The following is a 1153433-nucleotide window of genomic DNA, read 5'->3' as shown; positions in this document are numbered from 1 at the left end:
TTTTTTGGCCAGAAGCGCTGGGACATTTACATTCTTATTTAAAAATAGATTATGGGTGTAATAGTGGGCTTTGCCTTTATTACTATGGTGGCTAACGCTGGGGCTGTAGGAATTGGGCAAACTTTGATGTGAGAGTGGTTTAGAGTTACTGGAGGTTTATTTTTGTTTTCATATTAAAAGGGGCCCAGGTGAAGCTTACTGGAGTTAGTGTAAGTGTAAATTCACCTAACTGCTCTATTTGTTTATCTTGGCTAAATAAAAGATTTTTATTCAAGAACAGTACACGATTATTGGTATTTAAAGGAACAGTATCCTATTATATACTACACTTATAGTGCTGTTTTATTAGAAAGGGGCTTGATTTTTTTTGTACCTTGCATCTTTTACTATGGCAGACATGGAGCAAAGTACATGTCTCATGTGTTTGGATGCCATTGTGGAACCACCTGTCACACTATGTGAAAATTGTGTTGAGAGAGCTTTGCAATGTAAAGAGAAATTATTTTGTAAAAAAGATATGTCTATAGATGATTCTCTAGCCAATGAGATTCAGGGTTTGCCGCAATCTTCTCCCCAAGCGTCACAGCCTTTAATGCCCACTCAAGGTGCGCCATCTTCTACGGCATCTGCTTCTTTCACCTTGCAGGATATGGATGCAGTTATGTCATCTACCCTCACTGAAGTTTTGTCTAAGTTGCCAGTGTTACAAGGCAAACGTAGCAGGGCAGAAACACAGGGGGTCCCTGTAGCTTCTGATGCTTTGATGGCTATTTCTGATATACCCTCTCAGTCCTCTGAATTGGAGGGTAAGGAGTTTCTGTCTGAGGGGGAAATGTCTGATTCAGGTAGTGCATTGCCTCAAACAGATTCAGACGTTATGTCCTTTAGATTTAAGCTTGAACACCTCCGTCTGTTACTTCGGGAGGTCCTAGCGACTCTGGACGATTGTGACTCTATTGTGGTCCCGCCAGAAAAATTGTGTAAGATGGACAGATACCTGGAAGTCCCTGCTTACTCAGATACCTTTCTGGTTCCTAAGAGAATTTTGGAGATTGTCACCAGGGAATGGGAACGGCCGGGTATCCCGTTCTCCCCTTTCTCTATGTTCAAGAAAATGTACCCTATACCTGACACCGTGATGGACTCTTGGCAAACAGTCCCTAAGGTGGAGGGAGCTATTTCTACACTAGCTAAGCATACAGCTATTCTTATTGAAGACAGTTGTGCTTTCAAAGACCCTATAGATAAAAAGTTAGAGGGTCTGCTAAAAAAGCTATTCATTCATCAAAGTTTTCTCTTACAACCGATGGCCTGTATTGTACCAGTTACAACTGCGGCTGCCTTTTGTTTGATGCCTTGGAAGAATCTCTGAAGACGGAGACTTCTTTAGAAGAAATTATGGATAGGATTAAGACCCTAAAATTGGCTAATTCCTTTGTCACTGACGCCGCTTTTCCGATCGCTAAGTTAGCGGCTAAGAATGCAGAACATTGTGGTTAAAATCTTGTTCTGCGGACGTGTCCTCTAAATCCAAGCTTTTGTCTATTCCTTCCAAGGGGAAGACTCTAATTGGACCTTGAAAGATATTATTTCTGACATAACGGGAGGTAAAGGCCATCTCTTACCTCAAGATAAAACATCTAAGCAGAGGGGTAGACAGAGTAATTTTCATTCCTTTCGAAATTTCAAGGGGGTCCCCTCCTCCTCTTCCGCTAAACAGGAAGGAAACTTTAGAAGAAATTGGATAGAGGGCGCCACATGGTGCAGATCATATGGGATAAATACAACACAACAGTATGATCATAGGAATCCTACTCACAAGTTGTTGCGCACATAAAAGTGCAGAAATCGCAGTCCGGAACCACACGTCGTCCGGTCGACCACAATGGATAGATTGCACTGATGGAGGTCCTCGTCTCACCAGGGAGAGTCCAGGGATATCCAAGAAGATGGAGTGGATATGGAACAATGCACCAAAGTTCCAACCAGGTGCTTGGGAAGGAGCCGGAATGAATTCGCCAGTCCCAAGCCCAAGGGGAAAGAAGTATACACAGCAGCAAATGGAGAATTTAAAATATATAAAAAATGTTTAATAACAATAAAAACAACAGCAACGCGTTTCTCAGTGTAGCACACTGTTTCATCAGGCTATACAAACATTCTCTAAGCTGCCATATTTAAACTAATTGAGAACCAATCAATGATCAGAAAAATTTCACACCCCTAATGGGGCATACCAATATGCAGATAGGGGTCAATGGTGCAGAATTTAATTAAATGTTCAAAAAATCTACATTAATATTAGTTATACGGACAATCCCTTATCAAAAAACAACATACTATTAACATACATATATTTAAAAAATATTACATAATTTTATTATGCTGTGTAAAGAAAATGTGTTAATACACTGCGCCCTAAAACAGAGAAAAATTGGTATAGGTCTCAACTGGACGATAAACTGGTTCTGTTATGCACTGTTTAAAAATGCATATATTGAGTAAAATACATTAGTAAACTTAGATGCGTGAAAGCAATGATGTCAGAGAGGGGGGCGTGTCAGACTAAACTACATCTGGAAGTCCCCAGCGAGTGAAATCAATGAAAGATCTAACTTGTAAACGGACATAATAAGAGCAACTACAATTTGACCGGTAATGATAATATTAATATAAAACTAAGCCGTTGCATATACCGGCAATAATTGCGATCAGAAATATACAGGGAGGCTTGGATATTAGGTGTAGAACATGATCGGCCAATAGCGTGTGGCAAATATAATAACAATAAGGCATGAAGCAGTGATGTCAGAGAGGGCGTGACAGATCGTACCAATGGTGATCAACAGCAAGATGATAAAGGGAAGGTTCAGTAACAATGTGGACGGGGTGTGATACAGGATCAGCCAATAGTATATGGCTGAATGTAAACAGAGGGGCGTTAGTATCAGTCTAGTGCATAAAGTGATAACGATGTGAAAGTGCCTAGCTGAATTAATTATAGGGGAAAAATACGTGAATACATGAATATACAGGGGGGAAAAATATTAGCGTAATGTCACAATATAATAAAATGAACTAAAGAGGGAAGATTTACCCTAGTGGTCAGTGATATAATTAGGTGTCAGAGGTGTCATGGCAAGTGTGCCTGACTACATTACATATAGACGAAAAATCGTAAGTGCATTTAACCCCTGCGGTGGCTGGAAGGAAAGTAATAACAGGATGTAACAAATTATACAAATAAAAGGGGATAATTCATCCTAATGGTTGGTGATGTTGATATTCAAATGTCTTAAATATAAGGGGCAATACTTCTATGGTAATATTTTTCTAAGTGTACTATTATCTAACTATTTCTTTTTTATTTTCTGTAATTTAGTGTTTTTTTATCCGTAATTTAGTTTATTTAATTTAATTTTAATTAATTGTAGTTAGTTTAGGTAATTAATTTTAATTATAATGTAGTGTTAGGTGTAATTGTAACTTAGGTTAGGGTTTATTTTACAGGTAAATTTGTACTTATTTTAGCTAGGTAGTTATTAAATAGTTAATAACTATTTAATAACTATTGTACCTAGTTAAAATAAATAAAAAGTTGCCTGTAAAATAAAAAATGAATCCTAAGATAGCTACAATGTAATTAATAGTTATATTGTAGCTAGCTTATGGTTTATTTTTCAGGTAATATTTAGTTTTAAATAGGAATAATTTAATTAATTGTAGTAATTTTATTTATATTTTTTAAATTATATTTAAGTTAGGGGGTGTTAGGGTTAGATTTAAGGGTTAATACATTTAATATAGTAGCGGTGACGTTGGGGTGGCAGATTAGGGGTTAATAAATGTAGGTAGGTGTCGGCAATGTTAGGGCCGGCAGATTAGGGGTTAATAAAATTTAACTAGTGTTTGCGAGGCTGGAGTGCGGCGGTTTAGGGGTTAATATATTTATTAAAATGGCGGCGATGTCCGGTCGGCAGATTAGGGGTTAAACATTTTAGTTAAGTGTTTGCGATGTGGGGGGAGGCCTCGGTTTAGGGGTTAATAGGTAGTTTATGGGTGTTTTTGTGTATTTTTAGCACTTTAGTTAAGAGTTTTATGTTACAGTGTTAGCCCATAAAACTCTTAACTACTGACTTTTAAATGTGGTAGGAGTCTGGACAAGAGAGGGTCTACCGCTCACTTTTTCCAGCAATCGTAATACCAGCGTTAGGCAAATCCCATTAAAAAGATAGGATACGCAATTGACGTAAGGGGATTTGCGGTATGCTAAAATCTCGGAAAAAAAGTGAGCGGTACACCTGTACCTGCCTGACTCATAATAGCAGCGGGCGTTAAAAAGCAGCGTTGGGACCCCTCAATGCTGCTTTATAAGGCTAACGCAAGACTCTCGTAATCTAGGCGATAGTGTTTAAAATAGATTATGAGTATTATAATACACATTGTGGGACAAAAAACACTTAAGACTAGGTATTGATAGTTGATGTCTCCAACCTCTTAACAAATTCAAAATAAAAAATGAGAATACAATACAATATATGATTTTTTATCTTTTGTATCGAGTGGATTGAACTTTTAGCTACTTCAGCAAGCTGGAGCGCTGTGAGACTCCAGTCTGCCCCTAAATAGCACATCTGAGTGCTGCAGTGTTTTTTGGAGATAAGGAAGGAAGGAGGAACCTGAACATCAACATGCTTTGTTCAAAACTCTGTCGGATTTGACGAGGTTAACATCAGTGAGCTGGAGAACTGTTAAAACTTCAGCCTGTGCCCAATAGCACGACGAGTGCTGCCGTGTTTGTGAGTATTATAGGAGCAAGTTTTGTTTCTATTTTTGTACATCAATTGATCTGCACAAGGAAGCGCCCCTTCTGTTTTTTGTCTTTCCAGACTTAAGAGGATTTGTTTAGGTATTTGTCCAAGACTGCAAAGAAGTAGACATGTTAACAAAGTATATTGCTCAAGTCACTCATAATCTAGGCTTGCTGCTTGTCTGCTGGAAGGTTACAGAATTTGATACAAATGACTAATAGAGCAGGCACCAGCACAGAGATCAATACGATGCAATAATTAGAAAAATGGCAATTATTCTAGCCTTTCACTAGAAATGCTTGTGCAATGCCGCCCCCTTCACATTTGCAGCCAATCGGCTGCTAGCAGGGGGTGTCAATCAACCCGATCGTATGCGATCGGGCAGATTGCTGTCTGCCGCCTCAGACCGCTGCTTCTTAACTCCTGTTTCCAGCGAGCCTGATGGTTCGTGCAGAAACAGAAGCATTGGGGCCAATATGGGGCTTGTTAAATCAGCCCCTATGTATCATACTCAAGTAAGACTGTCTCTACTTCCTCTTTTCTTTTACAAGGTTCTTTAGATCGTATAAAGTAAGGTGCTTATTATTGAAATCTATGTACATATCAATGGCTAGATTACGAGATTTGCGTTATGAGTAAAAAAGCAGCATTAAGCCTCATAACGCTGCTTTTTTACTACCGCTGCTATTGCGAGTCTTGTAGGTACAACTATCTCGCACACTTTTTTGGCCGTACCGCAAATTAACTTATGCAATTTTCGTAAAGTCTTTTTTCAATGGGACTTCCATTGCGCCGGTATTACAAGCTTTTTTTTTTAGGCCAAAAAATGAGCGGTACAGCCTATCCCGCAAGATTCGTAACGCATTCTAAAGTCAGTAGTTATGAGTTTTACACTAAAAAGCTGTAGCATAAAACTCATAACTAAAGTACTACAAAGTACACTAACACCCATAAACTACCTATTAACCCCTAAACCAAGGCTCTACCGCAACACAAGCACTAAAATAAAATTATTAACTAATCTGCCGCCACTATAATAAACTTATTAACCCCTAAACCGCTGCACTACCGCCTCGCAAACGCTCTTTAAATATTATTAACCCCTAATCTGCTGTCCCTAACATCGCCACACCTACCTACAATTATTAACCCCTAATCTGCCTCCCCCAACTTTACTAAATTTATTAACCCCTAAACCTAAAGTCTAACCCTAACACCCCCTAACTTAAATATAATTAAAATAAATCTAAATAAAACCTACTATTAATAACTAAATAATTCCTATTTAAAACTAAATACCTATAAAATAAACCCTAAGCTAGCTACAATATAACTAATAGTTACATTGTAGCTAGTTTAGTGTTTATTTTACAGGCAAGTTTGTATTTATTTTAACTAGGTAGAATAGTTACTAAATAGTTATTAACTATTAATTAACTATGTACCTAGCTAAAATAAATACACTACAATTAAATAAATTACCTAAATTAAATACAATTAACTAAATTAAATACAATTACCTAAATTACAACCCCCCCCACTAAATTACACAAAATAAAAAACAAATTACAAGATATTTAAATTAATTACACCTAATCTAATAGCCCTATCAAAATAAAAAAGACCCCCCAAAATTAAAAAAAAACCCTAGCCTAAACTAAACTACCAATAGCCCTTAAAAGGGCCTTTTGCGGGGCATTGCCCCAAAGTAATCAGCTCTTTTACCTGTAAAAAAATACGAACAACCCCCCAACAGTAAAACCCACCACCCACACAACCAACCCCCCAAATAAAATCCTAACTAAAAAAAAACTAAGCTCCCCATTGCCCTGAAAAGGGCATTTGTATGGGCATTGCCCTTAAAATGGCATTTAGCTCTATTGCAGCCCAAAGTCCTAACCTAAAAATAAAACCCACCCAATAAACCCTTAAAAAAACCTAACACTAACCCCTGAAGATCCACTTACAGTTTTGAAGAGCCGACATTCATCCTCAACGAAGCCGGGAGAAGTGCTCAGCGAAGCGGTAAGAAGTCTTCATTCAAGCCGGGAGAAGTGGTCCTCTAGACAGGCAGAAGTCTTCATCCAGACGGCATCTTCTATCTTCATCCATCCGGTGCGGAGCTGGTCCATCTTCAAGACATCCGACGCGGAGCATCCTCTTCTTCCGATTAGCCAATAGGATTGAGCTCACATTCTATTGGCTGATTGGAACAGCCAATAGAATGTAAGCTCAATCCTATTGGCTGATTGGATCAGCCAATAGGATTGAAGTTCAATCCTATTAGCTGATTGCATCAGCCAATAGGATTTTTTTAACCTTAATTCTGATTGGCTGATAGAATTCTATCAGCCAATCGGAATCTAAGGGACGCCATCTTGGATGACGTCACTTAAAGGAACCTTTATTCAATGGTAGTCATCGGAAGAAGAGGATGCTCCACGTCGGATGTCTTGAAGATGGACCCTCTCCGCGCCGGATGGATGAAGATAGAAGATGCCATCTGGATGAAGACTTCTTCCCATCTGGAGGACCACTTCTCCCGGCTTGAATGAAAACTTTTCCCGACTTCGTTGAGGACTTCTTGTCGCTTCGCTGAGGACTTCTCCTGGCTTCGTTGAGGATGAATGTTGGCTCTTCAAAACTGTGGATCTTCAGGGGTTAGTGTTAGGTTTTTTTAAGGGTTTATTGGGTGGGTTTTATTTTTAGGTTAGGGCTTTGGGCTGCAGTAGAGCTAAATGCCCATACAAATGCCCTTTTCAGGGCAATGGGGAGCTTAGGTGTTTTTAGTTAGGATTTTATTTGGGGGGTTGGTTGTGTGGGTGGTGGGTTTTACTGTTGGGGGGTTGTTTGTAATTTTTTTTACAGGTAAAAGCTGATTTCTTTGGGGCAATGTCCCGTAGAAGGCCCTTTTAAGGGCTATTGGTAGTTTAGTTTAGGCTAGGGTTTTTTTTTTATTTTGGGGGGCTTTTTTATTTTGATAGGGCTATTAGATTAGGTGTAATTAGTTTAAATATCTTGTAATATATTTTTTATTTTGTGTAATTTAGTATTTGTTTGTTTGTTTTTGTTGTAATTTAGGTAATAGAGGGGGAGGGTTAGAGAGCTGTTTGTGGGGGATCAAGGAGGTTGGGGGTTAAGGGGGGATCCTACACAGCAGCATATGTAAATGTGCTTTAAAAAAAAGAAAGCTTTTATTTTAGTACTGGCAGACTTTCTGCCAGTACTTAAGATGGTGGGACAATTGTGGGGTGGGGGAGGGAAGAGAGCTGTTTGGGTGGGATCAGGGGGTGTGATGTGTCAGGTGGGAGGCTGATCTCTTCACTAAAGCTAAAATTAACCCTGTAAGCTCCCTACAAGCTACCTAATAAACCCCTTCACTGCTAGCCATAATACATGTGTGATGCACAGCAGCATTTAGCTGCCTTCTAATTAACAAAAAGCAAAGCCATGTATGTCTGCTATTTCTGAACAAAGGGAATCCCAGAGAAGCATTTACAACCATGTATGCCATAATTGCACAAGCTGTTAGTAAATAATTTCAGTGAGAAACCTAAAGTTTGTGAAAGGTTTGTGAAAAAGTGAACATTTTTTGTTATTTGATCGCATTTGGCGGTAAAATGGTGGCATGAAATATACCAAAATGGGCCTAGATCAATACTTTGGGTTGTCTACTACACTACAGTAAAGCTACAATTAACCCTACAAGCTTCCTACATGCTCACTAATTAACCCCTTCACTGCTGGGCATAATACACGTACGGTGCACAGTGGCATTTAGCGGCATTCTAATTACCAAAAAGCAATGCCAAAGCCATATATGTCTGCTATTTCTAAACAAAGGGGATCCCAGGGAAGCATTTACAACCATTTGTGCCATAATTGCACATGCTGTTTGTAAATAATTTCAGTGAGAAACCTAAAGTTTGTGAAAAAATTTGTGAAAAAGTGAACATTTTTTTTTATTTGAGCGCATTTGGGGGTGAAATGGTGGCATGAAATATTCCAAAATGGGCCTAGATCAATACTTTGGGTTGTCTTCTAAAAAAAATATATACTTGTCAAGGGATAATTCAGGGATTCCTGAAAGATATCAGTGTCCCAATGTAACTAGCGCTAATTTTGAAAAAAAGTGGTTTGGAAATAGCAAAGTGCTACTTGTATTTATTTCCCTATAACTTGCAAAAAAAGCAAAGAACTTATAAACATTGGGTATTTCTAAACTCAGGACAAAATTTAGAAACTATTTAGCACGGGTGTTTTTTGGTGGTTGTAGATGTGTAACAGATTTTGGGGTTCAAAGTTAGAAAAAGTGTGTTTTTTTTCCATTTTTTCCTCATATTTTATAAAATTTTTATAGTAAATTATAAGATATGATGAAAATAATGGTATCTTTAGAAAGTCCATTTAATGGCGAGAAAAACGGTATATAATATTTGTGGGTACAGTAAATGAGTAAGAGGAAAATTACAGCTAAACACAAACTGCAAAAATGTAAAAATAGCCTTTGTCCCAAACGGACAGACAATGGAAAAGTGCTGTGGTCATTAAGGGGTTAAAGAAGTCTAAACACATGTTCTAGTGCTAAAATACAATGAAAACTAGAAAACCTTAACTCATCCGCCACCTCTGAGGTGGTGGACAACAATCATCCTGATCAGATACGATCGGGATAATTGACCCCCCCTGCTAGCGTCCGCAAATATGCTTGTGCAATGATAAATGCTGACAGCGTATGCTTTCGGCATTTATAGATGTTGGGTGGACATGATTTGCTACAGCAAATCTCTTCTGCTCGCCATGTAATAAATCGGCCCCTATACCTTTTCTTCTGATAATATAGAGTGTGCAGGCTTTGCCATATTTAAATGAGGTACTTTAACAACTCTTTCCTGTTTAGTTTGTGATTAAAAATAATTGGGGGCCAATTTATTTAGTGCCGGGCATACATGATTTGCTGTAGCGAATCATGTCCGCCCAGCATCGCTAAATGCCGACAGCATACCCTGTCGGCATTCAACATTGCACAAGCATTTCTGGTGAAATGCTTGTGCAATGCTGCCCCCTACATATTTGCATATACATATATTAGGGGGTGCCACTCATCCCAATCATATGCTTCTTTACTTCTGTTTCTGGCTTGGCAGAAACTATAGGCGTAGAAAGCAGCATCCACTGCTTATTAAATCTAGTCCTCTGTCTCAATCCACAAGACTCTCCCCTAGTTTCCAATCTTTCGAGCGCTCCTTAAAGACTCTACTGTTCAGGGATGCATATAACTAACATTTTCTTATTGTAGTTCCTTTCCTCCTTTAGTTATCCACTTGAACCCCTTAAGCATGTGAGCCTAGCTGCTTTGTAGATCACCTGAGAGCTGAGTTACAACAGTGAAACTCTTGGCAGGGCCCTTTATCTTCCACAATTATTACCTTGCATATTAGACCCTTGTTTTTAGCGCTGCAGAATCTGTTGGCGCCCTACAAATAATGAAGATAATAATTATAAAGATGGGACAAAAATATGTCAGTGTGTTTTGCCTTCTGTTAGGGAGTATTTATACAAAAGATTAACTCCTTCCATACCAGTTTTGGATATGATTTGATATTAATATCCTCAAGTTGAAACAAACATATCTAACAGGCATTTTAAATAAAACATAATTCTTAAAAATTATACATGATTGCACTTATTTTATTAGTAAACATATATATATATATATATATATATATATATATACTCACTTCTGTTAGAAAATAGATCTTTTAAAATTATCTTTAGAAATACAAGGGGTGCTTAGAATAATATGTATATACATTTCTCCATCACCCAATCCACAAATGCATAATTGTCTTATACTGTACTTTGTGACATGGTTAGCTTTTAAAAAATATAATTAATTAGAATTCTATAGTTAGTCTATGGTGACTAATATTAACAATTAGATGCAAAGATGAACAAAGAGAAGTATTGTTCTGAAGATCTAGTCTGTGTGTACTAGTTTATGTTTTTAATTTATCTGTAGGCTAAAGATTTATAACACATGCTTTATATTTTGTCAGGGGACATAAGATCCTGTTATGTGAAAGCTGGAAGTCATAGTGATGGGCGCTGTCAACATGCAAATCCTGATGGTGCTTCTCTAGCACAGTAAGTACATACTTTTCAAAATTATATCTTAGAAACATAGATTTTAATGGAACATAAGAATCCAAAGTCCTATGTAGGCTGTCCATAATCTTAAAGGTATATTCTAATAACATTAGCTGTTTACCCATGTTCAGTGTGACAGTGCACACAGACATGTACAAAACATGTGCATAAGTAAAAGCTATCAAGACAATAATAGCTTTTACTTAAAGGGACACTGTACCCAAAAAATTTCTTTCGTGATTCAGATTGAGCATGGAATTTTAAGCAACTTTCTCATTTACTCCTATTATCAAATGTTCTTCATTCTCTTGGTATCTTTATTTGAAATGCAAGAATGTAAGTTTAGATGCCGGCCCATTTTTGTGAACCACCTGGGTTGTCCTTGCTGATTGGTGGATAAATTCATCCACCAATAAAAAAGTGCTGTCCAGAGTACTGAAACCAAAAAAAAGCTTAGATGCCTTCTTTTTCAAATAATGATAGCAAGAGAACGAAGAATAATTGATAATAGGAGTAAATTAGACAGTTGCTCAAAATTGCATGCTCTTTATGAATTACAAAATAAATTTTTTGGGTACAGTGTCCCTTTAAAAGCATTTTTTGCTTGGTAAAGTGTTTTGCAATTTTTTTTTAATTCATATTAAAATGCAATAGAATGTCCATTTAGGTGAAGGTGTTATTATTCTTAAGATATCAGAATTTCTAATAAGTTTGTTTGATTCCTCAACCACCCATTCTGTAAAGAAGTGATTACACAAATTATTACTACACTTACAAGATAACAACTTTTTATTCTGGTATTGTTAGGCCTGACCACTATTTCTGTTATGTTATTTGCTTAATTCTCTTTTTATCCTGTATTTAAAAGCATACCTTGGTAGGCTCGAGATGCAGAAATGCAATACTGGGAGCTAGCTGCGGATTTGGGGATGCACAAATATGTCTCTTATCATTGGCTTACCAGATGTCTTCAGCTAGACCTCAGTAGTGCATTGCTGTTTTTAAGGATTCTAAGCGAATGAAGCAAATTTGATAATAGAAGTAAATTGTAAAGGAAAGTTGCTTAAAATTGTATGATCTATCTGAATAATAGAGTAAAAAAAATGGGTTTCATGTCCCTTTAACCCTAAACTCTGCTGATGTAGGTTTGGTATCCCTGGGTATTAGAGGGAACCTTGGGTTCTAGGACGGAAAATAAAAAACTTTGTGACCTTGGAGGTTAGAAAGATTGCACTGGAGTTGGTGATAATTGTTCAGGAATGTTACATATAGAGGCTTAGGGGCCGATTTATCCAGGCTTCAATCTCGACGCATTTGCGATGGGCTATACGCTCGCCATAAATCTCTGGCGCGAATCTATATTCAATGGCCTTATTTATCAACAAATCTGTCAAAAACATGTGCGTCAAGTACTGAGCAATTGGCATCGAACTGTTGATAAATAAGAGTCATCGTTGTCGCGGATATCCTTATTTTTCAAATGATCTACCATGAATGTCCATCAAATGAAGACTTCTGTTTTTTCCAACTTTATTTACACCATTTCATTACTGTCCATGAACAAGCACATTTTTCTAAAGCTAGTCTTTTATTTTTCATCTGTTAATGTTCAAAAAATAGCTAGATTTATACCTGAACAAACAATATCTCATAGAAAGTTATTTTTCTATTTATTTTTTATACAAAAATTCTGATATATGATATTTTCACATAAATGTATGTGTATTTGTATTTCTAGAAATCATGATATGCTTATCTCATGTTTTTTTATTTTTAAAAATGATTATTAATGCTAGAATTTGTACATATATCTTTGCACATACTTGTATATACATATGTGTTATGTCAGAAATCTTTTGCAAACATGTCCCTAAATTCTTTTTTTTTTTGTTCTAAACCATGTAGTCTTTCATATCTCTGTGTTCATTTATACCACTGCATGTATATATATTAAAATATATAATTATTCTGAGCAAGAATAATTGTGAATATAACATGTAATAACAATCAATATTTTAAGAGCTGGGACAGTTTTCTTTCTGCACCTGTGTATCACTTCCTTTTTTCTTTCGTGATTCAGATAGAGCATGACATTTTTTTATTTATTTTTTATATATTAATATTTTTATTGAGGTTTGAAAGTTAAAGTACATACAAGAAATAAAATACAATACAAAAAGCTTTGATCAAATACACTTAGGCGCCAAGATATAAATAATTAAACTTACAACACATACACCTCAAAATGCTAGGATACAAAAAATTTCAGAAAAAAACACTGTATATTCCAGTACCATAATGCGTAATGAATCTCTTTTTCCTTTTCTCTTCATTTTGTTTGAAAGGGGATTCACAGCAAGGGTAAAAACATGTAAACCTAAAGTACCCCTATTCACAAATAACACTTGATATAAGTAAAATTTTATAACATGAAACTCATAGATATGATATAAAGATTATATTTCAAATAGATGAATATAATTTTAAATTTGCTTATTGGTTAAAGTATAAAGGGAATAAAGACCTACTACAATGCCTTAATTTATTAGAATACATAAAATTAGAGCAAAGGGACCAGGAAAGAAAACAAACACCTGTTAACTAGGGAATAAATAAATTAGTAAGAGGTATGCTTATAAAAAGCTAGTGGCCATATTCTATAAGATAATGTTCAGGATCCGGCACCACTCAGGGCCCTTGGGTTAGCGCCAGACACCCATGAAAACAAAATTGGGTCCCATATTTAAATAACTAAAATCTCTTTGTGAGAGCTGAAATAAACTGAAATAGTATATGTCTCATAACCCGGGTGTCTTCCAAGCCCTACTTTAGCATTAGTATGGCCTCTATCGGCACTGCAATAGTTCCCTAAAAATAAAAAGTCTTATTGAAAGTGGCACTTATCTAGGGAAAACGCGCAGTAAACTTTGGGATTTAAGTACACACCCAAAGTACTTACCTAAAGTTGGGGTGGGGGGGGTGATAATAGTAAAATGAAAATAGATATATATGGAGCCAGCCGCTCAGTTATTAAATAATAGTAGTATAAAATATCGAGAGTTCAGTGGTCTCTTAAAAACTAACTGTATAAACATAACAAAACACCACCACACTTAACAGGAATTGTTGCTTAAGAGAACCTGTATATACATATGGAGCCTGGTTTAAGTGGGAATATATATACATCTCATCTCATAATATGAAGGTAATGAAAAGTATATTCAAGATGCACAAAGATTCCTCTAAAACCACTATTAGCTAAAAAGATCTTTATATAAGAAAACAAGATATTGCCCCGACTGCACCATGAGAGATGAGAAAGGTAAACAGAATACGCAAAATACTAAATAGGGACTAAAATATTGAGACAGGCTACTCCCCCATGCAGCAGAGTGTGCTTAAGTTAATAGTCTGTCAATGACAAATAGTATTATAAACACAACATTGAGCTCAAATATTATTTGTGTAAATGTAACTTGCCCACAACACATAAAGGTATACATAACTTAAGAAATAGTAGTGTAGTGAGCAGATGAGCAGGAAAAGCAGGAATAGCATGTCCCAATTAGATCTAGGGTTACAAGAGACGTAAATATACATATAGTAATAGCGTAGTAATGAGTAGAGAATATATTATTTTATCTCCACAATAGTATAACTGTATAAGCTTACATTATGAATAGGCAGCTAGACAAATGTGATCTAATGAGGGAATAAAAAGCTTAAGTAGGGGGGGGCGGAGCCTACAGCTGTAGCGGCAAGACGTGTCTTGAGGGAGCTCCTGGCTCTTCTTTGGAGTTTTACACGATAATTATATGGCTTTTCTCTAAAACTGAGCTAACTTCATAGCTAAAACCCAGCTAACTACTTTTAGATCGAAGATTTTGTCAACACTGGGAGGATCTTTCAGGATTAATCTCTGCCTATGCTCTACAGTTAGGCCTCACGGCTGCTGCACTCACACAGTGTTTGTCGGTCTGTGGATCCCGGGCTGCCGCATATTCCCCCCTAGGAGACTGGGGTTACGAGTAGTACTACTTACTACTACATCAGAATACTTCCACTGACTGAGGAGTTCAAAAATAAAGAAAACAAAAGAAAAGATTCTATTATGGATGCCTTGGAAGCAGTGGGCGCATGGGAGCGCGCAGTAGAGACCGCGATCAAACAATCTTATGAGCAGCTACTAAAGGATCTCAGCAGGCTGCTTTTCGCTGATGAAACTCACCATCCTACTGTACTCAGGGAGCCTGCAGATTGCTGTCAGCCCGAGGGACATAGATGTTCCTCCTTTGCAACCACACGCTCAAATGTACAGGGCCCATACTGCTGACGTGCCACAGGGTCTCACTGCAAGCCCGTGTGATCCGGAGTGGGAGACAGCAGACTCAGCACATTTACTGATTGAGATGAGCTCTGATGTGAAGTCATCAGAGTCCCACATCCTACAGAATAGCCGACAGGCCGCGACTCCATCGCTGACCGGGATGCAGAGTGCCGGGTCCCCAAAGTTGACTGCGCTGCCTCTTTTTCCAAGCTGCGAGGTGGCCGGATCTACTGAGGACCTCACTGTTCTCTTGCTGGGATCCTGGAGGTATGTGCCGGCAGGGTGCGGCCATTTCTAGGGGGATCATAGACCATACATAAATTAGACCCGGATTGCCAGCAAAACTAACCTTTGGGTCAACCGGTGTGGAGGGGGTGAGTGAAGTCTATGACGCCATATTTGTTGCGCTGCCGGGCGGCAGTTTGTCTTGTTGTAAGGCTGGCGGGAGCTGGCTGGACTTCAAATAGAACTGATATATGAGGGACATGCAGAGACTCTCTGCCACTGAGCTGACTAAAACTGATCAACCATGCCGCTCCTACAGAACTGTGGTCAAGCTCACCTTGTTACATGGAGACTGTGGGGATTGCTTGTACCTCTAAGCAGGGTGTATCTTATAATAGTTGTGAGTCGCAGCCCTTGAACTGATGTGCCCTGATTTCATGCATTAGGGATTTCTACATAGTAACTGGAATTATATATGTCCTGTTATACTTCAAATACATGGCTGCCATACCTAGCTTAATCACTGTGTATGGTTGTGTATTGTACAGTCACCCCCACGATGAGCGTCCCAGCACTGGCCCTGATATTTAATGCTGTAGACATGAGCGCTTAGCCTGTACAGGGTATTATCAATTTTACATCTTAGTTTGTTAAGGTAGGCTTTGAGGCAGATATCTCAGACTGAGTCAGATAGTTGTATAACCATATTAGGTCTTATTCTAGCCTTCTATATAGACATACCTACATACTGTGATTTCTACATGCTTAAGTTACAGACCTAGGGGTAATTTGGGTAGAAAATAAATTTTCACACCTATGTATGTTATTACCAAATTACCTGCATAGTATATTTCTACTAGGAGGATGCAATTTAAAGGTATAAATCAGACCACGGATACCAAGCTTCTCCACTAGAGGGGAGTAAAGCTCTACCCATCTACTTACAAAAGTGTCAATGCTTTCCCAGTTTTATTCACTAAGGGCAATACTGGGTGTGGTTGACAATAACACTATTAGTACTCCCCTGCATGTTGCTCCCAATAGCAGTGAGACTTATATACACCTCAGTTCTAGAAGCTTAGTTAAAATACCTGCATAACCCACTTATTTAACTCCTGCACTGTGGTCCACCTTGCTGCCCAATATATAGTACACCTAGACAATATGGAGCTAAATATCCCAGTCTATAGGTACTAGAGTTCTTGGAATTGTTTTCATAGTTATATGTGCCAGGAGGTAAAACTCAGCACAGTTGAGTGTTAGCTGGTGCCCCTAGGATATTATGCTCATCACCCTAGTACAATAATCTCTGTGGTCTGGAACTTATAACAACCCTTTATACATATATACCTAGTCATGTAATAATGTAAGCGGTCTCCCAACTAGATGTAGGGATGTGTCCCCCCCTCTACCTCACATCACAAACTTACTCTGGGCCTGTTTGTCTCCCACTGTCAGTGTTATTATTTGAGCTAAAAGTTTCTTATGTTTATAGAGTTTCTGTAAGAGTTTAAAGTATTGACTCCTTTTTCCTATTAAGCATCCACATCTCTTTATGATCCGCATGCGCATCAAATGCATTTAGAATATACTCTTTTATAAACCGGCTGCTTACATTTGGGGTCCAAAAGTGGCCCACTTTGTTATTTTCTTTGTGAATTCCCCTTAAAATTCCCTATAATGTCTAACACTTCTCTTTTCAGGGGGCCCAAGAGAGGCCTCAATTCTTCATAGAGGGAAATCACTGTTTGTGACTTATGCTGTATTATAGGGGGACTTTCTTTATGAAAATCTGAGGTTATTATATATCTATATAAGTGAGTGATTACCTGTCTCCATGTTGCGACGATTAATATGTATATCACATGATGTCTGCTATTTACCATCTGCGCATGGTACTTTGTAATTTTTCAATATACCTCAATAAAAAAAAAAAAAAAAAAAAAAAAAAAGATTAAGTAGATTGAAAACTATATATATATATAAAAAAAATGACTAGAAGTACACTCTAAATTGAACAGGCATATGCGGTAAACAATAATTAGGATTGTGTAACAACACATGTTATACATAAACCAGGAGTATTAAAGAAGCCCCATGAAGTGTGCCCCACAATTACCCCACGCCGGTCTTTAGTAAAGGGCAGCAGAACCCTGCAATGGCTATTGGATCATCAGAGTCCTGGCGGAGTGTAAGTAATGTCCTGTAAAAATAAGAGTTAGGTGGTAGAGAAGTTGCTAACGATCATTCACTTTGCAGCTGTGCCTCTCCTTGTTTTTCTAAATTGGTAAGATTTATATCACACAAGTCACCAATTGTCCCAACTAAGCAGCAGTGGCTCCATGTAGCGGACCGTACTTAGAAGTGAAAACAGCACATGAGTGTCTTCACGTGACAGCCATCTTTCTTCTTGTTGCAGGGCTAGATTTTTGTCCAGAAGTCCGTTGTGTAGATAACATGCAGCCGTAAAAGCAATTGTAGTGTGTGGTTGGATCTCATCTATGTCTCGATCAAGTTCCGACTGAATATGTAGCTGAGATTCATTAAGGACGTGTGAATGAAGCGCCACGTGTAGGATCTTATTGGAGGCAGCATGGTGTTCAGCCAGCATGTGGCACATCTCCGTTAGAATGTTGCCGACACTTTCCATTTCACTTCGCAATGTAATATGGTATAGTGGAACAATGAAGCCGATCTCTATAAGCTTATGTTAGTTGCTCCAACATCTCACCAAGCTCCGGTCTGAAATCCGTTCTGGAGATGCCAAGGATTACACGCTTGTGTTCCACTCTGTCAGATTTTCTATAAAGTTTTCATCTGTTTTGCAGTCGGTGTATAGACTCAGGGATCTTCAATAGTAGAGAATTTAGGTTTTCATAGTTAGATATTATGCCTTAAAATATGTATTTTGATAAACGATGACAGGAGCTCCTCAATGAAGCGACCGCTCCTGATCATGGCTGGCTCCACCCCCCGAACATGGCATTTTCTTCATTCTCTTGGTATCTTTATTTGAAATGCAAGAATGTAAGTTTAGATGCCGGCCCATTTTTGGTGAACAACCTGGGTGGTTGTTGTTGATTGGTGGATAAATTCACCAATAAAAAGTGCTGTCCAGAGTCATGAACCAAAAAAGCTTAGATGCCTTCTTTTTCAAATAAAGATAGCAAGAGAACAAATAAACATTGATAATAGGAGTAAATTAGAAAGTTGCTTAAAATTCCATGCTCTATCTGAATCACAAAAGAAAAAAAATTGGGTTCAGGGTCCCTTTAACTTCCTGGGACTGGATAGCTCTCCTCTTTATCGAATCACTGATGCAGCTTCAACACTTTCAGAGCACTAAGGAGTGCTCAGGGAAGAACCAACTCTAGGGATATAAGTACAAAGAAGCGCAACCAAGATTCAAGGTTAAACCTTAAAACATTTATTGTGAGCACCCAATTTATTGCACTTACTAGAATAAATTGTTAAAATCCCCTTGTTACAAAACACTCAGTTCAAATTAATGTACGGGTCCCAGCGGCACTTCAGGCTCTTAGCACTGCTCTTATCCGCTTAGGGTAATCCATTGAAAACAACTGGTCAGTCTTTGAGATAATGCTATGAAGTAAGTCACTGTAATACCTGTAGACCGATCCGTCTACGCGTTTTGCCTGATCTCTCTTTGTCAAGACCTTTGGATCAGCTGAGTCTTCCAGTGAGGATTCTCTTCCTTTTCTACCCCTCGTGACCCCACCTCTTCTCATTGCATATGCGGTACGTCTTAGGACAAAAAACACGCCCACTAGCCATGTTCTGCTGTGTATTACAAACAATCTTAACCGTAACTGTAATTTTAAAAGTATACTGGCTCCCTCTAAATTAAAGATTAAAGATCCGTCACCCAAAAATAAGTCTGGCACTTATCAATGGGTCATGGGAAGACCGGGAACATACAAATGTGGTCGCAGCAATTGATGCATGTGTATTCACCTGTGGAATAGAGATTCCATATTGAGTTGGAACAATACAAAACAGGTACCCATTAAATGTAGAGGGACCTGTCACACCACATTTGTAGTTTATGGCTTTAACTGTGGCTGTGGATTGATCTACATAGGAAGGACCAAGAGAAAAATCAAGAGCATATCAACAATATTGAAATAAGGCTTTAAACCCATAGTGTTAGTGAACATTTTAGGATACTTTACAATCAGGACCCTAGCAGTCTGCACCTCAGTATTCTTGAGGTGGTTCCCCTTGGCTCAAACCCTCATCAAAGACTTATTACTCTCAGACAGAAAGAAACAAGGTGGATTCAGGAGTTGGAAAGTCTTTCTCCTAAAGGTCTAAACATTGATTTGGACCTACAAGCTTTCATGCTTTAAATTTATTTCTGTCTGAGATAATAATAATAATGTTCTTGGTCCATACTAATTTTTTTTTTTTTTTATGACATAGCTGGTTTTATATTTATATACATATGTATGCTATTGGTGAATTTTATGCATTAATAATTTAGCATAATTTTTTTAACAATATTTTGTATGGACTAGTGACAGAGTATTATAGCGATTGAATGAAATGTAGTAATATATTTTTTTTGTATCATGCAATTATGCATATTATTTTTTTACGTGTGATTAACATAGATTATCGTATAAGGCGTTTAATGACTATGTATGTTATATATTAAGGTGTTTTATATGTACGAATAAGCTGGTATCTAATCACTTGCTTGTAGTGTAGCAAGTAGCCTGCATACCTCTCTGTGTATCTATAACCCAGTCGCAAACAGAAGCCAGACTTCTTTAATTTAAAATCAGATTTTAAGATCGTGAGTAATACACAGCAGCACATGGCTAGTGGGCGTGTTTGTTGTCCTAAGACGTACCGCATACACAATGAGAAGAGGCGGGGTCACAAGGGGTAGAAAAGGAAGAGGATCCTCACTGGAAGACTCAGCTGATTCAAAAGTCTTGACAAAGTCTGCAGAGGTCAGATGAAACGTGTAGACGGATCAGTCTACAGGTATTAGTGACTTCATACATAGCATTATTACAAAGAATGACCAGTTGTTTTCAACGGATTTACCCTAAGTGGATAAGAGCAGTGATGAGAGCCTGAAGTGCCGCTGGGACCCGTACATTGATTTAAACTGAGTGTTTTGTAACAAGGCGATTTTAACATTTTATTCTAGTAAGTGCAATAAATTGTGTGCTCACAATAAATGTTTTAAGGTTTTACCTTGAATCTTGGTTGCACTTCTTTGAACTTATATCCCTAGACATTAAAGAGGTGATTTTAATTTCTGCTGTATCTGATTCATGACAGTTTATTGTTAGGTAGACTATCCCTTTGAGCTATCAGCTAAAGATTATATTGAATCAAACATAATTTGATTATTAACCCCTTAGTGACCAGAGCACTTTTCTGACCTTTTGGGGCCTGGGCTATTTTTTTTTCATTTCTGCTGTGTTTGTGTTTAGCTGTAATTTTGTTCTTACTCATTTACTGTACCCACACATATTACATACCATTTTTCTCGCCATTAAATGGAATTTCTAAAGATACCATTATTTTCATCATATCTTATAATTTACTATAAAAATATATATAAAATATGATGAAAAAACCCACTTTTTCTAACTTTGACCCCCAAAATCTGTTACACATCTACAACCACCAAAAAAACACCCATGCTAAATAGTTTCTAAATTTTGTCCTGAGTTTAGAAATACCCAATGTTTACATGTTGTTTGTTTTTTTTGCAAGTAATAGGGCAATAAATACAAGTAGCACTTCGCTATTTCCAAACCATTATTTTTCAAAATTAGTGATAGTTACATTGGAACACTGATATCTGTCAGGAATCCCTGAATAACCCTTCACATGTATATATATATATATATTTTAGTAGAAAATCCAAAGTATTGATCTAGGCCCATTTTGGTATATTTCATGCCCCCATTTCACCGCCAAATGCGATCAAATAAAAAAAAATGTTCATTTTTTTCACAAACGTTTTCACAAACTTTAGGTTTCTCACTGAAATTATTTACAAGCAGCTTGTGCAATTATGGCACAAATGGTTGTAAATGCTTCTCTGCGATCCCTTTTGTTCAGAAATAGCAGAGATATATGGCTCTGGCATTGCTTTTTGGTAAATAGAAGGCCACTAAATGCCACTGCGCACCACACATGTATTATGCCCAGCAGTGAAGGGGTTAATTAAGGAGCTTGTAGTAGACAACCCAAAGTATTGATCTAGGCCCATTTTGGTATATTTCATGCCACCATTTTACCGTCAAATGCGATAAAATAAAAAAAAAATGCTAACTTTTTCACAATTTTAGGTTTCTCACTGAAATTATTTACAAATAATTAGTGCAATCATAGCACAAATGGTTGTAAATACTTCTCTGGGATCCCCTTTGTTCAGAAATAGCAGATATATATGGCTTTGGCATTGTTTTTTGGTAATTAGAAGGCCGCTAAATGCTGTTGCGCACCACACTTGTATTATGCCCGGCAGTGAAGGGGTTAATTAGGTAGCTTGTAGGATTAATTTTAGCTTTAATGTAGAGATAAACCTCCCACCTGACACATCCCACCCCCTGATACCTCCCAAACAGCTCTCTTCCCTCCCCAACCCCACAACTTTTATTATTATTATTATTTTTATATTAATTCTGCAGTGTTGGATTCCCCCTTAGCCCCCAACCTCCCTGATCCCCCCCCATACAGCTTTCTAATCCTCCCCCTCTACCTACTTGCTGCCATCTTGGGTACTGGCAGCTGTTTGCCAGTATCCAGTTTGCCCAAAATAATTTGTTTTTTTTATTTATATTCAAAATAAAGTATTTTCTGTAGTGTAGCTGCCCCCCCCTCGATACCCTACCCACCCTCCCCCCCAGATCCCTTGGCCAATATTTATTATTCCCCCTCCCTTCCTCTCCCTCTCCCTCCTTCATACCCATTCATTATTTTTTCTATGTAAATGTGGCGCACACATGCAAGCCACGTCCACCCCGCAGCAGTCACGAGTCAACATTCACACATCGGTGTGCACAGGAACCAGATCCAACCATTGATGGGCCGCCCACCCGCCTCCCTGCTGCTGCTCCCAGCCACCAACGATCGCCACCATCAATGGCCGATGCAGAGAGGGCTACTACAATACTTTGGGAGCGGCTGGAAGCAATCAAGATCGCTTCCAGTGCTTCAAACCCCAGAGGACGTGCAGGCACGTCCTTGGTTGTTAGGGGTAGTTTTTTGTAGGCCGTACCTCCGTTGTTAAGGGGTTAAAATCATTGTCAAAAATGGCCTAATGTCTTCATCAATGCTTATCTTTAATACTAATTTCACATATACATACTTTTAAAGTATAATACACAATGTATCAAATGGCACTTACAAGTTCTGATGAGGGATCAATGACACAAGTATGGAGCAATTTGATTAGTATAAAATGCATATTTAAATCAGATTGGCTGATTTAATTAATCATGTGATTAAGCATTTCCCAATAAAAAGTGGTTGAAAATTTTACTAGTTTGTGGGTTGTTTAGGAGTTTGAGTATTGCGTCAAATTTGATGGGAAGTATTGCATCAAATTTGGTGCGAAGTATTGCTTTAAATTTGGTGAGAAGTATTGTTTCAAATTTGGTGTGAAGTGGAGAGTGAGACTTGTATTACATGTGTTAAACATGGTGCAGATAGATTAATCAAAAAAAGAAAGGCCTAGATTACGAGTTGTGCGTTAGGGTTAAAAAGCAGCGTTAAGAGGTTCTAACGCTGCTTTTTTCCTAACGCTGGTATTACAAGTCTTGAAATGACAGCTGTACCGCTCACTTTTTTGTCCAGACTCGTTGATACCGCAAATCCACTTACGTAAATTGCGTATCCTATATTTTCAATGGGACTTGCATAACGCCGGTATTACGAGGCTGCAAAAAAAAGTGAGCGGTACAGCATCTCCTGTCAAGACTGGTACTGCATTTAAAAGTCAGTAGTTAAGAGTTTTATGGGCTAACGCCGTAACATAAAACTCAACTAAAGTGCTAAAAAGTACACTAACACCCATAAACTACCTATTAACCCCTAAATCGAGGCCCCCACACATCGTAAACACTAAAAAAATATTTTTAACCCCTAATCTGCCGAACCGGACATCGCCGCAACTATAAAATATACATTAACCCCTAAACCGCCGCACTCCCGCATCGCAAACACTAGTTTAATTTTTTTAACCCCTAATCTGCCATCCCTAACATCGCCGCAACTATATTAAAGTTATTAACCCCTAAACCTAAGTCTAACCCTAACACCCCCTAACTTTGGATCAGCTGAGTCTTCCAGTGAGGATTCTTTTCCTTTTCTACCCCTCGTGACCCCACCTCTTCTCATTGCATATGCGGTACGTCTTAGGACAAAAAACACACCCACTAGACATGTTCTGCTGTGTATTACAAACAATCTTAACCGTAACTGTAATTTTAAAAGTATACTGACTCCCTCTAAATTAAAGATTAAAGATCCGTCACCCAAAAATAAGTCTGGCACTTATCAATGGGTCATGGGAAGACCAGGAACATACAAATGTGGTCGCAGCAATTGATGCATGTGTATTCACCTGTGGAATAGAGATTCCATATTGAGTTGGAACAATACAAAACAGGTACCCATTAAATGTAGAGGGACCTGTCACACCACATTTGTAGTTTATGGCTTTAACTGTGGCTGTGGATTGATCTACATAGGAAGGACCAAGAGAAAAATCAAGAGCATATCAACAATATTGAAATAAGGCTTTAAACCCATAGTGTTAGTGAACATTTTAGGATACTTTACAATCAGGACCCTAGCAGTCTGCACCTCAGTATTCTTGAGGTGGTTCCCCTTGGCTCAAACCCTCATCAAAGACTTATTACTCTCAGACAGAAAGAAACAAGGTGGATTCAGGAGTTGGAAAGTCTTTCACCTAAAGGTCTAAACATTGATTTGGACCTATAAGCTTTCATGCTTTAAATTTCTTTCTGTCTGAGATAATAATAATAATGTTCTTGGTCCATACTAATTTTTTTTTTTTTTTTATGACATAGCTGGTTTTATATTTATATACATATGTATGCTATTGGTGAATTTTATGCATTAATAATTTAGCATCATTTTTTTAACAATATTTTGTATGGACTAGTGACTTAGAGTATTAATGCGATTGAATGAAATGTAGTAATATATTTTTTTTGTATCATGCAATTATGCATATTATTTTTTTACGTGTGATTAACATAGATTATCGTATAAGGCGTTTAATGACTATGTATGTTATATATTAAGGTGTTTTATATGTACGAATAAGCTGGTATCTAATCACTTGCTTGTAGTGTAGCAAGTAGCCTGCATACCTCTCTGTGTATCTATAACCCAGTCGCAAACAGAAGCCAGACTTCTTTAATTTAAAATCAGATTTTAAGATCGTGAGTAATACACAGCAGCACATGGTGGGTTTTAATGTTGGGGGGGTTTACAGGTAATAGAGCTGATTACTTTGGGGAAATGCCTTGCAAAAGGCCCTTTTAAGGGCTATTTGTAATTTAGTATAGGGTAGGGATTTTTTTATTATTTTTTTTGGGGGGGGGGGCTTTATTAGTTTATTAGGGGGATTAGATTAGGTGTAATTAGTTTAAAAAACTTGTAATTATTTTATTTTCTGTAATTTAGTGGGGGGGTTTTCTTCGTACTTTAGATAAATTTTTTTTCAATTGTATTTAATTGTAGTTAGTTTAGGTAATTAATTTAATTATAGTGTAGTGTTAGGTGTAATTGTAACTTAGGTTAGGATTTTTTTTACAGGTAAATTTGTATTTATTTTATCTAGGTGGTTATTAAATAGTTATTAACTATTTAATAACTATTCTACCTAGTTAAAATAAATAAAAACTTGCCTGTAAAATAAAAATAAACCCTAAGCTAGCGACAATGTAACTATTAGTTATATTGTAGCTAGCTTAGGGTTTATTTTATAGGTAAGTATTTAGTTTTAAATAGGAATAATTTAGTGAATGATAGTATTTTTTTTAGATTTAATTAAATTATATGTAAGTTAGGGGGGTGTTAGGGTTAGGGTTAGACTTAGGTTTAGGGGTTAATAACTTTAATATAGTGGTGGCGACGTTGGGGGCGGCAGATTAGGGGTTAATAAATATAATGTAGGTGTCGGCGATGTTGGGGGCAGCAGATTAGGGGTTCATAAGTATAATGTAGGTGGCGGCGGTGTCCAGAGCAGCAGATTAGGGGTTAATAATATTATGCAGGTGTCAGCGATGTCGGAGGCGGCAGATTAGGGGTTAATAAGTGTAATATTAGGGGTGTTTAGACTCGGGGTTCATGTTAGGGTGTTTTCCCCATAGGAATCAATGGGGCTGCGTTAAGAGCTTTACGCTGCTTTTTTGCAGGTGTTAGGTTTTTTTTCAGCCGGCTCTGCCCCATTGATTCCTATGGGGAAATCGTGCACGAGCACATTTTACCTGCTTACCGCTAACGTAAGCAGCGCTGGTATTGAGGTGAGATGTGGAGCTAAATTTTTTTTTTTTTTAATAATTTTTTATTGAGGTTTTATAACACATACAAAAGAAAAAAAAACATACATCGCCTCATATTGCCAACAGTAAACATGTCGATATATATAGAACAAAAACAGTTGCAAGACAGTTCACATATATAGGAGAGCGAGGCTAACCAAACCTCTATTTTACAATTTTTTGATCTTCATTTGACAGACTAATTAGTAGGCCACTCATGGACCCTTTTAGTTATGATAAATGAATCAGTATATTAGTCTGAAGGATAGCCGCTTTTGGGCTTTATGATAGATGGGGGGAAGTAGGAAAGAAGTCAGCGGGTGAGCACCGCTCGGAGCATGGAAGAATGGGGAAAAAAAGGGGGGGGGAGCGGAGGTATCAGAAATAAAGTTCCTATAACACTAGTGCAGAAATAAAGTGTCTATGACCTTATAAGAAGTCACAACATCATATGTTACAGTAGGTGATATGAAAACATATAAATATATTTTGTAATAAGGAACCGCTCTGGGTACTCTGTGGTACCAGTTGAACTGTTGTTTATAGATTGAATGAGGGTAGTTATTGACCAAACTATGCGAGAGGGGGGATATTAAGATGTAAGGGATATAGAGGACTTCTGAATGAGCTCCTCTCCTGGGGAAGTGCCAGCTATAGGCGATGTGGGAGAAAGGGATAGGGATATGACCCGCAGGCATCAAGTACCGGCGGGAAAGGGAGGAGAGGAGCTCAGCTGAAACAAAAAATCTGTACCACTAATAATAATTCTGCATAGGAGGTATGACATTATTAGCAAGGAGCATTTGTCGATTATGTAGAAAGAGTTCCCCTATTTAAGGTGAAATGTTAATATTTCTAATAGTACCCAAAACATAGATAACAAGCATAAGGTGAACATAAATAACAGATCTCAGTGTCAGAAACATAAAAAATCTATATGAACCTAAAGTATACCTGTTCAGCAATCTCATTACACAGTATGAATTAGGATGTATAGTATATTGTGCTAGTATGAAATAAACTTTAGAACCCTAAAACATATCTCCTGACACGTCATAGATATAAATATTCAGCTAGGCAGAAATACATGGTGTATAGAAGATATAGAGGCTCTGTCTATGATGGTATAGACAGAAGATTACGTTTATGATGTATAGCTTAGAGATTTTTACAGAGGATAAAAAATAATAAATTATTACATTGCAGTTGCTTATGTGACACACATCAAAGGAAAAATATGTGGGTGGAGTTATATGTCTCATATCATAGAACTGTCTTAGCAATATAACCATGCAAAGTAAGTGTTGTGAACTGATAGCCCTGATTATACTAGGCGGTGACCTGGTTGCTTATATTATTGCATGGCCCTAGTACATTCCCTTATTTCAAGGCAGGATCTATTGGATATATTTGGCCTAGGGTGCAGAGTAGAGAAAAGGTGAAAACTAGAACATATAAATACATATATATGTAACCTCAAAACTAACATGTAAATGCAATCATTACATCAGGTAGGTAGTTTTTTAGGTATAATGCTAGAGTTTGTCAAAGGCCCCAGAGTATAACTATTAAGCAGCAGGTTGCTGTGACTATGGAGCATGGACTGATGCCATATTTACATAGAGCAATGTGTACCCTGCTATTCTGAAAGTAGCTCCACGGCTATACACAACATATCTAGACAGGCAACGTTTGAGTTGATTAGAGGCTTGAACTGTTTGGGCTGTTGTAATCATATAAGTGCTTCAAATCTAATAGGCACATTGTGTGAGACATATTTTTGAATCAACGTAGCTTTTCTCAGAACAGCATAGCACATTAGAAATATTTAATCTTGCATGGGTTATACTTATAGTTCCTTAACAACCATTAACAATTTGCCTTAAGCTTAAACAAGTTTTCTATTGAGATATATCCAATGTCGTAAATATTTCTATTAGTATTGATACTTGTGGTAGTGTTCTAATTTAAAGGGATGTAATTATACCACACATAATTCAACTGAAATTATATTTACTTCTATACCTCTCAATATTACATCAAGTAGACAATTACAACAAACTTTGTTTACATATCCTTTAAGAATCATTGATGCTTTCTGTTATAGTTTCTTAAAAACAATCAGTATTTTGTGTGAGGTTGATATAATTCTTTAAGAGAGGAAGATTTAGGTTTCAAATCTTCCTATTTGATACCTGTGTCAGTGTTCTTACCTAAAGGGATTTAACTACACTATATATAACTTAGCAGAAATTACATTTCTGGGTTCTTGCTTGTATACCTTTTAAAAATATATCAAATAATCAAATCAAAACAAAACTTGGTTTATATATTTTTTTCAAGAACCTTTAATGTTTCCTGCTACATCTATATAGATTTTTGAGAACTTCATAAAAGTACATTCAGTAGTGTTTTTATAAACAATATACAGATATTGATTGAGGTGTAGATAGGAATAAAAACTTATATTTCAGGCAAAATGGAAGAAGCATATGTATTAAGTGAATTTAAGGATGATGTTAATGAGAACTTTAATGAAATCATACACACATTAGACAGCTTGTTCTTTGATATGGATGCACTTAGACGTAAGGACATTAAATTAGATCTTGATATTAAATCATTTTTATTATACAAACAAGATAACCGCATTCCCAGAGGCTTGCGCATTAGGAAATTTCCCTCATTTATAGTAACAGATTTGGATTTCATAGAAAAGTGGAACTCAATTCTGGACACTTGTTCCTTTGCACTAATAGATTTACTGTTAGTGCATAAAAGGAAACAAAGAACTACACTTATGACAGAGATTAGGGATACCCAGACCCTACTAAAAAAACATCAGCATGATCCTGATTTTAAGAAATATGACAGACAATTTGAAATCAAAATGAACACATTTAAAAGGGAATTATGGCAATTCAAGTCAAGAAAGATGACTAGGGATAAAAGAGACTATGATTCTAACCAGGTCTATAGATGGACTCAGGAGGACAATTCTAAAAAAGGGTATAAAAGAAATTTAAAGAATAAAAACAAACAAAGTAACTGGAAAGGGAATAAGAAGGGCAAAAGTGTAACATTTTCAGACACTGAGTATGAGTGTGACTCATCAGATGGTGATTACCCTGATGTAGGTGAAACTGCAGTAGTCTTTCAAGAGAATGATGCAGTATATTACAGTGAAAATCCTACTTCACAGTCAAAAAACGGGCAGGCTCTGGCCACGCAAGAAGTGAGAAAAAAACACACAGAGGTAGTCGGGGTGGTTGCAGAAGAAATAAAGGAGGTACAGAAGAACAAAAAAACAATCAAAACAAGATCACAAAGGGGAGCGAAGAAATATGCCTAAGGGATAAGAATGTGGTCAATTTATCTTCTGTACCCTTGACTTCTGCACAGGTTGATCTGCTCTCGAAAGGTTTAAATTTTGTGCCTTCTCATCACTTTAACATCTTTGAGACAATCCTAGATATTAATAGGTTTGCAAGAAAAATAACTTTGAAAAAACATTTTTTTAAAAAGGATGAGGAGGCACAAAATGAACCTGATAATAGTATAGAAAGAGCAGAAGAAACCAATGATGTTGCATTAATGTCTAATCTAAACTTTTCAGAATTGAACACACTGAGGGATCTAGACCAATTGCTAAATGAGGGTGAAGTAGATAAGAGTGAGTGCCTTCAAGAAAGCAATGTCTCAACAAAACACATCAAGAATAAAAGTACCTTTTATCCATTCAAGACACGTTCTAAGGTAATTGATGTTTTTCAAAAGACAGTGGAATTTAAGTTACGTAACTTAGAGAAATCAGTGACAGACAAAAATAAAAATAAAAAGCAAACTAATTTGACATACAAAGAAAAAATGGCTCTGAAAGAACTGTCTGAAAATGATAATATCATAATCAGACAGTCAGACAAGGGAGGTAATGTAGTCGTTCTTAACAGAACTGACTACATTACAGAGGCTAAAAGACAGCTTAACCAGAGGGATGTATACACAAAACTCAAGGAAAATCCGACTAGTAAATTTCAAAAAGAGATTGTGGATATCATTAGTTATGCACGTAAAAACAACATTATCACACAATCTACTGAGGAAAAATTGACAGTGTCACATCCAGTGACACCAATTTTTCATCAGTTGCCCAAGCTTCATAAGGATCCCCTGTCCCCGCCTGGAAGACCTATTATAGCGGGGATAGGGTCTCTAAATGAGGCTCTCTCAGAACTTGTTGATACATTTTTGCAGCCGTTGGTATGCCAACTGCCTAGTTATATTCAAGATACGACATCTTTTATAAATAAAATCTCTAAAGTTAAATGGGAAACCAACTATAGACTTATGGTTGTGGATGTTACTTCATTGTATACATCTATTGAGCATAACAAAGGCCTTCAAGCTATAGAATTTTTTATCAACACTATGTGTGACTTTGAAGAGGCAACCAAGATATTTCTGATAAGAGCAATAGAATATCTGTTGTCGCATAACTATTTCATGTTTCAGACAGAGTACTACCTCCAAAGACGTGGGACAGCGATGGGGGCAAAATTTGCCCCATCCTATGCCAACCTCTTTATGGGGTGGTGGGAACTGTCCCACGTCTTTGGAGATAGCAACCCATTCAAAGGAGAAATAATTCAATATTATCGTTATATTGATGATCTGTTCTTCATCCTGGACTGTGATGCCACAAGGGCAGATTATTTCTGTCAATATCTCAATTGTAACCAGCAAGGTATTGAATTCACGGGAACACACAGTCAATACAGTGTGAACTTTCTCGACCTCACAGTCCAGGGGGGGGAAATCGGAACCCCTATACAGACTAAAATGTACAGGAAGGAAACGGCGGGAAACACCCTGCTACAGTTTGAATCTTGTCACCCACGACATGTTTTGAGGGGTATACCGAAAGGGGAATATATCCGCATCAAAAGGAATTGTTCCAATGAAAGTGAATATCAGCGTCAGGCTAGTGAGGCCACAGCTAGATTTAAACAGAGAGGGTATCGTGATAGTATCCTTATAACAGCAAAAGAAGATGTGGATCAAATTCCCAGAGAACAGTTACTTCAATATAAATCAAAAAAACACAGAGACAATAAGGATGATTTGAGTAAGATCAAGTTCATTACCACATATAGTGCAGAATACACTAAAATATGTAATATAATTGAAGAATCTCTTCCAATTTTGTATTCTGATCCAATTATCAAAGAAATTCTGGACTCAGGGTGTGAATTCATCCCTAGGAGAGCAAAAACTTTGGGCAACCATTTGTCACCCTCAGATGTGAAACCTAAAAAGAGCAAATGTTGGTTAAAACAGAAAAAGGGATGCTTCAAATGTAGACGTCCCGTTTGCAAAACATGTGGTTTCATATGTGAGGGGGATAAATTTGTTTCTAACGTAACCCATACTGAATATGACATTAGATTTTTTATTAATTGTGCAACAACACATGTCGTCTATCTTCTGACTTGTGATCTCTGCAAAATTCAATATACAGGGAAAACTAAACGTTCCTTAAAAGATAGGTTCTTGCAACATCTTAGATCTATTGAGGACGAAGATAGTGATACACCAGTATCAAGACATTTCAAAACAAAACACAATTCAGATGTCTCTTCTCTAAAGATACAGGCAATTGACCACATCACAACATGGAAGAGAGGTGGCAATAGGGAAGCATTGCTAAATAAAAAGGAGATTTTTTGGATGTTTAAATTACAGACTAGTGAACCAGATGGATTAAACGTCAGACGTGATCTGGATGTTTTTACTTGAGTTTAAAATATCAATTTAGGCCTTTTTTCTGCTAATGGTATTGCCACTGAATGTTAATATATATATCAGAAAGTGGTCTGTCTTTTGAAGGAGGTACTCATATATTGTTTGTATATGCATTATATGGAAGCTGTGTGTCACTACAATGTTTCTTTACGCTATATATATGTCCTGTTTAAAAATAGTACTTTAAATGTGGAATTTTTTAGACATTTCATAGAATTTATTTTGTTTCTTATAGGTTTTTTTTTGGAAAATATTCACATGTTAATGTATGAGGGCATTTTCTCAGCTAATATATATGTCTTACAAAATGTTTTAAATGTTGTGACATTTGTTTGCTCTACTTGTGGAAATAGGTAACCAATCAGGTATAACAGTATTGTGATGTCATGATCTAGCTCAGCCTTTTAAGAGGCGTTTGAGCTGATCCCCAGGTAAGCAGTGATCAAGTGCACCTGGTGCACGAAACATGTCTGCATGGGGATCAGCTCACTTGCCTGATTGTTAGAGTCACTGCTGGCTCTGTACAGGACATCCTGGTTTTGTCCTTTTTAACATATGGAATAAAGTTCTTCTTTTATACTCTGCTGCCTGGAACTCGACATTATTTGCTCTTTTTGAGTATAGTGCTTTCTATAGCACTTTCAGCATCATATCCTTTTCTACCTGAGCGCCTTCTCTACTTCTGCATTCTATAAATACATATATATGTAACCTCAAAACTAACATGTAAATGCAATCATTACATCAGGTAGGTAGTTTTTTAGGTATAATGCTAGAGTTTGTCAAAGGCCCCAGAGTATAACTATTAAGCAGCAGGTTGCTGTGACTATGGAGCATGGACTGATGCCATATTTACATAGAGCAATGTGTACCCTGCTATTCTGAAAGTAGCTCCACGGCTATACACAACATATCTAGACAGGCAACGTTTGAGTTGATTAGAGGCTTGAACTGTTTGGGCTGTCAAAATTAGATAAAGCTTAGGGATTTTATGTGCTGAAAAACCATGTAAACAATATGTTGTGGACAAAAAGAAACTACCATATAGCAGAAACATACATGAACTGATTGACCTCTGTGAGCAGAAATCCATTTAAACTATTAAATATAAGAGCAACATATTAAGCATCATTTACAATAGGGTAAGCATTAGATAAATAGGTGATGCAACCAGTTATTAACAATACTTATCTTTCTAGTACCCAATGTTAAGCTTGACTATATAAGGGAGTTTAAGTCAAACGTTGCATTAAGTAAATATATAAGAGACATAGACTGAACAAGATGAGCTATGTAGCTAGACATTGTAGGTATAATGTGGTTACCCAACATATTGTAACATGTGAAATAAGACTAACACTAAACAGGTCTCAGTTATGGTATAAATTGTCCCAACCCAGGTCTCAGGCTGTCAGCCTTCCTATAGTGTAAATGAAATATAGTCTCTGTAAGGCCAGATAGTCCCACTGGCCGCTTAAAGAAGGCACAATAATACATTCAAGCAAAGTCTTAGGGAGCATTACCCAGTGTCCGTGAGAGATCTAGTCAGAGTCCTGAGAGATGGGGTAATAATAGATTCCGGGAAAAACAAGTGTCTCTGCTTCTCTGAAAGCATAAGTTACCGTCACAGTGAACTCCATAAGATTCAGGGGAAGACATGTTACATGTCGATAAACCATGAAAGTAAATCACAATATTTACAAGCAAATGCAGTATTCAAACAACTTACATTGTATACTCATTAAAACAGACCCCTCAATAACAAATGGAAAAAAGGTTGCACTGTGATATATGCAGACAGATAATGAACAGCCAGCATAGCTAAACTTTAACTAAAGTCCCGAACATAAACTTAGCTTTTGTATCGTGTAAATAGCGACCATAGTTCACTAAGGTAGGCAAGGAGTTTCTTTACCCAACACCGGCTCTAAAGCTGCCTACTTCATTGGCATCAAGCAAGGCCGCGGGATACATGTGGTATAGAGACTGGGACTGTAGGCCAACTGAGATCATATAACAGGGGTAAACATGGAGCTTAATGGTAAATGTCATGTAAAACAATCCATATAAAGGACTCTAGATCAATAGATCTGAACTGCTACCTTAAATGTTGGTAAGGTGTGTGTGGAGTCCAAGAAAAAAAAAAGTCCCACTTTAGCCGATGCCAAGTCTGTAATATCTGATGTTTAACGATTTCAGGCATGAGGTCTTGAATGTTCGTACTCTGCTCTCCTCATAGCCACATCTATCCTCTCTTGTCTTCTGCAGTACAGCAAAAACAAATTTTGTGTCTGCAGACCCTGTGATGTCTCCTGCAGAGAGTTGAACGGACCGTGAGCTGTGATCGTCGTATGAGGTCTCCTTGTCAGCTTTACTTGAATTGTAATCCATATTGATAGAACACAGGGGCCCATTTATCAAAGGGCTTGCGGACCTGATCCGACACTGCGGATCAGGTCCGCAAGACCTCGCTAAATGCGGAGAGCAATACCCTCTCCACATTTAACATTGCACCAGCAGCTCACAAGAGCTGCTGGTGCAACGCCGCCCCCTACTGACTCTCCATCTTGTCGGCTAGTAGTAGCAGTAAAGCTTTCACGGTAGTCTCCATCGTGGGCTAAAATCAAGTACACTATTTACTAAATAGATGCTGCACTCACTTGTAATCGAGCTCCACGCAGTCCTTAAAATGGCCGCTTCTCAAACTGGCAGCGTGTGAACTGCGGTTAGAAAAAGAATGCTCCAAGCAATAACTTTAAGTCCTCTCTTCTTCACTGGACCCTGTAGTACTGGTCCCCAGAACCTTAGTTGCAATTTGGTGATAATTTGGGCAATACTGAGCGGTCTAGTTATGAATTATAGATATTATATGAGCAGAGCTCTCTTAGTATGCGACCGCTCAGATGCCCGGCTTGCTCCGCCCCCCCGTGGAGCTAAATTTTGCTCTACACTCACTTTTTGGCGGCTTACGCCGGGTTTGTAAAAACCTGTAATACCAGCGTTGTCTTAAGTGAGCGGTGAGAATAAAATGCTCGTTAGCACCGCACAGCCTTACCGACAAAACTCGTAATCTAGACAAAAGTTAGCTATATTATGTATTGTATTTATTTCATTTTTATCCTGTGACAGAAAGCAAGGCCTGGTTATAAATGGAAGATATTTAAGACCAAGCATTGTACATGCTATTTCTCATTTCAGTTAAAACCCCAGGGAGAAAGAGTGTGTATTTGATTATCCCAGACAGCTGTGAAGCTGTCCAGCAGCTAATCACAGGTGTGGCTAATTAGAAGTTGTGAGGGTTTAAATAGCAGCCTCACTTAGGCCTTGAGAGAGAGATATACAGCTACAGAAGCTGGTGTGTGTGTGTTTGTTACACTGTGTAAATGACTTTTGTTCCTGTGAACTGTAAAAGGACATTATTTCTCCAACATAGGTGTGTCCGGTCCACGGCGTCATCCTTACTTGTGGGATATTCTCTTCCCCAACAGGAAATGGCAAAGAGCCCAGCAAAGCTGGTCACATGATCCCTCCTAGGCTCCGCCTACCCCAGTCATTCTCTTTGCCGTTGTACAGGCAACATCTCCACGGAGATGGCTTAGAGTTTTTTAGTGTTTAACTGTAGTTTTTATTATTCAATCAAGAGTTTGTTATTTTAAAATAGTGCTGGTATGTACTATTTACTCAGAAACAGAAAAGAGATGAAGATTTCTGTTTGTATGAGGAAAATGATTTTAGCACCGTAACTAAAATCCATGGCTGTTCCACACAGGACTGTTGAGAGCAATTAACTTCAGTTGGGGGAACAGTGTGCAGTCTCTTACTGCTTGAGGTATGACACATTCTAACAAGACGATGTAATGCTGGAAGCTGTCATTTTCCCTATGGGATCCGGTAAGCCATGTTTATTAAGATAGTAAATAAGGGCTTCACAAGGGCTTATTAAGACTGTAGACTTTTTCTGGGCTAAATCGATTCATTATTAACACATATTTAGCCTTGAGGAATCATTTATTCTGGGTATTTTGATATGATTATATCGGCAGGCACTGTTTTAGACACCTTATTCTTTAGGGGCTTTCCCTAATCATAGTCAGAGCCTCATTTTCGCGCCGGTATGGCGCACTTGTTTTTGAGGACAGCATGGCATGCAGCTGCATGTGTGTGGAGCTCTGATACATAGAAAAGTCTTTCTGAAGGCATCATTTGGTATCGTATTCCCCTTTGGGCTTGGTTGGGTCTCAGCAAAGCAGATTCCAGGGACTGTAAAGGGGTTAAATATAAAAACGGCTCCGGTTCCGTTATTTTAAGGGTTAAAGCTTCCAAATTTGGTGTGCAATACTTTTAAGGCTTTAAGACACTGTGGTGAAATTTTGGTGAATTTTGAACAATTCCTTCATACTTTTTCGCAATTGCAGTAATAAAGTGTGTTTAGTTTAAAATTTAAAGTGACAGTAACGGTTTTATTTTAAAACGTTTTTTGTGCTTTGTTATCAAGTTTATGCCTGTTTAACATGTCTGAACTACCAGATAGATTGTGTTCTGACTGTGGGGAAACCAAGGTTCCTTCTCATTTAACTATATGTATTTTATGTCATAAAAAAAAAAAAAAAAAAAAAAAAAATTAGTAAAAATGATGCCCAAGATGATTCCTCAAGTGAGGGGAGTAAGCATGGTACTGCATCATCCCCTCCTTCGTCTACACCAGTCTTGCCCATACAGGAGGCCCCTAGTACATCTAGTGCGCCAATACTCCTTACTATGCAACATTTAACGGCTGTAATGGATAATTCTATCAAAAACATTTTAGCCAATATGCCACTTATCAGCGAAAGCGCGACTGCTCTGTTTTAGAAAATTCTGTAGAGCATGAGAACGCTGATGATATGGTTTCTGAAGGGCCCCTACACCAGTCTGAGGGGGCCAGGGAGGTTTTGTCTGAGGGAGAAATTTCAGATTCAGGAAACATTTCTCAACAAGCTGAACCTGATGTGATTACTTTTAAATTTAAGTTGGAACATCTCCGCGCTCTGCTTAAGGAGGTGTTATCCAATTTGGATGATTGTGATTATCTGGTCATTCCAGAACCACTATGTAAAATGGAAAAGTTCTTAGAGGCCCCGGGGCCCCCCGAAGCTTTTCCTATATCCAAGCGGGTGGCGTACATTGTTAGTAAAGAATGGGACAGGCCCGGTATACCTTTAGTACCTCCCCCCATATTTATAAAATTGTTTTCCTATAGTCGACCCCAGAAAGGACTGATGGCAGACAGTCCCCAAGGTCGAGGGGGCGGTTTCTACTCTACACAAGCGCGCCACTATACCCATAGAAGATAGTTGTGCTTTCCAAGATCCTATGGATAAAAAATTAGAAGGTCTGCTAAAGATGTTTGTTCAGCAAGGTTCCCTTCTACAACCAATTGCATGCATTGTCCCTGTCACTGCAGCCGCGTGTTTCTAGTTTGATGAGCTAGGAAAGGCGATTATTAGTAATTCTTCTTCTTATGAGGAGATTATGGACAGAATTCGTGCTCTTAAATTGGCTAATTCTTTCACCCTAGACGCCACCTTGCAATTGGCTAGGTTAGCGGCGAAAAAATTCTGGGTTTGCTATTGTGGCGCAGAGCGCTTTGGTTAAAATCTTGGGCAGCGGATGCGTCTTCCAAGAACAATTTGCTTGACATTCCTTTCAAGGGGAAAACACTCTTTGGCCCTGACTTGAAAGAGATTATCTCTGATATCACTGGGGGCAAGGGCCACGCCCTTCCTCAGGATAGGTCTTTTCAAGACCAAAAATAAACCTAAGTTTCCTCCCTTTCGCAGAAACGGATCAGCCCCAAGGGCTACGTCCTCTAAGCAGGAAGGTAATACTTCTCAAGCCAATCCAGCCTGGAGACCTATGCAAGGCTGGAACAAAGGAAAGCAGGCCAGGAAACCTGCCACTGCTACCAAGACAGCATGAAATGCGGGCCCCCGATCCGGGACCGGATCTGGTGGGGGGCAGACTCTCTCTCTTCGCTCAGGCTTGGGCAAGAGATGTTCTGGATCCTTGGGCGCTAGAAATAGTCTCCCAAGGTTATTCTCTGGAGTTCAAGGGGCTTCCTCCAAGGGGGAGGTTCCACAGGTCTCAGTTGTCTTCAGACCACATAAGAAGACAGGCATTCTTACATTGGGTAGAAGACCTGCTAAAAATGGGAGTGATTCATCCTGTTCCATTAGGAGAACAAGGGATGGGGTTCTACTCCAATCTGTTCATAGTTCCCAAAAAAGAGGGAACGTTCAGACCAATCTTAGATCTCAAGATCTTGAACAAGTTTCTCAAGGTTCCATCGTTCTAGATGGAAACCATTCGAACACTTCTTCCTTCCATCCAGGAAGGTCAATTCATGACCAAGGTGGATTTCAAGGATGCGTATCTACATATTCCTATCCACAAGGAACATCATCGGTTCCTAAGGTTTGCATTCCTGGACAAGCATTTCCAGTTCGTGGCATTTTCTTTCGGATTAGCCACTGCTCCTAGGATTTTCTCATAGGTACTAGGGTCCCTTCTGGCGGTGCTAAGACCAAGGGGCATTACTGTAGTACCTTACTTGGACGACATTCTGATTCGAGCGTCGTCCCTTCCTCAAGTAAAGGCTCACACGGACATTGTCCTGGCCTTTCTCAGATCTCACGGATGGAAAGTGAACGTGGAAAAGAGTTCTCTATCTCCGTCAACGAGGGTTCCCTTCTTGGGAACTATAATAGACTCCTTAGAAATGAGGATTTTTCTGACAGAAGCCAGAAAAACAAAACTTCTAGACTCTTGTCGGATACTTCATTCCGTTCCTCTTCCTTCCATAGCGCAGTGCATGGAAGTGATAGGTTTGATGGTAGCGGCAATGGACATAGTTCCTTTTGTGCGCATTCATCTAAGACCATTACAACTGTTCATGCTCAGTCAGTGGAATGGGGACTATTCAGACTTGTCTCCGAAGATACAAGTAAATCAGAGGACCAGAGACTCATTCCGTTGGTGGCTGTCCCTGGACAACCTGTCACAAGGGATGACCTTCCGCAGACCAGAGTGGGTCATTGTCACGACCGACGCCAGTCTGATGGGCTGGGGCGCGGTCTGGGGATCCCTGAAAGCTCAGAGTCTTTGGTCTCGGGTAGAATCTCTTCTACCGATAAATATTCTGGAACTGAGAGCGATATTCAATGCTCTCAAAGCTTGGCCTCAGCTAGCGAGGGCCAAGTTCATACATCAACCATCAGGGGGGAACAAGGAGTTCCCTAGCGATGGAAGAAGTGACCAAAATCATTCTATGGGCGGAGTCTCACTCCTGCCACCTGTCTGCTATCCACATCCCAGGAGTGGAAAATTGGGAAGCGGATTTTCTGAGTCGTCAGACATTGCATCCGGGGGAGTGGGAACTCCATCCGGAAATCTTTGCCCAAGTCACTCAACCGTGGGGCATTCCAGACATGGATCTGATGGCCTCTCGTCAGAACTTCAGAGTTCCTTACTACGGGTACAGATCCAGGGATCCCAAGGCGGCTCTAGTGGATGCACTAGTAGCACCTTGGACCTTCAAACTAGCTTATGTGTTCCCGCCGTTTCCTCTCATCCCCAGGCTGGTAGCCAGGATCAATCAGGAGAGGGCGTCGGTGATTTTGATAGCTCCTGCGTGGCCACGCAGGACTTGGTATGCAGATCTGGTGAATATGTCATCGGCTCCACCATGGAAGCTACCTTTGAGAGACCTTCTTGTTCTAGGTCCGTTCGACCCACTCCAGCTGACTGCTTGGAGATTGAACGCTTGATCTTATCAAAGCGAGGGTTCTCAGATTCTGTTATTAATACTCTTGTTCAGGCCTGAAAGCCTGTAACCAGAAAAATTACCACATAATTTGGTATATCTGTTGGTGTGAATCTGCAGGATTCCCTTGGGACAAGGTTAAGATTCCTAAGAGTCTATCCTTCCTTCGAGAAGGATTGGAAAAAGGATTATCTGCAAGTTCCTTGATGGGTCAGATTTCTGCCTTGTCTGTGTTACTTCACAAAAAGCTGGCAGCTGTGCCAGATGTTCTAGCCTTTGTTCAGGCTCTGGTTAGAATCAAGCCTGTTTACAAAATTTTGACTCCTCCTTGGAGTCTCAACCTAGTTCTTTCAGTTCTTCAGGGGGTTCCGTTTGAACCCTTACATTCCGTTGATATTAAGTTATTATCTTGGAAAGTTTTGTTTTTGGTTGCAATTTCTTCTGCTAGAAGAGTTTCAGAATTATCTGCTCTGCAGTGTTCTTCTCCTTATCTGGTGTTCCATGCAGATAAGGTGGTTTTGCGTACTAAACCTGGTTTTCTTCCAAAAGTTGTTTCTAACAAAAACATTAACCAGGAGATAGTTGTGCCTTCTTTGTGTCCTAATCCAGTTTCAAAGAAGGAACGTTTGTTGCACAACTTGGATGTAGTTCGTGCTCTCAAATTTTACTTAGCAGCTACTAAGGATTTCAGACAAACTTTGTCTTTGTTTGTTGTTTATTCTGGTAAACGGAGAGGTCAAAAAGCAACTTCTACCTCTCTCTCCTTCTGGATTAAAAGCATTATCCGATTGGCTTATGAGACTGCCGGACGGCAGCCTCCTGAAAGAATCACAGCTCACTCCACTAGGGCTGTGGCTTCCACATGGGCCTTCAAGAACGAGGCTTCTGTTGATCAGATATGTAAGGCAGCGACTTGGTCTTCACTGCACACTTTTTCTAAATTTTACAAATTTGATACTTTTGCTTCTTCTGAGGCTATTTTTGGGAGAAAGGTTTTGCAAGCCGTGGTGCCTTCCATTTAGGTGACCTGATTTGCTCCCTCCCTTCATCCGTGTCCTAAAGCTTTGGTATTGGTTCCCACAAGTAAGGATGACGCCGTGGACCGGACACACCTATGTTGGAGAAAACAGAATTTATATTTACCTGATAAATTACTTTCTCCAACGGTGTGTCCGGTCCACGGCCCGCCCTGGTTTTTTTAATCAGGTCTGATAATTTATTTTCTTTAACTACAGTCACCACGGTAACATATGGTTTCTCCTATGCAAATATTCCTCCTTAACGTCGGTCGAATGACTGGGGTAGGCGGAGCCTAGGAGGGATCATGTGACCAGCTTTGCTGGGCTCTTTGCCATTTCCTGTTGGGGAAGAGAATATCCCACAAGTAAGGATGACGCCGTGGACCGGACACACCGTTGGAGAAAGTAATTTATCAGGTAAATATAAATTCTGTTTTTTACAAAGCACTTGTGGAATGCTGTGAAGTGCTGGGACACATTTAAAAGCACTTAACTTTGCTGCAGAGGAAGGATTTCCCTCTTTTGAAAATGAACTGCCTGTTTGTTATTGCTGTGAAAAATAAAGCCTTTTAAACTACAGTGGATTGTCCTGTGCTGCATTTGTGCCCTAGAAGACTGTGGTTAAAAGTGTTCATGGAGATAAACGGGAATATCCTACAGCTGAGGTGGAGATTGAGACTCAGTGTGGTAAATTAAAATATTGTGTTGGTGTAGTACCAAATTTAGCCCATGAGGTGGTGATAGGGAGAGATTTTCCAAAATTTCTGGAGTTATGGGAATCTCCAGAAATATGTCAAACTTCTGATATTTATGTATTTCCTTTCTCTGAAACTGATTTTGAAGGGGGTTCCATTGAAAATGAGAAAAATAAGATTTATTTCCCTATGCCTGTATTAGTAGGTGATCAACCTTCTCAGAGTAATGAAGTACCAAGTACTAGCTCGGAAAATATTGATGATTTGATAGATCTGGTTGGTGGCCCTGGTAATTTTAAAAAAGCCCAATGGGAGGATCCAACATTGGTAGAGGCAAGAAATAATATCAGGGTTATAAATGATGTTGTGACACAGCCAGGAAATGTATTACCCTATCCTTATTTTGAAGCAGTTAATGATTTGGTATATCGTGTAGAGAAGAAAGGAACAGACATTGTTAAACAACTTTTGGTGCCCCAGACTTTTAGGAACACTGTTTTAAATCTTGCACATAACCATATTCTAGGGGGGCATTTGGGAGTTGAGAAAACCAAAGAGAGAGTTCTTAGAAGGTTTTATTGGCCAGGGATATTTGTAGCCATCAAGGATTATTGTGCTTCATGCCCTAAGTGTCAACTTACAGCTCCTGCTAAAGATTTTCGTAACCCTTTAGTGCCCTTGCCTATAATTGATGTGCCTTTTGAAAGAATTGCTATGGACTTGGTGGGTCCGCTGGTTAAATCTGCTAGAGGACATCAGTATATACTGGTAATCCTTGATTATGCTACACGCTATCCTGAGGCAGTTCCCCTTCGTAACAGCTCTGCAAAGTCCATAGCAAAAGAACTTATGCTAATGTTTAGCAGGGTCGGGATACCTAAGGAAATTTTGACAGACCAAGGAACTCCATTTATGTCCAGGGTTACAAAAGAATTGTGTTTCCAAATTTGACACCTACCCAATGCCTAGAGTAGATGAGTTAATAGAAAGGCTAGGAAAAGCATGTTATCTCACTACAATTGATTTAACGAAAGGGTATTGGCAGGTGCCTCTCACTAGTCAAGCAAATGAAAAGACAGCTTTTTCAACCCCAGAGGGCTTATTTCAGTATACGGTGTTGCCATTTGGTTTACATGGGGCCCCGGCAACATTCCAGAGGATGATGGATAGAATTCTGAAACCCCATGTTCGTTATGCGGCAGCATATTTGGATGATGTTATAATTTATAGTACAGATTGGGAATCCCATCTTCCAAAAGTTCAAGCAGTACTTGATGCAATACGGTCCGCTGGGTTAACTGCCAATCCTGCAAAATGTACTGTTGGTTTACAGGAAGCTAAGTACTTGGGTTATACTATTGGTAGAGGATTAGTTAAACCTCAGACAACAAAAATAGAGGCCATACAGAACTGGCCACAGCCTCTAACTAAAAAACAAGTAAGAGCATTTATTGGGATAACTAGTTATTATAGAAAGTTTATCCCGAATTTCGCTACAATTGCGGCACCCTTGACGGATCTCACAAAAGCAAGGGTCCCAATTATGATAAAATGGTCCCCAGAAGCAGAACAAGCTTTTAAGCAGTTGAAAGATGCCCTTTGTGCCCATCCAGTTTTGGTAACCCCCAATTTCGCTAAAGATTTTATTGTACAGACAGATGCCTCTGATGTTGGTTTAGGAGCAGTTCTCTCGCAGGAGTGTCAGGGAGAAGAGCATCCTGTCCTTTTCCTAAGCAGAAAACTTATTTCACAGGAAAAGAACTATTCTATAGTGGAGAAAGAATGCCTTGCCATTAAGTGGGCTTTAGAGACCCTTAGGTACTATCTGTTGGGAAGAAAATTTAAATTAATAACAGATCATGCTCCTCTCACATGGATGAGTCAGAATAAGGAAACAAATTCAAGGGTGGTTTCTTAGCTTGCAACCCTTCAATTTTACTGTTGAGCACAGGGCCGGTCTTTTGCAGGGCAATGCTGATGGTTTGTCTCGGGTACATTCATTGATGTCCATGGTCGCTCAACCCACTGGGTGTGAGCTGGGGGGAGGATATGTGACAGAAAGCAAGGCCTGGTTATAAATGGAAGATATTTAAGACCAAGCATTGTACATGCTATTTCTCCTTTCAGTTAAAACCCCAGGGAGAAAGAGTGTGTATTTGATTATCCCAGACAGCTGTGAAGCTGTCCAGCAGCTAATCACAGGTGTGGCTAATTAGAAGTTGTGAGGGTTTAAATAGCAGCCTCACTTAGGCCTTGAGAGAGAGATATACGGCTACAGAAGCTGGTGTGTGTGTTTGTTACATTGTGTAAAAGACTTTTGTTCCTGTGAACTGTAAAAGGACATTATTTTTACAAAGCACTTGTGGAATGCTGTGAAGTGCTGGGACACATTTAAAAGCACTTAACTTTGCTGCAGAGGAAGGATTTCCCTCTTTTGAAAATGAACTGCCTGTTTGTTATTGCTGTGAAAAATAAAGCCTTTTAAACTACAGTGGATTGTCCTGTGCTGCATTTGTGCCCTAGAAGACCGTGGTTAAAAGTGTTCCTGTCACAATCCCTATATCTACTAGTGCTGCTGCCAAACAGGCATTACCTGTCATTATCAATGCATTTGTTGATGCACATCTACTTGTGCAGCCTGTTGCTGGTTTATTAATCTCCTCCTCCTGCATCTGAAAGTGTCAGGGTTTCACCCTGCTTTGTTTGCTATTTGGTGCTGGCTGCCATTTTACTTCTCTCACTGAATCTGACGCAGAGTGTGTAATGCTGCTCTCTCATCTGGGCACTCTTATGGCCAAACTGGTGAACATCATCAGTGTGAGACAGGTTGCTGTCCCAGGATTATGATGTGACACTTATTATTTAAAGGGCCTCTGTTCAGTATGCTTTTGCCCTTACGTTGTCTCAGACTTGTTTGTTAGTTCTTGTGTTCCATTTCCTGTGTATTACCTGGATTGTCTGACGTCCCTTCTGGTTCCTGATCCCTGGCTTGTTCCTGACTCTGCTGTTTTCCTAGTTTCTGATCCTGGCTCGTCTGACTACTCGTTATGGCTCCTGACTCGGCTCGTCTGACTACCAGCTCTGGCTTTGACTCCTGGCTTGTCATTTGGCTTGTGGACTTTTAATTATTTTTTGTTATTAATAAAGGTGTGATTATTTTTGCACTTCAAGTCTCAGTCTGATTCCTGGTACCCTGACGTTTGCTCGGTTATGCACATGTCAGGTTTTTGCCGCACATATTGCTATTTAAACAGTCATTTGTTTGGCTAGCGGTCAACAGTAATGTTTTCTCCTCAGCTCAACTTAGAGTGCATTGTCTATTTTTTTATAGTGTTTATTGCATTTCTTTGCTATATGCTATAATGGAGGAGCAGAATTCTGTCCCTAAATTTACCCAAGAAACTGAGTCTCCTGAACACCTTTCTACAGTTATTAGGTGTGCTTATTGTTAAAAAGCAGAAGTGCCTTCAGCTAATTTTAGATTTGTTAATGCATGCAGTCCAATCTAATGCTCTCTTTGGGTACTAATGCACCTACTCTTTGTTCATTACAGGTTAATTCTGAAGTGGTGCCTGCTGCCATGAAACCTTTCATCAAGGCTGCTGTCTCTGAAGCAGTGGCTGCTCTTCCGTCTTCAAATAAGAGTAAAAGGCCAGTTCAGATTTTATTTTCTACAAGTGCTATGTGCCCTGATCCCAGGGATACTGTGGTATCTTCAGATGGTGAAGTTCCCTCTGGGGATGAGGACTCGTCATCTGATGTTGAACCTAATATTTCCTTTTTTTGTTTAAAGTTGAACATATTTGTTCTCTTTTTACAGTGGTCTTAGTCACTTTAGGGGTTAAAGATCCTAAAACTTCTGATGATGATAAAACTTGTAATAATTTAAATTTAGTTGTTAGGATTATTGTTAATCTCCCTAATGTTTTCCCTGTGCCTAATGCTGTCTCTGATATGATCGCTAGCTATCATGTCAGAGACATAGTAAATAGGCCCCCATGTGTCTTTCTCTAACAGAGCAGAGATGGATGAAATTGGTGTCAGCTTGTCTGAAGTACTAGGTCTCATGATTGCAGCTTCAGATGCAATTCCATTTGCTCGATTTCACATGAGGCATCGTCAGCTTGTATGCTGCATCAATGGTGCAGTGATTATACTCAATCTGTCTCAAAAGATTTTCTTAGATCCCAGTACAGATATTATGTTGATGCTACTAAGGAGTTTAGACAAACCTGTAGTTTGTTTGTTCGTTTCTTTGGGCCTAGGAAAGGTCAGAAGGCCTCTGCTATTTCTTTAGCCTCTTGGTTAAAACTGATGATTCACTTGGAGAAGAAAAACCTGGTTCTCAGGAACCTGGAGGGTATGTAGAATGCTCATGTAAAACACTTTCATTAATTATTTTGCCCACTTTTCATGTCATGTCCCTGGGGAGTATAATTTACAAAGAAGAAAGAAAAAACTCTTCAAAACAGCTGAAAGATACAGGGATACCCTGTTATGTGCACAGCATTTCTCTAACAGAACTTCAGCCATAACTAACCTCATTCATCACAGAGACTTGTCCCTAGCCTCCCCCTAAGGGACTCCCGTATTTCCTTATGCAATCACCTGCGGTACTCTATACCTGCTCTGGATGTGCTCTCTACTGGATACTGCTGCAGCTTCATTAACATTGACAAAGGGGTGTGCTTTAGGCATGTTGAGATGCTGGACTCAGATAAGTATTTCATTCTTTGTGGGAAATTATAAAACCTAAAACTTGGTATATATAGCACCGGACATTGTTAACCGGCCTCATGGGATAGGGACAGTTTCCCGCCGTGAGTGGCGCTTTTGCACCATTTCGGCTTCAGATCCACTGCACAACAATCGTGTGGAAAAACGGTTGCAATGCAGCTTGGTCTATGCAGAAGTGGCAAGACACCCTAAACGGAGTTTATCAAGGGGACAGTGGTTTGTGCTTTGGGACCTAATACTCCACTGTAAAGTTCTCGGACCATATAATGGACGACTGTATCTTACTAGAGAGCCTGGAGGAATCTTCCTCATTTAACTTCATCGACAATAGTAAATGTATGCTTTGCAAGTCTGTCACTGTTAATCCTCCTGCACAGTTAAGCAATTGTTGCCTTACTTACCTCCTGACATCATCTGACCTGGCATCTGGTGTCAGCGTGTGGTGGAGTGGGCATGGCTGGGTGGGTGCGACGTGGACATGGCCTGGTGGATGTGACATGGGCGGGGCTGGACGTGACGCGGGTGAGGCCAGGCGTGGCACGGGCAGGGCTAGATACCGGGCCAACTGCCGAGACAGAGAGCTCTAAAGAGGGTGAATAGAGAGAGCAGAAGAGGGGGGATAAAGAGAGGGAGAGTGACAGCAAAAGAGAGGGGGAGAGTGCAGAAAAGGGAGGGGGTGAGAGTGCAAAAGAGAGGGGGTGAGAGCACAAAAGAGAGGGGGGAGAGAGCACAAAAGAGAGGGGGGAGAGAGCACACAAGAGAGGGGGGAGAGAGCACAAAAGAGAGGGGGGAGAGAGCACACAAGAGAGGGGGAGAGAGCACAAAAGAGAGGGGGGAGAGAGCACAAAAGAGAGGGGGAAGAGAGCACAAAAGAGAGGCGTGAGAGAGTACAAAAGAGAGGTGTGAGAGAGCACAAAAGAGAGAGGGGAGGGAGCACAAAAGAGAGGGGGGAGAGAGCACAAAAGAGACGGGGGAGAGAGCACAAAAGAGATGGGGGGAGAGAGAACAAAAGAGAGGGGGGAAAGAGCACAAAAGAGAGGCGTGAGAGTGCACAAAAGAGAGAGGGGAGAGAGCACAAAAGAGAGGGGGTAGAGAGCACAGAAGAGAGGGGGAGAGAGCACAAAGAAAGCACAAAAAGAGGGGGAGAGAGCACAAAAGAGAGCACAATAGAGAGGGGGGGAGAGATTAAAAGAGAGGGGGGAGAGAGCACAAAAGAGAGGGGAGAGAGAGCACAAAAGAGAGGGGGAGAGAGCACAAAAGAGAGGGGGAGAGAGAGCACAAAAGAGAGGGGGAGAGAGCACAAAAGAGAGGGAGAGAGAGCTCTAAAGAGGGGGGATAGAGAGAGCAGAAAAGGGGGTTATAAAGAGAGGAAGAGGGACAGCAAAAGAGAGGGGGGAGATAGCACAAAGAGGGGGGAGAGCACAAAAGAGAGGGGGAGAGAGCATAAAAGAGAGGGGAGAGAGCACAAAAGAGAGGGGGGAGAGAGAACAAAAGAGAGGGGGAGAGAGCACAAAAGAGAGGGGGGAGAGAGAACAAAAGAGAGGGGGGAGAGAGCACAAAAGAGAGGCATGAGAGAGCACAAAAGAGAGAGGGGAGGGAGCACAAAAGTGAGGGGGAGAGAGCGCAGAAGAGAGGGGGGAGAGAGCACAAAAGAGAGGGGGGAGATAGCACAAAAGAGGGGGGGAGAGCACAAAAGAGAGGGGGGAGAGAGCACAAAAGAAAGGGGGAGAGCACAAAAGAGAGGGGGAGAGAGCATAAAAGAGAGGGGGAGAGAGCATGAAAGAGAGGGGGAAGAGAGCACAAAAGAGAGGGGGGAGAGAGCACAAAAGAGAGGGGGGAGAGAGCACAAAAGAGAGGGGGGAGAGAGCACAAAAGAGAGGGGGGAGAGAGCACAAAAGAGGGGGGAGAGCACAAAAGAGAGGGGGAGAGAGCACAAAAGAGAGGGGGGAGATAGCACAAAAGAGGGGGGGGAGAGCACAAAAGAGAGGGGGAGAGAGCACAAAAGAGAGGGGGGAGAGAGCACAAAAGAGAGGGGGAGAGCACAAAAGAGAGGGGGAGAGAGCATAAAAGAGAGGGGGAGAGAGCAAGAAAGAGAGAGGGAATAGAGCACAAAAGAGAGGGGGGAGAGAGCACAAAAGAGAGGGGGGAGAGAGCACAAAAGAGGGGGGAGAGCACAAAAGAGAGGGGGGGAGAGCACAAAAGAGAGGGGGGAGAGAGCAGAAAAGAGAGGGGGAGAGAGAACAAAAGAGAGGGGGAGAGAGCACAAAAGAGAGGCGTAAGAGAACACAAAAGAGAGAGGGGAGGGAGCACAAAAGAGAGGGGGAGAGAGCACAAAAGAGAGGGGGGAGAGAGCACAAAAGAGAGGGGGGGGATAGCACAAAAGAGGGGGGAGAGCACAAAAGAGAGGGGGAGAGAGCATAAAAGAGAGGGGAGAGAGCACAAAAGAGAGGGGGAGAGAGCATAAAAGAGAGGGGGAGAGAGCACAAAAGAGAGGGGGGGAGAGAGCACAAAAGAGAGGGGGAGAGAGCACAAAAGAGAGGGGGAGAGAGCACAAAAGAGAGGGGGGAGAGAGCACAAAAGAGAGGGGGAGAGAGCATAAAAGAGAGGGGGAGAGAGCACAAAAGAGAGGGGGGAGAGAGCACAAAAGAGAGGGGGAGAGAGCACAAAAGAGAGGGGGAGAGAGCACAAAAGAGAGGGGGGGAGGGAGCACAAAAGAGAGGCGTGAGAGAGAACAAAAGAGAGAGGGGAGGGAGCACAAAAAAGAGGGGGGAGAGCACAAAAGAGAGGGGGGAGAGAGCACAAAAGAGGGAGGGAGAGCACAAAAGAGGGGGGGGAGAGCACAAAAGAGAGGGGGAGAGAGCATAAAAGAGAGGGGGAGAGAGCACAAAAGAGAGGGGGGAGAGAGCACAAAAGAGAGGGGGGAGAGAGCACAAAAGAGGGAGGGAGACCACAAAAGAGGGGGGGAGAGCACAAAAGAGAGGGGGAGAGAGCATAAAAGAGAGGGGGAGAGAGCACAAAAGAGAGGGGGAGAGAGCACAAAAGAGAGGGGGGAGAGAGCACAAAAGAGGGGGGGGAGAGCACAAAAGAGAGGGGGAGAGAGCATAAAAGAGAGGGGGAGAGAGCACAAAAGAGAGGGGAAGAGAGCACAAAATAGAGGGGGAGATAGCACAAAAGAGAGGGGGGAGAGAGCTCAAAAGAGAGGCGTGAGAGAGCACAAAAGAGAGAGGGGAGGGAGCACAAAATAGAGGGGGAGATAGCACAAAAGGGAGGGGGGAGATAGCACAAAAGGGAGGGGGGAGATAGCACAAAAGAGAGGGGGGAGATAGCACAAAAGAGAGGGGGGAGATAGCACAAAAGAGAGGGGGGAGAGAGCACAAAAGAGAGGGGGGAGAGAGCACAAAAGAGGGGGGGAGAGCACAAAAGAGAGGGGGAGAGAGCATAAAAGAGAGGGGGAGAGAGCACAAAAGAGAGGGGGGAGAGAGCACAAAAGAGAGGGGGGAGAGAGCACAAAAGAGGGGGGAGAGCACAAAAGAGAGGGGGAGAGAGCATAAAAGAGAGGGGGAGAGAGCACAAAAGAGAGGGGGAGAGAGCACAAAAGAGAGGGGGGAGATAGCACAAAAGAGAGGGGGGAGAGAGCTCAAAAGAGAGGCGTGAGAGAGCACAAAAGAGAGAGGGGAGGGAGCACAAAAGAGAGGGGGAGATAGCACAAAAGAGAGGGGGGAGAGAGCACAAAAGAGAGGGGGGAGATAGCACAAAAGAGAGGGGGAGAGAGCACAAAAGGGAGCACAAAAAAGAGGGGGAGAGAGCACAAAAGAGAGGGGGAGAGCACAAAAGAGAGGGGGGAGATAGCACAAAAGAGAGGGGGGAGATAGCACAAAAGAGAGGGGGGAGAGAGCACAAAAGAGAGGGGGGAGAGAGCACAAAAGAGGGGGGGAGAGCACAAAAGAGAGGGGGAGAGAGCATAAAAGAGAGGGGGAGAGAGCACAAAAGAGAGGGGGGAGAGAGCACAAAAGAGAGGGGGGGAGAGAGCACAAAAGAGGGGGGAGAGCACAAAAGAGAGGGGGAGAGAGCACAAAAGAGAGGGGGAGAGAGCACAAAAGAGAGGGGGAGAGAGCACAAAAGAGAGGGGGGAGATAGCACAAAAGAGAGGGGGGAGAGAGCTCAAAAGAGAGGCGTGAGAGAGCACAAAAGAGAGAGGGGAGGGAGCACAAAAGAGAGGGGGAGATAGCACAAAAGAGAGGGGGAGAGAGCACAAAAGAGAGGGGGGAGATAGCACAAAAGAGAGGGGGAGAGAGCACAAAAGGGAGCACAAAAAAGAGGGGGAGAGAGCACAAAAGAGAGGGGGGAGAGCACAAAAGAGAGGGGGGAGATAGCACAAAAGAGAGGGGGGAGAGAGCACAAAAGAGGGGGGGAGAGCACAAAAGAAAGGGGGAGAGAGCATAAAAGAGAGGGGGGAGATAGCACAAAAGAGAGGGGGGAGAGAGCACAAAAGAGAGGGGGGAGAGAGCACAAAAGAGAGGGGGGAGAGAGCACAAAAGAGAGGGGGGAGATAGCACAAAAGAGAGGGGGGAGATAGCACAAAAGAGAGGGAGGAGATAGCACAAAAGAGAGGGGGGAGATAGCACAAAAGAGAGGGGGAGAGAGCACAAAAGGGAGCACAAAAAAGAGGGGGAGAGAGCACAAAAGAGAGGGGGGAAATAGCACAAAAGAGAGGGGGGAGAGCACAAAAGAGAGGGGGGAGATAGCACAAAAGAGAGGGGGGAGAGAGCACAAAAGAGAGGGGGGAGAGAGCACAAAAGAGGGGGGGAGAGCACAAAAGAGAGGGGGAGAGAGCATAAAAGAGAGGGGGAGAGAGCACAAAAGAGAGGGGGAGAGAGCACAAAAGAGAGGGGGGAGAGAGCACAAAAGAGAGGGGTGAGAGAGCACAAAAGAGGGGGGAGAGCACAAAAGAGAGGGGGAGAGCACAAAAGAGAGGGGGGAGATAGCACAAAAGAGAGGGGGGAGATAGCACAAAAGAGAGGGGGGAGATAGCACAAAAGAGAGGGGGGAGATAGCACAAAAGAGAGGGGGAGAGAGCACAAAAGGGAGCACAAAAAAGAGGGGGAGAGAGCACAAAATAGAGGGGTAGAGAGCACAAAAGAGAGGGGGGAGATAGCACAAAAGAGAGGGGGGAGAGCACAAAAGAGAGGAGGGAGATAGCACAAAAGAGAGGGGGGAGAGAGCACAAAAGAGAGGGGGAGAGAGCACAAAAGAGGGGGGGAGAGCACAAAAGAGAGGGGGAGAGAGCATAAAAGAGAGGGGGAGAGAGCACAAAAGAGAGGGGGGAGAGAGCACAAAAGAGAGGGGGAGAGAGCACAAAAGAAGGGGGAGAGCACAAAAGAGAGGGGGAGAGAGCATAAAAGAGAGGGGGAGAGAGCACAAAAGAGAGGGGGAGAGAGCACAAAAGAGAGGGGGGAGATAGCACAAAAGAGAGGGGGGAGAGAGCTCAAAAGAGAGGCGTGAGAGAGCACAAAAGAGAGAGGGGAGGGAGCACAAAAGAGAGGGGGAGATAGCACAAAAGAGAGGGGGGAGATAGCACAAAAGAGAGGGGGGAGATAGCACAAAAGAGAGGGGGAGATAGCACAAAAGAGAGGGGGGAGATAGCACAAAAGAGAGGGGGGAGATAGCACAAAAGAGAGGGGGGAGATAGCACAAAAGAGAGGGGGGAGATAGCACAAAAGAGAGGGGGGAGATAGCACAAAAGAGAGGGGGGGATAGCACAAAAGAGAGGGGGGAGATAGCACAAAAGAGAGGGGGGAGATAGCACAAAAGAGAGGGGGGAGATAGCACAAAAGAGAGGGGGAGAGAGCACAAAAGGGAGCACAAAAAAGAGGGGGAGAGAGCACAAAAGAGAGGGGTAGAGAGCACAAAAAAGAGGGGGAGGGAGCACAAAAGAGAGCACAATAGAGAGGGGGAGAGTGCACAAAAGAGAGGGGGAGAGAGCACAAAAGAGAGGGGGAGAGAGAACAAATGAGAGGGGGGAGAGAGCACAAAAGAAAGGTGTGAGAGAGCACAAAAGAGAGAGGGGAGAGGGCACAAAAGAGAGTGGGTAGAGAGCACAAAAGAGAGGGGGAGAGAGCACAAAGAGAGCACAAAAAGAGGGGGAGAGAGCACAAAAGAGAGCACAATAGAGAGGGGGGAGAGAGCATAAAAGAGAAGGGCTTGAGAGCACAAAAGAAAGGGGGGAGAGAGCACAAAAGAGAGGGGGGAGAGAGCACAAAAGAGAGGGGGAGAGAGCTCTAAAGAGGGGGGATAGAGAGAGCAGAAAGGGGGGATAAAGAGAGGAAGAGGGACAGCAAAAGATAGTGGGAGAGTGCACAAAAGAGAGGGGGAGAGTGCACAAAAGAGAGTGGGGGAGAGAGCGCAAAATAGAGGGGGAGAGAGCGCAAAAGAGAGGGGGAGAGAGCACAAAAGAGAGGGGGGAGAGAGCACAAAAGAGAGGGGGGAGAGAGAACAAAAGAGATGGGGGAGAAAGCACAAAAGAGAGCCGTGAGAGAGCACAAAAGAGAGAGGCGTGAGAGAGCACAAAAGAGAGGGGGAGATAGCACAAAAGAGAGGGGGGAGAGCACAAAAGAGAGGGGGGAGATAGCACAAAAGAGAGGGGGAGAGAGCACAAAAGAGAGGGGGGAGAGAGCACAAAAGAGAGGGGTAGAGAGCACAAAAGAGAGCACAAAAAATAGGGGGAGAAAGAACAAAAGAGAGGGGGGAGAGAGTACAAAAGAGAGGTGTGAGAGAGCACAAAAGAGAGGCATGAGAGAGCACAAAAGAGAGGGGGGAGAGACTTCAAAAGAGAGGCGTGAGAGAGCACAAAAGAGAGAGGGGAGGGAGCACAAAAGAGAGGGGGAAATAGCACAAAAGAGAGGGGGGAGATAGCACAAAAGAGAGGGGGGAGATAGCACAAAAGAGAGGGGGGAGATAGCACAAAAGAGAGGGGGGAGATAGCACAAAAGAGAGGGGGGAGATAGCACAAAAGAGAGGGGGAGATAGCACAAAAGAGAGGGGGGAGATAGCACAAAAGAGAGGGGGGGGATAGCACAAAAGAGAGGGGGGAGATAGCACAAAAGAGAGGGGGAGAGAGCACAAAAGAGAGCACAATAGAGAGGGGGAGAGATAGCACAAAAGAGAGGGGGAGATAGCACAAAAGAGAGGGGGGAGATAGCACAAAAGAGAGGGGGGGGATAGCACAAAAGAGAGGGGGGAGATAGCACAAAAGAGAGGGGGAGAGAGCACAAAAGAGAGCACAATAGAGAGGGGGAGAGAGTGCACAAAAGAGAGGGGGAGAGAGCACAAAAGAGAGGGGGAGAGAGAACAAATGAGAGGGGGGAGAGAGCACAAAAGAAAGGTGTGAGAGAGCACAAAAGAGAGAGAGGAGAGGGCACAAAAGAGAGTGGGTAGAGAGCACAAAAGAGAGGGGGAGAGAGCACAAAGAGAGCACAAAAAGAGGGGGAGAGAGCACAAAAGAGAGCATAATAGAGAGGGGGGAGAGAGCATAAAAGAGAAGGGGGAAGAGCACAAAAGAAAGGGGGGAGAGAGCACAAAAGAGAGGGGGAGAGAGCACAAAAGAGAGGGGGCAGAGAGCACAAAAGAGAGGGGGAGAGAGCTCTAAAGAGGGGGGATAGAGAGAGCAGAAAGGGGGGGATAAAGAGAGGAAGAGGGACAGCAAAAGATAGTGGGAGAGTGCACAAAAGAGAGGGGGAGAGTGCACAAAAGAGAGTGGGGAGAGAGCGCAAAATAGAGGGGGGAGAGAGGGGGAGAGAGCGCAAAAGAGAGGGGGAGAGAGCACAAAAGAGAGGGGGAAGAGAGAACAAAAGAGATGGGGGAGAAAACACAAAAGAGAGGCGTGAGAGAGCACAAAAGAGAGAGGCGTGAGAGAGCACAAAAGAGAGGGGGAGATAGCACAAAAGAGAGGGGGGAGAGCACAAAAGAGAGGGGGGAGAGAGCACAAAAGAGAGGGGGAGAGAGCACAAAAGAGAGGGGGGAGAGAGCACAAAAGAGAGGGGTAGAGAGCACAAAAGAGAGCACAAAAAATAGGGGGAGAAAGAACAAAAGAGAGGGGGGAGAGAGTACAAAAGAGAGGTGTGAGAGAGCACAAAAGAGAGGCGTGAGAGAGCACAAAAGAGAGGGGGAGATAGCACAAAAGAGAGGGGGGAGAGCACAAAAGAGAGGGGGGAGAGAGCACAAAAGAGAGGGGGGAGAGAGCACAAAAGAGAGGGGGGAGAGAGCATAAAGAGAGGGGGAGAGAGCACAAAAGAGAGGGGGAGAGAGCACAAAAGAGAGGGGGGAGAGAGCACAAAAGAGAGGGGGGAGAGAGCACAAAAGAGGGGGGAGAGCACAAAAGAGAGGGGGAGAGCACAAAAGAGAGGGGGAGAGCACAAAAGAGAGGGGGGAGATAGCACAAAAGAGAGGGGGGAGATAGCACAAAAGAGAGGGGGGAGATAGCACAAAAGAGAGGGGGGAGATAGCACAAAAGAGAGGGGGAGAGAGCACAAAAGGGAGCACAAAAAAGAGGGGGAGAGAGCACAAAATAGAGGGGTAGAGAGCACAAAAGAGAGGGGGGAGATAGCACAAAAGAGAGGGGGGAGAGCACAAAAGAGAGGAGGGAGAGAGCTCAAAAGAGAGGTGTGAGAGAGCACAAAAGAGAGAGGGGAGGGAGCACAAAAGAGAGGGGGAGATAGCACAAAAGAGATGGGGAGATAGCACAAAAGAGAGGGGGGAGATAGCACAAAAGAGAGGGGGGAGATAGCACAAAAGAGAGGGGGGAGATAGCACAAAAGAGAGGGGGAGAGAGCTCAAAAGAGAGGTGTGAGAGAGCACAAAAGAGAGAGGGGAGGGAGCACAAAAGAGAGGGGGAGATAGCACAAAAGAGAGGGGGGAGATAGCACAAAAGAGAGGGGGAGATAGCACAAAAGAGAGGGGGGAGATAGCACAAAAGAGAGGGGGGAGATAGCACAAAAGAGAGGGGGGAGATAGCACAAAAGAGAGGGGGGAGATAGCACAAAAGAGAGGGGGGAGATAGCACAAAAGAGAGGGGGGGATAGCACAAAAGAGAGGGGGGAGATAGCACAAAAGAGAGGGGGGAGATAGCACAAAAGAGAGGGGGGAGATAGCACAAAAGAGAGGGGGAGAGAGCACAAAAGGGAGCACAAAAAGAGGGGGAGAGAGCACAAAAGAGAGGGGTAGAGAGCACAAAAAAGAGGGGGAGGGAGCACAAAAGAGAGCACAATAGAGAGGGGGAGAGTGCACAAAAGAGAGGGGGAGAGAGCACAAAAGAGAGGGGGAGAGAGAACAAATGAGAGGGGGGAGAGAGCACAAAAGAAAGGTGTGAGAGAGCACAAAAGAGAGAGGGGAGAGGGCACAAAAGAGAGTGGGTAGAGAGCACAAAAGAGAGGGGGAGAGAGCACAAAGAGAGCACAAAAAGAGGGGGAGAGAGCACAAAAGAGAGCACAATAGAGAGGGGGGAGAGAGCATAAAAGAGAAGGGCTTGAGAGCACAAAAGAAAGGGGGGAGAGAGCACAAAAGAGAGGGGGGAGAGAGCACAAAAGAGAGGGGGAGAGAGCTCTAAAGAGGGGGGATAGAGAGAGCAGAAAGGGGGGATAAAGAGAGGAAGAGGGACAGCAAAAGATAGTGGGAGAGTGCACAAAAGAGAGGGGGAGAGTGCACAAAAGAGAGTGGGGAGAGAGCGCAAAATAGAGGGGGAGAGAGCGCAAAAGAGAGGGGGAGAGAGCACAAAAGAGAGGGGGGAGAGAGCACAAAAGAGAGGGGGGAGAGAGAACAAAAGAGATGGGGGAGAAAGCACAAAAGAGAGGCGTGAGAGAGCACAAAAGAGAGAGGCGTGAGAGAGCACAAAAGAGAGGGGGAGATAGCACAAAAGAGAGGGGGGAGAGCACAAAAGAGAGGGGGGAGATAGCACAAAAGAGAGGGGGAGAGAGCACAAAAGAGAGGGGGGAGAGAGCACAAAAGAGAGGGGTAGAGAGCACAAAAGAGAGCACAAAAAATAGGGGGAGAAAGAACAAAAGAGAGGGGGGAGAGAGTACAAAAGAGAGGTGTGAGAGAGCACAAAAGAGAGGCGTGAGAGAGCACAAAAGAGAGGGGGGAGAGACTTCAAAAGAGAGGCGTGAGAGAGCACAAAAGAGAGAGGGGAGGGAGCACAAAAGAGAGGGGGAGATAGCACAAAAGAGAGGGGGGAGATAGCACAAAAGAGAGGGGGGAGATAGCACAAAAGAGAGGGGGGAGATAGCACAAAAGAGAGGGGGGAGATAGCACAAAAGAGAGGGGGGAGATAGCACAAAAGAGAGGGGGAGATAGCACAAAAGAGAGGGGGGAGATAGCACAAAAGAGAGGGGGGGATAGCACAAAAGAGAGGGGGGAGAAAGCACAAAAGAGAGGGGGAGAGAGCACAAAAGAGAGCACAATAGAGAGGGGGAGAGAGTGCACAAAAGAGAGGGGGAGAGAGCACAAAAGAGAGGGGGAGAGAGAACAAATGAGAGGGGGGAGAGAGCACAAAAGAAAGGTGTGAGAGAGCACAAAAGAGAGAGAGGAGAGGGCACAAAAGAGAGTGGGTAGAGAGCACAAAAGAGAGGGGGAGAGAGCACAAAGAGAGCACAAAAAGAGGGGGAGAGAGCACAAAAGAGAGCATAATAGAGAGGGGGGAGAGAGCATAAAAGAGAAGGGGGAAGAGCATAAAAGAAAGGGGGGAGAGAGCACAAAAGAGAGGGGAAGAGAGCACAAAAGAGAGGGGGCAGAGAGCACAAAAGAGAGGGGGAGAGAGCTCTAAAGAGGGGGGATAGAGAGAGCAGAAAGGGGGGGATAAAGAGAGGAAGAGGGACAGCAAAAGATAGTGGGAGAGTGCACAAAAGAGAGGGGGAGAGTGCACAAAAGAGAGTGGGGAGAGAGCGCAAAATAGAGGGGGAGAGAGGGGGAGAGAGCGCAAAAGAGAGGGGGAGAGAGCACAAAAGAGAGGGGGAAGAGAGAACAAAAGAGATGGGGGAGAAAACACAAAAGAGAGGCGTGAGAGAGCACAAAAGAGAGAGGCGTGAGAGAGCACAAAAGAGAGGGGGAGATAGCACAAAAGAGAGGGGGGAGAGCACAAAAGAGAGGGGGGAGAGCACAAAAGAGAGGGGGGAGAGAGCACAAAAGAGAGGGGGAGAGAGCACAAAAGAGAGGGGGGAGAGAGCACAAAAGAGAGGGGTAGAGAGCACAAAAGAGAGCACAAAAAATAGGGGGAGAAAGAACAAAAGAGAGGGGGGAGAGAGTACAAAAGAGAGGTGTGAGAGAGCACAAAAGAGAGGCGTGAGAGAGCACAAAAGAGAGGGGGAGATAGCACAAAAGAGAGGGGGGAGAGCACAAAAGAGAGGGGGGAGATAGCACAAAAGAGAGGGGGAGAGAGCACAAAAGAGAGGGGTGGAGAGCACAAAAGAGAGCATATAAAATAGGGGGAGGGAGAACAAAAGAGAGCACAATAGAGAGGGGAGAGAGTGCACAAAAGAGAGGGGGAGAAAGCACAAAAGAGAGGGGAGAGAGCACAAAAGAGAGGGGGAGAGAGAACAAAAGAGAAGGGGGAGAGAGCACAAAAGAAAGGCGTGAGAGAGCACAAAAGAGAGAGGGCACAAAAGAGAGGGGGTAGAGAGCACAAAAGAGAGGGGGAGAGAGCACAAAGAGAGCACAAAAAGAGGAAGAGAGAGCACAAAAGAGAGCACAATAGAGAGGGGGGAGAGAGCACAAAAGAGAAGGAGAGAACACAAAAGAAAGGGGGGAGAGAGCACAAAAGAGAGCACAAAAGAGAGGGGGAGAGAGCACAAAAGAGAGGGGGAGAGAGCACAAAAGAGAGGGGGGAGAGAGCACAAAAGCGAGGGGGAGAGAGCTCTAAAGAGGGGGGATAGAGAGAGCAGAAAGGGGGGGATAAAGAGAGGAAGAGGGACAGCAAAAGATAGGGGGAGAGTGCACAAAAGAGAGGGGGGAGAGTGCACAAAAGAGAGTGGGGAGAGAGCGCAAAATAGAGGGGGAGAGAGCGGGAGAGAGGGCAAAAGAGAGGGGGAGAGAGCACAAAAGAGAGGGGAGAGAGCACAAAAGAGAGGGGGAAGAGAGAACAAAAGAGAGGGGGGAGAAAGCACAACAGAGAGGCGTGAGAGAGCACAAAAGAGAGAGGTAGAGAGAGCACAAAAGAGAGGGGGGAGAGAGCACAAAAGAGAGGGGGGAGAGCCATTCTATTGGCTGATCGGATTTAATCAGCCAATCAGATTTTACTAACTTAATTCCGATTGGCTGATAGAATCCTATCAGCCAATCGGAATTCGAGGGACGCCATCTTGGATGACGTCATTTGAAGGAACCTTCATTTGGCGAGTAGGCGTCGGTTGAAGAGGATGGATCTGCGTCGGCTGGAAGAAGATGGCTCCGCTCCGCTCCGGATGGATGAAGATAGAAGATGCCGCTTGGATGAAGATGTCTGCCGGTCCGGATGTCCTCTTCTGCCCGGATAGGATGAAGATTTCTGCCGGTCTGGATGTCCTGTTCTGCCCCATCGGATGAAGACTTCGGCCTGGCTGGGTGAAGACGACAGAATGGCATAACCCGGCAGGACGATCCCAACAGCAAACCGGGACAGCAGTTAAGACGTGTAGTCACTCTACACCACTATAGGTACTTTAGCCTCCAAGACTTTACCAGCTGCAAAATGCTCCAAGCGGAAATAGGCTCATACTTGAAAAGATACATAAAGTCCCGAGCTGCAGTTAAAAGATTATTTTCTTTATTAATCCAATAAAAGCATACATGTATGAATACAAGACAAAAACATGCCCTTAGTGTCCAAAGCTTATGCGTTTCGGCTGGAGTGCCGTACTCATAGCTTTCTCTCTTTATGCTTTTATTGGATTAATTGTAACTTAGGTTAGGATTTATTTTACAGGTAATTTTGTAATAATTTTAACTAGGTAGCTATTAAATAGTAAATAACTATTTAATAGCTATTGGACCTAGTTAAAATAAATACAAAGTTGCCTGTAAAATAAATATAAATTCTAAAATCAGCTCAATCAGATTGGCTGATTGGATGGATGAAGATAGAAGATGCCGCTTGGATGAAGATGTCTGCCGGTCCGGATGTCCTCTTCTGCCCAGATAGGATGAAGACTTCTGCCGGTCTGGATGTCCTCTTCTGCCCCATTGGATGAAGACTTCGGCCCAGCTGGGTGAAGACGACTCAAGGTAGGGAGATCTTCAGGGGGGTATTGTTAGGTTTATTTAAGGGGGGTTTGGGTTAGAGTAGGGATATGTGGGTGGTGGGTTTTAATGTTGGTGGGGGGGTTGTATTTTTTTTTTACAGGCAAAAGAGCTGATTACTTTGGGGCATGCCCCGCAAAAAGCCCTTTTTAAGGGCTGGTAAAAGAGCTGGTTACTTTTTAATTTAGAATAGGGTAGGGACCTTTATTATTTTGGGGGGCTTTTTTATTTTATTAGGGGGCTTAGATAATTCTTAGGTAATTAGCCTAATATTCTTGTAATGTTTTTTTTATTTTTTGTAATTTAGTGGGGTTTTTTTTTGTAATTTAGTTTAGTTTATTTAATTGTATGTAATTGTAGGTAATTTATTTAATTAATTTATTGATAGTGTAGTGTTAGGTTTAATTGTAACTTAGGTTAGGATTAATTTTACAGGTAATTTTGTAATTATTTTAACTAGGTAGCTATTAAATAGTTAATAACTATTTAATAGCTATTGTACCTAGTTAAAATAAATAAAAATTTGCCTGTAAAATAAATATAAATCCTAAAATAGCTACAATATAATTATTCATTATATTGTTGCTATATTAGGGTTTATTTTACAGGTAAGTATTTAGTTTTAAATAGGAATACTTTAGTTAATTTATTTCGTTAGATTAAAATTATATTTAACTTAGGGGGGTGTTAGGGGTTAGGGTTAGACTTAGCTTTAGGGGTTGATACATTTATTATAGTCGCGGCGAGGTCCGGTCAGCATATTAGGGGTTAATAAGTGTAGGTAAGGTAGCGGTGACATGGGGGGGCAGATTAGGGGTTCATAGGTATAATGTAGGTTGCGGAGGTGTCCGGAGCGGCAGATTAGGGGTTAATAATAATATGCAGGTGTCAGCGATAGCGGGGCGGCAGATTAGGGGTTAATAAGTGTAAGGTTAGGGGTGTTTAGACTCGGGGTTCATGTTAGGGTGTTAGGTGCAGACTTAGAAACTGTTTCCCCATAGGAAACCATGGGGCTGCGTTTGGAGCTTAACGCTGCTTTTTTGCAGGATTTTTTTCAGCCCAAACTACCCCATTGTTTCCTATGGGGGAATCGTGCACGAGCACATTTTGCCAGCTTACCGCTACCGTAAGCCACGCTGGTATTGAGGGTTGAAGTAGCGGTAAATTCAGCTCAACGCACCCTTTTTGTAGCCTAACGCAGCCCCTCAGACAACTCTCAATACCAGCGTTGTTTGGAAGCAGCGGTAGGAAAAAAAGCTGCGTTAGCTACGCGGGTCTTTACCGACAAAACTCTAAATCTAGGCGAAAGTGTTTCCCCATAGGAAACAATGGGGTTGCGTTGGGAGCTTAACGCTGCTTTTTTGCAGGTTTTTTTTCATCCCAAACTGTCCCATTGTTTCCTATGGGGGAATCGTGCACAAGCACGTTTTGCCAGCTTACCACTACCGTAAGCAACGCTGGTATTGAGGGTTGAAATGGCGGTAAATTCGGCTCAACGCACCCTTTTTGGAGCCTAACGCAGCCATTCAGACAACTCTAAATACCAGCGTTGTCTTAAGGGTGCGTTGGGAAAAAAACTGCGTTAGCTACGCGGGTCTTTACCAACAAAACTCTAAATCTAGGCGTACGGGTCTCTAATCTATTTTCTAGATTATTTAAATGCTCTCTAAATCTATATTTTCTTTTTCTTTTTGTTCTCCTGATATAGATTAAATTGCACGAACAGGACAATTGATATACTATATGTGTTGTTATGCAAGTGCATCTAATTTTGCATTTAAATTCTTTACTTTTATTACATTTATGGAAACTGGTATGATTGTTACTGATGTGAGGACACATCACACAGTTTTTTACTTTACAACCATATAGGCCATGTACGCTTCCAAACCAATGAACATTATTTTCTTTGGCTTCATTTTTTAATTTTGTGTTTTTTTTATATCTCTATTTTTTCTAAAACGAACTTCAGGAGAAGGATATAAAATATTCTTTAAAATTGGATCCAATAATAACACTTGCCAGTGTTTGTTTAAAATCTCTCTTATCTGGTGGTGTGCCGTATTATATTTGGTTACAAATTTGGGTTTGTATATAAAATGTTGGTGTTTTTCTTTCTATATTTAATCATACTGTCCCTATCCATTTTATCTACTTTGTCTTTAGCTTTGGACAAAAGTTGATTAGTGTAGCCTTTTTCACTACATTTTGCTGTTAGAATAATTGCATCTCTTTCATAATCCGTCTCCTTTGTGCAATTTCGTATTGCTATAAACTAATGTTTTTTAATTTTTTACATTTCAAACTCTTAATTCCTTTATACAATGATAAGTTTAGTATAACTAACTACATATTTTATATGTTTAATAATGTTAGCAATATAGCTTCAATGTTTTTAAAACGAATCGTTTTTACATTTTCAACTGGATTATAAATGGTATAGTATTGTTTTTGCTATTAGCAGGTTCAGTATATTGTGAATCACTCTATCATCATGTTGTATCATGTTTCTAACATCGGATTGGGCAGTTGAAACCCAATCAGAACTTTCCTTTGAGCCATACCTCCACATCCTGTTTAGGGCTTTAAAAACACTGAATACAAACACATGTTCATACTCTTGAAAAAGTTCCTATGTAATGGAATGAAACGTACGTTGAGTTTTAACAGTTTTTAGACATAATCTCCTGTGAAGCTTTGTTAGCTAGCAGTGTGTTGCAGCAACAATATAGCTAAGGGGTTTATATGTTTTATGTATTTTATACTTGACTAGCTTACATTGTATTAAAATTGCATTTCCACACGGCTAGGCAAGGTGTGTTCTCAATTTATAGGTTCCACCTGCTGTAGGCGGCTTGCTAATATATACAAAGCTAGTGCTTCTTTTAAACATTAATAAAACGCTTATAACCACAGAAGCTGTTCTCTTCATTGGACGCTGCTCAAGGATACAACTTTACCTATGTGCTTATTTTCACCTTCTATCTTGTGAGTAGTTTGTAAAAAATACATGGGGCTTACCAGGTGTTTAATCTACACTTAGATCTCTGTTTGCACTTTCTCTCACCCCCTTCCATATATATATATATATATATATATATATATATATATATATATATATACAGGGAGTGCAGAATTATTAGGCAAGTTGTATTTTTGAGGATTAATTTTATTATTGAACAACAACCATGTTCTCAATGAACCCAAAAAACTCATTAATATCAAAGCTGAATAGTTTTGGAAGTAGTTTTTAGTTTGTTTTTAGTTATAGCTATTTTAGGGGGATATCTGTGTGTGCAGGTGACTATTACTGTGCATAATTATTAGGCAACTTAACAAAAAACAAATATATACCCATTTCAATTATTTATTTTTACCAGTGAAACCAATATAACATCTCAACATTCACAAATATACATTTCTGACATTCAAAAACAAAACAAAAACAAATCAGTGACCAATATAGCCACCTTTCTTTGCAAGGACACTCAAAAGCCTGCCATCCATGGATTCTGTCAGTGTTTTGATCTGTTCACCATCAACATTGCGTGCAGCAGCAACCACAGCCTCCCAGACACTGTTCAGAGAGGTGTACTGTTTTCCCTCCTTGTAAATCTCACATTTGATGATGGACCACAGGTTCTCAATGGGGTTCAGATCAGGTGAACAAGGAGGCCATGTCATTAGATTTTCTTCTTTTATACCCTTTCTTGCCAGCCACGCTGTGGAGTACTTGGACGCGTGTGATGGAGCATTGTCCTGCATGAAAATCATGTTTTTCTTGAAGGATGCAGACTTCTTCCTGTACCACTGCTTGAAGAAGGTGTCTTCCAGAAACTGGCAGTAGGACTGGGAGTTGAGCTTGACTCCATCCTCAACCCGAAAAGGCCCCACAAGCTCATCTTTGATGATACCAGCCCAAACCAGTACTCCACCTCCACCTTGCTGGCGTCTGAGTTGGACTGGAGCTCTCTGCCCTTTACCAATCCAGCCACGGGCCCATCCTTCTGGCCCATCAAGACTCACTCTCATTTCATCAGTCCATAAAACCTTAGAAAAATCAGTCTTGAGATATTTCTTGGCCCAGTCTTGACGTTTCAGCTTGTGTGTCTTGTTCAGTGGTGGTCGTCTTTCAGCCTTTCTTACCTTGGCCATGTCTCTGAGTATTGCACACCTTGTGCTTTTGGGCACTCCAGTGATGTTGCAGCTCTGAAATATGGCCAAACTGGTGGCAAGTGGCATCTTGGCAGCTGCACGCTTGACTTTTCTCAGTTCATGGGCAGTTATTTTGCGCCTTGGTTTTTCCACACGCTTCTTGCAACCCTGTTGACTATTTTGAATGAAACCCTTGATTGTTCGATGATCACGCTTCAGAAGCTTTGCAATTTTAAGAGTGCTGCATCCCTCTGCAAGATATCTCACTGTTTTTGACTTTTCTGAGCCTGTCAAGTCCTTCTTTTGACCCATTTTGCCAAAGGAAAGGAAGTTGCCTAATAATTATGCACACCTGATATAGGGTGTTGATGTCATTAGACCACACCCCTTCTCATTACAGAGATGCACATCACCTAATATGCTTAATTGGTAGTAGGCTTTCGAGCCTATACAGCTTGGAGTAAGACAACATGCATAAAGAGGATGATGTGGTCAAAATACTCATTTGCCTAATAATTCTGCACTCCCTGTATATATGTGTGTGTGTGTGTATTTGATTATATATAGGTCTAGATATATACAGATATAAATAGGAATATCTATTTACAAATACATATTCCCCTTTGTGCAGAACATACAGAAATATGTATAAATATCTATAAATATGCATATACACATATAAATACATATGTACACACATAAATACATATGTACACACATATAAATAAATATATATATATATATATATATATATATATATAGATATATTTAGACATTTGTATGTAAGTATGTATCTCTATGTTAAAACCCTTTGTAGTCTTTTTTATAACATCTGAGACATTTGAGCCCTTTTAACTTTTTAATGTAATATTTTATTCAATATTTTTTTATCAGATAGTGTTATTATGAGTGTAACTGTACACACTATTCCTTCTGTTATGTGATGTCACAATCTGTCCACCAATCGTGGTGCACAGAATCAGCACCCGCCCACACCACAGCCACACACAGCGTAGATAGGCTTTATGAGGGGCGGCCCTGGATCTTGCATCATGATTGGTGAATAGCAGGCAATATGCCTGTATTTAAAAGGGTGGCATTTGAGGCTTCTGCTTGTTACTATTCACATTGAAAAAGACCACTACTTGGGCCGAAACTAGTTTGTGCATTCTATTAGTGATATTGCATGTTTTTTCACCCCTGGCACCTGATGCCGACAACTGCAGCTATCGGCCAGGAAACGGGGTTGAATGCATGTGCTTTTTATCTCACTTGATTATTACTTTGGTTGGTGGGGTTTCATTTATTATATAGAGGTTGTTTCCTCATTTTTACATTTAGTTATTAAAAGTTATTTTTTAATTCCTTACTACTTAGACTAGGAAAGAGTGCTCATTAAACCCTAAACCTTTATTCTTTACTTATATTGTTAAATTCTTTTTTTAGGGGTAGCACTGGACTGTTACGTTTAGCTCAGTCTTTTTTCCAGTGTCACTGGGTCCTAGTGCCAGTACCATTTTCATATTATTAAAGTACAATAACACCCATAAACTACCTATTAACCCCTAAACCGCCGCCCTCCCGCATCACAAACACTATATTAAACCTATTAACTCCTAATCTGCTGCCCTCCCGCATCGCAAACACTAATATGTTGCCCCCGACATCGCTGCACCTAAATAAAGTTATTAACCCCTATTCCGCTGCTCCCAGACATCGCCGACACTTTAATAAAGTTATTAACCCCTAAACTTCCGGCCTCCCACATCTCCGCCACTAAATAAACCTATTAACACCTAAACCACCAGCCCCCCACATTGCAAAACACTAAATTAAACTATTAACCCCTAAACCTAACACCCCCTATCTTTAAATTAAAATTACAATAAAACTATCTAAAAATAAATGAAAACTTACCTGTGAAATAAAAATAACTCTAACATTAAACTATAAATTAACCTAACCTTACTGTTCTAATTAAATAAAAAATACTACCAATTAAAAAATCAAAATTACATATTTAAAAACCTAACACTATGAAAAAAATTAATAAAAATCTAAAATTGCAAAAAATAAAAAACAATAAATTACAAAAAATAAAAACACTAAATTTACAAAAAATAAAAAACGAAATTATCAAAAATAAAAACAATTACACCTAATCTAATAGCCCTATAAAAATAAAAAAGCCCCTCAAAATAAAAACAGCCCCTAGCCTACAATTATTATTGTTATTGGTTATTTGTAGAGCGCCAACAGATTCTGTAGCGCTAGAATAATCTACCAATAGCCCTTAAAAGGCCTTTTGTAGGGCATTGCCCTAAGTTAAACAACTCTTTTACCTGTAAAAAATACAAAGTCCCCCCAACAGTAAAACCCACCACCCAACCAACCCCCCCAAAAAACAAAAAAACCTAACTCTAAAAAAACTAAGCTACCCACCACCCAACCACCCCCCCCCAAAAAAAAAAAAACCTAAATCTAAAAAAACTAAGCTACCCATTGTCCCTAAAGGGACATTTGTATGGGCATTCAGCTCTTTTTCATTGCCCTTAAAAGAGCAATCAGCTCTTTTTCAAAAGCTTAAACCCTAATCTAAAAAAACACACCCCAAAAATGAAAAAAAAGACAACCAATAGGATTCCATTAGCTCTCATCCTATTGGCTGTTTTGAACAGCCAATAGGATTTTAGAAGCTCTCATCCTATTGGCTGATTTGAATTTGAAGAATCAAATCAGCGAATAGGAATGCAAGGTACGCCATTTTGAAATGGCTATCTTGCATTGAAGCTTCAGTGTACGGCAGGGACCGTATGAAGAGGATGATCCACGCTGGATGTCTTCACTGCTCCGCGCTGCCGGGATGAAGATAGTAGGTGCCCCCGCGATGGAGGAAGATGTCGCCGCCTGGATGAAGAATTATCGCCGCCTGGATGTCCGGACTTCATGAGTAGATATTCTGCGGTTAGGGTTTTTTTTTAATTTTTTTGGGGTATTTTTTTTTTTTTAGATGAAGGTTAAGGGCAATGAAAAAGAGTGGGCAATGCTCATACAAATGCCCCTTTAGGTGCAATGGGCAGCTTAAGCTTTTTTTTAGAGTTTTTTTGGGGATTTTATTTTAGGGGGGTTTTTTGGTGGTGGGTTTTACTGTTGGGGGACTTTATAATTTTTTTACAGGTAAAAGAGCTGTTTAACTTAGGGCAATGCCCTACAAAAGGCCCTTTTAAGGGCTATTGGTAGTTTATTGTAGGCTAGGGGGTGTTTTTATTTTGGGGGCTCCTAATCTAATAGACCTATAAAAATAAAAAAGCGCCCCCAAAATAAAAACACCCCCTAGCCTACAATAAACTATCAATAGCCCTTAAAAGGGCCTTTTGTAGGGCATTGCCCTACATTGATTTTATTTTTGATAATTTTGTTTATTATTTTTTGTTAGCTTAGTGTTTTTTATTTGTCATAATTTAATGTTTTTTATTTTTTGTAATTTTAGATTTATTTTTTTTCGTAGTTTTAGTTTTTTTAAATTTGTAATTTAGATTTTTTAATTAGTAGTATTTTTTATTTTATTAGAATAGTAAAGTTAGGTTAATTTATAGTTTAATGTTAGGTTTATTTTTATTTCACAGGTAAGTTTTTATTTAAATTTACAAGTGAAACTCGAAAAATTAGAATATCGTGCAAAAGTTCATTTACTTCACTAATGCAACTTAAAAGGTGAAACTAATATATGAGATAGACTCATTACATGCAAAGCAAGATAGTTCAAGCCATGATTTGTCATAATTGTGATGATTATGGCTTACAGCTCATGAAAACCATAAATCCACAAGCTCAGAAAATTAGAATATTGTGAAAAGGTGCAATATTCTAGGCTTAAAGTGTCCCACTCTAATCAGCTAATTAAGCCATAACACCTGCAAAGGGTTCCTTGCCTTTAAATGGTCTCTCAGTCTGGTTCAGTAGGAATTACAATCATGGGAAAGACTGCTGACCTGACAGTTGTGCAGAAAACCATCATTGACACCCTCCATAAGGAGGTAAAGCCTCAAAAGGTAATTGCAAAAGAAGTTGGATGTTCCCAAAGTGCTGTATCAAAGCACATTAATAGAAAGTTATGTTGAAGGGAAAAGTGTGGAAGAAAAAGGTGCACAAGCAGCAGGGATGACCGCAGCCTGGAGAGGATTGTCACGAAAAGGCCATTCAAAAGTGTTGGGGACTTTCACAAGGAGTGGACTGAGGCTGGAGTCAGTGCATCAAGAGCCACCACACACAGACGGATCCTGGACATGGGCTTCAAATGTCGTATTCCTCTTGTCAAGCCACTCCTGAACAACAAACCTGGGCTAAATAAAAACAGACCTGGTGTGTTGCTCAGTGGTCCAAAGTCCTCTTTTCTGATGAGAGCAAATTTTGCATCTCATTTGGAAACCAAGGACCCAGAGTATGGAGGCAGAATGGAGAGCCACACACTGCAAGATGCTTGAAGTCCAGTGTGAAGTTTCCACAGTCTGTGTTGATTTGGGGAGCCATGTCATCTGCTAGTGTTGGTCCACTGTGCTTCATTAAGTCCAGGGTCAACGCAGCCATCTCCCAGGAGATTTTGGAGCACTTCATGCTTCCTTCCGCAGACGAGCTCTATGGGGATGCTGACTTCATTTTCCAGCAGGACTTGGCACCTGCCCACACTGCCAAAAGCACCAAAACCTGGTTCAATGACTGTGGGATTACTGTGCTTGATTGGCCAGCAAACTTGCCTGACCTGAACCCCATAGAGAATCTATGGGGCATTGCCAAGAGAAAGATGAGAGACATGAGACCAAACAATACAAAAGAGCTGACGGCCGCTATTGAAGCATCCTGGTCTTCCATAACACCTCAGCAGTGCCACAGGCTGATAGCTTCCATGCCACGCCACATTGAGACAGTAATTGCTGCAAAAGGGACCCAAACCAAGTACTGAGTACATACAGTATGCATGCTTATACTTTTCAGTGGTCCGATATTGTTCTATGTACAGTCCTTGTTTTATTGATTGCATGTAATATTCTAATTTTCTGAGATTGTGGATTTGGGGTTTTCATGAGCTGTAAGCTCATCACAATTATGAAAAATCATGGCTTGAACTATCTTGCTTTGCATGTAATGAGTCTATCTCATATATTAGTTTCACCTTTTAAGTTGCATTAGTGAAATAAATTAACTTTTGCACGATATTCTAATTTTTCGAGTTTCACCTGTAGTTATATAGTAATTTTAATTTAAAGTTAGGGGGGTGTTAGGTTTAGGGGTTCATAGGTTTATTTAGTGGCAGCGATGTGGGAGGCCGGAGGTTTAGGGGTTAATAACTTTATTATAGCGGTGGTGATGTCGGGGAGCGGCAGAATAGGGGTTAATAGCTTTATTATAGTGGTGGGGATGTTGGGGAGTGGCAGAATAGGGGTTAATAATGTTTATTAGTGTCAGCGATGTCAGGAGCGGCAGATTAGGGGTTAATAACTTTATTTAGTTGTCGGCAATGTCGGGGCAGCAGATTAGGGGTTAATAACTTTATTTAGGTGGCGACAATGTCAGGGGCGGTAAATTAGGGGTGTTTAGACTTGGGGTTTATGTTAGGTGTTTAAACTTAACTTTCTTTACCCCATAGACATCAATGGGGTTGCGTTATAGTGATCGCCATTCCACACTTCAGGTGTTAGTTATTTTTCTAACACTCTCCCCCCATTGATGTCTATGGGGGAAAGCATGCACGAGCACGTCAAATCAGCCCTTGGCTTTTGTGCAGTATGGAGCTTAATGCCACCATATTGCACGCACAAGGAGGCTTTTCAGTAACTCGTAATGGCAGCACTATGGAGGGTGAAACAACTCAACTTTTTTGGCATTAGTTTTGTATCCTGTTTAGGGCAAAACTCGTAATCTAGGTGTTTGGAAACAAATAATGTAGTTCCTCTTTATTTCAATTCTTTTGATCTGACACCAGATATTTAATATCAAAAGTGCAATTTAAATTGTCTCCATATATATATATCTGATTTCAATGTATTAATAGGGCTGTTTTTCATGTTCTCAATATACTGTAATTAAGCCTTCTATACTAGGTGTGTTACAGTATAATGAGCTTGTTTTTTACATCATATATGAAAATGTGAGGATTTTGAAGTTTACATTTATACAATGTGGGTTACGTTACATTTTCTAAGGGAGGCTTGTCTGTTTATCCAAGTAGTGGTCCTATTATAGATAGCTAGACCATTATGGCACTGACAAATGATGCAAGTAGACAACTTGGGAAATGGAGGCCTGCACTGAAATAAGGGGTTTTCAGGTTATCCAGTTGCTGTTATCATTAACAGATATTCTTTGTGTCCTCACATATAAATACACAAACATATTTATTGCAGATATGTGCAGAACTTCTGACCATTTAATAGGTTTTTAATATGTCAAGGACATTTGGAAATCAGGCAAAATTTCAAATCTTATGATATATGGAAGCTTTATTATTCTATAGTAGTTCTGCTTACATATAAACCCAGTACAAAAAGAGTGGCATCTTGCAGGGGAATAATATATTGTAATACTACAAATGTAAAGTGTTTTTTCACTATAGACAGGTTGTTTCACCCTCGTTGGGGCTCTTCAGTATGATGTAGGTGCTATGTTATTGGACTCAAGCATTGATTTTAGGTTTATGGCTATATGTCAGTTTTGCTGATGATTACATTAATTTTCGCAACCACCCTTACAAAGCATGGAATTAAGGGTTGAGCAGAACAGCAGCACCAACCATAGACAGCCTGTTTGGCCCATTTTGGGCTCATCCCTCCATTGTATTAATCTTAGAAAAAAACAAATATACTTATCTGTGCAAAATTGCAACACTTATAATTCAAAATCCATTTCAATATAATGGGCAGCCCTATAGCAAAGGGTGGAATGCTCAAGGACATTAGCATCAACCATAATGACTTTAGTGACAGAGTCCCAAAGTAGCAAAACAGGCTGCCTATGGTTGATGCTGACAGGAGCATTTTGAATTAGTAATACACTGTGGGATAATTTGTATATTCTATCCATTTTTCTGAACTAATTAAATGGAGGGTTTTTCTCACTCTGGTAACAACTATACATTTATTTGGTACAATGGGAGTCCCTGCTCTAAAGGATTTCCATGAGTGTAAGTACAGACCCTGTTCCAAGGAGCTTACAATCAGTGCAGATAAATAAAATAAATCCCTGACGTAAGACTGCGCTCTGCATGTGACATAACACTAGTCCCTCTGAAATCTTCAATCTTTCTGCCACTGCCATAGAGTATTCCAGTCTTTGTTATACTGCTTGTCAGATATGAATCAGTCTATTCACACCTTGCAAGGATTTTTCATCCAATGCAAGAAGATAGGTGTTTGACACATTGTACCTTATAATGCAGTATTTTTTTCATTTTCTAATCTGAGGTATAAAATACAGGACCATCCCATGATGTATCAAATCTTATGCTTCATTAGGACTTTCTGCTTCAAAAATCCAACAGTAGTACTTGTCCCACGGTGACCTGTAGACATTAAAGTTTAGTGACACAGACATGGTAGTCCTTGTTCCAGGGTGCTGCAATTCTCAGATAAAATTGTAAATCAGCTGCAAGGTGCTTATAATCTAGTAGTGTTATTGGTATCCCTACATCAAGGCATTGCATTGAGGATATAAGTCCAAACAAATTAATCATATTGTATTCTCTTTGCCAAGATCCTTAACATTATTACATTATACAGATATGTGCAGTGAGAGTGGATTTAAGCTATTCAATTTGATTTAATATCAGTTTATTACAGTTATAGCAGTGTAAATGTAATTATGATTTATTGTTGGTGTTATGATTCAAGTTCTAGTGTCGCAGAGATGATTTGTATATCTTATATCAATAAGTCTTGAAAAGTACTAAAAGCTTTAAACATACGGAACCAAATTAAAGCTATAGATTTTTATGAAATGGGAAAGTAAAGAAAAAGCACAACAGAAATGTGAGAAATTATCTGACCTCACTGCACAAGTCTGTAGGCTCTTGGAGCAGGATCTGTATATACAATCTAGTGTGGTAATAAGATGTTTTGCTCAAAGAGCTTATACAAACTTGTTAAAATCAGAAAATCTTACCTTAGATATTTATAGTTAAGTAAAATTAAATCCTTGAAGGACATCTGCCATCAGCACGTATACTGCAGGCTAGATGCGTATAACTTTGATCTGAATTTATTTCACATCCCCAGTTGTCTTTTCTTCACCCAGGCAGAAAAAACAGCTGCACCAGATGCGGCACCGCAAAGTACAGTGTTTTATGAAGGTCCCAGCACCAGTGAGTCTGTAGCATATAAATTGCAAACCCATGCCATGGGGATTAGATTTCTTTCATGTAATTGGCAAGAGTCCATGAGCTAGTGACGTATGGGATATACATTCCTACCAGGAGGGGCAAAGTTTCCCAAACCTCAAAATGTCTATAAATACACCCCTCACCACACCCACAATTCAGTTTTACAAACTTTGCCTCCCATGGAAGTGGTGAAGTAAGTTTGTGCTAGATTTCTACGTTGATATGCGCTTCGCAGCAGGCTGAAGCCTGGTTTTCCTCTCAGAGTGCAGTGAATGTCAGAGGGATGTGAAGAGAGTATTACCTATTTGAATACCATGGTCTTCCTCTAGGGGATCTATTTTATAGGTTCTCTGTTATCGGTCATAGAGATTTCTTCTCCTACCTCCCTTTTCAGATCGACGATATACTCTTATATACCATTACCTCTACTGATTCTCGTTTCAGTACTGGTTTGGCTATCTACTTTATGTAGATGAGTGTCTTTGGGTAAGTAAGTCTTATTTTATTTATGACACTCTCAGCTATGGTTTGGCACTTTATATGTAAAGTTCTAAATATATGTTTTATACTTATATTTGCCATGATTCAGGTCAATCAGTTTATTTTCCTTCTTTCAGACTGTCAGTTTCATTTTTTGGGAAAATGCATACGAATGAAATATTTTTCTTACCTAAAATTTTCAATTGACTTTTTCTCCAACATAGGTGTGTCCGGTCCACGGCGTCATCCTTACTTGTGGGATATTCTCTTCCCCAACAGGAAATGGCAAAGAGCCCAGCAAAGCTGGTCACATGATCCCTCCTAGGCTCCGCCTTCCCCAGTCATTCTCTTTGCCGTTGTACAGGCAACATCTCCACGGAGATGGCTTAGAGTTTTTTGGTGTTTAAATGTAGTTTTTATTCTTCAATCAAGAGTTTGTTATTTTAAAATAGTGCTGGTATGTACTATTTACTCTGAAACAGAAAAGAGATGAAGATTTCTGTTTGTAAGAGGAAAATGATTTTAGCAACCGTTACTAAAATCGATGGCTGTTTCCACACAGGACTGTTGAGAGGAATTAACTTCAGTTGGGGGAAACAGTGAGCAGACTTTTGCTGCTTGAGGTATGACACATTTCTAACAAGACTTGGTAATGCTGGAAGCTGTCATTTTCCCTATGGGATCCGGTAAGCCATTTTTATTAAATAAGAATAAAAGGGCTTCACAAGGGCTTTAAAGACTGGTAGACATTTTTCTGGGCTAAAACGATTGATTTATAAGCATTTTTAATAGTTTATAGCTTTGAGGAGTTATTTTATTCTTGGGATTTATGTTAAATAACCGGCAGGCACTGTATTGGACACCTTTTTCACTGGGGGCCTTCTCTAATCATAGGCAGAGCCTCATTTTCGCGCCACTAATGCGCAGTTGTTTTTGGGAAGCAAGGCATGCAGATGCATGTGTGAGGAGCTCAGATACATAGAAAAAGCTTACTGAAGGCGTCATTTGGTATCGTATTCCCCTCTGGGCTTGGTTGGGTCTCAGCAAAGCAGATACCAGGGACTGTATAGGGGTTAAATATAAAAACGGCTCCGTTATTTTAAGAGTTAAAGCTTTCAAATTTGGTGTGCAATACTTTTAAGGCTTTAAGACACTGTGGTGAAATTTTGGTGAATTTTGAACAATTCCTTCATACTTTTTCACATATTCAGTAATAAAGTGTGTTCAGTTTAAAATTTAAAGTGACAGTAACGATTTTATTTTAAAACGTTTTTTTGTACTTTGTTATCAAGTTTATGCCTATTTAACATGTCTGAACTATCAGATAGACTATGTTCTGTATGTGAGGAAGCCAAGGTTCCTTCTCATTTAAATAGATGTGATGTATGTGACACAAAATTTAGAGAAAATGATGCCCAAGATGATTCCTCAAGTGAGGGGAGTAAGCATGGTACTGCATCATCCCCTCCTTCGTCTACGCCAGTCTTGCCCACACAGGAGGCCCCTAGTACATCTAGTGCGCCAATACTCCTTACTATGCAACAATTAACGGCTGTAATGGATAATTCTATAAAAAACATTTTAGCCAAAATGCCCACTTATCAGCGAAAGCGCGACTGCTCTGTTTTAGAAAATTCCGAAGAGCATGAGGACGCTGATGATAATGGTTCTGACATGCCCCTACACCAGTCTGAGGGGGCCAGGGAGGTTTTGTCTGAGGGAGAAATTTCAGATTCAGGGAAAATTTCTCAACAAGCTGAACCTGATGTGATTACATTCAAATTTAAATTGGAACATCTCCGCGCTCTGCTTAAGGAGGTGTTATCTACTCTGGATGATTGTGACAATTTGGTCATTCCAGAGAAATTATGTAAGATGGACAAGTTCCTAGAGGTCCCGGGGCCCCCCGAAGCTTTTCCTATACCCAAGCGGGTGACGGACATTGTAAACAAAGAATGGGAAAGGCCCGGCATACCTTTTGTCCCTCCCCCTATATTTAAGAAATTGTCTCCTATGGTCGACCCCAGTAAGGACTTATGGCAGACAGTCCCCAAGGTCGAGGGGGCGGTTTCTACTCTAAACAAACGCACTACTATCCCTATAGAAGATAGTTGTGCTTTCAAAGATCCTATGGAAAAAAATTAGAGGGTTTGCTTAAAAAGATGTTTGTTCAGCAAGGTTACCTTCTACAACCAATTTCATGCATTGTTCCTGTCACTACAGCAGCGTGTTTCTGGTTCGATGAACTAGAAAAGTCGCTCAATAAAGATTCTTCTTATGAGGAGATTATGGACAGAATTCATGCTCTTAAATTGGCTAACTCTTTTACTTTAGACGCCACTTTGCAATTGGCTAGATTAGCGGCGAAAAATTCGGGGTTTGCTATTGTGGCGCGCAGAGCGCTTTGGCTAAAATCTTGGTCAGCGGATGCGTCTTCCAAGAACAAATTGCTTAACATACCTTTCAAGGGGAAAACGCTGTTTGGCCCTGACTTGAAAGAGATTATTTCAGATATCACTGGGGGTAAGGGCCACGCCCTTCCTCAGGATAGGTCTTTTAAGGCTAAAAATAAACCAAATTTTCGTCCCTTTCGCAGAAACGGACCAGCCCCAAGTTCTACATCCTCTAAGCAAGAGGGTAATACTTCTCAAACCAAGCCAGCCTGGAGGCCAATGCAAGGCTGGAACAAAGGTAAGCAGGCCAAGAAACCTGCCACTGCTACCAAGACAGCATGAGATGTTGGCCCCCGATCCGGGACCGGATCTGGTGGGGGGCAGACTTTCTCTCTTCGCTCAGGCTTGGGCAAGAGATGTTCTGGATCCTTGGGCACTAGAAATAGTATCCCAAGGTTATCTTCTGGAATTCAAGGAGCTACCCCCGAGGGGGAGGTTCCACAGGTCTCAATTGTCTTCAGACCACATAAAAAGACAGGCATTCTTACATTGTGTAGAAGACCTGTTAAAAATGGGAGTGATTCATCCTGTTCCATTAGGAGAACAAGGGATGGGATTCTACTCCAATCTGTTCATAGTTCCCAAAAAAGAGGGAACATTCAGACCAATCTTAGATCTCAAGATCCTAAAAAAATTTCTCAAGGTTCCATCGTTCAAAATGGAAACCATTCGGACAATTCTTCCTACCATCCAGGAAGGTCAATTCATGACCACGGTGGATTTAAAGGATGCGTATCTACATATTCCTATCCACAAGGAACATCATCGGTTCCTAAGGTTCGCCTTTCTGGACAAGCATTACCAGTTTGTGGCACTTCCATTCGGATTAGCCACTGCTCCAAGAATTTTCACAAAGGTACTAGGGTCCCTTCTAGCGGTGCTAAGACCAAGGGGCATTGCAGTAGTACCTTACTTGGACGACATACTGATTCAAGCGTCGTCTCTACCACAAGCAAAGGCTCATACGGACATTGTCCTGGCCTTTCTCAGATCTCACGGGTGGAAAGTGAACGTAGAAAAAAGTTCTCTATCTCCGTCAACAAGAGTTCCCTTCTTGGGAACAATAATAGACTCCTTAGAAATGAGGATTTTTCTGCCAGAGGCCAGAAAATCAAAACTTCTAAGCTCTTGTCAAATACTTCATTCTGTTCTTCTTCCTTCCATAGCGCAGTGCATGGAAGTAATAGGTTTGATGGTCGCGGCAATGGACATAGTTCCTTTTGCGCGAATTCATCTAAGACCATTACAACTGTGCATGCTCAGTCAGTGGAATGGGGATTATACAGACTTGTCTCCGACGATACAAGTAGATCAGAGGACCAGAGATTCACTCCGTTGGTGGCTGACCCTGGACAACCTGTCACAAGGGATGAGCTTCCGCAGACCAGAGTGGGTCATTGTCACGACCGACGCCAGTCTGGTGGGCTGGGGCGCGGTCTGGGAACCCCTGAAAGCTCAGGGTCTTTGGTCTCGGGAAGAATCTCTTCTCCCGATAAATATTCTGGAACTGAGAGCGATATTCAATGCTCTCAAGGCTTGGCCTCAGCTAGCAAAGGCCAAATTCATACGGTTTCAATCAGACAACATGACGACTGTTGCGTATATCAACCATCAGGGGGGAACAAGGAGTTCCCCTGGCGATGGAAGATGTGACCAAAATAATTCAATGGGCGGAGACTCACTCCTGCCACTTGTCTGCAATCCACATCCCAGGAGTGGAAAATTGGGAAGCGGATTTTCTGAGTCGTCGGACATTTCATCCGGGGGAGTGGGAACTCCATCCGGAAATCTTTGCCCAAATAATTCAATTGTGGGGCATTCCAGACATGGATCTGATGGCGTCTCGTCAGAACTTCAAGGTTCCTTGCTACGGGTCCAGATCCAGGGATCCCAAGGCGACTCTAGTGGATGCACTAGTAGCACCTTGGAGCTTCAACCTAGCTTATGTGTTCCCACCGTTTCCTCTCATTCCCAGGCTGGTAGCCAGGATCAAACAGGAGAGGGTATCGGTGATCTTGATAGCTCCTGCGTGGCCACGCAGGACTTGGTATGCAGATCTGGTGAATATGTCATCGGCTCCACCATGGAGGCTACCTTTGAAACAGGACCTTCTTGTTCAAGGTCCATTCGAACATCCGAATCTGGCCTCACTCCAACTGACTGCTTGGAGATTGAACGCTTGATTTTATCAAAGCGAGGGTTCTCAGATTCTGTCATTGATACTCTTGTTCAGGCCAGAAAGCCTGTAACTAGAAAAATCTACCATAAAATATGGAAAAAATATATCTGTTGGTGTGAATCTAAAGGATTCCCATGGAACAAGATAAAAATTCCTAAGATTCTATCCTTTCTTCAAGAAGGTTTGGAGAAAGGATTATCTGCAAGTTCTTTGAAGGGACAGATTTCTGCTTTATCTGTTTTACTTCACAAAAAGCTGGCGGCTGTGCCAGATGTTCAAGCTTTTGTTCAGGCTCTGGTTAGAATCAAGCCTGTTTACAAACCTTTGACTCCTCCTTGGAGTCTTAATTTAGTTCTTTCAGTTCTTCAGGGGGTTCCGTTTGAACCCCTACATTCCGTTGATATCAAATTATTATCTTGGAAAGTTTTGTTTTTGGTTGCAATTTCTTCTGCTAGAAGAGTTTCAGAGTTATCTGCTCTGCAGTGTTCTCCTCCTTATCTGGTGTTCCATGCAGATAAGGTGGTTTTGCGTACTAAACCTGGTTTTCTTCCGAAAGTTGTTTCTAACAAAAATATTAACCAGGAGATAGTCGTGCCTTCTTTGTGTCCGAATCCAGTTTCAAAGAAGGAACGTTTGTTGCACAATTTGGATGTAGTTCGTGCTCTAAAATTCTATTTAGAGGCTACAAAGGATTTCAGACAAACATCTTCCTTGTTTGTTGTTTATTCTGGTAAAAGGAGAGGTCAAAAAGCAACTTCTACCTCTCTCTCTTTTTGGCTTAAAAGCATCATCAGATTGGCTTATGAGACTGCCGGACGGCAGCCTCCTGAAAGAATCACAGCTCATTCCACTAGGGCCGTGGCTTCCACATGGGCCTTCAAGAACGAGGCTTCTGTTGATCAGATATGTAAGGCAGCGACTTGGTCTTCACTGCACACTTTTACTAAATTTTACAAATTTGATACTTTTGCTTCTTCTGAGGCTATTTTTGGGAGAAAGGTTTTGCAAGCCGTGGTGCCTTCCATCTAGGTGACCTGATTTGCTCCCTCCCATCATCCGTGTCCTAAAGCTTTGGTATTGGTTCCCACAAGTAAGGATGACGCCGTGGACCGGACACACCTATGTTGGAGAAAACAGAATTTATGTTTACCTGATAAATTACTTTCTCCAACGGTTTGTCCGCCCTGGTTTTTTAATCAGGTCTGATGATTTATTTTCTCTAACTACAGTCACCACGGTATCATATGATTTCTCCTATGCAAATATTCCTCCTTTACGTCGGTCGAATGACTGGGGAAGGCGGAGCCTAGGAGGGATCATGTGACCAGCTTTGCTGGGCTCTTTGCCATTTCCTGTTGGGGAAGAGAATATCCCACAAGTAAGGATGACGCCGTGGACCGGACACACCGTTGGAGAAAGTAATTTATCAGGTAAACATAAATTCTGTTTTTCCTTTAAACTGCGGGCTGTTAGGCTTGCGGGTGCAAAACATGCTAGAATTTATTGCGTCATTTTTGGCGCAAGACTTTTTTGGCACGAGATTGACGTTTGTCTGACGTCCATGACATCATTTCCGGCGTCGTAGTTGACGCCAGAAGTTTTCACGTAGTTGTGTAATTTTTGACTCTCGTGTTTGTTACAGACGTTTTTGGCGCCAAAAAATATGTGGACGTCATACTTGGTGCCAGGTTTTTTTTACATTATTTAAGTCTCACTTTTTAGTTGCTTCTGGTTTCTAGAGGCTTGTTCTGTTTGCATTTTTTTCCCATTCCTGAAACTGTCATTTAAGGAATTTGTTACTTTTGCTTTATATGTTGTTTTTCTATTACATATTGCAAGATTTTCCAAAAACTGTTCCTGTATCAGAAAATACTGTTGGATTCCTGATGACTGATATCAGTCCTACCAAAGCTAAGTTCATTTATTTTAATGTTATGAATTTTATTTTTAGGTATGGTTTGTAATAAGTTATCATGATGAACTTTTACATGCAGAGTCCATTAGTATTTATGCATTATTTATTGCTATTCTTTTTACATCTAATGTACAAGATATACCTAGGAATCTATGAGAATGTTTTTCTGATTCTATCCTAAAGGCTTTGTCTGACATCCCGCCTTCTAATAAAATTTATAGGTCTTTTTTAAACTTCTCATTTAGTTGATGAATTTTCAAATGACCGACAACAAACTAAATTATCCTTCTCTGATGATGGTTTTTTTTTTTTCCATTTAGAATATACTTCATGAGACATTTGACACTATCAAATCTACTTTTTTATTTTTAAATAGAGTACATTCGTTGTTGAAAAGGTGTTGATTATATTAGATATTGAGGAGTCTAGTTATTTTTATTTAAGACTAGCTAACATTTCAAATTCTGCTGATTAACCTCCTGTGGTTTCTTCAGAGGTTTTTTCCCTGTTCATGATACTAGGGAATGGAATAGGCCTGGGACTTCTTTTATTCCTTCTTTAAGGTTTTTAAATTATATCCTTTGCCGGCAGTTAGTTTAAAGTTTTGAGGAAAGATCCCCAAAGTTAATGGGGCTATCTCTACTCTTGCTAAACATACTACTATTCCTATAGAAAATAGTCTTTACTTTTTTTCCTTCAGATGGGAAACTTGTATCTTATTTAAGGAAAAATATTTTATTTCAGGTCCTTTTCTTAGGCCTGCAATTTATTTGGCTGATGTTGCAAATGCTTCAACTTTCTGGTTGGATACTTTAGTGCAACAAGTATCGGATTATGATTTGTTTTAGCATTGTTAAGTTGATCAACATGCTAATAATTTCATTTGTGTCGTCATTTTTTTGATATTTTCACAACTGAGGTTAAATCTATGTCTTTAGCTATTTTTAGCTAGAAGAACTTTGTGACTTAATCTTGGAATGCTAATTTGATTTCTAAAATCCATATTTCTTTTTTTCCAAGGTAATCAATTATTTGGTTCACAATTGGATTCAATTTTTTCAAACTGTTACTCTGGGGAAGGGAGTTTTTTTGTTGCTTCAAGATTGAGTTCTAAGAGTAAATCTTAAGCTTATATTAGTTTGTTCTTAATAAGGAACGGAATCCTAATTCTTCCCCAAGTAACATGTTTATAATTGGAAGCTTTCTTCAACATGGAATGAATTTAAGCTATTTAAAAGATCAAAGTCAGCCCCCCAAATTTGCATGTAGGTGCGGTTTTTTATTCCAGCTTAGCTGGTAAGGGGCAGGTTAAGACTTTTTTAAATTTGTTTGGTTCAATTCGGTCCAAACTTCTTAGATTGGGGTACTGAATAGGATTCAGAGTAAAACCGCCTGTGAGAAGTTTTTTTTCTCTCTAGCATATTCCAGCTATTCCAGTAAAGGCTCACACTTTTCTGAAGTATGTTTCAGACCTGTATGTGTTGGGTACTTGTGAGGCACGGCTGGTTACCCGTTGGGGTCTCAAGGCGCTGCTCAGACCTGGAGTTATCTGGGGTATTCATTCCAGTTCCATTTCAGGAACAGGGTGTGGGGTTTTGTTCAAAACTATTCATTGTCCCAAAGATAGAAAATATTTTTGATTTGTCATATAAGAGTTCCTTCTTTCAGAATGGTATTTATATGGTCTATTCTGCATTTTTGGTCAGTAAGGGCATTATTTGTTTACAATAGATACAATAGATGCATATTTTCTTCTGTTTTCATTCAGATTATTTTCATTTTCTGAGATTCTCTTTTTTTGACAAGCATTACCAATTTGTTGCTTTTCCTTCTGGTCTAGCGACAGCTCTGAGAATCTTTTCAAGGTTCTCAATGTTTCCTTATTTGGACGATCTCGTGGTACTGGCTCAGTCTTTTCATTCTCCAGAATCTCATACGATTCAACTTTTGTTGTTTCTTCTAAGACATGGTTGGAGGATCTTTTTATCAAAAGATCCTTGGTTGCTCAGACAAGAGTCACCTTTTTTAGGTTTCCAGATAGATTGTGTCAATGTCTTTGTCTCTAACAGACAGGAGACAATAATATTGGGTTCAGTTGGTCGGAACCTTCAGTCTCTATTATTTCCTTCAGTAGCTATATGCATGGAAGTTTTAGGTCTCATGGCTGCAGCATTGGATTTGATTCCCTTTGCTCATTTGCATATGAAACCTTTCCAGTTTTTTATGCTGAATTAATGGTGCAGGGATTCTAGGATATCATTTTTAATATCTTTGAATTCCAATGTTCAACTATCTTTGACTTGGTGGTTAGATCACCATCATATAGTTCTACGGGTCTCTTCGATTCATCCAACCTGGACCTTGATCACTACAGATGTGAGTCTTTTAGGTTGGGAGGCTGTCTGGGGATCTCTGTCAGCACAAGGGGTTTGGAAATCTCAGGAGGCGAGATTATCATTCAATATTTTTTAACTCTGTGCATTCTCAGAGTTTGTCAGTTTTTGGCTTCTTTTTGAAGAGAGAGACGTTATTGTTTTTCAGACAGACAATGTCACAACTGTGGCGTATGTCAATCATCAGGGTGGGACTCTCAGTCCTTAGGCTGTGAAAGAAGTATCTCGGATACTTGCTTGGGCTAAATCCAGCTCCTGTCTAATTTCTGCGGACCATATCCCAGGTTTAGACAATTGGGAAGCGGATTATCTCTGTCAATCAAGCTTTACATCCGGGAGAATGGTCTCTTTACCCAGATGTGTTTTTTCAAATTGTTCAGATGTGAGGGTTTCCAGTAATAGTTCTGATGGCATCTCATCTAAAAAAGAAAACTTCCCAGGTACCTATTCAGGTCCGGGGATCCTCAGGCGGAAGCAGTGTATGCATTGACACTTCCTTGGAGTTATCAATCTGCCTATATTTTTGCTCCTTCTGGTTCTTCTTTTTAAGAGTGATTTTTCAAAATCATCATGGAGCAATCGTTTGTGCTGCTGGTGGCTCCAGCATGGCCGCTCAGGTTTTGGTATATGGTTCTTGTTCGGATGTCCAGTTGCCAACCTTGGTCACTTCCATTTAGGCCAGACCTTAAGATTCGTTTTTTTCTGTCAGGAAATCAAATTATTAAATTTGATGGTATGGAAATTAAAACGCTTAGTGCTTAGTCATAGAGGTTTCTCTGACTCAGTGATTAATACTATGTTGCAGGTTCGTAAATCTGTGTCTAGAAAGATTTATTATCGAGTTTGGAAGACTTACATCTTATGATGCTCTTCTCATAATTTCTCTTGGCATTCTTTTAGAATTCCTAGGATTTTATAGTTTCTTCATAAGGTTTTGTCTGCAAGTTCCTTGAAAGGACAAATCTCTGCTCTTTCTGTGCTGTTTCACAGAAAAAATTTCTAATCTTTCTGATATTCATTGTTTTGTTCAGGCTTTGGTTCGTATCAAGCCTGTCATTAAGCCAATTTCTCCTCCTTGGAGTCTTAATTTGGTTCTGAGGGCTTAACAGGCTCTTCCGTTTTAGCATATGCATTCTTTGGACATTAAATTACTTTCATGGAAAGTATTGTTACTTTTGGCCATCTCTTCTGCTAGAAGAGTTTTTGAATTATCTGCTCTTTCTTGTGATTCTCCTTTTCTGATTTTTCATCAGGATAAGGCAGTTTTTGCTGTCTTTATTTAAATTTTTACCTTAAGTTGTGAATTCTAACAACATTAATAGAGGAATTATTGTTCCTTCCTTGTGTCCTAAATACTAAGAATTCTTTGGAAATATCCTTACATTCTTTGGATATGGTCAGAGTTTTGAAATATTATGTTGAAGCTACTAAGATTTCAGTAAGACTTCTAGTCTATTTGTTATCTTTTCTGGTTTTAGGAAAGGTCAGAAGGCTTCTGCCATTTCTTTGGCGTCTTGGTTAAAGCTTTTGATTCATCATGCTTTTGTGGAGTCGAGTAAATCTCGCCTCAAAGGATTACGGCTCATTCTACTAGGTAAGTTTCTACTTCCTGGGCTTTTAAGAATGAAGCTTCTGTTGATCAGATTTGCAAAGCAGCAACTTGGTCTTCTTTGCATACTTTTACTAAATTCTACTATTTTGATGTTTTTTCTTCTTCAGACACAGTTTTTGGTAGAAAAGTACTTCAGGCAGCTGTTTCAGTCTGATTCTTCTGCTTATAATTTCAGTTTTTTTCATTATAAAGATTAAAACTTTTGATTTGGGTTGTGGATTGTTTTTTCAGCGGAATTGGCTGTCTTTATTTTATCCCTCCCTCTCTAGTGACTCTTGCGTGGAGTTCCACATCTTGGGTATTTGCTATCCCATACTTCACTAGCTCATGGACTTTTGCCAATTACATGAAAGAAAACATAATTTATGTAAGAACTTACCTGATAAATTTATTTCTTTCATATTGGCAAGAGTCCATGAGACCCACACTTTTTTGTGGTGGTTATGATTTTCTGGTATAAAGCACAATTATTCCAATTCCTTATTGATGCTTTCGCTCCTTTCTTATCACCCCACTTCTTGGCTATTCGTTAAACTGAATTGTGGGTGTGGTGAGGGGTGTATTTATAGGCATTTTGAGGTTTGGGAAACTTTGCCCCTCCTGGTAGGAATGTATATCCCATACGTCACTAGCTCATGGACTCTTGCTAATATGAAAGAAATTAATTTATCAGGTAAGTTCTTACATAAATTATGTTTTGCAACCTTAACTAGAAGTACTTACTTTAGAGCATTTGCAGACTAATGATGCAGTAAATCTTTCCATCCTTAAAGCTGGTTTAAAGTCTTTACTGCCAGTTGCCTTATAAAGATATGTAGATAAAGCACAGAAAGGCATTAAAGGACAGCTATGGCTATAATACTTATAATGCTATAATATGTTTAAAATAATTATTTTAAAAATTTAAATATTTATTAAATTATATGTATTTTTAAATAAAGGTGTGAAGATAAAATCTATTATTACTATGTACGGTTTGCATGCTATGTTTTGTCTCAGAGTACTGGTGCCCATAGGAAGCTACAAAGTTTAAGCTATTCTGTTATTTATCAGTATTATTTTACAATGCATATAAATGTGATTTAGTATTATTCAGTTACTGAGTTGGGGTGATCATGGTTACACTACCTGTAGTAATTTATGTTCATACCTGCAGCTCCCACCGGATGCCATTAGCATTAGTAACTGTTCTTCATACCAGCACATATACAGAGCTGTGGCTGTACTGTATTGTCCTTGCTGTAAAATAAAGATATTAGATAACTAATATTTACATGTCAGTGATTACTGGAGCTCAGCAGGATCAGTCTGGCAACTCTAGTAAAGTGAGCAGCAGTTATGAGGGTGGTGGCTTTGTGTTGTCAATTGGTTTTGTGACATAACTGCTGCATCACATAAGCCACTCCTCTAAGGCTGTCACCATGACAACCAAGCATCACATTATACCATGACTGTCAGTTTAGCCTTTAGTTATGTTATTAGTGTAGCTTTAACATAAGATCTTTAATCATGAATAATAAAACAACTTTTATTTATTTTGCCCCTTTTCATGTAATTTAGCTCTGAAAATTTTACATTGTTGGAACTGCATCCTGCTGACTTTTCAGAGTGAACTTTGCATTAATTGTCTTCCTAATTGGCTTTAATAGATAACAACTGCAAAACAGTTCAGTTTATACTAACTTAATGGCAATGATTAGCCTTTTCTGCTGACTCAAAACTTATTTGGCTCCTCCAAATAAGGCGAGTGTTGGGTGAAGTTTTTCTATTGATAACCAATTGCAGTAAACGGGATTTTATTTTGTTAAACAAATATTTACACTTGGCTGAAATGTTATTCTGTAGGACAGTAACAGAAATGTCTTGTAATTACAAGGTGTTTACTGTCCATTTAAGTTCTAACAGAACTTCCATTATAAATCCAGAGTTTCCAGTTGGGAAGACTATTACGATGACATGAACTGCTTTGGTCTGGTAATATCTACAGAGCTATGGCTGAGCCTCAGGATCATGTCATTTGATTACCTCTGGAGTTCCCAGACATACTAATTAGCATATATAATTGTGCAGTGTAGCTAAGAAACTACAGGTGCTAGGTCTGTCATTATTTAATGGTAGAGTCCCCAAATTTAGAAGCCTTTATGTCGGTAGCAATTTTATCTTAATTATAGTTGATCTGAACCATACAAATAGAGTGTCCAGTATTTTAGCAGGTTGTCTAGTACGATATGTACTAAAATACTGGACACTTAAAGACCACTGCCAGGTAAATTTAGAGGGCTCTCTATGCCTTTATACATTCAAAATATGGTTAAAATAAAGTTAAACTGTGCATTTTCTATTATATATGTTACAGGCAACATATGGGTGTTTAATCATTGCTGGGTGTTTACTTCTGGCAGCCAAGGAGGTGACATCGCTACTACGTACACGTGTTACTGGCAACCAAGGGGTGAAAAATATATGTGCTCAATGGTGGGGCCTAAGGTTGAGCTTTTGTGGAGACATTGGGCGGATTTATCAATGTCTGGTGGACATGATACGCTGTAGCGTATCATGTCTGCCAGACATCGCTGAATGCCGAGAGCATACGCTGTCAGCATTTAAAGGGACACTATACCCAAAAATTTTCTTTCATGATTCAGATTCAGCATGGAATTTTAAGCAACTTTCTAATTTACTCCTATTATCAAATTTTCTTCATTCTCTTGGTATCTTTATTTGAAATGCAAGAATGTAAGTTTAGATGCCGGACCATTTTTGGTGAACAACCTGGGTTGTCCTTGCTGATTGGTGGATAAATTCATCCACCAATAAAAAAGTGCTGTCCAGAGTACTGAAACCAAAAAAAAGCTTAGATGCCTTCTTTTTCAAATAATGATAGCAAGAGAACGAAGAAAAATTGATAATAGGAGTAAATTAGAAAGTTGCTTAAAATTGTATGCTCTTTCTGAATTACAAAAGAAAAAATTTGGGTTCAGTGTCCCTTTAACATTGCACAAGCAGTTCTGGTAAACTGCTTGTGCAATGCCGCCCCTGCAGATTCCGCTAGCAGGGGGTGTCAATCAACCCGATCGTATGCGATTGGTCGGATTGATGTCCGCAGCCTCAGAGGCGGGGGACGAGTTAAGGAGCAGCGGTCTTAAGACCGCTGCTTCTTAACTCTTGTTTCCGGCGAGCTAAAGTCTTGCGCGGAAACAGGGATATTTGGCCCCATTCAGGCCTTGATAAATCGGCCCAAAGTGTGAACCCAGCTACATCCCGTGTCCAGTCACCTATAGGTCATCCAGTATATTTATGGAGCACAGCTGGCAACCCTAACTCCAGTGCGGTGCAGAGTGAAAACACAAAGGGGAGAGAAGTTGAGCTACATACACTGTATGGTTCAGCATTTATGATGGCAGCTAGTAAACTTTTACTACCAACAACTACTACATAACATCTTTCAAGCATCTCTTTCCTGCGTGTACAACACTAAGTGCAGGATTTTTTTGAAACACAGAGGCTCTGAAAAATTAAAGAGCCAAACTGTTACTTAATAACGGATTCAGAAGATCAAAGACCAGACAGTGACGTCAGACGCCGACTACATGCGGCGGGTCTGAGTTTACAGTCGCATCGAGGAAAACAGCAGTGAATAAACCGGCTGTAAGGGAGAAGGTAACTCATACGCTAAGTATCACAATATTCATCTAACCTCACTTTGAACCGCTAAGTCTGGGACTGCATACTGCAAAACCTTACTGACTTTGTACAACTTTAAATTGCCATAATAAGAAACATTTCTGTTAAGAAAATACGGCAATGGGAAATCCTTAGAAACCTGATTGCAAAGACTCCCTTGTTTATATAGAGTTGCAGAAATTATTAGGAATTCAGAATCTACTGCTAACAGATACTGTTTTTATTTTAATTTTTTAATTTTGGGGAGACGTCCCTTTTATTTAATTCGATTTTTATATTGTTATAATAAATAACTTTTATTAACATTTAATCTCCTCTTTTGTTGTTCTTTTGGCATATATTTGTACAAAAGAGAAATACCTATATAGTATTTGAATGAAGATATATATTTGAACATCGGTATACTTAGAATTTGTAAGTTAAAACCAAGTTTAAAACGTATGAAATTTTCAAGAGAAATATTGATTCTATATAGCAGTGTATATTAAAAATCAAAGAATTTTTGGTTGCAGAAAATTTGTCACACAGTGCACTTTATTTAAATTATTATAAATTATGATATATGGTCATAATATATCCTAAAACGTTATAAAATACACAAACTATTACACAGCATTTATATAAACAAACACTGAATTTTAGTTTTATATATTTAAAGCAATTATTTGAGCAGACACTGAATACATAGACACATACTGTGTTAAATATTCACCATTTAGATTTCTTAAGCTTTCACTAGCGCCCTCACGCCCCACCCCTCTTTTTAGCTAGTAAACTTTTGTTTTCTCCCTTGCCCCCTCTCAAGCACTGGTTTTAAAGGGACATAAAACAAGTTGAGATAGAGACAAAAAAATTACTTTTCCTGTAAATTTATATGGCAGTGCCTCACCATTAACCCTTTCTTTTAAGTTTCTGAATTGCTCTAACTCCTCCCACACAATTCCTTTTTATGGCTGCATCTATATCCACCTTTGATTTGGTAAAATGCAAGACTTTAACACTCATTATCTGCTGGAGCATGCCTAGAAGCAAATAAGCTGCTGTGAACTCAGTTGAAATACTATGCCTGTGTTTCTGATGCTAAACACTGATAAGGGGGTGGTGGATCAGACTACTCCTGACAGCATGGCTATGTAAGTAATTTTGCTTATTTTTGAAAATTATGTTAAAATACTTACCAGCAATTTTTAAACAATTTTTTATGCAAACAATTTTTTACTTAATTAGCCCTTTTAGGATTTGCACAGATCTCAACATGTTTTATGGCACATTTCAATGCAGAGTAAATTCTGGGATCACTTTTCTTCTGTTATTTGATAATATAGAGACTCTTTTTTTTTTTTATTTGTATGGTGCTTGGATTACATCCTATTGCTGGCATTTTCAACTTCTAGGTCAGATTTTCTAGATTACCTTGGAGTGACCTGTGTACCTTTTACTCATACATTCCTCATTATCATTTCTCTTTTGTTTTTCATTTCTCTCTGTCCCTACTGTTTTTCACCTCTCTTTCAGTAGCCACTACATAAACACACTAAACCCAAAATTTTTCTTTCATGATTCAGATAGAGAATGCAATTTTAAGCAACTTTCTAAGTTACTCCTATTATTAATCTGTCTTCATTCTCTTGCTATCTTTATTTGAAAAAGCAGAAATGTAAGGTTAGGAACCAGCTTATTTTTGGTTCAGAAAGTGGGTAGTGCTTGCTGATTGGTGGCTACATTTAATTATTTAAACCTGAAAGCCAAAATTCAGGTAGAGCATGTAATTTTAAGATAATTTTAAATGTATTTCCATGATCAAATTTACTTTGCTATCTTGCTATATATGGTCAGCAACAGCAATGCACTACAGGGAGCTAGCTGGTGATTGGTGGTTACACATATTTATCGCTTGACATTGGCTCACTGGATATATTCAGCTAGCTCCTAGTAGTGCCTAGCTCATTGGAGCTGACTTTAACTCTGTGTTTAATCCCAATTCCAAGAGTTAAATACTCAGTAATATAGAAACAACAGTGCAATCAGAAAATAACATATTAGAGTTTTCCCTTCATGCTCTATTATGTCACTTTAATAATGTTCAGAGTGAAAGTATTTTTTTCCCAAAACAGCAACACTTGCAGAAGATCTCTTTTACCTCAAGATGGAGGGTAATATTTCAATAGCAATTTTTGGTTAATGGAATAGACTTCTAATTGAGGTGATAAGAAGAAGAAGAAAAAACAAACACTGTAAGTAAGGAAATTCAGGAATGCCTTAGATATGCATAAGGCTATGTTAAGAAATAATCTTCCACTTTATAAAGCAATAAGGGCAGAGTTGATGGTTTTTATTTGCTAGTCAAAATCTGTTTTTATACACAAACAGAAAAACAAAGATGTTGTATTTAGAATTTTCTAGAGAAGAGATATATTATAATATATATTATTTTATGGTTATACAGTGACACAGAGCTCCTCTCTGAAAGCACAACTTCAGAAAGTAACGGTCCCTCTGCTGATCTTGAAGAACGTGCCCTGCAACAGCAAGTTTTGTTAATGGTTGCAAGAAGAAAGCAATCAGACATGACAGAGGTGAGTGCTTTGGTGCAGTCCAATTTTAAATTGTATTTTCTTTTATGATTCCAATAGATATCATTTAAAAACATTTCCAATTTACTTTTATTATTAAATTGACTTTGTTCTTATAGTATACTTTGTTAAATAGAATCCCTTAGGTAGATAGTGTGCACATGCCCGGAGAACTGTTTTTGCAGTTTTTATAATGTATAACAAGTCTTGAAAAACTACTACCATACAGTAGGTAAATTTGAATGCATTTGAAATCGAAAGCAACATTCACATTTGAAAGCAACATTCAGTTAATGAATTTTAAAGAAATGTCATTCTTATCGATGTTCGATTGTCTAAAACAAATATACAGGAAAATTTGTTCTAACATTCGAATTTCAATTTAGCCATCCCTACCATATAGTTCTCCAGGCACTTTCACACTCCTAAGCTGCTTTTTAAAAAAGTATGAAGTAAAGTTGATAATGGAAGAAAATTTTATTAAAAAAGAAATAAATTGTGCTCTCTATGTGAATGACAAAATAAACATCCTGGGGCCTGTTTATCAAGCTCCGTATGAAGCTCGAAGCCCCGTGTTTCTGGCGAGCCTTCAGGCTCGCCAGAAACACCAGTTATGAAGCAGCTGTCTTTAGACCGCTGCTCCATTACCTGTTTGTCTGCTCTGAGGAGGCGGACAGATATCGCGGGAAATCAACCTGATCGAATACGACTGGGTTGATTGACACCCCCTGCTAGCGGCCGCGATTGGCCGCGAATCTGCAGGGGGCGACGTTGCACCAGCAGTTCACAAGAGCTGCTGGTGCAATGCTGAATGTGGAGAGTGCATTGCTGTCCGCATTCAGCGATGTCTGTCGGACATGATCCGCTGATCGGATCATGTCGGACAGAGGGTTGATAAATCGGCCCCTTTGGGTTAGATTACCAGTGGAGCGCAAATCAACACTCTCGCTTGATCGTTAATTGTGCTAGAATTAAGATTTTTGCACTTATGATTTGAAAGTAAACAGTTTTTGCTCTCGCGCTAATTCGAAAAGCGCAAAAATACGAAGTTAGAATATCGCGTGCATGTTCACGTATTCCCCCATAGCAGTCAATGGAGGAATAAAAGTGGGGAAAAAACATCCCAATCTCGCGCAAACACAATCTCATATTCTCATTTGTGCTAACCTGACATGAAAATATTAATATTTCACAATCAAATGTTCTTCACATAGCACAATATGTTCTATTTATTCAAAACTAGATATTTCTGATGGTTTTTGGTACAATATATATATAGGAATATATATTTATAAATACATAGAACATATTCCCCTATGTGCAGAACATTGGAATGTGAAATATTTACAGTAAATACAGAGTATAACACTTTATTAAATATGAATATTGCATAAATATGTTTTTACCTGTTTTCATCTACTTAATGACAAAGGGCACCAATGCACTTATATACATGTCTATATACTTATAAATATGTATTTATGTGTTTTATATGTGTATATATACAATGAGGCCTATTTAACAAATGTCTTGCGGCCCTGATCCGACAGTGCGGATCTGGTCCACAAGACATCGCTGAATGCGGAGAGCAATACGCTCTCCGTATTCAGCATTGCACCAGCAGCTCACAAGAGCTGCTGGTGCAACGCCGCCCCCTGCTGACTCGCGGCCAATGGGCTGCCAGCAGGGAGGTGTCAATCAACCCGATCGTAATCGATCGGGTTGAATTCCGGCGATTCCTATCTGCCTCATCAGAGCAGACGGACAGGGTTATGGAGCAGCGGTCTTTAGACCGCTGCTTCATATCTGCTGTTTCTTTCATGTAATTAACAAGAGTCCATGAGCTAGTGACGTATGGGATATACATTCCTACCAGGAGGGGCAAAGTTTCCCAAACCTTAAAATGCCTATAAATACACCCCTCACCACACCCACAAATCAGTTTTTACAAACTTTGCCTCCAAGGGAGGTGGTGAAGTAAGTTTGTGCTAGATTCTACGTTGATATGCGCTCCGCAGCAAGTTGGAGCCCGGTTTTTCCTCTCAGCGTGCAGTGAATGTCAGAGGGATGTGAGGAGAGTATTGCCTATTGAATGCAGTGATCTCCTTCTACGGGGTCTATTTCATAAGGTTCTCTGTTATCGGTCGTAGAGATTCATCTCTTACCTCCCTTTTCAGATCGACGATATACTCTTATATTTACCATTTCCTCTACTGATTCTCGTTTCAGTACTGGTTTGGCTTTCTACAAACATGTAGATGAGTGTCCTGGGGTAAGTAAGTCTTATTTTTCTGTGACACTCTAAGCTATGGTTGGGCACTTTGTTTATAAGTTCTAAATATATGTATTCAAACATTTATTTGCCTTGACTCAGAATGTTCAACTTTCCTTTATGTTCCAGACAGTCAGTTTCATATTTGGGATTATGCTTTTAATTATCATATTTTTCTTACCTCAAAAATTTGACTTTTTCCCTGTGGGCTGTTAGGCTCGCGGGGGCTGAAAATGCTTCATTTTATTGCGTCATTCTTGGCGCGGACTTTTTTTGGCGCAAAAATTCATTTCCGTTTCCGGCGTCATACGTGTCGCCGGAAGTTGCGTCATTTTTTTGACGTTATTTTGCGCCAAAAAGTCGGCGTTCCGGATGTGGCGTCATTTTTGGCGCCAAAAGCATTTAGGCGCCAAATAATGTGGGCGTCTTATTTGGCGCCAAAAATATATGGGCGTCGCTTTTGTCCTCCACATTATTTCAGAATCATTTTTCATTTGCTTCTGGTTGCTAGAAGCTTGATGTTTGGCATTTTTTTCCCATTCCTGAAACTGTCTTATAAGGAATTTGATCTATTTTGCTTTATATGTTGTTTTTTCTCTTACATATTGCAAGATGTCTCACGTTGCATCTGAGCCAGAAGATACTACAGGAAAACCTCTGCCTGCTGGATCTACCAAAGCTAAGTGTATCTGCTGTAAACCTTTTGGTAGCTATTCCTCCAGCTGTTGTTTGTATTAAATGTCATGACAAACTTGTTAATGCAGATAATATTTCCTTTAGTGATGTACCATTGCCTGTTGCAGTTCCCTCAACATCTAAGGTGCAGAATGTTCCTGATAACATAAGAGATTTTGTTTCTGAATCCATAAAGAAGGCTTTGTCTGTTATTTCTCCTTCTAGTAAACGTAAAAAGTCTTTTAAATCTTCTCTCTCTACAGATGAATTTTTAAATGAACACCATCATTCTGATTCTTTGGACTCTTCTGGTTCAGAGGATTCTGTCTCAGAGATTGATGCTGATAAATCATCATATTTATTTAAGATGGAATTTATTCGCTCTTTACTTAAAGAAGTACTAATTGCTTTAGAATAGAGGATTCTAGTCCTCTTGATACTAATTCTATACGTTTGGATAAGGTTTTTAAAGCTCCTGTGGTTATTCCAGAAGTCTTTCCTGTTCCTAATGCTATTTCTGCAGTAATTGCTAAGGAATGGGATAGATTGGGTATTCATTTACTCCTTCTAAACGTTTTAAGCAATTATATCCTGTTCCGCCTGACAGATTAGAATTTTGGGACAAAATCCCTAAAGTTGATGGGGCTATTTCTACCCTTGCTAAACGTACTACCATTCCTACATCAGATGGTACCTCGTTTAAGGATCCTTTAGATAGAAAAATTGAATCTTTTCTAAGAAAAGCTTATCTATGTTCAGGTAATCTTCTTAGACCTGCTATATCATTGGCTGATGTTGCTGCAGCTTCAACTTTTTGGTTGGAACCTCTAGCGCAACAAGTAACAAATCGTGATTCTCATGATATTATTATTCTTCTCCAGCATGCTAATAATTTCATCTGTGATGCCATTTTTGATATTATTAGAGTTGATGTTAGATTTATGTCTCTGGCTATCTTAGCCAGAAGAGCTTTATGGCTTAAGACTTGGAATGCTGATATGGCTTCTAAATCAACTCTACTTTCCATTTCTTTCCAGGGAAACAAATTATTTGGTTCTCAGTTGGATTCTATTATTTCAACTGTTACTGGTGGGAAAGGAACTTTTTTACCACAGGATAAAAGTCTAAAGGTAAAAACAGGGCTAACAATCGTTTTCGTTCCTTTCGTTTCAACAAAGAACAAAAGCCTGATCCTTCGTCCTCAGGAGCAGTTTCAGTTTGGAAACCATCTCCAGTCTGGAATAAATCCAAGCCTGCTAGAAAGGCAAAGCCTGCTTCTAAGTTCACATGAAGGTACGGCCCTCATTCCAGTTCAGCTGGTAGGGGGCAGGTTACGTTTTTTCAAAGAAATTTGGATCAGTTCTGTTCACAATCTTTGGATTCAGAACATTGTTTCAGAAGGGTACAGAATTGGTTTCAAGATGAGACCTCCTGCAAAGAGATTTTTTCTTTCCCATGTCCCAGTAAATCCAGTGAAAGCTCAAGCATTTCTGAATTGTGTTTCAGATCTAGAGTTGGCTGGAGTAATTATGCCAGTTCCAGTTCCGGAACAGGGGATGGGGTTTTATTCAAATCTCTTCATTGTACCAAAGAAGGAGAATTCCTTCAGACCAGTTCTGGATCTAAAATTATTGAATCGTTATGTAAGGATACCAACGTTCAAGATGGTAACTGTAAGGACTATATTGCCTTTTGTTCAGCAAGGGAATTATATGTCCACAATAGATTTACAGGATGCATATCTGCATATTCCGATTCATCCAGATCATTATCAGTTCCTGAGATTCTCTTTTCTAGACAAGCATTACCAATTTGTGGCTCTACCGTTTGGCCTTGCTACAGCTCCAAGAATTTTCACAAAGATTCTCGGTGCCCTTCTGTCTGTAATCAGAGAACAGGGTATTGTGGTATTTCCTTATTTGGACGATATCTTGGTACTTGCTCCGTCTTTACATTTAGCAGAGTCTCATACGAATCGACTTGTGTTGTTTCTTCAAGATCATGGTTGGAGGATCAATTTACCAAAAAGTTCTTTGATTCCTCAAACAAGGGTAACCTTTCTGGGTTTTCCAGATAGATTCAGTGTCCATGACTTTGTCTTTAACAGACAAGAGACGTCTAAAATTGATTACAGCCTGTCGAAACCTTCAGTCTCAATCATTCCCTTCGGTAGCCTTATGCATGGAAATTCTAGGTCTTATGACTGCTGCATCGGACGCGATCCCCTTTGCTCGTTTTCACATGCGACCTCTTCAGCTCTGTATGCTGAACCAATGGTGCAGGGATTACACGAAAGATATATCAATTAATATCTTTAAAACCGATTGTTCGGCACTCTCTAACGTGGTGACAGATCACCATCGTTTAATTCAGGGGGCTTCTTTTGTTCTTCCGACCTGGACTGTAATTTCAACAGATGCAAGTCTCACAGGTTGGGGAGCTGTGGGGGGGATCTCTGACGGCACAAGGAGTTTGGGAATCTCAGGAGGTGAGATTACCGATCAATATCTTGGAACTCCGTGCAGTTTTCAGAGCTCTTCAGTTTTGGCCTCTTCTGAAGAGAGAATCGTTCATTTGTTTTCAGACAGACAATGTCACAACTGTGGCATACATCAATCATCAAGGAGGGGACTCACAGTCCTCTGGCTATGAAAGAAGTATCTCGAATTTTGGTTTGGGCGGAATCCAGCTCCTGTCTAATCTCTGCGGTTCATATCCCAGGTGTAGACAATTGGGAAGCGGATTATCTCAGTCGCCAAACGTTGCATCCGGGCGAATGGTCTCTTCACCCAGAGGTATTTCTTCAGATTGTTCAAATGTGGGGGCTCCCAGAGATAGATCTGATGGCCTCTCATCTAAACAAGAAACTTCCCAGGTATCTGTCCAGATCCCGGGATCCTCAGGCGAGGCAGTGATGCATTATCACTTCCTTGGAAGTATCATCCTGCCTATATCTTTCCGCCTCTAGTTTCTTCTTCCAAGGGTAATCTCCAAGATTCTGAGGGAATGCTCGTTTGTTCTGCTAATAGCTCCGGCATGGCCTCACAGGTTTTGGTATGCGGATCTTGTCCGGATGGCATCTTGCCAACCATGGACTCTTCCGTTAAGACAGACCTTCTGTCTCAAGGTCCTTTTTTCCATCCGGATCTGAAATCCTTAAATTTAAAGGTATGGAGATTGAACGCTTGATTCTTGGTCATAGAGGTTTCTCTGACTCCGTGATTAATACTATGTTACAGGCTCGTAAATCTGTATCTCGAGAGATATATTATAGAGTCTGGAAGACTTATATTCTTGGTGTCTTTCTCATCATTTTCTTGGCATTCTTTAGAATACCGAGAATTTTACAGTTTCTTCAGGATGGTTTAGATAAGGGTTTGTCCGCGAGTTTCTTTGAAAGGACAAATCTCCGCTCTTTCTGTTCTTTTTTCACAGAAAGATTGCTATTCTTCCTGATATTCATTGTTTTTGTACAAGCTTTGGTTCGTATAAAACCTGTCATTAAGTCAATTTTCTCCTCCATGGAGTTTGAATTTGGTTTTGGAGCTCTTCAAGCTCCTCCGTTTGAACCTATGCATTCATTGGACATTAAATTACTTTCTTGGAAAGTTTTGTTCCTTTTGGCCATCTCTTCTGCTAGAAGAGTTTCTGAATTATCTGCTCTTTCGTGTGAGTCTCCTTTTCTGATTTTTCATCAGGATAAGGCGGTGTTGCGACTTCTTTTGAATTTTTACCTAAAGTTGTGAATTCCAACAACATTAGTAGAGAAATTGTGGTTCCTTCATTATGTCCTAATCCTAAGAATTCTAAGGAGAAATCATTGCATTCTTTGGATGTTGTTAGAGCTTTGAAATATTATGTTGAAGCTACGAAATCTTTCCGTAAGACTTCTAGTCTATTTGTTATCTTTTCCCGGTTCTAGAAAGGCCAGAAGCTTCTGCCATTTCTTTGGCATCTTGGTTGAAATCTTTAATTCATCTTGCCTATGTTGAGTCGGGTAAAATTCCGCCTCAAAGAATTACAGCTCATTCTACTAGGTCAGTTCTACTTCCTGGGCGTTTAGGAATGAAGCTTCGGTTGACCAGATCTGCAAAGCAGCAACTGGTCCTCTTTGCATACTTTTACTAAATTCTACCATTTTGATGTATTTTCTTCTTCTGAAGCAGTTTTTGGTAGAAAAGTTCTTCAGGCAGCGGTTTCAGTTGAATCTTCTGCTTATGTTTTTTGTTAAACTTTATTTTGGGTGTGGATTATTTTCAGCAGGAATTGGCTGTCTTTATTTTATCCCTCCCTCTCTAGTGACTCTTGTGTGGAAAGATCCACATCTTGGTAGTCATTATCCCATACGTCACTAGCTCATGGACTCTTGTTAATTACATGAAAGAAAACATAATTTATGTAAGAACTTACCTGATAAATTCATTTCTTTCATATTAACAAGAGTCCATGAGCCCACCCTTTTTTGTGGTGGTTATGATTTTTTTGTATAAAGCACAATTATTCCAATTCCTTATTTTATATGCTTCGCACTTTTTTTCTTATCACCCCACTTCTTGGCTATTCGTTAAACTGATTTGTGGGTGTGGTGAGGGTGTATTTATAGGCATTTTAAGGTTTGGGAAACTTTGCCCCTCCTGGTAGGAATGTATATCCCATACGTCACTAGCTCATGGACTCTTGTTAATATGAAAGAAATGAATTTATCAGGTAAGTTCTTACATAAATTATGTTTTCTGGCTAGTCTGAAGACTCGCCAGAAACACGGGCCGGTCAGCTCCATTCGGAGCTTGATAGATAGGCCCCTATATGTCTGTAAATACCATATATATATATATATATATATATATATATATATATATATATATATATATATATATATATACATAAACATATTTCGACATGTATATGTATGTATATCTATGTTAAAGCCTTTTTTTCTACCACCTGAGACCTATTTTTGAGTCCTTTTTTGTGCAATATTTTTTTTTATTTTTACACTTTTAGTTTTGCTATACAGTTAACCAGAGCTCTGAGGATGCTGTAATCGATCTAGTGTAAATATAGATTGCACTCAAGCAATCACATTTATTTTCAACTTGTAATACCGGCGCAATTTAATCTGCGCACAAATGATTGTAAAAACTCGATATCGCTTGCACTCCACTCATAATCTGGTACCATTTACATTTAACAGAACGAAGGATCTGTTGTTTTAGTAAGGTGTTTGATACCTTTCACTTAGCGCACTACAACTTCACACCTCCCCCCTCATAATCTGGCCTCATTTGTATATTGGAAAAAATAAGACGTTACTTAAAAATTTATATTTCTTTCATAAGATGGTGAGCCCAAGTCCAATCCTACAAGAGATGGCCAACACATCAGACAATAGAAGTTTATTAATTATAATTATTATTATCATCATTTATTTGTATTGCACCGCAAATTCCCAGCAAATTTGTTGCTTCCAGGAAGGAGTGATGGTGCAACTTGAAGTGCTGATCTACGCATAAACTGAAAAGGGTTCTCAGACCAATGTGAGACCCATTATCTCACTCAAAGAGCAGTAAATTTGACAGAGGGGTCTACAGGAGTACAGCTGGCAGTAAGAGTAAATCTCCTTTATCGGCTGCCTCAGTTGTTGCTGGGATTCATTCTTCAGCCACCTCCAATTGTCTATCTACTCCTGATCTAGATCCTGTGTCAGTGCATTCTACACATGATGGGCTCTTCTACTGGAAGCAGGTCTCCTGCAGCTTGGTAAGCACGGTAGAGTGAGTGCTGACAGGTAAGTAGGAACTTGCACTCACATAGCTCACAGACTATTAGCATGAAAATGCACACATGATTCACATAGCCTGGGGATGCAGTTACATACAACAGATAACACTACATACAATTTTAGGCCCTTTTACACATTTTCAGTAAAACTGAGGTACTGTTTCATTTAAATTTACCAGAGCAGGATTTAGTACATGCCAGGGCTTTGTCCTCATTCTAATAGGACTTGCAGATGATCAGGGTCATTTTGGAAGCTGTGGAGCTCATTTTCAGAAGTTTCTTAAGTTTCTTCTGTGCAGACCTCAGGAGGTTAACTTTTCCCACCAAATGATGAGGTTAGGGGTTAACCCTTTCTGTACCCATTATATTGTTTTTCTGTGCTGCTAATTTTAGATACTTGCTTGTCCTTACAATTCTAAATCATTATGGAGCAAACTGGTGCAGCTAAAGGCATAAATCCTATTTCTTAGAAGGGTTATATACTTACAAATTTACCCCTTCTCATATGTAAATGCTATGTATGAAAAATGTTGGTGTGTGTCCCTACTCAACTTTGTAACATATGTGCAGAGTCTGTTTCTATTGCAAGACAGGTTCATGCAGCATTGCATTTGCAGCAAAGTACTCAGGGTTATCCCCAGGACAGTTCTACAGACATGCCTCCTAATTAAAACAGTACATTCACTCTGTAATTTCACAACTGACAGCTTTTATGTCGCCACCAGTTAATTGCAAACACATGCAAATGTCAGAAGAGGACCCTTTGCAGTCCTTGGGCTCACCTGAAACATCCCTAAGAAGCAACTAGGAAATCCTCCTCCACCTCCACTGAGAACTATTCTTTAGAAACCCAGGACCCCTTTCTGATGAAGTAGCAGAAGTTATGTCTTTTAACTTCAAAATGGAGCTAATACATGTTGGAGGAAGTTTTTTTACTTGCCTTGGAGACTGAGGACCCTCCACCTGCCGACAATCTGTGAAAAAGATTGATAATTGAAGGCAGCCTCTAAGAAGCCAAGATAATAAGATAAAAAAGTAGCTGTAATAGATACACTAGTGATTCCCTTGTTATTCAAGCTGATTTACATCTTTCCGCCTTTTGTTTTACTATCCAAGATAATAGCCAGGATAATAAAAGGAAAGAACCTCAATGATTCTAATTGATCTGTCATGGCTTCGCAGGACTTGGCACGCAAATCTGGTACAAATGTCCTCAAGCCAGCCTTGCCGTTTCCCTCTCAAGATTCCTTCTTCAATGAAGAGCTGAAATCTCTCAAGTTTGATGACATAGCCTTTGTCTCAGAGAGGTTTTTCAAATCAATCGATAGACACTTTAATTCAGGCCAGAAATCCTGTTACAAGACACATAGGGGCCAATTTATCATATGTCTGTCCGACATGATCTGCTCAGCGGATCATGTCCGAAAGACATCGCTGAATGCCGACAGCATAAGCTGTCGGCATTTAGCATTGCACAAGCTGCCCCCTGCAGATTCGTGGCCAATCAACCAGATCGTATCTGATCGGATTGATTTTTGTCCTCCACTAAGAGGCGGTGGATCAGTTAAGGAGCAGCAGTCTTAAGACTGCTGCTTCTTAATTGCTGTTTCCAGGAAGCCTGAAGGCTCGCGCGGAAACGGATGTATTAGGCACCATACGGTGCTTAATATTTCCGCCCCAATGTCTGGAATTTTTTTCCTGCTGTATGTCTAAGAATTACCATTGGAGCTCTTCTTCACATTTTAAAGCTTTTGCAGGGTGGTCTGCATAAGAGTTTTTAAGCCGGTTCTTGACATTCAAGCCCTTTTTTAAGCTTTGGTCAGGATATGACCAGTTATCAGGTTTCAGTGGAAACTTAATTTGGTTTTGAGGGTTCTTCTTCAGGCTCACCCTATACATGGTTTGGACATTCAACTGTTGTCTTGAAAGGTTCTATTTCTCTTGGACATTGCCTTAGCCAGAAGAGTATCTGAGCTTTCTTGTCTATCTTGTGATTCTCCTTACCTGATTTTTTAAGGATAAAGCAGTTTTAAGAACAAACTTAAACTACTCTATCTTCCTAAGGTTGTTCCTTCTGAAAATCTCAATCAAGAAATTGCAGTCCCATTTCACCAAAAAACTTTATCTTCAGGCCATTAAAGAATACAGAAATTCTTCTTTCTTGTTTATTGATTTCTCAGGCCTATGCAAGAGACAGAAAACTATTGCAATCAGCTTGGCAGCTTTGATTCATGTACCATACCTAGTAGGGAGGATGTATCCCCTAAACAAAATATTACTCATTCTACAAGAGCTAACTAACTTTTGGGCTTTTAGAAATGAAGCTTCCATTGAACATATTTACAAGTCAGCTGCTTGGTAATCTTTGCATACCTTCATCAAATTCCTACCAAAAGCAGCCTCAGAATAGGAAAAGTGTCAAAAAGGTACAAAGTCCTGGCCTGTTAAGTACCTCTACCTGCCTTAACTGTTTTTTTCCCTGCCCTATTTCATGTTGGTCTTGTGGACTTCACAGATTGAGTGTAGCTGATGGCTTGTGGACTCTAACCATCTTATGAATGAAAACCACATTTTTCTTACCTTTATAAATTAATTTATTTTATGATGGTGCGAGTTGTTTCTCCTTAACAGCAGAACCATTTTGCACATGTTTTACCATGCTTTTCCTTTTATTATGTTTTTATTATCTATTGGCCATAAGGAATCATGGGAAAGTTGGAGGGATTAAAGCTGTTTTGCCTTCTCCTATATGACAAGTGATGGCTAGTGGACTCTCACTGCCATGAAAGAAATTAATTTATCAGGTAAGCTTACGTTTTATTTTATTTTTCAAAAACAAAGTCTGTACTTATTATGACAAAATGTGTTTTTATTTTTATTTATTGTAACCTCTTTGTGGTTTACAATTGAATTTCATTCTAGGGGATTAGTAGGTTTATGAGAATATAAACTAAATAAGTATATCAGTGTGAATGTCATATATAAAGTAAAACAGCATCACTTGAGATGATAAAAATACATAGCATAAATTAAAATCTCTGAAAGGGAAATAAGAGCCAAGAAAGAAATGTGCATGAGTGGCATTTAAATTTTTGAATGGAAGCATTTTTGCAATATATGTTTGTATTAGCAAAAATGCTTTTAATAAAAGTTCTTAGTGTTTTTTCGGCATATCCACATATGCTTTGAATACTACCTAAACTCTTATTTAAACACTCAGGGTTCAATGGTCTAAAGCTCTCCTCTTTTAAGAAATTATTTAAAGGGATATGAAACCCAATTTTTTTATTTCATAACTACGATAGAGCATGCAATTTTCTTTTTCTTTTTTCTTCATTCTCTTGGTTATCTTTATTTGAACAGTGGGTATGTAAAGCTTAAAAGATTGCCCATTTTTGATTCAGCACCTGGATAAATGTTTCCACCAATCAACAAGCGTTACCCAGGGCGATAAACCAAAAATGGCCCGGCTCCACCAATCAGCAAGCGCTGAATCATGAAAGAAAAAATTGGGGTTTCATATCCCTTTAAGAGCTCCTGTTAAAACTGCAACATCCCTAAAAGAATTTTGGAAAGGCAAATTTAACCTTGAGAGCTGTTTATCCAAATATACAGGGTTCTGGATGTGAAAGAGAGACACCTACATTAGCATATAATGCTAAACAAAGATGGCATATATTGTTTGAGAATTTGGGCATGTGCAGCATATGTGCCTATGCTGGTGAAACATTGATAGTTTTACTAGAATCATGTAAATAAATTGCAGACATGCTGCTATTTAAAATGTGCTCATGCTTTAAGAATAAATATTAGAACTTCCACTCTATTAGGTTATTTTCTTTCATAAGGTTTTGAGAGTCTATGAGCCATTGCATGTGGGATGGAAATGCAGCCCTCTAGGAGGATGCAAAAAATACCCAACATACTAAGAGCTTTTGATAACTACCACTTCCCTGTACACCTCAGACTTATGTTTGCTTCCACAAGAAAAGTTTAAAATTTGAAGTGCTTGAAATTCATTGTAGATGGGGGACCTTTACGAAAACCAATATGCCTCTCAGAGAGCTGAGAATAGGACAGAAGGATGTATAGAAGTATATCTGGAAGTAAGGGTCATTCTTATTTCAAAAGTTTGTCACTTGCCTGCCTCAGGTGTTACTGGGATTTACCCTTTGGCCTCATTCTGTTGGCTTTGTCTGCATAACCCTTATCCAGTTCCCATGTCAGTATATACTACACAGGATGGGCTATTCTACAGAAAGCAGCTGCAGTTGGGAAAGGATGATAGGTTGGGGGCTGACAGGTATGTAGGTACCTGCACTCACATAGACCATAGGCTATAAGCATGTATATTTTCAATGTATTATATAGCCAGGCGTTACATATCACATTGCTCAGACAGTTTATACACATTTTTTGTCTGTCACTGACTTGGGTACTGTCTTTAGATGTTGTGGTGTCAACATTTTTATTAGGTAGCTTTGGTCATTAATTCTAGCTTGTGCAAGTTTTTCAGCTTATGAAAGATTTAAATGTAAATTTGAAGCTGTTTTTTGTTGTTGCAGGAGACAGTACTGACGTTTTGATCTATAAACTAACAAGTCACTGCACTTAAACAGGTCCCAATATTCTTATGGGACTACTCATACTCTTTCATAGTACTTTGGATTAACACTTTGCTCTCAGGAGCTCTATAAAGTGCATATTTTTATTGTTTCTTTATAAGAACTGTGTAACTGTCTGATGTTTTTGTGTGAAGTTTTTTGTTACTTGCTTAAATTCTCTCTTACACTCTACACAAGCTTTCCTCCTTGTCTATATGAAGAAAAACTGGAACAGTCAATATTTACCCATTAAAAGGCAGATCTTCTGCTTTCTTGCCAGTTACAGTAAAATGTGTACTTTAAAAGGTTTCTTTGGTGTCCCCCAGCACAATTATGCAATGCTTGCATGCATACTTTTTCTTTTTTCAGATAGGTTCCATTTGTTATACCCACATGGACAGTGTGTTCTTCCTATAGATTCTTCTTGATTTTGATTTTGATTTTCTGGGATTAAAGATTACTTATGTTCTACTGTGTCTGAGGTTTTTGCTTACATGCCTCCTCTAAACAAGTGTAGGTGCTTATCTGCAGAAGGTGACATCTTTATGGGCCTTAGTACCTTCAGGTATCTCTCTCAGGTGGAGTACTCCTGTATGCCCTTCAAAGGACACTGACCTTGAAAATTCTGACATCTCATAAGAGGGTGGATCTTGTCTGATAGTCAGGATTTTTCTTTGTATATATATAATTTGAAAAATCTTCCTTTTATTTTCAGAATAGAACATTTGAACTCTTTATTACAGGCGGTTCTGCTTACTCTGAGTTCAGGAACCTGAATCTTTGGGAAAAAAGTCAACAGCTTGGCCTTATTCTAAGTTAGTGGGGGTATTTCCTTTTACAGAGGAGATTTCAGAAGTTATTTCTAAAGAATGGAATAAGTCTGGAATTTCTTTTTTACACTGTTTCCGGTCACCACCACCGACCTGGAACTTTGGAGAAACTATATCAAAGGTGGACTCAACACTTGCTAAGAGAAATACTATTTCCTTCTAATGGCAGTAAGGGTCGATGAAAATATTCATATATGGGAAATACGTGACCTGGCCACCAGGAGGAGGTAATGACACCTCAAACAGAACATTAAAATATCCCTTCCACTTCCCTACCCTCCCAGTAATTATTTGCCTTGCCTACAAGGAGGTGGGCAGAGAGTGGTGCTCTACTGATTTTATGTTCTAAGTGGATTTTATCTCTTTAAGAAAGAGCAGGAAAGTTTGTTAGTAGCCATGTAATTCTCTTATGCAGAGAGAAAATGTCGGCAATCACAGTTAAAACATATTGTACTTTATTAGCTCCATTTAAAAACATGTATCTTACATGTTTTGGCAAACAGCCTTACTCATAGAGCATCTTTTTTTTACTACAAGGCCAAAATCAAGAATAAGTTTGCTGGGCATTGTTATTTATTTTGCCTGTCCAGGATTCAAAAGTCCTCTTGGAAAGCTGGAAAAGCATGTAACAAAGCCAAAAAACAATCTATCAGCTAGATTATGAGTTGTGCGTTAGGGTAAAAAGCAGCGTTAACAGGTCCTAACGCTGCTTTTTACGCCTGTTGGTATTACGAGTCTTGCAGGTTTAGGGGCACCGAACACTTTTTTGGCCTTACCGCAAACTTACTTACGTAAACTTCGTAAAGTATTTTTTCTATGGGACTTCCATAGCACCGGTATTATGAGTCTGTCCTGGGAGGCTAAAAAGTGAGCGGTACACCCTCTACCTCCAAGATCCCTAACGCATTCTAAAGTCAGTAGTTATGAGTTTTACACTACAACGCCGTAGCATAAAACTCATAACTAAAGTCCTAAAAAGAAAACTAACACCCATAAACTACCTATTAACCCCTAAACCGAGGCCCTCCCGCATCGCAAACACTATAATACATTTTTTAACCCCTAATCTGCCACTCCGGACATCGCCGCCACTATATTAAACATATTAACCCCTAAACCGCCACACTCCCTCCTTCGCAAACACTAGTTAAATAATATTAACCCCCTTATCTGCCGCCCCTAACATCGTCGCCACCTACATTATATTTATTAACCCCTAATCTGCCGCCCCCAACGTTGCCGCCAGTATATTAAATTTATTAACCCCTAAACCTAAGTCTAACCCTACCCCCCTCTAACTTAAATATAATTTAAATAAATCTAAATAAAATTACTACCATTAACTAAATTATTCCTATTTAAAACTAAATACTTACCTATAAAATAAACCCTAAGCTAGCTATAATATAACTAATAGTTACATTGTATCTAGCTTAGGTTTTATTTTTATTTTACAGGCAAGTTTGTATTTATTTTAACTAGGTAGAATAGTTATTAAATAGTTATTAACTATTTAATAACTACCTAGCAAAAATAAATACAAGTTTACCTGTAAAATAAAACCTAACCTATGTTACAATAACACCTAACCTTACACTGTAATTAAATAAATTCCCTAAATTAAATACAATTAAATAAATTAAATTAGCTAAATCACAAAAGAAAACCCCCCACTAAATTACAGAAAATAAAAAAAACAAATTACAGATCTTTAAACTAATTACACCTAATCTAATATCTAATAGCCCTATCAAAATAAAAAAGCCCCCCCCCCCCCAAAAAAAAAAAAAAAACCCTAGCCTAAAATAAACTACCAATAGCCCTTAAAAGGTCCTTTTGCTGGGCATTGCCCCAAAGAAATCAGCTCTTTTTCCTGTAAAAAAATAATACAAACACCCCCCAGCAGTAAAACCCGCCACCCACACAACCAACCCTCGAAATAAAATACTAACTAATAAAAACTAAGCTCCCCATTGCCCTGAAAAGGGCATTTGGATGGGTATTTAGCTCTATTGCGGCCCAAAGCCTAATCTAAAAAATAAACCCACCCAATACACCCTTAAAAAATCCTAACACTAACCCCCAAAGATTCACTTACCGGGAGAAGTCTTCATCCAAGCGGCAAGATGTCCTTAACGAAGCTGGCAGAAGTGGTCCCCCAGATGGGCAGAAGTGGTCCTCCAGATGGGCAGAAGTCTTCATCCAGACGGCATCTTCTATCTTCATCCTTCCAGCGCGTAGCGGGTCCATCTTCAAGACATCCGACGCGGAGCATCCTTTTCAAACGGCGTCTTCTTGAATGCAAGCTCAATCCTATTGGCTGATTGGATCAGCCAATAGGATTGAAGTTCAATCATATTGGCTGATCCAATCAGCCAATAGGATTTTTTCTACCTTAATTCCGATTGGCTGATAGAATTCTATCAGCCAATCGGAATCTAAGGGACGATATCTTGGATGATGTCACTTAAAGAGATATTCATTCTTCAAGAAGACGTTGTTTGAAGAGGATGCTCCGTGTCGGATGTCTTGAAGATGGACCTGCTCCGCGCCGGAAGGATGAAGATAGAAGATGCCTTCTGGGTGAAGACTTCTGCTCGTCTGGAGGACCACTTCTGCCGGCTTCATTGAGGGCATCTTGCCGCTTGGATGAAGACTTTTCCCGGTAAGTGAATCTTCGGGGGTTAGTGTTACGATTTTTAAAGGGTGTATTGGGTGGCTTTGGGCCGCAATAGAGCTAAATGCCCTTTTAAGGGCAATGCCCATCCAAATGCCCTTTTCAGGGCAATGGGGAGCTTAGGTTTTTTTTAGTTAGTATTTTATTTGGGGGGTTGGTGGTGTGGGTGGTGGGTTTTACTGTTGGGGGGTGTCTGTATTTTTTTTTTTACAGGAAAAGGGCTGATTTCTGGCCCTTTAAAGGGCTATTGGTAGTTTAGTTTAGGCTAGGGTTTTTTTTATTTTGGGGGGGCTTTTTTATTTTGATAGGGCTATTAGATTAGGTGTAATTAGATTAAAGATCTGTAATTTGATTTTTATTTTCTGTAATTTAGTGGGGGGGGGGGTTGTGTGATTTAGCTAATTTAATTTATTTAATTGTATTTAATTTAGGGAATTTATTTAATTGTAGTGTAGTGCTAGGTGTTATTGTAACATAGGTTAGGTTTTATTTTACAGGTAAACTTGTATTTATTTTAGCTAGGTAGTTATTAAATAGTTAATAACTATTTAGTAACTATTCTACCTAGTTAAAATAAATACAAATATTTGCCTGTAAAATAAAAATAAACCCTAAGCTAGATACAATGTAACTATTAGTTATATTGTAGCTATCTTAGGGTTTATTTTATAGGTAAGTATTTAGTTTTAAATAGGAATAATGTAGTTAATGATAGGAATATTTATTTAGATTTATTTAAATTATATGTTAGGGTTAGGTTTAGGGGTTAATAAATTTAATATAGTGGCGGCGATGTTGGGGGCAGCAGATTAGGGGTTAATAAAAATAATGTAGGTGTCGGCGATGTTGGGGGCAGCAGATTAGGGGTTAAGTGTAAGATTAGGGGTGTTTAGATTCGGGTTCATGTTAGGGTGTTAGGTGTAAACATAACTTTAGTTTCCCCATAGGAATCAATGGGGCTGTGTTACTGAGTTTTACGCTGCTTTTTTGCAGGTGTTAGATTTTTTCTCAGCCGGCTCTCCCCATTGATATCTATGGGGAAATCGTGCACGAGCATGTACGACCAGCTCACCGCTGACTTAAGCAGCGCTGGTATTGGAGTGAGATATGGAGCTAAATTTTGCTCTACGCTCACTTCTTGTCTTTTAATGCCGGGTTTCTGAAAACCCGTAATACTAGCGTTGTAGGAAAGTGAGCAGTGAGAAAAAACTGCTTGTTAGCACCGCACAGCTCACAATGAAAAACTCGTAATCTGGCCATTAGAAATCTACCACTATGTCTAAATCAGCATGAAGTTGTGGCCCCCCAAAAAAGATTAAGAGGGAAGATTGAATCTTTTTCACAAGGCTTGTGTGAAGTCTGTTCAAGATTCTTGGGTACTAACTGCAGAGGAACTGCAGAGGAAATAATTCAAGTTCTCTCTTTGAGACTGAGTTTTCTAACTATGTGCAGCTTAGTGTAACCTATATATATATATATATATATATAATATTTATTGTGACGTTTCGGGAAACCAAACAGTCCCTTCTTCTGACTGTTTGGTGTCCAGAAACGTCACAATAAATATTATTTGTTTACACAGTTGGCTAAAGTCCAGTGAGTGCTTATTTTTCACTGCATCTATGGATATCTTTTACAGCACCCTGGCAGTTGAAGATGGATGGTGAGAGTTCATGCACCTAAGAACTGAATATATATATATATATATATATATATATATATATATATATATATATATATATAGTTACCCAGGGATACAGAATATGGTTCCAGTTCTCCTGTTGCATGTTCCCAAAGATCAGATAAAGGCAAGCACCTTTTTACAATGTGTTCAAGATCTGGAAGGTCCAGTTCCAGAACCAGAAAGAACAAAGGTTTTCTTTCAATGTATTAATAGTTCTAAAGCAGGAGTTCCTACCTTAAAGATGAAATCAGGTCAAACCATTCTACCCTTGGTACAAGAATACCTACCTGAATATCCCCATTCACAAAGATCATTTTCCCATTTCTCAGAGTTGTCTTTCTAGACAAACATTTCCAATATGTAGCACTACCCTTTGGTTTATCTACAGGACCCAGAATATTTATAAAGTTCCTGGGAGTTTGTCATAACAGGCACTTGTCTAAGAGAGTGATTTCTGTCCTTGCTGTGGTAAGGCATGCTGTACCTTTAAAGAGACCTAGAATATCAGTTAGACCTTAATTGTGGTAGTCTTCATATGCTCACTGTTTGCAGCATGATGTTGCTTGTGTATTGAGTGTTCTGACCGCTTACCTCTTAGTTTGTTATTTGGATATACTGGTTTGATTTTTTTGGCTTCCCCAAATTTGCTTCTGTTTTAACCCCTTGGTTTGGATTAACTTGGTATTTGACTTTAGCTTGTTTAATGGTTCTCTACAGTTTTTTTTCTCTGGGAGGCTTTGACCCAGACTGACTGACTTTGAATTTCCTTATTCTCCCCCTGAACATAGTGATTTACAGTTTGCTTTTAATTTGACTATTTCTCTCATAATATTGCTGCTTTTATCTGAATCACCATTACCCTGTTACCTTAGATTCCTCTGCTATCAGGAGATCTGCATTTAGTTCAACTATGTGAGTATATCTTTGTCTGGATATCGAGACTATTTACAAATTTATGCTTTCCTTTAGCATTAATATTTATAAATTTACAGTTGCTTTTTAGTACTTATTTGTTCTTTTGCTTTATTAGGTGCTGATTGAAGTACTCGATAGAGTTCAGCTACTAAGTTTAGTCTCATTGTTCTCTGGCTCTGCTTGGTTACTGTGTTCAGCTTGCAGTGTCCCAGTAATTGTTTGTGGTGAGTTGGGCCTCTCAGCCATTGATTCCAGGTTTCACTTGATGCTGGTAAAGAAGCGACCTGAACAGGAAAAAGGTTTACTGTTTGTTACAGAGTTTTACTATTGGTGTTGAGAGCTCAGGGGATAGCAGTAGCTCCTTACTTTTATGACATTTTGGTCCAGTTTCATCTACACTCTACAGCAGAGGATGTTAGCACAGTGGAACGGAGATTACACTCATCTCTCACAGAATTTTTTCCTGAATTTCAAGCTCAGACAAGCTCTCGCTTGATGTCACACTCATAACTCAGGGAGCAGCATTTATTTGGTTGTCTTGAGTGGTGATCATCACAGATGCCAATCAGTTTTCAGATCCAATCAGCCAATAAGATTGAGCTTGCATTCTATTGGCTGTTCCAATCAATGTGAGCTCAATCCTATTGGCTTATTGGATCAGCCAATAGGATTTTTTCAACCTTAATTCCGATTGGCTGATAGAATTCTATCAGCTAATCCGAATCTAAGGGAGGCCATCTTGGATGACGTCACTTAAAGGTACCTTCATTCAGCAATAAGACATTGATTGAAGAGGATGCTCCGCGCCGGATGTCTTGAAGATGGAGCCGCTCCGCGTCGGAAGTATGAAGATAGAAGATGCCGTCTGGATGAAGACTTGTGCCCGTCTGGAGGACCACTTCTGCCCGTCTGGAGGACCACTTCTGCCGGCTTCGTTGAGGACATCTTGCCACTTGGATGAAGACTTCTCCCGTGTATTGGGTGGGTTTTATTTTTAGGTTAGGGCTTTGGGCCGCAATAGAGCTAAATGCCCTTTTAAGGGCAATGCCCATCCAAATGCCCATTTCAGGGCAATGGGGAACTTAGGTTTTTTAGTTAGGGTTTTATTTGGAGGGTTGGTTGTGTGGGTGATGGGTTTTACTGTTGGGGGGTTGTTGTATTTTTTTTTTACAGGTAAAAGTACTGATTTCTTTGGGGCAATGCCCCGCAAAAGGCCCTTTTAAGGGCTATTGGTAGTTTAGATTAGGCTAGGTTTTTTTTTATTTTGGGTGGGCATTTTTTATTTTGATAGGGCTATTAGATTAGGTGTAATTAGTTTAAAGATCTTGTAATTTGTTTTTTATTTTCTGTAATTTAGTGTTTGTTTGTTTTTGTAATTTAGCTAATTTAATTTAATTTAGTTAATTGTATTTAATTTAGGTAATTTATTTAATTGTAGTGTAGTGTTAGATGTTAGTGTAACTTAGGTTAGGTTTTATTTTACAGGTCAATTTGTATTTATTTTAGCTAGGTAGTTATTAAATAGTTTATAACTATTTAGTAACTATTCTACCTAGTTAAAATAAATACAAATTTGCCTGTAAAATAAAAAATAAATCCTAAGATAGCTACAATGTAACTATTAGTTATATTGTAGCTAGCTTAGGGTTTATCTTACAAGTAAGTAAATACTACTAAGTCTAAGTCTAAGTCTAACCCTAACTTAAATATAATTAAAATAATATAAATAAAAATTACTATCATTACCTAAATAATTCCTATTTAAAACTAAATAGTTTTAAATAGGAATTATTTAGGTAATGATAGTAATTTTTATTTATATTATTTTAATTATATTTAAGTTAGGGTTAGACTTAGATTTAGGGGTTAATAAATTTAATATAGTGGCGGCGACGTTGGCGGCGGCAGATTAGGGGTTAATAAATGTAGGTAGGTGGTGGCGATGTTAGGGACAGCAGATTAGGGGTTAATAATATTTAACTAATGTTTGCGAGGCAGGAGTGCGGCGGTTTAGGGGTTAATATGTTTATTATAGTGGCGGCGATGTCTGGAGCGGCAGATTAGGGGTTAATAATTTTAGTTTAGTTTTTGCGATGCGGGAGGGCCTCAGTTTAGGGGTTAATAGGTAGTTTATGGGTTTTAGTGTACTTTTTAGCACTTTAGTTATGAGTTTTATGCTACAGCGTTGTAGCATAAAACTCATAACTACTGACTTTAAAATGTGGTACGAATCTTGACGGGGTAGGGTGTACCGCTCACTTTTTGGCCTCCCAGGACAAGCTTGTAATACCGGCGCTATGGAAGTCCCATAGAAAAAAGACTATACGCAATTTGCGTAAGTTGATTTGCGGTAAGGCCAAAAAAGTGTGCGGTGCCCCTAAATCTTTAAGACTCATAATACCAGCGGGAGTAAAAAAGCAGCATTATAACGCTGCTTTTTTACTCATAATGCAAGACTCGTAATCTAGCCAATTGTTTTTGAGATTTCAGTCAAAGTCATGGCTGTGGCATATATTAATTATTAGGGAGTAACTCAAATTTCCTTGGCATTGAAGGAAGTGTCCTACATTTTGAAGTGGGCAGAACAGCATCACTGTACAATATCAGCAATTCATATTCCATGGGTCAACAATTAGTAAGCAGATTTCCTCTTCTTGGCACGCAATATAACTGCTGACCATTACCAGCAGCATCTGAAATTTAGCATGGTGCAGCTGCATGCTTTCTAGGCTAACAGGTTGGGAAACTATGGGCCTCAAAGGGCCATGCTGTGTGGCATTATAGCAAACTTTTTAGCTGGGGTGGGTGCAGGATTGAAGAGCTTAGGAGAGGGAATCCTGGGTTTGTTGTAGTGACACAGTATGGCATTCCATGTAGCCCTTTTGTTAAAGGTATTTGTCACCATGGTTAGGGCAAGTACATTGGAGTTAATGATTCCTAATATCTAGCCAGGGCTTATGTAGACCTCCCCCCCCCCCCGCCCCCCATTGCAACCTGTCGGAGCTCAGGTCTAGAAGCTAGGATGAGTTTGAGAAGGAGCTAGAAGCTACTTTGCAGTGTGCTCTAAGTAGGTTGTGTGTGACACACAGCTCAAGAAATGTTCTGATGGATTTCCAAAGGGACCAACCAGGCATCACATTTCCAGCCAAATTTGCCATCCTAAAAGGTCACAGATGGGACTAAGCTGTATCAGTAGGTGATTCATTTAAAGCAAAACAAATGCTGTATTCCTTGTGCCCCTGTGCCTGCACTTACATTCTCAATTTATACACAAGATAGAACTGCAAAAAGAGCATAGCACTAGTGGGGCAGGGTACAGGTTTTACTGACAGGGGAGAGAGTATTCAGTGGTTGCTGGGGGGGAGGTTACCAGGCTATCTTTCAATTTCCACCAGTACCCTCTACTATAGAGTGGTACTGCTGAAGTTCTGCTTAATCGTTTATATACATGTGTTTATAATGCTGCATGTCTGATATTTTTAAACCTTAAAATACTAAAGACTGCAAATGATCTACATAATTCATTCTTTTAATCTAGTAGTATGTGTAATGGAAAAGAATGCAAGTATCCCAGTGATCTTCTACTCATCTTTGTAATTCTCCTTTGTGCACATATATACTGGTGAGAATGGGAAACCAGTAAACTTTCATGTTCATTTCCACATTAAACCACAGTGTGATAATACTGCAAGTATATTAACAATCAGGAAGTACAGACTAACCTGATAGGATTGTTTTTTTTTATTTTAAATGACTATATGGTATTTTTTTACAGGTGGGTTTTAAATAGTAAATACATTACAGCTAGTTTTGATGGTTATCTTCTGGCAGTAGCAATGAAAAAACAGGTGCATAGTGTAAGGTGTGGGATTAGTTATAAACAAGCATGACCTGAATGGAGGTCTCTGGGTTTTTAGTGGCCTCAAAGGGATTTTATATAGTGTATATTAGTTTTTATTGCAATACATCCGATTTAAGATTTAGCGTAACATTATGTATTTTGGAAACTATAAAAAGACAATACTGCCTACATATGTTCAGTAAAACTATGAAGAGAAATATGCAGATTTCACCCAGATGCAGTTAAAAAGTCCAATATTTATTGTATCAATAGTATACATATAATTTCCAAATCCATGTCATACCAGCAAATGATCTGATGCGTTTCCTGTGCACTTTCTCAAAGATCACAAATAGCATCAAAAGCTGGCTTATAAAGGAAAGAGATTAAATAATCAACCAATTATTTTTGGTTAAATACCATATAGGATTGACCTGTTTGTTTAACTCTTAAAGGGAAATCATCACAATATAGTTACTAGTTAATCTCTCTCAACATACATATTAAGAGCATTTTAATTAATATACAACTTTGTATACAATTATATTTAAAAGGGAAGTAAAGTCAAAGAAATACAACTTTCCATTTTATTTCTGTTGTCAAATCTGCTTTGTTCTCTTGGAATCTTTTTTTTTTTTTTTTAAAAAAAGCTTTATTGAAGTGAATAAGTACATAAATGACAAAGCTGTAGGAATATACAATACAGGGAGTGCAGAATTATTAGGCAAGTTGTATTTTTGAGGATTAATTTTATTATTGAACAACAACCATGTTCTCAATGAACCCAAAAAACTCATTAATATCAAAGCTGAATAGTTTTGGAAGTAGTTTTTAGTTTGTTTTTAGTTATAGCTATTTTAGGGGGATATCTGTGTGTGCAGGTGACTATTACTGTGCATAATTATTAGGCAACTTAACAAAAAACAAATATTATACCCATTTCAATTATTTATTTTTACCAGTGAAACCAATATAACATCTCAACATTCACAAATATACATTTCTGACATTCAAAAACAAAACAAAAACAAATCAGTGACCAATATAGCCACCTTTCTTTGCAAGGACACTCAAAAGCCTGCCACCCATGGATTCTGTCAGTGTTTTGATCTGTTCACCATCAACATTGCGTGCAGCAGCAACCACAGCCTCCCAGACACTGTTCAGAGAGGTGTACTGTTTTCCCTCCTTGTAAATCTCACATTTGATGATGGACCACAGGTTCTCAATGGGGTTCAGATCAGGTGAACAAGGAGGCCATGTCATTAGATTTTCTTCTTTTATACCCTTTCTTGCCAGCCACGCTGTGGAGTACTTGGACGCGTGTGATGGAGCATTGTCCTGCATGAAAATCATGTTTTTCTTGAAGGATGCAGACTTCTTCCTGTACCACTGCTTGAAGAAGGTGTCTTCCAGAAACTGGCAGTAGTAGAGTTGAGCTTGACTCCATCCTCAACCCGAAAAGGCCCCACAAGCTCATCTTTGATGATACCAGCCCAAACCAGTACTCCACCTCCACCTTGCTGGCGTCTGAGTCGGACTGGAGCTCTCTGCCCTTTACCAATCCAGCCACGGGCCCATCCATCTGGCCCATCAAGACTCACTCTCATTTCATCAGTCCATAAAACCTTAGAAAAATCAGTCTTGAGATATTTCTTGGCCCAGTCTTGAAGTTTCAGCTTGTGTGTCTTGTTCAGTGGTGGTCGTCTTTCAGCCTTTCTTACCTTGGCCATGTCTCTGAGTATTGCACACCTTGTGCTTTTGGGCACTCCAGTGATGTTGCAGCTCTGAAATATGGCCAAACTGGTGGCAAGTGGCATCTTGGCAGCTGCACGCTTGACTTTTCTCAGTTCATGGGCAGTTATTTTGCGCCTTGGTTTTTCCACACGCTTCTTGCGACCCTGTTGACTATTTTGAATGAAACGCTTGATTGTTCGATGATCACGCTTCAGAAGCTTTGCAATTTTAAGAGTGCTGCATCCCTCTGCAAGATATCTCACTATTTTTTACTTTTATGAGCCTGTCAAGTCCTTCTTTTGACCCATTTTGCCAAAGGAAAGGAAGTTGCCTAATAATTATGCACACCTGATATAGGGTGTTGATGTCATTAGACCACACCCCTTCTCATTACAGAGATGCACATCACCTAATATGCTTAATTGGTAGTAGGCTTTCGAGCCTATACAGCTTGGAGTAAGACAACATGCATAAATAGGATGATGTGGTCAAAATACTCATTTGCCTAATAATTCTGCACTCCCTGTAGATACATAAACAAAACGTCAATAACATCAAAAAAGATATAAAACATTTTCACTTCATAATATACTGTGCCCAAACCGCCGGACAAACGATTGGAGTGAGCAATTATAGATGTAGATACATTTTTCAAACTTAAAGGGACAGTCAAGTCCAAAAAAAACTTTCATGTTTCAAATAGGGCGTGTAATTTCAAACAACTTTCCAATTTACTTTTATCACCAATTTTGCTTTGTTCTTTTGGTATTCGTAGTTGAAAGCTAGACCTAGGAAGGCTCATATGATAATTTCTAAGCCCTTAAAGGTTGCCTCTAATCACATGCTTTTGTATTTGCTTTTCACAGCAGGGGAGAGCTAGTTCAGGTAAACCCTATAGATAACATTGTGAGCACGCCTGTGGATTGTGGCAGACACTGCACTAATTGGCTAAAATGAAAGTCAATAGATAATAAATAAAATGTCATGTGATCAGGGGGCTGTCAGAAGATTCTTAGATACAAGTTAATCACAGAAGTAAAAAGTGTATTATTATAACTGTGTTGGTTATGCAAAACTGGGGAATGGGTAATAAAGGGATTATCTATCTTTTAAAACAACAATAATTCTGGTGTTGACTGTCCCTTTAAGTCTTATCGTCATAGCACAGCTCTGAAAGTATTAGAGACAAGGAATGCAAGAGACATACAAAGAGGGAAAATGGGAAGGAGAGTGAGGGGGGGGGAGAAAAAAATAAAAAAAAACAGCAGCAGCGGAAGACCGATCCGAATGGAAATGAACGTGTGTGAATTAGATCGTACCATGCCATAATGCCAGCATTATTTCATATAGTACAAGGTTGTGGTTTTTCAGGTAATGGTACCTTTCCAGATGCAGAACTTCCTCCACCTGGGCGTGCCAGTCCTCTAAGGTGGGGGGGCTCTGAGACTTCCATTTCTTTGGGATTAGTTTTTTTGCACTGGTGATCATTATTAGCAAAAGGGAAAGATGTGCAGCACTCTGTGTTTTAGGTAGTGATAGAAATAACAAAATGTTGGGTGTGTTTGGGATATCGAGATTTAAAGTTTCCCCCATCTTTTTCATAGCACCCGTCCAAAAGGACAATAAACAGGGGCAGTGCCACCAAATGTGTAATATTGATCCATTATCCCCGCACCCCCTCCAGCATAGAGAGCTCAGGGAAGGAAAGATCTTGTGGAGCCTTACTGCTCATGTATTTAATGTGTAGTTCTTGAATTGTTGATGATACTGAGGACTTCTTAATTAGTCTGAAGGCCCTCAACCAAGGCTCCAATTCAGAGTCTAATCCCAACTCGTCTATCCAACGCTTTGTGTATGTCGGCAAGGATTCAGTGCCCTGGAGGATTAATGATTTGTATAATAGGGATATCAAGTGCTTGGGCATATCCTCCACTACACAAATTTTCTCAAAAGTCATAAGTGTTCTACCCATATCTTGTCTATGTTTATGGCTTGTGATAAAGTGGTGTAATTGACGGTAATGCAACCAGGAGGAGAAGATTGTGGGTTGTGAGTTTTCGAGATCTACCTGAGGTACGATTCTCCCATTTACTATCATTCCGAATACGGATCCCTCCTTAATTTTGTATGGAGCAAGTTTATATATTCCTCTATTATGATATGGAATCTCATGATTTTCTAGAGTGGGAATCAATGGGGAGTATCTAGTGGAGATATGTGTGGATGTGGCTACAGTCTTGTCCCATACATTGAGTGTCTCTTCTATCAAGTGATATTTAGCGACTGCAAGGGGGCGCTGCGAGGGCAGAATCCAGGCGAGAGTACCCATATTGTTTAATTTAAAGATCTGCCTATCCAGATCAATCCATGCTTTGGTTGTTAAGTTATGTGCCCATTCTGCTATTCTTTGTAAGCCTATCGCCTGCTTATAAGATGCGATATCTGGTAGGCCCAGTCCCCCCCCGTCTCTCGGTAAATACATGGTGCGTTTAAGTAATCTGGGTTTGGTGTTGGCCCATACGAATTGTTCAATCATATTCTGCATCTGAGTAATATAGCTTTTAGGGAGAGCAATGGGTAGGGTTTGAAGGAGGTACAATATACAGGGAAGAACATTCATCTTGATAACACCCACTCTTCCCAACCAAGAGACAGGCCTAGATCTCCAAGATGAGAGGTCAGCCATGATGTCGTTCTTCAAGGGGATATAATTAAACTTAAAAAGGTGCAAGGGATCAGGGGTCAAATAGATACCCAAGTATTTAAGCCTCTTATTTGCCACGGTTATATTATAGTTGTGCTGTAGGTGTTGCACCACCTTAGGACTGGTGTTGATATTTAAAAGTTCCGATTTGCTGAGATTAAGGGAAAAGTTTGATACCTCTCTATATGCCCTAATTTCCTTCAAAAGCTCTGGAATAGATTCCGATGTGTTAGTTAGCGTATAGAGGATATTGTCGGCGTATAAAGCCTGCTTATGCTCTCTATCTCTTGTCACTATACCTTTGATGTTATTATTTAGTCTCACTTTATGAGCTAGGACTTCAATGGTTAATGCAAAGAGTAATGGCGACATAGGGCAACCTTGCCGTGTCCCGTTGCTGATGTTAAATGTTTCTGATAATGTTCAGTTGATTCTGATTTTAGCATTCGGGTTCGAATAGAGTGCCAAAACCGAGTTTACAAAAGCCGTCCCAAACCCCATTTTCTCTAAAACTCGACGCAGAAAAGACCAACTAACCCTATCAAAGGCCTTCTCCGCGTCGGTAGAGAAGAGGACTAAAGGGCATCCGGAGATCCTGGCGTGATTTATTAGTTGGGTAACTTTGATGGTATTGTCCCTAGCCTCTCGGTCCGGGACAAAACCTACCTGGTCATTACAGATTAAAGATGGTAGGTATTTGTTGAGTCTGTTTGCTAGGATTTTTGCTAGTATTTTCATATCAGAATTAATTAAGAATATGGGCCTGAAGTGACTTGGGGAGTCCGCAGCTTTCTTTCATGTAATTAGCAAGAGTCCATGAGCTAGTGACGTATGGGATATACATTCCTACCAGGAGGGGCAAAGTTTCCCAAACCTTAAAATCCCTATAAATACACCCCTCACCACACCCACAATTCAGTTTTACAAACTTTGCCTCCCATGGAGGTGGTGAAGTAAGTTTGTGCTAGATTCTACGTTGATATGCGCTTCGCAGCAGGCTGAAGCCCGTTTTTCCTCTCAGAGTGCAGTGAATGTCAGAGGGATGTGAAGAGAGTATTGCCTATTTGAATACAATGGTCTTCCTCTAGGGGATCTATTTCATAGGTTCTCTGTTATCGGTCGTAGAGATTTCTTCTCCTACCTCCCTTTTCAGATCGACGATATACTCTTATATACCATTACCTCTACTGATTCTCGTTTCAGTACTGGTTTGGCTATCTACTATATGTAGATGAGTGTCTTTGGGTAAGTAAGTCTTATTTTTTTTGTGACACTCTAAGCTATGGTTGGGCACTTTATATGTAAAGTTCTAAATATATGTGTTTAAACTTATATTTGCCATGATTCAGGATAATCAGTATTCCTTCATTCAGACTGTCAGTTTCATTATTTGGGATAATGCATATGAATAAATATTTTTTTCTTACCTTGAACATTTTCAATTGACTTTTTTCCCTGCGGGCTGTTAGGCTCGCGGGGGCAGAAAATGCTTCAATTTATTGCGTCATTCTTGGCGCAAACTTTTTTGGCGCAAAATTTTGTCATTTCCGGCGCCGTAGTTGACGCCGGAAGTTTGTTCGTTGTTACATCATTTTTGACGCCTATGTGTTCAGACGTTTTTTTGCGCCAAAAAATGTGGGCGTCGTTTTTGGCGTCAGAGGATGTGGCGTCATACTTGGCGACAAAAAATATGGACGTTGTACTTGTTCCACTTTTTCTCACATTATTTAAGGCTCACTTTTTTGTTGCTTCTGGTTGCTAGAGGCTTGTTTGTTTCGCATTTTTTCCCATTCCTGAAACTGTCATTTAAGGAATTTGATAATTTTGCTTTATATGTTGTTTTTTTCTATTACATATTGCAAGATTTTCCATACACTGTTCCTGGATCAGAACATGCTGAGGGATTCCTGTTGACTGAGATCAGTCCTACCAAAGCTAAGTTAATTTATTTTAAATGTTATGAATGTTTATCTTTAGCTATGGTTTGTAATAAGTTATCATGATAAACTTTTACATGCAGAATCCATTAGTATTTATGCTTTATATATTGCTATTCTTTTTACATCTTATGTACAAGATATACTTAGAAATTTATATGAATTTTTTTCTGATTCTATTTTAAAGGCTTTGTCTGACATCCCGCCTTCTAATAAATTTTTAGGTCTTTTTCAAACTTCTTTTTTAGTTGATGAAGTTTCAAATGACCAACAACATAATGAATTATCCTTCTCTGATGGTGTTTTTTCTCATTCAGAATTTTTCTTCATCAGATATTGACACTAACAAATCAACTTTTTTATTTTTTAATAGAGTACATTTGTTCTTTGTTCAAAAGGTGTTGATTATTTTGGATATTGAAGTAACTAGTTCTTTGGATTTTAAGTCTAGCTAACATTTAAATTCTGCTTATTTATCTTCTTTGATTTCTTCAGAGGTTTTTTCCAGTTCCTGATACTAGGGAATGGAATAGGCTGAGAATTTTCTTTTAGTCCTTCTTTAAGGTTTTTAAATTGTATTCTTTGCCGGCAGTTAGTTTTCAGTTTTGAGGAAAGATTCCCCAAGTTAATGGGGCTATCTCTACTCCTGCTAAATATACTATTATTCTTATAGCAAATAGTATTTATTTCTCCTGTTAAGTGTAGTCAGTCCACGGGTCATCCATTACTTATGGGATTATATCTCCTCCCTAACAGGAAGTGCAAGAGGATCACCCAAGCAGAGCTGCTATATAGCTCCTCCCCTCTACGTCATATCCAGTCATTCTCTTGCACCTAACTAAAGATAGGACGTGCGAGAGGACTGTGGTGTGCTAAACTTAGTTTTTATTTCTTCAATCAAAAGTTTGTTATTTTAAACGGCACCGGAGTGTGTTGTTTGTTCTCAGGCAGCATTAGAAGAAGAATCTACCTGAGTTTGTCTATGATCTTAGCGGTTGTAACTAAGATCCACTTGCTGTTCTCGGCCATTCTGAGGAGTGAGGTAACTTCAGAACAGGGGATAGCATGCAGGGCCCACCTGCAAGGAGGTATGTGCAGTAAATTATTTTCTAAGGAATGGAATTGACTGAGAAAATACTGCTAATACCGATGTAATGTAAGTGCAGCCTTAAATGCAGTAGTAGCGACTGGTATCAGGCTGATATGTATGTATGTATACTCTGAGGTATTTCTGGGGAATGGAATTTCACTAAGAAAATACTGTCAATATTAAAATAATATTTGAGCCTGCACTGCAGTGAAAGCGACTAGCAGCAGGCTTATTAATAACACTTCATAATTTTCAATTTTTAAAACGTTTACTGGCATGTTAATCATTTTTTCTGAGGTACTTGGTGATAAAACTTTATGGGCATGATTTTTACCACATGGCTGTCATTTTTTTCTGAATAAAAACAGTTTACTGAGCTTCCCCACTGTTGTAATATGAGTGGGAGGGGCCTATTTTAGCGCTTTATTGCGCAGTAAAAATTTAGTCACAGTCTTCCTATTTCTTCCTCCATGATCCAGGACGTCTCTACAGAGCCCAGGGGTCTCCAAAACTAGTTTTGAGGGAGGTAATCAGTCACAGCAGACCTGTGACAGTGTGTTTGACTGTGATAAAAACGTTTATTATTTCAACTGTTATCCGTTTTGGGTATTAAGGGGTTAATCATCCTTTTGCTGGTGGGTGCAATCCTCTGCTAACTTTATACATTTTCTGTTAAAATTTGATTGTTTTAACATATTTGGTTCATTGTTAATTCAACTGTGTCACATTTTTATGTTTTTCTTAAAAGCGCAGTAGCGTTTTTTATATAGCTTGTAAATTTATTTAAAAGTTTGTTTTTTTTCCAAGCTTGCTAGTGTTATTGCTAGTCTGTTTAAACATGTCTGACACAAATGAATCTGTTTGTTCATTATGTTTAAAGGCCAATGTGGAGCCCAATAGAAATTTGTGCACTCAATGTATAGATGTTACTTTGAATAAAAGTCAAACTTTATATGTTAAAAAAATGTCACCAGACAACGAGGGGGAAGTTATGCCGACTAACTCTCCTCACGTGTCAGTACCTTCGCCTCCCGCTCAGGAGGTGTGTGATATTGTGGCGCCAAGTACATCAGGGCGGCCCATACAAATCACTTTGCAAGATATGGCTAATGTTATGACTGAAGTACTATCTAAATTGCCAATTAAGAGGTAAACGCGATCACTCTGGGGTAAGAACAGAGTGCGCTGATAATAATAGAGCCATGTCTGATACTGCGTCACAATTTGCAGAACATGAGGACGGAGAGCTTCATTCTGTGGGTGACGGATCTGATCCAAGTAAACTGGATTCAGACATTTCAAATTTTAAATTTAAGCTTGAGAACCTCCGTGTATTACTAGGGGAGGTATTAGCGGCTTTGAATGATTGTAACACAGTTGCAATTCCAGAGAAAGTATGTAGGCTGGATAAATATTTTGCGGTACCGGCGTGTACTGACGTTTTTCCTATACCTAAAAGGCTTACAGAAATTGTTAACAAGGAGTGGGATAGACCTGGTGTGCCCTTTTCACCCCGTCCTATATTTAGAAAAATGTTTCCAATAGACGCCACCACACGGGACCTATGGCAGACGGTCCCTAAGGTGGAAGGAGCAGTTTCTACTCTGGCTAAGCGCACCACTATCCCGGTGGAGGATAGCTGTGCTTTTTCAGATCCAATGGATAAAAAGTTAGAGGGTTACCTTAAGAAAATGTTTGTTCAGCAAGGTTTTATATTACAACCCCTTGCATGCATCGCGCCTGTCACTGCTGCGGCGGCATTCTGGTTTGAGTCTCTGGAAGAGACCCTTAGCACAGCTCCATTGGATGAGATTATGAACAAGCTTAAAGCCCTTAAGCTAGCTAATTCATTTATTTCTGATGCCGTAGTACACTTAACCAAACTTACGGCTAAGAACTCCGGATTCGCCATTCAAGCGCGTAGAGCGCTGTGGCTTAAATCCTAGTCAGCTGATGTGACTTCTAAATCTAAATTGCTTAATATTCCTTTCAAAGGGCAGACATTATTCGGGCCCGGCTTGAAAGAAATTATCGCTGACATTACTGGAGGTAAGGGCCATGCCCTGCCTCAAGACAGGGCCAAACCAAAGGCTAAACAGTCTAATTTTCGTGCCTTTCGTAGCTTCAAGGCAGGAGCAGCATCAACTTCCTCCGCTCCAAGACAGGAAGGAACTGTTGTTCGCTACAGACAGGGCTGGAAACCTAACCAGTCATGGAACAAGGGCAAGCAGGCCAGAAAACCTGCTGCTGCCCCTAAGACAGTATGAAGTGAGGGCCCCCGATCCGGAAACGGATCTAGTGGGGGGCAGACTTTCTCTCTTTGCCCAGGCTTGGGCAAGAGATGTCCAGGATCCCTGGGCGTTGGAGATCATATCTCAGGGATATCTTCTGGACTTCAAAGCTTCTCCTCCACAAGGGAGATTTCATCTTTCAAGGTTATCAGCAAACCAGATAAAGAAAGAGGCGTTTCTACGCTGTGTACAAGACCTCTTACTAATGGGAGTGATCCACCCAGTTCCGCGGTCGGAACACGGGCAAGGATTCTATTCAAATCTGTTTGTGGTTCCCAAAAAAGAGGGAACCTTCAGACCAATCTTGGACTTAAAGATCCTAAACAAATTCCTTAGAGTTCCATCGTTCAAAATGGAAACTATTCGAACCATCTTACCCATGATCCAAGAGGGTCAGTACATGACCACAGTGGATTTAAAGGATGCCTACCTTCACATACCGATTCACAAGGATCATTACCGGTATCTAAGATTTGCCTTCCTAAACAGGCATTACCAGTTTATAGCTCTTCCCTTCGGGTTAGCTACGGCTCCAAGAATCTTTACAAAGGTTCTGGGCTCTCTTCTGGCGGTACTAAGACCGCGAGGCATAGCGGTAGCTCCGTACCTAGACGACATTCTGATACAAGCGTCAAGTTTCCAAACTGCCAAGTCTCATACAGAGTTAGTTCTGGCTTTTCTAAGGTCGCATGGGTGGAAGGTGAACGTAGAAAAGAGTTCTCTATTGCCACTCACAAGAGTTCCCTTTCTAGGGACTCTTATAGATTCTGTAGAAATGAAAATTTACCTGACGGAGGACAGGTTATCAAAACTTCTAAATGCTTGCCGTGTCCTTCATTCCATTCAACACCCGTCAGTGGCTCAGTGCATGGAGGTAATCGGCTTAATGGTAGCGGCAATGGACATAGTACCATTTGCGCGCCTGCATCTCAGACCGCTGCAATTGTGCATGCTAAGTCAGTGGAATGGGGATTACTCAGATTTGTCCCCTCTGCTAAATCTGGATCAAGAGACCAGAGATTCTCTTCTATGGTGGCTTTCTCGACCACATCTGTCCAAGGGGATGCCCTTCCGCAGGCCAGATTGGACGATTGTAACAACGGACGCCAGCCTTCTAGGTTGGGGCGCAGTCTGGAATTCCCTGAAGGCTCAGGGATCATGGACTCAGGAGGAGAGACTCCTTCCAATAAACATTCTGGAATTAAGAGCAATTTTCAATGCTCTTCTGGCTTGGCCTCAGTTAGCAACTCTGAGGTTCATCAGGTTTCAGTCGGACAACATCACAACTGTGGCTTACATCAACCATCAAGGAGGAACAAGGAGTTCCCTAGCGATGATGGAAGTCTCAAAGATAATTCGCTGGGCAGTCTCACTCTTGCCACCTGTCAGCGATCCACATCCCAGGCGTGGAGAACTGGGAGGCGGATTTTCTAAGTCGCCAGACCTTTCATCCGGGGGAGTGGGAACTTCATCCGGAGGTGTTTGCCCAACTGCTTCATCTTTGGGGCAAACCAGATCTGGATCTCATGGCGTCTTGTCAGAACGCCAAGCTTCCTTGTTACGGATCCAGGTCCAGGGACCCAGGAGCGGTACTGATAGATGCTCTGACAGCATCTTGGGTCTTCAACATGGCTTATGTGTTTCCACCTTTCCCGATGCTTCCTCGATTGATTGCCAGGATCAAACAGGAGAGAGCATCGGTGATTCTAATAGCGCCTGCGTGGCCACGCAGGACCTGGTATGCAGACCTAGTGGACATGTCGTCCTGTCCACCATGGTCTCTGCCTCTGAGACAGGACCTTCTGATTCAGGGTCCTTTCAAACATCCAAATCTAATTTCTCTGAGGCTGGCTGCATGGAGATTGAACGCTTGATTCTATCAAAGCGTGGATTCTCGGAGTCAGTGATTGATACCTTAATACAGGCTAGGAAACCTGTTACCAGGAAAATTTACCATAAAATATGGCGTAAATACTTATATTGGTGCGAATCCAAGAGTTACTCATGGAGTAAGGTTAGGATTCCTAGGATATTGTCTTTTCTACAAGAAGGTTTAGAAAAGGGTTTATCTGCTAGTTCGTTAAAGGGACAGATTTCAGCTCTGTCTATCCTTTTACACAAACGTCTGGCAGAAGTTCCAGACGTTCAGGCTTTTTGTCAGGCTTTGACTAGGATTAAGCCTGTGTTTAAGACTGTTGCTCCGCCGTGGAGCTTAAACTTAGTTCTTAACGTTCTGCAAGGTGTTCCGTTTGAACCCCTTCATTCCATCGATATCAAGCTGTTATCTTGGAAAGTTCTGTTTTTAATGGCTATTTCCTCGGCTCGAAGAGTCTCTGAGTTATCGGCCTTACATTGTGATTCTCCTTATCTGATTTTTCATTCAGACAAGGTAGTTCTGCGTACTAAACCTGCGTTCTTACCTAAGGTAGTCACTAACAAGAATATCAATCAAGAGATTGTTGTTCCATCATTGTGCCCTAACCCTTCTTCAAAGAAGGAACGACTTTTGCACAATCTGGACGTCGTCCGTGCCCTGAAATTTTATTTGCAGGCAACTAAAGATTTTCGTCAAACTTCTTCCCTGTTTGTCGTTTATTCTGGACAGAGGAGAGGTCAAAAAGCTTCGGCTACCTCTCTCTCTTTTTGGCTTCGTAGCATAATACGTTTAGCCTATGAGACTGCTGGACAGCAGCCTCCTGAAAGGATTACAGCTCATTCTACTAGAGCTGTGGCTTCCACTTGGGCCTTTAAGAATGAGGCCTCTGTTGAACAGATTTGCAAGGCTGCAACTTGGTCTTCACTTCACACTTTTTCAAAATTTTACAAATTTGACACTTTTGCTTCTTCGGAGGCTGTTTTTGGGAGAAAGGTTCTACAGGCAGTGGTTCCTTCCGTGTAAAGATCCTGCCTGTCCCTCCCGTCATCCGTGTACTTTTAGCTTTGGTATTGGTATCCCATAAGTAATGGACTGACTACACTTAACAGGAGAAAATATAATTTATGCTTACCTGATAAATTCATTTCTCCTGTAGTGTAGTCAGTCCACGGCCCGCCCTGTTTTTTACGGCAGGTCTAAATTTTAATTAAACTCCAGTCACCACTGCACCCTATAGTTTCTCCTTTCTCGTATGGTTTCGGTCGAATGACTGGATATGACGTAGAGGGGAGGAGCTATATAGCAGCTCTGCTTGGGTGATCCTCTTGCACTTCCTGTTAGGGAGGAGATATAATCCCATAAGTAATGGATGACCCGTGGACTGACTACACTACAGGAGAAATGAATTTATCAGGTAAGCATAAATTATATTTTTTTTCCTTCAGATGGTTGTATCTTATTTAAGGAAAATTATTTTCAGGTACTTTTATTAGACCTGTAATTTATTTAGCTGATGTTGCAATTGCTTCATCTTTCTGGTTGGATACTTTAAGATCAAGTATCGGATTATGATTTGTTTAGCATTGTTAAAAGGACAAAATCTACTACTCATTTGAAGTTCAGACTAAGTGCTATTGCATTGTCTTGCTATCTTGCATTTGTTGATTGCGCAAGTCCAGTGTGTTGACTGGTCCTTTAACTTGTTTAACATGCTAATAATTTCATTTGTGTTGTCATTTTATTAAATATTTTCGCAAATGAGGTTTAATCTATGTCTTTAGCTATTTTAGCTACAATAACTTTGTGATTTTAATCTTGGAATGCTAATTTGATTTCTAAAATCCATATTTCTTTTTTTCCAAGATAATCAATTATTTGGTTCATAATTGGATTCAATTCTTTAACTGTTACTCTGGGCTTCAAGATTGAGTTCTAAGACTAAAACTTTAAGCTTATATTAGTTTTCTGTTCTTACTAAGGAACGGAATCCTGAATTCTTCCCCAAGTAACATGTTTATAATTGGAAGGTTTTTTTTCTTCATTTATTTAAGCCTTTTAAAAGTTCAAAGTCAGCTCCCCAAATTTGCATGTAGGTGCGGTTCTTATTCCAGCTTGGCTGGTAAGGGGCAGGTTAAGACTTTTTTGAAATTTGTTTGGTTCTATTTCGGTCCAAACTTCTTAGACTTTGGGTACAGAATAGGATTCAGAGTAAAACCGTCTGTGAGAAGTCTTTTTTCTCTATCATATTCCAGCTATTCCAGTAAGACTAACACTTTCCTGAAGTGTGTTTCAGACCTATATGTTTTGGGTACTGGTGAAGTGCGGCTGGTCACCCATTGGGGCTCAAGCGCTGCTCAGACCTGGAGTTTTCTGGGGTATTTATTCCAGTTTCATTTTAGGAACTGGATTTTGGGGTTTTATTCAAGGCTATTCATTGTTCCAAAGATAGAAAATCTTTTTGAATTGTCATATAAGTGTACCATCTTTTAGAATGGTGTTTATATGGTCTATTCTGCCTTTTTGGTCAGTGATGGCATTATTTGTTTACAATAGATACAATAGATGCATATCTTCATTTTCTGAGATTCTCTTTTTTTGACAAGCATTACCAATTTGTTGCTTTTCCTTCTGGTCTAGCGACAGCTCTAAGAATCTTTTCAAGGTTCTCAGTGTTCCTTATTTGGACGGTATCGTGGTACTGGCTCAGTCTTTTCGTTCTGTGGAAACTCATACGATTCATTTTTGTTGTTTCTTCAAGACCTGGTTAGAGGATCTTTTTATCAAAAGCTCCTTGATTCCTCACACAAGGGTCTCCTTTTTTAGGTTTCCAGATAGATTGTGTCAATGTTTTTGTCTCTAACAGACAAGTGACAAGTTTATTAGGTTCCATTTGTCGGAACCTTCAGTCTCTATTATTTCCTTCAAGTTGCTATATATGCATGGAAGTTTTAGGTTTCATGGCTGCAGCATTGGATTTGATTCCCTTTGCTCATTTCATAGGAAACCTTTCCAGTTTTTTATGCTGAATAATGGTGCAGGGATTCTAGGATATCACTTTTTATCTTTGAATCCTAATGTTTAACTATCTTTGATTCGGTGGTTAAGATCACCATCATTTAGGTCTACAGGTCTCTTCAGTTCTTTCAACCTGGACTATGATCTCTACAGATGCTAGTCTTTTAGGTTGGGAGGCTGTCTGAGGATCTCTGTCAGCACAAGGGGTTTGGAAATCTCAGGAGGCGAGATTACCATTTGATATTTTGGAACTCCGTGCATTCTCAGAGTTCTTCAGTTGGTTTCTTTTTGAAGAAGAGACGTTTATTGTTTTTTCAGACAGACAATGTCACAACTGTGGCGTATGTCAATCATCAGGGTGGGACTATCAGTCCTTAGGCTGTGACACAAGTATTTCGGATATTTGCTTGGGCTAAATCCAGCTCCTATCTAATTTCTGTGGTCTTTTTCCCAGGTATAGACAATTGGGAAGCGGATTGTCTCTGTTAATCAAGCTTTACATCCGGGAGAATGGTCTCTTTACCCAGATATGTTTTTCAATTTTTCAGATGTGAGGGCTTCCAGAAATAGATCTGATGGCATCTCATCTAGACAAGGAACTTCCCAGGGGCCTATTCAGGTCCGGGGATCCTCAGGCGGAAGTAGTGTATGCATTGACACTTCCTTGGAATTATCAATCTGCCTATATTTTTTCATCTCTGGTTCTTCTTTTAAGAGTGATTTTCAAAGTCATCAGAGAGCAATCTTTGGTGTGGCTGGTGGCTCCAGCATGGCCACACAGGTTTTGGTATATGGTTCTTGCTCGGATGTCCAGTTGCCAATCTTGGTTACTTCCATTAAGGCCAGACCTTATATCTTAACATTCGTTTTTTTCATCAGGAATTCAAATTATTAATTTGATTGTATGAAAATTTAACGCTTAGTACTTAGTCATAGAAGTTTCTCTGACTCAGTAATTAATACTATGTTGCAGGCTCGTAAATCTGTGTCTAGTAGGATTTATTATCGAGTTTGGAAGATTTACATCTCATGATGCTCTTCTTATGAATTCTCTTGGCATTCTTTTATAATTCCTAGGATTTTTTAGTTTCTTTATAAGGTTTTTGTCTGCAAGTTCCTTGAAAGGACAAATATCTGCTTTTCCTGTGCTGTTTCACAGCAAGAATTGCTAAATCTTTCTGATATTCATTGTTTTGTTCAGGCTTTGGTTCGTATCAAGCCTGTTATTAAGCCAATTTCTCCTCTTTGGAGACTTAATTTGATTCTGAAGGCTTTACAGGCTCTTCTGTTTGAGCATATGCTTTCTTTGGACATTAATTACTTTCATGGAAAGTATTGTTCTTTTTAGACATCTCTTCAGCTAGAACAGTTTTTGAATTATCTGTTCTTTCTTATGAATCTCCTTGTTCTGATTTTTCATCAGGATAAGGTGGTTTTTGCTGTCCTCATTTCAATTTTCACCTAAAGTTGTGAATTTTAACAACATTAGTGGAGGAATTATTGTCTTTTCATTGTGTCCTAATCCTAAGAATTCTTTGGTAACATTCTTTGGATGTGTTAAGAGTTTTGAAATATTATGTTGAAGCTATTCAGATTTCAGACAGACTTCTAGTCTATTTGTTATCTTTTCTGGTTTTAGGAAGGTCAGAAGGCTTCTGCCATTTCTTTGGCATCTTGGTTAAAGCTTTTGATTCATCATGCTTATTTGGAGTCGGGTTAATCCTCGTCTCAGAGGATTACGGCTCATTCTACTAGGTTAGTTTCTACTTCCTGGGCTTTTTAAGAATGAAGCTTCTGTTGATCAGATTTGCAAAGCAATTACTTTGTCTTCTTTGCATACTTTTACTAAATTCTACCATATTTATGTTTTCTCTTCTTTAGAAGCAGTTTTTGGTAGAATAGTACTTCAAGGCAGCTGTTTTCAGTTTGATTCTTCTGCTTATAATTTCAGTTTTTTTCATTATAAAAATTGAAACTTTTGATTTGGGTAGTGGATACATTTTTCAGCGGAATTGGCTGTCTTTATTTTTATCCCTCCCTCTCTAGTGACTCTTGCGTGGAAATGTATTATTTTCAAAATATTCCCGAATTGTCTTCTGCATGTCGGATTGAAATAGTGAGTTATCTAACAGGGTTTCATCTAGTCTCCAAATGTTTTGGGTGATAGGAATATCTGGCCATAGGATCGCGCAGGAGACCGGAGCATGATCTGACCAAGATATATGGCCTATGTCGCTGTGGTGTGTAATGGATAGGCCACAAGAGTCTGTGTATATGTGGTCAATCCTGGAGTAGCTATTGTGTGGGATAGAGTAGAATGAATAATCTTTAGAGGTGGGGTGTAGGGTGCGCCAGACGTCATGTAAAGCTAAATTTGTTAGAGTCTTGTTAACATGATTTATTGTGGAGGATGGTGTACAGGTGACCCCCTTAGAAGTGTCAGCCAGAGGGTCTGCAACAATATTAAAGTCACCAGCTAACTATTTACTATCAATATAACAAGTAACAATATAACTTATAGTACATTCAGAGGTAATAGTCCAGGATCATGAGCAGCTCAACTCTTGGTACAATAAGCATAAGCAAAACTGTAAACAAATGGCTAATCCAGACCAACCCATCCCAAGGTAAATTACACTTTTATAACTTATGGCGATTATTAACCTTGGAATGAGGTGAGAGTAAAGTTTACTAATACATTAACTTTCCAAGAATATAACAATACTTAAACTTAAACCTTAGGATAGTACAGTACAGAATGGTAGGATTAATATCATGTAACGATTTACTATCAATATAACAAGTAACAATATAATTTATAGTACATTCAGAGGTAATAGTCCAGGATCATGAGCAGTGAATATACAATTCTTTAAAGGTCTATTGGATACAAGTTCACTGGCATCAAGTACTAGCTCATACTTTACCCATTTATCTCCTCCTCAGGATGTTGTCTGGCAGGGTGAGTGGAGGGTGACACGTCCCCTGCGACAGATCTGCTAGAGGCAGGGAACTGAATTGACAAATTTTCAAAAAAGATCCTATGGTCCATGCCGGGCCTGAAAATGACAGTTTTATTGTTATTTGAAGCAATTATGGATACTGGGAATTCCCATCTGTAAATAACCTTGTTATTCCTCAGTACAGAAGTGATGTGATTTAAGTCTCTGTGCTTTTGTAAAGTTATGGGTGATAAGTCTGTGAAGACCTGGATTTCTTCTCCTACATGGGTGATTGGGTGCTTTCTCCTGGCTCCCTGAAGGATTTCCTCCTTGTCTTTAAAACTGAGAAATCTGACGATAATGTCCCGCGGGGGGGCTTTATTAGGTGGTTTGGGCCTGAGGGCTCTATGTGCCCTTTCAATTGGGATATCCGGGGATGAGGGAGAGTCTTTGATGATTCTAAACAATGCCTGAAGGTAGCCTTCTATATTTTGTGGGGCGACAGCCTCTGAAATGCCCCGAAAATGCAGGTTGTTTCTGCGACCTCTATTGTCAATATCTTCCAGCTTGTCGTTGAGATACTGCAAGTTATCAGCATGATTTTGGATATCAGTTGACTGTTGTTGTAAAGAGGATGTATTATCTTTAGAGGTTTTTTCAATTGCCAAGACTCTTGTCTCCAAGGCAGAAAAGTCTTTTCTCAAATCGCTAAATAGGCTCCTCATTTCTTTCATGACTCCCTGTATATCGGTCTTAGATGAGAGATGTGAAATGTCTTCCTTAGTGATAAACTGGGGTTGAGACATTTCGTCATTTGAAACAGAATTGGCTTGATCATCCTGGGAGCTCACCATATCAGCTGCAGCTGTCCCTCTAGCAGAATCTATAGGCTTAAGATAATGGCTCATTGATTTAGGAGTACTGGTTTTATCTATTCTACTTGCTCTTTTATTAGGCATGCCCTGGAATATTCATTCCCAGTGGGGTTGTATATGCAGTTTAGTGGGTGTATAGGATTCTTCGCCTCTCCTGGATGCAATGGCCCAAATGTATAACTAGTTCAGGCTTCACAATGTGATTTGAAGGGGTTAAATGTAAAAGAGCAGTATTCAAAGTAGCTATTATAATAGTGTTTCCCCAGGAGGATAATGCGTCTTTATAGCTATGACTTGTGTGTTGCGCACCTACTTCATCACTTATAGATATAATATGACTGCTCAGAAGCAATTACAATAGTCTAATGCCCTACGAAAGGGAAATAGCTGTGTAGGCTGCGGTGAACTTGCAAGCAGATACGCCAAAAGTAACCCTATATTGAGGCCAATATTACCCACATTAAGTCGATAGGACAATTGTTTATCCAGCTTACCCCCACAGGAATCGCCAGTAAAGCAAAGGGCTGGAGCGGATTTTACCGTGATCTTCTGATGTGGTGCCAAAGCCTCTCTATTTTCTCTGCCGCAGGGCTACTGGAAGCAGTTCTGGCAGAAGCCGCTTAGTCCGCTGTGTATAGGCCCTTCGTGAGATCCGGTGCACTCTCTAATTTCTCCGCCGCAGGGCTACTGGAAGCAGTTCTGGCAGAAGCCGCTTAGTCCGCTGTGTATAGGCCCTTCGTGAGATCCGGTGCACTCTGGACTCCGGCAAGAGGGCGATCAATTGGCAGGTCGGGTCCCCAAGTGCGGGCTACTATCAGTTGGTGGGCAAGTCACGGCCTCGCACTGATGACTGTATTAGAGGTCAGATGAGTCCTCCACGTGGGGTCCCGGCACTTGAAATTCTATGCAGGCGGCTCTCAGTATAAAGCCGATCTCCCAGCCGCAGAGATGTTATTGTCCCATATAAGCACCTAGATGTTCAGGGTTATGAATTAAAAGTATTAGCACTACATAAAGGCTTTTTGTCAGGTTAGGATGCAGGAGCCCTCCTAATGTGCGACCATCTTCCTGCATGGTCAGGCTCCGCCCCCTCTTGGAATCTTTTATTTAAAAAAAAAAAAACAAGTAGGCTCATAAGAGCTCAGGAGTGTGCATGTGTCTTTAGTAATCTATCACCTAAATTACAAGTTTTGCGCTAAACCAGGTGCGTAAAATAACGCAACAAAATTCCATAAACCGCCAAATACCGCGATTACGTAAATAAACCTATTAACCCCTAAACCGCCGGCGCCCCACATTGCGACAAACTAAATGAAACTATTAACCCCTAAACTTAACACCCGCTAACATTAAATTAAACTTACAATATAACTACCTTCAAATAAATAAAAACTTACCTGTGAAATAAAAAAAAAACTTGCATTCCTATTGGCTGAAATTTTCAAATCAATAGGATGAGAGCTACTGAAATCCTATTGGCTGTTCAAATCAGCCAATAGGATTTCAGTAGCTCTCATTTTATTGGCTGATTTGAAAATTTCAGCCAATAGGAATGCAAGGTACCCCAATATAAAAGGGATACTTTGCATTCAATCTTCAGTGTGCGGCGGATGATCGCATGATCGCATCGCCGGAGACTGCCGCCGCCGGAAGACCCCTCTGTGCCTCAGAAGACTGCTCCGCACCTCCAGGAAGAAGATAGAAGATGGCCCCGCAATGGATGAAGATGGATCCGCCTGGATGAAGACTTTGCTCCGCCTGGAAGAAGATAGATGTCCAGACTTCAGGAATAGTGAGTAATTTTGGGGGGGTTAGTTTTTTGTTTTTTTTTGGGTGGGTTTTTTTTTTAGATTAGGGCTTTTTTTAATTTTTTTAACGGGCAGCAAAAGAGCTGATTGCCCTTTAAAGGGCAATGCCCATACAAATACCCCTTTAGGGGCAATGGGTAGCTTAGGTTTATTTTAGTTAGGTCTTTTTTATTTTGAGGGTTTTGGTGGGTGGGGGGTTGTAATTGTTAGGAAGGATTTTGTAATTTTTTGGCAAAAAATAACTGATTGCTTCAGGGCAATGTCTACAAAAGGCCCCTTTAAGGGCTATTGGTAGTTTATTGCTAGATTAGGTTTTTTTTATTTTGAGGTGGCTTTTTTGTTTTTATAGGGGTATTAGATTAGGTTTAAATTTTTAATTTTGGATAATTTCATTTATTATTTTTTGTAATCTTCGATTTTTCATAATTTTAGACTTTGTTTTTCTTTTTTACGGAGCCCCAGAGGTGTCATGCAAGATTTATTTTTTCCTAAATAGTGAGCACATTTTACTAAATTGTGGGCACATTTTGCTAAATCGTGAGCTTGACATAATGCACTAGATTTTTCTTTGCATAAATGTTTTGTAGATGATCCATTTATACAGTACACCTGGGAGTTTTTTTGTAACAATGTACAGTTTTGCTTATTTTTTAATAACAATGTGCTGTTTCAGACTCCTACCCAAGCCAAGTGTCAGATGTATATACATAGTAACATAGTAGATAAGGTTGAAAAAAGACTGAAGTCCATCGAGTTCAACCTATACAAATCTAAAATACTTACAAAAAGCTCCAGTTAAGCTTAAATAACCCCATTAAAATGTGACCCATTTAATACTAGCAATCATATCCATGAATTTTGTTTATATACAGAAATTTATCCAGACTATTTTTAAATGTATCTATGGTATTGGCATTCACTACCTCCTTTGGTAATGAGTTCCACAATTTTATTGCTCTTACAGTGAAAAAACGTTTCCGTTGCAGGAAATTAAATCTCCTTTCCTCCAACCTTAAATTATGACCTCTTGTCAGAACCAATTTTCTTGGAATAAAAAGAGCTTCTGCCATCTCTGTATATGGGCCTTGAATATATTTATATAAAGTAATCATGTCACCTCTCAAGCGCCTTTTTTCTAAAGAGAACAGACCCAGTTTGGCTAGCCTCTCCTCATAGGTTAATTTCTCCAATCCCCTTATTAGCTTTGTGGCCCTTCTCTGAACTTTTTCTAGTTCTGCAATATCTTTTTTAGCAATCCGTCCCCAGAACTGCATTCCAAACTCAAGGTGAGGTCTTACCAGGGCTTTATATAATGACAAAATTATGCTTTCCTCCCTTGAATCAATGCCTCTTTTAATACATGCTAGTATCTTATTAGCCTTTGAAGCCGCTGCCCTGCATTGTGCACTCATCTTTAGCTTGTTATCTATTACTACTCCCAAATCCCTTTCCTCCTGTGTTTGGCTAAGTCTTGTCCCATTTAAAAAATACATAGCCTGCTTATTTTTACTTCCAAAATGTAGAACCTTACATTTTTCCGTATTAAATCTCATTTTCCATTCACTTGCCCATAGTTCTAATTTTAGCAAATCCCTTTGCAAAGAGAGTTCATCCTGCTCTGACCTAATGACCTTACTTAACTTAGTATCATCTGCAAAAATAGAGATGTCGCTATTTAATCCTTGCTCCAAGTCATTTATAAAAATATTAAAAAGAACAGGGCCCAGTACTGATCCCTGGGGGACGCCACTGATTACCTTTGTCCAATCTGAGTATGATCCATTTACTGCTACTCGTTGCTCCCTATCTTTTATCCAGTTATTTATCCATGAGCTAACATTTTCAGCTATTCCCAGTCCCTTAATTTTGTGCATTAATCTCTCATGTGGCACTGTATCAAATGCCTTTGCAAAATATAAGTATATCACATCAACTGATTCCCCTTTATCTATATTTTTACTTACTTCCTCGTAGAATCTAATTAGATTAGTTTGACATGATCTATTTCTCCTAAAGCCATGCTGATTAGAACTCATAATCTTGTTTACACGAATATGCTCATCAATATAATCCCTTATAATCCCTTCAAATATCTTCCCCACTATTGATGTCAGACTAACTGGTCTATAGCTTCCTGGATCATCCCTGCTTCCCTTTTTGAAGAGTGGCACCACATCAGCTTTACGCCAATCCTGGGGTACCATGCCTGAGGATAATGAGTCTTGAAAAATTAAGAGTACAGGTTTGTCTATAACAGTGCTAAGTTCACTTAACACCCTTGGGTGTATTCCATCTGGGCCTGGAGTTTTATTTACCTTAATATTTTTTAGTTTTTTCCTGATATCCTCTAAACAAAACCCAGTTAGTGGTATGGACTGGCATGTGTGCATATGTGCATTTACAGACCCCTGCTGGCTCCTGTTTGCCTAAACTGTCTTTTCATATGCAGGGAAAGAGTGGGGGGGGGGGGGTATCTGCACCAAGCCCCTTTCATTGGGTGTTACAGCTAATTTAATCAACAGTGCTAAATTTGGAGCTTCTAAAGTAAGTTTTTAAAAGGTCTTATACTGTTTTTTTAGATCAGTATCTGTGCATATTCTTCTTTATCGTAGTTTCTATTACATGCAGTTATATGAAAATTGGTGTATACTGTCCCTTTAAGCATGAATTCTTCCCCTTACAGATCAGCCTGCTCCTACCCTAGCTAGTCATGTTTTGATGACCTATCTAAAGGAGGAGGAGCTCCCGCCCACCAGCTTACTAGTTCTTCAAGTTCAGTTCACTGGGATGGGAAGTCTGATTCATCTTGATGAATCAGTTCATTTTGGATGGTTTGTTTAACTTAACCGGTTTATGAACCAATTCATCAGTTCACTTGTTGGGCACGTGATGCATGAGGGATGAGCTGCAGATTCTACTATTATGGTTGCTCCACCGATCCGATTCCTGACTCCCGAGTCACTGTCCGAATCGTCATGACACACAATGCAGCGTTACATCTATATTTCTTACCCATATCATATGGAAAACCACTGATCATAAATTTGTTGTATATGAAAAACCCAGGGCAAATACATACAACATGGTGTATAGAACAGAGTATGCTGCATATATTGTGTGGGTTCCAACACAGTGCATAGAACAGAGTATGCTGCATTTTGCATGGTTGTATTTGCATCTAACAAAAGACTGGTTATCCATGATCATACACAGGGAAGTGATACCCGCTTTATTTACCTAATAGGTATTATAATAAATTTACTTTAACACAATAACTATTATACCAGAGCTCCACAGCAATATTTGGGGTTAATTTAGGGGCAGTTAGGGTTAACAGGGTTCATTAGGGTTAAAGGGCCATTAAACCCAAATATTTTCTTTAACGATTCAGATAGAGAATGCAGTTTTAAACAACATTCCAATTTACTTCTATTATCTAATTTGCTGCAATCTTTAGATATCCTTTGTTAAAGAAATAGCAATGCACATTGGTGAGCCAATCACATGAGGCATCTATGTGCAGCCACCAATCAGAAGCTACTGAGCCTATCTAGATATGCTTTTCAGGAAAGAATATCAAGAGAATGAAGCAAATTAGATAAATAAAGTAAATTAGAAAGTTGTTTAAAATTATATACTCTAGATACTCTAGGCTCTGAGGTTCCGGTGGAGGTGGAGCTACACAGGTGCTGCTGAGCAGGTGTGCTGCACAGGTGCTGCTGAGCAGGTGTGTTGCACAGGTGCTGCACAGGTGTGGCTCAGGATTCAGCTCCAGTCCCATACACAGTGGCGGTGGTTTGTTCGCGCCCTACCCCAAGTCTTGGGGTAACAGTCTCGGATAGTCAAGGATTAACTGATCCGGAACCTTCTCCAGTGGTCTGTCATCCCACTGATGGTTGTCAGTTTTTAATTACCTGGACCCTCAACTTTTCCTGCTTTCTTGGTAGTAGCCATACGCTCTCTTACCTTATAGTGGAACATACTACCTTGCCTCTCCCTTGTTACCCCTGCTGATATTTTGGCTGTATGATTAAACAATCTCTCTCCCCCCTGCGTGCCAGCTGACCCCGCCGGACAAAATCTGCAATTCTCTTATTTCAACTTAAGCCTACCCGCTGCCCTGTGTGGGCTCAGCTGCTGAGTCGTACCCCGGCTCCTTTTTTGGTTCTCCTCCCTCCCTCCCTCCCCCACCGGTGCTGCGTGGGAGGGAGCTGGGTCCGGTGTAGGAGCTTTCTGTCTGGCTGGCTGCGGTGTTGGTCCGGTGCTGCTTTTCCCCTCCCACCGGTGCTGCGTGAGGGGAATTAGCTTTGATTACCTCCTGGAAGGACGAACAGGAAGCGGAGGAGCTGACTTCACTCTGGGACAAGCTTTTGTTGGAGACAGTGCCTAACAACGGAGATGCGGACGGCTGGCATGCACATAGGGGGTGAGTTTTCTATGGTGATAATATATACCTGACTTACTTGCTGGCTGAATCATCTGATATAATCTTCCAGAGGGGACAAGCTGTGTAACCTGGAGAGAGCTAGGGATATCCTGAAAGGAAAGGATACTAAATAAGACTCTTTAAAAGCTTACTGGGATCAAGTGCGGTCACTGACTGAGACTGTTAAAAGGATACATTTTTTTACTTTCCTAAGATATCAAGGCCATACAGAAAATATGGACTGATTTAAGACTATTCAAGAGAGGATAAGAAAATAGTTGTCTTTTGCGAAGTTACAAAAAGCAAACATTTTTCACATGGCTAAAATGTGTAGTAATTCAACATATAGATGCAGTTAATTATTGATTCTTGATTGTAGCCTTTTTGTTCTTTTTTACTTTTTCTTTTTTCTTTTTTTTCTTCCTTCTTTCTCTTTTTTTCTCTCCTCTATTTTTTTTTTCTGAGGTTCCTGCTCCTTTCTTTTTTTTCAACATATATCACTGTGTCTTAACACTCAGATTATGGCATGAACACACTTTCTGCAAGCATTAGTTTTATTTAAATCTCAAGGTTTATAAAAGCAGTAAGAACAGTTTTTATAATATTGGCCTAAGTTGGTAGCATAGCCCAGCAGAGATTTCTATAAAGAGTATAATAACCAACCCTTTTTTTTCAATTGAGTCTAGGACTTATATATAAACGGTTCCTGATTATAGGGTTTGAGATCCTTTTTTTGGAGGAGAGGGGAAAAGAGGAGAGGGAGAGGGATAAAGGGGCTCCTTACCCTTACAGCTATGCTATATATTTTAAAAACTAATTTACTGTGAATTTATATGTATAGCTGTCCTTTAGGTCTTTTTAGAGCCTCCTGGTCCTACCTAATTTAACAGCCTAACAGACATTCTGTATTAGTGCCTGTGTAGGAAAGACAGGCTAAGAAAACTCCCTACTCTGTTAATTATATGCTGTGGGCTGCTCCTATATGTTCTTATCCTTAACAACTAACAACTAATTTGACCTATTTAAACTCATGAATTATTAGCTTGTTCTATAAATAAGGTTGCTGATATTTTCTCAATTTATCCAATCTATCCATTTTTCTGGTATTGAATCCTAAGTTTTGTACTGTATCTATATATCTACATCTCAGAATTTAATTTTCCAAGTAGAAATTGCTGTTCTATATATGTCCTGGATGTTGAACTGAAACGATTTGTTCTGGGCTGTTGATTGATTTAAAGATATTGGCTGATTATCTGTTTATGCTTTATAAGAATTAATATCTGTGTTAAGTTTTGGCAAAACTGTTTTGATTTAGATAGTGGGTGTAGCAAGATAAAAAGGGGTTTAGGAGGAAGACATATAAAGGCAGAGAAACAGTTTATAAGACTATGACTTAAACAGTTAAAAAAGCTGAAACAATTTCTGGGACATGTTTGCATTAGCCTTTCTTTCTAGAGATTACCCCGTGAACAAGGGTATATCCCTCGCTATCTCTAGACAGCACTAGAGCTTTATTTAAAGTAGAGTAACTAGATTACTTTTACTGGCCCTATTGGCAATATCTTGCTGTGACCCTACTACTACTATTAGACCTGGTGGATCTGATGATATGTCTTTTACATATCTTTTCTCTGGTACTCGCATCCGTGGCCGGACCTCACTGCACAATTAACTAAGTATCACTAGCTTGTTCACTTTCCCCCTCCCCTCCCCCCTTTTCTCCCCTTTTTTTTTTTTTTTTTTTTTTTTCTCTTCCTCTCTCTCTCTCCCTCCCCACACTTGGTCGTCACTTTCACACACCTATCCTCACATGTCAGCTTGGTAGCGTCTCTCGCTCTCAACTTAAACCCACAAACACCTCTGGTTTTTCACTAACTTTCACGAATTTTTGGCTTAACTTCTTTTTTCTTTTTCCTTTTTTTTTCCCCTTCTTCACAATTCTCTATTATTGGCACATGGATAAATTTTTCCACGTTTCACCTAGAACCCCTTCTCCGGCCATGGCAGCGAGGCAGAGAGATAGGAAAATGAAAGGTAATCAAGAGACAAACATGGACACGCAGTCAGTTCCACTAGTGGCGCAAGAACCTATTAATATGCAAAACCTTGTTGCTAATATATCTGAAGCACTCTCTCCCAAGTTTGAAGCTCTAAGAGCTGAAATTAAACAAGACTTCCTTTCTTTAACACAGGAAGTTCGCCAATTTTCCAATAGACTGCAGGAAGCCGAGCAAAGAGTCTCGGACCTGGAAGATCTAACAATAACGCATAGTTCCAATTTAGAATCTGTGAATACCAACTTACAAAAAATACAGAATAGGCTAGAAGATCTAGAGAATCGCTCTAGGAGAAACAATATAAGAATCATAGGACTCCCAGAAGAACAGCAATATGACAATCTTGTTGACTTTGTATCAGAAACTTTGCCTAAAATTCTAAAATTGCCACCCACTTCATATCCTATTCCAGTGGAGAGAGCGCACAGATTAGGCTCATTCCATGTAGGGAACAAAGCCAGAACTAAACCTAGACCTATTATAGCTAAATTGCTAAATTTCCAAGACAAACTTACCTTACTTCAGCACTATCGTAAACAACAGTCAGTTAAAGTCGGAGGTATCACAATCCTCTTGTTTCAGGACTTTTCTGCTGACACCGCTGCAAAAAGAAGGGAGCTCGCTCCCATCTGCACTAGGTTTATACAGAAAGGATTCCAGGCAACTATAATATTTCCATATAAACTGAAGGTTAAAGTTAATGAAGTTTTTCATTTTTTTGAGGAGGCTCATTTAGCTGAAAGCTTCTACAAAACACTGAATTCCCCGGTCAGATGATATTAGGTTTAAAACATGAAGGTCTCAGATAAAATACAATATGTTGAATTTCTTCTTTTTTTTTGCTCTCCACGTTAGGGGAGAGCGATGGCTGCTCAGATATGAGCCGCAGTCCTTAGATCCCTCCGGTGCGGAGAGGGCATATACTCATTTTGTATCAAAGGAAATGAAGAGGAATCTCTTATTTTTGCCTCTTAAAACTAAGGACCCCCTTCCCCCCCTTTTTTTTTTTATTTATTTATTTTTTTTATTATTATTTATTGTTCTTCCCTCTGCCCCTTATTCTCGGAAACATAAATGAGTACAGGCAGTGATAAATGCAAAATTGTGTCATGGAATGTGGGTGGTATATCTACCCCAATTAAGAGGAAGGCAATTCTTACTCAGCTTCGGAAAATCCGGACTGACATAGGTTTCATTCAAGAAACTCATTTATCTGCGGAAGAATCTTTGAAGCTTAGGTCAGCCTGGGTGAAGGAAATATATTTTGCACCTAGTGTTAAGAGGAAGAGGGGAGTAGCAGTATTAATTGGGAAAAAAATTGATTCAGAAGTAATACATTTTGAGGCTGACCCAGGGGGGAGATATGTTATGCTGAAAATAAAGATCTCTCAGAGGATGTATACACTGTGCAATACATATGGCCCTAATATACTCGACCCAAATTATTGGACCACTCTTCAATCTAAGCTTTTAGCTTACACGGAAGGGTGCCTGATTATGGGTGGAGATTTCAACATGGCACCACAAAGCCCAATTGACAGATTAAGGCGAGATGTTAAACAACTGAAACAAAAAAAGGATAATTTAGAATCTAAGCTACTTAAAAAAATTATGCAAAATTTATCTTTGCGAGATGTTTGGAGACATCAAAATCCCTCTAGCCAGAGCTTTACTTGCCTTTCGAAGGCGCATAAGACTCTTTCTAGAATTGATTTGTTTTTAATTGATGAACGTATGTTAATGAATGGGGTAAGATCAGACATTCTGTCAATTCTCCTCTCAGATCATGCACCAATTGTTTTGGAGTTCCAGTTTTCTCGCCCACGCCCCGCTCTATCGCGCTTCTTTTTTCCTTATTATTTAATGGCAGAGATAAAATTTAAGAATTGGCTCGTAAATAAGTACAAGGAGTATGTACATTTTAACAAGGAATTTCTGAGTCAGCCTGAATTGTTTTGGGATACTGCGAAGGCAGTAATGAGAGGGGAAATATTGTCATATAGTATTGCCTTACAAAAGAAAATTAGACGCAGAGAAAGAGAATCATGCCAATGTCTGACTAATGCTTATAACCAATATCTTCTTGATAAAACTCCATTAAACTGGACGAGATATGTTAAAGCAAAAAATGAAAGGGATACTTTTATATTGTCACAAGAAACACAAAGAGAATTAAGAATGGAAGCCAAGCTATATAGATTTGGGAATAAGTCGGGTAAGATGTTAGCCAAATTAATTAAAAATGAGAAAAAACAACCTGTAATAGATAGTGTGCAAGATAAAGGGTTACAAATTTCAAACTCGGATGACATTCTAAACATATTTTTTGAGTACTATCAAGAGCTGTATTCATATAAAACAAGTGACTCACAGAAATCTTCAGATTTCTGGAGGGACCTCAAACACCCCACAATTACACTTGAAATGTCTAATAATTTAAATGCCCCCATCTCCATAGAGGAAATAGAAAAAACAATATCTGTGCTTTCACTAAATAAGGCAGCAGGCCCAGATGGTCTCCCTAGTGAGTTTTACAAGATCTTGTCTAGTGAAGCTACCCCACACCTCTGCAATCTTTTCAATAGTTTTTTTGCAAATGGTAACTTGATTCCTTCTTCATTTTCTAGCTCATATACAACCTTGATTTTAAAAGGTGGAAAGGACCCGTCCTGCAAAGAATCTTATAGACCAATTGCTCTCCTAAATTCCGACTATAAAATTCTCACTGCGATTTTAGCACATAGACTCCAAGGGATCCTTTCAGAAATCATACACACTGATCAAGCAGGCTTTTTAAATAACCGTAATTCAGCTGCGAAAATAAGAGAAGCATTGCTTGTGGTAGAATATTTCGAGGCTACTTCTCACCAATACAGCGGGGGGGAGGGCCTACCTGATCTTGCCATTATCTCCATCGATGCTGAAAAAGCCTTTGACTCCGTATATTATGAACATATTAAAACATCATTAAGACAATTTGGTATTAGGGGGAATTTTTTTGAATTCGTTGGAAATCTCTATAATCAGCCATCTACAAAATTAATAGTAAATAATACCATCTCCCCTTCTATCTCTTTGGGTAGAGGAACAAGGCAGGGCTGCCCTCTCTCCCCGCTTTTATTTAATATTTCCATAGAGCCTCTGGCAATCAAAATTCGCCATCTTTTAGAAGGTATAAAAATTCGTAGCACTGAAATAAAAATCGGTCTATATGCAGACGACCTGCTGCTTTATTTGGCAAACACTAAATTGAATTTACCGAAACTTTTCCAGATACTGGAGCAATTTGGCTCATTCTCTGGCTATAAAGTCAACATGGCTAAGTCAGAGATATACTGGCTCAGGAAAAATAATACCTCCATCCTGAATACTCCTTTTCATCAAGTAACAGATTCCTTTAAATATCTAGGGATCCATATCCCGATAAAAATATCGGATCTATATGCTTTGAATATTCCCCCGGTAATAAAAACAATTAAGGAAAAACTTTTGACTTGGCAAAAACTCCCATTATCACTTTCTGGCAGGATAGCCCTCTTTAAAATGGTTCTCCTTCCAAAACTACTGTACATCCTTCAAAATACACCAATAATTCTCTTAGGAAAGGATATCCGATCGATTAACACCTCTCTTATTCAGTTCCTTTGGCAAAACAAAAGGTCAAAGATCTCTCTTATGAAGCTTTCGCTACCAAGAGAAAGTGGAGGTCTTGCTTTACCTGACATAAGGTTCTATAACCTTTCCTTCTTAGCACGAAATGTAATGGATTGGATCTCGGTTAATAATTATGTACTGAACAATGATCTTGAGTCTAGTGTATGTCATCCATACTCTTTAGCAGCATTAATACATTTAGGGCTCCATGTACTAAGCAGTCAGCGAGCTACCCGCAACAAATCTCGCGCCCAAACTCGCAAACTGATATGTACAAAGCCGTCAATTATGTAAAAACTCGCATCTTTAAAATTGTGAGCGTACTTATCCGCCATACCTCGCTACCTCTCCATTTTTTACTGTAATTAGACACATTTGACCACCAACTCGCCAAAAACGAATGTACTAAAAAATCCATTTGTCCGCTCGCGTCAATTTCCGCTCCCACCTCGTTATTTTTGCCTCGCCACCTTTCAGGTGGCGGGCAAGGTACAAAACAATAGGAAAGTCACTCTAGACGCCAGTCTAGACATATATAAAAGGCAGTAATATCAGCATTGTACTTACATTGTTCATTTCAGCAGCTATGGAGAGAATTCTGTTTTTGTTTATTCTCCGTTTGATGCGAATCCGGGCTAGAAGACAGAATACTGGAAATGTAGCTAATCGATTGGTTAGAAGAAGGAGAGTTCGAGTCCCCCGTGTATTCCTTCCACGGGTTGGTTTGCACGGCCTTTCTGACCGAGAGATCATACAAAGATTCCGGCTTGATCGTGAATCGATATTACACCTGTATCGAGAGATTGAAGATCATTTGGAGCCGATGACTGCTCGTTCACAAGCTATTCCGGGACTTCTCAAACTATTAGCGGCATTGCATTTTTTTGCAACAGGCTCCTTTCAGGCAGTTTCTAGCGTCATTATTGGAATGAGTCAATCTGCTTTTTCACGCCACTTATCCAAAGTAATAGGGGCTATGATGGTTATTTTTCATCGATATGTTTGTTTGCCATCTACCCCTGAAGAATGGCAATCTATCAAGTCAAATTTCTATAGGATGGCTGGGATGCCCAATGTCCTAGGTGCCATAGACTGTACCCATGTTGCTGTAAGACCACTTCAAGCTCGTGAGGAGATCTATAGGAATCGAAAGCATTTCCATTCCTTGAATGTCCAGATGGTCTGTGACCCCCACATGAGGATTATCAGTGTCCGTTCTAACTTTCCTGGCTCCTGTCATGATTCTTACATTTTAAGGCAGACTGGGTTATACCGGAAGTTCGAGGAGGGAAATATGCCTGACGGATGGCTTCTAGGTAAGCATAACTGGCGTCTAATATGTCTCTCATTTCAATGTACCAAAATTGCGCCCAATTTGTCGACTGTAATCTGTATAGTTTAATTGTATTGTATAGTTCTGAATCTTTATAATTATTCTTATATTAATATTTATATTTATTATATCTTCTATTAGGAGATGGAGGGTACTCATGTACAGAATGGCTGTTGACTCCCTATAACAACCCACAGACCAGAAGTCAAGTACGTTTCAATGAAGCTCACCGATCTACCAGGGGGATTATTGAGAGGACTTTCGGTCTTTTGAAAATGCGGTTTCGATGTCTTGATCGTTCTGGTGGTGCTATGCAGTATGCACCAGAGAAAGTTGCCAAAATTATATTGGTTTGCTGCATACTGCACAATATTGCAATTAAAAGAGGCTGTCCATTAGAAGATGAAGATCCAATAGATACTGATGATTTACCAGAAGAAATATGTGTCGAACAAGCTAATAGGCGTGGAAATGCAACAAGGGACATGGTTTCAGAACAATATTTTGTGTTTGAGGATTAAAGTTTCAGTTGATCAATAAAAAACTTTCTTTATTAACTTGTCTCCATTTTTTTTTAAGAGTTAAGGTTATTAAAAATCACTCATGATAAACAGTTAAATACATAACAGTTGTTGCTCTTCAATTATCAAAGGTTTCAAATAAATAAAGTTTATGATCAAAGTTATTACAGACAATATATTATAGGTAATACATTGTCTTTGTGACATCACACTAGTGTCTACAGCTGCTCTCACTCTTTTACATATGTGATTATTGTAATGTAATCCCTCCATAGCTGATGCTAATTCATTGTATTGTGTCATTGAATTGTAGCTGTAACAAGCGACAGTATATTCAACAGTGCTTTATGTTATCAGATTGGATTTTTGAGTTAAAAAAGACTTGCTAATTTTATTTGTTTTATTCTAACCTCTATTTTTAACAGCTACTAGGTTTTCCCATATTCAAATAAATACCTTAAGGGATTACTCTTAGCACTTATTTTCTTAACCTTTATAATATATTTTTGCATTCAAGATTTGTTAAAAGAATAGTGGCATATAGAAAATAATGGCAAAATAAATTATTTTATTACAAAATTATAATCTTTAAACATTATATATTAACAATTGCAAACCAAAGTAACTTGTTAAACATATAAACACATATGAAAAAAAAGGAAATGTTTAGAAACCAAATAACAATTGTAAACCAAAATAAATTCTAATACATATAAACACATATGAAACAAAGAAAATGTTTATAAACAAAATAACAATTGTAAACCAAACAACATTTTAATACATATAAACACATCTTTAAATAATTAAATGTTTATAAACAAAATAAAAATTGTAAACCAAATTAAATTTTAATACATAAAAACACATCTGAAACAAATAAAATGTTTAGAAACAATAACTATTGTAAACCAAAGTATAAATGTTAATACATATCAACACATCTGAAACAAAGAAAATGTATATGAAACAAATATCATTTGTAATAACTATAAACATCGATATTTACAAACCTTCATAAAATACATTAATCTACATATACATTATATTTTTCTCTATTTTTCGGGGATACATATCTATATCAATGCGCTAATGATTGACATAACGATTAATCACGTCATCGTCTAACATGTCGCGTCCTGAACCTTTTGGTGCTGGAGAATTGGTGATATTAGTTTATGCCATGGATAAATATTTCCCTAAACGGATTGGTGGTGTGAGGGGAGTGAGACAGGAATGCCGAGACAAAATTATATACGAGATGCTGAGAAGAATGCATCGTATTTCAAAAATTAAAAGAACAAGACGACAGTGTCTTAGAAAATATAGTGATTTGAAGAGAAGAGAACCGAAGTACTATAAATCGATTCGAAGATTGATAAGGACATGTAAGTTTCAAAATTATATATGAAATAATTTTTAATAATATAAAAAAAGGGTTTATTTTTGAACTGCGTCATCATTGACGAATCCAGGAAAATAATATTTCCTGACTGTTACTTTGACTATATTAGTATATACAATTGCAAAAAGTTACAAAAGTTAGCATGCAGAACTGAGTTAGTAGATTAAAATTTAACTATATAACTATATACACTTAAAAGGTTAGAAAACTTAGCATACAAAAATGAGTTAGTAGAGTAAAATATAACTATATTAGTATATAACATTGAAACATGCAGAACTGAGTTAGTAGAATAAAATATAAATATATTACTATATAACATTGAAACATGTTAGAAAAGTAAGCATGCAGAACTGAATGTTTTGAAAACCACAAATTAATTTGAATAATTATTTCAATTTTTTTTATTAAATTTTTTTATTATATATATGTTTATAGATATGAGAAGTAGGAGAATGAAGTGTGCACACCCACCACGCTACTTAAGGTCAATGTTGGTGCAAACACCCAGAAGTGAAGCTCTTTCTCCACCTTTGCCAATAACACTATTGGATATTGAATTATCTCCAAATCCATATGAAATTTGTCATAAAGAGACACAGACAGGTAATGACTTATTATTTAAATTTTAAATCATATATTTTAGGTTTTGGCTTAAAAAGTTTTAGCATGCAATATTAATCAAGTTGCTAATTTACTTCTATTATCATTTTTTTCCTCATTAACTTTCTATCTTTATTTGAAAAAGAGGGCATCTAAGCTAAGGAGCCAGCCAATTTTTGGTTGAGCACCATGGACAGCACTCTTTGATTGGTTCTGTCCAATTATCAAGTACAACACAGTTGGTTCACCAAAAATGGGCTGGCATCTAAACTTAGATTCTTGCTTTTCAAATAAAGATACAAAAAGAATGAAGTAAAATATAAAGTTTATTTAAATTGCATGCACTATCTGAATCATGAAACTTAGAAATTGGTTTGTATGTCACTTGTAATGATTATTATTATTATTGTTTTAAATAATATATACAAGGTTTTTGATTTAATAGTTTTCTATCTTTGTAATTTCGTTCATAGATATTACCATGGAAGAAATGGAAACTAGTATGGAAATGGAAGAATTTCAAAATCCTGATAGTGTGACAATATTTGAAGCATTAACTTCAGATGATACTCAACCAAGGATAGAAGTTTTACCAACAATGATGGTAGATAAAGGTATGTTTCATACTCAGTAATCTTAAATCTAAGAAAATACAAGTTTTAACTAATACATATATTGTATATTTCAAATAGGAGTTGGCTCAGATGAAAGCTTTAAAGGAGTGGACATAAGTGTGGAAGCTAATATAGTAGATAACGTAGATAACAGCACATCAGGAGGTAATATTTGTGATGAAAAACCCTATCATACATTGAATATGTATATGACAATTGAATTAAATTTTGCTTTTCATTTATTTTTCTACAGATTTATCTTCAACATCAACTATTGAGACTGCAGACAAAAGTACTCAGAGTTGTCTAGAAGATCATGTTAAACAAAAAATTTCTAAAATTAGGGCAACTTTGGCAATGTTAATGGAGCAAGTAGATTTTTTATACCGTAAATATGTAATTTGATTTCATTTTTTGTTTTGTCATGATTAATAACTGAGAAAAAGTTTTGTGTTGAAGAATCAAAAGTGAGTTTGAATTTATGTAAATAAACTTTTTTTTTGGCCATAAAAAAATTTGTCTTTATTAAATAATAACATTTTAAACTTAAAGGGACACTGTATCCAAATGTTATCTTTTGTGATTCAGATAGAGCATGCAATTTTAAGCAACTTTCAAATGTACTCCTATTATCAAATTTGCATGCTCTATCTGAATCACAAAAGAAAAAATTTGAGTACAGTGTCCCTTAAAAATACACAAACAATAACTTTGTACACAATATACAGAGTAAAAAAATTAACAGTGAATAACATTTTAAACTTAAAGGGACACTGTATCCAAATTTTATCTTTTGTGATTCAGATAGAGCATGCAATTTTAAGCAACTTTCAAATGTACTCCTATTATCAAATTTGCATGCTCTATCTGAATCACAAAAGAAAAAATTTGAGTACAGTGTCCCTTAAAAATACACAAACAATAACTTTGTACACAATATACAGAGTAAAAAAATTAACAGTGAATAACATTTTAAACTTAAAGGGACACTGTATCCAAATTTTATCTTTTGTGATTCAGATAGAGCATGCAATTTTAAGCAACTTTCAAATGTACTCCTATTATCAAATTTGCATGCTCTATCTGAATCACAAAAGAAAAAATTTGAGTACAGTGTCCCTTAAAAATACACAAACAATAACTTTGTACACAATATACAGAGTAAAAAAATTAACAGTGAATAACATTTTAAACTTAAAGGGACACTGTATCCAAATTTTATCTTTTGTGATTCAGATAGAGCATGCAATTTTAAGCAACTTTCAAATGTACTCCTATTATCAAATTTGCATGCTCTATCTGAATCACAAAAGAAAAAATTTGAGTACAGTGTCCCTTAAAAATACACAAACAATAACTTTGTACACAATATACAGAGTAAAAAAGTTAACAGTGAATAACATTTTAAACTTAAAGGGACACTGTATCCAAATTTTATCTTTTGTGATTCAGATAGAGCATGCAATTTTAAGCAACTTTCAAATGTACTCCTATTATCAAATTTGCATGCTCTATCTGAATCACAAAAGAAAAAATTTGAGTACAGTGTCCCTTAAAAATACACAAACAATAACTTTGTACACAATATACAGAGTAAAAAAATTAACAGTGACTAGATAATAAAAAATGTTCACTCCAGACGTCGCCTCTTTGGGTCTGTTGTCGCCTCCCTTTCACTGACAATAGCCAACAGAGATTGTAATGTCCTTTCGCTGATGCTCAAAGCTCTGTTAATTTGATGGTTTTTCTCTTCATCCATCTGCCTCTGCCACTGGAACATCTCTCTTTGCAGCTGTAATTTCTGCATCTCTATCTCATTCCTTTGCCTTTCGATTTCCACATTTTTTTCTGACAGAGCAGCCCAGCGTTCAATATTAGTGTTAATAATATTCTGCATTTCTCTGTGGTCCTCTCTGTATTGCCTTGCCAGTGTCAACATTTCCCTCAATGCAACATCGCCAAATTGTCCTTCTGCCGGTGTATTGTCAATATTTACACCACCTGTTTGCAGTTCAATTGGTGGTGCCTGTGTTTCAACAGGTTCATCAATGTTTTCTGGTGTGTGAATTTCATCCGGTTGCGCATCTCCCAAATCTTCAAGAATATCTGGAGTCTCACTTCCATCATGCCCTCCTGGTGGTTCATCTTGAATGGGATTTTCCACTATCGGCATGAGATTGATAGTGATCTCCCTTGATGAGTTTTCTTCTTCTAGATCAAGACATAACAAATTGTTAGTAAATAAAAATAAAATGTTATAAAAACACTTGCAGAAATAGAATAGAAGGAGAGAGCAGATACAACCGTCATACAACAATTTAAGTTACATTATATATATATACATATATGATACATACCATCAAATAATGGAGATGAATGTCCAGTCAATCTCTGGAAAAGACGTCCCAAATCACCTATAAAAAAATAAATAACATAAAAATAAATAAATAAAATGCTTTTTTGTCAATGTAACGATATATTCAAAATTATTAATGGAAATGTATTTTGCAATTAACTGGACACTGAAGCAAAAATAATCTTTTTGAGAATAAGATATATTGCATGGAATTTCTATCAGCTTTCTTATGTAATACTATGATCAATTCTCAAAAAGAAAATAATGATAAATTTAAAAAAAAATAGAAAGTTGATTAAAATAGCATGCATGCTCTACAAGAATCCTCATTTAAAAAAATATGTACAAGATCTCGAAATAGAATATGTCAATAATGACATTTGACATTTAAAAAAAAAATAAAAAAAAAAAAATTGAGAGATAAAAGAGATAAAACACACAACATTGAAATTATTCATTTGTAAAGTACTTACCAGTTGCTCTACCAACACCAGTTTGTGGAGTGCTGGTCCTTAGATCCGGAAGTGTGTCCGCCGAGGAAGTTGTGTGTGTAACATTAGATGATGAGCGTATAAATTGTCCATGTGTAAAACTGGCCGAAGGTCTTGAAACAGCTGCACCGGGTGGTCTCGAAACCGCAGAAGAAGAAGTAGAACAAGTGGGCACCTCGTTACTCCTCACAGGCTCTGCTGTTGTTGGCATCGCTTAAAAAAAAAAAATAAAAAAAAAAATTAGGTTTATTTTTATTTATATTTGAAACTGAAAGTTAAAACTGTTAATAATAATAATTACAGCAGTGAATGCAGGCTCAATCATTAAAGGGACATGCCAACCACCTTTTTTATGATTTGGAAAGAGAATGCAGTTATAAACATCTTTATAATTTACTTATATTATCTAATTTGTTTTATTCTATAGATATTCTTTGTTGAAAAGCATTTGATTGATGCACAAAGAAGCCTCGTGTGATTGGCTCAACATGTGTATTTATTTTTCTTCAACTAAGAATATCTAGAAAATTGAAGTAATATGTTGTTTAAATTTCAATTCTCTATCCGAATCATTAATAAAAGATTTTGGGTTTAGTGGCCCTTTAAAGGGACATGAAAAAAAATAATTACCTTTACAAATTGCATAAGAAAATGCTTTTTTAAAAATATTTAAATGTATTATGTTTTTGCATTCATTGGATTTTTATACTTTGAGGAAAAGCAAATCTATACAGGCACAGTAAATGATCATTGGTTGATGCACATAGATGGTTCATGTGACTGCGTCAACTATGTGCATAGCTATATCTGAAAAATGTATGTTTATAAAGCGGAGAACAATTTTGAAAGATGCTAACAATAATATTCTATAGTGAAATAACGCAACATGGAAGTCAATAGATCAGAAATTTAAGAAGGCATGTGATCTGGGGTTAGTCTCATGATTAATGTCGGACATACAATATTATTTTAATAGTTTCAAATTACATTATTTCTATTGTCATTATCTCTTTAAGGTTTCTATGCAATACTGGTTTGAAAATAAACACATGGGTGTTATCTTTAGGGATCACTATATTAATAATCAACAAATCTTTAGTTCCGTTAGACCATTAAAAAAAAGGCAGTATAACAATACTATTATTGTACAATCCCTTATACATATATGAGACATAAATGATTACAGTATTTGGGGCCTAAATGGCTTGTACAATCCCTTATACATATATGCGAGATAAATTATTACAGTATTTCGGGCCTAAATGGCTTGTACAATCCCTTATACATATATGCGACATAAATGATTACAGTATTCAGGGCCTAGATGGCATATAGGATACTGAAGCGTAAGAAGTCAGATAATGTTATTTTAAAGAAATATATATTGGAGACAATAACCTATCATAACTTTAAAAAGAACATTTAAGTCAACTATGTTGTACATTTACCTCTTAAATCACTGTCACAATCATCCGTTATGCCAGTGATGATCTCCGGTCCCAGACGCTGAACAAGCTTCTGCTCATAGTCATTGAGGTCTGCCACATATGCTGGTCCACCTCCGGTAGCACGTGCCGAATTTTTCTCTCTGGCCAATTTAGCTTTGGCGAAGCGTTTAATGTCGTTGTAACGCTTCTTCAGCTGATCGACATCCTTTTTTGCTGGACCCTGGGCACTAACAGCGTCGCTGATCCTTTGCCAGATCTGCTTCCTTCTAGAAAAATTTGTCTGTTTGACACGACATCCAAACAAATAATCATAAGAGTCAATAATCATATCAATCAAAACGACGTTTTGCTGATGAGAAAAGTGAGGATTCTTGGATTTTGAAGCGGTTTCAGATCCAGATGAAGCCATATCGAAATAGTAAATAAAGATCTCAAAAACGAGCGCTCTGTAATTACTCTCCAAAAATTTTGGAACAATAATAAAGTTGTTTAGAAAACTTGTCCATTTATAGGAGCAAAATTCTATTCCCGCGTCTACTATGACGTTCATGACACCTTACATGTCACGTGTTAACAATTGGCCAGACAATTGAACTGAAAGTTAAGTACATCAGCTTATTCGCGGCGAGCGAGGCGTCAAATTTATCAATATTCCGGCACTGCTCGCGGCGGGCTAGAGGTGTCTATTTGTTGTGGGATTATTAGTACATAGCTACAGCGGACACCATTTCGCCCGCGGCGAGTAACGGCGAGTTTAGCCGCGTCTAAAATGACGGATGAATTGACGGCTTAGTACATGGAGCCCTTAGAACCTAAAGAAGTTCCAGCAGAAATTAAAAAACTTAAAACTATTTTCAATCCACTCAAAGCTTGGTATAAGATAACGTTTTCCTTATCAATTAATAATAGAGCTTCCTGTATCTTACCCATAATAGGCAACCCTACTTTTCAAGCAGGCTTAGACTCGGAAGTTTTTAGAAAATGGCACATGGCTGGACTAACAAAGGTACTTCAAATTATAGATAAAGAAAGGAAATGTATTAAATCATTCCAGAACTTAAAAATAGATTTTGATCTGTCTAATAAGGACTTTTTTGCATATTTGCAATTAAGGCATTTTGTCCAAGACTTGGTTAAAAAAGTGGGCTGGGAATGGGGACTGGGCACATTGGAGAACTGGCTAGCTTTGACAAGAAATGGTCATGTGTCAATTGCACCGTGTTATCATCTCCTGAGCATAAATAAAGGAGCCTCGATACGGGCAAACTTGGTCGCTTATTGGAATGAATTAATTCCACAAAACAATATTGAAATAAACACTATTAAATTATCAATTAAGAAAATCTCGCAAGTAACACTATCTGCAACCTGGAGAGAGGCGCACGTCAAACTCCTGCATGGGGCATACTTTACCCCAAAGAGAGGGTTCAAGTGTGCCAACATGGGATTTTGCAAATGTCCAAAATGTTCACTTCAGGCAGCTGACCTAATCCACATGTTTTGGCACTGTCCAAAGATTAAAAACCTATGGGCCAGGGTCGAATACTGGTTCAAGAATGTACTCAAAATAGCTAATCTTTCACTCACATTGTATCAGATAATATTTTGTCTTAAAGAATCTGGTAGGCAGAGCGATGAGAAAGTGGTAATCTCTGGCATTCTTGCTACTAGATATTTAATTTGCAAAAAGTGGAAAAGCTGCACAATCCCAAGTATCTCCGAGATAAAAAACTGCATGAAAAAGCAATGTATTTTAGATCAAAGAAATGCAGACATAAATAATGAGCAAGACATTAAAAGATTTTTTGATAAATGGGCGTTTTTTTTGAGAATTTTTCCCGAATCTGAAATGAACCATATAATCTTTCCTTTCAGGAACACAGAAATTGTTTTATTAGGAAACTGGTAAAAATTAAAAGAGAGCTAGTATCTAAGCTGATTTCTTTCTCTTCCCCCCCCCCCCCCCCTTTTCATTTAGGTTTTTTTTTTTTTTTCTTCTTTCCTTGATGAGCTGCCTCTCCGCACGGGAGGGGTATGGGTTGGGGGAGGGTTCAGGAGGAGGGGGGTGAAAAACTAAAAAACTCCAAGAAATGTTAATAAGTAAGCTGAATGTGATATATCAATATCTAGCTAAAATATATCTGTATGCATAGCTAAATACAGTATTATAAGAATGAACTTGTGTATAATTTACGGATGATCTTATATGTTCAAAGCTGTTTATATTGTTTTTATTTTTTGTTTTTTATGACCTTTTCTTGGATTACAAATAAAAGTTAAAAAAAAAAAAAAAATTATATACTCTATCTGAATCATGAAAGAAAAAATGTAGGTTTAATGTCCCTTTAAGTTATGGTGTGGAGTATTTATAGTAAGGGACAGTAAAGGTTAATTTAAGGTGCAGTTAGGGGTAAAGACAGGGGTCTATTGAGAACTGCTGTGACCTGATATTTCAATAAGTGTACTGTTAACTGAGTGTTTCATTGCAAATGAGTTAGTTAAATGGGACACTCAAGTCAAAATAACCCTTTATGATTCAGACAGAGCATGCAGTTTTAAGTCCCTTTCCAATTTACTTCCATTATTAAATTGTGCATTCTTTTTATATTCACACTTTCTGGGGAACTAAATCCTACTGAGCTTGTGCACAAACTCACATGGCATACATATACTAGGCTGTAATTGGCTGATGTCTGTCACATGATTCAGGGGGTCGGAATATGAGAGAGAAAAATAATTTGTCAGCAGAAAATCTACTGCTTATTTGAAATTCAGAGTAGGTGTTTTTGCATTGTCTTTTTATTATGCCCTTGTTAATTATGTAATTCTACTGCATCGTTCATGAACTGGACATCACTATGGGCTCGGTTTATGAAGCCCTTCTCCTCCCTATGACTGCAGGTTCTCACAAGAGAACCTACAGTCATGATTTATCAAGCAGCGGCCATAAGACCGCTGCTTCCCTACCCTCTTCTCCTCGTCTGACCAGGGAGATTGACCGGACGTGATTGGCTGTGTCTGGGTAGGTAGCGGGATTGTAGGCGAACACAAAATAGTGCTTGTGTGCAATGTTAAATTCCGGCAGCAGATTGCTGGGGTGGACAGGGGCAAATATATAGGTCCCTGTCTCCCCCTTGATTGATAAATCGAGCCCTATGAGTCAGTGAGTTTCAGCACAAACTGGTAGCAAGTAACTGTGCACCTCAGCTTCAGTCACATGGATTTCTAAAAGCCCCATGCATTATGTTATGTGACAAACAGTACATTTAGCATAAATAATATGTATCCTTTCACAATACAATACTAAATAATCTGTGAGTTACTTGTATCTAAGGCTTTGCACCAATCCCCCTTATCTCAGAGGTGTGTGCATACTTGAATTTAGCCAATCAGTGATCATTCACGATTCAATGAGAGCCAGCTCAGTGTTGTCTATATGGTACACATTAACTAGCTCTAGTCTTGCTGGGAAAAACTTATACAATGCTATGGATGTTAGTTCTTATAAATTATATTAATATAACAATGTTGGTTGTGCAATGCTGGGGAGTGGGTAGTAAAGGTGATATCTATCGTTTTACACAATAAAACATTTGAAGTAGACTGTCCCTTTAAACTTTACACTGTACTCAGACAGATAATCTCAATGTAAACAACACATTTTGCAGCTATACTGCTTTGGAATCCAATCCCTATCTTTTGGATAACCTTTGCATCAGCATTGTGTGTACAATAACACAGGCTTCCATGATTCTATTGTGCACAAATCATTATGAAAATGTGTACAGTTTTCACTGTCATTTTTTTCTTTAGGTAGTGGAATCAAATTTGATGTTTCCATAGTATTAATACAAATTGAATTGCCAGCATTACCCTGTTTAAAAAAGACAGAAGAATGTCACAATATTTTATAGAGAAATGACAGAAAATATGTATTTGAAATTGTACCATTCATAATTTTTTACAGGGAGCACAACTATTTTGTTTTGTGAATTTCTGTTCAATATATACTTAAAATATAATATAATTTATGTACACCTATTTCACCTCAAATCATTTTAATATAATTGCATTGTATTGTAAAGGCTAAATATGCTTTATGCTAATTATACTGTTTGTAACATGACATAATTCTAACATTGGGCTTTTAGAAATAAGGTGCAGTTACTTATAAGTCTGTCTGTATTGATTCTCACTAACTTAAACACAATGGGGCCCATTTATCAAGTTCCGTATGGAGCTTGAGGGTCCGTGTTTCTGGCGAGCCTGCAGACTCGCCAGAAACAGCAGTTATGAAGCAGTCTAAAGACCACTGCTCCATAACCCTGTCCGATCAGGTTGATTGACACCCCCTGCTGGCGGCCAATTGGCCGCGATTCTGCAGGGGGCGGCGTTGCACCAGCAGCTCTTATGAGCTGCTGGTGCAATGCTGAATACGGAGAGCGTATTGCTCTCCGCATTCAGCAATGTCTGTCGGACCTGATCTGCACTACTGGATCAGGTCCAACAGACATTTGTTAAATATGCCCCACTGACTGAACTGAAACTGAAAGTGTAGCTGGTGAGTAGGCTGATCTATAAGTGAGAGAATTCATGCTTAAAGGGACATGAAACCCACAATGTTTTTCATGATTCAGATAGAGAATACAATTGTTTTATTTATTTATTTATTTTTATTTTATTTATGAACCAAAACAAAATACAAAAATCAGATATCGTACATTTGTTATCTTGTACAGAAAACGAAAATAAGGACAAAACTACAAGGCCATTAAAGCACAATATGGCACAATGGCCTTGCTAAATTTTGACAATATTATGTTAATTTTACTTAGCATACATATTTAAAGCTATATTAATTACCCTTCATAGTATTGTTACATCTTATACATTTATCCTTAAAAATATCTTGAACCAAAACATAGTTAATACAAATCAGAAATAATGCAATTGTTATTCATACAGAACAATAAAAATAGAAACAGAAATACAAAACTATGAAGACGTAACATGACGCAATGACCTTGCTTAGTTTAAATAGTTCTATGTCCATTCTAGTTAACATGGATATTTAAGATTATATTAATTACCATTCATAATGTTGTTACATCTTATATAATTATCTATAAAGGTGTCTTGGGGTTTTATTTACTTTTTCAGTCCCACCCCATTTCTCCCCCCACGTGTGCAGAAAAAGCCATAATAACAACAAGGGGGAAAAAAAAAAAAAAGAGAAAGGGAACACTTCCTTTCTATCTCATTCACTCTTGCGCTGAGACCTTCCTACTATCTACCAGTTCCCTAGTAAAACTATTTCTGTGTTTTGAAAGGGAAAGATTATATGGTTTATTTCTGTGGAGGAAAATGTTTTTAAAAAAAATTGCCCAGTTATCGAAAAATCTTTTAACATCCTGTTCATTGTCTATATTTGTGTCCCTTTGTTCTAATATACACTCGGCTAGATTTAGAGTTTGGCGTTAGCCGTCAAAACCAGCGTTAGGGGCTCCTAACGCTGGTTTTGGGCTACCGCTGGTATTTAGAGTCAGTCAGGAAAGGGTCTAATGCTCACTTTCCAGCCGCGACTTTTCCATACCGCAGATCCCCCTACGCCAATTGCGTATCCTATCTTTTCAATGGGATCTTTCTAACGCCGGTATTTAGAGTCTTGGCTCAAGTGAGCGTTAGAACTCTAACAACAAAACTCCAGCCGCAGCAAAAAGCCAGTAGTTAAGAGCTTTCTGGGCTAATGCCGGTTCATAAAGCTCTGAACTACTGTGCTCTAAAGTACACTAACACCCATAAACTACCTATGTACCCCTAAACCGAGGTCCCCCCACATCGCCGCCACTCTATTAAAATTTTTTAACCCCTAATCTGCCGACCTCACACCGCCGCCACCTACGTTATCCCTTTGTACCCCTAATCTGCTGCCCCTAACACCGCCGACCCCTATATTATATTTATTAACCCCTAATCTGCCCCCCCCCCCCAACGTCGCCGCTACCTACCTACAATTATTAACCCCTAATCTGCCGACTGGACCTCACCGCTACTATAATAAAGTTATTAACCCCTAATCCACCTCACTCCCGCCTCAAAAACCCTTTAATAAATAGTATTAACCCCTAATCTGCCCTCCCTAACATCACCGACACCTAACTTCAAGTATTAACCCCTAATCTGCCGACCGGACCTCGCCAACACTATAATAAATGTATTAACCCCTAAAGCTAAGTCTAACCCTAACACTAACACCCCCCTAAGTTAAATATAATTTAAATCTAACAAAATAAATTAACTCTTATTAAATAAATTATTCCTATTTAAAGCTAAATACTTACCTGTAAAATAAATCCTAATATAGCTACAATATAAATTATAATTATATTGTAGCTATTTTAGGATTAATATTTATTTTACAGGCTACTTTGTATTTATTTTAACCAGGTACAATAGCTATTAAATAGTTAATAACTATTTAATAGTTACCTAGTTAAAATAATTAAAAATTACCTGTAAAATAAATCCTAACCTAAGTTACAATTAAACCTAACACTACACTATCAATAAATTAATTAAATAAAATACCTACAATTATCTACAATTAAATCTAACACTACACTATCAATAAATTAATTAAATACAATACCTACAAATAAATACAATTAAATAAACTAACTAAAGTACAAAAAATAAAAAAAGAACTAAGTTACAAAAAATAAAAAAATATTTACAAACATTATAAAAATATTACAATTTTAAGCTAATTACACCTACTCTAAGCCCCCTAATAAAATAACAAAGCCCCCAAAATAAAAAAATGCCCTACCCTATTCTAAAATACAAATAGAAAAGCTCTTTTACCTTACCAGCCCTTTAAAGGGCCTTTTGCGGGGCATGCCCCAAAGAATTCAGCTCTTTTGCCTGTAAAAAAAAAGATACAATACCCCCCAACATTACGACCCACCACCCACATACCCCTAATCTAACCCAAACCCCCCTTAAATAAACCTAACACTAAGCCCCTGAAGATCTTCCTACCTTATCTTCACCACGCCGGGTATCACCGATCGGTCCAGTGTTCATCCAAGCCCAAGCGGGGGCTGAAGATGTCCATCCTCCGGCTGAAGTCTTGATCCAAGCGGCTGCTGAAGAGGTCCATCATCGGGCAGAAGTCTTCATTCTATCCGGGCAGAAGAGGAGATCCGGACCGGAAGACATCTTCATCAAAGCGGCATCTTCTATCTTCTTCCATCCAACGACGAGCAGCTCCATCTTCAAGACCTCCGGCGCGGATCCATCCTCTTCTTCCGACGTCCTAACACAGAATGAAGGTTCCTTTAAGGGACATCATCCAAGATGGCGTCCCTCGAATTCCGATTGGCTGATAGGATTCAGCCAATCGGAATTAAGGTAGGAAAATTCTGATTGGCTGATGGAATCAGCCAATCAGATTCAAGTTCAATCTGATTGGCTGATCCAATCAGCCAATCAGATTGAGCTCGCATTATATTGGCTGATCGGAACAGCCAATAGAATGTGAGCTCAATCTGATTGGCTGATTGGATCAGCCAATCGGATTGAACTTGAATCAGAATTTTCCTACCTTAATTCCGATTGGCTGATAGAATCCTATCAGCCAATCGGAATTCGAGGGATGCCATCTTGGATGACGTCCCTTAAAGGAACCTTCATTCTGTGTTAGGATGTCGGAAGAAGAGGATGGATCCGCGCCGGAGGTCTTGAAGATGGAGCCGCTCGTCGTTGGATGGAAGAAGATAGAAGATGCCGCTTTGATGAAGATGTCTACCGGTCTGGATCTCCTCTTCTGCCCGGATAGGATGAAGACTTCTGCCCGATGCTGGACCTCTTCAGCCGCCGCTTGGATCAAGACTTCCGCCGGAGGATGGACGTCTTCAGCCCCCGCTTGGGCTTGGATGAACACTTCGGAGCCTGGACCGATGGTGAAGATAAGGTAGGAAGATCTTCAGAGGCTTAGTGTTAGGTTTATTCAAGGGGGGTTTGGGTTAGATTAGGGGTGGTGGGTTGTAATGTTGGGGGGGGGTATTGTATGTTTTTTTTACAGGCAAAAGAGCTGAATTCTTTGGGGCATGCCCCGCAAAAGGCCCTTTTAAGGGCTGGTAAGGTAAAAGAGCTTTTCTATTTGTATTTTAGAATAGGGTAGGGCATTTTTTTTATTTTGGGGGGCTTTGTTATTTTATTAGGGGGCTTAGAGTAGGTGTAATTAGCTTAAAATTGTTGTAATATTTTTATAATGTTTGTAAATATTTTTTATTTTTTGTAACTTAGTTCTTTTTTTATTTTTTGTACTTTAGTTAGTTTATTTAATTGTATTTATTTGTAGGTATTGTATTTAATTCATTTATTGATAGTGTAGTGTTAGATTTAATTGTAGATAATTGTAGGTATTTAATTAATTAATTGATAGTGTAGTGTTAGGTTTAATTGTAACTTAGGTTAGGATTTATTTTACAGGTAATTTTGTAATTATTTTGACTAGGTAACTATTAAATAGTTATTAACTATTTAATAGCTATTGTACCTGGTTAAAATAAATACAAAGTTGCCTGTAAAATAAATATTAATCCTAAAATAGCTACAATATAATTATAAGTTATATTGTAGCTATATTAGGATTTATTTTACAGGTAAGTATTTAGCTTTAAATAGGAATAATTTATTTAATAAGAGTTAATTTATTTCGTTAGATTTAAATTATATTTAACTTAGGGGGGTGTTAGGGTTAGACTTAGCTTTAGGGGTTAATACATTTATTATAGTGTTGGCGAGGTCCGGTCGGCAGATTAGGGGTTAATAATTGTAGGTAGGTGGAGGCGACGTTTGGGGCGGCAGATTAGGAGTTGATAAATATAATATAGGTGTTGGCGGTGTTAGGGGCAGCAGATTAGGGGTACATAGGGATAATGTAGGTTGCGGCGGTGTACGGAGCGGCAGATTAGGGGTTAAAAAAAATATGCAGGTGTCAGCGATAGCGGGGGCGGCAGATTAGAGGTTAATACGTGTAAGATTAGGGGTGTTTAGACTCGGGGTACATGTTAGGGTGTTAGGTGCAGACATAGGAAGTGTTTCCCCATAGGAAACAATGGGGCTGCGTAAGGAGCTGAACGCTGCTTTTTTGCAGGTGTTAGGTTTTTTTTCAGCTCAAACTGCCCCATTGTTTCCTATGGGGATATCGTGCACGAGCACGTTTTTGAAGCTGGCCGCGTCCGTAAGCACCGCTGGTATTGAGAGTTGCAGTGGCGGTAAATATGCTCTACGCTCCCTTTTTGGAGCCGAACGCAGCCCTTCTGTGAACTCTAAATACCAGCGGTATTTAAAAGGTGCGGGGGAAAGAAAGCCAGCTTTAGCTACGCGGGTCGTTACCGACAAAACTCTAAATCTAGCCGACTGTTTTTTCAAGCAGTTTTTCACTTCAGAGAGAGATGGAATTGACCGGGTCTTCCATTTTTTACAAATTAGATATCTAGTGGCTAGAATAGTAGAAATTACAACCTTTTCACTGTTTTGTTTACCAGGTTCTTCCCTTAAGCAGAATGCTATCTGAAATAATGTTAGAGAAAGAGGGGTTATTTTTAGTACATTTTTCAACCAGTATTCTACTTTGAGCCAGAGGATCCTGACTTTCGGACAATACCATATCATATGTAAAAAGTTGGCTGCAAAGATAGGATACGCAATTGACGTAAGGGGATCTGCGGTATGGAAAAGTCGCGGCTGAAAAGTAGGCCTTAGGGTTTTATAAATGTCCCAAATACTCATGCATTTGGGACATTTATAAAACCCTAAGGCCTAGATTTGGAGTTTGGCGGTAGCCGTGAAAACCAGCGTTAGAGGCTCCTAACGCTGGTTTTAGGCTACCTCCGGTATTTGGAGTCACTCAAAAAAGGGTCTAACGCTCACTTTTCAGCCGCGACTTTTCCATACCGCAGATCCCCTTACGTCAATTGCGTATCCTATCTTTTCAATGGGATTTTTCTAACTCCGGTATTTAGAGTCGTGTCTGAAGTGAGCGTTAGAATTCTAATGACAAAACTCCAGCCGCAGAAAAAAGTCAGTAGTTAAGAGCTTTCTGGGCTAACGCCGGTTCATAAAGCTCTTAACTACTGTACTCTAAAGTACACTAACACCCATAAACTACCTATGTACCCCTAAACCAAGGCCCCCCCACATCGCTGCCACTCGATTTAATTTTTTTAACCCATAATCTGCCGACCGCCACCTACGTTATCCTTATGTACCCCTAATCTGCTGCCCCTAACACCGCCGACCCCTATATTATATTTATTAACCCCTAATCTGCCCCCCTCAACGTCGCCTCCACCTGCCTACACTTATTAACCCCTAATCTGCCGAGCGGACCGCACCGCTACTATAATAAAGTTATTAACCCCTAATCCGCCTCACTAACCCTATAATAAATAGTATTAACCCCTAATCTGCCCTCCCTAATATCGGCAACACCTAACTTCAATTATTAACCCCTAATCTGCCGACCGGAGCTCACCGCTATTCTAATAAATGTATTAACCCCTAAAGCTAAGTCTAACCCTAACACTAACACCCCCCTAACTTAAATATAATTTAAATCTAACGAAATTAATTAACTCTTATTAAATAAATTATTCCTATTTAAAGCTAAATACTTACCTGTAAAATAAATCCTAATATAGCTACAATATAAATTATAATTATATTATAGCTATTTTAGGATTAATATTTATTTTACAGGTAACTTTGTATTTATTTTAACCAGGTACAATAGCTATTAAATAGTTAAGAACTATTTAATAGCTAAAATAGTTAAAATAATTACAAAATTACCTGTAAAATAAATCATAACCTAAGTTACAATTAAACCTAACACTATACTATCATTAAATTAATTAAATAAAATTACCTACAATTACCTACAATTAAACCTAACACTACACTATCAATACATTAATTAAATACAATACCTACAAATAACTACAATGAAATAAACTAACTAAAGTACAAAAAATAAAAAAGAACTAAGTTACAAAAAATAAAAAAATATTTACAAACATACGAAAAATATTACAACAATTTTAAACTAATTACACCTACTCTAAGCCCCCTAATAAAATAACAAAGACCCCCAAAATAAAAAATGCCCTACCCTATTCTAAATTACTAAAGTTCAAAGCTCTTTTACCTTACCAGCCCTGAACAGGGCCCTTTGCGGGGCATGCCCCAAGAAGTTCAGTTCTTTTGCCTGTAAAAAAAAACATACAATACCCCCCCCCAACATTACAACCCACCACCCACATACCCCTAATCTAACCCAAACCCCCCTTAAATAAACCTAACACTAAGCCCCTGAAGATCATCCTACCTTGTCTTCACATCACCGGGTATCACCTATCGGTCCTGGCTCCAAAATCTTCATCCAACCCAAGCAGGGGCTGGCGATCCATCATCCTATCCGGGAAGAAGATTAGATCCGGACCGGCAACCATCATCTTCCAAGCGGCATCTTCTATCTTCATCCGATGAGGACCGGCTCCATCCTGAAGACCTCCACCGTGGACCCATCTTCATCCGGCGACGTCCAACTGAAGAATGACGGTTCCTTTAAGGGACGTCATCCAAGATGGCGTCCCTCGAATTCCGATTGGCTGATAGGATTCTATCAGCCAATCGGAATTAAGGTAGGAATATTCTGATTGGCTGATGGAATCAGCCAATCAGAATCAAGTTCAATCCGATTGGCTGATCCAATCAGCCAATCAGATTGAGCTTGCATTCTATTGGCTGATCGGAACAGCCAATAGAATGCAAGCTCAATCTGATTGCCGGTCCGGATCTACTCTTCTTCCCGGATAGGATGAAGACTTTGGAGCCTCTTCTGGACCTCTTCAGCCACCGGATGATGGATCACCAGCCCCTGCTTGGGTTGGATGAAGATTTTGGAGCCAGGACCGATCGGTGATACCCGGTGAAGTGAAGACAAGGTAGAATGATCTTCAGGGGTTTAGTGTTAGGTTTATTTAAGGGGGGTTTGGGTTAGATTAGGGGTATGTGGGTGGTAGGTTGTAATGTTGGGGGGGTATTGTATGTTTTTTTTTACAGGCAAAAGAGCTGAACTTCTTGGGGCATGCCCCGCAAAGGGCCCTGTTCAGGGCTGGTAAGGTAAAAGAGCTTTTAACTTTAGTAATTTAGAATAGGGTAGGGCATTTTTTATTTTGGGGGTCTTTGTTATTTTATTAGGGGGCTTAGAGTAGGTGTAATTAGTTTAAAATTGTTGTAATATTTTTCGTATGTTTGTAAATATTTTTTTATTTTTTGTAACTTAGTTCTTTTTTATTTTTTGTACTTTAGTTAGTTTATTTCATTGTAGTTATTTGTAGGTATTGTATTTAATTAATGTATTGATAGTGTAGTGTTAGGTTTAATTGTAGGTAATTGTAGGTAATTTTATTTAATTAATTTAATGATAGTATAGTGTTAGGTTTAATTGTAACTTAGGTTAGGATTTATTTTACAGGTAATTTTGTAATTATTTTAACTATTTTAGCTATTAAATAGTTCTTAACTATTTAATAGCTATTGTACCTGGTTAAAATAAATACAAAGTTACCTGTAAAATAAATATTAATCCTAAAATAGCTATAATATAAATATAATTTATATTGTAGCTATATTAGAATTTATTTTACAGGTAAGTATTTAGCTTTAAATAGGAATAATTTATTTAATAAGAGTTAATTAATTTCGTTAGATTTAAATTATATTTAAGTTAGGGGGGGTGTTAGTGTTAGGGTTAGACTTAGCTTTAGGGGTTAATACATTTATTAGAATAGCGGTGAGCTCCGGTCGGCAGATTAGGGGTTAATAATTGAAGTTAGGTGTCGGCGATGTTAGGGAGGGCAGATTAGGGGTTAATACTATTTATTATAGGGTTAGTGAGGCGGATTAGGGGTTAATAACTTTATTATGATAGCGGTGCGGTCCGCTCGGCAGATTAGGGGTTAATAAGTGGAGGCAGGTGGAGGCAACGTTGTGGGGGGCAGATTATCGGTTAATAAATATAATATAGGGGTCAGCGGTGTTAGGGGCAGCAGATTAGGGGTACATAAGGATAATGTAAGTAGCGGCGGTTTACGGAGCGGCAGATTAGGGGTTAAAAATAATATGCAGGGGTCAGCGATAGCGGGGGCGGCAGATTAGGGGTTAATAAGTGTAAGGCTAGGGGTGTTTAGACTCAGGGTACATGTTAGGGTGTTAGGTGCAGACGTAGGAAGTGTTTCCCCATAGCAAACAATGGGGCTGCGTTAGGAGCTGAACGCGGCTTTTTTGCAGGTGTTAGGTTTTTTTTCAGCTCAAACAGCCCCATTGTTTCCTATGGGGGAATCGTGCACGAGCACGTTTTTGAGGCTGGCCGCGTCCGTAAGCAACTCTGGTATCAAGAGTTGAAGCTGCGTTAAATATGCTCTACGCTCCTTTTTTGGAGCCTAACGCAGCCTTTATGTGGACTCTCAATACCAGAGTTATTTTTATGGTGCGGCCAGAAAAAAGCCAGCGTTAGCTACGCGGGTCCTTACCGACAAAACTCTAAATCTAGCCGTATGTTGGCACACATGTAGCCTTTCTCAGGGGTGAAATATGCCCTATGAAGAAATTTAACATGGGCTTCTCTCCATGTAGCCGAAAGTGTATTCTGAGTAACCTTTTTAATTGAGAATTGAAGGGTTTTTATTTCTATATTGCTCTGAGCAGCTAATGTATTCCAATTTGCAGTCAATTGTGTTAAAACAGAGTCACCTTTGTTTAGACCTAGAAAATGATAGCATGTTGTAATCGACATACGGCCACTTCTAGTTAATATCAGCCAGTCTTCAAATTTACCTATGTTCCAATTCCAGCCTTTTTCTTTAACTAATTCCAGCGCAAAATGAGAATACAATTTTAAACAACTTTCCAATTTACTTCTATTATCTAATTTGCTTCCTTCTCATGTTATCCTTTGCTGAAATGTTTATCTAGGCAAGCTCAGGAGCAGAAATAACCTAGGTTCTAGCTGCTGATTGGTGGCTGCAGATATATAATAATTATCATTGGCTCACCCATGTGTTCAGTTAGAAACCAGTAATGCATTGATGCTCCTTCAACAAATGATGCCAAGAGAATGAAACAAATTAGATAATAGAAGTAAATTAGAAAGTTGTTTAAAATTGTATTCTTTATCTGAATCATGAAAGAAAATTTTGGGGTTTCATGTCCCTTTAAGGTGGAATAGCATGATTATAAATTGTGCTCACGATTTAGTAAAATGGGCTCACTATTTATAAAAAAAAAATCTTGTGTGACACTTCTGGGGCTCCATACTTTGTAATGTTAGTTTTTTGTTTTTTTTCGTAGTGTTAGGATTTTTTAATTTAGTAATTTGGGTTTTATATTTTTGGTATATATTTTTTTTTAAAATAGTTATGTTAGGTTTATTTTTATTTTAAAGGGACAGTAAACACCAGAATTTTTGTTGTTTAAAAAGGTAGATAAAACAAACACAGTTATAATAATACACTTTTTACCTCTGTAATTACCTTGTATCTAAGATTCTGCAAACTGACCCCTTATTTAAGTTCTTTTGACAGACTTGCATTTTTAGCCAATCAGTTCTGACTCCTAGGAGCTTCACGTGTCTGATCTCAATGTTATCTATATGAAACACATGAACTAATGCCTTCTAGTGGTGAAAAACTGTCAAAATGCTTTCAGATTAGAGGCAGTCTTCAAGGTCTAAGAAATTAGCACATGAACCTCCTAGATTTAGCTTTCAACTAAGAATACCAAGAGAACAAAGCAAAATTGGTAATAAAAGTAAATTGGAAAGTTGTTTAAAATTGCATGCCCTATTTAAATCATGAAAAAAAATTTTTTTATTTTACTGTCCCTAAAAGCTTAGGTTTTTTTTTATTTCACAGGTAAGTTTTTATTTATTTGAAGGTAGTTATATTGTAAGTTTAATTTAAAGTTAGCGGGTGTTAGGTGTAGGGGTTAATAGTTTATTTTAGTTTCTCGCAATGTGGGGGGTGGCGGTTTAGGGGTTAATAGGTTTATTTAGGTAGTCGCGATGTGGATGTCTGGCAGTTTAGGTTAGTATTTGAGATGCGGCCGGCGGATTAGGGGTTAATAGTTTTATTTAGGTGCTAGCGATGTGGGAGGTCGGCGGCTTAGCGGTTAATAGGTTTATTTAGTGTTGGCGATTCGGGGGGTGGCAGATTAGGGGTTAATACTTTAACTTAGTATTGGTGATGTGGGCGGCGGATTAGGGGTTAATAGGTTTATTAAAGTATTTGTGATGCGGGGGTGGTGGTTTAGGGGTTAATAGGTAGTTTATGGGTGTTAGTGTACTTTGTAACATTTGTGTTATGAGTTTTGTAAAACATTTTTGTTTCACAAAATCCATAACTACTGGTCTTTGATAGCGGAATGGATCGTGGCGGTATAAGCTATAACAATAGTGAAATAGTCGGACCCCATTACCTGTAATACGGGTGAGCTCACAATTCCACACCCAAAAGCCATTTTTTGAGTGCGGAATTGAGAGTTGCAGTATAGGCTAAAACTTTAGCGGTATAGCCGTACTGCCGCGACTTGTAATACAGGTAAGCTGAATATTCTGCTCGCAAAGGCCAATTTTTCAGCGGTATAGCCGTACCGCACAACTTGTAATCTAGGCCTATGGCGGCAGTGTTTTGAAACATTATTTGTAGCTTTGTTATACAATCTTGCAAAACACTGCTGGAATATAGTTCTAAAGACATGTGCACACTCCTGAGCTCTTATGAGCCTACCTAGTTTTACTCTTCAATAAAAAATACCAAGAGGATAAAGCGGATTTGATAACAGAAATAAAATGGAAAGTTGTTTAAAATGGCATGCTCTATATCACAATCATGAAAGTTTAATTTTGACTTTACAGTCCTTTTAAATAGTAGTATATATTTTCAGATGTTTTGGGACATATGTGCATATAACATATATTTCTTCATATTACTTAATTAATATAAGATAGTAAAAGTACTTAGATCTAGTGGGGCATAATGGTGAGAGCAACCTCAAAGGTAAGGTTCCCCAGGTGCTGCTCAGATTTGAGACATGTTGCTGACGTCCTCTTGTTGCTAAGTATCTGTGAATAAAAAACAAGCGCAACCCAGATTCAAGGTAGTATATCAATTTATTATAAAACCCCACTGTGCAACTTTATATGCACTTACAAAAGGGAAATAAAAGTAAGCCTTAAGATGAGATCCTCGGCTTTATGTAGTTACTGATAGTCTCCGTGACAAGCTCCAGGTCCTCAGTTCATGAAAAATGTCCACAAGCCAGTAAACCCGCCTGAATAGGCGTAATGAATACAGACTCTCCAACTCGTAATACCGGCTCCTCAAGTTTGCATTGCATGGAAGCAGGGCTGCCACTAGAAATTTTGGGGCCCCTAACTGAGCCAGTGTGGTTATCACCCCCCCGCTTATATTTTGGTCAAAAAATATTAAACCGGCCACCACATCAAGTGTGTCATATACCAAGATTAACTGAAAGAAGCAATGTCAAATACATTTCATACTCAGCAGTATGCATAACAGGTCATTGGTAAATGGTAAAAAAAATGGGAAACCAACACACAAAATCAATTAAAGGGACATATAACCCCATAAACAACTTTCTAATTAGTTCTGTTATCAAGTGTGCTTCATTCTCTTGGTATCCACGGTTGAAGGAGCAGCAAGGCACAACTAGGATCTAGCTACACACATCAGATGAGCCAATAACAGACATATATGTGTGCAGCCTCCAATTAGCAGCTCGCTTCCAGTAGTGCATTACTGCTCCTGAGCCCACCGAAGTATTCTCTTCAACAAAGGATACCAATACAACCAAACAAATTAGAAAGTTATTTAAAATAGCATGCTCTAACTCACTGGTTTTCAAGCATGCCTAAGGTGGAACCCCGATGTTGGCAACTGCAGTTAGTGAGCTCTAAAATGTGTATAGGATGGTGCATAGTAATAGACAGAACGAAGCTAACCTATGAGAAAAAGGGCCACATTTTGAGGATATCTGAACTTGAGCACAGGTGAAATAATCATCTAAATTGTAAACATGGTTATTTTACCAGCTCTCATCTAAGGTAATCCTGAAAACCTGGCCTATTGGGGATACCTGAGAACAGGTTTGAAACCAGTGCTCTATCTGAATTATTGAAGTTTCATTTTGACTTTACTGTCCCTTTAAAAAATAAAAAAATGCAAATGTTTTAATGAGAAAAATATTTGATTTTTTATTTTTTAAATCAAAGTTTTTTATTAAGGTAGTAAGCATAACAATAGAAGTACTGCAATGACATAAATAACATATCCGGTGTGTAACAACCTGTTCATAAAGAATACAAACAGTACCATAATACATAACAACCTAGAGGTTTACATATCTTGTTCACACTGATAAGAGTTCAAGTGAGTTGTTGTGACCCTACTAGTCAAGCTTAATGTAAAAATACTTAATATGTCTGAAGGGTTATGGTACCTAATTTTTAGGTTTATTAAATTTAGCAATCCTCCCTGATTAATTAGTTCGCCTAATAGAGTGATATCTAACAACATTTTATAAGGATTGACAAGGAGGTGTAATGCTGATTGAGGGGAATGAAAATACAATCTGACTATTAGAAGATCGATTCTTAGTGGGTGGTCATAGGAGAGCTAGAACATCTTAGAGTGGAATGTTATAGAACAAGAACATCTTAGAGTGGAATGTTATAGCTCTTGGTAAATAAGAAAATTAACCAATACCCTGTAACAAGTTAGCCTATGCATTCATTACAACCTATCCCCACATTAACATATATTCTTGCATGGGATAATTACACCACTGAAAATGATGGTACACATAAAATATGCCTATGGGCCTAGGGTATAAAATATTATAAATTCACATGTGTAATAAAGCCTCCACCACTCATTAAGCCTAATAACACCAATGAAAAATTATTATTAGGGAGGCTTATTTGCAAATAGCCATAGAGCTGAGTTAAGAACTAGATAAAAACAGATTAAAGTCTAGTGTCTATTATGTGTAATAAAATGACTGTTTGTAGTAGGTACTGTATATAACTGGGTAGACACACACCCTAATAAATAAGCCAGTAGTTTCAGATTAAATAATATATTGTATATATTGTATATAGCTTAAACCTAGAATGAGAGCTAGAATAGTAAGCCAGTTTTAGAGTTGGCTGTGCACACGCTAACTAGATAAATTTACAGCTTTACTATTCAATAAAATGCTATAAGAAGTACAGGCATCTAGATATTTAAAATATGCTTACAGTACAATTCAAAACATAACAAATGATAGAATAGAGTATGTAAGCTAAATATCTTCCTGGTGACAGGACTTTACCTCCTACACCTTATGTAGGACTAAGAATACTTGACACATACATAAATATATCAGACTAGAGTCATGAATGGGATATGTGAGCACAGTGTATACATTTATATAGTCCTTTTCGTGTGGATCGTAATGTAGAAGCAGTGACGGTGTTATCCAATCCCAATACGAATGGCCACAGATGCAGAGCTGCAATAGCTAAGAGGGTGGTGGGGATGACAAAGGAGATAATACCAGCTGGTGGGTAAGCTCGCCCGTAGCACATCCACTTGGAGCGAGGAGCAGAGGAGAGTGTGAGGACTTGATGTCATATTCCAAAGATCTCCAGAGCTCACCAGGGAGATTTCAAAAACCCCGGCCCGCTCTGGAGCACTATGTTGGTCCATCTTGTATTGTGGGCGGTCGACCACATCCGCAGAATATTGGAGTGTTTTCTCCTCCTCTGAGTTCTCAAACCCCAGCTCAATCGCTGTGGAATTTGGTGTTTCAATACACCCGTTGTCATGCTCAGCTCCTTGCACCTCCATATGTACTGATTCCATGAGTAGCGTATAATTTTGGACAGGCTCATTCTCACAGGAGAAGGAATGTGAAGTACTGCGTGGTTTGTCTCGCACCCCCAAAATGTAATCTTCATCTGCTCTTAAGCACCCAATAAGGGTGATCAAGTGACCCTCCATTTTGTGGGATATCAATTCTAGAAGCGTTATGACGCCAGGTACCATTATTAAAGCGTTCAATTTCTTATGCTCCAGTTCTCTGTAAGCTGCGTTTCTCACTGGTATGTTGCAAAGAAGTACAGCTAGTATGATAAGTCTCATTAATCACAGCAGATGAGTACTGCTTTAAACGGCATGAATCCAGCCGGGGGAGGGGGGGAGTGAAGAAAGTGACATAGGCCAGAGCCAGTGAATACACTAGTTTCGAAGCTTCTAATGTCCAGATCTCACCCATAAGCACATCAGCTGATTCAAAATCTTCTTATTGTGTGATAGCAAAAGTTGCAGTGATAAATGCAGTATTAGGATGAAGATAAAAGCCAGCTAAATCAAGCTATAGTCAGAGCTACTGCAATCCATGTCTGAACATGGCTGCGGCTTAGACACGCCCCCAATATTTGACTTTTTAATATAGTTTAATTTTAATAGAGTTTAAATATTTCACTTGCAACATAGGGTGGTTGCAAACCCTGAGAAACTCTAGTACAATGGTCCAGGGGATATTAAGCAGTAGATACATGTGATGCTATATATATATATATATATATATATATATATATATATATATATATATATATATATATATATATACACAAACAAAGAGGTATCAGCGCACATCCATTTTTCAAAGCACAACATATTTTTTACTCCTGCAAAAAATTGCCTGCAAATACATCAAGAGACAACTATTCTTTTTTAAATAATATTGGGAACTTAGTCACACAATATGGCCATATTCTGCTTAGCCAGTCACCACTTTCAAGGTGCCCCAATTCGACTGGTCCTACTCTACAGTCCTTTTGCCACAGAGGGCTAAAACATTCCTACTTTTACTTTTCATAATAGAATGAGACTCCCTGGCTTTTTATTCACAACTCTATAACACTGTTATGAGCACACCTGAACTTGGGTGGGGTGCTTAAACCAATGGGAGATGGTCAGTCTCCCTGGTAATTTTAAATACAAATACAAAATTTGTTTTTTAGCACACCTTACAAAAAGTTTAAATCCACATCTGGGAGTGCTGCCAATATGACCCAGTAATTACACAAACAAAGAGGTATCAGCGCACATCCATTTTCCAAAGAACAACATATTTTTTACTCCTGCAAAGAATTGCCTGCAAATACATCAAGAGACAACTATTCTTTTTTAAATAATATTGGGAACTTAGTCACACAATATGGCCATATTCTTCTTAGCCAGTCACCACTTTCAAGGTGCCCCAATTCGACTGGTCCTACGCTACAGTCCTTTTGCCACAGAGGGCTGAAACATTCCTGCTTTTACTCTTCATAATAGAATGAGACTCCCTGGCTTTTTATTCACAACTCTATAACACTGTTATGAGCACACCTGAACTTGGGTGGGGTGCTTAAACCAATGGGAGATGGTCAGTCTCCCTGGTAATTTTAAATACAAATACAAAATTAGTTTTTTTAGCACACCTTACAAAAAGTTTAAATCCACATCTGGTAGTGCTGCCAATATGACCCAGTAATTACACAAACAAAGAGGTATCAGCGCACATCCATTTTCCAAAGCACAACATATTTTTTACTCCTGCAAAAAATTGCCTGCAAATACATCAAGAGACAACTATTCTTTTTTAAATAATATTGGGAACTTAGTCACACAATATGGCCATATTCTGCTTAGCCAGTCACCACTTTCAAGGTGCCCCAATTCGACTGGTCCTACTCTACAGTCCTTTTGCCACAGAGGGCTGAAACATCCCTGCTTTTACTCTTCATAATAGAATTAGACTCCCTGGCTTTTTATTCACAACTCTATAACACTGTTATGAGCACACCTGAACATGGGTGGGGTGCTTAAACCAATGGGAGATGGTCAGTCTCCCTGGTAATTTTAAATACAAATACAAATACAAAATTAGTTTTTTTAGCACACCTTACAAAAAGTTTAAATCCACATCTGGTAGTGCTGCCAATATGACCCAGTAATTACACAAACAAAGAGGTATCAGGGCACATCCATTTTCCAAAGCACAACATATTTTTTACTCCTGCAAAAAATTGCCTGCAAATACATCAAGAGACAACTATTCTTTTTTAAATAATATTGGGAACTTAGTCACACAATATGGCCATATTCTGCTTAGCCAGTCACCACTTTCAAGGTGCCCCAATTCGACTGGTCCTACTCTACAGTCCTTTTGCCACAGAGGGCTGAAACATTCCTGCTTTTACTCTTCATAATAGAATGAGACTCCCTGGCTTTTTATTCACAACTCTATAACACTGTTATGAGCACACCTGAACATGGGTTGGGTGCTTAAACCAATGGGAGATGGTCAGTCTCCCTGGTAATTTTAAATACAAATACAAAATTTGTTTTTTTAGCACACCTTACAAAAAGTTTAAATCCACATCTGGGAGTGCTGCCAATATGACCCAGTAATTACACAAACAAAGAGGTATCGGCGCACATCCATTTTCCAAAGCACAACATATTTTTTACTCATGCAAAAAATTGCCTGCAAATACATCAAGAGACAACTATTCTTTTTTAAATAATATTGGGAACTTAGTCACACAATATGGCCATATTCTGCTTAGCCAGTCACCACTTTCAAGGTGCCCCAACTCGACTGGTCCTACTCTACAGTCCTTTTGCCACAGAGGGCTGAAACATTCCTGCTTTTACTCTTCATAATAGAATGAGACTCCCTGGCTTTTTATTCACAACTCTATAACACTGTTATGAGCACACCTGAACTTGGGTGGGGTGCTTAAACCAGTGGGAGATGGTCAGTCTCCCTGGTAATTTTAAATACAAATACAAATACAAAATTAGTTTTTTTAGCACACCTTACAAAAAGTTTAAATCCACATCTGGTAGTGCTGCCAATATGACCCAGTAATTATACAAACAAAGAGGTATCAGCGCACATCCATTTTCCAAAGCACAACATATTTTTTACTCCTGCAAAAAATTGCCTGCAAATACATCAAGAGACAACTATTCTTTTTTAAATAATATTGGGAACTTAGTCACACAATATGGCCATATTCTGCTTAGCCAGTCACCACTTTCAAGGTGCCCTAATTCGACTGGTCCTACTCTACAGTCCTTTTGCCACAGAGGGCTGAAACATTCCTGCTTTTACTCTTCATAATAGAATGAGACTCCCTGGCTTTTTATTCACAACTCTATAACACTGTTATGAGCACACCTGAACTTGGGTGGGGTGCTTAAACCAATGGGAGATGTTCAGTCTCCCTGGTAATTTTAAATACAAATACAAAATTTGTTTTTTTAGCACACCTTACAAAAAGTTTAAATCCACATCTGGTAGTGCTGCCAATATGACCCAGTAATTACACAAACAAAGAGGTATCAGCGCACATCCATTTTCCAAAGCACAACATATTTTTTACTCCTGTAAAAAATTGCCTGGAAATACATCAAGAGACAACTATTCTTTTTTAAATAATATTGGGAACTTAGTCACACAATATGGCCATATTCTGCTTAGCCAGTCACCACTTTCAAGGTGCCCCAATTCGACTGGTCCTACTCTACAGTCCTTTTGCCACAGAGGGCTGAAACATTCCTGCTTTTACTCTTCATAATAGAATGAGACTCCCTGGCTTTTTATTCACAACTCTATAACACTGTTATGAGCACACCTGAACTTGGGTGGGGTGCTTAAACCAATGGGAGATGGTCAGTCTCCCTGGTAATTTTAAATACAAATACAAATACAAAATTTGTTTTTTTAGCACACCTTACAAAAAGTTTAAATCCACATCTGGGAGTGCTGCCAATATGACCCAGTAATTACACAAACAAAGAGGTATCGGCGCACATCCATTTTCCAAAGCACAACATATTTTTTACTCCTGCAAAAAATTGCCTGCAAATACATCAAGAGACAACTATTCTTTTTTAAATAATATATATATTCTGTGGCAATACTTTCCAGAGAAATGTTTAAAATCACATTTTACAATTAATAAAAGGGACCTTCTATGTTACTAGTATAAAACAGTACACACATTATGCATTAAAAAAGTATAGTATATAGGTATGCATGAAAAACATGCAGCAGTGCAGCCCAGCAACTCTTATGTTCCCTACTTCCCTCCTAAAGGTTAATAAACTTTTTTTTTTTTTTTTAAATCATTCACAATTCACAAATGCACATAGAAAACTGCTTAAATATAAATATAATACATAAATGTATAACAATAATAACCAAAGTCCTTCTTTATTGTAAGAGCACTAGTGTAGTACTGTGTGCCAGGTTGAGGTTAGTGTAGTACTATTGTATTTCCCCTCCAAGTACCTTGTTTGTGTGATGCCTTATCATTGTCAGACCTAATGAACAGAGGGCACTGGTGCAAGAATTTTTTTAGGGCCACCCAAGGCATTTCCAAAAAAGCATATCACCAGTTTTTGGATATACACTTAATAAATATATACAGCAAAATTATTTATCTCTCTCTCTCTCTCTCTCTCTCTCTCTCTCTCTCTCTCTCTCTCTCTCTCTCTCTCTCTCTCTCTCTCTCTCTCTCTCTCTATCTATCTATCTATCTATCTATCTATCTATCTATCTATCTATAGATATAGATATATATATACACACCAGCGCTACAGAGTTTGGCGGCGCTATACAAATAAATGATAATATATATATATATATATATATTGCAAGCAAGTAAAAAATAGAGATAAATGGCTGATATAAGCACTAGCAGAACTCTAAGTATACAAAGAGCATCAAGTATGACAAATTACTATAAGAAAGAAAAAGGACACATCATAATAAATGCTTCTAAATAAAGATAGGGAATACATCACTCTTTTTCAAAGAAGTGGATAAGCCATATTTTTAATAGGTGCCTAACAAGACAGGCACTATACAGACAAACTAGTGATCCACAAATAATACAGTGAAAATAAAAATAAAAGCAAACAATACATAATAAGATAGAGAGGAGAGAAGCGCAGGACAGGATTCAAGTGTAGATTACTGTTTAATACATATAACACGCACAATATTGTACTCACAAAATAAAACAGTGAGCTCAGCATTAGAGGTATTCCTATTGGTATAGAGCTGAGGGTGTGTGCAGGTGTGTCCCTTACGTAGCGGTTGAGACTGGAGGCGTATATGCAGGCGGCAATCTTTGAACCCTTGCTTCCTTGTTTGAATTGAACAGCGTGGGGGAATTGACAGACTTGCGGCCAAAAAATCTCCTAAATAACAAAACAAGATCCAAGCTACACGACTACGGGGGATTTATACACACCTGATGTGCCTATTTTATCGTTTTATTTTGTGAGTACAATATTGTGCGTGTTATATGTATTAAACAGTAATCTACACTTGAATCGTGTCCTGCGCTTCTCTCCTCTCTATCTTTTTAGACTGTGCATTTCTTTTGGGTTTGCGTAAATACCCTATCAAGAGGAGCTGCAGAAATTTCAAGAACTCTGATTTGTTTTTACTTTGCTGTGGAGGACTTTCATACATGAACTTTACAAGTACTGGTGATTACAGAGTTTATATGTGTTGAATATGTTTATTTGATTAATTATTATATTTGTTGAGCACATTTTTTGATAGGGATAACGTTCTGAATTTTTAACCAATTTTTATCTTTTATATTCATACATCTATCAAATTTTAGATTATCGTGTAAACTGATCAATTTTATATATTTATATCTTGATATTTACGGATATACAGGGTGTTTTTTGCGCTGCTTCATTAATCTGTTGAGTTATTTGGGTGTGTTTTGAAACAATACATAATAAACACACATAAATGTAAAAAGAACATGCATAGGCTAAGTCACGTCACTAGCAAGGGCCCATATAAATAATGTGCATCAGCAAAAAAAGGCTCAATAGGATAGAGCGTTACCACTACACGCCCAGCTGCACACAGAACCCCGTTGGAAAAATACCAGGGAGGAATAACCTGGGGAGGTTCACAAAGGTTCACAAATAGGGATCTAAGTGGGTCGCAAGATACTAGAGATAAATAAAATGCGGTAACTAACTTATGACTGTACGCTTATCCTGCCTTATACTTTTATAATAACTAACCCTTCCATTTTTTAATCTTAGCTGTGAGCTTGTAAGTGAGTGCTGGACTTTCTCTGTGTGTTGGGTTCTTGCACCCAGACCTGTCTGGGGTTAACTGCCTGTGACTCTGGTGACAGCACAGCTTCCTGTGAGTGCCAGTGAGCACCCAGGGCTGAGCATGTTGTAGGGTCATGCGATGTGTACCCATTCCAGTCTGAGAGTGCAGTCCCCTTCCGTGTTTGGTATATGTCTAGGGTGATTACATAAGCCTGTGCACCCTTCACTTGTTCCCATTTAGTTGGATTGAGAGCTTGCATTGTGTGGCTGTTTTAGGCTCCCAGGTTTTGGAAGGGACCTTGACGTGGTACCTGGGCTTGTCAAATTTGGCCAAATGTGGTAACTAACCCTTCCATTTTTGCTTTTAATCTTAGCTGAGAGTTGGACCCAAAAAATCACGATTGTGATTTTAATTGCGGTTTTCTTATAAATTACTATAACACCTTAATTATTTAACACTACAGAATCTTAATGTACATGTTTCTCAATGTCCAATACATTCTTAGAGCATAAAATTACAAACCACAAAATAGTTCAAATAAAATTAGCTGCCTGTGCTGTGGTTACATATTAGCCACCACTAGCCAGTTCTTAGGTCTTCTGACACAACATTGTCATGTCTTCTTGGGCAGTCATTCTAACTGTGGTATAATTAACATATGAACTTCCCATACATCAGAAAAAAAATATCTTTCAAAAACGAAGCCTTTTCTTTAAAAGAAACTCATGTTGAAGGGTTTTAAAACATTTCAGAATGTGCACCATGGAAAATAAATCAGACAGTAGAGTAAAAGTGCACTTTCTGAACTGTTTGAGTCAATTAATACTTTCTTTAAAAAAAGAGGCTTCATTTTTTCTATGTAAACATGCTTTATTTTACCTGTGTAGGCAGCTGTGATTGCTGCCATCAGAGCTGAGGCAAATCCTCCATAGCGCAGTTCCTGCATAGCCTCTCTACTCCCCCCTCCTTTCCCTACAGAAGTCTGCACGCAATGAACAGTTACTGTCAGCCCTCCTGTACGTCATAGGTGATGTAATAAGGGGTGAGGCTAAAAATTGAATACTCTTGCGGTTTCTAAATTGCGGCGATTAATCATGGTTTTAAATTGCATATGCAATTAATTGTGCAGCACTAATATGTATATATATATATATATATATATATATATAAAACATTTTCATAAGGCCCATCTACATACATCTTAACGTTCCACAATATGCTCGTGTTAGGCATATTGTGGAGCGTATTGATAGATTGTTAGAGGGATGTGGGTCTGATCCTGCAGTCATGGTACATATTGGTACTAATGATGGAATCAGCGGAAGATGGAGAGTCCTAAAAAATGACTTTAGGGAGTTAGGTAGTAAGCTTAAAGCAAGGACCTCCAAAGTAATATTTTCTGAGATATTACCAGTGCAGTGTGCTAATTCAGTAAGGCAGAAGGAGCTAAGGTCTGTTAATTCATGGTTAAAAGCATGGTGTAAAAATGAGGGGGTTTGACTTTTTAGAGCACTGGGCTGACTTTGCACTTGGGTACAATTTGTACAGTAAGGATGGATTGCATCTGAATGACATGGGTGCAGGTGTGTTGGGGAAAAGGATGGTAGCAAGTTTAGAGACTCTTTTAAACTAGGCAAAGGGGGGAGGGTCAGTTAGAACACAATAGAATAGAGAGATCAGTCTGTGAATCTGTCAGTCCTTTGATATCTCAAGGAAGAGATGACTTAAGAAATGTTACATTAGAAAGTATGGATTAAAGAACACCAAGTATCAGCAGAAAGCACATGAAAATTAAATGTATGACAACAAATGCAAGAAGCATGACAGGTAAAATGGGGGAGCTGACGCTCTTAGTTGCAGAAGAGGACTATGATTTTAACTACCCTGATATAAACTGGGCCAATGAAACTAGTAATTCAGCTAAGGGGGATATATTTATAAATGTTCTCAGGGATAACTTCATCTCACAATTAATAGAGGAGCCAACTAGGAGTAACTCTATATTGGATTTAGTGCTATCAAATAATACAGATATAATATCAAACATAGAAGTCAAAGAACATTTGGGTAACAGTGATCATAACATGGTCACATTTGAAATTTATTTTCATAAGCAGTGTCTTAAAGGTTTAACCAAGACTTTTAATTTTAAGAAAGCAAAATTCAACAATTTAAGGAAATCATTAAATAACTTAAATTGGGACAAAGTATTCTCTAATAAAAATACAGAGGATAAATGGATAACATTTAAAACTTTGTTAAATAAATATACATATCAACAAATACCATATGGTTATAAAAATAAAAATAAAAAATCCAAGCCAATGTGGCTGAATATAAATGTGTTAAGAGAAATTAGGAAAAAACATAGGGCATTTAAATTATTCAAAGAAAATAGTACAGACTCAAAATTCCATATTTATAAGGAATGTAACAAAGAATGCAAAAAGCTATCAAATTAGCCAAAATTGAAAATGAAAAATTAATTGCAAAGGATTCTAAATCTAACCCTAAAAGGTTCTTTAAGTACATAAATAGCAAAAAATCTAAGAAAGACAATATAGGTACATTAAAATGCGGGGAGGGTAGCATGATTAACAGTGACAGGGAGAAGGCTGAGATACTAAACCAGTGTTTTTCTTCAGTATACACAAGAGAGGAACCATCGGATGATACTTTGGAACAAAATAGAACATGCCAGCATATACCATTAATTGGGTTATGTATAGAGGATATCAGGAACAAATTGGATAATAGTAAGGTAAATAAAAATCCAGGCCCAGATGGAATACATCCAAGGGTGTTAAGGGAACTTAGCACTGTTATAGACAAACCTCTACTCTTAATTTTTCAAGACTCATTATCCTCAGGCATGGTACCTAAGGATTGGCGTAAAGCTGATGTGGTGCCACTCTTCAAAAAGGGAAGTAGGGTTGATCCAGGAAGCTATAGACCAGTTAGTCTGACATCAATAGTGGGGAAGATATTTGAAGGGATTATAAAGGATTATATTGATGAGCATATTCGTGTAAACAAGATTATGAGTTCTAATCAGCATGGTTTTATGAGAAATAGATCATGTCAAACTAATCTAATTAGATTCTATGAGGAAGAAAGTAAAAATATAGATAAAGGGGAATCAGTTGATGTGATATACTTGGATTTTGCAAAGGCGTTTGATACAGTGCCACATGAGAGATTAATGCACAAAATTAAGGGACTGGGAATTGCTGAAAATGTTAGTTTGTGGATAAATTACTGGATAAAAGATAGGGAGCAACGAGTAGTAGTAAATGGATCATACTCAGATTGGACAATGGTAATCAGTGGAGTACCCCAGGCATCAGTGCTGGGCCCTATTCTTTTTAATATTTTTATAAATGACTTGGAGCTAGGATTAAATAGCGACATCTCTATTTTTGCAGATGATACTAAGTTAAGTAAGGTCATTAGGTCAGAGCAGAATGAACTTTCGTTACAAAGGGACCTGCAAAAATTAGAAGTATGGGCAGGTAAATGGAAAATGAGATTTAATACGGGAAAATGCAAGGTTCTACATTTTGGAAGTAAAAATAAGCAGGCTACGTATTATTTAAATGGGACAAGACTTAGCCAAACACAGGAGGAAAAGGATTTGGGGGTAGTAATAGATAACAAGCTAAAGATGGGTGCACAATGCAGGGCAGCAGCTTCAAAGGCTAATAAGATACTAGCATGTATTAAAAGAGGCATTGACTCAATCGAGGAAAGCATAATTCTGTCACTATATAAAGCCCTGGTAAGACCTCACCTTGAGTATGGAGTGCAGTTTTGGGGACCAATCGCAAAAAAAGATATTGCAGAACTAGAAAAAGTTCAGAGAAGGGCCACAAAGCTAATAAGGGGATTGGAGAATTTAACCTATGAGGAGAGGCTAGCCAAACTGGGTCTGTTTTCTTTAGAAAAAAGGCGCTTAAGAGGTGACATCATTACTTTATATAAATATATTCAAGGCCCATATACAGAGATGGCAGAAGCTCTTTTTATTCCAAGAAAATTGTTTGTGACCAGAGGTCACAATTTAAGGTTGGAGGAAAGGAGATTTAATCTCTTGCAACGGAAACGTTTTTTCACTGTAAGAGCAATAACATTGTGGAACTCATTACCAAAGGAGGTAGTGAATGCCAATACCCTAGATACATTTAAAAATTATTTGGATACATTTCTGTCTATAAACAAAATTCATGGATATGATTGCTAGTATTAAATGGGTCACCTTTTAGTGGCATTATTTCATGTTAACTGGAGCTTTTTGTATATATTTTAGATTTGTATATGTTGAACTCGATGGACTTCGGTCTTTTTTCAACCTCATCTACTATGTTACTATGTTACTATGTATATTGATCTTTCTCAGCAGCCAATTACCCAAAATCCAAAAAACCATTTGAATTGTAATAATCCCTCCATACTTGTACTGCTCATCACCTCCTTTTAAAAATACCTTTAGGTGCTATGTCAGTCACAGACTCGGTTGGGCCCCTGTCTGTAGTCACCCCTGTCACCCCCTGCATGGAAGCATTGCGCTCAAGAGATCGCACTTCCATATTCTCCAATGGGAGCCTCATTCTCATGCTGTCAGACATGTACACTTAGATACACATATTAACACATAAATATATATATATATATATATATATATATATATATATATATATATGTATATATTCATATACAAATGCATTTATAGGAAACACACAGTTCCCATAGAACGCTATTTTTCACTGCCCTTTTCTTCTAGCACCCACACCCACTACTTTTAGCAGTTATTTTATTAAAAAATAAAGATGCTACCATTTTTTTTTTAAAATACAAATACCATATTGAAATTTGGGGCCAATTAGCGGTATTTTAGAAAATGATCCAGAGATCTGATCTCTGGCTAATTTTCTGAATGCTTATTGCTACTGCAAGCTCGCAGTCTGGTTAGAGAAATAATGAGATCCTCTAGTAATGGGCAGTAACACTTCCTTCAATACACTAAATTCAAGCTTGTCAGCAGTCCTGCTGTGTGATCACAAGTAAGAGGATTACACTCCTAGAGAATTGGAGTATATGAGTAGAGTATAGAGACCATTCTTTTAGACAAGAAGCAGAATGTATTTTTAACTTCCAAACTTTATATCCCTTTGGGCTTAATATGGAATTTGATCTTAATTTTCTAATTTAATATAAGTGATTTAAGGAATCACACTTAAATCATTATATATATATATATATATATATATATATATATATATATATATATATATATATATATATATATATATATATATATTTATTTATATATATATATATATATATATATATATATATATATATATATATATATATATATATTTACCTTCTATTATAATTTTTCATAATGTATATATTTTGTCTAAACCTTTTTTATATTCCCTAACGGACTTTTAATGCATTCCTATATATATATATATATATATATATATATATATATATATATATATATATATATATATATATATATATAAGTCCAAAGCAATTAGGCACTCTACGGTTTTAAAGAAAATCAGTTTCTTTAATGTGACATTTCGGGGGTCTTCAGACCATAAAAGACATAATATATATATATATTATATATATTTTCTATGCATTGTTTTTATATGTATCTTTATATGTATTTTTACATATATTTTTCTTATATTTTTGGGTGTATTTGTTTTATATATACGTCTACAAAAGATACAAATATCTATAGCGCAATTTTGAAATATACTTTTGATATACGATTCTTTAATACAAAAAGTTTTTTAATATATATCTCACCCCCTTTTTTAAGATTTTTTTAAGAATTATTAAATCCCTATAGAGAAAGAATAATAATATATTTTTATAAAGTGTACATTTACTTTCTATGTGACAATTCTCTCCAAATGATTCTAACAATACATTTTTTGCGTATACATATATTTTTTATTTATATTTATTTCGCTAACAACTTCACCATTCATTTAATAGGTTTTATATATGCATAAACCTTTATAATAAGAATATTAATTAATATACTGATATTATCATTTTGTCACATACACACATTATTTTATATTACCCACAAAGAACTTCAGTCTACATACAGTAGATCAGTTTTGTTTTACAAATATCCCATATTATATAACTTCCTAATATTAGAGAACTCATATCACCAGGAATATTTGTATAGAACAGTCACTAATTTCATTCTGGTTATAACGATCGTTTAAACATAATCAATTGTGATGCTGCTGTATATGTTATATATTTTGTGCTACTTTATACATTTTTTGTTATAAACTGAATACAGCAATTATTATATTGAAGATTGTATAAATCTTTTTGGCTTTAAAGATACATATGTTTTTAATACTTACACGAACATAACATATACAACAAACATAACATATACAGCAACATCACAATCGATCATGTTTAAACGATTGTTATAACCAGAATGAAATTAGTGAATGTTTTATACAAATATTTGTGGTGATATATTTTCTGTAATATTAACCACTTTACAAGTGTTGTTTTTTTGGACAAAAGACTCTTAAAATCAGCCAATGAGACTTTAACTCTATTTAAGGATCATACAGCCATATAGTGAACATCTATCAAGCTTACATAAGTGAATCAAAACAATGTTGGGATATGCCGTCCAGGCGGTGTAAGTGATGTTAGATATGGCAAATTGTTGCAAAATATCTGTATAGCAACGGATAAGCTCTGTTTCTAAAAAGGGTGTGAGAAACTGAAGCTAAGCTAGCTATGCACCATGTGAGTTAAAAACAAAGTATGGAGACCCTGGATCTTGATATTAAACAACATGTGTTCATGTGTGTTTAGTTTAGTTTAGTTATTTTAAACTTGTTTTAAATCAAAGTTCAGTGTTTCACCAAAAAAAGAAATGTGCTCATCAATCTGGGAAGAGTCATGTCGTTTCAGCTTCCTGCTTTCTCTATGATTAGAATTCCTTTTAGTTCTTCCAGAGATAGCTGGGATGAGGTTTGCAAGGGAAATACAATTGTACACACAAAGAAATATAGTCCTTGCAACTAAAGTTGTTTGTGAAACATCTTGTAGTAGGATAAGCCCAATTACTTTATTTCCAATGGCATGAAGAGTCCACAAATTCATTCATTACTGTTGGGAATTCAACACCTAGCCACCAGGAGGAGGCAAAGACACCCCACTCAAAGCTGTAAGTATCCCCCCCCCCACTTCCCTTACTCCCCCAGTCATTCTTTGCCTCTGTCACTAAAGGAAGTTGGTGAAGAAAGTGCTCTGAAAAAAATGGATTAGGTCCTTTAATGGGTAGTTTCCCAGCAAGACAGGACTGGGGTTTACAGAGTTGTCATGTAATCCTCTTAGTAAGAGTTGTGGTGAAAGTTAGCTGCTGGATGTTGCAAGCTTATCTGTCCTCCTTCCAGCATATGTCTGCTAACACCCTCTCTGGCAACCAGTGAAAGCTTACACTGCCTTCCTTTATTCCTCAGGTCCCTGTAAGATATGGATATAAAGCTGTCAGATCTGGAAGTGCTGTGACTGCTCCACAGCAGAGAACCTGGAGGGTAAAGTCCTTTATTTTACTTTACTTAATCCTTAATCCTTAGGACTTTTTCTAAGAAGAGTGTGACACCTGTATTTCCCTCAGCATGGGTCAGCGTATTTCATATATCCTAATAGTGGGATAGATATTGTATGTGAGGAGATGTATGATATTGGGGCTGCCATAGCTACAGGACCCTCTGATGTGATACATTTCAGCATCAGAGCTCCTGTTTGCAATGGTGGGGGACTCTTGTTTTTTTTTTTTTTACATAATGTGGCCATATATGGAAGAGCTTGTGTATTATTGTAATTTTTAGTGTACTTTTATTTTTTCTGCGCTGCGTGGCTTACTGCCATTTTCGCACGCATTGCCTGATAGTCAGGGGCAGCTATGAGTAACAGTGCGTCATGTGACGGTTACGCTATGTGTTTTCTACTCCGTTCATGATCTGAGTTGTTTTGCTGGGGATCAGTTCTGTTTTATGTACCAAGTTAGGTTTTCTTCTTAAGGTTGTTTCTGATCGCAACATCAATCAAGAGATTGTAGTTCCTTCCTTTTCTCCTAATCCTTCCTCTCAGAAGGAGTGTTTGTTACACAATCTGGATGTAATGCTTGCTTTCAAATTCTATCTTCATGCAACCAAGGATTTTAGACAATCTTCTTCCTTGTTTGTTTTGAAAGCTGGTAAGCGCAAGGGTCAGAAGGCCACTGCAACTACTCTATCCTTTTGGCTGAGGAGTGTTTTTCGATTGACTTATGAGGAAGCTGGTCAACAGCCTCCTGAGAGGATAAAGGCTCACTCTACTTGTGCAGTGTCTTCTTCCTGGACTTTTAAGAACGAAGCTCCTATGGAGCAGATCTGTAAGGCGGAGACATGGTCTTCCTTGCATACATTTTCAAAATTTTATAAGTTTGATGTTTTTGCCTCAGCTGAGGCTGCTTTTGGGAGAAAGGTGTTTCAAGCAATGGTGTTTTCAGATTAGGTCCGCCTGCGTCCAATCTAGTTTGGGTATTGAATTCCCAACAGTAATAAATTAATTTGTGGACTCTCCATGCCATTGGAAAAAAAACAAAAGGTATGCTTACCTGATAAATTATTTTCTTTCCTGGCATGGAGAGTCCATGCACCCGCCCTGTTATTTTAAGGCAGCATTTTTTCCTTATCTTCTGGCACCTCTATACCCCTAGTGTTTCTCCTGCTTTTCCTAGTTCCTCAGCTGAATGACTGGGGGAGTAGGGGAAGTGGGAGGGATACTTATAGTTTTGGCTGGGGTGTCTTTGCCTCCTCCTGGTGGCCAGGTGTTGAATTCTCAAAAGTAATGAATGAATTAATGGACTCCATGACAGTAAAGAAAAGAATGTATCAGGCAAGCATACATTTTGTTTTCATACTGTTTATCTATGATGGAGTCTGTAAGTCACTCAAAGTTATGGTCAGCAGACCAGGTTCTCTTCAGAATGCTGACCTGTGCAAGATAACGTGTTTGCTGCAGAATTAACCTTAGAGTTAAAGTGCAAGGTGACCTGTTTTGCTTTCAATGTTGTTGTGCCCTCTTGCCTCCTGCTTCCTCATGCCAGTGTTACTTGCTTCACATTTACTTGGTATATGTGTTAATGGTAAAAGAAAATGACACTCAGACGCCTTAAGACTGTAATTTTACTTTAAATCACATTATCATTGTTTTTTACTGCAAAGTGACACACAAACCTTATCAAGATCATTATATCAGATGTTTACATTACAGAGCATTATTCTTCCTGGGAGCCACAGAGTAACATCTCCTAAAATTTTACTAAGGCTCTTAGGCCTAGATTTAGAGTTCGGCGGTAGCCGTGAAAACCAGCGTTAGAGGCTCCTAACGCTGGTTTTAGGCTACCGCCGGTATTTGGAGTCACTCAAAATAGGGTCTAACGCTCACTTTTCAGCCGCGACTTTTCCATACCGCAGATCCCCTTACGTCAATTGCGTATCCTATCTTTTCAATGGGATCTTTCTAACGCCGGTATTTAGAGTCGTTTCTGAAGTGAGCGTTAGAGCTCTAACGACAAAACTCCAGCCGCCGGAAAATAGCAGGAGTTAAGAGCTTTCTGGGCTAACGCCGGTTCATAAAGCTCTTAACTACTGTACCCTAAAGTACACTAACACCCATAAACTACCTATGTACCCCTAAACCGAGGTCCCCCCACATCGCCGCCACTCGATTAAAAAATTTTAACCCCTAATCTGCCGACCGCCACCTACGTTATACTTATGTACCCCAAATCTGCTGCCCCTAACCCCGCCGACCCCTGTATTATATTTATTAACCCCTAACCTGCCCCCCACAACGTCGCCGACACCTGCCTACACTTATTAACCCCTAATCGGCCGAGCGGACCTGAGCGCTACTATAATAAATGTATTAACCCCTAATCCGCCTCACTAACCCTATCATAAATAGTATTAACCCCTAATCTGCCCTCCCTAACATCGTCGACACCTAACTTCAATTATTAACCCCTAATCTGACGACCGGAGCTCATCGCTACTATAATAAATGGAATAACCCCTAAAGCTAAGTCTAACCCTAACACTAACACCCCCCTAAGTTAAATATAATTTACATCTAACGAAATTAATTAACTCTTATTAAATAAATTATTCCTATTTAAAGCTAAATACTTACCTGTAAAATAAACCCTAATATAGCTACAATATAAATTATAATTATATTATAGCTATTTTAGGATTAATATTTATTTTACAGGCAACTTTGTATTTATTTTAACCAGGTACAATAGCTATTAAATAGTTAAGAACTATTTAATAGTTACCTAGTTAAAATAATAACAAAATTACCTGTAAAATAAGTCCTAACCTAAGTTATAATTAAACCTAACACTACCCTATCAATAAATTAATTAAATAAAATACCTACAATTACCTACAATAAAACCTAACACTACACTATCAATAAATAAATTAAATACAATTGCTACAAATAACTACAATTACATAAACTAACTAAAGTACAAAAAATAAAAAAGAACTAAGTTAAAAAAAATAAAAAAATATTTACAAACATAAGAAAAATATTACAACAATTTTAAACTAATTACACCTACTCTAAGCCCCCTAATAAAATAACAAAGACCCCCAAAATAAAAAAATGCCCTACCCTATTCTAAATTAATAGAGTTAAAAGCTCTTTTACCTTACCAGCCCTGAACAGGGCCCTTTGCGGGGCATGCCCCAAGAAGTTCAGCTCTTTTGCCTGTAAAAAAAAACATACAATACCCCCCCCCCCAACATTACAACCCACCACCCACATACCCCTAATCTAACCCAAACCCCCCTTAAATAAACCTAACACTAAGCCCCTGAAGATCTTCCTACCTTGTCTTCACCATCCAGGTATCACCGATCCGTCCTGGCATCCGGTGCTGAAGAGGTCCAGAAGAGGCTCCAAAGTCTTCCTCCTATCCGTCAAGAAGAGGACATCCGGACCGGCAAACATCTTCTCCAAGCGGCATCTTCGATCTTCTTCCATCCGGTGCGTAGCGGGTCCATCTTGAATCAGCCGACGCGGATCCATCCTCTTCTTTCTGTGTCTCCCGACGAATGACGGTTCCTTTAAGGGACGTCATCCAAGATAGAATCCTATCAGCCAATCGGAATTCGAGGGACGCCATCTTGGATGACGTCCCTTAAAGGAACCGTCATTCGTCGGGAGACACAGAAAGAAGAGGATGGATCCGCGTCGGCTGATTCAAGATGGACCCGCTCCGCACCGGATGGAAGAAGATCGAAGATGCCGCTTGGAGAAGATGTTTGCCGGTCCAGATGTCCTCTTCTTGCCGGATAGGAGGAAGACTTTGGAGCCTCTTCTGGACCTCTTCAGCACCGGATGCCAGGACGGATCGGTGATACCTGGATGGTGAAGACAAGGTAGGAAGATCTTCAGGGGCTTAGTGTTAGGTTTATTTAAGGGGGGTTTGGGTTAGATTAGGGGTATGTGGGTGGTGGGTTGTAATGTTGGGGGGGGTATTGTATGTTTTTTTTTACAGGCAAAAGAGCTGAACTTCTTGGGGCATGCCCCGCAAAGGGCCCTGTTCAGGGCTGGTAAGGTAAAAGAGCTTTTAACTCTATTAATTTAGAATAGGGTAGGGCATTTTTTTATTTTGGGGGTCTTTGTTATTTTATTAGGGGGCTTAGAGTAGGTGTAATTAGTTTAAAATTGCGATATTGATTCTAGGCTAAAGCAATTTCGCTAAACTTGTAATATAAGCGCAATTTAAACTGCTCACAAATGAATAAAGCAAAAAACTAAGGCCTAGATTTGAAGTTTGGCGGCCAAGGGGGTGCGTTAGCTACGCGGGCTTTTTTCTGGCCGCACCATAAAAATAACTCTGGTATCGAGAGTTCAAAAAAATGCTGCGTTAGGCTCCAAAAAAGGAGCGTAGAGCATTTTTACTGCAAATGCAACTCTCGATACCAGAGTTGCTTACGGACGCGGCCAGCCTCAAAAACGTGCTCGTGCACGATTCTCCCATAGGAAACAATGGGGCTGTTTGAGCTGTAAAAAAACCTAACACCTGCAAAAAAGCAGCGTTCAGCTCCTAACGCAGCCCCATTGTTTCCTATGGGGAAACACTTCCTACGTCTGCACCTAACACTCTAACATGTACCCCGAGTCTAAACACCCCTAACCTTACACTTATTAACCCCTAATCTGCCGCCCCCGCTATCGCTGACCCCTGCATATTATTTTTAACCCCTAATCTTCCGCTCCGTATTCCGGATCAGCCAATCGGATTGAACTTGATTCTGATTGGCTGATTCCATCAGCCAATCAGAATATTCCTACCTTAATTCCGATTGGCTGATAGAATCCCATCAGCCAATCGGAATTCGAGGGACGCCATCTTGGATGACGTCCCTTAAAGGAACCGTCATTCGTCGGGAGACACAGAAAGAAGAGGATGGATCCGCGTCGGCTGATTCAAGATGGACCCGCTCCGCACCGGATGGAAGAAGATCGAAGATGCCGCTTGGAGAAGATGTTTGCCGGTCCAGATGTCCTCTTCTTGCCGGATAGGAGGAAGACTTTGGAGCCTCTTCTGGACCTCTTCAGCACCGGATGCCAGGACGGATCGGTGATACCTGGATGGTGAAGACAAGGTAGGAAGATCTTCAGGGGCTTAGTGTTAGGTTTATTTAAGGGGGGTTTGGGTTAGATTAGGGGTATGTGGGTGGTGGGTTGTAATGTTGGGGGGGGGGGTATTGTATGTTTTTTTTTACAGGCAAAAGAGCTGAACTTCTTGGGGCATGCCCCGCAAAGGGCCCTGTTCAGGGCTGGTAAGGTAAAAGAGCTTTTAACTCTATTAATTTAGAATAGGGTAGGGCATTTTTTTATTTTGGGGGTCTTTGTTATTTTATTAGGGGGCTTAGAGTAGGTGTAATTAGTTTAAAATTGTTGTAATATTTTTCTTATGTTTGTAAATATTTTTTTATTTTTTGTAACTTAGTTCTTTTTTATTTTTTGTACTTTAGTTAGTTTATGTAATTGTAGTTATTTGTAGCAATTGTATTTAATTTATTTATTGATAGTGTAGTGTTAGGTTTTATTGTAGGTAATTGTAGGTATTTTATTTAATTAATTTATTGATAGGGTAGTGTTAGGTTTAATTATAACTTAGGTTAGGACTTATTTTACCACCTTAAACTATTAACCAGATGGTATTATACCCCTGCAAAACTTCATCAGCTCTTCCCCGCGGTTAGTGCCACATGTTGGAGGGGGTGTGGAGAACAGGGCTCCATTGTTCACATATGGTGGTCCTGTCCCAATCTTTCCAGATTTTGGGAGGCAGTTATGAAGGAAATATCAGAAAAACTGAATATAACCATTCCCAACAACCCCGAGACCCTGCTATTCTTACATCTCCCCAATATCAAAACTACACATAGCCGAGCTCTCCTTTTACTTATGCTTACCGGTGCGAAAAGGATTATTCCTAGATGTGGAAGTCAAAAGATATACCTATTCTGACTGACTGGCGGGCCGCCGTCAATGACCTTTTAATTATGGAAAAACTGCACTACTTCAGGTGCAACCAAATGGTGACATATGAACTAATGCTGGCTGCCTGGTCTCCTGCCCCAGCGTGAAATCTAAAGGGGTCTACCTCCTTGTCCGAGAACAAAGCTCAGACCCTTACCATTCCCTGAAATTTTTTATTTTTTTTTATCTCTCTCTCTCCCTTCTCCCTCTTCCCCTTCCTCTTCCCAATTATTCATAACTTTTCTCTCTTCTACCTTTCCTAAGTGTGTCTCGATAGATCGAGACGGTATAACAAGTATTACCTTATAGCACATACAGAATTGTTCAACTAACAGTTATAAAAATGTCAAGCTTTTCATCTTTGTACTCAGGTTTTTGTAATGTGGCTCTGCGCTTTGCGCTCCCACAAATTGCTCCCTTTGTATTTTTACTCTATGTACAATGTCTTTATTCATTTTCAAATAAAGCTTGTTTTTTAAAAAAAAAAAAAAAAAAAGTATACATAAGGACTTATTTTACAGGTAATTTTGTTATTATTTTAACTAGGTAACTATTAAATAGTTCTTAACTATTTAATAGCTATTGTACCTGGTTAAAATAAATACAAAGTTGCCTGAAAAATAAATATTAATCCTAAAATAGCTATAATATAATTATAATTTATATTGTAGCTATATTAGGGTTTATTTTACAGGTAAGTATTTAGCTTTAAATAGGAATAATTTATTTAATAAGAGTTAATTAATTTCGTTAGATGTAAATTATATTTAACTTAGGGGGGTGTTAGTGTTAGGGTTAGACTTAGCTTTAGGGGTTAATCCATTTATTATAGTAGCGATGAGCTCCGGTCGTCAGATTAGGGGTTAATAATTGAAGTTAGGTGTCGGCGATATTAGGGAGGGCAGATTAGGGGTTAATAAGTGTAGGCAGGTGTCGGCGACGCTGAGGGGGGCAGATTAGGGGTTAATAAATATAATATAGGGGTCGGCGGTGTTAGGGGCAGCAGATTAGGGGTACATAGGGATAACGTAGGTTGCGGCGGTGTACGGAGCGGAAGATTAGGGGTTAAAAATAATATGCAGGGGTCAGCGATAGCGGGGGCGGCAGATTAGGGGTTAATAAGTGTAAGGTTAGGGGTGTTTAGACTCGGGGTACATGTTAGAGTGTTAGGTGCAGACGTAGGAAGTGTTTCCCCATAGGAAACAATGGGGCTGCGTTAGGAGCTGAACGCTGCTTTTTTGCAGGTGTTAGGTTTTTTTACAGCTCAAACAGCCCCATTGTTTCCTATGGGAGAATCGTGCACGAGCACGTTTTTGAGGCTGGCCGCGTCCGTAAGCAACTCTGGTATCGAGAGTTGCATTTGCGGTAAAAATGCTCTACGCTCCTTTTTTGGAGCCTAACGCAGCATTTTTTTGAACTCTCGATACCAGAGTTATTTTTATGGTGCGGCCAGAAAAAAGCCCGCGTAGCTAACGCACCCCCTTGGCCGCCAAACTTCAAATCTAGGCCTTAGTTTTTTGCTTTATTCATTTGTGAGCAGTTTAAATTGTGCTTATATTACAAGTTTAGCGAAATTGCTTTAGCCTAGAATCAATATCGCAATTTTAGAGCTGTGGTTAACTGTTTGCTGAAAATAAAAACTTGCACAAAACATTTCGAAATACATTACAGAGTACGGCGGTCGGGGGTTCCAAGACGGAAATCTTGCATACCTCCTCAATATCCTCAGGGTCCCTGATGGTAACAGTCTTAGAGTCTTTGTTGATGTAGAGAGCAAATGGGAAAAACACAGAAAAACAGTTAGTAAAGCTCACCTCAAATTTTATCTATAGTGCAACCTAGAATGCTATTTAGTCATTAGTGGAAAAAAGGAAGAAGATTGCACCAATACGTGCAGTCTCAAAGTCTAGGATAAAAAGCACATATTGGAACAAGACCAGTAATTTCAATGCAAATTTTTTTTTTATATAGTATCACAATTAAATATACATTAAATATACACACAATAAATAAAAACATCCATACACACATTCATTCATCCTAATGGGGTTCCCCAATATGTAGCAAAAACAGAGGTATAGGTGTGGTGCACCACATAATAATTCCAGAGGCTGTAGATCACAAAAAGCACACAAAGCTGATGTCAGGCAGTAAGTTAGTGCAATAAGTTGCGTAAGCAAGATGCAGAAGGACAGAGCTTTAGCTTATTATGCAAAAGGTTGCAAGAAGAACTTGATAATGCAATGAAGTCGTGAACTACAGTCCCAGCCAAACATACTTGCTCTGTCAATAGATTGTATCAAAGTGGTGCATATCTATCCCCAGTATTCACTTTTCCACAATGAGAATGAAGCATGGCAAACACAAAGTCACTAGCAGATCCCAAATAGATGGTTAATAAGCAGGGTAGAAAAACACAGACAAGTAATCACATACCAGCCGCAACGAGCGGCATATTTTGTTCCCAAAGCAGGGTAATCCTCATCCGTCCGTGTGGTGAATTAACACAATGGCAAGTGTTGTTTTCATATATTTCCATGGAGCTTTGCATACATCTGGGGGTCTTCCCAGCAGCGAGCAGAGGTGTAAGGCAGCGACCTACCAACGCGTCCCTGGGCGCGTTTCACTCCTCTCTCGTGGTCACTCGGAGCTTCTTCTGGGTCTGACATCACTGCAGCAAGAGAGCTCATTTATTGGTTGTTAGTGATGTTGCGAACATAAAATTTTGCGTTCACGAACGGCGAACGCGAACTTCCACAACTGTTCGCGAACGGGCGAACCGGGCGGACCGCCATAGACTTCAATAGGCAGGCGAATTTTAAAACCCACAGGGACTCTTTCTGGCCACAATAGTGATGGAAAATTTGTTTCAAGGGGACTAACACCTGGACTGTGGCATGCCGGAGGGGGATCCATGGCAAAACTCCCATGGAAATTACATAGTTGATGCAGAGTCTGGTTTTAATCCATAAAGGGCATAAATCACCTAACATTCCTAAATTGTTTGGAATAGCGTGCTTTAAAACATCAGGTATGATGTTGTATCGATCAGGTAGTGTAAGGGTTACGCCCGCTTCACAGTGACAGACCAAACTCCCCGTTTAACGCACCGCAAACAACCGCAAACAGTCCATTTGCACAACCGCAAACTCCCCATTTGCACAAGGTTGGATACCAAGCTAGCCATGTCCCGTTCCTTGTCCTCACTGATGTCATTGAAGGTCTCTTCCTCCACCCAGCCACGTACAACACCAATGGTCCCCGAAAGGTGACAACAAGCCCCCTGGGATGCCTGCTGTGTTTGGTCTTCCACCTCCTCAAAGCTACCTTCCTCCTCTGACTCCTCTTCTTCAGACTTCTCTCTCTGCATTATTATAAGGTGTGTTAAGTAGTACTATTCCTATCAGTTTAATCCCTGTTACGTCCCCTATCAGGGGACGTGTATATGGCATGGATTTTAGGAACCGGGAGATGGAAAAAGATGCTTGGTCGGTCCTCCTACTTCAAATTTGGGGCACTGCGCGTGCAATCTAATGTGCCACCAGATAGGAGTGGTGTGTTAAGTAGTACTATTGTTATCAGTTTAATCCCTGTTACGTCCCCTATCAGGGGACGTGTGTATGGCATCGATTTTAGGAACCGGGAGATGGAAAGAGATGCTTGCTCGGTCCTCCTACTTCAAATTTGGGGCACTGCGCATGCAATCTAATGTGCCACCAGATAGGAGTGGTGTGTTAAGTAGTTCTATTCTTATCAGTTTAATCCCTGTTACGTCCCCTATCAGGGGACGTGTATATGGCATCGATTTTAGGAACCGGGAGATGGAAAAAGATGCTTGGTTGGACCTCCTACTTCAAATTTGGGGCACTGCGCATGCAATCTAATGTGCCACCAGATAGGAGTGGTGTGTTAAGTAATACTATTCCTATCATTTTAATCCCTGTTATGTGCCTTTTTTTTGTTTGGTTTTTGAAGCCACAGTGCAGCACCAGAGGCCAGAAAAATTAGGCATGTACACATGCCTGAAAAATTAGGTATTGTTGCAGCCGCTGCTGTAGCAGCGGCCAGAAAAATTGATGTTTGTTTCCCAAGCAGAAAGTGCCCTAAAACATTGCGGCTTGAACCCTACTTGGTGGCGGATAAGTCACGCAAGTCATCCGGCATTCAGAGATAAAATACAGCAGCGTGTGGACCATTTTTAGCCCAAGGCAGCTCATCTCATCAGGCCTTTTTTAGTTGAATGTATCGCCCACTGTCAGTCCCTTCGGGATCCATCCCTCATTCATCTTAATAAAGGTGAGGTAATCTAGACTTTTTTGACCTAGGCGACTTCTCTTCTCAATGACAATACCTCCTGCTGCACTGAAGGTCCTTTCTGACAGGACACTTGAAGCGAGGCAGGCCAGAAGTTCTATCGCAAATTGGGATAGCTCAGGCCACAGGTCAAGCCTGCACACCCAGTAGTCAAGGGGTTCATCGCTCTTCAGAGTGTCGATATCTGCAGTTAAGGCGAGGTAGTCTGCTACCTGTCGGTCGAGTCATTCTCTGAGGGTGGACCCCAAAGGGCTGTGGCAATGCGTAGGACTTAAAAAGCTTTGCATGTCCTCCATCAACAACACGTCTGTAAAGCATCCTGTCCTTGCCGGCTTGGTCGTGGGAGGAGGAGGATTACTTTCACCTCTTCCCCTGTTAGATTCTCGTTGTGCTGTGACATCACCCTTATACGCTGTGTAAAGCATACTTTTTAATTTATTTTGGAACTGCTGCATCCTTTCCGACTTGCGGTAATTCGGTAGCATTTCAGGCACTTTATGCTTATACCGGGGGTCTAGTAGCGTGGACACCCAGTACAGGTCGTTCTCCTTCAGCCTTTTTATACGAGGGTCCCTCAACAGGCACGACAGCATGAAAGACCCCATTTGTACAAGCTACTCATGTCCCGTTCCTCGTCCTCAGTGATCTCACTAAAGGTATCTTCTTTCCCCCAGCCATGTATAACACCATGGGTACCAGATAGGTGACAACGAGCACCCTGGGATGCCTGTTGTGGTTGGTCTTCCTCCTCCTCCTCAAAGCCACATTCATCCTCTGACTCCTCTTCCTCACAATCCTCTTCCAGCATTGCCACAGGACCAGCAAGCAATGCTGATAAGGCTGTTTCTGGTGGTGATGGTGACCACAACTCTTCCTCTTACTCTTCACACTCATCTATGGCCTGATCCAGCACTCTTCGCAGGGCACGCTACAGGAAGAAAACAAATGGTATTATGTCGCTGATGGTGCCTTCGGTGCGACTGACTAGGTTTGTCACCTCCTCAAAAGGACGCATGAACCTACAGGCATTGCGCATGAGCGTCCAGTAACGTGGCAAAAAAATTCCTAGCTCCGCAGAGGCTATCCTAGCACCCCGGTCATACAAATAGTTGTTAATGGCTTTTTCTTGTTGGAGCAGGAGGTCGAACATTAGGAGTGTTGAATTACAACGTGTTGGGCTGTCGCAAATCAAGCGCCTCACTGGCATGTTGTTTCGCCGCTGGATATCTGAAAAGTGCGCCATGGCCGTGTAGGAACGCCTGAAATGGCCACACACCTTCCTGGCCTGCTTCAGGACGTCCTGTTAGCCTGGGTACTTATGCACAAAGCATTGTACGATCAAATTACACACATGTGCCATGCACAGCACATGTGTCAACTTGCCCAAATTCAATGCCACCACCAAATTTCTTCCGTTGTCACAAACCACTTTGCCGATCCCCAGTTGGTGCGGAGTCAGCCACTGATCCACCTGTGCGTTCAGGGCGGACAGGAGTGCTGTTCCGGTGTGACTCTCTACTTTCATGCAAGTCAACCCCAAGACGGCATGACACTGCCGTATCCGGGATGTGGAATAGTACCTGGGGAGGTGGGGGGTGCCGTTGATGTAGAGCAAGATGTAGCAGCAGAAGAGGACTCAACCGAGGAGGTTATGGAAGAGGATGGAGTAGGAGGAGTAGAGGAGGTGGCAGCAGGCCTGCCTGCAAGTCGTGGCGGTGTCACCAACTCCTCTGCAGAGCCACGCATTCCATGCTTGGCAGCCGTCAGCAGGTTTACCCAATGCGCAGAGTAGGTGATATACCTGCCCTGACCATGCTTTGCAGACCAGGTATCAGTGGTCAGATGGACCCTTGCCCCAACACTGTGTGCCAGACATGCCATTACTTCCTTTTGCACAATCGAATACAGGTTGGGGATTGCCTTTTGTGCAAAGAAATTTCGGCCAGGTACCTTCCACTGCGGTGTCCCAATAGCTACAAATTTTTTGAACGCCTCAGACTCCACCAGCTTGTATGGTAAAAGCTGGCGGGCTAAGAGTTCAGACAAGCCAGCTGTCAGATGCCGGGCAAGGGGGTGACTTTGTGACATTGGCTTCTTACGCTCAAACATGTCCTTGACAGACACCTGACTTGTGGGGAGATGAGCAGGAACTGCTCAAGGCGAGACACGTAGTGGCAAATGGTTGAGAGGGGGCAAGGAGGACAGCAGTGGTTGACGTGGCTGAAGATGCTGGACCAGGAGGAGGATGGCGGCTTTGAGTTTGTGTGCTGCTTGTACTCATGTGTTGATCCCATAGGCGTTTGTGATGTGCGATCATGTGCCTTCGCAAAGCAGTTTTACCTAGATGGGTTTTGGACTTCCCACGACTCAGTTTCTTTTGGCACAGGTTGCAAATGGCATCGCTGTTGTCAGAGGCAGACACACAAAAAAAATGCCACACTGCTGAGCTCTGCAATGACGGCATTCTGGTGGTGGCAACAGCATGCGTTGATTGGCGTCTGGCTGACCCCGGGTGCCGATGCATGCTGTCTGACTGTGCCACTAGCTCCTTGCGACGACCTCCCCCTGCTTCCAACTCTTCTCCTCCTCCTCCTCTCTGTCTCCCCATCTGAACTTTCCCCCTCTTCTTCTCTTCTAGCGGGCACCCACGTGACATCCACGGACGCATCGTCATCATCAACCGCTTCACTTGTATCTGACAACTCAGCAAAGGAAGCAGCAGCGGGTACAACATCATCATCATCACACCGTACGTCCATGTGTGTAATGCTGCCTGACTGAGACATATCCCTGTTATCTACATCCTCTGGCAATAATGGTTGCACATCACTATCACTCATTTCTTCCAACTGATGTGTAAATAACTCCTCTGACAGATCAGGTGAAGCGGCTGTGGTGCTAATGTTGGTGGTGGTGGCGGCAGGCGGGCCAGTGGTAACTTGAGAGGTGCCCGAAGCTAAGCTGGAGGAGGATGGTGCGTCAAGGTTCCGAGCAGAAGGTGTAGAAGATTGGGTGTTCTGTGTTAGCCAGTCAACTATGTCCTCAGAACTGTTCGAGTTCAGGGTACGTGGCCTCTGAACACTGGGCATTATTCTAGTGCCAAAGGGAATCACAGCACCACGAACACGACGGCCCCTGCGGGGTGGCCTGCCTCTGCCTGTCATTTTTTTTTTCGATTAGTGGTACTATGCGTGCAAGCTACTGTGACAACAGATATGAGTGGCACTGTGCCCTGTCAAAAGTTGGCAGAGTAGACGCTGTAGGCCTGACACACGCGCTTGCAGACAAATAACTGCTATTCAATCTATTACAGTCAAAATTGTATTATTTTTTTAAATGTACACTACTGTTACACCAGATATGAGTTGCACTGGTGTGACACTGTGCCCTGGCAGGGACTGAAATGCACACGTGTGAAGGAAACTGACTGCTATTATTTCACAGTCAAAAAAGTGTTGTTTTTTTTAAATGTACACTACTGTTACACCAGATATGAGTTGCACTGGGGTGACACTGTGCCCTGGCAGGCACTGAAACGCACACATGTGAAGGAAACTGACTGCTATTATTTCACAGTCAAAAAAGTGTTGTTTTTTTTAAATGTACACTACTGTTACACCAGATATGAGTTGCACTGGGGTGACACTGTGCACTGGCAGGCACTGAAACGCACATGTGTGAAGGAAACTGACACTGCTATCATTTCACAGTCAAAAAAGTGTTTTTTTTTTTAAATGTACACTACTGTTACACCAGATATGAGTTGCACTGGAGTGACACTGTGCCCTGGCAGGCACTGAAACGCACACGTGTGAAGGAAACTGACACTGCTATTATTTCACAGTCAAAAAAGTGTTGTTTTTTTTAAATGTACACTACTGTTACACCAGATATGAGTTGCACTGGGGTGACACTGTGCCCTGGCAGGCACTGAAACGCACACGTGTGAAAGAAACTGACACTGCTATTATTTCACAGTCAAAAAAGTGTTGTTTTTTTTAAATGTACACTACTGTTACACCAGATATGAGTTGCACTGGGCTGACACTGTGCCCTGGCAGGCACTGAAACGCACATGTGTGAAGGAAACTGACACTGCTATTATTTCACAGTCAAAAAAGTGTTGTTTTTTTAAATGTACACTACTGGTACACCAGATATGAGTTGCACTGGGGTGACACTGTGCCCTGGCAGGCACTGAAACGCACACGTGTGAAGGAAACTGACACTGCTATTATTTCACAGTAAAAAAAGTGTTGTTTTTTTTTAAATGTACACTACTGTTACACCAGATATGAGTTGCACTGGGGTGACTGAAACGCACACGTGTGAAGGAAACTGACACTGCTATTATTTCACAGTCAAAAAAGTGTTGTTGTTTTTTAAATGTACACTACTGTTACACCAGATATGAGTTGCACTGGGGTGACACTGTGCCCTGGCAGGCACTGAAACGCATACGTGTGAAGGAAACTGACTGCTATATTTCACAGTCAAAAAAGTTTTTTTTTTTTTTAAATGTACACTACTGTTACACCAGATATAAGTTGCACTGGGGTGACACTGTGCCCTGGCAGGCACTGAAACGCACACGTGTGAAGGAAACTGACTGCTATTATTTCACAGTCAAAAAAGTGTTGTTTTTTTTAAATGTACACTACTGTTACACCAGATATGAGTGGTGGCACTGGGCAAGTGGGCGCAGTATACGCTGTGAGCCTGACACACACGCTGGCAGGCAGGCAACTGCAATTAGATTACACAGGGAAAAAAAAAGCAGACATGTTCTAGCCCTAAAAAGGGCTTTTTGGGGTGCTGTCCTTACAGCAGAGATCAGATGAGTCCTTCAGGACTGTAGTGGACACTAAATACACTAGCCTAGCTATCGATTTCCCTATTAAATCAGCAGCAGCTACACTGTCCCTCCTCTCACTAAGAATGCAGCTTCCGAATGAATCTAAAATGGATGCTGTCCAGGAGGTAGGAGGGTCTGGGAGGGAGGGTCTGCTGCTGATTGGCTGGAATGTGTCTGCTGACTGTGAGGTACAGGGTCAAAGTTTTACTCAATGATGACGAATAGGGGGCGGATCGAACATCACATATGTTCGCCCACCGTGGCGAACGCGAACAAGCTATGTTCGCCGGGAACTATTTGCCGGCAAACTATTCGCGACATCACTATTGGTTGTTCAAACCACATGATTTGGAGGCTTGTTTTATTCACATTACGTAAACGTGTCTTATTGGTTGCAAGCAGCAAACAGCACAGTACGGCTGATAAGGTATTAAGCAGATTCAGCTTTATGCCATTATTTAATAGTTACATGTAAACGTATCCAGCCCCTGAATTCGATAATTTTAAAGCTGCAAAACATATTATTAATACACCATTCATTCAAAACAACATGCATTCATTCACCCTGCTAACAAATTGCAGAATATCATCAATTCTATTCACAGCAACAGATTAGTTACATAGTACAGTTAGTCAATACTAAATATAACCTAAGAAGTTTAATAGCTGATTATTGTTCATAGATCTCGGATGGTCAGTACCCCAAAACATCATGGCTGTGGGCATAGAGTATTATAGGTTTCAAAAGAAAAAGGAGAGTGTTAGTTCAAAAAGGAAGCAAATTCTAATTTTTCGTTTAACCCATTTGGGGATAGAGTATTAAGATGGTATATCCAGAGAGTTTCTTTCTGTAGTAAAATTGTGTCAATGTCACCACCCCTCTTACTGGCTTTCACTGTCTCAATCCCAATAAATTTTAGACAGTCTGTCCTAGAGTGATGATGCTGGGCAAAATGTCTAGCTATGGGACTGTCAATATTGAAATCTTTTACATCATCACAATGTTCAGTTATTCGAGAGCGGAACTCTCTATAGGTCTTTCCTACGTAAAACAAAGGACAGGAGCATGACAATAAATATATAACACCTGTTGTTGAACAATTTACAAAAGATTCAATTTGGTAAGTTTTGTTAGTATTACTTGCAAAGGTTTTTGTTCTCTTTACATATTGGCAGCAAATGCAATGATTGCACGGAGAACATCCCACAATTTTCTGAGAATGTACCTCTAGCCAATTGGTATTTCTAACCTGATTAAACTCACTCCTAACCAGAAAATCTTTTAGGTTCCTAGCCCTTCGTGCGGTCATGAGGGGATATTCTCCAATGTGTTCTTTTAGAACAGGGTCTAAAGAAAGTAGGTGCCAATTTTTCTGTAATATATTTTTATTTTTGCCCCAAATGGGAGTTGTATCTTGTAATGTATCTTATTTTAGTGTCTGTAGTGTCATTTTCAATCACTTTATTTTGAAATAGAAGATCTCTTCTATTAGTATTCCTTGCCCTAAAAAGCACTTTTTTATACATCTTCTGGAGTACCCTCTAGTATAGAACCTCTCAGCCATCTCACCAGCCTGCTTGTTGAAGATCCATTCATCAGTACAAATTCGACGTAATCTCAAAAACTGCCCATAAGGGATACTTTTCTTTAGATTTTCTGGATGATGACTGGATCCCAACAGCAGACTGTTGGATGCAGTAGGTTTTCTGTAAACCTGAGTTACAACCAGATTCTCCTTTCTGCCAACAAGTAGATCCAGAAAGCTTATTTCATTAGCATCATAACTGCAGGTTAGAAAGATATTGAGGTTATTTTGATTAAGGACAGAAACAAAGTTCAAAAGCTCTTGTTCAGTACCATCCCATAAAATGAGAATATCGTCCACATATCGGATCCAGAGGGCCACATGTGCATCAACCCACTCAGAGTGTTCACCAAACACAATGTTATCTTCCCACCACCCAAGATGAAGGCAGGCGTAGGTTGGTGCACATGTGGCCCCATGGCCGTACCGCGTTTCTGTTTATAATATCTTCCATTGAAAAGGAAAATATTATTTGATAAAACAAACTCAAGAAGATCGACAACAAATTGGGTATGTTTAAAATAACCTAGCCCTCTAGTTGTTAAATATGACTTACAGGCTTCAATTCCATCTGAGTGCGGAATAGAGGAGTACAAGGACTCAACATCCAGGGATACAAGCAACATGTTTTCAGATATGGTTATGCCATCCAGTTTCTTAATCATGTCAGTAGAATCCTGTACAAAGGTATGGAGTTCATTGACAAATGGTTTTAAAAATTAATCAATATATCTACTGATACCCTCAGTTGGACCGCCAATCCCAGAAATAATGGGACGACCTGGAGGTTTAACCAAAGACTTATGTAGTTTTGGTTTCCAGTAAAAGACCGGAGTTACTGGTTTGGCGTTATACATATATCATTGTTCTTGACTAGTTATTAAATTAGATCTTCTCGCGTCATTAAGTATAAATAGCAATTCATTGTGAGATTTCTGAAAATCATCAAAAGTTACCGGTGTGTATTGTTCATGATCCTGGAGTTGGCGCATTGCCTCACTAACATAATAGCCTTGGTCAAGGATGACCACGTTTCCGTCCTTGTCGGCTGGTTTTATCACCAGCTCTTTGTGGGCTATCAATTCCTCTAAAGCTTTCCGCTCGCCTTTTGATAGATTATCATTTAATACACCCGTGAACTGAATCTGTGCAAACTGTTCAGTCACAGGGGCCTAGTTATCAAGCCGTCAACCTCAAATACGCTGGAATTCCGCATCGTATTTGTGGCGATGCTGATACGCCTTAGTTATCAAAGGCTCGAGACCGGCAAAAGTAGAATTTTGTGACGTAAGCATCGATCCGCCGGACTCAGTCCGACACAGATCGATTCTTACGTCACTCCAGATGTTCCGCACACAAGTGCGGCACATACTCACTACTTTTGCTAGTTATCAAAAAACTAGCAGGTACGCTCGGCACTTTTACGGCCCAGCGTACCTGGTTTTCAATCCGCCACCCCTGGAGGTGGCGGATCCCATAGGAATCAATGGGAGTCTGACCATAGCAAAAGTACAAGTTCGCTGCTGACAGACATCCCATTGATTTCTATGGGAGCTGTCTACACCTAACACCCTAACATGTACCCCGAGTCTAAACACCACTAATCTGTCCCCCCTACACCGCCGCAACTAAATAAAGTTATTACCCCCTAAACCGCCGCTCCCGGAGCCCACCGCAAGCTACTCTATACATATTAACCACTAAACCGCCGCTCCCGGAGCCCACCGCAACTATAATAAATGTATTAACCCCTAAACCGCCGCTCCCTGAACCCGCCACAACCTATATTAAATGTATTAACCCCTATCCTGCCCCCCCTACACCGTCGCCACCTATATAAATTTATGAACCCCTATCCTGCCCCCCACTACGCCGCCGCCACTGTAATAAAATTATTAACCCCTAAACCTAAGTCTAACCCTAACCCTAACGCCCCCCTAACTTAAATATTAATTAAATAAATCTAAATAAATTAACTCTTATTAACTAAATGAATCCTATTTAAAACTAAATACTTACCTTTAAAATAAACCCTAATATAGCTACAATATAAATAATAATTATATTGTAGCTATCTTAGGATTTATTTTTATTTTACAGGTACCTTTCAATTTATTTTAACTAGGTACAATAGCTATTAAATAGTTATTAACTATTTAATAGCTTACCTGGCTAAAATAAAGAGAAATGAACCTGTAAACTAAAAACTAACCTAAGTTACAATTACACCTAACACTACACTATACTTTAATAATTTATTCCTATTTAAAACTAAATACTTACCTTTAAAATAAACCCTAATATAGCTACAATATAAATAATAACTATATTCTAGCTATCTTAGGATTTATATTTATTTTACAGGTACCTTTCAATTTATTTTAACTAGGTACAATAGCTATTAAATAGTTATTAACTATTTAATAGCTTACCTAGCTAAAATAAAGAGAAATGTACCTGTTAAATAAATCTTAACCTAAGTTACAATTACACCTAACACTACACTATACTTTAATAAATTATTCCTATTTAAAAATAAATACTTACCTGTAAAATAAACCCTAAGATAGCTACAATGTAATTAATAATTATATTGTAGCTATCTTAGGATTTATATTTATTTTACAGGTAACTTTGTATTTATTTTAGCTAGTTAGAATAGTTATTAAATAGTTATTAACTATTTAATAACTACCTAGCTAAAAGAAATACAAAATTACCTGTAAAATAAATCCTAACTTAAGTTACAATTAAACCTAATACTACACTATCATTAAATTAATTAAATAAACTACCTACAAATAACTACAATTAAATACAATTACATAAACTAACTAAAGTACAAAAAATAAAAAAAGCTAAGTTACAAAAAATAAAAAAATAAGTTACAAACATGTTAAAAATATTACAACAATTTTAAGCTACTTACACCTAATCTAAGCCCCCTAATAAAATAACAAACCCCCCCAAAATAAAAAATGCCCTACCCTATTCTAAATTAAATAAATTTCAAAGCTCTTTTACCTTACCAGCCCTTAAAAGGGCCATTTGTGGGGACATGCCCCAAAGAAAACAGCTCTTTTGCCTGTAAAAGAAAAATACAACCCCCCCCAACATTAAAACCCACCACCCACATACCCCTAATCTAAACCAAACCCCCCTTACAAAAACCTAACACTAATCCCCTGAAGATCATCCTACCTTTAGTTGTCTTCACTCAGCCGAGCCACCAATGGAACTGAAGAGGACATCCGGAGCGGAAGAAGTTAATCCTCCAAGCGGCGCTGAAGAAATCTTCCATCCGATGAAGTCATCATCCAGGCGGCGCTGAAGAAAAGTCTTCGATCCGGCCGATGTCATCTTCAAAGAGGCGCTGAAGAGGTCTTCTATCCGGGCGAAGTCATCTTCCAAGCCGGGTCTTGAATCTTCCTTCCGCCGACGCGGAACCACCTTCTTCACCGACGGACTACGACGAATGACGGCTCCTTTAAGGGATGTCATCCAAGATGGCGTCCCCTCAATTCCGATTGGCTGATAGGATTCTATCAGCCAATCGGAATTAAGGTAGGAAAAATCTGATTGGCTGATGGAATCAGCCAATCAGATTGAGCTCGCATTCTATTGGCTGTTCCGATCAGCCAATAGAATGCGAGCTCAATCTGATTGGCTGATTGGATCAGCCAATCGGATTGAACTTGAATCTGATTGGCTGATTCCATCAGCCAATCAGAATTTTCCTACCTTAATTCCGATTGGCTGATAGAATCCTATCAGCCAATCGGAATTGAGGGAACGCCATCTTGGATGACGTCCCTTAAAGGAGCCGTCATTCGTCGTAGTCCGTCGGTGAAGAAGGTGGTTCCGCGTCGGCGGAAGGAAGATTCAAGACCCGGCTTGGAAGATGACTTTGCCCGGATAGAAGACCTCTTCAGCGCCTCTTTGAAGATGACATCGGCCGGATCGAAGACTTTTCTTCAGCGCCGCCTGGATGATGACTTCATCGGATGGAAGATTTCTTCAGCGCCGCTTGGAGGATTAACTTCTTCCGCTCCGGATGTCCTCTTCAGTTCCATCGGTGGCTCGGCTGAGTGAAGACAACTAAAGGTAGGATGATCTTCAGGGGATTAGTGTTAGGTTTTTATAAGGGGGGTTTGGGTTAGATTAGGGGTATGTGGGTGGTGGGTTTTAATGTTGGGGGGGGTTGTATTTTTCTTTTACAGGCAAAAGAGCTGTTTTCTTTGGGGCATGCCCCCACAAATGGCCCTTTTAAGGGCTGGTAAGGTAAAAGAGCTTTGAAATTTATTTAATTTAGAATAGGGTAGGGCATTTTTTTATTTTGGGGGGTTTGTTATTTTATTAGGGGGCTTAGATTAGGTGTAAGTAGCTTAAAATTGTTGTAATATTTTTAACATGTTTGTAACTTATTTTTTTATTTTTTGTAACTTAACTTTTTTTATTTTTTGTACTTTAGTTAGTTTATGTAATTGTATTTAATTGTAGTTATTTGTAGGTAGTTTATTTAATTAATTTAATGATAGTGTAGTATTAGGTTTAATTGTAACTTAAGTTAGGATTTATTTTACAGGTAATTTTGTATTTCTTTTAGCTAGGTAGTTATTAAATAGTTAATAACTATTTAATAACTATTCTAACTAGCTAAAATAAATACAAAGTTACCTGTAAAATAAATATAAATCCTAAGATAGCTACAATATAATTATTAATTATATTGTAGCTATCTTCTGGTTTATTTTACAGGTAAGTATTTATTTTTAAATAGGAATAATTTATTAAAGTATAGTGTAGTGTTAGGTGTAATTGTAACTTAGGTTAGGAATTATTTAACAGGTACATTTCTCTTTATTTTAGCTAGGTAAGCTATTAAATAGTTAATAACTATTTAATAGCTATTGTACCTGGTTAAAATAAATTGAAAGGTACCTGTAAAATAAAAATAAATCCTAAAATAGCTAGAATATAATTATTATTTATATTGTAGCTATATTAGGGTTTATTTTAAAGGTAAGTATTTAGTTTTAAATAGGATTCATTTAGTTAATAAGAGTTAATTTATTTAGATTTATTTAATTAATATTTAAGTTAGGGGGGCGTTAGGGTTAGGGTTAGACTTAGGTTTAGGGGTTTAATAATTTTATTACAGTGGCGGCGGTGTAGTGGGGGGCAGATTAGGGGTTAATAAATTTATTATAGGTGGCGACGGTGTAGGGGGGGCAGATTAGGGGTTATTAAATTTATTATAGGTGGCGACGGTGTAGGGGGGGCAGGATAGGGGTTAATAGGTTTAATATAGGTTGCCGCGGGTTCAGGGAGCGGCGGTTTAGGGGTTAAACTATTTATTTAGTTGCGGAGAGGTGCGGGATCAGCAGGATAGGGGTTAATAATTTTATAATAGAGGGCGACGGTGTAGGGGGGGCAGGATAGGGGTTACTAGGTATAATGTAGGTGGCGGTGGGCTCCGGGAGCGGCGGTTTAGGGGTTAATACATTTGCAAGAGTTGCGGCAGGGTCTAGGAGCGGCGGTTTAGGGGTTAATACATTTATAAGAGTTGCGGCAGGGTCTAGGAGCGGCGGTTTAGGGGTTAGTAACTTTATTCAGTTGCGGGGGGCTCCGGGGGCGCCGGTATAGGGGGTAGAACAGTGTAGTTTAGTGTGAGTGCTTAGTGACAGGCTAGACATTTTGTGACTTCCTGTTGGAGGAGGGGCATGCAGGTAGCTGCAGGTGTCTTGGAAGCTCCGCGCCTCAATGTGAGGCCTAATCCACCACCAACATATGCTTTTCTTCCCTTGGCCGTTCATAGGCTTGGGTACTAGGATCTCGATCCTGCATGGGAAGTCTGGACTTCAGCCTAAGGGTGCACGTTGGCTGGTGCACACCATTTCTGCACGAGCTCACAGGTGTTGTAACAAGTAGCCCTTGGATAAGCGCTTAAAGTTTCCTGGGACTTAGTTATTTTCCAAGGTCCAGCGTATTGAGGGCCGCCAGATTGTCAAGGCTATTCACCTGATACCTAACCATGACTGACTAGAGGTACCTGGACTTACCTATATTAGAGGGGTGATCAGCGGAAGCGGTACCATCGCTGTTCCTCGGACGAGTCAGCTGTATTGCGGAGCTTATTGAACAGAGTTTCGACTCATCGCTTACCTGGCTGGGTGTATTACACAAATAAGCGGCAGTCCCTCTGTTCCCTGGAGGAGTTGAAGGCAACGCTGTGCACGCCGAAAGAGGCGCGGCTCCCTAGCCCACCTGGGTGGGCCAGCATCACAAGCAGTAGCGTCCCTCTCCCTGGATGAGAGGGAAACACCGTTGAGTACTCTGGAAGGAATCAGGGCCCTCTGGATGGGCGAATAATACAAGTGTATCCACCTTTTTCAGCGGGAGAAGCCGCAGGTATTACTGTGCACGCCGGACCTGGTCACCACATAGCTAAAGCTTCCCACTTCAAGCTTATACGTGATTGGATGAAAATGTTCCTGGGACGACTAATCTGATCGCAGTACACATCGGCTCTGGCGGCTGGCGGACTGCCACGCCGTGGAGTGGCTTCTTTCCTGTTCAACAAAACGGCAGATCTCCGCCTCAACAGTTAGTCCTTAGCTTGGGAAAGTTAAGTGAGCAGAGTCGCTGCCGAGGCTTACGACTCCTGTGGTGAGGTATTGTATCTATATATGACTGTTTGCTCTCCGCTGGGTGCAGAAGAATATTTAATACCACTATAACTGTGTGGCTTGCCTTGGTGGGTTATCTATTGCTGTGTGAGGAGCACAAGACTTTCTTGGAGTTAATTTACAAGCAGCTGTTTTTTTACTGACAGAGCAGGCTGCCGCGGTTGCGGTGAAGAAGTTTTACTGCCATCTGTTCTGATCAGTTTATTAAAGCGGCCGTTTGCGCTAGAATCTTAGCTTCCATTTATTGTTACATTCTGGCCTCCTAGCAGTCTGCCTGTACATAAGTTTTTCTCTATGCTGGTTTATGTTAGAAGGGTCCTGTACTCTTGCATGTTGAGACTGTTGGGAACAATATATATCTAAGGAATCCATCACTGATAATCCCCATGTGCTATACCCCAGCAGGTTGCTTTCATATAAGTTCCTACTTTGTATTATGCACTTGAAGAGCTCACTAATGATGATATTTATATGCTATATCTAATTTGTTATACACTGCCATCTTATTTTGCCTGTTTAAAACAACAATTTTTCTTGTGATTGTTTTTTCGAGTTGCTGGGTTGTATTTAACGCTGCTAAGTTTTATCTTAACTGAATTAACCTTTTTAGTCACATATTACTATATGTTTTATATGAAATTCTCTCTATGAACCCTTCTGAAGTTTTCCCTGGGTCAATGTGAATATAGGCCATGGAGTTCTGTTAGGGCATGTATGGCGTCTATTAGCGAATTTATAACAATCAAGAATTATGCTAACATATTTCCCGAAAAGCTCTTTGTTACAAAGTTCTTAACTACATGCAGGATTATACTTTAGATATGGTTTAGAACTAGGGAATATTGCTGAGAAAGGGTTACACTTTAGATAAAGTCAAGAATTAGGGAATACATTTAAATTAAAACAGTCACTTGGAATAGAAGTATAAGCACTTCATCACTTTGGAGCACATTCTGTTATATTCCCTTTTGAGTTAAAATAATATAACAGAAGCATAAGCACTTTAAGAGATATTTGTCCTAGGTTCGTTTCTTCTGTGGAGTTTGCTTTGATGCGGAACTATTATATATAATAGAGGTAAAAGTATCAAGGAAACACTACCACATAATCTTTTTCTTTTTTAGACCAGATAATAGTTAAAATAACACTAATTATAGATCCATTTGCACTTTGAGATAGTCTTGCTAGAGCAACACAAACATGAATTGCTGACACACAGATATCACAGGAAATATCTTCCTGTGCTGTTAGACGATTAATATTTATATAAATTTTTTATTCCCACATCTAATAGAAACACATGGTTAGAGACTATTAAAGTAACTAGCAAGGCCTTGCACTTATTGCGGGGCTGTGGTGGGGGTCTTTCCCTCTTTTTTTTTTTTCCCCTTGACATATTGTAGTCTATCAAGGAATACGCCTGGTCCATGGACAGGTATTTGCATCAAAGGGGCTCTCCTTCCAATATGCCTCCTAAGTCAAAAGAAAAAAAAGGGAGTAGCAGGAATCTGGATTCTAGCATAGTCTCCCCTCAAGATAAGGGGCTTTTTAACCCCCCTTCTAATAACATGGCAGAATTTGCAGCCGAAGTAGCTAAAATTTTGACGCCCCAATTTGACCTGATCAAAAAGGAGATCAGAAATGAGATATCTAATCTCACCATAGAAGTTAGGCAATTCTCATCTAGAATAGATGAATTTGAGAATAGAATCTCGGACCTGGAAGACAGGTTTAATGTATTAGATCCATCTATAGATACTTATGGTAAAACTATCACGTCTCTGCAAGCTAAGATCGAGGACCTTGAGGACCGCTCAAGGCGTAATAACTTAAAAGTGATTGGGCTTCCCGAAACTCCTGAGTTTCAAGATCTAATGACCTTTGTCTCTTCTACATTACCTCAGGCCTTGCAGATTCCAGCTTCTGCTACTCCCTTCCAGATTGAAAGAGTTCATAGGATAGGTCAGCGTCGTGAGCATAGTGAGACCCAGAGACCTAGACCTGTGATCTTTAAATTTGTGAACTTTCAGGATAAAATGCTGTATCTCCGACATTACAGGAAATGTAATCCTTTCTCTTTAGGCCAACATAAGCTGTTGATGTTTCAGGACTTTTCTTCTGAAACCATGGCGAAGAGAAGGGATATGTCTTTCTTTTATGGTAGACTCCAGAGGGAAAATTACAATATCAAGCTCCTGTATCCTGCAAAATTAGTGGTACTGAAGGAAGGCACTACACACACACTGAATAATGTTATGGAGGCTGAAGCTTTCTGTAGAGAATCAGGGGTACCCTAGTATGCATTATCTACTATTAGACAGGGGTTCCATGATTCTAAAGCCTGTGTATTGCTGTTTAGGTATTATAGAGGTGCTAGTTATGAGAAATAAGAGTCAATATGGTTTTTGTATACTTTCTGAAGAGTATTGGAATTTGAGACAGAAATGGTATAAATGGGGTGTGTGTTTGTTTGCCTTTTTTTTTTTTTTTTTTTCTTTCCTTCTCTCTCGCCGTCTCTCCGGTCCCCTTTCCTCTCTCCACACCTAAGGGTTTGTCGCCCTCTCTTTCGGGCTCGCCTCCCCGACTGCCGAGATTGTATATATAATGAGTTTATTTGGGTATATATTTATGGACTTAGAGACAAATAGATTCTCTGGTTAGTAAATTCAACCTACTGTCTTGGAATATTGGTGGTATTAACTCCCCAATTAAAAGGAAAGCTATAATAAAATACCTGGGTAAATTTAACCCTGATATAGTTTTCTTACAGGAATTACATCTCAACGCTCTTGAAATCCCTAAATTGAAATCTAAATGGGTGGGTGAAGTTCTGGCGGCCCCTTTTACATCTAGGAAGAGGGGGGTGGCCATTTTAGTGAATCGGAAGTTGGAATATCAGATAATTAACACCGTAGCCGATCCTGAGGGCAGATTCTTAATCGTGGAATTGGAAATTAAACATATGAAATACATATTGTGTAATATATACGGTCCCAATCAAATTGATCGCAAATTTTGGTCTGTACTCTCAGTTAAACTACATAACTATATTGGGTCAAATTTAATTATCGGGGGAGATCTAAATTTGATGGCAGATCCCCTGCTAGATAGTTCAAATAAAAAGGCCTTAAAAAATAGGGATCGGAAATCCCGGACCTTTCAGAAATTATGCGCCCATCTGGGACTGGTTGACATATGGCGGGTTCAGAACCCGGATGCTCGAGACTATACTTGTGTATCTCAAGTCCAGCAGTCCTTTTCCAGGATCGATTATTTTTTAATTTCTGAATCTCTGCTTAACTGGAACTGGGTGTCCAGAATTGAGGATATTGTCATTTCCGATCACGCTGTGATCGGGTTGAGGTGTGATATGAACTGTGGATATCGAGGTAAGAATCATATATATTTTCCTAAGCATCTGAGCAACAATATCAAGTTTCAGAACCAATTACGTTTAAAATGGGATGAATACTATAATAATAATTACAGTTATATAGATAAGATCGAAGTGTTCTGGGAGGCTTCTAAGGCCGTTTTACGAGGGGAAATTAAATCCTACTCCCTACACTTGAAAAAAAATTGGAGCCTAGCAACTAGACAACTTGCTAATCGGGTTAAGAATGCATATAGAGCTTATATTATAAATCACACTAAAGTTTGTTGGGATGCATATGTGACCGCAAAAACTCTCCGTGACACGCATATTAAACAAAGTAGTGTTCAGGAAGAAATGAGAATGAGAGCAATATACGGAGGCTTTACAGGTAGATCTGCGAAATTCCTGGCCAGAATAACTAAATCTTCTCCCAGACATCCAATATCTGCTATTAAACAGGGAGATACGAGATATACCAAACATACTGACATTGAAAAAGTATTCTTTGACTTTTTTCAAGATCTATACAAAAGAGATTCTATTAACCCCAATAAGAAATTGGTATTTTGGGAAAAGATTAAGATCCCAAGGTTATCCTCTGAGGCCAGAGATGTGATCAACGCTTCTATCACTGAGGAGGAAATCACATTGGCAATTAAGAATGCGAAAACTAATAAAGCGGCGGGACCTGATGCCCTCCCCATTGAGTACTATAGGATTTTACAGACACAGGTGACTCCAATATTGAATAAGCTATTTAATTTTTACTTTTCAGAGAACACCAATTGTTCCCCCTCTTTTACAACTGCGAATATCTCATTAATCCTAAAAAAGGGTAAAGACCCGGAATGGCCTAGCTCCTATAGACCGATCTCAGTCCTCATCACCGACTATAAGCTGCTCGCAGCTATAATAGCCTCTCGATTGAAACCATACATGGGTGATTTAATCCATGAGAATCAATCTGGTTTTATGTCGGGCCGGAATCCCGTAAGAAATACAAGGAAATTATTAATCCTGATCGAATCTTTTTGGATTAGATATAAGTCCTTTAGGGCACTTGAAACGGAAGATAAGGCTATTTTAACGATCGACGCGGAGAAAGCATTCGATCGCGTTGACTGGGACCACTTGTTCTCCGTGCTAGATCGGTTCGGATTCCCTGAATATTTTACTAATTATATTCGGCTAATCTATAGTACTCCTTCCTCGGGGGTCATCATAAACAATGCATCTACCCAACGCTTTGAGCTATTTAGAGGGACTAGACAAGGATGTCCTCTTTCCCCTTTCTTATTCAATCTGAGTGTAGAACCCCTTGCCATTCGATTAAGACAAGAACTGGACGGGATCCTCTTGGCAGATGAAAAGCTAGTGTTGCTTCTATATGCGGATGATCTTCTAATATTCCTTTCCAATCTTAAGGTCACTTTACCCATTTTTCAAGCGATTATCCAAGAATTTGGGGAGATTTCTGGATTTAAGATAAACATCTCAAAATCAGAATTAATGTGGCTATATAGAAATCCCCCTTATTATTGTAATCATCCCTTCCTTGAGGTCTCCCAGATTACTTATCTTGGTCTTTGTCTATCTAGAAATCCAGAAGAGTGGTACAAGATAAATTATAGGCCAAGCCTGGACTATTGTAGAAGGAAACTAGAGGAGTGGACCTCGTTGCCCATATCATTAACGGCTCGCGTGACTTTAATTAAATCAGTCCTCTTTCCAAAACTTCTTTATATTATGCAGAATATCCCGTGCTTTTTACATAAAAAAGATATTAACATATATAATAGGGCATGTTCCCAATTTTTATGGAATGGAAAGAGATCACGCATTGCGCCCCATAGACTTATGAATTCTAAGCTTTCAGCAGGCCTTGCTCTCCCTAATATTCAAACATATAATCTGGTCATTATAGCCAGATTTGCTTTAGACTGGTTAACTGGGAAAGACCAAATTTCCTCGGTTATCTGGGAAAATCAAATTGTGGCCCCGTTTAGCTTGAAGGCACTCTTACACTGCCCTCTCACTTCTCTGCCCTCTAATATATTTTATATGACCACCTTTAAAAACGTCATTGTGGCCTGGCAGAGGCTCTGTGCGGAAAACGATTGCTCCCCCTACATATCTCAATATTTAACTATATGTGGTAATCCCGAGTTTGGGCCCGGCCTTACCAATCAGATATTCAAAGTTTGGGCGTTAAAGGGTCTTCAAAATATGAGCCAACTACAGGATGCAGATGGACATCCGCTATTGTTTGAAGATATTGCAACACAATTTGACCTACATTCACGCGAATTCTACGCTTATCTCCAAGTTAGACACTATCTTCAAGAGCTGTGCTCAAAATACGGGAATAATTGGTCCTGGGGTGAGTTACAGGCCAAGATCTCCCTGTATGCGGCAGGAATCTATATAATTTCCCCACTATATCTTCTCATAAATTAGAAAGCGTCAAAGACGCAGGTGAATGATATGGTGGCAATGTGGGACACATACTTCCCAGATATAAACGAACAGACTATTACTGGGAGTTTCCAAATAATTCAACAAAGTTGGGTACCGACCTCTTGGAGAGAGTCACAGATAAAAATTGGCCTTAAAAGATATCTTACTCCTGCTGCTCTCTCCAAATGGTATAAATCAAGAGTTCTTTGTTCTAGATGTTCTTCATTAAGTGCAGATCTATTTCACTGTCTGTGGAGTTGCCCTAAAATTCACCAATATTGGAAGAAAATATCCTATTGGATGACGGTAACTCTGAAATTGGATCATAAATTATCTCCAATGGATGTTTTCTTTCTGGTGAAATTTCAGGGAATAACCAAGAATTACAATTTGATAAACACTATAATCCTAACGGCTCGTAATCTTATTTTTAAACTGTGGAAAGCTTCTTCTGCGCCTACAATGACACAATTTAAAAATGCTATGATCAATCATTTTACAACTGAGCAATTCAACATTCCCTATCCACAAGATAAATATCTGCCTACATTCTTCAAAAAATGGGAAACATTTGTGAGATCTCTTCCCCTTGTACTTCAGAAAAAACTGATTAAACCTTTCAGAGACACGGAGTATGTTATGGTAAACATTCTAGTTGGCCACTTCCCAGGAGAGTGGATGACAGATGCTGGGTGAGGTGATCGGGTGGGGCGGGGAGATGAGGGAGTTGGATATTTTAGTAATTTTTTTTTTGTGTTGTTTGTATGTCTGGGAGAGATATTAACTGTTAAAATAAGTAAAGGTGAAGAACGACCACAAATACGTCACAAGGGTAGTATGTTTTCTAGAATTGACATATATATGACAAATCTTGGCTGGTTTTCTAATTTCTGTATTATCTTTATTATGTCATTTACGAATGTAAGGGGGATTTTTGACCCTTACCTTGACACTGATTGTTATTGTTTAAATTTTATATGGAATAATTTATTCGTTGTGATGCACTATTTTATATTTGATTATTGTAATATATTTTCTTTACTATAAATAAAAGTTAAAAAAAAAAAAAAAAAGAATGCGAGCTCAATCTGATTGGCTGATTGGATCAGAATTTTCCTACCTTAATTCCGATTGGCTAATAGAATCCTATCAGCCAATCGGAATTGAGGGAACGCCATCTTGGATGACGTCCCTTAAAGGAAGGTGGTTCCGCGTCGGCGGAAGGAAGATTCAAGACCCGGCTTGGAAGATGACTTTGCCCGGATAGAAGACTGGTAAGGTAAAAGAGCTTTGAAATTTATTTAATTTAGAATAGGGTAGGGCATTTTTTTATTTTGGGGGGTTTGTTATTTTATTAGGGGGCTTAGATTAGGTGTAAGTAGCTTAAAATTGTTGTAATATTTTTAACATGTTTGTAACTTATTTTTTTATTTTTTGTAACTTAACTTTTTTTATTTTTTGTACTTTAGTTAGTTTATGTAATTGTATTTAATTGTAGTTATTTGTAGGTAGTTTATTTAATTAATTTAATGATAGTGTAGTATTAGGTTTAATTGTAACTTAAGTTAGGATTTATTTTACAGGTAATTTTGTATTTCTTTTAGCTAGGTAGTTATTAAATAGTTAATAACTATTTAATAACTATTCTAACTAGCTAAAATAAATACAAAGTTACCTGTAAAATAAATATAAATCCTAAGATAGCTACAATATAATTATTAATTATATTGTAGCTATCTTCTGGTTTATTTTACAGGTAAGTATTTATTTTTAAATAGGAATAATTTATTAAAGTATAGTGTAGTGTTAGGTGTAATTGTAACTTAGGTTAGGATTTATTTAACAGGTACATTTCTCTTTATTTTAGCTAGGTAAGCTATTAAATAGTTAATAACTATTTAATAGCTATTGTACCTGGTTAAAATAAATTGAAAGGTACCTGTAAAATAAAAATAAATCCTAAAATAGCTAGAATATAATTATTATTTATATTGTAGCTATATTAGGGTTTATTTTAAAGGTAAGTATTTAGTTTTAAATAGGATTCATTTAGTTAATAAGAGTTAATTTATTTAGATTTATTTAATTAATATTTAAGTTAGGGGGGCGTTAGGGTTAGGGTTAGACTTAGGTTTAGGGGTTTAATAATTTTATTACAGTGGCGGCGGTGTAGTGGGGGGCAGATTAGGGGTTAATAAATTTATTATAGGTGGCGACGGTGTAGGGGGGGTAGATTAGGGGTTATTAAATTTATTATAGGTGGCGACGGTGTAGGGGGGGCAGTATAGGGGTTAATAGGTTTAATATAGGTTGCCGCGGGTTCAGGGAGCGGCGGTTTAGGGGTTAAACTATTTATTTAGTTGCGGATAGGTGCGGGATCAGCAGGATAGGGGTTAATAATTTTATAATAGAGGGCGACGGTGTAGGGGGGGCAGGATAGGGGTTACTAGGTATAATGTAGGTGGCGGTGGGCTCCGGGAGCAGCAGTTTAGGGGTTAATACATTTATAAGAGTTGCGGCAGGGTCTAGGAGCGGCGGTTTAGGGGTTAATACATTTATAAGAGTTGCGGCAGGGTCTAGGAGCGGCGGTTTAGGGGTTAGTAACTTTATTGAGTTGCGGGGGGCTCCAGGGGCGCCGGTATAGGGGGTAGAACAGTGTAGTTTAGTGTGAGTGCTTAGTGACAGGCTAGCAATAAAGCTGGGAAAAAGCCGAAGGGCAGCGAGATCGGATGAGTGATAACTCTCACAGTCCGCTGCTCATCGCCCCGCGGCTTTTTGACAGCTTTATTTGATAACTTAGGCGTATTTTTCAGGTCCGCGGCGGCTATGTGAGGCGAGCTTAGGCGGGCGTATTGGGCCGGCGAAGCCAGAAAAGTAGACGGCTTGATAACTACCCCCCACAGTCTGCACGAATACCGCAATATTCGGAATAGATGAAAAAGATGGCATATAGGTAGATCTTTTTTTCATACCAGTACGTGGGTATATCATCATAGGTTCCATGGATTGTTCAAACGCCAAAGTCTCTAGGTCATGAATTGCTTCTCTATCCTCACTACTCCTAAGGTTAATGGTGGTTCGCGGAGTCATGATCTTTTTTAGAGCCAACTTACGTGCAAATAAATGCAGATCTTTGGTTATCTCAAACAAATCAAGCTTATTAGAGGGACAGAAACTAAGTCTTAGGACCTCTGGGAATAATTTCCATTTTTAGATAGTTAGAGAGACTCTGATATTCCCATTTAATTTTAACTCAATCCTCCTCCCCTTCGATCTGTACACTCTCCTTTAGTGAAAAAGCTTCAGAAATATCCATATTCCAACGCTCATCAGTTAATTTAAATGACATAGCTGAAATGGGGCACTAACCACCCGTGACCCACCACAAAGTTTAGTGGGATACTGGTACCAATATTTTTTAAAAATATCAATCAAATATATACAATTTCAATAAATGTAATATTTACTTTATAATATAAGAGAGCTGTTTACTAGAGACTCAATGGCATTATCAAGTTCTTCTTGCAACCTTTTGCATAATAAGCTAAAGCTCTGTCCTTCTGCATCTTGCTTACGCAACTTATTGCACTAACTTACTGCCTGACATCAGCTTTTTGTGCTTTTTGTGATCTACAGCCTCTGGAATTATTATGTGGTGCACCACACCTATACCTCTGTTTTTGCTACATATTGGGGAACCCCATTTGGATGAATGAATGTGTGTGCATGGATGTTTTTATTTATTGTGTGTATATTTAATGTATATTTAATTGTGATACTATATAAAATATTTTTTGCATTGAAATTACTGGTCTTGTTCCTATATGTGCTTTTTATCCTAGACTTTGAGACTGCACGTATTGGTGCAATCTTCTTCCTTTTTTCCACTAATGACTAAATAGCATTCTAGGTTGCACTATAGATAAAATTTGAGGTGATCTTTACTAACTGTTTTTCTGTGTGTGTTCTTTAACATATTAGCTCTTTATAAGAGTTGTTCTAACTATTGAGTCTCTAGTGAACAGTTCCCTTATATTATAAAGTAAATATTACATTTATTGAAATTTTATATATTTGATTGATATTTTTAAAAAATATTGGTACCAGTATCCATCTAAACTTTGTGGTGGGTCACGGGTGGTTAGTGCCCCATTTCAGCTATGGCATTTAAATTAACTGATGAGCGTTGGAATACGGATATTTCTGAAGCTTTTTCACTAAAGGAGAGTGTACAGATCGAAGGGGAGGAGGATTTGATAAATGATCTAGTTTCTGCATTTAAATGTTACAAGAAAAAATTAACCAAACAAGTTAAAATTAAATGGGAATATCAGAGTCTCTCTAACTATCTAAAAATGGAAATTATCCCCAGAGGTCTTAGGATCAGATTGGATCCTGGTGTTAATTTGAGAGGCATAGATGCCAATAACGAGTTTATTGGAAAATGGAATGAAATTTTGACGAAATGCTCGCTTGATTTAATTACTTTAATGATTGCTGAGGATGAGAAGAAATTGAAAAGCTGTAAGTTAGAGGTTGATACCATATATGAGAAGTTGAAATATTATGAAAGTGATTCTTCTTTTGAGAAGCTAAACAAGGAGACCCAGAAACTAATTGAAAAACTGCAGTGAAAGTGAAATTAAATTAAGAAAGAGACGTAAGCTAATTAGAGATCAAGATGATTATAGGAGGAACAGAGTTTATATTTACCATAACAGATTTAATAGTAGAAACCACTACAGTATGATTCTGGAACTGATGGTTCTGATATGGATTCTGATCAAGATAATGGAAGCCTAGAAACTAGAAAAGAACAGCGCCCTTTAGGAGTAGGACCAGGAGAGGGGGGAAGTGGAGACACGCGAAGGCCCCCCTAGAAAGGAGAGATGGGGGAGGGAGAAGAAACAGAGGTCATTATATGATCACACGGAACAGGCTGAGGTTCAACTAGCACCTGATGCCCCAGGCTGGTGAGATGGCTGAGAGGCTCTATACTAGAGGGTACTCCAGAAGATGTATAAAAAGAGCTCTTTTTAGGGCAAGGAATACTAATAGAAGAGATCTTCTATTTCAAAATAAAGTGATTGAAAATGACACTACAGACACTAAAATAAGATACATTACGAGATACAACTCCCATTGGGGCAAGATTGAAAATATATTACAGAAAAATTGGCACCTACTTTCTTTAGACCCTGTTCTAAAAGAACAAGTTGGAGAATATCCCCTCATGACCGCACGAAGGGCTAGGAACCTAAAAGATGTTCTGGATAGGAGTGAGTTTAATCAGGTTAGAAATACCAATTGGCTAGAGGTACATTCTCAGAAAATTGTGGGATGTTCTCCGTGCAATCATTGCGTTTGCTGCCAATATGTAAAGAGAACAAAAACCTTTGCAAGTAATACTAACAAAACTTACCAAATTGAATCTTTTGTAAATTGTTCAACAACAGGTGTTATATATTTATTGTCATGCTCCTGTCCTTTGTTTTACGTAGGAAAGACCTATAGAGAGTTCCGCTCTCGAATAACTGAACATTGTGATGATGTCCAAGATTTCAATATTGACAGTCCCATAGCTAGACATTTTGCCCAGCATCATCACTCTAGGACAGACTGTACAAAATGTATTGGAATTGAGACAGTGAAATCCAGTAAGAGGGGTGGTGACACAATTTTACTACAGAAAGAAACTCGCTGGATATACCATCTTAATACTCTATCCCCAAGTGGGTTAAACGAAAAATTAGAATTTGCTTCCTTTTTGAACTAACACTCTCCTTTTTCTTTTGAAACCTATAATACTCTATGCTCACAGCCATGATGTTTTGGGGTACTGACCATCCGAGATCTATGAACAATAATCAGCTATTAAACTTCTTAGGTTATATTTAGTATTGACTAACTGTACTATGTAACTAATCTGTTCTTGTGAATAGAATTGATGATATTCTGCAATTTGTTAGCAGGGTGAATGAATGCATGTTGTTTTGAATGAATGGTGTATTAATAATATGTTTTTCAGCTTTAAAATTATCGAATTCAGGGGCTGGATATGTTTACATGTAACTATTAAATAACGGCATAAAGCTGAATCTGCTTAATACCTTATCAGCCGTACCGTGCTGTTTGTTGCTTGCAACCAATAAGACACGTTTACGTAATGTGAATAAAACAAGCCTCCAAATCATGTAGTTTAAACAACCAATTAATTAACTCGCTTGCTGCAGTGACGTTAGACCCGGAAGAAGCAACCACGAGAGCGGAGCGAAACACGCGCAGGGACGCGTTGGTAGGTCGCTGCCTTACACCTCTGCTCGCTGCTGGGAAGACCCCCAGATGTATGCAAAGCTCCATAGAAATATATGAAAACAACACTTGCCATTGTGTTAATTCACTACACGGACGGATGAGGATTACCCTGCTTTGGGAACAAAGTATGCCGCTCGTTGCGGCTGGTATGTGATTACCTGTCTGTGTTTTTCTACCCTGCTTATTAACCATCTATTTGTGATCTGCAAGGGACTTTGTGTTTGCCATGGTTCATTCTCATTGTGGAAAAGTGAATACTGGGGATAGATATGCACCACTTTGATACAATCTATTGACAGAGCAAGTATGTTTGGCTGGGACTGTAGTTCATGACTTCATTGCATTATCAAGTTCTTCTTGCAACCTTTTGCATAATAAGCTAAAGCTCTGTCCTTCATCATCTTGCTTATGCAACTTATTGCACTAACTTACTGCCTGACATCAGCTTTTTGTGCTTTTTGTGATCTACAGCCTCTGGACTTATTATGTGGTGCACCACACCTATACCTCTGTTTTTGCTACATATTGGGGAACCCCATTAGGATGAATGAATGTGTGTGTATGGATGTTTTTATTTATTGTGTGTATATTTAATGCATATTTAATTGTGATACTATATAAAATATTTTTTGCATTGAAATTACTGGTCTTGTTCCTATATGTGCTTTTTATCCTAGACTTTGAGACTGCACGTATTGGTGCAATCTTCTTCCTTTTTCCACTAATGAGCAAATGGGAAACCCCACTTATATGGTATTTGATGTTTGCGTAAAAGAAGGGTCAGGGGTCTCAAGGAGCTTCTTCGTTGCAAAGTACGGAGGCTAAGATCCTGGAAGAACTGTACCACATTCCCCTGGAATTTGAATGTTGGGTTCTTCCTAGCAGCCTGCAGGATTTTTTCTTTGTCCTGGAATAAGACCATTTTAATTATAATGTCTCTAGGGGACAGTCCTTCTTTAGGTTTGGGCCTAATAGCCCTGCGTGCTCTTTCAATCCCCATACTGAAGTTGTCAGTTTCTCCTGTGATCAAATGAAAAAGCTGGGCTACATAAGAGAGGAGATCTTTATTAGTGATACTTTCTGGTACTCCTTTCAATCTAATGTTATTTCTCCTGCTCCTATTCTCCAGATCTTCAATTTTATCTTGCATCTCGTTAAGTAGTTGGTGTTGATAGACAACTGACTGAGACATTTCTTTAAGGTCTTCTACAATAGAGTCTGTGTGTTCCTCCAAAGAATCAATTCTACCTCCTAAATCGGCAATTTCAGTTTTGATTTCCAACAGACTGCTGGTCATGGACGTGTGCATATTGTCTATCTTATTCCACAACTTTTCAAAATTTACTGATATGTCTTGTTTGGAGACTAGATCCCTTAGGTCTGCCCTTGTTGTCGGGGTCATGTCATCATCCATTTGTACAGGTTCTATATCTAATTCTTCCTGTTCCTCCGACCCCCCTCCTGTTAATTTTAGTGTTTAAGGGTTTTGGGAGGTTTTAAAGAAAGTATTCATGCTGGCTGATTTGGTAGTTTTGTCTCCCTTCAATAATCTTCTGGAGGACATTGTTAATTTGCATCCTCTGGTATACAGCAGGATTACAGGCCCCCGGCTCTAAAGGATGGAGGTGTAAAAAACAGGAGAAACCAGGTGACCTCCCATAGCTCTCTTCACAATGTTCAAAGATCTCTTAATATAGTAGTAGAGTGCTGCTCTATTGATTCTTCCCTCTGCCTGTCTGTGTCAGAATATTCTCAGAACTCCTTATAAATTTAAAAAAAAATTTAAAATATATATATATATATACACACACAGTAATGAGCTCCTGAGATTTTGGTGTATTTGCAGAGAAAAGTTATCTGTTAAGCGAGTTGTCTGTCACTTAATTCATTATTTATAGCCTGACAGTTTTGTGCATATTCCTCAGCTTCAGGCCAACATTAATAATAACCTGGTGTTGTCTCCTTTAATTGGTGACTACTAACGTTATGTAGCATAATATATGGGCCCCTGATGTTTCACCAGCTGTAGATTTTACAATTGCATGTCCCCAGGGTATCCAGTTATCATATGTTAGGCACCAGGGCAGAAGCTACAGAACTAAATTAGTTACCCAACGGCATTTGCAGGTTTAAACAGCCATAGCTATTGTCATATTAAATCGCATTATCTGAATTATAGGGTCTGATGTGGGCTTCAACTCAGCCTAGTGTGCATATAGAGGTGTTCACTCTCACCCACTTTAAGTTTGCTAATTAAAGTTCAGATTCCCTGCCCTTATGTCTCTATCGGTGTGCCCGCTACTTTTGGCAGCTCCTAATGGAGTAATCCCCTGTCTAACAGTGCCTTACTGTCTCTGCTCCAATCTGTTGATGGTCCCGTAATGCAGTCTTTCTGGGGTCTCCCTCCTACTTACTTATGGCTTTTCAAAGATGGTGATTCGTGCCAATATTGTTTGGGGCTTTAAGTTTGCATTTCACCACCACTGGTCAGCATCTTCTCCGAGTCTGTTCAGCCCAGATCTTCCGTTGGAAGGAGTTGTACTGTTGCGGTGTTCACCGCTGACTGACAGGGCCGTCACAGTTACCGGGCACCACTTGAATGGCTGTGCTTCTCCTTCTCTACATGTCCGTTGGCCGCCTATTCTCCTTTGTTAGTTCTCCTTTGTTAATCAAGTTTCTTTTAATTGTGGTCGGTTCCTGCGGGTCCCGTGTTGGCATAGACCTCAATCCTCTGTGTTTACTGCTATTCGGCCGGTCTGGGTCCAACTACCCCTAAGTGCTGTGTGTCCCTGGGGTCTCCAAGTCCAAAATTCTTCAATCTTGTTATTATTTATTATGTGTGTTACTATATTATTAGCTTTATTAATTTTTAAACAACTTTGGCCCTGGAGCTCCACACATACACATCTGCATACTTTGCTGGCTCATCCCATCCACTTTTAAAATGAAATATCATATGAATTAAATCGAATTTCTAGACTTAAAGTGAAGGTTAATTTTAATGAATGAAAGCCCGTTTTTTAAAAATACTATTAAAATCAGGGGCACTTTCATTCATCAAAGTTTACAAAGCAGCCATTTTGATTAAAAACGTACCTTTGTTCTTTGAAGACAGAGCAGCTTCCCCCACCCGGAGATCGTCTCTTCACACATCATCAATGACTAATCCAGCTTCTTCCAATCACGGTTTCCCCAAGGGTAGTCATTGCCTGTGGACATGCCATGATTGGAGGAAGCTGGATTAGTCATTGATGACGTGTGAAGAGAGGATCTCCGGGTGGGGGAAGCTGCTCTGGCTGTGCAAAGAAGAGAGGTAAGGTTTTTAATCAAAACATGAATGAAAGTGCCCCTGTTTTTAATAGTATTTTTAAAAAAGCAGGCTTTCATTCATCAAAGTCTACCTTCTAAGGATATTCAAAAATGGGAATGTCAGGGTTTTTTTCCCTTTTGTTTGCCATGTGCTGCTGGCAGCCATTTTACTCACCTATCTTCCTGACTATGGTGCATTGTGGGGGATGCTACTCATTTCCTACACTTCCTTTTATGGCCAGACTGGTGTGCATCATCCATGTGAGACAGGATGCAGTCTCAGAATTGTGATGTCATCACTTATTATTTAAAGGGCCTCTGTTCAGTATGCTTTGCCTTTGCGTTGTCTCAGACCTGTTTGGGAGAGTTCCTGTGTATTACCTGGCTGCCTGACGTCCTTCCTGGTTCCTGAACCCTGGCTTGTTCCTGACTCTGCTGTTTTCCTTGTTCCTGATTCCGGCTCGTCTGACTATTTGCTTTGGCTCCTTACTTGGCTCATCTGACTACCAGCTCTGGTTTTGACTTCTGGCTTGTTATTTTACTTGTGGACTTTTCATTATTTTTTGCTATTAATAAAGGTGTGATTATTTTTGCACTTCTCATCTCCGTCTGATTCCTGGCACCCTGACATTACGCAAAGGCCATGAATCCTGATGGTGCTAATAATCCACCTTTACCAGCCATCATTTCCAGGATGGATGAACAGGATCACCGCTTGGATCAATTTGCACTAGCCCTGCAAACCCTGCTGACTCGCACTGCACATTTGGACCAAAGTGTCCCGCAAGTTATGGCTGCTCCTGTTTCCGCTGCTGCACCTATGCCTACCAGGAGCATGTCCGGTTCTGAACCTCTACCTCAGCGATATGTAGGTGATCCTATTCAGTGCAGAGGGTTTTTGAACCAGGTGGGCATTTACTTTGAGACAGAGCTAAGGTGGGATTTCTCATCTCGTTACTCTCTGACACAGTTCTTGCCTGGGCTAATCCCTTGTGGGAGACTAATAAACTTGTGATTTTAAATTACCCTGAATTTGTGGCCTCCTTTCGAAAGGTATTTGATGTTCCGGCTCGCTCTTCCTCTGCTGCTAAACGACTCATGTCCATTCAGCAAGGTACAAGATCTGTTGCTCAGTATGCTAATGAGTTCCGTATGCTTGCCGCAGAGGTAGGTTGGAACAATGAAGCCCTTGTTGCCGCCTTCTTTCATGGGCTCTCTGATGCGATTAAAGACGAAGTTGCTGCCAGAGATTTACCAGAGGATCTCGAGGCATTGGTGTCTTTTTTGATCCTAATTGACATCAGATTCAGAGAGAGTCCCTCTTTCAAGGAGCGCTTGCGGAAGCCTCCTGTTCCGTTGTCTCCTACGTGTTTGTTCCCACCCATGCCTCCCTTTCCTCCAATACCTCCTGGTCCGAGTCATCAGGTACTGCTGAGCCAATGCAGTTGGGATTCACGCGTCTCTCCGCGGTGGAGAGGGCCTTTAGGAGGAGGGAGGGGCTCTGCCTCTATTGTGGGTTAAAGGGCCACCTTTTGAAGTCTTGTCCAACACGGCTGGGAAACGCTCACACCTAAGGTCCTGTCGGGGGCAGACCTTGGGTGGTTTATCCTCATCCCCAGAACCGCTTAAGGAGAAACCTTTTGTCTTGGTTGTCCTTTCCTGGGTGGACTCCTCCATAGTCACTCAGGCTCTTGTTGACTCCGGTGCTGCGGGCTATTTCATTGACAGTGCTTTTGTATCAAAACACTCCATTCCTGTTTTGCCTTGGTTCATTCCGCTTGCTATTGAGGCCATTGATGGCAGGCCCCTTCAGCCCACACTCGTTACTCACGAAACTGCTCCGTTGTTCATGGCTGTTGGGGCTCTCCATTTTGAAACCCTCCAGTTCCAGATGATAAACTCTCTGCATTTTCCGGTTGTTCTGGGTTATCCCAGGCTCCAAAAGCACAATCCCAGTCTCGACTGGCGCAGGTCCGAAATTTTGTCGTGGTCCCCGCAATGTATTTCCACTTGTCTTCAGAAACCAGTTAAAGTCTTGTGCACTTCTTCAACCATCCTTGTTGCCCGATTCATTCATGTCTCAGGGTATTCCGGCTTTGGAGGAGCATCTCCGGCAACTCCATTCCACGTGGGTGCAGATTCAGGATTGCCTTCATCATTCTAAGCAGCGAAAAAAGTTCCAGACTGATCGTAGGCATCTGCCCGCACCTTCCTACCAGGTTGGTGAGAGAGTTTGGCTGTCCTCCCGCAACTTGAACCTTTGTGTGCCTTCCAATAAATTGGCTCCCCGTTATGTTGGTCCTTTTTGAATACTCCGATGGGTTAATCCTGTGGCCTACGCTCTTGACCTTCCTCCTGCTATGCGCATCTCCAATGTTTTTCATGTCTCCCTCTTGAAACCATTGGTTTGTAATTGGTTTACCACTGTGTTGCCTCGTCCCCGTCCTATCTTTGTTGACAACCATGAGGAGTATGAGGTCAGCAGCATTATTGACTCTCGTATGTCCAGGGGCCATGTACAGTATTTGGTTCACTGGAGGGGCTACGGTCCAGAGGAGCGTTCTTGGGATCCCTCCTCTGATGTTCATGCTCCCACCCTCCTCTGTGCCTTCCATGCCCATTTCCCCAATAAGCCTTTTGTCCTCCCGCGGGGGAGGGGTCATTGAGGGGAGGGTACTGTCAGGGTTTTTTCCCTGTTGTTTGCCATGTGCTGCTGGCAGCCATTTTACTCACCTCTCTTCCTGACTATGGTGCATTGTGGGGGATGCTGCTCACTTCCTACACTTCCTTTTATGGCCAGACTGGTGTGCATCATCCATGTGAGACAGGATGCAGTCTAAGAATTGTGATGTCATCACTTATTATTTAAAGGGCCTCTGTTCAGTATGCTTTGCCTTTGTGTTGTCTCAGACCTGTTTGTGAGAGTTCCTGTGTATTACCTGGCTGCCTGACGTCCTTCCTGGCTCCTGATCCCTGGCTTGTTCCTGACTCTGCTGTTTTCCTTGTTCCTGATTCTGGCTCGTCTGACTATTCGCTTTGGCTCCTGACTCGGCTCTTCTGACTACCAGCTCTGGTTTTGACTCCTGGCTTGTTATTTTACTTGTGGACTTTTTATTATTTTTTGCTATTAATAAAGGTGCGATTATTTTTGCACTTCTGGTCTCAGTCTGATTCCTGGCACCCTGACAGGGAACTGATTGGGCACTCAAATATAAAAATAGAGACGCACTCAACTGAGACAGAGGAAAATCTAGAAAAACTTCTGTGCTTGTTCACAAGGCCAGTGCCACTCAGGGTACAGTCTCTTTTAGCACACTATGCCTTTCACAGAGAAAAAATATCCTGTAGCATATCAGTCCCAATCACAGTCCATCGCCGTAATACCAGTCAATTCTCTGAACAAAAGAAAACAACAAACACCAGACGTACGATTCGGCCTCCCTTGGGCCTCATCAGTGAGGTGCGGTTACATCTTTCTAGGGCATGTGTGCAAGGAGTCCATGTCTGGTTTCCCCTTTTTACTCTTAGGAAGACCCAAGAGTAATTTGCATGCATAAAACATAGAGAGACACACTCAACTGAGACAGAACAAAAGCTAGAAAAATGTCTGTGCTTGTTCACAAGGCCAGTGTCACTCAGGGTGCAGTCTCTTTTTGCACACTAATATCCTGTAGCAACAGATTGGGCACTATATTGTACCAAAAACCCAAGAACTGAAACTCAGTACTACATGCGACCAGCTGTCATCCTGCATCATTATTAAAGACCATCCCTCAGACACAGCTTTCCTGAGTAACCCAAAATAACAGTGACACGACAAGAAGGGACGAACAACTTAGCAGGATGACAAACAAATTCCTAGCATTGGGGTATAATGACAGAATGTGTCCAGGATCAGACGGATGGTGAAGGAAGCACGATAAAATGTAAGGATAACCTGAAAAGACTTACTATGGTGACTAAATATAGTCCAGATGTGAAGACAATAGGTAGTCTCATCAAAGAGCATTGTCATGCTCTCAAAAGTGATCCTCAACTCCCATTTACAGACTGGGATACTCTGAGAGTGGGTTTAAACAAAACCAGAATTTAAGAGATTGTCTAGTCCTCACCGATCCCCTACATTGCTACAATAAAACCACTTGGCTGACCAATTCCAAACTCGGGTAGATGGGGGCTTTGTTATGTTTGTTTGTTGCCTTGAGACTTCACTGTCACACACAGATCTTCATTTTACAGTTTGAAATACAAGTTGCTTGGGGTACAGTATGACTGTTATTTGCATAGAGGATTATAACCTAAAGCATTACCGCTCAACTGACCCTCACCTGGAATGCCTATGCTCTCCATTATTGATTTGAGCTTATAAGGATTTTATTTGAGGCTGCTTAGTTTTTATCTGTATAACCTAGGCTGTTATTTGACTTTATTTTTTTACAGAGAGCTTTTTCACTTTGGTTGTTATTGATTTTGATATTGGCACTAACAGGCTGTTCCAGTGTTTAAGCTCTTTAACATGCAGGAGATTGCAAACAATAACAATTCTATTTTTTATTCACTTATACCTATAAACATAAACAATGAACCAGGCTTTGATTTGAGAGAGTTTTCTCTACAGATAAATGTAACTTCACACTGGGAGAACTGTTTAAAGATATGGAAAAATTACAGTGGGACATTTGGTCTCTAGGGAAATACATTGAATTAAAAATAATTCCTAGGGGTCTTTGTGTAAATAACTTCCCAACATTTGAGATTGATGACCTCAAATGACTAAGGTCATCCTAAAAAAAGTTTATAGACTCCTGGGGGCCGATTTATCAAGCTTGTTTCTAAAGACCACTGTTCCATAACTTGTCCACCTGCTCTGAGGCCACAGACAGAAATCAACCCAATTGAATACGATTGGGTTGATTCACACCCCCTGCTAGCAGCCAATTGATTTACAAGAACTGCTGTGCAATGATAAATGCTGACAGTGTATGCTGTCTGCATTTTTCGATGTGCAGCAGACATGATACGCTACATTGTATCATGTCGCACTATGATAAATATACCCCCTGGAATGAGATTCTAACTGATTGTTCAATCAAATTAATGCTTTTACTTATCAGCCATAAAAATAAAGCCTTGATGCTGATGGAAGAAATTGTCTGCCTTTAGTTGGAATTAAATACCAGGAATAATGATATAAACTACGAGGTTTGATGAAGTCCTAAAAAAACTCTATGGCAGAAACCAAAGCTTTGGTCATTAACATAAAACACACTAAATATCTGCATGACCAAACAGACTATGACTCCAACACTGTATATGTTTTGAATAGTAGTAATATGTACCAGATATTTACATAAAAGAGAATCGATATCGGAAGAAATTCCACGCTACAAATATACCAAATGTGATTGTGTATAAATTATAGTATATCAAATATATCAAATGTATCAAATATTATAGTGTCAAAAACATATACACAGCGATAAATGTTTCTAAAACGGTGTAGAAAAATGTCATTGATCACAAAAAAGTAATTCAAATAATGTATTAAGATAGAGTCTGGTAGATATACAAGTTCATGGTTATTTTCGCATTTAAGCACAAAATATCAATAGTAATAGTAGTAATAAAACTGCGTCAGAGGGCACTAAAAGACAAGTGGTATTCCCTTACCAGAGGGTACCTCAATCATACGAGGTAATGTCTGCGTATCTGGTTAAATTTCTCCGGTCTGTCTTGGTTTCTGCTCCTGTATTGAAAGATATCCTGGTATTTGTCTTCCATGCAGACTTGTGTATGGTACTTTCAACCTTGAAGAACTCCCGGTCTTTGGTATTGCTGACTTGGTGTCTCCCCACAGTATGGTAATTTAATCAGGATCTTGGCTCTCACCGGATTAGATGTAATATGGCAAAGAAAAAAGAAGAGTACATAGCGTGATACTGTATAGATAAAATTTATTACATTCAGAACACAAATAGGAAATGCACTCACATAAATTAACCTCAATCAATATGAGGTAAGTAAAGGTGTGTAGATATATTTTTATACACCTTACGCAGGTGTTGCATAAAGCAGGTATTTCTTTCTTGTGACTGTGTGGTTGATGCATAAGAACTGCTGGTAAACAGGTCCCAAAGGTATCCTAATGTGTCCCAAAGGTACCTATAAAGTTCACTAGGTGATAGTTGCAATACACAATGTACGGACCAAAGTCAGTGGTAACAGGACTCCTAGTAGGTCTGAGGCCTGCTGCTGAGGTGATTAAAGCAGCTGCAATCTCTGCTGTACCGTGCAGCGTTTCGAAGCGTGAGAAGTGCCTCTTCATCAGAGGCAGTGTATGCTGTCTGCATTTTTCGATGTGCAGCAGACATGATACGCTACATTGTATCATGTCGCACTATGATAAATATACCCCCTGGAATGAGATTCTAACTGATTGTTCAATCAAATTAATGCTTTTACTTATCAGCCATAAAAATAAAGCCTTGATGCTGATGGAAGAAATTGTCTGCCTTTAGTTGGAATTAAATACCAGGAATAATGATATAGACTTCCAGGTTTGATGAAGTCCTAAAAAAACTCTATGGCAGAAACCAAAGCTTTGGTCATTAACATAAAACACACTAAATACCTGCATGACCAAACAGACTATGACTCCAACACTGTATATGTTTTGAATAGTAGTAATAGGTACCAGATATGTAAATAACAAAATAGAGGTAGATCCAGGAATAGGGGTGCTAGGAATAGGAATAATCAGAGACACAATCATGTTACATTTTCAAGTCTGGTGAGGAGGGGATACCCTCTAGTGGGGAGAGTACAGTGACACACACATACTATGGGTATATTAAAGAATACTAAAACCTCCAGGAGCACTGCCCCTAACACCAGTTCCATGTGTCTAGCTACTGGGCAACCAGAAGGCCGAGTAGTGCGACCTAAATTTCTAAAAAGATAAGTACAACTCTACCAGCATGAATGTGGCTAAGGACACTCTAGGTACAGGGAATTCTAGGGGTAGGGAGGTTGTTGCAAAAGATCCATCTAAAACTGACAGAAGTCAATTGGAACAGGTTTTTCAATTACCCCAGAACACAACGGAAGGTGGGGGGGGGCTCAGATGAGAACAGAACAGGCCAGATACCCGCTATGGGGCTACAGACCACAAACAAAATACAAACCCACTGTGTAATTAACCTCTCTAATAAGGCTCTCTCTGAGCCACAGATCTTTTTCCTCAGCTATGCTTTGGGCTTTGTCCACACTACCAACTTCAATCTGTTCAATACTATTATAGACGTGAACAGATTGATCCGTAATATTACTCTGAGGTGACATTTCTCTGGAGCAGAGAATGACGATAGACACTCTAAAACTATTGACAAACGTTCTGTACTCTGGGTAACCACTAACTTCAATACTGACCTCACATTCAGTGAAACTTGTGATTTGATATCGCTTAGTGATCTATCTTTAAAAGGCTCTGTGGGGGATATAAATACTAAAATAAACAAAGTGGGTGGTTTTTAAAAACCATCAGATTTTTACCCCATGCACAGTAGAAGCTCATTAATAGAAAAATTCTATAACAGGATTGAGAAAGATTTAAGATCCCTAGCTATGGGAAACAAAGTCACAACTCACAGTATGAACAGGGAGGAAAAAGCAGCCCTAGCAGAGCTACAAAGTAATCCTAATGTAGTTATAATACAAGCAGATAAGGGGGGGGTATTAAACAGAGTAGATTACATTGAAGAGGTTTTACACCAATTGAATGACACAAATGGATATCTTAAGCTTCAATCTAATCCTACTCATGTTTACCAGAGGGAATTGTTGGACCTTTTGGATAAGGGTTTACAAATGGGACATATAGATGGAGAAACCTTCTCCTATCTATATGTTGATAATCCTGTTATTCCCATCTTTTATCACCTCCCTAAGGTGCACCAGTCCCTGGTAAACATGAAAAGAAGCCCTATAGTGAGTGGCATAGGGTCCATGCTGGAGCATTTGTCCCAGTGGTTGGACTCTATACTAAATCCCTTTGTGACAGTTATACCTGGGTTACAATTAATGTGACTGCATTGTATTAGTCTATTCCTCATAACAAAGGGCTTGAGTCCATCTTTCTTTCTAGTGAAATATTCCAGTTTCACAGGTTCTTTTCAGACACTTGTAGAAAGGGTAGAAACCTTCTTATTGACACACAACTTTTTGGAATTCAATGGCTCCATTTATCTCCAAAGATGCTGGACAGCTATGGGGGCTAAATGTTCTCCGTCCTATGCCAACCTGTATATGGGTTAGTGGGAGCTGTCCCGCATCTTTAGGGAGGTGAATCCATTTAGAGAGAATATTGTATTCTACAGATGCTTTATTGATGATCTGCTGATTATCTGGCAAGGATAAGAACCTGATTGGAGACTTTGTGGATGTGATAAATGAGAATGATTTAGGCTTACATTTTACCTTTGAATACCATGATAGAGAGATACATTTCCTTGATCTACTACTAAGGGGAAAAGAGGATGGTACAATCCAAACTGATCTATACAGAAAACCCATTTCAGGCAATTCTATGCTCCATGCAAAAAGCTGCCATCCCAAGCATGTACCCTACGCCATAGCTAAGGGCCGATTTACAAGGGAAGGAGGAATTGCTCTGATCAAGGTAATTATAATGTCCGCACAAAGGAATTGGGTGACCACCTCAAACAGAGGGATTATCCTACAAGAGAGGAGAGGCTAGCCAAACTTGGTCTGCTTTCTTTAGAAAAAAAGGCCCTTGAGAGGTGACATGATTATTTTATATAAATATATTCAAGGCCCATATACAGAGATGGCAGAAGCTCTGTTTATTCCAAGAAAATTGTTTGTGACAAGAGGAGATTTAATCTCCTGCAACAGAAACATTTTTTCACTGTAAGAGCAATAAAATTGTGGAACTCATTACCCTAGATACATTTAAAAATTATTTGGATACATTTCTGTCTTGAATCAAAATTCATGGATATGATTGCTAGTATTAAATGGGTCACCTTTTAGTTGGATTATTTAAGTTTAACTGGAGCTTTTTGTAAGTATTTTAGATTTGTATAGGTTGAACTTAATGGACTTCGGTCTTTATTTAACCTCATCTACTATGTTACTATGTTCTTGTGCTTTTCATCTGGAGCTTCATTCGTCTATTAATGAAATTTATGAAACTGTTCTCTATGATGTTTATGTGGTATTTAACTGCAATAGTACTTTCAATGGGAGTGATTTGTAGGTTTACAGGTTTATAGAATTATGGACTTATAAATATACCTGTTGATAAATAAGTGTTTTGGATTTGTATGTGTACATTTCCCCTCTGGTGTTCTATGTACTGCCCTCTATACATAATCTAAACATTTGATATAACTGTACTTGAATTTTGCACCCCATTTCATCTGTTCAGTTGTTTCATTTTAGACTATTTAATCTACACTTCTTTATTTATACATGCAACTCTATCCACATGTATCAGAACATTATAATATATTGATATTATAATGTCTACTCTATTATGCTCTAATAGAGTAGACATAATAGTACTCTGTTATGCTCTACTGTATGACTCTGAAGTTTTATACTTGAAGGTGTTTATACATATAATACATCTGTATATGCATATACTGATTGTGACACTGCTCCCTGCAGCCTTATCCAGTTCATGTATATATATTTACATTGGTATTTACATATGTTGATCTAATTAATTTGTTTTGTTTTATCAATCTATTTATTTACATATGTACACTATCCCCCTTTTTCCTTGATCTGGCCCAATGATGTTAGTATGTGTATATATTTTTTATTATGCTAATAACCTTCTCCCATTGAGGTTACTGTCGCTTTAAATTCCTCTAGCTGGATTGTTTTACTACTTGGTTTTAACCAATTAGAAATAATGCACCTGTAGATATAGCACACCTGTGGTAGGTAGCAGTTAGCTATGATTACAGAGTTTATCCGAAATGCGTAAGCTAGCCTATCTGCTTACCAGCCAGAGGCCTTTTTTGAGTGTTTTGTATAATTTTGAACGATTTTAATGCTTTTTCAATAAAAGCTAAGTTTTATCTTATCAAGCTGCTGTCGATCTACTTTCTTTGGTACTGTGACCACTTTTCATCATCCCCACGTGAACAAAATGTTTCATATCAAGTATTTCCTAACATGTACCATACCATATGTAGTATACCTCTTGAGTTGTCCAAGTGGAAGATTTTATTCTGGGAAGACAGTGGATGATGCATAGGTCAGTCATCAGATTGGCACTGAGGGATGGCAAAAGTGAACAGCCAGTGGCTCAACATTTTCTAGCTAATGGACATACAGTGAAGGATCTACACTTTACACTGATAGATCATGTACCAGTACTGCGTAATGGTGGAGATTGGAATTAGAGGTTGCTCCAATTGGAAACCAGATGGATATACAATTTAAACACGCTACTGTAAGGGTTAACTTATCAGTGCCTTGTAATTTGTCCTGTGCCTTTAAATAATCAACCTCTCCCTACTTAAGCCGCCTCCTGCTAGCTCTCATTGCTATCTAATTAAGTTCCTGAGTAGCTGCTTTCCTGCTCAGTGCAACATATTGCTGAACCCTTACCTGAAACTCTGTTCGTTTTCTACAAGGAGGATTCCTGTATACCTGTATACGCCACTTGTTCTCTGTTCCTGTTCAGCTTCTCTGCAAACTCACACAGACTGCATGTTCGGAACTCGCTGACATCATCAGCTACGGACACCTGAAGCTGTTCTTCCTTCCTATTCCAAGAAACTTAGCACTACAGCCGGCTGAACAGCCGTTTGTCAATATTCAGACATGGATTGATACGCTGCTTCACTGAACGGACTGCTACCATCTAAGTCTTAAGGTATTTAATGCCATATGTGACCTTGTATTAGTATTTCGATATATTAACAACATTTACTTATGGCAGATATCAAGTCACTGTGGTAACCTGTAAACTCACATTGTGGTTACCACCGTGACATAAAATACCATTTAAGATTTAATTCATCTTAAGAATTTAAGGACTGTAACATATTGTGTATATTTGATAAACCTGTTAAATAAGCATCTTACAGAATTAGCCAGCCAAAAAAGGAATTTAGTGGGTTAAATTCATATATTAAGTTCCAATTAAATACAAACCAGGCTACTATGGATCAGAATACTATAACTAACCAAATTCTGACAAACTCTTTTCATGAGCTGCAAGTAGAAAACCAGGCCTTAAAAGCCTGTTTAAGGGAGGTTCTCACTACCAAACCTAATCCCTCAGAGGTACACCCAGAACCCTTAGTCTCTCTCCCTGAAAAGTTTTCTGGTACTTGCTCCCAATTCAGGGAGTTAAAAAATTCCTGTATGCTACTTTTCAATCTTAAACCCAGAACTTACCCCTCAGAGAGAGTGATAGTATTAACAGTGATTTCATACCTCAGGGGGATGCCTAGGGCCTGGGCAGATACGTTCTACGAAAAACAGAACTCTATATTGGGTTCCCTTGATGCCTTTTTTGCTGAAATGTCAGCCTTGTATGATGACCTTTTCATTCAAGTTTCAGCAGAAAACGCCTTGAGGCCCTTAAAACAATAAAAAAATCCAGTGGAGCTATACATAACCCAATTTAAGATTTCTACTAGGGATTCCATGTGTAATGATTTTTCGCTAAAGAACCAGTTCCATCTTGGGTTATGCAAGGAAATTAAAGATGAACTATCTCGTATAGGAATCCCGGATACCCTTGAGGAATTGTTTACTCTTTCCATTAATATAGATAGACGTCTCAGGGAGATATTTCACATCACTTACTTATACGGTTAAAGATAAGCCACAACCAATGGAAATTGGGTTCATTAAAGGGCCTTTGCCACCTCAAGTAAAATCTAGGAGAAAATCCCAGAATTTATGCATGCACTGTGCATCCCCTACACATGAGGTTAAGGACTGCCCTATATTAGCCAAACAAAAGATGAGTAAGTTACCAAGCTTTCCAATAAGCTTTGCAGCTAAAATGGTAACTTCCTCCTACATAACTATACCCCTTCTCTTATAGTGGGATCTCTTTAAGATCAAGACATGACGCTATAGTTGACACTGGTTCTCATGGGAATTTTATTGATGTAAATTTTGCGAAAAGAAATAAAATTCCTCTTATCTGTAAGCATAATCCAGTCTCTATGAAGGTCATTGATGGTAAATGATTATCCTCTGGTCCAGTCACACACCAGACCATAACCCTCCATCTAACTACAAACACACATTATACAGAAAAGTTATCTTTTGATGTAATGCCTTCCCCTATGTTCGATATTATTCTTGGCATAAATTGGTTGTGTTTACATAAGCCTCATATTAATTGGTTTGACCTTAGTCTTACTTTCTCTTCTTCCTCTACACATAATAACTGTGACAAATGTTCTACCTTGTTACATATAACAGATAATTGCATACCTCAACATTATTCTAAATACTCAGATGTTTTCAATAAAAAAGAGATGCAGAGTGCTTACCCCCACACAGGCCCTACGATTGCCCCATTGATTTGCTCCCTATCCCTTTTGGACATATCTATCCCCTATCTAAACCCGAACTTGAACATCTTAAGAATTATAGATGATAACCTCAGGAAAGGATTTATTAGACCCAGTACATCCCCTGCAGGTGCGGGCATATTTTTCATCACCAATAAAGATGGGTCACTAAGACCGATTATTGACTATAGGGAGCTTAACAGACGCACAAGGAAAAACAGATACCCTCTTCCCCTTATCCCAGAATTAATAGAGAGATTGAGAGGTGCCTCGGTTTTCACTAAATTCGACCTCCGAGGTACCTATAATCTCATCAGAATGAGAGCTGGAGATGAATGGCTTACAACATTTAGGACCAGATACGGTCTCTTTGAGTATACTGTAATGCCATTTGGGTTATGTAATGCTCCAGCAACATTCCAATGTTTAATCAATGACATTTTCCGGGATATATTGGATGTGTATATGGTTGTCTATTTAGACGATATTTTGATCTACTCCCAAAATCTCAATCAACATAGAATACATGTTAAAAATGTTCTTTCTAGGTTAAGGGAACATAGGCTTTATGCCAAATTAGAAAAATGTATTTTCGACTCCAAATACATCACATTCCTAGGTTATCATATTACACCACTTGGAATAAGTATGCAGGATGATAAGATTCGAGCCGTCCTAGACTGGCCTGTCCCTGGTTCAAAAAAAGCGATTCAGCGATTCCTAGGATTCTCAAATTTCTATAGAAAGTTTATTCCTGGATTTGCTACAATATCCAAACCTTTGTCTGATCTGACTAAGCTGAACTCTACATTCAGATGGACTAGTCACACAGAATCTGTTTTTGACCTTTTAAAACTCAAGTTCTCCCCAGCACCTATAATGCAATTCCCAGATATGGATAAACAATTCATACTTGAGGTTGATGCCTCTGATTTCGCCAGTGGAGTGATTTTGTCTCAAAGAAAATCTTTCGAAGAACCCTTACATCCTGTTGCCTATTTTTCAAGACTCATGCCACCCGCAGAATAGAATTGCCCTGTAGGGGAAAAGGAGTTACTGGTGATCAAATGCTCTTTTGACCATTGGCAGTACCTGCTGGAGGGTGCCGCTCATCCTATTGTCAGACCATAAGAACCTACAGTATGTGCAGTCTAATAGAACACTTTCTTCCAGACAATTACGGTGGAGTCTTTACTTTTCTAGATTCCAATACATTATTACTTACAGACCCGGTACAAAGAACGGCAAGGCACATGCCCTCTCCAGAAAGGGACACAAATTAGCTGAAGACAACTCTCCATCTACAATAATTCCCAAACATTGCATATTAGGAGTTCTTACCGGTATGGTTCAACAAGTTAAAAACGCACAATCTTCTGACAGCTCCATACCTTCCGAAGCTGTACACCAAGATGCTGACGGTCTGTTCTATAAGGATGGGAAGTTATACATTCCTCCTTCACTTAGACACTCAGTCTTTGAAGTTGTACACAATTCACTTCTTGCAGGACATATGGGGACAGACAAAACTTTAGACCTACTAAAACGGTCTTTTTGGTGGCCCTCCATGCTTAAAGATCTAAAGGGATTTTTGTTGCAGTGTACCGTATGCGCTACTTCTAAACATTCCAGACAACTACCAATGGGATTGCTCCAATCTCTTCAGGTACCTCATGTTCCTTTGGAAATGGTGTCAATGGATTTTATAGTTGACCTCCCTAACTCTAAGATCTATAATACGATATTTGTTGTCACTGATCTTTTCTCCAAGATGGCACATTTTATCCGTACGACAGCTCTGTCCTCTTCTAAACAGACAAGCGATCTATTCATTAAGGATATCATATGTTTACATGGTATTCCTAAGGTTCGAATAAGCAATAGAGGAACCCAGTTCACGTCCAGATTCTGGAGACACGTTTGCCAAGCTTTACATATTGACCAAAGGCTTAGTACTTCCTTTCACCCTCAGACTAATGGGCAGACCGAGCGTGTAAATCAATGGCTGGGACAGTATATGCGATGTTTCTGTTCTCAACAACAGGACTCCTGGGCCTCCTACTTACCTCTTGCCGAGTTCGCCTACAATAACAACAAGAGCTCCTCAATTGGATATAGTCCTTTCTTTGTCAATTACGGATTACGTCCTCAATTTGATCTCTTCCCTAAGATCGACACTCCTTGCCCTTAAGTGAATGACCTTATTAATGATATATCTCAAACCTTCTCTTCTGTGAGAGACAACATACTTGAGGCTCAGTCTACTCAACAGAAGTACTATAATCTACGTCACCGAAAGAGCCCTGAATATACTGTTGGACAACATGTATGGCTCTCCACAAAGAGCCTAAAACTTCACTACCCATGCAAGAAACTGTGTAGGTTATTTATTGGTCCTTATCCTTCCTCCATGTAAATAGCCCAGTCACCGTCACCTTGAAACTTCCTCCATCATTCAGAATACATCCCACATTTCATTGGTTAAGCCGTGTACCTCTCCTCCGTCCAAAACCGGTGTCACAGGTGGTGAACTTATAGTGGATCCTTGTATGAACAATTGGGATTAGGCTCCCTAGAAAGAAATGCTATTATAGCACTCTTTGCCCAGACTGATTGTAGAGGCAAGATGAATTGTGAATTAAAATATAACTTTTATTAAACTAGTTAAAAGATGGGACAGTACAAACATTTAAAATTACTCTATCATTAATAGCTGGAATGGATGAACTGTGAGATCTGAAAATTATTAATCTGGCCTTTATAGCGTGAACTGTATTGTCAGATCTCTCTCTTTAGTATCTAACGGTTGGGGTTGTACGGGCGGTGAATGTCAAATAAAGAGTGCGTGTAAATAGTATTTATTTATTTCAAGCTTTGTCAAAATGTCACATTGAGTTATGCAATTGGGATGCAGTTACTTACATTCAAAGTAGTAATCTCCGATATAAAGAAAAATTAAATAAATTCACTATTAAAGGTGAAAGCAATATTGTGACTATGTAACTAAAATTGGATACCACAGTGTTATTTCTGTTGTCCTTCTCTCTATCCCACTTATAAATAAGTTGCCTGATTGATTGTCTTTCACTCTATATCGCTTGCTTCTAACACACAACCAATGCTTTATATTGGTGTACGCATACTTCAGTAACGATTATACTAACCAGAGAATGGTTGCTTGTTAAATCTCCCCACAAAGAGATTTAAAGCACACATGAAATCTAAATCTATTACGCAGCAATCATATGTGTACCGACACAGCAGTCAACCTTTGACAGTGTGCACAAATGCATAAGGTGTGAATGCAAATAAACCTAATGATGTTAAGTGGCTCAAAGCACAGTATTCAAGTGTAATATTAACCCACAATAAGCGCCTTTTTACAGTATAATAGCAGCCAATTCAGGCATAGACCATACAGGAGTATACAATCAATCAGACAACTTATTTATAAGTGGGATAGAGAGAAGGACAAAAGAAATAATACTGTGGTATCCAATTTTAGTTACATAGTCACAATATTGCTTTCACCTTTAATAATGAATTTATTTAATTTTTCTTTATATCAGAGATAACTAATTCGAATGTAAGTAACCGCATCCCAATTGCATAACTCAATGTGACATTTTGACAAAGCTTGAAGCAAATAAATACTATTTACACACACTATTTATTTGACATTCACCACCCCGTACAACCCCAACCATTGGATACTAAACAGAGAGATCTGACAATACAGTTCACGCTATAAAGGCCAGATTAATAATTCTGAGATCTCACAGTTCATCCATTCCAGCTATTAATGATAGAGTAATTTTAAATGTTTGCACTGTCCCATCTTTTAACCAGTTTAATAAAAGTTATATTTTAATTCACAATTCATCTTGCCTCTACAATCAGTCTGGGCAAAGAGTGCTATAATAGCATTTCTTTCTAGGGAGCCTAATCCCAATTGTTCATACAAGTTTAGTGTCAAATGCTAGCACCACTCCTCACAATATATATAACATGTTGATACTTATACACAAGGTATCTGAAGTAATAAAAATAATTGAGGAGCTTGCCTTTATAGTGCCCTTGCAATCGTGTGTATAGTATATAGTGGATCCTGATGACCAGTACGAGATGCATAGTATTCTTGACTCTCGTATAAGATATGGTAAACTTTATTATCTCATTCATTGGAAGGATTATGGCGACGAAGATGACACCTGCCTCCAATATCTCTGCCCCTAGATTGGTTTCTCTCTACCATAGACAGAATCCGGATAGACCTAGGCCTTGAGCCTCGCTGTGGTTCCTTGTTGGGGGGCCTATTTAAGGGTAACTTATCAGTGCCTTGTAATTTGTCCTGTCCCTTTAAATAATCAACCTTTCCCTACTTAAGCCGCCTCCTGCTAGCTCTCATTGCTGGCTAATTAAGGTCCTGAGTAGCTGCTTTCCTGCTCAGTGCAACATATTGCTGCGCCCTTACCTGAAACTCTGTTCGTTTTCTAAAAGGAGGATTCCTGTATTCCTGTTTATGCCACTTGTTCTCTGTTACTGTTCAGCTTCTCTGCAAACTCACACAGACTGCCTGTCCGGAACTCGCTGACATCATCAGCTATGGACGCCTGAAGCTGTTCCTCCTTCCTATTCCGACAAACTTAGCACTGCAGCCGGCTGAACAGCCGTTTGTCAATATTCAGACCTGGATTGATATGCTGCTTCACTGAACGGACTGCTACTATCTAAGGCTTAAGGTATATATGTGTGAGTTATGTCAGAAATCATTTGCAAACATATTTACATGTCCCTAAATTCCTTTTTTTGTTCTAAACAATGTTGTCTTTCATATCCCTGTGTTTATTTCAGTGACGTGCACTCATAGGAGGCAGGTGAGGCAGTGCCGCACCTGCCATTTGGGGCAAAAGAAACACCTGAACAGGGTGGTGTGCATTAACCAAAAAGAGGGTTTGGTCAGCTCCCTAATTTGAAAGATACAACAAAGGTTTTTTTTTGGTTAAGCACACCACAAAAAGACTATTTGCAACCTAGCCAACCAAAAAAAAACCCTCTGTTGTATCTTTCAAATTAGGGAGCTGACCAAACCCTCTTTGTGGTTAATGCACACCACCCAGTTCAGGTGTGTTCCAGTTTAACAATTGTGTCATATATATATAGCTAAGGAACTCTGCATAGACATAAATTGCTGCAGTGTGGATGCTGATTAGCATAGGACCAGTCTGATTTGGGACATCTTGTAAGTGGTGACTGGCTTAGCAGAATATGATCATATTGTGTGACTAAGATCCCATTTTTATTTAAAAGCATATTTTTCTGATAATATTCTTTGCAATTTAAATTTATGTCGATATTATTGTGTGAGATGTCTATCCCCAATCTTATTTGAACAGTGCAAGTATATTTAGCAAATTGAAATATATATTTAAATATGCTATAACTATGTGGACTCTAGTGGTAGAATGTGCACCTACACTTTCTTGTTTTTTTCAATATCATAGCCAGTGCCTCACTTGCCTCTGACCTCACCGCATGTCACTGGTTTATTTATACCACTATATGTATATAGTGTAAATATATAATTATTCTGAGAAAGAATAATTGTGAATATAACATGTTATCAGGGTATCATATGTATTTATTTGCAATCAATGGATATTTTAAGAGCTGGGCCAGTTTTCTCTCTGCACCTGTGTAACCCTTCCTGATTGCAGTCTAGTTTGAAACACCACCACTACACAGGTGTTAAAAAATGGGCTGACATTTAAGATGACATTTCTTAATGAATTTCAAGAGAAGGAAGAAAAACACTGAAAATAGCATGACAGTAAAGAGGTGATTTTATTTTTTGCTGTATCGGATTCATGACAGTTTAATGTTAGGTAGACTATCCCTTTGAGCTATCATCTTAAGATTATATTGAATCAATCATCATTCGATTATTAAAATCATTGTCAGAAATAATACACTGTGTGGCCTAATGTCATCATCAATGTTTATCTTTAATACTAATTTCACATATATATACTTTCAAAGTATAATACACAAAGTAACAAATGGCACTTATAAGTTCTGATGAGTGATCAATGACTCAAGTATAGAGCAATTTGATTCCGTAGTGATAGTAGAAAATGTATTTTTCAATTAGATTGGCTGATTTAATTAATCACGTGATTATGCATTTACCAATAAGAAGTTATGGAAAACTTTACCAGTTTGTGGGTTGTTTAGGAGTTTGAGTATTGCGTAAAATTTGGTGCGAAGTGGAGAGTGGTACTTGTATTACACGCATTAAACATTGTGCAAATAGATTTATTCAAAAAAGGAAGTTGGCTATATTATGTAATGTATTTATTTAATTGTTATCCCTATATCTACTAGTGCACCAATTTTGGAGCAATAATATTGTCCCATAGCTTTGTAATAAGAGACAAAGATGTAGTAACATAATCCATAAGTAGTGATGTATTTATTTCATTTTAACCCCTTAAGGACAAGGCCATTTTTCAATTTCTTACCCTTAAGGACCAGGGATATTTTTACATTTCTGCTCTGTTTGTGTTTAGCTGTAATTTTCCTCTTACTCATTTACTGTACCACACATATTATATACCGTTTTTCTCGCTATTAAATGGAACTTTTAAATATACCATTATTTTCCTCATATCTTCTAATTTACTATAAAATAGAAAATAGAAAAAAACACACTTTTTCTAACTTTGACCCCCAAAATCTGTTACACATCTACAACCACTAAAACAACAACCATGCTAAATAGTTTCTAATTTTTTCTGAGTTTAGAAATTCCCAATGTTTACATGTTCTTTGCTTATTTTGCAAGTTTTAGGGCAATTAATACAAGTAGCACTTTGCTATTTTCAAACCATTTTTTTTTTTCAAAAATAGCAATAGTTACGTTGTAACACATCAGTGTTACAACGTAACTATTGCTATTTTTGAAAAAAAAAAATATCAATCTGTCAGGAATCCCTGAATATCCCTTTACATGTATAAATTTATTTTTTAGTAGACAACCCAAATTATTGATCTAGGCCCATTTTGGTATATTTAATGCCACCGTTTCACAGCCATATGCGATCAAATAAAAAAAATCGCTAACTTTTTCACAAACTTTAGGTTTCTCCCTGAAATTATTTACAAACAGCTTGTGCAATTATGGCACAAATGGCTGTAAATGCTTCTCTGGGATCCCCTTTCCTCAGAAATAGCAGACATATATTGCTTTGGCAATGCTTTTTGGTAATTTGAAGGCCGCTAAATGCCGCTGCGCACCACACCTGTATTATGCCCAGCAGTGAAGGGGTTAATTAGGTAGCTTGTAGGGAGCTTGTAGGGTTAATTTTAATTTTAGTGTAGTGTAGTAGACAACCCAAAGTAATGATCTAGGCCCATTTTGGTATATTTCATGCCACTATTTCACCGTCAAATGCGATCAAATAAAAAAAATAATTAACTTTTTCACTAACTTTAGGTTTCTAACTGAAATTATTAACAAACAGCTTGTGCAATTATGGCACAAATGGTTTTAAATGCTTCTCTGGGATCCCCTTTGTTCAGAAATAGCAGACATATATGGCTTTGGCGTTGCTTTTTTATAATTAGAAGGCAGCTAAATGTCACTGCGCACCACAGTTGTATTATGCCCAGCAGTAAAGGGGTTAATTAGGTAGCTTGTATGGTTTATTTTAGCTTTAGCATAGAGATCAGTCTCCCACCGGACACATCCCACCCCCTTATCCCTCCCTGACCCCTCACAAACAGCTCTATTCCCTCCCCATCTCACAATTGTCGTTGCCATCTTAAGTACTGGCAGAAAGTCTGCCAGTACTAAAATAAATAAAGAGTTTCTGCAGTGTCTCAATAACATTGTTAGCCTGTTCTATGGTGATTTACCAGCTGGGTGCAGCTTCTTTTAGCCCAGAAATACTACTATACCTGTAGTATATCAGTCTCCTCCCGCCTATTTACGGTCAGTCCAGCGCCAAAATACCAGGCAATTCCACTCTGAACAAGGAACATAGTAACCCCAGACAATCATTTCAGCCTTCATTGGGCCTCGTCAGTGAGGTGTAGCCATATTCCTCTAAGCACACTGAGCAAGGAGTCCACGTCTGGTTGCCCCTTTTTCCCATACGGAGACTAAATACACACAGAGAGAAGCACACTCACAGGAACGAACAACCAGCTCAATATCATAGTTAGCCTGTTCTATGGCACCACCTGGGTGCATCTTATTTTAGCTCAGAAATGATTTTCACAGAGTAGAACTTTCCTCTAGAATATCAGTCTGATCCCGCCTATTGCGGCCAGTCCAGCACCAAAATACCAGGCAATTCCTCTCTGAACAAGGAACATAGCAACCCCAGATGATCATTTCAGCCTTCATTGGGCCTCGTCAGTGAGGTGTAGCCATATTTCTCTAAGCACACTGAGCAAGGAGTCCACGTTTGGTTGCCCCTTTTTCCCATAGGGAGACTAAATACACACAGAGAGAAGCACACTCACAGGAGCGAACAACTGTCTCAATACCATTGTTAGCCTGTTCTATGGCAATTTACCATCTGGGTGCAGCTTCTTTTAGGCCAGAAATACTTTTCACAGAGTAGAACTATCCTGTAGTATATCAGTCTGATCCCGCCTATCTGGACTGACCGTAATAGGCGGGATCAGACTGATATACTACAGGAAAGTTCTAATCTGTGAAAAGCATTACTGGGCAAAAAAGAAGCTGCATCCAGGTGGTAAATCACCAGAGAACAGGCTAACAATGGTATTGAGCCAGTTGTTCATTCCTGTGAGTGTGCTTCTCTGTGTATGTATGTAGTCTCTCTAAGGGAAAAAGGGGCAACCAGATGTGGACTCCTTGCTCAGTGTGCTTAGAGGAATACGGCTACACCTCACTGATGAGGCCCAATAAAGGTCAAAACGATCGTCTGGGGTTGCTGTGTTCTTGTTCAGAGAGGAATTGCCTGGTATTTTGGCACTGGACCGACCGTAATAGGCAGGATCAGACTGATATACTACAGGAAAGTTCTACTCTGTGGAAAGAATTACTGAGCTAAAAAGAAGCTACACCCAGGTGGTAAATCACAGGAGAACTGGCTAACAATGGTATTGAGCCGGTTGTTCGTTCCTGTGAGTGTGCTTCTGTCTGTCTATATGTGTATATATATATATATATATGTACAGAGAGATCAGCACTCACTAGCATAATCAACCACTTTGTGCACGGCCCTTGAATAAACAGAAGAAAAATGCTGAGGACCATGATCCGGTGTAAATCCTTGAAAATCATCAACAACAGAGCCAGTACGAAGAAATTCATATAAACACCTTTAATGTGTCAGAAATATAACGTTTCGGCCTCTCACGGAGGCCTTGTCACATCAGAATACCACACACCACAGGCATACAACATATCACCAAAGCTGTGCCTAATATACCCCTACCCTTTATCCTGATAGGCTGAGAAAAATGCTGAAATCAGCAAACAACCAGATGATCGCAATCTGAGGTGTACCTGCGTCATCAACCTGTGACCATAGTCATAGCAACAATATTGCAACAAACACTTAGAGGCCCAAACCGTATGGCCGTGTTGCATACTCAGATACAAACAGAGAAACCCAAACAGCAGGACTTAGCCACACCAGGCTAAAATACAGGACCCAATGCAGAGTCTCCGGTTTGTGAATTGTTTCATAGATCACTTGTAAGGGATAGGATAAGTAAAGTCACTCACCACACGATAGCCTATTCAGTTGAACACTCCGCAGCATAGCTACCTGATATGCACCCGCCTCTGTGCCGCTCCCGAAGATCCAGGCTTCTATCGAGCGGCTCACAGGGCCTCCGCTGTGTTCCGTACACTCGTCGGCTCATGTGTGGGTGTGAGCTCTTACGTCACCAGTAATCCTCCAATAGCAGGGGTTCTTTTCCGGAGACACCGCAAACTTTGAACCACTCCAGAATACGGCATCAACTGATGGGTCGGCAAGGACTGGAGTAATCAAATTCAAAGCAAAGGAATACCGACATCCATCTTGTAGGTAAAATCAAGAAAACTTTATTCTGCAATATTAAAAGTTTATAAACAGCACAGCAACTTAGACATAGAGTCAGACGTGGGCGCAGCACACAGGCATACGCGTTTCGGAAAGAGTTCCGTAGTCACAGCCTGATGTGCTGACCCACACACCTGTTTAAAAACCCCATGGGCTAATACAATTGGATAAAACAAGGACAACACCCATAGACTCTATCCAATAGGATACAATGATTCTATCGTCATTCTAATTAATTGTTTCATTATCAATGTTCCCAGCACTTGTATGTTATACTGAAATTATTATAATAATAGCGATTGCAAATAATGAATATGTGGACAAACTTAGACATATATATAACGATCAGATTATAAAATACCTGTAACCACATCATACATTGTAACAGTCAGTCGCTACATATTTGGGGAAAAGAAACTAACGCCAGATATTTAACAATCACAAGCTCAGATACTTTTGGGAGAACATAGACAGAATGGGGTAATGCTATACATAATGATAGATAGTGAAAGCATATTATACAGAGATAAATGGCATCAGAGAGTTAAATGTAGTGTAGTATATGATTAGATTAATCGGAGGTAATAGGCATATAAACTTAACTCTCATATATGTAAAAATAGAGAGACAGAAATTCTCATTGGGATATATTGTGTAAAGCATTTAACAATATGAGAGTGGGCGTGGAATGGAGGCTCCCTATATACAATGTAAATACACATACACTGAATATTACATATATATGTACAAGGAATGAATAGTGTTAAACTAATTAACAGGTATGTACAAGGCACAAAACATGTTTAGTTGTTGTGAAGCTAATGGTACTGGCAGTTTCACTATCAGTTGTTTAGATGGAATGTTAAGTTCTTCCAAACTCTGTACATAACACATATTGGCAGGAGGGCAATATTACTCCCAGTGATTAATAATATCAAATCTGGAATTCAGACCTTTAGGTAGTCTGCTTTCAAGGGTAAATATCCAATATGCTTCCCTTCTTGCCAATATTGTGTCTATGTCACCACCCCTGGTGGGCCTAGTAATCTTTTCTATGGCACACCATGAAAAATACCTTAAATCATTCTTATGAAAAGTGCCAAAGTGTTGTACTCTCGGAGTACTTGCCCTGTTAGTTTTAAATGATGACATGTGTTCCCGTATACGTGTATTCAGATCCCTTGAGGTGAGCCCCACATATTGAAGCTTGCAAAGTGAGCATTCAATAAGGTTAATGGCATATTCCGTGGTACAGTTCATACAAGCACCAATATCATACACTTTATTGGTGACACTGCTAGAAAAATTCCTTGTAACATTGACGTACTCACAGGGTTTACACTTGCGCCAACCACATTTGAACATGCCAGTATGCCTTAAACAGGATGATTGACTTTCCTTTTTAGTTTTCAATAATGTAGGGGCCAACAGATTACCCAATGTTGGGCTTCTCCTGTAGGAGCATCTAAGGCCATTCTTGACTGTATTAACTAGTCTATTATCTGCTGAGAGAAGAGAGAAATGTTTACGGACAATCTTACATATATCTTGATATTGAATACTGTGATTTGTTACAAAAGTAACTCCATTAAAATCATCATTCTTAGTAGTCTTCATATTCAAAAGATCTTTTCTTTTAATGGCACTGACTGCTGCTCTTGCCCTATTTACTATAGCTCTAGGGTACTTCCTTTCTAGGAGCCTTTTTTCTAGATCAACAGACTCCTGTTTAAACTGATGATAACTAGTACAGTTTCTCCTTAGCCTTGTAAACTCTCCTTTGGCAATGGCATAAGGGAAATGCTTGGGATGGCAACTTGTGCCTTGGAGAAGTGAGTTGCCTGATATTGGCTTCCTGAAAACAGTAGACTCAATCTTACCATCAGGATTACCCCGCAGGGTGATATCAAGATAATTAATAGTGTATGGATTGTGTTCACTGAAAAATTTCAAGTTTAGATCATTGCAATGTAGATACTCCAAAAAGGAGGGAATAGTATCCTCACTTCCCGTCCAAATGAAGATAAGATCATCTATATACCTCTGATATAGAGATATATGTGATCTATAGGGATTATTATCTGCAAATATGTGGTAAACATCCCACCATCCTAGGAATAAATTTGCATAGGATGGGGCAAACTTTGCCACCATGGCGGTACCACATCTCTGGAGATAATAAATGTCCTCAAATTTGAAAAAATTATGTGTTAATAGGAATGTGAGTACTTTAAGAATGTAATTCTTAAGGCAATGATCATAATCAGTGTAATTATCAAGAAAAAAGTCACAGCTTCCACTCCCTTCGAGTGAGGGATGCTAGAATACAAGGAGACAACATCTATTGTCATCCAGATGCTAGACTCAGACTATTCAATATGCTCGAGTATATTAAGAATATGCTTCGTATCTCGAACATAAGAAAGGAGGGACATCACAATGGGCTGTAGTATATTATCCAGCTACTGAGAGAGATTTCCTAAAAGTGAATCAACTCCACTAACAATGGGGCGACCCCTTACGTCTGTGAGTGATTTATGTGTCTTTGGGAAGTGATGGAACAGTGGTGTCTTGGGATTATCCACAAAAAGGAATTCCGCTGTATTGCTGTCAATGCACCCCTGTTCCATACCCTCATCCAAAAGATGTTTTAATTAATTTTTGTACTCATTAGTAGGGTCCCTACTGAGTATTAAGTAGTCATGTTCATTTGTCAATTGTCTTAGACCTTCAGCGATGTAATGTATATGATCCATAGTTACAACCATTCCGCCCTTGTCTGACTTCCTAATAACCAGATCCTCATTATTTCTTAAGGAAGTAACTGCTTCTTTTTCAGACAAGGACAGATTGGGCTTGCAGCTGGACCGTTTAGATTTCAGTTCTACCAGATCTTTTTCAACTCTACTATGAAAAGTTTCAACAATATTCCCCCTACTCTGTATAGGATAAAATAGTGATTTTTTTCTTAAAAGTGGGACCTCTGCTCCTAGTATCACAATCAGATATATTATTATTCAACTGTAATTGTTGTAATAAAACAATATCACAGTTATCAGAAGAATTATGTTTATTACTCATAATAGAACATTCATTTGTGATAGGAGCAGAATCTTTACAGGTAGTAGTGACATCATCTGAGAAATGTTTTCTCAGAGTTATGTTCCTAACTAGTCTGTTGATGTCAATAATCGTTTGGAATAAGTCAAAATCATTATTAGGTGCAAAATTCAATCACAAATTCAATACTCTATACTGTGCATCACTGAGTGTAAAAGATGACAAATTAACTACATTGCCTACTATTTGTACTTTGTTAGTGGTCTCGGTTCTCTCAACTGATATCTGTCCTGATTGTTGATCATCGCTGGATTCTGGCTGGGAATAAGAGTTCCCCCCCCCCCTGCTATGCCTCCCTGAACCTGTGGAAAAACCTGTTCAAGTGTAGTGTTATCAAGTCTAGAGATAGTATGTGGGGTCTCAACATATGAAACTGATTAGGTCTAGAAGAATATGTAGCCTGATTGGGATTTGTATCATATACAAGATGTGGACCTGCCGCAATAGCAGCTTGGGTTTCAGCATTGTGATATGTAATATGTTGTCTGTCTTGAGTAGTATCAGTTTGTTTATCACCATCACTGGAATAGTCAGTATCACTATCAGAGAAGGTGACACTCTTAGGTGAATTATGTTTATTTTTATTTTTATTTTGGTTATTTTTGTTGTTTGCCCGTCTCCTCCTCCCAAATCTTGGTTGATTTTGCCTAGAGTTCCCCCTAGATTTCCTATTCCATATATATATATACACAGTTATTAGCATAATCAAATTTGTCTTTGATAAATTTGGTATGTTTTCTCTCCATAATCTCTGACCTACCCTATCAGTTCTCTCAATACTTTATCAAAGTTAGCAAAATCAGGATTGTTTGATCGTCTATTCAATTCTACTTGCAATTCATTAATTTCATTTCTTAAAGACTCTAACTGTTTGTTTTTGTAAATCAATAATAACATCATGTAAATCAATAACAACCTTGGTATCATGCTTAAACTTTTATACTTTTCCAGGGTCCAAATGTCCCACTGTAATTTTGATTCTTTCAGCAAAAGTTTTTCCAAGAGCTCAAATAAAGTACTTAATGCCAGAATGCTTTTATCCTCTGAGAAAATCAGTTCACAATCAGTGAGATTCGTAGTGCGTGCAGTAGCTGGCAACAAAGAGTAGAAAGTGTGCTGTGTTGTCTCCATAGCTGAGCAAAAATAGACTGAAAACATCCAGGGTATACCCAATAATACACAGATACAAACAGAGAAACCCAAACAACAGGACTTAGCCACACCAGGCTAAAATACAGGACCCAATGCAGAGTCTCCGGGTTGTGAAGTGTTTCATAGATCACTTGTAAGGGATAGGATAAGTAAAGTCACTCACCACATTCGGTTGAACACTCCGCAGCGTAGCTACCTGATATGCAGCCGCCTCTGTGCCGCTCCCGAAGATCCAGGCTTCTATCGAGAGGCTCACAGGGCCTCCGCTGAGTTCCGTGCACTCTTCGGCTTGTGTGTGGGTGTGAGCTCTTACGTCACCAGTAATCCTCCAATAGCAGGGGTTCTTTTCCGGAGACACCGCAAACTTGGAACCGCTCCAGAATATGGCATCAGCTGATGGGTCGGCAAGGACTGGAGTAATCAAATTCAAAGCAAAGGAATACCGACATCCATCTTGTAGGTAAAATTAGGAAAACTTTATTCGGCAATATTAAAAGTTTATAAACAGCACAGCAACTTAGACATAGAGTCAGACGTGGGCGCAGCACACAGGCATACGCGTTTCGGAAAGAGTTCCGTAGTCACAGCCTGATGTGCTGACCCACACACCTGTTTAAAAACCCCATGGGTTAATACAATTGGATAAAACAAGGACAACACCCATAGACTCTATCCAATAGGATACAATGATTCTATCGTCATTCTAATTAATTGTTTCATTATCAATGTTCCCAGCACTTGTATGTTATACTGAAATTATTATAATAATAGCGATTGCAAATAATGAATATGTGGACAAACTTAGACATATATATAACGATCAGATTATAATACCTGTAACCACATCATACATTGTAACAGTCAGTCGCTACATATTTGGGGAAAAGAAACTAACACCAGATATTTAACAATCACAAGCTCAGATACTTTAGGGAGAACATAGATAGAATGGGGTAATGCTATACATAATGATAGATAGTTAAAGCATATTATACAGAGATAAATGGCATCAGAGAGTTAAATGTAGTGTAGTATATGATTAGATTAATCGGAGGTAATAGGCATATAAACTTAAAGGGACAGTATACACTCATTTTCATATAACTGCATGTAATAGACACTACTATAAAGAATAAGATGCACAGATACTGATATAAAAATCCAGTATAAAACTGTTTAAAAACTTACTTAGAAGCTGTCAGTTTGGCTCTGTTGAAAAGGTAGCTGGAAAGCCCACTGCAAGTGGCAAATAAGACACTCCCCCTCCCCCTTCTTTTGCATATGAAAAGACCCTTTACACAAACAGGAGCAAGCTGGAGAAGGTAGCTGACGGTATTCTCATAAAACTTTGGGGCTTGGTTAGGAGTCTGAAAATCAGAGCAATGTTATTTAAAAATAAGCAAAACTATACATTTATTTTTTTTAATAAAACTTTATGGGCTATATAAATAGATCATCTACAAAACATTTATGCAAAGAAAAAATGAGTGTATAATGGCCCTTTAACTCTCATATATGTAAAAATAGAGAGACAGAAATTCTCATTGGGATATATTGTGTAAAGCATTTAACAATATGAGAGTGGGTGTGGAATGGAGGCTCCCTATATACAATGTAAATACACATACACTGAATATTACATATATATGTACAAGGAATGTATAGTGTTAAACTAATTAACAGGTATGTACAAGGCACAAAACATGTTTAGTTGTTTTGAAGCTAATGGTACTGGCAGTTTCACTATCAGTTGTTTAGATGGAATGTTAAGTTCTTCCAAACTCTGTACATAACACATATTGGCAGGAGGCCCCCACATTAATGAAAACTAAAATGGAAAGTCAATCATCCTGGTTAAGGCATACTGGCATGTTCAAATGTGGTCGGCGCACGTGTAAACCCTGTGAGTACGTCAATGTTACAAGGAATTTTTCTAGCAGTGTCACCAATAAAGTGTATGATATTGGTGCTTGTATGAACTGTACCACGGAATATGCCATTTACCTTATCGAATGCTCACTTTGCAAGCTTCAATATGTGGGGCTCACCTCAAGGGATCTGAATACACGTATACGGGAACACATGTCATCATTTAAAACTAACAGGGCAAGTACTCCGATAGTACAACACTTTGGCACTTTTCATAAGAATGATTTAAGGTATTTTTCATGGTGTGCCATAGAAAAGATTACTAGGCCCACCAGGGGTGGTGACATAGACACAATATTGGCAAGAAGGGAAGCATATTGGATATTTACCCTTGAAAGCAGACTACCTAAAGGTCTGAATTCCAGATTTGATATTATTAATCACTGGGAGTAATATTGCCCTCCTGCCAATATGTGTTATGTACAGAGTTTGGAAGAACTTAACATTCCATCTAAACAACTGATAGTGAAACTGCCAGTACCATTAGCTTCACAACAAGTAAACATGTTTTGTGCCTTGTACATACCTGTTAATTAGTTTAACACTATACATTCCTTGTACATATATATGTAATATTCAGTGTATGTGTATTTACATTGTATATAGGGAGCCTCCATTCCACGCCCACTCTCATATTGTTAAATGCTTTACACAATATATCCCAATGAGAATTTCTGTCTCTCTATGTTTACATATATGAGAGTTAAGTTTATATGCCTATTACCTCCGATTAATCTAATCATATACTACACTACATTTAACTCTCTGATGCCATTTATCTCTGTATAATATGCTTTCACTATCATTATGTATAGCATTACCCCATTCTATCTATGTTCTCCCAAAAGTATCTGAGCTTGTGATTGTTAAATATCTGGTGTTAGTTTCTTTTCCCCAAATATGTAGCGACTGACTGTTACAATGTATGATGTGGTTACAGGTATTTTATAATCTGATCGTTATATATATGTCTAAGTTTGTCCACATATTCATTATTTGCAATCGCTATTATTATAATAATTTCAGTATAACATACAAGTGCTGGGAACATTGATAATGAAACAATTAATTAGAATGATGATAGAATCATTGTATCCTATTAGATAGAGTCTATGGGTGTTGTCCTTGTTTTATCCAATTGTATTAGCCCATGGGGTTTTTAAAACAGGTGTGTGGGTCAGCACATCAGGCTGTGACTACGGAACTCTTTCCGAAACGTGTATGCCTGTGTGCTGTGCCCACGTCTGACTCTATGTCTAAGTTGCTGTGCTGTTTATAAACTTTTAATATTGCCGAATAAAGTTTTCTTGATTTTACCTACAAGATGGATGTCGGTATTCCTTTGCTTTGAACATGTTGCATACTGACATCATAAAATGGCATCCTTTGTCATGGGGATACAAATACAAACATAGTGTATGGCATTCAGCAGCTTGCCGTATTACCATCTGTTAAGTATAACAGGAAGGACCATCCCTTGCAGGCATATAGCGAATCACCATGGCAACAGCATCGGTACACATCGCGGTATTTAAACTAAGTGTATCAGGATATTTAATCGAACTAATAGAAAAAAATAGAAACACACTTTGGTCAAACACAATAGTCTATACGGAACAAAATATAAATAGGCATTTGTCAACATAAATCTTATAGAACTTCGAGTAGCTCATATCAATGCAAGTGACCTCATGATGAGGTTCCATATATGTTATATAATACCTATTAGGATGACCAAAACTATAAAAACTATACACAATATTAAAAAACAAGGTGCTCCAAGGAAATGGTAGAAACGAAGTATTTTGAGGAGAGGAAGCTCACAGTCATTTATAGAAACAGCTGTAGTCAATCGTCATGTTTAAACCTTTAGGTGAAATAGTGTCCAGTCTATGGGTCCAGCGAGATTCCATCCTCAATAAGGCCTTAGCCCAATCAACATGCCATCGAGATTTGGGGATGTGATCTATTAATATAGTTTTCATGGTGGGGATGGTATGTCCAGCTTGTTGGAAGTGGCGAGCCACAGGTTGATCAGAGTTGCCTTTCTCGAGGGCTAGCCTAATGGCAGATTTATGGTTTGCCAACTTCTCTCTGAATGTGGTAGTCATTTTTCCCACGTAATAAAGGGAACATGGGCAGATGATCACATAAATTACATGATCTGAAGTGCATGTTAGACAATGATGTATAGTGAAGGTTTTGTTGGTGTGTGGATGATGGAATTTGTTGACAGTTATCATGCCATTGCACGTCATGCAATTGCAGCATCTGTAGCAGCCTTTCTTCTGGTAGCTTTGTACAGGGTCCGGCTTCACCAACAAATCTCTAAGGTTCTTTGATCTTTTATAGACCAACCTTGACACTGGAATGTCTTCAAAAGGTAAGGTGATATCTGTAGATACAATTGGCCAGTGATGTTTAACAATCTTTTGAATAGATTGTGATGCTGGTGTGTAGGTAGTGATGTAATTCAATCGCCTGTCCTCTGGTTTCAGTGGTTTAGTGGTGATAGATTGCTGAGTTAATGTGTGGGCTCTCTCACACTGTCTTTATAAGGGGTTGTGGATACCCTCTGCTGATGAATTTGCGGGACATCATGTCCAGTTGTGATTTCTTCTGACCCTCCTCAGTGTTGTTGTGTACAACACACAGGAGCTGGGAAGAACTGACCCCTACCTTCTGGAATTTAGGGTGGAAACTATAATAGTGTAGGAATGGAGTTCTTATCAGTAGGTTTATTATAGAGAGTAGTGCATAATCTCAAACCATCAGTTGTCTCCCTCTTATAAATCTCTAGATTGAGGAAAAGTATTCTATCATTATCAATATCTATCTTGAATCGTACAGTAGAATTAATGGGATTCAAATGATTAAACTATAAGTGAAGAGACTCCAAATCACTCCTCCAAACCAAGAACACATCATCTATGTAACACTGATAGAACTCTGTTCAGGAGTCAAAATATATTCATGTTCATACATGGACATATAGATATTGGCATATGATGGGTCCAAACGTTTGCAAATAATAACAATTCTCAAAACAAAAATAATTCTTGACAAGACAGAGCTTTAGTAGGTGTATCAGGAACTCTATGGGTGGACCTATATAATTGCCATTTGTGTACAGGATTCTTCTGACCATATCCATCCCATGGGCAAGTATATCTGTTGAACAAGTATCAGCAACCTGATTAAGTTGGTGGATAAGTTCATAAGAATCCCTCAGATAGAAAGCAGTGGATTAGACTACAGGTTGTAGAAAACAATTGATGTATTCAGCTAACAGTTGAAACAATGAAGCCCTAGCGGATACAATCAGACGACCTAGTGGGTTAAATAGGTTTTTATGTGTCTTGTTATCTCTTAATGCTGGTTACATTGGCGAAGATGCTCACAAATTCCTGACAGTAGATAATCCAATGCGTCCTATACTGTACCTGCTACCCAAGATAAAAGCCTATTTAACCCACCAAGTCATCCAATTGTATCCGCTAGGGGATCATTGCTTCAACCGTTAGCTGAATACATTGATAATTTTCTACAACCTGTAGTCCAATCCACTGCTTCCTATCTGAGGGATTCTTCTCAACTTATCCACCAATTTAATCAGGTTGCTGATATTTGTTCAACAGATATATTTGTGACCATGGATGTGTATACACTATTATCCCTCATGTCCATGAGATGGATATGGTCAGAAGAATCCTGTACACAAATGTCAATTATATAGTTCCGCCCATAGAGTTCCTGATACACCTACTGGAGCTCTGTCTTGTCAAGAATTATTTTCGTTTTGAGAATTGTTATTATTTGCAAACGTTAGGCACTGCAATGGGCTCAAATATGGCCCCATCGTATGCCAATATCTATATGTCCATGTATGAACATGAATATATTTTGACTCCTGAACAGAGTTCTATTAGGTTTTATCAGCGTTACATAGATGACGTGTTCTTGATTTGGAGGGGTGATTTAGAGTCTCTTCACTTATGGCTTAATCATTTGAATTCCATTAATTCTACTGTATGGTTCAAGATGGATATTAATAATGATAGAATACATTTCCTTGATCTAGAGATTTATAAGAGGGAGACAACTGATGGTTTGAGATTATACACTACTTTCTATAATAAATCTACTGATAAGAACTCTATTCTACACTATAATAGTTTCCACCCTAAATTCCAGAAGGTAGGGGTCAGTTCTTCCCAGCTCTTGCGTGTTGTACGCAACAACACAGATGAGGCTCACAAGAAATCACAACTGGACATGATGTCCCGCAAATTCATCAGCAAGGGGGTATCCACAACCCCTTATAATGACAGTGTGAGAGAGCCCACACATTAACTCAGCAATCTATCACCACTGAAACCAGAGGACAGGCGATTGAATAACATCACTACCTACACACCAGCATCACAATCTATTTAAAAGATTGCTAAACATCATTGGCCGATTGTATCTACAGATACCACCTTACCTTTTGAAGACATTCCAGCACCAAGGTTGGTCTATAAAAGATCAAAGAACCTTAGAGATTTGTTGGTGAAGACAGACCCTGTACAAAGCTACCAGAAGAATACATAGTTACCCCAGGGGAAGAAAGGCTGCTACAGATGCGTTAATTGCATGACGTGCAATGGCATGATAACTGGCAACAAATTCCATAATCCACACACCAACAAAACCTTCACTATACATCATTGTCTAACATGCAATTCGGATCATGTCATTTATGTGATCATCTGCCCATGTTCCATTTATTACGTGTGGGAAAAACGACTACCACATTCAGAGAGAGGTTGGCATAGTATAAATCTGTCATTAGGCTAGCCCTAGAGAAAGGCAACTCTGATCAACCCGTGGCTCGCCACTTCCAACAAGCTGGACATGCCATCTCTACCATGAGGACTATATTAATAGATCACATCCCCAAATCTCGATGGGGTGGTGATCGGGCTAAGGCCTTATTGAGGATGGAATCTTGCTGGATCCATAGACTAGACACTATTGCACCTAAAGGTTTAAACATGACTATTGACTATAGCTGTTTCTATAAATGACTGTGAGCTTCCTCTCCTCAAAATACTCAGTTTCTATCATTTCCTTGGAGCACCTTGTTTTTTAATATTGTGTATAGTTTTTATAGTTTTGGTCATCCTAATAGGAGTTATCTAAAATATATGGAACCACATCATGAGGTCACTTGCATTCATATGAGCTACTCAATGTACTATAAGATTTATGTTAACAAATGCCTAGTTATATTTTGTTCCGTATAGACTATTGTGTTTGACCAAAGTGTGTTTCTATTTTTTTTTATTAGTTAGATTAAATATCTTGATACGCTTAGTTTAAATACTGTGATGTGTACCGGTGCTGTTGCCATGGTGATTTGCTATATGCCTGCGAGGGATGGTCCCTCCTGTTATAGTTAACAGATGGTAATACAGCAAGCTGCTGAATGCTATACACTATGTTTGTAAACATATCCCCATGACAATGGACACCATTTTATGATGTTACCACTCAACACGGTCATTCGTTTTGGGCCTCTAAGTGCTTGTTGTTATCTGGTTGCTATGACTATGGTCACACATTGATGACGCAGGTACACCTCAGATTGCGATCAGCTGGTTGTTTGCTGATTTCAGCGTTTTTCTCAGCCTATCAGGATAAGGAGTAGGGGTATATCAAGCACAGCTTTGGTGATATGTTGTATGCCTGTGGTGTGTGGTATTGTTATGTGCCCAAGACCTCCGTGAGAGACCGAAACATTATATTTATGACACACTAAAGGTGCTTATATGAATCTCTTCATGCTGGCTCAGTTGTTTACGATTTTCATGGATTTACACCGGATCCTGGTCCTCAGCTATTTTTCTTATATATATATACACAAATAGACATACAAATACACACATATATACACACACACATTTATTAAAGAACAAAAACTAAAACTGGTTCCTAAGAAAGTTCTACAATGTGCTGTTACCGCACTGGATTTCAGGAAGGGGGAGGAAATTGAAGAGAGAGGAGCGTAGTAAATATTTACATTGAGATAGAACAGAACAGTTACACCTACAGGTAGAAATTAAAAGTGCAGGGAAAAAATATTTTATCTGCCACTGTTGTTCTTTCTGCAGGCATGCTGCATTTTCTGTGATCAGATCGCAGATTGCCGCATGTTCTGCCTTGGGGATTTTAAATTCAGATTTTTGTGTTAGTTTACATTCAACTTTAATACCAGTGCAATCTGAGTAGCGCATAAATCTTAATTCTATTTTACTTTTCGCTATAGCGGAAACGCAAAATACCGCTCCACTTGTAATCTGGCTCTTAGTGTTTAATATCCCTTTAACCAACCATAGTCAGACATTCTAAAATATTGGGATAATAATTTATAAATAATAATAAATAATAATAAAGATATTGGGATAATAATTTTAAATTAAAATAATATAATTCCAATTTACTTTATAAGCTGACTGAGAATCTCTAATTGCAAACTTTGACACCGTTTTGTGTAGTCTGCACATCGTTAACTTACTACTAAGATAAAGACTGACGTGCAGATAAAGTTTGCACTTTCCATGGCCACCTTCTAATCTGCCCACACTAAATATCTATTCGGAATGAAAAAAAAAATAGCTTAGACACCTGTCTTGGGCTTATTTAGGGGAGTGGGCCTGGAGGTACTGTTTGTATTTGTGTTCTGTTTGTATTAAAAACCTAATTTATAATTTGCTTGCAACAAACAAAAGAAGCCCACACTCTTGTCGAGTTCTGACACCAAAACATAAGATATATATACAGTATATTGGGTTGCTTTAGCGTTACTTATAATAATTTAAAAAGTTAATAACAAAAACCAGTAAAAAGTCAGGATATCGCGTACATGTTAACGTATACTCCCATAGAAGTCAAAGGAGCAAAAAAAGTGGGAAAACATCCTACTGGTGCTCAGACCTGATTGCATATTCTCAAGTGCGCTAACCTGACATGAAAATATAAATATTTCTCCTTCCCATGTTCTTCACATAGATGAATATGTTCTATTTATTAATAAATACATATTTCTTCATATATCTGATTGTATTTTGGATATATATATATATATATATATATATATATATATATATATATATATATATATATATATATATATATATATATACATGACTATATAGAGATATACCGATATATAGGATTATCTATTTATTAATACATAAAACATATTCTGCTATGTGCAGAACATATACTGTGTATTTACTGTAAATATTTCACATTCCAAACACTTTATTAAATATGAAAATTGGATAAATATGTTTTTATGTGTTTTCATCTATTGTAAAGGACTCCAATGAATTTATACATATGATATGGGGACAATTTATCAAAGCGTCAATCTTGGTGCATTGGCTGGAGTCAATACGCTCGCCAGATATCGCTGCCACGTATCCACATATGACGCCCTTTTTTATTAAAAAGTCTGTCAAAAACACGCGCATCAAGTACGGAGCATTTAGCATTGAACTGTTAATAAGTACGAGTCATCGATGTCGCGGATATTCAGTTTTTTATAACTTTATTTATACCATATAATTTCTCTAAATCTAATCTTTTATTTTTCACATGTTAATGTCCAAGAAATAGCTAGATTTATACCTGAACAAACAATAATATCTCATTGTTTTATTTATTTGTTATACAAAAAATCTGATATGATATTTTCACATAAATTAATGTGTATTTGTATTTCTAGAAATCATGATATGACTATCTCATGTTTTTTTCTTTTTTAAAATGATTATTAATGCTTGAATTTGTACATATATCTTTGCACATACGTGTGTGTATGTATGTATATATATATATATATATATATATATATATATATATATATATATATATATATATATATATATATATATATGTGTGTGTGTTATGTCAGAAATCTTTTCCAAACATATTTACATGTCCCTACATTTTATTTTGTTCTAGACAATGTTGTCTTTCATATTTCTGTGTTTATTTATACCACTGTATGTATATAGTGTAAATATATTATTATTCTGAGGAAGAATTATTGCGAATATAACATGTAATCAGGGTATCATAGGTATTTATTTGCAAACAATGGATATTTTAAGAGCTGGGACAGTGTTCTCTCTGCACCTGTGTAAACCTTCCTGATTGCAGTGTAGTTTTAAACACCACCCCTACACAGGTGTTATAAAATGGGCTGGCATATAAAATGACATTTCTTAAAGAAAATAAAATTCAAGATAAGGAAGAAAAACACTGAAAATATCATAACAGTAAAGAGGTGATTTTAATTTCTGCCGTATCTGATTCATGACAGTTTAATGTTAAGATTATATTGAATCAAACATCAATCGATTTTTAAAATCATTGTCAAAAATATTACACTGTGTGTCCTAATGTCATCATCAATGTTTAACTTATACATACTTTCAAAGTATTATACTCAATTTAACAAATGGCACTTACAAGTTCTGATGAGTGAACAATGACACAAGTATCGAGCAATTTGATTCCATAGTGATAGTATAAAATGTATATTTAAATTAGATTTGCTAATGTCATAAATCATGTGATTATGTAATTCCCCATCAAAAGTGGTGGAAAATTTCACTACTTTGTGGGTTGTTTAGGAGTTCGAGTATTGCATCAAATTAGGTGCGAAATGCAGTGGGACTTGTATTATATGCGTTTTACAGTGAAATTAGATTGATCAAAAAAAGGAAGTTAGCTATTGTATGTAATGTATTTATTTAATTTGTATCCCTTTATCTACTAGTCCTGCTGCCAGACAGACATTACCTGTCATTAAAAGTACTTTTGAAATGAATCTGTCGCTTCAAATTACATGTGATTATAATATTATTATTTAACATATTATTCAGATACTGAACATGCGTCTTTGTTGTCTGTGTGATTTAGAAAGAGCATACAATTGTAATAAACTTTCTAATTTGCAAAAAATATGTAATAAGCTTCATTCTCTTGCAGCATTTTCAGACTCCCATTGATTTCTATGGCATTCACGGTCTCAAGGGTGGCGGTTTGAACAATAGGTATGCTGCGTCAGAAAAGACGCAAGCGTACCTGTTGAAAGTTTGATAAATTTGGAAGAGGGTCAAATAGAGTCGAATGTGAATTTGAAACATCTGTAATGACGCAAGCATCGATCTGGAGCGTATATTACGTCACACATTTCAACATTTGACAATGTTGATACTTTGTTAATTACGGTGGATTCAATTTGCGTCGAATATGACACGAAATTCAAGCGGATTCCATCATATTATCAGTTGAATCTTTGATAAATTGGCCCCTAAGTGTGTACATATATATTTATTTGTCTATATGTGTATAAATGTCTGTAAATACATACACCTATACATGTATACATATGTACACATCTCACATTCATATCCATATTTAGACATGTGCATGTATTTATCTTCATGTTAAAGCCCATTGCCTGTGGGGGTTTTTTCTAAAAATCTTATATCTTTAAGCCCTTATAAATTTTGTGGATTTTTTTTTTTAGATAGTGTTATTATGAGTATAACTTTTGTGATGCTTTATTGTTTTGTAAAATAGTTAACCAGAGCTATGAGGACACAATGTGCATTAACTTAAATTGTGTTTAAGCAATTGCGTTTATTTTCAAATTATAATACGAGTGCTACACAGACACTCTCAGACACCTTTTCTTTCATACAGGTGGTGGGTGGGCGGTATATGGTTTCCTTTCCTCAAGAACTTTTCTTATGAGGTTTTATAGTGTTTATTGCATATCTTTGATATATGCTATAATAGAGAAAAATAATTTTGTCCCTTAATTTACCCTATAAACTGAATCTCCTAAACACCTTTCTACCATTATTAGATGTGTCTATTGTAAAAAAAAAGCTGAAGTGCCTTCTTCAGCTCATTTATGTGACTCATGTTTACATTTGTTGATGCATACAGACCAATCTAATGCTGTTTCTTTGAGTACTACTGTACCTACTGTTCATTAAAGGTTAATGCAGAAGTAGTGCCTCTTGCTATGAAGTATTTCATCAAGGCTGCTGTCTCTGAGGCTTTGGCTGCTCTCCAAATAGAACTCTTAGTTCTGAGACAAAGAGGTTTCTCACATTCTGTGATTAAAATTCTAAAAGAATGCCATGAAAAAGCCATGATTTACACATGAGAAAATTAATATTTTCCAAACCCGGTGATAAATCTTCTAGCAACAGGTTTAGGAACCTGTTTCTAGGAAGATTTATCACAAGGTTTAGAAAACATTAATTTCCTGGTGTGTAAATCATGGCTTTTAATGGCATTCTTTTAGAATTCTTCAGTTTTGCAGAATGGTTTAGGGTTTATCTGCCAGTTCTCTGAAAGGGCAGATTTCAGCTCTTTCCGTATTGTTCCACAGAAAAAATGCTTGTCTTCCTAATGTTCATTGTTTTGTTCAGGCTCTGGTCTGAATAGAACCTGTTATCAAGTCTGTTTCTCCTCCTTGGAATTTTAACCTATTGTTAAGTGTTTTACAGGCTCCTCCTTTTGAGCCTATGCTCAAAAGGAGGAGCCTTTTAATGTCATTCTTTTAGAATTCTTCAGTTTTGCAGAATGGTTTAGATAAGGGTTTATCTGCCAGTTCTCTGAAAGGGCAGATTTCAGCTCTTTCAGTATTGTTCCACAGAAAAAATGCTTGTCTTCCTAATGTTTATTGTTTTGTTCAGGCTCTGGTCCGAATAGAACCTGTTATCAAGTCTGTTTCTCCTCCTTGGAATTTTAACCTATTGTTAAGTGTTTTACAGGCTCCTCCTTTTGAGCCTTTGGCCCCAAGTTATCAAGGTCTGTCGGACCTGATCCGACAGTGCGGATGTGATATACCTTTAAATTTGCACATCACAAGTACTTCCTTCCTATTTAAGGAAACATTCTAGCCTCATTCTGGGCCTGAAAATTGAAGTTGTTCCTTCACAGTTCACTTTGTCTCCTGTGAAATAACTTTGCTCTTAGACTTTACTAAGTCTTTCAGGTCCTTAAGCTCATTCCTTACTATATGCGCTGCATATTCTGTTGCTACCTTTACTCCCTACCGGAACCAGCCTGCCAGATTACTACGCTTACCGGAACTTCATACTACAGACGCCGAAGTCGCGCTCACACTGAGCGGTTACCGGAGCTCAATCTGCCTGCCTGTCAGCTCCTTTTAGCTCTCTCATACCCACGCTGCCTCAACCTCCCTGGTTACAAGCTAAGTAACGCTCTCCACGCACAAATACTTACCTTGTTATTTTTGTATCAATCCTATATACGATTGCCTTTTTTGTATATTAACCTGTCATCTGGAAAAGTACTTTTGATACGTATTTGGGATATATGAGAGTGTGTTTGGACTGTACATATTTTATTGAGTGCTTGTGTGAGTGCGTGAAAACCTTGCTTATAATAAAAGCAACAACTTTACCCTGGATATTATTGAACTGCCATTTGAGTGATTTAACCCATTTATTACTCTCATTTTCTCTGTGGTTCTCCTTGATATATCATTCTTATATCAGTGCCTATCCACATTTTCTTATGTGTTATTGCAAAATATAATTTCATGTATATTAAATCAATTACTAAACTAAAGCCTCACCTTATATAACAAGTTGAACAAGTGATTTCTTCTTGCTTATTATAAGAAAAGAGCAACAAAACCTTTATTTTTGTCATATATTTGTATTCACCATTTAAAGTGATTGTGAATATCACAGAATTTTCAGGCCTATAAAATATAGGACATACCACTAATAATAAATATGGATCCCAGTGAAATAAAGAATGAAATCACTAATATCAATCAAAAATTGGAATACTTAGCAAGGGCTTTAACTGAATTACAAACAGAAAACAAGGCACTTAAAACACTAGTGAAAGAATGTTTACCTGTGAAAAGTTTAGAAACACCTGAACCACATATTAATTACCCACAAACCTTCACTGGTAAACGAAGTGAATATAGAGATTTTAAAAATGCTTGTAATTTACTTTTCTCACTTAGGCCTAAGACTTATCATTCTGAAAGAATCAAAGTATGCTCCACTATCTCTTTCCTCCAGGGGGAGCCCCGCTCATGGGCTAATAGATTTTTTGAGAATAACCATCCAATACTTGATTCTTTGGAAGAATTTTTTCTAGCAATGACATCCTTATATGAGGACTCTCACATTCAGATCACTGCAGAAACAAAACTAAGATCTTTGAAACAAGGAAAAAGGAATGTAGAAGAATACATCACTGAGTTCCAAATGTGGATTGATGATTCTAAGTGGAATTAAATAAGTTTAAAGAACCAATTCAGATTGGGACTTTCTGAATCTTTAAAAGATGAGTTGTCCCGCTTGGAGATGCCTGAATCTTTAAACGGTCTCATAAAATTGAGCACAACTCTGGATCGTAGACTACGCGAAAGGAAGGCTGAAAGGGCTTCTTTTGATGTAACACCGCAACGTTCATATCATTACACTCCAACCCAGGAAAAGGGTACATCTAATCAAACTCCAATGGAAATTGGAACTATAAGGGGACCCCTTACACCCGAAGAAAAGGCCAGACGTAAATCTGAAAACCTTTGTTTATATTGTGGGCAAAAGGAACATTCCGTCTCAAACTGCCCAAATCTTCTAAGACAAAAAAAGGGTAAGATGCTTATAAAACATAATATTTTACTCCTTGCTCAAAACCCTCAACTGAATGTTGATCTTTCTTTACAGTGGGATCAGAAAAACATACGATCTAAAGCGTTGATCGATTCTGGGGCAGCCGGAAATTATATTGATATATCTTTTGTTAAATTAAATAAAATCCCTATTGTTTGCAAGGCACAACCAGTATCTGTTAAACTCATTGACGGCACACACATACAAAATGGTCCCATTACACATCAAACAATACCACTTTTAGTGACTACTGATAAAGGCCATACTGAATATCTGTCCTTTGATTTAATCACTATCCATATGCATACTCTTATTCTAGGATTTTCTTGGCTAAACAAACATAATCCCAGCATTGACTGGTCAAGCACACAGCTAACTTTAGAATCACCATACTGTTTAAATACCTGTTATCCTTTTCAGCTAATCTCTACCATAGAAAAAGAACTACCAGAAATTTATCAGGATCTGGCAGAGGTGTTTGACTTAAAAGAAGCAGAAAATCTCCCTCCTCATAGGGAGTTTGACTGCCCTATTGATATAATACCATGGTCTCAAATACCTCACGGTAAAATATACCCATTATCACAAGAAGAGTTAACTTATTTACGCTCTTATCTCGACGACAACCTCCGAAAGGGTTTTATATCACATTCAACATCACCAGCATCAGCTGGAATGTTTCTAGTACGTAATAAAGACGGTACTATAAGACCTATCATTGATTATAGAGCTTTAAATGAAATAACTATTAAAAACAGATACCCTCTACCACTTATACCTGAATTATTAGAACGATTGAATGAAGCAACTATCTATTCCAAACTTGACCTTAAGGGGGCTTATAACCTTATACGTATGAAAGAAGGTCATGAATGGAAAACCGCCTTTAGAACCCGCTACAGGCTTTTCCAATATAATGTGATGCCGTTTGGTCTGAGCAATGCTCCCGCAACCTTTCAGCATTTTATTAATGAAATATTCCATGATCTCATGGACATTTGTGTTATCATATACTTAGATGACATCTTGATATATTCCAAAACTCCCTCTGAACACGAAAAGCACGTAAGATGGGTACTTACTCGTCTTAAGGAACACAAATTATACGCCAAGTTAGAAAAATGCGTATTCCATGTTTCTAAGATAAAATTCTTAGGTTATATACTCACTCCTAATAAAATACAAATGGATCCTGAAAAGATTTCTGCTATTATTGATTGGCCTATTCCCACCACTGTAAAATCACTACAACGCTTCATTGGTTTCGCCAATTTTTACCGAAAGTTTATTAAAAAAATTCTTCAATAGTCAGACCACTAACCCAATTAACCAGTGTTAATCAAAAATTCAATTGGTCTGACAAAGCACAAGAAACCTTTGATACTCTTAAAGAACTATTCACTACTGCTCCAATACTTTCGCTCCCCAATTTTGAAGCTCAATTCCAACTCGAAGTGGATGCCTCAAACACTGGCATAGGAGCAGTACTTTCTCAAAAGCAAGGTGATGATGGTGAAATTCACCCAATCGCTTTTTTCTCCAGAACATTAACTAGTGCTGAAGTTAACTATAGTGTGGGTGATAAGGAACTTCTGGCTATAAAGAGTGCTCTAGAACAATGGAGACACCTCTTAGAAGGATCAAAACTTCCCTTCATAATATTTACTGACCATAAGAACCTTGAATACTTGAAGAAGAATAAAACTTTGACAGCCAGACAAGCAAGATGGTCTTTATTCTTAGACCGCTTTAACTTCATCATCACCTACAAACCAGGAACTCAAAATACGAAAGCTGATGCTCTATCTAGAATATCAGAAACTTCACCCCATGATCCACCTAATTATACTATCTCACCTGAAAAGTTCATTGGTGTCCTCACACCTATAGAACAAGAAGTACATAATGCCTTAAAAGAAGATACAATACCTCACCAGTATTGTTCCAAAGACCCTCAAACCGGCCTATACTATCATAACAATCAATTATATGTACCCGAGAGTATCAGATCATCAGTCCTCTCACATACCCATGATGATATCATTTCTGGACATCCGGGAATCCAAAAAACCATTGACCTCACCAGACGTAATTTCTGGTGGCCAGGCATGAATAAATACATCTATGAATATGTATCCAGGTGTGAGAATTGTGCTCGAAACAAATTAGTTCACAAAAGACCAATTGGTTTACTTACACCTCTGCCTATTCCGGATAAACCATGGAGTACCATAGCAATGGATTTCATTGTTGAATTACCTCTTTCACAACAAAATAACACGATCATGGTAATAGTGGATCATTTAACCAGACTAGCACATTTCATCCCTCTCAAGGGATTACCCACAGCTATAACAACTGCTAGAGTTTTTCTTGACCAAGTAGTTAGATTACATGGACTACCGACCAACATAGTTACAGACAGGGGAACCCAGTTTACATCCTCTTTCTGGAGATCTCTATGTAAACTGTTAAAGATTGACCATCGATATACGACTGCTTTCCATCCACAGACAAATGGACTAACAGAGAGACTGAATCAGACCATAGAGCAATTCTTACGTTGTTATATCTCACATCTCCAAGATGACTGGTCAGTTTATCTCCCCATGGCTGAATTCACATATAACAATTCTTTAAGCGCCTCTATCGAAACCTCCCCCTTTCATGCGACATATGGTTTTCACCCTAACACTATATCTCTTTCTACTAAAGCAGTAAATTCCCCTGTAGCTACAGAATTTACATCCAATCTCCAAGAAAGACTATATGTCCTGAAGTTACATCTGAAGGAAGCAAAAAACTATCAAAAAAGATATTATGATCTAACTCATGGACAAGGCCCTGATTACAAGATTGGGGACTTAGTACTCCTTTCAACTAGGAATCTCAAACTTCATGTTCCAAGCAAAAAACTTGCTAATCAGTTTTTGGGTCCTTTCCCAATCGAACAAGTAATCAATTCCAATGTGGTAAAACTTAAATTGCCTACAGATTATAAAATTCATCCATCTTTTCATATCTCTTTGTTGAAACCATATCCTGTCAAAGTTCGCACTTCTGACTCACCCCCACCTCCTGTAATGGTGGATAACCAGGAGGAATTTGAGGTAGAATCCATACTTGACTCTAGGATAAATAGACATAAATTGGAATATCTCATTAAATGGAAAGGTTACGGCCCAGAAGATAACTCCTGGCTCATTCATTCATCTGTTCATTCACCCCAGTTGGTCAGGGCTTTCCATAGGAAATACCCCCTTAAACCGCATCTGGAATCCCCAGGGGTGATTCCCTGAGGGGGGGGGGGACATGTGATATACCTTTAAATTTGCACATCACAAGTACTTCCTTCCTATTTAAGGAAACATTCTAGCCTCATTCTGGGCCTGAATATTGAAGTTGTTCCTTCACAGTTCACTTTGTCTCCTGTGAAATAACTTTGCTCTTAGACTTTACTAAGTCTTTCAGGTCCTTAAGCTCATTCCTTACTATATGCGCTGCATATTCTTTTGCTACCTTTACACCCTACCGGAACCAGCCTGCCAGATTACTACGCTTACCGGAACTTCATACTACAGACGCCAAAGTCGCGCTCACACTGAGCGGTTACCGGAGCTCAATCTGCCTGCCTGTCAGCTCCTTTTAGCTCTCTCACACCCACGCTGCCTCAACCTCCCTGGTTACAAGCTAAGAACCGCTCTCCACGCACAAATACTTACCTTGTTATTTTTGTATCAATCCTATATACGATTGCCTTTTTTGTATATTAACCTGTCATCTGGAAAAGTAATTTTGATACGTATTTGGGATATATGAGAGTGTGTTTGGACTGTACATATTTTATTGAGTGCTTGTGTGAGTGCGTGAAAACCTTGCTTATACATAAAAGCAACAACTTTACCCTGGATATTATTGAACTGCCATTTGAGTGATTTAACCCATTTATTACTCTCATTTTCTCTGTGGTTCTCCTTGATATATCATTCTTATATCAGTGCCTATCCACATTTTCTTATGTGTTATTGCAAAATATAATTTCATGTATATTAAATCAATTACTAAACTAAAGCCTCACCTTATATAACAAGTTGAACAAGTGATTTCTTCTTGCTTATTATAAGAAAAGAGCAACAAAACCTTTATTTTTGTCATATATTTGTATTCACCATTTAAAGTGATTGTGAATATCACAGCGGATCAGTTCCGACAGACCTCGCTGAATATGGTGAGCAATACGCTCGTCGTATTCAGCATTGTACCAGCAGCTCACAAGAGCTGCTGGTGCAACGCTGCCCTCTGCAGACTCGTGGCCAATCGGCCGCCAGCAGGGGGGTGTCAATCAAGCCGATCGTACTTGATCGGGTTGATTTCCGGCGATGTCTGTCCGCCTTTTAATGTCATTCTTTTAGAATTCTTCAGTTTTGCAGAATGGTTTAGATAAGGGTTTATCTGCCAGTTCTCTGAAAGGGCAGATTTCAGCTCTTTCCGTATTGTTCCACAGAAAAAATGCTTGTCTTCCTAATGTTCATTGTTTTGTTCAGGCTCTGGTCTGAATAGAACCTGTTATCAAGTCTGTTTCTCCTCCTTGGAATTTTAACCTATTGTTAAGTGTTTTACAGGCTCCTCCTTTTGAGCCTATGCTCAAAAGGAGGAGCCTTTTAATGTCATTCTTTTAGAATTCTTCAGTTTTGCAGAATGGTTTAGATAAGGGTTTATCTGCCAGTTCTCTGAAAGGGCAGATTTCAGCTCTTTCAGTATTGTTCCACAGAAAAAATGCTTGTCTTCCTAATGTTCATTGTTTTGTTCAGGCTCTGGTCCGAATAGAACCTGTTATCAAGTCTGTTTCTCCTCCTTGGAATTTTAACCTATTGTTAAGTGTTTTACAGGCTCCTCCTTTTGAGCCTATGGCCCCAAGTTATCAAGGTCTGTCGGACCTGATCCGACAGTGCGGATCAGTTCCGACAGACCTCGCTGAATATGGCGAGCAATACGCTCGCCGTATTCAGCATTGCACCAGCAGCTCACAAGAGCTGCTGGTGCAACGCTGCCCTCTGCAGAATCGTGGCCAATCGGCCGCCAGCAGGGGGGTGTCAATCAACCCGATCGTACTTGATCGGGTTGATTTCCGGCAATGTCTGTCCGCCTTTTAATGTCATTCTTTTAGAATTCTTCAGTTTTGCAGAATGGTTTAGATACGGGTTTATCTGCCAGTTCTCTGAAAGGGCAGATTTCAGCTCTTTCAGTATTGTTCCACAGAAAAAATGCTTGTCTTCCTAATGTTCATTGTTTTGTTCAGGCTCTGGTCCGAATAGAACCTGTTATCAAGTCTGTTTCTCCTCCTTGGAATTTTAACCTATTGTTAAGTGTTTTACAGGCTCCTCCTTTTGAGCCTATGGCCCCAAGTTATCAAGGTCTGTCGGACCTGATCCGACAGTGCGGATCAGTTCCGACAGACCTCGCTGAATATGGCGAGCAATACGCTCGCCGTATTCAGCATTGTACCAGCAGCTCACAAGAGCTGCTGGTGCAACGCTGCCCTCTGCAGACTCATGGTCAATCGGCCGCCAGCAGGGGGGTGTCAATCAACCCGATCGTACTTGATCGGGTTGATTTCCGGCGATGTCTGTCCGCCTGCTCAGAGCAGGCGGACAGGTTATGGAACGGTGGTCTTTGTGACTGCTGCTTCATAACTGCTGTTTCTGGTGAGCCTGCAGGCTCGCCAGAAACACGGGGCATCAAGCTTTATTCGGAGCTTGATAAATATGCCCCTATGCATACTTTTGACATTAAACTACTTTCAGGGAAGGTGTTCTTTATTTTGGCCATATCTTCTAGAAGAGTTTCTGAATTGTCTGCTCTTTCTTGTGAGTCTCCTTATCTTATTTTTCATCAGTGCAAGGCTATTTTACTGACATAATTATTTTTTTTTTGTCTAAGGTTGTTTCTTCAGCCAACTTTGGTAGAGAGATTGTTGTTCCCTCTTTGTGTCCTAGGGGCCCATTTACCAAAGGGCTTGCGGACCTGATCCGACACTGTGGATCAGGTCCGCAAGACCTCGCTAAATGCGGAGAGCAATACGCTCTCCGCATTTAACATTGCACCAGCAGCTCACAAGAGCTGCTGGTGCAACGCCGCCCCCTGCTGACTCGCGGCCAATCGGCTGCCAGCAGGGAGGTGTCAATCAACCCGATCGTATTCGATTGGGTTGATTTCCGGCGATTTCTGTCCGCCTGCTCAGAGCAGGCGGACAAGGTTATGGAGCAGCGGTCTTTAGACCGCTGCTTCATAACTTGTGTTTCTGGCGAGTCTGAAGACTCGCCAGAAACACGGCCCTTCAAGCTCCATACGGAGCTTGATAAATGGGCCTGATAATCCTAAAAATGCTTCTGAAAGATCTCATACCTGTTTGTACTTTTTTTCTGGCAAGCACAATAGTCAAAAGGCCACTGCTGCTTCTTTATCTTTCTGGTTGAGAAGTCTTATCGTATGGCTTATTCAGAAGCGGGCCAGCAGCCTCTGGAATGGATTTGATTTTGAAACCCCATGCAAGTGGAGCACTGTAATTTTTATGAATTGTACTTTTCCATGTGGCAGATGTAACATACCTAATTCCCTATCTTTTAAATAACTGGAGTAAACACAATTATTCATGGTCATTAAAGCAAAAATAAATTAATAAATAAAAATAGCAGCTTGTACTCACCATTTGTAGGAGGTCTCTACTCGACGTGGGTATCTGTTTTGTTACAAATGCATATTCGTTAAAGAAACACGGATATTAATTTTCACAAAACAATTTGAAAAGCTGCCAAAAAGTGTTTTCTCATTGATTAGAATAACCGTGTTGAATAGTCCATATGCAAGGTATATGGCTGGTTTGTGCTTGAATGCATTTGAAAAGTATAATGTAAACTGGTTATCAAAGGGTTTAGTACTGATTCTGGAATGTATTTGATTTTGAAACCCCATGCAAGTGGAGCACTGTAATTTTTATGAATTGTACTTTTCTATGTGGTAGATGTAACATACCTAATTCCCTATCTTTTAAATAACTGGAGTAAACACAATTATTCATGGTCATTAAAGCAAAAATAAATAAATTAATACATAAATAAAAATAGCAGCTTGTACTCACCATTTGAAGGAGGTTCTACTCGACGTGGGTATCAGTTTTGTTACAAATGCATATTCGTTAAAGAAACACGGATATTCATTTTCACAAAACAAATTGAAAAGCTGCCAAAAAGTGTTTTCTCATTGATTAGAATAACCGTGTTGAATAGTCCCTATGCAAGGTATATGGCTGGTTTGTGCTTGAATTCATTTGAAAAGTATAATGTAAACTGGTTATCAAAGGGTTTAGTACTGATTCTGGAATGGATTTGATTTTGAAACCCCATGCAAGTGGAGCACTGTAATTTTTATGAATTGTACTTTTCCATGTGGTAGATGTAACATACCTAATTCCCTATCTTTTAAATAACTGGAGTAAACACAATTATTCATGGTCATTAAAGCAAAAATAAATAAATTAATACATAAATAAAAATAGCAGCTTGTACTCACCATTTGAAGGAGGTTCTACTCGACGTGGGTATCTGTTTTGTTACAAATGCATATTCGTTAAAGAAACACGGATATTCATTTTCACAAAACAAATTGAAAAGCTGCCAAAAAATGTTTTCTCATTGATTAGAATAACCGTGTTGAATAGTCCCTATGCAAGGTATATGGCTGGTTTGTGCTTGAATTCATTTGAAAAGTATAATGTAAACTGGTTATCAAAGGGTTTAGTACTGATTCTGGAATGGATTTGATTTTGAAACCCCATGCAAGTGGAGCACTGTAATTTTTATGAATTGTACTTTTCCATGTGGTAGATGTAACATACCTAATTCCCTATCTTTTAAATAACTGGAGTAAACACAATTATTCATGGTCATTAAAGCAAAAATAAATAAATGAATACATAAATAAAAATAGCAGCTTGTACTCACCATTTGAAGGAGGTTCTACTCGACGTGGGTATCTGTTTTGTTACAAATGCATATTCGTTAAAGAAACATGGATATTCATTTTCACAAAACAAATTGAAAAACTGCCAAAAAGTGTTTTCTCATTGATTAGAATAACCGTGTTGAATAGTCCCTATGCAAGGTATATGGCTGGTTTGTGCTTGAATGCATTTGAAAAGTATAATGTAAACTGGTTATCAAAGGGTTTAGTACTGATTCTGGAATGGATTTGATTTTGATTTGATTTTGAAACCCTATGCAAGTGGAGCACTGTAATTTTTATGAATTGTACTTTTCCTTGTGGTAGATGTAACATGCCTAATTCCCTATCTTTTAAATAACTGGAGTCAACACAATTATTCATGGTCATTAAAGCAAAAATAAATAAATTAATACATAAATAAAAATAGCAGCTTGTACTCACCATTTGAAGGAGGTTCTACTCGACGTGGGTATCTGTTTTGTTACAAATGCATATTCGTTAAAGAAACACGGATATTCATTTTCACAAAACAATTTGAAAAGCTGCCAAAAAAGTGTTTTCTCATTGATTAGAATAACCGTGTTGAATAGTCCCTAAGCAAGGTATATGGCTGGTTTGTGCTTGAATGCATTTGAAAAGTATAATGTAAACTGGTTATCAAAGGGTTTAGTACTGATTCTGGAATGGATTTGATTTTGAAACCCCATGCAAGTGGATCACTGTAATTTTTATGAATTGTACTTTTCCATGTGGTAGATGTAACATACCTAATTCCCTATCTTTTAAATAACTGGAGTAAACACAATTATTCATGGTCATTAAAGCAAAAATAAATAAATTAATACATAAATAAAAATAGCAGCTTGTACTCACCATTTGAAGAAGGTTCTACTCGACGTGGGTATCTGTTTTGTTACAAATGCATATTTGTTAAAGAAACACGGATATTCATTTTCACAAAACAAATTAAAAAGCTGCCAAAAAGTGTTTTCTCATTGATTAGAATAACCGTGTTGAATAGTCCCTATGCAAGGTATATGGCTGGTTTGTGCTTGAATGCATTTGAAAAGTATAATGTAAACTGGTTATCAAAGGGTTTAGTACTGATTCTGGAATGGATTTGATTTTGAAACCCCATGCAAGTGGATCACTGTAATTTTTATGAATTGTACTTTTCCATGTGGTAGATGTAACATACCTAATTCCCTATCTTTTAAATAACTGGAGTAAACACAATTATTCATGGTCATTAAAGCAAAAATAAATAAATTAATACATAAATAAAAATAGCAGCTTGTACTCACCATTTGAAGGAGGTTCTACTCTACGTGGGTATCTGTTTTGTTACAAATGCATATTTGTTAAAGAAACACGGATATTCATTTTCACAAAACAAATTGAAAAGCTGCCAAAAAGTGTTTTCTCATTGATTAGAATAACCGTGTTGAATAGTCCCTGTGCAAGGTATATGGCTGGTTTGTGCTTGAATGCATTTGAAAAGTATAATGTAAACTGATTATCAAATGGTTTACTACCGATTCTGGAATGGATTTGATTTTGAAACCCCATGCAAGTGGAGCACTGTAATTTTTATGAATTGTACTTTTCCATGTGGCAGATGTAACATACCTAATTCCCTATCTTTTAAATAACTGGAGTAAACACAATTATTCATGGTCATTAAAGCAAAAATAAATAAATTAATAAATAAAAATAGCAGCTTGTACTCACCATTTGTAGGAGGTCTCTACTCGACGTGGGTATCTGTTTTGTTACAAATGCATATTCGTTAAAGAAACACGGATATTAATTTTCACAAAACAATTTGAAAAGCTGCCAAAAAGTGTTTTCTCATTGATTAGAATAACCGTGTTGAATAGTCCCTATGCAAGGTATATGGCTGGTTTGTGCTTGAATGCATTTGAAAAGTATAATGTAAACTGGTTATCAAAGGGTTTAGTACTGATTCTGGAATGGATTTGATTTTGAAACCCCATGCAAGTGGAGCACTGTAATTTTTATGAATTGTACTTTTCCATGTGGTAGATGTAACATACCTAATTCCCTATCTTTTAAATAACTGGAGTAAACACAATTATTCATGGTCATTAAAGCAAAAATAAATAAATTAATAAATAAAAATAGCAGCTTGTACTCACCATTTGTAGGAGGTCTCTACTCGACGTGGGTATTTGTTTTGTTACAAATGCATATTCATTACAGAAACACGAATATTCATTTTCACAAAACAAACAACTGCAGCATGAAATTTTAAGAAAACTAATAAATACTTGCAAATTAAAATACTTAACTTTAGCATGCTTAAGTCTTTTTTCACAGAGTCCTGGCCATGCAAATAGGAGACAGCGTGGTGGCTCCCAGAGCCTGCACTAAAGGAGAAGGAGCAGCTATGCTAAGCCTCCTATTTGCACCCCCAGGCCCTGTAAAGAAATTTCGGGATTAGCGCGACTCTCCAGCATGCCAAAGGTATGTTTTTTATGCTACAGGTCAACTTTTTAATCTGTAGCAAAGGAACATGTACATCCGTTAAAAAAATGTAACTGTTACACGAATGGCACGGGAATCAAATATTCAAAATACAAAGGGGCATATTCATCAAGCTCCGAAGACCGCTGCTCCATAACCTGTCCGCCTACTCTGAGCAGGCAGACAGACATCGCCGGAAATCAACCCGATTGAATACGATCGGGTTGATTGACACCCCCTGCTAGCGCCCTATTGGTCACGAGTCTGCAGGGGGCGGCATTGCACCAGCAGCTCTTGTGAGCTGCTGGTGCAATGCTGAATACGGCGAGCATATTGCTCGCCGTATTCAGCGAGGTCTGTCGGACCTGATCCGCACTGTCGGATCAGGTCCGACAGACCTTGATAAATATGGGCCATAGTATTTTAAATATTCGGAATAAAAGATTTGGTAGAAAAGAAAATATTGCCCTTGCACATGTCTCTGCCATTACAAAGCTATTCCATTTAATATTTGTCTGTTTTTATTCTTTCCTATAGCCCTTGAGTGAAGCAACAGAAGTATCATCACAAATACATTTTTCAAAAAGACAATTTTATAAATGTAACATTTTTCCGGGAAAGTGGATAAAGATTTGGTATGACCGACTTAGATTTTTGACACTACTGGACAGGTAATTATTTCTATATTTTGTATGAAAATATTTATATGATTGTTTCTTTTTACCATGTTTAAAAGTATATGGACATCTATAAGTTTCATTTGTACAACTCAGTTTCTTCTTTAATAAGATGATGAGAGTCCATTAGCCATTACATGTGGGATTAAAGTCCAGTTCTATAGCAGCAGGCAAAACACCTCATATAACAGAGCTTTTATCTCACTTTCCCATGAGCCAATGCTGTTCCTCCAGCAAGGAGTGATAGTGAAACTCAAAGTGCTGATCTACACGTTGATTGAAAGGGGTTCTCTAACTGATCTTAGACCCATTATCCCCCTCAGAGTACTTTCAAACAGGGCAGAGAAGTAGACAGGAGTTCAGCCAGGCAGTGAAAATCTTCTCCCAGTGCGGAGATGCCATCAGCCTCCCAGGTGAAATGTGGGCATGCCCGCCAATCCCCTGGTCTGCAGTGTGCTGAAACTGCTAATTTTACAGATCATTGGCACCACACCATGTTTGGTCTGCCTCTGATAGCCCTGTCTACTGGAAACAGACTTCTGAATTAAAGGTGAGCATGGTAGTCAAAGGTGCTGACAGGTATACTTCATAGCCCAAAGGATATTAGCATGAATATGTACATGTTTAACATAGCCTTGAGAGATATTTACATATGAAAATAAGTGGATTCTCAGTGGAGATAATAATATTACTCAATAGGTAAAAAAGTATCCACTAAGGTGGTGCTGGATGCTAAGTATTTTTTTTTTTTTACTTTTTTCAGAGTTGATTGCTTTGAGATTTTGGGGTTTTTTTGCCAGCAGGTTTTGAAGGAAAGTCAGAAAAAATTGTCCCACCCTTTCCATAACCTAGACCATTGGCTTAGGTATTAACCCCATATGTTATGGAGGACTGTGGACCATTATCATTTTACAAAAGAAAACAAAATATATACTTAGCTGATTAATTATTTTCTTTTGGAATGATGATGGTTCACAGGCCCCGCCCATTTTTTTTTTTTTGGGTGACAGTTCTAATGACACCTCTATAGACCCTGCTTTGTCTTTCCTACCTAATGTTTCCTATTCTCTACTCGGCTATACGTTAAACTAAGAGATAGATGGGAGGGGGTATTCATGGTTTTGTTAAGGCTTTGGTGCGTTTTAAGCCTGTTATTAAACCCATTTCTCCTCCTTGGAATTTGAATTTGGTATTGAAAGTTGTGCAGGCTCCTCCATTGGAACATTAAGTTTCTTACCTGTAAAGTCCATTTTCTTCTGGCTATCTCTTCTGCTAGAAGTGTTTCTGAACCTTCTGTTCTTTCCTGTGATTCTCCTTATTTGTTTTTTCATCAAGATAAGGCAATTTTAAGAACTGATTTTGATTTTCTTGCTAAGGTTGTGTCATCTCAGTATCTAAGCAGGAACATTGTTGTCCCTTCTTTGTGTTAGGACACAATTTTTTTTGTTAGGATTAGGATCCTATGAATTCTTCAGAAAGGCTTCTTCATAATCTGTATGTGATTAGAGCTTTCAAGTATTATGTTGATGTTACCAAGGATTTCAGACAAACTTCAATTTTGTTTGTTAATTTTTTTTTTGTTCTAAACAAGGTCAGAAAACATCTGCTGTTTCTTTGGCTTCTTGGTTAAACCTTTTGATTTGTGAGGCTTACTTGAAGGTGGAACAGCACCAAAGTGTATTAAAATATAACTTTTATTTCATAATTAAAAGTACAGTTCAATATCCAGCACTTTAACCCTCAGCTGTGTGCATCCTGCAATAGGATCACTGCAGAGATCCTCCAGATAATATAACACAGAAGTAGCAGCCACACCACAATATCCTTTATCAAAGTTTCTTTATTTCCACATAATGGGAGCCAGGAAAACAGAACAACGTTTCGGGCTATCCACCCTTAATCATGAACATGAACATGATTAAGGGTGGATAGCCCGAAACGTTGTTCTGTTTTCCTGGCTCCCATTATGTGGAAATAAAGAAACTTTGATAAAGGATATTGTGGTGTGGCTGTTACTTCTGTGTTATATAATTAAAAGTACAGCAGTATAAATGATCCATGAGGGTGTTTAGAACAATAAACAGCTGACGCGTTTTGACTGCAAAGCCGTACTTCAAGCCAAAATTTTCGGACACAAGCTAACCCCTTTTAAAAGGCTAAAAACAGTGTGATTGATTAGACACACCTTTAAACACCCATTCTTCTTAAAGATATATGGACCCTGGTTTCAACACACACATTTGTGTATGTGTTGTAATAATAATTATTTGTACACTTAGAGAAAATTTTAAAATTTCAAACAAATAAGGATCTATACTTTATCTGTGTATACATTCATTCCACAAAATATACTATTTACTCTCAAAATTCTCAATATTTTATAAGAACAAGTATTCCATAAACAATTATCTTATAAAGAATTAATTATGTTAACATCACAATATTGCTTTTGATTGGTGCAGGCATATCATGCTAATTGAAACCATAGCCTGTGTTTGTCAGATATATCCAAGTTTTCTCCTGAAGAAGACTGATCATATTAAAGATAATTTGCAATTGTATGTCTTCCTGTAAATATCTATCAGAGCAACACTGTAACAAATGCAATTACTTACTATATTACTGCCACTGATTGATTAGATCAAATTCCGAGTTTAAACCTAATGGAATTCTAGTTCTGAATCTATGTATCCAATAGACTTCACATTTAGGTAATAAAACATCCTTATCTCCTCCCCTTTTTGGGGTATGAATCTGTTCAATGGTAATCCACCTAAATGAAGCGTTATTCTTATTATGGATCTGGGGAAAATGTTGTACTAGAGGTGTGCTTGCTCTACCCAATATAATGCTTGACAAATGTACTCATATTCTTGTACGTACATTTCTTTCATGTAATTGACAAGAGTCCATGAGCTAGTGACGTATGGGATATACAATCCTACCAGGAGGGGCAAAGTTTCCCAAACCTCAAAAATGCCTATAAATACACCCCTCACCACACACACAATTCATTTTTACAAACTTTGCCTCCTATGGAGGTGGTGAAGTAAGTTTGTGCTAAGATTTCTACGTTAATATGCGCTTCTCAGCATTTTGAAGCCCGATACCTCTCAGAGTACAGTGAATGTCAGAGGGATGTGAAGGGAGTATCACCTATTGAATGCAATGGTTTTCCTCAATGAGATCTATTTCATAGGTTCTCTGTTATCGGTCGTAGAGATTCATCTCCTACCTCCCTTTTCAGATCGACTATATACTTTCATATTCCATTACCTCTACTGATAACCGTTTCAGTACTGGTTTGGCTATCTGCTATATGTGGATGGGTGTCTTTGGTAAGTATGTTTTCATTACTTAAGACACTCTCAGCTATGGTTTGGCACTTTATTTATTTTAGAAAGTTCTAAATATATGTAGTGTACTTATATTTGCCATGATTCAGGTTTTCAGTATATATTTCAGTATATTTCCTTTCCTGTCAGTTTCATATGTTTTTTTTAGGAAAAATGTATTTCTTACCTGGGGTGTAGTCTTCCACGGGCAGAATTAGGCTCGCGAGGGTGCAAAATGCTAAACTTTATTGCGTCATTTTTTGCGCAAGATTTTTTTGGCGCAAAGTTACGTTCGTTGACGCAATTTTGTAATTTCTGGCGTCTTAGTTGACGCCAAAGTCCTTCACAAGATTGCGTCTTCTGTGACGCGAGTGTGTCATTCCAGACGTTTTTGGCGCCAAAAAATATCTTTCTGCGTCATACTTGGCACCAAATATTTTCATTATTTAAGACCCCATTCCTATATGCCTCTTGCCTTTTCTCTATGTCAGATGGCTATGCTGTTTGCATTTCTTTCATGTAATTGGCAAGAGTCCATGATCTAGTGACGTATGGGAAATGCATTCCTACCAGGAGGGGCAAAGTTTCCCAAACCTCAAAATGCCTATGAATACACCCCTCACCACACCCACAATTCAATTTTACAAACTTTGCCTCCCATGGAGGTGGTGAAGTAAGTTTGTGCTAGATTTCTACGTTGATATGCGCTTTGCAGCAGGCTGAAGCCCGGTTTTCCTCTCAGAGTGCAGTGAATGTCAGAGGGATGTGAAGAGAGTATTACCTATTTGAATACCATGGTCTTCCTCTAGGGGATCTATTTCATAGGTTCTCTGTTATCGGTCGTAGAGATTTCTTCTCCTACCTCCCTTTTCAGATCGACGATATACTCTTATATACCATTACCTCTACTGATTCTCGTTTCAGTACTGGTTTGGCTATCTGCTATATTTAGATGAGTGTCTTAGGGTAAGTAAGTCTTATTTCTATTCATGACACTCAAAGCTATGGTTGGGCACTTTATATGTAAAGTTCTAAATATATGTGTTAAACTTATATTTGCCATGATTCAGGATAATCAGTATTCCTTCTTTCAGACTGTCAGTTTTATTTTTTTGGGAAAATGCATATGAATTATATTTTTCTTACCTTAAAAAATTTAATTTTCAATTGACTTTTTTTCTAAATTGCGGGCTGTTAGGCTCGCGGGTGCAGAAAATGCTTCTATTTATTGCGTCATTTTTGGCGCGAGACTTTTTAGGCGCAAAAATTTCGTCATTTCCGGCGTCATAGTTGGCGCCGGAAGTTTTCACATGATTGCGTCATTTTTTACGTATGTGTGTTGCGGACGTTTTTTTGGTGCCAAAAAATATGGGTGTCATTCTTGGCGCCAAAATATGTGGCGTTCTACTTTTCGCCAAAAATGTGGGCGTCATACTTGGCGCCAGTTTTTTTCACATTATTTCAGTCTCACTTTTTAGTTGCTTCTGGTTTCTAGAGGCTTGTTTTGTTTTGCATTTTTTCCCATTCCTGAAACTGCCATTTAAGGAATTTGATAATTTTGCTTTATATGTTGTTTTTTCTATTACATATTGCAAGATGTCTCTACCTGACCCTGGATCAGAATCTACTTCTGGAAAGACACTGCCTGATGTCGGTTCTACCAAAGCTAAGTGCATCTGTTGTAAACTTTTGGTAACTGTTCCTCCGGCTGTAGTTTGTGTTAGTTGATATGATAAACTTTCCAACGCTGATAATATTTCCATTAGTAATAATCCATTACCTGTTGTTGTTCCTTCAACATCTAATTTTCAGGATGTTCCTGTTAATGTAAAATAATTTGTTTCTAATTCTGTTCGGAAGGCTCTGTCTGTTACTTCTCCTTCTAGTAAACGAAAGAGGTCTTTTAAAACTTCTCATATTTCAGATGAATTTTTAAATGACCGCCATCATTCTGACTTATCTATTTCTGATGAGGATCTATCTGGTTCAGAAGATTCTGCCTCAGATATTGACACTGATAAATCTTCATATTTGTTTAAGATGGAGTTTATTCATTCTTTACTTAAAGAAGTGTTGATTGCTTTAGATATGGAGGATTCTAGTCCTCTTGATATTAAAACTAATAAGCGTTTAAATTTAGTTTTTAAACCTCATGTAGTTATTCCAGAGGTTTTTCCAGTTCCTGATGCTATTTCAGAAGTAATTTCTAGGGAATTGAATAGTCTGGGTACTTCATTTACTCCTTCTCCAAGGTTTAAGAAATTGTACCCTTTGCCATCTGATAGATTAGAGTTTTGGGAAAAAATCCCCAAGTTGATGGGGCTATCTCTACTCTTGCCAAACGTACTACTATTCCTACGGCAGATAGTACTTCTTTTAAAGATCCTTTAGATAGGAAGCTTGAATCCTTTCTAAGGAAGGCTTATTTATGTTCAGGTAATCTTCTTAGACCTGCTATTTCTTTGGCTGATGTTGCTGCAGCTTCCACTTTCTGGTTGGAGGCTTTAGCGCAACAAGTGTCAGACCATAATGCTTATAGCATTGTTAAACTTCTTCAACATGCTAATAACTTTGTTTGTGATGCCATTTTTTATATCATTAGAATTGATGTCAGGTATATGTATTTAGCTATTTTACCCAGAAGAGCTTTATGGCTTAAGTCTTGGAATGCAGATATGACTTCTAAGTCTACGTTGCTTTCTCTTTCTTTCCAAGGTAATAAATTATTTGGTTCTCAGTTAGATTCAATAATTTCAACTGTTACTGGGGGGAAGGGAGCCTTTTTGCCTCAGGACAAAAAAATCTAAAGGTAAATATAGGGCTGCTAATCGTTTTCTTTCCTTTCGTCAGAATAAGGAACAAAAGCCTGACCCTTCCCCTAAAGGAACAGTTTCCGTTTGGAAACCTTCTCCAGTTTGGAATAAATCCAAGCATATTAGAAAGTCAAAACCAGCTCCCAAATCCGCATGAAGGAGCGGCCCTCATTCCAGCACAGCTGGTAGGGGGCAGGTTACGATTTTTCAAAGATGTTTGGATCAATTCGATTCAAAATCATTGGATTCAGGACATAAGATAAAAAAGGCAGATGCAGAAATTGCTGAAAAGAAGAGAAATACATTTCTACGTGACTGCGAAGATTATGAAAATAATAGAGTATACGACTGGTCAAGGTTCTGCAGACGCCAAAGGAAACCTTCAAAAAAGCGGTCGAATGATGTGGAAGACAGCAAAACCCTCAAACCGATTTTGAAAAAAAGATAAAGAACGTAGGGTGGTCTTCTTATCTACTGAACCTGAATCAACCGATCGTGACTCTGAGTCTTCAGGATCCAGCGATGATATATCAGTTCCTGTGTCTCCCCATCCTTCTTTTCTCTCTCTCTCTCCTTACTGGGTACATCCAAGAAAGACAAAATGCATGGTGATAAGGCAGCCCGCCCTAAAACTCGCAATCAACAGGGTATCCCTTTAGGAAGCGCACAAGAAGATCAAGAAAGAAAAAGAGAGGACAACATGGGAAAACAACAGAAATCACGGAAGAAGAAGTAACTTTGAATGTTATCAATCTTTCCAATACACAGCTATCTTTGGAACATGAAAAAGTCTTGAAAAAGGGACTGGGATTTGCACCGACACACAAGTTTTCAGCATTTAGAACATTAATTGATGTAAATAAGTTTATCAGGAAACTGACACTTAAAAGGTTTTTTCACTCTGAGCATACAGCCACTCATCATGTATCTAATATCAACTCTAACCTTTTGTCTAGCAGCATTGATAAAAATGTGGATTGGAATAAATTATTTTCCTTCTCAGATATTTGCTTAATTGAAACTATAGATAATTTAAATGTAGAAATTACTGATTCTGAACAGAGTTGTTTACCAACTCCTAGAAGATATGAGTCCAATTTTTATCCTAGACACTTTAGGGGGAATTTTATCAATTCTTTTCATAAGCGAATAGAGGAAGATATTTTGAAGCTAGAGGAAACATGTAATTCTAATAGTTATCGATACAAACACAATCTAACTATTAAAGAACAACAAGCTGTGAGAGATTTGGCTGACAACGGCGACATTGTCATCTGCAATTCGGACAAGGGTGGCAATGTCGTTGTTCTCAACAAATCCGATTATATGAAAGAAGCCACCAGGCAGTTGTCAGACAGTACCACATACAGGAAACTTGATTCAGACCCTACTACACTTTTTTCAAGACAACTACAGTGATTAATAGAAGAAGCTGTGTCTCTTGGTGTCTTTACCAGAGAAAAATCGAAATACCTTTTACCAACCAATGCTGAATGGATAGATAGCATACTGCAACCGCTAGTTAAAAACTTGTATAGCTACATTAGGGACTCAGGCCACTTATTAGAAACATTGCAAAACTTTAACTGGCAGGATGGTTACAAATGGGTGACAATCGATGCTACATCCTTGTATTCTTCTATACCTCATGTGCATGGATGCCGGGCCTTGGAATTTTTCCTGAATAGGAACACCTCCTATAATGATGAGATCAAACAATTCATCTTGGAGGTTGTGGAGTTCCTACTTACCCACAACTATTTTATTTTTGATTCAGCTTATTACTTACAATGCCAAGGAACAGCAGTGGGGGCGAAATTTGCCCCCTCTTATGCGAATCTTTTTGTGGGTAGGTGGGAACTCCAACACATTTATGATATAGGGGAACCTTTCAGGTCCGGCATCCTAATGTACATGAGGTATATAGATGATCTCATCTTCATTGTGAGGGATGATTTCCCTTTTCAGGAGTTTCTATCTGTCATAAATTATAATGAGATCAATTTGAGGTTTACTGGAGACCTACATCCTGAGGGAGTTAACTTCTTGGATTTACATCTCATTGGCGATAATTCTACACATAAGGTTCTATCAAGTATATTTAGGAAGGATACAGCTGGCAATACCATCCTTCATGCTACCTCATGCCACCCACGCCATTTAGTTAAATCGATACCGAGGAGCCAATTTATTAGACTTAAACGTAATGCCAGTAGCCTTGAAAATTATATACAAGGTGGTAAGGAATTGATCACAAGACTTAAAGGCAGAGGCTATAATGAAAGAGAATTATTTAAAACATTCGAAGAGATTAAAAATTGGAAGCCAAAAACCATAGATTCCCCCCTTCCAGCAGGGACAATCGGTAGCACTACCTCACTTAGAGATGATTCCAAAAAGAAAAATTACCTTGATGAAAATAGTATTGTATTTTCAACTGAATTCTCACTTCAATACAATTCCATTTGCGGTATTATTAAAAAACATCTACATATTCTAAAAGGTGATGAAACTTTACTACCTCATATTAAAAATTGTAAATTTGTAGCAAAAAAACCTCCCACATTAGCAACCAAGCTTTCCCCTAGTTTAGTGAAAACTAACACGAGTACTGACACTAATTGGCTTAGGGGCAAAGGTAATTTCAAGGCACACCTTTCAAATTGTTTAACATGTGAAACAATGGACTACACTAATATATTTAATAGTGCAGTCACAGGAGAAATTTTTAAAATTGATTTCTATGCTACTTGTCTTACCTCCTATATAGTGTATCTACTTGATTGCCAACTTTGTAAGGCCCAATATGTTGGCCAATCAACTAGGAGCCTTAGGGATCGCATAAGGGAACATTTGAGAGATGTGAAAAACTTTAATAAGGACTCTGCAGTTGCCAGACATTTTAACTCTTTTCATCTCACAAATATACCTAGGTTTAAAGTTAAGATCATAGATATAGCGAGAGTTCCCTTACGTGGTGGCAATGTGTTAAAAATACTTGACAAGAAGGAACTATATTGGATCTATAAGTTAAGATCTAAATCACCACTGGGCATGAACCTAGAATGGGACATGAGGTACTTTGTGGATTAGGTAAACACGATTTTACATACTCATTACTGTATATTCATACATATATTTTCATATTAGTATGTTTTCAGCATTTGTTTACCTATTTATTCAAACAACACTTTAGTGTTGTCCCATTTAACTTTAAGTATATATATATACACTTAACTACAGGAAAAGGTATTTGTGAGGAATCACACGTTGGTGATGCATACATATACTATTGTAATTTTATTTTTGATGTGAGATATGTTTGCAGCTGTCACATTGAAAATGATTATAATACTTATTTGGTCCTTGCTGATATTCATATACATGTTTCTGCATATATGTTTTTCTTATATGTACGTATGCAAATATTCTTCATGTATGTGTGTGTTTATACACACAATGGGGGGTAGTTATCAACGTGTCAACTTTCCTGCCTTCGCCGGCCCAATACGCCCGCCTAAGCTCGCCTACCTTCGCCGCCGCGGACCTGAAAAAATACTCCTCAGTTATCAAAAAAAGCTGTCAATAAGCCGCGGGGCGATGAGCAGCGGACTGTGAGAGTTATCACTCATCCAATCTCGCTGCTCTTCGGCTGTTTGACAGCTTTCTTGCTAGCCTGTCACTAAGCACTCACACTAAACTACACTGTTCTACCCCCTATACCGGAGCCCCCCGCAACTAAATAAAGTTACTAACCCCTAAACCGCCACTCCTAGACCCTGCCGCAAGTCTTATAAATGTATTAACCCCTAAACCGCCGCTCCTAGACCCTGCCGCAAGTCTTATAAATGTATTAACCCCTAAACCGCCACTCCAGGACACCGCTGCCACCTACATTATACCTAGTAACCCCTATCCTGCCCCCCCTATACCGTCGCCCTCTATAATAAAGTTATTAACCCCTATCCTGCTGATCCCGCACCTCGCCGCAAATAAAAAAATAGTTTAACCCCTAAACCGCCGCTCCCTGAACCCGCCGCAACCTATATTAAATTTATTAACCCCTATCCTGCCCCCCCTACACTGTCGCCACCTATAATACATTTATTAACCCCTATCCTGCCCCCCACTACACCGCCGCCACTGTAATAAAATTATTAACCTAAGTCTAACACTAACCCTAACACCCCCCTAACTTAAATATTAATTAAATAAATCTAAATAATATTTCTATTATTAACTAAGTTAATCCTCTTTAAAACTAAATACTTACCTATAAAATAAACCCTAATATAGCTACAATATAAATAATAATTATATTGTAGCTATCTTAGGATTTATTTTTATTTTACAGGTACCTTTCAATTTATTTTAACTAGGTACAATAGCTATTAAATAGTTATTAACTATTTAATAGCTTACCTAGCTAAAATAAAGAGAAATGTACCTGTAAACTAAAAACTAACCTGTTACAATTACACCTAACACTACACTATACTTTAATAATTTATTCCTATTTAAAACTAAATTCTTACCTGTAAAATAAACCCTAATACAGCTACAATATAATTAATAATTGCATTGTAGCTATCTTAGGATTTATATTTATTTTACTGGTAACTTTGTATTTATTTTAGCTAGTTAGAATAGTTATTAAATAGTTATTAACTATTTAATAACTACCTAGCTAAAAGAAATACAAAATTACCTGTAAAATAAATCCTAACCTAAGTTACAATTAAACCTAACACTACACTATCATTAAATAAATTAAATAAACTACCTACAAATAACTACAATTAAATACAATTACATAAACTAACTAAAGTACAAAAAATAAAAAAAGCTAAGTTACAAAAAATAAAAAAAATAAGTTACAAACATTTAAAAACATATTACAACAATTTTAAGCTACTTGCACCTAATCTAAGCCCCCTAATAAAATAACAAACCCCCCCAAAATAAAAAAATGCCCTACCCTATTCTACATTAAAAAAGTTTGACGCTCTTTTACCTTACCAGCCCTTAAAAGGGCCTTTTGTGGGGGCATGCCCCAAAGAGTTCAGCTCTTTTGCCTGTAAAAGAAAAATACAACCCCCCTCTAACCCAAACCCCCCTTAAAAATAACCTAACACTAATCCCCTGAAGATCATCCTACCTTGAGTCGTCTTCACTCAGCCGAGCAGCGATGGAACTGAAGAGGACATCCGGACCGGCAGAAGTTATCCTCCAAGGGGCGCTGAAGAAATCTTCCATCCGATGAAGTGATCCTCCAAGCGGCGCTGAAGAAATCTTCCATCCGGGCGAGGTCATCTTCCAAGAGGCGATGAAGAAGTCTTCTATCCGGGCGAGGTCATCTTAGAAGCCGGGTCTTGAATCTTCATCCCGCCGACGCGGAACATCCTTCTTTCCCGACAAACTACCGACGAATGAATAACTATTTAATAGCTATTGTACCTAGTTAAAATAAATTGAAATTTGCCTGTAAAATAAAAATAAATCCTAAAATAGCTACAATATAATTATTTTTTATATTGTAGCTATATTAGGGTTTATTTTAAAGGTAAGTATTTAGTTTTAAATATGATTAATTTAGTTCATAATAGAAATATTATTTAGATTTATTTAATTAATATTTAAGTTAGGGGGGTGTTAGGGTTAGTGTTAGACTTAGGTTTAGGGGTTAATAAATTTATTACAGTGGCGGCGGTGTAGTGGGGGGCAGAATAGGGTTTAATAAATTTATTATAGGTGGCGACGGTGTAGGGGGGGCAGATTAGGGGTAAATAAATTTAAAATAGGTTGCGGCGGGGTCAGGGAGCGGCAGTTTAGGGGTTAAACTATTTATTTAGTTGCGGCGAAGTGCGGGATCAGCAGGATAGGGGTTAATAACTTTATTATAGAGGGCGACGGTATGGGGGGCAGGATAGGGGTTACTAGGTATAATGTAGGTGGCAGCGGTGTCCGGGAGCGGCGGTTTAGGGGTTAATACATTTATAAGAGTTGCGGCGGGGTCTAGGAGCGGCGGTTTAGGGGTTAATACATTTATAAGAGTTGCGGCGGGGTCTAGGAGCGGCGGTTTAGGGGTTAATACATTTATAAGAGTTGCGGCGGGGTCTAGGAGCGGCGGTTTAGGGGTTAATAACTTTATTTAGTTGCGGGGGGCTTCGGGGGCGCCGGTATAGGGGGTAGAACAGTGTAGTTAGTGTGGGTGATTATTGACAGGCTAGCAAGAAAGCTGGAAAAAAGCCGAAGAGCAGCAAGATCGGATGAGTGATAACTATCACAGTCCGCTGCTCGTCGCCCCGTACTTGGTGCGCAGCTTTTTGACAGCTTTTTTGATAACTTAGGCGAATTTTTGCAGGTCCGCGGCGGCGATGTGAGGCAAGCTTAGGCGGGCGTATTGGGCCGGCGAAGACAGGTAAAATAGACAAGTTGATAACTACCCCCCTGTAAGTTGAATAAGATAGTGATGTCCAGAAATGTGAGTAAATACACATTTCTGGAGTCGCCAGTGACTTACAGTGCTTTAGAAACTGCCGGCGCCTAAGAAAATAAAATAAAAAGTCAAATCTCCTGTAAAAGTCTAACCCGCCTCCCAAAAATAAAGCCGACACGAAAAACCCCTATATCTGCCATCACATTCATATTGGAGCTAATAATAAATCTTTTAACCCCTAAACTGCCAAACCCACAAAACGCAATTAACCTAATAAAATACAAAATAGTTATGTGTGAGTACAAATTCTAGTAATTCAATCATGAGATTATTGCAATTCACATTTGAGCCATTTTGCATCTGTAAAAAATATCTGACTGCGGTGCAGCCATGTTGGTGTTTAATAGATGTGTAAAGTGATATCTAAATAACCTGAATTTAATATATTTTTTAAAATGGTAATTAATGATGTGACATTGTTACATGATAAACCCTACTCCAATTTTACAATGTTACTTTTTTTGGACTGATACATTTTATAATGAGACTATGGGGAAGATTAAGAATAATGAATAAAAGCACTACACTCATTTACAAATTCTTTGTTATCCATATAATATGGAATGACTATAATGGCAATAAATGCTTTGTGTGGATGTTTTTGTTAATAAGTGAAGAAATTAATACATTACACATACCATATGAATATGTGAAAATATGGCCTGCGTGAATTATTGTAACATCACATAAATCTCACTAGCTTCATGATAGTTGCAAAATGTACATACATAAGGTTACAATATTTCTGTCTTTTGACATGTCTGATTGTAACATGTATTCATATACCACAACAAGTTCAAATCAACACATGAATATAAATCTATGAGTGCTCAATATATTATCAAGTCAGATGACACTATACGCATCCCCCTAATACAATATAGCAGGTAATGTGTCCTGTATTGATTAAAGTCAGCGATCGCTAAACACTTTGTGGTTGAATTATCAAGGGCCGAATGTCCCCTGATTCCCCTGTTTCTGCGTGTTACTGCTCCTTAATTGGATCAGCCGCCTCTGAGCGGCGGTCAGCAATCAACACGATCAAATACGATCGGGGTTGATTGATACCCCCTGCTAGCGGCTGATAGGCTGTGAATCTGCAGGGAGTGGCATTGCACAAGCAGTCCACTAGAACTGCTTGTGCAATGCTAAATGCATTCAGTGATGTCTGGTGGACATAATATGCTACAGCTGAAAGGAGAAGGCGAGGGATTATTACACTAGGTTTTGGATCAAAATTCAAGGGCTTGTATATTAGTGCTTATATTAGCTGCCCCTAGAATTCTGGAGTTTTAGGCAGTAAAATACATTTCTTTCATGTAATTGACATGAGTCCATGAGATAGTGACGTATGGGATATACAATCCTACCAAGAGGGGCAAAGTTTGCCAAACCTCCTCAAAATGCCTATAAATACACCCTTCACCACACCCACAATTTAGTTTTACAAACTTTGCCTCCTATGGAGGTGATGAAGTAAGTTTGTGCTAAGATTTCTATGTTGATATGCGCTTCTCAGCATTTTGAAGCCCGATTCCTCTCAGAGTACAGTAAATGTCAGAGGGATGCGAAGGGAGTATCACCTATTGTATGCAATGGTTTTTCCTCACGGGAGATCTATTTCTTAGGTTCTCTGTTATCGGTCGTAGAGATTCATCTCCTACCTCCCTTTTCAGATCGTCAATATACTCTCATATTTCATTACCTCTACTGAAAACCGTTTCAGTACTGGTTTGGCTATCTGCTATATGTGGATGGGTGTCTTTGGTAAGTATGTTTTCATTACTTAAGACACTCTCAGCTATGGTTTGGCACTATGTATTTTATAAAGTTCTAAATATATGTATTGTATATTTGCAATGATTCAGGTTTTCAGTATATTTCCTTTTGCAGACTGTCAGTTTCATATTTGGGAAATGTTTTTTTAGAAAAAATGTATTTCTTACCTGGGGTGTAGTCTTTTTCAAATTGACTATCTTTTAAATTTGCGGGCAGAATTAGGCTCGCAAGGGCGCAAAATGCTAAAGTTTATTGTGTCATTCTTGGAGCAAGAGATTTTTGGCGCAAAGTTATGTTCGTTGATGCAATTTTGTCATTTCCGGTGTCTTAGTTGACGCTGAGTCCTTCACAAGGTTGCGTCTTCTGTGACGCGAGTGTGTAATTTCCAGATGTTTTTGGCGCCAAAAAATATTTTTCTGTTTGTGCCGTGCGTCATACTTGGTGCCAAATATTTTCATTATTTAAGACCCCATTCCTATATGCCTCTTGCCTTTTCTCTATGTCAGAGGGCTATGCTGTTTGCATTTTTTTTCCCATTCCTGAAACTGCCATATAAGGAAATTGATAATTTTGCTTTATATGTTGTTTTTTTCTCTAACATTTGCAAGATGTCTCAATCTGATCCTGTCTCAGAAATCACTGTTGGAACTCTGCTGCTGGATAACGGTTCTACCAAAGCTAAGTGCATTTGTTGTAAACTTGTGGAGGTTATTTCTCCAGCTGTGGTTTGTAATAGTTGTCATGATAAACTTTTACATGCAGAAAATGTATCCATCAGTAGTAGTTCATTACCTGCTGCTGTTCCCTCAACATCTAATGCACAAGATATACCTGTAAATTTAAAAGAATTTATTTCTGATTCTATACAGAAGGCTTTGTCTGCCATTCCGTCTTCTAATAAACGAAAAAGGTCTTTTAAAACTTCTCATAGAGTTGATTAAATTTCAAATGACCGACAACATACTGAATTATCCTTCTCTGATGAGGATCTATCTGGTTCAGAAGATCCTGCCTCGGATATTGACACTGACAAATCTTCTTATTTGTTTAAAAAGGAGTATATTTGTTCTTTTTTAAGAAGTGTTGATTACATTGGATATGGAGGAAACTAGTCCTCTTGATATTAAAACTAGTAAAGGTTTAAATTCTGTTTATAAACCTCCTGTGGTAATTCCAGAGGTTTTTCCAGTTCCTGATGCTATTTCTGATATGATTTCTAAGGAATGGAATAGGCCTGGTACTTCTTTTATTCCTTCTTCAGGGTTTAAAAAAATTGTACCCTTTGCCAGCAGTTTCTTTAGAGTTTTGGGAAAAGATCCCTAAAGTTGATGGGGCTATAGATCTACTCTTGCTAAACATACTACTATTCCTACGGAAGATAGTACTTCTTTTAAAGAGCCTTTAGATAGAAAACTTGATCTTATCTAAGGAAAGCCTATTTATATGCTGGTCATCTTCTCAGGCCTGCAATTTCTTTGGCTGATGTTGCAGCTGCATCAACCTTTTGGTTGGAACATTTAGCGCAACAATAATTGGATTCTGACTTGTCTAGCATTGTTCGCTTACTCCAACATGCTAATCATTTTATCTGTGATGCTATTTTTGATATCATCAAAATTGATGTTAAATCTATGTCTTTAGCTATTTTAGCTAGAAGAGCTTTGTGACTTAAATCTTGGAATCTTGGAATTGCTATCTCTTTATTTCCAAGGTAATAAGTTATTTGGTTCTCAGTTGGATTCTATAATTTCAACTGTCACTGGGGGGAAGGGAGTTATTTTGCCTCAGGATAAAAGACCTAAGGGTAAATCTAAAGTTTCTAACCGCTTTCGTTCCTTTCGACAAAATAAGGAACAGAAATCTAATCCTTCCCCCAAGGAATCTGTTTCCAATTGGAAACCTTCCTCAAATTGGAATAAATCCAAGCCTTTTAAGAGATCAAAGCCAGCCTCCAAGTCCACATGAAGGTGTGGCCCTCATTCCAGCTTAGCTGGTGGGGGGCAGATTAAGATTTTCAAAGATGTTTGGATCAGTTCGGTCCAAAATAAATGGATTCAGAGTATTGTCTCTCAGGGGTACAGAATAGGATTCAGAGTAAGACCTCCTTTGAGAAGATATTTTCTCTCATGCATCCCAGCAAATCCAGTAAAGGCTCAGACTTTCCAGTAGTATGTATCAGACCTGGAGTTTTCAGGGGCAATAATGCCAGTTCCGTTTTAGGAACAGGGTCTGGGGTTTTATTCAAATCTATTCATTGTCCCAAAGAAAGAAAATTAATTCAGACCAGTTTTGGATCTAAAGATTTTGAATCGATATGTAATAGTACCAACTTTCAAGATGGTGACTATAAAGACTATTCTGCCTTTTGTTCAGCAAGGGCATTATATGTCCACAATAGACTTACAGGATGTATATCTTCATATTCCGATTCATCCAGATCACTATCAGTTCCTGAGATTCTCTTTTCTAGACAAGCATTACCTATTTTGTTGCTCTTCCTTTTGGCCTAGCGACAGCTCCAAGAATCTTTTCAAAGGTTCTCGGTGCCCTACTCTCTGTAATCAGAGAGCGGGGTATTGCAGTGTTTCCTTATTTGGACAATATCTTGGTACTTGCTCAGTCTTTACGTTCTGCAGAATCTCACACAAATCAACTAGTGTTGTTTCTTCAAAGACATGGTTGGAGGATCAATTTAACAAAAAGTTTTTTGATTCCTCAGACAAGGGTAACATTTTTAGGTTTCCAGATAGACTCAGTGTCCATGACTCTATCCCTAACAGACAAGAGACGATTAAAATTGGTTTCAGCTTGTCGCAACCTTCAGTCTCAATCATTCTCTTCAGTGGCTATGTGCATGGAAGTTTTAGGTCTCATGACTACAGCATCAAACGCAATCCCCATTTTCATATGAGACCTCTCCAGCTTTGTATGCTGAACCAATGGTGCAGGGATTATACAAGGATATCACAATTAATATCCTTAAATCCCAATGTTCGACTTTCTCTGACTTGGTGGTTAGATCACCATTGTATGATTCTAGGGGCCTCTTTTGTTCATCCAACCTGGACTGTGATCACAACAGATGCAAGTCTTTCAGGTTGGGGGGCTGTTTGGGGATCTCTGACAGCACAAGGGGTTTGGAAATCTCAAGAGGCGAGATTACCAAAAAATATTTTAGATACTTATTTGGGTGGAATCCAGCTTCTGTCTAATTTCTGTGGTTCATATCCCAGGTATAGACAATTGGGAAGTGGATTACCTCAGCCGTCAGACTTTACATCCAGGGGAGTGGTCTCTCCATCCAGAGGTGTTTTCTCAAATTGTTCAGATGTGGGGTCTTCTAGAAATAGATCTGATGGCATCTCATCTAAACAAGAAACTTCCCAGGTACCTGTCTAGGTCCAGGGATCCTCAGGCGGAAGCAGTGAATGCGTTGACACTTCCTTGGTGTTATCATCCTGCTTATATTTTCCCACCTCTAGTTCTTCTTCCAAGAGTGATCTCCAAAATCATCATGGAGCAATCGTTTGTTCTGCTGGTGGCTCCAGCATGGCCTCACAGGTTTTGGTATGCGGATTTTGTTCCGAAGTCCAGTTGTCAACCTTGACCACTTCCATTATGGCCAGACCTTCTATCTCAAGGTCCGTTTTTCCATCAGGATCTCAAATCATTAAATTTGAAGGTAAATTTGAATTAAAAATAAAAAAACCTAGCCTTCAATAAACTACCAATAGCCCTTAAAAGTGCCTTTTGTAATGGCATTGCCCTAAAGAAATCAGCTCTTTTCCCTGTAAAAAAATACAAAGACCCCCCAAACAGTAAAACACACCACCCAACCAACCCCCCAAAATAATAAACCTAAGCTACCCATTGCCCTGAAAAGAGCATTTGTATGGGCATTGCCCTTAAAAGGGTGTTCAGCTCTTTTTCATTGCCCTGAAAGGGTATTTAGCTCTTTTAAGATAGCCCAAACCCTAATCTAAAAAAAAAACCCAAAAAGTTTAAAAAAACCTAACACTAACCCCTGAAGATTCACTTACAGTTTTTGAAGTCCGGACATCCAGGCAGCGAGAAGTCTTCATCCAGGCGGCAAGGTCTTCATCCATCCAGGTGGCGTCTTCTATCTTCATCCAGGCAGAATCTTCTATCTTCATCCCGTCTGTGCGGGTCCATACTTCAAGACATCCTGCGCGGAGTATCCTCTTCATACTCTCACCGCCGTACACTGAATCTTCAATGCAAGGGAGCCATTTCAAAATGGCGTCCCTTGCATTCCTATTGGCAGATTTGATTTTTTAAATTCATTTTTTGAACAGCCAGTAGGCTGATTTGAATTTCAAAAATCAAATCAGCCAATAGGAATGCAAGGGACGCCATTTTGAAAAGGCTCCCTTGCATTGAATATTCAGTGTACAGAGATGACAGTATGAAGAGGATGCTCTGCGCCGGATGTCTTCAAGGATGGACCCGCTCCGCGCCGCCTTGATGAAGATAGAAGATGCCTCCGGGATAAAGATAGAAGATGCCGCCTGGATGAAGATAGAAGATGCCACCTGGGTGGATGAAGACCTTGCCGCCTGGATGTCCGGACTTCAGAAACTGTAAGTGGATCTTCGGGGGTTAGTGTTAGGTTTTTTTAAACTTTTTTGGGGTGTTTTTTTTTTTTAGATTAGTGTTTGGGCTATCTTAAAAGAGCTAAATGCTCTTTTCAGGGAAATGAAAAAGAGCTGAATGGTGAATGCCCTTTTAAGGGCAATGCCCATACAAATGTCCTTTTCAGGGCAATGGGTAGTTTTAGGTTTTTGTTAGTTATGTTTTTTATTTTGATGGGTTGGTTGGGTGTTGGGTTTTACTCTGGGGGGGGTCTTTGTATTTTTAAAGGCTATTGGTAGTTTATTGTAGGCTAGGGTTTTTTTATTTTTTGGGGGGGCTTTTTTTTATAGGGCTATTAGATTAGGTGTAATTGTTTTTATTTTGGATAATTTCATTATTTTTCGTAATTTTGTTGTTGTAATTTAGTATTTTTTATTTTTTGTAATTGTAGATTTAATTTTTTTTTAGTAGTGTTAGGTTTTTTCATGTGTAATTTAGTTTATTTAATTTGTAGTTATTTAAATTTTAGTATAATACTAATGTTAGTTTAATATATAGTTTAAACTTAGGTTTTTTTAATTTCACAGGTAAGTTTTTATTTATTTTAACATAGGGATATTTTCATTTTAATATAAAGTTCCCTAACTAAATTAAACTATTAACCCCTAAACCTAACAACCCCCTGGTTGTTAGGTTTAGGGGTTAATAGTTTAATTTAGTTTCTTTCCTAAGATATAGTGAGTCCACGTAATCATCAATTACTAGTGGGAATATCACTCCTGGCCAGCAGGAGGCGACAAAGAGCACCACAGCAAAGCTGTTAAATATCACTCCCTTAGCCATAACCCCCAGTCATTCTCTTTGCCTTCAGCAAGGAGGTGGTAATGTTTTTAGGTGTCTGAAGATTCTTCAATCAAGAGTTTATTATTTTTAAAGCAGAGCTGGCTGTTCTGTTTTTTACTGGGGGTCTAGCTGTGTTCCACATCAATCTCTTCAGTAGAGCTGTGGTGGCTTTTGAGCACTTGGAAACTGGTGGGATTTTTCATTTCACTGTGCCTTCCATGTTTGGTGCTGCCCTATCTGGAATGCCTTATTAAGATTAGTCAGTCTTTCATTTGTTCCACGGGTCTATGTGGGGAGGAAGCCTTTCCATATCTGTGAGCTGCCCTGCTGCCGGGCAGATTTGACTCAGATAAGTGCCGGTTTTTATTTTCTTTATTTAAAGAGAGTTTGGCACTTTGATGGGTTCAGGGACTGATAAACCAGTGTGGGGTTGTATTTGGGCAGTATTTGGGCACTGTGTGACACTTAGGAGAGGCTCTGTGTTGTTTTTAAACCAGCTTTTTTTCTGTTAGGAAAATAGTAATGGAAGCCGGGCTTTTAGTGACGCTCACGAATGGGAGGGGCTTATTCTGAGGTGGCAATTATGTTTGGCGCTTTCCCGGATCACTTCCTTGTTTGTCTGGTGTGTGGAGGTTCTTTGGGAGCTTAGAGCTTCTTTTTGTTGTGGTTTGCATTTCCATTCAAAGGCGGCTGGGTCTGGATCGTACAGGAGTTTTGTTTTTTCCGGTTTCAGGGGGTCAGGTAAGCACCTCATTAGGTTTGGTTCTGTTGAGGTTAGGAGGCTGTCTGAAGGTGCTGTTTAGCTTTTAAAAGAAATGTATTTCTCTTGTTAAGTGTATCCAGTCCACGGATCATCCATTACTTGTGGGATATTCTCCTTCCCAACAGGAAGTTGCAAGATATATATATATCTATATAGCTCCTCCCCTCACTGCCATATCCAGTCATTCTCTTGCAACTCTCAACAAAGATGGAGGTCGTAAGAGGACTGTGGTGTTTTATACTTAGTTTATTTCTTCAATCAAAAGTTTGTTATTTTTAAATGGTACAGGAGTGTACTGTTTATCTCAGGCAGTATTTAGAAGAAGAATCTGCCTGCGTTTTCTATGATCTTAGCAGAAGTAACTAAGATCCTTTGCTGTTCTCACATATTCTGAGGAGTGAGGTGACTTCAGAGGGGGAATGGTGTGCAGGTTTTCCTGCAATAAGGTATGTGCAGTTAATATTTTTCTAGGGATGGAATTTGCTAGAAAATGCTGCTGATACCGAAGTAATGTAAGTAAAGCCTTAAATGCAGTGATAGCGACTGGCTTATTAATAGAGATACATACTCTTATAAAAGTGTATTTTAAAATGTTTGCTGGCATGTTTAATCGTTTTTTATATATGTTTGGTGATAAAACTTATTGGGGCCTAGTTTTTTCCACATGGCTGGCTTGAATTTTGCCTAGAAACAGTTCCCTGAGGCTTTCCACTGTTGTAATATGAGTGGGAGGGGCCTATTTTAGCGCTTTTTTGCGCAGAAAAAATTACAGACACAGACATCCAGCTTCTTCCTGCATGATCCAGGACTTCTCTGAAGGGCTCAAAAGGCTTCAAAAGTCGTATTGAGGGAGGTAAAAAGCCACAGTAGAGCTGTGGCAGTTGTTGTGACTGTTTAAAAAACGTTTTTGTCATTTGTTATTCCGTTTTTGGTATTAAGGGGTTAATCATCCATTTGCAAGTGGGTGCAATGCTCTGCTAACTTATTACATACACTGTAAAAATTTTGTTAGTGTAACTGCCTTTTTTCACTGTTATTTCAAATTTGGACAAAATTTGTGTTTCTTAAAGGCGCAGTAAAGTTTTTTATATTGCTTGTAAACTTGTTTTAAAGTGTTTTCCAAGCTTGCTAGTCTCATTGCTAGTCTGTTTAAACATGTCTGACACAGAGGAACCTACTTGTTCATTATGTTTGAAAGCCATGGTGGAGCCCCATAGGAGAATGTGTACTAAATGTCAGCCGCTTTGGAATCAGTCCGGGATGCAACCCAACTGCTAGCGTGAATAGAAAGCACACGCTAGCACACTGAGAAATATCCAGGACGTGACCCACTCAGGAAACAGATGAGAAAGATTACAAAAAATAATAGTTGCTCCAGAATGCAGGGAAACCACAAAGGAAAAAACGTCCCTTTAAGCAGGTCAAAGAATATCAAGGAAATGCTCTTATTTGCAGCTTAGAAAAAAGGTCCTCATTAGCAGGCTTGTAACAAAGTTCCCTTTTGCAGCTTTGAAAAAGTAAATGTCCCTTTAAGCAGGTTTATAACAAAACAGAAAGTCAAAGTTCTCCTTTGCAGTTTGTAAAAGAAAATGTCCCTTTAAGCAGGTTTATAACAAAACAGAAAGTCAAAGTTCTCCTTTGCAGTTTGTAAAAGAAAATGTCCTTTTAAGCAGGTTTTATTAATCAAAGAAAAGATTGTGGAATAAGGCAAAAGCAAGGTCAGGCAGGCAGAAGTCGGCATCCAAACATAAGCAAAAAGGGTTAATGCAAAAGGCTTGGTCAGACAGGCAGAAGTCGGTATCCAAATATCAGCAAAAGGGTTAAGGCAAAAGGCTTGGTCAGACAGGCAGAAGTCGGTATCCAAATATCAGCAAAAGGGTTAAGGCAAAAGGCTTGGTCAGACAGGCAGAAGTCGGTATCCAAATATCAGCAAAAGGGTTAAGGCAAAAGGCTTGGTCAGGCAGGCAGAAGTCGGTATCAGGAAAACAGATTTTGACAAGGTACTCACAAACTCCAAGGGAAACAAACAAACGGGCCCCGATTCAGATCTCCCGCCGTGGTTTAAAGGCAGGAGCGGCAACGTCATCAGAGGGGTGTGTCGAGAAAGCGTCACGTTGCTAAGCAACGTGACGTCAGTCACACAGAGGAGATCCGGGAGCCGCGGCGACACGGCAATGAACGGACAAAATCATGACAGCACCCCCCTCCTCAAGGACCCCTCCGGGGGACAGGACCAGGCCTATCAGGATGAGTCTTGTGGAAGGTCTTGATCAAAGTAGGAGCATTTACTTGATGAGCCGGTTCCCAAGAACGTTCCGTGACTGGATAACCTTTCCAATGAATGAGATAATACAATTTCTTGCCACGCAACTTGGAATCTAGAATATGGCTGATCTCAAACTCAGGGTGTCCATGCACAAATAACGGTGGAGGTTTAGAGAAAGGCTTAGAATACCTGTTAGTCATCACAGGTTTTAAAAGAGAAACATGGAATACCGGATGGACTTTGAGAGTCTTGGGTAAAGCCACCCGATAAGCAGTAGAACACACCTGACCCAGTATTCGGAAAGGACCCACGTATCGTGGTCCCAATTTGTTAGAAGGTTGTTTCAGGCGAAGAAATCGAGAGGAAATCCAAACTTTATCACCAGGGCGATATTTGGGAGCTTTCTTCCGTCGAAGGTCTGAAAAGAACTTGTAACGTCTAGAAGTTACAGAAAGAATACGATGTATTTTCTGCCAATGTCGAGTTAATCTTCGGGCTGTAAGATCAGAAGCAGGATTCACTGTGGAGGAAGTATGCAAAGGGAATGTTCTGGGCTGATATCCGTAAGCTGCATGAAAAGGAGAAGTCTGAAGGGAGGAATTGTACCGGGCATTATGAGCCAATTCAGCCAAAGGAAGGTAAGAAGTCCAGTTAGAGTGATAATGATCCACATAATGTCTAAGATATGTTTCAAGACACTGGTTTACTCTTTCAGTCTGGCCATTCGATTGTGGGTGGTGAGAAGTAGAGAGAGATATAGTAGTTCCAAAATGTTTACAAAGTGACCTCCAAAATCGAGAAACAAACTGTACCCCTCTATCTGAAACAATATCTAGAGGAAATCCATGGATTCTTACAATATGTGAAATAAAAAGTTCAGAGAGTCTTTTGGCAGATGGTAATCCTGGTAAGGGTACAAAATGGGCAGTCTTAGTGAACCTGTCGACCACCACCCAGATAGTATTGTTTCCAGCGGACAAGGGAAGGTCGGTAATGAAGTCCATGGATACATGAGTCCAAGGCTGGTGAGGTATAGGCAATGGTTGGAGCAATCCTGAAGGAAGTTGGCGTGGAGTTTTGTTCATGGCACATTGTGTGCATACTGAGACGTAATCCTTCACATCTTGAGAGAGAGTAGGCCACCAGACATGTTGTTTGAGGTTTCGAGTGGTAATACTGATGCCAGGATGTCCAGAAAGGGGACTATCATGAGCCCAAAATAAAATCTTGGAACGAAGGCGTTCAGGAACAAAGAGTAAACCATCGGGAGGTTTACAGGACAAAGGAAGATTCCCTTGAGCAGACTGTAATTCTTGTAACCAGGAAGTTGTTAACTGGGCTATGACTTCATGAGGTTGGAGAATGGTACCAGACTCAGGAACTGGGGAATCTTGAAATTGTCTGGAAAGGGCGTCTGCTTTAATATTTTTTGAACCAGGTATGTAAGATAAATTATAGTGAAACCGGGAGAAGAATAATGACCAGCGTGCTTGCCTGGAATTCAATCGTTTGGCTGTTTGGAGATACAGAAGGTTCTTATGATCAGTGAGTATAGTAAATGGCAAAGAAGTACCTTCCAGCCAATGTCTCCATTCATCCAGTGCCATTTTGATGGCAAGCAACTCTTTATTCCCTACGTCATAGTTAAATTCCGAAGGAGTGAATTTTTTAGAGAAGAAAGCAACAGGATGAATCTTTCCAGTCTCTGGTATTCGTTGAGACAGAACAGCTCCAGCAGCAACAGAGGAAGCATCAACTTCCAGGATAAATTGAAACTCAGGATTTGGATGACGGAGAATAGGTGCAGAGGAAAAAGCTTCTTTGAGAGACTCAAAAGCTTCTATAGCCTCAGGAGGCCATTTTTTACAGTTTTGTCCTTTTCTAGTGAGAGCAGTAAGAGGAGAAGTAATAGTAGCAAAATTCTTGATGAACTTCCTGTAGTAGTTGGCGAAGCCTAGAAAACGTTGTAAAGCCTTCAAAGAATCAGGTCTAGGCCAATCCAAAATGGCAGAAAGTTTAGTAGGGTCCATTTCAAATCCAGATGCCGATATTACATAACCCAGAAAGGGTATGGATTTTTGATGGAAAGAACATTTCTCCAATTTAGCAAACAGATGGAATTCTCTTAAACGTTGAAGTACTTTCTTGACGTGGTGCACATGATCTTGGTGATTCTGAGAAAAAATTAAGATGTCGTCAAGGTATATGATGACAAAGATATTCAAAAAATCACGAAAGATCTCGTTTACAAAATGTTGAAAAACCGCTGGAGCATTGCATAGCCCGTAGGGCATGACCAAATATTCATAATGCCCAAATCGAGTGTTAAAGGCAGTCTTCCACTCATCTCCTTTGCGTATACGGATCAGATTGTATGCACCACGTAGGTCGAGTTTGGTGAATATGGTGGCTCCCTGAAGATAAGTAAAAAGTTCAGGAATAAGGGGTAGAGGATAACTGTTCTTGATGGTAATCTGATTTAATCCTCGATAATCAATACAGGGTCTTAATCCGCCATCCTTTTTTCCTACAAAAAAGAAACCAGCCCCTACAGGGGAAGAGGAGGGTCGAATAAATCCTCTAGCCAGATTGTCTTTAATATATTCTTCCAAAGCCATGTTTTCTGGTTTAGAAAGTGGATATGTCTTGCCTCGAGGATAGGCAGCCCCGGGAAGGAGATCAATGGGACAATCAAAAGGGCGGTGAGGAGGAAGACGTTCAGCTTCTTTTTTGGAGAAAACATCCACAAAGTCATGATAAGGCATAGGTAAGGAGTCCGGAGTTTCAACTGTGAGAGCAATAGTGAGTGGTAACTTGGTAATCTTTTGAAGACATTTAGTCTGGCATGTAGATCCCCAGGAAGTGAGTTCACCGAAAGTCCAAGAAAAAATGGGATTGTGAATTTGGAGCCAGGGTAATCCCAAGATAATGGGAAATTGTGGAGTGGGGATGACGTCAAAACAAATTGTCTCGGAATGAAGTATTCCTACGGTGAGGAGTAAGGGTTGAGTAGAAAACTGAATATATCCAGAACCCAAAGGATCTCCACTGACCGTAGAGACTGAAATGGAATACTCCTTCTTTAGTAAGGGTATAGAGTGAGTAGAGACGAACGTAGAGTCAATGAACACTCCTCCAGCACCAGAATCAATTAGAGCTTGGGTATAAATCTTCTTATGTCCAATTAGAAGGGTTACTGGAACAAAGAGTTTCTTGTATAGGGAATGGCAACTGTTTTGGCTTAACTCAGTTCCCTGGACTAGAGTTAAGCCCTGGCTTTTACTGGCCTAGTAGGACAATCCCTTAATAAATGCCCTTTAAGGCCACAGTACAGACATAAGCCAAGAGTCCGTCTTCTCAAGCGTTCAGTCTCAGTTAATTTTATACTTCCCACCTCCATGGGTTCAGCCTGATCAGTAGTAGGAGAGACTGGAGTGACTGGATTAGAAAAACGAGGAGCCAAACGAAAAGGAGTTCGAGTTGAAGACCTCTGTGTTCTATCCTTTTCTTGTTGGCGTTCACGAAACCTGGCGTCGAGACTGATACAGAGATTTATTAAGGCTTCTAAGGACTCTGGAAGTTCACGATACACCAATTCATCCTTGAGACGCTCAGAAAGTCCTTTACGGAATGCGGCTCTGAGTGCTCCCTGATTCCAAGTGGTTTCAGAGGCAAGGGTGCGGAACTCAATAGCGTATTGAGAGACTGGTTGATTACCTTGACGTAAATCCAGGAGATTGGCTTCAGCAGCGGATGACCTTCCAGGTTTATCGAATACATTTGAGAACATAGATAGAAATGTATCAACATCCAAAAGTATAGGGTCATTCTTTTCTAGCAAAGGTGATACCCAAGCCAAGGCTTTTCCTTTCATTAAGGAAATAAGAAATGTGATTCTAGAAGAGGGAGTAGCAAAAAGAGTAGGGCTATTTCGGAAATGAAGACGGCATTGATTCAGAAAGCCTCTACATTCTTCAGGATTCCCATCATATTTATCCGGAAGAGGTATCCTGGGACTTAGTTGTACCTGAGACTGATTGTTAGGAATCGAAGGAGGTAATGCCTCAATAGGATTAGGATTGGGATTAGGATTGGGAGGTGCGGTAGCAACCAAATTTTGTAATAGAGCAGTTATTTGATCAAGTTTAGTGTCCAGAGACTGCAAGTGAGTGGCATGAGATCCCAAAAGCTGTCCCTGGTGAGCCACGGCCATGGATAATTCAGTGGGGTCCATTTTTAGGGCCCGTTTGTAATGTCAGCCGCTTTGGAATCAGTCCGGGATGCAACCCAACTGCTAGCGTGAATAGAAAGCACACGCTAGCACACTGAGAAATATCCAGGACGTGACCCACTCAGGAAACAGATGAGAAAGATTACAAAAAATAATAGTTGCTCCAGAATGCAGGGAAACCACAAAGGAAAAAACGTCCCTTTAAGCAGGTCAAAGAATATAAAGGAAATGCTCTTATTTGCAGCTTAGAAAAAAGGTCCTCATTAGCAGGCTTGTAACAAAGTTCCCTTTTGCAGCTTTGAAAAAGTAAATGTCCCTTTAAGCAGGTTTATAACAAAACAGAAAGTCAAAGTTCTCCTTTGCAGTTTGTAAAAGAAAATGTCCCTTTAAGCAGGTTTATAACAAAACAGAAAGTCAAAGTTCTCCTTTGCAGTTTGTAAAAGAAAATGTCCTTTTAAGCAGGTTTTATTAATCAAAGAAAAGATTGTGGAATAAGGCAAAAGCAAGGTCAGGCAGGCAGAAGTCGGCATCCAAACATAAGCAAAAAGGGTTAAGGCAAAAGGCTTGGTCAGACAGGCAGAAGTCGGTATCCAAATATCAGCAAAAGGGTTAAGGCAAAAGGCTTGGTCAGACAGGCAGAAGTCGGTATCCAAATATCAGCAAAAGGGTTAAGGCAAAAGGCTTGGTCAGACAGGCAGAAGTCGGTATCCAAATATCAGCAAAAGGGTTAAGGCAAAAGGCTTGGTCAGGCAGGCAGAAGTCGGTATCAGGAAAACAGATTTTGACAAGGTACTCACAAACTCCAAGGGAAACAAACAAACGGGCCCCGATTCAGATCTCCCGCCGTGGTTTAAAGGCAGGAGCGGCAACGTCATCAGAGGGGTATGTCGAGAAAGCGTCACGTTGCTAAGCAACGTGACGTCAGTCACACAGAGGAGATCCGGGAGCCGCGGCGACACGGCAATGAACGGACGAAATCATGACACTAAATGTATTGATTTCACCTTAAACAGTAAAGACCAGTCTTTATCTATAAAAGAATTATCACCAGAGGGTTCTGTCGAGGGGGAAGTTATGCCGACTAACTCTCCCCACGTGTCAGACCCTTCGCCTCCCGCTCAGGGGACGCACGCTAGTATGTCGCCAATTACATCAGGGACGCCCATAGCGATTACCTTGCAGGACATGGCTGCAATCATGAATAATACCCTGTCAGAGGTATTATCTAGATTGCCTGAATTAAGAGGCAAGCGCGATAGCTCTGGGGTTAGGAGAGATACAGAGCGCGCAGATGCTGTAAGAGCCATGTCTGATACTGCGTCACAGTATGCAGAACATGAGGACGGAGAGCTTCAGTCTGTGGGTGACATCTCTGACTCGGGGAAACCTGATTCAGAGATTTCTAATTTTAAATTTAAGCTTGAGAACCTCCGTGTATTGCTTGGGGAGGTATTAGCTGCTCTGAATGACTGTAACACAGTTGCAATTCCAGAGAAATTGTGTAGGCTGGATAGATACTATGCGGTGCCGGTGTGTACTGATGTTTTTCCTATACCTAAAAGGCTTACAGAAATTATTAGCAAGGAGTGGGATAGACCCGGTGTGCCCTTTTCCCCACCTCCTATATTTAGAAAAATGTTTCCAATAGACGCCACTACACGGGACTTATGGCAGACGGTCCCTAAGGTGGAGGGAGCAGTTTCTACTTTAGCAAAGCGTACCACTATCCCGGTTGAGGACAGTTGTGCTTTTTCAGATCCAATGGATAAAAAATTGGAGGGTTACCTTAAGAAAATGTTTATTCAACAAGGTTTTATTTTACAGCCCCTTGCATGCATTGCGCCTGTCACTGCTGCGGCGGCATTCTGGTTTGAGGCCCTGGAAGAGGCCATCCATACAGCTCCATTGAATGAAATTATTGACAAGCTTAGAACGCTTAAGCTAGCTAACTCATTTGTTTCTGATGCCATTGTTCATTTGACTAAACTAACGGCTAAGAATTCCGGATTCGCCATCCAGGTGCGTAGGGCGCTATGGCTTAAATCCTGGTCAGCTGACGTGACTTTAAAGTCTAAATTACTCAACATTCCTTTCAAGGGGCAGACCTTATTCGGGCCTGGCTTGAAGGAAATTATTGCTGACATTACTGGAGGCAAGGGTCATACCCTTCATCAGGACAGGGCCAAATCAAAGGCCAAACAGTCTAATTTTCATGCCTTTCGAAATTTCAAGGCAGGAGCAGCATCAACTTCCTCCGCTTCAAAACAAGAGGGAACTGTTGCTCATTCCAGACAGGCCTGGAAACCTAACCAGTCCTGGAACAAGGGCAAGCAGGCCAGAAAGCCTGCTGCTGCCCCCAAGACAGCATGAAGGAACGGCCCCCTATCCGGAAATGGATCTAGTGGGGGGCAGACTTTCTCTCTTCGCCCAGGCATGGGCAAGAGATGTTCAGGATCCCTGGGCGTTGGAGATCATATATCAGGGATATCTTCTGGACTTCAAAGCTTCTCCTCCACAAGGGAGATTTCATCTTTCAAGGTTATCAGCAAACCAGATAAAGAAAGAGGCATTCCTAAGCTGTGTGCAAGACCTCCTAGTAATGGGAGTGATCCATCCAGTTCCGCGGACGGAACAAGGACAGGGGTTTTATTCAAATCTGTTTGTGGTTCCCAAGAAAGAGGGAACCTTCAGACCAATCTTGGATCTAAAGATCTTAAACAAATTTCTCAGAGTTCCATCATTCAGAATGGAAACTATTCGGACCATCCTACCCATGATCCAAGAGGGTCAGTACATGACCACAGTGGACTTAAAGGATGCCTACATTCACATACCGATTCACAAAGATCATCATCGGTTCCTAAGGTTTGCCTTTCTAGACAGGCATTACCAATTTGTAGCTCTTCCCTTTGGGTTGGCCACAGCCCCGAGAATTTTTACAAAGGTTCTGGGCTCACTTCTGGAGGTTCTAAGACCGCGAGGCATAGCGGTGGCTCCTTATCTAGACGACATCCTGATACAGGCGTCAAGCTTTCAAATTGCCAAGTCTCATACAGAGATAGTTCTGGCATTTCTAAGGTCGCATGGGTGGAAAGTGAACGTGGAAAAGAGTTCTCTATCCCCACTCACAAGAGTCAGGAGACTCTTGTGAGTGCGGATAGAGAACTCTTTTTCCTAGGGACTCTTATAGAATCTGTAGAGATGAAAATTTACCTGACGGAGTCCAGGTTATCAAAACTTCTAAATGCTTGCCGTGTCCTTCATTCCATTCCAAGCCCGTCAGTGGCTCAGTGCATGGAAGTAATCGGCTTAATGGTAACGGCAATGGACATAGTGCCATTTGCGCGCCTGCATCTCAGACCGCTGCAATTATGCATGCTAAGTCAGTGGAATGGGGATTACTCAGATTTGTCCCCTCTACTAAATCTGGATCAAGAGACCAGAGATTCTCTTCTCTGGTGGCTATCTCGGGTCCATCTGTCCAAGGGTATGTCCTTTCGCAGGCCAGATTGGATGATTGTAACAACAGATGCCAGCCTTCTAGGTTGGGGTGCAGTCTGGAACTCCCTGAAGGCTCAGGGATCGTGGACTCAGGAGGAGAAACTTCTCCCAATAAATATTCTGGAGTTAAGAGCAATATCTAATGCTCTTCTAGCTTGGACTCAGTTAGCAACCCTGAGGTTCATCAGATTTCAGTCGGACAACATCACGACTGTGGCTTACATCAACCATCAAGGGGGAACCAGGAGTTCCCTAGCGATGTTAGAAGTCTCAAAGATAATTCGCTGGGCAGAGTCTCACTCTTGCCACCTGTCAGCGATCGACATCCCAGGCATAGAGAACTGGGAGGCGGATTTTTTAAGTCGTCAGACTTTTCATCCGGGGGAGTGGGAACTCCATCCTGAGGTGTTTGCTCAACTGGTCCATCGTTGGGGCAAACCAGAACTGGATCTCATGGCGTCTCGCCAGAACGCCAAGCTTCCTTGTTACGGATCCAGGTCCAGGGACCCGGGAGCGACGCTGATAGATGCTCTAGCAGCTCCTTGGTTCTTCAACCTGGCTTATGTGTTTCCACCGTTTCCTCTGCTCCCTCGACTGATTGCCAAAATCAAACAGGAGAGAGCATTGGTGATTCTGATAGCGCCTGCGTGGCCACGCAGGACCTGGTATGCAGACCTAGTGGACATGTCATCTCTTCCACCATGGACTCTGCCTCTGAGGCAGGACCTTCTAATACAAGGTCCTTTCAATCATCCAAATCTAATTTCTCTGAGACTGACTGCATGGAGATTGAACGCTTGATTCTATCAAGGCATGGCTTCTCCGAGTCAGTCATTGATACCTTAATACAGGCATGAAAGCCTGTCACCAGGAAAATCTACCATAAGATATGGCGTAAATATCTTTATTGGTGTGAATCCAAGAGTTACTCATGGAGTAAGGTTAGGATTCCTTGGATATTGTCCTTTCTCCAAGAGGGTTTGGACAAAGGCTTATCAGCTAGTTCTTTAAAGGGACAGATCTCTGCTCTGTCTATTCTTTTGCACAAGCGTCTGGCAGAGGTTCCAGACGTCCAGGCTTTTTGTCAGGCTTTGGTTAGGATTAAGCCTGTGTTTAAAACTGTTGCTCCCCCGAGGAGCTTAAACTTGGTTCTTAAAGTTCTTCAGGGAACCCCTTCATTCCATTGATATTAAACTTTTATCTTGGAAAGTTCTGTTTTTGATGGCTATTTCCTCGGCTCGAAGAGTCTCTGAGTTATCTGCCTTACAATGTGATTCTCCTTATCTGATTTTTCATTCAGACAAGGTAGTTCTGCGTACCAAACCTGGGTTTTTACCTAAGGTGGTTTCTAACAGGAATATCAATCAAGAGATTGTTGTTCCATCATTGTGTCCTAATCCTTCTTCAAAGAAGGAACGTCTTTTGCATAATCTGGACGTAGTCCGTGCCTTGAAGTTTTACTTACAGGCTTCTAAAGATTTTCGTCAAACATCTGCCCTGTTTGTCGTTTACTCTGGACAGAGGAGAGGTCAAAAAACCTCTCTCTCCTTTTGGCTTCGGAGCATAATACGCTTAGCCTATGAGACTGCTGGACAGCAGCCCCCTGAAAGGATTACAGCTCATTCTACTAGAGCTGTGGCTTCCACCTGGGCCTTTAAAAATGAGGCCTCTGTTGAACAGATTTGCAAGGCTGCGACTTGGTCTTCGCTTCACACCTTTTCAAAATTTTACAAATTTGATACTTTTGCTTCTTCGGAGGCTGTTTTTGGAAGAAAGGTTCTACAGGCAGTGGTTCCTTCTGTTTAAGTTCCTGCCTTGTCCCTCCCATCATTCGTGTACTTTAGCTTTGGTATTGGTATCCCACAAGTAATGGATGATCCGTGGACTGGATACACTTAACAAGAGAAAACATAATTTATGCTTACCTGATAAATGTATTTCTCTTGTAGTGTATCCAGTCCACAGCCCGCCCTGTCCTTTTAAGGCAGGTCTAAATTTTAATTAAACTACAGTCACCACTGCACCCTATGGTTTCTCCTTTCTCGGCTTGTTTCAGTCGAATGACTGGATATGGCAGTGAGGGGAGGAGCTATATAGCAGCACTGCTGTGGGTGATCCTCTTGCAACTTCCTGTTGGGAAGGAGAATATCCCACAAGTAATGGATGATCCATGGACTGGATACACTACAAGAGAAATACATTTATCAGGTAAGCATAAATTCTGTTTTTTTTGCAGTATTAAAGTTGTTCTTTTAAAATTTAAAGGGACAGTAACGTTTTTTATTTAAAATAAATTTTTTGGAAACCAATTTGATTTGTTTTTGGTAAAGATGGAATAGACTGTGTAATATGTTACATGCAGTTTGTGTTTTGTCTCTAATGTGGAACCTCCACTCTCTTTTTTGCTCCTCATGAGAGGGTTTTACAGTATAGAGATAAGATTTTTCTTTCTGAGCCATCATTAGCTAATCTAGATACTGTTCAGGATAGGCCGCAGCTTTCTCCTCATGTGTCCCATAATTCAGTGTCATTTCATGCACTGAATTATGCCCTGTCGATTTTTACTGCTTTTAAGGGAAAGCGTAAAAGGAGATATAATGATTCAGGGAGGAAGGTATCTGAATCATGTATAGCTGAGTTGAATGTTTCTTCCCATAGGTCTGAGGGGGAAGATTCCTCCATGGCGTCTGAGGGGGAAGTTTCTGAAGTGTTTTTTTTTTTCAGGCCTTACAAGGGTAAGGCTTTGTTTGGGCCAGGCTTAGCTATTATTATTTCTGATATTATGGGAGGTATGGGTTATTCTCTCCCTCAGGATAAGAGAAATAAGGCTAAGGGTTTCCAGATTAATTTTTGTTCTTTTTGAATCTTTTCAGGCAAATCTTCCTCTACTAGGCAGGAACAGTCCAGATCTTTCTGGAAGTCCAATCAGGCTTGGAGCAGGGGGAAGCAGTTTAAGAAGTCTGTCTCTGACTCAAAGTCAGCGTGAAGGGTCTGCCCCTGGTCCGGGAGTGGAACTTGTGGGGGGCAGACTTTCCCTGTTCGCTCAGGCTTGGGATGTTTTGGATTCCTGGACAGTGGATGTAGTGTCCCACGGAAGAGAGGCATTCTAAAAATATGTTCAGGGTAGTTCCTGTTTCCTATTCAGGAACAGGGTCTTGGGTTTTATTCCAATTTGTTCACAGTTCCCTAGCAAAGAGGGAACTTTCAGACCTATTCTAGATCTCATGTGCGTTAACGAGTTTCTCAGAGTTCCGTCTTTCAAGTTGGACACTATTTGTTCCATTCTTCCTCTGGTTGGTCAGTTTATGACTACTGTGGTTTAAGGGATGCGTATCTACATAATTTTATCCACAAAGATTATCTCAAGATTCTGAGGTTTGCGTTCCTAGACAAACATTTTTAGTTTGTGGCCCTCCTTTTGGCCTGACAACAGCTCTCAGAATTTCTCAAAGGTTCTGGGTGCATTGGTGGCAGTTCTCCGGTTTATGGGGTGTTGCAGTGGCGCCTTATCTGGACGATATTCTGGTTCAGGCGTCATCTTTTCAACAAGCAAACTCCCATATGGAGTTGTTGTTTTCTTTTCTGTGCTCCCACATTTAGGAAAGAGTTTCTTGGTTTCTTTTACAAGGGTTTTCTTGGGAACCATAATGGATTCTCTAGAAATGAAGATCTTTCTGACAGTAGCCAGAAGGTCAAAGATCTTCAACTCTTTTCTTGCCCTTCAGTTTTCTCCTCAGCCGTCAGTGGCTCAGTGTATGGAAGTTATCGGTCTGATGGTGTCAGATATGGGCATCATTCCATTGCTCGGTTTCATCTCAGGTCTCTGCAGTTATATATGCTCAGACAATGGAACAGGGGTTATGTGGATCTGTTTCCGTGAATCGTTCTGGATCAGGTGACAAGAGATTCTCTTCTGGGGTGGGTTTCTCAGGTACACCTCTCCCAGGGCACCTGCTTTCGCAGACCTTCCTGGGTAATTGTGACCACGGATGCCAGTCTGCTGGGATAGGGAGCTGTCTGGGGCTCTTTTAAGGCTCAGGGTCTATGGACTTGGGAAGTATCGCTTCTTTCCATAAGCATTTAGAGCTGAGGGCAATCTTCTATGCTCTTCTAACTTGGCCTCAGTTAGCTTCATCTCAGTTTATCTGGTTTCAGTCGGACAATATAACGTTAGTGGCTTACATCAATCATCAGGGAGGAACTTGGAGTTCCTTAGCCATGACAGAGGTAGCCAGGATTGTTCAGTGGGCAGAGACCCACAATTGCTGTCTGTCTGCGATCCACATTCCAGGGGTGGACAATTGGGAATTGGATTTTCTGAGCAGATAGACGTTTTCTTCTGGGGGAGTGGGATCTTCACTCGGAGGTGTTTGCCATCTTGGTTCTCAAGTGGGGGCAGCCGGATCTGGTTATTATGGCATCTCATCAGAATGCCAAGCTCCCGAGGTACGGGTCAAGATCAAGTGATCCTCGGGTTGTGTTAATAGTTGCTCTGGCATTTCCTTGGAACTTCAGTTTAGAATATGTGTTTCCTCTGTTCGCTCTCCTTCCATGAGTCATTGTTTGATTCAGTCAGGAGAGGGCATCAGTGATTCTCATTGTTCTGGCATGGCCTCGCAGAATTTGGTATGCGGATCCGGTGGTGATGTCATCTCTTCTACCTTGGAGTCTTCCGTTAAGGAAGGACCTTCTACTTCAGGGTCCCTTCCTTCATACATATCTTGTTTCTCTGAAGCTGACTGCTTGGAGTTTGAACGCTTGATTTTATCTAAGCGTGGGTTTTCAGAGTCGGTCATTGAGACTATGATTCAGGCTTGTAAGCCTGTTACTGGTAAAATTTTCTATAAGATATGGCGTAAATATATTTTTTGGTGTGAATCTAAAGGTTACTCTTGGAGTAGAGTTAGGATTCCTAGGTTTTGTCTTTTCTCCTGGAAGGTTTGGAGAAGGGTTTAGCTGTAAGTACCCTGAAGGGTCAAATTTCTGTTTATTTTGTTGCACAAGTGCCTGGCGGAAGTGACAGATGTGCAGTATTTTTGTTAGGTCTTGGTTAAATTCCGGCCTACGTTTAAGTTTGTTACTCCTTCTTGGAGTATTAATTTGGTTCTTAGAGTTTTTCAACAGGCTCCGTTTGAGCCTATGCACTCTTTGGATATTAAGATGTTATCCTGGAAGGTTTTGTCTTTGGTTGCTATCTCTTTGGTTTGAAGAGTTTCTGAGTTTTCAGCACTACAGTGTGAATCTCTTTTCCTTATTTTTCATTCTGATAAGGTAGTCCTGCGTACTGCCTTAGGGTTCCTTCCAAAGTGGTTTTGGATAAGTATATTAATCAAGAGATTGTTGTTTCTTCTTTGTGTCCTAATCCTTCTTCTCATAAGGAGCGTTTGTTGCACAACCTGGATGTTGTTTGTGCGTTTAAATATTTTTTTCCAGGTGACTAAGGAATCTCGCCAGTCTTCTTCTTTGTTTCTTGTGTTCTCTAGGAAATGCAAGGGTCTGAAATCTCTGGCTACTTCTCTTTCTTTTTAGCTGAGGAGTATTTTTTGTTTGGCTTACAAAACTGCTGGACAGCAGCCTCCTAAGAGAATCACGGCTTATTCCACAAGGGCTGTTTCTTCTTCGTGGGCCTTCAAAAATGTAGCTTCTGTGGAACATATTTGCAAAGCTGTCACTTGGTTATCTTTACATGCTTTTTCTAAATTTTATAAGTTTGATACTTTTGCTTCAGCTGAGGCTTCTTTTGGGAGAAAGGTTCTTCATGCAGTGGTGCCTTCTGTTTAAGGTTAACTGTCTTGTCCCTCCCTAATCATCTGTGTCCTCTAGCTTGGGTATTGATTCCCACTAGTAATTGATGATTCTGTGGACTCACTATATCTTAGGAAAGAAAACATAATTTATGCTTACCTGATAAATGTATTTATTTCTGGATATAGTGACTCCATGGCCTTCCCTTTATTTTCAGACAGTTTATTTTTATATAAACCTCAGGCACCTCTGCACCTTTATGTTACTTCCTTTCTCCTTTGCTTCTGGTCGAATAACTAGAGGTTATGGGTAAGGGAGTGATATTTAACAGCTTTGCTGTGGTGCTCTTTGCCGCCTCTTGCTGGTCAGGAGTGATATTCCCACTAGTAATTGATGATTCCGTGGATTCACTATATCCATAAATAAATACATTTATCAGGTAAGCATAAATTATGTTTTTTTTTGTGATGTGGGGGGGCTGTCGGTTTAAGGGTTATCAGGTTTATTTAGTGGCGGTGATGTGGGAGGCACAAATGTTTTCGGACAAACAGGTCCGTCCTCAGACAAATTTTTACAACGGTTCAATTTACACCGTTTCAGAATAACAACCTTTTTTTCCAGTCATGTGACTGCTATTGAAAAGCATTGAGAAGCAGTGCATTTATTAAAATAGCCAGTAGGTGGAGTTGTCCGCTTGTGTTGCAGCAAAGCCAAGCAAGCTAAAAATTAATCAGTTTAACCAGACCTGAGATATTGAGCAGATTTCAAAGGAACAAGATTTTCCTGTCTATAAATCAGTCCAGATTGGAATGCATAGAAAGAACTGTTTGCAGAAAAATGCAAGTGAAGTCTGTGTCGTGTGATTATTTTATAAGGTTTATTATGCTTTTTAGCAAATGTTTTTGTTCATTTAACTTAGTTTAATTATATATTTTATGTTGTGTGATTATTTTATTAGGTTTATAATGCTGTCTAGCATTTAAAGTCTTCATTTCAAAGCATTAAAAATAATGTATTGTGTTACTTATGACAATTTTGAGAGGGGCCTGGAACCTATCTCCCTCACTTCCCATTGACTTACATTATAAACTGGGTTTCAATTTACAACGGTTTCGATTTACAACCATTCCTTCTGGAACCTAACCCCGGCGTAAACTGAGGGCTACCTGTATATTCATATATTATTACATAAAAATTAAATATATATAAATATATATTTAAAAATAAAAAGAGCATTTTCTTCTATGTGAAGAACTTTGGAATGTAAAATATTCATAACTACCTTTGGTGCAGTGTTAGCAACTAATAATTGTTTTTTTGTCCTGCCCCCTCTATTGAATTCTACTGGGAGAAGACGTTAATGCTGTTGCTTTTTACTTTGAACTTGTAAAAGCTGTGACACACTGCAAGCGATGCGGCGCGAGGCGATGCAGCTGCTTCGCACCGCGTCGCATCGCTTCTGAAGTTCAATTATTTCATCTCTGAGTGCTTAGCTACGCGACCTGACGCAGCAGAGTGCTCAGAGATGAAAAGGCAGGACACACTGAGCGCGCACAGCTGCATCTACACGCTGCGCACCGCTCCGCTTGCAGTGTGTCACAGCCTTAATGCACCAACCCGCCCGCATTAAAAGTTTAGTTCCAGTGGTGTTAGCACATGAGCAAACAAATATTTAGCATGCCACTTGTAATCTAGCCTTATGCGCACTATAGTCTTGTTCTGGGTCATCCTCTCTGATGAAGCTCACTCACAATGCAGTAATCTTATTAGAACACTGATGACCAACACATGGAGGCTGCAGATCAAGATTTTAGAAGCCTTAAAGGGACAGTAAAATCATAATTAGACATTCATGATTTAGACAGAGCATACAATTTTAAACAACTTACTTTGAATTTGCTTCATTCTCTTTTTATCTTTTGCTGAAAGGTTTATCTAGGAAAGTACAGGAGCCGCAAATAATTCTAGCTATATACACCAAAAAATATAAGCACTAAAACAGCCAACAACTTTCCTATTTAAATATTTGACCCCACATATGAGAAAATTGTAACTTGAGACCCAATTAATCCTAATGAAAACGATAAGCAAATTCACATAAATAATGACAATAAAATAAAATGAAGTGAAATAAACAAATTACCTAAACGTCCATATGAAATAGCATGAATGATCCCAAACAGATAAAAGCCGTTATTCAAGTCCTTTTGAAGATAATATAGCACAGTTACTCAAGTTGATGCAGCTCCTCTTTGGATGATCTTTCTTCTGATCACCCGGATAAACAACAACTAAAACAAGGGAGTACAAAGAAGCGCAAAAGAGAAACAAGCTTGAGTAATTTATTTATAGCAGATGAATAAATAAACATAAAAACTTACACTCAGGTAAGCAGCAATGATCGTCCTAAAAGCACACAGTGTAATCCAGTGTAAGCCTGCAGCGATCTGAGTCCTGCTCTGAAACAAGCTGAAACCTCCGTGATGGAAGACAAGCCGGCAATCCTGAATCGGCGTCTGACGTCAGTATGGAGCTGAATTCGGAGCGTCCCCCTCAGATGGATCCTTTCTCCGACCGCACAGTCACACAGCTGATGATTGAAAATAGTCCCAAAACAATATCCCTATGCGTTTCGTTCGGATCTCGGCCGAACTTTGTCAAGGGCAGCACAAATGTTCAAAAGTTCAAACGGTATACTGTCACCATAGGTAGTCCATCTTTTATACCTTAGGCACAAGCGCCCTCTATTGGTTAAATACAGTATATTTGATGCTACAAAGGTTGAGCAAAATTATCCTGAATACATATTTCATTGAGAGGCATCATATGTTACTTAATTAATACAAAACTAACAAAATCACGGTGATATATGTAAAAATTAATACATTACACTATTACAATATTGCAGCACTGAATATAAAAACTGACTTAATAACATTAATGTCACCATATATCAAACTAGATGATAAAGTAAATAAATAATTTAATCATTTTGGGTTAATTAGACTGACCTGTATATTACAAAATTAATAATATAACAACACTATAATAAAAGAATACATAACCTAGCAGCACTATACTATAAAATATCTCATAAAAAATCTCGTAAACAATCTCATAAAAAATCTCATAAAAAATTCTCACACATGAAAAAAGTCTCACACATGAAAAGCTTCTCTAAAAAACCTTTTCCACACAAAACCTCTAAATAGTTCAAAAAACAACTAGTTCATTCACATATGAGCAGCAAGATCTAAATCTACATTAAGGCCTCTAGGGTGTAGATTCCCAATCTTGTAAATCCAATAGGTCTCCTGTTGTCTTAAAGCAAGGAGCCTATTGTGTATGTTAGTAGGTATCCAATCAATCACTTTGACCTTGAGAGATAATGAATTACAGTTATGTGTTTCTGAAAAGTGAATCGGAATACTATGTTTAATTGGTTTATCTTTCTTGGCCATTTTGATATTATAAAGATGCTCATTCATTCTGGTTCTTATTTTTCTTTTTGTGCGTCCTACATAAAGTAGGCCACACCCACAGCTAATTAAATAAACCACAAATGTGGTATCACAGGATGTCCTATGTTTGATATTAAACTTCTGTGTGCCATCCCAGTTAGTAAAACTAGAAGAATTATCAACATGGCTACACATATTGCAAACAGGTTTCATACACCTAAGGTTCCCTTCTTAGAAGTTAGCCAATTACGACTATTATCAACCTGCATTGTAGGATCTCTCAGTCTACTTGGAGCCAATAAGTTTTTAAGGTTCTTGCCTTTTTTAAAAACCACCTGAAGTTTATCTGCCAAAATGTCACCTAAAATTGGGTCAGTTTTTAAAATAACCCAATGTTTCCTCAACACACGCTGAATAGTAGTGGCCCCTTCATTATATCTTGTAATAAATCTTGGGGTATCAGATACTCCACTTTCCCCTTTCTTTGATGTTATGGGTTTATTGAGTAGGTCTAACCTATTAGCATTAAAGGCCCTATCCTTAGCTGTCTTTAACAATTCTAGATTATAGCCCTTTTCACTGAATTTTTTATCGAGAATGGCCGCCTCTGAATTGAAATTTGAAATATGAGTGCAATTTTTTCGCATTCTAAGATATTGGCCATAGGGTACATTCGTGATCCAACTTTTCTTATGGCCACTAGAGGCTTCAATATAGCTGTTTTTCTCTGTTGGCTTTCTAAAATTGGTGACAGCAATTTGATTGATACTGTCTATATATAACATAAGATCCAAAAATTCCATTTTAACATTTGAAACATTCACAGTAAAAACAAGATTGTGATTATTACTATTCATATAGTTAATAAAATCATTAATACCAGATTCATCCCCCTTCCATAAAATGATCACGTCATCAATATAACGATGAAATTTAACAATATTTTCATAAAATGGATTATTATACCATATATGACAATTTTCAAAGTCGTTCACATATAAATTTGCGTAAGAGGGCGCAAAGGTGGGCGCCATTGCAGTCCCCTTAATCTGCTTGTAGAATTTTTTCTCAAACAAAAAATAATTATGTTCAAGAATAAACATAATTGAATTAATAATAAAATCTGTGTGAACTTATGGTATATTCCATCTGAGTAATTCTGTATATATTTTGTATATATTGCCTTACTACCCTGATCATGGGGGATACAGGTATATAAGGATGTCACGTCACACATAATAAACCAATAATAATTTTTCCAGGGGGCACCCTCAAAGTTTGTAATAGCCTGTGTACTATCCCTCAGGTAGGCCCTAGTTTTCTGCACAATCGGCTGTAGGAAATTATCCACATATTGTGATAAATGATTGCACAAAGAATCAATACCAGAAACTATGGGCCTACCTGGGGGATTAGTAGAGTCCTTGTGGACTTTAGGCAGGTGGTAAAATCCTGCAATTTTTGGGGAACTTACAAAAAGAAAAGCATACTCATCGGTATTCAAAACGGTCTTATCCTTGGCCTCACATAATAGGTTTTTCAAGTTCCTTATATATCCAACAGTGGGATCCCTCTCTAAAATAGAATAGGTAGTTTTATCATCTAGTAAACGGTAAGCTTCCTTTGAGTACACTTCACGATCCTGGATGACAATCCCACCACCCTTGTCCGCACTCCTGATAACAATGTTGTTGTTGTCTGTTAAGCTCTTCAAGGATTTTCGTTCAAGGGTGGTGAGATTGTCAGAATACTTGTTTAGTGATCTTTTAGGATGGACAAAAGCCTTATCCAAATCATCCATTACTAACTTAAAAAATACAGGAATTTGATCCCCTTGAGCTCCTATGGGATAAAAATTTGACTTATTCTTAAAAAGGGAATGTATAATAGGTTGCTCTTCTTCATAAACAGATAACTCCATAGGATTTGATGGTGACAAAGGTTCCTCACTTGGAGGTTGTAAAAGGTTATTCTCTTGTTCCAAATTACGCAATATTTTTAAAGTTTCTAAATCTTTGCATTCCAGATATTCCGTATTGTGATTACTTCTATTACAAGGATTTTTAAGAAAATATCGCTTGAGGGTTAATTTGCGAATAAATTTTTGAACATCAATAAAAACTTCAAATTTGTTTGGTGGAGCCTTCGGTGCAAAATTTAACCCTTTGCTTAGCAATTTTATATCAGTGTCATCTAAGGTGACACTAGACAGATTGAAAATAGTGGATTTACTCTCTTCTAATATTGTGGCCTTCTGTCTGCTTGCCTGCAATCTCTGTGCTCCTCTAGTTCCCCTTCTCGTTCTAATGATCTTTTCCTTGATGATAATATTCTCCTTCCTGTATCTTGTCTCTCCTCCTCTATTCTCTCCAAATTTGCTTGTTCTTGTATAATCTGCCCTCTGGGCCTGTTCACCTCTAAAAAAACATTAGCTGACTTGTCTCTAGATTCCTTTCTGGGTATACTTGATTCTCCCTTAGGTCTCGCACCCTGATTCTCCCAAGGAAGATTGACATGTGATCTATTTGATTCTTGGTCAAAAATTTGAAATCTATTATCATGTGCAAAACGATTAAAATGGTTTCGATCTTGTTCTACATTAGAACCTATATGTCTTGAATCTTGTTCTATAAAATTAGGGGGCCTCATATCTCTTCTCCAAAGACCGTTACCACCTGAAAATCTTGAGTCCTGTTCTTGGATATTTTGGGGCCTAAAATCCCTTCTCCAATTACCATTGCCACCATGGTTGGTTCCATATTGTGGTTTATCATTACTATAATTATGATGATAATGATCACCATTAGTATTGGAATTGGGGGCCCCATAAGTTCTATTAATGTGAGCATTTCTGTTGCTAGGTCTCCACATACTGTTATGTGGAGCTCTTTGGACATAAATATCATCCTGGTTCGCATGAGTATGTTCATTAGTTGGTCCCTTATTGGGTGTATAAGTATTAATCTTAGGATTATTAACAGAATTATTTTTAGAATACACATTACCAAAATGGGCATTTCTATTAGTTTTTACTGTCTCATTTGATGGTATTTTTATATTAAATTTAGAGATTTTATCTTTAAAGGTATAAACCTTATCTTCCTTATAATCAATCAGGACCCTATTTAATTTAGATAATTTTTTATACTGTAACTCTTTTTCTAAAACAGAAATTCTTGACTGAATATTATTATTTCTAGTTATCCATTTTTTTCAGATTTAAAGGGCTGTATTTTAGGAATAATTTCATCAATTTCAGTTTTTATTTTTCCTAGTTTATATTCACGATATTTAATCAATATTTTAATTAGCTTGATAGAACACTCATGTAACGTACTCTCCCATTCAGAAGTGTATTCTACCTCTTCAAGGTCAAAGGATGGATACTTAAATAATCTTAACCCTCTAGGGACTACATCATGAAGGATATAATTATCCAATAAGATCAGGTCCTGCCAATCTTTGGAATCCTGCTGTAATAGTTTTTCCAATTTTCTAAACAATTCATTAGGATCATCCTTAGACAAACTTCTATCTGCATCTAAATTAAGTAAACTAAATGATCTCTGTCTGGTTTGTCTGGTTAGATAGTCACCAAAATTACTCTCAGCCTTATCAGCCATACTATGAAACAACCTATCTTTCTCACGTGAAGAGGTTGATTATTCAATCAAAATTAATTATTAATTAACTAATGATTCCTATAAAGTATGCAATAAAAAATAAATAATAAATAATAAAAAAAAAATAAAAAAAAATATAAATAATAAAAATACAGTATAATCAATTAAAATAGAAAAAGTTCAGTGTAAAGCTGCTGATAAAAAGAAAAAAGAATACAAAAATATATACACCAAAAAAATATCAGCGCTAAAACAGCCAACAACTTTCCTATTTAAATATTTGACCCCACATATGAGAAAATTGTAACTTGAGACCCAATTAATCCTAATGAAAACGATAAGCAAATTCACATAAATAATGACAATAAAATAATATGAAGTGAAATAAACAAATTACCTAAACGTCCATGATCCCAAACAGATAAAAGCCGTTATTCAAGTCCTTTTGAAGATAATATAGCACAGTTACTCAAGTTGATGCAGCTCCTCTTTGGATGATCTTTCTTCTGATCACCCGGATAAACAACAACTAAAACAAGGGAGTACAAAGAAGCGCAAAAGAGAAACAAGCTTGAGTAATTTATTTATAGCAGATGAATAAATAAACATAAAAACTTACACTCAGGTAAGCAGCAATGATCGTCCTAAAAGCACACAGTGTAATCCAGTGTAAGCCTGCAGCGGTCTGAGTCCTGCTCTGAAACAAGCTGAAATGTCCGTGATGGAAGACGAGCCGGCAAACCTGAATCGGCGTCTGACGTCACTATGGAGCTGAATTCGGAGCGTCCCCCTCAGATGCATCCTTTCTCCGACCGCACAGTCACACAGCTGATGATAGAAAATAGTCCCCAAACAATATCCCTACACGTTTCGTTCGGATCTTGGCCGAACTTTGTCAAGGGGCAGCACAAATGTTCAAAAGTTCAAACGGTATATTGTCACCATAGGTAGTCCATCTTTTATACCTTAGGCACAAGCGCCCTCTATTGGTTAAATACAGTATATTTGATGCTACAAAGGTTGAGCAAAATTATCCTGAATACATATTTCATTGAGAGGCATCATATGTTACTTAATTAATACAAAACTAACAAAATCACGGTGATATATGTAAAAAATTAATACATTACACTATTACAATATTGCAGCACTGAATATAAAAACTGACTTAATAACATTAATGTCACCATATATCAAACTAGATGATAAAGTAAATAAATAATTTAATCATTATCAGGTAGGCCCATAGTTTCTGGTATTGATTCTTTGTGCAATCATTTATCACAATATGTGGATAATTTCCTACAGCCGATTATGCAGAAAACTAGGGCCTACCTGAGGGATAGTACACAGGTTATAACTAACTTTGAGGGTGTCCCCTGGAAAAATGATTATTGGTTTATTACGTGTGACGTGACGTCCTTATATACCTGTATCCCCCATGATCAGGGTAGTAAGGCAATATATACAGAATTACTCAGATGGAATATACCAAAAGTTCACACAGATTTTATTATTAATTCAATTATGTTTATTCTTGAACATAATTATTTTTTGTTTGAGAAAAAATTCTACAAGCAGATTAAGGGGACCGCAATGGGGACCACCTTTGCGCCCTCTTACGCAAATTTATATGTGAACGAATTTGAAAATTGTCACATATGGTATAATAATCCATTTTATGAAAATATTGTTACATTTCATCGTTCTATTGATGACGTGATCATTTTATGGAAGGGGGATGAATCTGGTATTAATGATTTTATTAACTATATGAATAGTAATAATGACAATCTTGTTTTTACTGCGAATGTTTCAAATGTTAAAATGGAATTTTTGGATCTTATGTTATATATAGACAGTATCAATCAAATTGCTGTCACCAATTTTAGAAAGCCAACAGAGAAAAACAGCTATATTGAAGCATCTAGTGGCCATAAGAAAAGTTGGATCACGAATGTACCCTATGGCCAATATCTTAGAATGCGAAAAAATTGCACTCATATTTCAAATTTCAATTCAGAGGCGGCCATTCTCGATAAAAAATTCAGTGAAAAGGGCTATAATGTAGAATTGTTAAAGACAGCTAAGGATAGGGCCTTTAATGCTAATAGGTTAGACCTACTCAATAAACCCATAACATCAAAGAAAGGGGAAAGTGGAGTATCTGATACCCCAAGATTTATTACAAGATATAATGAAGGGGCCACTACTATTCAGCGTGTGTTGAGGAAACATTGGGTTATTTTAAAAACTGACCCAATTTTAGGTGACATTTTGGCAGATAAACCTCAGGTGGTTTTTAAAAAAGGCAAGAACCTTAAAAACTTATTGGCTTCAAGTAGACTGAGGGATCCTACAATGCAGGTTGATAATAGTCGTAATTGGCTAACTTCTAAGAAGGGAACCTTAGGTGTATGAAACCTGTTTGCAATATGTGTAGCCATGTTGATAATTCTTCTAGTTTTACTAACTGGCATGGCACACAGAAGTTTAATATCAAACATAGGACATCCTGTGATACCACATTTGTGGTTTATTTAATTAGCTGTGGGTGTGGCCTACTTTATGTAGGACGCACAAAAAGAAAAATAAGAACCAGAACGAATGAGCATCTTTATAATATCAAAATGGCCAAGAAAGATAAACCAATTAAACATAGTATTCCAATTCACTTTTCAGAAACACATAACTTTAATTCTTTATCTCTCAAGGTCAAAGTGATTGATTGGATACCTACTAACATACACAATAGGCTCCTTGCTTTAAGACAACAGGAGACCTATTGGATTTACAAGATTGGGAGTCTACACCCTAGAGGACTTAATGTAGATTTAGATCTTGCTGCTCATATGTGAATGAACTAGTTGTTTTTTTAACTATTTAGAGGTTTTGTGTGGAAAAGTTTTTTTAGAGAAGCTTTTCATGTGTGAGACTTTTTTCATGTGTGAGAATTTTTTATGAGATTTTTTATGAGATTGTTTACGAGATTTTTTATGAGATTGTTATGAGATATTTTATAGTATAGTGCTGCTAGGTTATGTATTCTTTTATTATATTGTTATTATATTATTAATTTTGTATTAATTTTGTTATATACAGGTCAGTCTAATTAACCCAATATGATTAAATTATTTATTTACTTTATCATCTAGTTTGATATATGGTGACATTAATGTTATTAAGTCAGTTTTTATATTCAGTGCTGCAATATTGTAATAGTGTAATGTATTAATTTTTACATATATCACCGTGATTTTGTTAGTTTTGTATTAATTAAGTAACATATGATGCCTCTCAATTAAATATGTATTCAGGATAATTTTGCTCAACCTTTGTAGCATCAAATATACTGTATTTAACCAATAGAGGGCGCTTGTGCCTAAGGTATAAAAGATGGACTACCTATGGTGACAGTATACCGTTTGAACTTTTGAACATTTGTGCTGCCCTTGACAAAGTTCGGCCGAGATCCGAACGAAACGTTTAGGGATATTGTTTTGGGACTATTTTCTATCATCAGCTGTGTGACTGTGCGGTCGGAGAAAGGATCCATTTGAGGGGGACGCTCCGAATTCAGCTCCATACTGACGTCAGACGCCGATTCAGGTTTGCCGGCTCGTCTTCCATTACGGACGTTTCAGCTTGTTTCAGAGCAGGACTCAGACCGCTGCAGGCTTACACTGGATTACACTGTGTGCTTTTAGGACGATCATTGCTGCTTACCTGAGTGTAAGTTTTTATGTTTATTTATTCATCTGCTATAAATAAATTACTCAAGCTTGTTTCTCTTTTGCACTTCTTTGTACTCCCTTGTTTTAAAAGAATTCTAGCTGCTGATTGGTGGCTACATGTATATACCGATTGTCATTGTCTCACACGTGTTCAGCTAGAAACCAGTAGTGCATTGCTGCTCCTTTAAAAAATGATACCAAAAGAATGAAGCAAATTTGATAATAGAAGTAAGCTGGAAAGTTGTTTAAAATTGTATGTTCTACCCAAATCATGAAAGAAAATTTTTGTGCTTCATGTCCCTTTAAGGACCCCATATAAATGTATGGCTATTAAACGCCCAATTTAAAATATATTTCCTAAAACTATTTAATGGCATAAGGCATGAATTTAGGTAAGGCTGCAAGGGTGCCCCTCTGTCTGTGTCTGCCGTTCTCTCCTCCAGGGGTATCTTTTGAGTTGTGGCCAACCCAATACACACAATTTTAGTTCCACTTTTTCAAAAGAGCTGCAAAAACTAGTGAAGAGGGTCACAAGTGGCTCTTATGTCACCAGTTAGTCATCAGTGCATCAGAGAATTCCACTATTTTACTGTGTTTTTCACCTGTTTTCACTTGGTTGCTCTATTGTTGAATAAACAGACTTTGCAGGCCTTGCAATCCTTATATTGTTTTAGGGACAGTCTACTCCAGAATTTTTATTGTTTAAAAAGATAGATAATACCTTTATTTACCCTAGTTTTGCATAACCAACACAGTTATATTAATACAGTTTTTACCTCTGTGATTCCTTGTATCTAAGCCTCTGCAGACTGCCCCATTATTTCACTTCTTTAGACAGACTTGCATTTTAGCCAATCAGTGCTGACTCCTAGGTAACTCCACGAGCGTAAGCACAATGTTATCTATATAACACACAGAAATGAATGCCTTCTAGCTGTAAAAAAACTGTCAAATGCATTAAGATAAGAGACGGCCTTCCAAGGTTTAGAAATTAGCATATGAGCCTACCTGGATTTAGCTTTCAACTAAGAATACCAAGCAACGCAAATTTGATGATAAAAGTAAATTGGAAAATCTAAATCATAAAAGTTTAATTTTGAGTAGACTGTCCCTTTAAATTAAATTTATATTTTATTTACTATAACTTGTACAATTTAAACTTGAAGGAATTCTGGTCTGCATTCTACTTTTAGTTCTAGATATTTGCAATGGTTAATGCCAGTTGTTTTCATACACCTTTTTACTTCACAAGATACATATATATATTTTTTGTTTGCAGAACAGAAGATATTGGAGAAAATGTCCTGACTGTATTTTTAGCTATCCTTGTGTCATTTTTTGGATTTTTGGTCCTAAGCCAAGGTCTTTTTAAAGACTTTTGGATATTTCAATTTTGCATTGTTCTGGCAGGCTGCCAGTATTCTCTCCTTAAGGTAAGTAAAAAATATGAACCTTATTACAATGCCTTGATTTTTTTAATTATAAATATATAATATTTGGTCAGTATTGCCTGTACAGTAAATTACTTTCTATTAATGAAACAGTGGTATAATCATAGTTTGCGGAATATTCTACAGTAATAAACAGGTAGAATCCAGTATCATATAAAATTAACCAGAGTTTTGATCTTTGGTTAATTTTATAAGCACTTGTAATGACTGATTAATCATCCGGCGTCTGCAAACGGGCAATCATTTGGCACTCCACTTGTAATCTAGCCTTTCCTGTCTATAAAACCATGGGAGCTGCCATGTTGTAACCTAGGTTTCTTTCTATTCTGTGACCAAGTGTGTAGCTAATGTCTGTTTGGAATATAACAGTGTTCTGCACTTCCATTTCTAACAGGAACTGAAAAGCTCACAATTTCAGAATGAGATTACAGGAAAGGGGGACAAAATAAATAATGAAAATATATTGCAGAGTCTTTTTTTCTTTATATAAATAGTTTATTAGTTTATGTTATCATCTCAAAGCATTTAATCTCCCTTTAAGTTTGTTGATGGTTTTATTTTAAAGGGATATTTTGTGGGGCATATAAAGTTTTTCACAGTTTTGAATTAGATGGCATTTTATTTCAACTTCTTCACTTCAACTTTATATATATAAATAGATTTTATCCTGGCAGAGCTTGACTTAATCTGTTTCTACTTTGAGTATGAAGAAAAAGATTTATCATAAGTACCAGTATTTTTAGGTTCTGTCCCCTGTTGCTGGAGAACATATTTCTGTATACTCAGAAGACATCTTGAAGGGCAAAGCGGAAGTGCACAGTGTTACAGGGACTGGTGAAACTGCATCCAGGTGAATTCCGAAAATGGCAAGGTGGATTCTTTCACCACCCTGCCATTTTCGCAATCCACCGGGATGCAGCGTAAGGCAAACGGAGCAGCAAAGGCAAAAAAAAAAACTAACCACCGGCACGAAATATAACAAAAAAAAAATCCTACACAAAGTATTGACTTTTAAACTGCAAACCCCCCACATCGCAATAAACCTATTTACCCTATTAACCCCTAAACCCCTACATCGCAAAAAACCTATTTACCCTATTAACCCCTAAACCCCTACATCACAATAAACCTATTTACCCTATTAACCCCTAAACCGCAAAACCACTAAATTGCAATAAACCTATTTACCCTATTAACCCCTAAACCCCTACATCGCAATGAACCTATTTACCCTATTAACCCCTAAACCCCTACATTGCAATAAACCTATTTATCCTATTAACCCCTAAACCCCTACATCGCAATAAACCTATTTACCCTATTAACCTCTAAACCGCGAAACCCCTACATCGCAATAAACCTATTCACCCTATTAACCCCTAAACCCCTACATCGCAATAAACCTATTTACCCTATTAACCCCGAAACCCCTACATCACAATAAACCTATTTACCCTATTAACCCCTAAACCCCTACATTGCAATAAACCTATTTACCCTATTAACCCCTAAACCCTACATCGCAATTAATTTATTTATTCTATTAACCCCTAAACCGCAAAACCCCTACATCGCAATAAACCTATTTAACTTATTAACCCTTTAAACTGTCAAAACCCACAACTCAAATAACTATTTAAATAACTAAGTACAGTACACTAACTTAACACCCCCTAACCTAACAACCCCTACCTAACACCCCATTAAATAAACCAAAATTACCTAAACTAATACATTCAAAGTTTACAAAAAATAAAAAAACTAAGTTTACAAAAAATAAAAAAGCTAACATTACAGAAAATAAAAAATCAAATTACCAAATTTAACAAAATTAAACCTAATCCCTATGAAAATAAAAACACCCCCTACTCCAATAATAAACTACCAGTAGCCCTTAAAAGGGCTTTTTGAAGGGCATTGCATCAAGATAATCAGCTCTTTTACAAAAAATATAGAAAGTCCCACCTAACAGTAAACCCCCCACCCACCAAACCCCCCCAAATAAAATAACCTAACACTAAAAAACCTAAACTACCCATTGCCCTGAAAAGGGCATTTGTTTGGGCATTACCCTTAAAAGGGCATTTAGCTCTTTTTCTGTCCATCCCTAATCTAAATAAAACAAATCCCCCCCCAAAAAACCCTTAAAAAATCCTAAGTCTTACCCCCAGGTTGGTACTCACGGTTCCTGAAATTCGACATAGAAGGTCCTGTTCCAGGCGGTGAAGTCTTTTTCCAGGAACATCCTGCACAGAGTGGAGCGGAGCTGAAGACCGGCGACTCTGGAACTGAAGACCGTCGACCGCAGAGCCATGGAGGATCCTCTTTGTACGATCTCCACCGTACACTGAAAAGTGAATTCAAGGTACGCGATTAAAGATGGCGTCCCTTGAATTTTTATTGGATGATTTGATTTTTCCAATTCAAATCAGCCAATAGGATGAAAGCCACTCAAATACTATTGGCTGTTTAAATTAGCCAATAGGATGAGAGCAAGTGAAATTTTATTGGCTATTCAAATCAGCCAATAGAATTTCACTTGCTCTCATCCTATTGGCTAATTTAAACAGCCAATAGTATTTGAGTGGCTTTCATCCTATTTGCTAATTGAAATCAGCCAATAGGAATTCAAGGGACGCCATCTTTAATCGCGTACCTTGAATTCACTATTCAGTGTACGGCGGAGATCATATGAAGAGGATCCTCCACGCTCCATGGCTCCGCGCCGTCGCCGGTCTTCAGCTCCGCGGTCTTCAGTCTTCAGAACTGCTCCGCGCAGGATGTTCCTGGAAGAAGAGGTTGCGCTTGGAAGAAGACTTCACCGCCTGGAACAGAACCTTCTCCGCCAAACTTCAGGAACCGTGAGTACCAAACTGGGGGTTAGACTTAGGATTTTTTAAGGGTTTTTTTTTTTTGGGGGGGGGGGTTATTTGTGTATTTTAGTGTTAGGTTATTTTAGTGTTTTTTAGTGTTAGGTTATTTTATTTGGGGGGTTTACTGTTAGGGGGTCTTTGTGTATTTTCTTGAAAAAGAGCTGATTATCTTGGGGCAATGCCCTGCAAAAAGCCCTTTTAAGGGCTACTGGTAGTTTATTCTTAGAGTAGGGGGTGTTTTTATTTTGGGGGGTCTTTTTTTATTTTCTTAGGCCTAGATTTAGAGTTTGATGGTAGCCGTCAAAACCAGCATTAGAGGCTCCTAACGCTGGTTTTAGGCTACCGCTGGTATTTGGAGTCAGTCAGGAAAGGGTCTAACGCTCACTTTCCAGCCGCGACTTTTCCATACCGCAGATCCCCTTACGTCAATTGCGTATCCTATCTTTTCAATGGGATCTTTCTAACGCCGGTATTTAGAGTCTTGGCTGAAGTGAGCGTTAGAAATCTAACGACAAAACTCCAGCCGCAGAAAAAAGTCAGTAGTTAAGAGCTTTCTGGGCTAACGCCGATTTATAAAGCTCTTAACTACTGTGCTCTAAAGTACACTAACACCCATAAACTACCTATGTACCCTAAACCGAGGCCCCCCCACATCGCCGCCACTCTATAAAAAAAAAATTTCCCCTAATCTTCCGCTCCGTACACTGCCGCCAACTACGTTATCCCTATGTACCCCTAATCTGCTGCCCCTTACACCGCCGACCCCTATATTATATTTATTAACCCCTAATCTGCCGCCCCCGCTATCGCTGACCCCTGCATATTTTTATTAACCCCTAATCTGCCGTCCGCACGCTGCCGCCAGCTACATTATAGCTATGTACCCCTAATCTGCTGCCCCTAACACCGCCGACCCCTATATTATAGTTATTAACCCCTAATCTGCCCCCCTCAACGTCGCCTCCACCTGCCTACACTTATTAACCCCTAATCTGCCGAGCGGACCGCACCGCTACTATAATAAAGTTATTAACCCCTAATCCGCCTCACTCCCGCCTCAATAACCCTATAATAAATAGTATTAACCCCTAATCTGCCCTCCCTAACATCACCGACACCTAACTTCAAGTATTAACCCCTAATCTGCCGATCGGAGCTCACCACTACTCTAATAAATTTTTTAACCCCTAAAGCTAAGTCTAACCCTAACCCTAACACCCCCCTAAGTTAAATATAATTTTATTCTAACGAAATAAATTAACTCTTATTAAATAAATTATTCCTATTTAAATCTAAATACTTACCTGTAAAATAAACCCTAATATAGCTACAACATAAATTATAATTATATTATAGCTATTTTAGGATTTATATTTATTTTACAGGTAACTTTGTATTTATTTTAACCAGGTACAATAGCTATTAAATAGTTAAGAACTATTTAATAGCTAAAATAGTTAAAATAATTACAAAATTACCTGTAAAATAAATCCTAACCTAAGTTACAATTAAACCTAACACTACACTATCAATAAATTAATTAAATAAACTACCTACAATTATCTACAATTAAACCTAACACTACACTATCAATAAATAAATTAAATAAACTACCTACAATTAAACCTAACACTACACTATCATTAAATTAATTAAATACAATACCTACAAATAAATACAATTAAATAAACTAACTAAAGTACAAAAAATAAAAAATAACTAAGTTACAAAAAATAAAAAAATATTTACAAACATTAGAAAAAAATTACAACAATTTTAAACTAATTACACCTACTCTAAGCCCCCTAATAAAATAACAAAGCCCCTCAAAATAAAAAAATGCCCTACCCTATTCTAAATTACAAAAGTTCAAAGCTCTTTTACCTTACCAGCCCTGAACAGGGCCCTTTGCGGGGCATGCCCCAAAGAATTCAGCTCTTTTGCCTGTAAAAAAAAACATACAATACCCCCCCCCAACATTACAACCCACCACCCACATACCCCTAATCTAACCCAAACCCCCCTTAAATAAACACTAAGCCCCTGAAGATCTTTCTACCTTGTCTTCACCTCGCCGGGTATCACACCGATCCGTCCTGGCTCCAAAATCTTCATCCAAGCCCAAGCGGGGGCTAGACATCCATCACCGGCGGCTGAAGAGGTCCAGAAGAGGCTCCAAAGTCTTCATCCTATCCGGGAAGAAGAGGCGATCCGGACCGGCAACCATCTTGATCCAAGCGGCATCTTCTATCTTCATCCGATGAGGACCGGCTCCATCTTGAAGACCTCCAACGCGGACCCATCTTCTTCTTCCGACGACTTCCTGACGGATTCTATCAGCCAATCGGAATTAAGGTAGGAAAATTCTGATTGGCTGATGGAATCAGCCAATCAGAATCAAGTTCAATCCGATTGGCTGATTCAATCAGCCAATCAGATTGAGCTTGCATTCTATTGGCTGTTCCGATCAGCCAATATCATATTAAAAATTTATATTTTTTAAGATAGTAGTCCATTAAAATTATAGTATTGCTACACCTGTAGCTTAAATTTTTATATAAAAGAAGAGTTACAAAATAGGTTGTTTCTACATCTGTAGTTTAAAAAATAATTAGACTGCCCTCTGGGCTTATCGACTAGTTACTAATAATTCTGCTTTGTGCCTCAGCACATCCCACTGTAGGGATGTGGAAGCCTATGGGGCCGAATTAATAATGTCTGTCCGACATGATATGCTGTAGCATATCATGTCCGACAGACATCGCTGAATGCCGAAAGTATATTGCAGAGTTTTTTTTTCTTTATATATCAAAATAACAAGAGTATTACATTGAGCAATGATACTTTTTTATTGGACTAACTATACATTTATAAGATGACAAGCTTTCGGAAGAATGTCCTTTTTCAAGTCTGAAGCAATACTGACCAATTTGATGGAATTTACAGATTATATCTTAAAACACAGGCTAAAAAGACAAAGTGTTACAGAGGTCTGAATGCAGGGGGAGGAGGGGTGTCGTAAAAATCATGATGGGGTTTAGGAGACAGGCAGATAGTGTCAGTAAAAGATTACAGGCAGGGGAAAAAATATGGTAATACACACAGCATATACTGACAAAGTTATATATCAACATTTTTCTTTATATAAATAGTTTATCGGTTTATGTTATCATCTCAAAGCATTTAATCTCCCTTTAAGTTTGTTGATGGTTTTATTTTAAAGGGATATTTTGTGGGGCATATAAAGTTTTTCACAGTTTTGAATTAGATGGCATTTCTTTTCAACTTCTTCACTTCAACTTTATATATATAAACAGATTTTATCCTGACAGAGCTTGACTTAATGTGTTTCTACTTTGAGTATGAAGAAAAAGATTTATCATAATTACCGGTATTTTTATCATAAGTAAAAGTATTTTTATCATAAGTACCGGTATTTTTAGGTTCTGTCTCCTTAGACCTTACCTCCAATAATTATAAACAGTGGCGTCACTAGGGTTGGTGTCACCCGGTGCGGTAAGTCATGGTGTCACCCCCCCCCCAGAAAGCAGACACACACAAAAACACAGGCAAACACACATACAAACACTCAGACACACTTAAAAACATACTCAGATGCACACACAAACACTTGGAAACACACTCAGACACACACACAAAAACACACACACAAAAACACTGAGACACACAAAAACTCAGACACACACATACAAAATATGTAAACTGCACTGCATTAATTATGAAGCTCATGCCTAGAGCTGCTCCCTGGCTCAGCAGAACATAAAATGAAAGATAAACAGAGCACTCTTTTTAGGTTTAGGCGCACAAACTATGAAAATTCTGCTCTCTGACTCTGTTCCAAGTCTGTCAGTGCACAGCCCTGGGCCGCATGTCACTGAGCAGTGAGCACAGATAGGCAGGCAGGTTTAGGCTAGCAGCGCAACTTTGCAAGCCCCACTGCACACCCACAACATTCATAGTGAAATTGGGCAGGGGAGGAGCAAAGTACAAACAAGCAAAAGCAGCCGGGAAAACTATTTGTTGAAATTGCAGCACTGGCTCAAGGGGCAAAAAAATTGTGTGTCTACAACTTCCCCAGTCCCACTAATGTTCACAAATGCCAGCCTCTAATAAAATAATCTATGCATCTCAACATTGTATTTCTTTGAATTTCAATAAAATTAAAAAAAAAATAAAAAAAAAAAATATTTTTTTTTTATTTATTTTTTGTGTCACCCCCTGGAGGGTGTCACCCGGGTGCGGCCCCCCCCCCCTAGTGACGCCACTGATTATAAATAATATCAAGGGGGATATTTATCAAAGGATCACTGTCGGATCAGGTCCGCCAGACCTTGCTGAATGCGGAGAGCAATACGCTTTCCGTATTCAGCGTTGCACCAGCAGCTCTTGTGAGCTGCTGGTGCAACGCCGCCCCCTGCAGATTCGCGGCCAATCAGCTGCCAGCAGGGAGGTGTCAATCAACCCAATCGTACTCGATCGGGTTGAGTTTCGGTGATGTGTGTCCGCCTGCTCAGAGCAGGTGGACAGGGTTATGGAGCAGCGGTCTTTAGACCACTGCTTCATAACTGCTGTTTCTGGCGAGCCTGCAGGCTCGCCAGAAACACAGGCCCTCAAGCTCCATCCGGAGCTTGATAAATGGGCCTCATAGTGTGTTCATAAATGATGCTTTGTTAATGTTGACCCTGTTGCTGGAGAACATATTTCTGTATACTCAAGACATCTTGAAGGGCAAAGCAGAAGTGCACAGTGTTACAGGGACCAGTGCCCTTGATAAATCAGCCCCTATATGCTCACAGATCAGGGCGCTTGTGTAAGGATTATGTATAGTGATTTTTTATATGCATATGTAATTGAATATTGTTAAAAATGAAGTTAAAAGTGTGGGAAGAAATTAAAATATGATCCTTTTTTTTTTTTGTTTATCTAGAGTGTTCAACCTGATCCTGCTTCTCCAATACATGTAAGTTTTTTATTTCAGATCTGAACACTGTGATCATAATCTAAAAGTGAAAAATATGGCAATATACTGGTTTCTCAGAGTGCAAAGTCTGATCTAGTTTACTACGATTCAGGCATTAGGGCATATTGATCAAGCTCCATATAAAAACAGAAGTAATCAAGAAGTTATAAAGCAGTGGTCTAAAGACCGATGCTCCATAACTTGTCCGCCTGCTCTGAGGCGGCAGACAGAAATCAACCCGATCAAATATGATTGGGTTGATTGACACCCCCTGCTAGCGGCCGATTTGCTGCAAATCTGCAGGGGGCGGCATTGCTGTCCGCATTCATCATTGCACCAGCAGTTCTGGTTAACTGCTAGTGCAATGATAAATGCCGACACCATATGCAGTCGGCATTTACGATGTGGACATGATACTCTACTTCGTATCATGTCCACTCGCACATTGGTAAATAGGACGCATTACATGCATCTTGGGACTTTTACATTGAATTTGCACAACTGAATCACTGTTACTCTTTATGCCCTCTACTTAATCACTTGATATAAAGCTCTCGATATTACAGCATCCTTTTATGTTTTCACCCTTGTCAGCAAATATTCCATGCCCTATTCACTCTGCCCAGGTCTTACATCAATCCTCCTTTCCACTCTTCTTACTAAAACCTCTGAATTTGTTTCGCTTGTTTTCTTTTACCTTTTATCTCACTTTTTGAAGCTATGTATTTTCTGTATGTAAGTTTGTTAGCCATATTCTCCTGTTTGAACACCTTACATAAAGGCTGTAAATATTATAGAATTTGATTCATGAAATAGACCCACTATCCCTTTGCATCAAGTGTTATATTGAGTTTGTAAAAATTGTATTACCTTATCATTGTAGCAATTTTAACCTAAACTAATAATATTTATTTCATAAGGTGGTGAGAGTCCACAAGCCACTACTCCTGGGATTCAACTCCTGGTTACTAAAAGTGGATCATATACAGTTTAGGAGAGGATAGACTTATTTGCATTTTTTCAATCAGACAATGTCACAGCAGTAGCATATATCAATCATCAAGGGGGAACACACAGGTGAAAAACTGGGAAGCAGATTATCTGAGTCATAAATCTCTTTTCTCAGGGAATGGTCTTTACATCTGGAGGTTTGCAATCAGATTGTAGAACAATGGGGTCTCCCAGAGATAGATCTGATGGCTTCTTGTTTAAACAACAAGCTTTCCAGATACTTTTCAAGATCCACAGGTGGTGTTTGTAGATGCTCTAACAGCTCCTTGGTCGTTTCCTCTTGCTTACATCTTTCCACCACCTGTTCTGCTTCTAAGAGTTATAGCTCAATTAGGAATGTTCATCATTGGTTCTGATAGCTCCTGTAATAAACTTCTCCTTTAAGGGGCGTGACTGGAGTTAATAAGCAGCCTTCTTAAGGATTCACATTGGATACACTAGTTGCTTGGTATTGAAGCAGTAATCTGTACTTGGCCTCCTAATCACACCTGTGATCCTTTTTCCTCTGACTGCTTGTCAGCACAGTCTCAGCGTAACTTGCTGCTTGCTTTGTGTGAGCATTACCTCCTTCACCTGAACAGCAATCCTCCTCTCCAGCTGTCACTCAGTGAATCTCAACCCCCAACAACAGAATCAGCACATCCGGAACTCCCTGCACAGACCAAGTGAGGTTTGTGGTTACTCTTCTACAGGAATAAACTTTATATGTGTCAACTATAGAACTATAGTTCCCAGCTGCTTTAACCACTAACTTTGTTTTCCATAATCTTTTGTCCTTCGCCTCTGTGTCTCATCTAATATGGAACTTCAGGGGAATCCAGCTGTACCTAATCTTAAATTTCCATTGCTTATTTCCAAAATTACAAAGTAAGCTTACTAACTACCTTATTTGCTTTCTTGTCATTTTTCATACGTATGTTTCAATATAGTTTCTGCTCTATATTTATATCGCTGCTGCAACCTTATATTGGGGTATTTTACATCAGTCATGCATAATTGATTTGCATTCAGAAAGTAAATTAACCCTTTTTATAATAACAAACAACACTCATTCCAACTATTAGATTTAACATACAGAATCTGTTGAACCTGATAGTTAAATAATGACACAACAACAACTTTTTATAAAGAAAGAATATAACAGAGACTTTTATGTTACAGAATATTACAGAATACCAAGCCTTAAAAAGACAAAGGGCTGTTGTTTGATTACTCAGTACATACTACAAACATGAGTTTAGCTGATTTAACTAATCATGTAAAATAATTATCTCACAAAGTAGACCAGTCAACCCAGGGTCTGCGTGAATTACAAGTAGAAAACCAAACATTGAAAAATATTATAAAAGAGGGGATGAGAACACCTGCTTCCCCCATACAGGTACCAGAACCCCCAATAAGTCCTCCAGACAATTTCTATGGAGATAGGAAGACTTTCCGGCAGTTTTATAATGCCTGTAGATTATTTATTAATTTAAAACCAAAGATGTTTCCTAATGAACGTTCTAAAGTTCTCACTATTATATCATTCCTTATGAATGAACCTAGAGCTTGGGCGGACACCTTTTTTGAGAGTGATGATCCCATTTTTAACTCTGTTGACAACTTTTTCTCTGCAATAGCAGAATTATACGAAGATCCTTATCACCAGCTCACTGCAGAGAACAAGTTACGTAGCCTCAAACAGAATTAAAAAAAAAAATAGAGGACTACATCTCTGAATTTAAGGTGTAGTAAAAAGATACAGAGTGGAATCAAATTTCCCTAAAAAATCAGTATAGAATTGGTCTACCCTTCTATCTTTAGCTGAATTCTCCCACAACAATGCTGTTCACTCCTCCACAAGGCTTACACCATTTTATGCGAACTATGGATTCCATCCATCTTTTCATCTACTTCCAACTCCTTCCCATGATTGTCCGGTCGTTGATGATTTAACCAACACTATTAAAGATACATTCGCTCTATTAGCAGATAACATCCAAATCGCGCAAAATCATCAAAATAAATACTACGATCTAAGAAGGAAGCCATCGCCTCCTTATGCCATAGGAGATTTGGTATGGTTATCAACCAAACATCTGCGTCTAACTGTCCCTAGTAAGAAATTCAATAGGAACTACATTGGTCCTTTTCCCATCAGTAAGGTTGTCAATGAAAATGCTCAACCCCCAACAACAGAATCAGCACATCTGGAACTCCCTGCACAGCACAAGTGAGGTTTGTGGTTACTCTCCTACAGGAATTAACTTTATATGTGTCAACTATAAAACTATAATTCCCAGCTGCTTTAACCACTAACTTTGTTTTCCATAATATTTTGTCCTTCGCCTCTGTGTCTCATCTAATACGGAACTTCAGGGGAATCCAGCTGTACCTAATTTTACATTTCCATCGCTTGTTTCCAAAATTACAAAGTAAGCTTACTAACTACCTTATTTGCTTTCTTGTCATTTTTCATACGTATGTTTCAATATAGTTTCTCTATGTTTATATCGCTGCTGCAACCTTATATTGGGGTATTTTACATCAGTCATGCATAATTGATTTGCATTCAGAAAGTAAATAAACCCTTTGTATAATAACAAACAACACTCATTCCAACTATTAGATTTAACATACAGAATCTGTTGAACCTGATAGTTAAATTAATGAGACAACAACAACTTTTTATAAAGAAAGAATATAACAGAGACTTTTATGTTACAGAATATTACAGCTCCAGCCTGGCCCTGCAGATCTTAGTTTGTGGACTTGATTTAGATGATCAGTTTTCTTCTGTGGTCTCTTCCACTATTACACAACCTACTGTCCCAAGGGCCCTTCTTTCATCAAGATCTTGAGTCTGTCAATATATGTACTGTCATCGATGGGTCCCTAAGAGACACTCTATTCCACCCATATATTCTTCTGGAGCAAAGTATGGTTATGTACTTATAAACTTCATCTGGCAAGTATATAGTATCCCACCACTTGAGTAAAATTCTCAGCAGGTGTGCAAGCTGCTGCATAAAAACTCCTTCACAAATCCAAAAAAGCAAGGAGCAGCAGCACCACCACCTTATAGAAAAAGAAGTTTATTTAGCCAAAACACTTCCAAAAATACCTATATTATAAACCCCTAATTAATCAATGTCCTACAAAGAAACTTGGTACCAAATGAATTTGACCCTTCCATACATAAACCTTGTCACCTTTCATTTGAAAATGTCAACCTCTTACAAGTTTCATCAAGTTTTTACATGCCTCCCTGCTGAAACCATGATGCCCTAAATCTCTTTCCTCAATAAACTACTTCTCCTTCTCCTACCTTAGTCAATGGTGCTGAAGAATATGAAGTTGAGGGGATTCTGTACTCTTGGGTCCATCGAGGATTTTTAGAGTGCGTAATACATTGGAAAGGATATGGTCCAGAAGAACGCTCCTGGGAACTTGAGACTGACCTCCATGCCACCGCTCTCCGTTCCTTTCATCATCAGCAACCTACTTGAACTTCTCCTGCCCTGAGGTCGCATTAGAGAGGGGGCAATGTCAATATACTTACTGAGGTTGACGGATCCCTCATTGCTTGCTAACCCCAAAGTAGCATCATAGTCATTAGGTCCCTTAGTGCACACTAACTCTGAAGCTATGACAGGATGTTTACCATGGTTGACGAATCCCCCAATGTGTTTGACTTCCGCTCCAGGCGTGATAACTTCTGCTTTCTTAGATACAATAACTTTAGGTTGGGTTCCATATGCGCTAAGTTCAGATACATTATCTTCCTTCCAAGCTTCTGGCATGCTAATCGATCTAAAAATTGAGGTTTGGGGTGCACTCTCTCGTATTGGCATGCACAACACACATTAACGTTTATAGGTTGGCGTTGGGGCAGGTACTGAATAACCATCCAATGCCTAGATTACATCATAGTTAAATCCAAGGTCTTTAAATACCCAGAAATCCAGAAGTGCTATTTGTGGTATTCCTTGCAAGCTCACCTGTTACCTGCCTTGTGCTTTATCCTTTCATCTGACTCTTTGACCCCTGGCTATTCTCCCTGCTACTGCCTCTTTGCCTGACCTCTTTGGAGTTGTCTTCAGATCTGCTACTTACTGGTTTTGCCATTTGGTCTGGACACTGAACTCTCTCTTCTCTTATCCCTTTATCTTGATGCACTGGCGGACTTCTTCTGGCTGACCCTAGGATACACTCTGACATTAGCTTTGGACTCTCTTTTTGCCCCAATGCCTATTTCTTTTCTGACAGGCCTATTCCCAAATCTAGGCCTTAATCAGTAAGGGGGATAGGTAAGGGTGTGCTCAATACCTGATTTTGGATCCCTCTACCAGTAACCTACCCAGGTAAGTCTAACATAATAACCAAACCTACAATATAGAATCCCAAAGTATGTTAAGCCCTTTCTTAACAGCTTGTCTCCCTTATGCAAAATATGCAGGAAATTAAATCCAGCCAATTACATATTTTGCAAAAATTTGAGGAATTACAAGTTTGCACAGCTCCTGTGCCCTCCATCATTTCAGCATCCACTGTTTCTGGAACACCAGAACCCATTATAATGCCAGTTTTCCTGCAAGGATGTTCTATTAAATCACTGAGTTATATCTCTGATCTTTCTTCTTTCAGGAGAACCCCGGGCCTGGCTTATAACCTATTGTTTACTTCCAGTCCTTCTCTGGAATCCTTAGATAGCTTTCTATAAGCTATGGGTACACTATATGATGATCCTCATAGAAGCTCAACAGCCCAATGTGCCCTGCGGTCCCTTCCCCAATGGAAAACAACTGTGGAGGTGTATGTGATGGATTTCAGATGTCTTGTCACATATATCACTTGGAATGAGCCTGCTTGGCATGCTTACAACTACCTTCTTCCCTTAAAGAAATAAACCAAGTCATACGTCTTGACGTCTGAGGCCATATATGCCTAGACTCGTCTAAAAAAGGCTTTATGTTTTGCCCCTGTGCTCTGCCATCCTTACCCTGACCTACAGTTCACTTTAGAGGTTGATGCCTCTGAGATAGGGGCTGGAGCAGTTCTAACCCAAAGGGATCCTTTAACCTCCAAGTCACACCCTGTAGCCTTTTCTTCCAAATGCTTTACTCCTGCTGAGAGGAATTACAATGTGGGTAATCGTGAACTCTTAGCCATTAAGATGGCCTTGACTGAATGGCGTCATTGGTTAGAAGGCACTGGCAATCCCATTCAGAGTCTCACCGACCACAAGAATCTGACTTACCTAGAGACTGCTCATCGACTATATCCTCGACAGGCAAGAGGGGCCTTGTTCTTTTCGCATTTTAATTTTGTGGTCTCTTATCTCCCTGGGACCAAAAACAAGAAGGCTGATGCCCTTTCCCATCAGTTTCCTCACTCAAGTGATTGTTCTGAAGCTCCTATTGAACATATCCTGTGTGGTTACTCAATTGAATACCACCCTTCTTTGAAGACTGCAACATGCCCAGTCTGGTAAACCTCCTGAAGCCCCCATGGCTTCCGATATCTTTTTTGTACCTCTGAACCTACACACTCCTGTGCTGTCCTGGGTTTACGATAGTAAACTCTCAGGACATCCTGGTTTGTCAAGGACTTTTAAGCGTCTTTCCCAACACGTATGGTGGCCTACTATGAAGTCTGATGCTCAGGATTATGTGAAAGCCTGCACAACTTGTGCTGCCAAAAAAAACTCCCCAATCCTTGCCTCCCGGCTTGCTCCAACCATTGTCAATTCCCAAACAACCATGGACACACATAACAATGGATTTAATTGTGGACCTTCCTCCTTCTGACCACCATACAGTTATCTGGGTTGTGGTGGATTGCTTTCCCAGACTGGCTCATTTTGTACCCCTAACCAAAATGCCTTCTGCCCAAGAATTAACGTCTCTTTTTCTCTTGCATGTGGTACGACTTCATGGCATTCCTGCGAATATTGTTTCCGAAAGAGGTCCACAGTTCATCTCTACCTTTTGGAGAGCCTTTTCTAAGTTGATCGGAACCACTGTTTCCATGTCTTTTGGCTACCATCCTCAGACCAATGGACTAACCTAGAGAGTAAACCAGGTTCTTGAAGCCTACCTTAGAGTCTTTGTCAATGGTCTCCATACCAACTGGTCTGAGTTGTTACCCCTAGCTGAGCTGGCAAGAAACACTCATTGGCACTCTTCTCTTCAATGTTCTCCATTTCAAGCCGCAGCAGGGTATCAACCTTGTGTCTTCCCTCTTTCTGCTTAGTCCACAGGGGTTCCTGCTGCAGACCGACATGTTACTGAACGCACCACTCATGGCAATGTATTCGCTTTCAGCTGCGTTCAGCAGTCTCTAGATATAAAAGTTTTCTGATCGTCATAGAGCTTCTGTACGTGCCATCTCAGTAGGTGAACGTGTTAGGGTCTCTACTCAACATATTTGTCTATGTTAACCTTTTCACAAATTGGGGCCTAGGTTTATCGGTCCTTACAAAGTCCTGAAAAGACTGTCTCCTGTTGCCTACAAAGTGGCCTTGCCCAAAACCTTGCGCATACACCCAGTCTTCCACATATCCCTACTCAAACCTTACAAGAAGAATATATATACCCGGCTCCGAGCTCCTCCTCCTCCGCTCCGGGTCCGTGGTGACTCTGAATATTAGGTTGCTAAGATCCTGGACTCCAGATACAGGCACAGACAACTGCAATATCTGGTACATTGGAAAAGTTACTCTGTGGCAGATCGTTCCTGGGTTCCTGCCCGTAATGTGCATGCTCCATCTTTGGTCTCCAAATTCCATGCTGCTCATCCTTTGAGACTGACTCTGGTTCCCAGAGGGGGGCTATGTCATGCCGCACCAGCCGTTGCTAGGGACGTGGTGCCTGATGCTCGTTACCTAGGGGGGAGTCAGCTCCTGTCTGCGTGTGGTGGTGACATCATTGCTGCGCGTTGCCTCGTTCAGAAGCCAGTCATGATCTCCTGTGGCAGGAATCCTGCGCCTATGTAAGGGACTCTATTGCTACCTATCACTACCCAAGTATAGGTGTTACTTACTGTTCTCCTGGCTGTTATTGTATGCTGAACTGTCATACTGTTTCTGACCAATGCTTGTCTGACCACTCTGTTTACCCCTTAACTGCTAGATTGATATACTGCTGCTGAACTCTGCTTGTCTGACCATTCTGCCTGTTTACCCCTTAACTGCTGGATTGATATACTGCTGCTGAACTCTGCTTGTCTGACCACTCTGCTTGTTTACCCCTTAACTGCTGGATTGATGTACTGTTGCCGAACCCTGCCTGCCTTACCATCCTAGTCGTTTACCTCTGGACTGCCTTGTTGTTGCTGAACCCTGCCTGCCTGACCTTTCTAGTGGTTTTCCTCTGGACTGCCTTTTTGTTGCTGAACCCTGCCTGCCTGACCTTTCTAGTGGTTTACCTATGTTCTGCCTTGTTGTTGCTGAACCCTGCCTGCCTGACCTTTCTGGTAGTTTACCCGTGAACTGCCTTTCTCTGATTTCCTGCCTGTTGCCGCTGAGGACTATCCTGCCTGTGGTGAGTGCCGCTTACCTCATCTTGTGAACTTTTCTCTACTTTGGGATATTCCCTATAATTCTGGCTCGACGCCAGGATAAGAAGACTACTGGCCGAGTTTGGTCTGATAGTGGAATATCCCACAAGCATTGCAGTTACTCTGCCATTATAAACTCAGGAGCCAGTGGGTGATTTTTTGATTCATCAGTTGTTGAGACATTAAAGATCCCTACTTGGAAGAAAACAATACCCCATCCATTTGCATGTTGTATGGTAATCCCATAAAGTCTGGTACAGTGTTATTTGAAACATTTCTGGTAATTCTTAGCCTGGGAAATTAACACTATGAAGCACGGTGAGCATACAAAGATATCAGGTAAGTATGCTTTGGTTTTCAGGAACCAGGTGAGCATACACAGGTATTAGCAATGCATGCTTTAGTTTTCAGGAACCAGGAACAAGGTAGGTAAGGCAATAACTCAGCCTAGAGTGGTAGGTTGAGTGACTATTTATAGGAATTCCCACTCCAATAGCCTCGAGGTGGGAGTTCCGGTAATTAGGACATGATCCCGTTAAATCTAGGCAGCGCACAGCCGTGCACACCTAGAGAGCTGCAGCAGTGGCTGAAGGAGTTGAGTCTTGGCATATCTCCATGTCGAATGCAGAGAAGTCACTCTCTGCATTCACTGAGACTGGGAAGCCAGACCATGAGCGGAGGTAAGTTCCTTACATGCAAAGTCTTTGCACATGCAGACGATACGCCAAACTGTAGAAATATCAATTTGAGACCTATTCAATTTCTGTGCTTCCTCCTATTACCTGGTCAAATTAAAATGGATACAAGAAAAGTGAAATCCATTTTTAACTGGCTTACACACACTAATAAAATAGTTGTTCAAAGCTTTAATGGATTTTCCAACTTTTTTAGATGATTCATTTTTAATTTTTCTCAAGTCTGTTCTCACATCACTCATCTTATCAGGAAACAAGACTCTTTTCATTGGAATTCTAAAGCTCAGCAAGCCTTTGAAGAACTTTAGCTGCTTTTTACTTTTGCCCCTATATTGGCTCAACTTAACTCAGGAGAACCCTCCTTTGTAGAAGTTGATGCCTCCTCAACATCTTCCAAAGGGCTATCCTGTCCCAGAGATTCCATGAAAAGGATCATCAGCAGAGAACTATGAATTTGGTGACAGAGAACTTTTGAGTATTAAGAGTGCTCTGGAGGAATGGAGACATCTCCTGGAGGGATTCTTTAGTCCTGTCTACTCCAACCATCGCAATCTAGAATACTTGAGAACTGTTAAACCACTTTGTCCTTGACAGGCTAAATGGGTCTTATATAATATAAGCCCCTTACAAGAAAAATGTATCACAAGAAAGTTTATTGGTGTTAGAAACAGGGTTTTACCTGGCATTCACTGCTGTGTGCACCCAATATAGCTGCCTCACCTTTTTACTGCTCCTGAACTTATCTAGTAAAAAGCTTAAAATAATAGACTATCCTTCAAAACAAAACAAAATACCACTTTAAGTATTTTTACATTTGACTGAACGCCACAAATCTCTTTCCAAAGCAAAGAAATTGCATTCCTATCCTGAGATACAGCTGGCATACAGAATGTATCTACTGAACACATAAGATACTACTGGATACATCTTGCTGCAATGGAAAACTGCAACACCTGCAGCAGAGAGACTACAAAAATAACATAAGGTACTGTAATGATACCCCTACACCACAACTTCACTTACCTGAAGCAAGTCAAAGAAATATGATAAATCTCTGGTAAAGTAATTTATATCCAGCTTTACAAATGTTGTAACTATACTTCTTTGTTTGGTAAAGAAAGCTGCTTTCATTCAACAGACTATTTCACTATTCAGCTTTCCTAATCAACATACCATGTGGCCTTATCAGACTGAATCTCTGGAATTTACTACTCAAAGATTTATCTCACTTCAGTCTAGCTAACATTTTCACACACCACTCCAAAGCCTCAAAGTAAAATGTATTCATACAACCCTTGTATCTTGTGTGACTTGTGCAAACCAAAAGGAATTCAGACATCATTACACCATCACAAATATCCATTTTAAAGGATATTAGTGTATTGAAAAAAAAAACCATAGGGCTCCATGTACTAAGCAGAGAAAGTTGCTCTGGAGCCCTTGAGGCGCAGGTTCGCATATGTGAAACTGCTTCGAGCAATGTAAGAAGCAGCGGTCATTAGACTGCTGCTTCTTACACTCTACACCACCTCTGAGGTGGCGAGGGAAAATTACTGAGAGCTCGCTCGCTCTCAGTGATAGACCAGAACTTTTCTCACATGACTGGTTGCGTAAGAGAAGGGGCGGGCATTTCACTCTAACAGTTACGCACGATTGAAAGTGGTTTTTCATGGCTATTTGCACACATCGGAATTAGTGATCACTTGAGCGCAATTGATGCTCACTTTCGTCAGGATATTGCATCCTCAGAACTCTGGTTGACTGTTTCGCAAAACAAAAATTGTCACAAAACACATAAAAAATACATTTGTAAGTCTAGTTACACTCATAATAACAGTATCTAATAAAAAGGGCTCAAATACATGAGGTCTCAGGTAGAAAAAAAGCAGGCAAAGGACTTTAACATGTCTAAATATGTATGTGTGTGTGTGTGTGTGTGTGTGTATATATATCTGTTTTTACATATTGACAGACATATATACACATATAAACACTTAAATTCATATGTACACATATATAGACGTTTATATAAATGCATTGGAGCCCTTTGCAGTTAAGTAGAAGAAAACATGTTAAAGCATATTTATGCAATATTCATATTTGATAAAGTGTTTGTGTATTTACAGTAAATATTTCACATTCTAATGTTCTGCACATAACAGAATATGCTCTATGCATTTCTAAATATATATTCCTATATATATATCTGTATATATCTACACCTATATATAATGTTGGGTAAGTGCACCTGAGAACATGTGAATTTGCATGCGAGTAGGGTGTTTTTTCTACTTTTTTTGCTCAAATGACATTTAACTTTTTACTTTCAACTTGTAATACTAGCATTACCTGACATGCTCAAAAAGCTTACTTCTAGCGGAGCTAGCGTGCATGCAGGTGCGTTAAATACTGCTCTATTTGTAATCTGGCCCTAAATCAGCAGACCTATTGTGCATCTTAGAACTTGGCTCGATGGGCGTGCAGGCCCAATTCTGGAAGCATCAGTACCATCAAATTATTCAATAATCCACTGCCCAAGGCAGAACAGAAAAGGGGGAGGTATATCCATCTGTTTTAAAACAGACTTAAACTTCAGGCCCTTTTCAGTTGGGCAACCAAAATCATTTGTGTGTATGGCTGCCAGGAGTGCAACATACATGAAACTTTACATTTTCCTGATCTATCATCTTCCTGGAGGTGGAAAGCAATTCCATGCATAAATTCATAGAGCTGGTATCTGCATTAGTTTTAGGACACCACAGGTGGCTTATACTGGGGGATTTCAATGCATGGGTTGATGATAAATCTTCACAATTTGGACAATACATTAACTCAGTATATTTTATGATGCATGTTTTCCACAAGCTGCCCCTTCTACTTACAAGAGTGGTCACACACTAGACCTTGTATTCAACATTGAATTAAAAGTCATGTGGTCTGACCACCACTCTATTAACTTCTCTATAACTAGTCACTCCTACACCCCTGCTGTTGTAGAGATGACTGGTTTTCTATCACTAAAGGGCGCAACCCCTCAGATACTCATGTCTAATCTTTATTTTATCCATATGTTAAACAGCTGTGGCAATGTCAACTCTCTGGTAGAACACTATAATATGAATAATATGAATGTGAAGAATACCCTGGACTCCATTGCCCCAATACACACTCGACCCCTTACCACTCATCATAAGGCTCCATGGTTTGACAGTGCCATCAAAGAGATGAAAAAGAGAAGGGGGGTTCTTGAACAGAGATGGAGAACATTTCAAACAGTGGAAAATAAACTTAAACTGGAAGAACATAGAAAACAATAACACAGAAAATGGCAGATTTCTTTTCTCAAGAAATCAGAAAAGCAAAAATAGACAAGACCAGCTTTATTACACAGTTGCCTCTATAGTTTCAACCTTCAGTCAGTCAAAATGTGAGGAATTTTTTGTCTTTTTTGCCAACAAAGGGTCAGCCATCCATTCTAACATACCTTCATCAAATAAAACTCTCAAGCACTTAGAAGACCCCAAAACAAAACCCCATCAAACTGGACAAGCTTTAATTACATTGATGGAAAAAAAAGCTGCTATCTGGAACATGGACCAAAATGTCTTTTAATAGTATGCATGGACATCATTGCACTGGTCTTCACAAAAATTCTCAGTGCTCTCCAGACAGGGACTCAAGCATTATTATAACAAGCAGTTCTCCGTCCTGTCCTACATATTATAGACCTATCTCAAACTTTCCTTTCCTAGCAAAGGTCATTGTGAAAGTTGTTGTAACCCAACTAGAAGCATTGATATCAACAAACAATATGTATGACTCATTCCAGTCAGGTTTCAGAACAAGGCATAGTACTGAAACTGCGCTGGCACGGGTACTAAATGATCTCCTGATGGCAAAACATAGGGTTGAGTGCTCAATACTAATTTTCCTTGAGCTAAACCGCCTGCTAAGATGGTTCAAATAATTTCTGTCTGACAGAATCCAAAGAGTGTCATCCGGAGTTTGCACCTCTGCACCTGTCCTCTTGGCTCCATATTATCTCCCATGTTATTTGCAGTGTATAGGATTCCAGTGGGAGTTTTCATAAGGCAGCATGGCCTCAGCTACCACTGTTATGCAGATGACACACAAATAAACATCTCTTTCAAGCCCAACCCAAATGTTCCAGTAGAAACAGTGAATACATCTCTTAGAATAGATGAGTGCTAGTTGATTGTAACTAAACCCAGACAAAACAGAAGTACTTGTGATGTGTAGAAACTGCACTGGTATGGGTACTAAATGTGATGGGTAGAGATAGTATGATGATAGCTAAGCTGCTGCTGCTGCACCCCTGCATTCATGGAAATTCCTAAGTGATTTGCAGCCAATTAAAGGTACACAAGTAATTTCCCCCCCCCCCCCTTTGTTTGCATTAAAACAACTTTATTATAAAATTATTTTCTTTTTTTTAATGATTTTCCTGTGTTAATTACAGAACCTGTCAATGTTCACCAATAGAGTTTAGGAATTGAGCAACTTATGTTTGAATAAGATGTGTAAACTGTGTACATTATGTTAGCTTTAATATCAATATACACAGATTTAATTTACTCTATTGTATTCAAATATTTTAAAATATTTAAATACTTTGATGAAACAAGGTATACTTTTTTTGTGACATTTGTCTGTGTGAGCTACATATGCAGGTGCTAAGCATAAGAAAACCTTAGCTTGTATGTGAGACTGAGATAGGGACTAATATTCTTGTGCTGAATAACCCTTTATCTAATTAAGGCCTATGCCGTGACGTATAACATATTTTTAAATTTCTTTTAACTTTATTATCACTATTTGGAAATGTGAAATCACACAACTTAGAGATCTACTTTTAGATTTACATCTGGGCCCTCCTGATGTAGAACTTTAAAGGGACAGTCTACTCCAGAATTTTTATTGTTTTAAAAGATAGATAATCCCTTTATTACCCATTCCCCAGTTTTGCACAACCAACACTTTTATATTAATATACTTTTAACTTCTGTGATTATCTTGTATCTAAGCCTCTGCAAACTGCCCCTTTATTTCAGTTCTTTTGACAGACTTGCAGTTTAGCCAATCAGTGCCTGCTCCCAGATAACTTCATGTGCATGAGCACAGTGTTATCTATATGAAAAACATGAACTAACACCCTCTAGTGGTGAAAAACTGTTAAAATGTATTCTGAAAAGAGGTGGCCTTCAAGGTCTAAGAAATTAGCATATGAACCTCCTAGGTTAAGCTTTCAACTAAGAATACCAAGAGAACAAAGCAAAATTGGTGATAAAAGTAAATTGGAAAATTGTTTAAAATTACATGCCCTATCTGAATCATGAACGTTTATTTTGGACAAGACTGTCCCTTTAAGTTAGGCAACACTTTTAAAACACTCAAACACAGTACACAGACACATAATACACATACACTCTCAAGAGTCTATCGGCTAGATTTAGTGTTTTGACGGTAACGACCCGAAAAGCTAACGCTGGCTTTTTTCTGGCCGCACCATAAAAATAACTCTGGTATTGAGAGTCCACATAAAGGCTACGTTAGGCTCCAAAAAAGGAGCATATTTAACGCAGCTTCAACTCTCGATACCAGAGTTGCTTACGGACACGGCCAGCCTCAAAAACGTGCTCGTGCACGATTCCCCCATAGGAAACAGTGGGGCTGTTTGAGCTGAAAAAAACCTAACACCTGCAAAAAAGCCGCGTTCAGCTCCTAACGCAGCCCCATTGTTTGCTATGCGGAAACACTTCCTACGTCTGCACCTAACACTCTAACATGTACCCTGAGTCTAAACACCCCTAACCTTACACTTATTAACCCCTAATCTGCCGACCCCGCTATCGCTGACCCCTGCATATTATTTCTCCAACATTGGTGTGTCCGGTCCACGGCGTCATCCTTACTTGTGGGATATTCTCTTCCCCAACAGGAAATGGCAAAGAGTCCCAGCAAAGCTGGTCACATGATCCCTCCTAGGCTCCGCCCACCCCAGTCATTCTCTTTGCCGTTGCACAGGCAACATCTCCATGGAGATGGTTAAGAGTTTTTTGGTGTTTAAATGTAGTTTTATTCTTCTATCAAGTGTTTGTTATTTTAAAATAGTGCTGGTATGTACTATTTACTCTGAAACAGAAAAGGATGAAGATTTCTGTTTGTAAGAGGAAGATGATTTTAGCAGACAGTAACTGAAATCGATTGCTGTTTCCACACAGGACTGTTGAGATGAAGTAACTTCAGTTGGGGGAAACAGTTAGCAGTCTTTTCTGCTTAAGGTATGACTAGCCATATTTCTAACAAGACTGTGTAATGCTGGAAGGCTGTCATTTCCCCTCATGGGGACCAGTAAGCCATTTTCTTAGTTAAACATAAAAGAATAAAGGGCTTCAAAAAGGGCTTAAAAACTGGTAGACATTTTTCTGGGCTAAAACAATTGCTTTACTAGGCATATTATGCAGATTCTAACTAATTATTGGTATTATAATCTTGGGGAACGTTTAGAAAAACGGCAGGCACTGTGTTGGACACCTTTTTCTAGTTATAGACAGAGCCTCATTCTGGGACTGTATAGGGGTTAAATGTAAAAACGGCTCCGGTTCCGTTAATTTAAGGGTTAAAGCTCTGAAATTTGGTGTGCAATACTTTTAATGCTTTAAGACACTGTGGTGAAATTTTGGTGAATTTTGAACAATTCCTTCATACTTTTTCACATATTCAGTAATAAAGTGTTTTCAGTTTGAAATTTAAAGTGACAGTAACTGTTTTATTTTAAAACGTTTTTTGTGCTTTGTTGACAAGTTTAAGCCTGTTTAACATGTCTGTACCATCAGATAAGCTATGTTCTATATGTATGAAAGCCAATGTGTCTCCCCATTTAAATTTATGTGATAATTGTGCCATAGTGTCCAAACAAAGTAAGGACAGTATTGCAACAGATAATGATATTGCCCAAGATGATTCCTCAAATGAGGGGAGTAAACATGATACTACATCATCCCCTACTGTGTCTACACCAGTTATGCCCACACAGGAGGCCCCTAGTACATCTAGTGCGCCAATACTTATTACCATGCAACAATTAACGGCTGTAATGGATAACTCCATAGCAAATCTTTTATCCAAAATGCCTACTTATCAGAGAAAGCGCGATTGCTCTGTTTTAAACACTGAAGAGCAAGAGGACGCTGATGATAACTGTTCTGACATACCCTCACACCAATCTCAAGGGGCCATGAGGGAGGTTTTGTCTGATGGAGAAATTTCAGATTCAGGAAAAATTTCTCATCAAGCTGAACCTGATGTTGTGACATTTAAATTTAAATTAGAACATCTCCGCGCACTGCTTAAGGAGGTGTTATCTACTCTGGATGATTGTGACAATTTGGTCATTCCAGAGAAATTATGTAAGATGGACAAGTTCCTAGAGGTTCCGGTGCCCCCCGACGCTTTTCCTATACCCAAGCGGGTGGCGGACATAGTAAATAAAGAGTGGGAAAGGCCCGGCATACCTTTTGTTCCCCCCCCTATATTTAAGAAATTATTTCCTATAGTCGACCCCAGAAAGGACTTATGGCAGACAGTCCCCAAGGTCGAGGGGGCGGTTTCTACTCTAAACAAACGCACTACTATTCCTATCGAAGATAGTTGTGCTTTCAAAGATCCTATGGATAAGAAATTAGAGGGTTTGCTTAAAAAGATTTTTGTACAGCAAGGTTACCTTCTACAACCAATTTCATGCATTGTTCCTGTCACTACGGCAGCGTGTTTCTGGTTCGAGGAACTAGAAAAATCGCTCAGTAAAGAATCTTCGTATGAGGAGGTTATGGACAGAGTTCAAGCACTTAAATTGGCTAACTCTTTTGTTTTAGATGCCGCTTTGCAATTAGCTAGATTAGCGGCGAAAAATTCAGGGTTTGCTGTCGTGGCGCGCAGAGTGCTTTGGCTAAAGTCTTGGTCAGCGGATGTGTCTTCCAAGACAAAATTGCTTAACATTCCTTTCAAAGGTAAAACATTATTTGGACCTGATTTGAAAGAGATTATTTCAGACATCACTGGGGGAAAGGGCCACGCCCTCCCACAGGATAGGTCTTTTAAGGCTAATAATAAGCCTAATTTTCATCCCTTTCGCAGAAACGGACCAGTCTCTAATTCTGTATCCTCTAAGCAAGAGGGTAATACTTCACAACCCAAACCAGCCTGGAAACCAATGCAAGCCTGGAACAAGGGTAAGCAGGCCAAGAAGCCTACCACTGCTACCAAAACAGCATGAAGGGATAGCCCCCGATCCGGGACCGAATCTAGTGGGGGGCAGACTTTCTCTCTTTGCTCAGGCTTGGGCAAGAGATGTTCAGGATCCTTGGGCGCTAGAAATAGTTTCTCAAGGTTATCTCCTGGAATTCAAGGAACTACCCCCAAGGGGAAGGTTCCACAGGTCTCAATTATCTTCAAACCAAATAAAGAGACAGGCATTCTTACATTGTGTAGAAGACCTGTTAAAGATGGGAGTGATACATCCAGTTCCAATAAGAGAACAAGGAATGGGATTTTATTCCAATCTGTTCATAGTTCCCAAAAAAGAGGGAACATTCAGACCAATTTTGGATCTAAAGATCCTAAACAAATTTCTCAGGGTACCATCGTTCAAAATGGAAACTATTCGAACGATCCTACCTACTATCCAGGAAAATCAATTTATGACTACCGTGGATTTAAAGGATGCGTACCTACATATTCCTATCCACAAGGAACATCATCAGTTCCTAAGGTTCGCTTTTCTGGACAAGCATTACCAGTTTGTGGCACTTCCATTTGGATTAGCCACTGCTCCAAGGATTTTCACAAAGGTACTAGGGTCCCTTCTAGCGGTTCTAAGACCAAGGGGCATTGCAGTAGTACCTTACTTGGACGACATCCTGATTCAAGCGTCGTCCCTGTCAAAAGCAAAGGCTCATACGGACATCGTCCTAGCCTTTCTCAGATCTCACGGATGGAAGGTGAACAAAGAAAAAAGTTCTCTGTCCCCGTCAACAAGAGTTCCCTTCTTGGGAACAATAATAGATTCCTTAGAAATGAGGATTTTTCTGACAGAGGTCAGAAAATCAAAACTTCTAAGCTCTTGTCAAGTACTTCATTCTGTTCCTCGTCCTTCCATAGCGCAGTGCATGGAAGTAATAGGATTGATGGTTGCAACAATGGACATAGTTCCTTTTGCACGAATTCATCTAAGACCATTACAACTGTGCATGCTCAGACAGTGGAATGGGGATTATACAGACTTGTCTCCGACGATTCAAGTAGATCAAAAGACCAGAGATTCACTCCGTTGGTGGCTGACCCTGGACAATCTGTCACAGGGAATGAGCTTCCGCAGACCAGAGTGGGTCATTGTCACGACCGACGCCAGCCTAGTGGGCTGGGGCGCGGTCTGGGAATCCCTGAAAGCTCAGGGTCTATGGTCTCGGGAAGAGTCTCTTCTCCCGATAAACATTCTGGAACTGAGAGCGATATTCAATGCTCTCAGAGCTTGGCCTCAACTAGCAAAGGCCAAATTCATAAGGTTTCAGTCAGACAACATGACGACCGTTGCATATATCAATCATCAGGGGGGAACAAGGACTTCCCTGGCGATGAAAGAAGTGACCAAGATAATTCAATGGGCAGAGGATCACTCCTGCCACTTGTCTGCGATCCACATCCCAGGAGTGGAAAATTGGGAAGCGGATTTTCTGAGTCGTCAGACATTCCATCCGGGGGAGTGGGAACTCCATCCGGAAATCTTTGCCCAAATAACTCAATTATGGGGCATTCCAGACATCGATCTGATGGCGTCTCGTCAGAACTTCAAGGTTCCTTGCTACGGGTCCAGATCCAGGGATCCCAAGGCGACCCTAGTAGATGCACTAGTAGCACCTTGGACCTTCAACCTAGCTTATGTATTCCCACCGTTTCCTCTCATCCCCAGGCTGGTAGCCAGGATCAATCAGGAGAGGGCCTCGGTGATCTTGATAGCTCCTGCGTGGCCACGCAGGACTTGGTATGCAGACCTGGTGAATATGTCATCGGCTCCACCATGGAAGCTACCTTTGAGACAGGACCTTCTTGTTCAGGGTCCATTCGAACATCCGAATCTGGTTTCCCTCCAACTGACGGCTTGGAGATTGAACGCTTGATTTTATCAAAGCGTGGGTTTTCAGATTCTGTAATAGATACTCTGATTCAGCCTAGAAAGCCTGTAACTAGAAAAATTTACCATAAAATATGGAAAAAATATATCTGTTGGTGTGAATCTAAAGGATTCCCATGGAACAAGATAAAAATTCCTAAGATTCTATCCTTTCTACAAGAAGGTTTGGAGAAAGGATTATCTGCAAGTTCTCTGAAGGGACAGATCTCTGCTTTATCTGTTTTACTTCACAAAAGACTGGCAGCTGTGCCAGATGTTCAAGCATTTGTTCAGGCTCTGGTTAGGATCAAGCCTGTTTACAGACCTTTGACTCCTCCCTGGAGTCTAAATCTAGTTCTTTCAGTTCTTCAAGGGGTTCCGTTTGAACCCTTACATTCCGTAGATATTAAGTTATTATCTTGGAAAGTTTTGTTTTTGGTTGCAATTTCTTCTGCTAGAAGAGTTTCAGAGTTATCTGCTCTGCAGTGTTCTCCGCCCTATCTGGTGTTCCATGCAGATAAGGTGGTTTTGCGTACTAAGCCTGGTTTTCTTCCAAAAGTTGTTTCCAACAAAAATATTAACCAGGATTTAGTTGTACCTTCTTTGTGTCCGAATCCAGTTTCAAAGAAGGAACGTTTGTTGCACAATTTGGACGTAGTCCGTGCTCTAAAATTCTATTTAGAGGCTACAAAAGATTTCAGACAAACATCTTCCTTGTTTGTTGTTTATTCTGGTAAAAGGAGAGGTCAAAAAGCGACTTCTACCTCTCTTTCCTTTTGGCTTAAAAGCATTATCCGATTGGCTTATGAGACTGCCGGACGGCAGCCTCCTGAAAGAATCACAGCTCACTCCACTATGGCTGTGGCTTCCACATGGGCCTTCAAGAACGAGGCTTCTGTTGACCAGATATGTAAGGCAGCGACTTGGTCTTCACTGCACACTTTTGCCAAATTTTACAAATTTGATACTTTTGCTTCTTCGGAGGCTATTTTTGGGAGAAAGGTTTTGCAAGCCGTGGTGCCTTCCATTTAGGTGACCTGATTTGCTCCCTCCCTTCATCCGTGTCCTAAAGCTTTGGTATTGGTTCCCACAAGTAAGGATGACGCCGTGGACCGGACACACCAATGTTGGAGAAAACAGAATTTATGCTTACCTGATAAATTACTTTCTCCAACGGTGTGTCCGGTCCATGGCCCGCCCTGGTTTTTTAATCAGGTCTGATGAATTATTTTCTCTAACTACAGTCACCACGGTATCATATGGTTTCTCCTATATATATTTCCTCCTGTCCGTCGGTCGAATGACTGGGGTGGGCGGAGCCTAGGAGGGATCATGTGACCAGCTTTGCTGGGACTCTTTGCCATTTCCTGTTGGGGAAGAGAATATCCCACAAGTAAGGATGACGCAGTGGACCGGACACACCGTTGGAGAAAGTAATTTATCAGGTAAGCATAAATTCTGTTTTTTAACCCCTAATCTGCCGCTCCGTAAACCGCCACTACTTACATTATCCCTATGTACCCCTAATCTGCTGCCCTAACATCGCCGACCCCTATATTATATTTATTAACCCCTAATCTGCCCCCCACAATGTTGCCTCCACCTGCCTACACTTATTAACCCCTAATCTGCCGAGCGGACCTGATCGCTACTATAATAAAGTTATTAACCCCTAATCCGCCTCACTAACCCTATAATAAATAGTATTAACCCCTAATCGGCCCTCCCTAACATCGCCAACACCTAACTTCAATTATTAACCCCTAATCTGCCGACTGGAGCTCACCGCTATTCTAATAAATGTATTAACCCCTAAAGCTAAGTCTAACCCTAACACTAACACCCCCCTAAGTTAAATATAATTTACATCTAACGAAATTAATTATCTCTTATTAAATAAATTATTCCTATTTAAAGCTAAATACTTACCTGTAAAATAAATCCTAATATAGCTACACTATAAATTATAATTATATTATAGCTATTTTAGGATTAATATTTATTTTACAGGTAACTTTGTAATTATTTTAACCAGGTACAATAGCTATTAAATAGTTAAGAACTATTTAATAGTTACCTAGTTAAAATAATAACAAAATTACCTGTAAAATAAATCCTAACCTAAGTTACAATTAAACCTAACACTACACTATCATTAAATTAATTAAATAAAATATCTACAATTACCTACAATTAAACCTAACACTACACTATCAATACATTAATTAAATACAATATCTACAAATAACTACAATGAAATAAACTAACTAAAGTACAAAAAATAAAAAAGAACTAAGTTACAAAAAATAAAAAAATATTTACAAACATAAGGAAAATATTACAACAATTTTAAACTAATTACACCTACTCTAAGCCCCCTAATAAAATAACAAAGCCCCCCAAAATAAAAAATGCCCTACCCTATTCTAAATTACTAAAGTTCAAAGCTCTTTTACCTTACCATCCCTGAACAGGGCCCTTTGTGGGGCATGCCCCAAGAAGTTCAGCTCTTTTGCCTGTAAAAAAAAACCATACAATACCCCCCCCCAACATTACAACCCACCACCCACATACCCCTAATCTAACCCAAACCCCCCCCCCCCCCCTTAAATAAACCTAACACTAAGCCCCTGAAGATCATCCTACCTTGTCTTCACCTCACCGGGTATCACACCGATCCGTCCTGGCTCCGATATCCTCATCCAACCCAAGCGGGGGGTAGACATCCACTGAAGAAGTTCAGAAGAGGGTCCAAAGTCTTCATCCTATCCGGGAAGAAGAGTAGATCCGGACCGGCAACCATCATCTTCCAAGCGGCATCTTCTATCTTCATCCGATGAGGACCGGCTCCATCCTGAAGACCTCCACCGCGGACCCATCTTCATCCGGCGACGTCCAACTGAAGAATGACGGTTCCTTTAAGGGACGTCATCCAAGATGGCGTCCCTCGAATTCCGATTGGCTGATAGGATTCTATCAGCCAATCGGAATTAAGGTAGGAATATTCTGATTGGCTGATGGAAATTCATTTTTTTATATAAACCCACTCTCAGTGTTATATATGGTACTGTCTTGCTATGCTACTTTAGAGTATCTGCACTCTAACACCCACGAACCAGCCAGCTCACCCTGGATCAGCCAGCTGGATTGCTGCTAAAATCCAGCCCGTCTCTATAGGTACAAGTGAGTGCCTTCAATAAATGTGAGTACCCTGTGTATACTGGGCTATTACTGCTATCTGTACCACCATTTACCTGCACCATTGGCGCCTCTATCCCTGCTTACACTTTTTAGTCTTCAGGATGGAGCCGGTCCTCATCGGATGAAGATAGAAGATGCCGCTTGGAAGATGATGGTTGCCGGTCCGGATCTACTCTTCTTCCCGGATAGGATGAAGACTTTGGAGCCTCTTCTGGACCTCTTCAGCCGCCGGAAGATGGATCGCCAGCCCCCGCTTGGGTTGGATGAAGATTTTGGAGCCAGGACGGATCGGTGAACCTGGTATGGTGAAGACAAGGTAGGATGATCTTCAGGGGCTTAGTGTTAGGTTTATTTAAGGGGGGTTTGGGTTAAATTAGGGGTATGTGGGTGGTGGGTTGTAATGTTGGGGGGGGGTATTGTATGGTTTTTTTTACAGGCAAAAGAGCTGAACTTCTTGGGGCATGCCCCGCAAAGGGCCCTGTTCAGGGCTGGTAAGGTTAAAGAGCTTTGAACTTTAGTAATTTAGAATAGGGTAGGGCATTTTTTTATTTTGGGGGCTTTGTTATTTTATTAGGGGGCTTAGAGTAGGTGTAATTAGTTTAAAATTGTTGTAATATTTTTCTTATGTTTGTAAATATTTTTTTATTTTTTGTAACTTAGTTCTTTTTTATTTTTTGTACTTTAGTTAGTTTATTTGATTGTAGTTATTTGTAGGTATTGTATTTAATTTATTTATTGATAGTGTAGTGTTAGGTTTAATTGTAGGTAATTGTAGGTATTTTATTTAATTAATTTATTGATAGTGTAGTGTTAGGTTTAATTGTAACCTAGGTTAGGATTTATTTTACAGGTAAATTTGTAATTATTTTAACTATTTTAGCTATTAAATAGTTCTTAACTATTTAATAGCTATTGTACCTGGTTAAAATAAATACAAAGTTACCTGTAAAATAAATATTAATCCTAAAATAGCTATAATATAATTATAATTTATGTTGTAGCTATATTAGGATTTATTTTACAGGTAAGTATTTAGCTTTAAATAGGAATCATTTATTTAATAAGAGTGAATTAATTTCGTCAGATTAAAATTATATTTAATTTAGGGGGGTGTTAGTGTTAGGGTTAGACTTAGCTTTAGGGGTTAATACATTTATTAGAATAGCGGCGAGATTCGGTCGGCAGATTAGGGGTTAATAATTGAAGTTAGGTGTCGGCGATGTTAGGGAGGGCAGGTTAGGGGTTAATAAATATAATATAGGGGTCGGCGGTGTTAGGGGCAGCAGATTAGGGGTACATAGCTATAATGTAGCTGGCGGCTCTTTGCGGTCGGCAGATTAGGGGTTAATTATTGTAGGTAGGTGGCGGCGACGTTGTGGGGGCAGGTTAGGGGTTAATAAATATAATATAAGGGTCGGCGATGTTAGGGCAGCAGATTAGGGGTACATAGGGATAATGTAGCTGGCGGCGGCGTGCGGACGGCAGATTAGGGGTTAATAAGTGTAGGTAGCTGGCGGCGACGTTGTGGGGGGCAGATTAGGGGTTAATAAATATAATATAGGGGTCGGCGGTGTTAGGGGCAGCAGATTAGGGGTACATAAGGATAACGTAGTTGGCGGTCGGCAGATTAGGGGTTAAAAAAATTTAATCGAGTTGCGGCGATGTGGGGGGACCTCGGTTTAGGGGTACATAGGTAGTTTATGGGTGTTAGTGTACTTTAGAGTACAGTAGTTAAGAGCTTTATGAACCGGCGTTAGCCCAGAAAGCTCTTAACTACTGACTTTTTTCTGCGGCTGGAGTTTTGTCGTTAGATTTCTAACGCTCACTTCAGACACGACTCTAAATACCGGAGTTAGAAAAATCCCATTGAAAAGATAGGATACACAATTTACGTAAGGGGATCTGCGGTATGGAAAAGTCGCGGCTGAAAAGTGAGCGTTAGACCCTTTTTTGAGTGACTCCAAATACCGGAGGTAGCCTAAAACCAGCGTTAGGAGCCTCTAACGCTGGTTTTCACGGCTACCGCCAAACTCTAAATCTAGGCCTATGTTTATTACAATTTGACTAAATTAAAGGGAAAGAAATGCCAAAATTGAAACATGCATGAGTGCATTTCAATTTGAAATAGAATAATTTATACAATATACATTCATTATAAAAAGTTATGTTACTGTTTCAGCTGCATTATCTGCAAATTTGCACATATTCATATTCTGTGACTTCACAGTTACCAGCATTCAAGCACCACACCTTAACAGAGAGGAAGCAGTGGCTTGTATGACACAAATTATGTCTTCACTGATGCGACACATATTACTGCCAGCTCTCTGAGGAATGATGTTTAACTCCTGATTCTCTAGTCACACTAAGCATGCAGCTGAAACAGTAATACCTTCTACTAGCAGGGATAGGCACAGACAAAGGCTGCGGCGGACATTTTCCAAAGTACAGACCTTAGTGAAGGACACCAAGGTACATTTGAAATTTAAAACATTATTTTATAGTGCTTGGTATTATTGTACTGATGCAGATACCACTGATCCTATAACCAGCCCTCCTCTGGCTATACCCATGTGCCAGTGTTACTACTGTGTCATTATATAGTGCTGGGTGTTATTATACTGATACAGATACCACTGATCCTATAACCAGCCCTCCTCTGGCTATATCCATGAGCCAGTGTCACTACTGTGTCTTTGTATAGTGCTGGGTGTTATTATACTGATGCAGATACCACTGATCCTATAATGAGTCCTCCTCTGGCTATACCCATGAGCCAGTGCCACTACCGTGTCATTATATAGTGCTGGGTGTTATTATACTGATGCAGATACTACTGATCCTATAACCAGCCCTTATCTGGCTATACCCATGAGCCAGTGTCACTACTGTGTCATTATATAGCGCTGGGTGTTATTATACTGATGCAGATACCACTGGTTCTATAACCATCCCTTGTCTGGCTATACCCATGAGCCAGTGTCACTACTGTGTCATTATATAGTGCTGGGTGTTATTATACTGATGCAGATACCACTGATTCTATAACCAGCCCTCCTCTGTCTATACCCATGTGCCAGTGTCACTACTGTGTCATTATATAGTGCTGGGTGTTATTATACTGATGCAGATACCACTGATCCTATAACAAGCTCTCCTCTGACTATACCCATGTGCCAGTGTCACTACTGTGTCATTATATAGCGCTGGGTGTTATTATACTGATGCAGATACTACTGATCCTATAACCAGCGCTCCTCTGGCTATACCCATGTGCCAGTGTCACTACTGTGTCATTATATAGTGCTGGGTGTTATTATACTGATGCAGATACCACTGATTCTATAACCAGCCTTCCTCTGGCTATACCCATGTGCCAGTGTCACTACTGTGTCATTATATAGCGCTGGGTGTTATTATACTGATGCAGATACCACTGATCCTATAACCAGCCCTCCTCTGGCTATACCCATGTGCCAGTGTCACTACTGTGTCATTATATAGCGCTGGGTGTTATTATACTGATACAGATACCACTAATCTTATAACCAGCCCTCCTCTGGCTATACCCATGTGCCAGTGTCACTACTGTCTCATTATATAGTGCTGGGTGTTATTATACTGATACAGATACCACTGATCCTATAACCAGCCCTCCTCTGGCTATATCCATGAGCCAGTGTCACTACTGTGTCTTTGTATAGTGCTGGGTGTTATTATACTGATGCAGATACCACTAATCTTATAACCAGCCCTCCTCTGGCTATACCCATGTGCCAGTGTCACTACTGTGTCATTATATAGCGCTGGGTGTTATTATACTGATGCAGATACTACTCATCCTATAACCAGCGCTCCTCTGGCTATACCCATGTGCCAGTGTCACTACTGTGTCATATAGTGCTGGGTGTTATTATACTGATGCAGATACCACTGATTCTATAACCAGCCTTCCTCTGGCTATACCCATGTGCCAGTGTCACTACTGTGTCATTATATAGCGCTGGGTGTTATTATACTGATGCAGATACCACAGATCCTATAACCAGCCCTCCTCTGGCTATATCCATGAGCCAGTGTCACTACTGTGTCTTTGTATAGTGCTGGGTGTTATTATACTGATGCAGATACCACTAATCTTATAACCAGCCCTCCTCTGGCTATACCCATGTTCCAGTGTCACTACTGTCTCATTATATAGTGCTGGGTGTTATTATACTGATACAGATACCACTGATCCTATAACCAGCCCTCCTCTGGCTATATCCATGAGCCAGTGTCACTACTGTGTCTTTGTATAGTGCTGGGTGTTATTATACTGATGCAGATACCACTAATCTTATAACCAGCCCTCCTCTGGCTATACCCATGTGCCAGTGTCACTACTGTGTCATTATATAGCGCTGGGTGTTATTATACTGATGCAGATACCACTGATCCTATAATGAGTCTTCCTCTGGCTATACCCATGAGCCAGTGCCACTACCGTGTCATTATATAGTGCTGGGTGTTATTATACTGATGCAGATACTACTGATCCTATAACCAGCCCTTCTCTGGCTATACCCATGAGCCAGTGTCACTACTGTGTCATTATATAGCGCTGGGTGTTATTATACTGATGCAGATACCACTGGTTCTATAACCAGCCCTTGTCTGGCTATACCCATGAGCCAGTGTCACTACTGTGTCATTATATAGTGCTGGGTGTTATTATACTGATGCAGATACCACTGATTCTATAACCAGCCCTCCTCTGTCTATACCCATGTGCCAGTGCCACTACTGTGTCATTATATAGTGCTGGGTGTTATTATACTGATGCAGATACCACTGATCCTATAACCAGCCCTCCTCTGGCTATACCCATGTGCCAGTGCCACTACTGTGTCATTATATAGTGCTAGGTGTTATTATACTGATGCAGATACCACTGATTCTATAACCAGCCCTCCTCTGGCTATACCCTTGTGCCAGTGTCACTACTGTGTCATTATATAGTGCTAGGTGTTATTATACTGATGCAGATACCACTGGTCCTATAACCAGCCCTCCTCTGGCTATACCCATGAGCCATTGTCACTACTGTGTCATTATATAGTGCTTGCTGTTATTATACTGATGCAGATACCACTGATCCTATAACCAGCCTTCCTCTGGCTATACCCATGAGCCAGTGTTACTACTGTGTCATTATATAGCGCTGGGTGTTATTATACTGATGCAGATACCACTGATCCTATAACAAGCTCTCCTCTGACTATACCCATGTGCCAGTGTCACTACTGTGTCATTATATAGCGCTGGGTGTTATTATACTGATGCAGATACTACTGATCCTAAAACCAGCGCTCCTCTGGCTATACCCATGTGCCAGTGTCACTACTGTGTCATTATATAGTGCTGGGTGTTATTATACTGATGCAGATACCACTGATTCTATAACCAGCCTTCCTCTGGCTATACCCATGTGCCAGTGTCACTACTGTGTCATTATATAGCGCTGGGTGTTATTATACTGATGCAGATACCACTGATCCTATAACCAGCCCTCCTCTGGCTATACCCATGTGCCAGTGTCACTACTGTGTCATTATATAGCGCTGGGTGTTATTATACTGATGTAGATACACATCCAGTATTTCACTCAGGCTTTATTTATTCCATACGTTATCACCCAATATCGTTAGCAGTCTCTTGACAAGCCACTAACTTTATTCACACTACGTTTTTTTTTTTTTATTCCTATTATTTAATCAGAAAGAAAAGAGATACTAAGGTTGTGGCGGACACTGCAAGGGCGTGTCACAGACACCAGTGTCTGTGTACGGACACCTTGCCTATCCCTGTCTACTAGAAGCATTTTTGCTAATTGACATATATTACAAAAATACTTGTATTTGAAGCTTAAATGCATCCTTGCATGTTTCAATTTTGACCTTTTGACCCCTTTTACATCATTTTTATGTATATTATTGAGCAGACAATGTTTAACATAATGCAATCATGGATTACAGGGACAGTCAACTCCAGAATTGTATTGTTTAAAACAATAGGTAATCCCTTTATTACCCATTCCCCAGTTTGCTTAGCCAACACAGTTATATTAATATATTTTTTACATCTGTGATTACCTTGTATCTCAGCTTCTGCAGACTGACCCCTTATTTCAGTTCTTTTGACAGACTTACATTTTAGCCAGTTAGTGCTAACTCCTAGGTATCTCCATGGGAGTGAGTACAATACTATCTATCGGACACACAGGAACCAGTGCTCTCTAGCTGTGAAAAACTATAAAAATGCACTAAGAGGTGCCGTTCACGTGCTTAGAAATTAACATTTCAGAGAAAGCTAATTTGATGATAAAAGTAAATTGGAAAGTTGTTTAAAATGGCATGTCCTATCTGAATCATGAAAGCTTAATTTTGACTAGACTGTCTCTTTAAAGAGAAAAAAAGAAAAGAAAATGCAGGTATTTGAGTAAAAAAGAAGTAGGATTGTAAAGTTAGGAAATCGAACATGAACAGAGGTTAAAAAATGCAAAGGTGCTGTTGCAATTAAGTCCAAACAAGGAAGATATTTTACCATAATATTTCTTCAGCTGACCTGAGTAAGTGCTCTTGCGATCAGCAAGGTAAAAAAACAACAGCCAATCAGCATCATCAGTGGTGCTTTCACATTTTGCTTTACTGTGATCTTGTAGTATTTCACCATAACAAGATTTCATAGTAAATTTCCTTATACTGAAGAGGGAACATGATTGTGCCTGCATATGCCAGATGCATTGTCCCTTAGAAGTCCCAGGACTAGCATACTGAATTGATTTTCAAAGTGCTTTTACAATAGGATGTGACATCTGAGGAAATTTTGAGGTAAAATATACATTCAGTGTTTTACAGATAACACAGCATCACTTTCAAGTAATTCATCATTTGGGTATCATGTCCCTTTAAATATGTGACAATCTCATAAATCATATGTTATTATTTGTACTGTTTTAAAACAATAATACATGCATTCATTTTTGCAGGGATACAATCAAATTATTACATACAGCCGACCAATATACTTTTGTTTGTTGTGTGGTCTAATTTTGTTATTGGAAGCTGGTTCAAAAAGTACAAGTTTACCAATGACTACTTTTTATGGAATACATTTGTTTACTCCAGAATCTTTCCAAACAGCCCGAAATCAAGTTATTGGTAAGTTGATATTTATTTCCTAAATAAAAATGTTTGCCCTGTATTAAAAAGAATTACAGTGTGTCATTTTAGCAATACCTACCCTTCAAGTCTATGGGGTCGATTTAACAAGGGCCGAATGGCCCCTGTTCCCCTTGTTTCCGCGCAAGCCTTCAGGCTTACCGGAAACAGCAGTTAAGCGGTCTTAAGACTGTTGCTCCTTAACTGGTCCGCCGCATGTGAGCGGCGGACAGCAATCAAACCGATCAAATACGGTCGGGTTGATTGGCACCCCCTGCTAGCGGCCACTTGGCTGTGAATCTCCACGGGGTGGCATTGCACAAGCAGTTAATATCCTCTGTATCATTTCCTCCAGACTTTGATCATTCGGCCCCTATGTGTTTACAGGGACAATCTACTTGATTTTTTTTGTATTGTTTTAAAAGATAGATAACGCCTTTACTACCCATTCCCCAGCTTTGCATATCCAACATTGTTATATTAATATATTTTTTAAACGCTAGATTTGCCTGTTTCTAAGCCACTGCAGGCCACCCCTTATCTCAGTGTTTTTTTATTAGCTTTTTAAATCATGCACAACAACCAGATAGTGCTAGTTTGTGTGTGCTATATAGAGTAGTAGAGCATTGTTCTCATCCCATGGAGAATAATGTTTCTACAAGAGCCATCATTTATTGGCTAAAATGCAAGATTATTAAAAGCATTGAGATAAGAGGCAGTCTGCAGGTGCTTAGATACAGGTAATCCATGAGGTAAAAAGAATATTAGCATAACAGTGTTGATCATGCAAAACTGGGGAATGAGAATTATCTATATTTTTAAACAATAACAATTTTCAAGTAGACTGTCCCTTTAACTCTCCCAAAGTGATTAAATGCATAGTTAAAGGACTGCTCTAAAGTCACAGTGAACTTCTGCTACTTTAAATACTTTATTAGTGGTAATTTAAACTAGAGAACAGGGGCAGTGTTAATATACCCAACTGTCCCCAGAGCTTTACACAACTGTTAACCAATCTTTACATTCTATTATTGCATTTAATGCTACATTAATGAGTAATCATTTCAATAATATAAGAAAGGGATGTATTGAACATGCAAAATGATCTAACAATTCTTGTAAAGTGCATTAAATTAAATTACCTGAACTTAGTGCAATAATGATTTGACATCTCAAACCTATTGTGATTAGGTCAGGGCAGGATGAACTTGCTTTACAAGGGGATTTACAAAAATTTGAAGAATGGGCAGGTAAATGGAAAATGTGTTTTAACCCTGGAAAATGCAAGGTTCTACATTTTGGAAGCAAAAATAAGCAGGCAATCTATTATTTAAATGGAACTAGACTTAGCCAAACAAAGGAGGAAAGGGATTTGGCACTAATAATAGATAGAGGTTTAAAATCTTATAACAAGTCAAGATTATTAATAATAGATGTTTAAAAATATAAATTCAAATAAAAAATGCAATACAAATATGTTTATTAAAAATAGTAATTAGTCACAATCGATTCTATAAAAAATATATGCAACGAATTAAACATTTCCTAAAACTTCTAAAAGTTCATATCATGTATGATATATATAAAAAACAGAATTTATGCTTACCTGATAAATTACTTTCTCCAACGGTGTGTCCGGTCCACGGCGTCATCCATTACTTGTGGGAAATATTCTCCCCCACAGGGAAAGGCAAGGAGAGCACACAGCAAGAGCTGTCCATATAGCTCCCCCTCTGGCTCCGCCCCCCAGTCATTCGACCGACGGTTAGGAGAAAAAGGAGAAACTATAGGGTGCCGTGGTGACTGTAGTGTATAAAGAAAAAAAATTTCAACCTGATTAGGAAACCAGGGCGGGCCGTGGACCGGACACACCGTTGGAGAAAGTAATTTATCAGGTAAGCATAAATTCTGTTTTCTCCAACATTGGTGTGTCCGGTCCACGGCGTCATCCATTACTTGTGGGAACCAATACCAAAGCTTTAGGACACGGATGAAGGGAGGGAGCAAATCAGGTTACCTAAATGGAAGGCACCACGGCGTGCAAAACCTTTCTCCCAAAAATAGCCTCCGAAGAAGCATAAGTATCAAATTTATAGAATTTGGCAAAAGTGTGCAGAGAAGGCCAAGTCGCTGCCTTACATATCTGATCAACAGAAGCCTCGTTCTTGTAGGCCCAAGTGGAAGCCACAGCCCTAGTAGAGTGAGCTGTGATTCGGTCAGGAGGTTGCCGTCCGGCAGTCTCATAAGCCAATCGGATAATGCTTTTCAGCCAGAAAGAGAGAGAGGTAGCAGTAGCTTTTTGACCTCTCCTCTTACCAGAGTAAACGACAAACAAAGATGAGGTTTGTCTAAAATCTTTTGTTGCTTCTAAGTAGAACTTTAAATCACGAACAACATCTAAATTGTCTAATAAACGTTCCTTCTTTGAAACTGGATTCGGACACAGAGAAGGAACAACTATTTCCTGGTTAATATTCTTGTTGGAAACAACTTTTGGAAGAAAACCAGGCTTAGTACGCAAAACAACCTTATCTGAATGGAAAACCAGATAGGGTGGATTACATTGCAAAGCAGATAATTCAGAAACTCTTCTAGCAGAAGAAATAGCAACCAAAAACAGAACTTTCCAAGATAATAACTTAATATCTATGGAATGTAAAGGTTCAAACGGAACCCCTTGAAGAACTGAAAGAACTAAATTTAGACTCCAAGGAGGAGTCATGGGTCTGTAAACAGGCTTGATTCTAACCAAAGCCTGAACAAAAGCTTGTACATCTGGCACAGCTGCCAGTCGTTTGTGTAACAAGACAGATAAAGCAGAAATCTGTCCTTTTAGAGAACTAGCTGACAACCCTTTATCCAAACCTTCTTGGAGAAAGGAGAGAATCTTTGGAATTTTAATCTTACTCCAGGAGAATCCCTTGGATTCACACCAGCAGATATATTTTTTCCATATTTTATGGTAAATCTTTCTAGTCACAGGTTTTCTGGCTTGGACCAGAGTATCTATCACAGAATTCGAAAACCCACGCTTGGATAAAATCAAGCGTTCAATTTCCAAGCAGTCAGCTGCAGAGAAACTAGATTTGGATGTTCGAATGGACCTTGTACTAGAAGATCCTGTCACAAAGGTAGCTTCCATGGTGGAGCCGATGACATATTCACCAGGTCTGCATACCAAGTCCTGCGTGGCCACGCAGGAGCTATCAGAATCACCAAGGCCTTCTCCTGTTTGATCCTGGCTATGAGCCTGGGAAGGAGAGGAAACGGTGGAAACACATACGCTAGGTTGAACGACCAAGGCGCCACTAATGCATCCACTAGAGTCGTCTTGGGATCCCTGGATCTGGACCCGTAGCAAGGAATCTTGAAGTTCTGACGGGACGCCATTAGATCCATGTCTGGAATGCCCCATAATTGGGTTAACTGAGCAAAGACCTCCGGGTGGAGTTCCCACTCCCCCGGATGGAAAGTCTGACGACTCAAATAGTCCGCCTCCCAGTTGTCTACTCCTGGGATGTGAATAGCAGATAGATGGCAGGAGTGATTCTCTGCCCATTGGATAATCTTGGTTTCTTCCTTCATCGCTAGGGAACTCTTTGTTCCCCCCTGATGATTGATGTACGCAACAGTCGTTATGTTGTCCGACTGAAATTTTATGAACCTGGCTTCCGCTAGCTGAGGCCAAGCCAGGAGCGCATAGAATATTGCTCTTAGTTCCAAAATGTTTTTCGGGAGAAGCGACTCTTCCCGAGACCATAGGCCCTGAGCTTTCAGGGAGTCCCAGACCGCGCCCAACCCCAAGAGGCTGGCGTCGGTCGTGACGATGACCCACTCCGGTCTGCGGAAACTCATTCCCTGAGACAGGTGATCCTGGGTCAACCACCAGAGAAGTGAGTCCCTGGTTACCTGGTCTACTTGAATTTGGGGAGACAAGTCTGTATAGTCCCCATTCCACTGATTGAGCATGCACAGCTGTAATGGTCTTAGATGAATTCGAGCAAAAGGAACCACGTCCATTGCTGCGACCATTAGTCCTATTACTTCCATGCACTGAGCTATGGAGGGTTGAGGAATAGAATGAAGAACTCGACAAACGTTTAGAAGCTTTAGCTTTCTGACTTCTGTCAGGAAGATCTTCATTTCCACAGAATCTATTATTGTTCCCAGAAAAGGAACCCTTGTGGACGGTGACAGTGAACTCTTTTCTATGTTCACCTTCCACCCGTGAGATCTGAGAAAAGCCAACACAATGTCTGTGTGGGCCCTTGCTTTGGAAAGAGACGACGCTTGGATTAGGATGTCGTCTAGATAAGGTGCTACAGCGATACCCCTCGGCCTTAGGACCGCTAGAAGGGACCCTAGCACCTTTGTGAAAATTCTGGGAGCGGTGGCTAAACCGAATGGAAGACCCACGAACTGGTAATGTTTGTCCAGAAAGGCGAACCTCAGGAACTGATGATGAGTTTTGTGGATTGGAATATGCAGATACGCATCCTTTAGATCCACGGTAGTCAAATATTGACCCTGCTGGATTGTCGGCAAGATTGTCCGAATGGTTTCCATTTTGAAGGATGGAACACTGAGGAACTTGTTTAATATCTTTAAATCCAGAATTGGCCTGAAAGTTCCCTCTTTTTTGGGAACCACAAACAGGTTTGAGTAAAAACCTAGACCTTGTTCACGGGAGGGGACTGGGTTTATCACTCCCATCTTTGATAGGTCTCTTACACAATGTAAGAATGCCTGTTTCTTTATCTGGTCTGAAGATAAGCGAGACAGGTGGAACCTTCCCCTTGGAGGAAGTCCCTTGAACTCTAGCAGGTATCCCTTGGAGACTATCTCTAGTGCCCAGGGATCCGGAACATCTCTTGCCCAAGCCTGAGCGAAGAGAGATAGTCTGCCCCCTACCAGATCCGGTCCCGGATCGGGGCTACCCCTTCATGCTGTCTTGGTAGCAGCAGCAGGTTTCTTGGTCTGTTTACCCTTGTTCCAGCCTTGCATGGGCTTCCAAGCGGGTTTGGGCTGGGCCGCGTTACCTTCTTGTCTAGCGGCAGTGGAGTTATTAGCCGTCCGTTCCTGAAATTGCGAAAGGAACGAAAATTAGACTTGTTCTTAGCCTTAAAAGGCCTATTCTGTGGGAGGGCATGGCCCTTACCCCCAGTGATGTCTGAAATAATTTCCTTCAATTCCGGCCCAAAAAGGGTCTTACCCTTGAAAGGAATATTAAGTAACTTAGTCTTGGACGACACATCTGCCGACCAGGATTTCAGCCAAAGCGCCCTCCGCGCTACTATAGCAAAACCTGAGTTTTTCGCCGCCAATTTTGTTATTTGAAAGGCGGCATCCAATATAAAGGAATTAGCTAATTTTAATGTGTGAATTCTGTCCATGACTTCTTCATAGGAAGTCTCTTTCTGGAGCGACCTTTCTAGTTCCTCGAACCAAAAGGACGCCACTGACGTGACAGTAATAACACACGTAGCTGGTTGAAGGATGAACCCTTGCTGAACAAAAATCTTTTTAAGCAATCCTTCCAATTTTTTATCCATAGGATCTTTGAAAGCGCAGCTGTCCTCTATAGGAATAGTGGTGCGCTTCGCTAGTGTTGAAACAGCTCCCTCAACCTTCGGGACCGTCTGCCATGCGTCCCTTCTAGGGTCTACTATGGGAAACATTTTCTTAAATATAGGAGGTGGGGCAAAGGGTACACCTGGCTTCTCCCACTCCTTTTCCACTATGTTCGCTACCCTTTTGGGTATTGGAAAAGCGTAGTCGTGCACTGGGACCTCTAAAAATTTGTCCAATTTGCACAACTTCTCTGGTACTACCATAGAATCACAGTCATCCAGAGTAGCTAATACCTCCTTTAGCAAAGCGCGGAGATGTTCTAGCTTAAACTTAAATGCTACTATATCAGGTTCTGCCTGTTGAGAAATTTTTCCTACAACTAACACCACAAACTCCTCACCATCCCCGTGGAGATGCTACTTGTTCAGAGCGGCAAGGAGAATGACTGGGGGGCGGAGCCAGAGGGGGAGCTATATGGACAGCTCTTGCTGTGTGCTCTCCTTGCCTTTCCCTGTGGGGGAGAATATTTCCCACAAGTAATGGATGACGCCGTGGACCGGACACACCAATGTTGGAGAAATTATAAATATATAAAGTATTTAATAGGGTTATGTCACTCTGTAGTTTAGAAGCAGTTCGTATATACAAGCTCATTTGATGGTATTTTATCTGTAATGTATCAAAGCTCTATCCAAAGCGTAATTAGAAAATGGTTACACAGTTATTCCTTTTTAGCATTTAGAAGCAGTGCTCTGTGTTAGCAACTCCCAGTCTAGTGATTACCAATTGATACTTGGGGGTAGATTTATCATATTGCGAGCGGACATGATACAATGTAGCGTATCATGTCCGCTGCACATCGATAAATGCCGACAGCGTTCTTGTGAACTGTTGGTGCAATGCCGCCCCCTGCAGATTTGCGACCAATCGGCCGCTAGCAGGGGGCGTCAATCAACCAGATCATATTTGATCGGGTTGATTTCTGTCCGCGGCCTCAGAGCAGGTGGACACACAGAAACAGGGGTATACGAATACTTGACAAATCGGCCCCTTGGTTTGCACTTTCGATTTGTCTGTATGCAGGTTGAGGTGCAACTGTGCTTCCAAGACATTATAATACCCTTTGGGATATGCCTTACCAGACGCTCCCACTGTCTGCTTTATTTAACTCCTTCAGTTTAGATTGTTATCCCCTGTCAAATTGTAAAGAGAACTGACGGTGTCCAAGACACGCCCACAAGTGCGAGATGACGTCCTCCCTGAAAATTAATAATAAAACATATTTTAAACAGATAGTAACAATTTCATCCACTCCATGAGCTGCCATCATCAATCATGGAAAGCAAATATACCAAAGGGACAATTGCTTAGGATAAGAAAAAATTGTAGCAATAATGAGGATTATATTAGTCATTCGAATACTCTCAAGTCCAAATTTATGGAGAGGGGTTATATAGATCACATTGTAGAGAATATAAAACAAGAAGTGGGAAGCCTAGAAAGGAAAACCCTTTTGGTCAAACAGAGAAAAAAAAATAGATTTCAACCAACAATTTAAAGCAATAAAGATACCATTCATTATTAACTATTACAGCAATTACAAAATGACAAGGGGGATTTTAAAAAGACATTGGCATGTGCTAAAACAAGATAAAACAAATTAGCACATGTACTTACAGACTTCATTTTGTTTATAGAATAGATTGTCACAGATCCTTTTAAAAAACAGAAATTAAATTTATTTTTCCTTGTTTTATATGTAAAGCTTGCAGACACTCTGAGAAAAGTAAGACAGTATGTTCAAATGTGACTAGAGGGGAATTTCAAATCAATGACAGATGTACAGATAGGAATGTTGTATATGTAGTACAATGTAAATGTGGGATGCAATATGTTGGCGAACCGGAGAGACCTGTTCAAGAGAGGATTCACAAACATATTCTCTGAATAGAAAATATGGAACAAGATAGAAACAAGGATTTGCCTTTTCCTAGACATTTTTCACAATGCAATGGAGATAACTTAAACATTTTAGTTACATAGGGATTGCTAAACTCCAGCATAAGCTGAGGAGGAGGAGATGTTCACAAATCTCTTTTACAATTAGAAAGCAAGTGGATATATCATTTAGATACATTAACTCATAGTGGTTTGAATCAGCAAATAGAATTAGGTTGCTTTTTAAATTAATTGTCAAATACATTTTTATATATGTTTTTTGGAATACTGTGTTTTGATATATTTTTTAGCATATATATATATTTTAAAACAGCTATTTATTATCTTGAATTTTTATAATTGATACTTTTATTTTTTCAATTTTTTTGTGATAGGTCCATATAGCAGCTGCTGTGGTTATTAAACCAGTGTTTGCACTATTACTAATGAAATGGGCAATTAGCATCTTTAAGGGTTGTCACTTAAAATCACCCGTTACATCAAATGGGTGTTTTTTCAAACTAAAAGGAGATCAAAACAACTTGTTAAACGTTTACTGACAAGTATAAGAAACTGTTCAAAGACAGATGACATACGAAAAGTAAAACCGCCCTGTCACGAATATCTCAGGATGTAGCTGCTAAGGGGTTAATTCTGTTTAGTTGTGAACTAAGAACTGTTGTTTGTTTTTTTAAAAATAGCTGTGTACTGGGTTTGTTTGTGTTTTCTTTGAAGTGCCAGGAGCCTCATAAAAAAGTTTCTAAGGCTCACTCCTCCAGATGTTATTGTGTATACATTGAGTCATAAAGCCACTCAAAGCTTTTAGTTCCAGAGATACACAGGATAGAGTTTTATGTGTCAGCCGTATATAGTCAGCCCAGGATCTAACCCAATTGCTAGCGTGAAAGATAGAACACACGCTAGCACACTGAGGAATATACAGGACGTGACCCACTCAGGAAACAAATAAGTAGGGTACAAGGTTCTCCCAACAGAAATAGTAACACTGTATATCTTCTTGATTACAGGAAATACTAAAATAATGTCTCTTTAAGCAGGTTACCGGTAAACAAATGATAATAGGAAATAATGTCCCTTTAAGCAGGTTATCAGCAAACAATAGATAAATGCTCCTTCTTTGCAGGTTTGCAACAAATAAGATAATGTCCCTTTAAGCAGGTTATTAGCAAACAAATGATTAAAGATCCTTTTTTGCAGGTTTACAACAAATAAAGATAATGTCCCTTTAAGCAGGTGATTAGCAAACAAATGATTAATGCTCCTTCTTTGCAGGTTTGCAACAAATAAGATAATGTCCCTTTAAGCAGGTTACTAGCAAACAAATGATTAATGCTCCTTCTTTGCAGGTTTGCAACAAATAAGATAATGTCCCTTTAAGCAGGTTATTAGCAAACAAATGATTAAAGATCCTTCTTTGCAGGTTTACAACAAATAAAGATAATGTCCCTTTAAGCAGGTGATTAGCAAACAAATGATTAATGCTCCTTCTTTGCAGGTTTGCAACAAATAAGATAATGTCCCTTTAAGCAGGTTACTAGCAAACAAATGATTAATGCTCCTTCTTTGCAGATTTGCAACAAATAAAGATAATGTCCTTTTAAGCAGGTATTAGCAAACAAATGATTAGTACTCCTTCTTGCAGGTTTACAACAAATAGACAAGCAATGTCAGATAAACAAGGCAGATTAAATCCAGAGAGAGGTTCCTAGGAATTGGTAAGGAATTCAGGCACAGGAAAATCTCAGAAGGAAGAGTTGAAAAAATCAACAGAGTACTCACAGATCCGAAGACAGGATTTTACAAACGGGCCCCAAACAATATCTCCCGCCGAGATTTAAAGGATGAGAGAGAGGTCCGACATCAGAGGGAGGGTCAGAAAATACGTCACGTTGCTAGGCAACGTGACGTAAACACAACAGGAGAGCTCCGGGAGCCGCAGTGAGGCGGCGATGAACGGAAACGTGACAGCACCCCCCCTTCAAGGACCCCTCCGGGGGACAGGAGCAGGCTTGGAAGGATGAAGCTTGTGAAATGCCTTAACCAAAGCAGGGGCGTTCACCTGCCGAGCGGGTTCCCAGGATCGCTCCGTAACTGGATAACCCTTCCAATGAATGAGATAGTACAAATGCTTGCCACGAAGTTTGGAATCCAGAATGTGACTGACCTCAAATTCAGGTTGTCCATGAACCAAAAGAGGTGGAGGCTTTAACATAGGTTTAGAATACCTATTAGACAACATAGGTTTCAGAAGAGACACATGGAATACAGAATGAGCCTTGAGAGTCTTGGGCAGAGCAATTCGGTAGGCAGTAGAACATACTTGACCCAGTATTCGGAAAGGACCCACATACCGTGGGCCCAATTTGGTGGAAGGCTGCTTGAGACGAAGATGATGTGAAGAGACCCAAACCTTATCGCCAGGCCGATATTTGGGAGCTTTCTTTCGTCGAAGATCAGAAAAGAACTTATAACGTTTGGAAGCCTTGGAAAGAAGAAGACGTATCCTCCTCCAATGACGAGTTAATCTCCGGGCAGTTAGATCAGAAGCAGGATTTTCCGTGGAAGAAGTATGAAGAGGAAATGTTCTGGGTTGAAATCCATAGGCTGCATGAAAAGGAGAGGTCTGAAGAGAGGAATTGTATCGGGCGTTATGAGCCAATTCTGCTAATGGGAGATAGCCACTCCAATTAGAATGATGATGATCCACATAGTGCCTAAGATAAGTTTCCAGGCACTGGTTTACCCTTTCGGTTTGGCCATTAGATTCTGGATGATGTGAGGTAGACAAAGAGATCGTTGTTCTAAAGTGCTTGCAGAGTGATCTCCAAAACCGGGAAACAAATTGTACCCCTCTATCTGAGACGATATCCAGAGGAAAGCCATGTAATCTCACAATGTGTGAAAGAAATAGTTCAGACAGTATTTTGGCAGATGGTAAACCAGGTAAAGGAATGAAGTGTGCTGTTTTAGAAAACCTGTCAACAACTACCCAAATAGTGTTGTTTCCAGCTGAAAGAGGAAGGTCTTTAATAAAATCCATGGATAAATGGGTCCAAGGCTGATGAGGAATGGGTAACGGCTGGAGCAAACCAGAAGGAAGTTGACGAGGAGTCTTATTGGCGGCACACTGTGTGCACACTGAGACATAATCTTTAACATCCTGAGAGAGAGTAGGCCACCATACATGTTGCTTGAGATTCCGAGCGGTGTTACTGATGCCAGGATGTCCAGAGAGAGGGCTGTCATGAGCCCAAAACAGTATCTTGGAACAAAGACGTTCAGGAACAAAGAGAAGACCATCAGGGGGTTTACAAGACAAGGGAAGATTCTTCTGGGCAGATTGCAAATCTTGTAACCAAGTAGTTGATAACTGGGCTAAGACTTTATGAGGTTGAAGAATGTTACTAGATTCAAGAGTTGAGGTATCTTGAAATTGTCTGGAAAGGGCGTCAGCTTTGATATTCTTAGAACCGGGTATATAAGACAGATTGTAATGAAAACGTGAGAAGAATAAAGACCAACGTGCTTGTCTGGAATTCAGTCGTTTGGCTGAACTGGATGAATCCGGAACCCAAAGGATCTCCACTCACAGTAGAGACAGAGACTGAAAACTTTTTTCTTATCAAGGGAATTGTGTGAGTATTCACAAAAGTGGAGTCAATGAACACTCCTCCTGCGCCAGAATCGATAAGAGCTTGGGTATGTATCTTGCTACCACCAATTTGAAGAGTCACTGGAACAAAAAGTTTATTATAGAGGGAATGAACTTCTTTATGGCTTAACTCAGTTCCCTGGACAGAAGTTAAGCCCTGGCTTTTACTGGCCTGGTAGGACAATCTCTTAATAAATGCCCTTTAAGGCCACAGTATAAACACAGGCCAAGAGAACGTCTTCTTAAACGCTCAGTTTCTGTTAATTTTATGGTTCCAACTTCCATAGGTTCAGCTTGGTCAGGAGAGGAAGAAGTAGGCGTTACTGGGTTAGAAAAACGAGGAGCCAGACGAAAAGGGGTTCGAGTTGAAGACTTCTGATTTCTTTCTCTTTCTTGTTGACGTTCCCGGTATCTAGAATCGAGACAGATACAAAGATTTATCAAGGCTTCAAGGGATTCTGGGAGTTCCCGATACACCAATTCGTCTTTGAGACGTTCTGAAAGTCCTTTACGAAAAGCTGCACTAAGAGCTCCTTGATTCCAAGTAGTTTCAGATGCAAGAGTGCGGAACTCAATAGCATACTGGGACACAGGTTGACCACCCTGTCGTAGGTCTAAAAGAGAGGCTTCCGCAGCGGAAGACCTTCCAGGTTTGTCGAACACGTTAGAGAATACTGAAAGAAAGGTATCCACATCCTGAAGTAAAGGATCATTCTTTTCTAACAAAGGTGATACCCAGGCCAAAGCTCTTCCTTTCATTAAAGAAATGAGGAATGTAATCTTAGAAGAGGGAGTAGCAAAGAGGTTAGGACTGTTACAAAAGTGAAGTCGGCATTGATTCAAAAAACCCCTACAATCTTCAGGATTCCCATCATATTTGTCTGGAAGAGGTATCCTGGGACTCAATTGTCCTTGTAATTGGTTGTTGGGATTTGGAGGAGGAGAAGCCTCAATAGGATTAGGATTGGGAGGGATAGGAGCAACCAAGCTCTGTAATAATGTAGTTATTTGATCTAGCTTAGAGTCCAAGGATTGCAAGTGGGTAGCATGAGATCCCAGTAATTGTCCCTGGTGAGCCACGGCCATGGATAATTCAGTGGGGTCCATTTATGGCCCGTTTGTAATGTCAGCCGTATATAGTCAGCCCAGGATCTAACCCAATTGCTAGCGTGAAAGATAGAACACACGCTAGCACACTGAGGAATATCCAGGACGTGACCCACTCAGGAAACAAATAAGTAGGGTACAAGGTTCTCCCAACAGAAATAGTAACACTGTATATCTTCTTGATTACAGGAAATACTAAAATAATGTCTCTTTAAGCAGGTTACCGGTAAACAAATGATAATAGGAAATAATGTCCCTTTAAGCAGGTTATCAGCAAACAATAGATAAATGCTCCTTCTTTGCAGGTTTGCAACAAATAAGATAATGTCCCTTTAAGCAGGTTATTAGCAAACAAATGATTAAAGATCCTTTTTTGCAGGTTTACAACAAATAAAGATAATGTCCCTTTAAGCAAGTGATTAGCAAACAAATGATTAATGCTCCTTCTTTGCAGGTTTGCAACAAATAAGATAATGTCCCTTTAAGCAGGTTACTAGCAAACAAATGATTAATGCTCCTTATTTGCAGGTTTGCAACAAATAAGATAATGTCCCTTTAAGCAGGTTATTAGCAAACAAATGATTAAAGATCCTTCTTTGCAGGTTTACAACAAATAAAGATAATGTCCCTTTAAGCAGGTGATTAGCAAACAAATGATTAATGCTCCTTCTTTGCAGGTTTGCAACAAATAAGATAATGTCCCTTTAAGCAGGTTACTAGCAAACAAATGATTAATGCTCCTTCTTTGCAGATTTGCAACAAATAAAGATAATGTCCTTTTAAGCAGGTATTAGCAAACAAATGATTAGTACTCCTTCTTGCAGGTTTACAACAAATAGACAAGCAATGTCAGATAAACAAGGCAGATTAAATCCAGAGAGAGGTTCCTAGGAATTGGTAAGGAATTCAGGCACAGGAAAATCTCAGAAGGAAGAGTTGAAAAAATCAACAGAGTACTCACAGATCCGAAGACAGGATTTTACAAACGGGCCCCAAACAATATCTCCCGCCGAGATTTAAAGGATGAGAGAGAGGTCCGACATCAGAGGGAGGGTCAGAAAATACGTCACGTTGCTAGGCAACGTGACGTAAACACAACAGGAGAGCTCCGGGAGCCGCAGTGAGGCGGCGATGAACGGAAACGTGACATTATGGCTTAGACTGTCAGTAGAATACATGATGCAAGAAAAGGGCCTTAGTCACAGAAACTGATAAGGTCACTAAAAGGACATTGGTATAATATATAAATGTGCTTTAAACTGTTATGACATTAAATGAAGGTAAATATGACAACCTACATCATATCTGATATCAAACCGATTCTCCCAATGAAACTAAGAGGTTCCCGATATATATATGGAAATAGAGTTACCTAGCAGAAATTATAATGGGTTCTATAATGTCAGGCAAAAAAACTTAGTTTATTGAAGGTCATAAAGGACAGGGGGGTTCCTTAGCCTGCCCAGGAGGGTGTGGTCAGGCAACGTGATCTCTGGAAAATATGTATAAAGTTTGATGTTTCAACATGTAACAGTGTCATTCTTACAAGGGGAGCTGCTCTACAGGGTAAGGACCATTGCTTTCATGCCAGCCCCTGGCACATATCGTGAAACTAGAAAAGTATTCAATCTATTTTTCTCCCTTTTTATTTTAACCTGTTTGCGTGTGTAATTTTATTTGTAACAACTTTTTATTAATAATGCATTGTGCATAATATTTTTGGCATAATAAATAATTCCTTTATTAAGTTTGGCCTTTGTCTAGTAATTGAACCACGTTACTGAAAGAGACTGGAATGTTAGAACTGTATAATTTAGGTTATTTTCTGCTAAATTGTACTCAGAGAGTTAAGGTGTAAGTCTGGGTTTTTCCTTAGGATTTTCCCTTTAATAAATTTTAAGTGGTGGCACCTGAGATATTGTAGTTAGTTTAGTGTGGGTGGCATTAAAGGGTAGTGTTGGGCATTTTCTTTTACATCTAGTACAGACTGGAGAGTGTTGTTAACCCTTGCACCCACTGAACTAAATCACAAGCTGGTCTGGTGTGGCTAGATTGTGACATATTAGTGAGAGTAGAAGGGGTCTGATAACCCTTTCTGTGCCAAATAAGTGACTGGCACAGGGTTGGATAACCTTGGTTCGTCACAAATTGATGGCAGCGGTTGGATCATTTTTTTATTAGATTTTAGTGCTTGTGGATTTGCTAGTGTGAAAATCCTGGTACTAAAAGAAACTGTTTCTTACATTTTCCAAAGGCTAAAACTCAGTGCATTATATAGTCACACATTGCAAACAGTCCCCTTCCCTATTCTCTGTTTTTCTTTTCTATTTTATTTTTGCTATGGAGTCATACGAGCAGCAAACTAAAGAGACACTGGCACTCTTATGCCAGGAGCGTGATATTCCAACACGTGGAAAGAACAAAGATGGACTAATACAAGCTCTTGTTGAATATAATATCAGCCAAATCACAATAGTTGAGATCTCAGGAGGGATGTCTGCAGCTGGGGCAGCGATTCATCAGGATCTGGGGATCCATTGGACTGTTATTTGCAAACTGTTCTGAAACATATGGGCTCAGCGGATGCAAGTTTGCACATAGAGCTGATTGCAAAATTTCACAAACAACAGGCTGCTGAACGACAGGCTGAGAGAGAGTATCAGCTACAGCTTGTACGGTTGGAGAGAGGGATGGTCTCACCTGTTGTTAGTGAACCTAGAGACCCACCTGCTACCGAGTGCGTGCAAATAATTTTCCCACTCTGGAGAAAGATGGCGATGTGGATGTATTCCTGTGTAGCTTTGAGAAAGTTTGCAGACAGTTCCAGCTGCCAAGGGAGCAGTGGGCCAAGTACCTTACCCCTGGCCTGAAAGGTCCTGCACTGGAGGCTTTTGCTGAACTACCCCCAGAGTTTGATCAGGACTATGATTCCATTAAAGCTGCACTGCAGAGGAGGTATAATCTTACTCCTGAGGTGTACAGGAAGAAATTCCGTTCCCTGCAGAAAGGTTTGTCAGAGAGCTATACTGCAGCTGTTGGGAACTTGATGACAGCCTTTAAACAGTGGGTCAGAAGGCTAAAGATTGCCACTATAGAAGAGCTGGAAGATCTGATGGTGAAGGAGCAATTTATGCAGCTGTGCCCAGCAGAAGTTCAAGAATGGGTTTTGGATCATAAACCCATAACAGCTTTAGAAGCCTGATTTTTACACAGCCAACAGGTCACCAGGTAATGGGAGAAAATAATTTTCTAAGGGGGATCCACCTGGAAAGAAGCTGCTGCATGACCCCCCTTCACAAAATCTGCTGTGCCTTTGTCTAGTGTGTCTGCTCCCTCTGGGAAAGGAGGGGTGGGTGCTACATCTGGGCAGGGAGATACCCGCAAGTGTTTTGCTTGTCAAAAAATGGGTCACATCAGCACTAACCGCCCAGAGAGGAAGAAACCTTTAGCATCAGCAGGAGGAGGCCGCTCCTCTGGATTATCATCTTCTGTTTTGTTTGTAACCTGGGGAAAAGTACCAAATGAGAAAGTACCAATGAGAACTTACAACCTGTGACTGTTGGAGATAAGGTAACATTGGGGCTTCGGGACACGGGTGCAGAAGTGACTATTGTGCGTCCAGAGCTAGCGAGCTTGGAGAACATTATCCCTGGAAAGACTCTAGCAGTAAAAGGGATTGGGGGAGTACAGCCCGCAGTGCCTATGGCACAAGTATATCTAGATTGGGGAGCAGGAAGAGGGTTAAGAGATGTGGGAGTGTCAGATAATATTCCTACAAATGTATTGCTTGGTACTGATTTGGGTAGATCATTGTCACAATATATACCTTATCATTATGCCTGTGACCTAGGTAAACAAGATAGGGGCCCAAATGTACAAGAGACCATGTGTAACTATGCCCAGATATGTGCTGAAGGGGAGGGGGGCAGGGTGTGTGTGTGACGCAGCCTTTACCTGAACCAGACATGTCTGTAGTGCCCTGTGAAAATGTGGAAGGATGCACTGACAGAGAGAGAAAGAGCTGAATGAGAATGACATTCTGTTGGTGTGTGAACCAATCATCCCTCAGTACTTAGTAGTGCCAGAGGTGGAGGGCCCCTCTGTATCAGTGGTGACCCGACAGCAGTCTGCCCAGATTAGGGAGCAGGGGGTGCTTCAGCCCGAGGACCCAGGGGAGAACACTGATACGGAAGGCCCCTCTGTATCAGTGGTGACCCGACAGCATTCTGCCCAGATTAGGGAGCAGGGGTTGCTTCAGCCCGAGGACCCAGGGGAGAACACTGATTAGGAAGGTGGGGGGACTCACACAGCTCAGCAACTAATAATTGGTCAGAGTCAGGATTTTCAGCAGGCCCAAGGGACTGATCCCACACTAGAGAAGATCAGGGACCTAGCTAGGCAGCTGCCTGCTGACTCTGATAAAGAGAGAGTGTACTGGGATAAAGGGAGGTTGTGTCAGGAATCCATTCCAGTGGAGGGACAGGATCCCTGGCTAGCTGAGAGACAGTTAATGGTACCTAAACAGTTTAGAGCGCAACTGTTGGGAGTGGCCCATGAAATTCCTATGGCGGGACATCTAGGGGTACAGAGAACCAAAACTCAGTTGTCCCATCACTTTTATTGGCCGGGGATGGGTACTGATGTTGCTAATTATTGTCGCTCCTGTCCTGCATGTCAGAAAGTGGGGAAACCTGGAGAAGTGGGTCGTGCCCCTTTAATTCCCCTTCCCATAGTGACTGAGCCCTTTGAGAGGGTGGCTGTGGACAGCCACCCTCTCAAAGGGCTCAGTCACTATGAAAATAGGGCCCCTAGCTATCCCAAGCAGTTCAGGGAAAATATTCATTCTGACGGTAGTTGATTATGCGACTCCCTACCCAGAGGTCGTGGCCCTGTCATCTATCAGGGCTGATAAAGTGGCTGATGCTTTATTGGGTATCTTTTCAAGGGTAGGTTTCCCTAAGGAAATGCTACACCTAGTGACTAGCCCATACCACCCCCAGACCAATGGCTTATGTGAAAGGTTTAATGGGACCCTGAAGCAGATGCTCAAAACCTATGTGGAGTCACAGGGGAAGGACTGGGAGCATTACCTGCCGCACCTCCTATTTGCTTACAGAGAGGTGCCCCAGGAATCTACTGGTTTCTCCCCCTTTGAACTCCTATATGGACACAGAGTACGTGGCCCCCTTGATCTGATCAGGGAGGAGTGGGAAGAGAAATTGGGTGCTCAAGAGACCTCGGTAGCAGACTATGTAATAAGGTTCAGGGACAGAATGCATAGCCTAGTGGGGGAGGTACAGGAAAACCTAAAGGCTGACCAGTCTAAGCAGAAGCAGTTGTATGACCGGAGTGGCCGAGAGAGAGTGTATGATGTGGGACAGAAAGTGCTTGTTTTAATACCCATGAGACAGAACAAACTATAGGCTGCCTGGTAGGGTCCATTCACTATCCTAAAGAGAATGAATAATGTGAACTATGTGGTGTCTCTGGATGAGGAGGGTAAAAGGCAAAAAATCTATCATGTAAATATGATAAAAGCCTTTTATGACAGAGAACTCACTGTGTTAACTGTGTGTAGTTTGCCTGGAGAAGAGCATGAGACTGACCGTCTTGTTGATTTACTGGCCACCACCAGAAAAAACAACACCCTAGAAGATGCCCAGATTAGTGCCCACTTAACTGGGGATCAGCGGCATCAGCTGGCTGAGGTGCTTAAGCCTTACTATAGCGTGTTCACAGGACAGGACACAGTCACACATCATGTAGATACTTGGAATCACCATTCCCTCAGACAAACAGCGTACAGGGTATCCTTGCAGGTCAGTGCTGACAAAAAAAGGGAGATAGAGGAGATGCTAGAGATGGGAGTGATTTGCAAGTCCCACAGCCCCTGGGCCTCTCCAGTAGTACTAGTCCCCAAAAAAGGACAAAACCACTAGTTTCTGTGTAGATTACAGAAAGCTAAATTTAGTGACTGAATTTGATGCCTATCCTATGCCTCGCATAGATGAGCTACTGGACAGGCTAGCAGCAGCCAAGTTTCTTAGTATCATGGATCTCAGCAAGGGATACTGGCTGATCCCTATGACCCCAGAAGCACAAGAGAGGTCTGCCTTTATCACTCCTTTTGGGTTGTATGAATTCCAAGTGATGCCCTTTGAGATGAAAAATGCCCCTGCCACATTCCAACAGCTAGTTAACTACTTATTGGAGGGGCTAGAGGGGCAAGCTGTTGCATACCTGAACACCTCACACATTTAGCCAGTGTATTGGACCGAATAGCCACTGCTGGGCTAACTATAAAACCAGATAAGTGTCAGCTGGGCATGGGGGAGGTCCAGTACTTGGGTCACCTGGTAGGAGGAGGGGTATTGCACCCAGAGCCAAGTAAAACTGAAGCCATAATGGCCTGGCCCAACCCTAAGACAAAGAAACAGGTTATGTCCTTCCTGGGTACTGCTGGGTACTATAGAAAGTTTGTGCCACACTATAGTACCATAGCCAAACCCCTAACAGACCTTACAAAAAAAGCCTACCTCAAACAGTCAAATGGACCCCTGAGTGTGACAGGGCTTTTAATTCACTGAAAATTGCCCTTACGGACTCCCCTATACTACAGGCCCCTGATTTCCACAGGAGATTCATAGTGCAAACGGATGCTTCCAACTATGGGCTAGGGGCTGTGCCGAGTCAAGTGGATCAGAAAGGTGAGGAGCACCCCATTGTGTACCAGCAGGAAATTACTTCCACGAGAAGTGGCGTATGCCACTGTGGAAAAAGAGTGCCTTGCTATAGTTTGGGCCTTGCAAAAGCTATAGCCTTATCTGTATGGATGCCAGTTTACAGTGATAACTGACCACAACCCCTTACACTGGTTACATAGGGTAGATGGCTCAAATGGTAAACTCCTAAGGTGGAGCCTAGCTCTACAACAACATGAGTTTACCATACAACATAAAAAGGGTAGTATGCATGGTAACGCTGATGGTCTTTCACACCAGGAGGAGTGTCCTCTTTGATACGCAGCTGGAGTGGCTTGTAGCCACCCCCGTTTGCGTCTCTTTGGTTCATCACACGCCCATTTAGGGTATTTAAATCAGGTCTGGTATTGGCTTGATAAAGGCTCTTACGAGCTGAAACGTGTTGCTGCTAATAGGACCAATTTTCAAAGAGGATGTATCCGCACTTGTGGGTGTGTCTTGGAAGGGCATGGATGCTGGCAGTCCTCTTTACAATTTACCCAGGGATACCACTCTAAACTGAAGGATTTAAATACAGCAGACAGTGAGAGCGTCTGATAAGGCACATCCCGAAGGGTATTACAATGTCTTGGAAGCACAGTTGCACCTTGACCAGCATACAGACAAATCATAAGTGCAAACCAAGTATAAATTGGTAATCGCTCTGCTGGGAGTTGCTAACATGGAGTTGCTTCTAAATGCTAAAAAGGAATAACTGTGTAGCTGTTTACTAACTAGCTTTGGATAGAGCTTTAATACATAACTGATAAAATAACAAATTACCTTTTTAATCAAACAAGCTCATATATACGGACTGCTTCTAAACAACAGAGTGAAATAACCCTATTAAGGACTTCATTTATTTTTACTTTTTTTTTATTTTTTATTATTTTTTATATATCATGCAAAAAAAAAAAGAGAGTGTAATCATTAAAAAGTTAGGAGATTTAAATGTCGACCTATTAAATAACAAATGGAAAAAATATAATAGGGACAGAGAAGATTATAAATTGGAAGAAAATAAAGAGGATGAACAGGGAGAAAGTGTACCAATTATAATGAAAAAGAATAACACACTGTTTAGTAAAAGGAAGGAAAATAGGCCACAAAACAGACCAGAAGAGAGGGATAATAAAGAATTTAAAAATAGGACACAAAGAGAACAAGAAGATGCATGTAGTAACAAATTTTTGGTGAATAATAGGAATACAAATGTGTATGAAAGGGAAGGTCAAACTATTGAAGATAATATGATAAGAGGAGATAGAATAGAGAGACAACCAAGAGAGAACTTGAGGGGACGAGACTATTATGGGAATAATAGATCTAGGGATTACAGTAACAATAGGATCCCTCGTAATACTAACAGTTGGAATCCTAGAAATGCTAATAATTCATATCCATACTACAGAAATTCTGATCAGGACTATGGATACAACAGAATGAGGGACAAACATAGAGATGAATATAGACATCAAAGGTACGAAAACAGACACTATAGACATTTTGACGATAATAGACATTACCAGAGAGGTTGGCATAATAGGGATTTTGATCAACGTGAATTTAGAAATCGAACAGAACAAACACAGCAGGATTGGAGGGTTCCAGCATTTAATAGATTTGATACATTGAGAACAGTAGAACAGTCACCCCAAAGAGCAACTACATCGGCCAATTTTTTAGGAGTAAGTCAGGAAAGAAATCACAACCCACCGAAGGGAAAGAGAAGAAGAGAGGGAGAAGAGGGGGAAGATATAGAGGATTAGATAAAGATGAAATTACCAATAAAGACATAACTAGAATAAATAAACCAACTGAGAACAATGGGATCTTTAATCTAAGTAATTTACAATTAACGACAACCCAGGAGTCTGTTTTGAACAGAGGGCTTTCCTTTGCTCCCACCTCCAAACTTAATAAGTTTGAACATTATGTAAACATTAACCAATTCATAAGAAAATTAACTTTAAAAAAATACTTTTTAAAGAATCCTATCAAAGATACTAAACCCTCAGAGACTGAAGATAAATTTATTCACACTAATTTTAGACAAAAATCCCAGTTCTTCCCAACACATGAAAAAGGGAACTATATAGAATCCTTCGAGAAATTGGTTAAGCAGGATTTGGAGGATATTGATACCAAACAAACCAAGAATATGAAGTGGAATTTGAGTCTGAAGGAAAAATCGATATTAAAAGATTTACAAGACAGGACCGATATAGTCATTAAACAGGCCGATAAAGGGGGTGGAGTGGTAATTATGAGTAATACTTATTATTTAACTGAAGCATACAGACTACTGAATGATACAACAACATATAAAAAATTGCTTAGTGACCCAGGGGATGAGTTTCAGGGAAAACTTAAAATATTGCTTGATGATGCAAAACTAACTAATTTGGTGACTGATTCAGAGTATAATTTCTTGTTGATTAAGAACTTTAGAACCCCCATATTTTACTTCTTACCAAAGATCCACAAGGATCTCAAGGAACCCCCAGGACGCCCGATTATATCGGGCATAGATTCAATAACGTCTAATATGTCCCAATATATTGACTATTTCTTGCAAAACTACGTGAAAGAACTTCCCTCATACCTATCAGATTCGGCACATTTTTTAAGAATACTCAAAGAGATCCAATGGGAACCAAATTTTGTGCTGGTCACCTGCGATGTTAGCTCACTTTATATTAACATAGAGCATAATTTAGGAATACAAGCTATAGAAGACTTTATGAGACAGGACTCAGAGATGACCAGCACACAAAGAGATTTTCTATTGAAATGTATAAAATTTATCTTGAATAACAATTATTTCAAGTTTGAGAACAATTATTTTTTGCAGATAAAGGGTACGGCTATGGGCACAAGGTTCGCACCAAGTTATGCTAACTTATTCATGGGGGTCTTTGAAAGAGAACTAATAACAAGATCCCCATGGGGTGCGAACCTTGTGCTCTACAGACGTTATATTGACGATTTGTTTTTCGTCTGGAAGGGGGACATAGAATTATTAGATATTTTTATTAATGACCTTAACTCCAATAACTTTGGTCTACAATTCACATATGAATTTAGTAAAGAAAAAAATAATTATTTAGACATAGAAATTGAGATAATCAATAATGCAATTAAAACAATGACCTTTTTTAAAAAGGTTGATTCTAACAATTATATTGATTCTGCGAGTTGTCACCATAGCCAATGGAAAAAGAACATACCAAAGGGTCAACTGATGCGTGTTAGGAGGAATTGTACAGATCTAGTGGACTTTGAGAAACAATCAAAAGTACTAATAAAAAGATTTGAAGAGAAGGGTTATGACACTTTAAAGATCTTAGAGACTGTGGATGAAGTTAAAAAGATGGACAGGGAGGAACTACTAAGAAAAAAAGAAAAACCTCATAAGGGGAAGCAAAAAGAGACAATGGATATACCCATAATCACGACCTATTCAGCCCATCACAAACAGTTTCAAAAATTGGTTAAAAAACACTGGCATCTTTTATTGAAAGACCCCATAATAGGCCCAAACTTAGGAAGAAACCCCAATTTTATTTACAGAAAAGCTAAGAATTTAAAAACGATATTGGCTCCGAGTGAGTACAAAAGGGGGAATGAAATGTGCAATAGAGGATATAGAACACTTGAGGGTAATAAGATAGAGGGGTTTTTCCCCTGCCATCAATGTAAGTCCTGTAAACATAGTACGAAATTAAAACAAATCAAGTCCGAGAAAGACGGGAGAATCACGAATATAACAGATATCATAAGATGCACTGATACAAATATTATCTATATGCTACAATGTGACTGTAATCTAAGGTATTTTGGCCAAACAGGACGGAAATTGAAAGATCGTATACGTGAACACCTGTTAGCAATAGAGCACGAAAGAGAAGACACAACTCTGTATAAACATTTCAAAGAGGTTCATAAAGGCAACACAGAAACACTAAAATTCTGGGGCATTAAGAAAATAGTGCAGGATGGAAGAAGAGGGAATACTAATAAAAAGTTGCTCAGACAAGAAGCAGAATTTATTTATAATTTCGGTACACTCCACCCCAAAGGGCTGAATAGTGAAATGGACTTGAATGCCCTTATATAAATAAAAGGATTTAGTAGGTCCATCAAAACTAACTTGATTATACTGTATTTAAATATTGTAGATAACATACTGGTTAAGAAAGCTGATCAAATATATATATGTCCTTGGGGTGAATTAACATAGTGACTATGATTAACATCCACGAATTAACATTTCTATGTCCCTTTTAGGAACAATAATTGTCCACGATTCACAACCAAATGTCTAAGAACTAAGCCCCATTAATATAATAATTTATCCTTGAAATACCCAAATAGAAGCAGGAATTCCCCAACGAGGTTCGAGTCCACCATGGTTTTTTAAAAAATATCTTTAAAATATAAATAAAAATATATTTATTTTATTTTCTTTATAGACCATCTGTTGTATCTTAATATTTAACAACTTAAGGTTATATAGAAGGAGAGTATTCAATCCCTTTGAACTTCCATCATAGCACAATGGATAAGAAGTTAAACTCTGACCGTAAGGGCTATGAGTTCAAGCCCAAGTTAGGAAAGATTTGTTTTTACAAATCTAATTTAAACCAATCAACCATTAAGATATATGACAAATAGATAATCTATGATTACTTATTGGATTATATATAAGCTAGTTAAAGACCAAATTTTACAATTGAAATCCTATTGAGATAACTCCCAATATAGCCTAATGGTTAGATGGTCAGACTGCAGTTATAAGGTCTGCGAGTTTGAACCCAAGCAGGAAAATAATAATTTTTTGTGGAATTATTTTTTATTTTATTTAAATAAACAGATAATAATTTTTTTAAAAAACGACTGGAATCTTAATATTAGGGATAGATAAGTTTGTAGGGGTGTAAGCCATTAGTTGGCGATTGTGAGGCAATTAACTGTTATATTTTTAAAATAGATTAACAAATGTAGAAACTAAAATAAAGTCATAATTTTTTCACTGACATTGTTTAAATGTGGACATTTTAGTAACTTGCTAACCGGTATAACCTGCACTGAAATTGGTGACTTTTAATGCACAAAAATACAGGGCACATTAAATATTGAAAGAAGGAACAACTGATTATTTTGAAGGCACATATAGGGTTAATGGAGGAATCCTTTAAAAAGGGATCACAGCTGGAGGAAGGTATCTTGACAAAGGCTCCCTGGTGAGCTGAAACGCGTAGACCATACCAGTATCCGGCTTGTTTTGAAAAAGACTTGTAATCAAGAAGCTCCCAGGACCGTAATGCCAGAACCAAGTGGATTTGACTACTGAGCGAAGACGGTAGGAGCATCAATCTAAGGAGGAACGAAAGTGTGCACACTTTGAAGCTTACAATCTACTTACTGAATAACTGTAAGATTGTCACCGACGAAAAGATACACAAGGTGCGTTACAGGTGAGCGGAAGATAAAGCCCCGCCCATAGCACCGGAGCACCGGGTAAGTGCTCACTACTGACTTTTACAAAGGACCCTTAAAAGTTAGGGCGAAGTTTTGAATTCTTTTGGTTATATTGCACTTTAAGAACTACTGTTATTTCACCTTCTTCATAAACAGAAAACGATCTATTTGGAGTCCTATCAACTGTGACTTGAGAGACTGTGCCTGTCAAAATTTAGTCACCAATAGCATTACAGACAGTGTTTCAGGTTTACAACATCCGGTTCCTAACTAGCGAGCAGAAACGATTAGCTCTGCATATTGGTTTTAACTTTTTACCATTCTATTATTATACTGTGAATACTAGGTACACATAGAAAGCCTGCTATCTATTAGGTTAACTTAGAATGAGTGCTATTTTTTAGTGTGGATTAGTATTGCCATATGGTTTTTATGTTGAAGTGAAGCTTATTAACTGTTCTATTAAATCAGAGAAATATATTAAATGTTTTTTAATTATTTGTTTGTTTTTCAATAAATGTTATTTATCAAATTGTAATCAGTGAATTGCCTTACTGTCACAACATTGTTGGATTATTAGTTTAAGTCGTTTCTAACACACCCCTTTAAAAGTCAGCTAATATTATATGCTTTTTGCACTTTTTATTCTGGGATAATTTAAAATTTATTATTTAAGTTTAAACACCAGATAGCCTTTGGCGCCTTCTCCAAACACCTTTTTCTCTTCTTTTAGATATCATTGCACTAATTGTGAGAAGTGCAATTAGGAGAAAGGCATTTCTGGTCTAGCTTGTTCACAGCATACACACCTCCTTTTTTGTAATAACTGTGTAGCTGTTTACTAATTAGCTTTGGATAGAGCTTTAATACATAACTGATAAAATAACAAATTACCTTTTTAATCAAACAAGCTCATATATACGGACTGCTTCTAAACAACAGAGTGAAATAACCCTATTAAGGACTTCATTTATTTTTACTTTTTTTTAATTTTTTATTATTTTTTATATATCATGCATGATATGAACTTTTCTAAGTTTTAGGAAATGTTTCATTTGTTGCTTATATTTTTTATAGAATCGAATGAGACTAATTACTATTTTTAATAAACATATTTGTATTGCATTTTTTATCTGAATTTATATTTTTAAACATATATTATTAATAATCTTCACTTGTTATAAGATTTTAAGCCTCTATTTTGTTGTGGGGGGGAGGGGGGGCGAACACATTATTTTTTTCCATACTTATAAAATTGTGTTCTCAGGATTACCTGTTTGAAATGTATTGCATAATCTAAGATTTTTCAAGCGCAAGTTATTGTAACCAATAACTCCAAATACAGTAGTAATAGGGCCATAGGGCTATTAAGATACTAGCATGTATTAAAAGAGTCATTGATGCAAGAGAGGAAAGCATACTTCTGTCACTATATAAATCACTGGTAAGACCTCAACTTATGTTGTATGGAGTGTTGTTTTGGGGACAGATCTAAAAAAATAATAGACATTGCAGACTAAGAAAAAGTTCAGAGAAGGGCCTTAAAACTAATAAGGGGAATGGAGAATTTAAGCTATAAGGAGAGGTTAGCCAAACTGGGTTTGTTTTCTCTAGAAAAAAGGTGCTTGAGAGGTAAAATTATTACTTTATATAAATATATTCAAGACCTACATACAGAGATGGCAGAAGCTCTGTTTATTCCAAGAAATAATTTCAGGCTGGAGAAAAGGAGATTTAAGGGGGTAGTTATCAAGCCGTCAACCTCAAATACGCTTGAATTCCGCAGCATATTTTTGGCGAGGCTGATTCGCCTTAGTTATCAAAGGCTAGAGACCGGCAAAAGTAGAATTTTGTGACGTAAGCTTCGATCCGCCGGACTCAGTCCGACACAGATCGATTCTTACGTCACTCCAGATGTTCCGCACACAAGTGCGGCACAATCTGACTACTTTTGCTAGTTATCAAAAAACTAGCAGGTACGCTTGGCACTTTTCTGGCCCAGCGTACCTGGTTTTCAAACCGCCGCCCTGGAGGTGGCGGATCCCATAGGAATCAATGGGAGTCTGACCATAGCGAAAGTACATGTTCGCTGCTGCCAGACATCCCATTGATTCCTATGGGAGCTGTCTACACCTAACACCCTAACATGTACCTCGAGTCTAAACACCCCTAATCTGTCGCCCCCTACACCGCCGCAACTAAATAAAGTTATTACCCCCTAAACCGCCACTCCCGGAGCCCACCGCCACTCTAATAAACATGTTAACCCCTAAGCCGCCGCTCCCTGACCCCGCCACAACTATAATATATGCATTAACCTCTAAACCGCCGCTCCCAGACCCCGCCGCCACCTACATGATACCTATTAACCCCTATCCTGCCCCCCCATACCGCCGCCCGCTATAATAAAGTTATTAACCCCTATCCTGCCAATCCCGGACCTCGCCGCAACTAAATAAATTGTTTAACCCCTAAACCGCCACTCCCGGACCCCGCCGCAACCTATATTAAACTTATTAACCCCTAATCTGCCCCCCCTACACCTATAATACATTTATTAACCCCTATCCTGCCCCCCTACACCGCCGCCACTGTAATAAAATTATTAACCCCTAAACCTAAGTCTAACCCTAACCCTAACACCCCCCAACTTAAATATTAATTAAATAAATCTAAATAATATTTCTATTATTAACTAAATTAATCCTATTTAAAACCTATTTAAATACTTACCTTTAAAATAAACCCTAATATAGCTATAATATAAATAATAATTATATTGTAGCTATCTTAGGATTTATATTTATTTTACAGGCAAATTTCAATTTATTTTAACTAGGTACAATAGCTATTAAATAGTTATTAACTATTTAATAGCTACCTAGCTAAAATAAAGAGAAATTTACCTGTAAAATAAATCCTAACCTAAGTTACAATTACACCTAACACTACACTATACTTTAATAAATTATTTCTATTTAAAACTAAATACTTACCTATAAAATAAACCCTAAGATAGCTGCAATGTAATTAATAATTAGCTATTGAATCAGCCAATCAGATTGAAGTTCAATCTGATTGGCTGATCCAATCAGCCAATCAGATTGAGCTCGCATTCTATTGGCTGTTCCGATCAGCCAATAGAATGCGAGCTCAATCTGATTGGCTGATTCAATCAGCCAATCAGATTTTTCCTACCTTAATTCCGATTGGCTGATAGAATCCTATCAGCCAATCGGAATTGAAGGGACGCCATCTTGGATGATGTCCCTTAAAGGAGCCTTCATTCGTCGTTAGTCCGTCGGGGAAGAAGAATGTTCCGCGTTGGCGGGATGAAGATGGATCCTGAAGAAAGAAGATTGAAGACCCCGCTTGGAAGATGACATCGCCCGGATGGAAGACTTCTTCAGCGCCGCTTGGAAGATGACATCGCCCGGATGGAAGACTTCTTCAGCACCGCCTGGATGATGACTTCATCGGATGGAAGACTTCTTCAGCGCCCCTTGGAGGATCACTTCTGCCGCTCCAGATCTCCTCATCGGTTCCATCCGTGGGTCGGCTGGCTGAAGACAACTCAAGGTAGGATGATCTTCAGGGGGGTAGTGTTAGGTTTATTTAAGGGGGGTTTGGGTTAGATTAGGTGTATGTGGGTGGTGGGTTTTAATGTTGGGGGAGGTTGTATTTTTCTTTTACAGGCAAAAGAGCAGTTTTCTTTGGGGCATGCCCCGCAAAAGGCCCTTTTAAGGGCTGGTAAGGTAAAAGAGCTTTGAACTTTTTAAAGGTAGAATAGGGTAGGGCATTTTTTTATTTTGGGGGGCTTTGTTATTTTATTAGGGAGCTTAGATTAGGTGTAATTAGCTTAAAATTGTTGTAATATTTTTTAAATGTTTGTAACTTATTTTTTTTATTTTTTGTAACTTAGCTTTTTTTTTTTTGTACTTTAGTTAGTTTATGTAATTGTATTTAATTGTAGTTATTTGTAGTTAATTTATTTAATTAATTTAATGATAGTGTAGTGTTAGGTTTAATTGTAACTTAGGTTAGGATTTATTTTACAGGTAATTTTGTATTTCTTTTAGCTAGGTAGTTATTTAATAGTTAATAACTATTTAATAACTATTCTAACTAGCTAAAATAAATACAAAGTTACCTGTAAAATAAATATAAATCCTAAAATAGCTACAATGTAATTATTAATTACATTGTAGCTATCTTAGGGTTTATTTTACAGGTAAGTATTTAGTTTTAAATAGGAATAATTTATTTAATGATAGTGTAGTGTTAGGTGTAATTGTAACTTAGGTTAGTTTTTATTTTACAGGTAAATTTCTCTTTATTTTAGCTAGGTAGCTATTAAATAGTTAATAACTATTTAATAACTATTCTAACTAGCTAAAATAAATACAAAGTTACCTGTAAAATAAAAATAAATCCTAAGATAGCTACAATATAATTATTATTTATATTGTAGCTATATTAGGGTTTATTTTAAAGGTAAGTATTTAGTTTTAAATAGGATTAACTTAGTTAATAAGAGAAATATTATTTAGATTTATTTAATTAATATTTAAGTTAGGGGGGTCCTAAAAGACTTAGGTTTAGGGGTTAATAATTTTATTACAGTGGCGGCGGTGTAGTGGGGGGCAGGATAGGGGTTAATAAATGTATTATAGGTGGTGACAGTGTAGGGGGGCAGATTAGGGGTTAATAAGTTTAATATAGGTTGCGGCAGGGTCCGGGAGCGGCGGTTTAGGGGTTAAACAATTTATTTAGTTGCGGTGAGGTCCGGGATTGGCAGGATAGGGGTTAATAACTTTATTATAGCGGGCGGCCGTATGGGGGGGCAGGATAGGGGTTAATAGGTATCATATAGGTGCGGGATCAGCAGGATAGGGGTTAATAACTTTATTATAGAGGGCGACGGTATAGGGGGGGCAGGATAGGGGTTATTAGGTATAATGTAGGTGGCGGCGGTGTCCGGGAGCAGCGGTTTAGGGGTTAATACATTTATAAGAGTTGCGGCGGGGTCTAGGAGTGGCGGTTTAGGGGTTAATAACTTTATTTAGTTGCAGGGGGATCCGGGGGTGCCGGTATAGGGGGTAGAACAGTGTAGTTAGTGTGGGTGCTTAGTGACAGGCTAGCAATAAAGCTGTAAAAAAGCCGAAGAGCAGCGAGATTGGATGAGTGATAACTATCACAGTCCAGTGCTCATTGCCCCGTACTTGGTGCGCGGCTTTTTGACAGATTTATTGATAACTTAGGCGAACGTATTCAGGTCCGCGGCAGCGATGGTAGGTGAGCTTAGGCGGGCGTATTGAACCGGCGAAGGCAGGAAAGTAGACGCGTTGATAACTACCCCTCCATATCTTCTGCAACGTAAACATTTTTTCACTGTGGAACTCATTACCTGAGGAGGTAGTTTGAGTTCAACTTTTAAAAATCTTAATTTACTTATAAAAAAAAATCTTAAATTAAACTGAAATTAACCCATTTAACACACGCAATCATATCCCTGAATTATTTTCATGTATCTAATAAATTGTTTTTAGAATTGATCTAATACTCCATTACAGGATGAAGTATTAGATCAACTGTTAACTGATGAAAATGCTAAAATTACAATGAAGGGGAAGGTTATAGTAGTGGATGACTTTAATATGCCTATGTGGACTGGGAGGTACCAGTTGCTAAATCAATAGAAGTAAGTATATAAATAATACAAAATTTGAGTCTACAAGAACATTCATAACCTATGGGAATTGCTCGACCTGGCCAGGAGGCAAAGACACCCCAAACAAAGCAATAAATATTCCTCTGACTTCCCCTACCCTCCCAGTAGTTATTTGCCTCTCGCCATGGAGGTAGGCAGACAGTGGTGCTCTGTAAAAGAAAAAATTAAGTTTTTATCATGGATTTGGCTTTTGATTTACAGCCGGGAATGATATAGCAATTTAAATCTCAATTAGAGTATTGGCATATTTAATAGTTGTCCCCTTTTTTTCATGGCAACTTGTGTAAGGTGGTGTCTTTTAGATGCACTGTGCACATTTATGTCCCCTAGTTAGCAAGAGGTGAATAGTCATAAGCCGACCAGTGTGTTTATGTGGTTGAAAAAGGAGTGCTTCATTCATGCTTTTATATAGTACACAGACAAATTATTCAGTCCTTTTACACCCAGACAATGGGGCCCATTTAACAAGCTCCGTAGGGAGCTTATGGGCCCGTGTTTCTGGCGAGTCTTCAGACTCGCCAGAAACACAAGTTACTTATGGAGCTGCGGTCTAAAGACCGCTGCTCCATAACCCTGTCCGCCTGGGCTCCTGAGTTATTTCTAGTACCCCCTATTATAGCGGTGATCATCTCCAAGGAATGTGTGAAACTGGGGGTTCCTTTTACCCCTTTGGCTTTTTTTAAAGAAATTGTTAACTGTTTCGCTTCTCACACCAAGGTATTCCTAAAGTTGATGGCGTCATATCCACGTTGACTTTAACGTGTGATCCTCCATACCTAGTCATCCATCAACATAAAGCTGTGTTGCCAACAAAAATAGTTTTTTTCCTACCCAAGGTAGTCAATCCTTACAACATTAACACTTTGTCCCAATCCATCATCCTTCAAATAGAGATTGTTACATAACTTGGATGTGGTCAGAGCGTTGAAGTTCTACCTTCATGCTACTAAGGAGTTCCGGCAATCATCTTCCTTTTTTCATCCTGTATACCGGTAAGCACAAGGGGCACAACGCCTCAGTTGTTACTCTTTCCTTTTGATTGCCAAGTCTGATTCACATGGCTTCCAAAGAGGCGGGTCAGAAGCCCCCTTCACGAATCACAGCACATTCTACGCCTGCTGTATCTACTTCTTGGGCCTTCAAGAATGAGTCCTCAGTTGAACAGATTTGTAAGACTGCAACTTGGTCTTCATTGCACACTTTCATGAAGTCCTATAGATTTGATGTTTTTCCTCAGCAGAGGCATCCTACAAGCGGTGGTGTCTAGCGATTAAGACTGCTTTTGCCTCCTGAACATTCGTTAATGTTTTCGTGAAGGAAAATAAAATGTATGCTTACCTGATAAATTAATTTCCTTCTTCGCAGTGAGAGTCTACGACCCGCCCTAATGCGAAATGTGTAGTGGCGGCAGTCGTTGGCACCTCTGTACCCCTTGTATCTCTCTTCACTTTTCCTTATTATCGGCTTGAACTACTGAGAGGGTATGGGAAATGTGAGTGATATTTATTGCTTTTTTTGGGGTGTCTTTGTCTCCTCCTGGTGGCCAGGTCAAGTAATTACCATAGGTTATGAATGTTCTCGTGAACTCTTACTGCCAAGAAGAAAATGAATTTATCCGGTAAGCATACATTTTATTATTACACTGTGCACCAAACAAATACTAATACAAGTATGTTACCAGACAGTATTTGATTACTGAGAGTTCAAATCCACATAGGACTGCTTCAAACACAACAGTTCCAAATATAGTAGAAATCTTCTTAGTCAATCTCAAATAAAAAGAGAGAAAGAAACTTCCATAGCATAATATGTCTGTAACAAACCAGTATTCAGAAGGTGAAAAGGTACTCACATACATGGGCTTTTATTTTTAATCGAGTGCAATATTTAGAGCTAACGTAGCTCTATTGAGCTACATTAGCTCTAAGTATTGCGCTCGATTAAAGATGAAAGCCCAGGTAAGTAAAAAATAGCTCCAATTTATTGCCACATAATGTTTTCATAAAAGCATTAAAAAACCACTCTGGGATCTGGACAGCTTTAAAGGGCCATTAAACCTAAAAAATAATGTTATATAATTCTGCACATAGTGCAGAATTATATAACATTATATGAGTGCTAGCTTTATAGAACCTGCTCCAGGAGCGAGCTGCATTGAGTGTAATAGCGTGGTCAGGCCGGGCTGTTACTAGACAGCTGGCCAGATGCACTCTGAGGAAAAACCAGACCCGCTCAGTAGAGCACAGAGGGCTGGTCTGGAAAACCCTGTTTGTTTATAAAAGTTTACCGGATATATTAGGGTTTATAAAGCTAGCACTCATATAATGTTATATAATTCTGCACTATGTGCAAAATTATATAACATTATTTTTTAGGTTTACTGGCACTTTAAGGACACATACAAATTACAGTTAATGCAGTCCAGTGTTGTTTATACGCCTCGGCTTGTTAGTAATGTCCTATACTGAAAAGGTCCTCCTCTTCTTGTTACGTAATGGCGTTGACCAGTCCAACATACGTTTTACCTAGTAAACTTAATTAATCTATCAGTATTTTAATTCCAAATGGGGTTGTTGTATAGTTTAGAATACAATCAAAAAAAGAAGTACAAGTCAATATTATTCACGTTTAAGCAGTATGATCATACAATTTATAATATGCATATGTGGTAACAAAAAAAATGTCAACATTAAAACTTAAAATGAAATAAAATAGAAGTTAGAGTGAGAAATAAAAAATATTATTTGCATGGGTTCTAATTGGCTTTGACACCAAAACTATTTGGTAATAAATGGTAACTTTTCCTCCATGCTTTAGAGCAGACATCCTCAAACTTGTCCCTCCAGAGGTTTTGGAACTACATTTCCCATGATGCTCAGCCAGCATATCAGCTATGTATATATAAATGTCTTTTATAGAGGATACAATACAGCAGTTCAGAAATCTGTTATATATCTTAAAAGTAAAACTAATTTAAAGATATAACCAAGCTTAATTTAAAACAATATACTTCATTATCTATTATTATTATTAATAATATTTATCATTATTAAAGAGCTTTTTTGAAAATATTTAAAAAAGAAAAAAAACTTTTCTTATTGTTTCCCACTTTGAGATTCAAACTTAAAAATCTATGGTGTGAGGTATTTAAAGGGATACTGTACCCAATTTTTTTCTTTTGTAATTCAGAAAGAGCATGCAATTTTAAGCAACTTTCTAACTTACTCCTATTATCAATTTTTCTTCGTTCTCTTGCTATCTTTATTTGAAAAAGAAGGCATCTAAGCTTGTTTTGGGTTCAGTACTCTGGACAGCAACTTTTTTATTGGTGAATGAATTTATCCACCAATCAGCAAGGACAACCCAGGTTGTTCAACAAAAATGGGCCGGCATCTAAACTTACATTCTTGCATTTCAAATAAAGATACCAAGAGAATGAAGAAAATTTGATAAAAGGAGTAAATTAGAAAGATGCTTAAAATGTCATGCTCAATATGAATCACAAAATAAAAAAATTGGGTACAGTGTCCCTTTAATATTACCTCTAAACAGAGACTTCTATAAGCTTAGAAAGTTAAAAAGGCATGGCACTGTTACATTTGGAATTTACATACCTTAGAACTTTTAAAAAAAATATTTTTACCACTCTATTCTGCTTGTAATAGTTGTTTACATAATGATGAAAATATCAATCAAATTATAAGTGAGATAGTGCTAAAAGGCAGAGGGGAGTTTATGAAACTAGGTAAGTAGGGAAACACAGAAAATAATATACAGACATTAGGATATTTTAAAATGAAATCCCACTCTGATTGATAGTCTACCTGAAAAATCTATAATTGTTTTTAAAAGGCACCTAACTTGAGAAATATGTTAACTACAAGTTTAACAAGAAATATCTCACATCCTAGGAATTGGCTAACAGAGGCCAAATGTTTTTTTTTTTACTTGTAGAAGTGTAGATAGATTTTAAAATGGAGTTTATAATAACCATAACAACAAATATTAAGAAATTGATAAAATGATAACCTGTTATTCCAAAAATGTGGTTTACCCTATAGATTGCATGTGCACAGGTTTTGAAAAACATTTTGTATCAGGCCATTTTAAAAGAAAGCAATCAAAATCCCAATAATCTTAGATTTACAGGTATTAAATTACTTAAACCACTTTGGAGAGGAGGTGACACTTAATCAATTAAGCAAAGCAGAGATGAAATGGATCTATGCATTAAATACTGTACATTATTCCAGAGAGGATTAATATAACTTTGAAATAAATCCCTTCTTAAAAGAGCAATGTTAATGGATCATTAAACTAATTAAATAAACAAATACTACAAGCAGAATAGAGTGGTAAAAAGATTTAAAAATAAATTACTAAGGTTTTTAAAATCAAAATATAATGGCGCCATGCCTTTTTAACTTTTTAATATAAATTCAACTGAAGAAGCAAATACTCCTTTTAAAAATATTTATTTTTGTTTTGAATGAAAAGCTTAAAGGGCCAGTAAACCCAAAGTCTTTCTTTCATGATTCAGATAGAGAATACAAATTTAAGCAACATTACAATTTACTTCTATTATTTATTTTGCTTCATTTTTTAGATATCCTTAGTTGAAGAAAAAGCCATGCACATGGGTAAGCCAATCACACAAGGCTTCTATGTTCAGCAACCAATCAGCAGCTACTGAGTATATTTAGATATGCTTTTAAGCAAAGAATATCAAGAGAATTAAACAAATTAGATAATAGAAGTAAATTAGAAAGATGTTTAAAATTATATTCTCTTTCTAAACCATGAAAGAAAAAATGTGGGTTTCATGTCCCTTTAAAGAAGTTGTTGCTTCTCAGTAGCTTAGAGATAATATTAAGTACCTCACACCAGGGATTTGCATGTTTGACTCCCAAAAAAATCCATTTAATGATGATGAATATTTATAACAGATATCTTTGAGAAGATAAATTGTTAAGTGTGGTTATATATATAAGTAGTTTTAATTTTAAGATTTTTCAAGATGAGAGCTACTCATACTTTTTTCAGGATGAGAGCTACTGAAATTGTGTTGGTTGATTTGAACAGCCAATAGGATTTCAGTAGCTCTCATCCTATTGGCTGATTTGAATTTGAAATTGCGTACCTTGAATTCACTATTCAGTGTACGGCAGCGATTGTACGAAGAGGATCCTCCACGATCCATGGCTCTGCGATCTTCAGTTCCAGGGTCGCCGATCTTCAGCTCCGCGGTCATCGATCTTCAGCTCCACCCACCGCACCGTGCCGGATTGTTCCTGGAAGAAGAAAGAAGAGGTCGCCGCTTGCAAGACTTCACCGCATGGGACAGGACCTTCTCTGCTGGACTTCAGGAAAGATGAGTACCAACCTGGGGGTTAGACTTAGTTTTTTTTTTTTTTTATTTTATTTAGATTAGGGTGGGCAATGCGTAAAAGAGCTAAATGCCCTTTTGAAGGCAATGCCCAAACAAATGCCCTTTTCAGGGCAATGGGTAGTTTAGGTTTTTCAGTGTTAGGTTTTTTATTTGGGTGGGTTTGGTGGTGTCACGATACCAGACAACTAAGGCTATCCCCCACCCCCCTACAACCTCACCCCTGTTGTTTCTCAGTGGTTTTAGGCTCCTCAGAGCAACCACCTTCTCTGGAAGCTGTTTATTTGCTTTGTTTTGGCTTGTTTTGTCTTCAGAGAAGAGATGGTTTATGACCAGGAAAACCCTCCTAGGCTGGCCGGGCTCCTGGAACTCCCGGTCGGCCGCCTCACAATGGACACCCGACTAACTCCTCTCAGGATGGACGGGCTCCTGGAACTCCCAGTCGGCCACAGGACACCAGGACACCCGCTAACTTTACCCCTGGTCGCTCCAGCAGCCCTTTGCCCCAGAGCTCCGCTCTTTGGGGATTTGTAGCCCCTAGGGAGGACAAGAGCTGTGGCAATTATCAGCTCCTTAGGGAACTGGGGGTTTTGGATACCCCTAACCCCATAACTTCAACGGACTGTAACTCCGGTCCCCAGTAACAAATCATGCAGATTTTTGGCATCTGGAGACAGAGATCTTTAAAATGACACATGGAAGTGCCGCCGCTCCACCGGGATCACCCAAAACCGCCACCCCTAAGTATTGGGATTGTGTGGGACTGTGGTTCCTATGAAGGTGCCGGGCTGTTTGAAGGGAAAATTGTGGGATTGTCCTTTGTGTTATCAAGATGAGATGTGTGTATAAAAGGAGTGTGTGTTCTCAATAAAATCAGTTATTGTTCACCTGAAGGCTAGTCTGTCTAGTTATTTGGGTGATAGTGCAAAAAAAGGTGTGTGGTGTTAACTAAAAGTCAGACCTGTTAAGCTCACAATGCTGCCCCAATTCTGATATTCTCCCAGCATCAGATGTTTTGTTTGAATTCTAAGTTGGGGGTGGGGGTGGATACATTATTAAGATACAATATATTAACCTGCACAGTCTTATATATGAGACAATATATATAAAAAAATTTATATAAGGAATTTTAAACTAAGATTTATGTAGGCATGCTTTTATAGAACTATTTCTGTATGGTGAAAAATCAGGCTCACAATAAGGAATCCAAGTCCATTCAATCCAGTACAGAAAAAAAATGTTTTATTTTTATTACGATTTATCCTAACAAGGTTCTTAATCTATGAACATACTATAGTTAAAACACAATCGATTGTTTTAAAATTTTGCTTATGTTTTGTAATACATATATATGTAAGTAAATATTGTTGAACATACAAACGTCTAATGTCATTTTGATTTTGCCAATAGAGATAATATATTCTATAAACGTCATTTGCACAGAAGGGTGTAAAAATCAGTCAAAGGGATATATATCCCGAATTGCTAATTCCTAACATTTTCATCACATAGAAGGGTTGAATTATTAGGTTGAAGAGGGAATATTCTGAAATTGATAATTCATATCACTATCATCACGAGTGTATTGAATATTCTGAAAGCACAACGTTCAAAATATTTTGTATTAGTCACAAAAATAAATTCAAGTCATCACGATTAAATAAATAACACAGAAGGATATACACTCAATAGCAAAAAATAGAGAACATTATATATATATATATATATATATATATATATATATATAGAAAGGGATTTATTAAGGTACAACAGCGTCACAAAAATTAACAACACTATTATAAATTTTAAAATATCAAATTATTCACTTCATCAAGTTCAACTCACAGCTGATTTAAGCGCTCCCCACCCCCAACTTAGTTATTTGGGTGAGCTCCAGATAAAATCACTTTCCTGGGCTACATAGAAATCACTTTCCTTGGCTACATAGCAGCCTGTTCCAGGCAGAGGAAGGACACTCTGGCAGAGCTACCTAGTCTGGTAGCTGGAGTCTGCCACAGGGTGGGACCCTGAGTACTGGTGCTGTCGGGCATCAGGGGTGGCTACAGGCTGTGGTCACTTGCCAGCTACATAGCTGCAGTCGGCAGGGAGGAAGCAGGACCCGTTTGGCGGAGCTACCCAGTTGGGGTAGCCGGGGGTATCTGTCACATTGGCTGGCAGCGGTGGGATCTGCTTCTATCACACAGTTTCTGCCGACAGAAGAGACGTGCCGGTAACTATGGGAGCCAAGCTCCTAAAGAGAGCAGAGGAGGCGCTGGCCCAGCTGGACATTCCTAGTTCGTATTGGGACATGCTGGCACAAAGGGACCTTGTCCGCCGACGACTCTGGAGGGAGGCTCTTAAACAAGAGCAGGGCTATCGAGTAACAACTCTCTCCCCTGATGACAAAGATTACTGGCTCCAGTGGAAGTTCCGAGTACCTTGCCTGGGAGGACAGCCCCGGGCGTAATGGCTGGCTGAATTGGATGGACTGGTCCAGGAGGAGATGGTTCTGGATGACAGCTACAGGTCCCTCCGATGGTATGCTATGCAAGTGTGGCCATGGCTGGGTGATGGTGTCCCCACAGAGGGCTTTGGCTACGACGGCCCTGGATTACTATTTGAACTAATGGCAGAGGACCCAGATTTTGGGAGTCAGGAGGAGTGGAGACTTAAGGACATTTGTGAGTACCGAGGGAGCCTGCTGAGTCTCTCAGGGGTACCCTGGCTGCAAGCCGATTTGGATTATATATGTGGCAAGGAATTGGAGATGGAACAGAGATACAAAAGACTGATAGATTGCGTTAAACAGCATGTCACAGAGCCTGCAGGGAGCTATGATACAGCAGTCTGGGAATCATGGGGGTTGGCCTTAGAGAATTGGCAACAGAGCATAAGCGACAACGAGCTGCTAGATACAGATCAGCAGACGGCCCCGAGCTTATGGACTTGGACAAGGGAGAGATGGATGTTTATAACTCTCCCCAGCAGCAGAATCCCTTCCTGGGAGAGGAGACAGTCAGTCTCTCTCCCCAGCGGCAGAGCCATCCCCTGGGAGTGGAGGTAGTCGTCCTCCCTCCCCATAAACAGAACCCCTTCCCAGGAGAGGAGACAGTCGGTCTCTCTCCCCAGTGGCAGAGCCAGGAGAGGAGATAGTCGGTCTCTCTCCCCAGTGGCAGAGCCATCCCCTGGGAGCAGAGGTAGTCATTCTCCCTCCCCGTAAGCCGAACCCCTTCCTGGGAGAGGAGACAGTTGGTATCCTTCCCCAGTGGCAGAGCCAGGAGCTGGGAGAGAAGACAGTCGGTCTCTCTCCCCAGTGGCAGAGCCATCCCCTGGGAGTGGAGGTAGTCGTCCTCCCTCCCCGTAAACAGAACCCCTTCTCAGGAGAGGAGACAGTCGGTCTCTCTCCCCAGCGGCAGAGCCAGGAGCCGGGAGAGGAGATAGTCGGTCTCTCTCCCCAGCGGCAGAGCCAGGAGCCGGGAGAGGAGACAGTTGGTCTCTCTCCCCAGCAGCAGAGCCATCCCCTGGGAGCGGAGGTAGTTGTCCTCCCTCCCCGTAAACAGAACACCTTCCCAGGAGAGGAGACAGTCGGTCTCTCTCCCCAGCGGCAGAGCCAGGAGCCGGGAAAGGAGACAGTCGGTCTCTCTCCCCAGCGGCAGAGCCATCCCCTGGGAGTGGAGGTAGTCGTCCTCCCTCCCCTTACAGAGAAGCCCTTTTAGGGAGAGACGGGTATCAATATCTCTCCCCAGCGGCCGAATCCCTTTCTGGGAGAGGAGACAGTTTGTCTCTCTCCCCAGCGGCAGCACAGTTTCCCATGGAGCGGAGGTAGCAGACCTCCCTCCCCAGTGGTAGATCTCCTTCTCGGGAGAAGAGACAGACGGACTCTCCCCTCAGTAGCTTGGCAGGGTCTCTACGCTTTTCTTGTCCTGGAGTATATCTCACAGGGGGCAGGCAAGGGGGGTACCAACATGCAGTTGGTGCCACAAGTTTGGGCACCCGAATTTTGCCTGCCCCACCAAGGAGCAACCTCAACCTACAGTCTGGGGTGGGTATACCGCTGGGAAACCGGCACTGGCTTTGTTTGTGGGTGGGTCAGCCAGTTCTCAACAGAGTGTCACAAAGGGAGACAGTTTGGCCATGGAACTTAAGGACACTGGAACTTGTGGAACAGCAATTGTTTGGGAGCCGGCCTTAGCAAACTTATTTGGGACTTTGCATTATGTGACTATCCCTGCGCCCAGGGCGCAGGGTATAAATGCCAGCAGAAACCCCCCAGGATGCCCCAAGCTCAGGAGAGATGGGATAACCTCTCCCAGCAACCAAGAAGTGGAGGGCCACCATCGGACAGCCCCAGGCTGACCTGTTAAGGGTCTAGCCGGGTCTGCTGAACTGGAGGGGGGGAGATGTCACGGATACCAGACGACTAAGGCTATCCCCCAGCCCCCTACAACCTCACCCCTGTTGTTTCTCAGTGGTTTTAGGTTCCTCAGAGCAACCACCATCTCTGAAAGCTGTTTGTTTGCTTTGTTTTGGCTTGTTTTGTCTTCAGAGAAGAGATGGTTTATTACCAGAAAAACCCTCCTAGGCTGGCTGGGCTCCTGGAACTCCCGGTCGGCCACCTCACAACGGACACCCGTCTAACTCCTCTCAGGCTGGACGGGCTCCTGGAACTCCCGGTCGGCCACAGGACACCAGGATACCGGCTAACTTTACCCCTGGTCGCTCCAGCAGCGCTTTATCCCAGAGCTCCGCTCTTTTGGGGATTGGTAGCCCCTAGGGAGGACAAGAGCTGTGGCAATTATCAGAGGGGAGCTCCTTAGGGAACTGGGGGTTTTGGATACCCCTAACCCCATAACTTCAACAGACTGTAACTCCGGTCCCCAGTAACGAATCATGCTGATTTTTGGATTGTGGCATCTGGGGGCCGAGAGCTTTAAAATGACACCTGGAATGACAACTGGAAGTGCTGCTGCTCCACCGGGATCACCCGAAACCTCCACCCCTAAGTATTGGGATTGTGTGAGACTGTGGTTCCTATGGAGGTGCCGGACTGTCTGGAGGGGCGGGAATGGCGGGAAAATTGTGGGATTGTCCTTTGTGTTATCAAGATGAGATGTGTGTATAAAAGGAGTGTGTGTTCTCAATAAAATCAGTTCTTGTTCACCTGAAGGCTAGTCTGTCTAGTTATTTGGGTGAGCTCCAGCTAAAATCACTTTCCTGTGCTACATAGAAATCACTTTCCTGGGCTACATAGCAGCCTGTTCCAGTCAGAGGAAGGACACTCTGGCAGAGCTACCTAGTCTGGTAGCTGGAGTCTGCCACAGGGTGGGACCCTGAGTACTGGTGCTGTTGGGCATCAGAGGTGGCTACAGGCTGTGGTCACTTGCCAGCTACATAGCTGCAGTCGGCAGGGAGGAAGCAGGACCCGTTTGGCGGAGTTACCCAGTCGGCGTAGCCGGGGGTATCAGTCACAGGTGGCTGGGGGGGACTGTGTGTATTTTGAATGTGAAAGAGCTGTTTATCTTGGGGTAATGACCTGCAAAAAGCCCTTTTAAGGTCTACTGTAGTTTATTCTTAGATTAGTGGGTGTTTTTATTTTGGGGGGCTTTTTATTTTCATAGGGATTAGGTATAATTTTTTAAAATGTGATAATTTTGTTTTTTGTAATCTTTTTTTATTTTCTGTAATTGTAGCTTAAAGGGACAGTTTTCACCAGCATTTTAATTTTGACTAGACTGTCCCTTTAATTTATACTTAGTTTTTTTTATTTTTAAAGTAATGTTAGTTTTTTTTTATTTTATTAGTTAGTAACTTTAGTATTTTGTCATTTAGGTAATTTGGGTTCATTTAGGGGGTGTTAGGTTAGGGGGCTTAGTAATTTAATTATTTATTTGCGTTGTTGGCTTTGGCGGTTTAAGGGTTAATACTTTAACAGGTTTATTACATTGTGGGCTTCTTTCGGTTTAGGGGTTAATACTTTAATAGGTTCATTGCATTGTGGGCTTTGACGGTTTAGGGGTTAATACTTTAATAGGTAGTTTGCATTGTGGGTTAATGGTGGATTAGGGGTTAATCATTTTATTAGGTAGTTTGCGATGTTGGGTTTAGCGGATTTAGGGGTTAATACTTTAATAGTTTTATTGCGGTGTGGGTTTGATGGCGGATATAGGGGTTAATAGTTTAACTAGGCATATTGTGTTGTGGGGGTTTGTCGGTTTAGGGGTTAATACTTTTATTAGTTCCGATGTGGGTTTGATGGCGAATATAGGAATTTTACATGTCGGGCTTATTTTTGGGAGGTGTGTTAGACTGTTACGGGAGATTTTTTTATTTTTTTTTATTTTTCTTAGACGCTGACAGTTTCTAAAGTGCCGTAAGTCACTAGCGACTCCAGAAATTTGTATTTATGCTCATTTATGGACATCACTAGTTTATCCAAATTACGGCACTTTAGGAACTGCCAGCGCCCTATATGTAATAGCCTGATGTGCGAGGTGAAATTATGGATTGCGTGGGTTTCAGCATTTGTGCTGAAGCCTGTGCCGTATATGTAATCCTAGTGCCTTAGAGGTTAGTAATCTCTTCACTATATGTATATACAGTATTATAGCAGACCTATATGCAGTGATTTAAAACATATTTAATCATTTGCTTTTCGGGTCTGCAACATTTCAAACATATCTATATATATATATCTATATATATATATATATATATATATATATATATATATATATATATATTGTAACATCCTTATTTCAACCTTTCTTGTGGAATACTGCCACTTTGAGATTCATATGTAAAATATCTGAAAAGTTTTAAATCTGCAGTTGAGATCCATTTAAAGTCACAGAATCTAAAAAAGAAACCTTACACCGCATTAGTCATCAGTTGCAAATCCTGATGCGTGTTAAGCGTATTTTAGATTCCTATGTTCTTTACATAGAAAATAACGTACTTTTTATTATTAAATGTTCATGTAAAATACATATCAATAACTATATATCTATAGGAATAGATTATCCTGTAAGTGAAGAACATTGGAATGTTAAATATGTACAGTAAATACACAGTAAAACACATAAATACTTTAACACATTGTAGACACATCCATCTATCTATCTATATATTTATGTTGTGTTTTATGCAACTTTTTTTGTTCCCCTACTCTCTATGCAAGCTTTGAAGTTGTGCTATCCTGCCACACGTTAAATTTGTTTGCGCTTGGTCGAACACGTTTACTTTCAACTGGTAATACACGTGCAAAAAGCTGAGAAATACCCCATATCACTTGCATGTTACAATTAGCATGTCACTCGTAATCTAGCCATTAATGGTAGTCTCATGGACTTCAAAATATAGGACCCAACTTGATGGCTTATAGACTTATGAAAGAAAAGAAAAAACAGAATTTATGCTTACCTGATAAATTACTTTCTCCAACGGTGTGTCCGGTCCACGGCGTCATCCTTACTTGTGGGATATTCTCTTCCCCAACAGGAAATGGCAAAGAGCCCAGCAAAGCTGGTCATATGATCCCTCCTAGGCTCCGCCTACCCCAGTCATTCGACCGACGTACAGGAGGAAATATGCATAGGAGAAATCACATGATACCGTGGTGACTGTAGTTAGAGAAAATAATTCATCAGACCTGATTAAAAAAACCAGGGCGGGCTGTGGACCGGACACACCGTTGGAGAAAGTAATTTATCAGGTAAGCATAAATTCTGTTTTCTCCAACATAGGTGTGTCCGGTCCACGGCGTCATCCTTACTTGTGGGAACCAATACCAAAGCTTTAGGACACGGATGAAGGGAGGGAGCAAATCAGGTCACCTAAATGGAAGGCACCACGGCTTGCAAAACCTTTCTCCCAAAAATAGCCTCTGAAGAAGCAAAAGTATCAAATTTGTAAAATTTGGCAAAAGTGTGCAGTGAAGACCAAGTCGCTGCCTTACATATCTGGTCAACAGAAGCCTCGTTCTTGAAGGCCCATGTGGAAGCCACAGCCCTAGTGGAGTGAGCTGTGATTCTTTCAGGAGGCTGCCGTCCGGCAGTCTCATATGCCAAACGGATAATGCTTTTAAGCCAAAAAGAAAGAGAGGTAGAAGTTGCTTTTTGACCTCTCCTTTTACCAGAATAAACAACAAACAAAGAAGAAGTTTGTCTGAAATCTTTAGTGGCCTCTAAATAGAATTTTAGAGCACGGACTACGTCCAAATTGTGTAACAAACGTTCCTTCTTTGAAACTGGATTCGGACACAAAGAAGGTACAACTATCTCCTGGTTAATATTTTTGTTGGAAACAACTTTCGGAAGAAAACCAGGCTTAGTACGCAAAACCACCTTATCTGCATGGAACACCAGATAGGGCGGAGAACACTGCAGAGCAGATAACTCAGAAACTCTTCTAGCAGAAGAAATTGCAACCAAAAACAGAACTTTCCAAGATAATAACTTAATATCTACGGAATGTAAGGGTTCAAACGGAACCCCTTGAAGAACTGAAAGAACCAGATTAAGACTCCAGGGAGGAGTCAAAGGTCTGTAAACAGGCTTGATTCTAACCAGAGCCTGAACAAACGCTTGAACGTCTGGCACAGCTGCCAGCCTTTTGTGAAGTAAAACAGATAACGCAGAAATCTGTCCCTTCAGAGAACTTGCAGATAATCCCTTCTCCAAACCCTCTTGTAGAAAGGATAAAATCCTAGGAATTTTAATCTTGTTCCATGGGAATCCTTTAGATTCACACCAATAGATATATTTTTTCCATATCTTATGGTAAATCTTTCTAGTTACAGGCTTTCTAGCCTGAATCAGAGTATCTATTACAGAATCTGAAAACCCACGCTTTGATAAAATCAAGCGTTCAATCTCCAAGCAGTCAGTTGGAGAGAGACCAGATTCGGATGCACGAATGGACCTTGAACAAGAAGGTCCTGTCTCAAAGGTAGCTTCCATGGTGGAGCCGATGACATATTCACCAGGTCTGCATACCAAGTCCTGCGTGGCCACGCAGGAGCTATCAAGATTACCGAAGCCCTCTCCTGGTTGATCCTGGCTACCAGCCTGGGAATGAGAGGAAACGGTGGGAAAACATAAGCTAGGTTGAAGGTCCAAGGTGCTACTAGTGCATCTACTAGAGTCGCCTTGGGATCCCTGGATCTGGACCCGTAACAAGGAACCTTGAAGTTCTGACGAGACGCCATCAGATCCATGTCTGGAATGCCCCATAATTGAGTTATTTGGGCAAAGATTTCTGGGTGGAGTTCCCACTCCCCCGGATGGAATGTCTGACGACTCAGAAAATCCGCTTCCCAATTTTCCACTCCTGGGATGTGGATTGCAGACAAGTGGCAGGAGTGATCCTCCGCCCATTGAATTATCTTGGTCACTTCCTCCATCGCCAGGGAACTTCTTGTTCCCCCCTGATGGTTGATATATGCAACTGTCGTCATGTTGTCTGATTGAAACCTTATGAATTTGGCCTTTGCTAGATGAGGCCAAGCTTTGAGAGCATTGAATATCGCTCTTAGTTCCAGAATGTTTATCGGGAGAAGAGATTCTTCCCGAGACCATAGACCCTGAGCCTTCAGGGGTTCCCAGACCGCGCCCCAGCCCACCAGACTGGCGTCGGTCGTGACAATGACCCACTCTGGTCTGCGGAAGCTCATTCCCTGTGACAGATTATCCGGGTTCAGCCACCAACGGAGTGAATCTCTGGTCCTTTGATCTACTTGAATCGTCGGAGACAAGTCTGTATAATCCCCATTCCACTGTTTGAGCATGCACAGTTGTAATGGTCTTAGATGAATTCGTGCAAAAGGAACTATGTCCATTGCTGCAACCATCAATCCTATTACTTCCATGCACTGCGCTATGGAAGGACGAAGAACAGAATGAAGAACCTGACAAGAGCTTAGAAGTTTTGATTTTCTGACCTCTGTCAGGAAAATTCTCATTTCTAAGGAGTCTATTATTGTTCCCAAGAAGGGAACTCTTGTCGACGGGGAAAGAGAGCTCTTTTCTATGTTTACTTTCCATCCGTGAGATCTGAGAAAGGCTAGGACTATGTCCGTATGAGCCTTTGCTTTTGACAGAGACGACGCTTGAATCAGGATGTCGTCCAAGTACGGTACTACTGCAATGCCCCTCGGTCTTAGAACCGCTAGAAGGGACCCTAGTACCTTTGTGAAAATTCTCGGAGCAGTGGCTAATCCGAAAGGAAGTGCCACAAACTGGTAATGCTTTTCCAGAAAAGCGAATCTTAGGAACTGATGATGTTCCTTGTGGATAGGAATATGGAGGTACGCATCCTTTAAATCCACCGTGGTCATAAATTGACCTTCCTGGATGGTAGGAAGGATCGTTCGAATGGTTTCCATTTTGAATGATGGAACCCTGAGAAATTTGTTTAGGATCTTGAGATCTAGAATTGGTCTGAACGTTCCCTCTTTTTTGGGAACTATGAACAGGTTGGAGTAAAATCCCATCCCTTGTTCTCTTATTGGAACTGGATGAATTACTCCCATCCTTAACAGGTCTTCTACACAATGTAAGAATGCCTGTCTTTTTATTTGGTTTGAAGATAATTGAGACCTGTGGAACCTTCCCCTTGGGGGTAGTTCCTTGAATTCCAGGAGATAACCTTGAGAAACTATTTCTAGTGCCCAAGGATCCTGAACATCTCTTGCCCAGGCCTGAGCAAAGAGAGAAAGTCTGCCCCCCACCAGATCCGGTCCCGGATCGGGGGCCATCCCTTCATGCTGTTTTGGTAGCAGTGGCGGGCATCTTGGCCTGCTTACCCTTGTTCCAGCCTTGCATCGGTCTCCAGGCTGGTTTGGGTTGAGAAGTATTACCCTCTTGCTTAGAGGATGTAGAAGCAGAGGCTGGTCCGTTTCTGCGAAAGGGACGAAAATTAGGCTTATTTCTAGCCTTAAAAGACCTATCCTGAGGAAGGGCGTGGCCCTTTCCTCCGGTGATGTCTGAAATAATCTCTTTCAAATCAGGACCAAACAGTGTTTTGCCCTTGAAAGGGATGTTAAGCAATTTTGTCTTGGAAGACACATCCGCTGACCAAGACTTTAGCCAGAGCGCTCTGCGCGCCACAATAGCAAACCCTGAATTTTTCGCCGCTAATCTCGCTAATTGCAAAGCGGCATCTAGAATAAAAGAGTTAGCTAATTTGAGTGCATGAACTCTGTCCATAATCTCCTCATACGAAGATTCCTTATCGAGCGACTTTTCTAGTTCTTCGAACCAGAAACACGCTGCCGTAGTGACAGGAACAATGCATGAAATTGGTTGAAGAAGGTAACCTTGCTGAACAAACATTCTTTTAAGCAAACCCTCTAATTTCTTATCCATAGGATCTTTAAAAGCACAACTATCTTCTATGGGAATAGTAGTGCGTTTGTTTAGAGTAGAGACCGCCCCCTCGACCTTAGGGACTGTCTGCCATAAGTCCTTTCTGGGGTTGACTATAGGAAATAATTTCTTAAATATAGGGGGAGGCACAAAAGGTATGCCGGGCCTTTCCCATTCCTTGTTTACTATGTCCGCCACCCGCTTGGGTATAGGAAAAACATCGGGGGGGCACCGGAACCTCTAGGAACTTGTCCATCTTACATAATTTCTCTGGAATGACCAAATTGTCACAATCATCCAGAGTAGATAATACCTCCTTAAGCAGTGCGCGGAGATGTTCTAATTTAAATTTAAATGTTACAACATCAGGTTCAGCTTGTTGAGAAATTTTCCCTGAATCTGAAATTTCTCCCTCAGACAAAACCTCCCTCCTGGCCCCTTCAGATTGGTGTGAGGGTATGTCAGAAGCGTTATCATCAGCGTCCTCTTGCTCTTCAGTGTTTAAAACAGAGCAATCGCGCTTTCTTTGATAAGTAGGCATTTTAGATAAAATATTTTTAATAGAATTATCCATAACAGCCGTTAATTGTTGCATAGTAATAAGTATTGGCGCACTAGATGTACTAGGGGCCTCTTGTGTGGGCAAAACTGGTGTAGACACAGAAGGGGGTGATGCAGTACCATGCTTACTCCCCTCATCTGAAGACTCATCTTGGGCACTATTATTATCTGTGGCATCATTGTCCCTACTTTGTTTGGACACCATGTCACAATTATCACATATATTTAAATGGGGAGACACATTGGCATTCATACATATAGAACATCGTTTAACTGATGGTTCAGACATGTTAAACATGCTTAAACTTGTCAACAAAGCACAAAAAACGTTTTAAAATGAAACCGTTACTGTCACTTTAAATTTTAAACAGAACACACTTTATTACTGAAAATGCGAAAAAGTATGAAGCAATTGTTCAAAATTCACCAAAATTTCACCACAGTGTCTTAAAGCCTTAAAAGTATTGCACACCAAATTTGGAAGCTTTAACCCTTAAAATAACGGAACCGGAGCCGTTTTTACATTTAACCCCTATACAGTCCCAGGAATCTGCTTTGCTGAGACCCAACCAAGCCCAGAGGGGAATACGATACCAAATGACGCCTTCTATAAGCTTTTTCAGTGGATCCTAGCTCCTCACACATGCATCTGCATGCCTTGCCTTCCAAAAACAACTGCGCATTAGTGGCGCGAAAATGAGGCTCTGCCTATGACTAGAGAAGGCCCCCATCTGAAAAAGGTGTCCATACAGTGCCTGCTGTTTTTTAACAACAATCCCCAAGATTATAATAACTATAAAGCGCTATAATCTGTCAAATATGCTTAGCAAGTAATCGTTTTAGCCCAGAAAAATGTCTACCAGTTTTTTAAGCCCTTATAAAGCCTTTATTCTTTCACTTAATCTAAGAAAATGGCTTACCGGTCCCCATAGGGAAAATGACAGCCTTCCAGCATTACCAAGTCGTGTTAGAAATGTGGCCATCATACCTCAGGCAGAAAAGTCTGCCAACTGCTTCCCCCCAACTGAAGTTACTTCATCTCAACAGTCCTGTGTGGAAACAGCAATCGATTTTAGTAACGTCTGCTAAAATCATCTTCCTCTCACAAACAGAAATCTTCTTCTCTTTTCTGTTTCAGAGTAAATAGTACATACCAGCACTATTTTAAAATAACAAACACTTGATTGAAGAATAAAACTACATTTAAACACCAAAAAACTCTTAGCCATCTCTGTGGAGATGTTGCCTGTGCAACGGCAAAGAGAATGACTGGGGTAGGCGGAGCCTAGGAGGGATCATATGACCAGCTTTGCTGGGCTCTTTGCCATTTCCTGTTGGGGAAGAGAATATCCCACAAGTAAGTGGGAGGTGTTAAATGGTCTGTCATGTTGAGTGTTTTGCCTCCTCCTAAGATTTTTTTCTTATGAAAGAAAAAAATCATGTAAAACTGGGTCATATGAATGATTTTTATAGATGGCCTTATTATGAAAGAAAAAAATCATGTAAAACTGGGTCATATGAATGATTTTTGTAGATGTCCATATCATTTTAAATATGATAAAAGGATGTAATCATAAGGTATAATCATTTTCATACACAATATGTGATGGTTTTTATCTTGTCTTTTCAGTGATAGTAAACTGTTTCCCCATCATGTCTCTTTTGGGCCTTTTTCCTCAAATCAACACTTTTTGTATATATTTTATGGAGCAATTTGACACTTTGGTGTTTGGTGGTTCAGGTAAGCTGCAAAAAATTATATTGTAAATTGTATGACTTAATGGGGCCCATTTATCAAGCTCCGTACGGAGCTTGTGGGCCCGTGTTTCTGGCGAGTCTTCAGACTTGCCAGACACACAAGTTATGAAGCAGCGGTCTAAAGACCCTGTCCGCCTGCTTTGAGCAGGCGGACACACATCGCCGCAATTCAACCCGATCGAGTACGATCGGGTTGATTGACACCCTGCTGCGGGCGGCCGATTGGCAGCGAGTCTGCAGGGGGCGACGTTGCACCAGCAGCTCTTGTGAGCTGCTGGTGCAATGCTGAATATGGAGAGCGTATTGCTCTCCGTATTCAGCGAGGTCTGGCGAGGTCTGCTTTACATGATGTACATGAGGGACATCAAATCAAAAACTCACAAAAAATCATGGCATTCATATGAAAGAGCATTTCAGAATGTTGGCATTTTTCCTGAGAAAATATAAAGTAAACACTGTTTAACCCCTTTGGAATTTTAGTGAAAACGTGCCTAAAGAACTATAGAAAGCTTGCCATTTTTGCTATCACTCCAGTTAAACAGAAATGTAACCTTGTTTTTTTAATTTAAATATCAAAACTATATATTTGTTTTTAGTAGACAACCCAAGGTATTGATCTTGGCACATTTTTATATATTTCATGCCATTTTTTCGCCTTCAAATACAATCATATTAAAAAATGATTTAACTTTTTCACAAACTTTGGGTTTCTTACTGAAATTATTTACATACCGCTTGTGCAGTCATAACACAAAATATTTGTACCCCATGTTTATACACGCAAGGAATGTGAACAGATTTATAGAGCTCAGTTGGAGAGAAAAGGCCATGTATGTTAATTTTAGAACATATTACATTATATTACATTCATTTCGAGATTGAAGGGAGCCCTGCATGAAATTTTACTAAAAGCACTTTGCAGTTCATGGTAACATGCAAGCTCATAATTACAAAACATATTTTCTGGTTCTGACTGAGTAAAGGAGGGGACTTACTCAGCCGTCCTGTTGATGAAAAATAAGTGTGACACAGAAAATATAGACTGAAGCAAGGAGGAGGAAAGGCAGACAAAATAGGCAGTGATAAATGGTAGTGAGAAAAGGGTTGAGGTATAGGTCATATTTTATCATAACTAATAAGTGGTATACTGCTTTGGTAGAGACATAGGTCATATTTTATTATAACTAATAAATATATACTGCTTTGTTTTCCAGCTGCTGTAGGATTTGCCTCTGCCTTACACAATTTATTGCGCAGTACTGTAGTGGTTCTTATGCTTTACTGTATTTGCATCAGTTCACTTAAGGTGAGTATATATCACTTATAATAATACAGAAAATAAAGTGCCCAAAACACAGAAAAAAATATCTATATGTATAAAAATAACCAAAAGGATATGCTCTTTCCAAATGGTAAAGCTGGTTCAGAGATTTAGGGTTGCTGCCTCATAACATACACAGTACTAGAAACTGGATCAAAGCTAAAAAGACACAAAAACAAGAGACAAGGCACAACCCCTCTAAGTGCAGTATATAAGAATAAACAATATATTTCTCCAACATAGGTGTGTCCGGTCCACGGCGTCATCCTTACTTGTGGGATATTCTCTTCCCCAACAGGAAATGGCAAAGAGCCCAGCAAAGCTGGTCACATGATCCCTCCTAGGCTCCGCCTTCCCCAGTCATTCTCTTTGCCGTTGTACAGGCAACATCTCCACGGAGATGGCTTAGAGTTTTTTGGTGTTTAACTGTAGTTTTTATTCTTCAATCAAGAGTTTGTTATTTTAAAATAGTGCTGGTATGTACTATTTACTCTGAAACAGAAAAGAGATGAAGATTTCTGTTTGTAAGAGGAAAATGATTTTAGCAACCGTTACTAAAATCGATGGCTGTTTCCACACAGGACTGTTGAGAGGAATTAACTTCAGTTGGGGGAAACAGTGAGCAGACTTTTGCTGCTTGAGGTATGACACATTTCTAACAAGACTATGTAATGCTGGAAGCTGTCATTTTCCCTATGGGATCCGGTAAGCCATTTTTATTACATAAGAATAAAGGGCTTCACAAGGGCTTTTAAGACTGGTAGACATTTTCTGGACTAAAACGATTGATATATAAGCATTTTTAATACTTCATAGCTTTGAGGAATTATTTTATTCTTGGGAATTATGTAAAATAACCGGCAGGCACTGTATTGGACACCTTGTTCTCTAGGGGCTTTCGCCAATCATAGGCAGAGCCTCATTTTCGCGCCTCTATTGCGCAGTTGTTTTTGGGAAGCATGACATGCAGATGCATGTGTGAGGAGCTCAGATACATAGAAAAAGCTTTCTGAAGGCGTCATTTGGTATCGTATTCCCCTTTGGGCTTGGTTGGGTCTCAGCAAAGCAGATACCAGGGACTGTATAGGGGTTAAATATAAAAACGGCTCCGGTTCCGTTATTTTAAGAGTTAAAGCTTTCAAATTTGGTGTGCAATACTTTTAAGGCTTTAAGACACTGTGGTGAAATTTTGGTGAATTTTGAACAATTCCTTCATACTTTTTCACATTTGCAGTAATAAAGTGTGTTCAGTTTAAAATTTAAAGTGACAGTAACGGTTTTATTTTAAAACGTTTTTTGTACTTTGTTATCAAGTTTATGCCTGTTTAACATGTCTGAACTACCAGATAGACTGTGTTCTGTATGTGGGGAAGCCAAGGTTCCTTCTCATTTAAATAGATGTGATTTATGTGACACAAAATTTAGAGAAAATGATGCCCAAGATGATTCCTCAAGTGAGGGGAGTAAGCATGGTACTGCATCATCCCCTCCTTCGTCTACGCCAGTCTTGCCCACACAGGAGGCCCCTAGTACATCTAGTGCGCCAATACTCCTTACTATGCAACAATTAACGGCTGTAATGGATAATTCTATCAAAAACATTTTAGCCAAAATGCCCACTTATCAGCGAAAGCGCGACTGCTCTGTTTTAGAAAATACGGAAGAGCATGAGGACGCTGATGATATTGGTTCTGAAGTGCCCCTACACCAGTCTGAGGGGGCCAGGGAGGTTTTGTCTGAGGGAGAAATTTCAGATTCAGGGAAAATTTCTCAACAAGCTGAACCTGATGTGATTTACATTCAAATTTAAATTGGAACATCTCCGCGCTCTGCTTAAGGAGGTGTTATCTACTCTGGATGATTGTGAGAATTTGGTCATTCCAGAGAAATTATGTAAGATGGACAAGTTCCTAGAGGTCCCGGGGCCCCCCGAAGCTTTTCCTATACCCAAGCGGGTGGCGGATATTGTAAACAAAGAATGGGAAAGGCCGGCATACCTTTCGTCCCTCCCCCTATATTTAAGAAATTGTTTCCTATGGTCGACCCCAGAAAGGACTTATGGCAGACAGTCCCCAAGGTCGAGGGTGCGGTTTCTACTCTAAACAAACGCACCACTATACCCATAGAAGATAGTTGTGCTTTCAAAGATCCTATGGATAAAAAATTAGAGGGTTTGCTTAAAAAGATGTTTGTTCAGCAAGGTTACCTTCTACAACCAATTTCATGCATTGTTCCTGTCACTACAGCAGCGTGTTTCTGGTTTGATGAACTAGAAAAGGCGCTCAATAAAGATTCTTCTTATGAGGAGATTTTGGACAGAATTCATGCTCTCAAATTGGCTAACTCTTTCACCTTAGACGCCACTTTGCAATTGGCTAGATTAGCGGCGAAAAATTCTGGGTTTGCTATTGTGGCGCGCAGAGCGCTTTGGCTAAAATCTTGGTCAGCGGATGCGTCTTCCAAGAACAAATTGCTTAACATTCCTTTCAAGGGGAAAACGCTGTTTGGCCCTGACTTGAAAGAGATTATTTCTGATATCACTGGGGGTAAGGGCCACGCCCTTCCTCAGGATAGGTCTTTCAAGGCTAAAAATAAACCAAATTTTCGTCCCTTTCGCAGAAACGGACCAGCCCCAAGTGCTACATCCTCTAAGCAAGAGGGTAATACTTCTCAAGCCAAGCCAGCCTGGAGGCCAATGCAAGGCTGGAACAAAGGTAAGCAGGCCAAGAAAACCTGCCACTGCTACCAAGACAGCATGAGATGTTGGCCCCCGATCCAGGACCGGATCTGGTGGGGGGCAGACTCTCTCTCTTCGCTCAGGCCTTGGGCAAGAGATGTTCTGGATCCTTGGGCGCTGGAAATAGTCTCCCAAGGTTATCTTCTGGAATTCAAGGGGCTTCCCCCAAGGGGGAGGTTCCACAGGTCTCAATTGTCTTCAGACCACATAAAAAAACAGGCATTCTTACATTGTGTAGAAGACCTGTTAAAAATGGGAGTGATTCATCCTGTTCCATTAGGAGAACAAGGGATGGGGTTCTACTCCAATCTGTTCATAGTTCCCAAAAAAGAGGGAACATTCAGACCAATCTTAGATCTCAAGATCCTAAACAAGTTTCTCAAGGTTCCATCGTTCAAAATGGAAACCATTCGAACAATTCTTCCTTCCATCCAGGAAGGTCAATTCATGACCACGGTGGATTTAAAGGATGCGTATCTACATATTCCTATCCACAAGGAACATCCTCGGTTCCTAAGGTTCGCCTTTCTGGACAAGCATTACCAGTTTGTGGCACTTCCGTTCGGATTAGCCACTGCTCCAAGAATTTTCACAAAGGTACTGGGATCCCTTCTAGCGGTGCTAAGACCAAGGGGCATTGCAGTAGTACCTTACTTGGACGACATTCTGATTCAAGCGTCGTCCCTTCCACAAGCAAAGGCTCACACGGACATCGTCCTGGCCTTTCTCAGATCTCACGGGTGGAAAGTGAACGTAGAAAAAAGTTCTCTATCTCCGTCAACAAGAGTTCCCTTCTTGGGAACAATAATAGACTCCTTAGAAATGAGGATTTTTCTGACAGAGGCCAGAAAATCAAAACTTCTAAACTCTTGTCAAGTACTTCATTCTGTTCCTCTTCCTTCCATAGCGCAGTGCATGGAAGTAATAGGTTTGATGGTCGCGGCAATGGACATAGTTCCTTTTGCGCGAATTCATCTGAGACCATTACAACTGTGCATGCTCAGTCAGTGGAATGGGGATTATGCAGACTTGTCTCCGACGATACAAGTAGATCAGAGGACCAGAGATTCACTCCGTTGGTGGCTGTCCCTGGACAACCTGTCACAGGGGATGAGCTTCCGCAGACCAGAGTGGGTCATTGTCACGACCGACGCCAGTCTGGTGGGCTGGGGCGCGGTCTGGGGACTCCTGAAAGCTCAGGGTCTTTGGTCTCGGGAAGAATCTCTTCTCCCGATAAATATTCTGGAACTAAGAGCGATATTCAATGCTCTCAAGGCTTGGCCTCAGCTAGCAAAGGCCAAATTCATACGGTTTCAATCGGACAACATGACGACTGTTGCGTACATCAACCATCAGGGGGGAACAAGGAGTTCCCTGGCGATGGAAGAAGTGACCAAAATCATTCAATGGGCGGAGACTCACTCCTGCCACTTGTCTGCAATCCACATCCCAGGAGTGGAAAATTGGGAAGCGGATTTTCTGAGTCGTCAGTCATTTCATCCGGGGGAGTGGGAACTCCATCCGGAAATCTTTGCCCAAATTACTCAGTTGTGGGGCATTCCAGACATGGATCTGATGGCCTCTCGTCAGAACTTCAAGGTTCCTTGCTACGGGTCCAGATCCAGGGATCCCAAGGCGACTCTAGTAGATGCACTAGTAGCACCTTGGACCTTCAAACTAGCTTATGTATTCCCACCGTTTCCTCTCATCCCCAGGCTGGTAGCCAGGATCAATCAGGAGAGGGCATCGGTGATCTTGATAGCTCCTGCGTGGCCACGTAGGACTTGGTATGCAGACCTGGTGAATATGTCATCGGCTCCACCATGGAAGCTACCTTTGAGACGGGACCTTCTTGTTCAAGGTCCGTTCGAACATCCGAATCTGGTCTCACTCCAACTGACTGCTTGGAGATTGAACGCTTGATTTTATCAAAGCGAGGGTTCTCAGATTCTGTCATTGATACTCTTGTTCAGGCCAGAAAGCCTGTAACTAGAAAAATCTACCATAAAATATGGAAAAAATATATCTGTTGGTGTGAATCTAAAGGATTCCCTTGGGACAAGATAAAAATTCCTAAGATTCTATCCTTTCTTCAAGAAGGTTTGGAGAAAGGATTATCTGCAAGTTCTTTGAAGGGACAGATTTCTGCTTTGTCTGTGTTACTTCACAAAAAGCTGGCAGCTGTGCCAGATGTTCAAGCTTTTGTTCAGGCTCTGGTTAGAATCAAGCCTGTTTACAAACCTTTGACTCCTCCTTGGAGTCTCAATTTAGTTCTTTCAGTTCTTCAGGGGGTTCCGTTTGAACCCTTACATTCCGTTGATATTAAGTTATTATCTTGGAAAGTTTTGTTTTTGGTTGCAATTTCTTCTGCTAGAAGAGTTTCAGAGTTATCTGCAGTGTTCTCCTCCTTATCTGGTGTTCCATGCAGATAAGGTGGTTTTGCGTACTAAACCTGGTTTTCTTCCGAAAGTTGTTTCTAACAAAAACATTAACCAGGAGATAGTCGTGCCTTCTTTGTGTCCGAATCCAGTTTCAAAGAAGGAACGTTTGTTGCACAATTTGGATGTAGTTCGTGCTCTAAAATTCTATTTAGATGCTACAAAGGATTTTAGACAAACCTCTTCCTTGTTTGTTGTTTATTCTGGTAAAAGGAGAGGTCAAAAAGCAACTTCTACCTCTCTCTCTTTTTGGCTTAAAAGCATCATCAGATTGACTTACGAGACTGCCGGACGGCAGCCTCCTGAAAGAATCACAGCTCATTCCACTAGGGCCGTGGCTTCCACATGGGCCTTCAAGAACCAGGCTTCTGTTGATCAGATATGTAAGGCAGCGACTTGGTCTTCACTGCACACTTTTACTAAATTTTACAAATTTGATACTTTTGCTTCTTCTGAGGCTATTTTTGGGAGAAAGGTTTTGCAAGCCGTGGTGCCTTCCATCTAGGTGACCTGATTTGCTCCCTCCCTTCATCCGTGTCCTAAAGCTTTGGTATTGGTTCCCACAAGTAAGGATGACGCCGTGGACCGGACACACCTATGTTGGAGAAAACAGAATTTATGTTTACCTGATAAATTACTTTCTCCAACGGTGTGTCCGGTCCAACGGCCCGCCCCTGGTTTTTTAATCAGGTCTGATAATTTATTTTCTTTAACTACAGTCACCACGGTATCATATGATTTCTCCTATGCAAATATTCCTCCTTTACGTCGGTCGAATGACTGGGGAAGGCGGAGCCTAGGAGGGATCATGTGACCAGCTTTGCTGGGCTCTTTGCCATTTCCTGTTGGGGAAGAGAATATCCCACAAGTAAGGATGACGCCGTGGACCGGACACACCGTTGGAGAAAGTAATTTATCAGGTAAACATAAATTCTGTTTTATTTACAGTCACAATTTAAAACTCACAAGACATGACCTCAAACAAAATGAGGTACAATAAAGGCACCTGGGAACCATATAGGTCTCTCAATAGATCTCCACAATGGCAAAGGCTCTCAGAAGTCAGGTGTAAAACGGTCATGTACACTCAGAGTTCCATAACACTACTTCGATATCCTGCCCGAATCAGGTCCTTCAAAATATCCCCAAATGGAAGAGTTCAGTTTAAAACAAGTATAATTACTTAGTTAAAAAGCGCCACACAACACTAACAACTCAGCTGTATTGCAAGCATAAAGTGCCGGTAACTTGCAACTGCTGAACGTAGTAGCGTGATAGTGTAAAGACGGTGGGCGTGGTATATCACTTATATGTATATATTATGCATGGGAACACCTACACCTCTATAAAGATGTGCATGGTCATCAGTAAAGTAATTCCAGTTAAATAGTATAGAAATGTGAGCTCCTATCTTAACCTTAATGTATGTTGCTGGTTTTTCTACGGAGGTAGATTTTTTTGATAGAGTGGTCTCACCAACATCAGCAAGACCATGCTATTCCGGGAGGTCCGCTGGAGTGAGGGAGGTCATAATAGTGCAGTCTTGCTGCTGATGGCGAGACCTGCACTATTATGGCCTAAAAAATCCTTAACTATGTGGTCGTTAATGGAAACTTTTAGGGTTTTTTAGGGTGGTGCAATCCAACCCCATTTATTATAATAGCACCCTCAAATCTTAAAAGGACATAAAGCCGAAAATGTTTCTTTCATAATTTAGATAAAGTAAACCATTTCTAAACATCTTTCCAGTTTACTTCTACTAATTTGATTTCATTCTTTTTCCTTTGTTGAAGGAACAGGAATGCACTACTGAAAACTAGCAGAATAATCTGGTGAGCCAATGACATGAGGCATATACTTGCAGCCACCAATCAGCAGCTAGCTCTTCAACAATAGAGAAGGGAGCAAATTAGATAGCAGAAATAAATTGGAAAGTTGTTTAAAATTGCATGGTCTATCTAAATCGTGAAAGTTTAAGTTTTACTTTACAATCCCTTTAAAGGTAATGGCTGTCCTTTAAAAATGCAATTAATTTATACAGATACATGACCAGTGCTCTACGCATGACCAAGGAGAGAGATAAAGGAAGGAAAAAGTATGGATTTAAAAAACATAAATAAATAAAGTTATCAATATTCAGCTTTGTGGTCATCACCACATTGAATAATCTATTTGACATCTGTTTTTGTATTGAATTGTGAATAAGGAATGCATTTTTTATGTATTTTCCAAAAATTTAATTTCAACAGAATAGGTTTTAAATACTATTTAATGGACTTTGTAAGTGTTCTCTAAACTATGTTTACAAATGATTGTGCTTAGATGCCCTTTAAAACAGTCCCTAATAATAAAACATACTTTCGAATGTTGAAAAAAAAATCTGGAACCTGACTCATTTTGAATTAACCCATTTTCAATAAACTTATCGAAATTGTGGGTTAACATGGCCAATGTTGTCTGTTATTAGCTAAAATGCATTTTAAATCAAGAATTTAGATTTATTTTTTTTTAAACAGAAATTTTGATGGCAGATAACCATATGCTTATCCCATGTATTCTTGAAGTATCCCACAGTGTATGTCTTTACCACCTGTAATGGAAGTTCATTCAATGAATCAGCCATCCTTTCTGTGAAGAATTTCTTCTGTAAATTATTCCTGAACCTTCTGCCCTTTCGATTTGAGATCAAGACCTCTGGTATTGCATTTCTTTTGGAAAGTACATACGGCCTCAACTTTAATATACTAGAAAGTTTCATATTACCTCTTTCCCTTTTTCTGTACTCTAAGCTATACATATTTTCGCTTATTTCCCTGTGCCCCAGAACAAATTAATACACAAATTAAAGAGACAGCAAACTCCTTGAAATTTTTAATTTCTTATCCTTAAAACATGAAATGTACCCTGCTGACTTCTCAAGGCTAAATATGCGGTATATCTGGCTTTATCAGATAATAAATGCAAAACAAAGAACTTTATCCCAGTTTTGTTGTCCACGGACTAAATCCCACTTTAGCTCCTCCAAATAAGGCAAATGGTGGGTGGAGTTTGGCTATTCAAAAATTATTGTTTTAAAAAGAATGTTAATTTGTTTTAAAATTTTTAAGACTTGGCTGATTTGTTTTTCTATAGCATCACAAAAGAAATGTCTTTTCATTACAAGATATTTACTGTCCTTATAAATGTTGTTTGCACATGAGCAGTTAAGGAAGCTTGGGGTAGCCTGCCTACTTTCCCTTAAGGTGGTTTAACACTGCTTTAGCTTAATTAATTAGTAATAATTTATTGACAGGTATCTAAACATATGTTTTTTTCCTTTTGAATAGCTAAGTATATATATATATATATATATATATAAACAAACAATGTATATAGTGAGATTGGTAATAGTACGTAAACTGAGCGTCTACCTAATGGCGGACCTTTAGCTCTGGAAAAAATGACTCCTAATAGTCAAACCGAATTGCAAAAGATTAAATTGAATTAATACCAGAGCACCAAACAAGAGAGGCTGGGTCTGAATAAATTAACAATATCGAATGGAGAAAATGTAAAAATTACATTTGGAATTTATTAATACATACAGTAACAACATGGATCCATGTGAATTAAAAACATACACAGTTAACAATACAATATATTTCAATAAAAAGTATTAAAACAATACAATTAAAAACCAGTGAATGTCTCTATAGCAGATGACCGGTAGGAGGGATGACCTAAATGTGGATATGTTGCAAACAACAACTATGTGTTTAATGAAAAAATGGTGACTTATCCAGTGGATTTCAAATGAATAATTTGTGTACCGAAATCGATCAAAATTACGTGAAGTGATAACAATGTGTGAGGTATGCAAATTGCTAACAAATATAAATAAGCAGATAAAAGAACAGATAAGCAGATAAAAGAACAAAATCAAAATAATAAACAATTCTTGTGAATGATGATGGGTGTGGGGTTAACAATAATAAAAATACAAATTTCAAAATAGTGATCCAAAAGTCAAAATCCAAATAAACGTGATGAATCAAACAAAGATAAAGTCAATAAATCTGTGAACATTGTGTGGAATGGGTCTTGATAAAGAGTCTTGATAAAGGTCTAGAACAGACCGAAACGTGTCGACTGGTTAGCCTAATTACTATAATGATTTATTTTTAAAAACTTTCTGCACTATTGTATGTTCTTTTTACAATAGTAACCCCTTGGGATTGTCTGTTATTGGAAAAGCACACCACTCCCTTGGTTTGGATGCTGACACCCTTTTCCTCTGGCTAAGAAAATTCTTATACCTTAGGATCAGCGTCCACTGTTATTTTAACTTTTTTGATTGACCCATTCCACACAGTGTTCACAGATTTATTGACTTTATCTTTGTTTGATTCATCACGTTTATTTGGATTTTGACTTTTGGATCACTATTTTGAAATATGTATTTTTATTATTGTTAACCCCCACACCCATCATCATTCACAAGAATTGTTTATTATTTTGATTTTGTTCTTTTATCTGCTTATCTGTTCTTTTATCTGCTTATTTATATTTGTTAGCAATTTGCATACCTCACACGTTATCACTTCACGTAATTTTGATCGATTTCGGTACACAAATTATTCATTTGAAATCCACTGGATAAGTCACCATTTCTTCATTAAACACATAGTTGAAATCCACTGGATTAGTCACTATTGTTTTATTAAACACATAGTTGCATCCTCACATTTAGTTGTTGACAATATATCCACATTTAGGACATCCCTCCTACCCGGTCATCTGCTATAGAGACATTCACTGGTTTTTAATTGTATTGTTTTAATACTTTTTATTGAAATATATTGTATTGTTAACTGTGTATGTTTTTAATTCACATGGATCCATGTTGTTACTGTAAGTATTAATAAATTCCAAATGTCCTTTTTACATTTTCTCCATTTGATATTGTTAATTTATTCAGACCCAGCCTCTCTTGCTTGGCGCTCTGGTATTAATTCAATTTAAATAGTGAGATTAAAAGCTAAATATTCAGTTAAAAAGCTCCTCACTAACTAGCGCACTCCTTAAAAAACAATATCGTGCTCAATAGAAATGTTTGTCCCAAAGCTCACCAAAGTTTAGGACAAACCATAACACTGAAATATACAAATGTAAATAAAACACAATATTTTAAACAATGAAAAAACAACACTTACTTCTAGAATCACAAAACAAAATGGATGTAAAATAAAATAAAATTCTCTTAATTGTATATATAAGTCTCACATATCCAGAGATCCTGTTGGATTTTATTGTCGATAAAGTGTGTTTCAAAGAATCGCACTGTTCTGGAGTCCGGCTGCTCTAAATGGCCTGACAGCCAAATCAGGTGGAACAATAATTCTAAAAAAACAATAAGAAAAAAGAGCGCACAAAGGAACTCTAAGTGCAGTATAATTTATTACAAATTGTTAAAAAGCTGTAACCCCAATCCCCTTTACAGAGCTACTCACAAGAAGCAACCTCAAACATGTAAGGTAGCACTCAATATCATAATCAGCGCATGGAAACATCCGCGGAAAAAACATTCACTTAAAACAGTCCTTGAGGCGCTGTTGGATTCGTCTCATCCGATGGATATCTTTCAAAAGCAGACTCTCGTTAGAAAATCCTCGAGAGTGTAACACCAGTCTGAGTTGGCGTAATAACGTCAGTGACATGAAGGGGGCGCCTCAAGGACTGTTTTAAGTGATAGTTTTTTCCGCGGACATTTCCATGCGCTCCAGAGAGGACGCTGATTAGGATCATGGGGCCCATTTAACAAGCTCCGTATGGAGCTTGTGGGCCCGTGTTTCTGGTGAGTCTTCAGACTCGCCAGAAACACAAGTTATGAGGCAGCGGTTTAAAGACTGCTGCTCCATAACCCTGTCTGCCTGCTCTGAGCAGGCGGACAGACATCGCCACAAATCAACCCGATCGAGTACGATCGGGTTGATTGACAGCTCCCTGCTGGCGGGCCTATTGGCCACGAGTCTGCAGGGGGCAGCGTTGCATGAGCAGCTCTTGTGAGCTGCTGGTGCAATGTTAAATGCGGAGAGCGTATTGCTCTCCGCATTTAGCGAGGTCTTGCGGACCTGATCCGTACTGTTGGATCAGGTCCGCAATACCTTTGGTAAATAGGGGCCATTGAGTGCTATTACATACCTCACATGTTTGAGGTTGCTTCTTGTGAGTAGCTCTGTAAAGGGGATTGGGGCTACAGCTTTTTAACAATTTGTAATAAATTATACTGCACTTAGTGTAAGTGTTGTTTTTTGTGCGCTCTTTTTTTCTTATGGTTTATATATATATATTTATATATATATATAGATATATATATATAGATATATATATAGATATATATATACAGGGAGTGCAGAATTATTAGGCAAGTTGTATTTTTGAGGATTAATTTTATTATTGAACAACCATGTTCTCAATGAACCCAAAAAAACTCATTAATATCAAAGCTGAATATTTTTGGAAGTAGTTTTTAGTTTGTTTTTAGTTATAGCTATTTTAGGGGGATATCTGTGTGTGCAGGTGACTATTACTGTGAATAATTATTAGGCAACTTAACAAAAAACAAATATATACCCATTTCAATTATTTATTTTTACCAGTGAAACCAATATAACATCTCAACATTCACAAATATACATTTCTGACATTCAAAAACAAAACAAAAACAAATCAGTGACCAATATAGCCACCTTTCTTTGCAAGGACACTCAAAAGCCTGCCATCCATGGATTCTGTCAGTGTTTTGATCTGTTCACCATCAACATTGCATGCAGCAGCAACCACAGCCTCCCAGACACTGTTCAGAGAGGTGTACTGTTTTCCCTCCTTGTAAATCTCACATTTGATGATGGACCACAGGTTCTCAATGGGGTTCAGATCAGGTGAACAAGGAGGCCATGTCATTAGATTTTCTTCTTTTATACCCTTTCTTGCCAGCCACGCTGTGGAGTAGTTGGACGCGTGTGATGGAGCATTGTCCTGCATGAAAATCATGTTTTTCTTGAAGGATGCAGACTTCTTCCTGTACCACTGCTTGAAGAAGGTGTCTTCCAGAAACTGGCAGTAGGACTGGGAGTTGAGCTTGACTCCATCCTCAACCCGAAAAGGCCCCACAAGCTCATCTTTGATGATACCAGCCCAAACCAGTACTCCACCTCCACCTTGCTGGCGTCTGAGTCGGACTGGAGCTCTCTGCCCTTTACCAATCCAGCCACGGGCCCAACCATCTGGCCCATCAAGACTCACTCTCATTTCATCAGTCCATAAAACCTTAGAAAAATCAGTCTTGAGATATTTCTTGGCCCAGTCTTGACGTTTCAGCTTGTGTGTCTTGTTCAGTGGTGGTCGTCTTTCAGCCTTTCTTACCTTGGCCATGTCTCTGAGTATTGCACACCTTGTGCTTTTGGGCACTCCAGTGATGTTGCAGCTCTGAAATATGACCAAACTGGTGGCAAGTGGCATCTTGGCAGCTGCATGCTTGACTTTTCTCAGTTCATGGGCAGTTATTTTGCGCCTTGGTTTTTCCACACGCTTCTTGTGACCCTGTTGACTATTTTGAATGAAACGCTTGATTGTTCGATGATCACGCTTCAGAAGCTTTGCAATTTTAAGAGTGCTGCATCCCTCTGCAAGATATCTCACTATTTTTGACTTTTCTGAGCCTGTCAAGTCCTTCTTTTGACCCATTTTGCCAAAGGAAAGGAAGTTGCCTAATAATTATGCACACCTGATATAGGGTGTTGATGTCATTAGACCACACCCCTTCTCATTACAGAGATGCACATCACCTAATATGCTTAATTGGTAGTAGGCTTTCGAGCCTATACAGCTTGGAGTAAGACAACATGCATAAAGAGGATGATGTGGTCAAAATACTCATTTGCCTAATAATTCTGCACTCCCTGTATATATATAAAACAGTTCAGGTAAAGTGCACTCTTATTTTCTTCCACATCTGCCAGGGTGCCAACGGTTCAAATTTAACAAAACAATGGAAGCACTCACTGGTCCTTTTCAACTCCATGTTTTTATTGTGAAGTTTCAGGGACACTCTCCTCTTTATCAGACAAACCAATTCAACAAACAAATGTGTTTAAATACCATTATTATAATTATTATCAGGTATTTGTAGAGCGTCAACAGGTTCCGCTGCGGTATGAACATAGATGGTATATAAAAAGCAATTACAGGGATCAAATGGAGAGAGAGGGTCCTGCCGAGAGTTGCACTGTTGTAGTCGGCTCTTATGAAGGGGAAATACAAACAGCTGGGCTCATAGGCTTACATGCTATGGGCTTTTAGGGGATAGCAGTGGAGATAGGAAGGTTAGTGCAGGTTGTAAGCGTCCCTGAATAATAGAGTCTTCAGGGAGCACTTAAAGCTTATATAACTAGGGGAGATTCTTTTGCAGCGAGGCAGAAAGTTCCATAAGATGGGAGCCAGTCTGGAGAAATCTTGCAGACGGGAATGTGAGGAGGTAACAATTGAGGAGGAGAGTAGGAGATCATGAGCAAAGTGAAGGGGAGGAGAGGGAGATTATCTGGAGACAAGGTCTGAGATGTAGGGAGGAGCAATGCAATTGAGGGCTTTGTGTGTCAGAGTGAGAATTTTGTGTTTAATCCTGGAGGCAAGAGGAAGCCAGTGAAAGGATTGGCAGAGAGGTGCCGCAAATGAAGAGCGACGTGCAAGGAAGTTGAGCCTGGCAGAGGCATTCATTATGGATTGTAAAGGAGCTAGGCAGCAGCTAGTGAGACCAGAGAGGATAGAGTTGCAGTAGTCGAGGCGGGAAAGGATGAGAGAGTGGATTAAAATCTTTGTTGTGTCTTGTGTAAGGAAATGTCTAATTTTATCAATGTTTTTAAGGTGGAAGCGGCAGGCTTTAGCCAAGGACTGAATGTGAGGAGTGAAAGAAAGATCTGAGTCAAGTGTAACCCCAAGACATCTTTAGATGCCATTATAGCATTCGATAGTATACCACGTTAGCCAACTTTTGTTTCTCAGGTAATTTTCTGAAAATTGTAAAGAAAATCTATTTGAATCAAGTCTCATTCCTTTTGATTAATCCTACTTTATCCCCCAAATTATATTACAGAGGGGTACAAGACAGGGCTGTCCACTTTCTCCCCTGCTATTCAATATCGCATTGGAGCCATTGGCGATTAGGTTAAGGGAGGTGTTATCCGGGATTCCAGTAGGTACTCAAAGTCTGAAATTATTACTATATGCAGACGACATGCTAATATTCTTGCAGAATACTGCTTTCACCAATCCCAAAGTAGTTCAAGTCCTTGACGAATTTAGCTCTTTTGCAGGGTATTGTGTCAATTTTTAAAAAAGTGAACTGATGTGGTTGGGCAAAACAAATAGTAATAAACAAATTATAAAGAAGTTCCGTATATGGTTAATGTCATCAAATATTTAGGACTTCAAATACATAAGGATCGGAATCATTGGTACCGGGATAATTTTATACCTCTTTTCCAAAAGGTGAAAGAAGATTTGGGCTGCATTTCCCTTATCTATTACTGCCTCTTTTAACCTTATTAAAACTATAATTTTTCCACATATTCTATATCCATTACAAAATCTCCTGCTTTTTATTTTAAATAAAGATTTACGGAAGCTGGATCTCTAAATTTATATGGAAATCCAAGAAAGCTTGAATGTCGTTTGGTAGACTGTCTCATAATTATGCAGCAGCCGGTTTTGCTCTTCCTAATATCAAATTCTACAACTGGGCTACTTTATTGAAAGTAGCTATTGACTGGCTGGCCCAATCTAATTTAGTCACGTCTTATCATTTGGAACTCCATTTAGTGGCCCCATGGTCCCTAAAGGCCCCTCCTGCATTGCCCTCTACATAATCTCCCTTTGAACTTTAGTATTCTTCGTTCATTTAAAAATATAATCTTGGCTTGGCATAAATTCTGTTATATTTTAAATTTAGATTTTTTATTTTCTGAATGTCTTCCTATTCAGGGCAACCCTCTCTTTACTCCTGGTATAGATCAAAAAATGTTCTTGGAATTGCATGACAAAGGCCTTAAAGATGTACATCAATTACTTAACTTGGATTCACTGATACTTTCTTTTGAGACTATTCTTCAACATTTCGCTCTTCCTTTTAGGAATCGTTTTGCGTATTTTCAGATTCGTCATTATATGTGTTCCCTGAAATGGTACAGTGGGCTCAAGCCAATGTGGAGTGAGATTAAGATTTGTATACATAAATTTGCAGCAGGAGATGCTTCCATTTCTCTTATATACAATATTATGCTTGCCAAACAAAGCATTTTAGTTTTTGATAAACTGTGCAATCTTTGGGCTCCCAGTTTCACTGCAATAGACTCGGATAAGATTACACAAAGCCTTTTGATTGTCGCTAAGTATCCGATATCCGTTAGTTGGAAAGAATCTCATTTGAAATTAATTAATGATCTTTATCTTACTCCCTTTAAACTTTCTAAATATTATCCAAATCGACCGGCAGTATGTCCAAGATGTTCCAATCTTAGTGCAGATATCTCTCATATGCTTTGGTTTTGTCCTAAAATTACAACAGCTTTGGCGTGACCCCCTCCTTTTCTCTGGAATATATCATCTTCTTAATTCCTTACTCTAGTGTTATTTTTTACATTCAAACTGTTAATACCATTATACTTATAGTCAGACATTACATATTTAAAAACTGGATTGCTAAATGCGCTCCTAGTCTGGCTTTAATTCTTAAGGGTATTTTAGCTCAAATTATATTTGAATCTTTCCATTTACAGCAGGTCTCGGAGAAAAGAATCAAAACATTTCTTCTCAGGTGGACCCCCATAAATAAGTCATATCCTATATAATTACAGAAACAGATTATGGCCCCTTTTGTCTCCTCTAGTAGCTTTGCAGAGTTAGTGCTCTTAGAAGAATTCCCTCATACTTGGATCAGGAATTACAGAGAAACTGACTAGGTGTATAATTGGAGTATTTTGTTATAGGGGTGTAGTTTCTGTTACCAGCGGGCCGCGTTTATCTGCTTCTTTTCCCCCTTTTTTTTTGTTGTTGTTTTGTTTTGTTCTTTCAATATTTCATTTTTTTTGTTTTAGTTAAGGTCTTATCCCAGAACTGAGATGACTATAAAAAATCAAAATAGCCCTACTTGTTGAGATTTATATAGTCACCTAATTTACTTGATAGACTGAGGAGGTAAAAATGTATGCGCTTTCTTATTTTTTGTTATTGTTTTGTGATTATTGATATAATGTATATACCCAATGTCATTAAGATATGGTTCATCTTTTTCGTGTAAAACTTGTAAGCCAACTTGTTCAGGTCAGGTTTTGGTGTGACGAAATATGTTTTTGTTTATCTTGGGCTATGTATAATAAATATATATTTTTAAAAAAAAAACAACACATCAGGCATGTGAGGTTGGGGTAATGATGGAGTTTTTTTAGAAAAAGAGAGGCATAATATGGCACACTTATAGGGAGAAAGTCTGCACGATAATCTATGTGTGGTATGTAGTGATTAAAACATAACTTTTAATATTTATTCCATATAAAAGAAAGATGGATTTATCCACCACTAAAATTAAATGTTTAAAAATGTGTCAAATTACTATTGACACACAAGCTCCTCTCAGAAATCGGTACAGTGACCAATTTGTACCAATTCCCAGCCAACACTAGCACTGACTATAGTGCTGTTCTATGCAAACTTGAGAGTATCCTTATCCGTAGCTAGATAGTCACTGTTACACAGGATCAATATGTATTTACAATAAATAAGAGGTTACACCACGTATTGTGATATACACATAGTCAGGTGATCTTGTGGAAAAACAATAATTGATCTAAACAATAATGTAGCTCATATAGTAATGTAGCTGAGTCTATAGTAATGCTAACAGTGCCTAGTTTGCACTGCAATACCGTTATATGGTTGAACTAGCATGATAAGGTTAAATATCATATAGACTATCAGAAAAAACTAAGATCAGCAGTGACCAGAAGCTAGCTAGCTAAATTATTCCACACAAAAGCGAAAGATAAGTAAGTGAGAGACCATACCGCAGTTAGTACTCAAACTAAAAGGTTAGCTATCAACTAAGCCAAGTTAAACAAGAGATACTCAAAGTGGTAGTCAAATTATCAAAGTCTATGGTAGAACAGTGCCTTAAAGGCCAACAATTAAAGCTAGAAAGGGAGCTGGTAGAGAGGAGCAGTGCAAACGCCTGATGCGCGTTTCGCAACTGCTTTTTCAGAGGCGCCCGGATCTACTGCCACACAGAGTATTTAAAGAACTTTTATCCATTCACATTTTTGCCAGCCAATCAGCATCGTTGTTACATGTTCCGGTATCTGGATGACAGATTATCGTCATTGAATCATTAGCCAATAGGGCTAGAGAGGTGTGCGTCTCCACGGTCCAATACCATTCATCCAGAGTCACCCAGCTTGTAAGCTGGAACGCTGTCATAACAAAGATTGAATTATTGTTGTGGCCAGAATGATCATAGCTGTTACTGTGTAAATACCATAAAGGGAATCATATTGACATACTAAATTTACATGTGGCCCGTGTATGTCCACACTTTGTGTTGGTTATTTGTTACAATTAAGTTGGGAATGTAGATTTGGTTATTAGTAATCTACTATCGTGTATATAACATATCTGTTCTGTCAGTATAAGGGAGCGTGTCGCTCTGATATCTAGAAATTCCTGCTTCAATAAAGTGAACTACTGTTATTGGAGATCTGAAGTAGTTCTAATATGGAATATCATAGTAGTGAATTCTGAACATTAATCTGATCATCCAAGACAGAGCTTAGTAACATATCAGTCTAGGCGTGCTCATGAGCTTGTGGTTATGTGTAATATAAATACTATTAATAAAATGCAGAGGAATTATGTCGTCCTTAGGATTCAAGAACCACTATATCTCTGTCCTAAATTCTAAGATCTCCTGAGTATCATAGTGTTACTATATATGCCAGTAATCATTTGAAAGTGGACAATGAGTAGGCCTAGAGTAATCTTATATGCTGATAAATCACCACGAATATATATGTACTATCTGTATTTTATATCATGGTATAGCGTAATGTTACAATAACTGTGTATTATTGTATATATCTTAGTCTTACCAAAAACGCTAGTCCTTCATTTAGCATTGTATACATACTAATTGAAAACGGCCACATATACAGGAGGGGCATGTTCCTCTACCATTATCATGCCTCAACAAGACTTTATGGTTTGCATTTGGAAGAAAGGCAGTTATATATGCATGTAATAGAAAGATGATGTATCTCCCCCCATGGTCGCATACTCTTGATCTGGGGTGCAATTTTCATTGATTATATTCAAATTAATAGTATTGATATTACACATAACCACGAGCTCATGAGCACGCCTGACTGATATGTTACTAAGCTGTGTCTTGGATGATCAGATTAATGTTCCGAATTCACTACTATGATAGCCCATATTAGAACTACTTCAGATCTCCAATAACAGTAGTTAACTTTATTTAAGCAGGAATTTCTATATATCGGAGCGACACACTCCCTTGTACTGACAGAACAGATATGTTATATACATGATAGTAGGTTACTAATAACCAAATCTACAATCCCAACTTAATTGTAACAAATAACCAACACAAAGTGTGGACATGCACGGCCCACATGTAAATTTATTATGTCAGTATGATTCCCCTTATGGTATTTACACATTAACAACTATGATAATTCTGTCCACAACAATAGTTCAATCTTTGTTATGACAGCGTTCCAGCTTACATGCTGGTTAACTCTGGATGATTGGTATTGGACCGTGGAGACACACACCTCTCTCACCCTATTGGCTAACGATACGATGACGACAATCTGTCATCCAGATACCGGAACATGTAACAAGATCCTGATTGGCTGGCAAAAACGTGAATGGATAAAAGCGGTCGTATGATTGGCCGCAGGTCCTTTAAGTACTCTGTGTGGCGGTAGATCCGGGCACCTCTGAAAAAGCAGTTGCGAAACACGCGTCAGGCGTTCGCACTGCTCCTCTCTACCAGCTCCCTTTCTAGCTTTATTTGTTAGCCTTTAAGGCACTGTTCTACCATAGACTTTGATATTTTAACTTGGCTTAGTTAATAGCTAACCTTTTAGTTTGAGTACTAACTGCGGTATGGTCTCTCAATTACTTATCTTTCGCTTTTGTGTCGAATAATTTAGCTAGCTAGCTTCTGGTTACTGCTGATCTCAGTTTTTTCTGACAGTCTATATGATATTTAACCTTATCAAGCTAGTTGAACCATATAACTGTATTGCAGTGCAAACTAGGCACTGTTAGCATTAATATAGACTTAGCTACATTACTATATGAGCTACATTATTGTATAGATCAATTATTGTTTTTCCACAAAATCACCTGGATATGTGTATATCACAATACGTGGTCTAACCTCTTATTTATTGTAAATACATATTGATCCTGTGTAACAGTGACTATCTAGCTACAGATAAGGATACTCTCAAGTCTACATAGAACAGCTCTATAGTCAGTGCTAATGTTGGCTGGTAATTGGTACAAATTGATCACTGTACTGATTTCTGAGAGGAGCTTATGTGTCAATTGTAATTTGACATGTTTTAAAACATATAAATATAATGGTGGATAAATCCATCTTTCTTTTACATGGAACAAATAATAAAAGTTATGTTTTAATCACTACATACCACACACGTAGCTTATCGTGCAGACTCTCTCCCTCTAAGTGTGCCATATTATGCCTCTCTTTTCTCTCCTCTTTTTCTAAAAATGTTTAATTTTAAAAATGTTTAATGTTTAATCCAGGTTTGCACAAGGAGGGATTGTGGAGATATTCCTAACCCCCCTCCTCCCATTCCCTAGGGGCCTTTGGGAATTCTCTCTCAGCATTATATTCAGACTATCCTGTAGTCATTCCTGGGGGGACTATGGCTTCCATTAATTTAATGGAAGACTTTCTCTTTAGAGAAAAGGACCGCAAAGCTATTATAGATAAAAACGTTTGCCAACCTATCAGCAGAGGCATATAAAAAAGCTGAATTTGATGATTGGGAATCAGGCCTTAAAACATTAGGAGAACTACTGAGGAAACACACACGTTCAGTATGGAATAAAAGTGCATATGACAAATACCTTGCCAAGCACATCATCCCAAGAGGTCTGAGAGTACGGCTCTTCCCATCCTTCAGTTTCCACATTGATAACTATTGGGACAGATGGGAATAAGCATTAATAACATGCTCTGAAGTCCTGGCTGCCATACTGTCTGATTACGAAACTGAAATTATAGAGGAACTTAGTAAAGAAATCTCAGAAACTACAGTTAAACTCACAAAATTTGAAACCTTAGATAATTTCAAAACCGCATATAAGACCTTACGTGATGAATTAGATACTAAGGAAAGAGATATTATCAAAACAAAATGTGAGAAATTAAGTAGAGATATAAAAGATTTTGAGAAAGGTCGAATTTTTACATGGGACGAACGAAACCCTAGGCGTAGAAGAAACCATTTACCATCTAAGAATGATAAATATGATGTTTTCACATCAGAGTATGAATCCTCAGCTGCTGAGGATGGTGATGAGGGATCGTCCAATAGAACATTATTAGTCCCAAGTGCCAATGAAAGACTAGCAATATTATCTAAGAATGAGGCAGAAAACAAGCCAAAAACAAAAGAAAAAGGAGGGGAGGGAAAGTCAGATCAGAACCGAAGAAACAGGTCGAGATGGGGGTACAGGAATGACAGGAACAAAGAGAGGTGGTGAATACCAATAGTTTACAGATTATCAACTTATCCAGTAAAACACTATCCCCTGATCATTTACGTGTTCTGAGCAAAGGCCTATCTTTCTCACCCACAAACAACATAGATTGTTTTGAAATAATTAAAGATGTTCACCTATTCACTAGGAAAATTGCTCTCAATAAACTATATGCGAAACATGACAACACCAATCTTGACGCACAGGCAGTCATGGACCTCATATCTTTTTTAAAGCAGAATGAAAATCCAAACACTGACACCAATGACTGGCAAAAGGGACTAAATCAAAAAGTCGACCTACATGCCACAAATATCTCAATTTCCAGAGATTGATATTTACCAGAAAGTAGTGAGTAGGGACATTTTGAAGCTGCAAGATCGTAAATTTGACAATATAAGTGAACAAGAATCAAAAGCATTAAAAGAAACACAAAAATGGGAAGATGTGGTGGTCAAGGCTTCCGACAAAGGAGGTAATGTTTTATATGGCCAACAGATATGTATCTAATTGAAGCCATGAAACAACTAGGAGACAAAAATGCTACAAACCACTATGGGGCAACCCCACTCAAGATTTCTTAGCAAGCTATAACACCTTGATCGAAGGAGCTATAAAAGATGAACTTCCAAATACTAGAGAAGATACATTTCTCACTGTCACGAACCCAAATGTAGCAACATTTTATTTACTCCCTAAAGTACACAAAAATCAGAAATCACCACCAGGGAGACCGATTGTGTCTGGGATCGGGAGCCTATGTGAACAAGCATCTAGAAATATTGATCTAAGATTATGGGACACAGTACTCTCTTTACCTTCTTACACTAGAGACACCATTGACATCCTCAACAAAATTGAGGGCATGGGGCCCATTTAACAAGCTCCGTAGGGAGCTTGTGGGTCTGTGTTTCTGGCGAGTTTTCAGACTCGCCAGAAACACAAGTTATGGAGCTGCAGTCTAAAGACTGCTGCTCCATAACTATGTCCGCCTGCTCTGAGCAGGCGGACAGGAATTGCCAGAAATCAACCCGATCGAGTACGATCGGGTTGATTGACACCCCCCTGCTGGCGGCCGATTGGCCGTGAGGCTGCAGGGGGCGGCGTTGCACCAGCAGCTGAATACAGAGAGTGTATTGCTCTCCACATTCAGCGAGGTTTAGCGGACCTGATCCGCAGTGTCAGATCAGGTCCGCAAGACCTTTCTTAAATAGGGGCCCATGTCTCTAGATTGTCAAACCTTCTTTGCCACATGTGATGTTGAATCACTCTACACCTCCATAGAATACAAATGGGGGTGTCATGCAGTACAATATTTCTTAGAAATGGAAGCATCTGCAAACAAACTTAAGAACCAATTTATACTTAAGATGTTACAGTTTATCCTGAGTCACAACTACTTCGTCTTTAATGACAAATTCTTCCTCCAAACACGCGGTACAGCCATAGTTACAGCCTGTGCCCCTACATATGCAAATACATACCTTGGATGGTGGGAGCGTGAATTTGTCTTTGGAGAGAGGATGGAACAATACACAGAGAATGTTCTATTATGGCTAAGATATATCGACAATATCTATATACTATGGAGAGGTGAGGAATGGTTATTTAAAGAATTTATAAACAAACTGAACAATAATGATCTCAATCTCAGATTGACATATGAGATTAGTCACACGAATATAACCTTTTTGGACCTGACAATATCTAGGGATTTAAAATGGGGAGAGAGTAAGCACTAAAAAGCTTAAAAGGCTAGTAAAAGGTACATTTTAATACATATAAAAATTTACAAATGGCAATCAGACGCATGGATCCATGTCTGACTTAACAAAAAAATATATAATAAACAAATCTAAAAATATCCAATGGAGTATAGCATGTGACGCTGACTTAGTGAGCCAGTGATAAGGAGTTAGAAGGACATGTACATTCAATAATATAAACAACCTAAGTAAGTGATTGAGTGCACACAATAGCTTTCAACAAAGAAAAATAGCATTCACAAAAAAGAAAAATAGCATTCAAAAAAAATAGTGTTCACAAAAATTGGGGTACATAAAAAATGTTCAAATGTTCAACCGGTTATATGTAAGTGAATCCAGTAGTGTTTCCTCCAAAGTGACGTGTAGAAATATAACGTGAAGTCAATAATAGTAGAATGTAAACGTTGAGTGGGTCAAATTATTGTGGTTCAGCTGCTAAATTAAAAAATTGGAAATCCGTGAGGTGTATAAAAATAAAAATAACTTGTGAAAAAATCCACGTGGAAAACTTGAATTCAAATGATAAACAAAGGTCAAAAATCAAAAGACAAAAATCAAAAGACAAAAATATCAAAAGACAAAAATAGAAAATCAGTGATAATATTAAAAAGCACTAAAGATCTAGTGAAAACAAATCCTTAATTCAGATGTTAAAAATCCTTGGTAAGATCCATAACAAACAAATACATCGATAAAATACCTAAAAGGGAACAAAAGAGAAACAAATAGTGCAACACTGTATATGATATATAATATAGGTAATTAAAACCAAGCTCACAGTATGCCAACGTGTTTCGGCCTAGACTAGGCCTTTCTCAAGACATAGTCTAGGCCGAAACATTGACTTCACGTTACATTTCTACACGTCACTTTGGAGGAAACACTACTGGATTCACTTACATATAACCGGTTGAACATTTGAACATTTTTTATGTACGCCAATTTTTGTGAACACTATTTTTTGTGAATGCTATTTTTCTTTTTTGTGAATGCTATTTTTCTTTGTTGAAAGCTATTGTGTGCACTCAATCACTCACTTAGGTTGTTTATATTATTGAATGTACATGTCCTTCTAACTCCTTATCACTGGCTCACTAAGTCAGCATCACATGCTATACTCCATTGGATATTTTTAGATATTTTTAGATTTGTTTATTATATATTTTTTTGTTAAGTCAGACATGGATCCATGCGTCTGATTGCCATTTGTAAATTTTTATATGTATTAATATGTACCTTTTACTAGCCTTTTAAGCTTTTTAGCGCTTACTCTCTCCCCATTTTAACTTTTGTATTGTTAGCCTACTAGGAGGCTATATAGTTAGTAAGCTTAAGGCCCTGGGTGTAGCGCTCGGTCCACTTCTCCTGTTCTTATAGAATATCTAGGGATTTACTTGGTCAAGTACAATCTAGTCTGTACAGAAAAGAGACAGCTACAAATTCAATTTTGTCCTTTGAGAGTGCACATCATCCATCCAAAAAGAGAGCCATTTTCATGGGTAATTTCTCAGGATACGTTGAAACTGTTCTAACATTTATTTATTTAAAGAAGAAGCGAAAGAACTAAAATTAAGACTCAAGAATAGAGGTTATCCTAACAGTACTCTCAAAAAAGCCTACCACAAGGCACTACATATGGACATGAATAATTTATTATTCCCTAAACCAAAGCAAGCCAAAGATACAAGAGTTAGATTCATATGTACCTACAATAAAGTTCACAGGAAAATAAGTACAATACTGAATAAACATGCTCACATACTTCAAACTGATTAAGATTTAGCAAAAAAACGTGGGCCAAAAAGCAGCGATTAGTTGGAGGAGAGCCCCAACTATCAGGGACAAAATAATGAAAAGTCACTTCGTGAAAAAGATAAACCGTAGAAAGGATGGCCTGTCTGGCACATATCCAACAAATGTGACAGAGATACCTATATTTCCAACAGGATCTAAAAGAATCAATGGACTCTTTAATTGCAGAACTAATAATATAATCTACTGCCTGGAATGCAGCTGTGCAAAGAAATACTCGGAATGTCAACCAGAGAACTTAGGAAAAGACTAGGTGAACATTTGGGGAATATAAGGAATGCCAAAAGTGATCTGGAAAAGGGCAAAAAAAATAAATAACTTCAGTTGCAAGACATATCTTAGATTGCCACAATAGCAAGCCAGAACTTAAATGCTGGATACTTCAGAAAATCTCATTAGGCATAAGAGGTGGCAACATGGAGAACACATTACTGAAAGCAAAATCCAAATTGATTTTTTTGGCTACAAAGCATGACACCCCAAGGGATGAACAAAATGATTATATACAGTGCATTTCTACAATAACCACACTCTACTAAGCTTGAATATAATCAATGAAAATTGCACCCCAGATCAAGAGTGTGCAACAATGGGGGAGATATATCATCTTTCTATTACATGCATATATAACTGCCTTTCTTCCAAATGCAAACCATAAAGTCTTGTTGAGGCATGATAATAGTAGAGGAACAGGCCCCTCCTGTCTATGTGGCCGTTTTCAATTAGTATGTCCTAAATGAAGGACTAATGTTTTTGGTAAGACTAATATATATACAGGGAGTGCAGAATTATTAGGCAAATGAGTATTTTGACCACATCATCCTCTTTATGCATGTTGTCTTACTCCAAGCTGTATAGGCTCGAAAGCCTACTACCAATTAAGCATATTAGGTGATGTGCATCTCTGTAATGAGAAGGGGTGTGGTCTAATGACATCAACACCCTATATCAGGTGTGCATAATTATTAGGCAACTTCCTTTCCTTTGGCAAAATGGGTCAAAAGAAGGACTTGACAGGCTCAGAAAAGTCAAAAATAGTGAGATATCTTGCAGAGGGATGCAGCACTCTTAAAATTGCAAAGCTTCTGAAGCGTGATCATCGAACAATCAAGCGTTTCATTCAAAATAGTCAACAGGGTCGCAAGAAGCGTGTGGAAAAACCAAGGCGCAAAATAACTGCCCATGAACTGAGAAAAGTCAAGCGTGCAGCTGCCAAGATTCCACTTGCCACCAGTTTGGCCATATTTCAGAGCTGCAACATCACTGGATTTCCCAAAAGCACAAGGTGTGCAATACTCAGAGACATGGCCAAGGTAAGAAAGGCTGAAAGACGACCACCACTGAACAAGACACACAAGCTGAAACATCAAGACTGGGCCAAGAAATATCTCAAGACTGATTTTTCTAAGGTTTTATGGACTGATGAAATGAGAGTGAGTCTTGATGGGCCAGATGGATGGGCCCGTGGCTGGATTGGTAAAGGGCAGAGAGCTCCAGTCCGACTCAGACGCCAGCAAGGTGGAGGTGGAGTACTGGTTTGGGCTGGTATCATCAAAGATGAGCTTGTGGGGCCTTTTCGGGTTGAGGATGGAGTCAAGCTCAACTCCCAGTCCTACTGCCAGTTTCTGGAAGACACCTTCTTCAAGCAGTGGTACAGGAAGAAGTCTGCATCCTTCAAGAAAAACATGATTTTCATGCAGGACAATGCTCCATCACACGCGTCTAAGTACTCCACAGCGTGGCTGGCAAGAAAGGGTATAAAAGAAGAAAATCTAATGACATGGCCTCCTTGTTCACCTGATCTGAACCCCATTGAGAACCTGTGGTCCATCATCAAATGTGAGATTTACAAGGAGGGAAAACAGTACACCTCTCTGAACAGTGTCTGGGAGGCTGTGGTTGCTGCTGCACGCAATATTGATGGTGAACAGATCAAAACACTGACAGAATCCATGGATGGCAGGCTTTTGAGTGTCCTTGCAAAGAAAGGTGGCTATATTGGTCACTGATTTGTTTTTGAATGTCAGAAATGTATATTTGTGAATGTTGAGATGTTATATTGGTTTCACTGGTAAAAATAAATAATTGAAATGGGTATATATTTGTTTTTTGTTAAGTTGCCTAATAATTATTCACAGTAATAGTCACCTGCACACACAGATATCCCCCTAAAATAGCTATAACTAAAAACAAACTAAAAACTACTTCCAAAACTATTCAGCTTTGATATTAATGAGTTTTTTGGGTTCATTGAGAACATGGTTGTTGTTCAATAATAAAATTAATCCTCAAAAATACAACTTGCCTAATAATTCTGCACTCCCTGTACAATAATATACAGTTATTGTAACATTACGCTATACCATGATATAAAATACCGATAGTACATATATATTTGTGGTGATTTATCAGCATATAGGATTACTCTAGGCTTACTCATTGTCCACTTTCAAATGATTACTGGCATATATAGTAACACTATATGCTGTATGGTCTCTCACTTACTTATATTTTGCTTTTGTGTGGAATAATTTAGCTAGCTAGCTTCTGGTCACTGCTGATCTCAGTTTTTTTCTGACAGTCTATATTATATTTAACCAGGAGATCCTAGGATTTAGGACAGAGATATAGTGGTTCTTGAATCCTAAGGACGACATAATTCCTCTGCATTTTATTGATAGTATTTATATTACACATAACCACAAGCTCATGAGCACGCCTAGACTGATATGTTACTAAGCTGTGTCTTGGATGATCAGATTAATATTCCGAATTCACTACTATGATAGCCCATATTAGAACTACTTCAGATGTCCAATAACAGTAGTTCACTTTATTTAAGCAGGAATTTCTAGATATTGGAGAGACACGCTCCCTTATACTGATAGACCAGATATGTTGTATACACGATAATAGGTTACTAATAACCAAATCTACATTCCCAACTTAATTGTAACAAATAAGCAACACAAAGTGTGGACATACACGGCCCACATGTAAATTTAGTATGTCAATATGATTCCCTTTATGGTATTTACACAGTAACAACTATGATCATTCTGGCCACAACAATAGTTCAATCTTTGTTATGACAGTGTTCCAGCTTACAAGCTGGGTGGCTCTGGATGATTGGTATTGGACCGTGGAGACACACACCTCTCTCACCCTATTGGCTAACGATACGATGATGACAATCTGTCATCCAGATAATGGAACATGTAACAACGATGCTGATTGGCTGGCAAAAATGTGAATGGATAAAAGCGGCCGTATGATTGGCCGCAGGTCTTTTAAATACTCTGAGTGGCGGTAGATCCGGGCGCCTCTGAAAAAGCAATTGCTAAATGCATGTCAGGCGTTCACACTGCTCTCTACCAGCTCCCTTTCTAGCTTTAATTTTTGGCCTTTAAGGCACTGTTCTACCATAAACTTTGATATTTCGACTACCACTTTAAGTATCTCTTGTTTAACGCGGCTTAGTTGATAGCTAACCTTTTAGTTTGCTGTATGGTCTCTCACTTACTTATCTTTTGCTTTTGTGTGGAATAATTTAGCTAGCTAGCTTCTGGTCACTGCTGATCTCAGTTTTTTTCTGACAGTCTATATGATATTTAACCTTATCAAGCTAGTTGAACCATATAACTGTATTGCAGTGCAAACTAGGCACTGTTAGCATTAATATAGACTTAGCTACATTACTATATGAGCTACATTATTGTATAGATCAATTATTGTTTTTCCACAAAATCACCTGGATATGTGTATATCACAATACGTGGTCTAACCTCTTATTTATTGTAAATTCATATTGATCCTGTGTAACAGTGACTATCTAGCTACAGATAAGGATACTCTCAAGTCTACATAGAACAGCTCTATAGTCAGTGCTAGTGTTGGCTGGGAATTGGTACAAATTGATCACTGTACCGATTTCTGAGAGGAGATTGTGTGTCAATAGTAATTTAACACTTTTTTAAACATTTAATTTTAGTGATGGATAAATCCATCTTTCTTTTATATGGAACAAATAATAAAAGTTATGTTTTAATCACTACATACCACACACATAGCTTATCATGCAGACTCTCTCCCTATAAGTGTTCCATATCATGCCTCTCTTTTCTCTTTTTCTAAAAATGTTTAACACATGAGAATAAGGCACTTCCCATCTTGATCACTCAGGTTTGTACAAAGAGGGATTGTGGAGATAGTCCTACCCCCCCCCCCCCCACTCCCTAGGGGCCTTAGGGAATGCTCTCTTGTAATGATGGAGTTATCAACAGTTATAGAGATGGGGGGGGGGAGATTTTGGAAGAAGGGGGAAAAAAGGGAGCTCAGTTTTGGAGAGATTTAGCTTGAGGTAGTGAGAGGATATCCAAGATGAGATATGAGAGAGACAGTTAGTGACACGGGCACGGGCATGCCGGGATCTCAATCAGAATGCCAGTGTAATATTAATCATTAATCATCCAACGGCAGTACCCTTCGAAAAGTAGCGTGCTGTTATTCACATCAGCTACTTATTACTACTATTCACAAACCCCTTGCTGATGTCTTTTCTCTTCTGTTCCTCTACATGATTGTGCTATCCAGTGCCTTATGGAAAGCGTGTGTATCCCTGCCTTGTTCAGGCGCTTCTCATATGTCATCTCCATCAGCCATTACAACCTGGCCATGTGTGAGGCATATTGTTGCCATAGTAACCCATGCAGCAATTCTATGCTGTATTGTAATTTGCTGTAAAATTGGTCATCCCAATTCGACAGGGAGAGTAGTGCTCTCGTGCTGTCAATGTCTATACTTGATGCTCATGATAGTATCAATGGTTACAAATTCAACAACTATTTTCAAAAGATTGCTGTTTTTAGAAAAATTGCTATTGACAAAAAAAATGATTTTTTTACAAAAAGATGACTATTTACAAAAGAATTGCTAACAATTAGACTGTACCATACTTTTTACGATACTGGTCTAATCTGGCTTATTATTATTACGATTGCTAAACATGTGCTATCTCATAGATCACAAAGAGGATACTATATCATGTGATTTCCCTGTTAAATAATAGTGTATGGACCAATTCCACTTCCTATAACATCTCTAAACCTATAATACAACTAAACTGTAGTTTATATACTTCACCCCTATATAGAGAATATAGGTGTATGCACATTAATGTAGATGTAAATTTAATGTCAGATAAGTGCAACCACACAGCAAGACCACATAACTAAGGCAGAGGAAGACCACGCCAATATACCAGGAGAGTTAGGTCCAGCAGGTCATGTGTGTTGTTGTTGTGTGTTGGCTCCAATCATAACCATTATAAATATTCATTCCATGGATACATGGTTCTTATGGTTTTAAGAATAAAAATAAAATGTAATAATAAAAAAAAATTATAATTAAAAAAATAATAATAAAAATAAATAAAAAATAAACAAATAATAAAAAAAAAAGTCTAAGGCCTAGATTTAGAGTTTTCTCTGTAAAGACCCGCGTAGCTAACGCAGCTTTTTTTCCTACCGCTAATTCCAAACAACGCTGGTATTTAGAGTTGTTTGAAGGGCTGCGTTAGACTCCAAAAAGGGAGCGTTGAGCAGAATTTACTGCCACTTCAACTCTCAATACCAGCGTTGCTTACGGTAGCGGTAAGCTGGCAAAACGTGCTCGTGCACGATTCCCCCATATGAAACAATGGGGCAGTTTGGGATGAAAAAAAAATGCAGCCCCATTGTTTCCTATGGGGAAACACTTTCTAAGTCTGCACCTAACACCTTAACATGAACCCCGAGTCTAAACACCCCTAACCTTACACTTATTAACCCCTAATCTGCCGCCCCCGCTATCGCTGACACTTGCATTACACAATTAACCACTAATCTGCCGCTCCGGACACCGCCTCCACCTACATTATCCCTATGAACCCCTAATCTGCTGCCCCCAACATCGCCGACCCCTACATAATATTTATTAACCCCTAATCTGCCCCCCCCAATGTCGCCGCCACCTAACTTCTAGTATTAACCCCTAATCTGCCGACCGGACCTCGCCGCTACTATAATAAATGTATTAACCCCTAAACCGCCGCACTCCCGCCTCACAAACACTATAATAAATAGTATTAACCCCTAATCTGCCCCCCCAACGTCGCTGCCACCTAACTTCAAGTATTAACCCCTAATCTGCCGACCGGACCTCGCCGCTACTATAATAAATGTATTAACCCCTAAAGCTAAGTCTAAGCCTAACCCTAACACCCCCCTAAGTTAAATATAATTTTAATCTAACAAAATAAATTAACTCTTATTAAATAAAGTCTTCCTATTTAAAACTAAATACTTACCTGTAAAATAAACCCTAACATAGCTAAAATATAACGAATAATTATATTGTAGCTATTTTAGGATTTATATTTATTTTACAGGCAACTTTGTATTTATTTTAACTAGGTACAATAGCTATTAAATAGTTATTAACTATTTAATAGCTACCTAGTTAAAAGAATTACCAAATTACCTGTAAAATAAATCCTAACCTAAGTTACAATTAAACCTAACACTACACTATCATTAAATTAATTAAATAAATTAACTACCAATAACAACAATTAAATACAATTAAATAAACTAAGCTAAATTACAAAAAAAACCAAACACTAAATTACAGAAAATAAAAAAAGATTACAAGAATTTTAAACTAATTACACCTAATCTAAGCCCCCTAATAAAATAAAAAATAAAAAATAATAAAAGTCCCTACCCTATTCTACATTACAAAGTAATCAGCTCTTTTACCAGCCCTTAAAAAGGCTTTTTGCGGTTCATGCCCCAAAGTAGTCCGCTCTTTTGCCTGTAAAAAAAAATTCAACCCCCCCAACATTAAAACCCACCACCCACATACCCCTACTCTAAACCCACCCAAACCCCCCTTAAATAAACCTAACACTACCCCCCTGAAGATCTCCCTACCTTGAGTCGTCTTCACCCAGCCGGGCCGAAGTCTTCATCCGATGGGGCAGAAGAGGACATCCAGACCGGCAGAAGTCTTCATCCTATCTGGGCAGAAGAGGACATCCGGACCGGCAGACATCTTCATCCAAGCGGCATCTTCTATCTTCATCCATCCGACGAGGAGCAGCTCCATCTTCAAGACCTCCGGCGCGGAACATCCTTCTTCACCGACGACTACCCGACGAATGAAGTTTCCTTTAAGTGACGTCATCCAAGATGGCGTCCCTCGAATTCCGATTGGCTGATAGGATTCTATTAGCCAATCGGAATTAAGGTAGGAAAAATCTGATTGGCTGATTCAATCAGCCAATCAGATTCAAGTTCAATCCGATTGGCTGATCCAATCAGCCAATCGGATTGAGCTTGCATTCTATTGGCTGTTCCAATCATCAAAAAAAAAAAATTATTTTGTGATTCAGATAGAGCATGCAATTTTAAGCAACTGTATAATTTACTCCTATTATATATTTTTCTTTGTTCTCTTGGTATCTCGATTTGAAAAAGAAGGCATCTAAGCTCTTTTTTGGTTCAAAACTCTGGACAGCACTTGTTTATTGGTGGATGAATTTATCCACCAATCAGCAAGAACAACCCAGGTTGTTCACCAAAAATGGGCCGGCATCTAAACTTACATTCTTACTTTTCAAATAAAGATACAGAGAGAACGAAGAAAATTTGATAATCGGAGTAAATTAGATAGTTGCTTAAAATTGCATGCTCTATCTGAATCACAAAAGAAAAAAATTGGGTTCAGTGTCCCTTTAACATCAGTGATCGACAGCTGTCTGGCATAGAAGAAAAGGTTTTGAAAGGATTGAACTCAAAAAAGTGATCCGTTTGATTTATAGACATGCAAAAGTTTCAGAGATCACTACGATTGAAAGAGCATTTCAGCAACATGGAAACTATGGATTCAGGCACAGCATTTTGTAAAACCAAGTAGTTTGGATCTGTCAGGGTTTTTCCCTGCTTTGTTTGCCATGTGCTGCTGGCAGCCATTTTATTCACCTCTTACTGAATCTGAATCTGGTGCAGAGTGTTTGATGCTGCTCATTTCCTGCATGCCCTCTTATGGCCGGACTGGTGTACATCATCCATGTGAGACAGGTTGAATTCTCAGTATTGTTATGTCATCACTTATTATTTAAAGGGGCTCTGTTCAGTATGCTTTGCCCTTGCGTTGTCTCAGACCTGTTTGTGAGTTCCTGTGTTCCAGTTCCTGTGTATTACCTGGCTGTCTGACGTCCCTGCTGGTTCCTGATCTCTGGCTTGTTCCTGACTCTGCTGTTCTCCTTGTTCCTGATTCCGGCTCGTCTGACTATTCACTTTGGCTCCTGACTCGGCTCGTCTGACTACCAGCCCTGGGTTAGACTCCTGGCTTGATGTTTGACTTGTGGACTTTTTATTATTTTTTGTTATTAATAAAGGTGTGATTATTTTTGCACTTCTTGTCTCAGTCTGATTCCTGGCACCCTGACATTACGCAAGGGCCATGAATCCTGATGGTGCTAATAATCCACCTTTACCTACCATCATTTCTAGGATGGACGAACAGGATCACTGCTTGGATCAATTTGCACTAGCCCTGCAAACCCTGCACTGCACATTTGGACCAGAGTTTCCCACGAGTTATGGCTGCTCCTGTTTCTGCTGCTGCACCTAGCCCTACCAGGAGCATGTCTGGTTCTGCACCTCTACCTCAGTGATATGGAGGCGATTCTATTCAGTGCAGAGGGTTTTTGAACCAGGTGGGCATTTACTTTGAGATGTTACCTCAGGCGTTTCCCTCTGACAGAGCTAAGGTGGGATTTCTCATCTCATTACTCTGACACAGCTCGTGCCTGAGCTAATGCCTTGTGGGAGACTAATAAACCTGTGATTTCAAATTACTTTGAATTTGTGGCCTCCTTAAGAAGGGTATTTGATGTTACAGCTCGCTCCTCCTCTGCTGCTAAACGACTCATGTCCATTCAGCAAGGTATGAGATCTGTTGCTCAGTATGCCATTGATTTCTGTATGCTTGTCGCAGAGGTAGGTTGGAACAATGAAGCCCTTGTTGCCGCCTTTTTCATGGGCTCTCTGATGTGATTAAAGATGAAGTTGCTGCCAGAGATTTACCAGAGGATCTCAAGGCATTGGTGTCTTTTTTAACCCTAATTGACATCAGACTAAGTGAGAGGCCCTCTTTCCTACATGTTCGCTCCCACCCATACCTCCCTCTCCTCTCATGCCTCCTGGTCCCGAGTCACTAGGTACTGCTGAGCCGATGCAGTTGGGATTAATGCATCTCTCCACAGCGTAGAGGGCCTTTAGGAGGAGGGAGGGGCTCTGCCTCTATTGTGGGTTACAGGGCCACCTTTTAAAGACTTGTCCTACACGGCCGGGAAACGCTCGCACCTAAGGTCCTGTCGGGGGCAGACCTTGGGTGGTGTATCCTTGTCCCCGGAACTGCTAAAGGAGAAACCTTTGGTCATGGTTGTCCTTTCCTGGGTGGACTCCTCCATAGTCACCCAGGCTCTTGTTGACTCCGGTGCTGCAGGCTATTTCATTGACAGTGCTTTTGTATCAAAGCACTCCATTCCTGTATTGCCTCGGTCCATTGTGCTTGCTATTGAGGCCATTGATGGCAGGCCTCTTCAGCCTGCACTCGTTACTCACGAAACCGCTCCGTTATCCATGGCTGTTGGGGCTCTCCATTTTGAAACCCTCCAGTTCCAGGTGAAAAACTCTCAGCATTTTATGGTTGTTCTGGGTTATCCCTCGCTCCGAAAGCACAATCCCAGTCTCGACTGGCACAGGTCCGAAATTTTGTCATGGTCCCCGCAATGTATTTCCACTTGTCTCTGGAAACCAAGTCTTGTGCACTTCTTCAGTATCTCAATTGCCAGAGGAGTACCGAGAGTTCCTAGACGTTTTTGACAAGGTGCGTGCCGGTACATTGCCTCCTCACCGGTCTTACAATTGTGCCATAGACCTGCAAACTGGAGCCATTCCTCCTCGGGGCCGGGTTTACCTTCTGTCTGTTGCAGAGAATTGTGCTATGGAGTAGTATGTTGCTGATGCTTTGTCACGGGGGATCATTTGCAAATCCTGCTCTCCTGCAGGGGCTGGCTTCCTCTTCGTGAAGAAAAAGGGTGGCGAGTTAAGACTATGCATCAATTATAGGGGTCTTAATCGTCTTACCATTAAGAATGCTTACCCTATTCCGCTCATTATGGAACTCTTTAACAGCCTCAAGGAAGCTATGGTCTTTTCTAAACTTGTTTTGAGAGTAGCATACAATCTCGTTAGGATTAAGGAGGGCCACGATTGGAAAACAGCATTTAACACCAAGAGCAGGCATTATGAGTATCTTGTAATGCCCTTTGGCCTATGTAATGCTCCTGCTGTTTTCCAGGAATTTATTAATGATGTCCTATGAGATATCTTGCAACAGTGTGTAGTGGTGTACTTAGATGATATCCTCATACACTCACCCACTCTTGAGGCTCATCATTCTGATGTTACATGGCTACTTCAGATACTATGTGAGAATGGCCTGTTTTGTAAACTCGAGAAATGTGAGTTCCATCAGACTCAAGTAACCTTCCTAGGTTATGTAATCTCCATTGCAGGGTTCTCCATGGATCCTGACAAGTTGTCTGCAGTCCTGCAGTGGCCTAGCCCAGTTGGTCTTCACTCTATTCAATGTTTTTTGGGCTTTGCCAATTACTAGAGGAAGTTTATTAAAATCTTTTCTTCCTTGGTCAAACCTATCACTGACATGTCCCGTAAGGAGAATGATCCACTCCATTGGTCACCTACTGAAAATAAGGCTTTTGAGAGTCTTAAGCCACTCCAGTTCTGGCTCATCCTAACTCTGTCCTACCTTTCATTCTTGAGGTCGATGCGTTTGAGACTGGAGTAGGTGCCCTCTTGTCTCCAACGTCCTACGCCTGATGGTTCCTTGCATCCATGTGGTTTCTTCTTTAAGAAATTGTCTCCAGCGGAGTGCAATTATGAAATTGGCGACAGGGAATTACTGGACATAATTTTGGCACTCAAGGAATGGAAGCATCTTCTCGAGGGTACAAGCGTACCAGTGCTCATTCTTACTGACCACAAGAATTTGACTTATCTATCTGAAGCAAAATGTTTGTTGCCCCGTCAGGCCAGATGGGCGCTATTTTTGTCTCGGTTTAATTATGTGGTCTCCTACCTGCCTGGTAGTAAGAATATTAGGGCTTATGCCCTCTATCGACAATTTTTGCCTCTGTCCAAGTAGGGGTCTGTTCCTATTCCAGTTATACCTCCTGACCATATTTTGGCTACCATACGTACTATTTTTTTATTTTTTTTTCCCACATTTTTTTTTTATTGAGGTTTAGAGAAATATGGCATACAAATTTCAAGGACAAAACAAAGAAAGGCTGCAATAAAGTAGTGGGTTACAGTATACAACATACATTACATGCCTTACAAAATTTATGTTTTTTGAGCCATACAATAGGTACAATAGGTCCCTATCGGACCATGAAACAGGTTTAATAACTACAGGAAGGCTTCGTGAAATATAGGAGACCACTTATGGATCTCGTTAAGAAAAAAACCTCAGTTTTATATTGGAGTGCTTGTTTATAACTTCAACCAGGAAGAATTTATGATAATATAAACAGGATACTAACCACAAATAACAGTAGTCTGGGCATACAGAAGAAGTGTAAGGTAATATCAGAAGTCATGGGATAATACAATGCGTATTATGGATACAAAGGTATAATAGTATTCTTTAAGTCAAGGTGCCTAGTAGGTAAACCAAATAAGAAAAAGACTACAAAGAAGACCTGGATGTACTGCGGAGTGCTGGAGGGAAGGAGGAGAGAGAAGAAAAAAAAAAAAAAGGTGAAGGGATGAGGTGAGGGAGAGAGAGGGAAGGGAAGGAGGACAATAAAGGATACAGAAACATCGTATACGTTCAATAGGGCTCTCATAAAATCCAAATTTTTGGGCTTATTTAATTTGTCTCTAAATTTCCCAAGGCTGGGTGTGTAAATGTATCTTATTATTAATGGTAAAGATGGGACTCTCCATACACTCCAAATAATCCATAATCTTAGCTACATCATTCCAGGTGGGAGGTGTAGGTTGTTTCCATAGTCGGGCAATGGAAAGTTTAATAGCCATCGCTAGGTAAATAGTAAACAACCCTCTAGGATTGAGGGGGGTCTCGATGGACAAATGAAAAAGTATAATTTGTGGTTTGGTCCACATAGTGGGGTCAAGAGCCTGACACCTTTGGGAAAGCATTGTCCAGAGGGGCTGCAATATGGGGCATCCCCACCACACATGTGATGGTGATTCCACTTCTCCACAATTCCTCCAGCACAACGGAGAGTTTAAGGAAGATATTTTAAAAAGTCTTAAGGGAGTAAGGTGCCACTGAGTACAGATTTTAAGATGCAGTTCTAATAAGGTAATACAATGAAGAGCCTGTTTGGTGAGTAGAGTGGCTTGAGACCATTCCTCTTGTGAAGCGTGAAAGTGTAAGGCCTTTTCCCATGATACAATATAGGGTGACTTATAGAAAGTCGGAGGGTTAAGTAAATCCTGATAAGAAATAGATAATGATCTGGGAATCTTCCGCATCATAGCCCAACGTTGTTCCCAATTAGTAAGAGCCCGCAGAGGGAAGGCCGTAAACCCCCATGAGTGAAGGAGGCTCCTTAATCTCCAAAACTCAAATTGGAGCAACCGGGTAGGGTGGTATGTAGAGTTAAAGGTGGCTGGTGACATTAGTTGTCCACCTGGAAAAAGATCCTTAATAAATGCCATGCGAGTACCATAGTGAAGGATGCGAGTCTCTAAGAGCTCGAAGGAGACCTGACAGCGTATGGACTGGCGAGGGATGTGGAGCGATCTGTGTTAGGGATCAAACTTTATCCCAGAAGCATAGCGCCGACAGGATTATAAAGTTCTGGATATTGAAAGAAACCCTAGTATGCTTGGGGATCCACAGCAGGTCTGAAAGAGTAAGTGAGTCAGGGAGAGTCGCTTGTTCTATTCTCCACTACTTGCATTCCGAGGTATCTGTGTTCCACAGTAGAATATGGGCCAACCTTGAGGCTTCATGGTAACACGCCAAGTTGGGAGCGCCCGTGCCCCCACTTAGCAATGGGAGTTGCAAAATTTTTGTAGCTACCCGTGGATGGCGATATCTCCAGATAAATTTATTACAGAGTATTTGGAATTTTCCTATAAGAGATTTGGGTATAGGTATTGGCAGAGTCCGAATCAAATAGGTCAGCTTTGGTAAAAGAGTCATTTTAAAGGCTGCAACTCTGCCTAACCATGATTATACAAGGGACATTCCAGCGCTCTACTGATTTTTGAAACGAGTGCAGAAGAGGATAGAAGTTAGATTCAACTATAGTAGTGATATTCCAAGAAAGGAATACTCCTAAATGTTTAATCCTCTGCTGTGACCAATTAAATGTATATCGACTTTTAAGAGAGGCCTACTCTGTCTGGGGGATATTAATTGCGAAGGCATCTTGTCAACATTTAACTTATAATAGGAAACTGCTCCAAAGGTATGCAATAGGTCCATAAGAGCAGGAAGGGAGTGAGTAGGGTCCCCCAGAAAAATGGTAAGATCGTCCACGAACAGTGCTGTTTTTTGAGGGATTCCTGCAATTGTCACCCCTTCAATTTTCGGGCTAGATCTTATTGCCGCAGCAAGGGGCTCCATAATTAAGGCGAAGATTAGAGGGGATAGAGGGCATCCCTGTCTTGTCCCATTGGTAATTGGGAAGGGAGGAGACATGAAACCCAAACCTCTGACCGACGCTGATGGAGAAGCATACAACGCTCTAATAGACGTAAGATAGTGGGAGGGAAATCCAAATGTATTGAGAACTTCAAATAAGTAAAGCCAGTTGACCCTGTCAAATGCTTTTTCAGCATTGAGGGCCAGCATAACACAGGGTATATTATCTCGTTTGGCTTAAAAAAAAATATTCAGGATGCGCCTGGTATTATCAGGGCCTTCTCTACCTGGCGTAAAACCTACCTGGTCCCAGTCTACTAAAGATGGGAGAATATGGTTTAACCTAGTGGCTAAAATTTTAGCGAACAACTTTACATCAAGATTAATTAGAGAAATAGGTCTAAAATTGGCACATATAGTGGGCTCTTTTCCAGGTTTTGGTATTGTTACTATAGTCACTCCCAAGAACTCGGGAAGAAAACTTCCCGACTGTCTGGCGAGGGAAAACATTCTAGTAAGTAAGGGAGTGAGTAAGGGGCCAAACGGTTTGTAAAAGGTGGCGGTATAGCCATCTGGACCTGGGGCTTTATGCGATTTTAGTGATTTAATTGCTTGGGTAATTTTCACAGAGGTGATAGGCGCATCTAGAGAACTTTTCTGATCCTCATTCAGGGTCAGAAGGGAAAGTGAATCCAAAAATGTTTTAACTGTTGTGGAGGTAGGAGCAGGGGAGTCCTGGGAACTTTCCAAATTATATAAATCCCGATAGTAATTTACGAATGCTTTACCAATGTCAGCCGGAAGCCGAATCACTCCAGCAGGGGTTTTAAGGAAGGGTATACCGGGAGCTGCTGCTCGTTGCCTTAATGTGTTGGCTAAAAGGCGGTCAGCCTTATTCCCTTTGGAATAGTACAGTTGCTTTGTTTTCTGTACTTGCCATTGCAGTCTGACATTTTCTAAGTTAACAATCTGGGATTTAACAGATTCAATTTGGGCTAAAATAACAGGGTTAAAAGTAGAATTATGCTGGGAGACAAGGCTGCGAAGCTGAATATGAAGTTGTGCAAGGGTCTCTCCCCTAGTTTTCCTATGTTGGGATTGGAGTTTAAAGAATATGCCACGAATGTAGGCCTTAAGTGAGCCCCAAAGGCAATAATCATTTACCATATTATTGTCATTAATAACAAGAAAGCACTTAATCTCTTCCCTTACCATATTGACATTGTTTAGATCGGCAAAGAGAAATTCCGGTAATTTCCAGGGGGGTCTGGAGTTGAAAGTTACAGGGGAATCAATTGTAATATGTACAGAAGAGTGATCTGACCATACACAACATGGCATTTGCGCTGATCGAATGAGATCGAGCAAGCGCGGTTCACAAAACATAAAGTCAATTCGCGAGTAGGAATCGTGAACCATAGAATAGTACGAGTAGTCCCTTGCATTTGGATGTAAGGAGCGCCAAATGTCAAAAAGACCATATTGCGCGATTAAAGTGTTAAACTGTTTGGAAACCATATTCAGAGAAGGGTCACCTGCTCTACATTTTGAGGACCGTCTATCTAAGAGGGTATCGGATACCATATTAAAATCTCCGGCTAAGAGTAGAGTACCTAGTTTGTGCTTCTTTCTGAGAGATTTAACCTGGCCTGTGTTTGAGCCATAATAGGATGCAAGGGTATATGGATCTCCCTCTAGTTTACAGTTCAGGACAAGAAAGCGGCCCTGCGGATCAGTATAGATATTTAATTTCTCATAAAGTAATTTTTTATGAATCAAGATAGCGACCCCCCTGGACTTACCAGAAAAGGATGCAGTCTCAACCACTGGGTATAGCTTAGATTTAAGGAAGATAGGAGAGCCATTGACCCAGTGGGTCTCCTGGAGGAACACTATTTGGGATTTAGTGTGTGTAAGGTATCTCAAAAGTCTACTACGCTTATTAGGTGAATTGAGGCCCCTAACATTATGTGACGTACAAGTCAAAGCCATATTGTTAATTTATACGTGGACGTAGGTAGAAAGTGTTAAAGGTTAAGGATGACAGGGAGACAGTGAGAAAGAGGGAGAAAGTGAAAACAAAAAAAGAAAAAAAAAAAGGAAAAGGGGGGGGGGGAAATGGAGAGATAAGGATCCGACACTCCGCCGCAAACAGAAGTGAAAAGCTGATGTTGTTGAAATAAATAAAAAAAGAAACGGGTGCGGTATAGACAAGACAAACCGCTTCGGTAGTCTCCTCCAGAAGAGGGGCCCCTTAGTTAAAAGGGGAGGGGGGGGGAGGTGGGCTTAGTTGCAAAAGAGTAGAGATATAAATATAGGTGGCAAGCGTCTAACTTTATAAGTGTAGGGGAGGGATGGTTGTTATTGAATACAAGGAAGGGGAAGGGAAGTAGAGCTAATGCAAAGGGAGGAGTAATGGAGATACAAGAGGCTGCTAATTACCACCTGCTCAAATAATAAATTACGGTACAGCCTAAGGCCGGATTGGAAAAATTATTCAGTGTCTGGTTTAAAGGGAGTAATGTGTTTAGGTCTTTAAAAGGGGTACAGGTCCCACAAAGTCTCAGTCTAAGGGTCTAGTAAAGCATCACCACATGCCTGGAGGAGAGTAAGATCAAAAAGGGGGCTATGAGGGAAGATGCTGACAGTCATGGGCTTAAAAGTAGTGCGTAAGTAAGTAAGGGAAAACCACAGAACGAGAGAGCTTAATGCTAAATGCACTATCATCACAGCATAAAGGTGTATGAACGGAAGAAAGGGAACTACTATTGCAGTAGTTTGGTTCAATAGGCGACTATATATCCCAACGTTATATAAAGTATTTGGTAATTAATGAAAACATAAGATGTTGCAAAGTTACAAACTGGGCCTATAGTGAAGATAATACCACATGTCTGAAAAACTAAAAATGTAGTATATAATATAAATGTAAACATTGTTATTGGAACGAGAATGTCTTTAAATTGAGAGAACTTACCATCATACACGGACATAGATTCAGAGAGACATCTTCAACTGTGGGAACTCAATCGCACAAACAATCATACATCGCCTTAAGGTGCAAGGCATTTTATAAGCTTAAAGATATATTGTATATTGTATATACCACCGAGCTGCACAGAGAAGATGTAGAGAGGATAATAGAACACATCATATACATACATTTCTTTAACATAAAAGGATGCATTATAGGCTTACTTAACTAAAATGTGAGGGTACTATCGGCAGAGTGAGACAAACATTTATCAAATTAATATAAGTGTATAGTAGATATAGTAAAGAGTTTGTGGCTGTTTAAACTAAATTTTGAAGGAGAAAAACCATAGTAATCTCTACAGAACACCTAACTGGGAACAGCAACGGAGCATAAACCTCTTGTTACTCAGATGTATAAGGTAGGAAGCATATAGCTAACTTAACATTAAGGTCATATAAAAGGTTGCATATAAAACAAGATGAACAATTTGACCATAGCAACTGCAGTATAAATAATAAACCATAAACACTGCAAAACAATAATCACACATTTAGTATATACTTATCATGATCCATTTGGGAGTCAGTCTATGGAAAACGAAAGTCTATCAGAAGTCTACCTTTAGAATAATGGACAATAAACATTCTGCATCAAAGAGTCAGACATTACCAAAATGCCCATAGGAGTTCGGATAACGTCCCAAAAAAATGGGAGACACTCTAGATGTCTGGAGAGTCAGGTATTCTCATGGGTGAGGCCGACCAGTCAGGGGCCGCTGGGTTCAATGGAGAAGATTGTTGCCTTGGGCTCCGTCCATTGCTCGGATGAGAGCCAGTCATTTTCCAGAGTTCCAGGAGTTTAAGTCCCTGAGAAACATTCCGAATAATATGTGTTTGGTTGTCTTTAAAGACCAATAACTTGAGTGGGTAGCCTCATCGATATCTAACATTATTTTTCCGTAGGACAGTAGTGATGTCAGAGAAAGTTTTCCTCTTTTGGAGGGTCCTAGCGGATAAGTCTGAGAATATTTGGAGATTTTGAAATTTTTCAGGAAGTGGTACTTTTTGAAAGTGTGCCCTCTGTATTCGTTCCTTATAGGTGAAGAAATGGAGCCTTACAATAACGTCACGAGGTTGATCTTCAGACAGACCCTTAGGCCTAAGTGAGCGATGAGCCCGGTCCAAAAGGTTTTCTGATTCTGACGTAACTGGGGCCAAATTTTGAAAGAGTTCCTTGAGATAAAGTTGGAGATCAGATAAGGACACAGTCTCGGGCACACCCCGGATCCTTAGGTTGTTGTGCCGAGACCTTTCCTCTATATCTAGGCTGACCATATTGCCGCTTTAAAAAGGGACTCATATGAAAAATACATATGTCAGGGTTCTTATAACAGAACATTATTGAAAACATTTATTTAAACAGCCCTGACGTGTATTTTTCATATGTGTCCCTTTTTAAAGCGGCAATATGGTCAGCCTATCTATGTCTGCGATCTTGTCTTCCACTAGATATTCAGATAGGCGCTGAGTATAAGTTAAGGTGTTAGACTGTTCCGTAGCCAAATCATCATACTTCCTTTCGAGCATATCTATTCGTTCATTAGTGGAAGATATTTCCTTTTTGAGCTCAGCCGTGGAGGCAGAAAGTTTTGCAGCAAATGATGCATGGTGATCATCAAGCATAGACTTTAATGACTCAAGAATAAAAGTTGGAGTAACTGTACTCAAGGAACTGCCTTGCACATCCTTAAGAGCTGACAGAATCAACTCAGCTGATTCAGGCCCTGGAGATTCAGGTGGATCATAGGAAGTTTGAGGGTCTGATGGAGGAGGGCTAAAATGATCAATTACTGTCTTTTTAAGGGGGAATTGCGGCTTGTTCTTCCTCCTATGTGGTTGTGACATGATGGAGGCTAGTAGCGTTAGGTATGATTAACTTAAACAGAGATGTATACACAGCTGGTATTCCCCTGCTACTGGTCTATGAAGGAACAAGTCTCAAGGGTAGAAGTGAGTAATTTTGAGTCAGCTGAAATGGGACCAAAGCATGTAGAAAACACTGAGCACAGAGCAGGTTATTGTGGCCTACTAGAAAGCTTTAATCCATTACATGGAGATTGGAGTAATCTTTTTCCAAAATAAAAAACAGAGATTCACTCTTGGTTTGGAGTAAAATGTTTACATATTTCCAGAGAGTCAGCTTGGTTGACTAGAGTTCTGCACACTGTCACTTTAAAATTGTAAGCCCCACAAGTCTTGCAATAGACACTCTCCCCGGGGAAAATGCCTCCACTGGGCTAAGCCGGAAAACGGATGCTGGGATATGACCTGCTGCAACTGTGTACAGCAGGAAAGGGGAGGGGAGAGTGCTTACAAACTGCATACTCTGAACTACTCCCTTAAGTTGTGCTTATGTGCTGTGACAGCAATAGGGTTATTCAGCGAGATAAGCTATCAACTATATTTTCTGATGATAAGTGGTAAACTCCAGAAGAGAAAAAAAAAAGCGGTACTGGAGTGCAATGTAAGGGCTGCCTCAATAGTCCAGAGAGCTGTTCAGTTATTGAATTCAAGCTTTTCCCCTTTATGTTTACTCCCTCCAATAAGTAGAAATTAGGTTAGAGAGAAAATGCACCAATATTTCCTCCTAAACAGTGGGAGTGCCAAGATACATGGAGGTGCTTCTTATGTAAGTCTTGGGTACTTTTCACCTCGTAAAAGAGACTTTCTAGTGCTTGTAGTTTACTTGTAATCAATGCCTATAGCAGTGTAATAGTGTCTATATCCAGTGCAAGCTTCCACGTGGCCAGCTGGGCAGTAGTAATTCAGTTTGTTGTCACAGAAGTATGTATTTAGGTGACAAAATATCCCACATGTAATACCCTGACACTTCTAAGGGGAGCAAGCCACTTTCTCTTACACTCAAGCTGTTTTAATTGTTGTGATAGAGGACATATTATGACTTTGCTTAAAATAAACCAGCGTAGCAAACAGCGGCATTTGTGTGTGATTAAAGTGAAAATGGCGTTTTTGCGCCACAGCTCAGAGGGTATTTGGCTGTAATCCAAGAAAACAGTTTATGCCTTAATGTCCCTTCTGTCAGCCCAAGGAAGTAGCTATATTAACAGGTAGCTATATTAACAGTGTAAAGGTGCCGTCCCGTAGCTAGGCTGCTGTTACTTACTGTTGGGAGTTCGGCAGCGTGTGTCAGAAGAGGTCGTCTCTGCTTGGTTATATGCGACACATTATATGTATTATATACTGGTCACTGATGCGTTGAGTCCAGCTAGGCTCCGGAGCGGATCCCCGACCCTCCGGAGCTGGAACAGCAGCGTAGCCCAAACGTTAAGGTGTGGAACGCAATATGTCTGATCGTGTCCACAAATCGGCCTCTAATCCTCCACCCGGCCAGTGATATGCAGGTTTCACTATCCGGTCCCGGTATCAGCTTCTGCCTATGTGGTTCCAAGTGTTAGAGCTATCTTGGTCAGGCTTACTCTGTTGCCAGATCGTGGGGAGTAAGAGAATAAGACCCAGGGCCGGAAGTCTTGAAACAGGAAAGTCCTCCGGCGTGAATATTTCCTTCAACTCCTATATTGTATTCTGGTGCTATGGCGAATAGTTGTGATGTCTTACAGAGTCTCTAGCAGCTGAGCAAAGTATAGGGGTTGCAAATTATGACTTTTAGGCAGGTTTATATACTTTGATTCTGTCCCCCAACCAAACTCAGTGCAGAGCTCTAGCTAAATGCGACCGACCATGAGCTCGCTTCCATTGAGTCGTTAAAAATGGAGCCGTAAGCTACCGAAGCGGACGACAGCTAAAGGTAATTTACGGCTCCATTTTAGTACCAGGTTTCCATTGAAAAGATTAGCGTGTTGCGCGCAGTCGCTCTTTTCGGCCGTACGTAAGTTTGCGTTGCCAACCGATGTCGGATTTGTCGAAAAGCGCGCCATAACAAGTGCATTGCCATGGTAACCCGACCTCTGTCTATAAGAATAACGGTTTGCGCCTGCGCTCTTTACCTGTGATCGCCTCTAGAGAGAAAGACACGGGAGCTAGTTGCGTTGGTAGGAGTTTTGGGTTTTTGAGAGTTGTTTGAGAGTTAGTGGAGAGTTTGATATTTGATTTCCATATATTCTTATTGTAGGCCTCATATAATATTAGGAACACACACACACACATCCATACATTAGTTAATTAACACACATTAGTTTATACACACAAATACACACACACACACATACACACTTTTATTTGATACAAACACATTCACATTTTTTTTTACATTAACCCCCATATCCCCATCTTCCTTTATTACTCCTTTCATTAATCCCCTTATTCCACTTCCCATCCCCCCTTTGACTACCCTTCCCTTCCTCACTATATAACTTGTTTTTTTATATATACATTTTGCCCATCCTATTTTTTTTTTTTTTTAACATCCCATATTTTTTGTTTCATTTGACTATATAGCTCACCCCTTTCTTAATTTGCATCCCTTATTATTTTTCTATAATTTTGTTCTAATCCTCCTTAGTTTTTCCTTTTTCATTTACATCCCTTTGTTTATTTTCACCCCCACATTTTATTTTTATTTTGAGGGATATAGAATAGAGATAGTTAGGGTCTAGATAGGTTAGGTATTTAGTTTTGGGGCTATTTAATTTAGGGTTTAGTTAGGTGAATTAGTGTAGTTAGGTAAGCTAGGGACTTTAGTGTTAGGTTAGAGTTAGGGAGGAAGGAGAAAGGGATGGATAGGCCTAGTGGAGTTGGGAAGGGGGTGGCTAGGGGGAGGGCAGTGGTGAGGGTGGATAGAGGGAGGGGGAGGGGGGAAGTAGGGAGTAGTATGGGCAGGAATAGGGGCCGAGGTTTGGGTGGAGGATTTGTCCTTCCTCAAACCCTGGCAGAGGAGGGAAGGAGAGAGGGTGGAAGAGGAATGGAGGTGGGAGGAGTGAGGAGGAGTCAGCCTCAGCTAGGCACAAAAAGAAAAGGGAAAGTGGGGCAGACTGTGGCAACTGGGGGTGGGGCTGGTGGTAGCCTGTCACAGCCTGCAGGGACAGAGGAGGTAGAGAGGGCTGGTCCCCAGTCACAGGAGGGAGAGTCTGTGTCTGCTGGCCCTTCAGGTGTGAAGGGCAGGCTTAGAGAGGAGAGGTACTCTGAGGAGGAGAAGGAGGCTCTTGTTGAGGCATACTTGGAGAGGGCAGCTCAGCTGGAGAACCCTAACCTGAGGCCGGCTGTCCGGAATAAGCTGTGGGAGGAGATTCGAGTGGCAGTCAGCTGCTTAGGACGTAATCGTTCTACTGCCAGCATTAAACACCGCTATCATGACTGCAGGAGGGAAACCAAAGCTAAGCTGGCACAGCAGGCCAAATATGCACGTGGGACAGGTGGTGGTCCTAGCAAGAGGATACACCTAAGGTCATGGGAGGAGATGCTGTCCAATGTCATCTCGGATGAATCTGTTTACGGATGTAAGGGGACAATGGACACCTCTGTGCCACCTGAAGAGGTGTATGAAGGTGAATATTCAATATTAAATATAACCATATATGTGATGTATATATGTTGTATATCATAAATACCCATCTGTGTTTAGCTATGAATCTAAATTTACATAGTTGTATTTAATATGTTCAGCAAGCACTCTGTATTGTATATCTGCTCCGACAAGCAAGAATATTGATAATATAATATCCAAGAATATTAAGCATTTCATATAAATCATGTGTCATTGTCCTTAAAGGGACACTGTACCCAAAATATTTATTTTGTGATTCAGATACAGCATGCAATTTTAAGCAACTTTCTAATTTACTCCTATTATGAATTTCTCTTCATTCTCTTGCTATCTTTACATGAAAAATAAGACATGTAAGCTTTTTTTCTAGGTTCAGAACTCTGGACAGCAGTTTTTGATTGGTGGATGCATTTATCCACCAATCAGCAAGGACAACCTAGGTTGTTCACCAAAAATGGGCCACCATCTAAACTTACATTCTTGCATTTCAAATAAAGATACCAAGAGAATAAAGAACATTTGAAAATAGGAGTAAATCCGAAAGTTGAATAAAATTGCATGCTCTATCTGAACAAAAGAAAATATTTGGGTACAGTGTCCCTTTAACAATGTTCCTTTAAGACACAGTCTATAAAGATTCCTCAGTTATGGTCATATATGCTTTGATTTTATCCCAAACACACTATATGTATGTATGTGTGTGTGTGTGTATGTGTATGTATGTATGTATGTGTGTATGTGTGTGTGTGTGTGTGTGTGTATGTGTGTGTGTGTGTGTGTGTGTATGTGTGTGTGTGTGTGTGTGTATGTGTGTGTGTGTACATATATACACATAAATATGGAATATAATAGTCTGTATTGTTATGCTACAAAGTAATATATTCTATTAGATAGATAATGTAAACATACCGTATATTTATTTGTAGGTTCCGAACAGGAGGAGTATGAAGCTGCACCAACACCACAGCAGGATGTTCCTACATTCACTGAGGAGGATGAGGATATCTATGGTGACACTACCTCCTATATCAGCCTCTTAGAAGATGATATGCAGCAGCCTAGGGCATATGAGGTGGAGGATGTATCATGCCCTTCTCCATCTACTTCGGAGACAACATTTCATGTTTTGGGTTCTGAACCCCAGCAGACTCATCCTCCTCAACAATGGCAGTTCATGCATACTTCGCAGCAACAAATGGCACAGCCCCCACAGCTGCACCCACCGCAGCAGATGATGCACCCCCCACAACATCCTCCTCAGCAGCAGATGATGCACCCCCCACAACATCCTCCTCAGCAGCAGATGATGCACCCCCCACAACATCCTCCTCAGCAGCAGATGATGCACCCCCCACGACATCATTATCCTCAGCAGCAGATGATGCACCCACCACAGCAGCATACAGATCTGCATCATCTGTACTATATGCCTCCCACTCCTATGGCACAACAGGAATCCACACCACCACCCACTGCACCCACCAATGTATTGCCAACAGTGCCATCACAGACAACCTCACAGTCACCAATACGGAGAGACAGCCCTGGAACCAGCCAATTATTAGTTCCTGAGACACCAAATGTACAACAGGGTCCGGCACAGTCCCAGCAGGATGATCTACTGAGGCTCATACATAGAGAGCTTAGGCTGTCCAGGCTCCAACAGCAGCAGGATTTGAGAAGGATACAGAGCCAAATGGACATCCATAATGCCTCACTCGTCCGCCTGGCAGAGGCAGTGGAGAGGCTCGCGGATAGGCCCCAAACTCCATCCTCCCTTGCATCCTCTGTCATCTCCCTGCAGGACCCTGAATCGCGGTTATTAGCCTCACATTCAGCTGGTGGGCGTCGCACAAGACGCCACACTGCCCCCCTAAGTACCTCTCCTCCAAAGGCAAAATCCCGCCGCAAGAATTAATTAATATTCTTTTTTTTCAACCCAAGATATATCATATCTAATTTTTGCACTAAAGCACTTTTTTAAGTGCGATTTTCATCTCATAAATATGCATCCATTTTTCTAATCCAAATTTGAACATATATCTTAATATTATTCTAATAGCTGTTTATCTGCTAAAAATTAACAGCTTTATTCATTTTTATTTCACATGATGTCAATTAATATGCAGGTGTACATTGTTGATAAATTTATGTGTCCTTTTATTGAGGATATCATATTATGCCGTTTAAGAATACTTGGGGATACGTGTCTGAAATTTATACAGTATATGCTATCTAACATAAGTCAACGTGACATGTGTAAATGTTATGATTTATATTCCACAAGCATATGTTGTTTGCTCCTTCAGATGAAGCTAATAAGGGTTATACAGTTATAGAAGAGTTGAAAAGTAAATACTCCTTCCTGTTGATATGGCCAAATACCTTGCATTCATTCTTATAGTCCTATGTGGAATGTAATATCTGAAATATATACCTATCATGACTAATACCTATCATGACTAATGCACTCCTTTTTGTCAAGATTATTATTCAATATTTAGAATAATTAGATAAATGTATCTTTAGGATATTTATGCACTGATGTATATACAACATATATGTGATTGCCATGATATAGAGGTGATTAATACATTTTAATTGACATCATATGAACAGACACAGACTCTCCCTGGGACCAATGCACAATGCACTTTTAAAATGTTTCAATAACTCCATGTTAAAGACAATACTTCATATCTCTTGAAGTATGTAATATTAAGCACTTATGTATTTTGGTTAATAGTCTAAATATTGCAAATGTATTATCTGCTTTAGCAGACATGACATTACATATATTTTATAAATATTAGTACTATGACACATTATAACTTTAATGTGTCATCGTTTTGTATTGAATAAATATGATTTTCACATTGAAAATTACATTTGAATGAGGGTAAATCTGTAATAATAAAACTCATCTTCATGATAAACAACTTATTTCCTTTGAATTATTTTTCTATATGTATTGAGATTATATATAGCATCCCTGGGCAAAGGTTTCATTTTGAATAGGTAGATATTTTATTTATTTTTAAAATATTTTACCAGGAAAGATACATTGAGATTTCTATGGTTTTCAAGTATGTCCTGGGTCCACAAAACATTGCATTGATACAATGGGTACAATAAAATAAAAAAAAATAATAATACACCATATATGCACAAAAATTTAACATAGAACCGGTAGGAAATATATAATCAACAATGACAGGTGCATTCTGTTTTGAGATATGTAGAGAGGGATCTCTTAAAGGATATTAGGCATGGGGAAGGTTTGAAAGTGTGCGGGAGGTCGTTCCATAATTGTGGTGCTTGCATATATTTTTATATGCACATACATATTGAAATTTCTATGACAACATGGGTGCAAATATTCCTATACATAGGACCAATAAATGTAGCATATATAATGTTATTTGTACATTGAAACACTCATAATATTTTTGTGATTTGCTATTTCAATGAGAAACAGGCCTCAAAAAGCTCTTTTTTCCTCCTTTACACCTAGTTGAGCTGGGGGTAATATTTCTCAATGTATCGACAGCCTCCGACAGTGTATTAACGGTTAGCGCTTTCAATGGAAACCTGGTATAATTTATCGATTAACGGCTTCTATTACTTTCTATGGGACGCGAAAATCTTTTCGGCAGCCGAAGTCCGGCAGCCGATATTGAGGTATAACGCGCCATTGGAAACAGTCGTTAAACGCTATTGCTTTCGACAGCATATTTAACGGTTTGCGAGTGCACGCAAACTGAATTACGACTCAATGGAAGCGAGGCCCATGTCGGCAGTTGGCTCGCCCCCCCCCATACGTACTAATTTGACTTCTCCCTTGGGGGAGGAGATCCTGGCTGCACAAACCAATGCACCTCCTAAGAAACCAAGTGGTAAGTGCTTTGTTCCTGAGAATCTTCAAACTAAACTATCGCACACTTACCACTATCCTAAAGCTGCACGTAACCAAATGATTTAGTCTGTCACTTGACAATTCTGGTGGCAGGTCTTCGTTTTGATGTTGCTGCGTATGTTGCCTCCTGCTCAGTCTGTGCACAGAATAACTCTTAATATCCTGTTGTACACACTAAGCATCAACTCTAGGGGGTGCAAATATAGATAAGGAGAATGTGGTATTCCTATATAGAACCCACTATCTAATACATTTAGTGATATATATATATATATTAGGGCTGCAACTAACGATTATTTTCATAATTATTTTTTCGATTAATCGACTAATCGGATAAAAAGAGAATCAATTATAGTTTTCTATGTTTTAAATAAAATCCACATAATGAGTGTTACAAATATAAACTTCAGATTAAAACTTTACATTAACACAACTGTTTCTTCAATTTTTAAGCAGCAGAACACAGTTTTATCATTAAACAAAACAAAACCACAAACTGTTTGAAAAGAGGTAGAACTAGAAAGAGTTAGACTATCACTGTTAATAACATTCTGTTATTCACTCTTTCAGAAACTTTGCATTGAAATGCAAACATCTCAACATGTCCACATGCTCTTCACCAATGCTAAGTGTTTTCTACATTGGCAAGGGGCCTCTCAATAAAGTAAGCCTTGACTTCATTCTAACATAAAAATATCTTGAAAATCTATATGCAATGGTAAATAACCAGCTATAAGGTTAGGGGAAATATCTAGTCCGCTCTAAAAATAACGAATATATACTTATAAAGGTTGAATCTGGTACATATTATCACAATTTATTAAAAATATAAAAAAAAGCAATAAAAACAAAATAAAAAAGCGCTAAGGACTGTATATCAATAACAGGACAAACCCTTACACATTTATTTATACAGTACATATAATCAGCAATAGCAAGCAATACGCTAATAATTGTGCAAGCAGATAATAGTGCACATCAATTTAAATAACTCCCATCAATCTAGGGGCAAGGTGTAAACAACAAGCTTGGCACTATATCATGAAAAGCATAGTTCCAAATCACCAGATTTAATATAAACAATCCAAATGATGACTATTATATCTAGGTTGCACATAAGCCAGGGGTAGTTGTAAACGTATACTGTCCTGAAAAAGTGAAAAGTAGACGTCTACAGATGTCCTTTAGGCTAAGGACATAACCATAAAACACAATACCATATGCAGGAATTCTTTGGAGGGAAGCAGCTGGTGTTGTGCACAGACCAACTAATTGCAAACCAACTAATCGATTAATCGATTATGAAATTCGTTGACAACTATTTTCAAAATCGATTATTATCAATTATGATGATTAGTTGTTGCAGCTCTAATATATATATATATATATATATATATATATATATATATATAAAAGCAAGCATACAGCCAATATCTGTGTGACAAGAAATATGACATACTGTTATTATATGTAATAAAATATAAATAAGAACAATAAGTCCTATTGACTCGTTTCTGTTCAAGGTGTTAGTCCTTAGATAGGTCCCAAGGTCATGGTGTCCTTTGGATGTAGATGTTTCATATGAATCATTCAAATGATGTGTTAGATGTAGCAGTCACACCCAATCTGGAGTCAGCTCCTTGCCAGGTAAATGATCTGGATACAAACTTTCTCTGTGAATGAAATCACAAAACAAAGCTGCCTCCTAGTGTGATACAGTCGATACAGAATGGATAATTTGGATAACAAATGAATACTCACAAATGGAACAGCACCCAATTGTGCTCAGTCAGGCATACTGGGAACTTACAGTGTCCCAGCTCACTGTCACAGTGGTAGTGCTGGTCCCTCCAATATCCTCAATGAATACAATAAGCTCAGACTCTCAATTATGATTAAAAATTCCACAATTTAATGGTATACATAAAAAACAGAGGTCAACCAAATGACTCTGAAATTAAAATCACAGAATGCTACGCGTTTCTCAGACCCCTGACTGTTTCATCACAGTTGTGATGAACTATGTACAATGAAAGTCAGACATTATGCATCACTTATGCATCCCTTAAGTGATTCAACCACATATATCCAACTACAGAGAGATCTAACTAAAGAATTCCAGAAGGAGATTGAGAGAGTGGTCACTTTAGGAGTATCCAATGGCTATATTGAGGAACGCATTGGGGAATTCCTATCTACAGATTTTCCAAAATGTCAAATCCTGTATACCTTACCTAAGGTCCATAAAAACCAGCCACATCCTCCAGGAAGGCCCATAGTTTCAGCTAGAGGGTCTATCACATCATCATTGTCTAGGTTTGTCAATTTCTTTTTACAACCTATGGTAAAAAACATGAAGTCCTATGTGAGGGACTCCTTAGACCTCATTGAAACACTGAAGAGATTCCATAAGGATGGTGACTGGATATTGGTAACGGCAGTCATCAACAGCCTATATACGATAATACCACAGCAAGAGGGTATAAATATGGTAGTTTGAGCTCTAAATAGATACCCATATGTGGGGCCACCAGCAGAGTACCACTTGAAGCTTCTTGATTTGAGCCTAAGGTTGAATTACTTCAGGTTTGAAGATCTATATTATCAGCAAACCAATGACACGGCCATCGGCTCGAATGTATCCCCCTCCTTTGCGAATTTAAACAAGGCGCACTACGAGGAGGAAATCATGAAGGTCTTCAATAAAAAAAGAGGTTGAAATGTATTACCGCTATATTGATGACCTATTTATGGTATGGACAGGAACACCAGAAGCATTAATATATTGGTTCAACTCGCTCAATTACCTAGGACATCCTATCAAATTCAAAATGAATTATAACTGTGAGAAGGTTGAGTTCCTGAATTTATGTATTTACAGACGAGACAAAAGTCTGGGTACCACTCTGTATCAGAAACCTATGGATAGAAATTCAGTTTTACATGCCACTAGTTGTCACCCTACATCACTGTTAAAAGCAATACCTCAGGGACAACTGTCCAGAATTAGCAGAAATAACAGTGATCCTACAAATAGAAAGAAACAACTCAGATCTATGGCAAATAAATTTGTGGCACAAAGATACAAATGGCAATATCTATTGGATTGTATCTCAGAAAAAGAGAATAAGGATGAGAATCTGGGACTACAGAAGATACAAGCCAAGAATTGTATGACATTCATCACCAAATACTGTCCAGGCGTGAAATTAATAGGACGTCCAATCAAGAAAGACTGCCACATCCTAAAATTAATAGGACGTCTAATCAAGAAAGACTGCCACATCCTAAAAGGTGGCCCATCCCTCCACTTCCAGGATTGGGAGAGTCCAAGGGTAGGTTTCAAAAGGAATTAAAGTTTAAGAGACCGGCTGGTCCTAACAGATCCAACACATTGTTACACTAAACCCATGTGGTTAGAAAGTTCCAAGAAGAAACTTGTGCAGGTTGCACAACTTGTAATGCAATGGTTCCAGGGCCCACATTCCAACATCCAAACACCACCCAGAAATTTTACATAAAATATTACCTAGCATGCACCACAATATATGTGGTGTATTTGATCAATTGCCCCTGTGGGATACAACACATTGTTACACTAAACCCATGTGGTTAGAAAGTTCCAAGAAGAAACTTGTGCAGGTTGCACAACTATGTTGGGAAGACGGTTGACGATGCACGCACCCGTTTAGCCAACCATAGCTTGTCTATAAGAGCGGACATAAAAACCAACCTACCAGTGGCAAAACACTTTGTGATGAAAGGACATACAGTAGGGACTTGAGATTCAAATTATTCAACCATGTTTCAATACAATGTAGAGGAGGAGATAGACATCGGAGGTTACTACAACTGGAATCGAGGTGGATATACCGGTTGAACACTCTACGACCTAATGGCTTGAACATCAACCTGGACTGGCACTGCTTTTTGTGAATTACAACTACATTAGTAAAAGAAAGATTGAGAGTCCAGGATGCATATAAACCTAGTGATGACGATGGATGGGTAACCATTTAGAAAACCACAAGTTGATGAAAGTCAGTTATAAAAACTATTATTATTATTATTATTTTTAATTTTATTTTTATTTGTATTATTTTTATTTTATTATTTTTATTTTTATTTTTGAGAGTATTACAAGCCCATGACAACCATGTATCCATGGAATGAATATTTATAATGGTTATGATTTGAGCCAACATACAGCAACAACACACATGACCTGCTAGACCTAACTCTGGGGTTTAGTTATGTGGTCTTGCTGTGTGGTTGCACTTATCTGATATTAAATGTACATCTACATTAATGTGCACCTATATTCCCTATATAGGGGGTGAAGTATATAAACCACAGAGTAGTTGTATTATAGGTTTAGAGTTGTTATAGGTAGTGGAATTGTCCATACACTCTAGTATTTAACAGTGAAATAGCATGAAATACCATGATACAGTATCCTCTTTGGATATATGAGATAGATGTTTAGCAATCGTAATAATAAGCCAGATTAGACCAGTATCGTAATAAGTATGGTACAATCTAAGTGTTTGCAATTAGCAATTAATAATGGTTTAAATAATTCAGTAATGGACAACTCAGCTGCTGAATTAACTACAGCATAAATTTAGGTTTTGTATTCAAAGTTACTCCAGATATTGATAGAGTATTACCAACAGCATGGAGAAACCTTGAGAAGGAAATGATATGACAAACTGAACCAAATGTGCAGTAATGGTACTACAAATATTATTTGCAGACTATGCACAGCAGGTAAGGTTTGTATGTAAAAAGCATAGGTATTGACAGATACAAAGGGGTATGTATATAAGGAGGAGTCAGAGAATTACTACCATAAGTTAATAATACCATAAATTAATTGCAAAGGATTCTAAATCTAACCCTAAAAGATTTTTTAAGTACATAAATAGCAAAAAGTCTAAGAAAGACAATATAGGTGCATTAAAATGCGGGGAGGGTAGCATGATTAACAGTGACAGGGAGAAGGCTGAGATACTAAAGCAGTTTTTTTCTTCAGTATACAAAAGAGAGGAACCATTGGATGATACTTTGGAACAAAATAGAACATGCCAGCCCATACCATTAATTGGGTTATGTATAGAGGATATCAGGAACAAATCGGATAATATTAAGGTAAATAAAACTCCAGGCCCAGATGGAATACACCCAAGGGTGTTAAGGGAACTTAGCACTGTTATAGACAAACCTCTACTCTTAATGAGAAATAGATCATGTCAAACTAATCTAATTAGATTCTATGAGGAAGTAAGTAAACATATAGATAAAGGGGAATCAGTTGATGTGATATACTTAGATTTTGCAAAGGCGTTTGATACAGTGCCACATGAGAGATTAATGCACAAAATTAAGGGACTGGGAATAGCTGAAAATGTTAGTTTGTGGATAAATAACTGGATTAAAGATAGGGAGCAATGAGTAGTAGTAAATGGATCATACTCAGATTGGACAAAGGTAATCAGTGGAGTACCCCAGGGATGGGCCCTATTCTTTTTAATATTTTTATAAATGACTTGGAACTAGGATTAAATAGCAACATCTCTATTTTTGCAGATGATACTAAGTTAAGTAAGGTCATTAGGTCAGAGCAGGATGAACTTTCGTTACAAAGGGACCTGCAAAATTAGAAGTATGGGCAGGTAAATGGAAAATGAGATTTAATACAGGAAAATGCAAGGTTCTACATTTTGGAAGTAAAAATAAGCAGGCAACGTATTATTTAAATGGGACAAGACTTAGCCAAACACAGGAGGAAAGGGATTTGGGAGTAGTAATAGATAACAAACTAAAGATGGGTGCACAATGCAAGGCAGCAGCTTCAAAGGCTAATAAGATACTAGCATGTATTAAAAGAGGCATTGACTCAAGGGAGGAAAGCATAATTCTGTCATTATATAAAGCCCTGGTAAGACCACACCTTGAGTATGGAGTGCAGTTCTGGGGACCGATCACAAAAAAAGATATTGCAGAACTAGAAAAAGTTCAGAGAAGGGCCACAAAGCTAATAAGGGGATTGGAGAATTTAACCTATGAGGAGAGGCTAGCCAAACTGGGTCTGTTTTCTTTAGAAAAAAGGCGCTTAAGAGGTGACATGATTACTTTATATAAATATATTCAAGGCCCATATACAGAGATGGCAGAAGCACTGTTTATTCCAAGAAAATTGTTTGTGACCAGAGGTCACAATTTAAGGTTGGAGGAAAGGAGATTTAATCTCCTGCAACGGAAACGTTTTTTCACTGTAAGAGCAATAACATTTTGGAACTCATTACCAAAGGAGGTAGTGAATGCCAATGCCCTAGATACATTTAAAAATTATTTGGATACATTTCTGTCTTTAAACAAAATTTATGGATATGATTGTTAGTATTGAATGGTCACCTTTTGGTGGGATTATTTAAGCTTAACTGGAGCTTTTTGTATATATTTTAGATTTGTATAGGTTGAACTCGATGGACTTCAGTCTTTTTTCAACCTCATCTACTATGTTACTATGTTACTAAGTTTCAGACCTTGAATTGGATGAGTTCAAGCTGGGTGCTGACAGGCAGATAACTTGGAACAAACCTACTGCAAACCCCAGGAGCGGTCAGCGGATAAGATGGTGAACGGCAAGCAGATACCTCCACACAAGTTAAAACAGAGATCAGGAGTATCTGTGGTCATCACAAACTGGAGCTGTGTACAGAGGCTGGCAGTTGGATTCAGCGTTCACTATGGCTGCAGCTGATGACATCACAGCCGAACGGCTCTCTCTCCTACAGCTTACAGTTGCGGACGTATCCGGTGAACACAGGAGAAGCCGGTGGATAGAGCAGAGCCGTGCTCAACAGGAATACCCTGAATACCCGGAATAAAGGTGGGAGTTAGCCGCTGCAATCCTCAGAGGTGTAGTTGTAACTAGTAGAGAAGGTAGTTAGGCTCTGTATCGACAGGATAGGAGTGCAATAGATAGTAATTACAATGCCAAGCAATGATTGCATTAGGAGGAGGGACTTTATAGGCAGGACCTTGAGATGAGTGCAACGTTAAAGGCCCAGAATCCTCACACAATTCTTTTGTAAATAGCAATCTTTTTGTAAAATAGCAATTTTTCTGACGGCAGTAATCTTTTGAAAATAGTGCTTGAATTTGTAACCATTGATACTATCATGAGCGCCAAGTATAGACATTGACAGCACAAGAGCACTACTCTCCCTGTGCGATTGGGATGACCAATTTTACAGCGCATTACAATACAGCATAGAAGTGCTGCACGGGTAACTATGGCAACCATATGCCTCCGCAAACCACATGGCCGGGTTGTAATGACCAACTGAGATTATGTATGAGAAGCGATACACATGCTTTCTATAAGGCACCGGACAGCACGATCAGGTAGAGGAACAAAAGAGAAAATACATCAGCAAAGGGTATGTGAATAGTTCTCCAAGTATGTGAATAGTAGTTGACGTGAATAACAGCACACTACTTTTCGAAAGGTACTGCTGTTGGATGAATAATGATTAATATGCTCAGCATTACACTAGCATTCAGATTGAGATCCCGGCATGCGGATCCGCTGCCGTATGGTGCATATACTTATGACAGGATGAATTCATGTGCTTGAGTAATCGTGAGATGATCACTGTTAGACACTACAGAGACGAACATGTGATGCTGGCTACCGGGTATGCACGAATATATAACTAATGATTTATGTCTACACCATTATGCACATAATCATGCACTATTATGCATATAATAGAGAATGAGTTTGTTCTAAAACATATAAATAATTGTTTGAATTTATTTTTTAATCTATATTCAATGCATTGAAGATTGATGCTCTGACATGTCACTGTGTAATATGAGACCCTTGTACAGTATATGCAAATTGAGGATCACCATAGCAACTATTTTGGCGCAATTGTTTACTTGCTGGGAGGTGGGGTTTATGGTATTTAAACACATTTGTTTGTTGAATTGGTTTGTTGCAATAAAAACACGGAGTTGAAAAGTACCAGTGAGTGCTTCCATTGCTTTTTTATATACAGGCATACCTGTATATAATACATATACACTGTCAAAACATAATAAGCACTCACTGGTCAACTGTGCAAAAAACTTTAATAATGTGACATTTCAGGATCAAACCTCCCTTCTTCAGACAAACAATCAAAAAAACAAACTTTTATGTGCATATAACCCCACCCCCTCCATCAGAGTATGGTGTGTGCAAAAAGCCAAATTATGTGGTGTGCCAAAGAAGTTTGCTGTGTTAAAAAATGTATTGCTTCAATGATCAAACTGCTAATTATGTGTATACATATTATCAATCTACCTGATCAAAGGCAATGTAAGGAACACCTGCATCAAAATAATATCTGCATCAAAGTATTTGTGACAAAAGTAATGTCAACGAAACTGGAGAAGCAAAAATCAATCTGTGTACAAATGACTCGTTGCTATCACCAACCCAGAAACATAATAAAGATACTCAAACTTATTGGATATTCTTCTAAAGTTACACCCACCAGGGCATGCTAAGTTGATCTCCGTGTCACTCATGTCGACGAATGAGACAGGAAAAAGGATAATACTCCTTAAGTGATCAACGTAATATACCTTGGCAGTAAAGATATCCAAAAGTTCAATATAAGTTGCACGGGCACAATCTGGAAGAGGTGAGCTATTCTCCACGGACTATATATTTACAGGGACATAAAACAAGTTGAGATAGAGACAAAATATAATACTATGCACTTTAATTACTTTACCTGCAAATTTATACTGCAGTGCCTCGCCATTAACACTTTCTTTTAAGAGTCCGAATTGTACAGCTCTAACTCCCCCCACACAATTCCTTTTATGACTGCATCTATATCCACCATTGATATGGTAGAATGTAAGACTAACAGTAATTATCTGCTGGAGCATGCCTAGAAGCAAATAAGATGCTGTGAACTCATTTAAAATATAATGCCTGTGGCCTAGATTTGGAGTTTGGCGGTAGTCGTGAAAACCAGCGTTAGAGGCTCCTAACGCTGGTTTTAGGCTACCTCCGGTATTTGGAGTCACTCAAAAAAGGGTCTAACGCTCACTTTTCAGCCGCGACTTTTCCATACCGCAGATCCCCTTACGTCAATTGCGTATCCTATCTTTTCAATGGGATTTTTCTAACTCCGGTATTTAGAGTCGTGTCTGAAGTGAGCGTTAGAAATCTAACGACAAAACTCCAGCCGCAGAAAAAAGTCAGTAGTTAAGAGCTTTCTGGGCTAACGCCGGTTCATAAAGCTCTTAACTACTGTACTCTAAAGTACACTAACACCCATAAACTACCTATGTACCCCTAAACCGAGGTCCCCCACATCGCCGCCACTCGATTTAATTTTTTAACCCCTAATCTGCCGACCGCCACCTACGTTATCCTTATGTACCCCTAATCTGCTGCCCCTAACACCGCCGACCCCTATATTATATTTATTAACCCCTAACCTGCCCCCCACAACGTCGCAGCCAGCTACCTACAATAATTAATTCCTAATCTGCCGACCGCAAAGAGCCGCCACCTACATTATAGCTATGTACCCCTAATCTGCTGCCCCTAACACCGCCGACCCCTATATTATATTTATTAACCCCTAATCTGCCCCCCACAACGTCGCCTCCACCTGCCTACACTTATTAACCCCTAATCTTCCGAGCGGACCACACCGCTATCATAATAAAGTTATTAACCCCTAATCCGCCTCACTAACCCTATAATAAATAGTATTAACCCCTAATCTGCCCTCCCTAACATCGCCGACACCTAACTTCAAACATTAACCCCTAATCTGCCGACTGGAGCTCACCGTATTAACCCCTAAAGCTAAGTCTAACTCTAACCCTAACACCCCCCTAAGTTAAATATAATTTAAATCTAACGAAATAAATTAACTCTTATTAAATAAATTATTCCTATTTAAAGCTAAATGCTTACCTGTAAAATAAATCCTAATATAGCTACAATATAAATTATAATTATATTATAGCTATTTTAGGATTAATATTTATTTTACAGGTAACTTTGTATTTATTTTAACCAGGTACAATAGCTATTAAATAGTTAAGAACTGTTTAATAGCTAAAATAGTTAAAATAATTACAAAATTACCTGTAAAATAAATCCTAAACTAAGTTACAATTAAACCTAACACTATACTATCATTAAATTAATTAAATAAAATACCTACAATTACCTACAATTAAACCTAACACTACACTATCAATACATTAATTAAATACAATACCTACAAATAACTACAATGAAATAAACTAACTAAAGTACAAAAAATAAAAAAGAACTAAGTTACAAAAAATAAAAAAATATTTACAAACATAAGGAAAATCTTACAACAATTTTAAACTAATTACACCTACTCTAAGCCCCCTTATAAAATAACAAAGCCCCCCAAAATAAAAAATGCCCTACCCTATTCTAAATTACTAAAGTTCAAAGCTCTTTTACCTTGCCAGCCCTGAACAGGGCCCTTTGCGGGGTATGCCCCAAAGAATTCAGCTCTTCTGCCTGTAAAAAAAACCATACAATACCCCCCCCCAACATTACAACCCACCACCCACATACCCCTAATCTAACCCAAACCCCCCTTAAATAAACCTAACACTAAGCCCCTGAAGATCATCCTACCTTGTCTTCACCATACCAGGTTCACCGATCCGTCCTGGCTCCAAAATCTTCATCCAACCCAAGCGGGGGCTGGCGATCCATCATCCGGCGGCTGAAGAGGTCCAGAAGAGGCTCCAAAGTCTTCATCCTATCCGGGAAGAAGAGTAGATCCGGACCGGCAACCATCATCTTCCAAGCGGCATCTTCTATCTTCATCCGATGAGGACCGGCTCCATCCTGAAGACCTCCACCGCGGACCCATCTTCATCCGGCGACGTCCAACTGAAGAATGACGGTTCCTTTAAGGGACGTCATCCAAGATGGCGTCCCTCGAATTCCGATTGGCTGATAGGATTCTATCAGCCAATCGGAATTAAGGTAGGAATATTTTGATTGGCTGATGGAATCAGCCAATCAGAATCAAGATCAATCCGATTGGCTGATCCAATCAGCCAATCAGATTGAGCTCGCATTCTATTGGCTGATCGGAATTCGAGGGACGCCATCTTGGATGACGTCCCTTAAAGGAACGATTCTCCCATAGGAAACAATGGGGCTGTTTGAGCTGAAAAAAACCTAACACCTGCAAAAAAGCCGCGTTCAGCTCCTAACGCAGCCCCATTGTTTTCTATGGGGAAACACTTCCTACGTCTGCACCTAACACTCTAACATGTACCCCGAGTCTAAACACCCCTAGCCTTACACTTATTAACCCCTAATCTGCCGCCCCCGCTATCGCTGACCCCTGCATTATATTATTAACCCCTAATCTTCCGCTCCGTAAACCGCCGCTACTTACATTATCCCTATGTACCCCTAATCTGCTGCCCCTAACACCGCCGACCCCTATATAATATTTATTAACCCCTAATCTGCTCCCCACAACGTCGCCGCCAGCTACTTACAATAATTAACCCCTAATCTGCCGAGCGGACCTGAGCGCTACTATAATAAAGTTATTAACCCCTAATCCGCCTCACTAACCCTATCATAAATAGTATTAACCCCTAATCTGCCCTCCCTAACATCGCCGACACCTAACTTCAATTATTAACCCCTAATCTGACGACCGGAGCTCACCGCTACTATAATAAATGGATTAACCCCTAAAGCTAAGTCTAACCCTAACACTAACACCCCCCTAACTTAAATATAATTTAAATCTAACAAAATTAATTAACTCTTATTAAATAAATTATTCCTATTTAAAGCTAAATACTTACCTGTAAAATAAATCCTAATATAGCTACAATATAAATTATAATTACATTGTAGCTATTTTAGGATTAATATTTATTTTACAGGCAACTTTGTAATTATTTTAACCAGGTACAATAGCTATTAAATAGTTAAGAACTATTTAATAGTTACCTAGTTAAAATAATAACAAAATTACCTGTAAAATAAGTCCTAACCTAAGTTATAATTAAACCTAACACTACCCTATCAATAAATTAATTAAATAAAATACCTACAATTACCTACAATAAAACCTAACACTACACTATCAATAAATAAATTAAATACAATTGCTACAAATAACTACAATTACATAAACTAACTAAAGTACAAAAAATAAAAAAGAACTAAGTTACAAAAAATAAAAAAATATTTACAAACATAAGAAAAATATTACAACAATTTTAAACTAATTACACCTACTCTAAGCCCCCTAATAAAATAACAAAGACCCCCAAAATAAAAAATTCCCTACCCTATTCTAAATTAATAAATGTAAAAGCTCTTTTACCTTACCAGCCCTGAACAGGGCCCTTTGCGGGGCATGCCCCAAGAAAATCAGCTCTTTTGCCTGTAAAAAAAAACATACAATACCCCCCCCCAACATTACAACCCACCACCCACATACCCCTAATCTAACCCAAACCCCCCTTAAATAAACCTAACACTAAGCCCCTGAAGATCTTCCTACCTTGTCTTCACCATCCAGGTATCACCGATCCGTCCTGGCATCCGGTGCTGAAGAGGTCCAGAAGAGGCTCCAAAGTCTTCCTCCTATCCGGCAAGAAGAGGACATCCGGACCAGCAAACATCTTCTCCAAGCGGCATCTTCGATCTTCTTCCATCCGGTGCGGAGCGGGTCCATCTTGATCGGAACAGCCAATAGAATGCGAGCTCAATCTGATTGGCTGATTGGATCAGCCAATAGGATTGAACTTGATTCTGATTGGCTGATTCCATCAGCCAATCAGAATATTCCTACCTTAATTCCGATTGGCTGATAGAATCCTATCAGCCAATCGGAATTCGAGGGACGCCATCTTGGATGACGTCCCTTAAAGGAACCGTCATTCGTCGGGAGACGCCGGAAGAAGAGGATGGATCCGCGTCGGCTGCTTCAAGATGGACCCGCTCCGCACCGGATGGAAGAAGATCGAAGATGCCGCTTGGAGAAGATGTTTGCTGGTCCGGATGTCCTCTTCTTGCCGGATAGGAGGAAGACTTTGGAGCCTCTTCTGGACCTCTTCAGCACCGGATGCCAGGACGGATCGGTGATACCTGGATGGTGAAGACAAGGTAGGAAGATCTTCAGGGGCTTAGTGTTAGGTTTATTTAAGGGGGGTTTGGGTTAGATTAGGGGTATGTGGGTGGTGGGTTGTAATGTTGGGGGGGGGGTATTGTATGTTTTTTTTTACAGGCAAAAGAGCTGATTTTCTTGGGGCATGCCCCGCAAAGGGCCCTGTTCAGGGCTGGTAAGGTAAAAGAGCTTTTACATTTATTAATTTAGAATAGGGTAGGGAATTTTTTATTTTGGGGGTCTTTGTTATTTTATTAGGGGGCTTAGAGTAGGTGTAATTAGTTTAAAATTGTTGTAATATTTTTCTTATGTTTGTAAATATTTTTTTATTTTTTGTAACTTAGTTCTTTTTTATTTTTTGTACTTTAGTTAGTTTATGTAATTGTAGTTATTTGTAGCAATTGTATTTAATTTATTTATTGATAGTGTAGTGTTAGGTTTTATTGTAGGTAATTGTAGGTATTTTATTTAATTAATTTATTGATAGGGTAGTGTTAGGTTTAATTATAACTTAGGTTAGGACTTATTTTACAGGTAATTTTGTTATTATTTTAACTAGGTAACTATTAAATAGTTCTTAACTATTTAATAGCTATTGTACCTGGTTAAAATAATTACAAAGTTGCCTGTAAAATAAATATTAATCCTAAAATAGCTACAATGTAATTATAATTTATATTGTAGCTATATTAGGATTTATTTTACAGGTAAGTATTTAGCTTTAAATAGGAATAATTTATTTAATAAGAGTTAATTAATTTTGTTAGATTTAAATTATATTTAAGTTAGGGGGGTGTTAGTGTTAGGGTTAGACTTAGCTTTAGGGGTTAATACATTTATTATAGTAGCGATGAGCTCCGGTCGTCAGATTAGGGGTTAATAATTGAAGTTAGGTGTCGGCGATGTTAGGGAGGGCAGATTAGGGGTTAATACTATTTATGATAGGGTTAGTGAGGCGGATTAGGGGTTAATAACTTTATTATAGTAGCGCTCAGGTCCGCTCGGCAGATTAGGGGTTAATTATTGTAAGTAGCTGGCGGCGACGTTGTGGGGGGCAGGTTAGGGGTTAATAAATATAATACAGGGGTCGGCGGGGTTAGGGACAGCAGATTAGGGGTACATAAGTATAACGTAGGTGGCGGTCGGCAGATTAGGGGTTAAAAAAATTTAATCGAGTGGCGGCGATGTGGGGGGACCTCGGTTTAGGGGTACATAGGTAGTTTATGGGTGTTAGTGTACTTTAGGGTACAGTAGTTAAGAGCTTTATGAACCGGCGTTAGCCCAGAAAGCTCTTAAATCCTGCTATTTTCCTGCGGCTGGAGTTTTGTCGTTAGAGCACTAACGCTCACTACAGAAACGACTCTAAATACCGGCGTTAGAAAGATCCAATTGAAAAGATAGGATACGCAATTGACGTAAGGGGATCTGCGGTATGGAAAAGTCGTGGCTGAAAAGTGAGCGTTAGACCCTATTTTGAGTGACTCCAAATACCGGCGGTAGCCTAAAACCAGCATTAGGAGCCTCTAACGCTGGTTTTCACGGCTACCGCCGAACTCTAAATCTAGCCGTTAGATTTTTGGTAACTAGAGCCTTTTCTAGAGCAATGACCTTGCTTCATAAAGTCCATAAACAATCCATGTCCATATAGGCTCTTCGGCTTGTTAGGTGTCCTCAATGTTAATATAACCGATAAGAAGAAAAATATACAATTCAAATGAATCTGATAAACAGTGTGAATAGCAATGTAAGCATAAGAGAAAAGAAAAAAAAAAGAAAAGAAAAGACTGCTCTCATGGCACCTTTATGTCTCAGTTTGGGAAAGGCATGTACCTCTCGCCTTGTCAGGTGGTTGTGCTTGTTAGCCTCTCTGTTCTGTCATGTAGTGGAATATAGAATGTTGTGTATAGATACTTGTGTCTTGCTTGTGCAGCGCTGTATTTGGGAGTGTTTTACTTCTGTTGGTGTGTACTCTCTGCCCACTGCTGCAACATGAGGTCATGTACAGTATGTCTGCTGTGCCTTGCTGGAGGTGGTGGTACCTCTCCAGTTGAGCAGGGTGTCTACCTGTTGCTTTCACTCCACTATTGTTGGGGCTACCCGTGTCTTCCAGTGTTTTGGGATTAACATTTTGGCACTGTTCAACATAACCAGTAACAAAGAGCTGTCCTGCTTGCTCTCTAATTTGGGTAATGACATATATAATATCGTTTTGGGGCTATTTTGCAATGATATCCCTATTGTATGTTCTATATAATTGAATACGTTTATCCAGTATGTATCCAACTTGGAGCAGTGCCACCAAATATGCCCTGGTGTACCGTCTCCTCCACAGTCCCTCCAGCATAGACCCGAGGCTGACCTGTAGATTCGTTTTAGCAGGCTAGGGGTGAGATACCACCTAGAAAGGAACTTGTACCTAGACTCCTGCACTCCAACAGAGATTGAGGCTTTTTTAGTAATCTGAAACGCAGCCTGCCATTTGCTTTCGCTTATATCAAGTTGTAGTTCCTTCTTCCATGCCTTGGTGTATGTGGGGAGGATGTGTGTGTTCTCTACTAGTAGGAGTTTGTGTGTTAGTTATATGGCATGTGCTGTGGGAGTGTCTCGTAAGCATATGTTTTCGAATGCAGTCAATTGTCTTGTGAAGGCGCATTTAGAACATTGTTTCGTGAGAAAGTGGCAGAGCTGTGAATACGACAGCCAATTCATGTGAATACCCGGTGTCAGCCCTTGTATCTCATCTAATGGTTTGAGTTTGTCTCCATCTAAAAGAGCTGCAAGTGTCAAATCTGACTCCCTGCAGTCCCATGGCAATTCAGGGTTCTGGTAAATAGGAGTTAATGGGGCATGTGTGGATGATATGTTTGTCGAGGTACGTAAGTATTCTGTCCCAATGCATGAAGAAGTCAGCTAATATTGGGTACGTGGTGGTGGCTGGGGGTCTTTCTTTATCTGTGACCCACGCCTGCAGATCGACGTTCCTTGTGTTTAGAATATCTCTGTCCAGGCGCACCCACATCTTGTTAGGGTCATTGTGGCACCAGTCTATAAGTCTCTGTAGTGTGATGGCCTGCTTATAAATATGGATGTTGGGTACTCCAAGGCCCCCTCTATCCCTTGGGAGGTACAGTGTCTTTTTAGTTATTCTAGGCTTGGAGTCTCCCCGTATGTAATCCTCCAGTGCACTTTGTATCTTATGTAGATAGTTTGCTGGCAGAGGTATAGGAGTGGTCTGGAGTTGATACAATAGCCTAGGGATCACGTTCATTTTGACAACGTTGATCCGGCCCACCCAGGAGATCGCTTTCTTCCTCCAACTAGAGAGGTCTGTGACTAAGGTGCGCTCCAAGGTTTTGTAGTTGGCCTGAAATATGGTTTGTGGGTCTGGGGACAGGTATATTTCCAGGTATTTAATTTTCTCTGGTTGGATCCCGAGGGGGCAGTCATGTAGGGACTCAGACAGTGTAGCAGGGTCGTATGTGAGGTTTTAATAATTTGGATTTTGTTATGTTTAGGTGGAAATTTGAGTACTGTCCGTATGCCTTAAAGGTGTCTAGGACCTTGGGTAGGGAGGTAGCTACATTGGTTAACGTAAGTAGCACATCGTCCGCATATAGTGCAAGCTTATGTTCATGTGTTTTGGTGTGTATTCCTGTGATTTGTGTGTCTTCCCTTATTTTTTGGGCCAGGGCTTCTATAGTTATGGCAAAGAGGATTGGTGATAGGCTGTCTTGTGCCATTACGGATGATGAATTTGTCCAATAGGAGGCCATTGACCCTGACCCTTGCTGTGGGGTGGCAATATAGTGTAAAGATTCGGGTTATCGTGGTGTCGCTAAATTTCATCTTGTGCATTACTGCCTTTAAGAAATGCCAATGAACCCTGTCAAAGGCTTTCTCAGCATCTGTTGACACTAGGATTATTATTATTATTATCATTTATTTGTATAGCGCCGCCAAATTCCGTAGCACTGGGTAAAATGATAGGGGTATACAATGACAAAGATTTGTGATAAAATACAAAACATAACAAAACAAATGTTTGTGTTGTGTCTCCCAATAGCGTATTTGTGAAAGGGTGAAATTTATAAATTGCCGGTCAGCCTTATTTTTCCTCGCCCTATGCTTGATGAATTCCCCCCTCACTACGCACTTATGGGCTTCCCATGTTGTGGATGCAGATGTGTCCTCTGTTACGTTTTCCCTGAAGTAGCGTCCTAAGGTCTCGTCAATGTCTAGTTTAATTAACGGGTTGGATAAGTCCAGCTCATCCAGCCTCCACAGAAAGGGACGCACTGGTGTTTCCAGCCAAGCCACCGTGCAGAGCACTGGGGCATGATCAAACCATGTGATTGGCAGTATTGTAGATGCCTCAATCATTGATAGTCCTGTCTGGTCTGTTATGAAGTAGTCAATCCTAGTGTAAATGTGGTGTGGATGCGAGTAGAATGTAAAGTCTAGTGTGCCTGGGTTTTTTGCTCTCCATACGTCATGTAGCTTTAGAAGTTGCAATTGAGCATTAATGGATTTCATTACTTTCAATGGGGTACATGTCTTTCCTGTGGAAGTGTCGCAAATGGGGTCTAGCGGGAGGTTGAAGTCGCCTGCCATGTACAGTACTCCTTTCATGTGTTCTAGTAGTAGCTGAGTCACCTGTTTGAAGATTATGTGTTAAACATAACCCCTATGACTATCAAGTATGCCCCGTTTGGGTCTTTAATGACATGCTTTGGTTGGAAGTGGATGGAGTTTTTGAAGAGTATGCCCACCCCCCCTTTTTTTATGGTCCCGAGGCCAGGAAGAAAGTTAACATAGGCTCTCTCCCCTTCTTAAAATGCGTCTCTTGGATATAAATTATGTCTCCTGCATCTTTATATAACTGACAAAAAGCTACCAATCATTTTTCCAGACTGTTAAGTCCTTTAGCATTTATTAATATTAGTTTGAGTGAGCGTGGATGCATCTTCTCCTGATTTGCCATGGCAGGATGTGTTTCTCTCTAAAGTGATTTTTTTTTCCCGGGGGGAGGGGGGTTAGTTAGTGCGCCTTGCTAATGTGGCCCTCGGCCCTGGTGTCTTTCTAGTGTACCTAGAGGGTCTATGCTATTTTGTTTAAAGTATAAATTGGCAGACAAGAGGTATGTTGTGGGGTGAGTTGACTAGAGAGCAGAGTTTCTCAGTTTCTCAAATTTCTCAGTTGAACCTGTCACAGTAAAGCAGTATAGTAACCAAATAACAGTATCAACTAATAGATAAAGTTAAACAAATAGGGCAGTATCCCCGCTCCCAAGCCCAAACTTTTAAATATAAACAATTATTTTCATATGACCTGTAGCCTTAAAGGATCAGTGGATGTCCCCTCGAGCAGACAAATGCACTCTGTCAGGAGGCCCGCTAGAGTCTTTCTGGTTAGAGTGTGCATTTGTTGCAAAAGTTAGGGTCTCAGAGTTCAGCCTTGGGTTGTCTACTGTTGTCGTAAGAGATCTGTTGTATGTTCGCTGCTCTTCAATGTTCTCATGCCCCGGGTGGTCTGGATTTGGTATGGTGATCCGCAGCAACTCACAGAAGCGTGGAAGGTCCTCCTTGGTCCTGTATGTGACATTGGTATCCTCTCTTGTTGCTATGATGCAGACCGGAAAGCCCCACCTGTATGGTATTTTCTGTGCACGTATGGTGGTAGTTATGTGGTTGAGGTCTCTCCTCTTCTGCAGCGTGACCGGGCTCAGGTTTGCAAAAATTTGGATGTGTTTTCCCGCATGTGTAAAGCCCTTTTTCTGCCTGGCGTGTTTAAGGATTTCCTCCTTGTCTTTAAAGTGGAGGAGTTTAAGGACTACATCCCTGGGGGGTGCCTTGGGCGGCGGTTTGGCTCGCAGGGCACGGTGCACTCATTCAATAACCACCTCTGGTGTGCTGCCGTCTTTAAGTGTCTGAAACAAGTCCTGAAGGCAGCCCTCCAGGGCTGCTGGTTGGATAGACTCTGGTATGTCGCGTATCCGGAGGTTGTTCCTTCTACCCCTATTGTCCAGGTCCTCTACCTTTTCCAGAAGATGATGGATGGTTTCCTCTTGCTCATATGCCAGGTGAGACATATGTTGTATGTCATTATATGTTGTGTTGTGGTTCTCTTCTAGGTTTGTGACCCTCTGTGTCACTCTTGATAGGTCCCTTTTCAGGTCTGAGTACCAGGTTTTCACTTCAGACATAATTTCTTTGACATCATCTTTGGTGCAGAGGGACTGCAGGTCTTCTCTTGCAAGATTTGAGGAGCTGTTTAGTGCTGGTGATGGAGCCCGGTGAGCCTCTAGTTGTGGAGAGGTATTGGGGGTAGCAGGTTTCAAGTATTGGTGCAGCATTTTGGAGTTTGTGGCCCCGTCTGGTTTATTCTGTTTATGGCCTGGCATGTTCTGCTAATTGGTGGATTAAGAAGAGGTGCGAATCTGGGCGTATGTATACAGACGGACTGTAGTGGCTTTTTGGCCCAGGAGTTTGTTATGGGAGCTATCAGGCCCGGTTGGGTAGGATAGTATTCACCTTGTCTGCTTTCTCTGTGTACTACTTTTGTTATGGGGTTAACTATCAGCTAGATTACGAGTTTTGCGTTAGGCTTAAAAAGCAGCATTGGCCGGTCCTACTGCTGCTTTTTAACGCCCGCTGGTATTACGAGTCTTGCAGGTACAGGTGTACCTCTCACTTTTTTGGCCAGACTTGGAAATACCACAAATCCACTTACATAAATTGCGTATCCTATTTTTTCAATGGGACTTGCATAGCGTCAGTATTACAAGTCTGACAAAAAGTGAGCGGTACACCCTCTCCTGTCAAGACTGGTACCGCATTTTAAAGTCAGTAGTTAAGAGTTTTATGGTACAACGCCGTAGCATAAAACTCTTAACTAAAGTGCTAAAAAGTACACTAACACCCATAAACTACCTATTAACCCCTAAACCAAGGCCCTCCCGCATCGCAAACACTAAAATTAAATATTTAACCCCCAATCTGCCGAATAGGACATTGCCGCCACTATAATAAATATATTAACCCCTAAACCGCCGCACTCCCGCCTCGCAAACATTAGTTAAATATTATTAACCCCTAATCTGCCGTCCCTAACATCGCCACCACCTATCTACATTTATTAACCCCTAATCTGCCGCCCACAACATCACCGCCACTATACTAAAGTTATTAACCCCTAAATCTAAGTCTAACCCTAATCCCCCCTAACCTAAATATAATTACAATAAATCTAAATAAAATTCCTATAATTAACTAAATTATTCCTATTTAAAACTAAATACTTACCTATAAAATAAACCCTAAGCTAGCTACAATATAACTAATAGTTACATTGTATCTAGCTTAAGGTTTATTTTTATTTTACAGGCAAGTTTGTATTTATTTTAACTAGGTACAATAGTTATTAAATAGTTATTAACTATTTAATAACTCCCTAGCTAAAATAAATACAAAAGTACCTGTAAAATAAAACCTAACCTAAAGTACAATTACACCTAACACTACACTATAATTAAATTAATTCCCTAAATTAAATACAATTAAATACAATAAAATAAAATTAGCTAAAGTACAAAAAAAACCACACTAAATTACAGAAAATAATAAACAAAATACAAGATTTTTAAACTAATTACACCTAATCTAATCTCCCTAAAAAAATAAAAATGCCCCCCCCAAAATAAAAAAAGCCCTACCCTACACTAAATTACAAATAGCCCTTAAAAGGGCCTTTTGCGGCGCATTGCCCCAAAGTAATCAGCTCTTTTAGCTGTAAAAAAAATTACAAATCCCCCCCTCAACATTAAAACCCACCACTCACACAACCAACCCTACTCTAAAACCCACCCAATACCCCCTTAAAAAAACCTAACACTAACCCCTTAAAGATCACCTTACTGGGAGAAGTCTTCATCCAACCGGGCCGAAGTCCTCAACGAAGCCGAGAGAAGTCTTCATCCAAGCCGGGCGAAGTGATCCTCCAGACGGGCAGAAGTCTTCATCCAGACGGCATCTTCTATCTTCATTCATCCGGCACGGATCGGGTCCATCTTCAAGACATCCGATGCGGAGCATCCTCTTCAATCGATGGCTAACACTGAATGAAGGTTCCTTTAAATGACGTCATCCAAGATGGCGTCCCTTCAATTCCGATTGGCTGATAGAATTCTATCAGCCCATCGGAATTAAGGTAGAAAAAATCCTATTGGCTGATGATTGGATCAGCCAATAGGATTGAGCTTGCATTCTATTGGCTGATTTGATCAGCCAATAGGATTGAACTTCAATCCTATTGGCTGATTGCATCAGCCAATAGGATTTTTTTCTACCTTAATTTCGATTGCCTGATAGAATTTTATCAGCCAATCGGAATTGAAGGGACGCCATCTTGAATGACGTCGCTTAAAGGTACCTTCATTCTGTGTTAGCCGTCGGATGAAGAGGATGCTCCGCGTCGGATGTCTTGAAGATGGACCTGCTCCACACCAGATGGATGAAGATAGAAGATGCCGTCTGGATGAAGACTTCTGCCTGTCTGGAGGACCACTTCGCCCAGCTTGGATGAAAACTTCTCCCGGCTTCTTTAAGGACTTCAGCCCGGTTGGATGAAGACTTCTCCCAGTAAGGTGATCTTCAAGGGGCTAGTGTTAGGTTTTTTTAAGGGGGTATTGGGTGGGTTTTAGAGCAGGGTTGGTTGTGTGAGTGGTGGGTTTTAATGGTAGGAGGGGGTTTGTAATTTTTTTTACAGGTAAAAGAGCTGATTACTTTGGGGCAATGCCCCGCAAAAGGCCCTTTTAAGGGCTATTTGCAATTTAGTGTAGGGTAGGGCTTTTTTTATTTTGGGGGGGGCAGATTAGGGGTTAATAAGTGTAAGATTAGGGGTGTTTAGACTCGGGGTTAGGGTGTTAGGTGTAAATGTAAATTTTATTTCCCCATAGGAATCAATGAGGCTGCGTTAAGGAGTTTTACGCTGCTTTTTTGCAGGTTTTAGACTTTTTTTCAGCCGGCTCTCCCCATTTATTCATATGGGGAAATCATGCACGAGCACGTATAACCAGCTCACCGCTAACGTAAGCAGCGTATTGGAGTGCGCTAATAAGCAAAATTTTGCTCAACACTCACTTCTTGTCTGGTTTGTAAAAACCCGTAATACCAGTGCTGTCTGTAAGTGAGCGGTGAGCATAAACTGCTCGTTAGCACCGCACAGCCTCTAACGCAAAACTCGTAATCTAGCCGATAGTATTTACTGTTGTGCAGCCCCCAGGGATGGTTCTGTCGCTATTATAGGCTTTGTGCATCATAACCTATAGGAGAGGACTGAGAGATATAAGGCCTGTATGTGTCCTTCAGATCAGTGCCCCTGTATTTACCTTCAGTGGGGAGTGGGGATATAGTTTATGGATCAGGGGGTGATGCTGATATAACTTTGTTGGCTGATATGTTTCAAGGCAATGTCCCTACGTTGTCCCTCTGTGAGGAGTACAGGAGCGATGTATGTGTGACTGTTACTTTATTGTTTGGGTAGGCCTTGTGCTGCTCTTTGGTCCCTGCACACTCTTTAATTGGGGCCATTCAGTGCAGGCCGCATCTCGATAGACCGTGTGCTGAGACCTGGCTTTGGTCGATGGAGAGTCTTTGTGCGGGGCCTTATACTGCAACCCCCTTGATGATTCCCCCTTACGGCCTACCTCTTGCCCGAGGCTCTACATCAGGGCACTGTACTTGCTGTGTGATATATCCAGAACGACTGCCTTGTGGCTACAATCCCTGAGCAGTCTGCCAGCCTGCCTTGTTTCACTTTAAGTAGTATGGTGGTAGTTATGTGGTTGAGGTCTCTCCTCTTCTGCAGCGTGACCGGGCTCAGGTTTGCAAAAATTTGGATGTGTTTTCCCGCATGTGTAAAGTCCTTTTTATGCCTGGCGTGTTTAAGGATTTCCTCCTTGTCTTTAAAGTGGAGGAGTTTAAGGACTACATCCCTGGGGGGTGCCTTGGGTGGCAGTTTGGCTCGCAGGGCACGATGCACTCATTCAATAACCACCTCTGGTGTGCTGCCATCTTTAAGTGTCCGAAACAAGTCCTGAAGGCAGCCCTCCAGGGCTGCTGGTTGGATAGACTCTGGTATGTCGCGTATCCGGAGGTTGTTCCTTCTACCCCTATTGTCCAGGTCCTCTACCTTTTCCAGAAGATGATGGATGGTTTCCTCTTGCTCATATGCCAGGCGAGACATATGTTGTATGTCATTATATGTTGTGTTGTGGTTCTCTTCTAGGTTTGTGACCCTCTGTGTCACTCTTGATAGGTCCCTTTTCAGGTCTGAGTACCAGGTTTTCACTTCAGACATAATTTCTTTGACATCATCTTTGGTGCAGAGGGACTGCAGGTCTTCTCTTGCAAGATTTGAGGAGCTGTTTAGTGCTGGTGATGGAGCCCGGTGAGCCTCTAGTTGTGGAGAGGTATTGGGGGTATTAGTTGCCTGCGCCTGGTGAGGTTCTGCAGGTTTCAAGTATTGGTGCAGCATTTTGGAGTTTGTGGCACCGTCTGGTTTATTCTGTTTATGGCCTGGCATGTTCTGCTAATTGGTGGATTAAGAAGAGGTGCAAATTTGGGCGTATGTATACAGGCGGACTGTAGTGGCTTTTTGGCCCAGGAGTTTGTTATGGGAGCTATCAGGCCCGGTTGGGTAGGATAGTATTCACCTTGTCTGCTTTCTCTGTGTACTACTTTTGTTATGGGGTTAACTATCAGCTAGATTACGAGTTTTGCGTTAGGCTTAAAAAGCAGCGTTGGCCGGTCCTACTGCTGCTTTTTAACGCCCGCTGGTATTACGAGTCTTGCAGGTACAGGTGTACCGCTCACTTTTTTGGCCAGACTTGGAAATACCGCAAATCCACTTACATAAATTGCGTATCCTATTTTTTCAATGGGACTTGCATAGCGTCAGTATTACGAGTCTGACAAAAAGTGAGCGGTACACCCTCTCCTGTCAAGACTGGTACCGCATTTTAAAGTCAGTAGTTAAGAGTTTTATGGTACAACGCCGTAGCATAAAACTCTTAACTAAAGTGCTAAAAAGTACACTAACACCCATAAACTACCTATTAACCCCTAAACCAAGGCCCTCCCGCATCGCAAACACTAAAATTAAATATTTAACCCCCAATCTGCCGAATCGGACATTGCCGCCACTATAATAAATATATTAACCCCTAAACCGCCGCACTCCCGCCTCGCAAACATTAGTTAAATATTATTAACCCCTAATCTGCCGTCCCTAACATCGCCGCCACCTATCTACATTTATTAACCCCTAATCTGCCGCCCACAACGTCACCGCCACTATACTAAAGTTATTAACCCCTAAATCTAAGTCTAACCCTAATCCCCCCTAACCTAAATATAATTACAATAAATCTAAATAAAATTCCTATAATTAACTAAATTATTCCTATTTAAAACTAAATACTTACCTATAAAATAAACCCTAAGCTAGCTACAATATAACTAATAGTTACATTGTATCTAGCTTAAGGTTTATTTTTATTTTACAGGCAAGTTTGTATTTATTTTAACTAGGTACAATAGTTATTAAATCGTTATTAACTATTTAATAACTCCCTAGCTAAAATAAATACAAAAGTACCTGTAAAATAAAACCTAACCTAAAGTACAATTACACCTAACACTACACTATAATTAAATTAATTCCCTAAATTAAATACAATTAAATACAATAAAATAAAATTAGCTAAAGTACAAAAAAACACACTAAATTACCGAAAATAATAAACAAAATACAAGATTTTTAAACTAATTACACCTAATCTAATCCCCCTAAAAAAATAAAAATGCCCCCCCAAAATAAAAAAAGCCCTACCCTACACTAAATTACAAATAGCCCTTAAAAGGGCCTTTTGCGGCGCATTGCCCCAAAGTAATCAGCTCTTTTACCTGTAAAAAAAATTACAAATCCCCCCCTCAACATTAAAACCCACCACTCACACAACCAACCCTACTCTAAAACCCACCCAATACCCCCTTAAAAAAACATAACACTAACCCCTTAAAGATCACCTTACTGGGAGAAGTCTTCATCCAACCGGGCCGAAGTCCTCAACGAAGCCGAGAGAAGTCTTCATCCAAGCCAGGCGAAGTGATCCTCCAGACGGGCAGAAGTCTTCATCCAGACGGCATCTTCTATCTTCATTCATCCGGCGCGGATCGGGTCTATCTTCAAGACATCCGATGCGGAGCATCCTCTTCAATCGATGGCTAACACTGAATGAAGGTTCCTTTAAATGACATCATCCAAGATGGCGTCCCTTCAATTCCGATTGGCTGATAGAATTCTATCAGCCCATCAGAATTAAGGTAGAAAAAATCCTATTGGCTGATGATTGGATCAGCCAATAGGATTGAGCTTGCATTCTATTGGCTGATTTGATCAGCCAATAGGATTGAACTTCAATCCTATTGGCTGATTGCATCAGCCAATAGGATTTTTTTCTACCTTAATTTCGATTGCCTGATAGAATTTTATCAGCCAATCGGAATTGAAGGGAAGCCATCTTGGATGACGTCGCTTAAAGGTACCTTCATTCTGTGTTAGCCGTCGGATGAAGAGGATGCTCCGCGTCGGATGTCTTGAAGATGGACCTGCTCCACACCAGATGGATGAAGATAGAAGATGCCGTCTGGATGAAGACTTCTGCCTGTCTGGAGGACCACTTCGCCCGGCTTGGATGAAAACTTCTCCCGGCTTCTTTAAGGACTTCAGCCCGGTTGGATGAAGACTTCTCCCAGTAAGGTGATCTTCAAGGGGCTAGTGTTAGGTTTTTTAAGGGGGTATTGGGTGGGTTTTAGAGTAGGGTTGGTTGTGTGAGTGGTGGGTTTTAATGGTAGGAGGGGGTTTGTAATTTTTTTTACAGGTAAAAGAGCTGATTACTTTGGGGCAATGCCCCGCAAAAGGCCCTTTTAAGGGCTATTTGCAATTTAGTGTAGGGTAGGGCTTTTTTTATTTTGGGGGGGGCAGATTAGGGGTTAATAAGTGTAAGATTAGGGGTGTTTAGACTCGGGGTTAGGGTGTTAGGTGTAAATGTAAATTTTATTTCCCCATAGGAATCAATGAGGCTGCGTTAAGGAGTTTTACGCTGCTTTTTTGCAGGTTTTAGACTTTTTTTCAGCCGGCTCTCCACATTTATTCATATGGGGAAATCATGCACGAGCACGTATAACCAGCTCACCGCTAACGTAAGCAGCGTATTGGAGTGCGCTAATAAGCAAAATTTTGCTCAACGCTCACTTCTTGTCTGGTTTGTAAAAACCCGTAATACCAGTGCTGTCTGTAAGTGAGTGGTGAGCATAAACTGCTCGTTAGCACCGCACAGCCTCTAACGCAAAACTTGTAATCTAGCCGATAGTATTTACTGTTGTGCAGCCCCCAGGGATGGTTCTGTCGCTATTATAGGCTTTGTGCATCATAACCTATAGGAGAGGACTGAGAGATATAAGGCCTGTATGTGTCCTTCAGATCAGTGCCCCTGTATTTACCTTCAGTGGGGAGTGGGGATATAGTTTATGGATCAGGGGGTGATGCTGATATAACTTTGTTGGCTGATATGTTTCAAGGCAATGTCCCTACGTTGTCCCTCTGTGAGGAATACAGGAGCGATGTATGTGTGACTGTTACTTTATTGTTTGGGTAGGCCTTGTGCTGCTCTTTGGTCCCTGCACACTCTTTAATTGGGGCCATTCAGTGCAGGCCACATCTCGATAGACCGTGTGCTGAGACCTGGCTTTGGTCGATGGAGAGTCTTTGTGCGGGGCCTTATACTGCAACCCCCTTGATGATTCCCCCTTACGGCCTACCTCTTGCCCGAGGCTCTACATCGGGGCACTGTACTTGCTGTGTGATATATCCAGAACGACTGCCTTGTGGCTACGATCCCTGAGCAGTCTTTCAGCCGTTCCGGTAATGTGTCCACTCCCCGCTTTGCTTGCGGTCTGTGTGGCTGCATTCCCACCTGTGGCTGATAGCGGCCTATGTGCGGGCAGACAACCCGCCGGATCTTTCTGGCAGCTCAGTGTCAGTTGCTTGCTCTGAAGTGGCTGCTCTGCGGTCCTTCTTGGGTCAGGGTAAATTGTTGCTCACTGGGGCGTATTTTAAGGTGCCTGGCCGGTCGTATGCTATGGGCTTGGGAAACGTGGACCTAGGAGCTATCTTTTCACGCGGCCATATCCCTGAATGGCCAAGCTCCGCCCCCTCTCAGTGCATTTTATAATTATTATGTAGATCCTATATCATGCTGTTGTATGAACAATGGGTATCCTTTAGCCATACATGGCCATACAAAAATAGTAGTAAATTATAAATCAAGAATTTTATACAGAACGTACACACTTCCTCATCTATCCAGATATGTATATACGTTATGTTATAAAGTCTAATTTATATTTTACAATATTCATCTGTATACCAAATGTTGCAACCGAATGTGCATCAGGTGTTATTAAATCCAGTTGATACATAATGATGTGCCATAACCTAGTCAGTATCAATAATAACAATACCAACTATTAATTTAAGTATCTCTATGTGATCAACTTGTATGTAAAGAATGCTAGCAATTATTATATTGACAGCTGAATAGAAAAATTATTATTATTTCCCCTAAAAACACCAGTGATCAGTCAGGTCATATCTAAGTCTGTATGGCATTGTCACAGTTCCTGGAGAGGTTCTAGGTTCTAATGCAGAATTGATATATGTTAGTTTTATACTGGTTTTGGAAGTCTTTAGAGACTAAGATTCGTAGGTGAAATTACAGGTATACCCCACTCATACAGCGGTTTAGGGACCGGAGCCCCGCTGTAAAGTGAAAACCGCCTTAAAGTGAAACAAGGCAGTTTTAGCTTTCTTTTCAGTGTTTAAAATCTTAAAAACATGTTTGAACTAACATATATTAGGGGTGTAATAGTGCTACGTTTAGTTTAACACTAGCACAACAAGTATTCAATTAGTATTCAATAAATACTGTACCTGTAAAATAGTGACAATGTAGAAAAATTTGCCAGACTATAGCACTGAGACACAGATTGCACTGCAATGCAGTTAACAGAGTGAACTAAGCATAATAAAATAGTGCCAGTCACTTTTCTCGCAATCTCACAATGATTTACAGCACTGTTTCAAAATGCTTGGAGGTTGAACTTCAGCTCCACAAAGCGCTGTATTAGCGAATTGTTGTAAAGTGAAGCGATGTAAAGTGAGGTATACCTGTACCCTAATAGTAGTATTCTTAATTTAATAGTACAACTTAGACTTTAATATAGAGATGAATGTAGAGGTGTTGCTGTACAGATACGTATGTCCTCCCAAACTAGAGAGACCACAATTGTCTACAGCTAAATATTTGTATATATCTTAACATAATCACTTGCATTTAATGAATTGTAGATGCAGGTGATAGTTGTGATAACAGGATAAGTATTCATAGTACTACGGTTCTAAAAAATAAAGGTGTGAGCTCAAACCTAATATAGTATAAAGAAGGTAGTAATCTAAACAATAGCATTAGCGCCTGATCTTCCAATAAAAAAAATATAAACTGTGAACCAGATATGAGAACGACAATCTCCCCTGAAGGTAGATATAGATTGTGCTATTGATATTTTGCCAATGAGAAAATGCAATTAATATCCTTAATATGCAGTAATTTTTAGAAATGCCATTCAGATAGTGTACTTACGCGTACTTCTAATCGGAGAGCTTTGAGACTAACCGGCCAGTTTTGTTGCTTAATTGAAAGCTTCCGCCTTTCTTGTGACATAACAGAAGTAGACAGAGAAGTGAAGATAGCAGGTAAGTTTTGACTTAGCATTAAAGTAGATGTTATAATGCTGTCAGGAGAATAAAAGACACAAAGGTTATGCGTAGCAATACAACGGCAAACCTGTTTGAAGTTAGTGCAAGATAATGAGGATCCGGTAATGAAACAGAGAGAGAGTTGAGGAGCAGAAATGATCCCTTCTCCCTGCATGTACAACTTAAAGGCTGCTGGAAGTAGATTTCCATAGAGAAAACAAAGTTGAGCTTTAGTTAAATTAACAAATGAAAACAGGCTCCGGAATTATGCTCCAAGGTAGCAAGTTGCTGTTTACTTGAAGCTCAAAATTTCAAAGCAAGGAGGGAGTTGTCAAGTGGCTATTTAAGAGGTGGTAAGCAATAATGGCCATGCCAGATTTAAAGGGCCCAAACACATAAGCATTTCAACCATCCTTCCAAAATAATATTCTATTGTTAAGTCTTGCAAACATCCTACGGTCAAAATCTGTTATACTAACTACAGAAAGTTTATCAAAACACTATTATCAGTACCAAATGACAGTCCTCTGTCTGGTCTTAATGTCATGTCTACGCAACACTCGTAACTAGGGTGTGTACATAAATGTCCACATGATTGGCTGCATGTCTAGCCTATATACTGCCCAGAGGGTTATCCTAGCAAATAACGTGTCAGCAAATATCTCAAACGTAACTTATGTATTTTACATGGAGCCGCTACTCCACCTGTCATAACATTTTCAAAAACACTTCCCATAAGCGATTAAAAACAACTTACTTTTATCTTGTATGTTCGCTATACTTAAGCAGGATCAAATTGTTCTGCCAGTCTGAGATCGCCTCCATACGTATCTGCCTACAGTAAAAGGCATGTTGAAACTTTTGAATACTATTGGTTACACGTCACCACAGTTACAGCCCTAAGGGCTAAACATCAACAATCCACATTAACCAATCATCGACTCACTCCAGATACTGATACGTGTAATAATCAAAACTCCACAGCATTCAAGTGTAGCAGATCGCCAAAAACGATCAACACTTTACTCTTGATCATAACACCACACATTAATCATAATTGTCACGAGTCATTACCTGTATCATGCTTATTCTTAATCACAGCAATGCATTTATAACTTGTGAAATCTTGTATTAACCTCAAAGGAGAACCAACTCCAAACTAAACTCCATGTGAAAAATGATGTATATTATAAAAGTTATGTGTATTACAAACAAATCAATTGACCCTTATCCTATTCTTAAACAAACTACCACCAAAATAAAGTATTGTTGTCATTTAGACAAACGTGTGTGTCACAAGAGTGGTAGTCTACATATCAGTATACTATGTAGCTGTTACCGCGCGAGCCTTCAGGCTCTCCGGAAACAGGAGTTAAGAAGCAGCAGTATTAAGACCGCTGCTCCTTAACTCGTCCACCTGCTCTGAGGCTGCAGACATCAATCCGCCCAATCATATACACTCAGATTGATTGACACCCCCTGCTAGCGGCCGATTGGCTGCAAATCTGCAGGGGGTGGCATTGCACAAGCATTTCTAGTGAAATGCTTGTTCAATGATAAATGTTGACAGCGTATGCTGTCGGCATTTATCGATGTGCGTCAGACATGATCACTATAACTAGAGGTAGATTGAGCGCCAGAGGTAGATTGATTGGTGAAAAATTCATAATGTGAAGTTTAAAATTTGAAATCATGCTGATTTAAGTGTAAAAAAATATTAATTGAAGTGTACAAAATCAAATGTAAAAAAAGATTTGAAGCAATAATAAAAAAATGTACAGCAATTCTCAGGTTGCCCTCATCTCTTTTGCATTAAAAAATAAAAAGTTACAAAACCCCCCGCCTAGATTAAAGTACCAACCACCCCCAAAATAAAAAAATCTAACTTTAAAACCTAGGCTACGAAAAAAAATAAAATTACAAAGCATAATTTTAAAAATAAAAAATCCACCCAAAATACCCCTAACTAACCCCACAAGTGTTACTCGCAGTTGATGGGGACTCCTCTTTATCCTTTATTGGGCACATCTTTATTCATGGCTCCAGGCGCTGGGGCCCAATTTCGCGAAGGAAGACTTTGGCGGCCTCCTTTGCCCCCTTCACTCCACAATCTTCATCACGGATGGGGCCCATCTTCATCCACTCCTCTCCACATCTTCTTTTCTTTGGCTCTCTTTGGGGGTGGGGTTATTTTATGGGTCATGTAGTTTAGTGTTAGGTATATTTTTTTTATTTTGCATAATGTATTTTTTATTTTCTGTAACTTAGGTTTTGTGTAACTTAGTGGGGTTAGTTTAGAGGGTGGGTTAGTTTAGAGGGGGGGTTAGGTGTTAGGTAGAGTAGAGTTAGTTTTTTTAGGGGTTGTCTTTATGTAATTTTTTATATCTTTTTTTTCTTAAAATGTTTTAACTTGAGGGGTTTAATTTATAGGGAGTTAGGTGTTAGAGTAGGGTTAGATTTTGTTTGGGATTTTTCGGTTTAGGTTTTTTAAAAATTGAAATTTTTAAGTTAAATTAAAAAAAAAAAATTATCTTATGGGGGCATATTTATCAAGCAGCGTATGCTGCTGTTTCCGCGAAAACCTTCAGGCTCACCGGAAACATAAGTTAAGAAGCAGCGGTCGTAGGTGGCAGACAGCGATCATCTCGATTGGATACAATAAGGATGATTAACATTCCCGATTGGCCGTGAATGTGCAGGGGCGGTATTGCACAAGCATTTCATGAGAAATGCTTGTGCAATCATAAATGCCGACAGTGTATGCTGTCGGCATTTATCGATGTCAGACGGACATGATCCGCTACAGCTGATCATGTCCGTCTGACAAATGATAAATCGGCCCTATGGGGTTTAGTTTAGAGGGGTGTTAGGCGTTAGGTTTGTTTGCATTTGGGGTTCATAGGGGGTTAATAGTTAGAACTTGTGGTGGGTTCATGACAGCATAGGGGGTTAATAGTTAGCACTTGCAGTGGGTTCATGGTGGTGCAGGGGTTAATAGATATAACTTGTGGTGGCATAGGGGTTAATAGTATAGTTATTGTAGTGGGTATGTGGCAGAATAGGGGTTAATAGTTAGGACTTGCACCGGGTATGTGGCAGTGCAGTCATTTATAAATAGGACTTGCGGTGGGTCGTTAGTGGTTTAGAGGTTAATAGTAAGCGACTTGTGGTGGGTATGTTGGCGGTTTAGATATTTATTAGTATAGTGTTAGTTTGCAATCATGGGGGACTTCGGTTTAGAATAATTAGGAGAAGCGGTTAGGCAGACGGCAGTAATATTCCAGGGATCGTTTACTATACATCGCCAATTTGGTCACCGATGCTGGGTGTTGCTTAAGCCAACATTGCTGTCCAATGGCGTGTATAGTAAAAGCCTCTCAGTGATGCGGCTTTGTCAGGAGCTTGGAACATTCCAACAAACTCGCTTGACATAGCGGCAGAATGCTTGGAATATGGAGAGCATGTGTTAAGGCATTATCATTTACTACATAAGAGCATTGTATAATAGCAACAGTATTGGAATCATTATATACCTTGGTTTAATAATTAAAAGTAGAATTTAGCTGAAGGTTTTATAGAAGAAAGAAAGGAAAAACAGGGAGCTGTTGTAAGCGTCATTAATACAAATGGCTCTGAAACCATTTACACTTATAAACTTAAAATACTTATTGGCCTCCTATGAATGGAATGGCCACTCTTGGACCAATAGCAATCTAGTGAACTTAGGATAGTGGAGGTCTTAGAACAGATCTAGGAGTCACTTCTAACCTTTCTCCTTAATAAAGAGACTACTCTATCCTCCCTAGAACAATAATATAGAATAGGAAGAATATACTGATATCAAATATGAGACCACTCCTGGGACCCAGACCACAGTCAATGTATATTTAAAAGAACTTTAAAAATAATTTTCCAATTAGCAAAATGGCTCCAAAAGGGAAATCAATTATATCCATCTGATATCAGGGACCAGGGTATTATGGAGTGTAGAAGTATTGATTTTTCCTGCTAGAGGTGTCACATGCAGAGACATAAAACACCAGACTTCTCCTAAAGATAACTATAAATCCTCTTAGAAACAATACAAAAAACAACAATAAAAAACACCTCATAATATGTCACCATAGCTGTAGATAACATCTCATACATAAAAGAGGAAACTGGAGGATATGTAAGGCATCAAAGTGGTTCATGTCCCATGTTATAACTAATTGTATCTTGCACATGAATTTATTGCTTGCTGTATATATTTAAAAAGAAAAAAAAATCAGTAATTACTTCTAGTCTTCATCAAATATAACTTACATAAAGCCTCTTCCCAGACAGAAAAATATAAGGAGAACTTTAGAAAGCCATAACCAAAATATAAATTCAGATTTGTAATATGAAAACACGTGTTAAGCATTAATAATGTCACTAATACATGCATTTACTGTAGACTATACACAACCATGGCTTTACTTAAACACATAAACAACATTAACAGTAAATTAGATAAAGAAACAAGGTCCCAATATGTCTTAAGTAATAAACTAACCTGTACCAAAAAAACACAAAAGTGAAATGTACTAAATGATTACCATGCAAAACATGGAGTTAAGGAATCTTAAGGGAGCTTAGTGTAAGTCTGCCATCAGCAAGCAGTGCTTTAACCCACTCCAGTCTTCTGATTGCTTGAATACAATTGGAATAGAGTCCTCTTAAACTTTATGACTTAACATGAAAGCTGCAGAGGGAATGGTAAGTCCCTGAAGAAGCCAGTTCTCATGTGTATTTGAGAATATATTCCAAACTGACTGGACATCTTTGATATATCCCCTGTATTTGTGAGTGTCCAAGAAGCCAGGTTCCCATCCTGGCTAAGATCGCTAATTAAATGAGTAATGTTAGAGCTTTGCTGTATTCTGTGTTTGGCGTAGAGTAAAAGAGATAATCCCCACACAGGGGCACCAGCAAACCGGATGAGAGGGACCTTTTTCTTCTAAAGTTTTATCTCGAAAAGCAGACTCTGCCCCACTCTCATTAGAGCTGGCACTTTTCAAAAGAACTGAAATAAGGGGCAGTTTGCAGAGGCTTAGATACAAAGTAATCACAGAGGTAAAAAGTGCATTAATATAAACATGTTGGTTATGCAAAACTGGGGAATGGGTAATAAAGTGATTATCTATCTTTTTAAACAATAAAAATTCTGGAGTAGACTGTACTTTTTTTTCTTCCAGATCCAACACTATTAAGAGTAACTGTTTATTGCACCATAAGTGAACATTGAAATTTGTTTAAGTAAGAAAATCTATATAAAAATAATTCCGATTAGCCTTTACAATAACAAGCAACCAATTTAAATGATAAAAAATATTATTAAACCTATTACTGGTTTCAGTTTCAATATCATATTTACTTATAAATGAATATCTATTAAGGCAAAGAAGAGGGACTAAAAATAAAAAAATAAAAATAGGGAAAAGGAGGATGTAGGTGAATTCACCCACCAGTACCCCCAGCCAGTGGCAGCTCTATGGTGGTAAAAAGCACCCTAGTCTATATAGCTGCACACCCACTGAGCTGAGGATGAATTCTCCCCACCTATTCACACCCCAATCTGCTCAGTAATTTACCTGCCCTTAACACCTACGACTTTGTCCCTAGCTGCACTGTCTCCATCACTGAACATCCAGGAATCCACCACATACAGTACCTCCCTGACTCAGTCAAAGTAAGAGTACCCCGCAATATAACTACTGAAATCTCACCAGTCCTATGAAGTCCTGTCAAATTCTCTGAAGGCAATTTTTACTTTGAGAACAGTGTGTTCTAAGGAAGGGTTGCATGTTTCTAAGTATGTGAAGGCAATGCATAGATAGCAATAGGTTTCTTTAGAAAAAATGTAATTTAAAATCGTACAAAATGAATAAATTAAATATTGAAATTAAAATACACAGTTAAAAAATGTATTGTTTCATTAAAAAAGTAACAAAATTGTTTTGCAAAAAAACCCAGAAAACTTATTTTTTCAAATCTAACCTACAAATTCTCCAGTTTACATCTCTGAGTATATGCATGGAGATAACTTACATAAAAACTTTGATTGAATATAATTGACTTGTTTTGCTTTTACAGGAACCTTGGGATATCCGTCACATTCCAGCCCTTTTTTCTGCATTCTGTGGTCTTTTAGTTGCACTTTCATATCATTTGAGCCGACACAGCAGTGATCCATCAGTACTTATGTAAGTGTTTTGTACTTTTTTAAAAAAGAGACATGCAGTATGGGGCTTACAAAAGAAACTACTTTTTCATAAAAAGATAATTTCCACTTAAATTGTTCTAGTATTGCTTACTATCAAACAGACTTAAGGCTAGATTACAAGTGGAGCGCAAAATTACCATGCTCTTTTTTGAACTCAATAATTAACCAGCCGTTACAAGTGGCTGGTTATGGCTACTGCGAGCCTGCAATCAATTAGCGCCCCAAATGCCCTCAAAATAGAGGGCATTATCATTTTTTTTATTAAAAAAAATGTACTAGGCAGTTGTGGGGCTTTAAAGTTGGTGGGAGTGGGGTGCTAGAAAAAAAACAGCACTGAAAAGTGCCTTTACATTGTGGTCAATGTGAACTGATCTCATAGACCCCAATGTAAATATATATTTATATGCTTTTATACATATTTATATTATATATATATATATATATATATATATATATATATATATATATATATATATATATATATATATATATTTATATGTTAATATGTGGATATACAAATATTAGCACATAAATATACACAGTTGTAATCACAATTATTCAACCCCCATTGCAAATCAGGTTTATTGTCAAAATTGCAAAACAAACGAAGAGGTGGCAGAGACTGAAAATTAAAAAGTTAATCTTTATTCATACTTCATATTTAAAAGTAAAAAACGGAGGCACCCTCCTGGGCAAGACATGAGACACAAGTCCCACTAAAAGAAAAGCTTACGCGTTTCGGCTAGGAAGCCTTAGTCATAGCTGAAGTCTATCAATCAATTACAACCTTTAAAAAGGGGAGCCTAAGCTCCTCATTGGTTAACAATAAATAGTGGGAGTGTCATATCAATCCTAAATTTAACACATACATTTCTTACAATATTTGTTCAATAATAGTAACAAAATCGGTATTTACACTTTAAGTCCGTAAAAAAGAGACATAGATCCAAGAGACACAAAATGTAACATTAACACATATGATTTAACAAATATAAAAGAATTCTGGAAAATAGCCACATGTTACCAGAAGAAATCCACAGATGTATTACTAGTTACATGCCTATATATACTAAATATATTTCTCCAAAGTAGAGAGGAACAATGATAGTGCCACATGTAACCTGTGTGACTTTATATACGTGGGTATGCAGCACAATTTAACTCAGTCTATTCCCAATAATTTATCAGATCATACACTGAGTTGAAACCAGATGGAAACCTAGTCTGGAGAGTAAAGATCCAATACATTTCTCGTTTATTCAGCAATTTAACTCTATCACCTCCCCGTCTGGAGGGTGTCACTCTCTCAATGGCTTGCCATCTCAGAGTATAATCCGATTTCCCATGTATTGTTGCAAAATGCTGTATCAGGGGAGTTTTGGATTTTCCAATATTAATAGTGGATAGATGTTCCCGGATCCTGGACTTGACGTCCCTGGTCGTTAACCCTATGTATTGGAGGTGGCAAGAAATGCATGTCAAAACATATAATACAAAGTTAGATGTGCACTTTAAGCATGACTTGATTGAATATTGATTGCCTGTCACTTCTGATCTAAATGTGTCTGAGATTATCACTGATTCACAGGGATGGCATCTATTGCTGCCGCATCTATACAGCCCCTGTGAGTAAGCCAGGACCCCCTCTGTTGCGTGCTGGCTGGTAATTGTGAGGGAGAGACAAGATTTCCAAGTGTCAAAGATTTTCTGTATGAACATCTAATGCCATTATTGACACACTTCACCAGACCATCATCAGCCGCAAGCATATTGAAGTGTTTCTTGATTATTTGGCAAATTTTGTTATATTGGTCACTTTAAGTTGTGACAAATGTAACTCCCTCATGTCTATTTCTAGATTTAGGTTTATCACTCAAAAGTACATCTCTATCCAAGGTCGTAGTCTCCCGTTCAGCTCTATTTATGATATGAGGTGGATAATCTCTTTGTAATAGGCGATTTCTTAAAGATAGGGATTCTGTTTCAAAATTATCTGTATCAGTGCAGTTATGTTTTAGCCTAATATATTGACCCTTTGCACCCGCATAAGGCACATAGCGGGGGTGGCAACTTTTAGCATGGAGAAGAGTATTTCCTGCTATTGGTTTCCTAAAAACAGTTCAATAGTATAAGAGGGGCCACTCCAAATGAATAGGAGATCATCAATGAAATGTTTATAAACAACTATATACTCCCTAAAGGGATCCATATCTCCATAGATGTGGGACCGCTCTCACCAACCCATGAAAAGATTGACATATGAGGGAGCAAATTTTGGCTCCCATAGCAGTCCCACATCTCTGTAGATAAAAGATCCTCTCAAAGGAGAAATAGTTATGGGTAAGCAGAAAATGAGTCACTTGTACAATATAGTCCTTCAATTCCAGAGAGTATACTGAATCTCTATCTAGAGTAAACCTCAAGGCTTCCAACCCTTTACTGTGTGGAATCGTATCTTTGCCCCATGGTATATCTTGGACCAAATTGAGCACATGTTTAGTGTCTTTCAGAAAACTTGGTAGTCTAAGTACAAATGGATTTAGGATCCCATCTAACCATTCGGACAAGTGCTCAAAAAGGGAACCAATGCCACTAACTATAGGGCGACCCTTCACATTAGTTAAATTCTTGTGCACTTTTGGCAAATGATGAAAGATGGGAACCACTGGGTTGGGGACCATCAAATACTCAAATGTGTCATTATCAAAGAAACCTTTATCAAGTCCCTCATCAAGTAAGTGTAAAAGTTGTCTTTGGTATTTATTAGTGGGATCTCCTGGAAGTATCTCAAAGTTATTAACATCATTCAATTGGCATAAAGCCTCATCAATGTAATGATCTTTATTTAGAACGACCACTGACCCCCCCTTGTCCGCTGTCTTGATCACTAAGTTGGTGTTGGTTTGTAACTCCCTAATGGCTTGTCTCTGTTTGTTTGTAATGTTCCTAGGTGTCTAATCCATAGTCTAATTAAGGTTACATAGATCACTCTCAACTCTTTTATAGAATGTTTCTCATGTTGTACCCCTATTATATATAGGGTAAAAATGGGAGGGATTCCTGTACCCTTTCAGACAAGTTATTTCATCCATAGGACTAGTTAATGGATTGTTTTCATATATCAAATCATCCATAGAAGCTATATCACATATTTCCCCAAAGGAAAGAGTTAATTGTATAATCTCATGGCCTTTCCTGATTTCACCTACCCCCTCCTCCCTTGTATTACTAGAAGAAGAAAAATGTTTTTGTAAGGTGATATTACGTATTAGCCGATTAACTTAGACGAGGGGGCAAAACCTAGGCCTAAGCTTAGTACACTACTCTGTACTTCAGTCAGAGGATGATCTGATAAATTAATTACATTGTAGGCTTGTATTTTGACTGTGGCTTGTTCCCCCTCAGCTGATATCTGTCTTGTATCAAACTTGTGCCCCCTACCCCCTTGGGATCCTGGGGCATGGAAAAAATCTGCTCAATAGTATATGTGTATTTGATGTATTGGTGGTCTGTTGTATAGTAGATGCAATATATTTTGAACTCCCACCAATCTTACCCTGTGTCTGTGTTACTTTAGGTCTCACTACTGGGTCTGATATGTTTTGTTAAAGGGTGGTATTAGCCTGGCCAAGGGTAACATTGCTTGTTTTCAGTATCCCTTGTTTACTCTCTTGTGTTGAAAATTCACCTGAGGACAAAAAGCCATCCCCTGATTCAGCATCCGTATCAGAAAAAGTTACTGATTTATTGGTATTTTGGCTGTTATAATTTCCACCCCTCCCTCTACCTCTGCCCCTCCTGTTCCTAGATCGAATTCTGTCTCTGTAAGGCTGCTGCCTTCTAAAATTGGTTATATCCCTACGATTCCATACAAAAACTGTGTTATTATCATAATCTAGTTGGTCACGTACATATTTAGAATGTTTGGTTTCTATAATGGCGTTTCTAACCTCAGCTACAGTTTTCTGTAGAATGGTATCAAATTGACAATAATCAACATCCATCAACCTTTTGTTCATTTCTGATTGTACTAGGTCAATATCATCCCTAATAGACTTTAGGGAAGCAGTTTTGTAGGTAACCAATAATAACATTAGCCTAATAGAGCAAATTTGTCAAAATTTACAGACTTTCAGCTGTTTGCAATGAACAAATCAGACAAAAGCAATAGAAATAGCTCAACACAATGAAAACTTTAAGTGGTTCCATAAATTTAACTGAAAATGCAACTTTTTTTTTTTTTAATAAATTTTTATTGAAGTTTCATGGAAAGATAAACTACAATACAAGGTTTGCCCATTAACAACATTAACATCAAGACATGACATACAGTAATGTGACATGTAAATTATCCATTTAGCCCGGGTAAGGATAACAAATCTGAACAGTAAGTTGATACATTAATGCTAGAGATCTTAAAGATAATCACAATAACAATAACTATATTAAAAGACAAGCTATAGCTCATGGGATCGCATGCCATGTCTAGTGTAGTGTAAAAGGAGGGTTTGAACAAACTAAGATGTAACTTCGTTTTACATTTTATGCAGTGAAACATGGTCTCCACAGCTTTAAAAAGAAAAAATAAACTATAATTTCCTATTGGAACTATCATGTTGTGGAGAGTTGGCTTTTGCAGTGACCACAGATGGGTCAAAGGGAGTGAAGAAGAAAGGGTGTTGCAGTGGGCAAGAGCCACTCGAGTTATGGGGGAGATAGGGAGGGGGATGAGGAAAGGGGGGAAGGAGGAGGAGGGCGAAGCCAACTATATTAGGGCTGTCAGGTGGGCTTAGATATTAAATAGTATGAGCTAAACTTAGGCGAGTATGTAAATTGGGTTTATTACATCTACTTTCGTCATTAAAGTGATATACATAATCTTATGAAAACAAAGGCTAAGACTAAGAGTAGTTAGAATGATAAGGGGGTCTGTCTATAGAGTCCCCTATCGTCAGGGAGTGGCTACAAAGAGGTGAGGATGTAGTATAAGACTTGGGCTAATGTAATAGTCACCTAAAATAATGGTCTACACTAGGGTATGTTACTCATGGGGTATAAAAGCTGAGGTAAACAGACCATACTTCATTAATACGTCTCAATCCTGGGTATGAACTGATATTTTCGTCCTAAATACCCGAGAATTAATAACTGACGAATATGTCTTATGTATATCCCTTAACTAGTAATCGTGACAGATCAGGGTGATTATGGCTCATATAAAGTAGATGGGTATGTCAAAAAGGTGTGTTCTGTTGTACAATTCTCGATATATCAAATTGGAGTCACTTCACATAACTAAATTAAGTATACATAGGGAAATTAGCAAATACAGAACTCAAACATATAAATCCAACAGTGATAGACTTGAAAACGAAGAGAGATATTGTTAGAAACCCTTATGACATAAGTGATGATACATACTTCATCCTAGAAGACATTAATGCTAAATTTTAGTTACATAAATAAGGTGGGAAGATGGTGAAAGCCGCTCAGGTGAAAGTCTCTGGTATCTAGGGTTAGAAGGAAATAAATTAAAATTAGAGGAGCAGATAAGTGTGTGTGGGGGGGGGGTTGGGAGTAAGGCAGAGGACTGAGACATGCTATCTAGGGCTGTATATGAGGTATACTCCTATATGTACTATCTTTCTTTGGTAGGAAATGGGCTTTGACTACCTCTAAATAAACTGGTCTCCTGGAGTAGTGGGGTGCTGGTTGGCGAGCAGAAATATATATCAGTAAAGTTGCATGTGTAGGTAGATATAGTTTATAATGAGTAAAGTCGTAAGCATATAGGAATCTTTTCTAAAGGGAAACAGTTACTTTAACCATCTCTATTATTTCAATTCAATTCAGGTTCTCTTCTTTTAGTGTGATAGTTCTTTGCTTAAACATAGGTTATCTTTAGTGCCTAAAGGGCTCTATGAAGCTACTCTAGCAGACTTAAATAAAGCTTAAAAAGTCTTCTTCATTAATAACAGAGAACAAAAACAGCAGATAAACATAGAGCATTCCGTCAAAATAACAACCTGTTGAACAAGATATAATCACATAGTGCAACTTAACCATGCCGTTGCTTAATAAAACAAATTAAAAAAAAAAAGATCATTCAAACTAGGTAGGCAATAATGTCCAATTCAGCACCTAAATGCAAATGTGGTATATGACCTCTTAACCCACTCCAGATTTTGTGGGAATTAGACCTAATCGAGGTAGTTTGTAAGCGCAGTTCAATGGTGGTTTCATAACCCATCTCAAGGCTGACTGCGGGGCAAAGAAGTCCCCCTTGAAATAGCAATGCACCCTGCATATGTCCGCAAACACAGTGAAGTCCTGCCTGTGTATTTTCATTGTAGCGCGGCTGAAGAGCCCCTGAGGGAGAGGAGTATTCGGCCCAACATTAGGTGCAGGTGTGGGTAGGATATTGCCCGACCTGTTATCAGACAATGTTCCGGTGTCTGAGAGCGTAATGTGGAACGGCTCAATTACGACCCCTGAGGGGTTTTGGCCAGTAGATGTTTCATCCTCACTGAGAGCACGATTTCTGACCATCTGGAGGTGGGTCCCCATACTTCCACGTTGCAGGGTTGTCAGTGATACTTGCGGCAGTTGTTTAGCCAACTTCATTAATGCTAGCAAGCTTTGCTTGACGTCGGCATAGTGTTGCAGTGAGATGGACTCCCTCTCCTCCTCATGCTCCATGTCCTTGTTTGAGGTAAGAGAAATGTATAGAGGCAGAGCTGCAGAGATCGTTGTCGGTTATCCTCCGTGGATAAGACTATGGCCTAGATACCAGCAAAGAAGGGAGGGGAAGATCACGGGGGCTCAGCTGCTCTGAATGCGGAATGCACAATTTTCTTATTGAACAAGGCAGGTGTGTTAAAAAAAGTAAAGAAAGGAGAAATCCGGTTGCAGGTCCAGATTTTCTCCTACCAGACTGCCTGCTGTTAGTTGTATGGCTATATGATAGGAGAGTGTGCGACTTTACCATGCTGGGAAGAGAAGCTTAAGATGGCGATGTACCTTTTCAGTGCTTCAGAGCTGCGTCATGCAGGAGCTTCGCGGTAGAGCTATATCCCTTTAGTCTCTATTACGTTAACCAAAATAAGTACACAATGGAGACAAGTGAGGCAGAGTAGAAATTGGTTATTTTCTCAGAGAAAACGTCACTTTGGGCAGCTTAATATGATATTTTGTCCTAGAGCTCAATGTGAAAACGTCTGCTCCATTCGGCGGTTGGCTCCGCCCCCCCCTGAAAATGCAACTTTTAATGAATTCTGCAGTCTCAAAATTATTCAACCCCTGAATAGAATCCCTCACAACAGCACAAATATGCAAAACAAGTGGTGTCTCAAGCATGAAATACCTGAACTGGCTAGGGGTTTGTTGAGTATTATGTCTGAGTGTATGTTAGAAATATCGCTAAGTCAAAGGAGTGGTCCAAAAAGTTAAGAAAAGAGATCATCAACCTTCACAAAGAAAGAAACAAATATGGCGAAGGTCCTGAATGTTCCTAGAGACACAGTTGAAAGCATATTTTGCAAGTTCAAAGTTAAATGAATAGTGGTTACACTACGTGGATGGGCCAGAAAAAGACCTAGATTACAAGTTGTACAGTACGTCTATACCACTAAAAAATAGGCCTTTGCGAGCGGAGTAGTGAGCCTACCCGTATTACATATTCCTCAAGTGTTTTAGCCTATACCGCAACGATCCATTTCGTACTCAAAAAATGGCCTTTGAGTGTGGAATTTTCATCTCACCTGTATTACAGGTTATGCGGTACGGCTACTCCGCTAGCATTATAACTTATACCATAACGCACTCAAAGGCAAGTAGTTATGGATTTTGTGAAACAAAAATGTTTCACAAAAATGTAACAAAGTACACTAACACCCATACATGACACATTAACCCCTAAACCGCCACCCCCCTGCATCGCGAATACTATATTAAACCTATTAACCCCTAATCTGCCGCCCACACACATTGCAAATACCTAAATTAAAGTATTAACCCCTAACCCGCCGCCCCTGCAGCGCCAGCACTAAATTAACCTATTAACCCCTGAACCACCAACCACCTACATTGCGACTCCCTAAATAAACCTATTAACCCCTAAACCGCCGCCCCCCCACATCGCTACTACTAAAATAAACCTATTAACCCCTAAACTGCTGACCCCCCACATCGCGACAAACTAAATTAAACTATTAACCCCTAAACCTAACACCCCCCTAACTTTAAATTAAACTGAAATATAACTACCTTAAAATAACTACAAAACTTTAGTCCAAGAAAATTGTTTGTGACAAGAGGTCACAATTTAAGGTTGGAGGAAAGGAGATTTAATCTCCTGCAACGGAAACATTTTTTCACTTATAAGAGCAATAAAATTGTGGAACTCATTACCAAAGGAGGTAGTGCCGTAGATACATTTAAAAATTGTTTAGATACATTTCTGTCTAGAAACAAAATTCATGGATATGATTGCTAGTATTAAATGGGTCACCTTTTAATGGGATTATTTAAGTTTAACTGGAGCTTTTTGTAAGTATTTTAGATTTGTATAGGTTGAACTCGATGGACTTCGGTCTTTTTTCAACCTCATCTACTATGTTACTATGTAACACCTAGATTACAAGTTTTGCGTTCGTGTTTTAACTCTGAAAAAAACGGCCTTTTCATCGTTAAAACAGTAATGTAGCCATTACAAGTCTTGTTGGTATAGCTGTACCCCAAGCATTTAAGCCTGTAACGCAACGTCATTCCCGCACTTAAAAAAAATGACGTTTTTGCGTGGGATTTCCATATCGCTGCCATTATAAGTTTTGCGGTGAGGCTAAAATGCTTGCATTACAGCCTATACCGACACAATCCGTTCCGCAATCCAGTCGTTATGAGTTTTGCACCACAAAACTGTTACACAAAATTCATAACTAAAGTGTTACAAAGTACACTAACACCCATAAACTACCTATTAACCCCAGTCCCTCCTGCATCGCAAACACTATATTAAACTTATTAACCCCTAATCTGCTGCTCCCGACATCGTCGCCACTAATAAAATGTATTAACCCCTATTCGACTGCTCCCCGACATCGTCACGTCAAGTTATTAATCCCTATTCCCCCGCACCCCAACATCGCCCACACTATAATAAAGATATTAACCCCTATACCACCTCTCCCCGACATAGCTGCCACTAAATAAACCTATTAACCCCTAAACCGCCAGCCCTCCACATTGCAAAACAACTAAATGTATCTATTAACCCCTAAACCTAACAACCCCCTAACTTTAAATTAAAATTACAAGATCCCTATCTTAAAATAAATGAAAACTTACCTGGGAAATTAAACAAACCTAAGTTTAAATGATAAATTAAACTAACATTACTATTATACTAAAATTAATAAAATAACTATCAATTAAATAAATTAAATTACACATTAAAAAACCTAACACTACTAAAAAAAAATTAAATCTATAATTACAAGAAACAAAAAATACTAAATTACAAAATATAAAAAAATAAAAAAATACTAAATTACAAAATATAACAAACACTAAATTACAAATTTGATTTGAATAACCAATAGAATTTCAGTAGCTCTCATCCTATTGGCTCATTTGAACAACCAATAGGATTCCAGTAGCTCTCATCCTATAGAGGCCTATTTATCAAGTCGTCAACCGCAAATACGCTGGAATTCAGCAGCGTAATTGTGGAGAGCTTGATTCCCCTTAGTTATCAAAGCCTACAGACCGGCAAAAGATGAAATTTGTGACGTAACATACGGCCCGCCGGTCTCAGTCCGACACAGATCGATGCTTATGTCACTACAAATGTTCCAAATTCAAATTCAGCACTATCTGACTACTTTTGCTAGTTAACAAATATCTAACAGGTACGCTCGCCACTATTCCGGCCAAGCGTACTTGGTTTTCAATCCGCCGCCCTGGAGGCCGCAGGTGCCATAGGAATCAATGGGAGTCTGAAAGCCGCGAAAGCTTATGTTCGCTGCTGCCCGACATCCCATTGATTCCTATGGGAGAATAAAAGTTATGTTTACACCTCCAATCTGCCGCCCCTACATCGCCGCCACCTACATTATACTTATTAACACCTATTCTGCCGCCCCGACACCGCCGACGCCTACATTATACTAATTAACCCCTATTCTAGCCCCGACACCACCACCACCTACATTATACTTATTAACCCCTAATCTGCCGCTCCCGACACCGCCCACCACAACTAAATAAATGTATTAACCCCTAAACCACCATCCCCCCACATCGGCATAAACTAAATTAAACTATTAACCCCTAAACCTAACAACCCGCTAACTTTATATTAAATATTAACTCATCCCTATCTTATAATACATTTAAACTTAACTTTAGATTTAAATTAAACTATATTAAACTATATTAAATTAATAATTAACCTACCCTAACTATTATACTAAAATTACATTAAACAATATTAAACTAATAATTAATCTACCCAACTGTTATACTAAAATTACATTAAACTATATTAAACTAATAATTAATCTACCCTGTTATACTAAAATTACATTAAACTATATAAAACTAATAATTATTCTACCCTGTTATACTAAAATTACATTAAACTAAATTAAACTAATAATTATTCTACACTAACTGTTATACTAAAATTACAATAAATTACAAATTAAATTAACTATATTATATAGTTAAAAACCTAACCCTACTCAAATAATTTAATTCTACAATTAAAAATTACAAAGTTACAAAAAACTAACAACTAAGTTACAAAAAATAACAAACACTAAGTTACAAAAAATAAAATAAACAGTAAGTTACCCAAAATAAAAAAGAAATTATCAAAGATTTAAACTAATTACACCTAATCTAAGAGCCCTATGAAAATAAAAAAGCCCCCCCAATATAAAAAAACCCTAACCCACAATAAACTACAAATAGCCCTTAACAGGGCCTTTTGTGGGGCATTGCCCCAAAGAAATCAGCTCTTTTACCTGTAAATAAAAAATACAAACAACCCCCCAACAGTAAAACCCACCACCCACACAACCAACCCCCCAAATAAAAAACAACTAAAAAAAACCTAAGCTCCCCATTGCCATGAAAAGGGCATTTGGATGGGCATTGCCCTTAAAAGGGCATTTAGCTCTATTGCAGCCCAAACCCTAATCTAAAACCCACCCAATAAACCCTTAAAAAATCCTAACACTAACCCCTGAAGATCCACTTACAGTTTTGAAGATGTGACATCCATCCTCCAAGAAGCCGGCAGAAGTCTTCATCCAAGTGGCTGAAGTCTTCATCCAAGCCCGCAGAAGTCTTCACCCAGACGGCATCTTCTATCTTCATCCATCCGGTGCGGAGCGGCTCCATCTTCCAGACATCCGACGCGGAGCATCCTTTTCTTACGACGTCTTCTTCCCGAATGAAGGTTCCTTTAAATGACGTCATCCAAGATGGCGTCCCTTAGATTCCGATTGGCTAATAGAATTATATCAGCCAATCGGAATTAAGGTTGAAAAAATCCTATTGGCTGTTGCAATTAGCCAATAGGATTGAGCTTTTCATCTTATTGGCTGATCCAATCAGCCAATAGGATTGATCTCGCATTCTATTGGCTGATTGGAATAGCCAATAGAATTGGCTGATTTGAATAGCTAAATGCTCTTTTAAGGGCAATGCCCATCCAAATGCCCTTTTCATGGCAATGGGGAGCTTAGGTTTTTTTTTTAGTTAGGTTTTTATTTGGGTGATTGGTTGTGTGGGTGGTGGGTTTTACTGTTGGGGGGGTTGTTTGTATTTTTTATTTACAGGTAAAAGAGTTGATTTCTTTGGGGCAATGCCCCGCAAAAGGCCCTTTTAAGGGCTATTTGTAGTTTATTGTAGGTTAGGGTTTTTTTTATTTTGAGGGGGCTTTTTTATTTTCATAGGGCTCTTAGATTAGGTGTAATTAGTTTAAATCTTTGATAATTTCTTTTTTTATTTTGTGTAACTTAGTGTTTATTTTTTTTTTGTAACTTAGTGTTTGTTATTTTTTGTAACTTAGTTGTAATTTTTAATTGTAGAATTAAATTATTTGATTAGGGTTAGGTCTTTAAATATATAATATAGTTCATTTAATTTGTAGCTTATTGTAATTTTAGTATAACAGTTAGGGTAGGTTAATTATTAGTTTAATATAGTTTAATTTACTTTTAGTATAACAGTTAGGGTAGGTTAATTATTAGTTTAATATAGTTTAATTTAATTTTAGTATAACAGTTAGGGTAGGTTAATTATTAATGTAATATAGTTTAATATAGTTTATTTAAATTCTAAAGGTACGTTTAAATTTATTATAAGATAGGGATGAGTTAATATTTAATATAAAGTTAGCGGGTTGTTAGGTTTAGGGGTTAATAGGTTAATTTAGTTTATGGCGATGTGGGGGGGCTGGTGGTTTAGGGGTTAATAACTTTATTTAGTAGTGGTGGGCTCCGGGAGCGGCGGGATAGGGGTTAATAACATAATGTAGGTGGCGGCCATGTAGGGGGCAGCAGATTAGGGGTTAATAACATAATGTAGGTGGCAGTGGGCTCCGGGAGCGGCAGAATAGGGGTTAATAAGTTTATTAGAGTGGCAGTGGGCTCCGTGAGCAGCAGGATAGGGGTTAATAACTTTATTTAGTTGCGGCGGGTCCGGGAGCGGCGGGATAGGGGTTAAACAGTTTAGTATAGTGGCGGTGTTTAGTGACAGTATACAAATAAAGCTGTGAAAAAGCCGAATAGCAGCGAGATCGATGACTGTGTTAGTTAACAACAGTCCGCTGCTCATCGCCCCGTACTTGGTGCACGGCTTTTTGACAGCTATTTGTTAAATATGGAGACCGTATTCAGGTCCGCGATGTTAGGCGATGTCAGGCGAGCGTATTGGTCCCGGCGAATGCAGAACAGTTGACGGCTTGATAAGTAGGCCTCATAGGCTGATTTGAATTTCAAAAATCAAATCAGCCAATAGGAATGCAAGGGACTTCATTTTTAAAATTCTCCCTTGCATTGAAGATTCAGTATACGGCGGGGACTGCATGAAGAGGATGCTCCGCGCCGGTTGTCTTCAGGATGGACCCGCTCAGCGCTACCGGGATGAAGATAGAAGATGGCGCCTGGATGAAGATAGAAGACACTGCATGGATGGATGAAGACCTTGCCGTCTGGATGAAGACTTCACCGTCTGGATGTCCGGACTTCAGAAACTGTAAGTGGATCATCGAGGGTTAGTGTTAGGTTTTTTTTAAACTTTTTTGGGGTGTTTTTTTTATTAGATTAGGGTTTGGGCCTTTCTTAAAAGAGCTAAATGCCCTTTTCAGGGCAAGAAAAAGAGCTAAATGCCCTTCTAAGGGCAATGCCCATACAAATGCCCTTTTCAGGGCAATGGGTAGCTTAGGTTTTTGTTAGAGTTAGGTTTTTTATTTTGGGGGGTTGGTTGGGGGGTTGGTTTTACTTTTGGGGGGTCTTTGTATTTTTTTCAGGTAAAAGAGCTGATTTATTTAGGGTAATGCCCTACAAAAGGCCCTTTTAAGGGCTATTGGTAGTTTATTGTAGGTTAGGGTTTTTTTTTGTTTTGGGTGGGCTTTTTTTATTTTTTATAGGGCTATTAGATTCGGTGTAATTGTTTTTATTTTGGATAATTTTGTTTGTTATTTTTCATAATTTAGTGTTTGTTATTTTTTGTAATTTAGTATTTTTTATTTTTTGTAATTTAGTATTTTTTATTTTTTGTAACTGTAATTTTTTTTTTTTAGTAGTGTTAGGTTTTTTAATGTGTAATTTAATTTATTTAATTGATAGTTATTTTAATTTTAGTATAATAGTAATGTTAGTTTAATTTATAGTTTAAACTTAGGTTTTTTTTAATTTCCCACATAAGTTTTTATTTATTTTAAGATAGGGATCTTGTAATTTTAATTTAAAGTTAGGGGGTTGTTAGGTTTAGGGGTTAATATATAACAATTGATAGGACCACACACAAATCTCAGTAATGATGTGTCCAAAAGAAAGAGGTGCGCCTATTTTATGCTACTCCCTAAGATGTATAATGTGTAATAAGCTGGACCATCCCAGATATACAAAATGAAGTGTGTGTATATGTGTTGGTTAAAATTCTATATGGCAATATACTCTTGCTGATAAAGCAAAAACACTTGAGTCGTTCGGTATACCGGTAAACACACCTATAATACAAAAAGGAGGAGGCGCCCTTGGTGCAGATTGACCCGAACACTAAGGGACAAACAACAATAAGCTGTGGACTTATACTCACAAGGGAGATTGCACAGCCAGTGCAATATTAGACAAGCCGAAGCTTCAGAGCCGTTTGGCTGACTCTCTATAGGCAAATCAGCTGTTCCCAGAAAACCAAAAGAATTTCCAAATCGATGACTGCTACTCCACAGAGGAAACCGCTTATATGGAGATCAAGCTTTCTGAATGTTTTCTGTTAGGCATCTCCAAATGGCAAGCGATAAGTCCCCAGATAGGTTAGTATAGAATGATAGTTCAGAGGCAAGGTAGAACTAATAAAATAAAATTTATTTAAAAACAGTATATAGTTGCTTTGCAACGCGTTTCTCGGCTACAATGCCGTTTCATCAGGCTACATAATTTTATGAACTACCTTGCTGCCTTTTAAAAGCTAAATGGACCAATCACTAGCTATGTAGCTCTCACACCCCCTAAAGTTCACATCTGCGGTAATCAATTCAGTTAGTGTCCTAGCAGAGTGAATAAAACTTACCAATTCCAAGTTAAATTGACATACAATTCATACAGTGAATATCGACATATAATAATCTTCATAAAGATAATAATAAAAATCAATATTAGAATTAGAATTCTATCAGCCAATCGGAATCTAAGGGACGCCATCTTGGATGACGTCACTTAAAGGTACCGTCATTTAGTAAGAAGACTTCATTTGAAGAGGATGCTCCACGTCAGATGTCTTGAAGATGGACCTGCTCCGCATCGGATGGATGAAGATAGAAGATGCCGTCTGGATGAAGACTTCTGCCTGTCTGGAGGACCACTTCGCTCGGCTTGGATGAAGACTTCTCCCAGCTTCGTTGAGGACTTCGGCCCGGTTGGATGAAAACTTCTGCCGCTTCCTTGAGGATGGATGTCCGGTCTTTAGAACAGTAAGTCGATCTTCAGGGGGTTAGTGTTAGGTTTTTAAGGGTGTATTGGGTGGGTTTTATTTTTTATATTAGGGTTTAGGCCGCAAAAGAGCTAACTGCCCTTTTAAGGGCAATGCCCATACAAATGCCCTTTTCAGGGCAATGGGGAGCTTAAGTTTTTTTAGATAGTATTTTATTTGGGGGTTGGTGGTGTGGGTGGTGGGTTTTACTGTTGGGGGGTTGTTTGTATTTTTTTACAGGTAAAAGCTGATTACTTTGGGGCAATGCCCCGCAAAAGGCCCTTTTAAGGGCTATTGATAGTTTAGTTTAGGCTAGGGTTTTTTTATTTTAGGGGGGCTTTTTTATTTTGATAGGGCTATTAGATTAGGTGTAATTAGTTTAAATATCTTGTAATTTGTTTATTATTTTCTGTAATTTAGTGGGTTTTTTTGTACTTTAGCTAATTTAATTTATTTAATTGTTGATTTAGTTAATTTATTTAATTGTATTGTAGTGTTAGGTGTTATTGTAATCTAGGTTAGGTTTTATTTTACAGGTACTTTTGTATTTATTTTAGCTAGGTAGTTATTAAATAGTTAATAACTATTTAATATCTATTCTACCTAGTTAAAATAAATACAAATTTGCCTGTAAAATAAAAATAAACCCTAAGATAGCTACAATGTAACTATTAGTTATATTTGTAGCTAGCTTAGGGTTTATTTTATAGGTAAGTATTTAGTTTTAAATAGGAATTGTTTAGGTAATAATATTAATTTTCAATTAGATTTATTGTAATTATATTTAAGTTAGGGGGTGTTAGGGTTAGACTTAGGTTTAGGGGTTAATAAATTTAATATAGTGGCGGCGATGTTGGGGGCAGCAGATTAGGGGTTAATAAATGTAGGTAGGTGGCGGCAATGTTAGGGACGGCAGATTAGGGGTTAATAATTTTTAAATAATGTTTGCGAGGCGGGAGTGCGGCGGTTTAGGGGTTAATATGTTTATTATAGGGGGTGGCAGATTAGGGGTTAATAAGTGTAGGTAGGTTGCCGCGACATTGGGGGCGGTAGATTAGGGATTAATAAATATAATGTAGGTGTCGGCGATGTTGGAGGCAGCAGATTAGGGGTTAATAAGTATAATGTAGGTGTCGACGGTGTCCAGAGCGGCAGATTAGGATTTAATAAGTATAATGTAGGTGTTGGTGATGTCGGGGGCGGCAGATTAGGGGTTAATAAATGTAAGGTTAGGGGTGTTTAGACTCGGGGTTCATGTTAGGGTGTTAGGTGTAAACATAAATTTTATTTCCCCATAGGAGTGCTGCAGGTAAGTGAGCGGTGAGAGAAAACTGCTTGTTAGCACTGTAAAGCCTCTAACGCAAAACTCGTAATCTAGCCGATTACTATTTCAAAAAAATAAAATATACCAAAAATAAAAAACCTAAATTACAAAATTAAACCCCCCCAAAAAACAAACATTACGAGAAATAACAAACTCTAAAATTACGAAAACTTAAAAATCTAAGATTACAGAAAATAATAAACAAAATTATCCAAAATAAAAAAATTAAACCTAATTTAATACCCCTATAAAAACAAAAAAGACACCCCAAAATTTTGTAGGGCATTGCCCTAAGTTTAACAGCTCATTTACTTAAAAAAATACTAAGTACCCCTAACAGTAAAACCCACCACCCACTCAACCCCCCAAAATAAAAAATACCTACATATAAAAAAACCTAAGCAACCCATTGCCCCTAAAGGGGCATTTGTATGGGCATTGCCTTTAAAGGGGCAATCAGCTCTTTAGTTTCCATTAAAAAACAATAAAAGCCCCCTAATCCATATGTATGGAGTAAGAAGAATGAAGCATACGCTGAAAAGAACACTCTGCATGGTGGTGGCTTGGTGATGCTTTGGGGCTACTTTGTATCCCCTGGCACTGGAAACCTTCAGCATGTGGAAGATGGATTAATTGAAATATCAGGAAATCCTAGGAGAAAACAACATGCCATCTGTGAGGAAGCTGAAGCTTGGGAGTCATGGACCTTCCAACAGAACAATGATCCCAAGCAATAAATTCCACCAAGACTTGGTTGCAGAAGAAGTCCTGAAAGATTCTACAGTGGCCATCACAGTCACCTGACTTGAACGCCATAGAAAATCTCTGGTGGGATTTGAAGAAGGCAGTTGCAGGACAATTTCTCTTTGTCAGGGTGCCAGGAATCAGACTGAGACGAGAAGTGTAAAAATAATCACACCTTTATTAATAGCAAAAAATAATAAAAAGTCCACAAAACAAATAACAAGGAGCCAAAGCGAGTAGTCAGACGAGCCGGAATCAGGAACAAGGAGAATAGCAGAGTCAGGAACAAGCCAGGGATCAGGAACCAGGAGGGACGTCAGACAGCCAGGTAATACCCAGGAGCTCTCACAAACAGGTCTGAGACAGCTCAAGGGCAAAGCATACTGAACAGAGGCCCTTTAAATAATAAGTGATGGCATCACAATTCTGAGACTGCATCCTGTCTCACACTGATGATGAACACCAGTCTGGCCATAAAAGGAAGTGCAGGAAATGAGCAGCATCACACAGTATGCACCATAGTCAGCAAGAGAGGTGAGTAAAATGGCTGCCTGCAGCTCATGGCAAACAAAACAGGGAAACAACCCTGACAGTACCCTCCCCTCAATGACCCCTCCCCCTCCTAAAAAGGCTTATTGGGGAAACGGGAATGGAAGGCACGGAGGAGGGCGGGAGCATGAACATCAGAGGAGGGAACCCATGAACGCTCCTCCGGACCGTAGCCCCTCCAGTGAACCAAATACTGTACGCGGCCCCTGGACATACGAGAGTCAATAATGCTGCTGACTTCATACTCCTTATGGTTGTCAACAAAGATAGGATGGGGACGAGGCAACACAGTGGTAAACCGTTTACAAACCAATGGTTTCAAGAGGGAGACATGAAAAACATTGGAGATGCGCATTGCAGGAGGAAGGTCAAGAGCGTAGGCCACAGGATTGACCCGTTAGAGTATTCGAAAAGGACCAACATAATGGGGAGTCAGTTTATTGGAAGGCACACGAAGGTTCAAGTTGTGGGAGGACAGCCAAACTCTCTCACCAACCTGGTAGGAAGGGGCGGGCAGACTCCTACGATCAGCCTGGAACCTTTGGCGCTGCATAGAACGATGAAGTTTCTCGGCCGTTTCATCAGGCTGTCTGCTGATTCTACAGTGGCCATCACAGTCACCTGTCTTAAACACTATAGAAAATTTCTGATGGCATTTGAAGAAGGCAACACACAAAACCAAGAATATTACTAAGCTGGAGACAATTTCTCATGAGGAATGGGCTATGAGATTCCACACTGCCAGAAGCTGGTGTCTGGCTATGCATCTCATTTTCATCAGGTCATAACAGCAAAAGGGTGCTCTACTAAGTACTAAAAATGCTTGCCATGAAGGGGTTGAATAATTTTGAGACTGCAGAATTCATTAAAAGTTGCATTTCCAGTTCAATTTAGTGAAACCAATTGAAACATTCATTGTGTTGAGCTATTTCAATTGCTTTTTTTTTATTTGTTCATTGCATACAACGGAAAGCTTGTAAAAAATCTTTTATAAGAATGTTTATTTACCAAAAAATAACAGTACAATAATAAGTCAACGTGGTTGTACATATTATACAATCATAATAGTGAGTCATGCATGCCTACAAGTAGTTGTGTTCATTAATGCTAATAGTTCCTCTATCTCATATTTGCTCCAAAGTAAAACAGGAGGAGGCTCACAAAGTGCAAATGAGAAGGATTGTTTAACGCCCCTAGGGACGTTCAAAACAATGTACTTGCATGAGAATTAAGTCATATAGGTAGTTCACCTGTGCTATGCATGTTATTCTAAATCTTGTAACCAAGTATCAATGAATAAAGTTTTTTGTTTGGTAGGGCGAGGGTGGGAAGAGGGCTGTCAGGGAGTGGCTGAGTTTTGAATAACTAGGAAGGAAATAAAAAGGGGTGGGGACTCCTAGCCCCCCTTGCTCCTTTGGTAGGTATAGTTTTTTTTTATTTATTCGTGGTCTAATACCATTCCATATGTATTTATCCAGATGGTTTTGTAATTTATCATTGTATTTGTGGAAAGTGGTTTCAGTAGGGTCTGAAGGACGTATACAATTCTGGGGAGGATGTTCATTTTAAAAAACTAAGGCCCAGATTTAGAGTTCGGCGGTAGCCGTGAAAACCAGCGTTAGAGGCTCCTAACGCTGGTTTTAGGCTACCGCCGGTATTTGGAGTCAGTGATTAAAGGGTCTAACGCTCACTTTTCAGCCGCGACTTTTCCATACCGCAGATCCCCTTACGTCAATTGCGTATCCTATCTTTTCAATGGGATCTTCCTAACGCCGGTATTTAGAGTCGTTTCTGAAGTGAGCGTTAGAGCTCTAACGACAAAACTCCAGCCGCAGGAAAATAGCAGGAGTTAAGAGCTTTCTGGGCTAACGCCGGTTCATAAAGCTCTTAACTACTGTGCTCTAAAGTACACTAACACCCATAAACTACCTATGTATCCCTAAACCGAGGTCCCCCCACATCGCCGCCACTCGATAAAAAATTTTTAACCCCTAATCTGCCGACCGCCACCTACGTTATACTTATGTACCCCTAATCTGCTGCCCCTAACACCGCCGACCCCTGTATTATATTTATTAACCCCTAACCTGCCCCCCTCAACGTCGCCGCCAGCTACTTACAATAATTAACCCCTAATCTGCCGACCGCAAAGCGCCGCCACCTACGTTATACTTATGTACCCCTAATCTGCTGCCCCTAACACCGCCGACCCCTGTATTATATTTATTAACCCCTAACCTGCCCCCCTCAACGTCGCCGCCAGCTACTTACAATAATTAACCCCTAATCTGCCGACCGCAAAGCGCCGCCACCTACGTTATCCTTATGTACCCCTAATCTGCTGCTCCTAACACCGCCGACCCCTATATTATATTTATTAACCCCTAATCTGCCCCCCTCAACGTCGCCGACACCTGCCTACACTTATTAACCCCTAATCTGCCGAGCGGACCTGAGCGCTACTATAATAAAGTAATTAACCCCTAATCCGCCTCACTAACCCTATCATAAATAGTATTAACCCCTAATCTGCCCTCCCTAACATCGCCGACACCTAACTTCAATTATTAACCCCTAATCTGACGACCGGAGCTCATCGCTACTATAATAAATGTATTAACCCCTAAAGCTAAGGTGTTATTGGCTGATCCAATGTTATACATAGATATCCTTTTTTTGCATGTATGTTTGTGACATTGTCTGTTACTGGTTGTATATGAACTAATATATCTGGATTATCACCTGTACCTATTATCTACATTGTCATCAGGATATAACATATTTTATCACAGACGATAGCGTTATCAACCCTAGCTATCAAGTGATTGCTAGATTGTACCAAGTTATTAGTTATTAAACAAAGTGTCTTGTGTTTGTTTTTCTTAGGATGTTCATTTTAACTATGCTTATTCTACCCAACCATGAAATAGATTTAGTCTTCCAGTTCGACATGTCACCTACTATGGCCTGAGCTAGGGAGGTGTAGTTAGATACAAATAGTGTTTTGGGTCCTAGGAAGGGTAAATTCCCAGATATTTTAATTTTTTTGCTTTGAAGGCCTAGGGGGCAGCCTGCTATGGCTTGTAAGAAAGCAATATGGTGCATTGATACGTTCAATATCTCTGACTTACGTAGATTAAGTTGAAAATTTGAGACCTTGCCGTAGTCTGCAAAGACTTTCAGGGCTCTAGGGAGTGAGGTGGTTAAGTTTGTGAGTGTCAGCAGGACATCATCGGCATACATGGCCAATTTGTATTCAGTTTCCCCCACTTTAATCCCAGTGAAGTATTTGTCATTTCTAATTTTGTGGGCAAGGGTTTATATAGATTACACAAATAGAATGGCTGACAAGGGACTGCCCTGGCATGTGCCGTTTGTTATTTTGAATTTGTCTGAAAGTAACTTGTTTACGTTAATCTTTGCTGAGGAGGTGCTGTACAAGGCAAAATTGAGGTTGATGAATTTGTCGCTTAACTTCCTGTGGGATAATGTAGTGGGAAGGAATGGCCAGCTCACTCTATCAAAGGCTTTTTCAGTGTCTGCAGAGATGAGAGCGGCAGGTCTCTGTGTTATTTGTGCATGTGACATGAGTTGTAGAACTTTGGGATAAACCCACTTGGTCCAAGTTTATGTGGGAAGGCAAAAATCAGTTTATCCTGTTCGCTAAGACCTTGGAAAAGATTTTACTGTCTGTATTTAACAGGGAGCTTGGCCAAAAGTTTTCAGGGCAGTCTGGATTTTTGCCTGGCTTCGGCAGTACGGATATGTGTGCCTCTAACATGTTGGGTGGGAATCCCCCTCTGTCCAACAGGGTGTTGAACAGTAGGAAGAGGTGGGGAATAAGAAGTGTATAAATGTTTTGTAGTATTTTATACTAAAGCCGTCAGGTCCCGGACTTTTTCCATTTGGCATGTTTTTGATTGCTGCGGCTATTTCGCCAGTGGAGATTGGTGAATAAAGATATTCCAGGTTTTCTGCAGAGAGACTGGGCAGAGTAATGTCTGAAAATAGTTTTCTATGTGTTGCTCTAGGGAGTTGTGTCCCTCGCAGCTGATTTGGGGAGTAGTGTCGTGTCTGATGATGTATATGGAGGAGTAATAGTTTTTGAAGTTGTTCGCTATTGATTTACTATCTTTGGACTTGTTTCCCTGTTGTCTGTTAGTTTAAGAAAATGTGTTTTGAGCTGCTTGCGCTTTAAGGCCCTAGCTAGGAAGGAACCCGGTTTATCTCTCGGCTTGTAATAATGTTGTAAGTGCAGTGTCTTAATTTGTATCTGTTTTGAGTAAGTGGGAGTTTAGAGATTCTCGTGCCAGGGATAGCGCTTCAAGTATGGTGTTTGAGGAGGGGTCTTTTTTATGCTGTGTTTCCCAATAGGACATTTTTGACAGGAGTGAGTTTTAGGATGCTGTATCCTTTGCTTAGCCTTCATCTGCAAGACTTTGCCCTTAATGACACATTTATGCGTTTCCCATATGGTGGAAGGTGTATGGAAGTCTGGGGTATTGTGGTTGAAGAATTCCTTGAGTGAGTGTTCTAAATTTATTTAATTAAGGCTATCATTTAAAAGTTGCTCATTAAGTCTCCAAATAATTGGTATTATAGGCGTGTTTGGCCATTGAAGAAGGTATGATACAGGGAAATGGTCCAACCATGTCTGCGGGAGAATGTCTGTTTTAGTAACCAGTGACAGACCCAGGGAGTCCGTCAGTGAATAATCTATCCTGGAGTAGGGATTGTGGGAGTGTGAGAAAAATGAATAATCTCTCTCGGTGGGATGCTGGTTTGTGTTGGGGAGGTATACATTAGCTAAAGTGATTGGCCTGCCAAAGAGGAGGCCTATCACTATAAGGAATCGTCCTTCATTATCCTTTCCAATGTGTGTGGCCTGAAATTGGAGTGTATTTTTAAGTATGCTGCCCACTCCACATGTTTTAGAGGATCCTGAGTAAAGGTATGTTGTTTGGTATCTATGGCTAAGCAGTTTGGGTTCCCTACCTTTTTTGAAGTTTGTGTACTGTAAATATATAATGTCACCGTAGTAATTGTACAATTCACGAAATACTATTGATCTCTTTTCTGGACTGTTTAGTCTTTTAGCATTAATTGTGATAAGCTGCAGTAATCTCTGAGTTTTGTTGCTCATAGTGGCGTTCGCCATTGTGGGGAGATGAGAGAAAAAATGGGGGGACTGAAGGAGAATTAAGGAGGGCTATGTGAGGGTGGTGTGGGAGGGAAGGGTGTTATTTAAATTAGAGTGTACAGGTGTTGGGGTTCAGCGGGTGCAGTCAATACTAAATGCATCTGTTATCGTCTTACTGTTGTTGGGTATGTTTTCTTAAGTGTTGATTATCTGGTTCGGGGAGGGAGAGGGTGGTGAGGGTGTGGTCCTAACGTAGGTAAAAGCTATATGTAATAGCAGGTATAGTCAGTGGTATATCAAAAGCTGAGAACAGAGTAGGATGGTTGCACAACACAAATGAAACAGTCAAATAAATAACAGTTAAACAAGCACAGGTATACATTGAGTATTGATGAGGGTAGTATCCCATACCCATGGGCATTAATGATGGTATTACATAGAGGGTATATCATTACAACATCCCAACTAATAACAAATTATGAAAACTTTAAGATACACAGTCTGCAGTAAATATGGCAACATTTTAGTTTGAATACATTTTTAGAGGTAGATTTATCATACCCTGGGCGGACATGATTCGCTATAGTGAATTATGTCTGCCCTGGAAGAACTGATTGTGCAATGCCAACCCCTGCACATTTGCAGCCGCTAGCAGGGGTTGTCAATCAACCTGATCGTATTCGATCGGTCAGATTGATGTCCGCAGCCTCAGAGGAGGCGGACGAGTTAAGGAGCAGCGTTCTTAAGACCGCTGCTTCCTTACTCCGGTTTCTGGCGAGCCTGAAGGCTTGCGTGGAAACAGGGGTATACGGCCCCATTCGGCCCCTTAGTGTTAACTGAGACAACAAAGCTATTTCATGACAGAGTGATACAACATGGTAATTTTTGAGTAAGTCTGCTGTTCTTTGTAAAGAATTGGGCATTTATGTGAAGGGTCAGTATATATATAACTTAGTTAATATATGCAAGTGTCTGTCATGTAAGGGATATTGATGTAATAGTACTTGCCCTTTGGATACTCTGGGTCCATTGATGAGTTGTCTTGGACAAGTAATATTGGATGGCTCATTTCAGTGGCGGGGCTTGGAAACATTGTGTGTGAGCCAGTTTGTTAGGGTGTGGGCAGCTACTGTCTTGCTTCTGGCATCCCAGAAATTTGGAGATTGGAAGATAGGCTTTCAGGGAGGTCTATTTTAATTTGTAGAGTGTCACAGTGTCACGCCACGCCGCTCTAGCCGTTGCTAGGGGCGCAGCATCTCCTTCCCTGCTCGTTGCCAGGGGCTGTGTTGGGTCCAGATGCGTGCGGCGCTGATGTCATAGCCGCACGCTCCTATCTCCTGATGCTGGTCTGGACGTCTGTTGCGCAAATTCTGCGCCTATGTAAGCTTCTTTCAAACAATCTTTCACTGCCCAAGTATAGGTGTTACTTTGTGTGCTCCTGGCGAGTGATAGATTGTTTCTTCTTATTGCCTTACTGTGTTTGAACCCTGCCTGTCTGACTACTCTGCCTGCTATACCCCTGAATTGCTGGATTGCTACACTGCTGCTGAACTCTGCCTGTCTGACTTCTCTACCTGTTTAACCCCTAAATTGCTGGACTGATATATTGCTGCTGAACCCTGCCTGTCTAACTACTCTGCTTATTAACCCCTATTATTCTGGATTGCCTCTTTGTTGCCAAACCCTGCCTGACTATTCTAGTGGTGTGCCCTTGGACTGCTTTTCCATTGCCAAACCCTGCCTGCCTGACCATTCTAGTGGTTTGTCCTTGGACTGCTTTACTGTTGCCGAATCCTGACTGTCTGACCATTCCAGTGATTTGCCTTGCACTGTTCTGTCGTTGCCACTGAGGACTCTCCTACCTGTGGTGAGTGTCGCTCTCCTCATCTTACTAACTTTCTCTGCTCTGGGATATTCCCTATCATTCTGGCTCGACGCCGGGATAACAAGACTACCGGTTGAGTTCGGTCTGATAGAAGGGTATCCCACGAGCATAACACACAGAAAGTTTGTAGGTCATCTGCATTGCTGAAGGTGGCTATCATTGTGAAGGACGGTTGTTATATAATTCAGTTCCCTTCTTTTCTGGAGGGTTTGGGGGCTGAGATAAGCAAGTATCTGGATATGAATTCCTGCGTGCATAACTTGGCGTTTTATGTGTGCGTTTTTCAATATTTCGTCTTTGTTTCTGTATTGTAAAGAGCTTGACCACTATGTACCATGGCGGAGCTTTATTGGGTGGCTTGGCACAAAGTGCCCTGTGTGCTCTCTCTATGTTAATGTCTGGGGAGCTTGGCGTTCCATTCACAGTCCTGAACAGGTCTTGTTGGTAACCAAGTATTGCCACGGGTAGTATGGACTCAGGTACTCCCCTAATGCGTAGGTTGTTCCTACGTCCCCTATTGTCCAAATCTTCTACTTTATTCATTAAGAAATGTATTGTCTTATTTTGCGTCTATAGATGTTGAGAGACCTGTTGTATATTTTGATTGGTTGTTTCATGGCTGTTTTCTAGGGTCACCACCTGCGGTCCAGTTTACCATTATCTTTTTTAAGTTCCCCAAAAGGTGATCGCATTTCTGACATAATTTATTTCATATCCTCCTTGGAGGACAACAAGTTTAAGTCTTCCTTAGTTATGGCATCATCAGTAGCTGTGGGTGCTGAATAATATATTTGGGTTTCCGTGGTAAGGACTGGGTTATGTGGTTGGCCTTCCTCTTGTTGCGGGGTGGTCTCGGCCTGAATTAAGTATTGATTAATCATCTTGGACTTTTGCTGGTTGTCAGGTTTATTTTGTTTCTTGCAAGGCATAACCAGGTTGATGGCTATATTCGGTTTATATGCTGAAAGGATTAAGGTTGTTTAATCCAGCTTTTTTTTTTTTTTTTTACAATGTGTTATATGTTAGTTGTAGATGCTTCTCCTTGTGCTACCCCTTCTTCTCCTTAGCCTTTGTGCACTTCTCAATTGTGACCTGTTGTTGAGGAATGCAGGTGCCTTTGGGCAGTTTATTTGGACTAAAGGTGACTCAAACAGTGTGTACAATGAGCCTTTTACTGTGGTAGTGAGAACATCAAAGTGTAAGTTGTATTTAATAGAGATCTTAATGGCCAGATTTTTGTTTACTGCACTAGACATGTGTAATGGGTACTCTTTTGCTTGCTGTTATGTCTTGAGCCAAGTGTGTCCACCTGCGAGTGTTAGGTTAGGGGTTGTCTCACATACAGTTTTCAGTGTTCTGGCTTGGGTTAATGGGATCCAATAAAGGTTGTATAGGCACCTACAAGCAGGGTTTGGTCCTGATTGAGCATTTCTATACACTTCCACCTATTTGTTAATATGGTTTCTTGAAACAAATATTTTGTTTTTTACCAAGGCTAGTACGGGAATACCCAGCTTTTTTAAATAATTGTTCTGGTAGTTACACATGAGCTTAGTAGTTCGCCATCCCATTATGCTCCTGAGAGGAGGCTTATGAGTCAACGGTAGACCATAGAAAGGGATCTTTTGTATTTGTGTAACACAGATAAATGGGGATAATTACCCACTTTGTACTGGACTGAGGTTAAGAGGATTATAGCCTTATCAGGATTTACGTGTATCTAACCTTACCTGCCTATATATCTTTTAACCTAGTTAATGTTGTTTTTAAATGTGTGTTTATATATTTTAAAGTGTTATTAAAAGTTATGTTTTAATATTTTGTTCCTACAGTGGTGGGGTGAGAATTATTTTAGAATATTGTGGCTTTTGGTGAGTGCTTTGGGGATGCTACTTATTTTTCTTTTGATTTAATTTACTGTGTGGCAGATGTTACCTGGATGACCCACTTCGCAGTTTAATGCTCAGCTACCTCCACGTGGTGGTTCTTGCGGTGGAGTTTACTTATGAGCCGCCCCTAGTATCGAGCCTCTTCAGCAGTGTACTGGGGTCTTGTGTGGCGTGCTTTCAAGCTGGGCAATATCTGGGAGTCCCGTGTATGCAGATGTGTCAATTTCTATTGTGTGGCCATCTGTTTTGCGGCCTCTGCCACACTCCTGCTAGCCACTGGTTTCTCTACCTCTGGGAAGGAGGCCGCCGTGAGGTGTGCAGGTGTAGCGGTACTACGAGTCTTCCAGTCCGCGGGTAAATACCTCTCAGTGGCTGTGTCTAACATGGGGCGGTACTGGAATGTGGCTGTTGCAGGTTGAGGCATGAGCACTCTGTGATCCATTCTTGGGCAGATAAAAGGTGATGTGGTCTGTTCCACTCTCAGGAGTTGCCGGTATGCTTGTGCTATATTGCAGGTGGATCTTTGGGCATTATTGGGATGTTTTTGTTAGTGCCCAAAGGGTATAGGGCTTGGGAGCTAATTAACTACGCAGCCATCTTCCAGCATGGTTTAGCTCCGCCCCTGAAAGTCTGTACATTTGAATTACAACTGTATGTATATATTCATACACATATATATTTAATAATGCTGCACTACACCATACAACTACACATAAGAAGCATAGAGGAGTGTCAATTCTATTACACAGTTCCTTAAACTTTAAAGAGGAAGAAATCATAACCGACAAAGAGGGAAGATACCTGATAATTAGGGATACATACACAATACCCCTATCATGATAGGCAATATCTATGCCCCAAATGACCACCAAGCTCAATTCCTAACTAAAGTTAGCAAACTACTAACCATGTGGAATAAATATAAAATAATCGTGGGAGGAGATTTTAATCTCACATTAGATAATCTAATAGACAGATCCCAACATATAACCCGTACGCAACAGAAAAGAGAACCTAAACATAAAATCCTGGGTGATTTCCTGCTTGATCACAATTTTATTGATGGGTGGAGGACCTTAAACAAAGGTGTGAGAGAGTACACATATTGCTCACCAGTTCACGACTCTCATTCGAGAATCGACTACATTTTATTGAGCCAGATTCTGGTTCCATTACTCATGCAGGCAAAAATACATAATTGCACATGGTCAGATCACTCAATAGTTGAGATCACACTACAGGGGATAACAAATCATAATAGAACCAAAGCATGGGCATTTAACCCTAAAATAATAGGGGACCCACTTGTTAAACAAAAATTATTAGATGAACTTACCCACTTTATAGCAGCAAATAATGGATCTACACTTAACCCATTACACCAATGGGGAGCACTCAAGGCTTTCGTTAGAGGTTACCTGATGACTAAATCAGCAAGGCAGCATAGACTCCACCAATCCCATATAGGAAAACTGAGAACAGACATTTCAAACCTGAAAAGGGAAGTGATAGCACACCCAAGCAATGCTAATAACAAACAACTGAAACAGAAAAACAAAGAACTAGACAATCTCCTCTCAGATGAAGCTAACAAATCCATAAAACTACTAGATACGCACTATTTTATCCACTCCAACAAACCGGATAGAATGTTAGCAAACAAATTAAAGGAAATCACTAGAGCTACAGTGGTACCACAGATACATACACCAACAGGAAAGGTAAAAAATGATCCCCTAGAAATTGCAAACTCCTTTGCTGACTATTATAATGCACTCTATAATCTCCCGACTCCCAAAGTGAATCAAGAAGCGGCTGAAACACTAAATAAGTTCCTAGCAGACAGTACAATGCCTCAATTGTCTCAATCTGACGTTACAATGCTAAACAACCCCATTTCAGCTAAACAAAGCTCCAGGACCAGATTGTTATTCCAGAATATTTTTTTTTTTTAAAAGAAATGCTCCTGGCCAGAATATCAGTTATCCCTAAACCGGGGAAAAATAAGCAGTTATGCCAAAATTATAGGCCCATCTCCCTTATAAACCAAGACATAAAACTGTTCACGAAAATCCTGGCAAATAGACTAAACGATCCCCTAACTAAATTGATACATTCAGATCAAGTTGGTTTCATTAAATCCAGGGAAGCGCCAGACAATACCCGTAAAGTCATCAATTTAATACATTATGCTGCGGTACATGGAGTGTCTTCTCTGCTCCTTTCATTAGATGCAGAGAAGGCATTCGGTAGAGTAAACTGGAGCTACATGACCGCCTTATTGACTAAAGTAGGAATACGAGGAGAATTCTTAAACGCTATCTCATTACTGTACTCAACTCCTGAAGCATATATTAGACTAGCAGGATATAACTCTAAATCAATACCAATCCAAAATGGAACAAGACAAGGATGCCCCCTCTCCCCACTGTTGTTCGCCTTGTGCATAGAACCCCTAGCACTTAAAATTAAGGAATGTACAGATATCTCAGGAATTAAAGTAACTAATACAATATATAAACTTGCATTATTTGCAGATGATGTCATTTTAACCCTTACAAAACCCACACTTTCTTTACCACCCTTATATAATATCCTACAACAGCAGTGTCAGGATATAAAATAAATGAAGATAAATGCGAAGCCATAGGAATCCATCTACCATCGCATACTAAAAAATTGTTAGAGGCTAATTTCTCCTTTAAATGGGCAAGCAAAACTATAAAATACTTGGGAATTCACATCACGACTGATGTCTATGCACTTTTTAAATATAATTACAAACCCCTATTCGCACAAAAACGGCAACTTATGTCCAAATGGACGAAATACAAAATATCATTCCTGGGAAGGATTATAGTATCTAAAATGACAATCAACCAAAACTTCTTTACATGTTCAGATCTTTACCTATATCCATCCTTATAAGGGAATTACATAGTTTACAAAACGATATTCTCTCTTTTATTTGGCAAAATAAAAAAGCGAGGATTAACAAGCATATTATGACCAGACATAGAGATGGGGGAGGAATGGGTATACCCCATCTGATATCATATTACAACGTCGCCAGAATGGCACAAACAGCTTTATGGTGTACAAGAGATAAATACATACAATGGGTACAATTAGAAGCTAATATAATAGGAGTTAATAATATAGCCAAACTTCTATGGTCCACAAAACAAAGCAGGCCTTAGCAGGGGAAGTGATTCATATCCATTACACACACATTATATATCTGTGACAAATTAACACATTGTTATCAAATTACAAACACCAAATCCCCAATAACCACTCTAATTGATCTCAACTCCTCCATAGATAAGATAGTACAGGATAAATGGGCTAACAGAGGACTGTACAGGATAGCAGACACCCTCATTAATGGGACATTCATGACACATAACCAATACAATGAACTAGACCCTTTAGACACACATACGTGGTACCACTACTTCCAGTTACGCTCTAGAGTACATGAAATTATGGGTACATCAACCACACGCGTTACCACCCTCTTTGAATCCATATGTCTTTCTAAAACTAGGCCAAAAGGCTCCATAACTAAATTATCTAAATTATACCTAATATTCAATATAAATAATAACACGAACAAAACATCAACAATGGACAAATGGGAAGCTGAGTTAGGAAAGGAATGGGCAATTACAGACTGGATTCAGACACTCAGACAGGGTACAAAGTTCACGATTAACTCCGCATTACAGGAAAATTACCTTAAATCAGCCTATAGATGGTATTTATACCCCACTAGACTACATAAGATAGGAAACCAAAATAGTAATTTATGTTTCAGAGGATGCGGAGAGATTGGCATCTATATGCATATACTTATGGCAAGAAACAAACAAATTATTGCAAGACATATATGCCAGAGAAGTAACATTATTACCGGAACATGCTTTGCTACACCTCCCAATGAGAGGATTCCTACCAAAACAAAATAAATTAATTGCTCAATTATGTACAGCCACGAGATTATGCCTTGCTAGATACTGGAAAAATGAACCACCAGGGTTCTACATAATTCAACAAAAAATAGAGTATTTATACAAAATGTCTAGTTCAGTAGCGTATTTAATGGCAACTAAAGACACATTCATAGAAATATGGGAACCTTGGATAATGTACACAGAAGCAAAACATAGAGAGCAAGCCAACACCATAACAACTGTCAGGCCCTATATCAATCCTGGTGTACAAGCTAAATAGCCAAAGACAAGCTAATAGTATACCAACACAGACCATATCAGGAGAGTTACTGATTTAGGAGAGATGTTGAAGTTTTGAATGTACAAGTCAACTATTCTTAGTTTATTCTTAGTTTATATCTATTTGTTGTAACTTTTCAGGAAAACAAGAATGGACCACAGACTGTTTAAATTTATTATTTTTTTTTTTTTTTTTTTTTTGCATTGTATAATTTATCTTTCTGTTATGATGTGCAAAATCTGCAAGCACAATATGTTATATGTTACATATGATAATAAAAGCAATTTCTGGAAAAAAATGCTGCACTACAGAGATGGCATCAGAAGAAGGCTCCCATAGGAGCATATGGAAATGCGCTCTCGTGAGCGCAATACTTTACTTGTGATACCAACGCACGTTATTGTGCACTGGTATTACAAAGTGACGCAAGCAATATTTAGGGCTCCCCTTGTAATCTAGCCCTTAATGTACAATAATAGTAAAGGCAGTTACACTCTGACATTAATTGTAATTAGACATTTGCATTCGTTATTAAAAATTGTATTCGGCTAGATTACGAGTTGTGTGTTAGGGTAAAAAAGCAGTGTTAAGAGGTCCTAACGCTGCTTTTTTATGCCGGCTGGTATTATGAGTCTTGAAGGTATAGGTGTACCGCACACATCTTTGGCCTTACCGCAAAACGACTTACGTAAACTTTGTAAAGTCTTTTTTCTATGGGACTTCAATAGCGCATATATTATGAGTCTATCCTGGGAGGCCAAAAAGTGAGCGGTACACCCTACCCTGTCAAGAGTCCTAACGCATTTAAAAGTCAGTAGTTATGAGTTTTATGGTACAACGCCGTAACATAAAACTCATAACTAAAGTGCTAAAAAGTACACTAACACCCATAAACTACCCATTGACCCCTAAACCAAGGCCCTCCCGCATCGCAAATACTAAAATAAAAAATGTAACCACTAATCTGCTGCTCCGGACACCGCCGCCACCTACATTATATGTATGAACCCCTAATCTGCTGACCCCAACATTACCGACACCTACATTATATTTATTAACCCCTAATATGCCACCCCCAATGTCGCCGCCACCTACCTACACTTATCAACCCCTAATCTGCCGCCCCCAACATCGCCGACACTATAATAAACATATTAACCCCTAAATCGTCCCTTAGATTCCGATTGGCTGATAGAATTTTATCAGCCAATCGGAATTAAGGTAGAAAAAATCTTATTGGCTGATGCAATCAGCAAATAGGATTGAAGTTCAATCCTATTGGCTGATCCAAACAGCCAATAGGATTGAGCTCGCATTCTATTGGCTGTTCCAATGATAGGATTTTTTCTACCTTAATTCCGATTGGCTGATAGAATTCTATCAGCCAATCGGAATCTAAGGGAAGCCATCTTGGATGATGTCACTTAAAGGTACCTTCAATCTGTTTTAGTCATCGGATGAAGAGGATGCTCCGCGTCGGATGTCTTGAAGATGGACCCGCTCCGCACCGGATGGATAAAGATAGAAGATGCCGTCTGGATGAAGACTTCTCCCCGTCTGGAGGACCACTTCTGCCCGGCTTGGATGAAGACTTCTGCCCATCTGGAGGACCATTTTGCCCGGCTTGGATGAAGACGTCTCCCGGTAAGTCGATCTTCAGGGGGTTAGTGTTAGGTTTTTTTAAGGGTGTATTGGGTGGGTTTTATTTTTTAGATTAGGGTTTGGCCGGGAAAAGAGCTAACTGCCCTTTTAAGGGCAATGCCCATCCAAATGCCCTTTTCAGGGCAATGGGGAGCTTAGGTTTTTTTAGTTAGGATTTTATTTGGGGGGTTGGTTGTGTGGGTGGTGGGTTTTTACTGTTGGAAGGGTTGTTTGTATTTTTTTTACAGGTAAAAGAGCTGATTACTTTGGGGCAATGCCCCACAAAAGGCCCTTTTAAGGGCTATTGGTAGTTTAGTTTAGGCTAGGGTTTTTTTTTATTTTGGAGGGGGCTTTTTTATTTTAATAGGGCTGTTAGATTAGGTGTAATTAGCTTAAATTTCTGTAATTTGTTTATTATTTTCTCTAATTTACTGTGGTTTTTTTGTACTTTAGCTAATTTAATTTAATGTAGGTAATTGTATTTAATTTAGTTAATTTATTTAATTATAGTGTAGTGTTAGGTGTTAGTGTAACTTAGGTTAGGTTTTATTTTACAGGTAAATTTGTCTTTATTTTAACTAGGTAGTTATTAAATAGTTAATAACTATTTAATAACTATTCTACCTAGTTAAAATAAATACAAACTTGCCTGTAAAATAAAAATAAACCCTAAGATAGCTACAATGTAACTAGTAGTTATATTGTAGCTAGCTTATGGTTTATTTTATAGGTAAGTATTTAGTTTTAAATAGGAATAATTTAGTTAATGATAGTAATTTTATTTAGATTTATTTAAATTATATTTAAGTTAGGGGGTGTTTGGGTTAGGGTTAGACTTAGGTGTTAATAACTTTAATATAGTGGCGGCGACGTTGGGGGCGGCAGATTAGGGGTTAATAAATATAATGTAGGTGTCAGCGATGTTGGGGGCAGCAGATTAGGGGTTCATAAGTATAATGTAGGTGGCGGCGGTATCCGGAGCAGCAGATTAGGGCTTAATAATTATAATGTAGGTGTCGGCGATGTCGGGGGCGGCAGATTAGGGGTTAATAAGTGTAAGATTAGGGGTGTTTAGACTCGGGGTTCATGTTAGGGTGTTAGGTTTATTAGCAACAGAAATAAAGTTTCCAGCGCCTATAGTGATAATATACCTGCTACACTATAAAGAAGATCCCCTATCAGATCTTAAAGAAATTATAACAGTTTGGTATATATAGGAGCGCCACAGGGGGCTAAGGTATAATACAGGGCTAATCAAGATCAAATAGTTCCCAAGAAAATAAACTTAGGAATCTAAGTGCAACAAATATCCGTTAAAATTCCTTTTAATCAATATGGGTTATATACAATCAAACCCATCACATATATTCCATCACAATACAATATAAAATACAATAAAAATACAATAGAAATACAGTTAAGAATTTTTGAAATCTCAAGATTCTGTCTTTCATACAGTATAAAAAACTGAGCTTATAGCTACATGTCCAGGTTTGGACTACTATCAGTCAACTATGTGATGCTGAAGGAGCATTGAACTAATGGTGAAAAATAAAACTGGAAATGTTAAGAACTTGAGTAAGATTTGGGGTAACAGATACCCAATAACAGATTACACTTGCGCAAGTGAAATTATGGTCACGAATATCCGGTGATTAATGTTACAATCAAGTGGAAGAAAGAAGTATACGATCTAATATGTGCAGAATATGTGATATAATCAAAAAAATCACAATATAATTCGTGAAAAAGATTCTAAAATAATACACAATCCAAACTCACAATCTTCAAAATTCAAAAAATGAAAATAAAAATAAAATTGGAAATAGAAACAGTGAGCCAAAGATGAAGTAATTTTGTGAAAAAAATAATATAACAAATTGTGCAAACAATTGGTGTGAAATTAGTGTAAATCAATTCAAACCTAACTAGAACAATACCGGTATGTTCTGAGAAAAAATAAAAACTAAAACAATCTTAACATTAGTGGGAGATTACAAACTTCTCCGTTAAGTAAAGATACAGAAAAATACAAATAATCCCTAATATAAAAAATATGTGCGTGGATCCTTTACTTCCTCAAATAAATACTGGCAATCTCCTAATCAAATAATATCCTAGAGAATCAGATGTGCAGATACTATGTTCCAAAAACAGAAATACAAAACTAAATATGAAAAATAAAAAATAAAAGTCTGGGTGGTGATATGAACAAAGTCCTGTTGTAGATTTTAAAAGTCAGTTAAAAATCCAATTCCTGGTGTCCCTCGATAGGGTCCAATGTAGCTGATAATCCTAACTTTATGAGGGTCCCAGTTCTGATCAATATAAACAATGGGGGTTCTAGGAAAGAAGTTGAAAGGTTTTTTCCCATGCCACTTCTGTAAGGCATGCAAACATGGAATAAAGACGGACACATTCAAATCTAAGATCACAAATGAGCTTCACAACATCAAGCAAACCATCAGATGCACAGACCACCATGTGGTATATTTAATTGAATGTGGGTGTGGCCTACAATACGTGGGCCAGACCACGAGAAAGTTGAGGGACAGGATCCAGGAGCATCTCCTACAAATAAAGTGGAAGAAAATAGATCTGCCCCTTTATAAGCATTTTAAAGAGGTACATGAAAGTAATAGTGAAAGCCTAAGATACTTGGGCATTTGTAAACTAAATAAAGACTGGAGAGGGGGTAACATGGAAGCAAGAATGCTAAAAACCGAGTCCAAATGGATTTTCCATTTGGATTGTATTTATCCTAAGGGACATAATGCTAACTTTGAGATAGTCCACCTATTCTAAAAATAACTGAGTCTGAAAACAACTTTAATAACAACTATTGATAATAAGGAGATAAAGAACAATCCTTTGAGATTCAGTACCACTAGACCGAATATGTACTGAAACAACAAATGGCTAAAAGAGGTGGCATCAAAAACCACAATCCATAAGACCGATAATGGATAAACTGAGACCCCTTGAAATTAAGGAAATTATTCTAACCAGAATTGCCCTTAAGTTTCTAATCAAATGTTGGTTTTTAAAACTGTTTAACCTCTGATTTTTTGAGCACTTAGAATATTTAGAATATTATTCCCGATAAAAAAAAACTGTTTTTATAGTAATAAAATAGTTTGGGAGAATAGAACAACTTCCCTAACATAGAAGGATGCATTTCTACAAACAATAGTAAAAATGTGATATTGAAGCTAATCAACACATAGTAATAAACATGTCGATGGAAAATTTAATTTTATACACATGTTACCATTATGTTGCATGTAATTTTTAATGTTTTTAATGTTTGTAAATCCTGGAATATGGAAGCCTAAAATCATTAAATTAATCCTTATCTTAGGTGAAAAAATCCTATAATTAAAACCACTCTAGATAAAATCAGAGATTACTAGATAATAACTCATTCCTAAACGGATAAAAAGAATAAAGACATAATTCTTTAAAATTATCTTTATAATCTAAGAGTTGAATAAGTCCTAAATTGTGAATAAGATAACACTCTCTAATAATATACATGGGAGCATAAGATAATTATTCTCCAGTAACCCATCCCGCAAGTTTTGCATTTGCCCTATTACAATCCAAATGCCCTTTTCTAAAATGGCTCCGGAAATACCGGAAATGACCTTACCGGAAGTGTGTACATCTTGAACTTCCGGTTTAGCGATATCGGCCGAAAAATTTTGGCGGGCAATCCGGTCCCATCCTGAGTCATTTTGGCGCTAACACTCTAGAGAAATACCTCTAAGAATACTATATAAGGTCAGTATACACTTAGCCTCACTATGTCTTGAAAAAGGCCCATCAGAGGGCCGAAACGCGTAGACGGACAATCGACATACGATTTGTGAGGCTTGCCATATTTCCAAGATATTGCTGAGTGGGGTGAGTTTATTTACCAATACTCTACACCCCATAGGCTGTTTGTTTAGTGCACTTTTCTTTTTCTTCTTTTAGGTATTGTTTATATTGATCAGAACTGGGACCCTCATAAAGTTAGGATTATCAGCTACATTGGACCCTATCGAGGGACACCAGGAATTGGATTTTTAACTGACTTTTAAAATCTACAACAGGACTTTGTTCATATCACCACCCAGACTTTTATTTTTCATATTTAGTTTTGTATTTCTGTTTTTGGAACATAGTATCTGCACATCTGATTCTCTAGGATATTATTTGATTAGGAGATTGCCAGTATTTATTTGAGGAAGTAAAGGATCCACGCACATATTTTTTATATTAGGGATTATTTGTATTTTTCTGTATCTTTACTTAACGGAGAAGTTTGTAATCTCCCACTAATGTTAAGATTGTTTTAGTTTTTATTTTTTCTCAGAACATACCGGTATTGTTCTAGTTAGGTTTGAATTGATTTACACTAATTTCACACCAATTGTTTGCACAATTTGTTATATTATTTTTTTCACAAAATTACTTCATCTTTGGCTCACTGTTTCTATTTCCAATTTTATTTTTATTTTCATTTTTTGAATTTTGAAGATTGTGAGTTTGGATTGTGTATTATTTTAGAATCTTTTTCACGAATTATATTGTGATTTTTTTGATTATATCACATATTCTGCACATATTAGATCGTATACTTCTTTCATCCACTTGATAGTAACATTAATCACCGGACATTCGTGACCATAATTTCACTTGCGCAAGTGTAATCTGTTATTGGGTATCTGTTACCCCAAATCTTACTCAAGTTCTTAACATTTCCAGTTTTATTTTTCACCATTAGTTCAATGCTCCTTCAGCATCACATAGTTGACTGATAGTAGTCCAAACCTGGACTTGTAGCTATAAGCTCAGTTTTTTATACTGTATGAAAGACAGAATCTTGAGATTTCAAAAATTCTTAACTGTATTTCTATTGTATTTTTATTGTACTTTATATTGTATTGTGATGGAATATATGTGATGGGTTTGATTGTATATAACCCATATTGATTAAAAGGAATTTTAACGGATATTTGTTGCACTTAAATTCCTAAGTTTATTTTCTTGGGAACTATTTGATCTTGATTAGCCCTGTATTATACCTTAGCCCCCTGTGGCGCTCCTATATATACCAAACAGGGTGTTAGGTTTAAACATACATTTTATTTCCCCATAGGAATCAATGGGGCTGCGTTAAGGAGTTTAACGCTGCTTTTTTGCAGGTGTTAGACTTTTTTTCAGCCGGCTCTCCCCGTTGATTCCTATGGGGAAATCGTGCACGAGCACGTTACACCAGCTCACCGCTGACTTAAGCAGCGCTGGTATTGGAGTGCGGTAATGAGCAAAATTTTGCTCAACGCTCACTTCTTGTCTTTTAACGACGGGATTCTGAAAACTCATAATACCAGGGCTGTAAGTATATGAGCGGTGAGGGAAAACTGCTCGTTAGCACCGCATAGCCTCTAACGCAAAAGTCATAATCTGGGCCATTGTATTTTCAGCAAATTTCCTTAATAACTATTAACTAAGGTCTAGATTACAAGTGGGGCGCTAATGTTAGCGCAGAACCCAATAAGCAATGTCATGACTGCGCTAATGTGAATGTTACAAGTTGAAAGTAAAGGGTTGCTCTTGATCACAAACAGAAATTGCACTCGAAGTATAACCGCAACTTCAGATCTAGGGCCCCACTTGTAATCTAGCCTTTCATTTAATAACAAATGCACATGTCTAATTACAATTAATATCAGGGTTAAAAAAAATGTTCACAAAACACATCACAAATATATTAAAATAAACTATTACACACACACATATATACATATATATATATATATATATATATATATATATAATTTTATTTTCTGCTAAAATTATTTTTAAAAAATCATATAAATATTAATTGTTAAAAAATAAGGGTTAAAAGGGATATGGTATAAGAGAAGGTAATTGAACATGGATTTTTGTTGTTATTAAGTGCATATAAGGCAAGAAAACAAAATACTGTATATATATATATATATATATATATATATATATATATATATATATATGTAGGAAGGCTGACCATTAGTTAGCCTGAATTTGTAGGAGGAGTCTTATCCTATATTTACCTGTACTCACCCTACTCACATTGTCTGCGTCAGCTTTGCGTTACCCCACCCACCCATCCCTATACCTCTTCTTTTTCTTATTATCAAATTACTTATTTGAGTATTCCCGCTTTTTTTGGCATACTGATCATGTGACTACGGAACACCCCAGGTCATTATTCCCACCTCCCTCCCTTAGCTTTCTATGTCAATACTGTAGTACAAATATATATAAATATATATCTACTGTATATATTTCTTTAAATTATTTAAATGAGTCAATTATATAAAAGTTTGTTTTTAGGTTTTGTTTGTTTGTTTGTTTTTTTGCTTCTCCCATAAGAAAAAAGCTGTATTATTACACTAATAGTCGGAGAAACCAAATGACAGTGTCAAGTTTTATAATGCAAGTAAGCTCAAACTATAAATTATATACCTTAAATTTCAAATATCTCTATGGTGCAGACCCAAATTACAAAATTTCTTAAAACTAATTAAAGGTAGGTACCTAGGATATATTACTCCTGGTATAGAAAGTAAGGGAATACAGAACTTTTTTATAAAAAAAAGAAAAATACGTTATTATGTATATATATTGTTTCCCCTATGCAAGGGCATATCATATCATCAAGGTTATGCACATATCTCTTTAATTGAAGTGCAAAGTGCAAACAAAACAGTCGGCTAGATTACGAGTTTTGCGTTATGGTGAAAAAGCAGCGCTATCAGGTTATAACTCTGCTTTTTCACTACCTCTGCTATTACGAGTCTTGCAGGTTTACGGGCACCGCACACTTTTTGGGCCTTAACGCAAATCAACTTACGCAAATTGCGTAAAGTCTTTTTTCAATGGGACTTCCATAGCGCCAATCAGGGAAGCCATCAGGGGATGACAGGGGTGACTCCTCTCAGGGGCCCAGTGGGAACTACAGCAGAGTGTTAATTGAGCATGGGAAATGTTATTACAAAGAGTAAAGTATTAGCATTTGAGAGAATTTCTGAGTGTGCACTAAACCACTATGCACAGTGTGAGACAGACTTGACACTTTGTTTGTACAGTGTTTGCCTGAGTCAGACAGCATTGCAGAGGAGGTAGGACTTACTTAGTAAATGTTTTTTATTTCTTTGTGCAATTTCGGATTGTAACTTCAGTGTGGTAGTAGTTGTATGGTGGGGCCAGAGGTCCATAAAAACACATTATTTTTTTTTAGCAGCAGTGTATTTATGATTATTTGACAATGCTGTAGAAATTCTATACCACTTCTCCCGGCTTGGATGAAGGCTTCTCCCGGCTTTGTTGAGGACTTCTCCCGACTTCGTTGACAATGGATGTCCTGTCTTCAAAACTGTAAGTGGATCTTCAGGGGTTTGTGTTAGGTTTTTTTAAGGGTTTATTGGGTGGGTTTTAGTTTTAGATTAGGGTTTGGGCAGCAATAGCGCTAAATGCCCTTTTAAGGGCAATGCCCATACAAATCCCTTTTCGAGGCAATGGGGAGCTTAGGTTTTTTTAGTTAGGGTTTTATTTGGGGGGTTGGTTGTGTGGGTGGTTAATAACTATTTAGTAACTATTCTACCTAGTTAAAATAAATACAAACTTGCCTGTAAAATAAAAATAAAACCTAAGCTAGCTACAATGTAACTTTTAGTTATATTGTAGCTAACGTAGGGTTTATTTTACAGGTAAGCATTTAGTTTTAAATAGGAATTATTTAGTTATTAATTGTAGGTTTTCTTTAGATTTATTTTAATTATATTTAAGTTAGTGGGTGTTAGGGTTAGACTTTGGTTTAGGGGTTAATAAATTTAGTATAGTGGCGGCACGTTGGGACGGCAGATTAGGGGTTAATAAATGTAGGTAGGTAGCGGCGATGTTAGGGGCGGCAGATTAGGGGTTAATAATATTTAACTAATGTTTGTAATGCGGGAGTGTGGCGGTTTAGGGGTTAATATGTTTATTATAGTGGAGGCGATGTCCGGAGCAGCAGATTAGGGGTTAATAAGTGTAAGATTAGGGGTGTTTAGACTCGGGTTTATGTTAGGGTGTTAGGTGTAAACATAAAATGTGTTTCCCCATAGGAATCAATGGGGCTGCATTACTGAGCTTTACGCTGCTTTATTGCAGGTGTTAGACTTTTTTTCAGCCGGCTCTCCCCATTGATGTCTATGGGGAACTTGTGCACAAGCACGTATAACCAGCTCACCACTGACTTAAGCAGTGCTAGTATTGGAGTGTGGTATGGAGCACAATTTTGCTCTACGCTCACTTCTTGTCTTTTAACTCCGGGTTTATAAACACCTGTAATACAAGCGCTGTAGGTAAGTGAGCGGTGACAATAACGTGCAAGTTAGCACCACACCCCTCATACCGCAAAACTCGTAATCTAGCCGAGTGTTTGTAAAACATATCATATAAAATTATAAACACATCTGATGTCATCAGGTTATTCCAAGGCATGCAACACCCTGCTGTACCAGACCCTATAAATTATAGACCTTGTCTGGACAGGTTGTCTTGGGGATCCATGCATGCAAAACGTCAAAGTTAGTAATGCGGATGGCATTAGTATAGCAAAGCAGTGATGCAGAGTAGCCAAGCAAGGTATGGAAACAAAAATCCAGTGTGTCAGAGCAAGTGTTAGTTATATATTTATATGTCAGGTTCTTATCATCAAGCAGGCCCGGACTGGCCATAGGGCATGGCGGGCAAATGCTCGGTGGGCTGCCGGGTCCCTTAGCCCTGCCCACAGACCTTAGCCCTTCCCACAGACCTTAGCCCCAAGACACTCAGTGCTGCAAGTTTAGTAAAAAAATGTTTTGCCTTTCTATTGGTTCCTACGCTGTCATGTGACACAAATTCTCCTCCAATAACAGATACATGCTGCTGCACGTGCTAAAGTAACTGAGGCACCATGGAGCAGCATGTATCTGGTATTGGATTGCAGCAGCTGATGCAGTCATGAGGATCCTCGCGTGCTACTGCTGATACTGCTGCCTGCTCCGTGGGAAAACACCAGCAAGGTCTGTTTGTTTATTAACTTTCACCCACACTTATTCAAGTGCATCTGATCTGCACCGGAGGGTGTCATTCCAGGCATGGAGAGAACTCAGAGAAAGAGTTTATCAGTACTAAGGAGGAGCAAGGGAGGGAGGGAGTTTGTAGGACTGGACGATCGATACAGAGAATCCAGATCAAGGAAGGTGAGGAAAAGGAGTGAGAGTGCAGGGGACAGTGTGTGTAACAGGCAGTAACACAGCAAAGTTACAGAGTGAGAATATATAGAGAGTATTATAAAATATACTGTCAGTCTGTGAAACTGTGGAGTGAGAGTGCTAGATTTATGTGCAGGTAATGATGCCTTGCCAAGGACCTATTTAGTACAGTGATAGTGCCCCTGTTTCTTATTACACAATCTAGGGATTTTAAGGTGCCGTAAAAGGAATGAAAGTTCAGCTCATTCACAGTCACACTCCAGAGAACAGGCTAATTGGGAGTTGGGAGTATTTGAAGAGATATTGCACTAATTTATTTACTCTGTTGTACTTAAAATATGTTACAGCCTTTTGTTTTGTAAAAACAGATGTGCATGTACTGAACAAACCTATTTTACACTAGGCCTGTCTAGGCAATGGATATACACCAGTAATGTGCATTTTAGTTTAAACAGCTTTTATTTTTAACTTTTCCATGTATATATATATATATATATATATATATATATATATATATATATATATATATATATATATAGTTCATCTAATTGAACTATTCTTTTCTCAGAGTTGTAATTTGTTTTGCCTATAATTATTATTATTTCTGGCACTGGCATTTCTTAGGGGTCCCTCTGCTTTTAATAATGGAACCCTATATGCCCCCTACATATTGTTTATGGAGATGCCTGTTTATGTGGAATGCTCACTGTTGTATTTCAAGTATGATTAAATGCATTTATTTAAATTTCTAAAAATACTAATTCAATCACAAGCTCTTTTGGGAGCAGGACCCTTCTGTCCCAATCTGTGTTTTTCTATGTGTGAGTCTGTGTGTGAAAGAGTGTATTTGAGTGTGTGTATTTTGTGTGGTGTTGTGTGTGCAGTGTATGGTACTGTCTGTGTGATGTGGTACTGGTGTGCTGTGTGCAGTCTGTAGTATTGTGTGGTGTGGTATTGGGTTTGCTGTGTGCATTTTGTTGTATTATGTGTGATGTGGTATTGTATGTGTGGCGTGGTATTGGGTGTGGTGTGGTTATATGTGTGTGATATGGTATTGTGTGCACTATTGTGTGTTGTTATGCGTGATATTGTGTGTGTGTGTGTGTGTGTGTGTGGTGTAGTTATATGTGTGTGATATGGTATTGTGTGCGCTATTGTGTGGTATTCTGTGCGCTATTGTGTGTGGTGTGGTATTGTGTGGTGTAGTATTGTATTTTGTGGTATTATGTGCATGTGTGTTGTGTGGGTGCATATGAGTGTGTGTATGTGTGGTGTGGGTGCATAAGAGTGTGTGGTGTGGGTGCATACAAGTGTGTGTATGTGTGGTGTGCTTGCTTTTGAGTGTATGTATGTGTGGTGTGTGCATGCATGTAAGTGTTTATATGTGTGGTGTGCGTGCATAAGAGTGTGTGTATGTGTGGTGTGGGTGCATGTGTATGTGTGGTATGCATATATATGACTGTGTGTATGTTTGGTGTGCTTGCTTTTGAGTGTATGTATGTGTGGTGTGTGCATGCATGTAAGTGTTTATATGTGTGGTGTGCGTGCATATGAGTGTGTGTATGTGGGCGGTTAAATCAAACATGCAGGAGGAGTGGTCTGCTTTGCCTTAAAATGCCCGGGCCTATTTTTGGTCCCAGTCCAGCCCTGTCATCAATCACCAATATAAGTGCGGTGCATGCCCTGCACAAATAGGGCTATTTGTATTCCGCTATGGATAGACTTGAGAGAGAGGTCAGGGCTGAACAAAATACAAGTAGTCTGGACCACCTGCAAACCAATCTAGCAGGCTCCACATATAGCAGTTCCGTGACAAGCCAAAATGATATCTCTCCTCCGGTCAAGGATCCGTAGTCCCTGTTTGTCAAGCGACTGTTTGTTCCATATCTTAATCGTAAATAGTCACGGGTTACTTCCCATCCGACTCCACATATAGCCGAGCAATTTCCCCAAGTACCCCTTCAGACATCAGATCATAAGGCCACAGTCTTGACAATTTTTTAGTTTCATCATAAACTATTTTTTTGCCAATTCACCTCTAATTTTAATGTTATCTTATTAAACTATATTTATTACAAAATAGTCTAGATTCATTAAAGCTCACTGATCTGCACCACAAACATACTTTTTACTACATTTACTAAATTACAAGTGTAGCACAAAAATATTAGAACTATTGAACGCTTTTATTGCTCAAGCAAATTTTATTTTTTGTCTAATATTACAGCGAAATGTAAAAGTTTAGGATATGCTTAAATCTAAATGTCAGATAGTGCAGGTGCGCTAAATCCTTCACATAATAGACTTTTAATGAAGGAGCACTAAAAAACTCATATTGGCTATTGCTCAAGCTCTATTGTGAGGGTGAGGGGAGGTGTGTGGAACTCAGTATGCAGGAATGGAAACACAGAAGAAAGAAAGTCTTTTTTTTACTGAAGTAATGCAAGGAAACAACAGGTAAAGCAATTTGAGGTCATAATCCAACCTGATGATAATCAAATAAAAGTCTTTTGCAAAAAAAACTCTAGTCGACAATATACTGGTGTTCGAGAGAAGAAAAAGAACACTTTAAGCACAAGTCTCTCAATAAGCACAGACTACCCAACGGGTACTGTTGGTGAGGTTTTTTTTTTTTAAATGTCCAGGTCAGAACAACTGACACAACTTGGGGAAATAAGATAAACAAATCAGTATTAGGAATCCTGGTTAGACTTTTAGGATACAGTTAAGCATACACAGGTATCACAACAGGGATGCTTGGTCTCAGGACCAAAGTAAGCATACACAGGTGTCACAGCAGAGATGCTTGGTTTCAAGGTAAGCATACATAGGTATCAAAACAGAGATATTTGGTCTCAGGAGCAAGGTAAGCATACACAGGTATTACAGCAGGGATGCTTGGTCTTAGCAGCATGGTAAGCATACACAGGTATCACGTCAGAAATGCTTGGCTTCAGAAGCAAGGTAAGCATACACAGGTATCACAGCAGAGGTGTTTGGTCTCAGAAGCAAGGTAAGCATACACAGGTATCACAGGAACGATGATTGGCTTCAGAAGCAAGGTAAGCATACACAGGTATCACATCAGGGATACTTAGCTTCAGGAACAAGGTGGGTATGCAAGGTACACAGATATGCAAGTCTCAGGAGCAGGAACCAGAAAAGAAGGACCTGGATAGGCAATAACACAGTCCAGAGTGATGGGCTCAGTGAGCTTTTATAGGGACTCCCACACCTGTGTCCTCCAGGTGGGAGTTCCTATAATTAATGACTGGCCCTTTAAATCTAAGCAACGCATAGCCAAGCATGCCTAGAGAGTTGCAGCCATGTGGAGGGTTTCAGCGTCCCTCCACATGGCACGCCGAGAAGGACCGATGCAAACTCTGCATTCAACGTGGTTGAGGGCAACGGTAAGGACCTCAGGTGTAACCTCCGGGGACGACTGTGAACAGGATGGTTAGGATGTCTCCTCTTGAAATCTCGGATACGTGTATTAGCATGAACCTCTGATGGTGATACCCAACTTCTCTCATAAGGACCATATCCTTTCCAATGGATGAAGTACACCAACTTTCCCCTGTGGATTCTGACATTCAGGATCTCTTCAACCTAATATTCCTCTGATCCATCCACCATGACAGGTCCTTGAGTAGATAGTTTACGGGATAGAAATGGGTGAGGTATGTAAGGGTTTATTGGAGGAAGCCCAGGATGCAGAAGAAGCAGTTTGGTTGATATCAATTTCGTGGTACAGACAAGGATAAGACAGGAATGAGGTCAGACAAACCAGAGGGTCAATTCAGGCAGCAAAGGTTCATGGTCGGTTAAACAGGCAAAAGGTCAATATCAGGATAACAGGTATCAGAACAAAAGTTAGTAACACTAGGACCACAGTATATCTGAACACTGAGCAGGCTTATGAGGTGTCTTTTATAGGGAGAGGAGAGGCACCTCCCTCTTCAGTGTGTAAGGTGTGGTTTGGGTTCCTGTCCCTTTAAGAGGTGGCGTGTGTGTGCGCGCGCGCCTAAGGGAACTTCCAGAGTGTGAGTGGTGGCTGTAGGGGGAGGCCTGGATCGCGTAACACACAGCAGCATATTGCGCAGGGTGGGCTGCAAAGTTCCAGAGAGCCTAGCTAAATGCCCCCCACGGTATGGAGGAGTTGGCCGCATGGAGACGCAGCAATGAAAAGAGAGGGGTAGGCTTGTGTGGGAACCTGACACCTTTTTAGGATGTCACCTCAGGAGACATAGAGGAGCAGGTCTTGAAAGATGTTTCATATGAAATCTCCGGATAAGTTGGGGAGCATGAATGTTGTTTGCTGGCTCCCAGGATATTTCTACTGGGCCATACCCTTTCCATTGAATGTATTATTCCAGTGAGTTTCCTCATTTTGGGGAGTCTAAGATATCCTGGACCTCATATTCTGGTTCAACCCGATACTGTGATGGATCAGGAGGTGGAAAAACCCTATGGAATCGATTATCATTGACCAATTTTATTAGAGAGACATGGAAGGAAGGATGTATGCGATAATGGTCAGGTATGTCCAACTGGACCTATTATTTTGCTGATACAAAATAAGCCTATATATTTTGGACCCAACTTCTTGGAGGGACAAGATAACTAGACTTCTTGACCAACCTGATACACAGGAGGAGGTGTTCCTTTACAGTTGGCATAGGTTTTGTAATATTCTTGACTTTCTTGTAGGGATGTTTGGGCTTGTCTGAAGCCTTGTGTTAGAATCTGGAGTCGTGACGTGACATCTGGTACAGGGGTAAGTTGAGGTAAGCCAGGAAGGACCGAGGGTTGGAACCCGTAGTTTAACATAATGGGAGAGGTGTGAGTAGAATCATGAACCTTTGAATTATAGCAAAATTCTGCTGTAGTTAGAAGTTCTTTCCAATCGGACTGAAGATGGGTTGTATAACATCAAAGATATATCTCTAGTGTCTGGTTGATTCTCTCTGTTTATTAATTGGATTGTGGGTGAAATGCTGTAGAGAGATCCACAGAGATCTGAACAGAAGGCTTTCCAGAGGCAAGACGTCAATTGAGTATCCGTGTATGAAAGAATGGAGTCAGGGATCCCATGGCGTCTGAAGATATTGTTGTGAAATAATGCTGCTGTTCTTTTGGCTGTTGGAAGTCCTTTTATAGGAATGAAGTGAGACATCTTTGTTAAGCGATCGACTACAACCATGATGATGTTGTAGCCTTGAGAATCAGGTAGATCAACAATAAAGTCAACAGTGAGATGACTCCAGGGCCTGGTCGGCATTGGTAAGGATTGGAGAAGTCCACCTGTTTTGGTGGTGACACCTTGGATCTTGCACAGGTAATACATGAATTAACATAGTCTATAACATCCTGTCAGAGAGAAGGCCACCAGAAGTATTGCTGAATTGAACAGAAAGTTTTTCGTTATTCTCCGTGACCTGCGATGGGTATGTCATGGAGGCTTTTAAGTCGTAGTGATTCAGGAACAGATATTTTCCTATGAGCTAAAGGAAAACCGTCTGGTGTGAGAGGAAGGCCCATGGAAGAAGCAGCAGTTTGGATATCTTTAAGAAGGTGGGCCGTGACCCCCAGGAAGTGATGATTTTGTAAAATGGTCTGTTCTTTTTTGGGTTTGGAATTTCAATTCTAGATAGTGTCAGCTTTTTGATTTCTAGAGCCAGGCCTATATGTTACATGGAAGTTAAAGCGTGTAAAATACAGGGCCCAGGGAGCTTGACGAGGGTTGAGTCATTTGGCACAACAAAGGTACTCTATATTTTTATGATCTGTGAACCCCGTGATGGGACGTGAAGTAACTTCTATGAGATGTCTCCATTCTTCAAAGGCACATTTGATGGCTAGGAGTTCTTTATCTCCAACATCATAATTGAGTTCAGCTTCAGTTAGTCTTCGTGACTAGAAGGTGAGAGGATGGAGAGAACCGGTTGTTTCTTCTCTTTGTGAGAGTAAAGCACCTGAAGCTGTGTTGGAGGCATCCACCTCCAAAACATATGATTTCTTGGGATTAGGCAAATGCATGATAGGAGTGGTTGTGAACAGATATTTCAAAGTGTCAAAGGACTTTTGTGCAGAGGGTGACCAGTGCCATACAGTTCCTTTTTTTCTCCAAAATACCACACACACACACCAAATGCTGATACACATATGCGGCAGAACTCTGAGATTACTGGAACGGAATATATAGTTCACATAACATGTCAATGTCTCTCCTACAGTCGTAAAAGCAATACTTCATAGTCCAGTAATAATCTCCTATTTAAGCACTATATCTACCACAGTGGCAATTGCTAATGCAAACAAAGAAATTGATTTATTTCACTCACTGTGGGGCTTGCTCCATTAGCGCCGACTCCTCTCTGTGCAAACGTATTTATGTCTCGAGCCTCCCTTCTTCTTCAGCTTGCAACTCTCCACATCCCATTGAATGTAAAAACGGATGTAAAAACCTAGCTACCTCCTGGCATAAACCTGCGAATGTGCCCTTTGGGTTCCTCAATGAACGACAGACTCCCAAGTTAGAACAGACCCAGTCCGGCACAGATTCGACAGTAATAAAAGGAGCTTTTATTTATTTGATAAACGAGTTAAAAAACAAAAGACACATCAAAAGGCAAACGAACCAGACAGCTGCTGCTCGGATAAAAAGTACACAGCTACAACCATGGCCCGATGACGTCACTGACGCGTTTCAGGTGTTACCCGTAGTCATAGTTACCGTCATGGGGTCTAGGTTACCTTAAATAGGTAGAGGAACAGGTGTAAGCCGATTACTTTGTATTGAAATATTAACACTTTAAAAACCAAGCTTATCAATTGAAGTCTGTAGACCATATTATACAAGCAATCCTCATATATATATATATATATATATATACATTTAGTACTAATATAGGGGATAAGTTAACACATTGAAATATAACAAAATATAATCTATTCAATTTCATTTTGGTGCCGTATATTCAAATTTCAAATCATGGTGAGGGAATATATTCAAAATGTGTAATAATTCATTAACCCTTAAAGCTACAATCCTTCTTTAGCACCATTGGATAGAATTTCATAACTATTATAATATAAAGAACATCCTATTTCATATACACACCTTCAATATATGTACATTATTAAGGAAATCTAAGCCTATCCATTGCACTATTTGTTAGATGCCTTTCATATAAACACCTTCATTCTATATGCATTATCAACGAAATATAAGCCTATTCATTGCACTGTTTATTAGATGCAGCATTCAGACCATATTTTTATCAAACAATGCCCTTCTATCTAGTTTATTTCAATTCATCAAATCTAATGAAACTCCTAATGGTCAACTTCCTAGTGGAGAAAAAATTCTTACAGAGAAAGGCAGACTCCACCTCTAACACTGGTAGTGCTTGCATTATTCTCATTAAATATATTTAAATGGACCCTGTATAATATCCTGCAAGGGGGTACGCTCTAATGAATTGATATTCTAACATAAGCTTTAAGATTATTTTAACATTGATACGCACATTTAAAGACATCAGTCAATAGTATTCCATATAAACAATTATGGAGCTACTATTGCCTTACTATACTCACGCTAAATCTTATTGGACCTGAACTTAAAAAGCGCCATATGAGTTTGTAAAGAGCGGAGGTACTAGATGACCAAAAATACAGTAATGATGAATATCCCTTATATATTATTAGAAATAGTAAGTGCATAGTATCAGCCCTCTGAAATCTACAGAAAGATAGATAAACCATAGATCGAACTTTATTTATTTAGCTCATTGTCAGATAATAAATAAGGGGACATCTTAAGGAAATATGGTAGTCGGTAACCTTAACAGAGTACCCTGTACTTATTAGATATTATTGGGTTCTATTTACACAGTAAGATATTACTTAGTTATTGTATCCCAAGATATACAGTAAACCATAAAACCCTTAATGATGATATTATATGTCACCAAATTTATCTAACTCCACTACATTAGTTTAATTATGAGTTATTTTTTATTCTGTTTATGGTTTAAGGGTCTTCTATCCAATGTACTTCTTTTTAGTGAGTATGATTTACTAGTTCATTCCCAGTGGTTAATGAGATCAAATGTTGAGTTGAAACCTTTTGGAATACGTGTCTGTAATGTATAAATCCAAAAAGCCTCACAGCGATATAGGATTTTCTCCCTATCACCCCCTCGTTTTGGAGGTAGTACTCTCTCTATAGCTTGACATTTTAGTGTACTAACATTTTTGTTATGTTCAACAATAAAATGGGAGGCAAGGGCCGAGCAATCTTTCTCTTTCTCGATGTTGTTCAAGTGCTCCCTAATTCTCGACCTCACCTCCCTCGTAGTGAGTCCCACATATTGCCTTCTACACTGTGTGCACATTACCAAATATACAATGTAGTTCATGGAACAGTTGATACACTGTGACGTCTCATGCTCTTTTCCGGTCACACAGGATGAGTATTTCCTGCTCACAATAATATGTTCACAGGCCTTACATTTTCTACTTCCACACCTAAAGGTGCCTCTATGTGTTAACGACGAGCTACCCTCCCCAGATGCACTGGGAGGCAGCTGTGTAGGTGACAGGATGTTTCCTAGAGTCACACCTCATCTATATGAGAACCTACAACCCTGCTCTACAAATGGTTTCAATTTATTGTCAGCTAATAGAATCAGTAAGTGCTTCCTCACTATTCTACATACACTACTAAATTGATTACTATAGCTAGTGACAAAGGTTGTCTTGTTTTCTTCATTGTCTTGAACAGGGCTACACTTATCCCTCAGCAGACTGCTTCTTGTGTAATGATCTGCTTGATTTTTAGCTCTTTTTATCACTCTATTTGAGTATCCTCTCTCTCTTAACTGAGCTTTTAGTATATTGCTCTCTCGTTGGTAGTTTTCAGGATCACTGCAGTTCATCTTGATGCGAAGGAATTGTCCCTTCGCAATAGCAAAGGGAACATGAGCAGGATGATTACTTGCAGCATGCAACAATGTATTCTTAGATATTGGTTTTCTGTACAACTGGCTCTCTATAACTACCCACCAGGGTCACGTCCAAGTAATTTATTCTATTCTCATTATATTCCATCGTGAATTTCAAGTTCACATTATTAGTATTCAGGTATTCCACAAATAGTGACGCTTTTTCCTGACTACCCGACCAAATGAAGATCAGGTCGTCTATAGATCCTGATTTTCTCCCTGAAGGGGTTCATACCCCCAAAGATGTGGTCGGCCTCCCACCAACCTAAGAATAGGTTGGCGTAAGATGGGGCAAACTTTGCCCCCATCGCCGTACAACATCTCTGGAGGTAGAAAACCCCCTCAAAGGAGAAAAAGTTGTGTTCCAAGAGAAAGCACACTATCTTTATATCCTCTTTGTTCAAATGAGAGTTCAGATTTGCTCAAAAATGCGTTGATTGCTGTGATGCCATAGTCATGTGGTATCGTTGAATATAACGACACCACATTGACTGTCAACCAGCTATAGTGTGGTCTCCACTCCACCTCTTCAAGTATATTGAGTAGATGTTTGGTATCCCATAGGTGGCTCCATAATCCCTTAACCAGGGGTTGTATTATGGAGTCCACCCATTCTGAGAGTGGTTCTAGAAGTGACCCAATCCCTGAGATTATCGGTCTGCCTTTTATATCATCCAGAGATTTATGTACTTTAGGTAAATGGTGGAAGAGGGGCATTTTCGGAAAATCGACTTGTAAAAGCTGTGCAGTTTTGTAATCAATATATCCCTTTTCCCTCCCCTCCTCCACCATTGACCCAATCTGTTGTGCAAACTGCCTGGTTGGATCCCTTTCCAATCTGCAATCAGCACCCGGCCAACAAGTATATGCTACAGGACAGGGCAAGAAGCAAATAAAACATCACAGAATGATGAGGAGTTAGACTCAATGCAGCAAGTTTTTCAGCTAAGTCAAGAAAGAAATGAAGGGGGGGGTTAAGAAACGAGCAGAGAGACAAGACGGGGAGAGCAAGTTATCAGCTAAGAATGCCAAAGTAAAGAATACCCCAGAGAGTATAGTAAACCCCCTCAGGAAATAGGGTTACCATAGTGGGTAATGTTATCAATTTAACATTGGTAGTTCTTAAGGATGAGGAATATAAAACTCTTAATTTGGGCCTTGGGTTTGTCCCGGAAAAAGATTTTAATGTTTTTGATACTCTAGTAGACCTAAATAGATTCATTAGAAATCTGACCCTAAAAGGCACTTCTCCATGGAGACACAATCTGGTGCCCCAGTTGGGGAAGTTTCTGTAAGATAATCCCCCGATAATCCCCCGGAAGGAGAAAGTGGTAACAGCTTAAAGTTTGTAGACCTGTGTTGTTTACAAGATTTGAAAGTTCTAGAAGAACAGAGTGTAGATACATTTTGTCAAAATGATGATCACGACTTGAGCCTAATTAATAATAAAAAAAATCACAAGCACCTTTTCTGCAAAATCATCTTTTTATCCATTACATAGTAGAGGAAAAAATACTTGAGCTCTTTCATAAAACCATAGAAAGAGAGTTGAATGATTTAAATACTGACACAATGATAGCTAACAGAAAGAATTCTAGACGTTTGAATAAAAGTAAAGCCATACGAGCAAATACTACCAGCTCTTAAAAACAGAAAAGATCTGGTTTTCAAAAGATCTGACAAAGGAGGTAGCACAGTGGTTATGTACAGGGATATGTATGTGACTGAAGCCCTCAGGCAACTTGAAGATGAGACTACATATTGCAGATTGGAAAGGGATCTAACCAGGCGGTTTGCACAACAGATTGGGTCAATGGTGGAGGAGGGGAGGGAAAAGGGATATATTGATTACAAAACTGCACAGTTTTTACAAGTCGATTTTCCGAAAATGCCCCTCTTCCACCATTTACCTAAAGTACATAAATCTTTGGATGATATAAAAGGCAGACCGATCATCCTCAGGGATTGGGGTCACTTCTAGAACCACTCTCAGAATGGGTGGACTCCATAATACAACCCCTGGTTAAGGGATTATGGAGCCACCTACGGGATACCAAACATCTACTCAATATACTTGAAGAGGTGGAGTGGAGACCACACTATAGCTGGTTGACAGTCGATGTGGTGTCGTTATATTCAACGATACCACATGACTATGGCATCAAAGCAATCGATGCATTTTTGAGCAAATCTGAACTCTCATTAGAACAAAGAGGATATATCATTAAGATAGTGCGCTTTCTCTTGGAACACAACTTTTTCTCCTTTGAGGGGGTTTTCTACCTCCAGAGATGTGGTACGGCGAAGGGAGCGAAGTTTGCCCCATCTTACGCCAACCTATTCTTAGGTTGGTGGGAGGCCGACCACATATTTGGGGGTATGAACCCCTTCAGGGAGAAAATCAGGATCTATAGACGCTTTATAGACGACCTGATCTTCATTTGGTCGGGTAGTCAGGAAGAAGCGTCACTATTTGTGGAATACCTGAATACTAATAATGTGAACTTGAAATTCACAATGGAATATAATGAGAATAGAATAAATTACTTGGACGTGACCCTGGTGGGTAGTGATAATGGAGTTATAGAGAGCCAGTTGTACAGAAAACCAATATCTAAGAATACATTGTTGCATGCTGCAAGTAATCATCCTGCTCATGTTCCCTTTGCTATTGCGAAGGGACAATTCCTTCGCATCGAGAGGAACTGCAGTGATCCTGAAAACTATCAACGAGAGAGCGATATACTAAATACTCAGTTAAGAGATAGAGGATACTCAAATAGAGTGATAAAACGAGCTAAAAATCAAGCAGATAATTACACAAGAAGCAGTCTGCTGAGGGATAAGTGTAGCCCTGTTCAAGACAATGAAGAAAACAAGACAACCTTTGTCACTAGCTATAGTAATCAATTTAGTAGTGTATGTAGAATAGTGAGGAAGCACTTACCGATTCTATTAGCTGACAATAAATTGAAACCATTTGTAGAGCAGGGTTGTAGGTTCTCATATAGACGAGGTGTGATGCTAGGAAAAATCCTGTCACCTACACAGCTGCCTCCCAGTGCATCTGGGGAGGGTAGCTCGTGGTTAACACATAGAGGCACCTTTAGGTGTGGAAGTAGAAAATGTAAGGCCTGTGAACATATTATTGTGAGCAGGAAATACTCATCCTGTGTGACCGAAAAAGAGTATGAGACGTCACAGTGTATCAACTGTTCCATGAACTACATTGTATATTTGGTAATGTGCACACAGTGTAGAAGGCAATATGTGGGACTCACTATGAGGGAGGTGAGGTCAAGAATTAGGGAGCACTTGAACAACATCGAGAAAGAGAAAGATTGCTCGGCCCTTGCCTCCCATTTTATTGTTGAACATAACAAAAATGTTAGTACACTAAAATGGCAAGCTATAGAGAGAGTACTACCTCCAAAACGAGGGGGTGATAGGGAGAAGATCCTATATCGCTGTGAGGCTTTTTGGATTTATACATTACAGACACGTATTCCAAAAGGTTTCAACTCAACATTTGATTTCATTAACCACAGGGAATGAACTAGTAAATCATACTCACTAAAAAGAAGTACATTGGATAGAAGACCCTTAAACCATAAACAGAATTAAAAATAAAAAATAACTCATAATTAAACTAATGTAGTGCAGTTAGATAAATTTGGTGACATATAATATCATCATTAAGGGTATTATGGTTTACTGTATATCTTGGGATACAATAACTAAGTAATATCTATTTGTGTAAATAGAACCCAATAATATCTAATAAGTACAGGGTCCTCTGTTAAGGTTACCGACTACCATCTTTCCTTAGGATGTCCCCTTATTTATTATCTGACAATGAGCTAAATAAATAAAATTCGATCTATGGTTTATCTATCTTTCTGTAGATTTCAGAGGGCTGATACTATGCACTTACTATTTCTAACAATATATAAGGGATATTCATCATTACTGTATTTTTGGTCATCTAGTACCTCCGCTCTTTACAAACTCATATGGCGCTTTTTAAGTTCAGGTCCAATAAGATTTAGCGTGAGTATAGTCAGGCAATAGTAGCTCCATAATTGTTTATATGGAATACTGTTGACTGATGTCTTTAAACCTTACCTATTTGAATTAAAAGATCAATGTGCGTATCAATGTTTAAAATAATCTTAAAGCTTATGTTAGAATATCAATTCATTAGAGCGTACCCCCTTGCAGGATATTATACAGGGTCCATTTAAATATATTTAATGAGAATAATGCAAGCACTACCAGTGTTAGAGGTGGAGTCTGCCTTTCTCTGTAAGAATTTTTTCTTCACTAGGAAGTTGACCATTAGGAGTTTCATTAGATTTGATGAATTGACATAAACTAGATAGAAGGGCATTGTTTGATAAAAATATGGTCTGAATGCCGCATCTAATAAACAGTGCAATGAATAGGCTTAGATTTTGTTGATAATGCATATAGAATGAAGGTGTTTATATGAAAGGCATCTAACAAATAGTGCAATAGATAGGCTTAGATTTCGTTAATAATGTACATTAATTGAAGGTGTGTATATGAAATAGGATGTTCTTTATATTATAATAGTTATGAAATTCTATCCAATGGTGCTAAAGATGGATTGTAGCTTTAAGGGTTAATGAATTATTACACATTTTGAATATATTCCCTCACCATGATTTTATATTTGAATATACGGCACCAAAATGAAATTGAATAGATTATATTTTGTGATATTTCAATGTGTTAACTTATCACCTATATTAGTACTAAATGTATATATATATATATGGGGATTGCTTGTATAATATAGTCTACAGACTTCAATTGATAAGCTTGGTTTTTAAAGTGTTAAAATTTCAATACAAAGTAATCGGCTTACACCTGTTCCTCTACCTATTTAAGGTAAGCTAGACCCCATGAAGGTAAACTATGACTAGGGGTAACACCTGAAACGCGTCAGTGACGTCATTGGGCCATGGTTGTAGCCGTGTACATTTTATCCGAGCAGCAGCTGTCTGGTTCGTTTGCCTTTTGATGTGTCCTTTTGTTTTTTAACTCGTTTATCAAATAAATAAAAGCTCCTTTTATTACTGTCGAATCTGTGCCGGACTGGGTCTGTTCTAACTTGGGAGTTCCTTTTTTTGTAAGGTTAGTTAGATTTTGTGCTGTAGCAGAAAAGTTGTGAATATATTTAAGATAGAAGTTGGCAAAGACCACACACCTCTGTATCTGTTTCTTGGTTTGCGGTATTGGCCAATTCAGGATGGCTTCCACTTTTTGGGGATCCATTTCTACTTTTACTGTGGTGAATTATGAACCAAGGAATTCAACATGATTAGTCTTAAAGACACATTTCTCTATCTTGGCATATAGATTGTACCAGGTCGAAGACCTCATAGATCCAATTTGGAGTATATAGTGGCATTCTGGAGTCTTTTGATGAGTTCGGGAGTAGATACTTGTTTTTGATGGTAATCCAATTGAGTTCACAGTAATCAACACAGAGGCGCACACTACCGTCTTTCTTTCCCACAAAGAATATACCAGCTCCTGCAGGAGAGGTAGAAGGTCGAATAAAGCTTTTTTGTATATTTTCTTGTATATATTCTTTTAAGATCTGCAACTCTTTCTCTGCCAATGAGTAGATTTTACCAAAGGAATGGGTGCACCTGGGTAGTAGGTTGATTGGACAATCGTAGGATCTACTAGGCGGGAGGGTTTCTACTCCTTTCATATCAATATGTCTCGATACTGATGAAATATTTCTAGTAAGATGATCGCCTCCTTTCTTTTCATACTTGCATCGAGAATGGAGTGTAATATACCCATCCTGGTTTTTACCTTAGAATACATTGTGAGGAGCATAGAGGGGAAGAGAAGGTTGGGATACCTGTAGACCAGGATAAATGGAAACAAGGTGAGGGAATCAGGTGGAAGACAAGGTTTTTTATGTGTTTTTTAAAAGACCACCTTTGTTTGTTTTATGAGGGGACCAGAAGATAAGAAGGAATTTTATAGGTGGGTCTTTATTGCATACAGGAATAGACAATGCTTTACGCTAGCGTGGAGTCAATAAAGCAGCAACTGGCTCCGGAATCAATTAGGGCCGACATTCATGTTCCACTGCTATGAAAGAGAGATGGATAAAGGGTACTGGTATTCTGCATAGATGTCAGGAGAGAATGTTCAGGTCTCTTACCCCAGGTGTTTCTGTATTTTTCTGGGCATGTCCTCACTGTATGGTTGGGACGTCCACAGTACAGGCACAAGTTGTCTCTTCTCCTCCATTGTAATTCAGAGGGTGGTAACCTTCCTTGGACCAATCCAACTTGCATTGGTTTATCATTTTATACAGAAGGAAAAGTGGCTATAGGAGAACTGGAATTGGTAGTTACATGCTTTAGGCTGATGGTATAGGAGGTGTCTCTTTCTTGAGGTCGTTCTCGCAGGTGACAATCTAATTGGATTGCTTGTTGCATAAAGGCCATCTAGTGTCTCAGGAATAACAAAATGAGAAAAGTCATCCTTTGAGAGTCTCTGACAGTCACAAACGGAACTGGTTTAATAGACCTATTTCGTTCCAGCATGTGTCTGTGGCATAGCACTTGAAATCAGCTATATACTCTTCTACTGGTCGACTACCCTGACATAGTGCTCTAATGGCAGTTTGGGCCATTTCTTGTTTGTTAGGATCATCGTACATGGAAGATATCGTCTTTACAAACAGGTCCCAGGACTGGACACAAGGATCATTTGCCCGAAGGAGAGCATGAGCCCATTCTTGTGGTGGGGCCAGAGAGGAGTGATATAACAGTGTGCACTTTTCACTGTCTCAGAGTGGTAGTGCAAAGCTTCAAATCAGCTCACATGACATGATAAAAGAACGGTGCTTGGATCTGTCTCCCGTGAATCATTCAGGAACGGTAACTGGGGTTCAGGGGCCATGGAATGATCCTTGGACAATGACAACAGATGTGCTGCTACAGGCAGTTTGTGGTACTACTGGAGGAGGAGCGGCAGCTTGAGATTGCAAGTCTTGGACAGCATGTGTAAGACCAGACACCTGTCTGGTTAAGGCATTCAGCATCTCAGCAACTTCTGCAAGCTCCATATGTGGTTCAGATACTCTGTAAGGGTTTATTGGATGAAGCCCAGGTTGCAGAAGAAGCAGTTTGGTTGATATCAATTTCGTGGTACAGACAAGGATGAGACAGAAACAAGGTCAGACAAGCCAGAGGGTCAGTTCAGGCAGCGAAGGTTTGTGGTCAGTTAAACAGGCAAAAGGTCAATATCAGTATAACAGATATCAGAACAAACGTTAGTAAGACTAAGAACACAGTATAGCAGGCTTGTGAGGCGTCTTTTATAGGGAGAGGAGAGGCACCTCCCTCTTCAGTGTGTCAGGTGTGGTGTGGGTTTCTGTCCCTTTAAGAGGTGGCATGTATGCACTCACGTGCCTAAGGGAACTTCCAGTGTTTGAGTGGTGGCTGTAGGGGAGGCCTGGATTGTGTAACACACGGCGGCATGTTGTGTAGTGTGGGCTGCAAAGTTCCAGAGTTGGAGAGGAGAGCCAGGTTATATGGTTGGATGATACCCATAGATACACAAGAAAGGAGACATAGATGTAGATCTATGAACTTGGTTATTATAAGCAAAGTCAGCCAAAGCAAGGTATTGAACCAAGTCATCTTGTAATGTTGTGGTATAACATCGCAGGTATTGCTCAAGGGTCTGGTTTGTGCGCTCCGTTTGACCATCTGTTTGGAGATGAAAAGCAGTAGATAGTGCTCGCTGGATGTGCAATCCTTTGCAAAAGCTGTCCAGAACTTATAGGTGAGAACCTCTGTCAGATACAATATATTCTCCGGCAAGCTAAGATCTCTTGGAAAAAGATGGTAGTGGTTTGGTTGGCTGATTGGAACAGCCAATAGAATGCGAGCTCAATCCTATTAGCTGATTGTATCAGCCAATAGGATTGAAGCTCAATCCTATTGGCTGATTGTATCAGCCAATAGGATTTTTTACCCTTTAATTCTGATTGGCTGATAGAATTCTATCAGCCAATTGGACCTTCAAGGGACACCATCTTGGATGACATAATTTAAAGGTAAACTTTATTCTTCAATTGCCATCGAAAGAAGAGGATGCTCCGCGCCGGATGTCTTGAAGATGAAGCCGCTCCGCATCGGAAGGATGAAGATAGAAGATGCCATCTGGATGAAGACTTCTTGCCGCTTTGGATGAAGACTTCTCACGGCTTCGTTGAGGACTTCTTGCCGCCTTGGATGAAGACTTCTCCCGGCCTGGATGAGGATGGATGTCCAGTCTTCAAAAACTGTAAGTGGATCTTCAGGGGTTAGTGTTAGGTTTTTTTAAGGGTTTATTGGGTGGGTTTTATTTTTAGATTAGGGACTTTGGGCACCGTAAAAGAGCTAAATGCCCCTTTTAAGGGTAATGCCCCATCCAAATGCCCTTTTCAGGGCAATGGGGAGCTTAGGTTTTTTAGGTAGGTTTTTATTTGGGGGGGTTGGTTGTGTGGGTGGTGGGTTTTTACTGTTGGCGGGTTGTTTGTATTTTTGTTTTATAGGTAAAAGAGCTGATTTCTTTGGGGCAATGCCCCGCAAAAGGCCCTTTTAAGGACCATTGGCAGTTTAGTGTAGGCTAGGTTTTTTTTTTTTTTTTTGGGGGGGCTTTTTTTATTTTGATAGGACTATTAGATTAGGTGTAATTAGTTTAAATATTTGATAATTTCTTTTTATTTTATGTAATTTAGTGTTTATTATTTTTTGTAATTTAGATAAATGTATTTTTTTAATTTAATTTATTTAATTTTAGTGTAATGTTAGGTTTTAGTGTAAGACAGGTTAGGTTTTATTTTACTGGTAACTTTTTATTTATTTTAGCTAGGTAGTTAGTAAATAGTTAATAACTATTTACTAACTAGTCTACCTAGTTAAAATAAATACAAACTTACCTGTGAAATAAAAATAAAACCTAAGCTATCTACAATGTAACTATTAGTTATATTGTAGCTAGCTTAGGTTTTATTTTACAGGTAAGTTTTATTTATTTTTAAATAGGAATAATTTAGGTATTAATTGTAATTTTTATTTGGAATTATTTTAATTATGTTAAAGTTAGTGGGGGTTAGGGTTAGACTTAGGGTTAGGTTTAGGGGTTTAATAACTTTAGTATAGTGGCGGCGACATTGGGGGCAGCAGATTAGGGGTTAATAAGTGTAGTTAGCTTGCGGCGATTTTGGGGGCAGCAGATTAGGGGTTAATAACAGTAATGTAGGTTGCGGCAATGTTAGGGACAGCAGATTAGGGGTTAATAAGTGTATGTAGGTGGTGACGACATTAGGGGCAGCAGATTAGGGGTTAATAATATTTATCTAGTGTTTGCGATACGGGAGTGTAGCGATTTAGAGGTTAATATGTTTATTATAGTGGCGGCGATGTCCGGAGCGAAAGATTAGGGGTTAATAATTTTATTTTAAGTGTTTAGCGATGCTGGAGGGCCTCGGTTTAGGGGTTAATAGGTAGTTTATGGCTGTTAGTTTACTTTGTAACACTTTAGTTTTATGGTACAGCTTTGTAACATAGAACTCACTTTTTGGCCGGACAGGCAAACTCGTAATAACGGCTATGGATAGTCCCATTGAAAAGGGACTTTTTAAAAAAAGTGTGGTAGTTACGTTGCGTGATGGCCAAAAAAGTGTGCGGTACAGCTAAAACACCTGTAATACCAGAGGTAGTGAAAAAAGCAGCGTTATGAAGCCTTTTCAATCATAACCCGCAAAAGTCGTAATCTAGTCGTCTGTTAGCAAAACAAAACTAGAGCTCATATATAACAGGAAGCAATAAGTAGAGGAAAGCAAGTACATATAGCACCTCATTTTTTCAATTAAATATAGAATGTGAATCCCTCACATAGTTTGAAGTCACTTTTGGACTTCCTGGCTCATAAAGACAATTCAACAGGAGGGATATTCTGTAGTTGTGACAAAAGCATATAGAAAAGCAAAGAAAAAAAAGTAAGATGTTATGTCACATATGGTTTCAGTCATATAAAGCATCTACTGGGGTATCTATAGGATATATTTTCCATAGCTTACAAGTAAGCTTTGTTGTGGGGGGGGGGGGGGGGGGGGGCGGTTCAGTGAAAATAATATAAATGGAGTTCTCTTATAATGACAAACAAATAAATGTCTATTACATGCACAATAATCAAAACAGGATATTGTATTAATAAACTGTTGCCCAGCTAAAATATAGGAAGTAACTAGATATCTTTTAAGGCGATTTGTGGCCCCAAATTGAAAATTCCATTATTGGAGATACAGTAGGTATCAAATTAGAGGCTTCAAAAGAGTACTTTAGAGGTATGTAAGGGTTAGCTCTAATATTCTTTACCTAACAGCTATTGCAAATTGAAAAACACCAGCACTACAATTTGTTGGCTTGAAAAATATAGATAAATAGTATTTTGCAGACTGATTACCATAACTAAAATAAACATAACTAGCTAGTAAGGAGTTAATAAATAAAAGGGACATCATAAAGGCATGTACTGATTAAGTACCAGTATAGGGATATGCACGCAAATCCCATATTATTTGTGGTTAGGGGGTCTCCAGTTTACATTTGTGGTCAACTACTAAGGTCTTATGACACCCATAAGAAAAGATTCTAAAAAAAGCGTGTGAGGTATAGTGGACTATTGAGAAATTATAGGAGATGTATTAAGTGTACTCATAAAACAGTAAGGTGACATGAGTGGGGGGTTGGGAGAATATGCCCAAGGGTAGGTTACACTGTATAAATTATACATTGGAGAAATAAATATGTTTTGACCTAAATGTCAAGAGTCAGGAGATAGTATGATACTTTGTAGTATATATGAGGATGCCAAGGTCAGTGATGGAAATACAGAAGCTAGTAATAATGGGAATTTAACCATTAAACAGCTATCAAAGTAGATGGAAACTATCAAAGTATCCAAAGAAATGTTGCACTTTCAGGTGTGGAAAAGTGAAATAAACTTTTATTAGGTATACAGCAACGTTTCGGGGGTACTTTGATACTTTGGAGCAAAGGGTTTTTGCTCTGATTTTGTCTGCACCCACCTTGATACTTTTCTTTTGCTGGTCCTACTTTCTTGTTTTCTTTAGATGGAAACTATGTTGGGCCTTTGTTAGCTACATGCAAACTCAGCTCACTTAAGCATAGGTGAATACGCTCTGATGTCTTGGCCACAGACCCATAGACATATCACCATATATACATATTGGATATTGATTATTTGCATCCTAACTCTAATGTAAAAACAAGCATCAACATGAGTCAGACACATTGCTACTATTAGGTCCACTTATCAATTAAATCTAATCCTATCTAACTGAGATGGAGATAGTCTGCCCATAATAAATTAGTTAATATAGGTTAGAGTACCAGTAGCCGTAACACTAGCAGATTTCTAAACATATCTAAGGGGCACATATCTATAATATGTAGATCAAATCTGGCGTCAGATACTAAGATAGATCTCAATCTAAGTAGCGGTGTAGTGCAGGCATTATGAAAAAGTGAAAGTTAGGCACCTCATGCGGGTAAACTCTCATAACTAGCTCAAGATTAGCATTTGAGACCATGGGAGAACCATTTAGGAGGAACGAGTTGCAAATATTAACACACGACAATGCTGAATTACAAGATTAGAGAGTATATGTGAGTAAGCTCTAAGGTCCGTATAAGTTAAATTCAAGCGCACTGCTGTCACAAAGTTCAGACCTTAAGATCAAAAGGTATAGGACAGATCGGTACTTCATTTAAGCCTATGAGCTCCAACTTTTGGAGATCTGCTGCAGCAATGTGGCTGCAACTCAGCCGATTCCTCTATTGCTAGAGGACAGTGGAGGATCATTGAGAGGCAGCGGAAGTCCGCTGCGGTAAAACTGTGAGGTTTCCAGGGTAAAGTTAACCCGCTCTCTCCCATGTTGTAGTTGTCTCTTTGTGAAACAGGCAATTTGGTTAGTACGTTTGCTGATATGGATCGCATATAGATTATTTGGCAGTGTATGTTCCTCTAGGCTTGGTCTTCTTAGTTTGGCAGCTCCCTTAAATGGGTATCTCAGTACTGGTGGGTTATAGCGGGTTTTGGGAGAGGGTTACCGCATTTTGTACAGTGTGAGCCTCGGCTAGGAATAAGCTTTCTTCTGATTGCAGTGGCACTGAGTCTGCTAACTCGTTAGACGTCGGACGATCCGCATAGATGGACTGATTGAGATGAGAGCTTTGGACCTCCGTTGAGGATCCTAGCATTGCCTCCATAGTGTGACACAGCAGCTGCTTGAAATCGGTGAGATGGGTATGAATCAGGTCCACCACCCTATATATTCCCAGCTTTCAATTATCTCCATAATAATGTAGGATATGGGTAGTAGAACCGCTTGAAATTGCTCAGGTGTGTAGTAGCTAATACTCACAGCAATGTTAGCTGTCTATCCCAGGATCTGAGGAGGGTTGTAGAATGGAGATCAAGTCCCTTATTAGGCCATTACCATATTTTTGTCCATTTTTCCTCTTAAAGACTAAATTCTGCCTCCAAAAATATATCAATGTTGGCCTCAGAGTTTAGTAATATCCCTCAGAGTCAGAGTAAACATTGATGGGCTCAGTAAAAGGTGATTTTCGTAGGATTTATTTGTTCATCTAGGCAGCCAAAGCAAAAAAGCAGCCATCATGTCCGTGACCAAGACGCCCCCCAGTTCGCCTCTAGTTTTGAGGGTGTCTCAGGGGATGATATGGCCTCGGAAGGGGAGGAGTCACAGTACGTTACAGGGCCACATTTACCATCAACTAGTGGGACCCATAATAAGGGTATACTCAAAGGCACGAGTGCACATTTACTTCATATTGTACTGAAGGAGTAGCTGTAGGGGAACTGGAATAGGTAGTTACATGCTTAAAGGGACACTGTAGTCTGAAAAAAATGTATCATACAATAATAATAAGTACCGAAATATGTTTCAAATACTTATCGTTTATGTAACATATCTCAGCCTAATATCACTGTCCCTTTAAGACTGCCTTCCCTGCTTCTGACAATCCATGCTGGTTTGGGTTGTATTTGCATTCAGCTTGCCTGCCTGATTAATCATTCATGCACCTGATTTCCTCAGCCTCTTTTTAAGTCTTCTCAGGCCTACTGTGCTTTGCATTAACTTTGAAGTTGTGTTCCTGAAAACAACTGAGGTCTGTGGTTGATCCTGCATGAATTCTACCAACATATTCAAGCTTCAGTTTTTTACTATTTCCTCCGCCTAAAATCAGCAAATCGCAAGTATCCAATAATTCCATTTTGTTACCTGGACACTGCTACTTAACAAACTCTGAACTTTATTATAAATCAAGCATACTTTTGGTTATCATCACTCTCTAATTATTACAACAGCATCTTACTCATAACTTTATAACTATTCTCTGCAACAAGTTGTCATAGCTGAAATATCCTTCTACAAATATGTTAACATATTCAGAACTCTGCATCTATGTGTTAGTTAAAAGCTTTCATGTGATTCTCCAATATATGCACAAACAGTAATTGATACCTTAAACTTTCAACTTGACTAAACCTGTGCTGCTCTGCTTATTACGGACATACAGCTCTATATAATATTATGTACTGTGAACCTGCAACAAACCTTAGTTTGCATATATATGCACAAACAGTAATTAATGCCTAAAACTTGCAACTTGTCTATCACCTGTGCTGCTCTGCTTAATTCTGACATACAGCTCTATATAATATTATGTGCTGTGAACATGCAACAAACCTTTGTCTGCATCTAAGTGTCAATCTTCTACCAGTTTACTCTAAAGCCTGAACATTCCACATTGCTATATTTTTCTCTCATTAAATCCAGCAGCTACTCCTATTAAGTTACTATAAGTCACAGTGAAGTCAGAATATATTGTATACAAATGTTGCACTCTCCATTTATTCTACAATAACTTCTAGCAACTATGAATCACAGAATATCATCTATCCATGTCCAGGATACTCTTCCCCGGGTCAGGGGTCAGTGTCTTCAAATCCCTACCACTGCCCTGAGGGTCTGTGTCCTTGAGCGCATGTACACCGGATCATGACAGAAACTTAATGCCAAAAAAGGGATCCGCAGTGGTAGTGGATGCACCGACCCTGGAAAGAAAATAAAAAATTATAACCTATCTCAGACCCAAGGAAAAACAGAAGATTTTCATTCTTTTAAAAATTTAAAGACACAGTACTCCCATTCTAGAGGTTACCATTTTGGTGAAACGGATCCTGAATCTGACTATGAAAATGAAGAGGATGTATCCATAGATTCAGCAGAAAAAAATCAGATCTATAAAGATTTAAAGAGACAGAACCACTTTTCTAGAATTTCATCTGTTCCTCATGTTCATGATTTCCATTTTGGTGAAACTGATTCTGAATCTGACTATGAAAATGAAGAGGATGTATCCATAGATTCAGCAGAAAAAAATCAGATCAATAAAGATTTAAAGAGACAGAACCACTTTTCTAGAATTTCATCTGTTCCTCATGTTCATGATTTCCATTTTGGTGAAACTGATTCTGAATCTGACTATGAAAATGAAGAGGATGTATCCATAGATTCAGCAGAAAAAATCAGATCTTTAAAGATTTAAAGAGACAGAACCACTTTTTTCTAGAATTTAATCTACTCATGTTCGTGACTTCCAATTTAGGTGAAACTGATTCTGAATCTGACTATGAAAATGAAGACAATGTATCCATAGAATCAGCATAAAAAATTCAGATCTTTAATGATTTAAAGAGACAGAACCACTTCTCTAGAATTTCATCTACTCATGTTCGTGATTTCCATTTTGGTGAAACTGATTCTGACTATGTAACTGAAGAGGATGTATTCATAGATTCAGCAGAAAAAAATCAGATCTTTAAAGATTTAAAGAGACAGGACTACTGTTCCAGAATACTATCTACTCCCTCCTGTTTGTGATTCCCATCCTGGTGATACTGACTCTGAGTCTGAATATGTCAATGAGGAGGATGACCTTCACAGATCCAGCTGAACTGGCATTAGACTGGTATGAGCGCAACTTTAATTCACCACAAACTCAGACTAAACTTCAACCTATTGGCTATAATGACATCCTTGGTAGCTATATTTACAATATAGATGATACAGACAGCTCCCATCATGAAACCTCTCATGAAAATACTTATCTTCCTATTTCTGATATTCCCATGGATTTGTTAGATTGGACAGATTCAGAGCCGGAAGGAAAAGACATCCGGTTTACAGACTGCAGTTTGGAGAAAAGGTTCCCTCAACTACTATGCTGATTTATTACATCAGAATTATGCATCCAGTGATGAAGAGAATTTCTGTTGTCAACCTGATATAAGGTACTACAGGCCACAGTGGCACCACCCTAAGAAACATCATATAGGGAAGAAATATCAGTTATCTAAGCTCTCAAAAAATAAAAAGAAGAAAAAGAAAATCTTTCTGCCTACAGAAAATCAGAAGTGTAAAGAGGAAACTCGGCCTGAATCTCCTGTTTCAGTTTCTGTTGTGCCAGATCCTCTTTTGCCTCATGATACTGTCAACACCAAGTTGGATGTTGTCTCTAGTCACCATCAGTCTGTTTTTAAAGCATCTAATGGTTTCTCTTCTCAGACTCTTCGACTAAAAACACTGTGTCCAACTACTGATTTCTTACATCCCTCTCATGCTGCCTCAATGTCAATAAAACCTGTGCTAGGGGGGGCGGAGCCAGGCACCCGAAGCAGCAAGACGCAGCTCTGCAGAGCTCCTGAGCACTTACTAGATTTAAGAATTAATAACTTTGTCTATCTATGATTTTTATACAGCCAAACTTACTGAAGAACACTGTGATACTATCGCTTCATGTGTATTCTGGCTATGGCTATATAACGCAACTTTTTGGCCACTGAAGAAGCTGTTGTATGGGGAGGCCTAAAGGTCTAGTGGTAGTGGTTTGTGACGCCACGCATTGATCTCCTCTGCTGAGCGGGTTACTTGCCAATTCTACAGTGAATACTACTTACAGTGACTTTACTTAAAACTTCATAACGGTCCTCATGGAGGAACTTCTACATAACCTGCAAGCCATCTTTGACCGACTTCGAAGTGGCCTGTGATCCGGGCTTTTGGCGCCCTCCTGCCGACAGCCTCAGACTGGAAAGCCGCAGACTACAGCTGTCATATCATCACCTCAAGCGCTTTGGAAGGCGCGCAACAGAAGCGGGCCGCTGGACGGTGCTACTATGTATTGACTGACCTACCCTCGTGGGATATGGCCGGTCCCGTGGAGGGGGTGTCAGACGCTCAGATATGCCAGTCTGGAGAATCAGCTGATGTGGAAGTTGAGCCGCAGGACAATATAGCGTATCCTCATACTTTGTCACGGTCAGAGGCGAGGGGCCCTAGCTTCTTGACCGGAAGGTGTTTAGAGTTTATGTGGCAGATGAGTAAACGAGCAATCGCCCCAGGGTCCGCGTGGAGCGGATAGATATGCAACAATATCCTCCCTACCAGTGTACTGCTCTTGGGCAGTTGAGGACTTTAACTTTCACTTCTGGATGACGCCGTGCATCGCTCTTGGGAAGCAGGAGACATTTTGCCTAACTCTGATGCAGCACGGTGCTAGTAAAGCTGGAATCGGGTAGAATATTACACTCTAGGCAGAGACTTATTTGGCTACTGCAAATAAACTTTCAATATTGGTTTATCGTTATATTTGATAGGCCCTTTTTTTTTTTTTTTTTTTGTTCTATTGCCATTTTTTGTTTCCCTTATTGTGTGCTCTGTATTTATGTTATGTTCAGAGCGCTATATTAGACATGTAGCATGCGCTTATGCAGATTAGAGAGGAGTAGGCTGCTAAATTTTATTCAGTGACTTATTGATGTATTTTTAGTATTAGTGTATGTACCTAGAAGTGTTTGAAATTATTAACGAAGTGCTACTGGCATATACCTTTTTCACTCTGCATGCCCTGCTTATTTGTTTTGTTAAGAGTGTTATTCCATATACTGTACTTTTATAGTGGATTGAATGCCCATTGTTTCCCTGGTATAGATGTATTTAGAGGTATTTTATATACTAAACTTCAACACAGCCTCCTAGATCACCTCTATTAGGGTGAATAATAGTATTCTAGTGATAGTCCTGACTTCCTAAGTAGCAATATAGGTATATACTCTTCAATTGAGATAGCTATATGATTAACTCTATACTCTCATATAAAGGTAACCTAGTACTCAAATGATATACCTGATTAATTCAGTCAGGGTGCCTGGCTTTCATAGCCATAACTATATTTGTTATCCAGTTGGAGTTAAAGTGGTTTCATTATCATACATAATTTGCTTTCAAATTGATTCATTTTGAGAGAGCTAGATAGATACCATATTCGGTTAGCTCTAGTAGCCTTGAAAACCGCAATTCTCCTATGTCACACTCTGCCCTCCCCCAAACATTTTGTTTATTTCATAAACAATAGGAACACAGATTCCATTGTCACTCCCCACTCACCATCAAAAGCTAGCATTTTATTCTTAAGAAGCAACTAGTTCTATTGAGGAATCTAGATCAACTGAGTAACATCTTCACATGTACTCTAGATTAAAACATGTCAATAATATGTGATGGGATTGTTGTCCCTGCCTTAGAGTGTTGTGTGCCCATAGTCTATATCTAATATCCATTAGGCGGGACGATAATTTTATTCATTATCAGTTATTCAGTGGAGACTGCTGTCTTTACTATAATCCTATGTCGCTAGATTATTCTATATTCTGATGTTAATAAGCTTCTTGCCTTTCATATCATCCCTTTCCTTATGTTGATTGACATTACATACTTTATATACTAGTGTAGTTACTATAAATGTGATTAATATATTCCAATAGTGCTACCGTGATCATATATGATCTTAAGAGTCCAAGAGTGGCACTATTCATTATATTTTTGTAACAAGTCTCCTATCCAGTCCCCTTATTGGTAGTAGTTAAAGGTTCAGGCCCAGGAGAGGCTATTGTTTTTACTTTTGGGGGACTATACATTCACATTGATTTGTCTATTGTACACAGGGGTTAATTGTTTGCTTATATATTACACTATATTTACCATAAGTATGTTAAATGGGTTTAATAGTTCTTAGAAGTCCTAAAAAGGACTATATATCCTTATTGTCCTCCTGAAATGACATATAGCAGTTTGAGATGGAGGCCCTAGAGGAGCCTCACTATTCTTGTAAAGGGGGAAAAAAAAAACCGAGGATTATCTTTGAAATATGTTTTTTATATACTATACAGGTTTTGTTTAAACTGTTGGCTATATATTAGTATTCCTTTCTAATTTCTACTCAGATGCCGACTTGCTTATATGTCTTTCCATTGCTATGGAATATACTATATATGTATTTCTGATTTCTCACAACACAATTCCTGTATGTTTTTTTTTTTTTATTTGGTTCCTCAATAAAGAAATAAAAAGTGAAAAAAAAAAAAAAAAAAAAAAAAAAAAAACCTGTGCTAGAAGCAAAAGATAATTTTGTTCCAGATATACAACCTTTCAGTTTACCAGAGATAGTCCCTGGAGAATTTAGCTCTGACATTCAAACTCAAATAAGTATGCCTGCTGAACCCCAGACAACTTCTCAGTCAGAATCTTGTGTCACAATTCCTCCGCTTCTACCTGAGAGTGGCATATTTCAGTACACTTCACCTTCTCAAAATTCTTCTGTTACTGCATCTAAGAAATTGTTTTCCTTGGGAGATACTTCGCATCAACCTACATTTTCTACTACATCCGTTTCCTGTACAGGAATTCCTGATACTGAACCCTGTGTGGACAACATTGAACCTAGTTCGCAAGTGGACGTTCTTGACCCTGAAACTTGTACAAAATTTCTTCAAGAAGATTCCCCAGAGGCCATTCCTGTCCCTGTTTTCTGTGATGATACTACTAAACCTGGCACCAAGGTGGACTCTCCTGTTTTTGACCCTGGTATGGGTATTCCTTTGTTTAACCCAGAAATGGGTGTAATAATACTTGATCCTGAAGATAGCCATGCGCTCTGCTCAGAAGCGAATATGGTTCTTGGCTCTAAAGTGGGTCTTGTAAATTCTTCGTTTGTGAACCCTGAAGAAAGCCTTGCCCTCTGCTCAGAAGAGAGTATGGTTCCTGGCTCTAAAGTGGGTTCTTTTTCTTTTTCTATAGTTTAACCTTGCCCTGGCATGGGCCATTCCTTCACCTGATCCTACTGAGGATATTCCTGAACCTTGCCCAGATGTGGGTATTCCTAAACCTTGCCCTGGTGAGGGCATTCCTTCACTTGATCCTATTGAGGATATTCCTGTACCTTGCCCTGATGTGGGTATTCCTGAACCTTGCCCTGGTGTGGGCATTCATATACCTGTTCCTAGTGAGGACACTCTTGATTCCGAATCCAGTAAGGAGACATTTTATTTTGAATCAGAATATGGCAAGAACTGGACAAATCTTGCACTCTACACTCCTATCTCCTACTTCGAAGAAAGCCCTGCTATTGGGTTTAGAAGTGGCTATAGCTTTTTCTTTTGGAGTATATCTAATCCTCAGACAAGAGATTAATTCTGAGGGATACTCAAATCTCTGACACAAAGGTTGATAATCTCGTTATCAATCCAGAATGCTGCATCTCTATTTCTGATGTTGAGGAAAGCCTATTCATATGTCTAGGACTGGGTGCCTTTTCATTGGCTGTGTTAATGGTCATCTATTATGAAGAACATCCACCTATCAACCCTCAGGATGATTCTGTGGTAGGAAGCTCATTGTATGTTACGTTCATGCATCCTCACGATGATTACAAGAAAGATGACTTCAAGTTTTTCTCTCATCATTTCCAAGATCTTTTGATACCTGAATTCCTTGGCCTTCGCTTTGTCATTTTACTTTTTCAAGAGATCTCCAACCCTCCTTTCTTGACTTTAGATCGGACTCACTACCTCCATACATCTACTACCGGCTCTCCATATCATTTTGTTCTCTCTCCATTTGGATTGCGTTGGGCGCCCGGAGGGTCGCCTTTAAGGAGGGGGTTCTGTAACATATCTCAGCCTAATATCACTGTCCCTTTAAGACTGCCTTCCCTGCTTCTGACAATCATGCTGGTTTGGGCAGTATTTGCATTCAGCTTGCCTGCCTGATTAATCATTCATGCACCTGAATTCCTCAGCCTCTTTTTAAGTCTTCTCAGGCCTAATGTGCTTTGTATTAACTTTGAAGTTGTGTTCCTGAAAACAACTGAGGTCTGTGGTTGATACTGCATGAATTCTACCAACATATTCCAGATTCAGTTTTTCCTATTTCCTCTGCCTAAAATCAGCAAATCGCAAGTATCCAAATAAGTCTGTTACCTGGACACTGCTACTTAACAACTCTGAACTTTACTATAAATCAAAAATATTTTTTGTTATCATCACTCTCTAATTATAACAACAGCATCTTACTCAGAACTTTATAACTATTCTCTGCAACAAGTTGTTATAGCTGAAATATCCTTCTACAAATATGTTAACATATTCAGAACTCTGCATCTATGTGTTCAGTTAAAAGCTTTCATGTGATTCTCCCAATATATGCACAAACAGTAATTGATGCTTTAAAACTTTCAACTTGACTAAACCTGTGCTGCTCTGCTTATTACTACAGCTCTATATAATATTATGTACTGTGAACCTGCAACAAACCTTAGTTTGCATATATATGCACAAACAGTAATTAATGCATAAAAGTTGCAACTTGTCTATCACTGTGCTGTTCTGCTTAATTCTGACATACAGCTCTATATAATATTATGTACTGTGATCATGCAAAAAACCTTAGTCTGCATCTAAGTGTCAATCTTCTACCAGTTTACTCTAAAGCCTGAACATTCCACATTGCTATATTTTTCTCTCATTAAATCCTGCAGCTACTCCTATTAAGTTACTATAAGTCACAGTGAAGTCAGAATATACTGTATACAAATGTTGCACTCTCCATTTATTCTACAATAACTTCTAGCAACTATGAATCACAGAATATCATCTATCCACGTCCAGGATACTCTTCCCAGGGTCAGGGGTCGGTGTCTTCAAATCCCTACCACTGCCCTGTGGGTCTGTGTCCTGAGCGCATGTACAACCGGATCATGACAGTTTATCAGATATTTGTCCCCAAATTTTTTATCCTTTCCAAACCCACTTCATTGCTAGGTGTTATCATTTTACAATCTGTGCTGAGAACCCAGGTTCCAAGATGGCGAGCATTAAGCGATATGCGCATGCGCAATATACCGCAACATCATTGAAACGTCACTCTCTTCAGATCGGTCCTGAAATATTAGTAAATTTGGATAAAGAAGGATCAATCACGCACGTGCTACAGAAAAAAATCAAATTGCGCATCGCGCAATGCTACGCAATAGACCTTTAATTTTATGCGAAAAGTAAAAGTCTGATTGGTTGATGTTTTGGGACATGTACTGCCCATATTGGAGGGCGGGAGATAGTGATGTAAAAAATAAAAATAATCGATTATTTGGCGTTATGCATCTTCGTTTTTGGAATACAGTAGGTCAATTTAGTGTTTTATATATATATATATATATATATATATATATATATATATATATATATATATATATATTTCTAAATGTGGGTTTAGTTTGGGAATAAACAATGAATATTTAGTAATCCTTTAAGTTTGGTGGTATAGGAGGTGGCTCTTTTTTGACATCGTTCTCAACAGGCGACAATCTAATTGGAATGCTTGTTGCATAAAGGCTTCTAATGTCTCAGAAATAACAAAATGAGCAAAGTCATCTTTGAGAGTCTCTGACAGTCCCAAATGGAACTGGTTTAATAGACCTATTTCGTTCCAGCATGTGTCTGTGGCATCGCGCTTGAAACCAGCTATATACTCTTCTACTGGTCGATGACCCTGACGTAGTGCTCTTAATGGCAGTTTGGGCCGTTTGTTTGTTGGGATCATCGTACATGGAAGACATTGCCTTTACAAACAGGTCACAGGACTGGACACAAGGATCATTGGCCCGAAGGACAGTTTCACTCTCTAGCTTTGAATTAGGGTTGTGGAACACAACTGCTGAGATTGTTATAAATAAACATATATATTTATGCATATAGTAGTTTTTGTAAGCAGAGATTTAGAGCAAGGAATATATAATTGTAGATACCTTCTATATATAAACCTCTGCTGAGTTAATATACACCAAAGGTGAAATAAGGTGAAAACAACTTAACATGTTATGCACAAAACAAATAAGAATATTTATACACCAAAGAGGTAAGGTTACAGTATTGACAGAGTAGGATAAATGCCCCCAAGTGGTGAGCAGTTATATTGCAGGATTTAGTAACACAGACACCTAGATTAGTTTTGTGTTTGTGTTTTTAACGCTGAAAAACTGGAAATTTCAGGGTTAAAACAGCAACGCAGCCCATTACAAATCTTCTCGGTATAGGCTGTACCGCAAGCCTTTTAGCCTGTAAGGCAACGTCAGTCCCGCACTCGTAAAAATGACGTTTTTTCATGGGACTTCCATAGCGCTGTCATTATGAGTTTTGCGGTGAGGCTAAAAAACTTGCATTACACCCTATAACGACAAGATACGTACCGCCAAAATTGTTACATAAAACTCATAACTAAACTGTTGCAAAGTACACATACACTTAAAAACTACCCTATTAACCCCTAAACCGAGGCCCCACCCGCATCGCATACACTATATTAAAGTTATTAACCCCTAATCTGCCGCTCCCAACATAGCGGCAATTAATAACATTTATTAACCCCCTATTCCGCCGCTCCCTGACATCGTCGCCACTATAATAGTTATTGACTCCTAAACCGCCGCACTCCCGCATCGCCAAACACTATTCAAACATTATTAACCCCTAATCTGCCATCCACCCCACATTGCCCCCAGTATACTAGTTATTAACTGCTATTCCGCAGCTCCCCGCCACCGCCACCACTATAATAAACCTATTAACCCCTAAACCGCAAGCCCCCACAACTGAATATACTAAATGAAACTATTAACCCCTAAACCAATAAGCCCCCCCATCGCAATAAACTTATTTAAACTAGTAACCCCTAAACCTATTGCTCCCCTAACTTTATATTAAAATTACAATTTTCCCTATATTAAATTAAATTACAACTTACCTGTCAAATTAAAAAACTAAGTTTAAACTAACAATTAAACTAATATAACTATAAAACTAAAATTAAACTACCAATTAAAGAAAACTAAAATACACTTTAAAAATATCCTAACACTACTATAAAAAATATCTAATTACAAAAATAAAAAATACTAAATTACAAAAAATAACAGACACTAAATTACGAAAAAATAAACAAACGAAATTATCAAAAATAAAAAGGCGGCATCTTCTATCTTCATCCCGGCAGCATGGAGCGGGTCCATCCTGAAGACATCCGGCGCGGAGCATCCTCTTCATACAGTCACCGCCATACCGCATTCATACTGAATTTTCAATACAAGGGAGCCTTTTCAAAATGGCGCCCCTTGCATTCCTATTGGCTGATTTGATTTTGGAAATTCAAATCAGCCAATAGGATGAGAGCTACTGAGATTCTATTGGCTGATTTGAACAGCCAATAGGATTTCAGTACCTCTCATCCTATTGGCTGATTTGAATTTCCAAAATCAAATCAGCCAATAGGAATGCAAGGGGCGCCCCATTTTGAAAAGGCTCCCTTGCATTGAAAATTCAGTATACGGCGGTGACTGTACGAAGAGGATGCTCCACGCCGGATGTCTTCAGGATGGACCCGCTCTGCGCCGCCGGGATGAAGATAGAAGATGCGCCTGGATGAAGATGGGCAGCCGCCTGGATGAAGATGGAGCTGCAAGGATGAAGATCCTTGAAGCGGGACTTCAGAAACTGTAAGTGGATCTTCGGGGGTTAGTGTTAGGTTTTTTTAAGGTTTTTTTGGGTGGGTTTTTTTTTTTTTTTTAGATTAGGGGTTGGGCCATCTTCTTAAAAGAGCTAAATGCCCTTTTAAAGGCAAGAAAAAGAAGCTAAATGCCCTTCTAAGGGCAATGCCATACAAATTCCCTTTTCAGGGCATTGAGTAGATTAGGTTTAGAAAGTTTTTTTTATTTTTTGGGTTTGGGGGGTGGGTCTTTGTAATTTTGTTTAGAAAAAGAGCCTGAATTCTTTAGGGGGATGTCCTACAAAAAGTAGTTTATTATAGATTAGATTTCTTTTATTTTGGGGTGTTTTTTAAAATAGGTATTAGAATAGGAATAATTGTTATTATTTTGGATAATTCGTTTTGTTATTTGTGTTAGGTTTTTTTTTTCGTTTTGGGGTGGTTTTTTTTCTTTCTAGAATAGCCATTTTTTATTTTTAATGGGCAACAAAAGAGCTGAAATGCCCTTTTAAGGGCAATGCCCATACAAATGCCCTTTCCAGGGCAATGGGTTTGTATACTGTTAGGGGGTGTTTGTTTTTCTTTTGTAGAAAAAAAGATGATTTCTTTAGGGCAATGCCCTAAAAAAGGCCCTTTTAAGGGCCCTTGGTAGTTTATTATAGATTAGGTTTTTTTTTTTTTTTTTTTTTTTTTTTAAAAAGGGATATCCAGAATAGGAATATTTTTTATTGTTTTGATAATTTTTGTTTGTTATTTTTTGTAATGGTAGGTTTTTTTATTTTTTGTAATTTTAGTGTTTTTTATTTTTTATAATGTTAGGTTTTAGAGTAAGGCAGCTTAGGTTTTATTTCACAGGTAAGTTTGTATTTATTTTAACTAGGTAGTTAGTAAATAGTTAATAACTATTTACTAACTAGTCTAACCTAGTTAAAATAAATGCATACTTACCTGTGAAATAAAAATAAAACCTAACCTAGCTACAATATAACTATTGGTTATATTGTAGCTAGCTTAGGTTTTATTTCACAGGTAAGTTTGTTTTTAGTTTTAAATTGTTATTATTTAGTTTATAATTGTAAGTTTAATTTAGCTCTATTTTAATTATGTTAAAGTTAGGGGGTGTTGGGGTACGGTTAGGGTTACGATTAGGTTTAGGAGTTAAAATAGTTTAATTTAAGTTGTTGTGATGTGGGGGGCTGGCGGTTTAGGGGTTAATAGTTTTATTTAGTGGTAATGATGTGGGAGGCCAGAGATTTAGGGGTTAATAACTTTATTTAGTGGCAGCGATGTCGGGGGAGCGGCGGAATAGGGGTTAATAGATTTATTATAGTGTGGGCGATGTTGGAGTGCAGGGGAATAGGGGTTAATAACTTTAGTATAGTGGCAGTGATATCGGGAGCAGCAGATTAGGGATAATAGATTTATTTTGGTGGCGGCGATATCGGGAGTGGCAGGTTATGGGTTAATAACATTATGTAGGTGTCAGCGATGTCGGGGGCAGCAGATTAGGGGTTTTTAGACGTGGGGTTTATGTTAGGGTGTTAGGTTTAAACGCAACTTTTTTCCCCCATAGACAATCAATGGGGCTGCCGTTACGGAGCTTTTCATTCCGCGATCGCAGGTGTTAGGTTTTTTTTTCTAACCCGCTCTCCCCATTGATGTCTATGGGAAAGCGTGCACAAGCACGTCAAAACAGCGCTTGTATTTTGTGCGGTATGGAGCTCAACGCAACTATATCGCATGCACAAGCCAGCTGTTTGAAAACTTGTAATGGCAGCGCAATGGAGTGTGAAATAACGCAACTTTTGTTGCATTTTTTTCGCACCCTGTTGCGCCCATAACTTGTAATCTACCAGAGAGTTTGCTAGGAGAGAGCTGATTACTAATTGCTTTAGCAGCTGCACAGCACAGAGGTTGCAAAACTTGTATGACAATATTGCAATTGCAGAATATGTTTACAACAGACAGCATTTTAACTTCAGTAGAACTTCTGTAAATAGTTACCAATGGCTTGAGTAGGTGCGAACATGGAGTGCATACAGAGAGAACAGCTGAAAAGCTGTGAGCCCAGGCAAATGAGAGAGACACAATCCAGAGTAAACAAGTAATGATATTATCTTAAAAGTTTGCACAAACACTTTGGTGAACAAGTAGTACTTGCACAGATATTTTTTCAGCATGCAAATGGCAATTGAAGCTTTTGGAGAGGAATCACAGTCACAGAGACTCAGAGAGATCCAGAAGGTGTGACAAATGAGGAATGGTGCAGCTGCAATTTATTGTTTGGAGTGGTGGTGTGCAAAAGGTAAGATGAATCCAGGTTAAAGGGGCAGAGGAATAGTGGAAGTTAAAGGGGCAGAGGAAAATATATGACAGTACCCCCCCCTCTCAAGGAGGCCCTCCAGGCTTACTAGGATGAGTCAAATGAAACTTCTTCAACAAACGAGGATCATTGAGATCTGAAGCAGCAATCCAAGAGTCATTGTCTTCCTCATAAACTTTCCATCTGACAAGGTATTGGAGTTGACGATAGCGAATTCTGGAATCGAGAATCTGCGCCACTTCAAATTGTTCCAGTCCATCAATAAGTACCGGAGGTGGATGGGAGGTGGAAGAGATAAACAATCTGGGAAAGGATTTTCTTTGAATGGCTTAAGCAGTGAGACATGAAAGGTAGAATGTATATGATAAGTTGGAGGCAGTTGGAGTTTAACTTCATTAGCATTATTGATCTTTATAATCTTGAAAGGTCCAATGTACAATATAGAGAACTTAATTTCTTTGAGAGTGTATTCAATTTTAAGTTATTTGTGGATAGCCATACTTGATCCCCAACCTTGTAGTTGGGTGGAGAACATTTGCGTAATGTTTATGCTGGAGCTGGGCTGCTTTGATATTCGAACATAGAATATTTAAGCCAACCTGAATAGTAGTCAATGTATCAGTAACAGCTGGACAGTTGGAGGAGGAGGGAGAAAGAAATTGGAAAGTTGGGTGAAATCCTTAGTTGGCATAGAATGGGGTTCTTTTAGTTGTCGAACTGATGGTGTTGTTGAAGGCGAATTCTGCTTGTGGTAAAAGGTTTAGCCAGTTATCCTGCAGATGAGTTGTGAAACAGCGAAGATATTGCTCCAACCACTGGTTTGTTCTTTCTGATAAACCATTGGTTTGTGGGTGATAAGCACTGCTGAATTTCATTTTGACAGAAAGGGTTTTGCATAATTCTCTCCAGAAGTTGGAAGTAAACTCCTACTCCTCTATTGGTTGTGAGACTGGTAGATAGGCCATGTAGTCCCCTTTTGTAGGGTTGAAGTGTGCCATCTTGGTTAGTTGATCGACAACCACCAAGATGGTATCATGTTGCTGTGAAGGAGGGAGTTCAACTATAAAATCCATAGAAAGGAATTGCCAAAGTTTTTCAGGAACAGGTAATAATGTGAGTAATCCATAGGGAGGTCTTCTCTCTAATTTGCAGCGAGCACAAGTGGTGACAAAATCTATGATAGACTGTTGCATCTTAGGCCACCAAAAATGTCACTGTAGTAGTTCTAGGGTCTACTCGGGTGCCCTGTCAGGGGTGTGTCATGAACAAGTTTTAAAACAATGGTTCGTAAAGAACAGGGAATATATAATTTCTCTTCTTTATATAGAAGTCCATTGCTCTCTGTATGTAACAGATGATAAGGAATTGAAACATCCCTTTAGTAGAGCTGACTTTACTTTAGAGCTGAAGTCATCAAGAATACCAATTAAATGCTCAGGATGTATAATGGTACTTGGATCTTGTGGTGCAGGTGACGGGAGCATCCTGGAAAGAGAATCTGCTTTTCCATTCCTTGATCCGGGTCGGTAGACAATAGTGTAATTAAATCTTTCAAAATATAGACTCCAACGTACTTGTCTGGCAGATAGTTTTATTGGTTTTCAGATATTCCAAATTTCGATGATCAGAATAAACAATGATAGGTAGTGACGTTGCTTCCAATAAATGTCTCCAAGTTTTAAAAGCTACTTTTATAGCTAAAAGTTCCTTTTTTACAAACTGGGTAGTGAGTCTCGGCTAAAGTAACTACCCTGGAATGGTAAGCGACAGGATGTATTGGATTATTTAATGATTTTCTTTAAGAAAGAACTGCTCCAAGGGTAAAGTCTGAGGCATTAACTTCCAAAATATATTGTAAAGATGGATCAGGCATTTGGAGGATGGGTTTCATAGTGAATTTCTCTTTAAAATGGTTGAAAGATAGAAATTCCATAGAAATTTTGAATTTGTTCCAGTGAGTGAGTGGTTTTACTATCGCTGAATAATTTTTAATACATTTCCTATAGAAGTTTCCAAAGCCTAGAAACATTTGTAAAGCTTTCTTATTCTGAGGTACAGGCCAGTTTAGAATAGTTTCGATTTTTGCATCTTCCATCTGTATGCCACCAGGAGTTATGTGGTAACCCTAAAAACTGATTTTGTCTGTTTCAAAGATACATTTCTCAATTTTGCATATATAAATGATGTGTGCGAAGTCTTGAAAGAACCTAACGTACATGCATGCATACAATGTTCTTGAATGGAGGAGGAATAGATCAGAATATTGTCTAGGTAGACTTACCACGCATACATCCAATAAATCTCTAAAATATCATTGATAACAAACTTAAAAGTTGCTGGCGCATTACACAGGCCAAAAGTCATAACCAAATATTTGTATAAACCATATCTAGTATGAAAAGCAGTCTTCCGTTCATCACCCTGCTTTATACGCACAAGATTATATGCACCTCTGAGATCCAGTTTTGTGAATATAGTAGCCTTTTGTAACCTTTCCACTAATTCAGGTTTAGAGGAAGAGGATAGCTATTTTTTTATAGTAATTTTATTCAGTTGGTGGTAGTCAATTATAGGACACAGTGTGTTTGTCTTTATTACGTACAAAAAACATTCCAGCAGTAGAGGGTCTGATGAATCTTTTTATAGATTCTCTTCAATGTAGTTCTTAAGATGGAGTAGTTCTGGTTCAGAAAGTGGGTAAATATGTCCAAATGGTACTGTGGCTCTAGGTAAAAGATCAATTGGACAATCATAGGGTCTGTGTGGTGGTAAAGTCTCAGCTTCTTTTTTGCTGAATACATCTTGGAATTCATTATACTGAGGTGGAATAGCAGGAGTACTGAGCTGTAATAGTATATTGTGTTGAAAGCATGTGTTAGAGCAGTACTTCGATTTAAATTCCAAATGCATATCACTCCAATAAATAGTAGGTGAATGTAATTGCAACACGGAATACCCAAAACCATTGGGAATAATGGTGAGGGTATAACCTCAAAAGAAACAAATTTAGTATGTCCTTCATGCGTAGAAAACTGTATAGGTATAGTTTGGTGAGTAATAGGTCCTGAAGTAATAGGGGTTCCATCTATGACTCTTACAGTAATGGGGGTTGTTTATTCTCTAGGACCAAAGAGGAGTCAATGAAGTTACCGCAAGCACCAGAGTCTATAATGGCATCAGCTTGTAGATGAACTTGGTCTCACTGTAGAGTTAGTTAATATACAATAAGAAGATGATTTAATTTGAAGAGAAAAACAATTTGTTGAAGCAGGTTTCTTTAAGGAAGGGCAATTTTTCACAGCATGATCTTTACCAGCGCAATATAAACATAAGTTTAAAGTAGTTCTTCTATTTTTCTCTTGTTGACTTAAAGGTCCCCTTATGAACCCTATTTCCATAGATTCAGAGAGGGTGTTAGAATCGGTAGCAACAGAGTTGATACTAAGAGATTTCTAAAATGGAATTTCAGGGTGAGCACACTCTGCTCTTCTTTCTCTTAACCTTCTGTCTATAGAGATACTAAGCTTCATTAATAGTTCCAATGTAGCAGGTAACTCTATCCATGATAACTCATCTTTTAGAGCTTCAGATAATCCTAGGCGAAATTGATTTCTGAGACTGATATAATTCCACTGAGAGTCTAATGACCACCTTTTAAACTCTACTATAAAGTCTTCAACAGGTCTTTTCACTTGTCGACTTCTCCTAAATGCAGTTTCTGCCGTTAGCTGGCAGTTAGTGTCATCAGAGGCGGCGTGTTGCGCAGCGGGGGGCTGCAAAGTTCCAGAGAACCTGGTTTGAATGCCCCATATGCTTTCCTTGGTGCAGTGGGGCGTGTGGTATAGAGGAGTCAGCCACATGGAGACATGGCAAAGAAGAGAGGGGTAGGCTTCAGTTGTAACCTGGTTTGAGAAGAGAGACATGGAAAATCCTTTCAATGGAATGAGGACCTAATTTCTTGGAAGGAAGTGTAAGTCAAAGATGAGAGTAGATAAATATACTTTATCACCTACTTGATAAGCAGGAGTAGGATGTCTTTTCTTATCAGCATAATGTTTGGGGGCCCTTAGGAAATTATTTTCCAACAATGGTACTACACACCATAGGCAGTTAAACCTGATTATCCCAGATGTTGGGGTTCACAATGTTATGACATTTGATGACACTTGTGCCCTGGTGACCTTCAAGGAAGTATATACCCCAGCGGGAGAGAAACTGAAGACGCCCAGGTTAGAAGTACAAAGCCTAGTTTTAGGTCCAAATCCACATTTTAAACCCCTACAAGCCAAAGGTAAGGTCCTAGAAGTTTTCCATCAAAGGGTTGTTGAGGAATCTGACTGAACTCTCCAAATCCATTGAGGGTCATTCCTCAAATTTATCAGTGATAGAAAAGGAGGCTCTGGTTTAGTCTTCAAAACAATGAGCAGATTGTTATTGAAGCAGTCCGATTAAGGGTGGGAGTGTTGTAATGATGAATAAGTCCAGCTATGTAGAAGAAGCAATGAGACAGTTGAACGACATTGAGACCTAAATGCCCTTGTCCAAAGATCTAACTGTGGGCTTTACTAGGGAACTTGTGCATCTCTTGGATGAGGGGGTGGAAATGGGACTCCTGATCAACCTACTGCTGACCATCTTTTGCTTATGGGATCCTGTAACTCCCATTTTGACCACCTCCCAAAGCTGCACAAGAGCTTGATGATGTGAGAGGCAGGCAATAGTAGCCGGCATAGGGTTCACTTTTTGAGCCCCTGTCTAAATGGGTAGATCACTATTTGCAGCCCCTAGTTCAAAAGCTTCCTAGTTACATCAGGGATAAAATAGAAACACTACAGTTCATCGAAAGTGTGCATTGGAGGGAGGAGTACAGTTGGTTAACTGTGGATGTTGTCTCACTGTACTCTCCTTGATTCTGCATGCACATGGTCTTTCTACCATAAGATTTTATCTTGATCTATTTACTGATATAACCTCTGATGTGAAATATTTTGTAATTCGAGTGGTCAAATTTTTGCAAGAGCACAATGTCTTTATGTTTCAGGGACGCTACTACCTCCAGAGGCGTGGGACTGCTATGGGGGCTAAATTTGCACCCTCCTGCGCCAACCTATTCATGGAAGAGGGCCCACGTCTAAAGAGGTAGTGGTGTTCCCTCAGCATTTGTCATCAAATACGCAAGGTACATTGATGACCTGTTTGTTTGGTCTTCAGATTCGACCATGGCCAAAAGGTTTGTTGATGGCCTTAATATGAATGATCTGGGTGTTCAATTTACTTATGAGTGGCAGAAAGATACAATTAACTTCTTGGATGCATCCTTCAAAGGAAATGTATCAGAGTGGGACAGTAGTTTCTGCTCTGTTCAGAAAGCCTACAGGTATCTCAGGAAATAGCTTGCTTTTTGCCCACAGCTTCCATTCTAGGCATGTCTTTAAGGGCATAGATAAAGGGCAGTTTTTGCAGGCTAGATAAAACTGTACCCTGGATGAGTCTTTTCAAGAGGAGTAAAAGAGGTTATCCTAAGAGAGTTATAGATAAGGCATTTTTTTTGAAGCTCAGCATTTGTACAGGAAGTCTTTGTTGACAGAAAAATGAAGAGCTTGCCTGATGTGTATGTCAGATGATCAACAAAAGGCGAGGTTTGTTACCTCATACTCTAATCAGTACGAGCAATTGTTTAGGATAATTACTATAAATTTACCCATTTTGATGGGTGACAAGAGGTTGAGACAAACAGTAGAGAAGGGTCTTTTGTTCCTAAAAGGAACATCACACTGGGTAACATGTTGGCCCCTAGTCTTCTAAAAGAGAATAAACAGTCAGCAAGCTCATGGCTGCATTTCAATGGGACATTAAAGTGTGGCAGAAGAAGATTTGTACTTCTTGTGACCATGTTAATAGTCCAATAATTTCAGATCATGGTTTTCAAGGGAAGAGTTTTAGGACAAAAGGTGTGTATCAAACTGTAAGAGCACCTTTATCATCTACCTAGTTGAATGCACTTCATGTTTAAGGTAGGGAGGGCTACTAGAGGAGTTGGTACCCGTATTAGGGACCATTTATCCTATATATCAGGGGATAGAGCATACTCAGCCCTTTCAATGCATTTTTATAGAAATTCATCATAAAAATGTAAGTGCCTTCAGGTGGCAGGCTATTGAGTAGACATGTGCGCAGTGGAAAAATTTGTTTCGGGACGATTCTGATTTTTTCTATTTCATTTCAGATCGATTTGAATTCAGATACATTCGAATGTATTCGTTTCAGCTTCATTCTGATTCGAATAAATTCGGATGTTTTTGGATGTTCGGTATGTTATGTTGATTCAGATGGTTTCAAGTTACACAAACGGAATTCTATATTTCTGACCTATTATATCCTTAAATCCTTTGTCGTTTGTACTTTATGAAGGCGATATATGGTTGATATTTCACATGGATAGTATCAACCAGATATTTTCAGAAATAAAAAAAATCTTACCATGGAATACCTATCCCATGTTAAGATTTTTTTTCATTTCTGCCCCTTAAATTTATAATTTATAATTTTACGTTCACCTAGATTATGAGTTTTGCTCTGAAGAGGGTGCGAAACTAATGCCAAAAAAGTTGTGTTATTTCACTCTCTGTCAAGGTTTTTTCCCTGTTTTGTTTGCCATGTGCTGCATGGCAGCTATTTTACTCACCTCTCTTGCTGACTCTGGTGCATACTGTGTGATGCTGCTCATTTCCTGCACTTCCTTTATGGCCAGACATCACAATTCTGAGACTGCATTCTGTCTCACATGGATGAACATCATCCATGTGAGACAGAATGCAGTCTCAGAATTGTGATGTCATCACTTATTATTTAAAGGGCCTCTGTTCAGTATGCTTTGCCCTTGTGTTGTCTCAGACCTGTTTGTGAGAGCTCCTGTGTATTACCTGGCTGTCTGAAGTCCCTCCTGGTTCCTGATCCCTGGCTTGTTCCTGATTCCGGCTCATCTGACTACTCGCTTTGGCTCCTGAATCGACTTGTCTGACTATTCGCTTTGGCTCCTGACTTGGCTCGTCTGACTACCAGCTCTGGTTTTGATTCCTGGCTTGATATTTGACTTGTGGACTTTTTATTTATTTTTTGCTATTAATAAAGGTGTGATTATTTTTGCACTTCTCGTCTCAGTCTGATTCCTGGCAACCTGACATTACGCAAGGGCCATGAATCCTGATGGTGCTAATAATCCACCTTTACCTGCCATAATTTCCAGGATGGGATGAACAGGATCACCGCTTGGATCAATTTGCACTAACCCTGCAAACCCTGCTGACTCGCACTGCATATTTGGACCAAAGTGTCCGCAAGTTATGGCTGCTCCTGTTTCCCCCTGCTGCACCTAGTCCTACCAGGAGCATGTCCGTTTCGGGCACCTCTACCTCAGCGATATGGAGACTATCCTAATCAGTGCAGAGGGTTTTTTGAACCAGGTGGGCATTTACTTTGAGATGTTACCTCAGGCGTTTCCCTCTGACAGAGCTAAGGTGGGATTTCTCATCTCGTTACTCTATGACACAGCTCTTGTCTGGGCTAATCCCTTCTGGGAGATTAATAAACCTGTGATTTCAAATTACCCTGAATTTGTGGCCTCCTTTCGAAGGGTATTTGATGTTCCGGCTCGCTCCTCCTTTGCTGCTAAACGACTCAGTCCATTGAGCAAGGTATGAGATCTGTTGCTCAGTATGCCATTGAGTTCCGTACGCTTGCCGCAGAGGTAGGTTTGAACAATGAAGCCCTTGTTGCCGCCTTCTTTCATGGGCTCTCTGATGTGATTAAAGATGAAGTTGCTGCCAGAGATTTACCAGAGGATCTCGAGGCATTGGTGTCTTTTTTAATCCTAATTAACATCAGATTAAGTGAGAGGCCCTCTTTCAAGAAGCGCTTGCGGAAGCCTCCTGTTACGTTGTCTCCTACGTGTTCATTCCCACCCATGCCCTCCCTCTTCTCCCATGCCTCCTGGTCCCAAGTCACCAGGTACAGCTGAGCCGATGCAGTTGGGATTCACACATCTCTCTGTGGCGGAGAGGGCCTTTAGGAGGAGGGAGGAGCTCTGCCTCTATTGTGGGTTACAGGGCCACTTTTTGAAGTCTTGTCCTACACGGCCGGGAAACGCTCACACCTAAGGTCCTGTCGGGGGCAGACCTTGGGTGGTTTATCCTCGTCCCCGGAACTGCTAAAGGAGAAACCTTTGGTCACGGTTGTCCTTTCCTGGGTGGACTCCTCCATGGCTCTTGTTGACTTCGGTGCTGCGGGCTATTTCATTGACAGTGATTTTGTATCAAAGTACTCCATTCCTGTTTTGCCTTGGTCCGTTCCGCTTGCTATTGAGGCCATTGATGGCAGGCCCTTTCAGCCCGCACCTCGTTACTCCACGAAACTGCTCCGTTATCCATGGCTGTTGTTGCTCACCATTTTGAAACCCTCCAGTTCCAGGTGATAAACTCTCTGCATTTTCCAAAAAAGAAAGAGAGGGGGCGCCCTGAGTGTAAGAGAGAAGATGTGACCAAATAATTCTATACTTATATATCTAAATATTATAGATTAATATTAAAAAATACTAAAGTGATAAATCAAGGTGATATGCTGTATAAACCAGTGTCAATGTGGTTTAAAAGTGATAAATCATACAATGTGCAATGTTATAACAGTGTTAATCAATAACAATGTGATACAGAGTAAAATAATAAACAATCAAAACAAACACAGTGATAATAAAGTGAAAGTCTCTATTGGGATGGGAGGCAGCTATCTGTGATGATCCAGGCCAGGATCCAGGAGCGCAATCTATGAAGAGAAAAGACAGAAGCGCCACATGGCCCCAATATTGTTTGATCCAGAATAAATAGATCTTAAAGTGATGAGTAAACTCACGTTTAGGTAGAGCACCTCAGTTAGTGCTAGATATACGGTCTGGGATCTATTTGGTCACCCAGAAGACCAACTTCCTGCACAGGAGCTGATGTTCTGTATAGGCAGAAGGAAAACACAGGTGCCAATATGGCCTAGTATTGCTGGTGCAAAGGTGTCATTACAAGCAAAGAGATGAATAATACTCACAAAGTGTAAAGCACCTCTTGTGGTGCTATAGAGGCATGAAGGGGTCAATTCAGTCACCCACAGACTTGTAGCCAGACATCCAAATGGATCCAGAGGTGCAAAAGGATCCCACAATTGATCCAGAAAAGGAATTATTCCTCAGGAAAAGGATAAAAGATATATATCCTTCAAACGCACAAATCTCTTTATATTCTATTGTTGTTTCTTTCCTTCTCTCTCTTTGACACCCCTCCTCATAATAAAACACTTTTTCGATATCTATTTTATAATCTATTTTATAATTGGGAAGGATATATATCTTTTATCCTTTTCCTGAGGAATAATTCCTTTTCTGGATCAATTGTGGGATCCTTTTGCACCTCTGGATCCATTTGGATGTCTGGCTACAAGTCTGTTGGGTGACTGAATTGACCCCTTCATGCCTCTATAGCACCACAAGAGGTGCTTTACACTTTGTGAGTATTATTCATCTCTTTGCTTGTATTGACACCTTTGCACCAGCAATACTAGGCCATATTGGCACCTGTGTTTTCCTTCTGCCTATACAGACATCAGCTCCTGTGCAGGAAGTTGGTCTTCTGGGTGACCAAATAGATCCCAGACCGTATATCTAGCACTAACTGAGGTGCTCTACTAAACGTGAGTTTACTCATCACTTTAAGATCTATTTATTCTGGATCAAACAATATTGGGCCATGTGGCGCTTCTGTCTTTTCTCTGCATTTTCCAGTTGTTTTGGAATATCCCTGCTCCAAAAGCAACAATCCCAGTCTCGACTGGCGCAAGGTCCGAAATTTTGTCGTGGTCTCCGCAGTGTATTTCCACTTGTCTTCGGAAACAAGTTAGTCTTGTGCACTTCTTCGGTATCTCAATTACCAGAAAAAGTACCGAGAGTTCCTAGATGTTTTTGACAAGGTGCGTTCCGGTACGCTACACTCTTCACCGGTCTTACGATTGTGCCATAGACATGCAACCCCGGAGCCATTCCTCCTCCGGGCCGGGTTTACCCTCTGACTGTTGCGGAGATTGTGCTATGGAGGAGTATGTTGTCGATCATCAAACAAATCTTGGCGACAGGGAATTACTGGGACAAAATTTTGGCACTCAAGGAATGGAGGCATCTACTCAAGGGTACTAGCGTGCCAGTGCTCATTCTTACTGACCACAAGAATTTAACTTATCTATCTGAAGCAAAACGTTTGTTGCCTCGACAGGCCAGATGGGTGCTATTTTTGTCTCAGTTTAATTATGTGGTCTCCTACCTGCCTGGAAGTAAGAATGTTAGGATTGATGCCCTCTCTCGACAATTTTCGCCTCTGTCCAAGGAGGAGTCTGTACCTATTCCAGTTGTACCTCCTGACCATATTTTGGATACCATACATACTAATTTGACTTCTCCCTTGGGGGAGGAGATCCTTGCTGCACAAACCAATGCACCTCCTGAGAAACCTAGTAGTAATGTGTTTTGTTCCTGAGAATCTCCGAACTAAACTTTTGCACACTTACCACTATCCTAAAGCCACAGGTCACCCAGGCAAGATCCAAATGATTTGGTCTGTCACTTGACAATTCTGGTGGCCAGGTCTTCGTTCTAATGTTGCTGCGTATGTTGCCTCCTGCTCAGTTTGTGCACAGAATAAGGACTCCTCAACGTCTTCCTGTGGGTCTTCTTCAACCTATTGCTAATAGTGAGCGTCCTTGGACACATCTTTCCATGGACTTCATTGTCGAGCTCCCTGTTTCTAATTGCAATACTGTTATCCTTATGGTGGTTGACCGTTTTTCTAAATGTCACATTGCAATTCCCTTGAAGAAGTTACTTACCGCTCCGGAGCTTGCTTCAAATTTTTGCCCGGGAGGTCTTCCGTTTACATGGGTTACCCAAGGAGATAGTGTCGGACCGGGGTAGCCAGTTTGTCCTCCAGATTTTGGCGTTCCTTTTGTGCTCAAATGGGGATCCAGATTTCCTTCTCCTATCAATCCAATGGTGCTGCGGAACGGTCTAATCAAGCTCTGGAACAGTTTCTCCATTGCTATGTCTCAGATCACCACAATAATTGGTCTGAACTGTTACCTTGGGCAGAGTTTGCTCGTAATAGTGCTATTAATGCTTCCTCCAAGTTTCCCCGTTCATGGCGAATTATAGGTTTCAACCATCCTTGTTGCCCGATTCATTCATGTCTCAGTGTATTCCGGCTTTTAGGAGCATCTCCGGCAACTTCCGTTCCATGTGGGTGCAGATTCAGGATTGCCTTCATCGTTCTATGCAGCACCAAAAGTCCAGGCCGATCGTAGGCGTCTCTGCCCGCACCTTCCTATCCAGGTCGTTGAGAGAGTTTGGCTGTCCTCCCCGCAACTTGAAACCGTTGTGTGCCTTCCAATAAACCTGGTCCCCCGTTATGTTGGTCCTTTTCGAATACTCCGACGGGTCAATCCTGTGGCCTACGCTCTTGACCTTCCTCCTGCAATGCGCATCTCCAATGTTTTTCATGTCTCCCTCTTGAAACCATTGGTTGTAATCGGTTTACCACTGTGTTGCCTCGTCCCCATCCTATCTTTGTTGACAACCATGAGGAGTATGAGGTCAGCAGCATTATTGACTCTCTGTATGTCCAGGGGGCCGCATACAGTATTTGGTTCACTGGAGGGGCTACGGTCCGGAGGAGCATTCATGAGTTTCCCTCCTCTGATGTTCATTGCTCCTGCCCTTCTCCCTGCCTTCCATGCCCGTTTCCCAAATAAGCCCTTTTGTCCTCCCATGGGGGAGGGATCATTGACGGGAGGGTACTGTCAGGATTTTTTCCCTGTTTGTTTGCCATGTGCTGCTGGCAGCCATTTTACTCACCTCTTCTTTCTGACTCTGGTGCATACTGCGTGATGCTGCTCATTTCCTGCACTTCCTTTTATGGCCAGACTGGTGTACATAATCCGTGTGAGACAGGATACAGTCTCAGAATTGTGATGTCATCACTTATTATTTAAAGGGCCTCTGTTTAGTACGCTTTGCCCTTGCGTTGTCTCAGACCTGTTTGTGAGAGCTCCTGTGTATTACCTGGCTGTCTGAGGTCCCTCCTGGTTCCTGTTCCCTGGCTTGTTCTTGACTCTGTTGTTCTCCTTGTTCCTGATTCCGGCTCGTCTGACTACTCGCTTTGGCTCCTGACTCAGCTCGTCTGACTATTCGCTTTGGCTCCTGACTCGGCTCAGCTGACTACCCAGCTCTGGTTTTGATTCCTGGCTTGTTATTTTACTTGTGGACTTTTTATTATTTTTTGCTATTAATAAAGGTGTGATTATTTTTGCACTTCTCGTCTCAGTCTGATTCCTGGCAACCTGACACTCTCCAAAGTGCTGCCATTACCAGTTAATGAAAAGCCTCCTTGTGCGTGCGATTTGGTGGCGTTAAGCTCCATACCGCACAAAAGCCAAGGGCTGGATTTGACGTGGTGAGAGAGTGTTAGAAAAAAAAACTAACACCTGAAGTGCGGAATGAAAAATATCCGTAAGGCAACCCCATTGATGTCTATGGGGAAAAAAAAGTTACGTTTAATCCTAACACCCTATCATAAACCCCAAGTCTAATCACCCAGAATCTGCCACCCCCGACCATTGCCGACACTAAATAAAAGTTATTAACCAATATTCCGCCGCTCCCCGACATCGCTGACACTAATAAAATCTATTAACCCCTAATCCATCGCTCCCCGACATCGCTGCACACTACATAAAATGATTAACCCCTAAACTGCCACTCGAGTACCCCCCACATTGCCGCCATGAAATAAACATATTAACCCCTAAACCGCTGCCCCCCACATCGCCAACACAATAATAAAGTATAACCACTAAACCTCCAGCCCCCCACATAGTAACTACTAAACTAAAACTATTACCCCTAGACAGCCGGCCCCCCACATCGCAAAACATTAAATTATAACTATTAACCCCTAAACCTAATACCCCCTAACTTTAAATTAAAATTACAATATAACTTTCTTTAAAAAAATAAAAACTTACCTGGGGAAAAAAAAATAAACATTAAACTATAAATTAACCTAACATAACTATTCTTAATAAAATAAAAAAAATATTACCAATTAAAAAACCTAAATTACAAATTTAAAAAAAACTAACACTAAAAAAAAAATTAAAAAAATCTAAAATTACAAAAAAATAATAAACACTAAATTACGAAAAATAAAAAACACTAATCTTACAAAAAATAATAAACGAAATGATCAAAAATAAAAACAATTACACCTAATCTAATAGCCCTATAAAAATAAAAAAAGCCCCCCAAATGAAAACACCCCCTAACCTAAAATAAGCTACCAATAGCCCTTAAAAGGGCCTTTTGTAGGCATTGCCCTAAGTTAAACAGCTCTTTACCTGTAAAAAAATACCAAAGTCCCCCCAACAGTAAAACCCACCACCTAACCAACCCCCCAAAATAAAAAAAAACCTAACTCTAAAAATTCCTAAACTACCCATTAGCCGTAAAGGGCAATTTGTATGGGCATTGCCCTTAAATGGGCATTCAGCTCTTTTGCACTGCCCTTAAAAAGGGCATTCAGCTCTTTTCCAAGTGCCCATCGCCCTAATCTAAAAAAAAAACACCCACCCAAAAAAAAAAATAGCACTAACCCCAGAATATCTACTCACGTTACAGAGTCCGGACATCCCATTCTCGCGAGAAGTCTTCATCCAGTTGGCGACACCTTCCCATCCTGCGCAGAGCGTCCTCTTCATATGGGTCACCGCCGTACACTAAAGTTGAATGCAAGGTAGCCCGTTTCAAAATGGTGTACCTTGCAGTCCTATTGGCTGATTTGATTCTTAAATTCAAGTCAGGCCAATAGGATGAGAGTCTTCTAAAATCCTATTGGCTGTTCAAAACAGCCAATAGGATGAGAGCTACTGAAATCCTATTTGGCTGTTCAAATTCAGCCAGTAGGATTTCAGTAGCTCTCGTGGGGTGGCCGGGAGGTTTAGGGGTTACTAGGTTTATTTAGTAGCGGCGATGGTGGGGTGCCAGAGGTTTAGGGGTTATTGTTTATTTAGTGGCGGCGATGTGTGAGGCTGGAGGTTTTGGGGTTAATAGCTTTATTATAGTGGCGGCGATGTGAGAGGCCAGAGGTTTAGGGGTTAATAGCTTTATTATAGTGTTGGCGATGTCGGGGAGCACGGGATTAGGGGTAAAGAGCTTTTTTATAGTGTTTGCGATGCAGGAGGGCGGCGTTTTAGGGGGTTAATAGGTATTTTATGGGTGTTAGTGCACTTTGTAACAGTTTAGTTATGTGTTTCGTGAAATATTTTTGTTTCGCAAAATCCATAACTACTGATCTCAGATGCCGCTATGGATCGTGTCGGTATAGGCTGTAATGAAAGCTTTTAAGCCTCCACGCACAACCTGTAATAACGGTGCTATGAAAATCCCACACAAAAACGTCAATTTTTTTGAGTGCGGAATGGACGTTGCGTTACAGGCTGAAATGCCGGCGGTATAGCTATACCATCATGACTCGTAATATGACATTACTGGCCATTACGCTGGAATTTCCATTTTTTTCAGCGTTAAACGCCATACCACAACACTTGAAATCTAGCCGAGTGTTTTTTATTTTCTGTAATTTAGTGTTTATTATTTTTTCTTATTTTAGATTTTTAAAAAAAAAAATCGTAGCCTTAGTTTTTTTTAATTTGTAATTTAGGTTTTTAATTGGTAGTAATTTTTTTTTTATTAGAATAGTAATGGTAGGTTTAATTTATATTTAAATGTTAGGTTTATTTTTAGTTCACAGGTAAGTTTTTTATTTATTTTAAGATAGTTATATTGTAATTTTAGGAGACAAATTTGGAATCCTGGGAGGGATCCAAACAACTGGGGTGCTCTAGAAAATGTGTAAATCAGTCAGTGCACAAACCGTCAATAAGATGATTAGATAGATAATGCCAAATGGCTCCTGTGAGACGAGAAGAATGGAGTGAATGCAGTTCCGTGGTGGCTGCTGTTCCGTGATGGCAGCTCCTCTGATCCTCGGTGTGGGGATCTGTAGAATTAGAGTTGAAAAAGAGGGCGCCACATAGCGTAATAAAGTTTGAACAAAATGCAAGTTGAAATGAATCAAAAATGCTTACCAAATGAATATGCACCGTACTGTGACCGGTGCTGACAAGCCGACTAACACTCACAGTGGTTAGTACACTGGTGTCTGTAGTATACTGCGTCTGGATGAAGGTCGAGTGATTCTGTCTGACTCCGTGTTGGGTCAATCACTTTCTTTACCAACGTGATATTGCTATGTTAGATTCACACTGCAAACAATGTGACAGACTTTGATCCTTGCAACTTGAAGATAAAAGCAAAGGGACAACTTCCGTGAAAGTAAAAATATATTTATTCCATACAAGTACCGCTACGCGTTTCTCGACCGTAACAGGTCGTTTCCTCAGGCATGAAATAATGGATACAATTGATACAAAGTAAAAGCCTTATATGCAGGTGAATTTTAAAAACGGAAGTTGTCAAAGAACCTAAAATAACCAATGATAGCTTAGTCGACCACGGTGAGTATAATTACCCCTGATTACAGATTCAACTGTGAGTTAACCCATAAAACTGTTAAAAAGGTCTAATATGACTGTTTAATCTGACATCAAAAAAAGAAAAAACATGGTATTTTGTTATCCATATTGATCGTGTCTGTGTTAGAGTATAAATATGACTGTTTAATCTGACATCAAAAAGAAAAAAAAACATGGTATTTTGCTATCCATATTGATCGTGTCTGTGTTAGAGTAAAAACTACTAAAAAGAGAAAAAATAAGAAAGAAAATAATGCTGGTTAAAAAGGAGAAAGAGTGTTAATGGTTTTGGTTTGAATCTGTAAAGTTTTTTAGAGAAAAACCGAGAGATGTATTGTTGCAATGAATGTATTGGGTATGTATGGCTAAAAGTGTGTAAATTACAAGAGAGGTGGGATTACCCGGCCCTAGGAGGAAAAAGAAAAGAGGGGCGCCACATAGCGTAATGCCGATTTTTAAAAAAATATATATAATGTATTAATTTTTATATACTTGTATAATATATAAAAATGTTCTAAGTCTCAAATTTGCTGGATGTGTGAGGGAGGTATAAGTTTGATAGGAATTCTTCTTTGAAATAAATGTGTGTTAGTGACTTAATTTTAATAGATCACTATGGAGGTCCCTATGATACTAAGGCATGATGAATGAAATAAAATCATGGTGCATGCGGGACTTTTATTTGATTTGATGAAGATAGTTATATTGTAATTTTAATTTAAAGTTAGGGGGGGAGTTAGGTTTAATGGGTTAATAGTTTAATTTAGTGTTTTGCAATGTGGGGGGACGGCGGTCTAGGGGTTAATAGGTTTAATTTAGTAGTTACTATGTGGGGGGCTGGAGTTTAGGGGTTAATACCTTTATTATAGCGTTGGCGATGTGGGGGGCCAGAGGTTTAGGGGTTAATATGTTTATTTAGGTGGCGGCGATGTGGGAGCCGGAGGTTTAAAGGTTAATAGATTTATTTCGTAGGCTGCAATGTGGGAGGCCAGAGGTTTAGGAGTTAATAGGTTTATTTAGTGGAGGCGATGTGGGAGGCCAGAGGTTTAGGGGTTTGCGACGTCGGGGGGAGTGGCGGTTTAGGGGTTAATATATTTCAATAGTGTTGTCGATGTGGGGGGTGGGCAGCAGATTAGGGGTTAATATGTTTATTTAATAGTCGCAATGTGAGGTGGGCGGCAAGATTAGGGGTTTAATAGGTTTAATATAGTGTTTGCGATGCATGAGGGTGGCAGATTAGGGGTTAATAGGTAGTTTATGGGTGTTAGTGTACTTTGTAACAGTTTAGTTATGAGTTTTGTGAAACATTTTTGTTTCGCAAAATCCATAACTACTGGTCTCAGATGGCGGTATGGATTGTGTCAGTATAGGCTGTAACTCAAGCATTTTAGCCTGACCACACAACCTGTAATACCATTTTTTTGAGTGCGGAATGGATGTTGCGTTACAGGCTGAAATTCTTGCGGTATAGCTATACCGACACCACTCTTAACATGATTCCTGGCCATTACGCTGGAATGACCATTTTTTCAGCATTAAAAGCCATACCGCAACACTTGTAATCTAGCCGAATATAATTTATATTTTATATCACAGGATCACTGTGTTTCCTTATTTCCCTTATATCCTCTATATCCTTTATATCCTATGACTAATAATATCCTGTTGATACTATATTTGAAAATAAGTGTCATATGTGGGTATCTAATGTTAGGATTCTTTCATTACTGCCCTATCATTGTTTATAGATGTAATCTAGAAGGATATGTCCTCATCAAATAATGTGTTTACATGTATTATTAAGATATCTTTATCTAATTATGATTTACTTTTTAAATGCTTTTTTGATCATTTTTTTTATATTAGTGTAAATATTATAATTGCAGTTGCAGTTGCCTGCCTGCCAGCGTGTGTGCCAGGCCTCACTGCCAACTAGTGCCACCACTCATATTTGTTGTAACAGTAGTGTAAATATTTTTTAAAAAAACTTTTTTGACTGTGAAACATCAGTCCTGCTAGTGTAATCTAATTGCAGTCGCCTGCCTGTCAGCGTGTTGTGCCAGGCCCACTTGCCAACTAGTGCCACCACTCATATTTGTTGTAACAGTAGTGTAAATATTTAAAAAAAAAAAAACTTTTTTGACTGTGAAACATCAGTCTGCTAGTATAATCTAATTGCAGTTGCCTGCCTGCCAGCGTGTGTGCCAGGGCCCACTTGCCAACTAGTGCCACCACTCATATTTGTTGTAACAGTAGTATAAATATTTAAAAAAAAAAAACTTTTTTGACTGTGAAACATCAGTCTGCTAGTGTAATCTAATTGCAGTTGCCTGCCTGCCAGCGTGTGTGCCAGGCCTACTTGCCAACTAGTGCCACTACTCATATTTGTTGTAACAGTAGTGTAAATATTTTAAAAAAAACTTTTTTGACTGTGAAACATCAGTCTGCTAGTGTAATCTAATTGCAGTTGCCTGCCTGCCAGCGTTGGTGCCAGGCCCATTTGCCAACTAGTGCCACCACTCATATCTGTTGTAACAGTAGTGTAAATATTTAAAAAATATACTTTTTTGGATTGTGAAACATCAGTCTGCTTTTTTGTGTCAGGTTCACAAGCGTATACTGTCTATATTGGAAAAAAGATTGCGCTATAAATCCAACAGCAAGGACCAGCACCACAGATGGATACTAGTTCCCTACAAACTAGCAAAAGGAATATTGAAGTGAAAAAACAAGTACTGTGGGCGCCTTAAAGGGCAGGTCAAAAAAATACATGAGTTGATTATGTCCTAATACATATTAGTGGCACCACTCATATTTTGTTTAATAGTAGTGTAAGTGTACATTTGAAAAAAAATGACAGGCAGAGGCAGGCCACCCTGCAGGTGCCGTCATGGTTGTGGTGCTGTGATTCCCTTTGATCCTACAGAGGGCCACGTACATGAACGCGAAAAGTTCTGAGGAGGACCTAGTTGACTAGCTAACACAGGACAACCCAATCTTCTACAGCTTCCACTCGGAACCTTGACGTACCATCCACCTCCAGCTTAGCTTCGGGCACCTCTCAAGTGACCATTCGCCCGCCTGCCGCCACCACCAACACTAGCACCACAGCCGCTTCACTTGATCTGTCAGAGGAGTTATTGACACATCTGTTTGAAGAAATGAGTGATGCGCAACCATCATTGACAGAGGATGTAGATAACAGTGATATCAGTCAGGCAGCATTACAGACATGGACGTATGGTGTGGATGATGATGATGTTGTACCCGCTGCTGCTTCCTTTGTTGATTTGTCAGATACAAGTGAAGCGGTTGATGATGATGCATCCGTGGATGTCACGTGGGTGCCCGTCGCTAGAAGAGAGAGAAGAAGAGGGGGGAAAGTTCAGATGAGGAGACAGAGAGGAGGAGGAGGAGATGAGTTGGAAGCAGGGGGAGGTCGTCACAAGGAGCTAGTGGCACAGTCAGACAGCATGCATCGGCACCCGGGGGTCAGCCAGACAGCACGCCAATCAACGCATGCTGTTGCCACCACCAGAATGCCGTCATCGCAGAGCTCAGAAGTGTGGCATTTTTTTTGTGCGTCTGCCTCTGACAACAGCGATGCCATTTGCAAACCTGTGCCAAAAAGAAACTGGAGTCGTGGGAAGTCCAACACCCACCTAGGTACAACTGCTTTGCGAAGGCACATGATCTCACATCACAAACGCCGATGGGATGAACACATGAGTAGAAGCAGCACACAAACTCAAAGCTGCCATCCTCCTCCTGGTCCAGCATCTTCAGCCATGTCAACCACTGCTGTCCTCCTTGCCCCCTCTCAACCATCCGCCACTCCATCTCTCTTCCGTAGCAGTTCCATGCTCATCTACCCACAGTCAGGTGTCTGTCAAGGACATGTTTGAGCGTAAGAAGCCAATGTCCCAAAGTGACCCCCTTGCCTGGCATCTGACAGCTGGCTTGTCTGAACTCTTAGCCCGCCAGCTTTTAACCATACAAGCTGGTGGAGTCTGAGGGCATTCAAAAATTTGTAGCTATTGGGGACACCGCAGTGGAAGGTACCCGGACGAAATTTCTTTGCACAAAGGCAATCCCCAACCTGTACTCTATTGTGCGAATGGAAGTAATGGCATATCTGGCAGCACAGTGTTGGGGCAAGGGTTCATCTGACCACTGATAGCTGGTCTGCAAAGCATGGTCAGGGCAGGTATATCACCTACACTGCGCATTGGGTAAACCTGCTGATGGCTGCTGACGGCTGCCAAGCATGGAATGCGTTGCTCTGCAGAGGAGTTGGTGACACCACCATGACTTGCAGGCAGGCCTGCTGCCACCTCCTCTACTCCTCCTACTCCATCCTCTTCCATAACCTCTTCCTTGGCTGAGTCCTCTTCTGCTGCTGCGTCGTGCTCCACATCAATGGCACCCCCAAGCTCCGCAGGTACTATTCCACATCCCGGATATGGCAGTGTCGCGCCGTCTTGGGGTTGACTTGCCTGAAAGCAGAGAGTCACACCGGAACAGCACTCCTGTCTGCCCTGAACGCACAGGTGGATCAGTGGCTGACTCCGCACCAACTGGAGATCGGCAAAGTGGTTTCTGACAACGGAAGTAATTTGGTGGCGGCATTGAAATTGGCAAGTTGACACATGTGCCGTGCATGGCACATGTGTGTAATCTGATCGTACAACGCTTTGTGCATAAGTACCCAGGCTTACAGGACGTCCTGAAGCAGGCCAGGAAGGTGTGTGGCCATTTGAGGCGTTCCTACACGGCCATGGCGCACTTTTCCGATATCCAGCGGCGAAACAACATGACAGTGAGGCGCTTGATTTGCGACAGCCCGACACATTGGAATTCAACACTCCTAATGTTCGGCCGCCTGCTCCAACAAGAAAAAGCCGTTAACGAGTATTTGTATGACCGGGGGTGCTAGGACAAGCCTCTGCGGAGCTGGGAATTTTTTCCCACGTTACTGGGTGCTCATGCGCAATGCCTGTAGGCTCCTGCGTCCTTTTGAGGAGGTGACAAGCCTAGTCAGTCGCACCGAAGGCACCATCAGCGACCATCATACCATTTGTTTTCTTCCTGGAACGTGCCCTGCGAAGACTGCTGGATCAGGCCGTAGATAAGCGTGAAGAGGAAGAGGAAGAGTTGTGGTCACCATTACCACCAGAAACAGCCTTATCAGCATCGCTTGCTGGACCAGCGGCAACGCTGGAAGAGGATTGTGAGGAAGTCAGAGGGGGAATGTGGCTTTGAAGAGGAGGAAGACCAACCACAACAGGCATCCCAGGGTGCTCATTGTCACCTATCTGGTACCCGTGGTGTTGTACGTGGCTGGGGGGAAGAAGATACCTTCAGTGAGATCACTGAGGACGAGGAACGGGACATGAGTAGCTCGGCATCCAACCTTGTGCAAATGGGGTCTTTCATGCTGTCGTGCCTGTTGAGTAACCCTTGTATCAAAAAGCTGAATGAGAACGACCTGTACTGGGTGTCCACGCTACTAGACCCCCGGTATAAGCATAAAGTGCCTGAAATGTTACCAAATTACCGCAAGTCAGAAAGGATGCAGCTGTTCCAAACTAAATTAAAAAGTATGCTTTACACAGCGTATAAGGGTGATGTCACAGCACAACAGGAATCTAACAGGGGAAGAGGGGAAAGTAATCCTCCGACTCCCACGACCACGCCGGCAAGGACAGGACGCTTTACAGACATGTTGTTGATGGAGGACATGCAGAGCTTTTTAACTCCTATAAATCGCCACAGCCCTTCGGGGTCCACCCTCAGAGAACGACTCGACCGACAGGTAGCAGACTACCTCGCCTTAACTGCAGATCTCGACACTTAGAGTAGTGATGAACCCCTTGACTACTGGGTGTGCAGGCTTGACCTGTGGCCTGAGCTATCCCAATTTGCGATAGAACTTCTGGCCTGCCCCGCTTCAAGTGTCCTGTCAGAAAGGACCTTCAGTGCAGCAGGAGGTATTGTGACTGAGAAGAGAAGTCACCTAGGTCAAAAAAGTCTAGATTACCTCACCTTTATTAAGATGAATGAGGGATGGATCCCGAAGGGACTGACATTGGGCGATACATTTGAGTAAAAAAGGCCTGATGACTCTGAGATGAGCTGCCTTGGGCTAAAAATGGTCCACACGCTGCTGTATTTTATCTTCGAATGCCGGATGACTTGCGTGACTTATCTGCCACCAACTAGGGTTCAAGCCGCAATGTTTTAGGACACTTTCTGCCTGGGAAACAAACATCAATTTTTCTGGCCGCTGCTACAGCAGCGGCTGCAACAATACCTAATTTTTCAGGCATGTGTACATGCCTAATTTTTCTGGCCTCTGGTGCAGCACTGTGGCTTCAAAAACGAAACCAATAAAAAATGCACATAAAAGGCAGTGACGTGCAGTGAGGTCAGAGGTTGGTGAGGCAGAGAGGTTAAACACATATTCAAACCGGTACTCCTAAACCACACCAGATGAGCATGAGACACAAATACCCTCAATCCTGGCCAGGCCTTAGTAAAGATTTGATTATGTGTTTAACCTATCTGCAGGGTTTAATACAATGGACACATTGAGTGTCTAGGCAGTGGGAAGAATGACAAATTTCCTAATGAGTTTTAATACCAGTTTGATTGTGTGTTTAACTTCTCTGCCAGGGTTTAATAGAAAATCTTGCTATTTTATATGATTGTGTTCATGTAGTCAGCCAGCAAGACCATAAAATAGTTGGTAATAATATGCCAAGTATTTCACGGTCTTGCTGGCTGACTACATGAACACAATCACATAAAATAGAAAGATTTTCTATTAAACCCTGCAGAGAAGTTAAACACATAATCAAACCTGACTTACTCCCACATGTATAAACCATATCAACAGTTATTAGCACAGAGCATACACAACTGCAAAATAATTAATGTAGCACACACCTGTGGTATATGTATATGTATGTATATATATATATATATATATATATATATATATATATATATATATATATATATTATATAAAAAAACAGCAACAACAACAAACAGAATCAGAATTTACAGACAGAAGGACTGACAAGAAACATTTTTGCAGAAACAAAATAAACTTGAAATACCATAAAATATAATTACAGTTATCTACAAAAGCATATAAACACAAGCCACACCTTTACAGATAACACTCATATGCACTGCACAAAACACTTTACATATAACATCTATGCATGACAAACATGCAAAAACATGCAAAACCTTATACACAGAACACATGCAACAGCTGTACACAGGGCACAGAATTCCTATGTAAAATACCTGTACTTTGAAGAGTATGCAGAAGCTCACACCTACACTCACACACTCCTGTGACTGGCAGCAGTTACCAAGATAGCTAAATGTAGACAACAGCATTCTCTGATTCTTTTTCTATTGTATCCCCCCAATGTCGGTTGCTCACTCTTCTTTGGAGTCTCCCTTGCATGGGCTTGAATTGTCACAAACAGGAGCTTCTTCCCCCTGTTCAGACACTGCCTGCTGCTCCATGCTGCACTCTATCAGATAGTCACAGATAGGGCACTCGCACAAAAGCCAAAAACTATGTCTCTCTGACTCTCTCACATATTAGTGCATCATGGCATGTGAATAAACAATGTATGCAGAGCGGGTGATTTTACTTATTGCCAATGCCTAACAAAAATCAATTCCCATTCCCATGGCTGCTAATCCATACGGATACTAAATACTATAGCTGTGTTGTGCTGCACTGCAGAGGATGTCTGACAATTCGAAGACACTACACACAGTGCACACAGTCACTCTCACTCTCTCAGTCACTGACTGCTGTGTGCTCAGCTCAGCTGTTACGTGTCCCGGACTGTCACTCACGGCCCTCAGGCTCTATCTGAGTCCTATGATCCTCCTCAGTGAAGTCCTCCACCCGACACCTCCCCTCACTCACAGTCACTCTAGTAACAAGTCAGTGTTCAACTTACTTCACTGTCACAGTCATTTGCCAGAGTAGTCAACTTACTGTTACTGGACACTTGGCTGACTCCTCATCCTCGCGGCTCGCTCCTCTGATCTGACTGGCTCCTCTATGCAGCAGCTCCCTCATGCTATAACTGTGCAGTCTTCCCGCCACCAATGCACCAATGACGTCACTCAGAGTCAGCCAACTCAGCCAAGACCAGCAGCCAGTGGCACGCCTCCCTACGCTGGTGCTGCTGAGCTGATTGGCTGTAGATTTAGCTCCATCATAGAGGCAGTTTTGAGAACCGCCTCTATTGGAGCGTGTATAGTGCCGAGTAAGCCACCACTGGGTGGCACTAGCTCATAGTGAGCTAAGAACAGGATTCAGCATCCAGATTGTGCAATCAATGGAGGACTGCGGAATGGCTCACTGCCTCCTTATTGCGCAACATGGATGCAAAATATTTTAGCATATAGAATTATACATATATTGTGATGGTGAGCATCGGGTGTCGCCGGTGGGGAAGGGGGGGTACCTAGGGGGCGTGGCCCAAAAAAATGAAACTGAAAAAATATATATATTTTTTTTTTTATTTATCAAAATTAAAAAAACTTTTTTCTCTCATTTGACAGGGGAGACGCTGCCTCCCTTGCCTCCTATTACTGCACATCACTGATAAAATGGATTAAACTGATAGGAATAGTACTACTTAACACACCACTCCTATCTGGTGGCACATTAGATTGCACGCGCAGTGCCCCAAATTTGAAGTAGAACCAAGCATCTTTTTCCATCTCCGGGTTCCTAAAATCCATGCCATATACACGTCCCCTGATAGGGGACGGAACAGAGATTAAACTGATAGGAATAGTACTACTTAACACACCTTATAATAACGCAGAGAGAGGCAACGCAGAGAGAGGAGTCTGAAGAAGAGAAGTCAGAGGAGGAAGGTGGCTTTGTGGAGGTGGAAGACCAAACACAGCAGGCGTCCCAGGGGGCTTGTTGTCACCTTTCGGGGACCCTTGGTGTTGTACGTGGTTGGGTGGAGGAAGAGACCTTTAATGACATCAGTGAGGACAAGGAACGAGACATGGCTAGCTTGGTATCCAACCTTGTGCAAATGGGGAGTTTGCGGTTGTGCAAATGGACTGTTTGCGGTTGTTTGCGGTGCGTTAAAGGGACAGTCTAGGCCAAAATAAACTTTCATGATTCAGATAGAGCATGTAATTTTAAACAATTTTCCAATTTACTTTTATCACCAATTTTGCTTTGTTCTCTTGGTATTCTTAGTTGAAAGCTTAACCTAGGAGGTTCATATGCTAATTTCTTAGACCTTGAAGCCCACCTCTTTCAGATTGCATTTTAACAGTTTTTCACCACTAGAGGGTGTTAGTTCACGTATTTCATATAGATAACACTGTGCTCGTGCACGAGAAGTTATCTGGGAGCAGGCACTGATTGGCTAGACTGCAAGTCTGTCAAAAGAACTGAAAAAGGGGCAGTTTGCAGAGGCTTAGATTCAAGATAATCACATAGGTTAAAAGTATATTATTATAAATGTGTTAGTTATGCAAAACTGGGAAATGGGTAATAAAGGGATTATCTATCTTTTTAAAACAATAAAAATTCTGGTGTAGACTGTCCCTTTAAACGGGGGAGTTTGGTCTGTCACTGTGAAGCGGGCGTAACCCTTACACTACCTGATCGATACAACATCATACCTGATGTTTTAAAGCACGTTATTCCAAACAAGTTAGGAATGTTAGGTGATTTATGCCCTTTGTGGCTTAAAACCAGACTCTGCATCAACTATGTAATTTTCCATGGGAGTTTTGCCATGGATCCCCCTCCGGCATGCCACAGTCCAGGTGTTAGTCCCCTTGAAACAACTTTTCCATCACTATTGTGGCCAGAAAGAGTCCCTGTGGGTTTAAAAATTCGCCTGCCCATTGAAGTCAATGGCGGTTTGCCCGGTTCGCTGGTTCGCAAATATTTGGCGAAGTTCGTGTTCGCTGTTCGCGAACCCAAATTTTTAGGTTCGCGACATCACTATTGATGGGTGGAAACACCTCCACATACATGAAAACTGTCTGTGAATTAAAAGCACTCCATAATTGTTAGAATGCTGCCCATATTGTATCAGTTGTTTTTATATGAGCTTCAAATCTGTATCTAAAGCCAGATGTTTTATTTTTGTATTCTAGCGTGTATTTCAATATGATTGTTCATAATCTACATATACTGAAACCTTAAATATTTATACTGGTTATTTCTTATGTTTACAGGTCTGTCATTCAGTTTAAGCTGTTTCCACAATTATTCCACAAACTCTTGAAAAGTACTTTCACGGAGCAAGAGGACCCATTACCAGAGATAATGCAGAGCTCAGAAGTAAGTTTAATTCTAGCAGCACTTATAATAAGATAGTAATATAAGTAACTCACATATAAAGGTTTTATTAATTTCTACTGGTTAGATCAGGTCAGGCTATTTTAGTCCTGCAGATGTGAATTTGTTAAAGATACATTTTTAGGATTACTGTATATGTCCCTAATTTATGGACTGGCTATGCCTATCCACCTAACATTATTAATGATGACAGAGAATAAACATTCACTAAAATAAATATGAATGTACCCAGCTTGATGTTGCATTTTTGCCAGGCATTCCTTGGACACATTTGATATGGCATGATGTAGGTGTGGCTATTCATGAGACTTATTTGCGTTACATACTTGATTTACATTTGATGAGCGCACAATACATATGCAATAGAGCAGTGCACTCTGCACCCTGTGCAATCGTTCTCCTCTGATTGGCAGGTCATCTATGTGGCTGAATCTATTGTGTTTATGCCCTCATGGAACACCAAGAACGTGATGTGGCAGCATTGCAGGCAGGCAGTGCACCTTTTCAGGACCTTGGAATGATGACCCAAGATATGGAACATACCAATAGTTTTAAGGGCTGTCTGTGCTTTTTTATTTTTGTCATTTTTGAAAATATTTTTTTTGTGTGTTTTCTCTATTCTCTACTTGTAGCATAGAAGCTATTACTTTCTAAGGGCTAGATTACAAATGATGCGGTATTTTTTCTTTTTGCGATCATGAAAACTCTGCTAGAGTTAAGCTTTTTGCACTATTCGGGTTGCGTTTGTATTACAAGTTTTAAAACAAATATTTTGCGCTAGCGTTAACCCAAATAGCGCAAAAAAACTAACAAGTTTTCATGTGCATGTATTCCCCACTAGAAATCAATGGAGAAAAAAAAGTAGCTGAAAAAAAACTAACACCCGGAATCGCGCAAACTACATTATATTTTCTCATTCCCCATAGAAGTCAATAGAGAAAAAAATGGTTAAAAAAACCACTCCCATTATCATTGATAAAACATCTTAGTTTAGGATTCCATGCATATTATTGTCATTAACAATTGTAAGAAAAATGACAAGAGAACATTTGTTTTGTTTTTTTACTTTGAGTCACCTTGTATTTTGTAATGATAAATTAGCAGACATAATAGACATCAAGCCATGAAAATATTTGATACATTTAAAAATTAGGGATAAAAATATGATTTTAGAGTTGACTTAACGTACAATGTGTGCATACTACTATCACTGTCCAAACTTGCTTTAATGCTCACAAAGAGGACTTGGACCAAGCCTGTGCTTATCAATCACTGGCTTTTTCTGCTCAGGACTGGTTGCACAGTATGCCTGGTGACCAAATATAACTGTGTGTTTAAACTCTTGAAGGGAGTTAAGCACATAGTTACCAGGGACAGTTTCTATCATTGTAAAATGCTGTATTAGTATTTATTATTGCATTGACATGTTCCTTTAAATGTCCTCCCAATGAGTAAATCTGTTTAAAGGGACATGAAACACAAACATTTTCTTCTTTCATGATTTAGATAGAGCAAACAGTTTTGAACAACTTTGCAGCTTACTTATCAAATGTGCTTCATTCTCTTGGTATCCTTTCTTAAAGGAAAATCAATGCACTACTGGAGACTGGCTAAAATTATTGTGTAGGGCAATGACAAGAGGCATGTATGTGCAGCCATCAGTCACCATCTATCTCCCAGTAGTGCATTACTGCAACTTTAACAAACATATGCTTTTCAACAAAAGATACCAAGAGAACAAAAAATAGATAACAAATTAAAGTTGTTTAAAATTGCATGTTCTATCGGAATCATGAAGTTTAATTTTCACCTTACTGTCCCTTTAAATCCACAGAAATGGATGGACATGATTAATGAATCAATAGAATGATTTGTATCTCTAGAGTTTTCTTATTGAGTTCTAAGAAGCGAATATACAGGCCAGTTACATGTACATCACTTTGTAAATGGATTAGCACAGGTTGAAAGAGCCTTTTGAAAATGACTACATAGCTGTTTTGCAATCAGTTTTTAGATGATCTTTTTCATATTGCAATATAACAATAAACAATAATGAAAGTTTATGTATTTTATTTTACAGTTGGAAGTTCTTAAGTCAGATCTCATTGTGTGCACACTGGTTGCTATTTTATCGTTTGCTGTTAGTGCCAGCACTGTTTTTTCTATCGCTGAGGGTAAGTAACAATATTTGTATTAATATTTTTAATGGTACTATGAGAGCTGTTATACATTACAGATACATTATTAAACCATTTTTTATATACAGGTCCACAAGATTTTGTTACACAGTTGTTGCAACTGAATTATTACATTATTTTCTCCCAAAAAAAACTTAATAATTTTCTATATCAAAAGTTGTTTTTTTTTTATATAATCATGTCTAGCAAAATTAAAATACTAAACATTTTCAATCAGTATATTCTACTTCTACGTTGAATTCCTAATGTTAATAAAGTAGGATTGATCTCTTGTGAGTAGGATTTTTATGAAGATCCTATGGAGACAATAGCAAATTTATAGTAAAGTCGATGGGTTTGAAAAGAAAGAAGCTTGTGAGCCAGTGGAGTCTGCAACTCAACACTGTCTTTGGGGGTTTATGTTGAGTATTGTAATGTAGCTGCCTATCCTCCACATCTAGAACTCTGCATAGGTAGATAATCAGCTCACAATAAAAAATTAGCCTTTCCAAAATTCTTTACGGGAAATGATTCAATCTTCAGGTTGTGACATCCTTGATTGCCGGTCTCACTAGACATATGCACAGGCAAAAAATGTGTTTTGTCTGAAAGATTTGGTTCTAATTTTTGTGTGATTAGGGTTGTCAACATTTCAGAAATAGGGGCTGAATTATCAAGGGCTGAACGCCCCCCTAATGCTTCTGTTTCCGCACGAGCCTTCAGGCTCGCCAGAAACAGCAGTTAAGAAGCAGCAGTCTTAAGACCGCTGCTCCTTAACTGGTCCACCTGCTCTGAGCGGCGGACAGCAATCAACACGATCAGATATGATCAGGTTGATTGACACCCCCTGCTAGCGGCCAATTTATAATGATAAATGCTGTCGGCATTCATCAATGTCTGTAGGACATGATCCGCTGAGTGGATCATGTCGGACAGACCGATGATAAATTGCCCCCATGGCGTCATTAGGTTCATCAGAATATTTGGAAAAATCATTTTGTTCACAACAATATCTGTTTATTAACATTACACTTGCATAAATGCCAACAATTAAAGGATTCAGTGGTAACTATGTGTAAAGAACATACAACAACTAGGAACAGTTTTTATAAAGAGAATTTGAAGTATAAATTCAAATTAAAAGCATGTTATAATTTCAGTAATATCAGTTAATCATGCACTATTTTTTTCCACCACCCTGTTGTCTCACCCAATTTCCCTCTTACTTCCAGTACCACCTTTCCATCCCATCTTATTTTTTTCAGCTTTCTCATTCTTTTTGAAATCCCTCATTCTTAACAATGAGGGACTTCAAAAAGAATGAGAAAGCTGAACAAAAATAAGGATAAGATGGAACACACATTTCTAACGTTCTCAAAGATATTAGGAATTAACTAATGATGACCACCACAGAACAGGAAGGACAGGAGCAGGAGAGGAATCAGCAGCCATCAGTTACTGAATGTGGCAGGCCTCTTGTACACAAACCCCAAAAATACACCCCCAAGGAAGGAGGAGAAAGACATGCCTAGAGTCCCTTGGTCACAGCGGCCAACAGTTCCCTACAAATTTTAAAATTAAATGATCATGACCACCACAGAGCAGGAAGGGCAGAAGCAGGTAGGTAGCAGCAGGCGGCAAAGTTACTGAACTAGGTAGGCCTCTGGTACAAAAACACAAAATATATACCACCAAGGAAAGAGAACAAAAATGTGCTTAGAGTACTTTGGACATCATGGCCAACAGTTCCCTAAGATTTTTGGAATTAACTGATGATGACCACCACAGAGCAGGAAGGACAGGAGAGGCATCAGCAGGCAGCAGAGTAATGAACTAGGTAGGTCTCTGGTACTTAAAGGGACAGTCAAGTCCAAAAAAAAAAACTTTCATGTTTCAAATAGGGAATGTAATTTTAAACAACTTTCAAATTTACTTTTATCACCAATTTTGCTTTGTTCTCTTGGTATTCTTAGTTGAAAGCTAAACCTAGGAGGTTCATATGCTAATTTCTTAGACCTTGAAGGCCGCCTCTAATCTAAATGCATTTTGATAGTTTTTCACCACTAGAGGGCATTAGTTCACGTGTTTCATATATATAAGAGCTCATGCACGTGAATTTACCATGGAGACAGCTCTGACTGGCTAAAATGCAAGTCTGTCAAAAGAACTAAAATAAGGGGGCAGTCTGCTGAGGCTTAGATACAAGGTAATTACAGAGGTAAAACGTGTATAATTATAACTGTGTTGGTTATGCAAAACTGGGGAATTGGTAATTAAAGGATTATCTATCTTTTAAAACAACAACAATTCTGGTGTTGACTGTCCCTTTAAAACCCAAAAATACACCTTCAAGGAAGCAGAAGGAGGTGACAGCAGAGCTGCTGAACTAGGCAGGCCTCTGGTTATAGTAAATCTCACAAATACACCTCTAAAGGAGAAGGAAAGATGTGTCTAGAGTCTCTTAAATTAAGCGGCCAGCAGTTCTCTAAGGATATGGCATTGATTGATGATGATCACCACAGAGCAGGAAGGGCAGAAGCAGCAGAGTTACTGAACTATTTGTATAAGGATACCAATGGCACTACATAAATTATTGCCAGGACCAAATTAATCCTTATCTGTGGGGTATTATTTATATACCCATCTTTGTGCTATGTATCTATTAGAACTATTTACTAAAACCCCCCTAAAAAGGTTAAATATATACAGCACTCTGGGTCATATAATTCAATATAAACACATAATATAATTGAGTTCAGATTTATTGTGTGGTGTTACAAGTTTGATATAAAAACTTAGGCCTAGATTTAGAGTTGGGCGGTAGCCGTCAAAACCAGCGTTAGATGCTCCTAACGCTGGTTTTTACCGCCCGCTGGTATTTGGAGTCAGTCAGGAAAGGGTCTAACGCTCACTTTGCAGCCGCGACTTTTCCATACCGCAGATCCTCCTACGCCATTTGCGTATCCTATCTTTTCAATGGGATCTTTCTAACGCCGGTATTTAGAGTCGTGGCTGAAGTGAGCGTTAGAATTCTAACGACAAAACTCCAGCCGCAGAAAAAAGTCAGTAGTTAAGAGCTTTCTGGGCTAACGCCGGTTCATAAAGCTCTTAACTACTGTGCTCTAAAGTACGCTAACACCCATAAACTACCTATGTACCCCTAAACCGAGGTCCCCCCACATCGCCGCTACTCTATTAAAAATTTTTAACCCCTAATCTGCGGCTCCGTACACTGCCGCCAGCTACGTTATCCCTATGTACCCCTAATCTGCTGCCCCTAACATCGCCGACCACTATGTTATATTTATTAACCCCTAATCTGCCCCCCACAACGTCGCCTCCACCTACCTACAATAATTAACCCCTAATCTGCCGACCGGATCTCACCGCTACTATAATAAATGTATTCACCCCTAAAGCTAAGTCTAACTCTAACCCTAACACCCCCCCTAACTTAAATATAATTTATATCTAACGAAATAAATTAACTATTATTAAATAAATTATTCCTATTTAAAGCTAAATACTTACCTGTAAAATAAACCCTAATATAGCTACAATATAAATTATAATTATATTGTAGCTATTTTAGGATTAATATTTATTTTACAGGCAACTTTGTAATTATATTAACCAGGTACACTAGCTATTAAATAGTTAAGAACTATTTAATAGTTACCTAGTTGAAATAATTACAAAATTACCTATAAAATAAATCCTAAATTACAATTAAACCTAACACTACACTATCAATAAATTAATTAAATACAATACCTACAATTATCTACAATTAAACCTAACACTACACTATCAATACATTAATTAAATACAATACCTACAAATAAATACAATGAAATAAACTAACTAAAGTACAAAAAATAAAAAAGAACTAAGTTACAAAAAATAAAAAAATATTTACAGACATTAGAAAAATATTACAACAATTTTAAACTAATTACACCTACTCTAAGCCCCCTAATAAAATAACAAAGCCCCCCAAAATAAAAAAATGCCCTACCCTATTCTAAATTTAAAAAGTTCAAAGCTCTTTTACCTTACCAGCCCTGAAAAGGACCCTTTGCGGGGCATGCCCCAAAGAATTCAGCTCTTTTGCCTGTAAAAAAAAACATACAATACCCCCCCAACATTGCAACCCACCACCCACATACCCCTAATCTAACCCAAACCCCCTTAAATAAACCTAACACTAAGCCCCTGAAGATCTTCCTACCTTATCTTCACCACGCCGGGTTCACCGATCGATCCAGAAGAGCTCCTCCGATGTCCTGATCCAAGCCCAAACGGGGGGCTGAAGATGTCCATGATCCGACTGAAGTCTTCATCCAAGCGGGAGCTGAAGAGGTCCATGATCCGACTGAAGTCTTCTATCAAGCGGCATCTTCAATCTTCTTTCTTCTGGATCCATGTTCATCCCGCCAACGCGGAACATCCATCTTCACCGACGACTTCCCGACGAATGACGGTTCCTTTAAGGGACGTCATCCAAGATGGCGTCCCTCGAATTCCGATTGGCTGATAGGATTCTATCAGCCAATTGGAATTAAGGTAGGAAAATTCTGATTGGCTGATGGAATCAGCCAATCAGAATCAAGTTCAATCCGATTGGCTGATCCGATCAGCCAATCAGATTGAGCTCACATTCTATTGGCTGTTCCGATCAGAACATCCATCTTCACCGACGACTTCCCGACAAATGACGGTTCCTTTAAGGGACGTCATCCAAGATGGCGTCCCTTGAATTCCGATTGGCTGATAGGATTCTATCAGCCAATCGGAATTAAGGTAGGAAAATTCTGATTGGCTGATGGAATCAGCCAATCAGAATCAAGCTCAATCTGATTGGCTGATCGGATCAGCCAATCGGATTGAACTTGATTCTGATTGGCTGATTCCATCAGCCAATCAAAATTTTCCTACCTTAATTCCGATTGGCTGATTGAATCCTATCAGCCAATCGGAATTCGAGGGACGCCATCTTGGATGACGTCCCTTAAAGGAACCGTCATTCGTCGGGAAGTCGTCAGTGAAGATGGATGTTCCGCGTCGGCGGGATGAACATGGATCCGGAAGAAAGAAGATTGAAGATGCCGCTTGATAGAAGACTTCAGCCGGATCATGGACCTCTTCAGCTCCCGCTTGGATGAAGACTTCAGTCGGATCATGGACATCTTCAGCCCCCCGCTTGGGCTTGGATCAAGACATCGGAGGAGCTCTTCTGGATCGATCGGTGAACCCGGCTTGGTGAAGATAAGGTAGGAAGATCTTCAGGGGCTTAGTGTTAGGTTTATTTAAGGGGTTTTGGGTTAGATTAGGGGTATGTGGGTGGTGAGTTGTAATGTTGGGGGGGGGTATTGTAATTTTTTTTTACAGGCAAAGGAGGTGAATACTTTGGGGCATGCCCCGCAAAGGGCCCTTTTCAGGGCTGGTAAGGTAAAAGAGTTTTAAACGTTTTTAATTTAGAATAGGGTAGGGCATTTTTTTATTTTGGGGGGCTTTGTTATTTTATTAGGGGGCTTAGAGTAGGTGTAATTAGTTTAAAATTGTTGTAATATTTTTCTGTTTGTAAATATTTTTTATTTTTTGTACTTTAGTTAGTTTATTTCATTGTATTTATTTGTAGGTATTGTATTTAATTAATTTATTGATAGTGTAGTGTTAGGTTTAATTGTAACTTAGGTTAGGATTTATTTTACAGGTAATTTTGTAATTATTTTAACTAGGTAACTATTAAATAGTTATTAACTATTTAATAGCTATTGTACCTGGTTAATATAATTACAAAGTTGCCTGTAAAATAAATATTAATCCTAAAATAGCTACAATATAATTATAATTTATATTGTAGCTATATTAGGGTTTATTTTACAGGTAAGTATTTAGCTTTAAATAGGAATCATTTATTTAATAATAGTTAATTTATTTCGTTAGATTTAAATTATATTTAAGTTAGGGGGGGTGTTAGGGTTAGAGTTAGACTTAGCTTTAGGGGTTAATACATTTATTATAGTAGCGGTGAGATCCGGTCGGCAGATTAGGGGTTAATTATTGTAGGTAGGTGGAGGCGACGTTGTGGGGGGCAGATTAGGGGTTAATAAATATAATATAGGGGTCGGCGGTGTTAGGGGCAGCAGATTAGGGGTACATAGGTATAATGTAGGTTGCGGCGACGTACGGAACGGCAGATTAGGGGTTAATAATAATATGCAGGTGTCAGCGATAGCGGGGGCGGCAGATTAAGGGTTAATAAATATAACATAGTGGTCGGCGATGTTAGGGGCAGCAGATTAGGGGTACATAGGGATAACGTAGCTGGCGGCGGTGTACGGAGCGGCAGATTAGGGGTTAATAATAATATGCAGGGGTCAGCGATAGCGGGGGCGGCAGATTAGGGGTTAATAACTGTAAGGTTAGGGGTGTTTAGACTCGGGGTACATGTTAGAGTGTTAGGTGCAGACTTAGGAAGTGTTTCCCCATAGGAAACAATGTAGCTGCGTTAGGAGCTGAACGCTGCTTTTTTGCAGGTTTTTTTTCATCTCAAACTGCCCCATTGTTTCCTATGGGGAAATCGTGCACGAGCACGTTTTTGAAGCTGGCCGCGTCCGTAAGCAACGCTGGTATCTAGAGTTGCAGTGGCGGTAAATATGCTCTACGCTCCCTTTTTGGAGCCTAACGCAGCCCTTCTGTGAACTCTAAATACCAGCGGTATTTAAAAGGTGCGGGAAAAAAAATGCCAGCGTAGCTAACGCACCCCTTTGGCCGCAGAACTCTAAATCTAGCCGATAATTTTTATTAACGTTCAATTGAAAATGGGAAAAACAACTTAAAAACAATCTCTCACACATTACTGAAATTATTTAAACAGTTCAATGTGGAACAGCACTAGAGGACAGGAGTGCTCGTGAAGACAGGTGAACTGCCACTTCACCAAAATGAATATAGTAGAATGAAAATGTCCACAGCTCTCCAATGCTAGAAAGTTTCTTTATTAGGACAAAATAGCGACGTTTCGAGGCTAATGCCTCTTAATCATGCATAGGCTATTACAAACTTATCACACCTTATATACCTGTTGGTTTGGCGCCACAGGGCCCACAACCTGTTAAAAATAGTGACACCTGCTGGTGTTCTATTGTATTACATTAAAAAAGCATTTATACACTATTATATACACATGCTTATAGAAATTGAATGATTTACTGATGTAACAAGGCAAAGTTGTATCTTTTAAAGAAAATCACATGGTTAATATTAAACCATTTGGATAGTACCCTTATCCTAATGAAAAAGATTGATTCATGAGATGTAAGCAAGCAGGTTTATAGCAATAATGGATTTCTATTATGTACTGATCCAATATTAAACAAAGATAAAAGTTTAATTCTTAATTTATCTTATGAAAATTATTTTATTAAATTATATTGGATAAGAGTATGTCTGATTTAATATTGCTGTTAATGAAACTATATTGAAACCCATAAAGTGTAACCTTTATTTAAACATGCTGTAGCATACTTAAAGGTAAACTGACAGATCTAGTTCTCTATTTAGGCCTCTAGGGGCCAATGTTTCTAGTTTATGAATCCACCATGATTCTTTCTGCTTTAATAAAGTTTCCCTATCTTGGCCACTTCTCTGGGGTTTTATCTGATCAATCACTTGCCATCTCATTTGACTGATATTGTGCACAGCAAGTGGCACAAAGAAAAGCGGAATGACAACGAGGAGATATCACGGATCGAAGAAAACTCAAAACCGCAAGTAAACTGCATAATGCAGAGAGACAGTACTGTCATTAATATATCTGGACATTTGTTGACAGATCTTGAAGAAGGACTGTTAGATAAGGGCCTTTCCTTTTGTCCCTCTACTAGTATTAACTTTTTTGAGTTGGAAAAGGATCTTTATAAATTTTTCAGGAGTGTTAAGCTTAAATATTGGTTTGCAAATTATACATGTGATTATAATGCATCTCAAAAAGAAAGTTGCAGCAAATGGTCTCTTTCTGAAATGGGTCTTGTTAAAAAGAACAGCACATTTAATCCAAATGTGAATGAACACAGCATTAACACATATATAAAGCTGGTAGAACAGGATATACAAAGATTAAGAAAAACACATAACAAGAAAAAATGCTCTACTAATTTTACATCCAATGACCAAAAAGCTTTAAACTCCTTAAAAAACCAAAAAGATTTAATCTTTAAAGGGGCAGACAAGGGCGGGGCCTTAGTTCTAATGGATAGAACATATTATATAGAAGAGATTAAGGGGCAATTACAGGACCAAACAACATATAAAAAACTGAATAGTAATCCTGTTAAGTTATTACAAAAAGAGATTTCACACATTTTAGAACAAGCTTATAATGATCATATCATAGATAAAAAGCTAAAGGAATATCTTTTTGTACAAAATCCTAGAACCCCTATATTCTATTGTGTTCCTAAGGTCCATAAGGATGTAAAAAAGCCTCCTGGCAGGCCTATTGTTTCCAGTGTGCAATCTGTATTTTCTAACATTTCTATATTCATAGATAAAATTTTGCAACCAGAGGTTAACAAAATGTCTTCATATATTAAGGATACTAATCATTTTCTTGCAAAAGCCAAAAGCCTAGAATTCCCCTCTAGTAAGTACATACTCTTCACTATGGATGTAAAAAGTTTATATACATGTATAAAACATGAAACAGGTATTTCTATTGTCATGAAAAATTTATTGAATAACAATATATGTACTAGGAAACAGGGTAAATTCATTGAAGAACTATTAAGATTAATTTTGTTTTGGAACTATTTTCTATTTGAAGATGAATGGTATGTACAGTTGAGAGGAACAGCCATGGGATCCAATGTGGCCCCATCATACGCCAATCTTTTCATGAATGAGATAGAGGAGAAAATCATTTATGAGAATACCATCTTTAAAGAATATGGCTCCATCTGGTGGAGATACATAGATGATGTCTTTGGCGTGTGGTGGGGTGACATTGGGTCCCTGGAAAAATTTGTAAGAGAGGTAAATTCATCTGTTCAAGGTCTGGAGCTGACTATCACTTATAGTGAAGAAAGTATAACATTCTTAGATACTAAGGTTATAAAAGCTGCCAATATATTAGAGTTTGATTTGTATACTAAAAACACTGATAAGAACACCTTACTTAGATTTGACAGCTTTCACCCAAGACCTCTGGTAGAATCTCTACCCAAGAGCCAGCTTCTTCGTGTAAAAAGAATAGTGAGTAACACACAGAAATGTAATCAACGTATAGATGAGATGGCACATAAGTTTATTGAAAGAGGCTATCCGGCTAGGTTAATTGAAGAAAAGAAATATGAGGTATTAAAGCCACAAAATAAGATTAACACCACTAAACAAAAAGAGAACAGGATGGTATTTGTTTCTCAGTACAGTCACTATAGTAAAGAAATTACTAAAAGCATAAGGAAACATTGGCATATACTTAGTGACTGTAATGTCAAAATACCTATCTTCAAAAATCCTCCCCTAATGGCCCACAGACGTGTAAAAAATTTGAGAGATCACTTGGTAAAATCTGATGTGGGTCCAAGCAGAGGGAGCATCCAAACCCATATAGGTAGTAAAAACTATGGCACATATCCATGCTTAAATTGCATGAGCTGTAGCTCTATAATTAAAGGCAAATTTTTTCATCATCCCCATAATGGTACAAGATATGATATCAGAGGTTTCTATACGTGTGACACTACACACGTTGTATACTTGATTAAGTGTCCATGTTCTCTGGTTTATTTGGGAGAGACCACCCGTAAAGTAAAAGATAGGATGAGCCAACATCGCTCAAATATACGCTGTAAAAACAAAGAGGCCCCAGTATCTAGTCATTTCATAGAAAAAGGCCACAATATCAGTCAAATGAGATGGCAAGTGATTGATCAGATAAAACCCCAGAGAAGTGGCCAAGATAGGGAAACTTTATTAAAGCAGAAAGAATCATGGTGGATTCATAAACTAGAAACATTGGCCCCTAGAGGCCTAAATAGAGAACTAGATCTGTCAGTTTACCTTTAAGTATGCTACAGCATGTTTAAATAAAGGTTACACTTTATGGGTTTCAATATAGTTTCATTAACAGCAATATTAAATCAGACATACTCTTATCCAATATAATTTAATAAAATAATTTTCATAAGATAAATTAAGAATTAAACTTTTATCTTTGTTTAATATTGGATCAGTACATAATAGAAATCCATTATTGCTATAAACCTGCTTGCTTACATCTCATGAATCAATCTTTTTCATTAGGATAAGGGTACTATCCAAATGGTTTAATATTAACCATGTGATTTTCTTTAAAAGATACAACTTTGCCTTGTTACATCAGTAAATCATTCAATTTCTATAAGCATGTGTATATAATAGTGTATAAATGCTTTTTTAATGTAATACAATAGAACACCAGCAGGTGTCACTATTTTTAACAGGTTGTGGGCCCTGTGGCGCCAAACCAACAGGTATATAAGGTGTGATAAGTTTGTAATAGCCTATGCATGATTAAGAGGCATTAGCCTCGAAACGTCGCTATTTTGTCCTAATAAAGAAACTTTCTAGCATTGGAGAGCTGTGGACATTTTCATTCTATTACTGAAATTATAGCATAAGTAATACAGCCTGAATTGTGCTTGGGATAAGTAGTCTCTAATAAGGCAACTGAGAAGAAGTAAAAAATGGTTTATTGATTGTGATATAATCCTTGTTAGCACTGGGGGTGGTAATTCAAAACCCCACACCCTCTACCCAAAATATTAATTACAATAGTTTTATTGAGCTGTGAACTATTATTGCCAAGAATGGCAATACTATTCTAATTAATGTTAAATAAGATGCGCCATTAGGCTATAGAATACATAGGCCTAGATTTAGAGTTTGGCGGTAGCAGTCAAAACCAGCGTTAGAGGCTCCTAACGCTGGTTTTTACCGCCCTCTGGTATTTGGAGTCAGTCATTAAAGGGTCTAATGCTCACTTTCCAGCCGCGACTTTTCCATACCGCAGATCCCCTTACGTCAATTGCGTATCCTATCTTTTCAATAGGATCTTTCTAACTCCGGTATTTAGAGTCGTGGCTGAAGTGAGCGTTAGAAATCTAACGACAAAACTACAGCCGCAGAAAAAAGTCAGTAGTTAAGAGCTTTCTGGGCTAACGCCGGTTTATAAAGCTCTTAACTACTGTGCTCTAAAGTACACTAACACCCATAAACTACCTATGTACCCCTAAACCGAGGCCCCCCCACATCGCCGCCACTCTATAAAAAATTTTTAACCCCTAATCTTCCGCTCCGTACACTGCCGCCAACTACGTTATCCCTATGTACCCCTAATCTGCTGCCCCTAACACCGCCGACCCCTATATTATATTTATTAACCCCTAATCTGCCCCCCACAACGTCGCCGCCAGCTACCTACACTTATTAACCCCTAATCTGCCGTCCGCACGCCGCCGCCAGCTACATTATAGCTATGTACCCCTAATCTGCTGCCCCTAACACCGCCGACCCCTATATTATATTTATTAACCCCTAATCTGCCCCCCACAATGTCGCCTCCACCTGCCTACACTTATTAACCCCTAATCTGCCGAGCGGACCGCACCGCTATTATAATAAAGTTATAAACCCCTAATCCGCCTCACTCCCGCCTCAATAACCCTATAATAAATAGTATTAACCCCTAATCTGCTCTCCCTAACATCGCCGACACCTAACTTCAAGTATTAACCCCTAATCTGCCGATCGGAGCTCACCACTACTCTAATACATTTTTTAACCCCTAAAGCTAATTTTAACCCTAACCCTAACACCCCCCTAAGTTAAATAAAATTTTATTCTAACGAAATAAATTAACTCTTATTAAATAAATTATTCCTTTTTAAATCTAAATACTTACCTGTAAAATAAACCCTAATATAGCTACAATATAAATTATAATTATATTATAGCTATTTTAGGATTAATATTTATTTTACAGGCAACTTTGTATTTATTTTAACCAGGTACAATAGCTATTAAATAGTTAAGAACTATTTAATAGCTAAAATAGTTAAAATAATTACAAAATTACCTGTAAAATAAATCCTAACCTAAGTTACAATTAAACCTAACACTACACTATCAATAAATTAATTAAATAAAATACCAACAATTATCTACAATTAAACCTAACACTACACTATCAATAAATTATTTAAATAAAATATCTACAAATAAATACAATGAAATAAACTAACTAAAGTACAAAAAATAAAAAAAGAACTAAGTTACAAAAAATAAAAAAATATTTACAAACATTAGAAAAATATTACAACAATTTTAAACTAATTACACCTACTCTAAGCCCCCTAATAAAATAACAAAGCCCCCCAAAATAAAAAAATGCCCTACGCTATTCTAAATTAAAAAAGTTCAAAACTCTTTTACCTTACCAGCCCTGAACAGGGCCCTTTGCGGGGCATGCCCCAAAGAATTCAGCTCTTTTGCCTGTAAAAAAAACACATACAATACCCTCCCCCAACATTACAACCCACCACCCACATACCCCTAATCTAACCCAAACCCCCCTTAAATAAACCTAACACTAAGCCCCTGAAGATCTTCCTACCTTATCTTCACCATACCAGGTTCACCGATCGGTCCTCGGAAGTGTTGATCCAAGCCCAAGCGGGGGGCTGAAGAGTGACGTCCATCCTCGGCCTGAAGTCTGGATCCAAGCGGCGGCTGAAGAAATCCATCATCGGGCTGAAGTCGGAAGTCCATCATCGGGATGAAGTCTTCTATCAAGCCGCATCTTCAATCTTCTTTCTTCTGGAGCGGAGCGGAGCCATCTTCTTTCAAGCCGACGCGGAACATCCTCTTCAACCGACGCCTACTCGCCGAATGACGGTTCCTTTAAATGATGTCATCCAATCAGATTGAGCTCGCATTCTATTGGCTGATCGGAACAGCCAATAGAATGCAAGCTCAATCTGATTGGCTGATTGGATCAGCCAATCGGATTGAACTTGATTCTGATTGGCTGATTCCATCAGCCAATCAGAATATTCCTACCTTAATTCCGATTGGCTGATAGAATCCTATCAGCCAATCGGAATTCGAGGGACGCCATCTTGGATGACGTCATTTAAAGGAACCGTCATTCGGCGAGTAGGCGTTGGTTGAAGAGGATGTTCCGCGTCGGCTTGAAAGAAGATGGCTCCGCTCCGCTCCAGAAGAAAGAAGATTGAAGATGCGGCTTGATAGAAGACTTCATCCCGATGATGGACTTCCGACTTCAGCCCGATGATGGATTTCTTCAGCCGCCGCTTGGATCCAGACTTCAGCCTGAGGATGGACGTCACTCTTCAGCCCCTCGCTTGGGCTTGGATCAACACTTCCGAGGACCGATCGGTGAACCTGGTATGGTGAAGATAAGGTAGGAAGATCTTCAGGGGCTTAGTGTTAGCTTTATTTAAGGGGGGTTTGGGTTAGATTAGGGGTATGTGGGTGGTGGGTTGTAATGTTGGGGGGGTATTGTATGTTTTTTTTTACAGGCAAAAGAGCTGAATTCTTTGGGGCATGCCCCGCAAAGGGCCCTGTTCAGGGCTGGTAAGGTAAAAGAGCTTTGAACTTTTTTAATTTAGAATAGGGTAGGGCATTTTTTTATTTTGGGGGTCTTTGTTATTTTATTAGGGGGCTTAGAGTAGGTGTAATTAGTTTAAAATTGTTGTAATGTTTTTCTAATGTTTGTAAATATCTTTTTATTTTTTGTAACTTAGTTCTTTTTTATTTTTTGTACTTTAGTTAGTTTATTTCATTGTATTTATTTGTAGATATTTTATTTAAATAATTTATTGATAGTGTAGTGTTAGGTTTAATTGTAGATAATTGTAGATATTGTATTTAAATAATTTATTGATAGTGTAGTGTTAGGTTTAATTGTAGATAATTGTAGGTAGTTTATTTAATTTATTTATTGATAGTGTAGTGTTAGGTTTAATTGTAACTTAGGTTAGGATTTATTTTACAGGTAATTTTGTAATTATTTTAACTATTTTAGCTATTAAATAGTTCTTAACTATTTAATAGCTATTGTACCTGGTTAAAATAAATACAAAGTTGCCTGTAAAAGAAATATTAATCCTAAAATAGCTATAATATAATTATAATTTATGTTGTAGCTATATTAGGGTTTATTTTACAGGTAAGTATTTAGATTTAAATAGGAATAATTTATTTAATAAGAGTTAATTTATTTTGTTAGAATAAAATTATATTTAACTTAGGGGGGTGTTAGGGTTAGGATTAAAATTAGCTTTAGGGGTTAAGAAATTTATTAGAGTAGCGGTGAGCTCCGATTGGCAGATTAGGGGTTAATACTTGAAGTTAGGTGTCGGCGATGTTAGGGAGGGCAGATTAGGGGTTAATACTATTTATTATAGGGTTATTGAGGCGGGAGTGAGGCGGATTAGGGGTTAATAGCTTTATTATAATAGCGGCACGGTCCGGTCGACAGATTAGGGGTTAATAAATGTAGGCAGGTGGAGGCGACGTTGTGGGGGGCAGATTAGGGATTAATTAATATAATATAGGGGTCGGCGGTGTTAGGGGCAGCAGATTAGGGGTACATAGGGATAATGTAAGTAGCGGCGGTTTACGGAGCGGCAGATTAGGGGTTAAAAAAATATGCAGGGGTCAGCGATAGCGGGGGCGGCAGAATAGGGGTTAATAAGTGTAAGGTTAGGGGTGTTTAGACTCGGGGTACATGTTAGAGTGTTAGGTGCAGACGTAGGAAGTGTTTCCCCATAGAAAACAATGGGGCTGCGTTAGGAGCTGAACGCGGCTTTTTTGCAGGTGTTAGGTTTTTTTTCAGCTCAAACAGCCCCATTGTTTTCTATGGGGGAATCGTGCACGAGCACGTTTTTTAAGCTGGCCGCGTCCGTAAGCACCGCTGGTATCGAGAGTTGAAGTTGCGTTAAATATGCTCTACGCTCCTTTTTTGGAGCCTAACGCAGACATTCTGTGAACTCTCAATACCAGCGGTATTTAAAAGGTGCGGCCAGAAAAAAGCACACGTAGCTAACGCACCGCTTTGGCCGCAGAACTCTAAATCTAGGCGATAGTAATCTTACTGTATCAGAGATGTGTTTCAATATAAATAATCACTGGCTTAGCACGATAATTAAAATATATAGAACAAATAAGCACTAGCTAAATTATATAGGGCCAGATTATAAGTTGAACGCTAATATATTGCGCACCTGCAAACGGGCAAATTTACCCATTTGCAAGCACGCAATAAATAATCATTCATTACGCGAGCTTGCGGTAGAAATTTGCGCTTAAAAAATTAATCAGAGATCATATCCCAAATGCCCCCAAAATCAAGTGTTAGTTTCTTTACTTTCTTTTTAACAAAAAGTAGCATTTAAACAAACCAAAAAAACAAAACTGCACTTAGCAGTTTTTGGGGACTAAAACCAGCACTGTTCTATGGGAACTGTGTGTTCCCAGTAAATATATATATATGTATATGCTTATATACAGTACATATATATTTATGTGTTATATACACATATTAACACATAAATAGATACTGTATGTATATAGTCAGGTACATAATTATTTACAATATGCTGCCATCGCTGCGCTACTTACCCTCTTTGCTGCGCTTTGGTTCTGTGCCGAGATGGCATCAGAATGAGGCTCCCAATTGAGCCTATGGAAACGCTCTCTCATGAGTACAATGCTTCCCAGAAATGTGAATGCGAGCTTGCGTTCGCATTGCTGAAAACACGTAATACCAGTGTACGCTAATGTTACTCAGTCGAGCGCTAATATCGATTTCACAAAAGCAATATTTAGCGCTCCGCTTGTTATCAGGCCCATAGTGTTATACGTAAAACAGCTACTATTAACAAAAATATATCCACTGGCAGATAGCCTAAAGATCATTTAGATTAATTGTTACTCATTTAGATTAAATGTAACACAATGCCTCCAAATCCCTGGGTGAGCTGTCAATTATTGTTTGGCTAGCCGACCAGATATAAATTGTAACAAATTTAGTAAACTGCCTGATAATCTCGACAGTCTACAATACCTTAAGTTAAATAAATTGTTATACAGTTTCTACTATTTATTAATTGTTGTGTGATTAGAGACACTTGATAACACTTCAAATATCCTTCTTATAAACGTGCTATGTGTATTCTGTAATTAGTTTGGCTAAGCACCCAGAAAAAAAAACTTTTTTTGCCCTGCAATCTCAGCAGCTGCTGTTAGAGTAATTTTAACTCGTTTAAAGGGATACTAAACCCAAATTGTTTCTTTCATGATTCGGACAGAGCAGGCAATTTTAAGCAACTTTCTAATTTACTCCTATTTTCAATTATTCTTCATTCTCTTGCTATCTTTATTTGAAAAGCAGGAATGTATAAGGTTAGGAGCTGGCCTATTTTTGGTTCAGCACCTGGGTAGCACTTGCTGATTGGTGGCTACATTTACATTTTTAAAAATGTATATTATTGAAAATGTGTGAATGGTGCTAGTGTTATACAGTGAAAAAATAAGCTGATATAATCATTGGCATAACAAAAAATATATATGAAAAAATATATAAATATGTGTATATATAAATATCCTTTTGTGAATTATAATCCTAATATACAGTGAAGGTATATGTGTGAAAAGTGTAAAAAAGTGAATCGATATGATAAGCCTCCCATCCTTGCAATGGTATTATCCCAATACCTAATATTAGCATTGGGAAATAATGTCATATCCTCCAAATAGGATCTTATTAGTATACGGATCTCTGACTAAAATCTTGTTAGAATATTGATAACCTAATATCATATAGTGAGTTATGTTCCTATCTTGGGGTTAAGAAATATATACAATAATATTCACATATTGAATGTGTAAAAATGATTGTATAGAGTAAACTGCCATCATATAATATATATCTACTTAAAGGAGAAATTGCATGCCCTGGTGTCATCATAGGGTTGTATGGTGTAGTATTACTGAGTGCTTAACTTGATTTACAATTATTACACACCTTATTCATTTATTTATTATACTTCTGTTCATCTAACCTTTCACAAAAAGGGCTTAAAATTATTATATTCGTTGAGCCCAGATGGTTGGACTGAATTAAGAAAATAAATCCATCTGTATTCAGCATGTCATTTTTTTTCTCCACATTACCACCTATTAATCCCAATTAGACTTTCTGTATACCAATACATAATTTTAAGTCAGAAAGTTTAGAATGGTGGTGTCTTAAGAAATGATTTGCAACCAAGATTATCCTCTTTCCATCTTTTGACTCTTTGGCTGCATTTCTTATGTTCATAATGTGTTCTTGTAATCTATTTCTTATCGTTATTGTGGTCATACCGACATAGAACTTATTACAATTGCACAATAAGGCATAAACAACTCCTTCCATGTTGCGGTTGATGAAGACATTAATATTATGACTTTTGCCTAATCTGGGCTCGCTTTCATTGAGCCGTAATTATGTTTGCGTGCACTCGCAAACTGATAAATATGCTGTCAGAAGCAATTTCGTTTATCGACTTTTTCCAATGGTGTGTTATACCTCAATTTCAACAGTCAGATTCCGGCTGCCAAAGACATTTTTGCATCCCATAAAAAATATTAGAAGCCGTTAATCTATCAATTTATATCAGGTTTCCAATGAAAGCGCAAACCGTTAATACACTGTCGGAGGCTGTCGATACATTCACAAAAATAACACCCAGCTCAACTAGATGTGAAAGAGGAAAAAGGATCTATTTGATGCCTGGTTTCCATTGAAATTGTAAATCTTGCAAACAATGCAGGTGTCTCAATGTAGAAATACACTGATATATGTAATATATATTGTTGTCCCATGTATAGGAATAGTTGCACTTATGTTTTGATTGACATATCAATATGTAAATACATATAAAAATATATATCTACATATGTTAAACTATACCTATGCCTAGGGCAGCAATATATATTAAACATTTTAAATTAGAATTCTAGCTAAAATTATTTTTCGCTTACATATATATGTGCATATGTTTATATAAAGCTGCAATCTAGTCATTTTTGAAATGATCTACTTTATAGTAAAACTGCTGCCATATAGTGTTACATACACGTGCACACTCATGAACTTACTTTCATGCTTTTCAACAAAGGATTATAATACAATAAATAGTTTTAGAGTCCAATTACATTATAAATGTGGTTAAAAGTGTATGCTTTCTCTGATTTATGAAAGAAAATTATCACATAATTAGCATCATTCATATAAATGTCATTTTCAATGTGAAAATGTATTTGCTTATTCTTATTAAACCAAAAAATGTACACACATTCAAGTATTATGTTACATATTAATAATATTTATAAAATATATGTAATATTATGTCTGCTCAAGCAGAGTATACATTTGCAAATATTTTAGAAATAAAATGAGTGACAAATATTAAATACTAACTTTACAAATTTGGAAGTATTGTCTTAGACATGGAGTTCTTTAAACAATATAAAAGTGTATTGTGCATTGGTCCTAGGGAGAGCCTGTGTCTGTTCATATGATGTCAATTAAAATGTATTTATGACCTCTATATCATGGCAAATGCATCTATGATCAGCATACATCACAGTGCTTAAATAGTATAGCAATGCATTTCTATAATTCCTCAAAATATTTTATAATATATTTGGCAAAAAGGAGTGCATTAGTAATGCTAGGTAGACTTTTACAAACTTTCATTCAAAACAGAACTATAAACATGAATGCAAGGTATTTGGCCATAGCAACAGGAATGAGGACTTGCTTTCAAGCTTTTCTACAACTGGATAATCCTTATCAGCTTCTTCTGAAGGAACAATCAACATTTGCTTGAGGAACATTAGTATTAACATTATTTACACATGCAAGTTGACTAATGTTAAATAGCATATACTGTATTAATTTGTCAAAAATATCCTCAAGTATTCGTAAATGGGTTAATATTCTTGAAATGAGTACACATACATTTATAAACAAAGTACACATGCATATTAATTGGCATCATGTGAAAGTAAGTTAAAAAATGAGCTGTTAATGTTAAGTAAATTAGCAAATAAACAACTGTTCAAAAAATATTGAAAAATTATTTTCAAAAATGTATGCAACAAAAATTACTCTTCAAAAAGTGTTTTAGAACAATTAAAAAAATAGAATAACATTTTGAAAACAATATATTTTATAAATTGATGCCTGCGGTGGGACTTGGCTTTAGGAGAAGAGGTACTTGGGGGACGGGGGGAAAGTGTGACTTCTTGTGCGATGTCCACCAGCTGATTGTGAGGGCACCAGCCTTGAGGTCCTGCAGGGAGATGACTGAGGAGGTGAGTGATGAGGGAGTTTACAGCCTATCCACATGCCTTTCCACTGCCTCTGTCAGGCAGACAAGTGTAGCATTCTGCATATCCATCTAGCTCTGTAGCCTCCTGAATGCCTGCTGTTGCTGGAGCCTGGAAAGCCGAAGCTCTCTATGGATGAGCTTCAGAAATGTATCTTGCTGTGACTGAGCAGGAACTGCAGGTGCCATGGTGGGGACTTGGGGCAGACTTGGGGTCTCAGGAACAAATTGTTGGGTGGGCTCAGTGGTGTCCTTGTGTATTGGTGACTGAGAGGGTGTTTCTGAGTGGACAGTAGGCCAAACATGGGTAATTACGGTGGGTGGTGGTGGTGATTCCTGTTGTACCATAGGAGGGGGCTGCATATGGTGTGGCAGCATGTAATATAAATGCTGCAAATCTTGAGGCTGCTGTGGCGGGTGCATCATATGCTGCTGAGGAGGAAGCTGTGGGGGGTGCATCATCTGCTGCTGAGGAGGAAGCTGTGGGGGGTGCATCATCTGCTGCTGAGGAGGAAGCTGTGGGGGATGCAGCAACATCTTCTGCTGGGGAGGAAGCTGCAGGGGTGCATCATCTGCTGCTGAGGAGGAAGCTGTGGGGGTGAATCATCTGCTGCTGCTGCTGAGGATGATGCGTCTGCTGCTGAGGATGATGCGTCTGCTGCTGCTGTTTATATCCAAACATATGGAATGTCCTCTCCGAGGTTGATGGAGAAGGGCCAGAAACATCCTCTACCTCATATGCCCTGGGCTGATATGTCTCACCCTCTAGGAGGCCCAGATAATAGGTTGTTGCTGTTTAAACCTCTTCATCCTCCTCACTAAATTGAGGCACATCAATGTGTTGGTGCAGCTTCATACTCATGTTCCGAACCTAGAAGATAAATAAAATTTTTGATTAATTTATCTGATAAACATATTAGATTTTAGCATAACAACAATACAAAAATACCAGTGTATGTGTGTATATATGTATATATATATATATATATATATATGTGTATATATATATATATATATATATATATATATATATATATATATATATATATATATATATGTGTGTATGTGTGTTTGGGATACAATCAAACAGATATAACCATAAGTGTGGAATGTTTATATATTGTGTCTTAAAGGGACATTGTTAAAAACACAATTTGAGGATAAATATGATATAATTGGAAATAATTGAGCTATACAATACAGAGAGCTTGCTGAACATATCCAATTAAACTATGTAAATTGACAATTGTAGCTCAAAGCATATATATATTTATGATCTAATCAAAATATTGACATAAAATATGTTTTATTATATAATCTTGAATATTCAGCTTTATAAACCTCTTCAGGCGGCTCAGAGGTGTCTATTGTCCCCTTACAGCCTAGGACAGCTTCTCCCGAGACCCGAGATGACATTGGTCAGCATCTCCTCCCATGGTTTGCAGCGAATGGGCCTACTAGGACCAACACCTGTCCCATAGGCATATTTGGCATGTTGCGCCATTTTAGATTTTGTTTCCCTCCAGCAGTCATGGTATCAGTGTTTAATACTTGCTATTGACCTATTTCGGCCTAAGCAGCTGACTGCCACTCTAATCTCATCCCACAATTTGTTTTAGATACTTGGCCTCAGATTTGGAATCTCCATTTGGGGTGCCCTCTCCAAATAGGCTTCAACAAGAGCCTCTTCTCCTCCTCAGAGTACATCTCCTCCCTTAGCCTGCCCTTCACACCTGAAGGGCCAGACTCTCCCTCCTGTGACTGGGGACCAGCCCTCTCTCCCTCCTCTGTCCCTGCAGGCTGTGACAGGCTATTAGCAGCTCCACCCCCATTAGCCACAGTCTGCCCCACTCTCCCTCTTCTATATGTGCCTAGCTGAAGCTGACTCCTCCTATCTCCTCCCACCTCCATTCTTCCATATTCTCTCCTTCCCTCCTCTGCCCGGGTTTGAGGTAGGACAAATCCTCCACCCAAACCTTGGCCCCTAGACCTACCCATCCTACTCCCTCTGTCCTCCCTCCCCTATCCCCCCTCCCACTCCATCTATCCCCCCTCCCCCTCTGAATGGAAACCTGGTACTAAAATGGAGCTGTATTTACTTTTAGCTGTCGGCAACTTTGTTGGCTTACGACTCCATTTTTAACGGCTCAATGGAAGTGAGCCCTTGGTCATTTACTGATTTTGTCTTATTCATGTGGCAGCAGGTACTACATGTGCCACAACAGAAAGAACCTTTTGTGAGTATGGTGTTAGTTTTTTTGGCCTTTAAAGTTACCACCAGAACTTTGAGGTTTAAGTCCTTCTGTAGCCAACTTGTATTTTATCACCAAGTACATCTGCCAGGATGGGGTCTGATTGTAAAATATGCTAATTGTCTTGTAAGATATTGACCACTTCTTTGATCTGGGGACTGTAAGTTACAAGTCTAGTCTGGTCATAAGCTGGTTTGTCTTTTTTCTTTAGTTGACACAACCTCAAAACAAGAAAGGCAGGAGCTTGAAAAGCAGCAGCAGACAGCAGAGTTACTGAACTAGGTAGGCCACTGGTTTACAAACCACAAAAATACATTTCCAAGGAAGGAGGACAAAGAATTAACTAAAGTCCCTTAGAAACAGCCGGCAACAGTTCCCTCAGATTTTTGGAATTCACTGATGATAACCACCACAGAGCAGGAAGGGCATGAGATGCAGCAGCAGGTAGCAGATTTATTGAACCAGGGAGGCCTCTAACTATAGTACATAAACCTCAAATATACATCTCCAACAGAGGAGGACAAAATATGTGTATAGAGTCCCTTGGACACAGCATCCAGGAGTTCCTTAACGATTTGGCATTGACTGATGATGACCAGCACATAGGAACAAAAAGCAGGAGCAGGAGTGGCAGCAGCAATAGTAAAGGATACTTTCACTGCTACAGCAGAGTCTCATAATGCATCAGCAGGCAGCAGCAATATAGGAGATGTCTTTTACATTAAGCATTTCACTGCAGCAGTATTGGAAAACATTTAAAAATCAAAGCTCAGGGCAAGGTAACCTAGTTTTGGAAGGTTAAATGTGAGAAATGCCATTTGCTCCATGATCTGTGGTGACATTTGTGAGTGCTGAGGGTTCAGTATATTCTCAGTTAAGGGAAACACTGGCTCCTGAGCTACTGCAGCCAGGGCAGGCCACACAATCCTCTTGCCATCCCAATTGCTCAGCAGGTTTGCTGTAGGAGTAAATGGAGGTTCACAGCTTTTACCATTTCTGAGACATTTTTACTCTACTTTCTTAAGGGGGCTTCAGTGGGTCCCACCAAACAGTCTACTGCCTCTAACTAAAACACAGATGCTCCACTCAGCTGTGTTGTGCTGCTGCAGCTGCTAGTAGGAGATTAAAAAAAATTATATGTGTTGCCTGCTGCTGCATAGCATTCCCCGACTTCTTGGACTGCATGCACCCTGTGAATCACTTTGTTCCTCCAAGTTGTCATGTTATCATGTCATAGAGCCCTTTCCCCTTAATTCTGGGATCACACAAGATGGTCAGCATTAGTTAAGGCCATTCTCCAGATGCTTCCACAAGCAACTTTTCAACTGCTCCTTCAGCCTCCAGAGAAGTGCTGCTATTGAACTGCTTCATGATTCTCCAAGTAAGCATCCATCTTGTTTAATAGGTGATTGAACAAGGGTATGACTTGACCCAGACTAGCAGCATTTTGGCTCAAGATATAGGTGACATCCCAAAGGCTTTAGGACTGACTAATCACTTATTTTTACCTAATTAAGTCCTGAACCCAATGTATTGATTGGAAGTCATAGCATGGATGGCCCCCTGCTGCTCCAAGACACATTTCATCATCTCCAAAGTTAAGTTCAACCTAGTAGTTATGTCTTGCTTTAGACAGTGTTGGGGAAACCCTGCCTTTCCCTGTTACTGCCTATGGAGCAGACTGGCTTTAACACTATGGTGGAAGTGACCTGCAATCCTTCTGCACCATTAAAATAAAACTGATAACCTAGAGTTACCTTCAGGAATGACAGGCTTTACCACCAAGTGGAAGATCTGAGCTGAACAATGCACACCTACAAAGTAACTGTGCCAATTCTAAGAGCCTTTATGCTGCTCATTCATCAACTTGGCATGAAGGAGGAATAATCAGTACCTGTGCTGATCTACCAGCGGTCCTGCCATGACCAAAGCTGTGTCTGCTGCTTCTCCATCACTAGAAGTAACACTATTATCATCCTCATCACACATCCTGGGCTGCTACAAATGTGCCTTATGGGAGAGGAAGGCATGATGGCAAATAGGAGCACTCCATAAGTCAGTGGTAAAGTGCACTAACTGTCCAGCAGCCTTCACCAACACTGCAGCACAGGAATGGAAGAGTGAGGAGACTGTTATCTATATGTAACACATGAACTAACACCCTCTAGTGGTGAAAAACTGTCAACATGCATTCAGATAAGAAGCGGCCTTCAAGCTCTAAGAAATTAGCATATGAGCCTGCCTAGGTTTAGCTTTCAACTAACAACTAACTAACAAAATAAACTTTCATGATTCAGATAGGGTATGCAATTTTAAACAACTTTCCAATTTACTTTTAGCACCAATTTTGTGTTTATCTCTTGGTATTCTTATACCAAGAGATAAACACAAAATTGGTGCTAAAAGTAAATTGGAAAGTTGTTTAAAATTGCATACCCTATCTGAATCATGAAAGTTTATTTTGGACAAGACTGTCCCTTTAAAGGGCTACATGAAGGTAGGTGGTATTGGGGAGTAACTACTTTCATCAGCTGCTTGAAAGCCTCCCCTTCAAGCAGAGTAAAGAACGCACCCCCGAAAACTTCCAGCTGACGTATCAGACATGTTAATTTTCTTGACTGCTTCCTGAACATTCTCCTAGAGGGAAACCCGCAAATCCTCTAGGGTGGGATGAACACATCATTGCAATGTTGAAGATGGTACATGACTCTGCTGACTGCCATCAATAACGTGTCTCCTGTCCTGATTACTGCTAGTACTCCTAGTCGGGGGTTTTGCATTCTTGCTGCTGCTGGCCCCGCCTTCTTTCCTCAATAACAAAGCCTTGTGGTATATGCAGAGATGTTGGTTCATCCGAAGCTGGTGAGATGACCAAACACTAGTGATGTCGTGAACATAAAAATTTGGGTTCGTGAACGTCGAACGCGAACTTCTGCAAAAGTTCTCAAACCGGCGAACCGCCATGGACTTCAATGGGCAGGCAAATTTTAAAACCCACAGGGACTCTTTCTGGCCACAATAGTGATGGAAAAGTTGTTTCAAGGGGACTAACACCTGGACTGTGGCGTGCCAGAGGGGGATCCATGGCAAAACTCCCATGGAAAATTACATAGTTGATGCAGAGTCTGGTTTTAATCCATAAAGGGCATAAATCACCTAACATTCCTAAATTGTTTGGAATAACGTGCTTTAAAACATCAGGTATGATGTTGTATCGATCAAGTAGTGTAAGGGTTACGCCCGCTTCACAGTGACAGACCAAACTCCCGTAGCGGGTACAAAATCATCATCACACCGTACGTCCATGTGTGTAATGCTGCCTGACTGAGACATATCCCTGTTATCTACATCCTCTGGCAATAATGGTTGCGCATCACTCATTTCTTCCAACTGATGTGTAAATAACTCCTCTGACAGATCAAGTGAAGCGGCTGTGGTGCTAGTGTTGGTGGTGGCGGCAGGCGGGCGAGTGGTAACTTGAGAGGTGCCCGAAGCTAAGCTGGAGGAGGATGGTGCGTCAAGGTTCCGAGCGGAAGCTGTAGAAGATTGGGTGTCCTGTGTTAGCCAGTCAACTATGTCCTCAGAACTTTTCGAGTTCAGGGTACGTGGCCTCTGAACACTGGGCATTATTCTAGGGCCAAAGGGAATCACAGCACCACGACCACGACGGCCCCTGCGGGGTGGCCTGCCTCTGCCTGTCATTTTTTTTTCGATTAGTGGTACTATGCGTGCAAGCTACTGTGACAACAGATATGAGTGGCACTGTGCACTGGCAGAAGTTGGCAGAGTAGACGCTGTAGGCCTGACACACACGCTTGCAGACAACTAACTGCTATCCAATCTATTACAATCAAAATTGTATTTTTTTTTTTAATGTACACTACTGTTACACCAGATATGAGTTGCACTGGTGTGACACTGTGCCCTGGCAGGCCCTGAAAAATCTGTTACACATCTACAACCACCAAAAAACAACCATGCTAAATAGTTTCTAAATTTTGTCCTGAGTTTAGAAATACCCAATGTTAACATGTTCTTTGCTTTTTTTGCAAGTTATAGGGAAATAAATACAAGAAGCACTTTGCTATTTCAAAACCACTTTTTTTCAAAATGAGCGCTAGTTACATTGGAACCCTGATATCTGTCAGGAATACCTGAATATCCCTTGACATGTATATATATATTTTTTTTTAGAAGACATCCCAAAGTATTGATCTAGGCCCATATTGGTATATTTCATGCCACCATTTCACCGCAAATGCGATCAAATAAAAAAAAATTGTTCACTTTTTCACAAACTTTATGTTTCTCACAGAAATTATTTACAAACAACTTATGCAATTATGGCACAAATGGTTGTAAGTGCTTCTCTGGGATCCCCTTTGTTCAGAAATAGCAGACATATATGACTTTGGCGTTGCTTTCTGGTAATTAGAAGGCCGCTAAATGCTGCTGCGCATCACACGTTTATTATGGTTAGCAGTGAAGGGGTTAATTAGGTAGTTTGTAGGGAGCTTGCAGGGTTAATTTTAGCTTTAGTGTAGAGATCAGCCTCCCACCTGACACATCAGACCCCCTGATCCCTCCCAAACAGCTCCCCCCCCCCCACAATTGTCCCCGCCATCTTAAGTACTGGCAGAAAGTCTGCCAGTACTAAAATAAAAGGTTTTTATTTTTTTTTACATATTTACATATACTGTGGTGTAGCATCCCCCCTTAGCCCCCAACCTCCCTGATCCCCCCCAAAACAGCTCTCTAACCCTCCCCATCTGCCTTATTGGCGGCCATCTTGGGTACTGGCAGTCAAATTTCTAGTTTTTTTTTTTAACCCCTTAAGGACCAAGGCCATTTTTCAATTTCTTTCCCTTAAGGACCAGGGCTATTTTTGCATTTCTGCGATGTGTGTGTTTAGCTATAATTTTCCTCTTACTCATTTACTGCACCCACACATATTATATACCGTTTTTCTCGCCACTAAATGGAATTTCTAAAGATACCATTATTTTCATCATATCTTATAATTTATTATTAAAAATATTATAAAATATGAGGAAAAATAAATAGTTTCTAAATTTTTTTCTGAGTTTAGAAATACCCAATGTTAACATGTTCTTTGCTTTTTTTGCAAGTTATAGGGAAATAAATACAAGAAGCACTTTGCTATTTCAAAACCACTTTTTTTCAAAATGAGCGCTAGTTACATTGGAACCCTGATATCTGTCAGGAATACCTGAATATCCCTTGACATGTATATATTTTTTTTTAGAAGACATCCCAAAGTATTGATCTAGGCCCATTTTGGTATATTTCATGCCACCATTTCACTCAAATATGCAATCAAATATGCAATCAAATAAAAAAAAATTGTTCACTTTTTCACAAACTTTAGGTTTCTCACAGAAATTATTTACAAACAACTTATGCAATTATGGCATAAATGGTTGTAAATGCTTCTCTGGGATCCCCTTTGTTCAGAAATAGCAGACTTATATGGCTTTGGCATTGCTTTTTGGTAATAAGAAGGCTGCTAAATGCCACTGCGCACCACACGAGTTTTATGCCCAGCAGTGAAGGGGTTAATTAGGGAGCATGTAGGGCGCTTGTAGAGTTAATTTTAGCTTAAGTGTAGTGTAGTAGACAACCCAAAGTATTGATCTAGGCCCATTTTGGTATATTTAATGCCACCATTTCACTGCCAAATGCGATCAAATTAAAAAAAACGTTACATTTTTCACAATTTTAGGTTTCTCACTGAAATCATTTACAAACAGCTTGTGCAATTATGGCACAAATGGTTGTAAGTGCTTCTCTGGGATCCCCTTTGTTCAGAAATAGCAGACATATATGACTTTGGCGTTGCTTTCTGGTAATTAGAAGGCCGCTAAATGCTGCTGCGCATCACACGTGTATTATGGTTAGCAGTGAAGGGGTTAATTAGGTAGTTTGTAGGGAGTTTGCAGGGTTAAATGTTTTTTAAAAAAATTTTTTAGCATATTTACATATACTGTGGTGTAGCATCCCCCCCTTAGCCCCCAACCTCCCTGATCCCCCCCAAAACAGCTCTCTAACTATCCCCATCTGCCTTTTTGGCGGCCATCTTGGGTACTGGCAGCTGTCTGCTATTATTTCACAGTCAAAAAAGTGTTGTTTTTTTAAATGTACACTACTGTTACACCAGATATGAGTGGTGGCACTGGGCAAGTGGGCACAGTATACGCTGTGAGCCTGACACACACGCTGGCAGGCAGGCAACTGCAATTAGATTACACAGGGAAAAAAAAAAGCAGACTGATGTTCTAGCCCTAAAAAGGGCTTTTTGGGGTGCTGTCCTTACAGCAGAGATCAGATGAGTCCTTCAGGACTGTAGTGGACACTGAATACACTAGTCTAGCTATCGATTTCCCTATTAAATCAGCAGCAGCTACACTGTCCCTCCTCTCACTAAGAATGCAGCTTCCAAATGAATCTAAAATGGATGCTGTCCAGGAGGTGGGAGGGTCTGGGAGGTAGTGTCTGCTGCTGATTGGCTGTAATGTGTCTGCTGACTGTGAGGTACAGGGTCAAAGTTTACTCAATGATGACGAATAGGGGGCAGACCGAACATCGCATATGTTCGCCCGCCGCGGCGAACACGAACATGCTATGTTCGCCGGGAACTATTCACCAGCGAACTATTCGCAACATCACTACCAAACACTCTTCCACAGCTAACTTCTTTGCAACACAATTTGCACTTCAAAAACTGGCAAAGTGGTTGCGCACCTTTTTGCGATTTGAAACAATTGCTGCCTCTGCCTGCCCTTCTACTACTGTGGAGGTCTCCTTGCTGGTAGTTTTAGATGTGGCAGCACTAATTCTCTCTGTCCACCATGAAACACTTTTTTCTCATCTACTGGTGGAACTGCTAGTGGTGGTGGTAGTGGAACTGCTAGAGCTGCTAGTATAGAGATTGCACTACTAGCAAAATTAACAACATGGTTAGTGGGTGACTCTGTTGTAGCAACTGGCTAGGAGATTATGTTGGCAATGGAGAGGGAGAGCACCGCTGGCCTAAAAGTGGGGAGGAACTTGTGATGCTGCCCGTTGCACACAGGATCTGTAATGGAGACTCCTCCTCCACCATCTCCTCTGTCTCATAATCAAGTACATCCTGGTCCAGCATAAAGGTTATAGCAGACAAGCTGGGAGTTGCAATAATATCTTCTTCACCCAAAACAGAGACTGGGGAAACCTGCTTAATACTTCCCTGTTCTCCCTGACTGCTTGGCACAATAAGATCATCAGGGTCTATCCTGCTGCTATGGTTGAGACAGCCTTTCAGAGTTTGATAAACCCACCCAGTTGTTGCTATAAAACAGGGAGGGAATCAGGAGAATGGCAGAACTGTCAGTGGTAGTATTTATGGTGGCACTGGGGGGAACATCATTGCAGGTTGTTTTGGACTGTCTAAAAAGTTGATGTGTACAATAAGTCTGCTTGATAACGTTGGATGCCCTCCCAATCCTACTACTAGGCATTGAGCCAAATAAAGTCAATTCAGTACCTATACCTTCCATTCCCCTCACTGTCACTTTTTTTTTTTATAGTAAACAGCACTTACTGCTACCGATGTGGCTGCAACTATTCATGGTAGTGGTGGGGCCTGCATATCTCCTACTCCTGGTGGACATGGGATTGCATGCTACAGCAGATGCTGAAGATGATCCTACTGCTGCTGATCTCTAGATGTTTTTAGCCAGAGCAGCAGACAATGGCCTTATAGCTACTAATTGTTTTTTGTTGGGCTTTCTGACTCAGGGATTAATAGGGTTTATGTACTGTGTGATTTGGTGTGAAATTTAAAATATTGGAATAAATGCCTATTAAAAGAGAAAGGCAGGGGGGCGTGTCCAGGCTATGGCCTAAGATGGCCGCTAAATGGGGAGCTCTGCAACATAGCGTTACAATCCCCCTGTAGCCTAAAGATTTCATAGCCATCCAGTACAAAATTATATTGTAGGAGACAGAGGACATTCATCTAACTGGATTTAAGCAAAAACATCCTTCTTTACTAAGACAGAACTGCCCAAACTGGACCGCTGAGTGTCTCTGGCGGCCTCTAAGAAGTGAGACTCCAGCTCCCCTCCCCGGGAAAACCGGGTTTGCAGAGAATAAAGATATCCTCTGCCTAACATATCATGGAGGAGGACCTCTACTTCAAGATTCAAGCCCTGTTTGCTGAATCCGACCTGCTGATAAGTCGCAGATTCGCCCACCTCATGGCAATAACAGGTGCCCTTATAGAGACGCTTCCTGGGCCTACTAAAGAGGGGCTGGCAACTACAAGTGTGCAGTGTGGCGCAGAACAACGGCAAGACAAGAGCTCATATGTTAGAGCCGCCCTATTAGAGAGGGAGAAAAGAGAAGCCAACCCTGAAGAGGAAACCTTGGGAGACGACGGCAAGGCAGTCGGAGCTCCCTCAGATCGGAGTCTGCCTGAGGGGATAATTGCGACCGGAGGGGCTGTCACCAGCAGGCAAAAACCTATGGAGGCACAGAGCGGACACCTCGCTGCAGATTCCCAGACCACCGTTGCCTGCCGGGTCACATGGGGGAGAGCGGCCGGCTCCCCAGTGATCAGTTATGCGGGTGAGAATTTGGGTCTGGTAGCCCCCTGTTGTTTTAACATCCTGGAACCCTATAATGTACCGGGAGGTACCCAGGACTGGGACAGTAGTGTCAGAGTCGGGGTCGGTTGAAGAGTTGGATATAAGGATGGACTTATTATAATGGACAATACAGGGAGTGCAGAATTATTAGGCAAGTTGTATTTTTGAGGATTAATTTTATTATTGAACAACAACCATGTTCTCAATGAACCCAAAAAAACTCATTAATATCAAAGCTGAATATTTTTGGAAGTAGTTTTTAGTTTGTTTTTAGTTATAGCTATTTTAGGGGGATATCTGTGTGTGCAGGTGACTATTACTGTGCATAATTATTAGGCAACTTAACAAAAAACAAATATATACCCATTTCAATTATTTATTTTTACCAGTGAAACCAATATAACATTGAGATTGAGTTACATTTCTGACATTCAAAAACAAAACAAAAACAAATCAGTGACCAATATAGCCACCTTTCTTTGCAAGGACACTCAAAAGCCTGCCATCCATGGATTCTGTCAGTGTTTTGATCTGTTCACCATCAACATTGCGTGCAGCAGCAACCACAGCCTCCCAGACACTGTTCAGAGAGGTGTACTGTTTTCCCTCCTTGTAAATCTCACATTTGATGATGGACCACAGGTTCTCAATGGGGTTCAGATCAGGTGAACAAGGAGGCCATGTCATTAGATTTTCTTCTTTTATACCCTTTCTTGCCAGCCACGCTGTGGAGTACTTGGACGCGTGTGATGGAGCATTGTCCTGCATGAAAATCATGTTTTTCTTGAAGGATGCAGACTTCTTCCTGTACCACTGCTTGAAGAAGGTGTCTTCCAGAAACTGGCAGTAGGACTGGGAGTTGAGCTTGACTCCATCCTCAACCCGAAAAGGCCCCACAAGCTCATCTTTGATGATACCAGCCCAAACCAGTACTCCACCTCCACCTTGCTGGCGTCTGAGTCGGACTGGAGCTCTCTGCCCTTTACCAATCCAGCCACGGGCCCAACCATCTGGCCCATCAAGACTCACTCTCATTTCATCAGTCCATAAAACCTTAGAAAAATCAGTCTTGAGATATTTCTTGGCCCAGTCTTGACGTTTCAGCTTGTGTGTCTTGTTCAGCGGTGGTCGTCTTTCAGCCTTTCTTACCTTGGCCATGTCTCAAGGTATTGCACACCTTGTGCTTTTGGGCACTCCAGTGATGTTGCAGCTCTGAAATATGGCCAAACTGGTGGCAAGTGGCATCTTGGTAGCTGCACGCTTGACTTTTCTCAGTTCATGGGCAGTTATTTTGCGCCTTGGTTTTTCCACACGCTTCTTGCGACCCTGTTGACTATTTTGAATGAAACGCTTGATTGTTCGATGATCACGCTTCAGAAGCTTTGCAATTTTAAGAGTGCTGCATCCCTCTGCAAGATATCTCACTATTTTTGACTTTTCTGAGCCTGTCAAGTCCTTCTTTTGACCCATTTTGCCAAAGGAAAGGAAGTTGCTTAATATTATGCACACCTGATATAGGGTGTTGATGACATTAGACCACACCCCTTCTCATCACCTAATATGCTTAATTGGTAGTAGGCTTTCGAGCCTATACAGCTTGGAGTAAGACAACATGCATAAAGAGGATGATGTGGTCAAAATACTCATTTGCCTAATAATTCTGCACACAGTGTAGAAAAAAGTGGAAAAACATAAGTGTTTTGCAACTCCAGATTTTGATGGTACCTTAACCTGTGTTTAAGTTAAGATACCATGAAAATATGGCATTTTAGGGGTACATGAGGATTGGAGTTGAGAAACACTGCACTATACAACATGTTTTACTCATTGTTATTAATAAATTAAAGACAAAATTAAACTTAAATGAATTGGATAAAACATTAAATTTGAAATTTACGGGGTTTTTTTTTTGCTTAGTTCTTTTGGTATTTTTTGCTAAAGAGTAATCCTAGGTGAGTTCAGGAGCATACATGAGTCTTTAACCATCTCGAAGCAGTGTTTGCAACATTGTTTATAGCAATGTTATACATAGTTGCAAACACTGCTGCCATAGGGGTAGATTTACCAAGTAGCGGATGCTGCTTTCTATCCCCGTACTTTCCGGCTCGCCGGAAATGTAAGTTAAGAAGCAGCGGTCCTAAGACCGCTGCTCCTTAACTCGTCTGCCACCTCTGAGTTGATTGACACCCCCTGCTGGGGGCCGATTGGCTGCGAATGTGCAGGGGGTGGCATTGCACAAGCATTTCACTATAAATGCTTGTGCAATGATAAATGCTGACAGCGTATGCTGTCGTCATTTATCGATATGCGACGGATATTTAAAAATCTACCCCATAGACTGCTATAGACATGTGCATACCCCTAAACTCCTATCAGCCTACTTTGCTATAGACATGTGCATACCCCTAAACTCCTATCAGCTTTACTATTAAACAAAGGATACCTTGAGAATAAAGCAAATTTGTAACAGGCGTAAATTGGAACGTTGCTTAAAATTGCATGCTCTATCTGAATGCGTACAGCTTAAAGGGACAGTCTACCATAGAATTGTTATTGTTTTAAAAGATAGATAATCCCTTTATTACCCATTCCCCAGTTTTGCATAACCAACACAGTTATAGTAATATACTTTTTACCTCTGTGATTACCTTGTATCTAGGAACCTTTTTCCAGCCCCTTGATCACATGACTGTGACTATTTATTATCTATTGTCTTCAATTTAGCATTGTGGTGTGCTAAATCTTAAATAACCCCCTGTGCCTGAACACAATGCTATCTATATGGCCCACGTGTACTTTCTGTCTCTTTGTGTTGAAAAGAGATTTAAAAAGCATGCGATAAGAGGCAGCCCTCAAAGGCTTAGAAATTAGCATATGAGCCTACCTATGTTTAGTTTAAACTAAGAATACCAACAAAAAAAAGCAAATTGGAAAGTTGATTAAAATTACAAGTCCTATCTGAATAATGAAAGTTTAATTTATACTAGACTGTCCCTTTAATTTTAACTTTTCTGTCCCTTTAAAGTGAAAGTAAAGTTAAAAATTAACTTTCATGAATCATGTTTTAAAAAAGTTTCCAATGTAGTTCTTTCATAAAATTTGCTTTTCTGTATATTTTTTTGAAGAGTAAGCCTAGGTAGGCTTATAGGAGCTCAGTAGTGTGCACGTGTCTTTAGAACTCTATGGCAGCAGGGCTTTGCAACATTGTTGGTAGCAGCATTTTACATTGTTGCAGACACTGCTACTCTCATGCACACACTCCTGAGCTCCTATGAGCCTTCCTAAGTTTACGCTTAAGAAAGGACACCAAGAAAACAGTCAATTTGATAATAGAAGTACACTGGGGATTTTTTTAAATGGTATATTCTATCTGAATTGTGAAAGTTTAACTTATTTGTTATTTTAAAGTCACAGTTTATTATATGTTACACATATATCAAATTGATGTTAATTAGTAATAATACGTTCTTAGTAATAAGAAATATGTTTAGAAGATAAATAACTTTTTTTCTTTTTATGTGCAGCCATTTCTCAGTATTGTATTGTTTGGCCTAGCACTGATTGTGGGAGTAGTGGCTCATTACATTCTTCCTCAGCTTCGAAAACACCATCCCTGGCTTTGGATTTCACACCCAGTTCTTCAAAGCAAAGAATACAGGCAAAGAGAAATCCTTGGTTAGTATTGCTGAATTTTATTTTATTTTTTATAATAAAAACTGGTGTTATTTTTTTTAGAACATTTGTTTTTTGGGGACGTTTTCAAAGGTAGTATAAATAAAGGAAACCCAATGACAAAGAAAATATAGAAAAGCTAAAACAGATAAATGGTAGCAACAGAATAGTTATGTTCTAATTTGACTGAATTCAATAATAAATGCTAGTAACTAGTGTCAGATAGAGATATTTGAAATTTCTACTTAATTGTGTGGGGAAAAGTGGCTGGTTCAAGGAAACTGAAGGTACCACAACTCCAATGGTGGTGTTATAGGAGATAGAGGTCTCAGTAGGGTTCGACAGTGAGAAGTGGGGTAAAAGAGGGAGAGCGGACACAGGTTCCAGTGAATAGTGGGGAGGTGGAGGGGCCCCAAGGCAATTCCTTAGTTCCACAAGGAGGATCATTAAGATTGGCCTCTATATTGGCCCCAGTAGAATGACACAATGTGGAAGTGTTGAAATGTATTAAAGAGGTAAAACCTGTATGCCTCAAAAGTCATAAGCTTGGTAGTTCTGGATTTCCAGTCATGTCCTTCAGGGGTTTTGTGAGATTGCCATGCTCTGGCTATCAATAACTTACTGTTCAACACTATCGGGAAGAGGTAAATTCGAAATTGGCATTTGGATTTGAGCTTGTGATTGAGTAACATTGTCAGTGGGGTTAATTTGAAGGTTTTCTTTGTACAAGATGCCCATAAGGAAGCAAAGGATAAAACGAGAGAAGACGTGTTAGCATACAAAAATAAGATTAGTGGAGGTAAACTATCTAACATTAAAGTCCCCTTTACTATTTATTATAATGGACAATATAAAAAAAGTGGAAAAAATAATTTAAAAACATTGCTACATAGTCAGGGAAGATCGTATTATAGGAGATAAACCCTTCATTTGTTTACAGACGATCTAAGAATTTTAGATTCTAGCCCCAGTGAGTTTAAAAAAAAAGAAAAAAACTGACCAAACAACTAGAACTTTTTGGTAGAAAGGTTTAAGCATTCTACCCATGCTTCTGCTGTAGGACATACCATTATAGCAGCAAAGTAAAATAAGTTATATCAAGTACTACAGAGGAAACATTAAACATCATTGACACAATTTGATGTACAGATAAAGGTATTATTTTCTTGATTGAATGCAGCTGCAAAAAAAACAATACATATGTGAAACTTATTTATTAAAAAGAAGCTGAACTTATTTATAAAATGAAGACTCAATACCCAGTAGGTCTTAATTCAGAACTAAATGTTACCCCTTTTATGTACGATTAAATAATGATCTAAATAAAAATTCTGTTAAATTTCATAGCTTGAATTACTTTCTTAGTTTTAAATTAATGAGTAATACAGATATATGTTTCAGATCACTTATTGTACTTTTTTTTTTTGAATGTGCAGTCCTAATACTTGTCACCAGCTCTTTGAGATAATACTGCTCCAATGGCAGTCTATAAGAAGCATAAACGTCAACATAAAAGCTCTTTCTTGGATATCTGTTGATCTGAGTCGATCCATGAGTTCCAGAATACGTGGTAGTGGGTATTTATTCTTTACAGTGATGGCATTTGGGACCCTGTAATCTATGTATGGACAAAGTCCTCCAATTTTTTTGCTGACAGAGAATATACCAGCCACAGCAGGCGACTTGGATGGTTTAATAAACCCTTTTTGTAATTATTCTTCAATATATTATTTTAACACTTTTAACTCTGCTTTTGATAGTAAATATATGCAGCTGAAGGGAATTGAAGCCCCAGGGAGGAGATCAATCAGGCAATCATATTCCCTATGAGGAGGGAGAGTATCAGCTTCTTTCTTTTCATCTTGAAAATCTTGATACGCCTCTGGTATTTGAACAAGTTGTTTTACTGGAGTCTCGGGTTGGAGGGTAGCATTAACGTGAGTCTTTAGACAGTGATGAAGACAAAAGTGCACAGTTCAAGTTTCCCAGTCAATAAATGGATTATTATGCCTTTGTAACCAGGGGAGGCCAAGCACTAAAGGAAGCACTGGTGAAGTTACTAAATCAAAAATCCCTGTCTCTTGATGCCTACTTCCAATTGCGACAAATAAAGGAAAAGTCTATTTTGTTACTGGACCAGTTTTTAAAGGTTACCCATTAATGATCTGTATGTGAATAGTCTTTTCTTTAGTGACACTGTGGATCTGCAGTCTTTGGGCCAATTGGGTGTCCAGAAAATATCTGATGGCCCCAGAATCAATCAAGGCAGGTAGAATAACAGAGTTCTTGTCCTACTACAAAGAGAGTGGTAGGGACAAATGAGATTTGCAATATCTAGGCATTTGCACAATGGATAGGAGTGTAAGAGGCTGCTTACTCCTAGGAGTCTTGGGCAAGAGAGTGCACAGTCAAGCTATATGTCCAGGATTTCTGCAGTACAAGCAGCAATTTAATAACCTTCTTCTTTGCTTTTCGGCTTCAGAGAGGGGACCTGGAGACCACCTATTTGCATGGGTTCTTCAGTAAAGATAGCTGGTGAAGGTGTATGCAGAGGGTGAACAAACTGCTTGTGAGGGGGACTATACGCAGCAGCCTTTTCCATGCATCTCTCCCAAAGGCGGCAGTGTATCTGAGTTGACAGAGAGGCTTTCTAGTGTTTTAGGGACTCTTACTCGTGCCAGTTAATCTTTCAGAGTATCAGAGAGACCCAACATACAATTGATTCAGTAGGGCAGCTTCATTCTAAGCTGTTAATGTTGCAAGGGGATGAAACTCAATTATATATTCTTCTACATCTCTTCTACCCTATTTAAGGGCACGTATCTTAGCTTGTGCAGTGAAGGTCTTGTAGGGGTCTTCACATTGTGATTCAAGGCTTTGCAAGAGTTGATTCCAAGACTCAAGGATAGGTCTGTGAGTGACAAGGAGTTGGTGAGCCGATAACTGTGGTTTGCCAGAAATAAGTGAAATAACAGTTTAAACTCCTATAAAGTCTGAGTAATATATTCTGGGTTGCAGAGAAAACAGAATCTGACAAGAGTTAATAAAATTGAGGAATTGGGACAAATCCCATTACATTTCTCAGGTATGCAACTTAAGGTTAAGGTGGATTGTTAACAGCAGTTTCTGACACAGGTGCACTGGTTACTGGTGCTGGAGGTGTAGGGGTAAGTTGCTTTTCCAGGCTGTTCTGATTCTCTTGTAAGGCACACACAGATTGTGTTACTGCATTTACTTGCTGTGTTAGAGCTTCAACTATTTCTGCAAGTTCCATCTTGTGGTTGAGTTATTCTGTGTGGGGGTTAAGGTGTGTGAAACTCAGAATGCAGGTGCAGATACGATGAACAATGAAAGTCTTTTAAAGGCTTTATTATTATTATTAATAATATTATATACTTTATATAGAGGCAAAATATTCTGCATCATTGTTCAACAGTACAATTTGTTTAAATAAAACAATTATACAAGAAAGAGACTAGACAAAGTTTGACAAACACATACAGGAGGAGTTGAGGGCCCTATTTCTGTGGAAACTTACAAGGATAGGAGGGTGAAAAAAAAGGAGGTGAGAATGTTGGTAATACAAAGTCAGATGAGGGCAATTATTAGGTAAGTTGGATTGATTTGTTACTGAGTTGGGTGGTAGGCTTCCCTGAGCAAAAATGTCTTTAGGGAGTGTTTAAAAGAAAGCAGATTAGAGGAAAGTCTGACAGCACAAACGTAGATGCCACACGAGAGAGGTACTGCAATCTAGCATGGGAAGAGGTGATAATCGAAGATGATTCAAGGAGCAGATCATTGTTGGATCTGAGTGGGTAGGTTGGAGTATATTTGTTGATTAGTGAGTAGAGGTAATGGGGAGTGGCATTGGTAAGTCAGGAGGAGAATTTTGAATTTATTTCTGCTGTGAATTGGGAGCCAGTGAAGGGACTTGCAGATAGGTGCAGCAGAGACAGAGCAACGAGAAAGGTTGATTAGCCTTGCAGAGCCATTTAGGACAGATTGAAGGGGTAGAGGCCGGAGAGAGAAAGACCAGTGAGAAGGAAATTGCAGTAGTCAAGTCTGGAAATTGCAAGGGAGTGGATTAATTGCTTTGTGGTATCAGCACTCAGAAAATGTCAAATTTTGGAAATATAGTGTAGGTTGTTGTGGCAGGATGAAGAAAGCAATTGGATGTGAGGGATGAAGGACAGGATGTAACTCAGAGGCAGTGGATGTATGGTGATGGGGAGATGGTGATGTCATTGACAGTGTAGAGAAGTCAGGAATTGCAGTGGAGCTAGAGGGGGGATTAGAAGGAGCTCAGTTTTGGACAGGTTAATCTTTAGGTGATGAAAAGACATCTAGGAAAAAATGCCAGATAAGCAGTTACTGATGCAAGAAAGGACAGAGGGAGAGAGAGCAGGGGTGGAGAGGTAGATCTGGGTGTCATCTGCAAAGAGGTGATATTTGAAGCCATAGTTTTGTTCACCCAGGGAAGGAAGTATAAATGGAGAAGAGTAGAGGACTCAAGACAGAGCCTTAAGTTACTCCAACAGACAGAGGTATTGAAGAGGAGGAGTCACAAGCAAATGACACCGAAAAGGACCTGTTAGAAAGATAAGAGTGGATCCAAGAGAGAGCAGTGTCACAGAGAACAAGAGAGCTAAGGGTCTGTACAAGAAGGGAGTGGTTGACTGTGTCGAAGACAGCTGAGAGGTCAAGTAAGATAAGTATAGAAAAGTGGCCATTGCTTTTAGCAGAAAGAAGATTGTTAATAACCTTGGTCTGGGCAGTTTCAGTTGAGTGTTGGGGTGAATACCAGATTGCAGGGGTGTCAAGCAAGAAGCTGGAGGACAGGAAGAGGGTTAGGCATTTGTAGATTAGTTTTTTTCAGGAGTTTTACTGAATGATAAGCAAAAGAACAGTTGGTAGTTCAAATTGAAGATCACAGAAACAACAAGTTTGAACATAAGCCCAAGGCAGAACACTAAAGTCCCATACAAAGTTCTGAATACCTAAGTAGGTTGCAGTAACAAAGTCCGAAGTCAAGTGGAGACTGTCATGGAATAACAGGTAGATACAGCTGGTTGGAGGAATGCAGACACAGGATACACCAATAGTACCCACTGGGAATCCTGTGCCTGCTGAGTAGCAGGCACATGATTCCAAGTGGGTACTATTGGTGAGACTGTCACAGGATACCAGGAACGTACAGCAGACACAGCTGGTTTGAGGAGAGATGTCACTGGTATAGCTAACACAGCATTATCAGCAGGCACAGAAACCCAGCGGGTACTGTTGGTGAGACTATCACAGGGTACTATATAGGTATAGCAAGCACAGCTGGTTTGAGTAAGGCTGTCACTGGTATAGTAGACACAGAATTCTCAGCAGACACAGGATACCAAGCAGGTACTGTTAGTGAGAATATAGAGAGAACAGAGAATCCCAGCACTCATCAACCAGACCAAAGGTGCACGCTAGTGGGGTCCATGCACTCACCCCAAAAGGTATAATGAAAAAGTTGAAGCAGCACCAACTTAAAGTATTCCTTATATTTTTATTACATCAGAGACATATAAAAACAACAACGACGTTTCGGTCAGAACCTGACCTTAATCATGTTATACAAACAAATGACAGAACCACTCCTTATGTAGCCATAATAGGCGGGGTTACTACCTGTACAGGTGTGAGACTAATAATTAACCCTCTGTGTCTATACATCAGGGAGACTTTCATTCATGCTCCCTCTAGTGGTTAAGTCAATTTCCTCTTATCAACTTATAGTAACCTGGAAGATACAATATAACATACATATTCATCAGTATAGTGATCACCTTGAATTAGTACATACATATAAATATATACAAAATTTACATAGTCTATCAAAACATACAATATGTTATTCAGAATCATAATAATTCATAGTCATTCACAAAAGAAAATGAGAAACTTAAACAAAACTCCTATACAGCTTTTCTCTAATAGGTATAGACAATAACTTACTAGTTTTATAGAGAGTCAATACAGTTGTTCTAATGATTATTGAAGGGTAATTTGCCAATCTATTTCCTTATTCATTCCATGGGGTATAAGTGATTGTAAGGTGTATATCCAGTATGTTTCTCTTGATTTTAGAATTTGCTGTCTATCTCCCCCTCTCCTAGGTTTTCTTATCTGTTCTATAACCTGATATCTCAACTGAGAAATAGTATGTCCAGCAGGCATCATTTTACAAGTTGAAAGTAAAAGTTTTGCTCACAAGCGAAACCCAACGCATGCTAACCAAATGACTTTGGATATTGAGAATTTGTTAACTTATTCTCCGCATGGACTTCAATAGTGCTTACTATTAAAAAAAAACATGTATCGATCAAGCACCATATAAAACCCAAAGCGCTATACCCGACAGGAGATATTAATATTTCCCATTCCAATGTTCTTTATATTTAAATAGATTTTTCTATTTATACATATACTGTATATAATCTATTTAAAATACATAGAACAGTTTTTTCTATGTGAAAAACATTGGAATGTAAAATATACATAACGCATTTCTGGTTTTGCGCTGTAGGTCTAATGTGGTGTTGGTTAGCATGCATGAAAAATTTGTTATCTTAAGTCACATTAAATAAATATTACATATAAAATAATACTTTTTTTTAATAATTATTAATGATTATAGATACTGTAAAAAATGTACAGATATATTCAGATGATTTATTAGAATTTTTAAGTACACGTATAATAATTATTTAACAGCCAGATTACGAGTTTTGAGTGCTATAGGGAAATTAACGACCGCAACATTTTTGGCGTTATTTCACCTCCCTATAGCGCTGCTATTACAGGTTTACAAAAAGCTCCGTAACGCAGCCACATTGATGTCTATGGGGAAAAGAAAAAGTAACGTTAAAACACCCTAACATAAACCCCACATCTAAACACCCCTAATCTGCTGCCCCTAACATCGCCGCCACCTACATTACAGTTATTAACCCCTAATCTGCTGCCCCTAACATCGCCGCCACCTATATTACAGTTATTAACCCCTAATCTGCTGCTCCTAACATTGTGTAATGAACAGTATATCACAAGATAAGATAGTGTTGTTTACTTGGTATATTCAACTTGTATTCAACAGCTTTATAAATTGTTTTTGTGTCACAGTAGTAACTAAGCTTAAGGGATTTTCCCTAGTTACATGTGTGACTTGATATGGCCATATGAATTATCACCTGTAGTCTATGGTGCAAAGAAAACAGAAGGATAATTTACGGCTTTGCTTAAATAAAGAAATTAAAAGTTTGTACCTCTAGTCCTTGTGAGTGAGCACCCCTGCTAATACACCTACTAGACTGATGAGGGAAGTGTAAGTAACAAGTTATCTCCTTATTCAGCTTTACCAGAGTTCCCTCGGCGTCTGTGTGGAGAGAGAGACGCTGCAGTGTGATTGCCGTAGCTGATGACGTAGGCGTCAGCGCTCAGGAACCGGCTCTGAATAACATGAAGTAAAAACTCGGTGTAATATCTAGCAAGACAAATCGTATGATCCTTGCTAGCCAGTTGAAGGGTAAAGGATGTCCAGGGCTGGAGGCTTGTAAGATCCTCACGTAGAAAAGTAGGAAGTGGCTGCGGTTATCAGAATAACTTCAATAATCCAGCAACGAGTAAGGCAGGATGTGACCTTTTATAGGGAGGAGGTGATCTCCTTAAAGGTGTAGTGCAACCAGAAAGAAAAGGTGATTCCTTACACATTGCTGCCACCTACATTACAGTTATTAACCCCTAATCTGCCGCCCCTAACATCGCCGCCACCTACCTAAATTTATTAACCCCTAATCTGGCGCCCCCAATGTTGCCGCCACTATACTAAAGTTATTAACCCCTAAACCTAACCCTAAGCATAACCCTAACCCTAACGTAACCCTAAGCCTAAATCTAACCCTAACATCCAAGATGGCATCCCTTACATTCCTATTGGCTGAAATATTTCGATCAGCCAATAGGAATTAAAGAGGAAAAAAAGATTTCAATCAGCCAATAGAATGAGAGCTCAATCCTATTGGCTGATTGGATCAGCCAATAGGATGAAAGCTTAATCCTATTGGCTGATTGCAACAGCCAATAGGATTTTTTACCCTTTTATTCCTATTGGCTGATAGACCTTAAGTTCACGGTGACGACCGTAAAAAGAGGATGCTCCGCGCAGGATGTCTTGAAGATGGACCCGGTCCGCGCCAGATGGGTGAAGATAGAAGATGCCGTCTGGATGAAGACTTCTTGCTGCTTGGATGAGGACTTTGCCGGCTGGATGAAGATTGAAGAAGCTGCCTGGATGAAGACTTCTTGCCGCTTGGATGAAGACTTCGCCGGCTGGATGAGGATGGATGTCCGGACTTCGATAACTGTAAGTGGATCGTCATGCGTTAGTGTTCGTTTTTTTTAAGGTTTTTTTGGGTGGGGGGTTTTTTAGGTTAGGGTTTTGGGCAATTCGTAAAAGAGCTAAATGCCCTTTTAAGGGCAATGCCTATCCAAATGCCCTTTTCAGGGCAATGTTTATCTTAGGTTTAATTGGATAGGTTTTTATTTGGGGGGTTTGGTTGGGTGGGTGGTGGGTTTTACTTTTGGGGGGTTATTTGTATTTTTTATTGCAATGTAAAAGAGCTGGTATCTTTGGGGCAATGCCCCGCAAAAGGCCCTTTTAAGGGCCATTGGCAGTTTAGTGTAGGCTAGGGTTTTTTTTTATTTTGAGGGGCTTTTTTATTTTGATAGGGCTATTAGATTAGGAGTAATTCGTTTTTTTATTTTTGATAATTTTGTTTTTTATTTTTTTGTAATTTAGTAAATTGTATTTTATTAATTTAATTTAATTCATTTTATTGTAATGTTAGGTTTTAATGTAAGGCAGGTTAGGTAGGTAGTAAATAGTTAATAACTATTTACTAACTAGTTTAACTAGTTAAAATAAATACAAACTTACCTGTGAAATAAAAATAAAACCTAAGATAGCTACAATATAACTATTAGTTATTTTGTAGCTAGCTTAGAGGTTTTTTTACAGGTAAGTATGTATTTAGTTTTAAATAGGTATTATTTAGTTAATAATTGTAAGGTTTATTTAGATTTATTTTAATTATATTTAAGTTAGGGGGTGTTAGGCTTAGGGTTACGTTAGGGTTAGACTTAGGGTTACATTAGGATTAGGGGTTAATATATTTATGTAGAGTTAGTGATGTGGGAGGTCAGAGGTTTAGGGGTTAATAATCTATTTTAGTAAATTTTGTTGTGGGGGGCTTGCGGTTTAGTGGTTAATAGGTTTAATATAGCGGTGGTGTGGGCGGACAGCAGATTAGGGGTTAATAATATTTTAATAGTGTTTGCGATGCGGGTGGGTGGCTGTTTAGGGGTTAATAGGTTTATTATAGTGGTGATGATGTCGGGGAGCGGTGGAATAGAGATTAATACCTTTTAATAGTGGTCGCGAGATCTGGAGCAGCAGATTAGGGGTTAATACATTTATTATAGTAAAACATTGAAGGGGACTGCACTCTCAGACCGGACTGGGTACACATCCCATGACTCTGCAACATGCACAGCCCTGGGTGCACAATAGCACTCTCAGGAAGCTGCACTGTCCCCAGAGTCACAGGCAGTTAACCCCAGACAGGTCTGGGTGCAAGGCCTGTATGGAAAATTACAAAACAAATTAATACTGAGAAAGTCCAGCATTCACTTACAAGCTCTCAGCTAAGATTAAAAGCAATCTTTTAATCTTAGCTGGGAGCTTGTAAGTGAGTGCTGGACTTTCTCTGTGTGCTGTATTAAATTTATTATAGTGTTTGCGATGTGGGAGGGCCTCTGTTTAGGGGTTAATAGGTAGTTTATGGGTGTTAGTGTACTTTTTAACACTTTAGTGAATTTTATGAGTTACTGACTTTAGATGGCGGTACGGATCTTGTCAGTATAGAGTGTACCGCTCACTTTTTAGCCTCCCAGGAAAACTCGCAATACCGGCTCTATGGAAGTCCCATTGAAAAAGGACTTTTTAAAAAGTGCTGTACTGACGTTGCGTGACGGCCAAAAAGGTGTGCGGTACACCTATACCGATAACACTTGTAATACCGGCATTAGGGAAAAAGCAGCGTTATGAGCCATAACACTGCTTTTTCACTCATAACGCAAAACTCGTAATCTAGCTGTAAATTAATTATTAACATTTTACATATTTTATATTTAATAAATTCACAATGCACCTTAAAGGGATACTGAATCCACTTTTTTTCTTTCATGAAAATACAGATACAGCATGCAATTTTAAGCAACTTTCTAATTTACTCCTGTTATCAATTTTTCTTTGTTCTCTTGGTATCTTTATTTTAAAAAGCAATGTAAAGCTTACAAGCCGCCCCATCTTTCGTTCAGCACCTGGGTACAACTTGCTGATTGGTGGCTTAATGTACCCACCAATCAGCAAGCGCTATCCCGGGTGCTGAACCAAAAATGGGCTGGCTTGTAAGCTTAAATACCTGCTTTTTGAAATAAAGCTACCCAAGAGAACAAAGAAAAATTGATAATTGGAGTAAATTAGAAAGTTGCTTAAAATTGCATGTTCTGAGGCCTATTTATCAAAGCGTCAACTAAAAATGCGCTTGAATTCCGCGTCATAGTTGTCGCAAGATTGAAGCGCCATAGTTATCAAAGCATCAAGATCGGAATAATTAGAATTTTGTGTCGTAACATACGATTCGCCGGTCTCAATTCAACGCAGATTGATGCGAATAGAAAACCCGTTGAATTTAAGAGTAATTCTGTTAATTTACACTCCTATTCGACACAATTTTAAGCTGTCAATAAGTTATCAAATAATGAATAGTTACGCTTGCGTCTTATCCGACGCAGCGTACCTAGTTTTCAATCCGCCACCATTGAGATCGCAGATGCTATAGAAGTCAATGGGAATCAGAAAACACTGAAATCTTATGTTCGATGCTGCGAGAGAGTGAAGCATATCACCTAATAAAACTCAATTTAAAACATTATTAAATATGTATACCCTTTTATAAATCAATCAATATTCTTGCTACACATTTAGTGCACTATATAGAGAAATAATAATAACTCTTTTCACCATGTTTATTACTGTTGTATATAGGCTTTGAAAAAAATGTTAGCAACACAAAAAAAGTTATTAAATAGCATTCCCTTCCTGTAATTCACTGTTCCTCAAAAATATTTAACAAAGGATAGCAAGATGAAAAAAAATTAAAATAGTGCACAGAAATTAAAAAGATTTTAAAAAGAAAATCAAAATCACACAAAGGATAGCAAGAGAATGAAAACAGTGCACAGAAATTAGAAAGATTTTAAAAAGAAAATCAAATTCACACAAAGGATAGCAAGAGAATGAAAACAGTGCACAGAAATTATGCTATCAATTATTTATGCACAACACATGCGTATTTATATAGGGATGAAATCTGAACTTTGATTTTCTGTTTATATGGCAGCGTCGTGGAGACTTAAAAGGTCAGTCACTCATATTAGTTCTCAAAATCAATATTGTCACTGTTTTCATTCTGTTGCTATGCTTTTCTGGAAGTAGAATAACATTTTAAAGTTATTTAGATGTATTTTGCTCAAGTTCATAGCACTGTTTTACTTTGCGCTTGCAAAATACATTGAAATGAATTTAAAATGGCATTATGAATCACATAAAGGATATAAAAAATGATTTCATATCATAATGTTCGACATTGCATTCTTTTTGTTACTTGCAAATGTTAATACACCACATTGTTCTTTAATATGTTATCTTAAAAACAGAGTAATCCATGACCTTTTTAACATCCATAATGCTGCCATCCAAACACAGAAAAATCTGAAATATGATTTAAACTATAGCTAAATACTTTGGTTTGCAAATGTTAATACATTACATTGTTCTTTAATGTTATCTAAAAAAAGATACTCGTAATTTTCATAATTAATTTAGTTAATTGCACAAACAATACACCTGCATTTCTTACAGCTGCTAAACTCACCTGGATTACCTAAGCTGCAGACATTCATTTTGACACACCATTGTGCTCGTCAAATGACGCAATAATACCGAAAATCAGAAAATCTTGAAAAATTATAAAATGAATTGCTCGGAAAATGACGCGAGAATAATCAAATTGTGCAAGTCATTTGTTAGGTAATGTGTGGCGCATCATTTATTCAATTACAGAAATCATTTACAGCTGTCAAACTTGGCATTATAAAAGGGGCTCTTCAATCACTGTATTTCATTATTATTTACAATTTGTCCTATTCTTAAGGAGACGCAGGGAAAGACGGGTGTTGATGGCTGCAGTATAACAACGAAGACGCCAGCGGGTGCCGAGGGTGTTCCTGCCTAGGGTTGCTCTTCATGCCCTCAGTGAACGAGAGGTGATCCATAGATTTTGACTAGATAGGGCCTCTATTGAGAGGCTCTATGTCGAAATCAAGGACTCTCTTGAGCCACTCACTGAAAGAACTAGGGCAATCTGTAGGATGGTGAAAATGCTATTGGTCCTCTATTTTTTGGCAACTGGATCATTCCAGGCTGTGGCAGCTCTAGGCATAGGTATGAGTCAGGCAACCTTCTCATGTCATCTGAAGGTTGTCCTGAATGCTTTGCACCAATGCCTAGTCCATCATGTCCACTTCCCAAATACACCTGAGGAGGGGCATGCTGTCAAGCTCCAGTTCAATCTAAGGGCTGGATTGCCAAGGGTATTGGGGGCCATAGATTGCATGCATGTATTGGTGTGGCCTCCCAGGGGTACAGAGGAGCCATACCGGGACAGGTAACACAACCACTCACTGAATATCCAGGTCATCTGTGATGCTTGGTTGAGGATCATGAGCATACGCTCTGGACTTCCTGGCTTCAACCACAATTCCTTCATCCTCCGGAATTCTGTCATCTACCATTGGTTCCAGGAGGGCCAAATGCCAGAGGGAATCCTGATAGGTAAATATCTCTTAGATACTCAAACATATGTATACAATATATTTTAATCATTCTGATTGCTAATATCAATGATCTTATTTGTTTATGCAGGTGATTCTAGATATTCGTGTCTTCCATGGCTGTTCACACCCGTCAAAACCCCCAACGGAGTGGAAGAGGTACGATACAACCAGGCACACACAGATCGGTGATTGAGCGCACTTTTGGCATATTGAAGAGCCGTTTCCGCTGCTTGGACATCTCTGGTGGGGTTCTTTAGTACGCCCCCTCTAAAGTCTCCTTAATTTTTTTGATTTGCTTTATGTTGCACAACATTGCCCTAACAATGCCTGATATATATCTGGAGAGCTTGGATAACCATGAGTATGGTGAACATATAGATCCATAACAGGAGTATGATGCTCTGGGAGTTCAATCTCGAGCAGACTATATTCAGGCGGTTCTCGGCCAATAATGTTGACTGTGCAACATACAGTAATTTTTTTATATATATATATATATATATATATATATATATATATATATATATATATATATATATCATCGTCTTGCCATTGATTGAAAGTGGTTATTTTTGTTGATTGCTGCAATTGTTCAATGTAAAGTTGATGAAACACATGTTTAATAAAATATCTTGAAATACATTTCTTGGGATGTACACTTGACTCTGTTCTTATTTTTAAAGTTATAGCAATAACATTTTGTAATATGTGTTTAACTTCTATCTAGGCTTTTGCAAACTGCCCCCTTATTTCAGTTCTTTAGGCAGACTTGCATTTTAGCCAGTCACTGTTAACTTCCGGATAACTTAACGTGCATGAGCTCAATGTTATTTATATGAAACACATTAACTAATGACCTCTAGTGGTCTAAATTATTTCTGATTACAGGCAGTCTTCAAGGTCTAAGAAATTTGCATATTAACTTCTTAGGCTTATTTTTCAACTTAGAATACAAAAGAACACGTCACATTTTTTTTATTAATTATTATTTTATAAAGTTAAAACAATCATTTATAAATATTCATTTATTTATTTATTTGTTTCACTGTCACATTGAACTAATATATTAAAAAAAAACTAGATTGCTATCATTTTTTGAAGTAGCAGCAATGCACTACAGGTTTAGAAATGAATACATGTGTTTCTCTCCCTCTCTGTCTGTCACTGTCTGTCTGTCTCTGTCGCTCTCTCTTGCAATCTCTCTCTTTCTTACAATCTCTCTCTTTTGCACTCTCTATTCTTATAAATATTGAGAAATAGAAGGTTTATTTACATGTGCACCCTTCACTTCTTCACAGTTTTCTGGATTTAGAGCTTACATTGTGTGGCAGTTTTAGGGGGACACATGTTTTTTAAAGAACCTTGACAAGGTACCTGTGCTTGTACCATTTGTCTAAATGTATTAACTAACACTTCAATTATTGTTTTTCATCTTAGCTCAAAGATTGTGAGTGAGTTATGTATTTTCTATGCGTGTTTATTTCAAAATTTCATGAGGATTTTTCAATATGTACTTGAGCACAGGCCTGTCCGTGTTTAAAGTGACATTCAACACCCGATTTATATTCAATAAAAGATCTGTAATTCTTTGTATTACACATTCCCCTTTTTACCATTAACAACAATGTTAGAGTGATAAAGTTTTTACCTCTCTGATTATCTTTTATATAAGCATATTCTGACAGGTTACTGATAAAATGTCATTTTATTCTTAAACTATTGAGTTCCATTTTATAAAAACCAATTAATTTTCTATAATTTTAATATATATATATATATATATATATATATATATATATATATATATATATATATATATATATATATATATATATATATATATACATTAATAGATATATTTATTTTATGTTATTAATATTAAATGCTCTATTTGATTTTAAAATTTCATTGTTGATGTTCTCTTTCCTTTTCTTTGAAAATGTCATATAATTATGAAATATGAGAATGAATACATTTACACAATTTAAATACATTTCAAATTACTTGACTATCACATGTTAATTATGAATCATTAAATTATAATTATTGATTTGTGTAACCTTTATTATAAGTGAGTTGTTTATGCAAAAGGTCAATATCATATATTTAAAAATAATTTTAAAAAAATTATATGGAGTAGATTGAACCTTTAATAATCAGAGTAAAGAATATCTTACACATGCATTGAATTTGATCATTAATCATTTGTAACATTTGTAATATGTGAATAAAGTAAGAACAAACAAACACATTTATTCTGAATAAAAATATTTTATTACATATTTTGATTAAAAACAACAAATTAACAAAATAAATAAGGACAGACATAATAAAAAAATTAAATGAGCACATTAAAAACCCTAATAAAATGAGCAAATTAAAACACCCTAATCTTTTCTTTTTTTGGGTGATAGAGAGAGGGGGGGAGAGCTCTACCTTGTTCCCCTTCTCCCAAACGTTAAAAACAACTGACGATTAAAAATATGGTTGTCTTTGTCTGCCCTCTCCCAACGCTGGAGTTCTCCCTGCTCTACAGCTGCCCTGGCCCTATCTACTTCTAATCTCTCCCTATCAAAATTTAGTCTATCACTATCCCTCTGCCTTTCGTAAAAAAATCTATCTCTCTCTAATTCTAATCTTGTGCTATCCTTCATCCATTCATATTCAAATCTTTTTCTCTCTAAATCTATTCTAGCTGATTCTATTCTCAACCTTTCCCTCTCTAAATCTAATCTTTCCCTATCTACTATAATGCCCCTCTCTAATATCTGCCCCTGTTGCTCAATAGATGATCTTAATGCCCCATGCAACTCAAGGTGATCATCCCGGTACTGCCTGGCCAGATGTAACATTTGATTAACTGCCTCATCATCATTGATGGGAGGCAGTTCGTGGCCAGGATCAGCATGGCCATGAGCTGATGGAGCATGAGCAACAGGTGCAGGAGGGGCACCAGGGTCCAGAGCAGCTGGGTCTTCTGGGTCAGGAGGGGCAGCACAGCTGAGAGCCTCCAAATCCGATGTCCCCTGGGAGATTCCCTGCTCCTGTGATTCTGGATATTGGGTCTCTCCCAGGGACTCCTCCTCTGTCACAATAGCTCTCAACTGTCGAACATAACCGCCGATCTCCTCTGAAACATTAAGTGCATGTTCCACATCTAAAGAAATGTGAATAAAAAAAATATTGTAATCCAACGTAATGTAAAGTGAAAGATTAAAGACATATGAAATTAAACATATATCTTCCCTGATTCCTATCAAGATTGTAAATATAAGACACTCTATTTTAACATGAACAATTTGGATAGTTAATGTTATCTTAAATGGATTAAAGAATTAAAAATGTTGCTATATAAATGTTTGAACAAAAGTGCTTATTATAAAAGCTATATCATTTTCAAAAGTGTACTTAAGTATTCACCGTGCACCAGCATTTGCAACACAGCACTTTTCTTAATTGAACATTTTCAAAATCTGTTTAGACTGTTTCTTAATCACTGACATGATTAAAAGCCCCACTGGTGCTGTTAGAAGCTTGAGTATTGACAATGCTGTTGTACTACTGAGAATATCTTGTTCTGAGCCACATGGATGTGCATGTCCAAACATAATTTTTTTAAATTAATAGTTAGATTGTAACATCGATATATATATATATATATATATATATATATATATATATATATATATATATATATACTGTGTATATATATATATATATATATATATATATATATATATATATATATATATATATATATATATATATATACATACAGGGAGTGCAGAATTATTAGGCAAGTTGTATTTTTGAGGATTAATTTTATTATTGAACAACAACCATGTTCTCAATGAACCCAAAAAACTAATTAATATCAAAGCTGAATAGTTTTGGAAGTAGTTTTTAGTTTGTTTTTAGTTATAGCTATTTTAGGGGGATATCTGTATGTGCAGGTGACTATTACTGTGCATAATTATTAGGCAACTTAACAAAAAACAAATATATACCCATTTCAATTATTTATTTTTACAAGTGAAACCAATATAACATCTCAACATACACAAATATACATTTCTGACATTCAAAAACAAAACAAAAACAAATCAGTGACCAATATAGCCACCTTTCTTTGCAAGGACACTCAAAAGCCTGCCATCCATGGATTCTGTCAGTGTTTTGATCTGTTCACCATCAACATTGCGTGCAGCAGCAACCACAGCCTCCCAGACACTGTTCAGAGAGGTGTACTGCTTTCCCTCCTTGTAAATCTCACATTTGATGATGGACCACAGGTTCTCAATGGGGTTCAGATCAGGTGAACAAGGAGGCCATGTCATTAGATTTTCTTCTTTTATACCCTTTCTTGCCAGCCACGCTGTGGAGTACTTGGACGCGTGTGATGGAGCATTGTCCTGCATGAAAATCATGTTTTTCTTGAAGGATGCAGACTTCTTCCTGTACCACTGCTTGAAGAAGGTGTCTTCCAGAAACTGGCAGTAGGACTGGGAGTTGAGCTTGACTCCATCCTCAGCCTGAAAAGGCCCCACAAGCTCATCTTTGATGATACCAGCCCAAACCAGTACTCCACCTCCACCTTGCTGGCGTCTGAGTCGGACTGGAGCTCTCTGCCCTTTACCAATCCAGCCACGGGCCCATCCATCTGGCCCATCAAGACTCACTCTCATTTCATCAATCCATAAAACCTTAGAAAAATCAGTCTTGAGATATTTCTTGGCCCAGTCTTGACGTTTCAGCTTGCGTGTCTTGTTCAGTGGTGGTCGTCTTTCAGCCTTTCTTACCTTGGCCATGTCTCTGAGTATTGCACACCAGTGATGTTGCAGCTCTGAAATATGGCCAAACTGGTGGCAAGTGGCATCTTGGCAGCTGCACGCTTGACTTTTCTCAGTTCATGGGCAGTTATTTTGCCCCTTGGTTTTTCCACACGCTTCTTGCGACCCTGTTGACTATTGTGAATGAAACGCTTGATTGTTTGATGATCACGCTTCAGAAGCTTTGCAATTTTAAGAGTGCTGCATCCCTCTGCAAGATATCTCACTATTTTTGACTTTTCTGAGCCTGTCAAGTCCTTCTTTTGACCCATTTTGCCAAAGGAAAGGAAGTTGCCTAATAATTATGCACACCTGATATAGGGTGTTGATGTCATTAGACCACACCCCTTCTCATTACAGAGATGCACATCACCTAATATGCTTAATTGGTAGTAGGCTTTCAAGCCTATACAGCTTGGAGTAAGACAACATGCATAAAGAGGATGATGTGGTCAAAATACTAATTTGCCTAATAATTCTGCACTCCCTGTATATATATATAAAAATATATATAAACATCTATTTATGCGATAATGCCAATGTTTGTATAAGTTAAAGGAATATTCAAATCTTGGCGGCGGAGGAGAAGCTGTGGATACTGACGGGCAATAGTAGTGTTTCATCACCTTCATTGGCAGCAGCAGCAGCTGTACCTGCAGCAGCAGCAGCACTGGTAGATGCTTGAAAAAATTAAACCATGAATTAAACATAATCGTACATCATAATCTCAATAAAAAAAAAATTAATTTAAAACATTTTGCGACATAAAAAATGCATGTAATAGAACTTTAATTACCTGCCAACTCATCAGTATCATGCCCAACCAACTCCAGACCAAGCGTCATATTTGTCCCCAGCTTCTCCAACAGCTGAGTCTCGTATTCGGAGAGCTCAGCTGTATACGGCATGCCACCACCTGTAGAACATGCAGACTGCTTCTCCCTGGCCAGCTTGGCCTTCAAGATTCTCTTAATGTCAGAGAATCTTTTCTTACATTGCTCCACCGATTTTGCATGAGTGCCTTCAGCGGAAACACTGCCAGCTATAGCTCTCCAAATTTCTTGTTTTTTGAAAAGCGAGGTCTGTTGGGCTTTGGAACCAAAAATAAAATCATAGTGCTTTAAAACAAGGGTAACTAAAACTTTATTCTGATCAAAATTAAATTGAACATTTCTCCCGGACTTTGTCTTTCCAGACACCATATCCAAAAAGAAATAATAAAGCACACAAAAGTCGCAATAATAATATAAGAAAACAATGAAAGGAAGACCTACAGCTCTTATCAAAGTTTATTAGGACTTAATAGACTCCATTTTCAATTCCCTTTTATAGATAGTTAATACATAGACAATCAGCCGTTAACAATTAGACAATCATCAATTAAACTTTTACAGTATTAAAGAGTACATCTTATTTATAATGCCGTCATTGATGTCGCTTGGTTAATATAATCCTCAAATGTCAACTTTATACAAAATTAACAATAATGATCTATTATTGTGATGGTTGTGTCGCAGTTAACTAATATTAGCGATTGATTTTAGAGTTCAAGATGGTGTGATCTAAATTATTTAGTGACGGTGAATTGGTCATCCTGGTCTACGGGATGGACCGCTGTTTCACACGGATTATGTGAGTGAGGGGTATTGTCCACGAGGAGAGGGATCGCATCATTAATTTTTTTACAATACTCTTAAGATGCCACAATACAGATAATCCTATTATCAAATGTATATTTAAAAGGCCCTTATTTGTGTGGATAAATAAGTTATTCGTTGTTAATGTAGAGATAATAATACATTTTATTTTATTGTCAGTCAGTCATTGGTGACGCATATACAGTAATATGATTGGTTTAAAATGTTTGTGTATTACATAGCAATCTTCATAAACACATGATAAATATAATCCGCCAACTAAATATTAATAATTTGTTTCCACTTTCAATAACCAATCAGATTTCTCTGTAATTGGTATATTTGTGTCGCACTTAAAAATTATTTTACATAATTTTTTTGAGTACAAAAAAACCACGAGTTTCATGGATGGTGAATTATTAATTTTGGTATATGGGATGGATCGTTACTTCCCTAGGCGGAAAGGAGGTGTGCGAGGGATCGCCCATGAGGACCGGGACAGCATCGTCTACGAGATGATGCGGCGTATGAGAAGGGTGTCGGCGATCAGTAGGTCACGTCGGAGTTGTCTCTGGAGGTTTTTGGACCTTAGGAAACACCAAAATGAGCAATACCAGGACTAACGATTGCTCATTCGAGCCTGTAAATATTACTTATAATATTGTGTATTGTACTTATAAATTAAGTATATTTTAATGACGCAGATCCAAAAAATGTCATTCATGATAGAGTATTGAATTTTAAATGACTTTGTAATGTAATCATATTAAATTTATTTTATTCTGTAAATGTCTTTAGTTTAAAATCAAAGAATATAAGTTTTGTTGCAGGCCTATTTTAATTTCAAAACCTTTTTCTTTTTTTTTTACTTATGGCAGCCAACAATTTTATGTCATTCACCACTCAAAAAGTTCTGTACAGGGTCAATAAAATAAAATTGTATTCCTCCTTAGCTTATAAACATATTTTTTTTTTTTTTTTTTTTAAAAAAACAGACATATAAAGAATAGAAAAGGATAAAACAAGTAAATATGGTTGATTAAAAATTCATACTCTATCATAATCCTTAAAAATGCTAAAATAAAGTTTATATATATATATATATATATATATATATATATATATATTGCATGTAAATATGTAAATATATATATATATAATTTTAAATTGTTTGTTATTTTCATCATAAGAAATAAAGATTACATGCATTGCAGCTGCAGATACATTACACAAAATAAAAATATCACTTGGATCTAATCTGGACGTACAACTTTATATTTTCACAGATCTCAGGTGGCCGAGAGACAGAATCTCCCGGTACGTCAGGCCAGTGTCAATGGCGACACCAAGGAGCAACCTCTCTACTCCCCTGCTGCCATTGACACTGCTTGAGGGTCGTCCAGACGAGGACTCAGGGACAAATATGGAAGTCCCTGATATCCAAGGTAATTTTCATGTATAAAACTATGTTTGCCGTATTTAACATTCAATTTTTTTTTATTTATACAGGTTCATTCAGGGTGCAGGTTAATGTAATGGATTGTATTTGTAAAATTTAAATGTTTCTACCAGTTTTTCAACAACAATTTTGTGTATAATATAGGCCTTGTCACATATTCCTCATACTAACAATGGGGTTTTTTTGTGCTTCATCTCTGACAAACAACCAAGTACCGGGGGAGGATCCAGCACCAGCCTTGTCGCTGGCGCTACCAGAAGAAGAGGAGGTGGCTAGAATTGAATGTAAGAAAAATTAATTTTAGGTTTTAAAAATTGTATCTTGATAATGAATGTATATAACATATTTTCTTTTGGTCTTTTTATAGATCTGGATCAGGGCACACAGATAGAGCCCTTTATGGCCGAGATATTTCACCAGCTGGCGGAGGGGCTGGATATTGTTTCCCGGGCTGTGCGGGCCATGCAGGAGGCCATGGCTAATATTGCATTAAATTGTATTTTTTTATTTAAAAAAAAAATAATAAAAAAAAAATAGTTTTATAATAAATATATATTTAATCAAAATTATTGTGTAGCTGTATTCATTTAAATATTATTTTCAAGTGACATGAAAATAAAATATATTTTGAAAGATGTATAAATAACATGCAATGTGGTAAATTATATATTTGTTTAGATATATATATTTTTTCAATATTTCATTTCTCTTCATCTTTTAAATAAAATTTGATGAAGAACATATGCAGATACACTATATAGCTGCTGATTGATGACTGCACATAGATACATCATATGATTGACTTGCACATGTGCATTGCTATTTCTAGTAAAAATGGGTATCTGAGGATTAAAGTGAAACTGAACACCAATTTTATCTTTCATGCTTCAGATAGTGTACAATTTTAATAAACTTTCTAATTTACTCCTATTGTCAAAATTCAATCATTCTATTTGTAGCTTTATTTGAAAATAAAGAATGTAAGTTTATAAGCAGGCCCAATTTTGAATAAAAACCTAAGTTGACCTTGCTGATTGAACAGCACCAATAAAATAGTGCTGTCCATGGTGGTTCAACTGAATTTATCCGGCTCCTCAGCCTAGATGCCTTCTTTTTCAAACAAAGATAACAATAGAACGTATTAAAATTGTTAATAGGAGTAATTCATAAAGTTGATTTCAATTGAATGTTCTATCTGAATTCTGAAAGTTAATAAATGTGCTTAGTGTCCCTTTAATAAAAGTTAAACATTTGTACTGTTGCTTGAGATTATCTTCTATGATATTGGTGTCCCTTTAATTTAAAAAAGAAATATATTGTTATAAAAACCAAAAAAAAACCCCATATATCTTTACATAGATATATACATAAATACATCTATCATTATATTTACATTTATATAGATACATATGTACATACATTCATATAAATATATCAAGGAATATATATGTTCGATGCTGCAAGACAATGAAGCATATAACCTAATAAAAGTCAATTACAAACTATTAAATATGTATACCCTTCAAAAATCAAACAATATTATTGCTCCACATTTGGTGCAATAGTAGATATAGGGATAAAAATGAAAAATACATTGCTACTGATGGATTATGCTACAACTTTGTCTCTCATTACAAATCAAGGGGACAATATTATTTCTACATATTTTGTGCAAAGTTTTGCCCCTAACTTGTCGCACTAATAGATATAGAGATAAAAATGAAATAAATACACAACAGGCACCAATTAGCAGCTAGCTCCCACTAGTGCAACTTACATTTTCACTTTCCTATCCCTTTAAAATAGCTATAGATTTCAAATAAATACATATGATACTCTGATTACATGTTATTTTTGAAATTATTCCTGCTCAGAATAATAATACATTTACAATATATACATATAGTCGTATAAATAAACACAGAGAGATGACAGACAACATTGTTTAGAACAAAAAAAGGAACATGTAAATATGTTTTCAAAAGATTTCTGACATAACAAACACACACACACACACATATATATGTGTATATACATACTAAAATATGTATGTCCAATCTTAAAAATAATTCTAATAATTCACTCTCCACTTTGCACCAAATATCAAATATGTCGCTACTTGCTATATTTGCAATTAGTCCTTCTCAGAAAAAGAATACATTTACACTATATACAATAATGTGCTGAAGAGAAATGTGCTTGTTCGTGGACAGTATTGAAATGGTATAAATAAATTTGGGAAAAGCCGGAATAGCCAGCGACATTGATGACTGTTAGTTAACACCAGTCCGATGCTCTTCGCACTGTACTTGAAGTGCGTGTTTTTGATGGCTTTTTTGATAAATAAGGAGATCGTATTCAGATCCGCGGCCGCGATGTTTTGTGAGTGTATTGACGCCCGCTAATGCAACATAGTTGATGCTTTGATAAATAGGCCTCTCAATCTGAATCATAAAGTAAAAAATCTGGGTTTAGTATCCCTTTAATGTAACTCATGTCGGGTTAGCGCACATGAAGAATTAGTTTTGTGCATATAACTATGACAGGAGTACAATAATTCTTCATGTGCTCTAACCGTACATGAGTTATATTAAAGGGACATGATAACCAAATTTTGAAACACTTGAAAGTGATGCAGCATAGCTGTAAAAAGCTGACAATAAAATATCACCTGAAAATCTCTATGTAAAAAAGAAATATATTTTACCTCAAAATGTCTTAAATGTTCACACCCCATTTTAAAGGACTTTAAGCAGCAAATCATTATGCCTGTCCCGGGACCTGCAAGGGAGCGTGCCTCATACAGACTCATGTTATTTCACTATTCAGTTTAAGGAAGTTTACTATGAAATCTCATGAGATCACAGTTCATGACCTCAACACTGCTGATGTTGATTGGCTGCTGTTCATTTCTTCCTTCTTCTTTTTTTTACCTGCAGCTGTGCAGTAACTGAAAGATAACTTTTTACAGAGCACTTACTCTGGTGAGCTAAAGAAATGTTGAGGTAAAATATTTTCTTTTTTTGCATAGAGATGTTCAGGTTATATTTTCCTGTCAGCTTTTTACAGCAAGGCATCATCAGTTTCAAGTGATTTAGCATATAAGTATTATGTCCCTTTAAGGTAAGTTATGTATTTATTTAATATAAAATATTTAAAAATATTATTAATTTAAATAATTATTATAGATGTACTTACAACTTCTAATAAATTTGGCTGATAATATCTATCGTTTTTACAGTATCTATAATAATTATTAATAATTATTAATATTTTTAATATGTTATATTAATTATCTACATAATGTGCCTTAAAGGGACAGTTAACCCAAAAACTTTCTCCCCTTTAAATTATTCCCAATGATCCTTTTTACCTGCTAGAGTGTATTAAATTGGTTGCAAGTAGCTCCTTCTATTTCAGCATTTGAAATAGCTGATTTAGCTTGTGGTTTCCCAACCTATACTGAAAGTTTTGATACTGGAGTATATGCTATTGACAAGCCTAAGTAAACACAGTCAGCAGAAGAAGTTACACTCTCAGTGGGGGTGCAGGATAGTTAAGTAATAAAATGATAATTTTCCATTGTTCTTTCTTTGTATTGAGCTATGGTGTTCCAGACAATTATAAGATAAGGAAGCAAGTCTGTGTACATAAAAGTGATAACATAAAGAGATCTGATATTACCTGAAGCTCAACCCATTGTATTAGGCTGTGGTTTTAAAGCACAAAACCAGCTACTTCATATACACAAATAAACCTGAAAATGCAATTTCTCAAATATTTTATACTCTGCAGGTAGTATAATCAGTCATGTAAAATACATTAATGGAAAAACAATTTTACAGTGTACTGTCTCTTTAAGATAACTAATTCTTAATATGCGCTAACCCTACACTGCATTGGACCTACAGTTGGAAACCCGAAGCATGTTACGCATATTTTACATTCCAGTGTTCTTCACATTGTTGCAAACACTACTTCTAGATGAATAAGGCTGTTACTGAGCTTACCTAGAAAACTCTTTAACAAGGAATATGTGGAGAACTAAGTAAAATTGATAGAAGAAGTAAATTGCATGCACTACCTGTGTCCCTTTAAGTTGAGACGTGCTGACAAATCTCTATTTTAGCAGATTATACAAAGCTGTGTAAGGTTATTAGGTCAGTACAAGGTTTAATTGGTTTGCCAGAGGATTTTATTTTTTTGAGGAATGGACTGGTAAATGGCAAATGAGATTTAATATTGGTAAATGTAAGGTTCTACATTTTGTAAGAAAAAATATTCAGGATATCTATTATTTAAGTGGGACTAGGAGGAAAAGGATTTATGCAAATGTATAGATAACAAGCTAAAAATTAGTGTGCAAATAGGATAACAACATGTATTAAACGAGGTATAAATGCAAGGGAAGAAAGCATAATTCTGTTGCTTTATAAATCACTGCTAAGACCTCATCTTGAGTATGAAGTGTACTTCTGGGGACCAATTTTAAAAAGGGCATTAGCATTAGAAAAAAAATAAGAGTAGGGCCACAAAATGAATAAGTGAAATGGAGTATTTAAATTGTGAAGAGATGTTAGCTAAATTGGGTCTGTTTACTCTAGGGAAAAAGGGACTTGAGAGATGATATGATTACTTTATATACATATATTCAAGGCCCATATACAGAGTTGGCGGAAACACGGTCTATTCCAAGGTAATTTGTGGCTTGCCCGAAACACATGCCTGGATTTGGACTGCTACAGATCTTTTATGAATAAGAGACATTAGGGGTAGATTTAACAAAGGTCGAGTGGACATGATTCGCTGTAGTGAATTATGTCCGCTCGACCTAGAGGTTTCTGTATTCCAATGCCAGTATTGTTTTATTAATGATTAAACTTGCTTTATAATTTAATTATATACAGTGAGTTTATGGTTACTGTAATATTATATGACACATTTCTGTTTTTGTGTTCTCAACTTTTCTTGAGTTCTGTCAATTTATTTTTCAGTGTGATGTTGTTAGGTTTTACATTGTTAAACTCTAACATTATATATAACACTTTTTTTTTCAGAAGCAGCAAAGTTGATGTGGTTTGAAAAACTTTATGTATGTCTTCTGTGTTTTGAGAAATACATCTTGTACCCATCAATAATTTTACATGCTGTTACAGTTCATGCTTTTTCAATCAGCAAACACAAACGATTTGGAATACAGTAAGTAATTTTAAAAATAAATCAATATACTTAAATTATTTTTTCACTTTTTATTAACTTTTGATAAACATGGTGTAAATGTTAGTTTTAACATTATTCACTGTCTAAAATACCTGTTATGTACAAAAGTTTAGCAGGGACTATGTTTAAATAAAAAAAATACAACATACAGATTAAGAAAATGTTATAGTAAAAATCTTTTACCTCATTAAGGGCTAGATTACGAGTGGCTTGCTAACAGTTACGTGAGCAAAAGAGGTTTATTGCAGGTGTTTGTACGTCTCTGGTGTAGCGCTCGTATTGCAACTTTTACAAGTTGAAAGTAAACACAATCGATTGAGCGCAATTGAAGTTAACACACGTAGGGATAGCGCGTCCTCAGATTTCTGGTTAAATGTTTCAGAAAACAAAAAAAGTTACACAAAACACATCAAAAATATATTTAAAACTCAAAAATAACACTGTAATAAAAATTATGTAAGAACATGTTATAAGGGCTCAATAATATGAGGTCTCAGGTGTTCAAAAAGAAAAAGGCATGCAAAGGGCTTTGCATACATACATACATATACCTGTCTAAAGATGTTTATGTATGTATGTAAGTATGTATATATATGTTTGTGTGTGTGTTTGTATGTATTTGTGTGTAGAGATGTATTTATGTATTTATATGTGTATAAATGTATTTACAGATACACACATAAATACATGAGTACAAACACATATACATATACATGCACTTATACATATATATATATATATATATATATATATATATGTATATATATATATATATATATATATATATATATATATATATATATATATATATATATATATATATATATATATATATATATATATATATAAGTGCACTGAAGCCCTATGCAGTTAAGTAGATGAAAACATGAAAAAGCATATTTATGCAATATTCATATTTAAAGGGACAGTAAAGTGCAAATTAAACTTTAATGATTCAGATAGGGCATGTACTTTTAAACAACTTTGCAATTGACTTTTATCATCACATTTGCTTTGTTCTCTTGGTATTCTTAGTTGAAAGCTAAATCTAGGTAGGCTCATATGCTAATTTCTAAGCCCTTGAAGGCCGCCTCATATCTGAATGCTTTTGACAGTTTTTCCCAGCTACAGGGTGTTAGTTCATGTGTTAGTTCATGTGTGCCATATAGATAACATTGTGTGCACGCCCGTGAAGTTATTTAAGAGTCAGCACTAATTGTCTGAAGTGCAAGTCTGTCAAAAGATCTGAGGTAAGGGGGCAGTCTACAGAAGTTTAGATAAGGTAATCACAGAGGTCAAATGTATATTAATATAACTGTTATTGGTTATGCAAAACTGGGGAATGGTAAATAATGGGATTATTACACAATAACATTTTTGGTGTTTAATAATACATTTTTGGTCTCTTTAATAAAGTTTTATACTGTGTACTTGCTGTAAATATTTCACATTTCAATGTTCTGTACATAGCAAAATATGTGCTAAGCATTTATAAATAGAAATTCATATATATCTATACCTATATATAATCATCTATCTTTCTATCTGTCTAGTTATAGATATATATATTGAACCAAAATAACATCAGATATATGAAATATTTATTTATGAGTAAATAGAACATATTCTGCTATGTGAAGAACATTGGAATGTGAAATATGAATATTTTCATGTCAGGTTAGCACACTTGATAATATGCAATCGGGTTTGTGCATGAGTATGGTGTTGACATCTATGGGAGAATACGCTAATGCAATATTCGAAGTTCTGCTTTTTGCGTGCATCAGGTTAGCGCGTCAGCAAAACCATTTTACTTTCAACTTGTAATAAGGGCGCTACCTGGTGCGCGCAAAAAGCTTACTTCTATAGCAAAACTATCGCAGGAGCATTAAATACCGCTCCACTTGTATCTGTTATCTGTTTTTTATATGACTTTTTCATATCAGTGCATGTCATCACATAAAAGAACATATTACCCAAACGCCTAATCACTTCATGCAGCATATTTGTTAAAAGCTAACTAAAAGATAACATGAACAATATGTCAAAAAGGAAGATGTCTTGCATCATAATTTTCCACAGTAGTTACATTATCAGGATACTTGTGACACTTGCAGTTTTACCCTTTAACAACTGACGTACCCTGTATGTAGCGTAGTTGTTAGGGAGTTTACTAGTTCATTTATAAAACCCTATTCTCTGCTTGCAGTTTATTAAACATGGATTGTAGTATCATGGCTAAGAGGGCACTCAGTCTCTCATTGAAGGTTCCAGTGAAGCTCTCTGGGCCAGGTGCCTTATTGTTCTGTAATTGTTTAATGGGACAAGTAACTTCCTCAATTGAAAATAGATCAGACAGCAATTGCTGGGCATTCAAAGCCAGGATGGACAGGCGAAGAGAATTTAAAAACACTTTGATCTCCACAACAGGCGCGCCACTTTATACGTTTCGATATTATACAACCTTGCACTATAACATATGAATGCCTTACCAATATCAGCTAGAGCATAGACTAGTTTACCATTTATCTCCACCCCTGAGAGCTTCTCATGGGCTGTCCTACATATTCATTTATTTTTTTTTTGCCAGGAGTGAGTATGCTTTGTTAGACTTAAAGTACATTAAAGTGCCAGTAAACCTAGAAAATAATGTTATATAATTCTGCACATAGTGCAGAATTATATAACATTATTTTAGTGCTAGCTTTATGTAACCTAATATTGCAGGGCATTTTTTAATAAAAAAAGAGGGTTTCAGACCTCTGTGCTCTACTGAGCGGGTCTGGTTTTCCCTCAGAGCGCAACTGGCCAGCTGTCTAGTCACAGCCCGGCCCGACCGCGCCATTACACTCAATGTAGCTTGCTCCTGCTTTGTCTGACAGCGGGAGCGAGCTACATTGAGTGTAATGGCGCGGTCGGGCCGGGCTGTGACTAGACAGCTGGCCAGATGCGCTCTGAGGGAAAACCAGACCTGCTCAGTAGAGCACAGAGGGCGGGTCTGAAAAAAACCCTCTTTTTTTTAATAAAAAATGCCCGACAATGTTAGGTTACATAAAGCTAGCACTAAAATAATGCTATATAATTCTGCACTATGTGCAGAATTATATAACATTATTTTCTAGGTTTACTGGCCCTTTAATTGCTTAAATCTGCCTCCTTAACCTCTTCAGCAAGTACACTTTAATAACTAGAGTGAATGACTGTATAGTAGCTGGCATACCCTTGTTCACGTGCTGAATGCTGCAAGTGCAGATTTGCAGATCTTATTGTACAAACCGCGTTTTCAATTACTCACTTTCTCATTGCTGCATTTCAGAGACTATGGAAGGCAACAATTAAATCCCAGTCACAAAGTGATGATTGCTAACTATAGCCCCATTTATAAAAACAACAGTACAGAAACACCACCAATTTTCCAGCATGCTTGGTTATGAGCCGTTTCGGATTAACCATCTTTCCGGACCATCCAAAATTAGCAATAAGAACATAGACAAACATATTGAAATTGTATATTAACAGTTTACTGCTGTTTCACTAAACAAACGTAAAGGCTGAAAACTCACACAATGAAACACTTGCTAATTTTGTTTTAGCAAAATCCACTGTAATAATCTAAAAATGGGCAAAGAACAAAAAGTATGCATACAACATAGCAACTGACAGGACTTGTCATTGGGAAATAAAAGGCATTTAGCTAGTGGACACATTTTCTTAGAGGTGGCTTGTCACAACAAATATTAAATATAAAATAAATATTAAACGTAAAATATTATTATACTGTACTTTACTTACAAAGAATAATGTAGCGCTACTGCACCCAAAATTACATACTGTATGTCAGCGCACGCACTTGTAAGCGTGCTATTGAATCTACCTCTTGCGTTATTTTAATTGTGCCCTAAGGAGGTGCCGAATAATCAGTTGCCAGAAAATCAGTGGTGTACCTGTACTGTAACTAACAATAACAAAAATGCTAGTGTTAATTAGAAACAAAGAATTACAGATTTAATTTCTGGGTGTTGTTTTCTCACTTTCCTGCAGATCACATTAGCTGTATGGGATATTGCATATGAAATACATATGTATACAGACATATACAATAAGCTTTAATTGATCTAGACAAATATAACTCTAAAATTGTGTATGTGGCCATTTCAGAATGTCTTACACTCTGAATTTTTTTTATTAAAGGGCCAGTAAATACAGTAAACCCCCTGCACATTTGTGGCCAATTGGTTGGGATGACTGCAGTCCGCCACCTAAAAGGTGGTGGACACGTTAAGGTGTAGCGGTCTTACGACCACTGCTTCTTAACTTAGACCGTAGAAAGCAGCATCTGCTTATTAAATCTACCCCTTAGTTTGAACTTCAAAAGAGTAGTAGATTGTCTGACAAATGTCAAAGTTATCTCTATTTCCACTACCCCTGTACCATGTGACAGCTATCAGCCAATCACAAATGCATATAAGTATATAAATGCACATGCTCAGTAGGAGCTGATGACTCAAAAAGTGTAAATTTAAAAAGACTGTGGATACTAAGTCCCCCCTCTAACAGTAAAAAACCCCCACCCACCAAACACCCCAAAATAAAAAAAAACTAACACTTAAAAATCCTAAACTACTCATTGCCCCTAAAGGGGCATTTGTATGGGCATTGTCCTTAAAGGAGCATTCAACTCTTTTAAGATTGCCCAAAATCCCTAATCTAAAAAATCAAAAAATATTTTTATTTTTTAAAAAAAGGCCTAACTCTAACCCCCAGATAGGTACTCACGGTTCCTGAAGTCCGGCGGTGAAGTCTTCTTCTAAGCTGCGACCGGTTCCTGAAGTCCAGTGGTGAAGTCTTCTTCCAAGCGGCGACCTCTTCTATCTTCATCCTGGACCACAGAACTGAAGACTGGCAACAGTGGAACCATGGATCGTGGAGGATCCTCTTTGTACGATCGCCGCCGTACACTGAATATTGAATTTAAGGTACGCAATTATATATGGCGTCCCTTGCATTTCTATTGGCTGATTTGATTCTTCAAATTCAAATCAGCTAATAGGATGAGAGCTACTGAAATCCTATTGGCTAATTTGAACAATGCACCTTTTATTCTCAGACTAATCTTTTCTTTGAATGCATTATTCAAGGTAGCATTTATTTATGGCTAGATTACAAGTGGAACACAAATGGTCAAATTTGCCCATTTGGTGGTGCACAATAAATAACCATCCATTTCGAGCTCGCTGTAGCAATTAGCACTTATAAAATTAACCAGTGGTCAGATCTTTGGTTAATTTTATAAATATGCCCCAAATGCCCTCAAAATACAGTGTAGTGTATTTTATTAAAAAATAAAAATGTTACTATTTTTATTTTTTTAATGAAATAAATGCACTAGACACATAGTAATACATAAATATATATACTGTATGTATATAATCATAAACATTTATATTTATATTGGCTGCCATCTCTGCGCTACTTACCTCTTCACTGTGCCTAGGTTCTGAAAATTGGAAAGTTTTTTCTAAGAAGAACCAAACTACAAAAGAAGTAAGGGGGAACTCAGGAGATAAATATTATGATAATTACAGAAATAAGCAATGGGAAGATAAGGAATTAAATAGTGGGAGAAGGAACTTTGGTGAATATCAATCTAGGGGTGTTCAAAAGAAATGGAGGAAATAGGGTAAAACCAATAAATGGACGAATAATACACACAATGATCAGTCATATTGGGCGGATACAGATAGAGAACATATATATTGTGATCAGACATATGAAAGTAAATTCAATAATAGAGAAGATTGGATCACTCCAAAAAAATGTATAAACAAGGACCCAGTGAAATTAATGATAACAGGAGAATTCCAACAAAAAACAGATATACACCACTAGAGAATTAACAAACACAAAATTGGAAACAAAATAATTCATTTAAACAGTATTGGCATCAGAAAGAGTCATTTAATAGACAATGGACATCTAAATCTTTTTTAGAGGAGGATACAAGGCAAATAGAAAGACTAAAAATGAAAAAAAAAAGAACAAGAGAGGAAATCGAGGAAGGGGAATAAAGAGAGTCTCACAAGAGAATAGTGATATACAATTAATGAAAGATGAGTGTAGTGTGTTAAAAAAGAATTATCATTTGCCCCCACAGCAAAACTTAAAAAATTTGACACTTCTTATAATTTTATTTACATTAATAAAAATGTAAATACATTTATAAGTGGTTTGACACAGAAACAATATTTCCTCAAAACCCAATTACCAGGGATCTGCAAACAGTCAATAAAGGGTTTAAACAGACAGAATTAAAATCAATTTTTACCCTATAAATGAAAAAAAGGGAAAAATATGGAACTTTTTGAAAAACTAGTAAAACAAGACATTAAGGATATAAAAACAGATAGACCTAGGAAATCAAACCTAACTAAAAAAGAACAAGATACATTAAAACAACTAAAAAATAAGAAGGTGATAATAAAACAAGCTGATAAAGGGGGCAGGATCGTCATTTTAAATTCAGTGAATTATTTAAGAGAGTCTGAGAGAATATTGAACGACACAACCACATATAAAAAAAATTAAACAAAATCCATTGATGAAACAAAAAAGAGAATTGTAAGTTATATTAAAACAAGCATATAATAAAAGTATATTAAATGGGAAAGAAATAGAATTTGTTATTGAAAAACACCATAGACCCCCGAAATTTTACCACTTACCTAAAATACATAAGACTCTTATTAATCCGCCAGGAAGACCCATTATTTCAGGGATATAGTCTTTAGCTTTCAACCTGTCACAGTATATTGACTATTTTTTTGCAAAACTATGTAGTAAAACTTGATTCTCATTTTAACGACTCAACCGATCTCCTTAATTTATTATCTAATGTAGAATGGAAGGAAGATTATTCCCTCATAACTTGTAATGTGTGTTCCCTAAACACAAAGTGGAACTTGAAGCTATTTATTACCACTTAAGGAAAGATGGAGATATACGCTTAGAACAAGTAGACTTCATGAAACAGTGCATTAAGTTCATTTTAAAGAACAATTTTTTTTTTAATTTGAATGGTCAATTTTACCTGCAGGTTCAGGGAACTGTGATGGGCACCAAGTTTGCCCCAAGCTACGTGAATTTATTTATGGGTTATCTAGACGATAAGATTGTATTTAGCAGAGCTTGGGTGACAAACTTGGTGCTCTATCGCAGATGTATTGATGACATTTTTATTATTTGGAGTCGTGATTTAGAATTGTTTGAATGTTTTATGGATGATCTTAAAGACAAGCATTTTGGTCTAGACTATACATATGAAATAAGTAAACACCTATATAAACTACTTAGATATAGATATAGACATTATAGATCACAATTTACACACAAAAACACATTTCAAAGAGGTTGATTTGAACAATTATGTACACAATGACAGATGTCATCTAAAATGGTGGGCAATTAGAATCAATTAGAAATTAAGTTTAAATAAAAGGGATATGATAGAAAATCGATAAAGGAAGCTAAGCAATTAAAAAGAAAACCTAAAATTGATAAAGATAAAGATAAGTTATGGATACCCTTTATCACTGATTACAATATAAATCACAAAGAATTAAGAACTATCTTTAATAAACTTTGGTACATACTACAAAGGGACCCCATTTTGGGGGAACTCCTTTCATACAGACCTGACATAGTCTTTAAAAAGGCTAAAAATGTATAGACCATAATAGCACTGTCTTTTCCGAATAAGCTTAACACTACATATACAGAGGTAGATGTGTACAATAAAAAATTGACGGGTTTCTTCCCATGTATTTGATGTAAAGCGTGTAGTTTTAGCAATAAAACAAAATTGGTAGTATCAAGTACAATGAACAAAGAATATGATATAAGGAACTGCATTAGGTGCACAGACAAAAATGTTGTTTACTTAGCACAGTGCACATGTAAAAAACAATATTTGGGAGAGACGTCATGCCCCCTGAAGGATATAATACAGGAACATCCTCTTAATATAGAGCATGGCTTTGAGGGACATTTGTTATCTCGTCATTTTAAAGAGTGTCACAATCAGAGTACAAGGAGCTTAAAATATTGAGGTTTAAGAAAAATTAAAGGTGACCTTAGAGGTGGAGATATAAATAAAAGATTATTAAGGACAGAAGCTGAATTAATTTTCTTATTTAAAAGTTTGGATCCTTTAGGACTAAATGTTCAGTTTGATTTAAGCCTCATCTGGACAAGACTAAGCATTCAATCTCCAAGCAGTCAGCTTCAGAGAGACTAAGTTCGGATGGAGGAAGGGACTGTGAAGTAGAAGATCCTTCCTCAGAGGAAATTTCCACTGGGGAAATTACGACATCTTTACTAGGTCCGCAAACCAAGTCCTGCAAGGCCATGCTGGAGCTATTAGAATCACTGAAGCCTGCTCCTGTTTGATACGAGCTATCACTCGAAGAAGGAGGGCAACTGAAGGAAACAGATAAATTAGACTGAAATCCCATGCCACTGCCAGGGCATCTACCAGAGCTGCTTGAGGATCTCTTGATCTTGCTCCTTATTTTGGAAGCTTGGTGTTTAGACAAGATGCCATCAGATCCAGCTCCGGAACTCCCCATTTGAGGGTTAATATCGAGAAAATTTCCGGATGGAGAGCCCATTCCCCTGGATGAGACGTCTGCCTGCTTAGATAATCCGCTTCCCAGATGTCCACAGCTGGGATATGAATGGCAGAGAGATGAAAATCGTGAGACTCTGCCCACTGAAAAATGGGAGTCACCTCCTTCATAGCTAACAAGCTCCAGGTTCGCACTTGGGGGTTGATATACGCCACCGAAGTGATGTTGTCCGATTGAAATCTGATAAATCGGACTAAACTCAGTTGAGACCAAGCTTTTAGTGCATTGAGAATTGCTCTCAAATTCTAGGATGTTTATAGGTAGAGCAGACGACCCCTAAGTCCAAAGTCCCTGAGCTCTAAGGGACCCCCAAACTTCTCCCCAGCATAACAGGCTGGCATCCGTGGTCACAATCTCCCAAGAAGGTCTCAGAAAACAAGTGCCCTGAGACAAATAGTCTTGGGAGATCAACCAAGACAGAGAAATCCTTGTCTGAGGGTCTAAAACTGTCCTCTAAGAGGTCGGGCGGAGTCAGCCGCTGAAGCAATCAGACGTGTCTACAGAGAGCTCCCTGCCCAAAGCTTCCATATCTGGGGATAACCGTTGCATATAAGCTTCAATTTAATATTAAAATATTTAAAAACCCTAAGACATTTATACAAATATTGCAGGGAACTAAGAAAGTGCTATAAGATTATATAATTGGCCAGGGTGTCCAAATAACGCCACATGGAATGGCAAAATGGAAGACCTCCAAGCGGTGATACAGACATACTGCTAGAATTCAAGAAGGATATGCAAGCTCAGCTTTAGCAGCTGCTGCACAATACTCCACATGCGGACATACTTGTGGAGACTAGATGTGCTGAGAGACAAGAGAGTACAGCACAATTGCCATGAAAGGTTACTGAACCAGATGCCACTACATCGCTCACTAAGAGCAACTATTACATGGGACTCTCATCCACACTAAGCGGAGATCCTCTTCTCACGCCACCGGCCGATAGGCATTTTTGTACAGAGGCGAGGCTCCTCATATGGGCCTGAGAGCCTTGGAACATCGGCACAGTTAAAGCAGCTTGCATGGTCACTATCTATGATGCAGATTGATTTTAAAGGCCTGGTAAGCGGAGCTCCTCTACTTCGCATGCAGCGCTTGAGGAAGGAGGATGATTCCTTGCTCCAACTTGATGGATCAATAGCCAGGGCGAAATTCACATTACTCAGGGCCAACACAACGAATGTCGCTGTGGGACCCAGGGGGATCTGCATCTAAATGACTAACTTCAAGCTTCCACCACTGCTAGATTAATATTGCCCACAGTACTTAGAAGTTTGCCAGAGACAGTAACCTTTATTTTCTCCTCCTAAGGACTTTACCAAGTTCATACTTGGGACTCTATACATGATTTGCTTGCCCCTCTGACTTTAGAGCTCACAGTGTTGAAACTCAAAGGAACTGAAACGTATCTGGGGAATATTCCTTCATTTATAAGTGCCCAATGTGAAGTTCTTTCTGTTTACTGCTAATAATGGGGTTCTAGCTGAAACGTTTGGTAATAACAGACTATTCCCAGAGAACTTAAGTTTTATATTGGACATGTTAGAAAGCTTTCTCTCACGCAATATATATGCTACTATTTGACATTAGGTCCCTTTTACCGTGAAAGTTTCTGTTTTATACTAACTACACAAATCCTTTCATATAGTAACCTACACAGTCTGTTTTGCAACGACTTATGTTCACCAGGGACTATTAATGAAGACAGCAATGACAGAAGCCCCAGAGCTTTAATTCTATATGATATAGTTGTTGTTTTCAGTTAGATTTCTAGTGTTGACAGCTTACATTATGCAATTTAATTGTTTATATCGCAAATAGGGAGGCTCTCTAACTAGCCTGGTATGGAACTAGACCTATTTTAGAGTAAGCTAAATATGATAGTAATAGATTTTGTCTCTTGGGATAATAAATAATATACTGACCAATATTAGGTACCATACCTCCAAAATATGACATGTGCAAATGTATATGCCTACTAGTCTAGACCTGATTGTATCCATAGATCTTGGTGACAGTTATAGGGGAAAGGGATTATGTGTAATGATTAATATATGTCTTAGGATCAACCTTCATAGATTTCTTTATAGGAGTTCTTTGTCTGTGGCCAGGACAGAGTGATCAGATTAGAATATTGTTGATATTTGAAACACACTAAAATTGTTCTTGAGTGCCCTATTATATCTCCTATACTGACCTTTTGCATATTATTTCTTCTGAAATGTTTATATAAGTTTAACGCACTAAATGACATTACTGGTCACCAAACCCAGTTTATATTATATAAGGCCTAGGCTTCTATAGTAGAGTGATTTATGCCTTCAGATTGTGCAGTTCTAGAACTATCACCCTTTATATCCTATATTCTTAATGGAGTTACTCTATTTTTTTTTAAAGATGTTATCTACCTGGCATTTTTCTTTTTTTTGTGTTTTGTGCCCTCAAAGGATACTGTTCCCCAGACACTCCTTTCTTTTTAACCTCCTATACCAGAGCTTTCCAAACTTTTCATGTTGGTGACACACTTTTTAGACATACATCATTTCTCGACAAAGTAATTTAGTTGTACTAGCAAACAGGAGGTTAAACTAATTTGTTTTAAGAGATATGGACACATACATAAATTATATAATAACAGAATGTATTTACAAGTAACAGTATGTATGTGCAAGAATAAAAAAAAAATAAAAAAAATAATAATATTACCAATAGCTATTTAATATTATAATGGGATATACAGGGAGTGCAGAATTATTAGGCAAGTTGTATTTTTGAGGATTAATTTTATTATTGAACAACAACCATGTTCTCAATGAACCCAAAACTCATTAATATCAAAGCTGAATATTTTTGGAAGTAGTTTTTAGTTTGTTTTTAGTTATAGCTATTTTAGGGGGATATCTGTGTGTGCAGGTGACTATTACTGTGCATAATTATTAGGCAACTTAACAAAAAACAAATATATACCCATTTCAATTATTTATTTTTACCAGTGAAACCAATATAACATCTCAACATTCACAAATATACATTTCTGACATTCAAAAACAAAACAAAAACAAATCAGTGACCAATATAGCCACCTTTCTTTGCAAGGACACTCAAAAGCCTGCCATCCATGGATTCTGTCAGTGTTTTGATCTGTTCACCATCAACATTGCGTGCAGTAGCAACCACAGCCTCCCAGACACTGTTCACAGAGGTGTACTGTTTTCCCTCCTTGTAAATTTCACATTTGATGATGGACCACAGGTTCTCAATGGGGTTTAGATCAGGTGAACAAGGAGGCCATGTCATTAGATTTTCTTCTTTTATACCCTTTCTTGCCAGCCACGCTGTGGAGTACTTGGACGCGTGTGATGGAGCATTGTCCTGCATGAAAATCATGTTTTTCTTGAAGGATGCAGACTTCTTCCTGTACCACTGCTTGAAGAAGGTGTCTTCCAGAAACTGGCAGTAGGACTGGGAGTTGAGCTTGACTCCATCCTCAACCCGAAAAGGCCCCACAAGCTCATCTTTGATGATACCAGCCCAAACCAGTACTCCACCTCCACCTTGCTGGCGTCTGAGTCGGACTGGAGCTTTCTGCCCTTTACCAATCCAGCCACGGGCCCATCCATCTGGCCCATCAAGACTCACTCTCATTTCATCAGTCCATAAAACCTTAGAAAAATCAGTCTTGAGATATTTCTTGGCCCAGTCTTGACGTTTCAGCTTGTGTGTCTTGTTCAGTGGTGGTCGTCTTTCAGCCTTTCTTACCTTGGCCATGTCTCTGAGTATTGCACACCTTGTGCTTTTGGGCACTCCAGTGATGTTGCAGCTCTGAAATATGGCCAAACTGGTGGCAAGTGGCATCTTGGCAGCTGCACGCTTGACTTTTCTCAGTTCATGGGCAGTTATTTTGCGCCTTGGTTTTTCCACACGCTTCTTGCGACCCTGTTGACTATTTTGAATGAAACGCTTGATTGTTCGATGATCACGCTTCAGAAGCTTTGCAATTTTAAGAGTGCTGCATCCCTCTGCAAGATATCTCACTATTTTTGACTTTTCTGAGCCTGTCAAGTCCTTCTTTTGACCCATTTTGCCAAAGGAAAGGAAGTTGCCTAATAATTATGCACACCTGATATAGGGTGTTGATGTCATTAGACCACACCCCTTCTCATTACAGAGATGCACATCACCTAATATGCTTAATTGGTAGTAGGCTTTCGAGCCTATACAGTTTGGAGTAAGACAACACGCATAAAGAGGATGATGTGGTCAAAATACTCATTTGCCTAATAATTCTGCACACAGTGTATGAGGTTGATGGGATGAACACAGTTTCTGAATATTTTGTGGAATATTAGATAAAGTCACTTGCATTTCATCATCAAGCATTTGTAAGCTTCCACTAAAACTTTAAACTTCCTATCCATATATCAAGAGCAGGAGCAGTAATGCACTACTGGGAGCTAGCTGCAAAAAAAACAACACTTTGACTTCTGACTTCTGCTCAGCGTTTAAGCTGCTGCCCTCAGAGCTCTGCGAGTCCAACTGACTACTGCCTGCGCTGCAAACACACTGCTGTCCCACTCACTGACTACACATGCAATCACAAGCCGATTGAGGAGACTACACCTGCAGTCAGGAGCCAATGTGCCGCCAATAGGAATAGTTTCAGTTCCCGCTGAGCTGCACCAATACAACCTCAGCAACATATAGAACAGCTGCCTGGCAAATAGTGTGCTTGTGATGACTGTGGAAATCTGCCCAATTCCACTGGAACAATATGCAACACGAAAATGTCCACAGCACAACTTGCTTAAAAAGTGTCTTTATTGACAAATGAAAGAGCGACGTTTCGTGACTACTGTCACTTAATCATGCTATCATGATTGATAGCATGATTAAGTGACAGTAGTCACGAAACGTCGCTCTTTCATTTGTCAATAAAGACACTTTTTAAGCAAGTTGTGCTGTGGACATTTTCGTGTTGCGAGCTGCACCAATAGGTTAAGATAATCTGTGACCCACTAGGTATCAATCATGTGTCAAACACGTGATATGCATAGCAGGCAGGCGGAAAGTCGGAAACCAAAATAAAAAAAAAAAATTTAATTAAAAAAAAATTTGTGCTGAAGCTGGGACACACCTACCCACTGCTGCTGACACACTAATGTGTCACGACACACAGTTTGGAAAGCACTGTCCTATACCATAAACAAAATCCCAGATACATATCTACAGATCCAACCACTATATAAAGACCTAGCCATGGATGATTTTACATACCTCTTCCTACCCTCACATTCATGAATATATGAGTTATTTTAGTTCATGAAGGGAGACTACATTTAACAGCAGGCTCACAGTACGATATAAGAGTTGAGGCTCCTACCTAGGTGGTAACTTTCCCTAGATTTCAAGTAGTATAGTTCTGTGATCTTAACAACATGTACAGCACACAACCACCAGACTGTATGAAAGACATTAACCTATGTTTTTATTTGGCATGCCATTTTTAAATGTCTTATTGGTGAGCTGGGAGATCTAGAGATCTAATATACCATATACTCTCTATAAGTTCCACTACCTTTTCACTAGTCCAGTCGGACTCTACTTTTATTCAGATTGCAACCCCATAGTCCCTGTTTATATATTATATACACTATATTCTAGCCTACACTTTATACAGTTATTTTAATCTCTGCAGTACTGTCTAGCCAAACCCGCCTCCCTCCAGAAACAGCTTGCTATGTAAGCATAGGAAAATGCATCCTTAGAAACTCCAATCTGTCCATCTTTCCCTCCTGAAACCCCCCTTAGTTAACAGACAACATACTAGGGGCCCATGTTTTCTTGGGGATAATATTTACCTAGCTATGTGACAATTTTGAAGGGGGTATATAACTACTTACATATACAAAAAAAAAATAGGACCTAGTGCATCCGAGATATCTGATTTAGATTTCAATTTGCCATCTTGTAGAAGGACATAGCATGGTTTAGCTCTGTGTATTGTAGGCTCGTCTGAGTCTGTGATAATAGGAAGTAATGGAAATTTGTGATTGTCTAATAAGGGTGTTAATGGGCAATGGGGAGGTGAAAGTGATTTATGTGATTTCAGGGTTTAGTCCCAGATTTTGAGACATTCCGAGGGAGGAGGGATAGATTAGGCTATAAGTATCAAGGATAAAGTAAACCTTCCATACAAAGAATGGGATTTCAGCACTCTTTTAATTAGTAATAACCAATAATTATTTTATTTTATTCATATACATCCACTGATAGGCATTTTCTGTTATTATGGCATAAAAAACACACACATATATCCCTAGAATAAAGTGCAAATAAGTGACATCTAAAGTGCAAATGTGAATAACATCATATACAATTATATAAAAAAGCATGTTTGTTTCCACATTTGAAGGTCAATGCTGCAAACCATATCAAAACATGCCTAGTCGCTGTGCCTCGAAAGAGTCCTGTATTGTTATTTTTCATCACTATATTTGCCGTACATGCATAGATCCCCATAGTAACCTGCCCAGACACAGCCTTTCAGTATACAGGGTTTGGTGCAACAGGGTGTTGCATGTAACAAATCAATTTTCGGGGATGCCAGATCTGCCTCTATGAATTGTATATGATGTTATTCACATTTGCACTTTAGATGTCACTTATTTGCACTTTATTCTAGTGATATATGTGTGTGTTTTTTATGCCATAATAACAGAAAATGCCTATCAGTGGATATATATGAATAAAATAATTTTTGGTTGTTACTAATTAAAAGAGTGCTGAAGTCCCATTCTTTGTATGCAAGTTTTACTTTATCCTTGATACCTATCTGTTTAGTCTAAATAAATATAGTTTTCTTGGGTCTGCACCAACTACATTACCTTAATTATATATCTATCTCAAAATAACTTTGTTGAGCTTGTTCATTAGGTTATATTTAGATTAGGCTATAACTTTCTCTCTTGTTGAAAGCCAGCATAACCCTCCCAATTGTCTAGATTGAGTTATTTCATGTTCAATTAACAGGTGGATGTAACTAATAAATCTGAGATTTTATTTTTTTTTCTTCTAAGGGCCTTTGTTTTACGCTTGAGGGCCTGATATTATTCTCTCTGTAGGTAATCGTCTAGTAGTGTCCTCGTGAGCTGTTCTAGAATATTGTGATCTAAAGGGGATTTTTTATGTAGATAATCTAATTCAGAGAATTTAGTATATGATTCGTTAAAGGTTGTCCGGTGGGATCTTCTTAATTAGGCTTTTAATTTGATAAATTCACCCTGTATAAGGCATTTATGTGCCTCCCATATGGCAAAGTTATTGTCTGTAGAAGGGTTGTTAATTTGAAAGTATTCAGTGATCATATTATTTAACTTATAACATGTTATTTAAGAGTATGTTGTCTAGTTTCCAGAGATAGGGGCCTGAATGTTCGTCCGACCAGTTAAATTGTATCTTTACCCCACTATGATTTGACCAGGTTGTGGGAGAGGTCTTGCAGCTGGTTATGTTAGTTAAGCATATTTGGTTGGTGAATATACAATCAATCCTGCTGTATGTTTTATTGGGGTATGAGAAAAAGGTATAATCTTTCTTGTCTGGATGGATAAAACTTTAGGCTTTTCCAAAACAAAGTTGTGGTTCTGGTTGGGTGTCAAATTTGAGGATTTTTACTATCTAGTATGGGTTGGTTGAGGAATTTAAAGTCACCTCCTAGATATATTGGGCCTTTGGAAATGTCTAGAAGGCTGTGGAAAAAATAATTTTTGAGTGGTGTTTGGGGCATATATATTAACCAGTCCCAGAAATCTGCCTGAAATCTGCCTTCTGCGTCTGTAGTTTTTTGGATAAATTTAAAAGGTATGGATTTTTGAATCAATATACTAACCCCTCCATTATTGGTGGGGCCAGAGCTATGAAAGTGTTGTGTGTACGTTGAACCCAAATATTTGGGTTTCTTATTATGTCCTAAGTGTGTTTCTTGGAGAAACAATATATCTATATGGCATTTTGAAATGTCAGAGAGAGCTTTGGAGGGTTTGCATGGGGAGTTAGGGCCCTTAGCATTTTGTGTTAGCAGTGATAGGGAGTGTTGGGGATCAATTACGTGAGAAAGTGAGTGTTAAGGTTTAGGAGATCTGCTTCATCACTTATTAGTAACATCTTAGAATGCAGTGCACTGTCAACAAACAAACAATATTAAAAACATTGTAGTGAACAATTTGTGAACACAAGAGAGTCAAACAAATTGGGTTGGCATATTGCTAGGGTCCCAGTTAAGAGTGAAATTAGAAATGAAAAGCCAGTGACCTGGCTTAATTGAAGGGCATAAATTATGTTAGAATCTCGTATATGGGGTTGGTAAGTTAAGAGTAGGGCAATATTCATAGGTTATTACCTGGTTGTTCCTTAGGAGCACGTTACCTGCATATTTCTTATTCTAAAGGCAACTCTTCGAGGTTGTTTCTTTCATCCTGGATCGGATCCTGGCGTATGAGGTGACCGTGGAGAACTCAAGGGATTATGTCTGGTTGCAGACCTTGCTAAGGCTCTTTCTTGGGTTTCTTGGTGTGCTATTTTTCTTGGTATGCATGTGGCCTCTTCGGGTTACTGTCTGGTTGAGTTGTGAAGGTTTCAGTCCCCAGAGGTGGTTCAAGTCCTATTTCTTCGCAGAATTATGTTTTATCTTCTGGTGTTTTACAAATCAGTCGTTTGTTTTCTTTTATTACTAATAGTTGTGTGGGGAAGCTCCAAAAGGATTTTTTTTTACCTCAGCAAGGTGGTTAGCGGAGAAAAGTATTTTCTATGTTGTAGAGTTCTGGTGGAGAGGTTTTGGTAGAATTGCAAGATATTGCCCCAAAATATGATGGGGTGATTGGAAGACTTTGAATTGGATAATAATGTCTCTAGGGGGTACGGCGTCAGGTGGTTTTGGTCACAGTGATCTCTGCGCCCTAACCTAGAGGATATTCTCAGTGTAAGATGATTCTTTCATGTTGGTGAATAAGGCTTGTAGGTATTCTGGGAGGTCTCGGGGTAGCACAGACTCAGGAATGCCTCTAATTCTCAGGTTTTTCCTCCTGCTTCTATTCTCGAGGTCATCTATTTTTCCATAAGTGAATCAATAGTTTCCTGTTGAGTTGACAATTTATTATCAATATTATGGATATCCTCACAGACCTCTTCATTATTTTCCTCCAGTATCTCGACTCTAGATCCCAGGGTATAGCTCTTGTTTTATATCCACTAATTCTTCTTTTAGACATGTTCTGAAGATTTCTATAATATCTTGTTTAGAGGCAAGCTTAGTTAAAGTGCCGTAAAACATGTTGAGATCTGTGCATATCCTAAAAGGGCTAATAAAGTTAAAAAAAAGTTTGCATTAAAAAAAATAAAAAAAATTGCTGGCGAGTATTTTAAAATAATTTTCAAAAATAAGCAATATTACTTACATAGCCATGCTGTCTGGAGTAGTCTGATCCACCCCCTTATCAGTTTTTAGCATCAGAAACACAGGCATTGTATTTTAACAGAGCTCACAGCAGCTTATTTGTTTCTAGGCATGCTCCAGCAGATAATGAGTGTATTATTAAAGTCTTGCATTCTACCAAATCAAAGGTGGATATATAGGCAGCCATAAAATAAATTGTGTGGGGGGAGTTAGAGCTGTACGATTCAGAAACTGCAGTATAAATTTGCAGGTAAAGTAATTAAAGCACATATTATTATATTTTGTCTCTATCCCAACTTGTTTTATGTCCCTTTAATAAAGTGGTCAGGATTTGTGTATCTCCCTCATTAGGTTGTGCCTACTTGGGATATTTTGAGGAGGGTTTTTCCTTGGCTAGCAATAGCTGATGGCGAGGTAGATTGCTCCAAGTTAGTGAAATAGGAAGGCATGGTAGTTGCTTTGTTAGATGTGGTTTATCTTGTTTGGGCAGTTTCCTAGTCGCCATTCTGTTATACACCAGTGCTGTATATGTTCCCTCTATGACCTCTATAGGATTTTGCTGAGTATGTCCAGAAGTTAGATTTAGTGTTAATAGAGGGTTGTATATATTATATATTGTTTAGAAGGAGGGTCTCTGCAGTAATATTATATACCTTTGAACAGATGGCCTTCTAAAAACTGTGGTGTAAATTTTGTAAGTCCAGGCTGTGACCAGAAAAATGACAGCATATATTTTTACACATATAGAGACGTTTGCAACTTTTGCAGGAATTCGCTAGCCATGTTTGTGGCCTCATCAGTAATTTATGCCCTGGAGGCAGTTCTGTTAACGCTTCATGATCTCCCCCTCTCAAAAAATAGCGATTGTGCAAAGTAAAGTTCCTTCTTAATAAGAATGGAATGTGTGCAGTGTCCCTAATTACTTTTGCATGTAGGAACTATATGGGGTCCAGATGCTTTAACTGTGGGGTGTCGAGGGCCTGTGAGAATGCTCTTCTACCTCTATATGTGGCTTGGCCTAAGCACCTATGTATTGCGGCGTGTGGGCATTGGATATCGTGGTTCTGGCCGCTTGTAAGTGCCTTGTCCCTTGTCTATGAGCCGATATCTGGCCTAGACCTCTTATGCAGAAGCCTGTTTTTACCGCTGTGTCTCCAACGTCTATCCACTTCCCACTAAGTCTCGAGGCGTGTGTGGGGAAACCTGCGCAGGGAAGATGGCGCCTGTAATCTGTAGATGTCCGTTACGGAGCAGATAACTCTGTCGTTTCATTGCCGCTGCTTCAACAAAGTATATGCAGATGTTGGCAAGATTATGAGGCATCTTAATAAGTAGGTATCTCAAGTTCTTTGTGCGTATTTTCCGCCGTGAAGAGCAGTAGATACGGAACCCTTTTAGCAGAGATCCGGTGTTACGCTGCTATTTTGGCCGCTGCCAGCTTCGGCCTCCCTTTTGCTAATTTTTTACTTTCAAATTGTAATAGACACGCTAACCTGGTGCGTATACATTTTTACTTTGAGTGCAGTTAGCGCGCAAGCAAAAATGTTATTTAGCGCGCCATTTGAAATCTGACCCATTGGGGGGTAGTTATCATTGTGTCAACTTTCCTGCCTTCACCGGTCCAATACACCCGCCTAAGCTCGCCTACCTTCGCCGCCGCGGACCTGAAAAAATACGCCTAAGTTATCAAATAAAGCTGTCAAAAAGCCGCGGGGCGATGAGCAGCGGACTGTGAGAGTTATCACTCATCCGATCTCGCTGCTCTTCGGCTTTTTTACAGCTTTATTGCTAGCCTGTCACTAAGCACTCACACTAAACTACACTGTTCTACCCCCTATACCGGCGCCCCCGGAGCCCCCCGCAACTAAATAAAGTTACTAACCCCTAAACCGCCGCTCCTAGACCCTGCCGCAACTATTATAAATGTATTAACCCCTAAACCGCCGCTCCTAGACCCCGCCGCAACTATTATAAATGTATTAACCCCTAAACCGCCGCTCCCGGACACCGCCGCCACCTACATTATACCTATTAACCCCTATCCTGCCCTCCTATACCGTCGCCCTCTATAATAAAGTTATGAACCCCTATCCTGCCGATCCCGCACCTCGCCGCAAATAAATAAATAGTTTAACCCCTAAACCTCCGCTCCCTGACCCCGCCGCAACCTATCTTAAATTTATTAACCCCTATCCTGCCCCCCCTACACCGTCGCCACCTATAATAAATTTATTAACCCCTATCCTGCCCCCCACTACACCGCCGCCACTGTAATAAATTTATTAACCCCTAAACCTAAGTCTAACACTAACCCTAACACCCCCTAACTTAAATATTAATTAAATACATCTAAATAAAATTTCTATTATGAACTAAATGAATCCTATTTAAAACTAAATACTTACCTATAAAATAAACCCTAATATACCTACAATATAAATAATAATTATATTGTAGCTATCTTAGGATTTATTTTTATTTTTTAGGTAACTTTCAATTTATTTTAACTAGGTACAATAGCTATTAAATAGTTATTAACTATTTAATAGCTTACCTAGCTAAAATAAAGAGAAATTTACCTGTAAAATAAATCCTAACCTAAGTTACAATTACACCTAACACTACACTATACTTTAATAAATTTTTCCTATTTAAAACTAAATACTTACCTGTAAAATAAACCCTAAGATAGCTACAATGTAATTCATAATTACATTGTAGCTATTTTAGGATTTATATTTATTTTACAGGTAACTTTGTATTTATTTTAGCTAGTTAGAATAGTTATTAAATAGTTATTAACTATTTAATAACTACCTAGCTAAAAGAAATACAAAATTACCTGTAAAATAAATCCTAACCTAAGTTACAATTAAACCTAACACTACACTATCATTAAATTAATTAAATACATTAACTACAAATAACTACAATTAAATACAATTACATTAACTAACTAAAGTACAAAAAATAAAAAAAAGCTAAGTTACAAAAAATAAAAAACATAAGTTGCAAACATTTAAAAAATATTACAACAATGTTAAGCTAATTACACCTAATCTAAGCCCCCTAATAAAATAACAAACCCCCCCAAAATAAAAAAATGCCCTACCCTATTCTAAATTACAAAAGTTCAAAGCTCTTTTACCTTACCAGCCCTTAAAAGGGCCTTTTGTGGGGGCATGCCCCAAAGAAAACTGCTCTTTTGCCTGTAAAAGAAAAATACAACCCCCCCAACATTAAAACCCACCACCCACATACCCCTAATCTAACCCAAACCCCCCTTAAAATAACCTATCACTAATCCCCTGAAGATCATCCTACCTTGAGTCGTCTTCACTCAGCCGAGCCACCGATGGAACCGAAGTGGACATCCGGAGTGCCAGAAGTGATCCTCCAAGGGGCGCTGAAGAAGTCTTCCATCCGATGAAGTGATCCTCCAAGCGGCGCTGAAGAAGTCTTCCATCCGGCCGATGTCATCTTCCAAGCGGCGCTGAAGATCATCTTCCATCCGGGCGATGTCATCTTCCAAGCGGGGTCTTCAATCTTCTTGCTTCAGCATCGATCTTCATTCCGCCGACGCGGAACATCCTTCTTTACCGACGGACTAGCGACGAATGAAGGCTCCTTTAAGGGACGTCATCCAAGATGGTGTCCCTTCAATTCCGATTGGCTGATAGGATTCTATCAGCCAATCGGAATTAAGGTAGAAAAAAATCCTATCAGCCAATCGGAATTGAAGGGACGCCATCTTGGATGAAGACGACTCAAGGTAAGATGATCTTCAGGGGATTAGTTATAGGTTATTTTAAGGGGGGTTTGGGTTAGATTAGGGGTATGTGGGTGGTGGGTTTTAATGTTGGGGGGGGGTTGTATTTTTCTTTTACAGGCAAAAGATCAGTTTTCTTTGGGGCATGCCCCCACAAAAGGCCCTTTTAAGGGCTGGTAAGGTAAAAGAGCTTTGAACTTTTGTAATTTAGAAAAGGGTAGGGCATTTTTTTATTTTGTGGGGGTTTGTTATTTTATTAGGGGGCTTAGATTAGGTGTAATTAGCTTAAAATTGTTGTAATATTTTTTAAATGTTTGTAACTTATGTTTTTTATTTTTTGTAACTTAGCTTTTTTTTATTTTTTGTACTTTAGTTAGTTAATGTAATTGTATTTAATTGTAGTTATTTGTAGTTAATGTATTTAATTAATTTAATGATAGTGTAGTGTTAGGTTGAATTGTAACTTAGGTTAGGATTTATTTTACAGGTAATTTTGTATTTCTTTTAGCTAGGTAGTTATTAAATAGTTAATAACTATTTAATAACTATTCTAACTAGCTAAAATAAATACAAAGTTACCTGTAAAATAAATATGAATCCTAAGATAGCTACAATGTAATTATGAATTACATTGTAGCTATCTTAGGGTTTATTTTACAGGTAAGTATTTAGTTTTAAATAGGAATAATTTATTTAAGTATAGTGTAGTGTTAGGTGTAATTGTAACTTAGGTTAGTTTTTATTTTACAGGTAAATTTGTCTTTATTTTAGCTAGGTAAGCTATTAAATAGTTAATAACTTTTTAATATCTATTGTACCTAGTTAAAATAAATTGAAAGTTGCCTGTAAAATAAAAATAAATCCTAAGATAGCTACAATATAATTATTATTTATATTGTAGGTATATTAGGGTTTATTTTAAAGGTAAGTATTTAGTTTGAAATAGGATTAACTTAGTTCATAATAGAAATATTATTTAGATTTATTTAATTAATATTTAAGTTAGGGGGGTGTTAGGGTTAGTGTTAGACTTAGGTTTATGGGTTAATAAATTTATTACAGTGGCGGCGGTGTAGTGGGGGGCAGGATAGGGGTTAATAAATTTATTATAGGTGGCGACGGTGTAGGGGGGCAGATTAGGGGTTAATAAATTTAAGATAGGTTGCGGCGGGGTCAGGGAGTGGCGTTTTAGGGGTTAAGACATTTATTATAGTTGTGGTGGGCTCCGGGAGCGCGGTTTAGGGGTTAATAGGGATAGAGTAGCTTGCGGTGGGCTCCGGGAGCGGCGGTTTAGGGGGTAATACATTTATTTAGTTGCGGCGGTGTAGGGGGGTACAGATTAGTGGTGTTTAGACTCTCGGGGTACATGTTAGGGTGTTAGGTGTAGACATTACCATAGGAATCAATGGGATGTCTGGCAGCAGCGAACTTGTACTTTCGCTATGGTCAGACTCCCATTGATTCCTATGGGATCCGCCGCCTCCAGGGTGGCGGTTTGAAAACCAGGTACGCTGGGCTGTAAAAGTGCCGAGCGTACCTGCTAGTTTTTTGATAACTAGCAAAAGTAGTCAGATTGTGCCGCACTTGTGTGCGGAACATCTGGAGTGACGTAAGAATCGATCTGTGTCGGACTGAGTCCGGCGGATCGAAGTTTACGTCACAAAATTCTACTTTTGACGGTCTTTAGCCTTTGATAACTAAGGCAAATCAGCCTCGCCACAAATACGCTGCGGAATTCCAGCGTATTTGAGGTTGATGGCTTGATAACTACCCCCCATAGAAGGTTATTCAGCATACAGAGTTAAAGCAAAATTTAAATATTAATTCATTTTCTATATACTAAAGAGTCAATTAAGGCCCAGATTAAAAGTGGAGTGACATTTAAAGCTCCCGCTCAAGCGGTAACTGTGCTAGAAGTAAGCTTTTTGCGCTAGTCCCCACTGACGAGGCCCAATGAAGGCTGAAACGATCATCTGGGGTTGCTGTGTTCCTTGTTCAGGGAGGAATTGCCTGGTATTTCGGTGCTGGACTGACCATAATAGGCGGGATCAGACTGATATACTACAGGAAAGTTCTACTCGGTGAAAAGCATTACTGGGCTAAAAGAAGCTGCACCCAGGTGGTAAATAGCCATAGAACAAGCTAACAATATTATTGAGCTGGTTGTTCGTACCTTTGAGTGTGCTTCTCTCTGTGGCCTGGATTACAAGTTGTGCAGTAAATCCGTTGCGAACATTCCGTGTGGAATGTGGCTGTAACGCAATCTCCATTGTGCCGCCTTTACAAGTTTCAAACAAACTTCCTTTTCATGTGCGTTATGCTGCGGTAACCCGCATACCGCACAAAAACCAAGTTCCAACTTAGTGTGTGCGTGCACGTATTCCTCCATAGAGATCAATAGAGAAAAAATATTGGAAAAAAACCTAACACCTGCGATTGCGAAATCACCATTGCATTTTCGCATTTCCAATGAAGTCTATGGAGAAAAGAAAGTTATCAAAAAACCTAACACCCTAACAAAACCCCCTAGTCTAATAATCGCTAAACCACTGTTCCCCGACATGGTCAACACTAAATAAAGCTATTAACCCCTAAACCAATGTCCCCCCACATGCCAACACTAAATAAAGCTATTAACCCCTAAATCGCCATCCCCCCACATCGCAACTAATAAATAAAGCTGTTAGCTCCTAAACCGCCACCCCCCACATCGCAACTACCGAAATTAAACTATTAACCCCTAAATCGCCATCCCTCCACATCGTCAACACTAAATAAAGTTAAATAAAGTTAAAATATACTAACTACCTTAAAATAAATAAAAACTTACCTGTGAAAAACAATTAAAACCTAAGCTTAAACTAAAAAAAGCCTAACATTTCTTGTTTTTAAAAATAAATAATACAAAAAATAAAAAGCTACATTACAAAAAAAAACTAACATTACTAAAAATAATAAAGCCTAACATTACAAAAAAAAAACTACCATTACAATAAAAAATAAACAATATAATTCCAAAAAAATAAAAAAGCTACATTACAAAAAAATAATATTATCCAAAATAATTATTATATTATTATAAAAAATATTCCTATTCTAATACACCCACAAATATAAACACCCCCCAAAAAAATAAATAAAAAACCCTAATCTAAAAATAAACTACCAATAGCCGTTAAAAGGGCCTTTTGCAGGGCATTGCCACAAAGATAACTAATCGTTTACCTAAAAAAAACATCAAATACCCACTAACATTAAAACCCCCCAACCCCCCAAAATAAAAAACCTAAGTAAATAAATCTAACCATTGCCCTGAAAAGGACATTTGTATGGGCATTGCCCTTAAAAGGGCATTCAGCTCTTTTTCAGCCCAAAAATAAATAAATTCCCTAATATTAAACCCCGCCCCCCCCAAAAAAAAACCCCTTACATTAATCCCCAAATTGGTATTTACCAATGAGGAAGGGTGGCAATCCATCTTCATCCCAGAGGCGAAACATCTTCATACATCGGCGGAGCATCTTCTCCAATCTTCATCCAGACCGGTGGCGACGTCAGTCCTCCTCTTCAGAGCATGGAGCTCCACTTCATTCGGTCTCCGGCTTTCATCCTATTGGCTGATTTGAGTTTGTCAGCCAGCAGGAATCCAAGGGTACCCCCATATTAAAGGGGTAAATTGCATTTAATCTTTAGTGTGCGGCTGAAGACCGCATGAAGAGGAGCTCCATGTCGATGCTCTGAAGTGGAGGACAGACGTCATCGCCACTAGAATAAAGATAGATTGGAGAAGATGCTACGCTGATGGATGAAGATGTTTCGCCGCCGGGATGAGGATGGAACGCCGCCCTTCATCATTGGTGAGTACTAATTTGGGGATTACTGTTTGTTTTTTTATTTTTTGGGGGGATGTTTTTTTTTTTTTACGATTAGGGAATTTATTTATTTTTTGGGCTCCAAAAGAGCTGAATGCCCATCCAAATGCTCTTTTCAAGGCAATGGTTAGATTAGTTTTTTTGTTTGTTTTTATTTTGGGGTGTTGGGGGGGTAATTGGTGTTTTTTTTAAGGTAAAAGAGCTGTTACCTTTGGGGCAATGCCCTGCAAAAGGTCCTTTAAAGGGCAATTGTTAATTTATGTTTAGATTAGGGAGTTTTATTTTTTTGGGGTGTTTTTGTTTTTTGGGGGTATTACACCCTGTTCCAAATTATTATGCCAATGATATCTTTCTCATTTACCTAAATAATTGATGTAAACAACATTCAGCATAATTCTCATGTTATCAACTATTAAGAGTACAATTCAAATTTTATTGAACAAACCTCCTAATGATAACAGTATTTTTTTTTCAAAATAAAAAACTTACAATGCACTGTTCCAAATTATTACGCACTGTAAGTTTCAAAACATTTTATAGGTTGTAAAGAACTGAAAATTGTCATTTGTTGTGTTTGCAGCATATTTACTGAAATCAAAAGCTATTTCAATCAAACTTTGAACAACATTTTAACTTTTTAAACATTTTAACAGGTCACGTTACATTTTAACATAGGACCCCTTATTTGATAGCAGCTTCACAAGTCTTGCATCCATTGAACTTGCAAGTTTTTGGACAGTTTCTGCTTGAATTTGTTTGCAAGATGTCAGAATAGCCTCCCAGAGCTGCTGTTTGGATGTAAACTGCCACCCTCATAGATATCTTGCTTGAGGATGCTCCAAAGGTTCTCAATTGAGGTCAGGGAAGGATGGAGGCCCCACCATGACTTTCTCTCCTTTTATCCCCATAGCAGCCATTGATGCAGATGTATTCTTTGCAGCATGAGATGGTGCATTGTCATGCATGAAGATGATTTTATTACGGAAAGTATAGTTCTTCCTTCTGTACCAGGGAAGGAAATGGTAAGTCAGGAACTCCACATACTTTGCAGAGGTCATGTTTACACCTTCCGGGACCCTAAAGGGGCCGACCTGCTCTCTTCCCATGATTCTGGCCCAAAACATGACTCCACCACCACCTTGCTGACGTTGCAGCCTTGTTGGAACAGGGTGGCCGTCCACCAACCATCCACTACTCCATCTATCTGGACCATCCAGGGTTGCACGGCACTCATCAGTGAACAGAACTGTTTGAAAATTAGTCTTCATGTATTTTTCTGCCCAATGCAGCCATTTCTGCTTGTGAGCATTGGTTAGTGGTGGCCGAATGGAAGGTTTATGCACAGTTGCAAGACTCTGGAGGACTCTACACCTTGATGTCCGTGGGACTCCAGAGGCACCAACAGCTTCAAATATCTGTTTTCTGCTATGTAATGGTATTTTAGCAGCTGTTCTCTTGATCCGATGCATGGATCTGGCAGAAATCTTCCTCAATGTGCCTTTATCTGCACGAACCCGTCTGTGCTCTGAATCAGCCACAAATCTCTTAATAGTGTGATGATCATGCTTAAGTTTTCGTGAAATATCTAATGTTTTCATGCCTCGTCCAAGGCATTGAACTATTTCACTCTTTTCGGCAGCAGAGAGATCCTTTTTCTTCCCCATATTGCTTGAAAATGGTGCTCTGCTTAATAATGTGGAACACCCTCCTTTAGTAGTTTTTCCTGTAATTGGGCTCACCTGGCAATCTAATTATCACAGGTGTCCGAGATTGTTTTCAGTGATCAAAAGAGCCACAATGCCATCCATGAGTTAAACTGAAAAAAAAAAAATTAAACCTTTGTGACACCGAAATAGAATTTGCATAATAATTTGGAACAGGGTGTAGAATAGGAATAATTTTTATTATTTTGGATTAAAAAATTTTTTGGGAGTGGTAGATTTTTTTATTTTTTGTAATTTTAGTGTTGAATTTTTTGTAATGGTAGTTTTTTTTGGTACTGTTAGGTTTTATGATTTTTAGTAATGTTAGGTTTCTTGTTTGGTAATGTAGCTTTTTTATTTTTTGTCTTATTTATTTTTTAAAACAAGTAATGTTTTTAAGGTTTTTAATTATTTTTAACATGTAAGTTTTTAATTATTTTAAGGTGTTAGTATATTTTAACTGTAATTTAGGTGTATTTTAATTTTGTTAATGTTAGGGGGGGGGTAATTTGGGTATTTGTGTTGTGGGGGGATAGCGGTTTAGGGGTTATTAGCCTTTGTTAGTTTTGATGATGTGAGAGGATGATGGTTTAGGGGTTAATAGTTTAATTTAGGTAGCTGTGATGCGGGGGTGGCGGTTTAGGGGTTAATAGGTTTATTAGTTGCAATGCTGGAGGTGGCAGTTTAGGGGTTAATGGTGTAGTTTATTGGTGTTAGTGTAATTTGTATTTGTTTTTTGTATTTGTATGTAATGTGTTTTATGAAACTTTTTTGTTTTACAAAACGCATAACTACAGGTCTTTGAATGTGGGATGGATCGTTGCGGTGACTTGTAATATCAAGTAGGTGACCATTCCGCATGCAAAGACCATATCGCACCATACCGCAAGACTTGTAATCCTGGCCTATGTGTTTACAAATTGTATAATTTATTGTACCTTTTAAACAACATTTAAAACCGTCAGATTTTTACTATTGATTCAGATATATTTGTGATACAGTATATTGGTCTGGTCTACCGATAGTCTTTATTATTGCTCAAAATTACTTATTTTTAATACATTGTGCTTGTTTCCTTTTTCTTTACAGATATGATACCCTTTTAATAACCATTGCTGGTATGAAACTGCTTCGCTCTGCTTTTTCTGACCCTCTCCATCAGTTTGTCACATTAGGATTCACTGTGGTCTTTTTTAAATTTGATTATGGCACAATCTCTGAGAGTTTCCTACTAGATTATTTCATCATGTCGATTCTATTTGACAAGGTATGTAGAATAAAATATAATCAATTAATTTGTCAGTGAGAACTAAAATTGTACTGCATGATTGTTCTGAAGGCCAACCTTGTTGTATGTTCATTAAATATAGTATATTGGATGGACTTGGCTCCAGTGATGTTAGTACACAGATTTCAAGATTTGTATATATTTTTTGATTGTCTTATTATTTCTTCCCTTTGTTTTGTACATTTATAAAAAAAAAATTCTCTCTTTACTGTCTGATAAAGTTGCAGATAATTTTGAAGTTTCTTGCTTTCTTCATTGGCTTTTATTCCTTTTTTACTGTTATCAATGTTTTTTTATATTTTCTTTCATCAGATGGCAAGAGTCCATGGGGCCGATTTATCATGTGTCTGGCAGTGAACTGCTTGTGCAATGCCGTTCCCTGCAGATTTGCAGCCAATCGGCCGCTAGCAGGGGGTGTCAATCAACCCGATTGTATGCGGTCGTGCGGATTGCTGTCCGCCATCTCAGAAGGCTCTCGCGGAAACAAATGTATTTGTCCCCATTCAGGCCATGATAATTGCCCTCTTGACCACTAGGAGGAGGCAAAGGTCACTCCAACATACAAGAGCTTTAAATCCCTCCCACTTCCCCTGAATCCTCAGTCTTTTCCCTTACCTCCTTGATGGAATGAGGTGAAGGTTTAAGTACTGATCTACTTGTTCTTCCAATCGGCACTCTAGCTACAAAAACAACATATTAGTTGTTAGAACACCGATTAGAGAACAGTTCAAAGCATTAGCTCACTATATTAAAAAGTAGATTATAGCGTTACTTCATTAGAATGTATGAATTAAAGTCCATCTAAAATATTGTATCCATTTTGGATTTGATTATACAGTACAAATCTTTACCATCACTTTAATTATGATAGATACTTATCATTGTGCTTGCACTGCCTGGGATGGGCTTTTCTATTATTATTATTATTATTATTATTATTATTATCTTAAGTTATTTGTAGAGCGCCAGCAAATTCCACAGAGCTATTTGCTGGTGCTGAGGTAAGCACAGTGGAAAAAGTACACATGATTCACATATTCTGGGCACATACCTTTTTACATTAAACATCTAATATTAGTAGTTTTTAGCACTTTTTAAATTTTAAATGAGGTTATTGACTCTTGATATTACCTTTGGGTTTCTTGGCTTTAATACTCAGTGGCAGGGCAGGTGTGCTAAGGGTTAATCTTGTTAGCACTCTTTTCCTTCATAAGATAGGGAGAGTCCACAGCTTCATTCCTTATTGTTGGGAAATACAACACCTGGCCACCAGAAGGAGGCAAAGACACCCCAGCCAAAGGCCCCACTTCCTCATTACCCGAGTCACCCTTTGCCTTTCGTCACGTTAGGAGGTGGCATAGAAGTGTCAGAAAATTCAGAGAGTCCTGAAAAAGGGTATCTGCCCTTCGAGATAGGACTGGAGTTTTAAGTAGTCATGTCAACCTCTCAGTAAGAGTATTGATGAAAGTTAGAGTCTGGAGATGCAGGGAAAGTTTTTCTGCAAAACCCTAAGCAATCAGTGTTGATGAGTTTCACTGCCTGCTTTCTCTCATTCAAGTCCATGTCAGGAGCGCTGCTATAAGACTGTCAAACTTGAGAGGCTGTGTTCTGTTCCACAGCATGGATCCTGGAGGTAAGATCGTTTCAATTTTTACACATAAAACACTATAACAGGGTCACAGTGTGGCTCCTTTATACCTTGATAGGATACAGAGTTAATATCCTCTGAAGGGGGATTATTGAAGATTTGGGGTTAATTAATCAGTGCATTATTTATTTGCAGTGAAGTGGTGAGATATTCTGATCATATCCCAGCTTTATCTCAAATTGGGGGCATACTTTTGTTTATCTCTTTGTTTGCTGGGTTATTTGTTATGTAGCCTTTGCTTTTTTACAGTTATAAAGTTAGCACTTAGTTGATAGTACTTAGCATTAACCTTCTCAAGCTTGTGTATGCTTAGTAAAGATTCTTAGGTGTGCCCCCTGCTTGGCTATTTACCTTATGTTAAGCACAGATGCATGCACGGTTTGAAAGGTGATTCTTCTTTGGCCTTTAGCGCATCAGGGTCTTCCCTTAGGAGTGGCTTCTCTAAGTTACCCATTGATAATAGGGGTGTTTATGACTCTGAGCATTCTTCCTCTGATGATGGACTTTCTGAATCTCATGACCCTGCTGCCGATGCAGAAAATGTGCCCTTAATTTTCAGGCTTCAATATGCCTTGTTACAGGATGTTTTAATTTCTTTAGAAGGAGTGGATTTCCCTGCTAAGTTAAGCAACCAGTTTAGCATTGATACATTTTAAGGCAGTCCACAAACAGCATTCTTTTCTGAATTAATTTCTAGGAATTCCTTTTGTTTTTGATTGCTTATGTTTGTATCTATGTTCCCTCTCCCTTCTGCTAGTATGGAGATTTGTGAAACTATTCCTAAGAAGGATGCAGCTATTTCTAGATAGTTCCTCTTCTAAGCATCCTTTGGATAGAACATTTGAGGTTTTTGATAGATGATCCTTTTAGCTGGCATGTCTTATGTTTTTGCCTGTTGTCAGTGTTGCCTCTTTAACTGCTGTATGGTGTGACAACCTTTCAGAACTTTTGTCTGGATAAAGTATTCTGGATGAACTTCAGGATCACATAAATCTTCTAAGTACAGCAAATAGCTTTATTTGTGATGCTCCTTTTTTTCCAGCCAATGTGGATAGTAATTTCCACAGATGCCAAACTGTTATGTTGGGGTTCAGTCCGGGGATCTTGGAGAGTGCAAAGAGTGTGATGTCCTCAGGAAGCGAGATTAACCATAAACGTTCTGGTGCAATCTTCATAGTGGGCCAACCTCAGACAGGAATCTTTTCTTTGATTCCAGTCAGATAATGTCACAGCAGTGGCTTACGTTAATGAGCTGAGGTGAACTTGCAGTTCTTTAGCAAAGAGGGAAGTGTCCCACATCAACAGTTGGGCAGAATGTTTTTAATGCAGAATTTTGCCATCCACATTCTGGGTGTTAACAATTGGGAGGCAGACTTTCTCAGTTGCCAGTCTCTTCATCAAGAAGAGTGGTCTTTCAATCATGAAGTTTTCAACCAGATTGTAAGACATTGGGTTCTGCCCGAGATAGATCTCATAGTTGCTCGCTGAATGAATGCACCAACAAAAATTGTCAGTATTCATTTGTTTTCCTTTATTTTTTTTAAGTGCTTAATACTCACCTTAATGTGCTCTCCATGCTCTGGATAGCACATTAGGGTAAGCATTGTAGCTACAGATGAACCTTTTAATGAAAACTAATGTAAATGTTTAAAGACAATTCAGTTTTTATTTAGTTTTGAACAAAACAAAAAACAAATAGTGAAGGGGAAACTAATTTTCCTGAATATTCGAACAAAATTTTGTCTGAAATTAAATTTTCTTAGCTGCACATGTCTACAAACTGCTGCATTATTTTGTCACGTCTCTGGACCTTTCAGTGAGCCTGATAAATGCCCTAGTAGTTCCTCTTTGTTCATTCAACCTGATTTATGTCTTTCCTCCATTTATGTTGCTATCTATAGTGATAGCCAGAACCAAGAACGAACAAACTTCATTAATTCTGATTGTTTCAGTGTGGCCTCACAGGATTCGTGGACATAGTTCAAAATGCCCTTATGTCTGCCTTGGAGGTTTCCTCTAAGAATGGATCTTCTTTCGCAAAGGTCATTTCTTGTATCAGGATCTCAAAACTTGGCTTGACATTTGAAGGATTAGTAATGTCTCAGAGAGGTTTTTCTGACAAGGTTATTGTCATCTAGCTAGGAAACCTGTCATTAAGCATTTTTATCATAAGGGTTGGAAAACATTTTTGCTTTGTGTGCTTGCAAAGGATAAACCTGGAATTATTTTAGGATTCCTAGAGTTTTTGAGTTCATGCGGTAGGGTTAAAATAACTGTCAGTTAATTATTTGCAGTGCCAGATTTCAGCTCTTCTTTCTTGTTCCATTTGATAAAAGCTAAAATTCCAGATTTACAGCCCTTTTTTTAGTTTCTTGTCAGAATTAAACCAGTTATTTGTTCAGTTTCTCCTGCCTTGGAATCTTATTCTGGTTTTAAGGGTTCTTCATGTCCCTCCTTTTGAACCCATGCCTAATTTAGACCTTAATCTCCTACATTGGAAGTGTCTTTTTTTTCTTCTGGCTACTTTTTTCTGCCAGAATCGTTTCAGATCTTTCAGCTCCGTTTTCCAAAGCTCCTTGTCTGACTTTTCATAAGGATAAGGCTAATCTTATAACAAAGATAGTATATATACAGATACTATCAATTAGGAAATTGTGATTGCTTCTTTTTGTCCTGCTTCTAAGAATTCTAAGGAGTGATTTCTTCATAGCCTCGATTTTGTGAGTTATCTCAAATATTATATGGAAGCCACAAAAGATTTCTCTGTTTCTCGCAAAAGTTAGAAGCTATGGTTGATATTTGAGCTGCTTGGCTTAAAGCCTTATTTTGTAAGAAATATTTGATTATGGGAAAGACTCCCCCTGAGGACATTATTGTCCATTCTTCTAGAACAGTTTCTATATCTTGGGCCTTTTGTAATTGAGGCTTCTATTAATCAGTTTGCAAGGTAGCTACTTTGTCTTCTTTGAACACTTTTTCAAAGTTTTATCACTTTGATGTGTCTTCTGTGGCTGCTCTTGGCATGAAAGTTCTGTTGGTCATGGTACTTGATCAGCAACATATCTGTCTTCATTGTTTGTCCCTCCTTATTTCATGGTGATCTTGAAGACTTCACTGCTTGTGTATACATCCCCACACAAGATGGGGGACTCACTATCTGATAAAAGAAAACAAAATGTATGCTTACCTGATAAATAGTGATGTTGCGAACATAAAATTTTGGGCTTCCGCAAAACCGGCGGACCGAGCGAACCGCCATAGACTTCAATAGGCAGGCAAATTTTAAAAGCCACAGGGACTCTTTCTGGCCATAATAGTCATGGAAAAGTTGTTTCAAGGGGACTAACACCTGGACTGTGGCATGCCGGAGGGAGATCCATGGCAAAACTCCCATGGAAAATTACATAGTTGATGCAGAGTTTGGTTTTACTCCATAAAGGGCATAAATCACCTAACATTCCTAAATTGTTTGGAAAACCGTGCTTTAAAACATCAGGTATGATGTTGTATCGATCAGGTAGTGTAAGGGTTACGCCCGCTTTACAGTGCGCAGTGTAGGTGATATACCTGCCCTGACCATGCTTTGCAGACCAGGTATCAGTGGTCAGATGGACCCTTTCCCCAACACTGTGTGCCAGACATGCCATTATAGCAGACTTATATGGCTTTGGGGTTGCTTTTTGGTAATTAGAAGGCTGCTAAATGCCACTGCGCATCATACGTGTTTTATGCCCAGCAGTGAAGGGGTTAATTAGGGAGCATGTAGGGAGCTTGTAGAGTTAATTTTAGCTTAAGTGTAGTGTAGTAGACCACCCAAAGTATTGATCTAGGCCCATTTTGGTATATTTAATGCCACCATTTCACCGCCAAATGCGATCAAATTTAAAAAAATAGTTAACTTTTTCACAAACTTTAGGTTTCTCACAGAAATTATTTACAAACAACTTATGCAATTATGGCATAAATGGTTGTAAATGCTTCTCTGGGATCCCCTTTGTTTAGAAATAGCAGACTTATATGGCTTTGGCGTTGCTTTGTGGTAATTAGAAGGCTGCTAAATGCCACTGCGCACCACACGTGTTTTATGCCCAGCAGTGAAGGAGTTAATTAGGGAGCATGTAGGCAGCTTGTAGAGTTAATTTTAGCTTAAGTGTAGTGTAATAGACAACCCAAAGTATTGATCTAGGCCCATTTTGGTATATTTCATGCCACTATTTCACCGCCAAATGCGATCAAATTTAAAAAAAAACTTAATTTTTTTCGCAATTTTAGGTTTCTCACTGAAATTATTTACAAACAGCTTGTGCAATTATGGCACAAATGGTTGTAAATGCTTCTCTGGGATCCCCTTTGTTCAGAAATAGCAGACATATATGATTTTGGCGTTGCTTTCTGGTAATTAGAAGGCCGCTAAATGCTGCTGCGCATCACACGTGTATTATGGCTAGCAGTGAAGGGGTTAATTAGGTAGTTTGTAGGGAGCTTGCAGGGTTAATTTTAGCTTTAGTGTAGAGATCAGCCTCCCACCTGACACATCAGACCCCCTGATCCCTCCCAAACAGCTCCCTTCCCTCCCCACCCCACAATTGTCCCCGCCATCTTAAGTACTGGCAGAAAGTCTGCCAGTACTAAAATTAAAGGTTTTTTAAAAAAAATAATATTTTTTAGCATATTTACATATGCTGTGGTGTAGCATCCCCCCTTAGCCCCCAACCTCCCTGATCCCCCCAAAACAGCTCTCTAACCCTCCCCATCTGCCTTATCGGCGGCCATCTTGGGTACTGGCAGCTGTCTGCTATTATTTCATAGTCATGTTCTAGCCCTAAAAAGGGCTTTTTGGGGTGCTGTCCTTACAGCAGAGATCAGATGAGTCCTTCAGGACTGTAGTGGACACTGAATACACTAGCCTAGCTATCGATTTCCCTATAAAATCAGCAGCAGCTACACTGTCCCTCCTCTCACTAAGAATGCAGCTTCCGAATGAATCTAAAATGGATGCTGTCCAGGAGGTGGGAGGGTCTGGGAGGGAGGGTCTGCTGCTGATTGGCTGGAATGTGTCTTGTGACTGTGAGGTACAGGGTCAAAGTTTACTCAATGATGAGGAATAGGGGGCGGACTGAACATCGCATATGTTCGCCGTCCGCGGCGAACGCGAACATGCTATGTTCGCCGGGAACTATTCGCCGGCGAACTATTCGCAACATCACTACTGATAAATTAATTTCTTTTATGATGGTGAGAGTCCAGGAGTCCTGTCCTTTTTTGCTTAGGTGGCAGCAGTAGTAACTTGTTTTGCACTTCTTCTGCCCATTGACCTAGATTACAAGTCACGTGACCTGGCTCTTCTGCGAGCGATATGGTCATATCACAATCAATTTCCATAGCGCAAATATTACAAGTCTTGAATAAATCTCTATTGCCCGCAGACGATTTCCTTTTACGCAAAAATCCTTTCCGCACTCAAAGAGCTGTAGTTATGTGTTTTGCGAAATAAAAAAGCTTCACAAAACACATCAAAAGTACTTTACAAAGTACACTTACACCCACTACACTACACTATTAATCCAAAAATCGCCATCCCCCCACATTGCAAGCACTAAGTAAAACTATCAACCCCTAAACAGCCATCCCCCATATCACAAACACTAAATAAAACTATTAAGCCTTAAACTGCCTTCCCCCAACAACGCAAAGTAATAAACTAATAACTAAACCCCCTAACCTAACACCCCCTAACTTAACCCCAATTAAATTACACATAAATCAAATTAAAAATATATACAACTATAAAAAACAGGAGAGAGATACACAAATTCGTTTAGTTTTCAATTAGTTAAAAAAATTATTTCGGAAAATTAGTTTAGTTAAGTTTAAAAAAAAAATGTTCTGGCAAATTAGTTACGTTACATTAAATCGGTTTCGGATGCGTTCGTTTTTTTGGATCTTTAATTCATATGCATTATTCTATTCTGAAGTTATAGAATAATGCATATGAATAAAGAATGGATCCGAAAAAAAAAAACTAAACCACCGTCCCCCCACATCACTAACACTACCTAAAGCTATTAACCCCTAAACCGCCGCCCCCACATCGCCAACACTAACTAAATGAATAAAGTTATTAACCACTAAACCGCTGTTCCCCGACATTGCCGACACCCTAAACCGCACCCACCCCACATCGCCAACACTACCTAAACCTACTAACCCCTAAACCACACACCCCCCACACACATTGCTAACACTAACTAAACCTATTAACCTCTAAACCGCAGTTCCCCGACATCGCCGACACTAACTAAACCTATTAACCCCTAAACTGCACCCCCCCAAACATCGCCAACACTATCTAAACCTATTAACCCCTAAACCGCCGTTCCCAAACTTCGGCAACACAAACGAAATAACTAAAGTATTAACCCCTAAACCGTCATTCCCCGACATCGCCAACACTAACTAAACCTATTAACCCCTAAACCGCAACCCCTCCCACATCGCCAACACTACCTAAACCTATTAACCCCTTAACAGCCGGCTCCCACATCGCAACAACCTAAATTAAACTATATTAACCCCTAAACCTAACATCCCCTAACTTTAACATAATTAAAATAGACCTAAATTAAAGTTACAATTATTAACTAAATAATACCTATTTAAAACTAAATACAAACTTACCTGTGAAATAAAAATAAAACCTAAGCTAGCTACAATATAACTCATAGTTATATTGTAGCTAACTTAGGCCTAGATTTGGAGTTTGGCGGTAGATGGGCTGTTAACGCTACGCGGCCTTTTTTCTGGCCGCACCATAAAATTAACTCTGGTATCGAGAGTCCAAAAAAATGCTGCGTTAGGCTCCAAAAAAGGAGCGTAGAGCATTTTTACCGCAAATGCAACTCTCGATACCAGAGTTGCTTACGGACGCGGCCAGCCTCAAAAACGTGCTCGTGCACGATTCTCCCATAGGAAACAATGGGGCTGTTTGAGCTGAAAAAAAACCTAACACCTGCAAAAAAGCAGCGTTCAGCTCCTAACGCAGCCCCATTGTTTCCTATGGGGAAACACTTCCTACGTCTGCACCTAACACTCTAACATGTACCCCGAGTCTAAACACCTTTACCCTTACACTTATTAACCCCTAATCTGCAGCCCCCGCTATCGCTGACCCCTGCATATTATTATTAACCCCTAATCTGCCGCTCCGTACACCGCCGCAACCTACGTTATCCCTATGTACCCCTAATCTGCTGCCCCTAACCCCGCCGACCCCTATATTATATTTATTAACCCCTAACCTGCCCCCCACAACGTCGCCGCCAGCTACTTACAATAATTAACCCCTAATCAGCCGACCGCAAAGCGCCGCCACCTACGTTATCCTTATGTACCCCTAATCTGCTGCCCCTAACACCGCCGACCCCTATATTATATTTATTAACCCCTAATCTGCCCCCCTCAACGTCGCCGACACCTGCCTACACTTATTAACCCCTAATCTGCCGAGCGGACCTGAGCGCTACTATAATAAAGTTATTAACCCCTAATCCGCCTCACTAACCCTATCATAAATAGTATTAACCCCTAATCTGCCCTCCCTAACATCGCCGACACCTAACTTCAATTATTAACCCCTAATCTGACGACCGGAGCTCATCGCTACTATAATAAATGGATTAACCCCTAAAGCTAAGTCTAACCCTAACACTAACACCCCCCTAAGTTAAATATAATTTAAATCTAACGAAATAAATTAACTCTTATTAAATAAATTATTCCTATTTAAAGCTAAATACTTACCTGTAAAATAAATCCTAATATAGCTACAATATAAATTATAATTACATTGTAGCTATTTTAGGATTAATATTTATTTTACAGGCAACTTTGTAATTATTTTAACCAGGTACAATAGCTATTAAATAGTTAAGAACTATTTAATAGTTACCTAGTTAAAATAATATCAAAATTACCTGTAAAATAAGTCCTAACCTAAGTTATAATTAAACCTAACACTACCCTATCAATAAATTAATTAAATAAAATACCTACAATTACCTACAATAAAACCTAACACTACACTATCAATAAATAAATTAAATACAATTTCTACAAATAACTACAATTACATAAACTAACTAAAGTACAAAAAATAAAAAAGAACTAAGTTACAAAAAATAAAAAAATATTTACAAACATAAGAAAAATATTACAACAATTTTAAACTAATTACACCTACTCTAAGCCCCCTAATAAAATAACAAAGACCCCCAAAATAAAAAAATTCCCTACCCTATTCTAAATTAATAAATTTAAAAGCTCTTTTACCTTACCAGCCCTGAACAGGGCCCTTTGCGGGGCATGCCCCAAGAAAATCAGCTCTTTTGCCTGTAAAAAAAAACATACAATACCCCCCCCAACATTACAACCCACCACCCACATACCCCTAATCTAACCCAAACCCCCCTTAAATAAACCTAACACTAAGCCCCTGAAGATCTTCCTACCTTGTCTTCACCTCAACAGGTATCACCGATCTGTCCTGGCATCCGGTGCTGAAGAGGTCCAGAAGAGGCTCCAAAGTCTTCCTCCTATCCGGCAAGAAGAGGACATCCGGACCGGCAAACATCTTCATCCAAGCGGCATCTTCGATCTTCTTCCATCCGGTGCGGAGCGGGTCCATGTTGAAGCATCCGACGCGGATCCATCCTCTTCTTCCGGCGTCTCCCGACGAATGACGGTTCCTTTAAGGGACGTCATCCAAGATGGCGTCCCTCGAATTCCGATTGGCTGATAGGATTCTATCAGCCAATCGGAATTAAGGTAGGAATATTCTGATTGGCTGATGGAATCAGCCAATCAGAATCAAGTTCAATCCGATTGGCTGATCCAATCAGCCAATCAGATTGAGCTTGCATTCTATTGGCTGATCGGAACAGCCAATAGAATGGGAGGGGGGTGGGATATAGAGGTCAGTCTTATCCTGAACTCTAAAGGAATATTGTTCCATTAATCTAGTTTGTTTGACTATGGACAGAATTTGTGTGAATGATGGTGGAATTTTGTTCCTCCATGTTCTGTCTATAGCTAACTTCATAGCCATCAAGAGATAAATCGTAAGCGCGTCTGTGGGATTGTCTAGGTTAGGTATTGGCATGGGTAGAAGGGCAATCTCCGGTAGATAAGGGGGTCTGATATTTAGGTTGCTAAGTGTATTATATAACTTCTTCCAAAGAGGTTGAATTTTAGGGCAAGACCACCAAATGTGAATGTGAGTTCCTGGTAAGCCACAGAGTCTCCAGCAGAGAGGGGATTGGGAATTATAGATTGTATGTAGGTTAGTGGGAACTAAATGCCATCTAACTGTGATTTTGTAGTATAACTCCCACAAAGTAGCACAATGAAGTAATTTTCTAGTAAGCTGCATTCTGATATTCCAAATACTAGTGTCTACCATAAATCCAATCTCTTTCTCCCAGGCACGGTGTTGTAAGATTTTGTGAAGCGGCTTAGCGTTGGAAAACAAGTTATAATGTAGGGATAAAGGGTGTTTTATAGTGTGTGCTTTGTTCCATGTGTGTTCCCATAATTATGTTTTCTGGAGGGCTCTCTTTGGGTAGCCCCAAGAGAGGAGCCAGGAGCTAATACAGAAAACTTCAAACTGTAGTCTAGGGGGTATATTAAATTTAGCGCAGAGCTGCAGGTGAGAGATCCAGATATCGGATTCATAGAAGTCAGTGACAGTTTTGATTTGTAGATTCTGCCATAAGTCTGGGTGTGCATCCGGCAACGAGAACAGGACCGCTGTTAAGGTAAGGGTGGGAGATGGGTGAGGGGAAATGTTGGGATCGTGTCTAATGGAGTCCCAAAATTGTTGTGCGTATTGTAGTATGGGATGTAGGTGTACAAGATTTTGTCTGTGATGAGAGGGTATCCACAAAAGGTCAGCTAGGGTTAGATTTGGAGGGAGCAACGAGGACTCAACCTGATACCAGCCCGGGGTGTTTATTTTATTATTCCACCCTAGTATGTGAGATAGTCTGGCTGCGTTAAAGTACATAGAAAGGTTTGGGAGAGCTAGACCTCCCTGAGTGTATGGTCTCTCCAGGGTGTGTCTTGCTGTCCTGGTGCGCCTATCTTTCCATATATCCCATATGTTATGGATGACTGTGGACCATCATCATTCCGAAAGAAAATCATTTATCAGGTAAGCATGCATTTTGTTTTTTTAACTTGCAGCTGGAAAGTAGCAGAAGTATAACTGTTTAAAGAGCCCTTACTCTGGTCAGCTGGAGAAATTTTGAGGTAAAATATCTTCTCTTTTTTTTACATAGAGATGTTCAGGTGATATTTTCATGTCAGCTTTTTTACAGTTATGCTGCATCACTTTCAGGTGATTTAGCATATGAGTATTATGTCCCTTTAATCAAGATTGCCACACCACCACTTTTTTATTTAAATAAGCAAATATAACTTTCTGAACCCATGCTACTTTCAACTTTTTATGTTCCTTATTATATAAATGCATTTCTTGTAATAACACAAGATCAGATCACAAATTCCTTTCAATAGGGGAGTTACCACCTACATTCCATAAAACTCGATAAAACTATTTTTTTTAAAGTATATTTTTTATTGAAATAATGGACACAGCATTACAAACATGGATGCATAGTATTTGCATAACAAGATAATTCAGGAATAGCATGCATGAGTTTAGTATTAATCTAGTATTAATCTAGTTTGTTTGACTATGGACAGAATTTGTGTGAATGATGGTGGAATTTTGTTCCTCCATGTTCTGTCTATAGCTAACTTCATAGCCATCAAGAGATAAATCGTAAGCACGTCTGTGGGATTGTCTAGGTTAGGTATTGGCATGGGTAGAAGGGCAATCTCCGGTAGATAAGGGGGTCTGATATTTAGGTTGCTAAGTGTATTATATAACTTCTTCCAAAGAGGTTGAATTTTAGGGCAAGACCACCAAATGTGAATGTGAGTTCCTGGTAAGCCACAGAGTCTCCAGCAGAGAGGGGATTGGGAATTATAGATTGTATGTAGGTTAGTGGGAACTAAATGCCATCTAACTGTGATTTTGTAGTATAACTCCCACAAAGTAGCACAATGAAGTAATTTTCTAGTAAGCTGCATTCTGATATTCCAAATACTAGTGTCTACCATAAATCCAATCTCTTTCTCCCAGGCACGGTGTTGTAAGATTTTGTGAAGCGGCTTAGCGTTGGAAAGCAAGTTATAATGTAGGGATAAAGGGTGTTTTATAGTGTGTGCTTTGTTCCATGTGTGTTCCCATAATGATGTTTTCTGGAGGGCTCTCTTTGGGTAGCCCCAAGAGAGGAGCCAGGAGCTAATACAGAAAACTTCAAACTGTAGTCTAGGGGGTATATTAAATTTAGCGCAGAGCTGCAGGTGAGAGATCCAGATATCGGATTCATAGAAGTCAGTGACAGTTTTGATTTGTAGATTCTGCCATAAGTCTGGGTGTGCATCCGGCAACGAGAACAGGACCGCTGTTAAGGTAAGGGTGGGAGATGGGTGAGGGGAAATGTTGGGATCGTGTCTGATGGAGTCCCAAAATTGTAGTGCTTATTGTAGTATGGGATGTAGGTGTACTAGATTTTGTCTGTGATGAGAGGGTATCCACAAAAGGTCAGCTAGGGTTAGATTTGGAGGGAGCAACGAGGACTCAACCTGATACCAGCCCGGGGTGTTTATCTTATTATTCCACCCTAGTATGTGAGATAGTCTGGCTGCGTTAAAGTGCATAGAAAGGTTTGGGAGAGCTAGACCTCCCTGAGTGTATGGTCTCTCCAGGGTGTGTCTTGCTGTCCTGGTGCGCCTATCTTTCCATATATCCCATATGTTATGGATGACTGTGGACCATCATCATTCCGAAAGAAAATCATTTATCAGGTAAGCATGCATTTTGTTTTTTTAACTTGCAGCTGGAAAATAGCAGAAGTATAACTGTTTAAAGAGCCCTTACTCTGGTCAGCTGGAGAAATTTTGAGGTAAAATATCTTCTCTTTTTTTTACATAGAGATGTTCAGGTGATATTTTCATGTCAGCTTTTTTACAGTTATGCTGCATCACTTTCAGGTGATTTAGCATATGAGTATTATGTCCCTTTAATCAAGATTGCCACACCACCACTTTTTTATTTAAATAAGCAAATATAACTTTCTGAACCCATGCTACTTTCAACTTTTTATGTTCCTTATTATATAAATGCATTTCTTGTAATAACACAAGATCAGATCACAAATTACTTTCAATAGGGGAGTTACCACCTACATTCCATAAAACTCGATAAAACTATTTTTTTAAAGTATATTTTTTATTGAAATAATGGACACAGCATTACAAACATGGATGCATAGTATTTGCATAACAAGATAATTCAGGAATAGCATGCATGAGTATAGTATTCTGAGACTAAAGCCCAGATACATAATTAACAGAGGTGTTTAGTCCATAAACGTAAGCTGTGACAAAAAAAGGAGGTAGTTAAGATGGATAATCATTTTGTAAACACATATATCAGGTGCTGAGAAACAAGGGAAAAATATATCTATAGCTGAGTCGAGAGATAGACAACTATTGCTTAATAAAAAAAAAACTGATACCCGTAGGAAAAAGGAGCAAAGGTAATGAGCCTGAGGTAGGCAAGTATATACAGGGTAAGGGGAGAGGAGGAAGTGGGGGGAAGGGGAGAGGAAAAAAAAAAGGGGGGGAAGGGGAGGTGAAGAGAAGAGGGAAGAGAAAGAAGAAGAGAAAGAGGGTGATGAGGGGAGGGAACCAAAGGGCAGGGCAAGAAGAGACTACTGTAAAAGCATTGTGGGATATGTTTGTGGTCGGTTGGGGAATAGGGTGTATTGTTAATCATTTAAGCTGCTTCCATTTGTCCCAAATCTGAGAATGCAAGAGAATTTTATTATTCTGGGTGAAGATCGGTTGTTCCATTATTTCAAGATAGGGCATGAGTTTAGATACGTCTCTCCATGTGGGGGGGACTTTTGCTTCCAAAGTCGACAGCTTAGCTGCCATAAGCAAATATATGCTAAAAAGGTCAATAGAAATTGAGGAGGTTTTGATGTGTAAAGGAAATAGCATAGTTTGCGGGGCGTTCCCTATTGAAGGGTCTAAAGTCCTGAGCTTGTGCTCGATCTCATGCCAAAAAGATTGTAATTCAGGGCACTCCCACCATATGTGAGTCGGCGTCCACACCAGCCCACACTCTCTCCAGCAAAGGGGAGAGTTTAAGGGGAAATTTTGAAAAGCCTGAGGGGGGTAAGATGCCATTGCGTGCACATTTTAATATATAGTTTGAGTAACGTGATGCAATGAAGGGCTTGCCTGGTGAGCAGTATGGCCCTGGACCACTCATCCTGTCCAGCGTCAAAATGAAGAGTCTTCTGCCAATCAATAATATAAGCTGACTTGTAGTATGTAGGAGGATTCAGCATGTCTCTATAAGAGACTGAAAGCCCCTGAGGGGTCCTGATGTTGTTAGCCCATCTCTTTTCCCAGCCTGTGGGGTCCCGTAGAGGACAATCAAGGAATCCCCAAGATCTCAAAAGGCTGCGTACTCTCCAAAATTCAAACAGCAGGAGTTGTGGCGGATTATATATAGAACTGAACTGTGCCAGCGAAAGTAATCGTCCATTGGGGAACAAATCAGCTACACATTGGATACCGCAGTCTCTTCATAAGGACGGATGGGAATCTCTGAGACCCATGAGTAAGCCTGAGAAAGAGTGAATAGGCGACGGATGAGGGGCAATCTTTGGTAGGGAGCGGATTCTGTCCCAAAAGCGGAGTGCATGTAGGATGATTTCATTTTGGATTTTATAAGAAGATCTGACATGTTTGGGTAACCACACAAGGTCTATTAGAAGAAATGGGTTAGGTAAGGTTGCTTGTTCCAATTTTTTCCATTTACTATAGGAGGCTTTATCATTGCAGGCGAGAATATGAGCTAGTCTCGAAGCTTCATGGTAAGTTAAGTTGGGTGCGCCAGCACCACCACTTATAAGCGGTTGTTGCATGATTCTCGTGGCCACCCTGGGATGCTTGCCTCTCCAAACATATTTATTGCTAACCGATTGGAACTTACCGATCAGGGATTTAAGTATGGGGATGGGGAGGGCACAAAATAATTAAGTAAGTTTGGGGAGTAGTACCATCTTGAATGCCGCTATCCTTCTCATCCAGGATATACAGGGGACATTCCACTTGTCAGCACTTTTTTGAAATTGTTGGAGGAGTGGATAGAAGTTGGTCTCTATTATGATGGAGAAGTTTGGCACTTGAGACACTGGTGGGGTGGTAGTGTCTGTAAAGTTTTCTAAATTGTATAAGGAAGAGTAATAGTTTGCAAAAGCGTTCCCTATGTCTGAGGGAAGACAAACTGTTCCAGTAGGGGTTTTAATGAGTGGAATTCGGGCCTCCACCATGCGCTGTCTCAGTTTATTAGCCAACAAACAATCAGCTTTGTTACCTTTGGCATAGAAGGTTTGCTTAAATTGGCATATCTGTGCTTGGAGCCTTTTGGACTCTAGTTCCTCTATTTGTGCCTTAATCTCTTCTATATGGTTCAAGACCTGGGGGGTAAAGCGATGTCATATGTGTGGAGATTAGACCTCGAAGAGTCACGTGTAATTGTGCCAGGGAACTTCCTAGCTGTTTTCTATGCTCGGCTTTGAGCTTGATGAAAAGACCTATGGTGTATGCCTTAAGGGCACCCCAAAGGCTGTAGTCACTAACTGAGCCATTATCGTTAATTTTTAGAAAGTGTTCTATCTCATTCCATAAGAACTTGGTGTGTTCCACAGATGAGAGGATGAATTCAGGTAATTTCCAACAATGCCTGCGGGTGATAAAACTATTTTTAACCCTGTATATTCTACAGTTATGCAAGAAAAGGTGTTCCAAGAAATAGGTGGTAAAACCCAGCATTAAAAAAAGAGAGGAAAAAAAAAAAAAAAATATATATATATATATATATATATATATAAAAAAATGCATATACACAACTATACATAGATAACCTTATATATGGATAAGCACACGTGCATATTTTAGGAAGTGAAGAAAAGAGGGGAAAAAATGACTCCTTAAGGAGACATAGAACAATTGTGATATACCATGTCTACTGGAAGCAGTTATTTCTGCAGCTGTGTCTAAGCACCGTAGAGTGGGTGCATTTAAAGGTAAACGAATGCACTTACATAGCTCACAGCCTATTAGCAAGTGCATCTTAGATGAGCATACACAAAAAAACATGGAATTTTTTGAATGAAGGGGATTACGTTTAGCTCTACTACCAACAATGGCACATCCAAAAAAAAATTTTTTTTTATTACTTGTGCCACTACACATGTAGTTTATCTGTCGACCTGCAGGGGGTGCAATTTTCAATATGTGGGAAAAACAAAAAGACCCCTCAAGGATAGATTTCTAGAACACGTAAGATTTATTGAGGATCCTGATTCTCATACACAAGTAGCAAGACATTTCAGTAATCAACATAATTCAGATGTTAACTTACTAATTGTACAGGGAATTAATCATGTTGCAGTATGGAAAAGAGGAGGGGATAGAGAAAATAAACTTAATCTACGTGAATTTTGTTGGATCTTTACATTTCAAACTACTGTTCCATCTTGTGTGAACTAAATATAAATGTGGAAATTGTTTTGATAAACAATTTAAGAATTATTATTAACCGAAAGTTCGTGATCTCTATGTGTGAACTAAATATAAATGTAGACCATTAAAAATCCAATCTGACCATTAAAAATCCAATCTGGCAAAGGGCGTCTTTAGAGGAGGAGCTTGTGCATAGGCTGTGGAGTGCAAGCTACCATGCCCTGCAGCTAACCCACTGGCGTTTTTTTTCGCACCTGGAACCTCACTGATTGAGGGGAAGACTGCAGCTGGCCTGTCGCTGCCTAGGACTCCCATAGCGCAAACTAACAACTGCGCTAGAAAGATCTCTATGCTACCTGGAGGTGAATATAGGAGACCCTGTGTGCCTCTAGTGTACACTCACCCCAATATGCCTCTGACTCACTGGCTGGTATTTTGTTAATCAGCTTTCTTATTGCCCTGCGCCGGCTGACATTCTCAGTGAGTCCGAGGGCTGGAGAGCGGCAGCTATACCTGGATATAGTCGAGGCGAGCGGCTGGGATCTCTCTGACGGTGCAGCACATCGGCTCCTACGGGGCCCCTAACTTCTGGAAGCCGCGATGGTCTAACAGAGCTGCTGGGCTAAAGTATATCTAAAGCAGAGGGAATCTGCATCTAACTAAACCGGGTGAAGCCAAGACATTGTTCTGACGTATCTCATCATTGGAGGATTGAGTGTGAGAGTAATGTGTCTGCTTATTGAGTTATATACTCTTTATTTTCTTCCAAGAGGGCGCCGTTTAAGGTGCCTGTGAAAAGTGGCTTGATTATCTCACTACTAAAAACTGACCTCCTGGATTAGCTGTTTTTTCTTCCCTTTACTTAAAAAGGACTTTTATTTTTTTCTCTCTTTTTTTTTACTCATAGAAGGGGACCTTTGTATTTTTTTTTTTCTTTTTACGAATGTCTCAAGTTAATTGACTTCACAAATTGTTGTGCTATTGAGGGTTAATTGTTTTGTGCGGGCAGGCTTTACTCTACAAGACAGAAGAAGTTTTGTCATTACTGTTTAAGCTTAAGTGGCCAAAATTCATTTATTTTTCCTGGCTCCTTGGATTTGTCTTTGTTTAATACTGTGCTCCTGTATAAGCCTTTTTATTTACCTAATTTATACATATAGGGTCGCACCTTAAGAACCTCCTTTCTTGCCTAAATTCTAAGTTTTCCTTGAATGAATGCTATTAATTTATTAGGGTCGGCTAAAAAAGTTGTAAAAGTATCTGTATATCTCTGACAGGACCAATTTCTGAGTTATCAGATAGGATCCCCTCTTCTCCCTTGCTAGGGAAGAGGAGTGAGAGGAAAAAGGGGGGGGAAGTAAGAAAAAGTAAAGATATATTAGCAACTTCTCGAATAAATTGGCTTTAGGTGCTTATGCAGGTGCTTATGCATTGTGAAACCCTTAAACACGAAATTTAAATTGAGCACTACCTCACTTTACCACTCACATTCTTCCCCTCCCCCCTTTTTTTCTCTCTCTCAACCCCTTCCCTCTCACTTATGCTCTTAGCCACCTTTGGCACCCACGTTTTCTCCCTTTATTTTGCTTCACACTTTTTCCTTATGCACGTATGGATAAATTCCTACATTCACCAACCCAACACAAAATCACCTCTCCAGCCATTGCTTCTAGACCCAGAGATAGGAAGAACAAATCTGTAGCCGAGACCCTTGTGGAATTCCATCCTGAGCCAGGAACCATTACAAGGTTTAATGACGCACCCAACTCACAAGTCCTAGTGAAATATATCCTAGAAGCCCATAAACCCGAAGTTTGAGTCACTTAAAATAGAAATCAAGCAGGATCTGCTTACCCTCTCTAACGAAATCAGGCAGTTCTCCACAAGAATTCAGGAAGTGGAACAAAGGGTGTCCGATCTAGAGGATCTTACAGATACACAGAATAATAAGATACAGACAAAGGCCCCAAGTTATCAAGGTCTGGCGGACCTGATCCGACACTGCGGATCAGGTCCGCCAGACCTCGCTGAATACGGCGAGCAATACGCTCGCCGTATTCAGCATTGCACCAGCAGCTCACAATGCCAATGGGCCACCAGCAGGGAGGTGTCAATCAACCCTATCGTACTCGATCGGGTTGATTTCCGGCGATCTGTGTCCGCCTGCTCAGAACAGGCGGACAGGTTATGGAGCAGCGGTCTTTGTGACCGCTGCTTCATAATTGGTGTTTCTGGTGAGCCTGCAGGCTCGCCAGAAACACGGGGCATCAAACTCCATACGGAGCTTGATACATATGCCCCAATCTCTCTTTCTTTGGCAGGGTTACAGAACAAGATTAAAGATTTAGAAAATCGTTCAAGGAGAAATAATGTTAGAATAATTGGGGTCCCAGAAATTAGACAATACACAGATTTATTGAAATTCACAGCGGAGGCTCTTCCACAACTACTAAAATTTCCTCAAGAAATGCTACCTCTTGCTGTTGAGGGAGCACATAGATTGGTGAGACCTCTTTCACCAGATAATGCTAACTCTAGACCTAGACCAATAATAGTGAGATATTTAAATTATCAAGATAAAGTTAAGATCATGCTATTATTTCGTAAAAATTTGCCTATTCTTCTAAAAGAATCCAAAATATTACTATTTCAAGATTTTGCTTACGAGACATCCATGAAAAGGAAGGAGTTCTTCCCACTTTGTGGCAGACTGATTAAGGAAGGCCTATCTGCTACGGTAATCTATCCTGCCAAACTAAAAGTAGAATTTCACGGCCAAACTTATTTTTTTGAGTCAGCCTCTGAGACAGAAAAATTTTATGCTGAAAAATGTACTAAGTAGATCAATACAGGATCCTACATACTATTTAAATTCGTATCCAACAATGATGGCTTTGCAAAGAATTTACTGTTCCTCTTGTTATTTCCTGTTTTCTTATCAGGTGTTCCCTCTTCCTTTTTTTTTTTTTTATTATTATTATTAAATGTCTAAAATAAAAAAAATGATTTTAACCTCCTGGAATATGGAATATATTATATCCCCCATTAAACGCAAAACAGTTATTTCACATTTGAGGAAGCTTAACTCAGATATCGCCTTTCTCCAGGAAACTCATCTTAATGCTGAAGAATCCTTGAAATTGAGATTTTCCTGGGTAAAGGAGTTTTTTTTTACGCCTAGTTTAGGTAGAAAAAGAGGTGTGGCCATCTTATTGGGGAGGAATCTAATGTATGAAGTAATATCGGCATTTTATGACCCAGAAAGTAGATTCTTGATTGAAAAAAATTAAACTTGCAGACTCTATATTTACACTTTGCAACCTTTATGCCCCCAACAACTTTGTGGTAAGTTTCTGGGAATCTTTACAAGCTAAAATCGTACAAATTGGTGAAGGGTTGATAATTCTAGCAGGGGACTTCAATATGGCACCACAGGTCCCCCTTGATAGACTCAGGCAAGCCCATACTTCTCTTAAATCCAAAAGAGATAATTTGGAAGCTAAGATGTTTAAAACCTTGTTTAGAAATTTAGCTTTTAAAGATATCTGGAGAATACAATATCCAGATCAAAGAGATTTCACATGCAAGGCCAGAAATGCCAATTCTCTTTCTAGAATTGACCTATTTTTAGTTAGAGATAACCTGTTAAAAACTGGGGCTAAAGCTAGAATTACACAAATCACTATTTCAGATCATGCTCTGATTATCTTGGATATCCAGCTGAATAAAAAATCGCCTAACTTACGTCGCTTTTTCCCCCCAAAATTTCTATTTAAAAACTTAAAATTTAAAAACTGGCTAAATTCTAAAATGGGTGAATATTTCTCCCTTAACCTGGGTTCAGTAGAAGATCCAAATTTACTCTGGGAAGCTGGTAAGGCGGTATTAAGGGGTGATATTATTGCATATATGGCTAAACTTAAGAGAAAGGGTGCAGAGAGCACTTACTAATGCTTATAATAGATATATAATTTAATCTAAACCAACCTACACTGGCAAACTGGAGAAGATATACCTCGGCCATGAGGGAGAGACACTTACTTAATGCAATTGACAGCCCAGGCTAATTTAAAGTCCAAAGCTAGATTTTATCGGCATGGAAACAAAGCAGGCAAATTAAGCTACTAAAAAATATTCGGGGAAACTCTGCCATCGAACTAATCCAGGAATGAGACTCTTTATTTAAAACCCCTAAAGAAATCCTTAATATTTTTTTTTTTGATTACTACAAAGACATTTACTCCTTTATAAATTCCGATATGGTTGCATCAGAACAATTTTGGAATGATCTTAATTACCCATCGCTGAATGATAGCGCAATAGCTAGAATTATCGCTCCTATCTCCAAACAAGAGATACTTCAAAATATTAAAGGACTGCGATTAGATAAAGCTCCTGGTCCAGACTCACTCCCGAATGAGTTCTACAAGATATTGGCCCTAGTCATTACTCCTCATTTAAAAAATCTTTATAATTATTTCTATGTAGAGAATAATCCTATTCCCCTGACCTTTGCTGAATCTACCACATCTTTAGTCTTAAAGCAAGGAAAAGACCCTTTGAAAATTAAATCTGATCGCCCTATCGCATTACTTAATTCTGACTATAAGTTGCTCACATCTATTTTAGCCAAAAGATTGAAGCAAGAAATAGGGATTCTTATACACAAATATCAAGTGGGCTTTCTTTCCAAGAGTAACTCGGCAGCCAAAATCAGAGAACTCTTCTTGGTTCTGGACTATTTTCATAACTCCCGAGAAGTCTCTACACAAGATCAGCTAGACTCAGCCTAATGTCACTATCCCTTTAAGACTGCCTTCCCTGATTCTGACACTCATGCTGGTTTTGGGCAGTATTTGCATTCAGCTTGCCTGCCTGATTAATCATTCATGCACCTGATTCCCTCAGCCTCTTTTTAAGCCTTCTCAGGTCTAATGTGCTTTGCATTAACTTTGAAGTTGTGTTCCTGAAAACAACTGAGGTCTGTGGCTGATCCTGCATGAATTCTACCAACTTATTCAAGCTTCAGCTTCCTCTGCTTAAAATCATCAAATCGCAAGTATCCAAATAATTCCATTTTGTTACCTGGACACTGCTATTTAACAAACTTTGAACTTTATTATAAATCAAGTATACTTTTGGTTATCATCACTCTCTAATTATTACAACAGCATCTTAATCATAACTTTATAACTATTCTCCGCTACAATTTGTCAAAGCTGAAATATCCTTCTACAAATATGTTGACATATTCAGAACTCTGCATCTATGTGTTCAGTTAAAAGCTTTCATGTGATTCTCCAATATATGCACAAACAGTAATTGCAACTTGACTATCACCTGTGCCGCTCTGCTTATTACTGAAATACAGCTCTATATAATATTATGTACGTGAACCTGCAACAAACTTTAGTTTGCATATATATGCACAAACAGTAATTAATGTCTAAAACTTGCAACTTGTCTATCACCTGTGCTGCTCTGCTTAATTCTGACATACAGCTCTATATAATATTATGTACTGTGAACCTGCAACAAACCTTAGTTTGCATCTAAGTGTCAATCTTCTACCAGTTTACTCTGAAGCCTGAACATTCCACATTGCTATATTTTTCTCTCATTGAATCCTGCAGCTACTCCTATTAACTAACTATAAGACACAGTGAAGCCAGAATATATTGCATACAAATGTTGCACTCTCCATGAATTCTACAATAACTTCTAGCAACTATGAATCACAGAATATCATCTATCCATGTCCAGGATACTCTTCCCCGGGTCAGGGGTCGGTGTCTTCAAATCCCTACCACTGCCCCGAGGGTCTGTGTCCTGAGCGCATGTACACCAGAACATTACAGAAAGTTAATGCCTAAAAAAGCGTTGCGCAGTGGTAATGGATGCACCGGCCCTCTATGGAAAATAAAAAATTACAAACTATCTCAGACCCAAGCTATCCCTAAAGGAAAAACAGAAGATTTTCATACTTATAAAAATTTAAAGACACAGCACTCCCATTCTACAGTAAACTCTACTCATGTTCGTGGTTACCATTTTGGTGAAACTGATCCTGAATCTGACTATGAAAATGAAGAGGATGTATCCATAGATTCAGCAGAAAAAAAATCAGATCTTTAAAGATTTAAAGAGACAGAACCACTTTTCTAGAATTTCATCTGTTCCTCATGTTCGTGATTACCATTTTGGTGAAACTGATTCTGAATCTGACTATGAAAATGAAGAGAATGATGGATATCAATCCAGCAGACAAAAAAAATCAGATCTTCAAAGATTTAAAGAGACAGAACCACTTTTCTAGAATTTCACCTACTCATGTTCGTGGTTACTATTTTGGTGAAACTGATCCTGAATCTGACTATGAAAATGAAGAGGATGTATCCATAGATTCAGCAGAAAAAAATCAGATCTTTAAAGATTTAAAGAGACAGAACCACTTTTCTTGAATTTTATCTGTTCCTCATGTTCGGGATTTCCATTTTAGTGATACTGACTCTGAGTCTTAATATGTCAACGAGGAGGATGACTTCACAGATCCAGCTGAACTGGCATTAGACTGGTATAAGCGCAACTTTAATTCACCACAATCTCCGATAAAACCTCAACCTTTTGGCTATAATGACACCCTTGGTGGTTATATTTACAATATGGATGATACAGATAGCTCCCATCATGAAACCTCTCATGGAAATACTGATCTTCCTATTTCTGATATTCCCATGGATTCGTTAGATTGGACAGATTCAGAGCCGGAAGAAAAGACATCCGGTTTACAGACTGCAGTTTGGAGAAAAGGTTCCCTCAACTACTATGCTGATTTATTACATCAGAATCATGCATCCAGTGATGAAGAGGATTTCTGTTCTCAAACTGATATAAGGTACTACAGGCCACAATGGCACCACCCTAAGAAACCTCATATTGGGAAGAAATATCAGTTATCTAAGCTCTCAAAAAATAAAAAGAAGAAAAAGAAAATCTTTCTGCCTACAGAAAATCAGAAGTGTAGGAAAAGAGGAAACTCAGCCTGAATCTCCTGTTTCAGTTTCTGTTGTGCCAGATCCTCTCTCACCTCATGATAATGTCAACACCAAGCTGGATGTTGTCTCTAGTCGCCATCAGTCTGTTTTTAAAGCATCTAATGGTATGTCTTCTCAGACTCTACAACTACAAACACTGTTTCCAACTACTGATTTCTTACATCCCTCTCATGCTGCCTCAATGTCTATGAAACCTGTGCTAGAAGCAAAAGATAATTTTGCTCCAGATATAGAACCTGTCAGGGGTTTTTCCCTGTTGTTTGCCATGTGCTGCTGGCAGCCATTTTACTCACCTCTCTTCCTGACTATGGTGCATTGTGGGGGATGCTGCTCATTTCCTACACTTCCTTTTATGGCCAGACTGGTGTGCATCATCCATGTGAGACAGGATGCAGTCTCAGAATTGTGATGTCATCACTTATTATTTTAAGGGCCTCTGTTCAGTATGCTTTACCTTTGCGTTGTCTCAGACCTGTTTGTGAGAGTTCCTGTGTATTACCTGGCTGCCTGACATCTTTCCTGGTTCCTGAGCCCTGGCTTGTTCCTGACTCTGCTGTTTTCCTTGTTCCTGATTCCGGCTCGTCTGACTATTCGCTTTGGCTCCTGACTCGGCTTGTCTGACTACCAGCTCTGGTTTTGACTCCTGGCTTGTTGTTTGACTTGTGGACTTTTTATTATTTTTTTATATGAATAAAGGTGTAATTATTTTTGCACTTCTCGTCTCAGTCTGATTCCTGGCACCCTGACATTACGCAAAGGCCATGAATCCTGATTGTGCTAATAATCCACCTTTACCTGCCACCATTTCCAGGATGGATGAACAGGATCACCGCTTGGATCAATTTGCACTAGCCCTGCAAACCCTGCTGACTCGCACTGCACATTTGGACCAAAGTGTCCCGCAAGTTATGGCTGCTCCTGTTTCCGCTGCTGCACCTATGCCTACCAGGAGCATGTCCGGTTCTGCACCTCTACCTCAGCGATATGGAGGCGATCCTATTCAGTGCAGAGGTTTTTTTGAACCAGGTGGGCATTTACTTTCAGATGTTACCTCAGGCGTTTCCCTCTGACAGAGCTAAGGTGGGATTTCTCATCTCATTACTCTCTGACACAGCTCTTGCCTGGGCTAATCCCTTGTGGGAGACTAATAAACCTGTGATTTCAAATTACCCTGAATTTGTGGCCTCCTTTCAAAGGATATTTGATGTTCCGGCTCGCTCCTCCTCTGCTGCTAAATGACTCATATCTATTCAGCAAGGTACAAGATCTGTTGCTCAGTATGCTATTGAGTTCCGTACGCTTGCCGCAGAGGTAGGTTGGAACAATGAAGCCCTTGTTGCCACCTTCTTTCATTGGCTCTCTTATGCGATTAAAGACGAAGTTGCTTCCAGAGATTTACCAGAGGATCTTGAAGCATTGGTGTCTTTTTTGATCCTAATTGACATCAGACTCAGTGAGAGGCCCTCTTTCAAGGAGCACTTGCGGAAGCCTCCTGTTCCGTTGTCTCCTACGTGTTCGTTCCCACCCATGCCTCCCTCTCCTCCCATGCCTCCTGGTCCCAAATCACCAGGTACTGCTGAGCCAAAGCAGTTGGGATTCATGCGTCTCTCCGTGGCGGAGAGGGCCTTTAGGAGGAGGGAGGGGCTCTGCCTCTATTGTGGGTTACAGGGCCACCTTTTGAAGTCTTGTCCTACACGGCCGGGAAACGCTTACACCTAAGGTCCTGTCGGGGGCAGACCTTGGGTGGTTTATCCTCGTCCCCGGAACCGCTTAAGGAGAAAACTTTTGTCATGGTTGTCCTTTCCTGGGTGGACTCCTCCATAGTCACTCAGGCTCTTGTTGACTCCGGTGCTGCGGGCTATTTCATTGACAGTGCTTTTGTATCAAAGCACTCCATTCCTGTTTTGCCTCAGTCCGTTCCGCTTGTTATTGAGGCCATTGATAGCAGGCCCCTTCAGCCCGCACTCGTTACTCACGAAACTGCTCCGTTGTCCATGGCTGTTGGGGCTCTCCATTTTGAAACCCTCCAGTTCCAGGTGATAAACTCTTCGCATTTTATGGTTGTTTTAGGTTATCCCTGGCTCCAAAAGCACAATCCCAGTCTCGACTGGCTCAGGTCCGAAATTTTGTCGTGGTCCCCGCAATGTATTTTCACTTGTCTTTCGAAACCAGTTAAAGTCTTGAGCACTTCTTCAGTATCTCAATTGCCAGAGGACTACCGAGAGTTCCTAGATGTGTTTGACAAGGTGCATGCTAGTACGTTGCCTCCTCACCGGTCTTACGATTGTGTTATGGACCTGCAACCCGGAGCTATTCCTCCTCGGGGCCGGGTGTACCCTTTGTCTGTTGCAGAGAATTGTGCTATGGAGGAGTAATGAGTATGTTGCCGATGCTCTGTCGCGGGGAATCATCTGCAAATCCTGCTCTCTTGCAGGGGCAGGCTTCTTCTTTGTGAAGAAAAAGGGTGGCGAGTTAAGACCATGTATCGATTATAGGGGTCTTAATCGTCTTACCATTAAGAATGCTTACCCTATTCCGCTCATTACGGAACTCTTTGACCGCCTTAAGGGAGCTACGGTCTTTACTAAACTTGATTTGAGAGGAGCGTACAATCTCGTTAGGATTAAGGAGGATCACGAATGGAAAACAGCATTTAACACCAGGAGCGGGCATTATGAGTATCTTGAATGCCCTTTGCCCTATGTAATGCTCCTGCTGTTTTTCAGGAATTTATTAATGATGTCCTATGAGATATGTTGCAACAGTGTGTTGTGGTGTACTTAGACGACATCCTCATACACTCACCCACACTTGAGGCTCATCGTTCTGATGTTACACAGGTTTTTCAGAGACTACGTGAGAACGGCCTGTTTAGTAAACTCAAGAAATGTGAGTTCCATCAGACTCAAGTAACCTTCCTAGGTTATGTTATCTCTGTTGCAGGGTTCTCCATTGATCCTGACAAGTTATCTGCAGTTCTGCAGTTGCCTCGCTCAGTTGGTCTTGGGTCTATTCAAGGTTTTTTGGGGTTTGCCAATTACTATAGAAAGTTTATTAAAAACTTTTCTTCCTTGGTCAAAACTATCATAGACTTGACCTGTAAAGAGAATGATCCACTCCATTGGTCACCTACTGCCATTAAGGCCTTTGATAGTCTTAAGACTGCCTTTGCTGCCGGTCCAGTTCTGGCTCATCCTAACCCTGTCCTGCCTTTCGTTCTTGAGGTCGATGCGTCTGAGACTGGAGTAGGTGCCCTCTTGTCTCTACGTCCTACGCCTGATGGTTCCTTGCATCCGTGTGGTTTCTTCTCTAAGAAATTGTCTCCAGCGGAGTGCAGTTATGAAATTGGCGACAGGGAATTACTGGCCATAATTTTGGCACTCAAGGAATGGAGACATCTTCTCGAGGGTACTAGAATGCCAGTGCTCATAAGTTGCGGGAGGACAGCCAAACTCTCTCACCAAACTGGTAGGAAGGTGCGGGCAGACGCCTACGATCAGCCTGGAACTTTTGGCGCTGCATAGAATGATGAAGGCAATCCTGAATCTGCACCCACGTGGAACAGAGTTGCCGGAGATGCTCCTCCAAAGCCGGAATACCCTGAGACATGAATGAATCGGGCAACAAGGATGGTTGAAACCCATAATTCGCCATGAACGGGGATAACTTGGAGGAAGCATTAATAGCACTATTACGAGCAAACTCAGCCCAAGGTAACAGTTCAGACCAATTATTGTAGTGATCTGAGATATAGCAACGGAGGAACTGTTCCAAAGCTTGATTAGACCATTCCGCAGCCCCATTGGATTGAGGGTGATATGCCAAGGAGAAGGAAAGCTGGATCCCCATTTGAGCACAAAAGGAACGCCAAAATCTGGAGACAAACTGGCTACCCCAGTCCGACACAATCTCCTTGGGTAACCCATGTAAACGGAAGACCTCCCGGGCAAAAATCGAAGCAAGCTTCTGAGCGGTAGGCAGCTTCATCAAGGGAATGCAATGTGACATTTTAGAAAAACGGTCAACCAACATAAGGATAACAGTATTGAACTGACCACAAGAATTTAACTTATCTATCTGAAGCAAATTGTTTGTCGCCCCAACAGGCCAGATGGGCGCTATTTTTGTCTCAGTTTAATTATGTGGTCTCCTACCTGCCTGGTAGTAAGAATATTAAGGTTGATCCCCTCTCTCGACAATTTTCACCTCTGTCCAAGGAGGAGTCTGTACCTATTCATGTTATACCTCCTGACCATATTTTGGCTACCATACGTACTAATTTGACTTCTCCCTTGGGGAAGGAGATCCTTGCTGCACAAACCAATGCACTTCCTGAGAAACCTAGTGGTAAGTGTTTTGTTCCTGAGAATCTTCGAACTAAACTTTTGCACATTTACCACTATCCTAAAGCCGCAGGTCACCCAGGAAAGAACCAAATGATTTGGTCTGTCACTCAACAATTCTGGTGGCCAGATCTTCGTTCTGATATTGCTGCGTATGTTGCCTCCTGCTCAGTTTGTGCACAGAATAAGACTCCTTGACGTCTTCCTGTGGGTCTTCTTCAACCTATTGCTAATGGTGAGCGTCCTTGGACACATCTTTCCATGGACTTCATTGTCGAGCTCCCTGTTTCCAATGGCAATACTGTTATCCTTATGGTGGTTGACCGTTTTTCTAAAATGTCACATTGCATTCCCTTGATGAAGTTGCCTACCGCTCAGGAGCTTACTTTGATTTTTGTCCGTGAGGTCTTCCGTTTACATGGGTTACCCAAGGAGATTGTGTCAGACTGGGGTAGCCAGTTTGTCTTCAGATTTTGGCGTTCCTTTTGTGCTTAAATGAAATGGGGATCCAGCTTTCCTTCTCCTCGGCATATTACCCTCAATCCAATGGGGCTGCGGAACGGTCTAATCAAGCTCTGGAATAGTTCCTCTGTTGCTATATCTCAGATCACTACAATAATTGGTCTGAGCTGTTACCTTGGGCTGAGTTTGCTCGTAATAGTGCTATTAATGCTTCCTCCAAGTTATCCCCATTCATGGCGAATTATGGGTTTCAACCATCATTGTTGGCCAATTCATTTATGTCTCAGAGTATTCCGGCTTTGGAGGAGCATCTTCGGCAACTCCGTTCCACATGGGTGCAGATTCAGGATTGCCTTCATCATTCTATGCAGCGCCAAAAGTTCCAGGCTGATCGTAGGCATCTGCCCGCACCTTCCTACCAGGTTGGTGAGAGAGTTTGGCTGTCCTCCCGCAACTTGAACCTTCGTGGGCCTTCCAATAATTTGGCTCCCCATTATGTTGGTCCTTTTCGAATACTCTGACTGGTTAATCCTGTGGCCTACGCTCTTGACCTTCCTCCTGCTATGCGCATCTCCAATGGTTTTCATGTCTCCCTCCTGAAACCATTGGCTTGTAATTGGTTTACCACTGTGTTGCCTCGTCCCCGTCCTATCTTTGTTGACAACCATGAGGAGTATGAGGTCAGCAGCATTATTGACTCTCATATGTCCAGGAGCCGTGTACAGTATTTGGTTCACTGGAGGGGCTACGGTCCACAGTAGCATTCTTGAGTTCCCTCCTCTGATGTTCATGGTCCCGCCCTCCTCCGTGCCTTCCATGCCTGTTTCCCCAATAAGCCGTTTGTCCTCCTGCGGGGGAGGGGTCGTTGAGGGGAGGGTACTGTCAGGGTTTTTCCCTGTTGTTTGCCATGTGCTGCTGGCAGCCATTTTACTCACCTCTCTTCCTGACTATGGTGCATTGTGGGGGATGCCGCTCATTTCCTACACTTTCTTTTATGGCCAGACTGGTGTGCATCATCCATGTGAGACAGGATGCAGTCTTAGAATTGTGATGTCATCACTTATTATTTTAAGGGCCTCTGTTCAGTATGCTTTGCCTTTGCATTGCCTCAGACCTGTTTGTGAGAGTTCCTGTGTATTACCTGGCTGCCTGACGTCCTTCCTGGTTCCTGATCCCTGGCTTGTTCCTAACTCTGCTGTTTTCCTTGTTCCTGATTCCGGTTCGTCTGACTATTCGCTTTGGCTCCTGACTCGGCTCATCTGACTACCAGCTCTGGTTTTGACTCCTGGCTTGTTATTTGACTTGTGGACTTTTATTATTTTTTGCTATGAATAAAGGTGTGATTATTTTTGCACTTCTCGTCTCAGTATGATTCCTGGCACCCTGACACAACCTTTCAGTTTACCAGAGATAGTCCCTGGAGAATTTAGCTCCAATATTCAAACTCAAATAAGTATGCCTGGTGAACCCCAGACAACTTCTCAATCAGAATCTTGTGTCACATTTCCTCCGCATCTACCTGAGAGTGGCATATGTCAGTACACTTCACCTTCTCAAAATTATTCTGTTACTGCATCTAAGAAATTGTTTTTCTTTGGGAGATACTTTGCATCCACCTACATTTTCTACTACATCAGTTTCCTGTACAGGAATTCCTGATACAGAACCCTGTGAGGACAATATTGAACCTAGTTCGCAAGTGGACGTTCTTGCGCCTTAAACTTGTACAAAAGTTCTTCAAGAAGATTCTTCAGTGGCCATTCCTGTCCCTGTTTTCCATGATGATACTACTAAACCTGGCATCAAGGTGGACTCTCCTGTTTTTGACCCTGGTATGGGTATTCCTTTGTTTAGCCCAGAAATGGGTGTAATAATACTTGATCCCGAAGATAGCCATGCCCTCTGCTCAGAAGCAAGTATGGTACTTGGCACTAAAGTGGGTCTTGTAAATTCTTCATTTGTGAACCCCAAAGAAAGTCTTGCCCTCTGCTCAGAAAAGAGTATAGTTCCTGGCTCTAAAGTGGGTTCTTTTTTATTTTCTATAGTTGAACCTTGCCCTGGCATGGGCATTCCTTCACCCAATCCTACTGAGGATATTCCTGAACCTTGCCCAGATGTGGGTATTCCTGAACCTTGCCCTGGTGAGGGAATTCCGTCACTTGATCCTATTGAGTATATTCCTGTAACTTTCCCTGATGTGGGTACTCCTGAACCTTGCCCTGGCATGGGCATTCCTTCACCTGATCCTATTGAGGATATTCCTGAACCTTGCCCAGATGTGGGTATTCCTGAACCTTGCCCTGGTGAGGGCATTCCTTCACTTGATCCTATTGAGAATATTCCTGTACCTTGCCCTGATGTGGGTATTCCTGAACCTTGCCCTGGTGTCGGCATTCATATACCTGTTCCAAGTGAGGACATTCTTGATTCTGAATTCAGTAAGGAGACATTTCATATTAAATCAAAAGATGGCAAGAACTGGACAAATCTTGCACTCTGCACTCCTATCTCCTACTTTCAAGAAAGCCCTGCTATTGGGTTGGAAGAGGCTATAGCTTTTTCTTTTGGAGTATATCTAATCCTCAGCCAAGAGGATACTCAAATCTCTAATCCAAAGGAGGATAATCTGGTTATCAATCCAGAATGCTGCATCTCTATTTCTGAAGCTGAGGAAAGCCTATTCATATGTCTAGGACTGGCTGCCTTTTCATTGGCTGTGTACACGGTCATCTATCATGAAGAACATCTGTCTATCAACCCTCAGGATGATTCTGTGGTAGGAAGCTCATTGTATGTTACGTTCATGCATTCTTACGATGACTACAAGAAAGATGACTTCAAGTTTTGCTCTCATCATTGTCAAGATCTTTTGATACCTGAATTCCATGGCCTTTGCTTCATCATTCAACTTTCTCAAGAGATCTCCAACCCTCCTTTCTTGATTTTCGATTGAACTCATTACCTCCATACACCTACTACTGGTTCTCCATATCATTTTTGTTCTCTTTCCTTTTGGATTGTGTTGGGCGCCCGGAGGTTGCCTTTAAGGAGGGGGATCTGTAACATATCTCAGCCTAATGTCACAATCCCTTTAAGACTGCCTTCCCTGATTCTGACACTCATGCTGGTTTTGGGCAGTATTTGCATTCAGCTTGCCTGCCTGATTAATCATTCATGCACCTGATTCCCTCAGCCTCTTTTTAAGCCTTCTCAGGTCTAATGTGCTTTGCATTAACTTTGAAGTTGTGTTCCTGAAAACAACTGAGGTCTGTGGCTGATCCTTCATGAATTCTACCAACTTATTCAAGCTTCAGGTTTCCCTATTTCCTCTGCTTGAAATCATCAAATCGCAAGTATCCAAATAATTCCATTTTGTTACCTGGACACTGCTACTTAACAAACTTTGAACTTTATTATAAATCAAGTATACTTTTGGTTATCATCACTCTCTAATTATTACAGCAGCATCTTACTCAGAACTTTATAACTATTCTCTGCTACTAGTTGTCAAAGCCGCAAATATCCTTCTACAAATATGTTAACATATTCAGAACTCTGCATCTATGTGTTCAGTTAAAAGCTTTCATGTGATTCTCCAATATATGCACAAACAGTAATTGATGCCTTAAACTTGCAACTTGACTATCACCTGTGCTGATCTGCTTATTACTAACATACAGCTCTATATAATATTATGTACTGTGAACCTGCAACGAACCTTAGTTTGCATATATTTGCACAAACAGTAATTAATGCCTAAAACTTGCAACTTGTCTATCACCTGTGCTGCTCTGCTTAATTCTGACATACAGCTTTATATAATATTATGTACTGTGAACCTGCAACAAACCTTAGTTTGCATCTAAGTGTCAATCTTCTACCAGTTTATTCTGAAACCTGAACATTCCACATTGCTATATTTTTCTCTCATTGAATCCTGCAGCTACTCCTATTGAGAATATTCTATAAGTCACAGTGAAGCCAGAATATATTGTATACAAATGTTGCACTCTCCATGAATTCTACAATAACTTCTAGCAACTATGAATCACAGAATATCATCTATCCACGTCCAGGATACTCTTCCCCGGGTCAGGGGTCGGTGTCTTCAAATCCCTACCACTGCCCCGAGGGTCTGTGTCCTGAGCGCATGTACACCGGAACATTACACTTTCTGTTCTTTATAAAAAATCTCTGTGAAAATTCTTCAACAAAACTTAATGTCAATCAGCTAGAATCTAACTTAATCAATCTCCAAAGGGGTACTCGGCAGGGCTGCCCGCTTTCGCCTCTTTTATTTGACCTAGCCATCGAGCCCTTAGACCTTAAGATAAGACAGCATTTACAAGGGATTAGGATTGGCTCTATAGAACAGAAAATTGCCTTATATGCGGATGATGTACTAGTGTATATTTCCAATACTAGAGCAAATATCCCAAAACTACTTTTGATTATAAAGTCCTTTGGAGCCTTTTCAGGTTATAAGATTAATACCTCTAAGACTGAACTGATGTGGATCAAAAAGAATGAGTCTTCTTTATGTGAGACGCCATTTAAAAATGTTGTCTTCCTTTAAATATCTTGGAATTAACATATCATTAAACCCCCATGACTGGTATTATCTTAATATTTCCCCAATTCTCACTAAAATAAAAGAATATATGAGAAGTTGGCAAAACCTCCCGCTCTTATTGTCGGGACGTATAGCCCTGTTTAAAAGGGTTCTTCTTCCAAAAATTCTTTATCCTTTGCAAAATGTTCCAGTTATTCTTAAAACTAGAAACTTGAGGAATCTGAATAGTGCCCTTCGATATTTTATCTGGAAATGCAAAAGACCGCAAATTTCCATTAACAAACTCTACCTTCCCAGGAGACTCGGTGGAATGGCCCTCCCAGATCTTAATAAATACAGTTTGGTTTTTCTCTCACGAGTTGTGATAGATTGGATCTTGAATAAGGATTACTTTACCAATAATAGTCCTGAAGCAAATATATTGTTTCCTTATCTCCCCATAGCTCTTATTCATTGCTCGCCGGGTGTAATCCCGAAACAAGTGAAGCGGCTTAGCTCCATATACACAATAATACAGGCTTGGAAAAAACTAGGGCAAAAACTTGATATTAATCTTTCTATTCCAAAATTCCAGGGTCTGCGGGGCAATCCTGAATTTCAGGGAGGTACTCAGTCACAAATTTTTCAAAAATGGCATGAAGTAGGTTTAACTTTTCTCACTCAGTTCATCGCTCAAGATTCCCAATCTATAAAAACCTTTGATACTCTAAGACAGGAGTTTGACTTAAGTAATAAAGACTTTTTTGCATACCTTCAAGCCAGACATTATCTTTTTTCGCTTACGGAGAAGTTTGGTTGGTTTTGGTCATGGGGGAAACTGGATAGCTGGCCTATTCTCGTCAAAAATGATTTATCCTCCATCTCAACTTGGTACGATCTCGCTGTTAGTGAATTAAACATTGATGCAGATTGGGTCAAAAGCTCCATAGCTATAGCAGCACAGACCACCTTATCCGCAAGCTGGCGGGAATCACATATCAAACTGCTTTATAGATCTTACTATACCCCATTAAAAGGGTTCAATTGCCACAACTCCAGATTCAATAAATGCCCAAAATGTGCATACCCTGCGGCAGATTTAATCCATATGCTATGGTCCTGCCCTCAGATAAAACAGTTCTGGCGGAAAATAGAGTTTTGGCTTATTAATGTGTTGAAAATATCTGTCTCTTCTCTCTCCTTGGCCGAGGTTGTCTTCTTTACAGAGGCTACTTTATCCTTTGAACACAAAAAAACTATGAATATGACACTTTTGTCAGCAAGAAGTTTAATCTTCACTAAATGGCGGGATACCTCGGTCCCCAGTATCTCAGAAATTAAAAACTATATGAAAAAACAATGTATCATTGAACAGCTGGACACAAATTTAACTTCTGAACAAGAAATAACTCTCTTTTTCAAAAAATGGTCCACATTTATCAGAATCGTCCCACCTGAGGAAATAGATAATTTAATATACCCCATTAGATTTTCAGAAATAGTCCTATTGGATCTTTGGTAGCACTCCCCTTCTCCCCCCCCCCCCTTTTTTTTTTCTTTCACCTGGCTATTATATAATGGAACAGGGGCTGACTATAGGTTGTAGGAGAAGAGGAAGGATAGAGATGTCTGGAGAGAGAGAAGGGAAGAGGGAAAGGAAGGGGAAAAGGACATAAGAGGAGTATATAGAGGGAACAAAGGTAACAATGGAAAATGTGAGGTTTGATTCTAAAATGTTAGCCTTTTCTTTTTTCTTTTTTTTTTCCAAATTGAATTTTATTTTGATGATGTACCATTTGTTTGCCTTATTGTTTTTTTGTGTTTAAATTGTTACTATGCAACTTATGTCTCAATAAAAATTATTAAAACAATATATATAAATGTAGAATATGCTTTGGTAAAGCTAAAAAGTTAACTTTCTATTTAAAGTGACAGTCAAGCACAAAAAAAAACTTTCATGTTTCAAATAGGGCATGTAATTTTAAACAACTTTCCAATTTACTTTTATCACCAATTTTGCTTTGTTCTTTTGGTATTCTTAGTTGAAAGCTAAACCAAGGAAGGCTCATATGATAATTTCTAAGCCCTTGAAGGTCGCCTTTTATCACATGCTTTTTTATTTGCTTTTCACAGTAGGGGAGAGCTAGTTCATGTAAGCCATATAGATAACATTGTGATCACGCCTGTGGCTTGTGGCAGACACTGCACTAATTGACTAAAATGAAAGTCAATAGATAATAAATAAAATTTCATTGGATCAGGGGGCTGTCAAAAGATGCTTAGATACAAGTTAATCACAGAGGTAAAAAGTATATTAATATAACAGTGTTGGTTATGCAAAACTGGGGAATGGGTAATAAAGGAATTATCTATATTTTTTTTTTAAAAAAATTCTGGTGTTAACTATCCCTTAAGAGTAAGAATTATTATTAATATAAATATCTTGATCTCTTTGTATGAACTAAATATAAATGTGGAAATTGTTTTGATAAAGCTGAAACTTAAGTTTTAATTTAAGAATTATTATTAATGGTAAGATCTTGATCTCTATGGGGCATATCTATCAAGCTCCGTATGGAGCTTGAAGCCCCGTGTTTCTGGCGACCGTTGCTCCATAACCTGTCCACCTGCTCTGAGCAGGCGGACAGACATCGCCGCACAAAGACAAAGAATGTGAACAGGCTTTCCAAGAAATTGAGTTAGGTGCACAAGCAGATAAAGTCAAATTTAAATTAGATACTGGTGCTCAGATAAATATAATTTCTACCTACATTTTTAAAAATCTCTTCAGTGCTGTAGCACTGAAGCCCACAACATGCCGTCTTACAGGTTATGGTGGTGTGCTGCTTGATGTTAAAGGGACCTGTCAGTTAAAATGTAAATTCAAAGACACTAAAACTGTGCTTAAATTCTACATTGTAAACACACACGCCTCACCTATACTTGGGTTGAAATCATGTCTAGACATGGGGTTAATTAAGCTTGTCTTCTCAGTGTGCGCAGATGTAGATAAACCCTGTGCTATAATACAGGAATTTTCTGATGTTTGTTAATGCATTGGACAGTTTCCAGGTGAATGCACTTTCCACCTACACCCCACAGCCGTCCCTGTTGTATACCCACCCAGGAGGATTCCATTCATACTGCGTAGTCGCCTCAAGGAAAAGCTAGACAATATGGAAAAATCAGGGATTATTGTCAAAGTGCTTGAACCCACTGACTGGGTCAATGCCCTGTCAGTTATGGAAAAACCCTGCACTGAAAAACTCAGGGTTTGTTTATATCCCAGAGACTTGAATAAATCAATCAAGAGGCCACATTACCCTCTTCCAACTTTGGATAACATCACCCCAAAACTTGCTGGAGCACAATTCTTCAGTGTACTGGATGCAAAATCTGCATACTGGGCAATCAAACTCTCAGAAGAATCAACATTTAACAACATTTAATACAGTGTCCGGAAGATACAGATTTCTATGTTTACCCTTTGGACTGATTTCAGCTCAAGACGAATTTCAGAGAAAGTTTGATGAGAATTGTGAAGGGCTTGAGGGGGTGACAGCTATTGTTGACAACATACTCGTGTTTGGAAAAACAAAAGAGGAACATGATGCAAACTTGCACACCGTACTGAAGAGAAACCGTGAAAAAGTACGTGTTAACCCATAGAAAAGTGTGATATGTGTCTCAGAGGTCAGTTATTTTGGGCACATGCTAACACATGAAGGCATCAAACCTGATCCAGAGAAGATCAATGCCATATCCCAAGAACAAGTCAGAGCTGGAGACCATTCTAGGTATGGTTAATTATCTGTCCAAGTTTGCACCAAGCTTATCTGAGATTAATGCGCCATTGAGGCAGCTTCTGAAACAGACGTATGAGTTTGTATGTGACGAAAATCACGAAAAAGCATTTAATAAAAATGGAAGAGCTGATTACAAAGGAACCTGGTCCCATTCTATGTTACTGCAATCCTAGCAAAGAGCTCTGCCTGCAGGTTGATGCGTCAAAGAGTGGCCTAGGTGCCGTATTGCTCCAAAAAGGTAAGCCAATCGTCTATGCTTCTAAATCTCTCACACCAACAGAAAAACTATGCTCAAATTCAGAAGGAGTTATATGCTGTGGTATTTGGATGCTAACGTTTTCACACATATGTCTATGGCAGAAAGATTGTTGTTGAATCTGACCACTGATTTTTAATACCCATAATGAAGAAACCCCTTGCAGCTGCACCGCCATGCCTTCAGAGAATGATCTTGCAGCTACAGAGATATGACATTTAAATAGTACATTGTTCAGGAAAAGATATTCCAATAGCCAACACCCTGTCCTGGAAATCAATACCATACAGACTCGAATCACTGAATGAAGGAATGGATGCACAAATTCACACAGTCATAACCAATCTCCAGAAAACTGACTGACATTCGAACAGCTACAGAACAAGATCCTCAACTCATTATGCTGAAAAACATCATCAAATCTGGGTGGCCTGACGTAAGGAAAAGATGTTCTTCCAGCCTTGTTGAATACTGAAATCATAGAGATGAAATTTCAGAGACTGAAGGAATCCTATCCAAAGGCAAGAAAATCATTGTCCTGGGTGTGCTGAGGCCAAACATGCTAGAGCGTATACACACTGGGCATATGGGAATCGAGATTAGTAAGCAAAGGGCCAGAGACATATTATTTTGGCCAGGAATGAACAAACAACTTGAGGATATGGTAGAAAAATGCCCTACCTGCCTAGAACGCCTGAAAGTCTAACCCTAAAGAGCCCATGATCCCTCATCAGATTCCATAGCGCCCATGGCAAATCATTGCAACAGATCTTTTTATGTGGAATGGTAAGGACTACTTAATCACTGTTGATTACTACAGCAGATTTTTTTGAATTAGAAAGACTCCAGTCAACCACATCAGCTACCATAATCCACAAGCTAAAAGCTATCGGCTAGATTACGAGTTTTGTCAGTAAGGCTGTGCGGTGCTAACGCTCCTTTTTTTCTTACCGCTCACTTTAAACACCGGCGTTAGCCTCAGAAAAGTGAGCGTTGAGCAAAATTTAGCTCCACATCTCACTGTAATACCAGCGCTGCTTACGGTAACGGTAAGCTGGCAAAAACTATGGGGCTGAGCTGGCTGAAAAAAAACCTAACACCTGCAAAAAAGCAGCGTTCAGCTCCTAACGCAGCCCCATTGTTTCCTATGGGGAAATAAAATTTACTTCTGCACCTAACACCCTAACATGAACCCCGAGTCTAAACACCCCTAACCTTACACTTATTAACCCCTAATCTGCCGCCCCCGCTATCGCTGACACCTACATTATATTATTAACCCCTAATCTGCTGCTCCGGGCACCGCCGCCTCCTACATTATACTTATGAACCTTTAATCTGCTTCCCTAACATCGCCGACACCTACATTATATTTAGTAACCCCTAATCTGCCCCCCAACGTCGCCACAACTATATTAAATTTATTAACCCCTAATCTTCCGACCCCAACGTCGCCGCTACTATATTACATTTATTAACCCCTAAACCTAAGTCTAACCCACCCCAACTTAAATATAATTTAAATTAAACGAAATAAATTTTACATAATTAAATAAATTAATCCTATTTAAAACTAAATACTTATCGACAATATAAACCCTACGCTAGCTACAATATAACTAATAGTTACATTGTATCTAGATTAGGATTTATATTTATTTTACAGGCAACTTTGTATTTATTTTAACTATGTACAATAGTTATTAAATAGTTATTAAAGGGGTTAATAAAATGTAACTAGTGTTTGCGTGGCGGGAGTGCGTCGGTTTAGGGGTTAATAAATTTATTAAAGTGGCGGTGATGTCCAGTCGGCAGATTAGGGGTTAAATAATTTTATTATAGTGTTTGCGATGTGGGTGGCCTCGGTTTAGGGGTTAATAGGTAGTTTATGGGTGTTAGTGTACTTTGTAGCATTTTAGTTAAGAGCTTTATGTTACGGCGTTAGCCCATAAAACTCTTAACTACTGACTTTTAAATGCGGTAGGAGTCTTGGAGGTAGAGGGTGTACCGCTCACTTTTTAAAGCGATCGTAATACCAGCGTTAGGCAAATCTCATTAAAAATATAGGATACACAATTGATGTAAGGGGATTTGCGGTATGCTAAAATCGCGAGAAAAAAAGTGAGCGGTAGACCCTTTCCTGCCTGACTCGTAATACCAGCGGGCGTTTAAAAAGTTGCCGTAAATTTGCAAGACATAGTACACCTGAAAAAGTAATTTCAGATAATGGTCTGCAATATAAATCATGTGACTTTGAAAACTTTGCAGTTCATTGGGACTTTGCACATGTAACATCCAGTCTCCACCATCCACAAAGCAATGGTCTTGCAGAAAAGACAGTGCAAACAGCAAAGACCATACTAAACAAAGCAAAAGCTGAAAGAAAGGACCCGTACCTCAGCCTGCTGGATCACAGGAATAATCCTGTTGACGGATTCAAGTCTCCTTCACAATTGCTCATAAGTAGACTTCTATGTTTTATCCTGCCTACAACTGGGCAACAACTGCAGCCTCAGGTAGTTGATCAAAAATGTGTGCGTGCCAAAATAGAACATAAACAAGCTAAACAAAGACATTACTATAATCACACTGCACAGCCTTATTCCTTGGTAAGACACTAATTTGAGTGACTACACAAGAACAATACAGAGCCCAAGGGTTTAGGGTTTGGCAATTGACTGGAAGAGAGAATGTTACCCAACGTGAGACTTTTGGAATAAACACACCGAGCCAGTGTAGGGGCTGGCAGAGTAGGGCAGCTGATTTTGATTTATGTGTCTTGCTGAAACATTCATGAAAGACTGGAGAAGGGAAAGGCGGTGTTTGGCAAGACCATTTAGAGGAAGGTGGAAAAAGTCAATGTGTAACAAAATTAGTAAATTAATTAGTACTTTTTGTAATTTCTTGAGAAAGGAAAGGGTGGATTCTGGAAATGCAGTGTAAATTTGCAGGGCTCGATTTTGTAAGCTCTTGCATGTGGAGTGAATGTGAGTTCAGAGTCAAGTGTGACCCCAAGACAGCAGATCTGTAATGGTGGTGTTGAAAATAGAAAATAATAAATGCTGATCACTGTATTAAGAAATTGGCTAAAGGGAGTCTGTTTTTGCAATTTGATAAATTTCTGTTTATGATAGGAATAACATCACAAATAGGTCACCGGTGTTACACAAAAACAGTATTGATTCATAAATGTGCTAAATATGTATTTTGTATTTAGTTTGCATATTTATAGGGCTAAGTGGAGCGCTAATTTATTGTGCGCCAAGAAACGGGCTAATTTGCCCATTTGTGGGAGCACAACAAATAATCAGCCATTACAAGTGGCTGGTTATTACTACCGTGAGCTTGCGGTAGCAACTAACGCTTAGAAAATTAACCAGCGATCAGTCTCTGGTTAATTTTATAAAGTTACCGCAAATTCCCCCAAAATACAGTGGTGTGTATTTTATTAAAAAATAAAAATTGTAGCATTTTTATTTGTTAATAAAATAACTGCACCAGGCAGTTTTGGGGGGTTAAAGTTGGTGGGTGTGGGGTGTTAGAAAAAAAAACATCACTGTAAAGTGCCTTTACATTGCAGTTTATTACATTGCAGTGTGTTCCCTGTAAATATATCTGTATATGCTTATATACATATATTTTTATGTGTTAATATGTGTATATACATATATTAACACACAAATATATATATATTCATGTATATTTATATTTGCTGCGCAACTTACCCCCTTTGTTGCGCTAGTTCTCATGCCGTGCCTCACAACATGAGAACAAGGCTCCCATTTCAGCTTATGGAAGCACACTACGTGAGTTTGCATTCGCATTGCTGTCAACTTGAAATACCAGTGCACATTAGCGTGCTCTGGTATTACTCAGTGGAGCACTAATATCACTTTCACAAAAGTGATATTTAGCGCTCCACTTGTAATCTGGCCATTAATATTATAGATTCGGTACAGTGAACTTGCAAACATTTTACAAATACAAAAGACAGCATCTGATTTATTTTAGCATTTACTGTATATGTAAATGTATAATTGCAAACATAAATGTATTACTGTAACTTTCATTAATATATCATAAAATGTTTGTTATGTTGAAGTGAATGTTGTTTCACAATGGACTACTGCCTATTTTTCATACTGTTTGTTTTCCTTTCAGCTCTGGGATTTTCTTAAAAAACTACAGTACATTTTGACGTATATCGCACCATGGCAAATTGCTTGGGGATCATCATTTCATGTTTTTGCTCAACTATTTGCTATACCTCATATCCTTTTCAGTATTGTACATGTTCTTAAATATATTTTATAAGATAACGTGTATTTTCTGTATTTTTAAGGAACATATTTATAACATTCTAAGACCACATGCACCGGAAATGTAATAAAACATTTAAAAATGTTTTGCCCCTGGAAATAACCTTGATTTATAAATGATAAATATTTAACTTTAATTCAAGTTTCCAGTGACTTATTAAATGTGCATTAACATCTTCACTGCTTAAAGAGACATGATATCCAAGCATAAGGGATTAAATTAAAAGGGATTGTCTTTACACTGCATAGCCCAACAGACGTCAAGGCCCACTCAGTACCTGCAACAAAGCACCTGTTTCTCCACCCAATAGCAGAGAGGGCTAGATATTTAGGGGAGCTATTCAGTGCTCCACATCTCTAGGAAGGGTACACCTAGGCCCAGTGGCGTCACTAGGGAGGGGCGGGTTGAGATGCATAGATTATTTTATTAGAGACTGGCATTTGTGAACATTAGTGGGACTGGGGAAGTTGTAGACACACAATTTTTTTGCCCCTTGAGCCAGTGCTGCAATTTCAACAAATAGTTTTCCAGCTGCTTTTGCTTGTTTGTACTTTGCTCCTCCACTGCCCAATTACACTATGAATGTTGTGGGTGTGCCGTGGAGCTTGCAAAGTTGCGCTGCTAGCCTAAACCTGCCTGCCTATCTGTGCTCACTGCTCAGTGACATGCGGCCCAGGGCTGTGCACTGACAGACTTGGAACAGAGTCAGAGAGCAGAATTTTCATAGTTTGCGCACCTAAACCTTTTCTTCAGTGATTTATTTTAGAGTGCTCTGTTTTTCTTTCATTTGATGCTCTGCTGAGCCAGGGAGCAGCTCTAGGCATAAGCTTTATAATTAATGCAGTGCAGTTTACATATTTTGTATGTGTGTGTCTGAGTTTTTGTGTGTCTCAGTGTTTTTGTGCGTGTGTTTTTGTGTGTGTGTCTGAGTGTGTTTCCAAATGTTTGTGTGTGCATCTGAGTATGTTTTTAAGTGTGTCTGAGTGTTTGTATGTGTGTGTGCCTTTGTTTTTGTGTGTGTCTGATTTCTGGGGGGGGTGACACCATGACTTACCGCACCGGGTGATACCAACCCTAGTGACGCCACTGCCTAGGCCACCACCTAGTGGGCATCACTTCTCACTATCTTTTGTGGCCATCACTTTGCACCCTCTCTGCCCACTCCCTGGGCCATGACTGACTGCCTGGCTAGGATGTAACATATTCCGGCCCAATAAGCAACCGATACTGAGCAAGCCATACAAAAAACATGATAAAATAATCTTGTACATAAACAGCTAGGTGTACTAAACCTACGCCTGCCTAGACAAAGTAACTGCAACTCTAAGGAATCTGCCAAATAAATGACGCAACCAACCACACCTTTCTTAGGCCTAGATTTGGAGTTCGGCGGTAGCCGTCAAAACCAGCGTTAGAGGCCCCTAACGCTGGTTTTGGCCGCCCGCTGGTATTTGGAGTCAGTGATTAAAGGGTCTAACGCTCACTTTTCAGCCGCGACTTTTCCATACCGCAGATCCCCCTACGCCATTTGCGTAGCCTATATTTTCAATGGGATCTTTCTAACGCCGGTATTTAGAGTCGTTTCAGAAGTGAGCGTTAGAGCTCTAACGACAAAATTCCAGCCGCCTGAAAATAGCAGGAGTTAAGAGCTTTCTGGCTAACGCCGGTTTATAAAGCTCTTAACTACTGTACCCTAAAGTACACTAACACCCATAAACTACCTATGTACCCCTAAACCGAGGTCCCCCCACATCGCCGCCACTCTATTTAAATTTTTAACCCCTAATCTGCCGACCGCCACCTACGTTATACTTATGTATCCCTAATCTGCTGCCCCTAACCCCGCCGACCCCTATATTATATTTCTTAACCCCTAACTTGCCCCCCACAACGTCGCCGCAAGCTACTTAAAATAATTAACCCCTAATCTTCCGACCGCAAATCGCCGCCACCTACGTTATCCCTATGTACCCCTAATCTGCTACCCCTAACATTGCCGACCCCTATATTATATTTATTAACCCCTAATCTGCCCCCCTCAACGTCGCCGACACCTGCCTACACTTATTAACCCCTAATCTGCCGAGCGGACCTGAGCGCTACTATAATAAAGTTATTAACCCCTAACCCGCCTCACTAACCCTATCATAAATAGTATTAACCCCTAATCTGCCCTCCCTAACATCGCCGACACCTAACTTCAATTATTAACCCCTAATCTGCCGACCGGAGCTCACCGCTATTCTAATAAATGTATTAACCCCTAAAGCTAAGTCTAACCCTAACACTAACACTCCCCTAAGTTAAATATAATTTACATCTAACGAAATTAATTAACTCTTATTAAATAAATTATTCCTATTTAAAGCTAAATACTTACCTGTAAAATAAATCCTAATATAGCTACAATATAAATTATAATTATATTATAGCTATTTTAGGATTAATATTTATTTTACAGGCAACTTTGTAATTATTTTAACCAGGTACAATAGCTATTAAATAGTTAATAACTATTTAATAGTTACCTAGTTAAAATAATAACAAATTTACCTGTAAAATAAATCCTAACCTAAGTTATAATTAAACCTAACACTACCCTATCAATAAAATAATTAAATAAACTACCTACAATTACCTACAATTAACCTAACACTACACTATCAATAAATTAATTAAACACAATTCCTACAAATAAATACAATTAAATAAACTATCTAAAGTACAAAAAATAAAAAAGAACTAAGTTACAGAAAATAAAAAAATATTTACAAACATAAGAAAAATATTACAACAATTTTAAACTAATTACACCTACTCTAAGCCCCCTAATAAAATAACAAAGCCCCCCAAAATAAAAAATTCCCTACCCTATTCTAAATTTAAAAAGTTACAAGCTCTTTTACCTTACCAGCCCTGAACAGGGCCCTTTGCGGGGCATGCCCCAAGAATTTCAGCTCTTTTGCCTGTAAAAAAAAACATACAATACCCCCCCCCCCAACATTACAACCCACCACCCACATACCCCTAATCTAACCCAAACCCCCTTAAATAAACCTAACACTAAGCCCCTGAAGATCTTCCTACCTTGTCTTCACCATACCAGGTTCACCGATCCGTCCTGGCTCCAACATCTTCATCCAACCCAAGCGGGGGTTGGCGATCCATAATCCGGTCCAGAAGAGGCTCCAAAGTCTTCCTCCTATCCGGCAAGAAGAGGACATCCGGACCGGCAAACATCTTCTCCAAGCGGCATCTTCGATCTTCTTCCATCCGGAGCGAAGCGGCAGGATCCTGAAGACATCCAGCGCGGAACATCCATCCGGACCGACGACTGAACGACGAATGACTGTTCCTTTAAGGGACGTCATCCAAGATGGCGTCCCTCGAATTCCGATTGGCTGATAGGATTCTATCAGCCAATCGGAATTAAGGTAGGAATTTTCTGATTGGCTGATGGAATCAGCCAATCAGAATCAAGTTCAATCCGATTGGCTGATCCAATCAGCCAATCAGATTGAGCTCGCATTCTATTGGCTGTTCCGATCAGCCAATAGAATGCAAGCTCAATCTGATTGGGTGATTGGATCAGCCAATCGGATTGAACTAGATTCTGATTGGCTGATTCCATCAGCCAATCAGAAAATTCCTACCTTAATTCCGATTGGCTGATAGAATCCTATCAGCCAATCGGAATTTGAGGGACGCCATCTTGGATGACGTCCCTTAAAGGAACAGTCATTCGTCGTTCAGTCGTCGGTCCGGATGGATGTTCCGCGCTGGATGTCTTCAGGATCCTGCCGCTTCGCTCCGGATGGAAGAAGATCAAAGATGCCGCTTGGAGAAGATGTTTGCCGGTCCGGATGTCCTCTTCTTGCCGGATAGGAGGAAGACTTTGGAGCCTCTTCTGGACCGGATTATGGATCGCCAACCCCCGCTTGGGTTGGATGAAGATGTTGGAGCCAGGACGGATCGGTGAACCTGGTATGGTGAAGACAAGGTAGGAAGATCTTCAGGGGCTTAGTGTTAGGTTTCTTTAAGGGGGTTTGGGTTAGATTAGGGGTATGTGGGTGGTGGGTTGTAATGTTGGGGGGGGGGGGTATTGTATGTTTTTTTTTACAGGCAAAAGAGCTGAAATTCTTGGGGCATGCCCCGCAAAGGGCCCTGTTCAGGGCTGGTAAGGTAAAAGAGCTTGTAACTTTTTTAATTTAGAATAGGGTAGGGAATTTTTTATTTTGGGGGGCTTTGTTATTTTATAGGGGGCTTAGAGTAGGTGTAATTAGTTTAAAATTGTTGTAATATTTTTCTTATGTTTGTAAATATTTTTTTATTTTCTGTAACTTAGTTCTTTTTTATTTTTTTGTACTTTAGATAGTTTATTTAATTGTATTTATTTGTAGGAATTGTGTTTAATTAATTTATTGATAGTGTAGTGTTAGGTTAATTGTAGGTAATTGTAGGTAGTTTATTTAATTATTTTATTGATAGGGTAGTGTTAGGTTTAATTATATCTTAGGTTAGGATTTATTTTACAGGTAAATTTGTTATTATTTTAACTAGGTAACTATTAAATAGTTATTAACTATTTAATAGCTATTGTACCTGGTTAAAATAATTACAAAGTTACCTGTAAAATAAATATTAATCCTAAAATAGCTATAATATAATTATAATTTATATTGTAGCTATATTAGGATTTATTTTACAGGTAAGTATTTAGCTTTAAATAGGAATAATTTATTTAATAAGAGTTAATTTATTTCGTTAGATTTAAATTATATTTAACTTAGGGGGGTGTTAGTGTTAGGGTTAGACTTAGCTTTAGGGGTTAATACATTTATTAGAATAGCGGTGAGCTCCGGTCGGCAGATTAGGGGTTAATAATTGAAGTTAGGTGTCGGCGATGTTAGTGAGGGCAGATTAGGGGTTAATACTATTTATGATAGGGTTAGTGAGGCGGATTAGGGGTTAATACATTTATTATAGTAGCGCTCAGGTCCGCTCGGCAGATTAGGGGTTAATAAGTGTAGGCAGGTGTCGGCGACGTTGTGGGGGGCAGGTTAGGGGTTAATAAATATAATATAGGGGTCGGCGGTGTTAGGGGTAGCAGATTAGGGGTACATAGGGATAACGTAGGTGGCGGCGGTTTACGGAGCGGCAGATTAGGGGTTTAAAAAAATATGCAGGGGTCAGCGATAGCGGGGGCGGCAGATTAGGGGTTAATAAGTGTAAGGTTAGGGGTGTTTAGACTCGGGGTACATGTTAGAGTGTTAGGTGCAGACGTAGGAAGTGTTTCCCCATAGGAAACAATGGGGCTGCGTTAGGAGCTAAACGCTGCTTTTTTGCAGGTGTTAGGTTTTTTTTCAGCTCAAACAGCCCCATTGTTTCCTATGGGGGAATCGTGCACGAGCACGTTTTTGAGACCGGCCGCGTCCGTAAGCAACTCTGGTATCGAGAGTTGCATTTGCGGTAAAAATGCTCTACGCTCCTTTTTTGGAGCCTAACGCAGCATTTGATTAAACTCTCGATACCAGAATTAAATTTATGGTGCGGCCAGAAAAAAGCCCGCGGAGCGTTAGCAGCCCTTTTACCGCCGAACTCCAAATCTAGGCCTAAGAATGCAGTAGAAGCGCAGGAAATTCTTGAGAACAGAAAAGGAGGCTGCAACTCCTGTTTCAGGGCCTTTATAACAGGTAAGGAACAACCCGCCTCTTTTAATTAAACCTACCATTCTCACACATTTACTCCAGATTCAAAGGTATTAACCCTTAGGTGCATTTCCGAATCACTGGGGGTCTTTCATTTACTTTGTTCTAACTCGAGAATGTTTAAAAATATGTTACAGTGCCTTGTTTTTTTTTTTTAATTGATGTTTATGTACTGAATAAGGTAAATTTTTCTGTGGGATTTATCCCTGTTACCATCCTGGATCCTGTGGGATTATTACGAGTTGGAAGGTAATAAAAAGATTACCTCAGTTATGTAATATTTGTTTATTGCACAGTATATATTTTTTTGACTATAATAAAAAATAGAAAGTATTTTTTTAGATTGATTAAATTGGTATACTTCTCTTTTTAAATGGCAAGATTTTTGCAGACACAAATATAAATACAAGTAATTTCTACCACAACATTGAATTTAACCTGTGAAGTCACACAAAAAAATTATTAAAAATGGAAAATCACCTTATTAGAGCTAGGATTAGAGCTAGGTAAAGACAAATGCTAAGGTTATGCCTAAGACTAGGGTCATTGATAACCTCAGGGTTAACCATTTTTATGTAAACAAGATGACTGCACATATTTGTAGTTTAGAAAGCACATTAAAGGGATGGTAAAAGATAACATTTTTACATAATAGTATGTGCACAATTATCAATGACAATGTGAATATCACCTTTAAAAAGATTATGTTCACTATATTTAGGCTCCCCAAATTCCTCAATTTTATTCCTTATAGTCCTTCTGTCTGGCTCTGCATTTGTTTTTACAAATGTGTCCAATAGTTGATATAATAATGATGTCATAACTGATGAAGTAGGAATACACCAGTAATGTTAGTGATGATGTTATATGTGAAGCATTAGAGATGTTATAATGCCACAAAAATCTAGCAGGGCTATGGGAAAGAGTTTAAGGCTATTGTCTGCATGCTTGATTAAGAAATAACATTTTTGGAAAATCTTCCATAACTGCTCAGGGTGTATTTATAAAAAAAAAAAAAAAACACCACTTGAAAAAACACATTTTTTTATTTTTTAAATTGTGGTTAAATTATACGTTGTATAACAGAATTTCTTTCTATGATGTTTTACTTTGGTTTCATATCAGACTTCACCTTAAATGCCAGTAGACTATGATTGACATCTGTACTAAATGGTCCTAAGTGGTATTAAAATTACTGAAAATTTTCATTAACCATTAAGTATCAGAAATTATGCAGCTTTTTTTTAAGGTCATTATGCTACAGTGATGGCACAAGCCTACCTTTTAGTTCAATCCATTTGGCCATCCCTACTATATAATATATAGACAGATAACATACAACTTAACTCATGTCATTTCTCTAAGCACTATTGCTTTCTTTGGTAGCCAAAGTTATATAAAAAAATGTTTAGAGAACTTTTATATTATACCTTAACATGAAGTTTGTTCAGACTCTGCTATGCTTTTCTTTCAAGTTGTTGTTACTTCAATATTTTCTACTCCACTAAGCCCATTACTTGGCAGTGTAATTTTTATAGCATCATATGCCAGACCAGTCAAGTTCTGGGAGAAAAACTACAAGTATGTATCTAACAAATTATTTCTACTCATGTCTACCATATACATTTTTCATTTCTTTATTGAGGGCAGTTAATGAAGGTAGAAAATTCCATTCCATTTTATTTCAAAGCCCTTAAAGGTCTTTAATCAATTATTATTTTTTTTTTTTTAGTTTTTTGAAGTGTTATTTAAAATGACAAATTATTGTAATAAACTTTAATTTATGTAATATTTGTGACACAGTTGTCATCTGCATTTTCAATTCCTCATTTTGCTGCCAATTATGTAATGGTTACTTGCAAAATTGATGAGTATTTTGTGTAAATTTTCCCTTGTTGGACTATATCATTTTATTTTAAGAGACAAGCTTTCTTTAAATTCAGTCAAACCATAAATATGTTTTGCCCTTAATAAGGCTGTATGTTACAAATTATTTAAGGCAATCTGTTAAAAATGATTTATTTTAAAAAATTGGTGTGTGTGATGCGCTAGGCTGTGCCCACCTTGCCTTTCTATGGTTACCATCTCCTTCCTAGACAGTTTTTAGATAGAAAATAAGTTAGAAAATATGGTGTAGAGGCAATACATCTAACGACGGCTCTGAGCCATCGCAGAGTTTCCACCTTGGTTCAATAAAAAGTTTCCACCTTGGTTCAATAAAAAGTTTTGCAGAGATATATAAATAACACGATTAATTTATGCTCATTAAGATTAATTACCCACAGCTATAAAGCTGTGAGTAATTAATCTTAATGAGCATAAATTAATCGTGTTATTTATATATCTCTGCAAAACTTTTTATTTGATCATAGACTTTGTAACGAAAATTATATGTTCAAACTCTTAAAAAATATTCTCTTTACCAACAAGGTCAAAATTAACAATTAAAATTATTTAATATAGCTTTATAATACACAAACAATAATACTTTTCACATCACATTCATACTCTCATTCATAAAACCCTTTTTAAAATTGGCTATACATAAATTGCCTAACTAGTATTTTCAATTTTATGGTATTGCCTGAAAAACAATGTAGTTATACAATCAACACAGTTTATAATGTATACACGGAAAGGTCCCAGTATTTACTCCAAGTCTCGCGGAGTAAGCGTTTGGCAACGGCTAATAATAGGCTTTTCTGACAATGGTTTTAAATTTGTATTCACTCTGAGTCTTTTATATTCGAAGCGATTCTTTTAAACAGTCGGGTTACAGTCATTAATCTAATCCACAAGCCTTAGAGCATACGGAGAGATATTCAGTTGTAATTTGATATAATAGGCTGTACCGTATAAGTGTTACCTTAAACTTGAATAATCCGTGCAGATTTCACCAAGTGTTCAGTATTTCTACGCGTTTCACCCCACTTATACCAGGGCTTTCTCAAAAATGATTTATGTAAAATAAAAATAGCTCTCCAACTTACTTCATTTCTTGTTTTTTAATCTGCAAGACAAGACTTATTTACAATTTAAATTATATTACAGAATATACAGAATAGGGATGGGTGAATGTGTTTATATTCGAATTCGAATGTTAGAACGAATGCTATTGTAGAAATTCAATTTTCATAATCGAATGTTGATAAGAACGAATGTTCTTAAAAATTCTATAATCGAATGCTATTTACAGTTTTCAAATGTCACTTTCAAAATTCGAAATTTTGAATGTAACATTCGATTTAATAAATATTATTCAGAAGTTCAATAGTTCAAGTAGTAGGGAATTTAGTAAATTGATACATAATAGATACAAATATATCAATTTGAATGTTTCTATTTTGAATATTGCATAATTCGAATATTAACTTTAAAGAAAGCATTAGAAATACTATTACAAATATATAAATTCAAATTTTTAGAATTAGAATATTACATAATTTGAATCAAATTATTAGAAAATTTGAATTTAATATTACATTTAAAGAAAGCATTAGACATACTATTACATTAAACGAATGTTAGAATGTTGTACAAACATTTGAAACAAACGAACGTATTAAAATTCGTTTCATTTTTTGAATGTTGAGAAACATTTGCCCATCCCTAAGACAGAATATTAGAGGGGCATTGAAGTGAGCAAACAGTTGGATGCACTTGGAGAGCGCCAAATGGAAATATTTATACATTTAAAACTAAATGTGTTTTTGAGGTAGACAATGTATGTATTAAAGATATTTACCTGAGGATCCTAAAAAATTACCCACACAAAAATGAATGTTTCATTAGCGCAGCTGGTTCTACAAATTCAGCCCCAGCACCCACTAATATACCAGAGTTTTAGGATTGCTTGGTAATAAAAATGTTTCTATGTATCTACCTAAAGCAGAATGTTTTACAAGACTTTGTTTTTGTAACAATAGAGGTTCATGTATTAGCATAAAACCAACATTTTCAGTTTATTAACAGCCAATGAGCAGTGGCGTTTCAGGATTCAGGTGTACACAATCATGCTCTTCCTGACATTAAATTTCAACAGCTTTTGCATCAATGTTTTTCATGCAAAAATTATTTTAACCTTGTTTAACTAATGCTTGTTAATGTGTATAATAGAAACATTTTGAGTACCAAGTCCCTTTAACCCCTTGAGTGCTAACGACGGCTCTGAGCCATCGCAGAGTTTCCCACTCAGGTGATAACGACAGCTCAGAGCCGTAGCTAGCACTCTCCCACCTTGAGGGAGATCTGGGGGCTCCCACCCGCTCCTTCCCCGGCGATCGGGCCTGTATAGTGACAAGCATCGCCGGGGCTTCACGTTTTGTGCGGTGACGTCACTCTCAATGACGTGATGACGTCATTGAGCAACTTTATTTAAAAATTACAATATGTATAGGGAAAGGGGGTATGCTGCTTAGAAGCCTGTATCTCAGGCATCTAAGCAGCTACAGACCCCCAATTGGAAAGGTAATCACCTAACCTTTCCAAGGGTGTAAGTCTTAAGGATCTGAAAAAAAAAAGTTAAAAAAATATATATTTCAAAAAATAAAAAAAAACTTAAATCAGCTTAGCACCCAGGTGGGAAAGTGCTTAGCACTCAAATGGTTAAACACAATTAGTAAGCAGAAAGTGATATCACATGCGCCTTAGTTCAGACATGAGGTACAGGTGATCTAATCATCTGCTCAAAGATTAGAGATATGTGAGCAACTTATTATATCACCTTGGACCAAAGTTCAGGTGTCTGACCAGCTGATTATATCACTTGTGCCTTGGTTCAGAAATGTTTAGCAACTCATTAGATCACCTGTGCCTAAGTTCATACATGTGAGCAGCTAATTAGATCACATATGCTGTAATTCTAGCCAGATATTGAATTCTGGTTACTGCAGTTTAAGAATTCTAGTATAGAGGAATCAAACCAGGACTCCCAAGCTTTATTACTGTACTAAATTTCTGGCCTAACTATGGGCTAGATTAATCTAGCCAATAGTTAGGGCAGAAATTTAGTTCAACTGTCACATAATACAGGGGGGCCTGCAAATTTAAGTACATTTTGAAAACTGTCATAAAAAAAATCTATTCCTTATATAATATTCAGAGTATTGCTATTCCATTATCATTTTATTATGCACTTATCTGCTTAATTTAGTGGTCCTTTAAGTCTAAATATAACTTAAAACCTTTATTTACATCGCATTTTCATGTGTTTTGCTATGCAACTAGAAAACACTAATAGTTTACTTAAAGGGACACTAAACCCAATTTCTCTTGTAAGGTATATCCAGTCCACGGATCATCCATTACTTGTGGGATATTCTCATTTCCAACAGGAAGTTGCAAGAGGACACCCACAGCAGAGCTGTCTATATAGCTCCTCCCCTAACTGCCATATCCAGTCATTCTCTTGCAACTCTCAACAAGCATGGAGGTAGTAAGAGAGAAAGTGGTGAAATGTAGCTGTTATTTTGCTTCAATCAAAAGTTTATTATTTTTAAATGGTACCGGAGTTGTACTATTTTGTTCCAGGCAGAAAAATAGAAGAATCTGCCTGTGATTTCTATGATCTTAGCAGGTTGTAACTAAGATCCATTGCTGTTCTCACACATGACTGAAGAGAGAGATAACTTCAGCGGGGGAATGGCGTGCAGGTTTATCCTGCTATGAGGTATGTGCAGTTAAGATTTTTTCTAGAAGATGTGAAATACTAGAAAATGCTGCTGATACCAAATTTATGTAAGGTAAGCCTGAATACAGTGATTTAATAGCAACTGGTATCATGCTTACTTTCTGAGGTAATACTCTTTTATATTTACAAAATAAAACGTTTGCTGGCATGTTTAAACGTTTTTATATATACTTTGGTGATAAAACTTTATTGGGGCCTAATTTTTTCCACATGGCTGGCTTAAATTTGCCTAGAAACAGTTTCCTGAGGCTTTCCACTGTGTTACTATGAGTGGGAGGGGCCTAATTTAGCGCTTTTTTGCGCAGTAACTTTTACAGACTGAGACATCCAGCTTCCTCCAGGAGTCCCCTGAATGCTATAGGACATCTCTAAAGGGCTCTTAGGCTTTCCAAAATCGTTTGTTGGGGAAGGTAGGCCCACAGCAAAGCTGTGGCAGTTGGTGTGACTGTTAAAAAACGTTTATATAATTTTTTTTATCTGTTTTTTTAACTAAGGGGTTAATCATCCATTTGCAAGTGGGTGCAATGCTCTGTTAGCTTATTATACACACTGTAAAAACTTTGTTTGATTTACTGCCTTTTTTCACTGTTTTTCAAATTCTGACAAAATTTGTTTCTCTTAAAGGCACAGTACCATTTCTTATATTTGCTTGTTAACTTGATTTAAAGTGTTTTCCAAGCTTGCTAGTCGCATTGCTAGTCTGTACAAACATGTCTGACATAGAGGAAACTCCTTGTTCATTATGTTTAAAAGCCATGGTGGAACACCCTCTTAGAATATGTACTGATTTCACTTTAAGCAATAAAGATCATATTCTGTCTTTAAAAAATTTATCACCAGAGGAATCTGACGAAGGGGAAGTTATGCCAACTAACTCTCCCCACGTGTCAGCTCCTTTGACTCCCGCTCAAGGGACTCACGCTCAAATGGTGCCAAGTACATCCAGGGCGCCCATAGCGTTTACTTTACAAGACATGGCGGCAGTCATGGATAATACACTTTAAAGTGAGAGAGGGTGGGGGTAGGGCAAAGTATATTATAACAAGAGATTCAGTGGTTAAGGGCAGATAGCCCAATTTGAGTTTTATAATCTCCTAACCACAGAGACCTCCTGCCACAGATTTAAAGTTAAGGGCAGGATACAACTAATAAATAATTGTAAATAGGCTTACAAGTAGGAGTAGGTAACTTAAATCTGTGAGGAAAATTTCCACCAATGCCCCAGCTGAATCAAGGCTAAATAGTTTTAATTAGAAAAAAATGTTTTTCTCCATTCACACACTAAAGTTTATTAAATCAAAATTTAACCACACATACATTTAGCAGAAGCTAAAGATTTAAAAACACTCCACCTAAGTTGAACTAGGATTTTTAAATTAATCTGAAATCAGTATCACTGGTATCTAGCAGCAAAAGTTGTAGTTGTAAGCTAAGCCCTTACAATCCGAGGGCTAGTTTTAATTTTAATTTTTACAAATTATTAAAGCTGCATTGTACCAGACCAACGAAGGTGAGCAAATTAAAAGAAAAGGGAAAGACAAAGCTTATCCCCAGGACCCCAGGGGTCCTGGGATAAGCTTTGTCTTTCCCTTTTCTTTTAATTTGCTCACCTTCGTTGGTCTGGTACAATGCAGCTTTAATAATTTGTAAAAATTTAAAATTAAAACTAGCCCTCGGATTGTAAGGGCTTAGCTTACAACTACAACTTTTGCTGCTAGATACCAGTGATACTGATTTCAGATTAATTTAAAAATCCTAGTTCAACTTAGGTGGAGTGTTTTTAAATCTTTAGCTTCTGCTAAATGTATGTGTGGTTAAATTTTGATTTAATGAACTTTAGTGTGTGAATGGAGAAAAACATTTTTTTCTAATTAAAACTATTTAGCCTTGATTCAGCTGGGGCATTGGTGGAAATTTTCCTCACAGATTTAAGTTACCTACTCCTACTTGTAAGCCTATTTACAATTATTTATTAGATGGATAATACACTGTCAGCGGTATTAGCCAGACTACCTGAATTTAGAGGAAAGTGAGATAGCTCTGGACTTAGACAAAATACAGAGCATACTGACGCTTTAAAAGCTATGTCTGATACTGCCTCACAATATGCAGAAGCTGAAGAAGGAGAGCTTCTTTCTGTGGGTGATGTTTCTGACTCAGGGAAGATGATGCAACCTGATTCTGATATTTCTACATTTAAATTTAAGCTTGAACACCTCCGCTTGTTACTCAGGGAGGTTTTAGCTGCTCTGAATGACTGTGATACAATTGCAGTGCCAGAGAAATTGTGTAGACTGGATAAATACTATGCAGTGCCGGTGTGCAACTGATGTTTTTCCAATACCTAAAAGGTTTACAGAAATTATTACTAAGGAATGGGATAGACCAGGTGTGCCGTTCTCTCCCCCTCCTATTTTTAGAAAAATGTTTCCTATAGACGCCACCACACGGGACTTATGGCAGACAGTTCCTAAGGTGGAGGGACAGTTGTGCTTTCTTAGATCCAATGGATAAAAAGTTAGAGGGTTACCTTAAGAAAATGTTTATTCAACAAGGTTTTATCCTACAGCCCCTTGCATGCATTGCTCCTGTCACTGCTGCTGCAGCATTCTGGTTTGAGTCTCTGGAAGAGGCTTTACAGGTAGCGACTCCATTGGATGACATACTTGACAAGCTTAGAGCACTTAAGCTAGCCAATTCTTTTGTTTCTGGTGCCATTGTTCATTTGACTAAACTAACGGCTAAGAATTCTGGTTTTGCTATCCAGGCGTGCAGAGCGCTATGGCTTAAATCATGGTCAGCTGACGTTACTTCAAAGTCTAAGCTGCTTAACATTCCCTTCAAGGGGCAGACCCTATTCGGGCCTGGTTTGAAGGAGATTATTGCTGATATCACTGGAGGAAAAGTTCATGCCCTTCCTCAGAATAGGTCCAAATCAAGGGCCAAACAGTCTAATTTTCGTGCCTTTCGAAACTTCAAGGCAAGTGCAGCATCAACTTCCTCTAATGCAAATCAAGAGGGAACTTTTGCTCAGTCCAAGACGGTCTGGAGACCTAACCAGACCTGGAACAAAGGTAAGCAGGCCAAAAAGCCTGCTGCTGCCTCTAAGACAGTATGAAGGAACGGCCCCCTATCCGGTAACGGATCTAGTAGGGGGCAGAATTTTGCTCTTCGCCCAGGCATGGGCAAGAGATGTCCAGGATCCCTGGGCGTGGAAAATTATATCCCAGGGATATCTTCTGGATTTCAAGGCCTCCCCCAAAAGGGAGATTTCACCTTTCACAATTATCTGTAAACCAGATAAAGAGAGAGGCATTCTTACACTGTGTACAAGACCTCCTAGTTATGGGAGTGATCCATCCAGTTCCAAAGGAGGAACAGGGACAGGGATTTTTCTCAAATCTGTTTGTGGTTCCCAAAAAAGAGGGAACCTTCAGACCAATTTTGGATCTAAAGATCTTAAACAAATTCCTCAGAGTTCCATCATTCAAATGGAGACTATTCGTACCATCCTACCTATGATCCAGGAGGGTCAATACATGACTACAGTGCATTTAAAGGATGCTTATCTTCACATTCCGATACACAAAGATCATCATCGGTTTCTCAGGTTTGCCTTCCTAGACAGGCATTACCAGTTTCTAGCTCTTCCCTTTGGGTTAGCTACAGGCCCAAGAATTTTTACGAAAGTTCTGGGGTCGCTTCTGGCGGTTCTAAGGCCACGGGGCATAGCAGTGGCCCCTTAATTAGACGACATCCTGATTCAGGCGTCAAATTTCCAAATTGCCAAGTCTCATACGGACATAGTGTTGGCATTTCTGAGGTCGCATTGGGTGGAAGGTGAATGAGGAAAAGAGTTCTCTATCCCCCCTCACAAGAGTTTCCTTCCTAGGGACTCTGATAGATTCTGTAGAAATGAAAATTTACCTGACGGAGTCCAGGTTATCAAAACTTCTAAATTCCTGCCGTGTTATTTATTCCATTCCTAGCCCTTCGGTGGCTCAGTGCATGGAAGTAATCTGCTTAATGATAGCAGGAATGGACATAGTGCCGTTTGCACGCCTACATCTCAGACCGCTGCAACTCTGCATGCTCAGTCAGTGGAATGGGGATTACACAGATTTGTCCCCTCTACTAAATCTGAATCAAGAGACCAGGGATTCTCTTCTCTGGTGACTATCTCGGGTCCATCTGTCCAAAGGTATGACCTTTCGCAGGCCAGATTGGACAATTGTAACAACAGATGCCAGCCTTCTAGGTTGGGGTGCAGTCTGGAACTCCCTGAAGGCTCAGGGATCGTGGACTCAGGAGGAGTCACTCCTTCCAATAAATATTCTGGAACTGAGAGCGATATTCAATGCTCTTCAGGCTTGGCCTCAGTTAGCAACTCTGAGGTTCATCAGATTTCAGTCGGACAACATCACGACTGTGGCTTACATCAACCATCAAGGGGGAACAAGGAGTTCCCTAGCGATGTTAGAAGTCTCAAGGATAATTCGCTGGGCAGAGATTCACTCTTGCCACCTATCAGCTATCCATATCCCAGGTGTAGAGAACTGGGAGGCAGATTTTCTAAGTCGACAGACTTTTTTCCGGGGGAGTGGGAGCCCCATCCAGAGGTGTTTGCTTATGTGTTTCCACCGTTTCCTCTGCTCCCTCGTCTGATTGCCAAGATCAAGCAGGAGAGAGCATCGGTGATCTTGATAGCGCCTGCGTGGCCACGCAGGACCTGGTATGCAGATCTAGTGGATATGTCATCCTTTCCACCTTGGACTCTGCCGTTAAGACAAGACCTTCTACTACAAGGTCCTTTCAATCATCCAAATCTAATTTCTCTGAGACTGACTGCCTGGAGATTGAATGCTTGATGTTATCAAAGCGTGGCTTCTCCGAGTCAGTCATTGATACCTTAATACAGACACGAAAGCCTGTCACCAGGAAAATTTACCATAAAATATGGCGTAAATATCTTTATTGGTGTGAATCCAAGTGTTACTCATGGAGTAAGGTCAGGATTCCCAGGATATTATCCTTTCTCCAAGAAGGTTTGGAAAAAGGATTGTCAGCTAGTTCCTTAAAGGGACAGATTTCTGCCCTGTCTATTCTTTTGCACAAGCGTCTGGCAGATGTTCCAGACATTCAGGCATTTTGTCAGGCTTTAGTTAGAATCAAGCCTGTTTTTAAACATGTTGCTCCGCCATGGAGCTTAAATCTGGTTCTTAAGGTTCTTCAAGGAGTTCCGTTTGAACCTCTTCATTCCATAGATATCAAACTTTTATCTTGGAAAGTTCTGTTTTTGGTAGCTATTTCCTCGGCTCGTAGAGTCTCAGAGTTATCGGCTTTACAATGTGATTCTCCTTATCTGATCTTCCATGCGGATAAGGTAGTCCTGCGTACCAAACCTGGGTTTTTACCTAAGGTGGTATCTAATAAGAATATCAATCAAGAGATTGTTGTTCCATCTTTGTGTCCTAATCCTTCTTCAAAGAAGGAACGTCTATTACACAATCTGGACGTGGTTCGTGCTTTAAAGTTTTACTTACAAGCTACTAAAGATTTTCGTCAAACATCTACTTTGTTTGTTGTCTACTCTGGACAGAGGAGAGGTCAAAAGGCTTCGGCAACCTCTCTTTCTTTTTGGCTAAGAAGCATAATCCGCTTAGCCTATGAGACTGCTGGCCAGCAGTCTCCAGAAAGGATTACAGCTCATTCTACTAGAGCTGTGGCTTCCACATTGGCCTTCAAAAATGAGGCTACTGTTGAACAGATTTGCAAGGCGGCGACTTGGTCTTTGCTTCATACTTTTTCAAAATTCTACAAATTTGATACTTTTGCTTCTTCGGAGTCTATTTTTGGGAGAAAGGTTTTACAGGCAGTGGTACCTTCCGTTTAAGTACCTGCCTTGTCCCTCCCTTCATCCGTGTACTTTAGCTTTGGTATTGGTATCCCACAAGTAATGGATGATCCGTGGACTGGATACACCTTATAAGAGAAAACATAATTTATACTTACCTGATAAATTTATTTCTCTTGTGGTGTATCCAGTCCACGGCCCGCCCTGTCATTTTAAGGCAGGTATTTTTTAATTTTAAACTACAGTCACCACTGCACCCTATGGTTTCTCCTTTCTCTGCTTGTTTTCGGTCGAATGACTGGATATGGCAGTTAGGGGAGGAGCTATATAGACAGCTCTGCTGTGGGTGTCCTCTTGCAACTTCCTGTTGGGAATGAGAATATCCCACAAGTACTGGATGATCCATGGACTGGATACACCACAAGATAAATAAATTTATCAGGTAAGCATAAATTATGTTTTTTTTTTTCTTTCGTGATTCAGAGAGAGCATGTAATTTTAAGCAACTTTCTAATTTATTCCTATTATCAAATTTTCTTCATTCTCTTGGTATCTTTATTTAACATGCAAGAATGTAAGTTTAGATGCCGGCCCATTTTTGGTGGATAACCTAGGTTATTCTTGCTGATTGGTGGATACATTCATCAATAAAAAAGTGAGTTATGTACCAAAAAAAGAAGCTTAGATGCCTTTTTTTCAAATAAAGATAGCAAGTGAACGTAGAAAAATTGATAATAGGAGTAAATTAGAAACTTGCTTAAAATTGCATGCTCTAGTTGAATCACAAAAGAAAAAAATTGGGTTCAGTGTCCCTTTAAGGTCTCAAAAAGCGCTAAATTCTACAGTGGTATTTTTAAATTAGCTCAAGCACAACACTTAATTTACAACTTGTAATATGAGTCCAATGAGCACACTAACGGGGGATCCATGTGCTATCTATTAAAGTGTAGGGCACACTAAAAATGTTTCAGTTGCATTAAGATGCTTTGGTTAAAATATTTAAAGGAACATGATACCTAAATTATAAACTACATGAAAGTGATGCAGCATAGCTGTAAAAATCTGACTAGAAAATATCACCTGAACATCTGTATGTAAAAAGAAGATATTTTACCTCAAAATGTTCTCAGTAGCCACATCTACAGGGGCTACAGAGCCCCATTTCACTTTACATTAGTATGTTCCTTTATTACATGTATGGATTTAAAATTATCCATGTGTAAACTATGGTTTGTGGTCTTTGGAAATAAGATTTTAACTAAATGGGTAAACATATTTGACTATTGTACAACATTACTGCGTTAAATTTGAAATGCTGTTTATAACTTTCATTTGTCTCTTGTATTCTTAGCACCAAGAGGGTTGACCACTCAAATACAAGACTTGTAAATCAGATTGAAAAAGACCCAGGTAAACAAAAGGAATGTTTTTTTTCCGTGAATAGCTTGATTTCAAGATGTATTTTAAAATGTATAACCATTTTGTAAATAAGTGTTTATGTACAAAATAATTGCCCTTTCAATTTTAGGCCATGTTCCCCTGTGACGTCTAGAGAAGTTGGTTGGGGCAGAATATTCTGCATTTCCATAACCTCAATAAGTTATTGTTTTCCATTATTTTAATACTAGAAATAGACATTCAGTAATGTGAATTTATTTATTTTAGAATCTAGTTAAAACATAGTTAAAGACCCCTTCATAAAATGTAATCAGAAATAAATCACTGAATGAAAGAAAACTATCAAGAAGTTAACTAGTGACAAACATTCACTGGACACTATTTTTATTACAATTTACTAATATGGCTCCAATTTGAGTAAACTATTGGCAAGATTACAAGAGAAAACTGGAACTGTGCTAGAATATTTAGCACGACATTAGACCTAGGACCTGATGATCTAAACTTTGCCAGATCAGACATGGTTTTTCATGCCGAGTCTTGCAGGAGCTATCCTGGTGGAATTATCATAAAAAAGGGTCAGTCCCTGCAACTGGTGAGATGTCTCCTATAGAAAGTAACGGAGCTTGCAAAGTTAGCAGGCAGTGAGCAGGGGGAGCACTTAATAAATTAAATCCTGCATCTAATATAAATCACATTACTCTACCTTCTGCATATAGCATCTTTAATTTGCCTATATGTTCATTTAAACTTATGTCATTACTTAATAAACATAAACATTTGAAATTTTCATGATAAATACAAGTAATTTCTTTTGTATAATGATGAGAGTCCATATGGTCCAAAAAATACAAAGAAAGATTGCTTTATTGGACTAGTGAGATACTGAGCAGGAAATAATAATAATAGCCCTCTAGAAGCAATTACAAAGATTAGAATATAAAAAATATTCCCTGCGCTACAGAGCTAAGTATCAAACAGGTCTGGAAACAAAATATATTGATACAATTTAATATTTATACACACACACAAAATTACTACCGGTAGTGTAAAATAACAGAGTACAAAAAAATAAACTAAAATTATCCAATGAACATTAAAAGCATCCGCAAAAATTAAAAGTCAGAGGTGATAAATTAATTAGTGATATATAGTATATATTTGTGGTGGAAAAATCCAAACCTCCGCTACTTTATAGCATGTAACTCACTAGTGCTGATAGAACACTTTGCTTTCCCCACCTCGGTTTGATGCCAATTACCTTGCAATCCGGCCGTTTGGCGGGTATACGGCTACAGCATACTTTTACCTGGGGATCCCACTACATCATCGGTAGGCAGCGGTCACGTGTTACCTCTTATCCAATATGCACTCTCCATTAATGCTATCTCCTTAGTGGGTAATTTCAAACCAATGTCAATAGTCTATTCTGTATACAGAGCGCTCTGTTTCCATATCAGGTTATCACATCCACATCTATGCGTTTCAGCCGGTCATCTTGATAAAGGCCCTGACAGGCTGAAACACGTAGATGTGGATGTGAAGAGAGAAGAAATTTCCAGCAAGCTGAATGATGCAGGGACATATAAATTCAGCCATAACTACACTCAGGCATTGTGGGAACATGTTCCTTAGCCTCCCCCTGTGAGATAACTGTATTTCCTCAGAATTTTGCTGCTCTACTTGTACAAGCACTGGATGGGCTCTCTACTGGATACTGCTGCAGTTTAGGGGCTGGTAAGTCGGTGGAGGGGTGCAACTGCAGGTTCCTGGGCTTTCAAAAATGATGCATCTTTGGGGCAGATTTTCAAAGCTGCAACATGGTCTTCTCTGCATACCTTTTCAAAATGTTACAGTTTTTGCTTCTTCACAAGCATCTTTTGGCAGGAAAGTCCTTCAGGTCCCAGTGTCTGATAAATCGGAACTGCCAAAATGTCTCACTCATTCATTAACATGGACTATCTGCTTGGGTATTAATCCCACATGTTATAGACCCTATGGACTATCATAATTATATGAAAAAATGTATGCTTACCGGATAGATAGTCCATAGGCCCCGGTAGTTTCTATTTTTTAGGGGGCAACAGTTTCAATTTGCATCTCTATAGACCCTGCTTTTGTCTTACCTATCCATCTGTTTCCTATCCTCTGCTTGGTTATGCATTAAACTGAGAAGAGATGGGAGGGGATTGAAACTCTTGTGGGGGTTCTTGGCCTCCTCCTAGTGGCGGGAATTATATCCCACATATAATGAAAAACAAAAAATTACAAAATGAGGCTGTTAAAAGAGCTGAATAAGTCCTAAAATATATCTGAAGAACCTACTTCTCTAAACATTATATTAAAACATCTAAAAGCACAGTTATGCTATTACTGAGTTACAAACAGCAGACCACCCACATCCTCTTTCTTGTAACTGGGACTGAAAACTCCAGGCCTGAGGCAGGATGCGAGAATTCTGCAAATAAAAATAGAATTTGCAAACTTGAAAATAAACATTACAAAATTAGCTTCCTAATGTCTGAGCTACTATACCCATCTTAACAGGTTTAAAATAACCATAACATAGCTTAAAGGGACATAATACTCATATGCTAAATCACTTGAAACTGATGCAGTATAACTGTAAAAAGCTGACAGGAAAATATCACCTGAGAATCTCTATGTAAAAAAGGAAGATATTTTACCTCACAATTTCCTCAGTAAGTTCTGTGTAAAAAGCTATACTCAACTGCAGCCCAGCTGCAGGTAAAAAAAATAAATGAAGAAATGAACAGCAGCCAATCAGCATCAACAGTGCTGAGGTCATGAACTCTTTTACTGTGATCTCATGAGATTTCACTTAACTCTCATGAGATGTCATTGTAAACTTCCTTAAGCTGAATACGGAAATAAGATGAGAGTGCACGTAAGATCACTCCTTCCGCTGTCCCGGGACAGACATACTAATTTGCTGCTTAGAAGTCCTTTACAATGGGATGTGGCTACTGAGAAACTTTTGAGGTAAAATATCTTTCTTTTTTACATAGAGATGTTCAGGTGTTATTTTCTAGTCCGCTTTTTACAGCTATGCTGCATCACTTTCAAGTGTTTAAACATTTGGGTATTATGGCCCTTTAAATGAAAAAGTATGACTTTGTAAAGTTCTGCAAGAATAAAACATTATAATACCATAAACTTTAGAGGAATAATATATTAAGCTTGTAAGCCACACCTCAGTAGCTAAATAACCCAGGCAACATAAAACATGGTTTCTTGTAGAAATAGATATCTTATTCAAAAGCTATAGAATACATTGCTTGTTTAAGAAAGCATGACTGAGACCACAGATTCTCCTATTTATTAGGCATTTAGATAAAACACCTTACTTTCACTGAAGAAAATGCTGCAAAATTGAAAAGTAAAATAACGATCTATGATTTATGTTACCTTCTGAAAAAAATTAAAACTCTTCTGTTTCATAGATAAAAGTACCTGAAAGTAATTTAAAACTTTATTCAAATGGCATAATTTTGAAGGCTATAAGGAGAAAAAAGTATACTTTCTCTCAGCAACACAAATTTGAATAAATAGCTTTTAAAAGATTATGATACAAATAATCCAAACTTAAACAAATAGGGTTACAAACCTATTGACTTTGTGTTTGACAATAGGTTACAGAAATCTTTCTGAACAACTGTTTAACCCCTTCCCGCCCTTATGACATTCTATGCCGTCCTAACCACACTGGGCTTTAAAGCTCTTAGGACGGCATAGAACATCACAGCTCTTCCTTAATGGGTTTGCAAACCGGAGCGTGCCTAGCATCATAGGCATTCCCCCCTGACTTGATTCTATCATTAAAACCACACAATTGCATGAAAGGAGCTGGACATTTGGGATACGAGTACACCCCTTATACCGTGGGGTAAGAAGCAGTAGAAGCAAGGAAGCCGTTCAAACACTCCTTGGTCCATCCCTAGCTCGAAAGGGGTCCGCAAAGCTGAACCGCCACCTAAGTGAAGCAAGCGGTTACAAACAGACCGTGAAGAACATTTGGAAACTACCCCAGTACTAGGGGTTTGTAGAGCTGAACCGCCACCTCATTGTAACAAGCGGTTACTAACAGACCACGGAGAAGAGGTGAGGACTACTACACAGAGAAGACGCTTAAAAATCAGAACCGCTATATTAGACCGGAAAAGACACACAGATTTGAGTGAGGAGAGGAGACACGGAAGGAGATCTGGTGAAACATCAAGCCAGGTCCTCTTTGGAAATTTTGGGGACGTCCCCTTGGTTACTCCCTCTATTAGTGTGTCCACACGGAACACTATCAGGTACTGTTGGGCCATTAAGCTGAAGAAAAACTGATGTATTGACTACAGCTAGTAGACAATATGAAGTTTTTAATAGCGAACTCTGGAGACACTAAAGAATTGCATTAAGGACTGCCAGTCACTATTTTAGTGAACATTAGCAACAATACAATATAGCTGCTTATACAATATTGTAGCCAACATACTACAGCTGCTTATATATCATTGCTACTATGGCTGCTCATATTTTGGAGCAGCATATACATTGTTGCTAATATTGCTCCCGACACTTTTATGCTACATACACATTATTGTTGCATATATGTACTGTATAACGTATGGGTAATTTGTGATTTCTATAAGAGCCCAATAATACCACATAGAGATATGTTCTTAGCCGACACTGGTGTCTAGTTCTCAAATAGTATTTAATACTGTATGTATTTATTAATTTTGAAAGTTACTTGGTTTTAACATATTGTCATTAAATTTATAATTTTTTATATATTGATATTATTGTGTTTTTTCTTATTAACAGGAGTATACAGGATATTGGTCTTATTTTTGGTAATATACAGTTTTTTATTTCAGTCGACACCTTCAATATACAGTTTTTAATTTCAATTGACACCTTTATAATAGACATAGCATTTGAAGTTATATTTGGGAACTAGCAATTTTTATTGCGCCACCTTATACCGCATCTACATAGCATGTATATGCCTATGCAGTAAGAACAGTAGCAAATACATAGCATGTATATGCCTATGCAGTAAGAAAACTAGCAAAGACATAGCATGTATATGCCTATGTAGTAAGAGCACTTGCAAAGACATAGGGGTCAATTTATCAGTGCTGTATTGAATCATGTCCGCCCGACATCGCTGTCGGCATTTAACATTGCACATGCATTTCTAGTGAAATGCTTGTGCAATTCCGCCCCCTGTTTACCAGCAGCCAATCAGCCACTAGCAGAGGGTTGTCAATCATCCCGATCGTATCGGAAGGTGGCAGACAAGTTGTTTTTTAACTTACGTTTCTGGCGAGCCAGAAACAAGGGGCGTATAAATCTTGTTAACTCTACCCCATAGGTTGTCATGTGATCATTTTATAGGTGTAGAAATCTGCCCAAGCCCTCTCTGGAGAGGGTTATATCACTTGGAAAGTATTTGTCTAGGAAGGCCAAGATAATCTGTTATTGAAGAAAGTTTACAGATAGTCATGTTACATAAATTGAAAAGGAGTTGGAACAAAATATACACTTTGATAATAAAATTCTCAAATAAATAGTTGAACATTTAAGACATTGATTATTCAGGTTAAACATTCTACTTTTGTTATGAATGAAAAAAGATTATATAAATAATAAGGAATATATTTGGCTTATAAGCCATTGTAACAGGGCTTGGTCAAACAAATGGTTGCATGATGTTGAGGAAAAAAGGTTTTAGTAATAAACTAGGTAAGAGATGTTTTAGATGTAGGAGAAACACTTATATCGGCTCAGTTAAGGAGGTTACCTTTTCAGATATGGAAAAGGAAAACACTGATGATGAAAATACCATCATAGGCTTTGATATTACATCCGCTAAGGAGTATTCTGGTTCTGAGGGTGATGACTTTAGATGTGGCAGACTAAGTTTTTGGGTCAAATAACGAATGGTCAAATCAAGGTCTCAGGTACAGGAAGTCTTATCATTTTACCAAAATGCTAGTTTTACAGGATTTGGAAGGTTGTCAACATTCAGTTGCAACTGCTAGTGATTCTTCAAATATATTATCAAAGGGGAAATGTAGGCCCAAATCAGATTGTTATCCTTTACAAAGCTGTGGTAAATAATTGGAATCATTTCATAAGAGGGTGCTTGAAGAGTTGACTGCTGTCTCAGAGTTTCTAAACCTAATTTGTCTTTTAAGGAAAGAATGGCTTAAAAAAAACAGTCAGCTAAGGGTTGGCCAAGTAATGTATGTTGAAAAAGCCAAGTGACAACTTAGTAACCCTGATACATATGAACTCCTTTTATCGTGATCCTAGTAGAGGATTTCAGAGAAGCCCTAAAACACTTTTGGATGATGGTTTAGAAATTGGCTTTATTGATAGATCTACATTTTAATTTCTATATTTCACCAATTCACTTCTACCATTATTCCACTACCTGCCTAAGATACACAAGTTATTTTTGAATTAGCTTTGAAGGGCTGTAGGTTTCTTTACTGTAGGAATTTGACCTTCAGTAATGTTATCTCTCCTAGCATGTTGAGAAGTCTCCCATCTCAGAGTTCTTGGTTAAGACATAATGGTACATGTGTGGCAAAAACAACTGTAGATTTTGTGATCACTTTTATGTCAACAAGAATTTTAAATCTACAGTGACAGTTAAAATCAATTATACTTGAGGGCTGTATAAATTGCAGAACACTTTTTGCTATCTATTTGATAGAATTCACAGCCTTTCTAAAACAATACATAGGTCAAACAACTACACATGTGGGAACCAGAATAAAAAATATGCATTATGTTACAGGTGACACTCCGTGCACAGCCCTTGCAGCACATTCCAACAAGTTTAGATGGCAAGCTCTTGAATATGTTATCATACATTCATGAGAGGGGATAGGAAAATGATTTTAAATAAATCATTGAGTTTAATATTCCAAAATGAAATTTAAACATTTAAAAATGAAATACAAAGGGGTCTATTTATCAAGCTCCGAATGGAGCTCGCCAGAAACACAAGTTATGAAGCAGCAATCTAAAGACCGCTGCTTCCTAACCTGTCCGCCTGCTCTGACATCTCCGAAAATCAACCCGATCCAATACGATCGGGTTAATTGACACCCCCTGCTGGTGGCCGATTGACCGTGAATCTGCGGGGGGTGGCGTTGCACCAGCAGTTCGGCATTTATCGATGTGCGGCAGACATGGTTCGCTATAGCGGATCATGTTCGTCCGCACAATGATAAATGGACCCCTAAGCATGCAATTATTTATGTAAGATTATAATAGATACTTCTGGATTAATTGACTAATTCAATATTTTTGAAGATTTTTGTATGTTTAATGTAATTGCTTCTTTCTACTTAATGACAATAACAGTACTCATATTCTGTGATGAAGCTGTTATAAGATTAAATAAGATTAAGTATGCAGAGGTTTTTTAATCTTAAATCTGCTATTTTGTTAAAAACTTTTTTAATGGTCTATAATCCGCATTTCATTGTCTGAATTCAGCTTTACCTATTCCTTTTTTATGGTTTTTCAAGTGTACCTTCTTACTTACATTCCTTAAGGGGTAAATAATGGAGGTGTTTATTCTTTAACCAATAAATGTAAACCAATGTAAATTGGTGTGGTTTTAAAAGTTTGTGGGGGTGTGATTCATGATGATGAAACCAGTCATGTAACACTCCGCCCCATATGTGTGTGTTATCCTTTGTTGATTTTTATGGATTTAACAATAAGATTTGGATTTTATTTTGCTGTCTGACTGTTGTCAGACTTTGGACTTTTGTTTAAATAATGTCTTTGATGGGAAACTTGAGCAGAATGCAATGATTGCATGATTTCAGCAATCCAATTCCTGGGTTGAAGACAACAGGGAAGCAGATTGTCCTCACTCTTCAATACCTTGACCGTGATTGGTCCCTGAATCAGGAGGTATTCCACCACATTGGGGTAGACATTTATCTCATGACATCATGCATGAATCAAATGCTACCCCAGTATTGTGCAAAACCTTGAGATCCACAAGCGATTCTAATAGGTGCTCTAGTGATTCCCTGGTGATTTATATCTTTCCTCTTTTAGTGTTACTAATCAAGTTAATATCCATTATAAAACAGATAACAGCCCCTGTGATTCTGATTGTTCAGGCATGGCCTTGCAAATCTAATGCAAATGTTATTCAGTCAGCCTTGGCATCTTCCACTCAGGAAGAACATTCTCTCTCAAGGTCCCTTCTTTCATCAAGACCTTAATCTCTCAATTTGACGGCATGGCAATTTAACTCTTAGGGGTCAATTTATGAAGCAGTGGATGCTGCTTCCGACCTACTTTGCTTTAGGTCCGCCTTAAGTGGAAGTTAAGAAGCAGCAGTCGTAAGACCGCTGCTCTTTAACTCGTCCTCCACCTCTGGGGTGGAGGACAGCAATCATCCCGATCAGATACGATTGGGATGATTGACACCTCCTGCTAGTAGCCGATTGGCCGCGAATCTTCAGGGGCTGGCATTGCACAAGCATTTCACAAGGAATGCTTATGCAATGATAAATGCTGACAGTGTATGCTGTCAGCATTTATCGATGTCCGCCCGCACAATAGTAAATCAACCCCCAAATCTTGTCTCAGAGAGATTTTTCATATTAAGTCATAGGCAGCTTGATTATTACCAGCTACATTTATCACACGGTCTGGAAAGCCTTCCTTTCCTGGTTTGCGTCTAAGCATCATCATTAGAACTCTTTTAGAATTCTGCCCTAATGTTGTTGTATCACAAAAAGATTTGTAGACTCCCTAACATTCAAGTCTTTGTTTAAGCTTTTTCTCCATGGAACCATTACCTGGTTTTACTAGTTCTTCAGACTCCCATTTTTTACCTATGGATATTCAACTGTTGTCTTGTTATTCGTTTTCTCTTATACCTCTAATCCACCAGGAAAATATTGTATGTATAGTTCTACAAAATATAGCCACTAATTACAGAGAGGTTATAGATATAGTTACATAAAAAAGTTTTTTCACTCACAAATACACAATGTGGCCTATCTATCTGTTCTTGCAGGGTGCATGTGTTTGTGTGTGTGGGCACTTACTAAATCCCTTTCTTCCCATCTAGTGGGGGTATTTATGTATGTTTGTGTGTATATATATATACCTACCAACCTTCCATCCCATCTGACCCCACTCCTTCTCAGTTGTCCTGCTTATATCCTGAGGGCTTAACGTAGAACCATCTGACATCCTTGGGAAGAGTAAATTACTTTGCATATGTACTTTGTTGTGTGTTGATTACTTCCCATGTGTCCTACCATCTGTGACAATAATCACTTCCTACCTTAGAATGTAGACGTTTGTTACACATATTTTTGATAAAATATAGGTCTACATTCTATATGAGTTATATGCATATAAATATATATATATATATACCAACACTCCCCGACTTGAATAAGATTAAATTAGAAACTTGTTCACAATATATGCATATACTGTACCTCCTAAGTCTATATATACTGTATATCTAAATATGAAGTTGGGACACTATGGAAAATGCAAAAAAAATAACAAAAAGAGTAATTTGAAAATTAAATTCACCCTGTACTATATTGAAAACACATTATTTGATGCTTTACTTTGGGAATTTAATGTATTTTTTAATATATATACTCATTTAAAAGTTGGGACAGTCGACTGTGTGCAACATCCCCTTTTCTTTAAATAACACTTATTAAGCGTTTGGGCACTGAAGACACTAGTTAAGTTTAGCAAGCAGAGTTTTCTGCGCAACTGTCCAGGGCTATGGTTGCCTTATTTTGCACTTCATAATGCACCACACATTCTCAATCAGAGACAGGTCAGGACTGCAGGCAGGCCATGCCAGCACCTGCACTCTCTGCTTACGTAAAAGCAAAAAACAAGTGGTGTGGGACAGAAAGCGCTCCAAACAGGGAGCTTACCAGAAAAATAAAAATATAAGATATCTATATAAATTGTGAATAACGTCATTTGTATGTGTAAAGATTTACCTTAGTGAGTTAATAACCCTGGAGTATTAGAGTACAAAATGTGTCAGATATATAGTATGTCAAAAATAGTAAAATATATTCCAAATGTAATAAGATATGACAAAAATGGTATGTGATCAATAAAATTTACAATTTATTTACTAAAAAACAAATTATTTACTAAAAGACAAATTGATCTAAAAACAATCAATATATGATAGATTAGGATGCCGGCATCTACGTGAATCTAAAAACAAATACTAACGAATCTAAAACGTAACAATTAAAAAGGCTAGTAACAATGTTACATCAGTAGATACAATGTATTGAAAAAAAACATACACATGTGAGCAACAATAGGATATATTTACGCTCAATAAAAGATACTGAGAGTACGTTGTTATTTTAAAACTATTTAGAATAGAAGGCCTTAAATTATCTAAATGTTTCTTCGGCTGTGCACAGCTTATAGAGTTCATGCATAGATAACTCAAAGTTCTTGATATTGGAGTTTGTATTTGGAATCCGTGGAAGCCCTGATGAGTAGGATGACGTCAGACCACGTGACCCAATCAGCATGTACTGCATGTCTCTCATCCAATGGTTCACTTTTTCACTAGAGGCAAATTTGATCCGTAATTGCAGATTCAATGCAGCCGTAGAAGGAGTGTGTTTATTCCGTTTCGAACAGCTTGGTATAAACTGTGTTGGCTCAGTAATATCTTGTAAGTCTTTCAGAAGTTAGTTCATATAGGACCCAATAGATATAAAAGTCCCTTCTAAATGGCAAAAAAACACGTCTAGCAGGAATTACACATATAGTTTGCTTTCAGAATAAAAACAAACAATGTACCTTATGGCAAATGGGAATTACAAGTTCTGTACAGGAATTACTCATATGCCCAAAAAACGATAAATCAAGAGTTGGGGATGAACCTGCTGGAACAAGTAATACATCCCTGATGTACAGACAGTAAGCAAAATTCTACGTGTTTCGGTAGACACAGCTACCTTTATCAAGATGCTTACTGATACTAATAGATCACCTTATATAGGGAACAATTGGTGCAATAGCCCATGTGATAGGTTCACCTGTGTTTATCCAATAAAAATAGAGTGGGAGTGTCAGAATTCTTTCCATCATATCAAAAAGGAAACTGACTATCCTGTGCATGTTTAACCTATAAAGTGCTGGGTATTTAATGTGTCTTATTGTTTCTCTACATATAAAGTGTCTTTTGTGTGTTATTATATATTTATTGTGTCGTTATTAACCACTAGTTCATGATATGCTTTAAACGGGTGTACAAACCATATATTTACAGAATATTATAAATATAACAAAGAAGGATAAAAAGATAAATTTGCAAACTCAGCGTAATATTTGTCTTTAATATAAATCTCGCTGATGTTTTCTCCAATGACTCTCTAAGGTATATACAATATATAAATCAAATACAGTTTTGTCATATCCAATACAAATGAAATTATTATTAATTGGAATACTCGAAAAAATATTTATATATATTGGTATCCAGAAAAGGATACAATAGATGTTGATGATAAATTCCAATTTATATATATATAGGTGGTTATTTGTATAAATATTTCAAAAATAATAATAATAATAAAATAATAATAATAAAAAATGTATGTAAATATAATCATATCAGAGTAGTTTACTCATATTAAAGTAAGGTGTTTAGATCAAAGCGCTATTAAGTCCTTGTGGATGTATGGTTCTAAAACGATGAATCAATTCAGCTTCTCTTTTGAGTAATATTTTTTCCATATTTCTACCCCTGATGTTTGGATGAATTTTTAAAATGCCCCAGAATTTGAAACATTTTAAATCCTCTAAATGTATATCTTTAAAGTGTTGATATAATGCAGTTTTATTAGTCTTATGCTCTATATTCCAAATGTGTTCTCTAATCCTATCTCGCAGAGTACGACTCGTTTGTCCTATGTAAAATAAATCACTACACTTAATAATTTCTTTGATTGTGAAAGTATTTTGTTTATCAGTAGAGACTATCTTCTTAATTTTGCTGCTTGATTTACAAGACTTGCAGGTATGACAGGGAAAAAAACCTGTTAGTCTCTCATTATCTAGACCAATGTCAATCAGGCTACTATTTGGATTTTTAAACTCACTAGGGGAAAGATAACTTTTAAGATTTTTTGCTTTTTTAAAAATAAGGTCCGGATGTTTTTTTGACTTTTTTGCCCAAAATTGGATCTTGTTGAATATAATGCCAGTGTTTATTTAAAATGTTCTTTATTTCTCTATGTTGAGAACTGTATTCTGTGATGAATGGAACTGTAATGTCATCTTCAGATACAGACTGAGTATTAAAGGATCTTTTTAAATTAGTTGTTTCATTAGATCTATTTTTGTTTAGTAGACTTTCTCTATCAATAGTTCTTATTGTATCCTTTGCTTCTAGAACTTTTTTTAAATGATAGCCCTTTTCTTTGAATTGGTCGACTAGTATATCCGATTGAATATCATAGGATTCAATATCAGTACAATTTTTCCTCACTCTCAAAAATTGACTTTTGGGGATATTGGATTTCCATCTATTAGATGACAACTTTTTATAATGGATATAGTTATTTTGAGTCAATCGGCTTAAAGTAAGTTCTAGTTTTTAATTGTTTATTCATAATTTCTATTTCAATATCTAGAAAGTGTATTAGTTTACTACTCGTTTCATGTGTGAAGGTTATTCCTAGATTATTCATATTAAGATCCTCCAGAAAAAAAAGAGAGAATTGCTGGGTCTCCCTTCCAGATCAGGAAGACATCATCTATGAAACGCTTATAGAGAACAAGGTTCGCTCCCCATTGTCCAACCATGGAAAAAAATATTTTCAAAAAAACCCATAAAAAGATTAGCATAGCTGGGAGCGTTATATTGGAAGCTATTGTTTTTTAAAATAAATTCAATACTTTCTAGTAAGAACTTTTTTTTTGTGTATCCATTAAAGGGACACTCAAGTCAAAATTAAACTTCATGATTCAGATAGAGCAGCAATTTTAAACAACTTTCCAATTTACTTCCATTAACAAAATGTGCACATTCTTTTTATATTTACACTTTTTGAGTCACCAACTCCTACTGAGCATGTGCAAGAATTAACAGCATATACGTATATGCATTTGTGATTGGCTAATGGCTGTCACATGATACAGGGGGAGTGGAAATAGACATAACTTTGCAATTTGTTTTAACAAAAAATCCACTACTCATTTGAAGTTCAGACTAAGTGCTATTGCATTGTCTTCTTATCATGCATTTGTTGATTATGCAAATCTACAGTGTTGACTGGTCCTTTAATGATTTGTCTTTATTCAGAAAATGTGTAATAGCTTGGAGGCCTAATGCGTGATATATGTTTGTGTATAAGGCATTTACATCACACGTGGCCATGATATAGTTATCTTTCCATTCAATTTGATTAATGAGATTGAGAAAGTGTGTTGAATCCTTCAAAAAATGCTGTTAACTCACTAACATAAATTTGTAAATAATAATCCACATATTGAAATAAATTTGACGTGAGTGATTCAATCCCTGATGTTATGGGGCGGCCTGGGGGACAACTAAGATGTTTATGGATTTTGGGCAAGAAATAAAAAGTGGGGATACGTGAATATTTTGTTTGGAGAAAATTAAATTCTGATTCTGTGAGTATGCCTATTGTTTTTGCATCATCTAGTATTTTATCAGATTTCTTCATTTGATTTTTTATTGGGTTATTTTTAAGTTTGGTGTATGTAGTTTTATCATTCAATAATCTATATAATATTGGGTGTCCATGATAATGATCCCCCCACCTTTATCCACTGGTTTTATCATAATCTCTTTATTGTCCTGTAAGGATTTTAATACTTTGTGTTCTTTTGATTTAAGATTGTCATTTCCTTTTTGAGGATTTTCTAATTTTTCTAAATCCTCCTTAATTTTTTATCTCAAAGGTCTTAATAAAATCTCCTTTTTCATTAATTGGATAAAATGAGGATTTTGTTTTAAAATTGGAATGAGTATAATTACTTGGTTTTGGTTCTGATCTTGTGAGAAGAGTCTTTAGAAAATAGTGTTTTAGTGTGAATTTCCGTACATATTGATTAATATTAATTAATGTTTCGAATTTATTAAGTTTCCAAGTAGGTGCAAAAGTTAGACCCTTTTTTAGGACATTCTTTTCTTCATCCTTTAGTTTATAGTTGATAATATTAAATATTCCTGAATGTTCATCTATTTTGTCATTGGTATCTAAATTTACTTCTGGTTGTTCTCTTATCTTAATCTTGTTTGTGTTTTTTCTCCCTCTTCAACCTCTCTTTCTCTTTTGCCTCTTGGCGTGCCCCATATTGTACTTTGGGGTCTTATTCGGTTTTTTGATTGTTCTAAAAAATGAGAGGATGTATTTTGAGGTTGATTTTCCTGATATGTGTCATCAGTGAGTGTATCAAATCTATTTGAGAGGGGTATCCTCCAATTTTTGTTATTAGATCTCTCTCTGTAATTATATCCATTAGGATATGGTTTATCATATTTGTTTTAATTTTGGTCTCTATTTTTCTTTATAGTTATTCCTATAAGTATATTGATTAGTCTTATTGTTCCAGCAGGTTCATCCCCAACTCTTGATTTATCGTTTTTTGGGCATATGAGTAATTCCTGTACAGAACTTGTAATTCCCATTTGCCATAACACGTGTCAGGTACATTGTTTGTTTTTATTCCGAAAGCAAACTATATGTGTAATTCCTGCTAGACGTGTTTTTTTGCCATTTAGAAAGGACTTTTATATCTATTGGGTCCTATATGAACTAACTTCTGAAAGACTTACAAGATATTACTGAGCCAACACAGTTTATACCAAGCTGTTCGAAATGGAATAAACACACTCCTTCTATGGCTGCATTGAATCTGCAATTATGGATCAAATTTGCCTCTAGTGAAAAAGTGAACCATTGGATGAGAGACCTGCAGTACGTGCTGATTGGGTCATGTGGTCTGACATCATCCTACTCATCGGGGCTTCCATGGATTCCAAATACAAACTCCAATATCTATAACTGTGAGTTATCTATGCCTGAACTCTATAAGCTGTGCACAGCCGAAGAAAGATTTAGATCATTTAAGGCCTTCTAGTCTAAATAGTTTTAAAATAACAATGGAGTCTCAGTTTCTTTTATTGAGCGTAAATATATCCTATTGCTGCTCACATGTGTATGTTTTTTTTCAATACATTGTATCTACTGATGTAACATTGTTACTAGCCTTTTTAATTGTTACGTTTTAGATTCGTTAGGATTTGTTTTTAGATTCACGTAGATGCCGGCATCCTAATCTATCATATATTGATTGTTTTTAGATCAATTTGTCTTTTAGTAAATAATTAGTTTTTTAGTAAATAAATTGTAAATTTTATTGATCATATACCATTTTTTTGTCATATCTTATTACATTTGGAATATATTTTACTATTTTTGACATAATATATCTAACACATTTTGTACTCTAATATTCCAGGGTTATTAACTCACTAAGGTAAATCTTTACACATACAAATTACGTTATTCACAATTTATACAGATATCTTTTATATTTTTATTTTTTCTGGTAAACTCCCTGTTTGGAGCGCTTTCTGTCCCACACCACTTGTATTTGCTTTTACCCTAGGATCATTCTTTGAGGAATCGATGATCCCATTAGGGACTGTCAGCCTCTCTACCAATTTCTGATAGCACTCACACCATCCCTCTTTTTTGCACTCTCTGCTTACGTAACCATGTACTTGTAATCTGGGCAGAATGGGATTTGGCTTTGTCCTGTTGGAAAATGCGGAGACGTCCATGGAAAAGATGACGTCTGGATGGCAGCATATGTTGCTCCAAAATGTATACATATCTTTCTGCATTCACAGTGCCCTCACAGATGTGCAAGTTACCCATGTCATGGGAACTGACACACCTCCATACCATGACAGTTTGCTGGCTTTTGGACCCGACGCTGATAACAGCTTGGATGGTCCTTTTTCTCTTTGGCCCGGAGAACACAACGGCTGTTTTTCCCAAAAACTATTTCAAATGTTGACTCGTCGGACCACAAAACACAATTCCACTGTGCTACAGTCTATCTCAGATGAGACCGAGCCCAGAGAAGTTGGCAGCGCTTCTGGACAGTGTTGATGTATGGCTTCTGCTTGCATAGTAAAGCCTTAACTTGCATCTGTTGATGCAGCGGCGAATGGTGTTGACTGGCAAAAGTTTACCAAAGTATTCCTGAGCCCATGTGTAAGGTAGCTGGTGAATTTTAGTTAAGTAAACAAAACTGTAAGAGGAATGTATGGATCTCAACTGCATGATGGGAATTTATAGACTTCCCTTAAAGAGACAATGTCCCAAAGTAAATCACATGACATGTCCTCCCGTCAAAGGGGCTGCACCGCAGCCAAAGGAGCAGGCTTGTCAGGGTGAGAATGGTGAAAAACGTGAAACCAAGCGTGAAGCGTCAAGAATGCGAGGAAGGTTCCCAAGAATCATCCTCAGGGGGAGAACCCTTTCCAGCGGACCAAATACTGTAAGGTACCCTTGTTCCAAAGAGAATCCAGGACGGCCTTGATTTAATAAATCTCCTCATTGTTGATGACCTGAGGTAGATCTTCATCGGAGGACTGTCGTCTAGTAGGATAGTATGGTTTGAGGAGAGACACATGAAATGTCGGATGTATTCGATAAGTAGGTGGGTAAGTCCAGGATGACAGCGTTTTCGTTAACAATACCTTTAATGATGAATGGTTCAATGAAAAGTTGGGAGAACTTTTTGCAGGGTGTCTTCAGTTTTTAGGTGTTTGGTTGACAACCAAACCTTGTCCCCTATAACGTATTTAGGAGGTCTTCTTCTTTTGCTAATCGTAAAATATTTTGAGCTCTATCAAGGCTTGTAGTGATCTAGGAGTGTTGGCACAAGCTAGCTCATCCTTGAGTGCATCACTGAGACCTAGTCTGTATTGATTGCGGAGTGTCACATCACTCCATTCGGAATCCTTTGAATACAATTTAAATTCAGTGAGGTATTCTTCTACTGGCCTATGACCCTGCTTCAGAGAGCGCATCAAATTCTCTGCAGTTAATTGTTTTTGTGTGTCTTCATACAGAATACTCATTTGAGCGAAGAAATCAGTCAAGGAACCAAGGACTGGGTCGTCGTTTTCGAAAAACATATCCGCCCAACTCCTGGGTTCACCTCTCAAGAAAGAGATGACAGTTATGACTTTAATTCTTTCATTATGATATGTTTTTGGCCTCATTTGAAATAGAAGATAACAGGAATTCTTAAATTGTCTGAACATGGAACGTTCTCCCGAGAACTTCTCTGGCAAAGAAACCTAAGGCTCAGGGGTATTATCCTTGATAATGGCACATAATGTCTCATTTTGCAACTGTAATTTCCTTAGGCCCTGTGGCAGTTGGTCTACACATTTGGATAAATTGTAGACTACTGTCGGAATATCTGCTGGATCCATTATAGGCCAATAGTTATGTAAGGTAGCTGGTGAGTTTTAGTTAAGTAAACAAAACTGTAAGAGGAATGTATGGATCTCAACTGCAGAGCTTATAGGAGAGTTGCAGATATCAGCGAAACTGATTATTGTACGGATTAATTGGTTACAGGAGGTTAAGTGAACACACCTGTCTTTTCCCAGAATGGTTTGGGACTTGTTTGTAGATGTACAGAGAAGGTTGAATACTTGTAAGAACCTTGTTCCCATAAAGGTGCAACTTGTATATCCTTTGTTTAGGAGTGACTATCAAAGTTCATCAACTACTAACCTTTGAGAGCAGCGAGAAACAGGGACCGAAGCTACAGTGGTAGTGCATCTGTGAGAGAGCTCAGCGGAGCGGTTGTGACATCACACGGAGGTGTGTGAGAGCCGACCAATGAGGAGTGTCAGATTGCTGACAGGCTGGAGAGGGGAGAGCGGTCGATGATTTTTAGTTGAAATCCTCTCAAACTCGGGGTAAGTATAATGTCGTAGTTGGAACAGTCGTAGACAGGTTAGAATCAGAGTGTACTCAATTTATATACATCCAAGGAGGGTTACAAATAAGTTGCTCAGCCTGAACCAAGAGATAGATAGGAGCATCTGCAAACGGTAGTCCAAGATATGGCTGCGTCTCTCTGTGAGTGTTAAATGCAACCTGATAAACTACGGAGTTCTTTTGGAATAAGAAGCAGCAGCTTGGAGTCCAGTGTGGTGCACAGTATGCAAACTGTGAGAGCCAAGGATTTAGGTGAAGAGCTTAATTCTATGCGAACAGAAGCTACACAAACTCAGAACTATTGGCAAGTTGCCAAGGGCATGATGGGAATTTATAGACTTCCCTTAAAGAGACAATGTCCCAAAGTAAATCACATGACACCATGTCAGGATATCCATTACAGACATTTTTTGAGACATTGACGTCTGAGGGATCAGAGATCACGCACATTCAGAAGTGTTTTTTGGCCTTGCCCATTATGTACTGAGATTTGACCGGATTTCTTGAATCTTTTAATTATATTGTGCACTGTAGAAGGCGAAATACCCAAAATCCTTCCTATTTTGTCTTTTGGGAATGTTGTTCTCAAAGTGTTGAATTATTTGCTGACGCATCTGTTGGCAGATTAGTGAGCCTCGACCCAACCTTGATCTTGAAGGACTAGGCCTTTTTTGGAGGCTCCTTATATACTATGATTACATGATTACCTGTTTCACATCACCTTCTTATTTTAACTTGTCAAATCGCTATTAGTCCTAAATTACCCCTGTCCTGACTTTTTTGGAGTGTCTTGCAGTCATCAGATTTGAAATGAGTGTATATTTTCAAAAATACATTAAATAGTGTGTTAATAATGTGTTTTTTTAATATAGTACAGGGTGAATTTAATTTTCAAATGACTCTTTTTGTTTGTTTTTTTTTGCATTTTGCATACTGTCCCAACTTTTTCAGAAATTGGGGTTGTACAATGCATTGAATGTCATTAAATGATACTGCAAGATTATTATTTTTTTACTTTTTTTTTTTTTTAAATGAGTGTAGGAATATATTGTAGAATATACTACATGAAGGCCACTGAAAGCTATCTTTAGTTTGTATTAATTACTCAATTTATCTATTAAAAGTAATGCATCACAACTACATGAAGTGGCAGGATTTACTTACACAGCAAAGGGGGGCACCTCTCACCAATCATCCAGATCATCCTGCACCACATTTTTAAATGCATCTTACTAAACTAATAGCGCCATATGTTTGACTCAGGTACCACCCATCTGATGCACACTGCACTGTACTGTTCCCACAGACACCCCGTGGTCCAGACTGTAGGGCCCCATCCCTTGCTCTTCCAACCATAACTGGGTTTCTGAAGGTGAACATCATTTTTCACCATACACCCATTTGCCTTAGCTAATGGTTTCTAGCACACAAGAACAGAGCCCATACTATTACACCAGTCAGAAAAACCTGGGGTTCACTTCATACACAATGCTGGTTGGTGGCAGTAATTATTTAAGTACAATAGTGCTATCCATTTCTCATAATAACCTTATGAGTAGGTACAGGACCTTCCATCTTGAATTGTATATATACTTTATACTAACACACTCCCCTACCAGATTAATCACTAGTGTATAGTTAGTAATTACTGCCCATTCCCTTCATTCAATTATTTTTATTTTGGAGGCCTAAATGTAAATACTCTTCTAATAAATGTTTACTATGCCACCTCACATAGCATAAGACACATTATTATTATTATTATTATTATTATTATTATTATTATTTACTGATCCCCTCAGAACATTCACAGACATGTTAGTTAATGCACTGCAAATCAGCAGTTAGCATTTGAATTCTCTATACAAATAGATCAGTTTGACTAGAGTGGTAAATTCCACTCATCCCTCGTTAAAAAAAATTTGTTACAACCCATCTATATCAATTTGGAGTATTTTATATAATCTCAATTTCACATTCATTAATCCAAATTGGATCATGATAATTGTATCAGTAACCAGTTCCAATTTTACATTTAGCCCTAAACTGAGCCCTTGTGTTGTATCCTAAAATAAGTACTAAATATGTTGTATTTATAATGGAAGCTATGCCTAATTCCTAATATAACATTAACAATGGTCATTTATCATGCATACAAAGAGTCAACATTTCAGTAATTATCTGTAGGCAGCTCTCTGGAATTATTATAAAAAAGTAACAAAAAATATTTACTTATAATACAATAAATAGCAGTAATAATAATAAAAAATGTTGGAAGTGGAGAGAAAAAGAGAGAAAAAAAGAATCAGTCCATTTTTAAATTCAAATAAAACAATGCAATAAAAAACTAATAATCAGTTTGTTTTTATTTGTAGTTTTCACAATCTAACTTCACTGAGAGAAAAAAAAACTTTATTTGCGTTTCTGAAGAAGATAGAAAAATGTTAAATAATCTTCAATTAACATTCAGTCCATTTTGTGTATTAGTTTTCTCATGATACATTGGTACATTCCTGTTCTTAAGTGGAAAAGGCAACCTATGGAATTTAGGCTTCTGTACTGTTTATTCGGTCCTAAGAAAAGACCTCAGGATATAAGCAGGACAGCTGAGAGGGAGTAGGGTCAGTTGGGATGGAAGGCTGGTAGGTATATATATACACACACACATACACTGACACTCTGCACAACACACATGCACAAACACAACACACAGTCATACTAGATGGGAAAAAGGGATTTGGTAAGTGCACACACACAAACACCCTGCAAGAACAGATAATAGGACACATTGGGCTCCATTTACTTAGCATCGGATGCTGCTTCGGATGCCGGACGTTAAGAAGCAGCGGTCATAAGACTGCTGCTCCTTTACGTGTTCGCCACCTTTCAGATGGCAGATTGAAATCATCCCAATCCGATCAGGATGATTAGCAGCCCCTGCTAGCTGCAATTGGCCACCAGTGAGTAGGGGGCGGCGTATGCTGTCGGCATTTAGTGATGTCGAGCAGACATGATTCGATACAGCGAATCATGTCCGCTCGCCATTTAATAAATTTACCCCATTGAGTGAGTGAAAATCCTTTCACAGTATAACTGTCTCTGTAACTTCTCTGTAATCTGGGCACATTCTAATTAAAGTTCTCTCTCTGGTAAAGAACTGAGTGTCTGGTAGATCATTTAGCCTGGGATTACTATTATTAGTGTAATGGCTATATTTTGTAGTACTATACATATAATCTATACCTGGAACTGTTGGTAAAGGGGGAATTGTGCAAGTATGTGGTGAGGTGACACTAGGGGTCATTACATTTATTACACAACATAGAGGTAATTATCCAGAGCATATCCAAAGTGGATTTATTGAATGGGATCCTGGTGGATTAGAGAGATAATTGTGCAACACAATCTAGCACTAACTACCATTCTCACAAATACAACAGATTTTATTAGGGTAATAACTAGTCTGTATTTTTTATTTTATAAATTAAACAAAAATGGATAAATAATAGATTGAAGATTGGATGATCTATTGCTAAATTAATTATAATGTGTGGCTACTAAATATGTGTTTATTATGGCAAGTTACCTTTTGGTCTTAGTCTATGCATAAAACATTACAATTGAATATGCATGTTAGATACATTTCAAACCAAATCCAATCTCTTATAGATCATCAATATGAGATCATGTTGAATGGAGTAAAAGAAATACAGCAGTATAACAAAGATTTTCATCAAAACCAACAGAGATCAGCAGGCAGAGAGGTTTAGAGTAGCAGTTGTTACTAAGGGCTCAATTTATCAAGCGAGGGTGGACAGGGGTGTACAATCCGCTACCAGAATTTACTATTGCACATGTGCACAATTTTGAGCTTGCATGCAATAGCGCCCCCTGCCCACGCACAGCCAATTACGCACAGGCAGGAGCTTTCAATCTCCTTGGTCGGGTGAAATTCTCTAACACATATGTAGAGCACAGGGTAGGAAGCAGCAGTCTGATGACCGCTGCTTGATAAATACTGACTGCAGGTTCTTTTGTGAGACAGTTTGACAAATCGCCTAAGTAGTAGCTCTGACAGGTGAAATGCATAGTTAAACAAGTCAAGGTAATGGGGCTCAATAAAGTAGAAAGGTCAAGTAAACAGCATATGTTGGAACACAGTAGTTGGGAGGTCAGGAGAGAGTAATGTCATATTATGTTTAAGAGCTGCAGTAAGTAGCTGAAGGAAGTGGGTTTGCATTGGCTCAATGTCTTGACCAGTTTCAGACAAGAATTATTACAGATCATTAGATTTCAAGTAGAAATAGGGGACAATTTGAAAGCAAGGCTGTTTCAAGAGTAGCAAGTTGGGTATTGCTAGTACAGTTTTATAAAATGTTAATGACTTTGCTTTTACATTTTTAATGCATTCAAACCACTGTCTTCAAAATTATGTGATTAAAACATGCATCACATATTTATAGGAAAGTATTATTAATTGTCAGAGATTAAACCAAGCAAACATTGATGCAAATAAGTAGTCTATGTCTAATCAACTTTTACTTCAATAGGAAATGATGACAATAATCTGAACTCAATATTCTATGAACACCTCACAAGATCACTTCAGAAGTCTTTATGTGGTGACTTAGTTCTAGGACGATGGGGAAACTACAGTGCTGGAGACTGTTTTATCTTAGCATCAGATTATTTAAATGCATTTGTGCATTTGATTGAGATTGGAAATGGCCTTGTTACATTTCAGCTTCGGGGGCTTGAATTCAGAGGTAAGAAACATAAATAAAAAAAATGTTAGTGAACACATTTACCATACTTTTTCTTACATATATATGTTGGTGTGTTGTAATCTAGCAACAAATATGTATGAGGATTTCCCCAGGAGTTTCTGGAAGATCATGTGACTGGATAACTTCAGGTAGACTCAGAAGAAGAGACTTTGAAGTCCATTATTAAAGGGACACTGAACCCAAATTTTTTCTTTCGGGATTCGGATAGAGCATGCAATTTTTTTTTTTTATTATTATGGATGATTTTATTAAATATGTTCGTTTCTAAATTATCCTTTTTGTGTTTTATCTGTCTGCTCTCATATCTTAGCCTATCCAATGGAGATTGGGGGGCCATATTGAAATTGCCTCCTATAATCAGGTGACCTTCTGAGTATGATATTAATTTAGATTGTATTGAGTTCCAGAAATCATAATCTAGTTCGTTAGGTGCGTAAATATTACACAAAGTATATGTTTTTTTAGCAATTTTAATCTTTAGCATTATGAATCTCCCCTCTGGATCACTCTTGAATTGTAGTAACTCTGGTTCTAATCTTTTACCTATTAATATGGCTACTCCTCTTTTCCTCCTGTAACTAGGTGAAGCGAATACTTGTTTGATCCAAGAACCCTTCAGTTTCATTACCTCCTCTGTATTTAAGTGCGTTTCTTGCAGAAAGATGATATCTGCTTGTATCTTTCGCATATGTGAAATGATGGCTTTCCTTTTTATAGGGGTTGAAATTCCCCCTACATTCCAAGAGATGACTTTAATTTTCTCTGTGAGCTTTGTCATTTCTTTTCAGAGATATAAAGAAAGAGGGGATCTGAGGATCTGAGGGACATCAGAGGAGAGGGGAGATGGACGGCGAGAGAAAGGCGAAGGGGAAGGAGGGAAAGAAAAAAAAAAAAAAAAAAAGAAGGAAAAAGGGAACCCCGGGTAGGGGTTTTGAAAAGTGAGTGAAGGGAGGGAGGGGAAAAAGGGGAATGGGATGGGGTCAGGAAACTCAATCTAATATGAAGAGGGGATAGATACCCCCTCTTTTTTCTCCCTATCCTGGAATATTTTTTCTCCAGGTTTTGCATATTTTCCTTACAAATCATAATGAGCCTAACAAAGGTTAATCTGTGCTTAATTTGAATCTCTTTGCTTACTGTGTTTACTTTCCTACTCCACTCCCCCTTCATCCTATGGATTCTAACTCTGAGATAAATCTTTCAGCCTCACCTACTTTTTCGAAGAAGTGTGTTTCATTTTTGATAACTACTTTTAATTTCGCTGGATAAATTAGGGTTGCACGTATCCCTCTCTGGATTAACTTTGTGCAGAGTGGTGCCAATTCTCGTCTCTTTGAGGAAGTTTCGACTTAGAAGTCCTGAAATAAAAGGATATTGGCACCATCTATACTAATGGGTTGTTTCTTCCTGTATTGGTGAAGGATATTGACTTTGTCTAAGTAGTTTAAAAAGCGTACTATTACTGGTCTTGGTTTATTCTTAGAACTGTTTTCGGATGGGGGTGGGCCTAACCTGTGTACTCTTTCCACTATTATTTGTGTATTGGGTAGTTCAAGTAATTGGGCAAGATTTTTTGTTATAAACAAAGTTAAATTTTCGTATTTCTTTTCTTCTGGTATACCAATGATCCTGACATTATTTCTACGTGATCTGTTTTCTAAGTCTTCAAGTCTTAGTTTCATTTTCTGCATCTTTATCCTTGTGTCCTCTAGGGAGGAGGTTTGAGTGTTAGTAAGGTCCTTGAGGTCTGAAACCCTTTGTTCTACCTCCTGCAATCTATTTGAGAATTGTCTGACTTCTAGTTTGAGCAAAGTTATATCTTGTTTTAGTTCAGATTTCAAAAAGTCAAATTTTGGGGTTAGGGCTTCAGAGATATTTGCAACTAAATTTTCAATGTTAGTTACCTCGTTTACTGGGGTTACATTGGATGTTAAAGGTTGCGTATCAGTTGTTATATCTGGGGTTCCCTTAGATTTCTTATCCCTATATCTACCTGCCATGCTTGAGGGGGGTGTCTTGTGAGAGGTATTAAGAAATTTATCCATGTGCCAGTTACGTGCCTAAGGGGGTCTTACCCCCAGTGAGATTTAAAGTGTATTAAAGATTAAAAATTATGGTGATTGTGTGAGTTTATAGTGGATTAAGAGGCAAACAAAAAAAAAAGGGTGGGGAGAGAGGGTGTGATTTAGGTGTGTATGTGTCTTGTGAGGATCTTGTGAGGGTTGTGAGAATAAAGAAAAGAATAAGGAAAAATGTAACCTAGAAAAAAAAGAGGATTTGAGTGGTTCTTATTCGCAAAACTGTTAAGTCAAGCAATGGCGGTAGTTACCTTATTCCAAAGGAAAATAAGAACATTTTGATCCTCTGATCTGGAGCTTTTTATTCTCCCTTTCTGAGCCTTAGCTCCAAGGTTCGGTTTTGTTAAAGTCAAAGGGCAAAACAATTCTCTCCTAGATTCCCTCACTTCTTTTTTCAGCTTTTCTTTTAGGCAAAGAGATTTATATTTCAGTGAGTATGATATACCTGTGGAGGATGGAGGCTATAATACTTTCTGATTAATAATAGATCTAGGACAGTTATTAATCTTCCTCTACACCTATATTAAGAATTGTAAATGCAGTTCACTTTTATGCATAGAGAATGAAAACAATTGCCTAGACGAGTTGAATAATATCATAGCTATGCCACCCCAGGCGCTTAATAACAACTATACATTGCGGATCCTTGTTACTAAGGTTTCTATAGAGAAAACAATAAGGACAAAATAAAAAAAAAATAGAACAAAAGAGGACAAATTAAGATACAATCTCAGTACCAGATATCTGTGAATACACTTTTGAACACTTACGGCTAGATTTAGAGTTTTGTCGGTAAAGACCCGCGTAGCTAACGCTGGCTTTTTTCTGGCCGCACCTTTAAAATAACTCTGGTATTGAGAGTCCACAGAATGGCTGCGTTAGGCTCCAAAAAAGGAGCGTAGAGCATATTTAACGCAACTTCAACTCTCGATACCAGAGTTGCTTACGGACGCGGCCACCCTCAAAAACGTGCTCGTGCACGATTCCCCCATAGGAAACAATGGGGCTGTTTGAGCTGAAAAAAAAACTAACACCTGCAAAAAAGCCGCGTTCAGCTCCTAACGCAGCCCCATTGTTGTCTATGGGGAAACACTTCCTACGTCTGCACCTAACACTCTAACATGTACCCTGAGTCTAAATACCCCTAACCTTACACTTGATAACCCCTAATCTGCCGCCCCCGCTATCGCTGACACCTGCATATTATTATTAACCCCTAATCTGCCACTCTGTAAACCGCCGATACTTACATTATCGATATGTACCCCTAATCTGCTGCCCCTAACACCGCCGACCCCTATATTATATTTATTAACCCCTAATCTGCCCCCCCACAATGTCGCCTCCACCTGCCTACACTTATTAACCCCTAATCTGCCGACCGGACCGCACCGCTATTATAATAAAGTTATTAACCCCTAATCCGCCTCACTAACCCTATAATAAATAGTATTAACCCCTAATCTGCCCTCCCTAACATCGCCGACACCTAACTTCAAACATTAACCCCTAATCTGCTGACTGGAGCTCACCGCTATTCTAATAAATGTATTAACCCCTAAAGCTAAGTCTAACCCTAACACTAACACCCCCCTAAATTAAATATAATTTTAATCTAACGAAATTAATTAACTCTTATTAAATAAATTATTCCTATTTAAAGCTAAATACCTACCTGTAAAATAAATCCTAATATAGCTACAATATAAATTATAATTATATTATAGCTATTTTAGGATTTATATTTATTTTACAGGTAACTTTGTATTTATTTTAACCAGGTACAATAGCTATTAAATAGTTAAGAACTATTTAATAGCTAAAATAGTTAAAATAATTACAAATTTACCTGTAAAATAAATCCTAACCTAAGTTACAATTAAACCTAACACTACACTATCAATAAATAAATTAAATAAAATACCTACAATTACCTACAATTAAACCTAACACTACACTATCAATAAATGAATTAAATACAATATCTACAAATAAATACAATTAAATAAACTAACTAAAGTACAAAAAATAAAAAAGAACTAAGTTACAAAAAATAAAAAAATATCTACAAACATTAGAAAAATATTACAACAATTTTAAACTAATTACACCTACTCTAAGCCCCCTAATAAAATAACAAAGCCCCCCAAAATAAAAAAATGCCCTACCCTATTCTAAATTACAAAAGTTCAAAGCTCTTTTACCTTACCAGCCCTGAACAGGGCCCTTTGCGGGGCATGCCCCAAGAAATTCAGCTCTTTTTCCTGTAAAAAAACACATACAATACCCCCCCCCCCCAACATTACAACCCACCACCCACATACCCCTAATCTAACCCAAACCCCCCTTAAATAAACCTAACACTAAGCCCCTGAAGATCTTCCTACCTTATCTTCACCTCACCAGGTATCACCGATCCGTCCTGGCTCCAAAATCTTCATCCAAGCCCAAGCGGGGGCTAGACATCCATCATCTGACGGCTGAAGAAGTCCAGAAGAGGGTCCAAAGTCTTCATCCTATCCGGGAAGAAGAGTAGATCCGGACCGGCAACCATCTTCTTCCAAGCGGCATCTTCTATCTTCACGATGGAGCCGGTCCTCATCGGATGAAGATAGAAGATGCCGCTTGGAAGATGATGGTTGCCGGTCCGGATCTACTCTTCTTCGCGGATAGGATGAAGACTCCATCGCGGATCCATCCTTCTTCTCCGACGACTAGACGACGAATGACGGTTCCTTTAAATGACGTCATCCAAGATGGCGTCCCTCGAATTCCGATTGGCTGATAGGATTCTATCAGCCAATCGGAATTAAGGTAGGAATATTCTGATTGGCTGATGGAATCAGCCAATCAGAATCAAGTTCAATCCGATTGGCTGATCCGATCAGCCAATCAGATTGAGCTCGCATTCTATTGGCTGATCGGAACAGCCAATAGAATGCGAGCTCAATCTGATTGGCTGATTGAATCAGCCAATCGGATTGAACTTGATTCTGATTGGCTGATTCCATCAGCCAATCAGAATATTCCTACCTTAATTCCGATTGGCTGATAGAATCCTATCAGCCAATCGGAATTCGAGGGACGCCATCTTGGATGACGTCATTTAAAGGAACCATCACTCGTCGTCTAGTCGTCGGAGAAGAAGGATGGATCTGCGATGGAGGTCTTCAAGATGGAGCCGGTCCTCATCGGATGAAGATAGAAGATGCCGCTTGGAAGATGATGGTTGCCAGTCCGGATCTACTCTTCTTCCCGGATAGGATGAAGACTTTGGACCCTCTTCTGGACTTCTTCAGCCGTCGGATGATGGATGTCTAGCCCCCGCTTGGGCTTGGATGAAGATTTTGGAGCCAGGACGGATCGGTGATACCTGGTGAGGTGAAGATAAGGTAGGAAGATCTTCAGGGGCTTAGTGTTAGGTTTATTTAAGGGGGGTTTGGGTTAGATTAGGGGTATGTGGGTGGTGGGTTGTAATGTTGGGGGGGTATTGTATGTGTTTTTTTACAGGCAAAAGAGCTGAATTTCTTGGGGCATGCCCCGCAAAGGGCCCTGTTCATGGCTGGTAAGGTGAAAGAGCTTTGAACTTTAGTAATTTAGAATAGTGTAGGGCATTTTTTTATTTTGGGGGTCTTTGTTATTTTATTAGGGGGCTTAGAGTAGGTGTAATTAGTTTAAAATTGTTGTAATATTTTTCTTATGTTTGTAAATATTTTTTTATTTTTTGTAACTTAGTTCTTTTTTATTTTTTGTACTTAAGTTAGTTTATTTCATTGTAGTTATTTGTAGATATTGTATTTAATTAATTTATTGATAGTGTAGTGTTAGGTTTAAATGTAGGTAATTGTAGGTATTTTATTTAATTAAATGATAGTATAGTGTTAGGTTTAATTGTAACTTAGGTTAGGATTTATTTTACAGGTAATTTTGTAATTATTTTAACAAGGTAGCTATTAAATAGTTATTAACTATTTAATAGCTATTGTACCTGGTTAAAATAATTACAAAGTTGCCTGTAAAATAAATATTAATCCTAAAATAGCTACAATGTAATTATTCGTTATATTGTAGCTATATTAGGGTTTATTTTACAGGTAAGTATTTAGCTTTAAATAGGAATAAGTTATTTAATAAGAGTTAATTTATTTCGTTAGAATAAAATTATATTTAACTTAGGGGGGTGTTAGGGTTAGGGTTAGAATTAGCTTTGGGGGTTAATAAATTTAATAGAGTAGTGGTGCGGTCCGCTCGGCAGATTAGGGGTTAATAAGTGTAGGCAGGTGGAGGCGACGTTGTGGGGGGCAGATTAGGGGTTAATAAATATAATATAGGGGTCGGCGGTGTTAGGGGCAGCAGATTAGGGGTACATAAGGATAACTTAAGTAGCAGCGCTTTGCGGTCGGCAGATTAGGGGTTAATTATTGTAGGTAGTTGGCGGCGACGTTGTGGGGGCAGATTAGAGGTTAATAAATATAATATAGGGGTCGGTGGTGTTAGGGGCAGCAGATTAGGGGTACATAAGTATAACGTAGGTGGCGGTCGGCAGATTAGGGGTTAAAAAAATTTAATCGAGTGGCGGCGATGTGGGGGGACCTCAGTTTAGGGGTACATAGGTAGTTTATGGGTGTTAGTGTACTTTAGAGCACAGTAGTTAAGAGCTTTATGAACTGGCGTTAGCCCAAAAAGCTCTTAACTGCTGACTTTTTTCTGCGGCTGGAGTTTGGTCGTTAGATTTCTAACGCTCACTTCAGCCACGACTCTAAATACCGGAGTTAGAAAGAACCCATTGAAAAGATAGGATACGCAATTGACGTAAGGGGATCTGCGGTATAGAAAAGTCGCGGCTGAAAAGTGAGCGTTAGACCCTTTTTTGACTGACTCCAAATACCGGCGGTAGCCTAAAACCAGCGTTAAGAGCCTCTAACGCTGGTTTTCACGGCTACCGCCAAACTCCAAATCCGTTCAGCATATTTAACGCGACTGCAACTCTCGATACCAGAGTTGCTTACGGACGCGGCCTGCCTCAAAAACGTGCTCGTGCACGATTCCCCCATAGGAAACAATGGGGCTGTTTGAGCTGAAAAAAAACCTAACACCTGCAAAAAAGCCGCGTTCAGCTCCTAACGCAGCCCCATTGTTTGCTATGGGGAAACACTTCCTACGTCTGCACCTAACACTCTAACATGTACCCCGAGTCTAAACACCCCTAACCTTACACTTATTAACCCCTAATCTGCCGCCCCTGCTATCGCTGACCCCTGCATATTATTATTAACCCCTAATCTGCCGCTCCGTAAACCGCCGCTACTTACATTATCCCTATGTACCCCTAATCTGCTGCCCCTAACACCGCCGACCCCTATATTATATTTATTAACCCCTAATCTGCCCCCCACAACGTCGCCTCCACCTGCCTACACTTATTAACCCCTAATCTGCCGAGCGGACCTGAGCGCTACTATAATAAAGTTATTAACCCCTAATCCGCCTCACTAACCCTATAATAAATAGTATTAACCCCTAATCTGCCCTCCCTAACATCGCCGACACCTAACTTCAAACATTAACCCCTAATCTGCCGACTGGAGCTCACCGCTATTCTAATAAATGTATTAACCCCTAAAGCTAAGTCTAACCCTAACACTAACACCCCCCTAAATTAAATATAATTTAAATCTAACGAAATTAATTAACTCTTATTAAATAAATTATTCCTATTTAAAGCTAAATACTTACCTGTAAAATAAATCTTAATATAGCTACTATATAAATTATAATTATATTATAGCTATTTTAGGATTTATATTTATTTTACAGGTAACTTTGTATTTATTTTAACCAGGTACAATAGCTATTAAATAGTTAAGAACTATTTAATAGCTAAAATAGTTAAAATAATTACAAAATTACCTGTAAAATAAATCCTAACCTAAGTTACAATTAAACCTTAACACTACACTATAAATAAATATTTTTTTATTTTCAGGGGCTTAGTGTTAGGTTTATTTAAGGGGGGTTTGGGTTAGATTAGGGGTATGTGGGTGGTGGGTTGTAATGTTGGGGGGGGGGTAGTGTATGTTTTTTTTTACAGGCAAAAGAGCTGAATTCTTTGGGGCCTGCCCCGCAAAGGGCCCTGTTCAGGGCTTGTAAGGTAAAAGAGCTTTGAACTTTTGTAATTTAGAATAGGGTAGGGCATTTTTTATTTTGGGGGGCTTTGTTATTTTATTAGGGGGCTTAGAGTAGGTATAATTAGTTTAACATTGTTGTAATATTTTTCTTATGTTTGTAAATATTTTTTTATTGTTTGTAACTTAGTTCTTTTTTATTTTTTGTACTTTAGTTAGTTTATTTAATTGTAGGTAATTGTAGGTATTGTATTTAATTAATTTATTGATAGTGTAGTGTTAGGTTTAATTGTAACTTAGGTTAGGATTTATTTTACAGGTAATTTTGTAATTATTTTAACTATTTTAGCTATTAAATAGTTCTTAACTATTTAATAGCTATTGTACCTGGTTAAAATAAATACAAAGTTACCTGTAAAATAAATATTAATCCTAAAATAGCTACAATATAATTATAATTTATATTGTAGCTATATTAGGATTTACTTTACAGGTAAGTATTTAGCTTTAAATAGGAATAATTTATTTAATAAGAGTTAATTAATTTCGTTAGATTTAAATTATATTTAACTTAGGGGGTGTTAGTGTTAGGGTTAGACTTAGCTTTAGGGGTTAATACATTTATTAGAATAGCGGCGAGATTCGGTCGGCAGATTAGGGGTTAATAATTGAAGTTAGGTGTCGGCGATGTTAGGGAGGGCAGATTAGGGGTTAATAAATATAATATAGGGGTCGGCGGTGTTAGGGGCAGCAGATTAGGGGTACATAGCTATAATGTAGGTGGCGGCTCTTTGCGGTCGGCAGATTAGGGGTTAATTATTGTAGGTAGGTGTCGGCGACATTGTGGGGGGCAGGTTAGGGGTTAATAAATATAATATAGGGGTCGGCGATGTTAGGGCAGCAGATTAGGGGTACATAGCTATAATGTAGCTGGCGGCGGCGTGCGGACGGCAGATTAGGGGTTAATAAGTGTAGGTAGCTGGCGGCGACGTTGTGGGGGGCAGATTAGGGGGTAATAAATATAATATAGGGGTCGGCGGTGTTAGGGGCAGCAGATAGGTGGCGGTCGGCAGATTAGGGGTTAAGAAATTTATTATAGTGGCGGCGATGTGGGGGGGCCTCGGTTTAGGGGTACATAGGTAGTTTATGGGTGTTAGTGTACTTTAGAGCACAGTAGTTAAGAGCTTTATGAACCGGCGTTAGCCCAGAAAGCTCTTAACTACTGACTTTTTTTCTGCGGCTGGAGTTTGGTCGTTAGATTTCTAACGCTCACTTCAGCCACGACTCTAAATACCGGAGTTAGAAAGATCCCATTGAAAAGATAGGATACGCAATTGACGTAAGGGGATCTGCGGTATGGAAAAGTCGCGGCTGAAAAGTGAGCGTTAGACCCTTTTTTGACTGACTCCAAATACCGGCGGTAGCCTAAAACCAGCCTTAGGAGCCTCTAACGCTGTTTTTTTTAGTGGGGTAGTAACTTGTTATCCGTTTGTTAAGTTTATCCGTAATGTTGTTGGGATTACAACCACACACTGGATGCTGCAAACTTTCCAATCTGGGAGAATATAACACAGTGGTATGTGGGTCCACTGTTTGTTCCGGTGGCAATTGTAATTTGCCGTCCAGGTAGCTGCCCCAGGTGTCGGCCTTGGCGCGTGGAAATTCCGCCAGGTGCTCTGGGACTGGAGGACAAACTCTCAGCAACCTGTGCTAAGCTCCTCCTCCGGGACAGGTGTTCAATAGAGCATGCAATTTTAAGCAACTTTCTAATTTACTCCTATTATAAAATTGTCTTCATTCTCTTTGTATCTTTATTTGAAAAGCAAGAATGTAAGTTTAGATGTTGGCCCATTTTTGGTGAACAACCTGGGCTGTTCTTGCTGATTGGTGGATAAATTCACCCACCAATAAACAAGTGCTATCCGGTGTCTGGTGAAAAAATTTGGGTTCAGTGTCCCTTTAAGCATTATGAGCTCTTTATGTGCTAGTGAAAGCAACTCTTGTGGATAGTTTCCCTAGAGGTTATTGAATCATATGGGATACACATAGAAGTTAAATGGATGTTGAACATTGTCTATGATGCATATGAAACAGCCCATATGTCAGCCTCCACACCACTTACAATGACATAAGACCCCTCATTAAGAAGAGTGGTCTCATGTCCTTTTAAGATGCAGGGTTTACATTAAAAACTCCATGGTGGCCAGTGGGACAAGAAATCATCATTTTCAAATGTGATCTTATGCATCCTAGATGAACAAATGACTCCTCATGTGTAAGATGGACTTGTCCTTGCATGCTGTGCAGTAGGTTTAAACACTCACTTAGGCCTAGATTTAGAGTTCGGCGGTAAAAGGGCTGTTAACGCTCCGCGGGTTTTTTTCTGGCCGCACCATAAATTTAACTCTGGTATCTAGAGTTCAAACAAATGCTGCGTTAGGCTCCAAAAAAGGAGCGTAGAGCATATTTACCGCAAATGCAACTCTCGATACCAGAGTTGCTTACGGACGCGGCCGGCCTCAAAAACGTGCTCGTGCACGATTCTCCCATAGGAAACAATGGGGCTGTTTGAGCTGAAAAAAAACCTAACACCTGCAAAAAAGCAGCGTTCAGCTCCTAACGCAGCCCCATTGTTTCCTATGGGGAAACACTTCCTACGTCTGCACCTAACACTCTAACATGTACCCCGAGTCTAAACACCCCTAACCTTACACTTATTAACCCCTAATCTGCCGCCCCCGCTATCGCTGACCCCTGCATTACACTTTTAACCCCTAATCTGCCGCTCCGTAAACCGCCGCCACCTACGTTATCCCTATGTACCCCTAATCTGCTGCCCTAACATCGCCGACCCCTATGTTATATTTATTAACCCCTAATCTGCCCCCCACAACGTCGCCGACACCTACCTACACTTATTAACCCCTAATCTGCCGAGCGGACCTGAGCGCTACTATAATAAATGTATTAACCCCTAATCCGCCTCACTAACCCTATCATAAATAGTATTAACCCCTAATCTGCCCTCCCTAACATCGCCGACACCTACCTTCAATTATTAACCCCTAATCTGCCGACCGGAGCTCAACGCTATTCTAATAAATGTATTAACCCCTAAAGCTAAGTCTAACCCTAACACTAACACCCCCCTAAGTTAAATATAATTTTTATCTAACGAAATAAATTAACTCTTATTAAATAAATGATTCCTATTTAAAGCTAAATACTTACCTGTAAAATAAATCCTAATATAGCTACAATATAAATTACATTTATATTATAGCTATTTTAGGATTAATATTTATTTTACAGGCAACTTTGTAATTATTTTAACCAGGTACAATAGCTATTAAATAGTTAAGAACTATTTAATAGTTACCTAGTTAAAATAATAACAAATTTACCTGTAAAATAAATCCTAACCTAAGATATAATTAAACCTAACACTACCCTATCAATAAAATAATTAAATAAACTACCTACAATTACCTACAATTAACCTAACACTACACTATCAATAAATTAATTAAACACAATTGCTACAAATAAATACAATTAAATAAACTATCTAAAGTACAAAAAATAAAAAAGAACTAAGTTACAGAAAATAAAAAAATATTTACAAACATAAGAAAAATATTACAACAATTTTAAACTAATTACACCTACTCTAAGCCCCCTAATAAAATAACAAAGACCCCCAAAATAAAAAATTCCCTACCCTATTCTAAAATACAAAAATTACAAGCTCTTTTACCTTACCAGCCCTGAACAGGGCCCTTTGCGGGGCATGCCCCAAGAATTGCAGCTCTTTTGCCTGTAAAAAAAAACATACAATACCCCCCCCCCCCAACATTACAACCCACCACCCACATACCCCTAATCTAACCCAAACCCCCTTAAATAAACCTAACACTAATCCCCTGAAGATCTTCCTACCTTGTCTTCACCATCCAGGTATCACCGATCCGTCCTGGCTCCAAGATCTTCATCCAACCCAAGCGGGGGTTGGCGATCCATAATCCGGTGCTCCAAAGTCTTCCTCCTATCCGGCAAGAAGAGGACATCCGGACCGGCAAACATCTTCTCCAAGCGGCATCTTCTATGTTCTTCCATCCGATGACGACCGGCTCCATCTTGAAGACCTCCAGCGCGGATCCATCCTCTTCTTCCGACGACTAGACGACGAATGACGGTTCCTTTAAGGGACGTCATCCAAGATGGCGTCCCTCGAATTCCGATTGGCTGATAGGATTCTATCAGCCAATCGGAATTAAGGTAGGAATTTTCTGATTGGCTGATGGAATCAGCCAATCAGAATCAAGTTCAATCCGATTGGCTGATCCAATCAGCCAATCAGATTGAGCTCGCATTCTATTGGCTGTTCCGATCAGCCAATAGAATGTGAGCTCAATCTGATTGGCTGATTGGATCAGCCAATCGGATTGAACTTGATTCTGATTGGCTGATTCCATCAGCCAATCAGAATATTCCTACCTTAATTCCGATTGGCTGATAGAATCCTATCAGCCAATCGGAATTCGAGGGACGCCATCTTGGATGACGTCCCTTAAAGGAACCGTCATTCGTCGTCTAGTCGTCGGAAGAAGAGGATGGATCCGCGCTGGAGGTCTTCAAGATGGAGCCGGTCGTCATCGGATGGAAGAACATAGAAGATGCCGCTTGGAGAAGATGTTTGCCGGTCCGGATGTCCTCTTCTTGCCGGATAGGAGGAAGACTTTGGAGCACCGGATTATGGATCGCCAACCCCCGCTTGGGTTGGATGAAGATCTTGGAGCCAGGACGGATCGGTGATACCTGGATGGTGAAGACAAGGTAGGAAGATCTTCAGGGGATTAGTGTTAGGTTTATTTAAGGGGGTTTGGGTTAGATTAGGGGTATGTGGGTGGTGGGTTGTAATGTTGGGGGGGGGGTATTGTATGTTTTTTTTTACAGGCAAAAGAGCTGCAATTCTTGGGGCATGCCCCGCAAAGGGCCCTGTTCAGGGCTGGTAAGGTAAAAGAGCTTGTAATTTTTGTATTTTAGAATAGGGTAGGGAATTTTTTATTTTGGGGGTCTTTGTTATTTTATTAGGGGGCTTAGAGTAGGTGTAATTAGTTTAAAATTGTTGTAATATTTTTCTTATGTTTGTAAATATTTTTTTATTTTCTGTAACTTAGTTCTTTTTTATTTTTTGTACTTTAGATAGTTTATTTAATTGTATTTATTTGTAGCAATTGTGTTTAATTAATTTATTGATAGTGTAGTGTTAGGTTAATTGTAGGTAATTGTAGGTAGTTTATTTAATTATTTTATTGATAGGGTAGTGTTAGGTTTAATTATATCTTAGGTTAGGATTTATTTTACAGGTAAATTTTTAATTATTTTAACTAGGTAACTATTAAATAGTTCTTAACTATTTAATAGCTATTGTACCTGGTTAAAATAATTACAAAGTTGCCTGTAAAATAAATATTAATCCTAAAATAGCTATAATATAAATGTAATTTATATTGTAGCTATATTAGGATTTATTTTACAGGTAAGTATTTAGCTTTAAATAGGAATCATTTATTTAATAAGAGTTAATTTATTTCGTTAGATAAAAATTATATTTAACTTAGGGGGGTGTTAGTGTTAGGGTTAGACTTAGCTTTAGGGGTTAATACATTTATTAGAATATCGGTGAGCTCCGGTCGGCAGATTAGGGGTTAATAATTGAAGGTAGGTGTCGGCGATGTTAGGGAGGGCAGATTAGGGGTTAATACTATTTATGATAGGGTTAGTGAGGCGGATTAGGGGTTAATAACTTTATTATAGTAGCGCTCAGGTCCGCTCGGCAGATTAGGGGTTAATAAGTGTAGGTAGGTGTCGGCGACGTTGTGGGGGGCAGATTAGGGGTTAATAAATATAACATAGGGGTCGGCGATGTTAGGGGCAGCAGATTAGGGGTACATAGGGATAACGTAGGTGGCGGCGATTTGCGGTCGGAAGATTAGGGGTTAATTATTTTAAGTAGCTTGCGGCGACGTTGTGGGGGGCAAGTTAGGGGTTAATAAATATAATATAGGGGTCGGCGGGGTTAGGGGCAGCAGATTAGGGGTACATAAGTATAACGTAGGTGGCGGTCGGCAGATTAGGGGTTAAAAATTTTAATCGAGTGGCGGCGATGTGGGGGGACCTCGGTTTAGGGGTACATAGGTAGTTTATGGGTGTTAGTGTACTTTAGGGTACAGTAGTTAAGAGCTTTATAAACCGGCGTTAGCCAGAAAGCTCTTAACTCCTGCTTTTTTCAGGCGGCTGGAATCTTGTCGTTAGAGCTCTAACGCTCACTGCAGAAACGACTCTAAATACCAGCGTTAGAAAGATCCCATTGAAAAGATAGGCTACGCAAATGTCGTAGGGGGATCTGCGGTATGGAAAAGTCGCGGCTGAAAAGTGAGCGTTAGACCCTTTAATCACTGACTCCAAATACCAGCGGGCGCCCAAAACCAGCGTTAGGAGCCTCTAACGCTGGTTTTGACGGCTACCGCCGAACTCTAAATCTAGGCCTAAGTTTCCATTGCTATTTTAAACTGTGTAAACTGGTGGTAACATATCTCTAATGAAAACTAGGCCTCAGTGTGGTTGGAAAATGTCACATTTGCTGTTCTTTAAATGGTTACCAAAACTTGTGATGCTATTACTTTTAATAGTCCACCTTGCTCAATGAAAATGTAGCGTTCTCACCTTGATAGATGATATTTTCTGAAATGTCATGTAGGATTATTTTGGGTGTAATTATTATTATTATGATGATGATTTTTTCAATGCAAGTGAGGTTTGATACATATAGCAGCATGCATACTTTGTGAAAGTACAGTAAGTTGTCACCTGTTTATGAAATCCAAATTTTGTGTAATTTTATGTATGTAATATTTTTTATTGTTAGATATTTATTGATAGTCATATTTTGCATAAATTGCAAAATGGTGCATACATTTTCTATTTTATTATTAAATGTTATGTTATGCTATATTTGTATTGAATAACATGGCCAATATAATCATATGGAAAGGAAGACAGTTTGGACAAGATTTTAAATGATACCTTAAAGGAACAGTCTAGTCAAAATTAAACTGTAATTATTAAGATAGGGCATGCAATTTTAAACAAGTTTCCAATTTACTTTTATCATCAAATTTGATTTGATCTCTTGGTGTTCTTTGTTAAAAGTTAAACCTAGGTAGGCTCAAACTGGTAGGCTAAACCAATGAAAACTGCCTCTTATATCCGTGCATTTTGACAGTTTTTTTACAGCTAGACAGCGCTAATTCATGTGTGTCATATAGATAACACTGTGCTCACTCCCATGGTGTTATGTATGAGTCAGCATTGATTGGCTAAAATGCATGTCTGTCAAAAAACATTGAGATAAGGGGGCAGTCTGCAGAGGCTTAGCTTAAAGGTAATCAGAGATAAAAGTGTATTAATATAACTGTTGGTTATGCAAAACTGCGGAATGGTTAATAAAGAGATCACCTTTTTAAACAATAACCGTATTCCAGTAGACTGTCCCTTTAACTTGAAATGTCTTCTCTACTATGCATATAAGATTGGGTAAAACAATTTGTACAAATGTTTTTTGTTTTTTTTCTTTCCTGTAGGGACATATTGTCAACAGAGGGAAGTAGAAGCTATAACTGAGGGTGATGAAGACAATGAAGGATGTTGTTGCTGCAAACCTGGTCATTTACCACATATGTTATCATGCAATGCAGCATTTAACCTGAGATGGCTGACATGGGAAGTTACACGAACTCAGTATATCTTAGAAGGTTACAGTGTCATTGACAATAATGCAGCAACTATGTTACATGTATTTGACCTTCGCAAAATTCTCATCAAGTATTATATAAAGGTATGCAATTTTAAGAGCTATTTTCTGTTGCTACATATGTTAATATCAGTAACTACTTAGTAAATTATACAAGTCCGGTGCCTTCAAATAGAGATTCTATAATGTATTTTTACTACAGACAGGAGCTTAGTTTTTTAAACCTGAAAGGGACATGAAACCCAAATATTTTTTCTTTCATGATTTAGAAAGAGCGTGCAATTTTTTTTTTTTTTTTTTTTTTTTTTTTAAATTCTTTTTATTAAGAGAGTAATCATCGTGCGAGTACATAGAGAAACACAAAAAAAAATTTGAAAATCACATTACATCACAAAGGTCCAGTACAGAGGTTAAACAAGATAGCATTGCATCAACATCAGGATAGACCGTTTTGTCTATTTGCAATATAAACATTTCTTTCTTATACAATAGGGCAGTACTGTACAATGGTTTATTTCCAAAGACATAGTTCTACTCACACCAAGTCCACTCTCATTTTTTTTTTTTTTTTATCATTTTCTGAGAGATTAAAACTTCTCTCTTGATTAACTTAAACTAACCTACACTAACCCGCTAACGAACATCTTGCGGGAATAACACTTGTCTAACTAACTTCCATTCTTACAACTTTGGTCAACATGGTACTTTAAATCTAGATTCTCCGATATGGTCTGGCAACCGGAGGAGAGGAACAGGGAGGAGGAATGAAAAGAGAGAAAGAAGAGAAAAAAAAAAAAAAAAAAAAAAAAAAAAAAAAAACCCCCCGGGGGGGGGGGGGTTCAGATATTGAGATGGTTCCAGTCCCCCCTCAGGGATTCTTCCAAAAATGCAACAGTGTTGCGGAACGGCAGTAGAACCTGTCTTTGTATCTCTAATTCAAATGTCAGGATCAGTCTCCGCCATTTTCTTAGAAATAAATTTAGCCTGCCCCCTACATCTGCTCTGACATCTATTTGTTCAATAAATAACTGCGATCTTAACATGTTGCGAAAGTAAGGTATTGTGGGTGTTTTAGATGCTGTCCAGTGCTTAAGTATGCATTTTCTCGCTAATAATACCAGTAGGGTCAGTTCTGAGTCATATTGGCTATTTTGTCGTTCCCAGTCCAAGAATATTACACTTGCAGGTGTCAAGTCAACAGAAATGCCTACCTTTTTTTTTATCCAGTATTGCAGTTTGTTCCAGAATTGTCTAACCATGGGGCAGTCCCAAATGCAGTGCAACAGGCCAGGCGACCCCGCCGAGCATTTAGAGCATCTATTAGGCCAGTCCGGGATCCATTTAGCTAGACACTTGGGAGTCATATATGCCCTATGTAAGAACCTGATTTGCGTTTCCCTCAGATTCGCAGATAAAGTGACTTTTCTAGTTCTCTCCAATCCCCTCTGGGCCTCCTCCCATGCAGGCTCCTGTAGCCCTTCTTTCTGCCAACCCTTTAAGAGCTCTGGCTGAATCAATTGTAAGCGTCTGTGTATTAAAGTTTGATAAATCTCTGATAATGAGAAGCTCCCCATTTTAAATAGGTTTTGCGAGACACGAAATGGTGAACCATCCCAGAAGCCCGGTCCATCCCTAATTAGTTTGGATACATAATGCCGTGCCTGCAGGTACGCATAAAAGTGATTTCTCGGTAGGTTATAGTCTGTTTGTAGCTTTGTGAAGGATTTGACTGTCTTCAACAGCGGGTCTACTAGCGAGCCCACATTCCTCAATCCAAGCGTCTCCCATGTGCGAAATGGTTTCGTATCCATACCCGCTGGAAAATCTGGATTACCACTAAATGGGAGAAAAGAAGAACCCAGATTCGTTTTAGCCAAAAACCTGTGCGCCAAGTGCCAGGCCCTAAGAGGTCCCTGGTATAGAAGGTTGCCATCTAGCACCTTAGTTACCTGCGATTTGGACATGTGCGGAAGGTACGCCAATGCTATACTTCCTAGAGTTGCCTGCTCTAAACTCCTTTGATAAAAGTGACCCGTGCTCAGTTGCCAATCCAGCACCAAGCGTATCATGGCTGCCCAGTTATATAATTTGAAGTCCGGGAGGGATAGCCCCCCATGGAGGTAAGTCATAGATAATTTGTCAGTCGAGATACGTGGTCTCCCTCCTCGCCATAGAAAGTAGCGCATTGCCGAATTTAGTGCTTTCACGTCTGCCTTCGTAAGTAGCAGGGGCAGCATAAGCATGGGATATAAAAGACGAGGTAAGATCACCATCTTAAGAAGACTGACTCGACCCATTAATGATAGAGGGAGTGATCTCCAGCTTCTCATTTGGCAACACAGCTTTGCACATAAAGGGGTCAGGTTGATAGAATACAGTTTACTAGGGTTCACATGAATCTGGATGCCTAAATATATGATCACTTGATTCGCTACTGCGAATGGGTATTTCTGAGCTGATTCCTCTCTCTTGTACAACCAAAGAATCTCCGACTTTTGCATATTGGCTTTATAACCCGAGAATGTCCCGAAATCCAGCAATGTCTGCACAATGGACGGAATATGTGTTTGTGGGTCCTGTACAAATAGCAGCATGTCATCCGCATACAATGCGAGGTGCTGCGGGCATCCCGCTACATCAATCCCCGGAAATATTTGGCGTAATTTAATTGCCAACGGTTCTAATGCTAGGTTGAACAACAGAGGGGACAACGGGCATCCCTGCCTCGTGCCCCTCTGCAATATCACGTCTGACGAATACAGGTTGTTAGCACAGATATTAGCAACCGGGGAGGAGTAAAGATTTTGTAGAAACGAGACAAAGGGCCCAGAGAAATTGAATTTGTCCATTGTGTGGAACAGGTGGCCCCATTCCACTCTATCGAAGGCCTTCTCTGCGTCCAGGGACAGCAGGAAGGCCTCCGGAACCTCACATCTCTCTCGAGACTGTTTCATCCTCCAGAAATGCTGGAGAACTTGCAGGATTCTACGTACATTTACCACAGAGGATCTCGCCATCATGAAGCCTGTTTGGTCCTCATGTATCAACTCCGGTAAGATATATTTAAGGCGCTCCGCTAGCAATTTTGTTAGAATCTTGTAGTCGGAGTTGAGTAGCGAGATCGGTCTGTAAGATTCCGGAAGAAGCGCATCTTTACCCGCTTTAGGGATAAGGGTGATATGGGCAGCCGCAAAATTCCTAGTCGGTTTGCTCGCCTCTGAGAAATAACTCGTAAATAAATCAGTGAGCACTGGCGTTACCTTTGTTTTTAAAATTCTGTAAAATTCTATGGGCAGCCCATCTGGGCCTGCAGCTTTGCCCAGGTTCAAGGCCATAATTGTCTTGTCTACTTCCTCCCTGGTAATAGGCGCATTAAGCTTGCCTAATTGCTCTTCCGATATTTGTGGTGCTGTAATAGAGTCCCAAAAAGCGCGCATCTTCTCCTCTGGGTTCTGCTGAGTGCTAGCATAAAGATTAGTGTAATAGGAAGCGAAAGCCTCTACTATTTCCTTAGGATCTTTAACTAAATTATCTTTGGTTTTAATAGCTGCTATAAACCGCGTAGAAGTCTTTAGGCTAACGAGAGAGGCCAGGAGCCTACCTGACTTGTCCCCATATCTGTAGTACTTTCCCCTAGTTCTCAGAAGAGTTTGGGAGGCTTGGTATGCCAATAGTGCATCATATTCTTTTTTAGTACCTACATATTTTTGATGATTTGCCACATTAGGTGTGGTTCTGTATGAACTATATTGGGTTGCCAACTTCCCCCTCAAATTCTCCAGCCTCTCCGTCTGCAGTTTTTTCCTGCGTGACAGAAAGGCCAAAATATCACCCGTAAGAACTGCCTTAGCTGTTTGCCAGAAAAGCTCTGGGTTCGACAGGTGCTGTACGTTGTTGGTTTGGAAATCATCCCAGGCTCCCTCTAGATAGTGCTGAAACTCTTGCGAGGTCAGCAAGTATTGTGGAAACCTAAGTGTTCTACGATTACTTGTTTTGGGCAAAGTGTCTAAGAAGAGACCGACAGGGGCATGGTCCGAAACAATGACGTCTCCTATTTTCACATCTATTACTTGCGGGATTAGGGAATTCGAGATCATAAATAGATCTATACGAGACATTGTAGGGGAGGCCCGAGAGAGACACGTATAGTCCCTACCATCTGGGTTCAGTCTGCGCCATATGTCAGTGACATCTAATGCCGAGATTAAAGATTGGAATACTTTGACTTCAAATTTACTACTAACTCTAGGTTGGGGCCCATGAAGTTGTCCGGCAGGGTTCCTGAGCCTGTCGCACTGAGGATTCGGGGCCAAATTGTAGTCACCCCCAATGATAAGTGGTGTATCCAGGAAAGGTGTTAGCAGCCTAATCAAGTTATCCCAAAATGCCTTATCTTTATTATTGGGTGCATAAATGTTACACATCGTGTATTTTTTACCCGCAATTGTAGCCTGGGCTATAATATAACGTCCTTCGGGGTCCGTCGTTACTGTCACATCGTCAACCTCTAGTTTTTTCCCAAAGAGAATGGCCACCCCCCTACTGGCAGTCCTGTATGAAGCGAATTCTACTCTCCCAACCCAGTCTGTCTTAAGTTTAGTGTGTTCCAAGTCATTAAGATGTGTCTCCTGTAAGAATGCGATGTCCGCCCCCTTTTTCCTAAGTTGTGTCAGTATAGTCTTTCTTTTAACCGGGGAGTGTATACCCCCCACGTTCCAAGAGTAAATACTAAATATCACTAATGATCATGATCCTATGTGTGTCTATCGACACCCCAAGGATATGAGCGAGGGGAGAGGGGAGAGGGGGGTGAATAGAGGAGCAAAGAAAGAAGGAGGAAGAGAGAGAGAAAGAGAAGGGAAAAAAAAAAAAAAAAAAAAAAAAGGGGTTACTCCTACCCGTTTGCGTGCCAGACCATCTTTTTCGGTAATTGCAAGAATCCTGTCTACTGCAAGAGAGCCTGCAAAAGGTAATATTGATAAGTAGTTTGTTATAAGCTTATTTGACCTTAAACATACCCCAACAAATTCCCCCACCCTACTATACCCTCCCCAGAGAATTCTGTTCCAAAATCCTATGTTGCGCAATGGTATATACCCCGTGATGTATTTATTTCTATTGCATACACAGACTACAGGGTCCAGCCGAGACCGGAGGAGGACACATCTTAGTAATTTGCTAACATAACTTTGAGTGTACCCCCAACCCATATCAATGTGCCTCCATTCTCCCTTCTTTTCCTCGTGATTCAAAAACCATTCAGTATATGTAATCAGGGTGTGACTTTGGAATTTAATCCTCTTTACTAAAAGAACCAACCATAACCAACATAACATTAACAATCCCAAAATCTCAACATGAGTATGGGATACAGTCTTTCTAGGATGAGGATTCAGCTCCTCATTGACTATACAAGCCATTATTATCAATAAACCTTAGGTCTTGTTGTTTGTACCAGTACAGAATCTAATTTTAACCCTCTCCTCCTCTAGCATAGGATGGACTCCGGGAGCCATCTTCTGCCTCCAAAAATTCCTGTGCAGCCTGTGGGGAGTCAAAGAATTTAGGGCCTCTAGAGGTAGCAATTTTAAGTCTAGCAGGATAAAGTAAATAGGCTTGTTTCCCTTCTCTGTGTAGTCTAGAACATAATGCTGAAAACTCCCTGCGTTTCTTCGTTAGGTCAGCAGAGTAGTCTTGGAATAATAAAATCCTAGCATTGTCATATAGTACCTCATCCATCTTTCTATAAGCTCTGAGCACTGCCATTTTAGTCTGGAAATGTAGGAATTTAATCATCACGGGTCGTGGTTGTGAATCACGGTCCATGGCTGGTTTTTCTGGGCCTACTCTATGCGCCCTCTCTACACTATGCAGTAATGCATCCTTTTGGATCTCTAACAGAGGGGGGAGGGTAGTTTCTACAAATTTTAGAATATCATTGGCTTTCACAGTTTCAGGCAGGCCTATTAGGCGAACATTATTCCGCCGTGATCTGTTTTCTAGATCATCTATCTTTTGTTGAAGTGTCTTGGTGTATTTTTCCAGAGCTATTAATTTATTGCAGTTAATCTGCTGGGTGTCTTCCAAATCGGATACCCTCGTTTCTACCTCTGACACTCTGGTCGAAAATTGTTTCATCTCCTCCGCCAGAGTATCAACCCCCTTCTGAAGGTTTTCTATTTTAGGTAGGAATAGGGTAGATATTTGTTTGACTATGGGGTGAGGGTCTAAGGCATGAGTGTCATGTATAGTGTCTATAGAGGAAGCCTGTACACCAATATCAGATCCTTGCTTGGTTCTGCGATCAGCGTTTTTATTGCGACTCGCCATGTTATGCGGTATTAAAAACCTCTCCATACACTTCTCAACCCTACACTTCTAGAATGGCCCTTGCACAAGTTACATGTATTTCCTTTGTTTCAAAAAGAAAAAAAAAACAGAAGAGAAAAAAAAAAAAAAAAAAGGAAAAACGGTAGTTAAGGGGTCAATAATGTATTATGTGCAGATATTAATTAGGGTATCAGTATGTCAAAAACCGCACAAGGGTAACCTCTATCTTATTCATTCACACCTGCTTGCCACTGTGTAAAGTAATCCTGCAAGGAAGTAGGTTAGTTAGGACAGCATATAACACACTTTTCCTCTTTCTCTCCTTCTGTCGCAATGCAGTTAAAGTACCGGTGCAGCAACAAAAAGGGAGAAAATAAAATACAATATCAATCCGGGTGTTAGTATATCAGTATGCCTGTAAGAGTCACTTCGATTATGTTCCCTCAGACCTGTCTGTAACTAATTACAATAATCCTGCAGGCAGATAAGTTACTCAAGATGGCATATATCAATACATTTCTTCTGCAGTGCTGTTAGAGAACAAAAACAGTGGCAAGTTAGAACAGCATACATTAACCTATAACCTCAGTAGTGTGGGTAGAGAGCAATTGCATAAAAAAAAAAAAAAAAAAAAAAAAAAAGAGAACAAAAAGAGAGCATTAGGAAGTCCATCCAGTATATAGCAGTCATAAGGAGGCCTGTATTATAGCCAAGATAACTGCGTCACAGCAAACTTCAATCAGACAGATCTTGCAGTGTAGTCCATATGGGGTGAGTGAGAAAAAAGTGATTTGTAAGGAAAATCCCTTGGTGTTCGCTTCTAACTCAAACCCTGTATAGACAAGGCCAGGTAAAGGTCTCCGGTCCCAGCAGAGCTAATAAACTTTTAACAGAGCAATCTATGAGGGCTGTTTATTGCGTAGTTATGAGTCTCAGTGGCCTTAAACAGCAAAGTGTCATTTAATTGCAATGTGTCCGTGCTTATCCCTCAAAGTCACAAGGGGGCTTTTATACTTTAAAGGCTTTCTGTGCCAGCTATGTCTCTAAGCAGTTGAGACCGCTGTGAGTTACAAGAGTACCTGTATAGCCGTTGCAGGATCCTAGATTGCCGCCAGTAGCTGTTCTCAGCAGCCTCTCCTCCGTGGGCAGTACCCGCCTTGAGGTCCGCCAGCCTAGTCAGGCCCTCCGCTGTGTACTCGTCCGGCCTCAGTTGCTGGGATGCTGTCTGCGGTAAGGACCCGATCGGTCCGATGCCTCTCCAGCCGCTGTAACCTGTTTGCCTCTTTGCCTCCCCACCTTTTCTGTCAGGTCGCGCTATTATTGCGCCACGTGGCTCCGCTTACCCGGCCTTCCAGCTTGTACCGAGGCAGCGGTTCCAGGGAACTCGAGGGCGGTGGGGATGCGTGCACTCTGGCTCAAGTCCGGTCAGAGCCAATTTCCACCAGGTAGTTTAAACAGCCGACCGCTGCCTTTCTCTCTCCCCTGCCTTTTCGCGCCAAGATGGCCGCTGTAGTCTCCGCGTAGTTTCACCTCCACCGTCAGGTAATGGGATCTGGGACCTCGGTGGGGGAAGATGGTACTCTCCAATCCCTCTAGTGCCCAGACACGATTTCCATCAAGGGCAAACAGATTCGGGCTTTAAAGTTGTAAAAAATAGCTGTTATAGCAGGTAGCCTTTACGGAGCTCCACACCAGAGCTGCTGCCTGTAAGCCCGCCCACCGGAAGTCCCCAATTTTTTTTTTTTTTTTTTTTTTTTTTTTTTAATTGTTTTATTTATAATCCAAGTCACTGTCCAAAAACAATATCAACCATTTTGAAAACATGGCATAATCAAAAGATACAATAAATTTGACAACATAGTACTATGTTCATTTATACATGTAGTTAAATTTAGGCTAATCATCACATTAATGAACACAAACATTTTATTTTCCTACAATGCTTGGAGTTTTTGATTTTCAGTATAACCCCCCCCCCCCCCTTGTTCCCCCCCCCCCCCATGCGAAGAGAAAACATAACAAAAAAAAACAAAAAAACAAAAAAAAAAAAAAAAAACAAAAAACAAACAAAAACAAACAAAAAAAAAATTACCATCACTTTCTTCCTCCTGAAGCTTTACCAGTTCCCTAATAGAACAATTTCTGTATTTCTAAAGGGGAAGATTATATAATCTATTTCTGCAGCCGGAAAGATTTTTAAGAAGGCAGCCCATTTATCAAAGAACCTTTTAATGTCTTGTTCATTATTTATATCCGCGTTTCTCTGGTCTAAAATGCATTGTTTTTTCATGCAGTTTTTAATTTCAGTAATGCTTGGCATTGCATGACTTTTCCACTTCTTACAGATTAAATACCTGGTAGCAAGAATAGCGGAGATTATTATTTTTTCATCAGTTTGCTTACCAGGCTCTTCCTTAAGGCAGAGTATTATCTGATATATTGTCAAAGAGACATAGCCTATCTTAAGCACCTTTTTTAGCCAGTATTCGAGCCTAGCCCAGAGATTTTTAATCTTTGGACAATACCAAAACATATGTATTAAATCAGCTGCCTGATACTAACATTTAGGACATTTATTAAACCCTACATTCACACATTTGAAACCTCTCTCGGGGGTAAAATATGCCCCATGAAGGAGCTTAACATGTGCCTCCCTCCAAGTTGCAGAGAGCGTTACTTGTGCAATTTTTTTAATTGACAATTGAATAGTTTTAGACTCAATATTACTCTGAGGGATTGCTGTATTCCAGTAGAGGGCAATCTTTGCCAGTACCGGTTCTCCTTTATTTGTACCCAGAAGGTGATAACATGGTGCAATTGACATATGACCATTTCTTGTTAGAGCAAGCCAATCATCGAGTTTACCTAGTCCCCATTCCCAACCAGCTTTCTTAACTAGGTCCTGTGCAAAATGCCTTAATTGCAAATACGCAAAGAAGTCTTTATTGGGCAAATCAAAATCTCTTTTTAATTCCTGGAATGTTTTGATATATTTTCTCTCTTTATCAATTATTTGGTATACCTTGGTTAACCCCCGATTATGCCATTTCCTAAAGACTTCGGAATGCAATCCTGATTGAAAAATAGGGTTACCTATTATAGGCAAAAGAAAGGTAGCACTATTATTAATTGAAAGAAAGGTTACTATCTTGTGCCAAGCTTTAAGTGGGTTAAGAATTGTTTTAAATCGTTTAATTTCTGAGGGGATTTCTTTAGGTACTAAGTGTATTAATGCAGATAGAGAATATGGGTAGCAGACACTGGTCTCGAGATAATTATTCAAGACATAGTTATTAGATGAGATCCAGTCTGTTACGACACGAGCCAGAAAGGAGAGGTTATATAGCCTTATGTCTGGTAAGGCAAGACCACCATCCTTTCTTGGTATTGAAAGTTTCATAAGAGATATCTTTGACCTCTTATTCTGCCATAAGAACTGTATAAGTGAAGTATTGATTGAACGTATATCCTTACCTAATAGAATTATTGGTGTATTTTGAAGTATATATAAAAGTTTTGGAAGAAGAGCCATTTTAAAAAGGGCAATCCTTCCAGAAAGTGATATTGGGAGATTTTGCCATAACAAAAGCTTTTCTTTGATCATTTTTACTACTGGGGGTATATTCAATGTATAGAGATCTACGGACCTTGTCGGAATATGAATCCCTAGATATTTAAAAGAATCTTTTACTTGGCGAAAAGGAGTTTCTAATATTGAAGTTTTATTTTTCCTGAGCCACACTATCTCTGATTTTGTCATATTTACTTTGTATCCAGAGAATGTACCAAATTGTTCCAAGATCTGAAAAAGTTTTGGTAAGTTCAGTTTGGTGTTAGCCAAATAAAGCAGCAGATCATCAGCATACAGACCGATTTTTATTTCGCAGTTACGAATTTTTATACCATCCAAATGATGGCGTATTTTAATTGCCAGAGGTTCAATGGAAATATTAAATAAGAGCGGGGAAAGAGGACAGCCCTGCCTTGTTCCTCTACCTAACAAGATAGAGGGGGAAATGTTGTTATTCACTATCAATCTTGTAGATGGGTGTTTATATAGATTTTCGATAAATTCAAGAAAATTACCTCTGATGCCAAATTGTCTTAACGATGTTTTGATATGTTCGTAAAATATTGAATCAAAGGCTTTTTCAGCATCTAAGGAAATAATAGCAAGGTCAGGTATGTCCTCCCCCCCCGCTAGTTAAATTAGATAGTACCTCAAAATATTCTGTCACCAATAGGGCTTCCCTAATTTTTGAGGCTGAGTTGCGGTTATTTAGAAAACCTGCTTGATCAGTATGTATAATTTCTGAGAGGGGTCTTTGAAGTCTAGATGCTAGAATTGCAGTAAGAATTTTGTAATCTGAATTTAACAGTGCAATTGGTCTGTAGGATTCCTTGTATTCAGGGTTTTTTCCGCCTTTTAATATCAAAGTTGTGTAAGAATTGGTAAATGAAGAGGGGATCATTTTACCACTAATAAAGAAGCTGTTAAAGAGCGTGCAAAGATGTGGGGTGGCTTCACCAATCAGGATCTTATAGAATTCACTAGGCAAGCCATCTGGACCTGCTGCTTTATTTGAGGCAAGCTTGGATATTACTTTCTCTATTTCTTCTATGGAAATAGGGACATTGAGGCTATCAGCCATTTCTGATGTGACAGTAGGATACGTGATATCTCTCCAAAAGTCATCAGATGTATGCGTATCACTTGTTTTAAATGAATATAATTCCTGGTAATATTCATTAAATGCAGCTAGTATGTCTTCGGCTTTAGAAAGCTGAAGACCTTTATTATACAATTTGTCTATGATTGGTTGTTTTTTCTCATTTTTTATTAATTTGGCCAGCATCTTACCTGATTTATTACCATATTTATATAGCTTAGCCTGCATTTTTAATTCCTTTTGAGTTTCTTGCAGTAAAACAAAAGTATCCCTTTCATTTTTTGCTTTAACGTATTTTGCCCAATTTAAGGGGGTTTTGTCAAGCAGATAATGATTATAAGTGTTAGTTAAACATTGGCATGATTCTCTTTCTCTAGATCGAATTTTCTTATGCAGGGCTGAGCTATATGAAATTATTTCGCCTCTCATTACTGCTTTTGCAGTGTCCCAAAATACTTCAGGGCGGTTTAAATAGTCTTTATTAAAATGTACAAATTCCTTATATCTATTTATAAGCCAGTTCTTGAATTTTACCTCAGTCGTCAGATAGTAGGGAAAAAAGAAACGTGTTGCAGCAGAATACAAATGTGAAAGCTGAAACTCAAGTACAATCGGTGCATGATCTGAAAGAAATATTGGTCCTATATCTGTTTTTACCCCTCTCATCACCATACGTTCATCAATTAGAAAAATGTCGATTCTGGAAAGCGTCTTATGCGCCTTGGAAAGACAGGTAAAATTTTGAGTAGAAGGATTTTGCTGTCTCCAGATATCCCGCAGTGCTAAGTTCTGCATTATTTTTTTAAACATCTTACCCTCTAGATTATCTTTTTTTTGTTTTAACTGTTTGACATTATGTCTTAGCCTATCGATCGGGCATTGTGGTGCCATATTGTAATCTCCTCCCATAATTAAAGAGCCTTCCGTGAAGGATAATAATTTGGTCTGCAAAGTGTTCCAAAATTTTGGATCAAATACATTAGGGCCGTATGTATTACATAATGTATACATCTTCTGGGCAATCTTTATTTTCAGTAGTACATATCTCCCCCCGATGTCAGCCTCAAAATGTGTGACTTCGGTATCAATTTTCTTTCCTATTAGAATTGCTACCCCCCTTTTCCTCTTAACACTAGGTGCAAAATAGATTTCTTTTACCCATGTTGATTTAAGTTTTAAAGATTCTTCAGCTGATAAATGGGTTTCTTGAATAAAACCTATGTCAGTCTGGATCTTTCGCAGGTGATTAAGGATTGCTTTTCTCTTTATAGGGGTAGATATACCACCTACATTCCAAGATACTATTTTACAATTTTTATTCAGCATATTCATTTATACATTAAGAAGGAAGAAAGAGAAGAGAGAAAGAGAAAAAATAAATAAATAAATAAAATAAATAAATAAATAAAAAAAAAATAAAAAAAAAATAATAATAATAATAAAATAAAATAAAATAATAATAATAATTTAAAATTAGACACCTAAATTTTCTCCGCACAGGTGGGGGTTGGGTCCTAGGACTCACGTCTAGAAGAGACACGGTCTTTCCCATAAGCAAAAACCTATAGCTTACACTCAGTCTAATAATCAGATATTCAATATTGCTGTTATTAAGCTTAGGAACCCAGTGTGTTATAGAAGCTCTCAGCCAGTTGAGCTTCTTCAAAGAAGTGTGTGACTTCCCCAACTTTAACCTTTAATTTGTAGGGGTACATTATGGTTGCCTGGTACCCTTTTTGTATCAATTTGGAACAAATAGGAGCAAGCTCCCTTCTCCTTGCTGCAGTGTCAGCGGAGAAATCTTGAAACATAAGGATTGTAGCGTCTCCAGCCTTAACAGGCTGTTGTTTGCGATAATGCTGGAATAAGGTAAGTTTGTCTTGAAAATTTAATATTCTAGCGATAACAGGCCTAGGCCTAGTTCTATCTTTATTGCCTGAGCGAGGTAGACCAAGTCTGTGCGCTCTCTCCACTGGGATGGGATATAGGGTAGATGGCATCTTTAAAATTGTAGGCAAGGTTTCTGATATAAAATTAACAAGATTGTCATATTGTTGTTCTTCCGGAAGGCCTATAATTCTTATATTATTTCTTCTAGAACGATTTTCTAGATCTTCTAATCTGTTTTGAATTTTCTGTACGTTATTATTTATACCTTCTAGATTAGAACTATGCGTTATTGTTAGATCTTCCAGGTCCGAAACTCTTTGTTCGGCTTCCTGCAGCCTATTGGAGAATTGACGAACCTCTTGTGTCAGAGAAAGAAAATCTTGTTTGATTTCAGCTCTAAGAGCCTCAAATTTAGGAGAGAGCGCATCAGATATACTAGCGACTAAGCTGTGAATATTGGTTACTTCTTGTACAACTGGTACATTTAACATAGTTGGTTGCGCTTCTGTGGGAGGCTCCTGATTACCCTTCAATTTTCTGTCTCTCTGTCTTGCTGCCATGGCTGGAGAAATATTCCGGGGTGAGGTGTGAAGGAATTTATCCATGTGCCAGAAAAGAAAAGAGAATTAAAAAAAATTGAAGTGAGGCAATTTATCTAAGTGAAGATCAATACAGGGAGTGAACTTAATTTTAGAGTTAAGTTTGAGAAGGTGAAGCGTTCTCAAATAGACAAGTGAGGATAGGGATGTGCACTATTGTGACCAAGTGAGGGAAAAGAAAAGGGGAGAGAGAAAAAAAAAAAAAAAAAAAAAAAAAAGGAAAGAAAGGAAAAATAATAAACTGTGAATTAAATCGTGTTATTTAGATCCAGCCAGGGATGCAGAGATCAGGGACGTTATTAATGTTAGGCAATTTTATGCCAATTTGTTAATTGTCTTACTGTTGCTAATCTTCAAAAGACACAATAAAGGAAATGGTATCTCTGAAAGCAGCAACAGCAATTTCTTAATTAGATTTATATCCAAGAAAATATTATTCCAGCAATTATATACAGTATATTTTATAGGTAAGCAAACATATTCACAGTGACCTAGTTATATCCTGGTTCAGTCAGTTTCATTTGTATTTTATTTTCAGAGAAGTTAAAATATCTCTTCTTTAAAGAAAATTTATAAGGTAGTTTTAACTAATGATCTTTATATTTCTATATAAACTTTCTCCCTGTCCAATAGTAAGGGATAGTATTTTATTTTCAGGGAACGTAGGAGATTTATTCTTAGGAAAGAGTTATTAGATAATATAACTGAGGATCTTTTATCTCTATATAGCCCTTCCCTCCAAGCAGTAATAATGGGTAATATATCCTGAAAAAGGTTATAGTAAATTTCTCTGGTATTGAATTATTAATTCCTTATTCACACTCAATAACCTTTGATTTTTTTTTTCCTCCCCTTCTCCTCTCCCTTCTCTCTCCCCTGAGAATGTTTCACTTTTTAGAGGAGAAAGTACAATGTCTTTTTACATACTATGCACATTTTACACATTCTTAAGCATTAACATTTTTGCCTACATTTGCTCAATACATTGATATGACAAAAATTGTAGCGACAAGTAATATAGTTAAATAAAATTAAATGTGCCAAACAAATCATATGCAGAAAAAAGAATCATATAAGGAGCCAATGAAAAAAAAAAAAAAAAAAAAAAAAAAAAAAAAGTTCCTTTATATAGTTAATAAAGTTCAGCCAGTTCTTGTATGTATGCAGCTCGTCACCTTACCTGGGTCATTCTATGCATCAGCGTTCAACTAATAGCCAGGTAGGTGGGCAGAAAGAGCCTTCAATATGAGAAAATGCCAAAATTGCTGATACCTATTAGAGGGGTTAATTATACAGCCATCTTCCATAGCATTTTTACCAGGATCCATACAGTGTTCCCCAGGACATGCAGCTCTGGTTGGTATCCCCAAAAAAAAGGTGAAGAGAGAAAAACATGCTCCCAGATTGAGCACCTCCTAATTTAGCGCTTACCCACAGCGTCTCGAGGAACCAGAGCAGAGATATGCAGAGGCGCTGCACAGGGAGATCTCAGCGGCAACTGCCAGGCTAGCTACACACAGCCCCGACCTCCCACGCAGCACCGGTGGGGGAGGGGGGATTCTCCAGCAAGCTTTCAGTCCGGCACCGAGCAGAGCCGCTTCGAGTACTTATCGCTCCCTGCTTGAAGATGCGGCTCCGCCACCACACTTCAGCTCAGTCTCACGGATGATTTCTGTCTCCCTCGCAACTTCGGTGGGGGAGAGGAAGGTATGTGGGGGGTCCGCCGCGCTGCTGTGGGTACTCAGGGCAGGAGTCAGGAAAAAAACATCAGGTCCTTTGTTAGTGCAGCAGTGTTGATATATGTAAATAGCCTTATCCTCCCACGCAGCACCGGTGGGGGAGGAAAGGGTATGGAGAGAATCTGCTGTTATCCTGCAGGTAATTAGGGCCAGGTTCAAGGCAGTTTATCAGTATAGCAGAGAGAGTGTATAAAGATAGCCTCAACCTCCCACGCAGCACCGGTGGGGGAGGGAGGCACTCTGTTCCTCTTTGAAGTTATATCACAAGTTCTAATATATATAAAAAGAGGAAGCCCAAGGTATAGGCTTTTTGCAAGCTGACTAATAATGTCAGCACAGTGGGATGTCTGTCCACTGTCTGGTTCCAGGAGCGTTGATACAGGCTATCCAAGAAGCTACCCAGGTCCCTGGGTTTGGCACGAGAAACTCCACCAGCAGCTGCAGGACTGGAAGGTAATCACACACAGGTGTGTGCAGTTAGCTCCTCCTCCGGAAACCACTCCTCCATCAAGAGCGTGCAATTTTAAACAACTTTCCAATTTACTTCTATTATATAATTTACTTAATTCTCTAAATAGGCTCAGTAGCTGCCGGTTCGATGGTTGCACATAGATACCTCGTGTGATTGGCTCACCTATGTTCATTGCTATTTCTTTAATGAGAATATCTGAACAATGAAGCAAATTAAATAATAGGAATAAATTGGAATTTTGTTTAAAATTGTATTCTATCTGAATCATAAAAGTTAAACTAGTGTTGTGTCAAGGACAGATTTATATTAGTAATATGCTTATACACACCTTTCAAATACTTTATCTCTACTCCTTCAATTTACACTATTTTTCAAGTAGCCAAAGATGAACACTTTTTTTTTATAATCTATTTTATTTACTTCATTATTGATTATTACACATTTTATTGCAAAAAGCATGTGCTCAAGGTGCAACTTAGTGCTATAGCATTGAGCATGTTTTAATATAAGACACAAGAGCTCTTCACGCACAGGTACATAATCAACCTTGATTATAATCTATCGGCCATTTGATCCCGAAAACACTTTTTGCTTTCTGACCGAATTGGGAGCAGAGTTTCTCGAGTGATCACAATGCTCTATCATTTTGTTTGTTAAAACCCTGCCACTGTGAACAAGTTTTTTTAACTGAAAAGCTAATGAAAAGGACTTAAAGGGACACTGAACCCAATTTTTTTTCTTTTGTGATTCAGATAGAGCATACAATTTTAAGCAACTTTTTAATTTACTCCTATTATCAATTTTTCTTTGTTCTCTTGCTATCTTTATTTTTTGGTTCAAACTCTGGACAGCACTTTTTTATTGGTGGATGAATTTATCCACCAATCAGCAAGAACAACCCAGGTTGTTCACCAAAAATGGCCCGGCATCTAAACTTACATTTTTGCATTTCAAATAAAGATACCAAGAGAATGAAGAACATTTGATAATAGGAGTAAATTAGAAAGTTGCTTAAAATTGCATGATCTATCTGAATCACGAAAGAACAAATTTGGGTTCAGTGTCCCTTTAAGTACCTCTTTTCGAATTCTCTATATACATAAACCTTTTGTTTACTTTGCAAGGAAAAAATAATAATTGTATGTCCTTATGCAGCCTCTCCAATAGGGATGAATGGAGCTTTAATGAATCAATATCATGTATATTAATAAACCTCTAGAATGTCTCCAGTGACCATTTCAGAGTGTTTAACATACATGCAAGCAAATATGAAAAAGTGTTAAAGATGTCCAAAATGCCCTTTTTAGTAATCATCAACTGGCTAGACATGTCAATTTCGGCGGCACTTCCAGGGTGTCATTTGAAAGCTCTTGGTCCCCAGATACTACAGTCCAAAAAGCAACGTGATTTGTTGGGGACCGGAGATACAACCTGCTGAAGTTATGGGGGTAGGGGTGTCCAAAAACCCCGGTTTCAGGGTGCCAGGAATCAGACTGAGACGAGAAGTGCAAAAATAATCACACCTTTATTAATAGCAAAAAATAATAAAAAGTCCACAAGTCAAATAACAAGCCAGGAGTCAAAACCAGAGCTGGTAGTCAGACGAGCCAAGTCAGGAGCCAAAGCGAATAGTCAGACGAGCCGGAATCAGGAACAAGGAAGACAGAGTCAGGAACAAGCCAGGGATCAGGAACCAGGAAGGACGTCAGGCAGCCAGGTAATACACAGGAACTCTCACAAACATATCTGAGACAATGCAAAGGCAAAGCATACTGAACAGAGGCCCTGTAAAATAATAAGTGATGACATCACAATTCTGAGACTGCATCCTGTCTCACATGGATGATGCACACCAGTCTGGCCATAAAAGGAAGTGTAGGAAATGAGCAGCATCCCCCACAATGCACCATAGTCAGGAAGAGAGGTGAGTAAAATGGCTGCCAGCAGGACATGGCAAACACAACAGGGAAAAAAACCCTGACAGTAACCTCCCCTCAACGACCCCTCCCCCGCGGGAGGACAAACAGCTTATTGGGGAAACGGGCATGGAAGGCACGGAGGAGGACGGAAGCATGAACATCAGAGGAGGGAACCCAAGAACGCTCCTCCAGACCGTAGCCCCTCCAGTGAACCAAATACTACATGGCCCCTGGACATACGAGAGTCAATAATGCTGCTGACCTCATACTCCTCATGGTTGTCAACAAAGATAGGACGGGGACGAGGCAACACAGTGGTAAACCGATTACAAACAAATGGTTTCAAGAGGGAGACATGAAAAACATTGGAGATGCGCATAGCAGGAGGAAGGTCAAGAGTGTAGGCTACAGGATTAACCCGTCGGAGTATTCGAAAAGGACCAACATAACGGGGAGCTAATTTATTGGAAGGCACACTAAGGTTCAAGATGCGGGAGGACAGCCAAACTCTCTCACCAACCTGGTAGGAAGGTGCAGGCAGATGCCTACGATCAGCGTGGAACTTTTGGTGCTGCTTAGAACGATGAAGGCAATCATGAATCTGCACCCACGTGGAACAGAGTTGCCGGAGATGCTCCTCCAAAGCCGGAATACCCTGAGACATGAATGACTCGGGCAACAAGGATGGTTGAAACCCATAATTCGCCATGAATGGGGATAACTTGGAGGAAGCATTAATAGCACTATTACAAGCAAACTCTGCCCAAGGTAACAGTTCAGACCAATTATTGTGGTGATCTGAGACATAGCAACGGAGGAACTGTTCCAGAGCTTGATTAGACCGTTCTGCAGCCCCATTGGATTGAGGGTGATATGCTGAAAAGAAGGAAAGCTGGATCCCCATTTGAGCACAAAAGGAACGCCAAAATCTGGAGACAAACTGGCTACCCCGGACCGACACTATCTCCTTGGGTAACCCATGTAAACGGAAGACCTCCCGGGCAAAAATTGAAGCAAGCTCCTGAGCGGTAGGCAGCTTCATCAAGGGAATGCAATGTGACATTTTAGAAAAACGGTCAACCACCATAAGGATAACAGTATTGCCATTGGAAACAGGGAGCTTGACAATGAAGTCCATGGAAAGATGTGTCCAAGGACGCTCACCATTAGCAATAGGTTGAAAAAGACCACAGGAAGACGTAGAGGAGTCTTATTCTGTGCACAAATTGAGCAGGAGGCAACATACGCAGCAACATCAGAACGAAGACCTGGCCACCAGAATTGTCGAGTGACAGACCAAATCATTTGGTTCTTGACTGGGTGACCTGCGGCTTTAGGATAGTGGTAAGTGTGCAAAAGTTTAGTTCGAAGATTCTCAGGAAAAAAACACTTACCACTAGGTTTCTCAGGAGGTGCATTGGTTTGTGCAACCTGGATCTCCTCCCCCAAGGTAGAAGTCAAATTAGTATGTATGGTAGCCAGAATATGGTCAGGAGATATAACAGGAGTAGGTACAGACTCCTCCTTGGACAGAGGTGAAAATTGTTGAGAGAGGGCATCAGCCCTCTCTCAACAATTTTTTCTTACACCAGGCAGGTAGGAGACTACATAATTAAACCGAGACAAAAATAGCGCCCATCTGGCCTAACGGGGTGACAAACGTTTTGCTTCAGATAGATAATTTAAATTCTTGTTGTCAGTAAGAATGAGCACTGGCACGCTAGTACCCTCGAGAAGATGTCTCCATTCCTTGAGTGCCAAAATTATGGCCAGTAATTCCCTGTCGCCAATTTCATAATTGCACTCCGCGGGAGACAATTTCTTAGAGAAGAAACCACACGGATGCAAGGAACTGTCAGGCGTAGGACGTTGAGACAAGAGGGCACCTACTCCAGTCTCAGACGCATCGACCTCAAGAACGAAAGGCAGGACAGGGTTAGGATGAGCCAGAACTGGAGCGGCAGCAAAGGCAGTCTATCAAAGGCCTTAATGGCAGTAGGTGACCAATGGAGTGGATCATTCTCTTTACGGGTCATGTCTGTGATAGGTTTGACCAAGGAAGAAAAGTTTTTAATAAACTTTCTATAGTAATTGGCGAACCCCAAAAAACGTTGAATACACTGAAGACCAACTGGGCGAGGCCACTGAAGAACTACAGATAACTTGTCAGGATCCATGGAGAACCCTGCAACAGAGATAACATAACCTAGGAAGGTTACTTGAGTCTGATGGAACTCACGTAGTCTCTGAAGAACCTGTGTAACATCAGAACGATGAGCCTCAAGTGTGGGTGTGGGTGTGTATGAGGATGTCGTCTAAGTACACCACAACACACTGTTGCAATATATCTCGTAGGACATCATTAATAAATTCCTGAAAAACAGCAGGAGCATTACATAGGGCAAAGGGCATTACAAGATACTCATAATGCCCGCTTCTGGTGTTAAATGCTGTTTTCCATTCGTGGCCCTCCTTAATCCTAACGAGATTGTACGCTCCTCTCAAATCAAGTTTAGTAAAGACCGTAGCTCCCTTGAGGCGGTCAAAGAATTCCGTAATGAGCGGAATAGGGTAAGCATTCTTAATGGTAAGATGATTAAGACCCCTATAATCGATGCATGGTCTTAACTCTCCACCCTTTTTCTTCACAAAGAAGAAGCCATCCCCTGCAGGAGAGCAGGATTTGCAGATGATCCCCCGTGACAGAGCATCGTCAACATACTCATCCATAGCACAATTCTCTGCAACAGACAGATGATACACCCGGCCCCGAGGAGGACTGGCTCCGGGTTGCAGGTCTATGGCACAATCGTAAGACCGGTGAGAAGGCAACGTACCGGCACGCACCTTGTTAAACCCGTCTAGGAACTCTCGGTACTCCTCTGGCAATTGAGATACCGAAGAAGTGCACAAGACTTTAACTGGTTTCCGAAGACAAGTGGAAATACATTGCGGGGACCACGACAAAATTTCGGACCTGCGCCAGTCGAGACTGGGATTGTGCTTTTGGAGCCAGGGATAACCCAGAACAACCGGAAAATGCAGAGAGTTTATCACCTGGAACTAGAGGGTTTCAAAATGGAGAGCCCCAACAGCCATGGTCAACGGAGCAGTTTTGTGAGTAACGAGTGTGGGCTGAAGGAGCCTGCCATCAATGGCCTCAATAGCAAGCGGAACGGACCGAGGCAAAACAGGAATGGAGTGCTTAGATACAAAAGCAATGTCAATGAAATAGCCCACAGCACCGGAGTCAACAAGAGCCTGAGTGACTATGGAGGAGTCCACCAAGGAAAGGACAACTGTGACCAAAGGTTTCTCCTTAAGCAGTTCCGGGGACGAGGATAAACCACCCAAGGTCTGCCCCCGACAGGACCTTAGGTGCGAGCATTTCCCGGCCGTGTAGGACAAGACTTCAAAAGGTGGCCCTGTAACCCACAATAGAGGCAGAATCCCTCCCTCCTCCTAAAGGCCCTCTCTGCTATGGAGAGACGCGTGAATCCCAACTGCATCGGCTCAGCAGTACCTGGTGACTCAGAACCAGGAGGCATGGGTGGGAACGAACACGTAGGAGACAACGGAACAGGAGGTTGCTGCAAGCGCTCCTTGAAAGAGAGCCTCTCTCTGAGTCTGATGTCAATTAGGATCAAAAAAGACACCAATGCCTCGAGATCCTCTGGTAAATCTCTGGCAGCAACTTCGTCTTTAATCACATCAGAGAGCCCATGAAAGAAGGTGGCAACAATGGCTTCATTGTTCCAACCTACCTCTGCGGCAAGCGTACGGAACTCAATAGCATACTGAGCAACAGATCTTGTACCTTGCTGAATGGACATGAGTCATTTAGCAGCAGAGGAGGAGCGAGCCGGAACATCAAATACCCTTCGAAAGGAGGCCACAAATTCAGGGTAATTTGAAATCACAGGTTTATTAATCTCCCACAAGGGATTAGCCCAGGCAAGAGCTGTGTCAGAGAGTAACGAGATGAGAAATCCCACCTTAGCTCTGTCAGAGGGAAACGCCTGAGGTAACATCTCAAAGTAAATGCCCACCTGGTTCAAAAACCCTCTGCACTGAATAGGATTGCCTCCATATCGCTGAGGTAGAGGTGCAGAACCGGACATGCTCCTCGTAGGCATAGGTGCAGCAGCGGAAACAGGAGCAGCCATAACTTGCGGGACACTTTGGTCCAAATGTGCAGTACGAGTCAGCAGGGTTTGCAGGGCTAGAGCAAATTGATCCAAGCAGTGATCCTGTACATCCATCCTGGAAATTATGGCAGGTAAAGGTGGATAATTAGCAGCATCAGGATTCATGGCCTTTGCGTAATGTCAGGGTGCCAGGAATCAGACTGAGACAAGAAGTGCAAAAATAATCACTCATTTTATTAATAGCAAAAAATAATAAAAAGTCCACAAGTCAAATAACAAGCCAGGAGTCAAAACCAGAACTTGTAGTCAGACGAGCCGGGTCAGGAGCCAAAGCGAATAGTCAGACGAGCCAGAATCAGGAACAAGGAAAACCTCAGAGTCAGGAACAAGCCAGGGATCAGGAACCAGGAAGGACGTCAGGCAGCCAGGTAATACACAGGAAATCTCACAAACAGGTCTGAGACAATGCAAAGGCAAAGCATACTGAACAGAGGCCCTTTAAATAATAAGTGATGACATCACAATTCTGAGACTGCATCCTGTCTCACATGGATGATGCACACCAGTCTGGGCATAAAAGGAAGTGTAGGAAATGAGCAGCATCCCCCACAATGCACCATAGTCAGGAAGAGAGGTGAGTAAAATGGCTACCAGCAGCACATGGCAAACACAACAGGAAAAAAACCCTGACACCCGGTTCCCAAAAGGAGCTCCCCTATGGTAATCCCCCCACCTCTTGTCCTCCCTAGGGGCTAGCAATCCCCAAAAGAGCGGAGCTCTGGGGCAAAGGGCGGCTGGAGTGACCAGGGGTAAAGTAAGCGGGTGTCCTGCTGTTCTGTGGCCAACCCGGAGTTCCAGGAGCCTGGCCATAGATAAGCGCTTCCATAACCAAGTGTACACCGCAAAACAACACATAGTAAGCATCTGGGAGATCCCATAAGCCATGAAATGGCTAAATCTAATGTAACAGGGAGTGAGCCATGTAGTAGGGGGTGGGGGATAGCCTTGGGGGTCTGGTATCCATGACATCTCCCCCCCTCCAGTTTGGCAGACCCGGCTAGACCCTTAGTGGCCCTCCAATTCTCGGTTGCTGGTGAAGGTTATCACAGCTCTCCTGGGCTTGGGGCATCCTGGGGGGTTCCTGCCTGTGTTTATTCCGTGCGCCCTAGGCGCAGGTATAGGTACACAATGCAAAGCCCCAAACAAGTTTGCCAAGGCCGGCTCCCAAACAGTTGCTCTCCCACAAGTTCTAGTGTCTTTAGGTTCCATGACCACACTGCCTCCCTCTGTGACACTTAGTTGAGTACCGGCTGACCCACTCACAAACAAATCCAGTGCCGGTTTCCCGGCTGAATTCCCATCCCAGACTGGAGGGTGAGGTTGCTCCTTGGTGGGGCAGGCAAGACTCGGGTGCCCAAATTTGTGGCACCAACTGCAGGGGTGGGTATCCAACAAAGCCATTACCAGTTTCCCGGCTGTAGGTGGAAGATGCTCTTTGGTGGGGCAGGCAAAACTCGGGTGCCCAAACTTGTGGCACCAACTGCATGAGTGGGTACGCCCCTCGCCTGTCCCCTGTGAGAAATACTCTGGGACAAGAAAAGGGTAGAGACCCTGCCAAGCTACTGAGGGGAGAGACCATCTGTCTCTTCTCCCGAGAAGGAGATCTACTGCTGGGGAGGGAGGTCAGCTACCTCCGCTCCATGGGAAACTGCTCTGTCGCTGGGGAGGGAGACCGACTGTCTCCTTAACCGGAAAGGGGTTCTGCCGCTGGGGAGAGTTATCGACATCCGTCTCTCCCTGCCAGGTGTTCTGTGTAAGGGGAGGGAGGATGACTTCCTCCGCTCCCAGGGGATGGCTCTGCCACTGGGGAGAGAGACCGACTGTCTCCCCTCCCAGGAAGGGGTTCTGTGTAAGGGGAGGGAGGACGACTACCTCCGCTCCCAGGGGATGGCTCTGCCGCTGGGGAGAGAGACCGACTCTCTTCACTCCTGGCTCTGCCGCTGGGAAGAGAGACCGACTGTCTCCTCTCCAAGGAAGGGGTTCTGCATAAGGGGAGGGATGATGACTACCTCCACTCCCAGGGGATGGCTCTGCCGCTGGGGAGAGACACCAACTGTCTCCTCTCCCAGGAAGGGGTTCTGCGTACGGGGAGGGATGATGACTACCTCCACTCCCAGAGGAAGGCTCTGCCGCTGGGGAGAGAGACTGACTCTCTCCTCTCCCTGCTCCTGGCTCTGCTGCTAGGGAGAGAGAATGACTGTCTTCTCTCCTGGGAAAGGGTCCTGCTGCTGGGGAAAGTTATCGACATTTGTCTCTCCCTGCAAGGGGTTCTGTGTAAGGGGAGGGAGGACGACTACCTCCACTCCCAGGGGATGACTCCGCCTCTGGAGAGAGAGAACGACTTTCTCCTCTCCCTACTCCTGGCTCTGCCACTGGGGAGAGAGACAAACTGTCTCCTCTCTGGGGAAGGGGTTCTGCTGCTGGGGAGAGTTATCGACATCCGTCTCTCCCTGCAAGGGGTTCTGTGTAAGGGGAGGGAGGATGACTACCTCCATTCCCAGGGGATGGCTCCGCCTCTGGGGAGAGAGACCGACTGTCTCCTCTCCCAGCTCCTGACTCTGCCGCTGGGGAGGAGACCGACTGTCTCCCTTCCCAGGAAGGGGTTCTGTGTAAGGGGAGGGAGGACAACTACCTCCTTTCCCTGGGGATGGCTCTGCTGCTGGGGAGAGAGACCGGTTGTCTCCTCTCCTTGTACCTGGCTCTGCCGCTGGGGAGAGAGACCAACTGTCTCCACTCCCGGGAAGGGGTTCTGCAGCTGGGGAGAGTTATCAACATCTGTTTCTCCCTGCAAGGGGTTCTGTGTAAGGGGAGGGAGGACGACTACCTCCTTTCACTGGGGATGGCTCTGCTGCTGGGGAGAGAGACCGGTTGTCTCCTCTCCTTGTACCTGGCTCTGCCGCTGGGGAGAGAGACTAACTGTCTCCACTCCCGGGAAGGGGTTCTGCAGCTGGGGAGAGTTATCAACATCTGTTTCTCCCTGCAAGGGGTTCTGTGTAAGGGGAGGCAGGACGACTACCTCCTCTCCCAGGGGATAGCTCCGCCTCTGGGGAGAGAGACCGACTGTCTCCTCTCCCTGCTCCTGGCTCTGCCGCTGGGGAGAGAGACCGACTGTCTCCCCTCCCAGGAAGGGGTTCTGTGTAAGAGGAGGGAGGACGACTACCTCCGCTCCCAGGGGATGGCTCTGCCGATGGGGAGAGAGAACGACTGTCTTCACTCCTGGCTCTGCTGCTGGGGAGAGAGACCGACTGTCTCCTCTCCAAGGAAGGGGTTCTGCGTAAGGGGTGGGACGACTACTACCTCCACTCCCAGGGATGGCTCTGCCGCTGGGGAGAGAGACCGACTGTCTCATCTCCCTGCTCCTGGCTCTGCTCCTGGGGAGAGAGACCAACTGTCTCCTCTCCCAGGAAGGGGTGCTGCTTATGGGGAGGGAGAATGACTACCTCTGCTCCCAGGATATGGCTCTGCCGCTGGGGAGAGAGACCGACTGTCTCCTTTCCCTGCTCCTGGCTCTGCCGCTGGGGAGAGAGACCGACTGTCTCCTCTCCCAGGAAGGGGTTCTGCTTACGGGGAGGGAGGACAACTACCTCCACTCCCAGAGGATGGCTCTGCCACTGGGGAGAGAGATTGACTGTCTCCTGTCCCTGCTCCTGGCTCTGCCGCTGGGGAGAGAGACTGACTGTCTCCTCTCCCGGGAAGGGGTTCTGCTGCTGGGGAAAGTTATCGACACTTGTCTCTCCCTGCAAGGGGTTCTGTGTAAGGGGAGGGAGGACGACTACCTCCACTCCCAGGGGATGGCTCCGCCTCTGGAGAGAGAGACTGACTGTCTCCTCTCCCTGCTCCCTGCTCTGCCGCTGGGGAGAGAGACCAACTGTCTCCTCTCCGGGGACGGGGATCTGCTGCTGGGGAGAGTTATCGACATCCGTCTCTCCCTGCAAGGGGTTCTGTGTAAGGGGAGGGAGGATGACTTCCTCCATTCCCAGGGGATGGCTCCGCCTCTGGGGAGAGAGACCGACTGTCTCCTCTCCCAGCTCCTGACTCTGCCGCTGGGGAGGAGACCGACTGTCTTCCTTCCCAGGAAGGGGTTCTGTGTAAGGGGAGGGAGGACAACTACCTCCTTTCCCTGGGGATGGCTCTGCTGCTGGGGAGAGAGACCGGTTGTCTCCTCTCCTTGTACCTGGCTCTGCCGCTGGGGAGAGAGACCAACTGTCTCCACTCCCGGGAAGGGGTTCTGCAGCTGGGGAGAGTTATCAACATCTGTTTCTCCCTGCAAGGGGTTCTGTGTAAGGGGAGGGAGGACGACTACCTCCTCTCCCAGGGGATGGCTCCGCCTCTGGGGAGAGAGACCGACTGTCTCCTCTCCCTGCTCCTGGCTCTGCCGCTGGGGAGAGAGACCGACTGTCTCCCCTCCCAGGAAGGGGTTCTGTGTAAGAGGAGGGAGGACGACTACCTCCGCTCCCAGGGGATGGCTCTGCCGATGGGGAGAGAGACCGACTGTCTTCACTCCTGGCTCTGCCGCTGGGGAGAGAGACCGACTGTCTCCTCTCCAAGGAAGGGGTTCTGCGTAAGGGGTGGGACGACTACTACCTCCACTCCCAGGGATGGCTCTGCCGCTGGGGAGAGAGACCGACTGTCTCATCTCCCTGCTCCTGGCTCTGCTCCTGGGGAGAGAGACCAACTGTCTCCTCTCCCAGGAAGGGGTGCTGCTTATGGGGAGGGAGAATGACTACCTCTGCTCCCAGGATATGGCTCTGCCGCTGGGGAGAGAGACCGACTGTCTCCTTTCCCTGCTCCTGGCTCTGCCGCTGGGGAGAGAGACCGACTGTCTCCTCTCCCAGGAAGGGGTTCTGCTTACGGGGAGGGAGGACAACTACCTCCACTCCCAGAGGATGGCTCTGCCACTGGGGAGAGAGATTGACTGTCTCCTGTCCCTGCTCCTGGCTCTGCCGCTGGGGAGAGAGACTGACTGTCTCCTCTCCCGGGAAGGGGTTCTGCTGCTGGGGAAAGTTATCGACACTTGTCTCTCCCTGCAAGGGGTTCTGTGTAAGGCGAGGGAGGAATGGCTCCGCCTCTGGAGAGAGAGAGTGACTGTCTCCTCTCCCTGCTCCCTGCTCTGCCGCTGGGGAGAGAGACCAACTGTCTCCTCTCCGGGGACAGGGATCTGCTGCTGGGGAGAGTTATCGACATCCGTCTCTCCCTGCAAGGGGTTCTGTGTAAGGGGAGGGAGGATGACTACCTCCACTCCCAGGGGATGGCTCCGCCTCTGGGGAGAGAGCCCGACTGTCTCCTCTCCCAGCTCCTGGCTCTGCCGCTGGGGAGGAGACTGACTGTCTCCTCTCCCAGGAAGGGGTTCTGTGTAAGGGGAGGAAGGACAACTACCTCCTTTCCCTGGGGATGGTTCTGCCGCTGGGGAGAGAGACCGTTTGTGTCCTCTCCTTGTACCTGGCTCTGCCGCTGGGGAGAGAGACCGACTGTATCCACTCCTGGGAAGGGGTTCTGCAGCTGGGGAGAGTTATCAACATCCGTTTCTCCCTGCAAGGGGTTCTGTGTAAGGGGGGGGGGGAACGACTACCTCCTCTCCCAGGGGATGGCTCCACCTCTGGGGAGAGAGACTGACTGTCTCCTCTCCCAACTCCTGGCTCTGCCTCTGGGGAGGAGACTGACTGTCTCCTCTCCCAGGAAGGGATTCTGTGTAAGGGGAGGGAGGACAACTACCTCCTTTCCCTGGGGATGGCTCTGCTGCTGGGGAGAGAGACCGGTTGTCTCCTCTCCTTGTACCTGGCTCTGCCGCTGGGGAGAGAGACCAACTGTCTCCACTCCCGGGAAGGGGTTCTGCAGCTGGGGAGAGTTATCAACATCTGTTTCTCCCTGCAAGGGGTTCTGTGTAAGGGGAGGGAGGACGACTACCTCCTCTCCCAGGGGATGGCTCCGCCTCTGGGGAGAGAGACCGACTGTCTCCTCTCCCTGCTCCTGGCTCTGCCGCTGGGGAGAGAGACCGACTGTCTCCCCTCCCAGGAAGGGGTTCTGTGTAAGAGGAGGGAGGACGACTACCTCCGCTCCCAGGGGATGGCTCTGCCGATGGGGAGAGAGACCGACTGTCTTCACTCCTGGCTCTGCCGCTGGGGAGAGAGACCGACTGTCTCCTCTCCAAGGAAGGGGTTCTGCGTAAGGGGTGGGACGACTACTACCTCCACTCCCAGGGATGGCTCAGCCGCTGGGGAGAGAGACCGACTGTCTCATCTCCCTGCTCCTGGCTCTGCTCCTGGGGAGAGAGACCAACTGTCTCCTCTCCCAGGAAGGGGTGCTGCTTATGGGGAGGGAGAATGACTACCTCTGCTCCCAGGATATGGCTCTGCCGCTGGGGAGAGAGACCGACTGTCTCCTTTCCCTGCTCCTGGCTCTGCTGCTGGGGAGAGAGACCGACTGTCTCCTCTCCCAGGAAGGGGTTCTGCTTACGGGGAGGGAGGACAACTACCTCGACTCCCAGAGGATGGCTCTGCCACTGGGGAGAGAGATTGACTGTCTCCTGTCCCTGCTCCTGGCTCTGCCGCTGGGGAGAGAGACTGACTGTCTCCTCTCCCGGGAAGGGGTTCTGCTGCTGGGGAAAGTTATCGACACTTGTCTCTCCCTGCAAGGGGTTCTGTGTAAGGCGAGGGAGGAATGGCTCCGCCTCTGGAGAGAGAGAGTGACTGTCTCCTCTCCCTGCTCCCTGCTCTGCCGCTGGGGAGAGAGACCAACTGTCTCCTCTCCGGGGACAGGGATCTGCTGCTGGGGAGAGTTATCGACATCCGTCTCTCCCTGCAAGGGGTTCTGTGTAAGGGGAGGGAGGATGACTACCTCCACTCCCAGGGGATGGCTCCGCCTCTGGGGAGAGAGCCCGACTGTCTCCTCTCCCAGCTCCTGGCTCTGCCGCTGGGGAGGAGACTGACTGTCTCCTCTCCCAGGAAGGGGTTCTGTGTAAGGGGAGGAAGGACAACTACCTCCTTTCCCTGGGGATGGTTCTGCCGCTGGGGAGAGAGACCGTTTGTGTCCTCTCCTTGTACCTGGCTCTGCCGCTGGGGAGAGAGACCGACTGTATCCACTCCTGGGAAGGGGTTCTGCAGCTGGGGAGAGTTATCAACATCCGTTTCTCCCTGCAAGGGGTTCTGTGTAAGGGGGGGGGGGAACGACTACCTCCTCTCCCAGGGGATGGCTCCACCTCTGGGGAGAGAGACTGACTGTCTCCTCTCCCAACTCCTGGCTCTGCCTCTGGGGAGGAGACTGACTGTCTCCTCTCCCAGGAAGGGATTCTGTGTAAGGGGAGGGAGGACAACTACCTCCTTTCCCTCGGGAGGGCTCTGCCGCTGGGAAGAGAGACCGGTTGTCTCCTCTCCCAGCTCCTGGCTCTGCCGCTGGGGAGGAGACTGACTGTCTCCTCTCCCAGGAAGGGGTTCTGTGTAAGGGGAGGGAGGACAAATACCTCCTTTCCCCTGGGGATGGTTCTGCCGCTGGGGAGAGAGACCGTTTGTGTCCTCTCCTTGTACCTGGCTCTGCCGCTGGGGAGAGAGACCGACTGTATCCACTCCTGGGAAGGGGTTCTGCAGCTGGGGAGAGTTATCAACATTCGTTTCTCCCTGCAAGGGGTTCTGTGTAAGTGGGGGAGGACGACTACCTCCTCTCCCAGGGGATGGCACCGCCTCTGGGGAGAGAGACTGACTGTCTCCTCTCCCAACTCCTGGCTCTGCCTCTGGGGAGGAGACTGACTGTCTCCTCTCCCAGGAAGGGGTTCTGTGTAAGGGGAGGGAGGACAACTACCTCCTTTCCCTCGGGAGGGCTCTGCCGCTGGGAAGAGAGACCGGTTGTCTCCTCTCCTTGTACCTGGCTCTGCTGCTGGGGAGAAAGACCGACTGTCTCCACTCCCGGGAAGGGTTTCTGCCACTGGGGAGAGTTATCAACATCCGTTTCTCCCTGCAAGGGGTTTTGTGTAAGGGGAGGGAGGACGACTACCTCCTCTCCCTGGTTTACCAGAGCTGCTGCAGGGGTAGGGCAGAGGCCAACGGCAGTCTGCCCTGTTGCCAGTGCTTCTGCTAGGGTGACTCCCTTGTCCAAGTCCATAAGCTTGGGGCCAGGCTGCTGATCTGCATCTAGCAGCTCGTCGTAGCCGCTTATGCTCTGTTGCCACTCCTTGGAGGCCAACCTCCATGATTCCCAGACTGCTGTATCATAGCTCCCTGCAGGCTCTGTGGCATGCTGTTTAACGCAATCTAGCAGTCTTTTGTATCTCTGTTCCATCTCCAATTCCTGGCCACATATATAATCCAAATCGACTTGCAGCCAGGGTACCCCTGAGAGACTCAGCAGGCTCCCTCTGTACTCACAAATGTCCTTAAGTCTCCACTCCTCCTGACTCCCAAAATCTGGGTCCTCTGCCATTAGTTCAAATAGTAATCCAGGGCCGCCGTAGCCAAAGCCCTCTGTGGGGACACCATCACCCCGCCATGGCCACACTTGCATAGCATACCATCGGAGGGCCCTGTAGCTGTCATCCAGAACCATCTCATCCTGGACCAGTCCATCATATTAAGACAGCCATTCCTCCCTGGGCTGTCCTCCCAGGCAAGGTATTCGTAACTTCCACTGGAGCCAGTAATCTTCATCATCAGGGGGGAGGGTTGTTACTCGATAGCCCTGCTCTTGTTGAAGAGCCTCCCTCCAGAGTCACCGGCGGACAAGGTCCCTTTGTGCCAGCAGGTCCCAATACGAACTAGGACTGTCCAGCTGGGCCAGCGCCTCCTGTACTCTTTTAGGAGCTTAGTTTCCATACTACTACTGTGGCACGTCTCCTCTGTCAGCAGAAAATGTGTGAAAGAAGCAGATCCCACCACTGCCAGCTAATGTGATGGATACCCCGACTGGGTAGCTCCGCCAAACGGGTCCTGCTTCCTCCCTGCCGACTGCAGCTATGCAGCTGGCAAGTGACCACAGCCTGTGGCCACCCCTGATGCCCGTCAGCACCAGTATTTAGGGTACCACCCTGTGGCAGACTCCAGCTACCCAGACTAGGTAGCTCTGCTACCCACCCAAATAACTAGACATACTAGCATGCAGGTTAAACAGGAACTGATTTTATTGTAAAACATACACTCCTTTTATACACAAAGCTCATCTTGATAAGACACTGGACAATCCCACAATTTTCCCACCATTCCCGCCCCTCCAGACAGACCAGCGCCTCCATAGCAGCCATAGTCACACAGGACCCAGATGTGATGGTTTCGGGGTGATCCTGGGGGAGCGGTGGCACTTCCAGGGTGTCATTTGAAAGCTATTGGTCCCCAGATACTACAGTCCAAAAAGCAGCGTCATTCGTTGGGGATTGAAGATACAGCCCGTTGAAGTTATAGGGGTAGGGGTGTCCAAGAACCCGGGTTCCCAAAGGAGCTCCCCTATGTTAATCCCCCCACCTCTTGTCCTCCCTAGGGGCTAGCAATCCCCAAAAGAGCTTAGCTCTGGGGCAAAGGGTGGCTGGAGCGACCAGGGGTAAAGTTAGCGGGTGTCCTGCTGTTCTGTGGCCGACCGGGAGTTCCAGGAGCCCGGCCATAGATCAGCTCTTCCATGACCAAGTGTACACAGCAAAACAACACATAGTACACATCTGGGAGATCCCATAAGCCATGAAATGGCCAAATCTAATGTAACAGGGAGTGAGCCATGTAGTAGAGGGTGGGGGTTAGCCTTGGGGGTCTGGTATCCATGACATCTACCCCCCTCCAGTTCAGCAGACCCGGCTAGATCCTTAGTGGCCCTCCAATTCTTTGTTGCTGGTCAAGGTTATCCAAACTCTCCTGGGCTTGGGGCATCCTGGGGGGTTCCTGCCTGTGTTTATTCCCTGCGCCCTAGGTGCAGGGATAGGCACACAATGCAAAGTCCCAAACAAGTTTGCCAAGACCAGTTCTCAAACAGTTGCTCTCCCACAAGTTCTAGTGTAAAGACACTAGAACTTGTGGGAGAGCAACTGTTTGAGAACTGGTCTTGGCAAACTTGTTTGCCAAGAGGTTTCATGGCCACACTGCCCTCTGTGACACTTGGTTGAGTACCGGCTGACCCACTCACAAACAAATCCAGTGCCGGTTCTCCAGCTGTATTCCCACCCCAGACTGGAGGGTGAGGTTGCTCCTTGGTGGGGCAGGCAAGACTCGGGTGCCCAAACTTGTGGCACCAACTGCAGGGGTGAGTATCCAACAGGGGTGAGTATCCAACAAAGCCATTACTGGTTTCCCGGCTGTAGGTGGAAGATGCTCCTTGGTGGGGCAGGCAAAACTCGGGTGCCTAAACTTGTGGCACCAAGTGCATGAGCGGGTACCCCCCTCGTCTGTCCCCTGTGAGAAATACTCCATCTGTCTCTTCTCCCGAGAAGGAGATCTACCGCTGGGGAAGGAGGTTGGCTACCTCCGCTCCATGGGAAACTGCTCTGCTGCTGGGGAGGGAGACCAACTGTCTCCTTAACCGGGAAGGGGTTCTGCCACTGGGGAGAGTTATCGACATCTGTCTCTCCCTGCCAGGTGTTCTGTGTAAGGGGAGGGAGGACGACTTCCTCCACTCCCAGGGTATGGCTCTGCCACTGGGGAGAGAGACTGACTGTCTCCTCTCCCTGCTCCTGGCTCTGCTGCTGGGGAGAGAGACCGACTGTCTCCTCTCCCTGCTCCTGGCTCTGTCACTGAGGAGAGAGACCGACTGTCTCCCCTCCCAGGAAGGGGTTCTGTGTAAGGAGAGGGAGGATGACTACCTCCACTCCCAGGGGATGGCTCTGCCGCTGGGGAGAGAGACTGACTGTCTTCGCTCCTGGCTCTGCTGCTGGGGAGAGAGACCGACTGTCTACTCTCCAAGGAAGGGGTTCTGCATAAGGGGAGGGACTACCACCTCCACTCCCAGGCGATGGCTGTGCCGCTGGGGAGAGAGATGGACTGTCTCCTCTCCCTGCTCCTGGCTCTGCCCCTGGGGAGAAAGACCGACTGTCTCCTCTCCCAGGAAGGGGTGCTGCTTATGGGGAGGGAGAACGACTACCTCTGTTCCCAGGGGATGGCTCTGCCGCTGGGGAGAAAGACCGACTGTCTCCTCTCCCTGCTCCTTGACAATCCCACAATTTTCCCAGCATTCCCGCCTCTCCAGACCTCCATAGCAGCCATAGTCCCACAGAATCCCAGGACCCAGATGTGATGGTTTCGGGGTGATACTGGGGAAGTGGTGCCACCTCCAGGGTGTCATTTGAAAGCTCTCTGTCCCCAGATACTACAGTCCAAAAAGCAGTTATTCGTTACTGGGGACCGGAGATACAGCCCAATGAAGTTATGGGGGTAGGGGTGTCCAAAAACCCTGGTTCCCAAAGGAACTCCCCTACGGTAATCCCCCCACCTCTTGTCCTCCCTAGAAGCTAGCAATCCCTAAAAGAGCAGAGTTCTGGGGAAAAGGGCGGCTGGAGCGACCAGGGGTAAAGTTAGCGGGTGTCCTGCTGTTCTTTGGCCGACCGGGAGTTCCAGGAGCCCGGCCAGCCTGAGAGGGGTTAGACGGGTGTCAGTTGTAAGGTAGCCGACCGGGTGTTTCAGGAGCCCGGCCAGCCTAGGAGGGTTTTTCCCAGTCATAGATCAGCTCTTCCATGACCAAGTGTACACAGCAAAACAACACATAGCACGCATCTGGAAGATCCCATAAGCCATGAAATGGCCAAATCTAATGTAACAGGGAGTGAGCCATGTAGTAGGGGGTGGGGGTTAGCCTTGGGGGTCTGGTATCCGTGACACATGTACTTTTAAGAATAGCAATTCAGGGGAGCGCTATACACAAGCAGCTATATGAGAGATCAGATAAATATACTTCAACAATGTCAAAAATTAAAATGAGTAATTTAATATAAAATAGTTAAAAATATTCTACATAACAAACCACCGGTGGTATATATTACACAAAAAACAATGTATAAATGAATAATCTTATAAAGATTTTATTTAAAAATCCCTATGTACTTAAAACAAGCAAAGACTGATTATTTTTGAACAATTCAGAGCAAATTCATCAGTCCTATTAGATGGTTCAAAGAAAATTCTGCAGTGTGAAATACAGTTCAAGGAAGGTATTTGAAACAAATGCTACTGCAGTCCAAAGGAAGTGTTTGGAACCAATGTTCAGGCTTAATGTTAGGGGGTAGGGTGGAAGTTCAGCTGTAATTAATTTGTACACTTCTCATCAACTAGAAATTAAATTTAACCAGAGGGGATATGATAAGAAACTGATCAAAGAAGCTAGGGAAATAGCAAGAGGAAGGGAAAGATCTGAATTGTTGACAAGAAAACTTAAAACAGATAAAACTAAGGAAACATTATGGACACCATTTATCACTAACTATAATATTAATCATAAAGAGTTAAAAAATATTTTTAATAAACACTGGTACATTCTCCAAAGGGACCCAATTATGGGGGAATTACTTTCAGACAGACCTGAGATAGTTTTTAAAAAAGCAAAGAATTTAAAATCTATCGGCTAGATTACGAGTTTTGCGTTAGAGGCTATGCGGTGCTAACGAGCAGTTTATGCTCACTGCTCACTTACAGACAGCGCTGGTATTACGGGTTTTTACAAACCAGACAAGAAGTGAGCGTTGAGCAAAATTTTGCTCATTACCGCACTCCAATACCAGCACTGCTTACGTTAGCGGTGAGCTGGTGTAACGTGCTCGTGCACGATTTCCCCATAGGAATCAACGGGGAGAGTCGGCTGAAAAAGAGTCTAACACCTGCAAAAAAGCAGCATAAAGCTCCTTAACGCAGCCCCATCGATTCCTATGGGGAAATACATTTTATGTCTACACCTAACACCCTAACATGAACCCCAAGTCTAAACACCCCTAATCTTACACTTATTAACCCCTAATCTGCCGCCCCCGGCATCGCCGACACCTTCATTATAATTATTAACCCCTAATCTGCCGCTCCGGACACAGCCGCCACCTACATTATACTTATGAACCTCTAATCTGCTGCCCCCAACATCGCCGAACCCTACATTATATTTGTTAACCCCTACTCTGCCGCCCCCAATGTCGCCGCCACCTACCTACACATATTAACCCCTAAACCGCCGCACTCCCGCCTCGCAAACATTAGTTAAATATTATTAAGCCCTAATCTGCCGGCCCTAACATCGCCGCCACCTACCTACATTTATTAACCCCTAATCTGACGCCCCCAACGTCGCCGCCACTATACTAAAAAAAAGTCTAACACCCCCTAACTTAAATAGAATTAAAATAAATCTAAATAAATATTCCTATCATTAACTAAATTATTCCTATTTAAAACTTAATATTTACCTATATTATATATATATATTATAAAATAAACCCTAAGCTAGCTACAATATAACTAATAGTTACATTGTAGCTAGCTTAGGTTTTATTTTATTTTACAGGCAAGTTTGTATTTATTTTAACTAGGTAGAATAGTTATTAAATAGTTATTAACTATTTAATAACTACCTAGCTAAAATAAATACAAAGTTACCTGTAAAATAAAACCTAACCTAAGTTACAATTACACCTAACACTACACTATAATTAAATTATTTCCCTAAATTAAATACAATTAAATAACATTTATCTAAAGTACAAAAAACCCCCCACTAAATTACAGAAAATAATAAACAAATTGCAAGATTTTTAAACTAATTACACCTAATCTAATCCCCCTAACAAAATAAAAAAGACCCCCAAAATAAAAAAAGCCGTACCCTACACTAAATTACAAATAGCCCGTAAAAGGGCCTTTTGCGGGGCGTTGCCCCAAAGTAATCAGCTCTTTTACCTGTAAAAAAAATTACAAATCCCCCCCCAACATTAAAACCCACCACCCACACAACCAATCCTACTCTAAAACCCACCCAATACCCCCTTAAAAAAAACTAACACTAACCCCTTGAAGATCACCTTACCGGGAGAAGTCTTCATCCAACCGGGCCGAAGTCCTCAACGAAGCCGGGAGAAGTCTTTATCCAGACGGCATCTTCTATCTTCATCCATCCGGCACGGAGCGGGTCCATCTTCAAGACATCCGACGCAGAGCATCCTCTTCATCCAACGGCTAAGACTGAATGAAGGTTCCTTTAAATGACGTCATCCAAGATGGCGTCCCTTCAATTCCGATTGGCTGATAGAATTCTATCAGCCAATCGGAATTAAGGTAGAAAAAATCCTATTGGCTGATGCAATCAGCCAATAGGATTGAGCTGGCATTCTATTGGCTGTTCCAATCAGCCAATAGAATGTCAGTTCAATCCTATTGGCTGATTGCATCAGCCAATAGGATTTTTTCTACCTTAATTCTGATTGGCTGATAGAATTCTATCATTCAATCGGAATTGAAGGGACGCCATCTTGGATGACGTCATTTAAAGGAACCTTCATTCAGTCGTCGGCCGTGGAAAGAAGAGGATGCTCCGCGTCGGATGTCTTGAAGATGGACTCGCTCCGCGCCAGATGGATGAAGATAGAAGATGCCGTCTGGATGAAGACTTCTGCCCGTCTGGAGTACCACTTCTGCCTGGTTGGATGAAGACTTCTGCCCTTCTGGAGGACCACTTCTACCCGGTTGGGTGATCTTCAAGGGGTTAGTGTTAGGTTTTTTTAAGGGGAGATTGGGTGGGTTTTAGAGTAGGGTTGGTTGTGGGGGAATTGTAATTTTTTTTCAGGTAAAAGAGCTGATTACTTCGGGGCAATGCCCCGCAAAAGGCCCTTTTAAGGGCTATTTGTAATTTAGTGTAGGGTAGGGCTTTTTTATTTTTTTTGGGGGGGGGGCTTTTTTATTTTGTTAGGGGGATTAGATTAGGTGTAATTAATTAAAAAATCTTGTAATTTGTTTATTATTTTCTGTAATTTAGTGGGGGGTTATTGTACTTTAGATAATTTTATTTAATTTTAATTAATTTTATTTAATTTAGGTAATTAATTTAATTATAGTGTAGTGTTAGGTGTAATTGTAACTTTGGTTAGGTTTTATTTTACAGGTACAAATTTCTGGAGTCGCCAGTGACTTATGGCACTTTAGAAACTGCCGGCGCCTACAAAAACTGACTAAAGTATCAGCCAATCAGCCAATCAGATTGAGCTCGCATTCTATTGGCTGATCGGAACAGCCAATAGAATGCAAGCTCAATCTGATTGGCTGATTGGATCAGCCAATCGGATTGAACTTGAATCTGATTGGCTGATTGAATCAGCAAATCAGATTTTCTTACCTTAATTCCGATTGGCTGATAGAATCCTTTCAGCCAATCTGAATTCGAGGGACACCATCTTGGATGACGTCATTTACAGAAAACTTCATTCGTCGTTCAGTCGTCGGGCCAGCTGGATGTTACGCGTTGGAGGTCAGAAGAAGCCGGAAGAAAGAAGATTGAAGATGCCTCTTGGAGGAAGACTTCGCCCAGATGGAGGACCTCTTCTTTGCCGCTTGGATGAAGACATCGCCGGCATGGAAGACCTCTTCTTTGCTGCTTGGATGAAGACATCGCCGGGATGGAGGACCACATCTGGATGAAGAGTTCGGCCCGGCTGGGTGAAGATGACTCAAGGTAGGGAGATCTTCTGGGGGTTAGTGTTAGATTTTTTTAACGGGGGTTTGTGTGGGTTTAGAGTAGGGGTATGTGGGTGGTGGGTTGTAATGTTGGGGGGTGGTATTGTGTTTTTTTTTACAGGCAAAAGAGCTGATTACTTTGGGGAAATGCCCCGCAAAAATCCCTTTTAAAGGGCTGGTAAAAGAGCTGGTTACTTTTTAATTTAGAATAGGGTAGGGCATTTTTTTTATTTTGGGGGGCTTTATTATTTTATTAGGGGGCTTAGATTAGGTGTAAGTATCTTAAAATTCTTGTAATCTTTTTTTATTTTTTGTAATTTAGTGTTTGTTTGTTTTTTGTAATTTAGTTTAGTTTATTTAATTGCATTTTAGTTTAGATATTTGTAGTTTATTTAATTTATTGATAGTGTAGGTTAGGATTTATTTTACAGGTAAATTGGTAATTATTTTAACTAGGTAACTATTAAATAGTTATTAACTATTTAATAGCTATTGTACCTAGTTAAAATAAATACCAAGTTACCTGTAAAATAAGTATAAACCGTAAAATAGCTACAATGTAATTATTAATTATATTGTAGCTATCTTAGGGTTTATTTTATAGGTAAGTATTTAGATTTAAATAGGAATAATTTTGTTAATATTAATATTATTTAGATTTATTTTAATAATAATTAAGTTAGGGGTGTTAGAGCTAGATAGGGTTAATATAGTTAATATATATATATAATATAATAACTATATTAACTATATTAACCCTAATATAATTAGGGTTAAAATAGTTAATATATATCATATAATAACTATATTAACTATATTAACCCTAATATAATTAGGGTTAATATAGTTAATATAGGTGGCGGCGGTGTAGGGGGATTAGATTAGGGGTTAATGTATTTAATATAGCTGGCGGCGGGGTAGGGGGATTAGATTAGGGGTTAATGTATTTAATATAGCTGGCGGCGGTGTAGGGGGATTAAATTAGGGGTTAATAATTTTAATATAGCTGGCGGCGGGGTAGGAGCTCACATTAGGGGGTAGGTAATGTAGGTGGCGGCGGAGTAAGGGGCTCACATTAGGGGGTAGGTAATGTAGGTGACGGCGGAGTAAGGGGCTCACATTAGGGGGTAGGTAATGTAGGTGGCGGGGGTGTAAGGGGCTCACATTAGGGGGTAGGTAATGTAGGTGGCGGCGGAGTAAGGGGCTCACATTAGGGGATAGTTAATGTAGGTGGCGGCGGGGTCCGGGAGCGGCGGTTTAGGGGTTAAATACTTTATTAGGGATTGCGGCGGGGGATCGCGGTTGACAGGTAGATAGACATTGCGCATGCGTTAGGTGTTAGGTTTTATTTTGCAGGTAGTTTAGGGAGTTATGGGGCTCCAATACACAGCGCAAGGCTTACTACGCCTGCAATTTGTGGCAAGGTGAAAATGGAGTAAGATTTCTCCATTTTCGCCATGTAAGTCCTTACGCTGTATATTGGATACCAAACTGCGCTGGTTTGGTATACCTGTCTATGGGCCAAAAAACTATGGCCGAAGGCAGAAATATACGAGCGTAACTTCTATGTTACACCGTATATGTGATACCAAACCAGCGCAATATTTGGCGTCGCCGGCTTTTGCATGCAACGCTGCATATCGGATCGAGGCCATTATGTTATTAACCCCTAATCTGCCGCCCCGACACCGCCGCCACCTACATAAAAGTATTAACCCCTATCCTGTCGCTCCCAGAGCCCACAGCAACTAAATAAAGTTATTAACCCCTAAACCCCTAGCCTCCCACATCAGTACCACTTACTAAACCTATTAACCCCTAAACCTAACAACCCGCTAACTTTATATTAAATATTAACTCATCCCTATCTTATAATAAATGTAAACTTACCTTTAGATTTAAATTAAACTATAATAAACTAATAATTAATCTACCATAACTATTAGACTAAAATTACATTAAACTATATTAAACTATTAATTAACCTACCCTAACTATTAGACTAAAATTACATTAAACTATATTAAATTAATAATTAATCTACCCTAACTGTTATACTAAAATTACATTAAACTACAAATTAAATTAAATATATTATATATTTAAAAACCTAACCCTACTCAAATAATTTAAACCTACTATTAGAAAATAACAAAGTTACAAAAAACTAACAACTAAGTTACACAAAATAATAAACACTAAGTTAAAAAAAAACTACCAATGGCCCTTTAAAGGGCCTTTTGTGGGGCATTGCCCCAAAGAAATTGGCTCTTTTACCTGTAAAATAAAATATAAACACCCTATACTCCCCATTGCCCTGAAAAGGGCATTTGTATGGACATTGCCCTTAAAAGGGCATTTAGCTCTTTTTCAAAAGCCCAAACCCTAATCTAAAATTAAAACCCACCCAATAAACCCTTAAAAAAGCCTAACACTAACCCCCGAAGATCCACTTACAGTTTCTGAAGAGCCGATATCCATCCTCATCGAAGCCTGCAGAAGTCTTCATCCAAACGGGCCGAAGTCCTCTTCGAAGCCGGCAGAAGTGGTCCTCCAGACAGGCAGAAGTCTTCATCCAGACAGCATCTTCTATCTTCATCCATCAGGTGCGGAGCGGCTCCATCTTCAAGTCATCCGACGTGGAGCATCCTCTTCGTTCGACGTCTTCTTGAACAATGAATGTTCCTTTAAATAACATCATCCAAGATGGTGTCTCTTAGATTCCAATTAGCTGATAGAATTCTATCAGCCAATCGGAATTAAGGTTGAAAAAAATCCTATTGGCTGTTGCAATCAGCCAATAGGATTGAGCTTTCATCCTATTGGCTGATCCAATCAGCCAATAGGATTGAGCTTGCATTCTTTTGTCTAATTGGAATAGCCAATAGAATGCGAGCTCAATAGGATTTTTTCAACATTAATTCCGATTGGCTGATTGAATTCTATCAGCCAATTGGAATCTAAGGGACGCCATCTTGGATGACTTCATTTAAAGGAACATTCATTGTTCAAGAAGACGTCGAACGAAGAGGATGCTACTCGTTGATTGTCTTGAAGATGGAGCCGCTCCGTGCCGGATGGATGAAGATAGAAGATGCCGTCTGGATGAAGACTTCTGCCCATCTGGAGGACCACTTCTGCCGGCTTCGAGGAGGACTTCGGCTCGCTTGGATGAAGACTAGACATGTGCGATTCGATTCGGTCCGAATCGAAATTCAGACGAATTTGTCCAATTCAGAGATTCGGATCGATTTTGAATTTCTGAATTGCGGTAGTGCCGAATCTACCGAATAAATCCGAATCGATTTGAATTTATTCGGTAGATTCGGATGGATTTGGATGGCCGTGTATTACACTAGTATTGTACAGTATACTAGTGTTATTACACATCCCAGCACATCCCACTTAACACTGACCGAAAATCCGAATCGATTCGAACCGAATTGAACCGAATCAAACCGAATTTTCCACGAATCCGAAAGAATCCGAATGAATCCGAAATGAATTCATTTGATTTCTTCCGAATTCGAATCGATCCAAACCAAAATTCGAATCGATCCGAACCGAACCGAATTTTTCGAAGCTGCACAAGTCTAATACTTCTGCCGGCTTCGATGAGGACTTCTGCCGCTTCGTTGAGGATGGATGACGGCTCTTCAGAAACTGTAAGTGGATCTTCGGGGGTTAGTGTTAGGCTTTTTTAAGGGTTTATTGGGTGGGTTTTAATTTTAGATTAGGGTTTGGGCTTTTGAAAAAGAGCTAAATGCCCTTTTAAGGCAATGCCCATACAAATGCCCTTTTCAGGGCAATGGGGAGCTTAGGTTTTTTAGATTAGGTTTTTATTGGGGGGTTGGTTGTGTGGGTGGTGGGTTTTATTATTGGGGGGTTGTTTGCATTTTTTATTTACAGGTAAAAGAGCTGATTTCTTTGGGGCAATGCCCCGCAAAAGGTCCTTTTAAGGGCTATTTGTAGGTTATTGTAGGCTAGGGTTTTTTTTTATTTTGGGGGGGCTTTTTTATTTTCATAGGGCTCTTAGATTAGGTTAATTAGTTTAAATATTTGATAATTTATTTTTTATTTTTGTAACTTAGTGTTTATTTTTTTTGTAACTTAGTGTTTGTTATTTTTTGTAACTTAGTTGTTAGTTTTTTGTAACTTTGTAATTTGTAATAGTAGATTTAAATAATTTGAGTTGGGTTAGATTTTTAAATATATAATATAGTTAATTTAATTAGTAGTTTAATGTAATTTTAGTATAACAGTTAGGATAGATTAATTATTAGTTTAATATAGTTTAATGTCATTTTAGTATAACAGTTAGGGTAGGTTAATAAATGGTTTAATATAGTTTATTGTAATTTTAGTATAACAGTTAGGGTAGATTAATTATTAGTTTAATATAGTTTAATGTCATTTTAGTATAATAGATAGGGTAGGTCATTATTAGTTTAATATAGTTTAATTTAAATCCAAAGGTAAGTCTTGGTCCATGTCCATAATGCTAAATAAAAAAATCCCCAAATTGTAGAAATGTTTTAAATACACTGTCACTTTAAGAATTTTTAATACCACAATTTGGCTGCCAGAATTCTCTAAAACGATCGTATAGTAGATTGACACTGAAGAAACTGAAATTCAATGACGCCGCTCTGCTCCGTGAATATCCGACAGCAGAGTGAAGTCACATGATCGGCAGAGAGGGGAAACTACGCAGCAAGTAAAAAGCGCGCGTGTTTCCCTCTGCCTACAACATAAGATGCAAGTAGCTGCAGCTGGTTTCAAACTCAAGCAGTCTGTCAATTAGCCTGTTCTAGCTAAGCAAGCAAAGAAAACCAACTGCCAAATTTTAAGTTTACTCATAAATCCCTGTATAAAACATAAGCTACACACATACTAATAAAGTATTTCAACAAAATTAGCCCAAAGAGGAAAAACGTCCCAATAAAGGGAAGATTAACCCCTACTCTCAACTGCATAATATGCCTGCCCACTGCCAAAGAAAATCCTGTATAAAGGATTTTTAAAATGTCCCCCTCTACTGCATATGACATATTCTTCTGAAGTGCAAGTCTCCAACACCTAGAAGACAAAAGCACTTACCTGCAGTCTAGCTGTCCGGCAGGAAGACCGCTTACAAGGCGTGAAAGGACACATACTCCTTACATAGACCTGTAGAAAAAGAAAGAACAGAGTAACCAACTCTTGCTTTCTGTACCATGGGCAGCAATGTGTTAGGAAACAAAACAATGACTACCTGACAACTTCCTAACTGCTTAAAAGCCACCACTACTCTACTGAAGAGATTGATGTGGACTCAGCTAGACCTAAATCCTTGCTTGGAGGGAAAAGTACCCGAAAAAGGAATTTATTTCTTCAGACACCAAATTTCACGTCCTCCATTGACAGAGGCAAAGATAATTACTGGGGGTTATGTGTAGGGGAGTGACACTTAACAGCTTTGCTGTGGTGCTCTTTGCCTCCTCCTGCTGGCCAGGAGTGATATTCCCACTAGTAATTGAATGACGTTGTGGACTTTCCATATCTTAGAAAAGAAAAATAGTTTTTCTTCTCTAACTCATTATACCCATTTCCCTTTAATTTATTCAAAGCAGACTCATCAGCTCCCCCTTTTTGGTCATTTGACCATCTATCTTTCTTATACAATACACTCTTCCTGAAAATTCCCCTTCCTATTACATACTTTTTCTTTTAATTTCTTCACTTTCTAACTTATTCTCTTCACTTCACTTCCCTTTTTTTTCTCACTCACTTTTACCTCCCACTTTACTTTCTCTTTTTTTACTCAGTCTTTTTTGTCACTATCATGGAAAATTTGTAACACAGCACAAATAGAAATCACCTAACACTTCAGGTAAACTCAGAGAAAAAAAAGCCTCCAGTCACAAAATAGACGACACTATGGGGCATATCTATCAAGCTCCGTATGGAGCTTGAAGCTCTGTGTTTCTGGAGTGCCTTCAGGCTCGCAATGCAGGCTTAGATAGCAGTATTGTAAGATCATCTGTTCACATCTCTTAAGTGAACATTTATAAGTGAGGCACAAAGAATTATACAAGAATTGAACAAGGATTGGACAAGAGATGAGGCAAGTTCTGTTGTTATACTGGATTTTATCCACTGTTTGACTATTTTGTAAAAATGCTAAATATCTTCATATTCCTTTGTCTGTTTAACAAACTACTTTACTCAATTGCTCCTTACCCCTCACCACCTGCACTGCTCATTAGCCCATCTCTCTTAACCTCACCTTAATTTTGTATTCATGAACTTCACACATTCCTAAAGACTCTCTCTCCCCTTGCAATTCATCACAAAAACAGTCTCACTACTACAAATCTGCATCTCATGTCACTCTCCCTCTTGCTCATACTAGCTGCTGGTGACATCTCCCCCAATCCTGGTCCCCCACAACTTCCTTGCACTGCACACCCATGTGTGTCCTTCAATAGACTTCAAAAACAAAACTCTGGTAACCTTAATCTTATCCCTCTTGCATCTAGAGCCACCACCCCTTCACTTGTGCACTCTCCCTCCTTCTACCCCTCACACTAAACTTCACAGAAGAATCAAGTCATTAGATCAGCAACAGCTCGCTAGCTCTCTCAAACCTCTTCTCTCTTCCATCCCCTCCTTTTCCTGTCCTGATGAATCCATCTGCCACTATAACTCCACCCTTACATCGGTCCTTGATAACTTGGCCCAACCTACCATAACTCGGAAAACATACACTCATCCTCAGCCCTGGCATACTCCTCTGACACGGTACCTATGCAGATGTTCCCGTACTGCTGAGCGACACTGGATGCAATCTCTGAGTTCTGCTGACTTTCTTCACTATAAGTTCATCTTGAACTCTTACTATTCTGCCCTTAATCTATATAAGCAACATTACTTCTCCACTCTTATCTCTAATCTTTCTTCAAACCCAAAACGTCTGTTTTCCACATTCAATACTCATCTCCGCCCACCCCCACCTCCCACTACAACTTTTCTCTCGGCCCAAGATTTTGCCAGCTACTTCAACAACAAAATCGACTCCATCGGAAATGAAATCAGCTCTCAACATGCTACAGGTCTCTCTCCCCCTTAAAAGCTCACAATCATCCAAAACCCACATAGCCATAAATTTATCTCTTTGGCCCAGAGGATGAAGTTTCTGCCCTTATATTATTCTCTCACCTTACTACCAGTCCCCTCGACCCCATCCCCTCACAACTACTCCCCTCCCTCTCTTCTACCCTTACCCCTATACTCACACACAACCTCTTCAACCTCTCCCTCAGCACTGGTATAGTTCCCACATCTCTTAAGCATGCATTAGTCACACCTATCCTCATAGAACCTTCTCTCGATCCAACCTTCCCATCCAACTACCGCCCTATTTCCCTACTACCTCTTGCCTGAAAACTTCTTGAAAAGCTAGTATATGCACGTCTATCCCATTTCCTTGCACTGAACTCCCTCCTTGATCCACTGCAATCTGAATTTTGCCCCCTTTACTCAACAGAGACAGCAATTGTTAAGGTTACCAACTACCTACTTACAGCAAAATCAAAAGGCCACTTCTCTCTACTTATCCTCCTTGATCTGTCGGCAGCCTTTGATACTGTCGACCACCCTCTTTTGCTCCATACCCTCCAATCCTTCGGCATCTGTGACACAGCTCTCTCTTGGTTCTCTTCCTATCTGTCTAACCGTACCTTTAGTGTAGCCTTCTCTGGGGCATCCTCTGCCCCGTTACCTCTTTCTGTTGGGGTACCGCAAGGCTCTGTCCTTGGTCCCCTTCTCTTCTCAATCTACACGTCCTCACTAGGTTCCTTAATAAAGTGTCACGGGTTTCATTATCATATGTATGGCAACTATACCCAAATCTACCTCTCTGCACCAGAACTACCTCCTTCCTTGCTAACCCGTGTCACTAACTGTCTCTCTCATATCTCATCTTGGATGTCCTCTCGCTACCTCAAGCTAAATCTCTCCAAAACTGAGCTCCTTATTTCCCCCCTTCTTCCAAAATTTCCACCCCCTATGTCTCTATAACTGTTGATAACTCCATCATTACCCCAACCTCACATGCCTGATGTCTTGGGGTCACACTGGACTCAGATCTTTCTTTAACTCCTCACATTCAGTCCTTGGCTAAAGCCTGCCGCTTCCACCTTAAAAACATCACTAAAATTAGACATTTCCTTACACAAGACACAACACAGATTTTAATCCACTGTCTCATCCTTTCCCGCTTCGACTACTGCAACTCTATCCTCTCTGGCCTCCCTAGCTGCTGCCTAGCTCCTTTACAATCCATAATGAATGCCTCTGCCAGGCTCATCTTCCTTGCACGTCACTCTTCATCTGCTGCACCTCTCTGACAATTACCTGTCTTGTCCCTACCTAATCATCGGTGTCCTTTAGCTTGGGTATTGATTTCCAACAGTAATTGATGATTCCGTGGACTCACCATGTCTTAGGAAAGAGAACAACATTTATGCTTACCTGATAAATGTATTTATTTCTTGACATGGTGAGTCCATGGCCTGCCCTTGTTTTCAGACAGTTTTTTATATAAACCTCAGGCACCTCCACACCTTGTGTTGCTTCTTTTTTCTCCATTTTCTTTCGGTCGAATGACTGGGGGTTGTGGGAAGGGAAGCTTTGCTGTGGTGCTCTTTGCCTCCACCTGCTGGCCAGGAGTCATATTCCCAACATTAATTGATGATTCCGTGGACTCACCATGTCAAGAAATAAATAAATTTATCAGGTAAGCATAAATTTTGTTTTTGTGCAGACTTCGTCCTGTGAGATGCTACTCTCTTTTGTTACATGTTTTTGGTATGCTCTGTTTTTTTCTTTTTGACTTTTGAAAATAAAAAAAAAGATAAAAAATTAGTATACATAAAAGATGGCACTTGTCTGTCCTTGTGGCTTCTCTCTTAAAGCTTCCCCATAAGTGTTCACTGTCATAGTGGCTATTCTGGGCAGCTGTCTCCCAGCCACCCATCTTGTCACTTGGTATTGCCGCTGCAGTAACTAAGTTTTCTAAATCTAAGAATCCTCTTTTTTCAGAACGTTAAGCCATGGCCCAGCCATGGAGGGCCCCTCCGGCTGGGAAGCAGGGATCCTTGGGAGCTGGAGCTTTCAACTCTGCAGCAGTATTAGTTTGCCAGTTTACAGGTGGAGCAGGCTGGTGCTAAATTTTGTCCCCCACTCCAAGCTCTTGATGACTTACAAGAGATTCTCTCACATGACTGTCTAGCGTTGCAGCGGCTGCACTGGTTATGAAGAAAGCATCAGGCTCAGCCACACTTGCGTGTCCGCAGTAAAAGTGGGTCAGGTTTAATGAGCTCAGTGACGATGCTGCAACACTTATCTGTATCCATCAGCACCTCACAGCATTAAAGTAGGCTGTTTGGCAAACTTGATGCACGGAGAACATTTAATGTGCAACCATCACCATTGACTGCATGCTCTGCCCTCACTCCTCAATAACTTTTTTTGCTCTGCTATATGTTGTGCTTTTGCACAACACATAACTTTCAACTTGTAATATGACAGGACGTTTAGCATGGTCGCAATATCTGTTGGCTGCGGACATCAATCCGCCTGATCGAATATGATCGAGTTGATTGACACCCCCTGCTAGCGGCCAATTGGATTGCAGGGGGCGGCATTGCACAAGCAGTTCACCAGAACTGCTTGTGCAATGTTAAATGTTAAAATGCTGTCAGCATTCAGTGATGTCTGGTGCATCATGTCTGCCAGTCTGCCAGACATTGATAAATCGGCCCCCATATCTTAAGAAGGATGTAAATGAGCTGTTCAAAGGAGGGCTACTTCAATGGCACATGGTCTAAAATTAAAACTTACAAAGAAAGACTCAGTTACCTAAATATGTATAGCTTAGAGGAGAGAAGGGAAAGAGGTGCAATGTGTAGGGTAGCAGGTTCATAAGATTATTGTGGAAGCACTTTACAGAAAGGGAGGTTGGTTAATGGAATAAACTTCCATTGTTGAGACTTAGAGGTAGATTTATCAAGCAGCAGATGCTGCAATCTACCCCTGAAGTTTCAGGTCCTCCTGAAACTTAAATTAAGAAGCAGTGGTCGTAAGACCGCTGGTCCTTAAAGATACACTGATCCCAATTTTTTTTCTTTTGTGATTCAGATAGAGCATACAATTTTAAGCAACTTTCTAATTTACTCCTATTATCACATTTTCTTCATTCTCTTGGTATCTTTATTTGAAAAGCAAGAATGTAAGTTTAGATGCCGGCCCATTTTTGGTAAACAACCTGGGTTGTTCTTGCTGATTGGTGGATAAATTCACCCACCAATAAACAAGTGCTGACCATCGTACTGAACCAAAAAATGACTGGCTCCTTAGCTAAGATGCCTTCTTTTTTAAATAAACAGCTAGATTAAAAGTTATGCGCGCTATAGGGAAATTAACGAACGCAACAAAAGTTGCGTTATTTAACCTCCTATAGCGCAGCCATTACAAGTTTTCAAACAGCCGGCTTGTGCGTGCGATATGGTGCTTTCAAGCTCCATACCGCACAAAAAACAAGCGCTGTTTTGACGTGCTCGTGGATGCTTTCCCCATAGACATCAATGGGGAGAGCGGGTCAGAAAAAAGTCTAACACCTGCGATCGCAGAAAGAAAAGCTCTGTAACGCAGCCCCATTGATGTCTATGGTGAAAAAAAAAAGTTACGTTTACACATAACACCCTAACATAAACTCCACGTCTAAACACCACTAATCTGCTGCACCTGACATCGCCGACACCTACATAATGTTATTAACCCCTAATCTGCCACCCCTGATATCACCGCCACCTAAATAAAGATATTACCCCAAATCTGCCGTCCCCAATATTGCCGCCACTATACTAAAGTTGTTAACCCCTATTCCCCTGCACCCCAACATCACCCACACTATAATAAATCTATTAACCCCTATTCTGCCGCTCCCCGACATTGCCACGTTTAAATAAAGTAATTAACCCCTAAACCTCTGGTCTCCCACATCAAAACAACTTAAATGAAACTATATTAACCCCTAAACCTAACCCTAACATAACCCTAACACCCCCTAACTTTAACATAAGTAAAATAGAGCTAAATTAAACTTACAATTATTAACTAATTCCTATTTAAAACTAAATACATACTTACCTGTGAAATAAAATCTAAGCTAGCTACAATATAACTAATAGTTATATTGTAGCTAGCTTAGGTTTTATTTTTATTCACAGGTAAGTTTGTATTTATTTTAACTAGGAATTCGTTAATAATTGTAAGTTTAATTTAGCTCTATTTTACTTATGTTAAAGTTAGGCGGTGTTAGGGTTATGTTACGGTTAGGTTTAGGGGTTAATATAGTTTAATTTAAAGGGACACTGAACCCAAAATTTTTCTTTCATGATTCAGATAGAGCATGCAATTTTAAGCATCTTTCTAATTTACTCCTATTATCAATGTTTCTTCTTTCTCTTGCTATCTTTATATGAAAAGAAGGCATCTAAGTTTTTTTCTTGGTTCAGTACTCTGGACAGCAGTTTTTGATTGGTGGATGAATTTATCCACCAATCAGCAAGGACAACCTAGGTTGTTCACCAAAAATGGGCTGGCATCTAAACTTACATTCTTGCATATCAAATAAAGATACCAAGAGAATAAAGAACATTTGATAATAGGAATACATTAGAAAGTTGCTTAAAATGTCATGCTCTATCTGAATCACAAAAGAAAAAATTTGGGTACAGTATCCCTTTAACTATTTACTAACTACCTAGTTAAAATAAATACAAACTTACTTGTGAAATAAAACCTAAGCTGCCTTACACTAAAACCTAACATTACAAAAATAAAAACCTACCCTTACAAAAAAAAACAAACACTAAAATTACAAAAAATAAAAAAACTACCATTACAAAAAATAAGAAACGAAATTATACAAAATAATAAAAATTATTCCTATTCTAATACTCTAATAATAAAAAAAAAACACCGTAAAATAAAAAAGCCTAATCTAGAATAAACTACCAAGGGCTCTTAAAATGGCCTTTTGTGTGCCCTTAAAAGAGCCTTTTGTAGGACATTGCCCTAACGTTAACTGCTCTTTTGCTACAAAACAAACACCCCCTAACAGTATACAAAACCCCACCCCCCAAACCCACAAAATAAAAATAAAGTAAAACCTAATCTACCCATTGCCCTGCAAAGGGCATTTGTATGGGCATTGCCCTTGAAAGGGCATTTAGCTCTTTTTCCTGCCCTTAAAAGGGCATTTAGCTCTTTTGTGAAATGCCCAAGCCCTAATCTAAAGATAAAAACTCACCCAAAATGAAAAAAAATACATTAACAAAAAATAGCAAACACATTATCAAAAATAATAAAAATTATTCCCATTCTAATACCAATTAAAAAAAAAAAACACCCCAAAATAAAAAAACCCTAATCTAGAATAAGCTACCAATAGCCCTTAAAAGGACCTTTTGTAGGTCATTGCCCTAAGTTAAATAGCTCTTTTACCTGAAAAAAAATACAAAGTCCCACTAACATTACAAATCCCCAAACCCACAAAATAAAAAAAACTATCTAAAAAGTCTAATCTACCCATTGCCCTGAAAAGGGCATTTGTATGGGCATTGCCCTTAAAAAGGCATTTAGCTATTTTGCTTTGCCCTGAAAATGGCATTTAGCTCTTTTATGAAAGCCCAAGCCCTAAACTGAAAAAAAACTTTAAAAAAACCCCCAAAGATCGACTTACAGTTTTTGAAGTCCCGCTTGAACAATCTTCATCCAGGTGGCGAAGTCCTCATCCAGGCGGTGAGAAGTCTTCACAAAATAAAAAAAAAAAACCCTAGCCTACAATAAAATACCACTATCCCTTAAAAGGGCCTTTTGTAGGACATTCCCTAAGTTAAACAGCTCTTTTACCTGTAAAAAATAAATACAAAGACCCCCCCAACAGTAAAACCCACCAGCCAACCAACCAGGCGGCGAAGTCCTTATCCAGGCGGCGAGAATTCTTCGGGCCTATCTATCAAGCTCCGAATGGAGCTTGAGAGCCCGTGTTTTTGGCGAGCCTGGATCAGGTCCGACATACCTTTGATAAATATCCCCCTATATCCAGATGGCCTCTTCTATCTTTATCCAGGTGGTGAAGTCCTCATCCAGGCGGCGAGGAGCCTTCATCTAGACGGCCTCTTCTATCTTCATCAAGGCGGCATCTTCTATCTTCATCCCGGCGGCGCGGAGCAAGTCCATCCTGAAGACATCCGGCATGGAGCATCCTCTTCATACGGTCACCGCCGTATACTGAATCTTTATGCAAGGTACACGATTCAAGATGGCGTCACTTGCATTCCTATTGGCTGATTTGATTTATGAAATTGAAAACAGCCAATAGGATGAGAGCTTCTTAAATTCTATTGGCTGTTAAAATCAGCCAATAGAATTTCAGTAGCTCTCATCCTATTGGCTGATTTGAACAGCCAATAGAATTTCAGTAGCTCTCATCCTATTGGCTGATTTGAATTTCAAAAATCAAATCAGCCATCAGGAATGCAAGGGACGCCATATTGAAGCACGTACCTTGCATTGAAGATTCAGTGTACAACGGCGACCGTATGAAGAGGATCCTCCGCGCACAATGTCTTCAGGATGGACCTGCTCCACGCCGCTGGGATGAAGATAGAAGATGCCGTCTGGATGAAGATAGAAGAGGCCGCCTGGATGAAGACTTCTCGCCGCCTAGATGAGGACTTCGCCACCTGGATGAAGATAGAAGAGGCCATCTGGATATAGGGGGATATTTATCAAAGGTATGTCGGACCTGATCCGACAGTGCGGATCAGGTTCGACATACCTCACTGAATGCGGAGAGCAATACTCTCTCTGTATTCAGCACTGCCCCAGCAGCTCTTGTGAGCTGCTGGTGCAACACCACCCCCTGCAGACTCGAGGCCAATCGGCCACCAACAGGGAGGTGTCAATCAACCCGATCGGATTGAATTCCGGCAATGTGTGTCCTGCTCAGAGCAGGCGGACAGGGTTATGGAGCAGCGGTCTTCATAACTGCTTTTTCTGCTTCATAGCTGCTTCATAACTGCTTTTTCTGGGGAGCCTACAGGCTACAAAAAAAACTTGCAAAAAACACGGGCCCTCAAGCTCCATTCGGAGCTTGATAGATAGGCCCGAAGAATTTTCGCCGCCTGGATAAGGACTTCGCCGCCTGGATGAAGATCGTTCAAGCGGGACTTCAAAAACTGTAAGTGGATCTTCGAGGGTTAGTGATAGTTTTTTTTTTAAGGGTTTTTTGGGTGGGTTTTTTTTTTAGTTTAGGGCAGTGCCCATACAAATGCACTTTTTCAGGGCAATGGGTAGCTTAGGTTTTTGTTAGAGTTAGGTTTTTTATTTTGGGGGGTTGGTTGGCTGGTGGGTTTTACTGTTGGGGGGGTCTTTGTATTTTTTTTTACAGGTAAAAGAGCTGTTTAACTTAGGGAATGCCCTACAAAAGGCCCTTTTAAGGGATAGTGGTATTTTATTGTAGGCTAGGGTTTTTTTTTATTTTGTGTGGGCTTTTTTTATTTTGATAGGGCTATTAGATTAGGTTTAATTCTTTTTTATTTTCTGATAATTTTGTTTGTTATTTTTCGTAATTTAGTGGTTGTTATTTATTGTAATTTAGTCTTTTTTAATTTTTTTGCAATTAGATAGTTTGTAATTTTTATAGTAGTGTTAGAATTTTTTTAATGTGTATTTTAATTTAATTTAATTGGTACTATTAATTAAATTAATTGGTACTATTTAATTAAACTAGTTTAATATTAGTTAAATAGTTATATTACTTTAATTGTTAGTTTAAACTTAGTTTTTTTAATTTGACAGGTAAGTTTTAATTTAATTTAAGATAGGGAAATTCTAATTTTAATATAAAGTTAGGGGGCATTAGGTTTAGGGGTTACTAGTTTAAATTCGTTTATTGCGATGTGGGGGGCTTCCGGTTTAGGGGTTAATAGTTTAATTTAGTATATTTCGTTGTGGGGGCTTGCGGTTTAGGGGTTAATAGGTTTATTATAGTGGCGACGATGTCAGGGAGCGGTGGAATAGGGGTTAATAAATTTTATTAGTGGTGGCGATGTCAGGAGCAGCAGATTAGGGGTTAATAAGTTTATTATAGCATTTTCTATGCAGGAGGGCCTCGGTTTAGGGGTTAATAGGTAGTTTATGGGTGTTTAGTGTACTTTGTAACACTTTAGTTAGGAGTTTTATGTAACAGTTTTGTAGTGTAAAACTCATAACTACTGCTCTCAGATGGGGGTACGGATCTTGTCGTTTTAGGCTGTAACGCAAGCTTTTTAGCCTCACCACAAAACTCGTAATGGCAGCGCTATGGGAATCCCATGAAAAAACGTAATTTTTACGAGTGCGGGACTGACGTTGCGTTACAGGCTAAAAAGCTTGCTGTACAGCTATATCGACAAGACTCCTAATGGCTGTGGTGCTGTTTTAACACTGAAATGGCCATTTTTCAGCACAACTTGTAATCTAGATGAAAGATAACAAGAGAACAAAGAAAAATTGATAATAGGAGTAAATTAGAAAGTTGATTAAAAGTGCATGCTCTATCTGAATCACTAAAGAAGCATTATGGGTTCAGTGTCCCTTTAACTCATCTGCCACCTCTGAGGTGGCAGACAGTAATCATCCCGATCGGGATGATTGACACCCCCTGCAGCTGTGCAGGGGGCAGCATTGCACAAACATTTCACCAGAAATGCTTGAGCAATGATAAATGCCAACAAAGTATACTGTCGGCATTTGTCGATGTCGGAATTTGCTTCAATTTCTTGTTATCCATTTTTGAAGTAGCGGCAAAGTATTACTGGGAGCAAGCTTAACACATTGAGCCAATGATGAGGCATATATGTGCATCTACCAATTATCATCTAGCTCCCCGTAGTGCATCGCTGCACCTAGGTTTACTCTGCAAATGCTACCAGGAGAACAAAATTAATTTGATAAGTCAAAATTAATCTTCAATGATTCAGATAGAGCATGCAAATGTAAACATTCCAATTTCTATTTTCTAAATTGCTTTGTTTTCTTTGTAGTCTTTGCTGAAAAGCATACTTAGGGGCAGCAATGCACTACTAGGAGCTAACGGGTTATTGGTGACTGCACATATATGCCTCTTGTCATCAGCTTTCCCAATAATGCATTGCTGCTCTTTCAACAAATGATTCCAAAAGAAAGAAGAAAATTTGATAATAGAAGTAAACTGTGAAGTTGTTTAAAATCCTAAGCTGTATCTGAAAATTGAAAATAACATTTTGGGTTTCATGTTTCTTTAAAATTGTTTGTTTCATCTGATTCATGAAATTTTCATTTTGACTCTACTGTAACTTGATAGGAAAAAATGGCAGACTTGAAGGCCTATGGTTCTTCTTTGCCATCAAAATATATCTTTATGTACTGTATCTAGATTTTAAAATAACTGGTACTTATAACATTTATAGTTTTGTTTTGTTTATTGCTGATATATCATTTTCTAATTTGAGCATTTTTTCAAAATTACATGGCAGCTCTTCTTATCAATTGGATGGCAGAAAAAGAAAGGCCAAACTACCATTCAGTGTTTAGTGTAGCAGTTTTTATGTCTATACCTTATGGGTAAATAATACTATAATATTTTTTATAAATTTAATTTTAGTGATTTTATTATTGTTGTATCTAATGTGTACTTTATGTGATGGATAAATAGACATGCTTAAGACATTTTTTAGTAATGTATATTTTCTTGAACTTTTTTTTTTCTTTTAACTACAGAGCATAATATACTTCACAACTAATTCACCTAAGATCTCAGACTGGATAAAAGACGAATCAATACAAAAAGCTCTACAGCCATACACCAAATGGCATTATGTTGAAAATGACCTTGCAATGTTCAACATTAATGTTGATGAAGATTATATACCTTGTCTGCAAGGTATTACACGAGCAAGCTTTTGCAGTGTGTATCTGGACTGGATTCAATATTGTGCTAAAAGGAGAAAGGTAAATTTGAGGAGCCAGTACAATTGATTGAGTTTTACAAATAGTATGAGACGTGTGACTCCTAAATAAACAAGTTTATAATAGTATGAGTTATAGTTAGTAACAATGCAGGTTCAATGTAATTTTAACTGGAAGAAGCAAAGGCATTACATTCACTCAGTAGTAATGGCACCACAATGGTTCCTTGTGATAAGTCTATGCACAGTAATAGCTACATTATATATATATATATTATATATATATATATATATATATATATATATATATATATATATATATATATATATATATATATATATATCATTATTATTGTAATGTATTGTAAGTTTTGAACATGAGACTGTGGCTTCCTAACCTCCTTGCTAGTTAAATCACCTTGTGTTGATTGACCCGGGATGACTGACAAGCCCAGCATATGTAGCAGATGCTGCTTGCTCATCTCAAACCCAGGCAGAGAGACTTCCTAACTGGGAACCTAGTCCTCCCACATCATAATAAATGGTCTATATATTTTATAATTTTTTTTAACATAGGGTATGACTTAACAATACAGGTTTTATAGACCTTGTGAGCTCTGAAACTAAAGATGATATAATATAGCTGAAAAAAGCTGTAAGGAGTCCGTTGTGAAATACAGATTTTGAGTAAGGTTCAGATATGCGCCTTGTAATGATTGTATTATAGAAATAGAAAAATAATGAATAGCAAATTTATTTTTTAGATTCATTGTAGAACATGCCAGGATTATAAGATTAAGAAGTTTGGCATGGTGTAGCCTAGTATAAAGTTGGAATAAATCCTGCTGAAACACCTAAAGAACTTTAATGACTTTATAAATTATAAATCATGCATTCTTGTTTATATGTCCAAAATGTGATGTCAAAAAATTATTTTACTTTACAGCCAAATGTAATTGATTGTGATGAAGATTCTTCTCTAGTCACTCTTTGTTTTGGACTGTGTATTGTGGGGAGACGAGTTTTAGGGACTGCAGCCCATCACATGTCCTTCAGGTAACCTTTTTTATTTTTAAAAGTCATATAAAAAATGATTGCATTAAATTGGAAAGTCCACTGAATTCAAGCCTACAAACTATGCCATTTATTATTTATAATTAGAAATACTTACATTAGAACGACGGTAATCAGGAATCCAGGGAAGATTAGATAAGAATATCCTACATGGGAGGGATGCCTACTCAATAAATTTCCAGCCAGGAGTTTCTCCAATAGAACTCCAAGCCGTGTATATAGATCAAATGAGTCACTACATAGTAAAGTGTGATATAGGGACAAACCATATCTAACTTTACTCCTCTGCAGCAGCCTTTGTGATATTCTCAGCTTCTTACCTTCTCAGATTATTTTTTTAAATTAGGAGTTCAGTCTATCCAGAACATCCCTAGAAAAATTGAAAGAAAGGCACCGAAAGAGGTATAGCACCTTAGGAAGAAAGGGAATTTTAAGAGAAGTTATTCTACCAAGCCATGAGAGTTCTTAGGATTGAAGAAGCTGCTTGATTACATTCAGAGGTCACTCATATTTTTTTTATTTTTGACTATATTGAAATCTTGTCCTAGATACTGTCAGGGTGCCAGGAATCAGACTGAGATGAAACATGCAAAAATAATCACACCTTTATTAATAGCAAAAAATAATAAAAAGTCCACAAGTCAAACAACAAGCCAGAAATCAAAACCAGAGCTGGTAGTCAGACAAGCCGAGTCAGGAGCCAAAGCGAGTAGTCAGACGAGCCGGAATCAGGAACAAGGAGAACAGCAGAGTCAGGAACAAGCCAGGAATCAGGAACCAGGAGGGACGTCAGACAGCCATGTAATACACAGGAGCTCTCACAAACAGGTCTGAGACAACGCAAGGGCAAAGCATACCTAACAGAGGCCCTTTAAATAATAAGTGATGACCTTACAATTCTGAGACTGCATCATGTCTCACATGGATTATGTACACTAGTCTGGCCATAAAAGGAAGTGCAGGAAATGAGTAGCATCACACAGTATGCACCAGAGTCAGCAAGAGAGGTGAATAAAATGGCTGCCAGTAGCACATGGCAAACAAAACAGGGACAAAACCCTGACAGTACCCTCCTATCAAAGACCCCTCCCCCGCGGGAGGACAAAAGGCTTATTGGGGAAATGGGCATGGAAGGCACGGAGGAGGGTGGGAGCATGAACATCAGAGGAGGGAACCCATGAACGCTCCTCTGGACCGTAGCCCCTCCAGTGAACCAAATACTGTACGCAGCCCCTGGACATACGAGAGTCAATAATGCTGCTGACCTCATACTCCTCATGGTTGTCAACAAAGATAGGATGGGGACGAGGCAACAAAGTGGTAAACCGATTACAAATAAATGGTTTCAAGAGGGAGACATGAAAAACTTTGGAGATGCGCATTGCGGGAGGAAGGTCAAGAGCATAGGCCACAGGATTGACCTGTCGGAGTATTCGAAAAGGACCAACATAACAGGGAGCCAGTTTATTGGAAGGCACACAAAGGTTCAAGTTGCGGGAGGACAGCCAAACTCTCTCACCAGCCTGGTAGGAAGTCGCAGGCAGACGCCTACGATCAGCCTGGAACTTTTGGCGCTGCAGAGAACGATGAAGGCAATCCTGAATCTGCACCCACGTGGAACGGAGTTGCCGGAGATGCTCCTCCAAAGCTGGAATACCCTGAGAAATGAATGAATCGGGCAACAAGGATGGTTGAAACCCATAATTCGCCATGAATGGGGAAAACTTGGAGGAAGCATTAATAGCACTATTACGAGCGAACTCTGCCCAAGGTAACAGTTCAGACCAATTATTATGGTGATCTGAGACATAGCAACGGAGGAACTGTTCCAGAGCTTGATTAGACCGATCTGCAGCCCCATTGGATTGAGGTTGATATGCAGAGAAGAAGGAAAGCTGGATCCCCATTTGAGCACAAAAGGAATGCCAAAATCTGTAGACAAACTGGCTACCCCAGTCCGACACTATCTCCTTGGGTAACCCATGTAAATGGAAGACCCCCCAGGCAAACATTGAAGCAAGCTCCTGAGCAATAGGCAACTTCTTCAAGGGAATGCAATGTGACATTTTAGAAAAACGGTCAACCACCATAAGGATAACAGTATTGCCATTGGAAGCAGGGAGCTCAACAATGAAGTCCATGGAAAGATGTGTCCAAGGACCCTCACCATTAGCAATAGGTTGAAGAAGACCCACAGGAAGACGTCGAGGAGTCTTATTCTGTGCACAAACTGAGCAGGAGGCAACATCAGAACGAAGACCTGGCCACCAGAATTGTCGAGTGACAGACCAAATCATTTGGTTCTTGCCTGGGTGACCTGCGGCTTTAAGATAGTGGTAAGTGTGCAAAAGTTTAGTTTGAAGATTCTCCGGAACAAAACACTTACCACTAGGTTTCTCAGGAGGTGCATTGGTTTGTGCAGCCAGGATCTCCTCCCCCAAGGGAGAAGTCAAATTAGTACGTATGGTAGCCAAAATATGGTCAGGAGGTATAACTGGAGTAGGTACAGACTCCTCCTTGGACAGAGGCAAAAATTGTCGAGAGAGGGCATCAGCCCTAACATTCTTACTACCAGGCAGGTAGAAGACCACATAATTTAACCGAGACAAAAATAGCCCCCATCTGGCCTGTCAGGGCGACAAACATTTTGCTTCAGATAGATAAGTTAAATTCTTGTGGTCAGTAAGAATGAGCACTGGCACGCTAGTACCCTCAAGAAGATGCCTCCATTCCTTGAGTGCCAAAATTATGACCAGTAATTCCCTGTCACCAATTTCATAATTGCACTCCGCTGGAGACAATTTCTTAGAAAAGAAACCACACGGATGCACACAAGAGGGCACCTACTCCAGTCTCAGACGCATCGACCTCAAGAACGAAAGGCAGGACAGGGTTAGGATGAGCCAGAAATGGAGCGGCAGCAAAGGCAGTTTTAAGAATATCAAAGGCCTTAATGGCAGTAGGTGACCAATGGACTGGATCATTCTATTTATGGGTCATGTCTGTGATAGGTTTGACCAAGGAAGAAAAGTTTTTAATAAACTTTGTATAGTAATTGGCGAACCCCAAAAAACGTTGAATAGACCAAAGACCAACTGGGCGAGGCCACTGCAGAACTGCAGATAACTTGTCAGGATTCATGGAGAACCCTGCAACGGAGATAACATAACCTAGGAAGATTACTTGAGTCTGATGGAACTCACATTTCTCGAGTTTACAAAACAGGCCGTTCTCACATAGTCTCTGAAGAACCCGTGTAACATCAGAACGATGAGCCTCAAGTGTGGGTGAGTGTATGAGGATGTCGTCTAAGTACACCTCAACACACTGTTGCAACATATCTCGTAGTACATCATTATTAAATTCCTGGAAAACAGCAGGAGCATTACATAGGCCAAAGGGCATTACAAGATACTCATAATGCCCGCTCCTGGTGTTAAATGCTGTTTTCCATTCGTGGCCCTCCTTGATCCTAACGAGATTGTACACTCCTCTCAAATCAAGTTTAGTAAAGAACGTAGCTCCCTTGAGGCGGTCAAAGAGTTCTGTAATGAGCGGAATAGGGTAAGCATTCTTAATGGTAAGACGATTAAGACCCCTATAATCGATGCATGGTCTTAACTCGCCACCCTTTTTCTTCACAAAGGAGAGCAGGATTTGTGGATGATCCCCTGTGACAGAGCATCGGCAACATACTCCTCCATAGCACAATTCTCCCCAACAGACAGAGGGTAAACCCAGCCCTGATGAGGAATGGCAACGGGTTGCAGGTCTATGGCACAATCATAAGACCGGTGAAGAGGCAACGTACCAGCACGCACCTTGTCAAAAACGTCTAGGAACTCTTGGTACTCCTCTGGCAATTGAGATACCGAAGAAGTGCACAAGATTTTAATTGGTTTTCCGAAGACAAGTGGAAATACATTGCGGAGACCACGACAAAATTTCGGACCTACGCCAGTCAAGACTAAGATTGTGCTTTTGGAGCCAGGGATAACCCAGAACAACCGGAAAATGCAGAGAGTTTATCACCTGGAACTGGAGTGTTTCAAAATGGAGGGCCCCAACAGCCATGGATAATGGAGCAGTTTCGTGAGTAACGAGTGCGGGCTGAAGGGGCCTACTATCAATGGCATCAATAGCAAGCGGAATGGACTGAGGCAAAACAGGAATGGGGTGCTTTGATAAAAAAGCACTGTCAATGAAATAGCCAGCAGCACCGGAGTCAAGATCCTGGGTGACTATGGAGGAGTCTACCCAGGAAAGGACAACTGTGACCAAAGGTTTCTCCTTTAGCGGTTCTGGGGACGAGGGTAAATCACCCAAGGTCTGCCCCCGACAGGACCTTAGGTGTGAGTGTTTCCCGGCTGTGTAGGACAAGACTTCAAAAGGTGGCCCTGTAACCCACAATAGAGGCAGAGCCCCTCCCTCCTCCTAAAGGCCCTCTCCGCCGCAGAGAGATGCGTGAATCCCAACTGCATTGGCTCAGCAGTAACTGGTGACTCGGGACCAGGAGGCATGGGAGGAGAGGGAGGCATGGGTGGGAATGAACACGTAGGAGACAACGGAAAAGGAGGCTTCCACAAGCACTCCTTGAAAGAGGGCCTCTCTCTGAGTCTGATGTCAATTAAGATCAAAAAAGACACCAATGCCTCGAGATCCTCTGGTAAATCTCTGGCAGCAACTTTGTCTTTAAACGCATCAGAGAGACCATGAAAGAAGGCGGCAACAAGGGCTTCTCATTGTTCCAACCTACCTCTGCGGCAAGCATACCGAACTCAATGGCATACTGAGCAACAGATCTTGTACCTTGCTGAATGGACATGAGTCGTTTAGCAGCAGAGGAGGAGCGAGCCGGAACATTAAATACCCTTCGAAAGGAGGCCACAAATTCAGGGTAATTTGAAATCACAGGTTTATTAGTCTCCCACAAGGGATTAGCCCAGGCAAGAGCTGTGTCAGAGAGTAACGAGATGAGAAATTCCACCTTAGCTCTGTCAGAGGGAAACGCCTGAGGTAACATCTCAAAGTAAATGCCCACCTGGTTCAAAAATCCTCTGCACTGATTAGGATTTCCACCATATCGCTGAGGTAGAGGTGCAGGACCGAACATGCTCCTGGTAGGACTAGGTGCAGCAGCGGAAACAGGAGCAGCCATAACTTGCGGGACAGTTTGGTCCAAATGTGCAGTGCGAGTCAGCAGGGTTTGCAGGGCTAGTGCAAATTGATCCAAGCAGTGATCCTGTTCATCCATCCTGGAAATGGTGGCAGGTAAAGGTGGATTATTAGTACCATCAGGATTCATGGCCCTTGCGTAATGTCAGGGTGCCAGGAATCAGACTGAGACGAGAAGTGCAAAAATAATCACACCTTTATTAATAGCAAAAAATAATAAAAAGTCCACAAGTCAAATAACAAGCCAGGAATCAAAACCAGAGCTGGTAGTCAGACGAGCCGAGACAGGAGCCAAAGCAAATTGTCAGACGAGCCGAGTCAGGAGCCAAAGCGAGTAGTCAGACGAGCCGGAATCAGGAACAAGGAGAACAGCAGAGTCAGGAACAAGCCAGGGATCAGGAACCAGGAGGGACGTCAGACAGCCAGGTAATACACAGGAGCTCTCACAAACAGTTCTGAGACAACGCAAGGACAAAGCATACTGAACAGTGGCCCTTTAAATAATAAGTGATCACAATTCTGAGACTGCATCCTGTCTCACACGGATGATGTACACCATAAAAGGAAGTGCAGGAAATGAGCAGCATCACACAGAATGCACCAAAGTCAGCAAGAGAGGTGAATAAAATGGCTGCCAGCAGCATATGGCATTGGCAAACAAAACAGGGAAAAAACCCTGACAGATACACCCCTAGGTTTAATTATTCTATCAGATCAAACAAAGTTATAACTGTTTTTCAAATATTCTAATTGAAACTGGGGTATATTTATAGATAGGATTTCAGTTTTCAGCAGAATCATTTTGTAAAATCTAACGCCTAGATTTAGAGTTTTGTCGGTAAAGACCTGCGGTGCTAACAAGCCTTTTTTTCCAGCACACCCTTAAGACAACGCTGGTATTATGAGTTGTCTTAATGGCTGCATTAGCCTCAGAAAAGTGAGCGTTGAGCGAAATTTAGCTCCACTTTAACCCTCAATACCAGCGTTGCTTACGGTAGCGGTAAACTGGAAAAACGTGCTCGTGCACGATTTCCCCATAGGAAACAATGGGGCAGAATCTGCTGAAAAAAAACCTAACACCTGCAAAAAAGCAGCGTTCAGCTCCTAACGCAGCCCCATTGTTTCCTATGGGGAAACAGTTTCTAAGTCTACACCTAACACCCTAACATGAACCCTGAGTCTAAACACCCCTAATCTTACACTTATTAACCCCTAATCTGCCGCCCCCGACATCGTCGCCACCTGCATTATACTATTAACCCCTAATCTGCTGCTCCGGACACCGCCGCCACCTACATTATAGCTATGAACCCCTAATCTGCTGCCCCTAACATCGCCGACAACTACATTTTATTATTAACCCCTAATCTGTCCCCCCTCAACGTCGCCACCACCTACCTACACTTATTAACCCCTAATCTGCCGACCGGACATCGCCGCCACTATAATAAATGTATTAACCCCTAAACCGCTGCACTCCCGCCTCGCAAACACTATAATAAATTGTATTAACCCCTAATCTGCCCTCCCTAACATCGCCGCCACCTACCTACATATATTAACGCCTAATCTCCTGCCCCCAACGTCGCCACTACTATAATAAAGTTATTAACCCCTAAACCTAAGTCTAACCCTAACCCTAACACCCCCCTAAGTTAAAAATAATTTAAATAAAACGAACTAAAATTACTATCATTAAATAAATTAATCCAATTTAAAACTAAATACTTACCTATAAAATAAACCCTAATATAGCTACAATATAACTAATAGTTACATTGTAGCTATTTTAGGATTTATATTTATTTTACAGGCAACTTTGTATTTATTTTAACTAGGTACAATAGCTATTAAATAGTTAATAACTATTTAATAGCTACCTAGTTAAAATAAGTACAAAATTACCTGTAAAGTAAATCCTAACCTAAGTTACAAATACACCTAACACTACACTATCATTAAATAAATTAAATAAATTACCTACAATTATCTAAACTAAAATACAATTCAATAAACTAAACAATAATACAAAAAAAAACACTAAATTGCAATAAATAAAAAAATCTTACAAGAATTTTAATCTAATTACACCTAATCTAAACCCCCTAATAAAATAAAAAAGCCCCCCAAGATAATAAAATGCCCTACCCTATACTAAATTACAAAGTAATCAGCTCTTTTACCAGCCCTTAAAAGGGCTTTTTGCGGGGCATTGCCCCAAAGTAATCAGCTCTTTTACCTGTAAAAAAAACAAATACAATCCCCCCCCCCAACATTTACAACCCACCACCCACAAACCCCTACTCTAAAACCCACCCGATCCCCCCTTAAAAAAACTAACACTACCCCCCTGGAGATCACCCTACCTTGAGCCGTCTTCAGCCAGCCGGCCATCAATGGGACAGAAGAGGACATCCGGACGGGAAGAAGTCTTCATCCGATCAGGGCAGAAGAGGTCCTCCAAGCGGCAGATGTCTTCATCCAAGTGACATCTTCTATCTTCAATCAACCGGAGCATAATTCTATCAGCCAATCGGAATTTGAGGGACACCATCTTGGATGAAGTCATTTAAAGGAACCTTCATTTGGCCTTAGGACATCGGAAGAAGAGGATGGCTCTGCGTCGGCTGGATTCAAGATGGCTCCACTTCGCTCCGGTTGATTGAAGATAGAAGATGCCGCTTGGATGAAGACATCTGCCGCTTGGAGGACCTCGTCTGCCCCGATCAGATGAAGACTTCTTCCGGTCCGGATGTCCTCTTCTGTCCCATCGATGGCTGGCTGGCTGAAGACGGCTCAAGGTAGGGTGATCTTCAGGGGGGTAGTGTTAGGTTTTTTAAAGGGGGGATCTGGTGGGTTTTAGAGTAGGGGTGTGTGGGTGGTGGGTTTTAATGTGGGGGGTGGATTGTATTTGTTTTTATTTACAGGTAAAAGAGCTGATTACTTTGGGGCAATGCCCTGCAAAAAGCCCTTTTAAGGGCTGGTAAAAGAGCTGATTACTTTGTAATTTAGTATAGGGTAGGGCATTTTATTATTTTGGGGGGCTTTTTTATTTTATTAGGGGGTTTAGATTAGGTGTAATTAGATAAAAATTCTTGTAAGATTTTTTTTTTTTGTAATTTAGTGTTTTTTTTTTTTTGTATTATAATTAGTTTATTGAATTGTATTTTAGTTTAGATAATTGTAGGTAATTTATTTAATTCATTTATTGATAGTGTAGTGTTAGGTGTATTTGTAACTTAGGTTGTGATTTATTTTACAGGTAATTTTGTACTTATTTTAACTAGGTAGCTATTAAATAGTTATTAACTATTTAATAGCTATTGTACGTAGTTAAAATAAATACAAAGTTGTCTGTAAAATAAATATAAATCCTAAAATAGCTACAATGTAACTATTAGTTATATTGTAGCTATATTAGGGTTTATTTTATAGGTAAGTATTTAGTTTTAAATAGGATTAATTTATTTAATAATAGTAATTTTAGTTTGTTTTATTTAAATTATATTTAACTTAGAGGGGTGTTAGGGTTAGACTTAGGTTTAAGGGTTAATAACTTTATTATAGTAGCGGCGACGTTGGGGGCGGCAGATTAGAGGTTAATAATTGTAGGTAGGTGGCGGCGATGTTAGGGAGGCCAGATTAGGGGTTAATACAATTTATTATAGTATTTGCGAGGCGGGAGTGTGGCGGTTTAGGGGTTAATATATTTATTATAGTGGCGGTGATGTCCGATTGGCAGATTAGGGGTTAATAAGTGTAGGTAGGTGGCGGGGAAGTTGGGGGGGGGGCAGATTAGGGGTTAATAAATATAATATAGGTGTCGGCGATGTTAGGGGCAGCAGATTAGGGGTCTCATAGGGATAATGTAGGTGGCGGCGATGTCCGGTCGGAAGATTAGGGGTTAAAAAATTTTATTATAGGGTTTGCGATGTGGGGGGCCTCGGTTTAGGGGTTCATAGGTAGTTTATGGGTGTTAGTGTACTTTGTAGCACTTTAGTTAAGAGCTTTATGTTCCGGCGTTAGCCCATAAAACTCTTAACTACTGACTTTTTTTTTGCGGTTGGAGTCTTGGCGGTAGAGCCTCTACCGCTCACTTCTTCCAAGACTCGTAATACCGGCGTTAGGCAAATACCATAGAAAAGATAGAATACGCAATTGACGTAAGGGGACTTGCGGTAGCCTCGAGTCGCAGAAAAAAAGTGAGCGGTAGACCCTTTCCTGCCTGACTCTAAATACCAGCAGGCGTTAAAAAGCAGCGTTAGGACCCCTTAACGCTGCTTTTTAAGGCTAACGCAGAACTCTAAATCTAGGCGTAAGTTTGCATACGCTGTCGAAATTTATCATTGCACAAGTATTTCATGTGAAATGATTGTGCAATACCACCCCCTGCAGATTCATGGCCAATTGGCCACTAGCAGGGGGTGTCAATCAACCCAATCGTATCCGATTGGGCTGATTGCTGTCCGCCTCCTCAGAGGTGGCAGACGAGTTAAGGAGCAGCGGTCTTAAGACCGCTGCTTCTTAACTCCTGTTTCTGGCGAGCTTGAAGGCTTGCATGTAAACAGATACATTCTGATCAATACGGGGCATGATAAATCGGCCCCATAGAAGCAATTGTTATTTAATAGGATTGTATTATCATCCACAAAGTGGGCTATTTTTACATGGGTATCACCAATTTTAACCCCTTGAATAGCTTGTGCTAATAGTTCAATTGCTAGAGCAAATATCAATGGCGAAAGTGGGCAGACTTGACACATTCCATTAGTGATTGGAATTTTTAATGAAACAAAATCCCAGTCCATTGAGAGCTTAGATTGCCATGACAACAGAGTTAGAAAAACCAAAGATCTTCAGGACCTGCCAAACAATATTCTCATCTAACCCTGTCAAATGCCTTTTTAGCGTCTAGGGACAGGGCCAACATTTAGATTCCTCTCCTCTTAGCCTCAAAAAAAAATGTTTCTCGTATTACCTTGATCCTTCTCTGCACTTGGTAAATTCTACATGGTCAACCTGCAATATAGATGGATGGAACTAAGTCCATTAGCCAAAAGTTTATATTAACATTTGACATTAATACAAGACATGGGCCTATAGTTACTGCATTGTGCATAGTCCTTTGGGTATAGTTAGAATTATCACTTCCAGATACTCTCTAAGAAAATTACTGAATTCCCCAGCTTAAAGGCCCTAAGGCTTCAGCATCATTTTAATTTTTTTATAGAATGTGCCTGTAAATTCACCAGGACCAGGGGCTTTATTACTATTTGATAGCTCTGGTCAACTCTTCCTGTGTATATGAAAATGAAAGTGTTTTGCCTACTTCCGCTAGTAGATAGTAAGATAGTAGGTAGATTTAAGTTCTGAAGAAAGGTCTGGACTAGCCGCATGGAAAACTCAGGGGCATCTAAATGGTATCTGGCAAGCGATTCTTCGGCATCTTTGGATGCATACACTGTATTCCCCTCTACCTCTATGCCTGTAATTCTAGATCTAGCTATTCTCCCTTGAATTGTATTAGTACAGTAACTGCTTAATAGCATCTTCAATTTATTCAGATTTTCCTTTTGTTGTAAACAACATAACAACTTGCTTAATCAGGCACCATGAGTTGCCTTGCTTTGAGCCATCTTTTGCATACACAATCTACGAACATAGGATTTAATGGTTGCCCAAAGTATTTGTCCTTTGACAAGAGAATTATCATTATTTAAAATGTATTCTGTTTTGAATGTCTCCATGCAAGATATAAAATCTGGATTAGTCCTCAAGGCCTGAGGTAGTTTGCATGAAGGAGAGCACTAGAATGAGGTGCTGAGGTGACAGAGAGAGAGACAGAATCATGGTCTGACCATGAGCAAATATTAATTTTAGATTCTGTGGCTCCATTCAGAGTCCAAGAATCTGTAAAAAAAAAAGTTAGAATCTAACCTAGAATAATACCTATGTGGCTTAAAGAAAAATGTATCATCTTTTACACATGGATGACAAGCTTGGCAGCCATCAAACAAATTATGGCGCACAACATTATGGCACCATTGAATGATTTATGACAAATGTTTTCCACTAAGCAAGGATTTCAAAAACTTAATTTGGTGCTGGTTGAGAGCATATAGGTTACAACAGCTCAAGTAGCTTGTTCTTTGGCGAGTTATCACCTAGGAGCAGCCTCTTGTAGCTTTGAGCTTGTCACAGAGTAGAACTTTCCTGAAGTATATCAGTATGATCCCGCCTAGGAAGGCCAGTCCACCTCAAAATACCAGGCAATCATACTCTGAACAAGTAACACAGCAACCCCAGACAATCGTTTCAGCCTTCCTTGCACCTTACTGACACAGCCCATCCATATCCCTCTATGCACGATGGGCAAGGACGCCATGCCTAGTTTCCCCATCACCCTTAAGGTGATTTCCCCATGGCACAGAATGAGAAGCGCTCTACCAGAAACAAACAGCTAATACAAAGTATATCCAGCACAATCAAACTCAGGACAGTGTGCAAGCTGTAAGGGCTACTGCAAAACCCCAAAGTAATAAACAGCAAACAAGGGAACAGCTGCTTTACCGGTATCTTTTTAATCCTTTATTTCATCATTGAAACAGGAGCATGTACAAAAAGAACTATGTTTTGGGTTATACACCCTTAGTCATGTTCAGTACATTGTGTGTTCAATCTACTTACTTATATAACTGTCACAATTGTGCTTTTCACAGAAGAGAACTTTCCTGAAGTATATGAATCTGATTCCACCAAGCAAGGTCAGTCCAGTCTTGAAATACCAGGCAATTATCCTCTGAACAAGGAACTTGGCAAACCCAGATGATCATTTCTGCCTTCTTTGGGCCTCCCCAGTATGGTGAAGCCATAGTAAACTTGACCCTCCCTGACCCACTGCAATCTGGATTTCACCCCCATCACTCCACAGAGACAGCAATCATTAAGGTTACCAATGACCTACTTACAGCAAAATCCAAAGGCCACTTTTCTCTGCTTATCCTCCTTGATCTGTCTGCAGCCTTTGATACTGTTGACCACCCTCTTTTGCTCCAAACCCTCCAATCCTTCTGCATTTGTGGCACAGCTCTCTTGTGGTTCTCTTGCTACCTATCTAACCATACCTTTAGTGTAGCCTTCTCTGGGGCATCCTTTGCCCCGTTAGCACTTTGGCATCTATTTATCAAGCCATCAACCGCAAATACGCTGGAATTCGCAGCGTATTTGTGGCAAGCCTGATTCACCTTAGTTATCAAACACTACAAACCGGCAAAAGTAGAATTTTGTGACGTAACATATGATCCGCCATACTCAGTCCGACACAGATTGATGCTTACGTCATTACAGATGTTCCGAACACAAGTTCGGCACAATCTGACTACTTCTGCTAGTTATCAAAAGTCTACCAGGTACGCTTGGCACTATTCCGGCCCAGCCTACCTAGTTTTCAATCAGCCACCCTGGAGGCGGCGGATGCCATAGGAATCAATGGGAGTCTGAACGCAGTGAAAGCTTATGTTCGCTGCTGCCCGATATCCCATTGATTCCTATGGGAACGTTTACACCTAACAACCTAACATGTACCCTGAGTCTAAACACCCCTAATCTGCCCCTCCTACACCACCGCCACCTACATTATACTTATTAACCCCTAAACCGCCGCTCACGGACCCCGCCACAACTAAATAAAGTGTTTAACCACTAAACCGCTGGTCCCAGAGCCCAACGCCACCTACATTATATTTATTAACCCCTAATATGCCCCCCTACACCGCCGCCACCTACATTATATTTATTAACCCCTAATCTGCCCCCCCTACACCGCCACCACTATATTAAATTTATTAACCCCTAAACCTAAGTCTAACCCTAACACCCCCTAACAAATATAATTTAAATAAATCTAAATAAATATTACTATCATTAAATAAATTATTCCTATTTAAAACTAAATACATACCTGTAAAATAAACCCTAAGATACATTGTAGCTATCTTAGGGTTTATTTTTTATTTTAAAGGCAAGTTTGTATTTATTTTAACTAGGTACAATAGTTATTAAATAGTTATTAATGTTGGGGGGGGTTTGTAATTTTTTTCAGGTAAAAGAGCTGATTACTTTGGGGCAACTATTTAATAACTACCTAGTTAAAATATATACAAATTTACCTGTAAAATAAAACCTAACCTAAGTTATAATTACACCTAACACTACACTACAAATTAAATTAATTCCCTAAACTAAATACAATTAAATAAAATTTAAAAAAATTATCTAAAGTACAAAAAAACCCACTAAATTACAGAAAATAATAAAATAATTACAAGATTTTTAAACTAATTACACCTACTCTAATCCCCCTAACAAAATAAAAAAGCCCCCCCAAAATAAAAAAACCCTACCCTACACTAAATTACAAATAGCCCTTAAAAGGGCCTTTTGCAGGGCATTGCCCCAAAGTAATCAGCTCTTTTACCTGAAAAAAAATTACAACCCCCCCAACATTAAAACCCACCACCCCCACAACCAACCCTACTCTAAAACCCACCCAATCCCCCCTTAAAAAACCTAACACTAACCCCTTGAAGATCACCCTACCTTGAGAAGTCTTCACCCAACTGGGCCGAAGTCCTCAACGAATCCGGCAGAAGTGGTCCTCCAGACGGGCAGAAGTCTTCATCCAAGCCGGGCAGAAGTGGTCCTCCAGACGGGCAGAAGTCTTCATCCAGGCGGCATCTTCTATCTTCATCCATCCGACGCGGAGTAGCTACATCTTCAAGACATCTGACGCGGAGCATCCTCTTCTTTCGACGGCGACTGAAGAATGAAGGTTCCTTTAAGTGACGTCATCCAAGATGGCATCCCTTCAATTCCAATTGGCTGATAGAATTCTATCAGCCAATCGGAATTAAGGTAGGAAAAATCCTATTGGCTGATGCAATCAGCCAATAGGATTGAAATTCAATCCTATTGGCTGATCCAATCAGCCAATAGGATTGAGCTTGCATTCTATTGGCTATTCCAATCAGCCAATAGAATGCGAGCTCAATCCTATTGACTGATTGCATCAGCCAATAGGATTTTTCCTACCTTTATTCCGATTGGCTGATAGAATTCTATCAGCCAATCAGAATTGAAGGGACGCCATCTTGGATGACGTCACTTAAAGGAACCTTCATTCTTCAGTCGCCATCGAAAGAAGAGGATGCTCCGCGTCGGATGTCTTGAAGATGGAGCTGCTCTGCACCGGATGGATGAAGATAGAAGATTCCGCCTGGATGAAGACTTCTGCCCGTCTGGAGGACCTCTTCTGCCTGGCTTGGATGAAGACTTCTGCCCATCTGGAGAACCACTTCTGCCGGATTCGTTGAGGACTTCGGCCTGGTTGGGTGAAGACTTCTCAATGTAGGGTGATCTTCAAGCGGTTAGTGTTAGGTTTTTTAAGGGGGGATTGGGTGGGTTTTAGAGTAGGGTTGGTTGTGTGGGTGGTGGGTTTTAATGTTGGGGGGGTTGTAATTTTTTTTTCAGGTAAAAGAGCTGATTACTTTGGGGCAATGCCCCGCAAAAGGCCCTTTTAAGGGCTATTTGTAATTTAGTGTAGGGTAGGGCTTTTTTTATTTTGGGGGGCTTTTTTATTTTGTTAGGGGGATTAGAGTAGGTGTAATTAGTTTAAAAATCTTGTAATTATTTAATTTTCTGTAATTTAGTGTTTGTTTTTTTTTGTACTTTAGATAATTTTTTAAAATTTTATTTAATTGTATTTAGTTTAGGGTATGTATTTAATTATAGTGTAGTGTTAGGTGTAATTGTAACTTAGGTTAGGTTTTATTTTACAGGTATATTTGTATTTATTTTAACTAGGAAGTTATTAAATAGTTAATAACTATTTAATAACTATTCTACCTAGTTAAAATAAATACAAAGTTGCCTGTAAAATAAATATAAACCCTAAGCTAGCTACAATGTAACTATTAGTTATATTGTAGCTATCTTAGGGTATATTTTATAGGTAAGTATTTAGTTTTAAATAGGAATAATTTATTTAATGATAGTAATATTTATTTAGATTTATTTAAATTATATTGAAGTTAGGGGGTGTTAGGGTTAGACTTAGGTTTAGTGATTTAATATAGGGTTAGGGTTAGACTTAGGTTTAGTGATTTAATTTTGTGGCGGCGATGTTGGGGGTGGCAGATTAGGGGTTAATAAATGTAGGTAGGTGGTGGCGGTGTAGGGGGGCAGATTAGAGGTTAATAAATGTAGGTAGGTGGCGGCGGTGTAGGGGGGGCAGATTAGGGGTTAATAAATATAATGTAGCTGGCGGCGGCGCAGGGGGTGGCAGATTAGGGGTTAATAAGTATAATGTAGGTGGCGGTGGGCTCTGGGAGCGGCGGTGCAGGGGTTAATAATTGTATTTAGTTGCGGCGGGAATCGGGAAGTGGCGGTTTAGGGGTTAATACATTTATTAGATTTGCGGCGGGGTCCGGGAGCGGCGGTATAGGGGGTAAACAGTATAGTATAGTGTGGGTGTTTAGTGACAGGGTACCAAGAAAGCTGTTAAAAAGCCGAAGAGCAGCGAGATCGATTAATGTTAGTTAACAACAGTCCGCTGCTCATCGCACCGTACTTGGTGTGCGGCTTTTTGACAGCTTTTTTGATAACTTTGGAGAACGTATTCAGGTCCGCTGCAGCGATATTAGGCGAGCGTATTGGTGCCGTTGAATGCAGGTAAGTTGGCGCTTTGATAAATAGATGCCTTTCTGTTAGGGTATCACAAGGCTCTGTCCTCGGTTCCTTTCTTTTCTCAATCTACACGTAGTCATTATGTTCCTTAATAAAGACCCACAGGTTTCAATATCATTTGTATGCCGATGACACCCAAATCTTTCCCGATGCACGAGACCTTTCTCCTTCCTTGCTAACCCGTGTCACTAACTGTCTTTCTCATATCTCTTCCTGGATGTCCTCTCACTACCTTAAACTAAATCTCTCCAAAACTGAGTTCCTTATTTTGCCCCCTTCTTCCAAAACCTCCACCCCCCATTTCATTTTAACTGTTGATAACTCCATCAATACCCCTACCCCTCATGCCCAATGTCTTGGGGTCATACTTGACTCAGATCTTTCTTTCACTCCTCACAATCAGTCCTTGGCTAAAGCCTTCCACTTCCACCTTAAAAACATCTCTAAAATTAGACATTTCCTTACACAGACATACATTTTTTTAGCATTTTTTTTATTGAGGTTAACACAAAAAAACTAAGTACAGACAGTACAGTGCATACCTTGGAGTTAATACAAGTCATTGAGTCTGAATCATAGCAATATATAGACATTAAAGGGACAGCCTAGTCAAAATTAAAGTTTCATTATTCGGATAGGAGATGTAATTTTAATCAACTTTCCAATTTACTTTTATTATCAAATTTGCTTTGTTTTCTTGTTATTCTTAGTTGAAACTAAACCTAGGTAGGCTCATATGCTAATTTCTAAGCCCTTGAGGGCTGCCTCTTATCACATGTTTTTTTTTTTTTTTTTAAAACAAGAGACTGTGGGCCATATAGATAACACTGTGTTCAGTCACAGGGAGTTATTTAAGAGTTTGCACAACACAATGCTAAATGCAACTCAATAGATTTTATATAGTCACAGTCATGTGATCAGGGGGCTGTCAGAAGGTTCTTAGATACAAGGTAATCACAGAGGTAAAATGTGTATTAATATAACAGTGTTGGTTATGCAAAATTAGGACTAGGGAATGAGTAATAAATGGATTATCTGTCTTTAAAACAATAACAATTCTATTGTAGACTGTCCCTTTAAGGAATAGAAACTGCAAGTTCTGAGATAGTCTTGGCACCATATTTGTTGTTTGAGTTCAACTATGTTAGGCGACTGTAAAATAAGAGACTTTCCACAGAAAATAAATATACAATGTCAGAACATATTAAAGGTCAAATGACTATGGTCATTGAATTGCCGTAGTATAATAATATGCAGAACTTAGGAAACTTAACAAACCTAAAAAACAATTTTTTTCTTATTTAACACACACTTTATAATGAATGTCCATGAATCCCCTGAACATATGAATAATTAGAAGAAAAACATTGTCAGCCGTAAAGGACCAGCTCAGGATTCAACCCAACTGCTAGCGTGAAAAGTAAAAAACACACGCTAGCACACTGAGAAATATCCTGGACGTGACCCACTCAGGATTGAAGAAAGCAAATGTCCTTTTAAGAAGATAAATAAACTAAGTGAAATTCCTTTAGCAAGTGATAAAGCAAATGTCCCTTTAAGCAGGTTAGTAAATAAACAAAGATTCCTTTTAGCAGGTTTGGATAAAGCAAATGTCCCTTTAAGCAGGTTTAGTAAACAAACTGAGATTCCTTTTAGCAGGTTTGGATAAAGTAAATGTCCCTTTAAGCAGGTTAGCAAACAAACAGAGATTCCTTTTATCAGGTTTGAATAAAGCAAATGTTCCTTTAAGCAGGTTAATGAACAGACAGTAATATCTTCCTCTTATTAGATTTGAATAAAGCAAATGTCCCTTTATGATGATTAGCAAACAAACAGATATTCCTTTTAGCAGGTTTAGATAAAGCAAATGTCCTTGTATGCAGGTTAGCAAAAAAATAGAAAATCCTTTTAGCAGGTTTGAATAAAGCAAATGTCCCTTTAAGCAGGTTAATGAACAAACAGTAATATCTTCCTCTTATTAGATTTGAATAAAGCAAATGTCCCTTTATGATGATTAGCAAACAAACAGATATTCCTTTTAGCAGGTTTAGATAAAGCAAATGTCCTTGTATGCAGGTTAGCAAACAAATAGAAAATCCTTTTAGCAGGTAGGCAAACTGGCAGAGAATATTCAGGCAAGGATTCAGGCAAGGGAGACATAAAAGAATTACTCACACAGGAGATTTGAAGGCAGGGAGACTCTGACGTCAGGAGGAGAGCCAGATACCGCGTCACGTTGCTAGGCAACGTGACGTGATACAGAGGGGATCTGTGAGCCGCGGCGACACGGCAATGAGCAGATCCAATTCATGACAGCACCCCCCTCTCAAGGACCCCTCCGGGGGACAGGACCAGGCCTAGCAGGATAAGCTTTGTGAAAGGCCTTAATCAAAGCAGGGGCGTGAACATGCCGGGCTGGTTCCCAAGTCCGTTCCGTGACCGGATAACCCTTCCAATGGATGAGATAGTATAGTTTCTTGCCACGAAGTTTGGAATCCAGAATGTGAGCAATCTCAAACTCAGGCTGTCCCTGTACCAAGAGAGGCGGAGGTTTGGGCAGAGATTTAGAAAATCTATTAGATTTCACCGGTTTCAGGAGAGAAACATGGAACACAGGGTGAGCTTTGAGAGTCTTGGGAAGAGCAACTCGATATGCAGTAGAACAAACTTGACCCAGTATTCGGAAAGGACCCACATATCGAGGCCCCAATTTGATAGAAGGTTGTTTGAGATGAAGGTGACGAGTAGAAATCCACACCTTGTCTCCAGGACGAAAATTAGGAGCCTTCTTCCGTCTGCGATCAGCAAAAAACTTGTATCTTTTAGAAGCTTTGGAAAGAAGATCACGTATTTTACGCCAATGTCGAGTTAATCTCCGAGCAGTTTGATCAGAAGCAGGATTTTCAGAAGAGGAAGTATACAGAGGAAATGTTCTGGGTTGAAATCCATAAGCTGCAAAAAAGGGAGAAGACTGAAGAGATGAATTGTAACGAGCATTATGGGCCAACTCCGCTAAAGGAAGATAACGAGTCCAATTAGAATGATGATGGTCCACATAATGTCTAAGGTAAGTCTCCAGACATTGGTTTACTCTCTCGGTTTGGCCATTAGACTGTGGATGATGAGAGGTTGATAAAGAGATTGTAGTGCCAAAATGTTTGCAGAGCCATTTCCAGAACCGAGAAACAAATTGTACCCCTCTATCGGAGACGATGTCCAAAGGAAAACCATGTAATCTCACGATATGCAAAAGGAAAAGCTCAGAAAGTCCCTTGGCAGATGGAAGACCAGGCAAAGGAATGAAATGGGCAGACTTCGTAAACCTGTCGACCACCACTAAAATAGTGTTGTTTCCGGCAGAAAGAGGAAGGTCTGTAATAAAATCCATAGATAGATGGGTCCAAGGCTGGTGAGGAATGGGTAAAGGTTGAAGTAAACCAGAAGGGAGTTGACGAGGAGCTTTATTTGTAGCACATTGAGTGCAAACTGAGACATAATCTTTAACATCTTGAGAGAGAGTAGGCCACCAGACATACTGTTTAAGATTCCGAGTCGTGTTACTGACGCCAGGATGTCCAGAGAGAGGACTATCATGAGCCCAATGGAGAATCTTTGGACGGAGACGTTCAGGAACAAATAATAAACCGTCAGGAGATTTAAAGGAAGAAGGAAGATCCTTTTGAGCAGACTGTAACTCCTGTAAACAAGAGGTTGATAATTGAGCTATGACTTCTTGTGGATGAAGTATGGTACCAGATTCTGGAGTAGAGGTAGATTGAAACTGCCTGGATAAGGCATCCGCTTTTATATTCTTAGAACCAGGTATATAGGAAAGATTGTAATTAAAACGTGAAAAGAATAAAGACCAACGAGCTTGTCTGGAATTCAATCGTTTGGCAGTTTGGAGATAAAGAAGATTTTTATGATCCGTGAGTATGGAAAATGGAAAGGTAGTACCCTCCAACCAATGCCTCCATTCGTCCAGAGCCATCTTGATGGCTAATAATTCCTTATTGCCAACGTCATAATTTAATTCAGAAGAAGTAAATTTCTTGGAAAAGAAACCTACAGGATGAATCTTACCCGTGTCAGGTATTCGTTGGGAAAGAACAGCCCCAGCAGCAACAGAAGAAGCATCCACTTCTAGGATAAATTGAAAATCCGGATTTGGGTGACGGAGTATGGGTGCAGAAGAAAAGGCCTTTTTGAGAGACTCAAAGGCCTTAATAGCCTCTGGGGACCACTTTTTACAATCTTGCCCCTTTCTAGTGAGTGATGTGAGAGGAGAAGTAATAGTAGCAAATCCTTTGATAAATTTCCTGTAATAATTGGCGAAGCCAAGAAACCGTTGTAGAGCCTTAAGAGAATCAGGTCTAGGCCAATCCAAAATGGAAGAAAGTTTATTCGGATCCATTTCAAATCCAGATTCAGATATTACATAACCCAAGAAGGGTATGGATTTTTGATGAAATGAACATTTCTCCAACTTGGCGAATAGATGATTGTCTCGTAACCGTTGCAAAACCTTCCTGACATGGTGTACATGATCTTGATAATTGTGGGAAAAAATAAAAATATCGTCAAGGTAGATAATGACGAAGGAGTTCAAAAAATCCCGAAAGATCTCATTCACGAAGTGTTGAAAAACAGCAGGGGCATTACACAGCCCAAAGGGCATAACCAGATATTCATAATGCCCAAATCGAGTGTTAAAGGCTGTCTTCCATTCGTCTCCTTTGCGCATGCGAATAAGGTTATAAGCACCACGAAGGTCCAGTTTGGTAAATATTGTAGCTCCTTGAAGATAAGTGAACAGTTCAGGAATAAGAGGCAGAGGGTAACTATTCTTGACTGTGATTTGATTCAAACCCCGATAATCAATACAAGGTCGCAGTCCTCCATCCTTCTTTCCCACAAAAAAGAAACCTGCCCCAAGAGGAGAAGAGGAAGGTCGAATAAAACCTCTAGCCAAACTATCTTGGATATATTCCTCTAAGGCAACATTCTCTGGCCTTGAGAGCGGATACGTCTTGCCACGAGGGTAGGTTGCCCCAGGAAGTAGATCAATGGGGCAATCAAAAGTACGATGTGGGGGAAGACGTTCTGCTTCTTTCTTGGAAAAAACATCAACGTAATCTTGATAAGGTGTGGGTAACGACCCAGAGGTGTCAATAGTGAGAGCAATAGTGAGAGGCACTTTCGTGGGAATCTGAAGACACCTATTTTGACAAGTATATCCCCAGGAAATGAGTTCGCCTTGAGTCCAGGAGAATACAGGATTATGTAACTGGAGCCAGGGAAGACCCAATATTATGGGAAATTGAGGAGTCGAGATTACATCAAAACATATTGTCTCTGAATGAAGAATTCCAACAGAAAAGAGAATGGGTCTAGTAGCAAACTGGATAAGTCCGGGACCCAAAGGATCTCCACTAACAGTGGAGACTGGAATAGAATATTCCTTTTTGCTTAATGGAATAGAGTGAGTAGTTACAAATGTGGAATCGATGAAGACTCCTCCAGCACCAGAGTCAATAAGAGCTTGAGTATGAATCCTGTCTCCTCCAATTTGAAGAGTAACCGGGACAAAAAGTTTATTATTGAGGGAATGAGATCCTATTTGGCTTAACTTAGCTCCCTGGACAGAAGTTAAGCCCTGGCTTTTACCGGTCTGGTAGGACAATCTTTTAATAAATGTCCTTTAAGGCCACAGTATAAACACAGTCCAAGAGATCGTCTCCTCAGACGTTCAGTTTCAGTTAATCTAATGGTGCCAATTTCCATTGGTTCAGTCTGATCGGAAGGTGGAGAAGCGGGAGTTAAAGGGTTAGAGATACGAGGTACCAGACGAAAAGGACGATTAGAAGCTTTCTGATTTCTCTCTCTTTCTTGTTGGCGTTCGCAGTATCTGGAATCGAGACAAATACAAAGATTTATCAGAGCCTCTAGAGATTCTGGGATTTCACGATAGACCAACTCATCTTTGAGACGTTCAGAGAGTCCTTTGCGAAAAGCTGCTCTAAGAGCTCCCTGATTCCAGGTAGTCTCAGAAGCTAGAGTGCGAAATTCAATGGCATATTGAGATACAGGTTGACCACCTTGTCGTAAGTCTAGAAGAGAAGCTTCAGCAGCGGCAGACCTCCCTGGCTTATCGAAGACATTAGAAAAGACAGAGAGAAATGTATCCACATCCTGGAGTATTGGATCATTCTTTTCAAGCAAAGGTGATACCCAGGCTAAGGCTCTACCTTTCATTAAGGATATAAGGAAAGTGATTCTAGAGGAGGGAGTTGCAAAGAGAACCGGACTATTCCGAAAATGAAGGCGACACTGATTCAAAAAAACCCTACAATCCTCAGGATTCCCATCATATTTGTCCGGAAGAGGTATCCTGGGACTGAGCTGAGCTTGTGTCTGATTGGTAGGATTCGTAGGGGGAGAGGGATCCAAAGGAATAGGATTAGGAGGTATAGGAGCAGCCATATTCTGAAGTAAAGTAGTTATCTGATCCAACTTTGCGTCCAAGGATTGTAAGTGGGTAGCATGAGATCCCAATAACTGTCCCTGGTGGGTCACGGCCATGGATAATTCAGTGGGGTCCATTTTTATGCCCGTTTGTAATGTCAGCCGTAAAGGACCAGCTCAGGATTCAACCCAACTGCTAGCGTGAAAAGTAAAAAACACACGCTAGCACACTGAGAAATATCCTGGACGTGACCCACTCAGGATTGAAGAAAGCAAATGTCCTTTTAAGAAGATAAATAAACTAAGTGAAATTCCTTTAGCAAGTGATAAAGCAAATGTCCCTTTAAGCAGGTTAGTAAATAAACAAAGATTCCTTTTAGCAGGTTTGGATAAAGCAAATGTCCCTTTAAGCAGGTTTAGTAAACAAACTGAGATTCCTTTTAGCAGGTTTGGATAAAGTAAATGTCCCTTTAAGCAGGTTAGCAAACAAACAGAGATTCCTTTTATCAGGTTTGAATAAAGCAAATGTTCCTTTAAGCAGGTTAATGAACAGACAGTAATATCTTCCTCTTATTAGATTTGAATAAAGCAAATGTCCCTTTATGATGATTAGCAAACAAACAGATATTCCTTTTAGCAGGTTTAGATAAAGCAAATGTCCTTGTATGCAGGTTAGCAAAAAAATAGAAAATCCTTTTAGCAGGTTTGAATAAAGCAAATGTCCCTTTAAGCAGGTTAATGAACAAACAGTAATATCTTCCTCTTATTAGATTTGAATAAAGCAAATGTCCCTTTATGATGATTAGCAAACAAACAGATATTCCTTTTAGCAGGTTTAGATAAAGCAAATGTCCTTGTATGCAGGTTAGCAAACAAATAGAAAATCCTTTTAGCAGGTAGGCAAACTGGCAGAGAATATTCAGGCAAGGATTCAGGCAAGGGAGACATAAAAGAATTACTCACACAGGTCCGGTCCGGGAGGTAGGAAAGAGAAAAACAAACGGGCGCCAATTCAGATCTCCCGCCGAGATTTGAAGGCAGGGAGACTCTGACGTCAGGAGGAGAGCCAGATACCGCGTCACGTTGCTAGGCAACGTGACGTGATACAGAGGGGATCTGTGAGCCGCGGCGACACGGCAATGAGCAGATCCAATTCATGACAAACATGCCCCAAAATAGAAGACCACTCTTGGACCACCCCTATATATGTTAAGAAGGGGATGAAGATTGGGGAACATATAAACAGGGCCACTTTTGGACCCATTTTTGTTTAGTTTGCATAAATGTGGTAACATGAGAATGCCATAAAATAATTAACATACTATGTAACAATCTCGAAATATTAGTGAATTTCACTTTTCACGTATTAGGAGGGTTGTTTGTACTATTGGTTGTGTAGATAAGTATCAAAAGCAAATTCACAGCGCAGTGTGGTAATGTCTAAGAGCTGTGTAGGTAAAGCCATCATCAGCTCTATAACTATCCACAGTAACAAACACATATTTCACCCCTCTATAGAGGACATATGTAGATAAGAGATATTTTAATGTCTACAATCTGCTTAAGAAAGACAAACAGTAAGATAAATATTTTGATGTCAACAGATTGGATAGGAAAAGCAGGCAGCCTAATTCAGCAGTCATCAACTAAGCAGATGTGTAAAACTCTCAATAGATAGATCCTTTAAAAGCTTGATAGAAATGATACAAAGAAAGACTCATTGCAGAATAAACCTCTAATACTGAATTCAAAATAGCACTTGTCTGCCATTATCTCTAAGTAAACTTTTATGTAACAAGAGAGCATATTTAGCTTGAGTAGATAAGCAAGTTGCTAAAGGAAAAACAAACCAATAAGTCTCACATCACATGAGAAATTATTGTAAACAGCACTAAGCATTGCATCAGATAGTTAGGTCAATAACCCTCACAAAGCTTTAGCCCCTCCCCACTCCTCTCCCTCTCCAGGTTACGTATAGCCGAGTAGAGAGAGACAAAAAAAAAAAAGTAAGAAAGACAGAAAGCAGGGTTAAGGGTGCAAATGAGAACTGTCACCCATATACAAAAATAGTGTGTGTGCTATGGACTCTCATCAGCACGAGTATAAGTATAAATCAGTAAGTATAAATTATCTTTTCCTTCTAAGCTGATGAGAGTCCATAGTTTCATAAAATGTGGGATACAATACCCAAGCTGAGAGTCCATGTTAATGGGTGGGACAAAAAGAAGGAATTCCTATTTGCGACTGAAGAACTTTCCTGCCAAAAACTGCACCAGAAGAAGCATAAATGTAAAATGATAAAATTTGGAAAAAGTGTGAAGGGACGACCAAGTTGCCGCCTTGCAAATCTGTTCTAAGGAGATATCATCCTTAAAAGCCCAGGAAGTAGATACTTATCTTGTGGCACTCCACAAGATTATCTCTTCGGTGGATTTACTGCAAAAGAGTAATCCTTACAAATCTGCTTGAGCCAGAATGACATAGCTTTCTGACCCTTCCTAGGACCAGAGTAGTGGACAAAACAAAACCAAAAAAAAAAAACTGGAAATTTGTCTAATGTCTTTAGTAGCCTGAATATAGAACTTTAAAACTCTGACAACATCTAGGTTGTGACATAATCTTTCCATAAATTAGAAGGCTTTGGTCACAGAGAAGGAACAACTATTTCCTGATTAATAATTTCAGAAGATGCAACCTTTGGAAGAAAATCATATTTGGTCCACAGAAAGAAAAGAACCTTCCTGGACAACATTTTAAAGTCTAAATTATGCATAGGTTCAAAATGAGAACCTTGCAGAACAGAGAGAACAAAGTTCAGGTTCCAAGGAAGAGAAATTGGTCTATCAACAGGACAAATTCTCACCAGTGCTTGAACAAAAGTTTGAACACCTGACAACTTAGCCAACTTTTTATGAAACAAAACAGTTAATTAGATTTCTAAACCTTTAGAGAGCTAGGCCCTTATCTAATCCATCCTGAAGGAACTGAAGTATTCTGGGAATTTTAAAGGATTTCCAAGAAACAAAACACAAGAAGTACACCAAAGAAAGTAAGCTTTTGTTATGATAAATTCTCTGCTTAACTGGTTTACTTGTATGAAGCTTGGATGACGTCCCTTAAAGGAACCTTCATTCATCGTTAGTCGTTGGGAAGAAGAGTATGGCTCCGCCTCAGCTCGTCTGAAGATGGCTCCGCTCCGGATGGATGAAGATTGAAGACGCCGCCTGGATGAAGACTTCTATCGGATGGAAGACTTCTTCAGCGCCGCCTGGATGATGACTTCATCGGATGGAAGACTTCTTCAGCGCCCCTTGGATGATGACTTCTGCCGCTCCGGATCTCCTCTTCGGTTCCATCGGTGGTCGGCTGGCTGAAGACGACTCAAGGTAGGATGATCTTCAGGGGGGTAGTGTTAGGTTTATTTAAGGGGGGTTTGGGTTAGATTAGGGGTATGTGGGTGGTGGGTTTTAATGTTGGGGGGGTTGTATTTTTATTTTACAGGCAAAAGAGCAGAATTCTTTGGGGCATGCCCCGCAAAAGGCCCTTTTAAGGGCTGGTAAGGTAAAAGAGCTAGTAACTTTTTAATTTAGAATAGGGTAGGGCATTTTTTTATTTTGGGGGGCTTTGTTATTTTATTATGGGTCTTAGATTAGGTGTAAGTAGCTTAAAATTGTTGTAATATTTTTTAAATGTTTGTAACTTATTTTTTTTATTTTTTTGTAACTTAGCTTTTTTTATTTTTTGTACTTTAGTTAGTTTATTTAATTGAATTTAATTGTAGTTATTTGTAGCTAATTTATTTAATTAATTTAATGATAGTGTAGTGTTAGGTTTAATTGTAACTTAGGTTAGGATTTATTTTACAGGTAATTTTGTATTTCTTTTAGCTAGGTAGTTATTAAATAGTTAATAACTATTTAATAACTATTCTAACTAGCTAAAATAAATACAAAGTTACCTGTAAAATAAATATAAATCCTAAAATAGCTACAATGTAATTATTAATTATATTGTAGCTATCTTAGAGTTTATTTTACAGGTAAGTATTTCATTTAAATAGGAATAATTTATTAAAGTATAGTGTAGTGTTAGGTGTAATTGTAACTTAGGTTAGTTTTTATTTTACAGGTAAATTTCTCTTTATTTTATCTAGGTAGCTATTAAATAGTTAATAACTATTTAATAGCTATTGTGCCTAGTTAAAACAAATTGAAAGATGCCTGGAAAATAAAAATAAATCCTAAAATAGCTACAATGTAATTATTATTTATATTGTAGCTATATTAGGGTTTATTTTAAAGGTAAGTATTTAGTTTTAAATAGGAATAATTTAGTTAATAAGAGTTAAATTTATTTAGATGTATATAATTATTATTTAAGTTAGGGGGGTGTTAGGGTTAGTGCTAGACTTAGGTTTAGGGGTTAATAAATGTATTATAGGTGGCGACGGTGTAGGGGGGGCAGGATAGGGGTTAATAAATGTATTATAGGTGGTGACGTGTAGGGGGGGCAGATTAGGGGTTAATACGTTTAAGATAGGTGGCGGCGGGGTCCGGGAGCGGCGGTTTAGGGGTTAAACTATTTATTTAGTTGCGGTGGGGTCCGGGATCGGCAGGATAGGGGTTAATAACTTAATTATAGGTGGCGGCGGTATAGGGGGGCAGGATAGGGGTTACTAGGTATAATGTAGGTGGCGGCGGTGTCCGAGAGTGGCGGTTTAGGGGTTAATACATTTATAAGAGTTGCGGCGGGGTCTAGGAGCGGCGGTTTAGGGGTTACTAACTTTATTTAGTTGCAGGGGGCTCCGGGGGCGCCGGTTTAGGGGGTAGAACAGTGTAGTTAGTGTGGGTGCTTAGTGACAGCTTGTCAATAAAGCTGTCAAAAAGCCGAAGAGCAGCGAGATCGGATGAGTGATAACTATCACAATCCGCTGCTCATCGCCCCGTACTTGGTGCGCGGCTTTTTGACAGCTTTTTTGATAACTTAGGCGAACGTATTCAAGTCTGCGGCGGCGATAACTACCCCCCATATTGTGATCGATCCGATACATATGATCGAAACCAGGTTAACAGACGATCAGCAATACCAGAGTTTTTTAGTTTGAGCAGTAGTATGTTGTGGTCTACTGTGTCAAAGGCTTTTGCAAAATCAAGGAAAATAGCTCCAGTTAGGTCTCCTTGTTCCATGCAAGTTTGGATGTTGTTGCAAACTTTTAGGAGGGCAGTTGTAGTGGAGTGATTTGTGCGAAAACCTGATTGATCAGGGGTCTGATAGTTAGATTGTTGGTAATTCTCGCATTATTGCGTATGGATGCATTTTTCTAAGATTTTTGACAATACTGGGAGCAATGATATAGGGCGATAGTTAGAAACCAAGGCTAACTCCCCACTTTTATGAATAGGCACTACTCTTGCAGTTTTCCAAAGTTTGGGTATGTATCCAGACATCAAGGATTCGTTAATTAGGGTTGTGACAGGTTTAGCAATTGCTGGCGCACTGAGCTTCAACAGCATTGCTGGGATTTAATCAGGTCCAGACTGGTTGCAGAAGGCTGTGGGGCAGCTGAAGTATGTTGGTCTGTGAATTTTCTTTAAAGATTGTGGCAAATATACTTTAAATTCAGCTGAGGGAGAGAGATATATTAGTGTCAGATTGACCTGCAAAAAAAGTTAAGGGAGGTGGTATCTATGGACATTTGAGCTATGGGTCATTCAGGCAAAAAACACAGGGAAAGTTCACAAATTACAGAGATAAGAGAGGTATCCATTGAGGGAAATAAAACCATTAAAGAAGGAACAAGCAAGATATATGGTCCATCAATATGCTCCAATATGCATTTAAAATAAAGAATAGAAATAATAGCCAATACATATTACAACACACACATTAGTATTAACATGGTAGAATATAATGAGATAACTATCTTCCAGAGGCTACCTGGTTGCAGAGGGCTGTGGGGCAGCTGAAGTATGTTGGACTGTGAATTTTCTTTAAAGACTGTGGCAAATATACTTTAAATTCAGCTGAGGGAGAGAGATATATTAGTGTCAGATTGGCCTGCAAAAAGTTAAGGGAGTGGGTATCTATGGACATTTGAGCTATTTGTCATTCAGGCAAAAAACACAGGGAAAGTTCACAGATTACAGAGATAAGAGAGGTATCCATTGAGGTAATACAACCATTAAAAAAGGAACAAGGAGATTCCTCAGTTAATGCGTTTTAACATGCAACATCTGACTCTTGGGCAGTGATTTAATAAGAGAAGGATGGTGGGCACTATTGAAAAACAATGAATTATTCCTATCGGTATCCTTTCTGAAAATGTCAGTCTTGAAACCATATCCATCTTTGAAAATTGTCACATCTAAAAAATCAATTCTTACCTCAAGATAGGATAACTTAAACTTAATATTAAATGTAGAATTGTTCAACTCTGAAATGAACATCACATGAGTACCCCCTTTCCAAAAATGTTTGCCCCATTTCAGAGAGTCTGATTGGAACTTTAGATTCCTCAGTTACAATTCATTTAACATGCAACATCTGACTTGTGGGCAGTGATTTAATAAGAGAAGGATGGTGGGCACTATTGAAAAACAATAAATTATTCCTATCGGTATCCTTTCTGAAAATGTCAGTCTTGAAACCATATCCATCTTTGAAAATTGTCACATCTAAAAAATCAATTATTACCTCACTATAGGATAACTTAAATTTAATATTAAATGTAGAATTGTTCAACTCTGAAATGAACAGCTCAAGGTCTCCAACGTCGCCCAGCCATATTCCAAAGATATCGTCAATATAGTGCCACCAAGTGGCGCCATACTGATGAAACAGCGGATTTTCAAAAACAAATCTCTCCTCAAATGAATTCATAAAAATATTGGCATAATTAGGGGCGACGTTGGAGCCATGGCTGCGCCCTGTAACTGTAAATAAAACAATCCTCAAACAGAAAATAATTATTATGCAAGATAATCTCCAATAATTGCATAATAAAAAAAATCTGTGCTCTTGAATGGATACCAGCTGATAACAAAACATGTTGCACAGCCCCTAATCCACTAAGATGTGTAATTGATGTATACAGGCTTGCAACATCAAGACTGAAAAGAATAAATGTATCAGTCTGAAGCTGTAAGTCATTAAGTTTCAATAGAAAATCATTAGTGTCCCTCACAAATGTACTTGACTGCTCCACCAGGGGTCTCAATATCTTATCCAAAAATATGGAGATATTGGAAAAAATAGAATTAGTCCCCGCTACAATAGAACGTCCTAGTGGATCAGTAAAGGACTCATGAATTTTGGGCAAGATGTTAAGAACAGGAGTGATGGGATCCTTTACTGTCAAAAATGTAGCTGTTTTTTCATCAACATTATTCAATGCAAACTTAATAGTCATCTGTATCTCCCTACTAATTTTAACAACAGGGTTACCTTGAATCTCCATATATACATTATCAATATTTAACTGTTGACGTATTTCATTTTTGTAATCAGTCTTATTCAAAATAACTGTAGCCCCGCTCTTCTCAGCAGGCTTCAAAATCAATTTATCATTAGTTTTTAGAGCTTTTAGAGAGAGTTTTTAAGGGCCAACTAATCAGCAGATGTAAAATTAACCAATTTTGGCTGTTTATTCAATTTGTGATGGCGTACTCTAGATTGTAATTTATCTAAATCTGACAAAACTAGTTGTTCAAACGTTTCTATACTATGATGGGTGTTAGATGGATAAAAATAACTTTTATTAAAAAAAAATAATTTTTTAATACTAATTGATTTACATGTAGATGACATAGTATTAGTACTGCTATTATCACAGATTATCTTACCCTTCAAATTGTCAGATAAAGATGGTGAGCTCTTTTTACTTAAGTCCTTATTAGAAAAAATGTCCATCCGATTACTGTGCCAAAATTTCAATCTTATATTGTGAAAAATCGGTATACGTCCTTTCTAAGATTGAAAAAGTTACAGTCACTGTAGGGGCAAAAGGAAAGGCCTTTTTGTAGAATCGCGGACTCTCTCTCATTTAAAGGACAGTCCGATATATTAACAACTATACTTTGTTGCGTGATCTGGTAATTCTGTTTGTTGTCAGTTTGCCGGTTTTCTGTGTTACCTGAATACCCTTGGTGGAAATTACGGTGTTTCCGGCCCCGCCGCCTGGACTGTCTTCTCCTTCTCCACGTGAAAAATCCACTGAGGAATCTGAGGTGCTGCCTGAAGCCACACCCCGCCGGTACTGTTTCCTGCGTGAACCGGACGTGGTGTCACGCTCTTTGCCCTGCAGGTCATACACCCAAAGGTATACCCTATTGGAGGAGTAGTCTTCCGTGTCTCTGAAATTTTAACCTCTTTCTCTCTTCAATGGTTTTTCTCATTTCAGACAACAATTCTTAATTGCTTGTCATTAATTTATCGAAATCCTCAGAGGCAACTTAGCAATAGAGTCCTTCAGGCTGTTCAGATCTTTTTGGAGGTACTCGACTGTCAGCGCTATCAGGTCAAAAGAACACTTGTTGAGAATGAGTTCAAACTTACGGCAATAGTCCTGGGTCCCAAGTCAGGTCTGAGCCCACAAATCATATGAAAAAAAACAATAAACTCTTGATAGTAGAGCACATCTGAAATCTATAACCTCTCTCCTCAGAGGCTAATAACAAGCTGGAGGAGAGGAGGTGGGAGGGACTAAAGCTCTGTGAGGGTTATTGACCTCCTCCTGATAGGCTGAAATGTTGAAGCTATGGACTCTCATCAGCTAAGAAGGAAATTTAATATCCTTCATTTGCTTTGTGTATGGAAGTATTAGGCCTCATGATTGTAGTTTTGAATGCAATCCAATTTGCTCGATTTCATATGAGGCCTCTTCAGCTTTGTAAGGGGCATTAATGGTGCAGGGATTATATTCAGATATCCTAAGTAATATTCTTAGATTCCAGCACACACCTATCCCTAACTTGGTGGCTGAATCACCAGTCTATTATTCAGGGGGATCTTTTGCTCGTCCTACCTGGTCTGTGACTACCACAGATGCAAGTATTTCAGGTTGGGAAGCTGTTTGGGGGTCTCTGACATCACAGGGGGCTTTGAATCCCCAGGAGGGGAGGTTACCAATCAATAGGTTAGACCTCCATGCATTTTAAGGCCCTTCAGGCTTGGCCTCTTTAAAAGGGAGCCCTATTTCCATTTTCAGACAGAAAATCTGTTTCATGATTGACAGCTTATGCCAATCATCAAAGGGGAACTCACAGTTCCCTGGCTATGATAGAAGTGTCTCAAATACTCTCTTTGGTGGAAGCCAATTCTTGCCTGCTTACTGCAATTCACATCCCAGGAGTGGACAACTGGGAGGCAGACTTTCTCAGTCGTCAGTCTCTACATCCAAGGGAATTGTCTCTTCAGTATGTGTTCTATCTAATTGTGGATTTATGGGGCCTTTTAGAAATAAATCTGATTGCCTCTCATTTGAACAACAAACTTCCCAGGACCTTGCAAGGTACAGGGATCCTCAGGCAGCAGAGGTAGTAGATGCTCTTGCAGTTCCTTGGTCCTTCCAGTCTGCTACAAATGACTGTTCCAGTTTTATCTTGAAATCATTTTGGAAAGTAGGATCAGGAAATTGAACGCTCAGTCATAGAGGATTCTCAGATTCTGTGAATAATCACAGAATCTGAGAATCCTCTATGACTGAGCGTTCAATTTCCATGCCATAAAGTTTAGTGACTTTAGATCTGGATGGAAAAAGGGACCTTGAGATAGAAGGTCTGGCCTTAGAGGAAGAGGCCACGGCGGGCAGCTGGTTAAACAGGTTTGCGAGCTGGAATCAAAGTAATAATACTTTGATTCCGGCTCGCAAACCTGTTCTAGGAAAATGTATCACAGAGTTTGGAATACTTATATTTCTTGGTCTATCAACCATGATTTTTATTAACATTCTGTTACAATTCCTAAGATTATTCAGTTTTTGCAGGATTGTTTAGATAAGTGTTTATCTGCCAGTTCCTTGAAATGACAAATGTCTGCTCTTTCTGTATTATTTCATAGGAAGATTGATAATCTTCCTGATAATAATTGTTTTGTTGAGGCTTATGTCTGAATCAAACTTTTTATTAGGCCTATTTCTCCTCCTTGGAGTCTTAACCTAGTGATAAGCGTTTTGCAGGCTCCTCTTTTTGAGTCTATGAGGCCTATTTATCAAATGTCTGTCGGACCTGATCTGTCGGCCACCAGCAGGGGGTGTCAATCGACCCGATCGTACTTGATCGGGTTGAGTTGTGGTGATCTCTGTCCGCCTCATTAGAGCATGCGGACAGGGTTATGGAGCAGCGGTCTTTAGACCGCTGCTTCATAGCTGCTGTTTCTGGTGAGTCTGAAGACTCACCAGAAACACGGGCCCTCAAGCTCCATTCGGAGCTTGATAAATGGGCCTCCATGTATAAATTGAATGTTAAACTACTTTCATTGAAAGTGTTGTTTCTTTTAGCCATCTCTTCTTCTAAAATAGTTTCTGAACTGCCTGATCTCTCCTGTGAGTCACCTTGATATTCCATCAGGACAAGGCTGTTTTGCTAACTACTATTTCATTTTTACCTAAAGCTGTTTCCAGAAGGCCTCTGCTATTTCTTTAGCCTCTTGGTTAAAACTTTTGATTCACAGAGCTTATTTGGAGGCAGGACAGCCTCTGCTGCAGTGAATTACAGCTCATTCTACCAGATCAGTTGCCACATCTTGAGCTTTCAAGAATGAGGCTTCAGTTGATCAAATTTGCAAGGCAGCCACTTCTTTGTATACCTTTACTACATTTTACCATTTTGATGTTTTTGCTTCCCTTGAAGCAGCCTTTGGTAGAAAGGTCCTTCAGGCAGTTATCTCAGTTTGAGTATTGTGCCTATATTTTGAGTTTGTCATAAGAGATATATATTTCTTTTGGGTTATGGATTTAATTTCTCAGCGAAAAAAGCTGTTTTTTCAATCCCTCCCTTTATTGTTACTCGTGGACTTCCACAGCTTGGGAATTAGTTCCCATATGTAACGGATCATGGACTCTCAACACCTATATGAAAGAAAACATAATTTATGCTTACCTGATAAATTTGTTTATTTCATGGTGACGAGAGTCCACAAGCTTTTTTCCCTGGCTCTTATGCCCTCTTACACCTCACTGCTTGGCTACACTTTAAACTGAGGTATGTGTGAGGTGGGAGTGGTTTTATAGGCTTTTTGGGGTTTGGAAACTTTGACTCCACCTGGTAGGAATGTATATCCCATATGTAATGGATCGTGGACACTCGCCACCATAAAATAACTGAATTTATCAGGTAAGCATAGATGATGTTTTTATGTTTCATGTCTTTTTAAGATAAATTCACCATAACACTGGCACCTTTGCAATACAGGTAACACTGTTGGGATATTTGCTGTCACTATATTTTTTTTTATTATAGTGAGTCGTGTGGGATATAGGAGCTGGTTTACAGTATTTATTCCTCTTACTAGGTCAAAAATCAATTCAAATGACAAAATATTGGGCAGATTAGCATTTCCTTTAAAGCAGTGAGCTTTTCCTTGATGGTTTAGTGTAGTTATATCATTTTAAAATAGGGAACTTGACATATTTTGTAATTCTATTGTTTAAAACTATACATTGTTTGACTTATATGCAATTTTGTGTTCTAACCTTGACAGTTATATTATTTTGGGGTTATACATGTGTTTTTTTTATTGTTGTTCTGTTGATATGCTTGGTGACAGACACTTAATAATAAAGATTATTGTAAGGGTCCTACTTCATGATGTACATAAACTGGAATATGCAAAAAATGTTACTGTATGATTATTATTATTATCGGTTATTTGTAGAGCGCCAACAGATTCCGCAGCGCTATAAACAAATGCGGAGTACAACAAAACAATTATAGGGATCAAATGGGTAGAGGGACCCGCCAAGAGTTGCACTGTTGTAGTCAGCTCTTAATAAGTTGATCTACAAACAGCTGGACTCTTAGGCGTACATGCTAAGGGGGTTCAGGGGATAGCAATGGAGGAGAGGAACTGGTATAAAGAAAGGTTAGCATTGGTTGTATGCATCCCTGAACAGTATAGTCTTTAGGGAGCACTTGAAGTTTTTAAAACTAGAAGAGAGTCTTGTGGAGCGAGGCAGAGAGTTCCACAAGATGGGAGCTAGTCTGGAGAAGTCCTGTAAACGGGAGTGTGATGAGGTGACAAGAGAGAAGGAGATTAGGAGGTCGTGAGGAGAGCAAAGGGGACGGGAGGGAGAGTATCTGGAGACAAGGTCTGAGATATAGGGGGGAGCAGTGCAGTTGAGGGCTTTGTATGTTAGAATGAGAATTTTGTGTTTGATCCTAGAAGCAAGAGGAAGCCAGTGAAGGGATTGGCAGAGAGGTGCAGCAGATGAAGAGTGATGTGTAAGGAAGATGAGTCTGGCAGAGGCATTCATTATGGATTGTAAAGGAGCTAGGCAGCAGGTGGGGAGACCAGAGAGGACAGAGTTGCAGTAATCGAGGCGGGAAAGAATGAGAGAGTGGATTAAAATCTTAGTTGTGTCTTGTGTAAGGAAGTGTCTAATTTTAGAGATGTTTTTAAGGTGGAAGCGGCAGGCTTTAGCCAATGACTGAATGTGAGGAGTGAATGAAAGATCTGAGTCACATGTGACCCCGAAACATCGGGCATGAGGGGTAGGGGTAATGATGGAGTTGTCGACAGTTATAGAGAGATTGGGGGTTGAGAGTTTAGAAGAAGGGGGGGAAATAAGGAGCTCAGTTTTGGAGAGATTTAGCTTGAGGTAGTGAGAGGACATCCAGTTAGAGATGTGAGAAAGACAGTTAGTGACACGGGTTAGCAAGGAAGGAGATAGGTCTGGTGCAGAGAAGTAGATTTGGTTGTCATCGGCATACAAATGATATTGTAAACCATGGGACTTTATTAGGGAACCTAGTGATGACGTGTAGGTTGAGAAGAGAAGGGGACCAAGGACAGAGCCTTGCGGTACTCCGACAGAAAGTGGTGACGGGTCAGAGGAGGCCCCAGAGAAGGCTAAACTAAAGGTACAGTTTGACAGGTAGGAAGAGAGCCACGAGAGGGCTGTGTCACAGATGCCGATGGATTAGAGGGTTTGGAGCAAAAGAGGGTGGTCAACAGTGTCAAAGGCTGCGGACAGATCAAGGAGGATAAGCAGAGAGAAGTGGCCTTTTGATTTTGCTGTAAGTAGGTCGTTGGTAATCTTAACAATTGCTGTCTCTGTGGAGTGATGGGGATGAAATCCAGATTGCAATGGGTCAAGGAGTTTATTGTAAGGAAATGGGATAGGCGTGCATAAGCTAGTTTTTCGAGAAGCTTTGATGCAAGAGGGAGGAGGGAAATAGGCCAGTGGTTGGATGGGGAGGTAGGATCAAGGAAAGGTTTTTTGAGGATAGGTGTGACCAGTGCATGTTTCAGCGATGAGGGAAATATACCGGTGCTGAGGGAGAGGTTGAAAGTGTGTGTGAGTATAGGGGTAAGGGTGGCAGAGAGGGAGGGGAGTAGCTGTGAGGGGATAGGGTCAAGGGGACAGTTAGTGAGGTGAGAGCGCAGTATAAGTGCCGAAACTTCTTCCTCAGTAACAGGGGAGAATGAGCTAAGTTTAAGGTTATGTGGGTTGTGGTTTATTGAGAGCATTTGAGTGGGTGAGAGAATGGAATTATTTTGAGAGCTGGTTTCATTTCTGATGGAGTCGATTTTGTTATTGAAGTGGTTGGCAAAGTCTTGAGCTGACAGAGAAGTTGTGTTAGGAGGTGGGGGAGGGTGGAGAAGAGTATTGAAAGTGGAGAACAAACGTTTTGGGTTTGAAGAAAGATTTGAGATAAGAGTAGAGAAGTAGTGTTGCTTTTGGAAATTATGGGCAGAGTAGTAGGAATTCAAGTTAATTTGTAATGTTGAAAATCAGCTGAACTCCTAGATTTTCTCCAGTGCCGCTGAGAAGTACGGGAACATCTGCATAGGTATCGTGTCAGAGGAGTATGCCAGGGCTGAGGATAAGTGTTTGATTTCCGAGCTATGGTAAGAGGGACGAGATTGTCAAGGACGGATGTAAGGGTGGAATTATAGTGGCAGATAGATTGGTCAGGGCAGGAAAAGGAGGAGAAGGATGAGAGGAGAGGTTTGAGTACAAAACAAGGATAATGTCCTCCAGCACTGGTGATGGGAGTGCAAGCATGAGGAGCTACTGCCAAAGCTCCAGATCAATCACTGTATAGAAGAAATGTATTTATAAGGAGAGGTTTGAGGGAATTAGAAAGCTGTTGTTGATCTAATGACATAATGCTTCTGTGAAGTTTGGTGTGAGGAGCAGAAGGAGGGAGAGTTGTAGGGAGGGATGATATGTTGCAAGTAAGAAGATGGTGGTCAGAAAGAGAAAAGGGAGAGTTTGTGAAGTTTGAGAGAGTGCATCGATAGCTAAAGATCAGGTCAAGGGAGTGACCATCTTTGTGAGTGGGAGAATCAGTCCATTGTGACAAACCGAAAGAGGAAGTGAGTTGCAGAAGTTGCACTCATTTATTTGGTGATTACCTAATTATACCATATGCAGAAACCGGGGGCTCCATTACATATGCGGCGTCACCCGCAAAAGCCGGCGCTGTCGGTTTTTATGCAATTTTGGTATTGCATATACAGTGCCGCATTTTATTTGTTTGTAATTTCGTATTATTAATTTAGGTAATTGGGTTTAATTTAGGGGGTGTTAGGTTAGGGGGCTTAGTAATTTAATTAGTTATTTACGTTGTGGGTTTTGGCTAATTAGGGGTTAATAGTTTTAATAAGGACTTTGCAATGTTAGTTAATGGCGGATTAGGGGTTAATACATTTATTAGGTAGTTTGCGATGTTGGAGTTGGCGGATTTAGGGGTTAATACTTTAATTATTAGTTGCGATGTGGGTTTGATGGCGCATATAGGGGTTAATATACTTTATTAGTTATTGCGGTGGGGGATTGCGGTTGACAGGTAGATAGATATTGCACATGTGTTAGGTGTTAGTTAATATTATCAGGCAGTTATTGGAGTTACGGTGCTCACATACTAAGAGCAAGGCTTGCTGCGGCTGCCTTTGTGTGGCAAGGTTAAAATGTTGTACAATTTCTCCATTTTCGCCACGTAAGTTCTTTGTGCTGAATATGTTATACCGATTTGCGACGCGCTTCTATGTTAGCTTATGGGAGTAAATATTGCGACCGAAATATATGCGGCGGATATAGGGGTTAATATTTTAATTATACATATTGCATTGTGGGGGGTTTGTCGGTTTCGGGGTTAATACTTTTATTATTAATTCCGATGTAGGTTTGATGGCGGATATAGGGGTTAATATACTTTCAGCTAGATTACGAGTTGTGCGTTCCAGTTTTTAACGCTGAAAAAATTGCAATTTCAGCGTTAAAACAGCACCGCAGCCATTACAAGTCTTATCGGTATAGCTGTACCTCAAGCCTTTTAGCCTGTAACGCAACGTCAGTCCCACCACTATTAAAAATGATTAGCCCCTATTCCGCCGCTCCCCGACATTGTCGCCACTATAATAAAGTTATTAAACCCTAAACTGCTGCCCTCCCACATTGCAAACACTATTTAAATATAATTAACCCCTTATCTGCCATCCGCCCACATCGCCCCCACTATACTAAAGTTAATAAACCCTACACCGCCGCCACTACAATAAACCTATAGACCCCTAAACCGCAAGCCCCCACAACGAAATATACTAAATTAAACTATTAACCCCTAAACCGCAAGCCCCCCACATCGCAATAAACTAATTTAAACTAGTAACCCCTAAACCTAATGCCCCACTAACTTTATATTAAAATTAGAATTTCCCTATCTTAAATTAAATTAAAACGTACCTGTCAAATTAAAAAAACTAAGTTTAAACTAACAATTAAACTAAAATAACTATTTAACTAATATTAAACTAACTACCAATTAAATAAAACTAAAATACACATTAAAAAAATCTTAACACTACTATAAAAATTACAAACTATCTAATTACAAAAAATAAAAAAGACTAAATTACAAAAAATAACAAACACTAAATTACAAAAAATAAAAAAGAATTACACCTAATCTAATAGCCCTATCAAAATAAAAAAGCCCACCCAAAATAAAATAAAAACCTAGCCTACAATAAACTACCAATAGCCCTTAAAAAGGCCTTTTGTAGGGCATTGCCCTAAGTAAAACAGCTTTTACCTGTAAAAAAAAAATACAAAGACCCCCCCAACAGTAAAAGCCACCACCCAACCAACCCCCCAAAATTAAAAACCTAACTCTATCAAAAACCTACGCTACCCATTGCCCTGAAAAGGGCATTTGTATGGGCATTGTCCTTAAAAGGGCATTTAGCTCTTTTACGAAAGCCCAAACCCTAAACTAAAAAAAAAAAAACACCCCCCAAAAAATTAAAAAACCTATCACTAACCCTCGAAGATCCACTCACAGTTTTTGAAGTCCCGCTTGAAAGATCTTTATCTAGGCGGCGAAGTCCTCATCCAGGCAGCGAGAAGTCTTCATCCAGGCCGCCTCTTCTATCTTTATCCAGCCGGCGAAGTCCTCATCCAGGCGGCAAGAAGTCTTCATCCAGGCGGCATCTTCTATCCTTATCCAGGCGGCATCTACTATCTTCATCCCGGCGGCGCGGAGCGGGTCCATTCTGAAGACATCCGGCGCGGAGCGTCCTTTTTATACGGTTGCCGCCGTACACTGAATCTTCAATGCAAGGAACGCGATTCAAAATGGCGTCCTTTGCATTCCTATTGGCTGATTTGATTTTGGAAATTCAAATCAGCCAATAAGATGAGAGCTACTGAAATCCTATTGGCTGTTAAAATCAGCCAATAGAATGAGAGCTACTGAAATTCTATTTGCTGTATATGTGATACCATAATCGCATTATATTGTCTAACCTTATACATAATTAATGCTTGTTATTTAGATCACTTGATATTTCAATTATTGAAAGTAGCATAATAAAAAAATATTAATTACACGACTCCATTGGGACCATGAGGCCCATTTATCAAGCTCCGTACGGAGCTTCTGGGCCCGTGTTTCTGGCGAGTCTTCAGACTCGCCAGAAACAGCAGTTATGAAGCAGCGGTCTAAAGACCGCTGCTCCATAACCCTGTCTGCCTGCTCTGAGCAGGCAGACAGGAATCGCCTCAATTTAACCCGATCGAGTACGATCGGGTTGATTGACACCTCCCTGCTGGAGGACGATTGGCCGCGAGTCTGCAGGGGGCGGCGTTGCACCAGCAGCTCCTGTGAGCTTCTGATGCAATGCTGAATACGGAGAGCGTATTGCTCTCAGCATTCAGCGAGGTCTTGCGGACCTGATCCGCACTGTCGGATCAGGTCTGCAAGATCTTTGATACATAGGCCTCCATGTATGTAACACTATAAGACTATTTTAAAATAAAGTTAAATAAATGACACACACGGACAACATTTAAGAGCATTTTAAACTAAAATTAGCTAATATTAATTTTTATTTGTTTCAAAAATTATTATTATTAAATTATGCAATTAATTTGTGCTTTGGATTGCTTAAGTAGCATTTATAAATAACAGATTATAGTATTACAAAGTATTACAGAGCTTCCACATAGCTTCGGCCCCCAGGGTAGAAAATATTCTGTGAAGAACACTGAAAATATTTGTTTAGAAAAAAAAATGCATTATTAGGTTCCCTGTGAGAGTTAATCATAACAGGAGTATACCGAGTTTAGGGGAAGCCCTTTTAGTATTTATATTAGAAATATATATTTTTCAGCTTGTATTAATATTTTGGAAGCTAGTACACGGCAAAAAAGATCTTTTGCTATATCTCATGATTCTCCATACAGTTTTATCCTCTACACTTTTGCTTATAAGTAATGCTTATATTTTCTTTTCTATAACCTTATGACCTAAACTATAAACTATAGGCAGCAACCATTGTTGGTAATCATGTGTTTGATTCTTTCAGCCTAGATTCTTTTCTTTATGGACTTCATGCGCTATTCAAAGGTGATTTTCGAATAGCCACTCGAGATGAATGGGTATTTGCAGATATGGACTTGTTACACACCGTCATTGCCCCAGCAATTCGCATGTCTTTAAAACTTCATCAGGTAAGTTGATATAATTTCTTTTAATTTTCTCATTACGTTAAAACTGATTTAAGGCTAGTAAGGAGTGGTGCACAAGCGAAAAGGGGTTTATTGTGCACATCGGAAGTAGTGAGTGAATTACAAGTAGAAAGTAAACATGTTCGCCTTAGTGCATTTGAATTTAAAATGTGTTAACTCTGGTCAACTGTTACACTTGAAAAAAAGTTGCACTACACACATCAAATTACATTTAAAAGTATAACTAAACTCATAATAACACTGTCTAATAAAAATATTATTAAAAAAATTGCATAAAATATATAACGGCTCCAAGATATGAGGTCTGAGGTGTTAGGAAAAGGGCTGTAACATAGAGATACATACATATACATGCCTTCAACGATTTAAGGAAATCATTAAATAATATAAATTGGGACAATAAAATAAAAATACAGAGGATAAATGGATAATATTTAAAAATGTGTTAAATAAATATACATATCAATACATACCATATGGTTATAAAAATAAAAATAAAAAAACTAAGCCGTTATGGCTAAATAAAAATGTGTTAAAAGAAATTAGGAAAAAACGTAGGGCATTTAAATTATTAAAAGAAAATAGTACAGACTCAGCATACAATATTTATAAGGAATGTAACAAAGCATGCAAAAAAGCAATCAAATTAGCCAAAATTGAAAATGAAAAATTAATTGCCAAGGATTCTAAGTCTAACCCTAAAAGGTTCTTTAAGTACATAAATAGCAAAAAATCTAAGAAGGATAATATAGGTACATTAAAATGTGTGGAGGGTAGCATGATAAATAATGACAGGGAGAAGGCTGAGGTACTAAACCAGTTTTTTTCTTCAGTATACACAAGAGAGGAACCATTGAATGATACTTTGGAACAGAATAGAACATGCCAGTCCATACCACTAACTGGGTTTTGTTTAGAGGATATCAGGAAAAAACTAAAAAATATTAAGGTAAATAAAACTCCAGGCCCAGATGGAATACACCCAAGGGTGTTAAGTGAACTTAGCACTGTTATAGACAAACCTTTACTCTTAATTTTTCAAGACTCATTATCCTCAGGCATGGTACCCCAGGATTGGCGTAAAGCTGATGTGGTGCCACTCTTCAAAAAGGGAAGCAGGGATGATCCAGGAAGCTATAGACCAGTTAGTCTGACATCAATAGTGGGGAAGATATTTGAAGGGATTATAAGGGATTATATTGATGATCATATTCGTGTAAACAAGATTATGAGTTCTAATCAGCATGGCTTTAGGAGAAATAGATCATGTCAAACTAATCTAATTAGATTCTACGAGGAAGTAAGTAAAAATATAGATAAAGGGGAATCAGTTGATGTGATATACTTAGATTTTGCAAAGGCATTTGATACAGTGCCACATGAGAGATTAATGCACAAAATTAAGGGACTGGGAATAGCTGAAAATGTTAGCTCATGGATAAATAACTGGATAAAAGATAGGGAGCAACGAGTAGCAGTAAATGGATCATACTCAGATTGGACAAAGGTAATCAGTGGCGTCCCCCAGGGATCAGTACTGGGCCCTGTTCTTTTTAATATTTTTATAAATGACTTGGAGCAAGGATTAAATAGCGACATCTCTATTTTTGCAGATGATACTAAGTTAAGTAAGGTCATTAGGTCAGAGCAGGATGAACTCTCTTTGCAAAGGGATTTGCTAAAATTAGAACTATGGGCAAGTGAATGGAAAATGAGATTTAATACGGAAAAATGTAAGGTTCTACATTTTGGAAGTAAAAATAAGCAGGCTATGTATTTTTTAAATGGGACAAGACTTAGCCAAACACAGGAGGAAAGGGATTTGGGAGTAGTAATAGATAACAAGCTAAAGATGAGTGCACAATGCAGGGCAGCGGCTTCAAAGGCTAATAAGATACTAGCATGTATTAAAAGAGGCATTGATTCAAGGGAGGAAAGCATAATTCTGTCATTATATAAAGCCCTGGTAAGACCTCACCTTGAGTTTAGAGTGCAGTTCTGGGGACCGATTGCTAAAAAAGATATTGCAGAACTAGAAAAAGTTCAGAGAAGGGCCACAAAGCTAATAAGGGGATTGGAGAAATTAACCTATGAGGAGAGGCTAGCCAAACTGGGTCTGTTCTCTTTAGAAAAAAGGCGCTTGAGAGGTGACATGATTACTTTATATAAATATATTCAAGGCCCATATACAGAGATGGCAAAAGCTCTTTTTATTCCAAGAAAATTGGTTCTGACAAGAGGTCATAATTTAAGGTTGGAGGAAAGGAGATTTAATCTCCTGCAACGGAAACGTTTTTTCACTGTAAGAGCAATAAAATTGTGGAACTCATTACCAAAGGAGGTAGTGAATGCCAATACCATAGATACATTTAAAAATAGTCTGGATAAATTTCTGTATATAAACAAAATTCATGGATATGATTGCTAGTATTAAATGGGTCACATTTTAATGGGGTTATTTAAGCTTAACTGGAGCTTTTTGTAAGTATTTTAGATTTGTATAGGTTGAACTCGATGGACTTCAGTCTTTTTTCAACCTTATCTACTATGTTACTATGTTACTCTGTGAAAAGCATTACTGGGCTAAAAAGAAGCTGCACCCAGGTGGTAAATCGCCGTAGAACAGGCTAACAATAGTATTGAGCTGGTTGTTTGTTCCTGTGAGTGTGCTTCTCTCTGTATGTATTTAGTGTCCCTAAGGGAAAAAGAGGCAACCAGACGTGGACTCCTTGCTTAGTGTGCTTAGAGGAATATGGCTACACCTCACTGATGAAGCCCAATGAAGGCCGGAACGATCATCTGGGGTTGTCATGTTCCTTGTTCAGAGTGGAATTGCCTGGTATTTTGGCACTGGACTGACCCTAAAAGGCGGGATCAGACTGATGATATACTAATGAAAAGTTCTACTCTGTAAAAAACATTACTGGGCTAAAAAGAAGCTGCACCCAGGTGGTACATCACCATAGAACAGGCTAACAATGTTATTGAGCAGTCAAGTAGCTGAAAACATGACTAAATCATATTTATGAAATATTCATTTTTTTGTTTGTTTCATTAAGTACAACTAAATTTTTTTTATTTTTTTTTATTGAGGTAATGAAATGTACATATACAAACGGACAAAGGGGGAGCAATAGTCCTACAGAACTATCAGGACTATGTAGAAGAAGTGAATTGTATCTTATTAGATACAGCATTTTATGTCAAAGTAAAAGGAGATCCAACTAAAGGATACACTAAAGAATTAGAGAAATATCTGAATTTAGGATTTAACACCTTAACAACCATTTTTCACTTTTTATTACCACCTGCCAAAAATTCACAAAAATGCTACCAACCCCCAGGAAGGCCTTTTATTGCTGGAATAAATAGCATAACGACCATCTTTTGAAATATATTGATGAATTCTTGCAGAAACATGTGATCCAGTTGAAATCTTACAATAAAGACACTATAGATGTTCTTTTGAAGTTGTCAAAACTAAAGAAAAAACAGGATTACATATGGGTCACATGTGATGTTGGATCTTTATATTCAAATATTCCACTCCACGATAAGGGGGTTAATGGCATTAAAAACTTCTTGGAGAGAGACATTTACATGACAGAAATGCAAAAGGTCTTTTCTATTGGAAACTATCAATTTTATATTACATCATAATTATTTAAAATTTTTGGACAAATTTTTCTTGCAGATAAAAAGCACTGCCATGGGCATCAGGTTTGCTCCCAGCTTTGCAAACCTGTACATGGTTCATTTTTAAGAATTGTACATTTATAATTCTAGATGGGAGTCAAACCTGGTGTTCTATGGCAGATGCATAGACAACCTTTTATTTGTGTGGCAGGGGGATGTCTCTAATGCACAATCCTTTGTGGAACATTTGAATGACTTTTGGACATTCACTTCCAACATCCAACAGGATCAAATTGACTTCTTAGATGTCAACTTGACTTGGGACAAAAGGGCCAATTTTGTGTCATCCACATTTTTCAAACCAGTAGACAACAAAAAAATTTAGATTTTTACAGCAACCATTTAATTAGTTAGAAAATAAATGTCCTATACAGTCAATTTAGAAGGATTTGCACCGAACAATCCTATGACCAACAGAGTACAATTCTCAAAAATAGATGACAAAGGCTATCACCACAACTTATAGAGAGAGGGTATCAGAGAGCTAAAACTCTAGATAGGACTGAAATAATGGAACAAAAAAAGAAAAGGACTGAGATTAAACAAGATAACAGAAAACCAAGTTTCATCACACAATACAATTCCAACCATAAAGCTATTAAAAAACTTATAAGAAAACTCTGACTAGTCTTGTTGAGGGATCCTATTCTTAATAAAAATTTAGACCAATAACCTAAAGTCACATTTAGAAGAGCACCTACAATTAAACAAAAACTAGCTCCCAGTAAGGTGCTCCTATCAAAACAAGTACTTAAGAATCCAGTTCCCAGAAATAGGCTGTATCATAAAGAAGAAGTCTTGAAATTTAATCATCCCAGGTGCTTTATGTGTCAATACCTCACACATAATACACAATATATAACATCAACAGTAACGAGTGAGAGATCTAAAATTTCAGGACATCTTAATTGTAATAACAGTTAAGTCATCTATGTTATCTCCTGCAAATGTTGGATCCAGTACTTGGGACGCACCTCCAGAAAAATAAAAAGGAGATGGAGTGAGCACTTCAGAAACATTGGAAATGGCTCACTAAAACAAAGTGTGTCTCGACACCATATACTTCACCACGGTATTACAGATTGCTAAAATGAAGATTACTCCATTGGAAGATGTTCCTATAAAGACTGGCACAAATAGACTTCTGAAAATGAGACAGAGGGAAACATATTGGATATATACATTTAAATCCTTGTTTCCCTCTGGACTCAATGAAAACATACATATGGCAGCTTTTTAATGTTTCCTAATTCTAATATATTGCCAGTAGGCTAGTACACTAGGGACCACAATGGCCCATTAGATATGTAGTGGAGCATCACTTCCCAATCCACATAGATACCCAATCATACTTTTATCACCTAAGTAATGTTGCCAGAAACAACACTAATTTTATATCTCCCTTTATATCACCGTTTATTTTAACAATATTAAATAAAATATTAAAAATGAAAATATTAAATATTGAAATAGTACCAAGACACAGATAGAAAATAAAATAATTGTAACATTGTAACATAGTAGAGGAGGTTGAAAAAAGACCGAAGTCCATCGAGTTCAACTTATACAAATCTAACATACTTACAAAAAGCTGCAGTTAAAGGGATATTAAACCCATTTTTTATTCTTTCATGATTCAGATAGAGAATACCATTTTAAACAACTTTCTAATTTACTTCTATTATCAAATTTGCTTCATTCTCTTGATATTCTTTCCTGAAAAGAATATCTAGATAGGCTCAGTAGCTTCTGATTGGTGGCTGCACATAGATGCCTACTGTGATTGGCTCGCCCGTGGGCATTGCTATTTCTTTAACAAAGGATATCTAAAGAATGAAGCAAATTAGATAATAGAAGTAAATTGGAATGTTGTTTAAAATTGTATTATCTGTCTGAATTATGAAAGAAAAAATTTGGGTTTAATGTCCCTTTAAGCTTAAATGATCCCACTAAAAGGTGATCCATTTAATACTAGCAATCATATCCATGAATTTTGTTTCTAGACAGAAATGTATCCAAACAATTTTTAAATAACCTCTTTTGAATACAGACCACTGTTAAAGGTAGATTTTTCCCACCCATTGTCCAACACACACTATTGATCGCAACATTGTTCACTAAGAGTAATATTAGATAGTACCACTTACAATTAAATAGGTGACACATATTATGTTCAGGGACACTTTATATTTTTCACGACAGATCCCAATAGAGGTTAACTGACATAATATTGGGACATATGTATCGTCACACATGATATATTTTTTTCACGGATATTGGTTTTTGGAAATAGCATCAGAAATATTTCTTTAAGATGATAGACAGTAATTCTAGGGGCAGTATTATATAGATCATTAAACTAAGTGTCATCAAGACATTGTGGGCGGCTATCATTGCAAACAAAATATAGATTGTGATATTTTGCTGGCTCCCAAAGTCTTTCAGGCTGCAAGTTTTAAATCAAACTCCTCAGTTACAGCTAGACTGCCTGACTCACTCTGTTGAAGGATTTCAAAGCACAGCACCCATGCTGCAATCTGTGACATCAAATACCGTGCCTACCCCAGCCAGCACCACCGCAACACCACCTGATGACACTGTAACGCTTGCTTGTTGCTTTAAACCTTCCCTGTTGCAAGACTTAGGGGCCGATTTATCAAGCTCTGTATGGAGCTTGATGTCCCTTGTTTCCGGTGAGCCTTTCCGCCGCTTCTCCATAACTTGTCTGCCTGCTCTGAGGCCGCGGACAGAAATCAACCCAATTTCTAGTGGCGGCTTGCAACTTTCTAATCTAAGCTACCTGGCACATACACTGTGGGTCTGAGCACTGAGCTCTCACAGTGAGATTGATATGGCAGTATCAAAGAACAACAAGCTCAAGAAAGGAGACTTGTAGTGCTTTAATAGGGAGTTTGCTTTACCCTCTAAAAAATCCTGTGTGGGCAATAGTATCTAAATGAAGGCAAAATGTAAATTCCCCTCCTTAGTCTGTTGCAATCAAAGTAGGCCCCTGGTCAAGGAGCATAGCCTAAGCACACACACTGGGGATAGGGGGCGACAGAATGCATCCTCGCCTGTGTAGCCAAAAATCCTAGCACCGGCCCTGATTCTCAGTGTATAGGAAAGCTCTCGGGACCAGTGGAGGTGGTAGGACATTCTGATCATTAGAGCTTGGCTTTAAATTGGGGTACAAATGTTTTTTAACCCACAGGGGCCAATTTATCAAAGGGCTTGCGGACCTGATCCGACACTGCGGATCAGGTCCACAAGACCTCGCTAAATGCGGAGAGCAATACGCTCTCCGCATTTAACATTGCACCAGCAGCTCACAAGAGCTGCTGGTGCAACGCCGCCCCCTGCTGACTCGCGGCCAATCGGCCGCCAGCAGGGGGGTGTCAATCAACCCGATCGTATTCGATCGGGTTGATTTCCGGCGATTCCTGTCCGCCTGCTCAGAGCATGTCCTGTATTATTTGCTATGTAAGCATTTTAGTATTTTTGCAGTTTTACAGCTCCTATTTGACAGTACCTTATATTTATGTTTGTACTGTTTACCTATTGAGGACAAAACAGTTTTACATTATGCCTTTTCTTCCCTTCAGGGTTAACTATTTGTGTATTTTATACTACGTATTTGCTTCAGTCACTTAAAGGGACATTCCAGTCAAAATTTAAATGCACATAGATTAATTACATATTTGAATAGAAACATATTTGTAATATGTTTTAGCAAAAATGCTTCTAGTATAAGTTATCACTGTTTTAGTGTTAACATTTTTCTCTGCATGTGCATGGGAAGCATAGCTAGATATGGACACTGCACCCACATTTTAAATACTGCAGCTGCTCAGATAATCACTGGGGCTTGTGTCATGTCAGCAATTAACAAATTTAATCATTACCAGATGGTACAAGCACCTTAGGCTCTCTGAGCAAGTGCAGTGTTTAAAATGCTGGTGCACGGTGCATACTTAAATACTCTTTTGAAACAGCTATTGTTTTTATTAGAAGCATTTTTGCTAATACATGTTTATTACAAAACTGTTTCTGTTCAATACCGAAATGCATCCATGTGGTTTCCAATTTTGGCTGGAATATCCCTTTAAGCTATTTCCTTACATATACTATGAAGCAAACTGGTGCAGCTCAGGCCTCTGGTCCATCAGCTAATCATCTAGAAGGAAGACACTCTGATACTTTAACCCCTTCCAGTTTGTGTTTGCTTTGTAATAATTCTCGGGTGCCCCCCCCCCCCCCCCCCGCTCAGCTTTGTACCTCAGGTGCTGAGTCTATTGCTAATCCTATACAAAAAATATACACGTTACAGCGCTAAAAGCAAACACACTTTTTAAAGCAGTTGCATAAATTAAGGGATTTCCCTATACCCTTACACAAATAAAATCTAAAACAATATCGGCTAGATTACGAGTTTTGCATTAGAGGCTATGCGGTGCTAACGAGCAGTTTATGCTCACTGCTCACTTACAGACAGTGCTGGTATTACAGGTTTTTACAAACCAGACAAGAAGTGAGCGCTGAGCAAAGTTTTGCTCATTACCGCACTCCAATACCAGCGCTGCTTACGTTAGCGGTGATCTGGTGTAACATGCCAATCGGAATTAAGGTAGAAAAAATCCTTTTGGCTGATGCAATCAGCCAATAGGATTGAAGTTCAATCCTATTGGCTGATCCAATCAATTTGTAATTTTTTTTACAGGTAAAAGAGCTGATTACTTTGGGTCAATCCCCTGCAAAAGGCCCTTTTAAGGGTTATTTGTAATTTAGTGTAGGGTAGGGCTTTTTTTTTATTTGGGGGGGGGGCTTTTTTATTTTGTTAGGGGGATTAGATTAGGTGTAATTAGTTTAAAAATCTTGTAATTTGTTTATTATTTTCTGTAATTTAGTGTTTGGGTTTTTTTGTACTTTAGATAATTGTATTTAATTGTATTTAATTTAGGGAATTAATTTAATTATAGTGTAGTGTTATTTGTAATTGTAACTTAGGTTAGGTTTTATTTTACAGGTAAATTTGTCTTTATTTTAGCTAGGAAGTTATTAAATAGTTAATAACTATTTAATAACTATTCTGCCTAGTTAAAATAAATACAAACTTGCCTTAAAATAAAAATAAAAACTAAGCTAGATACAATGTAACTATTAGTTATATTGTAGCTAGCTTAGGGTTTATTTTAAAGGTAAGTATATAGTTTTATATATTTTATAGATTTAAATTATATTTAAGTTAGGGGGTGTTAGGGTTAGTGTTAGACTTAGATTTAGGGGTTAATAACTTTAATATAGTGTCGGCGACGTTGGGGGCAGATTAGGTGTCGGCGATTTTAGGGACGGCAGATTAGGGGTTAATAATATTTAACTAGTGTTTGTGATGCGGGAGTGCGGCGGTTTAGGGGTTAATATATTTATTATAGTGGCGGTGATGTCCGGTTCGGGAGATTAGGGGTTACAAATTTTATTTTAGTGTTTGCGATGTGGGAGGGCCTCGGTTTAGGGGTTAATAGGTAGTTTATGGGTGTTAGTGTACTATTTAGCACTTTAGTTAAGAGTTTTATGCTATGGCGTTGTAGTGTAAAACTCTTAACTACTGACTTTTAAATGCGACAGTCTTGACAGGAGAGGGTGTGCTGCTCACTTTTTGTCAGACTCGTAATACCGGCGCTATGCAAGTCCCATTGAAAAAAGAGGATACACAATTGACGTAAGTGGATTTGCGGTATTTCCAAGTCTGGCCAAAGAAGTGAGCGGTACACCTGTACCTACCGTAATCGCAGCAGGCGTTAAAAAGCAGCGTTAGGACCGGCCAACGCTGCTTTTTAAGCCTAACGCACAACTCGTAATCTAGCCGTATATGTTCTAAATATTAAGATACAAAGCATAAAAATATTCAAACAAATGCTACTGCGCTGCACCCACAGCTTAATAATATATAGGGACCGATTTATCAATGTCCGCCAACATTGATAAATGCCGACAGCATACGCTGTCTGCATTTATTATTGCACAAGCATTTCTAGTTAAATGTTTGTGCAGTGCCGCCCCCTGCACATTCGCTGCCAATCGACCGCTAGCAGAGGGTGTCAATTATCCCAATCGGATTGGGATAATTGCTTTCCGTCACCTCAGAGGTGGCGGACGAATTAAGGAGAAGCGGTCTTATGACCGCTGCTTCTTAACTCTTGAATAAGCAGCATTGACTGCTTGATAAATCAGCCCCATAGTATCTGTCTGAAGATAAAACTTAAAGTATGTATAAATAAAATCACTTTTAATTAAAACATACATATGTTATTAAAAACATAAAAGATTACAATGTATCACACAATATGTTACATTGAAAATGAGAAATTACTTCTCTGTAGCCGTGATGGTTTAAAGTAGAAGAAAGTCCACACACAGATTTGTTGGTCATATGAAAAGTGGTCTTGCAAATTTACAATGATCGCTGTAAATAAAACAAGAAAAGAAATCATTTTACAAGAAGGAAAGGTCCAAATTTCAGAAGGTGTATTTCCTTACTTACACCTACTGTGCATAATTCATTCCTCCTGTGTTAGTGATCCCCTGGCTCTTAAGAATTTTCCCGGTGTTCGCGCACAAACTTCGGATTCACTTGCGTCTATAAGGAAACCCCATCTTGGAGGGACTCACATTACGGATGCCAGTAAGGGACAGTATTTTAAGCAACGCATTTCGGCTTTTAGAATTGCCTTTTTCAAGCTATATTCTCTAGCTGATACGTAACCTATTTAAATGCAGCTCTTAAAGGGACATGGTACAATATTCATTATCCGCATTCACTGTATTCTCGTTCTAGATGCAATAATAGGTTATGGATGCACTACTCTTAAGCATATAGACAATCAGGTAAGTGTATGCTCCACATTAAAACAATATATATATATATATATATATATATATATATATATATACACACCTTTATGTCAGTGTTCCATTGTAATGTAATCATGGCAAAATTATATTATTAAATTATATTATATTACTAAAAAAAACACCCATATTCCAAACTCAATTTAATATATAGTTCGAAGATGTAAAAATTGTAAAATTACATTATATATTACAACAACCTTTAATACTAAGTAATATCTTATAATGAACCACCCTTAGTTTTCATTTAAATAAAAATAAATATAAATATAAAACATTTTCAGTGGACTACAGATACGCTTTACAATATTATCATATCACATATTAGATATTTTAACATTCTTTATGCATTGTATATCACCCTCACAGATCTTACCACACATTTTAACTAATATGAGCAAAAGAATACATACGTTGATCACAATATAGTTAGTGTAACAAATAACAACCTAACTCTAATTCCTGATTAAGACCCTTTTTAGAATTTTGTTATGAATATTTCATCCTCTCCAGTTTATCTTACATTTATCAATGCCTATATAACTAAAACCTTTTAGATCTGCACTATTGCAGTTCAAAACGTGTTCAGGAATAGGTAGATATTTGTTTCTATCTGCTTTGTGGTGTTTAATTGACAAGATATGATACTGTTGCGTAGGGGTCTTTCAGACTCACCCATATATTGAACCCCGCATTTGCATTCTATTACATACTGTATATAACATTTCTATCTGTGCATCTTATAGTTGTATTTATTTTAAATATTTGTCCTGTGATATTTGATGTAATATCCTTCTTTCTTGATCATGCTGGCAAGATTTACAATTAAGACATGGGAAGAAACCATTAAGTTTCTTCCCCCATAAATCCCTATCCCCACTTTATTTTTTATTTTTTAATTCAGTAGGGGCTATTTTAGTTTTTTTTTTTTTATTTCCAGCCTTTTGTATACTTGTATAGCTCATAATGATGGCATTGAGGCAGTTGCTATGCAAGTAAACAATGAAGTTATATCACAAGTAATCAAAATATATTCTCTACTCTAATTAAAATCCTCTATTATCTTCAACCCATCTGTAGAATTTTTAGATAAGATGGTAGCTGTTTTACATATTTCGTAAAAATACATCAATGTATTTTTAGACCTTTGTCATTAAAGACCCAATACCTGATATGATAGGTCTACCAGGTGGATCAATTAGGGATTTGTGTATCTTCTTGGGTAAACAAGAGAGAATAGGTATTTTGGGATACTTAGGCATTAGATAATTATTCTCCTTTTCAGTTAGAATCCCTTTTATCTTTACCACATTTGAGCAGTTTTTCCAATTCCCTAACATACATAGTGGTGGGATTGTTCCTTAACATTTTATAAGTTGATTCATCATCAAGAATATTTTGACACATTTGTATATAGTTAGGGGCATATTTATAAATGTGCGAGCGGACATGATACAAAGTAATCATATCATATAAGTAATCGGGGTGTCAATCAACCCGATCATATTAGATCGGGTTGATTTCTGTCCGCCGCCTCAGAGCAGGCGGATAAGTTGTGGAGCAGCGGTCTTTAGACCGCTGCTTCATAACTTCTGTTTCCGGCGAGCCATACAGAGCTTGATAAATATGCCCCTTAGTCTTGTCTAATATAACAATCCCACCACCCTTGTTAGCAGGCTTTATTAGAAGATCTTCATCCTGTTATTTTTTATTTTTATTTTTTTGTATAATTTCCTTTGGGAGATGGTTCTTTACTTTACCTATCTTATTTTCTGGCAAATTCTCAATGTCCTTTAAATCTAATCTTTCAAAAGTTTCAATTGCTGATTCCTTATCATGTTTGGGATAAAAATTGGATTTGTGTTTTAGATTTGTATGTATATAACCCTCACTATTTCCTGTATTTTGATATATATTCTTTCTGATCCTGATTTTAAAAAACATCTTTTAACTGTCAGTTTCCTAATACATTTATGAGCATCAATGAATGTTCCAAATTTGTCTAATTTACTAGTTAAAGCAAAAGACAAAGATGACACTTTGGCCTCTAGTTAAGCCGTCAACCGCAAATACGCTGGAATTCCGCAGCGTATTTGTGGCGAGGCTGATTCGCTGTAGTTATCAAGCCCTATAGCCCAGCAAAAGTATAATTTAGTGATGTAACATACGATCCGCCGGACTCAGTCCGACACGGATCGATGCTTACGCCACTACAGATGTTCCGAACGCAAGTTCGGCACAATCTGATAACTTTTGGTATTATCAAATACCTACCAGGTACGCTCGCCACTATTCGTACCTGGTTTTAAATCAGCCACCCTGGAGGAGGCAGATCCCATAGGAATCAATGGGAGTCTGACAGCAGCGAGAGCTCATGTTCGCTGCTGCCCGATATCCCATTGATTTCTATGGGAAGTGTCTGCACCTATCACCCTAACATGCACCCTGAGTCTAAACACCCCTAATCTGTCCCCTCTACACTGCCGCCACCTACTTTATACTTATTAACCCCTAAACTGCCGCACCCAGAGCCCTCCGCTACCTACATTACATTTATTAACCCCTATCCTGCCCCCCCTACACCGCCGCCACCTACATTACATTTATTAACCCCTATCCTGCCCCCCCTCACCGCCGCCACCTACATTACATTTATTAACCCCTAATCTACCACCTACACCGCCGCCAATATATTAAATGAATTAACCCCAAAACCTAAGTCTAACCCTAACACCCCCTAACTTAAATATTATTTAAATTAATCTAAATAAATATTCCTATAATTAAATAAATTAATCCTATTTGAAAATAAATACTTACCTATCAAATAAACCCTAAGATAGCTACAATATAATTAATAATTACATTGTAGCTATTTTAGGGTTTATTTTTATTTTACAGGCAACTTAGTATTTATTTTAACTAGGTACAATAGCTATTAAATAGTTATTAACTATTTAATAGCTACCAAGTTAAAATAATAACAAAATTACCTGTAAAATAAATCCTACAATTAAACCTAACACTACACTATCATTAAATTAATTAAATAAATTAACTACCAATACCTACAATTAAATACAATTAAATAAACTAAACTAAATTACAAAAAAAAAACCCACTAAATTACAGAAAATAAAAAAAGATTACAAGAATTTTAAACTAATTACACCTAATCTAAGCCCCCTAATAAAATAATAAAAAAAAAACAATAAAAGTCCCTACCCTATTCTACATTACCAAGTAATCAGCTCTTTTACCAGCCCTTAAAAGGGCTTTTTGCGAGGCATGCCCCAAAGTAATCAGCTCTTTTGCCTGTAAAAAAAAATACAACCCCCCCAACATTAAAACCCACCACCCACATACCCCTACTCTAACCCACTCAAACCCCCTTTAAATAAACCTAACACTACCCCCCTGAAGATCTCCCTACCTTGAGTCGTCTTCACCCAGCCGGGCCGAAGTCTTCATCCGATGGGGCAGAAGAGGACATCCAGACCAGCAGAAGTCTTCATCTTATCCGGGCAGAAGAGGACATCCGGACCGGCAGACATCTTCATCCAACTGGCATCTTCTATCTTCATCCATCTGGAGTGGAGCAGAGCCATCTTCTTCCCAGCCGATGCGGATCCATCCTCTTCAACTGACGCCTACTCGCCGAATGAAGGTTCCTTTAAATGACGTCATCCAAGATGGCGTCCCTCGAATTCCGACTGGCTGATAGGATTCTATCAGCCAATCGGAATTAAGTTTGGAAAAATCTGATTGGCTGATTGAATCAGCCAATCAGATTCAAGTTCAATCCGAATGGCTGATCCAATCAGCCAATCAGATTGAGCTCGCATTCTATTGGCTGTTCCGATCAGCCAATAGAATGCAAGCTCAATATGATTGGCCGATGTGCGGTCGGCAGATTAGGGGTTAAAAATATTTGTTATAGTGGCGGCGATGTGGGGGGACCTCGGTTTAGGGGTGCATAGGTAGTTGTTAGTGTACTTTAGAGCACTGTAGTTAAGAGCTTTATATACCGGCGTTAGCCCATAAAGCTCTTAACTATAGCCTTCCCATGGGCGTTAGGAGTCTTGTCGGTAGAGTTGTAACGCTCACTTCAGCCAAGACTCTAAATACCAGCGTTAGGAAGATCCCATTGAAAAGATAGGATACGCAATTGGCGTAAGGGGATCTGCGGTATGGAAAAGTCACGGCTTGAAAGTGAGCGGTACACCTGGCCGACTAAATACCAGCGGGCAGCCAAAAGCAGCGTTAGGACCCCTTAACGCTGCTTTTGACGGCTAACGCAGAACTCTAAATCTAGGCGACAGTATCTAAATAAACTATTAAACCCTTATCATCCATCCCCCCACAATGCAAAGTTATAAACTTACATCTAAACACCCTAACTTAACTCAAATTAAAATACCCCTAAATTAACTAAAAAATCCTTACTACCTTAAAATAAAAAACATTACCTGTAAAATTAAATAAAAACCTAATCTTAACTTTAAAAAAAAAACTAACATTACACAAAATTAAAAAATCCTACCATTACAAAAATAAAAAATCCAACCATTACGCAAAAATAAAAAACCCTTCCATTTACAAAAAAATCATGCTCTTTTGGGCAACTATTTGGTTTTCATTCTATGGAAGAGGGTACATTTTTCTGGACCTCACAAGGGTAAGAAAACTACAGCTGTTACTTTAGCTGCTTAGCTTAAAGCTTTAATTTGCAAGGCATATTTTGTTGTGGGGAAAACAGCCCCTGAGGGCATTACTGCTCATTCTACTAGAGCAGTTGCAACTTCTATTGATCAGATTTGCAAGACAGCTACTTGATCTTCTTAGCACACTTCTTTGAAGTTTCATCAGTTTGATGTGTATGGCTCTTCTGAAACTCCTTTTAGCAGGAAAGTTCCGCGAGTCATAGTGCCTTATTAGTTATGTCCTGCCTTCTCTGTTTGTGCCTCATTTACTTCACTGCTTGGGTATAGATTCATGTGATGACCCGTTGACTCTCACTATCTGATAAAAGAAAACAACATTGATGCTTACCTGATAAATTGATTTCTTTCAAGAAGGTTAGAGCCCACAAGCCTTCCCTTCCTTTTTGTTTAGGTTAAGGCAGTACCTTCCTCATCCTAGTAGTCAGGAGGGGAATTTCCACACATGATGACTTGGGGACTCTTACCATCATGAAAGAAATTCATTTATTAGGTTAGCATACATTTTGTTTTTATTAAATTAAGATAAAGGGATAGATTTATCAAACCCTGGGTAGACATGATTCACTATAGCAAATCTTGTCCGCCCTTCATTTCTAAATGTCGACAGCATATGCTGTCGGCATTTAACATTGCACAAGCATTTCTGGTGAAATGCTTGTGCAATGCCGCCCCTGCGCACCAGCGAATGTCAATCATCCTGATCGTCTCTCTGATCGGCATGATTGCAGTCCGCCAACCCAGAGGTGGCGGATGAGTTTAGGAGCAGCAGTCTTACGACCGCTGCTTCTTAAATAATGTTTCTGGCAAGCCGGAAGCATCGGGCGGAGCAAGCAACATCCGTTGCGTGATAAATCTCCTCCATAATGTATAAATCATGTATTTGAATTTGTGTTTTGTTGTATTGCTCTTTGTTGTTTCATTGTGTAATATTATTGTTATAATATATGTTCAACAAAAACAACATTTTTTGGGGGAAAGTTAGAAAACTATCTAACTTTTAGTTTATTATTTGCTTTAGCTATATGTATTTTTACAAATGTAATTTTTTTTCATTAGGATCAATTTGCATGTCCAGAAGAATATGAAGACTTTTCAGCACTGTATGATGCAATTCAGTTGTTTGAGAAGAAAGTTTTTATTTGCCATGAAGGAGACCCTGCTTGGCGTAAAGCAGTCTTGTCAAACAGAGATGAACTTCTTACCTTGAGGCATGTCGTTGATGAGGGAACTGATGAGTACAAAGTCATAATGCTCCACAAAAGCTACCTCAGTTTCAAAGTTATTAAGGTACTCAATAAATAATATGGAATGTTTGCTTTTGTACTTAGTAAACATTAAAGGGAAATTATACTCATATGCTAAGTCACTTGAAAGTGCTGCAGTAAAACTGTATAATCTGACAAGAAAATCTCTGAATATCTCTATGTAAAAAAAAAAAGAAGATATTTTTCCTCAAAATTTCTTTATCTCACCAAGTGCTCTGTTATCTAGGGCTACTCTTTGAACTGTCATCTGCATGGTAAAAAACAAAAGCCAATCAGCATTATCAGTGCTTGGTTCACACATTTTATTGTTATCTTGTGGGATTTCACTGAAATCTCGTAAGATTTCATAGGAAACGTTCTTAAACTGAGTAGGGAAATAAGGTGGCTGTGCCTGTACATCCCAGATGCTCGCTCCCTTGTAAGTCCTAGGACTAGCATCCTGATTGCTGCTTAAAGTATCTCTGCAAAGGGATGTGGTTACTGGTGAATTTTTTAGGTAAAATATTTTTTTTACATGGAGATGTTAGTTTGATATTTTCTTGTCAACCTTTTACAGATATACTACATAACTTGGATTGATTCAGTATATAGTTACCGGTTACCCTGCCCACCATTACCGCACACATTGTGGCTCTGTCTATATTTGCCCCAAAATGTTATTGTGAAATTTTGTAGTGTGTTGCCAGTGCGGCTGTTGGGCCGCCGGTTACCTTAACCCGCACACCATTACTGCACACACCTACTCACTGTAGCTTTGTTTTAGTTTGGCCCAAAATGTTATTGTAGTAACATGTGTGGGTCAAACTTATGCAAACGGCAGTGCGGTGCCGGTGCGGCTGTACAATACACGCGTGAAGTCATGACATGTGGGACTGGAGTATGGCTTGCCTCCAAAAGTTTAGTACTAGTTAGTGAGCCAGGCACGGTGCAGGTGTACAGTACATATGGGACCTGCAGATTGTACACACACATGATGCCCTATTTTAGTGAACTTCAGCTATAGGCTGGGCAGAACATTGCATGAGCCGTGTCACACGGTGCAGAAGCAATGTGCTCAACAGGACAGCCTCCAAGCACTAAGAAGTGGGGAAAGAAGAATGTCTTTCTGTGAAGGTTAGCAGTCGGCCAACCTCCTGAACTGTGGAGACAGAAGAATGTAAGTGTTGTTTGAGGCTGGGGACTAGATGAAAAATATAAGTGTGATGGCTCTCTGCAGAGTCAGACAAAAGCTAAACTCAAGATATCACAATAATCTCCCAAAGTGTGATATATAAAGAACAGTAAAGCAAAAGTGGGTTTTAGGGAGAAGCGCTCTATGGGGCTGATTTATCATTTGTCTGGCGGACATGATCCGCTGTAGCGATCATGTCTGCCAGACATAGATAGATGCCGACAGCATACGCTGGGGCCTAGTTATCAAGCCGTCAACCTCAAATACGCTGCGTATTCCGCAGCGTATTTGTGGCGAGGCTGATTCGCCTTAGTTATCAAAGGCTCGAGACCGGCAAAAGTAGAATTTTGTGACGTAAACTTCGATCCGCCGGACTCAGTCCGACACAGATCGATTCTTACGTCACTCCAGATGTTCCGCACACAAGTGCGGCACAATCTCACTACTTTTGCTAGTTATCAAAAAACTAGCAGGTACGCTCGGCACTTTTACGGCCCAGCGTACCTGGTTTTCAAAGCGCCAGCCTGGAGGCGGCGGATCCCATAGGAATCAATGGGAGTCTGACCATAGCGAAAGTACAAGTTCGCTGCTGCCAGACATCCCATTCATTCCTATGGGAGCTGTCTACACCTAACACCCTAACATGTACCCCGAGTCTAAACACCGCTAATCTGACCCCCCCTACACCGCCGCAACTACATAAAGTTATTACCCCCTAAACCGCCGCTCCCGGAGCCCACCGCAACTATAATAAATGTATTAACCCCTAAACCGCCGCTCCCTGAACCCGCCGCAACCTATATTAAATGTATTAACCCCTATCCTGCCCCCCTACACCGTCGCCACCTATAATAAATTTATTAACCCCTATCCTGCCCCCCACTACGCCGCCGCCACTGTAATAAAATGATTAACCCCAAAACCTAAGTCTAACACTAACCCTAACGCCCCCCTAACTTAAATATTAATTAAATAAATCTAAATAAATTAACTCTTATTAACTAAATGAATCCTATTTAAAACTAAATACTTACCTTTAAAATAAACCCTAATATAGCTACAATATAAATAATAATTATATTCTAGCTATCTTAGGATTTATTTTTATTTTACAGGTAACTTTGTATTTATTTTAGCTAGTTAGAATAGTTATTAAATAGTTATTAACTATTTAATAACTACCTAGCTAAAATAATTACAAAATTACCTGTAAAATAAATCCTAACCTAAGTTACAATTAAACCTAATACTACACTATCATTAAATTAACTAAATAAACTACCTACAAATAACTACAATTAAATACAATTACATAAACTAACTAAAGTACAAAAAATAAAAAAAGCTAAGTTACAAAAAATAAAAAATTAAGTTACAAACATGTTAAAAATATTACAACAATTTTAAGCTACTTACACCTAATCTAAGCCCCCTAATAAAATAACAAACCCCCCCAAAATAAAAAAAATCCCTACCCTATTCTAAATTAAATAAATTTCAAAGCTCTTTTACCTTACCAGCCCTTAAAAGGGCCATTTGTGGGGGCATGCCCCAAAAAGTTCAGCTCTTTTGCCTGTAAAAGAAAAATACAACCCCCCCCAACATTAAAACCCACCACCCACATACCCCTAATCTAACCCAAACCCCCCTTACAAAAACCTAACACTAATCCCCTGAAGATCATCCTACCTTGAGTCGTCTTCACTCAGCCGAGCCACCGATGGAACTGAAGAGGACATCCGGAGCGGAAGAAGTTAATCCTCCAAGCGGCGCTGAAGAAATCTTCCATCCGATGAAGTCATCATCCAGGCGGCGCTGAAGAAGTCTTCGATCCGGCCGATGTCATCTTCAAAGAGGCGCTGAAGAGGTCTTCTATCCGGGCGAAGTCATCTTCCAAGCCGGGTCTTGAATCTTCCTTCCGCCGACGCGGAACCACCTTCTTCACCGACGGACTACGACGAATGACGGCTCCTTTAAGGGACGTCATCCAAGATGGCGTCCCCTCAATTCCGATTGGCTGATAGGATTCTATCAGCCAATCGGAATTAAGGTAGGAAAAATCTGATTGGCTGATGGAATCAGCCAATCAGATTGAGCTCGCATTCTATTGGCTGTTCCGATCAGCCAATAGAATGCAAGCTCAATCTGATTGGCTGATTGGATCAGCCAATCGGATTGAACTTGAATCTGATTGGCTGATTCCATCAGCCAATCAGATTTTCCTACCTTAATTCCGATTGGCTGATAGAATCCTATGAGCCAATCGGAATTGAGGGGATGCCATCTTGGATGACGTCCCTTAAAGGAGCCGTCATTCGTCGTAGTCCGTCGGTGAAGAAGGTGGTTCCGCGTCGGCGGAAGGAAGATTCAAGACCCGGCTTGGAAGATGACTTCGCCCGGATAGAAGACCTCTTCAGCGCCTCTTTGAAGATGACATCGGCCGGATCGAAGACTTCTTCAGCGCCGCATGGATGATGACTTCATCGGATGGAAGATTTCTTCAGCGCCGCTTGGAGGATTAACTTCTTCCGCTCCGGATGTCCTCTTCAGTTCCATCGGTGGCTCGGCTGAGTGAAGACGACTCAAGGTAGGATGATCTTCAGGGGATTAGTGTTAGGTTTTTGTAAGGGGGGTTTGGGTTAGATTAGGGGTATGTGGGTGGTGGGTTTTAATGTTGGGGGGGGTTGTATTTTTCTTTTACAGGCAAAAGAGCTGAACTTTTTGGGGCATGCCCCCACAAATGGCCCTTTTAAGGGCTGGTAAGGTAAAAGAGCTTTGAATTTTTTTTTATTTAGAATAGGGTAGGGATTTTTTTTATTTTGGGGGGGTTTGTTATTTTATTAGGGGGCTTAGATTAGGTGTAAGTAGCTTAAAATTGTTGTAATATTTTTAACATGTTTGTAACTTAATTTTTTATTTTTTGTAACTTAGCTTTTTTTATTTTTTGTACTTTAGTTAGTTTATGTAATTGTATTTAATTGTAGTTATTTGTAGGTAGTTTATTTAATTAATTTAATGATAGTGTAGTATTAGGTTTAATTGTAACTTAGGTTAGGATTTATTTTACAGGTAATTTTGTATTTCTTTTAGCTAGGTAGTTATTAAATAGTTAATAACTATTTAATAACTATTCTAACTAGCTAAAAGAAATAGAAAAATACCTGTAAAATAAATATAAATCCTAAGATAGCTATAATATAATTATTAATTACATTGTAGCTATCTTAGGGTTTATTTTACAGGTAAGTATTTATTTTTAAATAGGAATAATTTATTAAAGTATAGTGTAGTGTTAGGTGTAATTGTAACTTAGGTTAGGATTTATTTCACAGGTACATTTCTCTTTATTTTAGCTAGGTAAGCTATTAAATAGTTAATAACTATTTAATAGCTATTGTACCTGGTTAAAATAAATTGAAAGTTACCTGTAAAATAAATATAAATCCTAAGATAGCTACAATATAATTATTATTTATATTGTAGCTATATTAGGGTTTATTTTAAAGGTAAGTATTTAGTTTTAAATAGGATTCATTTAGTTAATAAGAGTTAATTTATTTAGATTTATTTAATTAATATTTAAGTTAGGGGGGCGTTATGGTTAGGGTTAGACTTAGGTTTAGGGGTTAATCATTTTATTACAGTGGCGGCGGCGTAGTGGGGGGCAGGATAGGGGTTAATAAATTTATTATAGGTGGCGACGGTGTAGGGGGGGCAGATTAAGGGTTACTAGGTATAATGTAGGTGGCAGCGGTGTCCGGGAGCGGCGGTTTAGGGGTTAATACATTTATAAGATTTGCGGCGGGGTCTAGGAGCGGCGGTTTAGGGGTTAATACATTTATAAGAGTTGCGGCAGGGTCTAGGAGCGGCGGTTTAGGGGTTAATACATTTATAAGAGTTGCGGCAGGGTCTAGGAGCGGCGGTTTAGGGATTAGTAACTTTATTTAGTTGCGGGGGGCTCCGGGGGCGCCGGTATAGGGGGTAGAGCAGTGTAGTTAGTGTGAGTGCTTAGTGACAGGCTAGCAATAAAGCTGGGAAAAAGCCGAAGGGCAGCGAGATCGGATGAGTGATAACTGTCACAGTCCGCTGCTCATCGCCCCGCGGCTTTTTGACAGCTTTATTTGATAACTTAGGCGTATTTTTTTCAGGTCCGCGGCGGCGAAGGTAGGCGAGCTTAGGCGGACGTATTGGGCCGGCGAAGCCAGAAAAGTAGACGGCTTGATAACTAGCCCCCGCTGTCTGCATTTATCATTGCACAAGCAGTTCTGATGAACTGCTTGTGCAATACCGCCCCCTGTAGATTTGTGGCCAATCGGCCGCTAGCAGGGGGGTGTCAATGAACTTGATCGTATTCGATCGGACGGATTGATGTCCGCAGCCTCAGAGGCATCGGACAAGTTAAGGAGCAGCAGTTCTTAACTCCTGTTTCCGGCGAGCCTGAAGGCTCTCGCGGAAACAGGGGTATTTGGCCCCATTCGGGCCATGATAAATCGGCCCCGATGGGGGATATGTATCAAGCTGTCAACTACATTGCATTCGCCGGCATCAATATGCTCGCCTAACATCGCAAAATATCGCGGCCGTGGATCTCAATACAATCTCCATATTTATAAAAAAAGCAAAAAGACCCGCACTAAGTACGGGGCGATGAGCTTCGGACTGTCGTTAACTAGCAGTCATCGATCTTGCGTCTATTCGGCTTTTTCCCAACTTTATTTATACTCTGTCACTAAACGCCGCCACTATACTAAAATGTTTAACCCCTATCCCGCCGCTCCCCGATATCGCTGCAAACTAAATAAAGTTATTAACCCCTTTCCCGCCGCTCCCCGACATCGACGCAACCTAAATAAAGTTATTAACCCCTATTCTGCCGCTCCCCGACACCGCCGCCACTAAATAAACGTATTAACCCCTAAACCTCTGGCCTCCCACGTCACTACCACTAACTAAACCTATTAACCCCTAAACCGTCAGCCCCCCACATTGCCAAAAACTAAATTAAGCTATTAACCCCTAAACCTAACAACCCCCTAACTTTCAATTAAAATTACAACATCCCTATTAACCTACCCTAACTATTATACTACAATTAAATTAAACTACCAATTAAATAAACTAAATTACATATTAAAGAAACCTAACCCTACTCAAATTATTTAAATATGACATTAAACATTTTTTAAAGTACTAAATTACAGAAAAAACAAACACTAAGTTACAAAAAAACAAACACTAAATTATGAAAAAAATAAAAAAACAAATTATCAAAAATAAAAAAGAATTACACCTAATCTAATAGACCTATCAAAATAAAAAAGCCCCCCTAAAATAAAAAAACCCTAGCCTACAATAAACTACCAATGGCCCTTAAAAGGGCCCTTTGTGGGGCATTGCCCCAAAGATAACAGCTCTTTTACATTGCAAAAAAATACAAACACCCCCCCAACAGTTAAACCCACCACCCAACCAACCAACCCTCCCAAATAAAAAACCTATCTAAAATAACCTAAGCTCCCCATTGCCCTAAAAAAGGGCATTTGTATGGACATTGCCCTTAAAAGGGCATTTAGCTCTTTGACATGCCCAGACCCTAATCTAAAAATAAAACCCACCCAAAAAAAACTTAAAAAAAACTAACACTAACCCCCCGACGATCTACTTACAGTTCTTGAAGTCCTGCTTGAAGGATCCATCCAGCCGGAGAAGTCCTCATCCAGTCGGCAAGAAGTCTTCATCCGGGCAGCCTCTTCCATTTTCATCCGGCCGGAGAAGTCCTCATCCAGGTGGCAAGAAGTCTTCATCCAGACGGCATCTTCATCCATCCGGCGCGGAGCAGGTCCATCCTGAAGACATCTGGCATGGAGCATCCTCTTCATATGATAGCCGCTGTAAACTGGAACTTCAATGCAAGTGACACCATCCAAGATGGCGTCTCTTGCACTCATATTGGCTGTTCCAATCAGCCATTAGGATTGAGCTCTCATCCTTTTGGCTGTTCCAATCAGCCAATAGAATGAGAGCTCAAATCCTATTGCCTGATTGGAACAGCCAATAGAATTAAAGCTGCTCAAATCCTATTGGCTGATTTAAACATTGAAGTTCCAGTGTACGGCGGCGAAAGTATGAAGAGGATGCTCTGCGCCGGATGCCTTCAGGATGCACCCGCTCCGAGCTAGATGGATGAAGATAGAAGATGCCATCTGGATGAAGACTTCTCCGGCTGGATGAAGATGGAAGAGGCCGCCCGGATGAAGACTTCTTGCTGCCTGGATGAGGATTTCTCCGGCTGGATGGATCCTTCAAGCGGGACTTCAAAAACTGTAAGTGGATCATCGGTGGTTAGTGTTAGGGTTTTTTTAAGGGTTTTTTAGCTGGGTTTTATTTTTAGATTAGGGTCTGGGCATGTAAAAGAGCTAAATGCCCTTTTAAGTGCAATGCCCATACAAATGCCCTTTTCAGGGCAATGGGGAGTTTAGGTTATTTTTTTTGGGAGGTTGATTGGGTGGTGGGTTTAACTGTTGGGTGGGTGTTATCTTTGGGGCAATGCCCCAAAAAAAGGCCCTTTTAAGGACCATTGGTAGTTTATTGTAGGCTAGGGTTTTTTTTTATTTGGGGGGGGGGTTATTTTGATATGGCTATTAGATTAGGTGTAATTCTTTTTTATTTTTGATCACTTCGTTTTTTATTTTTCGTTATTTAGTGATTGTTTTTTGTAACTTAGTGTTTGTTTTTTTCTGTAATTTAGTACTTTTAATAATGTTTAATTGTATATTAAATGTAAATGAGTAGGGTTAGGTTTCTTTAATATGTAATTTAGTTTATTTAATTGGTAGTTTAATTTAATTGTAGTATAATAGTTAGGTTAGGTTAATTAATAGCTTAAAATAGTTTATTTTATATTAAGATAAGGATGTTGTAATTTTAATTTAAAGTTAGGGGGTTGTTAGGTTTAGGGGTTAATAGCTTAATTTAGTTTTTGGCGATATGGGGGGCTGACGGTTTAGGGGTTAATAGGTTTATTTAGTAGTGGTGATGTGGGAGGCCAGAGGTTTAGAGGTTAATATGTTTATTCAGTGGCGGCGGTGGCGGGGAGTGGTGGAATAGGCGTTAATACATTTTATTTAGGTTGTGGCAATGTCAGGGTGGCAGATTAGGGGTGTTTAGACTCGGGGTTTATGCTAGGGTGTTAGGTGTAAACGTTACTTGTTTTCTACCATAGAAATCAATGGGTTATATTTCTTTGTCTTGCAGCATCGAACATAAGCTTTCACTGCTCTCAGACTCAGACCATTGATTTCTATGACATCCGCGGCCTCCAGGGGGGCGGATTGAAAACCAGGTACTCTGGGTCGGAATAGCCGCGAGTGTACCTGTGAAAAGTTTGATAACTTGGAAAAAGTGTCAGATAAAGCCGAATGTGTATTCGGAACATCTGTAATGACATAAGCATCGATCTGCATCAGATTGAGACCTTCCGGATTGTATGTTACGTCACAAATTTCAACATTTGCCGGTCTTGAGGCTTTGATAACTAGGTCGGATCAATTTTGCAACAATTACGATGCGGTATGCCAGCGTATTTGCGGTTGACACTTTGATAGATAGGCCTCTATAACTCTAAGTAGAGCTGTCTGAATGATTCTCACAAATAAATACTTATAAGTGATTTGTAGTTAATAATTTGATAATAATAATAATAAAACGTTGCCGGCACCTCTAGACATACATGTTTAAATGAAAATCTTGCAAATGATAAGTGCAAAAGACAGTGGTCTTTATAAATAGATAGCGGTCTTTAAAAATAGATAAGAACCCTTGATAAGAAATGAAAGTCCGGATTTCAGCAAGCAGGGAATAAAACTACAGTCTTAGTTGAAATGTGCACCAATATTCTATGTGAAAAAACAGCTGTCGATGTCCCAGATAACAAGCCAAAGAAAATACATCTTATCCAGCTAAATGTGTTGCTTACTTAGGGTTCTCCATCAGCTTGGTGTTTCCTGTGGTCACTTGACTTAAGAGAACCAATCCTGGTGCTCCTTCACAAACATATGCAAACACATCAACACTGGAATGCATTGAGAGCTCACTGCATTCCAGTGGTGATGTGTTTGCATATGTGCAGCATCTCTCCTTCAGATACATGAAGTTTAAGAAATTGCAATAGACAAGCAAGAAATTAGGCTTTGAGGAGCACCAGGATTGGTTCACTTAAAGGGACAGTATACACTCATTTTCATATAACTGCATGTAATAGACACTACTATAAAGAATAAGATGCGCAGATACTGATATAAAAATCCAGTATAAAACTGTTTAAAAACTTACTTAGAAGCTGTCAGTTTGGCTCTGTTGAAAAGGTAGCTGGAAAGCCCACTGCAAGTGGCAAATAAGACCCTCCCCCTTCTTTTGCATATGAAAAGACCCTTTACACAAACAGGAGAAAGCTGGAGAAGGTAGCTGACGGTATTCACATAAAGCTTTGGGGCTTGGTTAGGAGTCTGAAAATCAGAGCAATGTTATTTAAAAATAAGCAAAACTATACATTTATTTTTAAAAAAAACTTTATGGGCTATATAAATAGATCATCTACAAAACATTTATGCAAAGAAAAAATGAGTGTATAATGTCCCTTTAAGTCACGTGAAAACTGTTCAAGAAGGAGCACCAGGATTTGTTCACTTAAGTCATGTGACCACAGGAAACACCAAGCTGACAGAGAAGCCCAAGTAAACAACACACTTAACTAAATTAGAGGTATTTTCTTTGGCTTGTTATCTGGGACATCGACAGCCATTTTTCACATAAGAATTTTGGTGCACATTTCAAATAAGACTGTAGTTTTATCCCCTGTTTGCTGAAATCTGGACATTCATCTTTTTTCAGGGGTTTGTTATGCAGTTATTATGCAAATACTGTGACTGTTTGTTTATGGTAATATTGCATTGCCTTATACTTCCTGTTTCCTGTTCCTACCTCTGACCTGGATGTAGTTCTTTAGTTCAATATGATTCCTCACACTAACAGCTTGTAGTGTCTTTATTTCTATACATGAAACATGGTGTCAGAAGTAACTAGAATCAGGACTGAGCCTCTTGCTTGGAGCACAGCAGCTTTAAGATACAGCACAGCTTTGTGAGTTACAGCCTAAAAACATAATTTATGTAAGAACTTACCTGATAAATTCATTTCTTTCATATTAGCAAGAGTCCATGAGCTAGTGACGTATGGGATATACATTCCTACCAGGAGGGGCAAAGTTTCCCAAACCTCAAAATGCCTATAAATACACCCCTCACCACACCCACAAATCAGTTTAACGAATAGCCAAGAAGTGGCACCCCACAAGAAAAAAGTGCGAAGCATAAATATAAGGAATTGGAATAATTGTGCTTTATACAAAAAAATCCTAACCACCACAAAAAAAGGGTGGGCCTCATGGACTCTTGCTAATATGAAAGAAATGAATTTATCAGGTAAGTTCTTACATAAATTATGTTTTCTTTCATGTAATTAGTCCATGAGCTAGTGACGTATGGGATAATGACTACCCAAGATGTGGATCTTCCACGCAAGAGTCACTAGAGAGGGAGGGATAAAATAAAGACAGCCAATTCCGCTGAAAAAAATCCACACCCAAAAATAAAGTTTAAATCTTATAAAGAAAAAAACTGAAAATATAAGCAGAAGATTCAAACTGAAACAGCTGCCTGAAGTACTTTTCTACCAAAAACAGCTTCAGAAGAAGAAAACACATCAAAATGGTAGAATTTAGTAAAAGTATGCAAAGAAGACCAAGTTGCTGCTTTGCAAATCTGATCAACCGAAGCTTCATTCCTAAACGCCCAGGAAGTAGAAACTGACCTAGTAGAATGAGCTGCAATCCTTTGAGGCGGAGTTTTACCCGACTCGACATAAGCATGATGAATTAAAGATTTCAACCAAGATGCCAAAGAAATGGCAGAGGCCTTCTGACCTTTCCTAGAACCGGAAAAGATAACAAATAGACTAGAAGTCTTTCTGAAATTCTTAGTAGCTTCAACATAATATTTCAAAGCTCTAACTACATCCAAAGAATGCAATGATTTCTCCTTAGAATTCTTAGGATTAGGACATAATGAAGGAACCACAATTTCTCTACTAATGTTGTTAGAATTCACAACCTTAGGTAAGAATTTAAAAGAAGTTCGCAACACCGCCTTATCCTGGTGAAAAATCAGAAAAGGAGACTCACAAGAAAGAGCAGATAATTCAGAAACTCTTCTGGCAGAAGAGATGGCCAAAAGGAACAAAACTTTCCAAGAAAGTAATTTAATGTCCAATGAATGCATAGGTTCAAACGGAGGAGCTTGAAGAGCCCCCAGAACCAAATTCAAACTCCAAGGAGGAGAAATTGACTTAATGACAGGTTTTATACGAACCAAAGCTTGTACAAAACAATGAATATCAGGAAGATTAGCAATCTTTCTGTGAAAAAGAACAGAAAGAGCAGATATTTGTCCTTTCAAGGAACTTGCAGACAAACCTTTATCCAAACCATCCTGAAGAAACTGTAAAATTCTCGGAATTCTAAGAGAATGCCAGGAAAAATGATGAGAAAGACACCAAGAAATATAAGTCTTCCAGACTCTATAATATATCTCCCTAGATACGGATTTACGAGCCTGTAACATAGTATTAATCACAGAGTCAGAGAAACCTCTTTGACTAAGAATCAAGCGTTCAATCTCCACACCTTTAAATTTAAGGATTTGAGATCCTGATGGAAAAAAGGACCTTGCGACAGAAGATCTGGTCTTAACGGAAGAGTCCACGGTTGGCAAGAGGCCATCCGGACAAGATCCGCATACCAAAACCTGTGAGGCCATGCTGGAGCTACCAGCAGAACAAACGAGTATTCCTTCAGAATCTTGGAGATTACTCTTGGAAGAAGAACTAGAGGCGGAAAGATATAGGCAGGATGATACTTCCAAGGAAGTGACAATGCATCCACTGCTTCCGCTTGAGGATCCCTGGATCTGGACAGATACCTGGGAAGTTTCTTGTTTAGATGAGAGGCCATCAGATCTATTTCTGGAAGTCCCCACATTTGAACAATCTGAAGAAAAACCTCTGGGTGAAGAGACCATTCGCCCGGATGTAACGTTTGGCGACTGAGATAATCCGCTTCCCAATTGTCTATACCTGGGATATGAACCGCAGAAACTAGACAGGAGCTGGATTCCGCCCATACCAGAATTCGAGATACTTCTTTCATAGCCAGAGGACTGTGAGTCCCTCCTTGATGATTGATGTATGCCACAGTTGTGACATTGTCTGTCTGAAAACAAATGAACGATTCTCTCTTTAGAAGAGGCCATGACTGAAGAGCTCTGAAAATTGCACGGAGTTCCAAAATATTGATTGGTAATCTCACCTCCTGAGATTCCCAAACCCCTTGTGCTGTCAGAGACCCCACACAGCTCCCCAACCTGTAAGACTTGCATCTGTTGAAATTACAGTCCAGGTCGGAAGAACAAAAGAAGCCCCCTGAACTAAACAATGGTGATCTGTCCACCACGTCAGAGAGTGTCGTACAATCGGTTTTAAAGATATTAATTGAGATATCTTTGTGTAATCCCTGCACCACTGGTTCAGCATACAGAGCTGAAGAGGTCGCATGTGAAAACGAGCAAAGGGGATCGCGTCCGATGCAGCAGTCATAAGACCTAGAATTTCCATGCATAAGGCTACCGAAGGGAATGATTGTGACTGAAGGTTTCGACAAGCTGATATCAATTTTAGACGTCTCTTGTCTGTCAAAGACAGAGTCATGGACACAATGGGGGGTAGTTATCAAGCCGTCTACTTTTCTGGCTTCGCCGGCCCAATACGCCCGCCTAAGCTCGCCTACCTTCGCCGCCGCGGACCTTGAATACGTTCGCCTAAGTTATCAAATAAAGCTGTCAAAAAGCCGCGGGGCGATGAGCAGCGGACTGTGACAGTTATCACTCATCCGATCTCGCTGCCCTTCGGCTTTTTCCCAGCTTTATTGCTAGCCTGTCACTAAGCACTCACACTAAACTGCACTGTTCTACCCCCTATACCGGCGCCCCCGGAGCCCCCCGCAACTAAATAAAGTTACTAACCCCTAAACCGCCGCTCCTAGACCCCGCCGCAACTCTTATAAATGTATTAACCCATAAACCGCCGCTCCTAGACCCTGCCGCAACTCTTATAAATGTATTAACCCCTAAACCGCCGCTCCCGGACACCGCTGCCACCTACAGTATACCTAGTAACCCCTATCCTGCCCCCCCTACACCGTCGCCCTCTATTATAAAATGATTAACCCCTATCCTGCTGTTCCCGCACCTCTCCGCAACTAAATAAATCGTTTAACCCCTAAACCGCCGCTCCATGAACCCGCCGCAACCTATATTAAACCTATTAACCCCTATCCTGCCCCCCCCTACACCGTCGCCACCTATAATAAATTTATTAACCCCTATCCTGCCCCCCACTACGCCGCCGCCACTGTAATAAAATTATTAACCCCTAAACCTAAGTCTAACCCTAACGCCCCCCTAACTTAAATATTAATTAAATAAATCTAAATAAATTAACTCTTATTAACTAAATGAATCCTATTTAAAACTAAATACTTACCTTTAAAATAAACCCTAATATAGCTACAATATAAATAAGAATTATATTCTAGCTATCTTAGGATTTATATTTATTTGACAGGTAACTTTCAATTTATTTTAACCATGTACAATAACTATTAAATAGTTATTAACTATTTAATAGCTTACCTAGCTAAAATAAAGAGAAATGTACCTGTGAAATAAATCCTAACCTAAGTTACAATTACACCTAACACTACACTATACTTTAATAAATTATTACTATTTAAAAATAAATACTTACCTGTAAAATAAACCCTAAGATAGCTACAATATAATTAATAATTATATTATAGCTATCTTAGGATTTATATTTATTTTACAGGTAACTTTGTATTTATTTTAGCTAGTTAGAATAGTTATTAAATAGTTATTAACTATTTAATAACTACCTAGCTAAAAGAAATACAAAATTACCTGTAAAATAAATCCTAACCTAAGTTACAATTAAACCTAATACTACACTATCATTAAATTAACTAAATAAACTACCTACAAATAACTACAATTAAATACAATTACATAAACTAACTAAAGTACAAAAAATAAAAAAAGCTAAGTTACAAAAAATAAAAAAATAAGTTACAAACACGTTAAAAATATTACAACAATTTTAAGCTACTTACACCTAATCTAAGCCCCCTAATATGGATCAGCCAATCAGATTGAGCTTGCATGATCAGCCAATAGAATGCGAGCTCAATCTGATTGGCTGATTGGATCAGCCAATCGGATTGAACTTGAATCTGATTGGCTGATTCCATCAGCCAATCAGATTTTCCTACCTTAATTCCGATTGGCTGATAGAATCCTATCAGCCAATCGGAATTGAGGGGACGCCATCTTGGATGACGTCCCTTAAAGGAGCCGTCATTCGTCGTAGTCCGTCGGTGAAGAAGGTGGTTCCGCGTCGGCGGAAGGAAGATTCAAGACCCGGCTTGGAAGATGACTTCACCCGGATAGAAGACATCTTCAGCGCCTCTTGGAAGATGACATCGGCCGGATCAAAGACTTCTTCAGCGCCGCCTGGATGATGACTTCATCGGATGGAAGATTTCTTCAGCGCCGCTTGGAGGATTAACTTCTTCCGCTCCGGATGTCCTCTTCAGTTCCATCGGTGGCTCGGCTGAGTGAAGACGACTCAAGGTAGGATGATCTTCAGGGGATTAGTGTTAGGTTTTTGTAAGGGGGGTTTGGGTTAGATTAGGGGTATGTGGGTGGTGGGTTTTAATGTTGGGGGGGTTGTATTTTTCTTTTACAGGCAAAAGAGCTGAACTTTTTGGGGCATGCCCCCACAAATGGCCCTTTTAAGGGCTGGTAAGGTAAAAGAGCTTTGAAATATATTTAATTTAGAATAGGGTAGGGATTTTTCTTATTTTGGGGGGTTTGTTATTTTATTAGGGGGCTTAGATTAGGTGTAAGTAGCTTAAAATTGTTGTAATATTTTTAACGTGTTTGTAACTTATTTTTTTATTTTTTGTAACTTAGCTTTTTTTATTTTTTGTACTTTAGTTAGTTTATGTAATTGTATTTAATTGTAGTTATTTGTAGGTAGTTTATTTAGTTAATTTAATGATAGTGTAGTATTAGGTTTAATTGTAACTTAGGTTAGGATTTATTTTACAGGTAATTTTGTATTTCTTTTAGCTAGGTAGTTATTAAATAGTTAATAACTATTTAATAACTATTCTAACTAGCTAAAATAAATACAAAGTTACCTGTAAAATAAATATAAATCCTAAGATAGCTATAATATAATTATTAATTATATTGTAGCTATATTAGGGTTTATTTTAAAGGTAAGTATTTAGTTTTAAATAGGATTCATTTAGTTAATAAGAGTTAATTTATTTAGATTTATTTAATTAATTATTTAAGTTAGGGGGGCGTTAGGGTTAGGGTTAGACTTAGGTTTAGGGGTTAATAATTTTATTACAGTGGCGGCGGCGTAGTGGGGGGCAGGATAGGGGTTAATAAATTTATTATAGGTGGCGACGGTGTAGGGGGGGCAGGATAGGGGTTAATACATTTAATATAGGTTGCGGCGGGTTCAGGGAGCGGCGGTTTAGGGGTTAATACATTTATTATAGTTGCGGTGGGCTCCGGGAGCGGCGGTTTAGGGGGTAATAACTTTATTTAGTTGCGGCGGTGTAGGGGGGGTCAGATTAGCGGTGTTTAGACTCGGGGTACATGTTAGGGTGTTAGGTGTAGACAGCTCCCATAGGAATCAATGGGATGTCTGTCAGCAGCGAACTTGTACTTTCGCTATGGTCAGACTCCCATTGATTCCTATGGGATCCGCCGCCTCCAGGCTGGCGCTTTGAAAACCAGGTACGCTGGGCCGTAAAAGTGCCGAGCGTACCTGCTAGTTTTTTGATAACTAGCAAAAGTAGTGAGAATGTGCCGCACTTGTGTGCGGAACATCTGGAGTGACGTAAGAATCGATCTGTGTCGGACTGAGTCCGGCGGATCGAAGTTTACGTCACAAAATTCTACTTTTGCCGGTCTCGAGCCTTTGATAACTAAGGCGAATCAGCCTCGCCACAAATACGCTGCGGAATTCCAGCGTATTTGAGGTTGACGGCTTGATAACTAGGCCCCTGAATCTATCTGGAAACCTAAAAAGGTTACCCTTGTTTGAGGAATCAATGAACTTTTTGGTAAATTGATCCTCCAACCATGATCTTGAAGAAACAACACAAGTCGATTCGTATGAGATTCTGCTAAATGTGAAGACTGAGCAAGTACCAAGATATCGTCCAAATAAGGAAATACCACAATACCCTGTTCTCTGATTACAGACAGAAGGGCACCGAGATCCTTTGTAAAAATTCTTGGAGCTGTTGCTAGGCCAAACGGTAGAGCCACAAACTGGTAATGCTTGTCTAGGAAAGAGAATCTCAGAAACTGATAGTGATCTGGATGAATCGGAATATGCAGATATGCATCCTGTAAATCTATTGTAGACATATAATGCCCTTGCTGAACAAAAGGCAGGATAGTCCTTACAAGTTACCATTTTGAATGTTGGTATCCTTACATAACGATTCAATATTTTTAGATCCAGAACTGGTCTGAAGGAATTCTCCTTCTTTGGTACAATGAAGAGATTTGAATAAAACCCCAGCCCCTGTTCCAGAACTGGAACTGGCATAATTACTCCAGCCAACTCTAGATCTGAAACACAATTCAGAAATGCTTGAGCCTTCGCTGGGTTTACTGGGACACGGGAAAGAAAAAATCTGTTTGCAGGAGGTCTTATCTTGAAGCCAATTCTGTACCCTTCTGAAACAATGTTCTGAATCCAAAGATTGTGAACGGAATTGATCCAAATTTCTTTGAAAAAACGTAATCTGCCCCCTACCAGCTGAGCTGGAATGAGGGCCGCACCTTCATGTGGACTTGGGAGCTGGCTTTGGTTTTCTAAAAGGCTTGGATTTATTCCAGACTGGAGATGGTTTCCAAACTGATACCGCTCCTGAGGATGAAGGATCAGGCTTTTGTTCCTTGTTGTGACGAAAGGAACGAAAACGATTATTAGACCTAAATTTACCTTTAGATTTTTTATCCTGTGGAAAAAAAGTTCCTTTCCCTCCAGTAACAGTTGAGATAATAGAATCCAACTGAGAACCAAATAATTTATTACCCGGGAAAGAAAGGGAAAGCAGAGTAGACTTAGAAGACATATCAGCATTCCAAGTTTTAAGCCATAAAGCTCTTCTAGCTAAAATAGCTAGAGACATATACCTGACATCAACTCTAATGATATCAAAGATGGCATCACAAATAAAATTATTAGCATGTTGAAGAAGATTAATAATGCTATGAGAATTATGATCTGTTACTTGTTGCGCTAAAGCTTCTAACCAAAAAGTTGAAGCTGCAGCAACATCCGCTAAAGATATAGCAGGTCTAAGAAGATTACCTGAACACAAGTAAGCTTTTCTTAGAAAGGATTCAATTTTCCTATCTAAAGGATCCTTAAAGGAAGTACCATCTGCCGTAGGAATAGTAGTACGCTTAGCAAGAGTAGAGACAGCCCCATCAACCTTAGGGATTTTGTCCCAAAACTCTAATCTGTCAGATGGCACAGGATATAATTGCTTAAAACGTTTAGAAGGAGTAAATGAATTACCCAAATTATTCCATTCCCTGGAAATTACTTCAGAAATAGCATCAGGTACAGGAAAAACTTCTGGAATAACTACAGGAGATTTAAAAACCTTATCTAAACGTTTAGATTTAGTATCAAGAGGACTAGAATCCTCTATTTCTAATGCAATTAGGACTTCTTTAAGTAAAGAACGAATAAATTCCATTTTAAATAAATATGAAGATTTATCAGCATCAACCTCTGAGACAGAATCCTCTGAACCAGAGGAATCATTATCAGAATCAGAATGATGATGTTCATTTAAAAATTCATCAGAAAAAATGAGAAGTTTTAAAAGACTTTTTACGTTTACTAGAAGGAGGAATAACAGACATAGCCTTCTTAATGGATTTAGAAACAAAATCTCTGATGTTATCAGGAACACTCTGAGCATTAGATGTTGACAGAACAGCAACAGGTAATGTAACAGTACTAAAGGAAATATTATCTGCATTAACAAGTTTGTCATGACAATCAGTACAAACAACAGCTGGAGGAACAGATACCATAAGTTTACAGCAGATACACTTAGCTTTGGTAGATCCAGCACCAGGCAGCGATTTTCCAGAAGTATCTTCTGACTCAGTGTTAACGTGGGACATCTTGCAATATGTAATAGAAAAAACAACATATAAAGCAAAATTGATCAAATTCCTTAAATGACAGTTTCAGGAATGGGAAAAAATGCCAGTGAACAAGCTTCTAGCAACCAGAAGCAATAAATAATGAGACTTAAATAATGTGGAGACAATAGTGACGCCCATATTTTTTTTAATGCCAAAAAAGACGCCCACATTATTTGGTGCCTAAATGCTTTTGGCGCCAAAAATGACGCCACATCCGGAACGCCGACACTTTTGGCGCAAAAAAACGTCAAAAATGACGCAACTTCCGGCGACACGTATGATGCCGGAAACAGAAAAAAAATGTTTGCGCCAAAAAAGTCAGCGCCAAGAATGACGCAATAAAATTAAGCATTTTCAGCCCCGGCGAGCCTAACAGCCCACAGAGAAAAAAGTCAAATTTTAAGGTAAAAAAATTGATTGAATTCAAATGCATTATCCCAAATATGAAACTGACTGTCTGAAATAAGGAACGTTGAACATCCTGAGTCAAGGCAAATAAATGTTTGAATACATATATTTAGAACTTTATAAAAAAGTGCCCAACCATAGCTTAGAGTGTCACAGAAAATAAGACTTACCCCAGGACACTCAGATGAGTGTCCTGGGGTAAGTCTTATTTTCTGTGACACTCTAAGCTATGGTTGGGCACTTTTTTATTGTAGATACAAGTTGTAGAAAGCCAAACCAGTACTGAAACGAAAATCAGTAGAGGTAATGGTATATATAAGAGTATATCGTCGATCTGAAAAGGGAGGTAAGAGATGAATCTCTACGACCGATAACAGAGAACCTATGAAATAGACCCCGTAGAAGGAGATCATTGAATTCAAATAGGCAATACTCTCCTCACATCCCTCTGACATTCACTGCATGCTGAGAGGAAAACCGGGCTCCAACCTGCTGCGGAGCGCATATCAACGTAGAATCTAGCACAAACTTACTTCACCACCTCCATAGGAGGCAAAGTTTGTAAAACTGATTTGTGGGTGTGGTGAGGGGTGTATTTATAGGCATTTTGAGGTTTGGGAAACTTTGCCCCTCCTGGTAGGAATGTATATCCCATACGTCACTAGCTCATGGACTCTTGCTAATTACATGAAAGAAACGTTTTTTTTTCTGATATTTGAGAGCTTAGAGACATAAAGACAATATGACTGCCATGAATTGCATACCTCCCCCAGAGGAAATGAGAATCAGTGGGGATTGCAGCCGCAATTGGGAAACTTTCAGAGCTGAGTTTGAAGATTATTCCCTGGCTACAGGGTTGAATGAGAAATCTGCAGCAGTGCAGGTAGCAACTCTGAGAAGAGTCATGGGCAGTGAATGCAGGCATGTGTATAAGCACAATCTGACCCTCACAGCAGAGCAAAAAGAGAATGTTACAGCCATTTTAGATGCACTGGAAGCTTATTTTAAACCTGCTAAAAATGTTATATATGAAAGGTATATGTTTGGATGCTGCAAACAAGAAGAGGGAGAATCTCTTGATAACTTTGTTACACGCTTGAGAGAAAAGGCTGCAACTTGTGAATATGGTACTCTAAGGGATGAATTAATAAGGGATAAAATTGTTCTTGGTGTAGCTAGTGAGAGCACGCACAGGCGTCTACTAAGAGAACATGACTTAACTTTAAACACAGCCATTGAAACATGCCGTACAGCAGAGCTCACTGACAGACGTCTAAAAGTTATGGAACAGGACAGACAGCAGACCGACAGCATAACCATTGCAATGCAGAAACAACACATAAGCAAACCGCAGCAACAATGCCGCCAGTTTAGCACAAATACTGCAAACCCTACCGCATGCAAATATTGTGGGACTGTGCATCAAAGAATTAAAGAGCAATGTCCAGCTTATGGGAAGTCTTGTAGGTCTTGTGGAAGAACAAATCACTTTGCTAATGTTTGTTTGTCAAGTAAAAGACAGCCATCACTAGGAAAGTTACACACCATTGAGAACACATCTGCATATTAGGAAGAGCCACACTCCGCTGAAGTGATATACAGTAGTGAATTGATCGGCACTGTGCAAGCCAGAGGAAAGAAATGGTTTGTCACTTTAACTTTAAATAATAAGCCCCAATCCTGCCAGCTCGATTCAGGAGCAACATGTGATGTAATGTGTTTGAGAGACAAAATGATGTTAGCACCAGAAGTACGTCTACTGCAAAGTGACACCAGACTAAAGTTATACTCCGGTGAGCTTATGAAATCTCTAGGACTCTTCAGGACAGAATGGGTCATACGTGGAAGGACACACAAGCTAGAGTTTGAAATTGTGGAAGCCTGCCAAAAGCCACTGTTACCCGGCTCAACCTGTGAGCATCTAGGGCTGATGCATTTCTCTATCCCCGCAGAGCTCAACATGATAGACAATCAATTCAAAGGGCCCTTGACAAAACATTTGCTATTAAAGGAATTTAGTGATGTTTTTACTGGGCCAGTAGAATCTGTACCAGGGGAAGTTCATTTTGACCTTGACATGAGTGTCCCTCCAGTACAATGTGCACCGCGCAATGTGCCAGTGGCCATAAAACAGGCAGTTAAGGAGCAGCTTGACCATTATGAGGCTGATGGACATTTAGCAACAGTGACTGTACCAACTGATTGGATAAGTAACATGGTGATTGTAAAGAAGCCTGAGAAGTTAAGAATATGAATAGATCCCAAATTCTTGAATCAGGCACTGAGGCGATCTCACTACATCATGCCAACTCTCGAGGATGTTTTGTACAAGCTGCCTAAGGCATGTCTGTTCACGCTTGTTGATGCCCGTGATGCATTTTTACAATGTAAGTTGAATAATGCAAGTAGCTACATGACAACCTTCTGGACTCCCTGGGGCAGAAAAAGATGGCTTAAGTTGCCTTTTGGGGTATCAGTTGCACCAGAGGTGTATCAATGTAAACAATATGAACTATTGGCTGGACTCAGTGGTATTGAACCAATAGCTGATGACATCCTTGTGGTTGGTTGTGGGGACACAGATAGTGAAGCAGAGCAAGATCTTGATGGCAAATTATTAGAACTAATGAATCGTTGTAGGCAGGTGAAACTAAGACTTGGCATGAAAAAACTGCAATTCAAGGTCAAAGAGGTCCGCTTCCATGGGCACATACTATCCTTTGAGGGTTTGAAGGCTGACCCAGAAAAAATCAGAGCTATACTGGATATGCCACAGCCGGCAAATGTGAAATCCTGCAGCGCTTCATAGGATTTGTTACCTACCTATCAAAATTCCTACCACACCTCTAAGAGGTTTGCGAGCCGTTGAGAAGGCTTCTGGACAAGGATGCAGTTCGGCATTGGCTTCCTAAGCATGATAATGCAGTGCAGGACATCAAACGTTTGGTCACAGATACACCTGTCCTGAAGTACTATGATGTGACAAAACCTGTAACTATTCAAAGTGATGCAAGCAAAAGTGGACTAGGGTGTTGCCTATTGCAAGCTGACCAGCCTATCACTTTTGCTTCAAAACTATGCACAAATCGAAAAGGAATGTCTGAGTATTGTGTTTGCCTGCCAGCGCTTTCATCACTACCTCTATGGTCGTGACGAGATCACCGCAGAAACTGACCATAAGCCTCTGATATCTATTTTCAAGAAACCACTTTTGTGTGCACCAAAACGTCTACAGAGCATGTTGCTCACATTACAAAATTATTGCCTAAATGTTGTCTATAAACCTGGACCTTAAATGTACATTAGTGACACTCTTAGCAGAGCTACAGCAGCAAGTAGTTCACCTGAGAGTGCACAACACACAGTTTGCAGTGTTCAACAGGACCTGGATGTCCTGTCGCAGATTAATCATTCACACTATTTAAACGTCACAGACCAACGATTGCTTCAGATAAGACAGCACACAGAAATTGACGACAGTTTGCAAGCACTTAAGTATGTTGTTCTGAATGGTTGGCCAGATTCAAAGGCAGAGGTGCCATTAATTGTAAGAGAATATTGGACTTTCCGAGACGAAATCGGCATTCAGGATGGTGTACTGTACAAGGGGTCAAGGGTCATCATTCCTAAATCATTAAGATCGGAGATGCTGACGCGTATTCATGCCAGTCACATTGGTGGTGAAGCATGCTATAGACAGGCACGAGATACCCTATATTGGCCTAACATGCAAAATGAGATTAGAGACTTTGTTAGCCGTTGTTCAGCATGCAATGAATATGCGCAGGCACAACAGAAAGAACCCATGATGTCACATGTGCTGCCCATACGGCCTTGGCAAATTGTAAGCATGGATTTACTGAATTATGCTGGGCAAGATTTTCTACTAATCGTTGATCACTATTCTGACTTTTGGGAGATTGAGCTTCTTCCCGACCTGTCTGCTGAAACTACAATCAAGCGTTGTAAAGCACAGTTTGCACGTCATGGACAGCCAGACAGGGTAATCTCAGATAATGGACCTCAGTTTGCATGTGAGCAATTCAGACGGTTCTCTACAGATTGGGGATTTGAGCATCTTACCTCTTCCCCGCGGCACCCTCAAGCTAATGGCAAAGCGGAATCAGCTGTAAAGATAGTGAAGAATCTTTGCAAAAAGGCCAAGTATGAAGGTAATGACCCATGGAAAGCCATTCTACATTGGAGGAACACCTCAAATGAAGACATGGACAGCAGTCCTGCACAGCGCTTGATGTCAAGGAGGCTGAAGACTTCATTGCCAGTGGCAAATAAATTACTTGAACCTTGTGTGGTAACAGGGGTACTGGAGAAGCTGCGACGGAGGAAACAGATCTCCAAACTGACATACGATGTGTCTGCCAAAGACTTACCTGAACTAAGCATTGGAGAGCCAATCCGTACGAAGCCGCTCCCTGGTGACAGGACTGGTCGCTGGAGACTGGGTACCTGTGTTCAGAGGGTTGCTCCTCGCTCATATCTTGTGGATGTGGAAGGCAGTCTCTACCGCCGCAACCAAGTGGACCTGAGAGTGGCAGAACATCTCACCACACAAGCCTATAAGCATCCGGCACTTGAGCATTCTGAGACTCTCAATGCACCTAGTCCTACTGGACCACATAAGCAAGGCAGAGACAATACTGCTGTCATATCAGAAGGATACAATGAGGATGCCATAATGCAGCCTCTTATACCAGCAAGTTCTTCCATGCCAAACACACCAGCAAGGAAAGAGGGCAGCTCCTTAACACCTTCTGGAGCTGAACAACTTCACCCAGGCAAAATCCCTGTGGCCTTGCGTAGTGGTCAAGTTTCAAGACCACCAGATAGACTCAATCTGTAGTGTATCTACCAGTAATGTAGTATGTTATGTTTAAGACTGATCAGGATCTGTTTTAGGTAAATTGTTAGTTATTTTTGGATTAAATGTAAAAAGGGGAGATGTTATGGAGTTATTATGCAAATACTGTGACTCTGTTTATGGTAATATTGCATTGCCTTATACTTCCTGTTTCCTGTTCCTACCTCTGACCTGGATGTAGTTCTTTAGTTCAATATGATTCCTCACACTAACAGCTTGTAGTGTCTTTATTTCTATACATGAAACAGGGTTCTTATCTATTTTTAAAGACCGCTATCTATTTATAAACACCGCTGTCTTTTGCACTTATCATTTGCAAGTTTTTCATTTATACATGTAAGTCTTGAGGTGCTGGCATCTAATTTATGTCATTTATTTTTTTATTATTATTAAATTATTAATTACAAATCACTCACTATTGTAAGGCTGGGTACTGGAGTAAAGTTGTTGGCTGTACCTTGTGCTTATTTATTCTGACTTCACCCAAAATGTAATTTTTTATTTATTTTTAAAGATGTATACCTTTAGTACATTGGGGAAATGAGGAATGGTTGTGATTAAATAAAATATCTGGAGCTAAATTTCCTTTCATGAGGACAGAATATAGACTGTCCTTTAGGTACAGTCATGTGGTACCTTTTCATGTGGGTGAAATAATCATTCCTGTCACTTAAAGTTTTGTTTTATTCTGTCCTCATGAAAAGGATCTTTAACTCCAGATATTATTTTGAATCACAACAATTCCCCACAATCTCATCCCCCCCAAATTATATACAGTTATACTTATTTAGGCAGTAGATTTTGTTTTGGCTTTTATGTTTATTTATCTACACTTTAATCATCTTCTGTTTTATTAATGTGTTGTGGCATAGGGGCCTATTTATCAAAGCTTCAACTGAAAATACGCTGCAATTCCACGTCGTAATTGTCGTGAGATTGATCCGCCGTAGTTATAGGTTGAACTCGATTGACTTTGGTCTTTTTTCAACCTCATCTACTATGTTACTATTAGACATGTGCGTTTTGTTTCATTCCGAATCAAAATTCGGACGAATTCGATAAATTTGGGGGGGTTTCAAATCGATTCGAATTTCCTTAACAAATCAAATTAGTAGATTAGAGCTTTTTGTAAGTATTTTAGATTTGTATAGGTTAAACTCGATTGACTTCTGTCTTTTTTCAACCTCATCTACTATGTTACTATTAGACATGTGCATTTTGTTTCATTCCGAATCAAAATTCGGACGAATTCAATAAATTTGGGGGGGTTTCAAATCGATTCGAATTTCCTTAATAAATAAATCCAAATTAGTTTGGATTTATTCGTTAAATTCGAATGGCCATGGACTAATCACAATTCAGTATAAAAGAACAACTAACAACCACAACAATTCTAATACTAACAATAACAACTCTAATACTAACAACAACAACAATGTGAACAAAAATTTTTGGATAAAGGAATATCCACAGAAGGAATGCATATAGCACTCTTATGCCCAAACTTAGAGATAGGCGGTATTCTGATTATAAAACATAACTTTTAATTTGGTCATTAAAATAAGAATTTCAACAAAACTAACATATATGCATAAAAAAACTCTGTAGGGCTATTTGTCTATATTGATGGAAGTGGGAAGTATTGTAGTTAAAGTAATATATGGCCTTATCCAAAATAATTCATACCACTTCAACCCCATCCTAATCGTGAGAGCCAAATATTTAATTTGCTTGGCTATAAGTGTACATATAACAACTAAGTCAGACTCCACAACACATAACAAAACAAAGGGAAGTGATCCCAGAATTGCTGGAAAAGGCAAAAATGCTAATGTCTCCCAGCTGACCTTGTTGTCTATATTATAGAAAGAGGTAACTGGCTGGGAGTGTGCTTAGAGCATATTACAACATTTAAATCAAAGAAAGAAAAAAAAACCCTATTAAGAGAATAGGGAAAAGTATGCTCTTTCTATACAAGTTTATATTTTTCCACTTAAAAATTTAACTTTTACTAGTTGTAGTTAAAAAGGCAGCAGAAATAGAAGTTATATCTAGCGTGCCAGAAAAATAGTTAAAAACACAACTCTGTAACTGTTAATGTTGCTGATTTTAGGTTGTCTATCACATATGATGAGGAGGGGAAAAATCAATGATATTAGGTAAATGTAAGAGCCTCTATTTAGGAGCTGTGTCCTGTATTGCCCTATATTAGGGTAGATCATTTTTTACACTAAATATGCTATAAATCCCTTCCCCATCCTTCCCACAATATGTCCCAAATGTTACAACAAATGTTACAACAACAAATAAAAATATCAATTTAGTAGATAGTCTGAAATTAACAGAGTGCAGTTAAAATAAACACGAGGCCCCTGACGCGGTCGCGTTTCACTAATACTAACAATAACAACTCTAATACTAACAACAACAACTCTATTACTAACAACAACAACTCTAATACTAACAACAACTTTAATAGTAACAACAACAACTCTAATACTAACAACAACAACTCTAATACTAACAACAACTTTAATAGTAACAAAAACAACTCTAATACTAACAACAACAACTCTAATACTAACAACAACTTTAATAGTAACAACAACAACTCTAATACTAACAACAACAACTCTAATACGTATTGGACAGTTTGGGCAGCCCTGCTTTACAGCATTACAATACAGCTATTTCCCTTTCCATCTAAGTTTTTGTGCCCGCTAGTGTGGTATCATAAAAATTTAATTTATAATCAAAATTCAGTATAAAAATTAAATTTAGTGAGATTTAGTGAGATAGAACAGTGAAATAATTCAGTTTGTGTAACTTGGAACCATCTGAATCAACATAACACATACCGAACTTCCAAATTTACAAATCGAATCCAAAACAAATACATCCAAATTTATTTGAATCCGAATGAAGACGAAACGAACACATTCGAATGTATCCTAATTCGAATCTATCCGAAACGAAATTCGAAAAATGCAAATTGGTCCAAAACGAACCGAAACAAATTTTTCTGCTGCGCACATGTCATAGCTACTATGTTACTATGTGTATATATATATATATATATATATATATATATATATATACACATCCACTTTAGTGTGTGCATATGAGGGATGAAGAGTATATAATGTCTGTATGCGTGAGTTTAAATCTGTGTGTCCATGAGTGAGAGTATAGCACTATATATCTCTGTGTGAAAGTGTTTAACTCTCTGTGTGTGTGTGTGTGTGTGTGTGTGTGTGTGTGAGAGGGTATGTGTGTATGAATGTAACACAGTTATATCTCTCTCTCTCACTCACATACCCATATATATATATGGGTATGTGAGTGAGAGAGAGATAACTGTGTGTGTAAGTGTTTAGAGTTAAAAGGATACTAAACCCAGATTCAGATAGAGCATGCAATTTTAAGTAGCTTTCTAATTTACTTCTATTATCAATTTTTATTCATTCTCTTGCTATCTTTATTTGAAAAGCAAGAATTTAAGCGTAGTAGCCGGACCATTTTTGGGTGTACCAATATGTAAAAAAAAAAAAAAAATCCCCACACTTTTTACTACATCATATTAGCCCTATTCATTTATTAACAGAATACAGGATATATGTTGCAAGCTTGTGCAATATACTTGTGAATGGTGATGACTGGGTTGGGCAAGTACATTGTAAGTATATAAATTGTATATTGCACAAGTTTTTGTTTTCTTTTCCAGGTCAACAAGGAATGTGTCAGAGGATTGTGGGCTGGTCAGCAGCAGGAACTTATTTTCCTTCGCAACCGTGACCCTGAGAGAGGCAGTATCCAGAACAATAAACAGGTTCTCAGGAACCTCATCAACTCATCCTGTGACCAGCCTCTGGGCTATCCAATGTATGTTTCTCCATTGACCACCTCTTATGTAGGGACACATGAGCAGCTCAGAAATATGTGGGGAGGACCAATTAGTTTACACAACATTCGAACATGGTTTCGAGCAAAATGGCTTAGGTAAGTAACTTGAAGGTTGTCTTGGACAAAATTGAATAGTTTTTAGTAAACTAAAAAAGCTATTTCTTCACTCACAGTACTATCTAACAATGAAGTTAGGCCTCCAGATGATAACGCTTCTCTCTTTTTGTTCTTGTCCTCAGAGCAGGTTTGTAGATATAAGGTTGTTTTGGTTGTAGGTTTATGCTACAGTGGATCTATCCTTGTTTTCTATTTTGAGACACTTTGCTTTTGCATTTTTATATTGTGTTTGTGTCAAAAAGTATATCATGTGGGTAGTATACATCTTTTCTTTAAAATTCAGAAAAGGTCAAGCATTAACCACTGCCTAATTGGGATTTGGGAATAGTTTGTTAAAGGGACAGTCTACACCAGAATTTGTATTGTTTAAAAAGATAGATAATACCTTTATTACTTATTTTCCAGTTTTGTATAACCAACAAGGTTGTATTGATATAGTTTTAGCCTCTGCAGACTGTTCCCTTATTTCAGTTATTTTGACAGACTTGCATTTTAGCCAGTCAGTGCTGACTTGTAGGTAACTCCACGGGCGTGCGCATAATGTTATCTATATGGCACACATGAACTAATGCCCTCTAGCTGTGAAAAATATGAGAATGTGTGTATAAATGATAACGAAATACTAAATTGCACATCACAGGGATACTAAACCCAATGTTTTTCTTTCATGATTTAGATAGAGCATGCAATTTTACATTTCTAAGCGCTACCCAGGTGCTGAACCAAAAATAGTCCGGCTCCTAACCTTACATTTCAATGTTTCAAATAAAGATAGCAAGAGAACAAAGAAAATTTGATAATAGGAGATAATTAGAAAGTTGCTTAAAATTGCATGCTCTATCAAAACCATGAAATAAAAATGTGGGTTTAGTATCCCTTTAAGCTTTTATTTTGAAAATCAGTGTGCAGGATAGGGGAGTGTCCAGCAAGGGAGTTTGAAGATGTAAGACTTGTAATATAGTGTAGACTAGGCTGCTTAAGTCAAAGGTTCTTCTGAAAAGGTGAATTTGTTTCATTGTTGCACATTTTTTATTTAAGTATAGTGTAGTGTTAGGTGTAATTGTAACTTAGGTTAGTTTTTATTTTACAGGTAAATTTCTCTTTATTTTAGCTAGGTAAGCTCTTAAATAGTTAATAACTATTTAATAGCTATTGTACCTAGTTAAAATAAATTGAAATTTGCCTGTAAAATAAAAATAAATCCTAACATAGCTACAATATAATTATTATTTATATTGTAGCTATATTAGGGTTTATTTTAAAGGTAAGTATTTAGTTTTAAATAGGATTAATTTAGTTCATAATAGAAATATTATTTAGATTTATTTAATTAATATTTAGGGTTAGTGTTAGACTTAGGTTTAGGGGTTAATACATTTATTACAGTGACGGCGGTGTAGTGGGGGGCAGGATAGGGGTTATTAAATGTATTATAGGTGACGACGGTGTAGGGGGGGCAGATTAGGGGTTAATAAATTTAATATAGGTTGCGGCAGGGTTTGGGAGCGGTGGTTTAGGGGTTAAACTATTTATTTAGTTGCGACGAGGTGCGGGATCGGCAGGATAGGGGTTAATAACTTTATTATAGAGGGCGGCGGTATAGGGGGGGCAAGATAGGGGTTTCTAGGTATAATGTAGGTGGCGGTGGGCTCCGGGAGCGGCGGTTTAGGGGTTAATACATTTATTATAGTTGCGGTGGGCTCCGGGAGCGGCGGTTTAGGGGGTAATAACTTTATTTAGTTGCGGCGGTGTAGGGGGGACAGATTAGTGGTGTTTAGACTCAGGGTACATGTTAGGGTGTTAGGTGTAGACAGCTCCCATAGAAATCAATGGGATGTCTGGCAGCAGCGAACTTGTACTTTCGCTATGGTCAGACTCCCATTGATTCCTATGGGATCCGCCGCCTCCAGGGTGGCGGTTTGAAAACCAGGTACGCTGGGCCGTAAAAGTGCCGAGCGTACCTGATAGTTTTTTGATAACTAGCAAAAGTAGTCAGATTGTGCCGCACTTGTGTGCGGAACATCTGGAGTGACGTAAGAATCGATCTGTGTCGGACTGAGTCCGGCGGATCGAAGTTTACGTCACAAAATTCTACTTTTGCCGGTCTCTAGCCTTTGATAACTAAGGCGAATCAGCCTCGCCACAAATACGCTGCGGAATTCCAGCGTATTTGAGGTTGACGGCTTGATAACTAGGCCCCTAAAACTTTACACTTATTTTGTCACTTTTTAAACAACTAATGAAACTTTAAAAAATACATCTACATGTTAGTCATGGACTAATCTTTTCTTTGAATGTATCATTCTATCTAACATGTATTTAGTGTTTAATGTCCCTTTAAAGCTCTTTTTCAGCGCCCAAATCCCTAATAAAATAAATAAAAAAGCCCATCTCTAACCCCAAGATGGGTACTCACGGTTCCTGAAGTCCGGCGGTGAAGTCTTCTTCCAAGCGGCGACCTCTTCTATCTTCATCCAGAACCACAAAACTGAAGACCAACGACCGCGGAACTGAAGACTGGCGACCACCAAACTTTAGACCGGCGACCATGGAGCGTGGAGGATCCTCTTCGTACGATCGTTGCCGTACACTGAATAGTGAATTTAAGGTACGCAATTAAATATGCCGTCCCTTGTCTTCCTATTGGGTGATTTGATTCTTCAAATTCAAATCAGCCAATAGGATGAGAGCTACTGAAATCCTATTGGCTGTTCAAATTAGCCAATAGGATGAGAGCTACTGAAATCCTATTGGCTGTTAAAATCAGCCAATGGGATTTCAGTAGCTCTCATCCTATTGGCTGATTTGAATTTGAAGAATCAAATCAGCCAATAGGAATGTAAGGGACGCCATATTTAATTGGGTACCTTAAATTCACTATTCAGTGTACAGAGGCGATCGTACGAAGAGGATCCTCCACGCTCCATGGTGCTGCGGTCGCCTGTCTTCAGTTCCACGGTTGCCAGTCTTCAGTTCCGCGGTCCTGGATGAAGATAGAAGAGGTCATGATTGGAAGAAGACTTCACCGCCGGACTTCAGGAACCGTGAGTACCTATCTGGGGGTTAGAGTTAGGCTTTTTTTTAATTTATTTTTTATTTTTTAGATTAGGGATTTGGGCGCTGAAAAAGAGTTGAATGCCCTTTAAGGGCTGTAAAAGAGCTGAATGCCCTTTTAAGAGCAATGCCCATACAAATGCCCCTTTAGGGGCAATGGGTAGTTTAGGATTTTTTTAGTGTTAGTTTTTTTTATTTTCGGGGGTTTGGTGGGTGGGGGGTTTTACTGTTAGGGGGAACTTATTTTTTTAAAGGTAAAAGAGCTGTTTAACTTAGGGCAATGCCCTACCAAAGGCCCTTTTAAGGGGTATTAGTAATTTAGTATTAGATTAGGGGTGTTTTTATTTTGGGGGGGCTATTTATTTTCATAGGGATTAGGTTTAATTTTTTAATTTTTTATAATTTTGTTTATTATTTTATGTAATGTTAGACTTTATTTTCTCTAATTTTAGCTTAATTTTAACTTAGTTTTTTTTTTTAATTTTTTTAGTAATGTTGGATTTTTTATTTTAATTTGGAATTATTTTAATTTATGTAATGAGGTTAATTTCGGGGGTGTTAGGTTAGATTAGTGATTAGTTATTTGCGTTGTGGGGTTTGGCGCAGGGGTCAAGTCTGGCGGGAACGCATGGGAACAGACTTCCTACACTATTTTTGCAGGAGGAACTAAGTTCCCTCTGGACAGAGAACAGAAACACTTCAGTAAACACTGCTGGTGCTAGTGGGAGGAGCTGGACCACATTCTGGTTAGAGGGATAGTGAGATCTGAATCAGGAAGAAGCAGCACTCCAAAAACTTGTAGATAAAAAATCCAATCTTTATTTCAGCAATTTAAAAAATAGAAAAATCCAAAGCAAAATAGCACAGCACAGCACAGAAGCAAACATTCACAGGAGGGGGGAGAGGAGTCCTAACATGTTTCGTGCTATTCAGCACTTAATCATAGGATAACTCCCCACCTGTGTGAGGCACAATTTAACTCTCTCTTGGCCAATCAGAATTTTTAAAGCCAAGTCACACCTTCAGTATCAAAATGTTCAGGTGTGTGTGTAGTGCATCACATACAGGGGTAAAAAAATGTAACAATGTGCAATAACAAAAAATAATAAGACAATCAATAAAAACAAACGATTAAAAATAAATATAAATTTTGTGAAAAACATACATCATTGCAAATTCCCATTATTTGACACATAATATATACATGAAATACTATACAAACATATATATTTGAAGAAAAAACATATTTTATATGATCAACAATTTCATTATAATGTCAAAAAATGGGAAATTTTGAATTACATAATTCTAAGCAAAACCTCAAACTACCTATAAACTCTTCATTAAGAATGTCTAGACATAACACTTAGTATTATAGTCTCACGTATCAATCTGGATAGACTATAATGACTATTGTATATAATATATTAAGGGAGAAATCGTGATCAAAAATTTGGAAATTTGAAAGTTTGACACAGGGGCCATTTTAAAAGTAATAATCAACTATACCAAGATATCATAGGTATTATGTATAAATTAAAGCATGTATAGTGATGCTCGAATAAAGAATGACAACACATTGTTGCTATTACAAAAAAAGCATTAATACAGATGAGGGACACAAAAGGCTGACATTATTGTTATGACCCATACTTCGATATAATGTTAATGTGAAAACATATACATAGATCAAATAAAGGTATCAAACATTATAACTTAGATAAGAAAAATTATTATAATTGTAACCGATGTTTCATTGCTATTGTAATGCAATATTTGGATCTAAAACGGAACAACCATAGATGTATTTATTCAACAAAGTAGCTGATGTCCCACTCCTTATTAAGGCCATAAGGTGTTCTAGTATTGAGTTTCCATATCCAATAAAGCTCTTTCTTGGACAATATGGTATAAATATTCCCACCTCTGATAGGCCTTTTTGCTACATCAATTACCTTTACCGTGAACTTAGGTTGGTCTGTGAAATGCAAACAATTAAAATGTCTCGCTACACTGGAATCCTTATTATAATATTTAATGTCCCTTCTGTGTTCTCCTATCCTAGACCTAAGGGCACGTGAAGTTTGACCTACGTACTGATCAGAACATAGAACACATTCTATGAGGTAGACTACAAAAGTAGTACCACAATTGGCATAATGTTCAATTTTGAATCTATCTTTGGTTGAATGGCTGATGAAGTCTACTCCCATAGAAATGTGTTGGCAGGAATGGCAGTTCCTAGATAAACATTTAAAAGTCCCTTTCTTATTTAGCCACTGTGTCCCTTTAACTCCGGTATTATTATTGATCATGCTAGGGGCAAGTCTCTTGGCAAGTGTTGGTGCTTTTTTTGAAACACATTTAATTTTATCAACTATATTTATCAAAATATCATCACCTTTGAGTATTGGAACATTATTCTTGATAATATTGCATAAGTCATTGAATTGTAAGGAGAATTCTGTAGAAAATATTACAGCATCTTTGTCAAAAGTGTCTCTTTTTGCGCGATTCTCAAATTTGTTGCGCAAAGGGTTATAATTCTTCTTAACATCATCCAATGACTGTTGCAATAGATCAGAGTCATAGCCCCTAGCAATCAACCTATCCATTAATTTGCTAGCTTGTTTATCAAAAAGGTCATCTGAATTTGCATTTCTACGGAGCCTAAGAAATTGACTTCTTGGGATAGATTTTATTAAATGTTTAGGATGGCACGACGTGGCGTGTAGAATCGTATTTCCGGATGTCGGTTTCCTATAGGTGTCTGTGATTATCTTTTTGGATTTTGTTGACCCAGACAAAGTTAAATCCAAAAAATGCACTTCTTTGTCCTGAATCTCACCCGTAAATCTTAGATTCAAATCATTGTTGTTAACAAAACCCAAAAAGTCCTCAAAGACAAAATTGTCTTTGACCACTAAGATGAGATCATCAATGAATCTCATATATATGCAGATACTATCTGAAAACGGATTCTCACTACTGTAGAGACTGCCAATCTCCCACCATCCCACAAATAAATTGGCGAATGAGGGCGCAAATTTCGCCCCCATTGCGGTACCACACACTTGCAAAAAGTATTCGCCATTGAACATGAAATAATTGTGGGATAGGAGGAAATTGACAGTCTCACAGAAGAACAATTTGAACTCTCTGGAATAGCTAGTGTAATTATCCAGGAAAAAGCAGACTGCCTGTATGCCCAAAGCATGAGGTATACATGAATATAGTGACACCGCATCTATCACCACCCACCTATAGTCTTTTTTCCATTCAATATTATCTAAGATTGTAAGAAGATGGGAAGAATCCCTCAAATAACTACTCAGACCTTGAACCAAGGGCTGTAAGACTGAGTCAACCCACTCAGATAAAGGTTCAAATAATGAGATGATCCCAGATATTATTGGGCGACCTGGTGGGTTGACTGAGTCCTTATGTAGTTTAGGTAGGTGGTGAAAGACCGGCGTAACAGGGTGTGATGGTATTAAAGATGAATAATCCTCTTTTGTTATAAAGCCTAAAGCTAGGGCATCATCAAGCAGTCTGTCAAGTTTTCTGGAAAATTCTTTTTCAGGATTAGATGTCAGTTTTCTGTAAGTTTTGCCATCATTCAATTGCCTATATGCCTCATCAATGTATTGTTGCTTGCCCATCACGACCACATTCCCACCCTTATCTGATGTACGTATCACTAGATCCTTTTGGTTTTCTAATTGTTTAATGGCCACTTTTTGTCTATGACTCAAATTACCATTGTAATTGCTAGATGTTTTTTGTTTGCCCAATTCAATGATCTCCTTTTCCACTTGTTTTTGAAATAAGTTGATATGTGTACCCCTTGAATGGGTGGGATTAAAGGTCGATTTGGCTTTTTTAGGTTTAGGTAAATGTGAGTTGTCCACTCCATTACTTTTGGCTTCGAGAATAGTCATTACTAGAGGATCTCACTATCCCTCTAACCAGAATGTGGTCCAGCTCCTCCCACTAGCACCAGCAGTGTTTACTGAAGTGTTTCTGTTCTCTGTCCAGAGGGAACTTAGTTCCTCCTGCAAAAATAGTGCAGTAACACTTCCTACAATACACTAAATGTAAGACTGTCAGCGGTCCTGCTGTGTTATCACCCTTGTTATCGATATTATCTTTATTATCTTTAATTACACATGGTGCTTACATTTCTGTGTGGCTTGCTCTTGGGTTATTTAGCTCCCCTCAGTAGAAATAGAACTATTGCACCTTAAAGGGACACTGAACCCATATTTTTTTCTTTCGTGATTCAGATAGAGCATGCAATTTTAAACAACTTTCTAATTTACTCCTATTATCAATTTTTCTTTGTTCTCTTGCTTTCTTTATTTGAAAAAAAGGCATCTAAGCTATTTTTTGGGTTCAGAACCATGGAAAGCACTTGTTTATTGGTAGGTGAATCCGCAAGAACAACATCTAAACTTACATTCTAACATTTCAAATAAAGATACCAAGAGAATGAAAAGAATTTGATAATAGGAGTAAATTAGAAAGTTGCTTAAAATTGCATGCTCTATCTGAATCACGATAGAAAAAATGTGGGTTCAGTGTCCCTTTAAGTGGGTGAGACTCTGTGACAGAGGAGGATTCTTAGGCCCAAAGGCAGCCATTCAACGCTTCATTGAATTTAACTTGCTTTCATTAAGTCTATATATTATACACATATACAGTAAATACAGTGTGTAGGATTTGACCCCTGGTTTGACGGTTTAGGGGTTAATAGATTTATTAGGTTAATTGCGATGTGGGTTTATGGCGAATTAGGGGTTAACAGTTTAAATAGATAGTTTGCGTTGTGGGGGCATTGTGGATTAGGGGTTAATAGATTTAATAAATAGTTTAAAAGATAGTATCTTAATCCCAGAGATAAATGCATACGCTGTCGGCATTTATCATTGCACCAGCAGTTCTTATGAACTGCTGGTGCAATGCCGCCCCCGCAGATTCCCAGCCAATCGGCCACTAGCAGGGGCTGTCAATCAACCCAATCGTATTCAATCAGGTTGATTTCTGTCCGCCGCCTCAGAGCAGGCAGACAGGTTATGGAGCAGCAGACTTCTGTTTCTGGCGAGCCTGAATGTTTGCCGGAAACAAGGGGAATCAAGCTCCATACGGAGCTTGATAAATTGACCCCATGAGGTACAAAATACTTCATGCTGAAAGCTTAACAAGATGAAATTACTGTTGTAATAGTGATTTCCGTTTTCTCGCTTTTCCTGCAGATTTCATTTGTTGTACAAGATATATATATGTGTGTGTGTTTGTGTGTAAAAGTCTATCCACTACCAAGCTACTGTACAATAGTGCTTAAAGTAGGTTTAATGAATCTAGACCATATATTGACATATACTTTTCAAATGGCATTTGTGACCTTTTCAGAGTGTATTGCACATGCGCTACATAATAGAATTATTCAGAATTGTCTGGAATACTGTGAAACATGTGAAAAGGCCTGTTTTGCACTTTATCAACACCCTTTGTGTGTTGAACCTAATGGGGCCAATTTATTAATGTGCGAGCGAACATGATACGATATAGTGTATCATGTCCGCCGCACATCAATAAATGCTGACAGCATACGCGGTCGACATTTATCATTACACAAACAGTTCTTGTGAACTGCTTGTGCAATACCGCCCCTGCAGATTCGCTGCCAAACGCCACTAGCAGGGGGTGTCAATCAGCCCAATATCCGCGGCCTCAGAGCAGGCAGACAAGTTATGGAGCAGCGGAAACAGGGGCATTCGGAGCTTTATAATTCTGCCCCAATGTGTCAACATCAGGATGTGATTACCAAAGCCATTGCTGTCCATGGTATTGGCGATTTCTCCCTTATATGCTTAGATCCGTTCTGAAATTGTTTCAAAATAGAAATGGTATTTGCTATCGCTAGGATTGGGATCACTCAGAACATGAAAAACACAAATCAGGAGCAAAAAAAACACTGGTAAATTGAATCAGAAAGATTGTATTTGACCCCATTATTTGGTAAATATTATTTCTATTTACATTACGGTGTTGAAGATGTCTTTCAGTGATTATTTTTTCTACCATAAATGTTTTGATGCTGTTCTCTTACATGAGTAGGGAAATAATAATAATAATCGTAAGTGCCCAGTGTAGCACTATATACATCATTTGTTTTTATTTATAAAATATAGAAAAAGTGGTTAGACCATTACATGGAGTGAAAAGGTATTGATATATTTTTATGTTAAAATCAAAATCAATAAGTAGAAAAAGAGGCAGATTTTTTAATTTATTTTTTGTGGGGGGGGGGGGGGGGGGGGCAAATGACCGTAAAATAAACTGTACATTGATATGATATATTAGGCCAAATTACAAGTGAAGCGCTAATTGCATGCATGTGCGCTGGTATTACAAGTTAATCGCTTTGCTAGGAAGCATTGTGCTCACAAGAGCGCGCTTCCATAGGCTCAGACGGCATCAGAACCTCGCGCAGCAATGGGCAACATTTTTAAATATATGTATATGAATATAGACATGTATATTGTATATTTATGTGTTAATATGTGTATATACTTGTAATCTAGCCCATTGTATTTAAAAGTATAAAACATATATCTCTTGGTGGAATGTGCATTAACAGTGTCAGACAGTATTTGGGAGAAGACTACAGTCTCTTTTCTTTTGTTCAGGATGAGAAAGGAATGTGACACCAGCCATAATACTGCAGGAAACATTGAAGATGTGGATTGTGGAGGAGCCTTTTCAAGTAGCAGTCACTCTGCAAGCAACACAAGTCAATGCAGCAGAAACTCACACATCAGATGTAATGAAAAGGCACAGCAAAAGTCTTTTGAGAGCAATAGTCATCAAATAAGTGAGTTTATTTTTTTTTTTTAAATAGTTTTTATTGGGGTTATTCAAAAATACAGCTTTATGTACACATTTAATAGCAGAGACATCAAATACTTGATATGGTACAATTATGTCAAACAAATATAGAACAGTAGGTTTCAAAGACAAGTAGATAACAACCTTACTACAGCTCACACCCAGCTACTGAACTCCAGTAATGAACCTCCTTTTGTAGTTCTATGTGTGAGTGCCCCCAAAACTGCAAAGGTCACTCTTGGACCTATGATAACAGAAGTGGCTCAATAAGGGGACTCTAGTGGTAGATACGGCCACTTTTGAACCTAAGTAATTAAATAAAAACAACGAGAAACAAACCGAAACAAATGCTCTATATTCTGCTACGCCAAATATCAAGTGAAGAAGCCACATGATGGTAGTGCTCATTTATTACACAGGATATTGGGGAAGATACAGGCTATGACCAGTCATTGCCCTAAGTTATGGCATCCTGCTAAGTGTACCCTGTCCCTTGATTAAGTCTAATACTACATAGAATGGAAAAGTGGAATTGGCCATAGAAAAGCTTTTTTTACAAATAAGTTTGAGAAAAGAAACAAACGTTAACCAGATGTCAGGTGGGGGCCGAACTGGGCAGAATATAGGGAATGGTCAGTGAAATTATTATTAGAGGTGAGTAGCCAGCATTACTTTCGTTAATATATTTGTCTACTGCGGAGCCAACCCTCTCAAACCATATATGAGCTCCCCTTCTCCCTAAAAGAGCATTAAAAGCACTTTGGAACCCCACAATCTATATAGGACAATAGTGTTAAACATTTTGTAGCATGCAAGTGGCAAGCATAGGAAAACACACACAGGAACAAACCTTATAGGATCAGACTATGTACATTTAAACTAAGCAACATTAGTTAGTGTATTAACATTTTCCCTATTGCCACGTGAATAAACACAGTAATAAGCACTCGCGAGTATAGATAAGGTACATAACCATTGCCTTCGGCAAATAAATTAATAGACCTGTAATATAAAGTATTCCTGCATTATATATAACTACAGTTTTAAAGCTCTTTATGTGGTCCCGAATTAAGCAAAAAAAAAAAAGGGTTGCACAACAGGGCAGAGTGTTCCACATGTTTAGCCAATACCAGAACGTAATCAGCATTGAAGAAAAGTCTCCGTGAGAGATGAGGAACAAAGTGCTGTGACGAGGGGAACGTTCCACAAGACAGGTACCCCTGGGAGTTTAACTATACGTTTTAGGTGTTTGCCATCAGCCATAGAAAAGTTAGCAGCCCAACTCAGCCCCACATCTCTGTACCTAATCAATCGCCATTTTGTTTTCTGGCCGCTCTGCTGCAATCCGGATTCATTACCCCAGGTACTTTCCCCACTGAGCTGTGAGGTCGTCTTGTGAGCAGTGGGAAGTGGGGGAGCTGTACTCAGTGACTTTGCCTGAAAACCGACCACTCCATTATGTTAGCTAGAGCATTGGTCTGTACCTCGGGATCCTCAGGGCCTTGTGGCGCAGTTAAGCTCTAAGCATGAGATCTCCGGCTCCTGGTAAGATCTAGCTCCAAACTTGCTTCTGCGTCGGGGCTCACAGTGTCCAGAGGGGTAAGCTGCTCTATATTCCCCCCTAGTGAAGTGTCCCTGAGAGCTGTCGCTGGGAAAAGCAATGACCTTAGGTCCCTTTCAAGCTGTTGCTGGGAAAAGCAATGACCTTAGGTCCCTTTCAAGCTGTTGGTAAGACAGCTTGATCGCAGTTGTTATTGTGTACTCCCATACTGTAACTATTGGTTAGTGGTTCTAAAGCATCTCTCTTGTGCTCCATTACTCTTCGCATATACCAGCAAGCAATATATTGGCTTTATGTGGCTCCTCGGTAAAGGGCAGATTCAGAGCAAATTATAGATGATACATTTTTGTTTATCCTATTGCAGGATATCGTAACCCCGGAGTTCGGGGGGGGGGGGTTAATTTCATGCGGCAGCCCCAGACCTACGCTGAGAATCCTTTTCTGGTGTCTTTGGTAGTAATCAATCTGCAGCTTGATCACATCCAGTGGCAATATGGCTACTAGGCCCTTGTAGAATGTCTTCTGCGTAGCTGTCCCAAAGAGCATAGGCAAAGACCCTGTCGTAACTTCAGCTCCAAAGAGTATCCAAACTTAGTTAAAATAGGAACCCAAAAGCATAGAATGCTGCAGAATTATGATAAATAACTTGGGTAAAATCATGTATTCTCCAGGAGATTCACTGAAACACGTCCTGCCGCTTTGAGAGTAGGCTCCGCCCCCCCAGGTGAGTTTTATTTTATTCTATTGTATGTCCTCATCTGACTTTAGATATCATTATAGGTGAAGCTTTCTAGCCCTTCTGACGAGAATACAGGAGAATCCCCTGCACTGCAGCCTCGAAAGGAGACTGCAATCTCCTTCCCCACCACCGTCTGCAGTGGGAACTCCTTCACCTCAAATATTCATGATGATTGCACAAATACAAGGAAAACCCTGCAGTTGCAGGAAATTCCTTGTTAATTAAATTATGGGTGGGAAGGCTTTAAAAAAAAACATCTTAGCCCCCATACCAAATACAGGGACCAATGATCTAAAACTCTCCACTAAATTTTAGCTTGAGAACTTTGTATCTCAGTATGCTGGGTTCTTGATTGGAAGGAGAGAAACATATGTATAATATAATGCTAAAAAAAATCCCAAAGGTGTTGTGTGATGTATTTCCTTGACTCTTTGTTTTTGATTATCAGGCCTGTTTTGCAGCAGGGAGAGAGTCATTGAACCTGTTAGTGGTGATAAAGGGAGAGCACCAGAATGTTGTGAAATCAGATCACTTTTTGTTGAAAACATATACAAAAACAGTATACAATGAGTATACTAGGCAACTCTTAGGGACAGTCTTCTCCTGAAATGTTATTGTTTAAAAGAGATGGATCCTTTTATTACCCATTCCCTAGTGTTGTACAGCCAACACAGTTATATTAATATACTTTTTACCTCTTTGATTACCTTGTATCTAAGCCTCTGCTGACTGCCCCCCCTTATCTCAGTGCTATCAACAAACTTGCATTTTAGCCAAAAAGACTAATTTGTAACTCCAGGGGAATGAGCACAGTGTTATCTATATGACACACATTAACTAGAACTGTCTTGCTGTGAAAAGCTAATAAAATGAACTTTGATAAAGGCAGCCTGCAGGGGCATAGAAACTGGTATAAATTTAGATTTTAAAAGGATATAATATATACAAATATAACAATGTTGAATGTGCAAAGCTGGGGAATGGGTGGTAATAGCGTTATATTTTTAAACTATAAAAGTTTTGGAGTAGACACAGGAGGAACTTCCTCTCATCAGGAAATAAAACACTTTGTAGAATATGTTTCAGCAAAGTCTCTTCTCAAGCTGTTTGTAGAATTCCTTGTTTTTCTTGGAGAAAGTTTTGCTAACAAATCTTTGATCAGTAAAGTCGCTGTTCAAGTTTCATTTGCATAGAGGTGTAATCAATCTGTGATTACAGCCATCCACACAACCCATCAGGATTTAGACTGTCAATCTAGTCTGCTCTCAGTTTCGAACTAATCAACTGCTTCTCACTTCAGTTCTTAACCCAACTCTCTGTCTCTCACTCTTGCTTGCTTCAGTTCTGTGAGGTGTCAGAAGCGCCCATAGCTGCAACCCCCCTTTCCCTCTCTGTGCTCACACAGCACTTGACATTAACAGGAAACACCACAAAATGGGTTTTAAAAGACTGCGAACAGTATATTAAACAAGCACTGATATAGTCCTTTTCCCTGCACAGTGTTTTGATAAACATATTTGTGTGTTAGTCACAATTCAAGTTAATTTCTCAAAGCACAAATGAATACTGTGAGCATATAATGTTATGTTGTGTGCTGAGCAGTAAAGTTTAGAGTATAAGATACATTTTTTTCAACTAGCCTCAAAACAAGTGTATGTTTTTTTTTTTAAATCGATAAAAATGAACAGCTTTAATATCTACTAATATTTTAACAGATTATTTGTGCATGGCATCATGAAAAGTTTCCACAGGGACAAAGAGACTCCTCATTTCTATCATGTCAACTCTGTACATATTTAGGTAATTGAGTCTTAATTTGTAAGTTTAATTTTTTAGGCCATGTACCATTTCCCTAGTCCTGCTTTGAACAGATTCCATTTTATATCCTTCTGGAGACATGGACTCCAGAACTGTACATAATACTCAAGGTGTGGTCTCACAAGTGATTTTGTAGTGATGAACTTTAGATCTAGTAATTTGTCCAATCCTCTCATTTGATACGCCCCCCACCCTGAACATCTATGCTATTAGAACATTTTGTATAGCCTGGAAAAGACATACCTTCCCATGTAACCCTGATATCACTGATTAATATGTTGAACAAAACAGTCCTCAAAACTGTCCCCTCAGGAATACCACTAGTAACAGCCCTATACTGAATGCACTCTGTCATATATCACAGCATTTATAATTTTTGAGTTTTAGACCAAGGAAATATAGTTTAAGAATTAGTTTGTTGTGTGCCACAATGTGAAACGCTTTATTGCTCCACCCTGGTCTGTAACATTTTAGTTACATAGTCAAATAAGTCAACCAGATTAGTCCTACCTGTTGCTGTTTTTGTTCACTAAATTGTCTGTCTTTATGTAAGTCATAATTATTTTCATTAAAGGGACACTGAACCCAATTTTTTTTCTTTTGTGATTCAGATAGAGCATGCAATTTTAAGTAACTTTCTAATTTACTCCTATTATAAATATTTCTTCAGTCTCTTGCTTTCTTTAAAAAAAGTGTCCATTCATTTCCCTACTTCTGAAATTAAACTGAAAGGCTGGATGTTACCAGAGTCTTCCCTACTACCCTTTTTATGGAGAGGTACTACATCAGATATTCTCCAATTATCCAGAGCCACTCCTGTCAATAGTGACTACCAGATAAATTATAATAGGATTGCTAGCACAAATTGAATATTAGCTGGACCCTCAGACTTTTTTACTTTAATTTTTGATAATGACTTTAACTTTATCCTCAGTAAAATCCTTTATTGAAAACATATTATTGCATTTGTAACAGTTTTCAGAGATAGGTGCACAGTTACAATGAGAATTGAAGAATTCTTGGACAACATCACTAATCGCCTTGCATCACTATTCACTAATATAAAAAATGTCTATTGACTTTACAGGGAGTGCAGAATTATTAGGCAAATGAGTATTTTGACCACATCATCCTCTTTATGCATGTTGTCTTACTCCAAGCTGTATAGGCTCGAAAGCCTACTACCAATTAAGCATATTAGGTGATGTGCATCTCTGTAATGAGAAGGGGTGTGGTCTAATGACATCAACACCCTATATCAGGTGTGCATAATTATTAGGCAACTTCCTTTCCTTTGGCAAAATGGGTCAAAAGAAGGACTTGACAGGCTCAGAAAAGTCAAAAATTGTGAGATATCTTGCAGAGGGATGCAGCACTCTTAAAATTGCAAAGCTTCTGAAGCGTGATCATCGAACAATCAAGCGTTTCATTCAAAATAGTCAACAGGGTCACAAGAAGCGTGTGGAAAAACCAAGGCGCAAAATAACTGCCCATGAACTGAGAAAAGTCAAGCGTGCAGCTGCCAAGATGCCACTTGCCACCAGTTTGGCCATATTTCAGAGCTGCAACATCACTGGAGTGCCCAAAAGCACAAGGTGTGCAATACTCAGAGACATGGCCAAGGTAAGAAAGGCTGAAAGACGACCACCACTGAACAAGACACACAAGCTGAAACGTCAAGACTGGGCCAAGAAATATCTCAATACTGATTTTTCTAAGGTTTTATGGACTGATGAAATGAGAGTGAGTCTCTATGGGTCAGATGGATGGGCCCGTGGCTGGATTGGTAAAGGGCAGAGAGCGCCAGTCCGACTCAGACACCAGCAAGGTGGAGGTGGAGTACTGGTTTGGGCTGGTTTCATCAAAGATGAGCTTGTGGGGCCTTTTCGGGTTGAGGATGGAGTCAAGCTCAACTCCCAGTCCTACTGCCAGTTTCTGGAAGACACCTTCTTCAAGCAGTGGTACAGGAAGAAGTCTGCATCCTTCAAGAAAAACATGATTTTCATGCAGGACAATGCTCCATCACACGCGTCCAAGTACTCCACAGCGTGGCTGGCAAGAAAGGGTATAAAAGAAGAAAATCTAATGACATGGCCTCCTTGTTCACCTGATCTGAACCCCATTGAGAACCTGTGGTCCATCATCAAATGTGAGATTTACAAGGAGGGAAAACAGTACACCTCTTTGAACAGTGTCTGGGAGGCTGTGGTTGCTGCTGCACGCAATGTTGATGGTGAACAGATCAAAACACTGACAGAATCCATGGATGGCAGGCTTTTGAGTGTCCTTGCAAAGAAAGGTGGCTATATTGGTCACTGATTTGTTTTTGTTTTGTTTTTGAATGTCAGAAATGTATATTTGTGAATGTTGAGATGTTATATTGGTTTCACTTGTAAAAATAAATAATTGAAATGGGTATATATTTGTTTTTTGTTAAGTTGCCTAATAATTATGCACAGTAATAGTCACCTGCACACACAGATATCCCCCTAAAATAGCTATAACTAAAAACAAACTAAAAACTACTTCCAAAACTATTCAGCTTTGATATTAATGAGTTTTTTGGGTTCATTGAGAACATGGTTGTTGTTCAATAATTAAATTAATCCTCAAAAATACAACTTGCCTAATAATTCTGCACTCCCTGTATTGACTATGAAGCATTTTAGCCTAAGGGGCATATTTACCAAGCTCTGTATGGAAGTTATGAAGCAGCGGACTAAAGATGCTGCTCCATAACTTGTCCATCTGCTCTGAGGCCGAGGACAGAAATCAAGCCGTTTAAGTACGATCGGGTTGATTGACACCCCCTGCTAGCGTCCGATTGGCCGTGAATCTGCAGGGGGCAGCATTGCACTAGCAGTTCACAAGAACAGCTGGGGCAATGATAAATGCCAACAGTGTATTTCATATCATGCTACTTCGTATCATGTACGCTTGCACATTGATAAATATGCCCCTAAAGCTTTAATTGTTATAATCTATAAAAGTCTGTTATATCTTAAAACAGTAACATATAACCTTTTATCATGGTTTACCTTATGCAGTATTGCTTAAGATAAGCTCATGCATTCAATCCTATACATTTATGATGTACATATATTGATGATTAAATAAACTTACACACCAAATATGACTGTAAATAGAGAAGACAGCCATTCTTAGTCTAAATCTACAATCAGAAGATTTTTATATATTCCTTTGTACCTATTTTTCAGGTCTTCAATATTTCCATCCATCACCAACATGATGTGTTTTAATGTACCATAGAAAATATATGATTTAAATATGATTTAAAGATGGTGTAAGCAAATCTTTTAACTAGGATTCTTTAATTTTTTTAATTTTTTGTTGTTATATTTACATTTTTATGTTTCTGGAATTCTTTAGGTAGAAAACAGCGGAGTCAGTCTGCACAGACACATTCATCATTACATCAAAGACCTGCGTCAAGCCTCTCTGGTCCAAACCTAGAAAGCCTCCATCCATATTCTGGTCCATCTACATCTGACCACAAAATGCACAACAGACTGTCCAGCAGTCAGCACTCCTTGAACAACTGCCCAGCCCCACCTTTTCCTCATACTCCTGTAGTCTCTGTTGCAGCACATAGGAACCGGCTTGATCAAACTGGAAGGATTCAGCAGTCGAGTCAAGCATCATCCACAAGTTCAACGTTAAGCCTTCTATTTGGCAAGAAAAGCTTTTCCAGTGCATTGGTTATATCAGGATTGTCAGCCGCTGATGGAGAAAACACAGCAGACACATTGTCATCGAGTAGTGTAAACATTGCAATAGGCCACCACTCTAGAGTGGGAAATCAGACATCACAGGTAAAGGTTTGTTTATTAACAACAACAAAAATTTTAATAATATTTTTTATTGAGGTTTTGCATAACAAACATAATACATAATACACCTGTTTGATAAAAGGAAAAGATACAAACAAAATTGAGCAAAACATTTCGGCAGCTATATATAACATTAGTGGTAGGCTAATGAAACCGCAATTTTTCAATAAGATCGCATAAATGACTGACCAGGTGATGAAATAGTTTTAGGCTCAATGGACCTTAATTATAAAAAGTAACTGATGGTCAGGTGGGCAGCTCTTTAGGAGCTTAATAAAGAGAAAGATTGCGTATATAGCAAGGGGGGGGGGGGAATTCAGCGGGTAAGCACCGCTATGTATATGGGGGTAAGGGTGGGAGGGCAGAGCCATATATATATATATATATATATATATATATATATATATATATATATATATATATATATATATATATATATATATATATATATATATATATATATATATATATAGGTAATTTAAGGAACATGACGGGGTCTCTAAAAAAAATTTTTATCTGCGGTATAATATGGTGCTGCGAATCATATGGTGTTTGGCAGCTTGACAAACATGTGACCATGAAAGAGGGTGTGTAAACTATGTATTGATAGAATATCTGACTCATATGAAAAATAAATAATAAGCATAACTTAATTAAGAAGCACTAGACATTGCTTGCACTCTCACTGAGCAGTAGATGCACTATAAAGCTCTGTTGTAAGCAAGTAGCCGTAGTCTCTAGGTGTAAGCAAGAACAAAACACATAAACAATAGGTAAAACTATAGCAGTTGCATCTCATTTCTTAACCTTTTATATATTAACATTTACAGCAGAGTAACTCCTAGTCCAATACTGACCTGCTAGAGAAAACCTGTCACAGAATCATTCAAGTATGTTCTAGGAGGGTTTGTATCTTCCTCTTATAGGACTGTAAAGGTGAGAATATAACCTGGTCTTCAAATGTGAGCAGTTGAGTGTTATTATATGCCAAACATAGATATCAAGCTTATTTGATAAAACCAAGACCTGGTCTAAACCCGTGTGATAGTGCTATTATAGCCTTGCCTCATATAAGGGGTATTAGGAGGCTTGGGCATTCTGAAATCTGGTACTAAAATAGTTACGGTACCCATAAAAAGACTTAGATACCATAGCAGTAGGTGGAAAATTTAAGGGTAGTGGCCACTGACATATTTGTGTACACATTACAATTATCTTTACAAAAGAAAAAAAAATTGAAAGAACACAAATATTAATTGCAAACAGGTTAGAATATGTAATATATTAAGATGGGGTTTTTATCTGTACCTATGTGGTTAATATAGGCTAAAGGCAAGCTCAGGTATGACAATACAGTCTATATCTATTAAGAAACATATAATATAACGTTTGCACATGTTAGCATTGCGACCCAAGAAATGGGACAAAACTGGTCAAGAACTGCTGAGAAGTGAAGGTACAGGAGCTCTAAGTCAGCTAAGTAAATGAGTAATAATACAGGCGCTCAACCTGAACAGAGAAAGCGACAGCTTATTAGCGTACACAGGATAATATGGATTAGTATGCAATCTGAAAAAAAAAAAGGAACAGCACCTCCATTGCGTGCAAAAGCTAAGGGACAGTGCAAGGTAACTAAAAGTTCAAAATGTCTATAAGGTTAGTCCACTCTTTCAGTGTGAACGAACAGAAGAAGTGCTACATCTCCTAATCAGCCTATGCCACATGATATAAAAGAGCTGTACGTGCTTGCTGGTTCCCGTTTCCTAATTGACTGGTTCGTCAGGGTTATGGTCTTGCAGCTTAAGATTTGCTTCGGGTAAGCCAGAGATGATGAACCCCAAAGGAGGATCACAATGTGAGCTAAACCTCATTCTTGCAGGCTTTTCTCTTGAGATTTTGCTTCAGGTGGGACCCCAGTAGCAAACCCGGGGCACCAGAGAGGACCCATGTCCGAGCTGAGAGCGGGAGAGTTCACCGGGTTGTCGGAGTCCGATCCCTGTTCTTCCAGGACCACAGTAAGTTTGAGAGTGTCGTGATCACATTCAGATGAGCCCATATCAGGCAGCTGATCTTTTAAGCAGCTAGCTTCCTCCGGTATGAGTGCGATAAAAGCCACCTGGGTCTCATGTGCCTCATGTGCCTGTGCGACTAAATCGCTCTGTTGCGCTGGGATTAGAGCTATTTCCTGCTGTATATGGGACCGACGTTCCACTCGCTCCGCCATTTCTACTGCAGATGCCATGTTATGTTCAGGGCTGCATCTGATAGTGTCCCTCAGACTATAGTAGTGGCTGGTCATGCAAGTTCCCAAATCTGTTAGGCACGCTCTTATCTCTGAGTAAGATTCCTCCATTGTTTGTAAGCTAGCCTATGAACCTCAGTAGGTTAGGCACTCTTGTGGGTGTGTAAAGAGTACAGTAGTTAAGATGGCGGTTCTCACCGCAAGGCTTTACTTCTTTTAGCAGCGCTATGAGTCCGGGTGTCCGTAAAATCAATGAGTTTCTGAGTGCTCTATAGCCTGAGGCAAGTATCTGAAGTCCTCATCAAGAAGTAGAAAAAAAAGTTACAAGGGTTATACACAATAAGGTAGCTTAAAAAACAGGAGCTGTATAAGAACACGTCTAGTCCCCTCAGTAGCTGGCTCCGCCCCCGTTTATTAACAAATTTTAAAATTTACAGCATTAATCATTTCAAAATTTTGTCAATTTTGGGTCAATTCCAATCTTACTGTGTTTATTTTTTTTAGATGTTGGAAAACAGTAACAGACTTTTTTTTCTTTAACAAAGTTCAAATCAGCCAATAGGATGAGAGCTACTGAAATTCTATTGGCTGATTTGAATAGCCAATAGAATTTCATTAGCTCTCATCCTATTGGCTGATTTGAACAGCCAATAGGATTTTAGTAGCTCTCATCCTATTGGCTGATTTGGATTTCAAAAATTAAATCAGCCAATAGGAATGCAAGGGACGCCATTTTGAAAAGGCTCCCTTGCATTGAAGATCCAGTGTACGGCGGTGACCGTATGAAGAGGACGCTTCATGCTGGATGTTTTCAAGGATGGACCTGCTCCGCGCCGCCAGGATGAAGATAGAAAACGCCGCCGGGATGAAGATAGAAGACGCTGCCTGGATGAAGATAGAAGATGGCGTCTGGATGGATGAAGACCTCGCCGCCTGGATGAATGCAATTTTGTTCTTCATGTGTCAAGAAAACCTTACAAAATAAAGCTAACATTTTTCAGCCTAATGTCTCTCGGGATGATGCTGTTAAAATAATACTTCAGCTTTCTCCTGCTATGTCCCAAGCCTCAATGGCTTTACATGCAGTGCCCTGCGGTTCCTCTATAACTCCTAGTGGAGTTTATTTAAAAGCAGAAATTGCTGCCCAGGTATCTTCAGCGGTATCTGCGCCATTAGCTGCCATTCCCAGATTACAGGGAAAACGCAAGAGGAAATCTAGAAATTCAGAAAGTAAGGTGCCTGTCCTCAGTTCTGCTTCCCAAGTTGCCCTTTCTCATAAGTCTGATGAGGAAGATACATCAGGACTTTCTGAGGGTGAAATCTTAGATTCAGACAGTAGAATTCCTTCTTCTGAGACTGAGGTGGTATACTTCGGATTTAAATTTGAACACCTTTGTGAATTGTTAAAGGAGGTTTTAGCTACTTTAGATGACTACGATACCCCTGTCGTTGTTACTCCTAAGAAATCTAGTAAACTTAATAGTTTCTTTGATGTGCCTTCCACTTTGGAGGTTTTTCCTGTGCCGGACCATGCTAGGGAGATTATCTCACAGGAATGGGAGAAACCAGGGGTGTCTTTTTCCCTATCTCCCATTTTTAAGAAAATGTTTCCTGTCGAGGACTCCATTAAAGATCCTTGGTACCCAAAGTTGAAGGGGCCATTTCCACTCTGGCTAAGAGAACCACTATTCCTATTGAGGAGAGCTGCTCTTTTAAGGATCCAATGGACAAGAAGCTGGAAGCTTATTTGAAAAAGATTTATGTTCATCAAGGTCTCCAATGGCAACCTGCGGTGTGTAGAGACTTCCTTGGATGAAATTCAGGATAGGATTAAAGCTCTTAAATTGGCCAATTCCTTTATTGCAGATGCCATTTTACAGGTTGTTATCTCTGATATTACAGGTGGAAAAGGGTCTTTTCTACCTCAAGATAAGAAGAATAGGCCTAAAGGACGTCAGAATTATTTTCGTTCCTTTCGTAACTTCAGAAGAAAGCCTTCCCCTTCTTCTTCTTCTTCCAAGCAGGAACAATCCAAGTCTTCTTGGAAACCCAATCAGTTTTGGAACAAGGGGAAACAATCAAAGAAACCTGCAGCTGATTCCAAATGTGGACATAGTATCCCAGGGTTACAAATTGGAATTCAAGACTTTTCCTCCCAGATGCAGATTCCTTCTCTCAAGATTATCTGCAGACCAGATAAAGAGAAAGGCATTCTTTAAATGTATACAACATCTTTCCTCCCTGGGAGTGATAGTTCCAGTTCCAGTGCAGGAACAGGGTCTCGGGTTCTACTCCAACCTATTTGTGGTTCCCAAAAAAGAGAGAACTTTCTGTCCCATTCTAGACTTGAAGCATCTAAACAAGTTTCTCAAAGTTCTATACTTCAAGATGGGAGACTATATGCTCCATTCTTCCTTCAGTACAAGAGGGTCAGTTCATGACAACCATAGACCTAATAGTAGTTTTACTGCAATAAAATAAAATCATCAATATAAACTTTAAAACCACAGATGGTAACAAGCTATATATATAGTTATATAAAACCATCCAATGGCCCTTTAGGTTAATCCGATATTAGGTCACAGACCAATTGAAATATAATGTCCCACAAATGCCTCTTTTCGAGACATAAAATAAAGCTGGTGTCCTTTTAATCAGACCTAACTATTCCATACATTCAACTAAAGGTGACTTTAACTTTGGTCTCAGCTGATCTGTTAGAAAGCCTTTAAGTCTAAAGTATTGGAAGGAAAAATCACATCACCATCACAGATTCCTGAGATTTGCCTTTCTGGACAAACATTTCCAGTTTGTGGCCCTTCCATTTGGTCTAGCCACGGCTCCCAGAATTTTTTTCAAAGGTTATTGGGGCTCTTTTGGCAGTGATCCGTTCTGGTGGAATTGCTGTGGCACCCTACGACATATTGGTTCAGGCACCATCTTTTCAACAAGCAAAATCTCCCACAGAGATATTGTTCTCTTTTCTTCGTTCCCACGGATGGAATGTGAATCTGGAAAAAAGCTCCCTTTACCCTGCTACAAGAGTAGAATTCTTAGGGCCCATAATAGATTATCTATTGATGAAGATTTTTCTGAAAGAGGTCAGGAAAAACAAAATCATTTCCTCTTGCCTCTCTCTTCATGCTACTGCTCATCCTTCAGTGACTCAATGTATGGAGGTAATCGGTATGATGGCGGCTTCCATGTACATCATTCCTTTTGCTCGATTCAATTTGAGAGCTCTCCAGTTGTGCATGTTCAGACAATGGAATGGCGACCATGCGGTTCTATCTCAGAGAATAGAGTTAGATCAGTCACCAAGGGATTCTCTCCCGTGGTGGATTTCTCAGGAACATCTGTCTCAGGGCACATGCTTTTAGAGACCTTCCTGGGTGATCGTGACCATGGACGTCAGCCTGCTGAGCTGGGCTGCAGTCTGGAACTCTTAAAAGCTCAGGGCCTTTGGACTCAGGAGGAGTCTACTCTTCCCATCAACATCTTGGAGTTGAGGCCAATTTACAATGCTCTATTTGCTTGGCCTCAGTTGTCCTCAGCCCAGTTTATCAGGTTCCAGTCAGACAACATAACCTTTGTGGCTTGCATCAATCACCAGGGAGGAACTTGGAGTTTCTTAGCCATGAAGGAGGTTACTCGGATTCTTTAGTTTCATCCCGGGGAGTGGGAACTCCATTTGGAGGTGTTTTCCAGCTTAGTCCTCAAATGGGGGGGTGCCGGAGTTAGATCTGATGGCGTCCTGTCAGAATGACAAGTTTCCAAGGTACGGTTCAAGGTCAAGTGTTCCGCAGGCCATTCTTATAGATGCTCTGGCGGTTCCTTGGGTTTTCAGGTTGGCATACCTGTTTCCTACGTTTGCTCTCCTTCCATGAGTCATTGCTCGAATCAAACAGGAGAGGGCGTCAGTGATTCTAATAGCCCCTGTGTGGCCTTGCAGAATCTGGTTTGCAGACCTAGTGGAGATGTCATTTCTCCCACCTTGGAGACTACCTCTGAGGAAGTACCTCCTTATTCATGGTCCCTTCCTTCATCCAAATCTTGTTTCTCTGAAGCTGACTGCTTGGAGATTGAACGCTTAATTCTGTCTAAGCGTGGTTTTTCTGAGTCAGTCATTGAGACCATGATTCAGGCTTGCAAGCCTGTTACTAGAAAGATTTACCATAAGATATGGCATAAATATCTTTATTGGTGTGAATCCAAGGGCTTCTCTTGGAGTAGAAATATAATTCCTAGAATTGTATATTTTCTTCAGGAAGGCCTGGAGAAGGCATTGTCAGTCAGTACCCTGAAGGGTCAGATTTCTGCTTTATCAGTTTTACTACATAAACGTTTGGTGGATTTGACAGATGTGCAATCTTTTTGGTCAAAATCAGGCCTGTCTTCAAGTCTGTTGCTCCTCCTTGGAGCCTTAACCTTGTTCTTAACGTTTTACAGCTGGCTCCGTTTGAGCTGTTGCATTCTATAGACATTAAGTTGTTATCTTGGACATTTTTGTTTCTTGTTGCTATCTCTTCTGTTCGAAGAGTCTCAGAACTCTCAGCTCTGCAGTGTGATTCCCCTTATCTTATTTTTCATGCCGATAATGTGGTTCTTCATACTAAGTTAGGTTTACTTCCTAAGGTTGTTTCTAATAGAAATATCAATCAGGAAATTGTTGTTTCCTCTCTGTGTCCTAATCCTTTTTCTTCCAAAGAACGTTTGTTACACAATTTGGATGTTGTACGTGCTCTTAAATTCTACTTACAGACGACTAAGGTTTTTTGCCAGTCCTCTGGCCTCTTTATCTGTTTCTCTGGGAAACCTAAAGGTCAGAAAGCTACTGCTACTACTCTTTCTTTTTGGTTACGAAGTATAATTCGTTTGGCTTTTGAGACTGCTGATAGAATTAGGCTCATTCCTCTTCTTGGGCTTTCAAAAATGAAGCTTCTGTGGAACAAATTTGCAAGGCTGCATGCAAATTGGTCTTCTCTACATACTTTTTCCAAATGTTACAAATGTGATACTTTTGCCTTGGCTGAGGCTTCTTTTGGGAGAAAGGTTCTTCAAGCGGTGGTGCCTTCTGTTTAGGACTGCCTGTCTTGTCCCTCCCTATTTATCCGTGTCCTCTAAATTTATTTATTTCTGTATATGGTGAGTCCACGGCCCCACCCTTTATTTTAAGACAGATGTTCTTTTGACTATAACCTCAGGCACCTCTACACCTTGTGTTACTCCTTTTTCTCCATTTCCCTTCAGTCGAATGACTGGGGTTGTGGGTAAGGAAGTGATACTTAGCAGTTTAACTGTGGTGCTCTTTGCCAGGAGTGATATTCCCAACAGTAATTACTCAAGCCGTGGACTCATCATATCAGGAAAGAAATTTATAAGGTAAGCATAAAAAAATGTTCCCTGCTATTTCCACAGTAGTGATCACGTTTTTGGCTCCCATAGAAAAGCTCTATTTTTAACATGGAGCAGAAAAGTTCCCAGTGATCACAATCGAGAGACTATTCAACAGCTTTTTTTCTGGACCAGTTTTGCCTTTTCTTCCATAAGGTGTTGAGAGTCCATGAGACATTATGCCTGAGATTTAACTCCTGTCTACTAGAAGGAGGCACAGAGTCCCAAAGCTCCAAGAGCACTTAAGCCCTCCCACCTATCTGGTATTCCAGTCTAATCTTTGCCTGCATAGGAGCCAGGGGAAGAATTGAGGTTCTCCAGATTCTTTATTAAAAGGGGCCCTCAGAATAATGTAAGGGCCCATTTCCTTTTAGGGTGCTGCTACTGAGAGACAGAGGGGATATTGGAGTATGGGGCAGTGACAGAATCACTTCAATGAAGGAGTTAGTCACAAGCCTGCCACAGGTGTCGCGGGGACCTATCTACCTACCTTAGCCTCCTCCTGTTGGATCGTCGAAATACTCCACACATAGATCATCTGCTGTGATGTATACAGCACTGTATGGGCTCTCTATTGGAATCAGTGTTTTCGGCAGTCACTATGCATGGTAGATTGGGTGCATCTGAGGTAAGTGCAGCCATTTCTTGCACTCACATATCCCACAGACTATTAGTAGGTACACCCATTTCTTTCATACAGGTGTTTAGAGTCCACCATTCATTACTCCTGGTACTCTTCCTTATCACTAGGAAGAGGCAATGATTCCCAAGAACTCTATAAAACACCTCCCACATCACAGGTACCACAGTCTTTACTTTGCCTCCACTGGAAGTGGTCAAAGAAAAAAGTTGTGTGTTTGATTCTTCAGGGAGATGGGTTCTCAACCTAAATTGAGGCCCGGTTTCTCCTTAGAGTCAGGGGGATGTATATGGGTTAGGTTTGTGTCTCTCGTTTTGCCTCATAGCACATCTGTCACAAACCCTCCATAATTGCTCGCAGGGACTTGTCTTTTACCTCCTTCTATGAATCAACTATATACTCCTATTCCATAACCTTTGTTGACATGTTTCAGTACTGGTTTGGCTTTCTACTGGCTGTTTGCTGGTAGGTGATTGTCTACTAGTAAGTATCTTCATTTTTAATTTTAGACACTCTTTAGCTTTAATTTGGGCATAACGTGTGTGTGTGTGTGTATATATATATATATATATATATATATATATATAATTATGTATATATATATTGGGTTAGCACACGTTAATGCACATCATTTTTATGCCATTTGGGATAGCACACGTCCATGCACAATGTAATGTTAATTCTTTTTCACGCCTCGGCTGATTTACGTTCATCAGGTTAGCACACTTATGTCCTGGTTCTTGCGCACGTCGGATTTGGCGCCCTTAGGGTCAGGGTTTTTCGTGTGCTGTGAGTTATCTAGACTTCATATGTGAAGTTCTTATGTTTCCTGCTTTGTTTTGCAGCTCGGTTTAGCGCGCCTTGAATGGGGGTACGTTTTTTTCCATTTCTCAAAAAGCTTTATTTTTAAGGGGTTAATATTGTTTATTAGTTTGCTTTGTTAATGCTATAATGGAGCTGTCTGATTCTGTCCCTAAATCTACCTTTCTCCCTTGAACACTATCCAACCAATATAGTGTGTTTATTGTAAAAAAAGCTGATGCCTTACCTCCAGCTTATTTATGTGACTCATGTTTATCTATGACAATGCATTTAGACCAATAAAATGCTGCTTCTATTGCTATTACTGCTCCTTCTGTTTGTTTTTCTGGAATTAAAAAATCTCATAATCTGCAGTTTCTGAATTGCTGGCTGCTCTCCCGCCTTTAACTAAACATAAAAGGTCAGTTCAGAATTTACCTTCTAGTAGTTTTTTAGCCTGCTAAGCTTAATGTTTCTAGTTATGAGGCTGCTGTGTCCTCAGAGGGGCTGTTTTCTTTGTTCTTCTTCTAATCTTTATACTGACTTCTTTTTTTTTTTTTTTTTTATAATAAAGTGATGGTAACTCCGAAAATGCTAGAATTTACCATCACTCAAAATAAACTGTAGTTTCAGTCATCACTTAATACAAAAAGGGTGCTAAACTCACCCTGTCTATCCCAGGGCACCTCGCTAAAGTCAGAGCCTCAGGCCGCCCATGGCACAGCGCTCTTTACCAATGAGGTGACGTTTCCACCTCTAAACCAATAGCCGTACTAGGATACAGAACAATGCATGGCTATTGGTTTAGAGGTGGAAACTCTCCTCATTGAAGAATAGTGATGTGCCATGGGCAGCCAGAGGCTTTGACTTTAGCGAGCTGCCACGGCACAGAAAGGGTGAGTTTAGAACCCTTTTTTAAGTGATGACTAGAACTACAGTTTATTTTTAGTGATGGTTTTTTTAAATGCTCAAATTTATCATGACTTTATCATCAAATGTTTCATCATAAGCATATTCATTCTCTTTTAGGGGAAGTTTTACTATTTTACTTACTTTTGAGGTTGCTGTTCCTAAAGTAGATGGGTATATACCAGTTTAGTGTTTAGATATTGTTTTTTACAACCCTTGGTTAAATCCCTTTGTGTAATTCTACCCCCATTGCAGTTTCTGTGTTTATATCCAGGAATTTGACTAAGCCAGGTATACGTTTAATTCCTTCTACAAGGTTTAAGAATTTGTTTCAGGCTCTTACTCAGTTTTGGGAAAGTTCCCAAAGTGGTTGGGTCCATTTTTTCTGTATTAATCTTTCTTTAGGAGGGCAAGCAAGTTATTTTTTCAGTAATATCGTTTGCTGATGTGGCTGTTGCTAATGCTTTTGGTTATTTCTGTCTTTTTTTATGCCAGTAAAATATTTTATAAACGTTGTTGTTTTAATGTACAATGCTTTTCTTTGTGAAATATGAATTTATGCTAGAGTATGTCTTTAGCTATTCTCTCTAGAAAATCATTTTATCTAGAATCTTGGTCTGTTGACATTATTTCTATTTCCAGACATTATAACTTTCTTTACAAGGAAGTTTTTATTACTGGTTTGGTTTTCTATTACTTATATGGTGTCTGGGAGATAAGGAGCTTTCTTTCCTCAGAAGTCCAAGAGTATTTTTAGAGCTCAGATCTCCCTTTTATCAGACTATGACTAAATGCCGACAGCCGTTTAACGTTGTCGGCATTTAACATTGCACCACTTTGCACAAGCATTACTTATGACTGTTGCGTCTTAACTACAGTTTCCGGATCACCGGAATTTATGCGAGGAGGTAGCAGCATCCGCTGCTTATTAAATCTCTATTGTTCCTTCATTTGCTCTTTGCATAAAGGTGTCTGCTAGCCTTTATATGAGTCTCTTGTGCTAAAGTATAATAAAGGGTTCTGACTCTGTTGTCTCTGAAGATTAATTTGCTTTTCAGAACAAGACTGTTTCTGTCTTAGTGGTTAAACTATTTGCTAATTTTCTTCATACTTCTTAATTTTACAGATGCAGAGCATGGGGGGCCTTCTCCAGATCACAGGTGGGCATGAAGAGTTTGTTCTGCTTGGGAGTCAATATTACCTATTAATATTTTTAACTCTATTATTCAGGACCTTTCAGAGTTGGCGTATTTTGAGGAGAACCTTTTCTGTTTTCAGATCGGAAAAATTTTACATCTGTTGCTTATGTCAATCATCATAAGCAGTTCCCTACTTATGCGAATAGTATTTTAAATTCTTTCCTCAGCAGGAATTTATTTCTGTTTTGTTTGTTTTTTATTCTAGGACTGAATAACTGGGAAGCAGTGCTTTTTCAGTCTTCAGTTTTTCCGCCTTCTTTTTGGGTTACTCAGATATGTTTCTGATAGCTTCCTGGTTCAGTCTCATTTTCTTTCCTAAGACATGGAGAGTCCATGACATCATTCCAATTACTAGTGGGATATTCACTCCTGACCAGCAGGAGGAGGCAAAGAGCACTTAAGCAAAGCTGTGTCACTTCCCTTACCCATAACCCCCAGTCATTCTCTTTGCCTCTGTCAATGGAGGATGTGAAGTTGGTGTTGGTGAGGTGGTGAGGTTGTCCTTGCTTTATTTTCTAACATTATTGCTACCCTAGTTATAGAAAGCCAGAGTTGGTTACTCTGTTCTTTCTTTTTCTACAGTTCTCTTTAAGGAGTATGCGTCCTTTCACGCCAAGTGAGCTGTCTTCCTGCCCGACAGCTGGATTTGCAGGTAAGTGCTTTTGTCTTCTAGGTATCGGAGACTTGCACATGGGAAAATTATTTCTCTTGCAAGGTTTATCCAGTCCACGAGTCCATCCATTACTTGTGGGATATTCTCCTTCCCAACAGGAAGTTGCAAAGAGGACACCCACAGCAGAGCTGTCTATATAGCTCCTCCCCTAACCCCCACCCCCAGTCATTTTCTTTGCAACTCTCGACAAGATAGGAAGTATAAAGAGATATGTGGTGATTTAGTGTAGTTTTTGCCTTCAATCAAGAGTTTGTTATTTTTAAACGGTACCAGCGTTGTACTGTTTTACTCTCAGGCAGAAATTAGAAGAAGAGTTCTGCCTGGAGGTTGATGATCTTAGCGGTTTGTAACTAAGGTCCATTGCTGTTCTCACACATAACTGAAGAGTATGGGATAACTTCAGTTGGGGGAACGGTCTGCAGATTACCTGCTTTGAGGTATGTTCAGTACTTTTATTTCTAGAGAAAGGATAAGTTCTAGAAAATGCTGACAGAACCTTGTGTATATTGAGGTAAGCTAGATGCAGTGATTTTGCAACGACTGGGATCATGCTTACAAAATGGGGTAATATTCATGTTAATACTCATATTAATTAGTGACAAAACGTTTACATGTTTCATAAATGGGACGTTTTTTTCTCTGAGAGTGATGTCTTTAGTTGGGGCCTAGTTTTCCACATGGCATAGTCAGATACTCCTAGGAGTATTTCCTTAAGGCCCCTCTGACATCGAGTACATGGTGGGAGGGGCCTATTTTCGCACTTTAGTTGCGCAGTTTCCTTCAGACTGAGACATGCAGCTTCCCTAGAGGAGTCCTCTTGCATCTGAGGACCACTATAGAGGGCTTATTTCTTCCCTAATCGTATTTGAGGGCAGGTAGGAGCCACAGCAGAGCTGTGGCAAGGTGCTTAACTGTCTTTTACCGGTGCTTGACGTTTTTTAAATCCGGTTTGGGGGCTAAGGGGTTAATCATCCATTTGCAAGTGGGTGCGATGTTGCTTTAGTCCCTTACTCACACTGTAAAAATTTCGAAGTCTTAACTACATTTTAACACTGTTTTACAGTTTAAGTGTTAGTTTTTTTCTCTTAAAGGCACAGTACCATTTTTGTTTAATTGCTGTTTCACATTTATTAAAGTGTTTTCCAAGCTTGCTGGTGTAATTACTAGTCTGTTAAATATGTCTGACATAGAGGAAACTCCTTGTTCAATATGTTTAGAAGCCATTGTGGAACCCCCTCTTAGAATGTGTACCAAATGTACTGAAGTATCTATAAACTATAAAGACCATATTATGGCTTTTAAAGATTTATCACCAGAGAATTCTCAGACTGAAAAAAGGGAGGTTATGCCATCTAGCTCTCCCCATGTGTCAGAACCTATAACTCCCGCCCAAGTGACGCCAAGTACATCTAGCGCGTCTAATTCTTTTACCTTACAGGACATGGCGGCAGTTATGAATTCTACCCTCACAGAGGTATTGTCCAAACTGCCAGGGTTACAAGGAAAGCGAGACAGCTCTGGGGCTAGAACAAATACAGAGCTTTCTGACGCTTTAATAGCTGTGTCCGATATACCCTCACTAGGATCCGAAGCCGGTGCAAGGGAGTTTCTATCTGAGGGTGACATTTCAGTTTCAGGGAAGGCTTTACTTCAGTCCGATTCTGAAATGACAGCGTTTAAATTTAAGCTCGAACACCTCCGCTTATTGCTCAGGGAGGTTTTATCGACTCTGGATGACTGTGACCCCATTGTGGTTCCAGAGAAATTGTGTAAAATGGACAAATACTTTGCAGTGCCTGTTTACACTGATGTTTTTCCAGTCCCTAAGAGGTTTTCGGAAATTATTACTAAGGAATGGGATAGACCAGGTGTGCCGTTCTCTCCCCCTCCTGCTTTTAAAAAGATGTTTCCCATAGATGTCGCCATACGGGACTCGTGGCAGACGGTCCCTAAGGTGGAGGGAGCTGTTTCTACCCTAGCTAAGCGTACAACTATCCCTGTCGAGGACAGTTGTGCTTTCCTAGATCCTATGGATAAAAAATTGGAGGGTCTCCTTAAAAAAAAATTTATTCATCAAGGTTTTATTCTCCAGCCTCTTGCATGCATTGCTCCAGTTACTGCTGCAGCAGCTTTTTGGTTCGAGTCTCTTTAGGAGGCTTTACAGGTGGAGACCCCGTTAGATTATATCTTAGACAGGATTAAAGCTCTTAAATTAGCTAATTCCTTTATTTCTGACGCCGTTTTTCATTTAACCAAGCTAACGGCTAAGAATTCAGGTTTTGCCATTCTGGCACGTAGGGCGCTATGGCTTAAGTCCTGGTCAGCAGACGTTACTTCAAAGTCTAAGCTTCTTAACATCCCCTTCAAAGAACAAACCTTATTCGGGCCTGGCCTGAAGGAGATCATCTCTGACATTTGCCGGAGGAAAAGGTCACACCCTTCCTCAGGATAGGTCCAATAAATTAAGGACCAAACAGAATAATATTCGTTCCTTTCGAAACTTCAAGGGTGGCGCAGCTTCGGCTTCCTCTAATGCAAAACAAGAGGGAAATTTCGCCCAGTCCAAACCAGTCTGGAGACCTAACCAGACTTGGAACAAAGGGAAGCAGGCCAAAAAGCTTGCTGCTGCCTCTAAGACAGCATGAAGGGGTAGCCCCCGATCCGGGACCGGATCTAGTCGGAGGCAGACTTTCTCTCTTCGCCCAGGCTTGGGCAAGAGACGTCCAGGATCCCTGGGCACTAGAGATTGTTTCCCAGGGATATCTTCTGGAATTCAAAGGTTCATCTCCAAAGGGGAGATTTCATCTCTCACAACTATCTGCAAACCAGATAAAGAGAGAGGCATTCTTACGTTGCGTTCAAGACCTACTGGTTATGGGAGTGATCCACCCAGTTCCAAGAGAGGAACAGGGGCAGGGTTTCTATTGAAACCTGTTTATAGTTCCCAAAAAAGAGGGAACTTTCAGACCAATCTTGGATCTCAAGATCCTAAACAAATTTCTCAGGGTCCCATCCTTCAAGATGGAGACAATCCGAACCATCCTCCCTATGATCCAGGAGGGTCAATATATGACTACCGTGGACGTAAAGGATGCTTATCTCCACATTCCGATTCACAGAGAGCATCATCAGTTCCTCAGGTTCGCCTACCTAGACAGGCATTACCAGTTTGTGGCTCTTCCCTTCGGGTTAGCCATGGCGCCAAGAGTCTTTACGAAGGTTCTAGGACCCATATGGACATTGTTCTGGCCTTTCTGAGGTCTCACGGGTGGAAAGTGAACAGAGAAAAGAGTTCTCTCTCTCCTCTCACAAGAGTTTCCTTCCTAGGAACTCTGATAGATTCAGTAGAAATGAAAATTTTTCTGACAGAGGTCAGGATATCAAAGCTTCTAACTTCCTGACATGTTCTTCATTCCACTTCTCGGCCGTCAGTGGCTCAGTGTATGGAAATGATCGGCCTAATGGTAGTGGCAATGGACATAGTTCCGTATGCCCGCCTACATCTCAGACCACTGCAACTTTGCATGCTCAATCAGTGGAATGGGGACTACACAGATTTGTCTCCTCTGTTAAATCTGGATAAAGAGACCAGGGATTCTCTTCTCTGGTGGTTATCTCGGGTCCATCTGTCCAGGGGAATGAGTTTCCACAGGCCAGAGTGGACAATAGTGACGACAGATGCCAGCCTTTTGGGCTGGGGCCCAGTCTGGAACTCCCTGAAGGCTCAGGGTTCGTGGACTCAGGAGATAGCCCTCCTTCCGATAAACATTCTGGAACTCAGAGCTATTTTCAATGCTCTTCAGGCTTGGCCTCAGCTAGCTGCGGTCAGATTAATCAGATTTCAGTCGGACAATATCACGACTGTAGCCTATATCAACCATCAGGGGGGAACAAGGAGTCCCCTGGCAATGATGGAGGTTTCCAAGATAATTCTATGGGCAGAGGTTCACTCTTGCCATCTCTCAGCTATCCATATCCCAGGAGTAGAGAACTGGGAGGCGGATTTTCTAAGTCGGCAGACCTTTCATCCGGGGGAGTAGGAACTCCATCCGGAGGCATTTGCCCAGCTGATTCAACTATGGGGCAAACCAGAACTGGATCTGATGGCGTCTCATCAGAACACCAAGCTTCCTTGTTACGGGTCCAGGTCAAGGGATCCCCAGGCAGTACTGATAGATGCTCTAGCAGTGCCCTGGTCCTTCAGCCTGGCTTATGTGTTTCCACCATTTCCTCTCCTCCCTCGTCTGATTGCCAAGATCAAGCAGGAGAGAGCTTCGGTGATTTTGATAGCACCTGCGTGGCCACGTAGGACTTGGTATGCAGATCTGGTGGACATGTCATCCTTTCCACCATGGACTCTGCCGCTGAGGCAGGACCTTCTACTCCAAGGTCCATTCAAACATCCAAATCTAATTTCTCTGCGTCTGACTGCTTGGAGATTGAACGCTTGATTTTATCAAAACATGGTTTCTCCGAGTCGGTCATTGATACCTTGATTCAGGCTCGAAAGCCTGTCACCAAGAAAATCTATCATAAGATATGGTGTAAATATCTTCATTGGTGTGAATCCAAGGGTTACTCATAGAGTAAGGTCAGGATTCCTAGGATTTTATCTTTTCTCCAAGAAGGATTGGAAAAGGGATTATCAGCTAGTTCCTTAAAGGGACAGATCTCTGCTCCGTCTATTCTTTTGCACAAGCGTCTGGCAGATGTTCCAGACATTCAGGCGTTTTGTCAGGCTTTAGTTAGAATCAAGCCTGTGTTTAAACCTGTTGCTCCGCCATGGAGTTTAAATTTAGTTCTTAAAGTTCTTCAAGGGGTTCCATTTGAACCTTTGCATTCCATAGATATCAAGCTTTTATCTTGGAAAGTTCTGTTCTTAGTAGCTATCTCTTCGGCTCGAAGAGTTTCTGAGCTATCTGCCTTACAGTGTGATGCCCCTTATCTGATCTTCCATGCAGATAAGGTAGTTTTGCGTACCAAACCTGGGTTTCTTCCTAAGGTAGTATCTAACAAGAATATCAATCAGGAAATTGTTGTTCCGTCACTGTGTCCTAATCCTTCTTCAAAGAAGGAACGTCTGTTACACAATCTTGACGTGGTTTGTGCTTTAAAGTTTTATATACAAGCTACTAAGGATTTTCGTCAAACATCTGCATTGTTTGTTGTCTACTCTGGGAGGAGGAGAGGCCAAAAGGCTTCGGCAACTTCTCTTTCTTTTTGGCTGAGAAGCATAATCCGGTTAGTTTAAGAGACTGCTGGCCAGCAGCCTCCTGAAAAAATTACAGCTCATTCTATTAGAGCGGCGACTTGGTCTTCTTATTTGTAAGGCGGCGACTTGGTCTTCGCTTCATACTTTTTCTAAATTCTACAAATTTGATACTTTTGCTTCCTCAGAGGCTATTTTTGGGAGAAAGGTCTTTCAGGCAGTGGTGCCTTCCGCTTAAGTTCCTGCCTTGTCCCTCCCTTCATCCGTGTCCTAAAGCTTTGGTATTGGTATCCCACAAGTAATGGATGAACCCGTGGACTGGATACACCTTACAAGAGAAAACAAAATTTATGCTTACCTGATAAATTTCTTTCTCTTGTGGTGTATCCAGTCCACGGCCCTCCCTGTCACTTTAAGGCAGGTGTTTTTATTTTTAAAACTACAGTCACCACTGAACCCTATAGTTTCTCCTTTTTCTTACTTGTCTTCTGTTGAATGACTGGAGGTGGGGGTTAGGGGAGGAGCTATATAGACAGCTCTGCTGTGGGTGTCCTCTTTGCAACTTCCTGTTGGGAAGGAGAATATCCCACAAGTAATGGATGAACCCGTGGACTGGATACACCACAAGAGAAAGAAATTTATCAGGTAAGCATAAATTTTCTTTTCTGCATTATTAATTTGGGACATATGTAATCCTTGGTGTAGGATTTTATTGGGGCAGTGTGCAGGCACTTGTGTATGTGTATTAACTAAGGGGTTAATAGCTTCCCTTACTGTGTTTGGATCAATATCTCTGGGGCTCAATTTTATATTTATCAAATGGCATTCTAAATATTTTATTTTGGAAAGAAAATGCGCAAAATAGAATTTAAGAACATCTTTTTCTCTCTATCGGTATCTGAGGGATTATAAGAAATGTATGCTTTTTACAGTGCTGCGCAATTTCTTTTCCTGGCGGGCAGGTGACTCCCCGCCCTTCCGTTTGAGATTCAGAGCGGAGTGGCATCATTTCTCTGTGAGCTCTCTTCTGTAACGACTCGTTTGACCGATCTGTAGGGGAGCTTATCGAACATTGGTTTGAACATTCCGGTAGGGTACCTCAGGCTCGCTGAGGTGTAAAGGCACATACTTTGTTTATTCCTGATTTTTGTGCTAGCGTTTTTGCGTTTTCCTTTTTAAAGTGACAGTAGTCATTTTCAAGTTTCCTTTTATTCCGTTTCTTTTGGGGATTAATCCAAGCTATGGACTCTGAACAGGAGTCTGTTTCTCTTAATAAATGTTTACTGTGTTTGGAGGCCCAAATTGTTTTGCCTATGCAATTTTGTTCCTCATGTTTAGCCAGGACGCTTAAGTTAAAGATAAATTACTGCCTTCTGAGCCTAATGTCTCCCAGGATGATGCTGTTCAGGATATGCCACAGCTTTCTCCTCAAACGTCCCAAGCCTCAATGGCTTCACATACAGTACCCTGCAGTTCCTCTCCTGGAGGAGTGTATTTGCCAATAGATTTTGATGCACAGATATCTTCTGCTGTATCTGTGGCTTTATCTTCTTTTTCCATGATGGGGAAACGCAAGAGGAAATCAAAACATTTTTCTGATAAAAAGGTGTCTGTTCCATCTTCTGCTGCAAAGGTTGACCTCCCCCATAAGTCTGATGAGGAGGACCTCGGTAGTTTCTGAGGGTGAGATCTCAGATTCAGACAGTATAAATCCTTTGACTGATTCTGAAGAAGTAAGCTTCAAATGTAAGCTTGAACACCTTCGTTTACTTCTAAAGGAGGTATTAGCTACTTTGGATGACTCTGACTCTCCAGTCGCTGTCAACCCTAAAAAAAATCTAGTAAGCTTAATAAATACTATGATGTTCCATCTGCCATGGAAGTATTTCTTGTCCCTGACCGTGTGTCGGAGATCATTTCTCAGGAATGGGATAAGCCAGGGGTTTCTTTTTCCCCTTCTCCCATTTTTAAGAGGATGTTTCCTGTTGCTGACTCAATTAGGGACTCATGGCACACTGTGCCTAAGGTGGAAGGAGCTATTTTTCCACTCTGGCCAAGAGAACCACGATTCCTATAAATATTATCTTAATAAAATTATATTATCAATCGATAATCTTCCTAATATTCACTGTTTTGTCCAGGATTTAATTTGAGTTAAACCTGTTATTAAACCTATTTCTCTACCTTGGAGTCTTAATTTGGTACTAAAACTGTACAGGCTCCTCCTTTTGAGCCTATGGCCCCAATTTATCAACGGTCTTGCGAACCTGATCTGACACTGCGGATCAGATCCGCAAGACCTCGCTAAATGCGGAGAGCAATACGCTCTCCGCATTTAACATTGCACCAGCAGCTCACAAGAGCTGCTGGCGCAACACCGCCCCCTGTTGACTCGCGGCCAATCGGCCGCCAGCAGGAAGGTGTCAATCAACCCGATCGTATTCGATCAGGTTGATTTCCGGCGATTCCTGTCCGCCTGCTCTTTAGACCGCTGCTTCATAAATTGTGTTTCTGACGAGTCTGAAGACTCGCCAGAAACACTGTCCTTCAAGCTCCGTACGGAGCTTGATAAATGGGCCTGTGTTAATTATTTTGAGATTAAACTACTTTCTTTGAAATTGTTATTCCTATTGGCAATGTCTTCAGCTAGAAGAGTTTCTGAATTGTCTGCTCTCTCTTGTGAGTCTCCTTATCTGATTTTTCATCAAGATAAAGCAGTTTTGCAGACTTCTTTCAAATTTGTGCCTAAAGTTGTGAATTCTAACAACATTAATAGGGAAATTATTGTTCCTTCCTTGTGTCCTAATCCTCAGAATGCACTTGAAAAAGCGTTGCATTGTTTGGCTGTGGTAAGAGCTTTGAAATATTATGTTTATGCTACTAAGGATTTCAGGCAGACTTCTAGTCTGTTTGTTATTTTTTCTGGTTCTAGAAAAGGTCAGAAAGCTTCTGCCATTTCTTTAGCATCTTGGTTGAAACTTATGATTCACAAAGCTTATTTGGAGACGGGGCAGTCTCCGTCTCAGAGAATTACTGCTCATTCTACTAGATCAGTTGCCACATCTTGGGCTTTCAAGAATGAAGCTTTAGTTGATCAAATCTGCAAAACAGCAACTTGGTCTTCTTTGTATATCTATATTAAATGTTACCATTTTGATGTTTTTGCATCTTCAGAAGCAGCTTTTGGTAGAAAAGTTATTTAGGCAGCTGTCTTAGTTTGATTTAGGCAGCTGTCTTAGTTTGATTCTAATGACTATAATTTAAGTATTTATTTTTTTATAGGGGGGTTATTGTTAGGTTTTTTTAAGGGTGTATTGGGTGGGTTTTATTTTTAGCTTAGGGTTTGGGCCTGCAAAAGAGCTTACTGCCCTTTTAAGGGCAATGCCCATCCAAATGCCCTTTTTAGGGAAATGGGGAGCTTAGGTTTTTTAAGATAGTATTTTATTTGGGGGGTTGGTTGTGTGGGTGGTGGGTTTTACTGTTGGGGGGTTGTTTGTATTTTTTTTTACAGGTAAAAGAGCTGATTACTTTGGGGCAATGCCCCGCAAAAGGCCCTTTTAAGGGCTATTGGTAGTTTAGTTTAGGCTAGGGGTTTTTTTTTTTTTTTGGGGGGGGGGGTTATTTTGATAGGGCTATTAGATTAGGTATACAAAAGTTCATTCCCCACAGCTGGGAAAAAGAACAAACCCCTCCGTGGTTTTACCAGTGTGGATTAATTCTGACTTATGTCAGCTTGTGGATGAGGATACAAAGGAATTCAATAGGTACTTACCCCCCTCTTCACGGCTTGAAACCGGGATGGTACCTGCACTTGGAGAGCCGTGAGTATATTCACTTAGGGCGCACGCCGGTCCATATACCACGCTTGGAGTTTCCACGCTCAACAAGCTGTCCCATCAGTCGCCGCCATCGTGACTCACCCGGCTCACAGGTCTGACGTCACCGGAAGATGTCGACTTGCAGGGGGTAAGGAGTCCCCGATGCTTCGGTTCCGAACAACGGTCCTCACTCATCCACCTTGTCACTGGGTAAATGTTAGACTGCTGGCTCCAATTTAATTGATTTAATTGTTGTTACTTTAGTTAATTTATTTAATTATAGTGTAGTGTTAGGTGTTAGTGTAACTTAGGTTATGTTTTATTTTACAGGTACTTTTTTATTTATTTTAGCTAGGTAGTTATTTAATAGTTAATAACTATTTAGTAACTATTCTACCTAGTTAAAATAAATACAAACTTTCCTGTAAAATAAAAATAAACCCTAAGCTAGATACAATGTAACTATTAGTTATATTGTAGCTAGCTAAGGCCTAGATTTAGAGTTGGGCGGTAGCCGTCAAAACCAGCGTTAGAGGCTCCTAACGCTGGTTTTTACCGCCCGCTGGTATTTGGAGTCAGTCAGGAAAGGGTCTAACGCTCACTTTGCAGCCGCGACTTTTCCATACCGCAGATCCTCCTACGCCATTTGCGTATCCTATCTTTTCAATGGGATCTTTCTAACGCCGGTATTTAGAGTCTTGGCTGAAGTGAGTGTTAGAAATCTAACGACAAAACTCCAGCCGCAGAAAAAAGTCAGTAGTTAAGAGCTTTCTGGGCTAACGCCAGTTTATAAAGCTCTTAACTACTGTGCTCTAAAGTACACTAACACCCATAAACTACCTATGTACCCCTAAACCGAGGCCCCCCCATATCGCCGCCACTAATCTAAATTTTAGTGGCGATCAGCCAATAGAATGCAATCTCAATCTGATTGGCTGATTGGATCAGCCAATCGGATTGAACTTGAATCTGATTGGCTGATGGAATCCTATCAGCCAATCGGAATTCGAGGGACGCCATCTTGGATGACGTCCCATAAAGGAACCGTCATTCGTCGGGAAGTCGTCGGTAAAGATGGATGGATCCGCGCTGGAGGTCTTGAAGATCAGCCGGTCGTCATCAGATTGAAGAACATAGAAGATGCGGCTTGGAAGAAGATGTTTGCCGGTCCGGATGTCCTCTTCTGCCCGCTTGGATCAAGACTTCACCCGGAGGATGGACGTCACTCTTCAGCCCCCGCTTGGGCTTGGATCAAGACTTTTGAGGCTTGGATCAAGACTTCGGTGGACGGATCGGTGAACCTGGCGAGGTGAAGACAAGGTAGGGAGATCTTCAGGGGCTTAGTGTTAGGTTTATTTAAGGGGGGTTTGGGTTAGATTAGGGGTATGTGGGTGGTGGGTTGTAATGTTGGGGGGGGGGTATTGTATGTTTTTTTTACAGGCAAAAGAGCTGAATTCTTTGGGGCATGCCCTGCTGGCAAGGTAAAAGAGCTTTTCTATTTTAATTTTAGAATAGGGTAGGGAATTTTTTTATTTTGGGGGTCTTTGTTATTTTATTAGGGGACTAGAGTAGGTGTAATTAGTTTAAAATTGTTGTAATATTTTTCTAATGTTTGTAAATATTTTTTTATTTTTTGTAACTTAGTTCTTTTTTATTTTTTGTACTTTAGTTAGTTTATTTAATTGTATTTATTTGTAGGTATTGTATTTAATTAATTTATTGCTAGTGTAGTGTTAGGTTTAATTGTAGGTAATTGTAGGTAGTTTATTTAATTAATTTATTGATAGTGTAGTGTTAGGTTTAATTGTAACTTAGGTTAGGATTTATTTTACAGGTAATTTTGTAATTATTTTAACTAGGTAGCTATTAAATAGTTATTAACTATTTAATAGCTATTGTACCTGGTTAAAATAATTACAAAGTTGCCTGTAAAATAAATATTAATCCTAAAATAGCTACAATATAATTATAATTTATATTGTAGCTATATTAGGGTTTATTTTACAGGTAAGTATTTAGCTTTAAATAGGAATAATTTATTTAATAAGAGTTAATTTATTTCGTTAGATTTAAATTATATTTAACTTAGGGGGGTGTTAGGGTTAGACTTAGCTTTAGGGGTTAATACATTTTTTAGAGTAGCTGTGAGATCCGGTCGGCAGATTAGGGGTTAATTATTGTAGGTAGGTGGAGGCGACGTTGGGGACAGAAGATTGGGGGTTAATAAATATAATATAGGGGTCGGCGGTGTTAGGGGCAGCAGATTAGGGGTACATAGGTGTAATGTAGGTTGCGGGGGTGTATGGAGCGGCAGATTAGGGGTTAATAATAATATGCAGGGGTCAGCGATAGTGGGGGCGGCAGATTAGGGGTTAATAAGTGTAAGGCTAGGGGTGTTTAGACTCGGGGTGCATGTTAGAGTGTTAGGTGCAGACATAGGAAGTGTTTCGCCATAGAAAACAATGCGGCTGCGTTAGGAGCTGAACGCTGCTTTTTTGCAGGTGTTAGGTTTTTTTTCAGCTCAAACAGCCCTATTGTTTTCTATGGGGGAATCGTGCACAAGCACGTTTTTGAAGCTGGCCGCGTCCGTAAGCAACGCTGGTATTGAGAGTTGCAGTGGCGGTAAATATGCTCTACACTCCCTTTTTTGGAGCCTAACGCAGCCCTTCTGTGAACTCTAAATACCAGCGGTATTTAAAAGGTGCGGGGGGGAAAAAGCCAGCGTAGATAACGCACCCCTTTGGCCGCAGAACTCTAAATCTAGCCGACAGGGTTTATTTTATAGGTAAGTATTTAGTTTTAAATAGGAATAATTTAGTTAATGATAGGAATTTTTAGTTAGATTTATTTTAATTATATTTAAGTTAGGGGGTGTTAGGGTTAGGATTAGACTTTGATTTAGGGGTTAATAACTTTAATATAGTGGCGGCGACATTGGGGCGGCAGATTAGGGGTTAATAAATGTAGGTAGGTGGCAGCGATGTTAGGGACGGCAGATTAGGGGTTAATAATATTTAACTAATGTTTGTGAGGCGGGAGTGCGGCGGTTTAGGGGTTAATATGTTTATTATAGTGGCGACGAAGTTGGGGGCGGCAGAATAGGGGTTAATAAGTGTAGGTAGGTGGCGGTGACATTGGGGAAGGCAGATTAGGAGTTAACAAATATAATGTAGGTGGCAGCGATGTTGTGGGCAGCAGATTAGGGGTTCATAAGTATAATGTAGGTGGCGGCGGTGTCCGGAGCGGCAGACTAGGGGTTAATAAGTATAATATAGGTGTCGGCGAAGTCGGGGCGGCAGATTAGTGGTTAATAAGTGTAAGATTAGGGGTGTTTAGAATCGGAGTTCATGTTAGGGTGTTAGATGTAGACATAAATCTTAATTCCCCGTAGGAATCAATGGGGCTTTGTTACTGAGTTTTACGCTGCTTTTTTGCAGGTGTTAGACTTTTTCTCAGCCGGCTCTCCCCGTTGATTCCTATGGGGAAATCGTGCACAAGCACGTACAACCAGCTCATCGCTGACTTAAGCAGGGTATTGGAGTACGGTATGGAGCAAAATTTTGCTCTACGCTCACTTCTTGTCTTTTAATGCCGAGTTTCTGAAAACCCGTCATACCAGTGCTGCATGTAAGTGAGCGGTGAGAAAAAACTGCTCATTAGCACTGCACAGCTCATAACGCAAAACTCGTAATCTAGCCGTATTATAGTTATAAAAATCACATTAACAGTATGATTTTATGGGGCAATTGGAAATTATTATATTATATAAAATCTTTAGTTTGTTTTTTTAGCACATCTTTGTAACATTTTGTAAAAACCAGTAATGGTTTGGTATGTAATTGGTGGTGGTGGGGGGGCTAAATGTATCCTGGCCTGTGCTGCCAAAAATCCTTGGACCGGCCCTGTGTACAGGATAAGTGAGATCTGAACCCCAACAGCTAGACATTATGTGGAGAAATCTCTTTCTGGTAATGTTTGTTTCTAAATCCCACTTGCACTGTTATTATGATTATCACTATTTCGAAGCAGTGATTTCTGTGAGACATGAAATGTTTATCTTAGTACATAAAATAATGAAAGGCATTTCACTGTGTTTTAATTTTCCAAGTCTTTGCTACATACACATGTTGTTACATACATATGTGTCTGTCACTATCTAACACCGAGCTGCAGCAGCTATTTCCCCCCCCCCGCCCGTGACTCACTGAAGTAGGGCTAGAGCCAGTACTTCCGTCTGCCGGCTGTGGGGTTCTGGTCGCATTTACCTAATTGAAGTTGTTGGCCCGTTTTTTGGTTTTTGTGTTTTAGAATCTATCTGCTCTGCTTCGTTAACTTTTTAAAAAATAGTTGATTATTGGGGTTGGGGTTTTCCGTGCATAAAGAGTTCCAGTTTATCACAGACTTTCCCTCCCTAAAAATAGGTTGATTTTTAATATATTACCTTGTTGTCATGAGATGCAGGACACATGCAGGACACAGCAATGATGGTACAACTCTATTTTAATACAGAGCATGGAAACATACATCTATTCAGGTTTATTGTACTAACTAACTGCGACACAGATTACCGGACCTAAGCCCCGCCCCCAAACTAGTGACATCATATCCTGCTCTCATCACATCTTCCCCTTTTTCAAAGGCGAAGCATACATTTGAATATAACAAATAACAAGGTATACAAACAGAGTATACAGCAACATTTTTTTCGAACAATATATAAACAAATAGGTTCAGAAAATTTAAACACATAAATTACATCCTGACTTGGACATCGGGGTAGACTACCCTAATCCACAGTGGCCATGGGATTATTCTGCCCATACTTCCGGTTCTAGCTAAAGTCACTCCCTATATCGGGCCGGAAGTTTCACCACTCTTCCGCTTGATGTAACTTTGCATGAACTGTCCTCTGATACAGAAGATGGTGAAGAGTCTGCTGGAGGCAAAGATATATCCCCGCTGTGATCTTGCTGAGGGGAAGGCACCTCTCTTAGAATAGGGGATCCCACCGGCGGTGGTACTGAGGCATCCAGTTACAGACTCTCAGGTACAGGCTGAAGATGTCTTCGGTTACGGCGTGTAACCGTCCCTCCATCAGTAAGGACTGTATAAGACCTTGGTTCTGGAGAGCGTCCAATTACCGTAGCAGGCGTCTTCCATTTCATCTCATCATCCAGTTTAATTCTGACAGTTTGCCCCGCATTCAGTTCCTGTAAGGGCCTGACAGAATGTCTCCTGTCGTAGAAGAAACGATAACCCTTTTTGGCCTTTTCATCCCTCCTAAGGACTTCGTACCGAGGAACAGGGCCAGGCCGCTTGAAGACACCCACTGAGGGTAAAGTGGTGCGAATCTGGCATCCTAGCATCAGCTGTGCCGGGCTAAACCCGGTGGCTTGAATGGGCATCGCCCTGTATGACAAGAGGGCTAGGTACGGCTCAGATTGCTTTAGAATGAATTTTGTTGTTTGAACTGCTCTTTCAGCCATTCCGTTGGCCTGCAGATAATGTTGACTTGACGTGGAATGTACAAAGTCATATTCCCTGCTGAAAGCACTGAACTCTGTAGAAGCGAACTGCATACCATTATCACTCACCAGCTCCATTGGAATGCCCCACCGGGCGAACAAGCTCTTCAGATGAATGATAACGGCTTGACTTGTGATATCATTCAGAGGTGCAATTTCCAAATACCTGGAATAGTAGTCGATCACAACAAGGAAGTTTTTCCCGTGCAGTTCACACAAATCAGCAGCTATTTTCTGCCATGGCCCCGCAGGCAGCAGAGTAGAAATCAAGGGCTCCCTTCTCTTAATACGCCAGCGTTCCCAGCAAAAGGCACATTTAGACACGTGATTTGCAATGTCGGAGCTGATCCCAGGCCACCACACAGCTGTAGCTGCCCTTTCTCTGCACTTTGTAATGCCTAAGTGGCCATCGTGAATCCTGTTTAACATCTCCTTCCTCATGCTGACAGGAATTACGATGCGGTCTTGGAACAGCACCAACCCCTCCAGCTCCGTGAGCTGCGACCTCACTGGCTGGTAAGCACTTAAAGACATCCAGGCTGCCCGGATCTCGGCCAGCCTTCTTTTATGTACTTTATAACCTCTTGCAGATCTGTGTCCAAATATGTCTCTTTCTTTATTTCCTCCAGTTTCCTTGAAGTTTTCTTGGACTTAGAGGCCAGAACTGAATCAACATACACTTTCACATCAGACTCGGTGGAGGATTCTTCAGCAGCAGCCAGCGGGAGCCTGGATAGTGTATCCGCCACAACCAGTTGTTTCCCCGGCACATGCACTGCCTGAACATTGAACCCGAGCAGTCTCATTAAAAGTCTCTGGCATCTTAAGGGTGTTTTGTCGATATCATAAGAGTTGATTAGAGGGACTAGTGGTTTGTGGTCAGTCTCCAAACTAAATTTCTCCAAACCCACTAGATAACGCTGAAAGCGCTCACAGGCCCAAACTGCAGCCAGGCACTCTTTCTCAATTTGAGCGTATTTTGACTCCGCAGCTGTCAGTATGCGGGAACAGTAGGCGATGGCTGTAGTTTATTTTCATTTAACTGCAGGAGAGCAGTCCCCAACCCATAACTGCTTGCATCAGCACTAACCACAGTCTTTTTTGAAGGGTCGTAGAACCCCAGCACTGGGGCAGACCCCAGCAGGGACTTGGCCTGCATAAAAGCTTTTTCTTGTGAAGGTCCCCAGACCCAGGCAACGTCTTTCTTTAGCAACTCTGTGATAGGGTGTAAAACTGTTGATAAATCTGGAAGAAACTTGCCCACATAATTTACCAGGCCCAATATCTGTCTCAGCTCATGTACATCAGAAGGACTTTTCATCTGTTCAATAGCACACATTTTCTCGGGGTCTGGCTTGATGCCATCCCCATTGATTATATGCCCAAAGTAACATAATTCAGTTTTCCTAAAATGGCATTTTTCTTTATTCAGTTTCAGCCCAGACTCTTTGATAGCCTGCAGCACACAACTTAAACGCTGATCATGCTCCTCCACTGTAGACCCATACACTAGAATTTCGTCCATGACGACTGCCATGCCCAAGTGGTCACTCAGGAGAGAACTCATTTCCCTTTGAAAGATTTCAGGAGCAGAGGATATCCCAAAGGGGAGTCTGCAGAAGCAGAACCGACCTACCGGTGTGATAAAGGTAGTCAGTTTGCGGCACTTTGGATCCAGGGGGATCTGCCAAAAGCCGCTAGAAGCGTCTAATGTGGAAAAGAACTTCGCCCCAGCCAACTTTGGAGCTATATCTTCTAATGTCGGAAGCACAAATCTCTCTCTCTTCACTGCCTCATTCAACCTTTTCAGGTTCACACAGATGCGCACTTTTCCATTTTTCTTTGCAACAGAAACAATGGGGGCACACCAATCAGTCGCTTCAACCACCTCTTCAATAACCCCCATACACTTCATGCACATAAGCTCCTTCTCCACTTGAGGCATGAGCGGGAACTGAATTCTACGGGGAGTAGAAATACTGTATGGGACTGCGTCACTTTTAAGTGCTATATGGACTGGTTTGCAATTCAGTAGGCCCAACTTGCCAAACATATCTTCAGAGATCTCATTCACTCTGGCCACGAGGCCCAAGTCACAGTCTGCTTTCCTGCTCAATAAATTGCTAACACACTGACCTCGAATCACATGCACCCACATAGTGAACTTCCTTTGCTTGTACTCACAGCTGGCAAGAAATTTCCCCACACAATCAATGCAGCCACCGGGACTATGGACATTTGTAGTAACCTTCGCCAGCTGGGGCTGTCGAGGCAGTTTCATAAATGCAGCAAAAGACATTACAGTGATATCTGCTCCTGTGTCAATCTTAAAATCAACGATGTCTCCCATTACATTAAAAGTAACCTTCCAATCTTCCTCTGAGCTTGGCCCGTTCCACAACAGACCCCACAAAAGACATTTCCTGACCCTCTTGGTCACTGTCCACCTGCATCTCCTTAATGTATTCAGTTTTACACACCACTTCAAAATGGCCCATCCTGTTACATTTTCTGCATCTTTTATCTCTGGCCGGGCATATAACACTCTGATCATGTGCATGGTAGCACCACGTGCATCGGGCATGCTGCGCCCATCCACTTCTAGGTCTATCCATTATTTTAGATCTACCGCTCACACTGTGCCTTTCACTAGCAGTTTTCCTGGAATGTTGCACTTCATCCACAATACTCTCAGACCTCAGATCAGCACTTTGCTTTTTCACCAGTTCACTCTGGCGGGCCATCCTAATAGCCCCATCTAATGTTAAATCAGGCTCTAACTGCAGCTTCAGTGAGACTTCAGCATCTGCAATTCCAATAACTATTCTGTCTCTGATTTGCTCTTCTTTAGCAACACCAAACTCACAGAATTCAGCTAGTTCATACAGGCTGCGCACAAATGACTCCACAGATTCTCCCACACGCTGATTACGTTTGTGAAAACAAGCTCTCTCATGAATCACATTTCTTTGCACAAAGTGGGCACTGAGTTTATCCATAACTATATCAAAGTTAAATTCTTCCCCTTCTTGGAAAGTAAAAGCATTGAACACAGGCTCCACATCTTTCCCCATAGAGTATAAAAGAGAATTAACTTGTACTTCACCACTCTCCTTGTCCAGCTTGGAAGTAATCCAGAGAAGTCAAAAGGCTCAGGTGGGGTAAACTTTGACATCGTCATCGATTAGGAACAGAAGCGCAGGCCAGAACTTCTGACACCATGTCATGAGATGCAGGACACATGCAGGACACAGCAATGATGGTACAACTCTATTTTATTACAGAGCATTGAAACATACATCTAGTCAGGTTGATTGTACTAACTAACTGCGACACAGACTACCGGACCTAAGCCCCGCCCCCAAACTAGTGACATCACATCCTGCTCTCATCACACTTGTTTTAGTGCAGCCGAATGTGCAGGTCTTTTTGATAGAAATTAATAGCAAACGCCATTCCTCGACTGTTCTGGCTGATGTACGCCATTGTAACCGAGAAGAGAACTCTGTACGGTGCGTGGTTTAAACAAACTGAGATGTGGGGAGGGGGTTGCCGGGGACGGGGAGGGATTAACCTGACAAAAAGTTACATACATCAATAGCAGAACGGAACCGGTGCTCTAGAATGAATGTAGTATGATGTCACTGACTTGTCTAATTGTTAATCCCGCCCACACACAATGTTCCTGCAGTGAATGCCATGTGTCAATTAAACACATGTGCTGAATACCGGGTAGGAAGGGTAGTGGTTACATGCCTGGTCCGGACCGGAATCTCCGGATTTAAAAAAATTTGAAAACACTTTAAGAATGTTCCTCTGAACATGATTCTTAAAGTGTTTTCAATTTTTTTTAAATCCGGAAAGCTATGTTGTCTGTTTTTTTTAACACATTACCAGAGCAGCCTCTGCCGGCCGGCGGCCCACCAGGATTTTTCCCGGCCCTAATCACAAGGCACCACCAGGGGTATATGTACCACAGTTTGAGAAACAAGGTATTAAATGGACATGAAAACCAAACATTTTTCTTTCATGATTCATATACAGAACACAATTTTAAACAACTTTCCAATTTACTTCTATTATCTAATTTGCTTCATTCGCTTGGTATTCTTTGTTGAAGAAGCAGCAATGCATTACAAGGAGCTAGTTAACACTATGGGGCCGATTTAACAACTTGTCAATCGGCCCCAATGTAGCTGTTTCCGCACAAGCAGTTAAGACCGCTGCTCCTTAACTGGATCCACCACCTTTGAGCGGCATACAGCAATCAACCGATCGGGTTGATTGACACCCCCAGCTAGCAGCCAATTGGCCTCGATCTGCAGGGGGCAGCATTGCACAAAATGTTCACTAGACATTCTCAAACAGTGTATGCTGTCGGCATTCACCGATGTCTGGCAGACATGATACGCTACAGTATATCATGTCCACCAGACATTAATAAATCAGCCCCGTTGGGTGAGCCAATAACATGAGGCTTATATGTGCAGCTACAATCAGCAGCTCCTGAGCCTACCTAGGTATAATTTTCAACAAAGGATACCAAGAGAAAAAACTAAAACAAATTACATAATAGAAGTAAATTGGAAAGTTGTTTAAAATCACATGCTCTGTTTGAATCGTGAAAGAAAAAAATTGGGTTTCATGTCCCTTTAACCTTTTACTGCCGTTATGACGTTCTATTCCGTCCTAACGGCGCCCATGATGGGATCGCCGTCAGGAAGGTGTTCCTAGCATCATAGGGTCACGCCCCTGACCTGATCACATCATTGAAATCTTTCAATTTGTCTATATCGGAATGTTGTTCCGATTTAGACAAATTAACCCTGTCATCAAAGGGTTAAGCCATAGTTTTGTTGTTTTTTATAACTGAAATCTCATTTGTTTTCTATAGATTTTTTTTTTATTTTCTACTAAGCTAGGACAATATGTATGTGTACTTATATATTTACTTATAAAACAGAAATATTAGTAATCTTTAGGTGTTGTGTTATTAAATAGCAATGGTAATAATTATGTTGACAATTGATTTGATAGTTATGTTCAGCACTTCATTGTTAGTTTTGTTATTTCTAATGCTAGCTGTTTTTTCTTACAGAGATTCTATGAGACCTGTGATAGCACTGATCCCACTGATGTTGGCCTGCTGACAAGTCAAGGGCCTCCAGATGAGGTTGCGGAGACTACAGAGTTGGAGTAGGCAAAAATTAAGAAAAAACTTTATAGGGATTTGTTGGTCTGTATTTTACAAGTGCTCATAATTTCTACTGTTATGACTAAACCAAATAACAGACATTATAGTATTAATGGACCATAAGCAATATGTGACAAACAAGGATCTTAATATATGAGTAATGCAAATACATTAAATTTTATTTTATTAGGCCAAAAGCAAGTAAAGCATGTTAAGGATAAATCCATAAAAATGTGGTATTTTGTCATATTACCTTGATATTTATTAATGGACCACTAAAGAAATACAAGTAAAAATAATGTACTTTTAAACAGAATTCAAAACAAGCAAAATACTTGTAAAAATCTCCTACAGTATCTTCATCAAGAGAGACTATGGTTCACTATCTTCTGCACTCTGTCATGCCTCATGTATAAGAAGTAATGATATTATTGAGCTTTCCTCTCTTTGTAGCTTGTTTCATGTGACTGCTCTTTCAAGCTCTGGGACAATCCAAAACTGCTCTTCTGCCAGGAACCAAATAGAAATGACAGTTCTAGTCAAGAGAAGATATAGTTCATGTGCATACATTAATATACAGCATATTATTTCATGGAATCTCTGCTGTGTGTATTGTAATGAATATGTGGTTCTGTTCTTAAGTAGCCAAAATGCTTAATGTGTCAGTTTTAAAGAGACAGAAGACATATGCATCCCTCCCAAAAACAAATACCTATATTAATTGCATAAGAAGCACTATTCTAACACCCTCTTGGTTTTCACTTATTTAACATTACTATGTATATACATTGTATTTAAAGGGCCAGTATATATAGTAGATTTGCTTAATCAACAAATGCATGATAAAAGACTGCAAATGAGTAGTACATTTTTTCTGACAAATTTCAAGTTATAGCTGTTTCCACTTCCCCTGTATCATGTGACAGCCATCAGCCAATCACAAATACATATATGTATATTCTGTGAATTCTTGCACATACTCAGTTGGAGCTGGTGACTCAAAATGTGTAAATATAAAAAGACTGTGCACATTGTGTTAAATGTAAATTGCATGCTTTGTCTGAATCATACAAATTTCCTTTTGACTTGAGTGTCCCTTTAATATATTAAAACTGAGCTTTATAGTAACCGCTAGCAAAAAAATGAAAGAAGAGAATAATTAATTAAATGAAATGTATCACTTCAAGGACACTTATTATAATATGTAGATGTTTGTAAAAATGTGTTTGTAAAATGCGTACATGTGTTTTAGGAGACTGTGGACAATACAGCGAATCAGAGGCAATGTCGCCCAAGTGCTTGTTGCTGTGCATGAACTTAACCAATTCTACATCCATATTTTTCCTCTAAAGTGGTTGGTAGTGCAATCCCCTTTAATGACTGTATCAGCGGCCATTTTTTAAACAAAAAAATATAAAAAAAATAGACATATATTGTTAACAGAAATCAATGCAATATAATGTATTACAAAATGGAATGACTTGAAACAGTACACTGCATGAGAAACCAAATGTATAGAAAAATATGTAAAATATTTTCATGACTGTCTTGAGAAATATATTTCATGTGCATGTTAGCAATATCATTTTAGAAAAGCATTTCATTTATAAATGAAAACCTCTTACAGGTGACTGTAAAATAGTATTAAATAAGTTTAAACACTGATTCAGACATTTTATTGTTACATATATTAATAAATATCAAAAGATTCATATTTTGAAGCCTTCTTTTTGTAAATAAAAAGGTTTGCATTTCCTACATAATTAAACTTCACTCACATTTGAACCACAGATTACACAGATAGACCACCACACCACAAATTCACACATTTTATTTACAAAGCAAAAAAAGGAAATTTTGTGGACAAAAAAATAGCAGAGTTTAAGTTTGAATTCCAATATTGAAAGGATAGAAATTGAAAATGAAACTCCCTACCTCACATAATTAAATAATATATAATATATGCTTTGATGGTGTAGTTTAGACTCAGACTTTTCAGAAAGAGGGAGAGAGATAAAGATACTGATTTAAACAGGTAAGTTCTGTAGTAAAAATAAAATGCTTCACTTTGTTAGATTTTATTCTTAAAAAAACTACCTTCTCTACAAAGGTTAAACACATAAGAGCAGATTTGCGCGTATTATATGTTGAATGTAAATTGTTTGCACTAGAGCGAAATCCGATGCGTGCTAACATCAGGACTTTGATTATCACGACCGTGTTAGCTCTTCCTCATAGACTTCAATAGAGCGTGCTTTTAAAATAAAAGCCCTAATACTTATTACTAACCCGACACCACCTTACACCTACAGCGCTAAACCCAAACGGCTAGATTATGAGTTTTGCGCTATAGAGGGTGTGAAACGAACACAACAAAAGTTGCGTTATTTCACTCTCCATAGTGCTGCCATTACAAGTTTCTGAAAAGCCTCCTTGTGCATGCGATATTGTGGCAATAAGCTCCATACCGCACAAAAACTAACACCTGAACTGCAGAATGGCAATCGCCGTAACACAACCCCATTGATGTCTATGGGGAAAAAAAAGTTATGTTTAAATCTAACACCCTAACATAAACCCCAAGTCTAAAAAAACCTAATCTGCTGCCCCCGACATCACACCGAAATAAAGTTATTAACCCCTAATCTGCCGCTCCCAACATCTCTGACACTAATAAAAGTTATTAACCCCTATTCCAACGCTTCCCGACATCACCGCCACTAATAAAAGTTATTAACCCCTAAACCTCTGGCCTCTCCCGTAACAGCCACTAAATAAACATATTAACCCCTAAACCAAAAGCCCCCCACATCACAAAACACTAAATTAAACTATTAACCCCTAAACCTAACAACCCCCTAACTTTTTATTAAAATTACAATATCCCTATCTTAAAATAAATAAAAACTTACCTGTGAAATTAAAAAAACTAAGTTTAAACTATAAATTAACCTAACATAACGATTATACTAAAATTAAAATAACTACCAATTAAAAAAACTAAATTACACATTAAAAAACCTAACACTACTAAAAAAAATGTAAGTCTAAAATTACAAAAAATAAAAAATACTAAATTACGAAAAATAACAAACGAAATTATAAAAAATAAAAACAATTACACCTAATCTAATAGCCCTATAAAAATAAAAAAGCCTCCCCAAAATAAAAACACCCCCTAGCCTACAATAAACTACCAATAGCCCTTAAAAGGGCCTTTTGTAGGGCAATGCCCTAAAGAAATCAGCTCTTTTACATGGAAAAAAAAATACAAAGACCCCCCAACAGTAAAACTCACCACCAAACCAACCCCCCAAAATAAAAAACCTAAGTCTAACAAAAATCTAAGCTACCCATTGCCCTGAAAAGGGCATTTGTATGGGCATTGACCTTAAAATGGCATTCAGCTCTTTTACATTGCCCGGAAAAGGGCATTCAGCTCTTTTACCTAAAGCCCAAACACTAATCTAAAAAAAAAAACACCCAAAAAGATTTTTAAAAAAAACCTAACCCTGAAGATCCACTCAGTTTCTGAAATCCGGACATCCATCCTCATTCAGGAGGCGAGAAGTCTTCATCCAGGCGGCGAGAAGTCTTCATCCAGGCGGCGAGAAGTCTTCATCCAGGCGGCGTCTTCTATCGTCATCCTGGCAGCGTCTTTTATCTTCATCCCGGCGGCGTGGAGCGGATCCATCCTTGAAGACATCCGGCATGGAGTGTCCTCTTTATACCGTCACTGCCGTACACTGGATCTTCAATGCAAGGGAGTCTTTTCAAAATGGTGTCCCTTGCATTCCTATTGGCTGATTTGATTCTTGAAATTCAAATCAGCCAATAGGATGAGAGCTACTGAAATTTTATTGCCTCCTTTGAATAACCAATAGAATTTTATTAGCTCTCATCCTATTGGCTGATTTGAACAGCCAATAGGATTTCAGTAACTCTCATCCTATTGGCTGATTTGAATTTTAATAATGTAGGAATTTTTCAATAGGAATTTTGAAAAGGCTCCCTTGCATTTAAGTTCCAGTGTACGGCGGTGACCGTATGAAGAGGACGCTTCACGCCGGATGTCTTCAAGGATGGATCCGCTCCGCGCTGCCGGGATGAAGATAGAAGATGCCGCTGGGATGAAGATAGAAGACGCCACCTGGATGAAGATTTCTCGCCACCTGGATGAGGATGGATGTCCGGACTTCAGAAACTTTGAGTGGATTCTAGTGTTAGTTTTTTTTTTTTAAATCTTTTTGAGTGTTTTTTTTTTAGATTTGGGTTTTAGGTAAAAGAGCTGAATGCCCTTTTAAGGGCAATGCCCATACAAATGCCCTTTTCAGGGCAATGGGCAGCTTAGGTTTTTGTTAGAGTTAGGTTTTTTTATTTTGGAGGGTTGTTTGGATGATGGTGGGTTTTACTGTTAGGGGGTCTTTGTATTTTTTTCAATATAAAAGAGCTGATTTATTTAGGGCAATGCCCTACAAAAGGCCCTTTTAAAGGCTATTGGTAGTTTATTGTAGGCTAGGTTTTTTATTTTTTGTGGGGGTTACAGAGCTATTAGATTAGGTGTAATTTTTATTTTTTGTAATTTTAGACTTAAATTTTTTTAGTAGTGTTAGTTTTTTTTATGTGTAATTTAGATTTTTTAATTGGTAGTTATTTTAATTTTAGTATAATAGTTTAGTATAATAGTTATGTTAGGTTAATTGTTAGTTTAAACTTAGTTTTTTTTTTAATTTCACAGGTAAATTTTTATTTATTTTAAGATTGGGATATTGTAATTTTAATTTAAAGTTAGGGGGTGATAGGTTTAGAGGTTAAAAATGTAATTTATTAGTGGCGATGTGGGGGGGGCTGGCAGTTTAGGGGTTAATAGGTTTGTTTAGTAGTGGCGATGTGGGGGGCTGGCAGTTTAGGGTTAATAGGTTTAGTTAGTGGCGGCGGTGTGTCGGGGAGCGGCGGAATATGGGTTAATTACTTTATTATAGTGGCGGGGATGTGGGCAGGCAGCAGATTAGGGGTTAATAAGTTTTAAATAGTGTTTGCGATAAGGCCTTGGTTTAGAGGTTAATAGGAAGTATATGGGTATTAGTGTACTTTGTAACACTTTAGTTATGAGTTTTGTGAAACATTTTTGTAACACAAAACTCATAACTACTACTCTCAGATGGTGGTATGGATCGTGTCTGTATAGGCTGTAACGCACAAGCCGAAATACCGGTGCTATGGAAATCCCACGCAAAAACTTCATTTTTTTTTAGTGCAGGATTGACGTTGCGAGGGACATACATTTGTGCCTCTCCGGTTGATTTGATTAATGTTAATTGTGTTTGAAGTTATCGATGTGCAGTGGACATGATACGCTACATTGTATCATGTCCGTCCGCACTTTAATAAATCGGCCCCATAATATTCTAATAAACAAATACACATGAAGTGAAAGGAAATACAATGTGGATACATTGGGGCCCATTTATCAAGCTCCGTACGGAGCTTGTGGACCAGTGTTTCTGGCGAGTCTTCAGACTCGCCAGAAACACAAGTTATGAAGCAGCGGTCTAAAGACCACTGCTCCATAACCCTGTCCGCCTGCTCTGATCAGGCGGATAGGAATCGTCAGAAATCAACCCGATCAAGTACGATCGGGTTGATTGACACCCCCTGCTGGCGGCCCATTGGCTGCGAGTCAGCGGGGGGCGGCGTTGCACCAGCAGCTCATGTGAGCTGCTGGTGCAATGTTAAATGCGGAGAGCGTATTGCTCTCCGCATTCGGCGAGGTCTTGCGGACCTGATGCGCACTGTCGGATCAGGTCGGCAAGACTGATGATAAATAGGCCTCATTGTATTTCCTTTCTCTTCAAAAATAATATAACATTTATTTATTTTAACAGCACTTAAACAGTACACAAACAGCACCTTAACTCTTTATCCTTTTTAGATTCTTCTTTGGTGACCGGTGGTACAGAGGAGACTGCTTTCCTCTACAATATTCCAATGAAACAACAGTCCACAGCACCAAATATAATTAAAAAACTTTAGAAATTTATTGAGGTACAAAAAAAAATGTATTTATTTTAGGGATACACATCATCTGTAAATAATGTATATAACAATATTATTGGTGATGAATAATACTGAATAAGAAAGAATAGAAGCACCAAAGATTTTGTATTGTTTATATTATATTGCCAAAATGCCAAAAGTAATATGACGAGATACTTTATACTCTTTGTTGCCAAATGTAACATAATTGAATATTGCAATATATTTCAACCTGACTTTGTATACACAAAAGAGGCAGTCGTTCCCTATAAATGAAGTAATGCTGCCAACAGTGAATCTGAAAGTAGCCAGATGAAGCCCGTAGTGACGCATGTGAAACACGTAGCTTATTCGCTATGGTGTAGTGAGCAGCTGCACACCACCGGACCTTAAACAACCACCTAATTTGAGGCCAAATTCCTACGCGTGAAGGGTCGCATTAATGGAATTGCCAGTATATGATGTGACTACTTCACCTACTTATCACCCAATTCGGTGAATCCGCTTATGGTTATGAGCTGATGAATTTATGCTTTATCCTCCTATACCCCATGATGGTGAGTATTTTGGGAGAAGCGATGATCTACACAATCTGCATTAAGATGTGCATCAACAGCCCTAAACAACAAATAAAGTTTTACAGCCTGCCAGGTACCTTGCAAGTTGTACATTTAAGTTCTCCTTCATGGTAAAGGATAAGCAAATGGGTATGAGAAGTTAACAGGTTTGTCTGCAGCAAATGCACAACTTTATTATTCAAGGGGCCTCCTTTGCTCGTCCCATCTGGAATGTAATCACAACAGATGCAGGTCTTACAGGTTGGGGAGGTCTCTGCGGGTCCCTGACAGCACAAGGAATTTGGAATCCTCAAGAGGCGAGGTTACCAATCAATATTTTGGAAAACCGAACTCTAAGCAGAGCTCTTCAGGCTTGGCCTGAAGAGTTCTGAAACACAACCATAGCATGAAGGTAATATTATTGCCGTGGTTGTGTTTTGATTATATTGGCTTGTTTATCCCATGCACCCAGGGAAAAGGGACTGCTGTCCTCTTAATTGGGAATATCCATATAGGCCTGTATGCAATGTTTGGATCCCTATATACCTCTTATCACACACTTTGTTGTGAACACCTATAACGGTGGCGATTCTCTAAGAGACTATTGTTTGGCATATTGGGACTGATATTCTATATGGTGCTTGAACATTATGTTTTTTAAATGTGTTTATTGTTTATGTTTGTCACATGAGTAGCTATTTTCTTTTCTGATGCATTCATGAACTAGGAGTTATTATATCTTTTTCTATTGCTTTATTAGTGGATACTTCAGTTTTAGAAGCAACGAAACTTTTTAACCTTAAAGTACGAAAAAACTTGTAAAGTCCTTTTCTAAATAAAAAAAAAAAGTCTATAGGGCCAAATTATCAATCTCCGAATTGAGCTTGATGCCCCTGTTTCTGCGTGAGCCTTCAGGCTCGCCTGAAACAGAAGTTATGAAGCAGCGGTCTAAAGACCGCTGCTCCATAACTTGTCCACCTGCTCTGAGGCCGCGGACAGAAATCAACCCGATCGGGTTGATTGACACTTCTTTCTAGCGGCCAGGAGGCGGCATTGTACCAGCAGTTCACAAGAACTGCTGGTGCAATGATAAATGCCGACAGCGTATGCTGTCAGGATTTATCGATGTGCAGCAAACATGATACGCTACATTGTATCATGTCTGCTCGCACTATGATAAATCTACCCCCATGTCTTTAAAGGACCAGTAAACACAGTAGATTTGCATAATCAACAAATGCAAGATAACAAGACAATGCAATAGCATTTACTCTGAATTTCAAATGAGTAGTATATTTTTTTCTAACAAATTTCAAAGTTATGTCTATTTCCACTCCCCCTGTACCATGTGATAGCAATCAGCCAATCACAAATGCATATACGTATAGTCTGTGAATTCTTGCACATGCTCAGTAGGAGCTGGTGACTCAAAAAGTGTAAATATAAAAGACTGCACCTTTTTTTTTTTTTTAAATGGAAGTAAATTGGAAAGTTGTTTAAAATTAAATGCTGTATCTGAATCATGAAAATTTAATTTGACCTGAGTGTCCCTTTAACAGGGCAAAATGAAAATCCTTTATCCAGAACATCGTACTCACAGTCAGTAAGATCCTTATTCGATATTTTAATTACTGTTATGCTCTTATGGCCGTTTTCTTCCCCTTCATTGCTCCTCTCCTCGGTGGATAGCGCCTGCCTGTGCCACCGGTGTTTGTGGACGCCTCTGTGATGCCTTCTGATGATTCTGGCCATCTGAGGAATCTGTACCGGAGGCTTCACCGCCCTTACGTTGTGATCTACGACAAGGTCTGGTCATGGTATCAGCTAAATGAGATGGCAAATTATTGATAGTGTGGGGAAATTGAGGAGAGGTGGTAATAGGGAAATAATTCTGAAGCAAAAGGAATCTTTCTGGATAAATACACTTGAAGCTTTAACCCCTAAGGGGTTTAATACAGAGATAGATTTTAATGTATTCTTGTGACGGTGGTTGTTTCTTCATAAAACATGTTTTTGTTATTTCTAATATTTTTTTTATTTTTCAGATTATTGTTTAAGGGACACTGAACCCAATTTTTTTATTTCGTGATTCAAATAGAGCATGCAATTTTAAGCAACTTTCTAATTTACTCCTATTATCATTTTTTCTTTGTTCTCTTGTTATCTTTATTTGAAAAAGAAGGCATCTAAGCTATTTTTTGGTTTAGTACACTGGACAACACTTGTTTATTGGTGGGTGAATTTATCCACCAATCAGCAAGAACAACCCAGGTTGTTCACCAAAAATTTGATAATAGGAGTAAATTAGAAAGTTGCTTAAAATTGCAGACTCTATCTGAATCACAAAATAAAAAATGTGGGTTCAGTGTCCCTTTAAAGTAGAATAACCGTAACTATTGTTGCATCTTGTATGTATAAGGAATGTTTTAAAAGGAAAGTCAAGTAAAAAAAAAATTCATGATTTAAATAGGGCATGTAATTTTAAACAACTTTCCAATTTACCTTTATCACCAATATTGCTTTGTTCTCTTGGTATTCTTAGTTGAAAGCTAAACCTAGGAGCTTCATATGCTAATTTCTTAGACCTTGAATCTCTAATCTGAAAGCATTTTTACAGTTTTTCACCGCTAGAGGGCATTAGTTCAGGTGTTTTATATAGATAACATTGAGCTCACGCATGTGAAGCTCATAAGAGTGAGCACTGATTGGATAAAATGCAAGTCTGTCAAAAAAACTGAAATAAGGGGGCAGTCTGCAGAGGCTTCGATACAAGGTAATTACAGAGGTAAAACATGTATTATTATAACTGTGTTTGTTATGCAAAACTGGGGAATGGGTAATAAAGGGATTATCTTTTTTTTTAAACACCACAAATTCTGGTGTTGACTGTCCCTTTAACATATAGTTACTTTGTTTTAATATATGTTACTAGCTTTACACTTTTATGACCACTAGATGGTAGACAGTAGAATATATATGTAAAATGGGATTTAGGTAACCAATAGGTTAATAAGCAGGGCGTTAAAAGGAGTGTTTCTCACATAAGCGCTGCAGAATCTGTTGGCGCTCTACAAATAACCGATAATAATAATAATAAGGCCTATGAGCATGATTAATGGATAACATCCCGAAACATCACTTGTGTTTCTTACATGTGCCTGTGGAAAATGTTTTATTAAATCTTTATATGCATACGGTGCTGAGAAGTTTTTGATTTGTGGAATTTTGAGGGAAGGCAGTCACCCTGTTTCCACGTGCATCGGATTAACCCTGTGTGCTGTATACTCTTGTTTGTATTTATATATACTGTGTATATACAGTATATATATATATATATATATATATATATATATATATATATATATATATATATACAGGTGGCCCTGGTTTTACAACGGTTCAATTTACACCGTTTCAGAATAACAACCTTTTTTCCCAGTCATGTGACTGCTATTGAAAAGCATTGAGAAGCAGTGCATTTTCTAAAATAGCCAGTAGGTGGAGCTATCCACTTGTGTTGCAGCAAAGCCAAGCAAGCTGAAATTAATCAGTTTAACCAGACCTGAGCTATCGAGCAGATTTCAAAGGAACAAGATCTTCCTGTCTATAAATCAGTCCAGATTGGAATACATAGAAATAACTGTTTGCAGAAAAATGCAAGTGAAGTCTGTGATTATTTTATTAGGTTTATAATTAAGGTGACCATATTGCCGCTTTAAAAAGGGACACATATGAAAAATACATATGTCAGTGCTGTTTCCAGGGCTGTTTAAAGAAATGTTTAGTATAAGAACCCTAACACATGTATTTTTCATATGTGTCCCTTTTTAAAGCGGCAATATGGTCACTCTATTTATAATGCTGTTTAGCAAATGTTTTTGTTCATTTAACTTAGTTTAATTATATATTCTTTGTTGTGTGATTATTTTATTAGGTTTATAATGCTGTTTAGCATTTAAAGTCTTCATTTCAAAGCTTTAAAAATAATGTATTAGGTGTTACTTATGACAATTTTGAGAGGGGCCTGGAACCTATCTCCCTCACTTCCCATTGACTTACATTATAAACTGGGTTTCAATTTACAACGGTTTCGATTTACAACTATTCCTTCTGGAACCTAACCCCGGTGTAAACTGAGGGCTACCTGTATATATATATATATATATATATATATATATATATATATATATATATATATATATATATATATACATATATGACGGATTGAAATCATCCCGATCCAATTGACATTATGGTTTATTTTATACGTAAGTATTTAGTTTTAAATAGGAATAATTTAGTTAATGATAGAAATTTTATTTAGATTTATTTAAATTATATTTAAGTTAGGGGGGTTAGGGTTAGACTTAGGTTTAGGGGTTAATAAATTTAATATAGTGGTGGCGACGTTGGGGGTGGCAGATTAGGGGTTAATAAATGTAGGTAGGTGTCGGCGATGTTAGGGACGGCAGATTAGGGGTTAATAATATTTAACTAATGTTTGCGAAGCGGGTGTGTGGCGGTTTAGGGGTTAATATGTTTATTATAGTGGCGGCGATGTCCGGTTCGGCAGATTAGGGGTTAAAAAATGTATTTTAGTGTTTGCAATGCGGGAGGGCCTTGGTTTAGGGGTTAATAGGTAGTTTATGGGTGTTAGTGTACTTTTTAGCACTTTAGTTAAGAGTTTTATGCTACAGCGTTGTAGTGTAAAACTGTTAACTACTGACTTTAAAATGCGGTACCAGTCTTGACAGGAGAGGGTCTACCGCTCACTTTTTGTCAGACTCGTAATACCGGCGCTATGCAAGTCCCATTGAAAAAATAGGATACACAGTTTACGTAAGTGGATTTGCTGTATTTGCAAGTCTGGCAAAAAAAGTGAGCGGTACACCTGTACCTGCAAGATTCGTAATACCAGCGGGCGTTAAAAAGCAGCGTTAGGACCGGCCAACGCTGCTTTTTAACCCTAACGCACAACTCGTAATCTAGGTGTAAGTTAATCATTTTTATCAAACTATATATACAGTAACTATTTTCTTTTTTATTTATTTATATTGTATTTAGTGCCTTTTTTTTTTCATCTTTATTTTTTAACCCCTTACACTTCACTTTAGGGGGTAGATTTATTAGGGGTCGAGCAGACCTCTTAAATGCAGACAACATACGCTGTTTGCATTTATCATTGCACAAGCATTTCTAGTGAAATGCCTGTGCAATGCAGCCCCCTGCTCACTGGCATTTTTAATTTCTTCAAGCAAGAGTTTTTTGTTTTAAATGGTACCGGTGTGTACTATTTACTCTCAGGCAGCAGATGGATGAAGACTTCTGCCTGGAGGATGATGATCTTAGCATTTGTAACTAAGATCCAGTGCTGTTCCCACAGAGGCTGAGGGGTACAAGAAACTTCAGTGTGAGGAATGTTTTTCAGAAAGGCTGACAGTATCCCCATGAGGGTAAGGGTAAGCAGTAATCCTAAGAGCTATAGAAAGGCATTACTAAGCTTGCATAAGGGCCTAATTAAAAAATGTTTGACACTGAGTTTTGAATGTTTGTGGCAAACGTTTTTTGAACTGGGAGTGCTGTTAACGTTTTGTGGGCAATAACGTTTTTTGGGCAACTTTATTGAGGGTACACTTGGCTTATCTTTTGGGTCTCAGAACCCACATGGCTAGTTTTAAACCGCTCTGGTGCAGTTCTTTGAGGCTGTAGAGACATTGAGTGAGATGGGCGGGGCCTATTTTCACGCCTCAGATGTGCAGTTGTTTTCACTCTGCAAGCTCCAACTCCTGAGGGCCCTTGTGGATGTTTTGGGCCAAATCGAAGTTTTAACCCCATATTTACAATCCCTGAGGGCAGTGGCGGCTGGTGACTTTTGAAGATGGGGGAGCACTAGCCCCGCCCCTCAGATGGCTCCGCCCACTTTAGTGTGTGTGTGTATATATACATACATAGACACACACATAGCCCACACACACACAGCCGCCCCCCCAAACACACACAGCCCCCCCACACACACACAGCCCCCCCCACACACACAGCCCCCCCCCCACACACACACAGCCCCCCCCCCCCACACACACACACAGCCCCCCACACACACACACACACACACACACAGCCCCCCCACACACACACAGCCCCCCCCACACACACACAGCCCCCCCAAAACACACACAGAGAGAGAAGGGACTGGAAAGCACATTGTATTTAGTATAAAGTTACTAGCAGACCATCACAAATGTGATTTTCCATACACCTTAAGTACATGAGATTGTAAATACAAGGCAGATCTAGAAATGCTTTAAAACAAACCAAAAAAAAACAGAACATTGCTGGCTATTATAGTGTGTTTTACATTTTACTAACAGAAAACAATTTTTTCACTTTCAGAGTTTTACGTGCATAAATACAATTGTTTGAATTTCAATACACAAACACCAGCATCTAATATTTATTTGAATATGATTAGTAAAATCTGGAGACTATAAATAAAAAAGGTCTTGTGATCAACTGACCCTTATTTAAATTGCTAGAGCATCAGAACACTGAAATCCTGCAGTTTCTGAAGGGTTAAAGGAAAGAAGATTGGATTTAGCAAGGAGTTATCCCGGCCAGCACTTGGCTGGCTTTCAGGTGTCTGACCTCTCATTCTGTGCATTCAATTTACGATCGAGCCGAGCCCGAGCACACACACATAATTAAAGTTATGCACTGTCTGGCAATTACAAGCAGGCAGAGACTGGATAAGAAGAGGAATGCGGGGAGGGGAATTTAAAAAAAAAACAACTGCACGCAGGTTCCTTCAGTGCCGATTACTTAACTTTACTGCATTCAGAACTAAACAACCCCAGGCAGGCTGGATTGCTAAAGTGCCTGCCACGGTAACGGTTATGTTAATTTACCTACTACCTTCATAGCTTCACAGCTGACTCACGGTCCCGGACAGAGCACTCTCTGCTCATACCTCCAGCCCTCCACAGAGTCCACACTACTGCACATTTGAGCACACCTGCCCCGCCCCCCAGAAAAGTTCCCGGGTCCAAAAAAAACCTTTTTTTTTAAAATATAAAATAATATGCCTTCGCCTTGCCTTGCGAAAATTTAAAAAAAAGCCTTACTGACTAGTTGGTCTTGACAGGTGACTCGTAGGTAGTTGGCTGCGTGTGTGCGGGTGATGCGCAGCGTAGGGAGGATAGGTCAAGGCAGGGGGTGAGGGACGACACACTGGAGACACAAGGAGAGACAATCTATCAGACTCAGTGGACCGGACTCTTTTGATGCTGGGGAGGAGCCGGTGATGCAGGGATACCTGCAGCCAATCAGAGCGCAGCTGAACTTGGCTCCTTGAAGTTGTCCCTCCCCACTCGCACACTTCAGCTTGTGCGAACAGGGATCTGAATGAAAGCAGTTTAAGCCTGGCCCACATGCCTGCAGTGAAATAGACTTCACTGACAGGCAGGATATAGGGCTCTATCGCACGTGCGATTGCCTTAAAGAGACACACCAGAAACCAAAATTTTTTTACTGTAATAAAAAAAAAGCATCAGATTTTTTTTTTTGGGGGTTAGAAATAAAATATAATTTTTCTAATAGGGGGCTATTGGAAAAATTATATTTTATTCAGCAAAATTTTTTTTTTTCCTCTGCATCTGACAGGGGGGCACGTGCTCATGTGCACAAATGGAGGAGCCTCCACTGCCTGAGGGCAGGTAGGCACCACAGCAGGGCTGTGGCAAGGTGCTGGGGGTGTTTTTTTTCCGGATTTAGGCCTTATTTCAATCCGGTTTGCACAATAAAGGGTTAAATGTTAAATTTTTCTTGTGGAGCAAACTTAACTACACATATTGAGTCTGCTATCAAAATTTTGAAAAATTTGGTGCATTTTAAAGCAGTTTTGCAGAACGTGTATGCTTTTTTTCTCTTAAAGGCGCAGTACCATTTTTTAAGATTGTTATTTTTTTCACTAAATAAAGTGTTTTCATGCTTGTTTGTAGTCATTACTAGCCTGTTCAACATGTCTGACATTGAGGAAAGTCATTGTTCAATATGTTTAGAAGCCATTGTGGAACCCCCACTTAGAATGTGTCCCTCATGCACTGAAAGGTCAATAAATTGCAAAGAACATATTTTAGCTACTAAAAGTATGTCGCAGGATGATTCTCAGTCAGAAGGGAATCCAGTTATGCCATCTAATTCTCCCCAAGTGTCACAACCATTAACGCCCGCACAAGCGACGCCAAGTACTTCCAGTGCATCTAATTCTTTCACCCTGCAAGATATGGCCGCAGTAATGAATACTACCCTCACAGAGGTTTTATCTAAGCTGCCTGGGTTGCAGGGGAAGCGCAGTAGGTCTGGTGTGAGAACAAATGCTGAGCCCTCTGACGCTTTATTAGCCATATCCGATGTTCTGAGTTGGGGGTGAGGGATTTGCTGTCTGAGGGAGAGATTTCTGATTCAGGAAAGATGTTCCCTCAGACAGACTCAGATATGATGGCTTTTAAATTTAAACTAGAACACCTCTGCTTGTTGCTCAGGGAGGTTTTAGCGACTCTGGATGATTGTGACCCTATTGTAGTTCCAGAGAAATAGTGTAAAATGGACAGATATCTAGAGGTTCCTGCCTACACTGATGTTTTTCCGGTCTCTTAGAGGATTTCGGACATTGTTACTAAGGAGTGGGATAGACCAGGCATTCCGTTCGCTCCCCCTCCTACTTTTAAGGAAATGTTTCCCATATCAGACACCATGCGGGACTCGTGGCAGATGGTCCCTAAGGTGGAGGGAGCTATTTCTACCCTGGCTATGCGTACAACTATAACTATTGAGGACAGTTGTGCTTTCAAAGATCCTATGGATAAAAAATTAGAGGGTCTCCTAAAGAAAATATTTGTTCATCAGGGTTTTCTTCTCCAACCTATAGCGTGCATTGTTCCTGTAACTACTGCAGCTGCTTTTTGGTTCGAGGCTCTGGAAGAGGCTCTTTAGGTTGAGACCCCATTAGATGATATTCTGGATAGAATTAGGGCTCTCAAGCTAGCTAATTCTTTCATTACAGATGCCGCTTTTCAACTGGCTAAATTAGCGGCAAAGAATTCAGGTTTTGCCATTTTAGCGCGTAGAGCGTTATGGCTTAAGTCCTGGTCTGCTGATGTGTCATCAAAATCTAAGCTTTTAGCCATCCCTTTCAAGGGTAAGACCCCATTCGGGCCTGAACTGAAAGAGATCATTTCAGACATCACTGGAGGGAAAGGCCATGCCCTTCCTCAGGATAAGACAAATAAGATGAGGACCAAACAAAATAATTTTCGTTCCTTTCGAAACTTCAAAGGTGGTCCCTCTACCTCTTCCCCTGCTGCAAAGCAAGAGGGGAATTTTGCTCAATCCAAGTCAGTCTGGAGACCTACCCAGACTTGGAACAAAGGTAAACAGGCCAAGATCTAGTATGAAGGGGTAGACAGCATGAAGGGGTAGCCCCCGATCCGGGACCGGATCTAGTAGGGGGCAGACTTTCTCTCTTTGCTCAGGCTTGGGTAAGAGACGTTCAGGACTCCTGGGCTTTAGAAATCGTAACCCAGCGGTACCTTCTAGATTTCAAAGATTCTCCTCCAAGGATGATGCTTTTCCAAACGGATGATGCCTTCTGTTTAACCATCTGTCTTGTCCCTCCCGTTCATCCGTGTCCTGTAGCTTTGGTATTGTTTTTTTTTTTAAATAAAGTTTATTAACCAACAGTGACTATAGGCATATCAGGTTACAATTCATTGTGCCACGCAGGGCTGAAAATTATACGTTTATACAAAGAAAGATAATTAGGCACAATTGGACAAGGATTGCTATTAGGCAATGTATACTACAACCTCACATTTATAATATAACTGCATATATTGCTGGGATTTTTATAATAATAATAAAAAAAAAAAAAAATAATAATAAAAAAAAAAAAAAAGAAACACACAAAAATAAACTTAACCTAGATAAACAGAAATTGAGACAAGTGTTCTGTCAAACTAAAGTAGTTGTCTTCCTGTATATACCATTTAAGGGGAACCTGTGCATATATAGGCAGACTGTAAACTATCGTCATGCCCATCTGACATTATTCAAAAAGTGGTGCCATTTGTTTTCCCTTCCTCCCTTCCTCTCTCTTCTTACTCCTACCCTCCCCTTTCTCTCTTTGCACTTTTCCTGCCCCCCTTCTCTCCTTTTCTTTTTGACATCAATCTAGAGATCAATCATTTTATCAGATATATCACACCAGATATAACAAAACAAAAAAAAATTATTAATATTCCTCTCCTCCCCCCCCCCCAATCAACCTCCCCCTCCCACCACCAGAAGCACCCATCTGCCTGTATTACAAGGGAGGATTCTTCTTCCTAAGTTCTCTCACATTTCCTTCCTTCCCCAACCTTCCTTTGGTTATATGTTTTATCGTTACCTCATTATCATTGGGGTCTTTTATTGTAAGTGTTTATTTGGCTAACACAGTTTATTCGTACTTATTAATAAACAATATCACACTATGTTTTGCCATCTTCTCTTCCTTTTATGACATTGAGTATACGGTTGGGGTGAATATGAGCTTAAAGAGCCCTGCAGGAAAGAGTCTTTGCCTTCTTTTGGGGACTCCAGCCTCCTTTTGGGAACCATACCCTTGCTCCAAATTGGGTGGACTTCAACCTGATGATCTAGAGGTGGAATTTGTTATATGAAATAGACTCGCCAGATGCAGTGATATTACCCTGTGAACTGCATTCGTTTTACGCCCTACACTTACCTCATATGATTGAGGGTGTGTCTTGTAAGTAGGAAATACAAGCTTTATTGGATACACATTTTTATGATTTCTACAAAGTAACATACAGACTTTTTACAGTGAATACAAAGACTAATACGTTTCAATTTATTCAGGACTTTCAGACCTAACACCTCAGATATTATTTGTATTTTTTACAATCATTTCTTTGAGAATTTTTTCCCTTAAATCTCTCACTTATATGGTAATCACCTTTGTTTTTGCGTTGCAAAACTATTTTATCTATTGGTTTTGGTAATCATTTTCGCTAATACTTTTTGAGTGGGCACACTAACAAGCGCAGTATTCCTTCTAGTACCCCTTCTTACACTAATATATATATATATATATATATATATATATATATATATATATATATATATAATCAACAATTAAAACTATGGGGAGGCGAAAAGTGAGTTTAAAATCCTCCACTAAATACAAAATGTAGAGAAAATAACTCTTTGTGTAACCCACTTGCAAATCTAGACAAGTCAGAAGACTTGCTTTTCCCACAAAAAAACTCTCTAAATACATTGTTTCCAATGCGGCAAAGGATTCTGGGTAAGATATGCAAATGAGGTTCACAATGACTCACTTTTTTACTTTTAGTCTGCTTTTAAGGCATATTTCCCTTTACGCCACAGCATCGCCGTATTACACAGCTTTTCAGCTTAGCTAGGGTTAGTACAGTGATTCAGACCAATGCCAGGACAGCTGTTTCGTGGTTTTTGCCTCATCAGCTGGGAGTAGGTTGAATCACAGCTGGGTAAAGTTGATTTCTGTGTGAAATACAGCAACAATTATAATTATAGGGAGGCGAAAAGTGAGTTTAAAATCCTCCACTAAACACAAAATGTAGAGAAAATAACTCATTGTGTAACCCACATACAAATCTAGACAAGTCAGAAGACTTGCTTTTCCCACAGAAACTCTATGAATACATTGTTTCCAATGCAGCAAAGTATTCTGGGTAAGCTGATGCCCATGAGACTCAAGACCCAGTGGCCAGTGCCCTTCAAATCGGTGACCTGGGAGCAGAGGCTGAACCAGGTAAAGATCCAACTTTATATAATATTTTAATATTTGAGTATACATTTAAGCAATGTGTATACATTCATATCTCCAACTCATCTCAAATATACAACAGACATTAATTAGGATGATATACATATGAATTTAGATTTGTCAAACATCATATAGGAAGAATATATTAAGGGATATTTGTGATACTAATATTAATACCACAAGTCCCCTATAGGAGGCGCTAGTAACTAGAGGTGAAGAAATTATAAAAACAGTGTGCCACTGAAAAAGTGATAAAATCAGTGTGCCACTAATCACACCATATATATAAAATGGAAGAATAAAATTATAAGTTAAAAAATGTAAAAAAGAAAAAAATTAATAATAATATATATATACAGACGTAACAAGTGGTCAATCTGGTAATAGAAAAGTTCAAATGAAGTCCAACAAATTCCAGAAATAGGAAAGGCAGCTCTCGGTCTTCACCCAAACGATGGTGTAGCTTCAAAAAATGGTTAACTGTAAGGAAAACAGAAACAGAGGAGCCACATGTGTAGATCAATCAAAGCTGATAATATCCAAGCAAAATGAGATACAGGATACTCACAAACGTGAAGGCACTCTCTTGTGCCTATAGGGGCAGGCTGGTATTTAACAGCAAACCAGCTGGCTGTACCAGGGAATCCCCGTCGAGATGTCCTATAGTTGTCGTGGATATCACAACAGCAACCCTTATCTGGGTCACTTTCAGCAGAATGGAATATAAGTCAAGAGGGGAGGAAGGCTAAACAGCCCTATGGTTACTGGCAAGGGAAATGCCACACAAACACCAGATTTGTAAAAAAATTCCAAGTATTTTATTGTTCCAAAAATAAAAATACCATCAGTGCAACGAATTACAGCTGGGTGTGTTAAAAGGCAAGTCTCCTTGTATATGCAGAGATAATAGCGACGCGTTTCTCAGGGAAGACCCTGTTTCATCAGGCTTGTATGCTCTAAGACTGTTTGAATCCCCTTTATATAGGGATCAGTAACCATATGTTTGCAATCAACCCTCCCCTTCCTTCACATAAACCAATCATACCTTTCCTTTCCAAAAACTCCCACTTGTTGCTCTAATTAAAAGATTATTATAATTTGTGTTTAGTAGTCAGTTAACTTAAATAATACCCCATGGACTATAACCCTAATATTGTTGACTGTGAAATTGGATCTAAATAATTATGTGTCGATTGTGAGATAGTTGCAAATGTATAGGTGTAAACAAACTCCGTGGGTGATCGCTCCTTGACCAATTACAGATAATCTTAAGGAGGCTTGTATCACATAAGGTGTCTGATTGGTTCGTGTGCTACTAGTCTAATGACTACAAGAACCATCATACCTCTGTGTTCTGTACCGGAACTACCCGGAAAATGTGTTAGCGTGATTGTCAATTTCATATCGTTTTGTTTCTGAAGGGGGCTTGTGCCTAATAGTATGTCTGATTGGTTAGTGTCATATTGCAATGAACTATGGATACCATCTTACTCAAATAAACTACAAGGACCATCATGCTTCTGTGTGTCATATCGAAAATATCCAGAAATAAAACCTCATGATTATCTATTAGTTATTTGTTTAAAGTTCCCCCACGGAAGCATATTTGGAGAACTTATGACGTTTTGCATGAGTTGCATAATGAGCAGATCACGCACCCCAATGTGATAGTGGAGGCACCTTAAGAAAATAATTATATATACATATACAGTGATTGACACTGGGAGACTAAATATTCTCTCACATGTTTGTATAGTGTCAATAAATAAATATATCAAATAATAAGTGCTATAAATAACTAGACTATACTCCCCATGTATATTATATTTGATAGATATAACTAAATACTTTCTCAAATTTTTATATAGTGTCAATAAATATATCAAGTGATGAGTATTATAAGTAACTTATCCATTCTCCCTATGTATATTAGATTTGAAATGTTAGATTTAATAGATAACACTATTATAGTAGTAGTAAAGGTGATAAATGTGCTATGTAAAGTGTTATATAATGTACTACATATGTAATAAAGACAAAAAATAAATATGTGAAAGTGAATGATCATATTTTAGACGCTTGTGGCTGATCAAACATTAGTGTATATATTGACCGCTAAAGATAATGTGAGGGTGACTATAAACTCATAGTGATGTTTTAGACTGCCACATCGTCTAAGCCATTCCCTAATATTATGATGAAAAATATTAATGTGAATCTTACTAATGTGTGAATGCCATTAAGATATATAATAATAATAAAATGACTATATTACCATGTAAAAAGTGTGAAAGGTACCAACTATGTGAGTGGAATCTTGTATACGAGGGGTAAAAATATATGTATTATTGTTATAATTGGATATAACTAAGCAACAAGTGGGCTAGAAAAGTCCAGTGTACAAAAACTCCTTACTATTTACATCAATAGGAAATAGAATGCAAGGAACATCTTAATAACTGATAATGGATAAAAATAATGAAATGTCAAATGATCCACAAATGATCTACAAATAAGACTGTGTTATACAATACTAATGGGTACTTTTACCATATCTGTAGATGCCACCATGGGTACTTTTACCATATCTGTAGATTAGTATTGTATAACACAGTCTTATTTGTGGATCATTTGACATTTCATTATTTTTATCCATTATCAGTTATTAAGATGTTCCTTGCATTCTATTTCCTATTGATGTAAATAGTAAGGAGTTTTTGTACACTGGACTTTTCTAGCCCACTTGTTGCTTAGTTATATCCAATTATAATAATAATACATATATTTTTACCCCTCGTATACAAGATTCCATTCACATAGTTGGTACCTTTCACACTTTTTACATGGTAATATAGTCATTTTATTATTATTATATATCTTAATGGCATTCACACATTAGTAAGATTCACATTAATATTTTTCATCATAATATTAGGGAATGGCTTAGACGATGTGGCAGTCTAAAACATCACTATGAGTTTATAGTCACCCTCACATTATCTTTAGCGGTCAATATATACACTAATGTTTGATCAGCCACAAGCGTCTAAAATATGATCATTCACTTTCACATATTTATTTTTTGTCTTTATTACATATGTAGTACATTATATAACACTTTACATAGCACATTTATCACCTTTACTACTACTATAATAGTGTTATCTATTAAATCTAACATTTCAAATCTAATATACATAGGGAGAATGGATAAGTTACTTATAATACTCATCACTTGATATATTTATTGACACTATATAAAAATTTGAGAAAGTATTTAGTTATATCTATCAAATATAATATACATGGGGAGTATAGTCTAGTTATTTATAGCACTTATTATTTGATATATTTATTTATTGACACTATACAAACATGTGAGAGAATATTTAGTCTCCCAGTGTCAATCACTGTATATGTATATATAATTATTTTCTTAAGGTGCCTCCACTATCACATTGGGGTGCGTGATCTGCTCATTATGCAACTCATGCAAAACGTCATAAGTTCTCCAAATATGCTTCCGTGGGGGAACTTCAAACAAATAACTAATAGATAATCATGAGGTTTTATTTCTGGATATTTTCGATATGACACACAGAAGCATGATGGTCCTTGTAGTTTATTTGAGTAAGATGGTATCCATAGTTCATTGCAATATGACACTAACCAATCAGACATTTTGTTTCTGAAGGGGGCTTGTGCCTAATAAGGCACAAGCCCCCTTCAGAAACAAAATGATATGAAATTGACAATCACGCTAACACATTTTCCGGGTAGTTCCGGTACAGAACACAGAGGCATGATGGTACTTGTAGTTATTTAGACAAGCCCCTTTCAGATATAAAACAACACGAAATTGACAATCACGCCAATACATTTTCCGGGCAGTTCCGGTACAGAACACAGAGGTATGATGGTTCTTGTAGTCATTAGACTAGTAGCACACGAACCAATCAGACACCTTATGTGATACAAGCCTCCTTAAGATTATCTGTAATTGGTCAAGGAGCGATCACCCACGGAGTTTGTTTACACCTATACATTTGCAACTATCTCACAATCGACACATAATTATTTAGATCCAATTTCACAGTCAACAATATTAGGGTTATAGTCCATGGGGTATTATTTAAGTTAACTGACTACTAAACACAAATTATAATAATCTTTTAATTAGAGCAACAAGTGGGAGTTTTTGGAAAGGAAAGGTATGATTGGTTTATGTGAAGGAAGGGGAGGGTTGATTGCAAACATATGGTTACTGATCCCTATATAAAGGGGATTCAAACAGTCTTAGAGCATACAAGCCTGATGAAACAGGGTCTTCCCTGAGAAACGCGTCGCTATTATCTCTGCATATACAAGGAGACTTGCCTTTTAACACACCCAGCTGTAATTCGTTGCACTGATGGTATTTTTATTTTTGGAACAATAAAATACTTGGAATTTTTTTACAAATCTGGTGTTTGTGTGGCATTTCCCTTGCCAGTAACCATAGGGCTGTTTAGCCTTCCTCCCCTCTTGACTTATATTCCATTCTGCTGAAAGTGACCCAGATAAGGGTTGCTGTTGTGATATCCACGACAACTATAGGACATCTCAACGGGGATTCCCTGGTACAGCCAGCTGGTTTGCTGTTAAATACCAGCCTGCCCCTATAGGCACAAGAGAGTGCCTTCACGTTTGTGAGTATCCTGTATCTCATTTTGCTTGGATATTGTCAGCTTTGATTGATCTACACATGTGGCGCCTCTGTTTCTGTTTTCCTTACAGTTAATCATATAGGAAGAATGCTATTTATTGTGCAATGACAAATATGCGTCACAGAGATTAAACGGAAGTGCACATCCGTGAACTCCCTATCCTCCGCCATTTTATCAATTGCATATTGATTACTACATAACTTTAAAATATTATTTAGCATCATTAAATATTCAAACAATTATATTAGAATATTGTTATAAAAACAATTGTTAAGATATTAAAAACAGATCTAAAATATAATCATCACAATACTAGAGCCAAAGAAATTAATAACGGATACGCAATTACGCTTTCAATTATTGCACAATGCTCATCAATACAATAATTGCGCAGATATGTGAACATGAGTTTGCTGTTACAGTGGCATTACTTTAGACATGTTGGTCAAATGTATAGATTAATTTGAATAATTGTTAAAAATTCAGTATCATGAGTTTCAAGATTAAAAATACAATTATCTATACTATGAATCTAAAGTTAAATAATGACAGATAAATGTCAAACAATTGATATTAATGCAAGAATACATAAAATGACTCAAAGGGACAGTCAACAGAAATAATTTTTTAATTAAATAAACATGATCCCTTTATTTCTAAATGTATTTTGATTGATAAAATAACATTTAATATAAAATAATTTTAAACTCTATGATTAGCTTGTATCTAAGCCATTGCAGACTGACCGCTCATTAATTTATTTTTAGTCCAAAGGTATGTAGAAATCAGCACTTCTGGGTGAAGTTCATGTATGACAGGGGTATACTGCTCTAACCCGAGTAAGAGGTAAAAGTACAGAGAGTCACCGGCACTTGCAATAATCTTAAAAAACTTTTATTGGAAACACGTTAAAAAAGCAACGTTTCGGGGAATCACCCCTTAGTCATGCTGTGTGTGATATATGCTTAACATTAGCCTTTTAAACACAATTTGGCGCCAAACCATTAAAAAAATGGTATAGGGCCCCCTCTGCTGGTACAAAGATCATATAACATCTTATCATGCATATATATATATATATCAATTAAAATACAATGTATAAACATTTGGCAGATGGCAGTGAACATGTTACATATTTACAAAAATTACTGATATGTTACACTGTAATCCTAAGCCCATTTATATCAAAACTAGTTCACAAATTATATCACAGAGAATAGCTTTTGCATATGTTATATCACAAATTAAAGACATAGGTGAAATTCAGTGTGAAAGCTTCAATGTATTTATGCAATTACAGTTAGCTATACCTATAGAAAACAAGTGAAATCAAAATCTCTATTAAGACCCTTCACTGGAGGGGCTACGGTCCGGAGGAGCGTTCTTGGGTTCCCTCCTCTGATGTTCATGCTCCTGCCCTCCTCCGTGCCTTCCATGCCCGTTTCCTCAATAAGCTTTTTGTCCTCCCGCGGGGAAGGGGTCGTTGAGGGGAGGGTACTGTCAGGGTTTTCTCCCTGTTGTGTTTGCCATGTGCTGCTGGCAGCCATTTTACTCACCTCTCTTCCTGACTATGGTGCATTGTGGGGGATGCTGCTCATTTACTGCACTTCCTTTTATGGCCAGACTGGTGTGCATCATCCATGTGAGACAGGATGCAGTCTCAGAATTGTGATGTCATCACTTATTATTTAAAGGGCCTCTGTTCAGTATGCTTTGCCTTTGCATTGTCTCAGACCTGTTTGTGAGAGTTCCTGTGTATTACCTGGCTGTCTGATGTCCTTCCTGGTTCCTGATCCCTGGCTTGTTCCTGACTCTGCTGTTTCCTTGTTCCTGATTCCGGCTTGTCTGACTATTCTCTTTGGCTCCTGACTCGGCTTGTCTGACTACCAGCTCTGGTTTTGACTCCTGGCTTGTTATTTGACTTGTGGACTTTTTATTATGTTTTGCTATTAATAAAGGTGTGATTATTTTTGCACTTCTCGTCTCAGTCTGATTCCTGGCACCCTGACAGTGTCGGACTGAGTCCTGATTCCAGCATATTTGCGGTTGATGGCTTGATAAATAGAGGCCATAATGTCCTCCCAAATGCTGTTAGTATTATATTTATTGAAATAGTGTGGTGCCGCTAGTTTGGCATTATGTATATATGTGTATGTATATGTATAATTATGTATGTATATATATATATATATATATATGTATATATAGATCTAGAGTCTTCTACCTCTTTTAAATAATACTGCTTTACCCTCTCTCCCAGTCTCCCTATAACAACTTCCCTATACTATCTTACCCTTTAGCTGACACGAAGTATCACTACAATACTACACTTGGCTGCCTTCCGCCAATGCTTAAACCAGTTGGTTTTTAGAAATGGACTGCTACATATCAGCTATATATATCCCTTTTTTGCACATTTACAGTTATCTTCACTACTAAGATGAAGCTTTCACATAGGTTCCAGTATACGCTATTCCCAAACACCTAGGTAATCGTAGTGATTTAGCACATAACGTTACACATATATAACCTTGATACTCTGTGCACTAGATACTGTGTGTGCTTGGAACCCTGTGTGCTTGTTAATGTTTGTGCTGAGCACTGTGTTAGCTAATTAATGTGTCTGCTGGGCTTTGTGGGTGCTAATGATTGTTTGTGCTAGGTATTGTGTGGAGTGGGGATTGTGTGTGATGGGTATTGTGTTTGCTTAGTACTAGATGCTGTTTTTGTTAGGTTCTGTTTGCGCTAGGTACTGTTTTTACAAGGTACCATATGTGTTATCTAGTGTGTGCGCTAGGTAGTGTCTGCGCTGGATACTGTTTGTGTTAGGTACTGTGTGTGCTAGGTACTGTTTTGTACTGGGTATTGTTTGTGCCGGGTATTGTTGTTTGTGCTGTTTATTGTTTGTGCCGGGTATTGTTTGTGCCGGGTATTGTTTGTACCAGGTACTGTTGGCGCTAGGTACTGTTGGCACCAGGTACTGTCGGCGCCAGGTGCTGTTTGTGCTAGGTTCTGTTTGTGCTAGTTGCTGTTTGTGCTAGGTGCTGTTTGCACTAGGTGCTGTTTGCGCTAGGTGCTGTTTGTGCTAGGTACTGTTTGTGCTAGGTACTGTTTGTGCTAGGTACTGTTTGTGCTGGGAGCTGTTTGTGCTGGGTACTATTTGTGCTGGGTACTGCTTGTGCCAGATATTGTTTGTGCCAGATATTGTTTGTGCCAGGTACTGCCTGTGCTATGTACTGTTTGTGCCAGGTACTGTTTGTGCTAGGTACTGTCTGTGCTAGGTGCTGTGTGTGCTAGGTGCTGTGTGTGCTAGGTACTGTGTGTGCTGGGTACTGTTTGTGCTGGGTACTGTTTGTGCTGGGTACTGTTTGTGCTGGGTACTGTTTGTGCTGGATACTGTCTGTGCTGGATACTGTCTGTGCTAGGTACTGTTTGTGCTGGGTACTGTTTGTGCTGGAAACTGATTGTGCTGGATACTGTTTGTGCTATGTGATGTCTGGGCTAAATGATGTTGGAACTGGGTGTTCTAGGTACTGGATTTTTGAGTACCACACTTAATACATATGCTCTAGCTCCCCCCCCCCCCCCCCCCACACACACACACACACATTCAGTGTCAATCTGATGACTTCTATTTCTACAACTGTCTGAACTTTTATTTCTTAGTTTGACCTTGGTGGAGTTGGTTTAAAGTCCCCTTCCATCACTAAGGAAGGGTTCCCCTATTTATCAATGTCTTGACAATAACTTTAATCGGACCTGTTTGTCCGTCCCATATGCTTGTGTCTTTTGGAGCGAGGGTCCTGCGTGTCCCCAATTGTTACCTTTACTTTTGAAACTGAATAAAAACTTATATATAAAAAAAAAATTGAGAGTGAAGATGCCTGTGTTGTCATTTTTTGTTATAAACTCTGATATTATTGTTTCTTATTCACACAGATCACTACACTCCCTAACCAGCTGTATTGCATGTTTTAGAACTACTCAGCTACCAGGCACTACTGGCTGTGACAGTACTAGCTATGCACAGTATATTGTGTGCACCATAAAAGACAGCAGTTTTCTGTCTTATTAGGTAGCTCATACAACTTGTCATAGAGCAGTGAAGTAATGTAAGTTTTAGCTGCCCTCACTACAGAGACTAGTGTGTTGCCAAGGTAACCCAGGATGTGCAGGAATTGTAATCAAATACAGAGCACATCTATCAGGGCAGGGAGACAACGTCTGCTTCTTTATGTCTCTCTACACTTTTTTTCTGCTAATGTAAACAGAAAACTGTTTCCTTATTTGATCTGTGCATGATAATGTGCACAGCTAGCACTATCACAGCAAGTAATGCTCAGTATCAGTCTGGGAATAAAAAAGCAACCCTGGAAAATTTTGAAGACCAGCCCTATTTTCCTTTGAGGCAGTAGAATTTCATACAACACATTTTTCTCAAGGGGATTACTGGGAAATGCTGAACCCCAATATTTTATTTTCAGATTAAAATTTATATTAGTTTATAAAAAATAATAATAGTAATAAAAAATGACAGATTGTTGTTATATAGGCACCCCATCATCCATGACTCCCTTCAAATTTTGAAAATGATCATACATAGGGGCCAATTTATCAATGTCTGTCCGACATGATACACTGTAGCGTATAATGTCCGACAGACATCGCTGAATGCTGATAGTATACGCTGTCAGCATTTAACATTGCACAAGCAGTTCACCAAAACTGTTTGTGCAATGCCTCTCCCTGAAGATTTGCGGCCAATTGGCGGCAAGCAAGGGGTGTGAAACAGCCGATCGTATAGGATCGGGTGGATTGCAGACTGCAGCCTCAGAGGCTGCGGACCAGTTATGGAGCAGCGGTCCATTAGGAGCTTGATAATTCGGCCCCATGGTGTGATCTGGAGAAGGCACTCTGAATGGTTTCTAGTGAAACACTGTTCTAAGGAGGGAAACTAAAATGGTTCATGGTCTAGGAAATAAAAGGTACAAGGAAATACTTTGTGACCTTAATAAAGAAAAGGCCGATACAGCTACATCACCGTTTTATATTGAAGCTGGTCATCCCCAGCTGCTGTGGCTGTCTGGGAAATTTCCTGGTGTCCTTGTAGGTCAATCCTTAGGCGCCTGGAAGCTGAGTCGGTGGCTCTATACATGTAATATAACTGATAAGGGAGTGTAGGAAAATAGTAGACATGTGCGGTTCGGTTCGATTTCGAAATTCGGCAAATTCGGAGATTCGGATCGAACCGAATCTCTGAATTAAAATAGTGCCGAATCTACCGAATAACTTCGGATTTATTCGGTAGATTCAGATGGCCATGGATTACACTAGCATTGTACAGTATATTAGGTTATATCACTCTGCTATGGGTTACACCTAATGTACAGTACATAATACTAGTCTAATACCACCTATCACATTTACAGAAATTCCGAACCGAATCCAGCCGAATTTATTCGAATCTGAATGAATCCGAAACAAATCCGAACTGAATTTATTCGCATCCGAATGAATCCAAAACAAATCCGAACCGAATCGATTCAAATTTTTCCGAATTCGAATCACTCCGAACCGAAATTTGAAAAAATCCGAATCGATCCGAAACAAATTTTTTCGCCATGCACATGTCTAGAAAATAGTAAGCTTTGTGGGGAAAGTACAATACGATAGTACTTTCCCCATACAACTCATTACAGGAAAATCTAAATTTTAATAACTTTACCTGCAATATTTTTAACACATATCTATTATAAAAATGCTAAATAAGGCATTCGTTTTTTAAAAATATTGTATATTGCTTTCTGAGATGGTTTAAAATTCACACAAAGGAAAAGGAAAGAGAAAGTATTGAGATAAAAAATATGCTACACAAAGCAACACAAATAGGAAAGAGAGAGAGTTTGGGTTCTGTTTGGAGAGCTTAATGACTGTTTCATTGGTCTATTTCCTCAGCAACAACTAAAAGTGCCACCTTATTGGTTCTGCTTTTTATTATTTTTTTACATACCTTTGAAACCCTATTTTTATGCTTGGTCTGAAAATTTCTGAAGTAGTATACAACAGGATAGCTGAAATTGTAAAATGTGTGTGTACTTTTATTAGTAAATGTAGTCAAACTTGAAAGTGTTGTAAAAGGTAATAACACATACCACACTCTCATAGAACACACACACACTCATATAACTCACACACACACTCCAACAACACACAAATGTTGCGACCCAGTAAACATGGTGTTATGACCCATTAATGGGTCCCATGGTTTGAAGAACCCTGCTTTAGGGCAATGTCCTTACAAGGCCCTTTTAAGGGCTATTGGTAGTTTATTTTTAGAATAGGGATTTTTTTATTTTGGTGGTATTAGAATAGGATTAAAAAAAAAATTTGGATAATTACTTTTTTGTTTTCTGTAAAATTTAGACTATTATTTTCTGCAATGTTAGGGCTTTGTTTTTGTTATGTGGTAATGTTAGGGTTTTTAATTTTTGGTAATGTAAGTTTTTTTTATTTTTAGTAATGTTTGTTTTTTTCTAAAGTAAAATAAGGTTTTATTTATTTTTACAGGTAAGTTGTTTTTTTATGGTAGTTAGGATTTATTTTGTAATTTTTGTGTATTTTAACTCGAGTTAGGTTAAGGGGTGTTAGGTTAGGGGGTTTAGATGTTAGTTTATGACTTTGCATTGTGGGGGGCTGGGAGTTTAGGGGTTAATAGTTTTATTTGGTGTTTGCGATGTTGGGGGATAACGGTTTAGTGGTTAATAGTTTTATTTAGGTACTTTGCGATGTGGGGGAATGGCGGTTTTGGGGTTAATAGTTCATATAGGTACTTTGAGATGTGGGGGGTGGCGGTTTAAGGGTTAATAGTATTATTTATTTATTGCGATGTGGGGGGGATGGCGGGGGGAATGGCGGATTAGGGGTTATTAGGCTAGGGGCTTATTGTAGGGGGTTTAGGTTTTTTTCTATTGACAGCTATGGGGAATGCGAAAATGCAAGGTCGTTTGCACGAGAAGGGTGTTTTTTTTACTTTTTTGCACGGGAAAACTACGCTTAGGATTTTTGCACTTTTCGGGGAGGGTTTTTTCCAACTTGTAATGCCAGCGGAACCTGACACGCCAAAAAAGCCTAACGCTAGCGATGTTTTTGCTAACAAACACCTAAATTACGAGTTTTGTGTTAGAGGCTGTGCGGTGCTAACGAGCAGTTTTCCCTCACTGCTCACTTACATTCAGCGCTGGTATTACGAGTTTTTACAAACCCGTCGTTAAAAGGCAAGAAGTGAGCGTAGAGCAAAATTTTGCTCATTACCGCACTCCAATACCAGCGCTGCTTAAGTCAGCGGTGAGCTGGTTTAACGTGCTTGTGCACGATTTCCCCATAGGAATCAACGAGGAGAGCCGGCTGGATAAAAGTCTAACACCTGCAAGAAAGCAGCATAAAGCTCCCTAACGCAGCCCCATTGATTCCTATGGGGAAATAAAAGTTATGTCTACACCTAACACTCTAACATGAACCCTGAGTCTAAACCCCCCTAATCTTACACTTATTAACCCCTAATCTGCTGCCCCTGACATCGCAGACACCTGCATTATATTATTAACCCCTAATCTGCCGCTCCGGACACCGCCGCCACCTACATTATATGTATGAACCCCTAATCTGCTGACCCCAACATTGCCAACACCTACATTATATTTATTAACTCCTAATCTGCCGCCCCCAATGTTGCCGCCACCTACCTACACTTATTAACCCCTAATCTGCTGCCCCCAACGTCACTGCCACTATATTAAAGTTATTAACCCCTAAACCTAAGTCTAACCCTAAACCTAACACCCCCTAACTTAAATATAATTTAAATAAATCTAAATAAATATTCCTATCCTTAACTAAATTATTCCTATTTAAAACTAAATGCTTACCTGTAAAATAAACCCTAAGATAGCTACAATATAACTAATAGATTTATTTTTCTTTTACAGGCAAGTTTGCATTTATTTTAACTAGGTAGAATAGTTATTAAATAGTTATTATAGCTAAAATAAATACAAAAGTACCTGTAAAATAAAACCTAACCTAAGTTACACTAACACCTAACACTACACTATAATTAAATAAATTAAATACAATTACATAAATTAAATTAAATTAGCTAAAGTACAACCCCCCCCACTAAATTACCGAAAATAATAAACAAATTACAGAAATTTAAACTAATTACACCTAATATAATAGCCCTATTAAAATAAAAAAAGCCCCCCCAAAATAAAAAAACCCTAGCCTAAACTAAACTACCAATAGCCCTTAAAAAGGCCTTTTGTGGGGCATTGCCCCAAAGTAATCAGCTCTTTTACCTGTAAAAAAAATACAAACAACCCCCCCAACAGTAAAACCCACCACCTACACAACCAACCCCCCCCCAATAAAATACTAGCTAAAAATACCTAAGCTCCCCATTGCCCTGAAAAGGGCATTTGGATGGGTATTGCCCTTAAAAGGGCAGTTAGCTCTTTTGCCGCCCAAACCCTAATCTAAAAAATAAAACCCACCCAATACACCATTAAAAAAACACTAACCCCCTGAAGATCGACTTACCGGGAGACATCTTCATCCAAGCCGGTTGAAGTGGTCCTCCAGATGGGCAGAAGTCTTCATCCAAGCCAGGCAGAAGTGGTCCTCCAGACAGGCAGAAGTCTTCATCCAGACGGCATCTTCTATCTCCATCCTTCCGGCGCGGAGCGGGTCCATCTTCAAGACATCCGACGCGGAGCATCCTCTTCATCCAATGACTAAAACAGAATGAAGGTACCTTTAAGTGACGTCATCCAAGATGGCGTTCCTTACAATCGGAATTAAGGTAGAAAAAATCATATATTTATATTTGTACATATATCTCTGCACATACATGTGTGTGTGTGTATATATATGTATATATGTGTATATATATATATATATATATATATATACATACACACACCTTATATTATATAACTATGAGCAGGAATAATTGCGAATATTACATGTAATCAGGGTATCATATGTATGTATTTGCAATCAATGGATATTTTAAGAGCTGGGCCAGTTTTCTCTTTGTACCTGTGTAACCCCTCCTGATTGCAATCTAGTTTTAAAAAACCAACCCCTACACAGGTTTTATAAAATGGGCTGGCAAATAAGATGATATTTCTTACTGAAAAAGAAATTCAAGAGAAGGAAGAAATACACTGAAAATAGCATTACAGTAAAGAGGTGATTTTAATTTCTGCTGTATCTGAATCATGACAGTTTAATTTTAGGTAGGCTATCCCTTTGAGCTATCAGCGTAGGATTATATTGAATCAAACATCAATTAAAATTTTAAAATCCTTGTCTAAAATATTACATTATGTGCCCTAATGTCAGCATCAATGTTTATCTTTAATTCTAAATTCACATATACCTACTTTCAAAGTATAATACACAATGTAACAAATGGCTCTTACAAGTTCTGATGAGTGATCAATGACACAAGTATCAAGCATTTTGATTCACTAGTGATAGTTTAAAATGTATATTTGAATCAGATTGGCTGATGTCATAAATCATGTGATTATGCATATTCCAATCAAAAGTGGTTGAAAAATTCACTAGTGTGTGGGTTGTTTAGGAGTTTGCGTCATAATTGGTGTGAAAAAGTGTTGTGTCAAAATTGGTGCGAAGTGGAGAGTGGGACTTGTATTACATGGCTTAAACATGGTGCACATAGATTTGTTACAAAAAATAAAAAGGAAGTTAGCTATATTATGTTGTGTATTTATTTCATTTTTTTATCTATTAGTGCGACAAGTTTGGGACAAAACTTTTGAACAAATTTGTAGAAATAATATTGTCCCCTTGCTTTGTAATGAGAGACAAATTTGTAGCATAATCCATAAGTAGTAATGTATTTTTCATTTGTATCCCTATATCTACTAGTGCACCAAATGTAGAGCAATAATATTGTTTGATTTAGAAAGGGTATACAATTTTAATAGAGTTTCTAATTTATTTTTTTATGTAATATACTTCATTCTCTTGCAGCATCGAACATAAGCTTTCTGTGTTTTCAGACTCCCTTTGAGTTCTATGGCATCCGCGACCTCAAGGGTGGCGGATTGAAAACTAGGTACGCTGCGTCGGAATACACGCAAGTGTAACTGTTAAATGTTTGATAAATTGGGAAAAGTGTCAAATAGAGTCGAATGTGAATTAGCCGTAATCATAGCCTAACTGGTTATGTTCTAACACACTATTTAAACTAACAGCTCAATGTTAATAGGTTAAAAACAAAACACACTCTCTGAGTTACAACTGTTTGATAATTAGTTCATTAGTTAGATCTCTCTATGCCTAAAACTACAGCCTTCACTATTTCTTTGGATGGAATACAATGTACAAAAGAAAAGTATCTAATCAATATTCACTCAAGATACAAACCAAATACTGCTGTTAAAAAGATAAGGCAAAATACAAATATTTAAAGACATACATCATACATATAATACATTATAAAATACATAAATGCCATGACTCCAGGTAAAGTTAAATGGACATTCACAGTCAGAATGAGCATATGATAGAGAAAGTAAATGTACAGTTGAGGCGGCTATATAAAAACAAACTATAATTGTAATAATAATAATCCCAACAAGCTAGTACAGTATAGTACAATCCTACAATAATGAATGATGTCATAGCGTGAATTTAGTCCTAGAGGTATCCTGGTTTTCAATTTCAGAATCCAAAATACCTTCTCCCCCCTTCGGTCTCTGGACTTTTTCTATAATACACCATTTAAAGGTGTCCAGTTTGCTATTGTGTTTCAAAGCAAAATGTTGAACTAAAGGGGTGGATGACCTGCCAATTGATATAGTCGACATGTGCTTTTGAATATCCCTAGAGGTGAGACCCACGTATTGGACCTTACATTGATCACAAATGATGAAGTATATAACATAAGTTGCAGTACAATTAAGACAAGTCTCAATAGGAAATGACTCTCCAATCACACTGGAACAAAATATGTTTGTGCAAATGACATAATCACAAGGTTTACATTTCCTACCAACACTCCTGGGTTTATCAATCTTGGGTTATCAATCTTGGGTTTCCTCAACTCTGTTGGTGATAATAGGGAACCCAGAGTTCGACATTTTTTATATGAACACAGGCGTGTGAACTGACCCTTGGCAACAGCAGAAGGTGTATGTCTCGGATGGCAACTATTCCCATGCAAAAGGGAGTTGCCAGATATGGGCTTACTATATACTTTGGTTGTGACCCCACCAAAATCAGGTCCCATCAGAGTTAAATCCCAAAAATTGATATGAGGATCGGTCTCAAATGTAAATTTCAGGCCCACTTCATTATCATTATGCCAGTCAACAACATTTCCTATATTCTTGGTAGAACCCTGCCATACAAATAGGAGATCATCAATAAATCTCCTATATAATTTGATGCTGGTCTTACATGGGTTTCTGTCTCCAAAGACGTGGGTAAACTCTCACCAACCTAAAAAATGGTTAGTATATGACGTGGCGAATTTCGCCCCCATAGTCGTCCCATGTTTCTGGAGATAGAAAGTACCATCAAAAAGAAAAAAAGTTATGGGTCAATAGAAAAATGGACTCTCTGATCACAAAACTCTGAAACTCTTGGGTATAATCAGTAAAAGTATTAAAAAAGAAACAAAGTGCTTCAATACCTTTGCTATACGGGATATTGGAGTACAGGGAAACCACATCCACTGTCAACCATTGGTTCCCCTGACTCCACTCAAAGTCCTGCATAGAATTCAAGACTTGTTTTGTATCCCTGATTTAGGATGGTAGGGTCACAACCAAGGGGTGGAGAATCGAATTAAGCCACTGGGAGAGTCTTACTTTGTCGTTTTTATTGAGGCAAAAGAAACAAAACCACATACAGTTAATAAATGACATAGAATTTTTTTTAAAAAAACAAAAGGTTACAAAATCATAACATGCTAGTAGTTACAGGATTGAAAAGAAACTTCTCCTTTTCAATTGTTTAAAACAAATTCAAATGTTATTTAAATAGGAATGATCAATACACAAATAAAACTTATTTTGTATCATAAGTAGCCTTGAAAAAATGATTCCTAAGTACAAAGAAGGAAAAAAAAAAAAGAGAGAGAAAAAATAACATATAAAAAAAAATTAACCTCAATTTATCCAAAAGCACATGAGAAACGATCCCTGAGAAACGTTCTAGATTTAAAAAACTTAATAAACGTTTGCACGCTATTGCAAGAAGAACAAATATATAACTATAAGTCAATAGTCATAGCTCAGTGCCAGGTCTCCCGAGGGGTGGTGGGTGGGGGGTAGGGGAAAAAAAAAAAAGAAGGGAAAGTTATATAGTATTTCTGTAATTTTGCATAAAATTTTGCCACTTATTAGCAAAACTGAGTTGTTGCTGAGGTCCATTATTAGCACTGTCCGTCTGCTCAATTATGCATTGTGAATGGAGTAAGTATGTTAAATTATTAATTGTTGGTGGACGGCTAGACTTCCAATTTTTCAAGATAAGGTATCTGGCGACCAGTATTACTGTGTTAATAAAGCGTGCATTATGTATGTAGGGAGTTTGATTTACTAAAAAGAAAATGTTAGATAATTGAAAAGTAATTTGTGCAGTTAGCAACCTGTTCAACCAAAACTGCACCCGCCTCCAAAACTGCTGGATTCTTGGACAACTCCAAAACATGTGGATCAAGTCAGCCCCACAGGAACTACAACGTGTGCACAAATTTAATAAATGACCATACCATTTATTTATATTTGCAGGGGGTATGTATATACGATTTAAGATTTTGAAATGCGATTCACACCAAGCAGCTGCTAGAGTAGTTTGTTCAACCACTAATATACTCAATTTCATCTGGACAATGTCTAATGTCTGAATATCACGAGACCATTTGGCATGGATACTCGAAAGATTAGCTTCCCCCGCTAATGCAAACACCATCCTATACCAATAACTACTGGAGTGTTTTCCTGCTTTGTAAAGGGACAGACCCATTCTTATACAGGGGTGTATCCATTGTCCATTTTGATTTTGGGTGATTTCATTGTACCAATGCCGAACTTGTAGATACGCATAAAAGTCAGTGTTCTTAAGTTGAAACTTAGCTTTGAGAGAGGTTAATGTATGTGCGATAGAATTCTCAGGGTCTCTAAAGTGGGATAAATGAGAGAGGCCTTGCGCCGCATTGAATAGTTTATTATTTAAGCCCAGACTAAAACAAGGATTCTTAGTGATAGGGACTACTTCCGAGATCAGAGGGTTGTCATTCATACGTAATCGAATATACTGCCAGGCTTTAATAACATTCACTATTGTACATCTGTTCTTGCTTGTTTGGTAGTGCTTTAATGGGACAGTGCAGAAGAGCAGTTAATGAGAAGGGGGAAACTAACTTTTGCTCAGCCTCAAGAAAAGCAACGTGGGACCCATCCGTGAGCCAGTCCATGGCTACCTTGGCCAGGCATATATTATTATAGAGTGAAAATATGGGAAGTGCCAAACCTCCAGTTGTGCCAGTTTATCAAGTGAAATGCATTTCCTACCCGTACCCCATATAAATTACCTAAGTCGACTATCCAGGAAATTGAGATCCTTTTTTGTTAACATGATAGGGGTGTTTTGCATAATGTAGAGTAGTTTCGGTAGGATGGTCATCTTGATTAGATTAATTTTCGCCATGAGCGATAGAGGTATATTCGCCCAGTTCCTTAAATCTACTTCTATTTTATTTAAAAGTGGTACAAAATTAAGAGAATACCAGTCCGGTGGGTTCCTACTAATTTTGATGCCTAAGTAGGTTATATAATGTTCTGCGATGCAAAAAGGAGGTACATAATTCAAATGCAGAGATGGGTTTAACCAAAGCAGCTCGGACTTAGTAATGTTAATTTTATAGCCCATAAATGAGACAAACGTGTCTATAGTCTCTAGAATACAGGGAATCTCAGATTGTGGGTCATTAAGGAAGAGTAATATGTCATCCGCATATAACAATAATTTAAGAGCGTTATCACCTAAATAGATCCCATCTAAATGTGTTTTTAACATTATCGCAAGAGGTTCTATTGCCAGGTTAAACAAAAGTGGCGACATCGGACAACCTTGGCGGGTGCCAGTCCTGATAAGAAAGGGGTCTGTAAGTGAGCCATTCACCATTAACGCAGACGATGCATAAGTATATAATGCCCTGATACAACTAAGCAAGTGACCCTTAAAGCCAAACTGGTTCACCGCATGAAATAGATGGTCCCAGGTGATCGAGTCAGACTGACTTTGGGTCTTGTTAGAGTGCAGAAAGTCTAATAACAGAAAAACTTTCCGAGTGCTAGCCGCAGAGTTCCGCTGTGCCATAAAGCCAACCTGATCCACATGTATCAAAGATCCAAGAATGGGTTTAAGTCTGTATGCCAAGATTGAGGTAAATATTTTATAATCCGCGTTTAGTAGCGATATTGGGTGATATGAGTCAATTAATTCCGGATCTTTGCCCTTTTTTGGGATCAGAATAATTTTAGATGCTGCAAAATATTTGGAAGGTACCTTTTCTCCTTGCATAAATAATCATTAAATAAATTCACTAAAGATAAAGTTACTTCTTCCCTCAAGATTTTATATAGTTCGACCGGCAGTAGATCGGGACCAGCAGCTTTACCCAGACTAAGTCTATCAATAGCTTGTAATACTTCTATATTTGTAATGGGCTGATTTAGATTTTCTGCGTCTTGTAGGGACAGTGTTGGGACCTGGATTTTCCCCCAAAACTTCTCTTTATTCTGCATGTCAATCTGCGGGTCATCATACAGTCTCTTAAAAAATTTGTGAAACCCTGTTTTTATGTCAACTGGGTCAGTTAATCTTTTCCCCCCTACCCTTATAGCTTTTATACTTTTATGCGCTTGAAACATATTCACGCAGTTTGCTAGCAGTTTGCCCACCTTGCTACCAAATCTATAGAACCTAGTCCTGTACTGAATTTCCTGAGTAGCAATTTTTTGTAGAGATATATTGTCCCAATCTTGCTTTGCTTTACTGTATTTCAACCAATTCTGATGGTTGGGTTCGGTAATATACAGATTATAGGTGTTTCTAAGATAATTAGATAACTCAATTTCTCTTAGCCGTGTTTTGGTCCTAATCTTACATGTATATTTTTTAATCTCGCCCCTTATCACCACCTTAGCTGTTTCCCAGTAAATCTCTGCCTTGTGGTTGTAGGAACTATTCTGTAACATATATTCTCGCCAAGTCGCATGAATGTGTTTTTTGAACTCAGTGTTGTTAACTAAATAACGTGAAAAAGTATATCCTCTGGCTGGTTCAAAGGTAGTGTTGCCTAGTCTGATTTCTAAAGAAATAGGGGCATGATCAGAAATGGTAATGTCACCTATCTGTGCTTTGTCACTGTTTCCCAATACCCTATCTGATCCCAGAAAAAAAGTCAATGCGAGAAAACGTTCTGTAATGTTTGGATTTGCATGTAAATGCACGTGTATTGGGATTCTTATGTCGCCAAATGTCCCGAATTTGAAGAGCACTACAGAAAGTTCTGAGGATTCTGGTAACTTTATGCGGAATTCTAGGTGGCTTTAGCTTGTTAGTCTGGAGTCGGTCTATGCTGTTAAAGGCCAGGTTAAAGTCCCCTGGCACTATCATATTAGTATCCACATAATTAAACAATTTAACCTTCAGCTTTGTCCAAAATGCCTCATCATAATTATTTGGCCATACACATTACATATAGTATAAATAAATGCGCCTAATTTTATTTTCATAATAATTTAACGTTCACCCGGATCTAGTTCTTGGGAAATTATTTCATAATCCAGATTTTTCCTAATTAATATAGCCACCCCGCGTTTATGGGAGGCACAAGAGGTAAAAATAACCTCCTGGACCCAATTGACTTTTAGTTTTTTATGTTCTTGTTCGGACAGATGTGTTTCCTGTAAAAGATTTAAATCTGCCCTACATTTATTTAAATGTGCTAATATTCTTTTACGTTTAATCGGGTTTGTAATACCTCCCACATTCCATGACATAACCTTCAACACTGACATTTTATTTTAACATACATAATGTACGAATGAGGCTAAAAAACACAAAAAGGAAGAGAAAAAAAAAAAGGGAAACCACTCCCCCCCTCCCCAACCACCCCATTGCATGTATAAGTGCCTTATTCTCGTAGTCAGCCATACCATTAGAACACTGAGAGTAAGATTTTCCATATCGTGCACCAGTGAAAATGCACATCATCCTCTTGTTCACTTAACTAAGGACCCTGCTTCCGTTTCTCTAAGTAGGTCTTGGCCTCAAGAGGTGTATTTAATATAATTGTTTCATTGTTGATAAAAAGCCTAATTTTAGCAGGGTGAATTAACCTAGCAGAAAGGCCTTGATTAATAAGTGTGGTACAAAATGGTGCCATTGCCTTCCGCTTATTAGATGTCTGTACAGAGTAGTTCTGAAATAATAAGATTCTGTTCTGATCTATTTCCAACTTTTAAATCTTTTTATAGGCCCTTAATATATTAGTTTTATCCTGAAAATTTAAGTATTTCACCATAATAGGGCGCTTCTGAGGTGCATCCTCAACTAGCTGTCTATTGTTACCCATCCGGTGCGCTCTTTCTACCTGCATACCCTGTGTTTGATGATTAATTCCTAAAAGTTGTGGTAGCAATGTGGCTGCAAAATGGGTAAGATCATGATATGCAGGGATCTCTGGGAGCCCAATTATTTTTAGATTATTTCTACACGATCTATCCTCTAGATCTTCAATTTTCTCTCTAAGTTCCTCAATTTTTGTACTATGCTGTAGGCAAAGTTGCTCTAATTTGTACGAAGAGTCCTCAATGTCTGATAGTCTGGTTTCGGCTTCTGACAGCCTTACGGTGACATTTTTCATTTCTGCAGACAGTGTGGAGATCTCCGTCTTAATTAGATCAAGTTGTGGGAGTAGTAACTGGGCTACTTGTTTTGATATCTCTTCGATATCTGCTTTGTTTATATTTAAGCTATTTGTCTCTGGTCTGGGCTCAGAATTGGGCTCCAAACTATTCCTAGGTCTCCTGTCTTTCATTTTTGCTGGCATTGCGTGAGAGATTGGTGATAAAAATTTATCCATAAATTAAAAAATCAAACATTTGCCAAAAAAAGTGAAGGGGGAGGAGTGAAAAAAAAAGGGAGGGAAGTGCGCGTGAGGATTTACTTGTATTATAGACTAGGGGGTGCCAGGGATGTGCCAAGTGCAATTGGTCTTGTATTGGGGTAAAACCCCAAGTGTCAAGTGCAATGACCAGCAAGAAGGAAAAGAAACACAAACAGGAGTCCAGATCAAACCAGAAAGATTAAACTACCTCAGTATTGTACTTAACTTAGTAATGCAACTAAATAGGCAAATACGTAAGAGATCTTTGTTGCTGAGGTTATAGTCAGTACCTATTAAAAGGCTGAATGTGGTAACTACAGATATTCCCCCACCAGCACGCTCTATTCAGTGACCAAGGTTCTGGCGGGACAACCTCAGAGCATAAGTAGCCTCTATTAATCACATAAGAAGGTCATCAGTCACTCCGACAGGATTTAAACCTATAAGGAGTTACCACGCAGAAATTCCCTAAAACCTGCTAACAGCCTTATCCTAAGTACTTTAACTCAGACAGAAAATATTATAGTGGTATTTTCATGACACAAACTTATACTAATGCACAATCTTATACATGTACAGAGTGAATCCCTGTCTACACTCAACTAAGCGTAACGTGTGGTAAATTCCTGTACAAGTATCCCAGAGAATCAGAGACAGTACATATACTCCTTAGGCCTGGAGATTGTTGCCTTAACACAAAGACCTAAAAATAGCAGGCCTGCATAGGTTTAACAAGTATTACTGAAGCAAAATATAAACACTTGTACTTACAGCATATACAGTTTTAATAATACAGTTGTGGCCAAATTGCAGCGCTATACAAGTCTTGCCACTTTACCATAACCTGGGGAACATGCAAAAACTTTTTAGTGCTTCAAACATTTATAATATGTTTCTATATGTTTTGTGTTCAGCTGTCGCCACAATCAACATATGTGCAACAAGACAATATTATTTATAATGTTACTTATGATCAACTTTGGTGAAAATATGTTGCAGCCAACGACCTTTGACTTATGGCAGGTTCTTATACTGTTTTAACCAGGGAGTGCTGGCGTATATTCCCCTACCTCCAATATTATGACACAACCTTATGCATGAGCAGGAGAAACCCCTGTCTATACTCAGCTGAGCCTAATTTATAGTAAGTTCCTATACAAGAATCCCAAAGAGTCAAAATCAGTACATATATCACATATGTGGAGGAGGGGAAAAATCAACAATATTAGGTAAATGAAAGTGGAGGGCCCTCTAGTGGGCCTGTAGCAAAATTAAGGGATAACTGAGTTGAAGTCTGGAGGTTACTAGGCCAGCTACATTGTTGCAAGTGTGGGGGCGCTTATTTCTGCTTACCTTTATAGGTCCTTGATGCAGTGGATCCGGCCCTCTTTGTTCCTGGTTCCAGACTTCAAAGGAGCTTTCCCCGTCCACCCGTCCCTGGAAGAAGAGGTGGCGGCTCACAGTGGTAATGGTTAGGGTTCCACCTGGCGTGGGTAGGTTTATGTGAACTAGCCCTTTAAGTCCAGGTTTTAAATTTAGCCTTCCACCTGCTTCAGGCGTGTTTTTACGACTCGTTTGTAGAGGTCGCCTTACTAGGCTGGCATTCGGTCAGGGCCCAGAGATAGCGGGCGGGGAGAGAAAAGAGTGATGCCCTAGGATGGGGAGGCGATGCTCGCTAGGTGCCGACCTAGGGGTTACTCCCCCCCTAGAATCGTAGGCCAAATAACTCTACAAGCTTACAGCTTTCTCTCTCCGCCAATTGGGCGCGCGCAATCCGTGCTGCGCTGCAAACACCGTGTGGACCCTAGCCGTCTGTCAGTAGGGGTTAGACTAGCTAGTTAATTGCCGCCACCAGTGTTAAGAATGTTATACAGTTCTTATTATTATTATGAATAAATTGCCTAAAATTGCATATTTAAATATCCTAATATAAGAGGTTTATTGTTATATAATAAACGTGACCGGTCTTTAGCCCAAAACCTGTTGCTGTTTGTTTATTGATTAATAACTCTAGGGTACATAAGACGTAATACAATGTTTATCTCTTATGTAAGAGCCTCTATTTAGGAACTGTGTCCTGTATTGCCCTACACTAAATATGCTATATATCCCTTCCCCATCCTTCCGACAATATGCCCCAAATGTTACAACAAATGTTACAACAACAAATAAAAATATAAATTAGTAGATAGTCTGAAATTAACAGAGTGCAGTTAAAATAAACACGAAGCCCCTTTTATTTTAGTTTATTTTAACTGCACACTGTTAATTTCAGACTATCTACTAATTGATATTTTTATTTGTTGTTGTAACATTTGTTGTAACATTTGGGGCATATTGTGGGAAGGATGGGGAAGGGATATATAGCATATTTAGTGTAAAAAAGTGGCTTATCTACCCTAATATAGGGCAATACAGGACACAGTTCCTAAATAGAGGCTCTTACATTTACCTAATATCGATGATTTTTCCCCTTCCTCCTCATATGTGATAAACAACCTAAAATCAGCAACATTAAAGTACTTTATACAAGTCACAGTTACAGAGTTGTGTTTTTAACTATTTTTCTGGCACGGTAGATATAACTTCTATTTCTGCTGCCTTTTTAACTACAAGTAGTAAAAGTTACATTTTAAGTAGAAAAAGATATACTTTATGTGTAGAAAGAGCATATTTTTCCCTATTCTCTTAATAGGGTTTTTTATTTGACATACATATATATGTCTAAAGATGTCTTTGTATTTGTATGTGTATATATGTATTTACCTATATATTTACACATTTAGACAAACACATAAATACAAGTAGATGAAAACACGTAAAAACATATTTATGCAATACTTATATTTAATAAAGGTTTTAACCATGTATTTACTATAAATATTTGACATTCCAATGTCCTGTACATAGCAGAATATGTTCTAGGTAATTTTAAATAGATATATCTATATATATCTGTACCTATATATAATCGTGTGTGTGTGTATGTATGTATGTATGTATGTATATATATATATATATATATATATATATATATATATATATATATATAGACACACAAACAGGTTTAGATATATGTAGAAATAATTATTTATGAATAAATAGAACATATTCTGTTATGTAAAAAACAGTGGAATATGAAATATTCATATTTTCATGTTCGTGTAGCTCTAATAAAAAATATAATTTATGTAAGAACTTACCTGATAAATTCATTTATTTCATAGTGGCAAGAGTCCATGAGCTAGTGACATATGGGATATACATTCCTACCAGGAGGGGGCAAAGTTTCCCAAACCTCAAAATGCCTATAAATATATGTATTTTTATGTGTATATATGTATTTACATATATATTTTCACATATAGACAAATAAACACATAAATACAAGTAGATGAAAACACGTAAAAACATATTTATGCAATACTTACTTTACTAAATAGTAAAGGTTTTAACTATGTATTTACTATAAATATTTGACATTCTTATGTTCTGTAAATAGCAGAATATGTTCTATGTAATTTTAAATAGATATTTCTATATATATCTGTACCTATATGTAATCGTATGTGTGTGTATATATATATATATATATACACACACACACACACACACAGGTTTAGATATATATTGTACCAAAATACCATCAGATATATGTAGAAATAATTATTTATGAATAAATAAAAAATATTCTGTTATGTAAAAAACAGTGGAATATGAAATATTCATATTTTCATGTTCGTTTAGCTCTAATAAAAAACATAATTTATGTAAGAACTTACCTGATAAATTCATTTATTTCATAGTGGCAAGAGTCCATGAGCTAGTGACATATGGGATATACATTCCTACCAGGAGGGGGCAAAGTTTCCCAAACCTCAAAATGCCTATAAATACACCTCACTCATACCTTAGTTTAACCTGTACCCAAGAAGTGAGGTGTAAAAGGAGTAAAAAGCATACAAAAATAGGAACTGGAAAAAATAAAGTGCTTTATACAAAAAAATCATAACCACCAAAAATAGGATGGGTCTCATGGACTCTTGCCACTATGAAAGAAATTAATTTATTAGGTAAGTTCTTACATAAATTATGTTTTCTTTCATGTAAGTGGCAAGAGTCCATGAGCTAGTGATGTATGGGATAGCTGAGAAATTAAATCCATAATATAAATAAGTTTTCTCAAAAAATTTCAAATCAAAGGCACTAGAATCAAACTAAGATAAGTGCCTGAAGAACCTTTTTACCAAAGGCTGCTTCCGAAAAAGCAAACACAACAGGATGGTAACATTTTAGAAAAAATATGCAAAGAAAACCAAACTACTGCTTTGCAAATTTAATCAACTGAAGCGTCTAAAAAAAAATATAGAAATAAAATACAAACATAATATTTCTGAAATCCTAAGTAGCCTCAACATAATATTTCAAAGCTCTTACCACATCCAAAGATTGAGAAAAACTTACAAGAGTATTCTTAGAATTAGGACACTAAGAAGGAACAACAAATTCCCTATTGAATTTGTTAGAATTCACAACTTTAGGCAAAAATTTAAATGAAGTTCGCAAAACAGCTTTAACTTGATGGAAAATCAGATAAAGAAACTCACAAAAGAGAGCAAACAATTCAGAAACTCTTCTAGCAGAAGAGATAGCCAAAAGAAATAACACTTTCCAAGAAAATAATCAGAGAATGCATAGGCTCAAAAGGAGGAGCCTGAAAAAAACTTCAAAACTAAGTTGAGTCTCCAAGGAGAAGAAATAGATTAAATAACAGGTTTGATACAAATCAAAGCCTGAACAAAACAATGAATATCAGGAAATTTAGCAATCTCTCTATGAAAGAAGACAGAGAGAGCAGAAATGTATCCTTCAAAGTATTTGCAGATAAATCCTTCTCCAAAACATCCGGAAGAAATTAAAATCCTAGGAATTCTGAAAGAATGCCAAGAATGATTATGAAATATATAGGTTTTCCAAACCTAAAAAAAAATTCTCCTTGAAACAGACTTACAAGCCTGTACCATAGTGCTAATCACTCAGTCAGAGAAACCTCTATGACTAAGTACTAAGCATTCAATTTCCATGCCTTCAAATGTAAAGATTTGAGATCTTGATGGAAAACAGCCCTAGAGACAGAAGGTCTGGCCTTATAGGAAGTGGCCAAGGCTGGCAACTGGACATCCAGACAAGATCCACATACCAAAACCTCTGAGGCCATGCTGATGCTATCAATAACACATGAGATTGAACCATTATGATCTTGTAGATTACCCTTGAAAGAAGAACCAGAGGCAAAAAAAATATAAGCAGGCTGGTAAAAACCAAGGAACTGCTAAGGTATCCACCATCTCCGCCTAAGGATCCCTGGATCTGAAAAGGTATCTGGGAAGCTTCCTATTTAGACGAGAGGCCATTAGATCTATTTCTGGAAGACCTCACATCTGTACAAGATGAAATAAAACACATCTGGAAAGTCTGACGGCTGAAATAATCCACTTCCCAATTGTCTACACCTGGGATATAAATCACAGAAATTAGACAACAGTTGGATTCCGCCCAATAAAGTATCCAAGATACTTCCTTCATAATTGAAAGACTGCGAGTCCCTCCTTGATGATTGACATATGTCACTATTGTGATATTGTCTGTTTGAAAACAAATGTAAAAGTTCTTTCTTCAATAGAGGCCATGCCTGAAGAGCCCTGAAAATAGCACAGAGTTCTAAAATATTGATTGGTAACCTCGCATCTTGAGGTTTCCAAACCCCTTGTGCTGTCAGACTCTTAGACAGCTCCCCAACCTAAAAACTTGCATCTGTTGAGAATACAGTCCAGATAGGATGAACAAATGAGGCCCCCTGAACAATAAGATGATAGTCCAACCACCAAATCAGAGAGAATAGAGTGTTGGGATTTAAGTATATCAGTTGTGATATCTGAAAATAATCCCTGCACCTTTGGTACAACATGCAAAACTATAGAAGCTTTATATGAAAGCGAGCAAAGGGGATCGCACCCAATGCTGCAGTTATAAGACCTAAAACTTCCATGCACATAGCCACTGAAGTTTCGAGTGAGATTCTACTAAATGAAAAGATTTAAGTTAGTACCAAGATATTGTCCAAATAAGGAAACACCGCAATACCCCGCTCTCTGAATACAGATAAAGGGCACCGAGAACCTTTGAAAAGAATCTCTGAGCTGTCGCTAGACCAAATGGAAGAGCAACAAATTGGTAATGCTAATCTAGAAAAGAGAATCTCAGAAAACGATAGTGGTCTGGATGAATTGGAATGTGAAGATAAGCATCCTGTAAGTCTATTATGGACATGAAGTGACCTTGCTGAACAAAAGGCATAATAGCCCTTATAGTCACCATCTTGAAAGTTGGGACTCTTACAAAACGATTAAAAGATTTCAGATCCAGAATTGATCTGAACGAATCTTCTTTCTTTGGTACAATGAATAGATTTGAATAGAACCCAAACTCCGTGCCTGCAGAGGAACTGAAACAATCACCCCTGAAAACTCTAGATCTGAAAAACATTTCTGAAAAACCTAAGCTTTCACAGGGTTTGTTGTAACATGGGAAAGAAAGAATATTCGCATGGGAGTTTTTATTCTGAAACCTATTCGATACCCCTGAGAAAACAATGTCCAAATGTGTTGATATAAAATAAATCTGCCCCCCCCTCCACCAGTTTGAACTTCATGCAGTCTAAGGGGCTGAATTTGGTTTTATTTATAAAGCTTGGATTTATTCAAATTCGGAATAGATCTCTAATTAAAACCAGAGGCCTAAGGGAAAGGAAAAAATAATTGGGAGCTTAAAAATGACCCTTAGATTTCTTATCTTTGGGCAAAAAAATCCCTTTCCCCCAGTAATAGTGGAGATAATAAAATCCAATAGAAAACCAAAAAAAATACTATTCTAAAAAGATAAAATAGTAATCAAAATTTAGACACCATATCAGAGATATTAGCCATAAAACTCTTCTAGTAAGAATGGCTAAAAACAAAGATTTAATATAAATTAAAATTACATAAAATATAGTATCACAAATGAAATGATTAGCATGTTGAAGTAAAAGAATAATGCTTAGACAATTCAAGATCTGATAATTAAACTGTCAAGCCAAAAAGTTGAAACACCAGCAACATCAGCCATAAAAATAGCAGGTTTAAGAAGATAGCCAATATGTAAATATGCTTCTCTAAGGTAGGATACAAACTTCCTATCTAAAGGATCCTTAAAAGAAGAAATATCTTCCATAAGATAGAATTGTGTTCAGCAAGAGTAGAAATAGCGCCACCTTAGGGACTTTTATCCAAAAACTCTAAATTAGCCACAGGTAAAGGATAAAACTTTTAAAACCTAGAAGAAAGGTAAAAAGAAGCACTGACTTTAGATTCCTTACTAAACATATGAGAGATAGCATCTGGAATAAGAAAAAGTTCAAGAGTAACCTCAGAAGCTTTAAAAAACAGAATTCAAACATTTGCTATTCTTGTTATCAAGAGGACTAGAATTCTCAATACCGAAAGTAAACAATACTTCCTTAATAAAGAATGAATATATTCAATAGAAAGGTTGATTTATCAATATCAGTCTCTGAAGTAGAATCCTCTGAGTCAGAGAAATCCTCATCAGCAAAAATACTTCAGGTTGCTGTCGATCAATAAAAACTTAATTAGATTTATGAGAAGTTTGGAGAGATCTTTATGTTAATTTGAAGGCAGAAAAGCAGTCATAGCCTTATTTATAGCTGTAGCAATATAATTCTTATATCTACAGGAATATCATGTACATAAGACTGTGAAGGTTTAACAGTAGATGTATTTGTACTATAGAAACATTATCAGTATAAAATAATATAACATAACAAGTGCCACATATTTGAGCTGAAGAAATAAGATCAGCTAATAAACAATATACTGTACACAGGATCATTTTGAGACAACTTGCAAAATGTAACAACAAAAAACAAAAAAAAATAACATTTAAACAAAATATCCAATTTACTCAAAATAGCAGTTTAAGGAATGGGAAAAAAATGCTTATTATAAAAATCAAAAGCAAGCAACCTAGCCCTCTATGAATCAAATGAGAGCAGAGAACAAAAAGAGGGAGAGACATAGGGGCATGTTTCTGGCAAGCCTTCAGGCTTCCCCGGAAACACAAGTTATGAAACAGCGGTCTAAAGACCGCTGCTCCATAACCTGTCCGCCTGCTCTGGGGCGGCGGACAGACATTGCCAGAAATCAACCAGATAGAATACGATCGGGTTGATTGACACCCCCTGCTAGCGGCCGATTGGAGGGGGCAATGATAAATGCCGTGAGTGTATGCTGTCTGCATTTATCGATGTGCAGCGGACATGATCCGCAATATTGGATCATGTCCGCTCGCACAATGATAATTCAGCCCCTTAATATAACAAATTTAGGCGCCAAAAATGGCATAAATGCAGAGAAAAAGACTTTTGTCGCTAAACAAATTAAATGACTAAACTCCTGCCGTAACAGGCGCGACTTGACGGCAAAAAAAGTTGCTACAAGAAAGTCGCAAGAAAAGATGTAACCCGCTCCAAAAAATTTTGGGCCAAAAATGTCAAAAATAAAAAGTAACGTTCTGCACCATCGGGGGTCTAAGCCAGCAAAAATTTGGAGAAAAAAGACTCCAAGTTACAACTAACTGGAACCTCAGGTAAGCCTAAAAACTAGCATAAACATAATTTCCTAGCTGAAACTGTTAGACTGCAGAGGGAAATACACAGACCTGACTAATGGCAAATATATACAATATACATTTAAAACTTTATAAGATAAAGTGCCAAACATAGCTGAGAGTGTCTTAAAAAATTATATATACTTACCAGAAGACACCCATCCACATATAGCAGACAGCCAAACCAGTACTGAAACATATCAGCAGAGGTAATGGTAGAGGAGTATATTGTCGATCTGTAAAGGGAGGCAGAGATGAATCTCTGCGACCAATTACAGAGAGCCTTAGAATAGATTTCCCATAGGTGAAAACATGGTATCATCAGGCAATACTCCCTTCACATCCCTCAGACAAACAGTGTTCTTTGAGAGGAACTGGGCTTCAATATGTTTAGAAGCGCCTATCACAGAAGAAAATCAAGCACATCTTGCTTCACTACCTCCACAAGGAGGCAAAGTTTGTAAAAACTAAGGTCATGAGTGAGGTGGGAGGTGTATTTATAGGCATTTTGAGGTTTGGGAAACTTTGCCCCCTCCTGGTAGGAATGTATATCCCATACGCCACTTACATGAAAGAAATATGCGATTATGTTAGTGCGAGGGTGGGGTGTTCCTTTTTTCCCACTTTTCTTTCTCCATTGACTTCTTTGCATGCGATATTCTAACTTCGTAACTGTCCCTTTAAGTAATTTTTTTGGTAAGGGCATTTAATATCGCTTTTAAAGCCATATTACAAGGGGAAGAATATAATTAGAACCAGCAATCAGCAGCTTCTGAGCCTACCTAAGATAGCGATACAAAGAGAACAAAACAAATTAGATAATAAAAATAAATTGGAAAGTTGTTTAAAATGTGCCCCGCCCTAATGTCCACTCCCGCTCCAATTAAATAAATACGGACACCAAATGTTTGGGTGAAAAGGCTTCAATTTACATAACCATAAAACCCAGGGTGCTTGCCCACCTAAAACCATGTGCTGGCAAGCTCTGCCATAGCACACCCACAGACCACACCTCTCTCACTCTTCCCAGCAGAAGGTACCACCAGCCACTTACAGCCCCCAAAATTAGGCAAACACCGCCATCCCAAATGATGCAACATGCACTTCCTCTAAAGTGAGGGAGGGAGATTCCTACTCTTCCAGGTTAGTTTTTACAACTGCTGGTACTTCCTGTTCTCTCCCATTATAATACTTCCCAATCTCCACCCTCCTCATCTACACATGACCTCTTATTTTCGGGGGTTCACAGGGGGTTCACCCACCCCTCTTTCCATTTTTGTAATGCAGGGTGCATGTATGCTCTGTCTGAAACATGAGAGAAACATTTTAGGTTTCAAGTCCCTTTAACCCTTTTTCACCATCCGCCTGTAATATTAGATTGTAAACTATTTCTAGCTGAGGACCGAGCTCAAGATAACGTACTGATTGTGCTCCATTTGTAATATAACACATAGTAGGCATTGGACTATTTAGAGGACCTAGGGCTTTCATTAAAATGTTTTCTTTAAGTGAGAATATTACATTTGTTAAAGAGCAATTGTATAAAATGGAAATACACACTTGAGATTTATTGGATCATATTTTTATTTTAAAAAAGCATTAAAATTAACAAAGAATTGATGCAGATATTATAAACACCAAAGTCAGATGACACAGGGCTGAAGTCTTCAGACCTGTAGAACAAGATAAAAGAATAAAATGTGAATATAATAATTTATTGACATTTCAATTAATGGCTCTGTAAATGAATAAATATGACAAGTACAGTGCATTTGACACTATATCACTGGTTATTAATACTAATCATGACGACATATTTTATATAATAATAATATAATAATAAAGTGTTTTACTGTTATAGCTGTACAAGTAATAGCAGTTGAGGAAATGCAAATATCAACACCCATCATTTCTAGCAAATTATTATTTGTGTAAATGTAATTTTGTACTCTCAGTGAGGGTGTTAATAACATTAATATAACATTAATTAATAGAAATGTGATACTGTGGATAACAAAAAGCCACAGAAACATTTACCAAACTAAATTGAATATGTTTTGATTACTAAATTACTGTTATGAAAACAGTACTTGTATAAGAGTCTAATACCTTTCTTAAGAAACTTTCTTTATCTTCTTCTTTCTTAGGAAACCATAATCTGGTTTTGGCACTTTTACATACTGTCCGCCACAGATTACACCCTCTTTAGACTTCCACTGGCAAGGGGAGGATGGTTTGTGATATTCTGGTTTTACTCTGTAACCAAAGAATGGTTTTGTGTCTCGGCAGGGACCATCACATCTCCACCACAGAGCTCTGTAGACCTCCACCTCCTTGTGGAATTTATGTTTAATCTGCAGAAAAACAATATCAGTTATAAGTGTATTTATCAATAACAGTTATACGTGTAATATGTTAAAGTGGCAGCAAATCATTTAAACATTAATGGAAAACAAAAAGCAGATGAAATGCTGCAAAATCTGTTGGCACTTTAACAATAAATGATTATGATGATGATAATAATAATAAAATGGTTACATAACAAAGTGTTTGTCAAGGAGGAAATAGCACATAATTTAATGGCTGGGCAGACCTACTCAACAGAGGGCCCTGGAGCAACATATTTTTGGGCCTCCAAAAGGTAACTCAGTAGTAAGCAATAGTAATATACATGCTGCTCTGTATAATGATAGATGTATCTGCAACTTGCACTAATAAAAGGCTCCCCTGCATTAGAACTGTACACATTATGCCCAAGCCTATGTATAGATTGTCTGGTATGGCCCCCCAGTAATTGGGCCCTGATGCCACAGCACCTGCTGTACCAATGGTAGTTCCGCCCCTGGGCTGGGCTTCTGCTAATAAGTGCTACGTCCTGTGAGATGCAAATGGTCTGAGAAAAAGATCCTTTAACCTAAGCAGCTATGTATGTGTCTGATGAGCAGAACTATCTTTTTAAAATAGTGTGTGCTGAGTGCTTACCAGATTTCAATTACACATAATTAATGTAGAGAAATGTATTATTTGTACTGGAAATCCAATAATTACTATTAAAGGGATAGGAAAGTCAAAATTAAACTTGCATGATTCCAATAGAGCAGGTCATTTTAAGACACTTTTAAATTCACTTCTATTTTAAAATGTGCTTCGTTCTCTTAGTATCCCTTGTTAAAAAATGAATACACACATATTATACACTAGTGGGAGCTGCACACATTTGTCTCTTGTGATTGGATAACTAGATGTGTTAAGCTAGCTGCCTGTAGTGCAATGCTGTCCCTTCAGCAATGGATAACAAGAGAATTAAGCAAATTTGATAATAGAAGTAAATTGCAAATTTGTTTAAAATTGTATGTTCTATCTGAATCATAAAAGAAAATGTTGTGGTTTACTATCCATTTAAGTTAGCAAAAGACTGTTACATTTCTATAAGTGATTTAAAGGGACATTCCAGTCATAATTTAAATGAACATACATGTAATACATCTTTGAATAGAAACATATTTGCAATATAAATGTACTGGCAAAATTGCTTCTAGTAAAAGCTATCACTGTTTTAGTGTTTACATTTTTCTCTGCACGTGCATGTGAAGTATAGCTAGATATTGACACTGCACCCACATTTTAAATAATGCAGCTGCTCAGATCATCAGTGGGGCTTGTATCATGTCAGCCATTAACAAATTGAGTCATTGCCAGATAGTACAAGCACCTTAGGCAAGTGCTGTGTTTAAATGCTGGTGCACAGTGCATACTTAAATACACATTTGAAACAGCTATAGCTTTTATTAGAAACCTTTTTGCTAATGCATTTTTATTACAAAATTGCTTCTGTTCAATACCAAAATGAACCCATGTGGTTTCCAATTTTGACTGGAATATCCCTTTAAGTTTAAAGTTTGCATGACCTTTAATTAAGTTAGACAAAAAACTTTAGATTTCTGATGTTGAGGTAATAAAGATATTTAGATTATGTTTTACTGCACATAGATTTGTATAATTTAACAAGGGAAGAACAAACTTTATTGTTGTATCTACAATTTAGATGACCTAAGTAACTTTTTTGTACCATAACTTGCTAAGTTCTCTTGAGAATATACAATTATTTAATTAAATGAAACATTGGTAAATAATAACTGTGCAGTTTGTTAATCTTATTTCTGTAACTGTCAGAATGTTAACACCTATGTTCTGTAACCTAAGCGATTTGGTCAGCACTAGTATTGTTGAATTCTAATGCTAATTTGTTCTTTTGGAGTTGCTCAGACTCTACTATAGACTTTGGATATGTAGGTTGGGGTTTATGTTTCTATAGAAACCTCAATAACTGTATTATAGTAGTATAATGGTGTATATTAGCTGTGTTCGTTAGATGTTTAAAGATTTACTCTTTTTCCTGTCTATTTATAGTATTTAAATATTAATACACATAAGAAGAACTAGAATGTTGTGTGAGACTTCTATGTAATTTAGTAGTTTCTGTTGAGCTCTACATTAAATGCTTAGCTGCTATCTCTGTACTTCAGGACAATAGTTATGTAATATTGAAGTTATTTCTTTTAATCTATATTATGTCACTCATATTTTAAAGTGACTGTTATAATTTAGCTTTAAATGGGGCTATATACACATTATTCTTGATCCCCCCCCCCCACCACCACCATTATTGAAAGATGTCATTGTGAGGCTCTAGGTTTGTAATCGTTAGCTTGTATTTTGTTTCTCTGCTTATAGTATACATGAAATAAAATGTAGAATACTAGTATTTCTCTTTAGGGTAAATACTAAAAATTCAATTAGAGGTTGCTGAATCTTTCTTATACAGATTAACAGACACTATATTGAGTACAGTGTAGTTCAATGTGTTTACTAATAACTATTTGTAGCTATGCTGTTTGTTTTGTTATGATATATGCCTGCCTTACCTATGTATTTTGTGTTTATATAATGTATCCATTACTTTTTATGATATGTCTGTATTGTTTTCAAACCTGTATTAAAAAAAAAAAAAACTCACTTACTGGAATATTGCAACGGGCCATTTGATTGATTCTGGACAGATGTTTACAAAATTCTTGCCCGTGGCTGTCATCATCCTGTATCTTATGTATGCTGATATAAGCATGTATCATCTCATGCAGCAGTGCCTGTAACATATAAAGAATTACTCATAGTGATTTTATTTTCTCATTAAGTTGCAGTTGATCATTTTACTCATTCTTGTATCTCTACAACTGTATCCAAAATCATTCAGTAACAACCAATGGTAATCCAGATAAAACTCCCTAGGCCTAAATTGTCAGAGGTCTAAAAAAATAAAGAAAATCTTAAAAAACATTATCAGATTTGATCAATTTTATCAAGTATATGAGATAACAAATACTTAAAAAATCTAAATGGCTGATTCAGACCACAATAACTTGTAAAATAAAATGTATTATTTCACCTCCCAATAATTTGCAGAACAGATTAGATATTTCTCATCAATGTAAAATCCACAACTGTAATTATATATAAAAAAAATTCTTCCATGCTTATAATGTTATTTTTTTTTAACTATGTGTCATTATAACATTATAAGTCTAGATCTGGAATGGAAGAAAAAAAAAATGTTGCTATATTTTTTCTACTGTATGGAAGAATGAAGGAATTTTGCCATTTTCTTTTATAGTTTGTGGGAAAATTAAAAATAACTATGTTTTTTTTTTCTACGTCACATCTGATAGTAGCATCACTATAATAGATTCCTAGGCTTTATATCTTCAGACCAACTCAGTGGATTTTAACTAAATATAACAAAGAATACTCCATGTGTTCTGCTCATTGCCATTTTCAACAAATATATTGTTCTACCTAAATCCTTAAAAATTAGCATTCACCTTAATAATTTATAATCTATTAAACACATTTACCGTTTGTAGTGAATGCCATCCCAAATTAAGTTACACATTTAAGTGAATTGAAGAGATGCAAAACAGGATTTACCACATAATGCCTAAGCACCTAATCTATTTAGCATATATTATACCATAATGGCATCTAGCCCTTTAATAGTCCATAATACAAAAACATAATATCAAAAATACTAATTAATAAGCAAACTAATATTTTATGCAATAAGCACAGTACACTGAAAGTTATTTCGGTTTGCAACCATCGGAAACTTAAAGGGGTATGAAACACCAAATTTTTCTTTCAAGGTTCAGATAGAGCATGCGATTTTAAACAACTTTCTAATGAATTTTTCTTCGTTCTCTTTGTCTTTTTTCTTGAAAAGCAGGGACATAAGCTTAGGAGCCGGCCCTTCTGGAGAACAATTTGGGAGCAGTTATGTAAAAAATATTCTCCATTTGCAAGAGCACTAGATTGCAGCACTACTTCCTGTCATGTAGTGCTACATATGCCTACCTATGTATCTCTTCAACAAAGAATATCATAGGAACAAAGCAAATTTGATAAAAGTAAATTGGAAACTTTTTTTAAATGATATGCTCTCTCTGAATCACAAAAGAAAATGTTTGGGTTTTATATCCCGTTAATCAATTTTAGAACAGACCTAAAGTACCTTTTGGCTAATATTGCAGATAAGTCAATTGAAAAGTCTTATTTCTAATGAATAAAATATAACACATTCGTTACCTCTACCAGATCCTTCCTGGGTCTATATTTCAGCAACAGCTCACTCAGGAGTATTTTACATGAGCCATCACTGTGTTTGAATCGGCTTTTTCCTGAACACCTGAAATAAACAATATAAGTTAAGAAAACATTGTTTTTTGTGTATGAATTGGCAGAACTGGTAAACCTGTAAACCATTATTATAGACCAGTTATCTTTTTTTTAAGGAGAGTCTTGGTATGTAATTAAGGCTGAAAACAAAAGTTGGAAAAGCTTACTTCTGTACCTCCTAGTTTATTATAATATTTATACCCTTTAAGTGCAAGAATAAATTTTTTTAAAAATCATCATTTTGTGTCACTCGTTCAGTATGTTAAATTTTAACACCTTGTTTATCAGACAATTTTGCTACAAAATGAAAATGTTATCTACATATTTACATTCAGAGACATCCTCAAACCCATTCCACTCAGCCACTGACTAAACAACAAATTATTGAAATGTCTGTCATATTCTATAATCACTTACTTCTAGAGTATTTTTCTATACTAATAAAGGATAAGCAATTGAGGTTAAATATCGAATATGACATAAATGGACACAGTCTTGAGTTACTCAAACTCACTAGCCTTTTTCCAATCAATATGAAGTAATTAAATTAAACAGCTCATGATGTTCTAATGTAACAATAATAATTAAAGCTCAAAAATCGCTACACAATATTCCACACAGGACTCATGGCATCCAGCTCATTTTTAGATTAAGTAACTAAGCCTTTCTTACCGCACCATCCAAGGGTTGTGGCACCACTTGACCGTCACATTGGTCAGCTTCCCCCAGAAGAACTTTGTGTTCAGCTTTTCGAATAATGTCAGGATGTCTGGGGTTGGATCCGTCAGCTCCAATGAGTCATGAATAACTGACATCTCCTCATCCGCATTTGAAGTTGTGGCAACTATTACAGGATTGCCATTGTTGTCAAGGTTGGAGATAACATCCTGTTGAGTAGGGTCAGCCATAGGCTTTCCACAAACACCAAACAGATCTGTTTTCTTCATCACTCTCTAAAAAGTGTTTACCAGTAAGCACTTCCACTAATACTCTCCTCTCAAAACCCTCAGAGTCTGGAAGGTGGTGGCATAGTTTTATAGCCACTCCATTGTGATGGCATGAATAGCTACACTCCACTCTGATGTCATTTCTAGCAATACTCTATTGTGACACAGGCACACATATACACAAAGACAAGAACACATACATTTTACATTAATAAACCTAGAAAATTCAGTTAAAAATAAAAAGCATGGCAATTTCCAAATTAAACTTTACCCTTAAAAAATATAATAAAATCTTTGGTGGGAGAGTTTCATTTCCATGCCTATTAATGATAGATTGAGAATGTAAATTGTTTAATATTTTACCTAAAGTTTTTTCCATTGAATTTACATTCAAGTTAGGTTTGCAGGACAAAATATTTTCAAGTGGAAAAGAACAAGAACCAGTGCAATAACGAAATATACAAATCAAAACTGGGAATAACCAGGAAAAGACCAAGAACTGTAAGAAAGAACAACATTAAAAAATAGAGAAAACAACAGAACCAGGGTAATAACCATAATCAAAACCAACAAAAGAATCAGGAGTAGAACCATAACTGGAACAAAACAGACCAGAATCAGAACCAGACACATTTACCTGCATTAGAATGAAGAAGTGGACCAGAACCATAATCTAAAACAGTACCAGAAGAAGGCAGAATCAGAACCAGGAACAAAACAAGTAAAAGGAAACAACAAGAAAATAACTAAAACCAAAAGCAGGAACATAACCAGGACCTAAACCAGGAACAAAAAAAGAACTGGAACAGAGAAAGGAACAGAACAGAACCAGGAAAAGGATCAGAACCAAAAACATTTCAAATGTAAACTTCTACCACCCCACCCCTTTACTTTGATAGTTGTGTATATCACTATAGGGCATAACCTACATATATATATATATGTGAAAGAGACATATATATTACAATATGATGCCCAACAAAATTACAGACTAAAAACTGTATAGAAAGTATGACGCAGAAATCATAATCAAAGTGAGCGTTAAGAATTCTGTAAATAGTACTAATTGAAATTTGTTTTAAAATATGCAGCAAAGGGGGTGGAGCCTATAGCTGTTGCGGATAGACATGTTTGTGGGGTGCTCTACTATGTGTGTACTTTCATGAATGTGGATCTTTCTTATGTTCCTCAGCTCAACTACTTGTAGACTGGCCACGTAGCATGGAGACGGCCACGTAACACTGTGATTTTGTTCCCTCAAGTTGTTAGGGCACGCTTCCCCCTTACGATCGTAAGATCATTAGCAGCGAACAGTGCTGCACTACTATAATATAGGAGAAAGACTTAAAACTATGTTGACTACGGAGCCTACAAACTGAAAAGTATTGAGAGCCTACTTATTATCCACTTTAACAAGCTTAAGGAACATATGCTTGGGATATTCCTTCTGCATTAAGTCCATACCCCACTGCCTGACATTGAATATGGTCTGAAGCCAGATAATAATCTGCAAGATTTTGATGAGCCCCTTCCTACATGTGAGATGGAGCAGAGTGAGCTGGAGAAATCGCTGTCTGCTTCAACTAGTAGGGGCATAGTGATCCACAACGCAACCCATTATGTAACAATAGGTGATGAGGGTAATGGTGGCAGAGACACAGCGCTAACACTATGTGAAGAAAATAGCCAACAAGTGAAAATGATATACTGGGATAATCCTGGTAAGCTGAGGAGACTTTCCTCTGCTCACTCTGCCTGACGACTACCTATAACGGTGAAAGAAATCTGTCCCTAGTCTATGAGATGAATAAGTTGCATCATTGACCCCAGGGACTGTTTGAGCAGCAGCTAAGGGCACAGAGCCCTATCCAGCTTAGGAGTGCAAACATATCAGTGGATCAGTGCCCCTATACAGGGTTTGAAATGGAGCTTCGATGCTTAGCACGATCCAGAGTTTTTGTCTACAATCTTCGACGAGGAACATAAGTAATACAGCTTACCCGACTTTACCATGTGGACATATTTCCAAGGTGTGTCATGGACGGTTTGCTTCAGTGGGTATAGGCTAGACAACTTGCTTTTTTTTACTTCAGATATCAAGCCCCCTCATGTTGGCAAATTATGTTCCCTTGGGACTGAAAAGTTACCTACTCGAGACTCTTTCAAGACACACAGTATTCCTTTTGGCAACTCGTTGTTTATATTTTAGATCGGGGTACTGTGGGGTTATGATTATTCTATTGGTGGTTGTTTTATTTTACATTTTTACTACCTATACCAGAGTTTTACTTTAGTTTGCTTCTTTGATAGCTTAAATTGTACAATTAGCAGCTTAAAGAGTCAATTCCCTAAATAATGTATAACTTTGATTTACTTTGGATCTAATTAACTAATAAGTTAGTACACCTCTGACAGAACAACTTTACTTATATATGTATTATAACATAGGGGTTTTACAAATAGAGAAAACTTTATGTATACAGATTCCTATAAATACTGAAGGTTTATTGAGCTAATATGATGGTATATGTCTTATAGTACCTAGGACCTTATAACTATAATATGGTTGATTTTGTTTTCTTTTTCTATTTTGTTTTTTAACCTTTAAGGCTTTGGGATTACTGAAAAGACCACACAACAGAAACATTACTAGATTGGAATTTCACTACGCTACATTTCTAATATTATTTTCCATATGATATGGCTAACTCATTCCCCTGGTCACACCGTCTCTTAGAGGGAACGCTAATGCTAGACACTACCTAACTATATTCTAATTAAATTGTTTTTATATTGAAATTCCAGATCCTTATTAGAATCCTAATCTTAAAAGCAGCTTGGCTCCACTTGGGCTATTTCCCAACTAATACATTACTCTGTTAAAAGATCTTTCCTAAAGTGAAGAAAATAGGGTAATTATATTAAAAGTGCTTTTTTAAATAACTGTATTATTTTAGGAGGTATAAACTACATATCACTCTTCATGTTGGTTCATATACACCAAACTTTATGAGCGAATATCCTTTACCTAAATATGACACCCTAAAACTCAGTGGGCACACATTGCTTTTACTGTTGGTCCTCCCAAGCTAGACCCTCTGCCAATACCTTAGAAAGTATAGTAGATCCTCATAAACGTAGGATGAGCTAAGCTTAACTTACCAGCTGAATTGATCTCTTAGCCCTTTCATTCACTAAAAAATGTTAACACTTCTAGGCTGCAAAGTGCACTTATTTAAGTTGTAGCCTTAGCTCTCGCTAGACTTGGTTACTTATATATATATATATATATATATATATATATGTTATCCCCATAATTGATAATTGTTCATATACGCAAGTTGTATTTACAGTTGACATGTTCAAAGGTCCAAAAGTGGCCTTATAAAAATGTAACCCTCCTTATATACAACTTGTAAACTACATTGGAGGTCCAAAAGTGGCTTCATCAGTTTTAAGGAGGTAGTGTTTTCATCTAGTTTATTTTCTAGTTAACAATGTTACATTGCTTGATGGCCCAAAAGTTGCCCCCGAGATATATCACCCCTTATGTCATGATATCTTTGTATACATAGCTCCAAATGTGGCCGTTGGTTTAATGGGGGAACCCTAAAATATAAAATGATGTTAATTTTTGTTGCTACATGAACACTGCAGATGTCAGTTTGAACCCTGGAATAGAAGGCACTGTTTTGTATTGATTGTTTTTTTTTTTTTTTTTTTTTGTATGTGTCTATTATATTGCATCTACGATTATCTGTAACTTTTTTTTTCTGGAACCGCAATTAAAAAAAAAACATAAAACATTAAAATCATACCAACAAGTTTAAATTAAAAAGGTACTTTATTTCTTTGTTTGGTAAAGTGAGTCTCACAGCCTCGGTGAGTGGACTAAATAAGGGTTTTACTTTACTTGTCTGAAGTTCTCTCATCATATTCTCTATGCATGTTACGCTCACACATCTTGCTGCTTTTTCTTGCTGAATGTAGAGTGGCAAACTTGTTTCAAAAAAGGCAATGCACTTATTGCACTGATAGAAAAAAATATGTGTGTGAAGTGCAAAATAAAATATTCTCTCCATACAGAGTAATTTGATTTACATAGTAGATAAGGTTGAAAAAAGACTGAAGTCCATCAAGTTCAACCAATACAAATCTAAAATACTTACAAAAAGCTCCAGTTAAGCTTATATAACCCCACTAAAAGGTGACTCATTTAATACTAGCAATTCTATCCATGGATTTTGCTTACATACAGAAATGTATCCAGACTATTTTTAAATGTATCTTGGGTATTGGCATTCACTACCTCCTTTGGTAATGAGTTCCACAATTTTATTGCTCTTACAGTGAAAAAATGTTTCTGTTGCAGGAGATTAAATCTCCTATTACCTCCAACCTTAAATTGTGACCTCATGTCAGAAACAATTTTCTAGGAATAAACAGAGCTTCTGCCATCTCTGAATATGGGCTTTGAATATATTTATATAAAGTAATCATGTCACCCCTCAAGCGCCTTTTTTCTAAAGAAAAGAGAGTCAGTTTGGCTAGCATCTCCTCATAGGTTAAATTCTCCAATCCCCTTATTAGCTTTGTGGCTCTTCTCTGAACTTTTTCTAGTTCTGCAATATCTTTTTTTGCGATCGGTCCCCAGAACTGCACTCCATACTCAAGGTGAGGTCTTACCAGGGCTTTATATAGTGACAGAATTATGCTTTCCTCCCTTGAATCCATGCCTCTTTTAATACATGCTAATATCTTATTAGCCTTTGAAGCCGCTGCCCTGCATTGTGCACCCATCTTTAGCTTGTTATCTATTACTACTCCCAAATCCCTTTCCTCCTCTGTTTGGCTAAGTCTTGTCCCATTTAAAAAATACATTGCCTGCTTATTTTTACTTCCAAAATGTAGAACCTTGCATTTTTCCGTATTAAATCTCATTTTCCATTTACTTGCCCATGCTTCTAATTTTTACAGATCCCTTTATAATGAAAGTTCATCCTGCTCTGACCTAATGACCTTACTAAACTTAGTATCATCTGCAAAAATAGAGACGTCGCTATTTAATCCTTGCTCCAAGTCATTTATAAAAATATTAAAAAGAACGGTTTCCAGAATTCTCCCTGAAATGGATGCTTTGCTGTGGTTTCTAAATATTTTTTGCCACTCTACGTCAGTGAAAGTCTGGTCCAGTTCATGGTGCCACTGTCGTAGAAATGTGGGCGTGCAGGTCTCTTTGTGGGATGTTAAGAGTCTATATAGGATTGAGATTAAATGTTTCGGGGAGTTGGGTAACAAACAAAGCGTTTCTAGAAAAGTTAGCTGTCTGGTTATGTTTTCTACTCTTTTATGTGTTACGAGATAGTGCTGCAGCTGTCTATGAAAATACCATGAGATACTTAAAACCCTAGAGGAACTGAACAGCTCAGGCTTGAATAGCCTGAGCTGTTCAGTTCCTCTAGGGTTTTACGTTTCTTACTTGTCAGGAGTCTGTGGAACATAGTTTGATCTATTTGTGCTTTGTTCACATTCGTCTGTTGGGCCTTAGTGAACAGAATATCTGGGTTTTGTGCAAATGGCGTTAAAGGGGAAGGGAAGGTGGAAATATATGGGTGTTCAACTAGAGTCTTGTCCCATTGTTGTAAAAATTCCCGTAGGAAAGGGTATTGGCTGACTGTGCTAGGTCTATTTTTGTTTGAGATCCAGCCTAGAGAGCCCAAGTTCTGTACCCCCAAAATTGAGTTACCCTTTTGAACCCATGTTTTATCCTGTGAGTTGGTACTCCACTTTACTTGATGTTGTAGGTTGATAGCCTTCTTGTACTTTATGAGGTTTGGGATACCCAACCCTCCCTTATCCTTAGACAGGTATAAAGTCTTTTTTGAAACTTGGGTCGTGTTCCCCCCCCCCAGATTTATTCTTCCATGAGTCCCTGGAGCTTTAAGCGGTATTGAGCAGGAAATGGGATGGGTAAAGTTTGTAAATAGTATAGAATACGGGGAAGGATATTCATTTTTACAACTCCAATCCTGCCCAACCAGGAGATTTTTTTATTTTTCCAGGAGGACAAATCTCCTGATATTGACGCTAGTAAATGTGTATAGTTTGCTTCATAGAGGTTGTTTATTTTTGGCGTTAGGTGGATCCCTAGATATTTAAGTGTGCTAGTCTTAATACGTAATTTACAAATATCTGGTATTTGGCTTAGAACTGTCTGAGGTAAATTTATGTTCAGTATTTCTGACTTCGTTTGCTTTAGATGAAAGTTAGACACCCTACCATAATCCTCAAACTCCCTAAGAATTTCAGGAAGCGAAACTAAAGGGTTTGTCACTGAGAGAAGGATGTCATCTGCATATAGCGATAATTTGTGCTCTTGTTGCCTATTTTTATCCCTGAAATGTTTTGATTGTCACATATTTTTTGTGCTAGTGTTTCTATCGTAAGGGCGAACAGCAAGGGTGACAGGGGACATCCCTGCTGTGTACCGTTTGTTATTTTAAAGGGGTCAGATAGTAGGTTGTTAATTTTAACCTGTGCTGTGGGTTCTGTGTAGAGGGAAAAAACCCTGTGAATAAAGGAATGACCAAAGTTAATTTTTGACAGGACTGCTTTAAGAAAGGCCCAATTGACCCCATCAAAAGCCTTCTCGGCATTGGTGGAGATCAATATGGATGGAATATTATTTTGTTGTGCGTAATTCACCAGTAGGGCAGCTTTTATGGTATTGTCCCTGGCCTCGCGGCCCGGGACAAATCCCACCTGATCAGGAGATATTAGTTGCGGCAAATATTTATTCAATCTCGTGGAAAGTATTTTTTCAAAGATCTTCAGATCCACGTTAAGAAGAGAAATTAGTCTAAAGTTCTCTGGGCGATCAGTTGTCTTTCCTTGTTTAGGAATAGTGGTGACATGCGCAAGGAGCATGGAAGAAGGGAATCCCTGGGTATCTCCAATAGAGTTAAACAGGGATGCCAGACGCGGTGAGAGTATTTCTTTAAATATTTTGTAACAACTTAGCGCTAAAGCCATCAGGGCTAGGGGTCTTACCGGCTGGTAAGCTATCTATAGTTTTAGTCACCTCTTCAACTGCCCTCTCTCTCATTGTCAGATAGTCTGGGGAGTGTCAGAGAATTTAAGTATTGGTCAATTGAAGTTTGTGTTGTGTCCTTGTCATGTCCTTGGGGAGATGCTTCCTTATCTTGTAAATTATAAAGGGATTGATAGTATGATCTCAAAACCTCTGCTATCGAAGGGCTGTCTGTACATGTCTGGTTATTTTGGTTGAGCATAGAATGAATATGGGATTTTAGCTGTTTCTTTTCAGAGCTCTCGCTAGCAATTTACCCGGTTTGTCCCCAAACTCGAAGTACTTCTGTTGCAGTTTTAGAGCCGCTTTTTGATGGTCTGCGGTGTGCATGTCCTGTATCTGTTTCCTAAGCTGTTGGAGTTCTAATTGAACTTGTGTGTCTGTGGGTGTTTTTTTATGCTTAATTTCTAATTTCTGTATCTCGGTTAGAAGTGATGTGTACCTGAGTCTGATTTGTTTTGATTGAAGGGCCTTTTGTTTGATTAACTCTCCCCTGAGCACACATTTGTGCGCCTCCCACACCACCTGGTCCGGTACTTCCCCTGTCTCGTTATGTTGGAAATATTCTGTTAATGTTTTCTCTATGCTATTTTTGATGACTTGATTATTAATTATGAACTCATCAAACCTCCAGATAAATGTGCAATCCGGCCTAGAAGGCCAGTTCAGTTTGCAAATCACTGGGGCGTGGTCTGACCACGTCACCGGGAGTACCTGGGTGCTCGTGAGTCCCGCTAAGGTAATTTGGTCTGTAAAGAAATAGTCTATTCTGGAGAAAGTGTCATGAGGGTGTGAGAAAAATTTATAATCTCGTCTAAGAGGGTGCAAAATGCGCCATGTGTCATGTACCGCCAGCTCCTCCAGTCTAGAGTTGCATTGTCTGATAACTTTTTTGGGAATAGAAGTCAGTGCTCTGGATGTGTCTAGTATGGGGTCGAGGGGTAGGTTGAAGTCCCCTCCTAAGATTAAAGCGCCTTTACGTAGTTCTAAAATTTTATTAGTGAGAATGGACATAAATGTATTCTGTCTCTGGTTTGGGAAGTAGGCATTTAACAAAGTGACCACTCTGTGGAACAGGGTGCCCACCAAAATCAAATACCGACCGTCGGGGTCTTTTTCCATGTGTTTAAGGGCAAATGGAGACGAATATTTGAACATAATACCCACTCCATTTTTCTTTGTGGGTCCTGATGCGAAATAAGAGGTCGGAAATTTGGGGGTGGGCCAAGTTGGTTCTTTGCCCCTGCGGAAATGTGTCTCTTGTATAAACAGCACATCACATTGTGTTCTAACGGCGTCCCTAATCAAGTGTGTTCTTTTTTGAAGGATATTCAACCCTTTTGCGTTAATAGTCATCAGTGATAAACCATATGCTCTATTTGTAGACATAATGGAGGAAGGGGGGGGGAAGGGAAGAGGAGGGAAAAAAAAAAGCAAAGGAAAGGAGAGAGTAAGTTAAATAGTAGGTTGTAGACACCTAGTCCAAAAATAATATTTCCTCACCGGGAGTAAGATATTTAGTACCTGCTATAAGCGACTACGGTGTCTAGTATAGGTGTCAATTAGTAAAGTCGAAGCTATAGGTGACCTGCTGCGAGGTCAGCAGAAAGGAAAAGATAGAAAAGGTGTATTAATGTGGGATCAGTATTTCCACACCAGATGCCGTTAGTAAACAGAAAATAAAGTTATTATAGTAAGTAAGGAGGTATCAGTGTTACCCAAGTAGGACAAGAATCCAGACAGGCTTGCTAATAGGTGTAGCAGTAGAGGGTAAAATTATTCTATATTATAACTTTCCCTAACATTGTGGCATTTACACTCTTAATATTAACCACATCTAGGAAACAAGAACATTGACAACATTATTTAACTCAAAAGAAGACATAATAAAGGTCCGCAGGCAATACCAAAAAGGAACTTTTACACCCAGACCCGGTTGTGTCCTATTCCCATAAGTGCTTTAGTAAGTGCGGGTGGGATTAGTAGAGCATGTTGTGGATAGAGTCTATGTGAGTAACACTGCAATTTCAGGTCTGTTATGCTGTCAGGGGCCTTATGGTAGTAGTAAAGCTAATGGGGAGCTGGGGTTTATACCAAAATCTAGACCATTGTGCTTTCTACCTAACATGTGACCAGCTCTAGACTACTCCCCATATCGGTAGCTGTACCAGCCCTTACCCCTTAATTATGTCTAATTCCCTGTAAACTAGGGGTCATCAACTGGGTCAGGTTCCTTTGTGGCCCTCAAAACCCTCCAAATCACATTATTAGTAACAATTTTGCATACAGTGATAAGAGTAAGGTGCTTAAGATATAATGGAGCATACAACAAAATAACACAGTTGGAAGGAATAACATTTGTCCAGTTAATATAACTTTCCTTAGCATTGTGACATTTACTCTCTTCAGATTGACCATATTTAGGAAACAAAAACAACAACCACAGCATTTAACTTAATGGAAGACATAATGAGAGACCCCATGCAATAACAAAAGGACCTTTTACATACCGACTCGGTTGTTTTGTATAACATTAAGTGTTTTAACAAGTGCGGGTGGTATTAATAGAGTATGTTATGGGTTGGCTATGTGTAAATAGCATGTCTATGCTAAGTCGGTAATGCTATCAGGAGGCTCGAGGTATTAGTGAAAATAATGAGGAGCCGGAGTTTATAATGAAGTCTGGGCCTATGTGCCTTCTACCCAACATATGGCCAGCTCTACACATTTCCCAGTACCGGTGGCTAATGAATGTATGGGTGCTGTGGTTTTATCTAATTAATTATTTGTAATCTTAACTTGCAGTTTTACCTGATATAAGTTTTAGCTTCCCCAGGTACCAACCCTTATTTCTTACATATGTTATCCTAATTACCTATACTCTTGGTGACCTCTAACGGGTCAGGTTCCCATGCGGCCGGCTAGTCCCGCCAAATCACTTTATGAATAACAACTTTTGCATATAGTGACAAGAATAAAATGCTTCAGAGATAAGGAAACATAAAACAGAATAACACAGTTGGAAGGCATAACACTTATCTGATTCCTCAAATGTCATTCGGGATAGCCTCCCGCAGCAACCCAGAGTTCTCATATTATCCTTTAAATGTATACTGTATTGTTTATCTGTCGGATGCAATTTCTTGGATATTTTGATCCCGTGAAGGGACAGCTCCCTCAGCAGGAGATGGCATATCAATCTCTAGAGTTCTGCAAAAATCTCTCAGATCTCCTTGTATTCTATATATGGCTTGTTTACCATTTCGGGAGGCAATTATACACACGGGGAATCCCCATTTGTATTGAATCTTATGTGCCTGATGATGGCTGGTGATGAATCGGAGATTCCTCCACTTCTAAAGAGTAATCTGGCTCAGGTCTGAGAAGACTTGTATAGGGATGCCCGCCTGAGTGAGATCCTTGATAGCCCTTGCTTTCTGTGAGATTGTGTCCTTATCCTTGTAACTGAGAAATTTGATGATGATATCCCTTGGGGGCGCTTTAGAGGAGGGTTTCGGGCGGAGGGCTCGGTGTGCTCTCTCTAATGGGATGTCAGCTGAACTTGGTGTGCCCTTAATGGTGCGGAATAAATCTTGTAAATAGCCCTCTAAGGCAGTATTGTTGACCGTCTCTGGAACTCCTCGTATTCTCAAGTTGTTCCTTCTCCCTCTGTTGTCTAGGTCCTCTACTCTAGACAACAGGAATTGTATATCCTCCTCCTGTTCCAGGAGCGCTGGTAGATGTCACCTGGGTTTGCAGAGTTTCCTGTTGCTTCTCAAGTGTCTGCACTTGCTGGCTTATCTGGTGAAAGTCTTTTTACAGATCCCCAAACATAGATCTAATTTCCATCAGAACCGCGTTTATATCCGCTTTAGAAGAGATAATTTTAAGATCCCCCCTTGTTAAAGGTTCTTGGGTCAGAGTGCCAGACATAGAGCCCGCTAGGTCAGGTGTTGGGTCTAAAGTGGGAGAGTCTGAGCCACCAATGTCAGGCCCCGAGTTAACCATTTTGATGTAGTTAGCAAGGTTAGCACTTTTTGGGCCTTTATCTCCTTTAGTGTTTTTCCTATTAGACATGCTTGTAATAAAGGTATTTCACCTATTAATGACTGTTTGCAGATTCTATAAACCAGATGCCTTCAAGGGACAGTGTCTTTGTTCTGATCAACAGACCACAGATAATTATAACCCCTCTTCAAAATGTGTACTGGTATCTAAGAGGTATCCTGTTGTGTGAACATTTAACCCAATCACTCTAATATGTCACCTCTGTGCTCATTCTTTCTTGTCTCAATTTGTGTTGGCACTGATGCTTGTAATGAAGTAATTTTCAGTTCCAAATGATCTATCCTGCTTCTTTTTTTTTTTTTTTTCCCCTTTTAATTTTTATGCAGTATAGGGCAAGATATATGCAGCCAGCAGCCTGAGCAAACCGGCAAGTGCAGTGATCACAGCGGTCCCACGCAGGTAGGCAAGTTTGTATTTGCAGTATCCCCACGAGGAGTAGGCCTCTGATATGCGGTAATTACCTGGTGTAGTTCCCCAGAGTGCGGTACTCGGCCTGTCCCTTCTCCTGGCCGCTCTGCTTGTGTGCCCTCTGGTGCTCCGCTGCTAGCTGAGAGCAGCCTCAGGTAGTTGCGCCTGTTGAGAACTTGTGGCGGTGACTAACCGCGAAAGCAGACGGCCCGCTTGTGGTGATCGGCTTCTGTGGCGTCCTCTTACCGCCAGGTTCAGCTGGGGTACCAGTCCCCAATTCTCCTTTCTCCTCTGTGGCCTGGGTGAAACAACAAATCCCCAGGGGTCCCGATTACCTTAGTAGTCCGTCAGAGAGTTCCGGACCTAAAGGCCCCATGTGATCAGGCAGGTTGCGTTGTTCGGCAGTCGTGTGGCGCAGTAAAAAAATTCTTGTTGCTCTCCTAAGTTGTCCCGGGTGTCTCCACAAGTTATTACCCGAGCTTTAGTGCATATTTTGGGCAGTCTGAATCCTCCAATTTTAGTGAGCATCTGGTGTGGGGCTTAGGAGCCAGGGTTTAGTCAGCCATGTTCCTGCGTGGCCAGGCTCCGCCCCTATCCTCTGTATTTTTATTAGAGAATACATTGTCCCAACTTATATTATTTAACGATTTCCTTAAATTGTTGAAATTTGCTTTTTTGAAGTTAAAAGTCTTAGTTAAACCTTTAAGACACTGCATATGAAAAGAGATTTCAAATGTGACCATGTTATGATCACTGTTACCCAAATGTTCTTTGACTTCTATGTTTGATATTACATCTGTATTGTTTGCTAGAACTAAATCCAATATAGCTTTACTCCTAGCTGGCTCCTCTATTAATTGTGACAAGAAGTATGTAGATGTTGCTATCAGTGCAAGGTGCTCCCTGACACATGTGCTCTCCCCTACAAGACTTTTCAACATTTTTTTTTTAACATTGCACAAGCATTTCTGGTGAAATGCTTTGTGCAATGCCGCCCCCTGCACATTTGCGGCCAATCGGTTCAACAATGATCTTTCTGGCTGTTTGCAATCAGTAGAAGATGAACTGGCAGCCAAATAGGTAAATGATGAGCTGCTTTTCTATGAATGTAAGTCATTATTTCCCCTTGGTTAGTCTGTGCTAGAAGAAAGGCAAAGCGCTTTTGCACAGATATGATGGCAAGTTCCTCTGAAAAGCAACAATTCGGCAGCCATCTTAGAAAACCTAGCACTATTTTGTAAAGGCAAATCCATACCCATTCCATAAACTGTAAACCTGGGTTGCAAGGGGGCATAGAGGGGCCAGACATTATGCAGGTAGTTAATCGCAATATTTCAGCTATCTGCATCCAAAAACTAATTTTTAGTTTTTGTCCAAAATGGTTTCTGGGTTTTTTTGTGTGCTAAAAGTGAGCTTTGTTTTCATTTATTAAATACTTGTTATCATTTGTTAAATACTTGTTATCATTTGTTAAATACTTGTCAGGCTAGAAACTAGGAATCTATCAACAACTGACACATACAGGGCCCATTCACACCTCTTAAAGGGATATTAAACTGCTGGGCATAGCTGCCCAAAAATGGTTACTACTCACTATGCTATAGCATGTTATCATGTTCCTGTAGCTCTTTTCAAATCCGTTCTCCTGTTTTAATAGCCTAAAAGTGCCAGATACTGAAGCTCTGCCTCTTTGTAATGGGAGCTGCCATCTTGGAGCTCAGGTATTCTCACAGCCTGTAACATAAGCTGCACACAATCACAGATTAGTTATATTGCCCATTACATAGTTGCCAAAATTTGAAAAAAAAATTCCAGGGACACTTTGCAGTTATCAATTAATTACCTGTATGAAAATTTTTACCACACCACCTGCCCTAAAGTTCCGCTAACTTTGCTAAACCCACAAAATTAGCATAATTTAGCTCTGCCTATTTATTATGGTGCAGATTTTATATATATATATATGTATATATATATATATATATATATATATATTACAATATGAAACTAAAAGGTAAAAATAAATAAAGCAACAAAAACATGAAACTGCTAAATTTCTTTTAATTTTCAAGAATAAGTGCCATAAAATGCCAAAAGCACCAATATTAAAGGCAAAATATAAATTAGATAGGGTGATCTGGGGGATGTGTGATGTGTGTGTGTGTGTAGGGCAGGTAGGGTAAGCAGGGGACTGTGTGTGTGAGAGGGAGAGGCAGGTAGGCTGAACAGGGGGCTGTTTGTGTAAGAGGGGCAGCTAGGGTGAGCTGCGGGCTGTGTGTGTAAGAGGGAGAGGCAGGTAGGCTGAACAGGTGGCTGTTTGTGTAAGAGGGGCAGCTGCGGGCTATGTGTGTAGGTGTGTGAGAGACAGGCAGATAGGGTCGGCTGGGGTCTGTGTGTGTGTGTGTAGGGCAGGTAGGGTGAGCAGGGGGCTGTGTGTGTGAGAGGGAGAGGCAGGTAGGGTGAACAGGGGTCAGTGTAGGTATGTGAGAGACAGGCAGATAGGGTGAGCTGGGGTCTGTTTGTGTGTGTGTGTCTAGGGCAGGTAGGGTGAGAAAGGGTTGTGTGTGTGTGAGAGTGAGAGGCAGCTAGGGTGAGCTGGGGTCTGTGTGTGTAGGGCAGGTAGGGTGAGCAGGGGGCTATGTGTGTGTGAGAGGGAGAGGCAGGTAGAGTGAACAGGGGCAGCTAGGGTGAACTGGGGCTGTGTGTGTAGGCGTGTGAGAAATAGACAGATAGAATTAGCTGGGGTCTGTGTGTGTGTAGGGCAGGTAGGGTGAGCAGGGGGCTATGTGTGTGTGAGAGGAAGAGGCAGGTAGAGTGAACAGGGGAAGCTACGGTGAACTGGGGGCTGTGTGTAGGTGTGTGAGAGACAGGCAGATAGGGTGAGCTGGGATTTGTGTGTGTGGGGCAGGTAGGGTGGTAGGGTGAGCAGGGGGCTGTGTGTAAGATAATGTGTTGCCTTGGCAACTAAAGTATTTGTTTTCTAAGCACTGTAAAAAAGTATCTCCATCAAGAGATATACCTTTTGGTTTTACATGCAACATAACCTAATTTGGGACTATATTAGAAACATTTCTCTCTGGAATTTATTGTTGCAGACGGCATTACTCTTCGTGTGTTTCCAGTAACAAAATTAAACTACATGCAAGACTGCAGGATTTTAATTTTAATTTTATTTTTTAATCAATTTCCTTGTGACACCAAAACTATATGTATAATGTTTTAATCTGTGTCCCAGTTGCAAATTGCTATATTAAATTGTGTGTTGTTTTGCACAGTACTGCAGGTTTTGTTTGTTTTTTGTGTTTTTTGTGTTTTATGATCTAAAACAATTTTGCTGCCATATGACACTTCAATATTTCACCTAGTTATGGCATACAAAAAAAATAAAGATCCAAAGAGAAAACAAAAGTAAAAAACACCATCAAAAATGACAAAAAATGTCATATACATCTGCAGAATTTCTATTTAAAAAGACAAATTAACTTTCAGAACAGCTTGTTGCTTTCCTACAAGGTAAATCAGTTCCTATAGATGTTCTGTGTAAAATGATGATCTTACATTCATATAATGTGAAAGCACCATTTTTTTATTTTTAGATTCCAAGACACATTGAGGTATAGAGCAGTTTCCTTGACAGTAACAGGACACACAAAAGTGGGGAACACAAAATAAAAGTAATAATGATGTACCTTGTTTTTTTGCGATAGAACTGCTCTTCTGACCAATGAACTAATCTGCGAATAGGCAAAGAGTTTCAGAGGCTGCCATAATACTGCACTTCTACCTCTCACCTTCACCCTAAGTGCCAGGAGATCCTGGCATTTCCTGCCCTTTTTAGACAACAACTGCCTAGGTGTTCTCATTTTTCAGTCACAACACATCAGACAGCAACGTGTCTGAATCCCAGATCCGTCAGTTTCCTCCCTGAGAGCCTTGCAGGCTGACAGTCACTAGGTTGGTCCAGTTGCTTGCTTCTAATGCTAGACAGCAGAGATAGGAAGCAGTTGCAGCCCATTCTGCTGAGACCTCCGACATGTGACTTGAATGGACTGTCTTGTGGGATGGATGGAGCTTATGCATTTCAATAACTGGTGGCCCTGCTTTGTTTTATCTATAAAGACAAGCGCGTGCCTGTACAGACAGCAGCCCTCTCAATTGCACTGCACAAAGCCCACTCCTCAGCTGCTGCAATACCCAGTTAGAACTTAACAGGAAGAGTCTGCTTTACACACTTGTGCAGCGCAATGGAGTCTGGGAAACCCTGCAGAGTAGGTGCGCTGTAACTGTGCCAGGACAGTCCGGGACATTTAAATGGCCGGGACTGGGTCCCAAATTCCGGGACTGTCCCGGCAACAATGGGACAGTTGGCAACTATGCTATTATTTTATGCATCAGGTTAGTGTGTATGATACAAAGCAGGAGCTATACATTGTTGTTGTGGCTTGCATTTTGTGTAACTGTAAAACTGTAAAAAATGCAAAAATGTAAAGCTCACGTGATTTATCATGCACGCTAACCTGAAGCACATTATACAGCTGTAAAAAGTGGACAATATTACTGATCTGTGAGTGTGCAAAGCCTCTGACGCAGGCTGGGAGAATACCTGAGCTCCAAAATGGCAGCCCCCAGTACAAAGAGAAGGAGCTTCAGTATCTGGCACCGTTAAGCTTTTAAAACAGGAAAACTTGGTGGGAACTTCCGGGCAGCGGCCATGATCAGTCGCACTTCTGCAAGCTGCTCCAGCCTTTCAGTGTTACAGTGGTGTATTTTGGTTTTGTGCTGCCCTAGGCACACAAAATTCTGCTGCCCCCCACCCCCACCCCCACTCCCCCCTAGGTTTTAGGCTTTTTTTCAACCATAATATTTTTGGTCAGGGTATAATTTGACTTTTGTTTAGAAAATGTTCACCCCAGGACTTGCATGTTGTATGTATGTGTATGTGTATATATATATATATACAGGTGGCCCTCGTTTTACAACGGTTCAATTTACACCGTTTCAGAATAACAACCTTTTTTTCCAGTCATGTGACTGCTATTGAAAAGCATTGAGAAGCAGTGCATTTATTAAAATAGCCAGTAGGTGGAGATGTCCGCTTGTGTTGCAGCAAAGCCAAGCAAGCTGAAATTAATCCGTTTAACCAGACCTGAGCTATCGAGCAGATTTCAAAGGAACAAGATCTTCCTGTCTATAAATCAGTCCAGATTGGAATGCATAGAAAGAACTGTTTGCAGAAAAATGCAAGTGAAGTCTGTGTTGTGTGATTATTTTATTAGGTTTATAATGCTGTTTAGCAAATATTTTTGTTCATTTAATTTAGTTTAATTATATACAGTATTCTGTGTTGTGTGATTATTTGATTAGGTTTATAATGCTATTTAGCATTTAAAGTCTTCATTTCAAAGCTTTAAAAATAATGTATTAGGTGTTACTTATGACAATTTTGAGAGGGACCTGGAACCTAACTCCCTCACTTCCCATTGACTTACATTATAAACTGGGTTTCAATTTACAACGGTTTCGATTTACAACCATTCCTTCTGGAACCTAACCCCGGCGTAAACTGAGGGCTACCTGTATATATATATATATATATATATATATATATTTAATAAAACCTCATTAAGTTTTAATGCTATATTAATTGTAAATGTTACCTACCATTAATTACACTCTATTACATTGTACTCATAATCACTGTTTAATGTATAAGGTTCCTGTGTAAATCCTTGTAGATGCTATCATGTTGAACAGAGGTATGATGTTAGTTTGACAAACACAATGGGATCTTTAAATGGCTTGTTATATAAAATTAAGTAGCACACACACTATAACGTATGCGTTTGTTTTTCCCTTTATGCAGTATATGTAAGTCTGCATACAAACAGCACTGTCACCTTATGTAAGCAAGAATTATAGTGCATCTCACTACATAACGGTACCAGTCTCCCTCTAGCATTCATAGCCCATGTATTCTTCCCATCATACCTCCTTAGTGCTTAGGTTGCCCTGCACATACTTGGCAGCACAGATCCGCAGGAAGCCAAGAATCAGTAGGAGAATCCCGGGGCCCACTGGGGGCCCCATACTGGTAGTAGAGTTGAGCAGTATAGGTGTGGGGAACGAGGGGGGGGGGGTGAGTGCAGGAAGCAATACCGGAGGAACAGCCGAAGCCTGAATCAGCTTCTGCAGCACGTGACACCGAGAGGCTGCACCGGGGAAAACGGGCAGAGCGCGGGCACAGTGCACGGGGGCGAGCACTGCGGAGACATGGGGTGCGAAGCGGATAAATACAGCAAGAGGGGTTGTTGTATATTATATACAAAGATTTTTTTTTTTTATATATATATAGGGGTCGTGGCTTTTCCTTATACTGACTTAGGTACTGGTTGCCTGTTAGCAGAGATGTAAGAGGGCTGTGCGTCTGGCCTCAGGGAGGCGACGGTGGGTGTCAGATGAGGGCCCGGTAGCCATATTTGGTTTTGGCAAAGCTTGAAACGGTTGTAGCATGCACTTTCAAGTTAATTTTTTTTTTTTTAAATGACTGCATATTCAGTGCAGCCATGGCAAGTGAAGCCCCCCAAAATCTGTTGCTCTAGGCACTGGCCTTGTTGGCCTATGCCTTAACACGCCCCTGCAGTATTATCTATATGATATCGCTTTTTAGACGAAGCATCTATGACAAAGATTGACAGAATCAAAAATCTACTATAGGAAATCTATCTCATGAGCCCAATTTCTTCTACTAGATACGACGAGTCCTGATAACAGGAAGTGGCAAAGAGCACCACAGCAGAGCTGTCTATATAGCTCCTCCCTTGACTCCACCCCCAGTCATTCTCTTTGCCTACTCTAAGTAATAGGAAGGGTAAAGTGAAAGAGGTGATAAAATGTTAGTTTTTATTTTCTTCAAGCAAGACTTTTTTATTTTAAATGGTACCGGTGAGTGATATTTTTCCCCAGGCAGCAGATGGATGAAGATTTCTGCCTGGAGACTGATGATCTTAGCAGTTTTTACTAAGATCCAGTGTAGTTCCCACAGAATGACTGAGGAGTACTTAAGAAACTTCAGTGTGAGGAACTGTTTTCATGCTACAAGCATTGAGGTATATTCAGTCATTTTTTTCTGGAGAGACTGTGTTATTTCAGAATTGGCTGACAGTATCCCCATGAGGGAAGGGGTAAGCAGTAATCCTATTGTGAAAGAGAAGGGTATTACTGGACCTGTATGTTGGGCTGTAAAAAATGGTTGACACTGATAACATAATGTTTGCGGGCAAACGATTATATGTTGGGAGGTAAATTAACGTTTGTATGTGACAAACATTTTCATTTTTATTGGCAATGGAGGGTACACATGGCTTCAGTTAGACTTGGGTATATGAACCCACATGGCTAGGTTTTTAGACCACTTTGTAGCGGTTCTTTTGCAAGGCTGTGAGACATCGAGGTAGATGGGCGGGGCCTATTTTCACGCCTCAGTTGTGCAGTTGTATTCCCTATGCAAGCAGCAAGCTCCAGCTCCGGTGGGCCCTTCAGGAAAGTTTGGGCCTAATCGAAGGGTTAATCTGATTTTTCAGACCCCTGAGGGCAGGTAGGCGCCACAGCAGGGCTGTGGCGAGGTGCAGGGGGTTGTTTTTGTCTAATCATAACTTTTTTGTCTAACATTTTTATAATAAGAGTTAAGTGATCCTTTTCTTGTGGTGCAATCTTAGCTGGCAAGTTAGGATACATATATCATAAAATTGAGATCATTTTATCATTTTGAAACAGTTTTGGAAAAACTGTATGCTTTTTTTCTCTTAAAGGCGCAGCACCGTTTTTTCAGATTGTTATTTTTTCACTAAAGTGTTTTCAAGCCTGTTTGTGGTCATTACTAGCCTGTTTAACATGTCTGACATTGAGGAAAGCCAATGTTCCATGTTTTTAGAAGCCATTGTGGAACCCCCACTTCAAATGTGTCCTTCATGTACTGAAAGGGCCTTACATTGCAAAGAACATATTTTAGCTGATATAAGTATGTCTCAGGATGATTCTCAGTCAGAAGAGAATCAGGTTATGCCATCTGCTTCTCCCCAAGTGTCACAACCTTTAACGCCCGCCCAAGCGACGCCAAGTACTTCTAGAGCGTCTAATTCTTTCACCCTGCAAGATATGGCTGCAGTTATGTCTACTACCCTTACAAAGGTATTATCTAAACTGCCAGGTTTACAGGGTAAGCACAGCAGGTCAGGTATTAGAGTAAATGCTGAGCCCTCTGATGCTTTATTGGCCATCTCCGATGTACCATCACAGTGTTCTGATTTGGGGGTGGGGGAATTGCTGTCTGAGGGAGAGATTTCTGATTCAGGAAAGATGTTCCCTCAAACAGACTTAGATGTGATGGCCTTTAAGTTTAAGCTTGAACACCTCCGTTTGTTACTCAGGGAGGTCTTAGCGACTCTGGATGATTGTGACCCTATTGTCATCCCACCAGAGAAACTGTGTAAAATGGATAAATATCTAGAGGTCCCTACTTACACTAATGTTTTTCCAGTCCCTAGAAGAATTTCGGACATTGTTACTAAGGAATGGGATAGACCAGGCATTCCGTTCTCTCCCGCTCCTACTTTTAAGAAAATGTTTCCCATATCTGACACCATTCGGGATTCGTGGCAGACGGTCCCTAAGGTGGAGGGAGCTATTTCTACCCTGGCTAGGCGTACAACTATACCTATTGAGGACAGTTGTGCTTTCAAAGATCCTATGGATAAAAAATTAGAGGGGCTTCTAAAGAAATTGTTTATTGATCAGGGTTTTCTTCTACAACCTATAGTGTGCATTGTTCCAGTAACTACTGCAGCAGCTTTTTGGTTTGAGGCTCTAGAGGAGTCTCTCAAGGTCGAGACCCCATTAGATGATATTTTGGATAGAATTAAGGCTCTCAAGCTAGCTAATTCTTTTATTACAGATGCCGCTTTCCAAATGGCTAAATTAGTGGCAAAGAATGCAGGCTTTGCCATTTTAGCGCATAGAGCGTTATAGCTTAAAGAGACATTATACACTCATTTTCATATAACTGCATGTAATAGACACTACTATAAAGAATAAGATGCACAGATACTGATATAAAAATCCAGTATAAAACTGTTTAAAAACTTACTTAGAAGCTCACAGTTTAGCACTGTTGAAAAGGTAGTTGGAAAGCCCACTGCAAGTGGGAAATATAAGACACTCCCCCCTCCCCCTTCCTTTGCATATGAAAAGACCCTTTACACAAACAGGAGCAAGCTGGAGAAGGTAGCTGACAGTATTCTGATAAAACTTTGGGGCTTGGTTAGGAGTCTGAAAATCAGAGCAATGTTATTTCAAAATAAGCAAAACTATACATTTTTTTTTTAAAAAAACAACTTTATGGGCTATATAAATAGATCATCTACAAAACATTTATGCAAAGAAAAAATGAGTTTATAATGTCCCTTTAAGTCGTGGTCTGCTGATGTGTCATGTAAATCCAAGCTTTTAGCTATTCCCTTTAAGGGTAAGACTCTATTCGGGCCTCAACTAAAGGAGATCATTTCTGACATTACTGGAGGTAAAGGTCATGCCCTTCCTCAGGACAAGACAGTTAAAATGAGAACCAAACAGAATAATTTTCGTTCCTTTTGAAACTTTAAAGGCGGTCCCTCTACTTCCTCATCCGCCTCCAAGCAGGAGGGGAACTTTGCTCAATCCAAGTCAGTCTGGAGACCTAACCAGACCTGGAATAAAGGTAAACAGGCCAAGAAGCCCGCTGCTGCTACCAAAACAGCATGAAGGGGCAGCCCCCAATCTGGGACCGGATCTAGTAGGGGGCAGACTTTCTCTGTTCGCTCAGGCTTGGGCAAGAGACGTTCAGGATTCCTGGGCATTAGAAATTGGGAACCAGGGGTATCGCATAGACTTCAAGGATTCTCTCCCAAGGGGGAGATTTCATCTTTCACGTTTGTCTGTAGACCAGACAAAAAGAGAGGCGTTCTTATGCTGTGTAGAAGACCTAGGGCAGGAGTTTTACTCCAATCTGTTTGTGGTTCCCAAAAAGAGGGAACCTTCAGACCGATTTTAGATCTCAAAAGTCTAAACAAATTTCTCAGAGTCCCATCGTTCAAGATGGAGACCATTCGAACAATTTTACCAATGATCCAGGAGGGTCAATATATGACCACCGTGGATTTGAAGGATGCATATCTTCACATTCCTATCCACAAAGATCATCACCAGTTCCTCAGGTTCGCCTTCCTGGACAAACATTACCTTCCTTTCGGTTGGCCACAGCTCCCAGAATTTTCACAAAGGTGCTAGGGTTCCTTCTGGCGGTTCTAAGGCCGCGGGGCATAGCAGTGGCGCCCTATCTGGACGATATTTTGATTCAAGCGTCAACTTACCATCTAGCCAAATCCCACATGGACACCATGTTGGCTTTTCTAAGAACTCACGGGTGGAAGGTGAACATAAAAAAGAGTTCACTTGTTCCTCTGACAAGAGTTCCATTCCTAGGAACTCTGATAGACTCGGTAGACATGAAAATTTTTCTGACGGAGGTCAGAAAATCAAAGATCTTAACTACTTGCCGAGCACTTCATTCCATTCCTCGGTCGTCAGTGGCTCAGTGTATTTGGATTAATGGTAGCGGCAATGGACATAGTTCCGTTTGCTCGCTTACATCTCAGACCACTTCAGCTGTGCATGCTCAGACAGTGGAATGGGGATTATGCGGATTTATCTCCGCAGATAAATCTGGATCTAGAGACCAGAGACTCTCTTCATTGGCGGTTGTCACAGGATCATCTGTCCCAGGGAATGTGCTTCCGCAGGCCAGCATGGGTCATAGTGACGACGGACGCCAGCCTCTTGGGCTGGGGTGCAGTCTGGAATTCCCTGAAGGCTCAGGGTGTGTGGACTCAGGAGGAGTCCCTACTACCAATAAATATTCTGTAACTGAGAGCGATATTCAACGCACTTCAAGCGTGGCCTCAGCTGGCTTCGGCCAAATTCATAAGATTCCAGTCGGACAATATCACGACTGTAGCATATATCAATCATCAGGGGGGAACAAAGAGTTCTCTAGCGATGATAGAGGTTTCCAAAATAATTTGATGGGCAGAGACTCACTCTTGCCATCTATCAGCAATATATATCCCAGGAGTGGAAAACTGGGAAGCAGATTTTCTAAGTCGTCAGACTTTTCATCCGGGGGAGTGGGAGCTCCATCCGGAGGTTTTGCAAAATTGATTCATCAATGGGGCACACCGGAATTGGATCTGATGGCATCTCGTCAGAATGCCAAACTTCCTTGTTACTGGTCCAGATCAAGGGATCCTCATGCAGTACTGATAGATGCTCTAGCAGTACCTTGGTCGTTCAACCTGGCTTATGTGTTTCCTCCTTTTCCTCTCCTTCCTCGTCTGATTGCCAGAATCAAACAGGAGAGGGCTTTGGTAATCTTGATAGCGCCTGCGTGGCCACGCAGACCTGGTGGAAATGTCATCTCTGCCACCGTGGAAACTGCCACTGAGACAGGACCTTCTCATTCAGGGTCCGTTCCAACATCCAAATCTAATTTCTCTGCAACTGACTGCCTGGAGATTGAACGCTTGATTTTATCTAAGCGGGGATTCTCTGAGTCGGTCATTGACACCTTGATTCAGGCTCGAAAGCCTGTCACTAGGAAAATTTACCATAAGATATGGCATAAATATCTTTATTGGTGCGAATCCAAAGGCTACTCATGGAGTAAGATCAGGATTCCTAGGATTTTGTCCTTTCTCCAAGAAGGATTGGAGAAGGGGTTATCAGCTAGTTCCTTAAAGGGACAGATTTCTGCTTTGTCAATCTTACTACACAAGCGTCTGGCAGATGTCCCAGATGTTCAGTTGTTTTGTCAGGCTTTGGTTACAATTAAGCCTGTGTTTAAACCTGTTGCTCTGCCATGGAGTTTGAATTTAGTTCTAAATGTTCTTCAAGGGGTTCCATTTGAACCCATGCATTCCATAGATATTAAACTTCTATCTAGGAAAGTCTGTTTTTAGTTGCTATTTCTTCTGCTCAAAGAGTTTCTGAGCTTTCTGTGTTACAATGCGACTCGCCTTATCTTATATTCCATTCTGATAAGGTGGTTTTGCGCACTAAACCTGGATTCCTTCCTAAGGTTGTTTCAAATAAGAATATTAATCAGGAAATTGTTGTTCCTTCTCTATGTCCTAGTCCTTCTTCTAAGAAGGAGCGTCTGTTACATAACTTGGATGTGGTTCGTGCCTTGAAGTTTTACTTACAAGTGACCAAGGATTTCCGTCAAACATCTTCTCTATTTGTTGTCTATTCTGGAAAGCGTAGGGGTCAAAAAGCTACGGCTACCTCTCTTTCTTTTTGGCTGAAAAGCATCATCCGTTTGGCATACGAGACTGCTGGACAGCAGCCTCCTGAAAAAATTACAGCTCATTCTACTAGAGCGATGGCTTCCACATGGGCTTTAAAAAATGATCCTTTACCCCGCTTCAAATATAAATACCAAGTTACCTTCTACGTCTACACAGGATGAGGCTCCTGTAGTGGCTGACATGTGCAGCCCCTAAGTCACTGAGGATGGTTTCCATAATGCGCTACCATCCGATCAACATAAATGCTGACCAAAAGCCTGAGTGTGCCTACTCTACTCTTGTTCCTGACATAGCTCGCAAACTTGGGCTACAGCAAGCACAATCTTCTTTTATTGTCCTGACAAGATCTTGTTATGTATAACAATATAGAGCAAAGAATTTCACTGATCGGGGCGCCGGCGGACCGGGACACATAGTTCTTTGATACCTGTTAATTACTTTTTGAAATATATTATAATAGTTGGATACTTGACAAATGTATTCCAGTGGGCTTTCCCCTTGGACAACACAACCTTTAATTAGGTCCCTTTTTGTTTAACTTTAGTCCTGCCCAGGGGACGAACGCTACTGTTTAATTGTGAAGTGCTCTGAGCACTATTACTGTTATCCACAAAATCTAACAGCTATTGTTGTAATCTGTATCTTAGGAGCTGTGTCTCCTTGCTTATGTAAAATTGATTTATATACAATAAAGCTGTTTAAAAAACAATATAGAGCAAAGAATCTGTGTGTGACCGCTCCATTTGGCACTACCATGCACTCGCATTTAATATGGGACAGTCATTTTATGATTCACACATGCTCTACCACAAAAGAAAAGTTGTGGATAAAAGAGATTTACTGGACTTTGTGGTGATCTGTCTTGTTGTGCTTCCAGTGACTCATAAGACTGGAGTTGGCTGAAGACAGAAAGTTGGAGGAGGTGGCACTAAGTATGCTGGGCGTTCAAATCTTGTTTTGTGTTCTGCTAATTTTATTTTCTAGTTGGCCACCCTCAAGCTAATGAACACTATGGAACTGTCTTTATGAAAAGCCTTCAGGCTGAGTCTGTCTAGTAACCATAGGCAATAATATCCTTTTACAGTTTAGTGTGTTTAGCCTTTTTGAGAACTCCCACTGTTATGTTAACCCTTAACACAAGAATCTGATGTGTTTTCTCTTTGTTTTATATATATATATATATATATATATATATATATATATATATATATATATATATATATATATATATATATATATATATATATATATATATATATATATAACATAGTAGCAGGTGTGCACTCTCACAAACAGTTAAGTTCTAATGCCTGGGTGCTAGAGTAAGGTTTAATATATAACAAGGTTTTATATATAACAAGCAGGAAAATACAATAAAATGCATAAAGTACAAAAGTTGCATAGCCACTCTGCAACTTTTGTACTTTATGCATTTTATTGTATTTTTTATGTTTTTAATTTTGGTGTTGTTTACTTAGGGTGGTTGCCTAGGCAACAATTTTGGCGCAATTTTACACTGGGGGAGGGTCTTTTGTGAGTGTATAAATGTTTGTTTCACTGTATGTACTTTGGTCTGATGAAGGAGTGTATTCCCCGAAATGTCACTTAATAAATCCAGTATTTGTCAAGACCAGTGAGTGCTGTTTCCTGCTTGTTATATATATATATATATATATATATATATATATATATATATATATATATATAGCAATTATCTGTGGGGGCACTGCACTCACTTTCTATAAACAAAATTGCCCGGGGTGCAATCAAAGTATTATGCAAATAAGTAGAAATAGGAGCGCACTCTCCGGGTCTTGAATCAAAATACTTTTAATTTAGTGACGTTTCGGGGTGGTTAGCCCCGTCCTCAGACCATTACAAACATTAAAAACAATGTACATATTTATACATTACCCACCACCATCACCACATAGTACCGGAAGTGTCTCCGGCGTCCTGCAATACACACTGCGCAGGTCCCCCGGTTGTCATAACAACCAATTTGTTAGAGCTAAGAAAATGGACTAAAGAGCAGTTTAAACATTACCGCAATACTTCTTAATATATTTATGCATATAGTACTTTACTAATATGATGTATTCCTAACACACCTCAATGGCAATTTGAAATGCGGTATATTTGTCCCTAACACTTTGTAGATGCATCCGGTTGTCATAGCAACCATTGTTGTTGATCTACGTCAGTGGGGACTCCGATTCGGCAATGCCGTTAATGGCCATAATCAAAATAGAGACATTGATTCACTGCAAGCTACAATGTATATATGAATATGTATAAGGCACCAAAGAACCATGATCGCAATCACCTAGTTATAAATATACCCCATACATGTAGCATGCAATCTCACTTCACAGTGGCTGGTATTGTATCTAAAAGGCAGTAAGTTAATGTACTGGGACAGGTACCCATATGATTGTTTGCCCCAAATGTCAATGTAAAACTACATGTAGTTGTAGGGTGGGTTAATTAAAGAAAACAGTGCAAATCTAATTGGGTATTTAACCCCTTGGGGGCCAAAGCCCCCAAGGTGAAAATCCAGTTAGATTCTTTTTGAAATAAGAGATTGGCTCTGTCACCCCCCCTATTAAGCTTGGGCACATGATCTATAATGAAATATCTTAAGTCACTGACCGGATGGCCACTCATCGCAAAATGCCTGGCAACCGGCTGTTCTGATTCATTTTCTCGAATCGCCAGCCTTATAGTGGCGCGGTGGTTGGCCATCCGGATACGTAGGGTATCTACCGTCTTACCTACATAAAAAAGTCCACATGGACAATGTAAAAGATATACAATGAACTCTGTTGTGCATGTTACTCTATGTCTAATTGTATATTTCCTATTAGTATGAGGATGTAGAAATGTCTTAGTGTTACTCATCCCGCTGCACGTAGTGCAGCCGAGACACCTGTAGCATCCCACTTTCGGGGATTGTAGCCAAGTTCTCTTTTTGTAACTGTCCACAGGATCCACTTTAACCAGAGTATCAATTAAAGATCTTGCTCGTCTTTAGCTCACTCTTGGTGGCCCCATTGTAGTAAAGGGCAATGTGGTGTCAGTGGCCACAATCTCCCAATTTTCTTTTACAGTTCTTGATACTTCCTTTTTGTCCACGGTATATGTGGTAAGATAGGATAATCGATTTTCTATCTGTTGCGGTTCCTTTGTACATAAGGCGTCATCTTGTTCCATATTCCAGAACTGTGCAAGATGTTTATCGATATGTGCTTGCTGGTATCCTCGTTGTAGAAACCTGTCTTTCATATCCAGTAGTTGTTCTTTAGCTTTCTCAGGGTCACTGTTGTTAAGAATTACTCGTTTAAATTGTGATATGGGTAAAGCTCGCTTTAAACCAGGTGGGTGGCAGCTGGTAGCTTGTAATAATGAATTTATTTCTGTAGTTTTCCGGTATAGGGTGGTCCCCAAACCATCCCCCTGTATGGATTCTCAGATCTAGGAAATCCACTGTGGTATTGCTATATTCCATTTTGAACTGCAGATTGGGTAAAACCTGGTTAAGCTGCTGAAACCAAATAGACAGTTAATTTTCAGAGCCATCCCATATCAAAAACAAATCGTCTGGGGGCGTGTCTAGCCGGCGCCATGATAGGTCGCACTCCATGGTAGCTCCAGATTTACTGCAACATTCTTTTCATTTATCTTCAGAATCCTATTAATTGGTAATGCTATATTTTATATATGAGATCCCTCACATCTAGCGGGATAAATTGATATCAGTATCGCCTGACTGCCATGTTGTTTAAAGCACCAGAATAGATCGAAATAAAGATTGGCGCCGGCCTTCAATACTTAACTTTGCTAACCCCCCCAGATAGATAGTCGGGTTAAATAAGAACTCTTCACTGCCGACTCAAGATGGACTGCTTAGACATACATATCGCCCTAACTGAGCTCGCAAATAAATTTGACAGAGGATTGGTGGAGCTTACTACTATCATCAGAGGAGTGCATGTTCAAGATGGCGAAGAGAGTCTTGCAAGCACGAGCCCGGGGCTCACTGAGCTGACGGAGGACATCACCCCAATATCCCAATCATTGCCACCTCAGGATACAAAGTCTGACAGGGTCACGGACTATAGCCCCGGAAATAGTGTTGTAAGGGGCATCATCTCTGATGTGTCTGGACTATTGCTTTCCCCTGCGGGGGTGATATGGAAGGTCCCGCTTGTAAACTCTGACCCGACAGGTGCTGAGATGCCCTTACCGATCTCTGTCATGCGACACACTCGACTCCCGACATCTCAAGTATGGCACTTCATGGAACTCCTGCTTCCTGGTCACACACTTCTGGCCTCTGACGGGGGAGGTGCGGCCGACTCCCCGAGACGAGATCCAGATCCTACTCTTCTACTGCTGACAGGCTCCCTCCGGTGTATAGGATCCCATCTAACTCGGAGACTTCTATTCCTGGGCTGTATGGATTGCTCACCTTACATCCTAGCCCATGAGATCCACTCTATTTTTCATGATGTGCTGATGCAATACAGCTTCCGATCTGGAGTAGGCTGAATTAGACTATCTCTGTAACCAAACCTCATGCTATTTCCTTTTTTTTTTATATGCAAGCTAACAGTTGCTTTGTTATTTTTACTTATTGTTTTCTTTCTCTTCTCAATGTGTTAATGGAGTTTAGACTACTTACCCAGAGTTAAGATTTTGTGTTATTCAATATTGTACTGTGTGTATTATTGGTATCTCAGCCTTCACATATAATTAACCTACGGGGCTTGTCAGTGTTTCCTGCAGCATTAGAGACTAGTTCATCTGTTTAGTTCTCACTACATGCTTGATCAGTGTCTCAAACTATTTTCCATATACATATAGGACTGACTCTGCTCACTCACTGGAAGGTATTTTTTATTAGCTGTTATATCGTTATTTTCTTATATAAACCCTAAGTCCCCATATGAGCTAGCATAGCCTCCTTCAGTTTCCTAGCTCACTGTAGCTCTGGTAGTCATATAATATCACAACAGTAATTGTACTGGGAAAGAATTGGTCTACATTCTCTCTATATATATATCTCACATATGACCTCTAGATGGAGAGTGAGATTTCGTGTACTACACTATCACTCATTATTCATATGTATTACACTATCTTCTTCCCTAACAATTTAATCTCTTAGCCCTTTTACTGATTACTGATTTCACAGATCCTTTCTCTTAAATTCTGTACAACTTATATACCCTTAGTTATGTCCTTAATTATTGGTGAATGGCACTAGCAGATACAGCACCCATTTAATTACTATTGTAGATCTCATGAGTACCCCTTTGAGTTTAGGACACAGAATTCTTTCAGGTTAGGCAGACGGTACCATCAAATCTTGACACATCATGTCTGTACTTGGACTACACATTGTCCCCACACAGTCAGATTTTCATATAAATATTCCCGTTAGCTCCCCTCACACGGACATAGCGCACAACTTACTTCAGCACTTTACACACTAGTACTCTATTATTGTATGGTATAACTTCACTCACCTCCACAGTTATGTACTACCTCCAGATAGATTGCTCATGGCTCTAACTATTACCTAGAAAAGCTCAGTTAGATGCTCCAATATAATTAAGCTTTTAAAGTGGGTGAAGCAGTACGTGGCACCTATATCTCTCCCCTCCTTATAATGTTGGCAGTCCATCTATGCTCAGAATTTACCCGCACTAGATTCCCCCATCCCTTTTTAAGCGGCTCTCGCCCGCTGCACCCCTCTACCTATTACCCTGCTCACTAACTATACTCACCATTCATTAATACATCTTTCAGTTCTCATGGACCTATTTGTTCTTCTATACCCCCCCCACAGAAATTTCTTGTGATACCACTAGTTTTCATAAGCACTCTCTTTTCTGTAGTCCATAACAGGTTTGAGTTATAGTTACCATAATATTATTCTTATTGTTAAAAAAAAAATAAAAAAAAATGAGGTCATTTTTATTTAGACTTAACATAGCCATAGTGTAGCTGTCACTTTTATTTATCAGAGGAGCCTCTATGAACATTCATTCGCAGAGCACAAGACATTAGCTAGCTTCTCTATAACTCAGCGATAGATATTTGGTTTTTACTTATCTTGTACATTAATATGGCATCTATTTTGTTACTCCACATGTTAATGGAGTTTACATCTCCTAGAAATGTGCTAAAAATAATAGGCTTCTGGAATGTTATTGTCTTTTTGGTTTCTGTATGTCTTATAATCCTCAATAAAAATGTTTAAATATAAAAAACAAATCGTCTATGTATCGACGAAAAAATAGAACCTTGGTATGGCTAAACAACTCTGTATGGTATTGCTCAAATTCAGCCATATAAATGTTGGCGTAAGATGGGGCCATACTCAACCCCATCACCGTAGTTGCAGATAGTACCGGTTCTCAAACCGAAAATAATTCATCTTTAGGCAGAATTCCAAAAGTTCTATCAGCCATTCCATAGAAGAATCTACATAGGGATATCTACACAGATGATTACGTACAGCCTCTATACCCTGATGATGTGGTATAACCGTATAAAGGCTCACCACATCAAGGGTAACCAGGTACTCCGTTCCCTTGAGTCCTTTAATCCCCTTTAATTCCTTAATCAAGGAAATGGAATCCAATAGAAATGATGGCATATTGTGGACAATGGGTTGTAGGATGGAATCTAAATACACTGCAATAGGTTGTAGCAAGGATCCTATTGCTGACACTATTGGTCTCCCTGGTGGCCGCATGGCATGTTGGTGTACCTTAGGTAGTGTATAGAACACCAACGTCCTGGGAAACTGTGTGGTTAAATAGGCCAGCAATTTATCATCAATTAACCCACTAGTCAGGGCATTGTGTAAAGATTCATCCACTTGTCTCTTGAATGTCCAAATGGGATCACCTGGTAATTGTCTGTAGGTATTGGTGTCTTGTAGTTGTGACATGATTTCTTGTTGGTAGTATTCATAATCTAGGAGTACTACAGCCCCCCCCCTTATCCGCTTCTCGAAAGATAATTGAGTGATTGGCACTCAGCTCCTGTAGGGCTTTTTTCTCCATCTTTGTTTGATTATTCCTACAGCATTCCTTTGAGGCCGTACTTCCCTTACTGAGTTGGTCAGCTAGTAAGCGGCTATAAGTTTTTATGCTTGGGTTGGAACTACATGGGTCATATTTCCCTTTGGCCTGAAATTTGGGTATTTCGGAGCTATTGTTCCCAAAGTGTTCACGTAATCTCAGTGTCCGTTCAAATTTCTGTAAGTCCAGATATTATTTATTTATAAATTTATTTATTTATAAAATATTTTACCAGGAAGGATACATTGAGATTTCTCTCGTTTTCAAGTATGTCCTGGGTCCACAAGACATTGCATTGATAACATAGGGTACAATAAAATACAAAAAACAATAATAATACACAATATATGAAAAAAAAAAAAAAATTAACATAGAACAGGTATTTAATCAACCATGACAGATGCATTCTGTTTTGAGATATGTAGAGAGGGATCTCTTAAAGGATATTAGGCTTGGGGAGGTTTGAAAGTGTGCGGGAGGTTGTTCCATAATTGTGGTGCTCTGTAGGAAAAGGAGGATCGAGCTGCTTTCTTTTTGTATTGAGGCAAGCTAAATAATGTGCTGGTATTGGATCGGAGGTTATAGGAGGTGGGAATAGCCGGGGAGAGCATTCTGCTCAGGTAGGGTGGGAGCTTCCCAGAAATGCTCTTAAACACAAGGCAAGAAAGATGGAGGGAGCGTCTGGATTCCAGCGACAGCCAGTTTAGTTCTTTTAGCATGTCACAATGGTGGGTCCTGTAGTTACATTGTAGCACAAAGCGGCAGAACGAGTTATATAACGTATTTAGTTTATTAAGGTGAGTTTGCGGTGCAGGTGCATATACTACGTCCCCGTAATCCATGATAGGCATCAGCATTTGCTGTACAATCTTTTCCTTTACTGTAGGGCTGAGGCAAGATTTGTTTCTGTACAGGGCACCTAGTTTTGGATAAAGTTTAGAGGCAAGTTTTTCTACGTGGAGGCCAAAAGATAGATTGGGGTCTAACAACATACCCAAGTATTTGAAAGAGTTGACTGCAGTCAGTGTGCAATTGGATTTTGTTTTGATGCGTAGATGGGAATTTTGTAATTTGTGTAATTTAGGCCCTGTTCCAAAGATCATTGTGACAGTTTTGTCAGTGTTTAGGAACAGTTTGTTTTTTGATATCCACTTTTCTACCTCTGTGAATTGGTCTTGGAGCACTGCTTCAAGCTGCGGCAGATCGGAATTGTTTACATAGATTACTGTGTCGTCTGCGTACATGTGTACAGTTGAGGATTTGCAGACATTAGGCAGATCATTTATAAATAATGTGAATAGCAGGGGGCCGAGAATGGATCCTTGGGGAACACCACACGTGACCGGGAGAGGGAGGGAGTCACTGTCAGAAATGGAGACATATTGTGATCGATCCGATACATATGATCGAAACCAGGTTAGCGGACGATCACCAATACCTGAGTTTTTTAGTTTGAGCAGTAGTATATCGTGGTCTACTGTGTCAAAGGCCTTTGCAAAGTCAAGGAAAATAGCTCCAGTTAGGTCTCCTTGTTCCATGCCAGTTTGGATGTCGTTGCAAACTTTTAGGAGGGCAGTTGTAGTGGAGTGATTCGGGCTAAAACCTGATTGATCAGGGGTCAGATAGTTAGATTGTTGGTAATATTCACAAAGTTGCGTATGGATGCATTTTTCTAAAATTTTTGACAATACTGGGAGCAAAGATATGGGACGATAATTAGAAACCAAGGTTAACTCCCCACTTTTATGGATAGGCACTACTCTTGCAGTTTTCCAAAGTTTGGGTATGTATCCAGACACCAAGGATTCGTTAATTAGGGTTGTGATGGGTTTAGCAATTGCCGGCGCACTGATCTTCAACAGCATTGCTGGGATTTGATCAGGTCCAGACTGGTTTTTCATTTTTAGATTATTAAGGTGTTTCTTAATTACATTGATGGGTACAGGTCTAAAATTGAACTTCTGTATATTGGGTCTTTGCTGATTTAGTGGGGCCTGATCCACATTTGTAGTTTCAGGATGCGCGTCATTTATTAGTTTGTCAATCAGGGTGGTGGAGCATCCGACAAAATAACTATTAAAGGCATTTGCTACTTCTAAGGGGAGTTGCAGGGTTTGGTTGTCCATATTGACAGTGCGGGGTTGGGAGTGGATTGGTGGATTTTGTAAGTTGTTTATGAGTTTCCAAAACTTTCTAGGGTTTGATATGTTATTGTTCAGATTTTCACAGAAATATTGGGCCTTGGCCAATTTTCGCCATTGTCTATATACACAGTGATCGTTCATAGAGCCTGTATGCTTGAACTTTGACCACAATGAATCCCGAAACTGGTACATTTGAATGAGGTCAGCTGTGATCCCATTTAAGTGTGCTCCTTTTACTCTCACCTTACGCAGTGGGGCATGCATATTCCAAACTTGTAGGAGTTCAGACTGGAAGAATTCTACTGCGGAATCTAGATCTGGGATTAGGTTTAATCTGTGCCAGGGGAGGTTCTTAATGTTATTTAGAAATGATTGAAGATTAAATTTTTTGAAGGACCTGGTGATTTTAACCTTGGGAGAGGATTTAGTTGCCTTTATTTTGCGCACGCAGTACACTAGGCAGTGGTCACTGAAATTGTTAGGGAGAACACCTGCCTCCTGGATTCGGTTGGGAGAAGTGGAGAGAATCCAGTCAAGCAGGGTGTGATTATGGCTTTTGATGTTTATGCGAGTTGGGGAGGAGATTAATTGCGTTATCTGCAAAGATTTAAACAGTGAGCGACAACTATTATTTTTTAGATTCAGCCAATCAATATTAAAATCTCCAAAAACCAAAATTTCACTTTTTGGGTTTTGAGCTATGGTTTCACTAAGGAGATGTGCTATGTCAGAAAGGGAATGTACAGGGGAGCTAGGTGGGCGGTAGATCCCTGCAACAATTATTGATTTACTGCATGGGATTTCAATTTTGCCAGAAAGGAAATCAAAGGTGGCAGGAGAGCTAGATTTTTGTAAGGGGGTGAACTTTGTGGAATTGTCAACATAAATTACAATGCCGCCTCCTCTCTTTGCTCTATCATTTCTATGGCATGAATATCCATGTATTGCAATGGCAGAGTCAGGTATTTTTGCGGTTAGCCACGATTCAGAGATCACAATGATTTTGGGTTTGTATTGTAAACACCAAGCTTGCAGTGCATCAATTTTCGGTAGTAAGCTGCGGATATTACAGTGCACAAAGGAGAGGCCTTTCTTAGCTGGAAGGCTAGGAATGGAATTTGTTAGGGGACCAGGGTTAGACTCTACGTCATTTGCAAGGGCAAGTAACAGAAGGAATAGGAATTTGGAAATCATTTTTGATTGGCCATATAGTGAATGTGATACTTTATAATTTTGTGAGGTGGGGGTAGGAGGGTTATTTTTTATAACCCTCCACCAGCACTCAGCAGATAAGTTACAGCAACAGAGCAGGCCATGATGTATGATAATTTGTTTTCCAGTTTGAGGTGTGTGCTTATGGCGGTTATTATGTGAACCAAATTGGAGTGAGAAAAGGGTTATCATGAATAACAGTATGGATATATTTGGATTCATGTTAGTGGTATGAGGTGTGTAGATAAAAAATAAAAATGAAAAGTATATACACTATTGATGTGTGATATATAGCTATATGTAGGAAGAGAGGGTATTTATTCTATAGGGTTAAGTAGAAGGAAGGATGTGCTGATCAGTGGTTGCAGCTGTCATTTAAGGAGAATGAAAGAAGTGTGGGAGACTATCTATAAAGGAAGAAATGAGCCTGGGGTGGGTGGGGTGAGGGGCAGGGTGGGAGGGAAACTATCTTGCAGGATCTACCTTTTTGCAAAGCAGGGGCACAGCTGAGATAAGTTCTGTATTTTCTTGCAAGGCTTGGGTAGATATGTTTAAAAATCAGGCTTTTTGCAAAGCAGGGGCACAGCTGAGATAAGTTCTGTATTTTCTTGCAAGGCTTGGGTAGATATGTTTAAAAATCAGGCTTTTTGCAAAGCAGGGGCACAGCTGAGATAAGTTCTGTATTTTCTTGCAAGGCTTGGGTAGATATGTTTAAAAATCAGGCTTTTTGCAAAGCAGGGGCACAGCTGAGATAAGTTCTGTATTTTCTTGCAAGGCTTGGGTAGATATGTTTAAAAATCAGGCTTTTTGCAAAGCAGGGGCACAGCTGAGATAAGTTCTGTATTTTCTTGCAAGGCTTGGGTAGATATGTTTAAAAATCAGGCTTTTTGCAAAGCAGGGGCACAGCTGAGATAAGTTCTGTATTTTCTTGCAAGGTTTGGGTAGATATGTTTAAAAATCAGGCTTTTTGCAAAGCAGGGGCACAGCTGAGATAAGTTCTGTATTTTCTTGCAAGGCTTGGGTAGATATGTTTAAAAATCAGGCTTTTTGCAAAGCAGGGGCACAGCTGAGATAAGTTCTGTATTTTCTTGCAAGGCTTGGGTAGATATGTGGTAAAAGGGTCATTCAGTTCGGTAGGGATAAATGACAATCCTTTATTTAGCACTTGGGACTCCATCAGTGTAAGTACATGTGAACTCAAATTTAGGACTATATCCTCCATCAGAACCGTTGTTGTCTGGGGGGTCTTCCTCTTAGTCCCCCCTCCTGATGTGTAGCCTGTGCCCCTCATGTTTTTTGAACGTGTAATTACACCTTCCATGTTACTTGGTGTGTTCATGCTAGGTGCTGTGGCCCCATCAGACTCAGCACTATTGCCTGATGTGTCTACCGTTGTCAGGTTCCTGGGTTTGTGATACCTTGGCTATCTGGCTTGCATGTCAAGCATGCCTCGTCTTTCCTCTGGGCTTAACAGCTAACGGTATACCCTTCTTTCTTTATAGTCCATAGTGACTACATCCCATTTTTTGTTTTTAAAGGTTGTCAACTCCAGTTGATATTGTTGTATCTGATGTTCTAATTTGCCCAACCAGTCATTATCTTTGTCCAATTCTAGTTCTGCTTTGTGCGCATCCTCAAATTTGGCTACTTCTGTTTCAGCCACCTTCATAAGTGTTCTGACCTCCTCGATCACTAATAGGATTAAGTCCAACGAACACTTATTAAGGATGCTACACCATTTGGTGAAAAAAGCAGTGCTGTTCCTCGCAATTGTTGGTACATTTTTAACCCTGAAACCTCTGGGTATGTACATCTTGCGATGATACTCTGAGAGAAAACTTCCATCAAGTGAAAGATCAGTACATTTCTTTTTAAATTTCAGCCATTTAGTGTATAGATGTTCAGGTGAGACTTTCATGTCCCTCACTGGTAGTGCTGCAAACCTGATGCAGTCAGCATCATCTTGTGTGTAGTTAAACACAGTAGCTCCAGGAATGTCTTCTTCCATGTCATCCATTATTTCTGGCATAGACTGTTCCATTTTCAATGTAACATGTCTGTTAGGTGTAAGCCCCCTGTCCTTTCATAGAGTGCCAACTATTTATATATTTAGTATGCTTTCCTATACCTAATGTGGCTTGCATGCCACTGCTGTGTACCTATATGTATAGGTTTAGATATATATTGTACCAAAATACCATCACATATATGTAGAAATATTTATTTATTAATAAAAAGAACATATTCTGTTATGTAAAGAACATTGGAAAATGAAATATTCATATTTTCATGTTGGTTTAGCTCAAATAAAAATATGCGATTATGTTTGTGCGAGGATTTTTTCCCTACTTTTCTTTCTCCATTGACTTCTATGGGGGATAGGTGAATTTGCACACAATATTCTAACTTTGTAACTGTCCCTTTAAATCATTTTCTTGATAAGAGCGTTTAATATGGCTTGTGAGGCCGTATTATGGGGGAAGGAATATAATTACAGCCACCAATCAGCAGCTTCTGAGCCTACCTAAGATAGCGATACAAAGAGAACAAAACAAATTAGATAATAAAAATAAATTGGAAAGTTGTTTAAAATTTAACCCATGCCTAGTATCCACTCCCGCTCAAATTAAATAAATACTGACACTAAATGTTGGGTTGAAAATGCTGCAATTTACATAACGATAAAACTGAGGGTGCTTGCCCACCTAAAAGCATATGCCACCAAGCTCTGCCAAAGCACACCCACAGACCACACCTCTCCCACTCTTCCCAGCAGAAGGTACCACCAGCCACTTACAGCCCCCCAAATTAGGCAAACACCGCCATCTCAAATGATGCAACATGCACTTCCTCTAAAGTGAGGGAGAGAGATTCCTACTCTTCCAGGTTAGTTTTTACAACTGCTGGTACTTCCTGTTCTCTCCCATTATAATACTTCCCAATCTCCACCCTCCTCACCTACACTTGACCTCTTATTTTCGGGGGTCCACAGGGGGTTCACCCACCCCTCTTTCCATTTTTGTAATGCAGGGTGCATGTATGCTCTGTCTGAAACATGGGAGAAACATTTTAGGTTTCAAGTCCCTTTAACGCTTTTTCGCCATCCACCTGTAATACTAGATTGTAAATTATTTTTAGCTGAGGACCGAGCTCAAGATAACGTACTGATTGTGCTCCATTTGTAATATAACACATAGAAGGCATTGGACTATTTAGAGGACCTAGGGCTTTCATTAAAATGTTTTCTTTAAGTGAGAATATTACATTTGTTAAAGAGCAATTGTATAAAATGGAAATACACACTTGAGATTTATTGGATCATATTTTTATTTTAAAAAAGCATTAAAATTAACAAAGAATTGATGCAGATATTATAAACACCAAAGTCAGATGACACAGGGCTGAAGTCTTCAGACCTGTAGAACAAGATAAAAGAATAAAATGTGAATATAATAATTTATTGACATTTCAATTAATGGCTCTGTAAATGAATAAATATGACAAGTACAGTGCATTTGACACTATATCACTGGTTATTAATACTAATCATGACGACATATTTTATATAATAATAATATAATAATAAAGTGTTTTACTGTTATAGCTGTACAAGTAATAGCAGTTGAGGAAATGCAAATATCAACACCCATCATTTCTAGCAAATTATTATTTGTGTAAATGTAATTTTGTACTCTCAGTGAGGGTGTTAATAACATTAATATAACATTAATTAATAGAAATGTGATACTGTGGATAACAAAAAGCCACAGAAACATTTACCAAACTAAATTGAATATTTTTTGATTACTAAATTACTGTTATGAAAACAGTACTTGTATAAGAGTCTAATACCTTTCTTAAGAAACTTTCTTTATCTTCTTCTTTCTTAGGAAACCATAATCTGGTTTTGGCACTTTTACATACTGTCCGCCACAGATTACACCCTCTTTAGACTTCCACTGGCAAGGGGAGGATGGTTTGTGATATTCTGGTTTTACTCTGTAACCAAAGAATGGTTTTGTGTCTCGGCAGGGACCATCACATCTCCACCACAGAGCTCTGTAGACCTCCACCTCCTTGTGGAATTTATGTTTAATCTGCAGAAAAACAATATCAGTTATAAGTGTATTTATCAATAACAGTTATAAGTGTAATATGTTAAAGTGGCAGCAAATCATTTAAACATTAATGGAAAACAAAAAGCAGATGAAATGCTGCAAAATCTGTTGGCACTTTACAAATAAATGGTTACATAACAAAGTGTTTGTCAAGGAGGAAATAGCACATAATTTAATGGCTGGGCAGACCTACTCAACAGAGGGCCCTGGAGCAACATATTTTTGGGCCTCCAAAAGGTAACTCAGTAGTAAGCAATAGTAATATACATGCTGCTCTGTATAATGATAGATGGATCTGCAACTTGCACTAATAAAAGGCTCCCCTGCATTAGAACTGTACACATTATGCCCACGCCTATGTATAGATTGTCTGGTATGGCCCCCCAGTAATTGGGCCCTGATGCCACAGCACCTGCTGTACCAATGGTAGTTCCGCCCCTGGGCTGGGCTTCTGCTAATAAGTGCTACGCCCTGTGAGATGCAAATGGTCTGAGAAAAAGATGACAGATTTTGTTCCTTTAACCTAAGCAGCTATGTATGTGTCTGATGAGCAGAACTATCTTTTTAAAATAGTGTGTGCTGAGTGCTTACCAGATTTCAATTACACTTATAATTAATGTAGAGAAATTTATTATTTGTACTGGAAATCCAATAATTACTATTAAAGGGATAGGAAAGTCAAAATTAAACTTGCATGATTCTGATAGAGCAGGTCATTTTTAGACACTTTTAAATTCACTTCTATTTTAAAATGTGCTTCGTTCTCTTAGTATCCCTTGTTAAAAAAAGAATATGCACATATCATACACTAGTAAGAGCTGCTACTAATTGGTGCCTGCACACATTTGTCTCTTGTGATTGGATAACTAGATGTGTTCAGCTAGCTGCCAGTAGTGCAATGCTGTCCCTTCAGCAATGGATAACAAGAGAATGAAGCAAATTTGATAGAAGAAGTAAATTGCAAATTTGTTTAAAATTGCATGTTCTATCTGAATCATAAAAGAAAATTTTGTGGTTTACTATCCCTTTAAGTTAGCAAAAGACTGTTACATTTCTATAAGTGATTTAAAGGGACATTCCAGTCAAAATTTAAATGCACATAAATTTATTACATATAAATGTATTGGCAAAATTGCTTCTAGTAAAAGTTATCACTGTTTTAGTGTTTACATTTGTCGGGCTTGTATCATGTCAGACATTAACAAATTGAGTCATTACGAGATAGTACAAGCACCTTAGGCTCTGTAAGCAAGTGCTGTGTTTTAAAATGCTGGTGAACGGTGCATACTTAAATACACATTTGAAACAGCTATAGCTTTTATTAGAAACCTTTTTGCTAATGCATTTTTATTAAAAAAATTGCTCCTGTTCAATACCAAAATGAACCCATGTGGTTTCCAATTTTGACTGGAATATCCCTTTAAGTTTAAAGTTTACATGACCTTTAACAAACTTTATTGTTGTATCTACAATTTAGATGACCTAAGTAACTTTTTTGTACCATAACTTGCTAAGTCCTCTTGAGAATATACAATTATTTAATTAAATGAAACATTGGTAAATAATAACTGTGTAGTTTGTTAATCTTATTTCTGTAACTGTCAGAATGTTAACAACTATGTTCTGTAACCTAAGCGATTTGGTCAGCACTAGTATTGTTGAATTCTAATGCTAATTTGTTCTTTTGGAGTTGCTCAGACTCTACTATAGACTTTGGATATGTAGGTTGGGGTTTATGTTTCTATAGAAACCTCAATAACTGTATTATAGTAGTATAATGGTGTATATTAGCTGTGTTCGTTAGATGTTTAAAGATTTACTCTTTTTCCTGTCTATTTATAGTATTTAAATATTAATACACATAAGAAGAACTAGAATGTTGTGTGAGACTTCTATGTAATTTAGTAGTTTCTGTTGAGCTCTACATTAAATGCTTAGCTGCTATCTCTGTACTTCAGGACAATAGTTATGTAATATTGAAGTTATTTCTTTTAATCTATATTATGTCACTCATATTTTAAAGTGACTGTTATAATTTAGCTTTAAATGGGGCTATATACACATTATTCTTGATTCCCCCCCCCCCCCATTATTGAAAGATGTAATTGTGAGGCTCTAGGTTTGTAATCGTTAGCTTGTATTTTGTTTCTCTGCTTATATTATACATGAAATAAAATGTAGAATACTAGTATTTCTCTTTAGGGTAAATACTAAAAATTCAATTAGAGGTTGCTGAATCTTTCTTATACAGATTAACAGACACTATTGTCATGAGATGCAGGACATATGCAGGACACAGCAATGATGGTACAACTCTATTTTATTACAGAGCATAGCAATACACATCCAGACAGGTTGATTGTACTAAACTAACTGCGACACAGACACCGGACCTAAGCCCCGCCCACATGCTAGTGACATCACATCCTGCTCTCATCACATCTTCCCCTTTTTCAAAGGCAAAGCATACATTCGCATATATCAAATAACAAGGTACACCAACAGGGTATACAACAACATTTTGTTTTAGAACATTATAAAAACAGATAGATTAGAAAACATGAACAAATAAATTACATCCTGACTTGGACATCGGGGTAGACTACCCTAGTCCACAGTGACCATGGGATTATTCTGCCCATACTTCCGGTCACTGTTCTAGCTAAAGTCAGTCCCTGTATCGGGCCGGAAGCCTCACCACTCTTCCGCTTGATGTAACTTTGCATGAACTGTCCTCTGATACAGAAGATGGTGAACAAGAGTCTGCTGGAGGCAAAGATATATCCCCGCTATGATCTTGCTGAGGGGAAGGCACCTCTCTTAGAACAGGGGATCCCACCGGCGGTGGTACTGAGGTATCCGGTTCCAGACTCTCAGGTACAGGCTGAAGATGTCTTCGGTTACGGCGTGTAACCGTCCCTCCCTCTGTAAGGACTGTGTAAGACCTTGGTTCTGGAGAGCGGCCCACTACCGTAGCAGGCGTCTTCCATTTCTTCTCATCATCCAGTTTAATTCTGACACTTTGGCCCGCTTTCAGTTCCTGTAAAGGCCTGACAGAATGTCTCCTGTCGTAGAAGAAATGATAACCCTTTTTGGCCTCTTCATCCCTCCTAAGGACTTCGTCCCGAGGAACAGGGCCAGGCGGCTTGAAGACACCCACTGAGGGTAAAGTGGTGCGAATCTGGCGTCCTAGCATCAGCTGTGCCGGGCTAAACCCGGTGGCTTGAATGGGCGTCGCCCTGTATGACAAGAGGGCTAGGTACGGTTCAGATTGCTTTAGAATGAATTTTGTTGTTTGAACTGCCCTTTCAGCCATTCCGTTGGCCTGCGGATAATGTGGACTTGACGTGGAATGTACAAAATCATATTCCCTGCTAAAAGCACTGAACTCTGTAGAAGCGAACTGCATGCCATTATCACTCACCAGCTCCATTGGAATGCCCCAGCGGGCGAACAAGCTCTTCAGGCGAATGATAACGGCCTGACTTGTGATATCATTCAGGGGTGCTATTTCCAAATACCTGGAATAGTAGTCGATAACAACAAGAAACTTTTTCCCGTGCAGTTCGCACAAATCAGCAGCTATTTTCTGCCACGGCCCCGCAGGCAGCGGAGTAGACATTAAGGGCTCCCTTCTCTGAGTAGGCCGGCGTTCCCGGCAAAAGGCACCCGGCGTTCCCGGCAAAAGGCACATTTAGACACGTGATTTGCAATATCGGAGCTGATCCCAGGCCACCACACAGCTGTAGCTGCTCTTTCTCTGCACTTTGTAATGCCTAAGTGGCCATCGTGAATCCTGTTTAACATCTCCTTCCTCATGCTGACAGGAATTACAATGCGGTCTTGGAACAGCACCAACCCCTCCAGCTCCGTGAGCTGCGACCTCTCTGGCTGGTAAGCATTTACAGACATCCAGGCTGCCCGGCTCTCGGGCCAGCCATCTCTTATGTACCTTATAACTTCTTGCAGATCTGTGTCCAAATATGTCTCTTTCTTTATCTCTTCCAGTTTCCTTGAAGAAATGGACTTAGAGGCCAGAACTGAATCAACATACACTTTTACATCCGACTCTGTGGAGGATTCTTCAGCAGCAGCCAGCGGGAGCCTGGACAGTGTATCTGCCACAACCAGCTGCTTCCCCGGCACATGCACTGCCTGAACATTGAACCTGAGTAGTCTCATTAAAAGTCTCTGGCATCTCAAGGGTGTTTTGTCGATGTCATAAGAATTGATAAGAGGGACTAGCGGTTTGTGGTCAGTTTCCAGACTAAATTTCTCCAAACCCACTAGATAACGCTGAAAGCGCTCACAGGCCCAAACTGCAGCCAGGCACTCTTTCTCAATTTGAGCGTATTTTGACTCCGCAGCCGTCAGTGTGCGGGAACAGTAGGCGATGGGCTGTAGTTTGTTGTCATTCAGCTGCAGGAGTGCAGCCCCCAACCCATAACTGCTTGCATCAGCACTAACCACAGTCTTTTTTGAAGGGTCGTAGAACCCCAGCAGGGACTTAGCATGCAGGAACGCTTTTTCTTGTGAGGGTCCCCAGACCCAGGCAACATCTTTCTTAAGCAACTCTGTGATAGGGTGCAAAACTGTAGATAAATCTGGAAGAAACTTGCCCACGTAATTTACAAGGCCCAATATCTGTCTCAGCTCATGTACATCAGAAGGGCTTTTCATCTGTTCGATAGCCCGAATTTTCTCGGGGTCCGGCTTGATGCCATCCCCGTTGATGATATGCCCAAAGTAGCATAATTCAGTTTTCCTAAAATGACATTTTTCTTTATTCAGCTTCAGTCCAGACTCTTTGATTGCCTGCAGCACACAACTCAAACGCTGATCATGCTCCTCCACCGTAGACCCATACACTAGAATGTCGTCCATGACGACTGCTGTGCCCACGTGGCCACTCAGGAGAGAACTCATTTCCCTCTGAAAGATCTCAGGAGCGGAGGATATCCCAAAGGGAAGTCTGCAGAAACAGAACCGACCTACCGGAGTGATAAAGGTAGTCAGTTTGCGGCACTTTGGATCCAGGGGGATCTGCCAAAAGCCGCTAGAAGCGTCTAATGTGGAAAAGAACTTCGCCCCAGCCAACTTCGGGGCTATATCTTCCAGTGTCGGCAGCACAAATCTCTCCCTCTTCACTGCCTCATTCAACCTTTTCAGGTCCACACAGATGCGCACCTTTCCGTTTTTATTTGCAACTGGAACAATGGGGGCACACCAATCAGTTGCTTCAACAACCTCTTCAATAACCCCCATAGACTTCATGCGCATGAGCTCTTTCTCCACTTGAGGCATGAGCGGGAACGGAATTCTACGAGGAGTAGAAATACTGTACGGGACTGCGTCACTTTTAAGTGCTATACGGACAGGTTTGCAGCTCAGTAGGCCCAACTCGCCAAACATATCTTCAGAGATCTCATTCACTCTGGCCACGAGGCCCAAGTCACAGGCTGCTTTTCTGCTCAATAAACTGTTAACACACTGACCTCGGATCACATGCACCCACATGGTGAACTTCCTTTGTTTGTACTCACAGCTGGCAAGAAATTTCCCCACACAATCAATGCAGCCACCAGGACTATGAACATTTGTAGTAACCTTCGCCAGCTGGGGCTGTCGAGGCAGTTTCATAAATTCAGCAAAAGACATTACAGTGATATCAGCTCCTGTATCAATCTTAAAATCAACATTGGCTCCCATTACAGTAAAGGTAACTTTCCAATCTTCCTCTGAGCTTGTCCGTTCCACAACAGACCCCACAAAAGACACTTCCTGACCCTCCTGGTCACTGTCCACCTGCATCTCCTTAATGTATTCAGTTTTACACACCACTTCAAAATGGCCTATTCTGTTACATTTTCTGCATCTTTTATCTCTGGCCGGGCATATAGCACTCTGATCATGAGCCCGGTAGCACCGTGTGCATCGGCCATGTTGCGCCCATCCACTTCTAGGCCTTTCCAGTACTTTAGATCTACCGCTCACACTGTGCCTTTCACTAGTAATTTTCCTAGACTGTTGCACTTCATCCACAATACTCTCAGACCTCAGATCAGCACTTTGCTTTTTCACCAGTTCACTCTGGCGGGCCATCCTAATAGCCCCGTCTAACGTTAAATCAGGCTCTAACTGCAGCTTCAGTGAGACTTCAGCATCTGCAATTCCAATAACTATTCTGTCTCTGATTTGCTCTTCTTTAGCAACACCAAACTCACAGAATTCAGCTAATTCATACAGGCTGCGCACAAATGACTCCACAGATTCTCCCACACGCTGATTACGTTTGTGAAAACAAGCTCTCTCATGAATCACATTTCTTTTGGGCACAAAATGGGCACTGAGTTTATCCATAACTATATCAAAGTTAACTTCGTCCCCTTCTTGGAAAGTAAAAGCATTGAACACTGGCTCTACATCTTTCCCCATAGAATATAAAAGAGAATTAACTTGTACTTCACCACTCTCCTTGTTCAGTTTGGATGCAATCCTGAAGCGCTGAAACCGCTGACGCCATGTGGGCCAAGCTGCAGGCTGAGAAAAGTCAAAAGGCTCAGGTGGGGTAAACTTTGACATTGCAATCGATCAGGAACAGAAGCGCAGTCCAGAACTTCTGACACCATGTCATGAGATGCAGGACATATGCAGGACACAGCAATGATGGTACAACTCTATTTTATTACAGAGCATAGCAATACACATCCAGACAGGTTGATTGTACTAAACTAACTGCGACACAGACACCGGACCTAAGCCCCGCCCACATGCTAGTGACATCACATCCTGCTCTCATCACAACTATATTGAGTACAGTGTGTTTACTAATAACTATTTGTAGCTATGCTGTTTGTTTTGTTATGATATATGCCTGCTTTACCTATGTGTTTGTGTTTATATAATGTATCCATTACTTTTTATGATATGTCTGTATTGTTTTCAAACCTGTATTAAAAAAAAACAACTCACTTACTGGAATATTGCAACGGGCCATTTGATTGATTCTGGACAGATGTTTACAAAATTCTTGCCCGTGGCTGTCATCATCCTGTATCTTATGTATGCTGATATAAGCATGTATCATCTCATGCAGCAGTGCCTGTAACATAACATAATTTATGCTTACCTGATAAATTTATTTCTCTTGTAGTGTATCCAGTCCACGGATCATCCATTACTTATGGAATATATTCTCCTTCCCAACAGGAAGCTGCAAGAGTCCACCCACAGCAAAGCTGCTATATAGCTCCTCCCCTAACTGCCATATTCAGTCATTCGACCGAAAACATGCAGAGAAAGGAAAAACCATAGGGTGCAGTGGTGACTGTAGTTCAAATGAAAAAATTACCTGCCTTAAAGTGACAGGGCGGGCCGTGGACTGGATACACTACAAGAGAAATAAATTTATCAGGTAAGCATAAATTATGTTTTCTCTTGTTAAGTGTATCCAGTGCACGGATCATCCATTACTTATGGAATACCAATACCAAAGCTAAAGTACACGGATGATGGGAGGGACAAGGCAGGTACTTAAACGGAAGTTACCACTGCCTGTAAAAAACCCTTTCTCCCAAAAATAGCCTCCGAAGAAGCAAGGTATCAAATTTGTTAAATTTGAAAAGTATGAAGCGCAGACCAAGACTCCGTCTTGTAAATCTGTTCAACAGAAGCCACATTTAAAAAAGGCCCAAGTGAAAACCACAGCTCTAGTAGAATGAGCTGTAATCCCTTCAGGAGGCTGCTGTCCAGCAGTCTCATAAGCTAAATGAATTATGCTTTTTAACCAAAAAGACAGAGAGGCTGCTGAAGTCTTTTGACCTCTCCTCTGTCCAGAATAGACAACAAACAAGGTGAACGTTTGATGAAAACTGTAGTAGCTTGTAAGTAAAACTTTAAAGCACAAACCACGTCCAATATTGTGTAATAGACGTTCGTTCTTTGAGGAAGGATTAGGATACAAGCATGGAACAACTATCTCTTGAGTGATGTACTTGTTAGATACCACCTTAGGAAAAAACCCAGGTTGGTACGCAGGACTACCTTATCCGTACGAAGGACCAGATAAGGAGAATCACATTGTAACACAGATAACTTGGAGACTCTACGAGTCGAGGAATTAGCTACCCAAAAGGAACTTTCCAAGATAAAGATTGATATCTATGGAACAAAAAAGGTTCAAACGGAACTTCTTGAAGAACCTTAAGAATCAGGTTTAAGCTCCATGGCGGAGCAACAGTTTTAAACACAGGCTTGGATCTAACCAAAGCCTGACCAAATGCCTGAACGTCTAGAATACCTGCCAGACGCTTGTGCAAAAAAATAGACAGAGTAAAAATCTGTCCCCTTTTAAGGAATTAGCTGACAACCCTTTTCTCAAAAACATCTTGGAGAAAAGATAATATCCTGGGAATCCAGACTTTACTCCATGAGTAACCCTTGGATTCATAACAATCAGATATTTACACCATATCTATGTTCAATTTTCCTAGAGACAGGCTTTCATGTCTGTATTAAGGTATCAATGACTGACTCTGAGAAGCCATGCTTTGATAACATCAAGCGTTCAGTCTCCAGGCAGTCCATCTCAGATTGATTCTATTTAGATGGTTGAAAGGACCCTGAGGTAGAGGGACCTGTCTCAGAAGCAGAGACCGTGATGGAAAGGATGACATGTCCACCAGATCTGCATACCAGGTCCTGCGCTGTCAAAAACACCAAAGCCCTCTCCTGCTTGGTCTTGACCTCCGGAGGAAATCCCACTCCCCCGGAAGAAAAGTCTGACGACTTAGAAAATCCACCTCCCAGTTCTCAACACCTGGGATATGGATAGCTGATAGACAAGAGTGAGTCTCTGTCCAGTGAATTATTGTAAGACTTCTAACATCGCTAGGGAACTTCTGTTCCCCCTTGATGGCTGATGTAAGCCACAGTCGTGTATATTGTCCGACTGAGTATGATGTACCTCAGAGTTGCTAACTGAGGCCAAGTCTGAAGAGCATGGAATATCACTCCCAGTTCCAGAATATTTATTAGAAGGAGGGTCTCCTCCTAAGTCCACTATCCCTGAGCCTTCAGTGAGTTCCAGACTGCATCCCAACCTAAAAGGCTGGCATCTATTGTAACAATTGTCCCATCTGACCTGCGGAAGGTCATACCCTTGGACAGATGGACCCGACATAGTCACCAGAGAAGAGAATCTCTGGTCTCTTGGTCCAGGTTTAACAGGGGGACAAATCTGTGTAATCCCCGTTCCTCTGACTGAGCATGCATAGTTGCAGCGGTCTGAAATGTAGACGTGCAAACGGTACTATGTCCCTTGCCGCTACCATTAAGCCGATTTCATTCATGTACTGAGCCACCGAAGGGCGCGGATGGGATGAAAAAACACGGCAGAAATTTAGAAACTTTGACAACCTGGACTCCGTCAGGTAAATTTTCATTTCTACAGAATCTATCAGAGTCCCTAGGAGGGAAACCCTTGAGATTGGGGATAGAGAACTCTTTCCTTGTTCACTTTCCACCCATGTGATCTCAGAAATGCCAGTACTACGTCCGTATGAGACTGGGCAATTTGGATGTTTGACGCCTGTATCAGGATGTCGTCTAAATAAGGGGCCACTTCTATGCCCCGCGGTCTAAGGACCGCCAAAGCGACCCCAGAACCTCCATAAAGATTCTTGGGGCTGTAGATATCCCAAAGGAAAGAGCTACAAACTGGTAATGCCTGTCTAGAAAGGCAAACCTGAAAAACGATGGTGATCTTTATGCATCACAATGTGAGGATAAGCATCCTTCAAATCCATTGTAGTCCTCTATTGACTCTCCTGGATCATAGTTAAGATGGTACGAATAGTTTCCATCTTAAATGACGGAATTCTGAGGAATTTGTTTAAGATCTTTAGATCCAAAATAGGTCTGAAGGTTCCCTCTCCTTGGGAACCACAAACAGATTTGAGTAAAAACTCTGTCCCTGTTCCTCTCTTGGAACTGGATGGATCTCGTACACAATGTAAGAATGCCTCCTTCTTTATCTGGTTTGCAGATAATTGTGAAAGGCGAAATCTCCCCTTTTTTTGGGGGGGAATCTTTGAAATCCAGAAGATATCTCTGGGATATAAATTCCAATGCCTAGGGATCCTGGGCATCTCTTGCCCACGCCTGGGCGAAGAATGAAAGTCTGCCCCCTATAGGATCCGTTACCGGATAGGGGTCCGTTCCTTCATGCTGCTTTAGAGGCAGCAGCAGGCTCCTTGGCCTGCTTATCTTTGTTCCAGGTCCGATTGTCTCCAGACCGCCTTGGACTGAGCAAAAATTCCCTCTTGTTTTGCCTTAGAGGAAGAGGATGCCACACCTGCCCTGAAGTTTTTAAAAGGCACGAAAATTAGACTTTTTTTTTTTTTTTTGGCCCTTGATTTGGACCTATCCTGAGGAAGGGCATGACCTTTTCCTCCAGTGATATAAGCAATAATCTCCTTCAAACCAGGCCCGAATAGGGTCTGCCCCTTGAAGGGAAGTTAAGTAGCTTATTTATTAAAGTCACGACAGCTGACCATGATATAAGCCATAGCGCTCTGCGCGCCAGTATAGTAAAAAACAGAATTCTTAGCCGTTAGTCTAGTCAAATGAACAAGGCATCAGAAAACAAAGGAATTGGCTAGCATAAGCTTGTCAAATATATTCATCCAATGGAGTCGCTTAACTGTAAAGCCTCATCAAGAGACTCAACCCAGAACGCCGCAGCAACAGTGACAGAAGCAATGTATGCAAGGGGCTGCAGGATAAAACCCTGTTGAATAAACATTTTTTATCCATTGGATCTAAAAAGCACAACTGTCCTCGTCAGAGGTAGTGGTACGCTTAGCTAGAGTAGAAACTCTTCTCTCCACCTTAGGAACTGTCTGCCAGAAGTCCCGTGTGGTGGTAACTATTAGAAAACATTCTTCTAAAAAATAGGAGGGGAAGAGAACGGCAAACCTGGTCTATCCCATTCCTTATTAAAAAATTTTTAGTAAACCTCTTTAGGTATTGGAAAAACATCAGTACACACCGGCACTGCATATTATTTATCCAGTCTACACAATTTCTCTGGCCCTGCGATTGTACACATTAATTCAGAGCAGCCAAAGCCTCCCTGAGCAACAAGTGGAGGTTCTCAAGCATAAATTTTAAATGTAGAAATATCAGAATCAGGTTAAATCATCTTCCCTGAGTCAAAAAAAATCACCCACAGACTAAGCATATTGTGAGGTAGTATCATACATGGTTCTTAAAGTGTCTGTATGCTCTGTATCTACCCCCAGAGCTAACTGCTTTCCTTTAATTTCAGGTAGTCTGACTAATACTGCTGCCAGAATATTATTCACCAACTTTGCCATGTCTTGTAAAATAAACGCTATGGGCGCCCTTGATGTACTTGGCGCCATTTGAGCGTGAGTCCCTGAAGCGGGAGTCGAAGGGTCTGACACGTGGGGAGAGTTAGTCGGCATAACTTTCCCCTCGACAGAATCCCCTGGTAAAAGAAACGCTATGGGTGCCCTTGATGTACTTGGCGCCATTTGAGCGTGAGTCCCTAAAGCGGGAGTCAAAAGGTCTGACACGTGGGGAGAGTTAGTCGGCATAACTACCCCCACGACAGAATCCTCTGGTGATAATGTTTTTAAAGACAAAAAATGATCTTTATTGTTTAACATGAAATCAGTACATCTGGTACACATTCTAAGATGGGGTTCCACCATGGCTTTAAAACATAATGAACACAGAGCTTCCTCTATGTTAGACATGTTAGAACAGACTAATAATGAGACTAGTAAGCTTGGAAAACACTTTAAATCAAGTTAACAAGCAAATATATAAAACGTTACTGTGCCTTTAAGAGAAACAAATTTTGTCAAAATTTGAAAAACAGTGAAAAAAAGGCAGTAAAACAAACGAAATTTTTACAGTACATGTAATAAGGTAACAGAGCATTGCACCCACTTGCAAATGGATGATTAACCCCTTAATGCAAAAAACAGATAAAAAAAACGACATAGACGTTTTTAAAAACAGACACAACAAACTGCCACAGCCAACAGTGGGAAGCTTCAGTTAACTGTTTCTATGCAAAATTTAAGCCAGCCATGTGGAAAAAACTTAGGCCCCAATAAGTTTTATCACCAAACATATGTTAAAAAACGATTAAACATGCCAGAAAACATTTTAAAACACATTTTTACAAGAGTATGTATCTCTATTAATAAGCCTGATACCAGTCGCTTTTACTGCATTTAAGGCTATACCAACATTACAGTGTTATCACCAATGTACGTTAAAAAACGATTAAACATGCCAGCAAACGTTTTAAAACACATTTTTATAAGAGTATGTATCTCTATTAATAAGCCTGATACCAGTCGCTATCGCTGCATTTAAGGCTTTACTTACATTACTTCGGTATCAGCAGTATTTTCTTAGTCAATTCCATTCCTAGAAAAATATTTTACTGCACATACCTTATCTGCAGGAAAACCTGCACGCCATTCCCCCTCTGAAGTACCTCACTCCTCAGAATGTGTGAGAACAGCAAATGGATCTTAGTTACGTCTGCTAAGATCATAGAAAAACGCAGGCAGATTCTTCTTCCAAATACTGCCTGAGATAAACAGCACACTCCGGTGCCATTTAAAAATAACAAACTTTTGATTGAAGAATAAACTAAATAGAAAGCACCACAGACTCTCACGACCTCCTATCTATGTTGAGGCTTGCAAGAGAATGACTGAATATGGCAGTTAGGGGAGGAGCTATATAGCAGCTTTGCTGTGGGTGGACTCTTGCAGCTTCCTGTTGGGAAGGAGAATATATTCCATAAGTAATGGATGATCCGTGGACTGGATACACTTAACAAGAGAAATAAAGAATTACTCATAGTGATTTTATTTTCTCATTGAGTTGTAGTTGATCATTTTACTCATTCTTGTATCTCTACAACTGTATCCAAAATCATTCAGTAACAACCAATGGTAATCCAGATAAAACTCCCTAGGCCTAAATTGTCAGAGGTCTAAAAAAATAAAGAAAATCTTAAAAAACATTATCAGATTTGATAAAGTTTATAAAGTATATGAGATAACAAATACTTAAAAAATCTAAATGGCTGAATCAGACCACAATAACTTGTAAAATAAAATGTATTATTTCACCTCCCAATAATTTGCAAAACAGATTAGATATTTCTCATCAATGTAAAATCTACAACTGTTATATATAAAAAAATTCTTCCATGCTTATAATGTTATTTTTTTAACTGTGTCATTATAACATTATAAGTCTAGATCTGGAATGGAAGAAAAAAAAATGTTGCTATATTTTTTCTACTGTATGGAAGAATGAAGGAATTTTGCCATTTTCTTTTATAGTTTGTGGGAAAATTAAAAATAACTATGTTTTTTTTTCTACGTCACATCTGATAGTAGCATCACTATAATAGATTCCTAGGCTTTATATCATCAGACCAACTCAGTGGATTTTAACTAAATATAACAAAGAATACTCCATGTGTTCTGCTCATTGCCATTTTCAAGAAATATATTGTTCTACCTAAATCCTTAAAAATTAGCATTCACCTTAATAATTTATAATCTATTAAACACATTTACCGTTTGTAGTGAATGCCATCCCAAATTAAGTTACACATTTAAGTGAATTGAAGAGATGCAAAACAGGATTTACCACATAATGCCTAAGCACCTAATCTATTTAGCATATATTATACCATAATGGCATCTAGCCCTTTAATAGTCCATAATACAAAAACATAATATCAAAAATACTAATTAATAAGCAAACTAATATTTTATGCAATAAGCACAGTACACTGAAAGTTATTTCGGTTTGCAACCATCGGAAACTTAAAGGGGTATGAAACACCAAATTTTTCTTTCAAGGTTCAGATAGAGCATGCAATTTTAAACAACTTTCTAATGAATTTTTCTTCGTTCTCTTTGTCTTTTTTCTTGAAAAGCAGGGACATAAGCTTAGGAGCCGGCCCTTCTGGAGAACAATTTGGCAGCAGTTATGTAAAAAATATTCTCCATTTGCAAGAGCACTAGATTGCAGCACTACTTCCTGTCATGTAGTGCTACATATGCCTACCTATGTATCTCTTCAACAAAGAATATCATAGGAACAAAGCAAATTTGATAATAGAAGTAAATTGGAAACTTTTTTTAAATGATATGCTCTCTCTGAATCACAAAAGAAAATGTTTGGGTTTTATATCCCGTTAATCAATTTTAGAACAGACCTAAAGTACCTTTTGGCTAATATTGCAGATAAGCCAATTGAAAAGTCTTATTTCTAATGAATAAAATATAACACATTCGTTACCTCTACCAGATCCTTCCTGGGTCTATATTTCAGCAACAGCTCACTCAGGAGTATTTTACATGAGCCATCACTGTGTTTGAATCGGCTTTTTCCTGAACACCTGAAATAAACAATATAAGTTAAGAAAACATTGTTTTTTGTGTATGAATTGGCAGAACTGGTAAACCTGTAAACCATTAGACATGTGCGGTTCGTTTCGGATTAATTCGGAAATTCGGTAAATTCGGTAAATTCGGAGATTCGGATCGATTCGGATTTCCGAATTAAAATACTTGCGAATCTACCGAATGAATCCGAAATAGCTGCCGTATCTCCGAATAAATCCGAATTAGCTCGTTAAGATTCGGCATTTCCCCATAGGAAACAATGGGAGTTTCGGCTGAAAAAAAACTAACACCGCAGACCCATTGTTTCCTATGGGGAAACACTAAGTCTGCACCTAACACCCTAACATGTACCCCGAGTCTCTAAACACCCCTAATCTAACACTTATTAACCCCTAATCTGCTGCCTCCGCTATCGCTGACACCTGCATTATTTTATTAACCCCTAATCTGCCGACCGAATATCGCCGCCGCCTACATTATAGCTATTAACCCCTAATCTGCTGTCCCTAACACCGCCGACCCCTACATTATAGTTATTAACCCCTAATCTGCCTCCCCCAACGTCGCCGCAATCTAACTACAAGTATTAACCCCTAATCTGCCGACCGAATATCGCCGCCGCCTACATTATAACTATTAACCCCTAACCTGCTGTCCCTAACACCGCCGACCCCTACATTATAGTTATTAACCCCTAATCTGCCTCCCCCAACGTCGCCGCAATCTAACTACAAGTATTAACCCCTAATCTGCCGACCGAATATCGCCGCCGCCTACATTATAACTATTAACCCCTAACCTGCTGTCCCTAACACCGCCGACCCCTACATTATAGTTATTAACCCCTAATCTGCCTCCCCCAACGTCGCCGCAATCTAACTATAAGTATTAACCCCTAATCTGCCGACCCGATATCGCCGCCGCCTACATTATAGCTATTAACCCCTAATCTGCCTCCCCCAACGTCGCCGCAATCTAACTACAAGTATTAACCCCTAATCTGCCGACCGAATATCGCCGCCGCCTACATTATAACTATTAACCCCTAACCTGCTGTCCCTAACACCGCCGACCCCTACATTATAGTTATTAACCCCTAATCTGCCTCCCCCAACGTCGCCGCAATCTAACTATAAGTATTAACCCCTAATCTGCCGACCCGATATCGCCGCCGCCTACATTATAGCTATTAACCCCTAACCTGCTGTCCCTAACACCGCCGACCCCTACATTATAGTTATTAACCCCTAATCTGCCTCCCCCCAACGTCGCCGCAATCTAACTACAAGTATTAACCCCTAATCTGCCGACCGCAAATCGCCGCCACTATAATAAATGTATTAACCCCTAAACCGCCGCACTCCCGCCTCGCAAACACTATAATACATTTTATTAACCCCTAATCTGCCCTCCCTAACATCGCCGCCACCTACCTACAATTATTAACCCCTAATCTCCCGCCCCCATCGTCGCCGCTACTATAATAAGGTTATTAACCCCTAAAGCTAAATCTAACACTAACACTAACACCCCCTAACTTAAATATAATTTAAATAAAACGAAATAAGTTTACTATAGTTAAATAAATGAATCCTATTTAAAACTAAAGACTTACCTGTAAAATAAACCCTAAGATAGCTGCAATATAACTAATAGTTACATTGTAGCTATTTTAGGATTTATATTTATTTTACAGGCAACTTTGTATTTATTTTAACTAGGTACAATAGTTATTAAATAGTTAATAACTATTTAATAACTACCTAGCTAAAATAAATACAAATTTACCTGTAAAATAAATCCTAACCTAAGTTACACTAACACCTAACACTACACTATCATTAAATTAACTAAATAAATGAATCATATTTAAAACAAAATACTTACCTGTAAAATAAACCCTAATATAGCTGCAATATAACTAATAGTTACATTGTAGCTATTTTAGCATTTATATTTATTTTACAGGCAACTTTGTATTTATTTTAACTAGGTACAATAGCTATTAAATAGTTATTGACTAATTAATAGCTACCTAGTTAAAATAATTACAAAATTACCTGTAAAATAAATCCTAACCTAAGTTACAATTAAACCTAACACTACACTGTCATTAAATAAATTAACTACAATTATCTACAATTAAATAAACTAAAGTACAAAACCCCCCCACTAAATTACAAAAAAAAACAAACACTAAATTACAAAAAATAAAAAAATATTACAAGAATTTTAAACTAATTACACCTAATCTAAGCCCCCTAATAAAATAACAAAGCCCCCCAAAATAAAAAAAAATGCCCTACCCTATACTAAATTACAAAAGTTAACAGCTCTATTACCTTACCAGCCCTGAACAGGGCCCTTTGCGGGGCATGCCCCAAGAAGTTCAGCTCTTTTGCCTGTAAAAAAAACACACAATCCCCCCCCCACATTACAACCCACCACCCACATACCCCTACTCTAACCCAAACCCCCCTTAAATAAACCTAACACTACCCCCCTGAAGATCTCCCTACCTTGAGTCGTGTTCACCCAGCCGGGCCGCAGTCTTCATCCGATGGGGCAGAAGAGTACATCCAGACCGGCAGAAGTCTTCATCCAAGCGGGGCAAGAAGAGGTCTTCCATCCATCATACAAGTACCAAAATACAAACAAACACTAAATTACCAAAAATAATAAAATATTACAATAATTTTAAACTAATTACACCTAATCTAAGCCCCCTACTAGCTATTAATATAGCTTCAATATAACTAATAGTTACATTGTAGCTATTTTAGGATTTATATGTATTTTACAGGCAACTTTGTATTTATTTTAACTAGGTACAATAGTTATTAAATAGTTAATAACTATTTAATAACTACCTAGCTAAAATAAATACAAATTTACCTGTAAAATAAATCATAACCTAAGTTACAATTACACCTAACACTACACTATCATTAAATTAACTAAATAAATGAATCCTATATAAAACTAAAGACTTACCTGTAAAATAAACCCTAATATAGCTGCAATATAACTAATAGTTACATTGTAGCTATTTTAGCATTTATATTTATTGTACAGGCAACTTTGTATTCATTTTAACTAGGTTCAATAGCTATTAAATAGATATTGACTATTTAATAGCTACCTAGTTAAAATAATTACAAAATTACCTGTAAAATAAATCCTAACCTAAGTTACAATTAAACCTAACACTACACTATCATTAAATAAATTAACTACAAGTACCTACAATTAAATGCAATTAAAAAAACTAAACTAAAGTACAACCCCCCCCCCACTAAATTACAAAAAATAAAAAAATATTACAAGAATTTTAAACTAATTACACCTAATCTAAGCCCCCTAATAAAATAACAAAGCCCCCCAAAATAAAAAAAATGCCCTAACCTATACTAAATTACAAAAGTTAACAGCTCTATTACCTTACCAGCCCTGAACAGGGCCCTTTGCGGGGCATGCCCCAAAGAAAACAGCTCTTTTGCCTGTAAAAAAAAAACACAATCCCTCCCCCCACATTACAACCCACCACCCACATACCCCTACTCTAACCCAAACCCCCCTTAAATAAACCTAACACTACCCCCCTGAAGATCTCCCTACCTTGAGTCGTGTTCACCCAGCCGGGCCGAAGTCTTCATCCGATGGGGCAGAAGAGGACATCCAGACCGGCAGAAGTCTTCATCCAAGCGGGGCAAGAAGAGGTCTTCCATCCATCAGAAAAGTACAAAAAAACAAACAAACACTAAATTAGCAAAAATAATAAATTATTACAATCATTTTAAACTAATTACACCTAATCTAAGCCCCATACTAGCTATTAATATAGCTACAATATAACTAATAGTTACATTGTAGCTATTTTAGGATTTATATTTATTTTACAGGCAACTTTGTATTTATTTTAACTAGGTACAATAGCTATTAAATAGTTAATAACTACCTAGCTAAAATAAATACAAATTTACCTGTAAAATAAACCCTAACCTAAGTTACAATTACACCTAACACTACACTGTCATTAAATTAACTAAATAAATTAATCCTATATAAAACTAAATACTTACCTGTAAAATAAACCCTAATATAGCTACAATATAACTAATAGTTACATTGTAGCTATTTTAGCATTTATATTTATTTTACAGGCAACTTTGTATTTATTTTAACTAGGTACAATAGCTATTAAATAGTTATTGACTAATTAATAGCTACCTAGTTAAAATAATTACAAAATTACCTGTAAAATAAATCCTAACCTAAGTTACTATTAAACCTAACACTACACTATCATTAAATAAATTAACTACAAGTACCTACAATTAAATACAATGAAATAAACTAAACTAAAGTACAAAAAAAACAAACACTAAATTACAAAAAATAAAAAAAATTACAAGAATTTTAAACTAATTACACCTAATCTAAGCCCCCTAATAAAATAACAAAGCCCCCCAAAATAAAAAAATGCCCTACCCTATACTAAATTACAAAAGTAATCAGCTCTATTACCTTACCAGCCCTTAAAAGGGCCTTTTGCGGGGGCATGCCCCAAAGAAAACAGCTCTTTTGCCTGTAAAAAAAACACAATCCCCCCCCCCACATTACAACCCACCACCCACATACCCCTACTCTAACCCAAACCCCCCTTAAATAAACCTAACACTACCCCCCTGAAGATCTCTCTACCGTGTCTTCACCCAGCGGGCCGAAGTCTTCATCCGATCGGGCAGAAGAGGACATCCAGACCGGCAGAAGTCTTCATCCAAGCGGGGCAAGAAGAGGTCTTCCATCCATCAGAAGTCTTGATCCAGGCGGCATCTTCTCTGTTCATCCATCCGGAGCGGAGCGGCAGCATCCTGAAGACATCCCACGCAGAGCATCCTCTTCTTTCTTGATCCGACGACTAGGTGACTGTACCTTTAAGTGACGTCATCCAAGATGGCGTCCCTTGAATTGGATGACGTCACTTAAAGGTACAGTCACCTAGTCGTCGGATCAAGAAAGAAGAGGATGCTCTGCGTGGGATGTCTTCAGGATGCTGCCGCTCCGCTCCGGATGGATGAACAGAGAAGATGCCGCCTGGATCAAGACTTCTGATGGATGGAAGACCTCTTCTTGCCCCGCTTGGATGAAGACTTCTGCCGGTCTGGATGTCCTCTTCTGCCCCATCGGATGAAGACTTCGGCCCGCTGGGTGAAGACACGGTAGAGAGATCTTCAGGGGGGTAGTGTTAGGTTTATTTAAGGGGGGTTTGGGTTAGAGTAGGGGTATGTGGGTGGTGGGTTGTAATGTGGGGGGGGGTATTGTGTTTTTTTTTACAGGCAAAAGAGCTGTTTTCTTTGGGGCATGCCCCCGCAAAAGGCCCTTTTAAGGGCTGGTAAGGTAATAGAGCTGATTACTTTTGTAATTTAGTATAGGGTAGGGCATTTTTTTATTTTGGGGGGCTTTGTTATTTTATTAGGGGGCTTAGATTAGGTGCAATTAGTTTAAAATTCTTGTAATTTTTTTTATTTTTTGTAATTTAGTGTTTGTTTTTTTTGTACTTTAGTTTAGTTTATTTCATTGTATTTAATTGTAGGTACTTGTAGTTAATTTATTTAATGATAGTGTAGTGTTAGGTTTAATAGTAACTTAGGTTAGGATTTATTTTACAGGTAATTTTGTAATTATTTTAACTAGGTAGCTATTAATTAGTCAATAACTATTTAATAGCTATTGTACCTAGTTAAAATAAATACAAAGTTGCCTGTAAAATAAATATAAATGCTAAAATAGCTACAATGTAACTATTAGTTATATTGTAGCTATATTAGGGTTTATTTTACAGGTAAGTATTTAGTTTTATATAGGATTAATTTATTTAGTTAATTTAATGACAGTGTAGTGTTAGGTGTAATTGTAACTTAGGTTATGGTTTATTTTACAGGTAAATTTGTATTTATTTTAGCTAGGTAGTTATTAACTATTTAATAGCTATTGTACCTAGTTAAAATAAATACAAAGTTGCCTGTAAAATAAATATAAATCCTAAAATAGCTACAATGTAACTATTAGTTATATTGTAGCTATATTAATAGCTAGTAGGGGGCTTAGATTAGGTGTAATTAGTTTAAAATTATTGCAATATTTTATTATTTTTGCTAATTTAGTGTTTGTTTGTTTTTTTGTACTTTTCTGATGGATGGAAGACCTCTTCTTGCCCCGCTTGGATGAAGACTTCTGCCAGTCTGGATGTCCTCTTCTGCCCCATCGGATGAAGACTTCGGCCCGGCTGGGTGAACACGACTCAAGGTAGGGAGATCTTCAGGGGGGTAGTGTTAGGTTTATATAAGGGGGGTTTGGGTTAGAGTAGGGGTATGTGGGTGGTGGGTTGTAATGTGGGGGGGGGATTATGTTTTTTTTTACAGGCAAAAGAGCTGTTTTCTTTGGGGCATGCCCCGCAAAAGGCCCTGTTCAGGGCTGGTAAGGTAATAGAGCTGTTAACTTTTGTAATTTAGTATAGGGTAGGGCATTTTTTTTATTTTGGGGGGCTTTGTTATTTTATTAGGGGGCTTAGATTAGGTGTAATTAGTTTAAAATTCTTGTAATATTTTTTTATTTTTTGTAATTTAGTGTTTGTTTTTTTTTGTAATTTAGTGGGGGGGTTTTTACTTGTAGTTAATTTATTTAATGACAGTGTAGTGTTAGGTTTAATTGTAACTTAGGTTAGGATTTATTTTACAGGTAATTTTGTAATTATTTTAACTAGGTAGCTATTAATTAGTCAATAACTATTTAATAGCTTTTGTACCTAGTTAAAATAAATACAAAGTTGCCTGTAAAATAAATATAAATGCTAAAATAGCTACAATGTAACTATTAGTTATATTGCAGCTATATTAGGGTTTATTTTACAGGTAAGTATTTTGTTTTAAATATGATTCATTTATTTAGTTAATTTAATGATAGTGTAGTGTTAGGTGTTAGTGTAACTTAGGTTAGGATTTATTTTACAGGTAAATTTGTATTTATTTTAGCTAGGTAGTTATTAAATAGTTAATAACTATTTAATAACTATTGTACCTAGTTAAAATAAATACAAAGTTGCCTGTAAAATAAAAATAAATGCTAAAATAGCTACAATGTAACTATTAGTTATATTGCAGCTATCTTAGGGTTTATTTTACAGGTAAGTCTTTAGTTTTAAATAGGATTCATTTATTTAACTATAGTAAACTTATTTCGTTTTATTTAAATTATATTTAAGTTAGGGGGTGTTAGTGTTAGGGTTAGATTTAGGTTTAGGGGTTAGTAACCTTATTATAGTAGCGGCGACGATGGGGGCGGGAGATTAGGGGTTAATAATTGTAGGTAGGTGGCGGCGATGTTAGGGAGGGCAGATTAGGGGTTAATAAAATGTATTATAGTGTTTGCGAGGCGGGAGTGCGGCGGTTTAGGGGTTAATACATTTATTATAGTGGCGGCGATTTGCGGTCGGCAGATTAGGGGTTAATACTTGTAGTTAGATTGCGGTGACGTTGGGGGGAGGCAGATTAGGGGTTAATAACTATAATGTAGGGGTCGGCGGTGTTAGGGACAGCAGATTAGGGGTTAATAGCTATAATGTAGGCGGCGGCGGCGATATCGGGTCGGCAGATTAGGGGTTAATACTTGTAGTTAGATTGCGGCAACGTTGGGGGAGGCAGATTAGGGGTTAATAACTATAATGTAGGGGTCGGCGGTGTTAGGGACAGCAGATTAGGGGTTAATAGCTATAATGTAGGCGGCGGCGATATCGGGTCGGCAGATTAGGGGTTAATACTTGTAGTTAGATTGCGGCGACGTTGGGGGGAGGCAGATTAGGGGTTAATAACTATAATGTAGGGGTCGGCGGTGTTAGGGACAGCAGATTAGGGGTTAATAGCTATAATGTAGGCGGCGGCGATATCGGGTCGGCAGATTAGGGGTTAATACTTGTAGTTAGATTGCGGCGACATTGGGGGGAGGCAGATTAGGGGTTAATAACTATAATGTAGGGGTCGGCGGTGTTAGGGACAGCAGATTAGGGGTTAATAGCTATAATGTAGGCGGCGGCGATATCGGGTCGGCAGATTAGGGGTTAATACTTGTAGTTAGATTGCGGCGACGTTGGGGGAGGCAGATTAGGGGTTAATAACTATAATGTAGGGGTCGGCGGTGTTAGGGACAGCAGATTAGGGGTTAATAGCTATAATGTAGGCGGCGGCGATATCCGATCGGCAGATTAGGGGTTAAATAATGTTATTATAGGGTTTGCGATGTGGGGGGGCCTCGGTTTAGTGGTTCATAGGTAGTTTATGGGTGTTAGTGACTTAGTGTACTAAATGGGTGTTAGTGTACTAAAAACATACCGAATTTCGGAACGGAATAGAACCGAATTCAGCCGAATCCGAATAAATCCGAAACGAATTTATTCGGATCCGAATAAATCCGAAACGAATTTATTCAAATTTTGCCGAATCAGATTCGATCCGAAACGAAATTCTAAAAGTCCGAATCGATCCGAACCGAAAACGAACCGAATTTTTTAGCGGTGCACATGTCTATAAACCATTATTATAGACCAGTTATCTTTTTTTTTAAGGAGAGTCTTGGTATGTAATTAAGGCTGAAAACAAAAGTTGGAAAAGCTTACTTCTGTACCTCCTAGTTTATTATAATATTTATACCCTTTAAGTGCAAGAATAAAAAAATTTTTAAATCATCATTTTGTGTCACTCGTTCAGTATGTTAAATTTTAACACCTTGTTTATCAGACAATTTTGCTACAAAATGAAAATGTTATCTACATATTTACATTCAGAGACATCCTCAAACCCATTCCACTCAGCCACTGACTAAACAACAAATTATTGAAATGTCTGTCATATTCTATAATCACTTACTTCTAGAGTATTTTTCTATACTAATAAAGGATAAGCAATTGAGGTTAAATATCAAATATGACATAAATGGACACAGTCTTGAGTTACTCAAACTCACTAGCCTTTTTCCAATCAATATGAAGTAATTAAATTAAACAGCTCATGATGTTCTAATGTAACAATAATAATTAAAGCTCAAAAATCGCTACACAATATTCCACACAGGACTCATGGCATCCAGCTCATATTTAGATTAAGTAACTAAGCCTTTCTTACCGCACCATCCAAGGGTTGTGGCACCACTTGACCGTCACATTGGTCAGCTTCCCCCAGAAGAACTTTGTGTTCAGCTTTTCGAATAATGTCAGGATGTCTGGGGTTGGATCCGTCAGCTCCAATGAGTCATGAATAACTGACATCTCCTCATCCGCATTTGAAGTTGTGGCAACTATTACAGGATTGCCATTGTTGTCAAGGTTGGAGATAACATCCTGTTGAGTAGGGTCAGCCATAGGCTTTCCACAAACACCAAGCAGGTCTGTTTTCTTCATCACTCTCTAAAAAGTGTTTACCAGTAAGCACTTCCACTAATACTCTCCTCTCAAAACCCTCAGAGTCTGGAAGGTGGTGGCATAGTTTTATAGCCACTCCATTGTGATGGCATGAATAGCTACACTCCACTCTGATGTCATTTCTAGCAATACTCTATTGTGACACAGGCACACATACACACAAAGACAAGAACACATACATTTTACATTAATAAACCTAGAAAATTCAGTTAAAAATAAAAAGCATGGCAATTCCCAAATTAAACTTTACCCTTAAAAAATATAATAAAATCTTTGGTGGGAGAGTTTCATTTCTGAATTTCCATGCCTATTAATGATGGATTGAGAATGTAAATTGTTTAATATTTTACCTAAAGTTTTTCCATTGAATTTACATTCAAGTTAGGTTTGCAGGACAAAATATTTTCAAGGGGAAAAGAACAAGAACCAGTGCAATAACGAAATATACAAATCAGAACCAGACACATTTACCTGCATTAGAATGAAGAAGTGGACCAGAACCAAAATCTAAAACAGTACCAGAAGAAGGCAGAATCAGAAACAGGAACAAAACAAGTAAAAGGGAAAAAACAAGAAAATAACTAAAACCAAAAGCAGGAACATAACCAGGACCTAAACCAGTAACAAAACAAGAACTGGAACAGAGAAAGGAACAGAACAGAACCAGGAAAAGGACTAGAACCAAAATCATTTCAAATGTAAACTTCTACCACCCCCACCCCTTTACTTTGTTAGTTGTGTATATCACTATAGGGCATAACCTACATATATATATATATATATATATATATATATATATATATATATATATATATATATATATATATATATATATATATATATATATATATATATGTGTGAAAGAGACATATATATTACAATATGATGCCCAACAAAATTACAGACTAAAAACTGTATAGAAAGTATGACGCAGAAATCATAATCAAAGTGAGCGTTAAGAATTCTGTAAATAAGAATAATTGAAAATTGTTTTAAAATATGCAGCAAAGGGGGCGGAGCCTATAGCTGTTGCGGATGGACATGTTTGTGGGGTGCTCTACTCTGTGAGTACCTTCATGAATGTGGATCTTCCTATGTTCCACAGCTCAACTACTTGTAGACTGGCCACGTAGCATGGAGACTTACACTGTGATTTTGTTCCCTCAAGTTGTTAGGGCACGCTTCCCCCTTACGATCGTAAGATCATTAGCAGCGAACAGTGCTGCACTACTATAATATAGGAGAAAAACTTAAAACTATGTTGACTACGGAGCCTACAAACTGAAAAGTATTGAGAGCCTACTTATTATCCACTTTAACAAGCTTAAGGAACATATGCTTGGGATATTCCTTCAGCATTAAGTCCATACCCCACTGCCTGACATTGAATATGGTCTGAAGCCAGATAATAATCTGCAAGATTTTGATTAGCCCCTTCCTACATGTGAGATGGAGCAGACTGAGCTGGCTAAATTGCTGCCTGCTTCAACTAGTAGGGGCATAGTGATCCACAACGCAACCCATTATGTAACAATAGATGATGAGGGTAATGGCGGCAGAGAGACAGACTCCAACACAGCGCTAACGCTATGTGAAGAAAATAGCCGACAAGTGAAAATGATATACTGGAATAATCCTGGTAAGATGAGGAGACATTCCCTTGCTCATTCTGCCCTGACGAGTACCTATAATGGTGAAAGAAATCTGTCCCTAGTCTATGAGATTAATAACTTGCATCATTTACCCCAGGGACTGTTTGAGCAGCAGCTAAGGGCACAAAGCCCTATCCAGTTTAGGAGTGCAAACGTATCAGTGGATCAATGCCCCTATACAGGGTTTGAAATGGAGCTGATATACTGGGATAATCCTGGTAAGATGAGGAGACATTCCCCTGCTCATTCTGCCCTGACGAGTACCTATAATGGTGAAAGAAATCTGTCCCTAGTCTATGAAATTAATAAGTTGCATCATTTACCCCAGGGACTGTTTGAGCAGCAGCTAAGGGCACAGAGCCCTATCCAGTTTAGGAGTTTTTGTCTCCAATCTTCGACAAGGAACATAAGTAATACAGCTTACCCGACTTTACCGTGTGGACATATTTCCAAGGTGTGTCATGGACGGTTCGCTTCAGCTAAAATAGAGGCAGTGGGTATAGGCTAGACAACTTGCTTTTTTTTTTACTTCAGAGATATCAAGCCCCTCATGTTGGCAAATGATGTTCCCTTGGGACTGAAAAGTTACCGACTCGAGACTCTTTCAAGACACACAGTATTCCTTTTGGCAACTCGTTGTTTATATTTTAGATCGGGGTACTGTGGGGTTATGATTATTCTATTGGTGGCTGTTTTATTTTACATTTATACTACCTATACCAGAGTTTTACTTTAGTTAGCTTCTTTGATAGCTTATATGGTACAATTAGCAGCTTAAAGAGTTAATTCCCTAAATAATGTATAACTTTGATTTACTTTGGATCTAATTAACTAATAAGTTAGTACACCTCTGACAGAACAACTTTACTTATATAAGTATTGTAACATAGGGGTTTTACAAATAGAGACAACTTTATGTATGCAGATTCCTATAAATACTGAAGGTTTATTGAGCTAATATGATGGTATATGTCTTATAGTACCTAGGACCTTATAACTATAATATGGTTGATTTTGTTTTCTTTTTCTATTTTGTTTTTTAACCTTTAAGGCTTTGGGATTACTGAAAAGACTACCCAACAGAAACATTACTAGATTGTAATTTCACTACGCTACATTTCTAATATAATTTTCCATATGATATGGCTAACTCATTCCCCTGGTCACACCGTCTCTTAGAGGCAACGCTAATGCTAGACACTACCTAACCATACTCTAATTAAATTGTTTTTATCCCGAAATTCCAGATCCTTATTAGAAATAGACCAAGTGGAGCAGCTTGGCTCCACTTGGGCTATTTCCCAACTAATATATTACTCTGTCTTTCCTAAAGTGAGGAAAATAGGGTAATTATATTAAAAGTGCTTTTTTTTAATAACTGTATTATTTTAGGAGGTATAAGCTATATATCACTCTTCATGTTGGTTCATATACGCCAAACTTTATGAGCGAATATACTGTACCTAAATATGACACCCTAAAACTCAGTGGGCACACATTACTTTTACTGTTGGCCCTCCCAAGCTAGACCCTCTGCCAATACCTTAGAAAGTATTGTAGATGCTTCCGAACGTAGGATAAGTTGAGCTTAACTTACCAGCTGAATTGATCTCTTAGCCCTTTCATTAGCTAAAAAATGTTGACACTTCTAGGCTGTAAAGTGCACTTATTTAAGTTGTAGCCTTAGCTCTCGCTAGACTTGGTTACTTATACAGTATATATATATATATATATATATATATATATATATATATATATATATATATATATATATATATTTATATATATATATATAAAAGCTATTCCCATAATTGATAATTGTTCATATATGCTAGTTGTATTTACAGTTGACATGTTCAAAGGTCCAAAAGTGGCCTTATAAAAATGTAACCCTCCTTATATACGACTTGTAAACTACATTGGAAGTCCAAAAGTGGCTTCATCAGTTTTAAGGAGGTAGTGTTTTCATCTAGTTTATTTTCTAGTCAACAATGTTACATTGCATCATGGCCCATCTAGGCGGCGGGGGCTTCTTCCATCCAGGTGGCATCTTCTATCTTCATCCAGACCGCATCTTCTATCTTCATCCCGGCGGCGTAAAACGGCTCTATCCTGAAGACATCCGGCGCGGAGCATCCTCTTCATACGGTCGCCGCCGTATACTGAATCTTCAATCTAACAGAGCCTTTTCAAAATGGCATCCCTTGCATTCCTATTGGCCGATTTGATTTTGGAAATTGAAATCAGCCAATAGGATGAGAGCTACTGAAATCCTATTGGCTGTTCTAATCAGCCAATAGCATGAGAGCTACTGAAATTCGATTGACTGATTTGAATAATTTTATTTAGTAGGGTTAGGTTTTTTAATGTGTAATTTAATTTTTAATTTGTAGTTATTTAAATTTTAGTTTAATAGTATTGTTAGTTTAATTTACAGTTTAAATTTAGTTTTTTTTTATTTCCCAGGTAAGTTTTTATTTATTTTAAGATAGGGATATTGTAATTTTAATTTAACCCCTTAGCACTAATGACGGCTCTGAGTCGTCACAGAGTTTCCCACTCTGGTGCTAATGACGGCTCAGAGCCGTCACTAGCACTCTCCCACCTTGAGGGAGATCTGGGGGCTCCCACCCACTCCTACCCCGGCGATCGGGCCTGCATAGTGACAGGCATCGCCGGAGCTTCACGTTATGTGTGGTGACGTCACACGCAATAACGTGATGACGTCACCGCGCAACTTTATTTATACTTAACAATGTTAAGTATAGGAGCAGGGGGCATGCTGCTTAGAAGCCTGTATCTCAGGCATCTAAGCAGCTACAGACCCCCAAGACCCACCATTGGAAAGGTAATCGCCTAAGTCTTGGGGATCTAATAAAAAAAAAAGTAAAAAAAATGTTTTCAAAAAAATAAAAAAAAACTTAAAAAATCTTAGCACCCAGGTGGGAAAGTGCTTAGCACTCAAAGGGTTAAAGTTAGGGGGTTGTTAGGTTTAGGGGTTAATAGTTTAATTTTGTTTTTGGCAATGTTGGGGGCTGGCGGTTTAGGGGTTAATAGGTTTATTTAGTGGTAGTGATGTGGGAGGCCAGAGGTTTAGGGGTTAATAACTTTATTTAGTGGCAGCGATGTCGGGGAGCAGTGGAATAGAGGTTTATATCTTTATTATAGTGTGGACGATGAAGGGGTGCGGGGTAATAAAGGTTAATAAATTTAGTATAGTGGCAATGATGTCGGGGAGCAGCTGAATAGGGGTTAATAAATTTTATTAGTGGCAGCAATTTCGGGAGCGGCAGATTAGGGGTTAATAACTTTAAAATACTGTTTGCGATGCGGGATGTTTAAGGGTTAATAGGTAGTTTATGGGTGTTAGTGTACTTTGTAACAGTTTAGTTATGAGTTTTGTGTAACAGTTTTGTTGCGTAAAACTCATAACTACTGGTCTCAGAATGCGAAACGGATAGTGTCAGTATAGGCTGTAACGCAAGCTTTTTAGCCTCATCGCAAAACTTGTAATGGCAGCGCTATGGAAATCCCATGGAAAAACGTCATTTTTTCGAGTGTGAGACTGACGTTGAGTTACAGGCTAAAAGGCTTGTGGTACAGCTATACTGACAAGACTCGTAATGGCTGCGTTGCTGTTTTAACGCTGAAATGGCCATTTTTTCAGCGTTAAAACACGAACGCAAAACTCGTAATCTAGGTGATAGTGAGTAGTTACTATACTTTTGTAGCTATGCACAGCAGTTTAATGTCCCTTTAAGGTTACAATAAAGCTCTTTTAAATTAACAAATTTGATCAGTAATCATTTACATGTGTAGAGTGATATTAACCTATTGTAATCCAAATCTATCCTTATTACTGCTAAACAATATAAATGTCATACAGGTGCTTTTTCTTTTAAAAACCTGGTCACAAAGTTGCAATCTAATTTGAAAATCTTGCTGTTACAATATAGCAATAATAAAGCGCTTTAACTTTTTAGAATTTTAAAACTGTTAAAATCCACTTTTTTAAAGTCCTACTAATAGAAACCCATAAACTTTAGATGCATATAATGCCAAGCTGGAAAATGGTGCTTTAAAAATCAATAAATGTAAATATTGAGAAAAACAATCCTCCTAAAATATTAAAACTGTCAATATGACTGACTAGTGAGCAAACATGCCGCCCAGTATGCCCATCATGAGTATTCTATAAAACTTATTAAAATATTGATTAAATACAGAGAACATAGATTGAAAAAAGAATAGAAATGAAATTAATGATGTTATCATTCGAATCCAAGGGAGAAGAGAAATGGAAGAATCATAATAAAAGTATACAAACGGCGGAGTTAACCGCTTACAGAGACGGACGTGTTGCAGAGGAGCTCCTGCAATTGTGCCCTGTTAAAGTGCTTTTTTGCCTATATTTTCCCCTCTTTGTGGGCATAAAAAGTATACTAATAGTTAAATTAGAGCGTGAGAGCAGAATTTGACTAAAATTTGATTACTTTAACACACTTGCAGACTCCCGGTAGCAGACAGACCAAGAGTGCCCCAGCGCATTGGAGAAGCTACCACAGAACTGCTGCGGAGGACCGGGGTCCAATACTGGAACACTGTCTGCCTCTCAAGCACCCCCTCGACGAGCAAATAGCCCTTCTAGGCCGACATCGGACCGCCACCCTGAGAAGCCGCATGGTGCTACGGCTCTCCATCATAACAACCCGCTTACCCGGTTAAGAGCTGCAGCCGGAGGCACATCGACCCACTTCCAGGCGGATCAACAGAACTTTGACTGCTACCCTGGTGAACGGCACAGGTAACTCCTCTGGACGGGACCTGGACTCCTTTCCTCCCGGCAGATTTTGGCGCGAAGCTCCGCCATATTTCCAGGCGCCTCACCTCCCCCACGCAAGCGCGGCAAGAGGCCGCTCAGACAGACCGCTAGTATACCCCGCTGGGAACACACTGGCTGCCCGGAAAGAACCGGCTATTTGACACAGGAAGAAGAGGGCAGCAGTCTTGGGGAACCTGTCGCCTGACACCGGAGGCCCTTCCATACTCTGAGGTAAGAGGGACTGAGTTGAAAGTCGAGGGGGCTAAGGGGGACAGACCTGGTATAAACAGCCTAACCTTTAAGCCTAGCCGCACATAGCAGCCCTATTCATAACTTGGGGAAAGCAACATATAAAGCTTGGCATGATAAATGTGCTGTGAGGCCCAGTTCATTGGAATCATAAGGAGTCCCCTACTGAGAGGCTGAGGCCCGTCTGGCATTAGGCAAAAAACTCACACTTGCCGGTAGCCACTGAACTGTCATTATAATTGTGAGGGACTTAAAAGGAATTACCCCTAACAGTCTCTCAGAAAGGATCTTGAAACTAAATACCTGAGATTAAAGTCACAAACACCCTGCAATATACAAGGTCCTGTAGCCTTCTCCTAGGTAACACTCATGGAGACAGAAGAACTAATTTAAAAGTATAGATTACTTTCCTCATCTGAGTCTCTGGAGACAGAAAATTTTCTTACATAGTTATCTCATAGACACCTTACTCAGACAGTCTGAACAATCCCTCTTTACCTGGTAATGCACTCCTCAGGGTGGTGTCTGATAGCACTAGCCCTTACCTGACAGCAATCTAAGTCAATCCTATGCTCAGAGTAACAACTTAGGACACCAAGTGCTTTACCCTCTGTTTTCTACCTAGCTGCTGCGTCAGCCAAATGTTCTCTGTTGCAAACAGAGTGGAGTGCATTTATTTTCACTGTATTGCTATTTGTATGTGTTGTTCCTGGGTTTATGCGTCCTGATCATATAGGATAGTCACACTACTTACCTTTGCCTTTTCTAGACACCAAGATACCTCTCAGGATTGGTATAACACACTGACAACCTCTCAGGTTCACCCATCACACCAGCACAACATACCCCTGGCCAACACATTTAAGCCAGACTAGAACCAGAACACTCCCCTCTACTGTACATTCATATAGAACTTACCTTTAACCTTCCATATACTGACACACACTCATCACGCACACCTAGGTTACACCATACTACACTTTTATTATTACAGAACGTAACTTACCCTCATCCCTCACCCACGTGACTTAAGAGAAACATCAGATCCTGAAAACTAATACAAACATTTATATTCCTGGTCCACTTGTTGCATTACACTTCCCCTCTCAATATCTCACTAATAGGGTAACCTGTTAACACACATCCAGTGCTCTCTCGACTTATACTAGTAGCAGGCTTACCCTGGCACCTCTCCCTTTCCGGTCCAGCTAGTCTGGACTGGTCACTTCCCCTTTCCTTTTCCCCTTCTGCAAAGTCGTATCCCGTTTCTCCCTGAGGTGCTGGGGACCTATTCATTTTAGCTTGTATTCTAATGTTGAAAGGCACAATTACTGTCTGCTATGTGATGTTTTAACAGAATGCCATAAACACAGGAGATGTTGAGAGTCCCTGCTCCGCAGTCTGAATATATGTAGTATATCTGGTAAACTTTGCTACACGGTACTTTAGGTCTTTAGAGTCAGTCTAGAAGTGTCTTATATTGAGGGAAAAAGTTTGTTCCTAACTTTTGATTTACAGAAATACCTAACAACCTCTTCACCATGCCTCATGGCTCCAGGCGATTGGGGAAAACCCCCCACCAACACTAAAAAAACTGTTTACGACCACTTCACTCAATCTGGAAAGGAACCTAATCTTGTCCCCAATGAGGAGCTCAGCGATCCTGAGTCATTGGAGGCTGAATCCCACTCGAGTGTGCACTCAGAAGCACCATCACATCATTATATTACAAAGGCAAGTCTACAACATATGCTGGCCAATCAGACACGCTCTATTACACAGGAAATTCAGCGCTCATCTGCGGAACTGAAAAAAGAAATCTCAGAGATAGGTGAGAGAGTTGAAGTACTCGAGCGGAAACAAGATGATTTAGTGGTAGACCACACAAACCTGCTCACCTATTCTGAAACCCTGGCAGACCAGATGATTCAACTGGAATTTAAAATGGCAGATATAGAGGACAGGTCTCGCAGGACTAATATTAGGTTTAGAGGCATCCCAGAAACCGTAGAGAATGCTGAACTTCAACCATTCCTGAGGGAATTGTACGCAGTACTCGTGGGCACTCCAGAGGGGTTAATTGATACAATGGAAAGAGCCCACAGAGCCCTAAGATCACGATCCACCCCTGCCGACAAACCGAGAGATGTAATTGTCTGCTTTCACAGTTACATATACAAAGATAAGCTCATGCAAGCAGCATTTAAAAGACCATCTATGCCAGAGAAATTCAAGGATATTCAACTCCTACCTGACCTCTCGACTCATACACTCCAGTACCGTAAAACTTTTCAACAAATTACCTTAACTCTTAGGAAAGCTAACATTAAGTACAGGTGGGGACATCCCACAAACCTTGTGGTTACCAGAAACAACCAAACCCACACAATAACTACCATACCACAGGGCATGGCCCTGCTGACCACCTGGGGCCTACATTCGGAACAACCTCCAGCATTGTAGCCTACCTACCCAAAGCTGAGAGCTTCGGCTCCCGAATGGTCCATTAAAGAACAAAGAGCTAAGAAACCTAAAACTAATCCACCGTAAAAACGTGTCTGGTGGCCTCTGTTGGAACCTACCTGGACTCCACTAAACCTGGAAGTTTGAATTGTCTCCAACAGCCCATGACTGAGGTTAAGTTAAAGTTTAAAAGTTTACAAATATCTTTTACAATTATGTTGTATGTTTGATCACTATTTCAATGTTGTTTTATCAATTTAAGAATTGCACACTTGTAGTTATAATTTAGATTATAGTGATTACTGCGGAGCAGGGTTCCCCTGCTGACCCCTGTTTCTGTTTGCTTCTCTCCCCCTCACAGGTAGCCCACGCTAGGGCTCCATCACAGCGAACTATTTTCGCTAACTCTATCTCCCTTTACCTGTTGTCTGTTCCCCTCCCCCATCCACCCTACCTAAACTAACTCCTACTAACAGACCTGATCTACCCCTTATAGTTCTCTATGCCTCCTCTTAAACTCCTAACCCACAATGTAAGAGGCCTAAACTCTCCACACAAGCGTAGCCTTTTGGCTAGATCGCTCAAATTCCATAACCCCGATGTAGCCTTCCTTCAGGAGACACATTGGTCGCTAGACAACCCTCCTTGTATAATATCTAAAGACTATACTGTTCTTGAATACACCTCCTTTTCAAAGAAAGCCAGAGGCACAGCAATCTTAATTCACAAAAGAATAGCTTATGAACCAATCCAAGTTCTAAAAGACCCACAATCTAGATTTCTTATTCTAACATGTAAGCTGGACCATACTGACCACACTTTAGTCTCTATCTATCTCCCTAACTCACACCAACCCAGATATCTTAAACGGATTCTACATACAGTTGACCGGATAAAAATAGGCAGAGTCTTACTAGCAGGGGACTTCAACATGACTTGGGACCTGATGTTAGACAGGAAAAAAACCACCCGTACAAAACACGCTACCCCTTCTGCTCAGCTCTCCCACAAGTTCAGACAAATTATTACCCAGTTTTGCTATTATGATATATGGCGATCACTCCACACTAGGGACAGAGACTACACTCACTTCTCACATCCTCATAAAACGTACTCCAGACTCGATTATGTCTTTTGCTCAGCAGAAACTCTTGACCAAGTCAAACACTCTAACATCTCCCTGTGCCCATGGTCTGACCACGACCTAGTCTCAGTAACTTTCCGCTCAACAGAACGACACAATGTGAGGCCCTCCTGGCGCCTCCCACATGATATCTTACAGGATGCTGCATTTAAAGAAACTCTTAGAAAAGATATCATATTTTACTGCCAAACCAATGATAATAACCAGGTTAGAGACGACACACTCTGGGGTGCGGCAAAGGCCACCTTTAGAGGTCTTATACTCAAGAGACAAGCACACCTTAAAAAACTATCTGGCCTACCCCTTTCTAAATCTCATATTGAACTACGCCGACTAGAACTCCTCAATAGACACACACCCTCAGACAGTGTCATAGCTCAAATTGTAAAGATCAAAAATCATATCAATCAGTTAGAACTAAAACGTACCCAAGCTAATTTATTCAAATTGAAACAGATTACCTACCACAAGAGTAACAAAGCAGACACACTACTAGCTAATAAGCTTAAAAACAGAGCGAGCACCTCAAGAATTCACCAGATTCAATAAACCTTCAGAAATTGGTGCATGTTTTGAAAAATTCTACTCAAATCTATATAATTTAGAAAAAAATGCAGGTTACAAACTAACCCCTGCTGACAGTATTTGCTCCTTCCTTAGCAGCCTAAATCTCCCCTCATTGTCACCTGATGACCAAGAAACACTCTCATCCCCCTTTACCCCTAGGGAAATTAAACACGTAATAACACGCTTAAAACCTTTCAAAGCCCCAGGCCCAGATGGCTACTCCGCAGCTTTTTACAAAGTATACACAAATGAGCTAACCCCACTACTCCTAAGATTCTTTAATTACGCTAGAGTACAGGGAAGTTTCAGTAAGGAATTCTTGGAAGCCACGGTGATAACTATTCCTAAACCACAAAAAGATCCATCTCTTTGTTCCAATTACAGGCCAATTTCCCTGATTAATTTAGATGTTAAAATTTATGCCAAACTATTTGCTACTCGCATTTCTAAATTACTCCCGCAACTTATAAACTTAGACCAAGTAGGATTCATTCCCCATCGTGAAGGCCCTGACAATACTAGGCGCTTGCTAAATATCTGCACTGAATCCACCAGACTTAATAGGCCATTCTCTGTAATCTCGTTAGATGCAGAGAAGGCTTTTGACAGCGTTCGATGGTCTTACCTATGGGAAGTCCTCAAAACCTTTGGCTTCCCAGACCAAATTATCAAGGCGATACAGGCTCTTTACTCTACCCCCTCGGCAGTAGTCAGAGGACTAGGCTTCGTCTCGCCCCCCTTTTCAATTTCCAATGGTACCAGACAAGGGTGCCCACTTTCACCTCTTCTTTTTGCCCTTGCAATCGAACCATTAGCGGAGCAAATCAGACAAGATAAGAAAATAGATGGCGTACGTCTGCATGGCACTAGCCATAAAATAGCGCTCTTTGCCGACGACATAACAATATTCTCTTCAGATCCTCTATCTTCATTCCTGAGGCTGAAGGAAATCTTAGACTCCTTTGGATACATGTCCCTTTACAAATTAAATTTAGATAAAACAGAGATTTTCACCTGGGGCTTTCCCCAAGACACAGCTGACACCCTAATGACCCAATATAGAGTACACTGCGCCAACAACTTCATCTCACACTTAGGGGTCAAGATATCAAACAATATCCCTCAGATGATCAAAGACAATTATTGGCCCCTTTTAGCCGAACTGCGCACTCTGAAGGACAAATGGGATTACACTTATCTATCATGGATAGGCAGACTCACGGCCCTCAAGATGTCATTCCTACCCAAAATAACGTATCTATTTAGATGCCTTCCTTTCCGTATTCCGGGGTATCTCCTCCATCAATTTCAGAGCGAATTCACAAAATATATATGGCAGCATAAACCCCCTAGAGTGGCGCATAAAATTCTCCAAAGCCCCCTTAGTAGAGGAGGCATAGCCTCCCCTTCGATAACAAGGTATTATGAAGGAGCCATGCTCACTCACATTTCGCAATGGGGTGCGAAGGACTCTCCTAGTAAATGGAAAACCATAGAACAAGCCTCGCTCCCAAACCACATATTTCTACCTGACTTGATTTGGATCCCTACCCACACACGACGGACCACAGACATTAGTAACACTATAATACGAGAATGCCTCGCCATGTGGGATAAGCTGAGACATTATCCATATATCGCCCCGCATCCCTCACCTATCACTTCCATGACGGGTCTCCTCCGAGGCCTACCTGACTCTCACCCTCACAGCTGGACACGAGTAGGAATACAGACAGTAGCTGACTTTTGGGTCACTTCACCAGCTCCGCACTTCATGACACTATCAGAAATACAGGCTGGCTTCAACTTACCCAGACATATGACATTTGAATATACAAGACTAAAGAGCTTTCTTCTCAGTTGGGGCTTCCAACCTGAATTGCACAGACCCCGAACACTCTGGGAAATGACTTGGCAACAAGGTAGCAAACTACATAGGCCCCTATCAATACACTACACCTTAATAGGAAACTCAGACTCTGAGAACAAGCTCCCTCACTTACTCAAATGGGAATCGTTTCTGAACGTGACCGTACCCCCACAGGCATGGCAACATGTAATCTCCCTCACCAAAAAAGCACTACACTGTGTTACACTCTTCGAAACTTATTACAAACTCTTAACGCATTGGTACCTCACCCCTGCTAGACTAAACAAAATGTTTGACTCTGCATCTCCTCTATGTTGGCGTAATTGTGGTAAAAAAGGAAAGGAGATTCCTTACACATATGGTGGGAATGTCCCAAGTTGAGACCCTTATGGAATACTTGTTTCCGTACGCTAGCGGGACTAGGTATAGCACTTCCCACAACTCCTTCCAATGCCCTTTTACACATAGGCATTCTTAAACTACCTAAGCACCAAGCATACCTGGCAATTTATTTGTTAACAGCTACTAAAGCGGATAGGTGAGAATTGGCGCTTATATCAACCCTAATGCCAAGTATAGAAGGGTCTCTCTCTAAGAACCCTGAGGAGGATAGTAGAATAATGTAAGCGGAAATACTGGCGCTGAAAGCAGGGTAGTACACAAATACAATATACGGGTAACCTAAAAGGGTCTACCTTAGCAGAAATATAATCGTTATAAAAGTCAATAAATGGTAATAGCCTAATATATATCTTAGAAAATATATTTAATAGTGTAAAATTACAATACAATCAAGATTATAAAATCAGTGTTAATAAAATCAGTACATATATACTAAAAAGTAATTAATGGGGCCCTTTAAATTAGTTTGAAAAAACATACAGAAAGGGGAAAGATTAACCACAAATCTATATATATATATATATATACACTATGATTGAGGATAGAAGAAAACTATACTCAAATAAATATAAGTATAAAGAGGGCAGAGATATTCAAACAGTATAAATAAAAACAAATAGCAATACAAACAGACTTAATAACTGGACGTCCAGCGTAAAAACCAGGGGTTAAAACAGTAATAATCTAGGGTTAAAACAGTATTAACCTGAAAGTGCACTATAGTGAACAAAAACACTCGTGACTAGATGATCATACTAATAGCATTGGATCAAGCTAATGGGCGAGTGAGGTACCTTGCGCTAATCTGTGGAGCACAGATTGAATATTGTTCGTCCTGTACCTCCTCCTGAGGTGGGTGTGTACTCCTAGAGTAGTTCACTTACATCACCCTTTCTGAAAATGTCCAGCTGATTTCGGGAGGAACAGAATGTAAACGATCTCTGGGGTAATAGCAATCCTTTAGATGATGGTAGATAGTAACTTCAAGGCACTCTTATTCTGTGGTGCTTAGTGCAGGTACTAGATCATCTGGCAGTATATTCAATTTGTAGACTGGTGCGCTCCCTCAGAGGGCTGTATTCAAATTCACAGGCCTTGGGGGTAGTGAGCCAGGCGTTGGTAGTTGTCCTGTGTGCTTTTTCAACACAATAGCGATCCTTTCGGCGGCTGTATCAAGTTCACAAGCCTTAAAGGAGTTCAGCTTAGCAGTAGTTCTTCTTGTAGGAAATGAGACACAGTCATCAACCGGTTTCTCCCCTCACTTGGGGCTTTTTCAAGATGTCACATCTTGAAAAAGCCCCAAGTGAGGGGAGAAACCGGTTGATGACTGTGTCTCATTTCCTACAAGAAGAACTACTGCTAAGCTGAACTCCTTTAAGGCTTGTGAACTTGATACAGCCGCCGAAAGGATCGCTATTGTGTTGAAAAAGCACACAGGACAACTACCAACGCCTGGCTCACTACCCCCAAGGCCTGTGAATTTGAATACAGCCCTCTGAGGGAGCGCACCAGTCTACAAATTGAATATACTGCCAGATGATCTAGTACCTGCACTAAGCACCACAGAATAAGAGTGCCTTGAAGTTACTATCTACCATCATCTAAAGGATTGCTATTACCCCAGAGATCGTTTACATTCTGTTCCTCCCGAAATCAGCTGGACATTTTCAGAAAGGGTGATGTAAGTGAACTACTCTAGGAGTACACACCCACCTCAGGAGGAGGTACAGGACGAACAATATTCAATCTGTGCTCCACAGATTAGCGCAAGGTACCTCACTCGCCCATTAGCTTGATCCAATGCTATTAGTATGATCATCTAGTCACGAGTGTTTTTGTTCACTATAGTGCACTTTCAGGTTAATACTGTTTTAACCCTAGATTATTACTGTTTTAACCCCTGGTTTTTACGCTGGACGTCCAGTTATTAAGTCTGTTTGTATTGCTATTTGTTTTTATTTATACTGTTTGAATATCTCTGCCCTCTTTATACTTATATTTATTTGAGTATAGTTTTCTTCTATCCTCAATCATAGTGTATATATATATATATATAGATTTGTGGTTAATCTTTCCCCTTTCTGTATGTTTTTTCAAACTAATTTAAAGGGCCCCATTAATTACTTTTTAGTATATATGTACTGATTTTATTAACACTGATTTTATAATCTTGATTGTATTGTAATTTTACACTATTAAATATATTTTCTAAGATATATATTAGGCTATTACCATTTATTGACTTTTATAACGATTATATTTCTGCTAAGGTAGACCCTTTTAGGTTACCCGTATATTGTATTTGTGTACTACCCTGCTTTCAGCGCCAGTATTTCCGCTTACATTAAACAGCTACTAAAGCGACTATAGCCAAGCATGGAAAACCAAGACGCCCCCAAAATGGTCATGCATCCTAAACTATATGGCATATATCTACAACATGGAGAAACCTATCTTTTACTCCCTAAATAATTCGGACCTGTTTGAACTAGTGTGGGCGGATTGGCAATCCTGCTATACCACTACTTGGTCCCCGAACACTAGAGTAAACACGCATTAGATGACCTCTGATGCCTATCCTCTGAATAAGAACTCTCCTTCTACCTCTAACCCTACTATCACCCTTCCTCTCCTCTCCAGCCCCTTCCCCATCCCAACTAACCTACCTCTTATGATAAGAGCTATATCACGCTCACTTACCATCTTATGAATACATTCCAACCTGAAATGTTGAAATTGTTTCAATTTTCTGTTTATACATCCTGTAGGAGCCTGCGTGCTCCAAAATCATTCATTATGTTATCTCTGTAATTGAGAATATTATTTATCAATAAAAAATTTGAAACTTAAAAAAAAAAAAAAAAAAAAAGTATACAAACTAGAACTGGCAAATTCGAGAAAAACATTTGTAAATATCAGAAGCTAACTAGAGACATTCAGGATTTCAAAGACGGCAAGGTTTATACATTCTAAATGAATACAGAAGAAAATAAGATGAACATCCAATGAACAGAGCCATTCCAAAAACAGTACATATTATGATAGTATCAATAAAAACTAATATAGGGATGTTGGCGTTTGCCTATCACCCAGATTATATGCTTCTCTCAGATAATCCTATTTTATATAACAATACCAACGCCTTTATCGGAGGCCCTTATCACAACATTTTCATTATCCATCAATTTCATGAGAGATTTTTGTTCCAGAATTAAGGTTATCATTATGCCTATTCTGTTTTTAATCAAACAAATTGTTAATATCCTCCATCACCATTTTTGCAAATATGGGGATTTGTTAACCTTGCAAACTTACAGGGTAAAAAGACGATTTCCATTTGTATAGCATTGCACCAGATTAAACTATAGAGAATTACAAGCACTCTTAGGTAAAGCTAAGGGGAATAATGTTGCTAATAATGATGAGTTTTAGTCCTGCTTGAAGTAAACCTTAAAGTGTCTATCCTGAAGTACATAAGGACCCTATCAACCTGTTATCAATCATTATTTGTCGATCATTATTTTCAATCTTTGGTCAAAAATACTTGAGTATATTTGAAGGATACATTAGAAGTTATAACTAAATTTGAAGGTTTGATTTGGGAGGAGGACTATGTATGGTTAACTTGTGATGTATCATCTTTGTATACTTGTGTAATAAGCTGCTGCTTACTTATTTACTAATTGCTATTTTCTGTATGACTTACTTCCTGTTTGCGCCATGTTGTTCTCTTTCTAATACTAAAATTTCTCTCTCTTACTCTCCTGCATCCTGTCATGTATCCTTCTGTACCTTCCCAGTTAGCTTTCTTGTCTTGTATACGCTAATTAGACCAAAAGTACCTGGTAAGACTCCAAAAATGTATTACACATGCTTCTAGCAAAAACAACACATATCAGTCAGTCGTTTATATGCTTCATAAGAGGGTATATAAACTGTTTATGGAATGGTGTTCCGGCTTACTGGCATTGCTGTGAAACTCTAATGCAATAGTGAATAAAGATTGCCTCTCCTGAGGTTCTCTAATTTCTCCACCTGAGACAAACACACTCACAACAGTTAGATGGTGATTCTGGTGGGACGTTCTTTAGGTTGACCTTCCGTGACTCCCCAGCCAGGAACAATCATCTACGTGCATCCATCAAATTCAGGTCAGTTGCTTGCCTGTGTGTGGTCTTGTCTTGTTGGTCGGGGAGCCCCGAGGAGGAGATAAGAAAGTATGTCCTGAGGACCAGACCGCAAACAATGGACATGATCTATCATATGTGGACCGATCCGTGAGTGTCTTTCCCCACATCTTTGTGTTTGTGTCTGTCTGATATATGGTGTTGGTCTTTTACCCTGTTTAATTGATAAACTGGAATCTAGATGGAGATATTATAGCGCCAACAAGACATCAAAAAACCCACAAGTTCCTCTGAGATCTCCTAGTCTAATACAAAGACAGTATATTGCATAAGAGGAGTGCCACAATAAAGGGCTAAAGTGTACATATAACCAGTGTGTGCAAGTGACTACATATGAAATATATATATATTTATTGTACAAAAATTATATCTTCATAAAAACAAAAGCAAACTCTCTTAAAAACATACATTCATAAAAACAATCAAAGGGATCCCAATTAATTGTACAATATATATATATATATACGGTGTATGTATATTTATATATATATATATATTTCATATATATTTTATGCATTCACTTGCACACACTGGTTATATGTACACTTAACTGTACATGAAACCCAAAATTTTTCTTTCATAATTCAGATAGAGAATACAATTTTAAACAACTTTCTAATTTACTTCTATTATCTAATCTGTTTTATTCTCTTGGTATCATTTGTTGAAGGAGCAGCAATGCACTACTAGTTTCTAACTGAACACATGGGTGAGCCAATCACATTCAATATATATACCAATCAACAGCTAGAACCTAGTTTCTCTGCTGTTCATGAACTTGCCTAGATAATCCTTTCAGCAAATGATAACAAGAGAAGGAAGCAAATGAAATAATAGAAGTAAATTGGAAAGTTGTTTAAAATTGTATTCTCTATCTGAATCATGAAAGAAAAATTTGGGTTTCATGTCCCTTTAAGCTCTTTACTGTGTTGCTGCTCTTATGCATTATAATTGATATACTGGAACATCCTTAAATCACCGGGACACCTGTCTGGCAGTTAAATACCCAGGACACACTTTGTGATCCAGTTGTGATCCAGGACACACTTTGACCCAAGAGATCATAGGACTAATCTCTCCCGCTAGTTAGGGATGTTGAGGTATTGTCCTATAGTAATTGCAGGGACTTGATTAGGGATTAAGGAACAGGACCATAATAATGGGGTCACTACTGTCAAAGCAAATAGAGAAGGATTTTCCTCATGTTTCACTGTACACAAATTGGGGAAAACTCTCTTAACTTTTGGCCAATGTTCGCCACGGACAAATGGACTACTATTACCTTTTTGAGAATAGTAGGGTTGCGGACGTCAAAACTCAAGTGCCATTACACCATCCACCTCTGGCATATGTGGAACCTGATGACCTTTTAGGTCTCGGTTATCCATTGCCTCCATCGTTGCCACCACCTATACTGCCCATGAATCCCCAAGTTTAGGTACTGGCACCAAACTTATTTCGACCACATCACTCATACAGACACACACACCCACCACCATTATCTCCTCCAGGCATACCCAGTCCAACCTACTTGGGAACACTTGAACCCAAGCCTTCTGCACCTGATGTAGCTTCCGGAGCCTCCGCACCCGAAGCTTTAGCAGCTGCTGTGACCTTAGATGACAATCTCAACGGTCCCCAGTTCCAGAAGCATCGGTCTCCCGGTGCCTCCTCATTCCCCTCCAGAAGCTCATTCTATTTAGATAGTTTGATAACGTAGGAGGAGAAGAACTTCAGGAGAAGGCAGAGCGGGGGTCTGAGCACCTGGAACTGGAGTCTCACCCAAAGGGCAAAAAAAACAAAAAATATAACACAGCAGTTAAACCTTTACCCCAGAATGAACAACAGAGATATGCCTTATGTAGCCAACTGAAAACAGAAGAAGAAACAAAAATGCAGGCTCCCCTACCTGTAGTTCCCTTTCCAGGTACAGGGGGTATAACCGAGCATCATGTTCATGTAACATTCACTACTAGTGACCTCATGATATCACCCCAAAATGACCCAAAGGGCGCTAGAAAAACTTTCCAAACTATATTTCATACACACATGTCCTCCTCAAATCACTGATGTCAGATGGCAAAAGACTGGAAGTGCCTTGGAAACCCTTGACCCTCCTGAGCATAACCATCACACCTCTATCTTCAGGTTAGCCCAGATAGTTCTAACTAACGACCCCAACTGGAATTACAATGATACAGATGGCAGGTGGGAATTAGGTATTATGAAACAGGCAGCAATAGTTCATAAATAGGAAACAAGGCAGAAAGATTGTTATACAGGGTGTAAACAATGTAAAAAAAAAAGAAAATTGCTCCACTTGTAATGCAAGCACAATGGAAAGGGGGTGCAAACAATCACGATAAAGCTAGCGCAATCGTTTGCACCTCACTTGTAATTTAGTGCTATTAAAGTATAATTAGCATCCCATCCCTCTACAAATAGGAGTTATTTTAATTGTAAGGATTTTATTAATAATCTTTTTTTTCATTTATCACATTAACACAACAGTTTCTGCTTTTAATATTATACTGTCACATCTTTAATCTGACTAAAAAAATCTATTTTTAATAAATTAGGACATTAAGCTTAACAAATTATTCATTTGTAAGAAAAGAAAATTAGTACTTCTTTCCTGCTATTGAACATTTAGAAAAAATATATTGTATATACTTATAGAACAGCTTTTGTGCGTATGTGTGCACAGATGTGCTTTTGAAATGAAAATAAATGCTTTATCTCAACATATGCAGCTTGAATAGTAATATGTAAAACTGGTGTATTCATTATATTTTGTAATGCATTGTAATTATAAACTACATCTAACTAAGCATTATCATAAGGAAAAATAAAGAAAATGTTCTAAATGTGTATTACCAGATCCAAATTTGTACTTCATTGTTATAGTATTTCATAAAAGTGTCCATTATTTTCTTAAAATTCTGTTTAGTTTTAGGTTCTCAATATAAAAAATGGAAAAGTTCATATAATATCAATAAGTAAATAAATCAGTAGCTCAATAACAAAAATGTGAGTGAAGTGCCTTAATTAACTCCAATTTTTTTTTCTCCAGAAATATAGATTTATTATATATGTAGATGCTAAAATATATAAGTTTTAAAGCTAACCTTTATTTCCTAAGAATAGTGATTAACAATCAGCAAGAGCCGGGATAAATTAACAATCCTCATTTCACTGGCATTCACTTTAAAGGTGCACTGATCAGAAATCGTGTGTAGAAGTTATACATTTATTGTAGCCTTTCAAGTGAAATATCAGAATTGTAAATAAGTCTTATCCTGGACCTTGCTGACTGATATCTCCATTTTTAGCAATTTGGTAAATGTATTTTAGCATCAACATCTACATATACAATAAATCTAAGCTTTGTGTTGTACATATTCTGCATAGGCCGTTTTTTCATATAAATTAAAAAATTATCCCAGGGCAGAGCTAACGATCAGAGAGGGAAGACTCATTGAGACTGAGCTTTGGAGCACTTAGTAATACTTTTGATTGCTGTAACCCATACATTTTTCAATTCAGCAGTGGGGAGACAAAATATACCTTGAGCTTTGAAGAGGATCATCATTCAGCTTGATTGGCTCGTGTGAGCCAAGTGTGTCTGAGCAGCTAGTGTGAGTCAAGTGTGTCTGAGGGGTGGACAGCTCTTAGGAATAAAGTTTGGGCTTCTGTGAGCTCCAGTCATTGGAGCTGAGGACTCTTCAAGGTACCCTGTGGTGCCCACCTGAGGCTGTGACTCCTTTCCTGCCTCCCGCTCGATCCTTGTCTGGGGTGGGACTCCGCCATCTTGGACGCAGCTGCTGGGGCCTGATTGAATTCCAGGATTATAGAAGACCTCCTGATTCAGTAAAACATAAATAAAATCTATGAGCAACTGCTAATGTAAGGTGAACAAAGCCTATAATGGCAATAATGATCTCCAGTCAAATAATATAAAAAAACTAGTACAAAATGGGTGAATATTCCCATTGGAGCACATACGGCAAAGTAGAAAAGGTTCCTAATATAACACTGATAAGTAACTGTTAACTCCCAAAGTAAATGGCTACTATCTAACCTGTTGCCGTACATCTGCGCCAATTATTTAAAAATAATGGCATATCCGAACGGCGTACCTGACAGGATGCATTCTCTGTGAGCTCTAACAGTATCCTCTCTAATCCACTGATTATTGAGCTCAAACAGCACATCTTTCTTCATCAACCATCAAATAGTAGCTACATAAAAGCCTGTGGCTACATTCCAGCTTATAGTTGCTGTATTCATGGAACCAGAGCCACAGATCGGCCTAAGACGGAGGTCTACCACTAGGCAGCGACTCCCCCCCCCCCCCGGTCTCACCGGGTTAACAGTGCTGACTGCTGATACCTGTCTTACTGAGCTTTTTTCTCAACACCGGATGGTACGATATACTATTCACATCTGCACAGCCTAACAAATTTGCAACGTTTAACATAGCCGTTTGAAGCATACTCCAAGATGGCGAATACGTGGGAGAGTGATCTAGAGCAATGCTTTGCCAAACTAGAGATCCTGCTGGATAAACTCTACCAGAGATCCCTGCCCAGAGACTTCATAGAATGCTACGAATAGCCACCAGAGCGTTTACGTGGGGAGGAACTGGAACAGGACTCTCTAAAAAAATGAGCGGAAGATGCAGCATCTTGTAGAATAAAAAACTTGCTTCCTAAGCTTTCCCACAGTTGAATTAAAGACATGTGTGCTACCCAAAGAACCTCAAAATGACCAGCACAACGATAATGTTAAGCTGTCCACATGGACAATAATCTGGAGCCTTCTGTTTCACACATGAGCAGGTCATCCGTCCTGGCGCAATATAGCCTAACAGTATCAACAGCGGGTGCAGAGGAAAATCTCCTTAAAATCACAATACAGGGCTTGAAGAGCACAGCACAACCTCCCCTGCTGGGGGGAAACCTTGCTACAGAAGCCTATGGCTACACACTCACTAGTGGCAATGGACTATCAGCACTCAGAATTGCATCTGTAAACATTTGGGAAGAATCATCCTTTTTAAGTGATCCACCATCAGCACCCTGTGAGACTGAGATAACTATACCAACAAATTCTATCAATGGTATAACAACCACAACTCTACGGTACCTTCCTCACTTTTCTGCAGTAAAAATCCAATTATCCATAAGACTTAACACAGGCTGAAGAGAACCCCGACCTGATATCACTAGTCTTGTATGCTTTAAAAATATGGCATTTCAACATGTAGGATATGTTCACTGTGTTTCTCACTCATTTATTGTTTGTTATCTTATAATGTTAAATTTATACCGCAAAACGCACTACAAATGCTCTCACATTATTGACACCTTCAGCTCTTGAAAAATATATTAATAATATTAGTGTTTGGGGGCAGATTGAGCACACATAGAATTGTACCCGTTATCACTCCTAAACTGTGGGTAGTGATGATTACTTGGATTTGTCCAGTTGTGTGTTGTTATGTTTACTCAGTGTTATATACCATTATTATTATTATTATCAGTTATTTGTAGAGCGCCAACAGATTCTGCAGCGCTGTAAACAAAGGGGGAGTACAACAAAACAATTATAGGGTAGAGGGGCCTGCCAAGAGTTTCACTGTTGTAGTCAGCTCTTAAGAAGGTGATCTACAAACAGCTGGACTTTTAGGCTTACATGCTAAGGGGGTTCAGGGGATTGCAGTACCATTGCATGTTTACTCTTAATTGTTAAGTTATTATGCATCTCCCACAGATCTTGTAGCTACGCTGGGAGGCAGTAGATTTGTTATTACTTTCCCGCTATATACCACTATTTTGTACAACTTATACCCTTTAATTTATTATAATGGATGGCACTAGGAGACATTTATAAATAATTTTAAGCACTTAAAATGGCTTAAATGTTTAATGGGCTAGAGCCCATTAGTCACAGCTTGCGGCCGGGGCAGTGAGAGGGTTGAAATAACATACACTGAGCAGACAGAGCCATTGCATGTCTCAACATAATTTAAATTTATTTACTCTTAAGAACACTAGATGGCAGCATATTCACATCAGATAGATTTGGTCATGCTACAATGTAATTAGCAACAAGACTAGCTTCCTCTTCCCCAACCTCATATCATTACCTCTATATTTGCTGCATCACAACTTACTTCCCACTGCAGGTAATTGTTTAATTAATTAATAGTACACTCCAGAACACTAACAGCTGTTTAGTTTCTGGGCTTTCATATTTTTATGTAATCAGCAGATTGACGAAGATAACGTGGTTGTATCATTCCATTTGCTAAATATCACAAAAGCATATCCATCTGTGTATACAGGTCCAAGAGCTGCCCTTTTACTTATCAATAGGGAACTTCATCATTTGCAACAACAACAAAAAACAGAAAATGAGGTTTACATAGTTGATATTTAATATTGTATTTTATTTCTATTTGATATATACATTTTATATGCTCTGCATCACCACCAATATCTGTACTCAATGTGTAATGACAACTAAGTAATGTACATATCCCTGTGAACTTACTGGTCATCTATGCTGTAACATTTGCTTTGATGCTTAATCCTCAATAAAACGTTTAAATATAAAAAATAAAAAAAATAATGGGTGTCCCTGTACTATACTTAGCAAAATCATCAATAATAATTATAGATTTAATAGATATAAATCATAATCGCTCCTAATTAATCAGTTCAGAACAACGAGGCTCCACAATGAATTCACCCTCACATCAATAAGTTGCATTGAAACGTCTTTTTCTTCTTTCTTTTTTGTTCTTCTACTTAATATTTATGCATCTGGCACTGCACTTTGATAACTAAATAGTTTTGGTCATCCAGGGAATAATACCTAAATGTTTATTCCCTTTTCTTTTCCCTTGATCCCTTGAGTCACTTCCTGGTATGTTCTTATACTCTATTTCACGTAGCTACATATAGCAGATAACACTACACACAGTTGAAGGCACTTTGAGTCACTTTTAAACATTTAGTAAAATTGAGGTACTGTCTCATTAAATTTTTTAGTACACATACCAAACTCTGGTCCTCATTCTCAGCAGGCTCTTAGATGATAAGGAACATTTCTGAAAATGCAGAACTTATTTTTAGAACAAAAAACAACATTAAAGTGGTTCTCATAAAGCATGAATTCTAAAACAAATATTTGTGTACATTAAAAAACTTTATTGTGAACTAGTTATTGCTCCCGCTTATTAACTCTACTAGAAGTAAGATTTTTATGCGTGTTGGGTACCTGAAGTCCAAATATTGCAAACAGGTTTAAGTATCCCCCCTAAACTTCAATGGAGTGTGAAAAGTGGAAAAAACCTAACACTTACTCACATGCAAACCCGATCGGATTTTCTTAAGTGTGCTAATATATTCTATTTATTCATAAATACATATTTCTATATAGAACTGATGGTATTTTGGTAAAATATACAGCTATTCATATATATACAGAATATGAATACAATGAGTATCTTGGGATTGCATCTGGTTACAGAATTATTAATATACGTAACCTTGTGGTATACTATCTTTTCCTCTAAACTAAAAAACATCAATATACAATATATGGTTGCAATAGTATACAGTTTAAACAAATAGAAAACAAAATGCTCCAATACTACAATGGTCTGTATATGGTGATATATAACTAGAAATAGACTTGAACATTTTTGTTATATAAGACATAAGCATACTCTGTGAGATATAGATTAATAACTATATCAGGCACGATATTTAGCATACTAATATTAGTAAAAAACAAAAACCGCAAACAGCAGTTAAGAAGCAGCGGTCTTAAGACCGCTGCTCCTTAACTCGTCCCCCTGCTCTGAGGCTGCGGACATCAATCTGCCCGATCCTATACAAATGGGTTGATTGACACCCCCTGCATTGTGCAATGTTAAATGCCGACAGCGTATGCTGTCAGCATTCAGAGATGTCTGGGGGACACGATACACTACAGCGGCCCCTTGAAGTAGTATAACATTAAACCAATCATATGAGCTTTGGCACTAAACATAATATTAACTATCTTAAAACTATTAAGTTTAACTAACTTCTTAATCATGCATAATACAGGGAGTGCAGAATTATTAGGCAAATGAGTATTTTGACCACATCATCCTCTTTATGCATGTTGTCTTACTCCAAGCTGTATAGGCTCGAAAGCCTACTACCAATTAAGCATATTAGGTGATGTGCATCTCTGTAATGAGAAGGGGTGTGGTCTAATGACATCAACACCCTATATCAGGTGTGCATAATTATTAGGCAACTTCCTTTCCTTTGGCAAAATGGGTCAAAAGAAGGACTTGACAGGCTCAGAAAAGTCAAAAATAGTGAGATATCTTGCAGAGGGATGCAGCACTCTTAAAATTGCAAAGCTTCTGAAGCATGATCATCGAACAATCAAGCATTTCATTCAAAATAGTCAACAGGGTCGCAAGAAGCGTGTGGAAAAACCAAGGCGCAAAATAACTGCCCATGAACTGAGAAAAGTCAAGCGTGCAGCTGCCAAGATGCCACTTGCCACCAGTTTGGCCATATTTCAGAGCTGCAACATCACTGGAGTGCCCAAAAGCACAAGGTGTGCAATACTCAGAGACATGGCCAAGGTAAGAAAGGCTGAAAGACGACCACCACTGAACAAGACACACAAGCTGAAAGGTCAAGACTGGGCCAAGAAATATCTCAAGACTGATTTTTCTAAGGTTTTATGGACTGATGAAATGAGAGTGAGTCTTGATGGGCCAGATGGATGGGCCCGTGGCTGGATTGGTAAAGGGCAGGGAGCTCCAGTCCGACTCAGACGCCAGCAAGGTGGAGGTGGAGTACTGGTTTGGGCTGGTATCATCAAAGATGAGCTTGTGGGGCCTTTTCGGGTTGAGGATGGAGTCAAGCTCAACTCCCAGTCCTACTGCCAGTTTCTGGAAGACACCTTCTTCAAGCAGTGGTACAGGAAGAAGTCTGCATCCTTCAAGAAAAACATGATTTTCATGCAGGACAATGCTCCATCACACGCGTCCAAGTACTCCACAGCGTGGCTGGCAAGAAAGGGTATAAAAGAAGAAAATCTAATGACATGGCCTCCTTGTTCACCTGATCTGAACCCCATTGAGAACCTGTGGTCCATCATCAAATGTGAGATTTACAAGGAGGGAAAACAGTACACCTCTCTGAACAGTGTCTGGGAGGCTGTGGTTGCTGCTGCACGCAATGTTGATGGTGAACAGATCAAAACACTGACAGAATCCATGGATGGCAGGCTTTTGAGTGTCCTTGCAAAGAAAGGTGGCTATATTGGTCACTGATTTGTTTTTGTTTTGTTTTTGAATGTCAGAAATGTATATTTGTGAATGTTGAGATGTTATATTGGTTTCACTGGTAAAAATAAATAATTGAAATGGGTATATATTTGTTTTTTGTTAAGTTGCCTAATAATTATGCACAGTAATAGTCACCTGCACACACAGATATCCCCCTAAAATAGCTAAAACTAAAAACAAACTAAAAACTACTTCCAAAACTATTCAGCTTTGATATTAATGAGTTTTTTGGGTTCATTAAGAACATGGTTGTTGTTCAATAATAAAATTAATCCTCAAAAATACAAATTGCCTATTAATTCTGCACTCCCTGTAAGATCAATTAAAATTTCAGGCAATAATAAAGTAAAATAACCCAAACCTCAGTCTGCATGCAGGAGACTTATAAGTAAATCATACTGTGCTCAAAGGGGTTAAGTCTCAAAGAGCAGTTCTAGCGTTTATCCAGTCACAGATCAATACCCTTATAAAACGCTATCCCCTTCTTGAAGCTTCAGAAGGTATTTCTGCATGAGTAGGAAAAATCAACCAAGCGCATTACTCGTAATTCAGACCTCAGTTCTACAGGGTCACTTTTTATCTGCACACTACATGGGTTCTGTGGGAAAATATGCAAGATAGCTTCTTTGACCCCGACTTTATCTGTTATTTTCTTGCTTCCCCATCCTTCAAGGAGATTAGCAGAGTTTGCAATATCAAGAGTCCAGTAGGACTCTTGATGCAGACTTCTTGACTGGAGATGCTGCATTTCCTTGATTATTTTCTTTTCTATCTGTCTCCTGTATTTTCAAGTTAGCTGTAGGGCCATGAAGAGCAGGGAGTAACTTATCAGACTCCAGAGCAGTATCGCTTGCGTGGCGTGAAGGAGAGGGGGTAATAAGAGAGACAGTAGTGGTGGCTTCATTTAATTGCATCACTGAGGTCCACAGCAAATTTGACTCTGTAGTCACTGCGTAAGGATTGTAGAAATTCCAGAAGGTTAGTCCCTATATTATGTCTGGTCGCCAATGTGGAGTATTTATGGAAGTTAATATGGGAATGTAAAGGTGTTAAAAAATAGTGATTGTACATATACAGCGCGTCGAGGAGTTCGGTAGATGATGGGGTTTCTTGTATAGGGAAAGGCCCCAAGAAAAAAAGTCCGGGATTGAGGGCAAAATAGCCTCACCAAGATTGAGAGCCCTATATCCAGGATCTAGGTGCATTCAGCAGTGTATTTCCAGCAAAGTGTACACAATATAGCTGAATCACTGCATTATATTGTGAGATTATCAGTAGAGACTCAGGAGCTGGAGCTCTATGTGACCAGTAAGATGGCCGCCTCCTGGAAGTCCCCATATGCAATCATTTTTATTAATTTTTTTATCAATGTTATTATAATTGTAACTGTACTGTCAAATGTATTTTTGATGGGGGGGTTTCACTTTTTAGTTGAGCGTAACAGTTAACTTGAGCTCCAAAGTCACACTATTCCGATGCGCTTTCAATTCAATTGCGCTCACTTCAACCTGTAATAAGTACGCTACTTCTGACACATGCAAAGAGCAGCGATAAACCCCTCTGAATCTAACACACAAGTTTAGCAAAACATGGAACAGCCTATGGGGCCGATTTACTAAATGTCAGATGGACATGATCCGCTGTAGCATTTAACATTGCACAAGCATTTCTGGTGAAATGCTTGTTCAATGCCGCCCCCTGCAGATTCTTCCCGATCATATTGCTGTCTGCCGCCTCAGAGGTGTCGGACAAGTTAAGGAGCAGCGGTCTTACGACCGCTGCTTCTTAACTCCTGATTCCGGCGATCCTAAAGGCTCGCACGGCATAAGCAGAATTGACTGCTTAGTAAATCGACCCCGATGTCTGCTCTTATTGCATAATTAAGGGGTTCACCCAAAAAGTGATTTGTTTTTTGGATCTCCACTATGTGTCAATAAAGGAAGATTTCCATGTAGTGCTGCAACTTCTATAATTTTTTTACAAATGTCCTCCTGTGGTGTCTTCTCTCTCTAGGGGGCCAATTTATCAAGGACTGAATGGCCCCTGTTTACGCGCAAGCCTTCAGGCTCACCGGAAACAGCAGTTAAGAAGCAGCAGTCTTTAACTAGTCCGCCACCTCTGAGGCTGCAGACAGCAATCAACCGATCAGATACGATCAGGTTGATTGACACTTCTAGTTGCCCAATTGCCCTTCTAGTGGCCGATTGGCCGTGAATCTGCAGGGGGCAGCATGGCACAAGCAGTTCACCAGAACTGCTTGTGCAATGTTAAAAGCCGACAGCGTATACTGTCGGTATTCAGCGATGTCTGGTGGACATGATACACTACAACGTATCATGTCCGCCAGGCATTGGTAAATTGGCCCCTTGAAGTAGTATAAAATTAAACCAATCATATTAGCTTTGGCACTAAACATAATATTAACTATCTTAAAACTATTAAGTTTAACTAACTTCTGTTATTTTCTTGCTTCCCAATCCTTCAAGGAGATTAGCAGAGTTTGCAATATCAAGAGTCCAGTAGGCACGGGTAGCTGCAGACTTTTTGACTGGAGATGCTGCATTTCCTTGATTCTTTTCTTTTCTATCTGTCTCCTGTATTTTCAAGTTAGCTATAGGGCCATGAAGAGCAGGGAGTAACTTATCAGACTCCATGGCGTGAAGGAGAGGGGATAATAAGAGAGACAGTAGTGGTGGCTTAATTTAATTGCATCACTGAGGTCCACAGCAAATTTGACTCTGTAGTCATTGCGTAAGGATTGTAGAAATTCCAGAAGGTCGCCAATGTGGAGTATTTATGGAAGTTAATATGGGAATGTAAAGGTGTTAAAAAATAGTGATTGTACATATACAGCGTGTCGAGGAGTTCGGTAGATGATGGGGTTCCTTGTATAGGGGGGAAAGGCCCCAAGAAAAAAAGTCCGGGATTGAGGGCAAAATACAGGATCTAGGTGCATTCAGCAGTGTATTTCCAGCAAAGTGTACACGATATAGCTGAATCACTGCATTATATTGTGAGATTATCAGTAGAGACTCAGGAGCTGGAGCTCTATTTGACCAGTAAGATGGCCGCCTCCCGGAAGTCCCCATATGCAGTAATTTTTAATAATTTTTTTATCAATGTTATTATAATTGTAACTGTACTATTCAATGTATTTTTGATGGGGTTTTTTTTTCACTTTTTAGTCGAGCGTAACAGTTAACCTGAGCTCTGAAGCCACACTATTCCAACGTGCTTTCAATTCAATTGCGCTCACTTCAACCTGTAATAAGTGTGCTACTTTATTGTGTAATGCATTGTAATTTTATTACAAGCACAGAGACTTCATATTTTGCTATCTCTTTCTTTACTGTTCAATGCAGCTTTTAAAAGTTCATAACATATAACATCAATAAATATAGAAAATTTTAAATAACAGAGAAACAAGTTAATTTTTTTTTAAATTTAAACAGTATGACCAGTAGAGCAAAGGAGAGACTGGCCAATAAGGATACAAGTGACAATCACTAACTAACCAATACAAAATATAACGTCCTCTTTCTTTTGCTGCTGTTGAACAGATAAGTACACAAATTTCAATGCTCCTCATTTTATTTTTTATTTGGATTTAATTTGTTATTTAATAAACCACATATTTATTTTTGTCTTATTTTCCTATTATTTGTTATTATTCTTTTTTTTAAATTGTATTTATTGCCAACACAAGGTACAACGATAAAGCAAATCCAATAATACACCACACAGGGTGTGCAAAGAGTTTACAAGATTGATAAATACCTTATCAGATACATTAGAATGTGATAATCACAATTATAGTGAGAATTGTAAGCATGTTCAACAGATTTGAATGACATCCAAGTGATATGCATATGTACCTTGACGTTGGGGTTTTTGTTATTTTATAAACTAATACAACTAAACATCCTAAATAACAATAAAATAAAATAAACCTAACTCTAGAACTAACATTAATAAAACTAAACAGTAGGTTGGCTCACGACAGGCTATGGGTTATACCTTTAATGAAGAAAGGGAAAGAGTGAGGTGGGGTAATCATACGCTTAGCTCTATATAAGAAGTCTAGAAAAGAATGTGAGCACTATACCACTCTCCGGAATAGTGAATGTTGAGTATGAAATGGGAGCTTATAGAGTGGGACAAGTATGCCTCTCAAGAAACTAACAATACTTTACATAGAAGATTGATTACAAAACCTTTGGAATTTATATATGCCTAATTTCATATTCTGTATTCTGCGCCCGGCTATAGGTTATACCCGTTAGTTCAGAACTATCTAAGACCTTGGCTGTGCAGCATTTTATCATATGTTCCCAACGTTCTAAAGAAATATTGGTTACAACAGTGATTAAAGACCAACCACGGTTCCATTTTAACCTATTGTAAGTAAGCCGTGAGGAGCTTAAATAACTATGGCACCTGTAACTAAGAACTATTTGCGTACATAAGAAATAGCCTACAAGTTGTTTCACGCGCAGATAGGATGTCTGGATAAACACAGCTTTGCGATAGATGTTATGGGAGCTGCGATATCCACGTATAACGGAAGAATTGTGCAGTCTAAGATTAGTGTAAATGACAGTATTCAATATCCTGTTTGAATTACCACCCCCCCCTTGTACCCATGGGGATGCTTATATGCGCGTAAGAGAAATCCAGCATGTCTGGGCTAGGATGTTTGAATAAACACAGCTTTGTAGCAGGTGCTTTGAGAGCTGTGGTGTCTCCATCAGCATGAGAGCATTGTGCGGTCTAATTGTTTAAAATTAATGTGAATAGTAGCCTTCGATATCATCATGAGTTAACCCCCTTTGTGCCTATGGTGATGTTTGTGTGCGTGTGCGAGATAGATTAAACACGGTACTACAAAGGGAGAAGTTTCAACATGTATAGAAATACAGCAATGTATTGATTCTTATAGGTTATTCATAGTGAGCTGAAAGTGCGGGGCATTGACCTCGACTAAAGTACTTGTATGTAAAGCAGAAGTAGCTAGACACACACAAGCAGCATATCAACTGGCAATGTCCGCCGCTGCTGTTCTGGGTGTTGTCCAGCGGCCTCTTCAGTGCTAGTCCTCTATATACGTGGTCCCATAACATTACACCAAAATAAAACCAATAGCCAGCAGGGCTGTAACTCAGAACCAACCTTAAAAAATTTAAGGAAATCTCTAACATGGCAGATGACAGTACACTTAAAATAGAGCAGATTTGTAACCTGGCCATATAGCAGCAACAATCTGATGGATTTGATGATAAGATAAGAGAGTAAAAAATATAAGCCAGTCTCATTGAGTCCAGAGATCCCTATCGCATGAGTAAAAAAAGAGTAAGAGTCAGCCAACACCTGTAACTATGCAGTTCTTACACTGTCTCCACCATCCCACAGAACTCTCATCCACAATGTCAGGCATATTATCTCCCAGGCTGGAGGTCAAATGTGTAGCGAGCATGATTTCCAGTCCGTATTTGTAGCGATCATGTCGCTCCTCGTGTGCAGTGATGAGAGTACACGGAGCGGTAGAAAACACGTCTGCAGTAGCAGCAGAGTAAGCGAGGTTATAGGCAGTATCTTTTCCGAAGCCTGGGTTACAATCCGTGACTGAAGCCGAGGCAGTAGTTAGACGGACCATATAGAGGAACGGTAAGCTGTACTTTGGATACCCAATTGGCTCTATGGCACGACCCGACCAGATTGCTTGTATATCAAGTTCTTGAGCCGAGGCCAACTGTGGGCGGGTTAACAGAGGTGTCAGCAGGCTCTCCTCTGGCTCGGTTCCCAGCTCCCCAACGGACCCCACTAGGTAAATATCGGGAGAAACTGTTTTGTTTACCGATAGGTTGGGGGCGGGGGGCTGTCATTAACAGACATGAGTGTGACGGTTCTTGTAGTGGGCTCGGTAGCTGGCCTTCCTTGTTTACCAGGTTGTTTCTCTGTTGACAGCATTGCACATAAATCAGTGCAGGAATGCAAGAGTCTCTCCAGCTTGGTCAAGAATATAGTTTGTAGTTCTGCTAAAATGTAGGAGCCAGCAGAGCATTCTCTGGCGATGGGTAGATCCATAGCAAGGAGAGAGAAAACTTGTTAGATGTATGTACAGTGTGGCAGTAGTAGTCCCGCCACAGTGCCCTATGGCTTTATTCTTTAAAATGACATTCCGGGGTAGAAGAGCTGTTATTCCTTCTATCTGCTGGGTATTCCCGGACAGCTTGCCTGTCAAGGGAGATGCAGATGGCGTGGGTAAGTGGCAGCAATATTAGAATTAGGAGTAGTTTTCTTCAGAGCTGATGAAGCTTGCAGCCATCTTGTAGAGCCGCCCACCGGAAGTCCACAACCCTCTTCTTATTGTTTTTTGGACTTTATCCTCTATTCCTTTGTCAATTTCTAACTTTCATTCCTTTTTTCGTCTCTCCTAACAAGTATTTACTTTTGTTTTTTCCTTCACTTTCGTTTTACCTCTTCTTCGTCTTACATGTTTCTTCCGCTTGGGCTATTAACTCATTTCACTGCGCTTTATGCCAATTTATTTTGGTTTTGTTATTGTTTCCGGTGTCCTCCATATTTTACACTGTCTTGTCCGCTCACATTACCACCGCCATTTTGTGGGAGTGTCTTGCAACGTCATGCGCCTCCGTTTACCCGCCTTTCATCCGCATCCATCCTTGTTAAAAACATTGTTGCAACAATTTCTTCTGCTACATTATAATACCTATACTAAGTTGTTTCTGTTTTAGGTTATATTTGTTATACTTATGGTTAATAGGACTTTGTCTGACATCTAGTGTTCATATTATTTTCTTATTTTATTATCTATTCAGTACTCAATATAACTTTGCCTGATATTTGCAATATTTACTTATATCACATTTTAAATTGTCTATATATTTTTCCTGTCAGAGAAGTTTGTTTTATTTATTTAATTTTAACTCCTTAATTTTGAATACATATATTTTTAAAAATATGTCACAGAAACCAGAAAATATAGTACTTGATGAGATTAAAGTTCAATCCATGGGGGCGGAGCCAGCTATCGCAGAGAGAAGACGTGCTGCTGCAGAGCTCCTGAAGCCTGATTCCTAAGACCTGTTTATTTGTAGTGCTTTGGGAACCTCTATATCTTGCTTTTTGGGCTCTCGAGATGGAGGAATCTGCGGCACACCTCATTTCTATTTTGAAAGACCTATCTATTAAAGCCGACAACTATTTTTGCAGCCTAAGATCTACCCTAGTGGAGCTACACAGCCAAGATGGCGCCGTCTGCCTACCCAGCTACATTACACATGTGGCTGATCGAATGGAGGGCTTCTTACCGGCTCAACACCCTTTTGAGCTACCGCAAGAAAAACTACCCAAACAGGACTCGACTAATGTCTTGCCTGACAAACTAAGCAACGACCTCATACAGCCAGACGCTACTGAACTGAGGGAGCCGTTGCGGCAAGATCAGTGGGACTTTCCCAGAACATGGATGCGCAACACGCACTGCTATCTCTATCTCCTCGCCCGAACTTACAAAGAGTATCAACACCTAGCATACTTCAGGCACCAGCTACTGCAGGAAACTGCCATGTACTGCGAGAGGGGACCTTTCACTTGGCATTTAAGACAGCCCGACTTAAAGGTGAGGGTTGCCTAGAAGCTCTTGATTTTCACAATTGCCCTAAAGCTTCCACGCTGGGAGATCGAGGAGGGTTTGCCTATATAATTAAGAATGAGAGCAGCTCGAAGTTATACTGCTTCCCCCCTGCGCCACTTAACTCACAGGCAGCACGCTTACACAGAACATGTCTCAGCCAAGCGAAGAGTTCACACAGGCATAGATGGACCGCAAACCCGGATTTCATAGAACACACAACGGCTGGTACAGTTTTGCTCTTTATGAACTGGACACTGGGACTGTCAGAGCAGGCAAGCATTTACTGCTCTTCTATGTGCAAGGCCTTGCTGCGAATGGATCATGTACCCTCTTTTGCAGCTCCTACCATTGGTGTGGGCTGATTTGACTTATACTTTGGACTTGACTCCCTAGCGTGGTATAACTCTGGGATGAGGAGATTGCCATGATAGTGAGTCTACTCCTGCAAAGTCATCAGGGCTTCATTGTCACCTTATTTCTTTAATTGCTTTTCCCTTTTTGTTTTTTTTTTGTGTGTTACATATCCTTAAAGTTTACAATAGTCGCTAGATAGAATGTAACTAGCAGCGTCACATACTCATTCTCCTTTACTTATTGGGCCTTAAATGTTCTATAAAACGTTTTTTCTTTTTATTATTGCAGTTATAAAATAAGAAATCACATCTTTCTCTTATCACACTGTAACAGTTTATGTGGCTGTCAGGATCTCTATTTAAAAATTTAAGAGTGAGAGTGCTGTTGTTGTATTGTATTTTACACCAGGCCTTTTGTGCATTAGTGTGTGAGATTATACAGTATCTACTTATTTAATTAACTTTGTGATAAAATGCAGTAGTTACATCACTTTTAATCTACCTCCTTTGTCACTTTTCAAGGTCCAGCCTTATATCGCCAGAGTATACATCTCAGACAAAGTAACACTGATGTAAGCTGGTATTTACATTACGCACTGACTGATGTGCCTTATTAGTGATCACTTGGGTATAGGCCAGCTTCTGTTTATTTTACCCTGTAAAAAAAAAGAAAAATTTCAGGATCAGTGCAATGTCTACATATATCTAACTTCTACATAGTGCTCGTGGTAAAATGTTGTATTGCGTGTTGACCTTATGGTGCCCACATACTGGACGTCACCTAATAATTTATATAACATTTAATAGCTCATTTAAACTAAGCCTTTGCAGAATAGCCTCTTTTATACCTCTGCTATTATGTTAAGATGAGCAACAAACCTATGCTTTAGGGGAATGTTTTTAATCCCATAACTCTAGCTAATACTATTACCTCTTTTTGGTCATAACTAACAATAGTTTGTTGCTACTTATTATATTTGCATGTTTTAATATGCTTCATTGCCCCTTCTATCTGAGTATTATCTACTTTACATTCTGACACATTCAGTTGTATAGGTATCTCTTTTGGTTGCCTAAAGGTTGTGTTATTTTTATTCTATATGTTATATGTTATCATTGTTTACGGCTGTTTGTATATCATCCCTAGTTTCTCTATGGTCATGCCCACATTATTAATACACATTATTTGTTCCGGTTGAACCTCTTTCCTCCCTTTCCCGCTGGTACTTGTTGCCTGCGAGTCATATCCCTCCTCCTTTTTCCCGCACTGCCTATAGGTGGCACTCCCCTAGGTGAGGGGCTCACCCTGAGATCCCCTAGGCCCCAAATAATCTAATATCCCCCCTCCACACTATACAACTTTGTAGAGTGCAACTTAACCACCCTCAAATTACACTCATGGTTTTAGCTTGTATATATATGTTTTAAGGCTCCCTCTATAGGAGTATAAAGGATTGGATGAGTATGGTAATGTTTATATTGAGTAATAATCCTTTAGTTCCAACTAAACTTGCTTCTGGGGCTGACATTCTAGCTGGCTCCGCCCTCCACCCCCCCCTCCACCCTCCCCCCTATTACATTTTGAGCGGCTCTTGCCCGCTGCATCCCCCTCCCCCATAAATCTATAGAGTTACCTCCTCCCTAGTCTCACCCTTATCTGAATAGATACCTTACTCTTTTTTGTACATAGCTAGGAGAGGACCTTTTTTTTGCTTGTATCACGTTTATGACACTCTAAAACAAAACTGAAGTCTTTCTATGTGATAGCCCACATTTTCTGGTAATATTTGAGATGCTAGAATGCAATACTCTCCCAACTATGCTGTGTATACATTGACTTGTAAATGTTTTGGGGCATACCCTATATTCTGTATTTGTTTACGACTTCAATAAAAAATTATTTTAAAAAAAAAGTTCAATCCATGATTGATTCATCCATGTCTAAATGGATGTCTAAGATAACTGATCTTTTATCAGACAAAACTAACAGTTCTAAAAGAGCAGTAAAAAAGAAGACATACATCTGCTATACAAGCTAGTAAAAGAATAATTTCTAAATCTAAGCAAAGATTGTATGAATCTAACCTTCCCACGGGCAGGGGAAGCAAAATATGTGTCAAAAAGACCCTTAATCCCAAAAGGGCAAAATTGGGAGTTTCAAAGCCTAAACAGCTTATGATTAAAGATTTCTCATCCTCTTATTCTGATATGTCTTCTAATGATTCAGATAATGAATATAACTCGGTTTCTTCTGATAATTCCCCTATAAATAAGAAACCAAGGAAATACTTACAAAAATTAAAACATTTAGAGGAGGATGAGCCTATTTTTAAAGATGCCCTTGGCAATATTAGGTTTGATCCAGATTCATTACACCACCCCAGATCAGCTGAATGGGGGCCAGATTTGGATATGGCAAAGTTTGTGGAACATCATATTCGAGTTTCTATGAAACCGAAATCAAGGAAGAAAATTAGGGCACAATGCCCTAGACCTTTATTACCAAAAAGTAGCAATCTAACCCCAGAAATTGACACAAAAATTCTTAAATTTATTGGTACCCTTGGCTACAAACTTAAAAAAAGGGATGGATAAGTCCTGGAAATCCTGCCAGGATAAATTATTAGATTCTATTGGTTCCATTTCTAAATTATTAGAATTATCAGATAACGCTGTTACTGATAATGAACTAATTGATCCTGCCACAGTTAGGGAATGGGTGTATAGGATTTTATGTTTGGTTGGCAATGCAAATGTTTCAATGACTATTGAAAGACGCAAAAACATCCTTAGGAAAATAGATGTTAAAATGATAGATTATTCGGCCACTAATTAACTAAATTCTGATGAAGATGGTCTCCTTTTTGGAGATTCTTTTTTGAAAGACCTAAATAAATATGCTAGTACCTTTACCACACTTAGTAAAGTAAAATCTTCATTCAAGAAAATTTTTCAAAATAATAATAATTTCTCTGACAGGGCCGGGAGAAGTAGAGGTCATTTTCCATAGTTCATTCTCACGACCTCCCTTACCCAAATCCAATCTATTTTTCAATTCAGGACAGGAATCTTATTCAAAAAGAAATAATAAATTTAGCAAATAAAAAAGCTATAATCCAGGTTCCCTTCCCCCCAGATCTTTTTATAAGCAATTTGCTTCTAGTAAAAAAAAAAAAAACGTCAATTTCGTCCAGTGATAAATTTAAAAACCTTAAACTCTTTTGTTGTTTATCATCATTACAAAATGGAGGGAATCCATCTTCTCAGGGAATGTTTAATAGACAACGATTGGTTAATAAGATTAGACCTTTCAGATGCTTACCTTACCTTTCCAATAAATCAATTCCACTGGAAATATCTAACTTTCAGTTGGAAAGACCAATTTTGGAGTTTTACCTGCCTTCCTTTTGGCCTTTCCTCTGCACCTTGGATATTCACCAAACTCCAAAAACCGGTAGTTGCTTGGTTAAAAATGAGAGGTGTTTGGATCATTATTTATCTGGACGACATTCTTATCATGAACCAAAATCCAGTTCTTTTAAAAGAACTAAACATAACTGTTTCACTCTTAGAGAACTTAGGATTTTTAATCAACAGGGAAAAATCAGTTCTGCTCCCCTCAAATCCCCTTATCTTTTTGGGTTTCCAAATAAATACCTTGGAATCAACCCTCAGTCTTCCAATTCAAAAATTGAAAAACATCAAAAAAGAAATATCAAAATTATTAATAAAACAATTAGTCTCCATCAGGTCAATAGCCAGAATAGTGAGGTTACTATCATCCTCTATTCAGGCTATTTTTCCTGCTCCTTTACATTATCGAGAACTCCAACGTTTAAAAATCTTTCATTTGCAGAAATGTCTTTCTTACAATCATTATATTCCCCTATCATCGGAAGCAAAAGAAGAACTTCTATGGTGGCTAGAAAACATAGAAGCCTGGAATAGAAGACCAATTTTCGGGAGTTCTCCAGATATAGTAATAGAATCAGATGCAAGCGGTTCCGATTGGGGTGCTCGTTTGCGGACCTTGTATCACCGGAGGAAAATGGTCTCTTGGGGAAAAATCAAATATTTCTGCCCCAATATCCATTCTCCTTCGTATGGACAACGTATCTGCAGTTTGTTATTTAAATCACCTGGGAGGTACCAAATCCAGAGATCTTTCAAACATCACCAAGGAATTTATTCACCTCTGCTTAGACAAGAATATATCACTCAGAGAGGAATATATTCCAGGCCTTTCCAACACTTCGGCAGATTGGGGATCTCGTTTTCTGAAGGATGCGAGCGATTAGAAATTGAATCTAAATATTTTTCTTTCTCTACAAAATTTGAGGGGTCCTTTTTCTATGGATTTATTTGCCTCTCGTTTGAACTTCCAATTGCTCCCATTTTTCAGTTGGCGTCCAGATCCAGAGGCCAAAGTGACAGATGCCTTCCTTGCGAGAACCATTTCAATTATTCGGAGGGATTAACTATCATTACTGATAATAACTCCCCTTTGGCCAACTCAACCCTGGTATCTTTCCCTTCTAGAAATGTCTTACTTTCCTCCTCTCCTTCTACCTCACTCTCAGGACCTTCTTACAGATCCCGATGGGAACTTTCACGATCTCATTATATCCCAAACTCTAACTCTCGTAGCCTGGACGATATCAGGGATTCCTATTGTCTCGACAGACTTTCGGAGGGAGCTAAACTCCTCATTCAGAATTCCATCGCACCAGGTACTATGAAATGCTACCGTGAAGCATGGTCTAAATGGTCTAGCTGGTGTCTTCAAAGGGACATGGATCCCTTTTCAGCTAATGTCAATCAAGTAATTAATTTTCTTTCTTCTCTTTTTGACTCCGGTTTAGCTTACCGTTCTATTAATGTTTCTCATACGGCAATTTCTGCATTCCATTCTTTGGTTAACAATTCTCCTATAGGTCAACATCCTTTAATCTGTAAATTATTAAAAGCAATAAGACTTCAACATCCTCCAACTCCTAAATATAATTTATTTTGGGACATTGATTTAATATATTCTCTGTTTAAGAAATGGCCTTCTAATGGTTCTTTATCTTTAAAACAATGATCAGCTAAGCTTGCTACACTTTTATGTATTATTACTTTTCGTAGAGTTTCTTACGTTAAAGCTTTAGATTTTAATTCTAAACGTTTTTCTCCTGAAGGAGTCACTTTTATTCTTTCTCGTAGAAATAAAACCTTTTCTTCATCTATTTTCTATGCTTATCTTCCTTCTGAACCTGCTTTCTGTGTGGTTAAATGTTTGAAAGAATATGAATCTAGAACTTCATCCTTTAGACTCTCTTCTTCCTCTCAATTGTTAAATCTCTTTTGTTTCCCCTTTTTCTCCTGTTACTTCTATTGCAAGGTGGGTTAAATGGATAATGAAAGAAGCTGATATTGACATGTCTTTTTCAGCACATTCAGTCAGAGGTTCAACGGCTTCTAAAGCATTTTTAAATCTGCCTCTCTTCAACAAATTTTAAACGCTGCTGATTGGTCATCTGACTCTATTTCTAAACTGTTTTATTTAAAACCCATTCAACACTCCTCATTAAATTTATTTTCTTAATAAGCTTTAAACTAGCAAAATATGAAGTCTCTGTGCTTGTAATAAAATTCTGATTATCCTAATTTGTGAAGGAATAATCTAGATTTTATTAAAGACACAGATACTAATATTTCCCTCCCTTATTGATATACCCTCCCATATGTTATTACTTACCTTTATTTTTTCTTATAGCTCCAAATCAATGAAGATGTTTTACGAAATAAATTTGATGAGAAAAGTTTCTTCTTGGCTTCGTCTGAACGAATTTCTTCCATCAAGAGTTGTTTTCCTGTTTTTGAGACTCTTTTTCTGGATTTTGTTCTATTGTTGTTGTTTTTTGAGCATTTTCGAAATTTGCTCCTTTTTCCTCCAATTCACCAGCATCGGCAAGAATGAGGACGTTATATTTTGTATTGGTCAGTTGGTGATTGTCACTTGTATCCTTATTGGCCAGTCTCTCCTTTGCTCTACTGGTCATACTGTTTAAATTTCAAAAAATGTAACTTGTTTCTCTGTTATTTAAAATTTTCTGTATTTATTGATGTTATATGTTATTAACTTTTAAAGGCTGCATTGAACAGTAAAGAAAGAGATAGCAAAATACTTGTCTCTGTGTCTTTAATAAAATCTAGATTATTCCTTCACAAATTAGGATAATCGTAATTATAAACTACATTTAACTAAGCATTATCAAAAAGAAAATTAAAGAAAATGTTCTAAATGTGTATTACCAGATCCAAATTTGTACTTCATTGTTATAGTCTTTCATAAAAGTGTCCATTATTTTCTTAAAAATCTGTTTAATTTTAGGTTCTCAATAAAAAAATGGAAAATCTCATATAATATCAATAAGTTAATAAATCAGTAGCTCAATAACAAAAATGTGAGTGAAGTGCCTTAATTAACTCTAAAAAAAATTCATAAATATAAATATATTATATATGTAGATGCTAAAATAAGCTTGCCACTCTGAAACTAGCCACAAGTTTAGCAAAACATGGAACAGCCTATGGGACCGATTTACTAAATGTCAGACCCGCCCGACATCGCTAAATGCCGACAGTATACGCTGTCAGCATTTAACATTGCACAAGCATTTCACCAGAAACCCACCACCCACATACCCCTAATCTAACCCAAACCCCCCTTAAATAAACCTAACACTAAGCCCCTGAAGATCTTCCTACCTTATCTTCACCATACCAGGTTCACCGATCCGTCCTGAAGAGCTCCTCCGATGTCCTGATCCAAGCCCAAGCGGGGGGCTGAAGATGTCCATGATCCGCCCCCTGCAGATTCACCAGAACTGCTTGTGCAATGTTAAAAGCCAACAGCGTATGCTGCTACAGTGAATCATGTCTGCCCGCCATTTGGTAAATCGGCCCCAAGGTCTCTTCTTACATCAAAACCTCAAATCTGTCAATTTTGTCTCACATAGGTTTTTTCAAATCATTTGTTAGACACTTTGATTCAGGCCAGAAAGTCTGTTACAAGACATATTTATCACAAAATCTGGAAAGTTAAGAGTTATATCAGCCAGTTCCCTTAAAGGGATAGTCAAGTCAAAATTAAACTTTCATAATTCATATAAAGCAGCCATTATTTTTTTTTTAAATATAATTTTTATTGGGTTTTTACTTTTTTAACAACATCGTCGTCCAACCAAATACAACAATAACCCATAATCTGATACATAAACAATAAATAACTCAATACATAATATACTATTTCCTTATAATATTATCTGCTGTATATGCTGAGTGGGTCTATTCTAAAACAGCTGAATTGATTACGTGGCATAATTTCTTAACATATATTCTAATGTGTAAGGTATTTAAGGAATTTCGCAGCACCTTAATTTTAGCCTAATCAATATGAGCATATAGACAGTATCAACATCCAAACAGCTGAGACAGTAACCCGTAATCTAATACATAAACAATAAATAACTCAATGCATATTGTAATACTTCAAAGTAATATTATCTACTGTAAATGCTACATGAGTCTATTCTAATGCATCTGGAATAGTTACATAGCATAATTTCTTGGCATATATTCTAGTATATAAGGTGCTTAAGGGGTTTCGCTGCACCTTAATTTCGACTTAATCAAAAAATGAACATGTAAAAAATGATAATTAAAAAAAAACAACAAAACAAGACAAAACAAAGAGAAGGAAGAGAGAGAAAAAAAAAATGAAAAAAAAAATTATATATATATATATATATATCGAAGAAGGAGACACAACCCCCAACTTGCTAAGCCTTTTCCTCCCCTCCCCCTCTGCGCCAGGCCCACTCTACCAAATGCCTAAAAGAACTATTTCGGAATTTTGAAATGGGTTTATCATAACCTCTATTTCTGTTGGCGAGAAGCTTTTAATGAATTTTGACCACTTGCTAAAAAATGTTACAATCTCGCCTTCTGAGTTTAGGTCTGTGGCCAGTTGTTCTACCTTGTATTGCTTTTTGAGATAGTTTTTAACTTCGTTCACTGTCGGTATAAATCTCGTTTTCCATTTTTTAAAAATCAGATTCCTTGCGGCAAGAACTACTAGATTTAATATCTTGGCATCTCTGAAATCCTCCTTATTATTGGACAGAAAAATTATATTTGACAGAGTAAGTTTGAGGGGTTTAATTTTTACCACTTTCACTAGCCAGAACTCTAATTTGTGCCAGAATTGTTCTATTTTCGGACATAGCCACACCATGTGCAATAGGTCAGCCACTAGTAAACTACATTTTGGACATTTCCTAAAATCAACATTATTCCACCTAAATGCTTTATCTGGTGTGTAATAAATCTGATATATGAGCTTTGTATGAGACTCTCTCCAAGTTTCAGATATCGTAGTATTACGTAATAGCGTGAAGGATCTCACAATATGTATATCCTTATCTATATTCATAGACAGGTGGTCTGACCATTTTTGGGCTAGTTTTTCAACATTACCGTTACCCCTCTGCGAGTTCAGAAGGGTATACCATGGAGAGATGGAGGCACGGCCAGCCTTGATCAGGGCCGGCCATGTCTCCAGTCTCCCCCATGTCCATTTCCAATCATATTGCGCAAGCAGCTGAGAAGTGTAGTGCCTGGCTTGAAGATAGGCAAAGAAATCTTGATTACTAAGATTAAATTCCACTTTCAGTTCTTGGAAAGATTTAATAGTTCCTGATTCTGCATGGTGGAGCTGTGCAACCTGGCTAAGCCCCTGCTCCTGCCACTTTCTCAAGTGCAGGGCTTGGGATCCTTCTTGGAATTCAATATTGCCTATAAAGGTTTGATACCTGGGAATGTTGGTATTTATTCCCAGTATTGTGCCTATCTTTTTCCATGCCTGAATTATTACATGTATGGTTTTAAAATTTCTCACTAGCTTGGGCACTAAATGGAGCGGCGTATGTAAGAGCGACAGTGGCTTTAGAGGGAAGATTAAGCTATTCTCTAGTTCGTTATCCGTAAAGTAGTCAGCTTCTGCCACCCAATCTGCCACAGTGCGACCCAAAAATACCAAATTATAGAGATACAAATTTGGCAGAGCCAGCCCAGCAAATTGCCTTGCCAGATATAGTCTTTGCAGGGCAACTCTGGGTTCCCTTGACTGCCATATAAATTTCCGAAGTGCCATATTAAGTTTCTTAATGTCTTGCGTTTTTATAAAAAGCGGAAGGTTTTGGAGAATGTATGATATTTTTGGCAAGATTACCATTTTATATAAAGCAACACGCCCCGAGAGGGAGAGAGGTAAATTCTGCCAATCTCTCATAAGTGAGATGGCATGTGCAAAGATTGGGGTGAAATTTAAGGAGTACCATTCCCGGGGATCTGCAGAGACAAGAATCCCCAGATATCTAAGCGATTTCAGAACCGTCTTAAATGGGTTATTTAAATATGATGTATCGGTCTTCCTTAACCATAGTATTTCAGTTTTTTGTTTATTCATTTTATACCCTGCGAATTGGCCAAATTGTTCAATTGTGTTGAGAATTATTGGAATATTCAAGGAGGTATTAGAAACGTAAACCAGCAGGTCGTCCGCATATAGAGACACTTTTAGCTCGTGTTTATTAATCCTAATGCCTTCAATGTGGTTTCTGATTTTTATAGCTAGGGGTTCAATCGCCAAGTCAAATAGCAAAGGAGAAAGCGGGCAACCCTGTCTTGTACCCTGCTCTAAAGATATGCTCTGTGACTCCTGCCCGTGCATGACTAATTTTGATGTTGCCTGTTTGCACAAGTTATTTACTAGGTTCAGAAATTTATCTTGAAATCCAAATTGTTTCAATGTAGTAAGAATATGATCGTGGCTGACTCGATCAAACGCCTTCTCAGCGTCGATCGCTATAATCGCTGCATCAGGTAAGCTTTCCATTAGCTTCCTTTCACTATTCTTAAAATAGTCAATGGATAAGAGAAGTTGTCTGATTTTAGATAATGAGCTCCTTTTTACGAGAAACCCAACCTGATCTTTATGAATTACTTCCCCTAAGCCTTTTTGCATTCTCTTTGCCAAAATTGAAGCGAATATTTTGTAATCCGTGTTCAATAATGCAATAGGTCTATACGACTCTCTGCACTGTGGATCTTTATCAGCTTTGGGTATTAGTATGGTGTGAGATGCTAAGAAGCTGGGAGGTATTTGATTGTTCTGTTGAAAGAGATAGTTAAAAAGAGTGGTCAACTGTGGAGTGATCGCTTTACCTAGACTTTTATAAAATTCATTTGGCAATGAATCGGGACCCGGCGCTTTGTCTTTTTTCAAGCTTTGTATTGCTTGGCTTACTTCCAGCTCTGTTATCGGGGCATTCAATCCTAGCTTAAATTCGGAAGATATTTTCGTGGGAGAGATATCTTTCCAGAAACTCTCTCTTATATCCGTATTTACTGGATTCGCCGCATAAATTGCTTTATAGTATGAAAAAAAAGATTCAGATATTTCCTCCGGTGAGGTGAGCAATGTATTATTAATTCATATGGTTTCCACTGTTTTTGAAGATCTTGAATTCTTTACCAGTTTAGCCGGTAATTTGCCCGATTTATTACCGAATTTGTAGAAATTGGATTGGTATCTTAAGTCTGCTTGTGTTGCGTTAAGAAGTAAGAGAGTATCTCTTTCTTCTTTAGCTTTAATGTATTTTCTCCAATTCTCATTGGAGGATATATTTATGTACCTGTTGTAAGCATTGATTACCGTGTCAATTACTTGTCTTTCCCTTCGGCGAGTTTCTTTTTTGATATTTGCCATATATGCAATTATATCCCTTCTCAATACCGCTTTTGCTGTTTCCCACAGGGTCAGAGGGCTAGCCACTGAGTCTTTGTTGTTCCGAAAATAATCCCCCCACCTTTCCCCAAGCCACTCTCTAAATTTTGCGTTCTTGTCAAGATATTTGGGATAGTAAAACGCATGTCTTTTAGTCCCAATCTTTGAGGCTGGGATGTTTAATGTAATTGGTGCAAGGTCTGATAATAAGATTTCGGGTATATGTGCTTTGGCCCCCCTATGATAGAGGCTGTCATTAATTAGCATAAGATCAATTCTCGATAGGGATTTAGATGTTTTAGAGCAACATGTATAATTTCTACTATCGGGATTCTGAACCCTCCAAATGTCTCTGACTGCCAGGTTTCGCGTAATGGATTTGAATAGTTTATTTTCCAATTTGTCCTTTTTATTTATCTTCTGCTTCACTCCATGTCTCAATCTGTCTATTGGAGCATGAGGGGTCATGTTAAAGTCCCCTGCTATAACTATATGACCTTCCGCTATTTGCAGAATTTTTTTTTTTTTTTTTTTTTTTATAAATTTTTTTATTGAGGTTTTAAGAAAAATAATACAAGCAGGTGATTATACAAAACATCACGCAAACAAAAAATTGACAATTAAATAATCGCCACATAGCATCGTCCATTAACTTACATATTGCTTGAAATTGAAAGTACACATTGAACAATAAACCTCAGTTATCTGATACCTCCTAAGATATAATAGTATATGATACAAAGTTAAACTATTCCCCCCCAAAGAAAAATAACGAGGCCTCTCTTGGACCTCCTGAACTGCCATATAGATATAATGGGGGCCTTTAAGGAGGGAAGAAAATAATAAATAGGCCACTCTCGGGCCTAGGAACTGAAATGATATGATATCTTTTATTATGTTATGTGTATAACATGCTAGAGAGAGAAACTATGGAGTTATATACACATACAGTAGCTATTGAAAATCAAACATGGATAAGCTAAAATATATATGGGATTGTAACTTGCCATGTGCCTGTGGCTATATACAATAGGGCGATCAACCTCTTCCCCTAGGAATTATTTCTGTAACTTCCACTAGAAGTAGGAGCAGTAAAATCTATCTCTAAGCTTATACGGCAGCTACAAAGCTTTACCCACTATATACACTTGTAATAGTAAACAAATAGAGGTTCATAATGGCTTGTTGAGAATATATAGGATTCCAGGTTAAATAGGTGGACAGAAGTAAAAATATTACTTAGTGTTACCGGATAGGCCCCGACTTTCTTAACTGCTAGCTAATAAGAGCAATTAACATAATGGAATAATTAACCATCCCAGGGCCATAGCCCCAAGTGCCTATGCACTTATAGGATGTAGTACTGTGCCAAACTGTTTAATTATAGCATGAGGAAACAATATTCTAGAAAGCAGGCCAGGGTTAAGGATGTAGCTCCAATATTAAATGATATAATATTTGCCGTTATTACTAGGACTTTAGGCCTGTAAAGTGTCCTGCAGGGTTAACATGTTACTCCTAGATATGTAAAAGCCACATAAATGCGAGATTATATGGGAAAAAGAGAATCAACAACATCAATCCCTATTGCCATCATTTGTTGAGGAAAATATGACTGTTAGCTTGAGAACTGTTCACTTAAACTATAAGACATTTGTTGTCAGGGGTTAGAATTGAGTCAAACGTGCAGTATCGTCTCAGTGAGAATCCAGCCAGCCACTGATCTAGGTGATAAAGGGAAAATCGCAAACTATTTGCAGAATTTTTGCTTGAAGAGAGTCCCAAAACCCATACTCAATTATATTTGGTGCATAGAGATTACATATAGTGAATATTGAGTTTACAATTTTCAACTTTATAATTATAAATCTGCTATCTGGGTCAATCACTGTGTCTAATTTTTCATATCTCAGTTCCTTCCCAATCAAGATTGCAACTCCCTTACTGAGGGTGCAAAAATACTTTCTGCCACCCAGGATGCTTTCAGTTTAAGCGATTCTTCTGCGTTAAGGTGTGTTTCCTGGAGTAATGCTATGAGGGACTTAGTTTTCTGCAAGTGTGTCAAAATTATTTTTCGTTTGATAGGTGATGTGATCCCGCCAATATTCCATGAGGTGATTTTAATATCTTTAATCCTAAGATTGTTCATATATCTCTAAGGGGAAATAGTTATATAAGAGTAACTCCTGTATTCCTATGCCATCTGGGGCTCGTGGCGAGGGGGGGGAGGGAGGAGCAAAAAAGAAAATATAGAAAAAGAGAAAGGAGAAAGAAAAAAAAAAAAGAAAAAAAAAAAACGTCCCTTTACCGTCAAAAATAGATTTGGTGCAGTCCCTGTTCCTTACATTAATTTTAACAGTTAACCCCATGTTCCACTATCTTTTTTTCAGCATCAGCTGCTGAATCAAAAAAAAACGTTTGACCATCATGTGTAAGTTTAAGTTTAGCTGGGAAAATAACCGTGGCTTGCCAGCCCAATTTCAACATCCTACCGCAAACTGAGGAGAGCTCCCTCCTCTTTGTGGAGGTTTCTATGGAAAAATCTTGAAATAACAAAATTTTATTCCCATTGTGAAAAATGGGTTGATATTTTCGGTAGGATTGAAGAAACATCATTTTGTCCTGATAATTCAGGAACTTTGCAATGATTGGTCTGGGTCTGGCTAGAATAAAGCAGCCATTTTAAGCAACTTTCTAACTCCTATTATCAATTTTTCTTCGTTCTCTTGGTATCTTTATTTAAATGTAAGCTCAAGAGCCGGCCTTAATTTTGGTTTAACACCTGGGTAGCACTTGATGATTGGTGACTACATTTAGACACCAATCAGAAAGCGCTACCCAGGCACTGAACCAAAAATGGGCCGGCACCTATGCTTACATTCCTGCTTTTTCAAATAAAGATAACAAGAAAAAATTATAATAGGAGTAAATTAGAATGTTGCTTAAACTTGCCTGCTCTATCTGAATCATGAAAGTTTAATTTTGACTAGACTATTCCTTTAAAGGCCTGCCCTTTCAGGTTTATCACAAAAAGATTTTGAGACTTGAATGTACTAAGGGCCTTGACACTTTATCACCAAGCCACTAAAGAATTCAGACATTCTTCTTTCTTGTTTATACATTTCTCCAGTCCCAACAAGGGACAGAAAGCTACTGCAATTACCTTGGCAGCTTGGCTTAAAGCTTTGATTTGCATTGCATATCGAGTATGGGGAAGTCTCCCCCTGAACAAATTCTACCAGAGCAGTCGCCACCGTTTTTACAAATTAAGCTTCCTTTGAACAGATTTTCAAGGCAGCTACTTGGTTATCTTTGAATTGCGTTACAAAATTCTACCATTATTAGAAACGTTTGCGTCTTCTAAGGCTATTTTGGTAGGAAGCTCTGCAGGCCAAAATGCCTGTTTAGTACCTCTACATGCCTTACACAGCTTTTTAAAGAAAACAAAATGTATGCTTACCTAACAAATTAATTTCTTTCATGATAATGAGAGTTTTATCATAACAGTTGGTGGCAGTACCAGTTTGCACTTCTTTTACTCTGCGTTTCCTTTCCTGCTTTTCTTATTGTCTCCTTTCTCTTGGCCATATGTATGGCTTAGAAATCATAGGAAAGTGCGAGGGATTAACCATGCACGTCACTGGTCATTAACTGTTTCCTTGTTATAATAGCGTGGGTCCCGCCACAATCTATTATACCTTCCACCCTCCCTTTTGGTAACCAGAAATAGTGCGGTCTTGCTGCTATTAGTAATGTAAACTATGGTAATGAAGGTCACCAAGGAAAAGTTAAAATGAAATGTTTATTACGAGAAAAAGTGTGGTTTCCATCAATAGATCAACAAGCAGAAAAGTTGGTGAGAAATTGTATTGTGTGTCAAGCCACAACTCCAGGAGCTCACAAAGAACCTTTAAAAATGTCTGCATTGCCTGAAGCACCATGGTGTAATGTGAGTATAGATTTTTATGGCCCATTACCTACTAGAGATTACTTGATGGTGGTTATAGACGAATATTCAAGATACCCGGTAGTAGAAGTTATCAGCTCAACATCTTCAGTCACTGTTTATCCTGTTTTAGACAAAGTTTTCTCTTTATTGGGAATTCCTAAAATTGTTAAAACAGATAATGGTCCCCCGTTTAACAGTACTCAGTTTAATAAATTTGCTTCATATCTTGGATTTAAACATAGGCGCATTACTCCTTTGTGGCCACAAGCTAATGCAGAAGCTGAAAGATTCATGCGTTCTATGGGGAAATGTCTAAGGGCAACTACAGCGCAAGGTAGGCCATGGAAACAAAATGTATACTCTTTTCTGAGAGACTATCGATCAACTCCCCATTGTACTACTGGCAGATCACCTGCAGAGCTGTTATTCAATCACAAACTTCGGATCAAAATTCTGAATATAAATGATTCACTAACAGAGACACTCAACAAGGACTTGATACAAAAAGACAGCCATGCCAAAGCCAAGATGAAAGCTTATTCGGATAAATACTATCATACCAAATCTGCTCTTTTGCTGTTGGAGACAGCAAGATAGACGACACAAGTTGGATACTTTATATGATGTTGTCCCATATACAGTTGCAAGAATTCAAGGATCAATGATCACTGCAGTAAGAAATGGACATACAATTACTCAGAATTCTTCTTTCTTCAAGAAACTACACAAAGAACAGGACACTGAATTATCTGATGCAGAAGATGATGATTCTGATACACCCAAATTATTTCAAGAACATGATGATAATATGGATAACACAGAGAGCAGTGAGGGGGAAGAAAACATAGCACATGATCAGTCCTTAGATACTAATTGAAAATACACTCTCAGAGAAAACAAAAGACCGCCTGAATACCTTAAAGACTATGAAAAATAATATGTGTTTTCATGTAATGTATTATAATGTCATCATGCAACTCTTTTATGTGAAATATAGTTGGTCTTATTTCTAGATATTAAGCATAGTATAGATATAGTTATATTTATGTTTAATTTAATTGTTATGTTTCTA

General features: G+C 39.3%; 1 protein-coding gene across 1 annotated transcript; it reads left to right on the top strand.

Moving 5' to 3' along the window:
• Nucleotides 1–324002: 324002 nt before the first annotated feature.
• On the top strand, nucleotides 324003–953459 carry LOC128657846 (pecanex-like protein 2). The gene is given in 28 exon segments (XM_053712268.1): nucleotides 324003–324022; nucleotides 324739–324892; nucleotides 332732–332764; nucleotides 362433–362604; nucleotides 411789–411899; nucleotides 413131–413222; nucleotides 499224–499333; nucleotides 602542–602647; nucleotides 604746–604823; nucleotides 604825–604839; nucleotides 638718–638868; nucleotides 664841–664982; nucleotides 693573–693750; nucleotides 735724–735834; nucleotides 743044–743171; nucleotides 754485–754543; nucleotides 777165–777380; nucleotides 793251–793504; nucleotides 847701–847931; nucleotides 848835–848944; nucleotides 889376–889520; nucleotides 905921–906151; nucleotides 933762–934036; nucleotides 943804–943988; nucleotides 945406–945411; nucleotides 951511–951953; nucleotides 952898–952907; nucleotides 953374–953459. Coding segments are annotated over 28 exon segments (3852 nt in total).
• The last annotated feature ends 199974 nt before the right edge of the window (nucleotides 953460–1153433 follow it).

Source organism: Bombina bombina, chromosome 4 (genome assembly GCF_027579735.1).
Source record: "Bombina bombina isolate aBomBom1 chromosome 4, aBomBom1.pri, whole genome shotgun sequence".
In the NCBI taxonomy this organism is placed as follows: domain Eukaryota; kingdom Metazoa; phylum Chordata; class Amphibia; order Anura; family Bombinatoridae; genus Bombina; species Bombina bombina.
This window is presented reverse-complemented; position numbering and strand designations above follow the sequence as displayed.